The 1,048,620-nt window shown below is 53.8% G+C and overlaps 276 protein-coding genes and 6 non-coding genes across 282 annotated transcripts; 141 read left to right on the top strand and 141 right to left on the bottom strand.

The window, feature by feature from the left end:
• Positions 1 to 3,651: 3,651 nt before the first annotated feature.
• THITE_2146717 (uncharacterized protein) lies at positions 3,652 to 4,406 on the bottom strand (the record flags this gene model as incomplete). Its single annotated transcript, XM_003656072.1, has 4 exons — positions 3,652 to 3,729; positions 3,794 to 4,085; positions 4,159 to 4,208; positions 4,335 to 4,406. 4 exons carry the CDS (start codon positions 4,404 to 4,406, stop codon positions 3,652 to 3,654), a joined length of 492 nt encoding a protein of 163 aa, XP_003656120.1.
• Positions 4,407 to 4,514: 108 nt separating this feature from the next.
• THITE_2120510 (uncharacterized protein) lies at positions 4,515 to 6,887 on the bottom strand. Its single transcript, XM_003656073.1, has 2 exons — positions 6,471 to 6,887; positions 4,515 to 6,406 (listed from the first exon to the last, which is right to left on the bottom strand). The coding sequence occupies exons 1-2, from the start codon at positions 6,875 to 6,877 to the stop codon at positions 4,750 to 4,752; spliced, it is 2,064 nt and encodes a 687-aa protein (XP_003656121.1). The 5' UTR covers positions 6,878 to 6,887; the 3' UTR covers positions 4,515 to 4,749.
• An 858-nt stretch (positions 6,888 to 7,745) lies between these two features.
• THITE_2120511 (uncharacterized protein) lies at positions 7,746 to 8,838 on the bottom strand. Its single transcript, XM_003656074.1, has one exon. It carries the CDS (start codon positions 8,730 to 8,732, stop codon positions 8,130 to 8,132), a length of 603 nt encoding a protein of 200 aa, XP_003656122.1. The 5' UTR covers positions 8,733 to 8,838; the 3' UTR covers positions 7,746 to 8,129.
• A 1,134-nt stretch (positions 8,839 to 9,972) lies between these two features.
• On the top strand, positions 9,973 to 11,382 carry THITE_2120512 (uncharacterized protein). The gene is made up of 2 exons (XM_003656075.1): positions 9,973 to 10,445; positions 10,515 to 11,382. The coding sequence occupies exons 1-2, from the start codon at positions 10,149 to 10,151 to the stop codon at positions 11,196 to 11,198; spliced, it is 981 nt and encodes a 326-aa protein (XP_003656123.1). The 5' UTR covers positions 9,973 to 10,148; the 3' UTR covers positions 11,199 to 11,382.
• A 50-nt stretch (positions 11,383 to 11,432) lies between these two features.
• THITE_2146721 (uncharacterized protein) lies at positions 11,433 to 13,139 on the bottom strand (the record flags this gene model as incomplete). The annotated part of the gene is made up of 3 exons (XM_003656076.1): positions 11,433 to 11,560; positions 11,651 to 13,025; positions 13,125 to 13,139. The coding sequence occupies 3 exons, from the start codon at positions 13,137 to 13,139 to the stop codon at positions 11,433 to 11,435; spliced, it is 1,518 nt and encodes a 505-aa protein (XP_003656124.1).
• Positions 13,140 to 13,715: 576 nt separating this feature from the next.
• Positions 13,716 to 14,891, top strand: THITE_2056364 (uncharacterized protein; the record flags this gene model as incomplete). The annotated part of the gene is made up of 2 exons (XM_003656077.1): positions 13,716 to 14,569; positions 14,702 to 14,891. 2 exons carry the CDS (start codon positions 13,716 to 13,718, stop codon positions 14,889 to 14,891), a joined length of 1,044 nt encoding a protein of 347 aa, XP_003656125.1.
• A 1,811-nt stretch (positions 14,892 to 16,702) lies between these two features.
• THITE_2146723 (uncharacterized protein) lies at positions 16,703 to 18,448 on the top strand (the record flags this gene model as incomplete). Its single annotated transcript, XM_003656078.1, has 2 exons — positions 16,703 to 16,753; positions 16,895 to 18,448. The coding sequence occupies 2 exons, from the start codon at positions 16,703 to 16,705 to the stop codon at positions 18,446 to 18,448; spliced, it is 1,605 nt and encodes a 534-aa protein (XP_003656126.1).
• Positions 18,449 to 21,009: 2,561 nt separating this feature from the next.
• Positions 21,010 to 22,098, top strand: THITE_2120513 (uncharacterized protein). The gene has a single exon (XM_003656079.1). The coding sequence runs from the start codon at positions 21,259 to 21,261 to the stop codon at positions 21,790 to 21,792; it is 534 nt and encodes a 177-aa protein (XP_003656127.1). The 5' UTR covers positions 21,010 to 21,258; the 3' UTR covers positions 21,793 to 22,098.
• Positions 22,099 to 22,680: 582 nt separating this feature from the next.
• On the bottom strand, positions 22,681 to 24,233 carry THITE_2120514 (uncharacterized protein). The gene is made up of 3 exons (XM_003656080.1): positions 23,788 to 24,233; positions 23,608 to 23,741; positions 22,681 to 23,556 (listed from the first exon to the last, which is right to left on the bottom strand). Exons 1-3 carry the CDS (start codon positions 24,110 to 24,112, stop codon positions 22,795 to 22,797), a joined length of 1,221 nt encoding a protein of 406 aa, XP_003656128.1. The 5' UTR covers positions 24,113 to 24,233; the 3' UTR covers positions 22,681 to 22,794.
• Positions 24,234 to 24,479: 246 nt separating this feature from the next.
• THITE_2120518 (uncharacterized protein) lies at positions 24,480 to 27,066 on the bottom strand. Its single transcript, XM_003656081.1, has 4 exons — positions 26,584 to 27,066; positions 26,407 to 26,488; positions 25,487 to 26,344; positions 24,480 to 25,367 (listed from the first exon to the last, which is right to left on the bottom strand). Exons 1-4 carry the CDS (start codon positions 26,812 to 26,814, stop codon positions 24,835 to 24,837), a joined length of 1,704 nt encoding a protein of 567 aa, XP_003656129.1. The 5' UTR covers positions 26,815 to 27,066; the 3' UTR covers positions 24,480 to 24,834.
• Positions 27,067 to 28,992: 1,926 nt separating this feature from the next.
• On the top strand, positions 28,993 to 31,452 carry THITE_2091299 (uncharacterized protein; the record flags this gene model as incomplete). Its single annotated transcript, XM_003656082.1, has 2 exons — positions 28,993 to 29,204; positions 30,264 to 31,452. The coding sequence occupies 2 exons, from the start codon at positions 28,993 to 28,995 to the stop codon at positions 31,450 to 31,452; spliced, it is 1,401 nt and encodes a 466-aa protein (XP_003656130.1).
• Positions 31,407 to 32,949, bottom strand: THITE_2080974 (uncharacterized protein). The gene is made up of 2 exons (XM_003656083.1): positions 32,627 to 32,949; positions 31,407 to 32,546 (listed from the first exon to the last, which is right to left on the bottom strand). Exon 2 carries the CDS (start codon positions 32,492 to 32,494, stop codon positions 31,535 to 31,537), a length of 960 nt encoding a protein of 319 aa, XP_003656131.1. The 5' UTR covers positions 32,495 to 32,546; positions 32,627 to 32,949; the 3' UTR covers positions 31,407 to 31,534.
• Positions 32,950 to 33,274: 325 nt separating this feature from the next.
• On the top strand, positions 33,275 to 35,285 carry THITE_2120529 (uncharacterized protein). The gene is made up of 2 exons (XM_003656084.1): positions 33,275 to 34,495; positions 34,578 to 35,285. The coding sequence occupies exons 1-2, from the start codon at positions 33,803 to 33,805 to the stop codon at positions 35,199 to 35,201; spliced, it is 1,317 nt and encodes a 438-aa protein (XP_003656132.1). The 5' UTR covers positions 33,275 to 33,802; the 3' UTR covers positions 35,202 to 35,285.
• Positions 35,286 to 36,509: 1,224 nt separating this feature from the next.
• On the top strand, positions 36,510 to 37,334 carry THITE_157646 (uncharacterized protein; the record flags this gene model as incomplete). Its single annotated transcript, XM_003656085.1, has 1 exon — positions 36,510 to 37,334. One exon carries the CDS (start codon positions 36,510 to 36,512, stop codon positions 37,332 to 37,334), a length of 825 nt encoding a protein of 274 aa, XP_003656133.1.
• A 434-nt stretch (positions 37,335 to 37,768) lies between these two features.
• Positions 37,769 to 39,959, bottom strand: THITE_2120530 (uncharacterized protein). The gene is made up of 2 exons (XM_003656086.1): positions 37,999 to 39,959; positions 37,769 to 37,853 (listed from the first exon to the last, which is right to left on the bottom strand). The coding sequence occupies exon 1, from the start codon at positions 39,784 to 39,786 to the stop codon at positions 38,020 to 38,022; it is 1,767 nt and encodes a 588-aa protein (XP_003656134.1). The 5' UTR covers positions 39,787 to 39,959; the 3' UTR covers positions 37,769 to 37,853; positions 37,999 to 38,019.
• Positions 39,960 to 40,688: 729 nt separating this feature from the next.
• THITE_2120534 (uncharacterized protein) lies at positions 40,689 to 44,315 on the bottom strand. Its single transcript, XM_003656087.1, has 3 exons — positions 43,726 to 44,315; positions 42,857 to 43,579; positions 40,689 to 42,793 (listed from the first exon to the last, which is right to left on the bottom strand). Exons 1-3 carry the CDS (start codon positions 43,891 to 43,893, stop codon positions 40,850 to 40,852), a joined length of 2,835 nt encoding a protein of 944 aa, XP_003656135.1. The 5' UTR covers positions 43,894 to 44,315; the 3' UTR covers positions 40,689 to 40,849.
• Positions 44,316 to 44,707: 392 nt separating this feature from the next.
• Positions 44,708 to 45,516, top strand: THITE_2120537 (uncharacterized protein). Its single transcript, XM_003656088.1, has 3 exons — positions 44,708 to 45,083; positions 45,151 to 45,216; positions 45,271 to 45,516. Exons 1-3 carry the CDS (start codon positions 44,808 to 44,810, stop codon positions 45,487 to 45,489), a joined length of 561 nt encoding a protein of 186 aa, XP_003656136.1. The 5' UTR covers positions 44,708 to 44,807; the 3' UTR covers positions 45,490 to 45,516.
• A 419-nt stretch (positions 45,517 to 45,935) lies between these two features.
• Positions 45,936 to 47,851, bottom strand: THITE_2120540 (uncharacterized protein). Its single transcript, XM_003656089.1, has one exon. The coding sequence runs from the start codon at positions 47,384 to 47,386 to the stop codon at positions 46,121 to 46,123; it is 1,266 nt and encodes a 421-aa protein (XP_003656137.1). The 5' UTR covers positions 47,387 to 47,851; the 3' UTR covers positions 45,936 to 46,120.
• A 669-nt stretch (positions 47,852 to 48,520) lies between these two features.
• On the bottom strand, positions 48,521 to 49,502 carry THITE_2120542 (uncharacterized protein). Its single transcript, XM_003656090.1, has 2 exons — positions 48,899 to 49,502; positions 48,521 to 48,830 (listed from the first exon to the last, which is right to left on the bottom strand). Exons 1-2 carry the CDS (start codon positions 49,347 to 49,349, stop codon positions 48,655 to 48,657), a joined length of 627 nt encoding a protein of 208 aa, XP_003656138.1. The 5' UTR covers positions 49,350 to 49,502; the 3' UTR covers positions 48,521 to 48,654.
• A 197-nt stretch (positions 49,503 to 49,699) lies between these two features.
• On the top strand, positions 49,700 to 50,663 carry THITE_2069336 (uncharacterized protein). Its single transcript, XM_003656091.1, has 2 exons — positions 49,700 to 49,779; positions 49,871 to 50,663. The coding sequence occupies exons 1-2, from the start codon at positions 49,777 to 49,779 to the stop codon at positions 50,291 to 50,293; spliced, it is 426 nt and encodes a 141-aa protein (XP_003656139.1). The 5' UTR covers positions 49,700 to 49,776; the 3' UTR covers positions 50,294 to 50,663.
• A 148-nt stretch (positions 50,664 to 50,811) lies between these two features.
• On the top strand, positions 50,812 to 50,900 carry THITE_t127. The gene has a single exon. It is a non-coding gene; the product is annotated as a tRNA-Gln (tRNA).
• A 336-nt stretch (positions 50,901 to 51,236) lies between these two features.
• On the bottom strand, positions 51,237 to 53,036 carry THITE_2120545 (uncharacterized protein). The gene is made up of 2 exons (XM_003656092.1): positions 52,035 to 53,036; positions 51,237 to 51,963 (listed from the first exon to the last, which is right to left on the bottom strand). The coding sequence occupies exons 1-2, from the start codon at positions 52,774 to 52,776 to the stop codon at positions 51,443 to 51,445; spliced, it is 1,263 nt and encodes a 420-aa protein (XP_003656140.1). The 5' UTR covers positions 52,777 to 53,036; the 3' UTR covers positions 51,237 to 51,442.
• A 905-nt stretch (positions 53,037 to 53,941) lies between these two features.
• Positions 53,942 to 56,096, top strand: THITE_2120546 (uncharacterized protein). Its single transcript, XM_003656093.1, has one exon. It carries the CDS (start codon positions 54,087 to 54,089, stop codon positions 55,854 to 55,856), a length of 1,770 nt encoding a protein of 589 aa, XP_003656141.1. The 5' UTR covers positions 53,942 to 54,086; the 3' UTR covers positions 55,857 to 56,096.
• Positions 56,097 to 59,114: 3,018 nt separating this feature from the next.
• Positions 59,115 to 62,022, top strand: THITE_2120548 (uncharacterized protein). Its single transcript, XM_003656094.1, has 4 exons — positions 59,115 to 59,489; positions 59,564 to 61,438; positions 61,513 to 61,800; positions 61,933 to 62,022. Exons 1-3 carry the CDS (start codon positions 59,210 to 59,212, stop codon positions 61,623 to 61,625), a joined length of 2,268 nt encoding a protein of 755 aa, XP_003656142.1. The 5' UTR covers positions 59,115 to 59,209; the 3' UTR covers positions 61,626 to 61,800; positions 61,933 to 62,022.
• A 103-nt stretch (positions 62,023 to 62,125) lies between these two features.
• THITE_2120553 (uncharacterized protein) lies at positions 62,126 to 64,451 on the bottom strand. Its single transcript, XM_003656095.1, has 3 exons — positions 64,016 to 64,451; positions 62,743 to 63,857; positions 62,126 to 62,659 (listed from the first exon to the last, which is right to left on the bottom strand). The coding sequence occupies exons 1-3, from the start codon at positions 64,118 to 64,120 to the stop codon at positions 62,482 to 62,484; spliced, it is 1,398 nt and encodes a 465-aa protein (XP_003656143.1). The 5' UTR covers positions 64,121 to 64,451; the 3' UTR covers positions 62,126 to 62,481.
• Positions 64,452 to 65,995: 1,544 nt separating this feature from the next.
• On the top strand, positions 65,996 to 67,920 carry THITE_2120556 (uncharacterized protein). Its single transcript, XM_003656096.1, has 3 exons — positions 65,996 to 66,521; positions 66,603 to 67,297; positions 67,375 to 67,920. Exons 1-3 carry the CDS (start codon positions 66,178 to 66,180, stop codon positions 67,683 to 67,685), a joined length of 1,350 nt encoding a protein of 449 aa, XP_003656144.1. The 5' UTR covers positions 65,996 to 66,177; the 3' UTR covers positions 67,686 to 67,920.
• Positions 67,921 to 68,526: 606 nt separating this feature from the next.
• On the top strand, positions 68,527 to 71,048 carry THITE_2120559 (uncharacterized protein). Its single transcript, XM_003656097.1, has 3 exons — positions 68,527 to 69,119; positions 69,202 to 70,462; positions 70,554 to 71,048. Exons 1-3 carry the CDS (start codon positions 68,907 to 68,909, stop codon positions 70,700 to 70,702), a joined length of 1,623 nt encoding a protein of 540 aa, XP_003656145.1. The 5' UTR covers positions 68,527 to 68,906; the 3' UTR covers positions 70,703 to 71,048.
• Positions 71,049 to 78,539: 7,491 nt separating this feature from the next.
• THITE_2056623 (uncharacterized protein) lies at positions 78,540 to 80,647 on the top strand (the record flags this gene model as incomplete). Its single annotated transcript, XM_003656098.1, has 5 exons — positions 78,540 to 78,820; positions 78,857 to 79,131; positions 79,227 to 79,355; positions 79,453 to 79,717; positions 79,813 to 80,647. 5 exons carry the CDS (start codon positions 78,540 to 78,542, stop codon positions 80,645 to 80,647), a joined length of 1,785 nt encoding a protein of 594 aa, XP_003656146.1.
• Positions 80,648 to 81,524: 877 nt separating this feature from the next.
• Positions 81,525 to 82,727, bottom strand: THITE_2056759 (glycosyltransferase family 2 protein; the record flags this gene model as incomplete). Its single annotated transcript, XM_003656099.1, has 1 exon — positions 81,525 to 82,727. A coding segment is annotated over one exon (1,203 nt), but the record flags the coding sequence as incomplete, so codon positions are not given.
• Positions 82,728 to 84,115: 1,388 nt separating this feature from the next.
• Positions 84,116 to 85,948, bottom strand: THITE_2096933 (uncharacterized protein). Its single transcript, XM_003656100.1, has 4 exons — positions 85,520 to 85,948; positions 85,190 to 85,437; positions 84,984 to 85,125; positions 84,116 to 84,906 (listed from the first exon to the last, which is right to left on the bottom strand). Exons 1-4 carry the CDS (start codon positions 85,648 to 85,650, stop codon positions 84,177 to 84,179), a joined length of 1,251 nt encoding a protein of 416 aa, XP_003656148.1. The 5' UTR covers positions 85,651 to 85,948; the 3' UTR covers positions 84,116 to 84,176.
• A 271-nt stretch (positions 85,949 to 86,219) lies between these two features.
• On the top strand, positions 86,220 to 87,896 carry THITE_2120566 (uncharacterized protein). The gene is made up of 3 exons (XM_003656101.1): positions 86,220 to 86,524; positions 86,582 to 86,968; positions 87,032 to 87,896. Exons 1-3 carry the CDS (start codon positions 86,345 to 86,347, stop codon positions 87,713 to 87,715), a joined length of 1,251 nt encoding a protein of 416 aa, XP_003656149.1. The 5' UTR covers positions 86,220 to 86,344; the 3' UTR covers positions 87,716 to 87,896.
• Positions 87,897 to 89,897, bottom strand: THITE_2120567 (uncharacterized protein). Its single transcript, XM_003656102.1, has one exon. The coding sequence runs from the start codon at positions 89,751 to 89,753 to the stop codon at positions 88,077 to 88,079; it is 1,677 nt and encodes a 558-aa protein (XP_003656150.1). The 5' UTR covers positions 89,754 to 89,897; the 3' UTR covers positions 87,897 to 88,076.
• A 32-nt stretch (positions 89,898 to 89,929) lies between these two features.
• Positions 89,930 to 90,806, top strand: THITE_2120569 (uncharacterized protein). Its single transcript, XM_003656103.1, has 4 exons — positions 89,930 to 90,057; positions 90,139 to 90,210; positions 90,283 to 90,357; positions 90,417 to 90,806. The coding sequence occupies exons 1-4, from the start codon at positions 90,028 to 90,030 to the stop codon at positions 90,489 to 90,491; spliced, it is 252 nt and encodes an 83-aa protein (XP_003656151.1). The 5' UTR covers positions 89,930 to 90,027; the 3' UTR covers positions 90,492 to 90,806.
• A 1,127-nt stretch (positions 90,807 to 91,933) lies between these two features.
• Positions 91,934 to 93,329, bottom strand: THITE_2151656 (uncharacterized protein). Its single transcript, XM_003656104.1, has 4 exons — positions 93,156 to 93,329; positions 92,812 to 93,054; positions 92,368 to 92,742; positions 91,934 to 92,304 (listed from the first exon to the last, which is right to left on the bottom strand). The coding sequence occupies exons 1-4, from the start codon at positions 93,247 to 93,249 to the stop codon at positions 92,042 to 92,044; spliced, it is 975 nt and encodes a 324-aa protein (XP_003656152.1). The 5' UTR covers positions 93,250 to 93,329; the 3' UTR covers positions 91,934 to 92,041.
• A 733-nt stretch (positions 93,330 to 94,062) lies between these two features.
• THITE_115398 (caspase-like protein) lies at positions 94,063 to 95,564 on the top strand (the record flags this gene model as incomplete). Its single annotated transcript, XM_003656105.1, has 3 exons — positions 94,063 to 95,165; positions 95,261 to 95,430; positions 95,539 to 95,564. 3 exons carry the CDS (start codon positions 94,063 to 94,065, stop codon positions 95,562 to 95,564), a joined length of 1,299 nt encoding a protein of 432 aa, XP_003656153.1.
• Positions 95,565 to 96,657: 1,093 nt separating this feature from the next.
• THITE_2120577 (uncharacterized protein) lies at positions 96,658 to 99,547 on the bottom strand. The gene is made up of 5 exons (XM_003656106.1): positions 98,728 to 99,547; positions 98,514 to 98,641; positions 98,320 to 98,445; positions 98,167 to 98,250; positions 96,658 to 98,113 (listed from the first exon to the last, which is right to left on the bottom strand). Exons 1-5 carry the CDS (start codon positions 99,277 to 99,279, stop codon positions 96,790 to 96,792), a joined length of 2,214 nt encoding a protein of 737 aa, XP_003656154.1. The 5' UTR covers positions 99,280 to 99,547; the 3' UTR covers positions 96,658 to 96,789.
• A 3,673-nt stretch (positions 99,548 to 103,220) lies between these two features.
• THITE_2055580 (carbohydrate esterase family 15 protein) lies at positions 103,221 to 104,653 on the top strand (the record flags this gene model as incomplete). Its single annotated transcript, XM_003656107.1, has 3 exons — positions 103,221 to 103,827; positions 103,916 to 104,429; positions 104,512 to 104,653. 3 exons carry the CDS (start codon positions 103,221 to 103,223, stop codon positions 104,651 to 104,653), a joined length of 1,263 nt encoding a protein of 420 aa, XP_003656155.1.
• Positions 104,654 to 104,963: 310 nt separating this feature from the next.
• On the top strand, positions 104,964 to 107,030 carry THITE_2120584 (uncharacterized protein). The gene is made up of 4 exons (XM_003656108.1): positions 104,964 to 105,204; positions 105,295 to 105,456; positions 105,518 to 106,345; positions 106,433 to 107,030. The coding sequence occupies exons 1-4, from the start codon at positions 105,177 to 105,179 to the stop codon at positions 106,789 to 106,791; spliced, it is 1,377 nt and encodes a 458-aa protein (XP_003656156.1). The 5' UTR covers positions 104,964 to 105,176; the 3' UTR covers positions 106,792 to 107,030.
• A 78-nt stretch (positions 107,031 to 107,108) lies between these two features.
• On the bottom strand, positions 107,109 to 107,925 carry THITE_2056800 (uncharacterized protein; the record flags this gene model as incomplete). The annotated part of the gene is made up of 2 exons (XM_003656109.1): positions 107,109 to 107,421; positions 107,543 to 107,925. 2 exons carry the CDS (start codon positions 107,923 to 107,925, stop codon positions 107,109 to 107,111), a joined length of 696 nt encoding a protein of 231 aa, XP_003656157.1.
• Positions 107,926 to 109,222: 1,297 nt separating this feature from the next.
• THITE_2120586 (uncharacterized protein) lies at positions 109,223 to 109,904 on the top strand. The gene is made up of 2 exons (XM_003656110.1): positions 109,223 to 109,702; positions 109,778 to 109,904. The coding sequence occupies exons 1-2, from the start codon at positions 109,305 to 109,307 to the stop codon at positions 109,893 to 109,895; spliced, it is 516 nt and encodes a 171-aa protein (XP_003656158.1). The 5' UTR covers positions 109,223 to 109,304; the 3' UTR covers positions 109,896 to 109,904.
• An 827-nt stretch (positions 109,905 to 110,731) lies between these two features.
• THITE_2120588 (uncharacterized protein) lies at positions 110,732 to 112,704 on the bottom strand. Its single transcript, XM_003656111.1, has 2 exons — positions 111,912 to 112,704; positions 110,732 to 111,838 (listed from the first exon to the last, which is right to left on the bottom strand). Exons 1-2 carry the CDS (start codon positions 112,489 to 112,491, stop codon positions 110,862 to 110,864), a joined length of 1,557 nt encoding a protein of 518 aa, XP_003656159.1. The 5' UTR covers positions 112,492 to 112,704; the 3' UTR covers positions 110,732 to 110,861.
• A 657-nt stretch (positions 112,705 to 113,361) lies between these two features.
• Positions 113,362 to 117,563, top strand: THITE_157616 (uncharacterized protein; the record flags this gene model as incomplete). The annotated part of the gene is made up of 2 exons (XM_003656112.1): positions 113,362 to 117,145; positions 117,211 to 117,563. 2 exons carry the CDS (start codon positions 113,362 to 113,364, stop codon positions 117,561 to 117,563), a joined length of 4,137 nt encoding a protein of 1,378 aa, XP_003656160.1.
• Positions 117,564 to 118,212: 649 nt separating this feature from the next.
• On the bottom strand, positions 118,213 to 120,171 carry THITE_115391 (uncharacterized protein; the record flags this gene model as incomplete). Its single annotated transcript, XM_003656113.1, has 1 exon — positions 118,213 to 120,171. The coding sequence occupies one exon, from the start codon at positions 120,169 to 120,171 to the stop codon at positions 118,213 to 118,215; it is 1,959 nt and encodes a 652-aa protein (XP_003656161.1).
• Positions 120,172 to 123,039: 2,868 nt separating this feature from the next.
• THITE_73720 (60S ribosomal protein L23) lies at positions 123,040 to 124,237 on the bottom strand. The gene is made up of 4 exons (XM_003656114.1): positions 124,167 to 124,237; positions 123,880 to 123,927; positions 123,520 to 123,766; positions 123,040 to 123,395 (listed from the first exon to the last, which is right to left on the bottom strand). The coding sequence occupies exons 1-4, from the start codon at positions 124,178 to 124,180 to the stop codon at positions 123,285 to 123,287; spliced, it is 420 nt and encodes a 139-aa protein (XP_003656162.1). The 5' UTR covers positions 124,181 to 124,237; the 3' UTR covers positions 123,040 to 123,284.
• A 295-nt stretch (positions 124,238 to 124,532) lies between these two features.
• THITE_2120596 (uncharacterized protein) lies at positions 124,533 to 126,754 on the bottom strand. The gene is made up of 5 exons (XM_003656115.1): positions 126,332 to 126,754; positions 126,045 to 126,237; positions 125,694 to 125,990; positions 125,385 to 125,628; positions 124,533 to 125,312 (listed from the first exon to the last, which is right to left on the bottom strand). The coding sequence occupies exons 1-5, from the start codon at positions 126,614 to 126,616 to the stop codon at positions 124,538 to 124,540; spliced, it is 1,794 nt and encodes a 597-aa protein (XP_003656163.1). The 5' UTR covers positions 126,617 to 126,754; the 3' UTR covers positions 124,533 to 124,537.
• A 947-nt stretch (positions 126,755 to 127,701) lies between these two features.
• Positions 127,702 to 128,725, bottom strand: THITE_46900 (glycoside hydrolase family 75 protein; the record flags this gene model as incomplete). The annotated part of the gene is made up of 2 exons (XM_003656116.1): positions 127,702 to 128,450; positions 128,554 to 128,725. The coding sequence occupies 2 exons, from the start codon at positions 128,723 to 128,725 to the stop codon at positions 127,702 to 127,704; spliced, it is 921 nt and encodes a 306-aa protein (XP_003656164.1).
• A 1,197-nt stretch (positions 128,726 to 129,922) lies between these two features.
• THITE_2091336 (uncharacterized protein) lies at positions 129,923 to 130,753 on the top strand (the record flags this gene model as incomplete). The annotated part of the gene is made up of 3 exons (XM_003656117.1): positions 129,923 to 130,042; positions 130,103 to 130,301; positions 130,524 to 130,753. The coding sequence occupies 3 exons, from the start codon at positions 129,923 to 129,925 to the stop codon at positions 130,751 to 130,753; spliced, it is 549 nt and encodes a 182-aa protein (XP_003656165.1).
• A 1,832-nt stretch (positions 130,754 to 132,585) lies between these two features.
• On the bottom strand, positions 132,586 to 133,680 carry THITE_157610 (uncharacterized protein; the record flags this gene model as incomplete). The annotated part of the gene is made up of 1 exon (XM_003656118.1): positions 132,586 to 133,680. The coding sequence occupies one exon, from the start codon at positions 133,678 to 133,680 to the stop codon at positions 132,586 to 132,588; it is 1,095 nt and encodes a 364-aa protein (XP_003656166.1).
• Positions 133,681 to 134,010: 330 nt separating this feature from the next.
• Positions 134,011 to 134,457, bottom strand: THITE_2021069 (uncharacterized protein; the record flags this gene model as incomplete). The annotated part of the gene is made up of 1 exon (XM_003656119.1): positions 134,011 to 134,457. A coding segment is annotated over one exon (447 nt), but the record flags the coding sequence as incomplete, so codon positions are not given.
• A 1,979-nt stretch (positions 134,458 to 136,436) lies between these two features.
• On the bottom strand, positions 136,437 to 137,090 carry THITE_2131399 (uncharacterized protein; the record flags this gene model as incomplete). Its single annotated transcript, XM_003656120.1, has 2 exons — positions 136,437 to 136,999; positions 137,054 to 137,090. The coding sequence occupies 2 exons, from the start codon at positions 137,088 to 137,090 to the stop codon at positions 136,437 to 136,439; spliced, it is 600 nt and encodes a 199-aa protein (XP_003656168.1).
• A 251-nt stretch (positions 137,091 to 137,341) lies between these two features.
• THITE_2091339 (uncharacterized protein) lies at positions 137,342 to 141,514 on the bottom strand (the record flags this gene model as incomplete). Its single annotated transcript, XM_003656121.1, has 7 exons — positions 137,342 to 137,396; positions 139,100 to 139,339; positions 139,410 to 139,607; positions 139,661 to 140,282; positions 140,392 to 140,442; positions 140,507 to 141,415; positions 141,502 to 141,514. The coding sequence occupies 7 exons, from the start codon at positions 141,512 to 141,514 to the stop codon at positions 137,342 to 137,344; spliced, it is 2,088 nt and encodes a 695-aa protein (XP_003656169.1).
• A 196-nt stretch (positions 141,515 to 141,710) lies between these two features.
• On the bottom strand, positions 141,711 to 143,919 carry THITE_2120602 (uncharacterized protein). The gene has a single exon (XM_003656122.1). It carries the CDS (start codon positions 143,729 to 143,731, stop codon positions 141,830 to 141,832), a length of 1,902 nt encoding a protein of 633 aa, XP_003656170.1. The 5' UTR covers positions 143,732 to 143,919; the 3' UTR covers positions 141,711 to 141,829.
• Positions 143,920 to 144,631: 712 nt separating this feature from the next.
• THITE_2131401 (uncharacterized protein) lies at positions 144,632 to 145,275 on the bottom strand (the record flags this gene model as incomplete). The annotated part of the gene is made up of 3 exons (XM_003656123.1): positions 144,632 to 144,860; positions 145,009 to 145,183; positions 145,242 to 145,275. 3 exons carry the CDS (start codon positions 145,273 to 145,275, stop codon positions 144,632 to 144,634), a joined length of 438 nt encoding a protein of 145 aa, XP_003656171.1.
• A 3,242-nt stretch (positions 145,276 to 148,517) lies between these two features.
• Positions 148,518 to 150,403, top strand: THITE_2120603 (uncharacterized protein). Its single transcript, XM_003656124.1, has one exon. The coding sequence runs from the start codon at positions 148,568 to 148,570 to the stop codon at positions 150,269 to 150,271; it is 1,704 nt and encodes a 567-aa protein (XP_003656172.1). The 5' UTR covers positions 148,518 to 148,567; the 3' UTR covers positions 150,272 to 150,403.
• Positions 150,404 to 151,966: 1,563 nt separating this feature from the next.
• On the bottom strand, positions 151,967 to 153,275 carry THITE_2120604 (uncharacterized protein). Its single transcript, XM_003656125.1, has 3 exons — positions 153,036 to 153,275; positions 152,382 to 152,963; positions 151,967 to 152,315 (listed from the first exon to the last, which is right to left on the bottom strand). The coding sequence occupies exons 1-3, from the start codon at positions 153,176 to 153,178 to the stop codon at positions 152,186 to 152,188; spliced, it is 855 nt and encodes a 284-aa protein (XP_003656173.1). The 5' UTR covers positions 153,179 to 153,275; the 3' UTR covers positions 151,967 to 152,185.
• A 1,633-nt stretch (positions 153,276 to 154,908) lies between these two features.
• Positions 154,909 to 157,803, bottom strand: THITE_2055663 (uncharacterized protein; the record flags this gene model as incomplete). Its single annotated transcript, XM_003656126.1, has 7 exons — positions 154,909 to 154,967; positions 155,056 to 155,068; positions 155,198 to 155,595; positions 155,701 to 155,739; positions 155,794 to 155,856; positions 155,912 to 157,084; positions 157,149 to 157,803. 7 exons carry the CDS (start codon positions 157,801 to 157,803, stop codon positions 154,909 to 154,911), a joined length of 2,400 nt encoding a protein of 799 aa, XP_003656174.1.
• A 1,033-nt stretch (positions 157,804 to 158,836) lies between these two features.
• THITE_2120605 (uncharacterized protein) lies at positions 158,837 to 160,050 on the bottom strand. The gene has a single exon (XM_003656127.1). The coding sequence runs from the start codon at positions 160,001 to 160,003 to the stop codon at positions 159,140 to 159,142; it is 864 nt and encodes a 287-aa protein (XP_003656175.1). The 5' UTR covers positions 160,004 to 160,050; the 3' UTR covers positions 158,837 to 159,139.
• A 6,107-nt stretch (positions 160,051 to 166,157) lies between these two features.
• THITE_2091346 (uncharacterized protein) lies at positions 166,158 to 166,832 on the bottom strand (the record flags this gene model as incomplete). Its single annotated transcript, XM_003656128.1, has 2 exons — positions 166,158 to 166,575; positions 166,645 to 166,832. 2 exons carry the CDS (start codon positions 166,830 to 166,832, stop codon positions 166,158 to 166,160), a joined length of 606 nt encoding a protein of 201 aa, XP_003656176.1.
• Positions 166,833 to 166,982: 150 nt separating this feature from the next.
• THITE_2069375 (uncharacterized protein) lies at positions 166,983 to 168,733 on the bottom strand. Its single transcript, XM_003656129.1, has 3 exons — positions 168,015 to 168,733; positions 167,806 to 167,933; positions 166,983 to 167,571 (listed from the first exon to the last, which is right to left on the bottom strand). The coding sequence occupies exons 1-3, from the start codon at positions 168,688 to 168,690 to the stop codon at positions 167,245 to 167,247; spliced, it is 1,131 nt and encodes a 376-aa protein (XP_003656177.1). The 5' UTR covers positions 168,691 to 168,733; the 3' UTR covers positions 166,983 to 167,244.
• Positions 168,734 to 171,205: 2,472 nt separating this feature from the next.
• THITE_t142 lies at positions 171,206 to 171,284 on the bottom strand. The gene has a single exon. It is a non-coding gene; the product is annotated as a tRNA-Thr (tRNA).
• Positions 171,285 to 171,599: 315 nt separating this feature from the next.
• THITE_2120606 (uncharacterized protein) lies at positions 171,600 to 173,065 on the bottom strand. The gene has a single exon (XM_003656130.1). The coding sequence runs from the start codon at positions 172,971 to 172,973 to the stop codon at positions 171,876 to 171,878; it is 1,098 nt and encodes a 365-aa protein (XP_003656178.1). The 5' UTR covers positions 172,974 to 173,065; the 3' UTR covers positions 171,600 to 171,875.
• Positions 173,066 to 173,504: 439 nt separating this feature from the next.
• THITE_2056926 (uncharacterized protein) lies at positions 173,505 to 174,359 on the bottom strand (the record flags this gene model as incomplete). Its single annotated transcript, XM_003656131.1, has 1 exon — positions 173,505 to 174,359. One exon carries the CDS (start codon positions 174,357 to 174,359, stop codon positions 173,505 to 173,507), a length of 855 nt encoding a protein of 284 aa, XP_003656179.1.
• A 358-nt stretch (positions 174,360 to 174,717) lies between these two features.
• On the top strand, positions 174,718 to 176,127 carry THITE_2055209 (uncharacterized protein; the record flags this gene model as incomplete). Its single annotated transcript, XM_003656132.1, has 2 exons — positions 174,718 to 175,066; positions 175,127 to 176,127. 2 exons carry the CDS (start codon positions 174,718 to 174,720, stop codon positions 176,125 to 176,127), a joined length of 1,350 nt encoding a protein of 449 aa, XP_003656180.1.
• A 73-nt stretch (positions 176,128 to 176,200) lies between these two features.
• On the bottom strand, positions 176,201 to 176,842 carry THITE_2057025 (uncharacterized protein; the record flags this gene model as incomplete). Its single annotated transcript, XM_003656133.1, has 1 exon — positions 176,201 to 176,842. The coding sequence occupies one exon, from the start codon at positions 176,840 to 176,842 to the stop codon at positions 176,201 to 176,203; it is 642 nt and encodes a 213-aa protein (XP_003656181.1).
• Positions 176,843 to 177,341: 499 nt separating this feature from the next.
• THITE_2120607 (uncharacterized protein) lies at positions 177,342 to 178,747 on the bottom strand. Its single transcript, XM_003656134.1, has one exon. It carries the CDS (start codon positions 178,636 to 178,638, stop codon positions 177,970 to 177,972), a length of 669 nt encoding a protein of 222 aa, XP_003656182.1. The 5' UTR covers positions 178,639 to 178,747; the 3' UTR covers positions 177,342 to 177,969.
• Positions 178,748 to 180,053: 1,306 nt separating this feature from the next.
• Positions 180,054 to 181,283, top strand: THITE_2057645 (uncharacterized protein; the record flags this gene model as incomplete). Its single annotated transcript, XM_003656135.1, has 2 exons — positions 180,054 to 180,451; positions 180,500 to 181,283. 2 exons carry the CDS (start codon positions 180,054 to 180,056, stop codon positions 181,281 to 181,283), a joined length of 1,182 nt encoding a protein of 393 aa, XP_003656183.1.
• Positions 181,284 to 181,720: 437 nt separating this feature from the next.
• Positions 181,721 to 183,669, top strand: THITE_2091354 (uncharacterized protein; the record flags this gene model as incomplete). Its single annotated transcript, XM_003656136.1, has 2 exons — positions 181,721 to 182,098; positions 182,149 to 183,669. 2 exons carry the CDS (start codon positions 181,721 to 181,723, stop codon positions 183,667 to 183,669), a joined length of 1,899 nt encoding a protein of 632 aa, XP_003656184.1.
• A 911-nt stretch (positions 183,670 to 184,580) lies between these two features.
• THITE_2013732 (carbohydrate-binding module family 50 protein) lies at positions 184,581 to 185,628 on the bottom strand (the record flags this gene model as incomplete). Its single annotated transcript, XM_003656137.2, has 4 exons — positions 184,581 to 184,859; positions 185,106 to 185,124; positions 185,188 to 185,266; positions 185,331 to 185,628. Coding segments are annotated over 4 exons (675 nt in total), but the record flags the coding sequence as incomplete, so codon positions are not given.
• Positions 185,629 to 186,312: 684 nt separating this feature from the next.
• THITE_2120610 (uncharacterized protein) lies at positions 186,313 to 187,351 on the top strand. The gene has a single exon (XM_003656138.1). It carries the CDS (start codon positions 186,417 to 186,419, stop codon positions 187,263 to 187,265), a length of 849 nt encoding a protein of 282 aa, XP_003656186.1. The 5' UTR covers positions 186,313 to 186,416; the 3' UTR covers positions 187,266 to 187,351.
• Positions 187,352 to 188,281: 930 nt separating this feature from the next.
• On the top strand, positions 188,282 to 192,656 carry THITE_2057765 (glycoside hydrolase family 18 protein; the record flags this gene model as incomplete). Its single annotated transcript, XM_003656139.1, has 3 exons — positions 188,282 to 189,213; positions 189,276 to 192,218; positions 192,422 to 192,656. 3 exons carry the CDS (start codon positions 188,282 to 188,284, stop codon positions 192,654 to 192,656), a joined length of 4,110 nt encoding a protein of 1,369 aa, XP_003656187.1.
• A 958-nt stretch (positions 192,657 to 193,614) lies between these two features.
• Positions 193,615 to 194,699, top strand: THITE_2057949 (uncharacterized protein; the record flags this gene model as incomplete). Its single annotated transcript, XM_003656140.1, has 3 exons — positions 193,615 to 194,009; positions 194,093 to 194,405; positions 194,466 to 194,699. 3 exons carry the CDS (start codon positions 193,615 to 193,617, stop codon positions 194,697 to 194,699), a joined length of 942 nt encoding a protein of 313 aa, XP_003656188.1.
• A 660-nt stretch (positions 194,700 to 195,359) lies between these two features.
• On the top strand, positions 195,360 to 196,250 carry THITE_2056840 (uncharacterized protein; the record flags this gene model as incomplete). Its single annotated transcript, XM_003656141.1, has 1 exon — positions 195,360 to 196,250. The coding sequence occupies one exon, from the start codon at positions 195,360 to 195,362 to the stop codon at positions 196,248 to 196,250; it is 891 nt and encodes a 296-aa protein (XP_003656189.1).
• A 2,611-nt stretch (positions 196,251 to 198,861) lies between these two features.
• On the top strand, positions 198,862 to 200,281 carry THITE_14746 (uncharacterized protein; the record flags this gene model as incomplete). Its single annotated transcript, XM_003656142.1, has 6 exons — positions 198,862 to 199,008; positions 199,069 to 199,105; positions 199,173 to 199,249; positions 199,367 to 199,634; positions 199,726 to 199,809; positions 199,965 to 200,281. Coding segments are annotated over 6 exons (930 nt in total), but the record flags the coding sequence as incomplete, so codon positions are not given.
• Positions 200,282 to 201,693: 1,412 nt separating this feature from the next.
• THITE_2131416 (uncharacterized protein) lies at positions 201,694 to 202,374 on the bottom strand (the record flags this gene model as incomplete). The annotated part of the gene is made up of 1 exon (XM_003656143.1): positions 201,694 to 202,374. One exon carries the CDS (start codon positions 202,372 to 202,374, stop codon positions 201,694 to 201,696), a length of 681 nt encoding a protein of 226 aa, XP_003656191.1.
• Positions 202,375 to 203,445: 1,071 nt separating this feature from the next.
• THITE_157586 (uncharacterized protein) lies at positions 203,446 to 203,874 on the top strand (the record flags this gene model as incomplete). Its single annotated transcript, XM_003656144.1, has 1 exon — positions 203,446 to 203,874. The coding sequence occupies one exon, from the start codon at positions 203,446 to 203,448 to the stop codon at positions 203,872 to 203,874; it is 429 nt and encodes a 142-aa protein (XP_003656192.1).
• Positions 203,875 to 204,261: 387 nt separating this feature from the next.
• THITE_2056534 (uncharacterized protein) lies at positions 204,262 to 205,126 on the top strand (the record flags this gene model as incomplete). Its single annotated transcript, XM_003656145.1, has 2 exons — positions 204,262 to 204,411; positions 204,482 to 205,126. 2 exons carry the CDS (start codon positions 204,262 to 204,264, stop codon positions 205,124 to 205,126), a joined length of 795 nt encoding a protein of 264 aa, XP_003656193.1.
• Positions 205,127 to 205,819: 693 nt separating this feature from the next.
• Positions 205,820 to 206,488, top strand: THITE_25922 (uncharacterized protein; the record flags this gene model as incomplete). Its single annotated transcript, XM_003656146.1, has 1 exon — positions 205,820 to 206,488. A coding segment is annotated over one exon (669 nt), but the record flags the coding sequence as incomplete, so codon positions are not given.
• Positions 206,489 to 208,256: 1,768 nt separating this feature from the next.
• THITE_2120612 (uncharacterized protein) lies at positions 208,257 to 210,269 on the top strand. The gene has a single exon (XM_003656147.1). It carries the CDS (start codon positions 208,483 to 208,485, stop codon positions 210,073 to 210,075), a length of 1,593 nt encoding a protein of 530 aa, XP_003656195.1. The 5' UTR covers positions 208,257 to 208,482; the 3' UTR covers positions 210,076 to 210,269.
• A 3,031-nt stretch (positions 210,270 to 213,300) lies between these two features.
• Positions 213,301 to 215,456, bottom strand: THITE_115365 (uncharacterized protein; the record flags this gene model as incomplete). The annotated part of the gene is made up of 7 exons (XM_003656148.1): positions 213,301 to 213,443; positions 213,554 to 213,790; positions 214,075 to 214,100; positions 214,177 to 214,239; positions 214,898 to 214,981; positions 215,336 to 215,390; positions 215,420 to 215,456. The coding sequence occupies 7 exons, from the start codon at positions 215,454 to 215,456 to the stop codon at positions 213,301 to 213,303; spliced, it is 645 nt and encodes a 214-aa protein (XP_003656196.1).
• Positions 215,457 to 221,024: 5,568 nt separating this feature from the next.
• THITE_2120613 (uncharacterized protein) lies at positions 221,025 to 222,820 on the bottom strand. The gene has a single exon (XM_003656149.1). The coding sequence runs from the start codon at positions 222,638 to 222,640 to the stop codon at positions 221,183 to 221,185; it is 1,458 nt and encodes a 485-aa protein (XP_003656197.1). The 5' UTR covers positions 222,641 to 222,820; the 3' UTR covers positions 221,025 to 221,182.
• Positions 222,821 to 224,254: 1,434 nt separating this feature from the next.
• On the bottom strand, positions 224,255 to 226,903 carry THITE_2120615 (uncharacterized protein). The gene is made up of 3 exons (XM_003656150.1): positions 225,242 to 226,903; positions 224,888 to 224,920; positions 224,255 to 224,819 (listed from the first exon to the last, which is right to left on the bottom strand). Exons 1-3 carry the CDS (start codon positions 226,694 to 226,696, stop codon positions 224,802 to 224,804), a joined length of 1,506 nt encoding a protein of 501 aa, XP_003656198.1. The 5' UTR covers positions 226,697 to 226,903; the 3' UTR covers positions 224,255 to 224,801.
• Positions 226,904 to 227,025: 122 nt separating this feature from the next.
• On the top strand, positions 227,026 to 231,659 carry THITE_2120617 (uncharacterized protein). Its single transcript, XM_003656151.1, has one exon. It carries the CDS (start codon positions 227,240 to 227,242, stop codon positions 231,494 to 231,496), a length of 4,257 nt encoding a protein of 1,418 aa, XP_003656199.1. The 5' UTR covers positions 227,026 to 227,239; the 3' UTR covers positions 231,497 to 231,659.
• A 686-nt stretch (positions 231,660 to 232,345) lies between these two features.
• THITE_157579 (uncharacterized protein) lies at positions 232,346 to 233,836 on the top strand (the record flags this gene model as incomplete). Its single annotated transcript, XM_003656152.1, has 1 exon — positions 232,346 to 233,836. One exon carries the CDS (start codon positions 232,346 to 232,348, stop codon positions 233,834 to 233,836), a length of 1,491 nt encoding a protein of 496 aa, XP_003656200.1.
• Positions 233,837 to 233,890: 54 nt separating this feature from the next.
• Positions 233,891 to 234,498, bottom strand: THITE_2120618 (uncharacterized protein). The gene is made up of 2 exons (XM_003656153.1): positions 234,150 to 234,498; positions 233,891 to 234,093 (listed from the first exon to the last, which is right to left on the bottom strand). The coding sequence occupies exons 1-2, from the start codon at positions 234,395 to 234,397 to the stop codon at positions 233,946 to 233,948; spliced, it is 396 nt and encodes a 131-aa protein (XP_003656201.1). The 5' UTR covers positions 234,398 to 234,498; the 3' UTR covers positions 233,891 to 233,945.
• A 4,199-nt stretch (positions 234,499 to 238,697) lies between these two features.
• On the top strand, positions 238,698 to 239,317 carry THITE_2056626 (uncharacterized protein; the record flags this gene model as incomplete). Its single annotated transcript, XM_003656154.1, has 2 exons — positions 238,698 to 239,024; positions 239,138 to 239,317. The coding sequence occupies 2 exons, from the start codon at positions 238,698 to 238,700 to the stop codon at positions 239,315 to 239,317; spliced, it is 507 nt and encodes a 168-aa protein (XP_003656202.1).
• A 9,454-nt stretch (positions 239,318 to 248,771) lies between these two features.
• On the top strand, positions 248,772 to 250,559 carry THITE_2120621 (uncharacterized protein). The gene is made up of 6 exons (XM_003656155.1): positions 248,772 to 249,099; positions 249,163 to 249,200; positions 249,278 to 249,532; positions 249,583 to 250,208; positions 250,280 to 250,391; positions 250,446 to 250,559. Exons 1-6 carry the CDS (start codon positions 248,825 to 248,827, stop codon positions 250,517 to 250,519), a joined length of 1,380 nt encoding a protein of 459 aa, XP_003656203.1. The 5' UTR covers positions 248,772 to 248,824; the 3' UTR covers positions 250,520 to 250,559.
• Positions 250,560 to 251,366: 807 nt separating this feature from the next.
• THITE_2120623 (uncharacterized protein) lies at positions 251,367 to 253,522 on the top strand. Its single transcript, XM_003656156.1, has one exon. It carries the CDS (start codon positions 251,805 to 251,807, stop codon positions 253,356 to 253,358), a length of 1,554 nt encoding a protein of 517 aa, XP_003656204.1. The 5' UTR covers positions 251,367 to 251,804; the 3' UTR covers positions 253,359 to 253,522.
• Positions 253,523 to 264,038: 10,516 nt separating this feature from the next.
• THITE_2120626 (uncharacterized protein) lies at positions 264,039 to 266,227 on the bottom strand. The gene is made up of 2 exons (XM_003656157.1): positions 264,738 to 266,227; positions 264,039 to 264,666 (listed from the first exon to the last, which is right to left on the bottom strand). The coding sequence occupies exons 1-2, from the start codon at positions 266,067 to 266,069 to the stop codon at positions 264,391 to 264,393; spliced, it is 1,608 nt and encodes a 535-aa protein (XP_003656205.1). The 5' UTR covers positions 266,070 to 266,227; the 3' UTR covers positions 264,039 to 264,390.
• A 1,758-nt stretch (positions 266,228 to 267,985) lies between these two features.
• THITE_123229 (uncharacterized protein) lies at positions 267,986 to 269,211 on the bottom strand (the record flags this gene model as incomplete). Its single annotated transcript, XM_003656158.1, has 3 exons — positions 267,986 to 268,112; positions 268,330 to 269,027; positions 269,104 to 269,211. The coding sequence occupies 3 exons, from the start codon at positions 269,209 to 269,211 to the stop codon at positions 267,986 to 267,988; spliced, it is 933 nt and encodes a 310-aa protein (XP_003656206.1).
• A 980-nt stretch (positions 269,212 to 270,191) lies between these two features.
• Positions 270,192 to 271,221, bottom strand: THITE_44575 (uncharacterized protein; the record flags this gene model as incomplete). The annotated part of the gene is made up of 3 exons (XM_003656159.1): positions 270,192 to 270,894; positions 270,954 to 271,073; positions 271,145 to 271,221. 3 exons carry the CDS (start codon positions 271,219 to 271,221, stop codon positions 270,192 to 270,194), a joined length of 900 nt encoding a protein of 299 aa, XP_003656207.1.
• Positions 271,222 to 273,058: 1,837 nt separating this feature from the next.
• On the bottom strand, positions 273,059 to 274,035 carry THITE_2120628 (40S ribosomal protein S21). Its single transcript, XM_003656160.1, has 3 exons — positions 273,876 to 274,035; positions 273,539 to 273,803; positions 273,059 to 273,478 (listed from the first exon to the last, which is right to left on the bottom strand). The coding sequence occupies exons 1-2, from the start codon at positions 273,905 to 273,907 to the stop codon at positions 273,572 to 273,574; spliced, it is 264 nt and encodes an 87-aa protein (XP_003656208.1). The 5' UTR covers positions 273,908 to 274,035; the 3' UTR covers positions 273,059 to 273,478; positions 273,539 to 273,571.
• Positions 274,036 to 274,133: 98 nt separating this feature from the next.
• Positions 274,134 to 277,502, top strand: THITE_2120630 (uncharacterized protein). Its single transcript, XM_003656161.1, has one exon. It carries the CDS (start codon positions 274,403 to 274,405, stop codon positions 277,211 to 277,213), a length of 2,811 nt encoding a protein of 936 aa, XP_003656209.1. The 5' UTR covers positions 274,134 to 274,402; the 3' UTR covers positions 277,214 to 277,502.
• Positions 277,503 to 277,515: 13 nt separating this feature from the next.
• Positions 277,516 to 278,519, top strand: THITE_2120631 (uncharacterized protein). The gene is made up of 2 exons (XM_003656162.1): positions 277,516 to 277,908; positions 277,975 to 278,519. Exons 1-2 carry the CDS (start codon positions 277,820 to 277,822, stop codon positions 278,393 to 278,395), a joined length of 510 nt encoding a protein of 169 aa, XP_003656210.1. The 5' UTR covers positions 277,516 to 277,819; the 3' UTR covers positions 278,396 to 278,519.
• A 1,725-nt stretch (positions 278,520 to 280,244) lies between these two features.
• Positions 280,245 to 282,741, top strand: THITE_2120632 (uncharacterized protein). Its single transcript, XM_003656163.1, has 2 exons — positions 280,245 to 281,917; positions 282,008 to 282,741. The coding sequence occupies exons 1-2, from the start codon at positions 280,336 to 280,338 to the stop codon at positions 282,583 to 282,585; spliced, it is 2,160 nt and encodes a 719-aa protein (XP_003656211.1). The 5' UTR covers positions 280,245 to 280,335; the 3' UTR covers positions 282,586 to 282,741.
• A 1,393-nt stretch (positions 282,742 to 284,134) lies between these two features.
• Positions 284,135 to 286,680, bottom strand: THITE_2120635 (uncharacterized protein; the record flags this gene model as incomplete). The annotated part of the gene is made up of 3 exons (XM_003656164.1): positions 284,135 to 286,225; positions 286,294 to 286,326; positions 286,530 to 286,680. The coding sequence occupies 3 exons, from the start codon at positions 286,675 to 286,677 to the stop codon at positions 284,241 to 284,243; spliced, it is 2,166 nt and encodes a 721-aa protein (XP_003656212.1). The 3' UTR covers positions 284,135 to 284,240.
• A 2,356-nt stretch (positions 286,681 to 289,036) lies between these two features.
• Positions 289,037 to 291,435, bottom strand: THITE_2081050 (uncharacterized protein). Its single transcript, XM_003656165.1, has 3 exons — positions 290,754 to 291,435; positions 289,440 to 290,680; positions 289,037 to 289,306 (listed from the first exon to the last, which is right to left on the bottom strand). The coding sequence occupies exons 1-2, from the start codon at positions 291,305 to 291,307 to the stop codon at positions 290,194 to 290,196; spliced, it is 1,041 nt and encodes a 346-aa protein (XP_003656213.1). The 5' UTR covers positions 291,308 to 291,435; the 3' UTR covers positions 289,037 to 289,306; positions 289,440 to 290,193.
• Positions 291,436 to 293,117: 1,682 nt separating this feature from the next.
• THITE_2120641 (uncharacterized protein) lies at positions 293,118 to 296,587 on the top strand. The gene has a single exon (XM_003656166.1). The coding sequence runs from the start codon at positions 293,367 to 293,369 to the stop codon at positions 296,424 to 296,426; it is 3,060 nt and encodes a 1,019-aa protein (XP_003656214.1). The 5' UTR covers positions 293,118 to 293,366; the 3' UTR covers positions 296,427 to 296,587.
• A 2,311-nt stretch (positions 296,588 to 298,898) lies between these two features.
• THITE_2120643 (uncharacterized protein) lies at positions 298,899 to 299,192 on the top strand. The gene has a single exon (XM_003656167.1). It carries the CDS (start codon positions 298,952 to 298,954, stop codon positions 299,111 to 299,113), a length of 162 nt encoding a protein of 53 aa, XP_003656215.1. The 5' UTR covers positions 298,899 to 298,951; the 3' UTR covers positions 299,114 to 299,192.
• Positions 299,193 to 299,573: 381 nt separating this feature from the next.
• Positions 299,574 to 302,840, bottom strand: THITE_123221 (uncharacterized protein; the record flags this gene model as incomplete). Its single annotated transcript, XM_003656168.1, has 4 exons — positions 299,574 to 301,535; positions 301,590 to 301,952; positions 302,011 to 302,553; positions 302,616 to 302,840. 4 exons carry the CDS (start codon positions 302,838 to 302,840, stop codon positions 299,574 to 299,576), a joined length of 3,093 nt encoding a protein of 1,030 aa, XP_003656216.1.
• Positions 302,841 to 303,975: 1,135 nt separating this feature from the next.
• Positions 303,976 to 307,534, bottom strand: THITE_157561 (glycoside hydrolase family 63 protein; the record flags this gene model as incomplete). The annotated part of the gene is made up of 5 exons (XM_003656169.1): positions 303,976 to 304,099; positions 304,860 to 306,495; positions 306,571 to 306,726; positions 306,784 to 307,221; positions 307,294 to 307,534. The coding sequence occupies 5 exons, from the start codon at positions 307,532 to 307,534 to the stop codon at positions 303,976 to 303,978; spliced, it is 2,595 nt and encodes an 864-aa protein (XP_003656217.1).
• Positions 307,535 to 307,832: 298 nt separating this feature from the next.
• THITE_2120646 (uncharacterized protein) lies at positions 307,833 to 309,589 on the top strand. Its single transcript, XM_003656170.1, has 2 exons — positions 307,833 to 308,675; positions 308,753 to 309,589. The coding sequence occupies exons 1-2, from the start codon at positions 308,001 to 308,003 to the stop codon at positions 309,194 to 309,196; spliced, it is 1,119 nt and encodes a 372-aa protein (XP_003656218.1). The 5' UTR covers positions 307,833 to 308,000; the 3' UTR covers positions 309,197 to 309,589.
• Positions 309,590 to 310,083: 494 nt separating this feature from the next.
• THITE_2131440 (uncharacterized protein) lies at positions 310,084 to 311,012 on the bottom strand (the record flags this gene model as incomplete). The annotated part of the gene is made up of 3 exons (XM_003656171.1): positions 310,084 to 310,481; positions 310,556 to 310,625; positions 310,686 to 311,012. 3 exons carry the CDS (start codon positions 311,010 to 311,012, stop codon positions 310,084 to 310,086), a joined length of 795 nt encoding a protein of 264 aa, XP_003656219.1.
• Positions 311,013 to 325,980: 14,968 nt separating this feature from the next.
• On the bottom strand, positions 325,981 to 326,220 carry THITE_2056120 (uncharacterized protein; the record flags this gene model as incomplete). Its single annotated transcript, XM_003656172.1, has 2 exons — positions 325,981 to 326,139; positions 326,179 to 326,220. The coding sequence occupies 2 exons, from the start codon at positions 326,218 to 326,220 to the stop codon at positions 325,981 to 325,983; spliced, it is 201 nt and encodes a 66-aa protein (XP_003656220.1).
• A 23,995-nt stretch (positions 326,221 to 350,215) lies between these two features.
• On the bottom strand, positions 350,216 to 350,906 carry THITE_2120648 (uncharacterized protein). Its single transcript, XM_003656173.1, has 2 exons — positions 350,552 to 350,906; positions 350,216 to 350,494 (listed from the first exon to the last, which is right to left on the bottom strand). The coding sequence occupies exons 1-2, from the start codon at positions 350,723 to 350,725 to the stop codon at positions 350,321 to 350,323; spliced, it is 348 nt and encodes a 115-aa protein (XP_003656221.1). The 5' UTR covers positions 350,726 to 350,906; the 3' UTR covers positions 350,216 to 350,320.
• A 983-nt stretch (positions 350,907 to 351,889) lies between these two features.
• THITE_26900 (uncharacterized protein) lies at positions 351,890 to 352,581 on the top strand (the record flags this gene model as incomplete). Its single annotated transcript, XM_003656174.1, has 2 exons — positions 351,890 to 352,104; positions 352,311 to 352,581. Coding segments are annotated over 2 exons (486 nt in total), but the record flags the coding sequence as incomplete, so codon positions are not given.
• A 1,425-nt stretch (positions 352,582 to 354,006) lies between these two features.
• THITE_157554 (uncharacterized protein) lies at positions 354,007 to 355,098 on the top strand (the record flags this gene model as incomplete). Its single annotated transcript, XM_003656175.1, has 1 exon — positions 354,007 to 355,098. One exon carries the CDS (start codon positions 354,007 to 354,009, stop codon positions 355,096 to 355,098), a length of 1,092 nt encoding a protein of 363 aa, XP_003656223.1.
• Positions 355,099 to 355,179: 81 nt separating this feature from the next.
• THITE_2120651 (uncharacterized protein) lies at positions 355,180 to 356,253 on the bottom strand. Its single transcript, XM_003656176.1, has 4 exons — positions 356,043 to 356,253; positions 355,938 to 355,984; positions 355,830 to 355,867; positions 355,180 to 355,770 (listed from the first exon to the last, which is right to left on the bottom strand). Exons 1-4 carry the CDS (start codon positions 356,119 to 356,121, stop codon positions 355,212 to 355,214), a joined length of 723 nt encoding a protein of 240 aa, XP_003656224.1. The 5' UTR covers positions 356,122 to 356,253; the 3' UTR covers positions 355,180 to 355,211.
• Positions 356,254 to 357,602: 1,349 nt separating this feature from the next.
• On the top strand, positions 357,603 to 358,091 carry THITE_2131444 (uncharacterized protein; the record flags this gene model as incomplete). The annotated part of the gene is made up of 1 exon (XM_003656177.1): positions 357,603 to 358,091. One exon carries the CDS (start codon positions 357,603 to 357,605, stop codon positions 358,089 to 358,091), a length of 489 nt encoding a protein of 162 aa, XP_003656225.1.
• A 1,012-nt stretch (positions 358,092 to 359,103) lies between these two features.
• On the top strand, positions 359,104 to 359,667 carry THITE_2131445 (uncharacterized protein; the record flags this gene model as incomplete). Its single annotated transcript, XM_003656178.1, has 1 exon — positions 359,104 to 359,667. One exon carries the CDS (start codon positions 359,104 to 359,106, stop codon positions 359,665 to 359,667), a length of 564 nt encoding a protein of 187 aa, XP_003656226.1.
• Positions 359,668 to 360,007: 340 nt separating this feature from the next.
• THITE_2120654 (uncharacterized protein) lies at positions 360,008 to 361,429 on the bottom strand. Its single transcript, XM_003656179.1, has 2 exons — positions 361,042 to 361,429; positions 360,008 to 360,947 (listed from the first exon to the last, which is right to left on the bottom strand). Exons 1-2 carry the CDS (start codon positions 361,219 to 361,221, stop codon positions 360,066 to 360,068), a joined length of 1,062 nt encoding a protein of 353 aa, XP_003656227.1. The 5' UTR covers positions 361,222 to 361,429; the 3' UTR covers positions 360,008 to 360,065.
• Positions 361,430 to 362,862: 1,433 nt separating this feature from the next.
• THITE_2120656 (uncharacterized protein) lies at positions 362,863 to 364,333 on the bottom strand. Its single transcript, XM_003656180.1, has one exon. It carries the CDS (start codon positions 364,238 to 364,240, stop codon positions 363,014 to 363,016), a length of 1,227 nt encoding a protein of 408 aa, XP_003656228.1. The 5' UTR covers positions 364,241 to 364,333; the 3' UTR covers positions 362,863 to 363,013.
• A 1,768-nt stretch (positions 364,334 to 366,101) lies between these two features.
• THITE_2120657 (uncharacterized protein) lies at positions 366,102 to 368,196 on the top strand. Its single transcript, XM_003656181.1, has one exon. The coding sequence runs from the start codon at positions 366,304 to 366,306 to the stop codon at positions 368,086 to 368,088; it is 1,785 nt and encodes a 594-aa protein (XP_003656229.1). The 5' UTR covers positions 366,102 to 366,303; the 3' UTR covers positions 368,089 to 368,196.
• A 2-nt stretch (positions 368,197 to 368,198) lies between these two features.
• THITE_127508 (uncharacterized protein) lies at positions 368,199 to 369,053 on the top strand. Its single transcript, XM_003656182.1, has one exon. It carries the CDS (start codon positions 368,327 to 368,329, stop codon positions 368,756 to 368,758), a length of 432 nt encoding a protein of 143 aa, XP_003656230.1. The 5' UTR covers positions 368,199 to 368,326; the 3' UTR covers positions 368,759 to 369,053.
• Positions 369,054 to 370,681: 1,628 nt separating this feature from the next.
• Positions 370,682 to 371,432, bottom strand: THITE_2056878 (uncharacterized protein; the record flags this gene model as incomplete). Its single annotated transcript, XM_003656183.1, has 2 exons — positions 370,682 to 370,986; positions 371,078 to 371,432. The coding sequence occupies 2 exons, from the start codon at positions 371,430 to 371,432 to the stop codon at positions 370,682 to 370,684; spliced, it is 660 nt and encodes a 219-aa protein (XP_003656231.1).
• Positions 371,433 to 373,689: 2,257 nt separating this feature from the next.
• Positions 373,690 to 374,119, top strand: THITE_164158 (uncharacterized protein; the record flags this gene model as incomplete). The annotated part of the gene is made up of 2 exons (XM_003656184.1): positions 373,690 to 373,875; positions 373,940 to 374,119. A coding segment is annotated over one exon (186 nt), but the record flags the coding sequence as incomplete, so codon positions are not given.
• A 1,589-nt stretch (positions 374,120 to 375,708) lies between these two features.
• On the top strand, positions 375,709 to 377,130 carry THITE_2055725 (uncharacterized protein; the record flags this gene model as incomplete). The annotated part of the gene is made up of 1 exon (XM_003656185.1): positions 375,709 to 377,130. One exon carries the CDS (start codon positions 375,709 to 375,711, stop codon positions 377,128 to 377,130), a length of 1,422 nt encoding a protein of 473 aa, XP_003656233.1.
• Positions 377,131 to 377,484: 354 nt separating this feature from the next.
• THITE_2120659 (uncharacterized protein) lies at positions 377,485 to 378,459 on the bottom strand. Its single transcript, XM_003656186.1, has 2 exons — positions 377,648 to 378,459; positions 377,485 to 377,577 (listed from the first exon to the last, which is right to left on the bottom strand). The coding sequence occupies exon 1, from the start codon at positions 378,323 to 378,325 to the stop codon at positions 377,666 to 377,668; it is 660 nt and encodes a 219-aa protein (XP_003656234.1). The 5' UTR covers positions 378,326 to 378,459; the 3' UTR covers positions 377,485 to 377,577; positions 377,648 to 377,665.
• A 2,135-nt stretch (positions 378,460 to 380,594) lies between these two features.
• Positions 380,595 to 381,630, top strand: THITE_2120662 (uncharacterized protein). Its single transcript, XM_003656187.1, has 3 exons — positions 380,595 to 381,074; positions 381,137 to 381,268; positions 381,328 to 381,630. Exons 1-3 carry the CDS (start codon positions 380,604 to 380,606, stop codon positions 381,397 to 381,399), a joined length of 675 nt encoding a protein of 224 aa, XP_003656235.1. The 5' UTR covers positions 380,595 to 380,603; the 3' UTR covers positions 381,400 to 381,630.
• A 129-nt stretch (positions 381,631 to 381,759) lies between these two features.
• On the bottom strand, positions 381,760 to 383,129 carry THITE_2120664 (uncharacterized protein). Its single transcript, XM_003656188.1, has 4 exons — positions 382,645 to 383,129; positions 382,356 to 382,562; positions 382,142 to 382,296; positions 381,760 to 382,069 (listed from the first exon to the last, which is right to left on the bottom strand). The coding sequence occupies exons 1-4, from the start codon at positions 382,869 to 382,871 to the stop codon at positions 381,867 to 381,869; spliced, it is 792 nt and encodes a 263-aa protein (XP_003656236.1). The 5' UTR covers positions 382,872 to 383,129; the 3' UTR covers positions 381,760 to 381,866.
• Positions 383,130 to 383,240: 111 nt separating this feature from the next.
• THITE_2120667 (uncharacterized protein) lies at positions 383,241 to 384,486 on the top strand. The gene has a single exon (XM_003656189.1). The coding sequence runs from the start codon at positions 383,365 to 383,367 to the stop codon at positions 384,289 to 384,291; it is 927 nt and encodes a 308-aa protein (XP_003656237.1). The 5' UTR covers positions 383,241 to 383,364; the 3' UTR covers positions 384,292 to 384,486.
• Positions 384,487 to 385,160: 674 nt separating this feature from the next.
• On the bottom strand, positions 385,161 to 385,431 carry THITE_2022599 (uncharacterized protein; the record flags this gene model as incomplete). The annotated part of the gene is made up of 2 exons (XM_003656190.1): positions 385,161 to 385,226; positions 385,282 to 385,431. Coding segments are annotated over 2 exons (216 nt in total), but the record flags the coding sequence as incomplete, so codon positions are not given.
• Positions 385,432 to 386,207: 776 nt separating this feature from the next.
• On the top strand, positions 386,208 to 387,420 carry THITE_45518 (uncharacterized protein; the record flags this gene model as incomplete). The annotated part of the gene is made up of 4 exons (XM_003656191.1): positions 386,208 to 386,363; positions 386,413 to 386,604; positions 386,675 to 387,311; positions 387,383 to 387,420. The coding sequence occupies 4 exons, from the start codon at positions 386,208 to 386,210 to the stop codon at positions 387,418 to 387,420; spliced, it is 1,023 nt and encodes a 340-aa protein (XP_003656239.1).
• Positions 387,421 to 388,657: 1,237 nt separating this feature from the next.
• On the top strand, positions 388,658 to 389,906 carry THITE_115327 (uncharacterized protein; the record flags this gene model as incomplete). Its single annotated transcript, XM_003656192.1, has 5 exons — positions 388,658 to 388,784; positions 388,846 to 388,884; positions 388,946 to 389,043; positions 389,073 to 389,605; positions 389,753 to 389,906. The coding sequence occupies 5 exons, from the start codon at positions 388,658 to 388,660 to the stop codon at positions 389,904 to 389,906; spliced, it is 951 nt and encodes a 316-aa protein (XP_003656240.1).
• A 2,328-nt stretch (positions 389,907 to 392,234) lies between these two features.
• THITE_2057389 (uncharacterized protein) lies at positions 392,235 to 393,224 on the bottom strand (the record flags this gene model as incomplete). The annotated part of the gene is made up of 1 exon (XM_003656193.1): positions 392,235 to 393,224. The coding sequence occupies one exon, from the start codon at positions 393,222 to 393,224 to the stop codon at positions 392,235 to 392,237; it is 990 nt and encodes a 329-aa protein (XP_003656241.1).
• Positions 393,225 to 393,854: 630 nt separating this feature from the next.
• Positions 393,855 to 395,384, bottom strand: THITE_2096959 (uncharacterized protein; the record flags this gene model as incomplete). Its single annotated transcript, XM_003656194.1, has 1 exon — positions 393,855 to 395,384. The coding sequence occupies one exon, from the start codon at positions 395,382 to 395,384 to the stop codon at positions 393,870 to 393,872; it is 1,515 nt and encodes a 504-aa protein (XP_003656242.1). The 3' UTR covers positions 393,855 to 393,869.
• Positions 395,385 to 397,463: 2,079 nt separating this feature from the next.
• THITE_2131460 (glycoside hydrolase family 43 protein) lies at positions 397,464 to 398,630 on the bottom strand (the record flags this gene model as incomplete). Its single annotated transcript, XM_003656195.1, has 2 exons — positions 397,464 to 397,491; positions 397,654 to 398,630. The coding sequence occupies 2 exons, from the start codon at positions 398,628 to 398,630 to the stop codon at positions 397,464 to 397,466; spliced, it is 1,005 nt and encodes a 334-aa protein (XP_003656243.1).
• A 1,515-nt stretch (positions 398,631 to 400,145) lies between these two features.
• On the top strand, positions 400,146 to 400,451 carry THITE_157532 (uncharacterized protein; the record flags this gene model as incomplete). Its single annotated transcript, XM_003656196.1, has 2 exons — positions 400,146 to 400,202; positions 400,257 to 400,451. 2 exons carry the CDS (start codon positions 400,146 to 400,148, stop codon positions 400,449 to 400,451), a joined length of 252 nt encoding a protein of 83 aa, XP_003656244.1.
• A 1,052-nt stretch (positions 400,452 to 401,503) lies between these two features.
• THITE_2057681 (uncharacterized protein) lies at positions 401,504 to 403,312 on the top strand (the record flags this gene model as incomplete). Its single annotated transcript, XM_003656197.1, has 5 exons — positions 401,504 to 401,726; positions 401,785 to 401,931; positions 401,993 to 402,381; positions 402,457 to 403,055; positions 403,126 to 403,312. 5 exons carry the CDS (start codon positions 401,504 to 401,506, stop codon positions 403,310 to 403,312), a joined length of 1,545 nt encoding a protein of 514 aa, XP_003656245.1.
• Positions 403,313 to 404,793: 1,481 nt separating this feature from the next.
• THITE_123205 (glycoside hydrolase family 5 protein) lies at positions 404,794 to 406,144 on the top strand (the record flags this gene model as incomplete). Its single annotated transcript, XM_003656198.1, has 2 exons — positions 404,794 to 405,902; positions 406,003 to 406,144. The coding sequence occupies 2 exons, from the start codon at positions 404,794 to 404,796 to the stop codon at positions 406,142 to 406,144; spliced, it is 1,251 nt and encodes a 416-aa protein (XP_003656246.1).
• An 801-nt stretch (positions 406,145 to 406,945) lies between these two features.
• Positions 406,946 to 407,679, top strand: THITE_2057657 (uncharacterized protein; the record flags this gene model as incomplete). The annotated part of the gene is made up of 2 exons (XM_003656199.1): positions 406,946 to 407,214; positions 407,325 to 407,679. 2 exons carry the CDS (start codon positions 406,946 to 406,948, stop codon positions 407,677 to 407,679), a joined length of 624 nt encoding a protein of 207 aa, XP_003656247.1.
• On the top strand, positions 407,670 to 409,187 carry THITE_2120675 (uncharacterized protein). The gene is made up of 3 exons (XM_003656200.1): positions 407,670 to 408,735; positions 408,798 to 408,862; positions 408,927 to 409,187. Exons 1-3 carry the CDS (start codon positions 407,769 to 407,771, stop codon positions 409,023 to 409,025), a joined length of 1,131 nt encoding a protein of 376 aa, XP_003656248.1. The 5' UTR covers positions 407,670 to 407,768; the 3' UTR covers positions 409,026 to 409,187.
• On the bottom strand, positions 409,165 to 410,932 carry THITE_2120676 (uncharacterized protein). The gene has a single exon (XM_003656201.1). It carries the CDS (start codon positions 410,828 to 410,830, stop codon positions 409,331 to 409,333), a length of 1,500 nt encoding a protein of 499 aa, XP_003656249.1. The 5' UTR covers positions 410,831 to 410,932; the 3' UTR covers positions 409,165 to 409,330.
• Positions 410,933 to 413,261: 2,329 nt separating this feature from the next.
• On the top strand, positions 413,262 to 413,903 carry THITE_2055331 (uncharacterized protein; the record flags this gene model as incomplete). The annotated part of the gene is made up of 1 exon (XM_003656202.1): positions 413,262 to 413,903. The coding sequence occupies one exon, from the start codon at positions 413,262 to 413,264 to the stop codon at positions 413,901 to 413,903; it is 642 nt and encodes a 213-aa protein (XP_003656250.1).
• Positions 413,904 to 414,531: 628 nt separating this feature from the next.
• On the top strand, positions 414,532 to 415,182 carry THITE_2120677 (uncharacterized protein). Its single transcript, XM_003656203.1, has one exon. The coding sequence runs from the start codon at positions 414,631 to 414,633 to the stop codon at positions 415,123 to 415,125; it is 495 nt and encodes a 164-aa protein (XP_003656251.1). The 5' UTR covers positions 414,532 to 414,630; the 3' UTR covers positions 415,126 to 415,182.
• A 235-nt stretch (positions 415,183 to 415,417) lies between these two features.
• On the bottom strand, positions 415,418 to 416,294 carry THITE_2171153 (uncharacterized protein; the record flags this gene model as incomplete). The annotated part of the gene is made up of 2 exons (XM_003656204.1): positions 415,716 to 416,294; positions 415,418 to 415,662 (listed from the first exon to the last, which is right to left on the bottom strand). Coding segments are annotated over exons 1-2 (505 nt in total), but the record flags the coding sequence as incomplete, so codon positions are not given.
• A 2,306-nt stretch (positions 416,295 to 418,600) lies between these two features.
• Positions 418,601 to 419,765, bottom strand: THITE_115317 (uncharacterized protein; the record flags this gene model as incomplete). Its single annotated transcript, XM_003656205.1, has 6 exons — positions 418,601 to 418,740; positions 418,793 to 418,830; positions 418,904 to 418,979; positions 419,021 to 419,249; positions 419,310 to 419,589; positions 419,623 to 419,765. The coding sequence occupies 6 exons, from the start codon at positions 419,763 to 419,765 to the stop codon at positions 418,601 to 418,603; spliced, it is 906 nt and encodes a 301-aa protein (XP_003656253.1).
• A 139-nt stretch (positions 419,766 to 419,904) lies between these two features.
• On the top strand, positions 419,905 to 420,783 carry THITE_2091422 (uncharacterized protein; the record flags this gene model as incomplete). The annotated part of the gene is made up of 1 exon (XM_003656206.1): positions 419,905 to 420,783. The coding sequence occupies one exon, from the start codon at positions 419,905 to 419,907 to the stop codon at positions 420,781 to 420,783; it is 879 nt and encodes a 292-aa protein (XP_003656254.1).
• Positions 420,784 to 421,034: 251 nt separating this feature from the next.
• Positions 421,035 to 422,576, top strand: THITE_2120679 (uncharacterized protein). Its single transcript, XM_003656207.1, has 2 exons — positions 421,035 to 421,329; positions 421,397 to 422,576. The coding sequence occupies exons 1-2, from the start codon at positions 421,223 to 421,225 to the stop codon at positions 422,280 to 422,282; spliced, it is 993 nt and encodes a 330-aa protein (XP_003656255.1). The 5' UTR covers positions 421,035 to 421,222; the 3' UTR covers positions 422,283 to 422,576.
• Positions 422,577 to 422,831: 255 nt separating this feature from the next.
• THITE_2081075 (uncharacterized protein) lies at positions 422,832 to 425,832 on the top strand (the record flags this gene model as incomplete). Its single annotated transcript, XM_003656208.1, has 3 exons — positions 422,832 to 423,814; positions 423,891 to 425,355; positions 425,458 to 425,832. The coding sequence occupies 3 exons, from the start codon at positions 422,832 to 422,834 to the stop codon at positions 425,572 to 425,574; spliced, it is 2,565 nt and encodes an 854-aa protein (XP_003656256.1). The 3' UTR covers positions 425,575 to 425,832.
• A 742-nt stretch (positions 425,833 to 426,574) lies between these two features.
• Positions 426,575 to 427,295, top strand: THITE_2146808 (uncharacterized protein; the record flags this gene model as incomplete). The annotated part of the gene is made up of 2 exons (XM_003656209.1): positions 426,575 to 426,838; positions 426,936 to 427,295. The coding sequence occupies 2 exons, from the start codon at positions 426,575 to 426,577 to the stop codon at positions 427,293 to 427,295; spliced, it is 624 nt and encodes a 207-aa protein (XP_003656257.1).
• A 1,638-nt stretch (positions 427,296 to 428,933) lies between these two features.
• On the bottom strand, positions 428,934 to 431,294 carry THITE_2120681 (uncharacterized protein). The gene has a single exon (XM_003656210.1). It carries the CDS (start codon positions 431,211 to 431,213, stop codon positions 428,952 to 428,954), a length of 2,262 nt encoding a protein of 753 aa, XP_003656258.1. The 5' UTR covers positions 431,214 to 431,294; the 3' UTR covers positions 428,934 to 428,951.
• A 13,013-nt stretch (positions 431,295 to 444,307) lies between these two features.
• On the top strand, positions 444,308 to 444,924 carry THITE_2096963 (uncharacterized protein; the record flags this gene model as incomplete). Its single annotated transcript, XM_003656211.1, has 2 exons — positions 444,308 to 444,707; positions 444,770 to 444,924. Coding segments are annotated over exons 1-2 (438 nt in total), but the record flags the coding sequence as incomplete, so codon positions are not given.
• Positions 444,925 to 445,596: 672 nt separating this feature from the next.
• On the top strand, positions 445,597 to 447,247 carry THITE_2096964 (uncharacterized protein; the record flags this gene model as incomplete). Its single annotated transcript, XM_003656212.1, has 2 exons — positions 445,597 to 445,679; positions 446,262 to 447,247. 2 exons carry the CDS (start codon positions 445,597 to 445,599, stop codon positions 447,082 to 447,084), a joined length of 906 nt encoding a protein of 301 aa, XP_003656260.1. The 3' UTR covers positions 447,085 to 447,247.
• An 860-nt stretch (positions 447,248 to 448,107) lies between these two features.
• Positions 448,108 to 448,569, top strand: THITE_2033124 (uncharacterized protein; the record flags this gene model as incomplete). The annotated part of the gene is made up of 1 exon (XM_003656213.1): positions 448,108 to 448,569. A coding segment is annotated over one exon (462 nt), but the record flags the coding sequence as incomplete, so codon positions are not given.
• A 3,528-nt stretch (positions 448,570 to 452,097) lies between these two features.
• Positions 452,098 to 453,459, top strand: THITE_2091431 (uncharacterized protein; the record flags this gene model as incomplete). The annotated part of the gene is made up of 2 exons (XM_003656214.1): positions 452,098 to 452,298; positions 452,416 to 453,459. The coding sequence occupies 2 exons, from the start codon at positions 452,098 to 452,100 to the stop codon at positions 453,457 to 453,459; spliced, it is 1,245 nt and encodes a 414-aa protein (XP_003656262.1).
• Positions 453,460 to 454,605: 1,146 nt separating this feature from the next.
• Positions 454,606 to 455,202, bottom strand: THITE_2057134 (uncharacterized protein; the record flags this gene model as incomplete). The annotated part of the gene is made up of 1 exon (XM_003656215.1): positions 454,606 to 455,202. The coding sequence occupies one exon, from the start codon at positions 455,200 to 455,202 to the stop codon at positions 454,606 to 454,608; it is 597 nt and encodes a 198-aa protein (XP_003656263.1).
• A 456-nt stretch (positions 455,203 to 455,658) lies between these two features.
• Positions 455,659 to 458,311, top strand: THITE_2091433 (uncharacterized protein; the record flags this gene model as incomplete). Its single annotated transcript, XM_003656216.1, has 6 exons — positions 455,659 to 455,774; positions 455,898 to 456,273; positions 456,338 to 456,563; positions 456,632 to 456,663; positions 456,721 to 458,199; positions 458,249 to 458,311. The coding sequence occupies 6 exons, from the start codon at positions 455,659 to 455,661 to the stop codon at positions 458,309 to 458,311; spliced, it is 2,292 nt and encodes a 763-aa protein (XP_003656264.1).
• A 31-nt stretch (positions 458,312 to 458,342) lies between these two features.
• Positions 458,343 to 460,130, bottom strand: THITE_2081080 (uncharacterized protein). Its single transcript, XM_003656217.1, has 4 exons — positions 459,741 to 460,130; positions 459,620 to 459,656; positions 459,471 to 459,538; positions 458,343 to 459,392 (listed from the first exon to the last, which is right to left on the bottom strand). Exons 1-4 carry the CDS (start codon positions 459,918 to 459,920, stop codon positions 458,511 to 458,513), a joined length of 1,167 nt encoding a protein of 388 aa, XP_003656265.1. The 5' UTR covers positions 459,921 to 460,130; the 3' UTR covers positions 458,343 to 458,510.
• A 1,706-nt stretch (positions 460,131 to 461,836) lies between these two features.
• THITE_2069428 (uncharacterized protein) lies at positions 461,837 to 464,688 on the top strand. The gene is made up of 3 exons (XM_003656218.1): positions 461,837 to 462,047; positions 462,155 to 463,379; positions 464,576 to 464,688. The coding sequence occupies exons 1-2, from the start codon at positions 461,946 to 461,948 to the stop codon at positions 463,364 to 463,366; spliced, it is 1,314 nt and encodes a 437-aa protein (XP_003656266.1). The 5' UTR covers positions 461,837 to 461,945; the 3' UTR covers positions 463,367 to 463,379; positions 464,576 to 464,688.
• Positions 464,689 to 466,856: 2,168 nt separating this feature from the next.
• Positions 466,857 to 468,277, top strand: THITE_2146815 (uncharacterized protein; the record flags this gene model as incomplete). Its single annotated transcript, XM_003656219.1, has 5 exons — positions 466,857 to 467,012; positions 467,075 to 467,299; positions 467,365 to 467,400; positions 467,559 to 467,777; positions 467,858 to 468,277. The coding sequence occupies 5 exons, from the start codon at positions 466,857 to 466,859 to the stop codon at positions 468,275 to 468,277; spliced, it is 1,056 nt and encodes a 351-aa protein (XP_003656267.1).
• Positions 468,278 to 469,114: 837 nt separating this feature from the next.
• THITE_2091437 (uncharacterized protein) lies at positions 469,115 to 470,565 on the bottom strand (the record flags this gene model as incomplete). Its single annotated transcript, XM_003656220.1, has 6 exons — positions 469,115 to 469,419; positions 469,490 to 469,693; positions 469,779 to 469,907; positions 469,974 to 470,096; positions 470,170 to 470,310; positions 470,415 to 470,565. The coding sequence occupies 6 exons, from the start codon at positions 470,563 to 470,565 to the stop codon at positions 469,115 to 469,117; spliced, it is 1,053 nt and encodes a 350-aa protein (XP_003656268.1).
• Positions 470,566 to 472,050: 1,485 nt separating this feature from the next.
• On the top strand, positions 472,051 to 473,618 carry THITE_2155971 (uncharacterized protein; the record flags this gene model as incomplete). Its single annotated transcript, XM_003656221.1, has 2 exons — positions 472,051 to 472,243; positions 472,312 to 473,618. 2 exons carry the CDS (start codon positions 472,051 to 472,053, stop codon positions 473,196 to 473,198), a joined length of 1,080 nt encoding a protein of 359 aa, XP_003656269.1. The 3' UTR covers positions 473,199 to 473,618.
• A 175-nt stretch (positions 473,619 to 473,793) lies between these two features.
• Positions 473,794 to 475,073, top strand: THITE_2131481 (uncharacterized protein; the record flags this gene model as incomplete). The annotated part of the gene is made up of 3 exons (XM_003656222.1): positions 473,794 to 473,875; positions 473,940 to 473,993; positions 474,046 to 475,073. 3 exons carry the CDS (start codon positions 473,794 to 473,796, stop codon positions 475,071 to 475,073), a joined length of 1,164 nt encoding a protein of 387 aa, XP_003656270.1.
• A 613-nt stretch (positions 475,074 to 475,686) lies between these two features.
• Positions 475,687 to 476,823, bottom strand: THITE_2120692 (uncharacterized protein). The gene is made up of 2 exons (XM_003656223.1): positions 476,586 to 476,823; positions 475,687 to 476,519 (listed from the first exon to the last, which is right to left on the bottom strand). The coding sequence occupies exons 1-2, from the start codon at positions 476,621 to 476,623 to the stop codon at positions 475,769 to 475,771; spliced, it is 789 nt and encodes a 262-aa protein (XP_003656271.1). The 5' UTR covers positions 476,624 to 476,823; the 3' UTR covers positions 475,687 to 475,768.
• A 115-nt stretch (positions 476,824 to 476,938) lies between these two features.
• On the top strand, positions 476,939 to 478,806 carry THITE_2120693 (uncharacterized protein). Its single transcript, XM_003656224.1, has 3 exons — positions 476,939 to 477,388; positions 477,466 to 477,595; positions 477,693 to 478,806. The coding sequence occupies exons 1-3, from the start codon at positions 477,261 to 477,263 to the stop codon at positions 478,419 to 478,421; spliced, it is 987 nt and encodes a 328-aa protein (XP_003656272.1). The 5' UTR covers positions 476,939 to 477,260; the 3' UTR covers positions 478,422 to 478,806.
• Positions 478,807 to 479,416: 610 nt separating this feature from the next.
• On the top strand, positions 479,417 to 482,437 carry THITE_2120695 (glycoside hydrolase family 2 protein). Its single transcript, XM_003656225.1, has 2 exons — positions 479,417 to 480,212; positions 480,275 to 482,437. The coding sequence occupies exons 1-2, from the start codon at positions 479,709 to 479,711 to the stop codon at positions 482,324 to 482,326; spliced, it is 2,556 nt and encodes an 851-aa protein (XP_003656273.1). The 5' UTR covers positions 479,417 to 479,708; the 3' UTR covers positions 482,327 to 482,437.
• THITE_2120696 (uncharacterized protein) lies at positions 482,438 to 483,814 on the bottom strand. Its single transcript, XM_003656226.1, has 2 exons — positions 483,696 to 483,814; positions 482,438 to 483,616 (listed from the first exon to the last, which is right to left on the bottom strand). Exons 1-2 carry the CDS (start codon positions 483,702 to 483,704, stop codon positions 482,549 to 482,551), a joined length of 1,077 nt encoding a protein of 358 aa, XP_003656274.1. The 5' UTR covers positions 483,705 to 483,814; the 3' UTR covers positions 482,438 to 482,548.
• Positions 483,815 to 485,861: 2,047 nt separating this feature from the next.
• THITE_2120698 (uncharacterized protein) lies at positions 485,862 to 487,622 on the top strand. The gene is made up of 3 exons (XM_003656227.1): positions 485,862 to 486,383; positions 486,446 to 486,784; positions 486,837 to 487,622. The coding sequence occupies exons 1-3, from the start codon at positions 486,123 to 486,125 to the stop codon at positions 487,230 to 487,232; spliced, it is 996 nt and encodes a 331-aa protein (XP_003656275.1). The 5' UTR covers positions 485,862 to 486,122; the 3' UTR covers positions 487,233 to 487,622.
• THITE_t141 lies at positions 487,392 to 487,501 on the bottom strand. The gene has a single exon. It is a non-coding gene; the product is annotated as a tRNA-Leu (tRNA).
• A 250-nt stretch (positions 487,623 to 487,872) lies between the features above and the next one.
• On the top strand, positions 487,873 to 489,504 carry THITE_157502 (uncharacterized protein; the record flags this gene model as incomplete). The annotated part of the gene is made up of 3 exons (XM_003656228.1): positions 487,873 to 487,902; positions 487,987 to 489,202; positions 489,257 to 489,504. 3 exons carry the CDS (start codon positions 487,873 to 487,875, stop codon positions 489,502 to 489,504), a joined length of 1,494 nt encoding a protein of 497 aa, XP_003656276.1.
• Positions 489,505 to 489,662: 158 nt separating this feature from the next.
• THITE_2096971 (uncharacterized protein) lies at positions 489,663 to 491,609 on the bottom strand (the record flags this gene model as incomplete). The annotated part of the gene is made up of 1 exon (XM_003656229.1): positions 489,663 to 491,609. The coding sequence occupies one exon, from the start codon at positions 491,607 to 491,609 to the stop codon at positions 489,663 to 489,665; it is 1,947 nt and encodes a 648-aa protein (XP_003656277.1).
• A 461-nt stretch (positions 491,610 to 492,070) lies between these two features.
• Positions 492,071 to 494,508, bottom strand: THITE_2120700 (uncharacterized protein). Its single transcript, XM_003656230.1, has 3 exons — positions 494,308 to 494,508; positions 492,291 to 494,225; positions 492,071 to 492,188 (listed from the first exon to the last, which is right to left on the bottom strand). Exons 1-3 carry the CDS (start codon positions 494,419 to 494,421, stop codon positions 492,144 to 492,146), a joined length of 2,094 nt encoding a protein of 697 aa, XP_003656278.1. The 5' UTR covers positions 494,422 to 494,508; the 3' UTR covers positions 492,071 to 492,143.
• A 265-nt stretch (positions 494,509 to 494,773) lies between these two features.
• Positions 494,774 to 496,260, bottom strand: THITE_2069455 (uncharacterized protein). The gene is made up of 4 exons (XM_003656231.1): positions 495,942 to 496,260; positions 495,845 to 495,891; positions 495,603 to 495,794; positions 494,774 to 495,543 (listed from the first exon to the last, which is right to left on the bottom strand). The coding sequence occupies exons 1-4, from the start codon at positions 496,012 to 496,014 to the stop codon at positions 495,196 to 495,198; spliced, it is 660 nt and encodes a 219-aa protein (XP_003656279.1). The 5' UTR covers positions 496,015 to 496,260; the 3' UTR covers positions 494,774 to 495,195.
• A 294-nt stretch (positions 496,261 to 496,554) lies between these two features.
• On the top strand, positions 496,555 to 499,322 carry THITE_2120707 (uncharacterized protein). The gene is made up of 3 exons (XM_003656232.1): positions 496,555 to 496,987; positions 497,047 to 498,785; positions 498,847 to 499,322. Exons 1-3 carry the CDS (start codon positions 496,780 to 496,782, stop codon positions 499,015 to 499,017), a joined length of 2,118 nt encoding a protein of 705 aa, XP_003656280.1. The 5' UTR covers positions 496,555 to 496,779; the 3' UTR covers positions 499,018 to 499,322.
• A 254-nt stretch (positions 499,323 to 499,576) lies between these two features.
• On the bottom strand, positions 499,577 to 502,885 carry THITE_2155981 (uncharacterized protein; the record flags this gene model as incomplete). Its single annotated transcript, XM_003656233.1, has 2 exons — positions 499,739 to 502,885; positions 499,577 to 499,601 (listed from the first exon to the last, which is right to left on the bottom strand). The coding sequence occupies exons 1-2, from the start codon at positions 502,756 to 502,758 to the stop codon at positions 499,577 to 499,579; spliced, it is 3,045 nt and encodes a 1,014-aa protein (XP_003656281.1). The 5' UTR covers positions 502,759 to 502,885.
• Positions 502,886 to 504,000: 1,115 nt separating this feature from the next.
• THITE_157496 (uncharacterized protein) lies at positions 504,001 to 505,096 on the bottom strand (the record flags this gene model as incomplete). Its single annotated transcript, XM_003656234.1, has 2 exons — positions 504,001 to 504,840; positions 504,920 to 505,096. The coding sequence occupies 2 exons, from the start codon at positions 505,094 to 505,096 to the stop codon at positions 504,001 to 504,003; spliced, it is 1,017 nt and encodes a 338-aa protein (XP_003656282.1).
• A 255-nt stretch (positions 505,097 to 505,351) lies between these two features.
• THITE_2120709 (uncharacterized protein) lies at positions 505,352 to 507,372 on the bottom strand. Its single transcript, XM_003656235.1, has one exon. It carries the CDS (start codon positions 507,256 to 507,258, stop codon positions 505,696 to 505,698), a length of 1,563 nt encoding a protein of 520 aa, XP_003656283.1. The 5' UTR covers positions 507,259 to 507,372; the 3' UTR covers positions 505,352 to 505,695.
• A 391-nt stretch (positions 507,373 to 507,763) lies between these two features.
• Positions 507,764 to 512,104, top strand: THITE_2120711 (uncharacterized protein). The gene is made up of 3 exons (XM_003656236.1): positions 507,764 to 508,449; positions 508,498 to 510,654; positions 510,708 to 512,104. The coding sequence occupies exons 1-3, from the start codon at positions 507,997 to 507,999 to the stop codon at positions 511,710 to 511,712; spliced, it is 3,615 nt and encodes a 1,204-aa protein (XP_003656284.1). The 5' UTR covers positions 507,764 to 507,996; the 3' UTR covers positions 511,713 to 512,104.
• Positions 512,105 to 512,721: 617 nt separating this feature from the next.
• Positions 512,722 to 513,824, top strand: THITE_2120713 (uncharacterized protein). The gene has a single exon (XM_003656237.1). The coding sequence runs from the start codon at positions 512,910 to 512,912 to the stop codon at positions 513,804 to 513,806; it is 897 nt and encodes a 298-aa protein (XP_003656285.1). The 5' UTR covers positions 512,722 to 512,909; the 3' UTR covers positions 513,807 to 513,824.
• On the bottom strand, positions 513,825 to 516,067 carry THITE_2120715 (uncharacterized protein). Its single transcript, XM_003656238.1, has 2 exons — positions 515,705 to 516,067; positions 513,825 to 515,627 (listed from the first exon to the last, which is right to left on the bottom strand). The coding sequence occupies exons 1-2, from the start codon at positions 515,954 to 515,956 to the stop codon at positions 513,843 to 513,845; spliced, it is 2,037 nt and encodes a 678-aa protein (XP_003656286.1). The 5' UTR covers positions 515,957 to 516,067; the 3' UTR covers positions 513,825 to 513,842.
• An 8,349-nt stretch (positions 516,068 to 524,416) lies between these two features.
• THITE_2057533 (uncharacterized protein) lies at positions 524,417 to 524,689 on the bottom strand (the record flags this gene model as incomplete). The annotated part of the gene is made up of 1 exon (XM_003656239.1): positions 524,417 to 524,689. A coding segment is annotated over one exon (273 nt), but the record flags the coding sequence as incomplete, so codon positions are not given.
• An 18,730-nt stretch (positions 524,690 to 543,419) lies between these two features.
• THITE_2171159 (uncharacterized protein) lies at positions 543,420 to 544,696 on the top strand. The gene is made up of 2 exons (XM_003656240.1): positions 543,420 to 544,018; positions 544,094 to 544,696. Exons 1-2 carry the CDS (start codon positions 543,480 to 543,482, stop codon positions 544,518 to 544,520), a joined length of 966 nt encoding a protein of 321 aa, XP_003656288.1. The 5' UTR covers positions 543,420 to 543,479; the 3' UTR covers positions 544,521 to 544,696.
• THITE_2012866 (uncharacterized protein) lies at positions 544,688 to 545,230 on the bottom strand (the record flags this gene model as incomplete). The annotated part of the gene is made up of 1 exon (XM_003656241.1): positions 544,688 to 545,230. A coding segment is annotated over one exon (543 nt), but the record flags the coding sequence as incomplete, so codon positions are not given.
• A 25,473-nt stretch (positions 545,231 to 570,703) lies between these two features.
• On the bottom strand, positions 570,704 to 573,393 carry THITE_2120720 (uncharacterized protein). Its single transcript, XM_003656242.1, has one exon. The coding sequence runs from the start codon at positions 573,234 to 573,236 to the stop codon at positions 571,197 to 571,199; it is 2,040 nt and encodes a 679-aa protein (XP_003656290.1). The 5' UTR covers positions 573,237 to 573,393; the 3' UTR covers positions 570,704 to 571,196.
• A 237-nt stretch (positions 573,394 to 573,630) lies between these two features.
• THITE_2081127 (uncharacterized protein) lies at positions 573,631 to 575,135 on the top strand (the record flags this gene model as incomplete). The annotated part of the gene is made up of 3 exons (XM_003656243.1): positions 573,631 to 573,784; positions 573,866 to 574,127; positions 574,199 to 575,135. The coding sequence occupies 3 exons, from the start codon at positions 573,631 to 573,633 to the stop codon at positions 575,052 to 575,054; spliced, it is 1,272 nt and encodes a 423-aa protein (XP_003656291.1). The 3' UTR covers positions 575,055 to 575,135.
• A 402-nt stretch (positions 575,136 to 575,537) lies between these two features.
• Positions 575,538 to 577,294, top strand: THITE_2120724 (uncharacterized protein). The gene is made up of 2 exons (XM_003656244.1): positions 575,538 to 575,876; positions 576,090 to 577,294. Exons 1-2 carry the CDS (start codon positions 575,639 to 575,641, stop codon positions 576,926 to 576,928), a joined length of 1,077 nt encoding a protein of 358 aa, XP_003656292.1. The 5' UTR covers positions 575,538 to 575,638; the 3' UTR covers positions 576,929 to 577,294.
• Positions 577,295 to 589,237: 11,943 nt separating this feature from the next.
• THITE_2055852 (uncharacterized protein) lies at positions 589,238 to 589,510 on the bottom strand (the record flags this gene model as incomplete). Its single annotated transcript, XM_003656245.1, has 1 exon — positions 589,238 to 589,510. A coding segment is annotated over one exon (273 nt), but the record flags the coding sequence as incomplete, so codon positions are not given.
• A 5,886-nt stretch (positions 589,511 to 595,396) lies between these two features.
• On the top strand, positions 595,397 to 595,648 carry THITE_2057218 (uncharacterized protein; the record flags this gene model as incomplete). The annotated part of the gene is made up of 1 exon (XM_003656246.1): positions 595,397 to 595,648. A coding segment is annotated over one exon (252 nt), but the record flags the coding sequence as incomplete, so codon positions are not given.
• A 12,660-nt stretch (positions 595,649 to 608,308) lies between these two features.
• On the top strand, positions 608,309 to 609,117 carry THITE_2120729 (uncharacterized protein). The gene has a single exon (XM_003656247.1). The coding sequence runs from the start codon at positions 608,493 to 608,495 to the stop codon at positions 609,087 to 609,089; it is 597 nt and encodes a 198-aa protein (XP_003656295.1). The 5' UTR covers positions 608,309 to 608,492; the 3' UTR covers positions 609,090 to 609,117.
• Positions 609,118 to 609,596: 479 nt separating this feature from the next.
• Positions 609,597 to 610,902, top strand: THITE_23605 (uncharacterized protein; the record flags this gene model as incomplete). Its single annotated transcript, XM_003656248.1, has 2 exons — positions 609,597 to 609,744; positions 609,848 to 610,902. Coding segments are annotated over 2 exons (1,203 nt in total), but the record flags the coding sequence as incomplete, so codon positions are not given.
• Positions 610,903 to 611,215: 313 nt separating this feature from the next.
• Positions 611,216 to 614,706, top strand: THITE_2120730 (uncharacterized protein). The gene is made up of 2 exons (XM_003656249.1): positions 611,216 to 611,615; positions 611,714 to 614,706. The coding sequence occupies exons 1-2, from the start codon at positions 611,588 to 611,590 to the stop codon at positions 614,377 to 614,379; spliced, it is 2,694 nt and encodes an 897-aa protein (XP_003656297.1). The 5' UTR covers positions 611,216 to 611,587; the 3' UTR covers positions 614,380 to 614,706.
• A 1,519-nt stretch (positions 614,707 to 616,225) lies between these two features.
• THITE_2010477 (uncharacterized protein) lies at positions 616,226 to 617,032 on the top strand (the record flags this gene model as incomplete). The annotated part of the gene is made up of 1 exon (XM_003656250.1): positions 616,226 to 617,032. A coding segment is annotated over one exon (807 nt), but the record flags the coding sequence as incomplete, so codon positions are not given.
• A 411-nt stretch (positions 617,033 to 617,443) lies between these two features.
• On the top strand, positions 617,444 to 617,998 carry THITE_2024531 (uncharacterized protein; the record flags this gene model as incomplete). Its single annotated transcript, XM_003656251.1, has 1 exon — positions 617,444 to 617,998. A coding segment is annotated over one exon (555 nt), but the record flags the coding sequence as incomplete, so codon positions are not given.
• A 1,201-nt stretch (positions 617,999 to 619,199) lies between these two features.
• On the top strand, positions 619,200 to 621,485 carry THITE_2146851 (uncharacterized protein; the record flags this gene model as incomplete). The annotated part of the gene is made up of 1 exon (XM_003656252.1): positions 619,200 to 621,485. One exon carries the CDS (start codon positions 619,200 to 619,202, stop codon positions 621,483 to 621,485), a length of 2,286 nt encoding a protein of 761 aa, XP_003656300.1.
• On the bottom strand, positions 621,481 to 623,457 carry THITE_2120732 (uncharacterized protein). The gene is made up of 4 exons (XM_003656253.1): positions 623,176 to 623,457; positions 622,664 to 623,109; positions 622,313 to 622,600; positions 621,481 to 622,212 (listed from the first exon to the last, which is right to left on the bottom strand). Exons 2-4 carry the CDS (start codon positions 623,077 to 623,079, stop codon positions 621,651 to 621,653), a joined length of 1,266 nt encoding a protein of 421 aa, XP_003656301.1. The 5' UTR covers positions 623,080 to 623,109; positions 623,176 to 623,457; the 3' UTR covers positions 621,481 to 621,650.
• A 425-nt stretch (positions 623,458 to 623,882) lies between these two features.
• THITE_2091470 (uncharacterized protein) lies at positions 623,883 to 625,667 on the bottom strand (the record flags this gene model as incomplete). The annotated part of the gene is made up of 1 exon (XM_003656254.1): positions 623,883 to 625,667. The coding sequence occupies one exon, from the start codon at positions 625,665 to 625,667 to the stop codon at positions 623,883 to 623,885; it is 1,785 nt and encodes a 594-aa protein (XP_003656302.1).
• Positions 625,668 to 626,202: 535 nt separating this feature from the next.
• On the top strand, positions 626,203 to 627,751 carry THITE_2120734 (uncharacterized protein). Its single transcript, XM_003656255.1, has 2 exons — positions 626,203 to 626,775; positions 626,840 to 627,751. Exons 1-2 carry the CDS (start codon positions 626,438 to 626,440, stop codon positions 627,582 to 627,584), a joined length of 1,083 nt encoding a protein of 360 aa, XP_003656303.1. The 5' UTR covers positions 626,203 to 626,437; the 3' UTR covers positions 627,585 to 627,751.
• Positions 627,752 to 628,001: 250 nt separating this feature from the next.
• Positions 628,002 to 630,627, bottom strand: THITE_115282 (uncharacterized protein; the record flags this gene model as incomplete). Its single annotated transcript, XM_003656256.1, has 4 exons — positions 628,002 to 628,463; positions 628,534 to 628,816; positions 628,913 to 630,482; positions 630,564 to 630,627. 4 exons carry the CDS (start codon positions 630,625 to 630,627, stop codon positions 628,002 to 628,004), a joined length of 2,379 nt encoding a protein of 792 aa, XP_003656304.1.
• A 275-nt stretch (positions 630,628 to 630,902) lies between these two features.
• THITE_2120735 (uncharacterized protein) lies at positions 630,903 to 633,095 on the top strand. The gene is made up of 3 exons (XM_003656257.1): positions 630,903 to 631,946; positions 632,021 to 632,430; positions 632,525 to 633,095. The coding sequence occupies exons 1-3, from the start codon at positions 631,232 to 631,234 to the stop codon at positions 632,945 to 632,947; spliced, it is 1,548 nt and encodes a 515-aa protein (XP_003656305.1). The 5' UTR covers positions 630,903 to 631,231; the 3' UTR covers positions 632,948 to 633,095.
• Positions 633,096 to 633,811: 716 nt separating this feature from the next.
• On the bottom strand, positions 633,812 to 637,116 carry THITE_2171161 (uncharacterized protein). Its single transcript, XM_003656258.1, has 5 exons — positions 636,382 to 637,116; positions 636,067 to 636,190; positions 635,936 to 636,007; positions 635,803 to 635,880; positions 633,812 to 635,746 (listed from the first exon to the last, which is right to left on the bottom strand). The coding sequence occupies exons 1-5, from the start codon at positions 637,014 to 637,016 to the stop codon at positions 634,343 to 634,345; spliced, it is 2,313 nt and encodes a 770-aa protein (XP_003656306.1). The 5' UTR covers positions 637,017 to 637,116; the 3' UTR covers positions 633,812 to 634,342.
• Positions 637,117 to 639,665: 2,549 nt separating this feature from the next.
• THITE_2120742 (uncharacterized protein) lies at positions 639,666 to 640,759 on the top strand. Its single transcript, XM_003656259.1, has one exon. It carries the CDS (start codon positions 639,934 to 639,936, stop codon positions 640,558 to 640,560), a length of 627 nt encoding a protein of 208 aa, XP_003656307.1. The 5' UTR covers positions 639,666 to 639,933; the 3' UTR covers positions 640,561 to 640,759.
• An 822-nt stretch (positions 640,760 to 641,581) lies between these two features.
• Positions 641,582 to 643,252, top strand: THITE_2120743 (uncharacterized protein). The gene is made up of 4 exons (XM_003656260.1): positions 641,582 to 641,959; positions 642,027 to 642,496; positions 642,597 to 642,748; positions 642,838 to 643,252. Exons 1-4 carry the CDS (start codon positions 641,743 to 641,745, stop codon positions 643,145 to 643,147), a joined length of 1,149 nt encoding a protein of 382 aa, XP_003656308.1. The 5' UTR covers positions 641,582 to 641,742; the 3' UTR covers positions 643,148 to 643,252.
• Positions 643,253 to 645,517: 2,265 nt separating this feature from the next.
• THITE_2120744 (uncharacterized protein) lies at positions 645,518 to 649,469 on the bottom strand. Its single transcript, XM_003656261.1, has 2 exons — positions 647,379 to 649,469; positions 645,518 to 647,001 (listed from the first exon to the last, which is right to left on the bottom strand). Exons 1-2 carry the CDS (start codon positions 649,321 to 649,323, stop codon positions 645,572 to 645,574), a joined length of 3,375 nt encoding a protein of 1,124 aa, XP_003656309.1. The 5' UTR covers positions 649,324 to 649,469; the 3' UTR covers positions 645,518 to 645,571.
• A 1,814-nt stretch (positions 649,470 to 651,283) lies between these two features.
• THITE_2120746 (uncharacterized protein) lies at positions 651,284 to 654,429 on the top strand. The gene is made up of 2 exons (XM_003656262.1): positions 651,284 to 653,147; positions 653,205 to 654,429. Exons 1-2 carry the CDS (start codon positions 651,418 to 651,420, stop codon positions 654,202 to 654,204), a joined length of 2,730 nt encoding a protein of 909 aa, XP_003656310.1. The 5' UTR covers positions 651,284 to 651,417; the 3' UTR covers positions 654,205 to 654,429.
• A 570-nt stretch (positions 654,430 to 654,999) lies between these two features.
• On the bottom strand, positions 655,000 to 657,212 carry THITE_2120748 (uncharacterized protein). The gene has a single exon (XM_003656263.1). It carries the CDS (start codon positions 656,279 to 656,281, stop codon positions 655,184 to 655,186), a length of 1,098 nt encoding a protein of 365 aa, XP_003656311.1. The 5' UTR covers positions 656,282 to 657,212; the 3' UTR covers positions 655,000 to 655,183.
• Positions 657,213 to 657,233: 21 nt separating this feature from the next.
• Positions 657,234 to 659,785, bottom strand: THITE_2120749 (uncharacterized protein). Its single transcript, XM_003656264.1, has 2 exons — positions 659,286 to 659,785; positions 657,234 to 659,222 (listed from the first exon to the last, which is right to left on the bottom strand). The coding sequence occupies exons 1-2, from the start codon at positions 659,344 to 659,346 to the stop codon at positions 657,601 to 657,603; spliced, it is 1,683 nt and encodes a 560-aa protein (XP_003656312.1). The 5' UTR covers positions 659,347 to 659,785; the 3' UTR covers positions 657,234 to 657,600.
• A 1,143-nt stretch (positions 659,786 to 660,928) lies between these two features.
• Positions 660,929 to 662,082, top strand: THITE_2069499 (uncharacterized protein; the record flags this gene model as incomplete). The annotated part of the gene is made up of 3 exons (XM_003656265.1): positions 660,929 to 661,085; positions 661,156 to 661,297; positions 661,460 to 662,082. The coding sequence occupies 3 exons, from the start codon at positions 660,929 to 660,931 to the stop codon at positions 661,866 to 661,868; spliced, it is 708 nt and encodes a 235-aa protein (XP_003656313.1). The 3' UTR covers positions 661,869 to 662,082.
• Positions 662,083 to 672,536: 10,454 nt separating this feature from the next.
• Positions 672,537 to 672,773, top strand: THITE_2056929 (uncharacterized protein; the record flags this gene model as incomplete). Its single annotated transcript, XM_003656266.1, has 2 exons — positions 672,537 to 672,575; positions 672,615 to 672,773. Coding segments are annotated over 2 exons (198 nt in total), but the record flags the coding sequence as incomplete, so codon positions are not given.
• A 7,740-nt stretch (positions 672,774 to 680,513) lies between these two features.
• On the bottom strand, positions 680,514 to 680,738 carry THITE_2056835 (uncharacterized protein; the record flags this gene model as incomplete). Its single annotated transcript, XM_003656267.1, has 2 exons — positions 680,514 to 680,633; positions 680,655 to 680,738. Coding segments are annotated over 2 exons (204 nt in total), but the record flags the coding sequence as incomplete, so codon positions are not given.
• Positions 680,739 to 705,178: 24,440 nt separating this feature from the next.
• On the top strand, positions 705,179 to 705,475 carry THITE_2013508 (uncharacterized protein; the record flags this gene model as incomplete). Its single annotated transcript, XM_003656268.1, has 1 exon — positions 705,179 to 705,475. A coding segment is annotated over one exon (297 nt), but the record flags the coding sequence as incomplete, so codon positions are not given.
• A 6,977-nt stretch (positions 705,476 to 712,452) lies between these two features.
• Positions 712,453 to 715,094, top strand: THITE_2120753 (glycoside hydrolase family 76 protein). Its single transcript, XM_003656269.1, has 2 exons — positions 712,453 to 712,560; positions 712,646 to 715,094. The coding sequence occupies exon 2, from the start codon at positions 712,721 to 712,723 to the stop codon at positions 714,968 to 714,970; it is 2,250 nt and encodes a 749-aa protein (XP_003656317.1). The 5' UTR covers positions 712,453 to 712,560; positions 712,646 to 712,720; the 3' UTR covers positions 714,971 to 715,094.
• Positions 715,095 to 715,250: 156 nt separating this feature from the next.
• THITE_2069500 (uncharacterized protein) lies at positions 715,251 to 717,300 on the bottom strand. Its single transcript, XM_003656270.1, has 5 exons — positions 717,177 to 717,300; positions 715,806 to 717,080; positions 715,651 to 715,745; positions 715,497 to 715,577; positions 715,251 to 715,437 (listed from the first exon to the last, which is right to left on the bottom strand). Exons 1-5 carry the CDS (start codon positions 717,268 to 717,270, stop codon positions 715,345 to 715,347), a joined length of 1,638 nt encoding a protein of 545 aa, XP_003656318.1. The 5' UTR covers positions 717,271 to 717,300; the 3' UTR covers positions 715,251 to 715,344.
• A 481-nt stretch (positions 717,301 to 717,781) lies between these two features.
• On the bottom strand, positions 717,782 to 720,457 carry THITE_2120758 (uncharacterized protein). Its single transcript, XM_003656271.1, has 2 exons — positions 720,244 to 720,457; positions 717,782 to 720,024 (listed from the first exon to the last, which is right to left on the bottom strand). Exons 1-2 carry the CDS (start codon positions 720,357 to 720,359, stop codon positions 718,002 to 718,004), a joined length of 2,139 nt encoding a protein of 712 aa, XP_003656319.1. The 5' UTR covers positions 720,360 to 720,457; the 3' UTR covers positions 717,782 to 718,001.
• A 186-nt stretch (positions 720,458 to 720,643) lies between these two features.
• Positions 720,644 to 722,939, bottom strand: THITE_2096993 (uncharacterized protein; the record flags this gene model as incomplete). Its single annotated transcript, XM_003656272.1, has 6 exons — positions 720,644 to 721,747; positions 721,806 to 721,926; positions 721,983 to 721,999; positions 722,056 to 722,560; positions 722,641 to 722,743; positions 722,806 to 722,939. The coding sequence occupies 6 exons, from the start codon at positions 722,937 to 722,939 to the stop codon at positions 720,777 to 720,779; spliced, it is 1,851 nt and encodes a 616-aa protein (XP_003656320.1). The 3' UTR covers positions 720,644 to 720,776.
• A 1,889-nt stretch (positions 722,940 to 724,828) lies between these two features.
• Positions 724,829 to 726,504, bottom strand: THITE_2120763 (uncharacterized protein). The gene has a single exon (XM_003656273.1). It carries the CDS (start codon positions 726,335 to 726,337, stop codon positions 724,859 to 724,861), a length of 1,479 nt encoding a protein of 492 aa, XP_003656321.1. The 5' UTR covers positions 726,338 to 726,504; the 3' UTR covers positions 724,829 to 724,858.
• A 538-nt stretch (positions 726,505 to 727,042) lies between these two features.
• THITE_2091489 (uncharacterized protein) lies at positions 727,043 to 727,641 on the bottom strand (the record flags this gene model as incomplete). The annotated part of the gene is made up of 3 exons (XM_003656274.1): positions 727,043 to 727,317; positions 727,408 to 727,532; positions 727,604 to 727,641. The coding sequence occupies 3 exons, from the start codon at positions 727,639 to 727,641 to the stop codon at positions 727,043 to 727,045; spliced, it is 438 nt and encodes a 145-aa protein (XP_003656322.1).
• A 6,064-nt stretch (positions 727,642 to 733,705) lies between these two features.
• Positions 733,706 to 734,758, top strand: THITE_115271 (uncharacterized protein; the record flags this gene model as incomplete). Its single annotated transcript, XM_003656275.1, has 4 exons — positions 733,706 to 733,783; positions 734,038 to 734,186; positions 734,387 to 734,580; positions 734,610 to 734,758. 4 exons carry the CDS (start codon positions 733,706 to 733,708, stop codon positions 734,756 to 734,758), a joined length of 570 nt encoding a protein of 189 aa, XP_003656323.1.
• A 2,331-nt stretch (positions 734,759 to 737,089) lies between these two features.
• Positions 737,090 to 739,360, top strand: THITE_2120767 (glycosyltransferase family 2 protein). Its single transcript, XM_003656276.1, has 4 exons — positions 737,090 to 737,404; positions 737,543 to 738,424; positions 738,495 to 738,789; positions 738,876 to 739,360. Exons 1-4 carry the CDS (start codon positions 737,319 to 737,321, stop codon positions 739,146 to 739,148), a joined length of 1,536 nt encoding a protein of 511 aa, XP_003656324.1. The 5' UTR covers positions 737,090 to 737,318; the 3' UTR covers positions 739,149 to 739,360.
• Positions 739,361 to 743,747: 4,387 nt separating this feature from the next.
• On the top strand, positions 743,748 to 745,258 carry THITE_115269 (uncharacterized protein; the record flags this gene model as incomplete). The annotated part of the gene is made up of 7 exons (XM_003656277.1): positions 743,748 to 743,807; positions 743,887 to 743,940; positions 744,112 to 744,392; positions 744,490 to 744,519; positions 744,774 to 744,892; positions 744,934 to 745,100; positions 745,208 to 745,258. The coding sequence occupies 7 exons, from the start codon at positions 743,748 to 743,750 to the stop codon at positions 745,256 to 745,258; spliced, it is 762 nt and encodes a 253-aa protein (XP_003656325.1).
• Positions 745,259 to 746,652: 1,394 nt separating this feature from the next.
• THITE_46464 (uncharacterized protein) lies at positions 746,653 to 748,200 on the bottom strand (the record flags this gene model as incomplete). The annotated part of the gene is made up of 4 exons (XM_003656278.1): positions 746,653 to 746,970; positions 747,316 to 747,505; positions 747,761 to 747,936; positions 748,003 to 748,200. 4 exons carry the CDS (start codon positions 748,198 to 748,200, stop codon positions 746,653 to 746,655), a joined length of 882 nt encoding a protein of 293 aa, XP_003656326.1.
• A 604-nt stretch (positions 748,201 to 748,804) lies between these two features.
• On the bottom strand, positions 748,805 to 750,628 carry THITE_2081166 (uncharacterized protein). The gene is made up of 2 exons (XM_003656279.1): positions 749,259 to 750,628; positions 748,805 to 749,192 (listed from the first exon to the last, which is right to left on the bottom strand). Exons 1-2 carry the CDS (start codon positions 750,244 to 750,246, stop codon positions 748,993 to 748,995), a joined length of 1,188 nt encoding a protein of 395 aa, XP_003656327.1. The 5' UTR covers positions 750,247 to 750,628; the 3' UTR covers positions 748,805 to 748,992.
• A 426-nt stretch (positions 750,629 to 751,054) lies between these two features.
• THITE_2120772 (uncharacterized protein) lies at positions 751,055 to 753,010 on the top strand. The gene is made up of 2 exons (XM_003656280.1): positions 751,055 to 751,502; positions 751,571 to 753,010. Exons 1-2 carry the CDS (start codon positions 751,368 to 751,370, stop codon positions 752,954 to 752,956), a joined length of 1,521 nt encoding a protein of 506 aa, XP_003656328.1. The 5' UTR covers positions 751,055 to 751,367; the 3' UTR covers positions 752,957 to 753,010.
• Positions 753,011 to 755,894: 2,884 nt separating this feature from the next.
• THITE_2120775 (uncharacterized protein) lies at positions 755,895 to 760,081 on the top strand. The gene is made up of 3 exons (XM_003656281.1): positions 755,895 to 757,219; positions 757,286 to 757,879; positions 757,939 to 760,081. The coding sequence occupies exons 1-3, from the start codon at positions 756,515 to 756,517 to the stop codon at positions 759,883 to 759,885; spliced, it is 3,246 nt and encodes a 1,081-aa protein (XP_003656329.1). The 5' UTR covers positions 755,895 to 756,514; the 3' UTR covers positions 759,886 to 760,081.
• Positions 760,082 to 761,375: 1,294 nt separating this feature from the next.
• Positions 761,376 to 762,589, bottom strand: THITE_2120778 (uncharacterized protein). Its single transcript, XM_003656282.1, has 3 exons — positions 762,119 to 762,589; positions 761,581 to 762,012; positions 761,376 to 761,523 (listed from the first exon to the last, which is right to left on the bottom strand). Exons 1-2 carry the CDS (start codon positions 762,392 to 762,394, stop codon positions 761,758 to 761,760), a joined length of 531 nt encoding a protein of 176 aa, XP_003656330.1. The 5' UTR covers positions 762,395 to 762,589; the 3' UTR covers positions 761,376 to 761,523; positions 761,581 to 761,757.
• An 8,131-nt stretch (positions 762,590 to 770,720) lies between these two features.
• THITE_2091498 (uncharacterized protein) lies at positions 770,721 to 771,634 on the bottom strand (the record flags this gene model as incomplete). The annotated part of the gene is made up of 4 exons (XM_003656283.1): positions 770,721 to 771,050; positions 771,105 to 771,171; positions 771,228 to 771,449; positions 771,516 to 771,634. 4 exons carry the CDS (start codon positions 771,632 to 771,634, stop codon positions 770,721 to 770,723), a joined length of 738 nt encoding a protein of 245 aa, XP_003656331.1.
• Positions 771,635 to 779,735: 8,101 nt separating this feature from the next.
• On the bottom strand, positions 779,736 to 781,034 carry THITE_2120786 (uncharacterized protein). The gene is made up of 5 exons (XM_003656284.1): positions 780,946 to 781,034; positions 780,766 to 780,873; positions 780,684 to 780,704; positions 780,409 to 780,597; positions 779,736 to 780,294 (listed from the first exon to the last, which is right to left on the bottom strand). The coding sequence occupies exons 2-5, from the start codon at positions 780,827 to 780,829 to the stop codon at positions 779,918 to 779,920; spliced, it is 651 nt and encodes a 216-aa protein (XP_003656332.1). The 5' UTR covers positions 780,830 to 780,873; positions 780,946 to 781,034; the 3' UTR covers positions 779,736 to 779,917.
• Positions 781,035 to 781,512: 478 nt separating this feature from the next.
• THITE_2120791 (uncharacterized protein) lies at positions 781,513 to 783,843 on the bottom strand. The gene is made up of 3 exons (XM_003656285.1): positions 782,947 to 783,843; positions 781,741 to 782,878; positions 781,513 to 781,687 (listed from the first exon to the last, which is right to left on the bottom strand). Exons 1-3 carry the CDS (start codon positions 783,025 to 783,027, stop codon positions 781,524 to 781,526), a joined length of 1,383 nt encoding a protein of 460 aa, XP_003656333.1. The 5' UTR covers positions 783,028 to 783,843; the 3' UTR covers positions 781,513 to 781,523.
• Positions 783,844 to 785,249: 1,406 nt separating this feature from the next.
• Positions 785,250 to 785,326, top strand: THITE_t128. Its single transcript has one exon. It is a non-coding gene; the product is annotated as a tRNA-Thr (tRNA).
• A 29-nt stretch (positions 785,327 to 785,355) lies between these two features.
• THITE_t129 lies at positions 785,356 to 785,432 on the top strand. Its single transcript has one exon. It is a non-coding gene; the product is annotated as a tRNA-Thr (tRNA).
• Positions 785,433 to 785,472: 40 nt separating this feature from the next.
• Positions 785,473 to 786,128, bottom strand: THITE_2120797 (uncharacterized protein). The gene is made up of 2 exons (XM_003656286.1): positions 786,019 to 786,128; positions 785,473 to 785,963 (listed from the first exon to the last, which is right to left on the bottom strand). The coding sequence occupies exons 1-2, from the start codon at positions 786,032 to 786,034 to the stop codon at positions 785,500 to 785,502; spliced, it is 480 nt and encodes a 159-aa protein (XP_003656334.1). The 5' UTR covers positions 786,035 to 786,128; the 3' UTR covers positions 785,473 to 785,499.
• A 552-nt stretch (positions 786,129 to 786,680) lies between these two features.
• Positions 786,681 to 790,796, top strand: THITE_2120798 (uncharacterized protein). Its single transcript, XM_003656287.1, has 2 exons — positions 786,681 to 786,892; positions 786,947 to 790,796. Exons 1-2 carry the CDS (start codon positions 786,770 to 786,772, stop codon positions 790,757 to 790,759), a joined length of 3,936 nt encoding a protein of 1,311 aa, XP_003656335.1. The 5' UTR covers positions 786,681 to 786,769; the 3' UTR covers positions 790,760 to 790,796.
• A 294-nt stretch (positions 790,797 to 791,090) lies between these two features.
• Positions 791,091 to 793,429, bottom strand: THITE_2120800 (uncharacterized protein). The gene is made up of 3 exons (XM_003656288.1): positions 793,199 to 793,429; positions 793,081 to 793,129; positions 791,091 to 793,016 (listed from the first exon to the last, which is right to left on the bottom strand). The coding sequence occupies exons 1-3, from the start codon at positions 793,267 to 793,269 to the stop codon at positions 791,175 to 791,177; spliced, it is 1,962 nt and encodes a 653-aa protein (XP_003656336.1). The 5' UTR covers positions 793,270 to 793,429; the 3' UTR covers positions 791,091 to 791,174.
• Positions 793,430 to 795,717: 2,288 nt separating this feature from the next.
• THITE_73567 (uncharacterized protein) lies at positions 795,718 to 797,158 on the top strand (the record flags this gene model as incomplete). The annotated part of the gene is made up of 3 exons (XM_003656289.1): positions 795,718 to 795,858; positions 796,097 to 796,390; positions 796,458 to 797,158. The coding sequence occupies 3 exons, from the start codon at positions 795,718 to 795,720 to the stop codon at positions 796,950 to 796,952; spliced, it is 930 nt and encodes a 309-aa protein (XP_003656337.1). The 3' UTR covers positions 796,953 to 797,158.
• A 1,151-nt stretch (positions 797,159 to 798,309) lies between these two features.
• THITE_2120805 (uncharacterized protein) lies at positions 798,310 to 800,361 on the bottom strand. Its single transcript, XM_003656290.1, has 3 exons — positions 799,952 to 800,361; positions 799,731 to 799,864; positions 798,310 to 799,652 (listed from the first exon to the last, which is right to left on the bottom strand). Exons 1-3 carry the CDS (start codon positions 800,091 to 800,093, stop codon positions 798,627 to 798,629), a joined length of 1,302 nt encoding a protein of 433 aa, XP_003656338.1. The 5' UTR covers positions 800,094 to 800,361; the 3' UTR covers positions 798,310 to 798,626.
• Positions 800,362 to 801,520: 1,159 nt separating this feature from the next.
• Positions 801,521 to 804,583, top strand: THITE_2120806 (uncharacterized protein). The gene is made up of 2 exons (XM_003656291.1): positions 801,521 to 801,926; positions 802,008 to 804,583. The coding sequence occupies exons 1-2, from the start codon at positions 801,709 to 801,711 to the stop codon at positions 804,490 to 804,492; spliced, it is 2,703 nt and encodes a 900-aa protein (XP_003656339.1). The 5' UTR covers positions 801,521 to 801,708; the 3' UTR covers positions 804,493 to 804,583.
• On the bottom strand, positions 804,584 to 805,717 carry THITE_2120808 (uncharacterized protein). Its single transcript, XM_003656292.1, has 2 exons — positions 805,444 to 805,717; positions 804,584 to 805,340 (listed from the first exon to the last, which is right to left on the bottom strand). The coding sequence occupies exons 1-2, from the start codon at positions 805,539 to 805,541 to the stop codon at positions 805,160 to 805,162; spliced, it is 279 nt and encodes a 92-aa protein (XP_003656340.1). The 5' UTR covers positions 805,542 to 805,717; the 3' UTR covers positions 804,584 to 805,159.
• Positions 805,718 to 805,793: 76 nt separating this feature from the next.
• THITE_2120809 (uncharacterized protein) lies at positions 805,794 to 808,153 on the top strand. The gene has a single exon (XM_003656293.1). The coding sequence runs from the start codon at positions 806,190 to 806,192 to the stop codon at positions 807,972 to 807,974; it is 1,785 nt and encodes a 594-aa protein (XP_003656341.1). The 5' UTR covers positions 805,794 to 806,189; the 3' UTR covers positions 807,975 to 808,153.
• Positions 808,154 to 808,989: 836 nt separating this feature from the next.
• On the bottom strand, positions 808,990 to 811,060 carry THITE_2120811 (uncharacterized protein). The gene has a single exon (XM_003656294.1). The coding sequence runs from the start codon at positions 810,803 to 810,805 to the stop codon at positions 809,216 to 809,218; it is 1,590 nt and encodes a 529-aa protein (XP_003656342.1). The 5' UTR covers positions 810,806 to 811,060; the 3' UTR covers positions 808,990 to 809,215.
• Position 811,061: 1 nt separating this feature from the next.
• On the bottom strand, positions 811,062 to 812,293 carry THITE_2120812 (uncharacterized protein). Its single transcript, XM_003656295.1, has 4 exons — positions 811,850 to 812,293; positions 811,727 to 811,780; positions 811,382 to 811,642; positions 811,062 to 811,268 (listed from the first exon to the last, which is right to left on the bottom strand). Exons 1-4 carry the CDS (start codon positions 812,279 to 812,281, stop codon positions 811,236 to 811,238), a joined length of 780 nt encoding a protein of 259 aa, XP_003656343.1. The 5' UTR covers positions 812,282 to 812,293; the 3' UTR covers positions 811,062 to 811,235.
• Positions 812,294 to 819,531: 7,238 nt separating this feature from the next.
• THITE_127481 (uncharacterized protein) lies at positions 819,532 to 822,514 on the top strand. The gene is made up of 5 exons (XM_003656296.1): positions 819,532 to 820,024; positions 820,078 to 820,273; positions 820,327 to 821,030; positions 821,089 to 821,446; positions 821,513 to 822,514. Exons 1-5 carry the CDS (start codon positions 819,729 to 819,731, stop codon positions 821,747 to 821,749), a joined length of 1,791 nt encoding a protein of 596 aa, XP_003656344.1. The 5' UTR covers positions 819,532 to 819,728; the 3' UTR covers positions 821,750 to 822,514.
• A 527-nt stretch (positions 822,515 to 823,041) lies between these two features.
• On the bottom strand, positions 823,042 to 827,366 carry THITE_2120822 (uncharacterized protein). The gene has a single exon (XM_003656297.1). The coding sequence runs from the start codon at positions 827,329 to 827,331 to the stop codon at positions 823,291 to 823,293; it is 4,041 nt and encodes a 1,346-aa protein (XP_003656345.1). The 5' UTR covers positions 827,332 to 827,366; the 3' UTR covers positions 823,042 to 823,290.
• Positions 827,367 to 829,607: 2,241 nt separating this feature from the next.
• THITE_73555 (uncharacterized protein) lies at positions 829,608 to 832,058 on the top strand. Its single transcript, XM_003656298.1, has 4 exons — positions 829,608 to 829,781; positions 829,854 to 831,004; positions 831,087 to 831,383; positions 831,484 to 832,058. The coding sequence occupies exons 2-4, from the start codon at positions 830,757 to 830,759 to the stop codon at positions 831,713 to 831,715; spliced, it is 777 nt and encodes a 258-aa protein (XP_003656346.1). The 5' UTR covers positions 829,608 to 829,781; positions 829,854 to 830,756; the 3' UTR covers positions 831,716 to 832,058.
• Positions 832,059 to 832,305: 247 nt separating this feature from the next.
• On the bottom strand, positions 832,306 to 834,243 carry THITE_2120825 (glycoside hydrolase family 79 protein). The gene is made up of 4 exons (XM_003656299.1): positions 833,852 to 834,243; positions 833,163 to 833,793; positions 832,533 to 833,106; positions 832,306 to 832,467 (listed from the first exon to the last, which is right to left on the bottom strand). Exons 1-3 carry the CDS (start codon positions 833,997 to 833,999, stop codon positions 832,653 to 832,655), a joined length of 1,233 nt encoding a protein of 410 aa, XP_003656347.1. The 5' UTR covers positions 834,000 to 834,243; the 3' UTR covers positions 832,306 to 832,467; positions 832,533 to 832,652.
• An 877-nt stretch (positions 834,244 to 835,120) lies between these two features.
• On the top strand, positions 835,121 to 837,339 carry THITE_2120827 (uncharacterized protein). Its single transcript, XM_003656300.1, has 3 exons — positions 835,121 to 835,562; positions 835,641 to 835,731; positions 835,791 to 837,339. Exons 1-3 carry the CDS (start codon positions 835,434 to 835,436, stop codon positions 837,173 to 837,175), a joined length of 1,605 nt encoding a protein of 534 aa, XP_003656348.1. The 5' UTR covers positions 835,121 to 835,433; the 3' UTR covers positions 837,176 to 837,339.
• Positions 837,340 to 837,795: 456 nt separating this feature from the next.
• THITE_2069549 (uncharacterized protein) lies at positions 837,796 to 838,992 on the bottom strand. Its single transcript, XM_003656301.1, has 2 exons — positions 838,195 to 838,992; positions 837,796 to 838,146 (listed from the first exon to the last, which is right to left on the bottom strand). Exons 1-2 carry the CDS (start codon positions 838,981 to 838,983, stop codon positions 838,027 to 838,029), a joined length of 909 nt encoding a protein of 302 aa, XP_003656349.1. The 5' UTR covers positions 838,984 to 838,992; the 3' UTR covers positions 837,796 to 838,026.
• A 559-nt stretch (positions 838,993 to 839,551) lies between these two features.
• Positions 839,552 to 840,690, bottom strand: THITE_131090 (uncharacterized protein; the record flags this gene model as incomplete). The annotated part of the gene is made up of 3 exons (XM_003656302.1): positions 839,552 to 839,743; positions 839,820 to 840,507; positions 840,579 to 840,690. Coding segments are annotated over 3 exons (990 nt in total), but the record flags the coding sequence as incomplete, so codon positions are not given.
• Positions 840,691 to 841,115: 425 nt separating this feature from the next.
• Positions 841,116 to 843,346, top strand: THITE_2120830 (uncharacterized protein). The gene is made up of 3 exons (XM_003656303.1): positions 841,116 to 841,630; positions 841,699 to 842,279; positions 842,334 to 843,346. The coding sequence occupies exons 1-3, from the start codon at positions 841,220 to 841,222 to the stop codon at positions 843,142 to 843,144; spliced, it is 1,803 nt and encodes a 600-aa protein (XP_003656351.1). The 5' UTR covers positions 841,116 to 841,219; the 3' UTR covers positions 843,145 to 843,346.
• Positions 843,347 to 845,080: 1,734 nt separating this feature from the next.
• On the bottom strand, positions 845,081 to 848,104 carry THITE_2120833 (uncharacterized protein). Its single transcript, XM_003656304.1, has one exon. The coding sequence runs from the start codon at positions 847,972 to 847,974 to the stop codon at positions 845,239 to 845,241; it is 2,736 nt and encodes a 911-aa protein (XP_003656352.1). The 5' UTR covers positions 847,975 to 848,104; the 3' UTR covers positions 845,081 to 845,238.
• A 6,664-nt stretch (positions 848,105 to 854,768) lies between these two features.
• Positions 854,769 to 856,212, bottom strand: THITE_2120838 (uncharacterized protein). The gene is made up of 2 exons (XM_003656305.1): positions 855,912 to 856,212; positions 854,769 to 855,856 (listed from the first exon to the last, which is right to left on the bottom strand). Exons 1-2 carry the CDS (start codon positions 856,078 to 856,080, stop codon positions 854,991 to 854,993), a joined length of 1,035 nt encoding a protein of 344 aa, XP_003656353.1. The 5' UTR covers positions 856,081 to 856,212; the 3' UTR covers positions 854,769 to 854,990.
• THITE_2120840 (uncharacterized protein) lies at positions 856,213 to 856,775 on the bottom strand. The gene is made up of 2 exons (XM_003656306.1): positions 856,336 to 856,775; positions 856,213 to 856,275 (listed from the first exon to the last, which is right to left on the bottom strand). Exons 1-2 carry the CDS (start codon positions 856,590 to 856,592, stop codon positions 856,230 to 856,232), a joined length of 303 nt encoding a protein of 100 aa, XP_003656354.1. The 5' UTR covers positions 856,593 to 856,775; the 3' UTR covers positions 856,213 to 856,229.
• A 194-nt stretch (positions 856,776 to 856,969) lies between these two features.
• Positions 856,970 to 858,305, top strand: THITE_115243 (histone acetyltransferase GCN5-like protein; the record flags this gene model as incomplete). Its single annotated transcript, XM_003656307.1, has 3 exons — positions 856,970 to 856,982; positions 857,055 to 857,179; positions 857,256 to 858,305. The coding sequence occupies 3 exons, from the start codon at positions 856,970 to 856,972 to the stop codon at positions 858,303 to 858,305; spliced, it is 1,188 nt and encodes a 395-aa protein (XP_003656355.1).
• Positions 858,306 to 858,429: 124 nt separating this feature from the next.
• Positions 858,430 to 861,364, bottom strand: THITE_127477 (glycoside hydrolase family 37 protein). Its single transcript, XM_003656308.1, has 3 exons — positions 861,017 to 861,364; positions 860,292 to 860,949; positions 858,430 to 860,217 (listed from the first exon to the last, which is right to left on the bottom strand). Exons 1-3 carry the CDS (start codon positions 861,196 to 861,198, stop codon positions 858,970 to 858,972), a joined length of 2,088 nt encoding a protein of 695 aa, XP_003656356.1. The 5' UTR covers positions 861,199 to 861,364; the 3' UTR covers positions 858,430 to 858,969.
• A 1,241-nt stretch (positions 861,365 to 862,605) lies between these two features.
• On the bottom strand, positions 862,606 to 864,403 carry THITE_2120844 (uncharacterized protein). Its single transcript, XM_003656309.1, has 3 exons — positions 863,931 to 864,403; positions 863,615 to 863,873; positions 862,606 to 863,556 (listed from the first exon to the last, which is right to left on the bottom strand). The coding sequence occupies exons 1-3, from the start codon at positions 864,025 to 864,027 to the stop codon at positions 862,728 to 862,730; spliced, it is 1,185 nt and encodes a 394-aa protein (XP_003656357.1). The 5' UTR covers positions 864,028 to 864,403; the 3' UTR covers positions 862,606 to 862,727.
• A 535-nt stretch (positions 864,404 to 864,938) lies between these two features.
• Positions 864,939 to 867,145, bottom strand: THITE_2120847 (uncharacterized protein). The gene is made up of 2 exons (XM_003656310.1): positions 866,647 to 867,145; positions 864,939 to 866,595 (listed from the first exon to the last, which is right to left on the bottom strand). Exons 1-2 carry the CDS (start codon positions 866,685 to 866,687, stop codon positions 865,047 to 865,049), a joined length of 1,590 nt encoding a protein of 529 aa, XP_003656358.1. The 5' UTR covers positions 866,688 to 867,145; the 3' UTR covers positions 864,939 to 865,046.
• A 2,521-nt stretch (positions 867,146 to 869,666) lies between these two features.
• On the bottom strand, positions 869,667 to 873,029 carry THITE_157422 (uncharacterized protein; the record flags this gene model as incomplete). The annotated part of the gene is made up of 1 exon (XM_003656311.1): positions 869,667 to 873,029. The coding sequence occupies one exon, from the start codon at positions 873,027 to 873,029 to the stop codon at positions 869,667 to 869,669; it is 3,363 nt and encodes a 1,120-aa protein (XP_003656359.1).
• Positions 873,030 to 880,419: 7,390 nt separating this feature from the next.
• Positions 880,420 to 882,065, bottom strand: THITE_2120852 (uncharacterized protein). Its single transcript, XM_003656312.1, has 4 exons — positions 881,690 to 882,065; positions 881,412 to 881,610; positions 881,065 to 881,352; positions 880,420 to 880,985 (listed from the first exon to the last, which is right to left on the bottom strand). Exons 1-4 carry the CDS (start codon positions 881,824 to 881,826, stop codon positions 880,746 to 880,748), a joined length of 864 nt encoding a protein of 287 aa, XP_003656360.1. The 5' UTR covers positions 881,827 to 882,065; the 3' UTR covers positions 880,420 to 880,745.
• A 2,184-nt stretch (positions 882,066 to 884,249) lies between these two features.
• On the top strand, positions 884,250 to 884,921 carry THITE_27104 (uncharacterized protein; the record flags this gene model as incomplete). The annotated part of the gene is made up of 3 exons (XM_003656313.1): positions 884,250 to 884,349; positions 884,403 to 884,491; positions 884,568 to 884,921. Coding segments are annotated over 3 exons (543 nt in total), but the record flags the coding sequence as incomplete, so codon positions are not given.
• Positions 884,922 to 885,699: 778 nt separating this feature from the next.
• Positions 885,700 to 888,227, top strand: THITE_2069563 (uncharacterized protein). The gene is made up of 4 exons (XM_003656314.1): positions 885,700 to 886,065; positions 886,187 to 886,296; positions 886,365 to 886,490; positions 886,549 to 888,227. Exons 1-4 carry the CDS (start codon positions 886,050 to 886,052, stop codon positions 887,608 to 887,610), a joined length of 1,314 nt encoding a protein of 437 aa, XP_003656362.1. The 5' UTR covers positions 885,700 to 886,049; the 3' UTR covers positions 887,611 to 888,227.
• Positions 888,228 to 888,864: 637 nt separating this feature from the next.
• Positions 888,865 to 890,313, bottom strand: THITE_2120861 (uncharacterized protein). The gene is made up of 3 exons (XM_003656315.1): positions 889,347 to 890,313; positions 889,094 to 889,272; positions 888,865 to 889,029 (listed from the first exon to the last, which is right to left on the bottom strand). The coding sequence occupies exons 1-3, from the start codon at positions 889,956 to 889,958 to the stop codon at positions 888,966 to 888,968; spliced, it is 855 nt and encodes a 284-aa protein (XP_003656363.1). The 5' UTR covers positions 889,959 to 890,313; the 3' UTR covers positions 888,865 to 888,965.
• Positions 890,314 to 890,320: 7 nt separating this feature from the next.
• On the bottom strand, positions 890,321 to 891,963 carry THITE_2120863 (uncharacterized protein). Its single transcript, XM_003656316.1, has 2 exons — positions 891,077 to 891,963; positions 890,321 to 890,993 (listed from the first exon to the last, which is right to left on the bottom strand). The coding sequence occupies exons 1-2, from the start codon at positions 891,796 to 891,798 to the stop codon at positions 890,477 to 890,479; spliced, it is 1,239 nt and encodes a 412-aa protein (XP_003656364.1). The 5' UTR covers positions 891,799 to 891,963; the 3' UTR covers positions 890,321 to 890,476.
• Positions 891,964 to 894,362: 2,399 nt separating this feature from the next.
• THITE_2120866 (uncharacterized protein) lies at positions 894,363 to 895,336 on the top strand. The gene has a single exon (XM_003656317.1). The coding sequence runs from the start codon at positions 894,515 to 894,517 to the stop codon at positions 895,082 to 895,084; it is 570 nt and encodes a 189-aa protein (XP_003656365.1). The 5' UTR covers positions 894,363 to 894,514; the 3' UTR covers positions 895,085 to 895,336.
• THITE_2120867 (uncharacterized protein) lies at positions 895,337 to 896,557 on the bottom strand. The gene has a single exon (XM_003656318.1). The coding sequence runs from the start codon at positions 896,469 to 896,471 to the stop codon at positions 895,929 to 895,931; it is 543 nt and encodes a 180-aa protein (XP_003656366.1). The 5' UTR covers positions 896,472 to 896,557; the 3' UTR covers positions 895,337 to 895,928.
• Positions 896,558 to 900,049, bottom strand: THITE_2120869 (uncharacterized protein). The gene is made up of 5 exons (XM_003656319.1): positions 898,991 to 900,049; positions 897,686 to 898,905; positions 897,458 to 897,618; positions 897,201 to 897,402; positions 896,558 to 897,147 (listed from the first exon to the last, which is right to left on the bottom strand). Exons 1-5 carry the CDS (start codon positions 899,837 to 899,839, stop codon positions 896,754 to 896,756), a joined length of 2,826 nt encoding a protein of 941 aa, XP_003656367.1. The 5' UTR covers positions 899,840 to 900,049; the 3' UTR covers positions 896,558 to 896,753.
• Positions 900,050 to 917,249: 17,200 nt separating this feature from the next.
• Positions 917,250 to 918,663, top strand: THITE_2120871 (uncharacterized protein). Its single transcript, XM_003656320.1, has 3 exons — positions 917,250 to 917,493; positions 917,585 to 917,928; positions 918,009 to 918,663. Exons 2-3 carry the CDS (start codon positions 917,792 to 917,794, stop codon positions 918,502 to 918,504), a joined length of 633 nt encoding a protein of 210 aa, XP_003656368.1. The 5' UTR covers positions 917,250 to 917,493; positions 917,585 to 917,791; the 3' UTR covers positions 918,505 to 918,663.
• Positions 917,265 to 917,357, top strand: THITE_t130. The gene has a single exon. It is a non-coding gene; the product is annotated as a tRNA-Ala (tRNA).
• Positions 918,664 to 918,904: 241 nt separating the features above from the next.
• On the bottom strand, positions 918,905 to 920,926 carry THITE_2120874 (uncharacterized protein). Its single transcript, XM_003656321.1, has 2 exons — positions 919,747 to 920,926; positions 918,905 to 919,684 (listed from the first exon to the last, which is right to left on the bottom strand). Exons 1-2 carry the CDS (start codon positions 920,697 to 920,699, stop codon positions 919,009 to 919,011), a joined length of 1,629 nt encoding a protein of 542 aa, XP_003656369.1. The 5' UTR covers positions 920,700 to 920,926; the 3' UTR covers positions 918,905 to 919,008.
• A 25-nt stretch (positions 920,927 to 920,951) lies between these two features.
• THITE_2120876 (uncharacterized protein) lies at positions 920,952 to 921,985 on the top strand. Its single transcript, XM_003656322.1, has one exon. It carries the CDS (start codon positions 921,134 to 921,136, stop codon positions 921,791 to 921,793), a length of 660 nt encoding a protein of 219 aa, XP_003656370.1. The 5' UTR covers positions 920,952 to 921,133; the 3' UTR covers positions 921,794 to 921,985.
• A 112-nt stretch (positions 921,986 to 922,097) lies between these two features.
• Positions 922,098 to 923,866, top strand: THITE_2120877 (uncharacterized protein). The gene has a single exon (XM_003656323.1). It carries the CDS (start codon positions 922,420 to 922,422, stop codon positions 923,806 to 923,808), a length of 1,389 nt encoding a protein of 462 aa, XP_003656371.1. The 5' UTR covers positions 922,098 to 922,419; the 3' UTR covers positions 923,809 to 923,866.
• Positions 923,867 to 924,353: 487 nt separating this feature from the next.
• THITE_2120878 (uncharacterized protein) lies at positions 924,354 to 925,510 on the bottom strand. The gene has a single exon (XM_003656324.1). It carries the CDS (start codon positions 925,141 to 925,143, stop codon positions 924,538 to 924,540), a length of 606 nt encoding a protein of 201 aa, XP_003656372.1. The 5' UTR covers positions 925,144 to 925,510; the 3' UTR covers positions 924,354 to 924,537.
• A 1-nt stretch (position 925,511) lies between these two features.
• On the top strand, positions 925,512 to 926,797 carry THITE_2120879 (uncharacterized protein). The gene is made up of 6 exons (XM_003656325.1): positions 925,512 to 925,723; positions 925,793 to 925,809; positions 925,865 to 925,930; positions 925,993 to 926,041; positions 926,101 to 926,126; positions 926,321 to 926,797. The coding sequence occupies exons 1-6, from the start codon at positions 925,721 to 925,723 to the stop codon at positions 926,430 to 926,432; spliced, it is 273 nt and encodes a 90-aa protein (XP_003656373.1). The 5' UTR covers positions 925,512 to 925,720; the 3' UTR covers positions 926,433 to 926,797.
• Positions 926,798 to 927,447: 650 nt separating this feature from the next.
• Positions 927,448 to 934,348, top strand: THITE_2120880 (uncharacterized protein). The gene has a single exon (XM_003656326.1). It carries the CDS (start codon positions 927,647 to 927,649, stop codon positions 934,316 to 934,318), a length of 6,672 nt encoding a protein of 2,223 aa, XP_003656374.1. The 5' UTR covers positions 927,448 to 927,646; the 3' UTR covers positions 934,319 to 934,348.
• A 594-nt stretch (positions 934,349 to 934,942) lies between these two features.
• On the bottom strand, positions 934,943 to 938,640 carry THITE_2097024 (uncharacterized protein; the record flags this gene model as incomplete). Its single annotated transcript, XM_003656327.1, has 4 exons — positions 938,294 to 938,640; positions 937,207 to 938,236; positions 936,804 to 937,109; positions 934,943 to 936,749 (listed from the first exon to the last, which is right to left on the bottom strand). The coding sequence occupies exons 1-4, from the start codon at positions 938,478 to 938,480 to the stop codon at positions 934,943 to 934,945; spliced, it is 3,330 nt and encodes a 1,109-aa protein (XP_003656375.1). The 5' UTR covers positions 938,481 to 938,640.
• A 186-nt stretch (positions 938,641 to 938,826) lies between these two features.
• THITE_164085 (uncharacterized protein) lies at positions 938,827 to 941,071 on the bottom strand. Its single transcript, XM_003656328.1, has 4 exons — positions 940,855 to 941,071; positions 940,343 to 940,792; positions 939,541 to 940,276; positions 938,827 to 939,474 (listed from the first exon to the last, which is right to left on the bottom strand). The coding sequence occupies exons 1-4, from the start codon at positions 940,942 to 940,944 to the stop codon at positions 939,269 to 939,271; spliced, it is 1,482 nt and encodes a 493-aa protein (XP_003656376.1). The 5' UTR covers positions 940,945 to 941,071; the 3' UTR covers positions 938,827 to 939,268.
• A 908-nt stretch (positions 941,072 to 941,979) lies between these two features.
• On the bottom strand, positions 941,980 to 943,225 carry THITE_2156026 (uncharacterized protein; the record flags this gene model as incomplete). The annotated part of the gene is made up of 2 exons (XM_003656329.1): positions 942,438 to 943,225; positions 941,980 to 942,371 (listed from the first exon to the last, which is right to left on the bottom strand). Exons 1-2 carry the CDS (start codon positions 942,616 to 942,618, stop codon positions 941,980 to 941,982), a joined length of 573 nt encoding a protein of 190 aa, XP_003656377.1. The 5' UTR covers positions 942,619 to 943,225.
• Positions 943,226 to 947,451: 4,226 nt separating this feature from the next.
• THITE_2057014 (uncharacterized protein) lies at positions 947,452 to 947,727 on the top strand (the record flags this gene model as incomplete). Its single annotated transcript, XM_003656330.1, has 2 exons — positions 947,452 to 947,588; positions 947,625 to 947,727. Coding segments are annotated over 2 exons (240 nt in total), but the record flags the coding sequence as incomplete, so codon positions are not given.
• An 8,168-nt stretch (positions 947,728 to 955,895) lies between these two features.
• On the top strand, positions 955,896 to 956,775 carry THITE_2120889 (uncharacterized protein). Its single transcript, XM_003656331.1, has 3 exons — positions 955,896 to 956,224; positions 956,272 to 956,347; positions 956,402 to 956,775. Exons 1-3 carry the CDS (start codon positions 956,133 to 956,135, stop codon positions 956,729 to 956,731), a joined length of 498 nt encoding a protein of 165 aa, XP_003656379.1. The 5' UTR covers positions 955,896 to 956,132; the 3' UTR covers positions 956,732 to 956,775.
• Positions 956,776 to 967,066: 10,291 nt separating this feature from the next.
• Positions 967,067 to 968,988, top strand: THITE_115222 (uncharacterized protein; the record flags this gene model as incomplete). Its single annotated transcript, XM_003656332.1, has 7 exons — positions 967,067 to 967,168; positions 967,580 to 967,603; positions 967,722 to 967,743; positions 968,066 to 968,186; positions 968,253 to 968,404; positions 968,717 to 968,922; positions 968,971 to 968,988. 7 exons carry the CDS (start codon positions 967,067 to 967,069, stop codon positions 968,986 to 968,988), a joined length of 645 nt encoding a protein of 214 aa, XP_003656380.1.
• A 14,452-nt stretch (positions 968,989 to 983,440) lies between these two features.
• Positions 983,441 to 984,320, bottom strand: THITE_2120895 (uncharacterized protein). Its single transcript, XM_003656333.1, has 3 exons — positions 983,992 to 984,320; positions 983,869 to 983,944; positions 983,441 to 983,814 (listed from the first exon to the last, which is right to left on the bottom strand). Exons 1-3 carry the CDS (start codon positions 984,081 to 984,083, stop codon positions 983,485 to 983,487), a joined length of 498 nt encoding a protein of 165 aa, XP_003656381.1. The 5' UTR covers positions 984,084 to 984,320; the 3' UTR covers positions 983,441 to 983,484.
• Positions 984,321 to 991,103: 6,783 nt separating this feature from the next.
• THITE_45171 (uncharacterized protein) lies at positions 991,104 to 993,400 on the bottom strand (the record flags this gene model as incomplete). Its single annotated transcript, XM_003656334.1, has 4 exons — positions 991,104 to 991,695; positions 991,763 to 992,321; positions 992,419 to 992,644; positions 992,834 to 993,400. The coding sequence occupies 4 exons, from the start codon at positions 993,398 to 993,400 to the stop codon at positions 991,104 to 991,106; spliced, it is 1,944 nt and encodes a 647-aa protein (XP_003656382.1).
• A 3,976-nt stretch (positions 993,401 to 997,376) lies between these two features.
• On the bottom strand, positions 997,377 to 998,653 carry THITE_2120901 (uncharacterized protein). Its single transcript, XM_003656335.1, has 3 exons — positions 998,027 to 998,653; positions 997,700 to 997,943; positions 997,377 to 997,636 (listed from the first exon to the last, which is right to left on the bottom strand). Exons 1-3 carry the CDS (start codon positions 998,383 to 998,385, stop codon positions 997,595 to 997,597), a joined length of 645 nt encoding a protein of 214 aa, XP_003656383.1. The 5' UTR covers positions 998,386 to 998,653; the 3' UTR covers positions 997,377 to 997,594.
• Positions 998,654 to 998,868: 215 nt separating this feature from the next.
• Positions 998,869 to 1,001,141, top strand: THITE_2120904 (uncharacterized protein). Its single transcript, XM_003656336.1, has one exon. It carries the CDS (start codon positions 999,337 to 999,339, stop codon positions 1,000,822 to 1,000,824), a length of 1,488 nt encoding a protein of 495 aa, XP_003656384.1. The 5' UTR covers positions 998,869 to 999,336; the 3' UTR covers positions 1,000,825 to 1,001,141.
• A 3,406-nt stretch (positions 1,001,142 to 1,004,547) lies between these two features.
• THITE_2120912 (uncharacterized protein) lies at positions 1,004,548 to 1,006,650 on the bottom strand. Its single transcript, XM_003656337.1, has 3 exons — positions 1,005,840 to 1,006,650; positions 1,004,959 to 1,005,764; positions 1,004,548 to 1,004,890 (listed from the first exon to the last, which is right to left on the bottom strand). Exons 1-3 carry the CDS (start codon positions 1,006,449 to 1,006,451, stop codon positions 1,004,767 to 1,004,769), a joined length of 1,542 nt encoding a protein of 513 aa, XP_003656385.1. The 5' UTR covers positions 1,006,452 to 1,006,650; the 3' UTR covers positions 1,004,548 to 1,004,766.
• A 2,475-nt stretch (positions 1,006,651 to 1,009,125) lies between these two features.
• Positions 1,009,126 to 1,012,052, top strand: THITE_2120915 (uncharacterized protein). Its single transcript, XM_003656338.1, has 4 exons — positions 1,009,126 to 1,009,557; positions 1,009,632 to 1,009,777; positions 1,009,840 to 1,010,383; positions 1,010,448 to 1,012,052. Exons 1-4 carry the CDS (start codon positions 1,009,284 to 1,009,286, stop codon positions 1,012,025 to 1,012,027), a joined length of 2,544 nt encoding a protein of 847 aa, XP_003656386.1. The 5' UTR covers positions 1,009,126 to 1,009,283; the 3' UTR covers positions 1,012,028 to 1,012,052.
• Positions 1,012,053 to 1,012,652: 600 nt separating this feature from the next.
• On the bottom strand, positions 1,012,653 to 1,015,207 carry THITE_2120918 (uncharacterized protein). Its single transcript, XM_003656339.1, has 4 exons — positions 1,014,938 to 1,015,207; positions 1,013,960 to 1,014,795; positions 1,012,933 to 1,013,885; positions 1,012,653 to 1,012,876 (listed from the first exon to the last, which is right to left on the bottom strand). The coding sequence occupies exons 2-3, from the start codon at positions 1,014,786 to 1,014,788 to the stop codon at positions 1,013,038 to 1,013,040; spliced, it is 1,677 nt and encodes a 558-aa protein (XP_003656387.1). The 5' UTR covers positions 1,014,789 to 1,014,795; positions 1,014,938 to 1,015,207; the 3' UTR covers positions 1,012,653 to 1,012,876; positions 1,012,933 to 1,013,037.
• A 104-nt stretch (positions 1,015,208 to 1,015,311) lies between these two features.
• On the top strand, positions 1,015,312 to 1,017,338 carry THITE_2120922 (uncharacterized protein). The gene is made up of 2 exons (XM_003656340.1): positions 1,015,312 to 1,016,614; positions 1,016,693 to 1,017,338. The coding sequence occupies exons 1-2, from the start codon at positions 1,015,443 to 1,015,445 to the stop codon at positions 1,017,321 to 1,017,323; spliced, it is 1,803 nt and encodes a 600-aa protein (XP_003656388.1). The 5' UTR covers positions 1,015,312 to 1,015,442; the 3' UTR covers positions 1,017,324 to 1,017,338.
• A 128-nt stretch (positions 1,017,339 to 1,017,466) lies between these two features.
• On the bottom strand, positions 1,017,467 to 1,018,128 carry THITE_2120923 (uncharacterized protein). Its single transcript, XM_003656341.1, has 2 exons — positions 1,017,980 to 1,018,128; positions 1,017,467 to 1,017,899 (listed from the first exon to the last, which is right to left on the bottom strand). Exons 1-2 carry the CDS (start codon positions 1,018,015 to 1,018,017, stop codon positions 1,017,611 to 1,017,613), a joined length of 327 nt encoding a protein of 108 aa, XP_003656389.1. The 5' UTR covers positions 1,018,018 to 1,018,128; the 3' UTR covers positions 1,017,467 to 1,017,610.
• A 333-nt stretch (positions 1,018,129 to 1,018,461) lies between these two features.
• Positions 1,018,462 to 1,021,099, top strand: THITE_2120924 (uncharacterized protein). Its single transcript, XM_003656342.1, has 3 exons — positions 1,018,462 to 1,018,810; positions 1,018,979 to 1,019,293; positions 1,019,359 to 1,021,099. Exons 1-3 carry the CDS (start codon positions 1,018,753 to 1,018,755, stop codon positions 1,020,966 to 1,020,968), a joined length of 1,983 nt encoding a protein of 660 aa, XP_003656390.1. The 5' UTR covers positions 1,018,462 to 1,018,752; the 3' UTR covers positions 1,020,969 to 1,021,099.
• Positions 1,021,100 to 1,025,039: 3,940 nt separating this feature from the next.
• THITE_2120926 (uncharacterized protein) lies at positions 1,025,040 to 1,027,693 on the top strand. The gene has a single exon (XM_003656343.1). It carries the CDS (start codon positions 1,025,638 to 1,025,640, stop codon positions 1,027,276 to 1,027,278), a length of 1,641 nt encoding a protein of 546 aa, XP_003656391.1. The 5' UTR covers positions 1,025,040 to 1,025,637; the 3' UTR covers positions 1,027,279 to 1,027,693.
• A 101-nt stretch (positions 1,027,694 to 1,027,794) lies between these two features.
• THITE_2120928 (uncharacterized protein) lies at positions 1,027,795 to 1,030,652 on the bottom strand. Its single transcript, XM_003656344.1, has one exon. The coding sequence runs from the start codon at positions 1,030,267 to 1,030,269 to the stop codon at positions 1,028,425 to 1,028,427; it is 1,845 nt and encodes a 614-aa protein (XP_003656392.1). The 5' UTR covers positions 1,030,270 to 1,030,652; the 3' UTR covers positions 1,027,795 to 1,028,424.
• A 3,934-nt stretch (positions 1,030,653 to 1,034,586) lies between these two features.
• On the top strand, positions 1,034,587 to 1,038,047 carry THITE_2120935 (uncharacterized protein). The gene is made up of 7 exons (XM_003656345.1): positions 1,034,587 to 1,035,065; positions 1,035,346 to 1,035,829; positions 1,035,926 to 1,036,587; positions 1,036,650 to 1,037,528; positions 1,037,597 to 1,037,639; positions 1,037,692 to 1,037,847; positions 1,037,913 to 1,038,047. Exons 1-7 carry the CDS (start codon positions 1,035,063 to 1,035,065, stop codon positions 1,038,014 to 1,038,016), a joined length of 2,331 nt encoding a protein of 776 aa, XP_003656393.1. The 5' UTR covers positions 1,034,587 to 1,035,062; the 3' UTR covers positions 1,038,017 to 1,038,047.
• A 2,970-nt stretch (positions 1,038,048 to 1,041,017) lies between these two features.
• On the top strand, positions 1,041,018 to 1,041,546 carry THITE_2120936 (uncharacterized protein). Its single transcript, XM_003656346.1, has one exon. The coding sequence runs from the start codon at positions 1,041,026 to 1,041,028 to the stop codon at positions 1,041,269 to 1,041,271; it is 246 nt and encodes an 81-aa protein (XP_003656394.1). The 5' UTR covers positions 1,041,018 to 1,041,025; the 3' UTR covers positions 1,041,272 to 1,041,546.
• Positions 1,041,547 to 1,041,670: 124 nt separating this feature from the next.
• Positions 1,041,671 to 1,043,053, top strand: THITE_2055598 (uncharacterized protein; the record flags this gene model as incomplete). The annotated part of the gene is made up of 5 exons (XM_003656347.1): positions 1,041,671 to 1,041,899; positions 1,041,956 to 1,042,186; positions 1,042,244 to 1,042,311; positions 1,042,379 to 1,042,548; positions 1,042,609 to 1,043,053. The coding sequence occupies 5 exons, from the start codon at positions 1,041,671 to 1,041,673 to the stop codon at positions 1,043,051 to 1,043,053; spliced, it is 1,143 nt and encodes a 380-aa protein (XP_003656395.1).
• Positions 1,043,054 to 1,048,620: the final 5,567 nt, after the last annotated feature.

Here is a 1,048,620-nt window from a genome sequence, read left to right on the forward strand (position 1 = left end):
CTCCTTGTCGATGAGGTTGGTATTACTACCTATATCGAAGTAAACCTTAGTGCCTAGCTCGCCTAGGTTTATACTAATATTAATTATAAGGTATATAGCTTGCTTATCCAATGCTTTCAATAGTAGTATATATAGCTATACTTCTACGATCTATCTTTCGGTTAGCGTGAAGTTTATATCCTTATTATTAAGCTCGTCTTCGTTGTTACTAAGGTTACGCTAATAGTCTATTCGAGGTTATATAGGTTTATACTTATCTTCGTCGTCGTCGTTGGCTATATACTTGAAAAGCTTACGACGTATCGCGAAGACTTTGCTATAGGCGGTACATTGCTAAATTCGTAGAAGTTATCGTAGTAGTTTGTTCTAGCTTAGTCTAGGCTAATAAAAGGTGTAATATAAGTAGTAAGAACTGTTAGCTTCTTTATCTTTCGATTCCTCGTCCTTGGCTTTGGTATTATATTTGTCGATAAGAACATACTTGATCTTCTCTAGCATTTTACAATAAAGGTTAGCGTCTTCGTTGTCTCCTATTACTATAATCTCGCTATAGTATAAGAAGGTGCTATCTTCGAACTACTTTTTATATATATATATCTGAATCTATTAGAGTTGTCGAGGTCGAGGTAGTCTTCCCTAATTACCGTTGTCGCCTCTTTTCTAGCTATTGAACGGTCTAAGTCCTCCTTTACGATCGTTGAACGGTTAATATCCTCTTCTACGTCTAGTTGTACTATAGAAGTTTCGATTACCGAATAGTCGTACTTAGTTACTATCTCTATACCAATTGTTTCTAAGTCGCTAGGGTTTATCCCTATCTCTTCTCTAAAGATTATAATATCCTCTTCTACCTCTTTCTATCTAGAAGGCTCTACTGTCCTCCTAGTCGTCTCTTCGTCCTTCGTCGTTATACTCTATATTTACATTGTTAGCAATAGGACTATAGCCAATAATATAGCCCTTAGCGACATTCTAGTAAAACTTATCTCTAACGATATATACTTTAGTGTTGAGAATACTAAAGAATATACCTATCTCTATAGTTATATCTAGTTTATAATATAGCTAACGAAGTTCTAGATAAAGGTAGTTATATAGGTATATTAGACGTTGCTCCTTAGTAGTATCTCCCTAAATATATATATATTTAAAGTATTCTATAGTAAATTTCTAGATTAACTTATCTTCGTAGTTGTCCCTTATAGTATACTGGTTTTCGTTTAGCTATTTCTCTACTTTATATCTTTTAATATTGAACTCCTTTTTTAAACGTTTGGTCTATACTTTTATAAATATAGTCAGTACTACCTTTTCTATAGTAGAGAGCTACTATTTATACTATTATAGCGCTAATCCTTGAAGTAGGGTCTATATCTTTATATATAAGGTCTCTTCTCTTACTAGGTAGTATCTAATGACCTAATCCACCTACTTAACCTAAAGGTTAACGTCTCTATAGTATAGCTACTATTTATTGTACTATAGGTCCTAGAGTTCCTTAGCCTCGTTTTTTATATCTAGCTAGAAGAGACTAGTGTCTTAAATCTTCTATTTCGATATAGGTATAGACGATTATAAAGACGTAGTACTTTCGTCCTTGATTTTAGGCTAACGGTCTTCTACGCCTATAGCCCTATTCGCCCTTTTCATTATAACGTTTAGGTTCTCTATCATTCTAGCTATCTAAATAAGAAAGTCCTATATAGCGAAAGCGGCTTAGATATCTATAGCTCTAGCTATTTATCTAGAGGGTCTAGCTCCTTGTCTAGAGGGTCTAGCTACTTATCTATATAACGGGCTTAGTATCTCTTAGAATAGTAAAGAGATATTGGAATCGACCAAATTGTCTATACGTTCTATTCTAAGGTTCTAAATAATTATACTTAGTCTAAGAAGCCTAGATAGGTACTAAGATAGTTGGCTAGGCGTCTATAGCAATAGCTAGGGAACCTAGTTGAAAGCGCTAATTAGCTAAGCTATTAAAGATAATAGGTCTTCCTCTTTAGGTTGTTGGTTCTAAGGCGGTAGATCCTACGATCCTCTTTATAGTCCTTAGTAGTATCTACTAAGATTATAGCTACTAATAGTATAGGTTTTATATCCCTATTAAAGAATAGTTGGTATATCCTAGGTTTCTAGTTGCTCCTAGAAGGTTAAGCTTAGTAGAGTTGCTAGCTAGTTCTTAGTTGGATTATATCTAGTTCTTACTAATATTTCTAGCGATATAGCTAGTCCTAGTTGCTAATTGTTAGTCCTTTAAGGCTTTAGGGTCTTTAGTAGTCCCTAACTTTCTAGTACTAAAGTCTCTAGTGTTTCTTAAGTTAAGTCCTTAGTCTCTAAAGCAACGTTTTCGATCCTAGGGTCTAGGATAAGGTTCTTATTAATAGCTACTTAGACTTTATATTTAATAGTTGTAAAGTAGGTATAAGGAATATAATTATTGAGTATCTAAGAGGGAGGATACTCTACGATATATAGTGTTTCGATATACCGTTGGGCGTAGATATCTCCTTCTAATGCCTCTTCAAGTGATATTATAGCTTCTAGGTATTAGAGTTCTTAAGGATTAATAGCAGTTACCTACTAGACGTTATAGGTAACCTCGAAGTCCTTAATAAACTTAAGTGTCTACTATATATCCCTATAGACATTGGCGTTTATAAGGCTTAAATCCATCTAGCTTCTAACTCTTCGTAAATACTTAGTACTAGAATAACAATAGCTAGGTCGTAAACTAGTTTGTTATAGATCGTATACTCTAAAGCTTATTCCCTTATAAAGGAGCATTATCTACCTTAGGCGTTGCTCTATACAACTTGCTAGGTATAACTTGTAATATCTCTCAATCTAAACTTAGCTCCCCTCGACGGGAAGCGAATAGATTCAAATCGTTAGTAGGTACTACTTATTATATATAGATAGTGCTCGGTAACCATCTAGCGGTAAACGTATAAGGGTGAGAAAGATCAATGCCTCTTAGCCTCGTTAGCTGATAAGGCGGCACTCCTAAACACTAGTATATGTTACAAAAGTATGTTGATGCAGTCTGCTGTTCTACGAAGGGGTTGCGGGCGAGGTTCCCTTTTTTAAAGGAACGCTCGTCACCCTTGACCGCGGTGCGGTCATAGGTGCCCTTGCCACAGTTGCGTGTGACAGTGCGGGTCACCTGCCCAACTTCCGAACAAACGCCTATTCCTAACCCTAAGCAGCCACTAGGAATAGCGGAAGGATGGCAGAGGACCTCGAGCTGTTTTGCAAGCCGTCTAGCGTTGTGTAGAACGGCACTAAGATGACGGTCCAGGAGTACAGAGACATAATCTAGAGCAGCCTAGATGCGATCTCAGGCTTATTCTTCGACATCCACACCCTAGTGGTGGACGAGGACCGCTAACAGATCGCCGCCCATCTCGAGTTCATGGGGACGCCCGTTAAACTGTTTGCTAGAGGGGTTCCGAATGGCTGGCCAGTCGTTTTCGCTAAGCACGTCTTCTACTGGCTGGAGCAGGGTAGGATCTTAGATGTTTTGACCATTGTAAATTGGGAAGAGTACAGAGCGCAGCTTGCTCGCTAAGTGTATATACATACTTCGCAGCTTAATGGTAGATGACCGTGGCCTAGCTAATGAATGATGATGCTAAGCTGTTACTGAATCTAGCAGTCTATTAGGTAACCTGTCACAAACGCGTATACAGCTTTGTAAAGCAAGTCGATCACCTGCTCTCCAACAGGCTAGGTCTTGTCAACCCATTTTCATTAGCGGAACCTGCTAGCTGCGAAAGTGTCGCGTCCACACATACCAAGGAGGAGCCCCTACTCCTGTCCAGTTCTCTAGCGTCTGGTCGATTATAAGCCGCACGCCAATGAATATAAAGTCTGTGAACGGGCCGCGAAGGCCGTAGAAGCTCGCCACCCCTCGGATCACAGCTGCCACTGCGCCTTGGCCATAGTGCATCGCCATGTTGAGAACCCAAAGCTCCTCCTTGGTCTGCGGCTCAGCACTAATCAGCCGCGCCAGTGTCTTGCCCGGCACCTCGGAGCTTAGTCGTCCAGTAAAGAACTGCTCTACCTTCTCCCTAGCCGTCATGCTGCCGATGCAAAAGACTCAGAAAAGCCGGAGAACGACGGACACTAGGGCCCAGAGCAATCATAATAACTTACGCAGCTACACCAAGCATACCGGCACATGCGCCGTAGGCGACAACCGTACCCTATCCCATAGGTGGGTGTGGCCGGACAGGGTCCGTTGGACGGCGGGACATGATCTTTGCTCAAGAGTTAATAGTTACCTTGGTATAGGATCCAAAGTTATTAGGATCTTAGCGAATGCTAAATACTCGTCTACGATTATGTCCTATATACAGATTACCGGCTTTCGCAAACCCTCTTGCCCTCCTACGTGTCGTCATAATGACCTAAGTCGTTAATCCTAATAGACGACGTCATAGGGGTGGCAAGGGTTGGCGTAAACACGAGAGCTTGCTAAATGGCGGTTGTCTACAGCAAATCATTGGCTCTGTCACATTGGATTCGGTATTAGAGCCAAGTACTTGTTCACATAGAACGTAAGCAATGTTGGATACTGATCATTCATCATCATGCCTTGGGTATCAGTACCAACGTGAACAGACTAAGCATGGACATAAGGATGAAGAGCCGCCTATAAAGTAAAACATCACCCTCTTAGGCCATTTCCCCGGTAATGCTGCAAACCTGACCCATTATTCTGACATTAGGACAATCTTAGACGGACTAAAACGCCGCGTTGCTCTTCCGCATCACGCCCCGGGCAGCCAGGTTGTACTCGGAGCGCTTGCGAATCAGGAAGGCAAGCCCCAGCATGAAATCAAGATGATCATGTGCGGCCAACGCGTGCATCAGCGGACGGATGAGGCGGCCAGCAAGTCGCTCAGCCGTCATCTCGTTGGCGTCGGCAGCGTCAGCGATATCGCCCCAGAGGTTGAGCAGCAGCTTGAACAGAGCGCGCCCGGGACCGTGCATGCCCGTCAACGCTTCCTCCCAAAAGTCGAGGCCCTGGTCCAGGCGCGCGAGGCCGGCGGTGGCCTGGCGGGAGAGGGCTATCCACCGCTTGCCGACGGGCTCGGGGATGAGGGGCTTAGGCAGTTCCGACAGGAACAGAAGAATAACATCGGCGGCGTCGTAGACGGTGAAGTGCGACCAGTCCAGCTCCTTGCCGTAGCCCGTCTCGGCCGAACTAAACACCTCGATGAGCTGCGCAACCCGCACCTGGTCGCCATCGAGCCCGAAGATGTGAGGGGCGTCGAGGCCGCAGTCGAGAATGTGGCACACACACCGGAGCACGCAAAGCGGGTACTCGCGAGTAACTCGCTCCGACCGCCTGCCGCTGCTGTGGGCGGTGCTCGCGATGCCCTTGGCCACCTGCATGCTCCGGGTCAATGATACGCCGAAGACAGCATTTGAGTCTGGCTCCAGCTGGTCCTCAGCAATGTTTGGAGCTGGTGCTGGTCGTCGCATGGCGAGACTGCGGACGGCGTTGGCGAGCCTGGAGCTGCCACGCCGCAGAAACCCGGAGGGGCGTTGTGAGGTATAGGGCGTTTGGGAATCGCCATCCGAGGTTGTTGGACGGACTGCGGACGGCACGTCGGCGCGTGGCCGCTCCCGAACGGTGTGGAGAACGTGACCGAAGATGCTGCTTCTGCGACTACGCACACGCGCTGCAGGCTGCCGCGGATCTGGCTCCGTTTGCTCTGGGAGCGCGGTCACAGGCGTATAGTACGAATTTCGCGATGGATAGGCGAGTGTAGCTGTGGGAGCAGTGGGAGAACTCATGACGCTCGGGCTGGGTGGGGTGCCGGCAATGAAGCTGTTCGAGGTGTGAAGCCGTGGTACCGCGGGGCGCCTTGCAGTCGCGGAACTGAGCCTGGACGCAGACCTGGGAGGTGGACGTGGAGGCGGAGGCGGAGGCGACGGCGGCGACGACGACGCTGGGGCCAACAATTTGCATCTCTCGCCGACAAAATCGTCGAGCTCCTCTTCATAAGGCTCAGAAGAAACATCAGTAGGTGACGCCGTCGTCGTTTGCTCCCCGGCATAGTGTGACACTGCATCGGCATCTTCGTAGCTCATGTCGATGGCGCTGTCGGGGGCTCCGCCTGCCGAGGAGGACGCATCGCGGCGGTGAGCTCGGAGACCGAAGCCCATGCCTTCTCGTGCTGAAGCGGTTTGCGCCTGTAAGACAAGGAGGTATCGCCCGAGCCTGAGCAGCGCCGCGTTCTGATGCAAGTCCGGCTGCAAACGGTGTGTTGCGTCGATAACCCGGTCGGCAACTGCGGCTAATTCGCTCTGTTGGTTCATGCCATCGGCAGTCGGATCTAGGCTGTAAATGGATGTGTCCTGCTGGTTCCTGTCGCTCGTGTGGGTTTTGATGCTGCGAGCTGTGGATAAGCATCTACGCAGGGACAATTTTGCGGCCAAAAATCCGGGAGACGTACATCCCGACCAGGTCCACCGCCAGGCCGAGTACCAGCTTATACTCCCCTAGCGTCCGCCGCAGCTTGTCAATGTGGTCGCGGCTCGCTAGCCAACGCGACTTCTTGTCTGCCCTGGGCACCCCTGGCCGGTTCAGAACCAAGACGCAGCCCTCAAGCTCGTTGATGAGGGCGAGGCAAGTGTCGAGCACACCGGCCGTGTGCGCCGCGAACGAGGCTGGAACGAGCGTGGCATCGGATTCAAGCAGGTCCAGCACGCTATGCAGAGAGTGCAATTCAGTAGCGATGGCATCGCATTCGCACCGGCACTCGCGGACTTCTTGGACGAACTTGCTCACGGCGAGCGTTGCCCTCTCAACGGCTTCGCCCGCAGCTGAACAAGCAGCGCCCAGGAGCCTGTTCGACGCCATTGCTGGTCAGTCATCGTCCAAGAACCATACGTTCTGGAGGCTGCTTGGGGAAGTATCAGGCTTGCATACAGCCAACTCATCTGGTCGAATCCCGGATTTCACCTGGATCTGTGTGAGTCTCGGGTGCGAAGGAGGCCGGGGACGTCAGCCACGCTTGACTGGGCAATAGTACTAGGTTCACAGCTGCAGCGCAGGCAAAGTGCCAGCGAGGCGAAGGGGAATTCGGAGAAAAGAATCAGGAAGAGTTACCCGTCGCATGGCGAAGCTTTCAGCTGATGCCCACGGTCTTCGCCCCTCGACCACATGCGCGGTCTCGGCCCCAATATTCTGCTCTTCGGGAAAGTGGGCCAGTCAAAAACCGCGGATCGGGCCTGGATTGGCCAGCATTTGGCGTTCCGGGGAGCTCGGAAGCTAACCTGGAAGGAGGGTCGTCGCCCGCCCCTCCAACTGGCAAACCAGGTTGCCACTTGGATGCGGGGAAGTGCAGAGGCCAGGTGTATATGAGAGTGCTCCGTCCCGTTCGGCGGAGGCGGTTCTCGTTTCAATCCGAGAATGAGCTTGACGAGAAGGAGAGCACTGTTGCGGATGCGGCACGCATAGAGCACTGAATATCGTCTTACTTCCAGGTTCCTCAACAGTGAGCTGAAAAGCCAGTGTTTAGTAAGATATCAGTATCTGACACGCCAGCAAAGGTGGGGAAGTCCGTCTTCGCCGTTCACAACGCGGCCTGGCCCAATGCTCGTGGCGCCCAAAAGATATTGAGACACCAAGGCAGCACAGCGCAGCATGTGCGCCCCAAGCGAACATGCGCTCTCCGATGGCATCAACAATGGAAACCTTCTAGGTCGTAGCATGGATTGTGGCGGTCCAGCAAACGGGTTCACCCGGCCGAGTCGGAAGATCCAGCGGCGCGGGCTTACGCCAAGACGGGTGCTTGACGGTGCGTCACAGTAAACAACCATAATTTGGAGCCTTGACATGTGCCAAGGTAACTACCTGAGTTATTTTGGTTTTCTTGATCGGTACGGTTGAACTTGGTTGATTGAACCGAATCCACCCGACTTCGCCATGCACCAGGACATCGCAGAGGCGTTGACACGCAGATGAACACCGAGCAGTCCTCCGAGTTCCAACCGCTAATTAGGTGCTCCCTAAATGCTGAACATATTGTTCGCCCTCGTCCCTTCAGCTCGGCCGTGGAGGTCACCTTTCTTCGGCCAAAAGAAAGTGTGACACGGATACTCCGCGAGTGCTAGTATGCAACGTCTCGCTTGGGTCGCAGGAGGTAGCAGTACAGGTAAATGTCCGGATCGGTTGGTTTCAACTTCGGCGTTGGGATCCGACTGGCCACTTCGACCTCGAAGAACGACCGCACACCTTCGAACCGCGATGCGGAGTAGCTGAGCGACACCCAAAACCCGTCGCTGTCCAAGCAACAATGGATGGCCTTTGCCATTGAAAGCACAGCGTCGGCTGGGCCGCATGCAACAGCGTCGGCCGTGCCTTTATCGATGGCTACTCGATGTACCGGCTTGAGTTCGAGCTGCGTCACATCGGCAACGAGATACTCCATCCGAACATCGCCAAATCGATCCCGCTCCAACTGTTGGCCTCGCTCTAGAGCAAGGGGTTCATAGTCGATGTTTGTCACGTTCAAAAATCCTCTTTGTCGAAGTTGGTTGTGCAAGTCGCTGGTTCCAGGCCCCAAATGGAGAATCCGAGCATCGCTCGGAAGCTTCGTGAGTTGGGGGGCCAGGACGTCCATGAACGCCGAAGACGACGTCAGCCATTCGAAAGCTGTCTCGGTTTCAAACCGATGATGCCAATAACTCTGTTTTTCGAAGTCGGCGGCCATGGCGTGGCAAAAGCCTTCGCTGCTTAGAGACAACTTGCAATCACATCAAGCGGCTCGAGGAAAGACAGTGTCTGCTTGTGGTGTGGTTGATTGCGAAATGCCGCTGTGATGTTTCCGCCTCGAGTACCTACTTGAGGGACCCACCTCGTTAAATATTCGCGCCTACCTCAGCCAAAGACGGGCCGTTATTTGTTTGAGAAGCTGCATCAAACAGCGGGGTAGCTCACGCAGGCGACCACCCCCGCACCCCCTCCAATCGGTTAACGACAGTGTTGGCGAGCAGCTGTTGAGAGAGGGAAACCGAGGTAAGATAGATTTGATGGAGATGCTGACCCGAGTGCTACCTAGGTAGGTAGGAAGGCGACGTTTAATTAACGAGAGGAAAACTTACCTATATCGGTTGTTCTTTGTCTTGGATTGTGAATAGATATCGACCGGCTAGAATCCCGATATCCATCCCCGTGTCGCGGCCTGGCGAGTCGGGCACAGTCCCAGTTCTGGCCAGTATCACTGCCCACCTGACGATGAACGTATCATGAAAGATTTGCAAACTGGATTCCGCGTGGATATTCAGAGAGATTAGTCATACGACAGGACAACTTCCTGGACAAGAGACACAGATACAGGGTTTCAGCTGTGGGCGAGCGGCCGGGACAAACTCCAAGAAGACAATAATGTTCCATGAGGAAGAAGGGCAACGATGTCGGCCCGTCGGGCGCCATTACCTGCATCGACTTGCGTGGCTCCGTGCTCATATCCGCAAGGTTCAACATCACACTGTAGGTGTCGAAAATGAAGGGCAAGGTCAGGTCGGTTGGCCACGTAGCAGCCCCTGGAGGCGGTGAGGACGATGAGGGGCAATCCGCAGTTGTACTCTACTGCGTATGTGCATAGCCACCCCTTTGATGTGGGGGCGGTCAACCTGGAAGCATGTGCGGAGAGGATGCCGCGTGGTGCATTAGGCAAGGGGCCTCATGAAGGCATCTGGCAGCCAAACAGTTGTCTCCAGCCTGTCATCGACGCTCATCTGGACCCGCTTCAACGGATATGGCAATGTGCACATCGGCAAACAGATTACACTACTGCACACGCCCGCACGACCAGCAGTCAACGATGCCCGATCCACATGATGCAACGGCTCGTCACTTCTGCCCAAGAAGGGCGAACCCCTCGTATGTAGTTGTTGCTCAGGCGCCATCTTCCGACGTTCGGTCTGCATGACAAGTTTAAGAAGATGGGACGGCGCCCGCACACACACTCCTTTGACTTGCACCCTTTCCTCCTCACTGCTTTGGTCTTCAAACGGCTTACGCCCCAATCTCTAGTTTACATCACCTCCTCCCCAGACCACCGCTCTCCCCTGTGTTCCCCTATTAGGCAACTCCACCGCATAAGCTGTTTCAGTTCCCCTACGCCATGGCCACTGCCGTTGCTGTCCCCCTCTCTGCAATTAACGGTGAGCTTGGCGGGGTGCTCCCTCCTAGTGCTGTGGTGCAGCACTCCCCTCGCCATGGCCGCAGCCGGGCCATGAGCGTGAAGGGTAAGGGAGGCCGGCAACGCGGCTATAGCGTCGTTGAGGAGCGCGACGTTGCCATCGCCAAGGCACTCATGTTTGTGGTGAAGCGAGCAGTGCAGAAGGAGGATGTGGAGGAAGCTGATGACGGGGAGCATCTCGTGGCCGACCCGGAGGGCTGGGTCAGCGTTGCCGACGTGGTATGTGGCAGGACCGGTTCAGAGGCTCTGGCCCAAAGATTGTTTGCTGATCGGTGGTACTTGTGTTAGCTCGCACATCCTCGGATCTCCGCCTTGGGCAGCACTTTCGAGGACATCCAACGAGTCGTAGCGGCTGCGACCAAGCCCCGGTTCGATCTTCGTCAGACAGCCAAGGCAGGCGGCACGCCGGACGAGCCGTCTTCCTGGCAAATCTCCCGGATCACAAACCGGGAGACCGCGGCATCGCCCGTGCCGGTTGGCGGCAGGCTCACCGCGGAGTCGCAGGACCTTCCCGACTTTGTCATCTACGAGACTTCGTATCAGCGATACCCCCTGCTCCTGGCCTTGGGCGCCATCACCCGAGCCCCCGGGGGAAGCGAGTATCGGACATTCGTGCCCGTGACGGTGGGTCAGGACGGCACCGATTCACGCCTGACCCCGGGGGCCGGCGAAGCGGCCGAGGTCAGCATTTGGATCCATCTGCCTTCGGCCCTGCAGGCGGAGCCGGGCATTACGTGGCAACGTAGCGACAGCGGCATGGTCATCACAGCCGACGACATACCGAAGAGTCTCTGGAAGAAAGCCGTCGCCCGCCGGCCCGACATCGGTACTCTGTTTGAGGATGGCGAGGTCCGCAAAGAGGTCCCCTCCAACCTGCGTGGCAAGGGAGCCAAGGGCAAAGCTCGGAAGGGCAAGGGCACCCTGAAGCGCGAGGGCAGCGAAGACGAGTCGGGCAGCGCCAGCGAGGAGTAGGCGTTGCATATCCGGCTCTGGCCTTCGTTTCTCCGAGTCTTGCGAACAGCGTGATGTTCGAGAGCATAGCTAGACCTTCGGAACTGACCAGAGACACTCTGCCGCCTCTGGTCTCCTAGTCCGATGTTTTTTAGATAATCTAGAGGCAGGCTCAAGCTGAGCCTGTTGATGTTAATCATGCTCCTAACCACCTCGAGAAGATATGCGTTTGTAGTGGAGACACATCTTGCCGTGTTACTGCTCTTCCTGAACCCCCCTCGCTGGCTTCCATTCGAAATGGTGACTACCCGTCTCAGGCTTCCCCGGTCCCTCTGTCTTTAAGTCGTACATGTGAGCGCCGAAGTAGTCGAGCTCTGCCTCCTCTGAAGGCTGTCGGTTAGTGAAATTCACGCTATGTCCCAGTGTCACTTCCCCAAGCAGCGAAGTACCCCAGCCTAGCATGGGACACTTACCAAACGAAGTGGGCAGGTTCGCGGAACCCGAGTACTTGTAATACTCCAGGCTCGCACTGAGTGCGGGCACATGCAAGTCCGCCTCCAATGCTTGCTGGACTACCGTCTTGAGGCTCAGATACGCGTTTTGCAGCTCGGATGCAATGGTCGGACATGCGAGCAGGTTGTGCTCGTCGCATTCCTCGGAAAGATACACCCGCTCCAGCAAGGCCACGATGTAGTCGCTTTGGATGATGCAGCCCCGTCGCCAGACATAGAGCACATCGACAAAGTTAAGCTGCCAGTCGTGCTGCTCGTTCGCCCGCGACAGAATGTGCAGGCCCTGCACGAATGACATGAGAAAGGACGCATACAGCGCCTGACGTAAATCCTCATGAACGAACTTGCGTTTGTCGATGATGCCATTAATCTTGCTGGGCACGATCCCACCACCCAGTGTCTTGGTGACAGCTTCCCGCTTAGCAGCATCCGCCGAAGCCACCCGGAAGATGTGGGACGCCGCAATAGTTGGATGGGGTACGTGCAAGGTGACACCCTCCTCGACGGCCCAGGTCCCGGTTCCCTCTGAGTTATCCACATCTTGAACGACCTTGTCGCGAATATGGGAGAGGACGAAGTCACCTCCATCCCCACGCTTCCGCGTCCGGCAAATCTGAGCACCGATGCCAACGAGGTAACTGTTACGGAGGGGGCCATCGGTGTTCCACTTCTCGAAGACGTCTCCAATCTCCTCGTAGTCCATCGTCAGACCGGCATCTAGGATTGCCCAGGCCTCGCTTAGCGCTGTCATCATGCCGTGCTCAATGCCATTGTGCACCATCTTGACATAGTGGCCAGACCCCCCAGGACCGAGCTTGGCAACGCAGGGCCGCCCTGACCAGTCCTTGGCGGCGATCCTCTGCAGGAACGGAAAGGCGGCGTCCAAGGCGGCCTTGCTGCCACCTGGTGAGATGGACGGACCGTGACGTGCAGATTGGTAGCCGCCCGAAACCCCCATGCCAATGTAATGGACTCCCCTAGGCTCCAGGCGCTTCTGGCGGCGCTCCGTAGCATGCCACTGCTCGTTTGAGGCATCCATGATGAGGTCTCCCGCCTCCAGGTAGGGCTCGAGCGCGTCAATGCTCTTGTCAGCAGCTGCGCCATGCGGGATGCTGAACATGAAGAATCTGGGGCCGCCAGTAGCACCGAGGGCCTCGCACAGAGACTTGTGATCGCTGTGATAGGTGATCTTGTCCGTGTGGCCGGTCTCGCGGGCGTACGATTGTAGCACCTCGACGTTTTGACTCGACGGATCATAGAAGTGCGTGTGAATGCCGAGTTCAGCGAAGAGGAGGGAGAGCATGCTCCCCATACTACCCGTCCCTATCATGCCAACCTACGTTGAGGCAATCGGGACCGCCCATCAGCTTTCACTCTTGGATTGCCAGGGTCGCCAGTTTTCCCTGTGTCATCAAGGATATGTGACAAGACTGACCTGTTTCACCTCCATGGCGACGGTGTGTGCCCTTCGCTTTTCTGATTGTCACTTCCAACTTCAAAACAGTGCTGCCTCGAGCCAGATTGTCAGAATACGTGGCTGTGTTCTTGTATCGCGTCTCGGTTGCTGAACCATTACCGACGCACGGTGTTTCACTCCAACCCAGCTACGCACATAATGGGACTTGGGACCAACTCCTCCTCGTTTGAGACTTTTAAATCCTCCCAATCACCCAGGGATCCGTCGATATCCGTGGCTACCTGGTCCATTTGTTCGCAAGCTGTGAGTGGTTGAATACGGGACCTCGCCGGCACATCAGAAAGATGATCTCACACTGACGCAATGGCATGCGGCCTTTTGTGAAGTCTGCTATTGCCATCCTGCATCGACCGAACTGTGTATGCGAGCGAGAGCCTGATCAAGAAAAAGGACATAGGACAGAATCAATTGATTGCGTGTACATTACAAGTAGAGAAAAGCCAGGCATGGGCCTGCAATTAGGCCCAGGGTCCGCACCGGATATTTTTTTGATATTTTGAACCCGAGTAACTATACCTCTTCTTTTTACTCTCCGTCTCATTCTCCATCATGTCCCAGGGCGCGGCATCGTCCTACCGTCACCTTGTGGCCTTTGCATCGTGCTCCATCGGCTTGCCGCGGCATACACTGCACCAAAAGATAGAAGCAGTCCGCGAGGCTGGCTTCGACGGCATCGAGCTATCGTTCCCGGATCTGCAGGCTTATGCCACCCGCCATTTCGGCCGGGAAATCGCCGAGGATGACTACGGCTCGCTGTGTGAGGCAGCCAAAGCCGTGGGCACCATGTGCGAGGGACACGGTCTGAGGGTGCTCGCCCTCCAGCCGTTCTCGAAGTTTGAAGGCTGGCCACCAGGAAGCCAACAACGCCAAGATGCTTTCGCGCGCGCAAAGGCATGGATCGACATCATGGAGGCCGCCGGCACCGACTTGCTGCAGGTTGGCTCGTCAGACTCGCCAGACATGTCGCGAGACGTCGACCAGTTGGCCGCAGACCTTGCGTCCCTGGCCGACATGCTGGCGTCTCGGGGATTCCGGCTCGCTTACGAGAACTGGTGCTGGGCAACATGTGCACCAACGTGGAAGGACGTGTGGACCATCGTCCAGAAGGCCGACCGGCCAAACATTGGTCTCTGCCTTGACACATTCCAGACAGCTGGAGGCGAGTGGGGAGACCCGACCACGAAGTCAGGGAGGATCGAGGCCCCGGGGTTGACGTCGGCGGATTTGTCCAGGGCATACGCCGCCAGTCTCGGCGAGCTGGCTGAGAGCGTACCCGCCGACAAGATCTACTTCCTCCAGATCAGTGATGCATACCTTCTGGACCCGCCATTGAACACCGCGGCTGACCCGGAATCCGGCCTCAGGCCGAGGGCCCAATGGAGTCACGAGCACCGACCGCTCCCGTATGTCGTGTGTCCTGTGCCTTCCCCCCTTCCCCCCAAAGAGCGATACGACCCGGTCACGCAGCACAACGCAGAGAGCTTGTTTTGCCACCGTTTTTTCGGAGGTCTAATACGTGCTAACAAGTGCACCAGGTACGATGGCGGGTATTTACCCATCAGGGAGTTTGTGCAAGCTGTTCTTGCCACCGGTTTCCGAGGCTGGCTGAGCATCGAGGTGTTCGATGGCAAGTTCGAGGAGAAATACGGCGATAACCTAAGGGGGTTCGCGAAAAGAGCGATGGAAGCTTGCCAAAGATTGATAGCGGAATTAAGGGCGGAATGAGTGCCAGTCAAGGGGGGCATGGTCTGGCTCGGGTCTTGGAACTTGCACATCATCGCCCGTTCGCAGTCCAATTCCACAGAGTCCAGCCTTACCCCCATTTTGTCTGTTTGGCCCGCCCCAGCTGTCATACGTCCACACTCGCGCCGCACCATCTCCTTCGAGCATCAGATGCCATACCCGTTTCATTGACCGTAATCCGTAGGCGAGACTCAGTCAGTACAGAACTGCTGTTTGAAGGCACCGTCAGGAGGGGTGCAGATGCAACAGCCTGAGTTGCAGTAGGCGGACCCAGCGTTTTGCCACATTGTTCCCCGGTTGGAATGCAGAACTGCTTCGTGCATCCCTTGCCCGGTTCCACACAGATGCCGCAGTTCGGGTTACAGCACTCTTGACCGGCCTTGCACATGGTCGAGCCGCACAGCTTGCCTGCGGAGCCTACTTTGGCTGCATTCCTCGCATGTACATACCTACATGTACATGTATGTGCCAGGCAGCGCCCGTGTCTGCCGCAGAACACCGTTGAGGTCGACTGAGGAAGATGCTGCATCATTCCTCTGTTGCTAGTTCAAAAGACACGAGAGGCATAGCGGCTGGTCTGTTGCGTTTGTGATGTTCTTCCAAATGGCCTAGGATGGCAAGTAGCATCGCCGAGAGGTTCAGCTGGCTGTGCTATTACCTGGACAGCATTCTGGATGCTGCGCGGCCTCTGCCTTGCGGGGTGGCACATTCCGACTGACTGGCGAAGCCTTGTCAGCTTGTCCGTACCTACCTCGTGTCATAGCCACCGAAGATCCCAGGACAGTAACATTCCGCATGGCAAATAAGTGTTCATAGGAGGCGATCCTGCTCCCCGCTGGCGCAAAATGCATGTCATCTACTGCGGTTAATCGGTTTTCTGGCCGGCCTAGGAACCTGGCAATAGTAAGCCGGCAGAAGGTGTAACGGATCCCGAAGTTTTCTCTCCTAGTAAGAAGCAACCGTATATTGGCTAGACCCGACCTCAGGTTTCGCCCTCGTACAACTCGGCAACCCGGACAGGCAGAAATCTTTGTGACAGAAAGGACCCCGCACTAGTCCAACACCAAGGTAAAGTGATTCCTGGCTGGGAAAGGGAGGTACCGCAAGCTCAGCACAGTCGGTGGGCGCGGGGTCGATGCTGGATCATGATCGACGGGGTATAGGATCCGCCCCGTGAGTGTGAAACTCTCGATGGGCGGACACATTGCTCGGAGAGACCCCCCGGCGTCAGGTGGGAGAAGCAGACTGAGATACACTCCGCTGTCTGACCCAGCGTCTTATCTCCTCGCGCTCTCGCGTCACGAGGGGCGAGATTGTGACAGAGAACAAGAAAGGTCTTGCCAGATGACGTGAGCGAGAAATCGCACAGCACAGGGATGAAACGGGAGAGCCACTCGGCTCGATCGAGATCTTGACGGCAAGAGTACTAGACAACAGAGCTGCCTGCTACGTAGCTTACACGGCCTTGCGTAGAAATTTTGGCGATGGATACACTGTACAAGGAGCTGTCCGGACGGGAGTCAATGTACGAGGTATGACATAAAGGATGTCGGCGACAGGGCGATCTACAATGCCAGGAACTTAAAGAAAGCCAGTCATTCCGCTCAACCTGACACATCCCATAAGTCCATCCTTTCTCCTAGTAAACTTCCTTCGCGGTTTGACTCACTGTCCGTTCTGAATCGCCAGGTGCCTTCGACTTGCCCGCCCCTTCCTTGTCCGAAGCATCTCACTGGCGCTCGCCAGCAGAGTCGGCTCCTCAAAACAGCGGTTGCCAACCCCAGCCGGCCACGATGAACAATAAATCTCCGGCAAGATGGGACATCGAGTCAACAGACAGCTTTGTCCTCGCCGAGTCGCGCCAAGGCTCGAGCCCAGCTGTTCACACACTGGCCGCCGAGACCTCCGTGTCGCCATCGCCCTCCTCAACCACGCTCCAGTGCACTGAGGAGAAAGGGCTACCGACTGACTCGAAATCTGAAGAGTGGGTTAGGGGGGTCGGATTTTGGCGCTGCTTCATCGGTCTCTGCATCCCCATCCTCCTCTCGGCGTTCGAAGGGAGCGTGGTCAGTACGGCACTCCCCACCATTTCTCAATCTTTGGGCCTCGGTCCGAACTCATCATGGGTGGCCACGGCATTTCTGTTGGCGTCCATCGTGTTCCAGCCGCTGTATGGGCAGCTCGCAGACATTTGGGGGCGGCGACATCTGATGATGGTGGCTGTGGTTGTGTTCGGCGTCGGCAGTGCCATCGCCGGGTTCGCTCGCAACTGCGCTGTTTTGGTGTTTGGCCGCATTGTTCAAGGCATGGGCTCCGGTGGGATCGACCTATTTGCCGAGCTGATTCTCTGCGACATCATCCCCTTGAAGAAGAGGGGTCACTATGTGGCCATCAAGGCGGCCGTCTACGCGCTGGGCACCACTGTCGGGCCGCTCCTTGGCGGCATCTTTGCGCAGACGAACTGGAGATGGTGTTTCGGGATCAACCTGCCCATCTGCATCATCGCTCTTGTTCTGATGTGGTTCTGGCTCCAACTCAGCAGCGGCAAGTCGTGGCAGGGCCTCTCGGTGCTCCAGCAAATCGGGCGCGTCGACTACGTCGGCCTCGTCCTCCTCACCGCCTCGGTCGTCTTGATCCTTTGCGCCCTGACGTTGGCCGGCACCGTCTTCTCGTGGTCGGACCCCACCATCTTGGTTGCGCTCGCGGGCGGCAGCTCCGGCGTCCTCGCCTTCATCTTGTGGGAACGGTCTCAGCGATGTGCGCATCCCATCATGGCTCCACGCGTATTCTCCAACCGGACCACGATCGCGGCCATGATCATCACCACAGTCCACGGCTTTATAACCTACGGATATCAGTTCTACCTGCCGCCCTTCTTCCAAGCGGTGCTCGCGGCCTCTCCGGCGCAGTCGGGTGTCCTTATCCTGCCCTGCAGCCTCACCATTGTTATCCTGGCCGCGGTCGGCGGCCCACTGCTGGCCAGGTTTGGGAAATACCGGCTGATGCACCGGGTGGGCTTCGCCCTGATGGTTGCCGGCTTGCTGCCCTGCATCACCTTCCAGGACTCCGGATCGGTGGTGCTGTGGATATTGTTGTCGTTCCTGGTTGGGGTTGGCTCGGGAATCATTGTCTCGACCACGTTGCCCACTGTGCTCGTTGAGCTAACCGACAAGGAAAATGCCGCCGCCACCGGGTCGTGGGCGTTTCTGCGAGGATTAGGCTCCCTCCTGGGAGTTGCGATACCGAATGCTGTGTTCAATGCGCAGTTTTCGGCGGTACTTGACTCTATCCAGGATGCCCGCGCCAAAGCGGAGCTGAGCAACGGGCAGGCGTACCAACACGCATCCGCGGCCTTCATCGCAGAGTTCAAGGATCAGGTCAGGAATCAGATCCTTGGAGCATTTACTGCAAGTTTCAAGCTAGTCTGGATCATCTTCCTGGGGATGGCGGTATTGGGCTTGCTTACGACCTTCCTGGAACGACAGGTTCATCTGCGGAAGGACTTGGATAGCGAGTATGGCCTAAAGGATCATCAATGAGGACGGGGGGATGCAGCACGTCGTTACCGGAGATTGTTTGACCAGGACGCCTGAGGGAGTTGAAAGCATTATTGACCTGGGGTATTTACATGTACGGAATACTGCGAGATGCGATAAGAAGGAACCGACCGTGGGATTTCTGGGCTTGCGAGGATCCGAGATCGGGCGCGGGTCCGGAAAGCCGGAAGGGCGCGCCGCCTGACTTACGCCGATTTGTGTTCCCTCTACGCCGCTGACCACAAGCATAGAACGGTTGAATATCTGTATCTTTCCCCCCTTTTCAGAGATTCTGACCGCTTCCTATTTTCCTTGGGTATCGTAACCGGCATCTGTGTCACTTATTGGAGCGATCTTGGTTCAACTCCATTCCTCACGGCTTTGCTTGTCGATCGACAGGTCCGGCTTCCTTATGGCATTCAACTCTACCAACAACATCGTTCACGACGAATAATGTGACTGGCACTAACGGTACCAGGGCACCGGGCCGTGTCTTGTGTTCATCCTGGGCGGAAACGGCCACGGGCGGCAATTCAACCCCAGGACTGCTACCTTGTCTGGCAGGTTTCCTTGCGCCACCTTCGACCAGCGTCAGATCCGTTATCAGCCAACCAGGTCAAGGTCAACGAAAACTTAGCCCTCCACAACGGGCAAGAGGCATCCACGCCATCATCAAAGCGCTCTGGGCTTCGAGACGTCCATTTATTCGGTAGCAGCGGTGAGAGTATTTTTGCGCTCCAGTTCCCCCCCGGACTTCCCCGAGATGGTCGACCACTTGATCTCTCGAGGCCCCCGCCATCAGCGTGCTGCCAGATGCGTCCGAGATGTTCAAGTGGCTTTCTCTATCTCATGGACGTCTACGAGACCCGCGGGACAGAGCAGGCGGCTCGCCAGTTTTGCACGATGTTGATGGGGTATGGCGACCAAGGCAATGCGCCAAGCCTGTGGAACCCAAGGGAAAACAAGGCTGATGGCTAAAGAGGTCCCGCCAAGACTAATTTCCAGCCCTGGTCTTACACCGTCAGTACGCAGCCACCATCGCCACGGGGTTTGCACTATCGCCACGGGTTAGTGCGCCGGGGGTGCGGGGGGCGGCGCTAGCCCCCCGCGGTTAGGGTTAGGTTAGGGTCAGGGTTATGGTTAGGGTGCGGGTTATAGCTAGGGTCAGGTTCTTTTTTTTTTTTCTGTTTGCGATTTGGTTGAGTTTTCGTGAAGTTATTGCGACGAGTTGTTGCGAGTATTTGCGGTTTGTCTTCGTCGCTGATGCTCTAAGTCGTCGCGGCCCCACTTACCCCTTGGCGATGTGTAACAACCTGTAATTCTTAGTGTCTTGGCGGGACCTCTTTAGCCATAACCGAAAACAAGTCATGCGTCCAGCGTAATGAGAGACTTTCAGTGTAAGGATGCTTTTTTTTTTTTTTTTTTTTTTTTTTTTGTGTGTGTGTGTGTGTGTGTGTGTGTGTGTGTGTGTGTGTGTGTGCGTGTTTGTCTGTTTCCAAGAGCGATGGAGGAGCAGGCGAAAATCGTGGGCTGCCCAAAATCTTCCGTGCCGGCACCACCAGAGGTTTGAGGTTGTGACCAAGGAGTTCGTCCCCGATTTCCTCGAAATGTTAGACAAGACGGGGAAGAGACGAAGCATTGCGTAGGACTGGGGGATGCTCTGAGTGTGCGACCGACCAGTTAAGCTCGAGACTGTGATGGAGTTATTCATCAACGTGTGCCAACGCCCGTCAATGTCTCCCACGTCCTCTTCAACACCTCTAGGGAAAGGGTTCCGGAGAGCGGTCCCTGGGAGTGCCCACGGCCTGTTGAGGTCAAAAATCTTTGGCTGTCCCCTGCGTGCCGACTGTAGGGCTGGCGAGCGCCAAGGGTGGCTGTGAGGTTAGCTGCTGAGTTCACTAAGTAGTAGTCAACTCGATGGAAGTGTTTGTTATGATTGAGGTGTGCTCCGGGATGAGAGATTTTGCTATATCACGCCAGCTGTTCTCAGGGTGCAAGAGGGTGTTTGTGCGAGCTCACAAGAGCAAGGGCAATCACACCATGGTGTCGAGTTCTTCAGCATTCCGTCGTCACTGGTGGATGCCTGCAACGGTCAATTTGGGAATTGACGGACAAGAATCGACTTGGTCATTCAGAAAACCAATGTCGCAGCCACACGCTAACAAGGGTTTGGAGTTATATAATCTCATTTCCCTTGCCGCTGCGCCACACGTCTGTGCCAGGTTGGCTGAGGGATGGGGGAGGAGTCATGCTGAGCGTTCCAAGTGCGAAGATGAGTGATTCCGAGATTTCTGAGCAGTGACACGCTTCGTCACAGCACCTGTTGCATTTGGCTAGAACGTATTTAGTTAGCATGCACGCAGTTGAATCGACGCATCCTTGTCAGCAGAGCTTGGCCGCTGGGACACGCAGGCCAATCAACCCAGTAGGCCGCAGCGCCTGTGGATCCGCCGGCACAATGCTGCACCACAGCGACAGTAAGCTCAAGGTCCACCTCTCGACCTAGCCAGATTCGCATAAGAGGCTGATGCAGATCCTAGCCCCAGTGAGCCCGATGGGCTGAACGCTAACGTGAATGTGGGAAAGGAGGCGTCAAACAAAGTCTCTGCAGCTGACAGGGGTGAAAAAGATGAAGCGCGGGAAGAGATGGAGAGAAGAGAAAAAGACAGAGCAAGTCTCCTCCTCTTCTTGCCCATCCATCTGCTGGTTGCTCTCCGTTCGTTCCTTCCGTCGGTCTCGCCCCTCTGTTCTCTCGTTGGATGCCATAGTGGCTCAGTTTCAACCTTCGACATCTCTCTTCCGTTGACTCGATAATGTCGTACCCAGCGACTGCCCAGAACATGGCGTACATGCCACAGCCTGTGCCAGCAACCACTGTGGTTCCACCACGCAGCCACTTCTCGAAATGGTGGCCGATCTCCTTCTTCATCTCCGCTGTCGTCTTCTTCATCATCGGCGGGGGCCTCCTCGGCGCGTGGGCCGCGAGCTCCTACGACGACTGTCTTGACTACGACTACTACTACTCGTGCACCACCCTGTCCAACAAGGGCGAATTCTATGGCGGCATCGCTTGCGTGGTCATCGGCGCAATCTGCAAGCTGGTCGCCTGGATTCTGCTCATCGTCTATTGCGTGAAGCGCAGGAGCCAGCCAATGAGCGTCGCATACACCTATCAGCCTCTCGACTACCAAGCTGCTGCGCCGGTCGCGCCCGCCGTTCCCATGAACCCTTATCCGACCGCTCCGACCCCTCGTCCAAAGGAAGAGGCAATGGGAATGCGATACTGCGGCCACTGCGGTGCCGTTGTCACAACAGCGTTCTGCCCGCAGTGTGGTAGCAAGGTCTGAAGGGGCTTCGCGCTGTTGGAGATCCGGTTGCGCATGCTGAAAGGACGGTCTTGTTGAAGTAAATAGGGTGTTCGGATTTGGTCGCGTCCACCTGTTTTCGCTGGATAAACATGGGTCTGTCTGCTTTAAGGAAGTTCAGTTAGGTTGGTAGGTGCTGGGCCTTGGAGGGGTGGGGGTGTCCTACGGTATCATATAGAGACGAATTTCAAGTTCACTAGCTACTCTCTGCTGCTCTCCCGGTAGTCTCTCAAAGTCAAGGAAAATTAAGAATGTAATTCTAGGTCTTCACTGGCTCTCACTCCATCTAGTTCTGTCCCCGGTACAAGGAGGGGCTAAGTGTGAAGGAAGTGGTTTTACAGAGGAATTGGGGCGTCTCCATAGGCGAAGGAGGTGTGTATAGAAGAAGGCTCTGCGCTTGGGAGGATGGCTTTACCGGAGCAGGGGGGGATGGTATGCACGATGGAGGAGAAGGGGCTGAGAGTGTATGTTGGGTTGGACGAGTATTCGGAAGGGCGCGGGAGAAGGGAAGCGGGGTGAGTGAGCTTTGTCAATAACTGTTGCACGTTCAACAGCCCTGTATCCACGATAATATAGTAAAAAGCTCCTGCAGAGATGGATTTGCAACCTCGAGAGCTGCAAGGTGGATATCTGTGGCAGTTCAGTGAAGGATCACAGAGCCTAAACGGAGGGAGCGAACGCTCAACATTCAAGGCAAAAAAAATGCATTCTCTTAGAAAGTACAAACGACGATCATACAAACAACCACCTACCTAGGTGCCTAGGTAGCTTCTACCAGACGACGTCGTCAAGCCGCGGCCGCCTGGTAAGTTTTCTCCCCACCCTACTCAATCTCTGCTTCAAAGTCTTGCTCTGGCCTGGCTCAGCCTCACGAACCGACTCATCTCCACCTGCCAACCTAGCCCCGTCCACCAACTCGGCACCGCGTACTGACTCGGTCGCCAGCGTCGGTCGCCGCTTCATCGCCCAGTCTCGCAATGTGTCCTAGCCGTTACGGAATGCCTTAGCGGCGTGGGTTTGGTGGTGGTGCGGCAGTGTCTGCTCGATCTGCTCGGATGGTGAGCCTGATTCGGAGCCTTCGGGGGCCTCGGTGACAACCTCGTTTTGCCCAGTCGTGACTATCTCATCTCGTCCTGAAACGACGAGGTGTGCCACCTCGTCGTCGTCCAGGTCATAGTAGGAGGCGTCAATGACATTTGCCGCCCCACAGATTGCAGCCACCCGTAGCAGATTCCACTGCACCTCCAACAGCTCGAAGCTAGGCAAGTCCTCAGGCTTCTCGGCTCGGATGACGAATGTTTGTCCGGTTTGGATGGGTACGCCGCTCCTTCGATGCGCCAGACACAAACCCCACGTCATGTCATTCAACCCAGCCAGGGCCAAAAAGGCATCTTGGGCCTGGCCGATCTCGGTCCGTGGGAGCAAGGCGGATCTCTTCAACCAGTGCCACTGCACAACCACTTCATTGGGCGTGTGGCGGAGGGGCTTCAGGGCGAACCGGGCGTTGTCGAACCAGAAATGGATCTGGTGGTTCAGCGAGAGGTAGTTTTGGGGCGACTGGGTGATGCCCGCATCCTCAAAATGCTTACACCAGGCCTTGGCCTTTTCGGCGCCCCAAAAGGCCTGGAGCAATACAGCGATGCTTGCGAATTGCCTCTTCTCGCTTGTCGCAAATGGGAAAATATGTGCCGCCGCAGGATCGCTCGTTCCGGAGAAGAGACAAACATTCCCATCCCGTTCTTTAGCCTTTGCCCCTTGTTAGTACGTGGAGTTCCGTAATACAATTGATTTGCCTACATGGCGCGCTGCGGCGCCACTCCTTTTCACCTGATCGGCGGGAGTGGGCGTGTTCGGCTCGTTCAAAGTCGCTGAGGATGCTGGCATGGGTATCGATGATGGAGGAACAGCAGCAGCGCGGGGTTTGGGAATGTCTAAGAATGTTAGATGAAGTTGGGCGAGGTGATAGAAGAAACGTACAGGCAGCCATTGCCAGTGGGGCCTCCAAGACCAGACCGCCCAAGACAAAGAGGTGTGGCATCGTCTGCAAAGTAGATATCTGCGAACGAACTTCTGAGATGGGCGCAACCATGACAAAGCCCAATGTTGCCGCATTTGGTGGCGATCGGCCATGCTGCTGATAAAGCTGGCGCAACTCGTCGAAAAGTCGGCAACGCTCTTGGAGATCTGTGACGTAATCCCCGACAGGTTCGGCGGCGGGAGGAATGTCGCAAATGAGGCGACGCACCGTCTCTCGGTCGGCCGCCACAGCGGCGCGGATTTGGCCGCAAAAGTCGGCGTCCATGTCAGGGACTGCGCACAGGCTGAGCACAGTGTGGAATTAATTTGAAGCGAGAGAAAACCTTGCGAAGGAAGAAGCACGATGTGCAGATGGATGGGTTGGTGGATGTTTGAGGGATCGATGCTTCAATGCCTGAGCCGCCTAATAAATGGCCTCTGCTTCCACCGCTCCTTCTTAACAGTATCCCCCGGCTCCACAGTGGCGTGACCCGAAGCCCAAGGTTATGATATCATTCTTGCCTGCCAAATTCCTAATGATTTCGACCTCCGAGCTCTTTCCTCCAAGATGAGGTTGTCACCGAGCCTCCGTCATGCGTGCAGGCTAAGGGTCTAGGCATTCTCCAGAACAGCCCTGGAGTCGAAGTACTCATGTCGGTCTGGAGTTCTACTTAAGGCATGGCTTGTTAAAGCTTGGGCTTGTGAGTTATAGTGGTTTTTCTGACAGAGGATCTCAAGACGATGTGCTCAAGTCTCGAGAACAGTGAGCTCGGATCTGTAGTCGCTCTCGAACGATCATTCCCGGGCCAGGAATTTGACAGGCAAGGCGGAGAGTGGGCTCAACGCGGTTGAGGGGTATTCACTGCGCCGCAACCCCAATACGCTCCCGAGACTATATTGACTGCACAAGCAATTCTGAAATAGTATATAGAATTAGGTAACTTTCCACCCCTCTCTACACAGACACCCAGGACGCAAGGCAAGCAGAATGCAGGCGGATAGACCGAGCTACGCTTGTCCCCCAGCGGGCTCTTTGCTCGCCCCGGAGCTGGTCTTCTTCTTCACACTCCTCCATTCCATCGCCAAGCTGCCCACAATGGTGAGTGCTGACATGCAGATGCTGACAATGTACACATGTGTCAATGCCTCGTTGAAAGCAACCAGGATGGACGGCAACAGTTGCGGCGGAACTTTGGTGATGATGTCGGTCACGCCGGCGGTGAGAAGGCCAGAGCGGTCGTAATTGCCGGCCGGGAGATTTGCGATGAGAACATTCTGGAAGACGACCTGCGCAATTGCGATGAAGATGGCGCCCCCAAGGGTCTGAGCGAAAGCCACAGCCGACGTGGCGACGGGAACATCATCAATGGGAAGGACGGTCTGAACAGCCACCAAGGGCTGCTGCATGCCCATCCCAACGGCGAGCCCAGTGAGGGCTTCATAGCCGAACCACTGGCCGAATGTGGTGTCGACGGTCCAGGTAAACATTAAGCCCTCTCCAATAGGAGCGAGAATGGATGCCAGTATCATGAATGGTGTATCTAGGAGAAATTTGATTAGTTCTTTTCCAAGTGGCAAGGGAATTTGGGGAAAAGAAGAGGGGGGAGAGAAGGAAGAGGGGGGGGCGGGGGGGGAGGACTCAGGATGGGATGTAGCGTACAATACCCAAACACGGAAACCAGGGCTCCAGACAGCATCACCGTGATGACTAAACCGATCAAGACGGGAAGCAGGCGCACACCCGAATCCACAGCGCTGACATGCCCAATCACCTGATGCCAAATTGGTGTGTAGTAGACAACGATCATGAACCCTGCGGCATTGAAGAGGGCGTACCACACACCGGCGGCGACACTCCGCTGGGTGATGATGCGTGGCGGGATGATGGCATCGTCTTTCCTCCAGAACTGCACAATGCCAAAGGCAATGGCCGTCACGCCGAAGACCACGAACAGGCCGATGATCCGGCCATTTTTCCAAGGGTATGTAACGCCACCCCACTGCAGCGCCAACAGGAGGCTGACGATGGACGGGATGAAGACGAGTAGGCCAAGCCAGTCAATCTTCTTGACTCGGTCGAGGATCGACATCTGCGCCAAAACCGGCCGGTCGGGTGGTTTGAAGAAGAGCAGGATCGTCAGGGCGGCGAAGCCGCCGAAGGGCAAGTTGATGTAGAAGCACCATCGCCACGTCAGGCGGTCTGTGAAGACGCCGCCGAGCAGGGGCCCGCAGACAGACGCGATGCCGAACATGCCGCCCATAGAACCGAGAAAGATGGGCCTTCTGCGCAACGGCACCGAGTGGGAAATGATGATGATGGCGCCGGGCATGATGCCTGCCGCTCCGAGTCCCGCGATGGCGCGTCCGACGATGAGAGCGGGGCTGGTGGGTGCTAGCGCGCAGACGAGGGAGCCGAGCTCGAAGAGGCCGATGGCAAGCATGAAGATGATTTTGATGGAGAAGAAGGAGTATGCCTTTCCATAGAAGAGCTGGAAGGCAGCTACGGCCAAAAGAAAAGCTGAGGGAGGATATATCAGCAACATGCCCTCAGACCGGAGGGGTTGGTTCGCTGTCTCTTACCACTCCCATACCAGCCAATGTCTCCGGTGCTTCCAAATTCGTCGGTTATCTTCGGTATGGCATTGGAAACGATGGTTTGGTCCTGGTGTAGAGAATTTGATTAACACCGGCCCTGGCACAATAGGTCATCTACTGAGGAACCAGCCGGCGGCTGCTTAAACAAGAGGAGGTACTCACCAGAGACACGAGAAAGACGGAAAGACAGAGGCCAGCCGCGATAAGCACCAGGCCAGTCGTTGATGGATGCTGGGCCTCAGCGTCTCCCTCTTTGTGGCTTTCATGTTTCTCTCCGTCCGCCTCTCCGGTATTCCCCTGAAGAGTCTGACTGCGGATATCGTCTTCGGCTTCGGCGGGTGCCAACTTGGTCTCGAGAGAAGTCATGGCCTGTACTGGTGTCGAGATAGCCATCCGTAGACAGGATTGGACGTCGACGGCTGGTCAATGGTCAACATCGATGCAGGAAAGGAAAGATGCATGATCTCAAGCAGGTCTGCTCCGAGGTTGACCCTTCCTCCTTAAATACACCAGCCTGTTCATTTCGGCGTTCGAAGGGAGGTACTAGTGCATACTACTCGTGTAAACAGGGTGGCATGCGGCTCGTGCCATTCTCGGGGGCTCTTTGTGGCCGAACAATCCAATCAAAACTTGATGCCATCCTGGTGGTTTCGATCAGTGACAGGGTTCGCAGAGCCTTCTGAAAAGAGTTTAGCGCGGGCACTCTGCAAGGGAGGTGTATGTGGGGAGGCCGGCGGAAGCACCAAATGACGCCCTCGACGCATTGGATAAGAGCCATGACCACAACCACTCTGGTTGATGAATTTTCCCGGCTCAGGGGCGGTTTTCCCTTCGAAGCCTGTCCAGCGGCTTTGGACCGGCCAGGCCCAGGGCGGGCCACCAGAACTGTCGCGCTGCCTTCCGAAAAGGTACAAGATCGAAGGTCGACGGTCCAATATCGAGGACGAAATCATATCATCAGATGGACCGTCGCGCCAGGGAGGGATCCTTACCCTCCGTGCCACGGTCCAGGGGCTGTATCAATTGCGTGTCTCGCAAAACGCGTTGCGGTACGGAATAAGTCGACCCCTACTGTCTCCTCCCCTTCTCCTCTTGCTCCTGCACACCAGTCAGCGCTGACCACTGCGCTGATGCTCGCTTGCAGACGGTAGGCGGCCCACCTGCAGGGCCTGCGAAGGCCGCAAACAGCAATGTCGCGGATACCGGAGGGCCGACTTCGTCTTTATGTCCGACGGCTGGAGAGCACCGGGAGTGGCCTCCCAGTGCCGGCGTCGCAGCTGCGCCGAAGGCCGAGGGACTCCTCCTCGCATGCCGCCGGCATCAAGACAGCTGCCCCAGAAAGACATGCTTCCGGTACACGAAGACTACCGAAACGTGAACACTAGCAGCCTTGCCCTGTCGAGGCCGCTTGCAGGCGAGCCTATGGCAATCTACGTTTCTTTTTTCTTGTCCCAGTTTTCCCCAAATCCGCCTCGACCGGCCCGCGTTTTCATTCAGAACTGCCACCGATATTTTGGCCAGCTTCTTCTTGACCGGCCTTGGCCTGGTGACAACGAGCCCGACATCATTCGCTCCCATCCAGTGATCGATGCGGCTGAAGCGCTTGCCATGGCTTACTTCGGCAGGGTACATGGCTTAGACTCACTCATCCGCGAAAGCATCCGTTCGTACGCTCGCTCACTCAGGTCGTTATCTTGGAAGCTAGATGAAGTTCAATCCATTGGCCTTGCTTCCTTGGAGGAGGATGAGTGGATGCATCTCGTATTCTCATGTCTCTTCTTGACGTTCTGGGAGGTGAGTGGACACTAACCAACGGCTCGCCCGCTCCTGACACCATGACCTGTTGTAAGCGCTGACGCGAAGGGGAAGCTTGCCGTGCATCCGAATGGCACGACTTGGCAGAAACACGCCAGGGGTCTGGCCGCTGTACTCGAAGGGCGGGGACCACAAGGTTTCCGCTCTCCCAGCGCTCTCCAACTGATAACTCCTCTACGCATGATCATCGTAAGCACCATTTTCCCGGTCGGCTAACGACTGGAGTTATCTCACAGCCAACCGCATTAGTTGCTCGAATCAATCTCATCTAAGCGCCGCACTTTTCTCTCGCGGGAAGACTGGCAGGGTTTTCGAGGCCTCTGGCCCAGCTCTCCGGCCTCTGGGGTCCTAACTATCATCCAATCGACCGAAGCGGTTAGCCCCAGGCACTATATCGACTACCTTGTCGACGAGCTAGTCACCATATCGAACCTGACGACGGACTTCGCAGAACTACGTGATAGAGAAGGAGCTGCCAGTGGCCGGGATCCTGGTTGCCTGGCCAACGCCCAGTCCGCACTGAGCGAAAGCTTCGGGATTCTGCAGCGACTTGAAACGGTTTTGGCCCGTTTACAGGCAGAGCTTGAGCTATTTCTACCCGAACCACCTCGACATCAATCTGGCCCAGCCAGCGTCGCCCTGACGGCAAGTTGCCCGTCGGTCAGCAGCGGGAGTACTCTTCCCTCCCCCGACGGGGACGACCTTGATGACCAACGGCTGAAATACAACCTCTCTTGTCTCTGCCGGACAGCTGCCATGACCCTCCGACTTCTGATGTGCGACCTTATCGAGCAGCAAGCTGGGGTCGACCGGGACAGGTTATTGCAACAACATCGGGAGGCGTTGATGGTTCATGCCGAGGCGGTGTTGAACGCCGTTCCGTATAGCTCCCGGAGCGAGATATTCGACATGACCCCGCTGTGCTTTGTCCCGGCATTCCGCATGGCCGAGGCCGTCCTGGTGAAGGAGTCTGCAGCTCTACGGACAGAGCTCGGGAGGGAAAGCGAACTAGCACGATGCGACAGCATGAAGCAGTTAGTCCGGCGCCACTTAGACTTCGTGGCAAGCAGAAAGATCGCTGTCAAGATAGACGTTTGAATTCTAACCCCACCTCATTACACCAGAATCAATACCCATTTGTCTCTTCCGCAGCCCTTAGCAATCCACAGTAATCATGGAGCGGAGCGCAAACCGGAGGCTTTGAGGATGATTGCAGGCGGAATGGTCAGTTGTATCTGAGTGCCTATCTACCATGCCATGAGGACAGTTGAGCCGACGAATTGAATCGTCGACTAAGCAACTGTCAGATGCTCCCCCATCCATGCGTCGACGAGGAAGAGATGGGGATGCATAACACTCCTATCTTAGAACAAACAACGCACTTCCACCGCGCAATCTGTAGTCGGGTCACGTACTTGGCCTGCCCCCCTTCACCCTGTACTTACTTCAGTGCTCTCCCTCACACACCCTGCAGCACAGAGCTGAAATCTGCTTATTTCATGGATTCATCCCCTCACCCACGCGCGAAGCAAATTCTGATCGTGATCCCGTCGTTTGCTTGCCTGAACAAGTCCAAGCCTACGGCGCAGTACTACTTGCCAACCATTGCAGCAAACTTGTTACCCTTGGGGAAGTCGTCATTCAGACTAACACTAGATCCATGAATATGGAAGTCAACATCAATGCCTTCGTTAAAGGACTTGGGATGCCGCAGCAAGCTTTCCTTCCTGCTCCTGGAAAATCACTCTTAAAAAGCACCTTACATAATGCGGCGCCTGTGGCGGCATTACATGGGTTTGGGACCGTTTCCGATCCCTCATTTAAACTCTATGCAACAATTCCTGCCGCACACCGCACTCGATCAACATGGCTCATCGGCGCTTGACCTCGGCTTTCGGGAGCTGCCGCCGTTCTGTGTTGACACATGCGCCAACGACCGGATCCCCGTTCGCTGTCGTCAACCGAGGCCCGGGCCAGCGGAAAGCAGGGAACTCCGCGTTGAGTCATCCCTGCTTCCTCTTCCGAAGCATCACCAGCATCACTCTCACATCAACGCCGACCGCGGAGAATCCGTCCTCGGCATCGCTCGTGCAGCGCAGAAACATCGTCAACCACGCAAAAGGGGCCAGCATCATGCAAGACAAATTGCAGTCCGTGGGGTTCCGGGAGCGGCTCGCCGCGGCTTATCCGTGGACCAGGGCCCCGCTCATCGTGGGCGCGCCGATGCGCGTCATGGCGGGCCCGGAGCTGGCCGTCGCCGTGTCCCGTGCCGGCGGGATCGGCTTCATCGGGCCCGGCTTGAAGCCAGAGACTACAGCGGTCGACTTGGAGGCGGCAAAAGACCTAATTGCGGCTTCCGGAATCCCGCAGCTGCAGCAGCCCGGCTCGGTGCTTCCGGTGGGCGTCGGCTTCCAGATCTGGAACGGCGACCTCGACGTGTCGGCCGCGGCGGTCTCGCAGCACCGGCCGGCGGCCGTGTGGCTGTTCGCGCCGCGGAACGGCCAGCCAGACGTCGACGCGTGGACGAGGCGGCTGCGCGAGGCGTCCCCGGAGACGAAGGTGTGGCTCCAGATCGGCACGCTGCAGGAGGCGCTCGACGCCGTGCGGAGCGCCTCGCCCCCGGACGTGCTGGTCGTACAGGGCGCCGAGGCAGGCGGGCACGGCCGAGCAACGGACGGCGTCGGGTTCATCACGCTGCTGCCCGAGATTGCCGACGCCACGCGCGGCTCCGGCATCCCGCTGATTGCGGCGGGCGGCGTCGCCGACGGGCGGGGCGTGGTGGCCGCGCTGGGAGTCGGCGCGGCCGGCGTGGCCATGGGCACTCGCTTCCTGGCCTCGCGGGAGGCGCGCATCAAGAAGGGGTACCAGGACGAAGTGGTCAGGGCCTCGAACGGCGGCGCAAACACGCTCCGGACTCATCTGTATAACCACCTGCGCGGGACCTTCGGCTGGCCTGAGCAGTTCAGCCCGCGCACCATCATCAACCAAAGCTGGGTGGAGCAGCAAGCTGGGGTCCCGTTCGAGGAGCTGAAAAAACGCCACGACGAGGCAGTCGGCAAGGGAGACGCAGCATGGGGTCCGCAAGGCCGGACGGCCACGTACGCTGGGGCTAACGTCGGGCTCATCAGAAGTGTAGTGGCGGCTGGAGAAATCGTGGAGGCGACCAGGAACGAAGCAGCAGAGATTGTTCGGGCATTGAGCGGTGTGTCAGACTAAGAAAGTACGGCTAGCTATTTCGTATATACAGTGTATACGTAGGAATCATACACTTCAACTGCCGCCAGCGCGCTTGCTGCGGTCAATAAACCAGATGTTGTTCCGAGCTGCCCAGAGAAACAATCGCACTCTCCGCGTGCGGAGGCGCGTCAGCGTCGTCGGAATCCGTCCAGTTCCTCTCCGGACCCCAGCAGATCTTCCTACCCCGAGCGCGGGCAACCTCGAAAAGCCCCTGCATCAAGGCGCCGGCCTTCTTGACGCTGCTCCAAGCGTCGAAATGAACACGGTCGAGGAAAGGCATCTCGCCCAAGACATCGTCAAGCAGGTTTCTCGAGAAGGTCTCGTAGAACCCATCGGCCTTACGGAAGCCCTTGAAGTAGCCGTGGCTCGGATCGAACTCGACGAAGACGGTCAGTTTGCGCACGTTGACACACTCGGCAAGCCCGAGGGCCTGGTTGACGACCCAGCCACGCGGCGGCGCATTCCAGCCCGGACCGAGACGCAGCTCCAGGGACGTCAGCGACCGACGCTGGCGAGCGTTGAGCCGCGCGAGAAGGGGCTTCTTCGTCTTGAAGAAGCGCCCGGGTTGCGTGGGAAACACGCGGAACGTGTGGGTGCTGTAGAACACATGCGAGGCCTCGTGGTAGATTGTCCGGCAGGTCCGGAGGATGGCCAACTTCTTGTGGATGCGCTTGTGGTTATCTGAGTCTAGGTCAATGACGGGCCCGCAATCTTCGAAGTGCAACGCGTATATATCGATGCGCAGCTCCGACGGCAGGTCCAGGAACCGGAAAGGCTTCCGAGCCGCCTGTTGTTTCGTGGGTCCCGGGCCCTCGAGGCGAGCCGCGGCCGAGTCGGAGAGCGTCAACGCATGGATGGGGATCATGGATACCTCATCTCCGGCGTCGTTTTCGGCCTCGGAAGCGTACGTCGATGGGTAGGCAGAGCTGAGAGGGGTCGTATGGCTCGAGTGGACGGGTGTCGGAAGGGAAGGCTCCCCGACGGCCCTGGACGCGCTCCGCCGGGTGCGACTGGCAGGCATTTTGCGCGCTGTTGGGGAGAGATACAGGAGTAGTTGACCGCACGGTAGGGGCCTGCCCCAACAGTACGTTAACTAACAACCTGAGTGAATGGGGCACGAATGCTGGCTTGTTAGGGGGGGCCAGGAGCGTACCGAAGCGAGTTCAGTCAAGCCTGATGAGGCAAGGCGAAGCGGAAAACCAGCGCAGTGGTATGCAGGCACACTCGGGATACTCGAGCTGGCGAAGAGGTAGAGCTCGGGAGGGTGGTCCCATGGCGGGCAGAGATACACGACAAGCGGACCACCCTCTAGAATGCACTCGCCGCAGCCATGGCTGGCAGATCCGAAGTGGAAAGAACGGGCGGTTTGGCGGCAGCGAAGGCGGATGCGGAGACGTTGGTCATGGAAGCTCGAATGCGGTGAATGCGGTGACGTGGAAGAAATGGAAGAACCGGCAAAATTGGGGCAGGTCGAGGGGCAGACGGGAACAATTGGGGGAGGTCGGTTGGGGTCGGATTCGAGGCATGCGACTCTCAGCGAGAGCCATTGAGGCGCGGGGCGCACCGGGCCGTGGTCATTGCCGCTAACTCACGAACCCCAACGGAGTCGGCCAAGCGACTTAGCCAGTGCGGCACGTGAGCACTCATACCACCAGTCCAATCGAGGCAAGAGCGGGACAAGGATGCATGACGAGATGCGAAATGTGGTTCCACATCGAATTCCGACCACATTTGGCTAGTGGGACCTGCTCACATCCACACAGCTGGACCGTGCAGGCCCTGTCGGCGGAAAATTCCACTTGCCGGGGGTCATGGAGGACGAGCTGATCGGTTGGATTTTTGCGATCCAGCGTCTTCGTCAGGCGAAGAGCTCGTCAACAACGACGGCGAAACAGCAGCAACAACAACAGTGACGCGAGGGTACTTTTGGGCCTTCCTTTTTTTTTGGTTCCGCATCGCCTGGAGAGCCCCCAACGCAGCGCACGCCGCGCGCTGAACCCAAACACGAGCCATGATGCTGTCGCGGGCTGCCGCGCGCCCGGCGGCGAGCCTGCGAGCAGCAACGCTCGCGGCCCCTTCTGCCATTCGGCCCCGGATCTTACCTCCCATCTGGCATCGAAGCATGTCAAAAGACAACAAACCAGCGCAATCGCGATTCGCCAGACCTCACAACGCGCCCGCGCAAAAATCGTCTCCACCACCACCCAGCAGCTCCGCCTCGACTTCTCCGTCCCCGTCCGCGTCTCCGTCAGCGTCAAAGCCCGTGCCGGAACCCCCGAAAGAACCGGCAGCCGGACCTGACGCGCCACAGGAACAAGCCCCCGAACCGATGCCCGACCTTTCTAAGCTTCCCGACCTGACGCAAGGCATCCCGTCCACGCTCGAGTACGAAACCAGCGGGGCAACCAACCGGGCTGCCTTGGCCGCCGTCGAGGGTGGGGGTAGCGGGAGAGCTGGCGGCGGCGGAGGCCGGCCCAAGGGCGAGCTGCCTGCCTCCGCTTACATCTCGTCGACGGAGCGGCGGCGGCAGAAGTGGGCCATGTGGGCCTTCGTCTTCGCCGGCGTGTCCGCCGTCGTCGGCGTCGCCTACCTGGGCAGGAACTGGGACGAGAAGGAGCTCGCCAAGAACCCCGAGGTGCCCAACGGTTGGAGCATTGGCCTCTGGTGGAAGCGCGCCATGGCCCGCATGGGCGATACCGTGACCTACTACCAAGAACCGGCCTTTGAGAAGCTGCTGCCCGACCCCGACCCCTCGTTTGAGCGCCCGTACACCCTGTGCATCAGTCTGGAGGACATGCTGGTGCACAGCGAGTGGAGCCGAGAGCACGGCTGGCGGGTGGCGAAACGCCCCGGCGTGGACTACTTCTTGCACTACCTCAGCCAATACTACGAGATCGTCCTCTTCACCACGGTCCCCTTCGCCACGGCCGAGCCGCTGGTGCGCAAGCTCGACCCCTTCCGTTTCATCATGTGGCCCCTCTACCGGGAAGCCACCAAGTACAAGGACGGGGAAGTCGTTAAGGTATGGCCACCAACTACCTCAGCGCTGCCCTGTGGACCGCCGCGGCGGCAGGTTTCCGAATGCTAACACTGGCCCACGTCAGGATCTGTCCTATCTCAACCGCGACTTGTCAAAGGTGATCATTATCGACACCAACCCCAAGCATGTGCGCGAGCAGCCAGAAAACGCCATCATTCTACCGCCCTGGACCGGTGACCCTAAGGACAAGGAGCTCGTGTCGCTGGTCCCTTTCCTCGAGTTCATCCACACGATGCAGTACAACGACGTGCGCAAGGTCATCAAGTCGTTCGAAGGCACGCACATTCCCACCGAGTTTGCCCGGAGAGAGGCACTGGCCCGGGCCGAGCACAACAAGCGCCTCCAGGCCAAGTCCTCCCGCGGAGGAGGCATGAGCTGGCTCAGCAGCCATCTCGGACTCAAGCCGAGCAACATGAGCCTCATGGTTGCTCCTGAGGGCGAAGAGAACCCCCAAGAGGCCTTTGCCAAGGGCAAGATGCTGCAGGACATCGCCCGCGAGCGGGGCATCCGGAATTATCTGATGCTGGAGGAAGAGATCCGCAAGAACGGCGAGAAGTGGCTGAAGGAGGAGCAAGAGGCCATGGAGAAGGCCCAAAAGGAGGCCATGAAGAGCATGAAGTCTTCCTTCTTCGGCTGGTTCACGCCGTCGAGCGAGCAGCAGAAGGAGGGAGAGACCAAGCGCAGCTAGTGGCGCGCCGCCTAACCACTCTTCCCTTCCACCCAACCATACCATGTATTATCACCTGCGAGACCCCACCCTTGCGTTTCTTTTCTTCGCGGCAGCGGGCGTTGTAGCTAGCTGCCAGGCTGCCGGCGGGGAGCAATCCGTTCTGTACGAAGAGGTCGGCGTGTTGCATGACGGGCGTGTCACCCAAGAACGCAAATAATTTCTCGGGAGCGAGGTCTCCCAGCCCTGTACCAGATACCTCATATACGAAGCTGGAATGTACACCGGATATAGAGAAAAGGCGTTCTTTGGACTATGACCTCCCGTTCTGCGGCAGGTTATCTTGCCCGGTGAACGGCATCTGGTTGTCGACCAACGGGCAGCCGAGTAACGGGATCAAGCGATGCACAAGCACACAAGATAGAGCTGCCGGGCTCACAAGGTGACAAACCTAGCAACCAAACTTGCGTTCCTGCGCCAAGGCCTCACCAGGTACCCTTTCCAAGGTACCTAACCCCGTGAACCCTGCTACCAATGTGTTGCATCGCAGCATTCTTGAAGACTTGAATAACAGTACCACCGAGCATGAAGTATTGCCTACGTACATATGCTGTGACTTGCCTTCCGGGCCCCCCCCCCTCCGTGAGACGTCTGAAAAGCTGTCGCCGTATCATCAGGCTTGGGGCTCCACAGAAGACAAGGGGGAGGGGACGAGCAGGATGCTGATGACACGCGACTAATGGCAACCCGGAGTTTGATATCGGTTTGTCAGTGTCTTGCTGGCTTCCGTATGCTGCACGAACCCTCGCGGATGTCACCACTGGGACAAGTACGCCGTGGACGCATCAGTGACGCTTCATGCGGCAGACTGGGGCATGCGGATAGCCCTCAAATCGCCAGAGTCGTTGTATTTTGAACCTTCCGGAGCAATTTGTCCTGGCCACTGCGTGGATGTCTATTCACGGATGGCCAAATATCGGCCTGACTTTCCAAGAACACGCTGTGTTGTCCTTATCCGAGCCGTCAATGGCGTGGCGACGGAAGGCGGGTTGCGCACGGCTGGCGACAGAGCAAACTTACTCCTGTCCCATTCTAATCACCGATGGCTCAAAAGGAACCTGGCCATACTCCTGAACGTCGGCAGATGTGTTGTTGCGGTCTTGGGCCTGTTGTATAATTCGCCTTCCCTCTCTCCCTTGGCCTCCTGCTGTTCACAATCACTTCTGTACCCACTCCGTCTTCTCTCGACGGCTTGTGACAGTCTTCGACGCCCAGCGTCGAAGGTTGCCGACTTGCTCTCCTGGGACTGCCTACCTATCTACGCCGAAAATGCATCTCAGACACGTCCTGTCGGCCATTGCCTTTGTGGTCATCACTGTCAATGGCCGTCCCATTCTCCGAGGCTCCTTGGCCGAGGAATGCGCCAATCGTGGGATGCCTAACCTAAGCAATGCCGACTTCAACACCAATGTCCACGAGAAACGGTCGAACGCTGTGCACCCCGGTCTTTACCCCGGCGGCGTGGATGACAAGCTCGCTTCCGTCTATGAGGGAGCGAAGCGCGACAAGGTGAAGAACCCGAGTAATTCGGGGCCCAGACCGAACCTCGGATCCATGCCGGAGCGGGCGGTGCACCTCGTGAGGATTTCCGAATCTGATTCCAGCAGTCAGGGCCAGGGCTCTGATTCCTCACCCATCCAACAGCCTATGCCTCTCGTTTACCAGAGGGCGCATTCAAGTCATCTCGAGGCCGACATGGCCAATGACGTCGATGTCGGCAATCAACCCGAGGTAGAAAACATGCGAGAGACACCGACGGCGCATGAGAAGACCAGCATCACCGAGTCCCAGAACGCTGTCGAGTCCCAGGCTTCTTCTGATCCCTTCCCAAGTGTCCCTCACCAACAGGTTCGAGAGCTGCATCCCATTCCGGCCACCGAAAAATTAAATGACGGGGACAATAGCATGGTTGCGAACTCGAACAGGCGAGTGGTTGCAATCTTGCGTGCCTGGCCGCACAATGGCGACACGCACCAGAGCACGCCTCGAGAGGAGGAAAACAAGCAGACCAGAAAGGCTCCGCAGAACCAAGCCATGCCTCAGCCGGAACTGATGGACTCTCTCCGGGCAGCGATGGGCGACAGCCATATGTAAGTCTAGATTTCTTCTTACTTGGCCGGTCCCGGCTCCGTCGTGTTTGTTCTTCGCCAACGACCAGCTTCCCCCGTCCCGGACCAGCCGGAAGAGGACAAAAACTGACCATCTCTTTTCTGTCTCACTAGGCAGGGTCACTGAGTCTCGTCGAGCAAGAATGACAAGGGCTCGGTCGGGAACTGAGGCTGAACAGATGGAATGGACATAGAGTTGTGATGGAGGCGTTGCCTTGGTGGTTTCGGGAGATAGGCGGTGGGAAAGAGGGACGAAGAAGAGGGAATGCGGTTAAGGCGTCAGACTAGGCGCCTCTCGGGCGTCTCACTTATTCTTGTGTCTTGTGTTTTGTTGTGAGGACAGGTTAGTTCCGGTTGTTTTTGCGTGTCCAGCATGTCCAGGCTGGAGGCTGAAGGTGGAAGTTCGTGGCTGGTGATTGGGCCCAGCCGTTCAAGCTTGCACTCTGTAATAGCCCGAGGTATTTGAAGCTTCCCAGGGGTCTTGATAAGCCGCCTGGCTGCCCGCCTGGGAAAATGAGTCTTGTCTTCTGAGCCGGGAATTCCGTGTGTGGCTGCGAAGCCGAAGGAGAACAAGTCGTGGAAGCGGCAGTGTGGAACTATGGGCATATTTTGTGTACATGCGCCTGGAAGATACGGATAGCGTTACATACTTGTTACAACAGACAGCCCCATTATGATCCGGAGCCACCGTCCTTGGGCGGTGCGCTCCCTCTTACTGACGTGGAAGGTTGGGCAACCTTCCTCTGCAGCGTGCAAAGCCGCAATATTGACTCCTCCACAGCCTTGTCCACATCAATGCCAGCAACCGACAGCACCGCGGTGAAGACAAGTAGCAAGATGCCGACAACCACAACGAGATCCAGGATGTGCACGACCCACCACAGGTGCTGCTTCCCGAGCGGGCACGTGGCATACTCGGCCTTCCACTCCCAGCTGGCCTCGTCGAACCAGACGCTCAGAAGGCCCGCGTTGCCGCCAAAGTCGCCCATCATGCTGCGGACCGTGATCTCCCTGACGCCGGGCAGCTCGTCGCGGCCGACGATGCCGGCCCCAACTGCCTGCCGCCAGCGCTTCACCTCCCACTGCCGCTGCTCCGCGTCCGCGACCGACTGGTTGATGTAGTGCCACGTATCGCAGCCCTCGTGGTCGTGGCCGTTGAGAATGATGCCGCGCCGGCCCCGGCCACGGCCGGGGGCCTTGGTGTTGCCCGACATGCCCAGGATGCCCTCGAGGAAGCCCTTGCTGGCGGCGCCGCTGAGCTGGTTCTGCTCCTTGAGGCTGCCGTCGTGCTCGTGAAAGTCGAAGAAGGGGTCGTCGACGCAGACGCCCTCAGGCTTGTACAGTGGCACGTGGGTCAGAATAAGGGTGAAGTGGCCTTTGAACTCGACGGCTGCGGCTGTGTTGATGACGCTGTTGATGAAGGCGTAGGTGTCATCCTGCAGGGCGGTGGAGGCCGCGGGCGTGTCGAGGTTCATGTCGTTGAGCACGACGATGCGCAGCTCGGGGACTAGGCGGTCCGAAGTGCCGTCGGCTTCGAAGACGGTCTCGGCCAGCGTGGAATTTGTGAGGGGCAATTCGAAGCGGAGCTCGTAGTTGAGTTTGCCGAATGCGCGCTCGAACCTCTCGACCCTCTCCTCAGTGATGTCGCCGGCGTAGCCGATGTCGTGGTTGCCGGCCACGTTGACGATGCGGCGGGTCCAAGCGGTCGACTCGTTGAAGGGGCCGCCCCCGAGATTGCCTGCCAGGTCGTACTCGTCGGCCGGGTACGCAGCTAGATCGTCCGGCACGCGCTCGGCACCGCGGAACACGCGCTTCCAGTAGCGGTCGGCGCGGCGGTAGAACTCGTCTTCATCGAGCCATTGGCTGCCGACCAGGTCGCCCAGCACAGCGACGTGCGTCGGGCGTGTCCACCAATGCACGGTGCGGTAGATGTGGGCAAGGTAGAAGTCGTTGCCGAAGAGGTCGATACGCTTGCGCAGCGACTCGAGAGCGTCGAAGGTATCCTCGAGGAAGATGTCGATGATGTCGTGGAGGCTCAGGCGTATGCGGTGCCGCAGGGACAAGTCGCTCGACCGGAACGTCACATGGCGCAACAGGCTCGTCAGGTGCGGGAAGACGCCAAGGTAGTCGGTCGGAATCGAGGTGTCGCCCTCGAGCTGCGGGTCGCCGAGGGCGAGCAAGCGAAATGGCGCTGGCGGGTGCGAGGGGACGAACACGGTCGCGTTCGCACCAGTGCCGGCAACAGAGTGCCAATGCACCTTGGCCGTCTCGAGGAAGGCTGAACCCTGGTTCTCAGGCAGCAGCGACGACGGCGGAAGCGGGAATGCGCACGACTTGAAGACCGGATATAGGTACAGATACACAGTCAGCAACGCGGACAGCGGGACCAGCACGCGCAGGCCACGGCGAAGCAGCGCGGTGGCGGACAGGCGCGTCATCGAAGTGACCGCATCGGGGTTGCGAAGCATAACAAACGGAAAAAATAAAAAGGAAGGAAAAACAAAAGATGAGCGCGACTGACGATGCTGTTTGGCGGTTCTTTATGGCTGCCAAAAAAAGAAGAAAAATAGAAGTTGAAACAAACGGACCATCCCGACAGGCCCCCTCGAAGTCCAGCGGTTCGCGGCGGTTGGCTTGGCGCGGCGGCGCTGGGGAGCAGGGGCGCCCATGGCGGGGCAAGTTAGGGGCTACATCGGGGCTAGCCAGGGGGCTCTCCAGGGTTAGGGTCTCTGGTCACCACCTGACTTACACACCCAAATCCCTCCCCATTTGGCACCGGTTGTCCAACTGCATGCACTACATCATTCGACACCCATCAGCTGGTCCCCTCTTCTAGTTGGCTGTCTTGTTCATGTCCTTTAACACATTAAAAGACTCTCTCGAGTTTTCCCTAGCACTCCGATTTGGGGGGCATTGCAGCGCGAGCGAGACACAACGGAGGCTTAGCCCCGGGAAGCGATGAAGGAACCTCGTACTTGTGAGCATCAACCCGACGCCGCAGCCGGGGCACGACAGCCTTGTCAGGTATATTATATAGGTCGAGTGGCCCGTTTCAAGGGTGCGCACGTACGGTACATACATACAATGGAGGCCCTCCCCCGCGAGCAAGTGGACCCTTGGAATGACAACATGAGATACGTGCCGTCCGCGTTACCACAGACAAACGTGTGCATGGACTAGCAGATCAACAGTGCCCCGAGTGTACCTTACATATATTGGATCCGAAAAGCCATATTATGTTCCGTCTTGTCTCCGTCGAGCCCCTGAACTCCCCTCATCCCACCCGAGCCAACCAACAAACAGTTCCCAGGAAGGAAAGTGAAGGTAAGCATACGTAGACTCCAGAGCACGCCGAACGCGGCTCCATCACCGAGTCGTAGTCCCATAGGAAAAACACACCCAGACTCGGCTGAACGAAACCTGCACACCATTGGTATCAAACACCAGCCCAATTCGAATGCACGTAGGGAGAAAGAGAGCAAGCAGAGTCGCCATTCGCCCTCAAGAACCGCTCACGCCTCCCGACCCGTCGTGAAACAGGAGCATCGGCCACTGCCCGGCATTCGGATTCACCAGGGCGTCTGCCTGGTTGACGTGGTCGACGACGGGCCCCGCTCCGACGTCGCCCGGCCGCCCCGACCCGAGTGTGAGCAGTGCGTTGGCGCTGTACCGATCCTGGCTGTCCTGGATTGCGTTGGTCCAGGCCTGCCACGTGTTCGGCGCTGCGTTTTGCGCCATCAGCTGCGTCTGCGCTGACCAGTTTTCCGCCGCCTGCCCCGCCACGTGCTGTGTGGCTTGCGAGGCAAATGCGATGAGGGGGTTCTGTGCTGCCGCCGCCTGCTCCGCCGCCGCCGCCGCTGCCGTCGCCGTGTTTGGCGCCGCCGCCGCTGATGCGGCGGATGCCGCGGCGTAGAGATAGTGTGCCCCGTCCGCCGAGTCGCCTGCCCCGTTCGCGTTCGCGTTGACGCTGGCTCCCCCGGAGGACTGGTCGTTATACCCGAGCGACGAGTACGGACCTGCCGGCCCCGCCGCACCAGGGTCGTAATAACCGCCGTTGCCGTTCGTCGTGCCGGCGCTGCGTTGGTCGGACCCCGCCGTGCCTGCGCTGCCCGGCCCAAGTTGGCCTTCTGCGTCCTGCTTTGCTGCGTCGGGGGGCTGCTGGTACGCCGCTGATGACGACGACGCTTTCAGCGAGCCTTGACTCCCGGACGAGCCGGGCTTCCGGCCCCTGTCTTGTTCTATCCAGCTGATTGTCCGTTCGATGATGGCACCGATCTCGGCCGTAAGCCGATTGCCGGTACCTACCTGGGGCGTTAGTGATGAAAGCAAGACAAAGCAGAGGAGACTGGCCGAAGCGGCGGATAAAGGCTTACCAAGGAGTCTCCCAATCTCTCCGATGACGGTTAGCCACAATGACATCTCTTCCCGAAGCTTCGCAACCTCGAACGTAGTCGTATTGAAGCGCCGCTGCCAGTGTGCAACGAGGGTCGAGAAGATTGCCGCAACATACACCGATAGCTGATACCACGTCGTGTCCAACGACTTCATCTTCAACAGCGCCGCGACCACCTTGAGAAGCTTCCGTGCCGTGTCTTCGCAGACCCTTGTGTTCTCGGCGCATGTCTTAGGATCATCCGAAAGACACACGGAGGGGTGTCGCAGACACAGCCTAAACTCGAGACAGAAGGCCTGCGTGTAAAGCGCGAACACCTGGGTCGCCGGCTGACATTTCTCTATCCTGAGTTCGTCGGGCAGGTTGTCCATCAGGTCTTGCAATGCCGCGTCCAAGCGGTTGACCACCTCGGTGTATCTGCTGGGGTCCCGGCGCACGCTGTAGATCTTGGAGTACATTTCCATGAACAAGGGAGCGATTTTGAAGCCCGTGAGCCCGGCCTGGAAGTTGCAATGGCCAATCTTGGACGGATCCAGAATGCCTTCCTCGCCGATGTACTCGTCGTTGATGGCGATCGGAAAATCAACGTCGAACTCGTCCGCCGAGATGGGCATGGGCCTCCCGAGCCGGCCGTTCAGAGTGCACAAAATGGCAAGGACGGCCCACCAGACGCGCTTGCGCACCTCGTTCTCCAGCGTCGTCCCGCCGCCCGGCACCTGGACGGCCCTGTGCAGATTCATCTCGAGCGCCTTCCCGAAGGCGACGCTGGCGACGGCCACAGAGCACCCCGGCTTGGGAAAGTTGCGGGTATGCGACACGATCATGGCCAGCGCCTGGACCGCCGTCACCGACTGGGAGGCGGCGAGGTCGAAGAACTTACTCAGGCTCCAATGGTAGTGTTTGTTCGATAGCTCGTTAAGCTGCGCGGACTTCTCCGGCTGCTCGAGATTCCTGATGCCGTACTGGAAGTAGATGGTGGCGAAGACCATGTGGACGATGACCAGCTCGGGCACCGTAGGCTTGAATGTTGGGTCGTCGTAGATGCGAGTCAACTGCGATAGGTGGGGTCAGCGGTAGGTTCAGTCAGATTGCATGGGCGGGGAGGTGGAACTTACAAGCTGGAGGAAAGATGGCTTGTGGAGTATGGGAAGGAAGGGCGAGACCATGCGGAAGTACCACTCGGCGTATGTAAAGGCATCTTTCTTGGCCGGCAGTTCAACGTTGCCTAGCGGAGGATTGACGTTGAGGGCGGACTGCAGGAAGGCCATGACGGACTTGTTGTACAGGGGTGAGCCGATGGGCGTTCCCGGCGGAGGCTCGTCCATATCCGGGGCGTCAAAGGACGTCAAGTCGATCGTCGCCCCCAGGATGGACAGCATCGTGCCTTTGATGGAGCTCAGCGGCGCAGTATCTGAAGACACTCCCAGGTAGCTGTCCGTCGGTCTGGGGGCAGGCAGGGACCATGGAGTGTAAGCGCGAGCGTTCGACGACCCCTTCTGCCCGCCGTTCTTGACCCATACCAGGCCGACCTGGTGCCATTGGTCCTTGGAAGACGGATCCTGGACCGGGTTGCCAAGGGCGTCGGACGTGACGCCGGGAGGGTAGGTGGTGGTGTATCCCGGCCACTGCCACGGCCTCACTTCGACGCCGTTGTTCTCCAGCAACTTCTCGAGCTCCCGAATATGGACGAGCATGGCGCCCTTTTCACGCTCGAGTTGCTGAAGGTATCCTCTGCGCTCGGTGCGGCCGGTGACACGGTCTGTGACATAGCACTCGAGGTTCTGCGAGGCGCAGTGCGAGCAGCCCTCCGGGAGGGCGTCGCAGCGGATCTTGCGCACCTAGAATGGAAAGCAAGAGAACCGTCAGAGCGCGAGCTTCTCAGGGCCGTCAATGCAACAGGTTGAATGCCGGGCAAACGGCGGGGAGAGCGCCAGAGGGCCGAAGTCAAGGATGCACAGAGCAGGCCCTGTACAGATGCACGCACCTTGCACCGATCACACGCCTGCCCCGTGCGCGTGTACGACTGCAGCTTGCTCTTGACCACGTTCGAGAAGTCCTCGGGTGCGCGCTCGAGACGCGGCAGTTTCACCTTGGGCGCCGAGGCGCCGTTGGGCGCGTCATCGCCGGCATTGCTGCGTCGCTTTTTTGGCATGGTGTTTCGGCGACCGGCAGGTCCTGGTGCACTTGGAACGATGCTGTGCCGCGCCAACTCGGGGCGGCCAGGCGACTGTGGGGGGTCGTGAGCCCTCCCTTCAATTGCGGCGTCGGTACCTTATCGGGGTGGGACGCGTCGAGAAATCGCGGAAAGTCATCCGTTGCCTGTGTCGGCCGGGTCTGGGGCCGGACTCGCGACGGGGTGTGCCGAAGGTTGATGGGTCGGATATGTAGGTAGTGTGGTGAAGGTGTGCAGGAGATGGAGAATGCCGTCGCGACCCCAGATGCGCAGGGGCTCCCGATGGTCACGACCCTGGCGTGAGCCAATGCACTGCTGCGCCCAGAACGTCGGGATCTCCTGTCGGGAAACTGCTGTGGCAAGGGTCTGCTGAGGGCCTTGCTCAGTGGAGTTTAGGGTCGGTGGCATTGGAGCGCGACACAGTTTCTGGAAACACGGGCAGTGCGACACTTCAGCTCAGCCTCCATTGCGGCATACAACAGTGAAGGATACGGTAACTATCGCCACCTAACCGGGACACCTGGACACTCTGCAGCGAACCTTGCAGAGAGAATTGTTTACCTACCTGCCTCTGCTCACATGCGCACCACCCGTAAGTCGTTACAGGGAGTCTTCAGCATCACAGATAGGCTTACCAGTCATCACCATCTTCCCGACCGACATTTTCCGTGCTCACTCCGTATTTGCGTGTAAACGCGGGCGCAAACCAAAAATTACAGGTTGTTACAGGGGTTAGGGCTAATGCCCGCCTTGGGTCGTCCACAGCGGCCCGACCCCGCGCTCACCCCTCCCTCCCGACCCTCCTCCAAGCCTCCTTGGAGTACCTAGTGTATCAGGGCAGCATCGAATCGGCTTCAAGGTCGATTCACCCGCGCCCTCACCAGCCAGAAGCAATGGCACTCGAAAGGCTCCAACTCGAACACATACCACCAGCGTACCAAGTCTACGCAGCATTCTTTCGCGACGTGGCCAACACCGATTTCCTTCAAGCACAATTGCTGGCTCGAAACAGCGAGTTCGAATATGCGTTTGTGGATGCGTCGTCGGTCATCTCCCGCCTGCACCTCCTCTCGGCCGTGTATAGCGCTCTCAATGCCTTGCTCGACGGAACACTACGGACGCCCAACGTGCATTCCGAGATCGTTGTCTCGCTGAACGTAAACAACAACGTGTGTGCGCTCTCGTTGTGGCCCATCCCCTCCCGTGCCCACTTCCTTACTAACGCACTCCCGCCAGATCGCAGACGCCTACCGGAGATGGGGCATAACGCCGGGTAAAACGAAGGATCTAATCGTGGTAAAGGTCGTTCCACCGCCCAAGCCGGGCACACCAGACGACGCTCAGACCCAAGAACAGACCCAAGAAACCATCTGGGCGCACCTGACGGAACACGTCCACGGCACGCCGGCACCGCTGACGGACGTCGAGCTGGCCCTGGCCACCGACTGGCCCAAAATCCGCAAGTACTACCGCCTCAACGGTGTCCCCGCGCTGGAGCGGCTCGCCGACGAGGGAGCAAGACGGAAAGAGGGCGAACGGCTAGCCATTATGGGGATGGCGCTGCGTGGCCTGTGAAGGAGGGGCACACGGGGCTGGAACTGGACACGGTGATGCTCCTCGTTGTGCACCTACGACGAGGTCTTGAGGGCAAGCGGAGAACGGAGGGCGATGTTGAGCCAAAGAGAGGGCGGAACCCGAGGAAGGCCGAACCGGAGATGCATCCCACTGGCAAGGCCTCCACGAGATTTGTCGGTTGGTTCCACTTTCGCCGGTCGAAAGGCATGCGGAACGAGAAGAAGCTTTCGTTTCACTTCCTGTGGAGGGAATCCGTCCATAGGATGATTGGCGCTGATCCAGGACGCCTCACGGTGTCGGTCATATCAGCGCAACGGCTCGCGTCGGGTCACGCCCAAGAAGGGTCCTCCCAAAACTAGGGGTGTTCGCGGTTGGGACCGTTCCCTGATGCCATGGGAAACGTGTAGCTCGCAAGCCATGGTGATCGGGCAATCGCGAGGATGAGCACGGGACACAGTGGTTAGAGATGCTTACTGGTAGAATTCTATCAATGCTATGGGCGAACACTTCCCCGTCATGCTAGCATCAATAAATGTATGGTCATCACTCGTCAGAACCGACTCCGTTAACCTCTACTACCTCCTCTAGCTCTCCTCCACTCACCCGCCCATCCAGCACCTGCCCGAACTTCTCACCGCGCGAATCCAAAGAGACTCTTCACCCTCCTGATGAGCTCTGCGCGCATGGCATCCCGTCCCGCTTTGGTCCGCTGGACCGCGTCCCGGTTTTCCTGTGCCCGCCGCAGCAGGTACTTCATGCACTCGCCCGTCGAGCCCCAGACGAGGTATTTGTAAACGCGGGGCTTCTCCCCCGTGCCGTCGCTCGTCACCAGCTCGCAGCTGACCTCGTCTGCCATGCCCTGCAGCTGGGCAAACGCCACGTCTTCCGTGCCGCCCTTACCCTCGGAGATGATCGCCCGCGCCTTGAGGACTGATTCCCGGTTGTGCGTGGCCAGCACAAGGCTCACGTTGGGGAACGCCGTCGTGTCGGCTCCTGTTTGGGGCTGGAGATGTGCGTTCCACTGCCGGCGCAGAAGCGCTTCCGCCACGCCGTCGTAGGCCGCGTCCGTGTCGGCCTTGGTGTCGTGAATGAGGTGGCGAGGGTCCGAGCCCAGGTACGCGCCGCGGACGAGCTTCACGCCGAGCGCGAATCCACCCTCGCGAGCGGCGGCAAGATGCCGGCTTAGCGTGGATGGTGTCGCCTTCAGATACGCCTGATATGTCCCGTAAACGACGGCGTGGGTGGGTGTGTTGTACTTCCGCATGTACTTGAGGGACCAGTCGTCGATGCCGGGCTGGAGGGCTTGCTGCTCGGCGTCGAAGAGCAAACGGACACCGCGGGATGCGGCCAGCTGGCACACGCTATCGATGGCGGACGCCAAAGCTCCCGATGGCGGGAGACGCTGCGACAGGCTGTAAAGAGCCTGGCGGCCGGCGCCGGTGAACTTGAGGGCGACGAAGTCGCCAGGGGAGGCCAACTGCAAAGTCTCCATAGTCCCTTTTGCCCACGGCTCGATCTCGGTACGCACACATTCCTCGGCGGCCGAGCCCGAGCCACAAGACGCAAGATCCTTCATCTGCGCTCCGGTAAGCACGACCTCCCTCGCGTAACCCAAGATGACCCCCCCGAACCCGATCGTCTTGAGCGATTCAACGGTCCGCCGTACCTCGGCGGCGTCCTCGCCGGCGCAGAACTGGGCGTAGAAGGTCTTCTTGAGGATGAAGCGCAGAATCGGGTTCTTGTCCGGGTTGAGCACCGGGGCCGTGGTATTGGCCAGAACCGACATTACAGCTAAAGAGGGCGCGAGCAGGAACGGCGACGACGAAATGGAGGTCGTCATGAGTGAGCGGAGAACGTTGGCCAACGGCAGAACAGCGAGCGGCGCGGCTTGAACCATCCTTGCGGGCTTGTTCTCGGGCGCCGCCGACGCCGGCAGAGAAACCCCATCATCAAGTGCGAGGTTCCCTGACGGTGACGTTTGGTTGGACGATGAGTGGAGAGCTCGTGTCGATGCTGGCCTGGGAGTTGTCCAAGAGAACTGCCGACGCGGATGTCGAAGGGACTGATGGAGAGCTGTGACAAAGAGTACCGCGGCCCGGTTGGCAGCGATGGGGCGCGTCCTCACTGTGCTACATCCAGGAAGCGAACCCGACAACGACCTGGCGATCGGTGCCATGGCAGCGACGTCCTCAGCAGTTCTGGCTTGGCGCTCGCTGAGATGATCTAATCAACGTCACCCAGGATGGCACAGGTCGAGAAGTTGCGAAACGAAAGGTGTCGGGAACGAAAGTCGTGAAATCGGTTCGTGATAAGCTTGGTTGCAATGTGTTTGCGTCGATGCCCTTAATTGTGATGAACCCAAGGGTAGATATACCCCGCCGACAACCCGGTTCTGGGCCTCTAACTCAGGATTCCACCGGTATCGCAACCACGCTCGACTGGAACTTGACAGAAGCTACCAATCCCCGAGGCACCGCGGCACAAGATGATTCGCCGTTGCGCCTGCCAAAGGCGCCTTTGTCCTGGTTCGACGCTGCAGTGATGATGTTATCGCTGGTTGCTTATCAGAAACCCGCAGATAGCCGCGCCTGTGGGGAAACTGCCCACTGCCGGCCTCGCAGGTGCAAATGAGGCCCCAGGCGGTGCCTTGCAATTCGCCGAGCAGACTGCAGCAGCGGTCCTTGGAGGAGCTAGTCTGCTAGAAACGGAGTCCTGCAGTTCGGCAGAATGAGTCCCCGTCCACGACCCGAGCCGAGATTCGTCTTCACAGAAGCGACAGGGGCGCCCGCAACAAGGCCTCGAGGTAACCCAATCCCAGCTCCGCAGGGTCGAGTGGGGATTTAGATCGGCTGGTGTCGGCGGCGGCCTGCTAACTGACATAGGTAGGTTGTCAGTCATGTCAGGCGACTTGCTGCCAATACTGCGGTGCCCGAGTCAGATGGCTCCCCCAATTGACTGTTGCTTTCCATGCTTCCCAGATGCCAGGGCGCCCGATCACCGATGAGGCCGCAGATCTGCAAACCGGTGGAAAGAAGAGCTGCTTCGGTCCAAGGAGGGCACGGTCGGCCCGTACGGACGACTCGCACGAACGACGGCAGCCAGGATGGGAGGTGTAAAGCAAGCTGGCCGATGGATTGAGAAGCCCAAGAGAGGTGCAGCCGTCTCCTACTGGCTTCTGCGCTGCTCTTGTCGCGGCGACCCCAGCCGTCCTTTAATCCAGTCGACGTATCCAATCGGACGGCCTCTTGCTATGCCGACAAGGTCCTGGAGCCCTCCGTACACAATGCCGGCGACGAGCGCCGCCTTCGTCGTTCGAGCGGTCATGGGCAACGAGAAACGATCTGCAGTGCAGCAGGCGTCAGTCAATATGCCAGCCGGATGTCTCGAGGCGACAGAGAGAGGGCCGCACTCCAGAGACTGAAACCGCCAGCCACGGTAACACAGGATGTCACCGTGTTGAAGAGGTCTGCCGTTCCGCGGTACGAATCGAACATTTCCTCGATCGCAGACATGGCGGTGGTCCAAAACGACACTTTGCCTCCCATCTTGATGCCCTCGAGGATCCCGCCGTAAGCCATGTGGTAGTTCTTGCTTTTGTGGTAAAGATACCAGCCTCTCACGCTCGTGGGCAGCTTGTGGGCATGCTCTGCTCGGAACCGCAGTCCCGCCGCCTTGCCTCCCTGCGCCGTGCCCAAAGTGAATCCAGCGAGAAAAGACAATACCGATGCGAGCGGGAGCCGCAGAGGCGTAGGGAGGGAAAGGCGAGCGTTTTGGTAAAATTCGTCGACCTCGGCCTTTGACGGAGGCGGCGGCCGTTCACGGGCAAGCCGTGAGGGCAAGTTGTCGTCCGGCGACGCCATCGGGTCGCCGTCAAAAATGATCAGTGTCTCTGCAAATTCGAGGCAACAAAGCAAAATTGGGGTTCCTTCCGGAGGAATGGCGGATCGTCTGACGGCACGCGTCCAAGTCTCGTGTCCCCTCCAGCAGCAGCTTGTGCCCCATGCTTGAAATTCAAGATGCCCAGTTGGGATGGTCCAAGCTCCTAACCATCCCAGCTAAATTACGATACCAGCCTACGTTACGGGTACGCTTACGCAGTCACTAACCCGAGTACCAGGCAATACGGACTGCACAGGACGGCAGATTGATTGCCTGCCACGCCCCTCAGTGGGGCCTCAACTCTTTTCCGCGTCGCGAACCGCGTTGTCAACGATTTGCTGCAAGTGCACGGAGTCAGCTGTTTGCCGCCTCCTCTGACCGACAAGAACACGCTCAGAGCACGCAGACATGGTATGATCCTCCTCTTGTTTTGCCGCCGCTTGTGCCGTGCCCAGCTGCGCAAAAGGTGGCCGTCACTGACCGGCAATGCCTCCCTGGGCAGGCACGCACAGCGGCCAACGTCCTGGAGGACCCCCAAATCACCGTTCGGCTGAAGCATGGCATCCACACCATCTTCTTGTTCGCGATGCTCGACTGGTCCTTCTCTCGCCTTACCACCGAGCTTCTCTCCATCCTGCGGGACCGCTACAAGGACGGCTTGACCACCTCGATTGCTCCGCCCAAGATCACGCCGGTGCCAGCAAATGACGGCGACGGTGTCAGGGTTGCTTACGCCGTTCCCGCGAACCCGAGCGATCTGTCACAGGGGTGGAAGAATCTCAAGGTTAAACCCGAGGATACGCTGGGCAAAAAGGGGCTTACCGATATGTGTTCTGTCGCCTTTTCCTTGCTGGATTCCGATGCCGATGAAGAGGGGGTCGAATTCTTGGTGGAGCTGCCATCCTTGGAGGGCGAAGAGCTGTGAGAATTCGGTCCATCGTAGAGTTCCAAGGGTCACTCCATTGGAGGACGCGAGATACACAGCGCTGTAAATCCGGGAACCCAGGGGGCAAGGTGGCAGGCGGCAGCCTAGCTGACATGCCATGTAGAGTTGTCCGCCAGTCCTACCTCCAGCTGAAAAGGGCGATGCTATGTCCGCAAACCGTCGAGACGGCAGTCAAGACATTGAGATGCGGAGCAAGTCGATGGCTCGAGTTTCAACAGCCGGAAGGGCTCAGCTCTGGCAAGAGTTTGGAAACCAACAGGGGAGGTTCCACCCCAACCTCGAGGCGGTCCGATGCTAGGGCATTCGAGGGCCAGATACATTGTCACTTATTGAGATGCTTAGTCAATTTACCACCCGGATTGACCCCCCATGTGAACCTGACCTATGCAAATGAGGATGCGAATGAGAAGGGCGAGTTGGCATTAAGGCGCCTCTGTGCGGCCGCCTCTCAGCTCATAAGTTTGCAGCGCCATAGCTGGGGCAACTTCTGCGTAAAAGGTTGTGTAGTGTAGTGGTTAGCACTTTGGATTTTGAAGAGGCGCCACCTCTCATTCCAACAACCCCGGTTCGAACCCGGGCACGACCTCGTTTTTTTCCTCCTTGGTACCATTGGGGATGGAGAGATCCGGTACTGGCAATTGCTTCCTGGACGTGCCGCAACCAATGAATCATACGTGCTCCGCCTTCAAGCCAGGAAAGAAGTACGCGATAGCGAAGACTTCACGCGCAGTATCCGAAACCCTCCCGAGGTCAAACCTGTTGGTCGATGTCCTAAGCTGGGGCCAGGCACACTGCTAAGTTCCGGGAATTCGCACTCGCCACGAGCCCTACAGCGCACTTGTCGCCCGGCGGGTATTGTCATGGCCAGGGAGAAAACGGCAACTACTGGACCTGGAACATGCATAGCTCACGCTCACGCTACCATCCGTTTAAACTGGCTGAGGCATGCTCATTTGTGATTGCAGGACTCTTCATGCGAAAAAGCGAAGTCCCGCCAGCAGATGTACCGATATCTAGCAATGTGTTTCGCAAATACCAGTGGATGAAGTTCAGGCATTCCGTGGTTGGCCTGGATTGCAGCCCAGACTCAGCTCAGGAATCATCAGCCGCCGATGGCTGGAGTTCCTCTCAGCCTTTGGCCGAGGACAGGATCTTGGGCGCCCATCCCAGGGTTTTCTGACCGCCGTCGAAGACGACAAAGGCAGCTTTCAGTGCGACGTCTCCGAAGACGGAAAATCCGATGCCGGTATCCGGCTGGATCCCCCCAAAACACGTCTGCGAGCCAGATTCCGTTGGGGCATACTTGACATAGCCGCCTGGGACGGTGACTCTGGCGCCATTGTTGCCGACGCCAAAACTGAAGTCGGGGGCTGATCCGCTGCACGGAAGCGTGTATCCTCCCTGGCTGGGATCGTATTTTGCGCCGCTAACTTGTCCGTAGTATGCCGAGACCACGGAACTAGGCAGAAGAAGCAGGGTCGTACCCGTGTCCGCAATGCCTTGGAACGTGGTGTTCTTCAAACTATCCGAACCGATCGCATATCCCGAGCATGTCCACTCCCAGAAGCCGTTACGGCTGTCGACGGGGACGTATGTGATGTTGCCCGTATAGGCGCTGGGATCGATGTAGCCGAAATTGAAACGGCCCGCTATGTCCATCATCACGTCAGCTCAGAGCCACGGGATGCAGGGCGGCTGTATTGGGTGACCAGCGACTTACCCGCACCGGCCTTGAGGTCAGCAGTGAAGAGGGGAGCATCGAGACTGGGTAAAGCGTTGTCGAAGAAGGTCTTTTGCGCGACGGGCTCCACAGTGTTGATGGAACTGAAGGCGAGACCGACCAAACCGTCGTTGTTGGCGTCGGAGGTAAACTCTTCCGATACCTTTTGAGCAACCTCAACCGCCTGGGACAATACTGTCAGGCCGCCAACTGTGACGGTGTCGAGGTAGACGTCTCCGCTCGACGTGCTGCCATCGCCATATGCAATTTGCCAGGTGTAGCCCTGCAACTTCTGGGCCGTCGAGCTTTTACCCGGGTCGTAGATCGCTTGTCCCTTGACCTCGTTCTTGGCAGTCTCAGAGCTGAACACCCAAAGGTCGCTCGATCCGGTATCGAAGTCGAGGTTGAGCACCTGCCCCGGGGTGCCGATGGAAACCGGCACCAAGTACTCGACGTCGTTCGCCTCGGGCTTTGCCTCGGCACTGCCAGTCGATCGCTTGCCTGCCTTGGCCCGGATCCGAGCCACAGCTGCTTCAAGGTCGTCCGGGACAGGGGCACCGTACTTGAGGTAGATCTTGGCGAGCTGGATCGGGCCATTGCGGACGAAATTCGGGTTGCGCACTTGCTTCAGTGAGATGGTGCCGGGATGACCAGTACCTGAGCCGTCGAGGGCAGCAGCCCAGACTCCAACAAGTGGCCGGATCGCCAGTGCGATCACGAAAAGAGCGAATGCAGACAGCATGGTGGGGTTTTACCTTCTGGCTGTCGGCAAGGTGGTGTTTCAAATGAGGGAAACGTGACGTGAAATCAGGAGGGCTTGCTGGTGACCGTCGATGGCATGCAGTTCGGCATGCAGATGAGCCTTAGGGCTTGGCGCCAGGTGATCAGAGTTACCAGCAGCTCTGGTGAGTCTGGAAGAAAATGAAGGGAAGTGCTGTGCGTGGCCAAAAATTGCAGGCGAGCTTTTGGTTGTGCTCGATCGCATTTGCGCCCTTGAAGTTGACTCCCAAAAATGCAGGGCACAGGAGCGGTGTAGGGCAGGAGCGATTTAGGGCCGGAGCAGCCAAACTGCGAACAGCTTCGAACTGGGAAAGCATGGATCTCGGCGGCTCGTGGCCAACAAAGGCTAGCAAATGGGTGTCATCTGTGGTGCCTGCCTCGTCTGGTCGTCTGGTCATTCTAGGCACCAGTTCACAAAATTATCTACATGGCAAGAACGATGAAATCAAAGAAGTCAGCAGATCCGAGGTCTGTGCCACTCTTTCCTCACCAGCCTTTGGCAAAGATTAGGTCAGGTAGGTATCTTGCCGATCCAAAATATGGAAGCCCTTATCGGGCAAGACCAAGACCCAGACCGGTCCCTCGACTTTGTGAGGTCCGAAGACAGGTTCGCGAAGTAGGCAGCCTGCGACTTTTCCCTTGCATAGTACATGATGCACGAGTCTCTTGAGTCGTGCGGGCCTGGCTGGGACAAAAAACTTCGATTGCCAATATGTCCTTCGCATTCGCTGGACAAAATGTGTGTTGGGCTTTGCTATCAATTTGTGACTCTATTCATCATTTTAATCCACAAATTTGTGTCCAAGTCTCACGCAACAAGCATGCCATTGCAAATATGACGTCTGGAGGAGGTTCAAGTGACCTACTGGTGAACCGAGTTAAAGGAGTCTTGAGAATGAATTCGAAGGGCACATTTACAATCTCGCTGCTTCCGGGCCGCAGGGCTTTCTCTCACAATTGACCAATTCACAACAGACTTTCTATCTCCTCCCTCGGGCCCTGCCACACATGACCGCTTTGGCGTGCGACCCTCATGTGGCACAATGTGGCTTAATCGACCTTCTCGTGGCGCTGTTACCAAAACGGGCTAGACCCTTCGCAGATCATTCGTATCGGAGGACACTCTGTCCGACTTCATCCATCGTCTCTCGATTCAATTCATGATCATTACCTACCTTTCCACCCAACGTCTCCCATCACCCGCCAATCCGAATCTCATCATCACGCGCGGACGAGTGCTCTCAATTGCGAAAGCAAGACAGTCCGGCAACCATGGGCGGGCAACAGCCGGATCTGTTGCCTCGCTCCGAGCACGAGGATCTGCCCTCGGCGTCCGGGTCAGCGCCAGCCTCGCGAATCAACAGGGACAAGGTCAAATGCCTCGATGGTCTGCGCGGGATCGCATGCCTTCTTGTTTTCAATTATCACTTCTTTTGGCCATGGACCCCCATGATCATGCTAGGCTACGGCGCGTTTCCTCCGCGTGCGCCCGAGCCATATTGGGGTTGGCAGTCGTTACCTATTATTTGCCTTTTGCACCGTGGGCGTCCCATGGTTGCTATTTTCTTCGCCATCTCGGGCTATGTCATCTGTCGCCATGTTCTCCGCTTGATTCATGAGCGCAAGCTTGATGCTGCCTATCAGAGGCTTGCGTCATCCGTTTTCCGACGCGTGTTTCGCCTCTATATCCCTCCCACTATCAGCATGTTTCTGGTCGCCGTGTTAGCGCAGACCGGCGCCTTCAAATCCGAGTTCGCCATCTACAAAGGCCCTGATTCGCGTTACATCAATGCGACCATCACTCACGCGGACTTGGCCGAGGGCAACTTTTGTCGCGACGGAACCGCTGTGAAAGGAGCAGCAGGCATCGCGAATTACCTGGGTATAGAGGCGACCGCATACCTCCGCAACACCACTGGCTACCCCGAGGGAAACACCACGGATTGGACGGATATGCTTCTCTGTGTCAATCACACCACCCGGTCGTATGGACCAGCACAGCTCTACACGTTGAAATCCGAGTACGAAGCACAGTTCCCCAAGCTTGCCGAGGACACTCCTGGGATGGAGCGACTTGCGGCTCTCGGTTCTGTCGACGACAACGACAATGACTTGGCTCTCTCCTCGGGTAATGTCACCGAGGCCGCAGGCCCATTGAACCTTACCTGGGTTCAAATGGGAGGCTCTTGGGAGGAGCATCCCTTCATCCACCCGAACTTGACATACGCGATGAAAAACTTCACCAGGTCATATGCTGAATGGGCAAACCCCTTCAACTTCGGTCACTATCATCCGCGTTACGATCCGCATACTTTCACAATCCCAATGGAACTCCGCGGCTCGATGCTCGTCTACATCTTCCTCCTGGGAACAGCTGCCATCAAGGCCACGTGGCGAACGGCAATCGGCAGTCTTCTCTCTGCGTACAGCTTGTTCATCGGACGATGGGACATGGCTGCCTTCCTGGGCGGTATGCTGCTATCCGAGCATGATGTTCGGCGTTCATCGGACTTGCCGCCATTGGCTCCTGGTGCGAGGGGACGGGGAGGCGATGTCCAACGAACGACAAAGGGCGCGGCGGCGCTGCGATGGGCTGGTATCGTCCTGGCGCTGTATTTCCTATCGTACCCCGACTCCGGTGCCGAGTACACGCCCGGCTTCGCGTACCTTTCGACCTGGGTACCCAAGTACTACAACAAGCTGTCCGGATGGATGTTCTACGAGGCAATGGGTGCCGTGCTCCTCGTTGCTTGCATCATGCGGAGTCCGGGGCTCGTTCGTTTGCTCGAGAGCCGTCTTCCGCAATATCTCGGCAAGATCAGCTTCTCGTTGTATCTCGTCCACGGCCCTGTGCTGCATAGCTTGGGTTTCTGGATCATGCCGAGACTGTTCGACAGCTTCGGCAAAACAGGCGGGTATGCGATCGGATGGGTTGTTCTGCTGGCGGTGACGTTTTACCTGTCGGATCTGTGGAACAAGAAGATTGACAGCTGGAGTGTGACGGTTGGGAGAAGAGTGGAGAAGATGCTTGCAGAGGACTGAATCCAAGTGACATGACTGTGAGGTTTGACAGCAAACAAGGGCATAAAGAGGGGATAAGCGACAAGGGATAGCAGAGGATTCGAGGTAGAGGAGAAGTTGATATGTAGATTACTGTATTTACACAGAGTTTCGCGTCTTGAAAATGCTTTGCCTGAGCTTTATGCCAGTTGCAAGCAATGAGAATATCACATGAGTGTAAGCCGGGTGAGCTGGGTGGGCCAGCTTGGTTCACCCTGCCCGCTTAAAGCGGCCAGAGCTTAGCTTGGCCGGAGCTCGCAGCCGGGAGCATTTTATTTAGGGAATAATCATCTTCAGTGAGAAAGGAAGGAGTGCCGGGAACCCGATTTGTCGTGTACCGCGACCGCCGAGATGGAAGGAATACAGCCGAACACGAGCAGTCCAACAACGCGATCTCCTGTAATCAGTCAGAAATATTCCCAAATATGGAGCGTTGCCAAAGCCGATCCGATTTCGGAGACATTGGTTGCTCAACTGGGGTTTCCACCGAGTGGGCCACTTCGAGTTTTGGCCACAGCACTGGACTTGCGCGCCTGAGCTGCGCTGCCTCGACGTTATCATCACATTTGTGGGCAGCATCAGCCATCCAGATGTAGAGCCAACAACCCAGAGTCATCGGGGAAGAAGATATTGGGCGATCGACTTCCCTGCCTCGCAACCAAGGTGCCACCTTAGCTGTCATACTTCGGGGCGTACACGAGACATCTCGCACTCGATCTTTTGACCCCAATTCCTGTCAGGGTGCTCTGGCGACCGCATCCTCGATTCGGCAAGCTCCGTGCCAGCGCGTGGCTAAATTAGCGCGCGGGTGCGGGCCAAGCCGGAATGTGACGTTCAAAAAGGCGCTGTTTCAGGAATGGCAGGAGAGAAGCTTCCAAGTCTTGGCGGGAACTGCGAAGCCCCACAGACCAGCCCATCGCGGTGAGATCCTCGTGGCAATGGAACTCTGAGCGCTCTCCTGTCACCAGCCTCCTCTCGTGGACAGTCCGCATATGCGGTTTACTTCAGGGTAAGGTACCGCAGTGTTTTCTCGCTGTGTTGTTGACGGCAGCAGCGTGCTTGTAGCCGCCATGCTCACCTCATTCATCCTCCACCACTTCTCCCAGAGAGGCTCGCCTGATGCATCGGATGATTGGCACACAGGACCGGTGTACCTCTAGCCGATGCCTGGATTGGCAGGTGGTTGCTGCTTCCTCCCTCGGGAAGAGCAAAAAGCCTTCCCATCCGGAACGACACTAACCAGTGGTCGGAAGCACAGGCGAGCAGCTTTCCCAATGATGACTCAAGCCGGCCGGAAGATGGAGGCAGACTTGCGCGCGCAGTAGTCTGACATGGGCAAGACAATACCGTGACACGGCGCGCCACTGGCGTGGCTCGGATGGGCGTGACGCGACAGCGGATCGAAGCGTTGAGATATCTGAGACCTGCGGCGGTATGCTGCAGGCCGTGATGATGGCTGCGGGGACCCGAGGGTTCGGGGAGTGGGCCAACTCGAACGGGTACTGGTAGCTACTGTGCCTTAAATGTTGTTGAAGATATCGGGTCCGCTCATGCCTGCCGCCGTCGGTCTGGCAGAGTCAATGCCGGGATGTTGTGCGCAGTGCGCATCGCCGATCTCGGGCCGGGGGGAGAGGAAGGGGGGGTGTGGGCGGAAGAGCAGAACAAGGCCGTTCTTCACCCATTCTGCATACCTGCCTAGTTTGAGGATGTCTGGGTCAATAGACGGCTTGGCTGCATGGCATAGTTCTAGTGTAGGAGGGTCACACAGAATCCCTGAATATCACAGTTGTGAGTAGTCCGGGAGTTTGGGGCAAAATCTGCTGCGTGCCATCCTGGTGGTGATTCTGGCCGGGTGCGGTGGCACAGGGTCTTGGGTTGCTCGGCCCCTACTGACAGATACGCTGCGCCCTTCCGGATACCTACTAGGTATGACATTCACGCGTTCCCTTTCACCTTGTCGCTTACTTTTTCCAAGACTACACCTGCGCCCTTCGACGTTGCGTTCGACGATGCAGAAGCGAAAACTTCGACGAGCGCCAGCCGGTTATGGCAGTGTTGTCCGTTCGCGGTGGATCTCGCATCGAATATCTGGACGGCTCACCCTTGAGAAGGTGCACCTTCAAAAGGGGGAAAGCGTGGGATTGCCCAGCAAACAGTGCAGGCCAGTACTGCTTCCTGCTGTTCCCGGCATGGTGGCTGCTTGCCGAAACCCGTCAACCTGCCTTCTTCGACCGCAGTTGCGTGGAAGGAGCCAATCAGCTGACCTGTTCTCCTTGGGCCTCTGGAAGCGGCTGTTGTGGGCAACCACACTGTGCATATGTTGCGGGGCGATGTTCTCGGCGATCTTGTCGCCCCTTTCCACCCGCGATGAAGCAGAGACGAGAGATCAAGGGCAAGAGCGCCACCTGCATAGATGCGCTCACGAGGCGGGGCGCTCTCTGACTAAGTAGAGGTTAGATCTCAGGGCAGCAGTGCGACTTTCGGTTGGGAAACCCGCCTGCTTGTACACTATTGCCACTTGTTCTTGTTGCACCGTGCGAGCTCGCGCTGCGGGCTAGTTTGTGTCCGAGCTTATCGGGACAGCATCAGCAAGGAAGGCAGGGAGTGGCAGGCTAAAATTACCCCACACAAGCATGGGCTTGGCATTTACCAGATCGGCAGGCTCGAACCTGCGAAGATGCTCCCTCCATAAACGGCCGCTATCGACCTGCCTAATCGGCGCTGTGCCCAGCGTTTGGGCGAATCAAGGGGGCGGCCCCCAGCGCAGCAGGAACGGTTGTCGCGCTGCTGATTCGATGGTTCCCATGCCTGAGAAGTTCCCGGCAAGCTGCAAAGCGCTTCCATCCCGAGGCAACCCATAGGTATCGTGGGGCAAAGTATCCATATGGCACAGCACATGGCAGCCGGCCATACATGTGGGAGCTGGGAGCTTGCCTCGAGTGGCGACCGGACGAGGGCCAGAATCACATTTTCTGCTTCCGGTCCGGCGCAGAGACAACCTTCCCCAGTAACGTGATCGCCCAGTCGCGACCAGGACCAGGGCGCCGAAGTCACTCGGGTTGCTCGCCACGGACGGAGCACCACAGGGCAGTCCTCGACGCAAACCGACTGATCGACCTCCGCTTGCGTTTTATTAATAGTTAAACGCGCCCACGCCGCGTTTACCCTTCCCGGTCCCCTTCCTGATTCTCTCCCCATTTCTCTTGCTTGTGTTCTCCTTTTGTGGGATTCTGCACCGTCGCCACCAGGAGCCGACCCAACTCCTCACTTGGTGGTTCTCGCGCACGCGCTGGGACGCCGACTCCTGCGAACAAAGCACAGAGAAACCAAGCGCCATGGACGAGAAGCAGGCCGCGCAGGCCAATGCGGCCTCCGGTGCGGTGCGCCCCTTCTCCGAGAGCACGCCGCCTATCGAAAACACGGCCGATCTCAAGGTGCACAATGTCGAGGTCGAGAAGGCCGGCACAGAGACCGAGGTGGAAGAGGAGGAGGACCTCTACCGCCCTCTGGCTATGGACCCCGCGATCCCGTACGAAGAGAACCCCCTCACCATCCGCGCCGTTGTCGTCGGCTGCGTTCTGGGCTCCTTGGTCTGCGCGTCAAACCTCTATCTCGGTAAGTTCCAGGTTTCCACGACCGTGGCTTCCCCGTGCGCGAACGTACATTCCAACACTTGACGACGGCGGCAGGTCTGAAGACGGGCTTCACCTTCAGCGCCAACATGTTCGGCGCCATCTTCGGCTACGGCATCTTGAAGCTGCTCGAGAAGTCGGGCGGCAAGCTTCCCATCATTGGCGGCCTCTTCGGGCCGCAGGAGAACTCGATCGTGCAGGCGGCTGCCACGGGCGCTGGCGGCACGGCAGGCATCTTCGTCGCCGGCATTCCCGCCATGTACCAGCTCGGCGTCATGGGCGACCGCTCGCCCAAAGAGGACATCGGCCTCATCTTCACCATCACCCTCGTCACTTCCTTCATCGGCCTCTTCTACGTCACTCCGCTCCGCCGCTTCTTCATCATCCAGGTGGCCCGTGAGCTCCGGCTCATGTTCCCCACGCCGACCGCCGTCGCGCTGACTATCCGCGCCATGCATGCGGGCGCCGCCGGTAGCGTCGAGGCCGTCAAGAAGCTCAAGTGCCTGGGCATCTGCTTCATCGGCGCCCTCTGCCACCGCGTCGCGTCCTACTACGCGGTCGGCATCCTCTACGACTGGCACGTCTTCACCTGGATCCACATTTGGAGTGGCTACACCAGCTGGGCCATGAATATCGAGTCTTGGGGCTGGTACTTCGAGTGGACGCCCGCCTTCATCGGCTCGGGCATCCTGATCGGCCTGAACCCGGCCATCTCCATGTTTGTCGGTTCCCTTACGGCCTGGGCTATCATTGGTCCCGCCCTGGTGCACTACGGCGAGTGCATCGGTATCCAGGCGTCCGACGATCCGAAGTGGAACGGCTATTACTCGTTCGTCTCGCTCGCTGACCTGGGCAAGCGGACGCCGTCGCCACGCTACTGGCTCCTCTGGCCTGGCGTCATGGTCATGGTGTGCTCCTCCATGGCCGAGCTGTTCGTCCAGTACAAGGTTATCTGGGCCGCCTTCAAGTCGGTGTGGAACCAGTCCTGTGCCGGCATCAACAACATATTGACTGCGCGGGGCAAGTCAAGCGCCTTCTTCGCCAAGCACGGCGCCCCCGTGGAGAAGGACGAGACCATCGTCGAGGACCCCTTCCCGCCCGAGCAGCAGGTCAAGCATTGGATGTGGATCCTCGGCCTACTCGTGGCCGTTGTCATCGGCATGCTCATCTTCCACTTCCAGTGGGAAATGCACCCCGGCCTGACCATTCTCGCCATCGTGCTGGCCTTCCTCTTCTCGTTCCTTGCCATCCAGATCGGCGCCGTCACCGACAACACGCCGCTTACGGCCGCCTCCAAGGCCTCGCAGCTCGTTTTCGGCGGAGCCACGTCACACAGTGGCTACACGATCCAACACGCCCAGAAGATCAACCTCGTGGCCGGCTCTCTCGCCTCGGGCGGTGCCGACATGGCCACCTCACTCGTGAGCGACTTCAGGACCGGCTTCCTCATCCACACCCCGCCCATCAAGCAGTGGATTGCTCAGTCCATCGGCGCCTTCGTCTCCGTCTGGCTCGGCCCGGGCCTCTTCGTGCTCTTCACCTCGGCCTATCCGTGCATCTACAACCCTTTAACCGACGCGCAGGTGGAGGCGGGCGAGAAGTGTGCCTTCCTGGTCCCCTCCGTGTCGGCGTGGGCCGCCGTCGCACAAGCCGTCACCGACCCCAATGTGTCGATCCCGCTGAAGAGCGGTATCTTCGCCATCGTCATGGGTGTCGTGTCCATCATCCAGGTCGTGATCCGCCACTTCTACCTCGTCGGCGAGCGCGAGAAGTGGCGCAAGTGGCTGCCCAACTGGGGCGCCATCGCCCTCTCCTGGGTCATTCCCGCCCCTGTGTTCGCCAACGCTGCGCTGCTCGGCGCCATCGTTGCCGCCATTTGGAGGAAGTGGAACATGAGAACCTGGGACATCTACGGTTATGCTGTGGCTGCTGGTGAGTTTAACCCCGCCCGACCCCCTGCTGACATGTCGAGTTCGACCGTAGCTGACTATCTGGTGTGTCCACAGGCTTCATTGCCGGCGAGGGTCTCGGCGGCGTCGTGGGTGCCATCCTCACGCTTGCGGGGGTCGACGGTGCCACCAAGGGCACCAATATTGCCTGTCCCGCCGACTCGTGCTAGTCACGGTCATGATGGCCATGTAGGTCCGCGCCCAGAGGGCCCGGACCAGACAGGTGTTGGTTGTGAATGGTTTGCCGTGTACCCCGCATTTGTGTTGGCGGGATGCCGAAAACATAGCAGATATGCATTTTTCGTTGAGCCATAGCTCCATGGACGATAATTCACCATGATACCAGTACGATAGGACTTGACGCCCCTTGTCAACCATACCTGATGTCTCTCTCCTGCTTTCCGTCTGGACTGAATGAGATTTACGTTCACAGTCCAGTTCAAGGCTGACCTCATCAAAATGAGATGTATTCCGCAGGGTCGAATCGCAGCGTATCGCAGTCGTCGCAAGGGGAGTGAGCCGCAACGTCGCAAGACACACACGAGGCAGTGAGTTGATTGTGTGTGTCATCGGAACGTTTCGTAGGGTTCAAAAACCACTGCCTCGGATGAACGATATCCTGAATTGCATAAATAACAACCTGAGACGAGACTTCTTGGTCTCGTACTGATTCGACTACGGAAAGCAGCAAGCACACCCCTATCTATCCCGGGCTCTCCCACCCACCACCCATCAAGCCACCTCGGCCTGGGCAGCGCGAGGGGCTTCTTTCTCCCTGGCCTCCTCCTCGCTGACCGACTTGGGCGCGTCGGTGACGCCAAACAGCTTGTCCATGGCCTCGAGCGAGACGCCCTTGGTCTCAGGCACGAAGAACCAGACGAAGAAGAACATGGAGAAGCAGAAGCTGCCGAAGATGAGGTACGTGCTGATAGAGGGGAAAAACAAAGCGTCAGCCAGGTCTTTCTTCGGCTTTTTTTTTTTTACAACCATGATATTTGTTTGGGGAAGGGGGGGAAAGAGAGCAACTCACCCGTATCCGTAAGCGCCCACGGTGACAAGCATGGTCGGCACGGCGCGGGCAACGACGAAGTTGAAGAGCCACTGCGTGGCGGCCGCGTAGGCCACATTGATGGAGCGCAGGCGGGCTGTGGGGATCTCACTGGCATAGATCCAGCACGCGGGGCCCCAGCCGAATTGGAAGAAGCTGGAGGGTAAGTGGTCAGTCCCATTTCGAGAGTCTGAGAACTAAAAAAAGATGATACGGGAAGAGAGGAGGTATGTACTTACGCAGCGAACAGGAAGATGGAGACAAGGGCAACATAACCGGCGGCCGGCACGGGGGCGCCGGGCACCGGCGGGGCGATGCGCACGTACAGGCCGATGTAGAACATGGCCAGGCCCTGGGCGATGGAGGTCCACAGCAGACTGCCCCGACGGCCCAGCGAGTCGGCCATGAAGAGCAGGAAGCAGATGCAGCTGGTGACCTTGACGATACCGTAGATACCGGTGCTGAACAGACTGGCCGAGGTGCCGCTCAGGCCGAGGTTCTTGAAGATGGTGGGAGCGTACGTGTTGATGGCGTTGGTGCCCGTCATCTGCTGGCAGATCATGAGGAAGATGCTGACGAGCACGCGGCGGCGGTTGCCCGCGATGGTCCACATCTCGCGCTGCAGGTTCCAGAAGCTGGCGTCGCCAATCAGGCGGCGCTCTTGCTCGAGCTGGTCGACGATCTCCTGGAACTCCTCCTGGATGTAGGGGTGCGTCGGCGGCAGGTTGCGGGTGCGCGACAGCACCTTCTTGGCGTCCTCCCAGCGGTCCTTGCGGGCCAGCCAGCGCGGAGACTCCTGGCAGAGAAGCATGCAGATGCACAGCAGGAGAGCGGGGAGGGCCTGGATGGCGAGCGGGAAGACGTACATGACCTTGGTCGGGGGGAAGTTGATGCTGACTGAATAGTTGATCCAGAAGGAGAGCATGCCGCCGGTGACGATGAAGAGCTGGTACAAGCCGGTGAGGAGGCCGCGGATGGCGCGCGGGGAGTTCTCAGACACGTAGATGGGGTTGATAGTGCTGGCAGCGCCAACGCCCATTCCACCAATGAAACGACCGGCGTACATGGTGCCCAGGTTGCCGAGGGCAGCTGACTGCATGATGACACCGACCATGATGAGTATGGACACGGCGATAAGGGACCACTTGCGGCCGAAGCGGTCCGTCAGGGGGGAGGCGGCGAGCGAGCCGACGAAGCAGCCGGCCTGGAGAGTAGAGACGATGTTGGCAGAGAGGTTGGCGGAAGCGACGGATTTGGAGTCACCCAAATTGAAGTCCTTGATGAAGGGGTCCAGCACGATGACACCTCCGATGACGCCCGAGTCCCAGCCAAAGGACATGGCGCCGAAGCAAGCCTGCGGACGAGTGTGTGTGAGCAAATGACTCGCGAAACGAGAGAGAGAGAGAGAGAGTATTCAAAAAAAAAAAAAAAAAAAAAAAAAAAAAAAAAAAAAAAAAAAAAAAAAAAAAAAAAAAAGCGAACAAAAAGAAAATTGAGGATCATTGAACTCACCGAGCAGGCAAGCAGGTACACACGCCAGCCATAGATCTCGGGCGGATCCGAGGCCATGGCCTCGTTCCGCACAATCTTCTGCAATATCCTCGACGACAGCGACATGATGGGCAGCTGTCTGTCGGAGTCGATCTGATGCGACGAAAGGGGGGAGGGTCGGAAACTCTCAGATCGTCGAGATTTCAGGCGGCAGCGAGGAGGGAGAAAAAGGATGGAACCCCAGGAGCCGGGACTCGGGAGCAGGAGCAGTGAGACAGAGGCGGCAGCAATCCGGGCCTTTTTGTAGTCACACTGCATCTCCGCGATATCAGCCATGGAGACCCGGTACGGATGAACGGCGTTGGTGGCTCCCCCGTTCTGCATGCTCGCCCCTGATTGGGGGATCCAGGTCTTGATCCCGGCCCGGCCCCATGTGCAATCCTACCTCGTGCGTGCGGAGAAACAATGGTGTGAGGCCCTTGCAAACAGGAGCAAACGAGCCGAACAGGGGAGCTGGGTCCGCCTGGTGAAGCGAGAGCGTGACATCCCTTACCAGCGCCCTAACCTGCTAACTACACTACCCTGCGTCGGCTGGCAAGTGTGCCCCATCCGCCGTTCTCTGCGGCCACGCTCCGCGCTAAGACGGATAGCTCCAGTTAGGGCCGGGTAAGATCTGTTTCGAATGCTCGCCGCTGTTTTTTTCATTTTTCCACCAAGAAGAGGCGGCGCCCGCGGTTCACCTGCATGCAGCAGCTCAACGGTTCCGCACCCCCGGCCCCCGACCGTCGCCGGAACGGCGGGGCCACGAACTGAGTGTGGCGGCTGGATCTGTCGAGGATGAACCCACTGCGCCAGAAGAAGTTTGCAATTCTCCGCGCATCACCGCTGCACTGGACCATGCAATCCGATCGGCGTGCCGCTGGAGCCGAGTGAGTTAACATGCAACGAACCTGGTGCTTCTGCCACTCTGCTAGACGGCTAGCGGCAGCGCAACACGGCATCTTGCGCATGGCGATGCCAGACGGAAATGCAGTGCCGAACTAATTGACGGAAACTAATGCTCGACAGATAGGCAACGGTCAGGAGAAGCACAGCCAATTGCTCTCGCAGAGGGTTTGTCCAAGGGTTCTTTTGGAATGTTCCTACCTGAGGTAAGTTCCAAGGTTGGTGGTATTAGCCTATTCGCGTCGTGTGGGGTAAAGACACGGGAGGTGGGGTGGGAAGTTCAATTTGGGGTCACTGGGGCAAAAGCGCGGGGGAAAATGGCGGACGGGACCTGGGGGAAGATGGATCTGGAGAAACAAGCTGGGGAGACCAAGCACCTTCCCCAGATTCCAGAATCGCGAAACCCGCAGATTAGTAGTGTACCAAGGTAGGTAGTACCTACCGTACCTAGGCGGGCGCGGCTTCCATGCTCGACAGCTCACTAGGTACACTAGGTACCTTAGGTGCAGAGGCAGATCAGGAAAGCAAGGCCAGCGATTCTCTGGAAGGACTTCCGGGTTGTGATGTAACGAGATACATACGGGGTGCTGACGGGCTTCCCGAGCAGGCACGCTGCGGCATTCCAGTGTAGCCCAAGCAACTCCCGGTCCCTCCTACGGCCAGGTACAGTACACAGTACACAGGAGCTATTCCAGGTTAACCGTCGTTTCCTTGTCTCCTTCCCATTCTCCAGGCTGCTCAGCAAGCATGCGTCTGCCAGCATGCGTCTGCCAGAATCAAGGAGTAGTCGTGTACACTACGCAACCTGAGTGAGCCAGGTAGTTGCCGGTTCCAGCGTCCGCTGCTCCGCACTCCCACACTGCCGGGCTCTGGGGTTGCAACACCTGCCAGGCTGGGATCCTTGTCGCGGAGAATCTGTCTGCCATTTTCTCCACGAATCAGCAATGATCTGATCGGCCCAGCGACGACGGTCCGTCAACACAAGCCACGACTTCGGCGGTTTGGCCGCTAACGTTACCTCTCTCGGGAGCATGCGGCTAACCGAGGCATCTTGCAGGCTCCCTAACTGTACGTGTACGCTGCAAAGGTACAATGAAATAGATGGGATCCAACGTAGCCACGCGTGTCCCGACTCCCCGGTAACAGAACCCAGCAGCTGACGACGCGCCTGGTTCTGACGCAAACCATCGACGCCGGAAATCGACGCCTAACTGCCCTAGATAGTGTGTTCCATAATGATGGCCCTCCCCGAACCCCAGATCACGGTGCTGGCGCGGGATCCCGCCCAGCGGCAGTTCAACATCAACTGCAATTCCTTTCAGCAAGATGCCGTGGTGTCGTTCAACGGCTGGCAATATGCCACGTTCTTCACTTTCCTCCAATCAGATGAACCGCCCGTCGCCGCCTCCGCTGAGCCTCTCTATGTCCACCTCGCCAGGAGACGGCTGCCCCGTGGCGAGTGGGAGGTGATGGTGCTGGATGACTATGCCCAGACGACCGATGATGGACACAACACGGTCCAGATGGGCATCTGCCCGGGCGACGGCACTATCCACCTGTCCTACGACCACCACTGTGATGTGTAAGTCGCGGCCCATTCCGTCGCCGTCCAATGTTGCATCAATGCACTCGACGAGAGGCACTGGTTGACAGCCTGCCCAAGCCTGAGGTACCGCTACTCTGTCCGCGGGTTGGCCACGGACCCAGAGAAGTTCGACTGGACGCCCTCCCTTTTCACACCGACGCTGGACTACCTCCCCGGCCTGCCGTCCACCCACCGGCATTTCGGATACGTGACCTACCCGCGCTTCGGCTTCCTGGGCGATGACATGTTCTGCTCCTTCCGCGACGGCAAAGCCGGGCTCGGCAACGACTACCTCTACATCTACAGCGGCAGGACCGGTCGCTTCGACTTCGTCGGCGCCCACCTGACGGGCGTGCAGAGCAACCCGTACGTGCACGGCATGGACTGGCGCGGCGGCCGGCTGCACGTCACCTGGGTCTACCGCGGCTTCGTGTACTACGACGGCTGGGACGATCCGCTGGACACGAAGCATAAGCAGCAGTCGGGGCCGAACACGAACGAGAACAACCACAACATCTGCTACGCCTACAGCGAGGACAAGGGGTACACGTGGAAGAACGGCGCCGGAAAGGTCATCGCGGACCTGAGGAAGGGCGAGACGATCGCCAACGACGCCGAGGGCATCGTGGCGTTCAAGATCCCCAAGAACTCGGGCCTCTCGAACCAGGAGGCCCAGGCGGTCGACCAGGACGGCGGCGTGCATGTGCTCAACCGCGACAAGAGAGATGGCGGGGCCTCTGCGATGTGGAAGCACTACTACAAACCACTGAACGGTGAGTCCCAGTCATTGTTTTTCAAACCCGAGCCTGCATTTCGCCAGTGCATTGAGCAAGCGGCTGACCGAGCTCAGGGGCGTGGACGCAGCGGCCAATCCGACCCATCAGCGGGAGGGCCCGAGGCCGGTTGGCCATCAGCAAGACGGGCGACCTGTACGTGATCCTCCCGGATTTCGCGGCCTCTCGGCTGCAGATCCTCAAGGCTTCCAAGGCGGGCGGGTACTCCAGCTACGACGAGGTCTGGACCGGACAGGGTCTGACGGGAGAGCCGCTGGTCGACTCGGCCAGGCTCGAGCACGACAACGTCTTGTCGGTGCTGGTGCTGGCCGAGGAGAAAGCGGCGCCGGGCGAGCGAAAAGTTGTCGTGCTGGACTTCCAGCTTTGATGGGGGGCAGGACAGGGAGGGGCAGCCGTCGCCCAGTGGTGATAATGCATGCATTAACTGAATAAATGAAAGAGAAGCGGGGATTGGGGCGTGCAACCGAAATTCGGTGTGCGCCCATGTAGGTAGTGTAAAGAAATGCCATTATTCGGGCACAGGCGACCCGTGCCATTCCGAGCCTGAGAAGCTGGATAACCCCTTGACTGTGGCGCCCATGCAGCGTGGGTGGGCTGGTGGCTGCACCACTGCCGTCAAAGTTTCGGACAACGCCCGTGCTGGTGCGAATGCCGTCGGGATGGGTGAGGAATGAAGCTGGGATGGGGATTTGAAGCGGTGGCGCGGACCGCAAAAAGACGCTTGCATGGTGGTCTTGGCCGCGATCCAGAACGTCGGAGACTGACGGGCGGAAGGTGCCCGTTGCGGCTCGTTGGAGCCTGGAGGTGCTTTTTCAGCTGGCCATGGTGGTTGCCCGCGGTTCATTTCTGGGGAAAGCCATGAGTTTCAGCTTCGCTGATCCAAGCATCGGCTCCTCATTGGCCGGGCCGGTCCACCCTGAATTGCAAGGGCGATGAAGCCGCAATGGACCCGACGCCTGCATGTGTGGCCTGTTTTCGGTGAAGCCATGCCTTGAAGAAAGAATTCATTGCCGCCATTACACGTGGACAGGATAGTCTGTATGTGCTACGGATTAGCTGAGTTCTCACGCATGCCACCATGCCCCTCTCTTCGCCTGTCAAGTGCCGCAATTCTGCCAAGCAATGCTCTTTCCCCAGTGGCTCATCATCGCTGATACCTCGGGTAGAAGTGGAAAACTCGGTGATGGACCGCCTTCCACATCTCAAGGCCCATCGTCAGCACCGCAACTGCAACTGCAACTGCTATGGGGCCGTCAATGACGCCACTGTGCAACCGTGAGCCAGCCGGGCCTTGTGCAAGGCCACAGGGCACCACAAGGCACACCCGCTCCCCAAGTGGTGGGGAAGTCCATACGTCAGGTACATACAAAGACGACTCACGAGCCATGGCCCAAAGCGGTGTTTGTCTCGCCAGCATTCAGCTGAGCCCTCTCCCGTCCCCCAGTTCCGCCCTGCCAGCCCGCACAGGTCGCCACTAGCCCGCACACTACCGGCTCAACCGAGGCGCTAAGACACGAGATCGATGCACCAGAGCCATCGGGTCCATATGCTTGCTTGGCACCCTCGATCATAAAGCCTGCTTTCCAATATGGCCAGTCATCTCTCTTCCGGCGGACGAGATGCAGCAAATTCCAACGTCGTCGTCTCTGCTGTCCCTCCGCTCGCCCAGTCCATCCACTGCTCCCAAACATCGCACAAAGGCCGACGAACCAGGGCCAAGCTCACCAGCGACGAGAGAGAAAGAGTGCTGGGGGTCAGGCGCCTGGGCGCATGTCTGAGGTGCAGGATACTCAAGATTCAGGTCCGTCCAACCTGTCTCGCGTGCTCCGGCTGCTGGTCCCTGTCACCTACTGTTCGGTTTTGACTCACACACCACGCTCCAGTGTTCCCTTGAGAACCCCTGCCAGCCCTGCCTGCAGTCGGCCGTCAAAGGCTCCGAGAGGAAGGTCCTCTCGTTCTGCTACTGCGTGCGGACCCGTTTCGCCGACGTCAACATCTTTGGATGTCGCTCGGCCGGCGAGACCGCCTCCGCCGTCGGGATGCAGACCGAAAGCCTCCTGTTGGACATGAGCAATCTGCTCTCCCGCATTGCCAAACCCGCTCGCTTCTCCTTCACGTCCAACCCGGCAGCGTTCAACAACACGATGGTCTCGTGGCTCACCGATCCCGACTTCCGCCTGCCTAACGGCAGCATCGTCGGCCTCTGCTGCTCCAGGCTGCTGGGGCTCCAGTTCCGACAGGAAACTGCGAACGGCGACGCCGCCACAGACGACCTGCTCACCGACTTCCGCCGCTTCCTGCTCGCCACCTCACTCGCCCACGCCGGCTGGCGCGACGGCGGCAAAGCCCTCAAGATGCGCGACCTGTGCGCGGCAGGGCAGGTATCCGGGTGCCGCCTGCTCCGGCGCCTCGACCGCGTGCTGACGCCGCAGTTCCTCGCCCGGTGCGAGCGCGAGTCGTGCCAGGTGCTGTTCCTGCTCGTGTTGGGCGCCGTGCTGGGCGTCGGGTACTCGTCGTCGTCGCTGCTGGAGGGCGACGCGTCCCCTGCGTTTCCCGCGGCCGGCGCCGAGACGCTGCTCAGCCCGGAGTTCCGCCGCAGCCCGACGCTGTGGCTGGCCATGAAAGAGCACCTGTGCCAGATGCTGGCGCATCACTTGATATTCATCGGGTCCATGCTGGGAATTCGCCTGGATACCGCGCTCGAACAGCGCATCATCGACACCGCGGTGACCAGGTGGAACAAAGCCGAGGAGTTTGTTTGGGCAGAGATGATGGGCGTGGCGGGACCGTCTGCCCTCAAAGTGCCGGGGAATGGGGATGTCAAGACGGAGGAGGAGGAAGGTGACCCCATGGGTGGCAGTCCAAGAACGAAGCGTCCTCCTGCTCCTCTCCCTCCAATTCGGCACAATGCACTGCCCTGGTCTCCGCTGGAAGCTCCGCAACTGGTTCCGATCCCTTGCCCCGAGGTCAGCCAATTCCAGCCCGCAGCAGTTGAAGCGTGGTCAGAGAATCCGCAATCATACCTGTCCCTCTTTGAAGAGTCCAAGAACGGTGAACCGTCGGGCTTGGAAAGCTCGACCCGGGACGTGGAGGACCCGGCTTCAGTAACGGGGCCGCGCCCGGAACCAAGTGCTAGGCTCAAAGGTAATAGACCTCTCTGTTCATTATCTCCCCTGCTCTCCTGTTCGATGTACGCAGCGAACAAAGACAGGGGCTAACAGAGAAATATTCTTAGGGCCTGAATACGGGCGGCCGCGAGAAACAAAGCGGCGGTCGATATGGATCGTTCGGCCGCTAGACGCCGGGCCGGAGCACGGCTTGGTCAATGTGCATGCACGCCTCCGAGGCGACAGTAGCCTGGAGAGTTTGCGGACTTTCGTATAACGGGGGCGCTTGAGAGCCCGTCATGATTTAACGACATGATTCTATCTTTTTACACGAAGAGGTGACGACCATAGACATAGCAATTCTGGTGTATACTGCGAAGCTTATCTCGACTTGGCTAATCCTAATCGAAATAAACTACTGGTTGGATGCTCGAGCTCAAAACTTCCCCCCGCTCTTCTGCTCCTAGACCATAAGGCAAGCCGCAATAACCCCCCAAACATGCGCCGCAATTACCTGCCCGGTTGGCATCACGCTGAAAGGGGTAAGATGCTCGGCGAACCCGGAGCTCGGCAATATATCCCAATTTAGCCAACTCATAGCAAGTATTAACCTATAGTCTAAGATCCATGGGTCTACAAGTCCTGTCAATTACGGCAATAATGTGTAAGGTGCGATGGCGTACCGCAGTTGGCTATCCTCTCCCACGTCCCGAGGAGGCATTGAGAACCTGACTAGGGTAGCTAGCTGTCAACTTCGACAAGGTTCACACAGCACCGGAGTAAGGTAAATAGGGGGCCTAAAAATACTGATGCATTCAACCCCTTGCTATAGCACAGCACCTTCTCCTTGAAAAATTTTTTCTTAGCACCCACTATTAGTGTCAACGCTTAGCATCATAGCTTACGCCTTAACACGCCCTATCAAACCCACTAACTTCGATCGGGCCGCCGGCCACCGTCGTATTGACGGCATAGCCGGTAGCATTCCTATAACGCCGCCTAGGGCGACATTGTAGCTAGATACCGTTGTATCGAACGCTATAGGCACCTGCCCTATAGATCCTCCTACAGCCACCAACCTATAGTGCACTAAGCAGTATAAAAACGTCGGTTTTATACCTCTATCTACCCTAGATCTAACGAAGGGCGCTACTACGAAGATAGAGTCCAATAGAACGGCTAAAGCTACCCTTAGCCAGCACCTCTATAAGGCGAAGTAGAAGCTCTAGCGCTAGAGGAAGGTGGTTAAAGCTATTGCCAATAGGCTCGATAGTATAGTAGCCTCCTTCTAAAGGCCCTACTAAGAGACGCTTTGCTAGGAGTATAGAGAGGTTGTCAACGACGTCCTACATTTCATTAGCATTTACATCTTTACTATAACCAATATAGTTATAGCTCTTTACTAGCTCGATAGTACCTAGAAAGACTTGGACCCTAAGGTCCAGTTCCTTAGTACCACCTAGCGAACCCAACTAGTATCTACGCCCTCGACCTCCTTAGCGCCCATTGGCGAAGCCTCCTAGGCTATAGTAGCTTTATAAGCCTACTCCTATACCACTAGATCGATAGGCAGTAGCTAGCCTATAAGCCTTTGGCCTACCTTAAAGAGCCTTACAACGACTATAATGACTATAAAGACTAAGAAGGCTCAACTAGAGAAAGAAGACCTCTAGGTCCTTATAGCCCTTAATCGCGACGAAGTAGGGTATACTACTAGGGCCCTCTGCTAAGAGGCCTTCGTTATATATATAGAGATTATATAGGCCCTATAGCTTGCCGCCTAGTAAATCCTAGACTATACCTAGACCAACTCTAGATACGCTATCTATATAGCTAACGTCGCTATTTACAATATATTCCTCGAACCTACCAATGCTACTAAAATCCTTTATATCTATAGAGGCACCTCTATTAGCTACCTAGAGAAGTGGTATCAATATACTATCAAGGAAGTGCTATAGACCTTCTAGACTATATAGGGTATAGTCAATATAGCGGAGATCATCGAAAAGGAAGTAGTAGTATAGATAGGGGTAGCCCTATACAATATTATACCTTCTTAAAGGGGCCCCAACCTATACTTGGGCTATAAGACCTTTATCGTTTTGTTCCTCTAGCTAATATAGCTATTCTACCTATTTAATACAAGTGAGATAGCGCACTTAGTCAATAAAAAGCCAATCCTCTAAATATATAACCCTAGCTACTAGGGCTACTGCTCTACCGCTAAGTATAGGCAAGTGCTATACTACAATAGGTATAGTAATAGACTCGACCGATATATAGGCGAATACGTCGCCTCTATTCAATACGCCAACTGCCTAGGACCCTTTATATCGGGCTATAAAGACTACTCTACCAAACCTACCTATAAGAATAGGTACTAGGTCCCCCTTAGAAGGAAGGCCTAAGCCGTAGTCAAGGTAGCGAGGAGCTACCTCTTTATTAAAGCTAACTAATTGTAAGATATAGAGATAACTACCTATTATATAGGCAAAAGACCCTAAAGCCCCGACAGGGAGTAGGGCAAAGAACGTTTAACGACTACACCTACGTCTACGCCTATACTAAGTACTGATAGAGGGGTTGTATACAACGTACCTAAGCTCCCCTAGCGGTTAGTGGAGCCTAAGCCCTTGGGCTTAGACGAGCTGCTAGCCTCTAACTAGGAAGCTTAGGTATAGGCCTAGGTATAGCTAACAATTATAGTCAAGGCCCTATATAGGCCGTATATAGCCAATATAGTCCCTATCGAATACAACCTCAAGGCCCTAAGTAGCCTCCTAGCTACCTAGGCCAATAAGTAACGCTAAATAGGCCTATAACCTCCAGGTTATCTAGGCGAACGTACGCTATAGCTAGGGCGTATATAAGGTCGCCCTCAACGCTAGCTAGGACAACTAAACCAACGTTATCTACCTATAGGAGCCCTACTAGTAGCCTAGCTCTAGAACAAAGATATACCTAGGGTACAATATATTTGCCCTAATTAAGACCTAGGATACTACTGAGGACTGGCTATAAGTCCTTACCTATATATAGAAAGTGCGCTATATCTGGGCGCTACTACGTTAGCCTATTTCCTACGATATACTATAGGTATAAGTTAATAGTATCGACTTCTTAAACTTCTACCGCCAACTAGATATTCTAGAGGCGATCGACTATATATATAGCCTCGAACCTACTATGAGATATATGGTTGGTGGGGACGCTAACGCCCTAGATCCTATATAGGAGCTTAGCGTTGCCTACCCGATATATAGGGGGCAACGTCTAGCCAACTAGTTGTAGGATATAGGAATGCTATATATAGGGGAGCTAGGAGTAGCCACCTATAAATAGGAGTATGTCCTAGACCTCGTTTTCAACAATATCCCCTTTACCTAGACCTTTGTAGACTAAAACCTATTTACTAGCTTCGACTACTATATCCTTTTAACCGTTGTCCTAGATAAGGGTGACAAGCCCCTGCTCTAACCGAAGTACTAGATCCTAGACTCTAACCTCGGCCTATTTAAACAAGTACTAAACTGTTTACTAAACCGGCTACTAAGCGTAGTAGATATCCTCGATAGGGACTACAAGGCGATCGACTAGTTCGTAGAGCAGCTTAGTAGCGTCTAGAGCTCCGCCTTTATAGCTACGTTAGTCCAATGTAGACTAGGCGGTAAAAGTACTATCTAGTAGACTAACGAATATAAAGAAGCCTAGAGATAGTAGAAGGTAGCTAAACTACGTTAGATTAGTGGAGAGCCTAGCAACGAAGACGATTATAAAGAATGTATAGAGGCCTAGAAGGCCTTCTATAGCGTAGTTAAGAAGGCTAAACGACAATACTAAGTAGATTAGCTCGATAATGTTTGTACCAACTTAGAACTTTATAGGGTAGTTGCCTAGTATAAGTAGATATAAAATAGGAGGTCCCCCTTGATCAAAGTTAGTAAGGAGACTCTCCACGACCTAGTATATAAGGCGCGCTATATTGTAGGAGCCCTTTTAGAACGTTTCAATATAGTAGATAATCTAGACAATGACCCCCTCGAGGGCTAGTAGCTAAATAAGATGAAGCGTAAGCTCTAGTGCCTAGGCAACATCTTACTAGAGGAGGCTACTATATATACTATTGGAGTTAAAAGCACCTCCCCTAGCATTGACAAAACTATAGTACACCTAATAAAGAGCTACTAGGAGGTACTTAGTAGGGTCGTAATAGACCTCTTTAACAAATATATCGTATTGTAGTACTATTTAAAACTATAGAGGGTCATAGAGGTATCTCTTATTCTAAAACTAGGTAAAAGAGACTTCTTAACATCTAAATCTTACTAGCTAATCGCCCTAATTTCTTATCTAGGCAAGGGCCTTAAGCGGGTTATAGCCTAGCGGATAACCCTCTACGCCTTTAAGGCTAAAATTCTAAGCCCCTAGCATATTAGTGCCCTCCTACAAAGGTTGGCGCCCAATCTAGCCGTCTACCTAATATACAACATTGAGTAGAAGCTTACGATAGGAGGCGTTACTACCCTAGTTACCCTCGACGTTCAAAGAGCCTTTAATGCCCTCCTACCTAAGCGTCTATTGGCCTATATATACGAACAAGGCTAGCCCCTTAGTGTTATACGACTTATTGAATCCTTCCTTAGCGAACAGAAGATTAAAGCCTAGATTAATAGGGAGTATACGGAGGAACTTCCTATCCCCTATAGGACCTCCTAGGGCTCCCCCTAATCCCTAATCCTATATATCCTCTACTTAGCGGAGCTCCTTCAAGCTGAACCTACCCTTCGTTTTAGCTATACCAACGACGTTGGCCTAGTACAATTCAATTGTAAAGGGGATCTACAAAGGAATACGTAGGACGTAGAAGACACAGTTAGAAAGGTCCTAGAGTAGAGTAACTACAATAAAGTGCAATTCTCTATAGACAAAATAGAGCTAATCCACTTTATAAGACAATAAGACCCTTAGAACCTACCTATTGTTGTCAACGACTATCTAACGATATACCTAGCTACGGCCCTAGAGCTTAAGGAGAGAAGCCCCCTACTTTAGATAGCAATACAATAGCTTAGAGTATAGTTCGATAGATGCCTTACCTTTAAGAGGTACGTCTATAAGCGATATATAAAGGCTAAGAAGATGGCGTATCATCTATATAACCTTGCTAATACCTAGTATAGGCCCTCTACTTATATACTATAGAAAGCTATAACAACGGTGGTTATCTCTATAGTGCTATACGATATAGAATGCTAGTATAGCAAGTATACTAAGCCTATATATAGTAGGGTCTATAGTAGGAAGGAGAGAACCTCCGCCTATATAGAATATTATATCGAGGCGATTTAAAGGGTTATAAACGTAGCTATAAGAGCTACCCTCCTAGTATAGTGTACTACGCTAAACAGAGTTCTTTGCTAAGATATAGGTATATCGATGGCGAAGGTAGCCCTAGAAGAGGCCTAGCTCCGCTTTGCTTTCCAATTATATATAGTAGACAAGGACTACCCCCTAGTTAGGAGGATAGAGATCCTAGCCTGACAATAGGGACGTAGAGTAGGTATAGTGCACCGCCTATATACCTAGCTACAATATATAGAACTAGAGTTCCCCTCCTTCGATAGGCCTATTATTCCCCTAATTCACTTTACTCTAAGCTATAGGGAGGACCCTATAGAGGGGTTTAACAAAAAGAAGGTCGCTAAACGTTTCGACGCCTAGTAGTAGGAACTGCCGCTAGGCGATATTGTAGCCTTCTCTAATAGCTCGCTAGAAAAAGACAACGATATATAGAAACTGGGATATAGCTATATAGTCTTTAGGGTAGGCAATATAGAGGAACTAGTCGACTCCGGCTATACCTCCCTTGACCTATATATAGTTGTATTCGATATAGAGGCCGTTAGGGCGAGGAGAGCCCTCGAGGTGGCCTAGTGGGTAGCGGTACCTAGGGACTAGATCTAGGTCTACCTCGATAATATAGGGGCGATATAGTGCCTATATAGCATAGCTTCTAAGACCTTATAGGCCTATTTCCTAGCTTTCTATAAGGCTATAGAGGCCTATAAGGGCAAGGTCTAGGTTAAGTGGAGCCTAGGGTATATAGGTATTCTAGGCAACGAGATAGTAGATCGGCTTACTAAAGTAGAGGCCTCGGCGGACTAGGACCTAGAGAGCTAACCTATACTCTCCAAGATTAAGATAGACCTATATAAACGCCTTAAGGCCTTTAGGGCTAGGCAATAGAGCGAGCTACGACAGGGCCTATCGTAGTACTATAGGACCTAGGAACTAGAGTACAATGTCAAGTACCCGCTAGAGCTAAAATATCTCTCTTAAGGAATGCTATACCACTTCCTAGCGATATAAACAGGGTATAGGGACTTTACGATATACTATCGCTAATACAACTACGTTGACTATAAACGAGCCTATAAGCACTATAGCGAAGATAAGAGGCTAGAGCACCTAGTATTTTACTAACGTATACTAGCGCGCTTCTTAGAATAGCTATAGTTAGACAAGTAGAGGGATAGACAAAGGCCTTTAGATACAATAGAGAAAAGGCTATACCTATAGAACTTAATATATAAGCTAGAGCTCTTTTAGGAATTTATAATAAGAATAGGCTATTACTAACCTTATAGATTTATAATAACCTTATAGATTCTAGATTACAACTTAGTACCTAGCCTAGGCTTCGACTTCTATAGCTAGCGCCTAGATACGCTAACCCTACCTAAGCCTTATTATTGCTATACTATATAGATCCTCTAGTTTCCCTTAGAGATGCCTACTCGCCAAGGCCTTTACCCCTAGTAGGGCGGGCAGGTTCCTACCTAGGTATAGGACTATAGTAGCCTTCTAAGCCGGTATAGACGTATTGCTCTAAGGGGGAGGCGTACTAGGGAGGATAGGCGTCAGGCTTATACTAGACTAGTGGCCTAGGGCTAGCCAACGAAAAAGGAGATAGAGTTGGAGTATAGAGTATAAAGCAAATAGCGGCGCTATAGTGGGGGTAGCGAGCCTTATAGATCCCTTAGGTTCCTTCGGAATTGCCTACTCGCTAGGGCCCCTTGCCCCTAGCAGGGCGGGCAGGTTCTCGCCTAGGTATAGGACTATAGTAGCGACCTAGGCCAGTATAGGCGCTTTGCCCTAGAGGGGGAGGTAGGCTAGGGAGGTCAAGCTATAGGCTTATACTAGACTAGTGGCCTAGGGCTAGCTAACGAAGAAGAAGATAGAGATAGTGTACAGGGTACAAAGTGGTAGATAGTACTTCTTTTCACTCCTTATTACTGTTTCCTATATATATAGTTATAGGTCTAGTGTCTAGGTCTCTTTACGTTAGGTTCTCTCGTTTCCTTTCCTTTCCTTTCCTTCCTCTCTTAGGGTTGCCATAGCTACGCCGGTGGCTTAGTATACTGTATCACCGGCTACGATATAGACCTAGGCAAGTATATACCGCTATAGTGGCTAGGACAGACAAAGGTCGTAGTATCGTTGGCCTATATACCCTCCTAAATGGAGGGGGGGGGAGCGGCTAGCAAGGCGGCAACTATACCGCCGAAGTGCCCTACAGGCTCGAGACGCTATATAGATAGTACTAGGAGGAACCACCCTTTTTGTATGTATCTAGCTTAGCGCGTCCACATATACCACAGGTATATCGTGGGGCTACTGCGTAGCCCTACACCGGACGTTAAGCGCCAACAACAACAACAACAACAACAAGCTATAGCACAGCACAGCTACTACTCCTATCCAGGAACGCCAGCTGGCTCCGTCCGGTTCCCTTCCCGGGAATTTGTGTGACAGGCATCCGCGCCTCGTGCCCCTAGCCCGAGAAGACATTCCGAAGTGGTGTTACTCATCTTTGCAACACGCAGAAGCAGATACCGCCTCTCAATTCAGGCTCGTGGCTACCACCACCCGCGGCCGGCGGGCTCTTCGGCAAGGGAGCCGAGCCGTCGATGCTACCGAACGGAGGGCGGATGTATAAGGAGACCAAGACCGCCAAGCCACGCAGCCGGCCGTGATTAGATCACCCACTGTTCTTTTCTTTGACGGGCTGGCGTCGTCGAGGACGTTCTGGCCCAGGCAACAATCGAACAATGTGGACGAAGATCCGGTCATCGCTCCTGGCCCTCGCGGCGGCCACCCTCGCGCTAGCGGGGCCCAACTGCCCTCCGCTCGGCCCCGTGTACGAGAAGCCGAACAACTTCAACACCAGCTCGGCGATGAAGGCAGCCCTTGCCAACCTGACGGCTGCGCTGACGGCATGGGACCAAAACAACTCGTCGGCCGTGCGCGCCGACATCACCAGCTACAGCATCGAGGTTTTCAGCACGAGCAAGGACCACCCGGTCATCTTCAGCTGGCACCACACCGCGCCGTCTCTGCGGAGCAGCAGCAGCAGCAGCAGCAGCAGCAGCAACAGCTCCACCAACAGCACGGCCGTGGGCGTGTCCAAGACGGACGGCGACACGGTGTACCGGCTAGGCAGCCTCAGCAAGATCTTCACGGTGCTGACGTGGCTGGCGCAGGACGGCGACGCCAAGTGGAACGACCCCATCACCAAGTACGTGCCGGAGCTGGCGGCGGCGGCGGACGGGCGGGCCAAGCGTGATCCGGTCGCGAACGTGCCGTGGGACGAGGTCACGATCGCGGCGCTGGCCGGGCAGCTGTCGGGAGCCATTCGGGATTGTGAGTGTCGAGAAGGATACTTAACCCTAGTAGCGGTGTGTGAGAAGTTGCGGGTTGACTGGCTGGCTGGCTGACTTGTGACTGGGATTATCAAGACGGCCTGATGAGCGAGGTCACGCAGGAGATGAACCTGACCGAGGCGGTCAGTTTGGGGTTTCCGCCGCTGAACAGCTCCGACCCCATGCTGCCCAAGTGTGGCGAGTGGCCGCAGTGCAACAGGACCGGTAAGACAGGATGCTGCTCCACTCAGTCACCTAACACACGCAACGGAGTGCCGGAAGAGAGTAGGTGAATGCTGATACGGAGATGTCATCATGGCAGAGTTCTTTAACGGCCTGCTGCGCGCGTACCCGTCCTTCGCGCCCTTCACCACGCCCGCTTACACCAACACGGGCTTCCAAATCCTGGCGTACGCGCTCGAGAGCATCAAGGGCAAGAGCTTCGAGGCCATGATGCAGGAGAGCATCCTCGAGCCGCTGGGGCTGAAGCACACGTACTACCGGAACGCGCCGGCCGAGGAGGGCATCATCCCGGGGGGCAACCGCAAGGCCGCCGAGTGGGACTACCAGTTGGGAGACGAAGATCCGTAAGGGTTTTTTTTATTTTGTTTATTTACGATCTCAACTAACTACTCGGGTCGTGGCATGGGTTGTACGTGAGAAGCTGACTTTTGATTTTCAGTGCCGGCAACATGTACTCGTCCGTCAGCGACATCTCGGCGCTCGGGCGGGCGATCCTTTCGTCGGCGCTGGTGCCGCCCGTGGTGACGCGGCGATGGCTTAAGCCGGCCGTCATGTCGTCGGAGCTGATCGCCGGCGTGGGCTACCCGTGGGGCATCCGGCGCGTGGTGGTGCCGTACGCCAACGGCAAGCGGGTCGTCGACGCGTTCAACAAGGCCGGCAACATCGGCTACTACTCGTCGCTGCTGGTGCTGCTGCCGGACTACGACGCCGGCTTCGTCATCCTGGCCGCCGGCGAGGCCATCCCCGGCAACAACAACTTCAACCTGGCCGACGTGGTGGGCGCGAGGCTGGTGCCGGCGCTCGAGGCGGCCGCGCGCGAGCAGGCCGACGCCAAGTTCGCGGGCCAGTACATCGACGAGGATGCCGGGGCCAACTCGTCGCTGCGGCTGACCACGCAGGCCGACCGGCCCGGGCTCGGCATCGAGGGATGGGTCAGCAACGGCACCGATATGCAGACCATCGCCGTCGTGCTGCAGGGCGGCTACGCGCCCGTCAACCCGAGCATCCGGCTGTACCCGACGGGGCTCGAGACGGCGCGGCCCGACGGCAGCAGGCGGGTCGCCTACAAGGCCGTGTTCGAGGACCTGAACTTGCCGGCGAGGGACCCGGCCACCAGCATGTTCTCGACCGACTGCGGCACCTGGGTGTCCTTCACGGGCGTCACGTACGGCACGCAGCCGCTGGACCAGTTCGTCTTCGAGATCGATGAGACGGGGGCTGTGGTCAGCATCGAGAATCTTGCGCTGAGGTCGGTCATGAAGAAGCGGAGGTAGCAACGGGGCGCGAGGCAGAGCCGGCTTGCGGTTGTTGAGTGTAATCACTTTTTGTCTCATGCCGTTCGGGAAGAGAGACCTCTGTGTTTTGTTTAACAACCTTTAAGGGGTAAAATCCTGCACCACATTCACATGCTAAAGCACTGGTGAATCCCTACGTTATCCACAACATCAAATCGGTTGGCCAACCTTGTTGGTCTTGCATATTCTTCATTTCTCAGTAATAGATATAGGAATCGGCTAAATCCAAACTCTGGCGTTGTTTTTGCTGTTGTCTCTATCCGTGTCCTATATTGAACTCCAGGCTCGATCAACAAGCCTCGCCGTTCTGCCCAACTCCAGCACCCATCATCACCCTCCGCATATATCCGCGCCACCGGTTCTCCGCGCCGCCCACCGCAGCCGTCACGCGGGCGATGGCCTCCACGAGCTCGGCATCGTCGCTGCTCAGCGCCGCGTTTTGGCCCGCCGCCGCGTCGTCCGCCTGCGCAACCACCCGCCCCAGCGCGGCCCGGATCTTCTCGTGGTTGTCGGCCATGACTCGCTGCTCGCGCCGCAGTGCCGCGAACGAGCCGTCTAGCCGCTGCAGCTCGTCGATGATCGGCTGCTGGTAGGACCGCACGTGCGAGCTGTGCTGTCCGCAGAGGTGCGCGATGCGGGCTCGGAGGGCGCGCAGGGCAGGGGTGTGCGGGTGCGCGTCGGCTTGCGCTTCTTTCTCTGCTTGCTTCGAGCGGCCGCGGTCGACTTTGATCTGTTCCAGCTTGCGTCCGTTCCAGGTGCAGTCCCAGAAGGTCAGCAGCGCCCAGAGCTTGAGGAAGCTGTGGAAGTAGGCGAAGGCGACGTACGCGGGGAAGAGGACGATATTGCGCGGGTGCCGGCGGAAGTGGTCGAACACCTTGACGACCTTGGTAAGGAGGATCCAACTCACCAGGCCTCCCAGCGCCGCGCCCGAGACGCAGGCGGAGGAGCGTGAAAAGAGGTAGACCAGCAGCGGGTCGATGATGGCGGCGAAGTTCGTCAGGGATGTCAGGTAGACGGCGTAGACGCAGTACGGTTGGCGCCTCCATACGGTGCGGTCCGTGACGAGACTGCACACATTGGATCGCCACGTCGTCCGCGCCCAGCGCCGGCACTGGGCGAGAAACTTGGTGGCCGGAGGATGCTCAACGCCGAGGATGGTTTCCATGGTGGCGTCGTCGGTGTACTGGATCTTAATATGCCAGCCGTGGCGCACGACAAATCGCGTCACGTAGTTGTCGTCGTCGGCATTCAGGGGCCCGAAGAGGCCGAAGAAGAACTTCTCGTTCGTATAGCCGGGCAGGAACTCGGGATGGCGCAGGATCTCGGTGCGGATGGCGCAGGTCCTGCCCGAAACGACAAAGACGCCGCGATCAACCGTGTTCGTGGCCCGGATTTCGAAGTTGTGTCGGCAGAGATACGTGGCGCCGAGCATGTTCCAGATGCGGACCCAGAGACCGAGGCCGTCGGGGCACCGGACTTGTTTGTTAGTGCCAACCAAGCCCACCCCCGAGTCCTCGAAGGCGTAGAGCACCGACTGGAGGAAGCGCGGGCCCCAGAAGACGTGGTCATCCAGCAGAACTGTAATGTCCGTCTCGATGTGCGGCACGGCCAGGGCCACCTGCTTCCGCTTGCTCACCTCCTGGGTCCTTGCCACCACAAACTGCGTCAATGGGAACCTCTCTTCAAATTCCTTGACTTTCGACAGTGCCGCGGCGTAGAGCTCGTCGCCCGCCGTCACGACCACGATCTTGGCCGGCTCGTTTTGCGCGCACGACTCGAGACAGCCCCGGAAGGCGGCGCCCTCGGGGTCGACAGTCGGAATGACGGCCGTCACGTCCCTGGAAGGCATGTAAGTCGGTTCTCTGTCTTTCGGAGGGGGCGCCGGTGAGTAGCACCAGAAGGCTGCCAGGTTGACGAAAAAGCGGAGGTAGCGCCAAGCGAAGAGACACATGAACCAGTAGAGGTATGAATCGTTACCTGACAGCCACCCGAAGAAGGTGTGCAGGGCAGCGACCATGGCAACCATGGCTGCCACGTTCATGAGCGTCCGCGCGGCCATCATGCTGAATCCCATAATGGCTAGGCTTCAGGCCAACCGACGCGCGTCCTCGTAGGTTCACCCGCCGATGCTTGGAACGTGCAATCGTGAAGTAGTCGCAGAGAGGGCAGCAATATATACCTCCCTGGAACTGGAGTGGACACGGTAGTTCCATTCGCTTCGACCTCGGAGGGAAAGCGAAGACCTATTGGCAAAGCTGGTATCTGATATAGCCAACGTGAACGCTGAGATGAAACACATCTCAACAGCATTGGCCAATAATACAACTCGAGTGACCGGTTGAATCTTGAGAGGATGAGAACAATGCTGTTATTGCGTGCCCCGAAACCATGCCAGAACAATGTTGCTCTGTCGGCTTGCTCGAACAGCCAGCCTTTGGGCACAAAGCAAAGGCCCCAGGCCGCTCTGAAAGCATCCCCTGCATCGCACACATCATTAGCACCGACTCTACGGTACACGCTGGCTGCGTGGAATGGCATGTTTTATCAACAAGAGCTTGGTAATGCCACGAACTGCAAAGGTCGTGTCACGTAAGATGGACTTCGATAAGCAATAGAACAAAGGAACTCAGCGGCCCCTGGACGGTAACCAAACCACGCTCCCAACGCTGTTCGCTGTTCCGTGGCGCAAAGGCAGAGTTTTCCCAAAGCCTTTTAGCACACAGCGGGTTGTTTGCTTTTTTTTTTTTTTTTTTTTTTTTTTTTTTTTTTTTTTTTTTTTTTTTTTTTTTCCAAGTTCACCAACATGGGAAGTGTCAATCCAAATCATGGCACACCCAGATAGACTGAAGCTTTGAAAGGCAAGCCCCAGAATCCTATCCCACAATACCAGGCGGAAACAAACCCTCACATTATTACTAGGCGATTAGGCCTCATACTTCCATCCCCGTCCTCAACATCAACGCTACATGCAAAAGCGCACGACTTCCAAAGCCAGCAAGCCGCGTGAGGAAAAGCCGTATCGGACGAGAGCCCACTGAACACAGTAAGGTTCCGTCCAAATGCACTACACTATCAAGTTGATAAGGCATAGCAAGAACTTCTTCCCTAGGGCAATCTCGCGCCAGCCCACCCGGACTGGTTCATACGTGTGGGGCTCGGATGAGACTCACATCTCGGCTTCGGTCCCGGAAGGGGTGGGGCCCCGGCCGGGGCGGAGCCCGGTGTCTTCCGGTGGGAGTGAGACACAGCCGGATCACTTGTTCCTGCAATTGCTGGGAGCATAATGGGTAAAGTCAAAAGTTTCCCGCCACGAGGGAGAACGCACACATTCTATGCCCGACCAACTCAGGCCCAGCGCACACAGTAATACTTCTAATGGTATCTTTGCACGTGAACGCCCTGATCCCGCTCGCATGGCTGCCAAAGCCTACACGCCGACGCGGCCGCAAACGCCTGGCTACATGCCGAACCGAAAGAAAAGACGGATAGGAGAAAGAGAGACGGCAGACTACCCTAGCGGTTTCTGCACCTTGTGTTGAATCCGCCGGAGAACCAGTCGCATGGAGTCCGTGTCGATCGAGTTGGTCGCGGGGCAGTACCAGGCCCACGTGTCGACGACGATCCAAGCGCGCGGCGTCTCCAGCTCGATGACACCCGAGAGGAGGACGCTGCCGCGGGGAGGATCGGGCCGCAGGGGTTGCCACTCGCGGAAGAAGGACTCTTGGAACGTTTTCCACGGCCGGGATTTCTTGATGGAGAACACCAATTCCCTGAACCAACCCCGCGGGCTCGGCAAATCCGGCGAGTTGCTCTGGTCGAGGTTCGGCTTGCTTGGAGCATCGACCGCCTTGTCCTGCGGAGCCGTCGGGGTGGGCGCCGGCGCCGCGGCGGCCGACGACGACGCGGCGGCACTCGGGTCGTTGACCTCGGCTGGACGCCTGGTGGTTTGCTGCCGGATCCGCTCGAGGGCCTTCTGCATCTCGGGGCCGGGAGACGTCGGTAATGGCGGCGGGTTGCTGCTCGGACCCGCCGGCCGTGTCTGCGGCCTGGTGGGGTCCTCGAGGGCAAACCCGAAATATCTCGCAACATCGCTCGCCGTCTGCTTGGCGGCCTCCTTCCCTAGAGCCCAGATGCCGAGGGCCATGGGTTGTGGCCACAAGACCCGGTTCAGGTATTTCACCAGATACGGATCGCAGCGCATAGTGGTCCACTCTATCGCTTCATCCGTAACCAATATGCTGTATATCGACAACCTGGGTCAGCGGCTGACCCAGTTTCGTTCCCGGGGCAGGGGTTGTGCAGCAAGCGAACATACCCGGACCGCTCATACTCGGGCGGTGCGTAGAAGGGGTAATCGAAGTCGAGCCAGCATCTCCTCACCGACGTCGGTTTTCCAAGCCTCTGAGACAGAAGTGGAGTCCTTTGCGCCCTCCCAAGCACGATCTTGCAGGTGTGTTCTGGAAGCCGACATTAGCGATCCAGGCACAAGGCAAAACACAACGGTGCAGGAAATTGCCGTACTGATGATGGCATCTCGCAACCGCTCGTCTTTGGATATCCTGATAAACTCGATCCACTCCGGGTCAGACCCCGAATAGGGCTGACGCGGGAGCTTTTTCGTCGTGAAGGGAAAAGGAACGAAGAGAGGCTCGTCGTTTTCTTCATCTTCCCCTGGTACCAGGTCGTCGTCGTCGTCGATGTCGTCAACGAGGGGCGAAAGGGTGCTGACAACCAGCTGGAAGACTAAGGCGCCTTTGAGCACGTTGCCTCTGCGTTCGGAGGAGGGTCAGCAACGTGGCGCATATAGCAGACACGGTTTGACGGAGAGGGCATTCTGTCGCCTATGCTCACAAGAAACGCGTGGCTGGTTTGCCGCGCTTGACTTTGACCCGTTCGACGCGGACCGTCTGCCCGCTCGGCAACCGCGATATTAGCCTCGTGGATCCGACGAGCGAATGGAGGGGTCGGAAGAGGCGTGACATGGCGGCCGGCGGCGAGCGGCGGGCGGCTCTCCGGGCGCGCGCAACAACGGGGAGCCGAGAGTTCGCAATAGGAAGAGGAAAGAGGGCGGCGTAGAAACGAAGGGCCAAGAAGGACGACCGGAAGACGGGACAGGACGAAGGAAGAGGGACGAGGGACAAGGAAGCTGAAGCGGCGGGGAAAGAAAGACGCAGAATTGGATAGCTAATGATCGAAGAACACCGCTGCGGTAAGATGCAGTGGTAGAAATGTACCAAAGATGATGTGCCGTGTTCGCGAGCCACGGCGCTCGACTTGCGGGAGAGTATCCGTACCGTGGGGAGTGTTCGGTTTCACGGCTTTCGATGCGCCCGCCGACAGACCCTTGTCGCGATGTTGAGGTCTTAGGTATTCCGTACACTCGGTACCGTGCACTAACGTTATTCAGTTGCACTGCGTAACCATGTGTTACGTTAACGTTGGTTAACGTTATTACGGAGGTACACTGGAGTGCGCCTTCAACACAGTGAGGGCCGCACAGACCACCGAGTTGCGGGCACTGGACAAGGGTCTCTCTGGCTCTCAGCCGCCAACAACATCCACATCCAACAACTCCCATCGATTGGGTGTGCTCGACATCGACGTCGACCGCCAGCCGTTTCTTGATTTTCCCACTCCCGCCTCACGTCCATTGCCGCCGTGCAGGCGTTTTTCGCGATGAGGCTTGTTGCGGGACTAGCAGCCGCGGCGCTGTCAGGGGTCGCTGCCGGTTCTTCGTCGCAGCCGAGCAGTGCCGACGTTTACATCTTCCCGTCGTCATCAGCGTGGCAGAGCTCCCCCGGCGCCGAAACACCCCGCATCCCCAAAGAGATCGCACGCCACATTCTGCTGCAAAGGGTACGTTTCCCAGCTTCTTCTGCCGGCGATACACCGACACTGACCACTTGCCGTCAGACATCGAGGCAACGGTATGGCAGTGACCTGCGCGACATCCCCAGCTCGATCGACACCGACGCCGCCGTGGGCCATATCGCGAGATTCGGCAAGGGTCCCACACCCCTATTCACGCATTCCGAAAAGACAGATCCTGCGCAACTCGTTGTCCTTCTCGAGGGCGCCGCCCCTGAGCAGTCCAGCCGTGCGAGAGAGAAGCTAGCGCAGCATGCCGCGTTCGCCATCTCCGACCCACCCTCGGCTACCGCTAACAGCAATCTGATGGCGCTCTTCCGAAACCTTGGCGTTTCGACATCACGACAATGCGACCTACCAGCGGCGATCAACCCCTTTGATACGGACTGCTGGACTGGCCCCTCTTCGGTGGTCAAGTACGACCTGCGAACGGTCCGATCATCCCGCCCCCTTCGCTCTCTTCAGCTGAACCAAATGCGCTGATATTCTCAACAGTCCCCAACGACGCTCGATTCACTCTTCGACAGCCTAGCAAGGATAGACAAGTTTGTCACCGATGGCGACCTTGAGCTTACGCTCGTCGTTCTGCCCGAATCGAGCCGCTCCTCCAAACTCCACCACTGGAGCGCCGCCGCAGCCGGAGCAGGAAGCGGCTCGGACCTGCGCCGCCGGGACGACTCGGAGATGGTCATTTCCGAGCACGGAGACGGCACCGGCGCGAGCCCGACAGTTAAACCGGCCGCCGCGTCCTCCTCCGCCCCTGCGCGCCGCCCCAAATCCATCCCGCAGTGCTTCGCCACGCTCAGCGCCTGCATGGCGCAGACCAACTCGTGCTCCGGCCACGGCGAGTGCGTCAACAAGTACGCCGTCGGGGGCGGCAATTCGTCGACGGCCGCGGGCGCTGGCGCTGCCCCGGCCGCTAGCTGCTTCGTGTGCGCGTGCAAGGCGTCGGTGGTCGAGGGCGGCGACAGCAGCGCCGCCCGCACCCAGGGCCGCCGCACGGTGCACTGGGGCGGCAACATGTGCCAGAAGGAGGACGTCAGCGTGCAGTTCTGGCTGTTCGCCGGCTTCACCGTCGCCGCGGTCGGCGCCGTCTCCTTCGCCATCGGCCTGCTGTTCGGCGTCGGCGAGGAGCCGCTGCCGGGCGTTATTGGTGCTGGCGTGAGCAGGTCCAAGTGAGTCGAACCTGGCTGTGATTGCCCTGCCGCTTGGGGCTGGGTGGAGGAGAAGGCGGCGCTGGTGTTTCATCAGCGGCAAGAGATTCATGTCTCAAATGTGCCCCGGGTTTAAGAACCGGTCCGGACTCGAGGGATAACTGTTTCTTGTGAGGGTGTTTGTAACGGTGTATCATACGGCGTCGGCACGGCACGGAATGTTATTTCATTTAGCTTAGACAAGCAAGGCATACAGATAGTGTACTTGATTATCATTTATCAACCTTCGCACACTGATTCTGCGAACGGACATGGCTCAACCAATCTCGGCAACCCGCCGGAGAATGATTCCGATACTATTGTACAATCTGCTGCAAGGGTTGCCACTAACTCGTCTCGTCGACATCATCCCGCTTCGTCGGCGTCGCGCCAAAGCTCTCCAGTCCGCGTTCCACCGGCAGCTCGCCGGCGATCCCGGGCGGCAGTGGCGGCCGCAGCGGCGACTGCCCCGCCAGTTTGTTCACGTCCGCCACGATCGTCCCGCCGGCATTGGCCAAGACGGCCTGGTACTTGGCGCCGGCCTGGTTCAGGATCTCCTGCACCTCCTTCTCCCGCGCCAGGATCTCTGCCTTCTCCTTCTCGAGCCCCTCTATCCTGGCCCGCTTCCGGACCACCTCGTCCTCGAGCCCCTGCACGATGTCGCGCATGCGCTGCAGCACCTCGCCCAGCTTCGGCAGCGGCTTCATGCGCGGGATGGCGTCGGGCGCCATGGCGCCGTCGGCGTCCGCCTCCGGGTCGTCGAGCAGGCGGCGGTGGTGGTGGTGCAGGCCGTCCAGGCCGGCGCGGCGCTGCGCGGCCTCGTACGCGGCGCGCCGCTCGGCCTCGCTGTCGTCCGTCTCCGCCTCGGACCCCTCCTCGGCCGCCTGGATCAGCTCCGCCATCTCCTGCCGGTGCCGCCGCGCCGCGTCCCGCTCCGCCCGCCGGCCCAGCGCCAGCCCGCCGTCCGACACGAACTCGTCGTACCCTTCGCCCAGGTCTTCGTCCTCGGCTATCAGCCGCGACTCTTTCTTTTTCTTGGTAGACGGGAAATGCACCGTCATCCGGCCGCCTTGGCCGGCGGCTTCGTCGTCCGAGCCGCCTTCAAGGGGTATGAACGAGGCTTCTTGGGCTAGCCGCGCCCGGCGCTCTTTGCGCTCGCGGATCTCGGCCTCGGTGAGGATCTGCGTCGTGCTGGCTGGTCCCGGCGGCGCGGGGGCCGCGACGTCGGTGGATTGCACTACCAGCGCGCCGTCCAGCTCGGCCTCGTCCAGCTCCATCGCCTCTCCGTCGTCGTCGATCTGCAGCGAGGCCAGGTTCTGCGGCGTGTTTGGCGTCGCGCTCTGCAGTTCCTCGAGGTACTCCTTGCTGTATTTCGGCCGGTCCTCCTCGCCGCCGAAGCGTATGGGGAGGCTGCTGGTGAGGTTCTGTAGGGATCCCGTCCGGCGGAGCGCATTGTTTTGGAGTATTCGCTGGGTGAGCGGTTTCCTGGGGGCCGAGGGCTTGATGACAGCCTCTCCTGCTGCCGCGGCCTCGCCCTCCTCGGCTGCCTCGCCTCCGCTTGGGCCAAAGGACAATCGAGATGCGGCCGGGCGCTTCTTTATCCTTGTCGAGCCGGAGCGGCCGGGGGCGGGGCGGACCACGACCGGGCCGCTGGAGGTGTCGTCTTCGTCATCGTCGCGTGCCGAAGCCGTCGGCGCGGATGCGGGCGCCGACAGACTGCCGTCTTCGTCGCCAAGGTTGAGGCTCTTGCGCAGAGCCGACGGTTTGCCGGACTTGTTGCGACCAAATTTGATGCGCCCCGGGGGCGCGGATTCTGCCGGCCGCGCATCAGCTAGCTTGCTCTTCGATGGTCCAAGTATCAGCAACGGGGGGCTCTGAAAGAGACGCGCTCGGCTGGAAGAGGTCAGACACTTACGGTCGTTTTGCTCCTCGTTGCCGCCGTTTGAGGAAAGTGCTAAATCGTCGCTCTCATCGTCAAACGTCTGGATAACGCGTCCTCTCCGCTTGGCGCCGAAGGAGCTCATTGTGGCGGAATTGAACTGATTTGACCCGTCGTTGCTGGTTTGGGGAGTTTGGCTTGCGGACTGATGGGGAAACTGGCCTGCAGGGGAGTGTTATCAAAAGCCGTCACAGCAGACGTTATCAGTGCGCCACGTGACATCACCCCCGTTGAGATTTCTGGGTCGACAACGTGAAGCTCAACAGTGCCGCGACTCTAGCATCCACCGGCATCAAGACCCATCCTGTCGCGAATTCATTGCCCGCCAGCCCGGCCCGCGACGCACACACACAGACAAGATGGCGCCCGCGCAACCAGAGCTCAAGAAGGCAAGCTCCTTTACAACTTCTTGTTTTTTATTACCCTTGCCATTTTTGCATTTCAAAATGCTAACTGGCGCCGTCCCTCAGTACCTCGACAAGCGGCTGTTCGTGCAGCTCAACGGCAGTCGCAAGGTCATTGGCGTCCTCCGCGGATACGATGTAGGTGACCACTCCCCCATGCTGCTGGATGCAAGAAGGTCATGGAGACTTACGGGTGTGTGTGTACCGCAGGTCTTCCTCAACATCGTGCTAGATGACGCCGTCGAGGAGAAGGACAACGGGGAGAAGGCGAAGCTGGGCATGGTGGTATGTTGGCTGTTACTTCCCTTAGCCAGCACACACGTACTGACGACTACGCCTTGCAGGTCATCCGCGGGAATTCGGTCGTCATGCTCGAGGCTTTGGAGAGGATTGGCGGAGATGAGCGGGGAGGGCGCTAATTGCCGATGCCGAGGCGCATTTTCGCCGAGACAAGATTGGGTGGAACGCAGGTGCGACACGTCCACCCTGATGTTTCGCGTTGTACACTCACGGGGTTTGTGGGAAATGGGTTTATGGGTTACGGCGTTCGGTCTCAGCAAGGCGAGCGGGTCGATCAGGGGCGGGGCTGAAAAATAGGACGGTTCTTGCCGGCGCGAAGATACCCAGCTTCCAGAAGCTACCTGTCCTCCACCCGCCAGGCCTTCTCGTCATAGCCGTCCATCATACTGCCGCCGTACGCCTGAACCCAGCCTCGGATGCCGCCGACCATCACCTCGGACCTCAAGTCGCCGCCGACCTCGTCCACATAGTCCTGCAGCCAGGCAGCACACCGAGGGGCTCGGCCGAGTGAGGAGCCTTCGAGCGAGAAGAGCCCTCGCCGTCAGTTCGGGACGGGCTCGCGAGGGCTGCCTAGGGGGAAGGAGACCCACCACAATAGAAGATGACCCTCTTGATGCCCGCCTGCTTGCATAGTTCGTACAAGACCTTCCGTGCCGGGTAGAAGCTGTGTGCTGGGAGATTCATGGCCCCGCGGAGCATGCCGCCCGTACAGTCAGTCCGGCGTGCGTCCACCAAGAGGAAGTCGCGCGGCTTATGCCGCTCAGAGGCGCGCTCTCGGTCCTGGAGAAGCTGGCGGACGCGTTCCGGCTCGACTCGGGATGGCGTCGATCTCGGCTCGGGAAACTCTGCCCACCAGGGGGTGCCGTCCTCCCGTCTGGCCATCTTGAGGCAATGCTCGTGCACATGCATCTGGCCGTGACTGTCGTTGTGTCCTGCCATTGTGAGGCCCGCTTGTGTTGCCGTTTGCAATGGGTGCGAGGAAGCAGCCCAGTTCGCTTCTTCCCGCTCTCTTCCGGCATCGCTGGTAGGAAGGAGTTGTTCTTAGCACTTCACCATGTCCCCTTATTAATTAGAGTTTCTGGAACATAACATCCGGCTGCATGGATGAAAGGTTGATTTACATTGCTGGGGAATTCAACCAAGAAAGAGGTATAAATTACAGCGGGGAGCATCATGCCGGATTCAATCAATCTGTTGGCTTGGCCCCAAGTTTACGGTGTCCTCCGGGAGTTAAATTCTACCAATTTGTTGGTGGTAGTAGCCTGACACAGGCTATTTCTGGTTTTACGTCCTTTAGCTGCGACTTGTGCAATACTTCCATACAAGCGGACCTGATGCAGGACCTGCAGTGGCCATGGTGCTTGGCTCCAGTCTTGTCGTTAACCCAGCTATGGGCAAAATCAGATCCGTCCTACTTACCTATTCAAACGGTCTCCAAGATGGATGAATTAGTCGCTGGATGAATCAATGGTGGGATCCAAGCAACACAGCACCCGCCAAGGCTTTGCCGGGACAGCATTTCAAAACGAAGCCAAGTTGGTCGACCTTCACATCCTAGTTTGAAAAAAGAATCAGGCAATGCTATGAAGCCACGGCACGACTCGATGGGTCACTCTCGGCCAGCCAGGGAATCGGCCAGCGGCCAGCCCCCGGGGCAAGGGAGGACCAGTTAATCATCATCAGACGACTCCTCGTCCTCCTCCTCGTCCTCCTCCTCGTCCTCCTCCTCGTCCTCCTCCTCGTCCTCCTCCTCGTCCTCCTCCTCGTCCTCCTCCTCGTCCTCCTCCTCGTCCTCCTCCTCGTCCTCCTCCAGCTCCTCCCGATCGCTGCTGTCAACCTCCTCGCCGTGCTTGTACTTGTGAGCTTTCGCTATGCGGGCGCCGCCGTGGTGTTCATCGTCGGAAGATGATGAGGAAGAGGAGGAGGAGTCGGCTGTGGGATAATTGACGGTCAATAACCAAGGCGAAGGCCATGTTGGAGAGTGGGAGTACTAACAGCGCTTGTGAGCTTTGTGCTTCTGGGCTTTGTGCTTGTGGGCTTTGTGTTTGTGGATTTTGTGCCCGATAACAGCGCCGGCAACGGCGCCAACGGCCAAGCCGCCAGCCAAGCCGCCGGCCGCACCGAGGAGCATGCCGCCGTGGCCCTTCTCTCCCTGGGCCCCGCTGGCACGGTTATCGCCGTACCCGGCCTGGTACCCGCCGACAGAGGGGCTGGGGCTGCCATAGCCGGGCGGTCCGCCACCGTACGGGGGATGGGCACCGGGCACCGGGGAATGTCCGCGGTTATCACCACTGGGGGGGTTCACCCGATAGGCCGAGTGATCGAAGCCGGGGGCTTCCCACTGCGAACGACCGGTGGCCTCTTCTACGTCTGCATGCACGGTCAGGTCTCTCACTCTCATCGCATCACAAATAAATAAAACGGCCGAGGTAACCATACAGTACCAGCGCTGGTAATGGTCATCCCAGCGTGGAGTCCAGCCGGCGGGAATTGGGGGCTTGCCAGCCGGTGGCGCGTAGGGAGGCGGCGGACGAGGGCCGGGCTCGGATGGATACGCATAGGAGCTCTGAGCCGGCGGAGAGGAATATGGAGACTGGTGCGGGGGAGGATAATGGCCCGGGTAAGGCTCGGGGCTGGCCTGACCGTATCCCTGCGGAGGATACGAGGAGGGCGGGTACGGCCCTGTGGCGGTCAGTCGGTCGGTGCCTGGCGCCGGGCGTGCTGTATGTACCTCTGCACAGGTCACAGCAAGCGGCGGGACTGGGAACGGTAGTGGCACTTGCCTGGTGGGCTGGAATACCGCTCATCCCTGTGCGGGTTCCTGTCGGATTCGAGGCCCAAGCGGCCAAAGTCGTCGGTAATGTTCTGGAACGACATTGCGGTGCAACGAGGCGGTCTCTCCGAGGAAAGTTTTGAGACAACGGCGATGGCCCTGGGAAGCGCATATGTGGATTTTTGTTCCCAGGAGCGCCCGCCGTTTTTATCACCAAAGAGCAAAGAGCAACGGCACCCCGTTGGCGCCCATTGTCAGCCGCCGGCCGCGGGGAGGGACGTTGGAGGGGCAGGCGGCCAACAACCAAACCTGTCCCACATGCCTGGTTGGGGCACGCCTGTCCGGGCACCCCACTGTGAGATGAGTGTGCTCCTGGTCCCTCGCGGCCCGTCACGGGCAACCACCTCTGTGTCTGCGTGCCTGAGAATGGCCGATTACGACCTGCTGGGTGGGCAAAATGGTCATTTGTGGGAATGATAACGGGTCATCCGCTAGTAGTTCACACAGAGATGTCATGCAGCCAAGCATCAGGTTTTTGAAAAGGCAAAGAAGAACAAAAAGGGCATGCATGATTCGAGTTGTTGGAGCACCTAATCCGCGGGGTCGTCCTGGCGCCGTTTTCTGGGTCCAGCGGCCGACGCACCTATCCTTTCGGGCAGCTCACACCAGCGCTGCGCCCCGCACTGTCAGATGTCAGATTCCAGGTTGCCGACCGCCAACACGAAACTGCCAGGGGCTCCGTGTTCCATGCCACATTCCCCTGCGCCGTGCCACCAATTGAGGCAGCCTGCCGACGACAGACAGCTTTGTTGCATTCGCGCTTCCCAATTTCCAAAAAAACGAGAACGCTTAACCTACGCTGTCCCACCATTTACCTGCGCTCGTCATTTCTAGGTAGTCGCTGCGCGCTTCCAACAATGTCGTACGGATACCCCGGCCAAGGCTACGGCCCTGGGGGCGGGGGCGGCTCCGGGTACCACCACCCTCCTTCGCCCCAGTACGCCGGCGGCGGCGGCTACGGCCAGTATCCCCCGCCGAACCAAGGATACGGCCAGTATCCGCCTCCGCAACAGCAGCAGTATCATCAACAGCCCGGGTACGGCCATTATCCGCCCCCGCAGCACCACCACCAGCACCAGCAGCAGTACCATCCTCCGCCGGGGCCGCCGCCCCAGGGGTACGATGCCTACGGCTACCCGATCGCCCACGGGCCGGGCTACGGCGGATCCGCGCCGGCGCGCACTGCCCCGCCTCCGCCGTCTGGCGTGCAGCACTTCGGCCACGGCGCGCCCGAGGGCTACACCTTCCAGTACTCCAACTGCACCGGCCGGCGGCGCGCCCTGCTGATCGGCATCAACTACTTTGGCCAGCAGGGCGAGCTGCGCGGCTGCATCAACGACGTCACCAACGTGTCCAACTTCCTGATGGAGAGGTACGGCTACAAGCGCGAGGACATGGTCATCCTGACCGACGACCAGCGCGACCCCGTGCTGCAGCCGACCAAGGCGAACATGATCCGGGCCATGCAGTGGCTCGTGGCCGGCGCCCAGCCCAACGACGCCCTGTTCCTGCACTACTCGGGCCACGGCGGCCAGACCAAGGACCTGGACGGCGACGAGGAGGACGGCTACGACGAGGTCATCTACCCGGTCGACTTCCGGACGGCTGGCCACATCGTCGACGACGAGATCCACCACTACGTGGTCCGGCCGCTGCTGCCCGGCGTGCGCCTGACCGCCATCTTCGACAGCTGCCACTCGGGCTCCGTCCTGGACCTGCCCTACATCTACAGCACGAAGGGCGTGCTCAAGGAGCCCAACCTGGCCAAGGAGGCCGGTCTGGGCCTGCTCGAGGCCGTCGGCGCCTACGCCCGCGGCGACATGGGCACCGTCGCCAGCACCGTCTTCGGCCTCGCCAAGTCGGCCTTGCGCGGCAACGACGCCTACGAGCGATCCAAGCGGACCAAGACGTCGCCCGCCGACGTCGTCATGTGGAGCGGCAGCAAGGACGACCAGACTTCGTGAGTCCTTTTTCTTTTTGCCTTCCTCCCATTCCTTCTTCCCACCGAATGCGAAAGAGGAAACGGGTAACTGACTGTGTATTTGTTCATTGCAGCGCCGACGCCACCATCGCGGCAAAGGCCACCGGCGCCATGTCGTGGGCCTTCATCACGGCGCTCAAGCAGAACCCTCACCAGAGCTACGTGCAGCTGCTCAACAGCATCCGCGACGTGTTGGAGACCAAGTACACGCAGAAGCCCCAGCTGTCGTGCAGCCATCCGCTCGGTGCGTGTTTTCTTTTCTATTCTCTTCTATGCCCGTCTGTTCCTGTCCCATGACTCTCGCTCGTTTCCGATGTGCTGACCACCGTCATCTCGCTTGTCTTGCTGCCAGATACCGATCTGCTTTTCGTCATGTGAGACAGGGTTTCGGAACTGTGGGTGTGGGAGGGTGTGGGGGAACGTCGTGGAGATCTACCTAGGCTAGGGTGTCCCGTGGGGCTGGATCTTAAAGAGGTCCCGCCAAGACTAATTTCGGCCAATTGTCGGCAATGTTTTTACAGCGTCAGTACCCCGCCAAGACCGCCAAGGGGTTTGCACTATCGCCACGGGTTAGCCACGGGTTAGTTCGCCGGGGGTACAGGGGGCGGCGCCAGCCCCCCGCTGGTTAGGGTGAGGGTTATAGTTAGGGTAAGGGTCAAGGTTAGAGTATGGGTTAACTTCGTTTTCTTTTTTTTCAATTTGGTTGAGGTTTCGCAAAGTTGTTGCTACGAGTCTTTGCAATTCTTCGTTGTTGATGTTGCTCGAAGTCGTGGCGACCCCGCTCCCTCGCGGCAATTTGTAAATACTTGTAAGCGGTAGGTTCCGAAATTAGTCTTGGCGGGACCTCTTTAAGAATAACCGTCCCGTGGGGTGATGATGCCGATCGTCTTGGCCACGCCCGATGATCAAATAACTCGGGCCCGTGCATGGCGGGACCTATGTCGTTGGATAACTAGGTAGTTGTTGAATCGTAGTGTACAGCATCACAAGTGCCCGGTGTCTCACTCGACGGCCCATGATTGGTGTCCCATCAGGTTCCGCCCTGGTTGGAGATGCGGATCCGAAGATGGTGATGCCGTGTTCACGGGATCTGCTGTTCCACGGCAGCAAACGAGGGCATTACGACTACAACTAGATTTTGCCCTACTGTACATCGGGGAGAGAGCAATGTGTGGGGGTGGGGGTATGTACGACCAAAATGTAGACTCCTGTTTCTCTCGACTCATCTCATCCGCCAGAACTTGAATGCTTCGCCATCAGAACGTAGCCGCCTCTGCCGTCATACGAGCGTGCATCCCACATCGCACCATCAAGAACGGAGTCCCCAGAAGAATGAGTAGGCGACCAGGAGCCGACAGGATTTTCAAAGCGTGTCAACACATGAAACGAGAGCGCCGAAAGGAAGCGCACCTGGTGGATCAGGGTGGGTTTGGTAGTAATGATTAGGACGGACAGTAATTGTACTCACGTTGAAACATCCAGGAGCAAGGACAGCGAGAAATAAGGGAGAAAAGGTAAAGTAAATAGAACAAGATAAATAACATAAAAACATATGAAAAAAGGGGTTGTAGAGGGGGGAACAAGAAATAAGAGAAAAAAAAAATCAGTGAATAAACCCCCTCAAGTACTCCAACGCGCCCTTCAGACCAACAGACGCCTTACTACCCACGCTCTCTCCACCAACCGTGCTCGCAGCACCGCCCTGACGACGCCGACCACGACGCCCGCGCGAGCCTCTCGATGACCTTCCACCACTGCCACTACCACTACCACTACCACTACCATCGTTGGAAGACGACGACGACGACGACGACAAGGAGGAGGCCGTCTCGGAGCTGCGGCGCTCGCGCACGTACTTGGGCCACGTGTTGGTCAGCACCAGGTACTTGATGCTGGCCTGCGCGGCGTCGAAGACGGCGGCGTCGAAGGCCGTCGGGATGTCGCCCTCGTAGAGCGCGTAGCTCGGGGTGTGCACGTAGGCGTGCGGTTGTGACGGGGTGTTGCTCCCGTTGGTGCTGTTGGCGTGGGCGTGGGAGGGCGGCAGGACCGCGGGGACGGGCAGCGGGATGTGCGTTGCTCCTGTGCTCCGCGGCCGGGCGGTGGTGGTGGTGGTGGTGGTGGTGGTGGTGGTGACGGCTTCGGCGGGCGGCAGCGTGGGGCTGGGCTCGAGGATGTGGGCTTGCGAGTCGCGCGAGTCGCGCTTCGGCGGTTGGTGTGGCGGCGGCGGCGGCGGCTTGGCCGTGAAGTCGGCCAGCTCCGAGTCGGCGAAGGGGGTGGCGGCGTCGACGGTCTTGGAGGCGCCGGCGGTGTTCATGCTGCGCGCGGCGCGCTCAAAGACACCCTGCAGCTTGCGCAGGTCGTGCCAGGCGATGTTGATGGGGAACTCGGCGTCGCGCGGGCTGATGAACTCGGTGTAGATGCGCAGCGCCCGCGTGAACTGCTCGCGCACCATGCCCTCCGACGCCGCGTCGAACCGGCTGCGCACGAACTCCGGCGGCAGCGCGGCCTTCCACTCGGCCACGGCCGTCAGGAAGGCGATGTTCTCGCCAGAGAAGTCGCGGCGGGCCGAGAACTGCCGCAGCGGCTCCGGGTTCTTGTCCAACACGTGCTCCAGCGCGGCCATGGTCAGCACGCCGTCGTCGGGGACGCCGCCCACGTTGGCCTGGCTGGCCGTGTTGGACTCGAGCCCCGGCAGCTTTTTCCACGAGTCGAAGCCGGCGGAGTCGCCCACCTTGGTTGACGTCGGGCTCAGCGGCGGCGCGGCGGTCTGTTCGCTCGACGTCTCCGACTTGGCGCCGAACCGCTTCTTGGACTCCCAGTTGGCGATCGACTCGAGCGTCTCCTGGCGCAGGGTCTGGTGTTTGTGCACCTCCCAGCAGGGCACGAACACGGAGCAGATTTCAATGACGAAGATGGAGAGCGCGATCCTAGACATGTCAGTTAGTTGGGCGCAAACGAGCAGGGGACCTGTGAGACCAACCACTGTGGCGGGACGAAGTACTGGTTCACCGGGGCCATGCCCGGGACGTAGAGAGCGATGAGCCACATTGGCGCTGCCGGAAGCCTGCGAATCTCACACATCAGCATCCAGCCCCTAGAGCGAGGGAAACCGAACTTAGACGCGATGTCTTACCCAGCAATGCAGCAGGCGATGGTCTGGCGCTGCCAGCCGTGGGTGTCGCGGATCCCGCGCGACCGCCACAGCACGATGGGCGCTACAATCCAAGCCCACACGAACTGCCAAACAATGGAGGGCCACCTGCAAGGAAGTGTGTAAGTCCTCGCTACGGGAGAGCGTCGGGGCGAGAAGGAGTCGAGTCAACGTACCACTCCCAGCCGCGGCCCTGCTTCATGGCAATCTCGGCAGCCGACTTGCCTGTCACCTCGGTGCCGGGAACGCCAAAGTCGGGGTGGAACTTGCGCGAGACCATGTAGATAATGATGACGATGAGTAGCTGCGGATCGCACCACCGTGTTAGACTCGACCGGTTGCTGACTCAGGGGGGCTTCCCTCGCCAGACGGACAAGACGCCATGCTCACCTGCACGGTCATGCCCATGGTGACAAACATAAACATGCGCTTGGAGTAGTCCATCTGGCGGATGCGCTGCAGCCACGTGGGCTTCTGGAGCCGCCGCTTCTCGTCGTAGCGCGTCTTCATTTGGCTCGGCGGGCGGGCGAAGCGGCTCTGGGCCTTCGCGACGTGCAGGAACTGGCTGTTGCCGGCATGGAACAGGGCGATGCCGAAGGGGTACCAGACGCTCATGATCCAGAACTCGGCCACCTCGGGGGCCAGCGGGCCGACCGAGTAGGCGATCTGGACCGAGAGCCAGTAGAGGTGCAGTAGGACGAGACCGGCAAAGGTTAACGAGAGTCCGCGCAGTCTCAGGGTCGGCGTGTTGCGTTTCTTGTAAAGGAATGTCATGCCGGCCGCCAGGAGCAGGGTCCAGACGGCGGCGAAGGTCAGCCACCAGACGGCGACGCCATCGAGCCTGGCCTGGGGCTTGGTGTCGGGCGTCGTGCCGAACTCGGATCCCTCCGTGGCGGCGGGCGACCTGGCGGCGGGCGACCCGGCCTCGCGTGGTAGAATCATGGCTCGGGATGGCTGCGTCTCTCAGTTGGGGAGATGGCGAGGAGGACGACACCGAGCCCGTGGGGAAGAAAGGAAACTGGATGGCTGAAGGCCAAATAGGGGCGGGCGAGGCTCTCGAAGTGAATTAAAGCAAACAATCGAGGAGGCATGGGCTTGAGACCCTGGCTGGTGGGGACTCAGGCACACGCCCTCACACTCGCAGATGGACCGAGACACGGGCACACACACACACACACACGAGGACACCACGCGCCAGGGACGACGATGATAGATATGCCGGCACGGCGCGAGGCTTGAGCGGGCGGTGTATTAGAAATCTCCACTACACTAGCGTACAAATTTCGCCGGGCCAGCAGCAAGGGCAAAGCAAGGGCGGAACGCAATTGCGGCATCTCATGGCGCGCAGCGACCCAGAGAGAGGGCACGGTGCAGGGACTGCAGTCGCACTCACGATCTGTGACTGCTGTGGCAGGTTGCATGCTCCGCCGATCCATTTGCCCATGTCACCCACTCGTCCCCAGTCTCCGGGGCCCCGGCTCGCCGACGGCTGCCGAGCGGGCATTGGACGGGCCTGAACAAGCTGGTTGGTCTCTTCTCCTCACGTCGCAGCTCGTGGGGGATAACGAGGGGGGCCAACGGGGCGTGGCGGGCGTGCTAGCCAATGGAGTAGTCGGGCTGCCCACCACGGTGCTCTTGTGGCTGGCACCCGGGCACTCTGCGCCGTCTTGTTTCTCTCCCTCTCGGTCTGAGTCTGAAGTCGTGAAGTTGCGGGTATGTGGGGGAAGATCAGCGGGCGGAAAGTCGATCAGCGAGCGAAAAGCCGATCAGGGACTCCCCTTATTGCTCTCTCCTCGGGCCCGACCCCACTGACAAGAAAGTATCCGACTCCACGTGCTGGGTTCGGGCTCAGCGGTTTCCGAGGTGGCTTGGGGCAGGAGATCGAGGCGTGTCTCAGGAGGTGGAAACCACGCATCCACAGTATTGTAGTGTATTGTATGCGTGCAGCAGCCTGGCGTGAAGTGGCTTGGTATTGGCCGCACCATCAACTTCAGGCGCGTCAAAACAGTGCTTTTGCAAGTGGTAAAAGCTGCAAGCGTCACTTTTTCTCGTCAGCTGGGCCATGACGCAGCATCTGAGATGTGGAAAGCACAGGAAGAGACAAGAAGGCGATTAACCAGTGTAAGTTAGGCCGAAGAAGCTTGCTCTTGGGCCGCCCCGCCTGCACTGTGACCCTGACTGCAGCTTGCGTCGATCCCCATAGTGTGCTCGATTATTGCCAGGGCATGCTGGCCGGGGTTGTTTGCCGAGATCATTCCATGGCCCGTCGCACGGCGCCCGAGCGTCGGGAACTGCCTCCTATGCAGTAGGTCATCCGCCGGGCTCCTGGAACTCACCGGTCAGCGATCACCACTCAACCTAGCAAGTGCGCAAATTGTTCGTAGTGTACGTAGCAAGTGGGAAACACGCAACTACACTAGTTAACCTTGTGTCAGCTGGAGCAAGTTGAGCGATCGGCGACTGGCACCTGGTGACTGGAGACCCTCCGGTTAGCGTGCACAGTACGGAGTTCGGGACTGTTTCTGACGAGCATCTTGTAACCACTCCGAAGGGTAGACGTTAAAGAGGTCCCGCCAAGCGGAGAAGTGCATGCTCAGGGGATTGGATTGTGGGGAGCTCCTGCTCTGGTGTCCACTGCCATGGGTGCCTCTTTGCTCTTTTGGGAGGCTGCGTGGCCCGAATTCACGGGAAGCTGCCCAAGCTTTCAGAGTGCGCTCCGATCACTCCTGCGTGTCAGCGGGCACGTTTGGCAGCCCCATTGACCGGGGTCCAGAGAAAAAAAAAGGAAGGGTCGATAACGACGGAGGATGCTCGGCCAACCAAAGTCTCAGCAGATGCCTTGCTTGCCTGCATTGTGTCAGTTTCCCGTCGCTTCTCAACGTCCCTTCCCCAGACCAGTCGCCCGAACTTTAACTCGAACTGCCCTGCCCGTCGTGTAGACCTAGTCGATCTACACTTTCAACTAGCGTACGCACCCTATCGGCCTGACAGCTGAAACTCCAGCCGAGTCCTGGCGGTGGCTCCGCCGTGCCTAACCTAAATGAATCAGAAAGGCTGGTGGGATGAGCCGTGTTGGCATTGGCCATCTGAGCATGTGAGTGATAACTTTGAGTTGTGGCAGCCAGAAAGTGATATCTTGTTGGATAGGGTTGGCGGGCAGCTCTGGTTGGCCACGTGAGCGACAAATCACACTAACCAGCTTCCCCTCCCCTGCAGTGGCCCAGTCGCCGTCGGCCGAACAAGTCACGGTCGCACGGAACATGACAGCAACCGACTTTGTTGTCTTTCAGCTTTTCTTTTCTTCGCCATGTGTGGCTCTCCGTCTGGTCTGGCTTCAATGGAGTGCTCGACCGTCGACGGCGTCGAGGATGTGACGAAACGCATATAAAGCAACGAGCAGGATCGATAATGCAGCTGCCGTGCTTCACTGCGCTTCCTAGTTCGCTCAGGGCTGCAGCTTTTGCGGACCACCCAACCGAAGGACCACACACTGTCCTCCTCGCTCTTCGAAGAAGGTGCGAGAGATTGCTTCTTAAGAGCTCGTTGCGCGAGAGCGCTCGTGCAAACAAACAAACGCCTGCCCAGGCTGGCGCCAATCAGCTGGTGATGTTTGCCCCACCTTCCACCGCCACGGGCCCCGGCAAGCGGACATTCCAGGTCTGAGCGGCTGACCTGGACTCGTCCGAGGCAGCCCTTGCCAAAAGATGCCTTGAGAGAGAGAAGTCCATCGCTAACTTCCAGCTAGCTGACAGTTCTGCAGGTGGCTGCTGTTGATCAGTGCTCCGGCAGTTGTTCCGACATCCGTTTCACTGGATGAGGCAGCTTGGAGTCCAATTTTGCCGACGTGAGACGGTGAGAGCGATGCCAGATGAGGGAAGTACTCGAGCTCCGGTTGTGCGCACTCAAATCATGCCGCCATTGTTGGGACTGGAACCTCCAGCCCATGCGACGGCAGGTTCTGCTTGCAGAAGATTAAATAAATCAAACGTACCCATACCCCAGGGCATCGAGCACACAACTGGGGAGCTCCCTGACGCTTGCTTGTTCGTTGACCCGCATCCTTAGACCCGTTCCGGGAAACACACTAACTGCACAGTACACTACACTAGGAGCGGCGCCGCTCGGGAAAAGAGGTAGCATTGATTGCGGGGCATGCTCCAGCACGGTGAATCTGATCAGGATCTGTGGCAGAGCACGAGTGTATATATGATGCACTTCTGGTTATATGCTCATGGGCTGTAACTACTAGAGATGCCCTCGCTGTGTCACACTCCCCCGTAACCACCCGAATCAAACTCTGTCGACGCTATGATTACTGCAGCACTCCATGGATGTAGACTCGGCCCAATGACCTCCATCCTATCTGATCGGGTAACCGTTACATGGTCTGCGTGGGGTTGTGGCCTGAGATATTCGTTGAGCTGTTCGCCCAATCTCGCTCGCCTGCAGAGGTAGTAGAGACCGCAGTTTAAGAATGGATGAATCTGCAGCTACGAAGACGAGCAAAAAGAAGCGTAGATGCCCATGTTGCTATCCTAACAGCCGGTGGTAAGACAGCACTGCACGTTGGAGCCGTCCTCGCACGGCAATTGAGTGCCGATCCAATATGGCTAATACGGAGGCTGCCTTGATTCAATCACACTCACCAGCCCCACAGTTCCAACGCGAGGACCTCAATGCTTGACCGGGCCGGGCGACGGGATGCTACTGTGGTTAAGCAGTCGGAGGATATTATAACACCCGCAAAGCCCTGGATGCCCTGCTGTGGTATATCACGATAGCCTTCCCGGCCATCTCAAACCGGGGGTGAGGGACACGCAAGATTGGCGTCTCCGGAACCACTGAAAAGCCAACGTCCGGTTCACGTCTTAGCAGCTTTCGCAATGCGGGCGATTTCGTGCACCCTGATCGCAGCCGCGTGCGGGACCGCGACTGGCGTGTCCCTAGCTGCCCGACAGGGCGGCGCCGGGAACGCGACGATTCAGTGCGCGGCAATCCCCTCGCCCTTCCCGACCTGGCAGCAGCTGCCGCAACAGAGCACGCTGCCGGACCCCTTTCTGCCGCTCAAGTACACCACACCCAGCGACGCACAGAACATCATGGCGGGCAAGGGCCAGGGACGGGTGCAGACTCCCGACGAGTGGTACCAGTGCCGGCAGCCCGAGATCCTCCAGATGCTGCAGGAGTACCAGTACGGTTACTACCCGGACCACAGCCAGGAGAAGGTCGAGGCCACGCGCAGCGGGACCACGCTGAACATTGCCGTTACTGCCGGCGACAAGACGGGCAGCTTCAAGGCCAGCTTCACGCTGCCGTCGGGCGCGTCGGCATCCAAGCCGGCGCCCGTGGTCATCAACATCGGCGGCATGCAGAACCAGCCGTATCTGAGTGCGGGCATTGCGATTGCTCAGTTCGACTACACGTCGGTGGCGCCGGACAGCAACTCCAAGACGGGCGCCTTCTGGAGCATCTACAACGGGCGGGACATCGGTGAGTCTCGCCATCTTCCTTGCTCCGCCGCACCCTCCTGTCTCCCCTCACCACCTCATCACTGACACTTGCCGTGTCCGGTTCCTAGGCGTGCTGACGGCCTGGGCCTGGGGCTTCCACCGCGTGCTGGACGCCATCAACATGACGGTGCCCGAGATTGACGCCACGCGGGTCGGCGTGACGGGCTGCTCGCGGCTGGGCAAGGGCGCGCTGGCGGCCGGGCTGTTCGACAAGCGCATCACGCTGACGATGCCCATGTCGTCCGGGGTGCAGGGCATGGGCCCGTACCGCTACTACACGATGAGCGGGCAGGGCGAGAATCTTGAGAACAGCAAGCAGGGGGCGCCCTGGTGGACGGACAGCACGCTGGGCACCTTTGTCAACCACGCCGAGAACCTGCCGTACGACGCGCACACCATCGCGGCCGCCATCGCGCCGAGGGCGCTGGTCATCGACCAGGGTACCGGCGACCAGTTCACCAACAGCAAGGCCACCGCCGTCATCATCTACCCGGCGGCGAAGCTGGTGTACGACTGGCTGGGCGTGGGCGACCAGATCGCCATGAGCGTGCGCAGCGGCGGGCACTGCGACATGAGCGGGTAGTAAGTGGCTCGAGAGCATCATCGATCGATCAATGTCCCGAGGAACCAAAAAATGACTGACGCGATGGCGATGGTGTTTCAGCACGTCCGTCCTTCCCTACGTGCAAAAGATCTTCTTTGGCACGCCGACGAACAAGGACTACAACAGCCTCGGCTCGTACGGGTCGCCCATCACGACCGCGTATCCCTGGGCGACTGCAACGCCTCCCAGCAAGGCGGCGTAATTAATTAGATGAAAGGAATGGAGATCGACTCGACATGTCCGAGTTTGTGTATGAAATAACGCGCCGCAATTGATGAGAATCGGGATGCTTACCCGGTTCTTTGTGCTGTGTACGGAGCAATTCGAGGTCCGCCCGGTTCCATTACAGCACAACCTGAGTCCAGATAGGAGATGTCACTTAGGTACCTGCCTTTAGGGTGGTGTCGTACGGAGAGGGGCAGCTAAAATTAGGCGGGTCCACTGCCGGGCCGGGGGATGCTGGCTGTTGGGCAGCTGGGATGGCCTAGCGTAGTTTGTATTCCGTACCGAGATTCGGGGCGCAGCTGTCTCGGGACTCTGCAGGCACGGGACGGAAACAACCTAGCACTCCCAACACCCCGATCGCAGCATCCGACGACCGCCCGCGAGGCCATCATCGCGGCGCATGCGCTTGTCTCAGAAAACCGCTCCGCTGTTGGTTTCCCGCCCAACGTCACGATGCAGTGATCGCCAACGCAAGATCTGTCGCTTTCCTCGAGAGAAGAATGGAGAGGCTCGGCCTGCACGCAAATGGTCAGTCCCTGAATACGCCGTCTCCCGGCTCGAACCGAGATGTGTCGTGTGTCTCTGGTCGTGTCTAACATGCGCATACTCCCCACCCAGACCCCCGCTGGTCCTCGATCCCGACCGACCTGCTCCTCGCCGAGCTCTCGAGACGCGATGACGCCAGCAACCGCCCCGCGTGCGGCTCCGGGAAGAAGGGCTCCTACGACACGGGCATCCATGTGTTTGCGCTCTTCCTGATCCTCACCCTGAGCACGCTGGGTCTGTCGCACACCTCCCTTTACATTGTGCGTGCTCGGTTGCTGACCAACGGGCGCAACAGCATGCGGATTCCCCATCTTCTCCCAGCGCCTGACCAAGGGCAGCCGCCGGCAGCGCAACATCATCTTCCTCTGCCAGCACTTCGGCACCGGCGTGCTGATGGCCACCGCCTTCGTCCACCTCCTCCCGACAGCCTTCAACTCCCTGACCGACCCCTGCCTGCCGCACATCTTCAGCAAGGGATACCGCCCGCTCGCCGGCCTCATCGCCATGGTGTCGGCCCTCGTGGTCGTCGCCCTCGAGTCGTACCTCACCACCCGCGGCGCCGGCCATTCCCATTCGCACCATCCCGTCTGGGAGGATGATGACGACACCGGCGACAGCGACGCGCACAGCGGCGCGCCCACGCCGGACGACACACCCGCTGACGGCTCGGCAGCCCGCCGTGCGCGCCGCGATCGGCCGGCCAGCATCATCGCCCTCGACGACCTGGAGGCGTCGCAGGGCCTGGTCTCCGGGGCCTCGCCTCTTGCGGGCTCTACGCCGACGATGGCGCCCGCGAGGGAGGGTCTGCTGAAGGGCGGTGCGAGCGGGGCGCGCAAGTCGCACGACCACAACGACGACGATGATAGGGAGTCGCTGGACCTGGAGCTTAGCTTCGAGGAGCTGCGGGGGCCAGACGCAGATGCTGGTGCTCCGCAGCGCAAGCTCGAGCGGACTCTCTCCGCTCTGGAGCATGTGCCTGGGCCCGAGGAGCAGAAACGCTTGATGCTGCAGTGCGCGCTGCTCGAGGCCGGCATCCTGTTCCACAGCATCTTCATCGGCATGGCGCTGTCCGTGGCGCAGGGTCCGACGTTTGCCGTGTTCCTCATTGCCATCTCTTTTCACCGTATGTCTTCCCTCCGCGTTTTTTGTGATCTTCCCGAGACAAGCGGTGCGTCTTTGCAGCGATAACTGACAAAAAGAAACCGCCCAGAATCCTTCGAAGGCCTCGCCCTCGGCACGCGCATCGCCGCCCTGCACTTCCCCCGCTCGTCCCCTCGGCCCTGGCTCATGGTCCTGGCCTTTGGCGCCACCACCCCGCTGGGCCAGGCAATCGGCCTGTTCGTCCACCGCTTCTACGACCCCATGAGCCAGACCGGCCTGCTCATGGTGGGCTTCATGAACGCCATCTCGAGCGGGCTGCTGCTGTTTGCCGGCCTGGTCCAGCTGCTGGCCGAGGACTTCCTGACCGAGAAGAGCTACACCACCCTGAAGGGCCGCCGGAGGGTGAATGCCTTCCTGGCTGTGGTGAGCGGGGCCGGCCTGATGGCCGCGGTTGGCGCGTTTGCTTGAGGCGCTTCTGGGCCGGATGGGGGAGGGGGAGTATGCTTTTACATGCATTTGCATCGTCAAATACCGGGGTTGGCGTTCGTGGGCGTTTTCAGGGTCTGGCGGCATTTCTAATTTCTCATCTATCTGTCTGTTGGCAAGAACCGCATCCAACTCATGACTCCACGGTCTGAGTCCGGCCAGTCCATCCCCGGGCCTCTTGTGTCCCTGTCCCAGCTCCAACACTCTCCTCCCGTCTTCTTTCCCAACGCCCCATCACCTCGCCTCGGCCCGAGCCTCATCCTCCTCCTCCGTCTTTCACCCGCCCGGGATTGCGACTTTTACCTCCCGCCGTTGACGTACGCGTCAAACGTGGCCTTGGGCACCTTGCCCAGGCTCAGCGACTCGGAGAACATGCCGACGTCGTCGTGGATCGAGAAGCTGCTGGCCGTGCTCGCCGGCTGCGCCACCGCCGTCTTGGACACGGCCCACGCGAACGTGTTGACCCCCGACGGGTTGAGCCCGCCGCTGCCGCTGCCGCTCCACTTGCTGCAGCCCGTGCAGACCGTCTCGACCGTCCAGTGCGTCGCGTTGCGCGAGGCTGACAGCGTGCGGTAGGTCGCTGAGGGGTAGAGTGCCGGTTGGGTGCGGCCGCTGGGGGTTTTTGGCTAGTTAGCGGGAATTTTCGATTTCGGATGCGGGAAGGTGAAGAAATCGAGGGGGGTTCAAACGATTGTTTGGGTTGGGGTTGTGGGAGAAGAAGAAGAAGACGTACGTCGCCCACCGCGACGACACGGTCACGCCCGTGTTGCCGTTCGGCCAGACCACCGTCAGCGGGTTGAGCGTCATGCCGCCGCCCCAGGAGAAGCCGGCCCAGCCGAGCGAGGCGGGCGCTACGATCTGCAGCAGCGTCTGGAACGGGGCGCCGGACGAGGCCGAGTCCGGGATGGCGACGCGGTAGACGGGGATGGTCGGCCCCCACGAGTACTCCAGGTAGCAGATGGACGTCGACGGGTTGCAGTACTTGCCCGTGGTCGGCGTGCTCTGGCGGGCGTCCAGGTGGTTCGGCCTGGGCGACACCGGCGAGGCCTGGCCCTCCCCGCTGATGCCGAGGAGCAGTAGGAGGAGGAGCGAGAGGATGTCGGAGACGGCGTACATGGTGTTTGAGGAAAAGGGTAGGGAGCGAAAAGCTTGGCGGTCGGAAGATCACGGCTTCTGCAAGGACGGCACTGAAGAACGGGCGATAGATGGTGTGGCTAATAAGAGCAGCGCCTGCGGGCGATATAATAAACGTGGTCTGCGTCCCATGCTCCGGGTCTCCGACCTGGAGAGGGGAATGATCCGCGTTGAGTCGCATGCTGGTCGTTTCCTTACACGGAGGTAGCACTCCGGTTAAATAGAGGCTTATAAAACCCAATATCTAGAACCATTATCTTGCTGTCCTACTACGACTTTCCAGACGCTGGTGCCGCTGTCCTATGCTCCGTGAAATATGGAGGTCCGATCTTAGGCTGAAGGAGAAGGTCGCAACGTGAGCGACTTACTATCTGGTTCTGCTGGATCCAATGCTACTACGCCATCTGTCTCTTGCTATAGCAGGACCGGCTCGAGGTGAGCTGGCCAATCAACGACTGGATAAAGACGCTGACAGTTCGTCTGCGTAGTAAGGTTGGTCATACAACATTTGGCCAAGCTCCGAAGAAAACAACATAGCGAACGGAGTTCTCGACCCTTCAAGACCTGAAATAATATCTTCACCGGGACAATCCGGTCCACCAATGGAAAGCTAAGGCACGACTTATTGATAGTTCACCGGGGAGACACACAGACAGCTTTAGTCGAGAACTGGACTACTTGCTGGCTGGGAAACGCAGAAGCGCAGGACTTCGCTAGGATACCGGACGAAGGACGGCTCAAAGGCAGTACCGTGGGGTCAGCAATCTCTGAAAAAGGGCTGATGCCTATACATGCTTTTAGCAATAAGAGGTCTCGTAGCAGCAGATGCAGCCCTGGATGCCCTTCCGGCGAAGGCCGAGTGACAGGCTAGTGACACACGCCGCGAGAGAAGCGGCCCCGGGCTCGGGGGACAGGGAGCAGCCAGAGGCAGTCACCCCTCTATCTATGGCAGTTAACCTCATGATACTTCCGATCGAGAAAAGCATTGCTGACGCAGAGTGTTTTCTATGGGGGAAATTCGAACTGGTTTCCCACTGAGCGGTGCTGCGGCGGCAGTAATCAGTGGGAAGGGCGTGCATTTGTTAGATTGATTGGGCGAACTTAACATCAGCTGATATTTCGTCGCGTCCGCGTAATTGACGCCCGATCCCAGACACGCTTTGTCGACTTGATTCAGGAGTTTCATGACATTCGGCCGAGACACGGGCGCGACGCGTCCATAGCTCTGTGCTGAGTGTTTGATTGTGGGGATCGTAGCGGAAGCACCTTGTGCAGTTAGGTGTAGCCTAGCCCCGCATTCCACAGGCGTCAGCTTCCACTCCACTCGAGATTCTGGATCAAATCAATCCGTCAGTTGCGGCATGGACGACTTCTCGAAGAGCATCGCAGCCACAACGTCGTCCGCTCTGTCGGGAGAAGCCCAGGCAACGGCCGCCAAAATCCAAAAGGCCGTCACCGCCGGCGTTGTCGGCGACGGTGCGCTTCAGGCGCGGCTCTCGGGACTGTCGGCGCGACTGCAGGTGTTCCGCCTGCACGCCGACCAGCTCAGCCGCTGCATCGCCGACGCGCCCGTCGTGCATCCCAACCTCGGAGACGTCCTCAAGTCCAGCCTGGCCGAATCTGCCCACGCGCTGAGGACCGTGACCGGCAGGCTGGAGCCAGGGTCCGACAGCCTCGACAGCCACGCGGTCTCTGCTTTCGAGGCTTTGCTCGCCGCGTACACCAGGCTCTTTGTCCTGGGCACTCAGCTGTTGACAATGTGGGTGCTGCCGCCGCAGCGTTATCTCCGCATAACTCGTTCCATTTTGTGTCCCAATTACTGAGCCTTCATTAGAGAAACGGAACAAGAACAACAAGCGAAGCTGGCTAGTCCAGTCGCGAGGGAGATCGTGGCCGCCGCCCACAATGCCTCGCAAGGGGTTCTCTCTTTTAGCTATGCGATGGAGAATTGAGCTGCCGTTGACTCAGGCTTAAGTCCTTGAGAGGACAGGAACCCGGCCCGCGCCAGTTATCCCCTGATCACCACCGAAGTCTGCCACTGGATCTTGGGATCCATCTCGAAGAGCCTCTCGCCAGACATTGGAGGAGGGATCTTGGACGCTGTGGGATTGTGATCCCTGGTCAGTCCCTGGACAGCGGTCTGTCTTCATCCAAGCCATCGGTTGAACAGACAGAGCCTCCAGCTTCATCCAGTCCATCTTCGCCCAGCCCACTTGGTACCTTTCACTCTATTTGATGGGTGCGCAGACAGCTGGAGGGCGTGATCTAGGGACATGCGGACGACCCTAAGTGCCGAGCCAGCTCAGCCTAGTTTCATCCCGCTGTGTTCGGCTACTTGCAGGTAATAGCGACGCCTGTTTGGCCAAGTTGGACGAGCACGGTTTATGCGGTGAGGCTTGCACGTACGCATGTCGAGATTAGTTTGGAGGAGAAATGGCGTGAGGGATTGGAATCTTTTGTGACATTTTCAACTTCTTTCGAATTTTGTATGCTTGTTCTGGAGGCCCTCGCCTGGGTATTCAAGCTTGCAGAAGTAATAGTGCTACTACGGCTATTTGTACCGAGTAAAGGGCTACCACTTCTCGCGAAGATGAAGCCCGAGATGACCAGCCTGCTAGGTATTGCGAGAAGGAGAGGAACGGTCTTCAATACTCAGTGACCACCACGTCGACTAGGTTAAGGAGAGAATCACTTGAAGAGCTCATACAAAGTCGGATTGACAGTTGGCAGTACTTGATAGCTCAACAGCGCCAGGCGAAAATATAAAACGCTCCTGGAAAAGGCTCCGCGGCACGACTGATTAGCCCCCTCCTCATAGTCTCTCTCACTTCCCGTTAACATCGCGTTTCCAAGCAAGCAGCCCAGCACGCAACACCAAACAGGGGGCACCGCAACCAGATCAGACCGGCCCTAGCCGCCTAGTTCCCTCCACCTTCCAGCACGCTCTCGACCTTCTGCTTGCCCTTGCCAATGCCGCCCTCGCCCACGCCCATCCGGCGCGCAACGTATCGCTGCGCGACGACGCCAACAGCAAGGCTGAGAGCCTCCTCCACCCACTCGGCCACCCACTCGCGGGGGTCCACCCCGCCGCTCTCGATGATCTCGCGGATCTCCTCGGGCACCCGGCCAAACTCGGCCTGGAAGTCCTCATCCCCGCTCGCGGGCGTCAGCGGCGTGGCCGGGGCATCCAGCCAGCGGATCCACCGCGCCGGCACGCGCTGGCTGACAGTCGCGTACTGGATCTCGTGCACGGGGTCGAGGATGAACACGGCAAAGCACACCTCGTCGTCCTCCTCCTCCTCGGCCACGACCGACTCCTGCTTCTCCTTCTCCTCGGCCGCCGACCCGGCGAACAGCGTCTGGTCGCTCGGCACGCGCACGGCCTGCACCGACAGGAACAGGTCCGAGCTGCGCACGGGGTTGGACTCGCTGACCGGTTCGTGCGCCCGCTGGCGCGCCCGCTCGATCCCGCCGTGCGCCGCGAAGTACTCGGCCGCGTAACCCTCGGCGTTCGCCCGGCACAGCTTGGTGCCCTCGACGAGGCCGTGCACGAGGCCCAGGTCGCGCGGCGCGTCGGCCTGCCGCCACCACGGCCCGTCCCGCCACCCGGCGGATGACTGCTGCGCGCCGCCGCCGCCGAAGAGGCCGCCGGCTTTCTCGGCCGACGGGGTGCGCAGCGTGGACTCCTGTCCGCGTTGGATCACCAGCAGGTCGCCGCCTTCCACCTGGGACATGACCCGGCTGAAGACGCCGTAGATGAGCGGATCGAGCGACGGGTAGCCGGCGAGGTCGTGCGTGATGTGGATCAGCAGGCGCTCGTGCGACGAGATGGGCGGGGCGAGCGTGTGCAGGATGTTGGTGAAGGTGGGCAGGGCACGGTGCCGGAGTTCGTCGCCTGACATGGGGCGCATGTTGATGTTAGCATTGCTCCGGTGTCTTATGCGAGAGAGCTGAGGACAGAAACGAACCAAGACCCCGCAGAGCGCCGACGTTCCCGCGGACCTGGTCCGCCCACTTCTTGGCCTCCTCGTTCTGCTGAATCTCCTTGACCGCAGCCTCGGCCTGTTTCATGGCGGCCGCGGCGGTGGACAACAGCCCTCCCCACCAGCTGCCCCCGCTGCTTGCGGCTGGTTGCGCCGCTTGGGCCTTCTTCTCGGGCTCGTGCGGCTCGGAGCTGGTCGCGCTCGGGGTCAGGCTTGTGTGACGGGACGCGGTGCTCTCGACGGATCTGCGCGGGGCACTGGCGGTGGCAGTGTCGGTGCCGGGCGGCGGCGGCGGAGGGGTGGAGGTTGATGCCCTCTTCGCAGGGGATGGTTTGGGCGCAGTATCGCGGACGCGCGGGGTGTGCGGTCGGGAGGGCGCCGTCTCGCCGAGTTCGTTCTCAAGCTCGGCGAGGATATCGTTTTCAGCAGCCGCATCGGGTTTCGACTTGGGAGCGCCCGGCTTGGCCTTTGACGTCTTCTTGGGGGCCGCGTCGTCGCCAATGCCCTCGAACAGCTCGCCCAGCTCGTCGTCGGTGGGAGCCGCCTTCGACCGCTTGCTGGCCATTTCTGCGGGATTCGGGGCGAGGGAGCGCGCCGAATGGATTTAGGGGTTGGCAGATGTAGATGCGATGCGTATGGACAAGATCACGTTGACGAGAGATTCACTGTATTCCGCACATGCGCTGGTCCGTTGTTTGATGCTGTTGGTATGTACAAAGGGGGGTACAGGAGAGCGTCGGCGTTGACCACTGAGGTTGCGGCGGAGCACAGCAGCCTGTAATCGCTGCAAGTTGCGTCACATGGAACCCAACCAGCATGGCCCTGACGGCAGCCCATTCATTGGCTTGGGAGCCAGCTACACTCATGTGAGACTGTGAGGCCGCAGCTGACACCAGCTGGCGGGAGTGGGAGTGGGGCTCAGCCGATGGCACGACTGTGTCGGAGTGCGATTGGGCCTGGCTTATTCGGGAACCTCCAGAAATTGACGTGAGAAGAAATCTAACACGCAGGGAGGGCAACCAGCACGCCGACAACTCGGCCTGATATTCAACGCCTGGCACTGCTATTGTGCCGTTCAGACAATAGCCAGGCCAAGCCAGGCCATCCTGCTTGCCACTGCTTTGGTCTCTTGTATTTTTTTGCCCCGTCCCGGCCTGCGCATTTCTTTCTCTCCTTGTCGGCAACAGTCGAATAAGCGACCAACTGGAGACGGGCATTGGCCTTGCTTGACCCTGACACGTTGAGTGGGAAGCCCGCCTGGACGCTTTAGTGCGAAGCTCTTTTTTCGCCGCAGCCGACCGGCCACTCATACGCGCCTCTCCGCCTCTCCGCCAACACCACGGCTCCGTCCACACACCGGTTTGCACACAGCAGGCGGCCGAGGAAGCTCGTGCAAGTGCTGCTGGTGTGCGGATTGAATTAACAGCCACGGCTGATGGGCCGCCGCCGCAGCAGCAGTCGCGGTCGCGGCGCAAAGAAGCGTGCCTCTCTCCCGTCTCACTCGCTCTCTCACCCTCCCCAGACTCACCACACGCCGCCATTTTCAGACTCGGCCAGCCCGAGCACTCCCGAAGCCTCCGCGCTTCCCCCGGCCCTGAGGATGCCTCACACAGCGCCCCAGCGAGGCGGCAAGGCCCGGCAAACCAACATCACCACGCCCCATCGCGCCTCGTCTCCTGCGGCTGACCACGCACTGCGTGCCACCTCCCGGACGGACCGGCCCGCCCGCAGCGCGACCTTTCATCTCTCGTCTTCCAGCTTTGAGTCACCGTCGGCCGCAGACTCCATCATGGCTGCTGCCGGCCCTTCCCGCAAGCGGTCCCGGACGTTTGAGACGTCTTACGACGGCGCGGCCGATGATGAGGGCCATTCAAAGGGGGGCCACTCATTGCGGAAGCGGGCCCGGATTGACTACACCCAGGAGATGATCGATGACGACCTCGGTCTCCCGGCGCCAAAGAATGATTTGTTCGCCAAGCCGGCCGCTGTCACGCCCAGCGCCCGCGGCCGCAGGAGGAAAGGCGTCCACGACGACTCTGGTGAGGAGTCCGATGGCTTCGCATCAAATCCCAAGCGCCATCACCGCGCCGACAAGTCTCCGGCGCCCGCTCGGCCGGCTTCTTCCCGCCGCCGTCACCCATCCAAGAAGCTGTCTCCAGATGCCAGTGCCTACGTCGACCAGCCCTCCGACAACGAGGTGCAGGACACCATCCTGGTCAGCGTGCCCAACATGGGCCCGGGCGCGCCGGCGGAGGAGTCGGATCGCTCCTCGGCCCGCGAGGCCGAGTCGCCGCAGACGTCTTCAGATGAAAGCGATGAGGCTCGCGCACGAGGGCTGCCGCCCACGCCGCGTGTGCAACCCTCGGCATCAATCAAACATGAGGTGTCTGTCGCTGCTGAAGACGAGGTGATTGACAAAAGTCTCATTCCCGAGCCAGCCGACGAAAAACCGCCGATTGCGCCTGAACCCATTTCACTCACGCCCGGCCCCGAGATTGAACTCGCAGAGCACGCAGAGCGCGCCCCCGAAAAGGACGCCGCAAGCCTGCCCACCGACTTGATCGTGTCGCCGACGGCTGTGGCAGAAGCCGATTCAACGAGTGAGCGGCCTGTGCAACTGCCCGAGCAAACGCATCACCCCCAGCAAGAGCCATCGGCACTCGCAGCAACAATTGAAAAAACTGCGCCAGAGAACCCCGCAGCCCAGGATGCAACGACGGTAGAGGAACCCTCAGCACCGCCTGCTTCTGAACTTGATGCAGGTGCCACATCCATTCCTCCCGTTTCCCGTGCACCTTCCCGCCAGGCCACGAAACCGACCGGGCCAGCAAGACTCAAACAGCTGGAGCGCATTTACAATTCGGAAACTCCCTTCGCCTCTCACTTGAATCTCACACCATACGAAGACGAGGACGTGGCCCTCCCTGGACCCTTTACAGAGTGGGTGTATCCCGCCGAGCCTGCGAAGGACGATTCTACCCCAACATCAACACCCGCCGCTGCCCCTGCCCCTGCCGAGAAAAAGCCGGCCGAGATGGAATGGGATGCGCGTCGTCGTCTGAAGGCCAGTGAATTCTTCGCGCTGTACAAGAAGGAAAAGAAGAGACGGCAGGAGAGAGGCGAGCCACCCATTTCCATGATCGAATTCAACAACGAATGCGCCCGCCGCTACAAGTCTGCACATGCCCAGGACGGAGATTCGCAAACTCCTTCATCCACGACTGAGTCGGCGGAAACGTCCACTGTCGTGGCAGTGCGACCTGAAAATCCGGAAATCACAGTCGAGGAAGAGCTCCCCCAGAACTCACAGGTGGCCGAGTCTGGACAGTTCACAGCTGCTCCATCTCCAGCCCCGGCTGACGACGCCGCGGACCAGGAGGACGCCGTCGATGACGAGCAGGAGGCTGAAGATGCGGTTGATGAGCAAATCCCACGGAACGGCCCGGTGGAGCCCGTGGAAGTGACTCGGAATCCGAGCAAACAATACTTGTTCCCCAAGATCCGCGACCCGAACGACTTCGTCGAGGCGTTTGAGGGGTGGCAAGACTTCTCCAACGAGCACCTTTACGAGACCGTCGCTGCCGCCATAGAGGCCATGCATGCGTACCAGCAGGAATACAACGAGCTCAAGAAGTACCTGGATGATGAGGAGAACGCGAAGCGCCGCCAGGCCAACGACAAGACGATCGTCAACTGGGAGAATCGCCAGAAGGCCGACGAGCCGTTGCCCTGGCGCCGCCATTTCGACGACGTCGTGAAGGGCCCCCCCGCGTTCGAGGTGCGCGGAGTTCGTGCCCCCAAACCGTACATTGATGACCCCGCCCTGGAGCACCAGAAGGAGGAGGACCGCATCATGGCGCAGGCACACGGGTTCAAGCTTAACACCCACCCGACGCAAATCGGCCGGCAGAACCCCGAAGAGCAGCGCTGGGAGATGCCCGAGAATCGGCTCCGGAGAAGGACCGAGAAGGGCGCCGAACTCGCCGAGGAGAACGTCATCGAGGGCAAGCGCGTCAGGAAGCCGCGCTACGTGTCGGACCAGAGCAAGGATCCGAGCCGGTCCGGCACCCCCGCGGTTGGCGTCTTGTTTGGCCCCGCTCGGCGCCAGAGGCGCAGGCCCGGGACCGCCACGGCGAACGGCGACGAGCCCGAGGGGCAGGAGCAAGCCCAGCTCGCCGAGAGCTTTGGGGAATTACCTCGAAAAGGGCGCGCAGCACGATCCCGCGGGACGGTGCTGCCGGATGACCAGGACCAAATCCCCGCCGTCGCAGAAGCAGACAACAACCAGACGGAGGACGAGGACGAGGCGAACGGCAAGACCAAAGTCTTGCGCAGGCGCGGCCGCGCCGCCGCCGCGGTCGCCGAGCCGCCAACCTCCGTCCCGGCTGGCTTCGGCGGGGAGGTCAGCAAGCCAAAGCGTGTGCGCGGCGGGAAAGGCCCGCAAGCGGGGGGCGAGATCATCAGCTCGTCCTTCTACAGCAACGCATCCGCCACCGCCACGCAGCCCGGGTCGAGGCCGTCGACCGCGTCGTCCGAGGCAACTGCCCGCACGGCAGAGACGGTCGAGTCCGCCTACTCCCTGCGGGACAAGCGCAAGCGCAACTTTGCGCTTGAGAACGACCCGGAGCTGGAGCCTCGGCCGCAGAGGCGGAGGGGGCCGCCCGCGCAGAAGCCGGAGCCCGTGGAGCAGAAGAAGCGCGGCCCGCGCAAAAAGGAAACGACCCAACCTCCCCCGCCACCGGCAGCTGCGTCGGCGTCCGTCCCGGCCGCGTCAACCCCGCCGCCGCTGCAGCAGCCCGTCGGCACGAAGTTTTTCAACTTCATGCCCAGCCCGGCGGGCCACGACGCGGGCAACGGCTCTCAGCCTGTGCCGGCGCAGGCGTCAGGGCCGTTCCTGCACACGTTCAACGCGAGCCCGGCCTTCCCTCCTGGGGCGCCTCCCCCGCCCCCGCCTCCGCCGTCCGTGAAGAAGCCGATCACGAAGATCAAGCTCACGAACAACGGGGCTTCTTCTTCGCAGGCCGCTTCGCGGCCCCTGACGCCAGCAAATGGGCCATCCAGCGCCAACAACTCCAAGCCCGGCGGCAAGGGCGCGCGCGGCAACAAGGGCCATTCGGCGAGCGAGACCAAGGCAGGCGCTGCGGCGCACGGCAACGGCGACTTCGAAAAGCCGTATGCCGAGATGACCAAGTCAGAGAAGATGAGCTGGTCGATGCGGAGTAAGTGGTTCTTTCCCGTCGTCCGATTTTTCTCTGAGGGGGTCATGTCAGCTAACTCGAGACAGGACGATGGGCGTCGGGCGAGATGCAAGGGGCGGTCGAGAAGCGGCGCAACACGCTGGCGAACAAGAAGGCCGAGAAGGCGGCCAGCAGCACGAACAGCACGACCCCGGCCCCAGCCGACCAGAACACCACGACGCAGGCGACAGATGCCAGCTCCGCCGGGCGTTCCGGCACCGCTACGCCTGCGTCGATGCATGGCCTCGGCCCTGGTCCGCTGGCGTTGCCGCAGGGTCCTCCTCCTCCTCCTCCTCCCGTGCTGTTGCAGCCGGCCCAACCGCACCAGGGATACCTGCAGCAGCCCCCGCCGTACCCTTATCCGTTCGGTCCCACGGGTCCCTCGGGGCGGATGTCTTGACTGGAAGTGAGAGAGAAGAGAGACCGGGCTGTTGGGTGGCCTCACCGATGGGCCCGCATGATGAAGGAACCGGTGACAGCAATGCGCTCCGGATGAGCGGTTTTGACGCCTTCAACAGGTGCGTGGGGATGGTCTGTATATGGTTCGGGGGCCTGCGTCCGCGGTCCGCGAATGGGGACGGCATCTAATGGGATGTGGATAGCTCTCTTCTTTTCACCATCTTTTCTTGTTTGCCATATGGCGTCTCATCTTTCATACAGTATTGGCTTTTGGAGCCTGGCGGCGATCCTGGAAAGGCTGGGCTGGGACATGATTCTGGTTGTCTGCAGGCGTTGGCATGGAGGATCTGGCGCATTGGGGACTGGGCATGTCTGCTTGGCTTGCATTTGCATGGCGCTCAACCGGTGCACGGTGCATGGCTGGATCATCAACATTCGGTTGGGGACAGCGAGTCCATGGGTTTTTCGATTGCATTCGCATTTACGTACGTACATAATCTGTGACACTACTGCTGAGTATCAAGAGCAGCAGGAAAATACAGTCTTGGTCTTGCAAAGTCCGGTGGAAATTGAATGGTGATTCCGGGCATTGGATCAGTCTGATGGACAAGATGATTGCGGTTTTGACTGACCTGCGCCAGTGGCTTCCCTCAGGCCAGCGGTGCATTCTCCTCCACCAGCCGTCCGAACACCTGCTTGCACACCACGAACCTCTCGGCGAGCTTTGACCCGCTCTGGCCGCTTGGCTCCGGCATCAGGTCATACGGCGAGGGGATATCGGCGGGAATGTTCTCGCTGTCATCCGCCTTCAGCCGGTCCCAGAACGCCCTGAACTTCTCGGGCGTGTGCTCGGCCTGCTCCACTCCCCCCGCGGTTTCCTCGATGAACCGGAGCAGCGCGTACACATGCTCTGTCAGCAGTCTGCCGCCGGCGCCGTGGAAGATCACCATGCCGTCGCCCGACCGCGGCAGCCGCCGCCGCTGCAGCACGCCCGTCTTCTCGTCCAGGCTGAGCACCTCGTCCAGGAGAGTGGGGATGCTGTTGTTGCCCTGTTCAGTATCCCCGCTTCCGCCACTCCTCTTGTTGTCATTCTCATCCGATCCACCGCCTCCGTTTCCATCCCCATCCCCAGCAGCAACAGCAGCAGCAGACGCCGCCCCGTAAAAACCCTCATACAACCAATCCAGCTCCTCCCCGTGCGCCAGCACCGCCCGGACGACCCACGCCAGCCCGAGCCGCGCGCACAGCGCCGACACGCCCTGCAGCGTGCCCCCGGCCGGCGGCGGCAGGTCGCGGCTGATGCAGACCGCCTCCAACAGCGGCGGTGGCGGCGGTGGTGGCGGTGTCAGCGCGGTTGGGTCCCGGCGCTGGTGCAGGGCGTGCATGACGGGGACGTGCGGCTCGTTGAGCTTGATTGCTGGGAGGGTGGGGAGTCGGAAGCGGATGGCTGGGGGGGCAGCAGGGCGGGGGTGGTTGCCGGGAGAGGAGGGTGCTGGTGGCTTGGAGGGGGCGGTTAGGTGTTTTCGGTTGGTTTTCAGCTGGCTGCGCATCTTGGCGATAGAGCGGCGGGCATGGGAGGAGGCGGTGGGTTTGGAGAACCCTTGGAACTGTTTGTGCTGGGATTGGGGTCGGGATGGGGGCGTGGTCGGCGGCGCGAGGGACGGCGCCGGAGACAGAGGTGCGTGGTGGGGGTGAGCGAACGGCAGGCAGGGGTTGCGCAGGTTGAGGGAGAAGAAGTCGACGGCGTGGCGGAAGTCGCGCAGGTCGACGTGGTCGAGCACGAAGTGCCGCTCGGCTTGGGCGCTGGTCAGCGCCAGGTTGAGCGAGATGACCATGATGGGGCCGGTCCAGAGCCAGGCATGGCCGGGCCGGATGCTGTCCGTGAGGGACGCCGCGGTGCCCGTCGCCGGGGCGGTCACGGTCATGATCGACTTGTTGATCCAGTCGATGCTGACGTGGGACGGCGGCTGGTCGCTACCCGGGGGCGGGCGTAGGTCCCACTCCAGCACGAACAGGCCGTGACCGAGTGGTTTGCCGCGCGCGGCCAGGGCGCGGCACTCGTTGATGCAGCCGATGCGGCCGGCTTTAGCGTAGGGGTTGGTCGTCCACGGCGCGATGTTCTCGGTGCGGAAGGGCACCATCTCCGGGTGGCGCACTCGGAGCCGCTCGGTCTCCTCGCCAGGGGACTGTGTCATCCGGGCCCAGGCGAACACGGGCGTGGCGCTCTTGGCGGGGAAGATGAGGATGCGGGCCGAGTCCTTGTTGGGGCGCTTCCCCATGGCGAAGCTGGACCACTGGCCACAGACGAGGGCGTGGTGCTGCTGGTCGTCGACTTTGCACTCCCACGAGCAATACTGCGCGCCCTTGCAGTCCCTGCAGAGGAAGTCCGGATTGGGAGAGTTGTTGCACATGATGCACCGCTGCTGGATTTCGCGGTCGATCCTGCAGATCTTGTGGAGGTGCGGGTGGTCGAGCGCTTCGTAGTTGTGGTAGCAGACCATCGGGATGTTGATGCTGGGGCAGCGCCGGTCAGGGGCTTGCGTCACCCGAGCGGCGTCGGCCGGAGGAGTTTGCTTTGACAGCCTCTTACGGGGATGGACCGAAGACATGGTGGAGGATAAGTCGGTCTGCGACTCCGATTGTATTTCAGAAGAAACACAGACCTTCGGCAACTTCCACGCAGAAACTGCATATACATGACTGTATGGCCATGCAGACGGCAACGAGACATGGTGCTTTATATATCAACACCCTTTCCTGAAGCTAGCCATCGTTTGTAACCAGCCTCCTTGTTCGTTGTTTACCGTTGATGGGGAGCGCGGGACTGTGCACACTGACAAGGTCTTTGTTCCCCTCATGTGTCTCAGGGGTCAGGGGTCATCCAGAGCGACAACCAAGCAGTCACAGTTCCCCACTGAACCGCTTCAACAAAGGAACAGTACATGTCCAGAATCGAATCGCGCTGATGGGAAGCAGGGTTGCTAAGAGGACTCCGAACCGGGCTGCTAGCGTCCAGTCATGCTGCGCTTCTGGCCAGCGAAGGTCGTGAGTCCGCCGTGACGTCGGCTTGTCTTCTCTTCTTTCGCATAACCAGAGAGTGATCGAAACGCATGCTCCCGTGTCAGCCAGAATCTCAGTCTCAATTGTACGGAGAGATAGTTTCCGGTGGTTTGGCTGTACATGACCACCCTCGAAGGCCCTAGAAGTAGGGAGGTATCTACCAAGTACCTATGTTTGCTTTGCTGTTGAAATCAGCCATTACAGCTTTGCACGCTCCCTAGCGACCTATGTAACTTCCACATTAGCAGCAGCCGGTTGAATGATTGAAACCTCGTCCCCCACTTGCAACTACGAAGCGTTCAATCTCTGCATCACCTGCTGCAAGTTGAACTTGAGACTGATGTAGAGAAGCAAAGCAAAAATTGGCATTGAGGCTAGAGAATGCTGGCCGGCAGCACCCGCTGATCAACAGCGACAGACTAAGGTATGATGCCTGCTAACTCTACCTCTCCCCCTCAGTGGGAACCACGCTGCTTGACGCCTTTCACGGGCTTTTTGGCTTTGCCCTCGGGCTTGGTGACTGTATCCTCGGACTTCATCGGCGGCCAAGGACCTTCGCAATACGGACACATGTAGCGCATGCCCGGGGGAAGGTCCTTGAACGGGGGTGTGGCGGTGCGGATATCACCGCATTCACGGTGTCGCTTCCATGTCTCACACTCCCATATTTTTTTGTTGGTCAACGTGTCTCGTCCGCACTTGGGGCAGCTGTAAAACCGGCAAGTGCACATGGCGGCGTCAGTGTTTCTCGAGCTTGAAACGTCAGTACGCTGTCCAGTGGGAGGCCGCGAGACCTGCTGCTCAGCGGAGGACTTGAGCGTGTTGCGCTAGACTTACATGGACAAGGCTGTAAGGGGAAGCTTGGTGCTTGTGGGAGAGGCGTGCTGAGCACTGTAAGATCGCGTCTTGGTGATAATGTTGGGTTCGATGAGGGTTCTCGAATTGGGTGTGCCCGGAAGATTGAGCCATTGCTGCCGAAGGCTGCGAGCGTTCTCCCTTATATACCTAGATATCTGCCCTAGGGCGAACGACCTTTGCTACCGCTGATGTGGCATTTGCGACGTCCTGCGCTATGTTGTGACTGAAGCATCGATAGCTCGCTTGGCCGACGGGGCTCTCCAGATTGCCCGCGCCATCTCACATGAGTGCTCACAGCAAGTGTTGGTGTCTGGCTAAGGAGGTCAGCCGTCCGGTAATGGCTACTCGTGAGTCTGCCGTGCCTGACTGACATGCTATCTTGCTACGTTGAAGGCACAATGAAGAGCCTCACCGACTCTGGGACGAAGCGTTCGGCCCAGCGTGTCTCTTGGTTTATGCTTGCTCCCGGGGGCAACACGTGACGGAGACTGCAAGCGCCTGGACCATTCTTCGCCCGCTGCCTAACGCTGTGTGCCTCTCGAGAGCACGCGGCAGGAGATACATAACGTTGGTGGCATCAGGTTGAGATCGGATGTGCCGGTCAGTTTCCACAGCCCAACACGAGGGGACCCGAAAACCCGGCAGATCAACCGGCGTGACCAATACTCCAGGTTTTCCATTCAGGTGGTTGGCCATGGTGGTCCCGTGGCAACTCATTGTGATTTCACTGCGAAGGTCGAAACCATGTCATGACAACTGGATGGGGATTATAGGGATTGCTAGAAGAACTTGAAAGAGAGCGTTGGCTGTCTGGCTGAAAGCATATTGAGTTGCTACCCCGTCATGATCTGCTCGATCCTTTTCCCCATTGTCTTCCTTGCTATATCGCGGCCGTGACTCTCCTTGACACCGAGAGCAAGCACCCACGCATTTTTCTCACGTCGCCTGTCCCCACCCTCGGCATCGTGTTTGCGCTGGCCGTTGGCGTGCACGATGTGCGAGACTTGAAATGGGCCACGCCCGTCCTGGTTAACCAGAAAAGCTGCCACCCTCTTGGAGTTGAGCTGGCAGCCTCGCGTTCTCGGGAGTCCCGGGCAATCTAGTAAACATGTTTCTAGGCGTAATCCAACCCTAACCAAGCTGGGCTGCTGGAGGGGAAGGACATGAATACCGCGGGATCAGGCCTCGACTGCTGGTGGTGCCAGAAACGGGCCCAAACACTTTGTCCCGGAGCACGGCTGAGGCACTCATTCCCAACCAGACTCTCGCTAACTCCACAAACCCTAGCCGCACGCGGCAAATACCACGGGGAGGAGACCACAACCACTTGTGACACAGGAACAAGAGGCTATCCGTCTCGAGAGGCATGGTAGGAGGGACGATCGGCCGGTGGGGAGTAGCTCATCGATGTCCTAACGCCGAGAACGCTGAGAATTGTGTAGCTCAAACTGGACCCGTGTGTGACTTGTGGGGCCGAGCCGAGGCCAACCTCCAAGACGAACCACTCAAATCGTGTCTGGAGGGAAACCGGTGCCGAGCTCGCCAGCCAAAGAAACGTTGGGTCGCAGCACCCGGGTCGAAGAACCGATTCTGAATTGACCTGTATATCATGCAGTGGTATGACTCCCAAGCACGCCGCAGCCAGAAATGCAAAGCCTGCCGATCCGGCCCAAGCCTTTTAAGTGGCCTTTCATCCCTATCTTCCTCGTTCAAGGCGGAAGATTATTCCCGGTTGACAGAATCGTTCGTTCCTCGAAAACCCGCACGCCGATGACCCGTCGCCCCTCCCGGAAACAAAACCCTCTTACATCACGACACCCGAGTTGCTGGCAATACGGGGCCAGAGCTCGGCGGCCTCCTTCCCGACGGGGCCGGTGATGGCGGAGCCCTTCATCTCACCCTTGGGGTTGACGATCTGCCGAGTTGTTAGCTGTCAGCGGCATCAAGGCGAGCGAAGCTAAGCGTCAACAGGTGCCAACGATCCGCCGTACGGCTCTGATCGACCCTGCACCCCGCATATCCCGCCCAAAGTCACGTACCACACCAGCGTTGTCCTCGAAGTAGAGGAAGACGCCGTCGAAGCGCTTCCACGGCTTGGCCTGGCGGACGATGACGGCGGGGTGGACCTTCTTCCGGAGCTCGGGCTTTCCCTTCTTGACTGTGGCCATCACCATGTCACCGACACCGCCAGCGGGCAGCCTGTTGAGGCGGGCGCCGACACCCTTGACGGAGATGATGTAGAGGTTCCGCGCGCCGGAGTTGTCCGCGCAGTTCATGATGGCACCACTGTACTCGGCATTAGCGTTCCAGTCCTTGTGTCTTCCACGGTCGTCGTGCCGGGCTGGAATGGTTGATCGGGTCGTCGGGTCTCGAGCGGGCGGGAATGGGATCGCACGTACACTGGGAGACCCAGGGTCATCTTGAGCTTGCCACCAGGGGCACCTCGCCTGTTCGGGACTCGGGTTAGCCATCGGCAGAGAGAAAATCACCACGATTTCTCGCCAGCTGCCGCATGCCAGAGACCGCCGTTCTCCCAGTTCTTCCCATCTTCTCATCCGTTCGCGAGTCCCCTTGTACCCCTCCCAAAAGTTCCAAGCTCTTTCGCAGCGGCGGAGAGTGGCGGCTCGGCATTTGACGGTCGTTGATCGAAAAATGCGTAGAAAGCGACAGCACGGCGTGTACTCACGAGATCTTGGCCATTGTGACGGTGTGGTTGCGGAGATGCGACTTGACGATTGGGGGGAAGGCGAATTTTCGGGACGCAGGAAATTGAAGGCGCTTCGCGATTATTTTTGGTGTGGATCGGAAACCCTACCGTCGCCCGATCTGTGAGCAGGTCACGTGGAGATTGTGAAAAAGCCGGCGCAACCCTAACCCTCTCACTGCGGGGTTGACTTATCCGTGAAGTTAAGGATCCACAGATTCAATCGCTACACCGTCACATCGTCAACAAGCTGCGGCCGCTCAGATCATGCGAAAAGCATCTCCAATTCCGCTGTGTACATAATTCATCAACATCATGGTCATGTGAGAGGAAGTCGCGGTAGCTGCCACCTGCTACGCCCTCTGGGGCAAGCTGCCGACAACCCGCAGCTCGCCTTTGGCCTGGCGACTCGCAGTCTGCGCCTCGACGAGTTTGAGCGGGCGGTACACGGGATCCCACATCTGCTCCTTGATCCACTCGTCCAGTTCCCCCTCGTCCTCCGGGATGTCCTGTTCCGTCGCCACGCCTTCTTCAACCGCCGCCTGGATCACCTTCCGCGCCACGCGCACGCTCACCTCGCGGACCACGTCGACCCCCGGCAGCAATGGCGCCGTGTCGTCCCGGAGCGCCGGGCTGAGCTCCACCACTCCGTTCACCGCCGCGATGAGCATCTTCTCGGTGACCAGCTTGGTCCTGCACAGCACGCCGCCGAGGCCGATGCCGGGGAACACGACGCTGTTGTTGCATTCCGCCACCTCAATCTCGACTTCCTCGCCCCCGGACCCCCACGGACCCTTGACAGGCTTGAACGGGCTGCCCGTGGCGACGAGGGCCTTCCCGTCGGTCCATGCGAACAGGTCGGCAGGGACCGCTTCGTGCAGCTTGGTCGGATTGGAGAGCGGGAGGATGATGGGCCGCTCCACGTGCGATGCCATAGCGCGGACGACCTCCTCGGTGAAGGCCTTGGGCACGGTTGAAGTGCCGACCAGCACGTTCGGTTTCACCTCGTTGACCACTCCCAACAGGTCCGTCTTTTTTCCTCCCCAGTCTTCCGACCGTGCATAAGTCTTCTGGGCGTCCGAGAGGTTCTTGACCTGGGTTGTTAGGAGCCCAGGCTTGTCGATGAGCCTGACCCGTAAGGAGGGGCCCTCAGCATTGCGTCAATCGGATGGGTGTGTATGGGTATGGGTGTGTACGCACCATATCTGCTTGGACGCCTCCTCTTTGCTGATGCCTCGCTCGGTTGCTATGGCATCACGGACTTGGTCCGCAATCCCTACGCCTGCTGACCCTGCGCCGAACACAACCATGCGGAGATCGGCGAGCTTTTGCTTCGACACATGGAGACCGGCAATGATGGCCGCAAGGGTCACGCAGCCGGTTCCCTGCACGTCGTCATTGAAGCATGGGATTTGTGGCCGCCATTTGTCGAGTAGGCGCCGTGCTGTTCCCCCGTTCAGCGGCCCGTCCAACTCCAAAAGGTCGACTGCTGCTCGCCCCGTCACTCACCGTTTTGGAAGCCAAAGTCCTCGAAATGGATGTACGCTTTCGGGTACAGCTCGCGCGCTGATCGGATGAATGTGTCGACCAACTCGTCGTACGTCTCTCCCCGGACCCGCTTCTCCCTGAGTCCCAGATACAGCGGGTCGTTCAGAAGAGTCTCGTTGTCGGTGCCGCAGTCCAGCACAACGGGAAGCACCCGGTTCGGGTGTATCCCGGCGCAGATGGTCATGAGAACCAGCTTGGCGATGGAGATCAAGATGCCGCCGCACCCCTGGTCACCGATGCCGAGGATCTCTTCGCCATCTGGGCCGGATTAGTCGCGGCACGCATGTGGTACCGGGGTTGGCAGCGTCTTACCCGTGACGACGATGTAGTCAATGTCGTCTTCGGTTCCCCACAGCGACAGATCATGGCGCACGCGGTCAATGTCGTGGATGTTCAAAAAGACCCCTTCCGGCCTCCTGAAGAGGCGCGAATAGTTCTGGATGGCCTCGCCCTCGGTCGGCGTGTACACGACGCTGAACATCTCCTCAAGGTGGTCCAGCAGCAACTACCCTCGCATACAGGTCATCAACAGGCCATTTCTCACCACCGAGAACACTCGCCGCCCTGTAGCGTCCTGCCTGCCTGCCTGCCTGTCTCACCTTAAAGTAGAGCACCACATTCTGCTCCTTCATGGACGTCAGGAACGTGTTCTTGGCCAGGTCGTCCGCGCCCGCCGAGTACTGCTCGTAGGCCCGCTGCGCCTGCTGCTCGAGCGTCTGGACGCTCGGCGGCAGCAGGCCCGTCAGCTCGAAGTCGCGGCGCTCGGCCGCGGTGAAGGCGGACCCCTTGTTGAAGTAGGGGTGGTTCAGCAGCACGGTGCCCTTGAGCGCGCACTCCAGCGGCCCGCTGGTGCTCAGCGGCAGGCGCTCAAACTTGGAAGGCATTGCGGGTAGGGAGGGAGAGAGAGACAACGTGCAGGTCAGTAACGCAGGTCCGGATATCGGAGTAGACAGATCAAAGGCAGTCGCTGCTCAAACACAACGGCGGCCGTTTTACAGTGTGCAGAGGAGATCATTCCAGGCTACTTCCAACAGAGTTCAGATCAGGCCATGATCGGTCGGGGCCGTGGAGGGGCAGGATGACGTAATTGCCAGACTGCCAGTTTCCAGGTCGGCCGCCATGCACGCTGACACGCACGAATTGGAGCGCGAAACCAGAGCATCAACATGACCGCAAGTTGGAATCCCTCCCGTAGCTATCAATGCTCATGTCGGGTCTTTTGGAGCCTCGCCTCTGTGGAACATGCGCATGAAACGCACACAACAGGCGCGGACTATGATGGCCCGAAAAAGGAGTTCGCTCTTGCAGCCATCGCCAGGGCAAGCCCGGAGGCCGGCCCTTGCTCACGACCAGCCCCTTCCGAGACCCGACACAAGACGTGTCGGGAGGAGAAGGCCCTCCGAGGAGGGGCTCACTGGGAGGTCCGTTGCCGGCTCGAGAGTGGCTGGAGAGAGTTGCTGCGATGGAGGGAAGAGAGAGAACAAGGAAAGAAATGAGAGAGAAGAGGATGCTCGCAACGTTACCATACCAGGTGATGGTCCCTACCTGTGTCCGTCGAGCGCCCATGTCCTTGCGCATTACACCAATCCCAATTCTTCAAGGGATTGACCGCGCGAGGTGCGCAATATCAATGGCAGCAACTTGCAAGAGTAAATCTACTTGGCCACGGCCATGCTCATCGAGCTTGTTTGGTTGACTGGCTGACGATGGACACAAGTCGGATGAAAATTTTGGACCACCGCACTGGGCTGGGCGGTTGGTGGAGCCTTTTCGCACGTGGGACGTGGAGCCTCTAACAAACGGTTCGCGTCAGTCACTCAGCGAACAACTGGCAACAGCTGCCACAAGCAACAAATGGAGCTTCACCAATGCTTCTCACCAGGAAGGGTAGGGGAGGGTCAAGATATTCGGCTATTCCAAGAATCAATTCCTATCAATTGAACTCATGTATGCTGCTTCCGTATCCAAATTATGAACAGAACCACATCGCACTCAATGTGATAACAACAACAGCGATTTTCCTCTTGCCCGTGCTCAACACACGCGACGGCGCATCCGACGCGTCGCCGCCGGGCTGCACGCGCGCGACAAGCCGCATCCCCAGCGGCTCAATGCTGCTCTCGAACGTCGCCGGGTCCGTCGCCGCCCAATCGGCCCCGTCGGGGCCCGGCACGGCATCCGCTCCCCGGAAGGCGATATACAAGACGTCGTTGCCGTCGATGCCGTTCGTCCCGCTGACGCCCTGCCCGCCGCAGAATGTCGCCAGCGCCAGCGACGCCTCGCCGACCATGGGCTTCGGCCCGTCGTCGCCGTTGGTGTCGCCCCACACGCCAAAGTACAGCCGGTAGCCCGGACAGACCACGGCGACCGCGCTGAGCGGCCGCACACCGTACGCCGTCGGGTCGAACGCGCGCCAGCCGCGCCGGCGCCGCGTGCCCGCCGCGTTGCCGAACACCACGTATGGGTGCACGTACGGGTTGAGGTCCGTGATGTTCCTGTTGTAGCCCGCCACCGCGTCGCGGAACGCCGTCGTGCCCTGCGTGTCCGAGTTGGCCGTGCTGGGCCGGCACCGGCCGTCGTCCGCCGCTACCGCCGCTCCCCCGCCGCCGCCGCCGTTAGCGCCGTCGCAGTCAACGTCCATGTTGGCGAGCGCGCCGTTGCGGCCTTGGATGTAGATGATTCCGCTCGAGTCGAGGTGGTCGCCGCAGTAGGAGAAGGCTGGACAGCCAGGCAAGTAAGTGGTTGTTAGCATGCGTCTTGAAGCCCAAAATCAAGCGGTTCGGGGACCGGGAGGGGAACGGAGATGGGGACGCCGACTTACTGTTCGGTCCCTTGTCGGTGCTGTAAAATCCGGTCGCCAGCTCGTTGGAGCAGCGTCCTTTGGCGCGCACCAAGTCGTAGAAGTCGCGGAGGTTCTGCGGCGTGTCACGCGCGATGCCAATTGGGAGGAGAGCAAGCGCGAGGAGCGCAAGCAGGCGGACGAGCTGCCACATGGGGTGAAGAGAAAACGATGGCGTATGCATGGCTTCCTGTAGGTCTGTAGGTTTGGAGGTTTGACTGGCCTTGCCGGAGATATAGAATTGTGGTGGATGGGTTCGCTGGCAATCAATCCGCGCAGAGACGGGAAGGGCGGCGTGGACTGCTTGGAACTTGGAGGCGACATTGGGGAGCCAGAGTGCCATGGCTCGAGAGCGGTCTCTCTGTTTACTCCAGCGATCGGTCCACTCCGACGGAAGCTGCATCATGCGCGTCATTCGTCGGCGTCATGCCGACGAGCGCGTCGAGCTGCAGGATCCGTTTCGTGACCGCCTCTCGGCTCGCAGTGACGCGTTTTTGCCCGCGCGCAGGATTGAAGATGCGCAGATTATGCATGGAACGTCATCTGAGCAAATTACCATACCGAGGCTCAAGAACGAGGAGACAGAAGTAGCCTGGACCTCGGTTCCTCTGGCTCCTGCATCCTGACCGAGCGCGTGGCCACCTGCACTGCATGCATGAGCATCGTAGAGTAGGGCCGACTGACACGTCTAGACGCGCAACGCCGAACGAGGAAGGCTGACGTCCCAAGCGTGTAGGCCGTGTGTTCCACCGCTCTCGCAAGGTGCCTTAGTTAGACAGACGGGTGAGATGGCAAAATGAAAAAGCATGATGGAGGTAGGGACCAGCACAGCGGCGATGGCACCTGCGTTCAATATAAGACGGCTCATTCAGGGACTGGTAGCCATACCGAAACAAGCCCCGATTTCCACCTCACTTCCAACCCGGGCGGCGGCTCAGCTCGCCGAGGCTGCTCGGTTTGCTCCTTGAAGACTGGATTGGGATGACCTCGCTGGGCTATTCCATCACCACCCCGTAACACGCCTTGGGCCGGTGCTCGCCTGGCGATGCATGCGCTCACATCATCATGCAGCTCCGCAGGGACGAATGGGTGGCAAGATGCATGCCTGACCGCCGGACGCGTACTCAGAAAGGCGCGCAATCGTCGTCATCCCATATGCAGGAGGAGCGTCGCCAGAACGAAAGTGGGGCGGGTGCTGTATATAAACCCCCTTCTTCTCCCATGTTGGGCTGTGTCCTGTGTCCTGAACCATCAACCAAGAACCAACAAGCCGGGTCTCCTGTCTTGACAGTCTCCAAGCAACCAAAACCAGACACCATTATCTGGACGACTTCGCTTTCGAGTCACCAACATGAAGTGCAGAACCGTTCTCCTCATCGCGGCCGCCGCCGCTCTCATCCTCGCTGCCCCAGCGCCGAAGGCTCTAAGCCTCGCCGCCCAACGCATTGTCGACGAACTTCCGACCTGCGCGGTAAGCCCGCTCGGAGTCCCCTTCCCTCCCAACCTCGTTGCTCTGACACCCTGCCACCAGGCACCGGCCATGAAAGACCAACTGAATCGTGCACCCGAGTACGGCTGCGAGCACAATGCCGACGGGACACCCAACGCGGCCTGCCTCTGCAAGAACGACAAGTTCAAGTCCGACACCCGCAATGCCATCCGAAACAACTGCCTTGAGATGGCCGAGCTCGAGACTGTCGAGAACTGGGCCACGCGTCAGTGTGGCAAAGGTGAGTGCTGCATCCGTCATTGTCCTGTGTTGTTCTTCCATTTCTTTCTCTCTTCTTCCATACTCTCTCTCCTTACCTGCTTCTCTTCCGACTGGGCCAGGGTGGCTGCCCTTCTCTTACGCCCCCCCCCCCCCCCCCCCCCCCCTCTCTCTCTTGCGGCCCCCCCTCATACACACCACAGCGAGGCTCGGTCCTGTCGCTGACCACCTCTCCCTCCTCTAGCGCCAAAATCCCGCCCTGTCAAGAGGGTCCGATTCGCCAACGTCTCCAGCGACGACTCCTCCTCGGACGAGGGATCAAACACCAAAAAAGAGACCATAACCGTCGCACCCAACGAAGCACTCTTCGACCTTGAGGAGATTGAAGACGAAACCGCCGCCGCCGCTATCACGCAGCCTGTCAGCACTATCGCACTCGCCGCCGTCCTCGTTGCCGCGTTCGTTGTCCTTTGAGTCAACGCCAACAAAAACAAAAACAAAAACAAAACAAAAAAAAAAAGTCAAAACAAAAAAAAATAAAAAAAAACGTCATCATCGTCAAGAATCCCTATGGTTGGGTGGCTGGGACGGGATTCGGGCTTAACTGAGGATCTGCAGGCGCAACATCTCGACTTTGCGGTTCCTCGTCACGAGAATAACGACAGTTACGACGGTCACGGCGTTTATGGCGTTTACGGCGTTTCGGCGTTTCGGCGTTTCGGCGTTTCGGCGTTTATGGCGTTACGGCGTTACGGCGTTCTCAGCGTTCACGACACATCCATCAGCGTTCTCAGCGGTCACGACACATCCAGTACGCGAACGACAACCCATCGTAGTTTCGGTGGACATCACGGCGGACAACAAACAAACCCCCCCTTCCCCCCTTCCCCCCTTCCCCCCCCGCCTCCCTTCCCACCACTCCAGAAAAAAAAGAAGAAGAAACAAAAAAGAGTGGCAGAAAAAATTGAGAACAAAACAAATGAGAAAGAAAGAAAGAAATGAGCCAGGGACGCCGGCCGGCTGATCCGCGTGAGGTGAAGTCGGTCGGGGCAGATCCCTTGGGAAGGGGGGCGGGCAATTTCCAAGCAGAAAAAAAGGAGTGGCAAAAAAAAAGAAAAGAAAAGAAGGAAATGAGAACAAAACAAATGAGAAACAAAGAAAGAAATGAGAAAGGGACGCCGGCCGGCTGATCCGCGTGAGGTGAAGCCGGTCGGGACAGATCCCTTGGGAAGGGTGGTGGGCAAATTTCTGGTGGAGAGTGGCGGGCGGGCAAAAAGGGAAAGCGTCAAGCTTCTTGTCCGGACGGCTGGCCTAGCCGCTTGCGGTGACGGCCAGTCGGATGATGGATCCCTTGGGTGGGTGCCACTCTTCACCGTGGGGAAGGGAGGGGGAAGGGGAGAAGGGGGGGGGGGGGGGGGGAGGGGTGAGGTTAATGACGGGTTTGGAGGAAGGGAAGAGGATTTTGGATATAGGAAGGGCATTGGGTGGGAGGGAACCTGGATAAAGGGAGGGAGGGCATGGAGGGCATCGGGTGGGGTGGGTCGCGGGGGCTGGGGGAGGGGGAACGCAATTAAACTTTTTCTTTTTTTTTTTATGTATGTGTGTGTGTGTATGTGTGTGTGTGTGTGTGTGTGTATGTTTTCAGACGGTCTGGTCGTGTTGCTTTCGGTGTCGTGATTGCCTTGCCTGATGGATCCCTTTGGTTTGAACTTAGGTGCCATTCAATTGTTTGACTTTGAGGAGGCGACTTTGTACATTGGCCTGTTGGTGGGCGAATGCCGGCGGAAAATCGGAAAGCGTCTGACTCCAGGGCAAAGTTCTTGTCCGGGCGATCTGACCCAGCCGTAAGAGGCGATGGCCCGACTGATGGATCCCTTGGTCACTGTGAGGTGGAAGTCTGAGGGTAGACAGCACCTGACTCTAGTGTGTCTGGATGGTTGGGCCATGCTGCAATTGGAGACGGGCCTGCCTGTCGAGGAAGAGATCACCAGTGTCTACCTAGTAGCTTCTCGTCCGGATCAGTCAGACCAATGTCTGTGTCAAATGGCAGGCACTCACCGATGACTCCCTTATCCATTGAGGTAATGGCGGGGTCTTGGGCTAGCGGGAGGGAGGGCGTAAAAAGGGGTGGAACGGTGAAAGGAACATGGGAATACAACAGCGTTAATACGACGGGTCATGAAGTTCATACGGCCCAGCCCACATAAGGATGCAAGGAGTCAGCCATTGCCTTAACCCTACCTAGTTACACATGATGGTCATAGGCCAAGCCTGTGACACAGGGGTTGCTTTCTCTCATAGTCTTCTTAGACAACCACCACGGACATCCTGACTGCTTGCTCAAGCCACTGCTTATTCCAGACATCAACCTCGAACAAGCCTACCCGCCACATCCGTGGAAACGGCTCCCGTGGGTTCTGACCACCCAACCGCCTCACACCCCCGGTTACGTCCAGTTCAAAGGAATAATACACCTGCATGAGGGCCAGGCCAAAGTCCACAGCGCCATTCGTGCTGGAAAACGCACTGGGCCCGGTCCCTAATCGAAGACAGTAGATGCACGTGTTGGCGGGAAGTTCATGTGGGTCCGCGTCGAAGAAGATGATCCCGTCAGCGGAGGCGGGACGACGGCGTACATGGGCCGGCATCAGTCGTTTGAAAAGTCCGGCGGTTTGCGGACGGCGGAACATGGTGTATAATTTTGGCCTCTGTTCGCCGAGCGAGGGGAGTAGCAGCAGGTCGTCCTCGTTCTTAATCAGATTGTCCTCCGAAATGGTGACCACAGCAACGTTGCCCGTCAGACCCATGTACCCTCCAGTAACGGAGCCAAATTGCTGATAGGCATGGTGCCTAAGTCGCATTACTTTCAACCCCGTGACTTCCATGGGGTGATAGGCCAGTGGTAAGGCGAAACCCTCTGGGTAGATCACGTTGGGAGTGAGCGGCGGGGCGTCCGTCGTTGCTGACAAGTAGGCATAGTGCACGGGACCTGAGTGGGAGATCCAGGACCAGGATGGCAACCAATCAGACAAGAAGTCAAATTTCTCAATATTTTGAAAGTTGGACGCCTTTCTGGGGGGCAACGGCCACTCGCCCCCTTCTTGCACTCGGGTACGAGAGGCGAAGTCCGGAAACCAGGCCAACTGCCTGGCCAGGTCTTGCTTCCACATCCCTGCGGCATAGAAGGTTGCGTCCGGGTCTCGAGGATTGCGGAGTTTCCATTCGAAGAAGGCCGCTAAGCCGGCGAGCGCGAGGAGACGGTCCTGGGGAAATGTGAGATCTCGGCCCGAGTAGGTCTCGACGACTCGACACCAGTCTTCTATCCAGGGTCGTGATCTCCGTGGGTCCCATGGCAACAGGGTCTCGTCGCCTACCCGTTCCATGGTAATGCGGGACGGCATGTTCGGAGCGAACAGGGCTTTTGCGTCGTCCTTACTGATCATCTCAGGGTAGTCTTCGGATGCAACGGAGAACCGACACTCCCAAAGCAGTCGAGTTTTGGTAAAGTATATGATCCGTTTAGAAAGTTGGCGCTCCTGGAAACACCACCCTCTTGTGAATATCGACCCGTCGGATATTGCGTTCCCCCAGTCAGCGAGGTATGGCTGGATGGTGACCGAGAGAGTGCCTCCTGCTTTGACTTGAGTTGTGGCGAGAGTGAAGGGGCGAATATGTGCATGGGTGCGTGGACGAGCGTGAAAGATGCCGGAATGCGGATCCTGGGAACAAGAGGCCGAGATCACGCAGAACGAAGTTGAGTAAATCAGGTCCATGCGAGAGATTTCACGGGCCTTATCCTCTTCGTCGTCTTGCACGATGCACAAGGCATCGATCCAGATATAAACGATCCCGATGGCCCGAGACACCAGAATGGCGTGCTGGAAGGTCAGGGGCAGGCTTTCGAAGTTGAGTCCTTGCATAGACGCCGCAAGGTTCGCTTTGGTTGTTGTATGCATTGAAGCAGGCTTGCCCCAGCGATAGCTGAGGGTTGTGTATGTAGGGCCGAAGCCATCCTCGTCCCGTGGCAGCTCGGCAGCGTCAACAAGCCGGAGACCGCTGGCGCCACAGAAGAGGAGACGGGCAGGCGAAGAAAAGCCTGTACCAAGAAGACGATCCCCGACGTATGAGCAATATGATCGGTGATCCCGCTGACAAGTGTCCATCCATTGGTTGAGCAGCGACTTGGTCTCTTGAGAGTTGGCGTGTGGGTTGACAGGGAGGGCTGGTCGCGGCTTTGAATAACGAGGAACTCCAAAGCCGGGAGCATATTTGTCCCAGGTTGTCACAAATCGTTCATTAGGTTTGTCTCCATTCACTTTGAATCTGAGTCGGCGGCAGTTCGACCTTCCCCAACTGATGGCAAGGAGAGGTGGCGAGGTTTTGTTTCCATGGAGGACATGCAGGCGGGACCAGTGTGTGCTCAACAAGATACCTCCTTCAAGGTCGAGCGTCGCCTTGTCTGGGTCGCAACCTGCCCGTATCGCGTCCAGAACGGTGGTGCAGAGTGGACAACCAGCGTCTGCGCTGCTCGTCAGGCTCTCAAGACCACGTGGGCCGGTGTGAATGCGGTGTGAGACCGATGATCCGGGCTCGAAGAGTGCTGGTGGTATTGTTTGACATGCCGAGCACAATGGCGCTTCACTGGTGCTAGCCCATCGTGGTGTCCCCGAAGCGTTCATACCTGGGGCTTTCGCTGATTCCTGTCCCATAGTTACGAAACAACTTTGGATTGTTGCGTGCGGCGGCCCGGAACTCCGCGGTGTCGGACGGGGAGTTTGGCGCTCCAATGAACCTGGAGGAGCGAGATTGACACCCTTTCTAAAGAACTCTTGTTGAGGCCCTGCTGCCGAGCAAGGACCATCGGCCGAAATTTACGCCGATCTCACCGTGGCCCTGCGAGCATTCTGATCGCCCAACGACCAGACCGCCGCATTCTCGGACCGTTTTCCGAACTACAGCAATAGACCTAGCACACGCCGCTGTTCCTTGCCCAAACCCCTCTCCCTTCCAGGCGGCCAATCCAGGCTGGAGGTTATAGAGGTCCCGCCAAGACTAATTTCGGCCAATTGTCGGCAATGTTTTTACAGCGTCAGTACCCCGCCAAGACCGCCAAGGGGTTTGCACTATCGCCATGGGTTAGCCACGGGTTAGTTCGCTGGGGGTGCGGGGGGCGGCGCCAGCCCCCCGCTGGTTAGGATTCGGGTTAAGGTTAGGGTAAGGGTCAAGGTTAGGGTGCGGGTTAACTTCGTTTTCTTTTTTTTCGATTTGGTTGAGGTTTGGTAAAGTTGTTGCTGCGAGTCTTCGCGATTGTGCATTGTCGATGTTGCTCTAAGTCGTCGCGGCCCCGCTCACCCCGTGGCGATTGTAAATACTTGTAAGCGGCAACCTCCGAAATTAGTCTTGGCGGGACCTCTATAACCACGACCCAATCTAGCGTAAACCGTCCTGTGCGCGGTTGGTCTGCGCACTAAAAAAAAAAAAAAAAAAAAAAAAAAAAAAAAAAAAAAAAAAAAAAAAAAAAAAAAAAAAAAAAAAAAAAAAAAAAAAAAAAAAAACGCCGCTGGGTGCTTGGCGCCTAGCTTACCAAAAGAACACGTTAATAAATAAATAAGTTAATAAATAAGAGATATAATCAGATACTTGAAGTCTCACCATGAATGGGAAGAAGCAATGAAGTCCAGTGGTCGTCTCTCCAGCCTTCAACTTTCTAAGAGTGTCTACTCCAAGCGCACGAAGACAAATTGCTAGACTTTTCCGACATGCAGCTGAGCTTGTTTCCTTTTCATTCCAAAGTTCCTCGCCATTCATGGCCGCTGGACTCGCCTGGTGAATGTGCAGTCTTGAGCGCAAGGGATATTGAATGATGGCAGGGGGAAAACGTGTAGATGTGGCTCCATCCGGTTGGGATGGAGGGGGGCAAAGGTGCCCAGAGTGCAATTGAGGATAAAAGATTCGCTCAAATTGGAGCTGGATATGGGCAAATGTGACAGAAACGAGAATTCTATTTATTTTTGATCGATCTTCATCAACGAAAGGAGCCCAGACGGAAAGCTAGCGGCCACCTCAGCGTTGACTCGACCAAGGGATGTAGATACAGTAGGTGAGCTCCAGTCAGACACGGCGAGAACTGTGTTTCCCTGAGCAGCACGATCAAGCACTAATTAGGCGCGAGTCTCTGGCCGCCAGCGGGAAAGCCACAGCCCTGCTTGCCGTTCTGGGTGTTGGCGCCGGGGCCGGAGCAAATGCCGAATTTCTGGGCGCCCGTGTTCACCAGAGCGCAGCAGGTGGAAGCGCAGTCGGCGTCCGAGGTACACTCGCCGCCGATGAATTGCTTGCCCTGGCCATTGCCCACGTTCTTAGCACCGGCCGGGTCGGGCTGGAGAGTGCTCGGCTTGATGGTGTCGCCACCGGCGCTGGCGGCCGCGTTGTTCGTGTCGCTGGGTGCTGGGTTCGTGTTGGTGGTGCCAGCAGCGCCGGATTCAAACCCGCAGCCCTGCTTGCCGTTCTGGGTTGATGCACCGGGACCAGAGCAGACACCGATGGTCTGGCCGCCCTTCGGAAGCGTCGCACAGCAGCCAGAAGCGCAGTCGGCGGCACCGAGACACTGACCGCCGATGAATTGTTTCCCAGCGCCATTCCCGACGTTCTTCTCGCCGGCGGGGTCCGGGAGGCTCTGACGTGCGGACAGATCGGGGGCAGCGTGGACAGCAGAGATGGCAACTGGTAATTGTCAGAGTAAAAGGGATAATCGGAGAGGCAGAGTTGGGAGCTCACGAGCCAAAATGCCAGCGACGGCGGAGAGCTTGACCATGGTTGCGGCTGCGACGTTCTAGACACGAGGACTGGACTCTAACAAGTGATTCAGGAAGAGTATGTCGGCTAGCGACGGCGATTAACAAAAAAGGAGGCCGAAGAAGAAGAGGACACCAGGTCCGAGCAGCGGAGAAGACAAGCAAGAAGAAAGAAGAGAGAGAGAGATGTCGGTGATGCGTGAGATGCCACGGAGGGTATTGCGAGCCAGGAGGGAAGAGGAACGGACCTCTTATACAGAACCAAGAGCTCTCACTCGCTGCTCGCGCCATCCCAAGCGGCCTTCTCGGGCGGTGGTGGTTTGAGGCTGGGTGTCAAGGGTCTGTGGGTCAACAGAGAAACAGGTGCCCTGTCAGGGTCCGGTGTCTGTTCTCGCCGGAAAGTTCAAACACGATGCGGGAGTGAAGATCATGGCCTAGGGGGATGCGATGCGTTTCACGTCTCAGGTCCCGCTGTTAGTGGTATCGCGGGAGCTGTAGGGGGGCGCACTACCACACCAGGTGTGTCATCGTTGAAACGGCCCCGAACTTTCCCCTGGCGCACCAGCGTAACTGTGCAAGTGCGGGAGGCAAACAATTCGGGGCCTGCGCGACTTTGCGGTCCTGGGTGGTGGTCACCTCGACCTTCGAGGGCGCACAGAGTGATGCTGATTCAAGAACGGTCGGGGCCCGTTAGGAACCTGGCGTGCGGCTCGGGCCGGGTGGGCGCCGGAATCGCCAGGACTCGCACCAATTGAGAAAGCCAATTAACGGAGACATCAAATGTGCAGGTAGGTAGTTAGTGTACCTCGAAATCGGCATCCTGTAATCTCTGAATCGAACAATCGCGAGTTGCGGATCATCCGAATTCTTAGGCTTGCGACGATCTTGTGTTCTGCATGATTCGTGTAAAGGTTCCTGGAGGGTTGCAGATCTGAGAGGTCGACCGAAGTGTACTTTGTGCGGAGTAAGCTTCGAAGCAAGAAAAGAAGCATGGCCGACCTGGTTAGCGCTGTCTCGGGGCGTCCGAGGTCCAGTGGGCCAGACGGGTCGCAGTCAGGGCTTGCGCAGTGCCTCGCAGGCGCGCCCCTGCTCACCCGACGGAAAGAAGACTGCTGAGAGGTCGAAATGGGCACAGAACCAAAAACCTGGCTGAAACCCCGGACTTTACCTGGTACCTGCCTGAATTACAGAACAGTGGAGAATTCGACAATGGTTCCTTGTCTCCTCTATCGGACCTTTCGCATTTGCAGGTGCGCAGGACGGCGCAGACGTTTCAACACCTCATCACGAGACGATCTCGGAAAAGGGAGACCCCAGAAGACGACCGGTTTCTCGGGATAGCTAACCGAAAATGGAAGCGCTCCAGGGCTGGTCGCAGCAACCGCCATGGGCGGGCAGGCAACTGCTCGGATTTAGTGTACTGCGGTATGTTCGGAATCCACGACATAAGGTACATCGCAGACCCTGTGTTGTTGCCTGGCGTTTGCTGCGACAGACATCGCGGCAGCCCCTGTCGGGGCACCCCAGAACCTTCCCAGAAATTCCTCTAGGGCAAACAAAGGGCAACCCGGAGTTCTCTGTGCTCCGTCCAATCAGGCCTGCTCCCGTTCATGCACAGCATGGAAGATGAGCTCGGCCCGGCGATTGGCCCCACACGCCAATTCAAGCATCCTGCGAAAACGACCAAGCCCACAGCCGCGGTCAGCATGAACGGATCGCCAACTTTCCGATGATCCCTCCAATACACTAAAGCAGCCAGCTGCGGATGAGGAAGCAATGTTCGCGCCGCCCCCGTTCTCTGCACTCAAGACAGAGTAACCGCCTGACGGTAGCCACCACGGGGTTGGGTTCTATGTCGTTCGACATGATGGGGACTCGGATGAATGTCAGTGAAGCCCCTCCCCCCACTTCCTCGGCCTCGGTCCTGTTCGCTCAACTAGACGCCTTGCAGCCGGGCCACTCGAGACCGAGCCAACCAACTGCCGACTGATAGATGGGATCTGCAGCCTGCATGGTAGTCGATGCTCACAATTTCGCCTTGCCGGTGTGCAGGTCCTCCCAGTCCTGGCGCGTGAACGGGATGTATGTGTTCCCCTTGCCGTGTCGCTCGATCCAGAACACCTCGTCGCCGGGCGTCACCTTGTCAGGATGGACACCCTCCCGCTTCAAGGGAACTTTGTTTTGTTTGTTGTTGTGTGTCGAAGACGGCGCTTGTACATGGCGCAGGAATAAGGGCACCGCGTACCTCGGCAGGTGAGTCCGAGCATGTCTGGAAAGGTCACATCGAGATGTAAGGTAAGGAAGGTCAACAAGCAAAGCGGCGAGACAGAAAGACGCACCGGAGAAAATCTCGATGGTCGAACGCTTGCTTTCTAGCCGGGTCGATGTGGATTGCCGCGGCACCTGCCTTGCCGTCGTGGCCGGGGAGCTGCACGCCGTACACAATGGCTTCTAGCACGCCCGGGTACCGACCAAGGACCTCTGAGACTTCGGTAGTCGACACATTCTCGCCTTTCCACCGGAATGTGTCGCCAAGCCTGCGGCAGCGTCAGCAAATCCATGTGACGGCGGCGGTGCGAGGCGGCGTTACCGGTCCAGGAAGAACCACCTGCCCTCGCTATCCCTCCGCAGCGCATCGCCAGTCCGGTAGTAGCAGTCTCCCTTACGGAAGACATCTCGAACGATCTTCTTTTCGGTCGACTCCGGGTCTCCCCAATACCCGGCAAAACGACGCTCGAACGGCAATCGCACAAGGATCTCGCCTCCCACTTCGTACGGCATGCGCCGCGCGAATCCCGTCTCCGGGTCGCGGATAATCTCCCCCGTCTCGGCGTCCACCGCCACGGGAACGTAGTACTTGTGGTACTTCCACCGCTGGAGGAACCCGTGGTGGCCCACCGCATGCGCCGTGAAGTCGTTCCGACTGGCGTTGTCCAGCGCGAGCATGCCTTCGGTGCTATTGAAGAACTCAAACACCTGCGTGATGCCGAAGCGGTCCCGGAAGCGCTGCCACACATCCGGGCGGAGGCCGTTGCCGAAGATTGTGTGCACGTGGTGCTGGCGGTCGAGAGGAGAAGGGGGCGCGGCCAACAAGTACCGCAGGGTCTCGCCAACGTACACAAAGATGGTGGCGCGCGAGTCGCGGATATCGCGCCAGAAGCTGGAGACGCTGAACTTGGGCGCAACGCAGACGGTGTTCCCGGCTATGAGTTCTGGGATGCCCTGTTAGCTGCGGCCTCGCAAAAACCGAGGGCAATCACGAGAGAAGGACTCTGGTGCTTGACCATCTCCGAGCTCTTCGCCTCGTGTGCTGGAACATACGGCGCATGGCAGTGATCCCTCCAGTGCCGTGGTAGAACGGCATGCACACGTCTGGCTCACCGTCAGCCATAGCCCCCAAAAAGGCTTTCCGTCACAGGGAACCATGTCCACTCACAGCACCGCTCACCGCCGCCATCCGCATTCGCCGCTCCCGTGCTCTCATCACCCTGCGCGAACGCGGCAACCACAGCTAGCGGACAGCCCTTCGGCAACCCCGTCGTGCCGCTGGTATAGAACAGCGCGAACGGATCCGTCGGCTTCACCCCGCCGCGCAGCTCATCCGGCAACCTCTCGCCCGACAGCCCCGCCACCTCCCGCACTACCTGCTCCATCGTCACGAACCTGACCCCACCGGCTTGCTTCACCACCTCCTCCACCCGCCGCCAGGCACCATCCCCATCCCCATCCCCACCACCGTCCCTGTCCCCGTCCGGATCCGGACCGACCAGAACCAGCCGCGCCCCGCTCACCCGAAGGCAGTGCGCCAGCGCGTCGCCGCGCAGCCGGTGATTCAGCATGGCGGGCGCGGCGCCCGCCGCCCACAGCCCCGCCCACGCGAACAGGAACTCGGCCGAGTTGGCCGCGTACAGCCCGACCAGGTCGCCGCGGCGCACGCCGTGGGCGAGGAACCACCGCGCGAACTGGTTTGCTTTGTGGAGTAGGTCTTGGAAGGTGTAGTGCTGCGCGCGGCTGGCGTTGCCGGTCCTGTCGTTGCTGTTCGTGTTGGTGTCGTCATTGGTGCTGCTGGTGGTGGTGGTGGTGGTGGTGGTGGTGGTGGTGGTGGTGGTGGTGGTGGTGGTGGCGGTTGTCTCCCGGACCCAGATGGCTTCCTGGGCGGCGCCGAGCCGGGGGTTGGCCGCGTTGGCCTCGAGGAGGTAGTAGGGCGACAGGCGGTCGGCGCGGGCAGCGCGCGCGATGGCGCGGCGGGCGGCAGCGCGGCGGCGGATGGCGCGCAGGTCTTTGTGCAGGTGTAGCTTTGCGTTGAGGTAGAGGCTTAAGGGGACCAGGGCGGCGGTTGTGGTTGCTGAGGGCCAATTGAAACAAAGAGGGACCGGTTAACAGGTTGGGGAGGGCGTGTATTTGATTTGATGAGTACCTTAGGTAGCTTACCGATGGTTTCCATTGTGCTTTGACGGCTGCCCGCGTTGTTGCCGCGTCGTCGGAGAGAGGACGATTTTGTGACCAGCGAGTCTGCTGTCAAAAGCTGGACGCGTAAAGTTTTAGGTAGCTTCCCCGTTGTCAACAGAGGAGTTGCCGCCCCTTGCTCGGACCTGCGGCGCAGCAGTTGAAGCACACCACAACCCCGCACACCCCGCCCTAGTTAATAAGAAGGTATGATATTAGAGGCGCTATTGAGAGCAGTATTGACGTTATAGTAGAAAAGTGATATAGCTAAGAGGCTCAAAAAAACAAGCTAAGGAACGTCCCCCAACCTTCATCACTGATACGTCAAATACTCCTCTGGCACAACCGGCCACTTATCCACCCCATCCTGAATGACCATCGCCATGCCCCCCAGCAGATGACTCTGGATATGGCAATGAATGAACCACGCGCCCGGCTGAGTGACATGGTATCGCACAGCCGTCCAGGTGGGCTGGCCGGGCGCCGTCGCCGGGAGGGTCGCGAAGGAGTCCCTGCGCGGCGGATTCACGAAATTGAACGTCCCCTCGGGCAACGCCTTGGCTGCCTCGGCCACGCTGGGCCAGGTCCACTCTCCCGTGCCCGAACCCAGCAGCCACATCTTGTTGCCGTGCTTGTGGATGGGGTGGGCGGGCTCCGGCGTGGTGGCTGTGACGAAGACGAGGTCGATCCAGGTGTTGTTCAGGGTTGTGATGGTGTAGTTGTTGTGGACGTTGGGCTGCGGGGAGAAGAGGATGACCTCTGAAGAGGAGGAAGACGAGGAGTCTTCAGTGACGTTTTCCGGGAGAGAGGTGCTGTTGAGCGCCCAGGAGTAGCTGTTGCCCGTCACCTTCATGTGCAGGATGAAGGTCTGGTCTGCGGGGGCGGGGTTGAAGGGTTCGGGCGGGCTGAACTGGCGCTGGGCGGTTTGGTTGTAGAAGACGACTGAGGAGGAGGTTGGGAGACCGTTGTCTTGGATGTACCGGGCGGGACTCGAAGTGTTTTGGGCTTCGCCGCCCTTCTCAACGCGGTAAGACAACGTTGCCGATGCAGCAATGAGCTGAGCCGTGGAGGTAGAGGCGATCCGGATGGGGTAGTCGCCCGGCTGCGCGTCGGTCAACCGGACAAGCACCGAGTAGCGGTCGCCGTTGGTCACGGTGATGACCTGCACGAGCTGCGGCTCGATGTATTCGCCGTCGACGGCATAGACGTACATGGACAATCCGTCGATCGAGAAGGATACGGTCACGAGTCCGAAGGTGCCGATCACCTCCAGGGCAACCCACTGCTCGTGCTCCCCGAGTTTCTTCGTCACGTGGATGACTTCCTCGGTGCCGTTGCTCGGGGTGCACACGTCAAAGATGTCCGGGGGAACCGCTGACAGGTTGGTTGAGTACCCGGCAGCAATGACATCGGCAATCGCCTTGCCCGGCAGGCAGCCCTTGGCAGTGAAACTGCTCACGTTGGCCAGCTGAAGGAACGCCTTCTGGTCCTCCGTGAGAATGGAGGCGATGTATTCCGATGACCAGCAGTCGACGCTACCCTTGCCGTTGAACAAGAGCGAGTCGTAGCAGGGCAGCTCGATGCCCGCGTTCTTCGTGATCGTAGCGATGTCCTGGGACGGCCTGTGTCGGAAGTCGGACACCATCAGGGGCTGGGAGTCTGCAGCTGCCGCCTCAATGGCCTTGAGAGTCTTTTCGTCGCCGGTGATGAGGCTGAAGGGCCTTGACAGGTCCTTGCTGGGGCGGATGATGATGGGCCCGTAGAGGCCGTCGTCCAGCTGGCCAGACTGGTGGGCGTGGTACCAGTAGCTGCCATACTGCGTTGCCGTCCACGCGTAGTTGAATGACCTTCCTGGCTGAATGTGGCGTTGCGTCACACCCGGCACGCCGTCCGACCAGGGAGTCAAGTGCATCTCAATGCCGTGGAAATGCACTGTGGTGTTGAATGGCATCTGATTGTGCACCCGAACCAGCACCTCGTCGCCCTGATCTATCTCAAGGGTGGGACCGGGGAATTGGCCGTTCACAAGAATCATCTCTCGCGACCGGCCATCGGGGGCATGCGTTTCCCACGTTAACGTGAGATCGAAGGTCTTACGCCCGGGGGATTTGCCGATGGAAGTCGCTAAACTCAGGGGAGATGCAGAGGCATGCGAGAGGAGAAGGGCCAGCACGAGGCCCAACCAGAGCAGAGCATTCTCGAGAAGGTGCGCCATGTCGCAGGTTTAGGGACGAACAGAAGCCGAGGACGAGCGATGGCAAGAATGGGAACCGGCCCACAAGAGAGACGAGACATCATGAGGTCTGAAGATATATCAGATACCTCTACATCCTTTCCGGTACCCTTTCCCTTCCTTGGGGCCCTCCTCAGCGATCCACCGCCAACCGAAGAAGCTGGCGCTGACATTGGCGTCGACGATCCGATCCGATTTGACCCTTGCTTGAGCCAGCGTTGGAAATGATTCACAGAGAGAGTGGGTTTGTGGCGTAAATACTCCAATCAGCTTACGCCATGACATATCGTGGCTCGCCCGGCTTACCATAAATAAATGCACTGCCAGGCGGAGTGTTGATCTGTGTTCAGCTGCGATTGAAGGCACATCTCAGCATCTTTCCGAGGAACTAACCAGGGAGGCTGAGTGGGCTCGAGGGAATGATGAAGGCTTGGCTCAACGCACGTCAAAGTGTTGCGTGAGACGAACTGAGCAACTGAGAGCAACATGTTCAGTTGTCTAGTTAGTGAGGTATTACGTGTGCAGGATGAGGAGGAACTGGAAACAGGTGAAGAGGCCTGGAGGAATTGGCACAGCCCAGCCAAGGAAAAAGGATGGAACTGAGTCAGCACGAACTCCTGGGCACATTTAGCTGCGCCTTGCTAGACATGCCACACTTCGAACAACCAACACCATTTCCACCATTGCTTTCATGATATCCAATCACAGGAGGGTGGCAGTTCCAGCTGGCGCCCGCTGTTGAAGATCACCATCTTTCATCAACCTTTTTGGTTCACTTTCGCGGCTGTGTTGCGCGCCCGTTGAGATGTTTTGTTCCGCCAGTTGTCGCGCGGGCTCGACTTCCCACCTTGCATACAGATGATCCATTTTCGATTTTCGATTTTAGTAACCTCCAGTCTCGTTCTTGCCGTTGGTGCCCGACCGGGCATTCAACCTGGGGTCGGTGTTGTCAAGCGCGACGTAGGGGCAGTCCGCCCAGCGGCTCGGGTCCTTGAGCGCCGGCATGATGTCGCCGACCGCATCACGGATTCGCTGCCACGGATTCGCTGTCACGGATTCGCTGCCACGGCTCCGGATACCCGACGTCGTCGGGCCCGTCCTCGCGAGAGGTCTGCGTCGGGTGGATCAGATAGCCTCGGATCCAGTTGTCGGCGATGGAGGCGTCGAGCTTGGGGTGGTAGGTCCCGCCGTTGCGGATCACATCGAGCACGGCGGTCTGGAACAGCTCCTAGCCGGTCTGCTTGGGCGGGTCGCGCCACTGGTCGTCCGGGTCGAACGAGATGCTCTCCCACCGGTGCGTGGCGGAGACGCCCGTGCGGCTGATGATGTCCGTGGTGGTGCAGCCGGTTAGGTGCGCCACGCCGGTGCTGCACTGCTCGCCCGGTTTAAGGCTGGCAGACCTCTTGAGCACGCCCGTGCTCATCTCTGCCGCAGCTGCGAGTCACAAAAAGCTCAAAGTTGCGATCACCAAGCTGCGAGATGCGGGTCGTACCGTAGCAGCGGCTCCCTGCTGGAAAGCCGGGCATTGGGGCTCATGCCGTAGTTCAGGAAGTGCCGGATCACCACGGGGTGTTTCGTGCGCCGCCACTGGAGAGGGCGATTTCCATAACTGGACGGCCCAACATGCCAAAGTCCCGCAACTCTCACTGAGTGCTCATTCTGCGGCCAACACCCGCTTTCTGGTCTCTGTCATGTGGTGCTGTCTTGCTCGCAGCCACTCGACTTGTGCCAGCAACACGGTCGCGAACGGCCCCAAACAGCTGGCTTGTGGGATGCATTCTTTATTAGGGGAAGGCTTGTTGGCGGCCAACCTGAAGATCTCTGCCAGGAAGATGTGCCACCGTTGGCTCAAAGCCCCCAAGTAACTTCAGCATCGGGAAGGCAACGCCAAAGAGTGACCCGACCAACAAGCGGCAAAGGAGTTGTCCTTTGGCTGAGTGTTGTTGGACGCACCACTTGACCGCTGTCATGCCATGTATTCGTGTTCCAGCTGCGGTACCTACCTGACCATGCAACCCCTCTAATCCCATCATCACACATCACTACCAAGGGAATAGGAAAGCAACTCAAACCCCCTCTGCTAACCAAGATCGCGACGAACCGTGCCCCCAAGATGCCAGATCCCGACCCGGATATTGACGATCTCTGCGCCAGAATGAGACGGCTGTACATCACCTTCACGGGCGGATGATTCTGTTGGCCAGGATATCACCCGCTCCGTGTCAGCTTTCTGAATAGCAATCCGATCTCATTGATTCAAAGAGGAAGACCACACTACATTGCAGACACGTGTATGTGAACGACTCCTCTAGTATAAGCCTGAGAGCATAAATACCCCAGGGGACGGCCTCCTTCTGCATTACAGCATTGCCTACGGCCTTGTCAAGCGGCTTCCCGTTCCTCGAGTGAGCGTCTCCGAGATTCGCGCTGCTAAAAAAATCTCGCTGAAAACTCATACCCAAGCTCTTCTTCCTTCATTGGGACTACACCGAAAAAATTCACAAAATCGAAAAGAAAAACAGAATGGCACAGAGATCCCGTACGGTGGCGGAGAGGTTTGCCGATGCCAGCGCTTTGCTGTCCCGTATACAATTCAAGTACGGCGTCGTCGGCGACGAGGTCGACGATGAACTGTCAGAACTCCAACGCATACTGACAGAAACGGCAAATGAAGCAATGGGACTGCTGAATTTTCTCAGCACGACGTGCCACATGAACGACACGTACCAATATGCGGTCGAGGGGTACAGAGGGACCGCAGCGGAGCGCCTGGGCGAGGGAGGCCTCAGGATCCTGGGAGAAATAGAAACCGTACTTCAGGCGGCCAAGACCGAGGTTGACCAGATGTACGCGAACAGGATGAGGACAATATCCACCAACTCGTACTTATACGTTGCGGGCATGCTCCCCGAGATCATGAGAGGGATCCTGGCAATCTGCCTGGTCTACTACGGGGAAACCGACGCCAATTCGGCGCTGCGCATGCCCATTAATCAGCTCGAACAGAGGGCGCGGGCCGTCGTCAACGCAAACTCGGTCCAGCCATCGTAGGAAATGTTACGGCTTACGTCGGCGACTTCCTGACTTTGAGTCGTGGGGCCCAGACATCTAGGTATGTACGGCCGGCTGTGGTTCGCCGTTCTGCAAGGCGCCACAAAGCAGCGAGTTGCTAACGGGACTGCCGGCAGGGACCCAACAAGGCGTGACGGGATCACGTCGTCGAGGGGATGGGGGCTCAGATCCAGCGGGCGAGGAGGACGTTAGGAACGGTGCTGGTATCACCGGTTCCGTAGCACCATCCGTAGCACAGAATTGACTGGGCACAAGCACCTTGAGTTCCACCAGACTTTGAGGGTGATTGCTTTAGAGGAGTGTGAGCGGAGCACGAGCCAACGACAAGTCATTACTTCGCGGTGTGCCAATGCCATGAGTTCAGATGGAAGAGCTCCGTGCCAGATTCGGATGGCTGATCAGCACTCTCAATGCCCACCATCCGGCGGGGGAGATGAGGATGCCAAAGGAAAAGCTACGTGTGAGGCCGCCTGGCGGCGGACAGTTCGAGTTACCGGGTTAGCCGCTGACACAACAACACCACGAGAGCCATATGCTGCCCTGGCAATTTGTAAAGGGCTCTGTGGAGATTGATTGCCGTAACTGACAACATCTTTTGGTACGGTCTCATGAGTTCCGCTAGCGAGTTGAGAAATACTTCAGGTATACTGTAAGAGAGTGGTGCTCTTGGATCGCTGCTTGCTGCATCAGGTAGTCTCTGCCGACCGATGCTCGGTTTCTGCAACCAGGTCAATGGCAGGGCTGTTTTGAACACATGAGATCCATCTTCGCGTTGGAAAACATGTAGTAGAGAGCAGGTATCCGACCATCCGATCAGGTTGTCCTGACCGACTTCACCAGAGTGGAGCGTCTCACGGCCTGCCTGAGGCGCCATGCCCGCCGGAAGCCATCATGCCAGCCACGATGGGGAGAGCAGAAACTCAACAGGGACGGGAGGGAGGATCCCGGGTGGCCAGGCAGCAGCGCCTTCCCGGTGTGTTGCCGTGCCCGGTGTGCTGCCCCCGGAGTGGACAGCCATGCTGTTCATGGATTCATCCGAACAGACGCGCTGTGCAGTTGCCAGGGCGAAACACCTACCTATGAGTCGCACAGCGCGTAGTATTGTTCAGTATAGGCACTGTGAACAATTGCGCTGTTCAGAGGGGGCTGGGGGACTATATTTTCGAGAGCGACCCAGCTTTTCCCTCTTCGCGATTTTTTCTCTCCTCCAACTTCGATCGCACACTCAGCTTTCTCTCCTGAGCTTGCACCCTGCGATCTTCTCCAGTGCAATTGCAGCTTTCCCTGTGATTATCTTCTGCAATTTCTCTGTGTCACCGCGCAGTCGCACAGTAAGTTGATCCTGTCGCCCACCCTGACCTTGAATTTTCTTTCTGAAGCTGCAATCGTGCTGACAACCCCCACCCCGATCGCAGCTGCACACCCCATCGCGATCTTCAAGGATCATTCCATCAAGAAGATCATCATCACCATCATCATTTTTCATCATCAATCCGGTAAGTAAATACAAAATTTCCCCTTCCATCTCCTGACTTCACCTTGCACACCTCCGCTCTGCCTCGCGCCCCGCGAGGCTGTAAGTGGCATGCACCCGGATCCTTGTTCTCGACTCCATCGTGCCCCATCGTTCTCCATCAGCCCCATCACCTCGGTTGCCCGATCGCGCTTAAAAATTTTGATTGGAACGTAAACAACGCGCTGACTCGATCGACGGTGACCACAGACCAGCATTGCCCTCCCGACGCCATGGAGGCCACTTCTTCCGCTGTCGCTCGGCTCCGTCAGCGGCTCACCGTCGCGCGCAAGCGCGTCGGCTGCGCCCGCGCTGCCGGCGGCCCCTTCAAGCCCATCGCCCAGGGCTTCATCAACTTCTTTGAGTCGATGTTCGCCTCCGTCGCCATGGCGAATGCCGACGTGATTGGAACCTTCGCCCACTTCGACATGCTGGGCAACGAGGAGGAAGAGTACGAGGTGGCCATCACTGTCAAGGCCACTCCGACCGCCGCCGTTCCCGCGAATGATATCGCGATTGAGAGCAGCACCGCTGAGGCGGCGGATCCCACCGAGCAGACGGTTGGTGACGAGGTTCCGGTTGCGGAGAATCCTGCCGTCCCTGCTGAGCTCACTCCTCCCCAGCAGGAGACCGAGACCCCCACATGCGGCGCCGAGGTCGCCGAAGTTGCTGAGAATATCTCTGTGGTGGACACCACCACCGTTCCTGCTGCGACCGATGAGCCCGTCGCCGAAGTTACCGCCGCCGAGACTGAGGTCGAGGATGCACCTGCTGTGGAGTCGGCGTCGGTCGCTGCTGAGGGCCAAGACTCAATGTCCGAGGCTCTTGTTACCGAGTCTGCCCTGGCCACCGACGACATTTCGGTTGCCGAAGAGATGGCCGAGTTCCCGATCGAGGCTCCTGCCATCGAAACCATTTCCACGTCTGCTGTTCACGACGAGAACTGCACCACGCCCACTTGCCAGGATGAAGAGCCGGTGCACCAGCTCACTGAGAACGCACCCGATGATGACATCGTCGCAGAGCAACAGAACGATGTGAAGGACTGTGACGAGACTGTCGAGGATCTCGTTAAAGAGACTGAGGCTGCTCCAGAGAGCAGCGGTCCTGAGGAGCCCGCCCAGAACACTGAAGAGACCGGGGGCAACATGGATGCTAAGCATGGCTCCGAAGACGACACGATCCCCCCGCAAGATGCCGTCCCTGCGCTTGAGCAGGCCTCCGAAGAGAGCTCTGACGAGGAGGACATCGCTGGCGAGATCATCTCGGAAGCTGACACCATTGACAAGGCCAACAACAATGCGCCGGCCACCTCCGCCGACCTTGCCGTGCCCAAGTGGCCTCTCATCTTTGAGGACGACTTCGATGCCGCGGCGTCCTCAGTTTTTGATCACCAGTTCACGCGGCTGATGGACATCGACTATAGCTGGTCCATCCCTCATATTGGCGAGAGGATCAAGACCAAGCGCGAAACTGAGCGCGAGCTTGTGCGCCAGACGCTGACCAGCTGGCTCCCGACACGGGCCATCAACCTCCAGGATTTGCTGCTGGAGCAGGCCGCCCGCGGGCCTTCTACTAACCCCACCACCAAAGGAGCCACTCCCGCGGAGAAGGACGCGACTCCTGCGGACTTCGTGGCGACCAAGAAGGAGGCCGACACCCGCCCCACATCCGAAGATACCGGCGCCACTGTCGACCTTGCCGACGCCATCCCCGCCGGCCGTAGCCACTCCCGGAGCCCATCTTCGAGCAGCTCCGAGTCTCAGCTTACTTCCGGCTCCGCTTCTGAGAACGAAGCGTGCCCTGGAACGCCGGTGACCGACTACTGCTCGACTCCCACTAAGGAGGGTGACTCGGCTGCCATCGCTCAGCCCGCTCCTGATGCCGATCTCGATGCGAACCCTGACGACGCCAAAGAGGATGCGGCCGCGAACTAGGAAATCGTGGCCACATATCCCGTACCCGGCAAGGAGCTGCGCGACTTCGAGGTCGAGTACGCGGTGCTCACCAACGGCGAAGTCTGGTACCACTACCCCGGCACCGGCGAATTCATTCCCTTGACGCCGGAAGAGCACGAGCAGTTCGTGCTGACCTGCCCGGCCGAGCCCTCGGCCGCCGAACACGAGGACGACGACACCGCGAGCGTCGCCAGTTCTGCCTTCATCTCCAACCCCGACGAGGTCGACGACCTCGCCCACCGCGATGACAACGAGGAAGTCCCTCCCTCGCCCTACGCACGGCCGCCTAACCCCGAGCCGCCCGCCACAGCTGACGGCGGACACTATGAGTTTGACGATGATGAGCGCGACGCCAATGCCCCCCACTCATGCCCCTACCGCCGCCGCGAGACCGCCGACTCCTGGACCGGCCTCGAGACCACCAGCTGGGGCGAGCACTTCTACATCGACGAGGCGACCTCGCACCTGGCCGTCATCCGCGCATGGGAAGCCGAGTCGGGCATTCTCCACGGGCGGCTGCAGCGGTGCCGCTTCGTGCTGTCGCGCCATCGGCCCGCGGCGTCGTCATCCTCCACCAACTCCGCCGCTCCCGCCTGCCCGGAGCTGAAGCTGACGACGCCCGAGGGCGACGAGTTCTGGCTGGACGACAGCGTGCAGGAGCGCGAGTACGACTACGAGTTCGTCTTCCGCGTGGGCGAGTACGGGCACAAGTGCGACGAGCGCTGCCGGGAGTTCTTCGAGGAGTTCGGCTGGGAGCTGTACCCCGGCGACGGCGAGTCGGCTGCCGAGGACAAGGACGATGCGGCGACGCAGCCGCGCGAGCCGGAGGTTGAGCAGGAGCAGGCGCATCAGGAGCGGGAGATGCCCCCTCCCTTTGGGGTGCGCGGCCCTGAGGAGGCGGAGGAAGACGAGGAGGAGACGATGGCCCGCATGATGGCGATGGAGCAGGAGGACGCCGCGGCGCGGGAGGTGCTCCGCCGCAACGGGCTGCTCATCCCCGAGGGCTTTGAGGGCACCGACGAGGAGCTTGCGGTGCTGCTGGCCAAGCAGGGCCAGGAAGCGATGGCGGAGGGACTCGACGAACACCTCCGGCGTCCATCCAAGAAAGGCAAGGAGGCTGTCATGGGAATGCGCAAGACGGGTGGCCGGTGGACGCTGGTCTCGCCCACGGTGCTGGAGACCATCCCCGAGGAAGACGAGGACGCGCCTGAGCCGTCGCCGGCGTTGGAGGACGATGACGAGTCGGTTATCGAGCCGGTGGACCAGACCATGATCGACCAGCTGGAGCAGGCGGTCTTGAGCGAGTGTGAGGCGCGGAAGGGCGCCGCGCAGAATAAGGGCAAAGAGAAGGAGAAGCTGCCGGCTTGCTCAACGGAGGACTTCTGGTCGAAGGATGCCTTCTATGTCTCGGGCGGCAACTGGGCGGACATGATGGACGAGGAGGAGGGGTACTAAGCGCGCCCAGGCGCGGAGTTCGGATCTGGAGGAGTGTTGTGAGGGGGAGTTCTTGTGAGGATACTTTTTGAGACTGACATATCTATGGGTCTGGGATTCGGGTATTTTGGGATGGGATCGGATTATGGGATGCGCATGTACAGGTACACGCCCGGCGAGGAGTTTTTTGGGACAGACTCTCGAGCGTAGCAGTGTTTACTTAATACACGCACGACATTGAGAGGGCAACATTCGGCTTGGTTTGCCAAGTGCATCGCCGCGGGTCAGGGGGGCTCTTGACAGTGACACGAGCGAAGAGATCTGTTGCTTGACTTGCGACGCAGTGAGATGTGACAGCAGATGTGCAACAGGTGAGCTAAGCAATGCTCCCTCCTACTTAATCTGTCGGCATTTTTGACATTGCGCCCTGCCGCAATGGCCCGATTCGGGCGTCCGTGATCAGCTCCAACGCCCGGTCTTGTCCTTGTGCCCGTGGAGCGGCGAGCTGCTCTGCCGTTTTCGTGCTCGCGGAGCCTTGAGCATGTACGACCGATCCTGGCCTGCGAACTGCCGCCTGCGTCGTTCGTGTCTGCGAGAGAGGGACGCACTGGTCAGCTACTGCGGGTAGGGGGGCGTATTGCCGGAAAACACATACATAACGGAGAGCATCATCTCGGCGGTCATGCCGTCACGCTCCTCCTTCGTCTCTGTGTCGTTCTCGTCACACAACGAGATGGATGACCCTGTCTCCGTGTCCTGGGTGTCTGGGTGCGAGGCTGTGGCTTCGGGCTGGGGTGCACCTCCTTGCCGCTCGAGGGCGAGGGCCAGGCGCTCGTGGGCCTGGTGCACGTCGGTCAGGTACCGTCCTATCGGACTGTCATTCTCCATGCAAGGGTTTGCCGTAGCGCCGAATTGCTCCACGGCAGCGCTCTTGCTCTGGTGGTGGTGATCTCGGCTGCCCTCGTCGTAGTCGAGAACTGAGCCCTCCGGTAAGGAGAGGGCGATCTTCTCGTGGCGCTGGCGGCTGGAGACATAGCGCGTAAGGGGAGAAGCCTTGGCCGAGGCGGATGTCGGGTCTGAGTGGCTGGAAACGTTGGGTGACGCAACTGGCGATGCGCCGGGTTGGTCAAGTGCCGGTCCGACCACCGAGCCTTCGGGCGTGATGTTGACGAAGGTGCGCGACGGTGAGACTGGATGTTTTGTGACGCCGCTGATCAGCCGGGGACCCTCCGGCGCGCTGTTGAGCCAAGTTTGTCAGTAACAGTTTGCCCGTGAGCGCCGTCTGTCGTCGGCTGGGGTGGCGGCTTGCCTGCTTTCCAGGGCAGCGTGTAACCGTGAGTCCAGGGACGCCAAGCTGATGGAGCCATGGCTCCGGCTTCTCGCATGCCGGGCAATGGCAATGTCCCGGCCGCACCCGGTGCCAAAGAACTCGATGGGGTCAAACTCCGCCATGTCACAGCAGACCGAGAGCGCGGACGCAAACTGTCCGCTGTTTCTGTCAGCTGGGGAGCGAGTGTGTCCGAGCGGATTGGCACAGGACGGCGCGGGCTGGACTCATAAGGAAACGAAGCGAGCCGCCAGGCCAAGGGGAAGAGCTGCTCCTCGAGCGGGGGCGGACCGCGACTGACTTGAGGAAGCCGATGCAGCTAAGCACCAAGCACCCGAGGGAATGGCACCGCAGCGGTGGGTGGGACAAATGCAGGCGCGGCCAAGGGCGGGACGCAGAGCACGCAACCAAGCTGTCGGGTCCGCCGCCTGAAATTGAGGAGTTCACTCAGGCAGAGCGTTAGCTTTTTCATCGCGCCCGTCGGTCCGCGCGCCACGCCGCAGCTGACGAGCCGAGAAAAGGCAACCAGTGCCGATTGGGCCATCCTGGTCTCTCATGCCTCTTCTGCCAGGGAGCGTCGTGGTGCGCGGCCGACGGCACTGTGCTCGTGAAGCCGACGGGACGCAGGGAGAAGGGCGCTGTTGGCTTGGCGCTCCAGGGGTTCGGAGTTGGGGTCCCAAAAAGACCCATGCCAGCAGAGCACAGGCCTGAGACGACATTAGCGACCGGGTCCAGGGCCAATGGCAGCCCTCTCTCAGGGGCTTGTCAACGTTAGCCTGCAGCACTGGCGCGCCGTAGCGAGAGCCACACTGCTGGGATGGGCCCACCTGAACCGGGATGTCGGGTTCGGGCACTGTGTTCGCCTGCACGGCCCTCGCGTTGTCACATCTGCACCGCCGAAATGGTCCGTTTCTTCTGTGATCCAACGGGCTGGGACGAGCTGGCCCGGCTTCGAGACCAATCCGCGACCAAGGCTCGCACACTTCACTAGTGCAGTTTTGTCTTTGCTGCATGCAGCGTGACCGCGGCGGTGTGTCTCTTGCCGGGTTTCCAGGTTGGCACGGACGATTCATCATTGCTCTCCGACGTGGCCACGGCGGAGTGGCATGTGAGGGGCAGAGGGTTGCGTGGCATCTGCAACGGTGTTCTGGTACCTTACCACTGGCCCCTTATTATCCTGCATGTATCCGTACCGAGGAACATTTGCATCGAGGATTCAGCAAAAAGAAGGGAAAGTGCTTGTCATGGCAGCCGGCATGGGCAAAGTGTTACGCGCGCCGGTCCGAAACCGCGTCCGAAAGCGAGACGGGCTTGGGTGGGGGTCAAAGTCACCTTCCAATTTTCGCACCCGCCTTGAGTGACCACTTCCCACGCCTTCGGTCGTTCACCGCTCAGGAGAACGCTGGACACGCCAGGTTCGAGTCGCGCGGTGCCAGAACGTCCGGCGCTGTGCTGGAGTTCTGCAGCAAGGGCGCTGTCGCTGCTCACCTGCAGTCTCAATTAGCAGTGACCCCAAGATGAACGGGAAAAGAGATCAGTAGCCTCGCCATACCTGACTGACTTCGCCATATCTTGACTGAGCCGAGAAACGGGTCAAGGCACGGCAAGATTCTTGCCAAAAGGATGAACCGTTCATTACATTCGTGACAAGGGAAGAAGAGACAGACATGACACAGATCCGCGCAAAAAACCCGACCTCCTAACTCCCGTCCCTCGAGCCTAAAAATACGTCCCCGATAGCCCACATAGAGCATCAAGAGCGTGCAGATTGCGAGTAGAAACATCCGTCCCTCCAGCAAAACACAAAATATAACGACCAAAGGCGAGCCATCAAGACACATTCCCGACATGAAGACTAACCGCCGCCACAACCACCTCCACATCCACCGCCGCCTCCGCAGCCGCCGCCCCCACCTGCGTGAAGCATTAGCATCCAGCCAAAAACTTGGTATAAGCGTAGACTCACCGCAGCCGCCTCCCACGCCGTCCCCACCGGCGTCACCTCCACCACAGCCCTGCAGCCGTAAAACGCTCGTTAGCACCATCCCACACACAGGTATGTAGTGTACTCTCCAACTCCCAAGACAAACAGCATCAAAGACCAGACCAGACCAGACCAGACACCAGACGAGAGCGAGACTTACCCCAGGCCCACCACAAGCGCCGGCAGCCACGCCGCCGCCGCACGTGCCCGACACGCAGTTCCCCCACGCGCCGCTGGCGCACATGACCACGTAGCCGGGATACCAGGCGCCGTAGATCCCGGGCGTCCACCACAGCGGATACGCGTACGGCGCGGCGTAGACGTAGGGATACCCCCAGTGGTCGTAGACCAGCGCGTCGTCGCGGCGCGGCGGCAGCGTCGGGCGGCCCTTCTTCTCGGCGCGGGCGCGGGCGCGCGCGTAGGCGGCGTCCAGGCGCCTCCTGTGCGCGGCGGCCAGGCGGGCGGCGACGCGGGCGGCCGTGGGGGGCGGCACGGACGGGTCTGGGAGGAGGGTGACTGAATTGTGTGCGGAGATGTGCGCTGACATAGAAGGCGGGTCTGCATCAGGGGGAAGGCGAAGGGGTCAGCACCGATGCAAATAGGTACCGGATTGGAAGCAGGGTTGGGGGGAGAGAGATGGGGGATTGGGGAGCAGAAACGTACGCAGAGCGGCGGCACCCGTGTTGTGGAAGGATTCGGCTACTGATTGGGGTGTTAGAAGGGGGCTTGTGTGGATCTTGAGGCAGATTGGCGTACTCTTTGCTTGCTTGGACAGGCCGAGGGCGCTGCCCACGGTGCTGATGTGCGCGGAGCGGATCGCTGGTGGGCGGTCAGTTGCTGGTTCGACTGCCCTCGCCTGCGGGTGTTCACGTACCCTCGCAATACCAGCAGGTGCACGCGCTGTACACTTCGCCGTACAGCTCCTGGTATACCTTGCTGGTCCACTCGAACTGCTTGCTGAGCGTGTTCTCGTCGATCTTGTCGTCGTGGTCGATGAACCGCCCCGTCTTCGCGACCGTGTACATGTAGTAGCGGCTCGGGCTCAGCTGGTGCGTGTGCCAGGCGAGGTCGACGTCCAGCGTGGGCACGACAATCTGGTTCGGCCTCTTGCGCATGATCTCGATGAAGCGGACGTATTTGTGCAGCAGGCGCACCATGGTGGCGCGCGCCGACGGGCTGTGCAACCAGTCCAGCTTGCACATCTTCTCGACGAAGATACCCTGCCGCATGACGGCGCCGCAGAGTTCGACGGCGAACATGCTGCAGTTCTGCCAGTACCGCGACATCATCTTGCGGATGGCGATGCGCGACTCGGCCGGCAGCGCGTACCGCCCGACCGTCGACACGCCGTCGATCTGCCGGATGTTGGTCCGCTCGGCGAGGACGGCCTCGATCTCTCGGCGAACAAGCGCCATCGTCGGGTCGGGCGTGGCGCCGGAGCTCATCAACTCCGTGATGCGGCTCCTGATCGAGTTGCATCCGCTTTTCAGCAGCCTGTTCGGGAACGAGTGTGCCGCCTTCCGTACTACGCGCCCTTGCATCAACGGGCCGGCCGGTGTGCCCGTCTTGGGATCTAGCACCGTTCCCGGCATGGGCCGGTTCATGGAGCCAAGCAGGGCCTTGGTGTCGGCGACGAAGTTGGCGACCGACAGGAGCTCCCTGCGAATGACGGTGCCGCAGGCTGTGCAGAGGTGCTCCAAGTTGCTGTCGCCGTAGCCGGTGCCGGTGAGGACGGGCGGCTCGGGATCCTGGTAGTCTTCGGCGCGGCCGCAAGTGGTCCAGGGGATTCTCACCCGGCCATTACAACGGGGGCATCTGATGGTCCTCGTCAGCCTGCCGTCGACGTTGTCCCAGGCGAGCCCGGTCTGCTGGGTCCAGCGGGCCTTGCAGCCATCCGAGACGGTGTAGTTGAAGTCGGTGTCGATGGCCTTGTTGATGAGATCCCACGGCATCCCGGTGACCCAGAATCGTCGGAGTCCCGAAAGCATGGCGTCTTCGAGGAAGGCGCGGGGGTTCAGCATATGGGTGTGCCAGACCATGAGGACATCTGCAAGCGTTGATGAGCACCGCCCAAATCAGTCACTGTCGGCTGTGGAGGCTACAGGACTCACCAAGCGGCGGCAGCATGTCCTCAGTCCAGGTCAACACGGCGTTCACGTCGGTCGGGAAGTTGATATAATCGGGGCGACCGTGTTCGATGTCGCGCTGAGACAGCCGGTGCTCGTGGATGGTCTTGGACAGCAACTTCCACCACACCTCGTAGCGGAAGACGGCCCTGGCCACGAAGATGGCCCATCGCTTCTCCCTGATGCGGCTGAGGTTCTCGAGGTTCTTGTTGTTGATCTTCTCCTCGATGCTCGGCTCTGGCGCCCTCTCCTCTTCCCCCTGCTCTTTGGCCTTCTCCTTCTCCGGCCGGCCCTTCAGTGCCGGGCTGACCGGCCCGGCGCGGGCATCCCAGAGGCCCCAGAGTCCGTCGGTAAAGCCGACGTCTTCCTTCATCCACTGGATGGCGAAGAGCAGTTTCAGATGGGCCAGACACGTCTCGGGGCTGGGGTGCGAGGGCGCATTGGTCAGGGTCAGGTTCTCAAATGCGGCGGTTAGGTTGGCAGCCTCGTCTTCGGTCGCAGCCTGCTGGTCACCGACCGTGGCATCGTAGGCAGGGGGTGGAGCGGGCGTCTGAGCATCGTCCGAGTCGGTGTTTGCGGTTGTGTTGGTTGTGGACTTGTCGGCGCTCGCAGCTCCCAGCCCGGCAAGGCGCTTGAGCATGGACGGCCGCCTTGCATCTTTGGCGTCTGTGGCCTCCTTGGACTCCTTGGTCATGGCGTGCAGGCTGATAAGGTACCGCAGCTTGTCAAGCTGGATGATGATAATGAGGCCGGCCCGAACCGAGCCGAAGGCAGGAACTCCGGCAGCAAATAAAATGGAAGCTTGGTGTGTTGGCGCATGCCCGGCGGCAGGAGCAACCAACCTTGGGGCGGGGCGGCGCAGGCAGCACTGTGGAGGGAGGTCGCGGCAGGCTTTAATACCGCTCGCAACATTTCTGCCCGGCTACCTAAGGTACAGTAACACCGTTCAGTCGTCGTTCTAGGTAACCATCACTCTGTCGCTCCAGTTGCAGGGCGCAGTCCGCCTGAAATGATTCGCACCTATCCTGTGCTACCCAGGTGGGACACCGAGCGCCCGGTGCTTGAGCAATTCAACCTTGGGCGGCATGGAATTTTAGCGAGGGCCGTCAGCTGAGGAGCACCACTGCCCCCTTTGTCTTAGCGGCCGGGGTGGTGACCAGAATCGCTAGGTACAGGTGCCTACCTTACTAGCAGATAACTCCACTAACTAGTAGGAGCCGCTGGTCTCGGACATTCGGTCGCGTTTTTCGCGCTCCGTCATCCCGCTTTGGGGAGAGCGTGTTGCCCGAGGAGGAGACTTGCAAGGCAGATTCACGCATCGGTACGCTATCATGCCAAGTGTTCGCCGTATCGCCCAATGAATGCACGGCGATTGCGTAGAGCCTCAGCGATCACCGCTCCTAGGTGCTCCTCGGTCTCGCTTTTGGGCATCTACGCTACACTCGTACGACAGGATCTCGGGCGATCGGAGCAGCGGTTGCAAAGACGCCGCCACGTATTCCTCTCCGCGCTGCTCAGCCTCTACATGGCCTCAGTTCGCCCTTCGATAGCCTACAACTGGTCTTGATACCCAGAGAGGTCGCAGGCAAATAAAAGCCTGGCCTCTGCTGTTCCAGTGGGGTTCTTGCACCAGAAGGGATTATGAGGGCCTCACGCGCGATGGAGATTGGCATGCAGCCGGGCTCGTATACAGCTGGTGGCAATGAACGAGGGGAATTTTCTGGATGGGACATGAAGAGAAGCAGGGACCGGGGATTGGCGCAGCCGTTCCGTACGGTGAGGACCTAATGGAGCCGTCTTGAACCTCAACTTGTCTTCAAGCTCTGCCTAGCTCCCAGCTCGCTCGGCGAAAGATGGACGTACCGAGCTCGAACACAAGCGTCCCGCCTCACCCCCAACTTGAACCTTTCAAACGCCTTCCGTTTGACACGCTGTGCTGCGCCCATCAGTGACACACACCCTCTCCAAACGGCCCATCAAGGATGAATGTCCTCCATGGCATCTTCGATCCATCGCCACAGCTTCCGGTCTGCCACAAATCTCTCGTTCATCTCCGACATGAGAGTCAACTTCCTCGCCACCGCGAGCTTCTCCGGGTGGGCTTGGGCTCGGGCAAGGATTGAGGCCTGCTCCTGGCGCTTGACGTAGTCTGGAGGGGAGTCATCCTCACGCAGCTCCGCCAACAGCTGCATGTTCTCGCTCTGGCGGGCCCTCTCCGCGAAGAGGGCGGGTATGTCGGGATTTCCTTCGTCCGATTCAGATCGGCCCTCCTCGTTGCCGTCCGAGCAGCGTCCGAGTGAGTAGAGAGCCACAAAATCATGGTAGTCTCGCGTGGAGAGCATGCGGACGAGCCGGTGGAAAAGCCGCATCATGTCGGCACGCTTCCAAATATTGGGAGGCATGTGCTCGATGTGACATGCTTGCTCCAGCCTAGCCTGAAAGGTGGCGTTGAGAAGGTCTTCGGCGGCGAGCGGCGAGGGATTTTGCATCATTCTGGGGCAAGCAAGCAACTGGGGAAAAGGAACGGTGGAAGTAGAAGCCCAATCGATAACACACGTGATGTTCAGGTCATCATCGACGAATATGTTGCCGAGGTGAAGGTCCGGGTGGCCGATCGGAAAGCCGTCAGTGTGTGATGGATCGGAGAATATTAGGCTTGGGATTACCGCGTCGCGCAGCAGCTGGCCAGCGATGCAGTAGGCGAGCCGGTTCTTACTGTGGTCGATTTTCTGACCAACCGCCACAAAGTCGTTCCAGCGGCCTGCGGCGGCTCGATAGCTGGCCCAGCTGTCGTACTCGCTGGGGCTCGGGATCGGGGCAAAAAAGGCATGCGGAGACATCGGAAGTGTCAGAACATAACGGCACTGAGCTAAGTCCCAGAACAACAAATGGGGCAACCAAAGTTTTTAGCTCAGTGGTCCAACAATTAAGAGTCTCATTGGCTCGAAAACCTAGCCCTATCTCTGAGCATACGGCCCTACGCATAGCGCTCAGTAGCAACTACTATATCTTCGAAAGCCGACACAAAGATCGACATCATCCTAGCTAGCCTAGATGACTAGATAGCTTGGAACCGCGAGTTCGTCAACAAGGCTAAGTATCTCGACCTACTCGACTACTTCGAAGGCAAGGCGGAGCTCCTCCCGAAGCCTACAACGGCCGATACCTACGATCTCGCCTATAAGCGCATCTAGCGTAAGCTCTAGGAATATATCGTCGAACTACAGGCTTCTACGCTAGCTATAGCCGTAGGAGCTCTAGCCAATCTAGGAGTACCCGCTATAGGCGAGTAGCGGCCTAGCACTGCTTCTATAGCCTAGGATAACGATATAGATTCCTAGACCCTCTTTGAGAACAAGGGTTTATAAAAGTAGCCTAGTGTCGAGGCATTGAACAGCTATTAAAGGAAGCTCTATAATAAGAAGGAGAAGTAGTTCAATAATAATATTACTATCGTCATTTTATAGGTCGAGAAGGATCTAGATTATAAGTATAAGGACTATAAACGTTAGACCAATTACCTTATTTAGATACTAACCTTTATAACTACTATAGTAGTAGCTAACTACTAGTCTACCTACTTTATAGAGCGTATTGACCTTTAAACGTAGTATAATAATCTTAAGAAGATCGTTTAACCGACTATCGAAATAATAATAGAGCTTTAAATATATATTTATACCTACCTCGATATATTTAAATATCTTAGGAATATATATATTAAAGAGGCTAATTTCAAAAGGTAGCTCATTAAATAGGAGAACCTAATAGATAAAGCCTCCCTCTAGAAGATAAATAAGACGAAGGATCCTAGTCTATAGTTCAACGAACTAATAGCTATACTAGAGAAGCTATTTCTAAGCTTTGTTTCTCTTTATATTATAAATAAGATAGAGATCTTTAAGAAGCTAACCTTTCGAGATATAGCTATAAAAGTCTATAAAGGAATATACCTATTCCTTAAGAAGGCGTTTAACTATATAGAGAAAGGATCCTTTCTAATATATAGCCCTAAAGAGAAAGAAAACAAGGACCTTAAGCAACTAGAAGATTAGGAGGATCGCCCTAGGCGCTAAGCTAGTTATAAAGAGGGAGTTAAAATCGGCTAATCCTACTCTAAATATAAACTAAATATACCTATAGCTCCTAGTACCTCTATAAGGTCCTTGAGTATATTAAGGAAGTACTACACTTATAATCACTTCTATCTAACTGAACGGTACTACTATTTAAACTCTAAAAGTATATCGTCTAAGTAGGAACCTAGAGAATATATTAAGGCTTATATAGAGGCTAATTTAAAGGCTAATTCAACTCTATAAGTAGAGGCTAATAGGCTTTGGATAAAGAGGTCTAAAAGTAGCTTCGCTAACAATGTAAAGAGCGATATAGACGAAGATCTACTATCGTATTAACTAGCCGACTACTCTAAGAGAGCTATAGCTATACTCTCGACGAAGGAGCCTAAAGTCCCTAAAGTAGATATAGCAGATACTAACGCCTTCGAAGAGGGCACTGCTCCTAAAGAGAGTACTACCTAGGAAGAGGGTAACGCCTCTAAAGTAGGTACTGCCTCTAAAGTAAATATCGCCTCTAATATAGGCAACGCCCTTAACGTAGGCACCAACATTATAGTGATATTTAGCTACTAATATATTATAAAAATATAGTAATAGAGAGCTATAGGCAAATGTATAGTAAGCTTTGCTACAATCCTAGCTATATTCTAGATAGGCTAGAGATATCCCTTAATCAACTTAGTAATCCTAGATTTAGGGTTAACTATTTATATTATTAACTATCTAAGTAGGTTCAAAAGGCCTTCTAAGTTAGCTACACTTAATAACTATATCTAGGTAGACGAGTACCCTATTTAGATTGAAGGATATAGCGAGATAGATATTAAACTATAGAACAATAAAGGCGTTATAGTCCTTATACTATATAACGTAGTTTACTACCTAACCTTCGTATATAACATTATATCGTTAGAGTAGCTTAACCGACAAGGGATCTAGTAGGACAATAGGCTAGAGAGTACGCTAAACTACCTACTTAGACGCTAAGATTATATACTCCTTAGATATACTATAAAGAAGCTTTAACAATATATTTTTAAATATATACCTAAGGACTATATACCTATAGCCTTTGCTACCTAAACAAAGAGGCTTAATTACTAGGCTCGCTATATAGAGAGCGTAGTAGATACTATAACTTAGTACCTACGCCTTAGCTATATAGGCCTAAGGGCCTTTAAACACTTTGTTAATTGCTTATAAGAAGGGTATATCAAAGGTGTACTAACGTTCAAATATAATAGCTATAGCCTTAGTAAATTAAAATGTAGGCCTAATTACATTCCTAGGCTATTGAACTATAGCCTAGGCGATAGGATCGCCCTAGATTTATACCTTTTCTAAGAAGGCTAATAGCGCTTTAAACATCTGCTATTAGCGACAAATCGCTATTTAAGTATAATATAGGACTACTATCTATACAACTATAAGGCTCTAGGCATTCTAGTAGCCATTAAATACCTTGCTATACTACTTGAAAGGCAGTACTAGCTATATATTAAGATCCTAGAGTATAACAACAAATTTATATAGGCAAGCATTATTACTACCTAGGTAGAGAGACAAGGTATCCGAATAGAGCCTTTAATGTCTAATACACCTATATAGAATAAAGGCGCTAAACGCTTAAGGGGTATAATTAAGGAGAAGGCTAGAATGATAGCTATCGATATATAGTTGCTAGAGCAACTATAGCTAGAAGTTATAAGAGCTATAGTATATCTCTATAATAGGATATTATCCTTAACAATAGAGTGGATAACGCTACTAGATCGCTTTTATATCTTCTTTGCTAAGAGAGATAGCCTAAAAGCCTTAGAGTATAAGTTATACTAAAGGCATTTAAAGGTCTATAGTTATAAGGCATTTGCTATAATAAATGCCGCTAAAAAGAAAGAAAGGCGCTTTAAATAGTTCTAACTAAGAGCTTAGATCGGCTACCTTATAGGATATAATTTCTTAAATATCTATTATATCTAGAACCTCGTTATCGACTAAGTAATATATATATACGATATAATATTTGACGAAAAGCAGATATACCTAGGCGATCTAAAGCTTATAGTATAAAATATTCCTTAGGTAGACCTCGAAGAGCTAAAGCACTAGCTCAATACTAAAGGCGCTAATAATGTCGATTAGCTAGATAATAGCGATCTTACGTCTATAGCTAAGGAAAAGGATACAATAGAGGCGTTTAATACACTTTTAACAACCTTTAAAGAACTAGAGGAGAGCCTAGCTACTACTAAAGAAGTATTAGATACTATTGTAGTAAAAGACGATACTATAGGCACCTTCCTAGAGTTCTAATATCTAACTCTTCCGTCTACTTCGCTAAATGCTTTGATCGTAGCTACCTTCCTAGGTTTACGTTCGTCTAGAGCCTCTAAAGGAGTATTCCAACTATAGGAGGCCACCTTCAACGTAGGAACATTAAGCCCTAGAGCTATTAAATATAGGTATTTGAAGAGGGTCCTCTATATAGAGGAAGAGAGAGAAGAGCTTACTTAAAAGAGTAAAAAGAAGGCTAAGAAGGTAGTCGGTACTATTAAAAAGGAAGCTAGTAGTACTAAAAGGATCTTATAAGAAGAAGTCGATCGCCTATAGTAAGAAGGTAAGCTTAGATCTATTTACTAGTCGATACTCTTGCCTATACCTCGATAGTACTTTGAACTTGAAGATCACCTATTAGGCTAGCTATTCCTAGAGGTGGAACGTAATTATCTTCGAAGCTATAAAGTAATAGGCTCCTAGGAAGAGATTCACCACTATAATAAGGAGGTCTAGGGCAAGTAGATCCTAGATTATATATAGGTATATATCTATAAGTTTAATAAGAGTAGGCACTTTATTAAATATAAAGTAAAGCTAATAGTATATAGCGATTAGTAAAAGAAGAGGTTTACTAAAGAGAACTATATAGCTATACTCACTATATAATCCTTTAGAACAGTGCTCGCTACTATAACGAGGTTCGATCTAGAACTAAAGCAGTTTAATATAGTCAATGCCTTTGTTAATATAAAGATCGATAAAGACATTTATATAGAGATGCTATATAGCTATTATAAGCTAGGAACTATTCTAAAGCTAAAGAAGGCGCTCTATAGTCTATAAAAGTCTCCCCTCCTTTAGTAATAAGAGCTAACAGCTACCCTAAGGAACTTAGGGTTCTAGGCTATATTATAAGAGCCCTATATTATAACAAACAAAGGCATTATTATCTTCTTCTATATAGATAATATCGTCTTCGCCTATTATAAGAAGGATTAATACTAAGCTAACGAAGTAATTAGCTAGCTATAAGAAAAGTATAAACTTATAAAAGGAGATAACCTCCTATAGTTCTTAGGTATAGAGATTTATCGTAACTATAAGAGGTATTTAATTTAGCTTAGCTAGATAGCTTATATCGAGAAGATTATAAGGTTAGCCTAGGAAGAAGGAGAGCTAGAGACTCTAATAGCTAAGAGCGAACTGCTCCTATACAATAATATTACTAGCTATAGCTCTATTAGACTCTATTAAAGGAAGGTCGGCTTAATCCTATATATAGCCGTCAATATACGCCTAGATATTGCCTTTATAGCCTCTAAGCTTATATAGTTCAATTAGAACCTAGGACTAGAACACTACTATATAGCTAATTGAGTATTATAATATCTCTATTGAATAAGGTTCTAGGCCCTCTAGCTAAAAGGAGGAGATATCCTAATTATAGCTAACGATACTAGCTTCGCTAATAATAGTATCGATCGTAAGAGCTTATAAGGTTATACTATTATCCTATTTAAAGGGCTAATCGCCTAGCGAGCTAATAAGTAGGATATAGTAACTATATCGACTATAGAAGTAGAATTGTTAGTACTTATATAAATAGTAAAAGAAGGTATATTCCTTTAGCGCCTATTAGAGGTACTAGAGATCTATCTAGATAATAAAATCCTATTGATCTAGTATAATAATAAATAGACGATCTAGCTAATCAATATCAAAATACCTATACTATAGACAAAGCTAAAATATATTGACATTTATAACTACTAGCTACGCTAAGAAGCTTAGAATAAAAGGGTTAACGTAGATTATATACCCTTAAACTAGATATTAGCTAATAGCCTAACAAAGGCATTAGAACTAAAGCCCTATAAGAAGTTTATAGAAATGCTTAATCTAATAGATATCTAGGCCCTTATTAAGATCTACGCCTACTAGGCGATATAGAAGGAAGAAATATAGGGCTAGAGGAAGGCTTTAGCTAAATAGAAGGTTCAGTTTACAATGTAATATATAGGATTAAGAAGGGTAAACGTATAAAGCTTAGTAGATTAGAGCAATAGCAAAAGGACCTTAACACTATAGAATTGCTAGATTAGGAAGGATATAGTATTAGGAATAGCTTTATAGATTACTAGATTTAATAGGCTAAAGCCGGAGGTTCGACCTAGGGGGGTATATTAGAACTAGCCTAGCCTAGGGTAGCGGGCCGGCCTACCGAGATTAGGATCTACTAGCTTGATGCCCAACTGCCGCCTAAGACTAGGCTCCTGATCAGGAGAACTCTCCTACAATACAACATCCTCAACACTACGATTGATTCCAGTTGTACGCATTGCTTGTATCGTAATAGCTTCATCTTCCTAAGCCGGCATAGCGGTTCCAACAATTAAGAGTCTCATTTGCCTCGAGAACCTGATTGGGCAAGACTCTACACCCGAAGGTCCCTAGTTCAAATCACATTGAAAGCACCAATTTTCGGACAAAAATGTCCAAGCTCCTCTGGGCGGAAAGAACTGTCTACAGGGTTAGAGCAGCTCTCCCAACCAAGCAGGTTGGCAAAGCTGGGGGGGTGTGTCAGAACATAACGGCACTGAGCTAAGTCCCAGAACAACAAATGGGGCAACCAAAGTTTTTAGCTCAGTGGTCCAACAGGAAGCTCCTTGGCGTGGCGAATGAAGGCTGAAACCAGGGACTCGAGGTAGGCACGTTCACTGTCAAATGGGCCGCGGTTGATATCCTCCAGCGAATCCCTGTACTGCCACGTAAGCGATTGGGAGAGGCATTCGCCGACGATGTAATTGCCTTTGTCGTCTTGGAATAGAGATCCGATCTTGTCGAAGCGAAGACGGGACAACTGCAATACTATGTGGGCTAACTGCGTTGCGAGCTTTTTCATATCCTCCTCTGAGAGTGGCCTTAGAGCGTCGCCCAGGGGACCCTCCGAGGGAGGTTGGCAGGGCGGTTGCGGCCAGTTATACTGCGAAAGTGGTTGTCCAGCGGCACGGCTCATCAGGATGTAAGGTATCCCAATGTCATTATCGCGTGAGGCACTGTATCAGCCGAGGTTAGTCCAGAGGGCTGCACGGGTCGGGCTTGACCGGTCTGGAGAGTGAACCTACCTGTAGGCGAAGACCTCGGGGACCGGAACTTGGCTGTGTGCCTTGATGTACCTGAGCGTAGCAACCTCGCTCAAGAGGATGCGAGAAGCATACTCGTCGCTCAGGAATGAGCGCCTAGGAGAGCGGAGCACCCACTTGACGCCGTCGTCGAACGACACGAAGACGGCCCAATTCAAGCTGCCTGCCATCGGTGGTTGAAATTCGTCGCAACTACATGGCTGCCCCCGAAGTTTGGTTGCTAGTGCAAGGAGAGCATCGAGATTGAATGTGGAGTATCGAAAGACTTTCGCTTTGGCCATGGTCAGATGTGGGCTCCAGAATGGCAGAATGGAAGCGATTCCAGGGACCAAAGAAAAGTTTGGATTTGCCTAGAGATACTGTGTTAGGTAAGGCGACAAAGGGCTAAAAAAAGATTAATGTACATAAGGTAAGGGAAGGGAATGATAGATAGCACTGTTCTCAAACAGTCCTGGCGTAAACTCTGCTGGCGCCATTTGAATCGCACACAAAAGCACCAGCCCAAGCAGAGCCCACTTCAGGCTAGGAACGTCTTTCGGTCCCCTTCACCCCAAACACCTCTTCAAGCACGTCTGCCAGACCCTAATACCGCTGATATCCCAGGCTGCTCTCCAGGACGAGCCCGTCCACCTCGTCGGCCAGCTTTCCGAGCTCGTCCAACCGCGCCACCACCCTCGTCGCGTCACACTCATGCACCTGCTCAAACACGCCACGTGCGCTGCGGTACACTGGCTCAGGCGATGCCACCGGGGTAACCGGCAACCCCCCGCCGACAGCACCCCAACCAGACGTCTTCTTCACACCCTCCTGCTCATTGACCGCATGACCATTCACATTCCCATAGCCATTCCCGTTCCGATGCCACGGCTCAACCTCCACCTCCTCCTCGACCACCCCTCCCTTCGCCCCCTTCTGATAATGACCGGCCAACCTTCCCCCCTCCTGTCGCGTCTGCTGCTGGAGCCGCAGCCGGCGCTGCTCCGCCAGCGCGGCGCCGCCCCGCGCGCCGTCGACGACCGCCGCGAAGCTGAGCCCCGCGAACGGCCGGGCCGGCCGCGGCCACAACAGGCCGTGCCGGTGCAGCGAGCGGGTCAGCTCGCCGAGCAGGAGCGCGTCGCAGTGGTGCGTCGGGCAGGGCGCGACGCCGGCGGAGCTTGAGGTGGCTGTTGTGGCGGTGGGGGTGGGGGTGGTGGTGAGGAGGTCGTCGACTGTGCTGTGGACGAGGGACAGGGCACGGGTGAGGAGGGTTTGGCGGTTTGCGTCGATTGTTTCTGAATGAGTTATCGCCGGAGGGTTGATGATTAGTGGCTGCTTGCTCAAGAGCTGGATGGGGCTAACTAAGCGGGACTTACGGATGATCTTCTCGCGGATTGGGAGGCCGAGCGTCGGGATCGGGCCGGCCGAGCGGGCAGCGGCGGACTTGGTGACGGCGTGGAAGATGGCGGCGTGGCGGAACACGTGGCTGGCGTAGATCCACAGCACCAGGTCGCGGCCGTCGGCGTCCGGGACCGAGCTCTCCAGCTTGGCGATCCACCGCTCGGCGTACACCTCGACCGCGTCCAGCAGCTGGAAGCGGTCGACGAACAGGGCGATCTGCGCCAGCGTGTCGAGGTCCACCGCCTTGGGCACCTTGGACCCCCGGCCGTGCACCGCGTTCATGACAATGCTGACCGCCTTGGGGTCGAAGCCGTCGGCCAGCTTGAGGTGGATGCGGCCGTCGGACTGCCGCGCCGCCCGGGAGCTGCCGAACTGCAGCTTGTTTCGGAACACGCGGGAGGCGAGCGTGAGGTGCTTGGACGACACCTTGATGCGCAGGCCAGGCCGCGATGCGGGAGCGGCTGCCGCAGTTGTTGACGACGTCTTGAGCACGCCGTTTACCTCGCCGGGTTGATGCGGCTCGCGCCATGGAGCGAAGTCCTGGTTGACTGGCGGCACGATCAACAGCGCGTCGGCGTCCGGGTCGACCTCGTACAGCGGCGCCAGGTTCGCGAACGGCGAAGCGACGAGCGCTACCTCGACGGCGTCCATTTTGGGCAGTGTCACGCTGGCGTTTCACTGTCTGGCTGACGACTTGGATAGAATGTGAGCATCGGGGTAGCAGACACAGCTCCCAGCTGTCATGAATGAGGGAGTCTCATTGACTAAGTGGCTGGGTGGTGGCGTGCGGGGCACTCGCAATCACGCAATCTGCAAATGCTGGTGGCTGAGCGGCTTGCCGGTTCAGGACACCAACCCGGCGGGTTCAGCTCGGGGTTTCCTTGCCGTCTTACCTATTTGGCAGGGATGTACAGTACATCCTACATAAGCCGCGCCAGCCGGTTCAACTTTTCCAGTGCAACGCATTGTCTACGGAGTAGTAAGTGACTATTACAGTAGTATTACTGTGCCAAAGACTCCAAGCCCCAAGCTTTGGAATCGGGCCTCGGGCTCAATCCCCCTGTAGAAACTTAAGAAACGAAAGGTGTGCAAGCTGCCACCTCTAGCGTTCTGAATGCAGGCTTGCTTCGGAACGTGTGTCCCTTTTCCCGTGACTACGCGGAAGCTCCGATTGCCGGTGTTGCGATTATCTCACCTCCGGTGACTTCATCCGCCCTGATGGACGCCGTCAACTCCCAGCTCGCTCCATTGGCTAAAGCCCTCTCTCACCTTCTCTCTCAGTCAGACCGCTGCATTTTCCTCCATCACCACCACACCAATGCATCTCACAGATAGACAGGCAATCCCAAAGCTGTTGCTGCCATCCGTCACAACGTCCCCAGGGGTATTGCAAGGACTCTGAAAATGAAGCTCTATGACCGGCTGCCACTAGTTCGAAACCTAGCATTCTGTCTCGTAGTTTCGACGGAATAGCTTGCGGGGTTCATCGAAACATTGACGCCAGTGTCTGCCAAGATTAAAAGAGGGGGTGCTTGTTTTCTGGCTCCCAGGACTCCCAGGCTTGTTGTGATGGCGACCTCGAGGAGCTGCTCTCCGGCTCCTCGTCCTCCGAATCTGATATCTGCTGCTGCTCGATCCCGGAATGTCAGTTACAGAGCTTCTTCCCTGATAAATACATCAGTTAGGTCGAAAACAACACCGCCTACCGTGCCGTACTCAACTTCAATTTTGGCGTGGCGACCGTTGTCAACAACAACTCAGTCGCCAACCAAGCGATTAGCACTCACTTCCTTATGACGCGTATCAACACTACCTATTGGCAAGGGCCGATCAATCGCCCTTCCTGCGAGCCAGCCGCGTGTGGATCAAACAAGCCAGAGCTGCATGTAGGTTCGGCCGACCACCGCGTGCCCAGCCATGCACCTGTCGTACCGATGGCTAAACCTTCGAATCCAGGAACCGACCGACCAAGCACACTTCCCCTTTGCAGTTGTCTAGGGAGCACGCTTCCGGTTTGCTATCGAGGCTTCCTCTGCATCCTCTACAAACAGCTCCTGGCCTACCGAAGCCGCTTCCCAGTAGAGCAAACTCAGTAGACCGGCAGCAGGGTCATCGCCGGCTCCAATAGCGTAAGGGGCATTGATGCGTGAAGGTAACCCATAAAGCTCAGTCTCTCGTGGCTGCTCATGGCGGTATGCACATATTTTGGAAATGTACGGAGTACCGAAAGAAAATGCCTCTTGCAACCGTATGTCTCCTGGTGCGTGGTAAGAAGGGCAAACTAATGATCGGTGTTACCCCCGGACGGAGCCCATAGCTGACGCTCGCAAGTTTGTTGCCCCTGTTGGTGGTTCCCCCTCGTGGCTGGCACCTGAGAATGGAGCTTTCGCTCGCAACCGCGATACAACGCTCCCAGCTCCCCGACCTCTAATCGCTGAAGCATCCCTACTTTGAGGGACAGTTAGGCTAAACTGTAGAAGAAGCGCCAACTATAGCAAGCTTATGTGCTACTGAGAATGACGAGCGCGTGAAGAGGTAACACATCAAACATCCGCATGCCCGCTAGCTGCTAGGTTTTCAGTTGGTGTCAACGGGTCCTGGCTTATCCGATAGCCCTCACTTTGTCCCTGGACGTTGTGCGTTCCTTTGTGGAGCCATCTGTTGCTACCCTAGGCACACAGGGGATCGAACTTACCTTACCCCTACAACGAGAGAAAGCCGCAATTGCGGTGCCCAATGAAACATGTTTCTCTCCTGTTCACTCCGGACGAAGTCAGAGCTCAGAGGTCTCGCTTCTCTGCAACAAATAGGCGGCTTGGCAAACGGGGTCTCTGAAAGCTTTTTGCTCACCACTCCAACTGGTGCCGAGGAAGGAAAAAGCACTGCGAGGAGTTTTAGTTAGTCCTCCTGTCGTTGCGAGCACCACTTTCGGGCAACCCTTTGTCACGTACTGGCGAGGAGCTCCCGGGCCCACCAGCGGAAGTTGCATGCAAGTCTCCGAGCAAAACCAAGACACGCCCATACAGCTTCACTAAGGCAGACAAGGATCTTCGGCCTGTTTATGTGGAGTTAGTTCGCACCATCTGCGCCTACCACAGTAATCAGGTGTCAGGACAGGGATCACAACTAAAAAAACAGCGTCAAAAAGATGTCGCGGAGCGTCTGTTGCCCACTGCCAGAATCGAACTGACGACCTTGGCATAGCCCCTTACTAGTGCCACGCTCTACCACTGAGCCAAGCGGGCGAATGCTTCCAGGTCCTGTTGAAGTGTTCCTCCACTTCGAACGCTAATGGATGCTGTGCATTGCGAACACCTTGACGCACTTGAAATTGCTCGGTCTTGCACGGGCATCCTGGTCGTTAGCTGTGTGCGAATTCGCTGGCAAGTCGCGCAGTTCCTTAGCTCATTGGATGTGGGAGATCGACGTAGAGAGCCTGGAAACGCAGACAACGCCGTCAGTACACCTGCAGCCGCACAACACAAAACTCCTCAAGTAAGACGAGAATCAAGGAAACTCGGACGCCATAACTGTGCCGACACCGAACAGGCGTGGATCCTTGTTGGCATGCCCCCGGACCGCCCAGGCTCTTCGCCTGCGACCCTCCACTCCCTCTCTACCCACGGCATTCTCGCAAGTTTTTCTCCCGGCTGTCTGGACGACAGGGGCGACACACAAAACCACCATGTGGTGTATACATTATGAACCAGCTGGGCTTGGACAGCACAGAATCGATTCGATCACGTTTCTCGAGAAGACCTAACTGGCGTCTATATACACGTGCATATGCCAAAGCAGACACCAGTCGCATAGCTCGTGGGAAACCGGCTCGCTGATCACGCCTCAACGGCCGTCTCCTTGGCGGCGCCCTTGACGAGGTCGGCGGGGACGATGGGCACCGGGTCGTCGGCGCCGTCCTCCACCATGCCGCCGAGGATCATGGACTTGGGGGCCATGGCCTGCCAGACGGGCGGGTCGGTGAAGGCCTTGAACTTCTGGTCGTGCCACTCCTTGGCCGTGACCCAGCGGCCCTCCGAGTCCTGGAACATGGTGTCGTCCTCGGCCCGCAGGAAGTAGGCGATCGAGTAGCGGTGCTCGGCCGGGTCGAACGGCACGACCCGGTGGATGCACGACTGGAAGCGCATGCCGCTGGCGAAGCGCAGCGAGTCGCCCACGTGCACGAACGCGCAGCCCGGCCGCGGCGCCACGAAGCCCATCTCGCGCGCGCCGCACTCGCCGGGCGGGCGGATCTGCAGCCCCCACTGGTCGCTGAAGAGCAGCGTCAGCGAGCTGATGTCGGTGTGCTTCTGGTGCCCGATCTTGTGCTGGCCCGTCTCGTTGGCGGGGAGGTAGTGCATCATGGACAGCGTCGTGGTCGAGGGCCGGTCGTTGCGGTGCGAGTTCTCAAACCGCGCGGCCCCCGTCAGGCCCATGCCCGTCGACAGAGCCGAGAGGATCACCTTGGTGACCGTGTTGCAGCTGCCGATGGCGTGCTCCAGCACCCGCAGGTCGTCGCTGTTCTTGATAGGCGACGGCACCCGCGGGCTGCCCTGCTGGATCTCGTCGCGCGACACTTTCAGCATCTCGTAGCCGTCCCTGGTGCCGGCACCGAACGCGCCCGTGCGATTGCCCACCGGCTCGTACCCGAGGTGCGAGTCGATCAGCCCGTACTCGTTCTTGGCCTCGAGCGGCGCCGAGAAGAAGCGGTGCATCAGTCGCAGCACCTCCTCCCGGTCCTCGAGCATGCGCCGGCCGTCGATGCCGTTGAGGTCCAGCTGGAAGTAGCCGTCCTCGAGGCAGGCTTTGGTCACCTTCTCCACCTCGTCCGGGTCCTGGGAGAGCAGCAGGCTGTAGTTGATGGTGCGCATCGGCCAGACAGGCACCTGCCTGCCCTGCCACTCGACCGTCTGCGGCGCTTCAGTAGTGGGAGCCATGATGAATGCGGTATGGTGGGACTCAATTCTTGCTGCTTGTTGTCCTGATGCTCTCAATCTGGCGCATCCCCGTGGAAGAGCGCGGGTTCATGTACTGCTGAGCAGTCCATGCCCGCCCTCTCCCTTCCCGCTTAAACATACAGATTGAAGACATAACGACATTCCCGTTAGATTGGCCATTGCGCAACATTGAGCCGGTTATTGACCATTCCCCGCACTTCTTGCCTCGTGGAGAGCAACGAAGGGCACGTCAGGGAGGGGTGTGTCGCATTCTCCCAAGCAGTCGGTAGGATAACAGCACTGCCGCTTGGGAGCTCTGACTCTCCCCCGCATCTTGGCGTATTTACGGAGATGTTGGCAATCCAAAAGATCATGAGCTAAGACGGCTCAACGAGGCGGTTGATTTATTCCCGGCCGGAGATGCAACGATTTCGCTCTATCTTTGCGCCGGGTGGTCGATCTACCCAGCTCATTCCGAGACACTTTGAGAATCCTCTCGGCAAAGCAGAACCAGACTGCTTCTCCAATAGCCTAGTAGAACACCAAGCACCTGACCTCGATGCTCTGCCGGGACGCCTCGTCGCGGTGGGCCGGGTCCTCAAAAGCCGAGTGCAGCGCCCGGCGCGCCACGGACGCGTCCGAGTCGAAGCACTTGATGAGCAGCACGTCCCGCGACGTCATGCGGTACTTGAAGCACCACCGATGGGCGGTGTTGTGGCGCACGACCCAGGACTCGCCGCGGAAGTCGTCCTCGACCATCTCGGCGCCGACGAGGTCCGCGTCCGGCACCGAGCCGGCCTCGGCCACCGCGATCGGGTCCTTCAGGATCGTCGCGATCGGCCGCCACACGTTGATGATCTGGTACCGCCGCTTCAGCAGCTCCTCGGCCGCGCCCGGCTCGTCGCGGAACTCCCACCGCAGCCGCAGCTCGGCCCCGGCATACGACTGGTCTACGTGCGTGCGCGTCACCGGCCCCCGGTTGGCGAGGTTGTTGCCGTCCAGGCCGAGATGGTGCCACTGCGTCGGTCCGCGGCGCACCTTGTGGTTGAAGATGTGCACTTGCCGCGCGCCCGTGACGTCTTTGACCAGATTCCGGCACTCCTCGTAGTAGACCGACCGGATGGCTTGCTCGTCGGTGAAGTCCTTCTCTTGGCTCTCGTGTTGGCAGTATTGAAATCCATGGGCGTCAAGAGAGTACTGGGCTTCGTCCCCGGTGATGTCGGTCACGAGAAACTCGTGCGGCCGGTGTGGCCGCTTGTTGGTGACTCTCCCCTTTCCGATGAAGATGGGCGTAGGCCGCGACCCGTCGCCTGGGTCGTCCCAGTAGTTCAATGTGGTGAGAACATGGTGTTTCTGATTCGGTCCCGAGGCCGTCTGGTTGGTCATGCTCGGCGTCCCGTTCATTCTCCCGCACATTCGTCATGGATTCGTTCCGGCAGGGCTCGACAGTGAGCGCTGCCGTCCAATCTTGGCCTGGTTGTTTTATGATGCCTGGCGTCTCGGCATCAACTTTTCACATTCTCTCCTAACTGCCGGATGTGCGGTAGACATTATCCAAGGGCGGACGGACCCGGAGCATGCCGTTCCGGCTTGCAAGCAGCCGCGGTTGCATTGCAATCTACGGTACCAAATCCCGTTGGAGCGAAGCGGCTTGGCCCACGGCGGACATCCGAAGGGGCCGTATCCTATCAGACAGTGCCCAATCCACACCGAGCTTGCCTGGGACTGTTGGACAAGCGACGAGATGGAGGAAGATGGCTTTGTTCTCGTGGCCAACAAAGGCGAGGAATGTTGTTCGCTGATGAACCCGACTCCTGAACAGCACCAAGAAGGTCCCGCAGGCTACTTGTCTGAGATCGGCACCTTCATCGACAGTTTGGCGGAGGCACTATGGCCCCTGAACCGGTTCATACACGACAACCCCGAGATCGCGTTCCAGGAGTACAAGGCGCACCAAGCCCTGACAGACTTTATGCGATCGAGACAAGAGACATGGAAAGTCACGCCGTCGGCTTATGGCATGGAGACGGCCTGGGTGGCGGTCTACGATAGCGGGAAGCCGGGGCCCGCCGTCTCGTTCAACGTCGAGATGGGTACGTGCCCATAGCGATTCGATGCAGCATAACCCGGTAGTAACGTCATCTCCGACTTAGACGCGCTTCCCGGGCTTGGCCACGCATGCGGCCACAACCTCATCGCCACGGCCTCGGTGGCTGCCGGCCTGGCAACGGCGGCACTGATGCGCCGCCACCGCCTCCCCGGCAAGGTCCTCCTCTTCGGCACGCCCGGCGAAGAAGGGTACCGCGGCGGCAAGATCCGCCTCCTCGAGCAGGGCGCCTACGCCGGCGTCGACATCTCGCTCATCTCGCACCCGGGCATCCTGCACAACAGCGCGCTGGTGCGCACAACCGCCTTCGCCCGCCTCGAAGTCACATACTTCGGGCGCGCCGCCCACGCGGCCAAGAACCCGTGGGAGGGCATCAACGCGCTGGACGCGCTCGTGGTCGCCTACACCGCCGTGGCCGCGCTGCGCCAGCAGACCATGCCCGGCGACGTGATCGGCCTCGCCATCACCGACGGCGGCGGCGACGCCACCAACGCCATCCACGCCCGCGCCGCGTGCGTCTGCGCGCTGCGCGCCGCCAGCGCCGCCCGCCTCGAGCAGCTGGTCGCCCGCGTCCGCGGCTGCTTCCGCGGCGGCGCCGAGGCGACCGGCGCGCGCGTCGAGATCATCCTCACGCCGGGATACAAGGACCACGTGCCGAACCGCGTGCTCGCGGCCAGCTACGCCCGCTGCTGGAACCAGCTCCCCGACGTGCCGGACCCGCCCATGCCGTCGCCGCCCACCTGTGGTGCGGCCGAGCCGCAGTTTGCGAGGATCGCGTCGAGCACCGACCAGGGCGACGTCAGCTATGCCGTGCCCAGCGTGAACGCGAGCTTTGCCATCCCGCCCGGCCCGCGCGGGGGCCAGCCGCACAGCGCAGACTTTGCGATCGCGTCGGGGACCAGGGAGGCCTTTGAACGGGCTCTGCGGGTGGGCAAGGCGCTGGCGGGTACGGCGGTGGACGTGCTGACGAAGGAGGGGTTGCTGGAGGAGGTGAAGGCGCAGTGGAAACGGGACATGGAAGATGCGAAGAACCCGTCACCATCTTGAAGCTGGGGCCAATAGTTGTCCTTGAGGCTACATAATACCCGGCTTGTCTAGGCTCTGTTTCACACAGCTCAGTTTATGCGGTGCAAGCTGTCCATCCCAGCTGTTCTTGCTCGTATGTCAGCGACAGCGGAGGGTCGCCGTCCAGATTGCCTGAAGGCGCCGAGTTGCGGGATGCAATCGAGATACGTGTCGCGATCTGCAGGCCCGCGGTGGCCTGCGAGCAGGGTGAGTTGAGCGCGGGGCCATTTCCGACTGGAACGGCCTGGGTGAAGATGCCTTCGAATGAGCCCTCAATGGTGGCTCGCGTCTGAACCGGGGGCGTTACGTCCCCCGCTCCAACTTCGTCCGTGGCGATCCGGTAGGACGACGAGACGATCGCGTTCAAGCCGGCGTCCAGCAGCGCCGAGCCGTGGTACGTCGCGCCCAGGACGGAAAAGCTGTAGCCAACGGGGTAGCTGAGCGTTACGTTTATGACGCAGGTCTTGGACTGTTCTGTAGGCGGAAATGCCGGGCCGTAGTACGCCGCAAAGTCGTCGAAGCCAAAGGTGATAACGGACCCGTCCGGGCTTATTTGCGAGGAGACAGAATTCTTGGGACAGCCCTGGCCTTGGGCGGAGAGCGACGAGAGACTGACGTTGCTGGTTAGGGGGAGGATAGCTGCAGAGTTGGCCACGGACCCGGCCACAAGCAGCAGGAGGTGGCGTCGACAAAGCATGGTGGCGGGATGGCAATGGACAGTTGCCAGAGCGGAGGAGCCGGACGTTCGGGCAGCGAGGACGGAGAGCGGTCCGTCATAACTGTGGTATCAGTTTACAGTTGGATAAGAATGGAACCCGGCGCGACAGAAATAGAAGCTGACTGCCTAAGGTATTTTGCCTATTTTATTTAATCATTGGCCGCTCCGGTCTAGGCGCTGGTTGATAGTCGTAGCTCCTCGCCTGAAAAATGCTTGTTCCATGTCCTGCTGGTCCATCAAGAACCTCCTTAGGAGGAGACTTCCACGAGACTTTGAACATGTTGCCCGTTCCAGCCGCAAAATTCAAGACGTGATCCGCTCCTGGATCGCCCTGGGCGCCGTCTGGCTCGGCACTGCGCGCTTTGCTGCGCATGAACCTCAACGCCCCACGCAATCTGCTCCGCTGCCGGCTTCGCACCTCCGAGGTTGGGTGCCGAGGGGAGCAAATTTGTTCTCATGAAGGCGTGCTGCACAGACCGTTGGGGCCGGCTCCGATGATGATGTCGTGAACGTGAAGCCACACACGTGTACCTCAAAGGGCAGGACGCTCTGAACAGCACCTTGATGCTCCGTTCGGCGGGCCAACGAGGTTCTCAGAAACCGTCCTTTCCATTTGAATTTTTGACTACCTGAATTATGGTATCTTGTTTAAAACAAACTGACCGGTAACCAGCCGCTTTTGTTCGACCTCGCCTCCTTGGGCCCCAAACCGTTGTGACTTGAATCCTGCAGGAGAAGCCGGAAGCCGCTTTCGATCTTGGCCATCAGGAAACATTCTGATTCCTTCCTTGTCCCGCCATGCCACTGGTGGCCGCGAAAAACGCCGTTGAGCAACGCCAAACTCGAGCTTTTGGGCTTATGTCCCCTCTTCAACCTTCAACCCGACTTTAAACGTGTCAGAACATAACGGCGCTGAGCTAAGTCCCAATAATAACAAATGGGGCACCCTAGGTTTTTAGCTCAGTGGTCCAACAAAACGCCCACTTCACCGCAGCGAAACAACGCATGCTTTACCAACTCCAGAACAAACTCCGACCCAACGCCTGAAAAGGGAATCCCCCCAGATTCCAATCTTACCTAAGCTAAACGATCCCCTAATTTAAAACTCAAGCAGTGACGCCCCCCTTTCCGACCGCCCCCCGCATCTTTCCCAGCGGATCGCCGTCCGCGCCGCCCAGCCGGTCGGCCACGACGTCCTCCTCGCTCTCGGTCGGCCGCGGGGCCGCACCGCCCGCGCCCATGCGGATGGTGTGGTGCAGCTCGGGCGGCAGCGGGTCCACGTCGCAGCGGTCGGCCGCGACGTCGGCCTCGCTCTCGGTCGGGTTGCCCTTGATGTCGGCGCCGAACATCTGGGCGGCGATCGGCACGCCCGTGCTGGCGCCCGTGCCGGCGCCCGTGCCGGCGCCCGTGGCGGGGCCCGCGGCTACGTGCTGCGCCGGGGACTGAGTGGTGGGCTGGCGCGCGCCGGGGTCGGCCTGGTCGTGGGAGATGTGCGTCGTGTGCATGGAACGCGCCCGCTTGTCGAGCGACCAGGGAGGAGTGTTGTGCGCGGCCGTGTCCCAGTGTGAGAAGCAGTCGCGGCCGAAGACGCCTTGGTTGGAGCTGAATTCGAGCGGGCGAATGGTCGATGTGATGGTGGCGGGGGCCTCGGACGGGTGAGGGGAGGGTCGGCGGCGGCCGCGGAGGGCGTCGATGGCTGCGGCGCGTGTGGAGATGGTGCGCAGGGCGGTTGCCCTGAGCATGATGCGGTTCGTGATTCTCAGTGGCGTGCGCATTGCTGGTTAGTTTTTTGCTCGGGATAGGTATTTGCCCCCGGGGAGCAAGCGAAACACTATGGTGAAGCTGGCACTAGGATGTTATGCTGTGGTGCTTACCGCGGTTGTTTGCCCTGGCAAATCACCCCAGGCATGACGTCACCAGAACCCAACTGACCACGGTCGGGTGATGGAAGATCGGCGATGGATTGAGTCCGCCAACGAGGCGTCACGGAGCTATGGCCACGTCCTGGTGGTGGACCGTCTCTCTTTGCCCTGAGTGGAACCGCATGTACAACTCTCTAGCGGGACGAGAGACTAGGACGAGACTCTTGTTCATAGAGCAGCTCCTGAGCTGCCCGAGTCGACGTCAAATTGGCTCGTCGAGTGCCCAATGGGAAATATCTTGCGTGCGGTTGCTAAGTCCTTCTTCATGACTTTGACAACGCAGGCCTCGGTAGATCCTTGATCAATGTTTGCGAAGTCAGCTTCTTCGCTTCCATGTTGCGGATGCTCCGCTGGAACAAGTATAGGTAGGTAAGCATCCTCAATCGCGTCAGGACTGGGTGAATGTCAATCTCCAATTAGCTCTCGGCTCCACTCGGAATGAATGATCAATGGGATTGTCTAGCCGCAGCCAGCGAGGCCAGCAAGGAGCAGCGCGCTTCGAGGCCTCATTTTGCGAACTGACGCTCTGAACGGCGTTTGGCATTCGTCAGGGTCATCCGATCGGGGCTGAGGATCGTCGACAACCAGGCATCTGTAGTGTGCCACAAGCGTGCAATGCCGGGGCTGCCGATATCCTGTGTCTGGTGCGAAGGACGGCAGTTGGCGAGGTTCACTGTGCCCTGCGCAAGGAACGCATGGCACCACGGCGCACCTGCTTCACTGGCAGCCGCCGTGACGTCGGCAGGGTCCCTGCGTCACTCAAAAGCGGGAATTTTCAACCTGCCACCCTGAGGCATGCGTCTAAACCGTTGAAAGCCATGCATATATTACACGTACAAAGTTATGTAGTGGAGAGCCGCTGGGCCGGTGTTCCGAAGAAGATCGTCAGGGGCCGAGAAATGCGGAGGCCCAACCCGGGCTGGGAGAAGATCGGCGCCTGGCTCCTGGGAACGCCTGGGCGATCGCAACCCCAACCGGACACATGGCACCAAAGTTTGCCCGGCTCATAGGAGGATGAAACGCGGCAGAGTACGGGGACCAATGGCGGAAACCTCATTCCAAGCACAAACAGAAGTCTCGCGTGGGAATGCAATCCGCAAGGGAGATCGCAGCCGGATTCAGGACAGTCCTGCTGGGCCGCACCCGCAATGGCCGTCTCCATCTCCCCATCTAAAACTCGCCCATCCATCGGGAACTGGACGATGTGGCACACAATTGCGATCTCGACGCCACAGCCATCCCGGAAGCAGTGAGACGCGCCGTCGAACATGACGACCACCGTGCTCATCGGACAGGCGCCCACCAACCTCGGGCCGCTGACCACGACCTTCACGCCGCCGGCGGCGTGCACAGTGGCCGTCGGCGCAAGAGGCGGCGGATTGGTGGGGCTGTTACTCGGCGGCGGGACCAGCGACGTTGCGTACCTCGGCCAGGCGTGCACCGCAGGGAGCGCCGTCGATGCCACGTCATGTTGGCCGTCGACATCGAAGGGGGCCCAGAGCCAAAAACCGCCGCTCCAGGGATGGGGTTTTTACTCCCCTGGACTGCACTGTCCCGTGGGGTACGCCACAGCCTGCTCGGCGACAGGAGGCAGCGGAGGGGGTTCGGGTTGGCCGGTGCAGTTTAAGCTGCGAGACGGGGAGACGGCAGTGGGCTGCTGTCCGAGGTTAGTATCCAGCGTCAGGCTCTGCTACAGTCACTGACCAGCGGCCAGTGGTTATGGCTGTGCCAACATCAACGGCCAGACATGCACGATGGTGGCCACGTCCACCACCGTGCCCACCGTCACATGCGACGGGAATAAGAGCGGGGACTTGGCCGTTCGGACAGTCCCTGATGCGGCGGCGTCCATCACAGCGCTCAGCCTGTTCGCGCCCATGATCCAGATCAACTGGCAGAGCAGCGACCGTCCGGCCTCCAGCACCGAGTCAACACGACCAACCGCCACCAGCACATCAACTGACAACCGCATCACGGCGTCCGGGACGCACACCATCGGCACGGGCGCCGACTCCAGCGCCGAGACGACGCTGGTGATCGACGGCCACCCGCAGACCAGCGGCACGGCGCACATCGTCATCGGCGCCGGCACGCCGACCTCGACGCCGTCGCTGCAGGGAGACGACAAGGCGGCGGCGTCCGACAGCAGCGGGGGGTTCAGCTCGGCAGCCAAGGTGGCGGTGGGGGTGGGCGGGGCGGTCGCGGTGCTCACGCTGCTGGTGTGCGCGCTCTTCTACTACCTGCGGCGGCGCAAGAGCCGGCGCGAGGAGCAGGAGCTGGACCGGCTGTTCGGCACGGCTAATGCGAAGCACGAGATGACCGCCGCCGGGGATTTCACCAGCAGCAGCGACATCCCCGGCTGGTACCGCGGCCAAAGGCTGGCGACGCTGACGAAGGATCCGTTTCGAGATGCGTGGGGCATACGCGAGCCCGAGATGCCGCTGCCGCCGCCGCCACCGGTAGCGAGGGAGCCATACTTTCGTCCGTATCGGCCGTGACGTGGTATTATTATCGCTCGCTCGGGGTGTGGGTGTGGATGTGGATGTGTGCGTGTATTTGTACGGTTGTCCGTGTCATTTGGGAATGCGGATTTTTGCCAGCAGCGATTGTGGGTTGCGTTTCAAGAAAGTAAAACAACTGCTTAGAGTGTCGGTGCAATGCATGGAAGCTTTCTCCGTCGCCATCGCCACGCGATGCGTGAGGTTGTTGCGTTCAGTCAAAGTTCGGTTCGCAGTTCGCAGATGCCAATGGGAGATTGCTGTCCAGCAACTGTAACCCCCGTGGGCAGGGGTCTAGGCCCCAGCTTGCTTCCCAAAGGAGCTGCTGTGCATGCTCCACCCTGCGCCATCGTCACCACCAATGGCTTCGTCCGGATACTGCCAACAACACCCACGCACAATGCCGGCAATCCCGATCCCGATCTCGCCATGATACAATGTCGACCGAGCCGACGCGCCCGCTGCTGCTGCCGCAAAACCGCAAACTCCGCCACCTGCGCGGCATTTCGCTGAGGAACCTGACCTTCTCGCGCCCGCGCGGCCACGCCATCGACGACGCTGCCCTAAACAAGAGTCCCGCCAAGCTCGAGTCGCTGCGCGATGCACCCCAGCTGCACCATGCGCTCTCGTCCGAAGACCTGCGCCCGCCGGCTGGCCGCCGCAGAAGTACGAATCTGGCCAACGACAGCCCCGCGGCTCGACAGAAGAAACTCGAGGACGTCTTCGAGAGCCGCCTGGCCGACGCCTTCTTCTCGCTGCATGTCGACGCAGAGGAGGACCCGGTCTACATCAGCGAGGTTGCAGAGCGCGCGACGGTACGGATTGTCGGGAGCAGAGAGGGACGTGTCTCGCTGACGGCGCCCAGAACTTCAATTTTCGCTTCTTTGACCTGTCCGAGCTCGAGTCTCCCGCCACGCAATCGCCCCAGGTGACAATTAGGGTATGGGCAAAGCGCAACAGCGCCTGGACGCTGCTGCTGCAGGATGAGGTCGACTTGCGGGCCCTGAACTGGCTGGGCAGCCTACAGAACGTGCATTTCCCGCCGAACAGTCTCGCCTTCCACATGACCGACGGCATCTACTCCCTGGAGCTCTCGTCCAAGCCCGCGCCGCCCAAGCACGCTCCCGCGGTGCCGACATCGTCCTACAACGCGCTGATGAAACTGGCCACCCTGGACAACTCGATCCAGGACGCGCTGGCTACCCGCCGCCTGCTCGCCCAACAGATTAACGATCTCCTGAGCCGGGAGGCCAAGAACGAAGTGCCCCACGCCGAAGACCGGCTCGCCTTGGCCAACAAATACCTGGCGCAACAACGGCGGGCCGTTGCGGCGGCGAAGAAACGAAACGAAGAGCTGAGAGCGTCCATAGCCGCGCGCAGGGACGCCATAGCCAAGGGCCGCGCCGCGCAGCAGAAAGCCGCCCAGGACGTGTCCAACGCGGCGGAGCAGCTCGCGCATTCCCAGGCGCTCCTCGCCAAGACCAAAGCCGACATCCGCGGCCAGCGCCGCCGCATCTGCACCGACCTCTCCCGCATCTACAACATCACCCCGACCCCCAACGCCCCGCCGCTGTCCTTCCAGATCTGCGGCCTCCCGCTGCCCAACACAACCGACTACGACTCCGCCACCACGACCTCCTCCCACCCGACCTCCTCCTCCTCCTCCGCCTCCGCGCCCGCCACCACCGAGGACGCCCTCTCCGCCGCCCTCGGCCTCGTCGCCCAGCTGACCGACCACCTGCAGTACTACCTCGCCGTGCCGCTGCCCTACCCGCTGCGCCCGCTCGGCTCGCGCGCCACCGTGCGCGACGACATCTCCCAGCTGCCCGGCGGCGCCGGCCCCGCCGGCGGGCCCCTGCGCGAGTTCCCGCTGTACGTCCCGCGCGGCGGCTCCGGCGCCCATTTTCGGTTTGATTACGCCTGGTTCCTGCTCAACAAGGACGTCGAGGCGCTGTGCGCGTCGCAGGGGCTCAAGGTCGTGGATATTCGCCACACGCTGCCGAATCTTAAGTATCTGTTGTATGTGTGCAGCGCCGGCAGCGAGGAGATGCCTGAGCGGAAGAGGGGCGGCGTGAGGGGCCTGTGGGCAGGGAGGGTCAAGGGGCTGGCGGCGGGTGGTGGTGGTGGTGGTGCTGCGAGTAGGGATGTGCACGGCGCTGCCGACGATGCGAGCAGTAGTGTGGGTGGGGGCAGTCGGCGCGGGAGTGATGTGAGTGATGCCGCGGGGAGGAGAGGGGAGGAGTTGAGGAGGGCGGCAACGGCTGCCGCCGCCGGTGGTGGTGGTGGCGGGAAGACCGGGGAAACCGGCCTGGCGCTGCCGTTTGCGGAGGGAGAGGCTAAGCTGTCGTTGCGGACGAAGGGCATGAGGGAGAGTGCGGCTGACTGAAGGGGCGGCAGTTGAGCTGCTGGTTTGTGATACCCGAGGATGCATGCACTGCGAACCAAGAATCAGCGGACATACAATGTTTCAGCGTCATTGTCAGCCGGACCTGGATTCTCAGGCCATTTTGCTTGCTCATTTACCTGGAACCCGCCTGACACCATGACTCTTCCGGGTATTCAACCTCCCGGGCGAATATGACCCCTACGTCTACGACGCGATCGGCAACTTCGTTGTGCTGGACTCGGGTGGCTAGCGCAACGCCACGCCTAACCGCCTCCTTGCGCGGTATTGTGCTTAGCTATAAAGATAGAGATACGTTTGCTATATTTACGAGCCTGCTGGCCGATGGTGGCTATAGTCAGGTCCTACCGGTCTTAGTTCAGCGGCAGAATGGCTCTTTGGCCTTCTACGAAAATGGACCGAGATAATGGCGGAAGGATGCCGCGGCATAGCAAGTCGACCGCGTCCACAAGGTCATCGGGTTCCTCTTCTAAGCCCTGCAGCCTTCGATCGGCACGCGCGTCGTCCGCCGAGACCCTTAGCAGCGCGATGTTCCGGACATGAGAACAGAGTCAGTTGCCTAGCTGCCGCTCGAGCGATCGCCAGAGTCCCGCTAAATCGTCCCCCGGCTCGCCATGGATTGGTTCCTATGGAACGAAGAGGGCAAGATGTGATACCGCATTCCAACGTGAATTCAATCCACCAGTAAACAATCCGTAGAGGGTTCAGTTAGACCAAATGAAACATGAAAGCTACGTATCATCGCCTGCCACCCACCCTATAAGCCACGAGCCCAAGAACAATATGCCATTAAACCACTCCGCAGTTACAGCAGCATTCCGGAGACCACCGCCTGTCCTTCTTGATGTCATAGAATCCCCGAATGTAGGTCAAATCCCAGTCATGGCTCCCCACTACGCCCCCACGCAGATGTACGCATTCGCCCACAAGTTCGTGCAGTCCGCGTTGATGCCCGTGTTCCACTTGTGCAGCTGGGCGTCTGAGATGCCCTTAGCCAGTTCGATAGACCAGCAGCTGTCGCCCGGCTGGACGAAGTAGTAGGTCTTGCAGCTGGCCACGACGCCCGGCATCTGCGGCTGCGGCCCCGTTGTGTGGCTTGCGCCAGGGACGCCGACGCACACCCAGGTCGAGGCCAACAGGGCGTGGCAATCTGGGGTTGTGTTAGGTTCGCGCTAGGGTCGTTCAACACGGCTGGAAATTTATAAGGGGAGTGAAGGAATCTCGGTATGGTTCAGGTTGAGTCACAAGATGCCAGCGGTGATATGAACAGAAAGATTGGGGCAGGAGGAGGCTGAAATGGAACTGCCGCTCCAAAGGGGAAGGGTCAAGGGGGAGAGCGGGAATATGGATCGATGAAAGTTGTGTCATCTAGTATAGGAGCATTGGAAGTTAGCTGGAGTGTACTTGCCTGGTCCCACGGCGGGATTCCAAGCGTAGCTGCAATCTCATTGTCAGTGATAGGCTCACCCAGACCCCCGACCACCAGACGGCAGCACTCACAATTGAGAGAAGCTGATCTGGTACTTCTGGTCAATGGCGTCGCAGGTATCGCCTGCCTGGACAAAGTAGAACTGGTTGCCTATCGAGGCCAACCAGATCAGCAGCCGCTAGCGTATGACATTGGTCGCTCGACGGAGACTCACAGTTCGCTGCCAGGCCCGATTGGGTAGGCTGGTAGGGAAAAGCCGACGTAGTAGAGGTGCTCGTGGTTGTCTTTGAGGGGCTCGTTGTTGGTGAAGCGGGAGGTGGTGTCGGGCTCTGCTTGGTCGTGGTACTGGTCGTGATTGTGCCGAAGACGCAGTATGAGTGGCCGACGACCAGCGTGGGGCAGCTCACCCCGGGGTTGAGGGACTCGAATTCCGAAACGGAGATGCTCCATGAGCTAGCCACCGAGTCGCAGGTGTCTCCGTTGCTCGCCTGCACAGCGTAACTGCATGTGACGTCTCTCACGGGCAGTTTGTCTCTGGCAGCCCTACGCGGGCAGGCCGCAGATGCGTAGAAAGGGAAAATGGCGAGCAGAAACAGAGCACTTGGACGCGCCATGTTGAGAGATGATTGCGGAAAGATGGACAGAATTAGGGGTGTGTCTGGCCTCAATGGATGCCATGTGGCTGGTGTTATACGAGGGCAAAGCACTTGATAGAGAAGTCGTCTGTTTGCATGTCCATGCCTTCCCTGTTCGTGGCAGAGAGACGAAGGTCCTCCGTTGCTTCAGCGGCTCTCGTCACATTGTACAGGTACCACGACGAAAAGGGTTGTCTACCAAGGGAGGTATCGCACTGGTCACCAGGGTTGGCAGCCAGGAATGGGTGCCAATATAACTCAAGGTGTGGCTCACGATCAATAATGCGAGTAAGCACCTCAATTCCGTCACATCATTCGCGATCCTCCTATCTTTGTCTGTTGCACTTGTTGGGGCAGAAATTGGGCTCTATCAGCTGAGGACGGCAAGGCACTTGTGTCTAATTTGTTGGGCGGCTAGGCACTTGTGTCTCCTTGGGGCGGCTGGTGAAGTCTGGAGCAATTTAGCCGGCTCAATACTCTGACATACAGACATAGATACAACCAACACGCTCCGCAGGTGCGCCAGACATTTCCCTCTTCCCCTTTCCCATCACATCACAGCGTCTTTCATCTTTTATGGTCACTGCACGGTTCTTTTGCTCCAACACAGCTTCTCTTGCGCTCTTTGGATTGCTGATTCTGTGCATTCCGGTACACTCTCGGGGATGCATCTACCCTCCTTGCTCCAAGCGCTGGCCTGGGCGTGCAGCGCTGTGGCACAAACATACCCGGCCACGGTGGAGTTCGACGTCGTGTTCCCTCGGAACGAGACCTACGCGCCAACGACCCTGATGCCTTTGGTGTTCGCCTTTCGCAACTCCCCGGCTTGGATTCCGCTCATACCTTTGCTGGAGTGGAGCATCCGTATTCTGCCAACAGGCGAATTCGTCGATTATGGGGCCACGGACCTCGCGTGGGGCATCAACACCACCACCGATCCCTACTTCAAGTTTGTCAGCAGCCAGGCGCTTACAGTCGAGGGCAATTACATGCTCGTCTGGACCTTGGCTTACGGCAACTGCACGGCTGATCCCTACTCCGACTTTGAGATCCTCGACATCGACTATCTTCATGTGAATGACACGACAAACCACACAAGCTTCTCCATCGCCAAGGGCGCTCAGGCCGTTGACTTGGCCGCGGCGTCCTCCTCATGTCCCGCTCAGCAAGGGATGGCTCTGAATGTGACGACGGCGCTCAAGGTTGGCGTCACCGAGGAGTGGAAGCGTCGGGACGTGTGCGGCGTGTTGGCGCACCAGCAGCCCTCGCCTAAACCCTGCGCCCTCCAACTCGACACTGCTGCAGCCTCGAGTATCGCGGCCGCACTCACCGCGTCCGCCTGCAGCGCCCCTCACCCGCGTTACACCGGGCCGTGTCCGCCCAAGCCGACACAGAGCACGAGCGCAGGGACGAGAACCAGGGGCTTCGCCACGGCGCGGCTTACCTCATCGGCCGGTATCGCGGTGTTGATCATTCATGCTCTCGTATTCATCGGTCTTGTGTGCTCGTTTTGACCGGGGCAGGTGAACTTGGAGAGGTGAAGTTCAGCCACGGTTGTGTCCAGACAGCATATGGACCAAGGTACCTGGCGTCGGAAAGTGGTTCTTGTCCGCTGGTGCCGGCAATGCAATCTCTCGGTAATCTGACGATGACCAACTCGAATTCTTCGCATCACCGTTTAGTACATGGGTATCAAATCCCCTGAGCTGCCTGGCCTCCAACGGGGCGTGCTCCGAGATTGCCTTCCAGCCTGGAGTCCCGTGCATGCAAACCGCCCCAACAACAAAGGGTTCGGTGTATCAGGGTTACAATGGAGTACCTACCTCCTTAAGTTGGTAGACAGGTACCTGCCGTTGAGAACGCCACCATGCTGGCGGATTTACGACGCTTCCATGACGCCGACAACGGGTCCAACAACATCTGGCCCGGAAAACGATGCTGTTGGAGAGCAGACCGGTGAGCCCGGGGTACAGAAGCGACACTTCCTATACGCTGTTTGGGATTAAAAATGCAGTGCAGCTGTCAGCAATATATAAGGCGCGGAATTGACTAGCCCAACCGATATTAGGAACTAATCATTCGAGTAGAATCAGGTAGGTAGTACTGGTTGGTACTGGATATTGCAATATTGACTCCACCCAAGCAGCAAACACTACACCTAGCCCGCAATGCTGCACATATATCCTATGAGGTATTGTGTACCTGTACTTCGGAGCGGAAACGAATGAAGCGGAGAGCCCCAAGCTACGAGCTTATGTCGGTCTGGACTCTGAACAAGTCGCCATCACCGCACATGGGTTGGTTTTTTCCTGGAAAGGGGCGTTTTCAAGGCCAGCCTGGATGAGCCTCAATGCGCAGAGGGAGCGAGGGAGACGGACCAGAGAACCTGACATCACTTATAAGCGAGCGACCAGGTGCGTTCTGAGATGACTCTGTTTCCGGTCTTTAAGCTCCAGTCAAGTTTGGGTCGAGCCTCCTTGCCCTTTGCTTATATCTGTGTCTTCGTCCGTGTGATAAGTCCGGTGGGACAATGACGGCCCTCGGCGAGCCGCTGGTACGCTTTGTCGTTCTCGTCGCGGCGCTGGTGAACGCGGTCGCCGGCCAAGGGGGCAATCCTAAGGATCCTTGCCCAGCCCACTGCTACACCGCGGGAGCAGCACCAACCAATTGGTCCGTCTACCACAACCTGGATCAGCTCCATCGGTGCCCGCAGCGTTTCTTCTTCGACTTCTCCGTCGACGACAACGTTGACGAGCCCAATACCTTGCATCGTCTTCGGGCTTGTGGCCTCTGGGGTGCGGACTGGAACCGCCTTCCGGCATCGCCCACGCCGCCGCTGCCGGCCACGGAGGTCAATGCCACTTTCCAGCTGGGATGGTTGGACGCCGGAAGTACCACGGTCCTGAGCGGAGACGCCACTTCACTCTTGTCTCATCTAGGCGCCTATCTTTCCAAGGGCTTCGGCACTGACAGCGGTTCAACCGTCCTGTTTGGTCTCACCGGCAACGCGACCTTCGGGTTTTACCTTGGCTCGGCATTGCAGCGTGAAGGCACAGGAAACACCTTCGTCCTCAACACGATTCTATCAGCCTTCCGCTCCAGAGGCCTTGGTGGTGGACTGGTGGCGCAACTCTGCGGCCCGGGGCGGGCTGCAGACCACGTCCTTGGACTCGCCGTCGCCGTGAACGGCAGCTTCCAGGCTGTCCAAGCGGCCGTGAGAAAGTGGAGACAGGCCGAGTGTGTCGAACCGGCCGTGCCCTTCTCCGAGAGGCTCAACGTCACCGGGCCGCTTTATGTCACCGCGCCTCCGCTGTATCCTGTCTCCAATGATACGGATTTCACTGCCCCGAACAGCACCCTAGGCAACTCGACCGCACTTCATGCCTCTCTTCTTCCCCGTAGCGAGTGCCGCACAATTCAGGTGGTGTCTGGCGACAGTTGCGGCTCTCTCGCTGCAAAATGGTACGTCAAGCTCGCGCTTCTTCTCATCAATACCGGAATCGACGACTGACGTTGTTGGACAGTGGTATTTCCGGCGCAACGTTCATGTCATACAACACGCAGCCCAATCTCTGTGCCACCTTGCAGCCATATCAGCACGTCTGCTGCACCTCGGGAACCCTTCCCAACTTCCAACCCCAGCCAAACGCGGATGGCTCGTGCGCGACTTACACGACGGTCGCCGATGACTCCTGCTGGAAGATTGCCGCGTCTCGCAGTCTAAAGCCTGATGACCTCGAGAGCTTCAACAAAAACACGTGGGGGTGGAACGGCTGCAGCAACCTGTGGGTTGGCGTGAACATATGCGTGAGCAAAGGAGACCCTCCGATGCCTGCCGTGATCCCCAACGCTATGTGCGGTCCGCAGGTCCCCGGGACAGCCAAGCCCCCTCCGGGAACTGACCTCTCCACGCTGAACCCCTGCCCACTCAACGCGTGCTGTGATGTTTGGGGGTTTTGTGGCACGACAGCCGAGTTCTGTACCAACACTAGTACGGGGGCTCCAGGCACGGCGGCTCCGGGCACCAACGGCTGCATCTCGAACTGCGGCACCAGCATCATCCGGAGCGGGGACGTCAACTGGCAAAGGATTGGGTACTTCGAGGGGTACAACCTGGGCCGGCCATGCGTCCACCTCGATGTCTCGCAAATTGACACGTCCCAATATACACACATCCATTACGCTTTTGCGACGCTTACCAAGGACTATCAGGTGGTCATCGGCGACATTGCGGCGCAGTACGAGTTCAGGAAGTTTGCTGCGCTCACTGGGGTTAAAAGGATTCTTTCCTTCGGCGGCTGGACATTTTCGACCGATCCCAGCACCGCCAGCATCTTCCGCACCGGCGCGACGGCGGCCAACCGGCTGGCCATGGCCACCAGCATTGCCGACTTCATCAAGAGCAACAACCTCGACGGGGTCGACATCGACTGGGAATACCCCGCCGCACCGGACATGGCCGGTGCCAGCCCAAGCGACGGACCCAACTACCTCGCCTTCCTGGTGCTGCTCAAGAACATGCTCCCGGGGAAGACCGTTTCTATCGCTGCCCCGGCTTCGTTCTGGTATCTGAAAGGCTTCCCCATCAAACAGATTTCCGCCGTGGTCGACTACATTGTCTACATGACGTACGACCTCCACGGTCAGTGGGACTTTGGCAGCAAGTGGAACGATCCCGGCTGCCCCGGCGGCAGCTGTCTTCGTAGCGACGTGAACCTTACCGAGACCATCAACGCGCTGGCCATGATCACCAAGGCCGGCGTGCCCTCCAGCAAGGTCATGGTGGGCGTCACGAGTTACGGCAGATCCTACGGCATGACCACTCCTGGATGCTGGGGCGAGATGTGCACTTTTGGCGGCGGCCCGCACAACGAGTCCATGGCCGAGCCCGGCCCCTGCACCGGCGTGGCAGGATACCTCTCCGATGCCGAGATCAAGGACATTGCGGCGTCGTCGAGTCGCGTGGTCACTTCCTTCTTCGACTCCAAGAGCCAGACGGACGTGCTGGTGTACGACAACAATCAATGGGTCGGCTACATGTCCCCAACCACCAAGAGCAACCGGGCTGCCCTGTACAAAAGCCTGGGTTTGGGCGGCGTCTCCGATTGGGCCATCGACCTGGAAGACAACCCGGGGCCGCCGGCGAACACAGAACCGTCCTGGAACAGCTTCATCTCGAGGGTGTACGCAGGCGGCGACCCCGACCTCGGACGGCGCTGTGGCAACTGGACGTCCATACCCTGCGACGCCGAGATAGCTGAAAACGACATCGGCCACACGGCAGCCTCCCGGTGGGCCGCACTGGACTGTGACGACGCCTGGGCCGACGCGCTGGATCACTACCGCAAGGTTGACCGACCCATGGGAACATCACTGATGAATTCGCTTCAGCACTCGTTCAAGATTACCGAGGCGGCAGATTGCGGGTACATGGATGAGTCGAACGGCTGTTCCAATATGGCCCAGTGTCCGACGGGTCATGCCGGGGACACGGGCCCCGCAGGCTGGGTCATCTGGAACTCACTGATCAACCTGAACCGAATGTACTTGCAGTACTACGATTCCTTGTTTCAAGCGGGCGTCATCATCGACGCCACCCTGGGAAGCTTCCACGACACCTTTGACCCCGTTCCTGAAGACAAAGACGGCGAAACCTGGCTGCAAGTCCTCCTCGACATAGTTGGCATGGGCGCCATTCTCGTAGCCGCGCCTTTCTTCAACAACTTCTTAGCAAGGCTTCCCTACTTCAACGCCGCCGATCGCGTGGACACCCCAAAGGACATCACGTACGGCGCGCTCGCCACTGGCATCTCCATCGCCAAGGACCTCCTCGCAGGCCAGAGCTCGGTAGACAGTTGGACGAGCCAAAACCAGAATAACGTGTCGGCCCTGCTGGGTCAGGTTCTTGAAGGATGGGGAAACGCCACCGAGCAGGCAGCTTTAAGCTGGTTCAGCGGCACTGATGAATCTCTCGCCAAGCTGTCCAAGCTGATCGGCGGCGGCCACCTGATGCCCGTCGGCTTGAGCGACGGCAACCCGCCTGAGAAAATAACACAGACGGAGCTTCAGGGCATCATCTTGCGATCCTTCTACGCCTTCGCCATCCCCAAGGCCTGGATCCTGTCCAAACACTCGCCCGTGATCATCGACTCTGGCGCCTCATGCGGGGCGGACCTGGGTCCATTCGCTGGTACCTCGTTCTCTGATGGCAGGCCTTTCTTTGTGCCTGGCGTCATCAACCAGGTATGGGCATGCTACCCGCCCAAGACAGGAAAGCTGTACTTCCTCGGGACTCCAAGTGGCAATGCTTTGGATTGCGACAATGGTTGTGACCCGCTCAGCACCTTTGGCGACCCGTGTGATCCAAAGTGCCGGCGGAATCCGTTCGATTCACTCCCTGGAATGGACGCTCTGGCGAGCGGGGACAACGTCTTTGGCGGTGTCACACTCCAGGATGTTATTACTGGGTAAGTGGATTTCAAAATACCTACCTTTCTAGCTAAAGTGGTCCCAGTTGTCTCCAAGGTGTTCATCGCAAATCCTGATGTACCTCCCCCCCTCCCCCTCTTCCTCCCTTCCCTCTCGCTTCCTTCACCCCTTCTCCCCGTGACCTTGTGCTTTCAGATGCGATGTGCTGACACACGCCTTTCTCCGATGTTAACGCGTGCAGAGCGTTACGCACGTTTGAAGCAAACGGTCGCAAGAACGGCGGCCTCAAGATCGACCCCGGCTCGTCAGCATTCCTGGACAGTGCGATGGCCCGGGACATCACCACTCCGGGATTTATCAACATCCCGGTGTGCAGCTACGACGAGGCATGGAGTAACTGGGAAAGCGCCACTGATTGGCGGGCGCCGGTCAAGGTTGATCCCAACTACGCGACGTACCCGTGCAACAAGGTCTGACGAGCTGGGGCCTTCCCAGCTGGAGTGCTCTCAGCGGAGGATTTCTGTCCCGGAATCTCTCAATGTCTCTTTTCACTCTCTTGTCTCATTTTCAATTGGATGTTGAGTTTATCTCTCCTCCCTGTCCTCCTCGTTCGCGTGATGCTCTCTGCTCCCCTTCACTTCCTGGGTTCTTCCACTCTCTCACCTCATCTGTCTATCAGACACTCCCCATCCAGGAAACACCCAACCCCACCCCCACGCCCTCCTGGACACTCTCTGGACCTATACCGCTCTCTTACACCTAACCCCTTGAAGAGATGTAACAAGCAAGAATGTTCAGCAAGAATGTTCTAGATTTTTGAAGAGAAGCGTCTGGGATGGGGGCCATGACAGACCGCTGAGCTTGTTGTTGTTGTCGCTTAACGTCAGGGGCAGGCCACAGCGTGGCCCTCAAATGCCTGTGGCATGTGTGGACATGCTGAGCTAGGTCCCATGTGCGAAATGCACTGCCTACCTATACAGCAACTCGAGTCTCATTCAACGTCCTTGGCAGCGCTCCCGCTGCCTTGCTCGTCACCGCCCCCGCCTCCATTCACGAGGGCCCGCAACGCGTATTCAACCAAAACGCCTCCTAACCTGTGCGGATTCCCGCATCCTTCCTCCCCTGATCTCTTGGTTTTTCGACGTCATGGCGCTGGACTCTCGTGGCTCAGGGCCCATCTTCCAACAGGCCATTGGCCTGTTCGGGATCTATTGTCGGACTCAGGGCTCGGTTTAACGGGGGCCGCCGGCCTTCGCATTCGGAGCCTTTTGCAAAAGTCTCCGTGCCACGACATAAGACAACTCACGCCGCCCATCTGTAAGACCACGTACTCAACCCGTGGGAGTTTTAGGCTTATATCCAGGTGCTCCTTGTCTTTTCAGTCAGCGTATCACAGTCACACTCCCGCACATGCAAAGCGTAAAGCTCAAGACCATGCCCGCCCTCCTCGACGTACTCATCATCGGCGGCGGCCCGGCGGGCCTCAGCGCGGCGACGGCCCTCGCCCGGCAGCTCTACACGGCCGTCGTGTTCGACTCGGGCGTCTACCGCAACGCGCGAGCCACGCACATGCACGCCGTGCCGACCTGGGACCATCGCGACCCGGCCGACTTCCGCGCTGCCGCCCGCGCCGACCTCCTCGCTCGCTACGACACGATTCGGTTCGAGCAGACGAGCGTCAGCGCTGTGCGCCGCACCGACGACGGCCGTTTCGAGGCCACGGACGCGAATGGCATCGCCTGGCGCGGCAGGAAACTCGTGCTGGCCACTGGGGTGCGGGACGTGTATCCGGATATTCCTGGGTATGACGACCTCTGGGGCCGGGGACTGTATGTGCTCTTCTCTGTCTGCTTGCTGTAGTTAGCTAATTGCAAGGTGGCGGTGCGGCTAACGAGCGAGTGACGACTTGAAGGTACCATTGCCTGTTTTGCCACGGGTTCGAGGACCGCGGTTCGGCGTCTGTCGGCGTCTTAGCTGTCGGCGATCTCGCAAAGGTAGGCCCCGCGCTTCATGTGTCGCGCATGGCGAAACGTCTGGCGAAGAAGGTCGTCATCTACACGAACGGCTCCTCGGCGCTCTTGGACTCGCTCGCCACCGCGGTGGCCGAAGATCCGGTCTTCGTTCTCGATAACCGCCGTGTAGTCCGGCTCGAGAAGGGAGAGAACAGCTCGTCCAAGGCAATTGTGCATCTTGAAGACGGGACGGCCGCCTCGCATGGCTTTGTTGTAAGTGGGCTGGGATCAGTCACATTCGTCCATTGTCTGGACTAACGTGGACTGTGCCAGGTCCACAAGCCCAAGGGCGAAGTCAACGGCCCGTTCGTCCAACAGCTCGGTCTGGAACTGAACGAGGAAGGCGTCATCAAAACCACTCAGCCTTTCTGCGAGACGACAGTCACGGGCGTATTCGCGGCCGGCGACTGCGCTACACCCATCACCAGTGTTGTCAACGCCATGTCGATGGGTGCGTTAGCAGGAGCGGGAATCTGCGCGCAGCTGGGCGCCGAGAACACTGCGTAGCATACATGCAGAATGAGTTACCTAGGTAGGTAAACACTGCTTGCTATGTGAGAGCTTTCCTTCGGTGCCATAGATAGGCGGAGGCAGGAAGCACCTAGGTAGGCTTTTATAGCTGTTTATGCAGGAGAGCAGTTTTCCTCCCACCTCGTTGTTTCCTGCAGGAAAGCACGATGCGTAGCGCTGCGTCAAAGGAACGCAATGCCATCCATGGATGCATGTGGGATTGCCCACATGCAAATTCAACAGACGCATGTGGCCACGCACCTGTGGCGACGGAGCCCAAGCTATAAAAACAAGGCCATTTTCCGCTGATTGAAAGATCCCTCAAGGATCAAAGTCGAGATACCGCTCCGCCGCAAGTCCCTCGCCAGTCTCTTCCCCGATTTAGAGATCGGCCGCTCGTCCTCCCCTTCCCCGGCCAGAACAACGCGTAGAATGGCGAACCTAGCCGAGAGCATCACCAGCACGTTTTCCAAGGGCTGGCCCCCGTGGGGCAGCATTCGCCGGGGCGAGCCCGCCGACGCCGCCGAGCCCCAGTTCACCATCCGGCTGGCCGAAGAGTTGAAGAAGGAGGCCAGCCGCCAACATTTCGTCGCCGACCCTGCCGACGTCATCGACAAGGTGCGGGCCGGGTCCCAACGGAGCACGTCGGCCAGGTCCATGGAGGCCTGGCAAGGTCTCGAAGAGGCCCTTCTCCGGCTCGTGTACGGGTCCAACCTGATCGAGTCCGCCGGCAGCAGCTACCAGGTCACGGCCAAGCTGTGCCGGGCCGTGTTCCGGGGCGAGAAGGTTCCCATCGAGATTGAGGAGAGGGATGCCGACTATCAGCAGCACCTGGAGCACTTGCTCTCGACCAACCACCCCGCCGGCCACAGCCACGTGCTTCGCTCCCGCCGGGAGATCGTACAGCACGCCCAAGCGCTGGACTACATGATCGAACACATCGTGGTCAACAAGGAGCCTTGGTCCGAGGAGCTCATCCTCGAAGCGCACCGCATCCTCCAGACCGGCCTGGACGACGACGGGGAGGTCGAGGCGGGCAAGTACCGCACGCACGAGGTCGCGGTCAAGTACGAGAAGCCCGGCGACGGGGGCAAGAGGAAGAAGGCCAGCATCTGCATCCGCGCCCGGGCGGTCCCAGGCTACATGAAGGACATGGTGGCGCACCTCAACGACGACATCCTCGCGGCGGAGCAGGCCGGCACGCTGGACCCGTACACGCTCGCGGCGCGGTACCACCACCAGTTCGTCAACATCCACCCGTTCGGCGACGGCAACGGCCGCATCTCGCGCATTATCCTCAACTGCCTGCTGCTGCGGTACGCCGGCCACGTGAGCGAGATCGGCCTGGACCAGGCCGAGCGCGACGACTACATCGCCATCGCCACGCGCGGCGCCAAGGTCTTCCACCAGGAGGACATGGAGGTGGAGTTTGCGGAGCACACGGGGCACTTGGAGCTGGCGAGATTTGTGCTTGCCAAGTCGAAGAGGAGCCTGGAGCGGATATGGACCTGGGCGCTGGGCATGAAAGGGGACGACGAAGCAGTGTAGGGTCGTGGCCGAGGCGTGGGAGTCCGACCTGGCGCGCTACGCCTCCGTCGAGAGATGGTGGAGCGAGATTCACAACTGGGATGCAGTCTACGCAAGGATGCGCCATTCAGAGCCTGGATTGGGATATTGTAAAATTAGGGCTGAAGCTGGTGGATGGTCGTGGGTTCTGTCTTCACCCGACTTACTAAATTTAAAGCTACCTTACCCCTGTGGGAGTGTGCCGTGCCCCAGTACACTTACAACCACGGACCTAGGTCGTCACGAAAGAGTTACTCACTACAAGACCCTTGACTGTGCCACGCCCCAGTAAGTGGTGAAGCGAAGCTGAACCTGCTTACAGTGGTTGAACCTACTTACGGTGGTCGTACTAGCTTACGGTGGTTGAACCTACTTACGGTAGTCGAACCTGCTTGCAATGGTCGAACCTGCTTACGGTAGTCGAACCTGCTTACAGTGGTTGAACCTGCTTACAGTGGTTGAACCTGCTTGCGGTGGTCGAACTGGCTTGTGGTGGCTCAGCCACAACACCACAGATACTATGACGTCATCGCTACCCTCGACAACACCCACCACACTACATCTTCAAGGAAAGTCAAAGCGGAATTAATGTTCTAATATATACAAAAAGCCGTCAACAACTTTAGAAGGTACATATCACCCCCTCTATATAGCTATAGGATTGACACTGTGTTGGAGACGGCCGAAAAAGGGAAAGCTTGGTCCTAATACGGTATAGCGAACTGTGGCATCCAATCGCTCCTCGAAAAACTCTGGAGGATTTGCCTGGTAAATGAAGCGAAGCTTCTGACTTTGCTTACACTGTGTACACAGTACCCAGCGCAAGACTCGTCATTGAAGCTTCGCTTCAATTAAGTTCGATCTTAGATCGGCTGCCAGCAAACCGGGCCCGCTTGGGCATTAGTAGCCAGTGCGGCTTCGCTTGTCTGTTATCCAGCTCTGTATTCCCCGAGCTCCAGAGGCTGGGCATGCTCTTTTGTCGGGCCGACCCTCGTCTGCCGCTCAAAACAAGTCCCGGGACATACATTTTGTAGCCGAGACTCGTAGCCCGCCCAGGCCAAGAGTGCACAAATTGCCGACCAACATTTATTACTTAATTATCCATTGACCCGCGATCGATGGTAGCGAAGCCAACAACTCCAACCGACGAGGGCCGTCCAACCAGCTGAAACGCCCACAGCCACCAGTTCCAGTTTGGGCTGCTGCTGTCCCGAAACGTCAGAGAAGGATCGTTAATGTCGTGCTCCCTCCATCCCGAAACGTCCCCCTTCCCCAGGCCTACACTAGCACACACCAGCAAGCATCGGTAAAGCCCTTGCCACACTATTGTTGTCCGTCAGCAGCGTGCGACTTACTGGCAGTTGGCTAGCGTCCTGCACGCACAGACGTCGCGGCGGAGGATACGCACGAATCGGAATCGAGAGCATCGTAGGCGGGGGGGAAGGGGGGGAGGGGGGGGGGGTTGGTTCTTCAAGTTGACAGATGCAGCCTACCTGCAGGACGACCAGACGGTCCAAATCCTTCAAGCCTCATCCAAACACTGAGAGGGAACTTTCGCCACTTGAGCTCTCTTGTCGGTGGTTCGAGATCAGGGAACGTTGAGTCCAGACGGATCCGCCCCCCCCCCCCTCCCTGTTTAATGTCGATCGAGCAGTTCGGACGGCTGCCGTTGGCACGCTGACCAAAGAACCCATGTCCTTTTCCGGTCACTCCCAGTTGTCTTGCTTAGCCGCATGAACACGCTGCGCCTCTGCGCTGGTTTCTCTGGTCCGTCTACGTGGGGAGCATGGACAGGGGCAGGCGTCAGGTGTCAGACTCGACCCCTGGGCCCCTCTTCCCCAGATCTCGTCGTATCTTGGTCTGGCCGTAACTGCAATAGGGATAGCAGCAGTTTTGACGGAATCCTAGCGGGCGATCTTGGCTGCCATGTTGCAGCCAGCTTATCGTTCGGTTCGCATACCCGGTCATGAATATCGTTGTGTTACCCCCATCCATCTTGCTCCCACAAAGCAGCCAAGACGATTTAAATGCAGCCGGAGGTGCTCTGATATTTGATGCCAGCTACGGAGGCGCCAGGTTCACGCATTCAAGCATCGCCGCTGCACAACTGCCGAAGCCATGGCGGGCCCAAGCGAGCTCAGCTTCCTCCCCCGGCTGCTGTGGTTGGGCCGCCGTTGCATCCCCAGCCGTCCTGCAAGCCACCATCCGAGCGCCCCGAGGACGGTAAACCGGCAAGCTCGGCCGGCCACCCCTCATTTACTCGGCGCGTCGCATGGAGACCTGCCAAGCGAACTCGTTGTGTGCCGTTTCCTCGTCTGCCCCGTCCCGCGTCACGAGATTCACCGCCACGACTTATTCCACTTCTTCCACTTCAACACACACACACACATACATACACACTTGTCTTGAGCAACAAACCGGGTTGCCCCGCGCCGGACCTTGAAAAGCGCGACGAAGTGAGAATGTGCGCAGCTACACGGCGCTCGAGACGAAGTTGCCATCTCGGCTGCGCCGCACCCAGATATCGGTGCTCATGAGTGACGCGCCGCCGCCGCCGCCGCCGGCAGGCCCGCCTCAACTTCCGCCGGACCTGCCCCACGATTCTCTCAAGACGAACATCATCGTCTCGTCGGCCATTTGTTGGGCGATCGCCGTCTTCTTCGTCGCGCTGCGCTTCTACACGAGGGGCGTCATCATCCCCGTGCTCGGGGCCTCCGACTGGAGCGTTCTCCTTGCTTTGGTGCGTGGGGACAACGCAAACCCGAGGGAAAAAGCTCAATGCTGACTGGCATCTCATTAGATATTTGCTGGAGCTACCTGCGCCGCAGTAATCGAGCGTTCGTCACCATCCCAGACCTAAAGGCGTCCCCCTGAGAGTCTCACTAGCTAACAAACACCTACCAGAGGCCGTCCATGGCGCCGGCCAACATGTATGGGACCTTGATGCCACCGACACAGCGGACAGCATTGGCTGGGCAAGGGTAAGCTGCAGCGCATCCAGCGGAGCAAAAAAAAAAAAAAAAAAAAAAAAAAAAAAGGCACGCCCGCATGGCTCGTCACGCACGTCACTAACCAACAACCCCCGATTCCGCATCCAGGCCGCCTGGTACGGCATCCTCTTCTACAACCTGTCGCTGTGCTTCTCCAAGATCGCCATCCTGCTGCTCTACATCCACCTGTTCGCCTTCAAGTGGGCGCGCCGCGCCGGGCAGGTCCTGCTGGGCATTGTCGTCCTGACCAGCGTCTACATGGCGCTGGTGGCCTTCACGGCGTGCATCCCGCTGCAGTCGTATTGGGACCCGTCCGTGCCGAAGAAGTACTGCCAGCCGCAGAGCGTGTGGTGGTCCAGCACGGGCATGCACATGGGTGAGTGAGCAAGGCGCTGTCCCGTCCCGTCGGGGCGGGGCTGCGTGGAGGTGATGTGATGTGTCGTGCTGATTAGTTGCGTGGCACCCAGTGACCGACTTCCTCATCTTCCTGCTGCCCATGCCTGTCGTGTGGACGATCCATCTGCCGCGGCGGCAGAAGCTGATTCTGTCGGGTGTCTTTGGCTTCGGGTTTGTGTGAGTTCCCGTTATCCATCCCCAGCCCACCACCACTTCTGCCACTCTTCCCAGCAAATTTCTAAGCCGCAATTGCCTACGCGAAACACAAGCTGACGACGGAGAAAAACACATTGTAAATGGATTGACAGAGTCTGCTTCATCTCCATCCTCCGCCTCCTCCAGCTCATCCGCTCCCAGTCCGACCTGGACTTCACCTACGCCGCCGCCCCGCTGTCCTACCTGACCGGCGTCGAGGTCAACGGCGCCATCGTCTGCGCCTGCGTCATGACCCTCAAGCCGCTGCTCGCCCGGCTCTGCCCGCGCTTGTTCCTCTCCGGCGGCGCGACCGGCAGCTCGGCTTCTGCTGGTGGTGGTGGTCGGGGTGGTACCCGTGGTCGGGGTGGTGCGGGTGGTGGCGGCGGCATGGGTGCGGGTGGGCCGCCTACGATCGGGAGTATCCCGTCTAAGCCGTTGATGAGAGCCGTGTCGAAGGGGGGGTTTGGTGGGCAGGGATGGGCGGGCCGAGAGGGGGGTGAATGGGGGGTCCCGCGGCTACGTGGAGCTTGAGGATGCGGATGGCGATGTGTGGGGGGTCGATGTTGAGTTGGCAGAGTATGCTGCGCACGCTAATGGGACGGCGAAGGAGAGGGAGGTGGATGGTGGCAGGACAGTGCCGGTCGAGAACGGGAGGGTGAGGGTGGACACCGAGGTGAGGGTGGAGGTGTTCAAGGCGGACACGTAGGGGTTGGTTTTGAGAGGCGTTGCGGCGTTTGGCTCACCAGTATTTCTTTTGTGTAGTGGGAGTCGGTGAAGAAACACGCATGAAATCGAAGAAATCAATCCCACCATGTCTAGTTGCTTCAACGTCTCTACACGCCGTTGACCCCATAGTGTGGCCTGGCATCCCGCCAGAGGCTGCACAGAAGGGTGGCATGGGGCGACCGCCTATGATCGTGTAATATGTGGTCCACGGCCGACAACGAGAATGGCGTCCTTAGTCGCACCGATGGCAAGCCCTCGGCTGCTGCTAAGCCGCTGCTCGTCACCGCAAGGGGCTAATCCCAGGACGGGCTCGTTACAAACTGTCGACACGGTTGCAAGACAGTACTATCCAATCAGGAACGGAACAAGAGAACCACCAGGAGGGGTTAGACATTTTTAAGTTGTCCCGAAGTTCGTTATGGCCATAGAAAGAAAGAAGTTGATGCTACAGTTATGTTTACCTCAATGTCAATCGTTAGGATGGGGCATCATTCGTAGATGCAGCGCCTCGTTTCCAAGATCAACATGTCTCTAGGCCGTTGCCTCTAAGCTGCGAGTGGGCGGACTTAACATCTACATGTAGCCGGTCGTATCATTGGCATAAAATGAAACATGACAGGGACGCTCAACAGAAAATGAGTTGGAATTCCCGAATCTAGGGAACTATCTGGCACCGTCGGCTCTTCAAGAATGACGGATCCGCGGTGCTACGAAGGCTCGCCGCGACGTGTGCCGCGAACACCGACGTAAGGTCGGCTCGACTGTATAAAAAGACCTCCAGAGGTCTGAAAGAGATATTGTCCTCCCAAAAAGCTGCAACCCGACCAGCGGTACTCGTAGCGATCCATCCCTGTGATGGTGGAAATGACGGCCATGTCGCCGCACCTGCCTGCCCCCGCAGCATTGATGGCTGCATTAGGTTGGGGGTTTGTGGAATGGGAGTCGGTCTCGTGGTTTTTTTGGGGGGGTCGATATCCAGCGACGTGGTTGAGGAAAGTGGTTCGATGCACGTGTGTGGCTCGAACTCCTTACGACTCCATTGAGACTCGGTACCCGGGGCGGGAAACTGGTGGAAGTCTGCGTGCTCTGGCCTTACCAGGAACCAGATCGTTCACAAGTTAAAGGGCCTGATTGGAGGTCACGCCCATTTCAGACACGGAAACTTCCCAGCCATAACCCTTCATCACCTCGACAATTGGGGGCGCGATCCGGCGGAGCGAAGAGATGTGAACCGAGTGCAGAGACGGGATGACCTTGAGGTGCTCGACGAGCTGTGCCAAGGCGCTTCGTATAAGGACTGCATTGGTAGAGTCATGGCTCGCGAAACTCGGGCCATGGACTTCCTGGCTGTATATGGTCAGCTCCAGAGTCTTGAGGCCGCCACAGCTCGACCCAAGCAGCTCGAGGCAGCGCACGTCATTGTCGTTAAGCTTGGCTCCTCCATCCGCAGTTGTAACCCGCGGAAATGGCATGCAGATGTGCTTGAGGAGGTTCGAGTTGACGGATCCGATGCAGGCGAGGAACTCTTGCAGATCGCCGAGCAGCACTGCGTTTGGGCCGACCAGAGTGAACGTGTTGGACCGGTAAAGCACGATGCGCCCCTCGTCGTATAGCTGGCGGTTGACGTAGAGCAGCGCAAGCCCTCGAGTGGGTGGGAAGGCCGCGACAACTTTCCATGGCTCGGCAAACAACCCCCGGACCAGGTGGATCGGGTTTGGCGAGACGAGAACTTCTCTGTATATTTTATCGCGGATTTCGCGAGGCAAGTGGAAGAAGTTGATCTTGGCAGGAGCATCCATGGCCGGCCAAGCGGGTTAGTGGATGGCTGCGTTGGTGTGTTGGCGTTGGTGTGTTTGCTGACCCAAGAGGTGTTGCAAGATGTGCCGATCTTTGCTTGTTTCCGGGCTGAGGAAAGAGAATGTTGAAAGGGTCGACAGAGCGATTCGAGGAGGGAAAGTGGCTAGAGATGCTCAAATAGCTGAGAGTCGGGAATTGTGTAGTTATCGCTGTGTGAAAAGGAAACACTCACCTTGAACCGCGGCAGCTCCTGTGGATATTTATATTTGCAAGCCCAACACGTTGCGCGCAGCTCCAACAATGATCACCAGCCAACTGACACATTGGCAATAGCAAAGCACCCGCAGGCTTACGTTGAAGTGCTTTGCTTGTTTTGCAATCGCAGAATGCATTCATCCCAACTGCCCATTCCCAGTGGTCCTCTAGCAAAGCCGCTCACAGCATACGGGCGTTGCCAACATGTCCCGCCGCAGCCCATGCCACTATCTCATTGAATGCTTGCAGCAGCGGACTAGGAAGCAGTGAGCAGTGTGAACAGCCCGGACAAAGGACATCAGCGTTGCTATCCGCTTCTTGCGTATGGCCAGCCTCGTCGGATCAGGCTTCTCCAGGGCAGCAAGACGAGCCAGCATGTTCGCCACAAGGAGTTCTTCCGGAACGTTTTGAAGCGGCAGTCTTGAACCCCACCCGACGAGCATCGAAGCACTGAGATTCTTTGTTTCGAGTCTTCAATGATGAGGTGAACAGCATGGTCACGGAAGCGGCCTCTTTGATAATCCTTTAGAAATTGCTAAGACAGTGGATAGGTTGCGGCCCAATAGTCCAGCGCTAGGCGGAGAGCGCCGGGGCAGCGTTGAGCCCCTGACTTACATCGAGCGGTCCATGGCATCACGTCGCCACACACTCCTATTCCGCAGCACCACTTCAGAGCAAGACATACATGTTACAGAGGAGGGAGGGCGTAATCATCATCGTGATCCAGCCAGAAACCACATATCGCCTACATCCAGCGCAAAAACCTCTCTCAGTCTCCCTCTACCACGCAGTTCCACCACAAGAAAAGAAAAGCAACCATGTCCCGCTCCTACCGCGACCCCCAGACCGAACACATGGTCCGGCATACGCACGATCTGCGCGACGGGTGCATGAATGAGCCGGCGGGCGGCGAGACGGCTCAGGAGCGCGCGCAGAACACACCCAAGCAGGTGTCAGAACATAACGGCACTGAGCTAAGTCCCAATAACAACAAATGGGGCACCCAAGTTTTTAGCTCAGTGGTCCAACAGCAGGAACCCATCGGCGAGGCGCTCTGCCCATCGCACCTACAGGGCGGGGAGAAGAACGCGCCGGCGCCGGCGCCGGTAGCGGTGCCGACGCGCGGGGCCAAGATTGACGATGCTGGCGAGGGCAGGGCGCAGGAGGGCCTGGCGAGTCCCAGTGGGAAGGGCAGCCAGGGGGTTGGAGGGCTGGAGGGCCATGCGTCGAAGATGGGCGGATCATAAGTGCAACACTAGATATGGCCACCTACTGAAGCGTGGGAATATTGCACTGTTGAGTTCCTCGAGGGACATCTCTGGTTTGCTCACAATGCCATGGTTGGCGGTGGCTCCGAGGTGGCCACGGCAGCTCACTCGGCGTCTCCGATCCAGGAGATAACACGCCGCGCGCGGGAGTAGGTAGATTTGCCCCATCAGCGGGACATGTGCATTGTTGCTAATTGGCCCAAGAGGGATTAGCCCGGAGACTCGCGGCTGACTCGATTCGGAGGATTACAAACCACGGGAATATCGCCGGTCCCAGCTCAATGCAAGACGCCTTCAGATTCGGTTGTTTGAGTTGCGGACAGCCTCGCCCAGCACAGCTACGGCGCCCAAATGGACCTCTCGGAAATGACCGCAGACAAGATTTCAGCCGCTGCAAAGACCAATGCGGCCACTTATCTGAGTCGAATCCCCAACGCTGCTGACCCGGCGCGCCGTATCCTTGTCGAATACAGCGGCATCGCACCAGACGCTGTGGACGCCCACATTTACGAAATTGTAAGTTGATAGCGTTAGTTCATTCAATCCGACCCAAACGGATCAACTTAGCTGAAGATCCATCGAGTAGCGGGATAAGGCCTGGGCTGTCTTCCCCTACGGCTGCATCGGGTCCTTCTCGTTTCTGGACTTGACGGCACAGGCCCAGGACCCGCGCTTTCGCGCCGTCGTCGACCGCCTGAAAGCTCCCGGATCGGCCGAAGCCTTTCTGGACGTGGGCTGCTGTTTTGGCCATGTGATTCGCCAGCTGATCGTCGAAGGCATCCCCGGCGGACGACTGTACGGGACGGATCTCCAGCCTCGGTTTCTGGACTTGGGCTACGAGCTTTTTCGCGACCGGGCCAAATCGACCGCCACCTTCCTCGCAGGCGACATGCTGAAGGAGGACGATTCCCGGCTGCAAGGGCTTGACGGAAAGGTGGATATCATTTACGCCTCGGCCTTCTTCCATCTCTTCCGGCGCGAAGGCCAAGTTCGTGTCGCCAAGCGCATGGTTCGGTTTCTGAACCCGGACAACCCCGGCGTCATGATCTTTGGGGTCAATGGCGGACCAAAGGTTCCGGGATGGGAGGATTACGTCCTTGACGTGGAGACTTGGCAGCAGATGTGTCGCGAGGTTGGCGAAGCGACGGGGACGGATTGGAGGACCGAGACAGACGTGGAGGATACGGATGAGCGCATCACGGTCAGATTTGCTGTCTACCGAGCTTCGTAGCCCTTCTCTGTTGTATCACTCCCCGGGCAGTCCTCACGCATCTCCCCTGATCCCCCAGATTGCGCTCTGGGTCTGCTTTTCAGCAGTTGACTCAAGCAACCTATAATTCGGCATGAAGTTTGGTATCTGGAGAGCTCAAATCCTGGAGCATTCCGCATTGCGACTCAAGAGAGCTAGGTGTTTTCGAGCATTTTTCACCACAATGGGAATGAGCTGCTCCAACCTTGACTGTCCTAGGTCTGGCAAGCTGTTCAAGGAGGAAGCCAGCCAACACAACAACAGGACCGATTCCATGAACTGTACTCGCACTGTTTCTGAAGATGAACTTGGGATGAAACTAAACGCATTGGCAGTTCTACAAACCTACTCGTCGCGTGGTGAGTCAAACTTGTTTAGTTCGCGTTTACATTTGCTCTTTTCGACTGTCTTGCACAATATCGGCCAGTTCTCCAAGCAACGCCACTGTGAATGACCTTCCATTGCGGTGATCAGTCAGCCTTGCTTTCTGTATAGAAGCCAAGCACGTCCTGTTCTTCCAGCTCACATCGTATTCTGATACCCCCGCACAGCCACCGCACCTTCACGGCGATCGTCTAATCATCTCAAAAGATGGCTGTCACAAGCGAGGTTCCCCCAACGGCTGAGCTCGAGCTGGCGAGCTGGCGCGAGGCTGAGAACTTCCTTTCCGATGCCGATACCGAAAGTATCCTGAGCTTTGCGATCACCAACAACGTCCTCGAACTCGACGGCATCCTCGGTGACATTGCCGCTCGGCATGAGGCCACCAAAGGCGTCCTCCTCCTGCGGGCCAGAGACTCGGAGGGCCGCAACGCAGTCCACTACGCCGCGATCGGCCACGCCAACGACACGCTCGAGTATCTCCTCGACCCCGAACTCTTCCCCGGCCAGCCACACCTCCACTTGGCGCTCTTCTACCTCAAGAACAATAACGGCGAAAACACAGCCCTCTACGCCATCCGACAGCGCTGCCCGCCCGCGTTCCTCGACCGGATCCTCACCCTCACCGGCCGAGACCTCCTCCGCGAGACCAACAACGACGGGCTCGGGCCCCTCCACTGCGCTGCCGCCTACGACGCAGGCGAGCTCCTCAGGCATCTCGTCGCGCACCACCACCTCGACCCCAACGGCCGCCTCGGCACGTCCCCGCGCGCCAGCCCCCTGCAGAGCAGCGTCTTCCTCCCCGAGGAGGGCGACACGCCGCTGCACCTCGCGGCGCGCTACAACGCGGCGTCCGCCTTCGAGGCGCTGTACGGCGACCTCCGCGCCGACTCGCTCGTGCGCAACCGCGCGGGCGACACGCCGTTCCACGTCGCGGCCAAGGTCGACGCCAAGGCCGTGCTCGCTTATCTCAGTGGGCTGCCCGAGAAGCTGGCTTCTGCCGGCGCCGGTGGTGGTGGGGGCGGCTGTGGTGACGGTGAGAAGGGGCAGGGTGGCCAGGAGCAGGAAATGCGTGACAACACCCGCGACGGCGACGCCGAGGAGTCTGACGATGTTATCTCGGAGATCTCGTAGTACGAGACGGAGAGCGACATCATCGACCGGTGGCGAGGACGGCAGTACGTGCCGCAGGAGGTGTGGGAGGAGTTCCAGCGGGAAGAGGAGCGGTGGCGGCAGAAGGGCTGTCCACCGAAGCATGGCGCGAACTGGAGGAAGTTCCGGACCCCGAATTTGAAGGAATATCAACAATGAGAGGGAGAGAGCCGCTTTGAGGGGCTGGATGAAGGCTAGCAGGGTTGGATCTTCTTTGTCGGAGGTGGACCTTGTCACACCACTCTGGCTTGTTCTTGGTGTTTTTCTTCGTCTGGTACAGGATTGGAGTTCTAGAGGGCATGCAGGCGCAGTGACTGTACAGTATATGTCTCCATAGGCCTGATGCTTCAGGCCTTTAGCTATCTGCTTTACGAGCATTAAAAGCCTGACATAGCACGACTTGAACTGCAGAAGTGTTGGGCACGTTGACCGTAGTGGCTGACATACCAAGCGTCCTTCAGTGGCTCACAGGTGAGTGGACATCGAGTAGCGTGAACATTCAGTGATCACCCTGAGTTACATACCTTAGCTAAACTATCCTGGCGACAGCAACGTTCCAGAAGCTGCAGCCCCAGCATTATTACTATGACCCCCAGTCTGAGCTCCGTCCCAAACAAGGGTTGGATAGCTATTAATGCACACTGAAACCCTGTGTTGACAACAATAAGTCCCTGTTGCTGGCAATAGCCATTGGAATTTGGAATTGCAATCTTAGGACGCGTGAGGGCCATCTTTCTCAATAATTTTTTTCTCTTTTCTCTATTTTCTTTTCTCCTTTCCCTTTTATTTTCTCCTTTTCCCTTTTTCTTTTCCTTTGTTTTCCTTTTTTTTTTTTTTTTTTTTCTCCGTCCATTCACACATCCATTGAGTCAATGAGAGCGCGCTTCCAGCCTTCAGTGCATAACCCTAACCCCGAGCCCGTCGAGCGATGGAGGCCTGTGCTCCCAAGTACAGAATGAACTTCACGCTGACGCAGATCCACAGCCCCATCAATTGGCTCTGCATGTCCCGTTTCTCATCCTGATCAACCTTGACACCGGAAATGCACGATACCCCATCCAACCTCTGCGGCCCGCAGATTTGGATTTCGACCTGACAGCTACACGAGCTGCAGACTGTCATTTTATTTCGTTGGGACTCGGATGTCACGATTGCCGTCCGCTGCGCTGCATTTTGGCGCCTACGCTTAACCGTGCCAGCTGGGCTTTCAGGCAGCAGCAATTAACTCGCGGCTCTCTAACTCTGGACTCTCGACTCTCGACACCGAGCATCCCGGGTGTGGTATAGCCTTTTGGAATATTGCGCACACCCCGTTGCATTGCGTCACGGCAGTCCGCTCGGCTGGCCGCAGCCCTGCAGCCCTTGGGGAAATGAGCCGCGACACGCCTGCGTGGCCGGCCTACTCGTGACGCGATCAAAAGCTTGATTGGGTCTCAGTCTCTGCGGTGAGCCGCCCTCGCTGTGCCCGAGTTAATGTCACCTCGCGCCACCGCTACTAACTTCCGCTTAGGAGAGCCAGAATTAGCATTCCGGAGTTACAGTATTTTTTTCCATCCTCCGCTAGCCTTAGCCTCATTCAGGCAGCGTCGGCAAGGGCCGGAAACCGGCAGCGGAACTCTTCGCCTGCTCCTCGACCGGCAGGGGACCTTCTGCATCACCTCGGCTGCGCTGCAGCACTTGTCTGTGCTCTTGGTGTTACCGCTTCTTGATACCCCTTGAACCCCACGCGGTTGAGGGCTGCCAGATCCTGCACTGTGCTATCTTGATCTCAGAGGGGCCAGCACTCCTGGCGCGCCCTTTTCGCCATGTCCGGCCATCCGTCTTGGCGTTTGCTGCCGGCCTCGGCCCCTGGCATCCCCGCTCTGCTGGTGTCGACGGCCTTCGCCGCAGACTCGTACAGCGTGCATCTATCCGATCTCGCCAATCTCTGGGTAGAGCGCATGGATAGGAGGCCCATCATTATGCGCGGCATGGTCGAGGACACAAGCATCGACCCAAGCGATGGGCCCGACCAGATCCGAAAGATGCTGGAGCTGCTGAGGGCCGCCTTCGACAGCAGCGACCCCGAGCACGGGAACACTTCCCTGACCCTCGCTCGTGGCGAGGACGGCGACTCGCTTACTGTCCAAGTCACCTGTCTGCTCCCGAAGCCCCTGAAGCCCTTCAGGTGGCCCCTGCACCTGAAAAAGTGCCCCCAATCCACCGTCGCCTCCGAGCTTGTGCTCCCCATGATACAGGCCCACGAAGCCCGTACGGGGGAGATTGCCGAGCTTATTGCGCTTCTCCGAGAAAAGGATGCCGTCATCACCAGACTGATCGACAAGCTGGAAGCGACGGGCACTGGCCTCGAGCACGTCTTCAACGCGCTGTCGGGGAAGCGCAGGGTGACCAGAGCCACTGCCGAAGGAAAAGTGAAGGGCCTTGCTGTTTTTTCCGAGTCAGAGTTCAGAAGCAAGGCTACCGACCTGCGCCCTGTCGCCCAGGCATCCGACGTCTCCGCACTCCTTCGCTCCGTCTTTGGCGGTGCTGGTCTGCAATACAAGTCGGATGTGGATCTGGAAGCATCCACTGAATTGGATAACTGGTGGACAAAGCTCGCCAAGGGTCAAACCATCGCCTTATCCGAGCGAGCTGAGAAAAAGGAAACGCAAAAACCCTCGAGATCCCAGGAGCAGGAGCCAGAGCCACGCAACGAAGAGGAGGACGACTTTCAGGTTCAGGCCACTCCGCCAGGCGTCCGGTCGGCAAGGAAGAGGGACAGCGCTTCACGAGCAGCAGATGACGATGAGACATCCGATGGCGAAGACGCAGCAACAACTACAGCCGCCCCGGCTCCTCCGCCAGGGGCTCGGGCGGCAGGCTCCCGGCTCGGGGCAATAGGCAAAAACAAAAAGCCGTCTCCATCCCCGCCTCCTCCAAAGGCTTCTCAAAGATCATCCACGACCGAGACCATCCCTGCCGATAATAACTCGGAGACGGCCTCCGAGCCCGATGTGAGCGACTCGCAGCCCGCTTCTCCCCGTCCACCGCCGAAGCCAGCCGCGAGGCGCGGTGGACTGGGTCTCATTGGGGGGAAGCCGAAGCAAGAGAGGCCAGCTGCCAGATCACCCTCTCCGGCCGCCCCGCCCGCGGCCTCGACGGAGGAATCCAGCCAGCTACCGAGACGGCACAAGCTGGGCATGATCGGGAAGAAAGCGCCGAGTCCCAGCCCGGAGGCGTCAGCAGCAAGTGGGAGCGACCACGCGAGAGGCAGAAGCAAGACACCCGCCGCCGAGGCCAAGAAGGATCAGATACGGGAGACCTCGCGGGAGCGGGCGGACCGCAAACGAGCTGAGCTGCAAAAGGAGATCGAGAAGCGCGCGGCGGCGGGACCGGCCAAGAAGAAGCGCAAGTTCTGATGTATTGATACCAGGACGCTGGCGGTTTTGGGTTACCCTTTTCCATCCTAGCACTGTGCCTGCATGTATTCCGTGCACTCGTTACTTTTCATATCACATAGGATGCTGAATGCTACGTGATTGCCGTTGCTCAAGCAGTTCTATGCCCAGCAGCCCTGTCTACTTGGCCAGCAGTCTTGTTCACTTGTTCACTCCGCCACCGATCCGAAACAATCTGAACGTCGGTGGCTGAACACTGCCACCAGTCGTGGGTCGTGAGATCCCGCAGCATCACGCCCGCTGATTCTGTCTCGGCTCACCTGACACGGTCGATCTGGGCGTCGGGTAGCTGCCGATGACCCCCACACATGGGATTAGGATAGTTACGTGTCCAGTTCCCGTCATCTAGGACGGTGCGTCGGCTCTGTGCGCCCCGCGCCGGCATGTAAGTCCCATGCGTCCTGCAGATACGCGCCGGGAGCATCTGACGCAACAGGTCACAGCAGGACGTATGTTGCGCAACCGAAACTCGGAGGTGTCAAAAGGGCTGAGTGTCGCACACGCCCCTCCGACGGCGATGCCACTGGGTTCACAAGCAGATGGTTAAGGATTCAGATGGACACAATGTGACGAAATGGGATGGGAGGTGCCTCCAACGCGCCGGCCTTCTCCTGATTTGGCATCTAAGTGTAGTTAGACGAAGACATTACCAGGGCACGCAGACAGGTTGCGCACAGGAACCGCATCAAGGCCCGACTAACGTAGGCTCGCCATCTTTACAGCCAACATGGCAGCAGCACTTGGTGACACCCTGAAGCCATCTCAGACTGTGTACAGGGTTCATCTGCGAGAGCTCGTCGATTGATACTGACAGACGGCATCCCATACTATCCGGCTGAGCTGGATCGCTTTCCATATCGCCCGATATCGTGCTCAACAGCGATGGTCGTCCGATGCCCTGGGACAAGAGGACGCATCATCACCCAGTGACTCCATCACGAATATGTGGAGGCTGAGGCACGGGTTGCTTTTCCCGTTGAAGAGGCAACACGTCGCTTGTCAAATGCAGAATGCAATGAGCGGTGATGATCTCGTCAGCCACAGACAGCCGCTCATGAGCGCACGGTGATGTGGAAGGGCCTAGGCAAGGGAAAAGAAAGGGTTTGGTAGGGCGTATCACTGACGGTGACTCCAATAGTTGGTAACATTGATCTCCTCCGCCTGGCGATCGCGGCCATAATTTCTTGACAGGCACTTCGAGTTAAGAAAACACATCCGGAGTGACATGTCATCCTGGTTAGAATCTGATACCTGGCCCTGCTGAGGATGATTGACAACCGGAACGGCGGAACACGCGTGTTCTTACCTTGCCGCTCCGCACTAGCTGCCCGCATACATACCTCCGAGCGATCGACCACCGCCAACTCGACAAGAGACAACACGTCCATTCCTCGAGCGGCAGGATGGATGGATGCACGCAGTGACGGGGCCACAATGAGCGGGCCAGGTCCGTACTTGACGCGGCGCACACAGCTGAGATCTCGATCGGTAAGGTAGTTTCAGCGTCGTGCTGCTGAACGGGAGTGCGTTGAGGATGACGCACCTCCGTCTCCTGTGAGACTGTGCTCTGCTCACTTTGCTCGCCGGCGCAACCTCGCCGGAAAGTCCTCCGCGGCCGACGGAAGATGGAATCCCCGTCGCTGGCTCAGCTCAGATAATGCCTAACTGAAAGGGAAAGAAAGGGGTACTTTCGATGCCCGACATCTGCGGACCGGTCGGTGGAGGCGGGCTATCTATCGATCTCATCTCTTCGTCTGTCATACCTCACTGACACTGTTGCCCTTCAAACCGCACGGGGCGGCTACAGGTCGTTCATGTACAGGATGGATGTCACTTGCAGTCTGTTCATTGGATGTATGAACTCAGTGGGAACGTACTCGCAGCCTCAGCATCAGAGACAATCGGCCCCAGTGTTGGTACAGCAAGTCAAGGATCCCGCCGGCCCGCCCTCATCGGCACAAAAACACTCGAGAGGGCCGTCTTCTCTTGAGGAACAAGAATTAGAACAGGCGTCATGGCATCATCACCAATGGCCCGTCCGTGGAGAACTGCTTGCGGAGCCACGTCGACGGCGCCGGTTTTTGAGGGGTGGCTCCCGACAGCTTGCATGTTTCATAAGTGTTTCTGAGGAGCGTTGACATTGTCTCCATCCAATCTCTTGCTATGAGCAGAAAGACACGGACAAGTCGAGTTTAACGAAACGGATAAGTCGAAACTCATCACGTCACGTCGACTCGTCCTGACCTACAGGTCGACTCGACCCGCGAAGGGATGCGAGCGCCGTCCGGTCGAGGAATCATCCTCAGTTGCCCAAGGCCTCCGGTCTGAGTCTTGGGATCCTCAAGGGGGTGCTTCACTCACTCCGCCCCGGGCGCGGCGCGCATCACTAGCGTCGCTCACATACGAGGCAGGTCGGTCAAACGGCAACGAGATCTACCAAGCCTCGTCTCTCAACGCCTCTCCCAATGCGTAACTACTGAACTCGACTGCACTACGGATACTCCGTCGACCGACCGACCTCCCGCAGGAACTAGCGCAGCGCGGATGGGGCTTCCGCAAAAACGAAACCACGGATCGGGACGCCTGCATGGTGCAAAGCCAATGATTAGCGTTCGTAGCAGCGCAGTAGCTCGCGGCTGGCCCCGGGGCCCGTCTCCGCAGCGATCTGCTATGCATTTCGCACATACAGTTCTCTGCTCGTTGCTGTCCTTAGCAGACCCTCTCCCGTTTCCGCTACTAGCCAGCGACTTCGCACCCGGGAAGGACTCGAGGTCGGGAGGGAGGGAGGAAGCCTGGCGCTGCGCAGACCGCGGCTACTGTTTAGAAACCGCGTTCCGCGCTCAGCGGCAGATGAATAACCAAGTACAAGCGGCGAAGCAGCCTTCTGGTTATTGCGAAGCGACAGGTGTGGGAGTGGACGTGCAGCAGCGACAGGGGGGTTTGCGCGGGCGCTCAGGCTGGGTGTTCACAGCTCAACCGCGCTACCAATGCAGGGCCGCCTTTCGAGCTAGCTACTGCAGATGTGTTCATAGGGATGTGGCCTTGATCGGGGCCAGGTCATAGGAGGCCGGGGAGCTGTGAGAAACCAGTGCGCTTGCCGCATTGGGAGTGCATTGCAATTTATGATCATCATCACTGCGGTGTGGTGTTCTGCTGCTAGCTCTTGTGAGTGAGAGTTGCAAAAACTCAGAAATGGGGGAAGACACTGTCGGCGACGCAGACGCAACTGGTTATCGGGCCGATGCCTGTTCCGCTCAGCTTCGGCTCCGGAGCAGGCGCGGGAGGTCCGACGCGGGAGCGGGAGTGGAAGCGGAAGTGAGATGAAGGAGCTGTGGAAATTGAACTGTGTGGTTGCAGTTCAACAAAGAAGGGGCGCTAGTTCACTACCTACATTACCTGAATGGTAGGTAGGGAAACTCAGTTTTGATGAGCGCTGCACATATGGCTGCTGCCAACTGGCGGCCGCTCATTGCCAAGAAAGGAAGGTACTGGGCAGTCGGCCACTTGCGGATTGCATCCCCCGCAAAAAGCTTCCGTGCAGCAGTGGAAGCACCGCAGTGAAACCGGTCCCGCGAACCCGGTTGCGCGTCGGTTGTGGACGGAGGAGTGGCCGATCCAATCTCGATCGAGCGGGGGCCGGGGTCTGCCGCGGCGATCTGCGGCAGGGGGCACCAACCTGGAAGTGCAGTTCAGTTCGTCGTTGCCGCTTTTTGCACCGTACATAGCCGCAGAGCTGGCTGGCTGAGCCTCGCTACGGTGCTTTCTGCGCCGCACTGCACACGGCGCACTGCGTATGTACACTACCCGAGATTGGAGATCTGGTCGGCTGTTGGCATGTGAGACATGGCAGCGCGGCCGGCAGTTAGTTCCCAGGTCGAGTTGAGCGGCACGAGCATGAGTCGGTGTCGGCCAGCGAGCTGCTTCCTCTTTTGCGCTGTTATCCAGTTGTCTACGGCTTACATGCTGTAGGCACCGGCTTCAGCCGGCTTGATTATTTAGTGACTTGGTTGGGAAAGTCTTGCGAGCTCAAAATCGATGGTTAGGTGTCTCGCTGGACCTAACCTGTTGGACCAGCGTGACCCAACAGTGCGTCGTTTTGGGAACTGATCGGCGATCCTCCACGTGCTATGGAGGGAGTCAGTTGGGGGAGAAGCTCTAGCCAGACCTCTGGGCGGCTACGGCGCACCGCACAGCCCCGCAACGTCAGGGTGCCAACTGGCACTCAGCTGTCGGAGGATGGGGCCAACCTCCAGCAGCCTACCACCTAACGTACAACACCGCATGTGAAGTGTGCTCAGGGAGAAGGGCTTTGAGTGAGGGGCCGGGGCCAGCCTTGCGTGGACAGTGGGGGGCGGGGGGAGGGGGCGAGGAGAGGTCACGCGCAGGAATTTACGAAATACACTACGTTACCTGACATTTGGGGCTCCTGGGTGTAGGCATTGAGAACCAACTGACCGCATGTGTTGAGTTGGCCTAGTTACCTGTGTTCAAGGGAAGTTTCAGATGGATACTGCCGGGTCATGATACGAATACTGGGTACGTGTGTGTCCCCCAGTCTGCTGCGTTTTCACCGACGGGCGACTCAATTCCCCCCCCGCTCAGGTTGAGATGGATGGTACACTGATGAACCTGATGTCGGGTACCTGAGGTACCATGCACGGAAGATTACGTACTGTGTAACAGTAATGCTGCCCGTCTCCCGTCGCCGATCCGAATACTTCCCTTCTTTGCATGGAATATGCCGTCCACCTGTGCGTGTGAAACTTCGGTACCAGGTACCTACCGTTTGAGCAAAGCGCGGGGTGAAATTTCGTGGACATCTGCGCGCACCGCCACGGCACTGCCGAGACTGCAGGTACTGAAGACGCTAGGGAGAAGGTCAGGTATAAACTTAGACGCTCCTGTCCACTAGGGCTTCGCGCTAAAGTCTGTCCGTCTTATCTCCGCGCTACACAACTGCGCAGCGACTGTGCAAAAATCCTGTTGAACGACGTGAAAAGCGGGTCGCGGGATGCAGTTCATTGGGCAATATCACGAATCCCCAAAGGTAACCCGTATGTAGGGAGCCGACGCAGTGACCAGGCTGAGACACCTGCTAATTACTGTAATCAACGTTGATGTCAGGTCGCTGGCAGCAGTGGGTGGCGTCAAGCAGGGCGCCTTGGATTCTTCAGCGTCGCAACGCCCGCCTAGTGTACACGACTGCGTGCGTGGCACATACGAATTCGGGACCCATGCCATGGGCTGGGCTCTGCATTCCGCGTCCGATAGCGTATCTGCAGTGTAGATCATGGCTGAAACACACCTTTTTCTTCACCTCTGGCAGAGATTTGGGCGAACATGTTAGGGTCGCGCATCGAGGTAGCCCCCTGCCTAGGTAAGGATACATCGGGGAGTTGGAAAAGGCTGATTTCCATTCACTGCCAAAAGCTGACTTCCAATCTTCCACGGCAAGCCTCCTGTTGCCGCTTCGGCAAGCCTTCGTCTTCCTCAACGGGCAGGTTGGCGCTGCCTTGCTACCACATCCGGCGAGGCGCAACCTGCAACGTGCGGGCACAGTGGAGCAACCGAGCCAGATGCTCACCGGTCCCGCCTCCACAGAGGCACGGACGGACCCGACAGATCGGTAACCAATGAGCAGATGCATGGGGCCACAGGGGGGTTCAGCTGGAGCCACCCCCTGAGTAAAAGTCACGCTGCGACGTTCACGGCACTGTGCTGGGTACCAACCCATTAGGTTGTTCTAAGCACACTAGTATTCCCATGCCCATGACGACACCCACCCGGCTTCCTTTGCGTCGAGGGATCGGCCTCCAACCGCCCGGGTGACGTGATGGACTTGGTGTAGGGGTCGAAACAGAGCAGTCGAGACTGCAGATTCAGATGCATTACCTCACATATTTCCGAGCCAGAAGAGGTTTTAGCCAATTCGCGTTAGACATTTCGGGCACTCTCGGGGAGCCCAAGCGCCCGTCAAGGCCGACGGACTGAGGGACGAAACAGGATGACTTCGCCTCCCTTCTGCTCACAGCACGAATGAGCCGGCGGCTGGGCGCTTAAGGCGCTAATTCGAGCCAACCAGGGGTTCCATTCCCATGCAGACGCGACACAGCCATTTAGCCCCTTGCGGCCCCCCAGACTCACACGGCACCCTGCCGGCCCGGGGCGCGGACATGCACGACATCGTGTTTCAAAAAAGCTGTGCCACGGTGAACAATGCCGGCAAAAGAAGAAGGGGAAAAAAAGTAGCCACGCAACTTACACTGCTGTTTCATGCTTTGTCCCAACCATCTTGAGCACGAGGCTCACCTTCGCCCAAACTGGACGCAGCCGTTTCCGGTGTCTGGAAGTAAACTTCGGGCCCACTCGGGGCCGAGCGGGAACCCCCTTGCCGTGCGGCGCCGCTCTGCCTCGGCGATCCCGGCACTACTTGGTGCGGAACAAATGGCGGTAGGGCCAGATATACGCCTCCCCCGAAGGCTTGCAGACACTTGCAGACCGCGATGGCATCCGTGACCGTGTGCTATCAGCGCTTGGTATCCGTGTCCGGCCGCGAACCGCAGGATTCATCTACGGTACAATCAGCTGGTATTCCGTAGGTGAGCCGATCCGCGTTCGTACAGTAACTCGTGCCTCGCCAATGGCGCGTAAGAGCAGTGTGCAGGTCGCGGAAAACAGCAGGAATTCTGGCGCAAGGGCCTCGACGACGACGCCTCAAACCATCGGTCCGAGGTCTAAAGACTGCATGGTGACACGACATGCTCTAAAGTCTGCAAGTATTCCGTATTTTCGAAATACTGAGTTCGCAAGTGTGGCTGCCGCACTTTGCAGGAGCCCGTTAACCGTTTCCGGGTATCTCAGGCGCGGAAAAGGAAGACTTTTAGAAAGACTGAGTTACTGGGCAGGGCAGCGCTTGGGGGCCAAATGGGCAGCGGGGAACATACGGCCGGCAGTATCCTGACGAAGGGATAACTCCGCAAATCCAAAACCAGTTCATCGCAGAAGAACAAAAAGGGCAAAAAACACAGCCCTTCCCTTTGTTTCAGACCTGTTCTTAGATCATTCTCGAGAAAATCGTGGCTCACCAGCGCCCGACGTGATGCAGCGCCGTTGCAGGATCATGCTTTCTCTCCAGCTCCGACCCCCTACCTACTGAGATAGGCACGGATCCTGAAACCCCCGCTGCTTTCGGTGGCTGCTTCTCCAGCCACCGCCGCAGTCTCTCAGTGCAGCGTGCCCCTCGTCCCGTCCCCAGACCGCCCCGCAACTGCAGCTCCCCGTGGGAAGCCATAGTTCTCGAAACATCTGGCGTTGCACAGGCGGAGATTAACGCCCCCCTGAGAAACGGAATATAGCGTGCTTCATCCAAATTCCACAGCTTCGCCTGCAGCGTCGCAGTCATACGCCGCCGGCCGCTGGCTCGCTGATTCTTTGACGTTGCATGCCGTGAGCCGAGCGGAAGTACCTATGTAACCCAAACGTGACATGCCCTTTCGCCGCTGACAGACAGACATCCGGGGATCCAGATCTGCTCCGTGCGTGGACTGGGCCCCTGCTTCGAAACCTGCATCTGCATCTGGCATTAGACGCTTCCCGGGAAGGACCCAGGGCGATCCTTGCCCTGCACGGGGCCGTGTGATTCGCCCCGCTTCGTTGCCCATGGCTGCATGCCAACTAGGTAACCACTTACCTTGACAGTCAAGAAGTGAGTTGCAGCCACAATTGGGCTCAGCGCAGCCAGGGCTACACAGCCTTGCATCGAGGCTTGTCCGGGGCGGAATTGAAGGCCCCGTATTCTGTACTTCGCCCGCTTAATGAGCGGCCCAGTGGCCGCAGTGTTTGCAAAAACCTAAAAAAGCTTATCTTCCCCTGCATATTCCACACCGTTGGGGCTGGCTGGCTACGTGATACACTCAGACAGGTAGGCGGTTTACAGAGCAACGCCGCTCTCCATGTAGCCCGATGAGGGACTCCCCACGTCATCGGCTCCAGCTGATGTACCCCCCAAAAGAGAGAAAGAGAGAGAGGGAGATGGTGCCCGGCCAGGTCGGACATGCCGAGTCGCCGACTACATCAGCAACTTCCAGCCAATCTTCCGCACCATCTATAATTATCGTTCGCATCAGCCACTCGCGGGCGCGGTCCTTCCCCCCCGCGGACGCCAAAGACACCGCTGCCGGCCGCCCGACGAATCAGGTCCCAGTCGGCCGCCCGGTGGCGTTGCGCTGGGCGTTGAATCAAAGAGGGCGAGTGACTGTGTGCGGAATGAGCTTAAGGTTAACTATGCCCCTTTCGGCAGTTTCGAGGGCCCCGGGGATGAGGGGCTGGGTTGGTTGGCCAGAGATCGGCGAGGTTGTTGGCTGCCGTTGACAGCCGATCAGGCTGCGTGACGCTGTATCATTCAAAATGCTGGTTGGAGGAGGTGCATGTATGTACATACAAATAGTGTATACGAAAGATAAGGTCATTGAAGCTTGGATGATGTCGAGCAGACAAGGCTTGACCGTCATGTGGGCCGCAAGAAGCTTGTTTCTTGCCAGAACTAGGGATGGAGATGCAGAGCCGACGCCTGCCAGAAATCCTCACCCTTGTTCAGCCATTCTTTATCCCTGCTGCTTGCCTACCTGGGCGCGCACTCGAAACACGAAACGCGTAACATACCTCCTAGCATATACGAGGAAGCTAGCCCTACTGCTGAGGGTTTGTACATACAGACGGAGTAAGCCGTACTCTGCATGGACTACGTAGAGAACTACAGAGAAACGCAAAAACCGTCTTCATACATGGCGAACCATCTGCCACTGCCGATATACATTAGACTTGCCTTGCATGGCGTGGCTACGGCCTCGTCCGTTCACCGCTCTGCGCTCCCGCATTGTTACTGCCGAGTCCTCTGCCCTCGGCGACTCTTGGCACTGCAGACCGGTCATATCTAACTTTCGGAGGCGTTACCAGAATACATGTACACTACGTACAGTATGGTATTCCTCCCAGGCGAGCCCGCAGCAGAACGCTGAGAACGCCGATCATTGTCTTGCACTCGGGCCGGGGGCACAGCCGACTGGAGGGAGATCCTGTCAGGGCCCAGCGCTGTCAAAAAGATCAAAAGTGATAAGTTACACAAGAGCCAGTAGAAGAACCGCATCGTCTTTCTTTTTCACCACCACCCCGAACGCCGAGTCCAGTCCCGTGATGTCCAGTAGTTCCGCCACCACCATCACAACCCCGCTCCGAACGCACAAGCCCGAGCCTGCCCTGTCCTTGTCCTGCCCTTGTCTGGCCCTGGCCTGCCCTGTGCTGAGATGAGCCAAGATCAAGATCGCTCGCACGGCGCTAGCCACTACCGGCATGGTCCCGGCGACCAGGATCAGGAGAGGGAGAAGGGGGGGTGAGGGGGGTGTGGTGGGCGCATTGCGGCACAGAACGGCGAATGGCGTGCCGGGCGCTAAAAAGCGCAGTAATTCTGTACACTAACTATGTACCGGTCAGAACGGCCCGCCCTGCTCGCGGGGTCCGGGGCGTTCAACTCCCCGGCCCCCCGGGCTGGCCAACCCGGTCACGCTACTGCTGCTGCTGCTGCTGTGCCGTGGCCCGGCGCAGGTGCCAACGACGTTATCAACAAGAGCTAACATTCGGTACCTCCGCATTCCATTATCGTTCCGTTTTTGGCGGTGGCGGTCTGGGGCCAAAGGAGAATCAAGATGAAAGGGAGGAATGAATTGGGTGATGCTATTACGGGTTGAATCCAGGCACTACGCCGCGTCAGGGATAGAGGCATAGACATACTCAACTGCGGCGAGTCAGCAGCACCGAACTCCATGGAGAGAGTCAAAGACTAACACCGCTCTCCTTTGCGCGAGTCGCGCGCGCAACCCAGCAACACAACCAAGTCACGACAATGCTACCGCAAAGTACCAGCAACGGACCGGCCGAACTGGCGGCCAACCAAAACCGGGGGTATCCATCTTCCATGTATGTAGCGCAGTGCCAAGATGATAGTGAGGCATGGAGGTAGGTAGGAAAGTAGCTAAATCAGCAAATTGGTATCGTACAATGTGCATGCCCCCCCAGCCGGATTCAGCAGCCGCCGCAGCCGCTGCTGAAGCGTAAGTCCGCCGTGTATGTGTGCGAAGACGACAACAGAGAGAAAAACAGATCTTCAAAAAAAAAAAAAAAAAAATCCACAGGAAAAAAACACACAGTGAAGCAAGTAACCCGCGCAGAAACCACACCAGCCATACCCTCCAACATCTGTCCGGCCCCATCCACCCATTACCATTACCTCGCCACTTCTAACCCCTCTCGCACCCTCCCTTCCATCAGGGCGCCAAAGCGCAACCACACCCCCTCCAACGAAAGAGAAGAAGAAGGCAAAAAAATCAGACCCGTCAATAACCCCGTGCAACCGCATACCCGCTAGCCCCCTCACCACACCCGCCAGCAGACGACACCAAGCCCATCCCGTCCCCATCCATAGGCACATCCATCTGCACATCCATCCCCACCCCCCCGGCAACCCCCGCCGCCGCCGCCGCCGCCGTAGCGGGCGCCGCCGGTGGGCCCCACCCGGGATACCGATGATCGAGCACCTCGTCGTACACACCACCCATGCCGCTGGCGCCGCCGCCTATGTCCATATCCACGCCCACGCCGACGCCCATGTTCATGTTGATGTTCATGTTCATGTTCATGCCGATGTCCATGCTGCTGCCCGGCGCCGGCGACGGCGACGGCGACGCGTGCCCGCTGTGCTGCGCTGATCCCGGCGCGGCATATACCGGCTGCTCGATGGGCGCGGATGTCGGGTCGTCGCTGTTACCGCTGCCGCTGGTGTTGTTATTGCTGCTGCTGGCTGTCCCCCCCGCGCCGCCGGCTGGGATCGGCTCGCTTGCTGCGCGCGCCAGGGCGGTTGTCGCGGTCGCGGTCGCGGTCGAGGCGGAAGCGGGGGACGGGGAGGGGGTGGCGGCGTGGTAGAGTTGCGGGGAGGGGGAAGGGTAGGTGTATTCGTAGGGGTATTCGTAGGGCTGCTGCTGCTGCTGGTTGTGGGGATGGTGCTCGTAGTCTAGTGTTATTGTGGCGGCGGAGGTGGTGGAGGGCGAGTGGTAGAACGGGGTGGAGGTGTTTGGGTAGATGAATGCTGCGCGCGCGGCGGCGGGGAAGGGGTAGGCCGGGAGGGCGTGGTTGGCGGCGGCCGCGGCGAGGTTGATGGCGTTCGCGTTGCTGCGCAGTGCCGTGGCCACGCCCTGGCGCGTGCTGGTGCGCAGGACGCGGCCAGCGGTGAACATGCTGCTGCTGTTGTTGTTGTTGGCGGCGCCCTTGCGGCCCGAGGATGAGTAGCTGTGGCGATGCGCCGAGTAGCCCCGGTAGACGCGGGCGGAGATGCCGTGGCTGGTTGCGCAGCGGCGCTGGTTGGACTTGCCGCGATACCGGGTCGTGCTCTGCACGCCCGAGGCGCAGGCCCATGGCTCAAGGTACCACTCGGAGGACTTCTTGCCGTCTTGGCCACTACCGTTGCCGTTGCCGCCCTCAGCGTCGCCGTCCTTGGCGTTGCTGGGTCTGCGGTCGCGTCTGGTAAAGGCCTGGACGAGCCTCTGTTAGCGCTTAACTGGCGGCCGGTAAACCGCAGAGCAGGACGTACCCCATTCATGCTCAGGTTGTGGCGGACGCTGTTCTGCCAGCCCTTACTGTCGTCCTTGCCTTTGTCGGTGTTCTCGCGGAACCACTGGTAGATCTCCTGCAGGGTCATGGCCCGCCGGGGGTGGCTCATGAACGCGCGGTAGATCAGCTGGGCGTACGACTCGTCCTTGTCAGAGTCGTCAGCGCCGCCGCTGGGAACGCTGGTCCGCCCGGCGTTCGGATCTGGTTGCTGCTTGGAACCCTGGCTGCTCCGCTGCTCGTCTGTAGGACTCGGCGAGTCTCCCGCCGCGGTGCAGGTCGATAATGGCGGGCCGCTTTCAGGCGGCGTGGGGTACCCGTCTCGGGGAGGGGCACGATAGCCTGCCGGGTACGGCTCAGTCTGGCTGCGGACATGCTGCGAGCCGGTTTCCGGATGGTGGAAATCCTGTGTTGGGACGAAGGGCGCCGCATCGGTAGGGTATGATGTTGGCACTTCGGTGCTGTGACTGGTGGCGACGTAGGAAACGCCCGAGAGTTGCGGGTCCAGTCCGTGGTAGCGGTTTTGGAGCTGTTCTGTGGCCGCCTCCCAGGGCGTCGGCCCGAGTTGCTCTGGCGAGTCCCAGCTGCGCGGCGAGGACTTAGCCGAGCTCTCTGGACAACTCAGGCTGCTCAAGGCCGGAGAGCTGTGCAGCGCGTAGTGCTCAAACTCGTCAGTGCCTGGCGGGGCCCCGAGGCAGCCGCTCCAGTGGCTAGGGAGGTAAGCTCGTTTGCAGTCACCGTCGTGGCTCTGCAACGCGGTCATGCCGGCGACTAACTGGTCCTCGACAATACCAGGGTCAGGCGAGCTGCTTGTTCGGGCCACTGGTCGTGATGGGGCGTATGGAGGCCCCATGTCGGGAAACGCGGCCATGTTGCGGGGGAGGAGGCAAGATGGCGAGGACGGTCAGTGGAAGATGAGAGACAATAGAGGCAATGGCCGGTCTCTTGTTCGACAGAGCGAGGACAAAGATGTGCGCAACTGATGTTGGCCGAGATGCGCCTGTGGGAGGACAAGTCGAGTTTGATGTGCAGAAAGCTCCGCGGGACTCTGGGGAGACTGGGCAGAAGTAGTCCCAGCAGAGAGCCAAGGCTACCGGGTTGGGTCTGTTGGCCGGATATGGAGATCCCCTGCCTCCCGGACGGGGGGTGTACGACGGGGGGGGGGGGGGGGTTGGGCTACCGCAACAGCCGTCTGGGTGCTTTGATCCGGAGGAGCAAGGGCGCGGTCACAGATGTGTCGAGACGGAAAGTCGAGAGGACTGCCAGCGCATTGTTTGGCTGCTAGACCCTTACATCAGATGCTGGAGCATTGCCGCGTGCCTGGCGTATCCCGCATCGGCCTGGCACGACTGTGCCGGGCGCAGAGGCGGCGGTGGGATGCCTGCACGCGTTGTGTTATGCACGAGGCACCATGTATCCGTAGGGCATGTTCATCCATTGGCTGCGGAAGAGGGTGTGCGTGTGGATGTACACCGTGTGATTGCGCCCCGTTGTGTGTGTAGCTTGTATCTGTGTAGGGAGAGATGTGTGTCGCTCTGTGAGTGTGTGGGTTGCTAAAAAGGGCAGATCCATGGATGGCAAACGCAGACAAGGTTGGTGGCTGTTCTGGGAAGTTCCGCGCTTGCAAAGCAACAGGGACCTGCTAGGTCCAACAGCCGCCGCCCGGGGGTGGCCCCATTACAGTCCAGGCCAGCCTCGCGACCATCGCGGGGCCGAACTGCGCAGGATGCACAGTGTGGACCATGGCCTCCTCATCTTCCGGGGCCAGATCAGCGGCAGCGAAAATGACAAGAATCTGACAAGGGTGTTTGTCCCGACCTGGACCCAGTGCCTCAGGTAGTGTAATCCGTATATGGGACTTGCCGAAGGGGGACACCCCGCCACAAGACGGCTCCGTTGGTTGCGAGGCAGGAATCCGCCTGGAACGGAGAGCGGTGACGGCTCGCAGAACTGGCAACAAGCTCATTGTCGCCTGCAGCTTGTCGGCTTCGGCCCTTCCGCGCTCTCCCCGCCCACCGCTGTGGAATTGTCCCCGTCCGCCGGCCTGCTCTGTCCCAGTGCTCAGCAGGATGGCACAGCGAACAGGAACTGGCGGGAAGACCAGGTGAAAATCCGCCGGAAAGCTGCAGCTCGCCGGCCAATATGCTTGACAGGGCCAATCAAGCGCTGCTGGGCACAAGACGGGTTGGTACAGATGGCCGGCCCGCCCCAATGGAGATGCAACGTACGGTGCGATGGCCTCGCAGCAATCTCAGAGGCTGCAGGATGCTTGTTTCATTCTAGAAAGTCTGTCGAAACGTGCGGCATGAGCATTTTGCGCTGCCATCTTGGTGCTTGCCATGGGGCAAGCAGCAGCAAGCCGCTTCGTCGTCTCCAGAGACGTCAGTCAGGTATGGAGGGCTAGTGGGGGCTCAAGCAAGCTGCAGGAACATGTCAGCAACCCAAATCGAGCATGCGCAGATTGCCTGGCCCTTTCCCCCGCCGCCGTTCCGCACACACCTTTGTGTGGCCGGGCCGACACGTCGCAGGCAAAGGAGGGCCATCAGGGGGGTAGCCTGGCACTCGAGTGAGCAGCAGCCCAGGCAGAGCGGTTCCGAAGCGGCGATCTGCTTCAGGTGGGGAAATGAGTGGCGCGATCATGTTCCACGTTCCGGGCCCGGGAGGCGGCATTTTCAGGCGTGACGGAGCAGACCGCGCGATGGCGGAGATAATGGCGGAACGATGACCTGGCCAGGGACGCGGGTCACACACCCAAGGCAAGGCTGGACATTGTGCTCTCGACACACGCTCTCATTGACTCGCTCTGTGGTCTGTCGGGAGTGGGTCCATCCGCTGCAGTGTCGGCAGAGATCATACACGCACACAAAGGCCGGTTCGCCAGAGACGGGGCCTCCAACACGGGCCGGCATCCCCTCGGCCAGGCCAACTCCACCGTGAAGCCCTGTTCGCAGAGATGAGTCGTCCCGGAACTGAGAAGTACCGTGGGAATACCGTGGGAGCGAGGCCGAAGCCCGATGGCTGACGAGAGCACCTCACTTCCGGTAGTAGATCTGCAAAGGATTGTTAGCCCTCCGATTCGTCTCGGGGGGTGTCGAGGTGGGTGGAAAAAATGTCATACCTTTTTGAACTGGAAATGCAGCTGCAGGATGCCCTGGAATTGAATCAGTCAGTTTCGATTCGACTACTCAGGTTTGGTGGACAATCTGGGCCGGGATGCGATCAAGTGCGACCGGAGGCCGCATTCTTTCTCGCCGGACATCCCACGAGGGGCACAGCGGCGGGTGGGGGAGTGGCGCGCATTAGCATGTTGGAGGATCAGGACGGGCCGCGGGCTGGGCCCGAGACAGATGCGACCGCGCGATGGTCAACCTACGGCGCACGGCGGGGCCATACACGCCTGCGGCGCAGCAGCAAGAGAGAGAGAGAGAGAGAGAGAGAGAGAAACACGTGGGTGAGCGGAGGGTCAGCGTACCTTGTCAAAGCTGCTCTTGAATCCGCGCTCCTTCTTGGCGCTGTAGTCCCACTCTCGATCCACAATGCGGAAGGCAATGTCTTCGTAGGGTGGCCCGGCGATGAAACGGATGAGGCATGTGTCCTCCTTGCCGGCGGGGGCGAATGACTCGCCCTTCCGGCGGCCGTGTTCCCGGATGATCTTAAACGTGGGCGCCTTGGTCTTGTCGATGAGGTCCGGGTAGAAGATGTTGAACCTGTAGCCTTGGACGACCTTGGGCGGCGGGTTGTCGTGGTCGTAGTGCGTCTGGTTGTACTTGTTCCACTCGTATCCCATCAGCACGCGGTTGAAGTAGCGCGGCTTTCGCGGCCGGTACTTGTCGGCCCATAGAGGCTTTTGGATGCCCGGAACGGCCTCCTCCGCCGTGAAGATCTCCTCGTTCTCGCTGACGCCCCGGGCCACCTCGCGGTCGTAAAGCGCCTTGGTCGCCTGCGAGAAGTCCTCGTTTCCGGCTGATGCGAAGCGGGCCGTTCCCGGCGGCGGCGCGCTGGACGTGCTCTGGGCGCCCGCAGTCGTCGACGCCGCAGGACGGGGTGCAGGGCGGGGTGCAGTCTTGGTGGCACCAGCGGAGGCAGCCGGGGCGGTGCCGGCGAACCCATCGGACGCCTCCCACGCTTTGGCCTTTTCCGGATCCCGCGCCCGGAGTGCCTCCACCCGGGCCTCTTTGATGGCAGCACAGACGCTCTTGAGCTTGGCCTTCGCCTTGTAGACCAGCAGGCTCTTGAGCAGCTCGCCCCAATAATCGGTGTCGATGGGCTCTTCGGACTGCAGCTTCGTTCTGATCTGCTTCTCCAACGCCTCCAGCTGCTCGAGCGTCTTGGGGCTCAGGATGCGGTCGACATCGGCAGCTACCGAGGTCACGGCCCGCCCTTCCGGGCCTTGGGGCTTGAGTTTCTGGCGTCGGTCGGCGCAGAGGGCGAGCAGGGCGGTCCAGTAGTCCTTGTTCCTCGCGTTGGTCTCGAGCGTGTTGTAGGAGCGAATGTCTTCCTCGAGCTCCGTCAGCTGCGGCACGTCCAGACCTTGCAGGACGGCCTCGGGCGCGGGAATGGGGATCTCAACATCCCCGTCATCGTCGTCGAACACGTCGCGGTCAGGGTCGATGAAGCGCAGGGCAAAGGCGAGGTAGTCGATGGGCTTGGCGCGCTGCTCGCGCACGCGGATGTCGGCCTTTTTCTTGGCCTGCTTCAGCACGAACTTGTCTTCGCCGGCGATGAACTGTTCCGCTTGCTCGTCCTGGGTGAGGTATCTGCCGGGCGCACTCGCGTTGCTGCTCTTCGGCGGTGGCTGTCGAGGGGGTTTCGCAATGCGGTTGGCCGGGTCGTAGCGCGGCGCGGTGAGGTCTCTGTGCCTGTCCCTGTCCCTGTCTCTGCGCGGCGACTTCCAGCCGTTGATCATGGCCTGCCTGCCCGGGTCCATAGTCGATACTGCAAACGATATGGAACTCCTGGCTCTCTTCCTTTTGACCGCCGCGATGAAGGGTCGTAGCGCTGATGCGAACGCTGATGCTGCGTGCGTGTTGTGGCTTGCAAGTAAGATGCGCAGTCTCGAAGTTTCCAGGTTCTCCTCCTGCTGCTGAGAGGAACTTACCGGGGATTGGCCGATGCTCTCCGCTGTGGCCAAGCATGCCCGAAGCGTAGCGCAATGAACGCCAAGGCGGGGCTCAAAACTGGGGCCGCCGCAGCAAGCTACACTACCTACCTGCCTTAGGCGGCGTTGAGCACAGCAGGAGTGGGGTCACTGCAGAGGTCCCGGTCGATCTCGATCGAGTTGACCACTGGAAATCGAACCTGCACAAGGCGAACAATCGATTGCTGAAATGCATCCACGGATGCCTCGGCCAACATCCGCTCGCATCAAATACTACACGATGCGATAATTGCGTGGCTGCCGTTGCGATCCGGCTGGTCGGAAAACACGCCATGTCCATGTCGCATTGGTCAGCGATTGCCAATCCCGCCAATGTACAGCATCGGCAACCAGGGCAAGATCATGCGCAAGCTCCTGGGCAAGCCGCTGCCGGACTCGGCCCATGACGCGCATGTCCACGCGCACTCTCACTCCCCTTCGCCCACCGCCGCCGCCACCGCCGCCGCCGCCATCACCAGCTCGCCGCTCGCCCCCAACTACCGGCCGACCGCGTCGCAGGACGTCCTTTACCATGCCGGCGTGCCCATCGCCTGCCTCGACAGCTCGCCCGACGGCCGCTCCGCCGTGCTCGCCGGCCGCCATGTCCTGAAGACTATTACGTTCGACGGGCTCGCCGTCAAGGAGGGCATCGACCTGCGCGCCCTGCTGCTCGCCCAACCCTCCCAGCGCTACAACACGCCCGCGTCCGTCGCCGACCAGCTCTCCGTCAAGGCCGTCCGCTGGGGCGAGTCGCAGGGCAACCCGGCCATCTTCACCGCCGGCACTGGCGGCAAGATTTTCCAGTACGACCTCGTGCGTGCTGGCTTCATCGGCCCGGGCGCTCCCGTCGACTGCGTCCAGATCCGCGAGGACTCGCGCCAGGTCAACGCGCTCGACATCAACCCGCACCGCAACTCCTGGCTGCTCTCGGGCAGCCAGGACGGCATCGTGCGCTGCTTCGACGTGCGCCAGCCCACCCAGGCCAGAGCCGGCGCCACCTTCCGCTCCATCCAGGCCTTCCGGTGCCACGCCGACGGCGTGCGGCACGTCCAGTGGAACCCCCGGGACGGCTTCCTCTTTGCCTGCGCCACCGAGCAGGGCTCCGTCATGAAGTGGGACATGCGCAAGCCCAACGCCGCCGTCCTGCGCATCAAGGCCCACGATCGAACGTGCACCGCGATGGCGTGGCATCCCGACGGCATCCACCTCGCCAGCGCCGGCGTGGACAGCAAGTGCTACGTGTGGGACATGTCCAGGCAGGACAAGCGCCAGAAGCCCAAGTGGACGCTGTCGACCCCGGCCCCGGCTGGTACGCTGGCCTGGCGTCCCGGGCAATGGTCTGCCACCGCGCGCGGGAAGCGGGCCTCGCAGCTTGCCGTGTCCTACGACGAGAGCAGCCAGAAGCGCTACGGCATCAGCGCAGTACACGTCTGGGATTTCGCCCGGCCCACCATGCCCTACAAGGAGGTCTGCTGGTTTGAAAGCTCCCCCAGCGCCATGCTCTGGCGCGATCAGTACCTTCTCTGGACGGCCGGTCAGGACGGCATCTTCAGCCAGTGCGACATATCCTTCGCTCCGAACGTCATTGACCGTCAGGCCGTCTCGACCATGACCTTCTCGCCCCAGGGCGACGTACTGATGCTCCTCGACGAGCGGCCCCCACCTCAGCGGCGCCCGCGGCCGCACATTGTACACCATGACGCAGTCGCCGTGCCCTCATTTAGCTCAAGTCCCACAACTCCCCAGTTCAGCGTCAGCAGGAGCGATTCGGAGGATGACGCGATTGGCAGCTTCATAGGCCCGAGGTGGCGTGGCAGCCGGCGACGTCGCCCTAGCACCCGCTCCACAGCCACGCTCAGTACGACGCCACCGGCTGGTCCAGGGATGGAGGAGGTCATGTCGCTCGAACAGACCATCCGGGCCACGGGCACTTACAAACCTCAACAAGCCATGGCGGTAAGTCACGTCCCCGCCGCTGCCAACGCAGAGGTGTACGGATACTTGGCCGTCAACTATCTCGAGGCGCTCCATCGCGATCTGCCTTATTCGCCCGGCGCGAGCCCCTTGCCGGACCGGATTGCGACGATCCTCGAACACTACGCCAGGGCTGCCGCCCACGTGAAGAAATTTCGGCTCGCGCAGACGTGGCGGATCCTTGCCTTCGCCGTCGACATGCTGCTCCACAGGCGAGCGCAGTACCACCTCGAGCGCCGCATGGACCGGCACCATTACGCAGTGAGAAGGAAGAGCGAGGCGAAGGCGAAGGCCAAAGCCAAGGCCCTGGCCGAGTTGTTCAGCGCCCCGATGCAGACCACTCTCGACGGCGAAGACACGCCCCGCAAGGTCATCTCTCTCACCAGTTTCGACAACGCGCTGCGCCCGAGGTCCTTGCTCTCAGAGGAGCTCGAGAGCACCTCCAATGTGCCGACACCCCTCGCCCGTCCGGTGCCAGACCGCCCCGACGTTGACCGACCGGACGTGAGAGAACGCGGGAGGAAGCTCACCCCCATCGTGGAGCCGGAGAGCTTCACGCTTCCTCCCGCAGCCCGCCCACCGTCTCTGGAAAGTCGTAAACGCCTTGACTCGGTGCCGCTCTCCGTCGCAAGCCATGAGAGCGAAGCGACCTACGCAAGTACCGAGGGCTACGACTTCTACGATACCGAAGCGTTAGCCAACGCTATCGACGTGCCCCGCATGCGATCGGCCCCAACCCAAGTGCCGGATTACAGTCGGCCAGGATCGCCTCCGAGGGGAGCTCGGCACCATCTGGTTCGCCATGACTCCGGGGAGAGCTACGTTCACCTTTTTTCCATATCGGACGAGAGCAGACGCACCACCGGCCTGACCACGTCGTCTGACGGCAGTTTGACGGGCAGAACAGCCGAGGCTGCGGCGCTCGCCGAGCTGCAGAACAGAGACAGGGAACAGTTTGAGAGTCGCATGCGGGGTGATGAAGTCCGGAATACGCCCAACAGCACTGCCGCCATGTCCCCTCACAGGCTGCTCCAGAGAACCGAAACGGACATGACGACCTTCACCGATGAACATCACGCCATCACGCAGACAACCACCGATAGTTTTGAGTCGCGCTTCCCGTCGCAACCGGAGCCCGATGCTCTGCCCGAGTCTCCTCTGCAGCAACCCTCGCCTCCTGAATCGCCTCTATGCTTTGAAGATGATCAATCCCCGTTCATCGTCGAGACGGATTACCTCTGCTGGCCCGACGACCACCCATACCCTTATCCGGCTCACCCATCAACCGGCGCGGCAGCAACCCCGGCGACCCCGTCCTCCCCGCTCCAGCCCTACGACCTGATATCCCGGGCCTTGGCATTCGAGGCTAAGTCTTCGGCCCTCAACGCCTCAGCCATCGTCCTTCTCCTGAAGCCGCTCCTCCCAGACGATGTCATCGACCGCTTTCAAGCCAGCGCCATTCTCCGCCAGCACCACTCGCGGCTCATGAGCATGAAGCTCTTCACCCAAGCCGCGCTCCTCCGCAAGCTCTGCATGCAGGGCTGGCCCGGCGCCCCGCTGTCGCACTGGGGCGAGAACTACCCTGCCATCTTCTCGCCTGCCCAGCAGGGCGTGCAGGCCGGCTTCGTCTGCACTGCCTGCCATAAGCCGCGCGACATCGACCGCAGCGCGGCTTCGACCGAGTCCGTGTGGACCTGCGAGCGCTGCCGCGCCGTCATGGCGCCCTGCGCAATCTGCGGCGAGCGTGACTCCGCCCCGGCCCTGACCGCCGCTCTCCCCCTGCCCTCACCCTCCCACCCACCGGCGCCGGCATCCGCAACGGACCCCGCCCCCACCACAACATCCCCCGCCAGCCTGCCAACATGGTGGTACTGCCCGGGCTGCGCCCACGGCGGCCACGCCTCGTGCATGCAGGCCTGGCACGCCGCCCTGCTCGAGCCCGCCGCCGCCACCGCCGCCGGCGAGTCGGACCCGCTCGCCGACCCCGCCGGCGCCGCCGAGCCTGCCGACGGGCGATGCCCGCTCGACGGGTGCGGCCATGCGTGCTTGCCTAGCCGTCGCGCTGCGGAGGCCGGGATCGTCCGTGCCGAGGAGGTCAGGCGTGTCGTGGGGGAGGCTACGCGCGCGGTTGCCAAGGCTACGGCGGCTGCTGCTGCTGCGGCGGCGGCGGCGGCGGTTGCTGCGGGTGGTGCTGGAGGTGGAGGTTCTGGTGGGGGTGCTGCTGCTGCTGCTGCTGGTGCATATTATGGCCCTGGCACAGGCGAGGTCGGGCTTTCAGGGCAATTTGGGGACGATCATTTGGTGCATGGCGAGGCTGGGGGCGCAGCGGGGCTGGGAGGAGGCGGCAGCGGTGCTGGTGGCGGCGGCCATGGCGGCGGTGGTGGGAGGTATGCCGCCGCTGCGGTCAGGAGCGACGGGTATGACGTGCCCCAGAGCAGGGCGGTCGAGACGGTGCGGGAGGCGCTGGCCGGCGCGGCGGGGCTGGGAGGAGGCAGCGCGCGGGCGGCGGGCGCCGCCGGCATCCTCAGCTCCAGCCCCGGCCGGAGCCCGGTCGGCTTGGAAAGGGAGAGGCGGAAGAGCGTCAAGTTTGTCGCTAGCCCTGACGAGAGGCGGTGAAGGTGGGTGGTGGTTTGCGCGGGAACTTGCATGCCTGGCGTGTTGGTGTTGGTGTTGTTGTTTGGGCTATGGCAGGGTGGCGGGTGTTTGCATTGGTTTTGGCATCGTAAGGGTAACGAATTAGGCACTGTATGTACAGTACATGTCGTCATCACGGGCTGCTTGTATACGTTTGTGATCCCATACTCTCATTCTCTCATATCAGGCTGGTTTGTCTTGTTCTCTCCCTGGCAGGCACAAACAGTCTATTATGACCATCTTGGAGGGTCGATTTGAATGTATTGCCGTGGTTCAATCCCTACTGACTGACAAACACGACATCGCGTCAGTATCCCCGTCCGCGCTCATGGTTGTCAGCGGCTGTGTGTGCCTCGGCGAGTGCTCCTGAGTTGTCTGTACCTAACAGTAGTCCTTTATAAACACTCGACTCAAGCCTCATTTCCGGCTGGGTTATGCGGATCATGGATGGATGGGAGTGTTAGACACCCGACCCGATATCCTCCTTGAGCCGTAGCTCGCACGTAGTCTATGCCTGGCACTCGTGATTAGTGTGCCGGAATGTTCAGCAAAGATGAGCATACATGAACCGCCCTTGCTTCTCCGTGATCTCAGGCTTCTCAGCCTGACTGGGCGCGGTACGGACAACACTAATCCGTTCTTGGATGCTTGATTCGTGAACACAGCTAGGCAGCTGGGGTTGCCTGCCGTTCTCGGTACTGATCGCCAGGCTGCGGCTGAAAAGTCGGGCGGCCTCATTTTCTTCCGGCGATTCTGAGCGAGGCTGAGGCGGGCGTTTCGATGCCCAACCTTTCTCCCTCAGCCCGCGAGGACTGCCGCAGCGCCGCCACCATGGCTGTCCCAACCCCGACGACGTCGTTTTCGACGACGTGCCTGGTCGTGTCGGTGCCCGAGTCGAGTTACACGGTCCACTACACCAGCGGCGAGGTGGGGATTTACCCTCCCACAACGTACACGGCGCCGACAGATATCGTCAGGACCGAAACTGCAACCATCGAAGCGAGCTGCTTCACCCTCGCGCCGGGGCAGAGCATCCCCTCCTCGGTGGCCTTTGTCGGCGTGTCTTGCGAGACCTACTACCATCCCGCGACCACGGAAACATGGACCTACACGTCCACGCCTGGGCAGCCCTTCGTCGTTTTCGACAAAACCCTGGACGTCTACACCGGCACGACGACGCGATACGTAACCGAGACATACACCCGCCCGCCGTTTTCGGGTGTCTACTGCACGCCCCTGCCGGACGTGCGGAACCCGGACACGTGCGACCACGTAACGCCGCTGACGTGGGCCTCGCTCGTCATCACCTTCATCACCGTGCACCTGACGTGGTGGCTGTTCGACCTGCCGCTGCTGTGGAAGAAGAAGAAGAAGAAGAAGAAGACGGAGTGTGAGTCCGGTGAGCAGAAGGAGCGCGCCGCCGCAGCCGTAGCCCCAGCACCAACCACAACCCCAATCGCGAACGCCGACGACGACAGGGCCGGCTTCCACGCCTTCCTGTACACCGTCACCTGGGCGTGCCTGCGCGTCAACGCGCCCGGTTGCGCGGCGTTCTACTCGGTGGCGGCCGGGCGCGACACGGGCGAGTTCGCGGCCATGTACTACCTGGGGGTGCGGCGGAGCAAGCGGGACGGCGCGGCGCCGCAGTTCACCGCCTGGAAGCTGGCCACGTGCGTCGTCGCCGACCTGCTCAGCATCGTCGCCGTCGCCGTCACCGTGTACCAGGCCTGCACGCTGCCCGAGTACGCGCCGCGCCGCTTCGGCGACGGCCTGTGGGCATACCCTTCGCTCCCGACCGCGCTCATTGGTCTGTGTCTACTTGCCGGCCGGGCGTGGTTTCCCCGCACGCGACTGGCGGCCATCGGGCTGGTGCTGATGGTCGTCGGGGTGCTGGTGCTGGTCGGGGTCGCGCTGGCGCTGCTGCTGTGGCGGTTCGACCAGCCCAACAACACGTGGTTTGTGCCCGTGATCTTCTACGGCATCATGGCCTTCCCAGTGGTGGTTGTGGCGAGAATCCTGGTCTTATTCGCCATCCCGCTTGGCGGCTTCGGCCGGGTTGGCGGCGTTAGTATTGCCGCGTCCGAGCATTACTCCGGCGGCCAGCCGTACTGCAAGATGCCTGGTGCCGGCTTCACCGCGACGTATGTCGTGCTGGGTGTCATATCTGGCCTGCTTGCCCTGCAGTGGTTCAAGCTGCACCACCCGGCCTTGCACAACAGGTCTATGGGCGCTCTCACGTCGCCCAGCGCCAGCCAGGATAACGCTGCGGCTGAAATCGCACAGGCTGGGGGTGCAGGCTTTGAAGCGGAGAAGGCGAGATAACGGACGGTGGGCAGCGTAGGGACGGTTGGACTTATTTGGTAGATTCGAGTTTGAGACTAATACGAAGCCGCCGTTGACCCGGAATGGAGCTTGACAAGTCAACATTCGATTAATGGGACGAGACTGCGGTCCTATGCTCTGGCAATGTCTTCACGACTTCGTCCACCTCGGGCAAGTCTCGCCGCAGCGCCTCTGTGACCTCGGCCCAGATCTTGCTGGCAAGCTCTTCCCCCTCGTCGCCGGCAAGATTGGATAACCTATCCACCAGTAAGTTACCGCCACAAGGATGACGCGCCGTCGAAGATAGACTCACTCGTGCAACTCGTCGTCGTACCACAGCTTCCCGCTCGCTTCGCTTCCCAGCAACGCTCCGCTGACCACACTCCGTGCGGCGTACTCGGGCGTCCTCAACGCCAGCGCATTCAGCACCGCCTTAACCACCGTGGCGACCACGCCGGTCCACCCCCGACTCAGATTCGTCGCCACGCCTCCAGGGCACACGGCCGTGACGAGCACCTCGGACGGGTCAACCAGACCAGCCAGCTTCTTCACCACCGCCATCGCCAGGAACTTCGACACCCGGTACTGCTCACTCGGCTTATACCCCGCCTCCCGAACGCGACCGACCACCTCCAGCACCCTCCCAGTGCGCATCTCCTCCGTCACTTGCACAGCCTCCGCCCGGCGCGAGGCCACAACCTGCAGCACCGCCGGGCCGGCCCCTGCCCCATCCCCCCTCCCTCCTGCACCCCCGCTTCGCAGCGCAGCCGAGGCCCGCAGCTTCGGAAGAAGCAGCAGCGCCAGCAGCGCCGTGGACAGCGCGTTGACCTGCACCGTGCGCTCCCAGCCGTACGCGGACGCGCCAGGCGCCGCCTCGTACACGCCCGCGTTCAGCACGGCCACGTCGAGCCGGTCCAGCTCGGCGGCGGCGCGGCGCGCCAGCGCGGCGATGCTCGCGTACGAGGTCATTTCGAGCGGCCAGACGTCGATCTGCACCGGCGCGCTGGCTGGGGCGTCGCCGGCGTTGTTGTTGTTGCTGTGGTTGTTGCCCAGCTGCAGGAGGCTCTGCGCAATGAGGTTCTTGGCATCGTGGCCGGCGTCCGGGTTGCGCACGGCGAGGATCAGGCGGGCCGGGCGCAGCGAGGCGAACTTGGTCGCGGCCGCGAGGCCCAGTCCGGAGTTGGCGCCCGTCACGAGGACGGTTTTGCCGGCGAGGGAAGATGCGCCTGTGGTGTCGGCGAGCGGGCGCTGGCGGAGGAGTTGCCAGCCGATGGAGGGCGGGGAGGGTTTGGATGGGGTGGTGTTGTTGGTGGTGGAAGGTGATGGCCCGGCGGGTGCGCTCATTGTTCGTCGTTGTGGACGCTGAAGTGAGAGGCCGCTGCGATGAGAGAGGGATGATAAGAGTATCGTCCGCGGCCAGAAGGGCGGTTGTGCTGCTTCAGTTAGGAATATGGGGGTTGCGACGGGTGCACGCATCTTAGGACTCAGGCATCCCGCAACGCAGCGGATGGCGATGAATTGAGTGTGGTCAGAATTCACACGAAGTTGAATCGGGTGAACGAGGGTTAGCGAACGGGCGGCCTTCCCAGTTTTGGCTGCCCTTCCGACGGCAACCCCTGGCACGCCCGGAGCAGCCGGGGCTTCGCTGCTCGCCTTCGGATCAACGCACGTCATCCACCAGCCAGCTATTCGTCCCGACTAGCATCGTATAAAACACGACCTTGAAATGCCAAAACCCTATCTGGCACTCTTAGTCTTTCCGTTTCTTCTCGTCCCCTGCCACCCGTACTCGCCATACATCACCAGGCCCATAGGTTGATTACTGACCATGTGTTTGACAACCTCAGCAGGGAGACGCGGCAAAATTTTCCCTCGAATGGAAGTTGCGGCAAGACGTCGCTGATCAGGTCAAGCACCAGCGGGGAGCATCGCAGACGAACTTTTCGGTGGGCTCCTGGATGCAGAGTCACGGTGGATGGCCAACCTGAACGGGGCCGGCGTTGATGGAGATGTCTGCCACTGGGTTCCCTCACCGCTGCCTGCCTGGCGTCGGCGTTCGCAATCGACTCGCTGTGATGGATTGTTATGACAAAGTTCGGCGAACCGAACAACATTGTGGGGCATCTATATGTGCAACTGGAACTCAAGTTATCAGCATGTTTCTTCGGTCTGTAGTTCTGGGGGTTGGCAGCGCCGCGCCGCCGAGCGAGCAGGCTTACCTGAACTTAGACTACGCGAGGTAGTGTGCTGTTGTTTGGAACCGACATCGCTATGTCCTTCAGGTCGGGAGAATTGTGAATCATATTGCTCACGCATACTCACTGGGCCTTGGCTTCCTATGCAGACGAGACAAGAATGCATCTAAGCTGAAACCGCTCCAAGATTAGGTATCCTCGCAGAGGTTGCGGCGAATGACGTGAGATTGACTTAGGTTCAGGCAGGAAAAAAAAAAATAAAAAAAATAAAAAAATATAAAAAAATATATAAAAAAAAGAAAGAAAGAAAGAGTGAAAAAGGAGGTGACCGGGACCGGCGTGGTTAACCGCGAGAGCGGGCGGCATTGCGTTGGCCAGCCGGATCTTCAACATTTTGAACATCTGGGGCTCTCCGGTGAGCCTTTCATCCCATAGTCGATTCCCCAACTTCCTTGACGGGAAGCCCAGCCCCGTGCAGCACAGCATTGAGCTGGCGCAGACGGTTGTCGAACCTACCTGAAGAAATACCGGGTCAAGCCTGGCACTACTCCATTGTGCAGGGTATAGGAACGGGGAGCGGCGCGGTGGGATTCTGGGACAGTGGGGGTCGGTGTGTGCTTGGTCTGAGGGAACTTGATGCCATGGGGTTATGAGGGAGCCTCTAGCTATACGCCTACAGTGTTTGCGCTGCTCTGGGAGCTGTTGAGAGTCGGTAGACAAGCGCTCTGCGGTTCCGTCCTGCCGCCCGTACTGAGATTTTCTTCAGGAATTGGGCACATTGTGCTGTGCTCCAACTCCTTGCCTAGCAAGTGGCCCTTGTTGTTACGTCGTTCCCATGTAGTGTAGAGAGCTCATCTGGGAGAAATTCCCCCCGGGAAAATCAAACCGAGCGCCAGAAATCCTGCTGCCTAATTGGTACTAAGCGACCCAAAGTAGACTCGCGGTGCCTCGGCCCTGACTGAAGCAAGCAGGCCCCTTCAACTGGTCGGTCATCGTATAGCCTACGAACCTGGAATGGGAGACGTCCATCTTCAGGCCCCAGATAATTACTGTGTAGAACGGAGTCTTGGCACTTCGCACCTCACTTGCGCCGACTACCGGGTTCGCCATTCGGTAAATATGCACACGGGCACGGGGGATGCAAGAATGTGCCTTGGGAGTCTTGGCCGGCGCTCTAGCGCTCTCGGAAACTTTCCGCAGGAGCTGCGCACAGGATGTTATTAGCGGCTCCATGACACCCGCTGATCAGTCTGTTGGTTCGTGAGCAAATACGGAGGTACATGTGGGCCTCAGGATCCGCGCCGGTTCGGTGCTGCCTCTGGAATCCTGCGAACATGAGGGTGGCGGCGGCAGGGGGGAATTTTTTCAACCACGGGAGGTAGCGTATATCCCACCGACTCTCGAGTTCAGGGGACGCGGCGCATCAGCAACAACAAGGACGAATGGGCAGAGACAGCAAGCCAGGACCTAGGGGCTTGTTGTGCAGTTACAGGAAGGAATACCGCCATTAGACGAAGGACATGGGGGTCAGTTCCCACCAGGATACTAAGTTACCGTAATCTCCATCCGTCCTTACCCTCGGCGGTTGCATAGCACAACTACCCTCCGATAGAGTGTCGTGTTCCAGGGGCAAAAGCCGATTCCGAACCAAGGAGTCTGACGGGAGTTGCTTCTTGGCTGCCTCTGGCCAGTTGCATGACACTAAAAGGGGCATTCGGTGTGCTACCTTACTTCAAGATCAAGTGCTCTTGCTTGGGGTCTGGTTGCATCGCTTTGCCTACCTTACACTACACACCACGCCTCCACATTCCCCACCCATATTGCGAAAGGTCCTTCATGCCACAGCATGCGGAGAGGCGTATCTTCCGATGTCCATCGGTAGACCGGCTCATTCCTCGTCGCCCTCCTCGCAGGGTCAGAGCTTGCTGCAGCACCCGAGTCTTCAGGGTTGCCAGCATCCAAATGAGACGCAGATTCCCATTATGGCCTCTCTCGGCACTCAAGCGGTAACACACAGGCAGCAGCCGCGCGGCACGAACGGCAAGGCTACTCTCTGGGTTGGGTATCTGGGGCCTATGCAGGTGCCCTGGCGCCCTGCCCATGGGACCCTCCGGACAGATCGGACACAAACCAATCGTAGCAGGGGATCTTGAATGAACCACGTTGACGTAACGGCTTACCAATGGCTCCCCCGAAAATCAACGGCCTCTTTCGGCCGGTGAAACGGTGGCGGCGTTGTCAGTCTCGAGCAAGTGTGCGGCGCAGGCGGCGACAAGCTTGGGCCGCTGCTACTTATACAGATCAAGACCTCCAGGGTTTGATCATGGGCGGACCTATACTAGCCCCGGAGAAAGAGGGCACGGCGAAACTCAGGGCTCCGATATGGGACTTCAATGGGCCCAGTTTGCTTCCCCTCACTACCTACCTACCCAGGAAGTTCTCATTCCGGCCGGAGCCACACTAAGACGGTTACATGGGGCCTTGCAGAGGAACTTTCCCCAAGGCAAAGACATGGCGAAGGAGCTTGCCACGCAATGCCTTCTGTATATAAAACGTGCCTGACTTACCAGGACTACCTCAACACAGGTCAGGCAGACCTTCCACATGCGGTCCAAGAAGCCTTCCAACGCTCAAGCCAACACAACTAAAAGTGCTAAAAGGCCGTCATGATCCCTCAAGCCGTGCTCCTCGCCCTCGGCGCCCTCGTCGGCACCGCCACCGCTGCGGCGGTCCCCAAGGTGGCCGTGTCGCCGCGGGACTTCCTGAACCCCGGCCAGCTCCGCTGTCTCTGGACGGAGCAGGACCACGCCGACCTGGGCTGCCTGACAAGCCTTGGCGAGTGGACCACCAACGAGGCCGAATGCGGCACCTTCGTGGGCTCCTGGAACAGCAACACCACCTTCTTCCTCTCCTCGCCGGATTCGGGCAGCTGCGGCCTCGACGGCAGTTTCTTCAAGTGCGGCCGCGACGGCGTCAAGCCGTTCAACTTTGGTGTATGTTGTGTTGACGTCCCCATTCCTTTTTTCTGCTTTTCTCTTCGCCTTGTGGAAGAAGCAGGTGATTCGGAGAGCGAAGCTAGCACGGCCATAACTCGGCATGATATCAGACTTGGGGACGAGAAGGGCCGGTGCCCGGCCGCGACATCCTCAGGGCCGGCGAATATGCTACGTTTGCCTCCGATTCGGCCAACGCCCCGCCGGCGTCCGGGGACCCGCCCCTCGACATCCACATTTACATGGGCATCGAGCCGGGCAAGTGGGTGTTCTTGGGCTGGAAGGACCTGTAGTGCCGAGATGAGAGGGAGAGTGAAGTGAGGTCTATTATATTAGGAGAAGGACAGCGACTAGGGGGGGTTGGACTAGCCCCTGACCTTGAGGGGTGGGGGGTTGAGGAGCGAGCGGTTCTCAACCATTCTCAGAGAGCTTTGTAAATAATTAATAAACTAACCAGTTCCCAGCCAGAAAGCCTCCGTCGATGAAACCTTGCCTCTGGAAGTCAAGTCGATGGTATTATGTCTGAGACGGAGGCACGTTCAGAGCCTGGCTCGGGGTATGAGCTTGGATGGGGAAGAATCGGGGTACTAGATAAAGCACAATGCAAATTGGTATCCTCGCTGACGCTGATTCTAATAAATTTTCGTTTGCTACCCTCTTCTGGTTCCTCGGGCTCCAAGAAGGCCTCGATCCTCTCGACAAATCCAGTTACAATCGCCTCTACAATGCCCTTGACCGTTGACACGCTACAGCGAGTTACAAGGCGTAGATACAACGGTAGGATCGTAGCAGAGCATCGGAATACAAAGAGAGTACGTTGTTCTAGTACAAAGGAAAGCTAAAGACTGAACAGAGCGTGGTATATATATATCCAGGAGTAGGGAAACTATAGCCAGTACGTTGTACCAAGCTCTAAGCCCCTTACCCCTAATGTGACATACCTCCTAGTTGTTCAATAGAGCGCCTAAGTATATATAGTTGAACAACTGTACTATAAAAAACTAGAATATAAGAAATCTTTATAAATAGTAGAATATATAGGAGTAGGTTGTATAAACCTATAAGAAATTCTAAAGCGTAGTTCTAGCTAATTAGAGTACTTAGATCTAGAGGGAGGTATAAATTCCTACCTATAGGAGCTTAAGCTTCCTTCTTCCTATATATATCCTTTTATTTATATATAGTAGCTACTACTATTATTATTATTCCTAGTTCCCTAGAGTATATAAGACTACTATACCTCTATACTTCGATATCTTCTTAGATAAATCGCCTATATCTTCGCCTACTTCTTTAGAGGAAGGTAATAGCGCTGAAAAGCTTATAGTAGAGCCTACTACTTTATATACTGCTTTTAAAGAGCTTGCTACACCTTCTTCCAATTAGTACTATAGTCCCTTAGTCAAGTAAGTTATACGCTCTTTCTTCTAGCTTACCACTATATCGCTCTAATACCCTCTAGTTATACTCTATAAATGACTATAAAGTATAAGATCCTATACCTAGGTTATATATACGCTACTCTTATAAGCTCCTATAATAGAACCTACTATAACTATAATAGCTATAGTATATGTTGCTAGTACTATAAGCGCTTTAACTATAGCTATAAACTAATTTTACCTACTACTATAGAGAAGGTATAAGCTCTAACTATAGCTATTAACGACCTTGACTAAAAGGTAAGTCCTAATTATCTACTACTCTATAACCTTCTTCTAATAGCTAAGCAGGCTATAAAGAAGATTCGCTCTACGTTTTATACGCTCTTAAACAATCTCTAGAAGGTTAAGGAAGAGGGAGAGCAATAGGATATAAAGATAGTAAAGCCAAAGGAGTAGTAGCCTCAATAGTAGATATAGATATAGGAGTAGATATAGAAGGTTCCTATAATCACCTAGGGTAGAGCCCTAGATAACCCCTTTAGTTTTATATTTATAGCGTTAATAAAAAGAGAGGTATAAAAGGTGCTTTCTAAATAGGTAGAGAGTAATAAGCTAGTTAATAATTAGGAGCTAGAGTAGGTCGTTATATAGATAATAGAGCTAGTAAAGCGATTAGAGATATAGGCGAAGATCCTTCGGCTTTAAAGAAAGATAGTGATAATAGAGCTTATTAATCGCTAGGATATATAAGGCTAAAATATAGAATAGTAGTAGTAGATAGTCTTTATAAAGAAGATAGTTGACTCCCCTACTCTTTTCTTACTTAATATATATCTTAAAGGTTCAATAAAGTATAGAAATGTTTAAACTTTTATCTTAAAAGCTACTTTATTAAACTATCTATAGGCATTTATACTATAGGAAGGTAGAGTATATTAAACTATTTATTCTAATACTCTTAACAAAGCTATATATTATAAATATCTATATAGCGTAAATAAGTATTAATCTTTATATACTCTCCTACTATAAGGCGAATTGTCTACTAGTTATTATAGAAGATCTTCTAAGGCTCTTTAGTCTCGAATATAAGGTCCCTAAACAAGCGCTTTAAAGCAATCGTCTTAGTTACAATAAACGATAGAGCTTTCAACTCTACTTTGGTAGAAGATATAGTAATAGTATCTTACTATATAGCCTTCTAGGAGATCAATCTGCTAAAGAGCATTATAATATAGCTCTACGAAGAGCGTTGTATATCTAGATTGTTAGTATACGATACGTCGAATATAATCTAAAGTACCTAGTGAACGACTTTACCCCTATACTATATATCAAAGAAGTATATAGTATATAGGTACTAGATAACTCGTTTCGCTACTTTAATATACTCTAGTCTTAGATTTATTAGGAACTAAAAGAGCTTTATAGCTATAAACACGACGTTAGGCTAGATTATAATTACAAATGTAACGTGCTAGCCTTATGGCGTCTGCAGATAAGCGTACGACGTTCTATTCAACTACCTTAAGGAAGGAAAAAGGAGAAGTACAGGCTGCGGTCCCTGCGCGCAGAGTTTTTTAGGGGCTCGCGAAGTGGGTTCGGACCGACGTTGTTCTAGGCGCGTAGCGGGCCCGCCACGGGTCCGTCCCGGGGCCGCCGTGGATCCTGGGCGCAGCCCCACATACCCAGCTCGGGTACAGCCCGGTCTGTAACAACAAAGTAGAGAATTAAGTCTATAAGCTCTTAGTATAGTTTAACCTACTTAGGGGTCGCCTCTCCCTTAAACTTACGAAGCTCCTCTATAAAGAGAGGAATAGCTAGAGCGTTTATAATATTAAAGAGACTATACTTTTTTATAATCTTCTCGATATACTAGTTATATATAAGCTAGATTTTATACGCTCTATAGTTATAGATAACTCTAATTCTAAGGAAGTACTTAATATTACCCTACTTATATACTTTATACTTCGCTTTAATACCCTTTATAATATAGTTTATAGCTATAGCGTTATCTTAATAGTAAACTATTAAGAAGTCGTTAATATAGAAGATAAGGATTATCTTCTTTTTAAGGTTGAGAAATAGGTAAGGTTCTTCTATAGAGGGCTATATACTAAGCTCCTTAAAAGTACTATAGAACTCATTATACTATAGAAGCGATAAGTCCTTTAGCTTATAGAGAGCCTTTAAGAGCTCTATATAGATCTCTAGTTTCTTAAATCCCTTTAGAAGCTTATAAGTCACCTACTCTATATCTAGCCTCCTTATATTTAGGAACGTTTATTTAAAATTAAACTGCTTTACCTTAAGGTCGAAGTATATTATAAGCGCTATAACGGTATAAAAAGAGTGTATAGCGAAGATAGCTATATATATATTCGCAATGTTAGTAGTATCCTTTAGATCGCCTTATATATAGATATACGCTTTATACTTCTTAAGGTTACTATCTTTGTTAAGCTTATAGTCGAACACCTATTTTAGAGGTAGAGGCCTCGTTTTCGTATACTCTCATTTAATTTCTTACTATATTCCCTTGCTTATAAGATTATAGATCTCCTTATATATAGCCGCCTTGAACTCCTTCCTATATAGATAGTTCTCTAAGTCTCTCTAGCTCTTTAGGAGAAGGGGGAGCTCGATATTATAATATATCATTGGCATCTAGCTAATAGCGATAGCAAATACCGTATATAGAATTTAAAACGACTCTAGGAAGAGCGTTTTAATACCTTTCTAAAATATAGGGAAGAGCGTCTTATTACTATTGTAGTATTCCTAGGGAGTAGGATCTAGGTAATTAGTCTAGAACTTTAGCCCTAGGTTCTCCTATATTTCCAATAACCTAATAAAGAAAATATATATATACTCTAAAGCTATACTTAGAGCTATATTCTTATATACTTTCGTAGAAGGCTTCTAAATCTATATACTCCTCCTTATAAGTATAAGATGCTCCCTAGGCTTATATTATAATTTTAGTACACTTATACCTAGCTTATTAGTCGAAGGTTACATTTATAGAGCTTTAGGCCCTATAAGCTAAATATCTTACTTTACTATATATTCTATTATATTATAGAATATATCCTCTTCTTTACTTTATAAAGCTATAGGCTTTATAGGCGGAGACGCCTCCTTATACTTGCTTTATAGAGCTAGGGGCTCTATAGGTGGAAAAGCCCTATATTCGCTCCTAGAGGCAACGCTTTATAGGATAGCTATAGCTAGCCTAAGATCCCTAGGTACTCTACTAGTCTCTAGAAAAGTACTAGAATTATCGACTAGACCCCTATTCCTATTATCATCTTTATTTATAAGCTCTTTCTATAGCTAAGCCTATAGTTTTAGTAATATCTTAGAGGTTAAGAGTCTACTCTATATATACGCTTCTCCTACTTCTAAGTCTTAACCTAGTAGTATACTTTTATACTTAGGAACTATAATAGTAATAGACTTAAACGTTGATCTTCTATATTCAAGTTTATAGAGTATTTAAAGAATCGACCTAACGTCCTAGGTCTTCTTAACCCCCTTGTCTAAGTACTCTACTACCTCTTTAATAATAGCAACTTCTTAAGCTAGAAGCTCTTCTTTACTTAGATAGTAAAAGGTCCTTTTATTGAACGTTACATTCTTTGTTATAATAACCTTGTCGAGCTTAGGCACTTAGATATAGTAAATATTAAATACTCTATACCTAACTAAGTATCTAATTCGCTTATATAGCTATACTTTAAATTCTCTCTTCTAATACTTAGCCTTATACTCCTTATCTAAGGGATATACTCTATAGCTATATACAAAGATCCTAGACCAATTAGGGTATAGATCTATTGTTAATGTTTAATAGAAAGTTAGCTCCTATTAACAAAAGTAGTTTTTAAACTAGGAGTAGAGTACTTCGTTAAAGCTCTAAAGACTATAAGTATAGCTAGGCGAGATAGTATATAGGAAAGCTACTACCTTTACTCCCTTTAGCTAGAGCTTTATAGATAGGTTTATAGCAATAAGTATCTTTATACTCTTTAGCTATAAGACTTATCCTACTTACTCTAAAGCTCTATTTGGTTATAGAGTATATATTAATATAAGCTCTAAGTTAATACCTTTATTATATACCTAGAGCTAGTAAACTGTTAATCAACGATCTTCTAGTATAATAACTCTTATATTATTGTCCTAGTAGATCTTATAGATATTAAGTCCCTATTGCCGTTTAACCTAGTATTCAAAAGCTTTAATAGTATTGAAGAGCTTGGTTTAACCTTTATTAGAGAACGTAAAAGCTTAGATCCTTCTACTAAATTCGTCTTTAATTATAAAGAGGTACTAGGATTTGTTAAACCTAGAAGGGAATAAGAAGAGGTCCTAGGAGATATACTAGAATAGGTATAGGGCGTAATACTCTATTTTATAAAGTATATTGTACTCTCTAGTATATAATAGAGCATATACCTTATATTTAATCGTCGACGTTCCCTAGATCTTAACGTTCTTAGCACTCTACGTCAATGCCTAAAGAGCTCTCTAACCTAGATATCTAGACCTCTTATACTAGAGCTCCTTAATATCTTCTCTCTCTTAAAGTATATATAATATATATAACTTTATATTATCTTTATAAACAATTGTATTCACTGTTACTAGGCCTATAAAGCTCTATAAAGGTTAGAGAATATAAAAGTAAAAGAAAAGGTTCTTCGATTTAAGGAAAACTATATTAAATTTATAAACTAACTACTTAACCTTTATACTCTTTTTAAATGTTCTATACTATAGAGAGTAGTCTAGACCTAAATACTAGATACTAGTAGTATATAGAGCGGTTTCCAATATAATATTAGTATAAAAGCCCTCTATTATAGCGATGTTCTTTAAATAGAGGTCTATAGTTCCTTTCTCCTACTCTCTATCTAATACCCCCTTTATAATATACTCTCCTTTTTCTAAAATAGGGAAAGTAGTAGTACCTACTTCTATATAGTTATCGTCTCCTAATAGTATAAAAGTATTAGGAACTAGGAGCTTCTTATTATTAACAATATATAGAGCGGTATAGTTGTTAAAGAGAATACTCTAAGAGAGCTAGTAGGTAATAGTAGTCGAAAATATAAATAGGTAGTAAGCTCCTTTACTAAAGAGGCTTAGGTCAATAATAGTATAGACGATCTTATTAAGAAGAGCTAAGCTAGAGTTCCCCTATTCTATAGAGCTAGAGCTATACTACTTTTAGAGGCTCTTTTAGAGGGAATACTACTTTAGTTTATTAAGGTGTTCCCTAATTTTAGTAATCTATACTTCTAAGAGCTTATAATAGCCCTTCTCTATCCTAGAGATTACTATCTAGAGAAACTAGTAGTCGACTAGCTTCTATTTATATTTATTATTAGCCTTATAAAGGTATAGGTAGAGCTTTGAGCTATAAAAGCCTATATTATCTAAAGAACTATTGCTTTAAGCTACTTTTAAAGAGGTAAATACGCTATATCTAAGCCCTTTAGAGTAGATATTGTCGATCTAAATACCGAAGTAAACGCCTAGTTTATTAAAAGTAGGGATTAAACGCCCTTTAGCTTTAAATGCCTTAATTTTAAAGAGCTAGTAGCGAGCCTAGTCTAAGGCAATCTAATAGCCAACTACTTTAATAAAATACTTAGAAGCTCTAAATCTAATAACCTCTAGGATATTAAAGCTCTTTATATATAGGTACACCTTATTCTAAAAATAGTACTACTTATATAAATTAATATCTACTCTATAAACTTCTTATAGGACTATTATATATTAGCGAACAGCTATATCTTCTATAAGAGTATCGATAGATATAAGCTACTTATAGAGCTTATAGATAAAGGCCTAGAAGCTACTAAAGCTAATGTTTAAGATAGCGATATATATAGCATTAAGTAGAGGCTAGTAGACAGAGCATATAATCTATTAGTTAATAAATAAATATAATTTAACCCTACTCTCTTAGATAATAGAAATTATAAAGTAGTCCTTATATATAGCTTCGAGCTTAATAGCAACCTCTTATTCGATAGGAGCCTAAACTTGCTCTAGAGGAACGTCTAATGCCTTAATATACTTTTTATAAAGCTCTTCGATTATATTCTCCTCTATAAGGACTTTCAATCGCTTATCCTAGGGCTCGTCGAGAGTATCTAGATTATATTTATCCTAGATACTATTACTTAGGGCTAAGATCTTAAGCTCTATAAACCACTTAGTCTAATCTATATAGGACTAGAGTATAACGCTTAAGTTGCTCTCGATAGTCGTTATATTGAGATATAGAGTATAAGAAAGAGAAAGAGAGAGAGAGCTTACTATAGGTTACTTACTATATATAATTATAGAGCGCCTAGGCTTATAACTAATATACTATAGCGAGTTATAAAGCGTAGATACAACGGTAGGATCGTAGTAGAGCATCGGAATACAAAGAGAGTACGTTGTTCTAGTATAAAGGAAAGCTAAAGACTGAACAGAGCGTGGTATATATATATCTAGGAGTAGGGAAACTATAGCTAGTGCGTTGTGCTAAGCTCTGAGCCCCTTACCCCTGACGTGACAACCGTCAATTGCTCGTCCCCGGAGATGGAGCTCTTTCATAGGCCGTCCGTCCCAAACCGCTCGTTCAAGAGCCACATCACAATCAAGACCGCTTATCCGGCGCTCTGGCAAGGCAATTCGGCAAAGCGCTCCACCGCATCGGCCACCAACTCGGCGATAGCGCCACAGAACACGGTCTACGACCCCAGGATAACGGCCGACTTCATCCCGTCCTGTACTCGGTTCCGCTGAATTTTCGTCACGGAGCGCGACGCAAATGAGCCGGTATCGCTCTCGTCGATCATGAGCACTAGACGCTTAAGGTGGCCATTGATTGCTGCTCGGGGTTGCCCTGGAATGCAAACGGAATGATGTCCAGATGGCACTGTACCTGTTCGCGCACGCCGTTGGACGCGACCGGGTTGTTAATCCACTTCTAGATGCCTCTCATCCACAGCTCCCGGGCAGCATCCGCCGGAATCGGTGCCCCGTCCACGTCTTGGCGCGACAGCTCGTCCGATTCCCCCTGAATCATGTCCACAGCTGCATTCTTTGTGGGCGTCGGTGACTGTGCGGCGTTTCTAGCCATCAAACATCGACGGAAACGATTCTAGCTCGCTGCAACTCAACCCAGCGCGGGAAAATTTGACAATGCAAAAGTCTTCGCCGGGCCCGCAATCTTGGAAGGTGCCCTGCGCAGATGTCCTGATTGTCTCTTCGTTCGCAAGCGAGACAGCGGGCGGAGAAGGACGAGGGGTGGAATCTGCAGGATACTAGACAGCTCGAGAAGAATATAGCCAGAACTGACATAGGCGACAATTCCAGCGGAAGTGGCCCTGGTCAGCCGAGGGGTATGAACCGGGCGGTCGGATACCATGATGCTTGGGCAGACTCCGCAAGCCTCAAAAGCAAGGAATATACCTAAGGGACGGATTACCATCCTCGCAGCTAAGATCAGGTACCCTTGCACCTCCTGCAAACACGATAACCATTTTCTCCTTCCTCCGTCTTTCGTCTCCCTGGTCTCTTCAAACCCAGTGACGGTTCCCAACTTTGACTGTGGATGTAAGTCTATGACATTTTTCGCTTCCTTCGCCTCGATGAACTTCGTTTGGTCCTCAACGGTCACATCACGTCAGTCGCTTGTTCGCGTGCCCCGGTTGTCATCCGCTCAATTTACAATCGCCCTGTGGGGGCTGGTTCCGCTTCCGGTGAGAAACCACTCCTTCGAAAAAAGCGAGTGTCGACCTGGTAGTGGACAGTTTCTTCATTGGAGGTGAGAAACGTCATGCCCCTGAACCGGCCCGACCAACGAACCCGCCTTGGCACCGCGAAGAGCCACCGGGCCGCCTTCTTCGCTCTCTCGTTGATAGTTGACTATTATATTTGGCACCTTGGCCAAGCCTGGCCTAGTTGGGAACGCGTTGGAGGAAGCAGACTTACACTTGTATATGTTCGCTTCGAAGGTCTAGATTTGGTCGCCCTGCTCATGCGGGCCACTCGGAGCGATGCTGGGCCGAAGAACTGCGGGGAAACTGAGACAGCTGGCACGGCAAGAGACTGATTGGGCGCATAACGGGGAGCTGAGCATAAGCGCTAGGATGGGTAAGGAAAACACTCGTCACCGTGAGCCAACTCCGAGCCTTCGATTGACGCACCCCGCAGGACCAGCGGCATTGTCGAGCGGCAACGGAAATCCCTGCACGTCGTACGCGCGCCCCCCCCCCCCCCCCCCCCCCCCCCCCCCTTCTCCGCATTTAACATGTCAATACCTAGCATGTCTTTTTGCAGTAACTTGCAAGGCTGCAGCTGACGCAACTTAAACTTCACCGCGAACGCGGCTCGGTAATGATGCAGAGTCTCAGTCTCAGTCGCATCGAATGGCTCGCCAGCCAATGGTCGATGACGCCGCTGGCACTCTCTTTATCGCTCCTCCTCGTCATTTTAACCTCCTACGTGGCGTATCAGAGACTGCTCTCCCCGTTCGCCGGGATCCCCGGCCCGTTTTGGGCGAGCCTTTCCCGGTTGTGGTTGACCTGGCACGCCCGGAAGGGAGACCTGCACACGGTGATGATGCGGCTGCATGAGAAGCATGGGAAGTTAGTTCGCATTGCGCCGAGTGAAGTGTGAGTGCGCCTGACACGATGTTTGGCATTGAGCACAGACACCAAGCTGATGATTTTGCAAAGGAGCATCTCTGACCTGAATGCCATCAAGACCATTTATGGTGAGCCTGCCTAGCTAACTAACTAAGCCTACTGTGACGTTATCCTCTCAAAAACGTGGAACTGACCAGAAATCAAGGAGCGGGATCAAAGTTCCGCAAATCCAGCTGGTATAGTGTCTGGCAAGGAAGGCGGGACTACGACCTCTTCGGTGAGCAGGATGAGCGTGTCCACGCGGCCCAGAGGCGCCTCGTCAGCCGGCCATACGCCATGTCATCCCTGAAACAGCTGGAACCCTATGTCGACAATGCCGTGCTTGTGTTTCTGAACAAGCTTGGGGACATGGCCGGCCAGGTTATCGACCTGGGAAACTGGTTCCAGCTGTTTGCGTTCGGTAAGTTCTGGCTCGTTCTCGGGTTAGAGCTGCGGTGGCTGACCATCCAGATGTCATCGGCGAAATCACCTTCTCCAAACCGTTTGGCTTCATGGATGCGGGCACGGACGATGGCTCCTTCAAGCCGATCCAAGACGCGCTGTTCTCCGGGGCCTGGGTCGGTCAGGTCCCGTGGTTGTTCTGGCTGAGCGACTTTCTGTCGCCTGTCATTGGGCAACGGCTGGCTATCGCGGGAAGGAACACCAACTGGGTCGCCAAGGTAGTCCGCGAGGTCACTGCCCGGCTCCAGAGTGGCTCGGACTGTCCCGACATCCTCGGCCAGCTCCTCAAGGTCCACCACGAAAAGCCGCAGCAGTTTAGCGTGTCGAACCTCATGTCTGTTGCGGGGTCAAATGTTTTCGCCGGAAGCGACACCACGGCCATCTCGACTCGCGCCATCGTGTACAACGTCCTGAAGAACCCGGAGTGCAAGCAGAGACTGCTCGACGAGATTGACGACTTCCGACGGCGAGGTGAGCTCAGCGACCCCGTCACCATCGCGGAGGCCGAGAAAATGCCGTACCTGCAGGCGGTAATGTACGAGGCCTTGCGTTGCCACCCGGCGGTGGGCATGACCTTGCCCCGTGTGGTTCCTCCGGAAGGACTCGAGGTCGACGGACACTATTTGCCCGCTGGCGTGAGTATTCCCTTGAGTGATAGGGCTTAAGTACACAGCGATGATTTTGCTGACACGAGACGGACGACCAGTCCATTGTCGGAGTCAACCCCTGGGTCGTCCATCGAAACAAGGATGTCTATGGGCATGATGCAGACACATTCAGGCCCGAGAGATGGCTTAAAGCTGACACGGCAGATATGCGTAAGTATCTGCAGCCTCAGGGAGGCAACGCACACCTCTGACCAGGAGTCTCAGATCGCTTTTTCTTTGCCTTCGGTTCCGGAGCGCGAACCTGCATTGGCAAAAGTGAGTCTCTGCCCGTTGTATAGAATGGCACAGGCTCACATGCTGAGTGGTCTTCCATTAGACATCAGCTGGATGGAGATGTCCAAGGTATGCCTTCGAGCTTCATTTCGCCGCTGTCATCCCCCGTTCCATGACTGATAATTATGCTCCAGCTCATCCCTACATTGTTCATGCGCTTCGATATCGAGTTGGTAAACCCGGACGTCCCCTTACGCGAGAAATGCCAGTAAGTTTTGAAGTCTTGTCACCCGGTCCTGCTCCAAGCTCCACAGGCTTACACAAAGTAGCTGGTTTGTAATGCAGGAGGGGTTGGATGTAAGAATTTCGCCGAGGAAGAGTCAACTTTGAAATGAAAGCAGCGGGCATGAAGGTCCCTTGGGTAAACAATCTCCTCAAACCAGACGCCTACAAGCTCTCATTGTGATCTGTCTGGTGCATTGATGAGAACGAGGTGTTCTCTCCGAGATAATGGATTTACCCCTGCTACTTGGCGGATAACCTTCCCTGTCTCTTGGGAAATGAGGAGGCCTCTGCTCGAACGAGAGCCAAGAGGCACATCATCGCCAATATGGTCTTACATGTCCACTAAGAGCGAGAGAGAAACTGAAAAGGGGCAAAGACTGTGCTTTCCTAGCCACACTCACGTTGCCTTTCAATCCCGTCCGTTCAGCTGACGAAGCAAGTTGGAATTCGGTTTCATCTCCCCAGGGGTTGACGCGCAAGACGGAACCAGGGAGTATCTTGGCATAAGGCAGCGAGTCTGATGAACCCCAATCGGAGACTGGTTTCTACTCCGGTTCCCCCTCCACCCGGGACTGCGCCGAGCCAATCGGAGTAGTCTCTTCAGAGATGCCTGATGATCCTTTGGAATGTCTTCAAACACATGTCTGGGGGGAGCGGAGGCTTCTTTCTCCCTTATTTTGCAAGCTTGTTGCCTTTCTGCTCTTCGTCTTCCTCTTCGGCAACATCCTCAAGTTGTAGGATGCTGCTGCTGATCGCTATCACGAGCCACAATCATCATGTCGCAAGAGTGCATTATCGAGTTGGATGGGCCCCTGGGCACCAGCATCGCCGAGCGGACTAACACGGCATCAACTGCCACTGCTGCCGGCGCCAATCTCGGTGATGCAGGCCCCATCACCACGACAGGCGATGGAAACGAAGAGGCAACTCAGCATCCGCGGTATGGCTGGCGCTTCTACGCCATCTACTGCAGCCTCATTGCATCGACCCTGCTGAGTGCGCTCGACGGCTCCATCGTCTCAACCGCCTTGCCCACCATCGCGGGGAACTTGGACATGGGCTCAGATGCCGTATGGGTTGCCAACGTCTACTTTCTTACCGGGTGCGTTTCGGCATCATCATGGACACCACGGACTGCCTTCAGTGGCCGGGACTAATCCAACCACGCCCAACAGCGCCGTGTTCCAGCCACTCTTCGGCCAGCTCTCGGATCTCTGGGGCCGCCGCTGGGTCTTCCTCTCGACCCTCGCCATCTTCACCCTCGGCAGCGGCCTCTGCGGCGGCGCGAGCACGGGCAGCATGCTGATCGCGGCGCGCGCGGTGCAGGGCATCGGCGCCGGCGGCATCAACATGATGGTCGACCTGATCATCTGCGACCTGGTGCCGATGCGCGACCGCGGCAAGTTCCTGAGCCTTATCTTCGTCGCCATCGGCGTGTTCACCGCCGTCGGGCCGCTCATCGGCGGCGCCCTCGCCCAGGCCGGCCTCTGGCGCTGGGTCTTCTACCTCAACCTGCCCATCGGCGCGCCCTGCATGGTCGTCACGTTCCTGTTTCTGCGCGTCAAGGCCCGTGCTGATGGCGGGTCTTTCGCTGCTAGAATGCGCCGCGTCGACTGGGTCGGCGTCGCCATCCTCACCATATCCACCATCGCCGTCATGTACGCCGTGACCTATGGCGGCAGCCTCCGCAGCTGGGACGACTCGCGGGTCGTGGCCCCGCTGGTGGCCGGGCTGCTGTGCCTGGTGATCTTCGTGCTCTTCGAAGGGTCGCCCTTCGTGTCCGAGCCCGTGACGCCGTACCACCTGTTCGCCAACCGCACCTCGGCTGCGGCCTACGCCATCACCTTCCTGCACTCCATCATGAGCCTGTGGATCATGTACGTCTTTGCCGTCTACTTCCAGGCCGTGCTGGGCAAGTCGCAGACCATCTCGGGCGTCTGCCTCATGCCGACCGTGCTCGGCTTCCCCTTCGCGGCCGCGGTCGGCGGCGCGCTCATGTCCAGATGGGGCCGGTACAAGCCGCTGCACCTCGTCGGCTTCGCGCTCTTCACGCTCGGCAGCGGGCTGTGCTCCCTCCTGAGCCAGAGCTCGTCCCCCGCCGCCTGGGTCGTCCTGCAGCTCTGCCTCGCCCTGGGCTCGGGCCTGGTCATGGCGTGCCTGCTGCCCGCGGTGCAGGCGCGGCTGCGCGAGTCCGACACGGCGCTGAGCACCGGCACCTGGGCCTTCATCCGCAGCATCGGCGTCATCTGGGGCGTCACCATCCCCGTCGCCGTCTTCAACAACCGCTTCGACGAGCTGCTGCCCTCCCTCGTGCGCGACGAGGCCGCGCGGCGGCTGCTCGGCAACGGCCAGGCGTACGCGCATGCCACGGCGGATGTTGTCAACTCGTTCGCGGGCGAGACGAGAGATCAGGTGGTCGAGGTGTATGCTCTGAGCCTGCAGCGGGTGTGGCAGATTGCCGTGGTGTTTGGCGGCGTGAGCTTTCTGCTGTCTGCGTTGGAGAGGGAGGTGGCGCTGCGTAAGCATCTGCAGACGGACTTTGGCATCGAGGAGAAAAAGAACACCGCAAGTAGGGGGTCAAACCCACAGCCTCGAGATGGCGGAGTGTTGGACGCCTGAGCTAGTCGGCCTGGTTTGAAATAATTGGTTCGAGCTGCTTGTCGATGTTGGCGGCAGCAGTTCCGGCAGAACCCAAGCCTTTCTAAAGAATGCAGACGGTGAAACTGCGCAATATATACCTAAAAAGTGCTATAGCTATGCCCCAGCAGCGCCCTGCAACTTGCCAAAATCTCTAACAGCGGCGGCGCCTCCTTATCTCAGCCCTCAGACCTCTTTCATTTGCGTTCTCTGTTTTCCTGGCCTACGGCCAGGAGAGGGCTGCCAAGACGTAATCCCATACTAGTTTGTATGTAACGCTGTCGCGCTAGCCCTTTCTAGAACCTGGCCCACTTTTTGCAGGGAACGCCTTTGAAAGAGCGACTTTTTTAAATCCACTACCCAGATTTTTTATTTCCACTACCCACCAGGGACGGTCCGTGCGCTCTCCTCGCAGCGAGTGCCACCACACTCCCGAGCTACTGCGTCGCCACAGGAATCGCTGCAAATCAACGATGTTGCTAGTGTCGTTGAAGAGGCTAGCAAATGTAGGTTGATAGAAACCTAGCGCAGAAATAGCTAAATACTCAAAAATGTACTACATAGTTGAACCAACTTAAATACTGCTAGCCTTGACCGCCTACTATATGCCTAAGCCCTTCGAGTCAGTAAGTCACGTGACTCTTCTTATCGATAAGGGCCTTATCGATAAGCATCTCCTCTACTCAAAGCCTAACACAGCTTTATATCCGTCTTGTAAATGCCCTCTCCTTTGGTAAGCAACGTAGCAATTGACCGTTTGAATCTCTCAACAGTTCCTATCGCGATTCCTGTTGTAGCATATTAGCGAGGGAGTGTGGTGACACTCGCTGCCAAGTTTTAGTGGGAGCGCACGGACCGTCCCTGGTAGGTAGTAGAAATAAAAAATCTGGGTAGTGGATTTAAAAAAGTCGTTGAAAGAGGTCTGAGAGCAAAATTCGAGAATCGGCCAGGTATGGGCACGGTTTTGTATGGGAGCCCAAAAAAAGTGCCCCAAACACTCGCCAATATCTCAACCACCACACATCGCATCACCAAGCAAATTACAGTCTGAAGATCGCCATTGACAGGCGATTCTAATGAGCCTACTTTTGTATACGTAGTTGCGATATCTTCCTAGATAGTTACCCCCAACGTAAAATCAAGGTATGGGCACGGCTTTCTTTTCGCTCGGTGACCCCCCTTCAACTTCTACAACAATGCGTTAAACTTGATCAAATTTGACACCAACGATATGCTCATCTAGGAGATCCTCAGAGCCTGTTTTCCTCCCTTTGATCCAACTGTATTGCCGAATAGTAGCTCAGAGGGTGTAGAAAATGGCCTGTAACGAGCTTGATCGCGGGCATCCTAGGCTTGCGGGCATCCTCCTGGCCAACGCGGGCATCTTCCTAGGTTTGCGGGCATCCTGGCCAACGCGGGCATCCTAGGTTCGCGGGCATCTTCCTGGGCTCGCTAGCATCCTAGGTTCGCGGGCATCTTCCTAGGTTTGCGGGCATCCTAGCCAACGCGGGCATCCTAGGTTCGCGGGCATCTTCCTAGGTTCGCGGGCATCCTGGCCAACGCGGGCATCTTCCTAGGCACCGTGAGAAAGCGTACTATCTGGCTATTGCGGATCAACTTACGGCTTGTTTAAACACCTACATTTGATAGTGTGGTGGCCGTCGGTGCAATTCGCCCTGTTTGTTGCGTGCCCTGATCGGGCCCAATCCCGAACTTTGCACTCAGACCAGTATGGGCTCAAATTGCAATAGGCGCTCTGATTGGCTGTAGGCAGTGTAGTAGGGCAGTGTTGCAGGCTAAGCCGATTTGAGGCCCGCGCAGCGAGCCAATATAGCCCAATACTGGTCTGAGGTCTGAGATAAGGCGCCTCCCTAGCAGCAGGCGTCACACCATTTCCCATAGATTCCAGCTGTATAATTGAAGCGAAGCTTCAATGACAATGCCTTTCGAATATGTACTGTATATACAGAGGAAGCGAGGAAGGAGGCTTCAGTTCATTTACTAGGCAAATCCTCTAGAGTTTTCGTTGTTTCGATTAGATACTATAGCTATACCGTGTCTTAGCGGTGGAGATGTCCCTGATCTTTTCTCTATCTTTCCCCCTTTTAGCTATATCTCCTTATAGTGCCGATCCTAGAACGACGTAGAATAGTAATATCTAGGTACTTACTACGTCGTTGGCTTATGGTATATATTAGGTTATCGACGGCCGCTTAATATATCTTGAGAACGTAGTATAATAAGCGTTATCGAGGGCGACGTTAACGTTATAGTAGTATAGCGTTGTAGCTTAGGGGCTCTGTTCAATACGGGGCAAGCTAATAAAGCTATACGATAACGAATTTGCTATAGTAGCCGAAGCTATATACAATTGACGAACTTGTATACAGTGGATATAGCTGACGAACTCGTATACAGTGGATAAGCTAGCTGGCGGCCAACGAACTCACGTGCGGTAGATATAGCTAACGAACTCGTGTACGGTAGATGAACTTGCTAGCGGTGGATAAGCTAGCTACAGTGGATGAACTTGCTAACAGCTAACAAACTCGTGTACAGCGGATGAGCTATTTGGCGGCTATGGTAGATGAACTGGCTACAGCTGACGAACTCATATACAGTAGGCGAACTCGCTAGCGTTTAACGAACTTGCTATAGTGGTAGTAGCGGTGGCAATAACGTTGCAAATACCCTTATCTCCTTATTAAGATAGCAGTATATAAGCTCCTAAGCCGAGGTGGCGATTGTTCGATAGGACCTACGGACATATAGCTATAGATATATAGATAGCTTAGTAGTTAAATGGCCAACTTATAGAAAATAGATAGAAGTAGATAGTTGTAAATACTTTGATGTTGTAATACTACTAATTAGTTAATAGGTCGTCAATTTGATTTAAAAGGCTTAAGGATCTAGCGTTTAATTTAAGATACTAATTAACCTTATAATTTTATAGGCTTACTAGGGGTATAAGGATATAGGCTAGCCACTTCGATAAGACGACTAGTAACTACCGCCCTATAGACATTCCCCTTTAGGCTAGAGTATAAGGGGACAGGTAGCAGTCGCTATAGCGGTTATGCCGAACCTTTTGCTATTCTAGATATAGAAAATGTATAGGAGTTAGAGACCGTTAGCTAGGCAATAGGCGATTTAGCGATAATTGCTATAGTGTTAAGCTCCTTTTCGGCGACTCTAAAGGGGGTAATTATATACACTAGGCCTACTACGTTGTATATCGCCTAGTATACCTATAAATCGCCTACCTACCAAATTATTTATCTACCTACTAAATTGTAAAAAAGTTCGATCGATTAAATTGACTAAGTCGAACGTACCTACTTCGAATACAATGCTATAGCTATATACGTATCGATTGATAAGATCTATATAAGATATCTATCGATTTAATTATATATACAATGTAGATAAGCTATTGTACTTTGGCCTATTCTATTAGTATCGCTAACTACTATATAGAGCCTCTGTTACTATAGAGATCATTGTACCTAATAGTATACCTCCGCCTCTGTCTCCGCTAGGCAGCGGCGCTTAGCAACCGCTATCGAATACGCCTAACCTCCTAGGAGAAGAGACTCGCTACTACTATAAGTGCAAGAGGGAGCTTCCTATTATATAGTTCGCTAGTAAACATAGCTTAACTATAACCTATATAGATTGCCAAAGTATAGTTGTCGAATATATTAGTCGTCCTTACTATATTATAATGCTTAGTCTAACTATATTATAAAGAGCCTACTCTAGCTAGGCAATTAGTTTTATCGCCAAAGTGTTTAGCACTATCTCTAGTACTATCTCTAGCAAATATATCGTTGGCGATATCAACCTCTCTTTACTAGAGAAGCTATATATTAGTGGCTATCAACCCCGTTTTCCCGTCTATGAGATATTTGCCCGCCTAGGATCTACACGCCCAGGATCTATATACCTAGGATCTGTACGCCTAGAGCCTATGCAGCTAGAGTCTCTAGCAATGCCTCCGCTTAGCCTAGCTATCCAATCTAGCAGTATCGAGTCTACTATTATAGTAGGCTCTTCTCAATCTAGCGACCTCTAGCCGCTACCTCCTATCGTCGGCTAGCATCCGCCAGAGATCGTTCTAAGTCGCTATCAATATACAACGGTCGGCCTATAGGTTAGAATAGCGATTAGTCAATAGCTAAGTTAGAAACACTAGCCTGCTAAACGTCACTTATAGCCGTATACGGTAACTAGGGGTTTTACATTTAATAGCTGCCTATATACTCCAGTCGCCTAGTAGTCATTTCTATAACAACTATAGCTATAGCTATAGCTATAGACGCCCTATCGTATTTAGAACTTTCTCTTATAGGCTATATCTGTTATATAGTGTACGCCTTGCTTCCTTCGCCGAGGTCAAACTTTCTAGGATTCACCTACTATAGCTATAGCCTACCGTTAGCTTACAATCATTGAGTGTAATTATCGTGTTCGCCATCTCTATAGCGAGGCTCCTTTACCTACACCGCTGCTTATAGAGCTAGTTCGCTATGCCTATAGCGAAGATCCTACCCCACTTATACTTAGTACTCCTATTTCGATAGCTGGCACCCCTGTTCCGATAGCTAGTACTCCTATTCCAATGGCTAGTACTCTGGCCTTGTCTATAGCTATAGGCGCCCTAGACGACGATCGTTATATTATTTATAACGCTTATAGTATAGCGTGTCCTCTACAACTTGTTAACGCTGTTACTAGCTTCTATTTTTACTATACTAATACTAGCTAGTAGCGAGATCCGTTAGGATAGTATAAGGTCTATTTCCGCTATAATATAACGTAGCTATAGAGCGACTTCTTCGACATTGAAGGCGATAAGTAAGATATCTACTAATAGTATTTAGTATATATTAAAGGTCTTAGGCAAGCATTGCAAATATCTATAAATAGCCTTAGTTCTTTAGTAGAGATGTTGTTATCTAGTAATCTATTTAGTAGCAGTGGCTCTCTAGCTACGTCTACTCTAGCTTATAGGATACTAGTATACTACTATAGCCTAGTATACTATAGTTATATCCTATATATAGCGAGAGTGGTCTTAGTGAGCTAGCTAGTTAAACCTAAGCCTATATCTACGTCTAAGCCAGTTCTAGATCCTATATTCGATAGTGATCTAGAGGCGGATACATTGACAATATAAAATCACCTCCTACTTTAGAAGTTTAAGGCTAAACTAGCTAAGGATATTATACTTAAATACTCTATATATAAAGAGCGCTAGTTTGATATAAAGCTCGAGGATAGAGTCTATACTAGCTATATTGCCTACAATAAAGCGAAGCACCCTAAGGAGCTACTCTTCTTCTTAGCTAAGAATAATCTTGATTTTAGCAATGTACTAGACAGCTTACTAGAGCTATCATAGATCGAAAAGCAGTTGATTGCCTATATATATATTTATATAGAAGTCTTCCTATACTATAGCCAATAGTACAAGTATTATAGCTATATTGTCAACTTCCTTTACGATATTAGCAAGGTTTATAGCTAGCTCCCTCGTCTTCCCTAAGAGCTTAATATCATTATTCTATAGCCTACCAACTTTAACTAATAGCTATATATTCTCCGTCAATTCTACTACAACTTTTACGTTAAATAGTCTAATATCTAGGTATAGCTAGAGTTCTTAGTAGCGAATTACCTTGCCTATTGCAACATTGTTGTAAACGAGGAGCGGCTAAGCTAGCTACTAAACGGCGAGAGTATTATTAGCAAGTTCCTAATTAAAGATATTGACCTAGTGGATATCTAAGAAGTAGTTGACGAGGCTAACGACGAGTTATACCTCGTCGACGAGGGCGCTATACCTAATATAGTAGTGGAGGAGGCGAACCTAGACTAGTTACGTAAGTAGATACATTTGTAACAACTGTCGTAGTATCCTAAGTAGCTACCTTTGTAGCTATATATTGAAATAGGCGATATCCGCTAGACACTGTTAAACGAGTTTAACTGCTTATAGCTATTGCTATTATAGGCGTTCTCTACCCTCTTCCCCTATAGGCAAACTAAGTTTATATTCCCTTAGATAAAGTCTATTATATACAACAACTATATCTAGTATACTATATAGTACTAAGATAGCCGTTTTATATAGCACCCTCGCTTCTAGTTTATAGCGTTTAATATATAAATATAGAGTACCGTCAACGCTAAGAGCTCCTACTTTATAAAGTATACGAACTAGAACTATATAGACCTTAAAGAGCTACGCCTTACGTTCGAATCTAACACTCCCAAGGCGTAACGTTTACTCAACTTTATCGTTAAGTATATAGATACTCTATATAGTATACGTACTTTCTAGACTAGCTATAGCCACTAGCTAAATATATATATATATATACGCTTAGTATACCTACGTTATTTATTACGTTTAGCCTAGTAGACTTACACTAGGACAGCCTAGCCTAGTATATACCGTACTACAACGAGTAGAAGCAGGCCTTGGATCAGGAGCGGGTACGTATTATATACGAGAACCTCTATAACAACCTATATATCGCTATATACTACTTCTTCTAACGGTATAACCTATTTTAGAAGCTTATACTAACGCTTAAATTCGGTATCGTCGACTACTAGGATTGCTACAAGTAGCAGGCCTATAGCAGTTTTTATAACTATAGCCTATACTAGTGCGCCAACGCTATAGAGCTAGAGCTACGGACCCCGGAGGGCCAACGAGCCTTTTACAAACGCTAGGGCTATTATATCACCACTATCAACCTATAGCTAAGCCGTATTATAGCGTAAGGCGAGGCTAACGTCCTAACGGCTATACTCTTTAAGAACAAATAGCCTACCTTCGATATACTATCCTAGGTCATCAATAGAGTATAGTAGTATATCTATACTAAGGCGTACTATATATAGCGCTATAAGTTGCCTAACGGCTAGCTCTCTGACTAGCCAGTATATCGGTTCCATTACCCTCGTTTATAATATAAGGAGCTAATTGTTACCTGTAATTTCAATCCTAGCTACTATATATTTGACGGCGTATACAACGATATATAGCTCAATAGCTATAATTGTACTATTTTGCTTAGCTAGCTAGCTAATATAGATATTAGCCTTTGTATTAACGTCGACGCTATACTTAACTACGTGGCTAAGTACTACTCTAAGGGCAAGACGAAGAGCAAATCCTACTTAGAGCTATTATATAAGATTATACCCTAGCTCGCTAGCTATAACCCTATTGTTTCTTTTGCTATTAAGCTAATGAACAAGCTAATTTCTAAATAGAACTAGTCTACTTAGGAGGTAGTATACCTCCTAATATATCTCCTACTTTAGGAAGGCTTATATGTTATATAGATAGTTGACTATCGCCTATTCGATCGTTAATACGTGTCTATCCTAATCAACTTAGAGAATTAGACTCTAATAGTACGTTTATAGTATTAGAAGTATCTTAGCTGCATTGAGCTATAGGAAGACCTAATATACTTCGACTTCCTCTATAATATCGACTAGAGCTAGGGCCTATATCCTTAGTGGCGCTTTGTCTAAGCCAAGCTGTATATACTTAACTACTTCCCTTGTTATAAGCTAGATCTAGCGAGCGACTAGTTTAAGGACTTCTACTATATTAAGCTAATACTAAACTATATATATTGTAACCTTAATAAGCTTAAGACTATAGATAATATAGTCTTCGAGATATACTACAAGGCTTATCTTTATTGCCTTAAGGTTTACTAGTATCCTAATAACTACTATAGTACTATTATTGTACCTAAGCTAGAGGAGGAATTTAAGGAGCTACTAAGTAAAGAGCTATAGCTATACGACTAGGAGGAGCTTGTAGCTACGTTTCCTAACTGCCTAATAGAGACAGAGGACATTGATATCCTTGGTAACTACGATATCAATCTACTATACTCGTAGGAGCTATATATTAGGCAGTATCCCGACCTCGAGGACACTGTAGCTAAGTTCTAGAAGCTAAAGAAGGCTAACTAGCGTACTAGCGAGGATAACAATATAGAGGAGCTCCTAGATATAGACCTAGATATCCTCAATACTAAGTAGTATATTATCTTTAATATATTCGTTAGCTACTATAAAGTGTATTTATATAGCGAGGATCTAGCTCCTATTCTTCTTTAGGTTGATAGCTATAGTAGTACTAGCAAGTTATATATTATCTACCTCCTTTCTACTTAGCTTAATCAACTAGTATAGGCTTATAGCAAACTATCCCCAGTAGTCTACGTTACTCCTATAGGCGTAGTAGCGAATAAGATTAATGATAGTACAATCTATTTGCTACTATAGCTACTAGTCAATAGGAGAGGCGAGATTAATATACTCAATACTACTAAGTTGAACAACCTATAGACCAATCTTAAGCAGTTCAAATATTTTATTATCGACAAGAAGTCTATAATTGGCTTACGTCTACTTATAGCGATTAGCTCCTAGATAGGCGAGATCTAGCCTTGCTACTACGACGAGCTATTCAATAGCCAGTGTATAATGCTGATCAACGACTTCTTCTAACTACCTCCTATCGCTAAAAGGCTACTTTATACTAACTAGACTAACCTTAGTGCTATTAAGATGGTTAGACGTAATGTCTACTATATATTCGACTATACTATTAAGCTTAAGGAAGTTATAAGGTAGTAAGGCGCTAAGTAAGCTAGCTTCTAGGATATACTCGAGGGTCTATAGTACAATAACCCAACTATATAGTAATAGCATTTGCTCTCGACCTATATTTAGTCGGCTCTATCGATATAAGAGGTAGCGAGCTTTAATAACGCCCTTTAGATCTATCTATATAACTCTGCTATCAATGACTACAACCTTATATATCTTAAGGGCTTAAACCGTCTATACTACTTAGCTATTGCCGACAACACTAGGCCCTAGGTGAACGAGGTAAAGGCTACTAACGCCGACAACCTATATAAGAAGATCCTACTTATACTAGGTATATAAGTTATATTAATAGAGAAGATCTAGACTAGTACTAGCCTTGTTAACAGTATTATTGGTATAATCTATAACTTTATATAGAAGACTAGTATTGACCTAAGAGCTAAGCCCCTTTTTATTATACTAGTTAAGTTCAATAGTTATACTAGCCCTCTCTACTTTAGAGGCTAGCCTAATCTTACTAACGTAGTCCCTATCTTCTAGTCCCACTGTAATTTCTTATATAGCTATTCCACCTATACCTATATATAGTTCCCTCTAACGATTATATATACTATTATAGTATATAAGTCTTAGGGCGCTACGCTTGACAAAGCGGTGCTTAATATCTTAGACAAGGATTTTTAGCCTAGGCTTATATATATAGCGGTTAGCTACGTTAAGTCTTTATAAGGCGTTATATTCGATACTACATTTAACCTCTTAGCGCTAAGGGTAATAGCCAATGCTAACTATATTGCCTAAGCCGAGGATATCGCCTAGCGCCTACCTTAGTATATTAAGCTATAAGATCTTATATAGGCTGATCCTCCTATATAGGAAGATTTCAACGAAGATATCTATAGCGCTATACTATAGCAAGGCTCGCTAGCCCCAAAGGCAATAGTAGAGGAAGATATCTACAATGCTTAGATCTATAGTAGTGGCTAGACTACCTAGAGTATATAAAGGGCTAGCTAGTATAGAAGTGTAAAGATGCCTTCCACTAATAGGAGTGGGAGTAGGTACTGATATATAAGATAGCATAGAACGGCTAGTGCTAATAGCGGCTAAGCTACTTAGAGTATATAAAGGGCTAGCTAATATAGAAGTATAAGGATGCTTTCCGCTAGTAGAAGCAGGAGCAGGTACCGATATACAAGATAGTATAGAACAGCTAGCTAGGCAGCCTCTTTAAAGTCCTAGAGTATTCGACCTAACTATACTTTATCGCTACTATATTACATTATATTTTAAGCCGCTATATATTCAATATAGCTATTATATTTAAAGCTACTATATATATTATATATTTAATAGCTCTATTATATAAATAGATCTCTATTCTATATAGTTTTAGCTCTATATTATAGCTCTATATTATAGCTCTATATATATAGTTTATTTAGTTTAGTATAAAACACTGGACTATAAGATAGGAAGTGGTAAGTAGGTAGGTAGGCCAAGCCGCTATACCAACGACCGGGCTAAGCTAGCCTAGACTGTACTATCGCTAGAAGCAATCCGACCGAGCTAGCGCCGTAAGCTAAGACGGCGTTAGCCGTCGTAGGCTTCGGCGTGGCCGGTCGGATTGCCTGGCGTGGCCGGTCGGATAGGCGGCTAGCTGGCTCGGGCGGTCGTCGGCTACGGTAGGCAGCGGTGGCGGCAAGGCTCCGGCTCCGGCCCCGGCCCTGCCAAGCTTCGCTTCACCACTTACTGTGGCGCAGCACAGTCAAGGGTCTTGTACTCTCGCACAACGACACCGCCACGGGATTTCTCATGAATGGCAGCTGGCCCTCGCCGTCCCCTGCAAGCGTCGAAGCGTTGATAACGTGGTGACCAGCACCTTGGTCTGGATCGCGAGGTTATTGTCCAGCTGGAAATCGCCAAACTGCAGGCTCGGCAGCCGCAGCGCCGGCGACGGTGCCTCCGCCGCCGCCGTCAGGTTTCCAGTTGATCGTGTTGTTCAGCAGCCGACCCTTGTTTTCCGCGGCCCTGCCGTGTATCCTGTTTGAGATATTTACATGACCTGGATCAGGTCAGGAGCGCTACGATGGGCATTTTGATATGCCTGCCGAAGAGGCGGTTGCCGGCAGGGCAAAATCGCGATGTATCCTTAGATCTGCCGGTCCTCGACGGCCCCTGAAGATGGCTAACGAAGTGCAAGGAGGGAAAACCCAATCAACACGACACAACATATTCATTACATTTCAACACTACCTTCTCTTTGCCCGCCCAAGTACGCCCCGATCACATGACGGATCGAAGCGGGCTGCGTTTCTCACACACAGATTGCCCCTAACTGGTCACCCGGTGAGACTCAACTGGAGCTCTCTTCACGCTTTTCCGACTGCTCGACCTCGACAACGTCGCCTTCGCCGACCGTGATGGCCTCGACGGCGCCGTGCACCAGCCCGTCGATGTCCACCTTGGGGCCCGTGAAGTTCTTCCTCCCGTCCACGATCCACTGCACGCCGGCGATGAGCAGGACGACGCCGAACGCGACGATGCAGTAGTTCATGTTCGCCGCCGTCGTGGGGATCTCGGGCGGGAAGACGAACAGGACCGTGGTCAGCACCGTCCACGCGATGCCGATCTGTGCCTCGCCGGTCAGTTTCTTTTTGTCTCTCGCTTCGAATGGAGTAGCGGAAAGTAGGTGCTGCTCACCAGGTTGACCGTCCAGCCGACCGGCTCCGAGAGCTTGAACGGCCTGGACGCGGGCAGCATGCGGCGGCCGCGCAGGCAGTTGATGGCGGGCGGGATGGCGTAGGTGACGCCGAGGGCGACGACGCTGGCCGAGACGATGGCGTTGAAGGCGCTGGTCGAGCCCAGGAAGACGCAGCCGAAGATGATGACCCAGGCGGTGGTCCAGATGAGCGCGTTGAGCGGCACGCCGAGCGTCTGGTTGACGGCCGCGAACACGCGGCTGGCCGGCAGGCCGCGGTCGCGCGCGAACGCGTAGCTCATCCGGCTGCTCGTCGTCATGAGGCTGGTCGTCGTGAACAGCATGCACACGATGGGGAAGATGTACAGGCATGTGGCGCCGGCGCGGCTGTTGCCCGTGGCATCGTACAGGATCTGCAGCAGCGGGCCGGCCGTCGAGCCGATGGTGTTGTCAATGTCGCGCAGCACGAACAGCAGGCAGCTGAGGAAGACGAAGCCGGTGAAGATGCCGATGCCGATGCACAGCAGCATGATGCGCGGGCCCTCGTGCTGCGGCCGCGGGATCTCCTCGATCATGTGCGCGGTCGCGTCGAAGCCCGTCAGCGCGAAGGCGCCCTGCAGCAGGCCCAGCAGCCAGGCCAGCCCGTCGGGCCAGCCGGTCTCGTTGATGAAGGCGCCGTACACGAAGGCGCCGCTCTGGTACCGGTGCTCGGGCGCGGCACAGGCCAGCACCGTGATGCTGATGATGACGAAGCCCGCCACAGACCAGAAGAAGGCGGCCTTGGTGAAGAGCGCCAACAGCCGGTTGGCCAGCGCGTTGATGACGAAGGCGGCGAGCGTGTAGGCGATGTAGATGAGGAACTGCTGCCACGGCTGCGCCTCGTAGCTCGGGTTGAACAGCGCCATGAGGCCGATGATCAGCTGGCTGCCGAGCAAGCCGCCCGTCGCGGTCAGGCACACCCACGCCGCCACGTTGATCCAGCCGGTCACGAAGCTGATGGCCGGGCTGAAGCGGCGCCAGCTGACGATGGCCGCCCAGTGGTACTGGCCGCCCGCGGTCGGGTACGCCGACAGGAACTCGGCCAGCGACGCGGCCAGGCACAGGTTGCAGATCCCCGCGACGACGAGGCCCCAGATGATGGCGCTGGGGCCGCCCGAGGGCAGCGCGAGCGACAGCGACGTGGCCAGCGCCGTCCAGCTGTTGAGGATGGCGAAGGCCAGCCCGAGCATCGAGATGGTGCTGAAGTTGCGCTCCAGCTCCTGCTTCACGCCCAGCCGGGCGAGCGCGGCCGCATCTTCCGAGCCTGCCGCTGCTTTGTGCTGGCCTTCCTCCATTGCGTTGATTGTCACCGGGGGCGCGTTGATTCAGTTCTGGACGTCTCGCTACCTAACTCGTTGTCCACCGTGTTCCTGAAGAGTGAGCGGTGAGGGGTGATGGGCGGGCGTCTGCTGTCGGAGGATGGAGGCAGAGCCGCGGTGTCACCCGAAGTGCTCAGCTACTCCACAGCGGCTTGCTGCGGAGAACCTGGAATCAGGTACTTGTAATCGGGCCTGGGGGCATTCAGGGGTTACAGTTCTCCGTGCGACGTCACGGACTCGCGGCTTCTCAAAAGGGAAGCTGGCCACTAGCGTGAGCCAGATAACGTTAACTACCGTGCAGCAACTAATGCTTACACTAATGCTTATCTAGCGTTGTGGGACAACGCAGTCAAGAGGTCAATGACGGTCGCTGCGAGGCCGTTGACTGTGCCCACCTCCAGTCAGTGTGAAAGCGAAGCTCGGCGATGCCGACATCGCCTTGCCCACACAGCCAGGATACCCCAGTTGTGTTGTGCCCCTGATGCCCTGGAAGCCCACGATAACTTACCGGTGGTGCCACCGGCACTCCACTAGTGCCTGGGAAGGCTTACGTCATTGAAGCTTCGCTCCAATTGCACGTCGCCCTTAGTTCCAGTCGCCCGAGTTATACTACTACTTTGTAACAGAACGCCCTCTAAGAGGATAGCATCAATGAACAATGGAGACGAAGAACCCGACACGAATTGGGGTTGTCAGCGAGCTCATTGAACGTTGCAAATTGCGTCAGAACATGAAGAATATCCCTCTCATAAAACATGCCCTCAAACCGGACGCTCTTCACTCCTTCGTATACCAGAGCAACTCCTTCCTCAGGGCTCGACCGGTATGCTGCGACGCAGAGGACGCGACTGCCGGCCGTTTTGAGCTCGCCAGTTCCCTCTTCTCTTTCAGTCCCAGCATGGAATATTTGCACTTCTCGAGATAGTATTAGACTGGACCGCCAACATGAGACCACGGGAGAACGGAGGAAGAACTTGCCTTGTTGGAGGATGGCGCTAGCGTAATGGTATCAAGCCGAGGATAAGAACAGCCTTGAGCCACAAGAGTCCTGATAATAAAAAATGTGGCTCTAGATTTTTTAGCTCAATGGTCTGACAACTAGTTAATCATAGGTTCCTTAGTTAATCAAAGCACGACCTTCGGAAATAAGTGTCTAGGCCTCTGGGCAACAAAACGTCTCCAGAGTTCAAGTAGCTCTCCTAACCAAAAACGGTTGGCAAAGCCGAGGGGTCTGTTGGATTACTGTGTATGGGCCCTGAGCTCCAGGGGTCCCAAGAACAAAAATTGGGGCCCCGGACTTTTTAGCTCAGTGCCCGGTCTGACAGGTATCCGCCTGCCGCCCCCGACATCGCTGCATGCCAACTCGGGGAGAGTCGGAACAGACACCTGGTCAACTTTCTTTATTCCCAAGCAAGAAAAACTATTCCGTACAGCAAGGTCACAACCAGGCGCCAGGAGCATCATCTTGCTTTGTGTCTCAGGGTCTCTGAACCGGGCGTTGTACTCGAGGCTTCAGGGACCATTTGCCGTCATCAGGACTCCCGTGGAGAGCATGCCTTCAACGGCGCGTAAATGCCCATGCCTCCGGTGTTCGGTCCTTTGTTGCCGTCAAAAATCCGTTTGGGATCCTGACCAGCCGGCAGCGACTTACACGTTTTTCCATCGTAGAAGGCCAGGATATTGAGTTCAACGCCTTTAAGGAACTCTTCAGTAACAATTGATCGCCCTGTCGGTCATTTATAATGTTAAAGCACTCTAGCTATATCGCTGGTAAAATCGTCGGTTGGCACAACTGATTGCTGCTTGAAAAGGGCTATCATTGAATGTCCGAAGCGCAAACTTGAGCTGAATTCCACAAGCTTCATGACCCAGCCGGCAGTTACGTCCACTCGTCAGAGCTTGGCTTCAATGACCGCAACATGATCCGCCTTGGTTGTGACGGTCGGAGTCAAGTCGCCTTTGAACCCAGCCAGCCCGTTGGGATGCTTGTCAAGGAGCCTGAGCATTTCCTCCTTCGCTCTGTGTCGCCCAGAATGGTTAGCGGACATGGCGAAATTAGCCTCTTCGCTCAAACTATTGCTTGCGAGTCATGCAAATATGCACTTACTTTTCTATCAAGTGAGCCCATTGAGGCCACATGCCCGCCGTCATGATGTCGTTGCGTCTGCAGCAACATGGTCAGCCCGAGACGAAGTCTAAGGTCAGTCTTAGGCACCCTTATGTGAGGGATCCTTACATGGCATACAATGCATTTCGGTCATCAAAGTCCTCGATAGGCTCTGACTTGCCCACACCCTTGCTGTACTCTTTCACGAAATCTAAGCCAACAACGTACCGGGGGCTGCGCATGCACTGAAGGTCCATCTCGCAGTGGCCGTAGAATGGGCACGGGTCAAACACCATGGGTTTCTTGGTGTCCCAGTCAATCTGGATGTTTCCGTCCCAGAGGTCACCGTGGCAGAGGCTTGGCTTGATGTTACGGCCGCCCGTCTGTAGCGGCCGCAGGAGCCTGGGAACGACTTTGTCGATGAATTCTTCGGCAATCTCTGCCAACTCCGGGTCTTCACCGCGCATGCGTTGGACGTATTCGAGCCCAGACCGGAATTCGCGGGTCCAGAATTTCTCCCAATTGTCGGTCCAGCTGACAATCATGGGAGGCGGGCCGTAGAAAGGCGTGACGTGGAAGCCGAATTTGCCCGTCGGCGACACGGACTCCTGATGCAACTTCTTGACAACGGGCAAAAAGGACGACAGAGGCGGCGGGCGGGGCACAAGATTCCGAAAATGGGTGAGAAACCACGCCTTGGTCCGGTCTCCCTCGTAGTATCCCCACGCGATGGGCTCAACTGCATGCTCCGGGATTACCGCCGATATCGCCTTCTGTCCCTCGTATTCCGCCTCGGCCATGCCCACGAACTCTTCGCGCTCGATCAGCTTGTGGAAGCATTAAGTTAGAGATCACGGGCAAATGATAATGTAGGCGCCAGGTAGAAAGAGCGTTTCAGCTCACTTTGGCGAAAAAACTCTTCTCCTCATCCCCCACGGCCACATCGATCCGCAATCCGGTCGACCACTGAATCGGCAAGGTAAGGGTTAGCGCACCGTGTGTCTGTCCCATGTCTCCAAGAAGTGAAGAATTGCTCAAGAGAGCTTTTCTTGTTCGCTGAGCATGGGGCCAACATGACAGTTTGGTGACATCTGTCGTTTGAAGTGTGACGAGAACTTCAGGGGCACACAAGGGCGACCCCCTTGCTTGTACGTGGTGTCCGGCCACTCGCGCAGACCCAAAGCAGACAAGGTTCAGGTCCTTCCCGCACAGGGAGGCCAGGTTGGAAAAGAAAATTGTACATTTGTGTTGCCATGTCGAACAATGCTGAGGATCTCGCATCCGGTGGGGAGGGCTGGCGTTAAGCTTTAGTCTTGAGTCCGCCACTTGCGGTCGGAAACAACGCAGCGCGGAATTTATCACATTGTGCGCACCTGCGAGAAGTGCCGGGTCGAGGGAGATGTCATCCAAGTCCATCGAGTCCATGATCATGATCCAAGGTAGGTAGCGAGGTCAAGGTAAGTTGGAGATGGAGATCGAAGACGCGGTGGGTACTCAGTACACAATGCTCGATCCGGAATTCTTGTCGCAGGAGGAAGAAGCGGGGAGCTCGGACAGGGAGGGAGAGGGAGGCACAAAAGAAAGAACAGCATTGTCGCCCTATGGCGGGGTTGACATGAAGCCCCGGGACCTCCTGCAACTCGCCTACGAATCAAAGCGTCCGTTTTCGAATACTGTACTTGTGTCCCCAACGATTGTCTTCCAAGCCACTTGGTGGTGTCGCCTGCAGAGACTTGCGATGGTGATGTTGTCTTCTGTTCACATGGAGAACTGGTGTGCATACAGAACGGCATGAACTGGAATTTGAGGAGAAGAAGGCTGTGGAATGAGTTGTTATGAAATTTCACGCAGTCCCAAAGAATTGATTAAGATAGAATGAGAAGAACGATCATGAGAACCTGTCATCGACAACAAGCAATCATCTGTTGCTGGAGTTGTCAACGTCAGCGATCAATATCCTCACTGGCAAACCAACCCCCCTCCCCCTGCGCTTAATCGCCCAGCGGATAAGCATGCAGCACCTGGCCGTAGTACAGCTCCGAGTCCTTGCTGGCGAGGAACACGAAGCTGGGCGCGATATCGCTGGGCTGGCCGACGCGGCCGATGCCCGACTTCTCGCCGAAGGACTCCATCTGCTCGGCGGGGCGCGAGGCCGGCTGCAGCGGCGTGTGGACGGGGCCCGGGGCGACGGCGTTGACGCGGATGCCCTTGGGCATCAGGTTCTTGGCGAGCGAGCGGGTGAAGGAGACGATGGCGCCCTTGGTGGCGGCGTAGTCGACCATGGAGCCGGTGCCGCGGAAGGCGACGGTCGAGGTGGTGTTGATGATGCTGCCGCCCTTGCGCATGTGCGGCAGCGCGTACTTGGTCACGGCGAACATCTGCAGGATGTTGCTGCGGAAGGTGCTCTCGACGGCGGCGAGGTCGATCTCGGCGAAGTCGCCGCACATGATCTGCTTGGACGCGTTGTTGACCAGCACGTGGATCACGCCGAACGCGTCGACGTGCTCCTGCACCGCCGCCCGGCACTTGTCGTAGTCCATCAGGTCGCCCGGGATCAGCAGGCACCTCCTGCCCTCCTTCTCCACCATCTTCTTGGTATCCTCCGCATCCGGCTGCTCCTCGGGCAGGTAGACGATGCTGACGTCGGCGCCCTCACGCGCGAAGAGCACGGCGACGGCGCGTCCAATGCCGGAGCTGCGTTTCGCGTCAGCTCCTGTACAAATGAGCTCGGTGACTTGTGGTGCGTAACGCACTCGCCGCCAGTGATCAAGGCCTTGCAACCCTTCAGTTTGCCCGCGGCCGCGTATTCGTAGGCCTGGCCGGCGCCCTCGAGCTTGGTAGCCTCGCTCGGGGGCTCCATCTTCTTCTCGAGGCTGGACGGACAGAAGGCATTCACAATCAGTAAGAATCCAATTCGCACTTTCGCGACTGAGTCGTGTCTCACCCAGGCAGATCCTGGGCCTGTGCCTTCTGGGGCGTCGGCTCAAACTTGCCCCCTTTGCTGACGTGGGACTCGGACATGGTGGGCGACGTTGTTGACTGAAACGAAATGCGGGAGAGCGTAGGTACTTGAGGGATTGTGAACGGAGGGTGGACGAGTACAAACGATGGCTCAATAGCCAAGTGAAATGAGGAACCCAATAGTCTTCTTAAAGCTCAGGAAGACAAGGGGATGTATGGTGACGCAGTCGTTCTCAACCGCATCCTCGAATTATGACGTCAATCAACCACCTTGCAGGGTATCACACAGCAAAGCTGTTTCTACATGGTAATCCACTTGGCGGGCGGTCTTCTTGATAGTGTCTGATTGTTGTCTGGGTATACGGTTCGAACGCCTTCAAGATGTTTGGATTCGAGGTTGCCAGCTCCGCAGATTGAGACTGGACGAATTGAGTCAGATGAATTGAGCCATCCGGGCCCGTCCGTCACCCTGAATCAACCCAAATCCCCTGAATATCAATCAGCCAACGCGAGCTTTCTGCGTCGAGAAGCAAAGAGAAGATCCCTCCGGAATGGGCACATAAGCCACAACCGTTATCAGGCAGCCACCCGGTAGTTGACCTCAGCAACTCAGGTATCCCGACTCCAACTATCTTACTCCAACGTGCACGGCAGTCGCCCTTCAAGTCAGCAGCAATGTTGCACTACAGAGACCAGAAAGGGCATTGATCTGCAAGCTCGGCGGTGTCGCTGGCGCTCAGGGATGCTGGCGAGAATCGGGGGCTGAGCGCGGTCAGCGAGAAGGGAAGCAACGCACGGCTTCGAGCGATTTCAGGTCTGGTATGCCACATGCCAGGCTTTTCCTTCTTGCTCACCGTAGACTGTCCCATGGGCGGGGAGGCCAGACCAGGCTCGCGCTCTCTCTTGGTGGAAAGCCCGGGTTGCTTCTTGATCGTGAAGGGCTTAAATCTGAACCGCTCGCAGTCAGCCGCGGCATCCGAGTCCTTAAACTTGAAACTCGCCTTTTTTCTCCTGAGCAGCAAGAAAAATGGAAGGAGGTGGGTGCTCATGGTCGCTTCTGACCCCAGCGAAGGTGCGTGAAGCGATCGGAGTTGCCAAAAGTGGATGGTCAAGGATGCATGGCAGAACCCCTGAAATACCAGTAATCGCAGGAGCGGGAAAAGTTGGAGAGCCTCGCCTGAGGAGGAAATGAAATGTGTGATGAGTCTTCGTGCTAAGAACTGCGCCTTTCAAGATGAGAGAAGGGGGAAGAGGAACTGAGAATTGGCCCAATGCAAGTAAGGAGGTAACCCCACGGACTCGCCAACTAGCCTTGAGACCAACCAGTCCAATGAGTCGGTGATGACTGCTGCCTGCCACACTTCCTGGCGGGTGAGTTTTTCAGATATATTGGGTACCTGAGCTCCGAGGATCACAGTGGTCTGCGACGCCTTTGCAAAGGCCATTCCCTGTCAATTGGAACCCTCAGTATTGTAAAGCACTATCCTGCCCGAGCCACGAATCTTCTTGTCCACCATCTAACCGCATGACGGGTCACTCATTCCAAGCTTATGGTAGATGCCGGATCAGAGGCTTGGGCTTAGTAGCGCTCTCTAGTATTGAAGACCACTTTGCTAACGAGCTCGCGAGGAAATTGGGGATATCCAGATCATCCAAAATCTGTTAACGGAGAGAGGCCCCTGGTCAAGGCCTGCCACATTGACGGGCCATTCGCCTACATTGGCGGCTGCGAACGACATCGACCATGTCGCTCAACAGGTCTCGCCTTCGCAGAACTCTACGACTGCTGCACTCGAAGCAACGGTAGGCTCACGCTGAGAAAGAAATGGGACGAACTGGGCTTGGAGACGCAACACGATAGGAAAACCGAATAGGTATGGCCAACGCATAATCTCGGTACTCGCACAAAGGATTCAAGAGGCTGCTGGTTGAGAGGAGAACGTGTCAGACCCGTATCTGTACCACGACGTGCCACTTCTTCGTCACGGCTTTTTCGAGGCCTGGACTTGATCTACGGCACGGGGACTATCAGAGTAGCCCCAACCTCCCCAAATATTGAGCATGGATCGGGGGAGACATTGCTAGCCGGACAAAGTCACGGAGCGAAGATCGCGGGCAGCCGGGGCAACCGAGGGAGCGAGAACCGTGATCACGATGCCAGTGTATTTCGTTCCGAGAGACAATGTCCGTTGACGCCATCGAGTAATCGGCAAAGATGCATCTCCGAAAAGAGGTTCCAGATCCCGTACCCAGCCGTCGTTCCCACCGCTGCCATTCGTCTAAATCATGTCGAGGCGCCGGTCGTTGAAACGCACATCTGGTTCGAGTCAGCCCGGCTGCGGCCAACAAGCGCCGGTAAAAAGCAGCCAGAACCCACCGTCATCCGCTGCAAAATGCTAGCCGTCGCAATCTACCGCTGGGCGCTCCAGACGTTCTTGAGGAGGCCGTCCCGCTGGGCGAGCCTGTTCAGCGCATCGTCGCTCTCGCCCATCGCGCGGACGAAGCCGGACAGAGCGTAGATGATGTTCTCGCCCTGGATGGCCCGGCCGTTCTCGTCGACCTTGGCGATGGTGATCTGGCAGGAGCCGTGGTCCTTGGCCTTGATGATCCGGCCCGTCGCAGAGCACTTGCGGGGGACGTAACTGGGAGCGTTTCGTGTCAGCAAGGACTGCGGGCTGGGTTCGAGGGATTGTCGTCGGGAAAAGCGGGCTTACAGGTCGACGATCTCGCCACGGTCGTTCTCCATGTTTGCGACTTGTTATGCGCGCTGCGGAATGACGGGTTCGAGAGTGCGGTGCGGTGCCGGAGAGCAGGACTGCAAAATTTCAGGGCCGAGCTGGAATTTCGATTCAGTTTTGTTGATTTGGTGGGCGCTGTGGGCTGCGCAAACGCACGGGCCATAGGAGCCCCACTCCTGCGTTAATGTGGGGCGGAAGCCGCTGGGCCAGTCAGCTGATGGCGCGAGACGTTCGCGCTCGGCGACCGGGGCCCGCTCGCGAACCCAAACAACCCCGACCGTCCCTGTTGCTGCCTCGATTTGTTGACAATGCCTGGGCCACGTTAACCGGTCCTCGAACATGAGCTTTCGACGACTGAGTCGCGCGACAAACCTCGACACCCCTACACGGTGACGACCCTGATTTCAGATTCCACCACAAAGCTGCCGCCACCTAGGGTTCTTGGCGCACGACTCGCTCGCGCGGGGCGCATTGGGTTCTTCTCTCTGCTGGGCAGATCGAGGATGGCCGCCGCTGGCCCGCGCCCTTGTTCTTCTTCTCTATCTCGGATGCAGCCTCGAGAATCCCTCCTTGTTATTTCGTCGTCGCCTGAGTTCCCCTCAATTTGCGACCTCCTTCCGACCAAGAAACCGGCGTTGCGCAGTGGCAGCAATGGCGCGCCAATCCCCCGGGATGCGCCTGCGGGCTTCACAAGCGCAGCTCAAGTTTGGCAGTCACCACGTGTTTCCAATGAACATATTAACGTGTCGTCGGACCCCAACGCGCTCCGGAGCGCGGCGCCAGCGAAACCAATGGTCGATACTGCGGCGGAAGTATCATTTGAGCCTGCCGTGGCGGCCGTGGACGCTGGGTTAAGAATGGAGGCGGGATCGAAACCAGCAGGCGCAAAAAGGGTAACGAAGAAGACGGAACAATCGCGATGTCAAAATACCAGGAAGGGCGCCCTGACCGAAGTCTCGGCTGCAGAGACTAACCTTCCCAAAAAGTCCGGAAGGAAGCCTAGGTCGAAGAAGGACTCGGCGGTGTTGGCGCAATCCACGCTGCCGCAGGGGAAGGTCACCAAGCCCCGGGCAGAATGCGGGCAGCCCAAACGCAAGGCAGAGACTGTCAGCAGGCATTTTGCTCCTCAAATCTCAGCGCCGGAAGCGGTACCTAAACTCATGGCTGATCCGATAGAAGATGAGGTGGTGATTCTCGAACCAGCAATGAAGCGGAGGTTGGACTGGACGCCCCCTCGCGAAAGTCTCTCTACGCCTCGTGTTGTGGATACCCCTGCGGCCAAAGAGCTCCCGTCCTCTGCCAGTCCCGTTCGGGTGAACGTGTTCAAGAATCTCCAGGACACGTATGGTCGGCCATCCGAAACCGCTATACTTACTGAGGAAGATGATTCTACGGGGGCGACAACCGATGTCCTCGGAAAGCGAAAGCTCATTGAGATGGTCACCACTGGCGGGAACAGACCGGAAACTCCCGAGGTCTCCCCCAGCAAGCCTAAAGCGGCGAAGAAGAAGCCACGGACTATCACCGAGCTGGCCACGGCAGCCTATCGTCAACCAGATGAGCACACAGTCCTGTCCGACAAACCCAAACAGGACACCCTCCTTGGCTACCTTGACGTCACAGACGGGGAGACAGCGGCGGCTGCTAAGAGTGAGGCAAAGACGGCAAAAATGGGAAGACGCCCAGCGAAACCGAAACCAAAGCCGGCCAAGACGAGAGAAGAAAAGCGCAGGCCATTACTTCTGTCGCCAGCGAGCGCCATGCGGCAGGTCGCTAGGCAGGACTTCGTATTTGGGACTGCGAGCCAGTTGGCCGCCGAGGATGATCCCGAGCTCCTCCGCGCCCTGCACGAGGCCATGATGGTGTCGAACCAAGCCGACAGCGACCCATTCGCTGATTCCAGTCCTGTGAAAGGCAGACTCGCCTTGCGAAGGAAGCCTGGATCTGGCCTCTGGGCTGCCGGTGCCAGAGGCGAGGATGGCGACCTCATCGACCTGGAGGTTCTTGACCTGACGGGCTCTTCACCCTTGCCGCGCGACTATTCCCTGCCACAGGCGCCATCCCCAAGCCACAAAGCAGCAGCCCAAGGACCGTCAACCAAGGAGACTTGCATTGAGATCGGCTCATCTGACACCTCCTTGGACCTCAGCGCCTCTCCTCCGTTCCTCCACGTCCGGTCATCCTCCCCTTCAGTGGCACCCGCAGGTGCTCGAATTAGCACAGCGTCTGAGGGCGACAAGTCTTCGGACCACGGACAAAAGCACCCGCCGAGCGCTCCGCGTGAGGCCGACTTCGAACCGCCGCCGAGTAACCAGGAACAGCACCAGTTTCTGCTGTCTCAGCCTAAAAGTCTGGGGCAAGAGGAACTGGAACCACAGCCAAAGCCAAACTTCGAGCTATACACGGACGCCCGGCTCGCCAAGGAAGTCGCTTCGTATGGCTTCAAACCAGTCAAGAAACGGACGGCCATGATCGCGCTTTTGGAGCAGTGTTGGTCGAGCCAGCACACGCGGGGCCTTGCAAGTCGGTCGGCTCAGGCTCCTATGTCTACGTCATCCACGAAGCAAACTGCCTCCCCATCCCGGACCAGAGGCCGACCAAGGAAGAACTCTGCGATGTCAACCTCGGATGTTGCCGAAGCACCGGCTCCCACCAAGCGGGGGAGGAAGAAGTCTTCCTCGGTAACCGAGAGCGAGGTCGAGGCACCGCAAGCCGAAAAGCGACCTCGGGGGAGGCCCAAAAAGGCCACCGCTGCAGCTGCGGCGAATCAGTCCAAGGCGAAAGCGCCTGCGTCTCCGAAACGGTCCAAGTCGCCACCAAAGCCAGCCGCACCGGCCCCGGCCACACCGAAGCGCCGTAAAGCGCCCGCGAAAGAAGTGGTTGAGATCGCGGACTCCGAGTCCGACTCCGACTCGGACGACCCCTTCGCCTCCTCCCCCATCACCTCCCCGGACAAGCAAGACGACGTCTTTTCCCCGCCAGCAGTGGACCTCTCGGTCACGGAGGACACCGAGACCTCGCTCGTGGCCAGCCCGACGGACCAGCAGGTGTCGCTCTTCCGGTACATCACGCAGGCGGTGGTCACGGCGCCGCGGGCGAAGGACCCGGCGAACCCGTCGTGGCACGAGAAGATGCTGATGTACGACCCGATCATCCTGGAGGATCTGACCGCCTGGCTCAACTCGGGCCAGCTCGACCGGGTGGGGTACGACGGGGAGGTGGCCCCCGGGGATGTGAAGAAGTGGTGCGAGAGCAAGAGCGTGTGTTGCCTGTGGAGAGTGAGCTTGAATGGGAAGGAGAGGAAGCGGTTTTGAGGGTCGTGGGCTGCCAATGAAATGGGACGGGTTGGGCTGGAGCATGACTGCTTGGCAGGGCTGACAGGGGTTGGATTCCTGCCGCGCTTAGGTACTGCGTGCCACGATCGGCATTAGCCAGCACTTTGGTTTATATGTACTGTACGGCTCCTTTTCTACCACCAGCAACGAAGACATGCATTGTTTCATGACACTGCGTCGGTTCTGGGCTCCGTTGCGGGGCCCCTTATTTCCCCAGTTCGGCGCTGAGTGGGGCGGATGCGGGGAGTCGCACCGCGTGCCTCGGTTCAGCTCCCGAGTGCCGAGTGCAATGTGACCTGCATCGTTCACACAACCTGCCATCCCGCCTTCTGTGAAGGCCCGTCCTCTCAGAGGATGTCTGTCTTCACAACTGTGCGAACCGGATGCACAGTAGGTAATTTCGCAATACAGCGTGCGCCGACCCTGTGGACCCTGTCAACGAAGGCGACGTGCTGTCCAGTGGCCATTCACGCGCGCTCTTTCGGCTCATTCGTACAGTTCAATTCCCGCTCCGTAACGGGCAGCGGGAAACGCGGGGCCGGGACAGCACATCTAGCCGGACTACATAGTCGACGCTTTTCAAAAATGCCGGCTCAGGGACAGGGACCAACCGGAGGCATGGCGGGGGAAAAGAAGGTCAAGAAACCGCCGGCAGCCCCCCGACCGAGCTCGAGGTTCGTCTCTGATGGTCTGACATGCGGCGCAACGCTGCTCGGTAGCAGCACTAACATGTCCTCCAGCGTTCTGCTCATTTCTCCGACAAATCAAGTGCTTCTCCTCCACCGGGTTCACACCTCAAGCGCCTTTGCCTCTGCGCATGTCTTTCCAGGCGGCAACCTCTCGGCCTACCACGACGGCCCTCTGCCAGCCCCAGACAGCCCGCTCCTGCACGAGGATGGTCCAGCCTACCGGTTGGCTGCCATCCGCGAGACATTCGAGGAAAGCGGCATCCTGCTGGCCAAGAAAGCAGGTAGCAGCCGGGACCAAGGCCTGTTGCATGTGCCTGACGACGTGAGAGAGGCAGGCAGGAAGCAGGTGCATGGGAACAAGATCAGGTTCACCGAGTGGCTCGAGGGGCTGGGGGGCGAGCCCGACGTCGGTATGTCACCGCACACTGACTGGCGCTGGTGCGTCCCGTCCCGCCTTGGTGAGCCCCACTAACAGCCGCGCAAAGACAACCTGATCCCCTTCACGCGCTGGATCACCCCTCCCGGCCAGCCGAGGCGCTTCACCACGCAGATGTACCTGTACATGCTCCCGCTCTCCCCCGAGGCCCTCCCCGCCAGCGAGGTGCTCCAGCAGCGCCAAACCATCATCCCCACGCCGACAGCCGACGGCGGCCTGGAGCACACGGCCGCGACCTTCGACGACGCGGCCGCGTGGCTCGCCCGCGCCCGCGCAGGCGAGATCATCCTCTTCCCGCCGCAGTTCTACCTGCTCCACCTCGTCGCCGGCTTCTTACGCTCATCACTAGCACCACCAGCACTATCTCCCTCATCATCCTCAACTCCCCCTCACCGCCCGCCGACGGAACAGGATTACCAAGCCCAGCGCGCCGCGCTGCTCGCCTTCCTCGCGCGAACCCCGACCACCACCACCACTCCCGCCCCATCTGACAGCAACAACAGTGCTGATAGCACCGCGCAAATCCCCTGGGCGCGCAAGGTGATCAGCCCCACCGCGCTGTTCGCCCGCCGGCGCGACGGCCGGGTGGTGCTGGGGCTGGACCGGCCCGGGCCGGAGCTGCGGGGCACGGGGCGGGGCGGGGACGCGGAGCGGGTGGTGCTGGTGCGGTTTGCCGAGGGCGGGCGGCCGCGGGAGGTGGAGGTTCGGCTGCGGAGGGAGGTCGTGCTAGAGGAGGAACGGGAGGGTGGGAGGGGCGGTGGGGAGGGAGATGGAGATGGGATGCGTGGTGGAAGGGGCGAGGGGGAGGGGGTGCCTGGGCTGAAGTTGTAGTGTTGATGTTTCTCCGTTGTGCGTTTTGATCCAGGTTTGTTGGTTGGGGGGTTGGAGGGATCGGGGAGATTGTGAGCAAGGGAAGGATGACTGCGCTGAGGACTCGGAGTCGGGTGGGGCGGGCAGGTTTGAGTCACGGCCGGGGACGGCGCCGGTGGTGGGGCCGTCTCACCGCAGCGCTGCACGAGACATGCTGAATGGCTGCTCTCGGACGCGCTGTCTGTTGTCAGAGACGGAACAACTCTGGTTCACCAGAGATGCCGGCTGCCTTTCCCTTGGTCAAAAATGGTCGAAAATGCGATTCGTGCGCTGTGGTACGCCGATACGAAGGTGGGCCGTGCCCGGTAAGATATCGGAGGAACTCGGTTGACCTCCAGGCACGCTGCGGGCCTGGCGCATGAGCAGGGTGCACGCGAGGGCGGGGGTGGGGAGCGTTCGGGCCGCGGCCTTGCTGACTGTATTGCCGGAGGCAGCAGGCAGGCAGGCAGCCGGCTGCCTCTTCACCCGCAATGCCGCATCGGTCCAAGGCGGCTGTGCTTGGCGCACCGCTCGCCCCGGTTCTGCCTAACGCCTAACTTCACTAGTGCGCTAACATCAACAAACGGGACGGACCGGTGTCAGCCCCAGCGACGAGTCACAGCCCTCAAGAGCGTCCGAGCCCGAACTTGACCCATGTCGGGCTGCCTTGAACCAAGCGCGATCCCAGCACACATAGTCGTCAAAAGGAAATCGCCTGCTTGCTGCCTGCACTAATGCAACCGGGGCGACGATCTTGCTTGCGGGCTGGTATTATCCATGCTGTATTGTGTTGGATATGAGGCCCATCGCATCCTGAGGGCCGACTCGCTGCATGGTCCGCCCGCCTGCGCCCACGTTTGTGCTTTTTGGCGCCCCAGTCCCCCAAGAGCACCCCTCGATCGCTCTCCGTTTACCCCCCAGTTCTCTCCCAGCGTGGATCTATAAAGCCTGCATCTCTTACTCACACCGACGGCTTGTTTTTTTCTCCATTTGTTCCCATCACATTTCGGCGACACATATCTCCTCCACGTTGTGGTGAAGGACTGAGCAACAGTAGGACTCAGCTTAAACCCGACCCGGTCTCACCGCCCTGGTCCACTTCCGGACCAGCCTCCCGCTCCGTCGCCATGGCGCCTGGGATCCTCAGCGAAGTCTCTCCCGCAGGGGAGACCGGCCAGGCATTCAAGATCCTCGCCGTCAACGACAAGCCTTTGAAGAATGGAGACGAGAAGCCGGCAAACGGCGTCTCAGCCAAAGAAGACAACGGGCCGCCCGCCGAGGTGAATGGTGAAGCCAGGTCTGACGACAAGACCGAGGTTGAGAGCAGCAGCGGAAGCGAGACCAGCGAGGATGCACCCCAAGACCAGACCATGAAGTGCGAGATAAAGCCTCTCGACCGGAGATACAATGACGACGACGAGATCTACTTCACCGAGCGCAAGGCCGAGGTCGAGAAGCCGAAGCAGAAAGACTGGTGGAGGATGTTCGCCTTTTGCCTGGTCCGCAAATACAACTCGGACAACGAGCTCCAGGGCCACAGCCTCTACGTCAATCCGCAACCGCTCCGGCAGCTGCTCGCCGACGTCATCGGCAACTACCCAGGAGACCCCATCGACGTGGACGACGTCCAGATCGAGGCCCCCTACTACTCGCTCTTCCACTACCGCGCCCAGCTCGAGACGGAGGGTTTCAAGCGCTTCGCCGACGACCCGGAGTCTCTCGAGCATCTGAAGCTGCTCTTGAACTGGATCAAAACGCATTTCGAGCTCGAAATCGCCGCCTACGAGCGGTGCACCACCCAGGGGCAGAAGGTCATCGCCTATGACTGCGCCTGGACACTCTTCCCGCCCGGCACCATCGTGTACTGCAAGCTGCTGACGCAGAACCGCGCCTTCCGCGTCCACAGCAAATGGTACGACACGAACGAGCTCAACCCCAGCCTGAACCTGCTGGCCGAGTTTGTCGACTTTGACGGCCACCGGCTGGGTACGCGGCGCATCGAGCTGAGCATCTCCAAGTACCCGGGCACGCGGGAGCTGGGCGAGCTGAGCGTGATCCCGCTCGACCTGCTCGACGATGCCGAAGACGTCCGCGAGGAGCTGCTCGCTCGCGGCAGGAAGTTCGAGAGCTACGTGGGGCAAAACCTGCTCGCGTACAACGGGATCGCCATCAAGAAGATGCCCGATGGCTACGCCCGCTTCAGCGTCACGGGGCGAGTCATGATCGACTGCAAGACGTACCACCGGATGGAGCCCAACGACTCCTTCGTCGTGACCAGCGGCGAGTCGTCCAGGATGGAGCGCAGCCGCAAGAAGGCGCTGGCCCAGCTCAGCTTTGCCGGGGCCGACGGGACCCCGCAGTTCGACCGGCTGTCGGACGAGGACGCGATGCTGACCAACGCAACCGTGCGCGGCTACTCGTTCACCGCGAAGCGCTTCCTCGAGTTCTTCGTCGAGGACCTGTCCGAGATCGAGTGGAACTCCCGCTGCTTCGAGGACCTGGTGCTGGACCCGGCCATCAAGAAGACGGTGCAGGCGCTCGTCTCGACCCACGCCCAGAAGCGCGACACCTTCAACGACATCGTCAAGGGCAAGGGCATGGGCCTCGTCTGCGTCCTGCACGGCCCGCCCGGCGTCGGCAAGACCCTGACCGCCGAGTGCGTCGCCGAGCTCGTCAGGCGGCCGCTGTACATGGTCTCGTCCGGTGACTGTAAGTTTTCCTCCCGTCCTCCAGACCTTTTTTTTTTTTCCTGTTCTCTCTTCCCCGTCTCCTGGAAGGGGGTTAACGCAGCATTTACAGTGGGAATCACCAGCGCTGAGCTGGACCGGTCGCTATCGCGCATCATGGACATGGCGGCGACGTGGCGGGCGGTGCTGCTGATCGACGAGGCCGACGTGTTCCTGGAGCGGCGGTCGCTGCACGACCTGCACCGCAACGCCATGGTCAGCGTGTTCCTGCGCGTGCTCGAGTACTACAGCGGGATCCTGTTCCTGACGACGAACCGGGTGACGACCTTCGACGACGCCTTCAAGTCGCGCATCCACATCCCGATCCGGTACACGGAGCTGAGCGTCGACTCGCGCCGCCAGATCTGGCGCAACTTCTGCCGCAAGGTGCCCGGCGGCGTCGACATCGACGAGAAGGGCCTGGCCACCCTCGCCGAGGCCGACCTCAACGGCCGCCAGATCAAGAACGCCATCAAGGCCGCCGAGAGCCTCGCCGCCTTCGACGGCGTCCGCCTCGACCTCAAGCAGCTGCTGCAGATCACCAAGATCCAGGCCATGTTCGAGAGCGACCTGACCAGCCTCAGCGGCGTCGACTACACCGCCCCGGGGGCCAGCAAGAAGGACGCCGAGAGCAGGAACATGTTCCTGTGATCTCTCTCTCACTCTATATGTCTCTTGCTTTCTCTCTTTCTTTCCCTTTTGTTCTCTCTTTTTGACTCTCTCTCGTCTCAAAGATTTGGTTATTGGAGATTGGGGTTCAGAGGTAACACACCGTGCATTCATGATGGCGTTGCGGTTGGGAACTTCTAGACTTGGGCAAGATGGAAGTTCAGGAAACAGTCTTCGTCGGGGCCACTGTATGTGTTATTGGCATTTATTAGCGGAGAAGATCTCGGGTGGTTCTGTTTCGCGTGCCTGCGTGCCACTGGATATTAATCCTCTTCATGTGAATGAATAAATGATCACCATTTTCGACGGAGCCGGCATCCTGAGACTGTAGGCCTGGGCCCTGACATCTGATCTATGCGGCCGGGCCTACCCGAGCGGTGGACATGGCTCGCAGGGGAACACACAACGCCCATTGTGGCCTTGACGACTACGGTTAATGGGTTGATGCGCACTAGGACTGTCAGGAGGCGGCGCTGCGGGTCCCGGCGGCGAACGGCCTTGGAGTTGGAGAGTCGGCTGCTGCTTCGGCCAAGGATAACGGCTGAGCGACACGGCATTACGCTCGTGTTCATTGCCTACGGAGGTAACGAACGGAGGTATGACAGCTGGGAGCGAAATTGGCGCGCAGGCTTACGCTCCAAGCGAAGCTGAGCATCGAGATAATGTGTCAGTAATGTCGAGCACACACGCCTCATTCCATTTGAGGAGGAATTCTTGGATGTGTATTTAACAAGCCTATCTATGCCCTGAGCGCTGGCGGCCACACTACATTTATAAGGATAATTTCGACGATACGTCCGAGACTCTCCATGGCCTGGAAGCTAGCAGCCTACCTTGACGACCCTGTTCGGTAAAAAAAAAAAAAAAAAAAAAAAAAAAAAAAAAAAAAAAAAAAAAAAAAAAAAAAAAAAAAGAGCAACTGGTGAGGTGGTGGTATATTGTCGGCAGCTGGTTGGCTCTCTCACACTGAGAACGAAGTTAGATGGATTTCCACTCAGTGTAGGCTGTAGCTTGGGTTCTGAAAGGTAGTTGTGGAGAGACATTACAATTGCAAACGACGGTGGCATGTCGCCCTATGTGTCGGCCTAGTACCAGAATGCGCTACGGTCGTCGGAAACGTCTCCATCTCCCTCCAGCACGGTGCTCGTGCCGAATAAGCTCAACAACCCCATGTATCACCGCAATACTCGTAGAGCGACGGACAGGATGCCCACCCTGCCTCGCACTCTTTGTTTTGAAGGAGAGCCACGATATGCGGGAACTTTCCAAGTTCATCGAGCAAGGAACACTGATCCACAATCTCCTCAATCGCCTCCCGTACAGTGATGAGCTCGTCGGATCTCCCCAGAAACCGCGCCGTCGGATCGGCGCCATTCTGGAGGAATAGCTGCATGATGGCCAACAGGTGACGCCCATAAAGCGCATGGTTGCGGGAATATACCCGTCTTCCTATGTACGCCTTGCGGACCAAGGATGTCCACACGGTGAAGCCCTGGGGCGGCACAAAAGTTTCGTGGGGACTGTCCGTTTTGTTAGGCTCGGAGTTTCGATCGTCGCTCTCGTCCAGCTTGCCGTTTGGGTCTGCACCCTCTGCGAACAGCACGCGCACAACCTAGGCACACGTGGTTCCCGCGAGGCTAACGCCCTCTATCCCCTTCCAAGACAGGAGAAACGGTTCGGAAGCGACCCGAAGCAATGTTTGGAGCTGCGGCTGAGGAATTCCTTTCCCCTTGAGTCTGTGGACAATGTATTGATGGGGATGAAGTGGGACCATGATCTCCAATGTAGTGGTCGGTCTCGGTTCTTGCGGGCCGCTCTTTTCTAACTTTATCGAGTAAAGCCCCGAGCCAGCCACTTCTACCGAAAAAAATCTTCTCCCAGTCACGGCGGGGCGGATATGTGATCTCAGTTCCCTGGGGCAAAGCGTGATAACTTCCGGTGGCATCCAGTTCATCCACCAGCTGTTCGAAATCGTCGTAGTCTTCGCCCTCTAAATGGTCTAAGGCAGTGTGGCCAGCGACCAAGAGAGCATTATGTAGAAGTCTGTAGTCAGCCACATGCGGATTTGGGGCGTCAGAGTCATGTTGCTTTGGGCCCCCACGGGACTCCTCCCTCTGAATCCGCTGGGCCTCCAAGGTGACCTCCCGGCAGCATTTCAGACGTCGAATCAGTCCGCTCAGGATGGCAAGGTTCTTGGCGGCCGTGGAAACAAAGCCGTTGGATCTGGGAAAGATGGCGTTCCATATATATTCCCGGGACATGAATTCCTTGGCCGTCTGGTGCATGAACTGAACGCCCTCGCACCCCTCTAGGAGTCCGCCGCATCGACTCTTCAGGCGTCGTTCACGTTCAGTCCAGCGGGGGCGCAGACCATCCCAGGTCTCAGGGGCAAACTTCTCCCTTTTGGCTCTCAAACCCCCGTTGCCGCCGGTTTCCCGATGACCTTCTTCAGCCAAGAACAATGTGATGATGTCCATGTCTCCTCTCAGAGGGAATACTCTTCCTGACTGACTGATAAAATGCCAGTGCATGACAATCTGAAACAGTCTCTCGGCCTCGGGGAGATATTTTGCCTTCACGTTCTGCATCATCCGCATGTAAAGCCCGTTCTTCCCACCGAGCCGCCCAGGCAGGCTCTCCAAGGTCTGCCACAGCTCGCTCGGAGTGTTGCCGTCGGCAGTCCCATCGACGAGCATATCGACCACGAGGCGGACCCAGAGGAACACGCCTTGCGATTTCGCGGTAATGGTCGAGACAAAGCGGTCGCGATCGACAAGGCCGGGGGCCTCCTTCGAAAGGCGCCCCTCGCAATACTGCTCGATCGGCCCGGCCGTGTAATGGTGCACTTCGAGTCGCGGAAGACCGGCAAAGCGCTGCTCGAAGACATTGAGTTCGCGGCTAGAAAGACAGATCTTCGTGTTTGATCTGTCTTTGAACCGGAGAACGAGCTCCGCAATGTCCTTGTGTCCGGCCACGATCCAGTCGCTGAGCCCCCAGGACTCGTCTTCCTTGGTGCCGTCGTAGATGATGTCGAGCTGCTCCGGCGTGTATTCGTGCATTCTCTCCACCATGCGGTACTCGTCCAGCCCGTCAATGAACAGACACACTTTCGAGTCCGTCAGGCCCTTTAGCACGGCATCAAAGGCGCGGCTCAAGCTCTCCCAGGTATTGATGGTCGCTGATGTCGGTGGCACTGGCACGCTGCCGAAAAAGGTAGGGAATGCGACAGGGACGAGATCTCGCCGCTCGCCCAGGATCTGGCACAGGAGACTTCGAAGCAGCCCTTCTCGGGACTTCTGCAGGTCGTTGCCGCGGTCCAGGAAGAAGTACCCCGCCTTGATCAGTTTCTTACTACCCGCCCACTCGGCGAGCGCCGCTGCCGTATCCTCGTGCTGGTAGATGAACTTCATCAGCGTCGATTTACCGCAGCCCGCTTTGCCGCTGATCCAGAAGATCGACTCGCTGTTGCTCCTGAGCCACGATTTGAATCGGGTTGTGCTGCGATTGCTCGTTTTGTCGGAAGGCCGGTCGTCCATTATCCAGGTGCATGTGTCGTTGTACGCCTCCTCAATGGCCAGCTCGCGTTCGTTGATGGACGGAAAATTCAGGAGTTCCAAAATCTCTTCAATACATGATGATCAGCAGATGCAGGCATTAATATGTCGTCGGTCGACACTCGGGAACTCTCACTATCACTTCTTTTATGGACTCGTTCGTCCACCACTGGCAATTTGTTAGCTTTGCCACTCCACCGAGACATCTGCCAGCGACGATGGACCAGGCAAGCGATCCCTGAAAAAGCAGTAATCGCAGGGCTGTATTGCCCGTCGCGATCAGGTGGCTTACAACAGCCGAGCAGCCATGCCTCTGGTCGGTCTCGCTGTTCGAGACTCAAGGAAAAGGAAAAGGCCCAGGGCCTCACGAACCTTGCTGCGCTGCTGGACGGGCATTACAGAGCTCCACGAGGAAACCGAGAGTCTTCTTGTACCCTGGGTCCTGGCTCGACGCGAATCTCACCATGTCCATGTGGTTCGCGTTGATGGCGCCTTGACGAACGTTGAATCCGTCGTACATGGCCGAGGATTCCGGGACAATCTAGAGTGAAGGGTCAGAAAAAACATGACGGAGCCTTGGATAAGACAAGAAGAGAAAAAAACGTACAAGGCCTATGGCCGTCCTGACCAGCTCCTTGATACATACTATACTCATGCGAGACGAGATTGTGGTGAACTGTTCTCGCTGGTTCTCGAGGATGTGCGAGTCCGGTCTGAGCGTCCGGAGGAGCTGATCATTTGGCTGACGAAGAGCGACCTTGACGATTTTGGTCAGAATCTCGCCGTACGTCTCCTTGGTACTGCCGCGGTGAGGAGTGCCCATGAAAATGACGCCAGTCGTGTGCGCATATATGGCGCCCAAGTCAGGGTGTCTCTCATGCTTGTTGTAGGCGGCCGCCTTGATGAGTGCTTCCTTCACAACCAGGCCACCGAGGCTGTGACAGACGAAAACAATTGGCCTTGTCTGCTCGGCCTAAATTTATCAGTTCTTGAAACAAGCTCGAGGAGGAAAAAAAAAAAAAAAAAAAAAAAAAAAAAAAAAAAAAAAAAAAAAAAAAAAAAAAAAAAGGATGAACATACCGTTCCCATTCGCAGCTGCGCCAGCTCCTCGAGTAAAGTATTGGCGTGGCCAAAGATGCTCTCTTTGATCACAGGACGGAAGGCGTTGGCGACGCTCGCGTCATAGCCCCAGGCGATTACCCTGACGTCCTTCAGGTCATATCGTAACAAGTCGCGCGGCCAGCAGACGTTTCCTTTTGACCAAGTCCCTAGCCGGGTGCCATGGAGGCCGTGTACAAAGACAACGTCGGTTCCGAGGGCGCCCGCCCCAGCGTCGCCTTGGCCAATGTTGTCAAAAAGCACGAGTGGTCCGAGGCCGTGGTTGGGACCAGCTCGCTCATCTTCCCCGCTCCTTGGAAGCTTCTCCCTCCCGGTCTTCTTCTCTCCTCCTCTGCGGTTTTGCAGGTGCTCCAGAAGTCCCATCGCACCCGGTGGCCTGAAAGGCAAAAGAGCTTATGCGGAGGGTAGCAGCAGCCGATATCAATGCAGCAAGACGATGGTTGAGACAGCAAGAGCCCCGGAGGAAGCAGAGGACTGGAAACAAGAAAGTGTATTGAGCCGTGCGAGCGCGGGGCATAGCATGCATGAGGTGGCAGTGAACCGACACGGGAGTCAGGCTGCGACTTGGCAGTCAACGATTGGGCAGATAGCCATGCAGCCAGGCCTCTGAACCGGCATCGCCGAACGGGGCCTTCCGTGGACGTCGCTTTGCCGTTCCCCGTCAGAATCCTTCACATGGCCGGTTCGCTGGCGAATGGAGCCCAAAGCTCTCAGGTGCGGTGCTCGACACCTGGACTGCCTTGTGACCAGACATGCGCACTCAGAGGGCACTCCAGTACTCTGTACATACATTCAACTATGGAATCCTGTGTACAGGATGGACAGAACGAGATTACGCCGCCTGGGGGCACCGAGACCGAAGGGTCCTGGCGCGCCACCTAGCTGCGTCCAGTGCGCTTACGTTCTAACTTACACAAACAAGCCTCTATAAATTATTTCTTCCATGCAAAGCTACCTTCGCCTTGTAGATTAAGTGTCAGCAGATTAGCTGAAAGACTATATCCTCCAAGTATTTTGGTAGCGTTCTACCTATAGTAGATGATCCTAGCCAGGACCTGTCCCAAGGGTGAAACTATGGCTCGCAACCAGAGGAGGGCAACTTCGGATTTGCTCCGCGCCTAGCCTCTTGGTTTGGAGGCGAACACCGACACAACAGGCGGATTAAGCGACCCAGCTTAGTCGATCTATTAGGCCGGACGCCGTGTTATTCCTCGTCGCGGATGATTTCGCCAATATATGGACTCGCCCGCTGCCGGCAGGTCGGTGCCTAGTGGCACCCTCGTGGCGAAGATAAGGGTCGCCTTAGTGACGGCTGATGGTGTTGCGGCGGAGCCTGGGCGCCCATTCGCCCAAAGGCTCAAAAAGCAGAGGGTTGAAAGGGAAGCCCCACCTTTCCGCACTCCGGGTGCGAGCCACCCCGGCCCCGGCATTTGTCATCACTCAACCCCTGGGAATTGCAGACGTCACAAAGCGCGCCGGGAGCTAAGCACCGGTTTGGAATCAAAAATTGCCGTATTAGTTGGAGCAACAAACGTCTGTCGAATTTAAGAAGGACTTCGACCTCGATTTCAATTCGCGTCTTGGCTCCTTCTGTGCAGTCACCGCCGAAGCTCCGGCCAAAATCAACCCCAATCACCGAACACAAGCAATTCCTCCGGCCTGTGCCCCTCCAAATTCACCCGAGACCCCGCCAAGAACCTAAGTTCAACGCCCGCCGTCCCGCCCCGCAAACTCCATCCAGCGCATGGCCGCCTCGCTCCCGCGATTCCTCACCCGCCTGCTTCGCCCGTTCACGACGTCGACCAAGATGGGAATCTCCCCCTCCGGCAGCGCATTGGCGCCCGCGGCGCCCATGACGGCGCCCGAGGGCGCCGAGCGCGCCACCTTCGCGGCCGGCTGCTTCTGGGGCGTCGAGCACCTCTTCCGCAAGCACTTTGGCGACAAGGGCCTGTACGACGCGCGCGTGGGCTACATCGGTGGCGACACGGCCGACCCGTCGTACAAGCTGGTGTGCAGCGGCAACACGGGGCGTGCGTAGCCTACCTTTTTCTTTTCCCTCTCTGCATTTCAAGCAAACAGGGGAAACCCTGAAAAACACCCCCCAACCGATCAGACCAGAGCAGACCAGACCTGACTAACCCCCGGCATGCCACGACCCAACAGACGCGGAAGCAACGCAACTCCTCTACGACCCAAGCCGGATCAGCTACACGCAGCTCCTGGAATTCTTCTACCGGATGCACGACCCGACGACGCTTAACCAGCAGGGGCCGGACCGCGGCACGCAGTACCGGTCGGGCATCTTCTTCCACACGCCGGCGCAGGAGGCGGCGGCGCGCGACGTGACGGCGCGCGCGAACGCGCAGTGGTGGGGCGGGCGCATCGTCACGCAGATCCTGCCGGCCGGCCGGTGGTGGGATGCCGAGGAGTACCACCAGCTGTATCTGCAGAAGAACCCCGGGGGCTACGAGTGTCCGAGCCATTTTTTGAGGAATTTTCCTGACTTGAAGTGAGCTGCGGCCCCTACAGCGATGGGGAGAGGAAGGTGGGTGTTGCGGAGGGAGGCTGTTGGACGGCAGTGGATGATATGTACGGAATACTGGGTGGCATGCTTGACGGTTGTTGTAGGCATTGGTTGCGGTTGGCAAGTTTAAAATGTTTTTGCATGTTTTTTTGTCGCGATCTGGTTACGGCCAGAAATGACTACCTAGCTGATACAACGGCTCGGCGTACCGATGCCTTAGCTCCCTCCCTGCCCCCAAAATGAGCGGCAAATCTGCAAGACACAAACAAACAAAGAAAACACCGAGTAGAGAATTGCTCGCTTGTTATCCCATCGATCAAGCCAACCAACTGTCCCTACCGTCCCTACCAGACTCCAATCTCACAGAACCCATCCCCCTACCGCGCGCGCCTCTTACTTCCTCCGGTTCTGCTGCATCATCAGGATCTGCACCATGCGGATGAAGATGTTGAGGAAGTCGAGCTCAAGGCTGATGCTCTCGTTGATGGGGTCCTCCTTGATGACGCCGCGCTGGGCCGCCCGCGCGTGGTACAGCACCTTCTGCACGTCGTACAGCGTGAAGCCGCCGAAGAGGGCCAGGCCGCCGTACAGCCAGAGGTTCTCGGTGAAGGCCAGCGTGCGGACGGCCGTGGCGGGCAGCACCAGCGGCGCGAAGCCGGAGACGGCCACGATGGCGGCGCCGGCCAGCAGCGGCCCGCCGATGTAGAGGTACTTGTCCTGCTTGGCGGTGGCGCCGACGAACGAGATGCTACCCATCATGGCGACCGTGTACAGACCGGCGCGGGCGAGCAGGGCGGGCGGGGCGATGGTCATCAGCGGGGCGATGAGCGCGGCCTGCGTCGCGTTGAAGGCGGCCCAGCAGGCGTACTTGGGGATGTAGCTGCAGGGAATCCGTTAGTAGCTGGCCGACAGTTGCAGTGCGACAAGGCGACACGGGCGGGTTGATAACTCACTTCTCGGGCTCAATCGCGCGGGTGGCGACCATGCTGCCGATGCTGAGGGCGAGACCACCGATGCCGACGATCCACGGGTTCGTGACCATGATGCGGTACACAAAGCCGCTCTGGACCATCTGGTAGGCCGTCAGGCCGATGATGCCGACGCCGAGACCGGTGTGCAGGAAGGTGCGGTTGAGGTAGGAGCGCTCATAAGGCGGCAGGCCGCCATCTTCGCGGGTCTCGCGGTTGAAGACGACGTTGGCGGTGACGAGGGTGCCGCCGAAGATGGCGCCGCCGATGAGGAGCTTGCGGAGCAGCTCGGCGCGGCGGGCGGCCGGGTCGACGTAGACCGAGTCATACTGAGCGTGGTAGCCGCGCGAGGCGCCCTGAAGCCGCGACAGGATGCCGTTGCTGGAGTTCTTGGTGCTGGCGCGGAAGGCCAGCGAGGCAGTCCTCGGCGTGAAGAAGCTGTTCTTGGGGGCGGACTGGTGGAACGCGCGGACGGCGAGCTGCGGCGCCCGAGCTGCGAGTCGCGCGGGACCGGCGCGGATCGTGAAGATGAACGACATTTTCCGGCGTCTCTGATTTAGTTCGCTGTGCACGAGAAGGCGGGAAGCAAACAAATGAGAGCGATGGTGTCGTCGTCGAGTTCTTTCGATGTTTTTGATGCAGGAGAGGTTGCGGGTGATGCCGGTCGGGATTCCGGATGACGTTGGATGGTGGCGGGCCTGCTTGCTGCTTAGCTAAATAGAGTTGTGTGGAGTGAGTGTCCGAGCTTTTTCCGGAAGCTTCGACCACCCCTGCTGCTTCGGACGAGACCCTAACCCCGGACGGTACCACAAGAGGCTCCTGCGGATAAGTTCGCTTCGCACTCAGACTCACGCAACAGTGTCCTAAATCCGAAGTTACCCCCCGGCTTGACGCCGCAGTGAAACCACAACATGAGGCCAAGATGTGCGTGTTTTGGCTGTAGAACTGTCTCCCAGGCATTTGAGTTTCTGGGTTTCTCTGTTGGAGCGCGACCCAGCAAGTCCAGATAGCGGAATATCCCGGACGGAGTGCACTGTCATGTATTCCGTCCATACACTGCTTCGTACACAGTGTACATACAGTGGTTTCTGTTTTCCACTTTGCCCCACCGCCACCCCGGATTCACGCTGCGCATTGCTCGCAGCTCTGGCTCTTGGAGACGCCCAGCTACCTAACCTGACTATTAACAGTACGTTCTGCGGCGCCGCCCGCAGAGATTCATCATCGCATCACCATCATTGCAATGGACGAGCAACCTTGATTCTCCGCGACGAGCCGGCGTTCAGTGCCGGGAATTCAGCTACAGCTAACGTTGGTCGCGACGATCGCCGCTGGGACATTTGAGACTTCCCCTTCTCCCGTCTGGGCAGAGTACGGAACGCGGATACGGACCCATACTTTGGAACAGAGCAAACCCGCATGGCGCAAACCGCGCCCACATTGCACCCTGGCACCTTTGGCCGCCGCACGCATCCGACCGGCTCGTGCGCCTCCTGGTCCTTTGCCGCAGCGCCATGTCCTCCGGCTCGCCTTCTCCCTCCTCAGCCCTGAGTGCGTGCTGTTGAAGCTCCACGCGGTCCCGTTGTTCCGTTGCGAGCGGCGCCCAATAGTTAACGTCAACGGCGCCGTGACAATTCGGAGGGTGCCATTGGTTGCAGCTCAACCCCGCGTTTTCCCCAACTGAGACGTCAGGCGGGGCCGTCCCGGGGGTGCTACACCACACTAGCAGCGTTCACTGCATCCCCACGGGAACGTTCTTGACCTTGGCTTACCGCACTAACTGAACCCGGCGACCGTCGCTTGAGTTCATCCCCCTCAGTCACCAATCTTTGCGAGCCCTATTTCCGCCGAATCGGCCATTTTCGACGACCAATTCATTGCGATCCAGGCGCCCCGAGCGACTATTACCCCCCATCTTGCTATTTGCAGCTTCGGGCTTCCAGCTAGCGCTTCTCCTCGCGTTTCAACTCCTCCCGCCACGCCATGTAAGCGGTGCCTGAGAAGGATCGGGCCAAACAGAGGGAGAAGGCATGAACTCACCACCAAGTTTCCCGTCAGACTCCCTTACTCCGTCTATCCCGAATCTTAGTCCAGGCCGCCATATCGAAGTGCGTGGTCATCAACACGAACCCTCCTAAGCGCCGTTACCGTCCTTGATCCATCGCACCAGACACAGGAGAGGAGGACGAAGGAAAGGCGAAGGAGACCGAGAGAGCGAGCTGCCACCCCGCGCGGTCAACAGCAAACCCCCAGCCGCCCTTTTTCGCCGCAACCCCGATTCCCCAATTCTCCAACATACCACGCGCACTATCATCGAATTCCCCCTCACCGGCAGCGCCGCGGGTAGGGCGTGGGAGCGGGCGCATAAATTCGCATCTCTGAAGTCCCCGCGTGGGGAAGGCGCTGTGGGTTTGGGCGGCAATAGCATGAAAGCACTCTCGCCTAAACACGATCCCGCCGGCTGCTCCAGAACGTACGGCACCGCGGCGCACGAAACACCATCCGCAATTCCGCTGCTGAGCAGTTCGAAACCGTTTCGCCAGCCACCGCCGGCCCTCGGCACCTGGGAGGCCATCCTCCCGGCGAGCTTGAGACGTCATGCGACGCAGTCGGACGCCGCCCGCCGCGCCCTCGCCCTACCGCGCCCTGGCGCATCACCATGCCCACCATGGTGCGGCATCGTCCCAGGCGGGCCAGCAGGCGCGTGACTCGGTGTCGTCAGTACTGCGGTCCTTCAACGTCGAGACAAACCCGTCGCGGCCTGTGCGCCCCTCGCCGCTGACCGCCTCGACCATCCCCGACATGCCCCTCGACCTAGTCGACCGCATCAGATCGTTCCCGCTCTTCATGTCCGCCCCCGAGGATTTCCTCGCCGCCATCGGCGCCCACCTGCGGCCCCAGATACACTCGCCGCACGACCATATTCTCACCGAGGGAGACGAGGCGATGGCCATGTATTGGCTGGTCCGCGGCATCGTCGCCGTCACGTCGCGCGACGGGGAGGCCGTCTACGCCGAGCTCAAACCGGGCGCCTTCTTTGGCGAGATTGGCGTGCTGATGGACATGCCCAGGACGGCGACCATCATCGCGCGGACAAAATGCCTGCTGCTCGTCCTGAAGAAGGAGGACCTGAAGGCCGAGCTGCCAAAATACCCAGACATGGAGAAGGCCATCCGCCAGGAAGCGCAGGAACGCTTGGCCATCCTCCGGAAGAAGCGCCAAGATGGCGGGCAGCCCAGCAAGCTGCCCGACACCAGCGGCGCGAAACTGGCGCGCGAGGCCGCGCCGGGCGAGGTCCGCACTGGTGATGTCGGCGTCATCGAGGAGGGTTCGGTGGTTAAGACCAAGAAGCGCAAGTCGCCGAGCCCGGGCGTGGTCGAGGACCCGGCCATCAGCGGCAGTGCGCTCGGCAGCGGATACGTCAGCGTGCGCAGGACGCTCAAAGAGCTTCCGCTGTTCTCGGCCCTTCCCTCCGACATTCTTCACTTCCTCGGGCTGAGCGCGCAGCCCAAGTCGTACCCTCCCTTCACCGACATTATCTGCCAGGGCGCGCCGGGGAACGACATCTACTTCATCGTGCGCGGCGAGGCCGAGGTGGTGCAGGAGCCGCCTAGCCAGACGCTCAAGAGGACCATAAAATCGACCTATGCGCGGCCGCGGTTAAAACAAGGGCAGTACTTCGGGGAGGTGGCGAGCCTCGGGCTGTCCGAGTGGCGCACGGCGACGGTGAGGTCAGTCACCGACGTCGAGTGTCTGATGATCCCCGGCGCCACGCTCGACGAGTTATGGAGAAGGTGTCCGCCCGAGCTCAAGTCCCAGGTGGAGGAGACCGCCAGGGAGCGCTTCCATCCGGTTGAGGATGTCACGATGGAGGAGGCAGAGTCGAACGGCGGGAAGCAAGCCGGCGCGGATGAGCAGGCGGCCGTGCCTGGCGTCACCCTCACGCCGCCCAAGACACCCGCGCCGACCGTCGACGACGAGGCGGATACACGCCGGCCGTCGGATCCCGACCCCTTCCTGAGCGTCGACATGGAGAACCTGCGTAACCGGCGGCGCAACTCCCTGGCGCCCCCCACACCGCAGACGGACTCCAGCGTCATCGTGGGCGGCATCAAGGTGCCGCCCGTGGCGCCAGCGCCGCCTCTCCTGTCCCCGGTATCCCCGGTCTCTTTCGACGACTCGCCGCTGCCTGCCAAGCGTGCACGCACGCTCGCCCAGGCCGAACTCGAAAAGGGCAGGAAGCAGCGCCCGGCGTTCCCGGACGACGTCTGGGTTGCCGTGTTCAAGCAGCTCGAGCTAGCCGAGCTGATCCGCCTCCGCATCGTGTGCAGGAAGTGGCGCGAGCTGCTGACGTCGAGCCCGGAGCTCTGCACGCACGTCGACCTCCGACCGTATAACCGGAAGGTGACCGACTGGTCACTGGCCAACGTGCTGGCGCCCTTCATCGGCGCGCGGCCCGTCGAGATGGACATCAGCAATTGCTTCCACATCACCGACGAAGGCTTCCAGGCGCTGTGGAAGACGTGCGGGCGCAATGTCAAGGTGTGGCGCATGCGCAGCGTCTGGGAGGTGTCGGCGTCGCAGATCCTCGAAATGAGCGAGTTCGCCAAGGGCCTCGAGGAGGTCGACTGGAGCAACTGCCGCAAGGTCGGCGACAACCTGCTGGCGCGCGTCGTCGGCTGGGTCGTTCCGGAGCCGCCGCCCTCCCGCGACACCGACGCCGCCACCACCAAGCAACCCCGCCGTGGTTCCCCTCAGCCTCCATCCCAATCCCAACAAGCAACAACAGCCTCCCAACCGCCGGGCCCCGCCCCGGGCACCACCATCGGCTGCCCCTCGCTCCGCCGCTTCAACCTCTCGTACTGCAAGCACATCACCAACCGGTCGATGGCGCACCTCGCCGCGCACGCCTCGGCCCGCCTCGAAGCGCTCGACCTGACGCGGTGCACGTCGATCAACGACCTGGGCTTCCAGGCCTGGTCGGCGCACCGCTTTCCGGCGCTGCGCCGCCTCTGCCTGGCCGACTGCACCTTCCTGTCCGACAACGCCATCGTCGCCCTCGTCGGCGCCGCCAAGGCCCTCACCCACCTCGACCTCAGCTTCTGCTGCGCCCTGTCCGACACCGCCACCGAGGTCGTCGCCCTCGGCCTGCCCGCCCTGCGCGAGCTGCGCGTCGCCTTCTGCGGCAGCGCCGTCAGCGACGCCAGCCTCGGGTGTGTCGCGCTGCATTTGAATGAGCTGCGCGGCCTGAGCGTGCGCGGATGCGTCCGCGTCACCGGCAACGGCGTTGAGAATGTGCTTGAGGGCTGCAGCCGGCTTGAGTGGTTGGATGTGAGCCAGTGTAAGAACCTCGGTGGCTGGTTGGCGGGCGGCGGCGTCAGTAGGTGGGGGTATGATGAGCGCGCGGAGAATGGAGGGGTGGGTGGTGCTGGTGGTGGTGGTACTGCTACTACTAGGGCTGCTTCTGCGCCTGCTTCGGCGGCGGCGGCGACAGCGACGGGCAGGAAGAATGCGCTGGCGGTGCAGAAGAGCGCGCAGCAGCCGCTCGGCCCGGGACCGGTGCTGCGGCCGGTGATCCCGCCGAGGGGCGCGCCCGCCGGCCGGGCTAGGAAGCCGGTGCGCTTTGTGGTTGAGAAGGGGCCCGGCGGGCTGCGGTGAGGCGGAGAGGCTTTCTTTTTTAAAGGGGTTGGGGTTGGGGAGGAAAGCGGGCATCTGGGGAGAGGGAGTTGGCTTGGGCGGCGGTCTCTCTTTTTGGATACAACGGGATGGCTTGTATGATGAGGTGGATGAACTAGCATGGAACGGCCGGTAACTGGTTGGGAGCATGTTGCACGAGTTTGCATGACGACGCTGTACTGCACTGCATCATAGAACAGGCTGGATATGATCATGGGATGGGGGAAGACGGTGTAAAGGTTGGTATTCTCAAAAAGGCCGCAGCTGGTTTGCCGAGGGGCTTGGTGTTGATATCGGGCGTCAAATGTATGGATGTATCTGTTCATTTCACCTCCCTGGACTTGAACTGCCCGTGGGATTGTTTTCCAGCAAGCGGTTGTCTCATTTGAACTACATGTATCAAGACAATACGCAAACCGCTGAGAGGGCACGAATTGGGTGTCTTGATGAAGGAACAGTACAGGAGAGTGACACACCCTGGACTAGCTAATCTACCTTATGGACGGCTGACAGAGTTGATTCCTCGGCAGAAGGCTGATGGCCGTGGGTCTTCGTGCAAAGGTACCTCTTGTTATTCCCGCCAGATTAGAAAAGACGCAGGCTAGGGTAAAGACTGCTGACTACGGTCTTCCGAGTGCAGTTGTCGGTATTCCGTGAACAGGATTGCTTTATTCCCCCAGTCTGGTCAAACTCAATGCAAGACAAGAGTGCTCTGCCTGGAGTCTCATTTCGCTTCATTCCAGGCGCCCACAGTCCGTCCCCTGGAAGGATCTCTATCCCAGGTCCCGATTTCAACTACGGAGTACACAAATGGACGCCTAATGCTCCACTACTCCGGACATGCACTCCAAGACCGACCCGAATTGCACAGTTGAGGCTGTTCAGCCCCACGACAACACCACTGTTCGCGCCCTCTCTCCAGTCAACCATCCTCTGCTGCCTCGCCATAGACACGGCCCTCCGCCTGACGGCGTCAGATCAACACGGCCTCGGCGCCGAGGCCGGCATCTTCCCGTGGAGGGCCGGCCTCCCCGCGACTGGTGATAGGTACGGTTTTTATGCAGTTGCTTCCGGTCACAGGCAGATAGAAAAATGTCCGTTTCTTCAGCGAAGGTTCGAAGGCGATCCGGAGGATCGGGCGCCCGTGGGCCGTCGACAGGGATTGGGAGGACCCGTGGGTCTTGGCGGCTGCGGCAAAGTTATTCGGTAATTTAAAGTTGCTGTTGGAGCAATCTCTGCTGGTAGTGAAGGATCGACTCGAAAACCAACGGGGTGGTATCGTGGTCCACGCCTTGAACAACCGGCGCCGGTCTTCCGACAGTCGATATTGAGTTGACAGCACAGTCCTGGCAGCATCAGAGGAGAACTCCCGTCTGAAGGTCGACCTCTTTTGCTTGTGGCTAGGAAGGACATTTTGAGCTGTTCAGTTAATGTGTAGCTTGGTTATCTGGACCAAGCGCCTTTCCGGGGCTTGTTGTCCCCGTATCGTAAACATTTGCCGACGATCGTTGTCCGGAAGGAATCCAAATCCTCGCGTCGCATAACCCACGCTGTGCCCAAGCCGAAATTGCGTATCGCGAGATTGGCGCGATCCCGCCAGCCAAGAGACCCGTTCACTCCGCAGAATATGTTTACAGGACACTCGCTCCGTCTATAAAAGGTCGGCGGCATCCAGATGAATCTCGCCCCTTCGACACATGATCCGCATCCAGTTTTGAGTGAGACCGGCTACCTATTGTTCGGCACAAGGCACCTCGTCATCAAGCACACTTGCCTCTGCGAGTCTGGACTCAAGCCATCGCAACATCGGCTCCCTTCGCGTACGAACAACAGCCTACCATCACCAAGCACCAAAAATGCGTTTCACACTCACCGCCCTCCTCGCAACCGCGGCCGCCGTCCAGGCCGCCCCAGCGCCGAACCCAGCGCCGGACTCCGTCCCGCAGAAGCCGACCATCTGCCAGCAGTATCCCGGCGGCTACTGGTGCATCCACGGCATCAACGGCCCCGACAGCATCGGCCAGTGCAACCCGGCCGGCGGCTGGTTCTTCATCGGCGACTGCAGGTCCAACGAGAAGTGCGTGCAGACTCAGCCCGGGATCGCGTACTGCGTCAACAAATAAATACCGAACCGAATCCGGTTCATGGTCGGAAAGGATGGATTTGTTGGAGTGGAGGCGAAAAGGGGCAGCGGACTTGGGGGCAGTTACACTCCAATGTCGGTTATTTTGATGGGGTGTTTGACCGGAGGATGTGTAGGTGCGTGTAGGATTAGAGTGAAGGGGGCATGCGCTGCCCGGCAAGGCGGCTAATTGCTCATTGTAGTCTTGTGAACACACAACTTTCAACACGCGGCTCTCGCGCTGAATACCTCGGTGACACAAAGAAGTAGTGGTCGAAATGGGGGTTAACTAACAGTCGAGTTGGCTTGACATGTGGACGTTCAGACAATCACAACTGATGTTGGTTCCCGGACCTTCGGAAGGTGGCATCAGGGGGAGAGTGCCATGATCTGGCGAGTTTTGATACACTATCTCATCTCGGAACTACTAGATGTGTTGTTTGGCCACACGTGGCGAGTATGGTGCCAATCTGAATCAAGGATCCTTGTGCTTTTCGACCAGCAAGACGGAGAGAGCTTTCGATCCTTCACGCTACTCACTCAGTGAGTCGACCCCTTAAGAGCTACTACGCCGTTTCTTATTGGAACTACCCGCAAGGGACAGCCCGTGAGTCTCCCATCATAGGCAATCTTGTAGCGAGCATCACTCCTCTAAGCATCTGGCATATTGTGGCATATTGCCGAGCCACGGCCTCAAGATGCCGCATCCATAGCACAGGACATGTCCGAGCCGACAGGGGCCAATAAATATTTTCAGCTCTATATTTGACGGGTATCTCTCACCAAGGTACCGTGTGCATAAACACCACATCCCAGACAGACACCAGCCAGCCCAACCTCTACACCATGGCATACTATGATAGGAACACAAGCACATCACCAGCACATCCGGCCACCCAATGCATCAGTTCCCCACCTTCCGCACCCCCAAAAAACACCACCCAAATTTCCAAAACCCACATCAACCAACCGCAGTAACTTTTTTTTTTTTTTTTTTCTTTTTGTTTTTACAGCCCCGGACCCCAGGTACTCCCCGCGCGGCCGCCGTTGGCCTCGACCTCGTAGCGGCCGAGGCTCTCCTGCCAGGTCTGCCAGTCGAACCCCTCGTCCATGTTGATGTCGAGGTCCTCGGCCGCGCCGCCGGCGCCCACGCCCGGCAGCCGCAGGAAGTCGGGCGGCGAGCCGCCGCCGTTGGCGGCCGGCCAGAGCCACGGCGGCAGGCACTCGTCGGGCATGCTGCCGCCGCCGCCGCCCAGCGGGGCGGTCTGCACGATCCCCCCGCCGCCGCTGCCACTGCCGCCCCCCGGCTGTTGCTGCTGGATCTGCTGCACTTGGCACGCCACGTTGAGCGGGGTGGGTTGTTGTTGTTGTTGCTGTTGGAGGCCGGCCAGCGGTGTGACGGTGCTTGCCGGGTCGAAGGCCAGCGAGGACACGTCGGCAGTCGGCGCGGTGGGGCACGGGAAGAAGGCGGCGCGGACCATCTCCTCGGGCGCGCCGTCGCTCCAGAGCGGCGCAAAGTCGGTGGCGACAAAGGTCGAGTTGGCCATGGCCGAGTCGAGGTACTCGAGGATTTCCGGCTTGGCAAAGTCCGCCGGGGAGCAGGGCTGTACGGGGCTCATCGTGGTCGCTGACTGCAGCGGCAGGCTAGTCGTAGGTCCCAGCGGTTGGGTTTGTGGTTGTGGTTCTGGTTCTGGCGTTGGTTTTGGTTGTGGCGACGCACGCTGTTGCTGCGGTTCGATCGGGCCCGCCTCGGGTGGCGCCGAGGGCAGGTTGACGAGCTTGCGCCAGCGCTCCAGCGCAATGGCGGCTTTCATGGCGCTGGGGATGGCGCCAAATCTGGTGGGAGGGAGCCGACACTGATCCTGCGCGTCGAGCTCCCGTGCCGCCGCCGGGTCTGCCTGCAGCCGGCGGATCTCGACCTCGCGGTGCTTCTTGACCTTGAGGTACAGCTTCTTCAGCGGCAGCCAGACCGCGTGGTGGTTTGTCAGCTTTTGCAGCTCAACGGTCCTCGGGGCCTGGAAGGTCAGGTTGAGCGCGGCCCAGGCGCGCTCGGCCTTGGGGCCCCACGGGCGGTGTGAGACTTCGATCAGCGTGTATGCCAAGGCGTGCCAATGACTCCAGGTCTGGAACATCCAGCGCCAGTGCTTGCAGCGGGGGTCCGTGTTCAAGACGTGGCTGTACTCGAACACGTCGAGGGCGGCGTTGAGAAGGCGAGCCCGCACGTCCTCGGAGAGACCATCGTGGCCGGGACCGGGGAACAGGGCGGGCTGATAGATGACGAGCGTCATCTTGGCGACGATAATTCGCGTGACGTTGGAGGCCACCCAGAACAGGGGGTTCGAGCGGTCCCTGTCCTTGAGCAGCCGCTGTTCCACCCGGTTGTACACCTCGGTGATGAGGGCCTCGCGCTCCTCCAGCGACCTGGAAGCATCGGCGGGGCAGGGCGGGTCGATGCCGGACGACGCCATGTGCAGCCGCCTCGACAAGGCGCATATTTCGTAGCGGGTAAGCGAGAAGGCCATGTCGGTGGTGCCCTCCCGCGGCTCCGGTAGGCACGGGCTGTCGGGCGAGATGTCGGAATCATTGATGTTGAGGGGAATCTGGGTGTCAAACGTCCGGTCGACGATGGTGAGGTCGGTGCCCTGATCCTCGGCGGACCGGAGGTCGAGGACGCAGACGGCCCAGAAGAGCCGCCGGCGCATCTCGATCTCGAACGGCGTGAGGTTGGGAAAGTGAGTCCCGTCCCGGTGCAGGCCCAGCGCCTGGCTGAGGCGGATAAGAAGGCCGGTGAGCGTCCATGCAAATCTCGTGTCGTCGTTCCGGCGGACGAGGACGAGAAAGATGATGAGCGCTTGCACCACGGTGGTGTCGGGTTTGGTGAGGAACTCGGCCTTGGCCAGCCCCTGCTCCAACGCAAAGCGGTATTTCTGCATGAGGGAACTTTTCTCGGTGCCGAAATTGAGCTTGACCTGCAACGCTGTCAGCCCGGGCCCCAGGTCGACGCTGGAACAGAGGAAACATACCTCCTCCTCGTCCAAGGAGGCGATGGCGGCGTAATAGATGGAAAACATGAGTGCCTCCAAGGACGGAGTGAGGCTGTCCAAGTTGTGGCGAATCTCCTTGATCACCTTGCTCATGGTCGGCACGTGGACGATCTTGAGGATCGGGTCTACGTTCTCTTGGTAGACCTGCCAGATAAAGGGGATTTGGGAGGGGAGCGGGTGCAGCGGTCGAAGATCAATGTCGGCCGAGCGGTAACCTAGAACGAACGCATGGTGATCTACTACGCTCCGGTCGTGATCGGCAGACTCGGGGGTCACGTCCAGGTCGGACTCGTCCGAGTCTTCGTCGGAGAGGTCCTGCGAGGCCTTGCGGAGCTCATCCAGCTGTTGGTTCCCGTCAGCATCAGGAGGGCACTGGTGTACCCCGGACGAGCGGACCTACCTCGTCGTTGATGGACGTCCACAGCGAGCTGCTAACGTATCGCGTGACCCCTTTCTCGTTCAGGACCAGTCGGCCAAACTGGTTGTGCACATCCGGCGAAGCCTTGCCCCTCGAATCCGTCTCGGACATGGAGTCGGACGTCGGCCTGGCCGGTAGTCTTGATCCTCCAGCGACGCCCGGCGAGTCTCGGCTGGAGGTGCTTCCGGCGGCGCCGGCGAGGCGAGACCCCAGGTTGTCGAAACGGGCACCAACTGTGTGATCATCCTTGCCGTATCCTGTCCCGGCGGCGTCGGGCGAGTTCCCGGGGCTGTAAGGGTGGCGCACCGACTCGACCTCGATCTGGCCGCTGAGTTCCTCGACGATGCCCTCCAACTTGCGCAGACGCTTTAACAGTTCCAGCTCGCGCTCGCTCGACGGCTGTTTGGCGGGCGCGTTCGGGTCCTTGGGACGGGGTCGGCGGGGTGCGCGGCCGGGGGCGGGGAAGATGCAGGGGATTTGGGCGCGACGGCAGTTGGAGCACGGCATGTGCTTGTCGCAGCGGACCTGCCTTGCCTGTTAGCGCGTGGCAAGTCGGCAGCAGCACACCGCGGGGAGGGACAGCGTGCCTTTCTCCTCCGACACGTCACGCAGCTGCGCGGATTGAGGGCGGCCGAGGGCGCGGCGGTGGGAGAGTAGACGGAAGCGCCGGGCGGTGGATGGCGGGCGAGGGCCATGATCTGTTGGGGGTCGTAGCCGTCTTGGGGGCTGGGCGCTGAGGCGCCGTCGTGATTCGAGTTGGGGCTGTCGTCGACGCCGGAGGCCGGCGCATTCGTGCTTCCTTCCCCTGTCATGGCGGCGTGCGGCGGCGTGGACCGGACCCAAAGGGTGTGTTGCAAATAGGGAAAAGATGGAAGCAGCGGGTGGGATTGGACCTACTACTAGCCTGGTGCTAGTGTCTGCCGGACGATGGGAGATAACGTGAGAGCGGATCAATCCGCTTGCGAAATGGCCGGAAGTGGTGGGGTCGGCGGACTGGGTGGACTGGGCGGACTCGGCTGGCCGACGCCGGAAGGCATTACCTGGAAGGTCGCGCACACGGCTCGGCTGGCGCGGGTTTGGGTCGGTTTAGGGTTGACAAACAGGCTGTTTGCGTGAGATACACTAACTAGCGTAGACGTCAGTGGGGCCGGGCCGGCATGCCGCTCTGAACGACCGGGCAATGGCCAGGCAATGACCGGGCGATCTTTCTTTGCTTCCCGTCTCTGCTGGTGCGAGTTGATTTTGGCTGGGCGAGCTGAAGTCTCAAAAGCCTTTGATCGAGTCGTGAAAACCTGGCCTGAGTGGTTGGGGGGGGGGTTTCACTGGCGGCGGGCCACAGCGCTGCCCCACCTCAGGCCAAGGGCCCACCAAGGCGCCACTTACCAATACACATATCTGTGCGCTTTTGGCTCTGCGGCTTTTATTCGCAACACTCCAAGGATTGAGTCAGGACAATGGCCCAGCGTGATGGTATTGTGAAAGCACAGCCAGGTGGCAGTTGGCTACCCCATGAGCTCAATTGCAGCGGGCGCAGACCGCACTGGTTGTTGAAGCATGAACTTCCTGACCTGGGACCTTACCTGGTAGGCAAAATTACCTAGGTAGGTACAACCTAGGTGGTAGTGTAAATAGGTGGAATGTACGGTACATACAAGACATACTGGTCAAGAGGCTTTAAATTATAGATCTAAGTGGAGTCTATTTTTCTCCACGAAAGCAAGATTGAAAGATCCTAATTTACGTGAAGTTTCATGTTGCAGAGTACGGATACCTCCTTGCGTTCCCTGCTGCCCTGCTGGCGGATGAACGCGACCTGCTTGCCGGATTGGCAGGTAGGTAACAAACTGCTCGTCTGAAAGCCGACTGGTTGCTGTAAGTTATGTATCCTCAATACGATATGCTGTGTATTCCGTACACTCTGCAACACACAACGTGTGGGTCGGACCGTTATTTCAGTTCGGGTTGCAGCGGCTTCGTCTCCATCGTCGACGCGATGCGCCGGAATTGTCCCGCCTTCGTCCGCCAGTGGGGGTGAGCCAGGTGCGCCGGGTGAGCTGCATGAGCGTCGAGTCTGCGGTGGACGAGTCCTGGAAAGAGCTCGAGTAAGTAAAGCTCGTCAAAAATGTGAATCCAGGCGAGGGGGGGCGAAGGCAGTCAGGGGGCCAAACGGTGCAAGATATCTAAGGTATTTAGACAGCTATTTGAAGTTGCAGGTAGGTACCTAGGTTGGAGTACAGATGCATCTCGGTAAATACACGGTTGAATTGGCGGGTGACCTCACTGGGGTTGTCAAGTTGGAATCGAGTACTTTGTACGGAATACTGTGGTATGGCGCAAGTTGGGTCAATCATCAATGACGTAACACTGCGGTCGCTGACTCGGCTGGCCCGACCCGTCTCTCACCCGTCGTTTATGCCGCACGAGATCCCGTTCGTGTGCCCGGGCCGTCGCCGGCTGAGTAATGACCAGTGATGGAGGTCGGCAGGATCCGCCTATTGTACTTCGTTTACACCTATCCGGTCCTCTCGAGTGCGTCCTGCGAGTGGAGATATATCTTCGACTAGGATCTTCACTCCTCGCTCTCGCACGAGGCCCCCTCCGCCACAAGTGCCACTGTCCAGCAGTGGCCTATTAGTAGAACAGCAGGCGCTGAAGGACGTTTACTATGGGTCAATCAAGCTGCCTCTCGCTCGTCTAAATCTATAACTTGCTCATATCCTCGACCCCATTGCCTCGGCAGCCTCCAAGCCAGCCAAGAGTTCACCGACCCAGCGAGTGCACTCATGAGTCGCCTTCTCAGCCTGATAGCAACGACCACTAGGGCAACAAACCCTACCACGCCGAATAAGACCATCACGGAAAGCCCAGTTGACGCCTCCCGCCACGACGTGGTGTTTTCGCTCTCGTCCACCCCCTCCGCCCCCTGCGCAAAACGCAAGCCCATCAGCAAAATGACCGCCGCCGTCCAGCCCGTGAAAGCCCTGGTCCTTCTGCCCTCGCCCGTCTCGTCGGAATACTGCTCCCAGAAATATCCCGTCCTGTTCCAGCTCTCATACACCGTCCGGACCAATCTCTCCCTCAGCTCCGCAGCCAGCGACAAGGCCCTCGTCCGCACGGCCGCCGGGCCCTTTCCGGACAACCCCACGTCTCGCAGGCGCAAGACAGCCAAGACATTGAGGTTGACCCACACCGCGCCGCGCCAGTAATCCTCGTCCCTGCCGTAATGCTCGTCCCCCTTGCTCAGACTCCGCAGCCCGTGCGGCGACCACAGCCGGTCCGGGTCCGCAACCAGGTCCAGCAGCGCCGGCAGATGCGGGTGGTCCGCCCCGACCAGCCCCAGCAGCAGCGGCGTCAGCGAGACGTAGCCTTCGTGGCACACCAGCGCGTATTGCTGCTGCTGCTCGCCGTTCTCCTCCTCCTCCCGCCGCACCGTCGCGTCGCAGTACGACTGCCGCGCCGCGTCCCAGTGCAGCGCGTCCAGGTTGTGCTTGGCGGCGGCGACGTGCGCGGCGTACGTCGCGGCGTCGTCGGCGTCGTTGTCGTCGTTGCCGTCGGCGCGCTGCTTGCCGAGGTAGAGCGCGGCCTGCTGCAGCGCGGCCGCGGCGCCGCCGACCCAGGCCAGCGCGTCGACGTGCAGCTCGCCCGGGTGCGGCGGGTCCGCGCGCGGGTAGTCGTCCAGGCCGCTGGGGAGGTTGTGCGTCGGGGTGCGGCCGCGCCAGCGGAAGCCGGTGCCCGGGATGGCGGAGGCCGGGCGCGGGTAGGCGCTGCTGAAGTTGCCCGCTTGGGTGCGGCGGAACCAGTGGTAGTGGCGGGCGAGCAAGCGGTAGAGCGTCTTGAGCAGGGCGGAGGCCTGGTCTGGGGAGGAAAGGTACGCGGAGGGATGGCCGGTGTAAGGGGATGCGCCGGTTAGCTTGGAGAGGATGGCGGGGAGGACGAGCGCAAGCATTGTTGGGGGGTTGGCGTAGTGTGGGTATTGGACCTGAAACTCCGGGGGCACTCTGCTACGGGCTTCGGGTCCGAGTATCTGCTCCCGAGGGATCCAGCCGTCGTCGTCCATGAGGCTGAGCCAGCTGCGGAGGACGGATACGGCCAGATCGAGATCCCATTCGATCACGGGGAGGAGGTGGAACCCTTCGTCCCAGAGAAATCCGCGCGGGAAATAAGCACGGGAAGGCGTAAAGGAAAGCAGTGTTTTGGCATCGGTGGTGGTGACGTGGGCACGCGACATGGCGGATGCGGCTTTTGTCCAGAAGTCGAGGTCGGTCTCTTCATACTCGGGCGCGTGGGTCTCATCGACCCTGGTGTCTCCGTGGAAGAATCCTAGACCGCCCAGCAGGTTGGACAGGATTTCTTGGGAGAAGCGTGCGTATTCTTCTCCCTGAAACGGTGGCGTTCTCGAGAAGACCTTGTCCACGCTTGAAGGAAAGGAGCGGCGTAGGGAGCTGATCCCCGTGTCCACAGCCTGGGCTACAACGGGGTAATGAGGCAAGCAACTTATCAGCTGGGAAGTCAAGTCCCAGCCAGAGCGAGGTTTTAACTTACCGTCTAGCGTGGATGCTTCCGCCGCATGGTACGTGAAAGTCAACTGGAATGCACCTTGAAATGTTGTTTGAACAAAGTGCATATTTCCAGCGCCAGGTGCATCTTGGATGGCGATTTGGTCGCCAGCAGCAGCCTTGACTTGATCGGCAAAGATAGCTGCTTCGAGTTAGCACAGGCTTCTGTTGATGCCAGTCTCGGTACATGTAAGCCTACACTTTGCTTGCCAGATCTTATCTTCGGGTACCTGGACACTCCGTACCACGGTTTCATGCACGACGTTGTTTGTTGCATCTCCCAGGACTTGGAACTGGAAGCGGCCGAGACCAGCTATCTCTCCGCGGCAAGCAGCGTCGACTCCGTCCTTGTTCTTGGCGTGATTCTCGCACCAGAGAGACTTTGGCTCGTTGGCGTCTGCCATCTCAACTGCTGCGTGAAGAATCGCTGTCGTCTTCACACCGGTGGCACCCAGCTTTGGGGTACCGGTAATGCGCACAGCCCAGCTGCCCCCGTCCTCGGTCTTTAGAAAATCGGTGTTGATGTCGAGTTGAAGTTGCGTGTCATGCACGGCTTGAGAACCACCAACTCGTGGGTCGTAGAAAGTCCAGCCGTAGCCTTGCATTCCGTCATTCTGCTCGCACGTGTCGCGAAGAGCTGAACATGGTATGAGTATGATGGTCAATTAGGTTCGGATGCCGGGAATGGGTGGATGGACAGAAAACTCACTGCTCAACATTCTGTCGCGGCTCTCACCGCTCGCCCACATCAAGCCCATAAGCAGGGTCTCGGGGACTTGAGGACGGACTCCAAAGTAGAGATTTGGTCTGTATGGGCCCCATGTCTGCCATGACCGTTCCGGGGTGGATGATGATGATCTTGTTGAATTCGATGCCCCCGGACCTTGAGCATTGGCGCCGCCGAAGCAGAGGGCGCAGAGGAGAGTCAAACAACCCAACACCGCAGCCATGCTCCTCATTACGATTGGGAATGGGAATCGGAAGATGGCCGCCTCTACTCCGCGCTGCAGCCCTGTAAAATTGAACAAGTTGGCTGGAAGTTGCGGAATTCGGGAACTGGCACAAAAACGGATCAGCGTGTGCTGCGCCGTCGCGGTTTTTGGGGGCCAAAAATTCCTAGATTTCATTTGCTGTGGATGTTGGAAGAACAGGGGGTCTGAGACTCGTGGCACCCAATGAACCGCGGGCTTGGTTGCCAACAGAGAAAAGCTCGCCTGTTGTGATACGCTCAAACAAGATGACAATAAGCGCCGGCTAAAGCCCCCTGCGGCCGCCTGCATTTGCATGGTTGGTTTTGCGTTCCCCTATCAGGCTGCCATCGCCTCCGAATCTTGGCATCCGTGGTTTCCAGGATCCTTCTGCCAAAACTCTCGCAATCTTCTTGTCGATCCTGCGACGAAGGCCCGAAGAAGCAAGATGGCGGCATATCACGGGGAGTCGCAACTGGGCTACAGCAACCTCGAGCCCGTCCCCTTGGACAACAACCACTGGAACATTCAGATGGGAAACGGCCTCGAAGCGGTTCAGCGGTACGGGAATCACGATAAACACGTGGTTTCAACCGGAACCGACAAAATACTCATCCAGGCCCATCCGACAGCACCGGAGGTTGTAGCGGCGGGCGGCTCATTACCCCATGTACCTCGGCGGACGATATGTGGCATGGGTCAAAGGACGTTCTGGGTGGTGGCAGGAGTCGTCGGCTTCATCCTGCTCGCCGCAGCCATAGGGGGTGGAGTAGGAGGGTCCCTCTCCCGTCATTCCCAGCCGAGCTCATCACTTGCAGCAGCCTCGACTGCGAGCACAGGGACCTCCACGGGGAGTCCGGCGCCCACCCCTACGAGAGTCCCTTTTCAGAACCTGAGCATCGCCGCCGCTCGGTGGGTCGACGGCGACAGCATCACCCACTACCGTGTCTATACGCTATCCGGCAACTCGAGTCAGACACGCATTTTGGAGTCTGCGCGGGACCAGGACGACGGGGACTGGACAGTCTCGGCGATTACGGATGTGAACGTCGACACTGTCCAAGCTGGGACGCCACTTTCCGTGTCTGTCGGATATCCGCATACAAACACGAGCAAGGTCCCGGTACGCGATACGTGCTCGGTTTCCCCCCTCCCGTCTTCGCTTGGGACTGACCATGGCCCCCTCACCGTTTCGTGCAGGTCAGGAGCGTCTACTACCTTCAACCCGGCGGAACCATCATCGAGCGGCAAACACCATACAAGGAAGCCGTGGGTGTCTGGGGAGACGACAACTTCAGCGGCCTCTATGCCGCGTCCAACGGGTCCTCTCTGTTTTCGTACTGGTATCAGGACCTCGATCAGCATCTCCAGGTCCTGGCCACCTTTTTCCAGGAGCTGGGTGTCAACGAGCTGACGATCGGCCGATACGTCGAGAACGGCACCAATGGACAGCCTTGGACGAGCTCCCGAAAGAGTATCCCAATCCAGGATGGGTCCTCCATCGCGGCCGTACCCGCCGGTGATGGGCAGGATATACGCTTGTATGTTGGGGGTAGCGATGGAACCATCAAACAGTTCGCTTACAATCTGGAAGATGATGTGCTGGGGAACGTCGTCGGTAGGTCACGTCCTGCGCTTTCATGATAGGTTACCATCAGTGTTGTTGACGGCGTGGATTGCATGTGGAAACACCGACTTGGGCATCTCTCCTCGGACACCCTTCTGCGTGACCATCGAGGACAACCGCAACTGGTACACAACCGCAACCATACCCGAATGCACCCAAGGCAGCACCGGCACCTTCCTCACCCACCTGCTCCTGTTTGCCTCGGCGGACCGACAGACCCTGTCGCTGGTGTCCTGGAACTGCTCCAGCGGCTACGTCAGCGCGCAGGACCGCATCGAGAAGCTCCTCCAGCCGAGGCGTACGTACCTCGGTCTTGCCACGACGTCGGCAAGCAACCTGACGTTTTCGGACCAAAGGGTATATGTGCTCTTTGACGACGGTGCCGGCCCGCAGGTCGAAGAGTGGCAGGTTCCCGCCAGTGGCGGGCTGGATATTGCTCGGCAAAATGGACCTTGGGAGCTTGTTGGGAAAGTCCCTATCCAACTATGAGAGTGTTTTTTTGTGGCGGGATATATGAACCGTGTGCATCCGATAATTCTGCGCTCCCCGCAGCTCCCACAAGCTGCAATACTGCCTCTGTAAGCTCCTTAACTAATGTTCTACCGTTAATATGTGGCTGTTGACTTCCAAAAAGCATTTACCTCCATCCAAAGCAGCCCACAACACCGTCAGGATGCCTCCCGCTCACCATCATCCCCCTTCTCTACCAGTACTTTCGCGATGGCTATACAATGCTCCGGACCTGTGGTAAAGACGCCACGGATTTCTTTAGCACGTATAGCATGAACTGTCCTTCGCCTGAAGTCAGCACCTTTGTCCTTCCTCGTGTAGCGTCTATCATGCTATCTTACAATGTCACTTGACGAAATCCCACGTTGCCGCCAGCGGTGTTTCTGTTATTTCCCTACTGCGAGGTGTTCCGGGACGACTCCCGAAACAGCTCTGGCCGCAGCTGAACCATCTTGCCATAGGCCTCTCGGGCATTGTGCTTGAGATCCCACTCTGCGTCCTCTGGGGTGCTGTCCGCCAGATCTCTGAGCTTGGCGGCCCAAGTCTTCCACTTCTCACCGTCTACCTCTTTCACCAACGCTTCGCCAGCATAGAGGATGTGCTGCGTCGCGATAACGGCGGCCGCCTTCAACACCAGCGGGGTCGAGTTCCGTGACGCAGGTTCTTCGAGGCCTTCAACGACGTCGTCGGTTGCCCATGGAACCGCATTGGCACCCAGTGTCTCCGCTCCAGTAAGCCTCGCAAGAAGCGTGTACATGTTGACCGCTTCGTTGCACCTGTCCATGGAGTCATCTGGGCGGACTAGTGTGCGGAGAAATTTATGAGAATTCGTTTGGCCATTGATGGGGGGAAGCATATACACGTACGATGATAACAGTTCCATGTCTCGCGGGCTTCCTCGTTCACTACTTTCTGATCCCAGCCCAATCGAGGATCCTGCAAGGGAATGTCAGCCACCAAAACGTTCATGTTGCCGAAAAAGCCCAGCGCACTTACGTCCGGGTTGAACTCTTGCGCCGCATTCCTCTTCAAGCCGATCACGAGATCCGCCAATCGCCTGTGTTTGAAATCGTTGAACGGAACGTATGCCGCCACGTCAAAGACATGGGAAACAGCCGATCCAGCCACGATGATGGTCCCACGAGCGGGATTTCGTTTCCAGGAAGGGTCATCTGGATGGCAGAACGTTTCTCGGTAGTAAGCGTGCAACGCCTCCAGGGCGTCTGCTGTCGCGTGCTCGGTTCCGTCTGGTGCAACGAGCAGATTCCTCACGATAGAGAGCGTCTTTTGTTCCACGCTGCTGATGTCATCCTCGTTGGCCATTTTTGCGAGATAGGTTAGCCATTGGGGTTGTGCCTGCTCTTCCTCCGGGATGCATTTCATGGTCGACCGCGCGTTCCTGATTCACGTAGGGTGCTCTGATTGAATGCGGTCGACGCTTATTGAAGGAATGAGAATGGAGTGCTGAAATTTGTGGACACAAAATCAAAGATGGTTATCGTAGACTGAGAGGACCAGCGGAATGCCTGCTACAAGAAGCGGTTATGGACGGGCACTGTTGGAGATTGTGCGGGGTCGGTTTCCCAAGACAAGAGGCGGAACAAACTCAAGCCCCGTGAAATTCGGCCAAGTGCATGTCGTTATCGGCTACGGCTCTACGCCGCCATGAGTGGGAGAGATAGCGCTGTATTCTTTCTTTCAATCTCACACTCTCCGAAAGACCGAAACTAACTGAGATTTGAGATCACTCAACACCGGACCAAAAGTAGAGAGCTCCACTGCCAGCCCCTAGTGAGGTTGAACTGCTTTTGATTCGCTCTCCAGATCAGCCAGCCTCGCCCTGTCGGCATCCTGCGTGACAACGTTGGCCTTGTCGAGGTACGCCGAATCGCGGAAGAGCTTATCCTGCTTCTGCAGGGCCGGCGCGGTCGGGCGGGAGGATCTCGATCTCCGCTGCTCTAACCATCCTCTGGCAAGACCGTCGAACTCTGAATCAAGTAGAGAAATAAAGGGAGAGGCGGGAGGGGCAATGCGAGGAGAAAGGTTGGCAAGCTCGAGGCAAAGTTTGGGCGGACGAACTACGGGATTCATGTAGACCCCGTGGAGCACGGCTTCTCGCTAGAGTGAGATAAGCCATGGAATATTCAATTTCCAACTATGACTATATCGTTGGAATCGCTTATATCTGTCCTGGTGGATGTCACGAGTACTGCACCACTACTAGCTGAAGCTGGGGCTGTTATAGGCTGTTGACACGCTATAGCGAGCTGCGAGGTGTGGATGCAAGGGTGGGATCGTAGCAGAGCATCGGAATGCAAAGAGAGTGCGTTGTTCCAGTATAAAAGAAAGCTAAGGACTAAACAGAGCGTAGTATATATATATCTAGGAGTGGAGAAACTATAGCTAGTGCGCTCTACCAAGCTCTGAGCCCCTTACCCCTAACGTAATATACCCCCTAGTTGTTTAGTAGAGTACCTAAGTACATATAGTTGAACAACTATAAAAACTATAATATAGGAAATCCTTATAAATAGTAGGTTATATAGAAGTAGGTTGCTTAAGGGCATAAGAAATTCTAAAGTATAGTTCTAACTAATTAGATCGCTTAGATTTAGAAAAGATATAAATTCTTATCTATAGGAGCTTAAGCTTCCTTCTTCCTATATATATCCTCTTATTTATATATATAGTAGCTACTACTACTATTACTATTCTTAGCTCCCTAGAGTATATAAGACTTCTACTATACTACTCTACTTTAATATCTTCTTAGACAAATCGCCTATATCTTTACCTACTTCTTTAGAGGAGGGTAATAGCACTAAAGAGCTTATAATAGAGCCTACTACCCTATATACTGCTTCTAAAGAGCCTGCTATACCTTCTTCCAACTAGTACTATAGTCCTCTAGTCGAGTAAGTTATATACTCTTCTTTCTAGCTTACTATTATATCGCTCTAATATACCTCTTAGTTATATTTTGCAAATGACTATAGAGTATATAATTCGATACCTAGGTTATATATACGCCGCTTTTATAGGCTCCTACAATAGAACCTACTATAACTATAATAGCTATAGTATATATTGCTAGTATTATAAGCGCTTTAACTATAGTTATAAGCTGATTCTACCTACTATTATAGAGAAGGTACTTGCTCTAACTATAGCTATTAACAACTTCGACTAGAAGGTGAGTTCCCTCTATCCTCTGCTCTAGACCCTTTATCTAATAGTTGGGTAGGCTATAAAAAAGATTCGCCCTATATTTTATATACTTTTAAACAATCCCTAAGAGGTTAAGGAGAAGGGAGAGTAGGAGGATATAGAGATAGTAGAGCTAGAGGAGTAGGAGGCTTAGTAGGAAATATAGGAGTAGAAGCAAGTGTAGGAGGGTCCTATAGTCGTCTAGGGTAGAGCCCTAGATAACCCCATTGGTTTTACGCTAGTGGCGTTGATAGAAAGAGAGGTATAGGAGGTGCTCTCTAAGTAGGTAGAGAGCGATAAACTAGTTAATAATTAGGAGCTAAAGTAGGTTATTATATAGATAATAGAGCTAGTAGAGCAGCTAGAGATAGAGGTAAAGATCCTTTGGCTTTAGGGAAAGGTAGTAATAACAGAGCTTATTAATTGCTAGGATATATAGGGCGAGAATATAGAATAGTAGTAGTAGATAGTCTTTATAAAGAAGATAGTTGACTCCCCTACTCTTTTCTTGCCTAATATATATTTTAAAGGTTTAATAGAGTATAGAAGTGTTCGAACTTCTGCTTTAAGAGCTATTTCGTTAAACCGTCTATAGATATCTATACTATAGAGATATAGAGTATATTAAATTGCTTGTTCTAATACTTCTAATAAAGCTATATATTATAAATATCTATATAGTATAGACGAGTATTAATCCTTATATACTCTCCTACTATAAGGCGAATTGTTTACTAGTTATTATAGAAGATCTTCTAAAGCTCTCTCTAGTCTTAAACGCAAGGTCTTTAAATAAGCGTTTTAAAGCGATTGTCTTAGCTATAGTAAGCAATAGAGCTTTCAACTTTGCTTTAGTAGAAGATATAGTAATAGTATCTTGCTATATATCTTTTTAGAAGATTAACCTACTAAAGAGTATTATAATATAGCTCTACAAAGAGCGTTTTATATCTAGATCGTTAGTATATAATATATTGGATATAATCTAGAGTATCTAGTAAACGATCCTACCTCTATACTATATACTAAGGAAGTATATAGTATATAGATATTAGATAACTTATTTCGCTACTTTAATATACTCTAGCCTTAGATTCCTTAGGAATTAAAAGAGCTTTATAGCTATAAACGAGACGTTGGACTAGATTATAATTGCAGAGTAGAGAATTAAGCCTATAAGCTCTTAGTACAGTTTGATCTATTTAGGGGTCGCCTCTCCCTTGAACTTACAAAGCTCTTCTATAAGAAGTGGAATAGTTGAAGTACTAGCGATGTCGATAAGACTATACTTCTTTATAGTCTACTGGTCGTATATAAGCCAGATTTTATATACTCTATAGATATAGATAACTTTAATCCTAAGGAAATGCTCGATATCGCCCTGCTTATATACCTTGTACTTCGCTTTAATGCCCTATATAATGTGCTCTATAGCTATAGCGTTATCCTAATAGTAAACTACTAAGAAGTCGTTAATATAGAAGATAAAGATAATCTTCTTTTTAAGATTGAGAAATAGGTAGGGTTCTTTTATAGAAGGCTATATATTAATTTCTCTAAGAGTACTATAGAACTTATTATACTATAGGAGTAGCAAGTCCTTTAGCCTATAGAGAGCGTTTAGGAGCTCTATATAGATCTTTAGCTTCTTAAATCCCTTTAGAAGCTTATAAGTCACCTGCTCTATATTTGGCCTTCTTATATTTAGGAACGCCTACTTAACATTGAACTACTTTACCTCGAGGTCGAAATATACTATAAGCGCTATAACAGTATAAAAAGAGTATACTACAAGGGTAGCTATATATATATTCGCGATATTAGTAGTGTTTTAAAGGTCGCCCCTTATATAGATATATACCTTATACTTCTTAAAGTTACTATCTTTGTCGAGCTTATAATTGAACATCCACTTTAATAGTAGAGACCTTGTTTTTATATACTCTTGCTTAATCTCTTGCTAAGTTCTCTTGCTTATAAGATTATAGATCTCTTTGTATATAGCTACCTTAAACTCTTTTCTATACTTGTAGTTCTCTAGATCTCTCTAGCTCTTTAGAAGAGAGAGAAGCTCTATATTATAGTATACCATTGGTATTTAGCTAGTAGTAGCAGTAAATATTGTATATAGGGTTTAAAACGACTTAGAGTAGAGTGTTTTAATATTCTTTTAAAATATAGGAGAGAGTATTTCAGTACTATTGTAGTTCTCCTAGAGAGTAGGATCTAGGTGATTAGTCTAGATCCTTAGCCCTAGGTTCTCCTACATTTCCAACGACCTAATAAAGAAAATGTATATACGCTTTAAAGCTATACTTAGAGCTATATTCTTATACGCCTTTATAAAAGGCTTCTACATTCGTATACTCCTTTTAATAGGTATAAAATACTCTTTAGGCTTATATTGTAGTTTTAATGCACTTAGTCCTAGCTTATTAGTCGAAGGTTACGTTTATAGAGCTTTAGGCTCTATAAGCTAAGTATCTTACTTCGTTATATATTCTATTATATTGTAGAATATATCCTCTTCTTTACTTTATAGAGCTAGGGGCTTTATAGGCGGAGACGTCTCTTTATACTTGCTTTATAGAGCTAGGAGCTCTATAGGCGGAGATGCCCTATATTCGCTCTTAGGGGTAGCGCCGTGTAGAACGGCTATAGCTAGCCTAAGATCCCTAGGTGCTCTACTAATCTTTAGAAGAGCATTAGAATTATCGACTAGACCCCTATTTCTATTATTATATCTATTTGCAAGCTCTTTCTATAGCTAAGCCTATAGTTCTAGTAATATCTTAGAGGTTAAGAGTTTACCTTATATATACGCTTCCTCTACCTCTAAGTCTTAACTTAGTAGTATACTTTTATACTTAGGAACTACAATAATAATAGACTTAAGCGTTAGTTCTTTGTACTTAAGTTTATAAAGCGCTCGAAGAATCGACCTAGCGTCCTAAGTCTCTTTAACCCCCTTGTCTAGATGCTCTACTACCTCTTTAATAATAGCAACTTCTTAAATTAGAAGCTCTTCCTTACCTGGATAGTAAAAGGTCCTCTCGTTGAACGTTACGTTTCTTATTACAATGACTTTATTAAGCTAGGCACCTAGATATAGTAAATATTAGATACTCTATATTTAACTAAGTACCTAATTCGCTTATATAGCTGTACTTTAAATTCTCTCTTCTAATACCTAGTTTTATACTCCTTATTTAAAGGGTATACTCTATAGCTATATATGAAGATCCTAAACTAGTTAGAGCGTAGGTCCGCTATTAGCGTCTAGTAGAAAGTTAGTTTCTACTAGTAAAAGTAGTTCTTAAACTAGGAGTAGAGTACTTTATTAGGGCTTCGAAGACTATAAGTATAGCTAGGTAAAATGGTATATAAGAAAGCTACTACCTTTACTCCCTCTAGCTAGAGCTTTATAGACAAGTTTATATTAGTAAGCATCTTTATACTCTTTAGCTATAAGACTTGCCCTACCCTCTCTAAAGCTCTATTTAGCTATAGAGTATATATTAGCGTAAGCTCTAAGTCGATACCTTCGTTATATACCTAGAGTTGGTAAGCTATTAGTTGGCGATCTTCTAGTATAATAACTTCTATATCATTGTCCTAGCGGATCTTATAGACGTTAAGTCCCTACTACTATTTGACCTAGCGTTTAAAAGCTCTAACTATATTAAAGAGCTTAGTTTAATCCTTATTAAAGAGTGTAAAAGCCTAGATCTATCTACTATATTTGTCTTTGATTGTGAAGAGGTACTAGGACCTGTTAAACCTAGGTAGGAATAAGAAGAGGTTCTAGGAGATATACTAAAATAGGTATAGAGTACAATGCTCTATTTTATAAAGCGTATTATACTCCCTAGTATATAACAAAGTGTATACGTTATATTCGATTGTTAGCGTTCTCTAGATCTTAACGTTCTTAGCGCTCTATACAAATGCCTAAAGAGCTCTCTAACCTAGATATCTAGATCTTTTATACTAGAGCTCCTTAGTATCTTCTTTCTCTCAAGGTATATATAACGTATATAACCTTATATTATCCTTATAAACAACTGTATTCACTGTTACTAGGCTTGTAAAGCTCTATAAAGGTTGGAGAGTATAAAAGTAAAAGGAAAGATTCTTCGATTCTAAGAAAACTATATTGAACTTATAAACTAACTACTTAACCTTTTTACTTTTCTTAAACGTTCTATACTATAAAGAGTAGTCTAGACCTAAATACTAGATGCTAGTAGTATATAGAGCGGTTTCCAATATAATGTTAATATAAAAGCTCTCTACTATAGCGACGTTCTTTAAATAGAGATCTATAGTTCCTTTCCCCTACTCTCTATCTAATACCCCCTTTATAATATACTCTCCTCTTCCTAAAATAGGGAAAGTAGTAGTACCTACTTCTATATAGTTACCGTCTCCTAATAGTATAAAAGTTCTAGGTACTAGAAGCTTCTTATCGTTAGTAATATATAAAGTAGTATAGTTGTCGAGGAGAATACTCTAAGAAAGCTAGTAGATAATAGCGGTTAAGAATATAAGTAGATAGCAAGCTCCTTCGCTAAGGATTCTTAGGTCAATAACAATATAGACAATCTTATTGGGAAGAGCTAAGCTAGAGCTCCCCTACTCTATAGAGCCGGATCTATACTGCTTTTAGAGGCTCTCTCGGAGGGAATATCACTTTAGTTCGTTAAAACACTCCTTAATCTTAGCAATCTATACTTCTAAGAGCTTATAGCAGCCTTTCTCTACCTTACAGATTACTATCTAAAGAAACTAGCAGTTAACTAGCTTCTACTTATATTTACTATTAGCCTTATAGAGGTATAAGTAGAGCTTTGAGCTATAAGAGCCTATACTATCTAAAGAACTATTGCCTTAAGCTACTCTTAGAGAGGTAAATACGCTATAGCTAAGCCCCTTAGAGTAGATATTGTCGATCTAAATGCTAAGGAGAGCGCCTAGATCATCGAATATAGGAATCGAGCGCCCTTTAGCTTTAAGTGCTTTAATCTTAAAGAGCTAGTAGCAAGCCTAGTCTAAGGCGATCTAGTAACCGACCGCCTCGATAAGGTGCTTAGAAGCTCTAGGTCCAACAACCTCTAGGATATTAAAGCTTTTTATATATAAGTACGCCTTGTTCTAGGAGTAGTACTACTTATATAAGTTGACATCTACTCTATAAGCCTTTTATAGGACTATTATATACTAGTAAGCAGCTATATCTTCTATAAGAGCGTTAATAGGTATAAGCTACTTATAGAGCTTATAGATAAAAGCCTAGAGGCCACTAAAGCTAGTATTTAAGATAGCAATATATATAGTATTGAGTAGAGGCTAGTAGATAAAGTATATAATCTATTAATTAATAAGCGAGTATAACTTAACCTTATTCTCCTAGATAATAGAGATTATAAGGTAGTCCTTATATATAGCTTCGAGCTTAGTAGCAACCTCTCGTTTAGTAGGGGCTACGACTTACTCTAAAAGAACGTCTAATGTCTTAGTATACTTCTTACAAAGCTCTTCGATTATGTTCTTCTCTATAAGGACTTTTTATCGTTTATCCTAAGGCTTATTAAGAGTATCTAGATTATATTTATCCTAGATACTATTACTTAGAGCTAAGATCTTAAGCTCTATAAACTACTTAGTCTAATCCGCCTAGGACTAGAAGGTGATAGTTGAGTTGCTCTTAGTAGTCGTTATATTGGGATATAGAGTATAAGAAAAAGAGAGAAAGAGAGAACTTGCTATAGGTTACTTACTATATACAATTATAGAGCGCCTAGGCTTATAACTGACACGCTATAGCGAGCTGCGAAGTGTAGATACAAGGGTAGGATCGTAGTAGAGCATTGGAATGCAAAGAGAGTGTGTTGTTCTAGTATCAAAGAAAGCTAAGGACTGAACAGAGTATGGTATATATATATCCAAGAGTAGGAAAACCATAGCCAGTGCGCTCTGCTAAGCTCTAAGCTCCTCACCCCTGACGTGACAGCTGTGGTATATGAGGCCCAGTTGCAGGCTTAGAAAATATATACTGTAAATACTTTGATGATGCATCCTCTACACTGGCAAGGCAGTGCTACGCAGACTAGCACGCCGAGGGAGGGAAGTAGGCGTAGGCGTAGTCTCACCGCACTAGGGGTTGGCAGCCCGCTTCGCGGGCTGCGCGCAGATATTTCAATCCTTTTTTTTTCGCAGTGCTACAACCACCCACTTTTTCTACAACCACCTACTTTTTCCTGCGTATACGACATTCATCCTATAGAACCGTATATATTCGTTGCAGCTCGGCTTAGTAGCGCATTTGTAAGCATTTACTAATCCGTTACCTCTTTTCTAGGCTTTTTACTAGGCGATTAGAGCGAGTCTAACGTATATATAGAAGCCACCTACGTATAGGAGTAAAATCGCTACGCCTAGAAACTAAAAACCTAGATCCTACGTAACGAACCGCTTAATAACCACGTTATCGCCGACCGACTAGCTATTAAACGTAACTGTATATATACTAGCTTAATCGCTATACGTAAGTAGCGATTTTTAACAACTATTAGATACCTCCTATACTCTCTAACGACGAAGCAGACTTGCCTCTACCGTCTATTGAACTAGAAGAAGACTTCGAAGTCGAGGTTGTATACTGTTATACTGAATCTCTTTAAGAGCTATTTACATCTACGCTAACTACTATAGAGGCGTAAGTAGAGGATAATACTACTATAAAGGTGGAAAAAGAGGGTAGTAAAGACGACAACAATATATGTATATAACGTGCTAGCCTTATAGCGTCTGCAGATAAGCGTACGATGTTCTATTCAACTACCTTAAGGAGAGAAAAGGAGAAGTACAGGTTACGGTCCTCGTATATAGAGTTTTTAGGGGCTTGCACATAGGGAGCTCGGGCCGATATTATTCTAGGCACAAGGCGGGCCTGCTATAGGTCCGCTGCAAGTCCGTTATAGGACCGCTATAGATCCTAGGCGTAGCCCTATATACCTAGCCTAGGTATAGCATAGTCCGTAATATACCCCCCCTATCCGGATAGGGAGTTGAATCAAGGCAAGTACAGTATAGCGTCGGGTATAGACTAGGCCTAGCACAAGGTCGGTTATAGTGAACGCTAGTGTCCACCTCTAGCTGTACAGTACCTAGTTTAGCGTTTAGGCGGTCTAGCGTAGCTACCTGCTAAGTGCTCATTGTATATAGTCATCCTACTACCTAGCCGTAGGCTATTTATTTACATTATTCTAGTAGGACGCTAATTAGCCTCTTCCCTACTTTATACTCTTTTCTATAGCAACTGCACTATACAAGGTATACCTACTAATTATATATAACCTAGCCCCCTCTTATATTATCAAAACCCCTCTTTCCCTACCAACTTTGTGCTTTACGTTTTCTTCTCGCTTCTACTATACGTCCCTATCCCTCCTTTATATTCCTATCCTCTATCCTCTCTATACATTAGCTCTTCCTACCTCGTCTTCGCCTTAAATCCATTTCTTAACCTTCTTATATACGGCAATACCTATATTGCCTACGCTATTTTCGTTATACGTTCGTTCTACACCCTGTTAGCAACATTCGTCGTTTTTCGTATAACTGTTCTATATGTACAACGCTACTACTTTAACTTTGTTATAAACCTAATAAGAACCCGCTATACGCCTAGTTCGTCTCTACAACTCTTTCTTCTTATATACATTTAGCTTCCTACTATTTCTTTTATATATACGTTATATATATATTTCATTTATTTGCTCTAGTCTCTATAGCAGCTTTCTATTCTCTTTACAATAGTGATATATTCCTAAAACTTATTTGCCTTGTTCCTATCTATACCCTTTAGAATATTAGCTATAGTCGCTTTACTTAGTAGTAGTAGAGAGGGATATTGTCCTAGAGAAGACGACAACTAGGACTATAATATATATTATCCCTTGTTAGGCCTATCTCAGCCCTAGGCTAGAAGCTGATAGTATCTTAGATAGAACTATAATAATCGTAATAACTCCTCTTACTACGCTATTAGTAGCTATATTAGATTGGAGTAATAGACTACCTAGACATAGGGGACCCAGTTTTTCTATTTTTCTATTTGTTTCAGAGCGTTGCATTCGTTGCCAGAGGGTCTGGCCCTCTAATCACATGTATTTAAGTGGGCTAAGCCCATCTTCTTCATCATTAAGCAAGACATCAAGGAGTTGTCAATATACGTTCGTTGACACTACGTTGGTGGTCCTCCTTCTTCCAGGAAGGCTGTTGAACCTCTCCTTCTATTGCTCTACCTCTATCTAGACGATAGGCATCCGAGCTATTAAGCTCTGACCGCATTCTTATTGTCCTTTCTTGTGTTTCCGCTATATCCTACTAGACGTACCTAAGCTACGTGTCTTCCTCTCGGAAGACAGCCTTCCCACCACTCGATACGTACTATCTTCATCCGTCCAGAGGGACACTACATTCCTTTAGGAGCTATCTCATACGCCTGGTCCTGGGTGTGGTAGGGTAGGTTGGTGTAGAGGTTTTGCAATACTTCAATATTGTCGAAGGCGACTTAGACAACGAGGATAACACCTTTCCTAAAGAGGAGGGGGACTTCTATCTAAACTATATTGAGTAGCTTATATATAGTAACTTCGTCAAATGTATCTAGGGCTATAGAGAGAGCTATATAGAATATACCAAGTTGTATACTAAGTGCTATTAGGATCTAGTACTCTAGGCGACTAACGCCTCCCTATATATAGGCTTAAAACGCCTAGTTAAATTCTATACTAATAACGAAGCTATTGTAGAGCCTGCTTAGAAGAAGACCGAGACTAAGCTAGCCTACTATACTATCTTAAAGGCACTATTCGTCGCCTTTATATATAGTTTCTATAATACGATTAGTATAGCTCTAATATACTAATCTCTAGTATATTCGGCTTTCGCCTCCGACACGCCTCTAGCTACCCCCTCTATATCTTCGACTCTAGGCCGCTATAGAGCCCTAGTTCTATACTAGGCTCCTTAGGATAGCCTCGCCTTATAGCAAAATAGCTGCCTAGTCGAGTATATTGTATAGTACCTCGAATCCTCCTATAGGGAGAACCGTCGTATTATAGACGCTATCTATATAATAGCATAGTCTTAAGCTACTATCCTTAAGATGAACTCACGTTTAGCGGAGTATATAATTACGTTTACTACCCTCTCGCCTATATATACTCCTTAGGGGTCCCGCCCCCGCTACTCACCCTATATATATATATCCCCCTTCGACCTATACTATAGACGACGCCTATCCTCCCCTATAGAGGACGTCTTATATACCTATTAAGCGTATATACCGCCCTCGCCCTGTACCCCTTGTACACCTATTCTGCCCCTACATATACCTACTCCGCCTATATACCTATTTAAGGATAAGGAGGAGGACCTACTAAATATAGGACCTACTATAGAGCTAGAGTAGGTAGCGCCGCTTATATATCTTATTGTCCTCTTATATATAGCTATGTTCTATCTAGTTTTAGGAGGATAACTGGACTTAGGTATATTGTAGTTTCCCTATACCTAGGTAGTTGTATTTTAAGTTGTTAGTCTTTGTAGGGTAGTCTATATACAAATATAACGTTTCCCTTTCCTCCTCTAGTTTAACACTGGCCTATCGTTGTAATATACGTCTCCCTATTTCTATTTAAACTCGTTAAACATAGTAATATCTAAGAAGTTCTCTAGGGGCTTCTACATTGGTTTATTATAACCCGTCTATTTAACGTATACATTATAGTTGTTCCACCTCCCTCTAGCGTTCTAAGCTTTAAGGATCGCCTTTACCCTATACTCCTACTAGGGAACACCCTCCTCTAATGTAACCTATACAGGGTCTAGCTGCTTATCTGTGACTTTCTGCGATAGGAGTGGGTTAGAGGCCACTCGCTCAACTAGGTCGATGTAAAAGGTTAGATATAGACTGCTTAGTACGTTGAGTATTACTATTAGGGGAGAAGGGACTATAACCACCTTATATTTAGCATTTAGCTAGTTGAGTTTCTTACTAAGGCGGTTTGTCTTTATATTATATAGGGAGAGCTATACCTTATCTCCTACCTTAAACTACTTAGCTAGGTGGTAGGAACGATTTATATTCGTCTACTACTATTACTATATATATGTAATAGCTACTTAGGTCTACTCTATCCCTTCCTTTAGATAGCGGAGGAACCTAGCTATATAGCCTTCTAGAGACGCTATAGGCGCTATTAGGATTATAATAAGTTGTATAGGACTTATATCAAATCTATAGAGAAGGTAGTTTAGGTTTACCCCAGTTATAGACAAGTCTCTATTATTAAGTATAAACTAGTAGGCTAGGAGATATTTAGGCTAGTTGTACTATATAAAGGATACGAAGATCTAGAGGATTACCTATACCTCTTAGTTGACCTATTCTGTCCCTCTATCTATCTAGGGATAGTAAGAAGTTGATAGGAGCTGCTCTACCCCTACTGCCTTATATAGCGTAGTCTAGAACCTATTTAACTTGTTATACGCAGTTGTAGGTCACCTGTGGCCACCTGTGGCCAACTGTGCAAGTGTGGGCCCACTAGGCCCACTGGGCCCACTAGGCCCCGCAACAGTGCACAAGCCACCTACGCATAGGCCACCACACTCCTGTATTTAGGTAGGCACTTGCCCACATCTTACGCTCTTGCAAAATATATCGATCTTACACTCCTCTAAAGTTCCGACTTAGTTTAAGTGCTCCGCTACCTTGGCTAACGAGGTTGGGTAGCAACCCACCTTGTTCGTGTAACAAGTGGTGCCCACTACTAGACTCGAACCTATACGATGAACTATAAGACTCCTTTGTAAGGGAGCTAGTGTTTATCAACAGCGTGCCCGAGCAGTACCGCGTCATATAGCTTAGGCAACTATATATGGGCGTAGGTGCCCCGAGTGCCCTACTAGGAAGCACTTATGGTTTTACTTACTTAGGTGGTCTCTAAGTATTGCGAAGCCCTCGAGCTCCTGAGACCTAACCTAGAGGTCGGTATCTAGGGTAACAACGTTAATTACGACCTTTAACACTTCGTCGCCCCGGCTCAGCTCCTAAAGACCAACCGTCAATTGCGACTACTTTTTTAAAGACCTCGTCGCCCTAGCCCAGCTCCTATCCTTCCGACCGTTAATCGCGACCACTTTTTCTAAGACCTCGTCGCCCCAGCCCGGCTCCTATCCTTCCGACCGCTCCAACCTCCGATCGATCGCTCTATTCAGTCGCCCTGGCCAGTCGCCCCGATCAAAGAACTCGACCAGCTAGTCGCCCCGATCAAGGAACCCGACAGGTGGATTGAATGGATTGAATGGATTGGATAGTTGAGGTGCAAGATACAATGGACTTGCAAGCTGAGGACAGCTTTTCTGTTTGTTCGTAGGGGGGGCAATTGTTATACACAGTTGTGGGTCACCTGTGGCCACCTGTGGCCAACTGTGCAAGTGTGGGCCCACTGGGCCCACTGGGCCCACTAGGCCCCGCAACAGTGCACAGGCCACCTACGCACAGGCTACTACACTCCTGTATTTAGGTGGGCACTTGCCCGCATCTTACGCTCTTGCAAAATAAAATATATCGATCTTGCACTCCTCCAAAGTTCCTGCTTGGTTTGAGTGCTCCGCTGCCTTGACTGACGAGGTCGAGTAGCACCCACTTGTTCGTGTAACATAACTAGTCTAACCTATAGTCGGTTATAATTTGAGTTAGGAACCTATAGAAGCGCTACTATACATTATAGAACTAGAGGGTATATTCTTCTACTTCTATCGAGTATATTGCTTTAAGCTATATATATTTAGAGAGGTGGTCAGTAATTACTATAAGGTAGCTAGGCGCCCCTTTGTCTCTTATAGGAAGATTAGTTATAAAGTCAATAGAGATCTGCTTCTAAAAGCGATTAGGGATAGGCAAAGGTTGTAAAAGCCCTTGACGTAGCTACTAAGAGATCTTGCTCTAGCGGCACTGATTACAATTCCTAATGAACCGTTTTACATTGGACGATATAAGGTCCTAGTAGTAATCTCTCTAAAGTATTCTTAATAGCTTATTACACTTTAGGTATCCTAATATAGTTGAGTTATAGATCTACTAGATAATTATAGTAGTTAGAGGCTCCTATATAGGGAGCTAGAGACAACTATAGAACTAGAATATGCTTTATATATTAAGGGAATAGTCTATAATCTAGGTCTATACTATATTTACCTCCTTTAGAAACTTCTAAGCTCTATCGTAAATGGCCTAAAGCTAGTAAACGTAGTGCTTATCCCTAATAATACCCTCGTCCTATAGGGCTATAAGCTACTTATCCTCGAAGAGCGTCTCCCTAGTAAGCAACCTAGCCTTCTCCTATACACTAGTCTAGTATACCTTAATTAGAGGGAGTAGCTAAGCAATATACTAGCTATCTTTAGGCTTATTCTATTTATATCGAGAGAGCGTATTAGGACAAGAGGCTTAGAATCCTAGTTAGTACTTTAGCTCGAAGTTAAATAGGGAGAGCGTCTCTACCTATTAGGCTTATCGTTTACTAATTAGATATAGCTAGGTAAAGTACTCGAGGTTCTTATAGTCGGTTAAGATAATAAAGGGGGCTACTATACTCTAGAGCTCCGTTAACCAAGCCTTAAAGCAAGAGATAATAGCTAGCAGCTCCTTATTATAGATAGTATAGTTACGTTCAATAGGGCTTAGTTTTATAGAGTAGTAGGCTATAGGGTAGAGAACCCTATCCTCTCCCTACTAAGACAAGTACCTACTAAGCGCTATACTAGAATAGTCTACTTCTATAACCGTCTCCCTCTGAAGATCCTACTAGGCAAGGATCGGCTCTAATATAAACGTAGCCTTAAGTATATCGAAGGCTTTCTATTCCTCTTTACCTTAGTGGAATAGGATATTCTTATAGGTAAGACGTATTAATAGGGCTACCTTTTTAGAGAAGTTGGAGATAAAGTCGCAATAGAAATTAGTGAATCCTAGGAAGCTCTATACTCTTTAGACCTTATAAGGTACCTCCTACTTATAGATAGCGTTGATCTTCTTAGGGTTAGGGCAGATATAGACCTCTACCTTTACAATATACTCTAGATATTTAACTTCCTTTACTATAAATATATATTTCTTAAGGTCTAGGTTAAAGCCTATATCCCTTAGTCTTCGAAGGACCTTATATACCTTCCTTATATAGTCCTTTTAGCTCCTACTCAAGTATACTAGGACATTGTTAAGATATATTGTTATATAGTCTCCTAACATTGGACTAAGAGTATTATTAATATATCTCTAGAATATTATAGAAGTACCTATAAGCCTAAAGGGATAGACTAGCTACTTAAATAATCTAAACCTTATATAAAACGTTATAAGGTACTTATCCCCTTTAGCTATCTAGATATAATAGAATATAGCTCTAACGTCTAGCTTTATAAGCTATTTAGCCTTAGCTAGAGACTAAAGAGTCTCCTTAATTAGAGGAAGTAGGTATTAGTCTTGCTTAGTAATCTTATTTAAGGCTTAATAGTCTATATAGAACCTCTATCCTCCTTTTAGCTTCTTTATAAAGAGGACTAGGGCAGCTACTAATAAGGAGCTTACCTAGATCTATCTCTTATCTAATAGATCTATAACCTACTTCTAAATCTCTAAGAGGTAGTTCCTTGATATATTGTATAAAGGTCCCTATAGGAGTTTAGGAGGTTTTCTATCTAGACCTGTCTTAAGACGGATCTAATAGTTGGCCTCTCCCTAATAAAGTAGTAGACTATTCGCTTTCTCCTTGTCGAAGAGGTTAGCGAAGTTATATAGCTCCTCTAGTAAGGCGACCTTTAGGTCTAGGTTGGCGTTGGGCTAGGAGACGGCTACTCCTAGTATAGTAGTCATCTTGTAAATACTAATAATAAGGAATATATCTTATACCCCTTTAGACTTCTTCCTTTATACTCTATAGGCTAAGCCTATAAACATTGCACCTATAACTAGGGTAGTATTAGTTTCCTTCCACTATAAGGAGCACTTATATACCTATAAGCCGCTTTACGAATTAATAGTAAAGACCCTATTAGCTAGGTCTAGTACAATTCTATAGTAGTTTATCTAGGGGAGCCCTAATATAATGTTGTAGGCTAGCTCTAAGACTATATAGAATATAGTAATACTAATCTACCTATTGATATCTATTGTAATATAGGCGATATATATAATTTTCTTTGTAATTTATACCCCTTTAACTATAATACCTAGGGTATAAAGAGTTAGTAAGCTTATCTATTTAATCTCTAACCGCTAATATACTCTTTCGCTAATAGCTTTATAGCTTTAGTACCTAGTATCTACTTATATATTTATAAAACTAGAGGAGTTTAGGAAAATAGAGATAAGAAAGAGAGGCTTGTCTATTCTCTCTCTAATCTCTATAAACTTGTTCTACTAATAGCTAGGTCCTTTTAGCCCCTATACAAGACTTTGTATAGGGGCTACTCTTTTCCCTCCTCCTCCTTAGAGGGAGAGTCCTCCTCTACCTATTCCTTAGCCTCTAGCTTATTGATATTGACCTAAGGAGCTAGTCTCTTAGCTAAGGCAAAGGGATAAGTAGCTACGAAGTGGCCCTAGCGCCTATAATAGATATAGGTTTTAGCCTATTAGTATACTATATATACTTTGTTGTTTACCTACTTTGCTTATAGTATATTTATACTTTGTTTTCCTCTATTCTACTACTACTTTCTTCTATAACCCCTGTTAGCTCCCCTCTAGGCTAGAGTAGTATAAGTTATATTAATCCTAGTTATTAGTATATCTTTATCTATATCCTTCTCTATATCTACGTTAGGCCTAGGTCGCTTTCTCTAGGACTACTAGTATCGTTCCTCTAGGTAGAGGGCCTTTAGGTTGATAGCAATCTTATAGTACTTTACAATAGCTATAGTATAGTCGTTCTATAGGACCCCCTATCCTACTACAATATACTTCAACTTTAGGGAAAAGTATCGTTGTAGTCTAATAAGTTGTACCTTATTGCTTTAATTAAGTCTTCTAGCCTTCAATAGCTTTACCTTAAAGTAAATAATAAAGGAGGAGAACAGCTTGTTATCTCCTTAGTAGAGTATATCTAGCTCTATTAAGGCTATAATCTATTTATAAAGGTCTATATAGACTATTGTAAGATACTTGAGAAACGTTCCTAGGTCGTAGTTGCATCTAGGTCCTCTTAACTTATAGAAGGCTACGACCTTAGCCTAGACCCCCTAGCTAAGGTTTCCTTAAATGAATATCTACTAGTTATAGGGACCCCTAATAAAGTCCTAGTCTACTACTAGGACGTATACTATTATAGCCTTCTAGATAGTAAAGAGCTCCTTTTTACTATTGAAGGGTTGTCCTATAGGGAGGCGCTTTCGCTATATCTAAGGAGCTATTAGGGCTATAGCGTTAGTTATTAAAGCTAGGACGTTAGCTACTATAGGGGCGTTTATAGTCTGAGCTATAGTAATCTAAGCTATATAAAGTTCCTTAATAGTTGTGTTCTAATGTATAATCGTCTTTTATAGAAGCTAGAAGTGTTTATAGACCTAATCTAGGTCTAGGACCTATAGGATACCTAGGTTGTTTATAATAGCGTCTAGTCCACTTAGTGCTAATGTTGAAACGCCTAGTGTACTGCTCTCGTCTATATTTAAAAGTAATAGCTACTCTATCTACGTAAAGGTAGTTGAACTATAATATACTAGCCTTATAGCGTCTATAGATAAGCGTACAATGTTCTATTCAACTACCTTAAGGAGAGAAAAGGAGAAGTATAGGTTATAGTCCTTGTGTGTAGAGTTTTTAGGGGCTTGTACGTAGGGAGCTTAGGCCGATGTTATTCTAGGCGCGAGGCGGGCCCGCCACAGGTCCGCTATAGGTCCGTTATAGGACTGCTATAGATCCTGGGCGTAGCCTCATATACCTAGCCTAGGTATAGCCTAGTCTATAACAATGTAGGCTTATTCCTAAGAACATTGTCCTCGAGGTGGCTTGGAACTTTCCTAAGCTAACTAAGTATATATAGAACCTACTAAAGTTTAAGATATATAACAATCTACAATAATAATAGTATACGAAGATTAATATACCTATAGGTGGTCTACAATATCTGCTTATAGAAGAATTCTTATAGACTTTCTAAGTTTCAATATATCAACTAGGAGTATATAACTAACCTTTAATCTCTACTAATGTAGATTATAGGCATCGATCCTAACAACAGCGAGTATAAACATCATAATAAAGGTTAGGGCCTATATACAAACTGCATTATATTGTAGGACAACACTGGAAATAGCTACTACGTTAGCTACTACTATAACTTAAATAGCACTAGGTATATTTATTTTAAGGGAAATAGTAAGTATAGCCCTCCTAATATATTAGCAATATACTTCGTAGCTAATATATATATAACAGAGTCGGAGACTCCTTATAAACGCTATATTATAAAGGATCCAACTCTCTCCCTTCCTCCCCCCTCCCTCTTAGCTAATACCCTAGCTATAGACCTCTAAACCTAAGGTATATACTTCTAAGACTTATACTCCCAACGTATATATTTGTAAACATTATAATAGGTCTATAAAACGTAAGTTAGAGATCAAAGTAGTTATCCCCTCTAAGTATTCACGTACTATAATAGATATATTATTTTCGCGCCATGCTATAGACACGTTATCTACCGTTAGCTCCTAGCAGTGTATCGACCTTACTGTACTTTTATAGCTCGCTCCCTATACGATAGTAGCTCCTACGATATACCCTGTTCTAAGAAATAAGTTTATATCTTCTATCTATAATGGTTGTTATAGAGCTAGAGAGGAGGCTATACGCCTATTAAATAACAACCTTACTATATCCACCTATTATAGCTCGCGTTATCTAAGAGAAAATCAATGCTATACTATATATAGCGAACTTATAAGCTTCGTTAAATGCGTTAACCGCTATATCGAGCTTATTCGTAAGCTCTTTCTACACCTATCTACTAAAGAAGAGCAGACCTTTATAGAGGCTTTTAGAAATATAGCTAATCTACTTGATATATCTATAGCAGATAAACTATAGAGGAAGGAGATATGATTAGCGAACGTGAGTTATAACAAATCTGCTTGATAGGTCTATAAAGGATATACTATAGAGGAGAGAAATATATTTACTAGCTATAGGTGCAAAGCATTAGTTAGTATATAGCACACCTCGACTATAACAATCTGCAATGGCGTTTAACAAATATATTATAATATTAGTACCTCTAGGTATACAATGTTTATAAGCTTCCTACCCTACCCCCTTAAATTTAATAAGTATATACAAACATTATAAATATCTATAACTCGAGATATAGCTATATAAAACTAGCTATAAAAAATATAGGCTTTTAAGAATCGACATTAATATAAGCAAAAGATTGCCTCTAAGACTTATTAATAGTTATTGCGAAGCAGAGGCGAACTAGAAACTGCCTACGAACAATAATATAAGGAAAGTCCTCCTCTAAAGAATTTAACTTGATCTTAGGAATCAACTGCAATGCCTAGTAAAGTCACCTATTAAGATTCGCCCTTTAATAATAGACAAAGCAAGCCGAGTTACAACTAGCTAAGTCCTATTGCAAAGCCTATTGCTAGGGTCAAGGTTTCGAAGTAAAAGAATACGAGCTCTAACCTTTAAGGTTAGGATAGTAGATAGAATAGAAGCAAAGTCTAAGGAAAATAAAAATTTAGGAGATAATATAGGAGCGTCAAGATTCTCGCTATTAGGAGGGTTTTCTACCTCGTTGATAGAGAGATACTGAGTTTCCTAACCTAGAACTAAAGAAGTAATAGCTACGTTAATAGAACTTATAGTTGTATTACAGAGGTAAAGAATCGCTTAGCTTATAAACACTATTAAGTCTATTATAGCATACTGAAGTAGATATATAACATAGACTTAATCAACTAACTACTCCTATATAGAACAGAGTATAAAAGGGGGGGAGGGGATTAATAGAGCTATAGAAGTGAGGATTATAACTTAGATCCTATAACCAACTTATAAAGTACGATTGTTAGTATTAGCTCCCTATACTCGTATATTCTTAGTTAATTTTTAGACCTATAGCTAAGGCTAAATAGGCGAGTTCTATAGATAGGCCTAAACAGTATAACACCTATCACCGTTGTAAACAATAGGTAGGATTTATATAAAGTCCCCCCCTAATATAACTAGAACTCTATTAGATAGGCTATTATAATTACGAATGTCTTATAATATATAATTCATAGCTTCGAAGTAGTACTAGTACTGTATTGGAACCTTGTCCTAGATAATGAGCTTAGTACGTTGTAAAACAGCTATAAGGTAAATGTTCTTCTAGACTACGTAAGTGCTAGCGTCTATAATATTGATTAGAATCTTGAAATAGCTATAAGAAGTATAGCCATTATTGAGAAGGAGAGCTACAATGCTAGAAGAAGCAATATAAAGAACAATATACCTTTATAAATAGAAGAAAGAAGAGAATAAAAAGGTTTTACTAGTCTCGCTAGCGCCTTAGATAAAATAATAGGCTGTTTTTGTAACGTGCTGGCCTTATAGCGTCTGCAGATAAGCGTACGATGTTCTATTCAACTACCTTAAGGAGAGAAAAGGAGAAGTATAGGCTACGGTTCTTACGCGCAGAGTTTTCAGGGGCTCGCGTATAGGGGGCTCGGGTCGATGTTATTCCAAGCGCGAGGCGGGTCCGCCTTAGGCCCGTGGCGGGCCCGTTATAGGACCGCTATAGATCCTGGGCGTAGCCCTATATACCTAGTCCAGGTATAGCCCAGTCTATAATATACCCCCCCCCTCCTGGATAGGGAGCCGGTTTAAGGTATATATAGCGTAGCGCTAGGCGTAGGTCTAGTATAGTGTAGGGTTGATTATAGTAAACGCCGGTGTCTAACCTGGTATTTAGGCGGCTCAACGCTACTACCTATAATCCTACTGCCTAGCCGTAGGTTGTTTATTTACCTCGCTTTTACAGGACGCTAATTAGCCCTTTCCTCGCCCTACGCTCTCCTCTGTAGTAGCCGTATCGTATAAGGTGTACCCGCTAATCGGGTATAACAGACCCCCTACCCGTTGCTAATAAAACCCCTCCCCTTATATAAGCTCGCTCCCTATATTCTCTTCTCGTTTCTAGCGTATACCCTCTCTCTACTCCTACGACTTTGTCTTCCTCCTATTTATATATCGACATTTCTCTCTTTATCCTACTTCGTATACGTTCCTCGTTTATTACGCTTCTATCTTATATATATCTTCTGCTCTTCGTATATTTTTTTTTTTTTTTCTTATCTCTTACTCGCTCTATTGAACGTTCACCTTATACATTATCGGCCTCTTCTTATATAAGCTACACAGTCGTCCAGCGTCTATACTCCTATTGTATTGGCCCTATCGTCGTTATTATATATTTAACTATTTTACTAACTATATTTGCTATATTTCCATTTTATACTCGACTTGTCCTATAATCCTTCCTCTTTACGTTCGCTCGGTCCCCTAGCCGCCTCCTCTATACGTATAGCTCGTATATATTCTATCTATTCGCTCTACCCTCTATAGTAGCTTTCTATTTCCTTTATAATTCTAATACGTTCCTAAGACTTACCTACTATAATGTTAGTAGTAGTCGCTTCTCTTAGAGATAGCGACGAAGGACGTCGTCTTAGAGGGGACGACAACCAAGATCGTAATATACATTACCCTATATCAGGCCCGCTCTAGCCCTAGACTAGAAGCTAATAGCGTCTTAGATAGAACTGTAATAACTATAGCAACTCCTCTTGTTGTACTATTAATAGCTATATTATAGAGGGAGATTCTAACAATAAGGATAACGCTCTCCTAGAGGAGGAGAAAGACGTCTACCTCAATTATATTGAGTAGCTTCTTTATAGTAACTTAGTAAATTGCGTTCAAGGCTAGGGAGAAAGCTACTTAGAATACACTAAAGCCTATACTAAGTGCTATTAGGATCTAGTACTTTAAGCAATAAACGCCTCTCTATACGCTAGTCTAAAACGCTTAGTCAAGTTTTATATCGACAATTAAGCCGTCGCTAAGCCTACTTAGAAGAAGACTAAGACTAAGCTAGCCTATTGTACTATCTTAACACTATAATTTAGTACTTTTATATATAGCTTCTATAATGTGATTAGTATAGCCCTATAGTATTGGTCTCTAGCACACTCTACCTTTGTACCTAACGTACTTCTAGCCCCCCCTTTATCTCCTTCGACCCTAGGCCAACGAGGAGCCCTAGTTCTATACTAAGCTCCTTAGGACAACCTTACTATATAGCATTATAGCCACCTAGTTAAGTATATAGCATAATATTTCGATTCCTCCTAGTAAGAGAATCGGCGTATCGCGAAGGCTGTTCATACTATAGCGTAGTCTTAGGCAACCGTCCTAGAGACAAATTCACGCCTTACGGACTATATTATCGCGCTTACTACCCCCTTGCCTATCTGTACCCCTTAGGGGTCCTACCCCCGCTACTCTCCCTATATACGTTCCCCCGCCTATAACCTATACTACGGTCGACGCCCTTCCTCCCTAGTAGAGGATGTACTATATGCCCGTTAAGTACGTATATAGCCCCTGCCTTAGACCCTTTACGTCGCTACTCTACCCCTTTATATACTCGCTCTACCTATATATCTATTCAAAGATAAAGAAGAGATTGTCGACGTAGGTCCTATTATAGACCTTAAATAAGTAACGCTACTAGTGTGTCCTATTGTTTTTTCGTATATAGTTCCGTTCTATCTAGGTTTAAGAGGATAATTAGACTTAGGTATATCGTAGTTTTCCTATACCTATATAGTTATATTTGTTTAAGTAGCTAGTCTTTATAGGGTAGTCTATATATAAATACGATGTTTCCCTTTCCTCCTCTAGTTCGATATTAGCCTATTATTGTATTGTATATCTCCCTACTCTCGTTTAAACTTATTGAGCGTAGTAGTCTCTAGGAAGTTCTTTAAAGGCTTCTACGTTGGTTTGTTATAACCTACCTACTTGACGTATACATTCCGATTGTTCCTTCTCCTTCTTATATTTCAAGCTTTGAAGATCGCCTCTACCCTATATTCCTATTGGGGAATACCCTCCTCCGATATAACCTATATAGGGTCTAGCCTCTTATCTATAACTTTCTACAAAGGGAGTAGGTCGGAAGCCACTTATTTAACTAAGTTAATATAGAAGGTTAGGTATAGACCACTTAGTATATTGAGCATCACCGTTAGCGAGGTCGGCACTATAACTACCTTATACTTAGCATTTAGCTAGTCGAGCTTCTTACTAGGGCGGTTCGTCTTTATATTGTATAGAGAGAACTATACCTTGTCCCTTACCTAGAACCTCTTAGCTAGGTGGCGGGAGCGGTTTATATTCGTCTACTACCGCTACTATATATATACGATAGCTACTTAGATCTACTCTATCCTCTTCTTTAGATAATAGAGGAACCTAGTAGCGCGACCTTCTAAAGATGCTATAAACGTCGTTAGGATTGTAATAAGCTATATAGGGCTTATATCGAACCTATAGAGGAGGTAGTTTAGGCTTACTCTAGTTATAGACGAGTCCCTATTGTTAAGTACGAACTAGTAGGCTAGGAGATATTTAGGCTAGTTGTACTATATAAAGGAGATAAAGATCTAGAGGATTACCTATACCTCTTAGTTGACTTACTTTGTCCCTCTATTTGTCTAGGGATAGTAAGAAGTCGATAGGAGCTACTCTACCCCTATCGCCTTATATAACGTAGTCTAGAACCTACTTAGCTAGTCCGACTTATAGTTAGTTATAATTTAGGTTAAAAACCTATAGAAACGCTACTATACGTTATAGAATCAAAGGGTATACTCTTCTACTCCTATCAAATATATTGCTTCGAGCTATATATATTTGGAGAGATGGTCGGTAATTACTATAAGGTAGCTAGGCGCTCCTTCGTCTTTTATAGAGAGGTCGGTTATAAAGTTAATGGAGATCTGTTTCTAGAAGCGATTAGGGATAGGCAAGGGCTATAGAAGCCCTTGATATAGCTGTCGAGAGATCTTACTCCGATGGCACTAATTATAGTTCCTAATGAACCGCTTTATATTGGACGATATAAGGTCCTAGTGATAATCTCTCTAGAGCATTTTAAATAGCTTATTGCGCCCTAGGTATCCTAATATAGCTGAGTTATAGATCCGTTGGATAATCGTAGTAGTTAGGGGCTCCTATATAGGGAGCTAGAGACGGCTATAGAACTAGAGTACGCCTTATATATTAAAGGAGTAGTCTACGATCTAGGTCTACGCTATATTCGCCTCCTTAGGAAACTTCTAAGCTCTATTGTAGACGGCTTAGAGCCGATGAGTATAGTGCTTATCTCTAGCAATACCCTCGTTCTATAGGGTAGCGAGCTACTTATCCTCGAAGAGCGTTTCTCCTATAGGTAGCCTAGCCTCCTCCTATACACTGGTCTAGTATACCTTGATTAGGGGAAGTAGCTAGGCGATACACTAGTTGTCTTTAGGCTCGTCCTACTTATACTAGGAGAGTATATTAGGGCGTAAGGCCTAGGATCCTAGCTAGTACTTTAGCTCGAAGTTGAATAAGGAGAGTATCTCCGCCTATTTGGCCTATCGTTCGCTAATTGGATATAGCTAAGTGAAGTACTTAAGATTCTTATAGTTGATTAGGATAGTAAAGGGGGCTATTACGCTTTGAAGCTCCGTCGACTAGGCCTTAAGGTATAAGATGATAGCTAATAGCTCTTTATTGTAGATAGTGTAGTTACGTTTAATAGGGCTTAGTTTTATAGAGTAGTAGGCTATAGGGTAAAGGACCCTGTCCTCCCCCTACTAAGATAAGTATTTGCTAAGTGCTATACTAGAATAGTCCACTTCTACGATCGTCTCCCTCTTAGGATCCTACTAGGCGAGGATTAGCTTTGATATAAATGTGGCCTTAAGTATATCGAAGGCCTCCTATTCCTCTTTGCCTTAGCGGAATAGGACATTTTTATAGATAAGATGTATCAATAGGGCCGTCTTCTTAGAGAAGTTAGGGATAAAGTTGCGATAGAAGTTAACGAACCTGAGGAAGCTCTATACTCCTTGGACTCTATAGGGTACCTCCTACTCGTAGATAGCCTTGATCTTCTTAGGGTTAGGGTAGATATAGACTCCTACCTCTACAATATACTCTAGGTATTTGACTTCCTTTACTACGAATGTATACTTCTTAAGGTCTAGGTTGAGGCCTATATCTCTTAGCCTCTAGAGGACCTTATATACCTTCTTTATATAGTCCTTCTAGCTCCTATTCGAATATACTAAAATATCATTAAGGTACATCGTTATATAGTCCTCTAGCGTTAGGCCAAAGGCGTTATTGATATATCTCTAGAACGTTATAGAAGTACCTACGAGCCTAAAGGGGTAGACTAGCTATTTGAATAGCTTAAACCTTATACGAAACGCTATAAGGTACTCGTCTCCCTTAGCTATCTAGATACGATAGAAGGTAGCTCTAACGTCTAGCTTCGTAAGCTATTTAGCCCTAGCTAGGGACTAGAGAGTCTCCTTAATTAAGGGGAGCGGGTACTAGTCCTGCTTAGTGATCTTGTTCAAGGCCTAGTAATCTATATAGAACCTCTATCCCCCTTTTAGCTTCTTTACGAAGAGGACTAGGGTAGCCGTTAATAAAGAGCTTACCTAGATCTATCTCTTGTCCATTAGGTCTACGACCTACTTCTAAATCTCTAAGAGGTAGTCCCTTGGTATATTGTATAAAGGTCCCTATAGGAGCTTAGGAGGTTTCCTATCTAGGCCTGTCTTAAGACGGATATAATAGTCGGCCTCCCTCTAATAAGGAAGTAGGCCGTTTGCCTTTTCTTTGTCGAAGAGGTCGGCGAAGTCTCGTAGCTCCTTAGGTAGTACAATCTTTAGGTCTAGGTTGGCGTTAGGCTAGGAGATAGCTGCCCCTAGTATAGTAGTTATCTCGTGGATACTAGTGACGAAGAACGTGTCTTAGGCTCCTTTAGACTTCTTCTTTTATACTCTATAGGCTAAGCCCACGAATACTACGCCTATAATTAGGGTGGTGTTAGTTTCTTTCTATTGTAAAGAGTACTTATATACCTATAGGCCACCTTGCGAATTAACGGTAAAGACCCTATTGGCCAGGTCTAGCACAATCCTATAGTAGTTTATCTAAGGGAGCCCTAGAATAACGTTGTAGGCTAGTCTTAGGACTATATAGAATATAGTAGCACTGATCTACCTATCGATGTCTATTACGACCTAGGCGATATATATAATTTTCTTTGTAATTTATACCCCCTTGACTATAACGCCTAGGGTATAGGGAGTCGACAAGCTTATTTACTTAATCCTTAATTGCTAATATACTCTTTTGCTAATAGCTTTATAGCTCTAATACCTACTATCTATTTATATATTTATAAAACTAAAGGAGTTTAGGAAAATAGGGATTAGAAAAGGTAGCTTATCTATTCTCTCTCTAATCTCTATAAACTCGTTCTATAAGTAGCTAAGTCCTTTCGGCCTTTATATAAGACTTTGTATAGGGGCTACTCTTTTCCCTCCTCCTCTTTAGAGGAAGAGTCCTTCTCTACCTATTCCTTAGCCTCTAGCTTATTAATATTGACCTAAGGAGCTAGCCTCTTAGCTAAGGCGAAGGGATAGGTGGCTATAAAGTGACCCTAGCGCCTACAATGGATATAGGCTCTAGCCTATTGATATACTATATATACTTCGTCGTTTACCTACTTTGCCTATAGCGCGTTTACACCTCGCTTTCCTCTATTCCGCTACTACTTTCCTCTATAGCCTCTATTAGCTCCCCTCTAGGTAGGGGTAGTATAGGCTACGTTGATTCCAGTTATCGGTATATCTTTGTCTATATCCTTCTCTATATCTACGTTGGGCCTAGGTCGTTTACCCTAGGACTATTGATGTCGTTCCTCTAGGCGAAGAGCCTCTAGGTCGGTAGCGATCTTATAGTACTTTATAACGGCTATAACGTAGTCGTTCTATAGAACCCTCTGTCCTACTACAATATACTTCAACTTTAGGGAGAAGCATCGTTGTAGTCTAATAAGTTGTACCTCGTCGCTCTAATTGAGTTCTCTAGCCTTCGATAGCTTCGCCTTAAAGTAAATAAAGAAAGAGGAGAACGGCTCATTGTCTCCTTAGCGGAGTATATCTAGCTCTATCAAAGCTATAACCTACTTATAGAGGTCTATATAAACGATTACGAGGTATTCGAGGAATGCTCTTAGGTTATAATTATAGTAGGGCCCTCCTAACTTATAGAAGGCTATAACCTTGGTCTAAACTCCTTGGCTAAAGTTCCTTTAAATGAACACCTATTAGTTATAGGGGCCTCTAATAAAGTCCTAGTCTACTACTAGGATATATACTATTATAGCCCTCTAGGTAGCAAAGAGTTCCTTTTTACTATCGAAGGGTTGTCCTATAGGGAGGCGCTTCCGCTATGTCCTAGGAGCTGCTAGAGCTATAGCGTTAATCGTCGGAGCTAGGGCGTAGGCTATTGCAAGGGCGTTTATAGTCTGAGCTATAGCGATCTAGGCTATATAGAGTTCCTCGATAGTTACGTTCTACTATACGATCGTTTCCTATAAGACTTAGAAGTGTTCGTAGACCTAATCTAGGTCTGAAACCTATAGGACGCCTAGGTTGTTTATAGTGGCGTTTAGTCCATTCGGTACTAACGTCGAAACGCCCAGTGTACTGCTCTCGTCCACGCCTAGAAGCAACAACTGCTCTATCTACTGGAAGGTAGTTGAACTGTAACGTACTAGCCTTATAGCGTCTATAGATAAGCGTACAATGTTCTATTCAACTACCTTAAGGAGAGAAAAGGAGAAGTATAGGCTGTGGTTCTTATGCGTAGAGTTTTCAGGGGCTTGTGTATAGGGGGCTTAGATCGATGTTATTCTGGGCACGAGGCGGGTCCGCCTTAGGCCCGTGGCGGGCCCGTCATAGGACCGCTATGGATCCTAGGCGTAGCCCTATATACCTAGCCTGGGTATAGCCCGGTCTATAACAGTTTTAGAGTATAAGTTAACTATAACTATAATCTCTATAAAGAGAGCTATTTAGCTAGCGTTTAACTGAGATCGAATACTTATAAAGAGAGCTTCCTACTATTAACGGTCGTAACTAAGCTCCGTCTATAATAGGGGATTCTACTTTATATCCTCCTAGCAATAACGAATGGCTAGTAAACCAAAGTTAGTTAAACACCTATCGCTATTAGCTAATAGCTAATTTAATAAAAAGAGCCCAAAGTCGAAATATAGTTCTTCTAAGTCTAGTGGGATATCTATAATACACTTGAGGTAGTAGAGAAGATTGTTGTAAAAGGAATTGTAAAACTATAACTATAGCGCTACTAAGTCTATAATATCGCTAGTAAGGAGGCTAATAGTAGAAAGCTTATAAAGGGTATACCCTATTTACCAACTCGTAGCCTCGTCGAAGTATATAATCTAGCTTTAGTCAAAGTCGAGTAAGCTAGCTATAACGTAAGTAGCTTAGAATATAGGATATTCATAGCTATCTATAGTCCACAAATAGGTAAACGACTAAACGCTAAGGACTAAATAAAGAAGAAGATAAAGAAAATACCACTTACCTATAGTAAAAGAAACGTAGTATATACGCCTAATAGCAGTACTATAGACATAGAGCTTCTACTCCTATAATTGCTTATCCTAGATAAAGTACAAAGAAAAATCAATATAGAAGATATTATAAGTATTCTTATAGGCTATATTATAAGTAAAGAATACTTCTAGCTCTATAATTCTATGTTTTAACGCTTTTATAAGCTCTTTAGGAGTACTATCTACTTAGAAAAAACGTGTTGCTAATACTCTAGATGGACTAGAAGGCGATAAATAAGGGGGAACTCGCAATAGGTATAAAATTCGAAGAGCTATACAACCGCCTCTGCTAGACTAATGTACTAACATTGTGAGGAGAGCAGCGAAGTGGGGCTATGCAGGATGTAGAGACATGTGTATTGAGGGAGGTGCTCCTCTTATGTAGGGTGGGAGGAGCACCGAGGTCTATATACATGTGTGGGCAGAGCTGACATATGCCCCCTGAGCGTAGGGAGCCTAGCAAGTGGAGTCACATATATACTAGTACGCGATATACCCCCTAGACAGGCTTGTAAGCGGCTGTCTGTGGAATACGTATGCTAGGCACTGACTCTAGAGCTCGCATTGCTAGGTGTATTGAACTGTAGCCTCTGGTATTGATCCTGCTATTATATATAATCGTAGCTATTGTGTAAGTGTCGCTACGCCGTTGTATAAACATTGTCTAGCTGCCTATATTGGCAAACTGCATAGTATATTATATATAGTCAGATTTAGAGGTTCCATTGTTAACATTCAGAGGCGCTATTATTAACATTGATATAAGCGCTATTGATTGTATTATATATATTTTCTAATTGCGTTGTATAGTCTATTCCTATCCCTTATTTAGGTATACTATTAATATATATTTTGAATTGCACTGCCTTGATTATAGGTTTATATTATACAATTGAGCGTTATAATTATTTAGGTATACACTATTGTAGCTATTGTTGCTAAACGTCTTAAATATATACCTACCATTATTATATATTGTTGTATTCGCGCTATATAGACAATACCGCAGTGCTATAGGCTAGTCGATAGCTATAGTCCTAGAAGTATATAATTATAGTAAGTACACTTTAAACCTTCTCCTAAACTCTTCCTCTATAGACTATAAGCAATAGTAGCAGTATTAGTAACAACAACAATATTAACAATAATAACAACAATAGCTATATTGTCCGCTATATACCTCGTTGTCCTCGAGAAGGCTCGTACCGCCAAAGTGGCTAAGAACAAGCTTGCCCCGCTCTCAGCTACCCCCTCTAAGTCTAGCGTTGGCGCTAGCAAGAAGTGAATATACCGTAGATTGCCTAGCTAGTGCGATATATATATCTATATGTCTGACACTCATAGCAGGACCCCCGCTATGCCTAAGACCTCCTCTAAGTGTATAGCGCCCTCCTCCTTCTCCTCCTCTTCGGAGGAAGAGGAGGAGGAGGGCGCTCTTAGAGAGGTACCCTACCTCGGCTACCTTAAGTCCGCTATATACAGTAAGAGTAGTAGGGAGTACTAGGAGGCCTCTAGCAAAGCTGTCTAGTGTACGCGCTATATACGTGGCAAGAAGTGCTGCCCTATATAAGTATATTAGTATAGTTGGTAGGTGCACTATACTAATAGAGCAGTCCTAACAATATCCTCCTAGTCACTAAGCAGTTCTTAGCTATAATATAGGGGCGCTAAGCCCTTAAGCCTAATCTTATAAGTAACAACAAATAAAATAATAAAGGAAAAGTGCTATTCTAACTATATATAGTAGGACTAGAAGAACCTATATACTACCCTACGTACCCTTCTTACTATAGAGGGTGAGGACGCTAACGTCGACGATAACGATAATAATAACGATAACAACGAGGAGTGTACGCCTACATTTGCCAAAGGCAAGGGTAAGGGCAAGGCGAAGGTAGCTATGTCTACTAAGAAGTCTAAGAAGGCTAAGAAGGCTAAAAGGAAGAAGAGCGAGGAGGAGGACAAGGATAAGGATAAAGATAAGGCTGCTCTAGGTTTTGACCTAGATACACTAGCGTATAGTATAGCTATAGCGGTGCTTGTTGTACTTACCCCTAAGAAGAAGAAGGGCGGCAAGTAGTCTTATATTTTTGTTTATTGTTTTATAGGTATAGGCACCCCCTAGTCTGTTTTACACTAGTATACGCTCTTGTTTTTAGTTTGTTTTTATTTATACCTTATATTCCTATTCCCCTAATCGTCTCCCTAAACTATATAACGTATATCCTATAGGTTGAGAAGCTCCCTAAAGTGTTTAAACTTCTAGCGAGTCAATATCTTTGTAAGCCTATCTATAGGCATCTCTATAGTTGGCAAGTATATAACCTCGAAAGACCCCTTTATATATTCCTAACGTAGCTATATATTGTAGATGTCAATATAATATAGGCGAGTGCTAATGCGTTTGTTCTTGCTTACTACAAGGCGAATAGTCTATATATTATTATAGAATATAGTCTAAGGTATATCTAATTTAAGTTGTAAGTCGCTAAGGAAGTGTTTAAACGCTATTGTTTCCTATACTATAGTGGATAAAGCGAGGAGCTCCGCCTCTATAGACGAAGTGGTGACTATATCCTAGCGTATAGCCTTCTAATGAATGAGCCTACTAAATAGAGAGATAAGGTAGCTAAACAACGACCTATATATATTAGGGTTATCTATATACGATATGTCCCCTACAATAAGTAGGATCTATATAGGAGTAGCATCCTATAGTATACCCCTAAACTAAATAGCGAGGAAGTGTATACTAAAGAGGTAGGAGATTATATACTTTGCAACGTCGATATATATTCCTAAGAGGTTTATTAGAAAGTGTAAGAGCAACAAAGCTAGGAACGTGACTTCTATATATAGTACGACTATAGCGTAGAGCAATAATCCAACAAGCTCCTAATATAGTTTGATCTATGTTTAAGTAGCTATACTAGTAAACTTACGAAGCTCTATTACAGAGAGAGGGATACTTAGAAAGGTGATTTGATCTATAAGATTGAAACGCTTTGTAATCTTCTTAATATACTAGTCAAGGTAGAGCTAGATCTTACATTGTATATAGTTGTAGATTACTCTAATGCCTAGGAACTAAGCTACGTCCCCCTTCTTATATACTTTGTACTTCGCTTTCAAAGTATCGATAATCCTCTAAGCCTCTTTTATATAGTCTCTATAGTAGAAGACTAGATAGTTATCTATATAGAATAGTATAAGTATATACCGTTGGTGGTCAAAGAATAAGCATAGTTCCTTAGGCGAAGCTATAAAGCTAAGCTTCCGAAGTACGTTAGAGAACTCTTGGTACTAGAGCAATAGAGACTCTTACAAGCTGTACAGAGCTCTCTATAGTTCTATAAGCAATCTAGGCTCTTCGAACCCTTTAGGCATCTCGTAGACAACACCCTTAGGCAGGTCGGTATTTAAGAACGCCTATACTACGTTGAACTGCTTGACTTTAAGATTAAACTATATAGCAATAGCTATTATTGTATAGAACGAGTATACTACAAATATAGCTATATAAGTGCTTTATAGAGTAGTAAGCTTCTAAAGATCCCTATAAACGTAGATATACAACTTGTACTTCTCAAGGTTGCTATCCTAATTAAACTTATAGACAAAAACCTACTTTAGAGGCAGTAGTTTCCCCTTGAAGGTCTTATACTATATTTTACGCTATATCTTTCTATTGACGAGATTGCAAATCTCTTCCTTAGCTACTTTTATAAACTTGCGCTCTTAAAGGTAGTTGACAAGATCCTTCTAACGCTTAGGAAGCTTAGTGAGGTCGTTGAAATGTACCCTAGGCCCATTTAGCGTTGCCCTAGGATATACGTTATAATATTAGTGGACTACCGCTATAAAAACCGTATATAGTGTACGGTATTAGATACTGTCGCCCTCTTATAGAGCATTTATAGGGTTATCTAAAAATGTGTAGCTAAACAAATGCTATATATACTAATCTAGTACGTCGATGCCCTCCTTGTAGTATATAGGGGCTATAAAGTACACTAGACCACCGCTTCCGCCTGTACCACCGCTAGGAGACTGTCTATAGATCTATCTTAATTGACGAGTAGGTGATCTATAAGTCTTATATATATATTTACGCTTCTTCTTCGCTAGCTAGGCTATAGGTGTTCTAGAATTAGGCTAAGAACTATAGTTTAAAGCGTCTTCCTAGTCGTCTAGAGCCTCTAGCTAATCGCTAAGGCGGTCGACCTCCTCCTCGCTACTAGGAGTATCGACTATAGTAGTACTTGCCGTTGTACTACCCTAGCTAGTACTCTTAGCTATACTACTAGCGACACTACTATTAGCGTCTTCAATAACTATATTAGGGGCCTCCAATAATATAGTTCCTACCGTTCTACTATTATTACTAGTACTATAATTAGTAGAGGGGCTACTCTCTCTAGATATATCTAGGCGTTCCTAGTATAGCTTTAGAGTTGGTTCTAGAGTATAAAGACTATTAGTAGGCTCCTTACTTAAACTCTAGCTACGATGCTTAAGTACTTCTATACCCCTTAGATAGGATAGAGAATAGGAAGGAGCTTGCCCTTTTAGTTCCTGTTTAGCTATACCCCCTAGATGTCCTAGAGAGCTAGGAACTGTTATAGGGTCTTTATAGGCATCTATAACTCTGAATAGCACTGCCTTAGTGTCCTAAGGCTCTATAGGGAGTTCGATAAGCTTAACAACCCTTCTAGCAACTACTACTAATTAAGTATTAAGCTACTCTTCGCCCTTTTAGTAGAATGTACGTTCGTTAAAGGTTATATTATATATTGTAATGACCTTCTTAAGTTTTAGTACCTAGATATAGTAAATATTGGACGCCCTATATCTAATAAGATACCTAATATATACTCTAGGTTTAACCTTCCTAGTACGCCTCTTAATCCCCTTTTTACGCTCCTTTGTCAGTGAGTACACTTGGTAGCTATATATATAAATATTGCCCTAGTTTAGGTGTAGGTTAGTAGTTAGTATATACACTAGACTAGGCTAATACTAGTAGAACCAATACTTGAACTAAGAGTTGAGTACCTTATTTAGCGAGCAATAGTTATAAGTACAACTTAGGCTAATACTATATAAGTATATAGCTATAACTATCGATTTTAGCTATAGGTTCTAAGGAAGTCTAGCGCCTATAAACATTGCGATGCTCTTAGTAATAAGTTCCTTACCTATATATTCTAAACTGCTATTAGGCTCCTTAGTATCTAAAGGTATAACCTCTAAATCGATGCCCTACTCCTATACCTAGAGCTTGTACATAGTATATCTTTTAATGCCGATAACACTAGTATCGCCATCCTGCCTAATCTTGCAAATAGGCAACCTAAATTAACGTTTCACCTAGCGTTCAAAGAGAATAAGCTTATTATATACATTGTTGTATATCTTATATATAAGAGGAGTCGTAAAAAGCTTTCTACTATACTTGTCTTTAATGACTAGTAGCTAGTTCGAGCCGTCAAGTGCTTTTAGAAAATCGAATAGGTCCTAAGAGACCCTCTAAAATAGGCGTAGTAACGGCCTCGATAGTGGGCAGCGCGAAATAACCTATTCTATATATATTTATATATATGCCTTGTATTCTAGCCTACGAGGCCCGCAAATCTATATACCTTTGGCGTTTAAGACAAGATGTTCTAACGCCTCTAAACTTAGATAACTAGCTCTAACGTACTAGAGAGTAGCTAGGTCTTCTCTTTCTAGGAGTAGGTCCTTCGAGGGCCTGCCCCTCCTAAAGTTCTTTATAACTATAGCGTTTATAGTTATAAGTTCGGCAAAGCTTCTAGAGAGTGCTCTAAAAGCATTAGAATAGAAGGAAAGAGCGTTGTATTGTAAGAAGGTCAAGTTAAACTTCTTAACTAGTTGTCTAAATACAATACTCTTTTCTAATATCCCCTAACATAGTATATAATCTAGACTATAGTACTAAGCGCTCTATACTTAGAGGCGTCTCTTAGAGACAATATTGACGTAAAAGCCTTCTATAATAGTAACGTTGTCTATAACAAGGTCCTTAGTATTCGGGCTATATACGCTGTTTAAAATGTTTTTAATAATCTATTTGCTATAGCTAGAGATAGAGAAGGATATAGTGCTAGCCTTAACAGTTTTACCACTTGTCTTAACGAACGTACTAGGGACAAGGAGAGCCCTATTATTAATAAGATTAACTACTCTATAGTTGTTAAATAGAATGTACTTACTAAGTAGATATAGGCTAAACTCAAGAGATACAAATACGCTATATACTTCTTTAAGCTTATTTACAATTGCTAGATCGATAATAGTATATACCTAGAGCACTCTTAGAAATAAGGGACCTATACTACTATTAGAACTAGTAGCCTTAGCGTTTAACGATACGTTTTAGATCTTCTAGCTAAGCTTTTAAAGCTCTATCTAAAGGTCGTTCTAGCGCTCTTTAGCAAATCGTTAGTATACTCCGTTTACTATATCGCTTAGGAGCGTTATACCGTTTAGGGATTCTCTTGTTAGAGTATACTAAAGTTGCTAACACTCTAAAGGAAGCTACTAATAGCAATGAGTCTTCAGTATATATAGGTAGTCGCAGTTTTTCTTACGTTTCTAACTGCTCTTCTAACTGTTCTATACTCTTAGAAGTATAGAGTAGGTTCTAGGCTTTAGATAGACTACTACTTTAGCCTAGAGGATCGCTTTAAGCGAGAGAGCTAAATTGAGGAGAGTTAGTCCTTTTCTACTAAGCTTCTTAGCTACACTAATGTCCTTCAATGTACAAGTCGCCTACTTAGGATCCAGGCACTTCTATATAGTCTTAAGGAACGTAGTGACTACTATTATATCGATGACTATAGCGATATTAGCTACCTTTATACAGTAGAAGACTAAAATATACTTAAGAATCTAAATCCTAGGCTCAATACTACTCTAGCTACCTCTAGCGAATATAGCTATATACTCCTTAGTAAACGTAGTAAAGGTAGCGCTATTAGAGGGTACAATGATCTTATATAGTGTTTAGATAAACCTATAGGTGCTAGTAATGTTCTTAGCCTCTATAATATTATATATAGTATAGGTATAGTAGTCGCTAATAGATATATTAATTATCTTATAGAGCTTATTAACTATATAGAACGCTATAGTATTAATAGTAGATTTCAAAAACGTCTTATATAGCTTGAGGAACTTATAGTAGATCTCCTCCTTAGTAGGCTCAGTTAACTAAGGCTCCTAGCTACGGGTATTGGGATTAGCTACCTTCTAGGTTTATAGCGTAGTATACTACGCCTAAAGATGGCGATCTTAGACTGCTTAATAGGCAGTACCCTAGGTAGGCTATATAGGAAGGCTAAGTATCTTAGCTTCTATAGCGAGCGCGGTATCTAGGTCGATAATATACTAAACCTATAAGTTGTTAATCTTTTAGTAAATAGCAAAGATCTATCTTAGCTAGTCTTTAGGGCTATCAAGGGCTAGAAGCGCTATAATAGCAATAGTAATAGTTTTCTTAGTTTCAAAAGGCATTTTAAAGTAAACTAAAAAGTACTATATTATTTAGACTAAACGATAGGGGTAATATAAACTTATAGATATTGTTGACGATTAAGAAGACTCAAAGTAGTTGTAGAAGAAAAGAAGAAGGATAGCCTCGACTAGGCTACACTGCTATTATAAGTGTTGTACACGAACCAGGCTTATAACTGAGGAGAGTAGCGAAGTAGGGCTATATAGGATGTAGAGACATATATATTGAGGGAGGTGCTCCTCTTATATAGGATAGGAGGAGCACCGAGGTCTATATACATATATGAGCAGAGCTGATATATGCCCCCTAAGCGTAGGGAGCCTAGCAAGTGGAGTCACGTGTGCACTAGCACGCGACACATTGTAAATAAGTATTAACCTCATTAAGCTAGTTACTTATAGAGAGTTGAACTGTCGACTAGTTAGTCCCTTTATAAATATACTTATATATATACTTAATAGACTTTATAAATATATAAATCTCTATATTGATATAGGCAATGTACTTACGAGAGAGGTAAATTTATAAAGTATAACCTAATAGTTATTAAGTTGTACCTTATAGCCATTGACTTTATAAGTAACTGTTTACCTAATATCTTAATGGCGATAGATAGGATACCTATTTTCTAAGATAATAGTCTCCTCTATAAACGCCTTTAGAAAGCGCTTAGAATAGTTCGCAACCCCTATATATAGATTACGAACTATATAAAGAGAGGTAGGGTTATTAGAACTATATAGCCTATAAATTATATTGCTTGTAATAACAGCTTACAACTGGCTATTAGGATTCTCTACCTCCGTTGGAAGCTTAGCCTAGATAACGTAATTAACGTTAGCAAGTATAAGAAATAGATATATAGACTTTCGTAAAAGGAAAAGTAAGATATAGCAATATAGAAGCCTATATTTCTAGTATTTAATAGTCTAAACATTGCCTATAAACTTGCTAAATAAGTTGCTATACTAAAGCTTATAAAGGATAGCTCGGTACTTAAGCTCAAAGATATAGTTAACAATGTTAGAGTAGTCTACTATAGTCTAGCCTAGAAGAAGCTCTTGCTAAATCTCTACTTAGTTTAGGTTAGCTATAACTATAATAAACAATGTAGGATAACCTAGCTTATAAACAATAGCCATTGAATTCTAATAGTATTAAGCAATAAAGTATAGGCCCCTAATGTAGCTTATAAGTAGGATAATTCGCTACCTAGGCTTATAAGTATCGCGATTACCTAGTTATAGCTAGTTCTATACTTCTTAGTATAGTTTTATATATAGTTCCTTCTAGTTATTATGAATCTAATATAGCTTTTACTAATCGCTAGTAGCCTAGAGATCTACTAAGAACTACTAGAACAACTACGAAAAAAGAAAGGCATTTAGCTATAATCTATATAAGGATATGATAGGTATTGACACTACTACCTAAACTCAACACTTAGTTGAATATAGCTTTACCCTTAGCTATTATAGAGCTATAAGCCCTAGTAGAAGCTAGGATCTTTAAATGAAAATATCAAAGGGTAGGCTAATAGGAGATAGGTAGGGTAATATAAGTAAATATAGTGCTAGGCCTATATAGAGCCGTCGTCTAAACGATATACAAGGATAATATTACGAAAATCAGGCCTCGAATTCTCCTTTAGAATAAGAATAGCTACCTCATTTCTCATTAGCAGGTTTTTATAACGATAGTTATAACTATAGCTATAATCTATAACTAAATGCAACTAAGGTATAATCGCAATTTGCAATATAGCTAGGCTCTAAAGAAAGCGCTCCTATATAATTAAGTAGATATAAATAAAGGAGTTATATTAATAGAGAAAATCCGTAAAGTGTAATATAAAATTATAATTAGAGTTTGTAAAGAAGAAAGTTCGATATATAACAATAGCCTATAGATTATAAAAAAAAGCTAAGTATACTAAGGAGGCTCTTTAGGCACCTTTATAAAAGGGCTAGCAATATAATATAGGGCGCTATAGATTTAAAAATCTATAGTCTTACTACTATAAACGTTATAAGTAGTTTAATTTATAGAAATAGAAGTAAATATGAAAGCTAAGTTATAACGATAAAGATTATTATAAAAATAGAACCTTTAAAGATCTTATATATACAATAGGTAGTCGAGGAAGTCTAGAAAGTGGTAGCTTAGTAGGAAAGACACGTCGCCCTATAAGCAATAGAAGCTAAATATAGAATTTATAGCTATAGAATTCTATACTATAGAGGAGTATTAGCTAAGGAAGGAGATATAATAGATATATAAATATATACTGAGATCCTTATCTATCTAATGTAATATACTATATTTAGTATATTCGATGTTTATTAAGCTATGATTATATAATACAACGGTTATATAGCCTAAATATAGGTTAATAATAGCTAATAAAGCATTGATAAAGATAAGAATATAACCTATAGGAGGTAACTAGCTAGTTAGAGTAGAAGGTTTAGTAGTATCCTAAGCTATATTATAGACTAGGGAACGACGACGCTAATACTATATAGTAGTATAGGAAATATAAGAAGTATAAAGAGCTCTATTAGAATAGGTATAAAACTAAGTAAATAGCTTATACTAATAGCAACGACTATAGAATATAGTCTATGAACTAGGTAGGCGTCAAATAGGAGGTATTTTAACGATAGGAAGCTCGAGTATAACTGAGTGGAAAGGAGAAAAGGAAGAGAGAGAGGAAGAGCAAAAGGAGTAGAAAAAAGAAAAAGGGTAGTAATAGGGGTGTAACAGGGGTATAAGCGAGGTAGGGAAAGGAGGCAAAGGGGTAGAACAAGGGAGTAAGTATATAAGCCAATAGGAGAGGAGCGTAAAAATCACTAATAGGTCTGTACCCTACAACAGTTATTTGTTAAGCTTAAAGAGGAGGAGTGTAAAGGCAAATAGATAAGGAGCAGTAACAATTAGTTAAGGAAGGCCCCTGCTTTATAGCTAAATGGAGGATCGTACTATCTGCCTAGTTGTGTAGTATATATATTAGAAGCCGGGTGTTGTACGGGTCCGACCGGGATTCAGTTCGGGTTCAAGCGGCTTGTCTCCATCTCGGACACAACCCCGGGATAATCCCGGAGCAGGTTAACGATCGGCAGGAAAACTTTGCTTTCCCCATCTCGGCCAGCGATCACGGCCTTGATGTCGGACCAGCTCTGCCACGTCCAGCACTCGCACTTCTCGGGTTCCAGAACCTATCGGCTGCCGTTAACCCCAACCCCGGACTCGCAAGAGAGCTTCACACGACAGACCTGCGGTTCTTGCGTCTCGTCAACCCTCTGGCAAAGCACGAAAATGGTGATGTAGTGCTTTGACCGCGGGTCGAAGACATCGTTGGTGACGGCGAGCAGCCTCTGCGCCCGGACCACCAGTCCCGTCTCTTCCAGCGTCTCCCGCTCCGCGCACGCGAAGAAGCTCTCGCCCATCTCGAGATGGCCGCCGGGGAACTGCCACTGGCCTGTGTCTGTCTGTGTCAGGATGTGCGCACTCTCAACGAAGATATATGTATGTACAGGGCTGCCCGCTCACCGTCGCCGTGCGAACCCTTGCGCCGGCCCATGACCATTTTGCCCTGCGCGTCCTGCACGACGGCGGCAACGCCGACCCGGACGACCGGCGGTGGCGGCGGCACCGGCGTTGTCATGACCGCGTCACTAGTACATTCAACAATTGCGAGTCGCACTCGGCTCTGAATATGCGGTAGTCCGGAGGAGAATTAGAAGACTGCACCTTGTTCCTAGTAATATTCGCGCACCCCTTAGTTAGATGGCGCAGACTCACTCCTGCTTTGTTCCTACCCCGCCCAACAGCTGCGGCCAATTGACGTGGTGTAGATGGATTTTATCGCAGTAAATACTTCCAGCTAACTAGGTACCTCCCTTTCCTCTCCTACCCTGCTGTCTGCTTCAACTCACCTCTTTTCCCAGCGAGTAAATGCTACTTTTATCTTTGATATCTCCTTGCTTGCCTCGATATAGGCGGGGCATCAGGCCCCTGTACGGTAAGATTAATAATAATTATCTCCTTGCTTCGTTGATTCCACGCTTCTTTCGATTTCATGGACCCCCAACCCAGCGAATAAACTGCACGCTGGGGATGAAACAGTGGCGGGCCGGGACGGCGCTGAAGAAATGACGAGCATGGCGGCTGAGCTGTCGCCTGCTCACTGGCTGCATGAGCGCCAAAAGTGGACATCCACGCATGCAGGCAAGTGCTTGAGACAGAACGGGCAGCCAGCTGGTGCTGCGCGATTGGCCGTTCAGCGGCGCCAGCCCAACACTCGGACTACCTTAGGCTGGTGATGCGGTTCCAGCCCAAGGGATGCGGGCCGCGGTGACTCGAACGTGCGCGACACTTGGAGTATGTCGCTGAAGACATACTAATATCAAACCGCTGGCTGGGAAGGAAACGCCACCGTTAGAGCTTAGGAAGCCCAGGAGAAAAAAAAAAGTCTTAACTCACCTTCCTAAACAGGAGCACAGTCGTTGGTCTGTTTACTTCCGCAACGGGCCAAGCCAGTGCTCACCGCCACATCCAACACCACATCCGCGGCCTGGCCGCCACCACGTTCAGCAAGAATCCGCACCACCATGCCGAACCTAGTCGCCATCGACGTCTCAGTCACCGACAACCGCATCCGGCTGAGATTCTCGGACCGCGCCGTGGCGGCCGCCTATGCGGCCTACCTCCGCGCGCAGGACCGGCGGCCGCCACAGCAGCAGGCCATCCCGGGGTACCAGCGCCTGCCGCACTTTCACGCCGCCACCAAGGAGGTCAGCTTCACGCTGCCAGACTTCATTACCTGGTACGTCTTACCGTCCGTCTGACCCGAACCACCCGCCCACCGCCAGGGCCTGGCCTCCCCTTCTCTTACCCGCACACATACATAACACATACACACACACACACTCGTCATTGTTTCAATATACCTCAGGGGATTCCTCATTTCCACACTGATTATCCAGCTAACTAAAACCGGTGTAAACTGACCAACACAACAATCCAAAAAAGGTTCATCACCTGCCGCCTCCCCGACGACGAGGACAGCGTGACGTTCACAGCCGCCGACGCCGACGCCGCCCGCGCCGCCCGCTGGGCCGCGTCCGCCGTGCTGTTCGAGCCCATGCCCGATCCGACGCTGCCTCGCCTGCCCTTCGCTGCGCGGGCCTTCCACGACGACAACTACGACGGCGGCGGCGGCGGTCACCCTGTCGCTTTCTCCCGGCAGCTATGCGTGCGCCGGCTGTGGAACCGGACCGTGCTGCTGCGCCGGCTGGAGGAGGGCAGCAGCTGCTCGGGCTCGGCTCAGGGGTCCCGGCCGTCGCCGCCGGCAGCAGCGGCAGCAGCAGCAGCAGCAGCGAGGCAGAGGGGCGGGGGCGATGGTAGCCCCGTCCGTCACGGTGGGCGGGGCGATAACGTGAAGGGGAGCGGGTTGGGGGGGCGCCCGCGGAGTGGAGCAAATGGAGGGGGTGTTGCTGGTGCGGGTGCTGCCGCCGGTGGGCGCGTGCCGGTGCAGCTGCCGCTTACGGCGCCTGGCGCGGGGAGGCTGCAGATAGGGGATCTCTGGTGGTGAGGGTTTGGGCTTGAGATGCACTCTGCTGGACTGCTTACCTGTGTGATGTTCGCTGGCGTTGCGGGCGCTCGGTTTCGGGTTCGGGATACATTGGCACCACAGATAGATATTTGTAAGCAGATGTGTGCTCTGTTTATTTGATTTGATTTACCGTCATATCGGATTCACAAACTGCCCAGAGCAGGGCAGGTAGCTGGGCTGCCAATCCCTTGACGAGGAGCTTGACGGAAGTTGTTCGTTGACTTGGCTCGTGGAAGTCAGGGAGCTTGACCGGCCACGCGTCGTCATGGCTTGGTGAACACCCCAGATCTGGAGACGGGAAGGAAAATGTGATCAGCATTGCGGCTTTCTGTTAACGTCAGGTGAGGTTGCTTAGTGTTGAAATCTCGCGGCTACAAATAGCATCGCGTCCACGGGCCCTGGATGTAAGCATCCCCACTCGCTTCACCCTCGATGGACTCCACGACACTCGGCGATACCGGCCACGTTGTCGCAAGATGAGCCCTTTCTAAGGCATCTCTAGCAATTACCGCGCTTTATTATGGCTGTTTCCATCGACTTTTTCACATCTTCTTTTCCATCGCCGAACCATCCGCCGAACTATCTTTCTATCTTTCTATCTTTCTGTGTCGACTGCAACAGGGTTAGGGTTAGTGGTGACCCCGAAGGCGTGGTTCGCGGTCAGCGTGGCTTGTTGTTCGGCACCATTCAATCCCGACTCTATTCTTATCAGTCTTCCCTGGCACCAAAACTACACTACGCTAGTGTAACTAAAGCGCACCAGCCGGGGTGCCAATGTCGGAGGTCCCTGTTGCCGGACTCCGTTGGTAGTGATGCGCCGAAAACCTTGACCATTATCAATTCCCTACACAAGGAACAGCCCTCGCGCCGCGCGAAGCGGACATGGCCCGCGTAAGCCAAGGTCCAAGCCTATCCGACATGGTTGTAGAAGTAGAAGAAGGCGAGGTTTGGTGCGGAGCGCGGACCGCAGGCGGTGGTCTGCTTACTTTCATGTCAACATAAGCCCCTGGAGTTCTCCTCCATAAATCAGTCTGCGATCTCCCGCCGTCTGCCTCCAGTGTCCCATCTGCTGTCGAAATTAGAACTGCCTTCGCACTTCCCCGTCATGGCACCATGCGCACAATTCCACCCTCCTCGGGGACAAATACTTCGACTTTCCGCCCCTCGATCCCTCTCCGCCCCCAAGCTCGTGTCCGCCCCCCCAACCCGCCATTCAGGATGCGGCCATCCCTTTTGCCGCCCCTTGTGATTCCGCAGCGCTTCTCTGCTGCGCCTATCCTGCTAGCCAGCCACGACCAGCAGCAAGTCGTTGACCAACGCATCTCGCAGTACCGATCTTCCTTCCCGCGATCCCAGGCGGAAGCCAAGCCAGAACCGCCGCTGCCGCCGCCCCCGCCGCCGCCAGTAGCAGCACTCCCGCTCGACGACCTCGACAACGTCGACCTCTTCAATTTCTACCACCCCTGCCTGCTGCCCCCGACGCCCATCCAGCCCAGGCAGGCAAGCCATGCCTTCGTGAATCGCGACCCGGCCGAACTGCCCGCCGACGCCGTGGTTCCCGCCTCGCGTCTGCCCCGCGGCCTGAGCAGGTACAAGTACACTGCGAGCAGGAGGGGCCGAGGCAGCTTCCGTCGTCGCAACCTCGACGGCCTCACGCGACCACAGCGTCCGCCGCTCTCACCCCTAGCGTCGTCACCGTCACCGCAACCGCGGCGGGTGAGTCTTCCAAAGTGGGAAGGATGCGAGAGCGGCGACGCCATGCCCACGCCGGGGGCAGGGGAAGACGATGCCGCGGGGGAAGACAACGTCTTAGTCGGATCCGTTAATAGGGCATGTGATGCGCCAAGCCTCGACTACTGTGATGACTCCGGCTCCGAGTACGGCGACTATTCGGTGGGAGAGTGTGGATCCCCGAACTGGGAGAGCGAGGAAGAGCGGGTGGCCCTGCGGGAGCTGTGGGACGTCATCGACGACCTCCTCCCCGGTGGCAATGTGTTGGATCATGCCGACATCCAGGAGCTGGTCAACGCCGGGGAGACAGGAAGCGATGCAGGCGGATGGAACGACGTGGCGAGACGGAGTGACGACGGGAGCGTTGACAGCGGGTATGGAGCAGCACCACAGGATACCGCGTGGTGGCGGGACTTCAGGCAGAGGTTGCTGCTGTCGCAGGGTGACACGCTTCTGTCTACACTTGAGGCCTGATAGCTACTTCGAAAACCAGAATGCAACAGCAAACTTCCATATCCCCCATGCTCATCCCATTCCCCCCCCCCCCCCCCCCCCCTTCCCCTCCCCCCGCCAACCCTCTGGCTGGCTCAGTCCGCATTCCTCTTCGTCCACGGCTGCAGCCCCTCCAGCAGCCGCCGATGCACCTCGGCATTGCCAGACCGCCTCAACAGCTCCTCGAGCGCGCCAAGCCGCTCATAAAACAACAGCAGCCCACCCCACACAAAATCCGCATAGCTCACCTGCGCGCCCAAGAAGAACGGGCCACCCTCCTCCTCCAAAAGCGCCGTCACCTCCCTCAGTAGCGGCTCCACGGTGTCCCACACGCCCGCCTCCGGATTCGCCGCCTCGAACGCGTCCAGCTCCATCCCCACCAGCGCCGCGCGCGTCGCGCGGAAATACGCCGCGCTGACGTCCGCCAGCAGCAGCCGCGGCACGCGCGGCATGTAGACCGGCCTCAGCGCGACCTGCAGGCGCGGCACGAGCGTCTGCAGCTTGGCCAGCGCCGGCGAGTCGAGGTGCGCTGGCGGGGAAGGGTGCAGGGCCTCGATCTGATCGGCGATCGCGCGGCTCTCCATTGTGTAGCTACCGTCTGATAGCCGGATGGCGGGGAGGGTGTAGGGGGTTCCCTCCGGGTTGGGGGGCACGCTGAGGGGAGGGTTAGATGCATGGCGGAGGTGGGAAGTGGTGGGATGGGGGGAATTTACTGTGGCTCCAGGCGGCCCTTGATGTCGGGGTATTCAACCTGCGTTCGGGCTGTCAGAGAGTGCTTTGCCTTCCGGATGGGCTCGGGGACGGGGACGGAGGGGGCCAACCCATTCGGTCTTGTAGTCCAGGCCCTTGTAGTTGAGGAGCATCCGAGCTGCGTATTCTTGTTAGTTTACAAGCTCTTTCTGCTGTCTTGCGGATCTCGTACTTACTCTTCCACGGATTGAGCGACCAGCAGGTGCGTGGCTCCCGGGTCGGGATGTCAAGCAAGACGATCTGATCTGAGCTCATGGTGGCAGTATGCGGGGAGACGCTGTGAGTGTGGAGTGCCGCTTTTTGATGATGTGAGTGAAGATGTCGCGCTCGATCGAAAGACGGGCGAGAGGGGGATGAATTTAAATGTACCTGGACACGATACCCTCCGGTTCCTGGCGCCATTAGTCATGCTTGACCGTCCCCGCCCGCCCTTGGCTTGACGCCGCAGTGGACCTGGGCGGAGTTCTTCCCTGAAGCAGGTCTTGGACAACCAATCAGCTATCATCTGTCGCGAGCTGTAACATCCGTGGACGGGCGGAACGAGCTATACATCCGTGGAAGGGCGGAACAAGACAACTCGACTCTTACAGCAGGCGCGGTGCCGTACACTATATCTGATGCGAGGGCGGAATATCTGTCGACTTATGAGATTCGAGAAACATAAACCTGCCGGTCAGAGCAATATGCGGCACCGGTGAGTCTAGAAAGGGTGCTGGGTGTTCCTTGTGTGGAAGGTAGGTCGACGGCTTGAGGCTGAACCATCTGGATCGCACCGGCCGTGCCCTGAAGGACGTTATGCCGCGCCGCAGGCTGGGGAACGCCCTGAGCCATTTGGCCCGCCCCAACCGCTCCACTCTTCAGGGGGGTTCCCTCCTTCAGTAAAAGAAGTGCGTCGGCTGCCTAGCACCAGTGCTTATCCATGTGCCGAGCGGGTGCAAGCCATCGAGGCTCAGATGAGGGTAGGGAGGCGGCAATGTCAGCGACCGGGCCCGGATATGGACAGTCAGCAGCTTGGCTAGGACAGTCGGCAGAATGTTGGCAAGCGAAGCAGATACACGGGTCTGGAAGAGTGTTGGACCTGATGGAAGGACCGTTGTTGCCCTGCTGACTCTGCGTAGATCAATGACTGCTGTCACGCCCGCAGGAAACGATGGCCGGATGGGTTTCTATTGGCTTGTTCCACAACACCCTCTGTGCGAGTGGTGGCAGGCCAGGAGCCCTAGCGCAGCCCAATGTGCCACCCCCGTAATGGTGGTCTAAGCAGGCACCTGATCACATTCTCCTGGGTTGAAAATGGTGGGTACAATGAACCCCAGCATCATTCCTCGGTGGTGCGCCTGCAAAGATGTCCCCGCTGTCAGTGAGGAGCATTGGCACCTTAGCATCACCAATGGAGATCCCGAGGTCAAACACCATTCCCGTCTTTGCGGGATGCTTCAGTTGATGCCACGATGTGCTTCCGCGCGCTTGCGCCTGATCAATGAAGTGCTGGCTGCGAGTTGGCAAAGACGTTTTCCAGGTGATTTCGCAAAGCACAGCGTGGCAGCATCAAGGCCAACATTCTGTAATACCACTGGCCTCAGTGTAAGAACACATAACCGCGCCGCATATCCCCAGACCTCACTCTCTAGATCACCACCGGTCAGACTCCAACGGCTGCTTAGACTTCACGGCAAGTGGCCCAGCAACCCCCAAGTGTTCAATCAGCCTCATCCTTGCCAGCGAACACGAGCACCATGGCGGCGTGGACGCAAGAAGAGTGGGAGATGATGACAGAGGAGGAGAGAAATGAGCCAATTCCAATGTTCCGCGTTCGGCAAAACATGACAGGCCCGGTCTATCGAGGCCAGTGGCTATACCCATCAACGATCGCCCGTCTCGAGATTGACCCGAAAGACGCGGAGAAGGCAAGACGGCGATTGAGAAACAATCGGTTCATCGCCAGAGTTCAGCTTCTGACGGTCCCGGACGAGATTGATGGGACCGACGTCTTTCTCGCTGGGGACAAGGCTGCTCGGCCGACTCTGGGTCAGCATCCGATACCGCTGGAAGACGGCCAGCCTGCCCTATACTTAGACTTTGAGTTTGCGCACCTGATGGTGAACCGGACAGGGACCTTCAAGTTGCGAATCAATCTCTTCCGCGCTTCGAGTAACCACCAGAGCGAGAAGTTTGTCGCCTGGGCTGATGGGAGGACCTTCACCTGCTGGCCCTTGGTAGAGTGAAGTGGGCAAAATGGAGAGGGGAAGAAGAGATCGTGGTGCGTGACAGGTAGCTTGAGTGAAATCTGGCGAACGGACGGAGGCCCGGAGTGTTGGAGCGCGTGGATGCAGCTGCTGGCAGCTCGGTGGACTTTTCAAAGCAGAAACGCAGAAACTCAATAAATGCGATGTCTTTGATGGTTGATTATGGCAATAGCCTTACAAGTGATTCGTGTGCTAGTCGCGGGACTGAGAGCCGGCGCCAAATCGTAGCACAGAGTCGCCAGCCAAATCTATCCTGGTTGCATGACCCCAGAAAGAGCGTAGACAGCACTTCATGTTGCCTTGTGTCATCCTGCAGACTTCAATTCCATGGTTGTGGAGTTATGAAGCCTCTCCCTTGCTTGGATTGCCAACAGAAGCGGTAAAGCCGTCGATCAGTGAATGGGATCCAAGTCACTAAGACTTGCGTGGCTACGGTATGGAACAAGACTGCTTCTCTAGGCTATATTCGTGTCTTTTTAGCCTGCTGGAACTAGGAAGCAGTTGGAGGACACATCATTGTATGTGTTTTTGACCACTGCGCTGGTTGCCGTGCCACGTCCGCGAGACTGGCGACCTACAAGCTTTGTCTGCTCCCGCCATAATCTGGCACACAATGAATGCCTGCCGCTGTTTACTCAGTCACCTGCTGGCGCCCACAGTTTCCAGCTTGCTCCCTCCCCTGTTGTCGCGGTGGCACGGCTTTGACCATATATGCCACCTTAACCTCTTTGCATTAAAACGCAACGCCAAAGACAGCAAAGGGAGTGCTCTCTTTCTTTGTCTTCCGGTAGCACCACGATGTTGAAGCCGCTGGTGATCGCCTGAGGAACGCAGAATTTTAGCATATATATCCTGCTCAGCAGCCCTGTGCTTTCTCGCCTCGGTCCTTCGAGCCACACACACATCGACAACGAGCAAACCACGCAGAACATCACACCTAGGCAGGCACATCCAAACAAACCATATCCCAGAAACCCGTCGAACCGCCAACATGCCCGAGATATACGGCCTCCTGCTCAAGGAGCGACCCGGCAGGCAGATGCGGCCCAATCAAACGCTCACCCCGCCGCTGCGAGTGCAGTTGAAGCTGGATAAAACCAACGAAATCTGGAGGCACTACTACAAGGACCGGGTGCGAGCGCGGGTCAAGCTGCAGACCTACGGCAAGGCGCCGCACTTTCCCAAGGACAAGACGGAGCATCTGGCGGGGAACCGGAAGGTGATGGGGCAGAACTTCCAGCACCACGGCGAGACGCACCAGAGCGTCGAGTTCGTCTTCGACGACCTCGCCATCAAAGAGCCGGGCTACTACGAGCTGGTCGTCCAGCTGGAGCGCGAGCACAGCGACAAGACATGGAGCCCTGTCCCGCACAAGACGTTCTCGGGGGGGATTTACGTCAAGAAACCCAAAGACGGCAACAAGCATTTACGCCAGCTTCTTTTCTTCGGGCTACCGATTTCTCGCTTGATGGACGCCGGGTCCGCCGCTGGACATCGCCGCGGCAATTTTACTCCGGCAACAGAGGGACCTGGTGCTCCTAAGGGGACGCGATGAGGTAGGCTAGGGACAGGACGAGAAAGGGGCCGCGGGCGGCCGGGGAAAAAGGGGCACTATAGGTACTTGACCAGCAGGGCTGGGGTCTTCGTTTTCCGGGCTCGGAGACGCATAAAATGCGCTGCGTTACTTTCTTGAAGTTTGCAATGAATGAAACTGCGTTGCTTTTTTGAATTCAAATTCGCAAGTAATGAATCAACAGTCCCGGTTGACTAGCGTTCCTTTTGTGAGGCTAGCAGGCGTGAAAGGCGAAGCTCGATCACCGAGACTACTGGGAAGCTGATGGTCAATGGTATTTTGCGCTATGAATGGCACAATTGATTAATTTGTATAAGCTATTCTATGTCTTTCCCCAAATCCCCCCTTCACCCACCGACTGCAGATGACCGCTGCCCAGCTCACCTGTCGCGGCCGAAGGTGAAGACGCCCTTGGGCTTGTTGTCCAGCACGGCCTCGATCTCCTCCATAATCTCGGGCGTCAGCTTGTCGATCAGGTCGAGGGCCTTCAGGTTGTCGACGACCTGCTCGACCTTGGTGGCGCCGAGGATGACGGTGCTGACGTTGGGGTTCTTGGCGGCCCAGGCCAGGGCGAGGTGGGTGACGGAGTGGCCGAGGCGCTCGGCGATGGCGGTCAGCTTCTTGACCTTCTCGATCTTGGCCTTGCCCTGCTCCGACTGCAGCTCCTTGATGGTGTTCGCGAAGAAGTCCTTGTTGTGGGCGAAGCGCGAGTCCTCGGGGATGCCGTTGTTGTACTTGCCCGTCAGAAGGCCGCTGGCCAGCGGGCTCCAGATGGTGGTGCCGTAGCCGTGCTGGCGGAACAGGGGCGCGTACTCGACCTCGAAGCGCTCGCGGTGCAGCGCGTTGTACTGCGGCTGCTCGACCACGGGCGCGATCAGGTTGTGCTTCTCGGCGAGCCCGATGGCCTCGGTGATCTGGGCCGCGCTCCACTCGGACGTGCCCCAGTAGTAGGCCAGGTTGAGGTTGCGGATCACCTGCGTGAAGCCCTCGACGATCTCGAGCATCGGCGTGGCCGGGTCCGGGCGGTGGGCGAACACGACGTCGACGTAGGGCGTCTGCAGCCGGGCGAGCGACGCCTTGAGCCCCTCGACAACGTGCTTGCGCGACAGGCCGCGCGTGTTGGGCTCCTTGCGGCCGGTGCCGAAGAAGATCTTGGTCGTGAGCACGTACTCGTCGCGCGGCCAGCCGAGCTCCTTCAGGGCCCGGCCCATCTCGATCTCGGACGCGCCGTTGGCGTACGTCTCGGCCGTGTCGAAGGTTTGCTGGTGAGGAGGGAAAAAAAGAGTTAAGTCAGATGGCCATCAAGACGGTAATCACTCGGCACTTGTCTCCTCGGGTCAAGCCGGGCGGACTTACAATGCCATGGTCCCAGGCGGTCTGCAGGATCTGCTTCACGATGTCTCCCTTCTGCGTGGCGCCGTAGGTGAGCCAGCCGCCGAGCGAGAAGAGCGAGACCTGGAGACCCGTGTTGCCCAGGTAGCGGAACTTCATGCCCTTGGGCTCGTAGGCCGTGGGAACAACTGAATTGGCAGACATGGTCGGCGTGGGTTGCGTAGGAGCGCTCGATTATTGGCAGGGAGAAACGGCGTGCGAATGGAACGGGCGGGAGCAGCGTCGGCCGACAGAGAGCAGAGCCGTGGCGGGATGCGGCCTTTTATGTGACGCTGCTCGCCGTCGTGGAAGAGCTTGTCCGGTTCCAGGGGTGGGTCGAGTCCACCGCAATGGAAGGCCCATCGTTGCAAATATCCGCTGGCCGTGACGACATTTGGACGCTCATGCTCGCCGGAGTTAGGGGTTAGGAGAGTCAAGCTACGGTGATGGCGGGTCGAAAGTGGGGGCGACAAGGTGGTGGCGGGCAGCGTAGAGGAGCACACGATATCTCGTGTCGTCGTCGACGGGGGAAATTCGGCGTTTACTAATCCATTTCCAGGCAACTAGTGTGCTTCATCTTGCATGATGCTGGGATGGAAGATATGGATAAAAGAGCCCCCAGCTCATGCTATTGATACTGTCGATCGAATCGGCAGTTTTCTTGGCGTCCGGCTCGAACCGTGGTGCTCGCGATGCTTGAACTTTTCTAGCCCGTTCTACCCCGCCGATGTTTTGTGAGGAGGGGAAGCGGCCGGTGCGGGGTTCCCCGACAGCAATTTCCCTGCTCGGCTCCACAACTCCGGGACAGCAGCTCCCGCTTTTTTTTTTCTCCCTCGAGCAGTTCAGGCGCAACGGCATGAACCGACGAGGAGCCCACGAACTGCATACTCTGACAAATGCGCCTGCTAGGATACATGGGGTTGATGGACATTGAATGGCCTTGAGGTAGTGTAACGGTAAGCGCTGCGCGTCACCGGTATGACACACTGCCATCCTCAGCCGGCAGTCGTGTACACACATGAACTTTAATCCGTGATGACTAATACAGCCATGTTTGCGATTCTCAAAAGCTGGGTTGAGCCTGGCGGGCTGCGCAGAGGCGCGGCAAATTCCAGGCTGCAGCGCCAACAATGTTCCTGATTCGTTTTCTCAACAGTCCACTCATCGCTTGCCTCAAGAGCAAGTTTGTAGGTGAGCGCGAAACCAGTCATGAGCTCACAATGCACACGAACGTAACTTTACTGTGTAAGAATAACCGGTAAAATAACGACGGACTACCTCAGTAGTGAAGTCGCATCATGAGCCACACAGCCTGGTCCCGAACCGTGAGTTGCTCGCACACACTCATCGGGCACGCTCATCGCTCGTACAAAGAGGGTGTGACAAGGGATAAGCAGGCGCCGCAGTCTTACTGGAAGGCACAATTCCGCCTGAGTCAGAAGAGGGCCTGCTGGGCTTCCTGAGACACAGATACCTCTTTCTGTCAGCCACATGAGCGCTACGAAGCGGGAGAAAAGAGAACGGAATGGGGAGGGACGTTGGCGAGGTCTGGACGGACGGCGGTCATTCTCACCCCCGTCAGAACATCGACTATGGCACCTTGGAAGTGTTAGCATGCGGTTCCTCAGTATACGAATTCCTTGCAATGAAGGCATCGGAACGGGAATCTCAATCCGGAAACCTTGGTTAAAGCTTGGGGCGCGGTGGCAGAACGCGGGGCTGGGAGGCCATGACAAGTGGGAATAGCTTCACATCTTGGCATGATATTGATCGTCACAATGCTCACCGTTGCACTCGCAACCACAAAAACACAACCTGGAACGCCAAGTGAACGGAAAAAAAGATCAACGCCGTAGACCAGCAAAACGGATATGTACAAGTACAGGACACATATACAGAGGGTATCAGGTAGGCCCAACCACCAAACCTCCTGAACGCCAAAAACGCCGCGTATTCCCTAGCTGTCGACGGCCCATCTCCGACTCCTGGGTCTCGACCGAGCGACTTCTGGCGCCGGCTTCTGTATCCTCGTCGCCGGCTCCACCGGGCTCCTCCTCCTCCTCCTCCGCTGCACCGCCGGGCTGCACTCCCTCTCCCTCCGGGCGAGCCGCGAACGCTGCGCGTTCCGGGGATCGCGGTGGGCGGAGAGCACCTCGTCGAGGTCGCGCTCAGACAGCGGGTGCGGGCGGGAGGGCGAGAGGCTCCGGTATCGACGGTTGGGGGTGGCAGGTTTCGTGTCTTTCGTGTCTTCAAAGAGGGCGGCGGGCCGCGCCTCGGGTTGGGGGGTGGGGGTGAGGGTCTCGCAGTCCGAGACGTCCACTGAAGAAGAGGGGGGGAGCACGGCCGCTCCATCGCGGGAACCGGGCTGCTTCGCGGCAACAGTCTCATTGTCAACACCATCCGCGACCGTCTCGGGGACAGTCGCGACTGCGGGTTGAGAATCAGTGCACCGCGAGGCAAGCTCACAATTACCAGGCGCATGCGACTCGGGCATGTCACAGCAGTCCGGCTCAGATTCTGAGAAAGAAAGCGTGCGAAAGGGCGTCGCGGGGCCGAAGCCGTCGAAGTGGTGAGGACCGTCGTCCTCGTCGATCGGCGAGGCAACCGACGAATCCGAGCACATGGTCATCGACCGGGGCGAGGGCGGCAGGAGCTGCTTGCGGTACGGTGCGTACTCCAACGGCTCATCTGTCATGACGGGGCTTTCAGCTTCGTCAAACAGCGTGCTGTGAGAGTCAGTGAGCGACCCGACACTGCTGCCCGCCTCCGAGGTCGACGCGGAATGCGCCGGCTTGTGCCACGGGTGGTCGGACGGTAGATACGACGCAAAGAGGCGGACGAGGGAATCGAGAGACCTGGTGCGGAACAGCTGCACCGCGTGCTGCCACTGCTCGGTGCCGATGAGGGTCGGGTTGGCGATGATCTCAAACGACGCAGACTCGAGCGTCTCGTTCAGCTCGCGGAGCCGCTGCTGCTTGCGGGCCTGGAGCAGGCGATGCAACTCGTCGACCGAGTCGGCTTGGTGCGAGATCTCGTAGACATCGTGGTGGAACGCCTCGGGGTCGAGGATCGGGGAGGGGACCGTGTTGTACCGGTCGTGGAGGGTATTGAAGAGGTCGTCTCTCTTTAAGCCAAATTTCCAGTACGGCCAGCTCCAACAGGGTTCCGTCCCCTCGTCGTCCATTCTCTGGCAGCCGGCGGAGAGAGATAAGCGTGCGGGAGCGAGGGTTGGCTTAGGGCGGGGCGGTAGAGTAGTCCAAATTCGAGAACCGAAGAGACGTGATGTTTGCTGCGATCGGGTCGGGCGGCGAGACCTGCGTGGAGGTTCGAAGCCATCTAAGCGAGGGATATGGAGCGGTACATGGTGATGTATGGCTGTTGTGCGATTGGAGTGCAGCGGAAGACTGTTTGGGTCGCTTGCCTCTTTCAGAAGCGGGCTGGAGACGTCGATGAGTGAGAAGGTGAGGATGAAGGATGAGATGAGGGAGAGGGAGCGGAGCTTGTCGCAGAACCGGCGGGCGCGGAGGAGGACCAGGGTTTGGGGGGCGACAGAGTGTTGGAAGGAACCGGTCGCGGAATTGTTAGGCGTTCACAAAGGAGCAAGACAAAACCGTGTGGCATGCACAACTTCCGGATTGCCACGAGCTGGGCCAATCGCTTTGCGAGTCTGATGCAGAGAGGCCGACCACACCGCCGCATCCAGCCGCAGGTTGCATGCACTAGTGAGACTGCAGCCAATCATTACTCAGCCGGGTAATGCGGTATTTCCGTCCGTCCAATCAACGCAGGGAAGTTACCTGCAAGTCTGGGACCAGAGGTCGTAATCTTGGTCATGCTGCGCCTGCGACAAGAAAGAAGCCAGGGAGGTGGGAAGGGGAGGGAGTGATTCCATCCATGCCCGAATTGTGAATGCAAAGCCGCAGTTTTTGCCCAGCGCCCGCGCCCAACATCTGCGCACTGCAACCGGGCAACAAAGTTCGATCTTCAGCAATTTCGGATCCCGAGAGTCCTGGGTCAAAACGGGTTGAGGCGATGGCAAGAAAAAGAGGAAGTTACGGTTGCCGGCACTTTTACCTTCGCCGATAACCGGAACACTCGAATTCTTCTCCTTCGCTGCTGTCGGCCCGGCTCGTCGGACTCCGATTGCCCACCTGCCGTCGTCTCGTGATGACGCCAGCAGAGGAAGGGAGGGGGAGGGGGCGCCGCACAGAGGGATGGCGGGTGTGGGACTAAAACAGTTGTCCTTGGCCGTGCCGCTGCTGCGACACAGCATTTTGTGTCGACCTGTCCTCAGCCCCGACAGTCGGCCGAATGTGTCCCCGTCTCACCCAATCCTGCATTGTGTTTGTGAAGGCAGCACCTGCTTGGCCGAAAGAGAGGGAGAAGCGTTCGCCAGTTGGCGACGGCCCGGACAGGCCCGAAGGCGAGACAGCCCAGCTGGCAGCATCTCTTCCCTTCCTTCCCTTCGCCCCTGGGCCGCCCGTCAGCGAAGAAATCGAGCCACTCAAGCGCGCATCGCCCTGATCGCCCTGCCACTGGCTGGAAGGGAACGCAGGACACCATGGCCAGGAACCGAGTGGTTCGACATGGCAGCAGGGTCGCCCGGGGGTTCTTAAATTCCGCACAGGGACGCTCCCCGGTGCACGCGACGCGACCACTGCTCAGCGCTGGTGACGACGGTTACGAGGACACCAAGTCACCTGCGCGGTTCAGGCGCTCGAAGTCGAACAAGGTGTGCCGCCGGGCACCTCGCTCAGCAGCGGCCATGACGGACCGCGGACCGCTGCCAGGCACCCGTTGCCTGTTTTCTTCTGAGGGCTTCGACGGGCTCTCTCCAATCATCTGCCTGCGGGTGAGGCTGATGCCCCATCAGCAAGGGTGGCTCTCCATCCCCCCAGCTCCCTCACCGGCGCCCATCTGACTTGCGCTTCACTGGTCATTCTGCGACAGATGATGGCTCTTGACTGCTAAGACGAGGACGGGAATCGCCTCTCCCGCGTGCTCTTTTTCTTCTTAGCTGTCGCATTGTTTCCGTCGCCGCGCTATTTCCATTCATTTCTCCCTGTCTCGCACTCTTCTGTTGCCGCAGCGCGGGTGAGCCCCAGGCTGCCTCCCGTCATTCACGCCGTTGCTGGTTGAGACGTGTCCCGAAGTCCTCTCGCTGTCTTGCTGTTGTGAGGGCTGTTTGCCGCACATTTTGTTTTCTTTTGACCTCGTCCCGGGGGTGCTCCCTCGCTACGTGTGACTATGGGCGACCCGAGGGGATACTCGGAGCCGTCCGAGGACAAGACGGAGCCGTTTTCGCAGTCGGAGATCCAGGCCAGGCTGCAGCGTTCGCACCTGGAGGAGTTCAACGCCATGAACAGCACAGTGCCCCTGGACAAGCTGGTGGTCCCACTAGACGAGGATATCCGCATTCTTATGAGGCCGCTTGCCCGGGACCGCACTGTCCGGGAGGATCAGAACCTCCTGCCGCTTGAGCTGCGCGCCGAGGAGGAGGACGAGGCGCCGCATCAAGTCCTGGCCGTCCGCCAGACCAGCAGAGACATCAGCTATACCGTATCCATTCCCGATTACAGCAATCCGAACCGCAGGCTGATCTGCGTCCTCTATTACGACCCGGCCAGCGACAACCAAGTCCTCGTGAACCGCTCGCACATGCCGTTTACGCTCTCCAGGATATCCCAGGAGCCAGAGGGCAGCCGGGGCGAGCAATATCAGGTTAATCCACAGTTCAGCAGGGCCCTTGCACCGGGCACTTGGCGGATCACGATGGAAGGCGTCGATCTGCTCGACTTCCGTCTCCTTGAAAGACGGCCGGTGCGGCTCCGGGCCGTCTCGAGCGCGGCTTCGGACCTGTCTGGGACGAGTGACAGCACTGTGAACTCGTCGGGGAAGAGGTCGTTTCTGGCCGACGAAGACGACCCCGTCAGTCCCCAGAAGCGGCGGCGCCCCTCGAAGGACGCTCGGGGCAAGGAGGAGGAGGACAGGGTCATTATGTTTCTGCCTGCCAAGGCCACGACCAAGACCGAGCCAGGAAAAGAGCTCTCAGCACCCACCGGTCACCCGCTCTTGGACCTGGAGTCGGACGAGACCGTGGAGGTTCCGCGCGGGGGCGGGGTCGTCGGCTATACACTCACTAAGAAGGAACCAATCGCCTCGACGGCTCTCTCAAGCGTCTTCACGGCCGAATACTCGGACGCTCCCGGCCGGTACGTCGTCGCCAAGGTTTTGCGAACCACATCACCGGCCACGGCCAAGAACAACGAAGGCGCCGTCGCCAAGACCGTGATCCGGCAGGCCCAGACCTGGCTGCGCGAGTTAGAAAACCTGGAGAGGCTCAACCACAAGAGCATTGTGCGCCTGTACGGCGGCGATGCCCGCTTCCTCTCGTTGTACATGGAACCGGTCGATGGCCGGGATCTCTCGGCCAGAGACACATGGCGACATACCTCGACCGACCGCTTCCTAGGCGACTCTTCCGACGCCCTGCGCATCCTGGAAGACATCTCCAGCGCGCTGCATTACATGCACGGGAAAGACCTCGTACACAACGATATCAAGCCGGGTAACATCCTGTACAGCCGAGAGCGTGGCGCCGTGCTCTGCGACCTGGGCCTCTCCTCGGAGAAGCCGAGCCCCTCGTTCGGCGGCACGCCGTGGTACGTGCCGCCCGAATTTATCGGGTTAGGGAAACGAGGGGCCCCGAGCGACGTGTGGGCTCTCGGCGTGGTGATGCTCTACGTTCTGGACAAGATCCCGTGGCCGGAAGTAAGGGGCCATAGGAACCATCCCCGACACCTGTTTTGGAGGATTGCCGATGTCCACGAGCGGGACCGCAACCTCCAGGCGGCGGCCGTCTCCAGTATGCAGCGGTGGCTGAGCGAGCTCAATGCTGTGCGGAACCAGCTCGATCTTAAGAATAAGGTTGAGCGGTTAGTGCACGGCATGCTGGCGCCTAACCCCAAGGAACGGCTTACGACGGGGGATATCATCAGCCACCTGTTTGCTGCTCAGTCGCCGAGGAGGTGAGCGGCGGTCACAGCTGGATTGGATATTCTTAGACTCTGCAATTATACCCGTATGCCGCTCACCGCCAACTATCGGGAGTGATGTGTCGGAGATGCCAAATGGGAGATTAGACCCAGGGCTGTGGCATGTGGCGAGATGCTCGCAAGCCGGATGCAGACCGCCGGCTCCGGGCACCCAGCCCGGGCGGCAGTTGCCACGTAACGGCAGTTAGCGTCTCATACGCTGGTGCCAAACACAAATGTCATCGCCATCGGCATCGCCATGGCCACCACCGACACCAACGCAGTCCGGTTCACCCCGGTTACCGACCCCGCATTCCCCTTGTGTATCCGACCCGGATCCGGACCCGGACCCGGACCCTGACCCGCCCCGCACCCCCACCACGAGTGTGAACAAACCCGTCGTTCTTCACACAACCCCTCCCGCCCAACAATACCGCGTCCGCGCGAAACACAACGACGTCGGGCGCAGCTGTACACTACTGTACAGCGCATTGTCGTTCTCCGCGCGCACCCAGCTTGACCAACCTGCAGGTTTGGCCCAATCTGCCGTCGCGCTCCCGGCAGGTCAGGCCGGCGGACAGGGTCAGCCACCTCCCGCACAGCCGTCCTGCCCGCCGGTGCCCGTCTTGCTCCTGAAGGGCGCGGGCGCGGGCGCCGTAGGCGTGTAGCGTGTAGGTAGTAGGTTGAAGTTGGACGGCCGCGCGCCGAGCCTGGGGTTGACGAGGACGTACGTTCGTCCGCCTGTGGTGCGGGGTTCAGCTTGAGGCTACTGCTGCCGTCGAGCGGCATGACGGTGCGCGCGGGTCAGAACCAGGTTGCTTGGCAGCACGCTGCCAGCTGTGGTGGGGTGGGTAGGTGGGGTTGGTGAGGGGCGCGGGACGGGAGAGTTGGTATTACAATCCAGTACTACCTACTAAGTACTCACGCTGAAGCATGCTTGGATCAAGGTCGCCGCGCCAGAGCTATCATTTGGATGTGGTATCCCGCATTGGTCGAGGGAGGAGCGGAGGAGAATGCGGGAGAGACGGCTCGGTGGCAACATGCTACTGCTGGCACGCCTCTGTTAGCACCCCGCTGCTGACCATCCCAGGTTACATGGCGGCACAAAACAATGGCCGATTGGATCAGGGCCTAGGGAAAAAACCGTGGCGATCGGCGTAAGCTTGAACGTTAAGCTTATGTCTTCACAATTCCAATGAGACTCAATCCAGTCGCCTGCCTTCGCCATCGCTTCACCGAGTGTCGATGGCTCCTCGATAGCGGCGCTGTATGTTAGGTTACTTGAACTCCTCAAGAGTCTACGCCCCAATCAAACCACGTGAATGGATTCTCCTCCATACACGCCAACTGACAAGTTTCCCTCTCCCGACTCTTCCCCGTCAACTGCACTCTAGCCTGTAGTGTAAAACAACACTCCTGTCGAACTCTTTCGCGATCTCGCGGGTCGCTGGCTCCCCCTGCTGCTGCCACTGCGCTTAGCCCAGGGATCCAAGTTTTTGGGGCAGCCCAATCAGCGGGCGCTGAGCGCGGCAGACGTCGCTGGAAAGGGTAACTAACGGGGTGGGGCATGCTGGCGGACCGCCTGTGAACGGTGCTTGGCGTGCGGTCTCGCGGCTGGAGGCGCGTTGGGATTTTCTCTACGGAATTCTGGCTCGGGCAATTGCGGGCAAAATTGGGACAACATCTTTTGGTGTCTGCGGCAGTTGACTCTTTCACTATCTAGGTACGGAAGACGGAATAACGACATATGGTCAACTTGAAGCAGAGTTAGTGGGCTCGCCGCTATAACCCTAACCCTGTTTGCTGAAAGTGCTCCGTTTTCTTCGTCTCCTTGGAGCACGGCGCAGACTGTGTGTTCCCAACCAAGTTTTCTGAGGGTTTAGGGCCCTACAAAAGCTCCGCAGATGTGCAGACACAACCGTAGATGTTCCAGTTCCAGTACCTGTGGTCGTATGTGATGACTGGGGCTGAGTTCAGGACTTATTAGCAACACCCGACGGACCGCCTGGCACAGTCAACGTTCCGGGTGTTGTTCTAGCTTGAACTGCCGACGGAGCACTAAAGGTCCCAATGACTGCTAAGGTCCTCATGGTTGGCGCGGCTGATCACTGAGCGCTAATCTTTGAGTCTCATCTATCTGTCCGATCCAGGCCCACTTCCAAGGTTTGCGCTCTCGGCCGCAATGCTCTATGGTAGGGGTGATCCTGAGCAATCTACGCCGGCTGGGTTGTTCCGACGAAGACGACAAGCACAGCGGCAAAGCTGCAAGCTGCGTTAGAAGAGATGCCCGAGGTGGCACACCCCCTTAAGAAAGCGTAATGACTTACGCGGCAGTGGCGCTAAAGATATCCTTCGTGCTCGCCGTCGTGATGAGGCTCAGCGAGAAGGAGAAGAGGGCGGTGAAGGCCGCGGTGGCGGCGAGTCGACCGGGCATGCTTTGGATGGTGTACAAGACCGCTATGCCGCCGACGGGCAGGAGCGAAGCCACGAGGGTCGTCAGGATCTTCAAGACGCGGAAGATGCCCTCGTCTCGGTAGCGCACAACATTTTGCAGCAAGTCACCTGTTTCTTCCTTCTGAGGGAGCTGCTGATCAGCACGTGGCTGGTCGGTCTCGAAGAATCGGGTCCGTACGTACGTGGATGTGTCTTCCCAGCAATTTGTTGTATTGGTGAACAAGCTTGACAGTAAACTCGGTTGTGAAGTTCTCGTCGGGTGGCTGCGGGATGAGCGTGACCATGTCCTCGAGGTTGGGCTCGCTCCAGATTTTGCGGTCTGGACCTTCCAGGTAGACATTACCCATGCTTGGCCGCCGCATCCATTCGTCGAGGGCCTTTATTTGGGAGGGGAGGGGCTGACGCAGCTCCAACACTTGACGATGTCGAATCAGAGCCTCCTCTGCATCGCTCTCGGATAAGCTCATGTTAGCCCGCCTCTCTGTCTGCTTGCTGGTATGAATTCGCGGCAACCAAGTAAACAGCAAACCTACGATACTCCTTCAGCTTTTGCCTGATCTCAAGAATGGTCTCCCACTGCAAGCCGTCGTTCCCCTCATCGACGTCGCTGTCTCCCGACCGCTGCAGCTTGTCCCAGTTGCGGGCATAGTGCTCCCGGTCTGGATGCCCGGAGCCTTTGTCATCCTGCTGGTACTCCCGAAGACTTCTCTCGAGTTCCACGAGCTCAGCTTGTCTGTACAAGAGGTCCTCGGCGGACAGCGCGCCAAACCGCCGAAAGGCCGTCATCTCGGGCAGCATCCCCATCATTCTTCCCAACCTGTCATAACCTTCCGCACGGGCTGGGAGGACACTGGCTGTGGTGCCACTGCGGCCGCCACGCTTGGCCATTGTTTACTCCCAGTAGTTGAGGGCACCACGAGACTCTGATCTCTTCACGTGCTCGCCTTCACTCCAGACGCCAAGCTCAGATCTTCGTGGAAGAGGACGGAACGTCGATCCACATCCAGCTTCCCAAATATAGACATTGGAGGGACAAAGCGGTGCGCCTCGCGCGGCTTGCCCAGCCCCAGCCGGGCAATTGGGCCCACCCAGAAGAGGACGATGGGGGGCGATGGGGGACAATGAGGGCTGTGAGGGGTTACTGCACCCGTGCATCACATGCCGCAGCCCGGCAGCAGCGGCCGTATGTCATTGGCGACCGCTTGCTTGTTGGACACCGCCGCCTCTGGTCTAACGGCATCCCGCAGCTCTGTGCAACCATACCGCGAACTGCGCCCCTAGGGCTGCAGAGTCCTGGGAATCGGCCCCGCAATTCAATGGGCTGCCGCCCAGGCGGTCTGAACCGAAGATGTGGGATGCCAGACTCGCAGCTATAATCCCGCCTTCTAGACCCAGTAGGTAGAGTCCGAATCCTGTCTTTCTTCTCAAACCAGTCGTTCCTTGTTCGTGTGCACCCAACACCAAGACCCTCTTGTCGTCCTCTCGGAATACCCACCGCCGACACAGCAGTCGTTTGTTTCTACAACTCCCCCGACCTGGAGTCAGGGTCAAACATGGACGGAACTCGGCTGCCACTGTTCCCGCCTCTTGGGGCGGGAATATTCGCGGCTGCCAGTTCGCCGGGTATGTACGAGTTGGATCCCAACATGTCGGCAGGGCACCGCCAACCGTCTTGGCTGCACGACCACCAGCAGCTTCACGGGTCAACTCCAGAGCAGCGGCTAGATCCGCGCTCCATGGCGGCCGGCGACAATAACTCCGGAGGACGACAGGGGGTCCTTCAACATCGTTACGGTCATTCGCTAAATACAGCAATTCCCACGATCCTGGCCTCATGGCCCCAGATCTTGCCCGCGGCTGTCTCTGTGCATTTTGTGCCCTGGTATTCCGATGCAGCGGCAAACGAACTCGGCCACCAGGCGCGCGGAGGCGGAACGCACACCTCTGCGACGCCGCACAACGCCGGCCCGGATACTGCATCCCGCACCCAGTTCGGCCCCGAGCACACAGGCCCATCGAGAAGGTTCCCTCCTTATACCCAGGTCGCGGGGGTCCGGGCGCCTCCTGGTTTGATGCCTCACGTCGGCCACAGACAACTCTCCAGTCCGCGACTCAATCTGCTTCAGGCGACCTTGGGTTCTGTCATCAATGGCGCCTTCACGATGAGCAATGAGATGTTCCAGCAGTACTCGCAGCAACTAGACATGCCGCACTCGATGCCCGGTGCTCAGCTGCTTCAGACCGCCTCTGCGGGCCTCCCTATCGCTCAGGGTCCACGCTATGCGGCTGCCACCACCAGGTTTCAAAACATCACCTTCGTCCCAAAGAACGAGGATAAAGCCTATGGCTATGTGCGAGTCATCAAACCGACACCAAGCCTTCAGCCCAGAAAACCAGCCATCCGTCCGTCTCAAGCCATCGCCAGCCATGCCGCATTCACCCGAGCCCGCTACGCCGTGGGGAAGCCCACCAAACCTCGCCGTCTGCGGGTAAGCCCAGCCAACCTTTCCACCCAAAACCCGCCAGCCTGCAACCAGCCCAAACTAACCACAGCCGCACCCCCCTCCTTTCTTTATTAGAAATACGACATCACCCTGCACCTCTGGCGCAAGAACAGCTCCCGGCGGCGGCGCCGCGCGCTGGGCATGCTCGACAGCGGCAACCGCTTCGGCGCGCTGCTGGACCTGCGGGTGGCGCTGGCGCTGGGGTACCGGGCGGCGGACCTGGCGGGCCCGCCGCGGGTGCTGCAGACCGTCGGCGGCGGCGAGCTGCTGACCGCGGGCGTCGTCAAGATCCGCTACTACGTCGGCGGCGACGCCGACACGCTCCACGAGCGCGACTTCCACGTGCTGGAGACGCTCGCCGGCGGGTATGACGTCAACTTGCCCATGGGGGAGGTCGACCCGGACGGCCAGGCGGAGGGGGAAGCGGAGGTGGAGGGAGAAGCGGAGGGGGGAGAGCCGCCTGTTGTGGCGTGGACGGTGCAGAAAAAGAGGGAGCCAACTGAAGGTATGGCATGGGCCCCGATCATTCACCCCGTTCCTGTCGTTCTTTGGTCCCTTCGTGGCCTGCCACTTGGCGCTTTCCTTGTTACCCGAGCGGCAAGAGCTTGCGCGGCGACGGTCCGCTGACGGCGAGAATACAGACGAACTCAGGGCGATGGCGGAACGGGTCCGCGAGGCCGAGGCTGCCGCCGAGAGGGCCGAGGAGGAGCGGGCGGTGCGCGAGGCCGCCAAGAAGGCAGCCAAGAAGGCGGCGAAGCGGGACAAGGAGAAGGAGAAGAAGAGCGGCAAGGGTCTCTGAGAGGGGTTCAAAGAGTAACACTAGATAAGTCATTTGGGGGTAAGGGCAGCCGGCGTCTTCGCACGATATATCGCTAACTCTGAGAGCTTCAGTCATGGTTCTGCTCTCCTTTCGCGACTCGGGTTTTGCACGCGCGCACACAGGCCCTCGCGACCTCACGGCTTCCCAAACACCGAACCCAGGCCCTCAGGTCCGTGGTCTCAGCATGAGCTTCCATCGCCTTTAGGCTTTGTCGCCTGCAGCTTCCGTTACCCCGAGCTTCCGTCGCCTCGAGCTTCCACCGCCTTGAGCTTCCGTGACCCTGAGATTCCGTCGACTCGAGCTTTCGTCTCCTTGAGCTTTTGTCGGCTTCAGGGCCTGGTTCGCCGGTTCACGGCCATTGGGTGGTTGTTCAAAAGGGCTGGAATCTGGGTTACGGCGGTGTTTAGCATAGCTTGCTCTGGTTGGGTCTGGATCTGGAGGACGGGGAAGACTGCCGTTTAGGTCTCGGCATGTTTGACCCCTTTATGTTACTCCCCAGCTGCATGGAGTCCAGACTTATGAACTGCGCCGGGGAATCTCGCTGCAATGGGTCCTGGAGACGACAAGTGTTGTCTGCTGGTCCAACGGACGAAGATGCGCATCCCCCAAATCTTGAAGCATCAGCCGTTCCGCGAGTCTCGGCACGGGGCCGCGGCTTTGCATGCGAGCTACGTGACGGCGCTAGTTTGGGCCACTAGATAGGTAGATAGCAAGCGACGACTCGGCTTCAATGAAGCTGATATCCGTCATTCCTTTATAAAGCATGTGCTTCGTGATTCCTTGTTGGCAGTGAATGCCTTTTAGGGCGACTTACGCCGTTTCGACACACTACATACCAGCGCCATGTTGGGCTGTTCTGGGCGAAGCAGACGGGCTCAGAAAGGGCGTGGCTCATAGAGCAGGGGTAAGAAGGAGCAATTGACAGTCTCCTGGAGCCGAGCATGGTTGAAGGCTCCCTTTCTGAGCTGGATGTCCTCGAGGCGGCCATGGCCGATCTGGGCTTCGTCGTCCCTAAGCTTGAGCCGACTTCACGATCCCTTCCGTCCGAGCGCAGGGGCGCTATACGGTCCTTGGGCATCTACCAGACACATAGGATACGGATTGAGGGGTAGCTACTCCGTACCTCTGCTCATTCTGGCGCGGAGGCTGAAATGCGTTTACAGGTGGGGGAGGCAGTTTTGAGGTCGTTTGAATACCTCGCCCGAAAACACAACCGGGTAATGAAGAGACTCGTCTCTGACCCGATGCTACCCTTCCGAACCCAACCTAATTCTTACATCATGCTGCTGGAGAAGCATCCACAGGAGGGGCGAGGCTCGGTTCCGCAACTCCCGGAGGGTATCACCACCGGCGGGGCCCGCTGCTTGCTTGGTCGCCGCGGCAGGACGCAATTGGTGTCTCGGCACCGCTCGCGGTGCACATGAGGTCATGGAGTTTGGGGTTAGATTGTAGACAAAATTTGTGAGGAAGCCCATTAAGCCAATGTGTCTAGTTTTGGGGATGATACGACAAGGGGAGAGCTGGGGACGGGGGTGAGGCGGCCGAACGCTCAGGGCGCGCCCAGGGTTGTTTTCAATGACGACTGAACCCTGATCCCTGATCAAGAAGCAACGGGTGTCGACAGACTCGTCTACTCCATCATGATGGCTTCCCGTTATTCCGTGACATCATGTCTACGCGGCCAAGAAGAACAAGACAGAATGCTGGCCTCGACGCAGGATAAGAAGGGAAACTGGACGGCACAATGGCCTGCCCTCCATGGGAGTCTAACGGTGCCCGCCGCCTAGGATCTTTCGCGAACCACCCGCCAACTCGACGCTTGGTCTACCAGCTTGCACATATGGCCCCAATTGAGACTTTTGCGGCCATGCTCGCTCTGGCGAGCAGCGCCCGCGCGGCACCCTTTGTGCCGCAATGGACTGCGTCGCAATGGACGACAACCGTCTACTCAGAGCCCACCCCCACGCCGTCGCCTTATGCTATCTCTCACCACAATGTGACCTCCCATGGCCCCTATACCGGGCCGCCAGCCACCACTACCGGTGCACTCTCCACCAGCGTCATAGCCTCGTCAATCCCCCCTGCGCCGCCCGCCCCTCAGATTGTCAACTATCCGGCCGACGGCAAGCTCCACGGCGACCAGCCGCTGCCTTTCACTCCCAGCGGCGGCATCGGCACCAATGGCTCGGTGCCCATGTACAAAGTGGCCAGCGACTTCGACTACCAGTCTCTGGCCCTGGCGCTCTACCACGAATGGATCGAGCTGGACCTCTTCCACTGGGGGCTCGCCACCTTCTCGGACGAGGAGTTTGACGCCTACGGCATCAACGCCGAGGACCGCTTCCTGCTGCAGCACATGGCCGACCAAGAGATCGGCCACGCCTCGGTGATTGCCAACATGCTCGGCCCCAACGCGCCCAAGCAGTGCACGTACAACTACCCCGTCTCCAACGTGGCGGAGTACATCGACTTCAACCAGAAACTCACCCGCTGGGCCGAGGCCGGCGTGTACGGCTTCCTGGGCCACCTCAACTCGGGCCCGGCGGCCACGATGCTGCTGCAGAGCATCACGGTCGAGGCGCGCCAGCAGCTCATCTTCCGCCAATTCGGCGGGCAGTTTCCCATGCCGGAGTGGCACACCCCGGGGATCCCACAGAGCTGGGCGTGGACCTTGCTCGCGCCGTACATCAGCTCCTGCCCGTACAACCAGACCCGGCTGGTCTGGCAGAACTTCCCGGCGCTCTACATCCTCAACCAGCCCAACCCGGCGCGCATCAATGGCTCCGCCGCCTGGAACGAGACCACGGGCGGGTACGCCAACTCGCTGTCGACCGCGGGCATCCCGGCGGACCAGCTGTGCGCCAACGCGTCGACGCCCGGCATGGACTGCCCGGCCGCGGTGTCCAACAACCGGTCGCTGCCGCTGTCCTACCCGGGCCGGCAGGTCTTCCTCAAGTGGGACGCGCCCGGCCGGCTGGTCGGCCCCAACAACAGCTACGTGACGTCGACCAACGTGGCGCAGCCGCGGTTCGCCGCCTGGCTGTCGCAGCTCAACGTCACGTACACGCCGCTGCTGAACGTCAGCGCGCAGGACCGCACCGCCTACACGATCCAGCCGGACGTGTCCACCTGGAAGGGCGACCCGGCCGTCAACGGCACCATGTTCATGGCGCTGACCGACGTGGATTTGTTTGTCACGCCGTACAACGTCAGCTTGATCAATCCGCATGTGGCCGCGCTGGCGGTTTACCAGGCTGGTTGAGCGGTGGAGAGCTGGGTGATCTGGAAAGAAGGCGGGAATGTGCCTGGGAACGGAGGGAGGCGTTTGCGCTGCGGAAGGGACAGGGAGGGGACCGGTCATGGTATCAGTGTACCTATCTGACTGTCTGTGGAATCAGGGACTGCACATGGCTGCCATCCTGGTAGTCCCGAGTCTCTATTTCCGTACGTATGTATTGCACATAGGCCTCCATTCTCACCATGAGGCGATGGCGATCCAGCTGTAATCTAGGTTACTGCTGGTATAGTGATAGTCAAAAAAGTACCTTGATTCCTCCTGCTTAGGCCACCTCCGTTACACCGCTATCGTGACCGGCGGCGTCGGCGAGGTCATTGCGCTCCGCCTCGCAGGCAGGCGGGAGCTTCATGAAGCAAACCTGACCTGAACTCCTTTTCGAGCTTGCGAAGATTCTCTCTGTAAAACGCCTGACTAATTTTCATGAGTTCACAAAGTCAATGTGCCTGCATCAGAACTCAGGTTGTGTGGGGGGCAAACGTACCGTACTTGATCTTCTCAATCAGAGATTGCGGACACGCTTGATCCAAGCAGCCACCCCTCCACGCTCCATCTCGGCCGGGTAGAAAGGGTACGGCGAGTCGTAGTCCACGAGCCAGCCGAAGGTAGACTTGATGAGCACCAAGTACCAGAACGCAGCGGCATAGGCAAGGCCCAGCGCCCACTGACGCCGCGTCAACTGGCCACTCCGGGCCACGTGGCGAATGTAGTAGTAGCCGAGAGGGATATGCATGAAAATCACTGTCGCAAGGCCTGGATTGTAAAAGGAGCCGAGCTTCGTGTTGATGTTGATGCCGTGGATGAAGAACTGTCCGAAGCCGAGGAGGACGGGTCCCAGTGCGGCCCAAACCTGGTCAGGGAAGAACACCGGAGCCAGATAGTATCCGTACGTGGCGACTATGTTGGTGAGGGCCGCAGAGTGGGAACTCAGAGGGAACCGCTCCGGGCGCGCGCTGGAGTGGACACCCATGTTCATCGCCGCGGGGAACCCTCCAGGGAAGCGATATTCCTCGAATTGGTGAGCCAGGACGGCCATGAAGTTGGCGAGAAGGAATTTCTCTGTTGTCGTCAATTTGGCCCGATTGAGACGGAGGTACCAAAGGGAGAGAAAGAATGGTATGACGCCAAGGTCGTACCAATGATGGCGGATGAAGTCAATCATGTTGGTGAGTGGGATTGCAGTGCAGGATCTGTTCAAAGATCTTGGATGCCGAAGACAGTGTTCACTTGGGCACTCCGGCGCAACTGGACAAAAGGTTCTTATTTGAACTCATGGCAGTCAGTCCAAGTCCAAATATGAATTCACCTCGCCAGTTCGATGGGCGGCTCCAGAGCTCCGTGCGAAGAAGGATGGAGTTACTGGTCGGGCTCCTCAAAGGCCGAGCCCGACGAGCTCGGAGGGTCTAACCCGCTATGGCGGTTCCTCAACCTCGGCAATGTGGGAGCCCCGACCAGCACCGCGGGGGTGATGGTCAATCATACCAGAGCGCGCCATGGAAGCCGGCCGAAATGGTGATGGCGCCAGTCCTCTTGGTCAGAGAACATGGTAGTGGAGACCATAATAGCCGCCCCCTATGGCGCTCCAGGATACGGTACTTACCTACTTGTTGTACTTGTTGAACTAGGGAAACAATTTGTGGGTGGGAACATGGGAGTCTATTTCTCATCGTGTTTTGATTCTCTACCTGGCTGTTAATAGACCACAATCGTTTTCACAGTGGTTCCCCTGTCAGCGCCATCCCCACCGCGGCAGGGAAATCACACCTCGTCACACCTTCTTGGCTTTTGGTCTCCGCTTCTTTCTGCGGGGCTTTTTGCTGGCCCATCGACTGATTTCCCACCAACGACCCAAATCAGTGGCATAACCTTGCTAACTTAGAACATGAGCTCGTGCCTATTCAACTGCAACCTTTGCGGATGGGACGTGCGGTGGGATTGGTCGACACCGGCAACCGAGTGCTGGGCAGCTGAGTTTCGCGGACGTAATGTCCCCCCCTCGTGCTCTGTTCATTGACGGTCTCCTCTAATCCGGGGGCTGACATCGGGCGAAGTCTATGTTGGCCGCGAGGGCTTGGTACTCACCGGAGTTGGCCGCTACGAGAGGTCGGCAATGTTCGACAACTTGATCGCACCTCCCAACAGGAGCATGCGCTGGAGCGATCCTGGCTACGACAGCCCCCCTGAAGATCAATTTGCGCTGGTGGGACATCCCATCGTCAACGATAGGCTTGGCTTCGTCTTCCACGAAGCGTGCTGGGCCCTGCTGGAGGAAGCCTTGCGTCCCGCGCCGGTGCCGCTCCCAAGAATGTATGCCGTCAACCGTTCGCTTCCCCTTCCATACGAGTCAGCTTGTCATAGCTGGGGCCACGATTACGCTGGCCTCGTGATCGTCGACGATGAGAACTACTTCCCCTGGGAAGACCGATTCCAGGACCTCCGCAACTACACCGATCCGCACCCCGTGTTCTCTCGGAACCCGTACCGGGTCGCCGAAGTTGACGACATTTTGGGCCGCGCGCCCGAAGAACCGCCCGCTCCCGTAAAACTACAAAACTCTCACCCGACCTCGGAAGCGATGCGGGATTGCTTCGCGGCGCTTCCTGCTGAGATATGTGCAGCCATTGCCATGTATCTCCCTGTAGCAGATATGCTCCGTGCCCGCTTGGCTTCAAGAGCCTTCTGGCCCATCTTCCACGACCAGCAGTTCTGGGCTGCCCAGTTCAAACAATCCGGCGAACGGTCGTGGCTATTTGAAGCGCGGCGTGACGCCCTCCCACGAGACTGGCGGTCGCTCTATCGACAAACGAGTGATGCCCGCATTGGACCCGGCCTCCGCAACAGGCAGCGGGTTTGGCGCTTGATACAAGGCGTCGTGGACATCCTGGATCTGTCCTGGACCGATCTGGAAACAGCTCGGACACCGGATGCAATCCACTGTATCGAGGCCACGGCGGACTTGTGGGAACCATCGCCTAATGAGACAGACATCCTGCATTTTGAAAAAGGCTGCGAGGTATCTCAAAAGCAGTACACGGCTGTTCCCAAGGACCTTGCCCGACTAGGTGTCTCAACAGTTGCAATGGGAGACGGCATATACATTGCGGGACTGTCTCTTACCACCGCCTCTGGAGACACCGTTCGGATGGGGTATCGCTCCTCCATGGAGCGTTCAGTCGAGCTCTCTCAGCTCTGGGGATTCCGCCTAGCCGTTGGATCCCGCGGCATTCAGGCCCTCCAATGCATGAGCGGGCCAACAGACTTCGAATCACCATGGCTTGGGTGTCCTGACAATGTGCCCAGGACCGATCGTCTGGTTGTCGCTAGCCGCGTCGAGGCACTCCAGGCGGCCTTTGATGCAAGTACTGCCGATTACTCTTAGTCGCATCCACAGAGCTCTTCCTTATGCTGACACCGGCACTAACGAAACTTAGGCCTGCAAAATGGTCAGTCTCGCTGTCTGGACGTCAGCACCACCATCGACCGAAACAACGGTGGACACGCGGAACTTGAAGGACTCAGCGGTGTGGTATCCGGAAATCCCCGGACCAGCGCTCTGCTTGCACGAGGAATCCTTCCTGCCGCGCAGCTTTTTCACATCTGGATTCAAGCCTCTGTTTTGGTGCTGCTTTGGCGGCCCGGCAGGCAGATATCTTGCCCATTTGACTCGAATTCAGGCGTTATGGTATGCCGGTGGCATCTGCCGCGTGGACTTTTTCTTCGACACCGAAGTGCCATCCGAGCATCGCGTACTTGGACGCTACAAACATGGGAAAGTTTGCTCGCACCTCAACTTTACAATCGATGGGCCGGGTGGAGAACGGATCGAATCCATCGAGATCGGGCATCGCTATCCGGATCCTGGAGACAGCGTCCCTTGGGCTGTTAAGGAGGGGATCTTGCTTTGGTGTGAGGTATCTTTCTGTGCTCCTTGTGTCCTCAGTTCCTCGTTGCTAATTTCCCCATCTTCTATCAGCTCCGTACAAACCGTGGGAGATCATGCCGCTTCCCGGATGCGGATGAGACGGACAAGACCCCAACACCCAGTGTCCAAAAGCTCATTACCCCCGCTCCGGGGTCCATGATTACCGGCCTCTATGCTACTCAAGTACGTGAGAGTCGGTTTTGTTCACACGTTTCACAAACTGACAGAGCCGCGTGTTATAGCGCCCTGATTATGGATATGGATTCACGGCCATGGGTGTGATTTCTGAAAAGGTGGAGAAAAACGACCCATAGGCCACAGATACCTCACCATGCCACCCATCGATTGTCTGGTGAAGGTTTTCAGTCCCAAGTTGAGTCTCAACCGCTTACACATCACTGACCCTGCCGGCCTGCCCCTCCTGTAGAATGGCGGAGACATCAAGATTCCCAGGAGCGCACACCACCCCGAGAGCGCCCGGTCAGAGTTCCGAATCCACGCAAACGCAAAGCAGCAGCTCTGACCGAAATGAAACATTCCGATCATGCTGTAGCATGCGGGCTGCATAGGTCTGATGGAGTCTTCTGAACGTTCGGCTTCAGACTTCTGCGCAAACGCGAAGGTGGCATTACTCTGTTTTCAACGCGACGGACGGGAGCGCAAGACTGTCCATCTTACATGTTCCAACTAGCATATTCAGGTTCAAGTCAACGCGGCTAGCTGGCTGCGGCATCTCTGGAGTTTGGACGAGTATTTGCTCCACGATATTTGATAAATGATCTCAGAGCGGTCCAACGGCGAACTCCTCACAAGCCTCGCGACGTCCACGAGCGAGGGCGAAAAACCGTTCCTTCGACCCAATGAATCCGACATGGACCTCATCATCGCCATTCGCCAAACCCTGCCACGCTTGGGCTGTGAATTCGTCCAGAGGCATTCCCAAATTGCGGCCCCTTTCGGGCCCAAGGTAATCGTGGAGTTCCGCTAAAATCGCATTAGCATATCGCCGGTCGTCTCTCAGCTTTAAGACGGTAACTCAGTGCAGGATAGACGTACTCTGGACAGCCGGAGGGAAGACCTCAATCACCTTCACATTCTTCTTCTTGGCCAACTGGCACCGCAGACACATCGCAAAGACATGCAGGGCCGCCTTGGAAGCCGAGTAGGCGGGGATGGGGACGGCAGGCACGATCGCAAGGTTAGACGAAGTGCTAGTTGATGCCAGGTCAGCCCATCGTTTCCCAAAACAACCTGCTCGATTCCACCTTACAAGATCAGACTTGTGGGAGTTGTCTCTCCCTTTTCCAACAGAAAGGGTAGGAACGCGTGGGCGAGGGAGACCGCGGCCGCATAGTTGGTATGCATTTGCTCATGGAACTCCTTCAGATCCACGCTCGCGGGGGATGAGAAATCTGCTGGCCGCTGCACTCCGGCATTGATGAATACGCTGTCAATGTCGGGATACTGCTTCGTCACGCTAACTTGGTGTTAGCTTCCTCGCTAGATCTGTGCGTCTTTAAATGAGGACGGGAGACGCGTGTGAGGGGAGAAAAACTCACTCCTCCGCAAACTTCGGGATGGCGTCAAGTTGGTTGATGTCAAAGGCCACCGCGTGGGCTTTGTCGGCCCCATGTTTCCGGACCAGCTCATCCAGGCGCTCTTGGCGTCGGCCAACAGCGGTCACTTGGATGTTTTCTTCGAGCAATCGCTCGGCCAGAGCTCGTCCGATGCCTGACGTCGCTCCGATGAGGAGTACATGCTTGTAGGGAAAGCCCCCGGTCGCCATTTTGTTCGTGGCTGTCTTAAACGAATCGGTCCGCAGAAGATGTCCCACTCCCTCGGCAGCTCGCAGAGCCGACGAAAAACAGTCTCAGGATAAACAAAGCTGAAAAGATATCCTACTTATCCTTCTTCCGGTCTGTTGATCCCCCCTGTCGTCATGATATCACTTCGCACATTACCTTAAGTCCGACGCCGATGCTAGGCATAGTCGATCGTGGTCCCATGTCGGGCAGTCGGCAAATATGATGCTCGATCTCCCCGCCTTCGGAACTATCTCGGCGCATCGGTGTCGGGAGATCCAGCGTCCCGATGCCGGATATACCTTGCTTAAGTCCGGCTGTGACGTCAACTGTCTCTTTCATGACGGAGTATTCCGTATAAGGGATATTTCGAGGTTGACGCAGTCGGCCGTCCCGAGTCTCGCCTCTCTACTCGACTCCTCCCTAGTTTGCGCAGCCCCCTCATAGCTCGTTTGCGACTTGCAGCTGGTTGTCAAGATGGCCGTTGATTTCGAGAACGACATCATCCTTCTCACTTGTGCGAGCGGCAAGCAATGCTCGCGGCTGATCCCTCTTCTCTACGGCAAATGGAAAAAGCTGCGACTCGCCGCGCATAGTGCGGCCTCAGAGGAACGCCTCAAGGCACAGTACCCTGAGGCCACCGTCGTCCGCGCCGACATGAGCCGCCCCGACGATGCTCGCCGTATCTTGTCCGGAGTCACAGCCGTCCTTCACATTGGCCCGTCTCTTCACGCCCACGAAACCGAACTCGGATACACCATGATCGACGCGGCGCGTGAGGAAGCTAAACACGGAGTCTTCAAGCACTTTGTTTACTCCTCCGTTCTGCACCCACAGCTCCGCAAGCTGATGAACCATGACGCCAAGCGTTACGTGGAGGAGTATCTGATTGAGTCTGGGCTCAATTACACCATCATCCAACCAAGCCACATTCTGGACCCATTCCCAGTCCAGCAATTGCTGCAACAGCAATCCCCCGTCTTCACCGCGCGCTTCGATCCCAACACCACCTTCTCCTTCACTGTCCTGCAAGATCTGGCGGAAGCCATCGCGAAGATTTTCGAAGAGAGAGAGAAGCACTACCTGGCCCAGTATACGGCCTGTTCCACTGGCCCGACCTCCTATGTTCAAGTGGTCGATGCACTGAGCAAGGAAATCGGCAAACCCATTCAGATCGTGCGGAAAGAGTACTTCGATGCGACTGAAGAGTTGCTGAAGGCCGTGGTCGGAACTGCTGAAGGGCTTCCGCAATCCACCCGTGATGCGGTTCATCGATTGGTACTCTATTACAATTTCTATGGGATCAAAGGTAACACAAACGTGCTGGAGTGGTTGATAGGACGGAAGACGACTTCTGTTGAGGATTGGGTGCATCAGAAAGTCCTGGAGTGCCAGCGTTCTTAACGTGTAATGGGCCACTGGTGATGGAAACTTGAAGGCTGCCTGTAACAGATTACCTCGCATGTCTGCTAAACGCTCTTTCTAGCTTTGAGTCTAGAAAACAATATTGCAAGCAGTAAATTCTTCCAGTTTTTGACGGCTCGACAAGGCAACAATCACCTAGCTTCAGTTACACTGCCTTTCGTCTCTTCGTCCCCGTCGCCGCCCATGCCGTACCTCTCTTTCATGTTTGGAATCTAAGGAGAAAACAGACAGAAGTATACTGTATGATAGGAGCAATTGGCCTCGGAAAATAGCTGGTCGGCTGAATCCTCATGCCGAACTGCACTAGCTTTTCTGGCAGCGACCGCCCGCTGCCATCCCGACAGAACCTCAGTCCAGTCTTCAGACTGCCGCCAACTATGGGACATGAATTTATTCTAACTCGAGTATCTATACTCAGAGGGATGCACGAACATCTGCTGTAAGCAGCTGGTGGGTGCAACTCTCTCAACTCTGCCTCTTCCCATGTACGTTGCTCAGGCCATCCTTGCATGCTGGAGGTTGCCGATGCTGACAGGACCATACCGTTGTCATGATTTCAACGTGGGTCAGCCCAAATGCGTCTGCAAGTGCCACTACGGCTGCTCTGCCACACATGAGGCTTGCTGTTTGCGGTGTCTGTTTATGGAGATTCGCACGGGAATAGTTACACGAAAAAGAAACCGCATGTCCATGCAGATGCTCGTAGAAATAGCTACGCAAAAATGACAGCAGCATTGAAGCTTGGCAGCTGCCTCTCCGATTTCGCCGACGATCAAGACCAGACAGACATCAATCACAACATGGATTGGGACCGTTCACGACCGTCTTTTGTCTTCCCCTTAGCTAGAACAGTACCGGCTCTGCTTCACCCAGTTACACATAACCTGGCCCACGCAGCTGCAGCACTTGCATGCCTAGCCGAAGTCAGCCTCTTGCCGGTGCCGGCGCAACCTTCCTTGCTTCACATACCTTCCTCTTCCTGTCGGCATCATCAGTGCCATCGATACATTGGAGCGTGCGCGTGCTCCAGCGGAACTCGTTGTAGCAGGCGACCGGATCGATCACCGCGGCACAGTCATCCGTCTGCATCAGGTCCTGCGTGCATTCGGGGAAGTTTTGGCCCAGACTTGCGCCCAGAAGGAGGGCGATGAGCGCGGCGGAAATCGCTGACTTCATGGCACAAGGTGGTTTGTCAACCCAGCTGTCGATGGGGTGATCTATCCGTAGTTGGCCGAAGCGAAGCATGGACAAAGTACCGAGACGCTGGGTATATCAACGGCTGGTGGGCCAATATGGCCGTCTTTATACCGGTTCCACGTGGTGATGAGGTGCCACACCCCCAAGCCGGATCTACATTAGGCGGGGGCAGTCGAGTCAATCGGCTGTTTGCCGTAGATTAAGAGCATGGAATAGAGTCTACCGCCGCCCTCGGCCATCACCAGCTCATGTCGGCAGAAGAATGTGTCGCTCTCCTGCCTGGGCTGCTGGTCACCGGGTATGCCACAAGGTCAGAGTTGCCCTCATTCTCACCGTGTTCAATGTGTCAGTGGACACCCCCCCTGCCCCCCTCCCCGCTTTTGCATCCAGCTGGGGATTTGCAAGCCATTGATTGCCTGGCTGGCCAAGAGGTGAACTGATATTGAACCGGCAACGGCTCGGTTCTCGGAACGGCGACTATATTCGTGGTCCTTCTTTCACAGCCAGCCGTCGTTAGATCTGCTCCTGAATCCCCGGGAGTCCGGCGACCGGCATTTCGTTGGCTTGCTGCCTATCCGGACCTGGGATTCTACACCATAAGTCGAGCCTCAGTTTGTTCCATTTACCTACTTCCATAGGATCCACCGTCGATCGTCCACCTTGACCGGACACAAACCCCCAGACCGTCACTTGCAAAGATGAAGTGGGACGCTGTGGCGGTCACTCTGGGCTTGGGCTCCCCTGCCTGGGCCCTGCTTCGATTCGGCTGCGCCCAACTGACGATCCAACGCCTAGATCCCCTCGTCACACCTGGACAGAATCCGTCGCCGCATCTTCACCAAATCATTGGAGGGGTACGTTGAGCAGAACATAATGAAGAAGCGCAAGCGCTGACGGCCTCAGAACTCTTTCAACGTTTCCATGCCCTATCCCGAGCACGATCTCGTCAACTTGTCCACGTGCACCAGTTGCCAGTTCACAGAGGACTTGTCCAACTACTGGACGGCGGTGCTGTTCTTCCGCGCCAGGAACGGCACATTCAAGAGGGTGCCGCAGATTGCCCAGCAAGGCATGGAAGGTACCAAGGGTGGGATGGTGAGTACCCGAGCAGCTGCCGACTAGTTAGCCATGATTTTGCCTGAACCTTGCGCACTGACAGGCCCAGGTGGTCTACTACATGAGCGATGCGCTGTTCGACACGGCGCAGCGGTCCACCGTCACGGCCTTCAAGCCCGGCTTCCGCATGCTGATCGGCGACGCGTCGTTCAAGACACGCGACGAGGCGCGCAAGTTCCGGCAGCTGACGTACACGTGCATGGAGAACCAGGCCAGCCGGGCGCCCGAGACGGTCGGGTTCCCCCAGACGCCGTGCAAGCTGGGCATCATGGCGAACCACCAGTTCCCGACGTGCTGGGACGGCGTCAACCTCGACTCGCCCAACCACCGCGACCACGTGGCCTACCCGGAGACGGGCACGTTCGAGTCCGGCGGCAAGTGCCCGGCGTCGCACCCGGTCAAGATCCCGCAGATCCTGCTCGAGACGGTCTGGGACACGTCCGCGTTCAACAACAAGGACGACTGGCCCGAGGACGGCAGCCAGCCGTTCGTTTGGTCCAACGGCGACAGCACCGGCTTCTCGAACCACGCCGACTACGTCTTCGGCTGGAAGGGCGACGCCCTGCAGCGCGCCATGGACGCCCACACGTACGTCTCGGCGCCCATGCTCAAGACGCAGAGCATTGCCGACCAGAACAAGTGCGCTTCGACGGTCAAGGATATGGTCAAAGAGAATTTTGATGGATGTACGTTCGGCCTTGGGTTTCGTTCCGCCGCCGGAAGTCGAAAGTCTTCGCTGACTGATTGTCGATTGCAGGGCTCAAAGAACTGCCGGGAGGCAACCCTGTTTTCTGAGCACGGCGCTCAAGGGCTTGCGGTGCCAGCTTTTCTCAGGCCTATCCAGTACTTTGAAGTGTCAAGGAGCGTTCTCAAGAGAAATTGCTGGTTTGTGGTCATCAGAGCCTGCTTGGTATGCTGCGGGTCATGATCTTCACATCTTGTTGAATTCAATCGTCTCAATTGCTACTGTGTATTGTGTGTCCAAGTTACAGGCCATGTTCAATCTTGTGATCACAGGGTCAGCTAGGACGGGTTCAGTGGCTTGTCCGGCCGATATCTGTACGCTTGCTTAATGACTTGGGAGACATTCACCGACGGTGCATTGTGATGCATCATCAGTTTCGTCCGTGCAAGCTTTGACGAAGCTGAAGGTGACAGAATAAGTCAATGTGACAATTTCAGAGTGGGGCGCTTCAGTCCATTCAGTCCCGCTGATAGCATCGTCCAAACAAACACTCAAACACTGCTGAGACAGCAGTTGACAAAGACAGCCACAAAGCATACTTGCTGAAGGCAACTGAGCCTGAAACACGGAGAGAAGATAGGAGTAATTTGATTTCACAGGGTCCGTTAAGCCTCAGACGAGCCCAAGGATAGGCGTCCCAAGGAAAGGAAGCAAAGCGACTGTTGGTCCATAACTCCTCTCCCAGTTCAGTAAGCTCGGCATCGTTTGAAGGTGATTTGTGACAGAACTTGAAGCTCGTCTTCATTTCACTAAGACGATGTGTTCCAGAAGGATAAGGGACATGGATGCTCCTCTGGGAGGCCACAACAGAACATTGATGATGATCAACACACTATTCTTCAGGGCCATTTCTCACGACTTCATGATAAGGCAAAGAATGTGCGAGCGGTTCTCGGGCTCGCACCCGTGGTCCGGCAGGATGTGACTCCAAGCTTCCTTTGAGCTCCGGTGCGTTCCGCCGAGACTGGTCGAACCCCGGCGAACTGGCCCAGCCGCGCGGCTGGTGCCCCTTGATCTGAATCTGCGGCAGCCCATCTGATGACATCGTCGCCCCGAACACTCGCCTTCACAGGCGGCCAACCACAATAGACGATGAAGCGGGTCAAGAGAATATTGTGCCCTAGCCATGCCCTATTTCGCTGAAATAAATTTCTCGCAGCGGTGGCCGACTATTCTTTTCCCACTTCCAACAAACCAGCCTCGACCTCGACGACGAGTCTTCTTCTTTTCTTTATACCGACAGCAACTCGCCTTCTTTGCGCTTCTCGCCTGTGACAAAGCGTCACCATGTCGTTCTCTTCGTCGTCCGTCCCGGCTACCACCGCCGCCGCCTCCGCTACTATCGCTTCCTCCGCCGCCGCCCCCGCTTCGGCCGCCTCTGCGTCGCTTTTGCCCGCCGCCTCGGGCTCCAGCTGTGAGTGTGCCAAGTAGAAGAAAATGTTCAAAGCGACGACGCTGACGCCACATCGTCGCAGTCTCCTCTGCCGGTACAGCCGCAGCCGCGGGTCAAAATAGTAAGCCCTCAAGGCCGCGGAAGTGTGGCCTTGGACTTCTCGCTGACCGGACTCGCAACAGTTCCAGCCACCATCGTCATCCCAGCCAACTATCCCGCTTATGTGGACCCGGCCCTTCTTATTGTACATCCAGCCCATTGGGTCTTCGAGAACCTGGAAGTGAAGCTGACTCGCACTGTGCCATTCAGCCCATCGACCCCAATACCGGTGCTTTCGTCTCTCCCGCACCGGCCCTCGTTCACGCCGCAGCCCCCGTCGCTGCTCCCTCCGTCACCGCTCACCCCGTCGCTGCGCCCCCCGTCGCCGCTCACCCCATCCCCGCCGCTCTCGTCGCCGCACCCATCGCGGCGCCTGTCCCACCAGCCATTCCCGCCGGACCCGTCGTCGCTCCTCCCGCCCCCATCGCCGCTCCTCCCGCCCCCGTCGCCGCTCCTCCCCTGTCCGACGAGCAGCAGCTCGGCCAGGCGCCCAGGAGCGCGGCCCAACACTCGCTCCCCTACCCGCCCGGCGTAGACCCGCGCTACTGGCAAAAGGTCTACAACCGGGCGGACTCGCTGGCCCGCGACCGCGCCGCCGCCCAGCAGGATCGCCTGAGCCGCGCGACCTACCGTCGCGCGCTCGAGCTCCTGGTCAGCGACGTGGTGCGGTCGCTGGACCGGCGTGGCGGGCTGGCGAGGGCGACGCTGGCGAAGAGGGCGGCGTTGCGTGCGGCGAGTATGAGGTACGTTCCGTCTTTATTTGGTTTCTTTTGCTTTTGACTTTCCGTCGCGTCTCCCTGCGGTCCGTCCCATCATTGATATTCACTCCCATTCACACTTTTGTTTGGAAAACACGCTAACGATCTGTGTGATCCGTCTGATACTGCTAGCTGGCAACCGAACGAGCCGATCATCCAGTTCCTGCAGCAGCATGGCATCATGCTCGCGATGTCGACGTGGCCTAACGCTGGCATGCTGCTAAACTCGTGGCGGCATTCGGATCCCACCTTTGGTTTCCACTGGCGGACCAACATTAATATTTGAAGGAGGAGGAATTGGGGGATGGGACTTCTTGTGGTGGCGGCGTTGACTGGATGCACTTGGTGGCGCATGGGTTTCTGGGATTTTCCTTCCTCTTTTTCTCTTTTGCTTTTTTACTTTTCGCTCTTGCAAGCTGGAGGGTGTTACTAGGTACAGACGGATCCCAGGGAATTCAAGGGCATGGCAATTGTCATCGCATCTATCGCATCGTCACTTGTCGTGTTATTTTCGTGTGACTGGTGCACTGTTCAGCATCTTGGAATATCGAGACCTGCAACTTGGGCCACTGGGCGAAAGCAAGAGCGTCGAGAAGAATGCTCAATGACTTCCATTCAAGCATCAAGACAGAAACCACAAGTCAAGTGCTCTTTTCGAACGCTTCTAACAGTAGGGCTCCCAGGGACGAAATGCTGCTTAGATATTCAAGCTGCAGCTGCATTGCCTTCTGTGTTGTCAAATCTTATTGATCCACTGCTCATCAACCTCAGTCCAGTCCGGCGGATTTTCACCGTCACCTCCGCTCGAATCAACCAAGGGTGGCCTCGATTTTCTGCGATGGCCCCGTTAAACGGGCCTTGAATGGCCCGTCGGGATGTCCCAAATGTGGGCACGAAAATCGAGCAACCGGTGAGCCACCAAGAGGCAAAATATTACTACCTGGTAGTGTTATTTCTTTGGACGCCACGGGTTGTTTGATCCAATCCACATCATGCCACGGTCCAGGACCTGGAAGCAACGGCCTGTGAAGATGACCACCTCAAGATTAATGTTCAACGGGGTCGGCCTCTTGCAGCCGCTGATCTTTGGGGCTTGTGATCTGACGAACTGCACTTTCGTCGGTGAACACCTGTGATCCTGCTGCCGCCAATCGTCAATGTTTGCAGTGAGCCTCCCGCATCGCCCGCCTGTGGCCCAGGATGCAGCGGGCCAAGGTCCGGGGGTCAATCGCCAGGCGTCCCGGCAAACCATCCTGACAGGACCGGAGGCGCTTCTCAGGGCCCCAGAACAACGAAACAGAGCATTTGTCTGTCGGTTGGCGCATGGTCGACTCACTGACCCGATTGGTTGGGCTCACCGGTGAGGCCTGGACTGCAAAAGGCCAACTTTGGGCCCCCGACTTGCCCTCCCTCCCCAACTGAATTTCAATGCCACCTAACTCCTGCTGGTGTCGTGGCTCTCGTCGCGTTGACAGCCAAACTGCCTCTCTGTGGCCCCCGGCGAAAGCGCTCTTGACAGCAGCCACAAGATGGTCGATGACTCGATCCTCGCCATGCGTGTGAGTTTGCTGCCATGAGCACGATGGTGGACAATGCGCACCCCCGAGAGAATCCGAGTCGCTGGCCAACGACGTCCTACTTCCGATTGTTCTGGCACCGTGTATCGCACTCGTCTTCGTGGCATTGCGTTTCTACACTGCCTGGAGCATGCCTCGGACAATTCACCTCACGGCTGTAGGTTCCGTTATATCTTGGCAACGGCACGGTTTCTCTCTAACAAATCTACTGCAGGGTTTATTCTGGTCGCCTTCAAAGGTTATCGCCTTCTCAAAACAGCTGCGCCGGACAAGGACCGCCCAAATAATGACGCCGAGTCGGCCAGGTATTGTCAATCGCCTTCTCAATCGGCCTCATCGTCCGTATCTCCCGGTCCCTCTTCGTCGACCAGTCCAAACACCTACGCGTTTCCGAGTGACGCATCACGGCCTGGGATGCCATGTCGCCTCGCTTGCTCTGACCATCCCGAAATACAGAACGCTCTTGCTTGTGGACCGAATTGTTCCCCGTACATCCCGTGCTGCCCCTCGACTTTCCCGACTACCGCGATGACGCGGACGATATTATCGCCTTCCCGGTTCGAATCTTGAGCCATCTGGGAATGCTCCACACCAAGACACCTGGACTACATCGGGAGGTACGCTCGGCGCTTAGAAACCCCCTGTGACCGTTGGCCTGGCTGACGGGGGACCGCAGCATTGAAAGCAAGAGTCGCGCAGTCAATTAGAGAGCGATGGCGAGCTGTCGCAACCGAGTTTTCGGCTCAGACACTGTTCCAGCGGCAACGGCGAGCCAGGGCACGGTCTTCCCGATGCCTGAAACATCGACTTGGATAATTTCGACGCAAATCGTGCCATGACGAGGATGGGATGGGCTCTTGCCCTCAATGATGTCAAGCTTCGTCGTTGGGAACGCTGGAAAGTTGGCTGAGTCGCATTGCATGATTAGAGTACCTTACTGGCGCAAGCAAGGTACGATGATACTCCAAGCCAACATCACAGTAATCTTAACGCATCTATCCATTCATGAACATCATCACCTGTCCAGGTTGGCCCCCCTACTCATCATAGAACACCAAGCAGCGCACCTCAATGCTCTCCCTCGGCTTCGCCCCGGCCGGCGTCGCCGGATCCACAAACGCCGTGTGCGGCGTGAACCCAGAGACGCCCTTCTTCCCGCCGGGCTGGCCCTGCGACCAGCTGTCGAAGCACTTGATGAACAGCGCCTCGTCCGGCGCCATGTCCTTGACGTAGTAAAACCGGTGCGCCTCGTTCGGCAGCACCCCGTACGTCTCCCCCTTGACCTCGTACCCCTCCGTACCATCCCCGCCGTCCGGCGGCACCTCCTTCCCCCGATCGTCATCCGGATCGCCCTCGGCCCTGTTCCGCACGGGGTAGAGCAGATCAACGGGGACCAGATCGCCGCCGTCGCCCTCCCCCTTCGCCGAGCGCCAGTCCACCACGGCCAGCGGGAAGTCCGCCGCGGCGTGCCCGATCGGCCGCCACACGTTGATGATCTGGAACCGCCGGCCGGGCTGCAGCAGCGCCTCGGCGTCCGCGGCGGGCTTGACGTGCCGCCGCACGCGCGCGGCCGCCGCCGCCGGCGTCTGGTCCACGTGCACCTGGCGCACCGGCTGCCGCGGCGCCGCCGGGTCGTGCCGCCGGATGGTGTGGTCGAAGATCACCACGCGCGCGACCTTGCCGGCACCGGAGGAGCCGGAGAGGTTGGCGCGCAGGAGCGCCTCGACCTGCGGGTAGTAGCGCTCGCGCACGGCCGCGTCGGTGGTGAAGAGGTCCGCCGTGTCGGAGTTGAGGGGTGCGTGGAAGGCGGCGAAGCCGCCGACGTCGATGTCGCCGCCGAAGACGCCCGGCAGCGGGCCGGAGGGGAGAGTGGCGGCGGGCAGGGCGTCGCGCAGGTTTGTCACGCTGCGCTGGCGGGCGGTCAGCCTGAAGGACGAGGTGGAGCCGCCGTCGACTTTGGCCCACGGCTTGGTCGTGGGGCTGATGCTAGCCGGGTCGAGATAGAAGAACTCTCCCGTGGTCGTCATTGTTGCGGTTTGGCGGTCGTCTGCGTGGGGTTATACTGCTTTGCGAGGCCCGGCTCTTGGAGACGAGAGGAACTGCTGCTGTGTGGTGCGGTTCGGAGATGCTGCGGGGATGAACTGCTTAAATATTGGAGATCCGGTGTTCGCCGGATGCCACTTCTGAACTGTGAGTGCAAGTCCGTTCGTTAGCAACGAAAGCCATGGAAGTTGCGGGTGGGAGGCTCGGTTTAATAATCTCCACACGACCAAGCATTTCCAGACCTGCATTATTCAGCGGCTAAGGAACAACGATTCTACATCGCGTGTGCTGTCGCACAAGCCAATCGTTGATGAGCGATTTGCCGAATGCCGGCGGTATATCTTTTGCCCTCAACCCCATCCAGCTTCGAGTTGAAAAGACAGTACGCCATCCACAACAGTTGCCAGGTCGTCTCATCACTCATACGCATCATGCCATCCAGTATGTACTGCCAATCATCACACCAAATCGTCCCTCATCCAGCCTCATATCGTCGTGACCCATCCTACGCAATGCCCCAAACACCAGTATAAGTACTTTGCAAGACTGTGCCCAACGCCCCGGCCTTCCGATGTTGAAATCACGCCTCCTCCCCGCCATCCTCCGCCGCCGTTCCACCACCATGGCAATCAACTATCGAAAATCGGCCCATACGCGGCGATCCCGCGCGTCTCAAGGCTGTACACCAAACTCTTGGTCATCTTCGCATTACTGATCACGCACACCGCGTCGGCGCCAAAGTCCTTGTACAGCCGCAGCACGACGGGCAGCATATCGACGCGGCCCGAGACCTTGGAATCAATGATGACGGGCTCGGCATCCATGCGGCGGACCAGGTCCAGCGTGCGCTGGCCGTACGTCTCGAGCGGGCTGCGGGCCTGCCAGACGACGCGCATGGCGGGGCGGCGCGCGTCCTCGATGAACGACAGGCACGGCCCGATGCCGGAGCCCGTGGTGACCACGACGATGCGCTCGAACATGCGGAACACGTAGCCGAAGCCGTAGGTCGGCACGCCGCGCGTCCACAGGTGCGCGGGCGGGCTGGCGATGGCGGCGCGCGTCCAGTCGCCCGCGCGCGACACCAGGCACGAGAAGCGCGTGGCCGGCGCGTCGAACTGGTCCGTGAAGCTGGCGAAGCTGTGCCAGTCGGCGAGCGGGTGGCGCGCGACGCTGATGCCCTGGCCGAAGCGCACGCTCGTGTGGGCGAAGTGCAGGCGCACGGCGTGCGGCGAGAGCGGCTCGGCGACCACGGGCACGCGCCGGAGGAGCAGCCACGGGTGGATGGTGGCGAGCGTCAGGAGGATGAGGATCCAGAAGGCGGGAAGGTGGAGGAGGAAGCCGGCCAGCGAGGGCTGCTGCGAGCCGAGCAGGAAGAGCAGTGCCCAGAAGAGGGCGAGGATGAGCCAGTTGGAGAAGCGGTGGGTGAGTTCGAAGTAGTCGTGGCACTTGGCGCGGAAGGCGGGGTGGGCGACGATGATGATGGCCAGGAGGAAGGCGAGGACGATCCAGATGAGGACGAGCGCGGCGGTGGCCAGCGGCGAGGGCGTGAAGTTGTACGTGTAGACCCCCGCGAAGCCGATGTACCAGACGCACGACGCCACGCCCGTGCCGCTGTGGACGCCGCCGAGGTGGAAGATCTTGCAGGCCAGGCGGCGCAGCCTCATTGGGGCGGACCGCGGGACGGCGCCGAAGGTGAGGAACAGCATGTTGACGACAAGCGGGTGGCGGCAGAGGCCGCAGACGGCGAGGTTGATGGCCGAGGCGTTGACGAGGTCCAGCGGGGCGGCGCCCCTGGCCATGAGGACGATGAATCCGATGGCATTGCCGATGAAGGCGAGGCTGAAAAGGCGGCGGTAGACGTTGAGGGCGGTGTATCGGATGAACCCGAAACGTTTCTGCGAGAAGTCGTCGACTTCGCTGAGCTGGGCCTCGAGGTCTGTTGACGACGCGGTCGAGCACGTGTGGCGATGACCTTTTTCCTTGACGATGGAGGATGTCGAAGTGGATGAGTGTCTCTTCTCGTTGGTTGAGCACGCCGTCTCGGACGACGCCGATGACTCGGACCTCGTGTGGGTTTGAGTGTGGGCGCTCGCAGGGGCTGGGATGGCCTCCTCCTGCCAAGGAGCTGTTGTTGTCTGTTCCATGGTGCTGACTCGACAGAGACCGGCATGAGTGTGGTGTCTCGTCCGACTGGCTGAGGGTTTCAAAGCCCATAGCTATATGTGATGGGTGCTCCGGCCGCCGGCTGACCCCGACTCGCGGAGTTTCCCATGCCGCCCAAGGCGATCACTGCCTGCCCAAAACCATATCCGGGCGGCTCATGAGGGGGACGACCTGCATTGTGGAGGTTGGTGATGCATGTCAGTGACGAAGCATCGCCGACGATTCGTCCGTCACTCGTAGGGGAGCTGGTGGTTGGCGCCTCGCATGGTGGCGGCCGGAGTTTCTTCCCCCTCTGCCGCTCTCTTGTCTCCACTTGATGGACCAGTCATGGTGGTGCGTGTATGCTTGATGGAACTGGAACACGGCATGCTCTCGGAGTCGCGCGGGACAAAAGTGATGCGGATGGTCCACCGGCACAGCTTGTGGATGCCAATCGGAGTTTGCTGCCTTGGAGTCAAAGCCGCGCCCATGAGGCTTCGGGTCCCCTCACCAGCGATACAAAAATGCTGGAATCATTTGATACCAAGACCGATCGGCCAGTCGGTTTTACACGCTGGCGGTCTGTCTCGTGCGTGAGTATCGGGACAATGCCCGAGCTGGAAGCCCAACAACCGTTGTTCGCGGATGCGTTCTGTCGAGAGTTGGTCAGCCTGCTTTTAGTTTTCTTTCTGCGGAGCTCCGGAGCGCGGACAAACTCTGCCGGCTAACCACCGCGTCATGGTCATACCCCACTCCTGCAGACGTCGTTTAGATCTGGCGGCCTCCACCGCATATCATGCGAAAAAAACTCCTGCCAAGTGACGCCGTTTCGTTGACGAGGCACTTGGAAATGCAGGTGTGTGCACGCAAGATAAGGAGAGGCGTTTGCAAGGCCGTGGTGCCCTGTGACGGCACTGCTGGTCAAGCGTGCCGGGGCGGAACGGTTGTGTGGGGCACAGGCCTGCCCCCTGGCGCTCAGGTGGGTGGCGGCTTCGAGATGAAGAGGAGGATTTTTTTCGTCTGCTAGGCCGTTTGTCAAACCGGGACCTTCACGAGCCCACTGCGGCGATGCACCTCCCTACGACGCCATGCGACCAAGCCTTTGGGGGCCCCGCTGTGCGAGTCGCTCTGGATTATTTTGGTCGCGGCACGCGCCATCTGAACTTCGTTCCTGGAAACGGGTAAGACAACAGCGCTCTGAGGGCTCGAGGTCGGCTTGGACGGCGCAGAATCCAAGACGCCCGTGCCTTGAGTGCCGGCGGCAGCGGAGGCTCATCTGCGCTTTGGGTACCACAGCAGAAACCGCTAGAAACCTGAAGTAGCTGCAGCCGCTCCAGACGTTCTCCAAGGGCCGCGGTGAAACGGCCAAGCCCCTGAGCCTTTAGTTCTTGCCGTCCTAAAGGCTAACTCACCTATTCTATAACGCCCTTCTTTCGCTCGGCATGCTGGCCACCGGCGCCAGCGGACCCAGGAGCCCTTTGATTTCTTCATGTCACAGTTAGACCATCGAGCCAGGCCTGCCGCGTACTTCACCCAGCGTCGTATGCACCTCGCTGTGCCATCGACCGCCAGCCGCCGCCCCACCATCCTGCAGCCCGAACTGCGCAGCTGCAATCAAACACAGCGCGGCTTGCTATTGCTAACGCTCGGTCGACTCCTGCCTCGGAAGCCGTCCCATGCCCAACTCCCGCGTATTTCTCGGTCATTTTGGAGTTGGATGCAGCGGGGCTCCATCCGTCGTCGTTTCTTCCGTGATGTTGCCATACGATAGGTCATCACTTCGTTGTCATTTCATATCCCGCCGTCGATTGAGTCGTCTGCTCCGTGCCCTGGTCCCTGGTGCAAAGCGGCGGGCCCTTGAAGGCTGGAGCGAGCGGTAACATCGATGAAAGCCCCGCAAGGGGAGCCAAAAGTCAAAAACGTACAACACAGGGGATTCCCCAGTCGTCACCGACCTGAGTACTAATCCTGCGGTCAGTAGCTTATCGATGGGAGAGCGGACGGGATCCCGAGTTCTCTACTGCCTGTGGTCGTACGTGGTTGTCGGAGGTCGCGCCGCGCTCCATAAAGCAAGCGCCAGCTCACCCGCAGAGGTCAATGGCTCTCAACCTAGGTTCAGGGGTTGGTTTCCAAGAATGACACGACAAGAGCTTGCTGTCCAAATGGCCGAGGAGTCTTTCTTCTTTGGTTGAATCTATACCCTTCCTAGATTACTTAGTACACCGAGGCTTCCCTTTTCCCTTCTTTCCTTTGGTGTTTGTTGATGCTGACCCAGCCGGGATGCTGATCGCCCCGTCACCGCCCACCGCATACTCCGTCTCATACATGCACCTCCCAGCCGGGCAGTTCGCATGGAACACGAGCCCGCCTCCGCCTGCGATACCCGTCGCTCCGCCCGGCGCCACCAGCCCGAACGCGCCGGCCTGCTTCCCAATCAACTGCCCCCGCCTCGTGTACGGCCCCTGGATGCTCTCCGCCGTGGCATACCGCACATCGTAGTCGGCCGTGTTGAAGCAATGCGACGAGTAACACAGCGCAAACCTGCCCGGCCCGAGCTTGACCAAGCTGGGCGCCTCCACCAGCGGTCCGTCCTCGGCCGCGTCGCGATCCAGCAGCGTCACCGGCTCGCCGACGACCGTGACCCCGTCCCGGCTGTCGACCCGCTGCAGGCGGATGGGCGTCGGGCGGCCGGGCGCGTCGCCGTTGCCGCACGGCCCGCCGGGCCCCGCGGCGTTGCCGTCGACCTTGTACAGCACCCAGCGCGACCCGTCCGCGTCGTCCTCGAACCCGGCCGGGTCGATCGCGCCGCCCTCGGCGACGGGACAGGCCAGCGGCGTCGCCAGCGGCGCGAACGGGCCCGTGATGTTGCGCGCCGTCGCCGCGCCCACGCAGTGCCGCCCGCCCGCCGCCGCGGGCTGCAGCGCCGCGAAGTAGAGCACGAACGAGTCGGTCGCGCGCAGGTAGTGCACGTCCGGCGCCCAGATGGCCGGGTCCGGCGTGCTGGCCCAGCTTGGAGGCGTCGGAAGCAGGTCGGTGTTGCTGAGGTACGTCCACGGGCCGGAGGGCGAGGCGGCCTTGGCGGCCTGTACGTGGTGGCCGTTGCCTTGGGTGGCGAAGGCGTACCAGGCTCGGGTCTGTGGATCGTACGTGATGGACGGGTCGGGGAAGTCGAGGTTGCCCAGGGTGGCCTGTGGCGCGGCCTGGGATAGGGGTAGCAGGGAGACGAGGGAGAGAAGGAGGAGATGCATGGTGAGTGAGGGTGAGAGATGAGGCGAGGGGTCGTCATGGCGAAAACAACGGAAGCTGGTGGCGACTCGGACACGGCCTGAAGCTTATATGGCTCGGTTGGCCACCCGGCTGGACGTACATCGAACCTGGTGTAGTGGATAGAGTTCAAAGACAGGACATAGCCCGTATAGTTTCATCAGTATTTGCTACGTGTGGAATACACCACCAACATGAGTGCACACAGCCAACGGTGCATGCCTCGCCCCCCCGGCCTCGGCTTTCGGTGGCCCCCACGGATCATCTTCTTGGGCGCGGTAATGCTGAGATCTGGCGAGGGGTTTCCTTCTCGGGTATATGCTGAGCCTTGATTGGTGCTCCCATATCCTGAAACGCCAACAACCTGGATGTTGGTCAGCGGCAGAGGGCAACATTAATGCTTCGGCATTCAGCGATCAGCATTGGCCGGTCCAGCCGAAAATGCGATTTCAGCCGTGAGCAATTTTCAAGGGACACGATGGCCTGGCCTATAAAGAGTTCCAGCCGCTGTGTAATCGTCCACGTATGCTCGCAAGGGGCGCTGCATGGCAGCCCCCAAATTGACTCCTGTCAGACACAGAACGATGGTGCTCCTGTCATGCTCCGCCATCCGCAGTGGCTAGCCGCCTGACTGGGAGCTCATCCATTGCTGCCTGGGGGTTCGAAAGGCTTAGTGTCTTATTTTGGTGCAGCCTTACAAGCCTCACCGGGATATCGGGCGACTGTCTCGGTAGGATGGCACTGGGTGCGAGCCAACCGTTTGGCTGCGCCTTGCTGATGGATTCCGCCCCTGTCCTGGCCCAAGATCATGCTGGGGCTGGCCACAACCAGAAAGTGATTAAATCCTATTATTCACTTCTTGCAGAGTAACTGACTACCTAGGTATGTTACGGGCAGAGTACATGCACAAGCGGTTCTGTATTGCATTTAATCGCGGGATTCTTGATGACGGCGCTGGAATTCTGTTCGATTCGATTAAAGGACCAACTTACCATCTAACATGAGTAGAATTTCCCATCCCCTTCCCTTCGGGCCGCCAAACCTGCGTAACCTTCCCAATAGGGCTGCTGACCCCGACTGGCAGGCCAACCTCCGCAAGCTGAACCACCCACTCTTGCCTCTTGACATCCTAGCAGCTCAGATCCCGCCTCACCAACGTGTAACCGACCATTCCGCCTTTCCCGTCCTGACCGCCACCTCGTCAAACCCTCTCACCCCAACATTGGGCAGACACGTTAGCGATGTATTATTGGTCGCGACAGGAGTTTTGATTGGCCTGCCGCCTCTCATCTCAGCACCTGGGTTACCCGCAAGATTGACTGCTTACCTTGGCATGGGTCCTAGGCTACCTGGTCGAGGCAGCTACCTGGTCGAGGGAGAGAGCTGCAGTCTCCGACAACACAGCATAATCCTGCGTAGCCTCTTCCTGTCCTGGCCAAGCACTCCCCAGCTCAGGCTCACTTGGTGTTCTCATCGTCACGTCCTCAGCGCAGCCCAACATGATGAAGGTGTTCGATTCCGAGGGCGCCGCGTCCGCGTTGGCCGCTACCACGCTCGTTCGCAACGGCCCTGGTGCATGCCTGTTCCTGGCCGCGGAGCCGCTTTACTAGCGGTTTGGCCTGGGCTGGGGGAACAGTGTCTCGGGGTTCATCACGGCTGCCTTCACACCCGTGCCCGTCCTCTTCTACAAGTACGACCAGTCCCTGCGGAAGAAGTTCCCGTTGAAGTTGCAGGCTTTGAATAGCTGTAAGATGGACATTGTCGCTCTAACCTGCGGCGGGAACCCACGGGGATGGGCTGGCTGATCTGTGTTCATGTGTAGTTGGAGGAAGAAGGATGGAGATTGCTGCTGCATGCATGGATCTAAACAAATGGGACTTAAGTACCGAGAGATGTCCTATGCAAGTCACTTACAACTTTAGGATGACGATGAGAAAAGTGTTCCCTGACATGCTAGATGAGTGAGACCGAGACTGGTTCTGCGGCAGACTCTCAAGCGAGGTTCCTAACAAGTCAAGCCCACCCAACTCAATTCAATTCAAGTCAACGCAATTCAAGGCAATTTGACCCGGTTGTCAATCAATCCTGGGCCTGTGATTGACTCGTTCGAATGAATCGATTCGATTGCCAAGACCGCATAAACTCTCCGATATGCAGGACTAGCCACCTCAAAGCGGCAGTGAAAAACCTAGCCCAGTGCATGACACTAACGCCCAGATGCATGCTCTCTTGCTGCCATGCCGAATTGTTTGCTCAACTAAACTAGTTCGTTCTGGCCCTCTTCCGAACCTGCCCAATCCCGCCCAATTCCCCCCCACCTTGGAGAGTTGGTGGCGCCCTAGCCCGGTCGTTTAGCTCTGAAGCCATGAGAAGTGCGCTCACATTTCTCAGATATTTGCACTGTACTTTACCAGTGTGTCTTGGGCGCTTAGAATTGCTCTTTAGGAACTCACGAACCACACCCAGCAGCAAGTAGACCAACTCGCTGACGGAAGACATGGGAGATCACTGTTTGTGCCGATGTAACTGGTCCATTTCGTAGGAGAAGGCGGAAGGCAGAAGAGTGACATCCGATATGATGATATCAAGGGAAGTGATAGAGCATGGTGATACGTTGGAATGACACAATAGTTATACAAGTAACTGATCTGCAGCTCCAGCAAGGCGCGATTCCTGCAAGGAGTTCCCCGTACTGTGCAAGGGTCCTGCAACGGGTGAAAACAAAATCCCATGGCAAACAAGATCTTCATGCCCGAAGACCTAATGTATAATTTTTGACCCCTCATGACAGCTTTGTCGCAGGGCCCTTCCTATCTCACGCCCCATTTGCGAGATCCTCGTGAAACGCACTAACAACATGGCTCTCCTCTATGTCGCTAGCGGTTTCTCCTGGAGTCATGTCGCTGGGGTGGTCGTGCTGTACTACGTGCTCCTCGCGTGCTACCGTCTGTGGCTTCACCCGCTCGCTGGCTTCCCAGGGCCCAGGCTGGCAGCAATCTCGAGATGGTACGAAGGATACTACGACCTCGTTCTTGGCGGGAAATACACGCTGAAGATTCGAGACTTGCACAAGCGATATGGTAAGGTGAACCTCGTCGTTGACGAGCCCGGTTGCTAACGTGACGCCACGTCGAACAGGCCCGATCATCCGCATCAGCCCGCACGAGCTGCACGTCAGCGACCCGGCATTCAATGACACTATCTACCGCATGAATGGGCGTTGGGACAAGTATGCGTGGACGTACGATGCCACTGGAGTCCCCAAGTCCACCGTATTCACCGTGGGTACGTTGATACCTGTCCTTAATCAGGAATCCGTTCGCGCCCATTGATCATGTTCCCATAGACCACGACGCCCACAAAGCCCGCCGGGCCGCCTTGGCGCCCTTATTTTCCAAGGCCAAGATTGCCGCGCGTCAAGACCTTATCCATAAAAATGTGGACAGGCTCTGCCAGCGGATCTCGGATCTCGGCGCGAAGACTTTCGACCTCGGCGCGGCCATAAGCGCCTTGGCAAGGGACACAGCGAACGAGTTCGTCTTGGGGAATGAGTACGGTGAGCTCAACGCGGAAGACTTCAATGTCGCCCTGTCCATTGCGGCGCTGGGCGCGGGGGCGATCTGGCGCACTACCAAGTTCATCCGCTGGTTTGGTCCGGCGCTGCGGTCGATACCTCCCGCTTGGGCCATGAAAAGAGGCGACGAGGGCACCAGGTCCTTCTTCCGCACTCGCCAGGTGCGTTATATGTCATGCCATATAGGTAATCACTTGAGTGCGACAGGGTGCAATCGCTAACAAACGGCACACTAGCGATACGAGCGGGACACGCGAGAAGTCCTCGCCGCTGCGACATCGCCCAACTCCGAGAGCAAGCTCCAGAACACGTTGGTCCATGCTATTGTGAATTCAGATCTGCCGGCCAGCGAGAAGACTTACCAGCGTGTCTGCGATGAAGTCACCACTGTGGCTGTAGCCGGGTTCGAAAGTACGGCCAGCGCCTTGAGGCTGATTCTCTACCACGTGTTCTCCAGCGACACGATCCTTCAACGGCTCAGGCGCGAACTCGCCTCGGCCGCAGCCGCGGCCGGATCCTCGGAGCCAATCCCGCTGAAGACGCTCGAGCAGCTGCCCTATCTCACATCCGTGCTCATGGAAGGCCTGCGCCTGAGTCCCGGCATCGCGACGCGAACCGCGCGCATCACAGACAAGGACCTCGTCTACGGCAGCTGGCGTATCCCCGCCGGCACGCCCGTCGGCATGACCACGCTGCTGATGCACACCGACGAGCAGAACTTCCCCGAGCCGATGCGCTTCGACCCGGACCGCTGGGTGGACCCCCGGGACCGGAGGGCCGCGGAGAAGGCCTACGCTCCCTTCTCGCGGGGAACCAGGATCTGTCTCGGCATGCAGTGAGTCTGTCCCGTCCCGGCCCCCTGCTCAGTCAAGATGTTTGATGGCTAAGCTAATGGCCTGCGCAAGCCTTGCTTGGGCCGAGATGTATCTGGTTGTCGCTGCCCTCGTCCAGCGCTTCAATTTCACCTTCGAGGGGGTCACGGCGGCCGATTTTGAGTTCCAGGCGGACAACTTTGGCATCAGCACGAGGGCGGGATGCCACTTGATTGCTAAAGCCAGTCCTGCGGAGATTGGGGTTGTCGACACCGCTTGATTTTGCAAGCTATGGAGGCGGTTAGTAAGAGCAATCTATTCAAAGGTAACGGTATCGCCGTCACTAGCTTGGCACCGCAGTCAGAACATACCTTGGGCTGGGCCAACCGGCCCGCAACTCTCATACGCTATATTTAGAAGTGCTTAATCGCCAACTCCGGACTCATAGACGATGGCCAAATTCATAGTCATCTATAGTGAGAGAAGGAATAATCCACACGCCTTGCACGTTCTGACCACCGGACTTGTCGTGGGGGAACGGTGCCGAAGTCGCCTGGTTTGGGACAGCGGAAGGCTCCCCGAGGAGCTGGCCCAACAGCGACTCAGGGTGGGCCCGAGGATCGCAGGCACGCCGGAGACCGGAGAGATTATGACTGGCTCAAGCGGGAGGACGACCCGACTGAGGCGGACTGGCAAGCCGATTCAGCGCAGTTTAGATGTTGATACCTTAGGTACTCTTGCCAATGCTACCGGAAGCTGTATGGAGGGCCTGAGACACCTCCCAGCTGAGCATTTGCGGCAAGTACGCCAGGAGTGATTGGTGACCAAGTAGTAGCTTGCTGACAAACATGGTACGCACCCCAAACCCGCCGATGGGATTGTCTAGGTACGCTGTTGAATCACGGCGGTTCAGTCGCCACATGCTGTAGGTATACCACTGTAGGGATTGAAACTCGGCGAGGCTAAGCAGGACCGGGGCCATGCCGTACCTTCATAGCGGCCATGCTGCTCGGCCTCCAAGTGACAAGCATGAGTGGAAGACATGGTGGGGTGTCGGCTTGCCCACGATCGATGCAACTCCCTTTGTTTCCGTGCGGAGAACAGGGCGGCTCTTGCGCTATGCTCTCGTTGGCCAACCAATGTGCCGATCCTTTCTCAAATAGCCGGCCAGCGCAACCTAGTCCTTGAGCAGATAGTGCTGGACCCACGCCGGCGGAGTCGTGCTTGGGCTCGTCCAACGCCGTCGTCCTAGCCTAGCCCTCGTCGACCGGGCCAGCCAAACACCTCATGGCATCCGGGCGACCCCATTACCGGGCTACATGTACATGGGCTACATTAACGCACGCTAAGAATGCATAACTTTGAACTAAGCTTTTTTCGGCAGGATTTACCATGCCGCAGCAAGGGCGGCACGCTGTCCCGTTGTTTCAGTTCCGGGTTGCCGGATTTGGCTGACACTCGGCTGTCCGAAGCCTCACTCGGCCTGGCTTCTGCCTTCACTGCGACGGTGCCCGCTGGAGCGGACCAACGGACCGAAAATGCTACGGTGCTTCCGAAAGAATGAAACCATGATGGACCACGGAAACAAATCCGGCCGCCATTGCCGCCGCGATCACGCCGCAGTTTCGCCGTCAGCAACGGGAGGCTCGCCGCAGCAAGTACTTAAGTGAACGCCAAGTCTCTTCTTGTCCGAGACTTGTGACCTGAGCACCGCGCTTCACCCTCCCATTTCTCGTCCAGGCCGTGTACGGTGCGTTCAAGATGCCTTCGGTCGTCCTTTCTCTTGCTTTCCTGGCCGGCAGCGCCATCGCTCAGCAGAGCGTTTGGGGACAATGCGGCGGCATCGGATACAGCGGACCGACAAGCTGCGTGAGTGGGAGCTGCTGCGTCACGCTGAACGCCTACTATGCGCAATGTACTCCGGGGACAGGCTGTGGCGGCGGTGGTAGCGGCACGACATTGACCACTAAGACCACGACCACAACCGCAACCGCCACGCCGACCGGCGGCGGCGGCGTCGGCAGCGGCAAGACCCGGTTCGCCGGCGTTAACATTGCCGGCTTTGACTTCGGGTGCGGGACGGACGGCACCTGCAACACCGCAAAGGTGTACCCGCCGGTGAAGAACTACCCGCCCGACTACAATCACCCCGACGGCGCCGGCCAGATGCAGCACTTCTACCGGGACGACAACATGAACATCTTCCGCCTGCCCGTCGGCTGGCAGTACCTGGTCAACAACAACCTCGGCGGCAGCCTGGACAGCACCAACTTCGGCTACTACGACCAGCTCGTCCAGGCGTGCCTCAGCACGGGCGCGTACTGCATCATCGACATCCACAACTACGCGCGCTGGAACGGCGCCATCATCGGCCAGGGCGGCCCGACAAACGAGCAGTTCGCCGACCTCTGGCGGCAGATCGCGACCAAGTACGCGAACCAGCCGCGCATCTGGTTCGGCATCATGAACGAGCCGCACGACGTGCCCAACATCAGCACGTGGGCTGCCACGGTGCAGGCGGCGGTGACGGCGATCCGCAACGCGGGCGCGACCAGCCAGTTCATCTCGCTGCCGGGCAACGACTGGCAGTCGGCGGCGGCCTTCATCAGCGACGGCAGCGCGGCGGCGCTGTCGGCCGTCAAGAACCCGGACGGCTCGACCACCAACCTCATCTTCGACGTGCACAAGTACCTCGACTCGGACAACTCGGGCACCCACACCGAGTGCGTCACCAACAACATCGACTCCGCCTTCGCCCCGCTCGCCACCTGGCTGCGCCAGAACAACAGGCAGGCCATCCTCACCGAGACCGGCGGCGGCAACACGGCGTCGTGCCAGACCTACGTGTGCCAGCAGCTTGCCTACTTGAAGTAAGGGGATTGATTCCTTCCGACCATCGTTTGCCCTTTTTTTCACGTTTTGTCTTTCGCATGTGGGAGGGACTGTTTGCTGACCGTCATAACCCCCCAGCCAAAACTCGGATGTCTACCTTGGCTACGTCGGCTGGGCTGCCGGCTCGTTCGACTCGACCTACGAGCTGGACCTGACGCCCACTCAGAACGGCAACTCGTGGACTGATACCGCCCTGGCCAAGGCTTGCTTTGCGCGTTAAGGGTGGAGTGGGTGGTCGTTGGGGGTGAATAGCGGAATGATGACGGGGATGAGATGAGCGGTGCGAGTACCTACAAACATGTACTGTACATACATATGAGAGTTATTTTGAGTGTTAAACTCTAAAGTATATCCTCATGTAGCGCCGAATATCACTGGCGTCTCCTTGAGGGCACGCCGTGATCAATATTTCGGATTCCGGGAGCTTTTACGTCTGCTTGGAGATGATGTCCCCTCGGACATCCTCACTTTCGAATCCTCAGTGACCACATGCCGTTTGACCCCTCGACCATGAAGAAGCTATTCCGTGATTGCACCTCCGCGTCTTCTTGCCATTTACTCGGGCTCCGCATACTCGTAGATCGGACTCGGGTGGAGGCGCGCCATGTGCCGGTCCGTGCGAGGACCCTGCTTCTGGGGATGCTTGGCAGGGTGTCACGGGTAGCAGCCCGCGCCGTTCCGTTGGCTCGGGGAGGGGGGGAGGTGAGGGGGCCGCAGTCGAGGCTCAACCCCGCATGATCCAGGAACAGATTCGGCTGGTAATTGTATTGCCGGAATTGGAGAAGCAATATCGCGGTGCAGCAAATAGACAGTCCCATCGGACGATGCTAGGGAAGGCCCTCGCTTCGTGAGGGGTGTTGATGTTTGTGCGTCGCCATAGCTGGGTACTAATAGCAGACCCCGAAAACCAAAGCACGTATCCCGTAGCTGTTGAACAACCTTGAGCCGTGCCCCTGACGATCTTCGCCATACAATCCACCACTTCTCGAGCCCCAATCCGGTTGGTTGCTTGCCTGCGACGATGTCGACCACCATCCCGCCCACATACCCCGAGCCCGACTACGAGGCCGCCCACCGGGCGACCTACGAGCGCGCGCCGCGCCACCCCATCAAGCCGGTGCTGCCGCCCGGGGTGCGCGAAGCCGACTTCACCAAGGCCATCCAAGAGTTCATCGAGGTGGTCGGTCAGGACGCCGTCTTCGTCAACGAGGGCCTGTCGGACTACATCGACCCGTATGACGTCCACGAGGCAGACGACAGCAAGCGCAAGGTGCCGAGCGCGGCCGTATGGTCCGTCACCATCGCCACCACCACCGTCACCAGAATAACAATCACACACCCGCCTGCCTCACGCACAGCTAACTAACCCATAATTATCCCCCCCTATTTCCGGCGCACAGCCCGCAATCAACCGAGCAGCTGCAGCAGGTGCTGCGGATCGCCAACGCGTACAAGATCCCGCTGTGGACGTTCTCGCGCGGCAAGAACCTGGGGTACGGCGGCCCCGCGCCGCGCGTGAGCGGGTCGGTCGCGCTGGACCTGCACCGCATGGACCGCATCCTCGAGGTCAACGACGAGTTCCACTACGCGGTCGTCGAGCCCGGCGTCACCTTCGCCCAGCTGTACCGCTACTGCGTCGAGCACAAGAAGAAGGTCTGGCCCAGCACCCCGTCGCTGGGCTGGGGCAGCGTCGTCGGGAATGTATGCATGCACCCTTTGCAGTTTGCACCCCCCCCACCCCTTTTGTTGGGTTGAGTGTTCCTGCCGGTGATACGGGTGTTGACGGGATTGATACTGACGTTGTGGGGGACCGGTACCTACCTAATTAGACGCTCGACCGCGGCATGGGCTTCGGCATGAACTACGCGCACCACCAGTGCATCGGCGGGCTCGAGGTGATGCTCCCGGACGGCGACGTGGTGCGGACGGGCCAGTTCGGGATCAGCAACTCGCCGTCGGCGTTCCTGTCCAAGTTCACGTACGGGCCGTCGGTGGAGGGCCTGTTCCTGCAGAGCAACCTCGGGGTGGTGACCAAGCTGTCGCTGTGGCTGACGCCGCAGCCGCAGGCGTACATGGCCTGCACCTTCTCGGTGCAGGAGTACGACGGGCTGGCCGTCATGGTGGACGCGTTCGGCGAGATGAAGCGCAACGGCACGATCCAGAGCTGCGTCTGGTTCACCAGCCTGATCGAGACGCTGTGCATCATGGGCCGCCGCGAGGACTTCTGGAAGGGCCCCGGGCCCATCCCGGACTGGCGGCTGGAGGAGCTGCGCAAGGAGACCGGCTTCGGGCACTGGTACGCCCGCTGGGGGCTGTACGGGCCGAAGCGGATCGTGCAGGCGCAGTTCGACGAGATCAAGGCGGTCATGGCGGAGAAGGCGCCCGAGGGGACCATCACGGGCGTGCTGTTTGCCGACGACGGCGGCGTGGACGCGGCCTCGGTGCCGAGCCCGCACGGGGACATGTTCGTGGGCGTGCCGTCGCTGTGGAGCCTGCCGCTGATCAACTGGCCGATCCCCAAGGACCGCGCGGGCAAGGCGGCGCACGGCGACTACGCGCCCGTCATCCCGTCGTCGGGCAAGATGGTGCTGGAGTGGATGAAGGTCAGCAAGCCGATCTGCGAGGCCAACGGTGTCGAGCTCATGGCCGACTTCTTCATGCATGAGCGCCACATCGTGCTCATGAACATGTTCACCTGGGACCAGACGGACCCCGAGCAGAAGGAGAAGATGCAGAGGCTGTACTATGGCCTGTACGAGGAGGCCAAGAAGAGGGGCTACGGCATGTACCGCGGCCACGTCAACCACATGGGTAGGTGGAGTGCTCCGTTCCGGCCATGCGGTTCGGCGCCGGTCATTGCTGACGTGCTGCAGACCTGATTGCGGAGATGAACGACTTCAACAACCACGCCTACAACAGGCTTGTCGAGAAGATCAAGGTGAGTCGTGGTCGTCGTTGTATAATATGGGTGAGAACGGAGCTGATTATCATAATATTTGCAGGATGCCGTCGATCCCAACGGGATCCTCGCCCCGGGCAAGCAAGGCATCTGGCCAAACAGGTTCCGCCACTTGAGGGACACGCAAAAACCGACCGTTTGAGGCGGATTGCGGAAACATTTCCCTTGCTGACTTGTGCTGTGGTGCTCCTTGTGGTCGGCGCGGTGGGTAGGTCGAATCGGTTCGTCCAAGATGTTGAATTAGTATACGATGCGCAGCGTTGTTTGTTTGCTACCACCGACGTCTCCAGCGAGTATTAAGAAGGATAATAAGGCAATTCCCCCTCCTTTGAAAACTTTGGCATAGGAGTCGCACAAATCAGCGAAAGCCTCCCCCGATATATACGTTTCCCGAAATATGTGTTGGACACTCCTAGCGCTCCAAACGTACACGCACCAACGCTCTAATCAGACATTCTTCTTATCGGCGTACGTGAACTTCATCCCTTGCCTGACATCGCTGGTAATCAGCCGCCACACGTCCTGGGCCCAGTTCGCCCCGTTCACCCACGGCGCCCTGCCGGCGACCTTGGGCATCCGGTCGTGCGCCGACACCATGTACGTCGAATTCAGCCCTACCGCCGGCAGCACGGGGAGTTTGGCCCGCACGGCCGGCTCGATGTGCGGCGTCGCCGAGGCGGCCCCGGACTTCTCCTGGTGCTTGATGACCCGGATCAGCTGGCGCACGCGCACGTCCGCCCCCGGCGTCCAGGTGGCGGCCGTGTAGCCCGTGATGAGGCCCGAGTTGGGCACGCCCTCGAGCATGCAGCCGTTCCAGATGTACCGGCTGCCGAGCGTCTCGATCACAGACTCGCCATCGACCCGGGCATCCACGCCCGACAGCAGGGAGAAGTAGAGCCCAGTGGCCGTGATGATCATGTCTGCCTCGAGCGTCTCGCCCGACTTCAGCAGGATGCCTGTCTCGGTGACGGTCTTGATGGTGTCGGTGACGATGCGGGCGTTGGGGCGGTGCAGCGCCTTGAAGAAGTCGCCGCCAGGGCACAAGCACAGACGCTGTTCGAAGGGGTTGTACCAGGGGTTGAAGTGCTTGTCGACGTCGAAGCCCTTGGGCAGCTGCTTCCGCGCCTGGCTCATGAGCAGGCGTCTGCCCGCGCGGGGGAAGTTCAAGAGGAAGGAGACAAACAGGGTCTCCAAGATCATGCGCTGCCACCAGTTGACTAACCGCGCCCATTTCAGGGGCAGGAACTTGCTCAAGAAGGCGACAACATTATCTCGGCTCGGCAAGCTGAGGATGTAGGACGGGCTGCGCTGGAGCATAGTCACGCTCTGGGCGGTCTGGGCGATGGCGGGCAGCAGCGTCACGGCCGTGGCACCGGATCCGATGATAACGACGCGCTTCCCAGCGCAGCTGACGCGCTCGTCCCAGAACTGCGGGTGCACAACCTGCCCGCCGAAGTTTTCAATTCCCGGGATCACCGTCGGCAGCGGCTTCTCGTAACTGTAGTAGCCGCTGGCGTTGATGACCCACCACGCCTTGATCACCTTCTTCGCGACAGAGCCGTCCTCGCGCGTCACGTCGACGTGCAGCGTCCAGCGCTGCTCCGCGCTGCTCCAGTTGGAGGCAACCACGCGGTGGCCGAAGCGGATCTTCTTGTCGATGCCCTCGGCGGCGGCGCAGTCCTCGATGTAGGCGCGGATGCCCTCGGCCGGGGCCATGTTGATCGTGTGCGGCCAGGGCCGCCAGGGGAAGCCAAACAGGCCCATGGCGCTGTCGGTGCGCACGCCGGGGTACTTCCAGAAGGCCCAGGTGCCGCCGATGACGCGGCGCGCCTCGAGCACGGCGAAGCTGCGGTGCGGCAGCGCCGTCTGCACGCGGTACGCCGAGTTGATGCCGCTGAGGCCTGCGCCCACGATGACGATGTCGAGCGTTTCCGGCTCCGGTTCCATGGTGCCCGGTTGCATGGCGCCTGATGGTTTTAGTGGTTGTCGACGTGCTGGCCGGTGAACGAAGCGGGAAGTGGCAAGTCGCCCCGGTGGGTGGAGCGAGAAATTTCAAACCAGCTGGAGCCTCGGCAGACGGCAGCGGCGCCAGTGGCTGCAGCGCCGGTACCAACTAGGCAGTTTCAAGCAAGGCTCCCAACAACTCAATCCTATCCAACGCAATTCAATTCAATTCAACGCAATTCAATTCAATTCAACGCAATTCAACGCAATTTGGCCCTGTTCGCAGTCAATTCGGGCCCTGGGATTAAATTAAATTGCATTGACTAGATTGCCAAGACCACATATTAGTTAATGCCTCGCATAGATGCCTCGCAGTCCGCCTAGCCGCCCAGCCACCCTGCCCAGCCACCCTGCCCAGCCCAGCCACCACAGCCACTAACATCTGCCTTGTGTTTTTTCCCTCAGTATCTGGACTTGGCATATAAAATGGAGCCAACGTCGCATCACAACGACTTTAACCGGGCTATCCTAGCGAGCTATACCAACGACATGCGCTTTACGTAGAAACAATCAACAAGCTACAATGCTTAAACAATTAGGTGCAAAATAGGGAGTTCTGAAGCGTGGGTGTTCGTTCTCGACGGTGTTAATGTCTGGGTAGGGCGAAGGCGATCTTGGCTGTGTACGAGAGGTCTGGGCAGGCGCAGGAGGTCTAGGATTATATAAGCAATTGCTTAGTCAGAAAAAAACAAAACTGGCCACTCTCGATTTTATGGCATTTTTGAGCGATTCAGCCATTGCGAGAGCCAGAGAGCCAGAGAGCCAGAGAGCCGGGCAGGGCATGGAAAAAGGAGGTATAGCACGGAAAAGGAAGGTGGGGCATAGAAAACGGGGCGTCAGGGTTAGGGATATATATGGCGATTGACAAAAATTGGCACAAATTGATCAATTTCAATTCAATTCAATCTGGGCCACGGCCTAGGCAATTCAATCCAATTCGAGCCTCAAAATTGAATTGATTGAGTTGTTGGGAGCCTTGGTTTCAAGCGAACTGCTCCGAAGCTGTAACGTTAGTGCGTGGTCCCAACCTCGGTCGGGAATCTCTCCGGCATTGCAACGGGTGCTCCCCGACCTGCCGGCAAACTGGCGGCGCATCCTCGCCCGCAGCATTTCCCGTTCCAACGCTGCGCACGCAAGTATCAACCATGCGTAGATCATTTCGATAACGTCACTAAACCGAGATAACTCTGGCACAGCAAGAGCTGGGCGAGCCGTATTAGTGCCCCGTTTCGCGACATTCTGGAGGGGCCCGCCGCCTTTGAAGTTCGTACAGCAAAAAAAGCTTCTTGATGTACCTATGAATGACTGCCGAACCTTCCAAGGTTGTCTTGGCCGTCTTGACGGCGAGGCAAACACGCTGGGGAGGCAGCGCATATGCAAGTTCGGTGAAATGCGAACTTGCGGTTGGTAGCGCCCCAGGAGTACGGCACAACAGAGAAGCGGAGACGCCACTGTGCAGAAGATGATCAGGGGTTGCATCCCCCTTTTGGCAGCCCTTCACGTCAAAGAGTCTGTCATTTGCAGCAATTGTCCGATCGGATAGAAAGGGCCCAAGAGACTAACAGCATCTTTGTCATCGCTGTTATGCAGGCCAAATCGAGTTTGACGCCACGGGCCAAACATCGTGATTGCGGACAGGAGATTGAAGAGCAGTCATTCGTGGTTGAGTGTTCCGAAGCCAAGGAACGAGGTTCCAAGAGTGAGAATCCCGTGTCAAACTACAAATGGGGATGAAGAGCTTGCCCGGGAAGTGTCCGGACTGTGTTGGCAGCAGAGGGTGAGGAGGGGAATGCCGGGGTGTCTCAGGGAGTTTTATCCAAACCCAATCTCGCTTGGCGGTTGCCTCTCACACAGGTCACTTCTCACAACGGGGAGAAGTCGACGGCCATCAACTCTGAAGAAACCAGAAGTTTCAAGCCTCCTTTGCCCAGAACACCTAAGGTACAGGTTGCCGGGCACATTATCCTCGCCGGGTAACGGAAGTTCTGTTTAGCTGGTATTAATCAGTGGTGTCAGGCTACGAACCAAGCAATCCTTCTCTGCCTAGTTTTTCACCGCCCTTCCTTCAGGTCCATTGGGCTTTCGAGATCCCATCATGGCACAGCAGTCAGCGCAAAGAAAGCTTTTCAATCCATTTCGCGGCACAGAGTACCTCAATCGGGGGCGATATGGCCACATATTTCGCCTTGCAGACACCTTCATTGTCGTGAAGATCGCACACCGCAACGTCAACGGCACCGCAGCTGAAGAGGCCAGGGCGGCCGAGAGCTTGGAAGTATTACGGCGAGAGCGAGCACTATACGAGGCACTGGCCAGCAAACCACCACACCCGAACATCGTGCAGTACTTCTTATCCATGGATATCGCCATCTTCATGAAGTTCGAGCCAGACACTCTCGAACGGCGTCTCAGTCGCCGATTCGAGACTCCCATTCCGGAGGCACGGCAATTCCGCTGGATCAAGGAGATCGCAAGCGCTGCGTCCTGGCTCGAGAGCCTTGACTACTTCCACGGCGACCTGCGGCTGGAAAACATCCTCCTGGACGAGACCGAGCATGTCAAGGTCTGCGACTTCGGGCGGGCTATGAAGCGGGGATGCAAGATCGACGTAGCGACATACCCGTTCTATTGCCCGGCTAAGAATCCTGTTGCCGGCCCCGCGCATGAACAGTTCGCGATCGGTTCCTGCATCTACACTATCCGCACTGGAGAGGTGCCCTATGGCCAGTGGGAGACGCCTGAGGACTTCAAGAGAATGCATGAAGCCCTTCTCCAAGGGAACTACCCACCAACCGAAGACGACGCTGTCCTCGGCCATATCGTCTCGTCTTGTTGGCACTCAAGCTTTGAGAGTATGGGAGACGTCGAAGCAGCCATCGAACGGGTTGTCGGCCAGTTGTGCGAGGAAGGCAGTGCCATTTGTCTGTCGCAGGAAGAACATGACATCTGTGTGCAGAAGTGCCGGGAATTTCTGGCCCAGCAAGGGCAGGAGCACAGGGAAAACAACGCAGTGTGAATGGAGCTCTTCACAGGTACCCCATCGTGGACATGGAGCAGTCGGGCATGCTAATACATTCCAGATAGCCGTAAGCAGTGCTTAAGAAGCGATACCGGTAATGTTGTGGGAAGGAACGGAACTTCACTATCTCGTTGGGAATAGCACAAATAAAACTCAGAGCGGTCGCGGTCAGATTCAAGTGTGGTTAACGAAGCTCACATTAATATGTTGGGAATTCAATGAGACCACGATACTGAAAATTGTATTTGGAACTGACCCCCTCCTGCCTCCGTGTTGCATGGGAGACGTCGCCAAGGTACGGACTGCAACAGCGAGACGCTTACTCCGCGCAGACGGAAGGACCACGGCCCGGGACGCCTTTGGGTCAATAGTTGAGGATGGTATTCTGGGGCAGTCTGGGCTGGCATTCTTGCGGCCGTATCGCCTGTCCTCGTCACACATGCGCAGCCGCAGCAACACAAGCGAAAATCCGAAGTAAACCGAGAACTGATTGGAGAAGAGCTGTGGCTCCATTCATTACGCTATGAAAATCGAGCCTACGCTCAGGCATCTTGCCACCTTCAGAACAAGAATCGAAATCCGAAGGATGGTTTCGTTCACTCGTTAATACCCGTCGTTTCCACTCCTTGTCTCGGTAAAGAAAAAATATAATCAAGATTAGAAAAGATGATAGACAAAGCCACATCAGCAGAAAAATCTGTCAAGAGGACTGACGTGGAATGAGATGAAACAATCCAGACCCAGCAACACGGAGCCGGGTCCTTGGCTGGGTAGCAGTCATACCAGCCAAGACCCGGAACGACAAGCTGCCAAGAGAAAAAGAAGCAGAGAGAAGCCAAGCAAGCCAAGCAAACTAAGTCAGCCAAGAAAGCCAAGCAAGACCAGTCAGAACACAACGGCCAAGCCAAGTCCCGTCAGCATCCCTCTCTCCCTCCCCGTTCTCGCGTGGTTCCCCGCGCGGCCCGGGCCAAGATTCGTGGTCCTGCGGGCTGCCGAGGGGCTCGAGCTCCCGACCTGCGCGACGTGGCAGTGCCACAAAATAGTAAGCGGTGGAACTCGGATCCGTCGTCACAGCAGCCGGGCCTTGGCCAAGAAGCTTGGCCTCAGCCTGTCACGCTCGCTGCCTGCCGACCACGCTGACCATGTGTGCTCGCGCCTGCGTCCCTCCCTTTTGAGCAAATCCCGGCATGTACCCGACTTTGATTGGCTCCTTGCGTGAAGGTTAGTGATCGGCGGTCTCCGTGCTCCGCCATCTGGAAGATTCTTGTGTTCGGGTGTTGTGCTTGTGTTAGTGTGATGTGTGGAAGGAATCGGAAGCGTTGTGCGTGGTGGAGTCAAGTGGCTGCTGACAGTCGTCGCGACCAAGACCGCCCCAGACGCACGAGGAAAGGGGACCGTTCCTGGGTTGCTGCTTTCGGGCCCTTCATGCCCTCGACGCTGACCAGCGACATGGTCCGCTTTTTGCCAGAGGAGACGTCCGCGGATCTCTGCTGGCCCGTTTGCCGCTGCTGGCGGGCAGGGGGAGTGGACGGGGCAGAATGACGCTTCATCCACGAGCGGCCTTTGAGCGATCCTCTTGGGGACTGTGTCTGGGGTGAAGCCACAGGCGTTGTTTCTCCATCGCCGGGGTCAGTTTCGTTGCCGAGGAGGACCATCTCGCCCTCAGGGTCGTTGTGGGCGGCGTCCTCGCTGGATTTGGCGGATGCTTCAACCTTCCCACGCATAAACGCAAACGGAAAATCAAGCTCGCCTCCCACTGCCGGCGAGTCAGCTAGGGGAACGCAAAGACAGACAGACACAACCACGTACCATGAGTAGACCACAGGCGGGCGTCGACCGTGTACTTGAAGAACTCGCTGCTAACCCTCTCGTATCCGCTCTGGCTGAGCCAGTTGGCCACCGACTCCTCGGCCGCCTTAACCGCGTCGGCCTTCTGACCCGGGACCAGAAGCGTCGTGTCTCGGCTGGCCGCAAAATTCAAGATGAACTGGCGGCGCGAGTGCTCTGCGGCCGATAGAGCTTTCAGCACGTTGATCCGCTCCCAGTCCCGGGGCGTCGCCCTCCGCTTGCTTTCCCTCACCGCCGCGTTTGCGGGAATGGCCATGGTAATCGCAATTATCAACAGTGCAGCAGCAGGACTCTCGTCTCGTCAAGGATGTCGGCGATGGCGAAAGTGTCGGTGCGGTTGCTGCGGCATTGAGGTAGGCTGTGCGATCACTGACTGCACTTGTATGCTGGTGCTGGAACAGGTGTGACGAGGTGCTTGTGAGAGGATTGACGCCGCTTATGCTACCATGGCACAATCCCCATCCTCTTCGACGTAAAATTGGAAAGGGCAATCCGAACGGCGTAAGGTCCTGGGGCCGTTCTGATGCGTGGATCGCTGGCTGGTCGCTTGGTATCCGGGTGGATGAGTCGGTCGAGAGCGGAAGCAAACGTAATCTCGGGTCGCCCAGGTCGGGGCCTCGCTCAGCCCTGCTGCTGTTCCGGCCGCATGCGTCAGAACGGTGCCGAAATATTTTCGGAAGCCAATCGAAGGCGAACCAACGCGCCTGAATCGCGACACAGGGCTGCTTGCCAAGATGCCGCCAAGCGTGCCAGGCGACTTGGCAAGCGCACTCGAGAGAAAACGGCAAGCTCTGGAGGAACAGAGGATGCGGGGAGGGAGCTGGGCGAAGAACTGTGACAAGCTTTTTTGTTCCAGACGGCTGGAAATTCAGGCAGCACTGCGTATGCGGTCGCCCGGAAGATTGTGTGAGACACGAGGAAAGCCGAGAGGGCCCTTCCTTCCCTTTTGGCATCTTCATGAATCATGAGGCATCTCCTGAGGGTCGGCGGGAAGGACCAACCGAGACCTGGCGAGCGCCGGCAACAACGAGCAAACGACTTGGCGTGTCGATCACTGCTTTCCATGCTTCCAGGTGCTTATCATGGTGGAGGGACAGATGGGGGCCGACACCATGCATGTGCCTAGACCCGGGCAACCATGCGAGCTTGTTCATTAGCAAACCTCATGGAAGAGCGACTAATGACGGCGTCCGGCGAAGTGGTCAACGCTGGTTGCCCAACCTCACGTTGGCGTTGGCGGGCAGCCATGCATGTCCGTCCTTACGCAGTTGACCGTTATCGAAGCGAAAGGAGATTGGCACCATCTCAGATCTTCCCGCCACCGGCGGACCACGATTGGTTACGCCAACAGTCGGGAACCCGCAGCCGCCCCGTCCCATGTCTCTCGTGGTTAAATCATGATTGGTATCTGTGAAATCGACCAATGTCCTTTAAAAAAACCGGCATGGGACAGAACACCGTCTCAGACCGCCGGTTCCAGGTCCGACGCCAGCGTCAGCGAGTGGGCCAGCCAACGCACATCCCCAGGTTACGTCGCTGAGCACCTTTGGACCTTTGGACCTTAGCCCCGACAAAGGATTACCTTATTGGGGTTCTTCCGACCGAATGGGGGCAACGACCGAGTACTGTGGCTGCAGGTCCACATAGAAATTCAGTGGGTCGTTTTTGATGTTGCTAATCCGTACACTCGCAGCATACATTGACGGCCCAGCACCACCGTGGTATTTAGAAGCATCACTTCCTTCGAACTTTCTATACGGCTGGTCACCTCGCCAAACGAGGACAAAGGAGCAACTCAAGCGGCCACTTCTGCTGTTGGTATTTCCTGATCAACCCGGAACCATGACTTCAAAGTTGTCGGGTTCAGCGAGAAGAGCTCTGTTGACCAATCAAAAAGGGATGTACGGATTACGTATCTCTCCAACAACCTCGTGTACCAGTAGATCCGAGCGGAAGCCGAACCACTTCAGGCAAGCGGGACAACAAGATGCCACCCATACGGTCTTGCAAACGCAGGAAGACAAGGAACAATTTGCGAAACCCGAACGGGCATCTCTCGACGGCGCCGACGCTGTCACCGCCAGGCATTGAGGTGCTAGACCGTTGCAGCGACCTGAAACTAGTGGCACCGTATGCCTGATCGCATCTCCCCCAGAGATGTCCGGTTAAGTGGGCCGATAGCAGGCTCTCGACACGGCCAATGATGTGTGTGGATGCTGAGCCCCTGTCCGTCCGAAGCACGATCAAGCATGAGGATGTGCCCAGACTTTGCCGCGATTGTCTTCTCGAAAGAGTCGGGTGCTATTCCGAGAGGCCAACTAAACGCGTGCAATCGCTGTGGTCTCCCAAGGGTGTTCGGGATGTGGTCTCCTCAGGGTGCTTGCGAGGCTCCCTTTCGTTGTTTGTAATCAGGCAGCTCACGCTTGACGAAAAGTGGTGAGTGTTTGCCGGGAGACTAGGTAGGTAGGTAAGCAATGTTGCAAGCGGCGGAGTCGGCTTGCAAACTTGAGCTGATGGTATTTGTATGAGAGAACCTCGACGGACAGGCCAAGCCCAGCTCGGGAGCTTGCCAGAGGTGCGTTGCTCACTGGTACATATTTTCTCGCTCCCTCCCGTTTTCTTTTGCCCTGAACCACGCAGTCTCAATCTTCCTATAGATACTACCACATTCAACATACTTTCCTCCTTATTAGGCTCCTAAACTCAGACCCTCACCACCCGCCTCTCCACCACCACACTGGTCCCACCACCATATCTCACCACCACGCAATCCACCACGGTTATCCTGTGCCTGCATCCCACAGGTTATGCGCCCGGCTTCCTAAGCGCATTTTTCAACCTATTTTTCATCCATTACCAAGGCTCACCCCTGCCTCCTGCACTCTGCCCTGATCTCCGGGCCTTCCGCCGAGCTGGCCGGGAGCGGCATCTGCGGCGCGACCCCGGGTCTCGACTAACCAGCGATTCCCGATGAGCGGCCTGCCTCCTGCAAGGCTGTATATGAAACTGTGGCGCACCTGCCGTCACCACCCGCCTACCTGCGGCACGGCCGGGCGGAGAGGAGCGCCACGCAGCCCTGTCTGGCCGGCAGCAAGGCGTGGCATTGGCAGTCCTACTGCTGGGCCTGCCGGGTTAAGAAACGGGCCTACCCCGCGGTGATGGGCTCCGAGATCGATTGGACCGCCGCAACCACCCAGGCGTCCCAGATGCTGCAACCAGGTATGGCTGGACGATCCAAATGCTACACTTGTTACTAAATGTCTCACAGGGCTCGAGACCTCGCGGCACTCCTCTTTCCGGCAGGACAGTGGGAATAGTCGCCCTCAACTCCTCAGCCTCCAGGACAATGGCCGGCTCGCAGATTGACAGCTCGTTTAACCTTCCGTCCATGTTCTCCGGCACAGGAACCGGCCCCTTGTCCGAGGCACTTGCAGAATTGACCCTGCCCCAGCCCGTTGCTATCCACCCAGGCGACATTGGGGACACAGCAGCCACCTAGATCGGGAAGCAGCTCGAAGTTGCTTCGACACCACGATCATTGCGACGCTGCCTTACTACCTGACGACCGCGAGCACCGAAACCCACGAGACGGGGCCGAGCAATGCAAACAGCACCCTCTCGGAACGCCAGCTTGATCTTCTTCTTCTTCAAGTTGGCCTCAATGGCCTTCTCGCCGAGCTCTAGTTGATCAACTGCTCCTGCAGGCGGCGCTGGTACTTTTTCTTGGCCGCCCCAGCCGCGGCCTTCTCCTCGATGCGCAACCAGCCTCCTTCCAGGCTGCATATAGAACCACGGCGTATATTTCGTCGCCCCCCATCGACCCTCACGCATCAGCCTTGACCCTTTCAAGCTTCGCTTCACCACTTACTGTGGCGCGGCACAGTCAAGGGTCTTGTAAAGAAGTCGATACTGGAAGGATCCAAAAGGCCTACCAGGGAAATAACCGAGATTGCGCAGATTCTGCCTTGCGGCGAAGGGGCACTCGCCCTGCAAACGAGCGCATGGTGCCATGGTGCCGCCTTTTCTCAAATTTGAAAGAATGCTCAGACACCTCTGAGTTCCCGCATCTGCAGCTTCGAGTCTCTGCTCAGCGCCCGCCGGAGGGCTCCAAATCGAGCCCAAAATCAGCCATCACATATCACCCCCCGTCATGCGGTATCACCTCTTGGCGGTCGCGGCCATGGCCGCCACCGGCTGGGCGCAAACAGCACCACCCAACATCACGACGCGCCCGTTCGAAGTCGACGTCGTTTTCCCGGGCAACGAGGTGTACAAGCAAACCGAGATCCTGCCCATCGTTCTGGCTGTGCAGAACCTGACAGAATGGACCGTTGGCAACTTGAGCATGGTGTGGGCGTGGGACATTATTTCCTACTACGGCGTGTACCCAGCCACACCAGGAGGCCTTCTCGCCTCTGGGCAATTCCAAGTCCCCAGCGACGCGTCATCGTCCACGGGCCCGACATACCTCGTCGCCATCACCAACGCTAGCCAGTGGCACCCAATCCACAACCCTAATCACTATGGCGAGACGTACTTGCTGCAGTGGCACGCGACCTGGTACACGTCCAGCGACAGCTGCGACACAGCGGCGAACTACCGCGCGCTCGGCGTGTTCAGCGACGCGGTGCAGTTCGACGTGCAGACGGCGGAGGAGCTGGACCTGCTGCAGCGCGCGAACGAGACGAACCCGGCCGTCGACGCCGTCATCCCGCAGGCGCCCGCGTGCCCGCGGTTCGACAAGGCCGCGCGGATCACCTACAACGCGGCGACCACCGCGTGCCAGCTCGCCCTGCAGACCGTCAGCGCTGCGCCAGGCGACCCCTGCGCCGCCAAGCTCGACGCGGCCGCTGCGAGCAGCATCTCGAGCCGCGTGGCGAGCCTGTCGTCGAGTCTGGTCGCGACGCGGACGACGGCGACGCCCACGGCCGTCAGGACGTCGACGAGCAGCGCCGGCGCGGGAGCGGCCCGCCCCCTGCAGACTGCGTTTGCGGCGGCGTGCGTCCTGTGCGGCGTCGCCTTTTCTTAGGCGTTAAAGTGTAAATTTATGTGCGCTACGTCCTCTGCAGATCCTGCGACACCAAATCGTCTTCAAGCTAATTGCTCCACAGGTTAGAGGATTGCATATCATGCATACTGCGGACAGGGCCGGCATGTGGAATCGTGGATAGAAGGGGTGTCCTGGGTGAACTGGGCGTCAAATGCCCCACTAATTGCTCGATGGTTAGCAGGTGAATCAGGATGATTCATAGCGGCTAGTGCATGGACGGTGGGGTACCTCGCGAACTCCATAGACATCACCACCAAGGGAGCCAGCACTACTCGGGTATATATTTGTTGAACAACAATTGGCATTTGGCTTCTTTCACGGCCAAGAGCAAGCAGACTGGCTGCATTTGATGCTTATCACAGTCCCGGACACTCCAAACCGTCTCGCCACATCGGCCATCACCAGCAGTGCCAGCATCATGGACGCCTCTTCCAACGCGAACACTCCTAACCCCACCATCACGTTCTACGACATCATCCTCGACCCGGCAGCCTACCCGATGTCGCCCAACCCGTGGAAGACGCGGTATGCAAAACACATCCACCCCGCCCCGGAATGCTATTTGATACCTCCGCTGACACCACCCCCTCAGCTACGCGCTCAACTTCGCCGGCGTGCCCTACCGCACCACCTGGGTGCCCCTCAACGCCATCGCCGCGACGCGCAGCGCCCTCGGCCTCCCCGCCATCCGCAAGCACGCCGACGGCAGCGACTTCCCCACGCTGCCCATCATCCGCGACCCGCTCGGCAAACCCCCAGCGAAAACGGACAAAGGCGAAGCAGCAGCAGCACCAGGAGAAGAAGAAGAAGCAGTAATCGGCGACTCCTTCGACATCGCACTACACCTCCAACGCACCCACCTCTCCCCAAACCAACAACACACAACAAAAAACCAACTCTTCCCCTCCCTCTCCAGCACCAACCACACCCCCTCCGGCGCGGCCGCGGACGCGGACGCGGGTAGTGTGGCCCTGCACCGCGCATTCAACGCGCTCGTCGACGAGCTCTTCACGCGCTACGGCGCCCCGCTCGCCGGCACGTACATGCCGTTCGACCCGCGCACGGCCGCCGCCGACAAGGCGGCCATGCTGGTGCGCTTTCCCGGCGGCGCGGCGGCGCGGTGGGAGGACCTGGAGATCCCGCCTGGCTCGGAGGCGCGGCGGGGGATGCTGCGCGAGTTTGAGGATGCTTTGGAGCAGAAGTTGGGGTCGTGTTTTGGGGCTGGGGCCGGGGCGGGGCGTGGTTGTGGGGATGGGGAGGAAAGGAGGGCGGCCGGCCCGTTTATGGGTGGGCGAGGGAGCCCGATGTATGCCGACTTCATCGTGGGCGGGTGGCTGCAGTTCATGAGGGGGTGTTTGCCCGAGTGGGAGGAGATGAGGGATAAGTGGTCCGGAGGCAAATGGGGGAGGTTGTTTGATGCGCTGGAGGAGTGGGCGCAGGTGGATGGTCGGGACGGGGTGGTTCCGGCGAGGAGGTGAAGGGCATTATATCGCAGTCAGAGGGTGGTCTGTTGTTTTTCCGAACTCGTTCAGTCTTCGGAATAGGTCATCATGGATGCGCCGTTTGGGACTGGGAAAGACCGGCTAGTTGGGAGGTGGTCTTGCATATGAAGGGCGACCATTGGTGTCTGAAGCGTGGGTTGCAGGGTGTGTCTCGCTGATTCGGCATTTTGTCGACTGCTGGGATCAAAATCTCGACTCTTCAGTTGGTGGAAGGCAGCCGCCAAGACCTTCATGCGGGCACAGAGATCGTTGAGATCGTTCATGGCGTGCGTTCAAAATGAAGGGCCCAACGGCAAGGATCTCCCTTGTCAAGCTGTTTGAGTCCAACAGCACCGTGAGTTAGGCGGGCCCGCTTGATGGCTGCGTTGACTCACCGCCTTCGCGCTCAGCTCGCCGATCAAAGAATTGCGTTCGCTTCTGCGGGGTCGCCCTTTTTCATCATCCACTCAGAAGCCAACCACAATCCATAGTGGCCAGCGCTTTCCGCTGTGTGCTTCTTCCACTGCCGACTCCCAAAGAGCAGCCATGGAGTCCCGGAATGACTTCATGTTCAGACCGTTCGGGCCCGGGGGGCAGGCCTTGCCGGTCCCGGGGGATGCCCCGAGTCTGGACGACTTCGATTCCGACGATCCTCTTCGGTTCTTCAAGTACATCAACGCCGGAGCGCCGGGCCACCTGCCCATGCCGAAACTGATGGAGGCCGACGAGGTCCGTCGGCTATGCAACGAGCGGTCCAGCAGCGTCCTCGCGCACTACGACCGGCTGCAGCGCATTCTCGACCGCCACGAGTCCACGATCCAGAAGCGCTGGACGAAGAAAACGAAGCAGCAGCGGCTCCGCATCCTGCTGGACGGCTGGCCCAACATGGCCCCGATGCATCGGCCCGACTTTGACGCCTTCCGCAGGGAAACGGAGGCCCAGCGCGACGCAGGCACCAAGTTCAGGGACCGCTTCATGTGGCCCTACATTAACCAGGAAGACCTGCTGAGACCCAAGAGCCTGCTCCTCATGCTCAAATCCAGGGGTCGGCATCACCCCTGCGAATTCGCCGCCGCCGATGGGGACGCCATGTACCTGGGGAGACTGACCAAGGCGCTCGTGCCCATTTTCCTGAATTGCTACGTCGTCACTCTGAACGGCATGACTCGCCCGGAGGAGTACGGCGCACTTGTCGCCTGGGAGGACCATCCCGACGCGTTCGAGTGGATGCATACTCGGCGACAGTTCCTGCCCGGCGAAGCCCTCGACATCCTGGAGGCCCAGGACCGCTTGATGAAGTTCCTCGTCCACTGCTGCGAGCAGCTGCTGCACGACATACCCGCGGCGGAACTCATCGGCGATAAGTACCCAGTTCAGCCTGAGCCGCCGCTGAAGTCCGGCGTGGAACCGGACGGCCTCGACTCGCTCGCCGTCATGGCTGAAGAAGCGCCCTACCGGCCGCCGGGCCGTCTCGATTTCGGCCGCATCGAGTCCCTGCTCGCAGCGCGTTCCTCGGCAGCGGAGGACCAGTAAGTCGCGCTTACTCACCCGCGAGTCTTGCCCTCGTAGAGCTATCCGTCCGTCTAGACTGACACTTCTTTGCAGTCTCTGGGCACTCCGAGAGGACCCCAGCTACTTCTCCAACCAGTTGCTCATTTACAAGGAGCATCGCCAGGAAATGATGAAGGACACCAACGGAAAGCCCCATCCGATCTTGCAGCCACTTAAGATTGGGGTGTTCTGGGAGCGTGTCATCGGCAATGTCTTGCTCAGCGCCCATGTCGAGCTCGAGATCTTCGCCGAACTCCGGCGCCAGGCCGAGGAGCTGAAACGGCTCCAGCTCAAGTATGCCGGGACCCTTTCCCCGCACAAGGACCTCCCCGACGATTACCTCTTCGGGATCTTGCGGTTCCGGTACTTCCTCAGCCAGCTGGCGAAAGAATGGTTGAACGACCTGAAGACGACGGTGGTTGCCTCGCCGCCGATGCGAAGCTTGTTTGTCCGCCTGCCCGCGGAAGACCTCAACAAAATCATCGTCACGATGAAGCCGGGCCTGAAGCAAACCGCAGCAGAGAAAGAGCTGGTGTGGCTGCTGCGAACCCTCTGGGAAGATGGGGAAGCTCTGTTCTTCGCCCGAATGCCCATGATCGCGGACGAACTCGAGCGACTGCTCCGCGCGGAGCCGCGGGTCAAAGATATGATCTCGGGCTACGTCGCCGGACGAATCGGAGACCTCTCGATCCTCTGCGAGTGTCTTCGGCAGCTGGACATCTACCAGCCCTGGGCCAACGGATACGAGAACCATATGGTCGATCGCGAGGAGGACATCAAGGAGGAGATGGCCAGGTGGAGGGCTGGCTGGTTTGGGATCCGCAGCACCATGAAGTCGAAGCCAATGCTTGCCACCTTTGCGCTTGCCGACCCGTCCGACAAGAAGTTCCACTACCCGGCTGAAAAGCGGCGCACGAAGGAGACGGTCGAAGCCTTGCGCCAGGCTGAGGCCAACCTGGATGCCTTCTGGGAAAAGTTCGACAAGTGCCTCAAGCCCGGAGATGTGAAAAGGACCGCCCTGCGCGAGCTCCTGTCCCAGAACCGCACCCTGCAGCGAACAGCGGAATGGACCGCGCCAGCACCGACGAAGCCGTCCAAGCCGGCCGTGGTTTCCCCTGAAGACGACGTGATCTACCGGCCGCTGTCCACTCTCTACTTCGAGCTCGGCGCCTCATCCTCCACCACAAAGCTGGACCCGATCGCGCAACCGAAAACCAAAGTCAAAACCCGCGGCACGCCATCACAGCAGCAACAACCACAACAGCAACAGCAACAACAACAACAACAACAACTAGCCGACGCAGTCGCCGCCCTCGACCTGGACACCCCGCAACCACCCGCCCCCATCCCCGTCGACGCGCGCGCCCTCAAGGTCTTCCGCACCCTCTTCTTCCACCCGGCCGTCACCTCGACCCCGGGCGAGGTCGCCTGGCCCGACTTCCTGCACGCCATGGCCGCCGCCGGCTTCCGCGCCGAGAAGTTGTACGGCTCCGTCTGGCACCTGCAGCCTGTCGCTCCCGTGCAGCCTGAGGGGGGTGATAGCGGTGATAGCAGCAGCAGCAGTGGTGGTGGCGGTGGTGGTGTTGGTGGTGGTGGTGTTACGCCGTTGCGCAGCATCCAGTTCCACGAGCCGCACCCGGCCGCCAAGATCCCGTTCCACGTGGCCCGCCGGATGGGGAGGCGGCTTGCCAGGGCGTATGGCTGGTTTGGGGGGTTGTTTGTGCTGAAGGAGAAGTAGTGGGTGAATATGGGGGGGAGGCGGTGTGGGGGAGGAGGTCGGAGGTGAGACGCAAGAGACATGGCATGGGGGTGCGGGCAAGGGTCAGGTAGAGGGGGTTACTGGATATGGCTGGCTCGTTGTGTTGGTCCACTGTGCCTTTTACCTGAATCACGATAGGACACGGCATGGGGAGACAACCACGGTTATCAGTGCATACTTGTATTTCTCGGTCTCTCAACTGCTCACCACATACAAGATCTCGGTTGACATTCTGGGCAGGGAGATTGCGGGCTACAGACACGTTCCTCTCAAACCGGGGATGGTCGCGCCGGGGCTGCCTGTGGAAATGGTCGGAATAACCTATCTGCACCGACAACTGGACAACAACAGGACCACTTTTTGCGAGACCCTTGACTGTGCCACGCCCCAGTAAGTGGTGAAGCGAAGGGAAAGCTAGACGCGAGCTGGGGAATATCGCACCGCCAAGACACGGCACAGCTATGGCATCCAATCACTCCTCAGATAACTCGGGAGGATTTGTCTAGTAAACTGGTGTGTTTATTGAACCGAAGCCTCCTTCCTTACAGGTGAAGACGAATCCAGTGACTGTCGGCAGCATCGGAAGCAAAGCAATGGTCGTAGAGCAGAATAAAGTAAGACAGACACCTTCAGTCCGGCATAGTCGTTACCCACCTTACGCCTCGAATCGAGCATCAACACCGATCATCAAGGTGCCCGTGGCGAGGGAACAAGACCTGTGTCCCCACATCCTTCCCCATGTGTCTGTGGGACGCCACTGGGCCTTGGCCATGATCTCGAATGTGACGCGATTTATCAGCGGCTCGCACCTGCATGTCGCTATGTCCGATGGTAAGTCCGAGTCCGCAGTCCGAGTCCGCAGTCCGATTCCGAGTCCGCAGGCCCTATATCGGCTTCTCCCCAACAATCTATATATCTCCAAGTGAGTTCTAGACAAAAATCTCGAGTCTACCGTCTTCCCCGTCAGCCACCGTCAACAATGCCTCCCATTCGAAACAAGTCGGTCCTAGTCATCGGCGGCTCCTCTGGTATCGGCTACGCCGTCGCAGACGGAGCTCTTGCCGAGGGCGCCAGGGTGCGCATCGCATCGTCCAATGCCTCGCGCGTGCAGCAGAGCGTCGCAGCCCTGAAGCAGAAGCACCCCGAGGGCGACGTTGCGGGGTACGTGTGTGACCTGACGAGCCCAGACCTCGAGCAGAAGCTCGACGAGCTGCTCGCGGCCGTCCAGCCGCTTGATCACGTCGTCATCACCGCGGCGGACAAGCTGCCCATCAAGCCGCTGGCCGAGATCAGCCTCGACGCGATCTACAAGGCCAGCCGCGCCGCTGCTGCTCGCCAAGCTCCTCCCGCGCTACATCACGCCAGGCTACCAGTCCTCCCTCACGCTGACGACCGGCGCCGCCAGCGACAAGCCGCTCCCGAACTGGTCGCTGATCGGCGGCTTCCTGACCGGGCTGCAGGGTCTCACGCGCAACCTGGCGCTCGATCTGAAGCCGCTCCGCGTGAATGTAGTCAGCCCCGGCCCGGTTGCCACCCCGTACCTCGGCCCCCCTAGCGTGGCCGACCAGTTCAAGGAGCACACGACGCTCGGCAAGATTGGGACGCCTGAAGAGGTGGCGGAGGCGTATCTCTACCTGATGAAGGACACGAATGTCACGGGAAGCATGATCAGCACGAACAGCGGCGCGCTCTTGGTGTAGCTTTCATGTCGTGTATGTAGGAGGGGAATGGAGAGCGGCTAGGGATGCGCGCTATATCCTGTGTCTTCGTACTCAAACACCGCGAGTTTTACAGCCACTGCAAGCCTTGATACAGATATGTCTTTGCGTGGCTCTCTCGAGTGACCGCGGAGCTGAGTGGACCCCGTTTCGTTGGGCCATCCAAGAGAAACCCTGCGATCAAGGCTTCAGCCGTCACAAAACGTTGGCATTTTGCGGGATCAAGGAGACGGGAACCTTGGACTGCGATCATGCTGAAGATCATTCAAGGACAAACACCAGATGTAGACTCGATTCGCCTATATACCCGCCCAACTCCCACAACATGAGACTAGTTCACTCCATGCTCCGGTAACTATCCTTTCCTCTAACTAGATCATCCCACCCTTCTATCCAAAGATAGCCGTTCTATACCACCTCACTGTCCTGCATCATCCGCTCAAAGCTAAACTTCTGCTCGAGAATGTCCTGGATCACCGTCGCGTTCTGGCCCACCGTCCGGTTGAGCTTGAGCAGGTTCCCCGGCACGATGTTGAGGAAGTCGCCCGTCGGCACCGCCCGCCGCGTCAGCACCTCGCTCAGCCCGACGTGCCACTTGAGGTACGGCAGCACGTCGCGCAGCAGCGCCTGCGTCCCCGGCTCGTCCGGCAGCTCCAGCATCGCCAGCTCCTGCAGCAGCGCCACCACCCCCGCCGCGATCGGCGTCGCTACCGACGTCCCTGACATGCGTCGCGTGGCTGCGCGGTCGACCGCCGTTGTTGTTGTCGTTGCTGTTGTCGTTGCCTTCGCGGTCCCTGCTGAGGCTACACCGTTTGACGCTGGCGGGTTCGTCATCGTGGTCGCGACAGTCGTGGTCGTGGTGGTGGTCCACGCCGACACGACGTTCTCGCCCAGGATGGTCAGCGTCTTGCCCGGCACGGCGGGCGGGTTGAAGTCGGAGGGCCGCCCCCTGCTGTTTGCCGAGTTGATGGCGATGACGTGGGGGTCCCAGGCCGGGTACGCCATGGAGCACAGCGTCCCGTTGTTGGACGCGGCCGCGAGCACGATCTTGTCCTCCCCCACCAGCGTCCGCAGCGCCGTCCCGATCGCCTTGCTGTAATGCTGCAGGCCGAAGGACAGCGAGAGGATGTCAACGTCCCAGTTGGATGTGTTGCCGTTGTCCTTGGAGCCGAGCGCGACGCTGATGGCCTGCGGAAGAGATATCAGACAAGGCGTCACGGAGATGCTTCTGCTCTGGGCTCGAAGAAAAATGCCCACCTTCGCAACAACCTCATCATCCAGGCCCGATTCAAAGCCCGTGGCCACCCGCCCGACATAGATATCCGCTGCAGGGGCAACCCTGTTGATGAGAGCAGCGCAGTACGTGCCGTGGCCGCATGTGTCTTCAGCACCTTCTTTGCCGCCGTCGTTGAGGAAGTCGACGCGCTTCTTGATGCGCCGCCTGACCGCGTCGTCCTTGAAGGCCACGTTCTTCATGTCAATACCCGTGTCAAGGATGCCTACCTTGACCCGCTTGCCGGCTTGTCGTCTGTACGGTTTGAAGATTACTTCATTGATTCTCGCAACCTTGGCGAACCAAATGTCCACGCTTTGCGTAGTGCAATGGTTAACAACGTGAGAGGGACAGAGACACTTGCTTTACAAGGGGTGAAAAAGGATATTCGGTTTCAGCCCGTACCTTGTGTCATCTCCGAGCTGCTGCGTTGCGTCGAAGAGAGATCCTACCACCAATCGATGTGGCCTTACCGTGACCGGAATTTGTGTTGGTCCGCCTGGTTTCTTGTTGAGCTGTTTGATGGGGGAAGGCCCACGGACCGCGGATAGCGCGCCGAAAGACTGCTGCTCGCTTGGCTCTTTGAGTTTCCCTACATCGGGAACCGGTTCGTTTCCTTGGCTAGACTCGGTGGATGGTTCCTGGAGAGGCAACCTTGATGGGGATGCTGTTGGACGACTTTGTCCATCAGACTCTCCCCCATTCTGCTGAGCGGTCTTTGCTGAGGCAGTCTTGCTGTCCGCGACGGGTTTCGGCTTGGTGGGCGCAGCAGGAGCCTCAATCTTGCTGTCCGTTTCCTCCTCTCGCACAGGCCCAGCCGAAGCCGACCGCTCTCGTGGTGCACGCAGATCATTGCCGTTTGATAACCAACTGTCGCTGTATGCGTTCTTGCGTCGTTGTGACTGCCAGAGCCTGTTCTCGGCTAGCTCAAACAAGCTGCTTCCTAAGCTCCGAGGGCTGACGCTCGCTTGCCCGTTTCCGTTGGCCGCCGGCCGCTGCAGCTCTATCGGTCTTTCTGGTAGGGATTGTGGTGTTTTCTGAGGTTCCTTTGGAAATTCCTGGTTGGCATGTGGTTTTGTCGTGCAGGCAGAGCTTGGCTCGGTGGCCCCCGCCTCGTCGGTCACCGTCCCTTGCTTGTCCTCGGCTTCTGTTTCCTCTTGATGCGTTGCCTGTCTCGGCTGGTCCTGTGTGCTTGCCTCTTCCTCTTGTCTGCCCACGTTCGGAGTGGCGTTCTCCTGCTTCCTAGTCTCCTCCTGCTTTATATCCTCCTTCTCTTTCCTGGATTCCTCCTCCTTCTTAGCCTCCTCGTCCTTGCCGGCTTCCTCCTGCTCTTTCCCTGCCTCCTCCGCCTCCCTAGCCTTCTCCACTGGCTTGTCCTCCTCCCTCTTGGAGTCCTCCGGAAAAGAGCGGGAGATTTGAATGTAGGGAGGTACGAAACAGGAGGAGGCTAGGAAGCTGGCTTCCTCTTGACTCAAAACCTCTGCCTCCTTCCTGGCCTCCTCCTCATTCCCGGTTCCCTCCTGAGTCCTGGCCTCCTTCTCCTCCCAGGTCTCCTCGTCTTGCCCAGCTGCCTGCCCCTGTTTTCCTTCCTCTTGCTTGGAGTTCTCCTCCCTTCTAGCTTTCTCCTCCTTGTTGGCCTCGTCCTCCTCCCTGGCATCCTCTCCCTTCCTCTCGTTCTCTCTTTGTTCCCCCTGTTCCTGCTCTCTTCGACTTGCCTCCTCCTCTTGTCCCACCTCCAGCCATTTCGGCTCGTTAATTTCCCCTTCTCCCGCTTTTTCCGCCTCTGCAGCCTTCTGCGCCTCTTCTTCTAGCCTCTTCTGCTCCTCCTGTATTAGAGGCTGCACGGTATCGAGCCAAGTCTGACATAGCTGCTCGACATTTTCTATCTCGGCCTGGTTGCCTGTCTCCTCCTTAAGGGCGGCCAAGTCTGCGAGGCAGCGTTCTAACATGGTCTCTGCCGCGGCGAACTGGTCGAGCATCGCTTGATTGATCGCGAGGTCCGCTCGGGCTCGAATCGCCTTCAGGGAGCCAGCTGCCCTCTTGGATTCCCAAGCGGCGACAACCTGCTCGTATATTCCTCGAGCTTTCTTCAGGAACTGGGGGTCCTCCACTTGCCCGGATGCTGTAGCGGCATCGAACCAGCTCCGGGCTGCTTGCCAGCCCTTCTGGAGCGTCGCCTCGGCTTCATCACCGAACACCTTCCTGTAGGCATTCCAGAGCTCCTCATATTGTCCCGCCGCCAAGCCCAGGTGGCCGTCGCCAGCTAGGGCATAAGCGTAGTGTTCCAGTATTTTCAGCGTGTCGTTGCCCAGGGGGTCGAGACTCTCCCAGATATCATAAGCCCTGCCCACATAGATGATGGCCTCGTTGAACTGTTTCATGCTGATGAGGCGAATCCCGATCTCGCCGAGGTGCCAGAGCGTCATGGGATGGATGGGGTCCTTGGACAAGTGGTTCTCGCACCAGTTGAGGTTGACCCTGAGCAGCCGGACGGCGCGGGCGGGATTCCCCTCCTGGGCAGCAGCCACGGCCCTGCGCTGCCGGCCGAGACATTGCGTGTATTCCTCCTCAAGCTCTGCGGGCACGGTGTAGTTGAGTTGGCGGACTCCGACATGATTCTCCGGCATGGCGGGAACGGGCACTTCCCTCGCACAAACTACAGGACGTGAGGAGGCATCCCCTTCAAGATTTGCGCCGTTATGTCAGCCGGCGCGGGGTCGAGCCAGGAAAGGCAGAGGCCTCCTTGGCAAGCCACACAGCCTCGGGCAAGTCCGATGCATCTCCCGCACCGAGTGGCCAGTTGTCTACTGCCAAGCCGGATATGGGTGTGACCACGCTGGACTGGGCTGCTTATGCAAGCTCCACACATGTCGGAGATTCGACGTACACAGTACCTAGTCCCTGGGGGTTGTAGCACACAATACTGTGGGGATTCATGTGCTTCCTGGTAGGTGTACGCGGGCTTGTCGACGAGGGGCCCTGCGGCATGTGGTTGGTTTATCATGCAGCAGGGTGACGGCGCAGTCCAATGTGTTTACCGAGTGCTTGTATGTCCGTCCATGTACGGAATAGTCTGTACTACACTACATAGTGTACACATGCATGAACCGAAAAAACGTAAGCGGCTGAACCGCCTTGGCAGCAAGCCTTCTCCTACGTGCCAGTGCTGTAGCAACAAGCGAGCTGCCCAGCTGGGATGGGTGCTTGTTGTGTTGACTTTGTTTTCGCACAAGGGGCGGACTCTGTTCTCAACGGTGACTACCTACCCTAACCAACCCTCTTGTGTCTCCGTGAGCACTTGCTATTAACAAAACGCGCATTCGTTCGCCTTGTAGTTGGCTCGCCGTTGTTCTTCGCTCACATCGTATGCGGCATGCCCATCCGGTACCGACCAGACAGAGTCCTATTGGAACCGCTACGCCGGCTCAGGAAGATGAAGCTATCACGATATAAGCAATACGTACAACTGGAATCAATCGTGGTGTTAAGGATATTGTATTGTAGGAGAGTTCTCCTGATCAGGAGCCTAGTCTTAGGCGGCAGTTGGGCATCAAGCTAGTAGATCCTAATCTCGGTAGGCCGGCCCACTACCCTAGGCCGGGCTAGTTCTGATATACCCCCCTAGGTCGAGCCTCCGGCTTCGGCCTACTAAATCCAATAATCTATAAAGCTATTCCTAACACTACGTCCTTCCTAATCTAGTAATTCTATAGTATTGAGGTCCTTCTACTATTGCCCTAATCTACCGAGCCTTACGCGCCTACCCTTTTTAATCCTATATATTATATTGTAAACCAAACCTTCTATTCGGCTAGAGCTTTTCTCTAGCTCTATATTTCTTCCTTCTACGCTGCTTAGTAGACGTAGATCTCGATAAGGGCCTAGATATCTATTAGATTGAGCATTTCTACGAACTTCCTATAGGGCTCTAGTTCTAGCGCCTTTGTTAGGCCGTTGGCCAATATCTAGTTCAAAGGTATATAATCTATATTAACCCTCTTGTTCTAAGCTTCTTAGTATAGCCAATAGTTATAAATGTCGATATATTTTAGCTTTGTCTATAGTATAGGTATCTTAGTATTGATTAGCTTGATCGTCTATTTGTTATTATATTAGATCAATAGGATCTTATTATCTAAATAGATCTTTAATACCTCTAATAGGCACTAAAGAAATATATCTTCTTTCGCTACTTATATAAGTGTTAACAACTCTGCCTCTATAGTTAATATAGTTACTATATTCTATTTATTAGTTTACTAAGCGATTAGCCCTTTAAATAAGATAATAGTATAACTTTATAAGCTCTTATAATCGATACTATTGTTAGTAAAGCTAGTATCGCTAGCTATAATTAGGATGTCTCCTCCTCTTAGCTAGAGGGCCTAGAACCTCGTTCGATAGAGGTATTATAACATTCGATTAACTATATAGTAGTGTTCTAGTCCTAGGTTCTAATTAAACTATATAAGCTTAGAGGCTATAAAGGCAATGTCTAGGCGTATATTGACGGCTATATATAGGATTGAGCTGACCTTCCTTTAATAAAGCTCAATAGAGCTATAGCTAGTAACATTGTTATATAGGAGTAGTTCGCTTTTAGCTATTAGAGTCTTTGGCTCTCTTTCTTCCTAGGCTAACCTTACGATCTTCTCGATATAAGCTGTCTAGCTAAGCTAAATTAAACGTCTCTTATAGTTGTAATAAATCTCTATATCTAGGAACTATAGAAGGTTATCTCCTCCTATAAGTTTATACTTTTCTTATAGCTAGCTAATCACTTCGTTGGCTTAGTATTAATCCTTTTTATAATAGGCGAAGACGATATTATCTATATAGAAGAAGACGATAATACCTTTGTTCGTTATAATATAGGGCTCTTATAGTATAGCCTAGAACCCTAGGTTCCTTAGAGTAGCTATTAGCTCTTGTTGCTAAAGGAGAAGAGACTTTTATAGGCTATAAAGCGCCTTCTTTAGCTTTAGGATAGTTCCTAGTTTACGATAGCTATATAGCATTTCTATATAAATGTCTTTATTGATCTTTATATTGATAAAGGCGTTGACTATATCGAACTACTTTAGTTCTAGGTCGAACCTCGCTATAGTAGCAAGTACTATTCTAAAGGATTATATAGCGAGTATAGCTATATAGTTTTCTTTAGCGAACCTCTTCTTTTATTAATTGCTATATACTATTAGCTTTACCTTATATTTAACGAAGTATCTACTCTTATTAAACTTATAGATATATATCTATATATAATCTAGGATCTACTTGCCTTAGACCTCTTTGTTATAATAGCGAATCTCTTCCTAGGAGCCTATTATTTCGTAGCTTCGAAGATAATCGTATTCCACCTCTAGGAATAGCTAGCCCAAAGGGTAATCTTTAAGTTTAGAGTGCTATCGAGGTATAGGCAAAAGTATCGACTAGTAGATAGATCCGAGCTTACCTTCTTACTATAGGCAATCGACTTTTTTTTAGAAGATCCTCTTAGTGCTACTAGCTTCCTTCTTAATAGCACTGACTACCTTCTTAGCCTTCTTTTTACTCTTTTAGGTAAGCTCTTCTCTCTCTTCTTCTATATAGAGGACCCTTCTTAAGTACCTATGTTTAGTAGCTCTAGGGCTTAACGTTCCTACGTTGAAGGCGGCCTCCTATAGTTGGAATACTCCTTTAAAGGCTCTAGGCGAATATAAACCTAGGAAGATAGCTATAATTAAGGCGTTTAGCAAAGGAGGCAAAGGAGTTGAATATTAGAACTCTAAGAAGGTGCTTATAGTATCGCCTTTTACTACAATAGTATCTAACACTTCTTTAGTAGTAGCTAGGCTCTCCTCTAGTTTTTCGAAAGTTATTAAAGGTATATCGAACACCTCTATTATATCCTTTTTCTTAGCTATAGATATAAGATTGCCGTTATTCGGCTAATCGACATTATCAACGCCTTTAGTATTAAGCTAACGCTTTAGCTCTTCAAGGTCTATCTAGGGAATGTTTTATACTATAAGCTTTAGATCGCCTAGGTATATCTACTTTTCGTTAAAGATTATATCGTATATATATACTACTTAGTTGGTAGCGAGGTTCTAGATACGATAGATGTTTAAGGAATTGTATTCTATAAGATAGCCGATTTAAACTTTTAGTTAGAACTATTCAAGGCGCCTTTCTTTCTTCTTAGCAATATCTATTATAGCGAATACCTTATAACTATAGACCTTTAAATGCCCTTAGTATAGCTTATACTCTAAGGCTCTTAGGCTATCTCTTTTAGTAAAGAAAGTATAAAAGCGATCTAGTAGCGTTATCTACTCTATTGTCAAGGATAGTGTCCTATTATAGAGATATACTATAGCTCTTATAACTTCTAGCTATAGTTGCCCTAGCAACTATACGCTAATAGCCATTGTTCTAGCCTTCTCCTTGATTATACCCTCTAAGCATTTAGCGCCTTTATTCTATATAGGTATATTAGGCGCTAAAGGCTCTATTCGGATACCTTATCTCTCTACCTAGGTAGTGATAGTACTCGCCTATATAAATTCGTTGTTATACTCTAGGACCTTAATATATAGCTAGTACTGCCTTTCAAATAGTATAGCGAAGTGTTTAATAGCTATTAGAATACCTAGAGCCTCGTAGCCGTATAGATAGTAGTCCTATATTATACCTAAATAGCGATCTATTACTAATAGTAAATATTTAAAGTGCTATCAGCCTTTTTAGAAAGGGTATAAATCTAGGGCGATCCTATCGCCTAGGCTATAGTTCAACGGCCTAGGAATATGATTAAGCCTACGTTTCAACTTGCTAAAGCTATAGCCGTTATACTCGAACGTTAGTACGCCTTTGATATACCCTCCTCGTAAACAATTGACAAAGTGTTCAAAGGCCTTTGGGCCTATATAGCTAAAGCGTAGATACCAAGTTATAGCATCTACTACGCTCTCTATATAGCGAGCCTAGCGATCGAGCCTCTTTGTTTAGGTAGCAAAGGCTATAGGCGTATAGTCCTTAGATATATATTCGAGGATATATTATTAGAGCTTCTTTATAGTGGATTAGAGTGATAGACTACCTAGATATAGGGGGACCTAGTTTTTCTACTTTTCTATTTGTCTCAGAGCGTTGCATTCGTTGTTAGGGGGTCTAGCCCTCTAATCATATATATTTAAGTGGGCTAAGCCCATCTTCTTTATTATAAAGCAAGACATTAAGCAGTTGTCAATATACGTTCGTTGACACTACGTTAGTGGTCCTCCTTCTTCTAGGAAGGCTGTTGAGCCTCTCCTTTCGTTGTTCTACCTCTATCTAAACGGTAGGTATTCGAGCTATTGAGCTCTGACCGTATTCTTATTGTCTTTTGTCTTTCTACTATATCCTACTAGATATACCTAAGCTATATGTCTTCCTCTTAGGAGACATCCTTCCTACTACTCGATATACACTATCTTTATCTGTCTAGAGGTATATTACATTCCTTTAGGAGCTATCTTATACGCCTAATCCTAGGTATAGTAGAGTAGGTTGGTATAGAGGTTTTATACTATTTTAAATAGGGGCTTAATCGGGGAGAAGCTCAGCTCTATATTTAAACGAGATAGTATAGACTACGAAGTCTTCTAAGATTATAGAACTATACAATGCTATATTGATAGCTATACAACGACGATATAGCCGACCTATTAAGGCTCTAGTATACCGATACTAGCATCTCTAGGAAGTGTAGAAACCTGTTGAGGTATATACGTTCTAGGGGTCTATTGAGACCTTGTCCTAGGAGACCTTCCTTTGCCTAGACGGTATAGGGTATCAAAAAGATATCTTATTATCCCTAATACTTCGAAGACTTGTTGAGGCTTCGTTATTATTGATATAGCGGTCGTAAAACGCTAACCTAATCGAAAGACAATAGTTCTATCCTCCTAAGTAGAGACAAGGATAGAATTTTTATCGATTATCATTTTCTTCCCTAGTCTAGCCGAACTAGTTACAAAAGTAATTAAACGTAGTAGCTATTCGTAAGCTTCTAAGCTTAGGACTACACCTTTATAACACTTAGCTCCTTTTAACAATATATCTAGTATTGTTTTATATCAGATATAAGGTCTTAGTATAGACTTTTGCTTTTCTTCTTAAGAGCTATACTCTTACTACTATTATACTAGTTGGATCTAGTATATTGGTTACTAGGGGTATCTAGGTGATCTATAAGGAACCTATAGTTATCCTTTAGGGCGTTTAGACTATATATTCCGAAGGAACCTAGCTTCTTAAAAGGTTTTCTTCCTCTAGATAGATATTAAAGGAGTCGACATTTCTATAAAAGTATATATATTAGTCTTTTTATAGTCTATCGATATAGTCGTTGCCTTTCTTAAAGACGATAGCTAAGCGTCTAATGACTAGACTCTAGCGATATATATATATATTGTTCGTAGAAGCTCTAGGAATTCCGTCGACCTCTATAATACTATTAATCTTGATACTAATCTCCAAGGGAGAGTCTAAGGACGTATCTATCTTATAGCCTTTCTAAGGTATATTAAGCGAAGAAGACCTAGCCGAAGTGGTATAGACACCCCTTCTATCTTCGCTAGATACCTCTATTCCGACTATCTATATAGAGGCACCTACAATAATACCTTCTAGTCTCTCTGAAGCCGAAGCTCTAAAGAAGATAACTAAGTACGTTCTTACTACTATACTTAGCGCGACCTTTCCGACCTTAGTAAAGGCTAGCCTTTAGGGCTACTTCTCTAGTTAGAATGCTATACGTTGGATTAAGACCTTCGAAAAGATATATAAGGCTTATTAGGTTACTAATGACAAGACCTATATATACCTATTCAAGCTTTAATACGATACTACGATCTAGCCTATTATCCGTTATTAGGAGAAAAAGGATCAAGAGACCTAAGTAGCTTTCAAAGCTAAGTTCCTAAAGCGCTAAAAGGGCGACGATCCTAAGTAGTATAGAGACAGAGGTTACTTTCGTAATCTAATCGAAAGAAGATACTAGCTAGTTAGCAAGGTTATCTACGACTACTTCGAGTTAATCGACTGTATATACACTATTGCCTCTACTAAAGTTTATAAGGAGCTATAGTATATAATCGTTCTAACTATATAGTATATACTTAATTAATAGATCTAGGTAGCTCTTAAGGACCGCTAATATATCTTAAAGAAGGACGACAAGGACTCTATCTATACTATAAAGTAGGTAGACTTCCTTAAGTTCGTTTAGGATACTCTTTAGAAAGGTCTTAATATAGGAGACCTCTTTCTTAAGACCTATAAGTATAAGATCGATCTATAGAAGTACTATTCGCCTCTGGCTATACCTACTGTTAAGACGACCCCTAAGCTATAGGAATAGGAAGAGAAGGAGCTAAAGAAAGCTCTTGTATCTACGCCCAACGATATCGACGATCTAGCTAATTAGTTCTAGCATCTATATATCTAGAAGTAGAAGATCGCTAAGCAATTTAAATAGAAGATCAAGGCCCTCTGTTTATATAGAATCGATCCTACTCTTGACAAGATCGAGGTTCTCTAAACGTATTTCCAATAACGGAGCTGCTTATAGGAGAGATACGTTGGCTTCGTTACTAGCCTATATATTGACAATCGTCCTCCTAGCTATAGTAGACCTATAAGCTCTAGCTATTGCTACTATTATAGTGACTCTAACTATATAGTCCTCGAGTATATAGAAGCTACAAAAGCTATAGCTATAAGTCTAATATATCGTAAAGGTATAGACTATTGCCTTAGCGATAAGAGTAAAAAGGGCTATACACTAGCTAAGACGATCACCTTTATAAAGGTAGATATTAACAGTGTATAAGAGGTTAGTAAGATCGGCTAGCTTATCCTTATATATATAGCTTATTGCCTATAGTATAATAGCTATTCTATATACTAGGCGTACTATCGTAAGTACGAACGCCTAAATAGTCGCCTATTTAAGCTAGATATGTCCCTAGTACTAAATAAGCACTACCTCTAATAGCCTAAACTATATTAGGAGCCTATAACCGTCTAGACGACGATCAATCGTCTTATATATAAAGAGGAGCCTAAGCTTACCTCCGCCTTCTATTATATAGTATCTAATTAGTTGTCGTTTTATATAGTTCCGTTAGAGGGAGGTCGTATTTTAACTTAGAAGATTGTCCTATAGCCTACGCTAAAGGCTAACGAATTCCATTAACTACCTCTTCCTCTCTCTAACTAGACTGAGGGGGAAGCTAAGGAAGAAGTAGACAAGGAAATAGAGACTATACTTCAAAGTATATCGTCTACTAAGCGTCGGTTCGCTAAGGATAAAAGGGAAGATGACTTCTAAATAGGCGATACTCTTATACCTCTAGTAGAGCCTCCTTATATAACTATCCTTAAGAACCTAGTTATAGCAAATTATATAAAGAAAGAGGAGCTATAGTCTAAACCGCCTATACCAAAGGTTACTACGTTGCCTCTATATATAAAGGATACGATCTATACTATAATAAAGGCGAAGACTAGTCTAACCTTTAATAACTTAGTCTATATCTCGCCTAAGTATAAGGATACTCTAATTATATACCTATAGGGCATTTCTACCGATGTCGAGGTCATTAACTATAAAGGGTTTAATGTTTCTAAGCCTAATAGACCAACTACTATACTAAAAGATATAGGGGTCTATATATAGGCTCTATACACTAATATAAATACGTTTAACGACTTTTCCTCTAGTTAGACTAAGACGATTCTAGTAATCTTCGGAGTTACTAAGGATAGTATATAGGGCATCTATATAGGAAGCCTCTAAAAGCGTTAGATTTATAAAGGTCTATCTAGAAACGTTGACAATTGTATCTATACCCTACTCTAGAAGTCTATCTCGACGCTTTTGGTCTTATAGTATATAGAACTTAGTATAATAATAAGAGTATAGTCTCTTCCTACTCTATATATCTAGTTCGAGAAGGGCTATTATAATAAGTACCTTGCTCTAATCGACTCTAGTTTAGAGTATAACTATATCTTAATAAATATTGTCGAGAAGTATATAATACTGTACTAGCTTACTAAGGTTATTTTAAAGAGTCTTTATAGCTTAGCACCATTTATCGAAGAGACTTAGGTCACTCTATACCTAGGAGGAGTCGGCATTAACCTTCACTTCTTTATAACTAAGGACATTGCTAGTAGCTATAAAGCAATCCTTAGTATACCGTTCGTCAAAGATACTGCTTTAACCTTCGATTACTATAATAGTAACCTAATTATCGCTAATCTAATTATAAAAGGGAAGATGGTCTAGGTATATATCGTCTCTAAGAAGATTGCCTAATAGAATCGCCTACTATCTCTAATGTAACTATCTACTTAGGAGCAATTTCAAGGATTAACGAAGAGTCCTAAAAGAATCTTTGACTAGGTAGAGATAAAGGAGGGCAAGACTACCCTCAGTTTCCTCGACGATTATATAAATAAAGTGGTTTTTCATTTCGTTTTATAGAAGTCCTATATACTACTCTTTAACACTCTTTTTTACATTGTATATTCTTATTCGTTATCTTCTCTATCTAGATAGAAGAAGAAGGGTAAAATCAAATTGTTGCCTTATTTAAAAGGGAAGAGGGGGACTCTAATTAGAAACCCCTTTTTCAATAGAAGGCTAAGGTGGGCGTTCTACTATAAGTTTAGGGAGGCCCTAAGGACGTTTACGCTCTAGAAGAATATCGTAAACAAAGTTCAGCCTATCGACCTAGCACCGTTCCGCCCCTCCGACTAGAGGACTAGTAAACTACTTTAGGTCCACTAGCGGCACTTATAGAAGATTTTGATAATATATCAACCTAGTAGGATATTAAAGCTAAGATTATAGAAATTGCTACGCTATAAGCGACTATAATATAAAGGTTTGTTGATGCCCCTATAGACAAGATAGACCGGGAGCGCCTCCTCGGTAGCGACCTAGTCAAGGACCTTAGGGCACTAGTATAGGCAGCCCTTAAGAAGATGGTACTTGATCCCTACCTCTAGGAAGAGAAGACGCTCATTTGTATACTTATAAGGAGGCTAGACTACCTTAAGATGCCTTATATACTAGTATAGAAGTATCTTTAGGCGTATAGATTACCTATATTATCTAGCTAGACGTCACCTTTAGTACAATACTATAGTAAGCGCCTTTATAAAGAGCCTACAAAGCTTAGATATCTACTTTGCCTACTACTATACAACCTATACGACTATACCTTCGCTTATAAATATAAGTATCCGATATAGTAGTAGGGCTAGGACGTATATATTAAGGAGGTAAAGGAGTACGAAAGATAATGGGATTAGCCACTATAGCTAACTAGACCTTTGTGAGCCGAGCGAGCTATATATAGGGAGTAGCTCAAGGAGTAGTGTTACACGCCGATGGTCCTCGGTGACCATCTGACGGTAAACGTGTGAGGGTGAGAAAGATCAATGCCTCTCAGCCTCGTCAGCTGATGAGGCGGCACTCCTGAACACTAGTATGTGTCACAAAAGTATGTTGATGCAGTCTGTCTTCCTACGAAGGGGTTCCGGGTGAGGTTCCCCTTTTTAAGGGAACGCTCGTCACCCCTGACCGCGGTGCGGTCATGGGTGCCCTTGCCACAGTTGCGTGTGACAAGTAGCGACGATGAGAAGTGCCTACTAAGAGAGCTTTTAAAGTATAAGCTTGCCTATAGGAGTGTATAGTAAGCTTAAAAAGGAAGTGTAGATTAGGGTGATAGACTACCTAGATATAGGGAGACCTAGTTTTTCTACTTTTCTATTTGTCTTAGAGCGTTGCATTCGTTGTTAGGGGGTCTAGCCCTTTGATTATATATATTTAAGTAGGCTAAGCCTATCTTCTTTATTATAAAGCAAGATATTAAGCAGTTGTCAATATATATTCGTTAATACTACGTTGGTAGTCCTCCTTCTTCTAGGAAGGCTATTAAGCCTCTCCTTTCGTTGTTTTACCTCTATTTAGACGGTAGGAATTTGAGCTATTGAGCTCTAACCGTATTCTTATTGTCTTTTGTCTTTCTACTGTATCCTACTAAACGTACCTAAGCTATATATCTTCCTCTTAGGAGACATCCTTCCTATTATTCGATACGCACTATCTTTATCCGTCTAGAGGTACACTGCATTCCTTTAGGAGCTATCTCACGCGCCTGATCCTAGGTGTGGTGGGGTAGGTTGGTGTAGAGGTTTTGCACTATTTCAATAGTATATCTAAAGAGCGTATAATCTTAGTGTCTAAGTAGGTAGTTTAGTGTACTTTCTAGCCTATTGTCCTACTAGATCCTTCGTCGATTAAGCTACTCTAACAATATAATATTGTATACGAAGGTTGGGCAATAAGCTACGTTATATAGCGTAAGGATTATAACACCTTCGTCGTTCTATAGTTTAATATCTATCTTACTATATCCTTCAATCTAAATAGGGTACTCGTCTACCTAGATATAGTTATTAGGCGTAGTTAACTTAGGAGGCCTTTTAAACCTACTTAGATAGTTAACAATATAAATAGTTAACTTTAAATCTAAGATCACTAAGTTAATTAAGAGATATCTTTAGCCTATCTAGAATATAGCTAAGATTATAGCGAAGCTCGCTATACATTTGCCTATAGCTCTCTACCACTATGTTCTTACGATATATTAGTAGCTAAATATCGCTATAATGTTGGTGCCTATATTGAGGGCGTTGCCTATATCGAGGGCGATATCTACTTTAGGGGCAATATCTACTTTAGGAGCGTTACCCTCTTCCTAGGTAGTACTCTCTTTAGGAGCAGTGCCCTCTTTAGGGGCGTTGGCATCTACTATATCTACTTTAGAGACCTTAGGCTCCTTTGTCGGGAGCATAGCTATAGCTCTCTTAGAGCAGTTGGCTAATCAATGTGATAGTGGATCTTCGTCTATATCGCTTTTTACGTCGTTAACGAGGCTACTCCTAGACCTCTTTATCTAGAGCCTATTAGCCTCTACTTATAGAGTTGAATCGGCCTTTAAATTGGCCTCTATATAAGCCTTAATATATTCTCTAGGTTCCTACCTAGGTAGTACGCTCTTAGGGTTTAAGTAGTAGTACCGCTTAGTTAAATAGAAGTAATTATAGATATAGCACTTCCTTAATATATTCGAGGACCTTATAGAGGTACTAAGAGCTATAGGTGTATTTAGCTTATATTTAGAGTAGGATTAGCCGATTCTAGCTCCCTCTTTACAACTAGCTTAGTGCCTAGGACAATCCTCCTAATCTTCTAATTGCTTAGAGTCTTTATTTTCTTTCTCTCTAGGGCTATATATTGGGAAGGATCCTTTCTCTATATAGTTAAATGCCTTCTCGAGGAATAGGTATATTCCTTTATAGACTTCTATAGCTATATTTCGAAAGGTTAGCTTCTTAAGGATCTCTATCTTATTTATAGTATAGAGGGAAATAAAGCTTAGAAATAGCTTCTCTAGCGTAGCTATTAGTTCATTGAACTATAGGCTAGGATCCTTCGTTTTACTTATCTTCTAAAGGGAGGCCTTATCCATTAGGTTCTTCTATTTAACGAGCTATCTCTTGAAATTAGCCTCTTTAATATATACGTTTCTAAGATATTTAAGTATATTAAGGTAGATACAAATATATATTCGAAGCTCTATTATTGTTTTAATAGTCGACTAAACAATCTTTTTAAGGTTATTGTATTACGTTCGAAGGTTAATATATTCTATAAAGTAGATAGACTAGTAGTTAGCCACTACTATAGTAGTTATAAAGGTTAGTATCTAGGTAAGGTGATTAGTCTAACGTTTATAGTCCTTATATTTATAGTCTAGATCCTTCTCGACTTATAAAATGACAATAGCGATATTGTTATTAAACTACTTCTCCCTCTCGTTATAGAGCTTCCTCTAATAGCCGTTTAATACCTCGATATTAGGCTACTCTTATAGACCTTCGTTCTTAGAGAGGGTCTAGGAATCTATATCGTTATCCTAGGCTATAAAGGCAATGCTAGGCTACTACTTATCTATAGTAGGTACTCTTAGATTGGCTAGAGCTTCTATAGCTATAGCTAGTGTAGAAGCCTATAGTTCAACGATATATTCTTAGAGCTTACGCTAGATACGCTTATAGGCGAGATCGTAGGTATCGGCTATTGTAGGCTTTAGGAGGAGCTCCGCCTTGCTTTCGAAATAGTCGAATAGATCAAGATGCTTAGCCTTGTTGACGAACTCGTAGTTCTAAGTTATCTAGTTATCTAGGCTAGCTAGGATAATATCGATCTTTATATCGGCTTTCGAAGATATAGTAGTTGCTACTGAGCGCTATACGTAGGGCTATATACTCAGAGATAAGGCTAGGTTTTTAAGCCAATGAGACTCTTAATTGTTGGAACCGCTACATTGGCTCAGGAAGATAAAGCTATCACAATACAAGCAATGCGTACAACTAGAATCAATCGTAGTGTTGAGGATGTTGTATTGTAGGAGAGTTCTCCTGATCAGGAGCCCAGTCTTGGGCGGCAGTTGGGCATCAAGCTGGTGGATCCTAATCTCGGTGGGCCGGCCCGCTACCCCGGGCTAGGCTGGTTCTGACAAGTCCACGCCGCCGGCAAGCTGTCACAAATTTAAGCTGCCCTCAGGCTGTGTGTGGTTCACTGTCTTGCCCCCATCCACAACAGTCAACACTCTCAACACCTTGGACACACGCCGCCAAGCCCACTTCCTCAACGCGTTTCAGCCCGAACTCTGAGCTCATGCCGGTAACCATCCAGACACCCGCCACGTAGCGTGATGATCTGGGATGCCGGTGAATGGGCGCAAGCTACGCGGCATAATCCTGCTCGATCTGGCATTGCTATCTGGTGCGCTAGGTCGTCCGGCCGTCCTCGCGCGGGCTGACAACGGCGGCGAAATCTCCCCTCCTCCTCGTCAAACAACAGCCAAGGACATTGTTGCGGCTCTTATCACCATTTTTATCGCCGTCACCATCGTAGCTGTGCTCATCCGGTGGTTAATCCGGACTGCGTCAGCCCAAGTTCAGGATTTGTTCCACGGGCTTTCCGATGAGGACTCTGACGAACCTGAGTAAGTATTTCAGCCCAGATCCTCAGCCAAACTGTGTGCGGAAGTTTTAACACTACCTCAAGATTCTACCAATATCCTATAGGAAAACCGCCCGATCCGGGCCCACCTGTAGTTCCTCGCTCTGGCATGTCAGCCTCAGTTTCAGCAACCTCACTCCCATCACCAAAGGGGAACACACCTCGTCCCGTCGGACCCAGGGGCCCCAGCTCGGGCCAAGGGGGGGTGTCTGCTCCTGGAAAATCGGGGGAGCCTCGGGAACCTCGAGTGCTGGGCTCGGACACGCTGGACTCGTCCTCAACAAACTCACCCCCATCATCAAAGGGGAAAGCACCTCATCCCGGCGGACCTAAGGGCCCCGGCTCGGACCATGGTGGCGCATCTGCTCCTGGCAAATCGGGGGGACCTCGGGGACCTGGTTCGGACACGCTAGACTCATCTTCAGCAACCTCACTCCCATCACCAAAAGGGAAAGCACCCCATCCCAGCCGACCCGGGGGGCCCAGCTCGGACCGTGGGGGGGCGTCTGCTCCTGGCAAATCTGGGGGACCTCGGGGGCCTGGCTCGGACACGCTGGACTCGTCTTCAACAGACTCGCTTCCATCATCAAAGGGGAAAGCACCTCATCCCAGCGGACCTAGGGGAGGTGTCTTTGCCACGCTCTTCCAGTCAGCTATCAGGAATACCCCACGCCCAGCCAGGTTAGAGGGAGGTATTGCTAGTTACGGCGTCGGTCCCGGTCCAGTCCGCGGAGGGACCGGAAGCCCAACTCGATATCCTACCCGGCTCCAGGGCGAAGCGACAGGACATCCTTCACGCACAAACAGACACCTGTTGCCGCATGGCGGCGCTGATGACCGACGGCAACCACTAGTTTGGCAACCCTTGCGCCATGGCTCCGCAGCAGATTTTGTCTATCGACCGTTCTTCCCACCTCGGAGACTTCTTTCGGCAGCCCGTGCAGCACGAGCGCAAGTACGTACAAGACAACGTCGTCACTCCGGAGCACATCTTGGTTAAAAGTAGGGCTCGCGTGCGACTGGGACATGGCATGGCGAGATGACCACGGATTCAAGGGTGGGCCCCGACATGAGTCGAGGGCCGAGGCGTTCGTCCTGCGACATTGATTAAGGTGGCAAGTAGAGATAGTAGCATGGGTCTTGGTATACCATATCATGTAGCTAGGAAGCCTTCATAACACACTAGTCTTGCTGACATTGGCCATGGATAAGCCACACGCCGAGATATACCACTGGCCAAGCCTCCTGCAGGCGGCCTCTGGACAGCCCAGTAAGCGTTCAGGCGCTTATGCAATTGCTGTGCCTTGCCGGACGGAGAACGTCACCAATAATAGCCACAGCCATCCCTTGACGAAAGCGGGGTTACGTGGTTCACCCAGCAACTCGGATACCGCGGTGCGTCGTAGTACTGCCAGGGCCCAAGTACCAAGCATAGGTGCCCATTACTTAGATTTTTTACCGTCAGCCAGGCGCTAAGATATCTCGCGACACAAATCTGGCGGCAACAAGGCGGGACGCAAGAAATGCACCCAAAAAGAACCTACTTCCTTGCACCCTCGCGAGACCAGGCCCCCACTGGCGCCATCGCGCTCGGGAACCTTATCAAGTCACCGCGCTCGCCCGAGTTCCCGCTCAACGACCCCAAATCACCGACCGTCACGCGCCTCCAGTCCACCGCGACAGTGATCTCCGAGACCAACGCGACCCGCACGCTCTCGGCCAAGTTCTCGGTGCAGCGGAGCGTGTTCGCCTCCTTCCTGCAGGGCATCCTCGGGGGGCAAGACCCAGTCCACCTCGAGCTGCTGGCTGCGCTGTTCGCGGAGCCGTCGGTCCAGGCCGCCCTGCGCGACAGCCGCTTCACCGCCAACCTGTACCTCGTCACGGCCGTGCAGATCGCGCACGGGGCCGACTACGTCGTGGCGCGCGCCCGCCGCCGCGGCACCCACGTCCACCTCGCCGCCGACCTGCTCGGCCCCTCCGCCGGCACGGTGCCCGCCGGCGCCGGCGTGCAGGCGGATGTCGGCGGCGCCGCGCACGTCCGGTCCGCCGGCACCGTGGAGGGCCCCTTCGTGTTCGCCTACAGCCTGCGCGAGGTGCTCTACCGCCGGAAGACGGTCACGGAGCAGCGGCGGGCCAGGGTCAAGGGCGATCTGTACGGGATTGGAGAGAAAGCGGTCCGGCCGGTGGAGACGGGCGACGCCGAGTACGTTGCCGAGCTGGCGGGGCTGAAGGATGAAGACCCGGAGCTGCCGGGACAATGGGACCTGGACGTCGAGAGCGGGCTTGACATGGATGGATCCGAGTGTCAAATTGTTCGTGTGGACATTGGCGATGGGGACAGCGGCTATGAAGATGTTTGAGTCTTAGGGGAGACCGAAATCTAATACGCTGTCGGAAGATCTTCCGTCAAGGCTTTGCAATGTAGCTAAAGGCCGATTGCGCACTTTCACCATTCAATATACTGGCTCCTATAGAATGGCATCTGAGTGATCTTTTCAGATTCGCTCAGATTTGTGGCTGCCAATGAGCCGGACGAGCTGAGAGAGAAGTGGAGACCCCTGGTACAGCCCTGTTCTGATCGCTTTCGCAGGAAGAACTCTCGCAGTGACCACAGCAGTGGTGCAGCGTTGCTAAGAAAAAGGCACGTACTTTCTTGCCAAACAGATCAGCCTCGGGTGCCCGGGGTTTCTCCAATCAAAGACTTGGAGGGTGAATACGCCACTCACACCCGCAACGTCGGCCAGTCCTGTGACAGAGCATCCTGGTGCATCAACCCAAATTGAATATGATCTACCGAGTCTAACGAGACGCTATTGAACCTAAGCACCCAAGATGCATGTCGCAGTGCTGTTCTTGGGCTGCAGACAACAAGCAGATGCCCCCGGAAGCGCTGAAAATGATGCCCAACTCACCAGGTGTTTCTGTTTGATAGGCTGCTCGCATCTCCCAAGGTCACCCGCTCAGCTGCACTCTCAGCTGGCGCCGTTCCCGGGCCTTGGACTGATAAGTTATGTTTCTGATGTTTGCTCCGTTCAGTTCACGATGGGGGTTTCTTCAATGTTCAAACACGCTCAGGTTGTCCCACGGCGCAGGAAACAGCCATGAACCCCAACTTTCCGTATGGCGCTCTTGATCATGCGAAGCGGCAGATCCGCTTGCTCAAGCTCTTGCCGTCATCGCCGGCACCTCCGTCCCCGAAACCTCCACCGCTGGAGGATGTGCATTGCGGATGCTTCCCCCCTCTCGCCCGTGTGATCAAGCACATAAAGCCATCAAGCCCAGCACCACCGCCACCGCCACCGCCGGATCTGAACAGTGGCATCGACTGCGAACTGCTCCCACCCACTTCCATAGCGGGCGACGACGGAGGCGCCGTTTCATACTACGAGGCGCTTTCATACACATGGGGCGACGCAAGCTCACCTTTGAGCATCCGCCTTGACAAACAGGACTTCAAGGTCACCGCGAACCTCCATGCTGCTCTCACCGTCCTGCGTCTCCCGACGGAGCCCCGAATTCTGTGGATCGATGCTATCTGCATTAACCAGCACGACAATGCGGAGAAGGCTTTCCAGGTCCCGCTGATGGGCATGATCTATTCACGCGCTGCCACGGTCAACATTTGGCTGGGACCCGAGGAAGCTGGAGGCGGGCCCAACTCCATTTTTGACATTCTGGACAAGACCAAGTTGGCGGGTGTTGACGGCAAGCGTCTGCAGCTCAGGACCCGTGGCAGAAAGCGAGTGACCATCGAAACATGGAAACCGCGGCTTGCCGAGCTGAAGGCCTTTTCCAGTCGGCCGTACTGGACCCGCATTTGGATCATCCAGGAAGCCACGCTCGCCAAGCAGATCCGTGTCTACTACGGCAACAGACATGTGCCGTGGGACCTCCTCCGGTCACACCTTCGTGCACTCGAGGAAGATCACGGCCAGCGCTTCAGCGACATTCCGGAAGAAAACATCGACAACGATCCTGAGGAGGACCAGCTGTCAGTTGCGTTTTCGGATGTCTTTCGCAGCCAGTGTGCCACGCTGCTCAAAAATGGCATGTCGCGTGGCAAAGAGCACAGCAGGCGACCGTTGGCCGATCTGCTGGGGGACTACTGGCGCAACGGGTGCTCCGATCCCAGGGACAAGGTCTACGGGCTGCTGAGTCTCGCGAGCGATATCACCGCCGGCGGTCCAGAGGGCTTGCCGCTTCGGTATGGGCAGCCCCTTGGCTTGGTGTATTTGGATGTGTTGCACTTTGCGCTCGTCAACCATTACGGCGGGAACAACTGGGCAAAGATGGCGTCCCTCAGCCACAAAGTCCAGCGAGCGTTTGGTCCAGGGCCCGACGGTGACGTCTCGCTTGAGCTGCCAACGCTTCGGCATCCGCGGTGCCAGGATGGCGACTTCATCGCCAACAAGCCCATCCGCATCTCTCTCTTCCAACCGATCAAGATCTTCCGCTTTGGGCCGACTCTGGGCGACTACCTCGCAAACCCCGACGCATTCAAGCTGGGCACAATTCTGGAAGGACACGAGGGGTTCTTCCAGCTTTATGACTGGGGCTTCAAGAGGCTCTTCAACTCAGAGCCATGGAACTGGGAACGAACGCTTCACTTTCACCGCCGAGAACCAGGGAATCAGCCACCCCGTGTTGTCTTCCAGCCATCCTCGGCCCGAGACGACGACGAGGGAGAACACGACCCTGACGTTCGGGGAGTATGTCACCCGTTGATGTATCCGCTGGAAACCTCAGCGCCAAAGCCGCCCGAGACAGAGCCCAACCCCCCGGAATCATGGAAACACTATCGGCTGTTTTCCATGTGGGGTATCATCGTAGAGAAGCTGGCACTGGGACTCATCACAGATCAGGCGAAGGAGGGAGACTACATCGCGTGGTTGGATGGCTGCTATTCGGCCGTGGTGTTGCGGCCCGAGGAGACAGTGGAGGGCGGGTTTGTGCTTGTTGGACGTGCCGTCATGTATCAGGACTCGGGACTCGATCCCCGCCTTAACGCGGTCCACCCAACGAGTCGGCCGGCGATCCACTGCCACGATGTGCCGGTGGATGTTTTTCAGGTTCTTACTAACTGAGGAGCGGGACTGCGATGTAATCTAGCTAGGCGAGCTTGGTGGAAGTCGGAAGTTTGGCTTCGGCTCCGGTATGAAGATAGTGGGCAGAACTGGCTGAATTGATTGTGAGGTTGTACCTAGGTTGTCGGGTTGGTTGTGTTGAACCACGGCTGAGCTAAAACCTCTTGATGCCCCATTTCGTTATTGGGACTTTATAGCTCAGGCCCGTTATATTCTGACAGGTTGGTTGTTCCAGCGCCGAAGACCAGACTGCCCTAAACGTTCCCCTAGGTTGTCCATGCTGCCCTGTGCACTGCGCCTTCCAACAGGCCTCTGCCCCGCCAAGCTTCGCTTCACCACTCACTGGGGCGTGGCATAGTCAAGGGTCTTGTTTACCGGGCTTTTCTTTCAAATTCATCTGAGGTGCGATGTGAAGCCTCCAATGAGGACGGTATACGCCAGCCTTTACACTGGAATCATCTGGCCCTGGATTTGAGTTGTTTGAACTTTGAAATGCCTATTTGCCGAGACCACATAGGTGCCTCGCCAACATGCCTCCCAGCCATGCACCCAGCCGGGCACCATGCCCACCAAAAAAAAAAAAAAAAAAAAAAAAAAAAAAAAAAAACCTGCTCCTGTTTTTCTCTTAGGTAGCACTCTTAGGTAGCTTGGCATCAAAACGGAGTCAGTTACAACGAAGATCCATTGCATTACCACGCCGTTTAAACCAAGCTAAGGAAGTCCTTGGAATTATGTAAGCTAGTTGCTTAGTCAGAAAAAAAATAAGAACCGTCTACTCTCGATTTTATTGCGTTTTTGGGCGATTTAGCCATTGCGAGTGCCATTGAGAACCAGAGAGCTAAAAAGCCAGAGAGACAAAGAGCCCGAGAGCCAGAGAGAGCATGGAAAAAGGAGGTTGCGGTGCTGACAAAGTGGAGGCCGTCGTCAGGGTTAGGGGTATTTATGGCGAGTTGCAATTTTTTCCATCGACTTGGCCAATTACAAACAACTCAAATATCACAACTGTTGGACCACTGAGCTAAAAACTTTGGTTGCCCCATTTGTTGTTATTGGGACTTTAGCTCAGGGCCGTTATATTCTGACAACAACAATGCATGCAATTCAATTCAAATGGAGCTGCATGCTTGAGTTGTTTGAGTTGTTCGGAGTCTTGGTCTCAACCCCAACAGCACTTGCCGTGCTCCTCGTCAATTACCCACTGCCTGTTTCCATGCCTGCCAGGCGGAACTCTTGGCGCCGTGGCTTCGTTGTGTCCAAACATGCCCACTCTCCATCAGATTTGCCGCTGGCAACTTCCGGACCACTAAGATTCGATAGCACCATTGTGCTCTTGTTCAGCTCAGTTGCAAACCACGTGTTGCTCACAGCCGCTATGTGCACTGATCTGGAGTGTCGCAGCAAGCACCAGAGCACTGGGTGAAGTATTTTAAATACCTACCTAGTCTCAAACCACTCCGCCCCTCTGTGCCGGAGTCACCCCGAGGCGACAGCAGGTGAGCGAGCCACGTCCGATAAATTGAGACGACAGCAGCGAAGGCGAAGCACTCATGCGTTCCGCCGCGGTTCCGGTCATTGATGCTCCGTACCGCGACGACGAAGAATCCGTCTCCAAACAAAGAATACGCAACCCAATCTAAGCCAGTCCAGAACTCCGTGCCAGCCACTCAGCCCTGCGCTTAGCTAGTCGAGAGACTAGATAAACTTAGCAGACCTGGGGTGGGCCGGGATGGGGAAGAACCCGGTTGTCTCTCACACTCGTTGTTGGTTTTGCGTAAGCCTGCCCGAAACGAACTCCCGGCTTCCGTGTGTCTGCATGCTGGAGCTAACGGCGAGCGCTTGCAGCATAATTGTGGTGACGGCCCTTTCTCGGTTAAACTTGACGTCCGCTGTCCAATTTGTGAACATTACCGATGTGAATTTTGCGAGGTCGTGAAGCTGTCGTACAAAGTAAGTTGGACTCCGCCCCTGCAACCATTGAACATCGTTCAAGCTCCAACCTCCCGGCCAGCTACTGCCCCTGTTGGATCCAAGAATGGGATGCTTGTAATATGTCTCTCTCAAGTAGTTATGTTTAACCAACCATGGCAGAATCCGAGTAAACGCGACGATCCTGGGGTCTTTGCACAACGTCTGGAACAATCTTCAACTGAGCCCCCATCGAAATGGCAAGATGCATCGGACGGTCTGGCAAAGGAAGCAAGCAGGGTTCTCCCGAACCAACCCGGCTCATCCTATCTTGACAGCGAGGTAATTAGAGACGTCGAGAGCAGTGGAACGCTATCCGATCCCATGGATGTTACAACATCAGATGATCCGTCGTCAAGGGGCAATACCCCAGGGGAGACACCTCAAGACCCGGCCTTTGCTTGTCAGACGCCAGCGTTAACAGACTCGTCCTCTGACTTCGACCTGCTCTCAATTTCCGACCTGTCCGTCAGTGCGTCGCTGGATCGACGGAATCCAACGGTCCAAGAGCTCGAGTCCGCCGTTGTTCGTCGCCTTGTTTCCGGATATAAAGAAGTGGTTGCCAATGGAACGACTTCAGGGGGCCAAGCACACGCAGCAGGGACGGCAAGTTCTAACCAAGGACCTGCTAGCTCCTCACAGACTTCACGCCGCACCCAGAAGAGGAGGGAGGGACAAGGAAGCGGAAACGCGGGCGAAGAAGACGGAGACGAACCCCCACCGGGCCCTCACCGACGCAAACGAGCCAAGCGCCGCGATCCCAATAACCCCCCGGAGAAAATCCTTGCCTGTCCCTTCTGGAAAGCCGACCCAGTCCTCCACCGCGACTGCTTCTCTAAGATTCTGACGCGCATCCGCGACGTCAAGCAGCACCTCGCGCGCAAGCAGAGCCCCAAGTTCTACTGCGAGCGCTGCTCTACCATCTTCGAGGACGACGAGCAGCGCCGGCAACACGTCGAGGACCCGGCGGGCCTGTTTTGCACCCCTTCGCCGCACCTCGCCGGCCTCACGCACCGGCAGCAGGCGCTGCTGACGCGCAAGTCGAACCCCAAGCTCACCGAGGAGGGCCAGTGGTTCGCCGTGTGGGACATCGTCTTCCCCGGGCGGCCGCGGCCGCGCTCGGCGTACCTGGATGCGCGCCACGCCGCGGAGCTGTGGGCGTTCTGCGAGTACTGCCGGGCGCAGGGCCCCGCCGTGCTGGACGAGCAGCTGCGGGTGATGGTTAACGCGGGCGCGTGGACCGGCCCGGAAGCGCTGGCCGGGGAGGAGCGGCGGGAGATCCTGGAGTGGGCGCTGGATCAAGGGCTGGAGTTCTTGTTTGGCGAGTGGAGCCGCTCGTGGGTGGCGGAAACGGGGAAGAGCTCGGCGCCGCTGGCGGACTCGGGCGGGGCAGACGGTGGTGTTGGCCCGGGGGCTCAGCAACCGCGCGGTGGTTCCCCGCCAGGTATTGGAGGGTCCGGGAGTGGAGAGAGTGTGGAAGAGGGGTCGGCTGGGCTAGAAGAGGTGATGGAGCACAGCGAGGAACGTATCCGGGGGCCGAGCCCGGGCAGCATGGCAGGCTCCGCGGCGGTTGACTCTGACGCTGTTCCAGATTTGGACTTTTCCGGCTGGCTGTGGGATAATATACCACGGACTGACACTAGTCAAGGTGAAGGGGAACTTATTGACTTGCGTGCTGGATTGTAGATCCATGAGGTTTGAGATTCGCGATGTTAAAGCAACCACGCGGGGTTGAAGTTACAACCTCTGTGCTCTGAGGGCCTCGGTGACTGTGTCAGCCTTCAGTTTCCGGCTCCTTTCCTCTGGAAAGACGCCCTACATCAGCTCAGGCGAATGTATTGTATGTACGCACATATATAACACATCACGGAAGAGCTGGCTGACCTATAATCAGCTAGTGACCTACCCCTGGGTCCTGAGTTACCCACTCCAAAACAGGTCAATTCAGCTGGCCATGACGACAGAATAATTCTAGATCCCTAAAGCGCCGATTTCCGCCGACCCATCCAACCCTTCGCAGGAGCGTGCTTCATGCCCTCCATCTGCGGCACCCCCAGGATAGGCAGCTGCCACCCGGCGCGGGTCTCGACGAACTGCTCGACCTGCGGCCGCAGCTTCATCTCGGTGAGCGAGAAGTCGTCACATAAAAAGCAGCATCAAACGAGCTATTGTCATGGCCTAGATTTCACTTGATCCCGGACCTCCACCTAACATGATGAGGTGCCTCGGTGGTCCTCCCCCAACTCCCCTTGGTTCGCGACACCAGCCGCTCTCATCTCCGTACACCACCATTTCGCTTTTCAAGCGGGAGTGACCGAATTAGTGAGAAAAGGAAAACAAGAAACCGCTAATCCACTTACCACCCACCCCCACCTCCCTTGCTCCTCCTCACTCCAACGCGCTCAAAACCCCCTTCTGCAACCCCTCCAACTTCTCGCACAACAGACCCCACACATACACGCGCCGCCGCTCGTCAAGCGCGACGGGCTCGTACGCGCGCACCTCGCCGGCGCGCATGTACAGGCCGCGCGAACAGCGCCTCGAACAGCCGGAACGCGACGCCCAGCGCCCCGCCCCCCGTCGCGAGCTCGCGCGGTAGGCCTGTCTTGCAGAAGCACGGGTCTAGAGAGTTGATCACCACCTGGTGCGGGTTGGCGGCGGCGGTGGTGGTGTCCACTGGGTCGATGAGGGTGCTAAGGTGGATGACGGCGTAGAGTTGGAGGAGTTTGGAGAGGTTGTATCTGCGCGGCGGGTTAGGAGGGCGGGTAAGTGGTTGTCTGTGACAGCTTGCGTGGGGGTGGGCTTCGGACGCGGGAGGGAGGACCGGCGGCCTTACTGGTTCATTTTGTTCACGTGCGACTCGTCCTGGAACCAGGCGAAGATGTCACCACCGTGGTTCTCGGGCCACTTGGCCACGTCGTACAGGGCGGACCCGACGAAGGTCATGTGCGGCGTGGTCTTGAAGTTGCGGGCTGTCTCCCTGAGCTTGGGAACCAGCTGGACGGCGAGCAGGAAGGTCCCGATGACGTTCACGGCCACCATGCGCTCCGTGCCGTAGACGACCTGGAACTGCTGGGTCTGCATGCCGGCGTTGTTGATCAGAACGTCGAGCCGGGGCAGGGCGTTGGCGCGGTCCGCGAAGCTCTTGACGGACGAGGGAGACTCGAGGTCGAGCTCCCACACCTCGACTACGTCAGGGCTGCATTTCAGCAGCGCCTCAATCTCCCGCTTGGCGCTGTTGCCCCGGTCCAGGCTGCGGCAGCCGAGAATGACCTTGGCCGCGCCAAGACGGACGATGTGCTTGGCGGCTTCCTTGCCCAGACCGGCGTTGCCGCCGGTGATGACGACCGTCTTGGCGGCAAACGAGGCCGACGGGCGGGGGATCTTGATGATCCACTGGGTGCGGATAAAATCGCCGAACGAAGGCATGTTGCACGTCACTTAATGGCACGGAGATACGTGAGAGGGGAAAGCGACGCTCGAGGCGTCGTCGACCTGGTTCGCTGGCGGGCTGAGCACGGCGGCAACATGGGTTGTGGATGCACCGGGAATACATTGCTGCGCAATTGAATCTCTTTATACTCGTGCTTGGAACGCCTGCCTCCCGTCTCGTAAGGAAGACGTGCTTGGAATGCTTGCCATCCATCTCGTAAGGAAGACGTTCTGACCCCTGAGCCTGGGCTATATTCATTGTTGAGTATCGAGCAGCGCTAAGTCGCGTTCTCCCCTAAGTCCGCTGCTTAAGCCCGCGGGCTTAAGAGGCGTTAGCTGGCGGCTGCTGGCAGCTGGCCAGCTCAATGAGCGGTTCCCTTATCCCCGTGGGCTTAAGCGGTTCAATTCCCGACTCACGAACTGCATCGCCCATGACCGCTGTGGAAGCCAACAATGGGGTCCGACATGCAGGTGCCACAGCCCAAGCGAGCTGCGGAGCAATCTCAGCAGCCTCAACGGCGTACGCGCAACCGCATCCCGTTGGCGTGCGAGCCATGTCGCGCGAGAAAGTAGGTGGCCGAATGGCGATGCCCTGGTCCCTGGAGGCCTGGACGGCCCTTATTTTCTCTTTGCGACCCTCACGGTTACCAGGGGCCAACATCACTTGAGTGCAGTTGCTGACCGGGGCTTAGGCTGAGATGCAACCGCGAAAAGCCCTGCCACAACTGCACAGCCCGCAACGAACAGGCGTCCTGCCGGTTCCGCGGCCGCAAGAATGGCCCCAACGGCAGTGCGCCCGGTGCCGCCGAACCTGCAGCGCACGCGTTACGGCAGAGGATCGATCACTTGGAGAGTCTCGTCCAGAAACTAATCGACCGTAACCCCCACGCGCCGCTGCCCTCGGGCGGGATGGTCTGCACTCCGGAAAGTTCCCACTCCGAATCCGGCTCGGCCCTGTCCGCTGACGCGTCGGACCCCTTGCATGTGCCCGGTGCCGGCAAGACCGTCACGGACGGCGTCCATTCCGTCTATCTCGGCGGCGATGACTGGCACGTCGTGCTCGAAGAGGTATGCATTCTCTAACTGCGACAACCAGCCTCGAGCCTCGGTTTTTGGCTCACCGCGGTCCCAGATCAGGGAGCTCAAGCAGGCCTGGAGCCAAGAGGATGACGGGCTAAGCGACCACAGTGCCACCGCCCCCGCTCTCTCCCACCCCGTCGATGGTTCGAGCCTGCTGTTCAACCAGGTCAAGCCGCTCGAGCGGATCGAGATCCTCGCTACTCTGCCGCCCAAGGCCGAGGTCGACCGCCTGATTTCGTATTTCTTCGATCGCCAGGCCTTCCCCATCAGGGTTCCACGTAAGTCATAAGTCACAAGAGACCAGTACTTGCTCGCCGTGAGCACACAGCTCACACTTGGTGCCCAGCGATCCTCCATGAGCCGACCTTCAGGCGCGAGGTAGGTCTCCCTTTTCGACCTTTCTGTATTTACCCGCCGCTCACGCCACGCTGTTAGTATGAGGAGCACTGGAGAGACCCGTCACGCACCAACTTCATCTGGCTCGGCCTGCTGTTCTCCATCCTGGGCATCGCCATGCTCGCCTACCACCAGCACGGCGAGCCGCCCGAGTACGAGGGCATCTCGGAGTCGCTCTTCCAGCTGTACCGCGTCCGCACCTCGCAGTGCCTGCTGAGCGGCGACATCTCCAAGGGCCTGCCCTACACGGTCGAGACGCTGCGCTTCAACGCGACGGCCGAGCTCAACCGCCGGGACGACAACCGCCGCGGCCTGTGGCTCATGTCGGCCGTCGTCGTCCGCGCCGCCATCAACATGGGCTACCACCGCGACCCGTCGCGCATCCCGGGCCTGACGCCCTTCCAGGCCGAATACCGCCGCCGCGCCTGGCTGTCGGTCGTCAGCATGGACGACATGGCCTCCTTCCTCGGCGGCTTCCCGCGCATGACCGCCGCCCTGTGCTCCGACACCGCCGAGCCCCGCAACCTGCACGACTGGGAGCTGAGCCCGGACGCCGCCGCCCCGCTGCCCCCCTCCCGCCCCCTCACCGAGCCCACCCCGGCCACCTACCTGATCGTCAAGGGCCGGCTGCTCCGCGCCCTGGGCCGCGTCGCCGACTTCCACCACGGCCCGCCCCCGCTCGACACCGTCAAGTCCCTCCGCGAGGTCGACCGCGCCGTGCACGACGCCTACGCCTCCTTCCCGCCGCACATGAAGCTCGACCTCGACCTCTCCGCCTCCTCCACCACCACCACCACCAATAATTCCATCCCCAACACGCCCTGGTCCCAAACCGCCTTCACCCTCCTGGCCATGTACCACCGCGGCATGTGCACGCTGCACCGGCGCTTCCTGGCGCGCGCCCGGCGCGACCCCCGCCTGCGCTTCTCGCGCGCCCGCTGCCTCGCCTCGGCCCTCGCGCTGCTGGCCCTGCAGCGCCGCGTGCTGCTGCTGCCGCCGACTGCGGCGGCGCCGGCGGCGGCGGCGGGGGGCGGGGGCGGGGGCGGGGTGCCCGCCGCGTATGCGCACTGGCAGATGCGCCAGACTATGGTGCTTGCTGCTATGGTGGTTGTGCTGGAGCTGGAGGTGCGGAGGCGGTTTGGGGATGATCAGGGGGAGGAGAGGCAGGGGGAGGGGAGGGTGGATACAGCGGGGGAGCGAGATGTGGGGGTGGAAGTGGGGGTGGATGGGGGGGAAGGGGACATTCCGGGGACTGGTGTTTTGTTGGAGGCGCTGGAGGGGGCGTGTGCGTGCTGGGCCGAGGCGTGGCGCGTGTGTGATGACGCGAGGAGGGTGCATGAGGTACTGCAGCGCATGCTCGCGGGGTTGCGGGCGGGTGCTGGGAATGGGGAAAGAACTGCTGAGCCTGTTGTGCCGGCATCGCTGGGAGCAAGACCGGATATGAGCAGTCCCGGGCTGGACGCGTTTGAGAGGGTGCCCTCGTTCGACATGGACTTCTCCAACATGGATCTTGACTGGGTAGGTGCCTCCCTCTGCGTGTACGGTGAGCTCGCGCTGACGGGGACAGGCTACTTGGGACGCCTTCTTGGATAATCCCGACCCGAATTTTGAGACTGCTCCGGTATACTGAACCAACGTCTCCGTATGTTGCCCATGGGCTTGAAGCATATCACGGATGTTACGTTGCCATTTTATCTAACAACAACCCAAACTGAGTCATGTACAGTATCTGGAACCTGTTGAGCGTCGGACGGAATAGATACCTTACCTATTTTAGGCCACTCCCTTTCCCGCAACGCAGTGCTAACTTCGTCCTCCTGGCCACCATTCTACTGCTGCTCCTCCGAGTACTGGACGCTGTACTCGACCGTCTTGTGGATCCCCCTCCCGCCTACCTCCACCGCCCCTTTGGTCCCCGCCAACATGTCCTCCTCGCTGCCGGTCAGGGAGTTCGGGCGGCGCAGCCCGCCCCGCGCCGCCGCGACGCCGCCGAGCTCAACCCAATCGCCGCCGCCGCGGCCCCCGCCCATGCCGTCAGACCGGCTCCGGCTGCCCTGCGTGGCGCGCGACTTCTGAGCACCCGTGCCGGTGCCTGTCCCTGCGCTCCCGTTGCCATAGCTCGGCAAGCCCCGCGAGCCGGCGCCGCGCCTGCTGCGCAGCGCCGGGATGATCCCCATCACGAAGGGCCGCAGGATGGGCAGGCAGGAGCAGACGACGGCGACGTTGGGCTCGACGATGGTCCACATGACGTTGGCGATGTTGTACGTGTTGTCCGGGCTGGTGGCGAAGAGGTCGAGCGTGGTGGCGCGCAGGCACGAGGTGACGACGACGAAGATGCCGACGGCGAAGACGGCCGCGAGCGCGGCCTTCTGCGCCGTCGGCACCTCCAGCCGCCACACCAGCGGCATCGGCAGCAGCAGGATGATCACGTCCGTCGCGATGGAGAAGCCCGCGTTGGCGAACCAGAACTTGGCCGTGTCGATGCACGTGCCCGGCGTGTCGTCCTTGTCGAAGGCGCGCGCGATCGGCCGGCACTGGAAGATGGTCGCCGTGATGGACGCCGTGCAGTACATGGCCACGGCGGCCAGGAGGGCCCAGCAGGAGAGGCGGAACCACTGGACGACGTGGAAGAGGCGCAGGTAGAGCAGGAGGATGCAGCACTTGACGAGGTTGATGGCCGCCTTGTAGGTCACCTGCGCCATGTAGAAGTACTGGCCGTGTTGCCGTCACTGTCAGCGGCGGCTCGACGACAGTTTTGAGATGCGTTCTTCTCTCACCGGGGAGCATACCTTGTTGGTCTCGAACTTCTCGTGCTTGTTTAAGGTAGCCCAGTGTCGTCCCATGCCGTATTGGCAAGCTGAACGCCGCATGGTTCAGCATACATGTCCGTAATCAAGCAAAGAAAAAGTGAGATAAGAAAAAGTAGACAGTCCCTTACAGGCTACGAGAAATCCGCTCGTCAGAAGGGTGAATATCTGTCGCAGCTCCGTTAGGAACCCGAGCATCATTGCTTGATGGCCTGCTTCGCGACATGGGTCCGGGTTTCGGGGCCAGCTCACCAGAGCTAATATGGCCGTCCAGTCATCGGCGCCAAGCTTGCCTCCATTCCTCAGGCGTGCCCATATCCGAAAGGCCATCAGCACGGGGCAGATGACCACGAAGACGGCGGATGGGATGTACACGAGGTAGGCATTGTTGTCGTTTGGGTTGAGCTCGGGCGCGGGCGCCGTGGCGGACATGCCGGGCGGGCTCGGGTCGTCGTCGTTTCCTTTTCGCTGCCTTCTTGTCACTTCGGCCTTGTTAAATTTGTTGCTGAATCACAGGAAAGCATATCTTGAGGAAACGTCTCTTTTAGTGACAGGGAGACCTCCCCACGCCACCAAAGGAGGGAGGGAAGAATTAAAGCGGCATGATATTTGACAATTATTAGGAGAATCTCAAGGAGCGCTCCGGCCATGGGTGTAGGTGGTCTCCTGCACACCGGCGAGAAACTTGTTGGGCCGAGGGCCATGGCATGACATTGGGTAACTTGTGTGATACAATCAAACTTTTACTGTGTGCCAAGTTCGGTGTTCCAATTCGGCTCCAAGAGCAGAGCCCCTGGGGACGGGAAGACGCGAGATGACCGTTGGTCACTTCCGCGGCTTGCAGCTACAGAATCCAGGAACCAAACTGCAAAGCAGGGTTTCTTTTTTTCGAAGCTGATTATGCGACGTCCGATTCGGTTCAGAGTTTTATCTGCGCCTGCGTAAAGAAAAAGCCTCAGGGAAAGAGAGTGGGAGAAACCGGGCTGCGTCTGTTCGTGATCTGATGCCGTCCCTTCGACAAGAGCCAATGGCGGACACAGCCGATTTTGACGGCCCGCGTTCCTACCGAAAGTTCCCGTCGTGGACGAGAACATCAGTGGGTGGCTGGTTGGTTGATGGGTTGGTTGGTTGGTTGTTAATGGTGTCATTGATTAACCGAGCACTTCTCATGCTGTGCAGCAAGGCACTCCAGAAATGGCAAATACACCGTACGTACATCGGTTCGCATGTACACTATTTACTCGAAGGCCACCAGCCTGTCTTGCCCTGCACCGTGTGCACTTGTGTTGCTATTGTCGTTATCATACGACACGCTCACCCCTGTCTCCTCAACATGTCGCGGGTCGCACCTGTTTCTCGGGTCTCTGACCCGTCAAGTACATGTAGGTAATTCTCAATAGGTGCCTTAGAGATAGGCGGTGCGGTGGAAATTCACACCGAAGTGCAGCTAAAGGACAACATAAATTTTTTCGATGTCACATCTTACCCTTTAACCCTGAGGACCACATACGTATATCATATCCCTCACGCAGGGCGATGTTGGCGTTGTCGCTTCAGCTGCTGTACAGTGTTCATACTATGGCGGCTGCATCTCGATGGGCAGATGCAACTCTGGCGTGACACGGCAATTTTGTTACTCGCTGCAGACCTAAGTGAGGCGCGTCCAACCGGATCGAGCCGTAGACTTGAGCCTGGCTTAGTCTATGTATGCACGTCCACGTCCCCTTCCGCGGTTTCATTCAAGTGCAGTCCATACCACCACACATGCATATTGTGCAACCGTCAAACCCGCCACCTGCGAACGTTCCGCAAGCCCCTGCCGCCCCTCCGTTGTCGATGGCGTTCCGGACCGCAATGGACCCTGTTCCCCGGGCGAACCTAGTGTCGTTCTCGATCGCCTAACTTCTGCTTCCTGCCTTCCTCTGCGGCCCTTGCCCTTGATTTGGTCATGTCCTCCGCAACCCTTTCCTCCGGTCTATCTGTGCGTGTACGCCAACAGCTACCCGGAGCGCCGAGAATGCAGCTACAGAGCAGCTAGCCAGACATCTCGGCAGCCAGGGGCGTTGCACCGAAGCCACATCAGTCCAAATTTTTTCCAATGTTGCGGCGTCTTGGTGCTCGCAGCCGTCAGTCATTAACACGGCACTGTCAGCGTGGTTGCTTTTGAACTTTGCCGACAGCGTCCAGCACCAAAGGTGTATCTGACAACAAGTTTCCGCCTCGGGGATTGTTCTTATCCGCCATCTGTCCCTCGCTGCGCTGTGCAGAGTTCCCTTTCTTTCTTACCCTCAACCATTCTACGGCATGTCGGCGCTGGCGGAGGAGAAGCAGCGCGCGGAGGCGGCCGCGTCGCCCTCCTCGGACACCTCTGATGCGCCGATCGACCCCAAGGCCGAGCGTAGACTGCTGTTAAAGCTCGACCTGTTCCTCTTTCCGGTTTTCTTCGTCATCTACACGATGGCCTTCTTGGACCGCATCAATATCAGCAATGCCTCGATCCAGGGCATGACGGCGGAGCTGCACCTCGACGAGGGCAACCGGTTCAATGTCGCTCTGTTTGTGTGTGCCCCCTCGCCCCCCAACCTTTGGCCTTCGCATCCGTCCAATGTGTGCCACAGCACACGCTGAGACTGCGCTCACCGACTAACCGTCCCGCTCCCATTCAGGCCTACTACTCCTCCTACATCCTGCTTGAGATACCTTCCAACATGATCATCCGGAAGGTCCGCCCGTCGCTCTACATCTCGGGTCTCATGTTCATCTGGGGCATCATCAACATGTGCATGGGCTTCGTGCACTCGTACGCGGCGCTGGTCGCGCTGCGCGTGCTGCTGGGCGCCTTCGAGGCCGGCGTGCTGCCCGGCATCGTCTACGTCTCGTCGCTGTACTACAAGCGCCACGAGTACCAGAAGCGCATGTCCTTCTTCTTCTGCAGCACCGTCGTGGCCGGCGCCTTCGGCGGCCTGCTCGCCTACGCCATCGCCAACCTTGGCACACCCACCATGGCCCCTTGGCGCTGGATCTTCATCATCGAGGGCGCCATCACGTCCTTCCTCGCCCTCGTGGCCGCCTTCATCATCGCCGACTGGCCCGAGCAGACGCGCTACCTCAGCGCCGACGAGAAGGCGCTGCTCCGCCGGCGCCTGGCCGCCGACGTCGGCGACGCGTGCCGCATGGACACGCTCAACGCGTTCGCGCTCGCGCGCATCGTGCGCGACTACAAGATCTGGCTGGCCGCCTTCCTGTACATGGGCGTCTCGGTCGCCGGCCTGTCCGGCACCTTCTTCCTGCCGACGATCCTGCTCGAGTTCGACTGGAAGGCGCAGGAGGCGCAGGTGCGCACCATCCCCGTGTACGTGCTCGCGGCCGGCATGATGGTGCTCGGCGCGTGGGCGTCGGACCGGCTGCGCCACCGGTCCGGCTTCATCCTCGGCGGCGCCGCGCTCGCCACCGTCGGCTACGCCATGCTGCTCGCCCAGGAGGGCAAGTCGCGCGACTACAAGTTCGCCGCCGTCTTCCTCGTCTTCGGCGGCGCCTACATGATCACCCCCATGTGCCTCGCCTGGCTGCAGAACAACGTGTCCGGCCACTGGAAGCGGGCGTTCGCCGCGTCTGCGCAGGTCACCATCGGCAACGTCGCCGGCATCATCGGCGCCTTCATCTTCATCAAGTCGGAGGCGCCGACCTACAAGACGGGCTACGGCGTCGCCCTCGGCATGATGTGGCTTGGCGGGCTGTGCACGGTGGTCATGGCCGGCCTCATGTGGAGGGAGAACCGCAAGCGGGAGCGTGGTGAGCGCGATTACCGGCTGGCGCTGCCGGAGGAGGACAGGAACAATATGGGTGACTGGCATCCGAGCTTCAGGTTCACCCTGTGAAGCCGACGGTTTGGTGGGTCCTGACCTTTTTCTTGTCTGGACTGCGGCTTTTGCATCGAACGTGCAGCATAGAGCTTATTTGCGCGCTTAATTACATGCCATTGCCGCCGGCTGCGTCTGGCTAGCACCGTGTCCTTGACGGACTCCAAGCGAAGACACTCAAGAGAACAGCGTGTGATGGGAGCTGGCCGGGGACCCAGTATCGTGGCCAAGGCCCGGTTTCGAGACAAGACCAAATTCTGCGAGCTCAATTTCGTTGCTATGGCCGATGCGAGTTCGTCGCCTTCGACGTCCATGAGGGAAGCTGGGAAAGCAGCAAGCAGCGTGGAGCGGCCACCGCTCAGCGTCATCGAGGTGAGCATCAAAGCACCACGGCCCGAGCAATCAATAGGTCCCCTGGGGATTCGTTGGGCGAGTGCCAGACTTTGGATCCCCAATAGGGCCCGGGAATGTAAGTTTCGAAAGGCCACCCAATGTGCTGGCTGGTTTTTAAAGGGACCGGAGCTCAAATAGACGAGCCTCCGATTAGTGCAGTCGTGGATACCGTGGTCCCAGAATCCAAGCACCGACGAGGGGCGCATCAGCAATTCAGGGGGCGAGCGAGTCCACAGAGAAATGGCGGACCAATTTTCTGGATTTGCTGGTTTTTCCTCTTCATTTCCTGCTCTTGTTCTTCACATTTTCTTTTCACTTTCCTCTCTGGTTTCTCCCGTTTCCGTGAGAGGCGGCGTTGGGTGATGGGCTAGCTACCCGAGCTGGGTGGCCAGTTGGCTGCAAGGGCAAGTGCACGAGATGCAGAGGAACTGCAAGCATGCCGATGTCACCCGCAGGTCACCTACCCTGGTTCAGCCGCCAGCACCCCGCTGCAATCCCACGTACCGGGTAGATATTAAGCTCGGCTGGTGGCCCGCGGGACTGAGTCCGGCCCTGCGTGCTGGCCCCCCTTCCACATCCGTGCTGTTCGTCCGCCGGCTAGCTGCAAGATGTACACCACCTCGTTTGCATTCTTCGAGGCGCTCGCCGCCGCTGGTGTCTCGCACTGCTTTGTCAACTTGGGCTCCGACCACCCGGCCCTCATCGAGGCCATGGTGGTGCAAAAGTCGAGCCCCAAGTTCCCACGCATCATTACCTGCCCGAGCGAGGTGTGTAAGACCACTCGCAGAAAATGTCAGAACGGAAAACACAAAAGCTAACCTTGCCCCCCTGCAGATGGTCGCCATGTCCATGGCCGACGGCTACGCCCGGCTGACCGGCAAGCCGCAGTGCGTCATCGTGCACGTCGACGTGGGCACGCAGGCGCTGGGGGTCGCCGTGCACAACGCGTCGAGCGGCCGCACGCCCGTGCTGGTCCTGGCCGGCCTCTCGCCCTTCACGCTGGAGGGCGAGCTGCGCGGCTCCCGCACCGAGTTCATCCACTGGCTGCAGGACGTGCCCGACCAGCGCGCCATCGTCGCCCAGTACTGCCGCTACGCCAACGAGATCCGCACCGGCGCCAACGTCAAGCAGGTCGTCAACCGCGCCCTGCAGTTCGCCACCAGCCCGCCCCAGGGGCCCGTGTACCTCTGTGCTGGCCGAGAGGTGCTCGAGGCGGACCTCGAGCCGTACGAGATGAGTCTGGGTCAGCGGTGCTGGGAGCCCGTCGAGCTGGGCGGCTTGCCGCCGAAGGGCGCCAGGAGGATTGCCGAGGCATTGGCCGGTGCGGAGAGGCCGCTGCTTGTGACGGGCTTCTCTGGCCGCAACCACGAAATCCCGGGTGCTCTGGTCGAGCTTGCCGACACCGTCAAGGCCCTCCGCGTTCTCGACACCGGGGGTAGCGACATGTGCTTCCCCGCGGACCATCCGGCGTGGTTGGGCGTCAGACAGGGCGCCGACGCATCTATCTCCGAGGCCGACGTTATCCTGGTGCTCGACTGCGACGTGCCGTGGATTCAAACGCTGTGCAAACCGCAGCCGGAAGCGACCGTGTTCCACATCGACGTCGACCCACTCAAGCACCGGATGCCGCTTTTCTATATCCAGTCCGACGCGCGCTACCAGGCTGACTCGCTGCTCTCGGTGCGACAGATCCTAGAGGTCCTTCGTGATCCAGGCTCTGAGGCAGCCAAGACTCTCAACTCCCGAGACCTCGCAGCAGCGGAAGCCGCACGGCGCGCATCGCACGCCGCCAGGATCGAACGCATCGAGAGCGCGGCCGGCCCACTCCCCGACGACAGGTTCGGCGTGGCCCACCTCAGCAAGCAGCTCCGCTCGGCGTGCCCGGAGGACACCATCTGGGTGGTAGAAGCGGTGAGCAACACGAGCTTCATCCACGACAACGTGCGGCCGACGCGGCCCGGCTCGTGGATCAACAGCGGCGGCGGCGGGCTGGGCTGGTCGGGCGGCGCCGCGCTGGGCGTCAAGCTCGCGGCCGAGGCCGAGGGCCGCGCCGGCCAGTTCGTCTGCCAGGTCGTCGGCGACGGCACCTACCTGTTCTCCGTCCCCGGCAGCGTGTACTGGATCGCGCACCGGTACCAGATTCCTGTCTTGACCATCGTGCTGAACAACAACGGTGAGTTTGAGTTCGCGGGGTGTCCCCCGCCCTCGCGGCGCAAGACCGCCCTGGCTTCGTCCACTAACGCGCAGAGCCAGGCTGGAACGCGCCGCGCAAGTCGTACATGTTGGTGCACCCCCACGGCGCGGCGTCCGGGGCGTCCGACGAGGACATGCACATCTCGTTCGCGCCGCCGCCCGACTATGCCGGCATCGCGGCGGCGGCTGGCGCGGGCGACGTGCACGCCCTGCGGGTCGAGAGGGCGAGCCAGCTGCCGGCGGTGCTGGCGGATGCCGTGGCCAAGGTGCAGGCGGGCAAGACGACGGTCGTGGACTGTCGGGTCGTGGCTGGGTTTTGAGGAACTTGTATGTACTGCAGTCAGTACACAGCTGCCGTAAATGCTGTCCCGGTGTGAATGAGAGAGGCGTCTTGTTCATGGATTGCTTCGTCTCGGCCGCGCATCCCTTACCACCATGTTTCCGGCTTGCGCTGGAGCTCCCGTGGGAGCGTTAAATGATTCTTCAAGGCTCTTGGCCCTGAAGGTTTCACCACGCCGTCGGTCCGGGTGCCCAATCTCGGCCCCACCTTTAACATTCTGTGAGGTGTGTTCACGTTGTCAACTGATTGGTGATGGCCAGGGGGGAACGATCTCAGCTCCGCCAACCAGACACCGCGGGATCCGGTACCTGGGCATTTGCCTTCGAAAGTACCCCTGATGAATGACGGAAGAGCAAGCACATGCCACGCTTGATGGGAGCGATCCAGAGAGCAACGGCCCAGCCTACCATGTGGCAAGTGGGACATTGGAGGCGGGATGTAACAATAATTTCTCGTGTCCAGAGAAGACAGCACCAGCATATTTAATAACAGTGGCCGCAGACCCGTCGCTGCGGAGTGCGGTTGACACCTGCAGCGCTGTGGTTCCATCTTCGCCACTCCCGCCCCGCAAGTCGCAGCGAGATGAAGACGTGCAATTTCGCCGCCGCCTTGTTGGCGGTCGCTCCCGCTGCTGTCGCCGGTTGGAGCTGGGCCCAGGGCAAGTCGATCAATTTCACCTCTGTCCCTGGCTACTTCGTCCAGGACGACGAGGCGACCGATCCCACGGGATTTGACTACGTCCGTGCCAGATTCGCACCATTTCCCGCGTCACATAGACACCATATGCTGACCCGTTCCAGGCCGCCGTCAATTTCGGCCTGATTAACCGGACCTACCCTACGGACAAGCGCTTGACCGCGGCGAAGAACAAGACCCAATGGCAACGCTTTGAGGCGTTCGTCAAGGACCTGAACTCGGGCTGCCACAGGAAAGCCAACGTTCAGTACAAGGTCCTGTTCATCGGCCGTCACGGCGAGGGCTGGCACAATGCTGCCGAGTCTTTCTATGGCACGCCCGCCTGGAACGTGAGTGATTAGTGGTCGCTCCCCGCCTCGGCTCGTCCGGCAGATCTAACGTAACGGCTTCACAGTGCTACTGGGCCGAACTAGATGGGAACGGCACGGCTGTATGGGCCGATGCACTGCTGTGAGCCACAAGTCTCATCATGTTTATTCATGCCCTATGCCTATTGTGCTTGGAGCCTTTGTGCTTTAAAGACAGGACTCTGCCCCTGGGACTTCTATGGCTGACACCATTGGTAGAACCTCTGCTGGTGCCCAGCAGGCATACAAGGCAAATGCCTACTTCAAGGACCGCTATGAGACGCAGAAGATGCCGTACTTCCAGTCTTACTACACCAGCCCTCTTTCGAGGTGTACCGTTACGGCCAACTTGACGTTTGCAGACATCCATCTCCCTGCAGAGCATCCCTTCATTCCCACCGTCAAGGAAGGCTTTCGAGAAGGCATATCCATCCACACCTGCGACCGGCGGTCAAATAAGGTAACTCCCCCCCGCGCAAACCCTCTCCCGCTTGTCTGATTTACTTCTCAACTAACCACCTGCGCCCCGCCCAACCACAGACGTACATCTCCCACATGTTCCCCACCTACAAGTTCGAGCCCGGCTTCTCCGAAACCGACCAGCTCTGGCGGGCCACGGAGGAGGAGACGGACGCCGCGCTCGCCCAGCGCGCCAAGGCGGTGCTCGACGACGTGTTCCGCACCGACAAGAACACGTGGATCAGCATCACGGCGCACTCGGGCATCGCCGGCGCGCTGCTGGCCGCCCTGAACCACCGCCCCTTCAGCCTCTCCACGGGCCAGATCATCCCCGTCCTCGTCAAGGCCGAGGCGGTCGACTTGCGGCCCACGCCCACCGTGCAGCCGTACGAGCCGTCCGCCACGTGCCGCGCGCCGCCCGTCACCTCGAATGCGAGCCAGGGGTGCGTCTGCGCCTCCACGACCGCGGCACTGCCCCGGGCCACTACCGGTGAGCCCTAGAGGCTAGGAGTTTCGGTTGGGCTGGGGGCCATGGGCCAAGTTGCATGAAGGGATAGCGCTGGAAGATTTGATTGTTTTGGATTAGACACAACGAGGATGCATGTATAGTGCCGATACCGAGACGTGAGGTTAGTGTCTAATGAATTGGACTTGTTGTCTTACGCTTTTCAGGGAGCATGATATCACTCTTTAGAGACGCTGGAACAATCACCTAAACCGTTGCCTCGCCTAGAGCTTCTCCCGGCGGGATTGGGCGGTAGATGGCGAACTGGGTAGAGGCCACACTGACTGATCTCGATTTTGATCTCCCCTAACGCCCACGTTGCTGAATTGGTTGGTCTGACGAGCTTATACGCACCACCCCAAGGTCGAACGGCATGCCGGACCAAGTCACTCTTCTTAGCGGTGTGCCATCTCGAGTGACAAGGCCTTGACTAGTGTCGAAGGGGAACCTCAAGCAAATTCGTTGCTAATTACAATGCACAAAGCCCGTTGCATGGCCGTTATCTGCCAAAACCCTGAACTTATTCCTGCATGTCAGTGCCAGATGTCGAGGAAGTGGCAGTCGAGGCTGATGGTTGAAAAACATGAATTCTGAGGACTTTGAAGTTTTGAACATTGGGTATCTTGCCGTGCACCTGTGACCTGAAAGCTGAAGGAAAAGTGGGGATTTTCGCAGTCCTTTCTTCTTCCAGAAAATCCCCACTTTTCCTTCAGCTCTCGCGTATAACGTTACTTTCTCCTTCCAGAAAGTCCCCACTTTTCCTTCAGCCCTCGGGCACGGAGTATAAGACTATAAGGTACCTATCTAGCAAAATGAAATGCAAACAAACCAAATCAGTCACCCTCCACCCATCTCCATACCTCCAAGTCTCCTCCTCCTCCTCCTTCTTGACCCTTACCTAATTCCTCCTCCACATAGACCTCCACCTCCTCCTCATCGACCCCAGTGGACGGGAGCACCTCATCCATCGCCGACCGCTCCGCCAACACTCCCCCTCCTCCCGGCGCACCCGGGCATCCGAACTCTCCAGCAGCTCCTCCAGCTGCTCGCACACCACCACCACCACCACAACCGCCCCAGCAATGCAGGCGCCCCCGGCCCCCCGACTCAGCCGCGACGACGACCGCGACCGCGACCGCTCCCCCGCCGCGGCGGGGGGGCCAAACACAATCCCAAACCCAAACCAGCACAACACGCCCTCGGCGCACCCGGGTGCGTCTGGTGCCACCGCCGCGGGCGCAGGCGCTGGGCCCAGTTCGGGGAGGGAGGCCGTGCCGGCGGTGCTGCTTGCGCTGGTGATGGCGCTGGTGCTGTGGAAGGTGATGGGGGTGACGACGGTGGTGGCGGTGGCGGCGGTGGCGTCAGGCCGGGTTTGGCAGCGGCTGAGTGGTCGCTAGGTTCGGTTTTGATGGCTGTGGTGGGTGTGTGTTAGTCTCAGCGGGTCTCAAATGCATGCTGGCGGCCCCTGGGGGAGGTGATGGGGTGGTTCTGACTTACGGGGAGATGGGCTGCGCGACTTGATGCGCAGGTTGGCCCTTCGCACGGCATCGGCGGGCGGGTGAGGGGCGGAAGGCATGCAGTGGCGACCGAAGAGAGGGCTGCTGCTGGGTGGCTCGTTTTTTACCTCTGCACCGGCTGAAGTTAGCCCCAGTAGTTTCCGGGCAACCGTCGCTGGGCCTGGGTCAGACGTACCAGGAGATGGTTTGGACCACTTCACGACGACTCCTTGGCCAGTGCTCACTGGCGTACGGGGCCCGGCGGGAGAGCTGGTGCGCCCAGGCAGCGGACTGCTGGACAGCGGTTCTTTCTTGATGTCTTTTCGTGCGACTGTTAGCGCTTGTCTCTGCTGCCACATGATGGGACCCGGAATCCGCGTGGTCCGACTCACAGGGCGATAACTCGTCTGTTCCGGGATAGGACCCCAGCTTCGTTGACGCTGGGGCCCGGCGCTCGTCCAGCGACGCACAGTGAGCACATGGGGACGCTCCGGGGAGGCGGCAAGGCGTGCAGGGAGGCTCGAGTTTGATTTCTGCCCAAAGCCGGAGTCAGCGGTCTCGAGTGTGTGCGAGACGGGGGATGAGAGAAACGAAGAGCATGACGCTTTGGAGGTGGAAGCACGCATGGCTGACTTACCCACTGGAGGGGTGCTCCCGGCGCGGCCGCAGAGGGGGAAGCCGTTGGGTTGTCGGCCAACCCACGACGGAAGACGCGAGAGGGAGGCGGCGGCGTCGTCACCGTCAGCGGGGTGGAGGCCGACGGAAGAGAGGCCAGCGAAGAAATCCATGGCGAATTGGTTAATTTACAAACGAGATCTTGAAAATCACTCGAGAGTTCTCAAGATTCTATGTTTGAGAAGTGTTGAAGAAAGGTCCATGTCTGGGAGGGACATCGGAGACAATGTTATATGCACTGGGACACGCAAGCAATGCAGTTCAACGGACAACATTCGCCTCCCTTGTCCCTCTGACTCTGTCCAACGGCTGCAGGCGAGCCGCGCAGGACGTCCGAAGAGATTTTCAACTGCATGTGATGACTATCATGCGAACGAAGAGTCCATGCTCTGCAGGCGAAGCGGGTCAGCAGAACGCGCAACGTCACTCCGATTTGAGTAGAACTGACCAGCCGCTCCTAGCGCTAATTTGGTAACCAGATGTCTCTCCACGCCATTGTTGACTTACAGAGGCACCAGAGGTTGCAGAGTCTGGTGGCATGGAATTCACACGGTCCCTGTTGCTGGTCTTCCTCTTACGCAGCGCAGGATACGTTTACCCTTTCAACCCGAATGGGTGAGCCGATTTCGACGCCGAGCAGCATCCATGCATAATCCGTCCTGTGCTTCTCGTAGAATATAAGGGGGGCAAATCCCCGGCCAAGCTGCATGTATGCGGTGGACTAGAACGGACACTTGGCCCTGCTCCGGGATGCAGCACACCACCCCCCGGGCCACGTCCCTCTCAGCGTTCTTCCGCCTGAGTACCTTCACTGCGCATACGAATGTCGAACGCACAATAGCCGACGGGTTGCATGGTACATAATCGCATTGCATTGTTTAAAGCCTTGCAGAGAATCCATGACGACTCAAGGACGCTAGGGGCTGATATTGCTCTTTGGTCAAAATCCAGCGTATCTTAATGACGGACAGCCGCCACATGGACTAAAACGAACCATGTTGTCAGGCTATGGGGCAATGATAAGTCCAGGGGTTTCCTCTTGGTCCCAGTACCTACCTACGTACGAAGTGCGAACTGTTTCGAACATAGCACAGCGCGGCAATGCGGAGTATCAGAATGCGAGCAAGGGCCTCGCTGGACCTGCAACGGTCGGTCGCCTCGGATTATATGTCCCGCCTATCTTATGGCGCGACTTGAGGTTTAAATCCTTCTGTTGTTTATGTCGGTATCCAAACCTCTCCAACCCATGCGTGCCCGGCGGCCATGTGAGACTGTGTGGATCCTCCAAAGGAGGGAATCTCCGCTCCCAAGTACCGACACAGCGGAAATCCCTTGCTCCAGTGCTCGGAAATAATTCAGGGGTAACGTGAGCACTGCGGGGTAGCCGTTCGGAGCAACGCCGCAGTGGGGCCGGCAATACGGCATCGCAAACGGCCCGACAACGGACTGCATACAAGTAAGCGACGACCCGCAGACATCCGCCTTCTCGCTCTCTGCAGCTTGGATGACCTGGCTCGGGCAGAATCGTCGAAAAATCACCATTCCTGCAGACATCCGCTGATCCCACCGCTGTTCTTCGTTTACAACATCCCTTCACCATGTCCGCCCCGATCCGCGTTGCGGTGCTCGACGACTACCAGGGGATATCCGAGCCGAAGTTCAAGGCGCTGGACCCGTCCAAGTACGAGGTGACCTTCTTCAAGGACACCCTCCTCCCGTACAACCACCCGGACACCCCGCAAGATGTCAAAGACAAGCTGGTCGCCCGCCTCGAGCCCTTCACCGTGATCTGTCCGTGCCCCTATTTCTTTCCTCTCGCGTCACCCACAGCATACTAAGCATACTAACGACCGCCACAGCCACCATGCGCGAGCGCACCCCCTTCCCGCGCGAGCTGATCGCGCGCCTGCCCAACCTCAAGCTGCTGCTCACCACGGGCAACCGCAACCTGGCGCTGGACCTGGGCGCGTTCGCGGAGCGCGGCATCCCCGTGGCGGGCGCCGTCGACCGCGCGCACGCCGGCTCCGTCGGCTCCGTGTCCACGACGGAGCACTGCGTCGCGCTGATCCTGGCCGCCGCGCGCAACCTCGCGCAGGACGACCACGTGGTCAAGAGCGGCGGCTGGCAGACCGTGCCGGCCGTCTCGCTCGCTGGCAAGGTGTTTGGGGCCGTCGGGCTCGGGCGGCTCGGCGTGGCGGTGGCGAGGATCATGCGCGTTGCGTTTGGGATGCGCGTGGTCGCGTGGAGCGAGAACCTGACGCAGGAGAAGGCGGATGAGAAGGCGCGCGAGGCGGGGCTGCCGGTGGAGGGGGAGGACGGGGAGAAGACGTTCAAAGTGGTGAGCAAGGCGGAGTTGTTCAGGACTGCGGATGTGGTCAGCGTGCATCTGGTGTTGTCGGATCGGTCGCGGGGCGTGATCGCGGGCAGGGATCTGGAGATGATGAAGCCGACGGCGATCTTTGTCAACACCTCGCGGGGGCCGCTCGTCGTGGAGAAGGACTTGCTGGACGTGCTGGAGCAAGGCAAGATCCGGGCGGCGGCGCTTGATGTGTTCGATCTGGAGCCGCTGCCCCTGAACAGCCGGTGGAGAACAACGAAATGGGGACAGGATGGGAGGAGCCAGGTGCTTCTCACGCCGCACATGGGCTACGTGGAGGAGGCCACACTGGATGCCTGGTACGACCAGCAGGTCGAGAATCTGCTGCGCTGGGAGAAGGGGGAGAAGCTGGTCCAGACGCTGTACTAGGAAGGGTCTCAGTGCAGAAACACGCCCCCTCGCAGAGAAAACGCGTTCAAGCGTGCGCCTTTGGCAACCTCGCGAGGGAAAGGATTCCTCTCTTGCAGGCTCTGCCCTGGAAAGGTTCAGTCCCCAGTCCCCCTTGGAGTCTCTGTTTATTGGTTGCTGGAGATGGGGCAAACGAACAGCGGTGGAAAGGCACGCAAAGTTGGCAGCCTGGAGACTTTGTCCGCACGCCGGGAAGGCACGCTTCCCAGAAAAAACATTACACTCGCTGCGGTGAGGTGCTTTCTTGTGTGGTTGTTTCCCGGCTGCGCGCCAAACCAGCAAAAACAAGCCGCCAATTCGCGCGCAACTCTATTTATTTCTTCTGGCGCGATCGCAAGCCAGTTCTTCTCCAGCGCTCAACATCGCCCGAACGTGAGCAGCAGGATTTAGTTATCGCCAAAGCGAAATTTTAATTCCGTCAAGCTATTCACGTCTTTCCTGGAGAACTTGGCTGTCGCAGGACAGCCTTTAGCAACACCGTCATCGCTCGCCGTCATCGCGTTGCGCGCGCGCCCTCGACGTTCCGACCCGAAGCCCACCGACCAGCGATTCCACCATGGAGCTGGTCCCGTACAACGACAAGAATGAAGGCTCGCAAGCTGTGCCGCCCTTCCCGGTGGCCACGCGAGGACCGGAGGGTGCGCCTGTCTAAACACAAACCGACTGTTGAACCCTGCTGAGAACCCTGCTAATCGAAACCAGGCTACCCGACCTGGCCTTATCCCCCACTCAACCAGCACTCCGCTGAGACCTATCGTAATCAGCCTTGCACCTGGATAATCTTCTTCGGTCGTTAACATTTTTGCAGGGCAGCCGGACGAGTTCGTTCCTTCGACCCCGTTCCCACCCGCGCCTTATGGCCCTCGCCCCTTGAACGGCCCCTCGACCGCCAGTTTCGGTTCGATCCTGCCCGCAGGCCCGGTCCAACTGGCGCCCCCTATGCCATGGGGTCCCGAGCCACAGCAAGGCACAGTCCAGGGCCATTTCAGCCAGGCCATTGTTCCTGTTGGCCAGCAAGGAGCGAACACCGGAGAGTACCCCCACGGTCATGGTTACGGCGGCGCTTCGATTATGCCTCGCTCCGGCCGAAGGCCCCGCCGGCGCGCCTCCACGGCCACTGCGCCCAATACATTGCCTCTCGGCCGTACAGCCGGTGTGCTTGAGCTTCTAACCAAGGAGTGCCAGGCCCGCGGCTTCAACCCGGAGTGGAAGATCGACAGGCTCGGCGATTTCAAGTATACATGCCGCGTCATGCTGTGGGATCAGGAAGTCCAGGGCAACGGCGAGTATTACGACCCGGTCGAGGCAAAGCGTGCTGTCGCCGCAAAGGCCCTCGACATTGTTCGGTTCTGGCCCCCCGGGCAGCTGCCTCCACCGCAGGCATCCCGCAGCTGGGCACCTCCCCCGGGCAACCACCCCGCCATCAAGGACGAAGAGCAGTCCACAATGCCGGCTCTGCCTTGGCACCAGCCGGCTGAGCATCCGAGCCAGCCTGCTGGCCGAGTCCACCGTGTGCGCCGGGCCATGACCACTTCACGCCCCGCACGCTCGAACGACGACGCGTCGTTGGTCCAGGCCTTCCTCGACGGCATGGCCGCCGGCGCGCGTATCAGAGAAAACGATTCGCGCGCCCGCCGTTCGCGCTCGGCTTCGCCTCGGGCGACCTCTCGCACCTTGGACGGGCGCCGAGTGCGATCATCCCAACGCGACCGCCACCGGTCCAACGCCAATCCCAGCTCGCGCCGAGGCGAGGGCCGCCCCAGGGCGGACAAGTATCGCCCCAACTACCGTTCCGGCACTGAGGGCCAGTGGGTCCATGATCGGTACCGCCCTTAGCTCGGAGAAGCTCACTTTGTCGCGCGCATGGCGACTTTGTCTTGGCCATTCATCGTCGGTCAGCCAGGCGGTTTCTGGTCGTCCCCTGGCTGGTACGCGACGAAGGCCCCCACCGTCTGCGATGTCAGCTCTGGCACAATGATCTCTGTCTTTCCTGTTTTCCTGATTTCATGCACAGGTACTCCTGTTTTCCTGATTTATGCACGGTTACTTACTGGAGGCTACGGCTCTCTGAGCTCGAGGGCATGATGTCATTGGGCACGGAATGTTCAGCCAGGCGGTTCTGGTCGTCCCCTGGCTGGCACACGACGAAAAGCCCCCCGCCCTCTGCGATGGTAACTTTGGCACTTTGATCTCTGTCTCTTCTTTTTTTCTGATCTCATGTACCTTTGGAGGCTATGGCTCTCATATTCCGAGACAATTGTCTCACTGGTTGCGGGCATGGTCAGCCGCACAGGTCTGGATGAAGGAGAGCTTGGTTCGGTATCCCGGCGGAGTGGTCACCCGCCTTAAGGATATCCAGTACTGTTGAGTATTTGATGCGTTCTGTGTAGGGTAGAAAGAATTGCCACGAGTGTGGGTTTTTTTCTTCTCAACCATTCGATGCATTTTCACTGAAAACAAACAAAACAGGGCGCTGATTCCCCCACCCCACCTAACGACCAGCAGAAAGACAGTTTAATCCGCCGAGTTCGCTACAGCTTACTTGGCATGCGCGACGCCCCATCCAGCCTGATGACCACCCCGTTCAGCATGACATTCTCGATGGCGTGCCTCACCAGGGCCGCAAACTCCTCGGGCCGCCCGCTGCGCGCGGGGAACTCCACGGCCTTCCGCAACCCCTCGCGCACCTTGTCCGACATGACGGCGGTCATGGCCGTGTCGAACGGGCCCGGCGCGACGGTCACGACGCGGATGCCGAACCGCGACAGGTCCCGCGCCATCGGCAGCGTCATGGCCGCCACCGCGCCCTTGCTCGCCGCGTACGCCACCTGGCCCATCTGACCCTCGAACGCGGCCACGCTGGCCACCATGACCACCACGCCGCGCTCGCCGTCCGCGCCCTCGGGCGCCGCCGCCGCAAGGTGCGGCAGCGCCTGCCGCACCACGTCCAGCGTCCCGCGCACGTTGATCGCCAGCACGAAGTCGACCGCCTCCAGCGCCAGCGGCTGCCGCTGCTTGTCCAGGATCAGCCCCGCGCTGCCCACCCCGGCCGCCGGGATGATCCCCCCCAGCGGCTTGCCCGTCTCGGCCGCCCACGCGACTGCCGCCTGCACGGCGGCGGCGACCGATGACGTGTCTGACACGTCGCAGGGGACGAACTTCGCCGAGGCGCCGAGCTCGCCCGCGAGGGTAGAGCCGAGCTCCTCGTTCATGTCCAGGATCGCGGCGTTGCCGCCGCCCGCGCAGATCTCGCGGACGCAGGCCCGCCCGAGGCCGGATGCGCTGGAACCGTTGTCAGTGCGATGGGATGGCTGGGGTAGGGAGGGAAGAAGGATGTGGGGGGATTACCCGCCCGAGACGACGAATGTCCGTCCTGAGATCTTCATGGCTGGGTTGGAAATGTGGAACGGTCCGCAAGTGATGTGGAAAGAATACCGGGGCTCTTCGGTCAGCTAACGTGTCTGGCTGGCATTGTGAGCCGGCGAAGTTGGATCGTCGCGGCGTTATCCGGCAGAAGGAATGCCTGGAAGGATGGGCAAGCGCAAGGTGCCTCGGCTGCCGGTAGTTAGCAAACTAAGTTGATGTTACCGAAACTGGTAACGTTACACGGCGGTCCACAACAGCGTTGACGTAAGATACCTCTAGTGTAATAACAGCGCATTACTAACGGCTGGTTTCTTTACACAGTAATGTACCGTACAGTGCCTACAATTGCCTACAATCAACTGTGCCGTAAGAAATGCGGAAGAGCTCATTGTTGGTCGGAGCTGTCATGCAGACGCCAATCACGACGAGCAGCATTCGAAGGCGCGCCGCACCATTTCTCGACCCGCGAGATACGAAATCACGAGAAATCTGATCGCGAGCTCGTAACCTTGTGAGTTGGCACTAGCGAGGTGGCCCCGACGGACAGTCCGCGACGGGAACGATTGGAACCTCGACCGCCCAGACCGCCCCGAACCATCCGTCGACGCCACCCAGAGAGCCGGCCAGCGGTGCATGAGCGGCTTCGAGTTGCCCGGCATGACGCGCCCGCGGCGGTCGTCCGCCACCAGCGAGGACAGCATGGGGACGGCGCGCGAGCAGGAACTCGGCAGCATGTACGACTACCTGGCCAAGGTCATCTTGCTGGGGCCGAGCGGGACGGGGAAGTGAGTCGCGTGCCCGTGCTCCCGCGCCCATCCGGCCGTGTGCGCTGGAGATTGACAGGGGAAAAAACAAACGCCAGATCGTGTCTGCTGCACCGCTTCGTCAAGAATGAGTGGCGCGTGCTCTCCTCGCAGACAATCGGGGTCGAGTTCGCGAGCAAGATCATCAAGGTCGGCACCGGCGCGCGGCGGAAGAGGATAAAGCTGCAGGTATGCGCCCCTCCTGGGCACCGTCGCTCCGCTCCCTTCAAACCTACTCGGCATCCATGATCGAGAAAAACTAATTTGGCTTTTTACCTGCCCAAAGCTCTGGGACACAGCAGGGACCGAACGATTCCGGTCCGTCTCGCGGTCCTACTACCGCGGCGCGGCCGGCGCGATCCTCATCTACGACATCACGTCGCGCGCGTCCTTCAACAGCCTGCAGCCGTTCCTCAACGACGCGCGCGCGCTCGCCTCGCCGAACCTCTCCCTCGTGCTCGTCGGCAACAAGCTCGACCTGGCCGGCGACCCGCTTGTCGACGCGGGCCTGCCGCCGCCCACGCCCAGCGCCAGCAGCACCGTCAGCAGCTCGGCCTCCGTGGCCGCGTCGCACTCGTCCACGTCCACGATCCACCCCGGCCTCGGGGCGCAGCTCCGGGCGACGGTGGCGCCGGACGGCCGCGAGGTGTCGGCGGTGGAGGCGAGCCGGTGGGCCAGCACGGTGGGCATCCCGGTCACGGTGGAGGTGAGCGCGTTCAGCGGCGAGGGCGTCGACGAGGTGTTTGCGCGCCTGGCGCGCATGATCCTGGCCAAGATCGAGCTCGGCGAGATCGACCCGGACGATCCGATGAGCGGCATCCAGTACGGCGACGCGGGCGCCATGTGGAGCGCCGGCGCGAGCGACGGCGGGAGCATCAAGAGCACCGTCACGGCGGACGAGGTCGGGCCGGGCGGCCGCCGGCGGCGCAGGGCGCGGAGGGGCGGGCAGGGGCTGAGGGAGTGGGAGGAGGTGTTTACCTTGACGAATCGCAGGCGGAATCGGGGGTGTTGCTGAGGGTGATCTGGGCCGGTGGTGCGTTGGAGAAGGGGATGGATCATGGTCTGGGCTGGGGTGAGGATATTGACGGGCACTTCATGATACCACATTGTTACTTGATTTCTTGGTTGGCCGGACAGATGAGCGTAATATGAGGGGCAGGGAGTTGAGGCTCAGGGCATCGCCTATGTGCAGATCCGGCGGCACACCAAGACACTCCACGGCTTGTCACGAGGAGTTCGGGGGCGGAAATAGAGTTCCGGTCAGAGCGCCGCATAAACGAGCCATTTCTCTCATCAAACTCAGGAGCGCCACTTGCATCGACGAAGGCAGCTAGGCCAGCGAGTGTATGTCAGCAAGCTCGGCGGTTTGACGGCGCGAATTCGCATTATCTTCGGCAGACTCGATGGTCCAAGCAGGGCAGAAACGGCCCATGCATCGGATGACAAGGTAACCCTGCTGACCGCCCTGCGGAAGCAGGCTGAGGCATGTGCAGCCGCAGCCGCGGGAGCGCGGGGAGGTGCCTGCACCGCGCTTGGGTAGCAGGGCGTTTGCCCCAAAACGGCTCGGAGAGGCTCCCTCCGCGCCCATCTCCTCGTGCTAGCGCGGCAGGGTAAATTCAGCGTGTCAGGGAGCGCGGCGCCCGGATATAACGTTACACAGTAGAGGGGCGTCGAGGTACTTCGAGCGCCGTGAAGAGACACTCGGATGAGGATAACAGAAGGAAACTGGCGGCGAAACGAAGAGTTTGGTGAACCATTGCTTCAGCACGAAACAAGCGAGGCATCCCAATGTTGAATTCGCGAGAAAAGCCACAATCAGACGAACTGCAGGGGTCTACCGGCAGTTGCCGTGCAACCCCCAAGAACCTCAAGCTGGCGCAGGTGACAGGAAAGTTGACAGGGCCCCGGCAGGGCCCCATTGCATCCCCGGTGGGGGTTGCAAGGGGGTTTGTCATTGGGGACGCCATTCGTCACCGCGGGGGACCTGGCCCCGCGGTTGCGATGGTGCCCATCACGGCAAGCCAACATTCCTCACAGGAGGGATAGACATGGGCCACTAACATCCGCAAAGATGGATTCTTAAGTGGATGGGTTTATAAGCTGTGCCGGCGCAGGCCAATGTCTGCCTGCTGCCTGCTGTCTCCTTCCTCGCCATTGCGCGTTGTCTCGTCTGCAAGAGCAGAGCCGTTCTTTCCTGCGGCAGAGTCTCACAAACTACCCCGCCATCTGCTGCTCAACGAGGCATCTCGCCTGAGGTTCTCTCTTGCTCCTCCCTCCTTCTTGCCTCTGCGCTTCGCCCGTCATGGCGCCGCGCCTCGTGATCCCCGTCGACAAGAATTGGGAGTTTAGACAGGCGGACAAGGAGGGTGCGCAGTTCCTGCCGGTCAGCCAGTTCCCGACCAATGTCCACCTCGACCTGCAGCACCACGGCCTGATTCCGGACCCCTTCGTCGGCAAGAACGAGCTCGCCGTGCAGTGGGTGGGTGAGGCGCAATGGACCTACAGGACTACCTTCGCTTCCCCGGCAGTGCCTGCAGGCGCCAAGGCTGTGCTCGCCTTCGATGGCCTCGACACCTTCGCGACGGTCCTGCTCAACGGCACCACCGTCCTCAAGACGGATAACATGTTCACCCCGGAGCGGGTCGACGTGACCTCGGTCTTGAAGGAGGAGAACGAGTTGGTCATCACCTTCGACAGCGCATTCCTGCGGGGTTGCAAGTTGGTTGAGGAGCATCCGGACCACAAGTGGGGCTGCTGGAATGGCGACACGTCGCGGCTAGCCGTCCGGAAAGCGCAGTATCACTGGGTGAGTCTACAACAACCTCTTACCGTTTTTTTGACGGGTTGATTTGGCTGACGGTGCCTCAGGGCTGGGATTGGGGCCCGACCCTCCTGACCTGCGGCCCTTGGCGCCCCATCCACCTCGAGATCTATGAGTCCCGCTTGACGGACCTCTATGCCGAAACTATCGTCGACAAGTCCCTGGTCCGGGCCAATGTCACGGTGACGGCAACGGTCGAGGGAAGGGCGGACAAGGTGAGGTTCGACGTATCGCTGGATGGCCAGCCGGTCGCCTCCGAGACCACCGATGCCAGCTCCGGCACGGCCGCCGTGTCGTTCCTCATCGACAACCCGGCGCTGTGGTACCCCATCCGCTACGGCAAGCAGCCCCTCTACACCATCAGGGCGACCCTGCTCAGCGGCGAGGAGGAGGCGGACACTACGTCCAAGCGGATCGGCCTCCGAAGGGCCGAACTGATCCAGCGCCCCCTGAAGGAGCAACCGGGCACGAGCTTTTTCTTCGAAATCAACAACGTCCCCGTCTTCTGCGGTGGCAGCGACTGGATTCCGGCGGACAACTTCATCCCTCGCATCAGCCGGGAGAAGTACTATGACTGGGTCAAGCTCGTGGCCGACGGCAACCAGTTCATGATCCGCGTGTGGGGTGGCGGCATCTACGAGGAGCAGGCCTTCTACGACGCTTGCGACGAACTCGGCATCCTCGTCTGGCAGGACTTCATGTTTGGCTGCGGCAACTACCCCGCGTGGCCGGAGCTGCTGCAGTCGATCGACCGGGAGGCGCGAGAGAACGTGAAGCGGCTCCGCCACCACCCGTCCATCGTGATCTGGGCAGGCAATAACGAGGACTACCAGTACCAGGAATCGGAGGGTCTCACATACGACTACGCCAACAAGGACGCCGAGAGCTGGCTCAAGACTGACTTCCCGGCCCGCTACATCTACGAGAAGGTGCTCCCGGAGGCCTGTGCCGAGCTCACCCCCAACACCTTTTACCACCCCGGCTCCCCTTGGGGCGCGGGCCGCAACACGCGCGACGCCACGGTCGGCGACATTCACCAGTGGAACGTGTGGCACGGCACACAGGAGAAGTGGCAGAACTTCGACAAGCTCGTCGGCCGCTTTGTGTCCGAGTTTGGCATGCAGGCCTTCCCGTCCGTCAAGACGATCGACGCCTACCTGCCGCTCGGCAAGGACGACCCCGACCGGTACCCGCAGTCGTCGACCGTCGACTTCCACAACAAGGCCGAGGGCCACGAGCGGCGCATCGCCCTCTACCTCGCCGAGAACCTGCGCTACGCGCCGGACCCGCTTGAGCACTTCGTCTACAGCACGCAGCTCATGCAGGCCGAGTGCCTCGCCTCGGCCTACCGGCTCTGGAAGCGCGAGTGGCGCGGCCCCGGCCGCGAGTACTGCGGCGGCGCGCTCGTGTGGCAGATCAACGACTGCTGGCCGGTGACGAGCTGGAGCATCGCCGACTACTACCTCCGCCCGAAGCTGGCCTACTTCACCGTCAAGCGCGAGATGGCGCCCGTGAGCATCGGCATCACCCGCCGGACACACCTGCACCCGCGCGACAAGTACACGCGCGTCAACATCGACGTCAAGACGCAGATCGAGGTGTGGGGCAGCAACCTGACGCTGGAGGACCTGACGGTCGACTGCGTGCTCAAGGCGTGGGACGTGGAAACGGGCGAGGAGACCTTCTCGCAGACCCTCGCGGCCGGCAAGCTGCTCCCGGAGAACAGGTCGACCGAGATCGCTGCGCTGGACGTGCCCGTCCGGAAGCGGAACGTCGGCGAGGAGAGCCGCATCGTCGTGGCCGCGTACCTGATCCGGGAGGGCAAGCAGATCGCGCGCTACGTCAACTGGCCCGAGCCGCTCAAGTATGTCCACCTGCAGAAGCCGAAGGCGCTCAAGGCGCAGCTCACGGCGGACCACGCGGCGGTGGAGATCAGCGCCGAGGTACCGGTCAAAGGCGTCGCGCTCGAGTGCGAGGACGACGGCGTCAAGTTTGACGATAACCTGGTGGACATTGTGCCGGGCGAGGTAGTGACCATCGGGGTCAGTGGCGCGAGCGCGGAGACCAGGATCGAGACGCGGTATCTGGGCATGCTCTAGACAGATTTCAAGTCATTTCTCCCCCATTTCTTCCCCATGTAGAGATTTTCCATATACAATGAAGACTCCGATAGATTCATGACATGACCAAAAGAACATTAGTACGATGATCAAACAGGCCCGAGTCCATGCATCCATCCGTTACGCCGTACCTAGCAACCATGCAAACGTGTAATTTAGTGTTTTTTTCTTTCTTTTTTCCCTTTCAACTCTTCAGCAGCATCAGCTGCTCTGGTCGACCTTCTCGTTCGGCCCGGCGATCAGAATCTTAATGACCTGGCCCTCCTTGACCTTCTTGAAGGCCTCCTCAGCGTCCTTGAATGCGACAACGCCGTTGATCAGCCGCTTGACGTCGATCTTGCCGGTGGCGACTAGCTCGATGGCGAGCTTGTAGTCGCCGCTGCCGTAGCGGAACGAGCCCCGCGCCGTGACCTCCTTCAGGCACAGCGCCATGATGGGGAAGTTGATGTCGGCCTTGCCCATGCCGCCCTGCACGTAGGTGCCGCCCACCTTGACGACGTGCAGCGACGCCTGGATGGACGGCTCGGCGCCGGACGCGTCGATCACCGCGTCGGCGCCCGCGCCCAGCTCGGCCTCGGCCACTATCCGCCGCGCGTTCTCCTCCGCCGGCACCCGCTGCGACAGGTACGTGTGCGTCGCCGCGAACGACCGCGCAAAGTCCAGCTTGGACTGCACGATGTCCACCGACACCACCTTGCTGGCGCCGAACGCCCGCGCCACCGCCGCGCACAGCAGGCCCACCGGCCCGGCCCCCATCACCACCACGCTCTGGCCGGGCTGCACGCGCGCCTGCCGCACGATGTGCACGGCCACGGCCAGCGGCTCGATCAGCGCGCCCTCCTGCAGCGACACGCCGTCGGGCAGGCGGTAGCAGAAGTCGGCGGGGGCGACCCAGAATCCCGTCAGCGTGCCGTCGATCGGCGGCGTCGCGGCGAACACCATGTCCGGGCACAGGTTGTAGCGGCCGGCGAGGCAGTTGGCGCAGCGGCGGCAGGGGTAGCCCGGCTCGAGGGCGACGCGGTCGCCGGGCCGCAGCGTCGTCACCGCCGCGCCCACCTCCACCACCGTGCCGGCCGACTCGTGGCCCAGCACCATCGGGTCCTTCACCACGAAGTGCCCGATCGCGCCGTGCTGCCAGTAGTGCACGTCCGAGCCGCAGATGCCCGTGTAGTTGACCGCCACCAGCACGTCGTGCGGCGACTGCAGCTTCGGCACCGGACGCTCCTCGAAGGTCACGTCGTTGGGCTTGTTGAGGACGAAGGAGAGGTTCTTTGTTGGCCAAGAGGGAGGGCTTGGGTTAGCGAGTGTGGGAGCGAGGGAGAGAGAGAGAAGGAGGGGGAGCACTCACAGAAGCCATTGTGATGGTGTTGTTGAGTGGGAGGGTGTGGTGAGAAAGGGGATGGGGATGCAGGAGAGTTCGGAACGGCTGGACGGAGTGAGGAGTAGCAGCGGCAGCACTGGGGGCTTGGGGCGATAGCCGAGTAAAACTCGTCGAGGAGGAAGGGAGGAGGGAAGTTGTGAGAGGGAGAAAGAGCAGACAGGGTTAAATACGGCTCGTTCAGCGCCGTTGCTCGGAGATGCCAAACCAGGGGCAGGTCTCCTTCTGTCTAACGTTACAGCTCATCAGGCATGAACGAGAGAGAGCGTGTGGCACCTTCCTCCCTTTCCTTCCTTGTCCAACCCACCTCTCAACCACATGCCCGACAAGCTTGGATGGGAGATGCGGGGAGCTTCCATCGAAGTGTGCCCCTCTCCTCCCGCCCCGCAAGAGGGCCAGCGCTCAGTCAGAGAGAAAACCCCCCACCGCGCCGCTCCACTGCACCTCACAGCCCGCCGGGGCCATCCAGGTCTGGGCCGGACGGCCGATTTCGCCAATGCTTTTGTTCGGTTTCTTTTTGGTTTGGTGGTTGATGGGACTGATACCTGCGCGGCAAGGCGAGACCCGCCCGCGGCCAGCTCCCCGGGAGCCTTGGGGGGCCCGGGCCATGAGGAAGGTTTGCGGCTGGAGACGGGATGCAGCGAAGGGAAAACCCCACAAACGTCTTGGCTGGCTGGCGGGCATTTTAGCCAGCCATTTTACCCGCGCCAATCAGCGGCGGAGCGCATGGCCGCTGGTATCCGCCCGAGGCGCTGTCGCAGGGGACGACTTCCAGGTTGCCAGGCCAGACCCGTCAGGTGAGCCATCAGAGACTTTTTCAGTCAGTCCTTTTTATCCAGGCAATGGCAATGGTCGGTGAGAGGAAAGGGGGCAGGAAAGGGGCCGGGAAAGATGGAAGGGAATTGCAGGTGAATGCAATTTGCTGCAGCATCCGCTGAGATGTTGTTGCTGCTTCCCTGAGTACTTGGCGTGAGGGTGCTGATGGTAGCCGCTGAGCCTGGGTGAACCTTTCTTACCAAACCACTGAAGACTGTGAACACCGTTCACCAGACTGCATGTCAGCACAGACAAGCCAGTAATTACATATCTTACTCCGGATAGCAAGATAGGTAGTTTATCAACGTCATTGCTTGATGCGTAATCCGACGGCAGCTCGTGGGGACGTCGCATTGCATATGGCGAAAGGCAACGCCGAACCTAGACCGGCGCCGGTCGCGGCAGTTCCACTTACCTATGCAGCCGAGTTCACAAGTGATCGATGTCGCTGCTGCACCCGACGGGCAGGGCTGGCCACGGAAGAACTACCGCCGTTCGCGCTTCCCGAGCAACGACAGATTGAAAAGCAAACGGGAGAAGCATAGCCCAGCACGATGGTCCAGGTATGTTTTTTGCGGACGTTGTGCTGTGTCTGTATTCCGGTACCAATGATGAGCTCTTCACAGCATACCTCGGAGGGTGAAGTGGTGCAAAACCTCCCAACCAGCCCACCCCACCAGACAGGATTGAAGCTGCGAGGTAATGCTCGAAAGGAATGTCATCTTCCTCTGGAGTCTTGACGGACGAAAAGAGTGTGTTTTGACTGGCGGGAAGTATGTCTCCTCAACAGGTACCTAAGGTAGGTAGACATGCGGCTCAGGAGCGTCTAGTGTAGTGCGGGAGCGCGGCATCTCCGCAGTGCGAGCTCAACACTTCTAAGCCCCTACGTCTAGGCACACAGAAGGCAACGAGAGGACGGGCTCGACGGCCCTCCAAACAAAGGAAAAGAACTGCTTGATTGTCTGCTGTGTCTTGCTTGGCGATGATGTAAACGCTATGCAGTATTGGCGTAAGTGAATTGTTTAGCCTAGACCTTAGAATTACCTATACCAGTGATTATTCTCTCTGAAAGATCGCTTAGAATTGAGTGTTTAGTTGCCTTCATACAAATGCCTCCGTCCATGTGATGTTGCATAGGTACCGGGCTTGCCGTGGTGCCATGGGTACCTAAGTTTAAGCCCCCGGTTTGGTACCCGCAGGGGCCTTACCGGGGATGAGCGTGTTTTGTGGAGCCGAAACATCCATGATTTCGCAGTGCGGTTTTGCGAGGAAGTTGAAACTGCCCGAGTGTAGGTAACTTCCAGGTTGCACATGTGGGCTCAGGAGCTGATCATGGCAGGTACCTGACAGGTGTTGGCAGGTACGGTGGACGGCAGTGGAAATGGGGTATTTAAGGCACTTCTCGGGTGGGCTCAGGCATTCAAGCAACCATCCCACCAACCCACCGCAAATTCAAGCCGTTTCAGCCGTCTTCTTCACAGGGGATTCAAACACTTCCATGCTCCCAACCACAGGAAAGGTTGTCGACGAAAGGGATCCTCCGTGGTACATACAAGCTTCGGCACTCCTCACGAGGGCAAAATGTCGTTGCTCGAGCATGCTCGGGCTCTCTCCCGCGATGTCTTCATCTACGATCTCCGAGATTTCGACACCCTGCTTGGCGGCCTATCCCTCAACGCCGGTGTGACCAACGCCAACTTTTACGCCATGGCTGAAATCATCATCGAGATCTCGCCCCCAGGCCCCTTTTTTCTCCAAGACGAAAATGGGGAGACAGTCGCCCAGGATACGCAACCTCTCAGACCTGGGAGGTATTTTGTCGTAGCTGACGGCACTGTTAAGGTATGCTTGTTTTGTCTTACTTCGTTGGTATATAAATGGGTAGGTACTAACACATGGTCAAGCAAACCACCGAGGTTCCTCTCATCCGACTCAGATCTTTCCCGACGGGATCGCGGGTCCAAGCATTCACAAACGAAGTCCGAGAGCGAGACGGAGGTTGTGCCGTATCAAAGACAGAAAACCGAGCCAAGCAGTTTGACTTTTGGAAAGGTTTCGAGGCTGCGCACATCTTCCCTCTGGCATACGAAAAGCAATGGAACGATCAGGGTTGGAGTCGACAAATCACGATCCTGCCGACTCGAAGGACTCACGGGACCATCAATTCCGTGCAAAACGGCCTGCTCCTCCGGAATGATATACACGACCTGTTCGACGCCTACGCCTTCTCTATTAACCCTGATGTGAGTCCTGTTGAGTAACAAGAGACGCTGGCTTTTTCTAATTTGATTCTAGGATGGTCATAAAATCGTTTTTTTTCAGCCAGACAACTACCATCTTTCAGGAACTTTCCTGGATGCTCGATTCCTCGATGACCCGCGGCGGCCTCCAGACTCGCTTTTGCGATGGCACTTCCGGCAGGCGGTCCTCACGAACATGAGGGGCGCTGGAGAGCCCAATTTCGAGCACGACTTCCCGCCGGGCTCCGACATCATGGGAGAAATCCGGCGTGGACCCAAGGCTGCTGAGAGAATGGAGTTTGAGCTGTTTGACCGGCTTGCCCATCATATGGATATATATTCCGAGGAGCAGCAGGCGGACGTGGATACCGATGAAGATGAGCATGAAGTGTCCACGGATGAAGACGAGCATGACGGCAATGTTTCGACAAGCGCTAGCTCTATTGATTGAACGAGGCCGCCTCGGCTTGCCCTGGGATATTAGCGTCCGCGAGGGAGGCTGAGTGATACGGACATGGCTGACCCGTGGCTTCGCCGTTGGCGATGTCCAGCAGGTCACCAAAAAAGCAAACACCTTTTCCAAACAGCCGCGACCAGGATAGAAAAAGTATGACAAGGGTGAGATTCGAACTCACGCCCCATTTCTGAGACCAGGAATGCTCATAGAGCGAATTCAGGTGGGCCTGAACCTGGCGCCTTGGACCGCTCGGCCACCTTGCCGCTTTCGATGTGGACGGCGAATGGAGTACGGAGCCTCCACTAATGGGGGAGTCCAACCGTCCAGTAGGCTGCTTGCGCGGGGCAGCCATAACAGCAATGACGTCTGCCCGCTGCGGCTTGGTCTCGGCGTTCTGCTTGCGCCGATGCAACCCGGAGGATTCCGCGCCCTCCTTCTATCGCGCCGATTGATGACCGAAGGGGAAAATGCCCATTGATAGCGAGAAAAATGAGGACTTGCTGACGTCCTCTCCGACATTCTCTCCGTCGCAAGATTTTCAATGCGCCATGCGCGGTGGACAGCAATTGTGCCACGGTCAGCGAGCCGCGCGACTTTCGGATCTCGACTTCGACCGCTTTCATCCGTGACCAAAATGGCGACGCCGGCAGCGCGCTCTTACAATGTACGCGCGCAACCGAATTGATGAACTGATTGATTGCTTCGGGCTCCCAATGCGCTGGCAGGACGGCGGCAGCTAACCGGCCAGGACGCGATCGACGCGCTCAACTCGCTGCAAACGCCCTACGCCGTGATCGAGGCACGCCGCAAAGCCGGCATCCGGCCCGACGCCGCCTCCCTGCGCGAGATGCGCGGCTACCTCGCCCGCATCGGCTACTCGCCCCGCGACCTCGACCGGCTCAACATCGTCCACGTGGCGGGCACCAAGGGCAAGGGCAGCACCTGCGCCTTCGTCGACTCGATCCTGGCGCGCTACCGTGCGCGCGACGGCGGCCGCCCGCCCCGCTCCGTCGGCCTCTTCACCTCGCCGCACCTGATCGCCGTGCGCGAGCGCATCCGCATCAACTCGGCCCCCATCTCCGAGGAGCTGTTCGCCAAGTACTTCTTCCAGGTGTGGGACCGCCTCGAGGCCAACGCCCACGTCGCCGCCGACGAGGCCGCCCCCGGCTCCAAGCCCATCTACGCCCGCTACCTGACCCTGATGAGCTTCCACGTCTTCCTGTCCGAGGGCGTCGACGTGGCCGTGTACGAGACGGGCATCGGCGGCGAGTACGACGCGACCAACGTGGTGGAGCGGCCCGTCGCGAGCGGCATCTCCACCCTCGGCATCGACCATGTCTTCGTCCTGGGCGACACCGTCGACAAGATTGCCTGGCACAAGGCGGGGATCATGAAGCACGGCAGTCCCGCGTTCACCGTCGAGCAGGTGCCGGCGGCCGCCGAGGTGCTGACACGCAGAGCCCTGGAGAAGCAGGTGGATCTCAAGGTGCTGGACATCGACCCGCGGCTGACGGCGGCCAAGATCCGGCCCGACGCGAAGTTCCAGAAGAAGAACGCCACGCTGGCGGTGGCGCTGGCCGAGACTGCGCTGAGGAAGCTGGACCCGTCGTTCGCGCCTGACCCGGCGCGCCTGCCGCGCGAGTTTATCGACGGCCTGGAACAGGTGGTCTGGCGCGGCAGGTGCGAGGTCAAGGACGGGGACTGTGTCATCTGGCACGTCGACGGCGCACACACGGTGGACAGCCTAAAGATGGCGGCGCGGTGGTTTGTCGGGGAGTGTGCCGGCCGAGCGGAGGGCGGCGGCCCCAAGGTGCTGATCTTCAACCAGCAGGGCCGCGCCGAGGCGGTCGACTTCCTCGATGGGCTGTGCCATACCGTCAAGAACGGAGACCCGAGTGGGAAGGGATTCGAACACGTCATTTTCTGTACCAACGTCACGTATGCTACGGCGGGCTACAAGAGGGGTATGTGCCGCCACGTTCTCCCTAGATGTTGTCCGCGGTTCCTAACAGACCCAGATTTCGTAAACCACCAGCACGACCCCGCAGAGATAGAGAAGATGACCATGCAGCGCGTGTTCGCCGACAAGTGGAGAGCCCTCGACCCCTCGGCGAACGTGATGCTCATCCCAAGCATCGAGGGGGCCATCAACACGGCGCGCAGCTTCGCCAAGGAGGGCGGGCCAAAAGCGCAGGTGCTCATCACCGGCAGCCTGCACCTGGTCGGCGGCGCGCTGGGTATCCTCGAGGGTGCAGATGCTCTTTGAGGCGGGCGGAGTGATCTGGGGTTCGTATATAGGCCGGGCTCGTCTTCATCGACGCGTGCCCGTTTATATCCACCTTGTAATTCAACTGTACAGGTTGGCTCCACAGCATGGGCGGCGGAAATGGAGTTCAGGAATGGGTATATAGGTTAGAAAGCAGGCTAGCACTCAACATTGCTGATCGTCTTCAGCACTGGGCCCACGAGGTGGAAGCTCCCTGTGACGAGGACCTGGCAGGACTTCCCATCCTTCCTCGCCTGCGCTGCGATGGCTCTGACCTCGTTGACTGCAGTCTGGACGGCATCCCGCACCGTCACTTGCGTAGTCGTGCCCAAATCCCGCACAGCCGCTGCGGCTTTGGTCTGGGCAGACAGGTCGCGTTCCTCGCCGTCGGCCGGTTTCTGCTCTTCGTTCCGCGTAAATATGGCGTGCGTAAACACGGGTTGGCCGTCCGTGTCCTGCTGAGCCTGAGCGCCAGCAAACAGCGCCCCAAGCAAGGGGCCCGGGTCCCTCTCCTGCTGGTTGAACAGCAGCACGCGCACGCTGTCGCCCCTCGTCCGGCCTGCAAACCACCGCCCGACGCCGGCCAGGCTGTCGTCCGTGTGTGCCCCGTCCAGATGCCACATGACGCCGTCGGCGTCCTCGAAGACCTCGCAACGCCCGCGCAGAGAAGCCTCTTTCAGCCCCCGCACGAACTCGGGCGGGATGTCGCTCAGCGACCACTCGTCCGTCCCAAACCTGCCCTCGAACCGGACCCCGATCCTCAGCAGGTGCTCTCTCGCGGCATGCACCGCCAGCGCCATGTTGTGCTTCTGGAACGGCCCCTGCAGCCGGGCGCCCTCGACGCCGCCCCACGCCTCGACGTCCTCGTCGCGCACCTCCACCAGCGTGGCGCCCTTCTCCCTCGCCCGCGCGCGCAGCACCTCCATCACGCCGGCCTGCGCCGCCGGCAGCCGCCGCGTGAACGCCTTGACGCCGGGCTTGAACACGCCGCTCTTGTGCCACGCGATCTTCTCGACCGTGTCGCCCAGCATGCCGACGTGGTCGAGGCCGAGCTGCGTGACGACGGCGGCGGAGACCGCCCCGTCGCCGCCGTCGGAAGGCGGCAGCAGCAGCGCGCTGGTCGCGTCGTACTCGCCGCCGATGCCGCACTCGACCACCGCGCTGCGCGCCCCCTCCGCCAGGAACACGTGCAGCGCCAGGATCGTCAGGAACCGGAAGTAGAACGGCTTCGTCGCCGGGCCGTCCAGCTCCGCGAGCTCCGCCTCGCTCAGGCTGCCCAGGCCGCCGGCAGCCTCACCACCACCACCACCAGCATCATCACCGTTGCTACTACCGGCCCCAAGGGGACCGCCCCGCCGCGCTGCCGCCGCCGCCGCCTCGTCCCGCGCGGCGCGCGTGAACCGCGCCCACAGCTCCTCCACATACCGCGCGAACCGGGCGGGCGCGAGCGGCTCGCCGTCGAGGACGATGCGCTCGCGCGGCGAGAGCACGTGGGGGGAGGTGTACAGGCCGACGGGGCCGACAGAAACACCTCGTGCTTGGACATCCCCGGCCTCAGTGCCGGCCCCGGCCCCGGTCCCAGCCCCGGTCCTGGCCGTTCCGTACTGCGCCAGGATGGCCGCGATCAGCGCGCTGACGCTGCCCTTGCCCTTGGTCCCCGCGACGTGCACGCACCGCACGCCCGCGTCGGCGAGCGACGAGCCGCTGTAGCCTGCGCGGCGCAGCCAGGCGAGCATTTCGGGGATGGCGAGCGCGTTGAGGTCCGCCGCCGCCGGTGCCGCCGGTTTGTCTGTGTCCGAGCCGGTCCCAGTTCCAGTTCCAGATCCAGTTCCAGTTCCGGCGGGCGGGGCTGGCGCCTTGTCGAAGAGGCTCGTGACGGCGCGGTTGGACTGCAACTGCGCGAGGCGGGCGAGCGCGGCGGCGTAGTCGGCCGCGGCTTGGTCATCATCTGTGGAGGCCATTTTGGGGCGGTTGTAATGATGGGAGCCGAAGTTGCGGATGGGCGAGTGCGAGCGCGAGGTGAGAAAAGCAGCAGTAGGCTTGAGAAGAGCAGCCGGGTTCCGAGGGCTCAGCTGCGTGGTGATGCGGCAGGGCAATGGTCGCATCTCACTCAGGGCGAGATGGAGAGGTTTGGAGTTGGTGTCCTCATGATCTGAAGCAAAGAGAGTGGCTCGGCGCAATTGCACGCCTCGGAGTCCGATCGATGCCCACGTCTCACCTCAGACAGCGATAGCCGGAGCGGCGGAAAAGCTGCCAATGGAAACGTTGTGGGTGCCCTGTTGTTGGTTTGACACTCATTTGGTAACGGATGAGACCGAAATCCACTGTAATGTGTGAGGCGAAGGAGCAACTAAATGTGGGACGCCCGACATGCCACAGCAGCCAAAAACTTAGCTCACTACCAAACACAACAAGACAGGAGGAGGATGGGTCAGAAAGCATTGCCCAGTTGCAACAACTCGTTTTCGCAACTGGAAACGAGGTTTGCACATAGGCAGCCAGCAAATCACGTCTATTGACCCGTACTTGATACACACGGCACGCCCAGGCCCTTCCCTCTCTACCGACAAAAGACGGGTCTAACAAGCAAATGTACAAGTCCACCAACAAAGGAAATCTTCCTAGCTGACTTGACCGTCCTACTCCACCTTCAGGCTCTGTAGTCTCGCCTCTGTTTGAATGACCTGTAGAATCAGAGCAGTTAGCACTTTCATTTCCGGAAAAAAAATGAATATGAATATGAATATGAAAACTGAAAAAGAAGACAGAGTAAACAGAAAGCATACCTCCAGCGCCTGCCGCACCTCGAGCACCTTGCGCACCTCGGCCAGCCAGTCCCTGCTGAGCGTCTTGGCCCAGCCGGACAGGCCGTTCATCTCGCGCGCCGCGTTGTCCAGGTCGCCCTCCTCGAGGAAGGTCTGGGCGCGGGTGAGGACGCTCTCGACGTCGTCGCCGGCGGCGAGCCCCTGCTTGCGGAAGAGGACCTTGCTGAGGACGTACGAGGACGCGTGGCTGGCGACGCCGGCGTCGTCGGGCAGCAGGGCCGCCTTGCGCACCTCGGCGGCCACGCGGCGGAAGCGGTCGACCAGCTCGGCCGGCGTGGACACGCCGCGCTGGTACGCCGCCGGCGGGATCGACGCAATCGCCGCGTCCACCACCGGGTCCTGCGCCGCGATCTCCTTGAGCGCCACCAGCTCGCGCACGAACGGCCGCGGGTGCCGCGCGTCCTCCAGGCTGGCCCGCACCGCCTCGACTGCCACGTGCAGCTGCTGCGTGCGCAGGTTCGCGTCGATGACGTTGTTCCAGCCCGCCGCGAGCTGCTCGAGCGAGGCGACCGCCGCCGAGAGCTCCTGCAGCTTGCCGAGCCGCCCGTCGCGCTCCTCCTCGACCTGCTGCTGGACGTCGCGCGCGAACTGGCGCTGCAGCTGGATCGCCTGCTCGAGCAGCTGGTTGCCGAGCTTCGCCTCGGCCAGCTGCCGCTCGCGCTCCTGGATCAGCCGGACCTTGCTGTCGTAGCTCTGCCGGAGCCGCGCCGCCTCGGCCTCGAACTCGCGCCGGAACTGCTGCTCCTGCGCCGTCATGACCGCCTCCAGCCGCGAGACGAGCTCGTTGGCGGCCCGGTCGAAGTCGTCGACGCGCTGCCGGACCTGCTTGGCGGCGTCCTGCTCGACCGCCGTCTTGAGGTCGCGGATCTTGCCGCCCACCTTGCTCAGCTCGTCCTTGGCCTTGCCGATCGTCGCTGCGTACTTCTCGCTGGCGCCGTCGTGGTTGATCACGGTGATGATGTCGTTCAGCATGTGCACCAAGTCCTGCACCACGGGTTCAGCAGCGTCGGGGACTGCCAGCGGGTCGATGGGCGACGCGGGCGGCCACCGCGAGGGCTCGTCAACCTCGGGCGCCTTGAAGGGCTGCTTCGCGGGCGCTGAAGCTGGCGCCGGCGCCGGAGCGGGCTCGGCGGCAGGTACAACAGGCACGGGTGCGGGTGTGGGTGTGGGTGTGGGTGCGGGCTCGGGCTTGGGCTTCTTCTCCACAGGGGCAGGGACGGGTTTCTGAAGCTCCGCTTCATTGGTCGTGGCCTCGGCCCTCGGCAGCGTCGCTGTCTCCTTCTTCGCTTCGGTCACCACGGCGGGCTCGCCCTTGGTCTTGGCCGCCTTCGTGACTGCTTCCTTCTGGATAGCGCTCGATTGCCGGCCGGCCGACTCGCTGCCGTCGGCAACGCGCCACGAGGCGCCGCTCTGCGCGGGGATCTTGACCTGCTCGCCGTCCGGCCGCCTGCCCGTCACGCGGCTCGCCACGTTGGGGAAGCGCTTCTTGAAGTCCAGCTCCTCCAGGTAGAGCACCGCCTGCTCGCCGTAGGGCACGTATTCGGTGAAGAAGTCGTGGAAGTTGTCGTTGATGCGCGAGTACCAGACACCACCGCCGAAGGCCAGCGCGCTGAGGAGGGTCAGCGTCAGGATGTAGTTGCGCAGCCGGCGGAAGAAGCCCTTCTTCTTGCGCGGAGTCGGCGGGGGAGCGGGCGGCGTAGTCTTGGCGGCCGTTTCAGATGTGACAGCAGGGCCTGGGGCGGGCGGCGTGAGGGGGGCATTCTCGGGCGGGATGGTCGACGACGCGACGGTCTCGGTCTGCCGAGGGGGAGGCGGGGCCGTCGAAGGAGCTGTGAGGGTCTCGGAAGCGGGGAGCTTGGCCTGATCCGCGGGTTTCTTATTGTCGGCGTAGGATCTCTGGACCCGGAGGAGGAGGCAAGGTTAGCAAGCTTGCGTATGACCTCATAAGCTCAATCCACCGGGTTTTGGAGTTCCATACCTGCCCCGACACCACTGCACGCCGGGCCGCAGAAACCTGCCATTGGCGGCCGGCAGCGGCTGCCGCGGGCCTGTTGCCCAGCGCCCTCACGGATCGCAGCGATGTCCGCAACATGAGGGGATGGGGTGGCCGACAGGGCGCAATTGGAGGGTGCGTGTCGATGGGTTGGGAAGAATGCGGAATCAGAAAAGAGCTCGGCAAAGTTCCGGCAGCGGAATGCGAGACCCCTGCAAGTGACAGCACCACCCAGGTCTTGGCAGAAAAGAGTGGGCGGGAACAGGCAGCGCAGCTTCAGAGCTTCAGGGAACCATTATCCACCACCAAGTGCGACTACTTGGTAAAATATGACGGGGTAAACTGTTCTCGAGAAGGGAAGTCTCCTAGGTGGCATTTGTAAGAAGAATTTCTCCATGATGCAATGCCCCACGCGAGACATTGACCGTCAATCGGCTCGCACCCAACAGCGTAATTAGGAATTACGGCGTCGTTGCAAGCTGTTGCTCTATCTCGGATAGTTACTGTACAGCGAAAGAAACCAGCCCGAACGCACGCCTCTTCCCGCGTCATGCCACGCGCGGCTCAGTAGCCAGTGCCCCAATAAAGCAAAAACAACACAAGACCCATGAATAAGGTATTAAACGGCGCCCTATGCCTGTCATCATCCAGCAGACACCGCTCTAACGTTAGACATCCGTCGCCGACGTCACTTCCGACCCCAAAAGTCCCCCTAAAGAAAAAAAAAAAGTAACGTGCTGCGACCTGCTCTATGACCGCGGCTGGCCTCCTGCAACCGGCCCATGCGAGACCATGGCTGGCTCCGCGGCACAATGCACCCTGCCCTCCTCCATCTCAAATGTCTCCGTCGCTCACTTGCGCCGAGAGATTCCCTCAGCAAGCGCACGGCCCTGCAACTTGCGTGTTGGAGCCCTCGGGCGCCAGGCTGACGCCCGGTCTCTGGCCCGGCCGGGTGTGCCTCGGCCCGACCTGGTCAAGGGGCAACTTCTTGGCGATGGCGGTGAACAGTTCCTGCACGTTCTCCGCCGTCTTGGCCGACGTCTCAAAGAAGAGCAGGCCGGCCTCCCTTGCGTACGCCTCGGCGTCGGCTGTCTGGACCGCTCGCTTGTCGGGCTGCTCGGCCACCAGGTCCAGCTTGTTCCCCGCGAGCGCAATGATGATATTCTCGTTGGCCTGCCGCTGCAGCTCCTTGACCCACGACTTGGCCTTGTCGAGTGATGTCTGGATGTGCTGGTTAGCAGAGCTCAGCGACAGGAGCAAAGGCGGCGGGGGGAGCGTACGGCTTGGGTGATGTCGTAGACGACAACTGCGCAGTTCGCGTTCCGGTAGTACATGGGTGCCAGCGACTTGTATCTCTCCTGGCCTGCTGTGTCCCAGATCTCGAACTTCACCGTCGTGTTCTCGTCCAGGGAGATGGTCTGTGTGAGGAAGGCGGCGCCGATCGTGGATTCTCTGTACGAGTCGAATTGGTCCTGGTCGTCGTCAGCTCGGTCGCTTCGTCGCGGATGCGTCGGGGACTCACTTTGACAAACCGTAGCACGATCGAGCTCTTTCCTACCGCGGATTCGCCTGTGCGAAGTGAGCACGTGTATCCCGGAGACGACACGGCCTAAGCTTACCTAGCAGCACCAGTTTGAACTGCGCGAAGCGGGTGTTCATGGCGCGAGCGCCGGGGGGTCCTCGAGTCGCCATGGCGAGGCTGTGAACGTTGATGTCGGGACAAGTCGATAGCGGGAAGCTCGCCTCTCAAAGAGGGAAGTTGGTGGCTCTGAGGACAACGATCGCCGGGAGCACGGCAGTGACGGGGTCAGACCCGAAAGAGGATAGAACAGTGAATGACCCGCCGCCACAGAGGATGCAAGTTCGAGGGCGCTTGGAGGAATCCACGGGACCCGAGCCGGATTTGTTGAGCAATAGGAGCTGGCTGGCGAGGATGGTTGAGCGCAGCAGCCTGGGCCTTGGCCACTGTCAGTGGTCAGCGGGCGATGCACACGTCAGGCCTGGGCCGATAGCAAAGGCGGCTGAGCTGGTCTGTGCATTTCCCACGTGATGGAAACCACTCTGGAGTGTTACATACGGCTGCCTGCTCAGATTACGCGCCCGGCTCCAGCCGTCAGTGCCAGCCGGCATCGAGCGCAATGCCAAGCCGGCGCCAAGACTTGCCAAGCCGAAGCCCTGGTGGCCAGAACGGAGTTAGCTCGACCCGCAACGCCTCTTGTTGGCAGGCGACATGTCAGCTTGAACCAGTTCCAGGTTGCTCGGGCATGGCGATGCAGAACTGCAGTCTTTCGCAGTTCCAACGCATATTGTGCTGAACCTTTGGTCATCCCGGTACTCTACGCCTCCGCGAAACGGCCTGCAGCACATGGAAAGCAAATAAACAGTCCCAACTGTCGGAATCTCTCCCTTCCTCTCGCCGTCCTCCACCTCCATCCCCTCCCTCTTCCGCCGCCCACCATGGCGTTTCCCTTCCGCGACATCAACGTCCAAACGGCCTCCGACTCGTATATCTTCTCCTCGCCCTCCAGCCCCAATGCTCCGGTCCTGTCCATTGACCGCCCCACCGGCGACATCCGGCTGAGCGATGCGTCGCTCCTCACGGGGAAGCGCGTGTCGCGCGTGACGAGCATCGCTGGCATCCTGGGCATGATCCGGTTGCGCCTCGGTGGGTTTGCCTTCTGCGGCGGGAGGCCGTGTGGTCCTGGAATCTCCTGACTGTTCCAGACAAGTATATCATCATCATTACCAAGGTCAAGCCCGTCGGCAGGCTACGAGGACACATGGTCTACAAGGTCGCCGCGACCGAGCTTCTCCCCCTCCGCGAGCGCCAAGTGCATGACCCCGACGAAGACAACTTCCTGGCGCTGCTGCGCAGCTTCATCAAGTCGGGTCCCATGTACTTCTCGTACTCGATTGACCTCACAAACAGCTTCCAGCGCCAGGCGCAGCAGGATAACGCCAGCCCGCTCTGGAAGCGCGCCGACGACCGCTTCTTCTGGAACCGCTTCATCCAGTCCGACTTAATCGACTTCCGCACCCTCGGCGGCCGCGGTCAGCCACCTCCGCAACCAGGCATCGACCCATACATTCTTCCCGTCATCTTTGGCATGCTCGAGATCCACCCGACGACCTTCAAGGGCACCCCCCTGACCATAGCGCTCATCACCCGCCGGTCTCGACACCGCGCCGGCACCCGCTACTTCACGCGCGGCCTGGACGACGAGGGACACGTCGCCAACTACAACGAGACGGAGCAGATCCTCGTCATCAACGATACCGCGGCAGGCCTCGGCGGGTCTGTGGGCAGCGCAGGGCCGGCGTGGCAGCGTAACACGTCCGCCGAGAGCAAGGACATGCAGATCCTCTCGTATGTGCAGACGCGGGGGAGCGTGCCGGCCTACTGGGCCGAGGTCAACACGCTCAAGTACACGCCCAAGCTCCAGATCCGCGCCGTTGAGGCCGCCTTCCCCGCCGCGAGGGCCCATTTTGACGAGCAGATCCGCATCTACGGCGACAACTACCTCGTCAACCTGGTCAACCAGAAGGGCCGCGAGATGCGCGTGAAGCAGGCGTACGAGCAAATCGTCGAGATGCTCGTCTCCAGCCCCAAGGAGCACACCCAGGCCGACCAGCGCACCGACGAGAAGTTCCACACGATCGAGACGGGCGGCCCGCAGCGCTCCCACTTCGACCGGCTGCACTACATCTACTTCGACTTCCACGCCGAGACCAAGGGCCTGCAGATGCACCGGGCCCAGCTGCTCATTGACCGCATGCACGAGGCGCTGCTCGCTCAGCAGTACTTCCGCGCCGCCGACATGCCCGGCAGCCGCATCGACGGCCGGCTCGAGGTGCGCAGCCTGCAGACGAGCGTGGTGCGCACCAACTGCATGGACTGCCTGGACCGCACCAACGTGGTGCAGAGCATGCTCGCGCGCTGGACGCTCGACCGCATGCTCATCGACCTGGGCCTGCTGGCGCGCGGCGCCCGCTTCGCCGACGAGGACCCGGCCTTCGAGCTGCTCTTCCGCAACCTGTGGGCCGACAACGCCGACGTCGTCTCCCGGAGCTACTCCGGCACCGGCGCCATGAAGACCGACCTCACCCGCCTGGGCCGCCGCACCAAGGCCGGCGCGCTGCAGGACGCCAACGTCGCCGTCACCCGCTACTGCCGCAACAACTTCCTCGACGGGCCGCGCCAGGACGCCTTCGATCTGTTTCTCGGCGCCTACCAGCCGCCCGCCGGCGGCATCGGCACCAGCTTCATCTTTGCCGACCGCCGCCCCGTGTGGATCCAGAGCGTCCCCTACATCGCCGCCTTCGGCTTCTTCTTCGTGCTCGTCGCCCTGTACACCCCGCGCCTGCCCGACGCCGCCGTCTGGCCCCTGCGCCTGGTCACCATCTTCTGGGCCGTCGTCACTGCCTGGTGTCTGCACTTTATCCTCTCCAACGGGATGCTCTACGTACGTGTTTTTCTTCCTGGCCCGCCCTTTTTTCTGTGCTAACAAAGAGGGATAACGATAGGTCAACTGGCCCAAGCTGAACCCCCGCCCCTGGGCGACGGAGGGGTACCACGAGACCATCAGCCGGGTGCGCAAGGACCGGATCCTGGGGCCGCTGGTGGCGCGGCACGAGCGCGGCCTCAGCACGGCGCGCTACATCAACGCCGAGGAGGGCAAGAAGAGGATCGAGTAGACTTGGCTCGGCTCGGCTCGGCTTAGGTTTCTTCTCTGTCTGTCCTGCGTGCATTTTCTTTTCTTTCCCAAGCAGTGTGTTTGTTGAATTTGGGGCTAGTTGTATGCATCTTCTGTTCTCATCGCATCTTCGCCGTTTAGAGTTTTATTTTACTGCTAGAGCTAGACGGGTGTCCAGTCTGGGCTGTCTGTTGTAATAGAGAATTAGCCGTTGTTTTGGTGGTCCCAGTTGATTTGATTGTGCATCTTCCTGCCTCGATTCGTGAACACAACAGTTCAAGCAGGCGAAGCCATGGGGTCGGGGGATGGCATCGTCTATTTGACACCACCCACGAGTCTCAACTATTATTTAACGTCAGTAGACAGCCAAGGCTCAAGAGCGGCCGTGGCCAGCATCAAGTGGTAGGTATCCAGCAAGCCTCGGATTACAAAAGATTACAATGCGTTGGGTATCGTGTCTACTAACCACTCCCCTTCATCCCATCCGTCTGCCACCACATGAAGTAAACAACATACGACAACAAACCCCCACCACTCCATTCCACACCGAGCACAACGCTCTAGCAATCCAACTCTAGGCTAACACTACACCTGAGAGAAGCATCCCATCATTACCACCGCAACCAACTCACAACCACAACAACCACCGGACCCCGCGAACAACGCCCTTCCCGACGCCGAGCACCACGCGCGCCAGCATGACGACAAACCAGACATACCACATGGCGCCAACAAGCAGCCACTCGACGAGGAGCCATCCGGCCCTGCGGACCCAGCGGAACCGCCGCCGGCGGCGGCGGAGCATCTTGTCCATGGCGTCGGCGACGCGCTTGACCTTGAGGCGCTGGGCGACGGTGAGGTCGTGGCCGGCGTCGTCGGCGGCGTCGGCCGCGTTCTGCGCGAGCGACGTCAGCTCGCCGGCGACCTTGGCGCGCAGGGCCTCGGCGCGGCGCAGCAGCGCGGGCGCGGCGTCGGCCGCGAAGCGCGCGGCCTGCGCGTCCAGGTGCGCCGCTGAGGACGAGACTGATGAGGCCAGTGCGCGGGCGGCGAGCGGGTACATGTCTGTCTGCGAGAGCGGGGTGGTGAGCAGGTGGTGGCGGGTTGCGGCGTCGGGCGCGAGGCGGGCGATATCTTGCCAGGTTGGGGGCGGGGGGTCATGGGTGGTGGTGGTGGTGGTGGTGATTTTGGCGGTAGCGGGCAGTGGCGAGGGAAGCAGCTTGCGCTGTTTGGCACGGCGGTCCATCTCTGCCGCGTGGATGCCCGCGCTGAGGAGCAGGGCGTGCAAACGGGCGATTTCACGCTTGGAGACCGCGGGGCCAGTTGAAGCGTCGCGGTCGGACATGGACCAGTGCCGGCTGGAGGAGGAGGTCGAACCTCGCGGCGCGTGGGGAAGAGTAAGCGCCGCGTCCAGGCGGGCGGCGGCCGCGCGAACGTCATCCCGGCCAGCTTGCGACTCCGCGTCCGATCCGACGGGCTCGTGCGGTTGTACCACGACGAGAGGAGGAGGGGGTGACTGGCTGGGCGAGGCGCTTTGGACATCGATTCTCGGAGGCTTGAGCAGGTCGAACCTCGAGGACCGCCGACTGATGGGCTTTGCTGGCGGGTGCTGAAGGTGACCAGACTTGGCGTAGTCGGGGGTGAGTTGGGATCCCGCCTCACGCAGCGCGGTCGCATCCTCTGCGGAGAGATGACGCCCATGTCGGGGACCTCGCGATCTCCCTCTCGACTCGGAGTCGGAGTCATCAGTCGACGTGGTCGAGGACTGGTCGTCGCCAGCATCCCTTCGCCAGAGCATGTCGCTGACCTTGGAAACGCCGCTGCGCAACACAGTATCGATGCGCGGGCCGCGAAGTAGGGAGCGGAGGCTGAGACCGCCATCTTCCCCACGTACCCTGGCGCTGCCGATACTCTTGTGCGACCGGTGGCCCATAACCCGCTCTCCAGCAGGGCTCCTCGACCGTCTCCGCTGGGGTGAGGAGACGTTGCTTCCAGCCGTTGCCGGCGTCCCGATCCAGGCGTCATCCGGAGGGCCCAGCGAGAGGACGGCATCCTCCCCAGCAGGTTGGGTGTCGGAAGGGCGCTCCTTGCTACGATCCCGAAACATGCTCTTGACCTTGGAGAGCGGGTTCCGATGCGGCGAGCTTGGCCGGCTAGACACGGGTGATAGATCCATGCCAATCGCCGGAACCGGGCCGACGTCGTTAGTGGGCCGCAAATTCGGCGAGTTCAGCTGCGAGGCATCGCCTTCGACCGACAAGCGTCTGCTCCCTGGGACCTCGAGACTGGTGCCTCCCCTGGGCTGTGGCGGCGTCGAACGCGCAGGTGGCAGCGGCTTCAACCCGAGCCCTTGGGCCTCTGCTTCGCTCAACTCGGCGCGCGAGTCGGCTCGGAGACGGTTATCGAGCTCTTGGGATGGTTGCCGCGCCTCCCGCTCAGGAGTCATGGGGGTGAAATGTATGCGTTGCGTCTCATGGTCGTAGAGCGGGTGCGATGCGGCTTCTCTCTGCTCTTGTGCGATCATCTCTTCCATTTGCTTTTCCAACACAGACCTCACCGTGCTGCTCCCACCGGGGCCGCCCTTCGCCCGTCGCCGGCGATCGCTGTCAGTATCGGACGACTCGGAAAGCGAGCCGCGACGGAGGCGGAGGATGTCGCGGTTGGTTACTGAGCTTGTCTGCCGATGGTGCGACCCCTTGAGCGCCCGCAGCTTCTGCTGAGCCCGGTCGCGCGCCGCGCTGAAGACATGTTCGTGTTCGTGTCTCGAAAGCGGTGGATCCGGTGTTGCCTTCTCATCTGGCGCGAGTGCTTCAGACGAGTCCAGCGCGGAGCCTGAGGTAGCCAGGCGCGGCATCTCATCTCGCGATAGTGGTTGTGGGACATCAGGCGCCTGAGGAAAGACGCGCCTCCAATGGCGGTCTTCTACCAACTTCTTGTTGTCATCGAGCTCCAGCCAGTACACGTCTGCTAGCATGTCCGCTGGATCGATGACCCAGTCGACCCGCGGCCGCCTAGGCTTCATCACGGTCGACGTCCTCGCGTTGGTCGGCGGAGATGCCTGCAACGCTGCGGCCTGGGCGCTGGGAAAGGGCGGCAAAGCCGGGTTCCCAGGCAGGCGAGCCTGCCCCGTGGCCACCCACTTTGCCACTTCGTCTATCCACTCAGAAACCTTCAGGACGTCGCTGAAACCCTGGGCGGCACCATCAATCGCCTTTCTCTCGCGTGCCCGCACCTTTCGGTTCCGGATGTACTGTAGCGGGTTGTACGGCCGTCCGATCCTTGTCTCGGGCTCTCCGGTGGGCACTCGAGACACAGGGGCTGAGCCGCTGGGCGTGCTGGGCGGAGTAGACCAGGGCCTAGTTGTTCGCTCGGGCTCCAGCGGAGCAACTAGATCAAGAACGCGCCGGTACTGAGCCATGAGCTCCAGGTATTCCTTGGCCTTTTGGGCCCTGGCCAGGGTAGACTGCGAGAAGTGGTATCGATAAGCTGCCCCGGGCTCAAACGCGGGCTGCAACGGGGTAAAGCTTCTCCCGCCGCCTATCCTGGGCGACCGGTCGGGCTTGGGCGAGACGGTACGCGACATTTTTCTTTGTTGTTGCAGGTGGTACCTCAGGCTCCCTCCCGGGGCATTGTCGGGCAGAGGTGCTAACCTCGGCGGGGTCGGCTGGGAAAGGTTCCCGCGGGACGCGAGCCGCCTCGACTGGCTCAGGTTCAGGGCCATGTTGACGATCCGGGCCGACTCCATGTCCAACTGGGCGATGCTCGTCCTCGGAGAGGAGTCAACGGCAGTCTCCCCGGTCAGTGAGTCACGCTTGGTGATTGTTGCGGACGTCGAGCTGCCTTCAGGCTGCCCACTGGGCGGTCCTTCCTGCCCATGGTGTGCGGTACCCATACGCGTGGGCTGGCGCTTTTCGGAAGGCGTCTGCGCCGGCGCATCACGGTCGCGGGCCGAACTGTGGCGCTTCAGAAGAGTGTTGGAGAGGAGGAAGCCGCCGCTCGACCGATGCTTGTGGGCGCGAGACACGCCTGTCGAGAGCCGCTTCTCGCCATGACCACGCTCGTCAGACTTCGAGGGTGCCTGGCCAGGCAGTTCGACGCGGGTAGATGAGGAGGCTATGGCCGAGTCGGCAGCAGTGGTGCTCGGGAGCCCGGCGTCTGTCGCATCGGCGTCGGGATGGAGCGCGCCGGAGTGTTGTGCAGCGCGTCGCGGGCGGAGCTCTGCGGGCGGACTCGCATCTTGGTCCGTCATGGCGCAGCCCGTCGATGCCTCTCGTTTGCCGCAGCGGCTTTGTCGACGGGATCGGAGCTGCAGGGTGCACCAGGGTTCGTGTGTGTATGTGCGCTATGTTCGATGCATTGCTGCTGCGTCCGAGGCCGGCTTTGCGATGTTAAGAGTTCAAGGGTGCCATGCGAGGTGCGATGTCAGGAGGCGGCCGCTCAGCGTTCCCATTCGCTGGTTGCGGCCTCGAGAGGTTTGGTTCGCAGGAAAACTGGCAGCCAAGGGTCCCAGGGTCCGGCCAATGTCGATGGGAAAATGCGGTTCGGCAGTCGGTGAGGAAGGAACCAACCTGACTGGGGCTAGACCCACTGTTACCCGCCTGCGGATTCCTCCCGTCCAAGCAGGAGTGGAGAGGGAGGCGTTACTGGACAGGGCAGGTACCCCGCTGGCACGCGTCGTGTCTTCCGTCCACTCCTCCGTTCAACACGGTTGCTGTTGACAGCAACTCCACCCTCCAAGCTTACCTCCTGATATTGCGGTTGCATGTTTAACGTGCTCACTTCAAAGATCCTTCAAATCTGCTGGGCTTGTTTTCCCTTGCACCGTTTCTCGGGAAGGGATGACCTGCCTAGGTCGTGGCTATCTGACAGACGGACTAGAGCCTCCGCGGACAATCCCACGAACAGTCTAGGTTACCGTATTCCAACATGGCCACCGTTGCCAACAGGCAAGCATCTTCTCTGCTCCCAAAACCGTGACCCCCTTTCATCAGTGTTTCCCACCGCAATGCTTGGCCATGCAATCCGGGCACGCCACAACCAAGCAGCCGAGGCACACGTTCGCGAATTTCCTCCGGACGACCCCACAAAACACACACGTCGTCCGCCCGTTCCTTCTCGCCCAGCCAATGCCGGGGCGGACACACTGGCCAGCCGTGCGCGGCTGCTCCGGCTGCTGCTGCCGCGCTCCTCCGGCGTGCCTTGACTCCCTGAGGCCCGCCCACCTCCGGCGCAGGTCCTCCTGCCTCTCCTCGATCTGCGCCGTCCTCACGCGCTCCCGGGCCGCCTGCTCCTGCTCGGCCCTCGCCTTCCGCGCTGCTTCCTCCGACCGCCGCTCTGCCTCCCTCAGTCTCTCCCGCCGCGCCTGCTGCTGCTCCCTCGCTGCTGCTTCCCGCTGCGCTCTCTCCCTCGCCGCCGCCGCCGCCGCCGCCGCTGCTGCCTCCGCTTCTTTCCGTCTCAGCTCTTCCTGAACCCTCCGTTTTTCTTTCTCTTCCTCCTCCTCCTCCTTCTTCAGTTTGCGAAGCCGCTCCCAAGCGCGCTCCTGCTCTTCCCGCGCCTTGCGTGCCGCCTCGCGAGACCGTTCCTCGGCCTGCCTCTCGCGCTCCTCCCTCTCTTTCCGGCGGCGCGCCGCCTCTTCTGCCTTTTCTCTTTCTGCGTCCCGTCTCTGCCGGATCTCCTCCTGGGTAGGTGCCGCTCGTTGCTCCTGCTGCTGCTGAACTGCCGCCTGTTGCTTGCGGTACTGGGCCCACTGCGCCCGAATCTCGGGGTAGTGTGCGTCGTATCTGGCGCGTTTAGTCTCGTCCCTGAGGTGGTCATACGCCTCGCGAATCTAGGAAGTTGTTAGCTACCTGACCTTGATTAAGGTATAACCCAAGTGGGAAGGTCGTGGTGAAGCTAGGCAGTAATACCTTGCGGAACTCCTTCGCATCGATTGTCTTTCCCGGCGCCATTTTGTCGGGATGGTACCGCATGGCGCCGTTGCGCCAGGCATCCTTGATCTCCTTGGAGCTGGCGTGCTGGGACACACCCAGATCCGCGTAGTAGTCCGGGATGTTTGGCTCGGGGATGGAACCGGAAATGCTCATCTCGAAGATGCAGAGACAAGGGTAGCGCTTCTTGTGCAGTGTTAAGCGAAAGACAAAACGATTGATGGTAGAAGTGGTTGAAGTGTCCTTGCTAGCCACGATGCACCCTTATAAGGGCCTTTTCTCAAGGAAGGAGAACAAACAATGGCCTTTGCCGTGCGTGAAGGCTCTCATTGGTCTCGATGCGTTTGCATGTTGCATCACATTCGGGTACTTACCTGCCGGTTCTTGATGGTTCGCCAATGATCCTCGCAGCGATTTCTGCGTGCGGCTTTCAGACTGGACGTGCTTCGTTTGCGAATTATTAGGGTTCCTTGCTTGAGACGCCTTCTATTAAGGCGGGTAGGCAATGCTCTGCTCCCTAAGACGTGATGCTAAAACCAGCAGAAAAGGGACAGGATGCGCTGTGTCCTGTCACCAAAAGACCCCAACAGCCGGCAGGCAGGATGCTATGAATGGATAGAAACATGCAAAACACCCAAGTAATCAAACCCCCGATTCCTCTAGCTCCTCGCAGAGCTGAAGCCCCTGAACCCTCAACCCAACACCCAACGCCAGAACACCATCCAACCATTCCAACCACCCCATCCAAAAGCGCCTCAGAAAACCGTGACGGCACTCACATACCCATTCTTCAGCACCTCAAACACCAGTCCCGGAAAGCCATACAGCGTCGTGGTCGACTCCTCGCCGCGGCCCTTGCCGACGCCGGGGTTGGTCCCGCCGCTCTCCTCCCAGCCGCCCAGCAGCTCGCAGCTGCTGCCGGGGCTGTCGCCCCAGCCGCGGTTGAGCACCATCCCGCGCTGCTTCTGCCGGGCCTCGGCCTCGGACGGGTAGATGGACTTCCACTCCTCGCGGAGCCGCGCCTCGATCTCCGGGAAGGGCATCTCCGAGTTGGCTGTTGTTGTTGTTGCCGCGGCGGCGTCGGACGGCTCTTGGAGGTAGCTTATTTCCCAGCGGCAGCGCCGGTGCCGGTTGAAGGGGTAGGATCCCGGTACGTTGCCGTGGAGGATCACCTTTGTGGCGACCAGTCGGTCGGCGTGGGTTGAGCGGAATGGCGGCTCAGGGATGCTGGGGTTGCCGACTTGCGACGGCGGCGGTCGGCAGGGTGTTGTGGGTGTCGAGACCAGCACATCGAATCCGAGATAGAAGTAGTTGTAGAAGCACTCGCCCGAGACGTTCGCCACGGTGCTGTCCTCGACAGCTTCGTCGTTGGAGTCGTACTCATCTGACGCGGGGTGTGAGGATTGGTCCGTATCTGTCAGATCGTCCTGGCGCTTCAGATCATTTCCGCTGGGTCGCGCCATGGTGTTGCTCGCAGCACGGAGCTTGTGGATGTACATGCGCTGGTCGTTTTTGCGGTAGATGGCGTCGGGCGGTCCCAGCTCGGCGACCAGCTGCTGCGGCGTGGTCTCGCCCAGCATGATCCAGAACGAGGCGTTAGTCCACTTCCGGAACAGCTGCAGCTTGCCGCCGCCATGTATCTTCACCAGCGAAACTTCATCCGGAAAAACGTCCTTCCCCTTGGCCAGGGGCGCGAACGTCTTGAGGCTGGGGAGGATCTCTGTCCACATCGTTTCGCGGGCCTGGGCCCAGGAATCGCCGCTGAACACGGCCATGGAGCTTGGGATCGCTGTGGAGGACAGCAGCGACACGACGTCCTTGGCTGGCGAATAGTCTTTGCGTCTCATGGGGAAGGTGAAAGCCACGCCCGGGTATGACAGCACATACGTCTCAGCGTCTGGCACGTATTCCCCATCATATGTAGGCCCCAGGAACCGCTGGTAGATGTGACGGAACGTGGGGCCCGGTGCGGCGTCGGCGGGGGCTGTTGCCTCTGAGGCGGTGCTCGTGGGGCGGACGAGGTCCCGCTCCTTGTCGTTGGCCGGCTTCAGAAAGATGTGGTTCTTGGTGAAGTCGAGGATCTCGATCAGCCGCAACCGTTGTTCTGGTCCATCGAAGCGCAGGCGTATCCCATTTGCGGGCAGGCCGAGGACGACTGGCTCTTTCACCGGCTCGGTCGGGGAGTAGACGAGGTCGAGCTTTGGGAACCGTTGGGGCTCCGCCTTGAGGCGGGTCAGGACGTCGTGCAACGAGGCGCCGAGCACCAGGAAGCCCAGCGCCCGGCCGGGATGAAGCTGCGCGGAAAAGAGAGACGACATCGGGGAGAAGGAGGCAGGGAGTGTCTGTGGATAAGAGCTCAGCGCTGGGACGGGACGCCAGAGATGCGCTGCGACGCGCTCTCTGGCACGTCGCCTGCGAGTAGGTATGTAACTGCGCTTCTTCAGCAATCTGGCAGGGCCACGGCGAGATGAATAAGCTAATGTTAACTAGTTGGAGGTCAGGTGCGAAAGTAACCCGTCCCCTTGGACATCGCGAGAGCACGAATGTTCAGAGTGGAAGTGCTGCGGTTTCCGGAATACGACTGCAGTGGGAGCTGACTGCCCCGCGTGATTCCCCCAGCTGGTCCCCGCAGACGTCATCCCGGCAGGCAACCTGGGAAGGCCGAGAAGTTGAGATGGAGGATGGAGGGGCAGGTGGGTCCTGCGCGCCTGGCCATGCAGCAGCCCAAACGAGCATGTGGGGCAGCCCGTTACCACGGCAATCGCGAAGTGCCGTTTCTCGCTGTTTACCACTGGAGGAGCGTCGCGCCTGCAGTGCACCCTTGCAATGCCCACATGGAACCACTGATGCGGCCATTTTTGTGCATGACAGCACTGACACCACACCAGCAGTCAGCCCTGAACAAACTCCCAAAAGCGCCGAGATTTGCTCTTTGACTTTTTGCAACTAAGTTTTAACATTGCGCAATTTATTTAGGACTTTTCCCCGACCGAGCGACAGAGCAATCAAGACCAAAACATACGCGACTGCTCCTGATGGAGCGCAGACACACGTCCATGGCGCCGCCGCCTGCTCGAGCGGCTGCCGGGGGGCGCGCCAGCATCCGCCCCGGAGTAAGGAATACGGCTGCCGCTTCGAGAGCCGGAGCCACACGCCAGCCGCTGGGCGCATCGCGGCTAGCACGAGCCCCGTCGCCAGCAGAGTCGCTCGTGTCGGTAGCCACCGCAACCACGGCCGGCGCCAAGCGCAAGGAACGCGACTTCGACCCCGACGACGGCGAGGCTACGAACATTAACGTCGTCGTGCGATGCCGCGGTCGCAACGAGCGGGAGGTCAAGGAGAACAGCGCCGTCGTGGTGCGCACCGAGGCCACCAAGGGCAAGCTGGTCGACTTGTCCATGGGGCCCAACGCCGTCAGCAACAAGACGTACACCTTCGACCACGTCTTCTCCCAGGCCGCCGACCAGAGCATGATATTCGAGGACGTGGTGAGGCCCGTGCTGGACGAGGTAGGCTGTTTCCAGAACGATCATTCGAGATGTCGCTGACGCGAACAGATGCTGGCTGGTTACAACTGCACCATCTTCGCCTACGGGCAAACCGGCACGGGCAAGACATACACTATGTCGGGTGACCTGACCGAGACGATGGGAATGCTGTCCGATAATGCCGGCATCATCCCTCGCGTGCTGCAGGCGCTGTTCAACAAGCTCGAACTCGACGAAAAGGAGAATTCGGTGCGCTGCTCCTTCATCGAGCTGTACAACGAGGAGCTACGAGACTTGCTCGCTGCCGACGAGAACACGAAGCTGAAGATCTTCGATGACACGTCACGAAAGGGCCACGCCACCACGGTCGTGCAAGGCATGGAAGAGCGGTACATCCAGAATGCCAGCGAAGGCCTCCGATGGCTCAGGGAAGGCAGCGTGAAGCGCCAGGTGGCGGCCACAAAATGCAACGACCTGAGCAGCAGAAGCCACACGGTTTTCACCATTACAGTGTACACGAAGCACAAGACGGAAAACGGCGAGGACTTCCTCATGTTGGGGAAGCTGAATCTGGTCGATCTTGCCGGCAGCGAAAACATCCAGCGGTCGGGGGCGGAGAACAAGCGGGCCGCCGAGGCCGGGTTGATCAACAAGAGCTTGCTCACCCTCGGGCGGGTCATCAACGCGCTGGTTGACCGCAGTGCTCACATTCCCTACAGAGAGTCCAAACTTACTCGGTTGCTGCAAGACTCGCTGGGCGGGCGGACAAAGACGTGCATAATCGCCACTATATCCCCCGCCAAGAGCAATCTGGAGGAGACCATCTCGACGCTGGATTACGCTTTCCGGGCCAAGAACATCCGCAACAAGCCGCAGCTGAACGCGCTGACGAGCAAGAAAATGCTGCTGCGGGACTTCACTATCGAGATCGAGCGCCTCAAGGCCGAGCTGATCGCCACCCGCCAGCGCAACGGCGTGTACCTGTCGAACGACATGTACGAGGAGCTCACGGTGCAGAACGAGTCCCGCCGCATCTTGACGGAGGAACAGGCGGCCAAGATTGAGACTCTCGAGACGAACCTCAGGAACAAGGTACAGGAACTCTTGTCTCTGACGTCGAATTTCATGGGTCTCAAGAAGGAGCACGAAGGGACGCTGGCCCAGTTCGAAGAGACCAAGGAGCTGCTGGACCAGACCGAGATCGTGCTGGCGGCGACCAAGAAGTCTCTCGCCGAGGAAACCCACCTCCGGAAGGCTCACCAGGCGACCGAAGAGGCGCTTGCGGCCGTCGGCGGCGACCTGCTCAGCACGCTCGAGAGGACGGTCTGCGACATCGACGGCCTCCACTCGAAGAACAGACGCAGGTCCGAGCTGCACAACCTCAACCGGAGCACGTGGAATATGTCGCAGGCACACGTGGCAGACATCACGGAGCTCGTCGAGGACCGCATCGCCGAGTTCCGCCAGGACCAGGAAGAGCGCATCTCCAGCATCGCGCAACGCATGCAGACGTTCGTCAAGGAAGAACTCGAAAAAATGTCCTCGACGCAGATCTTTCTCGACGAGAACTTGGCGCAGTTTGCCGAGTCGAGGACGCAGCTGTTGGGCCAGCAGGAACGGTCCAAGGAGGAGATGGACGGCGTGCTGGAAGAAATCAGGGTTGTTCGGGACAACGTGAAACAGCGCGTCGGGGAGAGCCTCCAGGCCATTGCCGCGGCCGCCGAGCGGATCGCGGGCGACGTGCTCGGCGAGCTGAACACGTTCCACAGCCAGCTCCACCTGTCGTACAACTCGCTAGGGAAGGACTTCAAGTCCCTCTTTGAGGAGCTGCTGCGACACATCCGCGCTCAGAAGGCGGAATCCGATAGGCTCAGGGCCGAGCTCGAGGAGGCGGCGAAGGCCATGGTGGAATCGAACCAGTCGGTCTCTGCGAGAATACAGGAGGTGCTGGACGAAGAGCGGGCGCAGGCGGCAACAGAGCGGCAAGCCTTGCTTTCGCAGATAACGAGGCTGATCAACTCGCAGGCCGAGCTTCAAGAGTCCCGGCTGGCCGACAAGGCCGCGCTTCTGCAAGAGACCATGGCCGATTCGAGCAAGATGTTCGAGGGCAGCGTGGCCGAGTACTCCGCGGGCATGGACGCATGGGGCGAAAGAGACGAGAAGCTGCTGGAGGAGGTGGCCAGCTCCAAGGATACGCTGAAGACCAAGCTCAAGGACGACTGGACGGTAGGTTCTGCGCCTTCCCGCTACTTGCTCTTAGCGCTGACTGACAACTCCAGGCCGCAAACAAGCACAGCACTGCGATCCAGACAGCCACAAAATCGGTGCACGCGGAGACGGTGCGGGTGGTGGAGGAGCAGATACAGGATCTCGACGTCCAGATGCAGGATCTCGACGAGTTTGTCGCGCGGGCCAAGTCGCACAACGCCGGCCACCACGAGCGGCATGCCGAGTCGGTGCAGAAGCTCAGCACCACGGTAAAGCGGTCCTTCGCCAACATCTCGGACCACTTCAAGGAGACGTTTGGCAGAGTGCAAGCGCTCGGCGCCGAGATGGACGCCGACGCGGACGCGCTGCGGGACGCGCTGGCGCCCCTCGACGAGAAGGTCTGCCAGCCGCTGGCCGAGCTGCGCGAGGATGTCCAGAACACGCAGCTGCGCGAGTACGTGCCGACCGGCCAGACCCCGGAGAAGGTGCACTACCAGTACCCGACCGAGCTGCCGCGCACCGCGGCCCACGCGGACCTGCTTGCGTCGATGCAGGATTCGGAGCCCGATCACGATCCGGCCCCGGCCCCGGCGCTTTCCCCAACGCCGTGCAGGCCCGCCGGCCCCGTCGTCCTGCCCGACATCGATATGACGCCCGTCCGCTCCCCGTCCCGTCCGGCCAGCACCGACAGCCAGCACCACCAGCAGCAGCAGTCGGGAGGGGACGGCAGCGTCGGCAGCGGCAGCAGCAAAAGCCGGCTCAGCATGAGCCTGCGCGAGGTCAACCCCAACCTGACGGCCGGATCGCTGGTGTTTGACGCAGCAGCAGCAGCAGCAGCCGCCGCGGCAGGGGCGGGGACAGCGAGGGGCAGCCTCCCCGGGGGCGGCCCGTTGCCGTCGTCGGCGGCGGCAGCAGCAGCAACGGGCGAGACGACGGTGCCGCTGGCGAAGAACACGCGCACGCGGGGGGCCTCGCGGCTGTCTAAGAAGGTTGTCGGCGCCATCGCGGACGGGCCGGAGAATGTGCCGCCCCCGCTGCGTAGTTCGACTAGGAGGAAGAGTCCTCGGCTGCACTAGGTTCTTTTCTTGTACCTGGTTTTCCACGGTTGCACTAGGTTCTTCTTTGTGCGTGGGTTTTGTGGAGGCATGGAGAGTCGTTCGCTGGTTGTGTGAAGGGGAGGAAGCAGGGTTGTCGTTTGGCTCTCGTTTTTGTTGTTGGAGTTCAAGTTTGTTGTTTAGACGGCGGCTTTTGCGCTCCTGGAGTTGGGTTCTTGAAATGGAAGCTGGTTGGGTGTCGTCGGTTATTACACTGCTTACTGGGGAGGCAGGGCTGGGGTGGTTTTGTGGTGGGTGATAGGGAACGGAGGCAGCTTGTTCTAGGCTTGTAGGGTTACTGAGCACCGATACCCTTACGGTTCGAGTTGGGAATTCAGTTTAATTTCTGCGCAGTGTGATCAATGCGTGACAAGACCTTGGTGGTTCTGTGCCTTGCTCATTTATGTTCCAGAACTCTTGCTGGGTGGTTCACACCACCTACTGAACGGATAGGTGAGATGGGGTAGATTGCAAATAAAAGCGGAAGAGGTCAACTTTAGAAACGAGAACTCTAGGAACGAGAACAAGTCTCACGCTCGTGGGAGTACAAAGGATGAGTCCCTGAACGGAGACTGGGGCTGATGACATGGTGAGATTCGAACTCATGCCCCTTTCGAGACCACCGATTTCCCAGGAGGGAGAAGAGAATTCAGGGTGGAACTTAACGTGGCCCCTTGCTCGGTCACCTTGCCAGTTGCTGGGGTGACTGCATGGCGCCGGGTAGAATGCCGAGCTGCGTCTGCTGGACTGTGGCTTATCGCGCGAGCAGCGCCCTTTTGGCATCATGCACGTGGACTGCACCATTCGAGGTGTGCGCACCGTCACGGCGGGACGTTGTAACCCCACCCCCGCCCGCCGAGTGAGTCGTTCGGCCGGGGGCGGGGTACGGCACCATCGGGGATGCAGATAGCCGGTTCTTGCTGGGGACAAGGCGGGTACCGGTGCGGCGGGCCACTTAGAGAGGTCTCGTCATGACGTCGAGGCTATAACTCCAGCTCAATCCCGCTCCTCTTAAGGGCGGTTGAACGTAGACCGCATCTACAGCTGTCTTCCGCTCCTCCTCCCGCTCGTCCCACCATCAACGCATACTCACCCACACAATCACCCTCGCGTATCTTCACTTGCCCACTACTCCAACCAGCATCAAGACCGCCTCCCACCGACCAACCATCCCTTATCATGTCCTCATCCTCCTCCTCCCCCGCCAAACCGGCCCACCCGGACCTCACAGGCTTCCGCGCGCTCTCCTTCGACTGCTACGGCACGCTGATCGACTGGGAAGCCGGCCTGCAGGCGGACCTGTCGCCGCTCCTCGCGGCGCTGCCGCCCACGCACCCGTGGCGCGCGACGCCGCTCCTCGCGCTGCAGCACTTCAACGCGCTCTCGGAGCACCTCGAGCAGGCGCAGCCGGCGCTGGCGTACGACGACATCCTCGCCGAGTCGCTGCGGCTGCTGGCGGCCGAGCAGGGCGTGCGGCTCGACGAGCTGGACGACGAGGAGGCGGCGGCGGCGCTGCGCGGGGAGAGGATCCGCGACGGGCCCGGGCGGTGGCCCGCGTTCGCGGACACGGTGGCCGGGCTGCGCACGCTGGGGCGGCACTACCGGCTGGTGGTGCTGAGCAACGTGGACGAGGCGAACATCGGGCGGGCGGCCGGGCCCGGCGGGCCGCTGGCCGGGGCGCGGTTCGACGCCGTGTACACGGCGCAGGCGATCGGGAGCTACAAGCCGAGCGCGGCCAACTTCCGGTTCCTGTTCGAGCGCGTGAGGCGGGAGTTCGGCGTCGACAAGGAGAAGGGCGAGCTGCTGCATGTCGCGAGGAGCCTGACGGCGGATCATGTGCCCGCCAAGGAGCTCGGGCTGAGGAGCGTGTGGATTGCGCGGGGCGGCGACAGGCCGGAGAACTATGGCACCGGCGGGGATTACGCCAAGTTGAAGGCCGAGGGGAAGCTCGGGTTCGAGTGGACTTTCCAGACGATTGGCGAGTTCGCGGAAGAGGTGGAGAGGCAGTTTGCGGCGAAGAAGAAGAAGGAGGAGACTCAAGCGGAGGAGGGAGTCGGGCAGCAAGCAGGGCGGTGATGATGCTAGCTCTTCCTTGCCGTTCATGGTTCCCTTTCACGACAGAAATGAATCAAGCTCCTCGGATCCTTGCCTGGCCCTCTTACGCGATCGGGGTGGCCGTGGCTGCACGTCATCTCCGCGCCACCCCTTCCTGACCTTGATCGGCCTCAGGAACCCATCCACATGCACCCCGCCATCCATCTCGTCCATGGTGTCCTCTTCGTCCTCTGCGAAGTCTGCCGCCCGTTTTCCGTGCACACTCCGAAGGTGCCGCGCGAGGTTGGACCGCTTCCTGAACCCCTCGACGGCCCTCGGGCAGTGCGGATAATGGCAGAGATGGACGGTGCCTCCAGGCGTGGCCGACCGGCTGCGCCGACGGGGTGTCCTCCCCGCCTCTGTCAGCTCTGCGTCCGTGTAGTCTGTGTAATCTGCCGTCTGGTCCTTGTGCACAGTTCGTATGTGCCTCTCCAAATTTGACCGCTTCCTGAACCCCTCGGCGGCCCTTGGGCAGCCCGGATGGGGGCACACTAGGATTCCGGGCGTACCCGACCGGCTGCGGCGTCGCACTTCCCGCTCCGGCTCGGGAGACGAGGCACCGGCGGGTCGGAGGCTCGATTGGCGGCTGACGGTGCGAAGCTGGAGCAGCTCTTCCTCGGACTCGGTCTCCTCGTCGGAGGACGGAGGCAGCGGAGCGCCTGGCACATACCGCACCGTCTCTACCGCCGGTCTTTCCGATGCAGCCGACTGCTCGTGCAGCGTGTGCATCGTGATCTCCTCCCTGAAGAGCGTCGCACACCGCTGCGCCGCACGGGAAATCGTTGCCGGGGAGAACCCGGCCAGGGCTGCGGCGCCCAACACGTCTCTCCAATCCCGCAAGCCCCACCTCGAGAGACGCTTCTCCCTGTTGAGCTCGGACGAGACGCTGGAACTTCGAGAACGGGACTTCTCGGACCGGGACGCCGCCTGAGAGCTTGCCGATGCTGCACGGCGTTTGCTGCTGACGCTCCTCGTTCGGCCGCGGCTTCGCTCGCCTCTCCCCGGCTCCGACTCGTCCGAGGAAAACGTGGGGATTTTCCTCTTGCCCTCTCTCGCGAGTCGGACCAGCATCTCCCGCTCCGTCTCTCCCTCCCGAGGCACATGCACCTTCTTCGGCCTGCCCCCTCGGTACCTGCGCGGGGGCGGGGACTTGGCTGCCCTCTGCGGCACGCTCTCGACGCCCGTCTCGTCGTCGTCGCTAGCAGAAGACTCGGACATACAACCGAGGCCAGCAACGCGTTGGTTGTGCAGGATCATGAGGGTATCGTCAAGCTGCGCCATTATCCGCCTCGCCAGCGGCCGAAGCAGCGCCGACGAGCGCTCGTCATCGGCGGACAAGACGGGCGTGAAGGTCGGCGACACGGCTCTGCGCCGTTTCCTTCGCAGCACCCTCGCCAGCGCGTCCGCGTCTGTGTCGTCCTCGTCCTTGGCACTGGTCGCCGCGGTACCGGACGCGTCCGTCTCGCCCTCGGTGGCTGTCGCGTTTGCGTCATCCTTTTCGACCGATTGCACAACAACCCCAGGAGCGCTGCCGCCCGCCGCGCCGCGCTGCAGGCCCCTCCTGCGAAACCTCTCCTTGGCGCACCGCAGCATCGCGGCCGAGATCTCCTCCTCCAGGTTGCACCCCGCAAAGGACCGGGCCCGGTCCTCCCGCCGCAGGGTGAACGGCTCGTTCACATCCGCCGCCCGCGGCAGGAGCCCGTCATCAGGCACCTCGTCGGCCTTCATCGGCCACGCGGTCCACCCCTTGTCGGGCTTCCATCCCTTTCCAGCTCCATCATCGTCCCCATTTCCATCGCCATCCTGTCACCGGTCAGCACAGCAGCCGGGAGGCGGTAGAAACGGAAATAACGCTGAATGACAGAGCGATGGGACAATACCTGCACAGGCCCGGCCCGCCACCCGCGCTTCAGCCCGCACGCATTATACAGATGCACGGCCAGATCCCCGCGCCGCGCATTCTCCAGCGCGGTCCACGTCTCCCGGTCGCGCTCCGTCCAGCCCTGCCAGGTCGACGGGTGGCCGCGCCAGCGGTTGGGCCGCGTTTCGTGCAACGTCTCCGAGTCGAGGGAGTGGAGGTCGGATGTGGCCGAGGCGCTATCTAAATCCGGTTCTGGCTTGATTGGGATCATGATGCGGTTGTTGGTCAGGCCCTGATTGAGGATGTTAGCCGTTGGCTTTGGTAGCCGTCATGGAGAGGCCCACTACAGAAGAAGGAGGCAATACCGCAGTGGCTGCTGCATGATTGGACAGGTTCAATTTTGTAGTTAGTGGTTTCCCTCGGCTAATTGCTGCTATATTGTGTAACTACCCGAGAGCTGAAGGAAAAGTGGGGATTTTCTCAGCTCTCTCTCCCTCCAGGGGAGAGAGGGCCACAAAATTGCTCGACACTCCTATCAAACTAAATGGCTACTAATAACCCTAACCCTAGGAAACATAGGCATTTATAACCCTAACCCTAAAGTTAAAAAAAACTTAAATTATAAAATAAAGAGCTATTATAAAAAAATAAATATTCTCTTAAAGCTTTATTAGTTTTGTTAAGTAGTTGCTAAGATATTTAAAGTAAACATATTAGCTAGAGGGCTTCTTCGCGCTCAATCGCCGACTGCGAAAGAACCGTTATATTAAAATCGAATCTGACAACGCGAGTGTATTTAGTATACTCGGTTACCTCTATCTACGATGTCGCAAAGGAAGGGTAGTTATAACATGAGTTTTCGAGTACTACTCGTGAGATGCCTCAAGGCAAGAGATCGCAGCAGTACTACGGTGGTGACTAGGGCGAGTGAATGCAATCTCTAGGGTGACACTTTCTGGATATATCTCCTATTATAATCAGAGGCTGATCCTTAGAGGATCAGGAATCTTTTCTCCGTCTAGGTGAGCGATTGCCTACCTTTTTAGCTACGGTTCCCAAGCTCTAAGCTTGTGCGTTATGTCGCACGTTATAGATACAAGCTTCTAGGTCCTCTCCGTCTTAGAACTGTGCCGACGCTTGCTCGACAGCGGCTTACGCACATGCTGTGACAGTAGCGATCACGCAAGCTGTGATAGTGGTTGCGTCGGTTGGGTGAAAAACTCTGTAAGCCGCGACATCGCTGCCGACGTATATAAGTACCTCGACTAACGCGATTGGAAACTTGAGCTCCTGTAACAAGAGTCTTCAAGTGCCACTGGCAAGATGCACTGGTAGGGAATGCTACAACAGTCTTACAATCATGACTAGGGCGAACCGGTATAGTCTAGGGGCTAACACTGCTTCCAGTGTCTCCTATTGTGACTAGAGGCTGATCCTTAGAGGATTAAGAATCTTCCCTTGCCTTGGTAGGCGATTGCTTACCCTTTTAGCTACGGTTCCTAGGCTCTAAGCTAGTGCCTTATATTGTACGTTATAGATATAAGCTTCTAGGTTCTAGGTGCCTACTCCGTCTAGGAACTGTGCTAGCTCCTGCTCAATAGTAGCTTGTGTATATACTATGACAGTTTGTCCTCCTCTCTATAGAACCTATCCTTAGGTTTAGGTTTCGTAGTCGATAGTATACTATATTGCCCAATCTCTAGAAAAGGTTCTCCTACCTATATAGACTTGTCGACTAGTGGTGCAAAGGGCGATATCTTGTCTACTTAACTACGAGCTTCGCCTAGGATTCGGTAGAGTGTTCTTATAGGGTTAGACTAGTCGCTAGGGCAACGTATATTGAAGTAGTGTAAAATCTCTACACTAACCTACCCCACCACACCCAAAACCAAGTATACGAGATAGCTTCCAAAGGAATGCAGTGTCCCTCTAGGCGGATGAAGATAGTGTGTGTCAAGTGGTAGGAAGGATGTCTCCTAAGAGGAAGATACGTAGCTTAGGTACGTCTAACGGGATATGGTAGAAAGATAGGAGACAATAAGAATATAGTCAGAGCTTAATAGCTCTAATGCCTATCGTCAAGATAGAGGTAGAACAATTGAAGGAGAGGCTTAATAGCCTTCTTAAAAGAAGAAGGACTATTAATATAGTATCAACGAATGTATATTAATAGCTATTTAATATCTTACTTAATGACAAAGCAAATAGGCTTAGCCTACTTAAATATATATAATTAGAGGGCTAGACCTTCCTTTAGCAACGAATATAACGCTCTAAGACAAATAGAAACACTAGGTCCCTATATCTAGGTAGCCTATTACCCTAATTTATACTTCCCTTTTAAGCTTGCTATATACTCTTATAGGTAAGCTTATACTTTAAAAGCTCTTTAGTATATATCTCTTATCGTTACTACTCTTTGAGCTATTCTTTATATATAGCTCTCTTAGTTTATAAAGGTCTAATTAGTTATAGTAGTTGATTATATTGTCTTTTATACTTCTTTATCTTCTTACTATATATATTCTAGCTCTACTACTATACTAGATACTTATATTTATAGGCAAAGGTATAGTCGTCTAGGTTATATAATAGTAGATAGAGTAGATACCTAGGCTTTGTAGGCTCTTTATAAAGACATTTACTATAATACTATACTAAGGGTAACGTCTAGCTAGATAATGTAAATAATCTTTATATTTATAGATATTTCTATAAGGCATTGTAAGGTAGTTTAGCCTCTTTATAAGTATATAAACAAGTATCTCCTCTTCCTAGAGATAAGGATCGAGAGCTATTATCCTAAGTGCCGTTTATACTAGGGCTTTAAGGTTCTTAACTTGTTTACTACTAAGGAGGCGCTCTTAGTCAAACTTGTCTATAGGGATATCGATAAACCTTTAGGTTATAATTGCCTATATTGTAGCGATCTCTATAATCTTAGCTTTGATATTTAGCTAGGTCGATATATTGTTAAGATCCTTTGTAAATACTACTAATGTTACACGCTGATGGTGCTCGGTGACTATCTAGCAGTAAACGTATAAGGATGAGAAAGATCAATGCCTCTCAGCCTCGTCAGCCGATGAGGCGGCACTCTTGAACACTAGTATATGTCACAAAAGTATATTGATATAGTCTATTATTCTACAAAGGGATTACGAGCGAGGTTCCCTTTTTAAGGGGAACACTCGTCACCCTTAACCACAGTGTAGTTATAGGTGCCTTTGCTACAGTTATATATAATAAGTGCCTAGGAACAAGAAGAAAAGATAGCGTCCTCGCTATCATTATAGAACTTAATATAGGATAAGGGAGTATATAGAAAGGAAAGAAAACTAATCTATATTATACCCTATATATAACTTTTGTACCTATTATCTCGTCCTATAGTGATATCCTCCGTTGCGATATACTCGTTCACTTGTTCTATTTATCGAGATCGACTATACTATTACTAGTATAAGGGTTGTCTCTCTCTATCCTAGATACTTTTATAGCCGCTCTATACTTAACGGATATAGGTACCCTTTTAGGTTTCTTAGAAGGATGTGTCAGCGTCTTCTACACCTTATCGTCAATAGTTACTTTACGCTAGTGCTTACTGCTAATAACCTCGACAACTTTAGCTCCTAGCGTCGATTGAGTCCTATCGTTATATTGACTCTATAGCGTCTTAGCTAATATCGCTAGTATAACCGATAGTGTAGCCTTAGCTATAGATATCTTACTTAGCGTCTTCTATATAGGTAGCTATATAGCTTTAACGGTATATACTATAGTCGTAGTTATAGTATAAACGATCTTAAGTGTTGCTCTATAGTAGCTAGTAGTCTAAATAGATGTTCTAGCTTATTTTATAATAGCTACTTTCGTAATAGGTAAATCTATTATAGTAGCTTAGATCTCAATAGCTACTAAGCGGTGCTCAACGTCCTATATACGCTATACCAATCTTATATAGATATCGTCGTATAAGTTTATTGTCGTTTAGATAGCGAGGTTGATCTTCTTTAGAAGGGCATTGTTCTTATAATGGAGATTCGTTATAGTCTTATTATATACTAGCTATAGGTCACTAATCTTTTCTATCTAGTAATAATATATCTTATCAAGGTCGCCTTAGAAGATAAGATTATTAGAATATAGGTTACTAGCTTTGCTATTTACTTCTAATGTACTAATAAGCTTTACTAACTCTACTACAGTTTTTTCGACCTCCTTAATATAGACTCGGTACTTCTAGGCGAATTAGAGCAGATCTTTAGTCAACGCTTACACCACTTTTATATCTATTTATAGAGACTTAATAGCATTATTGTTTATAATAACTATATAGCTAGCACCGCTCGCTATATCTATAGCTTAGGCGTTGTTATAGTAGGTAAGCCTAAGCTCTACCAACATTGTATTTATAGAAGAGTTGCCCTCGCCCTTAGGCGAAACGTAATACAATATAAAGATTTTAATCGCTATTAGTATATAGCTTACTATAACTATACCTATCTTTTAAAACTCTTTAAAGGCTTTCTTGATTATACCTTTAATCCTCTAGATATATAGGTTGTATATAAAACTAGTAAGCTTATTACTAAGATCCTTCTTTAAGACTGTACAGTGAAACCTAGCGAATTATATCGCTAGCTTAGCTATATACTTGTCATTGTAACCAAAATCTATATATATATAAGTAAACGCTTTGCTTATAGTAGCGATATACTTGTTTATAACTTTAGTAGAGCGATAAGAATATCTATAGGATATACGAGTCTCCTAGAGTTCTAGAATACAATATAGTTCGGTAGCTATATTTTCTTCGTCGCTAGTATACTCCGCTCTATCGTCGTCAAAGGCGTCTTAATCGTTATCGGTTATAGTAGCCTCGTCCTCGGATATAACGTATAGAGCTTACTATACTTCTTTACGCTATATATAGGTAGAGGTAATATCGCTAGTGTCGGGATAGCGGATCCTAGATATACATTAGAGGGGCTACTCTCCTTCTATATACTTATAAGTAAAAAGAGATCTTAAATGTTCTCGTACTATATTATTGTTCAACGCTCTATTATCGTCCTTAGCAACTTTATACTCGTTGTTAAAGATTATAATAGAGCTCGAGGTAATAGCCTACTATTGTTCCTTATATATAGTCTCTAAGCTATCTTAAATCGCTCTAGCTATATCGGCTTCCTCAATGGCTATTATTTCATTGTTATAGGCGGCTCTAGTAGCAATGTACTTAGTTGTAGCTTTATAGGATATATATACTTCTATAGTGTATAAAGGTATATTAGGTATACTAGTAGCCTTTTTTATATCTCCTACTTACTTTATAACAAGGCGAGTGCTCTCCCTCTTTTAGGTACCAACAGTATAGCCTTTAGTAGGCGTCTTTTGTCTATAAAGAGGCATTCTATATATAATGAAAGCTAGATATATATCTCCTTCTATAATGTCGATATAATCGTCTTTAAGCGCTTCGCTATTTAATAACGTCAACGGGTTAAGGGAACTAGTTATATAGTCGCTTTTATTAGCGATATAGGTCTTATAGAGATATATAGTGGAATACTTCAAGTTATAAATATAGTGTAAGCGTATACTAATAGGTGGCAACTTATATAAATATATATAGCTCAATAGCGAGAACGTCTAATAATTGATTATATAGCGAACGTAAACGACTATAATGCGAAATTGTTATAAGAAATAGATATATTGAGGTTGATATATAAAGAGAGAGGAAATTATAGTAACTTACGTCGAGCTGTTCTAAAAGTAAATAAAAACAATAGTGCAATGACTATAGCTAATGAACAATGTTGTTATCTAGCGATAGCTAGTAAATAGAAATTCCTACCCTCGAGGCTTAGAGCTCTATACCTTTATAGCAATAGGTTGGCTCCCCCTAACTATTTATAGGTCAAGGCTAGTAGCGAATCTATATAAAGGAAAACTAGAATATATAAAGCGCTTAACGAACTAAATAACTATAGTTTTATAACTAAAAATGGTAGTACTATCCTAAGCAAGGGATAAAGAAAAGAGAAAAAGGAGATCTATAAGATAGAGGACAACGCTTATATATCTAGTAGTAGTATAATAATAATAGATATACTAAAGTAAATGTATCTTATTAAAGAAAGTGAGAACGAATAAAAATAAGAGAAGGAAATAGGAAAGAAGGAAAAAGAAAGTTAGTAATAGTATAGCTATCACTAGTCGCTACCCTTCCTCTATAGTAGCTCTATAACAATTTGGTTCTAAGATCGAAGAATCTCTGTCACTTCTTCCTATTCCTTGATAGCAATGCCTTTGTTATAGTGTTCCTTCTCCTAGTCAATAAGATACGCTTTCTTATATTCTTCGACTAGCTCTCTAGCGCTGTCAACGAGCTAAATATATACGATCTACTAGTTGTCCTTAGCGGTATACCTCTTCCACTGTACTAGATACTCGACCTTAGGTCTTCTATTCCTTTAGATAATATACCGTTATATAATTCTCTTAACTTCTTAATACTTATTTCTATCATCGATTATAGAGCTAGGGGGTTCTATATCATAGCTAAAGGGGTCTTTCCCTTAATCTAGTTTCTATAATTAAGAAACGGAAACTATAGGATAGACTCTCTATCTAGCTAGGAAGTCAAGCTTATAAGTGTTCCTATCGATTTTATAAACAATCTTAAATAGTCCTACCTACTATAGTGACTACTTTTATTTAAGCTTGCCTAGGAGATAGTATCTATTATATAATCGTAGGTAAATGATGTCTCCTACTTTGAATTCAATAAACGTATACTTATCATTGTAATATATTTTCGCGATAGCGTTTATATAATTGATCTGTTCTACTACTTCCTCCTAGTACTATTGTCTAAAGACACTAATAGCTTTAGCGAAGGCAATAGTACCTTTCTTACAATAAAGTATATCTAGGATAGAGTATAGTTTAAAGCTATATACCAACTTGTTTAGCGACCTTCTAATAGTAATTATAAGTATATTGTTAAGGTTGTACTACAATATAGGGAGAAATAGAGGCTATAGCGTTCCTAGTTTTTCTATAGCTTCTATATAAATAGCGATTTCTACTATTTAGTTCGTCCTTTCTAACTAACTATCCGTCTAGGGATAATAGGCTATTAAGAAAAGGAGGCTAACGCCTAGGATACAAAAGATTTCTCTCTATAGGTCAGAGGTAAACTTAGTATCTTAGTCGCTAATGATTTATACTAGGAGTCCCTAATCTATATATATCAGTGCTCTAAGGATTATAACCGCCTATTCTTCTACTAATATCTTGTTATTTTTAGCTATAAGAAGCTTTTTCTTACTAAACTTATAAGTTATAGTATATATAGCGTTAAGGATCAGATACTTCTTCGTCGACTATAGTGTCCCTTTAGAGGGTATAGTAGGCAAACCGATAATAAAATCTATAGTAATAGTATAGAAAGGCTATAGTACTATCTAAATTAGCTAAAGGTCTCTAGGCTTCAGCTCTCTCAAAGTCTAGTTCTCTCTATATATAGGGCAGTGCTAGATATACTTATATACTATCTAACACTTTCGGTTAAAAGCGAATACTAAGAGGTTCACTATTATATTGTTTATACTAAAATAGTAAATATTATTATATATAACAGTAAAAATATCTTTAATATAGTTGCTAGGGATATAAAGCTTCCTCGTTCCTTTGCGATCGACATAGTAAAGGAGACCGTCCTTCAGTTTATAAAGCCTAATCTATAGTTTTCGATACTGCCTTCTATACAGCTCTCCTTCTCGCTCTTTACGTTCTTTCTACTTAGCGATCTTCTTAGCTTATTCCTCTATATCGTAGAAACTCCTAATAATCTTATTATACTAGTAGTCGTTGGGGTAAGCTATAGTTAGCTTAGCTTTAAACTCGTCACTAATGACTAGCTCGAAGGTACTAGTGTCTATAGTATAGTATTCCTTAGTATCGATCTAAATAGTAGACCAAATATCCTCTAGTTCGTTGATGTCGTCTTAGGCTTCGTCAAAGGCGTCTTCCTCGAAGGTCGGCAAGTATAATAAGGCGTCTAGTACAACGTTGAGCTTTCGTAGTATATAGAAAATGTTAAGGTCGAACTAGGATAGCTAATTTATAGCGTTAGCGAGCTTTAGATTAGCTTTTACAAGGTCTATAGTAGCGAGAGATATATACTTTATAATGCCTTTAGTCGCTATATAGTCTATTAGAATATTTATAGGGTATTAGTTTGACTATACTATCTTCTAGAGCTTCCTAACTACCTAAACGATAGTAGCGACTTCTACTTCTATACTTCTATACTTCCTTTCTATATTAGAGGTCAGATAGGAGAAGAATATAATAGACTAGATCTCGCTACTTAGAATATCTTAGCTAGGGATACTAGTACTATCCTACTTACTATAGAGTTGAAAGACGATTACTCTATATCCTTTGCTATTTATATCAAATTTAATAAACAATGGCTTGTTAAGGCGGTAATGATATAGGAAGTACTACTTATATAGATGTTTCTATAGCAATCTGAAGGACTCTAGTTCCACTAACGTAGACTCGAATTTAGTATTCGAAGTAAATACCTTCCTAGCGTTCTTTGACTTAGCGACAAGAAGGTCTTTGCTTACTCTCCTTTAGGTAAAGAGCTTAGTTTATAGTCCTATAGAGACTACGCTTTCGCTATATACTATAGGATACCTTTGTATAGCTATCTAACTATACCTAGGTATTGCTCTAAGGTTTCTAAAGTGTTAGGAAACTTAAGCTTTTTAAATATAGCGATTCTATCGTCCGTCTTAGCTACTCCTTCACCGTTGACTATATAGCCGAGAAGTCTAACTAACAGGTAGGCTATAAAAGATTTTTCTACTAAAATATAAATATATACCTTATTAAAGATATTAAGAACCGTTTTAATATACTTGAGGTACTCCTCTATATTCTTACTAGCAATAATGATATCGTCGATATAGACGTATATAAAATGCTTATACTTATAGAACAAACGGTCTATAAAGCGCTATATAAAGGCTAGTAAGTTTTTAAATCCTATTAGTACAACGTTTAAGCGTTCTAAACCTCTAGGACTAATAACTACTATATAGTCACGGTACTCTTCTACGATAGGAAGCTAGAAGAAGAATCTAGAGGCGTCGAACGCTATAAAGATTATATTGCTTATTATTATATTTATAATATCGTCCTAGTTGGGCAATAGGTAGACGTCTAATACCACTAACGTATTTAAAGGCTAAAGGTCTACTATAGCTCTGCCTTTCGTTTTCCCAATAACTATATAGTAGACTACGAAGACTAAGTAAACGATAGAAGTTAGCTAGTCTATAAAATCTATCTTTCCTTACGCTTATAGTTTATTATACTCTTTATCGACAATCGCTTAGTCCTTAATACTTAGTAGGTAGATCCGAATAGGCTTAAGCTAATTCTACTATCTATCGATAAGTAGGATCCTTATCTTCTAATCCTCTAGTATAGAGATAATACTACGGTTATAGAAAACGTTATACTTATCTAGTAGTACCTTTATTTCTTCTATATACCGTTTATCCCTATTATAGACATTCACCCTTGCTACTAATTTGATATATAGGATATCGTCTAGTTTCTCGATACTATAGGATAGCGTATAGAACTCCTGCTTAGTAGGCGGCTTATACTTATCCTCTATTAGTGTTTTCGTTATTAATTCCTTACTACTAGGCTCCTATTATATAGTTATTGTAACTTATATACATTTGCTATCTGCAACGTTATCCTAGGTTTACTATATAAAGTTCTATACTATTGTTTAGATATCCTCCTCTAGGCTATACTAAAGAAGGTGTCCAATATACTAACCTTCAACAATGGTGATTAGGTAGACGGTATTATTTCTTACGATAGCCTAGTATACACTTTTCACGTCTATAATAGTGTCTAAGATACCCTCGACGTATAAAGCGAAGTAGAGCTTACGTTTCTAGCTACCTAGACTATTGTCGTCGGTATCTATAGGCTCGAATACGGTCTCGATCAAATGTTCTATTATAGGTACGACTATTACGGTATTTGTAGCTTTTATCTTCTAGATCGTTCTCTTCTATTCTATATACACTCTCACCTTTATATTGTAAATAGACTGAAAGTAACAGGTAGACGTATTAAGGTTAATTTTTACTTTATTATAGAGTATAAAGTTAGTTCTGATCTATAGCTTTACTTTTAAACCTTCAATAATATTAGCTATTATTATAAAGTGACCTTCTACATTAGTATTGTAGACGATTCCTTAGATATAGAAGTCAAACTCAACTTACTTCTTAACCTCTATATAGGCTCCAACACCTTTAACAAAGTATAGCTTTACGTCAATCTAACGTAGGTTTTTAGCCCACTTAGAGATAAACTCCTTATCAACAAGGTTAATATTATTACCTATATCAAAGCAAACTTCGATACTTAGCTCGCCTAGGTTTATACTAATGTTAATTATAAGGTATATAGCTTACTTATCTAACGCCTTTAGTAGCGGTATATAGGGCTACGTTTCTACGATCTATCCTTTAGTCAATGTAAAGTTTATATCTTTACTATCAAGTTCGTCCTCGTTGTTACTAAGGTCGTATTAACAGTCTATCTAAAGTTATATAGGTCTATATTTATCCTTATCGCTATTGTCGGCTATATATTTAAAAAGCTTACAACGTATTACAAAGACTCTACTACAAATAGTACATTGCTAAATCTAAAGAAGCTATTATAGCTATTTACTTCGACCTAGGCTAGGCTAGCGAAAGGTATAATACAAATAGTAAAAACTATCGACTTCCTTGTCTTCTAATTCCTCGTCCTTAGCTTTAGTGTTGTATTTATCGACGAGAATATACTTAGTCTTCTCTAATATTTTACAGTAAAGGTTAGCGTCTTTATTGTCCTCTATCACTATAATCTCGCTATAGTATATAAAGGTGCTATCTTCGTACTATCTTTTATATATATATATCCAAACCTATTAAAGCTATTAAGGTCATCTTCTATAATTGCTATTATCGCCTCTTCTCTAGCCGTCGAACGGTTTAACTCCTTTTCTATAGTCGTTGAACAGTCGGTATCCTCTTCTATATCTAGTCGAGCTATAGAAGTTTCGATCACTGAATAGTCGTACTCAATCACCATCTCTACGCTAGTTGTTTCCAAGTCGCCAAGGTCTGTCTCTGTCTCTTCTCTAGTAGTTGCGATATCCTCTTTTGCCTCTACCTATCTAAAAGGCTCCGCTATCCTCCTAGTCGTCTCCTCGTCCTTCGTCGTCGTACTCTGTATTTACATTGTTGGCGATAGGGCTATAGCCAATAATATAGCCCTTAGCGGCGTCCTAACGAAGCTTATCCCTAACGATATACACTTTAGTGTCGAGGATATTAAAAAATACGTCTATCTCTATAGTTATACCTAGTTTAGAGTATAACTAACAAAGTTCTAAATAGAGGTAGTTATAGAGATATATTAGACATTGCTCTTTAGTAGTATCTCCTTAAATATATATATATTTAAAGTACTCTATAGCGAATTTTCTAATTAGCTTATTTTTATAGTTGTCCCTTATAGTATACTAGTTTTTATTTAGCTATTTTTCCACTTTATACCTTTTAATACTAAACTCTTTTTTTAAACGTTTAGTCTATACTTTTATAGATATAGTAAATACTACCTTTTCTATAGCCGATAGTTGCTACTTATACCATTGTAACACTAATCCTCGAAGTAGGGTCTATATCTCTATATATAGGGTCTCTTCTCTTATTAGGTAGTATCTAATGACCTAATCTACCTATTTGACCCAAAGGTTAATATCCCTATAGTACAACTACTATTTATTGTACTATAGGTCCTAGAGTTCCTTAGCTTCGTTCTCTATATCTAGCTAAAAGAGACTAGTGTCCTAGATCTTCTATTTTACTATAGGTATAAGTACCTACGAAGATATAATACTTTTGTCCTTGGTTTTAGTCTAATGGTCTTCTCCGCCTATAGCCCTATTCGCTTTTTCGATTATAACGTTTAGATTCTCTATTATCCTAGCCATCTAGGTAAAGAAGTCCTATATAGTGAATACACCCTAGTTATCTATAGCTCCAACTACTTACCTAAAGGGTCTAGATACTTAGCTAAAGGGCCCCTCTTAAGGTAGCTACTGTCTATATAGCGGGCTTAGTATCTCTTAGAATAGTAAAGAGATATTAGAATCGACTAAACTGTCTATATATTCTATTCTAGAGTCCTAGATAACTATATCTAGCTTAGGACGTCTAAATAAGTACTAGGATAGCTAGCTTAGTATCTATAGTAGTAGCTAGGGAACCTAGTCGAAAATACCGATTAGCTAAGCTATTAGAGATAATAAGTCTTCCTCTTCGGATTATCGGTTCTATAGTAGTAGATCCTACGATCCTTCTAGCTATTTTTAGTAGTAGCTACTAAGATTATAGTTGCTAACAGTATAGGCTTTATATCTCTATTAAGGAATAGTTAGTATATCTTAGAGCTCTAGTTGCTCCTAGAAGATTAGGCTTAATAGAGTTACTAGCTACTCTTTAGTCGAATTATATCTAGTTCTTACCGATATTTCTAGTAGTATAGCTAATCCTAGTTACTAAATGTTGGTCCCTTGAGGTTTCAAGGTCTTTAGCGGTCCCTAACTTTCTAGTCCTAAGGTCTCTAGCGTTTCTTAGATCGAGTCCTCAGTCTCTAAAGCAATGTCTTTAATCCTAAGGTCTAAGATAAGGTTCTTACTAATAGCTACTTAGACTTTATACCTAATAGTTGTAAGGTAGACGTAAGGAATATAATTATCGAATATCTAAGAAGGAAGATACTCTAAGATATATAGTATTTCGATATATCGTTAGATATAGACGTCTCCTTCTAGTACCTCTTCGAGTGATACTATAGCTTCTAAGTACTAGAGTTCTTAGGGATTAATAGCAGTTACCTACTAGACATTATAAATAATCTCGAAGTCCTTAATAAACTTAAGTGTCTACTATATATCTCTATAGACGTTGGCGTTTATAAAGCTTAAATCTATCTAGCTTCTAACCTTTTATAAATACTTAGTACTAGGGTAACAGTATCTAGGTTGTAAACTGGTTCGTTATAAATTATATACTCCGAAGTTTACTCCTTTATAAAGGAGCATTATCTGCCTTAGGCGTTGCTCTATACAACTTACTAGGTATAACTTATAATGTCGTCTAAGCCGAACTAGGCTCCCTTCGATAGGAAGCGAATAGGTTCGAATCGTTAGTAGGCACCACTTGTTATATGCTAATGGTGTTTAGTGACCATCTAGCGGTAAACGTATAAAGATAAGAAAGATCAATGCCTCTTAGCCTCGTTAGCCAATAAGGTGGTACTCTTGAACACTAGTATATATTATAAAAGTATGTTGATGTAGTCTACTGTTCTACAAAGGGGTTGTAGGCGAGGTTCCCTTTTTAAGGGGAACACTCGTCACCCCTAACCGCGGTGCGGTCATAGGTGCCCTTGCTACAATTGCGTATGACAACTAATAGCTTTAAAGTAGCTTGCTAGTCCTCTAGCTAGAGCAGTAGGACAGTTCTAGGCGCTAAAAATATAGTTTATAACTACTATCTAAGGTCGTTTATAGGGTTTTATAAAGGTAGTTCTCTATTTAGCTATCTGTCTAGCGGAAGCTTTATAACCTTATAGTAGTATACTTGGTATATTACCTCTTACTTTGATTAAAGTATAAAGATTAGCTATATAGTAGCGATTAGTCTCTTCTCGCTTTAGTTAAAGATCTAGGCTTACCTAAACGCTACTAAGTATATAGCTAAGATTCTAAGCTCTATATTGCTAAAGTAGTTACAAATATATATAGATAGGTTGTCGAGCCTAGGAATATCTAGCTCGTTAAGCACAAATACGTCGTTAGCCTAGAGGACTTCGATTATCTTATCTTCGTTATACTCTAAGAGTATAGGCTAAACGAGCTTTTAGGTTAAAGGTAATAGGTCTAGAGGGAGCTTATATATCTTACCGCTATCCTATAGTAATAAATAGATTCCCTTAGTATAGAGTAGGTAATCCTTAAAGGTATTAAGAGCTATCCTATAAACTCTTAACTATAAATATAATATATACCGCTATATAACTTTCTTACTATCTCTCTAGTATAGCTAGAGCTAAGGTATTTTAAATTACGTTAGTCTATCTAGAAGGTAGGGCTAGAGTTCTTAAAGAAAGGCCTATATAAACTCGAAGGTAAACTATTTATACTCCTATCCTAAACCTTGTTAAAGGCAGTAGATAATTACCTCCTTATATAGCTACGACTAAGGGAACCTATAGATAGACTAAAAGGCGATATAGTGGTTTAGGGTGATAGACTACCTAGACATGGGGGCCCAGTTTTTCTATTCGTTTCAAAGCGTTATATTCGTTGACAGGGGGTCTAGCCTTCTAATTATATATATTTAAGTGGGCTAAGCCCATCTTCTTCGCTATTAAGCAAGACATTAAATAGTTATCAATATACGTTCGTTAACACTACGTTAGTAGTCCTCCTCCTTCTAGGAAGGCTATTGAGCCTCTCCTTTTGTTGTCCTACCTCTATCTAGACGATAGGCATTCGAGCTATTGAGCTCTGACTATATTCTTATTATTGTTTTTTATACCTCTATTGTATCCTACTAGGCGTATATAAGCTATATATCTCCTTCTTAGGAAATATCCTTCCTACTATTCGATATATACTGTCTTTATCCGTCTAAAGGGACACTATATTCCTTTAGGAGCTATCTTATATATCTAGGTCTAGGTGTAGTAGGGTAGGTTAATATAGAGGTTTTATACTACTTTAAATAGGGGCTCAATTAGGAAAGAGCTTAGCTTTATATTTAAATAGGATAGTATAGACTATAAAGACTTCTAGGATTATAGAGCTATATAATACTATATTGATAGCTCCTCGAAGACGATATAGCCGACCTATTGAGGCTCTAGTATACTAATATCGGTATCTCTAGGAGGCGTAGAAACCTGTTGAGAAGTATATGTTCTAGGGGTCTATTGAGACCTTGTCCTAGGAGACCTTCCGTTGCCTAGATGGCGTAGGGCATTAAAAAGATATCTCGTTATTCCTAATACTTTAGAGACCTATTAAGGCTTCGATAACGACGATATAGCGGTTAGAAAACGTTAATCTAATCGAAAGACGATAATTCTATCTACCTAAGTAGAAAGAGAGGTAGAATTTTTGTCGATTATTATTATTATCTCTAGTTTGACTAAACCAATTACGAAAATAGTTAAGTATAGTATAAGTTCCTAAGTTATTAAGCTCTAGACTACGCCTTTATAATACTTAGCTTCTTTTAGCTATGTCTTAGACACTATTTTATATTAGATATAAGATCTCGATATAGATTACTATTGTTCTTTTTAAGAGCTATACTCTTACCGCTATTACGTTAGTTAGGTTTAGTATATTAGTTGTTAAAGGTATCTAGACGATCTATAAGAAACCTATAGCTATCCTTTAGAATGTCTAGACTATATATTTCAAAGGAACCTAGGCTCTTAAGAGGTTTTCTTCCTTTGGAAAGACGTTAAAGAAGTCGATATTCCTATAGGAGTATATATATTAGTCTCTTTATAGCTCGTCGATATAGTCTTTACCTTTTTTAAAGACAATAGTTAGATATTTAATAACTAGGCTTCAATAGTATATATATTCTTTATCTATAGACGCTTTAGGAATTCTATTACTCTCAACAATATTGTTAATCCGAATATCGCGACTAGCCTCCGAGGGAAAGTCTAAAGATATATCTGTCTTATAGCCTCTCTAAGGTACCTTAAACAAGGAAGATCTATCTAAGCTAGTGTAGGTGCCCTATCAATCTTTGCCTAAGCCCTCTGCTCCGTCTATCTATATAGAGATACTTTCAGTAATATCTTCTAGTTAATCTAAAGCCGAAGCTCTAAAGAAGATAATTAAATACATTTTTATAGCTATGTTTAGTACGACCTTTCCAACCTCGGTAAAGGCTAGCCTATAGGGCCACTTCTTTAGTTAGAATGCTATACGATAGATCGAGAACTTTAAAGAGATATATAAGGCTTATTAGGTCACTAATAACAAGACTTGTATATACCTGTTTAAGCTTTAGTACGATACTACGATCTAGCTTATTATCCGTTATTAGGAGAAAAAGGACTAAGAAACCTAGGTAGCTTTCAAAGCTAAGTTCTAAAGCACTAGAAAGGCAATGATCCTAAGTAGTATAGTAACGGAGGTTACCTTTATAATCTAATCGAAGGGAGATGCTAGCTAGTCGATAAAGTTATCTACAACTACTTCGAGTTGATCGACTATATATATATTATCGCCTCTACCAAGGTTCGTAATAAGCTATAGTATATAATCGTTCTAACTATATAGCATATACTTAATTAGTAGATTTAGATAGCTCTTAAGGACTATTAGCGTATTTAGAAAAAGGACGATAAGGACTTTATTTGCATTGCAAAATGGGTAGACTTTCTTAAGTTCGTTTAGGATACTCTTTAAAAGGGTCTTAACGTAGGAGATCTCTTTTTTAAGACCTATAAGTATAAGATCGATCTATTAAAGTACTATTCGCCTCTAGCTACGCTTATTGTTAAGACGACTCTTGAGCTATAAGAGTAGGAAGAGGAGGAGTCGAAGAAAGCTCTTATATCTACGTCTAACGATATCTACGATTTAGCTAATTAGCTCTAGTGTCTATATATCTAGAAGTAGAAGATCGCTAAGCAGTTTAAGTAAAAAATTAAGGCTCTCCATTCGTATAAAATCGATTCTACTTTTAACGAGATCAAGGTACTCTAGATATATTTCTAGTAATAGCGGAGTCGTTTATAGGAGAGATATATTAGCTTCGTTATTGGTTTATATATTGACAATTGTCCTCCTAGTTATAGCTGGCCTATAAGCTTTAGCTATTGCTACTACTATAGTAACTTTGATTATATAGTCCTTAAGTATATAGAAGCTATAAAAGCTATAGCTATAGGTCTAATATATTATAAAGGTATAGACTACTACCTTAGCAATAGAAGTAAAAAGGGCTATACGCTAGCTAAGACGATCACTTTTATAAAGGTAGATATTAATAGTGTATAAGAGGTTAGTAAGATCGGTTAGCTCGTCCTTATATATATAGCCTATTGCCTATAGTATAATAGCTACTCTATATACTAAGCGTATTACTATAAGTATAAGCGTCTAAATGGCTATCTATTTAAGCTAGACATAGCTTTTGTACTAAATAAGCACTACCTCTAGTAGCCTAAGCTATATTAGAAGCCTATAATTGTCTAGACGACGATCAATCGTCTTATATACAAAGGAGAGCCTAAGCTTACTTCTACCTTCTATTATATAATGTCTAATCAGTTGTCGTTTTATATAGTTCTAATAGAAGGAGGTTATATCTTAATTTAGAAGGTTGTTCTATATCTAGTACTAAACGTTAACGAATTCCGCTAGTTGCCCTTTCTTCTCTTTGACTAGACTAAGGAGAGAGCTAAAGAGGAAGTAGATAAAGAGGCGGAGACTATACTTTAGGGTATACCGCCTACTAAGCGTTGGTTCGCTAAGGACGAAAGGGAAGACGACTTCTAGATAGGCGGCACTTCTACGCCTCTAGTGGAACCTCCTTATATAACTATTTTTAAGAATCTAGCTATAGTGAATTAGCTAAAGAAAGAGGAACTATAGTCTGAGGTACTATTGTCGAAAGTCGCTACGTTGCTACTATATATAAAGGATACGATCTATACTATAATAAAGGCGAAGACTAGTTTAACCTTTGACAACTTGGTCTATATCTCGCCTAAGTATAAAGATACTTTGATTATATACCTATAAGGCATTTTTACCGACGTCGAGGTTATTAACTACAAAGGGTCTAACGTTCCTAAGCCTAATAGGCCGACTATTGTATTAAAAGATATAGGGGTCTATATATAGGCTTTATATACTAATATAAATACGTTTGACAACTCTTCCTTTAGTTAGACTAAGATAGTTCTAGCGATTTTTAATATTACTAAGGACAATGTATAGGGTGTCTATATAAGAAGCCTCTAGGAGCGTTGGATCTATAAAGGACTATAAAGGGAAGTCGATAATTATATCTATACTCTTCTATAGAAGTCTATTTCGATGCTTTTAGTCTTATAGTATATAGAACTTAGTATAATAATAAGAGTATAGTCTCTTCCTACTCTATATATCTAGTTTAAGAAAGGTTATTATAATAAGTATCTTACTTTAATCGACTTTGGTTTAGAGTATAACTATATTTTGATAAACGTTGTTGAGAAGTATATAATACTATACTAGCCTACTAAGGTTATTTTAAAAGGCCTTTATAGCTTAGCGCCATTTATTAGAGAAACTTAGGTCACTCTATACCTAGGAGGGGTCGGTATCAACTTTTACTTTTTTATAACTAAAGATATTGCTAGTAGCTACAAAGCGATCTTTAATATACTGTTTATTAAAGATATTGCCTTAACCTTCGATTACTATAATAATAACTTAATTACTATTAATTTAATTATAGAGGGAAAGATAGTTTAGATATACATTGTCTCTAAGAAGATTGTCTAGTAGAATCGCCTACTATCTTTGATATAACTAGCCACCTAGGAGTAATTTCAAGGATTGACGAAGAGTCCTAAAAGAATCTTTGACTAGGCGGAGATAGAGGAAGGTGAGACTGCCCTTAGTTTCCTCGATAATTATATAGGTAAAGCGGTTTTTCATTTCGTTTTATAGAAGTCTTATATACTGCTATTTAACACTCTTTTTTAAATTATACGTTCTTATTTATTGCCTTCTTTATCTAGATAGAAGAAGAAGGGGAAGATCAAATTGTTACCCTATTCGAAAAGGAAGAGGGGGACTCTAATTAGAAACCCCTTTTTTAACAAAAGATTGAAGTAGGCGTTTAGCTATAAGTTTAAAGAAGCCTTAAAGACGTTTATACTCTAGAAGAATATTATAAATAAAGTTTAATCTATCGACTTAGTACTGTTAGATAGTTCTATACTAGAAGGAGATCTATTATAGTAGGAAAAGCGTTTTATAAAGGCTAAGGCTAAGATATAGTTTAAAGAAAACTAGGAAGACCTTATAGTTCCTTGTTTTATAGATCTTAAACTAGGTTTAAGGCTTATCGAGGAGCGCCTTTAAGAAGTGCTTACAATTATAGACGGCTTTTTTACCGAGCTAAAGAGAGAGATGTTCGCTAAGATCTTATAAAATTAGAAAGCTACGCTTATATAGGATTTTACTAAGTATAGGCGTATTTATAAAGATATTGTTCTGCCCTAGTATATTAGGACTATCCTATATAAGGCCTAGTAGAGTAAGTTAATCCTAATTTTAAAACTATTAATATAGAAGGTTATTGATCTACTTAGAGAGAGGTAGATATAGGGAATTATCGAATATAGCTATACAAGCTACTGTAATAACTAGTTCCTAGTTCTAAAGAAGGATAGTGGTTTACATCTTATTAATAATGCTTAAAAGGCTAATACTATAACAATCTACAATACCTTCGTTCTACTTATTATAAAGGAATTTAGCGAAGACTTTAGAAGCTATAAGCTAATGTCCCTCCTAGATCTCTTCTCTAGATATAACTAAGTTAACCTCTATAAGTGTAGCTAAGATTTAACGACCTTTACAACGCTAATTAGGCTTTTCTATATATATATATTACTGATAGAAGATATAAATTCCATTGCCTAGTTTTAGTAAGCTATAACAACGATCTTTAGGGACTTTATCCCTAATGTCTATTACATCTATCTAGACGATATCGCTATAAAAGGTCTCTAATCTAATTATATTAGCCGTCTAGATAGAGAGAGACATTAAGAATTTATTGTTGAACATCTTAAGAATATTGATATAGTATTGTTGAATATAGAGTTGGTAGATACAACTATCGCTATAAAGAAATTGAAGTAGGCGTAGCTAGAAGTAGTTCTACTTAGTTATCTCTATATACTAGACGAGCGTTTTCCTAAGGAAGTGAAGGTAATCAAGATAAAGGAGTAGAAGACCTATTTTAATATTAAGGAGATATATACCTTTGTTGGAATAGTCGAATACTATTGGATCTAGATCAAAGGTTTTACGATTATCGCGATTCCTTTATATACTCTAATAAAGAAAGATACTAAATAGACCTAGGGGCCCTCTAAATAGAAGGCGATAGACGAGCTAAAGAAGAAAATTATTACTACTCTAGTTTTAGCAACGCTTATTTATAATGATCTTTAGTTTAGTATAATCTTTTTAGTCTACAACGCTAGTATCCTTAGATAGAGTAGGGTACTCAAATAGGTTAGCTCTAATAGTAAAAGACATCTATACTAGTTCGAAAGTAGTATTTAGTTAAAGGTAGAGAAGTGGTATAATATTATAAAGAGGGAGTTAAAGGGGCTACTCTTCCTCCTAAAGCGTTTTTAACGCTACCTCTTTAGTATATATTTCATCGTAGAGACCGATACTCTAGTTCTAGTCTATTAGCTCAATAGTACTATAAATGATATCCTAGGTACTTTGATAATACGTTGGATCGCTTAGATCTATTTGTTCAACTTCGAAGTTAAGTATATCCTAGGTCCTAAAAACGTTGTAGTTGATATATTGTCCTATAAGCTATCTAGGCCCTCTAACTATATAGAGAAGGAGGTAGAGGAAGATATCGACGACTAGGTCGACGCCTAGATCTTTGTCAACCGTATAGGCAAAGAGATATTATATCCGAAGGGAAAGCTGGAGCCTATCCACCTTTGGGATAGCTACTCCTAGAGTTCCTAGGATATCGCCTACTTCTTATCGACGATAGAGACTCTACTAGGCTATAGTCTATACTAGAAGCGACGTTAACTTAAAAGGGAAGTAGTAAAATACTTTGTTAAAGATCGTTATCTTTTCCTCTAGAGTATAAACTATATATAGTGTTATAGGTATATTGTTGATACTTCTAAAGAGAGGCGTTTAATCTTCGACTAGTACTATAGCGAAGTTAGCTATTATAGGAGAAAGGCGATATACTAACAAATGATAAACCACTACTATTAGCGTAGTATATATAAAGATATAGTAAAATGGATTTAGGCTTATACGCTATATTAAGTATATAATACCTAGAGGTTTAAGGAAATAGTAAACTAGACTATACCTCTACCTTTCCCTTTTACTAAATAGTACCTTGATATCTAATATATATTGTCTAGCTATAAGGAGAAGAAGTGTTTCCTCGTCGAGGCTTATAACGATTTTATAGGATATATCGAAGCTAAGATCTTATTAAACAAGTCCTCTAAGGCTATTAAGTCCTTTATCTTATATTATATCCTTTGCTACTAGGGTTACCTAGTCGTTATAGTCGTCGATAGAGGCTCTAAGTTCAAAGGCAAGGTTAAGGAGATCCTCTATAAACTATAGATCAAGAGAGTTATTATCTCGCTATATAATTCGTATACGAATAGGGTGAATAAGGCTAGCTATATCTCGATTGCCACTTTATTTGCGAAGATAACTAATAGTATAGGAAAGAGGTAGAGAGAGCTCCTTCTATATATCTTATATATAGATTGTACAACTGTTAGAGGCTCTTATAGAATATCTCCCTTCTTTCTTACCTATAACTATAAGCCTATTAGTCTAATTAAGTTTAATATTCCTATTTAGCAAGTCCTTGCCTAGGACTCTATCTATACCTAGATAGAGGGAAAGGATTCTATAAGACTCTATATAAAGCTTATTGCCCTCTATACTTATATTCTCTAGGAAGCTAAATACAACTATAAGATTATCGTTAAATAGGTTGCTATAGCTTATAAAAAGCTAGCTAAACACTATAATAAGGCCTATAAATATAAATTTTATTTTAAAAATGTAGTTATATCTATTAATAATCTTGTCCTTGTCTACAATAATGTATACTAGCTAGATATAAACTTAGTTTAGAAGCTAGAGTACCGTTAGTTTAGTCTATTCTATATTTAGATAATTAAAGATAGGGACATTTATTTCCTAGAGACTTTGGACAGTATACCTATCTAGACTCTATATCCTCTAAACTATATAAAGAAATTCTTTAAGCTAGATAACATCTAGCTAGAAGTAGATAATACGAACCTATTCCTATACTTAAAGGGGTATAGCGACGACGATTGCTACTTCGACGGTCGTTTAAGACTCTAGGACGATAGTGAAGGAGAGTCCAATGCTACTAAGGACAACGAGAATTCGAGTAGCAAGACTTTAGGTCGTTACCTTAGTCGAATAGCTAAGCTTTACTATAATAGCGTTATAGCCCTAGATCGCAATAATAATATAAATAGTTAGCGGCATCGTATTAGTGGACCTAGAAGTCATTGCACTAACCTCCTAGGTAATCGCGTCTACCTTTATTGCCTAAACCAACTTATCGACGATACGTTGTTGACTACTTGCGATAAGATCTATAGAAAGGTAGTTATAGAGGAAGTAGCGATAACGGTAGAGGAGGAGGTCCTTAAGGAGGAAACCCCTAGTTGTACTATAGCGCCTTAGGCTAACTAAACTTACGTTACTACGAAAAGGGAAAGGAAGGAGCGACCTCGTTAGGAGCTCGTTGTTGAAATCTTATATAGAAAACTATCTAGTTTTTAATACTAGCCCTCTAGATATATAGGGATATATAGTTTAAGAAAGGGGAAGGTCCTAGAAGCTATTGCCTCCAATAGTTTCACTAACGTTTTATTATATTTCCTTCCTAATACCTATTATTATATTAGCTTCCTATTCGCCAATAATATCTCTATTAGCTATATCTCGCTTAGTTTTTATCTACCTACTATCGTTTATTCGTTTTTATCCTTTAGGCCTTTATTCTTTTCTACTAGTACTTAAGTTTTCTTCCTAGAGAGCAGCCCTACTCTTAGAGGCTTTATAGTCGTTTTTACCTTTTTCTTTTTTACTTTTGCCCTCTAGATAGATAGTTTCTATTATATAGAATTGAGTTTCTTAGAGCCAAAGTCAAGGCTAAGAAAAATCTATAATTAAGATATATAGTCTCTCGATCTACTATCTATAGGCTAAACTCCTAGGCTATATCCTACTCTCTACTTGTCCCTATCCGTTTTCTCTATCCCTTAGTAACGTAAGCTCTTATAGTTGGCCTAGTACTACGCTATTTACTCTTTAATAGTATCCTCTAGTAGGATAAACCACTCTTAGCCCACCTTTTCTAAGCGTAGCTTTAGCCTAGGGTCGTTCTTCGAGTTATACAATAAATAGCTTTATAAGATTAAGTCCTAAGCTAGGTGCTTTTAGTTATTCCTATAGACGTAAGTCTAAGTATACTCTTTCTTTAACTAGATATAGTTGGTATACTTGTTATTAAAGAGGGGAGTGAGAGAAGCGTAGCCGTTAAAGGGCTAAATTATATAGACGTCCCTGTCCTTATTAAAAGGAGTTGTTGAATGCTAGTACGATAGTTCGTAGCTATAGCAAAGCACTTTATTGTTATAGGAGTATTAGCCTTCCTTTGTTTAGAAGGTAGATATAAAAGAGAAGTGTAGTACTTACTTATAACCCTATACCTAGATTAAAAGTGTTGACACTTAGTTTAGGTATATAGTAAGATGATATATCTAATGTCTAAGCGGTCTACTATTATAATGCTCTACGAATATAAGACGAAGGACTAAGGTGTTATAGTGCTATTCGACTATATCAACTAGCCTATTATCAATATAAATCGATCGCTATATTCTATATTGATCTTGCTAATTACTTAGTAGGATCCATTGGACGTATAGCAATCTGACGTTTAATCGGTAGATCTTGATTATACTGTAGATAGCCTTATATTCAACTAAGATTGTAGTATACTCGTTAGTATAGCGCTTATCTTTTAGCATTGGTGGATCCCTTATCTTGCTTTAGACTACCTAGATATACTTCTAGGCTATAAAAATGGTCGTTTTCAGCACTAGCGAGAGGTCGATCTAGCGATTTGTGATCCTACGTAGTAGGGGCCTCTAGTCGCTTGCTTTATCAGTGATTTCCTACGACGTATTGTAGGTACACTAGTTGTTTAGTATCTTGGTTTTTAGGTTGCGAATTCGCGTGTGGAAGCTGTATATAAATTCGAAAGGGAAGTGTAGTTTAGGGTGATAGACTACCTAGATATAGGGGCCTAGTTTTTCTATTCGTTTTAGAGCGTTGTATTCGTTGATAGGGGGTCTAGCCCTTTGATTATATATATTTAAGTGGGCTAAGCCTATCTTCTTCGCTATCAAGTAAAATATTAAGCAGTTATTAATATATATTTGTTGACACTACGTTGGTAGTCCTTCTCCTTCTAGGAAGGCTATTGAGCCTCTCCTTTTGTTGTCCTACCTTTGTCTAGACGATAGGCATTCGAGCTATTGAGCTTTGACTACATTCTTATTGTTGCTTCTTATACCTCTGCTATATCCTACTAGGCGTATATAAGCTACGTGTCTCCTTCTTAGGAGATATCTTTCCTACTACTCGATATGTACTGTCTTTATCCGTCTAGAGGAATACTATATTCCTTTGGGAGCTATCTCGTACACCTAGGTCTAGGTGTGGTGGGGTAGGTTAGTATAGAGGTTTTGCACCACTTTAATAGACCTCTAATAAAATATTAGTATATATCTCTATACTTTTAAACTAGAAGTCGAAATAGTAGAGCTGACCTCCAACTTAGTCGAAGATTATAATTGTCTAATATCTTCTATTAACGAAGTAAATAAAAGACCTAGAAACGACAATAGTTAGTAATAGCCTTTTAGTTAGACCGATAGAACTCTTTTAGTATAGGACTATAGTCTAAAATAGCTTATAGATAGAACTAGGGACAATCCTTATAAAGGTGAAAGAAAAACTATATAACGTCTAAGATCGTTTAGTAGTCTAATTATTCTTTATTAAATAATATTCCTTCTATATTAAAGAGCGAAATACCTATATCTATAAAACTAATATCGAAAAACTGATTTATTAGGGCTTTTCTATCTAGCTAGCCTAGGAATAGGTAGCTTATAATCTTAGGGTTTACACTAAGTCGAAAGCTCTAAATCTAGTCGAGCTATTAGTTGATTATATTTTATAAATATTTCTTTAAAGTCTATAAGAATAGGAAAAGCTTAGGGCTAGTCTTACCTAGATAGCCTAGCATCTTTAAGCCTAGTTCTTACTATATAAGGGAGGCGTAATACTATACTTAATCGCTATCGCTAGTAAGCCTCTATAAACTTTATAGTATATAAAATTTAAGCTCTCTAAGTAGCTACTTCTATCCTAGAGTAATAGTTATATTAGCCTAGGACTATATAGGCCCTATAAAATCGAGAATGCTACAATAGCCTATAGCGATACTTATAATTGTATAAGGAGAGGAGGCGAGGGCACATTAGGTGGCTGAGCAAGAGCCGGAGAGAAGAGGATATAGATCGAGAGAGCTCCTCCCAGTAGGTGGGAGGAGAGCTGAGATCTATATACACAAGTAGGAGCTCAGCCCCACAGGCCAGAGCTAGAGCCCCATAGATGCTAGAGCCACAGAGCTACAGAGCTATAGATAGGGGGGCTAGTGTAGTACGCGATATACCCCTTAGACGCGCTCTGAGGAGCGGGTCTATGAAAAACGTGAAGCACACTGGGCTACAGATCTAGAGATCTAAACTATAGATCTATCTCTTGAACAAAGGAAAAAATAGATGCCTAACAAGGCTATTGGCCTAGTTGCCCTAATCGGCTACGTTGGCTAGAGCTATATCAAACTAACCTCCACTAATAGGAGTATCGACGATGATAGTAGTAGTCGAACTAACCTCCACTATTGGGAGTGTCGACTACGGTAGTAGCAGGACTTACCGTTCTACTGCCCTAGCTAGTACTCCTAAGCGTACTACCAACGACGCTACTATTAGCGTCGTCTAAACACTATATTAGAGGCCTCTATTAATGTAGTTCCCTCCGTTCTACTACTATAGCTAGCATCGTAGTCAGCAAGGGGGCCACTCTCTCTAAACACATCTAAGCGTTCCTAGCGTAGCTCCAACGTTGTTTCTAGAGTAGGAGGACTACTAGTAGGTTCCTCGCTCGAGCCCTGGCCTTGGGTACTTAAGTACTTCCGTACCCCCTAGTTGGAGGCGAGGAGGAACCTACTCTTCTAGTTCCCTTAGTACCCTCTAATTATCCTAGAGGGCTAGGAACCATCACTAGGCCCTCTTAGGCTACAACTCTAATAGGGTATAGGGTATATACTATACTTAGGAGCTGAAGAACTAAGTACGAAACTAGGCTACCTAAACCTAGTTACCATTGTATACCTAGCACCTAATTCTATAGCGCTAGCTAATTAAGAAGGCTATTAGGAATATAGGTCTCTATAGCGAAGCCGAAAAAGGCTATAGGAAGTGCCCTGCCTCGAGGTAGGCTTAGCCTACTTAAATATATATAATTAGAGGGCTAGACCCCCCTGGCAACGAATACAACGCTCTGAAACGAATAGAAAACTAGGTCCCTATATCTAGGTAGTCTATCACCCCGATTCAATAATAGCCCTAGGACAGACCTATAGTAGGCCTATAGTACTTCTACCTTACGTTTAAAATAACATTAGTCTAAACCTATATACGAGCCTCTAATAAACTGTATATATAAGAATCGTAGCTTATACTTCTCCTTTTCTCTCCTTAAGGTAGTTATATAGAACATTATACCCTTATCTGCAGACGCTATAAAGCTAGCACATTACATTTAGAAAAAAAGGCGACCTAGTTTTTCTATTTATTTTAATTTATTATATTTACTACTAAGGGGTCTAGCCCCCTAATCACTTATATTTAAGTAAGCTAAGCCTATCTTCTTTATTATAAAACAAGTTATTAAATAGTTGTTAATATATATTTATTAATACTATATTAGTAGTTCTTCTTTTTCTAGAAAAGCTATTAAACCTCTTCTTTCGTTGTTCTACCTCTAATTAAACGATAGGTACTTAAGCTATTAAGCTCTAATCGTATTTTTGTTGCTTCTTGTTCTTTTACTATATTCTACTAGATATATCTAAGCTACGTGTCTACCTATTAAGGGGACATCCTTCCTACCACTCGATATGCATTATCTTCATCTGTCTAGAGAGATACTGCGTTCCTTTAGGAGCTATCTCGCGTGCTTAGTCCTAGGTATAATAGAGTAGGTTAGTATAGAGGTTTTGCACTACTTAAATACTATCTTCATCTATCTAGAAGAGCACTATATTCCTATAGAAGCTATCTTGCGCGCTTAGTTATAGGTGTAGTAGAGTAGATTGGTATAGATGTTTTATACTACTTTATTATATTTTATGTTGAATTTTATTGCATTTTTAAGCTTTTTATAGTATCTTTCACATTTACAGAGGTAGTCAAATTGATGTAGTTACAAATTGTGATGCCTTATGCTAGGACGTATTTGTATATAAATTGGGTGTAGAGGTACCCACTTATAAAAGAGGTGTCTACTAATTTTATGCCCCTCTCTCCTAGAGAGAGAGAGGGCTACGAAAATCTCCGCTTTTCAGCCCTCGGCTAACCGTTGACTTCTCCGCTAAACCCCTCCGCTAAACCCCCTTGCTAGGGAAGAGGTGACAAGCTTCAGCCCGTTGCTCGTCATGGCCACCGTCTATGACTTGCTGACGCAACACTCTACAAACGTCGTTCACAATACTCACTATGTCACACAGAGCAACAAAGAATGGGCCCGCAACTACCATCCTATCCGAAATCTGGTCGTCCACAGCTACCATGGCGGCGACGGTCTGGTACACGCGGACTTCGACTCGGCCTTCCTTGGAAGCTACGAGGACGACGGGATGCGCATGGACGAGCCCGCCATGGCCCCCAACAAGAGAATATGGCGATTGGAATGCGAGGCCGACTGCGAGCTGTGGTTCCACACCGAGGTCTCGAACGTTGTCCTGGCTGGTTGGAACCGCTACCCCCAGGTTACGCAGACCTCCCACACCAAGCCGCCGCGCGTTGAGAACATCCCCGAGGAGGTGGACGCAATGTACACAATCAAATATAGAAATGAGAGAACCGTCATCGCCATCGGGGAGATGAAGAGAAACCTCATCCAAGCAGCCGCGTGGCAGGCGGGCAATGTCTTGCAAGTCGCAGGCCAAAAGATGCTGTCTCGGGAGCTTCGAGGGTATTACGTGTTATCTAGCTTTTATCATCGCCAGTCACGTTTCCTCTCCAAGGTCTAACATGGAGCGGGTCACAGGTATGCGGTCAAGTATCAGTCCCCACAGGTGTACTGTTTCGATGGCAAGACACTACTCCTCCTCCAATTCAGAGCCGACACGCCCGCCAAGATGATGGACGCAGACTGCCCTGTGGACTGCTGGGTCCTCCCTCGCGAGGGGAGCTTCTACTCGCTGCGGTACGCGCTCTATCGGCTTATGGCCCAGGGCTTCAGGCGCTTTCAGGGCATGTGCGCGCTGCCGATCTCGGTCGGGGGCCTCACGCCGCGGTCTCGCCGGTTCTTCAACGGCGTTCCCGTGTGGCATCCTAATGGAGTCGACCAAGACGAGCACCCGGGCGGCTACGTCCGGTCAGTAAATGGCACGTCAGGGGCGGTCAAGTGGACCCATAGTGAGTCGGGCGACTTGGTGTGGGAGACTGCGGCGTTCTGGGGCGAACACGCTTAGCAGTGAAGTCTCATTGTCAAGACGCGAGCAGGACGGTCCGGAGAGTGTTTCTTAGGTTATTTATCTATGGTTACCAAACCGTCCGTCCACAAGCAGAGTTGGTGCTCCTCGTAGCACTCCGCAAGGCGCTTCACTTCCGACTCAATAAGAGATGAAATCAATTGTTTGTCAGTCAGACCATCGCTTACTCGCTCGAGATCAACAACCATGATCTTGTCGCCGACGAGGTGGTAGTTATCGAGTTTGCTGTCGTCTTGCAAGATACCGAATGGCAAAAACGCGTCTAGGGCTTGGCGCATCATACGCTGAAAGTCGCCCAGGTCCAACAGGCCTCCCTCAGGGGTCGCCAGACATACGCCGCCAATGTCCGACAATAACAAGGCCCGCGTGCCTTTGTATCGAAGTTGGCCAAAGCACCTCGGGATGACGACGTCCTGCAACGGTGCGAGCTTCGCATATGTCGCCTTCTCCGTCTCAAATTCCGCGTCCCAGCCGTCCTTTTGCTTCTTGAGAACCAATTGGCCAGGCAAGGCCCACTCAGGGAAGCATGACTGAAACCAGATTTGAGCTGGGCGCGGGAGAAGGGAGTTCACCAGAGCTTGGATGATCTGCTGCACAACCGAAGGCTGCACGCGGAGACGCAGTACGTGTCGATGGACGCCGTCGGCCGGCGTGGCTGTTGCGTGAATGACGCGCGTCCGAAATCGAAACCGCTATTCAAGGTCAGCAACATGCATACAATGGAGAAGCAGTGCAGGTAAGCGCGCGTACTTACAATTGCGCGAGAAGGCTGCTCAGCGTTGTAGAAATTCGGCCGCAGTTTTAAGCGCCCTTGGGGCCGCCGAACTGGAGGTGGTGGAATCGCACGGAACGACCGGCCACAAAAACTCGCTGTCGGATTTCGGGTATCGCCGGCCATTGTATGTGCAGCAGCCATGGCGGTAATATGCGCTGAGATGGGAAAGTTCGATTTCCTTTCGATTCAGGTTGGTAGGGTTAGGCAAGATCCCTGCCGACTCGAGCCTGTGGTGGAAACGTTGAGCACATTCGCATAGACTACGGAGATGGAAATTCTGCCCCACCTCACCTACGAACTTGAAGGTAGTTAACCCTAACCCCAACTTTATACTCACCACCGAGCCCTAGCCTCGCTCAGCACCCTGTTTTACACTAGGCTGTAAGAGGCAGCACAAGCCACCTGTAAAAATTAAGACTTCGTTAGCAGCTGGAAGTTGCTTTTAGCACCATCGATCTTAGCATATATACTTAGGATAATAAGCTACTTTCACCTATTGATTTTTGTTACACGCAGATGGTCCTCGGTGACTATCTAACGATAAATGTGTAAGGATAAGAAAGATTAATGTAGGAAGACAGACTGTATCAACATACTTTTATAACATATACTAGTGTTTAGGAGTGCCGCCTCATCGGCTAACGAGGCTGAGAGGCATTGATCTTTCTCATCCTTATACGTTTACCGCTAGATGGTCACCGAGCACCATCTGCGTGTAACAGTAGGACTAAAAGAACTTATACACTACCCTATGTACCCTCCTTACTATAGAGGGTGAGGATGCCGACGTCGACAATAATGAAGATAATAACGACAACGACAACGAAGAGTATACGCCTACGCTCGTCAAGGGCAAGGGCAAGGGTAAAGCAAAGGTGGCTATACCTACTAAGAAGTCTAAGAAGGCTAAAAAGGCTAAGAAGGAGGAGAGCAAGGAGGAGGACGAAGATAAGGATAAGGATAAGGAGGACACCTACCCTAGTATCGACTAGGAGGCGTTGGCGTATAGGGTAGCTATGGCGGTACTCGCTATATTTACCCCTAAGAAGAAGAAGGGCGGTAAGTAGTTTTATATTTTTGTCTATTGTTTTATAGATATAGGTACCCTCTACTTCGTTTTATATTAGTGTATATTTCTATTCTTAGTTTATTTTTTATTTATACCTTGTATTCCTATCTCTCTAATTGTCTCTTTGAACTATATAACGTATATTCTATAGGTTAAGGAGCTTCCTAAAGTGTTTAAACTTCTAGTAAGTCAATACCTTTATTAGCCTATCTATAAGTATCTCTATAGTTGGTAAATACACAACCTTAAAAGACCCTTTTATATATTTCTAACGTAGCTATATATTATAGATATCAATATAACGTAGCTAAGTATTAATATATTTGTTCTCGCCTACTATAAGGCGAATAGTCTATATATTGTTATAAAATAGAGTCTAAGGTATACTGAGTTCAAGCTATAAGTCGCTAAGGAATCGCTTAAACGCCATTGTCTCCTACACTATAGTAGATAGAGCGAGGAGCTCCGCCTCTATAGACGAGGTTGTAACTATATTTTGATGTATAGCCTTCTAATAAATGAGCCTACTGAATAGAGAGATAAGGTAGCCCTATAATGACCTATATATATTAGGGTCATCTATATATAATACGTCCTCTATAATAAGTAGGATCTATATAAGAGCAATATTCTATAGTATACCCTTAAACTAAATAGCGAGGAAGTGTATATTAAAGAGGTAGAAGATTATATACTTTATAGTATCAATGTATATTCCTAAGAGGTTCGTTAAAAAGTATAAAAGCAACAAAGCTAGGAACGCGACCTCTATATATAGTACGACTATAGTATAGAGTAGCGACTTAACTAGCTCTTAAAACAGTTTGATCTATATATAAGTAGCTATACTAATGAACTTACGAAGCTCTATTATAGGGAGAGAGATACTTAGAAAGGTAATTTAACCTATAAGACCAAAGTGTTTTACAATCTTCTTAATATACTAGTCGAGGTAGAGCTAGATCTTACGTTGTATATAGTTGTAGATCACCCTAATACCTAGGAACTAAGCTACGTCGCCCTTTTTATATACTTTGTACTTCGCTTTTAAAGCGTTAATAATCCTTTGAGCTTGTTTTATATAGTCTCTATAGTAGAAGACTAGATAGTCATTAACATAGAATAGTACAAGTATATACCGCTAGCGGTTGAAGAATAAATATAGTTCCTTAGGCGAAGCTATAAGGCTAAGCTTCCAAAGTGAGCTAGAGAACTCTCGATACTAGAGCAATAGAGATTCTCGTAGGCTATATAGAGCTCTCTATAGTTCTATAAGAAATCTAGGCTCCTCGAACCCTTTAGGCATCTTATAGATAATACCCTTAGGCAAGTCTATATTTAAGAACGCCTATACTACGTTGAACTGCTTAACCTTAAGATTAAACTATACTACAATAGCTATCATTATATAGAACGAGCGTATTATAAATATAGCTATATAGGTGCTTTGCAAAGTAGTAAGCTCCTAAAGATCCCCTTAGACGTAGATACGCGACTTGCACTTCTTAAAGTTACTATCCTAATTAAACTTATAGATAAAAACCTACTTAAGAGGTAGTAGTCTCCCTTTGAAGCTCCTATATAGAATCTTACGCTATATCTTCCTATTGACAAGATTATAAATCTCTTCCTTAGCTACTTTTATAAACTTATACCCTTTAAGGTAGTTGGCGAGATCTTTCTAGTGCTTAGGAAGCTTAGTAAAGTCGTCGAAATGTATTTGAAGCCTACTTAGTATTGCCCTAGGATATATATTACAATGTTAGTAGACTGCTACTATAAAAACTATATATAATATATAATGTTAGATGCTATCGCCCTTTTATAGAGCGTTTATAGGGTTATCTAAAAATATATAGCTAAATAAATGCTATATATACTAATCTAGTATATCAATGCCCTCTTTATAATATATAGGGGCTACAAAGTATACTAGACTGCTACTTCCGTTTATACTACTACTAGGAGACTATCTATAGATTTGTCTTAACTAATGAGTTAATAGTCTATATATCTTATATATATATTTACGCTTCTCCTTTGCTAATAGAGCTATAGGTATTCTAAAATTAGGCTAAGAACTATAGTTTAAAATATTTTCCTAATCGTCTAGAGCCTTTAGCTAATCGCTAGGGTAGTCGACCTCCTCTCTAGAACTAGGAGTATCAACTATAGCAGCACTTGCCATTATATTGCCCTAGCTAACACTCCTAGCTATACCGCTAGCGACGCTACTATTAGCGTCTTCGTCAACTATATTAGGGGCCTCCAATGATACAGTTCCTACTGTTCTACTGTCACTGCTAGTACTATAATTAGTAGGGGGGCCGCTCTCTCTAGACACTTCTAGGCGTTCTTAGTATAGCTCCGAAGTTAGTTTTAGAGTATAAAGACTACTAGTAGGCTCTTTATCTAAACTCTAGCTACAATACTCAAGTACTTCTATACCCCCTAGATAGGATAATAGAGAGTAGGGAGGAGCCTACCCTTCTAGTTCCTATTTAGCTATACCCCCTAGATGTCTTAGAGAGCTAGGAACCGTTATAGAATCTTTATAGGCATTTATAACTCTGAATAGCACTGCTTTAGCGTCCTAAAGCTCTATAGGGAGTTCGATAAGCTTAACAACCTTTTTAGTAACTACTATTGATTGAGTATCAAGCTACTCCTTGCCCTTTTAGTAGAATATACATTTGTCAAATGTTATATTGTATATTGTAATAACCTTCTTAAGTTTTAGTACCTAGATATAATAAATGTTGGACGCCCTATATCTAATAATATACCTAATATACGCTCTAGGCTTAACCTTCCTAATACGTTTCTCAATCCCCTTTTTATACTCCTTCGATAGTAGGTACACTTAGTAGCTATATATATAAATGCCGCCCTAGTCGAGGCGTAGGTTAGCAGTCAATGTATATACTAGACTAGGCTAATACTAGTAGAACTATTGTTTAAACTAAGAGTCGAGTACCTTGTTTAGTAAGCGGTAGTTATAAACGTAATTTAGGCTTATACTATATAAGTATATAGCTACAACCATCGACTCTAGCTATAGGTTCTAAGGAAGTCTAGCGTATATAAGTATTATAATACTCTTAGTAATAAGTTCTTTGCCTATATATTCTCAACTACTATTAGGCTCTTTAGTATCTAAAGGCGTAACCTCTAAATCGATACTCTGCTCCTACGTCTAAAGCTTATACGCTATATATCCTTTAATACTAATGACACTAGTGTCGCTATCCTACCTAATTTTGTAGATAGACAACCTAAACTAGTGTTTTACCTAGCGTTTAAAGTATATAAGCTTATTGTATATATTATTATATATCTTATATATAAGAGGAGTTGTAAAAAGCTTTCTATTATATTTATCTTTAATAACTAGTAGCTAGTTCAAACTATTAAACGTTTTTAGAAAGTTGAATAGGTTCTAAAAGACCCTCTAAAATAGGCGTAGTGACAGCTTCGATAGTAGGTAGCACGAAATGACCTATTCTATATATGCCTATATATTATTATTATTATTATTAATCTTATATCGAAGAGGCACTTAGTGCCTCGCCACTAAGGGCAAGTGGTCTCTCCACCTCTATATATATACCACTTACGCGCTACGCCTACGCCGTATTCCCGCTATATAGGGCAGGCCTCCCTAGTTCCCTCCCTCCAACTCGCTAGAACTCACCTTTCCGGCCTAGTAGCGACGGAGATATAGCGGCCTATACAGCCTATTGCACGCCACTTATATGTCTAGTACGCTCCTAACGTAGGCGCTATAGCCGCTAGGTATACTATATACTTACGAGGAGCAGCTAGAGGCCGACCTTTCTACGCCTCTTCCTCCTCTTCCTACGCCTTTTGCCTACGCCTAAGTCTTCGTAGCTAGCCGCTAGAGGCTCCTCTACTACATCGCCCTAGCTACTACGCTCCTACTACGTATCTATAGCGCTCTCTATAGCTCCTCTATATCCTACCTTGCCTTTAACATTTAGTTTAAACGCTAGCCGATATTCCTATAGGCGCCTAGTATATATTAGCTAACCTATAATCTTCTAAGCGCCTCTCCTACTTCTAAGTAATGTAAGTAGCGTATACTGATCTTAGATATAAGGTCTGCCTATAGTGACTATAGGGTCTTTATAATATATTGTAAAATAGGCGATAGTCTTAGGAGCTTCGCTATAGCGGTAGAGCAATATAGGTATATCTAGCACTCTCTTCTAAAATAGGAACTGCCTAAGGCCAATAGCCCTAGTGTATACCTATATAAGGAGAGAGCTCTATACTTTACTAAGATCCTTATATATCTATAGTACTTAAGTAGGGGGCTCTAAGGTATATAGGTCTACTACTTCTCTATAGTGTACCCTTTCTAGCCTCTTAGCGTCTATATAATGTATCTATAGCTCCCTATATACCTTCTACTGCTCTACTATAGCTATATCTACGTTGGTATATAGCTATAGCTCTTAGGGCCTTTAATCGCTATCCTCGTTACTCTCGCCTTACGCCTCCGCTACTATCGCCAAATAGTGTATAAAGAGCTAATCCTTAGCCTATAGCTACTTCTATTTTATAGGGGACTTCTCTATAGCTAGCTATGCCACTTGGGTATAGCGTATATAGCGCTACCTCTTCAATCTTAACGCTACCTTTATATAGATATTATATAAAAGCTATGTAAGCCCAGTGTTCTAGAGCCTCTACTCGATATACGCCACCTAGCGGTTGAAGTATAGGTCGATAAGGGGTACCTAGGTCTCGCTTTCTAGGTTGTAGATTAGTGTAGCCTTATATACGTTAGCTACTACTTAGAGGTAGCCTAATTACATTGCGTTAAAGCTATATACAATCTTGTAGAGGGTCCCTTCGACTAGCGTTGGAATATACTACGCCGCTACTCTATATAAGAGGACACTTCGGATAACCTTTATATAGATCTCCTAGATTTATATAATATATACCCTATACGTCTTTGCTACAAGCCTTATAAGGGTGAACTTTTATATAGCTATCTTAGCCTCTACCGCCTTTTTATATATTTGAAATAAGAGCTTATAGTCTAGCTATACGCCTAAGAACTTTACCGACTCTACTAGCGTAAGCCTAGGCTAATCTTCGCCAAGGATATTAACGACCTTTATATATAGCTATTACGCTCTTATAAAGTAAATAAGCTTGCTCTTCGCTAGTTCGAACTATATTCTTCGCTCTATAGCCTACTTCTTATACTTGGTAAATCCCCTCTCTAGTATATAGCAATACACTAGTATATCCTACCTAAATATAAGAAGGTTAATGTTATCTATGTACCCGATTATTAGAAGCCTAGTATACGCCTCGAGGACGTAAAACAGGGGGGTAATAAAGAGGATAAACAGTGCTAGCGATAGTGGCAAACCCTATAGTATACCCTACCTCAGGGTCGTTGGCTTAGCTATAACCCTATTGAACTATAGACGCGCTATACGATCTTCGAAGTAGCTCTTTAGAAGTATAATCAGCTTTCTCTCGAAGCCTATTTCCTAGAGTATTGAAATAGTGCAAAACCTCTATACCAACCTACCCCACCACACCTAGGATCAGGCGCGCGAGATAGCTCTTAAAGGAATGCAGTATACCTCTAGACGGATGAAGATAGTACGTATCGAGTAGTAAGAAGGATGTCTCCTAAGAGGAAGACATATGGCTTAGGTACGTCTAGTAGGATACAGTAGAAAGATAAAAGACAATAAGAATACGGTTAGAGCTCAACAGCTCGAATACCTACCGTCTAGACAGAGGTAGAACAACGAAAGGAGAGGCTCAATAGCTTTCTTAGAAGAAGGAAGACTATCAACGTAGTGTCAACGAACGTATATTGACAATTGCTTTATATCTTATTTAATAATAAAGAAGATAGGCTTAGCCTACTTAAATATATATAATTAGAGGGCTAGACCCTTTAACAACGAATGCAACGCTCCAAGATAAATAGAAAAGTAGAAAAACTAGGTCCCCCTATATCTAGGTAGTCTATTACCCTAATCTACACTTCCCTTTTGAGCTTGCTATATACTCCTATAGGTAAGCTCGTACCTTAAAAGCTCTCTTAGTAGGCACCTCTTATCGTCGCTACTCCTTGAGCTACTCCCTATATACGGCTCGCTTAGCTTACGAAGGTCCAGTTAGCTATAGTAGCTAATCCTACCGTCTTTTGTACTCCTCTACCTCCTTAATATATATGTCCTAGCCCTACTACTATACTAGATACTTATACTTATAAACGAAGGTATAGTTATATAGGTCGTATAGTAGTAGGCGAAGTAGACGTCTAGGCTTCGTAGGCTCCTTATAAAGGCGTTTACTATAGTGCTATACTAAAGGTGATATCTAGTTAAATAACGTAGGTGATCTATATACCTAAAGATACTTTTGTACTAGTATATAAGGCATCTTAAGGTAGTCTAGCCTCCTTATAAGCGTATAGATGAACGTCTCCTCTTCCTAAAGGTAGGGATCGAGTACTATCTTCTTAAGGGCTACCTATACTAGTACCCTAAGGTCTTTAACTAGGTCGCTACTGAAGAGGCGCTCCTAGTCCATCTTGTCTATAGAGGTATCAATAAACCTTTATATTATAGTCGCTCGTAGTATAGCAATCTCTATAATCTTAGCTTTAATATTCTACTAGGTTGATATATTGTTAAGATCTTCTATAAGTGCCACTAGCGGACCTAAAGTAGTTTACTAGTCCTTTAGTTAGAGAGGTAGAACGGTGCTAGGTATTAGAAATGTACTCTATAGCTATTGTCCAAGGTCGTCTATAGGGTTTTATAAGGGCGGTGCGCCGCTTAGCTATCCGTCTAGTAGAAGTTCTACGACCTTATAGTAGTATATTCAGTAGGCTATATCCTTCTTTAACTAGGGTATAAAGATAATTTAGGTAGTAGCGATTACTCCTTTCTCGCTCTAGTCAAGGAGCTAGGCTTCCCTAAATGCTACTGAGTATATAGCTAGGATCCTAAGTTCTATATTACTAAAGTAGTTACAAAGATACGTAGGTAGGTCATTAAGTCTAGGAATATCGAGTATAAATACGTCGTTGGCCTAGAGGACTTCGATTACCTTATCTTCGTTGTACTCTAAGACTATAGGCTATATAGGCTCTTCGGTCGGAGATAATAGGTCTAGAGGGAGCTTATACGTCTTGCTATTGTCCTATAGTAGTAAAGGGACTACCTTAGTATAAAGTAGACAATCCTTAAAAGTGCTAAAAGCTAGCCTATAAGTTCCTAACTATAAGTATAATATATATTGCTATACAACTATTTTACTATCTCCCTAGTATAGCCGAAGCTAGGATAGCCTAAACTATATCTATTCGTCTAGAAGGTAGAGCTAGAGTTCTTAAAGAAAGGCCTATATAAACTCAAGGGTAAACTATCTATACTCCTATTCTAAACTTTGCTAAAGGTAGTAGACGATAACCTCCTTATATAGCTATATCTAAAGGAACCTATAGACAAACTAAAAGGCGATCTAGACCTCTAATAAGATATCGGTGTACGTCTCTAAGCTCTTAAATAGGGAGTCGAAATAGTAGAGCTAACCTTCGACTTAATCGAAGATCGTAATTGCCTAATGCTTTCTACTAACAAAGTAAAGGAAAACCTAGAAACGGCAATTATTAGCAATGACCTTCTAGTTAGACTAGTGGAACTCCTTCGATATAGGACTATAGTCTAAGACTAGCTATAGGTAGATCTAGAGATAGTCCTTGTAAAAGCGAAAGAAAAACTATATAACGTCTAAGATTATTTTATAATCTAGCTATTCCTTATCGAGCAATATACCTTCTACGTCGAAGAGCGAAACACCTATATCTATAAAATAGATATTGAAAAACCGATCTATCGAGGACCTTCCCTCTAGCTAGTCTAAGAATAGATACTTTATAATCTTAGGGTTCGTACTAAGTCGAGGGCTTAGGATCTAGTTAGGTCGTCGGTTGATTATATCTTATAGATACTTCTTTAGAGTCTATAAAAATAGAAAAAGCTTAGAGCTAGTCTTACCTAGGTAGCCTAGTATCTTTAAGCCTAGCTCTTACTATATAAGGGAGGCGTAATACTATATTTAATCGCTATCGCCAATAGGCCTCTACGAACCTTATAGCATATAAAACTTAAACTCTTTAAACGGCTATTTCTATCCTAGGTTAGTAGTTATATTGGCCTAGGGCTATATAGGCTCTACAAAATTAGGAATCCTACAATAGCCTATAGCGATACTTGCAATAGTATACGAAAAATTAGCTTATAAGAAAAGTCGCTCTCTAGGCAAAAAGATCTAGACCGATTGAAACGATCGTAAGAAAAAATTAGGGCGTAATAAGCAAGGTAGAAGAAATGGTCGATTATAAGCGAACTAGCGGGAGGATTGAGAAAAAAGAGTAGGTAAGCCTTCGAAGGCAAGAGGGCTACTTAGCTCTTTCCTAAACTAGGCGAAAGAAAACGGATAAAGCTCGTAGCACCTACTAATTGGCTAGAAATAAGCATTTGCCCTCTAAATTCTTAAGGCCTTCCTCTCCTCTTTATTATCCTAGAACTATTTTCTTCCTCTAACCTTCTCGCTACTTTATTTTAATGCCCTCCTCTCTCTAGTTGGATCAAGTTCTTAGCTAGGTCTTCTACTTCCTTTTCGAATTTGTATATAGCTTCTATATACGAATTTACAACCTAGAAACTATAATGCTAAGCAATTGGTATATTTGCGATATATCGTAGGAAATCACTGATAAAGTAAGTGACTAGAGGCTATTATTATATAGGATTATAAACTACTAGATCGATCTTTTGCTAATGCCGAAAACAACGATCTTCGTAGTTTAGAAGTATATCTAGGTAGTCCAAAGTAAAATGAAGGATCCACTAATGTTGAAAGATAAGCATTATTCTAACAAATATACTATAATCTTAGTTAAATATAAGGCTATCTATAGTATAATTAAGATTTATTGATTAAACGTTAGATTGCTATATATCTAGTAGGTCCTACTAAGCAATTAGTAAAATTAATATAGGATATAGCGATTGGTTTATATCGACGATAGGTTGGTTAATATAGTCGAGTAGCACTATAATACTTAGGTCCTTTGTCCAATGTTCGTAGAGCATTATAATAGTAGACCACTTGGACGTTAAATACATTATCTTACTATACGCCTAAACCGAGTATTAGCGCTTTTGATCTAGGTATAGGGTCGTAAATAAGCGCTATACTTCCCTTTTATATTCGCCCTCTAAGCAAAGGAAGACTAATACTCCTATAGTAATAAGGTGCTTTACTATAGCTATAAACTATTGTACCGGCGTTCGACAACTCCTTTCAGTAAAGACGGAGACGTCTATATAACTTAGCCCTTTAATAGCTATATTTCTCTTACTCCTCTCTTTAGTAATAAGTACACCAACTATATTTAATTAGAGAAGGAGTATACTTAGACTTACGTCTATAGGAATAATCAGAAGTACCTAGCTTAGGACTTGATCTTATAGGACTATCTTCTATATAATCTAAAGAACGATCTTAGGCTAAAGCTATATCTAAAAGAGGTAGGCTAAGAGTGGTTTATCCTATTAGAGGTTACTATTAAGGAATAAATAGTATAGTACTAGGCCAACTATAAGAGCTTATATTACTAAAGGATAGAGAAAATAGACAAAGATAGGTAGAGGGTAGAATATAGCCTAGGAGCTTAGCCTATAGATAGTAGATCGAGAGATTATATATCCTAATTATAGATTTTTCTTAGCCTTGACTTTAGCTCTAAGAAACTTAGTCCTATACAATAGAAACCATCTATTTAGAGGGTAGAAGTGAAAAAGAAAAGGTAAAAACGACTATAAAGCCTCTAAGAGTAGGGCTACCCCTTAGAAAGAAAACTTAGGTATTAGCGAAAAAGAATAAAGGCCTAAGGGATAAAAATAAGTGAACAACAGTAGATAGACGAAGACTAAGTAAGACGTAGCTAATAGAGATATTACTAGCGAATAGGAGGCCGATATAATAATAGGTATTAGGAAGAAAATATAGTAAAACGCTAGTGAAACTATTAAAGGCGGCAACTTCTAGGACCTCTCCCCTTTTTAAATCGTATATCTTTATACGTCTAGAGGGCTAATGTTAAAAACTAGGTGGTTTTCTATATAGGATTTCTATAATAAGCTTTTAATAAGGTTGCTCCTTCTTTACCCCCTTTATAGTAGTACGAGTTTAGCCTGTCTAAGGCGCTATAGTACAACTAGGGGTTTCCTCTTTAAAGACCTCCTCCTCTACTATAGTCGCGACGTCCTTAGCGACTATTTATACGATTTCCTCCCTTAGTAGGCTATCGCTATAAACGTAATAAGGATCGCTAAGGCGGTACTATCGACTAGTCAAGGCACTATATAGTTCGCTACTACAAGGAAGCCCAATTGGTTGACTACTATTGGAAGTCTTGGCCGGTTAATAGGGGTAACAACCTATAGTCCAATCGCTAATATTCTAGTTGTCTTTGGTAGTACTAGACCCCTCTTCGCTATCTTTGTAGAGCCTTAAGCGACTATCGAGGCAATAGCGTTCTCTTTGGAAATGTCTAATATATATCTCTCCGTTATAGAGCACCGAAGTAGCTAAGTCTCGGTTAGCGCTAGGGCTAGGATTAGCTCCCCTATCGTTCTACACTTCGTTATAGCGACTGTCGAGGCGATAGCCTCTATCGAGGTAGCTATCGTTATAGCGACCATTGTAGTAGCGCTCGTCGTTACTACGCCCCTTTAAGCAAAGGAATAGGTTTATATCGTCTACTTCTAGCTAGACGTTATTTAGCTTAAAGAACTTCTTTATACGATTTAAAGGATATAATGTCTAGATAGGTATATCGTCTAAAGTCTTTAAGAAGTAAATGTCTTAGTCTTTAATTATCTAAATATAGAACGAGCTAAACTAATAGTACTTCAACTTCTAGACTAAGCTTATATCTAGTTGCTAAACGTTATTATAGACGAGGATAAGGTTGCTAATAAATATTACTATATTTTCTAAGCGAAATTTATATTTATAGGCCTTATTATAGTATTCGACTAGCTTTTTATAAGCTATAGCAACTTATTTAGTAGCAATTTCGTAGTTATACTTAGCTTCTTAGAGGATATAAATATAAAGGGTAATAAGCTTTGTATAGAGTCTTATAGGATCCTCTCCCTCTATCTAGGTATAGACAGAGTCTTAGATAAGAATTTGCTAGGTAAGAACATTAAACTCGACTAGACTAATAGGCTTATAGTTATAGGTAAGAAAGAAAGGAGATATTCTATAAGAGCCTTTAACGGTTGTACAATCTATATATAAGATATATAGAAGGAGCTCCCTCCACCTTTTTCCTATACTATCAGTTATCTTTATAAACGAGGTGGCAATTAGGATATAGCTAGCCTTATTTACTTTGTTCGTATATAAATTATATAGCGAGATAATAACTCTTCTAATCTATAGCTTATAGAGGATCTTCTTGACTTTGCCCTTAAACTTAGAGCCTTCGTCGACGACTATAACAATGGGGTAGCCCTAACGACAAAGGATATACTATATAATAAAGGACTTAATAGCCTTAGAGGACTTGTTTAGTAGGATCTTAGCCTCGATATATCCTATAAGATCGTTGTACGCCTCGACGAGGAAATACTTCTTCTCCCTATAGCTAGACGGTATATATTAGATATCAAGATGCTATTTAGTAAAAGGGAAAGGCAGAGGCGTAGTCTAGTTTGCTACTTCCTTAAACCTCTAAGTATTATACGTCTAATATAGTGTATAAGCCTAGATCTACTCTACTATATCTTCGTATATACTACGCTAATAGTAGTAGTTCATTATTCGTTAGTATATCGCCTCTCTCCTATAATAGCTAACTTCGCTATAGTACTAGTCGAAGATTAAACGCCTTTTTTTAGAGGTGTCAACAACGTATCTATAATACTACGAATAGTTTATACTTTAGAGGAAAAGGTGACGATCTTCAACGAAGTACTTTACTACTTCTCTTTTGAGCTAACGTCGCTTTTAATATAGCCTATAGCCTAGTAGGGTCTCTATCGTCGATAGGAAGTAAGTGATGTCCTAGGAACGCTAGGAGTAACTGTTCTAAAGGCGAATAGGCTCTAGCTTCCCTTTCGAATACAATGCCTCTTTGCCTATATAGTTAATAAAGATCTAGGCATCGACCTAATCGTTGATATCCTCCTCTACTTCCTTCTCTATATAGTTAGAGGGCCTAGGAGGTTTATAGGACAATACGTTGGCTACAACGTTCTTAGGACCTAGGATATACTTAACTTCGAAGTCAAATAGATAGATCTAGGCGATCTAGTATATTATTAGAGTACCTAGGACATCGTTTACAGTACTATTGAGCTAATAGACTAGAACTAGAGAATTAGTCTCTATGATAAAACGTATACTAAAGAGGTAGCGACGAAAACGCTTTAGGAGGAAGAGTAGCCCTTTTAACTCCCTCTTTATAGTATTGTACCGCTTCTCTACCTTTGACTAGATACCGCTCTCGAACTAGTATAGGTATCTTTTACTATTAAAGCCAACCTACTTAAGTACCCCGCCCTATCTAAGAATACTAGTGTTGTAGACTAAAAAGATTATACTGAACTAAGGATTACTATAGATAAGTGTCGCTAAAACTAGAGTAGTAATGATTTTCTCCTTTAGCTCGTCTATCGCTTTCTATTCAGAGGGCCCCTAGGTCTATTTAATATCTTTCTTTATTAAGGCGTATAGAGGAATTGTAATGATTATAAAACCTTTGATCTAAATCTAGTAGTATCCGACTATTCTAATAAAGGTATATACCTCCTTGACGTTAAAATAGGTCTTCTACTCTTTTATCTTAATTACCTTCGTTTCCTTAGGAAGGCGCCCCTCTAATATATAGAGATAACTAAGTAGGACTACTTTTAGTTGTATCTACTTCGATTTCTTAGCGACGATAGTCGTATCTACTAGCTCTATATTTAGTAACACTATATCGATGTTTTTAAGATGCTCAACAACAAATTCTCGACGTCCCCCTTTGTCTAGATAGCTAGTATAATTAGATTAGAGACCTTTTATAGCAATATCGTCTAGGTAGATATAATAAATATTAGGGATAAAGTCACTGAAGATCGTCGTTATAGCTCGCTAGAACTAGGCAATAGAATTTGTACCTCCTATCGACAATGTATATATATAGAAGAGCCTAATTAGTGTTATAAAAGTCGTTAAATCCTAGCTATACTTATAGAGGTTAACCTAGTTGTATCTAGAGAAGAGATCTAAGAGGGATATTAGTCTATAGCCTTTAAAGTCTTTACTAAATTCCTCTATAGTAGATAGAACGAAAGTATCGTAAATCGTTATAGCATTAGCCTTTTAAGTATCATTGATAAGCTATAAACTATTGTCCTTTTTTAGAACTAGGAACTAGTTATTACGATAGCTCGTATAGCTATACTCAATGATTCCTTATATTTACCTCTCTTTAAGTAGATCAACGACTTTCTATATTAGTAGTTTTAGGATTAGGATCGACTTACTCTGCTAGGCCTTATATAGGATAGTCCTAATATACTAGGGCAGAACAACGTCTTTATAGATATACCTACATTTAGTAAAATCCTATATAAGCGTAGCCTCCCAGTTCTATAAGATCTTAGCGAACATCTCTCTCTCTAGCTTAGTGAGAAAACTGTCTATAGTAGTAAACATTTCTTAAAGGTGCTCCTCGGTAAATCTCGAGCCTAGCTTAAGATCTAAGAAACGAGGGACTATAAGGTCTTCCTAGTCCTTCTCGAAATATATCTTAGCTTTAGCCTTCGTAAGCTACTTTTCTCGCTATAACGGGTCTCCCTCTAGCGTAGAGCTATCCGACGGTACCGAGTCGATAGGCTAAACCTTGTTTACGATATTCTTCTAGAGCGTAAACGTCCTTAGGGCCTCTCTAAACTCGTAGTAAAACACTTGCCTTAGCCTTCGGTTAGAAAAGGGGTTTCTAATCGGGGTCCCCCTCTTCCCTTTTGAATAGGGCAACAATTTGATCTTACCCTTCTTCTTCTATCTAGATAGAGAAGACAATAAATAAGAATATATAATGTAAAAAAGAATACTAAGGAGTAGTATATAGGATTTCTATAAAACAAAATGAAAAACCGCTTTACCTATATAATCGTTGAGGAAACTAAGGGCAGTCTCGCCCTCCTCTATCTCTACCTAGTCAAGGATTTTTTTAGGACTCTTCGTTAATCTTTAAAATTACTTTTAAGTAGATAGTTATATTAGGGATAGTAGGCAATTCTACTAAGTAATCTTCTTAGAGACGATATATACCTAGACTATCTTCCTCTCTATAATTAGATTAATAGTAATTAGGTTACTATTATAATAATTGAAGGTTAAAGCAATATCTTTAACGAATAGTATACCAAGGATTACTTTATAGCTACTAGCAATGTCCTTAGTTATAAAGAAGTGAAGGTTAATACCGACTCCTCCTAGGTATAGAGTGACCTAAGTCTCTTCGATAAACGGTACTAAGCTATAAAGACCCTTCGAAATAACCTTAGTAGGCTAATATAGTATTGTATACTTCTCGACAACACTTATCGAGATATAGTTGTACTTTAAACCAAAGTCGATTAGAGCAAGGTACTTATTATAATAGCTCTTTTCGAACTAGATATATAGAGTAGGAAGAGACTATACTTTTGTCATTGTACTAAGTTCTATATATTATAAGACTAAAAGCGTCGAGATAGACTTCTAAAGTAAGATATAGATATAATCGGCAACGTCTCTAGGTAGACCTTTATAAATCCAACGCTCCTAGAAGCTTCTTATATAGATGCCCTATACACCGTCCTTAGTGACTTCGAAGATTACTAGAACCGTCTTAGTCTAACTAGAGGAAAAGTTGTCAAGTATATTTATATTAGTATATAGAGCCTATATATAGACCTTTATATCTTTTAATATAGTAGTCGGTCTATTAGGCTTAGGAACACTAGACCCTTTATAGTCAATGACCTCGACGTTAGTGGAAATGCCCTATAGGTATACAATTAAAGTGTCCTTATACTTAAGCGAAATGTAGACTAAGTTATTAAGGGTTAGACTAGTCTTTGCCTTTATTATAGTATAGATTATATCCTTTATATATAAAAGCAATATAGCAACCTTTAACGTAGGTAGTTTAGACTATAGCTCCTCTTTCTTTGTACGATTCGTTATAGCTAGGTTCTTAAGGATAGTTATACAAGGAGGCTCCACTAGAGGTATAGGAGTGTCGCCTATCTAGAAGTTATCTTCCCTTTCGTCTTTAACGAACCAACGTTTAGTAGGCGATATACCTTGAAGTATAGTCTCCGCTTCTTCGTCTACTTCCTCTTTAGCTTCCTCCTTAGTCTAGTTAGAGAGAGGAAGAGGTAGTTAGTAGAATTCGTTAGCCTTTAGCGTAGGCCGTAGAACAATCTTCTAAGTCAAGATACAACCTCCCTTTAATAGAACTATATAAAACGACAACTAATTAGACGCTATATAATAGAAGACGGAGATGAGCTTAGGCTCCCCTTCGTATATAAGACGATTGATCGTCGTCTAGACGGTTGTAGGCTTTTAATATAGTTTAGGCTATTAGAGGTAGTGCTTATTTAGTACTAGGGATATATCTAGTTTAAATAGACAACTATTTAGATGCTTATACTTACGATAGTACGCCTAGTATATAGGGTAGCTGTTATACTATAGGCAATAGGCTATATATACGAGGATAAGCTAGCCGATCTTGCTAACCTCTTATATATTGTCAACATTTACCTTTGTAAAGGTGATCGTCTTAGCTAGTGTATAGCCCTTCTTACTCCTATCGCCAAGGCAATAGTCTATACCCTTATAATACATTAGACCTATAGCTATAGCTTTTATAGCTTCTATATACTCGAGGACTATATAGTTAGAGTTACTACAATAGTAGCAATAGCCAGAGCTTATAGGTCTACTATAGCTAGAAGGATAACTATTAATATATAGGCTAGTAATGAAGCTAATACGTCTTTCCTATAAGCGGCTCCGCTATTGGAAATACGTCTAGAGAACCTTAATCTCGTTAGAAGTAAGATCGATTCTATATAAATGGAGGGCCTCGATCTTTTATTTAAACTACTTAGCGATCTTCTACTTTTAGATATATAGACGCTAGAGCTAATTAGCTAGATCGTCGATATTGTTAGGTATAGGTATAAGAGCTTTCTTTGGCTCTTCCTCTTCCTACTTCTATAGCTTAAGGGTCGTCTTAATAGTAGGTATAGCTAGAAGCGAGTAATACTTTTATAGATCGATCTTATATTTGTAGGTCTTAAGAAAGAGGTCTCCTATATTAAGACCCTTCTAAAAAGTATCCTAAACGAACTTAAGGAAGTCTACCTACTTTATAGTATAGATAGAGTCCTTATTATCCTTCTTTAGGGTACACTAACGGTCCTTAAGAGCTACTTAGATCCGCTAATCAAGTATATACTATATAGTTAGAACGATTATATACTATAGCTCCTTATAAACTTTGGCAAAGGCGATAGCATATATATAGTCGATTAATTTGAAGTAGTTGTAAATAACTTTGCTAACTAGCTAGTATCTCCCTTCGATTAGATTACAAAGGTAACCTCTGTCTCTATACTACTTAGGATCGTTGCTCTTCTAGTGTTTTAAAAACTTAGCTTTGAAAGCTACCTAGGTCTCTTAGTCCTTTTTCTCTTAGTGACGGATAATAGGCTAAATTGTAGTATTGTACTAAAGCTTGAATAGATATATATAGGTCTTGTTATTAGTGACCTAATGAGCTTTATACATTTCTTTGAAGGTCTCGATCTAACGTATAGCATTCTAACTAGAGAAGTAGCCTTGAAGGCTAGCCTTCGCTAAGGTTGGAAAGGTTGTACTAAGTATAGTAGTAAGAATATACTTAGTTATCTTCTTTAGAGCTTTAGCTTTAGAGAGATTAGAAGGTGTTACTATAGGTACCTCTATATAGATAGGTAGAGTAGAGGTATCTAGCGAAGACGGAAGGGGTGTCTATACCGCTTTAGCTAGGTCTTCTTCGCTTAGTATACCTTAGAAAGGCTATAAGATAGATACGTCCTTAGACTCTCCCTTAGAGATTAGTATCAAGATTAATAGTATTATAGAGGTCGATAGAATTCCTAGAGCTTCTATAGACAATATACGTATATATCGCTAGAGTCTAGTTATTAGACACTTTGTTATTGTCTTCGAGAAAGGCAACGACTATATTGATAGACTATAAAAAGACTAATATATATACTTCTATAGGAATATCGACTTCTTTAACGTCTATCTAGAGGAAGAAAACTTTTTAAGAAGCTAGGTTCCTTTGGAATATATAGTCTAAATACTCCGAAGGATAACTATAGGTTCTTTATAGATTACTTAGATACCTCTAGCAACCAATATACTAGACCCAACTAGTATAATAACGGTAAGAGTATAGCTCTTAAGAAGAAAAGCAAAAGTCTATACTAAGACCTTATATCCAATATAAAATAGTATTAGATATATTGTTAGAAGGAGCTAAGTGTCGTAAAGGTATAGTCCCGAGCTTAGAAGCTTATAAGTAGCTACTACGTTTAACTACTTTCGTAACTAGTTTAGCTAGACTAGGGAAGAAAATAATAATTAATGAAAATTCTACTTTTGTCTCTACTTAGGAGGATAAAACTATTGTCTTTCGATTAGGTTAGCGTTTTACGACCGCTACATTGATAATAACGAAGCCTTAATAGGTTTTCAAAGTGTTAGGGATAACGGGATATCTTTTCGATGCCCTATACCGTCTAGGCAAAGGAAGGTCTTCTAGGACAAGGTCTCAATAGACCCCTAGAACGTATATACCTCAATAGGTTTCTATACTTTCCAGAGATGCTAGTATCGGTATACTAGAGCCTCAATAGGTCAGCTATATCATCGTCGTATAGCTATCAATATAGTATTATATAGTTCTATAATCTCAAAAGACTTTATAGTCTATATTGTCCTATTTAGATATAGAGCTAAGCTCCTCTCCGATTAAGCCCCTATTTGAAATAGTGCAAAACCTCTATACTAACCTACCCTACTATACCTAGGATTAGGCGTACGAGATAGCTTCTAAAGGAATATAGTGTACCTTTGGACAGATGAAGATAGTGTATATCGAATAGTAGGAAGGATGTCTCCTAAGAGGAAGATATATAGCTTAGGTACGTCTAGTGGGATATAACAGAAAGACAAAAGACAATAAGAATACGGTTAGAGCTCAATAGCTCGAATGCCTATTGTCTAGATAGAGGTAGAACAACGAAAGGAGAGGCTCAATAGCCTTCTTAGAAGAAGGAGGACTATCAACGTAGTGTCAACGAACGTATATTGACAATTGCTTTATATCTTGCTTAATGATAAAGAAGATGGGCTTAGCCTATTTAAATATATATGATTAGAGGGCTAGACCCCCTGACAACGAATACAACGCTCTAAGACAAATAGAAAAGCAGAAAAACTAGGTCCCCCTATGTCTAGGTAGTCCATTACCCTAATCTAGTATATATAGTAGCTAGACCTAGTCGACCTAGTTGAAGGCGCCCTTTAGATCTAGTTATAGTAGCAAGGTATAGGCGCTATATGCCTATATTGTCTTTACTATATCGGTCACTACCTAGATTGCTACTTTAGTAGACCTATACTAACGAAAGCCTATCTATATCTCTAGGAGTAGCTTATACACTTTGGCTATATATATTACCTAGTCTATAATAGCTATCTCGATAACCTTGTCTACTATACTTAGCAGCGATATTAGGCAATATACCTCTATTTCCTTTAGCTGCTCTAGCGACTTCCCTAGCTTCCTAAGGACTACTACCTATATAGCGTAGAATCTATATAGGAAGTGCTCTAGCCGAAAGTAGGTATATATAATTGCTATAAGCACCTTCGATAAGTTGCCTTCTTTGTTATAGGCCTTAAGGAATTTGTTGGTAAGGAGGTCTTCGCTAGGCGCCTTGTTTAATCCTATATAGCTTATAATCTTAGTGATCTCCGCGCCGCTAACCCTCTAGTCGATAGGCATAGTATTATAAAAGGACCTTTTAGGCTAGTCTTAGTTAGATATATTGTCGTACTACGCTTATAAGGTAGAGAAGAAGCGTCCTACTAGCGTCTCCGCTTTCTAGGCGTATATTATAGCGCTTTAGGGCTCGCTAGGCCTTGGCTAGAGCGTTGGCAACGCTAATAGCTTAGGGCGTTGATGACTATAAAGCTATATCTACCTCTCAATATCCTATATCAGCTTCTACTTCTACGACGCTCTAGCAAGCAAATAGCGCTAGTATAGCGTCTACGACCGATAGGCATAGCGCTTAAACCGCTATATTGCCTTACGATAATACATTTAGGAGCTCGCTATATAGCTTAACTACTAAGTGCGTTTAGCCCTCCTTGCCTTCTATATTGCCTTATCAACTTCGAAGTTCTACTATAGTATATAGGACCCCTAGTTGAGCTTATAGCGTAGCGCTACTACGTTCGCTATACTAGTTAGCTTATATATAAGGGTATTTATTGCCCCCTCGAGCTTATCCACTATATTAATCTCCTCTAGTAGAGTTAGGAACTAGGCCTTAGCCTTGCACCTCTTATAGTCTAGTAGCGCTTAGCTATAGCCCTATAGCGTAGTAGCTCTGCCACTGCTCCCCCTTAGTAGCACTTTAGCTACTTAGGGTATATAGTCTAAGCCTACTAAGTTAAATGGCCTTAGCTACTAGGTACTGCTACCCTATATTGCCTAGATATAGTCGATCGTACTATCTCTATTACTATATTGTATTTAGGTAGACGTGCTATATAGCGTATATAGCTCGAGCTTCTATTCTACTACGATCTAAAGTAGTATATTTGCTAATCGAGAGATATAGTTGTACTTGTCCTATATTAGGTAATAGGCATTAAAGTCGCCTATAAGCACATTACGCCCTCTCAGCTCCTGCTCTACTAGGGTATAGAGTAGCAACTACTATCCTAGCTCCTAGTTAGGTAAGTAAATAGACTATATTGTAAAGGGGTCCGACCCTTCCTTCTTAAATGTTATAGCTACCTAATCCTTCCCCGCCTTAGCCGACTATATTATATAGTCGAGGCGCTTACTTATATATAGCACTGCCTTGCCAACGCTATATACTATCTTATATTAGCTACCCTACCTATATAGCGGAGCTAGGGGAGTTGTATCTAGGTGGATTAGTAGTTCCTATATCGCTACAAGGTCGAACTCCTCCCTACTCTCCAACGCTTAGCTAAGGCGGTTTCTACTACTATCGGTATTCCAATAGAGCACTCTTAGCATTATAGCTATATACTTGGCGTAGAATAGAGGCCCTTAGTCATTACTATATTAGGCTATAAAGCTAGTTCTACACTCGCGCTATATAGGGGCGCTATACGAGCTATACTCCTAGCCTATACTCTAGCTCCTTAGAAGGTCTATAAAAGTACTCTAAACTAGAATAAGTCTATACTATTGGATTGTCCTACCCTCTAGATATCGGTAGGCTAGCCCACTTTAGTAAAGCACTTCCTTAGGCGCTACTCCCCTAACTTGCCCTCTTAGCTCCCCTACTATATACTTGCCTCTATAGCTACTATCGTCCAAGGCTAGGGTATATAGAAGGTGAGTAGGTAGTCGTTGAACTGCTCCCTTATACGCTAGCGCTACTCCCTTACTATCTTATAGCTCGTATCAAAGGCTATATAAGCGCCTCTATAGTTGATATACTTTAGCCTATTCCTAGCTAGGTCGATCTTAACTAGGCACTTTGCCTCTTGCTCCCTCGCTATATCGCTATCGCTATATACTATATAGACGTAGATTAGATAGCGTACCTTCTCCTCTTTATAAAATGTCGCTTTATATCTTTATTTCCTATATTTAAAGTCTAGGATCGTATATACTATATCCTTGAAACGTTTATAAAGGTAGACTATATAATCGAGTAGGACCTCTTAGTGGATAAGCTTCGTTGCCTCTTTGACTATATACAACTCAACTAGTATATATATTGTTTATAGCCCTTAACCGTCCTCGGTACTTCCTTATAGTGCTTATAGCCTTATATATACGATCTAAACTTTATTCTCCTTTGCTAAGTCTACTACTAAATAGTTAGCGTTACTACTATACTTTGTTAAGATAGCTAGCCGAACGCCCTTTATAAGCACTATAAAAGTATAACGTTTAAGTATCGTAGTCGCTCTAAACGTAGCTATAATCTATACCTTGTTGTCTTTATCAGTAAAGTACGCTTAACGGTCCTCCTCGAAGGTAACTACTATATTCCTACTCCTTAGTAGCTTCCTTACTACGATTATACTACTTCTACTACCTCTAGTCGTCGTTTCTATCATCGCTATAGCTATATTGACCGCCTAAACTATATTGCTTACACTCCTATTGATGATATCTATAGACGTCTACCTAAGGTCCACTATAAGCTTATAGAATAGCTTTTTCGATATATACTATATATAGCTTTTAAGTAGCTAGGGCACTACCATTGTAACTATACTCTGCCCTACTACCTAGGCCTAGGTCTTCGTCTATATACCTCTAGCGCCTATCTATATCCCGACCTTATTCCTAATTTATATAACCTCCTCTTTAATATAGTCGACACTTCTATATAGCTTATATATATCGTAAAGGCAATTTAGCTCGTCCTAGAACACCTTATAGTAGTACGCCCTTATAGTAGCCTATATATATAGCTATATCTCTAGCGGCACTAGGGTATAGAACTCCTATAAAAGCCTTAATCGCTTATCGCTAACGCCCTCTATATGTATATTCCCATCGTTCGTAGCTCCTATAGAAGGGAGCCTAAGTCTTCGGTCGCGTAGGTCGGGGTACTCGCGTATATTAGCCATGGCGTCGCAACTTACGGCTTCTACTATCGGGCTATCGCTACCGCCATCGCGACCTACGTAGCTGCTACGCCCCCTCTACAGCATCGCAGATAGGGGTAACCAAGTACGCTAAGAACGCTCGCGCTATCAGAATCGATTTTAGCTCAATAGTTCCTTCGCAATTAGCGTTTAAGTACAAAGAGCTTTTTTTTAGCTGCCTATATATATACCTTATATTCTAGCCTATAAGGTTTACGAATCTATATATTTCTAGCGTTTAAGACAAGATATTCTAGCGCCTCTAAACTTAGATAACTAGCTCTAATATACTAGAAGGTAGCTAGGTCTTCTCTTTCTAGGAGTAGGTCCTTCAAGGGCTTGCTCCTCCTAAATTCTTTATAACTATAGCGCTTACAGTTATAAGTCTCGTAAAGCTTCTAGGGAGTACCTAAAGTATATTAGAGTAGGAGGAAAGAGCGTTGTATTGTAAGAAGGTTAGGTTGAACTTCTTAACTAGTTGCCTAAGTATAATACTCTTCTTTAATATTCCTCAATATAGTATATAATCTAGACTATAGTACTAAGCGCTCTATACTCAGAGGTATCTCTTTGATGTAAAAGCTTTCTATAACAATAACGTTGTCTATAATAAGGTCTTTAATATTTAGGATATATATATCGTTTAAAACGTTTTTAATAATCTATTTACTATAGCTAGAGATAGAGAAAGATATAGTACTAGCTCCTATAGTCTTACCACTTATTTTAATAAATATACTAAAGACAAAGAGAGCTTTGTTATTAACGAAATTAACTGCTCTATAGTTGTTAAATAGGATATATTTGTTAAGTAGATATAGGCTAAATTTAAAAGATATAAATACGCTATATAGTCCTTCGAGTTTATTTACAATTACTAGATCGATAACAATATATACCTAGAGCGCTCTTAGAAATGAGGGACCTATACTACTATTGGAACTAGTAGCTTTAGCATTCAATAGTATATTCTAGATTTTTTAGCTAAACTTCTAAAGCTCTACCTAAAGGTCGTTCTAACGTTCTTTAGTGAATCGCTAGCGTACTCTATTTACTATATTGCTTAAGAACGTTATACTATTTAGGGACTCCCTTATCAGAGTATACTGAAGTTGCTAATATTCTAAAGGAAGCTACTAATAGTGACGAGTCTTTAATATATATAGATAGTCGCGGTTCTTCTTATACTTCTAGCTATCTTTCTAATTGTTCTATACTCTTAAAAGTATAGAGTAGGCTCTGGGCTTTAGGTAGACTACCACTTTAGCTTAGAGGATCGCCTTAACTAAAAGAGCTAAGTCGAGGAGAGTTGGTCCCTTTCTATTAAGCTTCTTAGTTATACTAATGTCCTTTAATATATATATCGCCTACTTAAGATCTAAGCGCTTTTATATAGTCCTAAAGAATATAATAACGACTATTGTATCTATAATTATAGCGATATTAGCTACCTTTATACGATAAAAGACTAAAATATACTTAAGAATCTAGGTCCTAGGTTCGATACTACTCTAACTACCTTTGGCGAGTATAGCTATATACTCCTTAGTAAATATAGTAAAGGTAGCGCTATTAGAGGGTACAATAATCTTATATAGTATTTAAATGAACCTATATATACCAGTGATATTCTTAGCCTCTATAATATCGTATACAATATAGATATAGTAGTTACTAATAGATATATTAATTATTTTACGAAGCTTATTAACTATATAGAATACTACAATGTCGATTATAGATCTTAAGAATACTTTATAGAGCTTAAGGAATTTATAGCGAATCTCGTCCTTAGTAGGCTCAGTTGACTAAAGTTCTTCACTATAAGTAGTAGGATCAGCTACCTTCTAGGCCTATAACGCATTGTACTATACTTAAAGATAGCGATCTTAGACTATTTAACGAGTAGTACCCTAGGTAGGCTATATAGGAAGGCTAAGTATTTTATCCTCTATAGTGAGCTCGGTATCTAGGTCGATAATATATTAGATACGTAAGTTGTTAGCCTCTTAGCGAATAGCGGAGATCTATCGAGGCTAATCCTTAGGGCTATCGAGCATTAGAAGCGCTATAATAGCAATAGTGACGGTCTTCTCAGTTTTAAAAGATATCTTAAAGTAAACTAAGGTGTACTACGTTGTTTAAACTAAACGATAGGGGTAATATAAACTTATAAGAGTTGTTAACGATCGAGAAGACTTAAAGTAGTTATAGAAGAAAAGAAGAAGGATAGCCTTGACTAGGCTATACCGCTATTATAAGTGTTGTACGCGAACTAGGCTTATAACTGAGGAGAGTAGCGAAGTGGGGCTATATAGAATGTAGAGATATATGTATTGAGAGAGGTACTCCTCTTATGCAGGGTGGGAGGAGCACCGAGGTCTATATATATATGTGGGCAGAGCTGACATATGCCCCCTGAGCGCAGGGAGCCTGGCAGATGGAGTCACGTGTGCACTAGCATGCGACAACAAGTATATCCGCGAGTTGTCTGTTGTTAAGCTGTCCTGTAATCAATTGTGTGCACCTGGGTGGCACTTGCTTGATTCTGCAAAGTCCCGATGTAATCCGCGGCTGGTAGGTGAACTCCCTGGCGTTTATCGTGGGTGACACCGACAGGCAGACAAGCGCAAGAAATTCAGCACGCGCCCAGTTACACCGCCAACACGGCGGTGGTATCTCATTGTATTGCAACAACAAATCTCATATGACAAGAAAGATGCGAGAAAAAAAGAAAAATACACTACGCCTTCTTCGCCAGCTCCTTTTCCAGCTTCCTCCTCTTGGCGCGCAGCTTCATGTCCTCGGCGCTCCGCTTGTTGTTGCTGTACTGCATCTGCTCGAACAGCTTGCGCTTCTTCTTGCTGAGCATGCCCTTGGCGCGCTCCAATTCCTCGGCCTCCTGCCGCTGCTTCCGCAGCAGCGCCTTCTTGGCCTGCAGCTTGGCCTGCGCCTTGGCGTCCGCCTTCCTCGGCACCGGCTTGCCCGAGATCTCGGCCTCGAGCTCGCGCTGCCGCTGCCGTGCCGCCGATTCCTCCACGTCCTCCGAGCCATCTTCTTCTTCTTCTTCTTCTTCTTCTTCTTCTTCCTCTTCCTCTGCCTCGTCCTCTTCCGCTCCGGAGAAGCCACCAAATTCATCCTCTCCCTCGTCTTCGTCTTCGGAGGCGACGTCCATGTCGTTCTCAACCTCGGACTCCTCGCCGTCCTGGTCCTCCCCGTTGGCATCCTCCAGCTCGGCGTCGAGCGCCTCGCCCTCTGTTTGCTGCTCCTCCAGAGGGCGGGTGGGATCGTACTGCCCATTCGTTGGCTTGACGAAGGGGCTGAGATGCGGCGGCAGCGACGCACCGGGCGCGTACAGCTCGGGGCTCTTCAGCTCCTCGTCGTTGATGCTGTCCCACACCCACTGCGGCTGTACATATATGCGCCCCGGATACCGCTGGTTCGGGCCGAGCTTCTGCGTGGTCTGGTTGTCCTCGCCGTCGCCACCCTCGCTCATGGCAGCCCGGATCACCGGCCGGTCGACGATCTGGTGCGTGATGGACGGGTCCGACTCGTCGTGAGTATAGGCGCCCTCCCCAAGGACCGAGTCCCAGCCTATCCTCTTGCAGCCGAATGCGCGGAGGATGAATTCGAGCGGCTGACGGGGCGTCTCGCGGGAGAGGTAGAAGGTGAAGTTCGAGAACAGCTGCGAAGGGTCGGTGTTGCTGTACGACGGTTGCGGCAGGACGTCGCCGCCGGGTGCTACGGGCTCAAACTTGTCGAGGGCATCGCTGGGCGCCTCCTCGCCCTGGACCTCCCTTTGCGCCAGACTGTCTTCAGCGGCGGCTGCTTCATTCGACTCGAGCCTCAACTGTTGCACCACTTTGTTCACCTCGGCCTGGACGTTCGGGTCGGGGCCTTGCTCCGCCTCGCCGTTCGTGATGGCCTTGGTCTCGCCCTTTGCCTCCGGATTGACAACCTCGAGGGAAAAGGCGCCGAGCTCGGCACCCTGGTCGTCCTTGAGCTGGTCGAACCGGGGCGGATACTTGAGCCCGATCGAGGTGTACAGCCTGTAGTTGACAAAGCCGAGGACCGTCATGTAGAACTCGACAAAGGTGCCCATGATGCGAAAGTCAATGTCACCGACGATCCTCTGGTTGAACTTGTAGGGCACCAGCCACAAAATGTCCTCGCCCTGGATGTTGGCCTGGTAGTATATCCCCTTGATGGACAGGAACGACTTGCGCAGGCTGTGTGACACAATGAGGTAGTGCTGGAACTCGAGACACAGGCGCTCGCAGCGGGCGATCATCTTGGCGGGCACGGCCGTGGTGGACGGGAGATTAGCGAAGAGGAACAGCATGGACAGACAGTCGTCGAGGTCGCGCAGGGCGTCGGTGAAGGTCGGGTAGCGCTCGCGGACGACGTGGTTGAGCGTGTAGCGCGGCCTGCCGGTCTTGTCGGGACGGGCGGCGTTGCGCTCGAGGCGGGCGGCGTCCGAGACGTCGCCGCGGCCGAGGGCGCGCGAGATCTTCTTCTCGAGCACCTTCTGTTCGCGGAACTTCTGCAGCAGCGGCTCGTGCAGCAGGTACTGAATGTCCTTGGTGTAGTAGAAGGTGGTGGACGGGGTGGCCGACTTGGACACCTTCTTGCGGCTGCGCGGCTCGCGCGGGTAGATGCCCTTCCAGATGCACAGCTTGCGGAAGTCGGGCAGGCTAAGCTGCAGCTTCTTGACTGCCTGCGTGCGCGTCATGTAGTTCCGCGCCTGGCCGGCCTGGCCCTTCTTCTTGATCTTGCCGGCCATCGTGGGTCAATTCAATTGGCGTGTGGCGTGTGGCGTTTGGGTTAAGTTGGTGGAAGCACCTCCCGAGAGGTGAAAGAGCTCGACTTGGCTCGATCAACGTCTGTCTCTTCTGCAGTTGTCGACCAAGCGGCAGCGGGGCCCGGCATTGAGCTCGTTGATTTTTTTTACCCAGTAACTTTTTTAATGCCGTTCGCCACCGCTTTCACTGATAAGATTGACTTTTTAACTGTGCGTGGAGTGCCCCACCCGCGTCCCTGCCAAGACCAGCAAACAGCGCCGTAGCCTGCCTTGCGCTGGCTGCAGCTGCCCCGAGGGCCAATTCGGCATCCTCAACCTCGTCCTCACCCTCACCTCTCCACTGTCCCACGCCCCGGGCCCGGCGCACTGGGCGGCAATGGATGGCACCAAGGTAGCCCCGGGGAGGACGGCTGGCCTATACGCCGGTGCAGCCGTCCTGCGGCTTGCCATCTTCACCCTGCTGCCCGGACTCGCGAATCTGCTGACGGGCCGCGTCGAGGTCTCGACCCCCGTCACCAGCTTCAAGCGCCGTAAGCCACTCGCCCAGTGCAAGCTGTTGTTGGCTCGCCCGCCGAAATGCTGATGCTGATTGATTCTCCTCACAGTGCAAGAAGGCCTGTTCCTGTACAACCGCAATGTCTCTCCCTACGACGGTGGCGTCTACCACCAGGCGCCCCTCTTCCTCCCGCTCTTCTCGCTGCTCCCGAGCTTCTCGTCCTTCCCCATCTTCACATACCTTCTCTACATTGTCGTGGACCTGCTAAGCGCCAGCGCATTGTGGAGGATCGCCGATTCGGGCGAGGCCGGGTCCTCGGCGCTGTTCACCTCTCCGCGTCGGGAGAAGCGCTGGTCTGGCTTCGGTATTGCTGCTCTGTATGTTGTCGTCCAGCCATTGCAATTCCAGGCTGCCGCCTGTTTGCGCCGCGTGTGCTGATCCGTACCAGCTTCCTCTTCAACCCCTTCACCGTCGCGACCTGCATCGGGCGCTCGACCAGCGTCTTCACGACCTGCGCCATCCTCCATGCCATTGCAAAGGCCGTGTCCGGCGCGCCGTTCGGTGCCATGGTGGCCCTCTCCTTCGCCAGCTACCTCTCCATGTACCCGCTGCTGCTGCTCCCGCCTCTCATCCTCCTCTGTTACGACAGACAGTGCCCTGAGCGGGCAATCAACTCGGGCTTCAGATTCGCCGCTACCTGCGTCGCCACCGTCGCCGGCGTCCTCGCCGTCCTCTTCCAGCTGTCGTACTTCATCACCGGCTCCTGGGAGTTCCTGCCCTCGACCTACGGCGTGCAGTTGACGCTGTCGGACCTGACGCCCAACGTCGGGCTGTGGTGGTATTTCTTCATCGAGATGTTCGACTCGTTCCGCTCCTTCTTCCTGGCCGTTTTCTGGCTGCACCTGTCGAGCTACGTCGGCGGCCTCACGTTGCGCATCCGCCGCCAGCCGCTCGTGGTGCTGACGCTGCTGCTCGGCATCTTCGCCATCTTCAAGCCCTACCCGAGCATCAGCGACACGTCGCTGTTCCTGGCCATGGTGCCGCTCTATCGCCACGTGTTCCCCCTCATGCGCTACACTTTCGTCATTGCCGCCGTCATTCTGTATGCCGCCTTCCTGGGGCCGGCTTTTTACCATCTGTGGATCTACGCCGGCAGCGGGAACGCCAACTTCTTCTATGCTATTACGCTGGTCTGGGGCCTGGGGCAGAGCTTGTTGGTTTGCGACTTGATGTTTGCCGTGCTGCGGGACGAGTGGGAGGTCGAGCGGCCCGAGATGGTGGGCAAGGAGATCCGGCAGATCTAAGAAGCGGGTCTTGTCGATTTTGTGATAGGTAAACAAGAGCTAGGCATTAATACAATGGGCTAGCGAGTCCTGTGTCGCAAGCAACGAGTTGCGCTTGCCCAATGAATACTGGCAGTGCTGTCCTGGCTGCTATGACACACATCTCTCGTTCATTGCGGCGGTGCAACTTCGATTATTATCTGTGCTGTCTTCCATCCCTTGCATATTGAACTTCACGATGTACCTTTCATTTGATCTCGCTCATGTTGGATATTATGATTCCGTTGTTGGCAGTGGTCCCTGCCAAACATCGTGCTGTTTTTAAGGACGAGTACCCTCCTCGAATGTAAAGATGGACTCATTCTATACTGAGTTGCCAGATACTTGACTTCTTCCTGCACTTCCTTACAGTTGCGTTCAGTCGGTGTTTGACCTGGGGTTGTGGTTGAACGCAACATCGTCTCAGCCCTACGGCCTTGCACTGTGGGGGACCCACAGTAGCTCTGAACCGCTGAAATGGAACCAGGATGTCACTTGTCGCCAACCGCTACCCATTCATGTTGCAACCTCTTTCATCTCACCAATCCCGCACTCCAAGACTCACCATGGCGCCAATCCGCCGCTACCTCCGGATCACCAAGTACTCGGTGCTGGAATGCCGCATCTACCTGGACAACCCCGCGCTGGCGCAGTCGTGGCTGCTCAACCCGCGGGACCCCGTGCTGCCCAGGGTCATCGAGAGCGTGCGGCCGCTGGTGCTGCCCAAGCTGCGCGAGGAGAAGGAGCGCGAGCGGAGCAGGAAGAAGGGCAAGAAGCGTAGCATCAAGGACGTCGTCGTCGAAGGTGGGTACCTCTACCTAACTTACCTACCTTGCCTCAAGTGGCGTACCGCACACATCGAGACAGAACGGAGAATACACCAGTCACAACGTGCACTCCTTGCCTAGTCCAATCTCAAGACAGTCGCTGCCAAGGCACACGCCCGGCGCACAAGCAAGGAAAACGCAAGGTGATGTGATGTGATTTAACTAACGGAACCGGGGGCGTCTGCTGCAGATGACTTCGAGGTGTCGATCTTCCTGACCGAGACCGACACGCGCCACTCGCTGCTGCACAAGCAGAAGCTGTTCCGCGACAAGGTGCAGACGCGCCTGACCTCCAACTCGTCCCGGCTGCTGGGCGCCGCGGGCACGGGCGCGTCGCGAGACGAGCCCATCGACGTGGACCGCCAGTTTCCGCAGGGTGGCGGCGGCGGCAGCGGCGCCTCCGTAGCGGCAGCAGCTGCTGCTGCAGAGGATGAGAGGGACGACGGGGAGGGCGCGCCGGTGCTCCTCCGTGAGGAGGAGGACGACGCCATCAACTTGGCCGACCTCCCTGCGGTAGGCGAGATGGCTGGCGGCGGGGAGTTAGCCGACGGGAAGCGGCCAAAGAGGAGGCGACGGCGAGGGCAAGGGCCGGAGGATGCGAGCGAGGAGAGTGGCGCGAATGTGATTGAGACCGATTCGTCAGGCGACGACGGGCTGTTTGTGGACGAGGACGAGGATGAGGATGACGACGGTGTGAGGAGCGATAAAGAGGGCGACGATGCAGCCAGTGGCCGCCGCCCGGCCAAGCGGCGGCGGAGGGGGGACGCGGCCGCTGGCGGTGACACGGCAGGGCGGGGCGACGGCGACGACAAGAAGAAGATGGCCATGGATATCTCGTACGAGGGCTTTGCCATCTACGGGCGCGTGCTGTGCCTCGTGGTCAAGCGGCGCGGCGGCGGGCCAGCCGGTCCGTCCGGCAGCAACAAACCCCAACCTGGGAGGCCTGGCGGCCAGGCCATGATGGAGAACTGGATTGCATCCACGCAGCTCCCCGCGGAGGCGGCTGCTGGGGAGGCGGAGGGGCCCTGAAGCGGGCCGCAACCACTCAGCTACCGGCTGGTGTTTGAGGGGCGGCCGCCGCCGCTGGTCCCACGGGCAAGCGGGGGATGTGCCGGGGATTGGCGCCGCCCCGATGGTTTCATCTACAGCCAAACCTGCTGTCACGCCACAGCAGAGCAGGGAAACGTCGCGCCGCTTTGGATCGGTAAACTTGCGCGGGCACCGACAAACGCGGAAGTACCCCGCAATACTTGTTTCACTTCTCCGGTTGCAAGTGCCTGATTGTGTGGAGGCGACGTTGTGATCGCCTACCCAGCTGCACCAATTGCTCCAGGTTGGATGGATTGAACTGAGACTGGTAAAACTCGGATTGCCGTTCTCGTCGAGGTGGCGGCGATCAACCGCTGCCCGTTTTCAAGCGAGGCGCTTCACACACTGTGATCCTATCCCGGTCAAACACCATACAACACTAAGCTGGGCGCTGTGCTGGAGAGTCGCCCGGCTTTTCACGGCATCGCACCGCGGGGCCTTGGATTTCCCGCCCTATCGCTCGCTATCAACAACGCCCATCACGACGCCTCTGGTGGGTGGTTACGGCAGAGAACTGCCGATCTTCCACGCAAGAGGCTAATGAACGTGGTGCCACACTTCACCGTTTCCTGGGGCGAGTGTGATGGCGGGAAGGCTATCGCCAGATACGGAAGCAATATGAGCGGCGCGAGCTATCTCTATCTCCACTCCAGTGTTGGTCACTGCTCAGCATCAACCGTTTCTCCTCTGAGCCGAGCCGTCCCGCGGCCGATGGGATAGCTTACTGTGATAGTCCATTAATGTGCGACCGAGTGCCTTTTTGGGGTGATAATGGATATTGGCGTGTGCGAGTGAGTCGGCCGCATCGTGGTGAATGCTGACGCCGTGCCAGCCATGGTTCGGTTGACAGCCCTCCCCTGGACACGATCTCGAATACACTCGTGTGTGCTGCGTAGACTCTCTATCAAAGTATTGCATAACTAATCCGTGCGTATTACTGATCGATTCCTATATAGCTGAAAGCGGCTGGCCAGCGGCAAGCTGCGCTGAGCGTAGGCTCAGGTCCGAGCTCAAGGCCTGGAATACCATGCGGCGATCAGCTTATGCATCGTTAACACCAGGGATTAATGGTGCCAGGGTCGTGATGCATGTCCAGTTCATCCGCCACGGACCAAGTACACTAGGGATGTTTCGAGCTCAAGCGTCCAGGCCGCCCGGCTTGTTCGGATGACTTGCGCAGCCTCGAAGGGTCGACTCATGTACTGCGTAAGCCCCCAGGCATTGTCAACGGATATCCGGATATCCTGAGCTGTGGGTTTGTTCCGTCCTGTGTCCAGATGGGTGCCATTATCTTGAAACGCCCGCTTTGGCTCGAATGATCGGATGGTGCTGATGCTCCGTGGCCGGCTCCGGCTTGCCTTTTTGGCTCGCCCTACAGTGTAAACGGGCGTTCACGTTATCGACAAAGCCAGATACGAAAGCGCCCGGAGTTCGGAAAGGGGCCGTCCCAGGGTGCTTTGCAAGCGAGAGACATTGTCTGTGCGCAGCCTCCTGTTGGTGGTCTGTGGGCCGCAACAAATGCAGGAACGCCCATACCATTGCCCGAAAGAGCCATACCTTAGGGCTTGTCTCCCCTTTCATGAATTCGCGTACACTAGTCACGAGTTCGAGCTCGCGACAAAGGGGCGCCCCTTTCTCACGGCATGGCGGCCGCTTCGCTCCGGCTCCGGCTCGCAACATCTGCTCAGTGCCGGATCATGGGCCCAGACGCACCAAACAATCAATTTTTCTCAATTTTGTTTTCTCAATCTTTTGTCTGTCCAGCTGTCCACAGCGGGAATGCCTCCGAAAAAGGTTTGGGCTGAGCCTGCGCAGCTATCAGGGGTTCCGGGGTTCGTGCGCACAGCTGCGCTAGCAATGCAATTTTCCACGTGGTACGCAGGGATGCTTGCTGCTCAGCCGTGCGCAAGGACCTCGGCTCTTGCCCCTGGTTTCAATGGCTGTTGGCTGGCTGTTCATTGACCCAGATGCGGGAAGGCTGTCCCTGCCAAGACCATCCCCGAGAGGAAGACGCCTGGATGGGCTGGGATGAACACCTGGAGAAAGATCGACGGCGACAGCTAGCGGTTTCTCTTTTTTTCTTTCTTTCCCCATCCACAGTCCTACAGACGCTCCACCTCATTTCTAGATAATTTCTTTTTCTTCTCAGATTTTTTTAGTCGTCGTTAAGGAGGTCCCACCAAGACTAATTTCGGAACCTACCGTTTACAAGTATTTACAAATCGCTAAGGGGTAAGCGGGCTATAACGACGTTGAGCAATATCGACAATAAAGATTTATAAAGACTCGTAGCAACAACTTTATAAAACCTAACCAAATTGAAAAAAAAAAGAAAACGAAGTTAACCAATACCCTAGCCTTAACCTAAATCCTAGTTATAACTTAAACCCTAACGAGCGGTAGGCTAGCACCGCCTCCTATACCTCTAGCGAACTAACCCTTGGCGATAGTGTAAACGCTTTAGCGATTATAGCTATATAAAAACGTTGTAAAAACATTGCTGATAATTGGCTGAAATTAGTCTTAGCGGGACCTCTTTAACGTCTACTATTTTTTTTCTTCTCAAGGACACTCGGCTTTCCCGGCTTCGAGAGTGGGCCATTGTGGACGATGACAAGGAACTGAACTGCTGATGGCCCTGCCTCCCCTCGCTTGCGACGATTGTTAACCTTATCGATGGAAGGGCATAACGTCATCTTGCGTGACGAATTGGAAATCACACAGCGATAAGAAACGTTCTTAGCTTGTTAGGATTTATCTTAGACCTTAGACCAGTATTGGGCTATATTGGCCCGCTGCGTAAGCCTTAAACCAGCTTAGCCTATACCACTGCCCCACTACACTACCTATAGCCAATCAGAGCGCCTCTCGCAATTTGAGCCTATACTTGTCTGAGTGCAAAGGTCGTGATTTGGCCTAGTTAGGGCACGCAAACAGTAGAGCGAATTGCGCCAATAGCTACAACACTATCAAAACTAGGTATTTTAGCGATCTGTAAGTTGCTCCTAAATTACTAGATTGTACGCTTTCTAATAGTGCCTAGGATGCCTACGTTGGCCAAGAGGATGGCCATAAGCCCAGGATACCTACGAACCTAGGAAGATGCCTACGAACCTAGGATGCCCACGATCACGCTCGTCAAAGTCTAGTTTCCATACCCTCCGGGCTAGGGTTTAGCCAAAAGGTCTAATCAGGTGGCGGAAAAACAGGCTTTAAAGATCGCTTTGAGCTAGGCAACTGTCACACGCAACTGTGGCAAGGGCACCTATGACCGCACCGCGGTCAGGGGTGACGAGCGTTCCCTTAAAAAAGGGAACCTCGCCCGCAACCCCTTCGTAGAACAGTAGACTACATTAATATACTTTTATAATATATACTAGTGTTTAGGAGTACCGCCTTATTAGCTAACGAGGCTAAGAGGCATTGATCTTTCTTACCCTTATACGTTTACCGCTAGATAGTTATCGAGTATTATCTATATATAATAAATAGTGCCTACTAACGATTTGAACTTGTTCGCTTCCTATTGAGGGGAGCTAAGTTCGGATCGGGAGATATTATAAGTTATACCTAGTAAGTTATATAGAGTAACGCCTAAGGTAGATAATGCTCCTTTATAAGGGAGTAAACTTTGGAGTATATAATCTATAACGAACTAGTTTACGATCTAGCTATCGTTATTCTAGTACTAAGTACTTATAAAGAGTTAGAAGCTAGATAGATTTAAGCCTTATAAACGTTAATATCTATAGGGATATATAATAGACACTTAAGTTTATTAAAGACTTTAAGGTTATCTACAATGTCTAATAGGTAATCGCTATTAATCTCTAAAAACTTTAATACTTAGAAGCTATAGTATTACTCAAAGAGGTATTAGAAGGAGACGTCTACGCCTAATAGTATACTAAAACATTGTATATTATAGAGTATCCTCTCTTTTAGATACTTAATAATTATATTCTTTACATCTATTTTACAACTATTAGGTATAAAGTCTAAGTAGCTATTAGTAAGAACCTTATCCTAGACCCTAGGATCGAAGACGTCGCCTTAGAGACTAAGGACTTAACCTAAAAAACGCTAGAGACTTTAGTACTAGAGAGTTAGGGACCGCTAGAGACCTCGAAGCCTTAGGGGACCAACGATTAGTAACTAGGACTAGCTATATTACTAGAAATATTAGTAAGAACTAGATATAATCTAACCGAGAATTAGTTAGTAACTCTATTAAGCTTAACCTTCTAAAAGTAACTAGAAACCTAAGATATACCAACTATTCCTTAATAGAGATATAAAACCTATATCGTTAGTAGCTATAATCTTAGTAGACGCTACTAAGGACTATAAAGAGGATTGTAGGATCTACTACCTTAGAATCGACAACTTAAAGAAAAAGACCTATTATCTTCGATAGCTTAGCTAATTGGTACTTTCGACTAGGTTCCTTAGCTATTGCTATAGACGCCTAGCCAACTATCCTAGTACCTATCTAGGCTTCCTAAACTAGGTATAGTTATTTAAAACTCTAGAATAGAATATATAGATAGTTTAGTCGATTTCAATATCTCCTTACTATTCTAAGAGATATCGAGCTCGCTATATAGATAAGTAGCTAAACCCTCTAGATAAGGAGCTAGACCCTCTAGATAAGTAGCTAGAGCTATAGATATCTAAGCTACTTTCGCTATATAGGATTTTCTTACCTAGATAGCTAGAATAATAGAGAACTTAAACGTTATAATCGAAAGGGTAAATAGGGCTATAGGTATAAAAGACCATTAGCCTAAAACCGAGGATAGAAGTACTATATCTTTACAACTGTCTATACCTATATCGAAATAGAAGATTTAGAACACTAGTCTCTTTTAGCTAGATATAGAGAATAAGGCTAAGGAACCTTAGGACCTATAGTATAACAAATAGCAGCTATACTATAGGGATATCAACCTTTAGGTTAAGTAGGTAGATTAGGTTATTAGATACTACTTAGTAAAAGAAGAGACCTTGCGTATAGAGATATAGACTCTACTTCGAAGATTAGCGTTATAATAATATAAGTAGTAGCTCTCTACTATAGAAAAGGTAGCACTGACTATATCTATAAAAGTATAGATTAAACGCTTAAAAAAAGAGTTTAGTATCAAGAGATATAAAGTAGAGAAATAGCTAAATGAAAACTGATATATCGTAAAGAATAACTATAAAGACAAGCTAGTTTAGAAATTTGCTATAGAATACTTTAAATATATATATATTTAAGGAGATACTACTAAAGAGCAATGTCTAATACGCTTATATAACTACCTTTATCTAGAACTTCGCTAGCTATACCCTAAACTAGATATAACTACAGAGATAGGCGTATTCCTTAGTATTTTTAACACTAAAGTATATATCGTTAGAGACAAGCTCTGCTAGGACGTTGCTAAAGGCTATATTATTGGCTATAGTCCTATTGCTAATAATATAGATATAGAGTACAACGACGAAGGACAAGGAGACGACTAGGAGGATAGCGGAGCCTTCTAGATAGGAAAAAGTAGAAGAGGATATTACGATCCTTAGAGAAGAGATAGGGACAAACCCTAGCGACTTAGAAACAATTAATATAGAGATAGTGACTAAGTACAACTATTTAGTAACCGAAACTTCTATAGTGCAACTAGATATAGAAGAGGATACTAACCGTTCAATGATTATAGAGGAGGACTTAGACCGTTCAACGGCTAGAGAAGAGGTGACAATGGCAATTAGGGAAGACCGCCTTGACCTCGACGACTCTAATAGATTCGGATATATATATATAAGAAGCAGTTCGAAAATGGCACCTTCTTATACTATAGTGAGATTATAGTGATAGGAGATGACGAAGATGCTAACCTTTACTATAAAATGTTAGAGAAGACTAGGTATATTCTTGTCGACGAATACGATATCGAAGCTAAGGACAAAAAATTGGAAGACGAGGAAGCTAATAGTTCTTACTACTTATATTACACTTTTCGCTAGCCTAGATTAAGCTAGAACAAACTGCTACGACAACTCCTATAGATTTAGCAATGTACTATCTATAGTAGAGTCTTTACAATATATTGTAAGCTTTTTAAATATATAGTCGACAATAGCGATAAAGACAAGTATAAACCTATATAACCTCGAATAGACTATTAGTACAACCTTAGTAACAACGAAAACGAGTTTAATAGTAAAGATATAAACTTTATACTAACCGAAGGACAGATTATAGAAATATAGCTATATATACTACTATTGAAAGCATTAGACAAATAAGCTATATACCTTATAATCAATATTAGTGTAAACCTAGGCGAGCTAGGTACTAAGGTTTACTTCGATATAGATAGTAATACTAACCTCGTCGACAAGGAGTTTATCTCTAAGTAGGCTAAGAACCTACATTAGATTGATATAAAGCTATACTTTGTTAAAGGCGTTAGAGCCTATACCAAAGTTAAAAAGTAAGTCGAGTTTAACTTCTATATCTAAGGAATTGTGTTATACGCCGATGGTCCTCGGTGACTATCTAGCGGTAAACGTATAAGGGTGAGAAAGATCAATGCCTCTTAGCCTCGTTAGCTAATGAGGCGGTACTCCTGAACACTAGTATATATTACAAAAGTATATTGATATAGTCTATCTTCCTACGAAGGGGTTCCGGGTAAGGTTCCCCTTTTTAAGGGAACGCTCGTTATCCTTAACCGCGGTACGGTTATAGGTGCCCTTGCTACAGTTGTATATAACAAGTGCCTAGAGACAAGAAGAAAAAGATAGTGTCCTCGCCATCATTATAGAACTTAATATAGGATGAAGGAGCGTATAGAACAGGAAGAAAACTAATCTATATTATACCTTATATAGGTTTTATATCCGTTATCTCGTCCTATAGCGAAGCCCTCTATTACGATACGTCTATTCATTTGTTCTACTTATCGAGATCGACTGTACTATCACTAGTATAAAGGTCGTCTCTTCCAACTTTAGAGGCCTTTATTACTGCCTTACGTTCAGTGGAAGCGGGCGTTTTCTTAAGCTTCTTAGGAGGACGTGTCGGCGTCTCCTACACTTTGTTGTCAATGGTTACTTTGCATTAGCGTTTAGTAGCAATAACTTCGACCATTTTAGCTCCCGACGTTGAATAGGTACTCTTATTGCACTAGCTTTGTAGTGTCTTAGCTAGTGTCGTCGATGCAACTAGCGACGCGGCTTTGGCGACGGGTACCTTGGTAGACGTTCTCTAGGCGGGTAGCTATATAGTCTTAGTAGAGTGTATAGCCGTTATAGTTGCGGCTTAGCTGACCTTAGGTGCCGGTTCTTAGCGCTTATTGGGCTAGATAGTCGTAATGGTCTATCTTGCAATTTCCGTCTCGCTAGGAATTGCACTTAGTACAATTGTACAAGCCTCGAGGATTATCGTATAGCGCTTAAGGTCTCGTATATACTTCGACAAACTTATATAGATAATGTCTTATATATCGGAGATTATATATATAACTATATCGACGTCTTTATAGAGTGTATTATCTATATAACAGAGTTCCGTTATAGTCTTATTGTAGGCTTGTTGTATATCGCTAATCTTCTTAATCCAATGATAGTGCATTTTATCTAGGTTAGCCTAGAAGGCAAAGGTATCTAGCTCTATATATCTAGCATTCTTATTTATATCTATAGCGTCGATATATCTTATAGATTCTATAGCGATATTCTCGACTTCCTTGACGTATATTTAATACTTCTATACAAAATGTAATAGGTCTTTGGTAAGCGTTTATACAATCTTTATATTGGCCTAGAGGGATTTGATAGTAGCGTCGTTCATAGTAACTATATAACTAGTACCACTTATAGTATCTATAGCTTTAACATTGTTGTAGTATACTAGGCTAAGCTCTACTAATATTACGTTGATAGATAGGTTGCCCTCCCCTTTAGGCGATATATACCGTAAGGCAAGGATCTCGATAGCGGTTGGTATACGGCTTACAATCACCATTCTAGTCTCTTAGAACTCCTTAAAGGCCTTTTTGACTATACCTTTAATCCTATAGATACATAAGTTATAAGCGAAGCTAGCTAGTTTGTCACTAGGATCTTTTTTTAGGACTACGTAATAGAATCTAGCGAACTACGTCACGAGCTTAGCTATATATTCTTCGTTATAGCTAAAGTCTATATATATATAGACGAGTGCCTTGCTTATAGTAGCGATATACTTGTTTATAGCTTTTATAGAGCAACAGGAATAACCGCGAGATATATAGGTCTCTTGTAGCTCTAGAATACGATATAGCTCCGTAGCTATATTCTCTTCGTCGTTTATATAATTAGCCTCGTTGTCGTCCAAGGCATCTTGGTCGTTATCGTTTACGACTACTTCGTTATCGAATACAATATATATAGCTTACTAAGGCTCTTTACACTATATATAGGCGGTTGCAACGTTATCGATGTCAAGGTACTAGATCTTAAATATACGTTAGAGGGGTTGTTCTCCCTCTATATATTTATAAGTAAGAAGAGCGTTGAGGTGCTCTTATACTATATCGCTATCTAACGCTCCTTTGTAGTCTTTAGCGACTTTAGGTTCGTCGTCTAGAATAACAATAGGGCCTAAAATAGTGGCTTGCCCCTATTCCTTATATACAGTTTCTAAACTGTTTTAGATCGCTCTAGCTATATCGGCTTTCTTAGCAACTATTATTTCGTTGTTATAGGCGACTTTAGCGACGACGTCCTTAGTTATAGCCTAGTAGGACGTATACGCTTCTATAATATACAAAGGGGTATTAGGTATATTAGTGACCTTCGTAGTATCTTCCACTTACTTTATAACAAGGCAAACGCTTTCTCTTTTTTAGGTACCAATGGTATAGGTTTTAATAGAAGTCTTTCGTATATAGGGAGGTATTCTATATACGACGAAGGCTAGTCGGGTATCTCTCTTAGTAATATCGATACAATTATACTTAAACGCTTCGCTACTCGATAACGTTAACAAGCTAAAAGAATCGACTATATAGTCGCCTTTGTCGGTAACGTAGGCACTATAAGAACGTATAGCAGATTGTTTCAAATTACGAATATAACGTAAGTATATACCGACTAACGGCAGCTTATATAAATGTATATAGCTCAATAATAAAAAGGTTTGACGATCGATTATATAGTGAACGTAAATGACTACGATAAAGAATTGTTAAGGAAGATAGATACATTGAGGTTGATATACGAAAAGAAAGGAAATTATAGTAGCCTACGTCGGGCTATTCTAGAAGTAAATAAAAACAATGGCGTAGTGCCTATAGCCGATGAACGGTATTACTATCTAGCGGTAGCTAGAGAATAGAACATTGTACCTTCGAGGCTCGAAGCCCTATACCTTTATAGCAATAGGATAGCTTTCCCTAACTATTTATAGGTCAAGGTCAATAGCGAATCTAGATATAGAAAAATTAGAATAAGCAAAGTGCTTAACGAACTAAATGACTATAGTTTTATAACTAAAAGCGTTAGTAATATCCAAGTAAAGGGTAAGGAGAAGAAAAATCAAAGGATCTATAAGATAGAGGACGACGCTTATACATCTAGTAGCGGTATAGCAGTAATAAATATATTGAAGCGAATATATTCTAACAAAGAAAGTATAATCGAATAAAAGGAAGAGAGGGAAATAAGAAAGAAGGAAGGAGAAAGTCAATAATAGCATAGCTGTCAATAGTCGCTACCCTTCCTCTATAGTAGCTCGACGACAACTCGGTTCTAGAATCAAGGAATCTCCTTCACTTCCTCCCATTCCTTAATAGCGATGCCCTTATTACAGTGTTCCTTCTCCTAATCAATAGGGTACGCCTTTTCGTACTCCTCAACAAGTTCCCTAGCACCGTCAACAAGCTAGATATATAGGATCTACCAATCGTCTTTAGCAGTAAATCCTTTCTATCGTACTAGATATTCGACTTTAGGTCTCTAGTTCCTCTAAGTAATACGCTATTATACAATTCTCTCGACTTCCTAATGCTCGTCTCTATCAACGATTATAAGGCTAGGGGGTTCTATATTATAGCCAAAGGGGTCTTTCCCCTAATCCGGCTTCTATAACTAGGAAACTAAAACTATAGGATAGACTTTCTAACTAGCTAGGAAGTCAAGCTCGTAGACGTTCCTATCGATTTTATAGACAATCTTAAACGGTCTTGCCCACTATAGTAACCACTTTCGTTTAGGCTTTCCTAGGAGATAGTATCTATCGTACAATTGTAGGTAAACGATATCTCCTACTTCGAACTCAATAGATATATACTTATCGTCGTAATATATCTTTATAATAACGTCTATATAATCGATCTATTCCGCTACTTCCTTCTAGTACTATTGTCTAAGGACACTAATAGCTTTGGCGGAGGCAATAGTGCCCTTTTTACAGTAAAGTATATCTAGGATAGAGTATAGTTTAAAGCTATATATCAACTTGTTTAGCGATCTTCCAATAGTGACTATAAACGTATTATTAAGGTTATACTACAATATAGGGAGAAGTAGAGGCTATAGCGTTCCCAGTTTTTCTACGGCTTCTATATAGATAGCGATTTCTACCGTCTAGTTCGTCCTTTCTAACTAACTGTCTATCTAGGGATAATAGGCTATCGAGAAAAGGAGGCTAACGCCTAGGATACAAAAGATTTCTTTCTATAGGTCAAAGGTGAACTTAGTGTCTTAGTCGCTAATGATTTACATTAAAAGTCTCTAATCTATATACGTTAGCGCTCTAAGAATTATAACGGCCTATTCTTCTACTAACATTCTATCGTTTCTAGCTATAAGAAGCTTCTTTTTACTAAACTTATAAGTGATAGTATATATAGTGTTGAGAATTAGGTACTTCTTTATTGACTATAGTGTCCCTTCGGAGGGTATAGCGAGTAAACCGACGATAAAATCTATAGTAATAGTATAGAAAGGCTACGACGATGTCCAAATTGGCTAAAGGTCTCTAGGCTTCAGTTCTCTCAAAGTCTAGTTCTCTCTATATATAGGGCAATGCTAAACGTACTTATATACTATCTAGCACTTTCGGTTAAACGCGAATACTAAGAGGTTCACCATTATATTGTCTATACCGAAGTAGTAAGTATTGTCGTATACAATGGCAAGAATGTCTTTAATATAGCTACTAAGGATATAAAGCTTCCTCGCTCCTTTATAGTCGATATAGTAGAGGAGACTGTCCTTTAGTTTATAGGGTCTAAACTATAGCTTTTAATGCTACTTTCTTCGTAGCTCTCCTTCTTACTCTTCGCGTTCTCTCTACTTAGCGATCTTCTTAGCTTGTTCTTCTATATCGTAGAGACTCCTAATAATCTTATTGTACCAATAGTCGTTAAGGTAAGCTATAGTCAACTTAGCTTTAAACTCGTTACTAATAACTAGTTCGAAGGTACTAGTGTCTATAGCGTAGTATTCCTTAGTATCGATCTAGATAGTAGACCAAATGTCCTCCAATTCGTTGATAGCGTCTTAGGTTTCGTTAGAGACGTCCTCCTTAAAGGTCGATAGGCGTAATAGGGCGTCTAGTACAACGTTGAGCCTTCCTAGTATATAGAAGATATTAAGGTCGAACTAGGATAGCCAGTTTATAGCGTTAATGAGCTTTAGGTTAGCCTTTATAAGGTCTATAGTAGTAAGAGATATATACTTTACAATGCCTTTAGTTGCTATATAGTCTATTAGGATATTTATAGAATATTGGTTTGACTATACTATTTTCCAAAGCTTTTTAATTACCTATACAACAACGGCGACTTCTACTTCTATACTCCTGTACTTCCTTTCTACATTGGAAGTTAGGCGGGACAAGAATATAATAAGCTAGATCTCGCTACTTAGGATATCTTAGCTAGGGATACTAGTACCGTCCTATTCGCTATAGAGCTGAAAGACGATTGCTCTATATCCTTTGCCGCTTACGTCGAGCTTAATGAACAGTAGTTTGTTAGGACAATGATAATATAAGAAGTATTACTCGTATAGATGTTCCTATAGTAGCTTGAAGGACTCTAGTTCCACTAGTATAGGCTTAAATTTAACGTTCAAGGTAAATACCTTCCTAGCGTTCTTCGACTTAGCGACGGGAAGGTCTCCGCTTACTCTCCCTTAGGCAAGGAGTTTAGTCTTATAGTCCTATAGAGGCTACGCTTTCGCTATATACTATAGGATGCCCTTATATAGCTATCTAGCTATACCAAAGTACTGTTCTAAGGTCTCGAGGGTGTTGGGGAACTTAAGTTTCTTAAATATAGCGATTCTATCGTCTATCTTAGCTACTCCTTCGCCATTGACTATATAGCTAAGAAGTCTCACTGACGGGTAGGCTACGAAGGATTTTTCTACTAAGATATAAATATATACCTTGTCGAGGATATCGAGAACCGTCTTAATATACTTAAGGTACTCCTCTATATTCTTACTAGCGATAATGATATCGTCGATATAAGCGTATATAAAGTGCTTATACTTATAGAATAAACGGTCTATAAAGCGCTATACGAAAGCTAGTAAGTTTTTAAATCCTATTAGTACAACGTTCGAGCGTTCTAAACCTCTAGGACTAATGACCACTATACGGTTATAGTATTCTTCTATAACTAGAAGCTAGAAGAAGAATCTAGAGGCGTTAAATACTATAAAGATCATATTGCCTATTATTATATTTATAATATCGTCTTAGTTAAGTAACGGGTATATATCCAGTACTATCAATGTATTTAGGGGCCGGAGGTCTACTATAGCTCTGCCTTTCGTTTTTCCAATAACCGTGTAATAGACTACGAAGACTAGATAAACGATAGGGGTTGGCTAGTCTATAAAGTCCATCTTTCCTTACGTATATAGTTTGTTATATTCTTCGTCGACGATTACTTAGTCTTTAACATTTAGTAGGTAAACCTAAATAAGCTTAAGCTAATTCTACTATCCGTCGATAAGTGGAATTCTTATCTTCTGATCCTCTAGTATAGGGACAATGCTATAATCATAGAAGACGTTATACTTGTCTAGTAGTACCTTTATTTCTTCTACGTACCGTCTATCCCTACTATAGACGTTTACCCCTACTACTAACTTGATATATAGAATATCGTCTAGTCTCTCGATACTATAGGATAACGTATAGAACTCCTATTTAGTAGGTGGCTTATACTTATCCTCTATCAGTGTCTCTGTTATCAGTTCCTTACCGCTAGGCTCCTATTATATAGTTGTTGTCATCTATATATATTTATCGTCTACAACGTTATCCTAGGTCTATTGTATAAGGTTCTATACCATTGCCTAGATGTCCTCTTCTAGGCTATACTAAAGAAGGTGTCCAATATACTATCCTTCGACAATAGTGATTAGGCGAGCGGTATTGTTCCTTACAATAGCCTAGTATACGCTCTTTACGTCTACAATAGCGTCCAATATACCTTCGATGTATAAAGCGAAGTAGAGCTTACGTTTCTAGCTGCCTAGATTATCGTCATCGGTGTCTATAGGCTTGAACATAGTCTCAATCAGGTGTTCCGTCATAGGTACGACCGTCACAATGTTCATAGCTTTCACCTTCTAGATTATTCTTTTCCATTCTATATATACTTTTACCTTTATATTATAAATGGACTAGAAGTAATAGGTAGACGTATTAAGGTCAATCTTTACTTCGTTATAAAGTATAAAGTTAGTTCTAATCAATAGTTTTACTCTTAAACCTTCAATGACGTCGGCTATTATAGTAAAGTAACCGTCTACATTAATATCGTAGACAATTCCTTAGATATAGAAGTCAAACTCAATTTACTTTTTAACTTCGGTATAGGCTCCAACGCCTTTAATAAAGTATAGCTTTATATCGATCTAACGTAGGTTCTTAGCCTACTTAGAGATAAACTCCTTGTCGACGAGGTTAGCGTTACTACCTATATCAAAGTAAACCTTAGTGCCTAGCTCGCCTAGGTTTACGCTAATATTGATTATAAGGTATATAGCTTGCTTATCTAATGCTTTCAATAGCGGTATATATAGCTACACTTCTATAATCTGTCCTTCGGTCAACGTAAAGTTTATATCCTTACTATTAAGCTTGTCCTCGTTGTTACTAAGGTTGTGCTAGTGGTCCGTCTAAGGTTGTATAGGTCTATATTTGTCTTCGTCGCTATCGTTGGCTATATATTCGAAAAGCTTATAACGTATTATAAAGACTCTGTTATAGATAGTATATTGCTAAATCTATAGGAGCTATTGTAGCAGTTTATTCTAACTTAGTCTAGGCTAGCGAAAGGTGTAATATAAATAGTAAGAACTATTGGCTTCCTCGTCTTCCAACTCTTTATCCTTAGCTTCGATATTATATTCGTCGACAAGAATATACTTAGTCTTCTCTAGTATTTTATAATAAAGGTTAGCGTCTTCGTCGTCTCTTGTCACTATGATCTCGCTATAGTATAAGAAGGTGCCGTCTTCGAACTACTTCTTATATATATATATCCGAATCTATTAAAGTCGTCGAAGTCGAGGTAGTCTTCCCTAGTTGCTATTGTCGCCTCTTCTCTAGCCGTTAAACGGTCTAACTTCTCCTCTACGATCGTTGAACGGTCGGTATCCTCTTCTATATTTAGTTATACTATAGAAGTTTCGGTTACCGAATAGCTATACTTAATTACTATCTCTATACCAATTATTTCTAAGTCGCTAGGGTTTATCTCTATCTCTTCTCCAAGGATCGCAATATTCTCTTCTACCTCTTCCTATCTAGAAGGCTTCGTTGTCCTCCTAGTCGTTTCTTTGTCCTTCGTCGTTGTACTCTATATTTATATTGTTGGCAATAGGACTATAGCTAATAATATAGCTCTTGGTAGTGTCTTGGCGAAGCTTGTCTCTAACAATATATACTTTAGTATCGAGGATACTAAGGAATATACCTATCTCTATAGTTATATCTAGTTTAGAGTATAGCTAGCGAAGCTCTAGATAGAGACAATTATATAGGCGTATTAAACGTTGCTCCTTAGTAGTATCTCCTTAAATATATATATATTTAAAGTATTCTATAGTAAATTTCTAGACTAGCTTGTCTTTATAGTTGTCCTTCGTAGTATACTGGTTTTCGTTTAGCTATTTCTCTACTTTGTATCTTTTAATATCAAACTCCTTTTTTAAATGCTTGGTCTACGCTTTTATAGATATAGTCAGTACTACCTTTTCTATAGTAGAGAGCTACTATTTATACTATTATAGTGTTAATCCTCGAAGTAGGGTCTATATCTCTATACGTAGAGTCTCTTCTTTTACTAGATAGTATTTAACGACCTGATCTACCTACTTAACCCAAAGGTTAATATCCCTATAGTATAGCTGCTATTTATTGTACTATAGGTCCTAGGGTTCTTTAGCCTCGTTCTCTATATCTAGCTAGAAGAGACCAATGTCCTAAATCTTCTATTTCAACGTAGATATAGACGGTTACAAAGACGTAGTATTTCCGTCCTTAGTTTCAGGCTAATGGTCTTCTATGCCTATAGCCCTGTTCGCCCTTTCGATTATAATATTTAGGTTCTCTATCATTCTAGCTATCTAGGTGAGAAAGTCCTATATAGCGAAGGTGGCCTAGATATCTATAGCTTTAGCTACTTGTCTAGAGGGTCTAGCTCCTTATCTAGAGGGTCTAGCTACTTATCTATATAGTAGGTTCGATATCTCTTAGAATAGTAAGAAGACATTGGAATTGAGCGAACTGTCTATACGTTCCGTTCTAAGGTTCTAGATAACTATATCTAGTCTAGGAAGCTTGGATAGGTACTAGGATAGTTGGCTAGGCGTCTATAGCGGTAGCTAGGGAACCTAGTTGAAAGTACCGATTAGCTAAGCTGTTGGAGATAATAAGTCTTCCTCTTTGGGTTGTCAGTTCTAAGACAGTGGATTCTACGATCCTCTTAGCAGTGTTTAGTAGCGTCTGCTAAGATTATAGCTACTAACGATGTAGGTATTGTGTCCCCATTGAGGAATAGTTGATATATCTTAGGGCTTTAGTTACTCCTAGAAGGTTAGACTTAGTGGAGTTGCTAGCTAGCTCTTGGTCGAATTATATCTAGTTCTTACTAATGTTTCTAGCGATATAGCTAGTCCTAGTTGCTGATTGTTAGTCCCTTAAGGCTTTAGGGTCTCTAGTGGTCCTCGACTCTCTAGTACTAAGGTCTCTAGCGTTTCTTAGGTCGAGTCCTTAGTCTCTAAGGCAGCGTCTTCGATCCTAGGGTCTAGGATAAGGTTCTTGCTAACGGCTACTTGGACTTTACGCCTAATAGTTGTAAGGTAGGCGCGAGAAATATAATTGTTAAGTATCTAAGAGGAAGGGTACTCTACGATATACGGTATTCTAGTGTACCGTTGGACGTAGGCGTCTCTTTCTAGTGCCTCTTCGAGTAATACGGCGGCTTCTAGGTATTAGAGTTCTTAGGGATTGATAGCGGTTACCTACTAGACGTTGTAGGTGACCTCGAAGTCCTTAATGAACTTGAGTGTTTGCTATACGTCCTTATAGACGTTGGCGTTTATAAAGCTTAAATCTATCTAGCTTCTAACTCTTCGTAAATGCTTAGTACTAGAATAACGGTAGCTAGGTCGTGAACTAGTTCGTTATAGATCGTATACTCCGAAGCTTGCTCCTTTATAAAGGAATATTATCTACCTTGGGCGTTGCTCTATACAACTTACTAGGCGTAATTTGTGATGTCTCCCGATCTGAACTTAGCTCCCTTCGACGGGAAGCGAACAAGTTTAAATCGTTAGTAGGCACCACTTGTTATATATCGATAGTCCTTGGTAACCATCTAGCGGTAAACGTATAAAGGTAAGAAAGATCAATGCCTCTTAGCCTCGTTAGCTAATGAGGCGGTACTCCTAAACACTAGTATATGTTATAAAAGTATATTGATGTAGTCTATCTTCCTACGAAGGGGTTCTGGGTAAGGTTCCCCTTTTTAAGGGAACGCTCGTCACCCTTGACCGTAGTGCGGTTATAGGTGCCCTTGCCACAGTTGTGTATGACAAATCGTCTATAGTACTAACGTAGATAGTCACTTTATTATAATAGCCAACGTCATTGAAGGTTTAGAAGCGAAACTATTGATTAGAACTGACTTTATACTTTGTAACAAAGTAAAGATTAACCTTAATATATCTACTTATTATTTCTAGTCCGTCTATAATATAAAGGTAAGAGTATATATAGAATAGAAAAGAATAATCTAAAAGGTGAAAACTATAAATACCGTAACGGTCGTACCTATGACGGAACACCTGATCGAGACTACGTTCAAGTATATAGACACTAATGACGATAATCTAGGTAGCTAGAAACGTGAGCTCTACTTTGCTTTATACGTCGAGGGTATACTGGACACTATCGTAGATACGAAAAGTATATACTAGGCCGTTGTAAGGAACAACACTACTTGCCTAATCACTATTGTTAAAGGACAGTATATTGGATACCTTCTTCAGTATAGCCTAGAGGAGGACATCTAGGCGATAGTATAGAACCTTATATAGTAGACCTAGGATAACGTTGTAGACGACAAATGTATATAGATGACGACGACTATATAATAGGAGCCTAGTAGTAAGGAACCGATAACGGAGATACTAATAGAGGATAAGTATAAGCCACCTACTAAGTAGAAGTTCTATACACTATCCTATAGTATCGAGAAACTAGACGATATCCTATATATCAAGTTAGTAGTAGGGGTAAGCGTCTATAGCAAGGACAAACGGTATATAGAAGAGATAAAGGCACTACTAGACAAATATAACGTTTTCTATAACTATAGCATTGTCCCTATACTAGAGGATCAGAAGATAAGAATTCCATTTGTCGACAGATAGTAGAATTAGCTTAAGCCTATTTAGGTTTATCTACTAAGCGCTAAAGACTAAGCGATCATCGACGAAGAATACAACAAACTATATATATAAAGAAAGATAGACTTTATAGACTAGCCAACCCCTATCGCTTGCCTAGTCTTCGTAGTCTACTATATAGTTGCTAGAAAAACGAAAGGCAGAGCTATAGTAGACCTCTAGCCCTTAAATACGTTGGTGGTACTAGATATATACCTATTATCTAACTAAGACGACATTATAAATATAATAATAGGCAATACGATCTTTATAGTATTCGACGCCTCTAGATTCTTCTTCTAGCTTCTAGTTGTAGAAGAATACTATAACTATATAGTAGTTATCAGTCCTAGAGATTTAGAACGTTTAAACGTTGTACTAATAGGATTTAAAAACTTATTAGCTTTTGTATAGCGCTTTATAGACCGTTTATTCTATAAATATAAGCACTTTATATACGTCTATATCAACAATATTATTATCGCTAATAAGAATATAGAGGAGCACTTTAAGTATATTAAGACGGTTCTCGATATCTTCGACAAGGTATATATTTATATTTCGATAGAAAAATCCTTTATAGCCTATCCGTTAGTGAGACTGCTTAGCTATATAGTCAATGGCGAAGGAGTGGCTAAGACGGACGATAGGATCGCTATATTTAAGAAATTCAAGTTCCCCGATACCTTCGAGACCTTAGAGTAGTACCTTGGTATAGCCGGATAGCTATATAAAGGTATCCTATAGTATATAGTAAAAGCGTAGCCTTTATAAGACTATAAAACTAAGCTCCTTGCCTAAGGGAGAGTGAGCAGAGACCTTCCTATCGCTAAGTCGAAGAACGTTAGGAAAGTATTTACTTCGAACGTTAAATTCGAGCCTACGCTAATAGAACTAAAGTCCTTTAGGTTACTATAAGAACACCTATATAAGTAGTACTTCCTATATTATTACTGTCCTAATAAGCTACTATTTATTAAGCTCGACGTAAGCGGTAAAGGATATAGAGTAATCGTCTTTCAACTCTATAGTGAATAGGACGGTACTAGTATCCTTAGCTAAGATATCCTAAATAGCGAGATCTAGCCTATTATATTCTTGTCCTACCTAACTTCCAACGTAGAAAGGAAGTATAGGAGTATAGAAGTAGAAGTCGCTACTATTGTATAGGCAGTTAAGAAACTTTGAAAAATAGTATAGTTAAACTAATACCTTATAAATATCCTAATAGACTATATAGCAACTAGAGGTATTATAAAGTATACGTCTCTCGCTACTATAGACCTTATAAAGGCTAATCTAAAGCTCGTCAACGCTATAAATTGGCTATCCTAGTTCGACCTTAACATTTTCTATATACTAAGAAAGCTCAACGTTGTACTAGACGCCCTATTACGCCTATCGACCTTCGAGGAAGACGCCCCTAATGAAACCTAAGACACTATTAATAAACTGGAGGACATTTAGTCTACTACCTAGATCGATATCGAGGAATACTACGCTATAGACACTAGTACCTTCGAACTAGTTATTAGTGACGAGTTTAAAGCTAAGCTAACTATAGCTTACTCTAATGACCATTGGTACAATAAGATTATTAGAAGTCTCTACAATATAGAAGAACAAGCTAAGAAGATTACTAAGTAGAGAGAATGTAAAGAGCAAGAAGAAGAGCTATAAAGAAAGTAATACCAAAAGCTATAGCTTGGACCCTATAAACTGAAGGACAGTCTCCTCTACTACGTCGACTATAAAGGAGCAAAGAAGCTTTATATCCCTAGTAGCTATATTAAGGATATTCTTACTGTTATATACGACAATATTTACTACTTTGGTATAGACAATATAATAGTGAACCTTTTAGTATTTACATTTAACTGAAAGCGCTAGATAGTATATAAATATATTTAGCACTGCCCTATATATAGAGAGAACTAGACCTTGAGAGAACCGAAGCCTAGAGACCTTTAGCTAATTTGGATATTGCTATAGCCTTTCTATACTATTACTATAGATTTTATCGTCGATTTACCTACTATACCCTCCAAAGGGACACTATAGTCAATGAAAAAGTACCTAATCTTCAACGCTATATATACTATTACCTATAAGTTTAGTAAAAAGAAGCTTCTTATAGCTAGAAACGATAAAATGTTAGTAGAGGAATAGGCCATTATAATCCTTAGAGCGTTAACATATATAGATTAGGGACTCCTAATATAAATTATTAGCGACTAAGATACTAAGTTCACCTTTGACCTATAGAAGGAAATCTTTTGTATCTTAGGCGTTAGCCTCCTTTTCTCAATAGCCTATTATCCCTAGACGGATAGTTAGTTAGAGAAGATAAACTAGATAGTAGAAATCGCTATCTATATAGAAGCTATAGAAAAACTAGGAACGCTATAGCCTCTACTTCTCCCTATATTATAGTACAACCTTAATAATACGCTTATAGTCACTATTAGAAGATCATTGAACAAGTTGGTATATAGCTTTAAACTACGCTCTATCCTAGATATACTTCACTATAAGAAGGGTACCATTGCCTTTGCTAAAGCTATCAATGTCTTTAGATAGCAATATTAGGAGGAAGCAGTAGAACGGATTAATTATATAGGTACTATCGTAAAGATATATTACAATGATAAGTATATACCTACTAAGTTCGAAGTAGGAGATACCGTTTATCTACGACTATACGATAGATACTATCTCTTAGGAAAGCTTAAACGAAAGTGGTCGCTATAGTAGGTAGGACTATTTAAGATTGTCTATAAAATCGATAGGAATGTTTATAAGCTTGACTTCCTAGCTAGTTAGAAAGTCTATTCTATAGTTTTAGTTTCCTAGTTATAGAAACTGGATTAGAGGAAAGACCCCTTTAGCTATAACATAGAGCCCTCTAGCCCTATAATCGTTGACAAAGACGAATATTAGGAAATTAAGAGAATTGTATAATAATATATCATTTAGAGGAACTAAAGACCTAAGGTCGAGTATCTAGTGCAATAGAAAGGATTTACTGCTAAGGACGACTAGTAGATCCTATATATCTAGCTTATTAATAGTACTAGGGAACTTGTCGAAGAGTACGAAAAAGTATACCCTATCGACTAGGAGAAGGAACATTGTAATAAGGGTATCGCTATTAAGGAATAGGAGGAAGTGAAGGAGATTCCTCAATCCTAGAAACGAGTTGTCGTCGAGCTACTATAGAAGAAGGGTAGCGATTACTAATAGCTATATTGTTATTGACTTTCCCTTTCCTTCTTTCCTATTTCCCTCTCTTCCTTTCGTTCGTTTATACTTTCTTTGTTAAAATACGTTCACTTTAGTATATCTATTACCGCTATATTGCCACTAGACGTATAAGCGTTATCCTTTATCTTATAGATCTCCTAGTTTTTCCTCTCTTTACCCCTTACTTAGATATTACTAACGCTTTTAGTTATAAAACCGTAGTTATTTAGTTCGTTAAGTACTTTGCTTATCTTAGTTTTCTTATATATAGATTTGCTATTGACCTTGACCTATAAATAGTTAGGGAAAGCTATCCTATTGCTATAAAGGTATAGGGCTTTAAGCCTTGAGGGTACAATGTTCTATTCTTTAGCCACCGCTAGATAGTAATACTGTTTATCGGCTATAGGCATTATACTATTGTTTTTATTTACTTCTAGGATAGCCTAACGTAGGCTACTATAATTTCCTTTCTCTTTATATATCAACCTCAACGTATCTATCTTCTTTAACAATTTCTTATTATAGTCATTTATATTCGCTATATAATCAATCGTTAAACCTTCTTATTACTAAGCTATATACATTTATACGAGCTGTCGTTAGTCGATATATACTTACGCTATATTTGTAAATCGAGATAATCCGCTATATATTCTCGCAATGCCTACATTAACGATAGAGGCGACTATATAGTTGATTCTCTTAGCTCGCTAACGTTATCGAGTAGCGAAGTGCTCGAGCACGATTATATTGATATTATAGAGGGAGATACCTAACTAGCCTTCGTCGCTTATAAAATGCCTCCCTATATAAGAAAGACGCCTATTAAAGGCTATACTACTAATACTTAGAAGAGGGAGAGCGTCCGACTTATAGCCAAGTAAATAGGAGGAGCAAAGAAAATCGATAATACGCCTAGCGTTCCTTTGTACGCCCTAGGAGCTTCTATATCCTACTAGGCTATTACTAAAGACGTTGTTACTAGAACTATTTATAATAACGAAATGATAGCTACTAAAGAAGCTAATATAGCTAAAGTAATCTAAAATAGCTTAGAGACCGTTTATAAAGAACAATAGTAGAATATTACTATAGACCCTATCGTAGTATCCAATAACGAATAGGAAGTCTATAAGGACTACAACGAAGCGCTAGATAGCGACGCTATATAAAAGCGCTTAGAAACTCTCCTAACTTATAAGTATATAGAAGGGGAGTAGCCCCTACAATATATACTAGAGATTAAGTATCTAGAAACTAGCAACGTCTCCTCCACTAGTGTATAGCGCTAAGAAGTCTAGTAAGCTCTATATATTGCGTTAGAAGACGAGGCCACTATAATTGACGACGACCTAGACGTCTTCGACGACGATAGTGCTAATTACACTAGTGATAAGGAGGATATATCGACCAAACTACACTATATCCTAGAGCTTTAGGAAACTCGTATATTATATAGGTACTCTCGACGCCTAACTAGAGCTATAAACAAGTATATCGCTACTATAAGCGAAGCATTTGCTTATATATATATAGATTTTAGTTATAATAACGAATATATAGCTAAGCTAGTAATGTAATTCGCTAGGTTCTACTATATAGTCCTAAAGAAGGATTTCAGTAACAAGCCTACTAGCTTTGTATACAACCTATATATTTAGAAGATTAAAGGTATAATTAAAAGAGCCTTCAAAGAGTTCTAAAAGATAGGTATAGTTATAGTAAGCTATATACCAACTACAATAGAAATCCTTATATTACGTTACGTCTCGCCTAAAGGCGAGGGCAACCCTTCTATAAACGTGATATTAGTAGAGCTTAGACTAGCCTATTACAATAACGCCTAAGCTATAGACGTAGTAAGCAGTGCTAGCTATATAGTCACTATAAATAATAACACTATTAAATCTCTATAAGCGGATATAAAAGTGGTATAAGCGTTGACTAAGGATCTACTCTAATTCGCCTAGAAGTACTGAGTCTATATTAAGGAGGTCGAAAAAACTATAGTAGAATTAGCAAAGTTTATTAGTATATCGGAAGTAAATAGTAAAGCTAGTAACTTAGATCCTAGTAGTCTTATCTTCTAGGGCGACCTTAATAATATATACTATTATTAGATAGTAAAGATTAGTAACCTATAGCTAGTATACGATAAGACTATAATAGATCTCTATTATAAGAATAACGCCCTTCTAGAGAAGATCGACCTTACTACCTAAACGACAATGAACTTATATAATAGCATTTATATAAGACTAGTATAGCGTATATAGGACGTTGAACGCTACTTAGTAGCTATTGAAACCTAAGCTACTATAATAGACTTATTCGCTATAAAGGTAGTCGTTACAAAATAAGCTAGAACACCTATTTAGATCGCTAGCTACTATAAAGCGGTACCTAAGATTGTTTATACTACAACTATAACTATAGTATACGCTATTAAAGCTATATAGTTGCCTATATAGAAGACACTAAACAAGATACCTATAGCTAAAGCCGCGCTATTGGTTGTACTAGCAACGCTAGCTAAGACGCTATAGAGTTAGTGTAACAACGATACCTAATCGATGTTAGAAGCTAAAACTGTCGAGGTTATAGGTAGTAAGCGCTAAAGAAAAGTAACAATCGACGACAAGGCGTAGAAGACGCCAATGTATCCTCCTAAGAAAGTTAAGAAGATACTTATATCTACTAAACGTAGAGTAGCTACGAAGACGTTGAAGGTAGCTAAGGACGACCTATATATTAGCGATAGTATTATCGACCTAGACAAGTAGAACAAATAAATAGGTAAATTACAATGGAGGACTTTGCTATAAACTAGAATAACAAATATAGAAATCCTATATAGGATATAATGTAGATTAGTTTTCTTCTTTTCTATACGTTCCTTTATCCTATATTGAGTTCTATAATAATAGTGAGGACGCTATCTTTTTTTTCTTATCCCTAGGCACTTGTTATATACAACTATAGTAAGGGCACCTATAACTGTACTACGGTTAGGGGTAACGAGCGTTCCTTTAAAAAAGGGAACTTCGCCTATAACCCCTTCGTAGAACGGTAGACTATATCAATATACTTTTGTGATATATACTAGTGTTTAGGAGTACCGCCTCATTAGCTGACGAGGCTAAGAGGCATTGATCTTTCTCACCCTTATACGTTTACCGCTAGATGGTCACCGAGCACCATCTGCGTATAATAGCAACGTCGCTGTCAAATTTAATCGAGTTTAACGCAGTGGTGTAGAAGTTGAAGAGGGGTCACCGAACAAAAAGAAAGCCGTGTCTATACCTTGATTTTACGTTGGAGGTAACCATCTAGGAAAATATTGCAAGTACGTATACAAAAGTAGGCTCATTAGAATCGCCTGTCAATAGCGATCTTCAGACTATAATTTGCTTAGTGATACGATGTATAGTGGTTGAGATATTAGCGAGTGTTTAGGGCACTTTTTTAGGACTTCTATATAAAACCGTGCCTATACCTGGCCGATTCTCGAATTTTCTTTGCAAAAAGTGGGGCCAGGTTCTCAGAAGGGTCTAGCGGACAGTGTTACATATAAACTAGTATAGCATTACGTCTTGGCAGGCCTAGGCGCGGACCTCCCCTGGCCGTAGGCCGGGAAAACAGAGAACGTAATGAAAGAGGTTCTGAGGGCTGAGATAAGTTGGGATTTCCAGAGAGGGTTGCCTCGCCATGCACCGCACCGCCCACCCGTGCCTGCTGACTGCAGCTGAGTTGACGCAACCAAGCTCGTGGGGATTGGCTGCCGGGAAGTCAGGGTGGTCCCAAGCAACGCTCGTAAGGCTGTGTCCATCGTGCAGATGGCGTTCATGCCTGAGCCCGGCAGCCTGGATGTCGAATCAGCTTTCAGCCGGAATTGGCTCAAACCTCTTGTCCAGTGTCAGCTTCCGCTGGATTCAACTGCCTGCACGGATCCGTACACTACACTGCAGTACTTGGTGCGCCTAGCTCATTTATCACATTTCAGCATTCCAATTGCTTTTCGTCTGGACCAGACACGTGGTGGAGGACATCGCAATGATTCTGCCCGGCAGTCCGGAGGCAGGCCTTTCATTCCACCATCCTCGGCAACCTCGGGACGCCTGGCCGTCAGCGGCTTTTTCGCTGCCGTCCCCATGCGCAGCGTGCATCTGACCTTGTGTCGCTCCTTCCCGCGACATCCCGCGGCCGAGCATCTTTGCCGGACAGGCGGTTGTAAGTTAAACCGGTGGTGTGATGTCGACTCGTCAAAATTCCATTCCAACAGGCTCCTTTTCTTTCTGGAAGCCTTGGAAAGCCGGGATATGCTTGCGGCCGGCGGACCAACCCCGTTGCGAGGACGGGCCGCCGGGCAAACGGTTTTGCCCTGCTGTTGGCGTGGACAAGACCGACGGATCCGCCTCACCTTCGGACTTTGGGTCAGATGATCAGCCCTTCTCACACCACCAGGAGCGGGATCGTTATTCCCTTTGTTGCCAAGCACAGCCCAGGCAAGCAGCCTCACCGCTCGGCAAACCTTGGCAGACTCCGAATCGAACCAGGACACCCATGGTTGTTGCCCATGACGAGACAATTTCCTAGGTTCAGGCGAACGTCGTCTTGGCACTTTCCCCTGCCAGTTGCTTACTGAATGTGAAAAAACTTCGCGGACGGAACCTTCTGCGAGCTTCGGCCCCCGCATTGGTTCCAGGCTACCGGGTAGCAAGCATGGCTTTCTCCGAATGCACGGGTTGTGTCCGTCCAATTGTCCGTTGCCGGCTACCGTTTGTTCACTTGGGACGCCCGTCCGTTTCCCAGTTCACTGGGACCCCCGCGCAGTGCACTGGCCAGAGGCTCTCGAGGCCTCACTATCAGACGACAAGGAAGAATCCCCGGATGTCCGCTTGTTCAGCACTTTCGCTGAGTGAGACCACGGGGTCCTTTCGGGACCTGCATCCGTCAGCCTCTGACAGCTATATCATGCAGCACTATGGTGTGCTCACTCACACCCACCAGGTTCAGGTTCCTTCGTCCGGCCCTTCGGAGTACATTGCTGTTGTGACGTTTTACTTCGGGCAGACTCGCGCATTCACTATTTGTTTGCGACGCTTGCGGGCAAAGCAAGCCGAGTTGTATGTATGTGCAGTACCTTGAGGTATATCACAGGTCATTGCTCGTGCCAGCCCAGTCCAGCGCCTTTCGTGTTGCAACAGCCTTGTGCGACGGACTTTCGGTTGTCGGCTCGCTCTGCACCATCGGCACACCATCCCGCTGTGCTGTGCCACCCTCAGCAGCCGCGCCCCCTTCGCTGTCGTGCTGCAAACATCGTGCTTTCGGGCGTACCTACCTACCGTTACTACATACACGAAGTGATGCCAAAAATATGGCGTCGCGGCTTGAGACAACGCGTTTGGATAGCCGCTGCGCGGTTGCGGTTCACATAGCATTGCTCGTCACGATCAGTGTGCCGGCGGGACGCAAGCGCGGCGGCGTCACGATCACATTAAGCGCTGATGATACGGCGGCTGGGTTTTGCCGTCAACCCACTGCCGCCGCCGCGGCGTAGTAGGTTGACGATGCCTGGGGTTTTACTGCGGTATGCAGCGGACATACCATGCGCAGTTACACCACACATGGAGCCGTCATTGGCATATGCATGCCAGCGCCCCCATCCGGCCCGCTGGTGTGACCGTTGCGGCCGCTTTGCTCGTCCGTGTCGCTGATGGCCGAATTGCGAACCTCCCAGCCGCATTTCCCGGATCGCCGGAAGAACTTGTGCCCAGATTCACTTGCATCCTCCAAGAATGCGATATCACCCCGCTTCCTTTTCCTGCCCGATCTTCAGCCGCAACCCCGGCAATGGGATCGCGGAAATGCCAACGCATCACTCTGCGTATGTGAGTCATGCCATGGCTTTGGCAACTTCCCTTCCAGGGGCCAAACGCGTGGGAAAATGCGGGGGCTCTCTCCGCGGGTTGCCAAAAACAGGCAGCATGCGAAGCCAAGGCGCTAACAACTGCTGCACAAGGCAACCTCAGCCCACGTCGTTGGTCACTCGCCGGCACATCTTGGGAAGCGATTTCGTCACAGGCTGAGTCGTATGACCAGCTCGTACAGTAGCATCTGCGGTGGAATGCGGGGGAAGGACAGCCCTTGCTGCGCCCGGCGCGTGGGGCTGAGATACTGTGGTGCAGTGTATGCACGGAATCTACGGACACCATCCCACTGCCTCCTGTTCCGTTTCTGTTGAGCATTGGAGGTCTCGGGTTCAGGCATCCAATCATCGTGGCGCTCTTCAGGCCTGATGGTTGTCGGGCCAGGCAAGGCCGCGTGGGTTGCGTCGAGGCGGCCACCAAACAACAAGAATGGCGGTATGCGGATGGAGCCTCCTCCACGTCGCGACTCCCGTCACCTTTTCGTTGAGCATCCGGCCAAACGGAGCTGAGCGAGTCGATACCAGGTAGACAGAGAGGGCTGGATGCTGCTCCTCGGAACTGCTGCGCGCAAGTGCGCGCAAGGCCTTGCCGGCTTCGCCGGGTGAAAGAGGAAAAACGAGGTGTTTCCACCTCTGGTTGAGAGTGCAGCCCTGAAAGGTCGTCGTTAAAGAGGTCCCGCCAAGCCTAATTTCGGAGACTGCCGTATACAAGTAATTACAAATCGCCAAGGGTGAGCGGGGCCGCCACGACTTCGAACATCAACAATGCAAAATCGCAAAGACTCGCAACAACAACGACTTTACAATACCTCAACCAAATCGAAAAAAAAAAGAAAACGAGGATAACCCGTACCCTAACCATAACCCGTATCCTATCCTTAATCTAAATCCTAACTACGGGGGGCTAGCGCCGTCCCCCGTACCCCCGGCGAACTAACCGCTTGGCGATAGTGCAAACGCCTTGGCGATCGTGGCTACGTAAAAACGTTGTAAAAACATTGCCGACAATTGGCCGAAATTAGTCTTGGCGGGACCTCTTTAACGTCCACCCCCTGAAAGTCTTGGCCTTTGGCTACCCCGGATAACTCAGGTACCGAATGTTCACGACACTGGGCACCTGATTCACGGAAAAGCAACGCTGCAATGTGGAGCAGCGGCGCCTCAATCGCCGTGATTGGCCGCTCCGCGATGCTCAGCCTGAACAAAGGGGTGATGCGACCGGTGTTGGCAACCACCGTCTCAGCTCTGATCTGTCATGCGAGTGACCAAGAGTGGGTGGAGTGTTTAATTGTTCCCAGAAGCCACACTCATGTGAAGACGTGGCAATTTCGTTCACAGTTTGGCTATGCGGTCATACGAGCGCGCCGAGAAGCAGGGGTTGTGTCCTTGTGTCCATGAGTGAGGGTCGCAGAAGGGGCCTGCTGAACCTCGGACGGACCTCCATCGGCCGTGTTTACTGATTTCCCAATGTTCGCTTGTCTCACATCGTGGCGGTTGCTTTCTGAAACATCACGGCTTCGCGCAACAAAGCGCGTGATGTCAAACAGAGAAGACGAGTTTCGGAGGAGACCACGGATCAATACCCAAACACCGCCAGCAAGGGGTAAACAGAGAACTTTAGCGGGTGTGCTTTGTACCTTGCCCCTGAGAGTGTACACAGTCGATGGCATCGCCGACTTTTTCACCCACCGATGCTGTCCAGCATGCAGTCAACAGTGGCTCCTGTGATCGTGCTCATCCGCTTCCACCACCTTCTCTGCTCACCTGTTCGAGTCTAGGGCTTCTGTTTTCAGTCAAACTTTTCCTTAAACCCTTCGCCCCCTTTTTCAGTCCGCACAAATCTCTCCGTTGAGAAATCCGGCCGGTTTGTTGAAATTGGCTGTGGGGTTCGCAGGCTTGTCCCACGAGGCTGCGAAATCCGAGTCCAATTGTGTTGTCGGTCCGTATCCACATCTGCGCTGCTAAATTTGCATTGTCCACGATCGGCCTCGGCTCGCTGTGCGCCGCCATTTTCGGACGCAACGGAGGGCCCACCTGACAACCCCCAACTTCCGCGCAAACGGGGCAACGGGCGTTTCCGTTTGCGTCCGGCGCATCGCCCAAGCAGCGAGGCCAGCCGAATTGCAGCGTTTGCTCTTCGCGCTGCGAACCACACTCCACGCAATGAGCGTCAACTGATTCATGGCGCCCAAGAGGCAGCAGAGATGCCCAACGGGCTGCTGCAAGCGGCCACGGACTGCTTGACTGGAGCCTAAAACGCTACGGTTGACTGGGCTGCACGCCGGTCGGCAAATGGCCCAGCCAGGCGGCCGTTTTGTTGACCACGATGGGGTCGGCTCGACCGCTCCTTTCTCAGCAAAATTTCAAGGCGTCATCGCAGTGAAGGCGCGGACATGTGGCATGGACAGGACCTGTCGTGTCTCCAGGACCGGGGGCTGGCGGTATTAACGACAGGGACCGATCCCGGTCCTGACGCAGCGTTTCATTTCTCATCATGAACATGGACATGGGCGCTTTCTGGTGGATTGCCGCCAAGCCTGGCTGCGTCACCGCAACTCGCGTGTCCCTTGTTGAGTCGAAGTACATGACTCCTTTCCCGGATAACTTGGTCTTGGCAGCTCCTCCAGGCAATTTCGCGTGGGTGAGGAGGCCCCGTAGGTACCCTCCGTCATCCGTTGTGTACCGAGGACCTGCAACAACCGTGAATTGTCGGCACCTAGAGACCCACATGCCATGGCAACCTGGAAGCCCTGTCGCTGAACTTGCTCCTTTTTGCCCTGGACTTGGACGGAGCAATTTTGGCACCTGGAGTCGCGGCTGCGTACATAAGGCAGCGTCTTCCTCCCACCTGGGCCTGATGGCGATTCTTGAACCATCGTCAGACCAGCAAGACCGCTCACCAGCCCACCAAACCAAGACCACTACTTAATCACGACTGCTCCCGGACTGTTCGCTGCCAAGCACTCTCAGCTACCAGCACCAGAAACCTTCCACCCTGGCTTCCACAGCTACGCCGTCCTTCGCCATGATGCCCGCTCAGAGACCGTCTCAACTTCCTCCCTGCCCTGGCCCGCCGCCGAGCCGGCCTCTTCCCCCTCTGCCCAAGAGGGGCTAAGAGTTGCGGGCTGATGCGACTCTCGCGGGAATCGACGTGTCCCATGTTTCATCGTCTGGTCCCCAGGCTTCGCGGCGACCTCCCTGGGATCGTCGCGACCCGCACGCTACGTCTCATACGGCCTCGCACGCGAGGCTACGACATTGCTACGGCTCCAGCTTCGGTGTCGCTGCATCGACTGTGCTAGTGTAGCAACGTTCTCGCGCTGCATGCCATCGTGCTTCTGCATGGCTCGATGCCGCCTCTTTTGGGCTGCAGCATGCCCGTCAGCCAACCTCATCACTGCCATGCGTCTGCCACCCGCCTCGGCGCAGCTTCGGTGCTGATTGGGCGATCCAGCCTGATTGGTCGATTCAACGCGAAGCTTTCCCGTTCCTCAATCTTGCAGCATGCTGTGCAGCCCTGCGCGGCCGGGCACCACACCACCTCGCCCGCCCGGGTGGCGTTCCACACAAGCCATCTTCCACCCACACCATCTTGGCGGCTGCGTCCCGAGAGCCGGCTCAGGGAACCTCGAACTTTCTCTTCACACCTTTCAACCACCATCGGCGCGAAGCAACACGGGCGCATTCACACTTTTACCACCACCACCACCACCGTGGCTGGGCATACGACTTTTAATCGACGGCTTTTCTTTCCTTTTGTGGTTCCTGATTTGAGCGACGACAAGGATATCAAGTGGGATGAATTTTCTGGCATAATCTGGGCGGGTTTAGACGGGATTCGACTGTACAAATATGAGCATTGGGCAACCGGCTTTACATGATACCAACGTCGCCGGATACCCCGCTGGGAGCAGAGTCGGGCGGACAACGCGGAGTTTCATCAACAGGGCTGGGCGGGATTTGGACAGGAGCAAGTTGGGCTCTCTCGTTTGCAATCATAATGGCTGGCTTTAGGCATAATACACTACCAACACGATAATTAGCTCAAACCATTCTGTGCTGTACTTGTGCTCCGCTCTATCGTTAGTGAATCCGACCACGTGGCCCGTCAGATGCGCCTGGTTGAAACCAACCGCCCTCCATCAGATCACGGCCGGCATGCTTTTCCTTCTACAGTATTCCGCATGCCGGGCTGTGCGCGTGGGGGGGTTCGGGTTGCAGTCGCGACCGACCCCGCCGTGCTGCGACGCTGTCGAGGCGCCCTCGGCATCGCGACGGGTTACTCCATGGGCGGCGGGATCGCATTCAAGCTCGCTTGTCTGAGTCGGAGATGACTAAGGGACAGAGCTGGCATGCCGTGCTGTGCGGTGCAATATGCAAAACACAGCAGAGTACGCTACACTACAGAGGTACCCACGTAGTACCCAACCGGGCCAACATGCAGGGTATCCAGGCCCGCGGCGGGAGATCAACGAGGGTCTCAAAGCGGTCATTCCGCGGGCTCCGAATATTGGAGGTGATCTCAGCGTTCCCACCTGGGTGAAACAGTACTCGGCTCGTCCGTCCGATCGTCGATTGCATTGCCGAGCTGCCCGTAATGTGCTCTCCAACTCTGATGGATCGCCAACTTATCACCGCGTTGTTTTCGTGCTTATACAGCACCAGGCACCCAGTCTTGCCAGGCAACCAGCACGGCAAATGCAAGCCGCATCATCCCACCATCCCACACTCACGAGCAGGATTGCTCCAGTCCGAGCACGGAGCAAGCATTGCCAACCTCAGCGACAGGGGCTGCAGGGAACAGTTGCCCCTTCGGGTATCCCTACGGGCGTGCCATTCGGCGCTAGCAGGCATCTCCTCCCGCCCGAGACACCGCGCTACGTCACCGGGGTTGCGAGCAGTTTGTCATCATCGGCTCCGAGCGGCCTTGCTCTGGGAGATGTGAAACGGCTCGTGGTGAACAGTGGGTAAGATAGGGGTCTGAATGACGCATGCAGGATGGATTTTTCGCTTTTCGCACCGCAAATTCACATGCTCATGCTTGAGCCTCTCCACTTGCTGGGATTGTGTGCCCAGTGTCGGGCTACGCTACTGCCTGCGCAAGCGGAGAAGCGGCGGGGAAACCGTGGAAAATCGGCGGCAATGGCGGGATGGCAAGAAAAGCGGTCCCACTTGATCGCACTTTGCATGAATTCGATGACGTTATTCTGGAAAATTCCGAGTTGGGGTGATTTGATTTGGAACGAGCGGAGATAGCTCAGGTAAGCCCAACCAAATTCGCTTAAGCCGTTATCGCCACGTGAGGACGCGCCTGGCAAGTACCGAAACCGTCGATCAGTTCGGCTTGGATCGCGAACCACGAGAGGCGAACGAAAATTTTGTTCGGCATTGCAGGGCGCAATTGCCGAGTCAACGTCACCTGCCGAGTCGAGGCAAGTCGGCGAGGAAGGCCCAGCGATTCGACACTCGGCCGCAGCCATGGTGCTGCAACTCCATGTCTGGGGCCCGGCATTCGGGCTCCCGTCCCTTGACGCCGAGTGCCTCGCCGCGATCGCGTACCTCGCGCAGACCGCCGACCCAGCCGACTATCAGCTCATCCAAAGCAGCCCGTCCGCCGTGCCCACCCGTGCGTATCCCCCGTCCTCCATACTTGACCCCTCTACACTCCCCCAACCTCTACCTCCCCCGACTCATCCCCGATCCTCAAGCTAACCATCCACCCACTCCAGAACACCTCCCCGCCCTCCACGACCCCTCCACCTCGACCTGGACAAGCGGCTACACCCCAATACTCACCTACCTGCAGACCCACCCCCCACCCACCTTCCGCGACCCCTCCGCCAGCACCGCCGCGGCAGCCGCGGCCGACAGCACGGCCTACACCGCCTTCCTCACCGCGCACGCGGCCCCGCTGCTCGCCCTCTCGCTGTACGTCTCGTCGGCCAACTACGCGGCCGCCACGCGCCCGGCCTACAGCGCGGTGCTGCCGCTGCCGCTGCCGTGGACGGAGCCGCCGGCGGCGCGGGCGGCGATGGCGCGCCGCGCCGCCCACCTCGGCGTGTCGGACGCGCTGGACGCGGATGCGCACGCCGACGCGCACGGGGTGAGACGCGTCGCTGAGGACGGCGGGTGGGTTACCGTCCCCGCGGCGCTAGGGGGCGGGAGTAGGAAGAAGAGGGTGGGCGGGGTGCAGGGGATGTTGCGTGCCGAGCAGAAGGCCAGGATTCGGTTGGAGGGGTTGGCGGAGGAGGTGTTGGATGTTCTGGGGGAGGTGGAGTGGGAGGGCAAGGGGTGTGGGATCAGGTGTTTGGTGTTTGGGTATTTGGCGCTGATGGTGATGCCGGAGGTGCCGCGGCCGTGGTTGAGGGAGGTGACGCAGGCGCGGTATCAGGGGCTGTGGGAGTTCGTGGTGGGGTTTAAACGGGAGGTGTTCCCGGAGGGGAGGACGTTGCCTTGGGCGCAGGAAAAGGCGGCCTGCTCGGCCGTTGCGGTTGGGATGAGATTTGTCCGCGGGGTGCTGGGCGAGGTGCCGCTGGTTGGGGAGTTGTGGAGCCGCTGGTGGACGGCGAGGAAGATGAGTCAGGTGCTGGGAGGGCAGGGGACACAGACGCGATCTGGCGGCGATCTGCTGCTGCTTCTCGGGGCCGGGTTAGGTCTGGCGGCCGTGAGCGCGGGCGCGTTCTTCTACAGGAGCCTGCCGCCGTTCGGGGAGGCCGTGCAAGTCTGGCGGAAGCCGGTGGTGACGCTGAGCAGCTTAGGAGCGGCGGGGGCCCTGTTTTCGGGGGCGTTCTACGGCGTCGACTAGGATTGCCACGCCTGCTGGTTGGGAGTCCAATAATGAAAGACGAACTCGTCTCAGTCAAGGCAAGGTAAGCCCTTGCCGACATGTACCGTCTTTGTCTAAATTCCGTGACGGTAATGCGTCTGTATTTTCTGTGCTCGCACTTCAAATTCAGGGGCGAAATAATCCCGTCTGCACGGGACGAACTCCTGTCCTGTCCTGTCTCCGGAATACTGTGTAACGCTGCCGCGCCCCGACTTTTTGTGGAGCTTCTGCCGGCCCGCTGCCGCTGCGTCGGCAGATCTCCACCGAACCGCCGAGCCCGAAATTTCCCCCAACAACGTTTTCCGCGGCCAGCAGCTCCGGCTATGACGCGCTTGAAACCATGTCCAAGAACTGGGCATCGACGCTGAGGCTGCCCAAATCGACGTTTCCGTAAGCATTCCCATACTTTAGTGCTGCCGACTCTCACAGCGCCCATTCTTTTCTATCTTTTTCGCTCACGCGCCGCAGACCGCGTCCGCTGCCGCAGCACCGCGACCAGTACATCCAGCGATGCGCCGATGACTTCTACAAGTGGCAGGCGGCCAACCGCCCCGCCGACAACGAGTTCCTGCTGCACGACGGCCCGCCCTACGCCAATGGCAGCCTGCACGCCGGCCATGCGCTGAACAAGATCCTCAAGGACATGATCCTGCGCGTCAAGGTCCAGCAAGGTGCGGAGGAAACTCGACACCACATTATACCATACCCCTCATTATTGGTACGCATGACATCTGTTGGCTGACCGTCGGACTCGCTCCCGCACACACAGGCCGCCGCGTCTCGTACGTCCCCGGCTGGGACTGCCACGGCCTGCCGATCGAGCTCAAGGCCGTCGGCGCGGCCGAGGGCAAGCGCATGTCGCCGGGCGCCATCCGCAAGGCCGCGCGCGAGCTGGCCGCCAAGACGGTGCTCGAGCAGATGCAGAGCTTCCGCACGTACGCCGTCATGGCCGACTGGGACGCCCGCTGGACCACCATGGACACGGCCTACGAGATCCGCCAGCTCCGCCTCTTCCAGCGCATGGCCCGCCGCGGCCTCGTCTACCGCCGCTACAAGCCCGTCTACTGGTCGCCGTCGTCCGGCACCGCCCTGGCCGAGGCCGAGCTCGAGTACAACGAGGCCCATGTGTCGCGGGCCGCGTACGTGCGGTTTCGCGTGGTGGATGGGTACGGCGCGTTGCCTGGGATGGAGGGGTTTGAGGGGCGCCTGTTTGCGGTGGTGTGGACGACGACTCCCTGGACGCTTCCTGCCAACAGGGCGATTGCTGTCCACGAGGACCTGGCGTACCATATTGTCCGCGTCGGTGCGGATGCTTTCTTGGTGGCTGAGAATTGCCTGGAGCGCGTGGCGAAGGTGTTGGGAGGGGAAACGGCGGCGCCGGAAGTCGTTGGCACGGTCAAGGGCAGCCAGCTGACGCAGTTGCGCTATGTCAACCTGCTCCGCGGCAAGTCGGCCGAATTGCAGCCCTTCATCCACGGCTCGTTTGTGACCGAGGGCTCTGGAAGCGGCCTCGTTCATTGCGCGCCAGGGCACGGCTTCGACGACTATCTTGCCTGCCTGTCCCTGGGGATTCCGGTATCTGCGCCGGTGGACAACGACGGCTTGTTTACGGAGGAGGCCTATCCCGATCAGCCCGACCGTCTAAAGGGCATCTCCGTGCTAGACGGTGGCAGTGCGGCTGTGCTGGAGCTGCTTGGTGACGACGTCCTGGACGTCCACGAGTACCGGCACAAGTACCCCTACGATTGGCGGACCAAGCAGCCCATCATCATCAGGGCCACCGCCCAGTGGTTTGCCGATGTGGACACCATCAAACAGGAGGCGCTTGCGGCGATCGACGAGGTCCGCTTCGTGCCCGAGCACGGGAAAAACAGGCTCGAGGCCTTCGTCAGGGGCCGCAGCGAGTGGTGCATCTCGCGGCAGCGAGCCTGGGGCGTGCCGATTCCCGCGCTGTACGAGCCGAATGGCGATGCCGTCATGACGGACGAGGTGATCGACCACATCATTTCGGTCATCCAGGAGCGGGGAACCGATGCCTGGTGGACGGATCCCGCCGACGATCCGGCCTGGATCCCCGAGCCGCTCCGAGGCAAGACAGAATACTCGCGCGGCCTGGATACCATGGATGTCTGGTTCGACAGCGGCACGAGCTGGACGATGATGAACAGGCAAGCGGATTTGTATCTGGAAGGCTCCGACCAGCATCGCGGCTGGTTCCAATCCAGCCTGCTCACTCGCGTGGCTGCCATGGGGGACCACAGCGCCAAATCCACCACGAATACGCTCGGCCTGTCGCCGTTCAAGACGCTCATCACGCACGGCTTCACGCTGGACCAGGACGGCAAGAAGATGTCCAAGTCCCTGGGCAACATCATCTCGGCCGACCAGGTCATGGACGGCTCGCTGCTGCCCCCACTCAAGGCCAAGAAGAAAGGCGGCAACAACACCCCGCCCGTCAAGGACGCGCTCGGGCCGGACGCGCTGCGCCTCTGGGTCGCCAGCAGCGACTACACGGGCGACATCGTCCTGGGCGAGCCGGTGCTCAAGACGATCCACCAGGCGCTGCTCAAGTACCGCACCACGATCAAGATGCTGACGGGCAGCATGCACGCGTCGGCGCGCACGGCGCCGCTCACGGCGGTCGACCAGATCGCGCTGCTGCAGCTCCGCGACGTCATGGCCGAGGTCGGCGCGCACTACGACGCCTACGAGTTCAACAAGGCGTTCGGCTGCCTCAACCGCTGGCTGACCAACGACCTGTCGGCCTTCTACCTCGAGGCCCTCAAGGACCGGCTCTACTGCGCCGACGGCGGCGGCGCCCTCGAGCCCATCTTCGTCGGCCTCCTGCGCATGCTGGCGCCCCTCACGCCCGTGCTGGTCGAGGAGGCCTGGGAGCACCGCCCCGCGTGGATGAAGGAGGAGGAGGAGAAGGGGGAGAATGGCGGTGCCGCGCAACAGCAGCAGCAGCACCCGCTGCGGCAGCTGTATGACGCGCCGCTGGTGGATCCCGCGCGGCTGACGATCGACGAGGCGGAGCTGCGCGGCGCGGTCCCCGTGCTGATGCGCGTGCACGCGGCGATCAAGGCCGCGCTGGAGACGGCGCGGGCAGACAAGCTGCTGGGCTCGTCGCTGCAGTGCGCGGTGGTGCTGCAGGTGCCCGAGGGCGGGCGCGTGCTGCGGACGCTGAGGAGGTTCAGCGACGAGCTGGAGGCCATGTTTGTGGTGTCGTCGGTCGAGCTGAACGGGGCAGTGCCCGAGGGGGAGGGGGCACAGTGGAAGCGCTGCGAGGAGTTTGAGCTGGACGGCGAGGCGTGCAAGGCGTGGGTGCTGCCGCCCAAGCAGGCCAAGTGCCCCCGCTGCTGGAGGTTTGTTGCGCCCCAGGAGGACCAGCTGTGTGCTCGGTGCGAGGAGGTCGTGGGCGAGGCTGTACAGTAGGTGTATGACGTGTGTACGATAGAGGTAGACGGGTGGACAGACTAGGTCAGTAGACGGCGGCAATGGATACCCATCTGTATCAGCTCAGGGGTTGTTGATGGGGCTCGGGGATGTTTTAGTCGCCTCTTTACGGTGGCTAGGTATTTCTTCCCAGAGTTCCCCCCCTTTCTTTTTTTCTCCAACATCCGCATCCTGGACCACAGGAGCCAGACCGTTGCCGGCTGCGCGGCGGCCGAGAAGGGGTCTAACGTTAGTCGGATGACTGCTCTATTTCGTCCTTACGCTTGTTACCGCTGCAATCCTGTGATGTTATACAGCATGGCCGCCAGTGTTAAGGGGCGGTTACCACGCTTGATGGCGGGTGACGCAGAGGGACAGCCTAATCCCGTCGAGCCGGCTAGTGACAGCAAAAAAAGGGGGAAGGGACCGTCAACCTCAATAGCAGCTGGCGTACCTAGATACGCTGCTGCCGCAGAACATTATAAAGTCAGGGAACAGAGACAGGTAGAGAAAAGGAGGAACAGCCCTAATACTTTAAACCAGCTGTAACCCCCGACAAAGCAGGCCTCAGCACAGAGATTTATCAGGATCAACCGCAATCCCTAGGATCGCTAGGGAAAACGACCTAGCTGACTAGATACTCAAGTACAATATGAGTCCATTTCGGTCCATTGAAAGGAAATCCAAAGAAAGCGTGACTGGGTACGTGGCCGGAAAGCAAGCCCGATAATCACGTACTGTCCAGATACCTGGTAGTGTGACGGACCTCTGGCATAACCTGAGGGCGTGTGGACGGACAACAAAGCCAGCACGCAGGAGTTAGGAACCCGAACGGGACGGTGGGCTCAGGCCGCGTCTCTCACTGCCGTCGGACCCTGCCCCTCCGTCTCGTGAATTGAATAGAGTTCTGCGCGAGGCGGATTGGAGAGGCGCTCCCAGGCTCGCGGACGGCCCACGAAGGTGGCCCGCAACAAATCGTGAGGTATCTTGGGCGTACAGGACAGCGCCGAAATTGGTCTGAAGTCAGCAATGAACGGCGCACGTGCAGTTTCCCCGAGGAGGCTCCGAAGACCTCGTGTAATGTCACTAGATCGAGCCGGGCCGAGGGCTGTGGGACTGTCGGCAGCAATGTGGTATCGTTCATGGACTGAAATGGACATAAGCTCAAGGCTTCCCGATTGGTCCTACGGGATCTTTGGATCTTTGGGAGATGGTTGTCACGCAGGCAGGCATAGTGTAGACGGTCTGATAACTAGGTCGTCACCTTGTATCTAGGCGACCGCTCTGTCGTTGCAGGGCTGTACCAGCTTTGAGTTAATCTAACAAGCAAGGGTCTCGTCGGCGGTTTTCCTACCCGAGACCATAACGGAGCGGTTGAAATCATCTCATGGTTCCCAACTCTGTAAGACCAGGGACATCATTCCGGCTGTGCTCAGGCCCTACTACTACCATCTAGTGTATAGCTCCTACATAGGGCGATCCAGACATTGCGGTTAGCGCTAGGTCGCCACATTGCTGGCAGCCGTTGGAACGTTCTTCAAAGGAAGGTGAATCATTTGATTTTCTGGCATAACTGGGAGGCTGTAGACCAACTGGAGATTGGGCGTAGGTTGCTGAATGCCGAGGTACAATCATACGATGCTCGGTCGACAGATAGGCCTAGCTAGAGAAGACGGTGCCTCAATACACTAGTTACCTACGCTGCACGGTTTCTCCCTTCACCCGTTCCGTCACCGCGTCGAGATCGCGTGCATCAACCGCTGGAATGGTGGCCCGAAGCTGACCATGAACCCCTGTCCCGTCTGGAGCGCTCATGTACGCCGTAAAGCAGCAGTGACGACTCTAGCCGCTGCTGCGCACGCCGACGCTGGTGCTGGGCGACTTCCTGGCGCGGGCGCTGACGCGGGCGTCCGGGGGCGGCAGGTTCCGCATCCTCGAGGTGGGCGCCGGCACGGGCGGCACCACGCGCCACATTGTCGGCCGGCTGCGCAGCCTGGGCATCCCGTTCGAGTACACCTTCTCGGACCTGTCCGCGTCGCTGGTGGGCGCGGCCCGGCGGCAGTTCAGGGACCGGGGGGCCGACAACGGGACCATGGTCTTCCGCGTGCTGGACGTCGAGCAGCCGCCGGCGCCCGAGGACACGGCGGCGTACCACGTCGTGCTGGCCACCAACTGCATCCACGCGACGCGCAACCTGGCCGTGTCGCTGCGGAACCTGCGGCGCATGCTGCGCGACGACGGCGCGCTGGCGCTGATCGAGATCACGCAGAACATGTTCTGGCTCGACGTGGTCGTCGGACTGCTGGAGGGCTGGTGGCTCTTCGAGGACGGCCGCGAGCACGCGCTGGTCGACGAGAGGCACTGGGCGCGCGTCATGAAGGCCGCCGGCTTCGCGGCCGTCGAGTGGAGCGACGGCGAGTCGCCCGAGTCCAAGACGGTCAGGGTCATTGGCGCGTTTCCGACCGCCGCGGAAGCGACGAGCAACAGCAGCGACGCAGTGACCACGTCCACCCATGGTGGCGGCATGGTGGTTGGCAGCACCTCACGGACGGAGAAACCTACGAGCAGCGACAAGGCCGTGGTGGAGACGGTCGTGTACACGACGGTGGGCGGCCAGGACATCCACGCCGATGTGTACTGGCCCGTGGGCCCCGGCTCCGACCTCCCCGACCCCTCGACCAGTAGCAGCCCGCAGCGAGCCAAACCCATCGCCCTCATGATCCACGGCGGCAGCCACATCATCTTCTCGCGCAAGGACATCCGCCCCGCCCAGACCCGCCTCCTCCTCGCCAAGGGCTTCGTCCCCGTCAGCATCGACCACCGGCTCTGCCCGGAGGTGCCGCTCGCCGAGGGCGCCATGGTGGACGTGTGCACGGCGCTCGCCTGGGCGCGCGAGACCCTGCCCGGCCTCCACACCCCTTCCCGCCCGGCCGGCCTCGAGATCGACGGGACCCGCGTGGTCGTCGTCGGCTGGTCCTCGGGCGGCCAGCTCGCGCTGTCGCTCAACTGGACCGCGCCGGCGCGGGGGCTCGCGCCGCCGGCGGCGGTGCTGGCCTTCTACGCGCCGACCGACTACGAGGACCTGTGGTGGCGGGCGCCGATCCAGCCGGACGGCGCGCGCGACACGGGCCAGGAGTACGACGTGCTCGAGGCGGTGCAGGACGCGCCGCTGACCAACTACGGCGTGGTGGGCGCGTGGGAGCCGCTGTCGGACCCGCGCATCCTGACGGACCCGCGCTGCCGCATCGTGCTGCACATCAACTGGAAGGCGCAGACCCTGCCGGTCATCGTCAACGGGTTGCCGAGCCGCGCCAAGGCCGACGCCGACGCCGACGCCCACCCCGGGACGGACTGGAACGCGGCGCCGCAGCCGCCGCTGGAGCGCGTCCGCGCCGTCAGCCCCCGCGCGCACATCACGCGCGGCACGTACGCCCCCGTGCCGACCTTCCTCGTCCACGGCACCGCCGACGACCTGATCCCCTGGCAGCAGAGCCGCGGCACGTACGACGCGCTGGTGGCCCGCGGCGTGCCGGCCGGCCTGGCCCTGGTCGAGGGGGCGCCGCACATCTGCGACTTGAGCAGCAATCCCGAGTCCGAGGGATGGAAGGCCGCGCTGAGGGGGTACGACTTTATCAGTAGTTATGTGCTCTAGCGGGGTGGGCGGGCTGCACTGGATGAGATGAGCCGATGGCTTGGGAGTTGAGGCAGTTGCCGTCCCAGGGAAGTTTGGATGTCGTACTCCGTCTATTGATCGCATGAAGGGGACTACATAGTGGAATTATGTGAGCGCTTTCCTAGAAGGTACAGACATATGCGCGTAAGCCAGCGAAGCAGATCATCGCCATCGACATCGTAGACCGGCAGCTGGCACTGGCCGAGGAGCTCGGGGCCACGTACACAGTCGACTCGGCCACGATCCAGGGCAGTGTCGTTGACGAGATCGAGAGGTTGGCGGACGGCAGGGGGCAGAGTTTGTTGTTAACACGACCAGAATGGCGGTTGTCGTAGAGACGATACTCAACTGTTTGGCGTACGGGGGCACGGCGGCCGCAATCAGGGCACTGCCGAGAGATGCCAAAGTTATCATCGGCGTCGGAGCCTTCTTGCGGGCAGGGAGTCTTGGGTGTCCGTCACGGCGGGGGACTCGCAGCTGCCGGAGGTCTGCTTCCTGCAAGCGTGTAACATCCTGCACTATAGGCTCCCGCTCAACGCTTTGGTGCTCTCTGTCTGGATAGACGAGTCGAAACGAATAGACAGGCTCAACAGCCTTGAAAGTAAGGAAAAGAAGTGCTTGATTGCTTTCTGCGGTTCTTGTCCCTAGAAATCTTCCTTAGGTGAGCTCTGGGCTCATACTTATCAACAACAGGGGTCAGGCCCAAATGAAACATGTGCAAGCTGGAGGCTTCTCGGAAGCCCGAGCGGTTGAAACTTCAAGCCTCATGATGCGCACCCCACAAATAGGGAAAGACCGCTGATGGCAGCGGCATTCAGCTGCCGAAAATGGGGGAGTTATCGCTGAGGAACAGTGGCAGATTGTCTTGAATTGATACCTACCTGGTAGGTTGAGGTGGTTGGTGGGTGGTGGGATGGCTCCCCTGGCGGCCTGGGCCCAGCCGGGAAGCGCTTGAACTACCCATTGGCCCACTGCTCCTTCCCACACCGCCCAGCTACCGATAAGATCTTGGCAGCTGCGGTGGGGCTCCACTGTTCTTATCAAGCGACGACTCCCAAAATTTATCCTCGGATTCGGTTGATTCAGTTGATTCTACGACGAGGACTGAGAGCGTTTGGACAGCGCGCAATTGCCCAATCCACTCGCCATGGATATCCTCAAGGTGCTCTCGCGCGGCATTAAGTCAAATCCGAAAAGCAGGGCCCAGGGCGCAGCGGCGACAGCGCAGCTCCCCTCGGCTGGCGCCCTCCCCCACCCACAGCTCTTCCACGACCCGGTCAGCACCAGCTCGCGAGGGAAGAAAAGAAAGAGGAGAGGGGATGCGCAGGGTGATGAGACGGAGCACCAGGATGACGACGAAGACCTCAGCGATGTCGATTACTTTGCCCCGAAGAAGCCCGCCGCCGAGTCTGCGCCGGCAGCTGCCGAGGAGGACCCGGCCCCGAAGAAGCGCAAGATCAAGCTGCTTGACGAAGACGAGTGCCGCCAGATTCTGCGCTCGCACCGCATGAAGTTTACCGTTCTCTCGGGGCTGCGCCAGACAGAGGCTGCGGAAGGGCCGGACTCGAAGAAAGACAAAAAGCAGCAGCAGCAACAGAAGAAGAAGGACAAGGACAAGAAGAGCAAGGAGGAAGACACCAAAAAGGACGACCAGCACAAAAAGCAGATCTTCCCGCAGCCGCTCACCTCCTTCGCCGAGCTGCGCACCACGTACGACATCGCCCCGCAGCTGGCCGCCAACATCGCTGCGCAGGGCTTCCGCGTGCCGACCGAGGTGCAGATGGGCAGCCTGCCGCTGCTGCTGCGGCCCGCGACCGCGCTGAAGAAGGCCAGTAGCGCTGCCGTGGACGTCGTCGGCAGCAGCGGCGCCGACTTTCTCGCTGTCGCGCCCACCGGCAGCGGCAAGACCATCTCGTTCCTCATTCCGGCCATTGACGGCGCGCTGCGGCGGCGGGCGGATGAAGGGCGCAGCAGGGACGAGCACGTGCTGCAGGCCGTGGTGGTGGCGCCGACGAGGGAGCTGGCCAGCCAGATCGTCAATGAGGGGCGGAAGCTGGCGTTTGGGACCGGGGTCAGGGTGGTGTTAATGAAGAGGAGCTTGAGGCTGGTGGCGGAGGAGCTGAAGGGTGGGGAGGAGAGCAAGGGAGAAAAGGAGGAGGAGAGCAGTGGTGGGGAGGAGGGCAGTGAGGATGAGGAGGAAAGCGGGGAGGAGTCGGAAGAAGAGAAGACAGGCAAGGACAAGGAAGGAGCCTTGAAGCCGCCGGCGAGGGTGGATATTCTGGTGACAACGCCCAAGACTTTGCTCAATTTTCTGTCTGGCGGCAAGTCCGGGGCACGCAAGGTCCTCCCAACCGTCAGATCGCTCATTCTCGACGAGGCCGACGTCCTCCTGGATCCCATCTTCCGCAAGCAGACCATGGGCATCTGGCGCGCCTGCACGCACCCGGACGTCGCGCTAACCTGCTGGTCCGCCACCATGGCGTCCAACATCGAGGCCCTCGTCACCAAGCAGCTCGAGAAGCGGTCCAAGCGGCCGGACAGCAGCCCCCGCCCGCTCATCCGCCTCGTCGTCGGCCTCAAAGACACGGCGGTCCCCAACGTCACCCACAAGCTGATCTACACGGCCACGGAAGCCGGCAAGCTGCTGGCCCTGCGCCAGCTCCTGCACCCGGTCTCGTCGGCCGACTCGGGCCCGCCGCTGCGGCCGCCGTTCCTGGTCTTCACGCAGACCATCGAGCGCGCGCAGGCGCTGCACGACGAGCTCAAGTACGACATCCCGCTCGAGGCGGGCGGGCCGGCGCGCGTGGCCGTGCTGCACTCGTCGCTGCCGGACGCCGCGCGCGCCCGCATCGTCGCCCGCTTCCGCGCGGGGGACGTCTGGGTGCTCGTCACCACCGACGTGCTCGCGCGCGGCGTCGACTTCGCCGGCGTCAACGGCGTCGTCAACTACGACGTGCCCACCTCCGCCGCCGCCTACGTCCACCGCGCCGGCCGCACCGGCCGCGCCGGCAGGCACGGCGGCGTCGCCGTCACCTTCTACACCAAGGACGACATCCCGTTCGTCAAGAGCGTCGCGAACGTCATCGCGGCCAGCGAGCGGCAGGCCGGGAAAGCGGCCGGCCAGGGCCAGGGGCAGGAGGGGACCGCGGCGGTGCCGAAGTGGCTGCTGGATGCGCTGCCCAAGGTGGCCAAGGAGGATAAGCGGAGGCTGAAGGTGCGCGGGGTCGAGTCCCGGCGGACGGGCGGCAAGGCGTCCATCACGACGAAGAGCTCGTGGGAGCGGCGCAGGGAGCATAACCGGCTGCAGGCGATCGAGGCGAGCAAGCGGCGGAAGAGGCAGCGCAGGGAGGAGGCGGGCAAGGGGGACAAGGGGGGTGGCGGTAAGGCGGCGGCGGAGGAGGAGGAGGGCGAGTGGGGAGGCCTGGATGATTGATACCCCGTCGGCAATTGCACTTGTACATACTCCGTGGTTCATCAGATGCATTATAAGAATACAAACGCTACAGATACACACGTCTGTGCTCAGCGCATCCCCCAAGAGCGGCTGAAGAACCAAGTCCCTCCTCCGGCTGCCCGTTCTCCATAACTCCCGGTCATGTTAGTAATACCCCTGAGGTTTAAACAGCCACCTCGCCGGGTCAAACAGCACCTCGAACCCGGTCTCGCCGCAGGTGCCCACCGCGCAGCTGAGGTCGTGGTACCCCTCGAGCCCGGTGACGGGCAGGTCCTGCTCGGCATCCGTCTCCTCGTGCAGGTTCCACCGGCCGACCTCCCTGCCCTGGCGGGTGAAGAACACCTCCGTCTCGATGCGACCCCGAGCTCCATTTCCGCTGCCACTGGCAGCGGTGAAGGTCATGCCCAGGCCGAGGCGCTCGCCGCGCGCGAACGGCGCGGTGAACGCCTTGCCGCCCCACCGGTCGTTGACGAAGCGGTGCCCGTCGTCGCCGTGCACCGCCAGCGACCCGCGGTGCCACCCGGGCATGCGGAACGACGGGTACGGCAGCGCCGCGAACCCCAGCGCCAGGCAGATGTCGCCGGGCCGCCGGCCGTTGTGCGCGTGAGTCAGCTGCACCTCGTAGTAGATCGTCTTGGTCGGCGGGCGGGCCGGGGATAGCGGCGAGTGCTGCGTCACGGTGTAGAGGGGCGGGTAGGCGATGATGCTGGTGGGATGTCGTCAGTCTCACAGAAGAGGGGGAAAGGGGGAGGGTGGTTACGGGGTGGAGAGGAAGAAGAAGGAAAAGGCAAAAGGGGCACACGTACGTGGAGTCGGTCGCGCGGGAGGTGGTGGTGCCGGCCCAGACGCCGGGCGCGGTGCACACGAGGGTGCCGCGGAAGCCGTCGGGCTGCATCAGGCGCGGGTTGTGGGCGGCAAGGGCGGCGATGGCGGGGCCGTCCAGGGTGAGCGGCGCGGTCAGCGGGTGCTGGGCGCACCAGCGCTCGCCGGCCTCGGCCTCGGCCTCGGTCGCGTTGTTGGCCGGCGAGCGGTCGAAGCCCGAGAAGAAGCTCGGCGGCGGCGGGAAGAGCGAGGTATCCGGCACCGCGGCCTCCCTGGGGGCGTTGTTAGTGTGAGCGTGCCAGCAGAGAGAGAGGAAGGCGAAGGATTGTACATACCAGTCGTGCTGCGGCTTGGGCTGGCTCTGGGCCGGGGGCGGGCCGGGGGGCGGTGCGATGTAGCTCAGATCGTCGTGCGGCCTGTGAGACGGGGGTGGACCGGGGGGCGGAGCGAAGTCGTCGGCCGCGTGGCCTGGAGGAGGACCAGGCGGGGGAGCAAAGTCGTCTCCGGAGGGACCCGCCGCAGGCCGGCGAGACGGAGGCGGCCCCGGCGGCGGAGCGAAATCGTCCGCTCCCGTAGTCACCGGCGGACGGTGGGACGGAGGCGGTCCAGGAGGCGGGGCATACTCGTTACTTGCTGGCCGGGGGTGCCGCCCCGGCACACTCGGCTTCTGTTCCGAGGCCAGCGGCTGCGGGCTCGGGGCCGGCCGGGGCGCATCCCCCCCGCGGGCGTCGTTCTTGCTGCCGAAACACATGGCTGCTCTGACTCTGACTCTGAAATGGCGCTGAAGGGTTTGTTTCAGTAAAAAGAGTGGAATTGGCGTTCCGGGTAAATATGTGTTGCCGCGTACCGACTATCGCTCTGTCGAAATATTCCCTCTGCTCAGCCACCGCAGCCGGCGTCTCCCTTGTGACCGGCCGGCGACTGTTGTTGGTTGTGTTTGACAAATACGCGGCGGCCAACCCACCGCCTAGAGATCGCGTTTGTTCCGCAGCGCCGACTTCGACCGAAGCCGTTATCAATTCTAAGTTCCAAAGGCGGCACACAATTTTTCGAAATCTGCGGTTGGCGTACAAAGAAGCTTGCTCCTCTTGAACTTCCCGCAACTGCCCGAGCTTGGGAACAGTTGTTTTACAGCGGTTAACGGGGGTGCTAGATGCCCCAACCTGGAAGCCAAGAATGGCTGTGCCGACTGCCAAGACTGCTCCACTGTTCATGCCCCAAGCCAATGATTAGCGGCCTGGCTTACAACTCACACGCTGATGTTTGGCCCGTCAGTGGCGGCCTCCCGGGCACCTAAGTCAGGTACTTGCCAGTGCTCCATCCCTTATCCGCCTTGCTTCGCCGCTGAGATGGCGTCTTCCCGGCCGTATCCTGGGATGAGGTGTCGGCACCAAAAAAAAAAAAAAAAAAAAAAAAAAAAAAAAAAAAAAAAAAAAAAAAAAAAAAAAAAAAAAAAAAAGGTACAAAGGTACCACATTCCACATTGCAAGAGAGCTATGAAACGTCTTCACGCGGCTATATACATACTCAGACCTACCTAGGACGTAGGTAAGCCTACACCAGCACAAAAGGCAGAATGACATGGCTCGCGTGCTCGCCGCCCAGATGCACCCTGTGCTGGCCCTTGTTATCGGCGTGCTCCGTGGTGCCAAAGTTGTTGATCGCCAAGTTGCGGCCGCTGATGCGCACCTGGAGGCCCTCGCCGGCCGCGTACTCGACGCCCATGGCCCAGATGCCGATCTCCAGCCGGACGACCGTGCCCGGCGGGCGGACCTTGTCCTCCGTCTCGTGCGGGTGGAACGGCCAGTTGGGGTGCATGGCGCGCGCCGGGTCGGCCGCGCGGTGCGACGCCCGCAGGATGCCCACGGGGCCCTTGTACAGCACCACCTCGGTCGACTGCTCCGGCGTGAACTCGTCGAACGACTTGGCCGGGATGCCCCGCCACGGGATGTTGAGGTTCAGCATCGGCCGCCCGCCCGCGTCGAGCTTCTCGATCAGCACGTACACGTCCATGTCGTCGTGGTCCGGGCACGACATGTACAGCACCGCCTTGGGGATGCCGATGATCTGCGTCCGGCGCCCGAACGTGTGCTTGAAGGCGACGGAGTCGGCCGACTCGGAGTTGTACGATGCGATTGAAGCTTCCCTCGGCGCGTCCGCGCCTAGCAGGCCGTTCGGCTGCAGGTAGAGCGGCTTGTGCTGCGTCTGAGGCAGGGGGAAGTCATCGACCACCATGTTCTCGATCGGATCGGCCGTCCCGAACCGCAGCACGGCCATGCGCACCCGCGGCGTCTGCTCCCACCCGTTGTCCTCGCCCTTCAGGTAGCGGCCGAAGAACTGCAAGAGCTCGGCCTTGGCCTGCGGGTTCCCCCACAGGTCGTACCACTCCTGCCACGGGTGCCAGCGCAGCCACTTGTCGGCCGTGCCGACCTCGAGCCACCCGCGGATCGCGCCCATGCCATGCATCGTGTTGGTCCACGTGCCCGTGATGTACGTCGGCACCGTGATCTGGCGCATGTCCGGCCGCTTGTCGTTCCACCACGCGTTGGCCAGAGGGTGCTGCTTGTACATCTCCCGGAAGCATTCCATGCCGTGCCGGCCCCGCAGCATGTGCTTGACGATCAGCTTGTCGAACAGGTCGCCCCCGTAGATGCCGCCGCGCACGAACTGCTCGCGGAACAGGTCCCCGCAGCCCTCCCAGGGCGCGATCGCCTTGAGGCTGGGCGGCCGCAGCGCCGCGATGAACCACTGCACGATGGCCAGGTGCGAGTTGCCCGCCAGGCCCACGCGGCCGTTGCACCACGGCAGCCTGGCCAGGGCCTCGAGCGTGTCGTAGCCGTCCTGCGCCTCCTGCGTGCCCATGATCACCATGGTGCCGTCCGAGTCGCCGGCGCCGCGCGAGTCGATGTTGACCACGGCGTACCCGGCCGGCACCCAGTCGGCCGGGTCGGGCGCCTCGAACTTCTCGAGCCCGCTGAGCGTGCCGTCGGGGATGCCCAGGTTCCACGGCGTCATCAGGCGCAGCGCCGCCAGGCCGTTGAACTTCTTGCCGAAGGGGCTCCAGCACAGGAGCGCCGGCACCTTGGCGTCATCGCCGTCCGAGCCCGAGCTGGGCGGCCGGTAGATGTCGGCGTAGAGCTTGGCGCCGTCCCGCATGGTGAAGGCGACGTCGTGCTCGACCAGGATGGCCGAGGGCAGCGGCCGCGAGTTGAAGCCGTTCCAACCGGCGGGGAGGATCTCGGAGCGCGGGTTGAGCGGTTGGTAGCCGCCGACACCAGGCTCGGGCGGCTTGATGGGCACGACTGGCGCCCTGGGGATGCTGCTGGTCATGCTGGCCATGGCGGGAGAGGGAGCGAGGCGGCAAGCGGTGTCTGATCAGCCACAGAGGAGGCGAGAGAGGAAGCAGAGCCGAGGGGGGCGCCGGAGCCGGAAGACGCCGGCATTCACCTGGTCACCTGGTGGGTGATATAGTATCATTATCGCGATGTTGATGGCCCTGAGTGGAGATAATCGCCGGGTCTCAACGTGTATCCGCAGCCGCTTCCCCGCAAGTGACGCGTATGGATTGCAGGGGCCGCCCGTGGTAAGTTATGCCGATGGGTAGTGTTCGTCTGGCCAACCTGTGAACAAACATTCATCACGCGGACGACTTCCCCCTTACATCGGGGCCCGCAAGTCCTCCTCCTCCACAAGATCCGAACCGTGAACCAACCACTGACACCGTCGACTCCGATTGGTCAAGGTTCCGGGAGCAAAGTCAACGACGCTGGATCGGCTCGGCATGTGCCTGTGGACTCCAATTGGTTGAGTTACCGAAACCGGGGATTCTCGCTCACTCCGATTCGCAGGCGGGCCGGATTCCTCACTTACACCAGGCTCGGAACTGGAAGCATGAGGAGCCTGAGTGACGGGGAGAATGCAGCCGGGACAGCGACGGCCTCGAGAGAGGCGATGTCTCACGCCTTCTACCATGCAAGATAAAATACGATCTGGACATCGCTCTGTTGGAGCATCATCAAGCTCCATTGACCATCAAGATCATCAAGATATTCAAAGCTCTCTGACTTCTAACTGCAAGACAGCATACTGACCTACCCGCAACCTGCGCCATGGCGATGACCACGACGACGACGACAGTTGCGAAGGAGGCTCTCGTCGAGGGCAAGCTGAGCACCACGCCAGCCGGCCTCACCCCGAAGCCCTCGGGCCCCAACAAGCTGTTCAACAATCCCGACGCCAAGTTCGGCGACTTCCGGGACGACCTGCTGCGCGACGGCTTCTGCGTCGTCAAGGGCGCCGTCCCCCGGGAACGGGCGGAAAAGTACGCCGAGGAGATGTTCCGGTACCTCGAGACCTTCAAGGGCGGCCTCGGCTTCAAGCGCGACGATCCGTCCACCTACGTGGAGGAGAAGATGCCCGTCATCAACGAGAAGGGCATGTGTCTCGGGTAAGAGCCCATCACACTCTCTGAAGACTGTACATACCATACACCGTCAGCTAACGCAAGCTAGATACGGCATCGCGCACGAGTCCTTCACCTGGGCCGTGCGGCAGGAGCCCGGCGTGATCGACGCCTTCGCCAAGGTGTACGACACGGACGACCTGATCGTCTCCTTCGACGGCGTGAACCTGGCCTTCCCGCGCACCGACCTCAAGCCCAACACGCCGTGGCCGCACCAGGACCAGGACCCGGAGAAGCCCGGCTTCCGGTGCCTGCAGGGCCTCGTCAACCTGCTCCCGAACGGCGACCGCGACGGCGGCCTGATCGTCTGCAAGGGCGCGCACCTGCTGTCGGAGGAGTTCCACGCCGAGTTCAAGGACGAGCCGGACAAGATCTGGGCCTGGACCAAGGAGTGGTACGGCTTCACGGACCGGGGCATGCAGTGGCTCGCCGACCGGGGCTGCCCGTGGATCAAGGTCAACGCGGAGCCGGGCGACCTGCTGCTGTGGGACTCGCGCACGCCGCACTACAACCTGTCGCCCGCGCTCGGCGCCGGCCCGCGCTTCTGCGTCTACACCTGCTACATGCCCGCCGCCGACGCCACCCAGGAGGAGCTCGCGCGCAAGAAGGCCGCCCTCGAGAACACCCAGAGCACCACCCACTGGCCCAACGCCATGCACGTCGGCGGCGTGCCCGTCCGCCGCCGCGACGGCAGGGACTGTCCCTACAACGACTGGAAGCCGCGCCAGCCTGTCCAGCTCACCGAGCGCGGGCTGCGCCTGACGGGTATTCCTTACATCAAGGCGTCCGTGTGAGGAGGTAGACGGGGAGATCGTGGGTGGCTTGGAGAAGACTTGCCGGGCTTGTGTGTGTGTGTGTGTGTGTGTGTGTGTGTGTGGATAGCGGAGCTGAGTAGCAAATAGTCACTCTTTTTTCATTTGATCTCCCGCTCTTGTGATCAACCTGTCTGCGCCGCCGGTTTATGACGATCGCACGCTTATCAGGTACATTACACATACAGTCACACGCCTAGAGCCAACAGGAGAACGCGGTGAGGGACCGAGTATAACTGATGACGGTATCATAGGTGGGTGTCCCGCAAAGGTGTAGACAGCAAATGGCACCGCCTGGACCAAAGATGCTAAGCATGGGGTTCGTTATTAATCTTAACACGGATTATAGAAATTGAGATGGCATATCAGATGGCCACTTAATCGTCCAGGAAACCTAGCCTACATTACTGGCTCCGAAAACAGCTGACTGAAGTCCCCCCAGTCCCATCCAATCTCGTCGGCCAACGAAGGCGACCATGCAACATCCGGAATCGCCATAGACATTGGCATCTCCGCGGACAGTTCCATCAAACCCGTCGACGACAGACCGCCGCCGCCGTCGGCACTAAACCCCTGCGACGACGCCGACTGATTCAATACAACGCCAGAAGAGTCGTTATACGACTCGCAGCGCGAGGCTGAACGACCACCGCCGGCGGGAGAGTTGTTGTTGTCCAAACTACTATGCGACGAGAGCCTGCCGTCGGTAATCGACGAGGCCCGCCGCGCTGCCGGCGGCTGGGCGGCGGCCACGATCCGGAGCACTTCGCTGTCGAGCAGCTGCACGATGCCGCGGACCCGCTGGTCCTGGGCGATCAGCTCGCACTTTTCGACGGCGAAGTCTCCCGCGGTGCGGATCAACTAGAGAGTAGAGATCCCAAGGACATCAGTGAAGTCAGACAGACAAACAGAGGGGGACCACATCACGTACGCTGATATCCGAGCTCGCAACCCGCGACGTCGGGTGCCGGATCAGATGCACCGACAGGACCGAGAGAACATGCAGCGGCGCCGTGACGGTGGGCAGCGCGGGGCGGGACCCCCGGTCGTGGCCGTCCATCAGCAGCCGGACGATGCTCCGCGCCGAGCTGGCCGCGATGGCCTGCCCGTTGCGCGTCACCTGGCTCCAGGGCTGGCCCGCCGCGTGCTCCTCCACGGCGCCGCGGAGCGCCTCGTCGTGGATCAGCAGCGTGTTGCGCAGCAGCATGATTAACCTTCGGACAAACAAAGTCAGGACTCAGCAGCAGCTCGGGCGGGCGGTCCGATGATGTTTGCGGTTTTGTTTCTCTCCTCTCCTCAAAAAAACTTACGCGCTGTGGTACTGGACGCAGACGAACGCCGCGGCGGGGAACTCGGCCGGCTCGCACAGCAGATCCGACGTCGGCCGCAGGTGCTTGGGCAGGCCCTCGGCCCAGCGCATCAGCAGGAGCACGCACTCGCCCGTGGTCGCCACCTTGAAGCGGATCGCGCTCTCGAGCCCCTCGCGCCCGGCCCGCTCCTCCTTGGCGCGCGCCGCGATGCTCCGCCTGCTGACCTCGGACAGGGTACGCGCGAGGCTGATGACGATGTGGAAGAAGTCGATGTCTTCTTCGCTGCTGCCGTCGTGGTTGTCCCTACCACCCCCGCGCAAAGGTGCAGGCCGAGGCACCCGGGCGGGTTCCAGCTGGTCGTGGTCGTGGTGGTCGGCGTCGGCTATCGCGGACGGGCGGCCCAGCTCGAAGGCGAACAGCTTCTCGAAGCTGTAGACGCACCACCACACGCGCCGCCGCTCCTGGTCCGCGCGCTCGGCGTCGGTGCTTACGACGGCCTCGGGGCTGCTGCGCCGGCCGTGGGGCTTCCGCCGGTCCAGGCCCAGCACCTGGGCGATCGAGACGCAGACGCCGGCCAGCGGCCAGGCCGCCGTGATCTTCTCGCGCCACCTCAGGACCAGCGCCAGGAGGAAGACGATGCGGACCGAGTCGACCGTGCCCCAGCCGAGCACGTGGCCGAGCATGCTCTCGCAGAAGCCGACGTAGGCCGTAGCCAGGTTTGTTGTCGTCAACGACGACGACGACAACGACGACTCGGCCGCCGGCTTCCCACCGGCCGTGCCCAGCACCAGGGCCAGACAGAACAGCAGCAGCTCCGGCAGCCTCCCCGCGTGGATCATCCCGGCGGCGCACGACCGCACGACGTCCTCGCAGATGCCGTCCAGCACGGCCGGTTCGACGATGGGGAACAGCACGTGCACAGTTGCGTAGTACGCCGCGAGCGCTTCCCGGCATTGCGCCGCGGGCGGTATGGCGGGCAGGGCCACCGGGACGATGCCCGGGGCGGGCGCCGCCGCCGGCGATGCCTTGCGGCGCAGGCACGCGTCGAAGCGGGACGGGATCCCCAGCCGGTGGAAGGCCAGCTCGAGCCAGCCGGTCATGATCTCGACCGTGTCGCCGTCGCTGACCCGGGCGCCGGGCGCCATCATGGGCAGGCGCCCCGCGAACCGCCGCCGCCCCGGTTCCTCTCCGGAGGGGGGATCGCCGGCGGCGGTAGAGCCGCCCGGGTTGTCTGGCGGCGGGGCCATCGATGGACTCCGATTCGTCGTCGTCGTCGTTGTCGTCGCCGTCGCTGGTTCCGAGGCTGGCGTGATGGGGACCACTCCAGGTGGAGGGACCGCGGCGGGCTCCGCCGTGCCCGACCGCGCCGGAGCCAGCGCCGGCAATAGCTCGACCCGGCGGTGTAAGCTGCGGGGCCGGGGCGACCCCGTGGGGTCCTGCGAGCCGGCGGGTCGCCGCCGCACCTCGAGCCCCGGCCGCCGCTTGTCGATTGTGACACACTCGACGCCGGCGGCGAGGCAGCCCTGGCATGATGGTTCTAGTTGGTCGCACCGGACCTTTTTTGCCCGGCCTGCGGAGAGACAGAGCTAAGCCGGTAGAACATACGAATGTCGAGATGCTCCTTTCTCAATCCGGAGTGCGCGAGACTTACAGTGGTTACAGGCGAAATTGAGCCTCTTCCGCTTCGCTGGCCGGTCGGATCCGCTCGCGTCCATGGTGAGTATGGCGGGACGAATGTACGGAATAGAGCTCTCGGCTCGGTTCGCTTACTGTGTAGGGTCCCCGGAGAGTCAGGGGCCAATAACTCAGGGGTGGGTGCCGACCCGAGAAATAGGTAATCACTTCCCCGCAACCGCATCGAGTTGCCGGAGTGTGGGGTATGCTTTAAGTACACTAGTGAATGGGTATTATCTGGGGAAGATGGAGCACCTAGCTTACACTAGTGTACTGTGTAGTGTATGTGCGTTCCGGGATGTGGAGTGCAAAAGCTGGGGTAGAGACCCGAACCGAGCTGAACTACCGCTGGGCTGTCGCTGTGCCGAGCGTGCGTTACGCGTCTACATGGTCCTGTACGGAGGATGGCTGGTTTGAATTTGCACAAATGCAGCGGATGCGCCGTTCCTAGTAGACCATGGCCTTTTGTCGTTGATCTTCGATCGTTCCCTCCTTCAAGCTTCATGGCCCAGGAAATGACGGAAATGGCAGATGACAAATGCGATCAGACCCAGGTCGAGGCACTCGAGAATGGCGGTAGCTCTTCGTCTCTCGGGCTAGATGCCCGCCGCGAAGCTGGCTCGGTGCAGCTGCTGGATGCCCAACATGTCGTCCTCGTGCCGACTCCCAGCCGAGACCCCAAGGGTGAGTGAGCAGCAACGAATCACGACCTTCCAGTGTGCCACATATTGGCTCACCACCACCGTCTCTCGCTCGTTAGACCCTCTCAATCTTCCCCTGTGGCGCAAGAACATCACTGTTCTGATCGTGGGCCTGTATTCGGCCTTTGCGGTCCTCGCCACCTCCGGCATGGGCGCCATCGTCACCCAGGTGAGGGAGATGTACCCGCCTGAGGACCAGGACCGCGTCAGCGACCTGCTCACGCACCCGACGCTGTTCATGGGCATCGGTAACCTGCTCGCCATGCCGCTGTGCGTCGCCGTCGGCCGCCGCCCCGTGTTCCTCCTGTCCCTCGTCATCCTCGTCGCCTCGGGCATCGGGTGCGCATGCTCGACATCCCTGACCTCCCACATCGCGGCACGCGACATCCTCTCGGTGGCGGCGGGCCAGAGCGAGGCTCTGGTTGCCTTCATGGTGCAGGAGGTCCACTTCCTCCACCAGCGAGGGAGGGCTGCCACCTGGAACGCGGCGATTCAAGGCGTTGTCACTGGGGCCATGTTCGTCGCGACTACGTATCTTGTCCCGGCTTGGGGAGTCCGGTGGTGGTATGGCGTCATCACCATCGTCAACGGCGTCCTCCTGATCGCCTCCTTTTTCCTCGTCCCGGAGACCATGTACGACCGGGTGCTGGAGGATGACGGTTAGTTGATCCACTCATGCACACTGAAAAGGAGACACCGCTTTGTTAACGTACGACGATAAAAAAAATCACAGGAAATGAAACAGGGAGTCCCAAGGCCGCTCGGGTGACGACGACGACGAATCATACGCTGGACCCTGAGCGGTATGGTGCCCGGACATGGCGTCACGACCTGAAGGTATTCCACTTCAAGCCTCGATGGCACGAGACCTGGACTTTCTACAAGACCGCCGCCCTGTCTTTCTGCATTCCCGCCATCGTGTGGCTGCTCCTGCTTAACGGCGCCTTTCTTGGCGTCTACGTCTTCCACTCGTCCACGTTCGCCACCGTCTTGCTGGGCCCGCCGTACCTCTTCGAGTTCGGGTTCCTAGGATTTGTACAGCTGGCCATCGTGCTCGCGAATTGCATCGGGCTGGTGGTCATCGGCTACGGCTCGGACTGGATCATCAAGCTGATGAGCAGGCTGCACAAGGGAATCTACCAGGTACGAAAGGCCCCCTATTCCACCCAGCCCACCCCCCACCACACACCTTTCCCTCCCTCCAACCGGAAGACTCTAAAATCTCACCGCAAAATAGCCCGAATACCGTCTCCTCTCGGCCATCCTGCCCTCCATCATCGCCGTCGTCTCGTGCGTCATCTACGGCCAGACGGCGCAGCACCCGGACCAGTGGTCGTGGGCCGGCATCGTGGTCCCGTACGCGGCCGGCTACCTCGCCTTCCTGGGCGCCAACACGGTCTCCATCACGTACGTGGTCGACAGCTGGCCCGCCGAGGCCGGGCCGATGCTGCTCGTCGTCGCCGCCGGCCGCGGCTTCATCAGCTTCGGCCTGAGCTACGCCCTGGTGCCCTGGATCGCCCGGAACGGCTACGACGGCTCCATGCGCGAGCTCGCTATCATCTGTGGCGTCTTCGCCCTGCTCGGCATCCCGTGCTACGTCTTTGGCAGGAACATCAGGGTCTGGTCGAAGAAGCGGCTGTATCCGTCGCCGGCTTGTTAGGAAGTGTCAACATGCCTAGGTATCTATTCAGTATTGTTTAGCAGGTGTTACGGGATGGCACGGTGAAATGAACGTGATCGACGAAATAGGAGTGGCTCATCCAGGAACCCTGAGCTGGTTCTGTCCGTGCCGTCAACAAGCCCTCATATGCTTACGCTGACACCAAGTGGATGGAACAGCACCGGTCCACCGTGGCGCCAGTCAAAAAGTAACACCAGATAATCTGCATCAGTCGGAAAACTACTAGTGTAGAGCCTTTAGGTATCGTAGTTGCCCAGGGGTAGTTATCTCCGACTCAAGAAACGGTGAGAACGATGGACGGACCGCAAGAAAAATCATTCCTGAGATGATATACTCCGTACCAAGTCAAAAACAGAACCGACTCCAACTCGGTCATTCCAGTTCCAAGACAAGTAATGCGCCGTGCTCCTGTGTATCTGTCCCATTGCCGACCTCCCATTCCCCCCCCCCCCCCCCCCCTCGCCGCGACTCTAGCAACCCCCTGGCCAGCCAAAAGGCTCACTCCAAATGGGCGACTCCCATAACCTCCCCGTCGTCCTCGCGCACGACCAGCAGCACGCCGTCGTCCTCCCCCTCACCCGTCGCTCTCTTGATGGCCTTGCAGTTGCGGGCGCAGAAGCTGGGGATCTCGACGTTGGAGCCGCAGTGAAGCCTGAAGAACGTGAGCCCCTAAACCCCTAAACAAGTAAATAGTCATCGATTCGCTCTTGTCGATTCGAGAGCTTTCCTTCCCTGATCCGTATCTCTTGAAGGGCTTTTTGGAGCGCTTTCTTGTCATTTTACGGCTGGTACACTCTTCACCGCCAGGCCGGCACCGGGTGAGCTTGTCATCGGGCGAGGCTTAACGGAAGCAGGAAAGGTGCATCGCATTACCGCCCCCACGAGAATGACTTCCCCAAATGCTAAGATACCACGCCACGTATGTACTCAGGGACACTGGAAGCAGCACCTGGAAAAAAGATGTCCATCAAGCTATGGGGTTTGCAGGAGCGCTGCTTAAGGTGATGTTGCCCACCACTCGTCCCCTTGCAGCTCGCGTTCATCACTTGCTTGACAGGCTACCGTCTCGGGAAAAAACCATCAACGCAACTCAGCTTAACGCAAGTACCGCTTCGCTTGCCGTGCTCAATCTGTTGGCTCTTGGTAAGTTGCTCAGCTCAGCGCCTTGTGACCCTCCGCTCCCCGCTCTGCAAAACCTCTCCCACCCCAGCACCCCCGACACCTGCCATGGCGAGCCCAGTCTGGCACTTCCCAAACCGACTCCCCGACTCTCCGACTCCCCGACTCCTCTTCTTCCCTTCGCCTTGAGTCTCTTCCATGATATCTCCGATTGCCGCGAACAACAACCAGACCTTTACCGCCGGCACACCCTACCTAAAACACCCGGGCGCTGGCGTCGTTCGCGTTGGGGTAGAAAAAGGCGACGACACCGATAATGACGTAGGTCGCCATCAGCAGCGCGCCCTCGAGGTAGTTGCTGCGGCCGTCGAGCACCAGGAAGTTGGTGATGAAGGCCGAGACGAACAGGCAGACCGTCTCGAACAATGTGAAGTAGAGCGTCATTTCGCGGTTCATGATCCAGCCGATGATGACGATGAGCGGCGTGATGAAGAGCGCGATCTGGATCGAGCTGCCGACGGCGACGCCAATCGCCAGGTCCATCTTGTTCTTCATGGCCACCGTGATGGCCGTGACGTGCTCGGCCGCGTTGCCGACGATGGGCAGGATGATGAGACCGATGAAGATCTCGCTGAGGGTGCTCGTCTCGACGAGCCCGTCGATCGAGTCGACCATGAACTCGGCGCAGACGGCGACGAGCGCCGTCGACAGGAGCAGGAGAATCACAGCAGCGGTGCGCGACAGTTCCACGGTGTGCGCCTCTTCGGCGATGATGGCCTTGGTCGGGGGGCGCGCCAGCGGGATCTGCGAGGGCATCATGGCTCCGGGCGCGCGATAGTACTGGTCAAGGCGGTCCGGCAGCGAGTTGGTCCGGCGGATGCCGTAGCGCACGCGGGGGACCGGGCCGGACGGGACATGGGTCGTGGCGGCGGTGGGAGGCTGGGTGAACACGGTCGGCGCCAGGCTGCTAACGACGGGCCGAAGGGACATGGCGCGCAGCCCTTGGAAGGGGCTCCGGGACCGTGGCTCGCCCGCGAGGTTTCCACGGGTGGAAGCCACATCGGGGGCAAACTCGACTCTCCGCAGGTCACGAGCCGAAGGCTCCACCACGGCGTTCTCGTCGATTGTCTCGCTCACGGTCTCGGGGGACGCCGTGACGTTCGCCCGGTGCTTGTGCTTGCGATGCTTCCTACGAGGGAGGCGGTGACGGTGATGTTTGCCGTGACGGTGGGCCTTTTCGTCTTCGCCCTCATCGTGCACGCCGTTGCTTGACTTTCGGTGGTTCAGAGCAGGGCGGGACGAGGATTCTTCCGAATTGGGTTCTCCCTTGACCGGGAGGATATCGCTCGTGCCCGCCGAAGCCGTGCGAGAAAAGCCAGGGCTCACGCTTCCGGCTGCCTCTGCCGAAACGACGCTTGACCGCCGGCGGCGATGCATAACGCGCTTCATCCGCCTTGACATGGTCTCTCGAGAGTGGTCCGAATCCGACGAGTCCGAGTCGCTCGAGCAACTGCCGTCGGAGCTGGACGAGTCCAGCCAGTTGGCGACGGGGCCTGGTGTTGCTTCCTCATCGATGATGTGCTGCGGCGTTGACTCGTACATGTAGGCATGCGAGATCAGCTGGAAGAGCAGGTACACGATGTACACCAGCAGCAAGACCTGCACGAGTTAGCGGTCTTGATTGGGAGGCGTGCCAAAACGGTGATTCAACTCACCACACTGGTGCCCCGGCTGATCTTGAGGGATTGCGCATCTGCAAGGTCGCTATCGCTGAACGATGCGTGGAATGCGGTCTGCAGGTGGTCAGAACCATCGGTCCCGAGGGCAGGGAGAGAGGCTTGGACATACCGGCAGGACGAGACTGACCACACTCAGACTCAGGAGACAAGCGCTCATCTGAGTCACGGTGCTGTTGTAGATCTGATCTGGTCAGCACTTGTGAAGCCAGAGCTCTGGCGGGCGTGCGGCGGACAACGAACCTGCTCACGGAAGCGAAGGCCTCCGAGGAAGAAGGACATGCCCAGGATAAGCAGCAGGTTGGCCAGAATGGAGCCAAGCAGCGAAGCTTGGACGACGCGAATCTCATTCTTGACCAGCGCAATACTATGCCGGCGTTATAAGTCAGCACCGAGCAGGCAGAGTTTGGCCGCCAAATCGGCAGACGGGAGTCAAACGACGGGGCGGGAAGCCGGGCGGGGCGGGCCGTAGCCTGCAGGTCAACGCAACGTACATGCTGCTGACGGTTAGCTCCAAAAAAATACTTGCATACAGCTGGGTCGGAGCAGCCTGCTCACAAGATGATCAGCTCGACGGCGTTGCCAAACGTCACATTCAGCAGCGCGCCGAGCGAGTCGCCGAGCCTGCGGGCCACCGACTCGGTCGCGAAGCTCAACAGGCCGGCAAGCGGGACAATGGCGAGCGCATTCATGGCGAAGACGAGGCCCGGCGACAGGCCGTCCACTTGGGCGACGGCGATGCCGACGGGCACAAAGGCCAGCAGCACATTGATCTTGGAATGGAGAATGACTGCCTTAAATATGTGCCAGACGCGCCGCACCACGGGCGGCTTCGGTTCCTTTGCCTCGGCATCTTGCTTCTCGCCCTCAGGTCCTACGACAGCCCCCGATTGTGCAGCCTGCGGTGTGTTGACGGGTCGGCTACTACTACTACTGTCCCCATCAGTAGCCGGCGCCGGCTGCGCAGATGCGACTCCGCCGCCAGCGCCGCCTGGGCTGCCGTGGGCGCCAGGGAGCGAGGGTGAGGCTGGGCTGGCATGCTTGTTGTTGTTGTTGTTGGACTTGGACGTGTCGAGGGGGGGCGGGTTGCCGCTGATTACGGGAATTGGAACCGAGTTCGAATCGGGTCGTCTCGACGAGCGATGAGAGCCGCCATGCGTTTTGGTCTGCGGGCTGGGTGAAGGTCCCTTCATCGAATTGGGTGGGCTTTTCGCAGGCTGGTTTCGACGCGATGGTCGCAATGGCAATGGCAAGTTGACGGCCAGAATGGACTGAACCCTCGGGGGATGGAGGGGGGAACGTGGAATGGGAATTGATGCGCTATGGCGGAAGAATTATATGGGGAAGAGGCCGACTGGCTGTCGTGGCACAGTCATTGCGGGTGCATCCTTCCCCTTTGGGCCTTGCCCCAGATAACACGGAAGGACCGGCATGTACAGTACACTCCGTACCCACAAACCAGTTACGAACAACGACAAGGACATGACAGGGATGACGGCCAACAGGACACCTTGGATGGCAGTTGGAGGATGGGGTTGGTTATTGGCGAAGCGTGACTGATCTGTGCTCAGTACCTACGCGGTACGGAATACACCACCGAACATTCCGTATGTCTTCCGTAAGCGATCTCCATCAATGGCCCGGAATTGTTGGATTACAATTTCTTTGGAAACGGGCAACATCACCACCGATAAATCACGATTTGCACTGCAGTCGATCTAGGATCGGGTGTTACACTACCTGAGTGCGGATTACACTACCTGCAGCAAGACACGGCCGCTCCCCTTGTTGTTCTTTGTCTCACTCCGTACACACCTCCAACTTTGCTGCGGACGACATGTTGGGCTTGCAGAACAGTTAAGGGAGTTAACTGATGTATCTTTCAGCCAGACCTCCACCATGCCGCCAAGCCAGAATGGCATCAGCTGACCCAGCCGTTCTTGGAAAGCCAAGCCGTGGCACCACAAAAGCACAGCAGGGGATGTCAACAGAGATTCGCGAACAAAGATGTGAATGGAAAGAGCGATGGTGTAACTACACTACCTTACCTTATCCACGGAGCTGCATGGACACTGCAGCACGGAAGGGTGGGTGTAGTTGGTTATCAGTGGTTGGATGAATGAGCCTGGAAAGGGGGCGGGGCCTCCAATGCTGCTGACCCACTGGACAGTGTGTAGTGGATCCCTGCACTGGATCGGCCGGCAACAGCGGTTGCCTGTTGAACACTGACGCTGGATGCTGATGGCTAAAGAGGTCCCGCCAAGACTAATTTCCAGCCCTGGTCTTACACCGTCAGTACGCAGCCACCATCGCCACGGGGTTTGCACTATCGCCACGGGTTAGTGCGCCGGGGGTGCGGGGGGCGGCGCTAGCCCCCCGCGGTTAGGGTTAGGTTAGGGTCAGGGTTATAGTTAGGGTACGGGTTATAGCTAGGGTCAGGTTCTTTTTTTTTTTTCTGTTTGCGATTTGGTTGAGTTTTCGTGAAGTTATTGCGACGAGTTGTTACAAGTATTTGCGGTTTGTCTTCGTCGCTGATGCTCTAAGTCGTCGCGGCCCCACTTACCCCTTGGCGATGTGTAACAACCTGTAATTCTTAGTGTCTTGGCGGGACCTCTTTAGCCATAACCCGCTGGATAGTGTGGACAACGGGTTGCTAAGCGGACTTCCAACAAATCAGCCAAGTAACTGCCCAGGTGGTCATTCCCTTTTTCCGGCTTTTCAGTGTTAACATGGATGTTTCAATCTCGAGAGTACATTGTGTGACTCTGGAACTTCTGAAGAAGCCCAACGATATGTCATACTGTGCAGCTTGCGCTAACTACGACGCTAACTAAGGTACACTAGTGTGCTCCGTACACTAGCGACTGTATCACCAGAGATAGTATAGTGTACACTAACTGGCAGCGCAGGAAGGCTGAGGTAGAAGGCGCTAAGGAGGATCGCAACGTGGGTGGACGTTAAAGAGGTCCCGCCAAGACTAATTTCGGCCAATTGTCGGCAATGTTTTTACAACGTTTTTACGTAGCCACGATCGCCAAGGCGTTTGCACTATCGCCAAGCGGTTAGTTCGCCGGGGGTACGGGGGACGACGCTAGCCCCCTACTAGTTAGGATTTAGGTTAAGGATAGGATTCGGGTTATAGTTAGGGTGCAGGTTATCTTTGTTTTCTTTTTTTTCGATTTGGTTGAGGTATTGTAAAGTTGTTGTTGTTGTAAGTCTTTGCGATTTTGCATTGTTGATGTTCGAAGTCGTAGCGGCCCTGCTTACCCTTGGCGATTTGTAATTACTTGTATACGGCAGTCTCCGAAATTAGGCTTGGCGGGACCTCTTTAACGACGACCTGCAACGTGACGTCATCCGGGGTCATGAGTGGTGGAAGCACCATCGACTGCCACGAATGTTGCTGCGCCACGGAACTGCTCTCGGATTCGTGACTGTACCACAGTTTTTTTCTGAGCCTTCAGAACCTGCTTGTGGCCGTGCAAGCACTTGGCTGATGTGCAGCTGTGGAGCATTGCCATCACCACTCGGGCAACCTCTTCCAAGGTTGTCTCTTGTGTTTGAGGAAAGCGCGATTGAGATTTGAGACAGGCAACCCGACCAGCTCAACCTTTCGGGCAGCTCCTGCGGTGTGTGAATCGAACGCCGGCCGTGTAGTGTAATCGGATAACTAACGGGACCGTGCTATGCATCCACGCAATGGCATCCAACAGAAAGCAATCAGGGCCCGGATCTAACTCTGTTCAACATTTGTGTCAATACCTAAAACCGCAACATACCATGTTTAAAAGTTCTGTTCACGCCGATCCCGTCGCGCCGTCCCGCGACCTCTTTCCTAATGTAGCGTCGGGTCGGGTCGGGCATGGAAGGCCGCAGCAAATCAGGCCCAGGCATTTCAGGGCTGGACGAGCTCTTGATGAAGCCTCGTGCTCGGCTTCCGCCCCTTCAAAGTCCCGCACAAGGCTGCATTCCAACTGAATCCCCCGCTTCTGGAGCAGCTGCCTCTGAACTGGCTCCTCCGTCCTCCGTGGCCGTTTGCCATCGCTTCACGTCCTTGTCCTTCATGTTACGCTAGTTGGCCGGTCAGGCCATTCTCCCGGCCGCTGGGCGATGGCTGCGAACGGTAGCACCACAAGAGTCCTGAAGGACTTGGCTCTGCGACGGCTGGTGCACCCTCCGGGCCTGTCGCACTTCGCCTCCAACGGGCTCCCGCCGCCTTCGCATGACACGACATCGGCCGCTTACCACGTTACGCAGGCCAGCTTCCTGCTGCAACTGGACCTCGCCGTACAGGCCTCATGGGCAGCCCGCCATCGCAGCAAATATGTGGACGTCAAGGTGCTGCTCATGACGTGGCAGAGCGACGACCTCGGCGTCGAGCGCGAGGCCCAGGCTCTCCTCTCCGTCTTCCGCGACCTGTACAGGTTTGACTGCGAGTACTGGCAGATCCCCGATCGCGACTCGGCTCGCGAGGCCACCAAGAAGGTCATCGCGCACATGGAGAGGGCCAGCAGCAGCCCGGACAACCTGTTCATCTTCTATTACGCCGGCCATGCCAGCCCGAATCCTCATTTCCCGGGAGGTCTGCCTACCTGGGTCGCCAAGTACTGTAGCCAGCTACATCGTGGCCTTGCAGCCGAACGAGGACTGATGAGGTCTCGCACTCTCCAGCCGCACGCCGAGTTCCCCCAAATTCGACTCCAGCTGCATCCAGCCGCACCTCTGCCACGTCGATGACGGGTCGCCAGACGTCTTGCTCCTCTACGACTCGTGCTACCCAGCCAATGGGCAGGGGCCCATCGAGTCGAGCAAGGCGGTGATCGAGCTTCTGGCCGCCTGCGGCTTCGAGGCGCGCGCTCCCGAGGTCGGCCGGGACTCGTTCACCTACTCGCTCATCCAGGAACTCGCCAGCGCCGCCGGCCGCAGCGCGGGCATCTCCATGCCTGAGCTCCACCGTCGCCTGATCTGTCGCTTGCAGAGCTGGAAGCCGAACGTCCTGCTGGCGCGCGACGACGCTGGCAAGACGAAGGTCTGCCTGGACAAGGACGGCGTGCCCATCTTTGAACCGCCGGTGAGGAGGACACCTATCCACTGCCAGCTGTCGCTCAATGACCGCCCTCGAGCAATCGTCTTGTCGCCGCTACCGGCGCCGGCAAATATTCAGGAAGACTTCATTGACCTCAGCAGGCAAGGCGCCGCCAGCTCTGCCGTTGGCGTCAGCGCTGGGCCCTCCTCGACTGCTACCGAGACCGGCGCTGCTGCCCCGCGGATCCATGCCCTGCTGCGGGTGAGTCTAGTCGAGGACGAGTTTCACGAGGCCGAGTTCCGAGACTGGCTGTGCAGCGCCCCGGAGGCAGCGAAGAGCATCAAAGTGCTTGGCGTGTTGCCAAGTTGCTCTACAATGCTGCTGATTCAAGTGCCCGTCGACGTCTGGGACTTGCTGCCCGCCTCTCCAGCCGTGGCCTTTGTTGGCTTCGTGCGAGACACCGACACTGACACAACGGCTCGCTTTGCTTCCACCGCCACGACGCAATCCCCAACTGCAAACGACCCGGCATTGGCCCCCACGAGCTTTCCCAAGCCAGCAGGCTCATCATGCTCGGAAAGGGTAGATGCAGGCAGGCGGGACAAGGGCAAGGATCGGGTGGTGGGTTTCCAGCTTAGTCAAACCGCCGACGAAAAGAGCCTGGTCGAGGTCTTGGATCTCATTGACCGAGCCCTGCCGAGGGCGTTCCAGCGGATGCGCGAAATGGCCATCCCACCCGACGACAGGGTCTCTTTCGCTGTCCAAGAGGTCCTGAATGGCCAACCCGAGATGGCGCACTATGATGACGTGATCTCCCAACCTCAGGTTTGCTTGCAATGACCAACGCTGATGCTGCAAGAGCTGATTGAGCTAATGTCCTCCATGTCCAGCACATGCCGTTCATCCGTCGGTACATCAGTGCCCGAGACCTCCTGGAAGTCGAGAATCCTGTCCTTGACCTCCCGAACCGCCTAAGCCGCCTCACCGTCCGGCACAACTTCGACATTGGCGCTCACTATACCGGCTCCACAGCCTCTACCTCACATCCGAGCGGGAGCTCTTTGCGGCGTGGCCTTAACACTTTGGCCACCGCTTCAGCGTCGGGTAAAGGTACCCTGCTATATGGTACACAATTCTCTTTCTCTTAGATCGACTGCTGGCTAATTGTTACCACAAGACGCTATGGGGCTGGATGCCTTCGATCCTCTGCAGCGAGAGTTCGAAGCTCTCCGTCGTGCCATGTCAGATTCGAAGGTGCCGACCCCCCCACAGAAGCAGACTGAAGCAGAGTCTGAGATTCCCAAGTCTGCCGTCACCCCGATTTCCAGTTCGGGGTATGAGGACCTCGTAGCCAATTCTTCTTCTGGCTACCGCTCGTACTTGCCCCGACCATTATCGGGTACTGGAGACTCGATATCTACGGACGAGCGCAGTTACCCCTGTAGCTTCGACACCTCCAAGCCTCCGGAACTTCCGCTTGGTTCTGATGCCCCCCGTCCCGACACACCAGTTCCTGGGCCGTCTTTCTTGTCAGAAGATCGTTGCTTCCCCGCCTTGAAGCCACCATCGCTACAGGATGAAGACCCGCGGAACCCTATCGAGTATAGGTTTAAGTTCCACCAATCGCACGAGTTTCGACCTGGAAGGGTAAGTTCTAACAATGATCCTATTTCCTCAAAATGCTCGCTTATCGCCACCTGTGTTTGTGGTACTTAGTTCTTGTCGAATGCTGACGAACGCTCTTCAGGTACTCAAAATGGTGTCGTTTGAGCCTCGCAAGGGCAGCCCTCCCGCTGAGACTCTATCCGAGGGCTTCTCGCTTCCCCGAGAAGTCGCGCTCTCCGTTAGATACCGACGCTTCGTAGTCATTGCCAACGATGAAGGCTATTGCACCTGCGTGTCAGGACCCCCTTTCTTCTCCCCCCAACTTCCGTCCGGACCTGTGACATGTTGTGTAATCCGAAGATGGTTGTTGACACCACCTCCAGACCGATCTCCACCTACTCGGGCCAGGCCTGCAAAAAGCACGGCGTCAAGCCGGCCAAGCACGGCATCGTCTTCGAGACCGGCCGCCGGCCACGGCTACTGCCCGGTGAGCCCGAACTGGGCTTCCCGCCCGTGCAGGTGCGCCTGACCGAGCCGGGAGAGAGGTTTGCGAAGGAGTCGCGAGTGAACTACGCCAAGCTGACGACGATTGAGCATAACATGCTTGTGTACTTCATCGGCGAGGTCGTCGAGGACGACCTCGATATTATCCTGAGCGCGGTGGACCTGTGCTGGGCGAAACGGCGGAGGTGACGAGCGTTGATCAGCGCGTAGACTCCAAGTCGCATTTGGAGAGAAAATAGAACCACGAATGCCGGCTTTACATAAGTGTTTTTATGCCCTAATTCAGTCCTTCCAGAGAAATCATTCAACTGGCTCCAGGCGCAGATAACATAAAAACCAAATCAGCAGCCAAAGAGCGGAGGAGAAAAACAGACATAGACAGAGAGAAAGAGCAAATCATGGACCCAGAAACAAACACAGAGGCGCTATATCCAACGATCCAAATCCATCACATCATTCAAGTATCCATCATCAGATCGTACCATCCGTCACTCATAACTCGTAACACATCACATCACTCCCTCGCCCCTTTTTTTATCCTCAATTCTCAACCCATATCAAGCCCCCGCCCCCGGCCGGGACTCTTCAATTCCTCCGTCGCAGGCTAATCAGCCGCTTCAACCCGCCCCTCCTCCTCCCTTCGCCCGGCCCTTCCTCCCCTTCCCCTTCCCCTTGCCTGTCCCACCCGCCACCGCCAACAGCACCCTGGTGGTGAACCCCGTCTGACGGTGGCAAGTAGTCTTCTTCTCCTTCTCCGCTGCCGCCGGACACCCCCTCGCTCCAGTGCATGATCGACCTGCCGCTGCCCTGCGCTGGCGCCTGCCCGCTCTGCACCGACGGCGCTTGGCCCCCGCCAAACTGCTGCTGCTGCTGCTGCTGCTGAACACCATTACCAACACCATTACCAGCACCACCAACGCCATTCCCAACACCACCAGCACCGACCCCACCACCACCACCACTTGCGGCGGCATGACCATCCTGCTTCTTCCCCGCCCCCGCCCCCGCCCCCGCCCCCGCCCCCGCCAGCTCCTCGCCCTCGTACTCGTACCACAGCCGCGGCACGACAAGCCGGTACGGCACGGTGCTACCGCCCGGGTCGCGCGCGCTGATCTCCACGTTGAGCGTGATCTCGAGCGCGCCGCGCAGGTCGACCGCGAGGGCCTCCGGGTCGCCGGCGCCGCCGGCTGCGCCGCGCTGTCGTCTCCGCTGGCGGGTCGAGAGCGCCGTCGGGGTGCGGTGGAAGGCTTTCGGGTCGGGCTCCGCGTCGTCTGAGTGTGCGGTCGGGTAGGGGTCTTGGGTGTGGGGTTGCGGTTGGGTTGTTGGGTTGTTGGTCTTGTTAACGATGGTGGTGGAGGAGGTGGTGGTGGCGGTGGTGGCGAGCTGCGGAGCGGCGGCTGTGCCTGGCGGGGCGGAGTACGGCTGCGGGTGCTGCGGCTTGACGGTGAAGAAGCTCTCGTCGCCGTGGGCGAACTCGCCGTTGCCGTACCCCTGCGCCTGCGAGGCGCCGTAGTCCGGGCCGAAGCCGCCGCGGAGACCGACAGGGCGCGTCATCATCGGCGGCTGCTGGCGCGGGTCGTGATGCTGGGAGGACTGGTCCGCCTGCTGCTCCTCGTCTTCGTCCGTTTCTGGCCCCCAGACGCCGTTGATCCCGCCGTCGTCGCGCTTGCTGCTGCGGCGGCCGAAGAGCCCGCCGAAGCGGCCCGAGGACGAGGACACCGACAGCGTGCGGGTCAGAAAGCTCCGCCTGGGCTGCCCCAGCCTGCCGACCTCGTCTGCGCTCGCGGCGCCCGCGCGGCGGGACAGCGAGCGGAGCAGGCCGCCGGAGACGGGCGGACGGCTCCGGTCCTTCGGAGCCCCGTCTGGCCCGATGGTGCGCGATCGGGAAAGCCGCCGGAAGACGCCGCTCATCCGCCGCCCTACGTTGCCGCTGGCGGCGCCGCCCGAGAGATCGTCGGCGGATTGGCTCGGCGTCGGTGGGGGCGTGTGGCCGGGGACGTACTCGCGGATGGAGCACCAGTTGCGGTGCGGCAGCAGGTGCTTGTTGTTGCGGGGCTTGCCGTCGACGCCATGGGCAAAGATGGGGATCATGTCCTCGTCGGTCTCCTTGTCGAAGTGGTGCACCTTGTTGCGCTTGTTGAGGACGTCGGCCAGCAGGTCCGGCGGCGGCGTGTTGACGATGGCGGACGAGATGACGTTGGGGATGTAGCGGAAGTCCTTGTGTTTGGCCAGGCCGAGCTTGGGGTTCGAGTAGAACTGCCCGACTGCCGCGAGGTGAACATCACCGCTAGGAGCTGTCAATCTCATGTGTAACGCAATGAGAGTCGGGAAGGGAAGCACCCACCTGAGAATCGTGACGCGGACGGACTTGTCGGCCGCCAGATCCTGTAGGTCCTCGATCAGGATGCTGCGCTCCTGCTTGTGGTTCTTCGCAGTCCAGTGGTCGTCGAGGTCGTCGAGCACCTCGACGCCGCCGTCGAAGCGGTTCAGCAGCCCGCCAAACATTCCCAGCTTGGCCAGTGCCTTGACGGGGTCCATCACCCGGGAAGTCAAGCTGCAGCCGTGTCAGAAAGAAAGCCATGACACACAAAACGCTTCATCGGGCATCGCAACTCACATGTTCTCGAGCCACACAAGCCTGGGGTAGGCGATGGGCACGCCCAGCACGACCAGCAGGTGCTCCACCTTGCCCTTGTCGATCTCGTCGTAGCACCGGTCCATGATCTTCTTCCACGTGTCCTCGCGCACGACCTCGTCGCGCGTGCGCTCGGTGCGCGCGTCGACGGCGAGCAGGGCCACCTTGGCGCCCAGGAACATGAACAGGCTGCGGCTGCGCTCGGTGATGTACGGCCCCGGCTTGTCGCCGAGGATCCAGCTGGGCTCCGTCTTCTCCGTCTCGTCGACGGTGCTCTGGTGCTGGAAGAGCATGTAGTACTTGAAGGCGACGTTGCCGAGCCCCGAGAAGACGGGCGAGTTCATGAAGTGGTGCGGGTACGAGCCGAAGCCGTCGATGATGTCGTGGTCGTCGTACATGTTGACCATGGGGATCTGGGAGTTGGCCATGGCGAACAGGCCCTGCGAGAACCACATGGCGTAGCGCTCCAGGTAGAAGCGCTCGAGCTCGTCCTGCATGGCGGGCGTGAAGGGCGCGTTGTGCTTGTGCAGCGGGTTCTTGATCATCAGCCAGTCCTTGAAGAGGACCGTGTCCTGCATGCACCGGTCGTTGTAGATCTGGTCGCCGCCGCCGATCATGACGTGGAAGGGCTGGCTCTGGTGCGTGTTGAGCACGTCGCGCCACATCGGATCCGGCCCGCTGAAGTCGTCGGGCTGGACGCTCAAGCTGAAGCCGTTGCAGCTGTAAAACATGATGTTCATGCTCTGGCCCTTGGCGGGGACCCAGAAGCCGGTCGACGGGCCCCTGTTGATGCGGTAGGCGATGCGCTGCTGCTTCTCGCGCAGCTCGATCTCGATGTTGAACTTCCAGAACGTGTAGCCGCGCTCGGCGTGCAGCCTGAAGCCGCGAACGTCCTTGTACTTGCCCACCTTCTCGCCGTCGATCTCGGCCCGTTTCCTCCGGGCGGCGAACGAGCCTGGAGGGTCCACCACGCCCTCGGGCAGGGGAACATCGGGCGGGCTCTTGGTCTTCTCATACAGCCCCTCATCCGTCTCGTCCCTGGAGATGTCCTTGGCCTCCTCGAGATGGTCCACCGGTCTGACGTAGAGCGTCTCGCCTTTTCGGCCGAGCTTTGGATGCCCGGCGATCGGGTCGACATATTCGGGGGCCAGCGGCTCATCGCCGTGGATCTCGCGTGGTGGCGGTGGAAGGAGCTCGATGGGCTGGACGAACAGGCGCAACGTGGGTGCGATGTCGTACGACGAGTCGGCGTCGGTCGTGACGATCATGATCGAGCCCCTCCATATCTCCCTGTCCGCGACGGCGCCGGTCCGGGTCGACCGGCCGGGCACCTTCTCATGCCGGATGCCGCAGAATCTCAGCAAAGGGCCGCACTTGAGGTACAGCGGCGGCTTGAATCTCGTCGGGGCTATGTGCGGATCCAGGTTAGCAAACCTCCTTTCCGGCATCTGTGACGCTCTAGAAGGCAGGAACGCTCAAAGGGGGGGGGGGGGATCATTGTACAGAAGTATGGCAATGCTTGTCTGGAGAGAGCCACATCGTTGCTACACAACGAAAAGCAGCCAAGGCTATCTTGCGAATCGGTGGCACTGGGACTAGGGCTGAAGGGGCGCAACCCGTCCCAGCGCTTACCCCGGGCCTTCGCCCTCCGTGGCGGAGGGGCGAGATGCTGGGGCTCGAACACGGCGCCACCACCGACCTCGCTTGCGGACAGGAGACGATGGTCACCGTGTTGCACCTCCCCAATGCTCGGGTAAGGGACCGGTGGATCAGGGGGGCGCATACCGTTTGACTCGTCATATTCTCCCTCAAACGCCTCGGCCTTCTTTGGGCGCGACGACAAGCTGTTGCTTCGTCGCCGAGACTGTGGCGCCTCCCACCAGGGCGTGCTCTTATCCACCGCAGGAGGCGGCGCATCCTCGAGATCGAGGAGAGCGCCAGTCAGGGCGCCGACCGTGGCTTGCTTCCACTCGTCGAGGTACGCTGTCGGCTTAAAGACGCCCTGACCAGGCTGCAGCTTGTCACGCGCGTGATAGACGAGATCGGAGACGTGGTGTCTTTCCCCGCCGGTGTCGGCATGGTGCTCGCGGTCTCTATGCACGCCGGGATGCTGGGCGGCCGCCATCGGCGCAGGACCGTGTGACGTCGGGCCGCCGTTGTTTGCGGCACTCGGGGGTGCTGCCTGTCGGACCTCGGACGGGACCTGTGCTTGGGTTGGCACGCGGCCCAAGATTTGGTCCGCTTTTCTCTGACTCGGCGTCTTGGTCAATTTCGCAGCACCAGGCGGGTACGCCATTAACCCGCCATCAGAGTCGTCGCCCTCGTCGAGAGCCTCGAGCACCCGCTCCCACAGATTGGGCTGCACGGGAGGGTTGGCGGCCCGGGGGCCGACACGAGCAGACGGCTCACCCGAGTCGTACATTCCGCCTGCCTCGGATGTGCGATTTGGCCAAGGGTCGCTGGGAGGCGGCTTCTTGAGCTTGTTGCTGCCACTCCGCGTAGGGGTGTGGCCGTTCGGTCCCGTCGTAGGAAAGGATTCTTGGGCTGCAGGACTGCCGAGACCGCTAGGCGGCTTCATGTCGCTCCTCGCGGCGCGCTCACGAAAGCTGAGGTTGCGCTGCGGGATGCCAGACGATTGCACAGGCACGGGTATCCGGGACTCAGGCGGCGCCCTCGGGGACGGCCCGCCAGCGGTGTTCCGTCTTCGCCCTTCGTCGGGTGGATTCTGCGAGTGAGGCCCATCCGGCCCAGCCTGCCCAGCTTGTGTAGGCTGTGAGCCCTGGGCGGGCTTCGTTGGCGTGATTGGGGTCCTCGGCGCGTCTCCGGCGGCCACGGAGGGCCGCCGCTCCCGAAAGCGAACCTGCTGCGGACTCTTCTGGCCTTGTTGGGCGGACCCATTAGCGGCGGCAGCGGCGGCTCTCTCTCTGGCGGCCCTCTCGGCGGCCTCGACGCGCGCGCGTTTGTCTTCCTTAGAGATGCTGTCGAGCGCCAGCTCAAGCCTCTGGAGGGGTGAGCGGTCGTTTGCGATTACTCTTGGCCGGTCCGCTGAGCTCTGCGTCGAGGACCTCCTGATGCTCTTCTGCAGTGATTGTTCGGCAGCCGATGCTCTCCGCGGGCCGCCGTTGGCAAGCGAGAAACTGGCGCCGAATGTGGGATCCGTGTTGACCCTTTGGGGCCGTGGCAGTGCGGACTCGCCGAGGGCGTTTCGGGGCCAGCCGTCTTTCTGGCTCCCCGCAGCGGGCGCCTTGTTGCGCTCCTCGACCTCCATCTGCCTCAGCGGGCGCCCAATTGCTTGCGGCGGCACAGGGGGAAACTTCAAGCTCGCGGAAGCAGAGGGCGGTGCGTCGGGAGCGGCGGGCGGCGGCGGCCCAGTTACAGCGGCATAGTCGTCGTCCTGTTCCTGGTTTCGGCTCCTGCGGCGCCGACGGTTCTCGAGAAACTCGGGCGGGTACTGGTTGGCGCCGTAGGGGAAAGATGGTGGACGCGGAGTCAGGCCCTGGCCCTGGAAGCTGGAAGCGGTTGGTGACGCAAAGGGACTCAGAGTGGAATCGGTCGGCGCATCGGATTTTGTAGTCTGGACAGAGCCGCGATTCGATCTCGCAGGACCCTGGGCCGCAGCGTCCAATGACTGGCGGTGTTCTGGCGGCAGGGCCTGGTCATCGGACAGGCGGCGGGCTCTGGTTTGGCTCGCCTTCGGGGGTGGCAGCTGGCCCCAGTAGGGAGTTGACATGTTCGACCGTTGGGCTCGTACGGAGTACGGATCGACTCGTGGACTCGTGGACTCGCGGACTCGAGCTCAGCGCCCGGCCTGTCTCGGGAACGGCTGGGGCTGGGGTTGTCGAGGCCGGTCAGTCGCTCGCCCAGCTGTCCGGGGTGTGGGTTGGCTGACCGCTCCCTCGAGGACGCTCGGGAACTGGAAACTCAAACTGCAAGCAAGCCAGTCAACGCTTGACGACTCCGTACCTGACATCAGAGCTCGGGCGTGGCCATCAGTCCACGGGCGGTGGCTGCACCTGTCCACCAATGCGAAAACCAATGTCCTGCAGACACATGCGCCGTCGGGCTCACGCAGCCAGTGCCAGCTCACGCCGGGGCTGGCCGCCAGTGAACTTATACTTGGTACGGAATTACTTCGCACCAGTTCGAGGTGAGGTGGCCGGGATGGACCCTGGCGAGAAGCTGAGGACGTGGGGCTCACCAGCCGTGGTGGGCTGGGAAAGCTTGGGCGGGAACCTCGCGAGCTCTTGTCTTGGCATGGTTGGTTGGGCTGCTGCTGTGGCAGGCGAGCGAGTGGCCAAGTCAATGCCCGACAGGGGTCTCCGAAACTGAGAGGCGGGAAGGTGGATCACAACCTGCAGCTCCGGGTGCTCTTGGTGAGGCACTTAATCCGTACGCCGGACACAACGAAAATGCTGGTGGCTGGCGGCCGATTCAGCATTTAGCGTCTCTCATCTCCTTTTTCTTTTCTTTTCTTTTCTTCTGCGGAGTACGGAGCATCTCCTTCCTGTTTTCTCCCTTTCACGAGGCTGTCTTGCGCATCGGGCGTCATTGCGGCGAGTTTTCTCGCGAGGCAACCTGTTTGCGTTCCAGATTAGGTACTTCCAGCAACTCACGGAGATGCGCATAGCTCCCGAGATTGGATGGGTGTGCAAACAGACGGCCCAAACCGAATCTCAATACTGAGGTGCGCTGGACGACTGGTCACCGCAATATATTCCGTACATACCACAGTACAGTCGTAGATGCGCAACATCGTTGAGAACGTTGGCGGCGCTGTATTTTGAGCAAAGACCGTAAGGGAATTGTCGCTCTGCACAATCCAGGCCTGATCGATCTGTGCTCCGGGACTGGGATTGAGCCCTGTCAACGTCAGAACAAAGCGGGACTGTCGCTCAAGACACCCGTCCGCCTATCCGGCTCATCAGGCTCCTACGAGCCAAATCGTCCCCCGACGAGGAGAAATACCGCAGCAGGCCGTGCGGGCTGCATTCCACAGTCCATCAAAACTAATATCCCCTGACAATGCGTGACGAAAGTTGGTTGCGATCGACCTGTGACTGACCATTTCTCTTGACCTGGTCCATTTTTGGCGACGTCAACTCTGAGATGGATGAGACGGGGCAGCTGTTGGCCAGCCCAGACCAAATCCCAAGCCGTGCTCAAGACCGTGCTTCATTGGCTTGCACCAACGTGGCGCTGACCCACACACCTCAGGGCCGCTAAGCAACGGCTATCCCCGCGCTAACAATTACCTAACTCCATCCATGGATGAGCTGCCTGCCAGATTGCAACGCCGCATTCCGCTGACACAGTTGCGCCTCCGCGACCGTCTCAGTGCGGCGAGACCCGGCTGCTTGGCGCAACCCACGAGGCCACCTCTCACTTCAAAGAAAGTTGAAGAGCAAGACGGCATCAACACTGGAAAGACTCGAGGCATTGTCTGTTTGTTAGACTTTGCAGCAAGTCTACGGCTCTTGTCTCTCCAGAATTTTTTTTTCTTTTACCCATTTTCCCCGTATCTGGAAGGTGTGCAATTGCATTGCCACAGCGGCTGATAAACCGAGTTGCCAACGGTCGAGCTGCAACCTGCGACACCGTCGTCGACTCCTGTCTCGTCGCACCCCCATACTCAACCATTTCTGCTCCGGCCGACCGTCGAGTGGAATCGCACAGCACAGAACCAACAACACCGTCTCGGAGCGATTGTCCTCGCCCGGCTCTCATATGCCCGCCGCCGCTATCCGCCGTCCCGGTCCCCGACAACGATAACACCCGCGCCGGGTCCATCCAGGAGGGTCCGCGCCCTCGACGCTGCGTCGACAGCATGAAGATACCGACAGCCGCGGCGCTCCTGGGTCTTGCAGCCTCCGCAGCAGCCTCTGGCGTGCTCCCTCGGCGTTGGGATGTGAACGACTACTACGTGCTCCGTCTCGATGCGAACACGTCACCCCACGAGGTCGCCCGGAGCCTGGGGCTCTCCCACGAAGGACCGTTGGGGGAGCTGAAAGGCCACCACGTCTTCGTTGCCAAAAAGTCAGAACACGACGTTGTCAAGCGGGCGTTGGCCGAGAGACGGAGGAGGCGATCGCTCGGCGAAAGGCACGTCCTGGACGGCGTGCTCTTCTCCGAAAAACAGGTCTTGCGGCGGCCATGGGCAAAGCGCGTCATCCCCCAACGCCGTGGCCCCGTCCCGCTGTCCGACGCCGCCAGGGCCCAGGGCCGTCCGGTGCAATCCGCCGTCCAGGCGCAGGCAGAGGTTGCCCGCGCGCTGCAGATCACCGACCCCATCTTCCACGAGCAGTGGCACTTGTTCAACACGATCCAGCTCGGCCACGACGTGAATGTCACGGGCGTGTGGCTACAAGGGATTACCGGCAAGAACGCCACCGTCGCCATTGTGGACGACGGTCTGGACATGTACAGCGATGACCTTAAACCGAACTACTACGCCGCCGGGTCCTACGACTTTAACGACAAGACCGCCGAGCCGAGGCCTCGCTTGTCCGATGACAAGCACGGCACCCGCTGCGCCGGCGAGGTCTCGGCTGCGAAGAACAATGTCTGCGGCGTGGGCGTGGCATACGACTCCAAGATCGCCGGCCTGCGCATCTTGTCCAAGCTGATCTCGGATGCCGATGAGGCCGTGGCTATGAACTACGACTTCCAGCACAACCAGATCTACTCGTGTTCCTGGGGCCCGCCCGACGACGGTCGGAGCATGGACGCCCCAGGCATCCTCATCCGCGCCGCCATGCTGAATGGCGTGCAGAACGGTCGGCAGGGCCTTGGCTCTATCTACGTCTTCGCCAGCGGCAACGGCGCCCAGGCCGAGGACAATTGCAACTTTGACGGCTACACCAACAGCATTTACAGCATCACGGTTGGCGCCATCGACAGGACGGGTCAGCATCCGTACTACTCCGAGAAGTGCTCCGCCGGCTTGGTCGTGACCTACTCGAGCGGCAGCGGCGACGCCATCCACACGACCGACGTTGGTCAGAATGCCTGCTACAACGGCCACGGCGGCACCTCGGCGGCGGCGCCGCTGGCAGCCGGCATCTTCGCCCTAGTCCTGCAGGTCCGCCCAGATCTGTCGTGGCGAGACATGCAGTACCTCGCCATGGACACTGCGATCCCCATCAACCTCGAGTCGGGCGACTGGCAGGACACTGCGATCGGCAAGAAGTTCAGCCATACCTTCGGCTACGGCAAGCTGGACAGCTACGCCATCGTCGAGGCCGCCAAGACGTGGAAGAACGTGAAGCCGCAGGCCTGGTTCTACTCTCCCTGGATCCATGTCAACCAGGACATTCCCCAGGGCGACAAGGGCGTTGCCGTGCCCTTCGAAGTGACCGAGGAGATGCTCAAGGAGGCCAACCTGGAGCGGCTGGAGCATATCACGGTCACTATGAACGTTGAGCACGGCCGGCGGGGTGATCTGAGCGTGGATTTGATTAGCCCTAGCGGGGTTGTCAGCCATCTCTCCGTCACCCGCAAGTACGATGATTCCCCCGACGGTTATAATGACTGGACCTTCATGAGCGTGGCTCACTGGTAAGTTCTGGTTTCTCTTCCAAGATGAAGTCATTCCCACGGCACTGACAACCACAGGGGCGAAACCGGCATCGGCACCTGGACAATCATCGTCAAAGACACCAACGTCAACGCCTTCAGCGGCAAGTTCATCGACTGGCACCTCAAGCTCTGGGGCGAGTCACGCGACGCATCCAAGGCCAAACTCCTCCCGATGCCCACTGAGCACGACGACGACGACCACGCGCTCATCGCCACCACCACCATCCCCGCGACCTTCACCACCATCGGCCCGAACCCGGCCCCCGCAACCGACTCGGAAACGCCAGTCAAGCCAACCGACCACCCGGACCGCCCTGTCAACGCCAAACCCACCCCCACCTCCTCCACCGCCACCGTCCCGCCGCCCACCGAAGAGGAGGAGAATCTCCCCTCCGAATCCTCCGCGCCCGGCAGCAGCAACAGCAACAACAGCACCTGGCTGCCGTCGTTCCTGCCCACCTTCGGCGTCTCGGCCGCCACCCAGGCCTGGATCTACGGCTCGCTCGTGCTCATCGTGCTCTTCTGCGCCGGCCTCGGCCTGTACCTGTACCTGGCCCGCCGCCGCCGCCTGCGCAACAACCCGCGCAACGACTACGAGTTCGAGCTGCTCGACGACAACGACGACGAGGAGGCCGCCGCCGGCGGGGAGAAGGGCGGCGCCGCCGCCGGTGGTGGTGCTGCTGCTGCTGCCGCGGGCCGGAGGGGCCGCAGCAGGCGGACTACCACCACCCGCGGCGGCGAGCTGTATGATGCCTTTGCCGGCGAGAGCGACGAGGACGATGACGACGATGATGATTTTGGCGGCGCGGAGCACTACCGCGATCGCGTCGATCGTGCCGCCGGGGCGGAGGGCGCCGCCGGCTCGCCTGCTCCGGTGAACGAGAAGGTGCCGCCCGGTAGGGATAGCCTTGAGTCAGAGGAGGAGGAGGGCCATCATGTTATTGGGGACGACGACGACGACGAGGACGAGGATGAGTCCGGGGATGATGAGCAGCGGCATGAGGCGCGGCCGTTGCAGGGTGGTGCGCACCGTTAGGCTGGGTGTTGTTGTCTTAAGTTCTGTTTGTCTGTCTGCCGGCCGGTCTGTCTGCCGCTGCCGGCCTGTCTGCCTGTTGTCTAGGGCTGGTTGAATCGCGAAAGGGATCTGGATTGTGCGGCTTAGTACCTACGTAAGGTAGGTAGTCAGTTACCTAGTGTCTTTCCGTTTGTATAGATCCATGTATAGCTGTCTGAATGGCGCGGTAGGACTGGAATTTACTTTGTCTTTGGGTCAACTGTTGCATTAAGCGTACGTGATGGTCAACTACAGCGTATGGAAGTGATTCACCTGCTCAGTCCTGAAAACAGGCAAGTCCATTACTGCATGCACACTTGCGAAAGCGTGATGCTGTGCTCCGGTGCTGGTGATTTGAACGACATCCATTTGCCCCTACCAAGTCAACCTTGTAACGTAAACCCCCCGTCTAAGCCAGAAGAATCGACATGCTCAAAAAAAAAGACCTACCAAGCAATGTTGACCAACCGACCAGCGCCCCCACAACCCCACAGCCATCCCAGCAGCAGTAGCAATACAAGGCAAAGAGACGAGTGTGTGTTCCGCTTCCGCTTGGGGCATCCGCCGCTGCCTTATGCTCCCCCCCTCCCCCCTTCCCCTTTTCTTCGCCCACGTGATCCGCTGCCCGCTCATTGTCTGGCCGAGAGCGGACTTTTTCAGTCAAAACAAAACGTCAGGCCCCGCGCCACTGGGCCTGCCAGCCGTCTCCTCCGGCGGAGTAATAAGAGTCGAGGAGACGTCGGCTTGTATCCGTGCTCGCAGTCTCCGCCGCCGCCGCGATCGGATGGGGTTGCCGAGGAGAGTCTACGACGCCGTCGTCCTGCTCGTGTTGCTGGTCGTCAACTTCCTCCAGGGCGCCATCGGCACCCCAGCGGTAGCGCACAAATCCTTCTTCCTGCTCCTGCGCCTCCTCCTCGAGCTTATCCCCTCCACCGTGCCGGCCAGCAGCCGCATCCGCGCTCTAAGCAGGGAGGACGACGCCCTGGGCCTCCATCTCGCGGACGTACCGCTCCCAAGTGTCGACGACGCCGGAGTAGAAGCCGAGGTGGGCGTCGACGAGGCCGCCGAGCTGGCGCTTGAACTCGAGGCGCTTGATCCACTCGAACGTGTCGACCTCGCGGACGACCTGGTCGGCGAACGAGTCGGCGTCGGCGCGCGCGGCCTCGACGGCGTGCGTCAGCTCGTCGATGCGTAGCTCCAGCTTGCGCAGCCGGTCGCGCCGCGCCTGCTCGTGGTCGACCCCGCGCACGTCCTCCAGCTTCGACCGCAGGAAGCCGCTGGCGCCGCCGAGCGCGCCGCTGCCGAACGGCCCCGCCGAGAACCCGTGGGGATGCCCGTGTCCGGCGCCCGGCCCGCCGGTGAGCGAGTCGCGCTCGGCGGTCGACTTGTTGAGGTACTCGGTCAGCTGCTCGTAGTCGAGCTGCTTCTGCTCGCGCGCCTTGAGGAGGGTCTTGAGCGCGGCCGAGTAGGCGGTCATGTCGCGCAGCGAGCCGAGGTAGTCCTGGTCTGTGTGGTCTTTGAGCTTTTTGAGCCCTGCCGCGGTGTCCTCGACTGAGGCGGCGAAGGCGTGCACGGCGGACTCGACGCCCGGCTCCAGCGTGATGAGCTTTTGGAACTGCTCGGCGAGGTCCCTGAGGTCCGTCTCGAGGTCGGCCTCGCGGCGGGCCACGCGGGCGACCACCTTCTCGACGTTGTTGAGGTCTTCGTCCAGCTTGTCGGACTTCTCCTTGACTTGGATGAAGCGCGGGTCGGGCTTGTGCACCTTGGTGAAGGCGTTCATGAAGCTGTCGGCAAACGAGTCGAAGACGCCGCCGCCGCCACTGCCGACGGCGGACGGGCTGCCCTGGCCGAGGCCGTCTCCGCCGGCGCCGGCTGGACCTACGCGGCCTGCTCGGCTGCGCATGGTTGCGTTCCAGTCGGGGCTCTCGAGGAAGGTGTGTAGGATGCTTGCGCGGCGCAGGATGGGGTGCAGGGCTAGCCGGGAGAGGAAGCGCTGCAGGGAGTAGGCGCGGCGCGAGGTGAAATCGGGCCCGAACCGGTCGCCGCGGACGTACTCCATGCGCTGCTTGTCCGGCAGCGGCGGGACCGCGCAGCCCTGGTAGTCGCGGGTGAGCACCTTGTAGAGAAACACAAAGTCGGTGAAGCGGCGGCGGACGGCGGTGGTCGGACGCTGGAAGGTCGAGAACGTTGTCTGTTACAGCGGGGTTAGCTGGCCGCCTAACAACCTCCCTCGGCGCAGACGCGAAGACGGACATTGGTGGTTATCAGGTAGGACACATATGCGTCCTTGGTGCCGTCGTTCTCCTTGTGCGGCTCCGAGACTATGCACTCGAGGATCTCGCCGCCGGCACGGCCGGGCTCGTCGCCTGTCCTGCGTCCATGCGGCCTGCTCTTGGCGTACTCGGGCTTGTGGTTCTGGTCTTGTGATGGGGCCGTGTGGGACGTGCTCGGGCCCGCGGCATCCGGGTTCTGCTCGCTGTGCCACGAGATATTGGAGAAGTTGTCCTGGTCGAGGACGGCCATCTCGTCGGTTTGCGAGGCCCGAGAGCGCGACTGGGGCGCTCGCGGTAGCGTGGGATGATTATGGTTGTTCGGTGCTGTTGCCTGCTGTGCTAGTCCTGCGAATCGTCCGGGCGAGACGGCGGCGGAATAATGCTTGTGCACAGTTCAGTTGGTTGGAAATGAGAGTGTATCAGTGGGAACTCTGGAGCGCAATCGTCAGGCTGTGGTCGTCGCTGCCTGTAGGGTGCGAGCTCTTGAATTACTGGACGAGGAAGCGGCAGGTGCTCCAGGTTCCTTTCCAGCTCGGGTCACTCGGCGATTGACGTATGATGGTGGGGGGTAGCTCCAGCAGGCGGGTGATAAGCCCAGCGATTGTTACATAAGCCCGCTGTTAAGTAAGTGTTTGACATGACTCTTTACACAAGGGAGATCGCCCCTACCTAACCTGCAGTTAAGGATTGGCCCAAAACGCAACCTATAACACTAACGAACTGACGTGTCGGTTCAGCGGTGCCTGGCCTAGGGAGAGGTGGACGCAACCAAAGAGAGCCACTGTAAGCCGACGCTCACATTATGAGCCTTGAAATAGAGTCGGAGCTGTCCATTGCATCTATGATGAGGTGAGGTCTAGCTAGTCTGTGTATCGGGGCTCGCTTTCCTTCCGGCCCGCCCGTGAACAAAAGAAATAAAAGTCGATCGAAAGCCGGCCCAGCCCAACTCCAAATGGGTTCTCGCCCGTCTAGTATAAAACTACAAGAATCCCCAGTTGCCGATCATGACACGAAAAGAGAATCCAAAGACCGCAAGTGGCCTCTCGGGCAAATGAAAGCCCACGTATGTGTTACACGAGCAACACGAATTCGATCTCCCCGGGCCTCACTTGTCGCTCGACTTGGATTGCGCCGGCTCGGCCTCGCGCTGCTGCTGCTGCTGCTGCTCCTCTGACCTCGCGGCGTCGAGCATGTCCTTCTCGGCGTCCACCGCCTCGCCGACCTGCGCCTTCTCGATGGTGCCGTCCGACTCAGCCTGTGCCTGTCGCTCCTCCTTCTCGTCGATGTTTTCAGTGTCCCGCGGCGTGGCGAAGCCGGTCGCCTGGTTCTCCTGGTCCTGCTCGAGCTCCTCGTCGATCAGCTCCTGCTGCTCCTTGAGCACCTCGAGCCGCTGCTTGTTGGTGGCCGCGCCCTCGGCGTTGTGCACCTCGAGCTCCATCTCGTGGAAGAGCTCCTCCGGGATCGACGACAGCACGCCCGTCAGCGCCTCGATCTGGCTCGAGACGCCCTCCTCGACCTGCGTCTGGCCGTACATGTACGCGTTGCTCAGCACCAGCAGCGTCGACGGCACGCCGTCGCGGAGCCGCAGGTCGAGCCACGTCTGGAGGTCCTCGCGTAGTCTGGCCGGCGAGACGCCGTAGCTCTTGATGCCGCGGCTGGCGCAGGCCGTCTGGAGCTCCGAGACGGAGAGGCTGTCGACGCCCTCGTAGCTGATGGCGCGGTCGTCGCGCTTGATCTGCCGCATGCGGTGGCGGATCTGGTAGCGGAGCATCATGTCGGTGCCGAACGTGTTCAAGTTGAGGTACCGGCACATGGACACGAGCTGCGGCCGCGAGAGGTTGTCCAGCGTCAGGTCGTCTCTGAAGATCTTGCAAACCTTGATGACGTCCTCCGCCGTCGGCTTCTCCCCGGTGGACCGGAGCTTCCGGAAGAAGTTGGTGAACTCTTCCTTCTGGGTTGTTGCCTGCGTCAAAGGGAGGCCCGTCTCCTTGAGGGTCTGGCGAAGGAAGTCGCTAACTTCCTTGCGCGTGGCTCGCAGCGTCGAGGCCTTCTGCTCCTTGGACTTCTGGCCTTCGTACGTGCTGGGTAGCATGTTGGGGAACAGTTTGAGCGCGACGGGGAGCAGGAGCTCGGCGAACGGCACGATGACGAAGACGGAGAAAGGGACGAGCCGGGCAAGATCCTGGACGGTGCGCTGGAGTTGCCGGTTCTCTCTCCGCGTGAGCTCGTAGCCGGCAGCCATCTTGAGCGCCAGGCGCGAGCTGATTCTGACTTCAGCCGCCAGCAGCTTGGTGCCATCCCAGTAGTGCTGCAGCTCCTTCTTGATCTTTTGCCCCAGCGTCAGCTTCTTCTCCTCCTTTTTGTCCTCCGCTTTCTCCACGCCCGACTCCTTCTGGGCGGCGAGCTCCGTGAGCGACGCTCCCGCATCGGCCGAGACTTCCGTCGCCTCCTTAGCAGCCTCCTTCACCTCGGTCTCCTTGGCTTTGGGCGGCTCAGCAGACTTCGTTGCGGGCTTCGCGACGCTGGCGGGCTCTTTGGGAAGGGGCTTCTTAGCCTCCTCCGGATTGAATCCCGGCGGCGGACCCCCGGGAGGGCCGTGGGTGGTCGTGCCTGGTGTGGTGAGGGTCCGGATGGGGATGAGGAGGGCAGAGGCCGGGCCCAATCGCTGCGCATTGCGCGCGAGATGGATGGAGGTAGCAAGGAGGGCAGATCTGGGCAGAGCACGGCCTGCGCGACACACGTCAGCCATTGGCGTGCATGAACAAGACTTCAGAACATGGGGGGACCCACCAGTGCCCTGGAACGGGTTGACGACCAGCGCCCGGCGCGCGACTCTTGTCGAGGCGCTCATGGCAATGATTTGGTAAAGACGGAGGGAGCGCTTTGGAGCAATATGGATGGCAGGAGTGGATGGCTGCCGCTCTGATGCTGAGCGCGGCGCTGGATGGTTGTTGAGGTGACTTTCGTGTGCGTTGATGACGGCGAGGCGTTGATGTGCCTAACGTCCAAGCGCCAATAGCCTGGACTCGGCTTGCTTGGGAGCGAGATGCAGCGGATAGGGAGGTACCTATTCAATGACGGCGGGAATCTCGGAAATGGGGAGCACCTGGCGTGGCAATTCCAAAGGAAGTTACAAAAACGAGAGGTGTTGCTTCAACGGCACAGCAGAAGAGAAGGTTGATGAGAGAGCAAAGTCGGAATCGGGGTTAACGCAGCCCGCCTGTCGCCGAATGGGGCGCAACCTAGTGACATCAAAATCCAGCGTTTCGCCGCGTTTCGCTGCAGTCCAGGCTCCATCTGTCGCCCCGCGGCAGCCCTGACGGGCCACCAGGCGACAGCGGAAAGTCACGTGAAGCCCCCTCGAGCAGGGGGAATCTCCACACATGCAGACACGTGCAGATCGGGTTCTGCCGGACCGGGTCGGTATGGCAAACGTTAGTTACATTAGTTACACAGTAATCCGTATTTAACTAGTGTATTCCGTAGGTCCCGCATTACCGGCAGGGTAAGTTACAGCACGGAACCCAACCCCGAAGTCCGAGAGCTCAAATGAACCAAATCGCCCGCGAAAGGATGCTGCGCCATAATCCGTCTTCTCAGAGAACACCTCAAGGAATTGATACCTCTTCACTGTCCACACCACTGAGTACACTATTGTAGGATTTGGCAGGCTTCTGTGGTAATCAGGCACCTTACCAATATCCGCATCGCACGACCGGTATGCGAGAAGGCAAGCTCACTCCACCGCAGTTTCATCAGAAAATATCCAAGACGCTGCCTGCCCCTTCTGCCGTTTCAGGATGGTAAAAGAACAGTCAATCGGCACTCCGGGGATCCCAGACCTTGTTTTCGTGGGCGATGTCGGTGTGCCTGGAGAACCGTCTCAACAAAACGGCGACCGGGAATTTTGGTGAGGAGGGTGGCCCCGCCAATCTTGTCCGCTGTGAGGGCTTGCAAGCAATCTTACCGCGTATGGAATACATTACTCCGTAACAGTACAGTGCTCTGCCAAGCCAATCGCCCCTCAACGTGCCTTCCGGATTACGGAATACATACGTTGCTGTCAGTGTAGGACTGGTTGTGTTGCATTGGAACAGGCAATTCTTCTCAGTTAATGCCTTCATTAGTGTAGACGTTTTGGCATCGCCAAGTATGGAATTCTGGTAGCTGCTTTCCCGATCCTCGGTTGTTTTTGCTTCTTACTCGGTAACTTAGTTACGGGCCTCGGGGCTTTAGCCGGGGACCTCGCTGCACTAATCTTGGCGAGGGGTCATGACAGCTCCCAGTCAGTTGAGCTGCGCTGCGGTGCAACTCCGGACAAGTACAAAGGCCGGCCCCCGGCCCCGCGCCATCCCCCTCGCGGCGCCCGTCCGTTCCGGATCCATTCATATAGTTGCAACTGCTTGGCCGGGCCTGATCTCGACCTCCAGAGGATGCGCCTCCGAAAAGCCGCGCGGGTGATCCTCATCGGGGCGCCGGGCGTAGGGAAAGGCACACAGTCGGAGCGCCTTCTCCAGAGGTTTCCGCAGCTCTCGTCCATCAGCTCCGGAGACCTTCTGCGGCACCATGTCAAGCAGCGGACCCCCCTCGGTGCGTGCGCCTTCCTGCACCTGCACCCGTCCGTCAACAACGAAGCTAACGCACCGCGCCAAATTTGCAGGTATCAAGGTCGAGAGCACGATGAAAGCCGGCGGTCTCGTCCCCGACGACCTGATGCTCCGCCTTATCAGCAACGAGCTCACCCGGCGCGGGTGGATCTACTCGGGACACCCCTCGGGCAACGTCATGACGCTCGCGTCGTCGTCCGCCGTCGACACGACCCAGGCCCCGCCACCACACCCGGGCGACGCGGCCGCCGCCGACGCCGAGATGGCCGCCTTCCTCTCCTCGCCCGCGCACGCCCGCGGCGGCTCCGAACACATCAGCTCCCCCCACCAGCAACCGCCGCAGGTCAACGACGACCCGTCCGCGTCCTTCCTGCTGGACGGCTTCCCGCGCACGGCCGCGCAGGCGGAGCGCCTCGACGCGATCGTGCCCATCAACCTGGCCGTGTCGCTGCGCACGCCGCTCGAGGTGATCGTGCAGCGCATCGGCGGCCGGTGGGTGCACGAGCCGTCGGGCCGCGTGTACAACACGACCTTCAACCCGCCGCGCGTGCCGGGCCGCGACGACGTGACGGGCGAGCCGCTCGTGCGCCGCCCCGACGACTCGGAGGAGGTCTACCGCGCCCGCTGGGAACGCTTCCGCGAGACCAGCGAGCCGCTGCTCGAGCACTACGCCCGCAAGGGCGTGCTGTGGGAGGTCCACGGCCTGAGCAGCGACGAGATCACCCCGAAGCTGTTCCGCGAGTTTGAGCGCCGGTTTGTCGAGTAGCGGTGAATTGAGGGGGAAATTTGAGGTTTGTATGCTCTGCTGTGTGTACAGTTCGTGTACCCTCAACGGTTCATAAATGGCGGTTGGCGGGATGCTGCTTCTGGGACAACGGCGCTGGGCGTTTATGGGATGGGCTAGAGTTGAGGACAGGGCCGCTGCCCCTCATCTAAGTGTTGCTTGGTTTACGCGCGGAAAAGCGTACGGGTTCTGCTTGAATATTGTTATTTGTCGGACCTCAGCCGGTTTCTATAATGCAGAGATTCTTCCTAGCGCGGTGGGCTCGGACTGCCTGGCCATGACCTGTAGAAGTGCGCTGAGACTGTCCTTACAACGGTTGCTGATGGACCGAACAAAGATGTCCAATCCCATTGTCCAGGTGAGCAGCGGGAGATTCGGCCGGGTCACTCAGCTGCCCTCCGCCCTGGATTTCCCTTCCTGGACCTCAGGTCAAGCAGCCTGCAGCCTGCAGCCCGCAGCCCACCTCCCCGCCATGTGGGGTAGCCTACGGCGCTCCAAATGCATCACTGTCCATTAACAAAATCCGTTTGCAACTAACTACCAACCAATTGATCGCTACAGAAACCAATAGGCCCCACTGCAACCCAATTTTAAGAATCGCCCTACACTCTATGCAATCGCCCCTCGCTCTATACAATTAAAGATATTTTAGCTACCTTACACCTTGCAATACCGCTAGAAGCCGTAAGCAGGTTGTATATAAGCTATAAGCAGGGTGCACAACTGTAGCTACCGTAGGTAGGGTGCGTAACTGTGGGTGTCGCAGGGTGCGCAACTGCCCTGTAGGTGCCGTAGGGTACGCAACTACTCTGCGCAACTGTGGGTGCCGCAGTGGTGCGTAACTGTGGGTGCCGCAGGGTGCGTAACTGCCCTATAGGTGCTGCAAGATACGCAACTACCCTGTAAGTGCCGCAGGGTGCGTAACTGTACAGTTCAATCCTAGTTTGTTTGTTAGTTTGGTTCTTGCCCCCACTTTTTAACAGGGGCCTATAGCCAACCAAACTCGGCGTTTTTGCCCACCTCTTCCTCATCACTCTCTAGAATCTAAGTTCGACTGAAGCACGTTTGATATAGATGAAGCAGTGTATTGAACGCCATTTTCGTACTTGACTAACTGGTCAGACACCGAACGAAGCTGTATTGTATGCAAAGGCGATAGTGCCCTCTGACTCCCTGTTCTAGTTAGTCTATTTCAAGCCAAGACGGCTAGGTAGGTACCTGTAATTTAGAGCCTTGTCGTGATCCACCATAAGTACCACGCTAATAAACAAACAAGGGGTCGACTGTAGGAGCTATAGGCAGGGTATGTATAAGCTATAGGTAGGTAAGCGGGAGCAATAGGCAGGGTAGGCAATGTTTTATTGTATAACGTCGCCCACACCTATGTCGGTTGCCCACAGATCCTAGCTACTAAACTGTCCCTAATCTAGTAAGCCAATTTCTATACAAAATTCAGGGGTAAGCTACAATACTAGAACTAGTATCACCAACTAAGACATCCTAAAACAGCTCAAAATTAAAGCTATTTGTAAGCTAGTAATATATAGCCAACTATAGCCAACTACTGGAAGATAGTAGTTTCGTAGCTCAGTGCTAGAAGCTCCTTATTGACCTTCTTTGCAAAGCCTACAACGCCCTGGATGGCTGCCTAGAATGCCTTCGCCTTAGCTACCTTATCCTCAACCTCCTGCCTCTAACGTAGTTACTCTCGAATAGCTATAACTGTTAGTATATGGGCTTTACCGAAGTGCTTCTTTATAGCCTTTTTCCTTCCTTCTAGCCTCTTCTTGACTAGGGCTTAGTTTAGCTTATTTAGGGTGTTATAGTTAGCTTATAGAGTTAGATATTCCTCTTTCAACTAGACTATCTTCTATTTAATTGGTATAGCGTAAACCTTAAGAACCTCCTCTATAAGACTGTTAATCTTCGAAGCTATAGCTTTAGTAGCTTCGATGCCTATAGACCGCTTAGAACTGTTAGTAAAGCTTATAAACGGGGGGGTCTTTGGGCGATAGTGTACTAAGATCTTATTAAGGTTGAATGGTATTAATCTAGCCCCCCTCTATACACTAGCGATATTCTTATAGATTATTTTATATGCCTATAGGTAGATAGTTAAGAATTGGAAGTTGTCAATCTAGGAGGTACTAAATAAAGCTTTTTCTATAACCAATTAACGATATCTCTATACTAAAGGACCGAAGACCCTTATATCGAGGGGCTATAGTTTATAGGTCTAATACAGTGGTAAATAGAGCGGTATAATCTTATTAGCTTTGTAGAACTCAACGAACTGTAGTGAAATGTATAATGAATGGCTATTGAGGATCAATAGCCAATATATACCTATAGTTCGAGGGCAAGTATACTTATCAAAGTGCTAGATCTATTCGAGGGCGATATTGTAGTTTATTTAGCTATTAGGAGAGACTTAGATAACTACGTTGTTGTTAAGGCTAGGAGGAATCTAGGCCTGTTAAATGTAAATGCTTTCGAAGATAACGAAGGGCGGTAAGACGTAGCCGTTAGCTAAGATGTATTTAATAATCGATACCTAGTCGCAATTGCCTAGCTAAATCGAATACAGTGCTTTCTTATAGCGTAGAACGATCACTATAGCATTGTCTCTAATCCCTTTTATATAGCCTTTTTCATCTATATTGTAGATGTCGTCGTTAGCGATACTATATACTAAGCAAGTAGTCTAGAAGAGGTTAAACTACTAGGTAGCTATCTAATGGTCTAGAGTATCCTTCTTCGACTAATCTAATGCGTAGGAGCGGTATATTCGAAGATCTAGATACTAGGAAAGGAAGTTATAATATTAGTTCTTGCCTAGAGGTTTGTTATCGCCCTTGGTATATAACAGTTGTATACCTAGATGTTTGATAGCTAAGATAGACATTGGCTAGCCCTATATATCTAACTAGTATATTGCCTTGACGATCGAGTCCTCCTCTATAGGCATAAAGCGTTGTAAGTGCTTAGTAGCAGCCCAGTGGTTCGAAGTATAGCCACTAAAGTGGTCTATAAGTATAGAATATAAGATGTTAAAGAGCTAGGCGGCCTAGCGAAGGCTATAGACTTTCTTAGCTTAGAACGCTTCGATCGCAAGGCGAATTCGATCTTCTTTGTTAGGTTAGTTAGCTATCTTCCTAACGTATCTGGAAAACAACAAACTATTAAGATTGATCAAAGTTTGGTGGAAAAACAGGCTAGTAATGTTGTTATTGTAGTGTTCTGAACTGTGGGAAATTGGTGGCTTGTGTGGCTGGCCAGTATCTATAGGCAACCGACAAGGATATAGGCGACGTTATAGCAAAGAGCGATTTTAAAAGTGGGCTAGGTTTGTTTGTTTAGTTAGAGTTAGTTGCAAATGAGTGTCACGTTTATAGACAGTAATATATTTAGAGCGCCGTAGTAGCCTAAGCGAGAGAGCGTCCTGCTCCGGCTCAAGGTGGAGGGTGCATTGGTAGGGTAGGCTAATCCAATTAGGGGACCTTTGTCGCTTCCAAACACTAGGCGAAAGTAGGTCCAAGTGCCTGCAACACACCCCAATTTAAACAACAGTAGCCAACAGTGGGCAACAGTGGGCAACCATCGCTATCGAATTTGAAGCTATAGATACTGCAAAAAACGGCCCAAATAGCCATTTTCTAGTGTTTTTACGTGTTTGTTAATATCTGCAGCTTAGTCAGCATAGCCATCGAGCCCCTAAACTCAGCTATCGAAGCCCGCCTTCGAACTTCCCAGGTACACGCCTTCGAACTGCCTAGGAGCTCGCCTTCGAACCGCCTAGGAGCCTGCCTTCGAACTGCCCGAGTACACGCCTTTGAACTGCCTGGGAGCCCGCCTTCGAACCGCCCAAGTACACGCCTTCGAACTGCCTAGGAGCCCACCTTCGAACCGCCCGAGTACACGCCTTCGAACCGCCTAGGAGCCCGCCTTCGAACTGCCTAGATGCCTGCCTCCTAGGTAGTATAGTTCGATATATCAATGAGCGCTAGAGGCGGTTGATCGTAGTTATACTATATACTAGAGAACCGCTATAAGTTATTATATACAAGGTAGAGGTTAGCCTCGTATAGATATACCGATATAAACGGCTATTCGACCTTACTAGTAACCCTTTTCTAAAGCCGAAAACGCTATAGAACGCCTATATACTATAGCCCTAGGCTATAGAGGTTTATATCTTATTAACACACTATTGTTGATGCTCCCTAGTAGTTAGCTAATTTACTATAACTTTTAGGAACTCCTCGACTACTTTGTAAGCAAGTCTAACCTTTACCTCGACGAGATATAGACCTTCCTTTTTGAAGAATGCTATATATTTATAGCTATTAATACAATATCCTACTATCTATATATAGTCGATTAGAAGAAGAAAGTAGCTATATAGAGAGGTATATAGTAGAACTACGTCCTCTAGGTAGATTATATCTATAAGGTGGCGATATTTACTGCTAAGATGTTTATATTCTACAACGAATCGGGCCTAGATCAAAGAGATAGTATTCGTTGTACTAGCTAGGTGCTACTAAGCGTTACTCTTATCGTCGACGACGTCGTTAAGCGAGGTAAACGCTATTATATCCTCTCTACTATTATAGTTAATAGTGTTCTTAATCTGTTAGTCTAGCAAGGTTATAGCAATTAGGAAGGCTTCATTGTATAGCTTAAGGACTATGTTCTATCTAAGATAAGGCTATTCCTAAACTACTATAATATTCTTGTTATAGATAATGTATCGTAGTATCGGATTTATACTATTAAATAACTTTGCTAGGAGGCTAGCGTTCTACTATAGTATTTACTGCTATATTCGCTCGATTTAAACCTAATTGAGGCAATGTTCTATAATACGAAAGCTTATATCTATCGCAACTATTAGAAGGCGCTTCTATAAGACTATTTAGAGGTAGACTTCAAGGAGTTCCTTCGTAGTGCCTATACTACTGTTAGTAATAACCTTCTAGCAGTATATAGGCACTTTAGAAAGGCGATAATACTATTCTAGAAGGAGGACAAAGCGGTAGATTATATAGCATTGTATTTAGAGCAGTTTTATAAGTTCCAAAGTACTAGAACCGTTGGTTAAACACTACATCTTATAGATAGATTCCTAGTCATAGTTCGCCATTATTATCATCTATATATAAAGCTGTTGTCGAGCTATCTTCCACCTCTTATATAATGTTTTCCTAGTATTCTAGCGCTATATTATCTAGATCTAGTGGCCTAAACCCAGGTATATAACGGATTAAGGCGTTGAGGAGGGAATTGTATAGCAGATTAATCGACGAGTCAGTGATTGAAGAAGCTAGTATACGATTAAATAGACGTTAGCTATATAATTATAACATCGTAGGAAAAATGTACTATCTTGCTCCGCACTTTATATAGCGTATTTAGCGCGCTATACAACTTGCTTCGTACGTTCTATAGCCTATTTAGTATACTATACAATATATTTAGTGCCCTATATAGCATATTAGGTCTAGCGAGCTAGGTTCTTGTCAAAGCTAGCTAGCTCTACTTCTTCCTTTAGAAAGCCTTTCATAGCGCTATAGAACGTAGCGACAAGGTGCTATAGGAAGCCATTGTTAGAAAACTATATATTTAGAAGCTAACGAATATTATAAACCCTTCTACCCTCGATATACAGAGACCTATTGACTTAGTAGAGAGCTGTTATCACGTCTTTCTAACCTAATAGGCTATATTAGCGAGCAAAGGTCTTAATAAAGTCATTGACTATATTAGAGGGTTCCTTTCCTTCTAGCTTAGACAACGGCGACGAAGAACATAGTAGTAGGATAATCTCCTATAGGTTTACAACTAGGGGTTGGCAGCCTGCTTCGCGGGCTGCGCACAGCCATTTCAATCCTTTTTCTTAGCAGTGCCACAACCACCTACTTTTCCCACAACCACCCACTTTTTCCACACCTGCGCACCTACCTTTTCCAGCGTATATGACATTCATCCCACAGAACTGCGTATATCCGTTGCGGCTCGGCTTAGCGGCGTATTCGTAAGTATTTACTGATCCGTTACCTCTTTTCTAGGCTTTTCCTAGGCGATTGGAGCGAGTCTAACAGGTATATAGAAGCTGACTACGTATTAGAGCAAAATTGCCGTGCCTAGAAGACAGAAACCTAGGTTCTATACTAACTAAATCAACTAAACGAACTGCTCGATAACTATATTATATATCGCTAACTAAGTCAATTAACGTAACTGTATATATACTAGCTCAATCGCTATACGTAAATAGCGATTTTTAACGACTATTAGATGCTTTCTACGCTTTTGGACAACGAAGTAGACTCGCCTCTACTATCTATCGAAGTAGACAAAGACGTCTAATATAGTAATACCCCCTATAAGCCGCTTACACCTACGCCGACTGCTATAGCGATAGACGTACAAAGGGAAGATAACAAAGCTAAAGATATAGCTATAGAAGCGTAAAGAGAGGGGAACGAAGGTAGCGAAATAAAAGTCCTAATAGGCATCCTTATAAAGGACATTATCTTCGAGGCTATATAAAACTTTCCTTAGCCTACAAAGTATATATAGGACCTACTAAAGTTTAAGGTATATAGCGATCTATAACAATAATAGGACACTAACTCTAATATATCTATAAGCGGTCTATAATATCTACTTGTATATAGATCCTTATAACCTAGATAAGTACTATAATATCAACTTCGACTATACAACTAACCTTAAATCTCTGCTAATATAAATTATAGGCAACGATCCTAATAATGGCAAATACAAGTATTACAATAAAGGTCTAGGCCTATATATAAACTACGTTATATTGTAGGACAATATAGGTAATAGCTACTACGCTAGCTACCACTACAACTCGAGCAGCACTAGGTATAGCTATTTCAAAAGAAGCAGTAAATATAGTCCTCCTAACATATCTGCAATATACTTTGTAGCTAATATATATATAACAGAGTCAGAGACACCTCGTAAATGCTATATTACAAAGGATCTGACTCCCCCCCCTCTCCCTCTACCCCCCCCTTAGCTGACACCTAAGCTATATAAGTATTATACTACGCCTATAAAGTGTAAGTCGAAGCTCGAAGTAGTTATCTCCTCTAAACGTTTATACCCTACAATAGACGTATTATCTTCCGTTAGCTCCTAGCAGTTTAATGACCTATATATACTTTTATAGCCTACTCCCTATACAATAGCAGCTCCTACTATATACCTTATTCTAAGAGATAAGTTTACGCCCCCTGTCTATAATAGTCGTTATAAGGCTAGAGAGAAGGCTATACGCCTATTAAATAACGACTTTACTACGCCCACCTATTATAGTTCGCGTTACCTAAGAGAAGATAGATGCTATACTATATATAGCGAACTAACAAGCCCTGTTAAATACGTTAATCGCTATGTCGAGCTTATTTGTAAGCTCTTTCTACACCTGTCTACAAAAGAAGAGCAGACCTTTGCGGAAGCTCTTAGAGATATAGCTAACCTACTTGATATATCTATAGTGGACAAACTATAGAGGAAGAAGATATAATTAGCAAATATAAGTTATAACGAATCTACTTGATAGGTCTATAAAGGATATACTATAGAGGAGAGAAATATATTTACTAGCTATAGGTATAAAGCATTATACACCTAGAGTATAAGAATCTAGAATAGCGTTGTATATATAGAATATAGGAATCTAGAATAGCATTGTATACCTTGGCTATAATGGCGTTATACACCTAGACTATAGGAATCTAGAATAGCGTTATATACCTTAGCTACAATGGCGTTATACACCTGGACTATAAGAATTTGAAATAGCGTTTAATATAGGTATAAAGCATTAGTTAGTATATAGCACACCTCGACTATAACAATCTACAATAGCGTTTAATAATGTTATAGACCGGGCTGTACCTAGGCTAGGTATATAGGGCTGCGCCCAGGATCCGCGGCGGCCCTAGGACAGATCCGTAGTAGCCCCGGGACGGACCTATGGTAGGCCCGCCTCGCGCCTAGAATAACGTTGGTCCGAACCTACTTCGCGAGCCCCTAAAAAACTCTATGTATAGAGACTATAGCCTATACTTCTCCTTTTTCCTTCCTTAAGGTAGTTGAATAGAACATTGTACACTTATTTGTAGACGCTATAAGGCTAGTACATTACAGTTCAACTACCTTCATATAGATGGAGTAGCTATTACTTTTAGGTATAGACGAGAGTAGTACGCTAGGCGTTTCGACGCTAACACCAAGTAGGCTAGACGCTACTATAAACAACCTAGGCGTCCTATAGGTCCTAGACCTAGATTAGGTCCGCGAATACTTCTAACTCTTGTAAAAGACGATTGTATATCAGAATACAACCATTGAGGAACTTCGTATAGCCTAGATTGCTATAGCTTAGACTATGAACGCCCCTATAGTAGTAAACGCCTAGGCTCCAACGACTAATACTGTAGCTCTAGTAGCTCCTTAGATATAGTGGAAGCGCCTCCCTATAGGACAACCCTTCAACGGTAAAAAGGAGCTCTTTGTCGCTTGGAGGGCTATAATAGTGTACGTCCTAGTGGTGGACTAGGACTTTATTAGGGGTCTCTACGACTAGTAGGTATTCATTTAAAGGAACCTTAGCTAGGGGGTCTAGGCTAAGGTCGCGACCTTCTATAAGTTGGAAGGACCTAGCTACAACTACGACCTAGGAGCGTTTCTTAAGTATCTTACGACAGTCTATATAGACCTCTATAAATAGGTTATAGCCTTAACGGAGCTAGATATATTCTACTAAGGAGACAACAAGCTATTCTCCTCCTTTATTGTTTACTTCGAAGCGAAGCTATCGAAGGCTAGAGGACTCAATTAGAGCGACGAGGTACGACTTATTAGACTATAACAATGCCTCTCTCTAAAGTTGAAGTATATCGTAGTAGGATAGGGGATCCTATAGAACGACTACGCTATAGCCATTATAAGGTACTACGAGATCGCTATTGACCTAGAGGCCCTTCGCCTAGAAGAACAATACCAATAGTCCTAGGGTAAGCGACCTAGGCCTAACGTAGACGTAGAGAAGGATATAGATAGAGATATACCAATAACCGGGATCAATACGACCTATATTGCCCTAGCCTAGGGGGGAGCCAACAAAGGTCGTAGAAGAAAGTAGCAATAGAACAAAGGAAAACAAGGCGTAAACGTGCTATAAACGAAGTAGGTAAGCAACGAGGTATATATAGTACACTAATAGGCTAGAGCCTATATCTATTATAGGCGCTAAAGCCATTTTATAGCTACCTATCCCTTCGCCCTAGCTAAGAGACTAGCTCCTTAGGTCGATATCAACAAGTTGAAGGCTAAGGAATAGGTAGAGAAGGACTCCCCCTCTAAGGAGGAGGAGGGAAAAGAGTAGCCCCTATACAAAGTCTTGTATAAAGGCTAAAAGGACCTAGCCGCTTATAGAACGAGTTTATAAAGATTAGAGAGAGAATAGATAAGCCCCCCTTTCTTATCCCTGTTTTTCTAAACTCCTTTGGTTTTATAAATATATAAGTAGATAATAGATACTAGAGCTATAGAGCTATTAGCAAGAGAGTATATTAGAGGTTAGGGATCGAGTAGATAAGTTTGCCGACTCTCTATACCCTAGATATTATAGTCAAGGGGGTATAAATTATAAAGAAAATCATATATATCGCTTATATTACAATAGACGTCGATAGGTAGATCAGTGCTACTATATTCTATATAGTACTAGGGCTAGCCTATAACGTTATATTAGAGCTCTCTTAGATAAACTATTGTAGAATTGTACTAGACCTAGCTAACGAGGTCTTTACTATCAATTTATAAAGCGGCCTATAGGTATATAAGTGCTTCTTATAGTAGAAAGAAGCCAACACTACCCTAATTATAGATATAATGTTTATAGGCTTGGCCTATAGGGTATAAAGGAAGAAGTCTAAAGGGGTATAAGATACGTTCCTCGTTACTAGTATCTACGAGATGACTACTATACTAGGAGCGGCCGTCTCTTAGCCCAATGCCGACCTAGACCCGAAGGTCGCCCTATCGAAGGAGCTATATAACTTCGCTAACCTCTTTAATAAGGAGAAGGCGAACGACCTCCCCCTCTATCAAAGGGAGGCCGACCATTATATCCATCTTAAGACGGGCCTAGATAGAAAACCTTCTAAGCTCTTATAGAGACCCTTATATAATATACTAAGGGACTATCTCCTAGAGATTCGAAAGTAGGTTATAGACCTATTGGATAAGGGATAAATCTAGGTAAGCTCCTTATCGGTAGCCGCCCTAGTCCTCTTTATAAAGAAGCTAGAAGGAGGATAGAGATTCTATATAGATTATTGAGCCTTGAATAAGATTATTAAATAGGACTAGTATTCGCTCCCCCTAATTAAGGAGACTCTTTGGTCCTTGGCTAGGGCTAAATAGCTTACGAAGTTGGACGTTAGGGCTATATTCCACTATATCCGGATAGCTAAGGGGGACAAGCACCTTATAGTGTTTTATACGAGGTTTAGACTATTTAAGTAGCTAGTCTACCCCTTTAGGCTTATAGGTACTCCTATAACGTTTTAGAAATATATTAACAATGCTCTTAGTCCAACGCTAGGAGACTATATAACGATATACCTTAATAATGTCTTAGTGTACTTGAGTAGGAGCTAAAAGGACTATATAAGGAAGGTATACAAGGTCCTTCAAAGACTAAGGGACGTAGGCTTTAATTTGGACCTTAAGAAATATATATTCGTAGTAAAGGAAGTTAAGTACCTAGGGTATATTATAGAGGCTAGGGTCTATATCCGCCCTAACCCTAAGAAGATTAAGGCTATCTACGAATAGGAGGTACCCTATAAGGTCCGAGGAGTATAAAGCTTCTTAGGATTCGCTAATTTCTATTACGACTTTATTTTCAACTTTTCTAAAAAGGCGGCTCTATTAATATGCTTTACCTATAAGAACGTCCCCTTCTACTAAGGTAAAGAGGAGTAGGACGCCTTTGACATGTTTAAGGCTATATTTATATTGGAGCTGATCCTTACCTAATAGGATCCTAAGAGAGAAACAATTATAGAAGCAGACTGTTTTAGTATAGCATTTAGTAGATATTTGTCTTAGTGGGAAGAGGATAAGGTTCTTTACCTTATAGCCTACTACTTTGCAAAACTAAGCCCTATTAAATGCAACTATACTATCTATAATAAAGAGCTATTGGCTATTATCTTATATCTCAAGGCCTAGTCGACGAAGCTTTGGAGTATAGTAGCCCCCTTCACTATCTTAACCAACTATAAGAACCTTAAGTACTTTACCTAGCTATATCCAATTAATGAATAGTAGGCCCAATAGGTAGAGACGTTCTCTTTATTTAACTTTAAGCTAAAGTACTAGCTAGGATTCTAGGCCTTGTACTCTAATATATTCTCTTAGCGTGAATAAAACGAGCTTAAAGATAGCTAGTATATCGCCTAGCTACTCCCTCTAATTAAGGTATACTAGACTAGTATATAGGAGGAGGCTAGGTTGCCTATAGGAGAGACACTCTTCGAGGATAAGTAGCTTATAGCCCTATAGGACGAAGGTATTGTCGGAGACGAGTATTACGTTTACTAGCTCTAGGCCATTTACGATAAAGCTTAGAAGTTTCTAAAGGAGGTGAACGTAGTATAAACCTAGATTATAGACTATTCCTTCAACGTATAAGGCGCGCTCTAGTTCTATAGCTATCTCTAACTCTTTATATAGGAGCCCCTAACTACTACGATTATCTAGTAGATCTATAACTTAGCTATATTAGAATACCTAAGGTGTAATAGGCTATTTAAAATACTTTAGAGAGATTATTACTAGGACCTTATATCGTCTAATGTAAAGTAGTTCATTAGGAACTATAATCAGTACTATCGAAGTAAGATCTTTTAGCAACTATATCAAAGGCTTTTACAACCTTTGCCTATCTCTAATTGCTTTTAGAAGCAGATCTCTATTGACTTTATAACCGACCTCTCTATAAGAGATGAGGGGGCGCCTAGCTACTTTATAGTGATTACCGACCGCCTCTCTAAGTATATATAGCTTAAGGCGATATATTCGATAGGAGTAGAAGAGTATGTCCTCTGGTTCTATAATATATAGTAGCGCTTCTATAGGTTCTCGACTTAAATTATAACCGACTATAGGTCGGACTAGTTGAGTAGGTTCTAGACTACGCTATATAAGGTGGTGGGAGTAGAGTAGCTCCTATCGACTTCTTACTATCTCTAGACGGATAGGGGAATAGAGTAGGTCAACTAAGAGGTATAGGCTATCCTTCGGATCTTCGTCTCCTTTATATAGTACGACTAGCCTAAACACCTCTTAGCCTACTAGTTTATACTTAACAATAGAGACTTGTCTATAACTAGGGTAAGCTTGAACTACCTCCTTTATAGGTTTGATATAAGCCCTATATAACTTATTACGATCTTGATAGCGTCTATAGCGATCTTAGAGGGCTATACTACTAGGTTCCTCTACTATCTAAAGAAGGGAATGGAGTAGACCTAAGTAGCTATTATATATATATAGTAGCGATAGTAGGTAAATACGAACCGCTCTCGCCGCCTAGCTAAGAGGTTTAAGGTAGGGGACGAGATATAGCTCTCTCTATATAATATAAAGACGAACTACCCTAGTAAGAAACTCGACTAGCTAAATACTAAGTATAAGGTAGTTATAGTACCTACCCCTTTGATAGTGACGCTTAATATACCAAGTGGTCTATACCTAACCTTCTATATCGATCTAGTCGAGTGAGTAGCTTCTAATCTACTCCCTTTGTAGAAAGTTATAGATAAGTGGCTAGACCCTATATAGGTTACATTGGAGGAGGGTGTTCCTTAGTAGGAATATAGGGTAGAGGCGATCTTTAAAGCTTAGAACGCTAAGGGGAGGGGAAATAACTGTAATATATATATTAAATAGGTAGGTTACAATAAACTAATATAGAAGCTTCTAGAGAACTTCTTAGATATTGTTATATTCGACGAGTTTGAATAAGAATAGGGAGACGTACAATACAATAATAGGCTAGCGTCGAACTAGAGGAGAAAGGGAAAATACAATATTCGTATATAGACTACTCTATAAGAAACGACAACAATAAAACGAATATAGCTTGGTGGTACTACTAGGTGTATAGTCACCTCAATATATCCGGCTATAGCCTTATTACAAAAGAACAATAAGAAAAATAAAAGCGTAGGGAGGCCTCGACGCGCCAACTAGGTCTCCTTCCTTAGATATAGGTAGTCCTTTGGCCTTACCTTGGCGTTAATCCTATAGTACTATAAGATACCTAGGCGCGAGCTAAGGGGAGGCGAGGTCGGTGGCCGATGTATTACCTACTCTAGGATCTTCGAGGTAGGGTAGAGGCGAATATCAAAGTTATTATAACTACTTTAGTTAGTAGGTTAGTTCGATAATAGGTCGAAGTATAGGATAAAGCGGGAGTAGGGCTATAGTAGGGGACAAAGCCGTCTTTAGCCCTACTCTATAGCCTTTTCGTCTCTAGATAGCACTATATCGTTAGTAGGTAGATACTCGATACCTTCGTTAAACAACGAGAGTACTTCTATAATTGGCTATCTATTAGACCTGCTAGGGGTCTAGGGTAGGGGATTAGTATATTCCCAAGGGATATAGGCGAGGTTTTTAAAGGGAGAGGATAGATAGCGCTAAGGATATAGGACGAAGGGAACTAGGGTAATGTTACGCCTAGTAGGAGTTATACTATAGCCGCCTCGCGAAGAGGGGCTAGACTACGATAAGCTTAAAACGTAGTCGACAAGATGGTTGTTAGTGTTAACGACTATTGTAATAGCGTCGACTAGATAGTGTATATCGCGTTGGTAGGCTTCTTCGTTACTTATTAAGCAATAAGTTAGGTAGGTAGCTAGCTAGGTAGAGCGGTCTAGGGAGGAGGTAGACGAATTGTAGGGCATTAAAGCCCTATAGCGGCTTAGTATAGTAGAGAAGGCGACTAGGGTCTAGGGGATAGTACGAGTCGAGGTCCGTTCGGTAGTAGACGGAGGGAGTAGTGCTAGCTAAGTAGGAATACGATATATCTATATATTGTTAAAAGTAGTCTAGAAAGACTATATCAACTTTTGGAATTCGCGTTTAAGGACTATATAGCGAGCGGGCTACGAGCTTGTCTTCTTCTAGGCTAGGGTCTCAATAGCCTAGCCTATATTATACGCCTTAAGGATTTTCTTTAGACTAGACCGAAGGTAGGGGTTTATTGTCTATAATATAGAGTCCTACTTATATATAGTATAGGCCCTCCGATATTCTTTGTAAGATTTGCTATAACTAGGGGTATATTTGACCTTAGTACTACTAAGGAGACGAACGATATATTGTATATAGAACTTTCCTTTGTTAGGGAGTAGTTCGTTTTCTTTATTGTCGGAGTCTCCTTCGACAACGAACCTACTAATCGATAGCTTATCGTTCTTCTAGTGATTGTTTTAGTTCTATAACGTTGCAGTTAGCGAGCGACTTAGGTCTATAGCGAAGTTGTCCTAGAAGCATTTACATTACGGTCTTCGTTATTATCGCTACTAGGACGGTAGCCTACGCTATTACCTCTAAGAGTAGTAGTGGCGACTAACATTTTAACGTTCTTATATATAAATATAGTAGGTGAGTTTTAGAACTATATCGTTATCGTAGAGGGGGGACAAAGAGACTCTTATAGGAGCTGAGGCAATAGCGAGCAATATATTCGAAGGTATAGGTAGACGCGAGGTAGGAGTACAAAAGAAAAGAAATATATACAAAGCGGAATAGGGAAAACGATGTTACTATACGAAAAGGGGGAAGAACAGATTGTAGAGGAGGAAGGGAAGGCGTACGTTAGGTATAAAAAGAAAATATAAGAAAGTCAAGTTACGTAGAAGAAGGGATTTAAATGACAATAGGCGAGGTTAGATCATATATAATTAGTAGATACACTCAGTACAACGTAGTTGTGATATATAAATGTACAAAGCGAGGAAGGGCTAATTAGTAGCTTACTAGGCGATATAAACAAACAACTTGAGCCTAGGCAATAGGACGGCCATAAGCGGCAAGGCCTCAATAGGCAACTACGCTAAACTACCCCAATAGCGAGGCAGGCACCGTGCAACCGGATAGTAGGTGCCGGCGTCTATTACGACCGGCGCTACGCCAAACCCGAACTACGCTCGATACAACGTTATATATACTCCGATTCAGCTACCTAACGGGGCGGGGGGGGTATATTATAGATTGGGCTATACCTAGGCTAGGTATATAGGGCTACGCCTAGGATCCACGGCGGCCCTAGGACGGATCCGTAGCGGCCCCGGGACGGACCTATGGCGGGCCTGCCTCGCGCTCGGAATAACGTTGGTCCGAACCCACTTCGCGAGCCCCTGAAAAACTCTGTGCGTAGGGACTATAGCCTGTACTTCTCCTTTTTCCTTCCTTAAGGTAGTTGAATAGAATATCGTGCGCTTATCTGCAGACGCTATAAGGCTAGCACGTTACAAATAACTATATTATAATATTAGTACCTCTAGGTATACAATGTTTATAAGCTTCTCACCTTACCTCTCTAAACTTAATAAGTATATATAAACATTATAAATATCTATAACCTAAAACATAGCTATATAAAACTGGCTATAAGAAAATATAGGCTCTTAAGAATCGACATCAATATAAGAAAAAGACTGCCTCTAAGACTTATTAATAGTCATTGCGAAGCAAAGGCGAACTAGAAACTGCTTATAAACAATAATATAAGGAAAGTCCTCCTCTAAAGAACTCAACTTAATCTTTAGAATTATCTGCAACTACCTAGTAAAATCACCTATTAAGATTTGCTTTTCAATAATGGACAAAGCAAGCTGAGTTACAACTAGTCGAGTCCTATTGCAAAGCCTACTACTAGGGTCAAGGTTTCGAAGTAAAAGAATAGAGGCTTTAACCTTCAAAGTTAGGATAGTAGGTAGAATAGAAGCAAAGTCTAAAGAAAATAAAAAATCAGGAGATAATATAGGAGTGTTAAGATTCTTACTATTAGGAGGGTTTTCTACCTCGTTGACAAAGAGATACCGAGTTTCCTAACCTAGAACTAAAGAAATAATAGCTACGTTGATAGAACTTATAGTTGTATTGCAAAGGTAAAGAATCGCTTAGCTTATAAATACTGTTAAGTCTATTATAGTATACTCAAGTAAGTATATAGAATAGACCTAATTAACTAACTACTCCTATATAGAACAGAGTATAAAGGGGGGGAGGGGATTAATAGAGCTATAGAAGTAAAGATTGTAACTTAGATCCTATAACTAACTTACAAAAGTATAGTTGTTAGTATTAGCTCCTTACACTTGTATATTCTCTGTTAATCTCTAGACCTATAGCTGAGGCTAAATAGGCGAGTTCTATAAATAGGCTTGAACAATATAACACCTATTACCATTGCGAACAATAGGTAGGATTTATGTAAAGTCCCCCTTTAATATAACTAAAACTCCTCTAAATAGGCTATCGTAGTTACAAATGTCTTGTAATATACGATCTATAGCTTTGAAGTAGTAGTAGTACTACATTGGAACCTTGTTACACGAACAAAGTGGGTGCTGCTTAGCCTCGTCAGCTAAAGCAGCGGTTGGAAGGATGGGTGCTAGGCCGGGGCGACGAGGTCTTGGAAAATGGTCGCAATTGACGTAGTCTTTGGGAGCCGAGCCGGGGCGACGAGGTGTTGAAGGTCGCGATTGACGTTGTTGCCCTGGATACCGACCTCTAGGTTAGGTCTCAGGAGCTCGAGGGCTTCGCAATACTTGGAGACCACCCAAGTAAGCAAAACCACAAGTGCTTCCTAGCAGGGCACTCGGGGCACCTACGCCCGTATGTGGTTGCCTAAGCCATATAACGCGGTACTACTCGGGCACGCTATTGATGAACACTGGCTCCCTCACAAAGGAGTCTTATGGTTCATCGCACAGGTTCGAGTCCAGTAGTGGGCACCACTTGTTACACGAACAAAGTGGGTGCTGCTTGACCTCGTTAGCCAAAGCAGCGGGGCACTCAAACCAAGCAGGAACTTTGGAGGAGTGCAAGATCGATGTATTGCAAGAGTGTGGAATGTAGGCAAGTGCCTGCCTAAATATAGGAGTGTGGTGGCCTGTGCGTAAGGTGGCTTGTGCACTGTTGTAGGGCCCAGTGCTATTGTGGGGCCTAGTGGGCCCAGTGGACCCACACTTGCGCAGTTGGCCACAGGTGGCCACAGGTGACCCACAACTGCGTGTAACAAACCTTGTCCTAAATAATAAGCTTAGTACGTTATAAAAGATTTATAAGCTAAGTGTTCTTTTAGACTATGTAAGTGCTAGCGTCTATAATGTCGATCGGAATTTTGAAACGGCTGTAAAAAGTGCGGCTACTATTAAGAAGGAGAGCTGCAATGCTAGAAGAAGTAACGTAAAGGACAATATACCCTTGCGAATGAAAGAAAGAAGAGAGACAACGATATAAAAAGGTTTTACCAATCCTACTAACGCCTTAGATAGAAAAATAGGCTATTTCAAAGTATAAGTCAACTATAGCTATAATCTCTATAAAGAGAGCTGCTTAGCTAGCGTTTAACTAAGATCGAATACTTGTAAAGAGAGTTTTCTACTATTGATAGTTGTAACTAAGCTCCGTCTACAACAGAGAATTCTACTCTATATCCTCCTAGCAGTGACAAACAGCTAGTAAACTAAAGTCAACTAAACACTTGTTGCCATTAGCTAGTAGCTAATTTAATAAAAAGAGCCTAAAGTCGAAATATAGTTCTTCTAAGTCTAGTGGGACATCTACAATATGCTTAAGGCGGCGTAGAAGATCGTTGCAAAAGGAATTACAAAATTGTAACTATAGCGCTACTAGGTCTGTAATGTCGCTAGCAAGGAAGCTAATAGCAAAAAGCTTATAAAAGATATACCCTATTTGCTAGTTTATAGCCTTGTTGAAGTATATAATCTAGCTCTAGTTAGAGTCGAGTGGGCTAGCTACAATATATATAGCTTAAAAGGTAGGATATTTATAGCTATTTACAGTCTATAAATAGGTAAACGACTAAGTGCTAAGGACTAAACAAAGAAGAAGACGAAGAAAATACTGCTTACCTATAGTAGAAGAAACGTAGTATATACGCCTAATAGCAGTGCTACGGATATAGGGCTTCTACTTTTATAACCGCTTGTCCTAGACGAAGTACAAAGGAAAATCAATATAGAGGATATTGCAAATATTCTTATAGGCTACGTTGTAAGCAAAGAATACTTCTAGCTTTGTAGTTCTATATTCCAACGCTTCTATAAGCTCCTTAGGAGTACTGTTTACCTAGAAAACAATGTATTGCTAATACTTAAGATGGACTAGAAGGCGATAAATAGGGGGGAACTCGCGATAGGTATAAAATTCAAAGAGCTATATAACCGCCTCTGCTAGGCTAACGTACTAACATTGCAAGTAGGTATTAACCTTATTAAGCTAGTTACTTATAGAGAGTTAAACTGTCGACTAATTAGTCCTCTTATAAATATACTTATATATATACTTAATGGACTTCATAGACGTACAAATCTCTATATTAATGTAGGCAGTGTACTTGTAAGAGAGATAAGGGTTATAAAGCATAACCTAACGGTTGTTAAATTGCACCTTGTAGCTATTAACCTTATAAGTAACTATTTGCCTAGTGTCTCGATGGCGATAGATAGGATACCTATTTTCTAGGATAATAGTCTTCTCTATAAACGCCTTTAGAAAACGCTTCGAATAGCTTGCAACCTCTGTATATAGGTTACGAACTATATAAGGAGAGGCAAGGTTATCTAAACTATATAGCCTATAAATTATATTGCTTACAATAATAGCTTACAACTAGCTATTAGGATTCTTTACCTTCGTTAGAAGCTTAGCCTAGATGACGTAGTCGACGTTGGTAGGCATGAGAAATAGACGTGCAGACTCTTGTAAAAGGAAAAGCAAGATGTAGCGATATAGAAGCCTACGCTTCTAGTATTTAATAGTCTAAACAATGCTTATAAACTCGTTAAATAGGTTGCTATACTAAAGCTTGTAAAGGATAGCTTGGCACTTGAGCTTAAAGATATAGCTAACAATGTTGGGGCAGTCTACTACGGTTTAGCCTAGAAGAAGCTCTTGCTAGATCTTTACCTAGTTTAGGTTGGCTATAACTATAATAAATAAAGTAGGATGACCTAGTTTGTAGACAATGGCCATTGAATTCTAATAGTACTGAGCAATGAAGTGTAGGCCCCTAATATAGCTTGTAGGTAGGACAATTCACTACCTAAGCTTATGAGTATCGCTATTACCTAGTTGTAGCTAGTCCTATACTCCTTAGTACAGTTCTATATATAGTTCCTTCTAGTTGTTATAAATCTAATATAGCTTTTGCTAATTGCTTATAGCCTAGAGGTCTACTAAGAACTGCTAGAACAACTGGCGAAAAAGGAAAGGCGTTTAGCTATAACCTATACGAGGATATAATAGGTACTAATGTTAAACCTACTATAGCAGTAGGCTATGTAAATAGAGTTGGAAAACTGCTATAGTGGTGGTTATAGTAAGGTAGTTACCCCGAGCCACCTACTCTACACCTCCGGCGCAGTGGCGGTTGTCTTCCGAGGGACCTACCCTGCACTATCTCCCAACCGACCTACCCTGCACCTCTCCCACGCGACCTACCCTGCACCTCCTACTTACCCTGCACCCACTATATTTGAACGGCTACATCTAAACTAAACCTTTACTAAAATAGGACTGGCTTATATATATCGATAGCTTAGTCAAAGGACTATATATCTATATATATACCATTTAGGGTTAGGGTTGGTAAGGCCTTCAAATTAAGGGTTAAAGTAAGTGGGGCAGTGGAGGCAGTGGGCCCGGTGATTGGTTGGAGCCAGTTCGCGAGCTCGCGAGCCGATTTTTAGGAAAACTCGGCCAAATGAGTTTTGCGGGTGTGGGAAATCCGCCCCACAGCCCGCTGGCTCGTGCAGAACACTGCACCTAGGCCGGTGAGTATACAAGCGGGAGAGGAGATGCCCGCTCAGTAGTGGAATACAAAGCTTTTCAACGCAACGCAAGTCTATATTAGTCCTTTATCTAGCCCGTGCCGCACTGCTACTACAGAAGGCTACAGGCCTATTAGGCCCTGTAAGCCCTTCTAAGTTCTCCTACCCGGTTCTAAGCTATAGTGCCGCGAAAGCTTCTAGAATAACCCAATTTCAATAACTAATACCATTGTCTAAACTCAATACTTAGTTAAGTACGGCCCTGCCTTTGGCTATTATAGAGCTATAAGCCCTAGTGAAAGCTAGGATCTCTAAATAGAAATATCAAAGAATAGGCTAATAGGAGATAGGTAGGGTGATATAGGTAAATGTGGTGCTAGGCCTATATAGAGCCGTTGTCTAAGCGGCGTGTAAAGACAATATTGTAAAAATTAGGCCTTGAATTCTCCTCTAAAATAAGAATAGCTATCTCATCTGCTATTAGCAGGTTCTTACAACGACGGTTGTAACTATAGCTATAATCTACAACTAAACGCAACTGAGGTATAATCACAATTTGCGATATAGCTAAGCTCTAAAGAAAGCGCTTTCTCATAGTTAAGTAGATGCGAATAAAGGGGTTATATCGATAGAGAAAGTCTATAAAGTGTAATATAAAATTGTGATTAGAGTCTATAAAGAAGAAAGTTCGGTATATAATAGTAGCTTGCAGATTATAAAAAAAAGCTAAGTGTACTAAGGAGGCTCTCTAAGCACCTTTGTAAGAGGGCTAGCGGTATAGTATAGGGCGCTATAGATTTGAAAATCTATAAGCCTACCACTATGAACATTGTATATAGTTTAATTTATAGAAATGGAAGTAAATATAAAAGCCGAATTATAACGACGAAGATAATTACGAAAATAGAACCCTCAAGGATCTTATATATACAACAAGTGGTCGAGGAAGTCTGGAAGGCGGTGGCTTAGTAGGAAAGAAACGTCGCCCTATAGGCAATAAGAGCTAAATATAGGATTTATAGCTATAGAATTCTATAGTACTGAAGAGTATTAGCTAAGGAAGAAAATATAACAGATATATAAACGTACGCTAAGACGCTTATCTATCTAATATAACGTACTACACTCAGTGCACTCGACATCTATTAGGCTAAGATTATACAATACAATAGTTACATTGCCTAAATATAGGTTAGCAACAGTCTATAAAGCACTAATAAAGAGAGCGACGTAACCTATAAAAGGCAACTAGCTAGTCGGAATAGGAGGTTCTATAGCATTGTACTGTATATCGTATAGCATATTATAGGCTAGGGAATAATGATACTAATAATAGGTAGTAGCGTAGGAAATATAAAAAGTATAAAGAGCCCTATTAGAACAGGTATAAACCTTAGAAAGTAGCTTATACTAATAGCAACGACCGTAGAACGTAGTCTATAAATTAGGGGGGCATCGAACAAGAGGCATTTTAGCAACGGGAAGCTCAAATATAACTAAATAAAAAAAAGAAAGGAAGAGAAAGAGAAAGAGCAAAAGGAGCGGAAAGGAGGAAAAAGGGTAGCAACAGGGGTATAATAGGCGTATAAGTGTTACGGACCGGGCTATACCTGGGCTAGGTATATAGGGCTACGCCTAGGATCTACAGCGGTCCTATGACGGGCCCGCTACAGGCCCGAGGCGGACCCGCCTCGCGCTCGGAATAATATCGACCCGAGCCCCCTGTACGTAAGCCCTTGAAAACTCTACGTACGAGAACCATAGCCTATACTTCTCCTTTTCTCTCCTTAAGGTAGTTGAATAGAATATCGTACGCTTATCTGCAAACGCTATAAGGCTAGTACGTTACAGTTCAACTACCTTCAGGCAGATAGAGCAGTTGTTGCTTCTAGACGTAGACGAGAGTAGTATACTAGGCGTTTCGACGTTGGTACCGAGCGGACCGAACGCCACTATAAACAACCTAGGCGTCCTATAGGTTCTAGACCTAGATTAGGTCTATAAACACTTCTAAGTCTTGTAGAAAACGATTGTATAGTAGAACGTAATTATCGAGGAACTCTATATAGCCTAGATCACTGTAGCTCAGACTATAAATGCCCCTATAATAGCCTACGCCCTAGCTCTAACGATTGACGCTATAGCTCCGGCAACTCCTAGGATATAGCGGAAGCGCCTCCCTATAGGACAACCCTTCAACGGTAAGAAGGAACTCTTTGTCGCCTAGAGGGCTACGATAGTATATATCCTAGTGGTGGACTAGAACTTTATCGGAGGCCCCTACGACCAATAGGTATTTATTTAGGGGAACCTTAGCCAAGGAGTTTAAACTAAGGTCGTAGCCTTCTATAAGTTGGGAGGGCCCTACTACAATTACGACCTAAGAGCGTTCCTTAAGTACTTTACGACCGTTTATATAGACCTTTATAAGTAGGTTATAGCTTTAACGGAGCTAGATATACTTCGCTAAGGAGATAACGAGCCATTCTCCTTTTTCCTTGTTCGCTTTAAAGCGAAGCTATCGAAGGCTAGAGGACTCAATTAGAGCAACGAAGTACGACTTATTAGACTACAACGATACCTCTCTCTAAAGTTGAAGTATATCGTAGTAGGACGGAGGGTTCTATAGAACGACTATATTATAGCTATTGCAAAGTACTATAAGATCGCTACCGACTTAGAGGCCTTTCGCCTAGAGAAACGACATTAGCGGTCTTAGGGCAAGTGGCCTAGGCCCAACGTAGACGTAGAGAAGGATATAGACGAAGATATACCGATAACTAGGATCAACGTAGCCTATACTACCTTTGCCTAGGGGGGAGCTAATAGGGGCTATAGAAAAAAGCAGTAGTAGAACGGAGGAAAGCAAGGTATAAACATACTATAAGCAAAGTAGGTAAATAACGAAGTGTATATAGTACGTCAATAGGCTAGAGCCTATATCCGTTGTAGGCGCTAGGGTCACTTTGTAACTACCTATCTCTTTGCCTTGGCTAAGAGGCTAGCTCCTTAGATCGATATCAATAAGCTAGAGGCCAAGGAATAGATAGAGGAGGACTCCTCCTCTAAGGAGGAGGAGGGAAAAGAGTAGCCCCTATACAAAGTCTTATATAGAGGCCAAAAGGACCTAGCCGTTTATAGAACGAGTTTATAGAGATTAGAGAGAGAATAGATAAACTATCCTTTTTGATCCCCGTTTTCCTAAACTCCTCTAGTTTTATAAACGTATAAATAGATAGTAGGTACTAGAGCTATAGAGCTATTAGCGAAAGAGTATATTAGCGGTTAGGGATCAAGCAAATAAGCCTACTAACTCTCTATACCCTAGGCGTTGTAGTTAAAGGGGTATAAATCACAAAGAAAATTATATATATCACCTAGGTCGTAATAGATATTGATAGGTAGATCAATGTTGCTATATTCTATATAGTCCTAGGACTAGCCTACAACGTTATTCTAAGGCTCCTTTAGATAAACCACTGTAGGATTATACTAGACCTAGCCAACAGGGTCTTCACCGTCAATTCGCAAAGCGACCTATAGGTATACGAGTGCTCCTTATAGTAGAAAGAAACTAACACTACCCTAATTATAGGCGTAGTGTTTATAGGCTTAGCCTATAGAGTATAAAAGAAGAAGTCTAAAGGAGCCTAAGATATATTCCTCGTTACTAGTATTCGCGAGATAACCACTATACTAGGGGCTACCGTCTCCTAGCCCAACGTCGACCTAGACCCGAAGATCATATTGCCAAAGGAGCTACGAGACTTCGCCGACCTCTTCGACAAGGAAAAGGCGAATAGCCTACCTTCCTATCGAGGGGAGGCCAACTATTATATCTATCTTAAGATAGGCCTAGACGGGAAACCTCCTAAGCTCCTATAGGGACCTTTGTACAATATACTAAGGGACCACCTCCTAGAGATTCGGAAGTAGGTCGTAGACTTAATGGACAAAGGATAGATCTAGGTAAGCTCTTTATTAGTAGTCGCTCTAATCCTTTTTGTAAAGAAGCTAAGAGGGGGATAGAGGTTCTATATAGATTACTAGGCTCTAAACAAGATTACTAAGTAGGACCGATACCTACTCCCCTTGATTAAGGAGACTCTTTAGTCTTTAGCTAGGGCTAAATAGCTTATAAAGCTAGACGTTAGAGCTACCTTCTATTGTATTCGGATAGCTAAGGGGGACAAGTACCTTATAGCGTTTTATACAAGGTTTAGGCTATTTAAGTGGCTAGTCTACCCCTTTAGGCTTATAGATGCTCCTACAACGTTTTAGAGATATATCAACAACGCCTTTGGCCTAACGTTGGAGGACTATATAACGGTATACTTTAACGATGTTTTAGTATACTTAAGTAGAAGCTAGAAGGACTATATAAGGAAGGTATATAAGGTCCTCCGGAGGCTAAAGGATATAGGCCTCAACCTAGACCTTAAGAAGTATACGTTTATAGTAAAGGAAGTCAAGTACCTAGGGTATATCGTAGAGGTAGGAGTCTATATCCGCCCCGACCCTAAGAAGATCAAGGCTATCTGTAAGTAGGAGGTACCCTATAGAGTCCGAGGAATATAGAGCTTCCTTAGGTTCACTAACTTCTATCGCGACTTTATCCTTAACTTCTTCGAGAAGGTGGCCCTATTAATACGTCTTACCTATAAAAATGTCCTATTCCACTAAAGCAAGGAGGAATAGAAGGCCTTCGATATACTTAAGGCTACGTTTATATCGGAGCTAATCCTTGCCTAGTAGGATCCTAAGAGGGAGACGATCGTAGAAATAGACTATTCCAGTATAGTACTTAGTAGGTACTTGTCTTAGTAGAGGGAAGATAAAGTCCTTTACCTTATAGTCTACTACTCTATAAAACTAAGCCCTACTAAATACAACTATATTATCTACAATAAAAAGCTATTGGCTATTATCTTGTACCTTAAAGCCTAGTTGGTGGAGCTTCGAAGTATAGTAGCCCCCTTCACTATCCTAACCGACTATAAGAATCTTAAGTACTTCACTTAGCTACGTCTAATTAGCGAACGATAGGCCAGATAGGTAGAGATACTCTCTTTGTTCAACTTCGAGCTAAAGTACTAGCTAGGATCCTAGGCCTTACGCCCTAATATACTCTCTTAGTGTAAGTAGGACGAGCCTAAAGACAACTAGCGTATCGCCTAGCTACTTCCCCCGATTAAGATATACTAGACCAGTATATAGGAGGAGGCTAGGCTGCCTATAGGAGAAACGCTCTTCGAGGACAAGTAGCTCGTTGCCCTATAGAACGAAGGTATTGCTAAAGACGAGCACTATACTCACTGGCTCTAAGCCGTCTACGACGGAGCTTAGAAGTTTCCTAAGGAGGCGAATATAGTATAGACCTAGATCGTGGACTACTCCCTTAATATATAAGGCGCACTCTAGTTCTATAGCCGTCTCTAGCTCCCTATATAGGAGCCCCTAACTACTACGATTATCTAGCGAATCTATAACTTAGCTATATTAGGATACCTAAGGTGCAATAGGCTATTTAAAATACTTTAGAGAGATTATCACTAGGACCTTATATCGTCCAATGTAAAGCGGTTCATTAGGAACTGCAATTAGTACTGCTAAAGTAAGATCTCCTAACAGCTATGTCAAGGGCTTCTATAGCCTTTGCCTATCCTCGATCGCTTCTAGAAACAGATCTCTATTGACTTTATAACTGACCTCCCTATAAGAGACGAGGGAGCGCCTAGCTACCTTATAGTAATTACCGACCATCTCTCCAAATATATATAGCTCAAGGCAATATACTCGATAGAAGTAGAAGAGTATACCCTTCGATTCTATAACGTATAGTAGCGTTTCTATAGGTTCTCGACCTAAATTATAACCGACTATAGATTGGACTAGCTAAGTAAGTTCTAGACTATATTATATAAGGCGATAGGGGTAGAGCAGCTCCTATCGACTTCTTACTATCCCTAGACGAATAAAGGGATAGAGCGAGTCAACTAAGAGGTATAGGCAATCCTCTAGATCTTCGTCTCCTTTATATAGTACGACTAGCCTAAACATCTCTTAGCCTACTAGTTCGTACTTAACAATAGGGACTTATCTATAACCGGAGTAAGCCTGAACTACCTCCTCTATAGGTTCGATATAAGCCCTATATAGCTTATTACGATCTTAACGGCGCCTATAGTATCCCTAGAAGGTCGTGCTACTAGGTTCCTCTGTTACTTGAAGGAGGGGATAGAGTAGACCTAAGTAGCTATTGCGTATATATAGCAGCGATAGTAGACGAATATAAACTACTCCTACCGCCTAGCTAAGAGGTTCTAGGTAGAGGACGAGATATAGCTCTCTCTACGTAATATAAAGACGAACTACCCTAGTAAGAAGCTCAACTAGCTAAATACTAAGTACAAGGTAGTCGTAGTGCCGACCCTACTAACGGTAACGCTTAATATACTAAGTAGTCTATACCCGACCTTTTATATTGACTTAGTTAAGCGAGCGGCTTTCGACCTACTCCTTTCGTAGAAAGTTATAAATAAGAGACTAGACCCTATATAGGTTATATCGGAGGAGGGTATTCCCTAATAGGAATATAGGGTAGAGGCGATCCTCAAAGCTTAGAACGTAAGAGGGAGAGGGAATAACCGTAATATATACGTCAAGTAGATAGGTTACAATAAACCAATGTAGGAGCCTTTAAAGAACTTTCTAGAGACTACTATACTCGATAAGTTCGAATAGGAGTAGAGAAATATACGATACAATGACAGGCTAGTGTCGAACTGGAGGAAGAAAGGGAAACGTTGTATTTATATATAGACTACCCTATAAAAATTAGCTACTTAGACAAATACAACTATATAGGTATAGGAAAACTACGATATATCTAAGTCTAGTTATTCTCCTAAACCTAGATAGAATAGAACTATATACGAAAAAACAATGGGATATACTAACGGCGTTACTTATTTAGGGTCTATAACGGGACCTACATTGGCAATCTCTTCCTTATCTTTAAACGGGTATATAGGCGGAGCAGATATATAAGGGGGTAGAGCAGCGATATAAGGGGTCCAAGGCGAGGGCTATATATATACTTAATAAGCGTATAGTACGTCTTCTACTAGGGAGGAAGGGCGTCGACTATAGTACGGGTTATAGGTAGGGGAATATATATAAGGAGAATGGCGGGAGCGGGACCCCTAAGGGGTATAGATAGATAAAGAGGTAGTAAGTACAATGATATAGTCTATAAGACGTGAATTTGTCTCTAGGACAATTGCCTAAAACTGCGCTATAGTATAAATAGCCTCCGTAATACGCTAATTCTCTTACTAGAAGGAATTAAGATATTACGCTATATACTTAACTAGATAGCTATAATACTATATAGCAAGGTTGTCCTAAGGAGCTTAGTATAGAACTAAGGCTCTTCACTAGCCTAGGGTCGAAGGAGATAAAGGGGGAGCTAGAAGCACGTTAAATACGAAGGTAAAGTACATTGGAGACCAATGCTATAGGGCTATACTAATCGCGTTATAGAAGCTATATACAAAAGTGTTGAATTATAGCGTTAAGATAGTACAATGGGCTAGCTTAGTCTCGGTCTTCTTCTAAGCGAGCTTAGCAACGGCTTAGTTGTCGATATAAAACTTGACTAAGCGTTTTAGACTAGTATATAGAGAGGCGTTCGTTGCCTAAAGTGCTAGATCCTAATGGTACTTAGTATAGGCTTTAGTATATTCTAAGTAGCTTTCTTCTTAGCCCTAAACGCAATCCACTAAGTTACTACGAAGAAGCTACTTAATATAATTGAGGTAGACGTCTCCCTCCTTCTCTAGAAGGGCGTTATCCTTATCGTTAGAATCTCCTTCTACGATATAGCTACTAATAGTACAACGAAAGGAGTTGCTACGGTTATTATAGTTTTGTCTAGGACGCTATTAGCTTCTAGTCTAGGGCTAGAGTAGGCCCAATATAGGGTAACGTATATTGCGATCTTAGTTGTCGTCCTCTCTAGGACGATATCCCTTACCGCTATCTCTAAGAGAAGCGACTACTACCAACATTATAGTAAGTAAGTCTTAGGAATGTATTAGAATCGTAAGGGAAATAGGAAGCTACTATAGAGGGCGAAGCGAGTAGATAGAACGTATATAAACTATATATATAGAGGAGGTGGCTAGGGGACTAAGCGAACGCGAAGAGGAAGAATTATAGGACAAGTCGGGTACGAAATAGAAATATAGCGAATACGGTTAGTAAAGTGGTCGGATATATAATAACGACGATAGGGCTAATACAATAGGAGTATAGACGCTAGACGACTACGTAGCTTATATAAAAAGAGGCCAACAACGTACAAGGTAAACGTTCGACAAAGTGAACAAGAGGCGAAAAAAAAAAACGCGAAGGGCAGGAGATATATATAAGATAGAAGCGCAATAAACGAGGAACGTACGTAAAGCAGGATAAAGAGAGAAATGTCGATATATAAGTAGGAGGAAGACAAAGTCGTAGAAGTAGGGAGAGGGTATACACTAGAAACGAGAAGAGAACGTAGAGAACGAGTTTATATAAGGGGAGAGGTTTTATTAGCAATGGGTAGAGGGTCTATTGTACTCGATTAGCGGGTACGCCTTATACGATATAGCTATCGTAGAGGAGAGTACAAGGTAAGGAAGGGGCTAATCAGCGTCCTGTAAAAGCAAGGTAAACAAACAACCTGCGGCTAGGCAATAGGATTATAGGCAGTAGCGCTAAGCTGCCTAAACACTGGGTTGGACACCGGCGTTCGCTATAATCAACCCTACGCTACGCTAGACTTGCGCCTAGCGCTACGCTACGTATACCCTAAACCAGCTCCCTATCCGAGAGGGGGGGGGTATATTATAGACTAGGCTATACCTGGGCTAGGTATATAGGGCTACGCCTAAGATCTATAGTGGTCCTATGACAGGCCCGCTACGGGCCCGAGGTAGACCCGCCTTGCGCCTAGAATAACATCGACCCGAGCCCCCTGTACGCGAGCCCCTGAAAACTCTATACGCGAGAACCGTAGCCTATACTTCTCCTTTTCTCTCTTTAAGGTAGTTGAATAGAACATCGTGCGCTTATCTGTAGACGCTATAAGGCCAGTACGTTACAGTAAGCGAGGTAGGGAAAAGAGGAAAAGGGGTAGAACAGGGGAGGAAGCACGTAAGCCAATAGGAGGGGAGCGCGAAAATCACTAATAGGCCTATACTCTATAATAGTTATTTGTTAAGCCTAAAGAGGAGGAGTGCAAAGGCAAATAGGTGAGGAGCAGTAACAATTAGTTAAGGAACACCTCTTTTTTTAGCTAAATGGAGGATTGCACTACCTGCCTAGTTCTGTAGTATATATATTAGATACTAGCAATAGATAGAGGCTTTCCTAGGCTAACGGCGCCTATATTCGAATAAGGGGCTAGGAATCCTATTGGCTAGGGTAGCTTAGATATATCATTCTTTACCACGTTTAGGGGTGCTATAGGATATAGCTAATATAGAGGATAGTACAGTAGTATACTATAGAACTATGGCGGTGGGTAAGGCGGTGCTATCATCTTATTTAGATTGTTTAAGTTGTTGCTATTGACATTGTTAATAAACTAGATTCCTCTACTTAGTAGTCGCTTAGTTATAACCTCGCTATTAGGGCCTATTTGAACGCTTTAATTAGCCTTATTCTTTATAAAACTAATCTATTTTTTAACTAGGGCACCTAGGGCGCTATTAACAGTGGCCTTCTGACGTTCGATTTATATAGCCTACTCTAACATCTCTTGAATAGTAATAGGATAGTAGGTGCTATCGCCATTTATCTAGTAACAGAACTGGAACTAGATATCTATATCTTTATAGTAGTTCTAATAGGCTATACCTAGGTTATAGCGCCATTTATCTACTAGGAGATGGAAATATACCTTATTTAGCTCCTAAGCGTTATGATCTTCTACCTCTTACAACATTATATTTATAGGCGTCTTACATTTAGCTACTAATCTCTAGCCTTCGCTAGCGAGCGTAGCTAGCTCGGCTAGCTACGTAAATCAACTAGTGTTAGCTAGCACCGTAGCGGTATAATCGAACAGTCGGCGAATAGGCATTGGTATAGAAGGTAAAAGCATAGAAGTAGCTAGGAATACTACTTATAGCATATCAGTTAGCTCGAATTTATACTCGATACTAATAGAATAGTCCTTTGTAAGTTAGCTCAATAGCGCCTTTATTAGTTCGTCGGTACTACTAATATATATTAGACGTATCTATAAAGAACGTACCCTCTTTAAATTCAACTAGACTATTAGGTTAGCTTTTGCACTTATATAGGCAACTACGCTTATAGAAGTAGCTATATACTTGAGATCTAATATAATACCACTTCGTTAAATGTTACTAACCACTTTGTTGTATAGGCTAGATATAATATCCTCAATCTTCGCGCTTAAACTATTGCCAATAGCCAAATCGTCAACTTTATCGCCCTATTCAATATGTTCCACCTAAACTTTATAGCAACAGGTCTACTCCTATAGAAGTAGTAGTAGTGTTCAAAGGCTCTAGTAGAATATATTTAGAAAGAACATAGTGGTATAGGTAATATTAATAATGATCGTGCTTAGTAGAGTAGGCTATTCTACTAACGTATTGTTGGCTTAACAACGAGGGGAACGCAGTATATAAGCTAGCGGCGTAGTATCTAGTGTAGATGATTAGGAGCGGTCTTAGGTTTAGGCCTACGATTATACTAATAGTAGCGAGTCATCTAGCGTAGGCGATCAAAGGTGGTCTCAGGTTTAGGCCCACAATAGTACTAATAGCAACGAGGCATCTAGCGATTAAGAAGGCTAGTGCAATAGACGCAATAGGTGAAACTATTATAATAGCTACGATAGCAAAGATAATAGCTTGTTATATATATAGATATTAACATCCTCCTTTTATAAGTAGCTTTACAAAGTATCTACTATATTGAAACCTTCCTCTAAATTAAATATTTCAATTAGTTTAGAGGGTAGTAGTTGAGAGCGTTGTAACTAGCAATCTAAACGCCCCTAGGATATAGAACGCGATTTCAAATATACCTAGGGCTTTAAGCGAGATATAGACTTTAATTATAAGTATAAGCAAGTAGCAGATCTACTACTATTATATAGCTTCGATATATTATAAGCTTAGCGACGTTAGATTAGTTCTATAGTAGTAGCAGCTTTAGCGGTATAGCGTAAGACGACCCTAATCTACTTGTTACCAGTAGACGTTGTATTAGCTAGGGCTTTAGTAGCTGTTATATACAACTGTGGCAAGGGCACCTATGACCGTACCGTGGTTAGGGGTGACGAGCGTTCCCTTAAAAAAGGAACCTTGTCTATAACCCCTTCGTAGAACAGTAGACTGCATCAATATACTTTTATAACATATACTAGTGTTTAGGAGTGCCGCTTTATTAGCTAACGAGGCTAAGAGGCATTGATCTTTCTTATCCTTATACATTTACCGCTAGATGGTTACCGAGGACTATCTACGTATAACAAGTAGTGCCTACTAACGATTTAAACCTGTTCGCTTCCTATCGAGGGGAGCTAAATTCAGCTTAGAAGATATTATAAGTTACACTTAGTAAGTTGTATAAAGCAGTACCTAAGGCAGATAATGCTCTTTTATAAGGGAGTAAGCTACGGAGTATACGATTTATAACGAACTAGTTTACAACCTAGATACCGTTATTCTAGTACTAAGCGCTTATAAAGAGTTAAAAGCTAGATAGATTTAAGCCTTATAAACGCCAATGTCTATAAGGATATATAGTAGACGCTTAAGTTTATTAAGGACTTTAAAGTTACCTATAACGTCTAGTAGATAACTGCTATTAGTCCCTAAGAACTCTAATACCTAGAAGCTATAGTATTATTCAAAGAGGCATTAGAAGGAGATGTCTACGCCTAATAGTATACTGAAATACTATATGTTATAGAGTATTCTCCCTTTTAGATATTCAACAACTATATTCTATATACCTATCTTATAACTATCAAGTATAAAATTCGAATAGCTATTAGTAAAAACCTTATCTTAGACCCTAAGATTGAAGATATTGCCTTAGAGACTGAGGACTTAACCTAAGAAACGTTAGAGACCTTAGCACTAGAGAGTTAGAGACCGCTAGAGACCTCGAAGCCTTAGGGGACTAACGATTAGCAACTAGGACTAGCTATACCGCTAGAAACATTGGTAAGAACTAGATATAATCTAAATAAGAACTAGCCAACAACTTTACTAAGCTTAACCTTCTAGGAGCAACTAGAGCCCTAAGATATACTAACTATTCCTTAATAGGGATACGAAATCTATACTGTTAGTAGCTATAATCTTAATAGACATTACTAAGAACTATTAAGAGGATTATAGGATCTACTACCTTGGAACTAACAACCTAAAGAGGAAGACCTATTATCTTTAATAGCTTAGCTAATTAGCACTTTCGACTAGGTTCCCTAGCTATCGCTATAGATATTTAGTCAACTATCTTAGTACCTATCTAAGCTTCCTAAACTAGGTATAGTTATCTAGAACCTTAGAATAGAATATATAGATAGTTTAGTCGATTCTAGCATCTCCTTACCATTCTAAGAGATACTAAGCCTACTATATAGATAAGGAGCTAGACCCTCTAGACAAGTAGCTAGAGCTATAGATATCTAGGCTACTTTTGCTATATAGGACGTTCTTACCTAGATAGCTAGAATGATAGAGAACCTGAACATTATAATCGAAAGGGCAAATAGGGCTATAAGCGTAGAAGACCGTTAGCCTAAAACCGAGGACGGGAGTACTAGGTCTTTGCAACCGTCTATACCTAAGTCGAAATAAAAGATCTAGAACACTAGTCTCTTCTAGCTAGATATAAAGAACAAGTCTAAGGAACCCTAGGACCTATAGTACAATAAATAGCAGCTATACTATAGAGACGTTAACCTTTGGGTTAAGTAGGTAGATTAAGTTATTAGATACTACCTAGCAAGAGAAAAGACCTTATATATAGAGATATAGACCCTACTTCGAAGATTAGTGCTATAATAGTATAAGTAGCAGCTCTCTACTATAGAAAAGGTAGCACTAACTATATTTATAAAAGCGTAGACTAAACGTTTAAAAAGGAGTTTAGTATTAAAAGATATAAAGCAGAGAAATAGCTAAACGAAAACTAGTATATCGCGAAGGACAACTATAAAGATAAGCCAATTAGAAAATTCGTTATAGAATACTTAAAATATATATATATTTGGGGAGATACTACTAAAGACCAACGTCTAATACGTCTATATAACTGCCTTTATCTAGAACTTTGCTAGTTATACCCTAAACTAGATATAACTATAGAGATAGGTATATTCCTTAGTATCCCCGACACTAAAGTATATATCGTTAGGGACAAGCTTTGCTAGGACGCTACCAAGGGCTATATTATCGGCTATAGTCATATTACTAACAACGTAGATATAGAATATAACGACGAGGGACAAGGAGACGATTGTAACGGCATAGCACGCTAACCACCGTCATATAACTTGCGCACAGACCTGTCACGTGACTACACACTTACGTAACCTCTTAAGTTGATAGATCTATAGGATTCGAGTCGACTTCTAGATTAGGAAGGAGGGGTTGACTTGCCGATAAGGAAAAACGCGCTAATAAGGCGAACCGCGTCTTACCCTACAACGTACAGACTTTGTAGCTCTACTGCAAATTGTAGCTCTACCGCAAATTGTCTATATATACCACCTAAGGTATTTAAGCATAGTTTTCTACCTATATATTGATAGTTTCCCTCTCTTTCCTTAGACTTAAAGTCTTTGTTAATCGAAAATCAATTTAGCTACGAGTTATCTAGCACTTGTTTTGCTTTGCTATAACATTACTTTAAGTCTTACTACTATAGGCCTACGAAGGTAATATAATATCTAATATAGCCTTTCCTAATAGGACTAGTTTAGTTGGCTAGGGAACTCGAATCCCTAATAGAACCTTCGACTTACCAACAGTACAATGCGACAGGTTAGCTAGAAACCAATTGGCACTAAGGACAAACCGTCAAGTATATAATAGGTTGCTAATAGCGAAGCAACCTCTAATCGACTAGCGGTAAGCAGTGTGATTACCTTGTCGAGGCGATTCAACTATATCGATTAACAGAAGAAGTCTTAGAAGAGGTACGATTCTACAATGGCTTATAAAACAGAAAACGTAGATTATACTCCTAGGCCTATCGAATAGGGCTAGAACACCTAGAAGATTGATCTAGTAGACCTCTATAAGTTCAACGTAGGAGGTAACCGAGGTACCTAAATTCGATCGAAGATTAGCGATTTGACTCTACTTAGCTCCTAAACCTATATAACCACCGACTTAATCGAGGAATATAAACTTATAAACTCTATTCCTAAGTTTTTCAACCGAATTAGCTAAATCGAGTACTTAGCCAAAGAATAGGAGGTAAACTTGATTAAGTGTTATATAAGGCTTAAAAATAAGTATATCGCTATTGCTCACTTCCCTTAGGATAATAAACTGATTATTCCTAAAGAGGTCTAGCCGTTGAGTACCGAATAGGTCAATTAGTTGTAGGTCAACGATCTTATTAAAATAATCTAATCAATTATTATATAGTGTAATATAGCAATTAGGTAAGCTATAGCCCTATAAGTTACTTATAATGTACTAGCCAATTCGATAGCAATACTATTTATAAGAGTTCAGTAGTTTAAACAGGAATAAGGTAATATCCCTGACCCTAAAGAACTTTCTGCTTTATACGCTTAAGTCGAAGTACTTTTATATAATAAGATAGCACTAGAAGACAAGAGGACGGAGCTCCTTAAGAAGATTGCTAATATAGTCGATCTATAGGGCTGAACTATACCCTTGACCTAAACTGAACCAACGTAAACCAAGTTGTACTCGAAGTTATATAATCCTAATTGTCTAATCCCAACGACTAAAAAGACTCCTAAACCTATAGCCTATATAAAAACTATAAAGATTACTAACCCTAAGAAATTTACTAATAGCAAAGATCTAAAGTATTTAATATAGAAAGTAGCTATATTTCAAAAGATTAAAGGGAACTATGAACTATTCTTAACAAAGGACTTAAAATTTAGATATATAATGTCCTTTATTAATAGCGAAGCAATGGAGGCTCTTATACCCTATTTAGAAGAAGATATAGTAGAACTGATTACCAATCTTAATAAATTGTTCGACTTCCTAAATAAATTCTATACTAATTCTACTGAGCTTCGCTATATAAAGAACGATTTTATAGCCCTAAAGATAGGATCTATACCCTACTATAAGTTCTTTACTAAGTTTATCTACCTTGCTACTAAGTCTAAGAAACCTAAGGACAAGTAGAAAGAAGAGTTCTATACTCGACTCTCTTAGAGCCTCTATTTCTAGATAGCGAGAGATCTAGTCGATCTAAGTATTAGCTTCGACGACTTTACTCACTTTAGTTACTAGTTCTCTTTACTCTAGGAGATAGCTAAAAAGGATCAAAAGGATAGAAAATCTAATTTACTAGGATCTAAACAACTGAGCGGAGGATTAGGTTCTATAAAGAAAAAAGAAAAGACCCCTTAGCCAGATAGCTCTAGCAGAGGCAAGGCTAAATTAGGATCTCCTAGACTCTCTTAGAAGGAGTGTAATACCTTAAAAGAGGAGGGCAAGTGTTTCTATTACTAGGAGACTAGCTATATAAAAACATAGTGCCTAAAATATATTATAGCTATAATTAAGAAGATAGAGGTAGACCTAGAAAAAATAATGAACTTAGCTAAAGAAAATAAGACTAAGACCACTAAATTAGAAAACTAAGAGCTCTAAAGAAAGTAGACTCTAGCTTAGGGCTAGATGTTAGATTAGCAGTTACTTAGATAGACCTTTAGTAGCTTATAGGCGGTCAAAGTCTCTTCTTCCCTTATATATTAGCTATTAATAGAACTAGTATTACTATTACTATACTTATTGACTTTAGAGTAAATAGATACGCCTTCCTTAATTAAACTTATATAAAGCGAATTACTAAGAAACTTAGTGTTGAGGGGATACTACTTAGGACTTCGATCTCTATAAAGGACTTCTAAGGCTAGTCTATAGACCCTATCGACTTAATCCTAAGATTTAACTTCTAAATTAATAAGAGAATATAGAAGGATACTCTATTCCTAGCCCTCGATATAGGGAAAGAGTATTAGCTATTACTAGGCTAATAGTAGCTCGCTTACTACAATATTTTGCTAGATGCTTACTAATATTAATTAATTTAGCCTAAAGATAAACTATATAATCTAGAATAGAATTATATCCTTAAGATTCCTTATAACTCCTTTGTTCTTAAAGCCCTAAACCCTAAACACTAGAAGGATACTAAGTAAAGAGACTAAGCAATAGAGCGTTAAGATCAATATTAGAAAGCTTAACGATAGCTATAAATACTAAAGTATAGAGAAACACTCTTTAAATCTTTACCTAATAAATTCTACTAATTGGTATAACCTATTAAAGATCTAGGAATATATCAATTAGTATAACCTAAGGCAAACCTAGGATTATACTAATCGATATAACTCAAAGTCTCTAAAATATATACCAATAGGAGTAATCTCATTGAACCCCTTGAGAAACCTCTATAGAAGGTATCGTTTAGAGGTATATAGGACAATAGCCTCTAGAAGATAGACTAGGTACTAAAGAGCAAGAAATTTATTCCCCTAAGAACCTATACTCGACCTATAACACCTAAAGAAGAAGAGGAATAGGCCGCCTCCTAGGTAGAAGAGGGCGAGCGACTATAGATTCTAAAAGACCTAATTAAGGCTATAGTTATCTCTACTATAGCCTTTAACAAAATGTTCTTTAAAGGAAACTAACAAGAAAATTCTATACTAAGATTTATTATAATCGCCTAGATCAACTAAGCTATTAAGGCTAAGAAGACTAGTAAACTCCCTAACAACGAGGACGAAGAGGTCTAAGCCTAAATCGAGGAAGCGATTACAAAGTACCTTTATCTTACCGAATTTGCTAATGTATTCTTAAAAAAGGAATTCAATAAGATACTACTAAGGTATAAATACGACTATAAGATTAAACTTACTAGACTGCTACCCTAGCGAGTAAGCCCCCTATACTCCTATACCCTCGACTAGCTAGAGACTATAAAAAAGTACCTAGTTGAGAACCTATAGAAGGGTTTTATCGAGCTAAGTACTACCTTATATAGCTCCCCTATACTCTTCGCTATTAAAGGAGATAGGACCTAGAGATTTTACGTCGACTACTAAGCTCTAAATAAGGTCACTATTAAGGACTACTACCTACTACCCTATATTAACGAAAATTTATAATAACTAGGAAATACTAAAATCTTTACTAAGATCGATATTTAGCAAGCCTTCTACTAAATCCGACTTGCCTTTAGAAGCGAAGACCTAACAATCTTCTAAACCTACTATAGTTAATTCTACTATAAGGTCCTACTATTTGGCCTATATAATAGACCTACTACCTTCTAGCGATTTGTTAATTTCTAGTTCTTCAAGTACTTTAATATATTTATAACCGCCTATATCAATAACCTAATTATCTACTCTTAGAACAAGGAAGAATACTAAGAGTATATATAGCTTATCCTTTAAAAACTATATAAAGTAGGTCTCTAGACAGACATTAAGAAATATAAATTCTATACTACCAAAACTAAGTTCCTTAGGTTTATCGTCAGTACTAAAGGCGTCTAAATAGATCTAAAGAAAATTAAAACAGTAGTTTCTTAGGACCGACCTACTACTATATAAGGAGTATAAGCCTTCTTTAGATTCTACAACTTTTACTACTAATTTGTCTATAAGTATAGAAGAATTATATACCTCCTATAGCGCCTAACTATTAAGGGAAAACCGTTTAGGTAGACTAAAGAGTATAAAGAAGCCTTCTAAGAACTTAAAAGGCGAATGACCAATACTCTACTCCTTAAATACTACGATCCTACTAGAGAGAGCTAAATCGAAGTCGATATATCTAGTAAAGTTGTAACTAGAGTCTTCTAGTAGAAGTACAATAATAGTTAGTACCCTATTACGTTCTTCTTAAAAACGATATCTAGACTAGAAAGCAATTACCCTATCTACAACAAGGAGCTCCTTACTATTATATATACCGTTGAAAAATAGTATCTAATACTACTTAGCCTCTAGTAGCAGTTCGACATCTTATTTGACTACTATATATTGTAATACTTTATATAGAAGAGGCTACTCAATATACAACAAGCCGAATAGGCTAAGCTCCTCTCCGCCCTAGACTTTCAAATCGTCTATCGACCTAGAAAGCAGAACGCTATTGCCGATGCCCTATCCTATAAGGCCAAAGAGCTCGCTACTTAGAAGGAAGTCTAAGAAGCTTATTATACCTAGATAGTCCTCTCTAAGAGCAAGCTAGACCTATAGATCCTAGAGGAACTAGAGTTGTTGCCTAAAGAGCTTGCTAAGTACGATTTATAGTATATAATCTATTAAATTAAAGCCAATAAATTCGAGCTATCCTGCCTATAGTAGCTCGAAGGATATAAACTAGTAGATATTATCCTTAAAGTAAACTAGGAGAGCGAAGCCCTAGAGAGTTTCTAGGAATTTGCTTACTAGAATAATATTAACTAGACTCTAAGCGATAGTAGCCTTCTACTAAAGGGAGATAGGCTAATAGTTCTATCGGATAGTTACCTACGAACCTACCTATTAGCTAAGATCTACAACTAGATCTCTATAGCCTACCTAGGTAGGAACAAGATACGAGAGTTAGTCTAGAGACAATACTTTTGGCTAGGGTAAATAGGAGATATCGATAGGTTTATCTAGAATTGCTAGACCTATCGACGTTCCTATATACTCTACAACAAGCTACTAGGCCTTCTCAAGCCTCTAGAAGTCCCTATAAGACCTTAGCAGTATATTACTATAGACTTCTATATAATGTCCTAGGACAAGTTAGGCTATAACTAAGTCTTCGTTATAGTAGACTACTTAAAGAAGTGTAGCTACTCGCTCCCCTACTATAAGACTACTATTGCTAAAGAGAAAGTGCAACTCTACTACTAGCACATTTGGTATATCTATAGAGCCCTAAAATCGATCACTTTAGATTAAGGCCCTTAGTTTATCTTAGTATTCTAAGACGAGTTCTATAAGATCTTTAGAATTAATTTACACTTCTTTTCTTTAGAATACCCTTAGACGGATAGGTAGATTAAAATTATAAATCAATACTTCGACCAACGTCTATACCCCTTTATTAACTATTTTTAAGACAATTAGTTAGAATTATTGCCTATAATAGACTTTACTTAAGCTATTTTACTCTACTCGTCTACTAGCCTTGCCCTATTTAAAGTTAAGACTAGTATACTCCCCTAGATAATCTACAATTAATAGGAGTATACCTAAGAGTTCAATAGCGCTAAAGATAAGCTTAATTGTACTAAAGCCTAAGAGATACTCTCTAGAATCAATTCTACTATCTAATTTGCTAGAGAAAGTATATAGAAAGCCTAGGAAGCCTAAAAATAGTAAGTAAATAAGCATTAGTAGCTAGAAAAATTTAAAGTTAGTCAAAAGGTCTATATTATAAAGGGCTACTAGTAAATAAACTAATTAAGCGACAAGCTCAACTACCTAGTCGCTAAGCCTTTTCCAATTATTGCTAAGAAGGGTTACTCCTATAAGCTAAAGCTACCTAAGACCTAGAAGATATACCTAGTGTTTACCCTAGATCGACTCTAGAGGGCACTGAACAACCTGTTACTAGGTTAGGAACCCTAGCCTAAGCTACTAATTAAGGTAGATAGCGAATTAGAATAGTAAGTCGAAAAGATTCTTGCCTTCTAGACATTTAAAGGGAAACTCTAGTATTACACTTAGTAGATCAGTTAGGGCAAGGACCCTAAATGGTATAATACTACTAATTTCAAGAATGTACTATATCGCCTTTAGGAATTCTATAAAGAATTCCCCTATATAGCTAGGCCACCTTAGCGATTACTACAATAGCTAAAAGCTTATAAGGAGGATTATTTCGATAACAAATACCTAGATAATAACCTACTAGTATCTAAAGGACAATGCGATTTAACTCGATCTAGGAGACGTCGTATATATATAAACCTACTATAAGGTCGTAGGATAACATTTTATCCTAGCTCCCTTATATACCCACCGGCCTAGGTGTAGCATCTTATATAGCCTAGCGGGTTGTAGAGTAGATTTCTAAGTCCTATAGAACTCAATTGTATAAACTTTGTAAAAAATAGGCTTGTAAGCCAATTCTCCTAATTACCAATAGCTAGTAGAGGACTATAACGTATCCGTTGTATAGGTATAACGCTTTTTCGAGGGGGGGTAATATAACGGTATAGTATACTAACTACCGTCATATAACTTGTATATAGACCTATTATATAACTATACACTTATATGACCTCCTAAGTTAATAGATCTACAGGATTCAAGTCGACTTCCAGATTGAGAAGGAGGGGTTGACTTACCGATAAGGAAAAACGCGCTAATAAGGCGAACCGCGTCTTACCCCGCAACGTATAGACTTTGTAGCCCCACTGCAAATTGCAGCCCTACCGCAAATTGTCTGTGCGTACTACCCAAGGTATTTAAGCATAGTTTTCCACCTATATATTGATAGTTTCCCTCTCTCTCCTTAGACTTGAAGTCTTCGTCAATCGAGGATCAATTTAGCTGCGAGTTATCCAGCACTTGTTTTGCCTTGCTGTGACAACGATTAGGAGGATAGTAGAGCCTTCTAGATAGAAAGAGGTAGAAGAGGACATTATAGTCCTTAGAGAAGAGATAGGGACAAACCCTAGCGACCTAGAGACAATTAGCGTAGAGATAGTGACTAAGTATAACCATTTAGTAACTGAAACTTTCGTAGTACAACTAGATATAGAAGAGGATATTAACCGTTTAACGATTATAGAAGAGGACTTAGACTATTCAATAGCTAGAGAAGAAGCGATAATAGCAACTAAGGAAAACGACCTTAACGACTCCAACGAATTTAGATATATATATATAAAAAACAGTTCGAAGATAGTACCTTTGTATATTATAGCGAGATTATAGTGATAGGAGACGATAAAGACGCTAACCTTTACTACGAAATGCTAGAGAAGACTAGGTACGTTCTTGTCGATAAATACAATATAGAAGCTAAGGATGAAGAATTGGAAGACAAGGAAGCTGATAGTTCTTACTATTTATATTATACCTTTTATTAGCCTAGACTAAGTTAGAACAAAATACTATAATAGCTCCTATAGATTTAGTAATATACTGTCTATAGCAGAGTTTTTACAATATATCGTAAGCTTTTCAAGTATATAGCCAACGATAGCGACAAAGACAAGTATAAACTTATATAACTTTAAATAGACCGCTAGCGTGACCTTAGTAACAACGAAGATAACTTTAAAGGTAAGGTAGTAAACTTTATACTAGCTAAGGGACAGATTATAGAAGTATAGCTATATATACTACTACTAAAAGTAATAGACAAGCAAGCTATATACCTTATAATCAACATTAGCGCGAACCTAGGCGAGCTAGGTATAGAGGTTTGCTTTAATATAGGTAGCAATACTAACCTTGTCGACAAGGAGTTTATCTCTAAGTGGGCTAAAAACCTATATTAGATTAATGTAAAGCCGCACTTTGTCAAAGGCGTTAAAGCCTATACTAAAGTTAAGAAGTAAATCGAGTTTAACTTCTATATCTGAGGAATTGTCTATAGTACTAACGTAGAAGGCCACTTTACTATAATAGTCGACGTTGTTAAAGGTTTAGGAGTAAAACTGTTGATTAGAACTAACTTTATACTCTATAATAGAGTAAAGATTGACCTTAATATATCTACCTATTACTTCTAGTCCGTTTATAATATAAAGGTAAGAGTATATATAGAGCGGAGAAGGATAATCTAGAAAGTGAAAGCTATAAATACAGTGACGGTCGTACCTATAATAGAACACCTGATCGAGACTATATTCGAGCCTATAGACACCGATGACGATAATCTAGGTAGCTAGAAACGTAAGCTCTACTTCGCTTTATACGTCGAAGGCATTCTAGATACTATCGTAGATATAAAAAGTATATACTAGGCTATTATAAAGAACAACACTACTCGCTTAATTACTATTGTCGAAGGATAGTGCGTTAAACATCTCCTCTAGTATAGCCTAGAGGAGGATATCTAAGCAATGGTATAGAACTTTACGCAATAGACCTAGGATAACGTTGTAGACAACAAATATATATAGATAACGACGACTATACAATAGGAGCCTAGCGGTAAAGAACTAATAACGGAGACATTGATAGAGGATAAGCGTAAGCTACCTACTAAGTAGGAATTCTATACACTATTTTATAGTATTAAGAAACTAGACGATATCCTATATATTAAGTTAGTAGTAGGGGTGAGTATTTATAGTAGGGACAAATGGTATATAGAAGAAATGAAGGTACTACTAGATAAGTATAACGTCTTCTATAACTATAGCATTATTCCTATACTAAAGGATTAGAAGATGAGAATTCCGCTTATCGACGAATAGTAGAATTAGCTTAAGCCTATTCGGATCTACCTACTAAGCACTAAGGACTAAGCGATCGTCAACAAAGAATATAATAAACTATATATATAAGGAAAGATAGACTTTATAGACTAGCCAACTCTTGTCGTTTGCTTAGTCTTTATAGTCTACTGTATAGTTGCTAGAAAAACGAAAGGCAGAGCTATAGTAGACCTCTAGCCTCTAAATACGTTGGTGGTACTAGATATATACCCGTTGCCTAACTAAGACGATATTATAAATATAATAATAGGCAATACTATCTTTATAGTATTCAACGTCTCTAGATTCTTCTTCTAGCTTCTAGTTGTAGAAGAGCATTATAACTATATAGTAGTTATTAGTCCTAGAGGTTTAGAACGTTTAAACGTTGTACTAATAGGATTTAAAAACTTACTAGCTTTTGTATAGCGCTTTATAGACTGCTTGTTCTATAAGTATAAGCACTTTATATATACCTATATCAACAATATTATTATTGCTAGTAAGAATATAGAGGAGTATCTTAAGTATATTAAGACAGTTCTCAATATCTTCAATAAGATATATATTTACATTTCGGTAGAAAAATCCTTTATAGCCTACTTATCAGTGAGACTTCTTAGCTATATAGTCAATAGCGAAGGAGTGGCGAAGATAGACGATAGGATCGCTATATTTAAGAAACTCAAGTTTCCTAATACCCTCGAGACCTTAGAACAATACCTTAGTATAGCCAGATAGCTATATAAGGGCATCCTATAGTATATAGTAAAAGCGTAGCCTCTATAGGACTATAAAACTAAGCTCCTTGCCTAAGGGAGAGTGAGTAGAGACCTTCCTATCGCTAAGTTGAAGAATACTAGGAAAGTATTCACTTTAAATACTAAATTCGAGCCTACGCTAGTAGAACTAGAGTCTTTCAGGTTACTATAGGAATATCTATACGAATAGTACTTCCTATATTATCACTATCCTAATAAATCACTATTTATTAAGCTCGACGTAAGTAGCAAAGAATATAGAGTAATCGTCTTTCAACTCTATAGCGAATAGGATAGCACTAGTATCCCTAGCTAAGATATCTCAAGTAGCGAGATCTAGCCTATTATATTCCTATCCTAACTAACTTCTAATATAGAAAGGAAGTATAGGAGTATAGAAGTAGAAGTCGCTACTATTATATAGGCAGTTAGGAAGCTCTAGAAGATAGTATAGTCAAACCAATATCCTATAAATATTCTAATAAACTATATAGCAACTAGAGATATTATAAAATATATATCTCTTGCTACTATAGACTTTACAAAAGCTAACCTAAAGCTTACTAACGTTGTAAACTAGCTATCCTAGTTCGACCTTAACATTTTTTATATACTAAGAAAGCTCAACGTTGTATTAGACGCCTTATTATACCTACTAACCTTCGAGTAAGACGTCTCTAACGAAACCTAAAATGCTACTAACGAACTAGAGGACATTTGGTCTACTATCTAGATTGATACTAAAGAATACTACGCTATAGACACTAGTACCTTCGAGCTAGTTATTAGTGACAAGTTCAAAACTAAGCTAACTATAGCCTACCCCAACAACTATAGATACAACAAGATTATTAAGAGCCTCTATAAAGTGGAGGAACAAGCTAAGAAAATCGTTAATTAGAGAGAATATAAAGAGCAAGAAGGAGAGTTGTAAAGGAAGTAGTACTGAAAGCTATAGATTGGACCCTACGAGCTAAAGGACAGTCTCCTCTACTATATCGACTACAAAGGAGCGAGGAAGCTTTATATCCCTAGCAACTATATTAAAGACATTCTTACTATTGTATATAACAATACTTACTACTTTAGTATATACAATATAATAGCGAACCTCTCGGTATTCGCTTTTAACTAAAAGCGATAGATAGTACGTAAGTATATTTGGCATTGCCCTATATATAGAGAGAACTAGACTTTGAGAGAACCAAAGCCTAGAGACTTTTAGCTAATTTGGACATCGCTATAGCCTTTTTATACTATTACAATAGATTTTATCGTTGGTTTGCCTACTATACCCTCTAAAGGGACACTATAGTTAATAAAAAAGTATCTAATCCTCAACGCTATATACACTATTATCTACAAGTTTAGCAAGAAAAAGCTCCTTATAGCTAGAAATGACAAGATATTAGTAGAAGATTAGGTAGTTATAATTCTTAGAGCATTAATATATATAGATTGGGGGCTCCTAATATAAATCATTAGTAATAGAGACCCTAAGTTCACCTCTAACCTATAGAAAGAAATCTTTTATATCCTAGGCGTTAGCCTCCTTTTCTTAATAGCCTATTACCCTTAGACGGACAGTTAGTTAGAAAGAACGAACTAAATAGTAGAAATCGCTATCCAAATAGAAGCTATAGAGAAACTAAGGATGCTATAGCCTCTACTTCTCCTTATATTACAATATAACCTTAATAATATACTTATAATCACTATTGGAAGATCACTGAACAAGTTGGTATATAGTTTTAAACTACGTTCTATCCTAGATATACTTCACTATAAGAAGGGCACTGTTGCCTCTACCAAAGCTATTAGTGTCCTTAGACAATAGTATTAGGAGGAAGTAGTAGAACAAATCGATTATATAGGCGCTATTGCGAAAATACGTTACAACGATAGGTATATACCTACTAAGTTTAAAGTAGGAGACATCGTTTATCTACAACTATACAATAGATACTATCTCCTAGGAAAGCCTAAACAAAAGTGGTTACTATAATAGGTAAGACTATTTAAGATTATCTATAAAATCGATAGGAACGCCTACGAGCTTGACTTTCTAGCTAGTTAGAAAGTCTATTCTATAGTTTTAGTTTCCTAGTTATAGAAACCAGATTAGGGGAAAGACCCCTTTAGCTATAACGTAGAACCTCCTAGCTCTATAATCGTTAACGGAGACGAGTATTAGGAAGTCGAGAGAATTGTATAACAGCATATTACCTAGAGGAATAAGAGACCTAAGGTCAAGTATCTAGTATAATAGAAGAGGTATATTGCTAAGGACGACTAGTAGATTATATATATTTAGCTTGTTAATAGCGTTAGAGAGCTTGTTAAAGAATATAAAAGAGTATATCCTATTGACTAGGAGAAAGAACACTATAATAAAGGCATTGCTATTGAGGAGTAAGAAATAGTGACAAAGATTCCTCGATCTTAGAACTAAGTTGTTGTTAAGCTACTATAGAGGAAGGGTAGCGACTAGTAATAGCTATACTATTACTGACTTTCTCTTTCCTTCTTTTCTATTCCCCTCTCTTCCTTTTATTCGTTTATACTTTCTTTAATAAGATACATTTACTTCACTATATCTATTCCCGTTATACCGCTACTAGATGTATAAACGTTGTCCTTTATCTTATAGATCTCCTTTTCTTCTCTTTATCCCTTACTTAGACAATACTACTACTTTCAGTTATAAAACTATAATCATTTAGTTCGTTAAGCACTTTGCTTATCCTAGTTTTCCTATATATAGATTCGCTATTGGCTATAACCTATAAATAGTTAGGGAAAGCCATTATATTACTATAAAGGTATAGGGCTTTAAGCCTCGAAGGCACAATGTTCTATAATCTAGCCACTGCTAGATGGCAATACCGTTCATTGGCTATAGGCACCGTACTATTGTTTTTTGTTTACTTTTAAATTAGCTCAATGTAAGCCATTATAATTTTCTTTCTCTTTATATATTACCCTCAATATATCTATCTCCTACAACACTCCTATATTATAATCTATTATATTCGTTATACGATCAATTGTTAGCCATTTTTAGTACTGAACTATATATATTTATATAAATAGCTATCTATCGGTATACGCTTGTACTATATTCGTGATTTAAAACAATTCGCTACACATTGTCGTAATACCTATAGCAACGATAAGGCTAACTATATAGTCGATTCCTTTGATTTATTAACATTATTAAGCAGCAAGGTACTCGAAGACAACTATATCGATATCATAGAAGGAGATATACAACTAGCTTTCATTATCTATAAGATACCTCTTTATAGAAGAAAGATGCTCGCTAAAGGTTATACCGTCAATACCTAAAAAAGGGAGAGCGCTCGCCTCGCTACTAAGCAAGTAGGAGATATAAAAAAGGCCGACAGTATACCCAATGTTCCCTTATATACCGTAAGAGTATATACATCCTATTAAGTTACAACTAAGAACGTCGCTTCTAGAACTATATAAGACAATAAGATAACGGCCACTAAGGAAGCTAATATAGCTAAAGCAAGTTAGAATAGCTTGAAGACCGTCTATAAAGAATAGTAGTAGGCCGCTACCTTAGGTCTTATTATAGTCTCCAACGATAAATACAAAGTCGCTAAGGACAACGAAGAAGCGTTTAAGAGTAATATAGTATAAGAACACCTAGATACCCTCCTTACTTACAAATATATAGAGGGAGAGCAGCCTCTCTAATATATACCTAAGATCTAGTATCCTAATACTAGCAACGTTATATCTACCTATATATAGTGTAAGGAAGTATAATAAGCTCTATACATGATATCTAAAGATAAGGCTATTGCAACCAATGACGATTAAGATGCCTTTAACGACGATAGAGTTAAGTATACTAGCAACGAAGAAGATATAGCCACCGAACTACATTGTATTCTAGAGCTATAGGAGACTCGTATATCCTATAGATATTCTCGTTGCCTTATAAAAGCTACGAACAAGTATATCCCTACTATAAGCAAGGCACTCGCTTATATATATATAGACTTTGGTTATAACAAGGAATATATAGCTAAACTTGCAACGTAGTTTACTAGATTTTACTGTATAGTCCTAAAGAAAGACCCTAGTAACAAACCTATTAGTTTCGCTTACAACTTGTATATCTATAGGATTAAAGGTATAATTAAAAAGGCCCTTAAGGAGTTTTAGGAGACTAGTATAGTTATTATAAGCCAAATGCTAATAGCAATTAAGATCCTTGCTTTACAATATATCTCGCCTAAAGGAGAGGGCAACCCTATAATCAACGTAATACTAAGAGAGCTTAGGCTTGCCTATTATAACAACGCTAGAGCTATAGACGTAGCAAGCGGTACTAGCTATATAGTTATTATAAGCGACAATACAATCAAATCGCTTTAAGCGGATATAAAGGCTATATAGGCGCTTACTAAAGATCTGCTATAGTTCGCTTAGAAATACCAAGCTTATATTAAGGAAGTCGAGAAAATTGCTATAGAATCTATAAGACGTATTAGCGCTATAGATATAAACAAGAACGCTAGCTATATAGAGCTAGATAGCCTTGCCTTCTAAGGCGACCTAGATAATATATACTATTACTAGATTAGGAAGATTAGCAATATATAGCTAGCCTATAACAAGACTATAATGGAACTCTATTATATAGATAACGTACTCTAAAAGGAGATCGATACTACTATTCGAGTAGCAGTGAATATATATAACATCGTCTATATAGGATTGACGTAGCGTATATAGGACATTGAGCGCTACCTTTCAGCTATTAAGTTCTAAACTATTGCAATAGATATAACTGCCGCCAAAGTATACGTTATAAAGTAGGCCACTATAGCCATCTAAACCGTTAGACACTAAGAGGTAGCGCCTAAGGTTAGCTATACTACAACTATAACGACTATATATTCTATTAAGACTATATAGCCAACTACGTAGAAAACGCCCATTAAGGCACCTATCGCCAAAGCAGCGCCGCCAATTGCATCGACGATACTAGTCAAGACGTTATAAAGCTAGTATAATAAAAGCCCCTACTCAACGTTAGAAGCTAAAACAGCTAAAGTCACTGCTACTAAGCGCCAATTGTAAAGTAACTATTGACAACAAGACGTATAAGACGCCAATATATCCTCCTAAGAAGCTTAAGAAGGCGCCTACTTCCACTAAGTATAGAGTAGTAGCAAAGGTATCTAAAGCTAGAAGAGACGACCCTTATACTAGTAATAGTATAGTCAATCTCGACAAGTAGAATAAATAAACAAATATATTATAATAGAGGACTTTGCTATAGACTAGGATAATAGATATAGAAATCCTATATAGGGTATAATATAAACTAGTTTTCTTTTCTTTCTATATACTCTCTTATCCTATATTAAGTTCTATAATAATGGTAAGAACGCTATCTTTTCTTCTTATTTCTAGGCACTTATTATATACAACTATAGCAAGGGTATCTATAACTGTACTATAGTCAGAGGTGACGAGCGTTCCCTTAAAAGAGGAACCTCGTCTATAACCCCTTTATAGAATAGTAGACTATATCAATATACTTTTGTAATATATACTAGTATTTAGGAGTGCCGCCTTATCGGCTAACGAGGCTAAGAGGCATTGATCTTTCTTATCCTTATACGTTTACCGCTAGATAGTCACCGAGGACCATCCACGTATAACAGTAGCGAGGGCAGTGGTAACTTCGGCGGCTTCGGCGGTAGCAGCTTCGGATATAGCGGCTTTGGCGGTATAGTGTAAGACGACCCTGATCCGCTTATTGCCAATAGACGTTATATTGGCTAGGGCTTTGGCGGTATAGCGTAAGATGATCTTGATCCGACTAGCGATACTAGTGGTAAGCTTAGGGGGCTTAGGAGGTTTAGGAGGTTCGGGAGCTAGGCAGGCACTGTAGCGAGATAGCTTAGGCGCCTTGCTCTATTATAAGGGCGTACAACTACGCTTCGAAAGCGCTATCGAGAACTATACTAGGGCACAAAGAGGGTAGGATCAAAGGATTATATATAGTAGATCGCCTAGGCGCCTAAGGATAGAGTTGGGAGGTCGCTAAATAGGCTAGGCAACGCTAGGAGGTATAGAGGGCGCAATACTATGGAATTCTATACAGTGCCTTCGAATAAGGCATCATCTATAGCTTTAAGAAGGCTAGAAGATAGCGGTAAGCCATCAAAGCATACTGAACGCCTAAGAATAAGTCGGTAGCTAAGAAGCAGGGGTTTAGGGGTAAGTATTCGGCATTACGCTCAATATTCAATTGATCGCTAGCTAACTAAGCTGGAATAAACCGTAGAGCCATCAATAAGCACGTAAAAACACTAGAAAATAGCTATTTAGGCCGTTTTTTGCAGTATCTACAGCTTCAAATTCGATAGCGATAGTTGCCCACTGTTGCCCACTGTTGGCTACTGTTGTTCAAATTGGGGTGTGTTGCAGGCACTTGGACCCACTTTCGCCTGGTGTTTGGAAGCGACAACTGTGTAACACCTGCTGCATGAGCCCCTCGGCCAGTCAACTTCGACGATTCCTTCCTCGTCACACACACACTCTTTCCTGCATGGCACAGGACCTGGGTCCCATACCAGGAAGAAATGCCTTGAGTTTTTGTTTGCGGCTGATCTAGCCTCCTGCGCCTTCTGTTTTCTGCGCTTGCTTTTCACGCGTCTCTTTTGGTCACTCATTGCCTCCCCTGTTGATGAAGCAGCCCTCCTCATCAGGGCTGGTCACCACCCACTCACTGCCTGGGCGAAGACGCCGCCCGCCCTTTACAGTCAGATGATACCTTATATCCCCCAGGTTTCTTTTAAAAGGAGGGCATCATGACCTGGTCCTAGACTGAGCAACCCGCAAGCCGTCCCGGGTCCGTCTCTCTTTGTTCCGGCCTTGCCTGGGCTGTCTCGCGAGACCTTCATTTTTTGAAAGTTCAACCTACAGACACCACACCTCGAACCGTTCAACTGGACATTGGTAATGGGTATTATTATCCGCCTTTCTTTGGATCCTGCGGTTCGTACTCATACCTCTTTGGGCACCTGGCTGTGTCAGTGTCAGCCCGTTTTCAGACAACTCATGCTGATAGTCAGCTAGCTAGACCGGATAACGGGACGCCAGCTCTGCCTTGCACTCAGGGCCACTCTTTCACCAATCTACGTACATACACGGCAGCATGCTGGTTGAGTGGGCCGTGGTCGCTGCGGCGGCCACGGCTGTGTCCGCCGTCTCTCCTTGGTCTTCCCTCCCTTTCAAACCGAAAGATGGCGCCAGGGGCAACGACAACCGCCCGCCGCTCTCGGACGACCGCGTGTTCCACGACATGTTGACGGCTTTGAGCGACCTGCAGGACGCCTACTTCCAGCGCTGGGTTGGGACGTGGCCCGAGGGTATCGACTGGACGCGCGCTGTTACGAGCACCCACGTGGCCGCCACGCTGCGCGTCATCTCGGACGCCCTCGAGCTCAGCCTGCCCGACCCGCCCGGCGAGTGCGCGGTCCGCAAGGCGGAGGTCATATCGGGCTACTTCGCCGACGTGATCGCCTACTACTTCGCCGAGGACGCCTTCGCTATCCGCAACCAGGCCTACGACGACATGCTCTGGGTCGTGCTGGGCTGGCTCGAGTCGATCCAGTTCGTCGACGAGCACGGCCGGCTCGCCTCCCGCATGGCCTCCGTAGGGCTGCAGCGCACTCTGCCCGGGGCCTGCGAGACGTGGTACGGCAGCGGCTGGACGCCCGCCTTCGCCCACCGCGCCAGGGTCTTCTGGGAGCTGGCCGCCAAGGGCTGGGACACGACGCTGTGCGGCGGCGGCATGCTGTGGAACCCGGGGCTGATGCCGTACAAGAACGCCGTGACCAACCAGCTGTTCATCTCCGCCTCCGTCGGCATGTACTTGCACTTTCCGGGCGACAGCAACCCGTCGCCCTTCGGCTTCGGCACGCCGCTCGAGCCGCACGACCCGGCCTTCCTCCGCGCGGCCCGCGACGCCCACGCCTGGCTGGCCGCGTCCAACATGACCAACGCGCAGGGCCTCTACGCCGACGGCTTCCACATCTCGGGCCGCAACGGCAGCACACGCTGCGACCTCCGCGACGAGATGGTCTACACGTACAACCAGGGCATCATCCTGTCGGGCCTGCTGGGCCTGTTCCGTGCCACCGGCGAGCCGCGCTTCCTGCGCGAGGGCCACGCGCTGGTCGAGAACGTCGTGCGCGCCACCGGGTGGGATCTCGAGCGCGACGCACCGATGGACGCTCTCGAGTTTGATTTCACCACAGACCCCGGCTCCCGCGTCACTTCCGGTTCCGGTTCCGGCCCCAGGCCTGGCTTCGGATTCAGACAGCAGACGACGAAGACAAAGACGAAGAAGGACCAGAAAAAGACGACTAGCACGAAGCCCCCGCGCCCGCCGCGGCTGCCCCCGTGGCGCGGACTCGGCCGCGCGGGCGTGCTCGAGGAGGCGTGCGACGCGTCGGGCACCTGCTCGCAGGACGCGCAGACGTTCAAGGGCATCTGGATGCACCACTTTGCGGCGTTTTGCGCGCCCGACGCGCTGCGGCCGCGCGCCGGTCCCAGCGCCGCCACCACCACCACCACCTCCTCCTCCTCCTCCTCCGCCACCACCAACACCACCAACACCGCCCCAGCAGCAGCAACAGCAACAACAGCAGCAACAGCAGCAGCACAACCAGCCCCAGATTTTCACGCAACCGCCTGCCGCCGCTACCTCCCCTGGCTGCGGCACAACGCGCGCGCGGCGCTGCAGACCCGCGACGCGCGCGGGCTGTTCGGCATGTGGTGGACCGCGGGACTGCTGCTGCCGCAGAACCACGGCCAGGACCACGGCCAGGACCACGACCATTACGACCACGACCACGACTACGATGGCCTCGATGGCCTCGACGATGGCGACGCGGGGCGCGGGGAGGCGCTGGCGCTGGCGTTGGATTTGTATTTGGAGGAGCTAGCGCGGGAGCGAGAGTGGGAGCGGGAGGGGGGAAGGGAGGAGGGGGGCCAGGTGGTGGATTATCGGAACTGGGGCGTGCCGAGGGATGCGGTGTGGATGAAGCTTGCTGATGCGGATCAGCATAGCGACGATCATGATGATGGCGGTGGTAGTGGCAGTGGTAGTGGTAGTGGTGGTAGAAGCAGTGGCGGCGGTGATGCTGGTGCTGGCGCAGGTGGGCAGGGCCAGAAGCCCTTGGGCGGCACCGGCGGCCGTCACGGCCAGGTTGCTGCGGGGAGGGCCGCCGCGGGTAATGATGACAATAACCTGGGGAAGAGGGGGGAGCAGGAGGTCCTGGGCGCCGCCGCCGGCGCATCCGACCCGAACCTTCGCGGGCGGGGGCGCACGGTGGAGACGCAGGGCGGCGGGCTCGCGCTGCTGCGGGCGCTGTGGGTGGTTTCGAGACATGAGTTATGACGGGCGGCGTTGCTGGGCTTTCTTTGCACTTTGCGTGGCTGGCATGGTTGGTTAGAAGGCGCTTGCTTGAACGCACCTGGGATTGTTTATGGTTAGGCTGGCATTCCTGTTGTTATTCGCTCACGTTATACCCTATGATTGAACTTTAGAGACGAACTCAGGCTAGAACCTGTATATCATGGCTATGCAAAGAAGTCCGTCGGTCCGTGCTGTACGAGACATCGGCGAGAGACGTAAGCAATCATAGTCACTGGGCACTCGTCGTCCGGGCATGGGGTATAGGATTTGACATCTGTTTGAAATACTCGCAGATGGCAAGGGTACCTGGGAGGTAGGTACCCGATATGTACCCAGTATAGTACAGAACCGCTGCATCACCACTCGGCCACTTCTCCGCGGGCCGGCTTCTGCACGCGCACGACCTTGTCGCAGTTGAGCAGACATAGCGGGTCGAAGGCGGCTTTGATCTGGGACAGGAGTCAGCGGGGCTCGTAGCAGCAATCCGGCAGCAGGATGCTGTAATTACCTTTCTCATGGCATCCACGGTTGTCTCGCCCAGCTCGTGGGGAAGGTAGTCCCGCTTGACGAGGCCGACACCGTGCTCACCCTAGAGGAAAAGCGCAGTTAGCAGAAGGGGGACAAAGACATATACCATACCGGGAGGGGCAAAGGGTGCTCACCGTGACGGTGCCCTCCAGCTCCACGGCGCGCTTCACCATGCGGTGGACGCAGTCCTCGGCCAGCTTGCGCTCGGCGTCGCTGTACAGCAGTATTACTATAGAGAGACACGTCAGCTTGGCAGCCAACAGAGAAGCAAGTCCGAATCAAAACACACCGTGGAAATTCCCGTCGCCCACGTGCCCGACGATCGAGCTGGTCAGGCCCGAGGTCTTGAAGTCCTTCTTGGTCTGCTCGATGATGTCGGGCAGCCTGCTCATGGGCACGGCGACGTCGCCGGTCCAGACGCGGTCGCCGGGCCGGCGCTGGGCCATGGTGCTCCACAGGGCGACCTTGCGGGCCTGCCACAGCTCGGCCTGCTCGGCGTCGTCCTTGGCGAAGTCGAAGGACTGGCTGCCGGCGCGGCGGGCCAGCTGGCGCACGATGTCGATCTGCTCCTTGACGCCGCCGGCGGTGCCGGTGAACTTGAAGAAGATGGTGGGCGCCTCGCGCCAGCGGCGGGATGTGGTGCCGTGGGCGTTGATAAAGCGCATCTGGTCGTCGTCGAGGATCTCGACGGCGGCGACGGGGATGCCGTCGGCGACGACGCGGGCGACGCAGTCGGCGGCGCTGCGGATCGAGGGGAAGCTCGCGACGGCGACGGAGGCGGCGGCCGGCTTGACGCACAGCTTGAGCGTCGCCTCCGTCACCAGGCCCAGCGTGCCCTCGGAGCCGATGAAGAGGCGGGTCAGGTCGTAGCCGGCGCTGCTCTTGCGCGGGCGCTGGCGCGTCTTGATGACGGTGCCGTCGGCCAGCACGACGGTCAGCGACAGCACCCACTCGCGCATGGTGCCGTAGCGGTACGCGTTGGTGCCGCTGCAGCCGGTGCCGACCATGCCGCCGATCTGGGCGCCCGGCCCCGGGTCCGGCGGGAAGAAGAGGTTGTGCTGCGCCAGCTGCTCGTTGAGCTCCTCCCAGCCGACGCCCGGCTGCACCACCACGTCGAGGTCCTCCTTGTGCAGCGCGAGCACCTTGTTCATGCGGCTGAAGTCGATGCAGATGCCGCCGCGCGTCGGCGTGTAGTGGCCCTCGAGGCTGGTGCCGCCGCTATAGCCGACCACGGGGATGCGCCGGACGTGGCAGATCTTCATGATCGCGGAGACCTGCTCGGTGGTCGACGGGTACACGACGCAGAAGGGCTTCTGCGCCGGGTCCGTGGGCTGGTGCGACGACCACTCGGACACGGTGTGCTGCTTGATGTCGTCATCGACCGTGCTGACGTTCTCCTGGCCGACGATCTCGACAAAGTCGGCCCACGCGGCCTCGAGGTGGGCCGGGTTGAGCTTGTACGTGGGCGGCCGCGTCGCGTTCAGCGGCAGGGTCGAGCTGGGGTCCACGTCGCGCGGGTACTGGTAGCCCAGGAACCAGCAGGCGGAGCCGACGAAGAAGAGCACTGTCGCGCGGGCAGGTTAGAGCGTGTGCGTGGGGGTGCGCATGGAGGTGCCAGAGGACCGCGGGCTGCACGGTGTGTGAGTGTCTATGTGCGTACTGAAGGTGAAGCTAAAGTTTCGCCCTGTCCGGGCCTGGGCCTGGGCCCGGGCCAGGCGCTGTAGGTCGGCCCGCTCGCGCTCCAGGCGCTGCATGATGCTCTGCGTCAACTGGCCCTTGAACGAGGGCCCACTCGACGGCGGCCTGTTGCTGTTGTTGCTGTTGCTCTGCTCAGTCGACGCATAGCGCGCCGCCGGTACGGCGCGCAAGGCGGCGAGGCATGGTCGGCAGCGAGCTGCTGCAGCTGCGGGCGGCGTCCAGGACTGGTGCCCCAGGCCTTTGGGCATCCTGCCCGCAAGCCGCGACATGACTCGAATTCGGTGCGTGCGCTGAGTCAATTGGCGTCGAATCCGGGCGGGTCTGCAAGGGCTATCCGAGCCGCATGTCGTTCCGCCCGAGGGGTTCCGATCGTTCGTCGTCGGCGTTGTCGAGCCGACGTTTTTAGGAGGTGGAGCTGCTAACGGGCCGTTGGGAAGCTGCGAAAAAAGGTCGACAGCTCCCGGGTGGAGCCCCGCAGAGGCCGCTGAATGAAGCTCGGGACTCCCGGCACCCGGACCCCGAAGACGGCATTCCGGGGCCAAAGCACGCGAACATAGGGAGCCAATCCTTTTCGACCTACCCCGAGCATCCACATGTAGCAGCGAATACTGTATCAGGCAGAGTCAATCACCATATGTCAAAGTTGAATGGATCCAGGGTTTGGGATTTATCATCATGCATCCTATCCTTTTCAATCACCTCGAAGCGGCCCATGCAAAGTGCAATTAAGAATTCTGAGTATCAGCGAATTCCCCCTCCCGACCGCCAGACATCCGCCTTCCACCCCCTATTCCCCAGGCACGACATGAATCTCGAACGTCGGCGCCCCCTGGCCCTCGACGTGCTGCAGGTACGTGTCCAGCTCGACCTGATCGCTCACCGGCAGCGGCAGCTCGCCGCCCTTGCCGTCCTTGACGATGCCCTCGATCTTGTAGCACAGCGCCCCGGGCGTCTTCTGCACGGCCGCGCTCCGCAGCGCGGCGATCGTCCGCGACTCGAGCGGGCAGATCCACTGCCGCGGCGCCGAGCGGAAGAAGACCATCGATGACGAGTTGAGCCGGAAAAAGACGGCGATGGGACCGTTGGACGGTGCTGCTGTTGTCGTCGTCTGCTCCCGTGTCGCGGCGCCATGCCCTTGCCCGGGCTGCCCGTTCGCCTGTGGGGTCTGGGCTGCGGCAGGTGCATGGGCCGGTGCGTTGGCCCCGAGTTGCGCATCTACCATCTCCTGGTCTGTTTGCGGCTCCCCGGGCTCTGCCAGCACTAGACGAGAGCTGAGATGAGGCAATGGCTTTGGCTTGTTGCGGGAGCCCTTGGGCCGTCCCCGCCGACGGGGTTGAGCCGGTGGTGCGGGCGGTGCGGGCGGTGCGGGCGGTGCGGGTGGTGCCGTCTCTGCTGATGGTGCCGTCTCTGTTAACGGCGCCGTCTCTGCTGGTGGCGCCGTCTCCGCTGATGGTGCCGGCTCTGCTGGTTCCGTTGGCCCGGGCGTTTCGAGAACGGACTCCGCGCCGGGTGTCGGGGCTGCCTGAGCGGCCTGATTGCCTGCGGTCTCTGCCGACTGCTTCCGGTCCGGCTTGGGCGCCTTGGGCTTTCGCTTCCTAGGCTTCGGCTTGGGCGGCTGTAGCACCGGTGGCGGTCCGCCCATGCGACGTGCGGCGTCTCGGTACCTCCTCGTGGTCTCGCGGCAAAGCGCGTTGATCGCCCTCATCTTGCGCGCATGGTCGGGATCCGCCGGCCCCGCCGCCACGACACTACTCAGCTCTGGTGAGCTGGCGATCCACCTCTGCTTGAGCGTTTCGAAATACTCCACGCCTTCTTCGAACTTGGACGTGAACTTCTCCTGGGCCAGGATGTTGTAGAGCTGGGCGCGGATAGTCCGCGCCTGGTCCGGATTCAGCCCGAGGATGACCTTGGCGTCGGTCGTGTTGATGCCGTTTGCTACGACCCGCATCCTCTTGGTCACGTCGCACGCGATGATCTCGATAGCAAGCTTCTTCTTCTCCATGTCGGCGGGGTCCCACAGCACGGCGCGGAGGTGCATACTCTCGCGGACCAGCTGGTCCTTGAGCGCCTCCCACCGCTCCGGCCCGGCGAGCGTCTTCTTGTAGACGCCTGCGTTCTCGCAGATGGAGTGGAACTTCTCGCGGACCATCTTGTAGGCTTTGTCGTCGAGCTGCAGGATGTCCTTGGCCTCGGTGAGTGTCGTCTCGGACGGGAAGCGAGGCGGCCCGGGCGGGTCCGCCGGCAGACCGCCGTACGGCCGAGTGTGCCGACGCCGCTTCTTGGCCAACCATCGCTCGTGAGATTCGATTTCGTAGAGCCGCTTCCTGTATTCCCGGCGAGCCTCGCGCATCGCGTCGAGCGTCTCGTCCTGGACCTGTGCATCAGCGGGCGACAGGCCGCCGCCACTGCCACTGCCACTGGCGCCATAATCGTAATAGCCGCCCTGGGGCTCGTTTCCCTGATCGTGTCCGTTGTCAAGCCCATTTACGCCGTTGTCGCGGTCGTGCTGCGCTGCGTCGCCCTCGGCTCCGTCATCATCTGGGGCCTGAGTCTGTTGCCGTGCGGGATTGACCATTCCATATGTGCTGACGGAGGACCGCAACTTCCAGCCGTGCCTGGCCCGAACTCTCGCCACCTCGCGCTCGCCAACCTCGTAGCCCTCGCTGACGAGGATCGCGACCATGTCCTTCTGGGAGACATTCCGCTCCCACAGTTCGCGCACCCGGGCCACGAACTGCTCATTCTTGTACAGCGGGTTCTGCTTGTTCGGGAATTTCCACCCCGAGAAGGCGGTCTGAAAGGCGCGTCGGCTGCGGAGGCACCGCCATGGTTAGCAACCAGAGCTGTTGAGGATCTACGCAGTACAGAGCATCCGTAAAGCAAAGGGAGTGCAGCGTTGCGATCGGTACGGTGGGCCGGCTCCGACAATGCCACATTACGGGTTGAGTCCGGCGGCGTGAATGTGCCGAGACGACTAGAGTACGGATACGACGAGGGAGAAGAGCCAGAATAATTCCGAACCGACATACCTGGGGGTGAAATTATGCTCCTCCCGCATATACTGGATCACCTCATCCAACGACTTGTTCTCTTCCACATACAGCCGGTAGCAGATATCGCGATAGAGTCTCCAGCGGTACACCATGGTTGCTGCGGTTGTCGGTGGAGGAGTGGTTCAGCGCGTTGAAAAGGGTTTTGAGGAAAGTTGCTCTGCGGCGCGCCGGAGGTTCTGCGCAGTTGGTATGCAACGCTCGCTGGACGTCCGTGCACTGCACTCAGTAATCTTAGGTTATTTCGAGCTTGCTCTCATTAACGTTACTGTTTTTAACACTGTAATTACTGACTTGCTGACCTGCTGGCCCCTGAGCACCGCACGCGGAAGGAGCAGATGTGCATACTTGCATTGCATGGCTATAAGTGCAAGAAATTAGTAGGATTAGGTTCGCATATTTGCCCAGGTTGAGCAATCCTACTTTCGAGTAAATTCGAACTGCCTCACGGATAGATATGGCATCACAAGCGGAGTATACCTACCTCTGTCCGGATATCCTTCCCTTCCTTCCTACCTCAGGTACTCTGAACCCCGCTTCGCCGCATTGTCCTTCGCCGCCTTCTCCTTCGCCAACCCAATCACATCCACCCACTCCTCCGGCCGCCGCCTCCCGCCCGGATAGGCCTCATTCAAGTATCCCTCGACCTCGCGCGCAAACCCCAGAAGCTGCTCCTCCATCCCCCACTCAGCCATAGCCATCAGCCCGACCGGCAACATCCCCTCGCCCTGCGCCGGCTCGACATACCCGGCCGGGCACGTCACGGCGGGACAGCCGCTCATGTTGGCGACCCACACGAACCGCATGCTGCGGATCGTCTGGTTGCCGTCGCTGCTCCCGTACGCGTCGTCGCCCGCGTGGCGCGGCCACCCGGCCATGGGCGTCGTGGGCGTCAGCACCAGCAGGCCCGGGTGCGCGGCGAACAGGAAGGCGAGGTGCTGCATCAGCACCTGGCGCAGCTGCCCGTAGCGCAGGTAGTCGGCCGCGGGGGTCTGCGCGCCGATGCCGACGTTGATGCGGTTCGGCCGGTTGAGCAGCCGCAGGTAGTGCGCCGGGTTGCGCGTGCGCCCGCGCGCGTCCGCCGCCGCCTCCGTCAGGCACGTCGCCGCGTGCGCGATCTGCCCCTCGCGCAGGAAGGGCAGGCGGATGTCGACCGCGGTGTAGCCGCACCGGCTGGTCAGGTGGGCCACGGCCGCGTCGTAGATGCGCTGCACGTCGGGCGACGCCGTGGCCACCCACTCGCGGCAGATGCCGAGGTATTTGGGCGCCGAAGGGTCCGGCGGCGTGGACACGGCGAAGAGGTTCTGCGCCGGGTCGTCGGGGATGGGCTGCGCCATGAACCGGTAGGCGATCGTCAGGTCGGCCGCGGTCGCGGTCATGGGCCCTACGACGCACACGGACGAGCTCATGCCGCAGGTCCGGTTGTGGGTCGGCTTGAGGCCGTAGACGCCGCAGAAGGCGGTGGGGATCCGGACGCTGCCGCCTGGAAGATGTCAGGACGCACCGCGGTCAGAGGAGCGGAAAGGGGGGGGTGGACTCACCTGCGTCTGTCCCGACGGTGATGGGAACAAGGCCGCCGCTGAGCGCGGACCCTGCGCCTGCCGACGACCCGCCTGTGTAGTACGATTTGTTGTACCAGTTGGTGGCCGTTCCGGTGGCCGGCTTGGCGGGATGTTAGCTTCTTCCCGGTATCTGAGACAACGCAGCGAGACACTTACGTTGCAGCCAGTTGTGTCTAACCCGCCCGTCAGCTGGGATGACCTTTCTCAATGGGCAACTGAATGTACTTACCCATGCCCACCTCATGCTGGTTCATCTTCCCCATCATGATTGCGCCGGCCTCTTCCAGCCGGCGCGCTGGCCAAGCCGTCTCCTTCGCGGGCTTGTTGAAGTACTCCTGCGTCTTGTCCACCTTCATGCCCATCGTCGACACGAACCCCTTCACGTCGACGTCGTCCTTCACACCGAAGGGCACGCCGTCCAAGATGCCCAGCGGCGTGCCCGCCGCCCACCGCTCCGTCGACGCCCGTGCCGCAGCCAGCACCTCGTCCACGTTGCTCTGCGTCCAGGCCACCGCGTACTTGGACTGCTCCTGCACGTCCCGGCGGATGAGCGGCAGCAGCGCCTCGGCCACCTGCAGCGGCGTCGCCTGCCCGGACTTGTACAGCGCGTGGTAGTCGGCTGCCGAGTAGAAGCGGCCGGCGAGGTCGGCGGGCTGCGGCTGCTGCAGCTCGGGCCCCAGCTCGAGCATGCCCGCTGCCGGGGCGCTGTCGTCAGCGAGGGGGATGACGTTGGGCTTTTTCCTCCGAAGGGAGGAGGGGGTTTTGTCTTAGTTTCGGTTTCAGAGCATGTCCTGCAACGAAGCGTCGGACTTACATGGATCCGCCACGGCACGCCCTCGAGGTCGGAGATGAGCCGGGGCTGGCCGAAGTTGGCGTTCGCCCAGAGCAGTTTCCGGATCCATTCTGAGCTTTCGGCTCTGGTGGGAGTCAGGGCCTGTTCGGATCGGTTCGAGGGCATGGGAGGAGATGGAGCACCCACATAATTGAGGCGACTACGAGCGGCAGCCCGCGAAGGGCCGGGTTCTTGTCCTTCTCTTGGCGGTATTCCAGCGCAGAGGCTGGCGCCTCTTTCGCGCCTGGGTGGTTGGCAAACCGGCGATTCTGAGGAGCCATTGTGGTTGATGTGAGCGATTCGCGTGAACTTCAGTGTAAAAGAGAGGAGTTTCCGGCCTCTCTAAGCTGTCGACCAACGGCTGAAGTTGCGCTGGCGCTGTTTGCTGCTGATTAAATACGCCGCAGGAAGTTCCCAACCCGCGCCGCCGTGTTGCCAAGCAATGACGCTGAATTTCCCAAAAGGATCAGGGGATTCGTTCCTTCATGGACCAACACAATACCACACAGTAATCCTGAAGTCAAAATCCCGTTGGTGTGTTCACAGTGTTTAAGGTATAACTGTATATTTGTCTTAGGTTGAGCAGGAAGCGACTTGCACTGTGTAATGAAAGCCGAACATTCCTCCGGGCATCACAAAGCATCGGACTCTGGAGGCGCTCGACTCCTGTTTGACAGCTGGGTCAGGGGTTCGTCATTTAACTCGGGTAGTTAAAGGCGGGGCCCACTCACCGATAACGTTACCTCGGCTGACTAGGTCCATCCGACAGCAGTCGAGGCACAGGCCTCTCAAACCTGCACAAGACGGAGAGTTAGAAACGCAGAGTAGAAGTACACAGTTGACATACTCTACAACCGATTACTAGAATCCGCACGGAGTATAGTAAAAGGCTTAGAAAGAACGAAGTGCCGGCAAAGCTGCATGGGGGAAAGCAGAAAGCGTTGTAAAAGAGGACGAAGCAGTAGCAACAAAGCAGTAGCAACGGCTCTTGAACGACAGGGTAGGCACATTCAACCTCCCTGTTTCCTGGATGATGTTGGTCCAACGCCACGGCAATAGCACTCTCAGACCCAACGGACACTTCAATATCAAGTCAACACATCCTTTGTCCGAAAACGCAAAGCATGTTAGATTCCAAGCAAGCATGCAACGCTTGATCTACCAAGCCAATGTGTCCCTCGCAAAGCCAATTCACACAGCCGACTGCAGGCGAGACCGCCAAGGGCAATCGGGAATCAGCCACGCCCCGAGGCCATCCCACGACCCATTCCCATGCCATCCCATGCCATGCCACACCCTTAACGATCGCGAGAAGAGAAAACGAGCCCCCAAAATGCAAAATCCCAGGGCCCAGAGAAGCGCTTCAGAGAAACCGTGCCGAGCGAGCCACACCGCCTGATCCAACCCGGTCCCAAAGAAACCAAGCGCAAACGGACCCCTGCCAACCGACCGACCGAGTGACCGTCTAAAAGAATCCCCAACCGGAGCCAGAATCGTGGTCTGCCGTGACGAACGTATGCCCCTTAAACCCCACCCAGGGGGGGGTTCCCGTTGCCCAAGACCCAACCCAACCGCACACACAGGCGTCCCAATATGGGGAACACACAAACGACCGTAAGAAAGAAAAAGGACCCGGGTGATACATAACATGAGTAACGAAAGGATGAGAAAGAGAAAAGACCAACTCCTCCAGACGCCGTTGCCACTGCCGCCAGCTATGTGACTGGGAGATGGGGTGTGAAAAAGAGAGGAGAACAAACAAAGAACCTGCCTCCAGTTCCTTCTTTACAAAAGAAGGAAGGCCAGCCCTTAAACGCCTGGAAGAAGTCATTCCCAAATGCCCGATACCGTGACTGCGCTATCATGCCGTCGTTTCTTTCTGTCTGTATGAACACAGCGCGGGGGACGATGAGTGTAATTGTTTGAGGTGGGGGTGGGTGCGGTTCGTTTTGGTTCGTAAAGTCGTCTAAGGCCGACGAATCATGATGAACTTCAAAGGCGGAGTGATGGATGGATGGATAGCTGGGGATGAGAGTCGTGTTCAGGATGAAACAACGCGGGCCAGGCCGTTGTCGTCCATGTCTGTGTCCGTGCGGGTCAACCGCATCGATGCAGCCATGTCCGGCTTGGTCCTGTTCTAACCCAAGCCCAACAACAGCAGCAGCCGGCACACGACAAGTCGAATGGTGCGGGGAGCGAGCTAGTGCCGGCTCAGCCGGAGCAGCTTCGTCCTCAGCCAGAGGAGGAAGCCATGCCAGTAGCTCTGTGTCTTCCGCTTGGCGCTGCTGCCCCTCCTGGGGCGCGTCTGCTCGAACTGCACGTCGTGCACCGTCACGCCAAACGAGGGCGGCGCCTCGACCGGGACGCTATCGTACCGGCGGCTGGCGAACCCCACCGGCTTCTCTGTCTGGGCGTACATGTCCGTCGCCTCGTTGTCGGTATGACGGCGTCGACCAATGCCAAGCCCGACGCCGCCGCTCTTGGCCGGAGCAGAAGACGCCAGACGCGAGGTTGAATGGGCGAAGAGACCGCCGACAGGCGAACTGTTCGCACCAACGCCTGCACCGGTAGGGGCCGAGACGGTCGAGAGCGCCGTGGGGGTCCTCTTGCGGTGGAATGACGGGCGCGATGGTGCTTCCCCTTTCTCGATGCGGGTGGCCTCCTTGTTCTCGCGACGCTCGCGCTTGCGGATCATCTCCCGGTCGTACTTCTCCTCCTTGGCCCGCTCGCGCTCTTCGAACTTGCGGCGGGCGATGCGAATGTTCTCTTGGCGAGTCGCCGTGTCCAGCTCGGACCGGCTGCGCAGGCGCGGGAATTGGCCCATATCGAGCGACGCGCGCAGGGGGGGTAAGTGCGATTGCTGCTGATGGGAGGCGGAAACGCTGCCGCCACAGCGCAGGCTTCCGGTGGGGGAGTCGAGCGTGTCGACTGCGCTGACGCTCAGGCTATGCGCATTAACATGGAGGTCGGAGTGGCTGCCGGTGGGAAGACTGCCGGGTACGAAGCGCGAGGATGTCGCAGTCGTCCCGGACACAGATCGACCGGTAATGATGCGGAGAGAGGGTGGGTTGGATGCGGGAATGTCGGGAAACGAGGAGGTCCGCTGACTGTTCAGTGACGGCCGCCTGAGAGTCGACTGCGAGGCAGCTGGCAGTTGTGGCTGCGAGAATGTATGCGAGTGCGCATGCGAATGCAAGTTGGGGGTGGCAGTCGCCTGAAAATCGCTATTGTCCTCGTTTTCGGTTATCGTGGGCGAGCAGTCCCGCCCATTGTCAAAAGACGCCAGGGAGTTAGCATAGGACAGCGGCGGTGTTGACGTTCGCGGTGTCTGGGCGAAAGGATGCACGAAGGCACCACCGCGAGGTCCGCTGCCGGCTGAGGTTTGAGAGCCAGACCGGCCATGCTGGAACTTGGGGTTTGGGCGGAAGCCGCTTCCTGCGCCGGCAGCCACGATGCTGTCATTTGCCCCAAGCCCTCCTGCAAATCCAAAACTCACATCCTTCGCCTCCCAATCATCCCCAACCAGCTGCTCGACCTGCTGCTCATCCCACCCGCGATCCAAATCCAGCGAGTTCTTTTCCGAGTGCGACAGCTTCTTCAGTATCGGCTTGACCACCTTGCCCTTCGACTTGGTAATCTTGTTCGCCACGCCACCCGGCTGGCCACCTAAGAACGCCATGTTTCCGATATACCGGCCGCTGCAGCTGCACGACCGGAACAGAGCCCCGTCCGCACGTCCACTCGTCCACACACACGCCGTCAGCGAGGAAACACCGGGGACGAGTGCGAGAGACGACGACCCGCCCAGCCCACAAGGAGTTGTTTATTCGGCGCTGCCGCCGTGTCAGGCACGACACGACGAGCGCGCGGTCGAGACGGCTACCGGGATATCCTTTCAGAGAGCATCGAAGATAAACGGCGCTACCGCAGCAAAAGAATGAGGGTATCTCGTCGTCGTCTCTGCAGCCAGTGGCCCGAGCCAAAAGGTAATTTCCCGCGCGCACACGCAAGATATGCACACACAAAATCTCTCAATCACGTTCCGATATCGAGCGAAGCACACAGGGGGTGCTGGCAGGTTTGCACAGGTCGCAAGTCGGATCGTCCGGGTCGCACCGGGGACGGTCGGGCAATTGAAGGAGCGCGGTCAGAGAGCGTCCGGCTGCCCGGGAACAAAGAGCGAGTCCTCTGGCATGAGGATGCTGTTGGAGGATGACGAATTCCAGCCAGGCGAAAAAGGGACTCGAGAGGATGATGGGTGGATGTGTAACTCTGTGGTCTTGCGACGGGAACGGGAGCGGAATAAGCCCGGGGAGACTGCACCACACCACCAATGCAGCAGCAAAAGCCCGGATCGACGAACCACGCCGATTACAGTTCAGCCTCATTCTCTTTGGCCCACGGGCGAGCTGCGACTGTGGGGAAGAGGAGGGGTTGGCAAGGGTGTCTTGCCCGGGGCTTGGGCCCGCGGTGGACACCACCGCGCGCGGGGGCCCTGGACACCGAGTCGGCCAGTGAGCGGTCTGCAACCCTCAGCAGTGCCCGCGCCCGTGACCGCGCCCTTGTTCGTCAGCCACACGCTCTGCCCGTCACGCGTCGGGCTGATTGGCAGCCAGCGCGGGAACCGGAACACCGGATGGCGGGCGCCACTACGATTGGCTACGAGAAGAGGAGGAGGGGTGAATTTCGCTATCGGCCAGACCACGGTCGCGGCCGGCCGGAAACACCAACAACTTTTTGTGGACGCACACGGCAGCGTTGTGGAGGTCGCAGGTTGCGCATGTTTCTCTCCGCTTGTTTTCGCCGTGTTGTTGTGGCGACGGTCGGCAACGAGCGACGCGGAATGCGCGTCCTTGCCGGCGGTCAAGCTGGCCCTGGCTCTCACCAGGGTTCGAGGTCAATAGCGCCAGGCCGGATTCAGACGATCCTGACCAGGACGGTGGACACCGCACCCGGCGGGCCGGTCTTCGCGATCTTGGCCATCACTCCATACGGAAAGAGAGAGTCTCGCTCTGCTTGCAGTTGACTCCTCGGAAGATTCCAGTCGAAGCGACCTCGTTTCTACAGGAGCCGGACGGATGCGGAGTGGCAACATAGACGTTTTCCTGCAGATGAGTGAGATGGTTGCATTTCCATGCCAGTTGACACGAGTGTCAAAACACGAGAGTCGAACAAGTCATGACATCAACGAAATCACGGAATTTCCGGGTTTCTTGGGAAACCTCGCCTCCCTCGCGGGCGCCGGCCAAGGTTACTTTGCAGGCAGGTCGGCCCGCGTCGTTTCGCACTTGCGCCTTCTCGATTCGTTCGACTCCCTGGTGGCGGCGATGCGAAGTGCTGACCAAGAGTCGAAAGGACCCCGCGTCGGTCTTTCGGACAACTAACCCCTCATCCAAGGACAAAAATAGACCGTACCATCAAAAGTTCGTACACAGGTCCAATCGCTGATTTGCAATGAGCATTCACTTGGAGAACAGCACAATAGGATATTCTGGGATTTCTCGACAAGCCGTTCTCTTTCATTGTCTTCTCGTTCGATATCCGTCACGGTGCCTTCCTTGCAAGGGAATTTGTTTTTGGTGGACACTGTTGGTGGGGTCCCTGCCGGGATCCCCGGCTGGGTCTTCAGAAGGCGGTGAACAGTGGAGTTCGGCTCGACGGCCGAGGCAGAGGAACACTGGAAGCAGCGGTGGCTGCCCGGGGCAATCGCCAAAAGGGGCAACTGTTCTTCTGTGCCTCGACGACCAAAAATTTGTCGCCGTTGCTCCGCGGCAACGAGTCGATCGATTGACAAGAACGTTCTCAGTTGATGAGGCCCTCCAAGCAAGCTGCTGGAGAGTTCAACGGTGTCAAGTCGACCGCGAGATGCCGCAGAGCAGTCGACCGGTCGCTGCTTGTCCTTTCACCAATTCCTGCCCCTCCGAGAGATGGAGCGAGCGAAGTCGCCGTAGGAACAAGACGCAGCCCGCTTGGTGGCTGATGGTTTCTCTGAAGTTAGAGTGACGGCGTTGCTGACGAGTTCTGGGAGGGCAACGTTCTCATAGCAATCCCAAGGTGTTTTCCCCTTCACTCGCTGCGTTGGCCTAATTGGTATGCAAACTTTGGGTCGAAATCTCTCTGCCCGATTGTGGAAAGGCACCAACGGAGAGCGCCAGCTTTTCTACTTTAGTCTGGCCTAAACTTTCTATATCTAAACCAGTATATGTTTAGATAGGTTTCTCCTCCCGGGCAGCGAGGAAAGCAGACACACAGGTTAGAGCACCCGACCTACGTCGACAGGTCTGCAGTGATCCGGCGGTTTTCCGCCACTTCATACTATGACGGAAATATGTAACGGCAGGTCGAGATCGTGATGCTGATACTCAGCCAAGCAGAAAGATGGTTTGCGGTTCCCGTCCAGGCGCCGCTTCTGTAATAGCATTACCATCAACGTGGAGGACGGATTGGAGATTTATGAGAGCAGAAGACAGGCGTTCCTGAAGATAAAAAAAAAAGAAAAAAAAGAAAAAGAGAAAAAAAGAAGAAGAGAAAAAAAGAGAAAAAGAGAAAAAGAGAAGAGAAAAAGAGAAAAAGAGAAAAAGAGAAAAGAGAGAGAGAGAGAGAGAAAATAGAAAAAAAAAAAAGCTATACGGGCAATCACCCAGTAGACAGCGGCTAAAACCACGATCTGGCTAATCTAGACCCGTGGTGAGCTATTTCATACTCGAAGAGTGGCACTTGAGTCACATTCCAGACTTAGTTCATAGACCATAGACCTCATATGAGGTTAGAGAGCTCGTCTTCAACCCCTAGAAGACCATTGTCGTCCCCAGGTCACAGTTCACCTGGTACAGGCTGGGTGGTTTTGAAAGCCGGTTCTCTGAGCCCCTGAACTACCAACATATGTCACAACGGGCAAAAGGACATCCTTGCCCTGCAAAGGCCAGGGGCACCCTATATACTGTGCGCGACAACATACCAATTCCCAAGTAAGCGCCATTGCCGTCTATATTGAGATATTGTGCGGTGCTGTGAGTGGGCGGCGCCAGGATAACAAGCGCAGATACAGTGTGACTACCAGCCAGATTCACCATCCAGAATTATTTTATCGTCAGTCTCTGTAACTAGGGCGGTCCTCGATCATGCGGTGTGAGATTGTCACAAGAACCGCGAGAAAGAGGGATGTTGGGGAGCAATCAGAGTTGCCACGCCAAGCCGGTGGTTTCCCTTGCCCAACAGAACCAAGTCGTCCAGAAGGCGGGAAGAAGGGGCCGACTGCACCCTCTCCGCAAACGTGTCCGTTCTCTATGCCTTCTGCGGTGATGGGCATAGAGATGTGGCAGCATGAAGGATCGAGCCCACGCCCAAGCCCACCGCACACGGACCCAACTGACGACACCCATGCTTCCAGCAGCGGAGGGCCTGGCTCTGGCGGCCTAGACACTTCTCTCAAGACGGCTGGGAAGAAAAAGTCGTATCTAGCTCCAGCTGTTCTTTGCCGTCGCTGGCGGTGGACAGGGAAGACCACCCGGGAAGGTTCAGCAGAACTGCTCTCGGCTCATCCACTCCACCCTATAGCTCGCGAGCAGCCAAGACGAAGGAAAAGCAGAGGAAGTCATCCCCGAGGACGGTGCGAGTATGTGCCTTGCGCTCAATGACACCTGCTTGGACAGAGAAAGAGGGATGAGTCGTCTGTGAAAACAGTACTTGGTAGAAAGGGGCCAGAGCTAGATCGACCAACAAATCCTTGTCAAGGGCAGACGGGAATTCAACGAGCTCCAATGTACGCCCGTCTCTCCGGCGTGCCCTTGCTACTTCTGCGCTAGATGTTTCCTGCCTTCGAGTGAGCCAGGAGGCGAGTTCCCTCGATGACCTGAACCGATCGTCGTCTCTAACTGGACTGTCAACATCTATGCGGGCACAGAGGTGTTACCTCCGGAGTCTGTGGTGAGCTTTGAAGATCTCGGTTAGGTCTTCAGACTTGTGGGAACACACTGTTAGACAGGAGCGCATCGTATGGACATGAGGCACTTTTACTCCACCATCTTGGTGTTCCTCTTCACTTGGGGCTGGCTGTCTATCATCTGCTGTTGGCTATTGGCTGTTTGCTGTTGGCGAGAATCCTAGAGCCCAAGAAAGACGGAGCTCGCCACTAGAGGCGTCTGACCAGTTGATCGAAACATGCAAGAGGCTGGAGTTGCAAGACCATCCCCCAGCTCTCCGAGGGCTGTTCAACACACGCCGGGACATGACGAGACGCGATACAGATGGGCCGAAGTGTACACTTACACGATGAGGAAGCAGAAGGGGTCTAAGGCCAGGCATTCAGAGTCCCTGACCAACTAGAGATTATCAGTCTTCCATTTCCGGCGGCTATGACAGGTCTCGACTCCCAGCCAGCTGAGGGTTGATCATGAGCGAGGCACCAGAAAGCTCCCGTGCAGGTAAGGATCGCCCGTCCTTCGTCATCACCAACGGGACTAGTCTCCTCACGCAGCCATTAGCACGAGATCTAGAGCGGCGTGTGCCACAACATGGCTGACTTCTCTTCTACCCCATCTAGTCGAGCTGCTAGTTGCAAGAAGGACGGGCTATGGCCATTCATCCAAGACAATTACTAGCTCCTTCCAGTCATAACACCTGGAACAAAGGCGAGGTCCGCCCCTGGACTCCCGGAGGCGGTCTTGGCGCACCTCCCAGCGCTGAAGACGAGGCTCTGTTTCCTGTTTAACGGTCACGGTTACGTGGGATCTCCATTCTGGGTGGGCTCTGCGAGGAGAACCTGGGACGACGGACGAGCGAAGGCTAAGGTACCCTACCCTGCCTCCGTGCCTCGTGCCTCCTCTCTGCCTCGAGCCACTAGGTATTCGGGGGATTGGATCCAGGGTCTTCGGCGGCCAGCCTGGATCGATCCAGGAGACCTGTTCGCTTCGTTTCAGCAAACCGACGCATCTCAAAGGTTTAAATTCGGTTTTGATGACACAAGGCGGGAACTTTCCTCTGATGCCAGGTGAGGCTTGGATGCCTGCTTTATTCCATGGTTCTGCCGTGTTGGCTGATACGATGGGCGGCTCTGAGCTCTGTGCGCTTGCATCAGAGATGCCTGGAAAGGCAGCATGAGGTAGCAGGATGTAACCAAAAACCCAAGCGCATATGTAGCAGGACGGCGCCATTGTCAGGGTTCGCCGAGAAAATTTTCTGCGCCCTGGCTCACCGGCTGTTGTTCCAAAAACAACCCGGTCAGAGGAAAAGCGATGGCTTCCCGCTCGGCGCCGAAAGATGCCGCTTTCGTTGCATGACGATGTGAGCATCCCACGGCACAGTACGTGGACTACCGAAGCACATCATCCAGATCGTTCGCCCGCCCCGGAAGACCCTTCCTGCTTCCCCGGACCATGTATTCCCGCACGAGCCGCACTTGCGCTTGGTCAGTGTACATACACTCCACGCTCACTGGGCCCGTTCCGGTGGAGTTGGAACGCGGGTTGCCCGCGCGGGGAGGCTTGGATCGACAACGGTGAAGATAATCTGGCCGTTTCGTCCCCGAGGAGAATGACTGCCACTGGCCCTGCAATTGCTGCGGTGCGTATGTCGCGCGTCCTGCAGTGCGCGGGGCAGATGCGGAGGGCTGATGCGGAGGGCTGATGCGGAGGAGATGAGAGAAGGATCACCTAAGTGCGCCTCTCTCGGGATTGCGCAACGGCCATGCCGAGATAAGAGCACCCCTGGGTACTGTACACTGCACTAGTTGTCGCCGCTATGACAGTTCCGGAAAGCCGAGGATCGTGGAAACAACGGAACCGAGGCGAGCGTTCGGTTACCTCACGGAATGTTGGTGTTGCGAAGGTTCCAGCTCGTCAGGGGTCCTGGGTTCGCAGTGGTTGGAATCGATCGATCTCCATGCAAGAGAGCGGCAGAGAAACCTAGCAGCAAATTGCGCACGCACGAGGGTCCGATTGAATGCAGCAGTCTCGTTGTCGGGGCCATGCGCGGTAACGTTATTCCGTAATGAATTCAGTTGATCGTGCCTGCCGAAAGTACCTCCACGGGAGGAGGGAAATGAGGGTACCGGGGCCGGAAATGGCCTCTCCTGTCCCAGTTTCGCTGTTACCGTCACACTCGCAACCGGCAACCGGCAACGGCAACAACATGAACTCCCAGATAACGTCAATGCAAACTTGAGACTCGCCAATCCCTTCGCCATTCATCTTCATGGTGTCTTTCGAGAAACACGGCTTGATATGCCCCCCACCGGCGCGGCCGCCTCCCCTGTGGGACCGTGCGGGAAAATGCTTGGCGCGCGGTCGCTCCCGGCCCTGCCATTGTTGCCCGCACCACCCTAGTCAATGTTAGCTCGGGGAGTTAACGTTCGCCAGAGAAACGATCTCCCGTGACTCTCTGAGGCTTCCGATGAGTTCTACGGAAGTCGCTACCAAAAGAATCCGCACACCGCCTTGAATGCCAAGCCTGTAAGCCATTGTATTACACCCCGCACCATCCCCCCTGAATCCGACCCTGAATCTCTCCTAGATCCAACGCTCTCCTGGATCCAACTACCTGACTAGTAAAAATGAAGTTATTCAGTACTAGGCCCAGAAGCCGAAACAACATCCTATCGACGTGCTTTTGACCTTCCAAGCTACGAGCTAGAGCCTTGACGGCCAGGTCGTTCAAAGTCCTTGGTTTTAATGCTAGTAAACGCTTCAATCTGCTTATCATCAAGCTGAACAATCAGCTTGAATATAAGTACTTGAGCCCGCGTAGCAATATCGTAGTAGACTATCGTAAAAAGGCTTGTTTAGGAGGTTCAAGGTCGTTCTGTTGAGGAGGAGGATAATGGAAAAAGACGTCCTGCATACTTGGATGAGGGGGCAGATCGGAGAGATGGCTGGATCTGTATGTCTATGTAAATACCGGTTAATTCTGCCGGTTCAATGGAGGGCGGTGTGCGGATTCTTTTGGTAGCGACATCCGTAGTGTGCATTACTGCTTGCCTCGCCGCCCTGGCACAAAAAGCCCCTCGGTCGATAGCTGCCTACCTTACAAAAGGTATGGACGGGAGATCGCCATGTCGGCCGATCTCAGGGGGCCAACGCTGCTTGCCGCCCACACATGGATCCCCGCTACCCTCACCGTCTACACTCAGGTACAATACACTAGTGTACACTAGCGTTGGGTAACTTACACGGACTTGCTGTTCCTGCCAAGATGTCCCACTCCGAACCCGGCCGGCTTCCCGCTTCAAGGGACTTCGGTTTCAGCACCCGGCCTCAATTAAACTCCCGCGTGGCATCGGGTTCAATGCGACAAGCGGCTGGAAGCCGTATTAACTACGCCAATAACTACCGGTAAGTCTGTCTCTCCACTCGAGAAAAAGGGACGCTCAAAGTTCATCAATAGCTGATGTTTGACGCCGGCATCCGTTTCCAGTCGTTACTGAGCGCGGCCAATGTGCCGATTTGTGGGCAGGAATGTCGGACAACGCCTCGGGCCTTGAAGACGTCCGAATGCGTGCTTCGGACGTACCAGCATTTTGACGGCACGGTTCTGTACGCATCGTGACACACTGCAAGCTGGCCACATTCCTGCCCGCATCATCGGCTTGTGTAGAGCACCTGGACAAACAGCTGCACAGTGCACGTCACAGCTCTGCGTGATCGGGCATGGCATTTTCCGCGCAGGCAGAACTCGAGTGTTTGGCATCCCTGACAAATGCAACCAGCAGGGCAACTGCTCCTGTGCGATGCAGGAGCAATCCCGTCGGTGACTTTCAACAGCGTCCGAACTCGCCGCGCGGTGGGACTCGGACGTACGCGACGGTGCATTGGGACCCTGACCCTGACCTAGTCAAGACCTCACCGACGGCAGGCTATGCCATCTCTTTTCACACCGAGGTGCTGACGAAAATCCCGTATCGCGGATGCATACGTGAACCAGTGCTATGTAAGTGCATCAATGTCTACACTACACAGTAATCCAGGGCAACTGCACATGGGACGGTCGCGGTCTGAGCTCTATACCGGCAACTGTCTTCTCGTTTGCGAACCATACCATTGCCACCGCCGGACACGCCGCAGTGGACGATTCTGAAGGTCATGCCCTTTACTCAGGTGGCACCTAGGTAGCGACCTACCTATTTACCTTACCTACAAAGTCCAACCCACATCGAAGGATGCTTCCCCAGGACGAATGCTCTCGATAATCGACAACCATCCTCTCCATTTTTTTTTTTTTTTTCTCGGGGGGTTGCGGTCCCGAGATCGCCGTGGGCTCGTGCCCTGGTCCAGGACCGGCCCCTTGACGAAGAAGAATTCGCGGCTCATTTCTCCAATTCGTCCCCGCCCTTTCCCCTCTGACCACTTTGCGTCAGGGGGTACGAAAAAGGCAGTCGAGATCATTTGACTGTGACATCCTTGAGCTCCTTCCATTGTTGGTTCCATTCGAGCCTCTCTCGCATTCGCTGGGTCGATGCTCGCCCCATAACAATGACGGGAACCCACAACCGTCAAGGTCCTACATAGAAAGCCAAAAACCGTGCATGCTCAGACGGCTCCGGCAGACCGCTGATTACCTTACCTACGCGGCGGAAAAGCGCCGCCCTGAGCCAACATCGTAGGAATCAGCTTCCTGCAGCGCAAGCTCGGTATCCCAGGATTTCCAATGGTTGCCCATCGCACAGAAGACCAAGTCGTGTACGAGCTGGCCGTCGCCAACATCATCAGACGATCGCTCGCTGACCAGCTGTCCTGCCACCTGTTCATCGATCCGGACCGCTACCTAACTCATACACATGTATGGTGTCTATTTGGGACTCGCCAACCAGCAGCCCGTTGCGTGAGAAAAGGGCGTACACATCACTGCCCGCTCAGAGCCAGCGGTGGCCTGGCCAATCCAAGTCTGACCTCTCGAGAGGTTGATGTGAAGCAACAGACCCGAAGCTCAGGCGACACGGCCGGAACACTTCATTCACCCTTCCACCTTTTTCCAGGTTGTGCGGAAGGTCTGAAGGTAGTGTAGATTAAATTCAGGGTCCGAGAATTCGCCCTCTCACTGGACTAACTTAGGTAACTAACGCCTTAGTGCGGTGGATCGCGAGCGAGACTCCGCACCCGATACCCTTTGATCCCTTCAAGCGGGCGATTCGGAGGTGTGCTGCAGCGCCATGCCTTTAGCGCGCCGGGGAAAAGGCGCCCCAAGGATGCCTGAGCAGTGAGAAATAGTATAACCAGAACGACCACATCAACTTCGATGGATTTCAAGAAACGGGTTCCTCAGAGGTTTGATTCCCTCGCCCATCACGCTCAAGGGAGGGGGAGAAAAAAAATTGACTACGGCGTACACGAACACTGCAATCCTTGGGGGTGGGTGAAGGGGCCATGGGCGTCTCGATATGCCCGCCTACACTAGGTGCACTCCCTTCCCTCCACCCTGCTCTCATCCGAAGTTACTAACGACCTTGGCAAACACAAGTCGGACGTGGTAGTATACACTCATGGATGTACATACATGTGTCGTGTAGGAACACCCCCCTTGCTGCCCCCATGCGGACAGGGGTCTCATGTATGCTACCCTACTGCATGTCACTGCCCGCGTCTGGCGTTTCCAGTGCACCGAAAAGACGCACAGCAAGAGATATGTACACTTCGGTACCTCTATGTTTTCAACCAGCTAATAAACGCTAGGTACATGATGTACATGCACAGCACCAGGGGCACGGGGTTGCGTATTGCGCGGGGTCTGGTTACGCCCTCTAAGATTGCGTTCGAAGTGCTTACATAGTACACGCACAAGACGCTTGCCGGCCCGCGACCGAGGTCCTGTACTTTCCAAGGGTCAACGTCGTCTTCTTGCTCAAACTGGCAGCTGGATGACTTTCGGTCTTTCGGTCGAGTGGCCCTCCCTCAGTCCCGTCTCCTGTTTGTCCGCCTGCGCTGGGCAATATATATAGCTCGGCATTGCCTCCCGAGTCTAGACTCCGAAGCAAGCCCGCCGACGCCTCTCCCCTTCCTCTTTTCATTCTTGTTTCTTTTTGTCATTGTTCTCCAGGGACAGACCAATTGGTCTTTGGAATGGCTTTGTTCCCTTAATCTCGCCGTCTCGTCGCGTACAATCGGCTCTGGGGTCCTCTTTCCAACGGCATCTTCCTCCGTCGTGTCGGCGAACTCCTGAGGAGTAGCCCGTGCCGGTCGTTTTTTTCTGTGTGACTCCGGTCCTCGCCCCATCACGGCCGGACCATTCCGCGGGGCAGGAAGGACTTCACCGCGTGAGCCATCACGTCTCTGTCCGGCAAGGTGTCAGATGCGCGGGAGAGCTCGCCCGCTCGCGTGCACCAGCCAAACAGGCACACCCCGCCTTCACGCCCCCCCTTGCCACCTCGGTTGATCTCGACTCCCATGACACGGCCGCGCCGTCTCTGGGCTGTCACACCAACTTCGCTCGCTTGTCCTTTGGCTCGCCGCTGCCAGCCCGAGTCACCGATCGAACCCCACGTCCAGCCGACACCTGCTGCCCAGAGCGAACCCCCGGCCCAACGCCTGAGGAGCAGCGCTTGTTGGGAGGCAGACATCGCAGCAGGACAGATCACGGGGCTCATTTTCCTACCCTAGAGAAGAGAACCGAAAAGGAAAAGTTTCACTTCAGCCGGCGATACAACCGCCTGCTGCTTGTTGTTTCGGCTCAACATGTCTGCATTAATGGATATTGTAATTCCGAGGCCGGAGTTTCTCTACTCGACGAAGTTCTGGGCTGTTTTCCACACGATCCTCTGGTATGGTTGTCCTGCCCGCAGAAGCCAGCGTGCCTCAGTCCGGTCCGCGCGCGCCACGTGGTCCTGCTGACTACCTACCTGGATACCTGGTTGGCTGGCGGATTCCATATGTCTCGGTGGGCTAACAGGCTCTTTCAGGCTTCATCGCTATGTGCGTCTGCTGGTCCATTGCGTCAGCCACTGGACTTACAAGTCCAAAATGCCAAACTGGGAAAAACCAAAGTACACATCCAAAGATGTCACGGTGATCATCCCGACCATTCACAACCGCCCCGAGGAGTTGCGCCCGTCACTGGAGAGCATCCTGGCTTGCCAGCCCGCGAAGCTGATCCTCGTAACGACGTGGAACAAGCACGAGGCGCTGAGGCGCGTGACTGCGACGCTGCAGATGCCGGACCCTGCGTGTCCCGTCGAAATCGAGGTGCTCCACGTGGACAAGGCAAACAAGCGTCTCCAGGTCTGCAAGGCGCTGGAGGACGACCACGTTAGAACGGCGATCACGGTCATGGCCGACGACGACGTGGAATGGCCGCCCACCTTGATGCCGTGGCTGCTCGCGCCGTTCGAGGACGACAGGATGGGCGGCGTTGGGACCTGCCAGCGGGTGAAGCGGGTCTTCGATGGCGATGTTGTGACCCGCATCTTCAACTGGCTCGGGGCAGCCTACATCGAGCGCCGCAACTTTGAGATCTCGGCCACGCACAACATCGACGGCGGCACGTCGTGCATGTCGGGCCGCACGGGCGCGTACCGCACCGAGATGCTCAAGAGCTACGATTTCTTGGGGAGCTTCAAGAACGAGAAGTGGGGAAGGTACATCCTCAATGCTGACGACGACAACTTCGTTACGCGCTGGCTAGTGGCTCACCAGTGGAAGACCTGGATCCAATACGAGCCCGAGTGCGAGATCGAGACGACGCTCGAGAACAGCACCAAGTTCCTCTACCAGTGTTCGCGCTGGGCAAGGAGCAACTGGAGGAGCAACTGGACCAGCCTGGTACGCGAAAGATACGTGCTCACGTAGGTTGCACTTGGCTTCAATCCCCCAATTCCAGGCGAGACCCCCGCTAAGCGCTTTTTTCCCCTCTAGTCAGCAGCCGTGGTGCACGTACGCGCTGCATATTGCTACCTTCACCTCGCTGGCCTTCGTGGTCGACCCGCTTCTGCTCTTCTCGTGCTGGTGGGGTACGGAGAACTGGGAGCCTAGAAACCGGCGTATCCTTCTCTGGGCGGAGATTGCGTTCATGTTTGGCTTTACCAAAGTAGTGAAACTGGTTGGTCTGTTTCGCAGGAATCCAAGTGACATCGTGTTCCTGCCGGTGTCCATCCTGTTCGGCTACTTCCACGGCCTGATCAAACTCTATGCGCTGTTCACGCTCAAGGAGGTAAATCCCACCCAGCGCCCTTTCTTCCGTGCCCAGCTATTCTACATCCAGGCCAGTCAAGAACGTTTCTGACCCCGGAGTTACAGACATCGTGGGGAAGCCGGGAGGACGGCGACGAGCACAACACATTCCGTCTGCAGGAGAAGCCTGTCCGCAGCCAGAGCATGGCGACACCGCACGGGCCGGGATTGCCCAAGTCGATGCGCCATGCTCGCTTCTCGCAGGCCAAGCGCGTGGCCATCTCGTCGTCGGGAAAACAGGGCTTCATGTCTTACGCCCTGGCAGCAGCAACGGACGTTGCATACCCGAAAGCCACCGGGTCTCCGATGTATGATGACATTGACAGCGCCGACGACTAGCCTCCATCACCGTACGACGAGCGTTCACACACGACTCATGATGGCTGGACGACATTTCGGGATCTCATTTTTGGTCTTGACGCGTCTCCCGGGTCACCACCGGGGTTACCGAGACATGGTCGAGGCAAAACAGAACTCGACCTGCTTGGCTAAACAATAATGCTTTTGGAAGTCGGAGTCACCCATACTAGGGCGCATCTTCGTTTTCGGGGCAGCGCACACAAAAAGGCATGGCATGGTGCGTCGGCGATGAGTCGGGGAAAACAAAAGTTCGAACGTTTTGTTTCTTTCTTTCTTTCCATGCCACCCAACCCCCTCTTCACTACGGGGTTGGCTACCCAAATCGTAATGAGGTAATGGGAAGCCGGATGTGGTAAGAAGGACAAGGGGCTATTACGCTGCAGGAACAACCAAAAACTGTTGATGTTGGCGGATGGGGTGTGGAGAAAAGAAAATGAAAAAAGAAGGCACGGTTTCTTGGGTCAATCAACCAAAAAGTTAGGTGCGGGAAAGATGGAAACTGACTCGAGGTATGGAAGCGGAGAAGGCGGAAAAACAAGGCGCATTAGACCGAGTCCACCAAGTTTGACGTTAGATGTAGACTAGATTGGCAGAGATGCTCTCATCGAACAACAAGTCGACGGCAACCCGAATCTTGCCCATTTCGAGCCCAGTTTCCTTTGGCCGTCGAAGTCGGTTCGCCGGCGTACATACAAGGGAGTGCGAAATACGTTTTTGCTTGCTTCCAGGGAGGTCGCGCGATTGACCAATCAGGGGCGGGCAGACATCCAGATCGGGCTACAAGAGACAGGATCCCCTGCCAGTGTCCGGTGGCACAGCACACCAATGCACGCCATCGTGCGTTTGCGCTGCAAAACACCCCGCGCAAGATCATGCTTCTGGCAAGTGGGCTAGACCGCGGGCCTGCTGAGTGTACTGCGAAGTAGTGGAGTAAGGTCACACGGCATGTCCTCGACTAGTGCGACCCTCTGTGTCATCACGCCTCACCGGAGAGGGAAAGCCTCAAGTCCAGGGAAAGAACTGGTCGCAACAGTTTCCCGGCCGGCTCACACTCTCAGACCCACCGTCTCCACGGTCCCGCGCAGGAACTAACACGCACGCTGGCAATGGAACTCAACCTGAAGCCTGCGAGGCTAAGGGTAGTGTACACCTCGAAACACGTCTGGCAGTTCTCGGCACCCCCCTAGGAGCCATACTCCCCTTAGCTCCCCCCCGCTCTCCCCCCACTCTCCCACGTTTTTACCCCGGCCCTTGTCCTGCAGTGTACTCAGCAGGCATCTTGCATGCACGATTCGGTGCTTCGTCGACGTAATCGGCTATCATCCCCGCAGGGCAGGAAAGAAGGACGAACCCCTCCAGGTCCAGATTTGGAGGCATGGGCCCCAGTGGCTCCTTCCCCTATACGGCAACGTACAGTCAACCTTCTGAAGGCAGCCATCGGAAGCACAGGATCGTGACTCAGGTACCCTGAGACAGTCTCAGCCAGGTCATCGGACCGGAGCGAGTGTCGTAGTCTCACCGGTTGGGGTTTTCACCTCGATGACCCGGGTGTCTTCGGGCTCAGGAGATGATGATGGATTTCATGACCAAGAAAGGACACGAGGTCAAAAGGAGGGGAATGGAGCACTCAGCGACAATCATCTCAGGTACAGTACATGTACCTCGGGTACTTCTCAGTTTCCCACAGGGGACTCATGCATGCTCCTGCCTAAGGTCCCTAGGGCCAACAGTAGCCTGTCATCCTCCGATCATACATGGCATCAAGAACGCCAAGCCAACATGTTCAGCCGTGAAGACCGCAATCAACCCAGTTTTGCCACTGTGCCGAATGATTTTCGCCAGGAACCTCACTTGCCCGCGGGAGTGGAAGGAAGGAAACAAGACGAACACCTCTGCCCGGGTTCACAGTCCGGATTTTCAGGGACCAGATGGGAAGGAATAAACAAAGGGACGTGGTTCAACACCCTTCGGCTGAAGTCAGTGTCAGCTCCTATGCCTTGTCGCTGGCAAACTGACGGCTTCTCTCGTTTCGACACAGCAGAATGCTGGCACACGACCTCGATGTAACACACCTCGCCTGATGCGTCACCCCCGCCGCGCCGCCATCGTCAAACTACAATACACTACCATGTTTCCAGTGCGGTAATCGCGCAACTTAAGACACGTCGTCGACGAAATCGTCAATCTGCATCGATCTAGCTCCGCTAGCGGTTCCATAGAGTGGAGAAGATGGGGTTTCAACAACGGCCGCAGGGGGGGAGGGGGTTTGCAAGATTGACGAGCCGCTTGAGGGAACCCCAGCAGCCAACCTCCTCCTTCCGAGCCAGGCCATTCCCGGTTGCGCCCCTCGAGGGTGTAGCTATCCAGGTACAAAAAGCAACACGCTCCCGATCTCCCACCCCATCCCCACCCCCTCCCCCCTTCCCCCACTGCTCCCGCATACCCCTCCCTCCAACGGAGCCGCGCCTAACCCGTTTCTCTCGGACCTGCGTCTGCTGGGCCCGCTCGCCTGCGGAGGGTTGGTGGGACGGCCCCTCGCAGGGCTCTCGAAGCGACGTAGTGTAGCGTATGCCTTGCCGCTGCCCACTCCAAGCGGAACGAGGTAGTATAGCTGCACGCGGTACACTATACCTGCATCTGCATCCACCAAAGCGAGTGCGGGATGGCGAAGGACCCTGTCAAGGAAGATTCTGCTCTTTGACCCGCTGGTGCCATTCTCGGATCGCAGCGGCCAGCTTGTGGACAATGTTGATCTCGTGGCTGTGTCACCACATGAGGCTTACTTCACTACACTAGCAAGTTGGTGGAGATCGATCGGTTACCCGCAGGTGCTCACGGTCAGCATCTACGAGCCGACCACTCAGGGACAATTCTCGGTCCAAGTGACGGGCGTTGGCGGCTGCATCGGAGTGCTGAGGCGGGAGTGAGGAGCGAAAGGAGCGGGGGCGTGGGCAGTCGAACCATGGGAACCCCCGTCTCGTGAGGGTGCGGGGGACACGCAACTCGGTATGGTCGCTGCGCCGTGTTGGGGACGACACTATCACAGCACACTACCCAGTACCAGGCGAGTACCTCTTTCCTTTACCCGGTCCAGCGCGGAGAGGGGGCCGCTGCAACGCTCTAGATCGGGGGTTTGAATTCCCAACTGCATCTCTCGTCCACGCGCTGCATAGTACCATGTATACTACACTACAGCAGGCCTCTTGGACCGCGAATCCGCAAGAGCCCTCGTCTCGTCTGCCGGCGCAGCGTGAAGCCACATGCAAGACGATACCACCTCGCTAGGCATTGGAGACGACCCTCTGACGCAGGGCTTCCCGCCACGGCCGAGACGGGCTGGCCTGAAAGATGGGGCGAATGGGATTACCTTTACACAACGGGCGAATCACGCGTGGCAGGGCGGAGGCAGGCCATCGATATCACCAACATTTTGAGATGCAAGCGCGGCAGAGGGAGAGGAGAAGACGAAAGAAAAGGAGACCTGAAATGGCAAGGAACCTGCAGTTAGCATCACGCAGACAGCCAAGACAGAGCACTCCATTCGGGCTTTGCGGACATGCAATGTCGGCACCTGGCAAAAAGGGGGGGAAGCACGGCATCACAACGGGCTGCCGCCGTTGCGGCGCTCCCGCTCCAGCCGCGCCGCCAAGGTCGGCCGTATCTCCTTGCTGTGGGTAGTGCAGGCAGCCTCGGCGCCGGAGAAGGCGAGTGGGTGGTATGGGTGGGTGAATGCGCGGGCTGGACTCGGTCGCCGTATGCACGAGAAACCCAAAAGAGGCGGGCGATGGATGGATGGCTCGTATGTGGTGTGGTGTGGTGTTGTGCGTCGGTATCTCCTTTCTCCGGAGTGAACTACGCAGTAACTACGGCCAAACCGGTAGGTGCACCCTCTCCGAGGGGTTGACACGCTTGGCATCCATGGAGAAAGCGGTTAACTTAGTGAACGGAATACGAAGTTCACTATGGAATGAGAAGGACCCTGAAAACCGTAGCGTTTCGTTGTTGGTGATAACGTCGGATCGATTCTTCAGACCCCAACTGCGTGACAAGCACACGAATGGCCGATTGGGCAGATCGCGGCAGAGCCTGCCAACTTAATCCGATTCAACTGAGGTCTCCCTGTGTGAATCGGGGAAGTAACTCAAACCACTGAAACTTGAAGACAGGACGGATTAACTGCTGCACCTCATTTTTTCTGCTCGGGACCGCCAGGATTCAACCTTCCGCTCTCTTCAACAGCGTCCAGCGCAGCAGCTTTGTTGGCGTTGGAATCGAATCCCGAATTGCTGCGCGCCCAGAATCTGAGCTCGTTGGATTGGCAAGGCAGCTTACCCAACACTAGTGGGGCATGTGTGGGCGTGTGTATGTGTGCGTGTGTGTATGTGTGAGTGTGAATGTTCGTGTCGAGCCAACTTCATCACTTCCAATCAGTACGTGGCGCTGATGGAGGAGTGTAGTGTAGTTGCCTGCAGAGGACCTCGTATTTCTCAGCGTGCGCAGAGCAGCGCAAGTTTTCGAGAAATGACAGTCTCACGTAAAAAGATGAGCAGATTGTCCTGCAGGTGACAGCTTTCTGCGATGCCTCCAATGTCAGCACGCTGTTGCCGTCGTCGCGTGTCTCTCGGCGCTCTGCTGGCTGTCAAATTTTTGTCCTGAAAAGGTCGACGTGCACTACTGTTACAGCCAACTGCTGTATGTAATGTACATACATGTACAGTACTTCCGTACATACCTTCTGGATTACGTGGACAGCGTTACATGGCCTCACACAGTAAGAACGCAGTTCGGCACAGTCCAAGACATCCCCAATTCCCTTCTCGGCACACGTTGGCGAGTTGGACCATCTGCCTTGGTTTCCTTTGCGAGTTTTACACCGTTCGCGCCCGCGGAAGCGCTGTCGAGGACGGGGTGAGACGTCAACAACTGCTCGACCGCGTCGCAGTCCTGCACGAAAGTTTGCTGGTGGAATGACCGACTCGGCGCCGGATCGGGGCCGGATGAATTTTGGGTACCTCGCCAACTTAGCCGCGCCGGGCCCGGGCTGAACGGGCGTGAGGGAAATTACACGGAGGGTCCGGAGTACATGGCAGAACAGGCTTCGGTGTGGTGTTACCACGCAGCAGCACATTCTTCCCTGATCTGCGGTAGATTGCGCTTCCTGGTAACCGGCCTCTTCCGGCTCTTTTTCGAGCCGTTTCGTCAACACAGAATAACGCCACTACTGTATGTACCTTATGTACTGATTGTACGGAATACATACACCACGTACACTAGCGTGGTGGTGCAGCATGCACGCAATTAATTTACTACTACGTAGTAGTATTCCGTACTCCGTATTCCCTACAGTAGCGTACGTTGACTAACCCCATTTGAGATCGATCGCAGTGGGATCGCAGGTGGTGGGGTCAAACTAAGCTTATTGCGATGCTAGCGCGTGTTGGCCGATGGCGTTGGTGGCTCGCTGGCGTTGTGTCACCAACGTTAGCGGGAGCCCACAGCAACGCTCGACCTTGACGGAGACGGCTCCTTTTCCACAGGCAGGCGTGACTGAACCGGTTTGGTTTGTTGATCGCAGAACTGCGACTGAAACTGTGCTTGCTGCAGCGTTGCAGCTGTTGGCACTCCAAGCTGGGAATCCGGACTCTCGCAATTTTGCGGTTTCTTGCGCTTCCCGCTGCCCGCTTCTCCGAGGAAGATGCGCAAGTGGCATGCTTGTTCGCTTGGTATGTACGGAGACACTACACCCGACAGTACTTCCGTACAGTTATTACGCCATTACCTGATCTTGATTCCAACGCAAAGGAGGTTGAATTAAGTGGCGCAAAACCTCGGCCCCTGCGAATCAAGAGGTCCGGTAGGCAATACCGGACGGGACGCCTTTGTCTTGTTCTCGAGGATCGCTACTACAGTCCGGAGTCTTTCGGAATCCATGTGTGCTAAGTTCGGATTTAAGAAACTGAAAATGGCAAGCAGCGCCATCAGTCGTGTGCATTTACTGTGTACACTAACGTTACCTAATGTAACTACTGTGTATGTAGGTATGGACGGAGTGTGCATCATTGACAAATGCCAGCGACACCAGGGCGTGATTTTACGAGCTGCAGCACATTATCCGTGCAGGGTGGTATTGCATCCAACCCGCAGCAGCGAGATTGCGATGGAGCCTCGAACCGGCCGGACGCTTTCTCACGCCATCACTGATCAACGATGGAGCTGAGCGGCGCCATGGCTTCGGCCCGTGTGGGCGATCAGCGGGGTGTCGAGTTCTCAAGTATCCTGGCTCTCATCAGTAGTGTACCACTGTTGTGTAATGTGCTGCATGTAGGTACACGTCCATACGTAGTAGGAAGCGTTGCCAAATGCGTTGGGTTGACGGCGTGGGTGGCCCTCAAGACTCCTGTCGTTGAGGGGAGAACCGCTTGGTGGACAGGAATATAATACCATGTCCTGTTATCCAATAACTGAGAGCTGGAGTGCGTTTGATATGGCGAGGGAGAAAGGGAATTACCTCTGTTGAGAATGCAAACTGGGAGTGCACGGCGAAGGCTTTGAATGAGAACGAAGACGGTCGTGAGCGGAAGCACGCTGATGGCTCGGCTGTATCTATTCGCTTTCAAAAGCATAATTGCTGTTTCTTCGCCCTCCTAGTTCTCGAAGGCCTTATTCGGATACAAGTTCCTGCAGAAGACCTTCCAGAGCAAGTCTGGACAGCAAGCCGTCCATCCACAGGCCGCAACTTATGCGCCGACACGAGAGCCCAACGTCAGACGCCCCAAATGATCATCAAGCCGCATAACCACCCTGTGATGTGCCCTCCACGACTGTCATGGCCAAGATCCAGCTGATCTCCATCTCTGCCGCACCCCGTCGGTTTGCACTCAAGCCATACAAGGTAAAGGCAACTCGCCGAGGAGGCGTGGACAGGGCTCCAATCCAGGTCTGCAGACCAAGTGTCAAGCGGCCGCCAGATCCCTCGCCGACCACCCCATGTTCAACCGCCATGCGCCGCCGTGATCCTTCCTTGCTCGAGTACCGTGTACGATGCGTCTCAGTCCCCGCTAGCGAGTCGTCCAGGGGGCGGCCCGTCCCTCCCGTGCAGCAACTTGAGACGGCCAAGGCAGGCCCGGACAAGGCAATTTCACGTGCCAATGCTGTGCCGATGCATCCGTACGGCGGCGGATCAGACCCCTTTTCCGGACTGGTCTGTGATCCTAGAGACGGTGTATCTTCCTGACCGGTGTGGCTCGCTCAGACCTCTGGTTGGTCTCGCTTCCTCGGTCGGTGACGACCAGACCAATAGGGCTATTCGGCGGCTGCCTCGTCATGTCCGTCGGCTCGGCAGACAAGGCAAAGCGAGGGTAGCCTGTTGCCGAGTCACCTGTTGCCGAGTCACCTGAGCCGGGCACACACCCCCATCCCACCCGCTCGACGCCTGCCTGGAGGAGAGGGGACCGCCGCGGTATAAAGCGAACGCCACCCAGCCTCACTGCTGACCGCCCAGTCTCAGCGACGTCCACGCCCTCGCACTCTCGGGGCTGTTCCCCGGCGTGGAGGCCGGGCTTCCGCCGGCACTGCACAGCTCCGCTTCCCGCTCCGCCTCCAAGCCCTTGACATACTCGACAATCTGCAGCGCTGCCTCAAACGCCGCCACGCGTGTGACGTCCACCGTCAACCCGGCATTCATCGGCGCCGCCAGGCCCTGCCCCTTGGCCCAGCCCACGCCCATCCCGACCCCCATCGCCGGCCCGGTCTGCATTCCCGGCAGGCTCGGGAAGCTCGCCGTTTCCTGCTCACCCGATTCCTCCCCTCCCCCTTCCCCTCCATCATCACCACCACCACCACCACCAGCAGCCTTACCCCCAACCCCAGCAACAACAGAACTCTCGCTCAACTCCTTCCTCTGCCACCTCCTCTCCGAAACCACCACCGTTTCCAACCCCGCATCCACACCCACCCTCCTCCCGCCCCCTCCCAAGAGAGCCCGAACCCTCCCGCCACCTACTCCCATCCTTGTTGTCCCAATCCCCATCCCCCAGCACACACCCACACCCGCAGAAGAAGAAGCAGACGCAGAAGCAGGAGAAGCAGCAGCCGGAGACGCAGACGCAGCAGCAAAAGAAGAGGAAGAAGCACCCACGAACCCAACCCGCCGCGCGTGCTCGCCCGGCGCGCAGGTCAGCGCGACCGGCGCGAACAGCCGGCCCGCCCGCGCGGCCGCCGCCTCGAACGTGCGCAGCGTCGCCCGCCCCGCCGGCGTGTCGGGCGCGCACGCCGGCAGCACGGCCAGCCGCGCGCGGTTGCGCGGGTGCGTGAGCAGCAGGGCTAGGTTCTCCGCGCTGCACGGGGTGGTTTCCGAGAAGGAGGAGAGTGGTGGTGGTGGTGCTGCTGCTGATGGTGGTGCTGGTGCTGGCGCTGGTGGGGGGGAGGAAAGGGGGGTGAGGGTAGGGTTTGGGTGGTGGGGGATGTCCGCGGCGGTGGTGTCGGCGGAGGCAGAGGCGGGGTGGGGTTGGATGGAGGAGGTGGTGGTTGTGATGGGCGTTGAGGTTGTCGGGGTTGTGGTTGCTGAGCTTGTCGGGCTGGTGGCTGTTGACGTGGGGGCGGAGGCGGATGGGTCGTTGGTGGTGGTTGTGGACGCGGGGGAGATGAAGGCGGAGCGGGAGGAGGTGGATGGGGTGAGGTCGGGGCCGCAGTCGAGGTCGAAGGAGAAGTAGCGGGGGTGCTCGGGGGTCAGGAGCGGGTTATGGTTGCGGTCGTGATAGTGCCCATGCTTGCTGTACTGCGGGCTGCGGCTCGTCTCTGCACGCGAACTGCCGCTCGGGCTGTCCCGGCCCACGCCGCGGACGTCGATGAGCAGCGACTTGTCCCTGCCGAGGAGCAGCGTCAGACACTCGGCCACTGTCTTCTTCCCGGTGCCGTGCCAGCCGTTGATGTACACCAGCGGCGCCGGGCTGGGCTCCATCGGCCGGCAGAAGATGTCGGGGGATGAGGCGGAGGAGGCGAGGCCGGGCCGGCGGCCGGCTAATCCGCTCATCGGGCTATCCTTGGGCTGCTAGCAGGTCGGGTGTATGCTACGCCAAACGCCCCGATCCGTGCCGAGGATCGCTTTCCGCGAAACCTCGCCGTGAATGGTCGCCCATGGTGAACAATTCGCAGATGCCGGGAAGAGGGTAGTAAGCCAATGCGGGCGATGATATACACGGGTACGTGATGGTTGGTCGGATGGCGCGAGCTGTCCAGGCCCCTGCAGCCAAAGAAGAGCGGGTTTGCTCGGATCTCGATTTGAATCTGGGCTCGGAATCTGGGCTCGTCGACTGTGGCTTTGACTCGGGCTAATTCTAGCTTGGCCATTGGGCAATGGATCTTGGAGGCGCTAAGGAGTTCTAGGGTTGGGATGACGCGACCTCACGGTCAGCAATTTTTTTGCATTTGGAATCTGAGGGGCGAGGTGCCGCGCACAGTCTTCTGGAGAGCTCTTTCGCCCTTCGGGGGAAGCACTTGCTCCAGGTATTGTTGGGAAAACAAACATTGTGTTGGACAGTCGTAAGCTGTTCGATGTGCACGTTGACAGCGCGAACTCAGGTACGGAGCAAAGGACCCGGTCAGCACGAGTTACGGAGGCGAGGGAAAGCAAACATAAGCTCACTGGAATATTTTTCAAAGAGCTGCCGCGAAAGTCCAAGACAAAGACCCGCCATACACAACGTAGCACGAGGAGGCTTGATTAGTTGTCAAAGTTGTCAAAGCAGACATGCCGCCCCTCAAAGTCATGTGGGCGCATGACGGCAGAAACGAAGAATGATGTCTCGTGTCCCCAAGCCTGACCTTAGACTTTACCTCCCAGATACAGAATGTTTTGCTTCATGGCCTCCGTCAGTTCTCCCTGGCCAGTGTACACATGCGCCACGGTCTGGAACCAGGCCTCTGGGTAAGGCAGAGGCAGATCAATGATATCGCCTTTCTGGATGTGGCCGGAGTAAAGCAGGGCAGCCAGCACGGGGAAGAAGGCGCGAGCATACTTCAGGTCTTGCGGAGGGGGCTGGTTAGCGGCTGCGAGCGGGCAAGATCTGGGAAGCTGGTTCGAGTACTTACGAATCGGCAATGTGTTGATGCTTCGGACGGGCGACTTGGCGGCCTCGAGATCGAGGTCCTGCTCAGCGCTGGTTGCCGCCGAGGTACCCCGCTGATTAGTCGGGAGGGTACCGCGGCTGGGGAGCTCAGCGGAAGGCCGCCGGGGTGCTGATGACAGGCGTAAGGGCTCAGGGATGGTCGCTCTGAGCTCATCCATGTCGAATGTCCGTCGGATGAGGAAAGGCTTTTGGTGCAGCGCGCACGGCCTTACCCGCGCACGGATGGTGACCCGGTGCCTCCTCTTCGTGGTCAGCTCGTCCTTGACCGCGAGGGCTTCATCGTCTGGCGAAGAGCTGTCGCTGGGTCTCCTCAGAGCGACGGCAGCTACGAAGCAGTCGGCCACGCGGGCGTCGGCGTTGCAGAAGTACACCCGGCCCCAATCGCGCAGCTCCTGCAAGAGCTGCTGGCTCCGCCGTCGCTGACTATGGAACGACGGAGGCAGTGACTGGCGCCGGTCGGCGAGGGTGCTGGCAGTGTCTGTTGGAGTCCGCGGCAGCCCGTCCGGCAGCCCGTCCGGCAGCCCTGATAGGAGAATCGACCTCGCCTCTGCCACGAGCGTCTGCCTCCTCGGGTACTGCGGGAAGCCAGGCGAACGCGGGGATGGCTCGGGCGCACGAGGAATGGGCAAGCTGGCGGCGGATGGACGTCGCGCGCTGAGCGTCCGCTCTGATACCGAGGACAACGAGCGGGCTGTGGTTGGCGACGGCTGGGACTCGCGCTTCCCGCGCTGGTCCAGTCGATCCAGCCGGTCCACCAAAGCTCGCTCGTGTGCTCTCATAGCCTGGTCGTAGCTGGGCGAAGCTGGGTACATGGGGCTGGGCAAGTGCAACGAGGCCGAGTAGAGTGGGCTCGTCGCCGAGAGCGGGGAAGGCCGAGGATGGGTCGGATGCAGCTCGCGGCCGGTCCAAACTGGGCGCAGCTCGGGTCGCGATCGAGTCTGGGTCTCCATCCTGGCCAAGCTGGTGTCGCGGCAGGCGATCCGGCGCTTCTCAAGTGTCGTCCAGTTAGTTTAGGTGGGTTTGGACGTCGACGCGGCACCGTGTCAATGACAGGATGAGGCGGCGTAGTGTCTTGCCAGCAACAGAGCTCCGCAGTCCAGACCTTGAGGAGAGGGGCATGCCGGCGACGACTTGGGCGGCAGTGCAGACAGCGTGGCCATGCTGCTTTTGTAGTTTCTCTTTCTTCAAACCTGAAAGAAACTCCTTGCCCCCTTCCCCCCCCTCCGGAGCAGGCGTCAGAGGTGACTCAGCCAGACGCATCGACGCGAGACAAAGCTTGTGGCCGACTCAGCGTTCAGCGCGCAGACAAAGACAGATATGCAGAGACGACAGTGCCCCGTGGACTATGCGACACGCAAGAGGTATGTTACACGTTCCAGAGTGTGGCTAGGGCCGCCCTAAAGCCGTGCAGCCTCCCGGCGAAAGCGGCGAAAGCCGGTTTGGGCACAAAGAACAAGCACGCCACTGACAGTATCGCCGGCACCATTTTCCCCGATGAGCCGAGGTTGATATCGTGAGGATGATGACTACTGTGGCAATACTGCGGGCACGGCAATTGTCTTCGGGACGGCAGTTGTTGGGGGTGGGCTGCGGAAATGTCCGGGTGTTGTATAGGTAGGTAATGAAGCCTTCTTTCGACGACACAAACGGAACTGAAGTCGAGGGTGAGGGTGGAGAGCGTTGGAATGAGGCGCCTGCGGCTTGTGGAATGTGACGGGGGTGAAGCTTGCATGGCTTGGCAGCCTGGAGGTGGTGGATTTTCCACTGCCTGCCATTGGCTGGATGCGATCAACTGGTGACACCTTGACGACCCACGCGCTTTTGATCAGGAAGCTGCGAGCTGGCATCGCCAGTCACTTCTCACCTGGCACGGAGGTCACTGTGTGAAGCCAGGCCAACTTCAGGTACCTACCCCAATACCAGGGTCTATCCCGGCGTCCCCTCCCATCGCCCACTGGATCTCCGGGCTGGCAGTCCAGGCTCTCGGGAGATGTCTTCTTGACACTGGATCGGATACCGGCGTCTTTCGTTTGACCCCTGATCTCGCGCGTTTTCCTCCGCGCTGCCCGTGATGGCCAACGCGGGCACGAGCACAAACGTGACGGCCGCGGCGGCGCGCACCTACAAGCAGCTGAAGGAGGACTTTGTCTCAAACCTCTCGGGCGGGTCAGTGACAGAGATTGCTCAGGTCTGCGCTGTGGCACCGGTATGAGCTATCGGACGAAGCCGTCCAATTTTGTCTGTCGCCATGTCGCTGATCGCCCAAATGCGCAGGTCGTCGCCCTCCTCTGGTCCGTCCTCCAGGCCCGCCAGTCCTTCTTCAAGCCCTACACTGCGCTGGCCTTCGTCGTCGACTTCCTCCTCAACGTCGGAGCCCTCCTGCTCTCCGTGACCCTCTACTCGAGCGCGCCGCTGCTCCTAAACATCCTCCTCCTTACAGCCGCCGCCTTTGTCTGCGCAGTCCCCACCGCCCTCCCCTCGGGGCGCAAAAAGAAGCCCCAGCTCCCGCCTAATGCGCAGTCCAAGACGCCGCCGGGGCCGCCCGGCGTCCTGTCTACCAAGCCCTTCCTGACCAACTACCGCGGCAACATGCTGGTTGTCACCTGCATATGCATCCTCGCCGTCGACTTCCGACTGTTCCCGCGCCGCTTCGCCAAGGTCGAAACCTGGGGCACGTCGCTGATGGACATGGGCGTCGGGTCGTTCGTCTTCTCGGCCGGCATCGTCGCCTCGCGGCCCGTGCTCAAGGAGCGCGCCGAAGGCACGACCACGCCGCTCGCAACTCGCCTGGCGCGGTCCCTGCGCCACTCGCTGCCGCTCCTCGCGCTGGGCTTTGTGAGGCTGCTCAGTGTCAAGGGTCTGGACTATGCCGAGCATGTGACCGAGTATGGCGTGCACTGGAATTTCTTCTTCACCCTGGGGCTCCTGCCCCCTTTTGTCGTGCTTTTCCAGTCGGCGCTCAAACTGGTTCCCTCGTATGCCGGGCTCGCTCTTCTTTTGGGGGTCTTGTACCAGGTCGTCTTGGAGAGCACGGCTCTCAAGGCGTACATCCTGGCTGCGCCCCGCACCGACCTGCTCTCGATGAACAGAGAAGGCGTCTTCAGCTTCTGGGGCTATCTCGCCATCTTCCTCGCGGGCCAGGACACAGGCATGCTCGTCCTGCCGCGAAACCCTACCATCCGCGGTTTTGCTGGCAGGTCCAAACGCTTCGCGCTGCTTCTCAGCTTGACCGCGTGGTCGCTGGTCTGGACCGCGCTCTACTTCTTCTGCACCGATTACGCGTACGGCGCGGGGCTGACCGTGTCCCGGCGGCTCGCGAACCTGCCCTACATGCTGTGGGTGGTGGCCTCCAACAGCACGCTGGTGCTCGCCTTCTGCCTGGTCGACGTGCTCTGCTTCCCGGCCTTCTACAGGGCGCCAGACGCCAAGGCGGAGAAGGAGGCCCACGACGCGGCGACGAGCCGCGTGCTGCGCGCGTACAACCGCAACGGGCTGGCCGTCTTCCTGCTGGCGAACCTCCTGACGGGGCTGGTCAACATGACGGTGCGCACGCTAGATGTGAGCAGCGTCACGACGATGGCTGTGCTGGTTGCGTATATGACGGTGCTGACTGCTGCCGCCGTCGGGTTGGACATGTACGATATCACCATCAAGCTGTAGATAGGCGCCCGAGCCACAAAAATAAATAAAAAAAAAATCAAAATTTAAAGACAGACACAGTGACAGATACACACAGAGGGAGAGCGAGGAGAATTAGAGAGGGAGAGAGAGAGCAGATTGTTTGTGACAGGTTTGCCCACAACTAACCCCTTGGTCGGTCGCCACTAGATCATGTCGGTATCCGCGCCTGCAGCGGATTGAGACAGGGTGTTTGCGGCAGCCACAAACCATTGAGCTCCCAATCCCTCGATTTTGCTTTTCTTTTCTCTCTGTCTCCTTCGTGGGTTGGGTTTCCAAGCGGTTGATTTTATCAACTCATCCCCGCGTTTCGTGCTGTCGCACGCGAGGAAAGCGGCATCGCGCCTCAGGTCTCTCCAAGACGAGAGAGAAATGCTTGGCGGGATCACCTGTGTCACCCACCACGTCACAACTCTGGGAGGGGCGTCTTACGGATGGACTACTGTGTATGCAAGGTTAATGGTAGTTCCCGCGATTATTAATTGCCCACCCGGCCGGGTACGTGCTGGACGGCTTGTGTATGTCGGAAGAATGCATGTGAATATTGAGGAGGGAGACAGACGCGTCTGTCTGCTTGATCTTGCTGCCCCCCCGTCCGTCCGATCTTGTGCCCTTCCTCATTTCGGCTGCATTTGGCATGCTGCAAGGGGGGGTCGGATAGCCGGAAAGAACACAACGACGCAGCGGCGTTCAGTCAGCCTGGTTCTTGGGCGCAGCGACCTGGAGCCTGGAGGTCCAGTGGTGCGTGGTGGCCTGTGGCACAGGTGCTTCTGGAATGAATTTCTTTGGCTCATCGCCGCCTCGTTCGGGCAGGCGCCCCACCGGCCGAGATCAACCGCAATTCGGCCCAGTTGTCAATGGGGTTGCCCTGTTTCGGCTCCCTGAGTTGTGTCCAGTTTGCCGTTTGGGACACAGGCGTGTGGCCAGAGACGCGTTCACTGTCCCGCAGCTCGGCGGGCAGATCCCTGCGTTGCGATAGGCGCCTCATCTCCGATGTTAATGCATTCAGTTCGGCGACGCCGTTCGTATTGAGCATACTGTGTAAGGTGTAATATAACTATACGGATTACGGGTGGAAGTATTCCGTAGAGTCTCGTTCAAGCCTGGGCCGCTTCACCGTCGTGCTACCTTGTCCTTCGAAGTGTTTCATGCGAAACTGGGGATAGTGTTACGGGCGAACTGGGAGAGGAAAGATTGGACGATATTGATGACCTTGGGCGGCGGGGTGGTCAGGTACCTATTTTCCAGGCTGTTCACTCTGTTTTCGTAATTAGCGGTACTTTTCACAACTGCATCGCTTGATGCTCCCGCTGCCAGCGACCGAAGTGAAACCACAGTGTACTTACACTTGATCATGGCTCTATGATTGGCAAGCTTTGTCCTGCAAATCCAGGGAGGAAGGATATCGTGTGCACGTTGTTCATGTCGGCACAACTGTTTGAGCTCAGCTTGACGTGGGAGAAACGGGCTCTTGATGTCCATCTGCATCGGTGTCGATTGCCGCATTGCATACAGACGGGAGACCCTGGTTCCCTGCTTGGCTTGCGCTTGGCGCCAAGTACGAAGTACGGAATACACGACACGAATCCAAACGGAACCGCTAGCTGTTTGGAGTCAAGATGCAGTGCTCTCTGACAGAGCGGACGGTGGATGCTTGGCACAGCAACCGGGATCTGCGTAAACAGCCCTGCTGGGCGCACTCCGTCGTCGGCTCATCTGGCCGAGGGAGAGTACATATTGCGTACGATGCCGAGTCTCGATGCTGCGAGTTTCGCTTGGGATTGAACGTTCCTGTTCAAAGATGCCCTCTGACGACGTCGGGCTCTGGGCTGCCACTGTTGCTGTGAGTTACGAAGTACACGAATTACGCAGGAGGTGGATGGCAGCATCCGGGCCATACCAGCTCTAACTAATCCGTATATCATGCGTAACGTAGTATCCATAATATTCCAGGCCATTCAGGCCTGCCACTCGGCGGTGAGCAGACTCCCGATACGCGACTGCGTATGGCTTATCATAAGAAACAAGAAACAAGACATGCCACCTCGAAGACGCGAATGGTGCGGTCGGCAGACGGGCCACCGACATTGTTGACCCTCGGTCCAGTTCGCTCCAATCGCAGGACGGCGTGTCTTGCCGCTGCCACGGGGCATGGCTTGCCAGAGCAATGCAAGGAACGATCACAAGGGTGTTGCACGAAAAAGCGACCTTGACGGGGCGCGTCAGACCAGTGGGGATGGGAGGGCAGCAGATGTACCTGCAATTCGCGCCATCTCCTGGAGTCCGCTGTTTCGACTCCTGCCGAGCACATGTCGCCCCACGCCTGGGTGCCGAGTTGCGAATTACCTCCTACAATACTGGTAATTACGCGCCACAGAAGGGAGCTGGGCAAAGAGCTTTGGACGTGCACCCTGGCTTAACGTTGCTGTGTAGGTCCTCCCTGCCTGTAATAGGTAACGAGGGGAAGCAGGAAGCGCGCCATCTCACCAGGCATTACCCAAGCAGTCCCACGTCTGTCGACAACAACGCCGAAGAGGGAAAAGGAGACCATTGGCTCCGTTGACTCGTCTCTTCAAATCTCCCTTCCACCGCCCTCCCCCTCCTCTCTCCACCGCACCGCCGCGCGACGGGAGAAGGATCCGCACGGAGCACGGAGCACGGAGCAACAGGGCAACAGGGCAACCGCCTCTCCCTCCTTCTCCTGCAGGTCCCTGTGCCCCGAGTCCGCTTGTCCCGGTTGTTTTCGGGCACATTGTTCTGCGGCTGCGGCGCAAGTAAACAACTAACTTACCTACCTGACGGATAAGGTCCCGCGGGTCCGGTCCGGGAACATTCACGTTTAACCCGCACGTCGCGCCCCCTAACATCACCGCATCGCATCGCATCGCAGCGCAGCGCATCCCGTTGCCGCCCGACCGCGACGAGGCGGTCAATCAGCACGCGAGGTTTTCCTGCGCCAACCGCGACGCACAATGAGAACCGAATTGGCCCATTGACAACTCGCCCAGCCGATCGCTTAAGGTTTACTGGCGCCAACGGGGAACTGCAGTTCCGTTATTTCATTTGTTTTTCTCTTTGAACCTGGCAGTGGCAGCCCTTTTTCGCGCTCACTCAGCTTCCGACCGATTGCGACTTTCGTGGATCCCAGCAGCTCGTCCCCGCTTCATCTCCCGCGCGCTCTCTGCTCTGGGGCCACGGTCAACCTGCGCACCTGCGCAGTAAACATCGCCAGCGCTCCCGCCCGCTGCGCGGAATTTGCTCGCCTGTTTTGCTGCGCGTCTGCCGAGACGAAAAATGTCCAGTGCTCTCCAGACGATCCCTCACCAGCCCACGTCAGCTCCGGCCCTGCACACACCGCCCCTAGCCGCCGTGTCGCAGTTCAATCGACAATACCCGCCGACCCATTCATCTCTGACACGGGACGGGCCCGGCTATCATGCAAGCCAGCCGCCCTCGGGACCATCGCCGACATCGCCATCGCGACGTCCCTCCAGCAGACCCAGCGCCAGCAACGACCCTTGCATCGATCCAAATTCTCCAATGAGCTCCCGCGCCGCCGTTGCTTCTCCCGTGCCCGTCCCTGTAGCCTTGCCTGCAGGCTCTCCCAGCCCGCACAACGCAAACGCGGATCACAGGCGAACCATGCCTGCCGCTGTCCCACCGCGGACGTCGAGTTCCCGACGCGCTCAAACGACCGAGCGGACGACCGACGCGTCGCGCCGAACCCACACCGACTCGAGTCGCGATGCGAATGGCCGAATAGACGCGGCCGAGCAAAGTTCTCGCAGCCGACGAGCGAACCAGCCGCCCCAGGATCAACATGGACCGAGCGGCGCCCGCGATGGCCGCGGGAACCCGTCAACAACATCCGCGACAACGGCGGCGCCGCTCCTCTCGCCGCCTCCTAACTCCAACCCGGCCGATGGCCCGTCGAGGGAGGCAAGCGAAATATTGAACAGCGTGCTGATCTCGCCGCCCGAGGTAGACATCGAGCGGGAAAAGGAACGCTCAGCTCTTGCTCAACCACGTCAGGTCTCGAGCCTGCCAGACGACGATGCAGCGCCGCCCCCCATAGTCGCCATGGCGGATCCCGCAGAGGAGACCCGGCGCGGCGGGAGAAGCCGGCACGATCACTCCCGGCGAGAGAAGCAAACTAAGTTCGGTGAATACATCTTGGGCAACACGATTGGCGAGGGCGAGTTCGGGAAAGTCAAACTGGGCTGGAAGCAAGAAGGGGGTGTGCAGGTAGGCCTGCTCTCTCGAGCCCGTCTCCCCGTCGAATGTCGACGGCTAACCGAGCCATCATTTTAGGTCGCCATCAAGCTCATCAAGAAGGACCAACTGGGCAACAATCCGACGCGAATGGCCAAGATCATGCGCGAGGTGGCCATCCTCCAACAATTGACACATCCCAACATTGTCAAGCTGCACAAGATGGAGGAATCCGAGAGACACTACGGCATCGTGCTCGAGTACGCTTCCGGAGGCGAGCTGTTCGATTACATCCTCAACCACCGATACCTGAAGGACAACACTGCGAGGCGGTTATTCGCCCAGCTCGTTTCCGGAGTGGGTTACCTGCACAAAAAGGGGATCGTGCATCGCGACCTGAAGTTGGAGAACCTCCTGCTCGACCGCAATCGCAACATCATCATCACGGACTTTGGCTTCGCCAACACGTTCGACCCTAACGAGGAGCTGACGGAAGAAGAGGAGATGAACCTGACGGACCGCGAATTTGTTAAGCGCATGGGGCTGGATAAGGTCAAGCCGAATGGCTCGCGAAAAGGGGATCTGATGCAAACTAGCTGCGGCAGCCCGTGCTACGCGGCACCCGAGCTCGTAGTTAGTGACTCGCTCTACACCGGACGGAAGGTGGATGTTTGGAGCTGCGGTGTTATCCTGGTAAGCGGTCCGACCTCGTGTCTGCCCTCGTGCTGCGCTAATTCCTCCTTCTCCTCTAGTATGCGATGCTAGCCGGCTATCTCCCGTTCGACGACGATCCGGCGAATCCCGAAGGAGACAACATCAACCTCCTCTACAAGTACATCGTCAACACCCCGCTCACCTTCCCCGAATACGTCACCCCACATGCGCGCGACTTGCTGCGGAGGATCCTCGTCCCCAATCCGCGCAAACGAGCAGATCTGTTCGAAGTCGCCCGCCATAGCTGGCTCAGCGAATATGCGCACGTGGTGGAGTTCATCACGTCGAGCACAACGAGTCCTAAGGACATTCAAAACACCACTGTGCCCCCCGAAGACGAGGATATACCCATCCTCGCACGTAGCGCATCGGTACGCGAATCGACGAAGAAGACAACCGCCGCTCCCGCCATCGGCGGCCTGGTCAGCAAGCAGGGCACGATCGACGCCGACGCAGACGCTGCGTACGCCAAGCAGCAGAGGGACAACAAGCGTCGTACGGTGCAGGTAGAATATGTTGCGCCGAGTACGGCCACCCAGCGTGGCGAGCCCTCAGGGACGCAGGGGTCCAGCAGCCGGACGCGTGCCCGCTCGGGCAGCCAGGGAGCTGTCGACGTTTCCGAGAGCGCCCCGCTGTCGGCGCCCACCGAGAAGCCACTGCCGAGAGAGCCCATAGCTACAGGTGATGCGTATGGGAAGACGCCAGTTGCCTCGAGAAGGCCGCCCAGCGCTCATCGCAACGCCGGCTCGTCGGCTGCCGCCGCCCGGGGCGGGCGCGAGGCTGCGTTCATGACGGCCGTGCCAAGCCCCGGGGCCCGACCCGCAACAGGGGGCTCCATACAGTCAACCAGCTCCAGGGGTCCGGGAGCCGGCCAGAGGCCCTCGTACAGCCAGCCGGTGCCCCCCGAAGTTGCCGATACGAATGCGCACGGGAGGATCCAGCAGCCACCGCGGGGAGGCAGCAGTTACGGGAATCCCGCCTCGGCTTCCCAGGGCCAGAACGAGTTTGGCCGACCCAGTATGAGCCTCCCGCCCAAGTTCGCCAGACTCTCCGGCTTTGCCGACCAGACGCCTGGCGGCACCAGCAGCGGCGAGGTCAAGGGTCACAAGCGGTCCAGCACGATGGGTGAGATCAGCAGTAAGCTCTTCGGCCGGAGTGGATCGCTGTTTGGTGGTAGGAGCCGCAAACGGTCGGAGCAGCAGCCGGCGGGCGAGAAGGGCAAGAGATACCCCCCTGTTAGCATGAACAACTCAATCCTCGGGGCCGATGAAGGTCGGCAATCGATGGATTCAAAGCGCTCGCGCAAGTCGTTTTCCATTGGACTGGGCAAGAAGGCATCCGGCAGCATCTCAGGATCGCAGAAGTCCCAGGAGAAGCACGCGAGACGCTTCTCCTTTATCCCGGGCTCCTTTTCGCTCAAATCGATCGGCATCGGCAAGGACGAGAACCGACCACAGCTCGACTCGCAGCAAGATCTGCCCATCCAGGAACCTCCGGCAGTGGACCAGTATGGGCGCTACGTGGAGCAGGACATCGGCCGAGAACAGCCGGTCGAGGCGTCGACGCTGGACGGCATGTGGGCACAGCTTCATGAGCCCCGAGCATCGCCCGACCCATACGGGCATCGGCAGCAATACCCGTCTAACGGGTACGGGCATCCCTCGGCCAGTCAAGGTCACATGCCACCGGCGTTGCTCAGTGGCGGATCAGAGGCCTCAGTGGACCGCGTGCACCCCGCTCACGGATCGGCGCCACAGCTCCCACAGACACCGCAGCAAGACGGCGGGTATGACGGGCGAAGGGTTGCTAGCGGCGCCGCCAAGCCCGGGCGTGGCGTCCTGCAGAAGAACAAGCGGTTCGTGGACGCGTGGGACACGGACTCGTACTCGCGCGGCCGCGACCACTCAGGGAGCAGCGGTCCAGCCAGGAGAGTTATGGACTTTTTCCGACGGCGAGGGAAAGCCAGGGGCGGCGAGATCAGTTGAGCCTGCTGTCGCGGAGCGTCCCGCTCGCTCCCTTGGGCATCTGATCGATCTCAAACGGTGACCACAGCCGCGATACCGCGCTGTACATCCATCTCTTTTACCCACGGCTGGCACGTACCTACATACATTTACGGGAACGACAACGGCGGCGGCGTCATGGCGCAGTGAGCTTGGAGCAGACGGACGGGGCGTTGCGGCGCGGATAGGGGGTGTGGGCGGGCGTTGGAAAGGAAACGGAGACCTTGAGGACAGAAAGAGGCCGGTCAGTCCCCGTGTCAGCGGCATTGGAAGACTGGCCCGCCAGAACCCTTAACTCCTCTCCCATTCTTTACGTCCGGGGCGGGTGGCGAACGGAGGGCGGAGGACGGAGAACAGCATGCGATGCTGAGCTGATGGCGGTCTGGACGAAAATCAGTGATACCTTGTTTTCCTTGTTCTCTTCTTTTCCCTTTTCGCTCTTGTTTTTCCTCTTTTTTCACATCTCCCTCCTCCCGGCACCCCAACGATCCATCCAGTCGCACTGTTATACCGCAATATATGCTCTTGTAATGCCAACAACAAACTACCTGCATGCTCCTCCGCCTCCTCCTCTTCCCTCTTGGTCCAGTCAGTGGCTGTTGGGTGCATTCGACAAAGGTCTCTCCTCCTCGTCGTTGTCATCGTCGTCTTCCTTTCCGTGCCCCGCCCGTCCAGCAAACATGCTCACCCCTTCCCTCCGCCCGTTCTCTTCTCCGTTCCGTCTTGTTCGGACAGTTCCCCAGTTCCCCAGCCAGTTCCCCAGCTTGCGGGCGCTGCTTACTTGTTATGCATGGAGGTGAAAGTGGAGTGAGTAGTAGGCGTTGGAAAAGCCTGGCGCGGTTTGGGGATGTGATAGGGTTTCCGCTAGCTTTGGGTTGTTGCTTGGGTGGGTTTTCATAAGCCCACCTTTTTATGTCTGTGTTCGGTTCTGCGGGCTATTCAGCAAGTAGCATGGCGGATTTGGTTCGGTTGTGTTACGGAAGGAGGCAGTTGGGGGGTTGGTGGTTTGTGCGGTTTTCGTTGCTGGTTTTAGTTTTTCGCTGTTCTTGATGATGCTGCTGCATTTTGAGGCCCATTGCTTGTTTCTTTGGGGCGGCGCGGCGGGGCGGTAGGAAGGCGGGGAAGTGTGGTCTGCCGTTTTTTTGTTTAATCATCGGAGAGCATCTGCGTTTGTGGGACATATCTAGTCTGTAATGCTATTGTGTTGGTGCCTGGGGAGGCCATCTTGCCAGTGTTGCATTGTAGGGCAGCGCACGGAAAATCGATTGGTATTTGTTGATTTAGTGGCTGGAAGCGAGACATTCTATTGCAGACGGTGTTTTGTGTTTCAGGGGTAGTTGATGGCCAAGCCTGAGGTGTGCGGTACAGGTAAATAAAAACAGGAGTTACACACAGGTCGTTGATTGGTTCACGTCGATGGACATAGCATGACGGTAGCTTCAGAGGAGCGGCAAAGAGATGTGTGCCCGTCGAGAACTGGTGCCAACCAGTGGCCCTGCGTAGATTCTTCTGTGCCGTATACTCCTGACTACTTGGTGCCAGAGATCAGGCTTAGCATTGACCAATGCAAAATATCATCCATCACCAATCAGGACATGGTGCAAGTTTGGCTTTTAAGTCCTGAGAGAACAGTTGTCAGTTGAGACCTCGATAAGGTGACGCATAGGGTCGGCTCACCATCAGTCTATCACGGCAAGATGCCGACGTGTCTTTTGACCCTCGAGAAGAAGACACATCGGCCAGTCTTCGCTGGAAGAGGATCGGTTCACCTCTGCAACCCCCCGATCCACACTTCCCGGCGGATCTTCAGCTCAAACAGCAATGCGGATTGTGTTGCTCGGCCCAGCGATCATCTCACAGGACGTCCTCCTTAGGCGCCCCCGGACTCCGGCTTCGACTCCGGCCGCTTCGCGCCCCGCGATTCGACCCCCGCACTGGCCCGCCCCCGCCGCCGCCGCCGCCGCCCGGCCGCGCGATGGCCTTGCCCGGCGGGGGCCGCACGAAGGCAAAGTCCACCTGCACGGTCTGGTCCAGCAGCTGGGTGCCGTTGGCGCCGTCGATTGCCGCGCGCGCCTCCTCCAGTGTCGTGTACTCGATCAGCGCGTAGCCCTGCGACACAGGTAAGGCAAGAAGGGAAGGTTAGCGCACGGAAAGGTTGAAATAGATAGGGAGGGGGATTTGAGAGTGCTGGCTGCCGGCTGCTGGCCCAACCCACCTTGACATAGCCCGTCCGGCGGTCCAGGTTCAGGTGCACGTTGCGGATCTCGCCGAACTCGCCGAACTTGTCGTGGATGGCCTCCTCGTCGGTCTCCTCGTGCACGTTGGTCACCATCACGATCCAGCCCTCGATGGATCGGACGGCGGTGGCTTTGGTTCGCGTCTGCATGGCGGCAAGCTTCGCGGCGCTGATGTCGTTGTTGCTGCTGCTGCTGTTGTTTCCCGGGGCCTGGGGCGGGACGGCCTCGTCGATTTCCATCTCGTCGGGCGCCATTCTGAAGGCGAGCTGTGTAATGGCAGAGAGAACCAATGGGCGCGAGATTTGAAAGGCGGATGGTCTGGCTTGATTGGGTTCCGAGGCTCAGCACTCAGCAGGCAGACGCAGGTCGCAGGTCGCAGGTCGCAGCTCGCAAGTCCTCGAATATCTATGCGGCGTGGGCACGGCGCGATGATGATCTGCTGGTTTGGGGTCGGCGATGGGCGCGAAATGGATCAAGATAAAAGTGGGTCCATCTTCCCTGTAAAGACCCTAACCCCAGATTGCATACATTGAGTGATGTGTGATGTGACCCATCACCCTCGCCCTCGAAATTGAGGTTCAAATCTGTTATTAACATCTTCTATATGCTTGTATCCCCTTTTTTTACTTCTTTTTTTTTTTCCTTTTCCTTTTCTATTTTTTTTCCTATTTTTCGTTTTTCTTTTAAGCTAAGGTTTTAGCTAAGCTGAGTATAGACCTCGAGTTTCAAGTGCCCCTTGTCTTCTAATATATATACTACAGAACTGGGCGGTTAGTGCGATCCTCCTTTTAGCTACTAAGCAGGGGTCCTCCTTAACTAATTGTTATTGCTCTCCACCTCTTTGGCCTTGCAACCCTCTTCTTTAGCTTTAACAAATAACAGATACAGGGTACAGAGCTGTTAGTGATTTTTCTTTCCCTTTCTATTGGCTTACGGCTAAATCGTCATTTCCCTTATTTCCTTTCCCCGTTATTTTGTTTTCCTTTTTCCTCCTTTTCTCTACGCGCCTATATCGTGGGCTCTGCGCCTATACCGTGGAACTAGGGGAGCCGTACGTAGGAGCCTAGGCAACTGGGCTAGCCGTAGGCAGGTAGGCATCTGGGGAAGCCGCGGCCAGGTGAGCAACCAGGCTAGCCGTACGTAGGGTATACTGTAGGCGGCACCGGGGCTACAACGCAGGTACTATAGCCACAACGCGAGCATATTACGGACTGGGCTATACCCAGGCTAGGTATATAGGGCTACGCCCAGGATCTATAGCGGTCCTATAACGGGCCCGCCATAGGCCTGAGGTGGACCCGCCTCGCGCCCAGAATAACATCGGCCCGAGCCCCCTACACACGAGCCTCTAAAAACTCTATATACAAGAACTATAGCCTATACTTCTCCTTTTCTCTCCTTAAGGTAGTTGAATAGAACATCGTACACTTATTTATAGACGCTATAAGGCTAGTACATTACAGTTCAACTACCTTTAGGTAGATAGAGCAGTTGTTACTTCTAGGCGTAGACAAGAGTAGTACACTAGGCGTTTCGACGCTAGTATCGAGCGGACTAGACGCTACTATAAACAACCTAGGCGTCCTATAGGTTCTAGACCTAGACTAGGTCTATAAACACTTCTAAGTCTTATAGAAAACGATCGTATAGTAGAATATAACTATCGAGGAACTCTATACAACCTAGATCGCTATAGCTTAGACTATAAACGCCCCTATAGTAGCCTACGCCCTAGCTCCGACGATTAACGCTATAGCTCTAATAGCTCCTAGGATATAGTGGAAGCGCCTCTTTATAGGACAACCCTTCGACAGTAAAAAGGAACTCTTTACTGCCTAGAGGGCTACGATAGTATACGTCCTAGTAGTGGACTAGGACTTTATTAGAGGCCTCTACGACTAGTAGATGTTCATTTAGGGAAACCTTAGCTAGGGAGTTTAGGCCAAGGTTATAGCCTTTTATAAGTTGGGAGAGCCCTACTATAATTATAACCTAAGAGTATTCCTCGAGTACCTTACAACTATTTATATAGACCTCTATAAGTAGGTTATAGCCTTAACGAAGCTAGATATATTCCGCTAAGGAAATAACGAGCTATTCTCCTCTTTCCTTATTTACTTTAAGGCAAAGCTATTGAAGGCTAGAGGACTTAATTAGAGCAACGAAGTACAACTTATTAGACTATAACGATACCTCTCCTCGAAGTTAAAGTATATCGTAATAGGACAAAGGGTTCTATAGAACGACTATACTATAGCTATTACAAGGTACTATAAGATCGCTATCGACCTAGAGGCCCTCTATTTAGAGGAACGATATTAGCGGTCTTAGGGCAAGCGACCTAGGCCCAATGTAGATATAGAGAAGGATATAGATAGAGATATATCAATGACTAGGATCAATGTAGCCTATACTGCCCCCGCCTAAAGAGGAGCTAATAGGGGCTATAGAGAAAAGCAACAATAGAATAGAGAAAAGCAAGGTACAAATATACTATAGGCGAAGTAGATAAACAACGAAGTATATATAGTATATCAATAGGCTAGAGCCTATATCCATTATAGGCGCTAAGGTCACTTTGTAGCTATTTATCTCTTCGCCCTAGCTAAGAGGCTAGCTCCTTAGGTCGATATTAATAAGCTAGAGGCTAAGAAATAGATAGAGGAGGACTCCTCCTTTAAGGAGGAGGAGGGAAAAGAGTAGCCCCTATACAAAGTCTTATATAAGGGCTAAAAGGACCTATGTCGCGTGCTAGTGCACACGTGACTCTATCTGCCAGGCTCCCTGCGCTCAGGGGGCACATGTCAGCTCTGCCCACACATGTATATAGACCTCGGCGCTCCTCCCACCCAGCTTGAGAGGAGCACCTCTCTCAATACACATGCCTCTGCATCCTGCATGGCCCCACTTCGCTGCTCTTCTCAGTTATGAGCCCGGTTCGCGCACAACACTCATAACAGCGGTGTAGCCCAGTTGGGGCCATCCTTCTTCTTTTCTCCAACAACCACTTCCAGTTTTCTCGATCGTCAACAACTCCCACAAGTTCACATCACCCCCATCGTTCAGTCTGAACAACGCAGCACACCTCAGTTTGCTTCAAGATGACACTCGAAACTGAGAAAACCGTCACCGTTGCTGTTGCAGCGCTTCCAACCCTCGACAGCCCCAAGGACTGGCCAAGATGGATCTCTGCTGTTCGCCAAGAGGCCAACAACCTGCGTGTCTGGCACATCATCGACCCAGACACCGAGCTCGCCACCGAGGCTGAGATGCTCGGCCTTCCTGTGCAGCCCACCCAGGGTGCGGCACGTCAGGCGGTCCAGGACCGCCATCTTCAGGCGTGGCACACTGCACTGCAAGCCTGGAAGGCAGCCGATCCCACCACCCGTGGCGAGGAACCTCAGTCAACCAATCCTACTGAGGAGGAGATCCGCCGTGAATTCCTCAAGCTGTGCGAGGCGTTCTCGAAGTCCGCCATCGACACTGCGGCGTTCCGTGCCGTCAACAAGCTCCGCGAGATGATCAACGTGTCTGTCAGCGACCGCTACGCACACACCGCACACGACATCATGGAGGCCGAGAACGTCACCGGCACACGCGGGTTTATACAGACGCTGCGCAAGATTATCGCACCCTCCAACAGCGCTACTTTCACTGCGCTTGCCGAGGAGTACGCAACTGTCCTTGCCAGAGGCAGCCAGAGCGGCGTCGAACCCAGGACCTGGATTCTCGAGTACATGTCGGTCCTCCACCGCGCAAGGGCGGCCAACATCGCCGCAGTCACCGACGCAACAGCCGTCACCACATTCCTCAAGACTGTGCAGAGACGCTTGGATCCAGAGTGGGCGACTCGCATGCTGAAGGATATCAGTGTGACTGAGAAGCTCGGCGGCAAAGGACCAACCCTTCTCGACTTGGCTCTCTCACTCGAGGCGATCCTCCAGGCTGAAGCGGTGGTCCACCCGAAGCCTGGAGCCTACCCCGTGCTTCCAGGAGCGCAGAACGGTCAGAAGGGCAGTCAGAAGCGCAAGAAGAACCGCGACTGCCCGTGCAAGCCGAAGACTTTTCGCCACTGGTGGTTTCCCTCGGAATGTCGGCAACTTCGGTACGCTCTGACAGGGGAATCCCTGAACGGCGTGACGCTCCCAAACGACGCGGTGAATGCAGTGCGCCAACGATTCGCCAAGGAGCGCTGGAACGACCTTCGAGTGGAGCTCCAGAAGCTCGGTTGGAAGATCCAGAACGCATCGTCAAACGCCAAGACCACTAGTTCCAATAGTGGCGCGGGTCCTTCATTTCCGGGAGCGCTCCAGGTGCACGCTGTCATCGACCCAGCGATCGCAAGCGAGCTCGAAGGAGCGCGTGGCGTGTTCGCATCTCTCGAGTTTGGCCCACACCCGCTCAGCAAGTGCATTCTGTTTGACAACTGTGGAGCGGTCAATCTCGTCAATGACAGGGCTCTCCTTGTCCCTGGCACGTTCGTCAAGACGAGCGGTGAGACTGTTGAGGCAGGCACCACATCCTTCCCAATCTCTGGCCGCGGCAAATGGATCATCAAGAACGTTTTGAACGGCGCGCGCGGCCCGAACACTGAGGACCTTGTCATAGACAACGTTGCTGTCGTCGAGGGCTTTCACGTCAACATTGTCTCTGAGAGACGCCTTCGAGCGCAGGGCGCTTGGTACTGCGGTCTGGATTGCACGCTGCGTTGGGGAACTTTGGAGAAGAGTATTGTACTCAGGCAGCTGGTCGAGAAGTTCAACCTGACCTTCTTGCAATACAATGCTCTTTCCTCCTACTCTGATGCCCTTCGGGTGCTCCCCAGAAGCTTTGCCGGACTTGTGACTTTGAGCGCTGCAGTTGTGAAGAACTTTGGGAGGAGCAGGCCCTCCAAGGACCCGCTCCCAGAGAGAGAAGACCCAGCTGCTCTCTGGCACATCAGATCTGGTCATCTGAGTTCAGAGGCGCTGGAACATCTCGTCTTGAACGCCAGAGGTGTGCGGATTCGCGGGCCTCGCAGACTGGAATGCGAGGTATGCGCGCAGGCATACGCGGAACAGGTTATTTCGCGCCGCCCACCATCGAAGCCGTCACCACGCCCATTTTGGAGGGTCTCTTGGGACCTGTTCGACTTTCCGAGGGCACTTGACGGCTCGAACTGGCTGCTGGTCATCAAGGACGAGTACAGTGGGAAGCTTTTCGCGACTCCACTCATACGCAAGACGCACGACAGTGTGTACGATGAGCTCGTCCGCTTCGAACGCTGGGTGAAACGCCAATTCGGGCTGCCCATCTGCAAGATCAGGCAGGATGGCGACACCAGTGTCATTGGCATCAAGGGATACACAGCGTACGAGCTCTGGGCGCAGGAGCAGGGCATCGACTTGGAGGTTACGCCTTCGGATACCAAGGAGCCCAACGGCGGTTCAGAACGCGCAGGCAAAGAACTTATCACAAAGAGCCTTGCAATGCTCACGGGCGCCGGACTTCCTCAGAACCTGTGGCCAGAGTCGACGGTTGCAGCTGCGTACTTGCACGGCATAAGCCCAAGTCGCGCTCGCAACTACCGCTCACCGAACGAGGTGCTCGACTCTTGGTTCAGACACTGGTTTCGCTGGTATCAGCCCGGTCTCGTGCATTCCCTGACTGCCGACCTGCGCCCTAACTGGGGCGGCGTTTATGCGTACGGCTGCCGAGCGTACCCGCTGACGAAGGAACGCGAAAAGGGGATTGAGAGGCGTGCTGGGAAGGTCAAGCCCAGAGCGCACATCGGGTATCTTGTTGGATACAGGGCGTCCAACATTTACCGCATCTGGGTACCGAAACTCAGGAAGGTCATCACAACGCGCAACGTGACCTTTGACGAACGCACGTTCTACCGGGAGGGAGAGGAGCAGCTTGATGCTCAATCGGTGGCAGTCGCCAGAAAGGTTGTTGAGCTCATCGAACTCCCCATAGAGCCTCGGGACGCCGAGGCAGTGCCGTTCGGAGTTACAGATGCCCATGAAGACCCAGTGACGGTTCCCGGCTCTCCAGGACATCTGGGGGGTGTGACTGAACGGGAACCGGAAGGGCAGGCTCCTCCCCACTCTCCATCCTGTCTGGGGGGTGCGGAAGTACTCGAGCATCGCGGCCAGAGTTCGGGTGAGGAGCCCACTGGTGGTCTTTACACTCCAGAACCAACACCGGAGCCGCGCCAGGAACGCCCGGACGGTTTTGGAGGGAGCGGCCCCCCTGCTGATCACGGTGCTAGCAGTGACAGCAGACCGGTGGGAACTGCATCATCGGAGGCCCCTGATGCAGTTATCGGAGACGCCAGTAGCAGCGTCGCTGGCGGCACAACTAGGAGTGCCAGCCAGGGCAGCACGACGGCAAGTGCTGCCGCAGTCGATACTCCTAGCAGTGAAGAGGAGGTCGACCGCCCTGGCGATCAGCCAGAGGCTCCAGACGACTGGGAAGACGCCTCAAACCATGGTTCTCAGCCTGATTCTGGAACACCCGCAGCCACGCCAGCGAGGGAGAAGCGCAAGTACGTGCGCAAGGTATACGGACCACCAACTCGTTACTCAAGACGGATCCGTAGACAGTCTCCCGGCGGCGGTGCAGGCGGAAGCGGCGGTCTGGTGTGCTTCGCAGCCCCCATGTACCATGAGGAGAGCATCGACGTACCAGATCAGCACGCGTGGCATTCGTTCAGCCACACATTTTTGGATGACCCTGTAATCGCTCTGCAGGAGGGCGACAGCATCCAGCACCGCACATTGCATGCGGTTTTCGCGGCGGCAGTCCGCCAACATCGTGACGCGCGTCCTGGGGCAACGCCAAGCAGGCCCCGGGTGCATTTTGACGACCTCGCCAAGCTTCCTAAGCGCTGGAGGGATCTCGCCAACCACCCTCAAGGGCCCGAGTTCATCAAAGCGGCTGAGGAAGAGATTCGCAATCTCGTCAACAGGAAGACATGGCGCAAGATTCGGCGCGAGACCTTCAAAGGAAGACCACTCCCTCTGAAGTGGGTTTTCGTCTACAAGTTCGATCAGAATGGCAACCTCGAGAAGTGCAAGTCTCGCATCTGCGTTCGAGGCGACCTTCAGGAGCTCACTACTCTGCAAAGCACTTATGCAGCCACACTCGCAGCGCGCTCGTTCCGCACAATGATGGCTATCGCCGCGCAGTTTGATCTTGAGGTCAAGCAGTTCGACGTAGCGCAGGCGTTCTTGAATGCGGACCTGCCTGAGGGTGTTGTTTGCGAGATGCCTGAGGGGTTCGAAGAGCCTGGATTTCTTGTGGAACTGCAGAGAGCTCTGTACGGCTTGCGAGAGTCTCCGTTGCTCTGGTACCGAGAGTTCTCCGGCACACTTCGGAAGCTCGGCCTCACAGCTTCGCCTGAGGAGCCATGCTTGTTCTTCGATCGCCAACGGCGCGTGCTCGTGCTGTTCTACGTGGACGACTACCTAGTCTTCTACCACAGAGACCACGCGGAGACAGCTCAGAGGATCATCGACGCTCTGAAAGCGAAGTACGAAGTGCACGAAAAGGGGGACGTGGCTTGGTTCCTGGGCATCAGGGTGATCCGCGACGGGCATCAGGGTGATCCGCGACCGCGCGCAACGCAAGATCTGGCTCTGCCTTGACCAGTACATCGAGAAGATTGCGAAGCGCTTCGGTCTCGCGGATCAAATCACCTTTCCAAGCATCCCTCTCCCTGTAATGGAACTCCGCAAGTTCACTGGCACTGCCACTCGAGCGCAGATCAGGCTGTTCCAGGAGCTTGTTGGATCGCTACTCTACGCCGCGGTCGTACTGCGCGCGGAGGTCGCGTTCCCGGCATCGTTGCTCTCGCACTTCCTGACGAACCCCTCGGGGACACACATTGATGCTGCAAAGCATGCAATCTCCTACCTGTTTGGCACGCGCTTCCTCGCTATTCAGTTCGGGGGTGTGCCGCAGGATGCTGCTCCCACGCAAATCTTGCTCATCGCAGGGGACGCGTCGCATGCGGATGATCCTGATACGCGCAGGTCGTCACAAGGCTATCTCATCTCTCTGTTCGGTGGGCTCGTTCATTGGAAGGCTGCGCGCCAAGATACAGTCACCACCTCGTCTACGGAGGCGGAGCTCCTCGCTCTGTCCACCGCAGCGCGGGAGACAATGGCGTTCAAGCGTTTCCTCAGCGACCTGCAACTTGAGCTGGGTGTGCCTTGGACTGTGTTCTGTGACAACACGCAGACCATCCGGCTCGTGGTGGGAGAGAACGAACGCATCAGCACTCGCCTGCGTCATGTTGACATCCACAACATGTGGCTGCGTCAGGAACACGCGAAGGGATCTTTCGAGGTCGCGTACTTGCCAACTGCTGAGATGCCTGCAGATGGGCTTACGAAGGTGTTGACTCGCCAGAAGTTCGAGCACTTCAGGGAGCTCCTCAACCTGCAGGATGTGCGTCATATGGTGCAGGGAGACGATCAGGGGGACAGGAACGCAAGGCTTGAGTAAAAAACAAACTAAACACAGGAGCGCACGCCGGCGCAAAACAGACTGGGGGGTGCCCGCACCCGCGAAACAACAAACAACAACGCGGAACTACTTGCCACCCTTCTTCTTCTTGGGAGTCATGGCGGCCAGCACCGCCGCCGCCACACCACGCGCCAGCGCCTCCGGGTCAAAGCCCGGAGCAGCCTCCTCCTCGCTCTCGTCCTCATCCTCGTCCTCCTCCTCGCTCTCCTCCTTCTTGGCCTTCTTGGCCTTCTTGGACTTCTTGGTGGGCGCGGCCGCCTTTGCCTTGCCCTTGCCCTTGCCCTTGGCGGGCGCGGGCGCGCGCTCGTCGTCATCGTCGTCGTCATCCTCGGCGTCGGCGTCCTCGCCCTCCATGGCGAGGAGGGCGCGCAGGGTGGCGCGCAGCGTCTTCTGGTCCTACCACACACAGTCAGACTAGCTCTTTTCCTTTGTCTTTTCATTTGTACTCACGAGATTGGCCTTGGGCTCCTGGCGCCCCTGCATCAGGGCCAGGAAGTGCTTGGCGGCGGGGAGCACACTCGCGGGGCTGATTCATCAGTACCGTGCGCCTTGCAACTGTGCTGACAGACTTACATGGAGCGACACTTCTTGCCGCGCGCACAGCGCGCGCACCGGGCCGCTTTGCCGGGGGCCTCCCGGCACTCCCCAGAGCTCTTGCCGCGCATGGCGGACTTCAGGCAACCCAGGCAGGGCTGCTCTCTCAGGGCGCCCTCCTCCTCCTCATCCTCCGAAGAGGAGGAGGAGGAGGAGGGGGGCGCCGCACGCTTGGAGGGGGTCTTCGGCGTGGCGGGGGTCCTGCTGCAAGTGTCAGAGACGCGGATGTACGCGCCGCGCCAGTCGGGCAGATTGTGGTGTGCTCACTTCTTGCTGGCGCCAGCGCCAGCCTTGGTGGGGGTGGCCGGGAGCGGGGGAGGCTTGTTCTTGGCCGCCTTGGCGGCGCGGGCCTTCTCGAGAGCGGCGAGGCGAGCAGAGGACGGCATGGTTGTTGTTGTTGATGTTGTTGTTGTTGCTGATGCTGCTGCTGTTGCTCGCGGTCTGCAGAGGAAGAGTTCGGGAGATGGTTTGAGGCGCACTCACCATGATTAAATACTTCCAGGAGTGCAGCCATCGACCGGCCTGCGGCACTGCGGTATTGTCTGCATGGCGCGAATGCAACAATGGGTAGCAATGGTGGGCGTGCATTCAAGACGTTGGGCAACAAAGGCCACAATGGCACACATGCGAATGATCGCAATGCTCAATTGCGCAACCTGCACCCACAATCGAGGCGGCACGATTCAAGATACGCGCCTGAATGGAGGATGGGGATGGAACGCGCTGCGCAATTGGGAACTGCGCACAATGCGATCAATGGCGCTCGCAACAATGCCAACGACAGCGCCCCTGAATGTCAACTTTGGCGCCCCTGGGTCTGACCGCATTCAGCGCAGCACGCAATTCGCCAACGCACGCGCCACAACGCGTACACAATGGCGCGCGGACAACTTGCACAATGGCGGCGGCTGCGCGCAATGGTGGGATCAATACCGGAGGCCACAGTTCAATGCGCCTGGCAGTGCGAGCTCCAGAGTCAGTGCCCAGCATGCGTGTTCCACAGACAGCCTCCTGAGAGTCTGTCTGGGGGGTGTGTCGCGTGCTAGTGCACACGTGACTCTATCTGCCAGGCTCCCTGCGCTCAGGGGGCACATGTCAGCTCTGCCCACACATGTATATAGACCTCGGCGCTCCTCCCACCCAGCTTGAGAGGAGCACCTCTCTCAATACACATGCCTCTGCATCCTGCATGGCCCCACTTCGCTGCTCTTCTCAACCTAGCCATTTATAGAATAAGTTTATAAAGATTAGAGAAAGAATAGATAAGCTACCCTTTCTAATCTCCGTTTTCTTAAACTCCTCTAATTTTATAAATATATAAGTAGATAATAGGTACTAAAGCTATAGAGCTATTAGCGAAAGAATATATTAACGATTAAAGATTAAGTAAATAAGCCTATCAACTCCCTATACCCTAGGCATTGTAGTTAAGGGAATATAAATTATAAAGAAAATTATATATATCGCTTAGGTTATAATAGATATCGATAGGTAGATCAATACTACTATATTCTATATAGTCCTAGGACTAGCCTACAACGTTATTTTAGAGCTCCTTTAGATAAACTACTATAGGATTGTACTAGACCTAGCCAACGAGGTCTTTACCGTCAATTTATAAAGCGGCTTACAAATATATAAGTGCTCCTTATAGCGAAAAGAAACTAATACTACCCTAATTATAGGCGTAGTATTTATAGGCTTAGCCTATAGGGTATAAAAGAAGAAGTCTAAAGGAGCCTAAGATATATTCCTCGTTACTAGTATCTATAAGATAACTACTATACTAGGGGTGGCCGTCTCCTAGCCTAACGTCGACCTAGACCCGAAGATCGCTCTACTAAAGGAGCTACGAAACTTCGCTGACCTCTTCGACAAGGAAAAGGCGAACGGTCTACCCCCCTATTAGGAGGAGGCCGACCATTATATCTATCTTAAGATAGACCTAGACGAGAAACTTCCTAAGCTCCTATAGGGACCTTTATATAATATACCAAAGGACTATCTCCTAGAGATTTAGAAGTAGGTCGTAGACCTAATAGACAAAGGATAGATCCGAGTAAGCTCCTTATTAGCGGCTACCCTAGTCCTCTTTATAAAGAAGCTAGGAGGGGGATAGAGGTTCTATATAGATTACTAGGCCCTAAACAAGATTACTAAACAGGACTAGTACCTACTCCCCTTGATTAAGGAGACTCTCTAGTCCCTAGCTAGAGCTAAATAGTTTATAAAGCTAGACGTCAGAGCTACCTTCTATTATATCTAGATAGCTAAGGGGGATAAACACCTTATAGCGTTTTATATAAGGTTTAGGCTATTCGAATAGCTAGTCTACCTCTTTAGGCTTATAGATACTTCTATAATGTTCTAAAGATATATTAACAATGTCCTTGGCCCAACGTTAGAGGACTATATAATAGTATACCTTAATAATATCTTAATATATTCGAGCAGGAGCTAGAAGGACTATATAAGGAAGGTATATAAGGTCTTCTAAAGGCTAAGGGATATAGGCCTCAACCTAGACCTTAAGAAGTATATATTTATAGTAAAGGAAGTTAAGTACCTAGGGTATATTATAGAGATAAGAGTCTATATCTACCTTAACCCTAAGAAGATCAAAGCTATCTATAAGTAGGAGGTACCCTATAGAGTCTAAGGAGTATAGAGCTTCCTTAGGTTTATTAACTTCTATTACGACTTTATCCTTAACTTCTCTGAGAAGGCGGCCCTATTGATACGTCTTACCTATAAAAATGTCCTATTCCACTAGAGCAAGGAGGAATAGGAGGCCTTTGATATATTTAAGGCTATATTTATATCAGAGCTGATCCTCGCCTAGTAGGATCCTAAGAGGGAGATAATTATAGAAGCGGACTATTCTAGTATAGCATTTGGTAGATACTTATCTTAGTAGAGGGAGGATAGGGTCCTTTACCCTATAGCCTACTACTCTATAAAATTAAACTCTACTAAATGTAACTATACTATCTACAACAAAGAGCTATTAGCTATTATCTCGTACCTTAAGGCCTAGTCGACGGAGCTTCGAAGTGTAGTAGCCCCCTTTACTATCCTAACCGACTATAAGAATCTTAAATACTTTACTTAGCTATGTCCAATTAGCGAATAATAGGCTAAATAGGCGAAGACACTCTCTTTATTCAACTTTAAGCTAAAGTACTAGCTAAGATCCTAGGCTTTACGTCCTAATACACTCTCCTAGTACAAGTAGAACGAGCCTAAAGACAACTAGCGTATCGCCTAACTACTTCCTCTAATCAAAGTATATTAGACCAACGTATAGGAGGAGGCTAGGCTACCTATAGGAGAAACGCTCTTCGAAGATAAGTAGCTCGCTACTCTATAGAATAAAGGTATTACTAGAGACAAGCACTACGTTTACTAGCTCTAAGCTGTCTACGACGAAGCTTAGAAGTTTCCTAAGGAGGCGAATATAACGTAGACCTAGATCGTAGACTACTCCTTTAATATATAAAGCGTACTTTAGTTCTATAGCTATCTCTAGCTCCCTATATAAGAGCCCTTGACCACTATAATTATTTAGCAGATTTATAACTTGGCTATATTGGGACACCTAGGGCGTAATAGGCTATTTAAAATACTCTAGAGAGATTATTACTAGGACCTTATATCGTCTAATATAAAGTAGTTTATTAGGAACTATAATTAGTGCCACTAGAGTAAGATCTCTCGATAGCTATGTCAAGGGCTCCTATAGCCTTTGCCTATCTCTAATCGCTTTTAGAAATAGATCTCTATTAACTTTATAACCGACCTCCCTATAAGAGACGAAGGAGCGCCTAGCTACCTTATAGTAATTACTAACCGTCTCTCTAAATATATATAGCTCGAAGCAATATATTCGATAGGAGCGGAAGAGTATACCCTTCGATTCTATAACGTATAGTAGCATTTCTATAGGTTTTTAACCTAAATTATAACCGACTATAGGTCGGACTAGCTAAGTAGATTCTAGACTACGTTATATAAAGCGATAGAGGTAAAGCAACTTCTATCGACTTCTCACTATCCCTAGACGGATAGAGGGATAGAGCGGATCAACTAAGAGGTATAGGCAATCCTCTAGATCTTCGTCTCCTTTATATAGTACAACTAGCTTAAATATCTCTTAGCCTACTAGTTTATACTCAATAATAGAGACTCGTCTATAACTAGAGTAAGCCCGAACTACCTCCTCTATAGGTTTGATATAAGCCTTATATAGCTTATTACGATCTCGACGACGTTTATAGCATCTTTAGAAGATTATATTGCTAGGTTCCTCTATTACCTAAAGGAGGGGATAGAGTAGACTTAAATAGCTATTATATATATATAGTAGCGGTAGTAGACGAATATAAACCGCTCCCGCCGCCTAGCTAAGAGGTTCTAAGTAGAGGACGAGGTATAGCTCTCTCTATACAATATAAAGACGAACTGCCCTAGTAAGAAGCTCGACTAGCTAAATACTAAGTATAAGGTAGTTGTAGTACCGACCTTATTAACAATGACGTTCGACGTACTAAGTAGTCTATACCTAACCTTCTATATTGACTTAGTTAAACGAGTAGCTTCCAACCTACTCTTTTCGTAGAAAGTTATAGATAAGAGACTAGACCCTATATAGGTTATATCGAAGGAGGGTATTCTTTAATAGAAATATAGGGTAGAGGTAATCCTTAAAGCTTAGAACGTAAGAGGGAGAGGGAATAACTATAATATATACGTTAAGTAGGTAGATTACAACAAACTAATATAGGAGCTTTTAGAGAACTTCCTAGAGACTACTATACTCGATAAGTTCGAATAGGAGTAGGGAGATATATAATACAATAATAGGCTAGTATTGAACTAGAGGAGGAAGGGGAAACGTCGTATTCGTATATAGACTACCCTATAAAGACTAGCTACTTAGACAAATATAACTATATAGGTATAGGAAAACTATAATACGCCTAAGTCTAGTTATCCTCCTAAACCTAGATAGAATAGAACTATATATAAAAAAACAATAGGATATACTAACGGCGTTACTTATTTAAGGTCTATAACGGGACCTATATTAGTAATCTCTTCTTTATCTTCGAATAGATATATAGATAGAGCAGGTATATAAAGGGGTAGAGCAGCGACGTAAGGGGTCTAAAGCAAGGGCTATATATACGTTTGACAGATATATAGTATATCCTCTACTAGGGAGGAAGGGCGTCGACTATAGTATAGGTTATAGGCGGGGGAACGTATATAGAGAGAATAGTAGAGGCGAGACCTCTAAGGGGTATAGATAGGCAAAGGGGTAGTAAACGCGATAATATAGTCCGCGAAGTGTAAATTCGTCTCTAGGACGGTTGTCTAAGACTACGCTATAGTATAAACAGCCTCTACGATACGCCGATTCTCTCGCTAGGAGGAATTAAGATATTACACTATATATTTAACTAGGCGGCTATAATACTATATAGCGAGGTTGTTCTAAAGAGCCTAGTATAGAACTAGGGCTTTTCACTAGCCTAGGGTCGAAGGAGATGAAAGGGAGGCTAGAAGTACGTCGAATACAAAGGTAGAGTATACTAGAGACCAATGCTATAGGGCTATACTAATCGCGTTATAGAAGCTATATACGAAAGTACTAAATTATAGCGTTAAGATAGTATAATAGGCTAGCTCGGTCTTAGTCTTCTTCTAAGTAGGCTCGGCAATGGCTTAGTTGTCGATATAAAACTTAACTAAGCGTTTTAAACTAGTATATAGAGAGGCGTTCGTTGCCTAGAGTACTAGATCCTAACGACACTTAGTATAGGCTTTAATATATTCTAAGTAGCTTTCTCCCTAGCTTTAAATGTAATCTACTAAGTTACTACGAAAAAGCTACTCAATATAATTGAGATAGACGTCTCCCTCCTCCTTCGGGAGAGCATTATCCTTATTATTAAAATCTCCCTCTACGATATAGCTACTAATAGTATAACAAAAGGAATTACTACAATTATTATAGTTCTATCTAGGACGCTATTAGCTTCTAATCTAGGGCTAGAGCAGGCTCGATATAGGGTAATGTATATTACGATCTTAGTTATCGTCCCCTCTAGGACGACGTCCCTCGTCGTTATCTCTAAGAGAAGCGACTACTACCAACATTTTAGTAAATAAGTCTTGGGAATATATTAGAATTGTAAAAGAAATAGGAAGCTACTATAGAAGGCGAAGCGAATAGATAGAACGTATACGAGCTATATATATAGAGGAGGCGGCTAAGGGACCGAGCGAATGTAAAAAGGAAAGATTATAGGACAAGTTAGGCGTAAAATAGAAATATAGCGAATATAGTTAGTAAAGTAGTTGAATATATAATAACGACGACGGGGCCAATATAATAGAAGTATAGACGCTAGACAACTATATAGCTTATATAAAAAGAGGCTAACAATATATAAGGTAAACGCTTAATAGAGTAAGTAGAAGGCGAGAAAAAACGTAAAGGGTAGAAGATATATATAGGATAGAAGTACAATAAACAAAGAATATATATAAAGCGAGATAAAGAGAGAAATGTCGATATATAAGTAGGAGGAAGACAAAGTCGTAGAAGTAGGGAAAAGGCGTATACTAAAAACGAGAAAAGAATATAAAGAGCGAGTTCGTATAAAGGGAGGGGTTTTATTAGCAATGGATAGAGGGTTTATTATATCCGATTAACGGATATACCTTATACAATATAGCTATTATAGAAGAGAGCGTAGAGCGAGGAAAGGGCTAATTAGCATCCTATAAAAGCGAGGTAAATAAACAACCTATAGCTAGGCAATAGGATTATAGGTAGTAGCGCTAAACTACCTAAATATTAGGTTAGACATCGGCGTTCGCTATAATCGACCCTACGCTACACCAAATCTACACCTAGCGCTACGCTATATATACCTTAAACCAACTCCCTATTCGGGAAGGGGGGGGTATATTATAGACCAGGCTATACCTAGGCTAGGTATATAGGGCTATACCTAGGATCTATAGCGGTCCTATGACGGGCCTACCACGGGCCTAAGGCGGACCCGCCTCGCGCTCGGAATAACATTGGCCCGAGCCCCCTATACGCGAGCCCCTAAAAACTCTGTACGCGAGAATCGTAGCCTATACTTCTCCTTTTCTCTCCTTAAGGTAGTTGAATAGAACATCGTACGCTTATCTACAGACGCTATAAGGCCAGCACGTTATAGGGCACCACAGCTATAACGTAGGCACCACGGCTACAACGTGGGCACCAGGGCTACAACGTAGGCACCAGGGCTACAACGCAGGCACTAGGGGCATACTATAGGTATCGGGGGCATGCTATAGGCACTGGGGCTACAACGCGGGCACCGGGGGCATACCGTAGGCACTGGGGGTATGCCGTGGGCACTGGGGGCATGCCGTGGGCACCACGGCCACAACGTGGGCACCAGGGCTATAACACGAGCACCAGGGGCATACCATAGGCACTAGGGGCATGCCGTGGGCACTAGGGGCATGCCATAGGCACCGAGGGTATACCGTAGGCACTGGGGCCACAACGTGGGCACTAGGGGCATACCGTGGGCACTGGGGCTACAACGTAGGCACCGAGGGTATACCGTGGGCACCGGGGGCATGCCGTGGGCACCAGGGGCATATAGGCACCGAGGGCATGCCGTGGGCACCACGGCTATAACGTAGGCACCGGGGCTACAACATAGGCACCGGGGGCACAACGCAGGCACCATAGCCACAACGCGGGCACCACGGCCACAACGCGGGCACCGGGGGCATGCTATAGGCACCAGGGGCATGCCGTAGGCACCGGGGGCATGCTGTAGGCACTGGGGGCATGCCGTGGGCACCAGGGCCACAACGCAGGCACCGAGGGCATACCAGGGCTACAACACAGGCACCGAGAGCACAACGCAGGCACCGGGGGCACAGCGCGGGCACCGGGGGTATAACGCAGGCACAACGTAGGTAGGTAGGCAACTGTAGGAGCCGTAGGCCGGGAGGCAAACCGTAGGCCAGCAGTTCGCACCTCAGGTAATGTAGGTAGCCAGTAGTAACAGTAAGCAAGTCATATGATGTAAAAATGCAGACAAAAAACCCACGAGCCCGCGAAGCGGGCTCCAAACCCCTAGTGTAAGTGTAACTGCTCTTTTCGTGTCAGAGTACAATGTATATGAAGGTAGGATGCAGAAGCAGCACCGAACTACACTAAAATAAACAATACTGTCAAGCTCGTCATTAAAATCATTACTGACATTTCTGAACTCCCACTTCATTCTTTGTTGCCTTCCCTACTGTAAGGGTCTTGTATGCTAGCCGGTTGCAACAATCGGCTTGCTACAACTGCCCCTCAACACAACCTCCTTGGCGGGACTCACCACCTCAAGCATGTAAACTTGACGAGCGGTGGATCGCTAAGCTGAGTGCGGACGAGGTAGGCACAGGGAGAAATAGGGGAAAGGGGAGTAACTGGTAATGGGGTTCAGGGGCTTTTAGGGGTGCCGATCTTAAGCAGCCCCAGCTCTCAATCAGTAAACCACCTCATTGAATACAGAGCAAGCCGCAATAGAAAGTCACCTGTAAAGCAAGGCCAGAATCCAATTCAGCCACATACAGGCTCCCTCGCCCCGTTAGCGAGTTCACACAAATTTACCCGCCAGCGCCACCAGCCCGCCCAGCCCGCCCGCGCCCCCTTCCTGGCCCCCGAGGCCGCGGCTCTTGAGGTACATCTTGAGCGCCATCTCGCCCGCCTTCATGACGGCGCTCTGCTTGTCCGCGCCGGCGGCGACCCGGCCCTGCGACGCCTGCGCGTCGAACAGCTTGGACGCCTCGGCCATCGCCAGCCCGACCAGCGCGTTCTGGCTCTGGTTGTGCCCGCTCGGCGACGCGCTGGACGAGGTGAAGAGCTTGAGCGCCTGCATGGCCGCCGCGCTGCCGAGGCTGGAGGAGGAGGCTTGCTCTTCGTGGTGGGAGGAGGAGGACGAGCCGAAGAATTTGCGGTGGGATTGGACTGCGTCTGTTTGGTTGGGGGGATGGGGATGTTAGCATATTGTGCTAGCTAGGGGATGATGGTTTTGGGAATGGAAGTACGGGGGCGCGGGGGGCGAAAGAGGGAGTGAGAAAGGCGTACCCTCCTCGTCAATGTCTTCCTCGGCGACCTGCGACATTGACTTATTCTGGAGCAGCTTGCCAATCACGTTGGAGAAGAAGTCTTCGTCTTCCGGCGCGTGGCTGGCTGCGGCCGAGGCAGCACCATGCAGGTCGTCGTCGCCAGGGTGCGGGTAGCCGCCGCCGGCGGGGTAAGCGCCGCCGTGGGCCACTAGCGCGCATGTGAGCTGATATCATGGAGCAAGCAAGACATGGAACTTGTGCAAGAGACGCCTTGTGAACGCAGGCCGGACGTACTGTTGCCGCCGCCCTGGTGTCCTAGATGGCAAGACCGTCAGTAGCCTGTGGAAAGGCTCGCGCAGAAAGGCCCATCACTCACCCTCGGGACGTTCGTCGTCGTCGCCGAACACCTTCTCGACTGCCTTGCCGAGCAGCTTGTCCATGTTTGGAGGAGTTGTAGAGTCGTAGCGTTTAGTGGTGCTGGAGTCTGGCAAGACGGGTTCAGCAACTCAATGTTTTGGGAGCTTGGTAGTTACCCTCTCCTCCTGAGGTGACTGACCTCCTTTTTAACGCGTCATAGGAACCCGCGCTGTTGCCAGGCAGTGGAGGGGGGTGGAGAAAGAGTAAAAGGAGTGCCCAGCTGAGCTATTGCGGGGTAAGTGACAAGGGGAGCTGAATCAGGGAGGGGAAGCGTTCAGGTCTCCAAGGGTCCTGAATGAATGGAGCCCAATTGGAGCTGTAACACGTTTCCACACGTTGCTCCAATAGCTGCTCGCGGGATACAGCTTCCAGATGCTCCAGATGAAGCCATCGGCTTCCCAGAACGAACAGCGCGATGATGCTTGACGTGAAGCTGCATTTCTTGGCCCATCTGCCGGACTTGGCCGCAAGCACAGCACCACAACCGGCAGACGACCTGGTTATCAGGCAGCCTCACTGTCCATGCTTTTTGAGCCGCCACACATCTTTCACGTTGCCCACCGGAATCTCCTAGATGCGAGCCAACGAGTGCGTTGCCATCCAAGAATTGTCCGTCTTAAGTTTTGTCTGCTGGTACACTCTGTGCCGCCATGGCAGCTGGCATATGCAGTTCCCATCCTGTCACACTTACCCTAGAACGCAGACCGGCGAATGCCGCTAACCCGCAGTCTCAGTCTCGTGGGCATGATGCTCGGTGGCCCCAGCAGTGCCGGTGTGTCCGCTCTTCTTCTTCTCCTTCTTCGCCCACCGTAGCCCGCAGGCATTGCAAAGCGTCTTCGGCCCACTGGGACCCTTTCGCCATTCGGGAGACTCCAATGTCCCTAAAACTAGCAATCAGCGTCGTCAATCTCTGAGGCAACAGGGCCGCATTTACCGCAATCCGTGCACACGTATTCCTCCGCCAATTTGAGCTTCTTCTTCTTCTCCCCTGCCCGCTGGTCCCCCTCCTCGGAAGTGGCGATGCCGGCCTCCCCCGTAATCAGGGACGGGTTAGGATTGCCCGTCGAGATACCGCGGCTCCTCTCCCCTTCTTGGTACCGGAGCCCTGTGAGCATCTCGATCGTGTCGGCGCGGCTGGCGGTTGCCGAGGGGCGACGGGTGCCTGGAACGGTAGTACGCTCGGCCGTCCCGCTATCTACGGACATACGCCGCTCCTGCGGCAGACCGGAAAATTCCATACCCGGTTGTAATGGCATTGCTCCCAGGGGCATGCCGCCGCCGTCAGACGGCGTGGCCTCCTGGCTCTGAAACCATGCCCTCTCAGATTCCTCGGCCTCCTCTTGCTCTTCCCTCCGGAGCTCGGCAATCTTGCGCTTGAGCCGCTCATTCTCCATCTTGTGCTCGAGGAACGAATCGAGCAGCGCCGCATTCTTGGTGGGATACGGCCTGGCCATCATAAAGACGGCCTGGCAAAAGGGCGTCGGGTTCTCCGGGTTGGGCGCAAACTTGGCAGCGGCGATGTGGCCGTGGCCAACCGCTTCGAAGACGGCATAGGTCCCGTCCTTCTTCCGGAGCCTGTAGAAGATGCGCAGCGGCGTTCCCGAGGCGATCGACTCATTCAGCTCCGCGGTGAAGACGCCGACATCGTCCGGATGCAGCAGCTTCTGCATGAAAATGCCACGGAGCTCGGCAGGCCTGTAGCCCGTCAGGCGCTCGGCACTCGGCGAGACGTGTTTGATCCTCCCATTGGCGTCCAAGATGTGCAGCACATCCTGCAGTTCCTCGACCACCTTGGCCGGCCAATTACGCCGCTTGGTGAAGTCGGTGAGTGTGCCCGGGTTGCTGGCACTGCCGGCGCCGACGCCTTCCCGGGCCGGGTTGGCCGTGTTCTCCGGATTGGCGGCCGTGGAATCGGGTGGCGAGTAAGATGTCGAGGATGGTTGAGCTGACGCCGTGGCAAAGGACTTTGGCAACGGGCCGCTCGGATCCAAACTCATGGCCATGGCTTCGTCGAGCGCAAGAAATAGGGAATTGTCCAGCAGCACGTGCGACTGTGCTGGATCGATGTTCACCTGCGCGGCCGAGTGGCCATAGGGGTCAGTTGCGTCGGGATGCTCCGCAAGAGAATCGAACGGCGGACCTGCAGCGCAGTGATGTCTGGACCAAGGCCCATGGGCACTCCAAAGGTGAGTGAAGAGACCGCCGGGCAAAGAGGATCCATGGGGCATGATGATGGCAAAGAAGGCGCCGAGGCAGTAGCAACAGCAGCAAAAGCAGCCGCAGCAGCAGTAGCTGCAAGAGGACGTCGCAGTAAGGGGCCAAGAACAAGTGTTTCTTCTAATCTAGTGATACCCATTGTTGAGACAGCAAAACGATAAGACCAGAAGACGAGACACGACAATCGACAAACGCAAGATGGAAGCAGCTTCCCCTCATGTGCGGGAGAGATGTCGTGGAACAGTTCATGTGGGCTGCAAAGAAATGGAAGCTTCCAAGCTTTACACAAGCACAGCAGTGGGCGTACTTCAATGGCAGAGCGACCTCCACCGGTGGTCCAGGCCCGTCAACCGTGTTGACTGGGCGCGCGGCGATCACGGTACGACAGCGGCGGGGGCGGGGCTCGAAGGAGAACGGATTGGCAAAGGGGGGATGGGAACTTGGTATTCCACCATGGGAATCTTCAGGCTCCCCACTCCTCTGCAGTTCGAGACCTCGAACCAGGTCCGTCGGCGCCAATGGATCAAAGCCAACCAACGGCAGCGATGTGTAGTACCAAGCTGGCACACAGCTTGGCGGCGTTGCCGCTTGTGGTACCGTCTCACTCGGCCGGAGAGGTTACTCCAGGCGAGATGCCGAAGGATGGATCTGCAGGGAACGGTGCACTAGAATTGCCTTTTTGAAGTGCGGTCCAACAACGTTGGATGATTTTTGGTTCGGGGATTGATGAGAAAGGTCTGCCTTTTTCGTTTGTGATGAGAGAGAAATTTGCCTCGCTAAAATCCAATTCAATCACCAATGCGTAATTCTTTTATCCGGCCAGTGAGCAGCCTCGGTTGCTGCATCTCCATGCAACAATCCAGGGCCCAAGACCGCATGGGCGGGCTACCAGGCCTTCGCGAGCCCACTCGGCTAGATGCATGGCTGGAGCCATGTTTGATTGCCAGCACGACCAATTTGCGTTGACCTGAGTTGAAGTGAGTCCAATTGAGTCCAATTGAGTCCAATTGAGTCCAATTGAGTCCAATTGAGTCCAATTGAGTCCAATTGAGTCCAATTGAGTCCAATTGAGTCGAATTGAGTCGAATTGAGTCGAATTGAGTCGGATTGAGTCGGATTGAGCTAAATTGGGGGCTTCGGACCCTTGGTTTGAACGAGACCTGAGACTGCGAGACGGTAAGCGTGATCGGGCGGCCGGGCCGAGCCTGCCCAAGACCGAGCCATAGCCGGGGAAGCAAGACAACCGAGCCAGAGTCGGATTGCCCCGGCGAGGCCGGTCGGAAGGCGGCTCCCTGGCTCGAGCGGTTGTCCAATCCGGTGGGCTGCGGTGGGCTTGGGAACGGCACCGGCCCCCCTGAGCTTCGCTTCACCACACATTATGTCGCGGCACCGTCAAGTGTCTTGTTCGTGAGAGCCCGAGGAATTAGGAAAATTTGTTGAAGAGCGCCCTATGACACACCTGTAAGAGCCAGAGAAGGATTGGGAATGTTGCTCGGTAGTCGCTGCAAATAGTCTGAGTTTCCTATTCTCAAGTCAACATTATTCTCGTTGATACGTTCTCGATCCCAACTTCGTTGCTGTTAAAGTGATATTGAACTTCATATTCCCCGATTGGCCTGTCAAATTTTGCTCTTGTGCTCTTACCGTCTGACTTCGGTTGCTTGTGTTTCTTAACGACATCATTGGAAACGAAGAACTGGCCTTGTTATCAACCTTCCCCTTCCTCTCTAGCTATTAGTAGAGAGCAGATCCTGCAATGCTTGCACTAGAGAATGAGAGACTAGAGGTGATGACGAGGACTACCTCTGGGAGGACTTTCTCGCGCCAGATCACACATCTGCCAGTGCTCCAGACCAGGTAGACGTCGACGAATTTGTTCGGGAGCTGATGCGGAATCCCTGAGCAGTCCCAGGTGAGCAGGGTAGGCCCTGAGGCTATACGAAGTGTCTTTTAAAACGCGGGCCTGTGAGAAGGAAACTTTGCGATACACCCTCAACAAGGCGCGCAAACCGCTCGGCTCATGTCTTTCCTGACGAGGTTCCTTCACAAGGCGCCTCCGAAGGCTCACAACCAAGGCTGCTTCGACGGCGACGTGCTAGATGATGCTCACCTAGTGTGGCTCTGGCGCCAACGATCTGGCGAGGCACGCTTCGACAAGTCCGAGCTTAAGGGAGGTCGTTCTCGCTTATCAGGCTTGGAAGTGGACCGCCGAAACCAACTTCATCCGCCCGCATGGCTCAGTGGTAGAGCGCCAATCTAGTATGGTAAATTGGAGGTCGTCAGTTCGATTCTGGCTGTGGGCAAACAGCCGCCTGCGAAACCAACTTCATCCGCCCACATGGCTCAGTGGTAGAGCGCCAATCTAGTATGGCAAATTGGAGGTCGTCAGTTCGATTCTGGCTGTGGGCAAACAGTCAGCTGCGCGGTATCTTTTGCCTTTCTTGCTGAAGCGAAAGAGTGGAGGCTGGGTTCAGCGCTACCCCCGAGCTAAGCGGACTGGTCTCCAGTCTGGTTGACACGCAGGGTGCGGCGCGGGGATAATGAGGACCGTGCCAATGGCCTGGATACGAGGCCAGCGAGACATCAGACAGTTGCTGATCCGCTTCGTGCCCCCGAACAACACGACCAGCCTCTCGACGCCGCACCCCCACCTGCCGGTGGGCGGCAGGCCGGACGCGAGCGCGTACACGTAGCTCTCGTCGACGACACCTCCGGCGGCCGCCTCTGACGATGACACGTCGCCGTCGCGGCCCTCCTTGGCGCGGAGCTGCTCGACAAACTTGCGCCGCTGCTCGAACGAATCGTTCTCCTCCTCGTACATGTTGGCCAGCTCGCGGCCGGCCACGAACAGCTCGGCGCGCGCGGAAGGGAGCGGACCGCGGACCCAAGTATCAGATGTGTTGTTGAACCAACACCCTTCTGGAAGCGAAACGGCGAACTCTGTACAGTACAGTGTAAGCCAACGCCGGGAGTGCCTGTCGGGTCGGCAGCTCACGAGACCGCTTGCCCATCGCAACCTTATCCACCCTCCTGAAAGCCGCTAGCCCATGCCTCGGATCTCCTTGGCTTCGCGTTCATCACTCTATTCCGACTGGCGTGTCTGATGGCGCCGAACGCAGGGCAATACGAGTCTGACCATCGAAGAAACAAGGCCCTGTATCTGATTTCGAGAACCTGACCACGTTGGCAGTGCTTCAAGATGCGTCCGAGACCACGGATCGTTATGTGCTACAGCGTATGGTCGATGGGAAACACAAGAGGTGGATCAAAGGAATCGATGTTGCATAGGGGTTGTCGTAGTACGGATCAGTCTCATCGATGGAGGGGCGCTTCAAAGGATCCAGTGGAGGAAGAGTCATGCACCTGCTTGGCTGCCCCACCTCACCATGCCTCAAGGGTTCTCCCACAAAGTCACTCACAGCCGACCCCACCCACAAACGCTCGGTTCCCGCTGCCTGGGCCTGGTCCCGTGACGACGCGCTCGACACCTCTCCACTCAAAAGCCGCGACAACTACGCGTCTCATCGCAGGCCCAGTGGTTCGGCGGCATCACACCCAATCCGGGTAATTGACGCCTGTTGCAAGGAGACGAGACGAACTGTTATGCAATTTTTACCTGCTCGACCTTTTTGCGATTTCTGTGATCTCTGCCCACGAATTGCAGTGCTTTTCCGACTGAACTGCATGGAAAATACGGAATAGTTCGATTACACTCGGCCTTGCCTTGACTCCCGGAAAGCCGCACCATGTCCCGGATTGAGAAGCTCTCCATCTTGGGCGTGCGCTCCTTCGGGCCGCAACACCCAGAGACCATTGCCTTCAACAGCCCACTCACTCTGATTGTCGGCTACAATGGGTCGGGAAAGACGGTGGGTCCCGTCGGGCTCGCTGACCTGGATCGCGGTTTCTGACTCCCCTGACAGACCATTATCGAGTGCCTCAAGTATGCCACTACCGGAGAGCTGCCGCCCAACAGCAAGGGCGGCGCCTTCATCCACGATCCCAACCTGGCCGGCGAGAAGGATGTGCGCGCCCAAGTCAGAGTTTCGTTCCGGTCAACCGTCGGCGAGTCGTACGTTATCACGAGGAACGTGCAGCTCACCGTCAAGAAAAACACGAGATCGCAGAAGACGCTAGAGGGCAGCTTACTGCTGCGCAATAATGGCGAGCGGCATCTCATCTCCACGCGCGTGATGGAGCTCGACAAGCTTGTTCCCGAAAAGCTCGGCGTCTCCCCGGCTGTCCTGGATGCCGTCATCTTCTGCCACCAGGACGAGTCTCTGTGGCCTATGAGCGAGCCGGCCGCCCTCAAGAAGCGGTTTGATGAGATCTTCGAGGCGATGCAGTACACCAAGCTCATCGACAACATGAAGGTGCTCCGCAAGAAGAAAGGAGAGGAGCTGAGCCGCCTGAAGCTCCAGGAAACCCATGACAAGCAGAATAAGGAGAAGGCCGACGAGGTGGATAGGCTGATGAGCCGCCTCACGAGAGAGATCCAGGAAGCGCGGGACAGGTGCAACGAGCTCCTCCAGAAGATGGACGAGGAGAGCGCCCGGATCAAGGACAAGTACGAACAGGCCAACAGCTTCCTGGCTGTCATGAACAATCTCCAGACGAAGAAAGAGAAGCTCGAGTACAAGAATGAAGCCATTGAAGTGCTTCGCGGCCGCATCGAAGAGCTCCCCCAGACGGATCAAGTGCTGGAGACCATTCTAAACGAGTACGAGGAGACATATCAGCACACTGTTTCCGCCCGAGACAGCAAAGCCGCGCAGTTCCATCAGCTCCAGGCAGAACTCAAGCTGGCTCGGGAGCAGCATACTGCCAAGGCTGCCGAGCAGGGCAAGCATCAGTCGGACAAGGACAAGTACGAGCGACAACTGGAGACACGGGACCGCATGATCCACGATGCTGCAACGCGGCACGAAATCCGCGGCTACGACGGAGACCTGGATGATCGGCGGATTGCTGCGTTCAACGAGCGCATCCAGAAGATCCTGAGCGACAAGAAGCGCGAGCTGGAACGCTTGCAGCGCGACAATGCCGATGAGTTCGATAAGAAGACTGCTATTATTACAGATCGAGAGAGCCGTAAGGCATCGCTCATCCGGGACCGCTCATCCGCGAAGCAGCGCATCGTAACGGTGGGGAAGGAGTCGGCAACCCTTCAGGCTGAGCTGAGCAGCCTGGACATTGACGAGGGGACAGAGGCGGTGCTCCGGACCGAGATGAAGGAGCTCGAGGCCAGGATCGAGATGACCAAGACTGAGGAACAGAGGGCAGACCTCGATGCCCAGATCAAAAAGGCCAACGACGACATCTATCGCCTTGAAGCGCAGTCTTCTAAGCTCGCCCGGGAGCTTGTCGAGTGCACTCGCCTGGCGTCCGAGAGGGCCCAGCTCGACCTGCGAAAGAAGCAGTTGACGGAGCGGCGACGAGAACTTGACATCCTCAAGAGCACATGGGAGGCGCAACTTTCGGCGCTGCTCGGCAGTGACTGGCAGCCGGATACAATCGAGACCGAGTTTCAAAACGCTCTCAAGCGCCAGAACACCGAGGTCGCCGAATGCAGGAAGCAGAAGGACGCCACGCAGCAGGAGCTCAAGCAAGTCGAGTACAAGCTTTCCAATGCGCGGGAGCGGCACAACAGGCTGTCTACGGAGAAGGAGGACTGCAAACGCGCCGTTACCAAGGCGCTCAAGGACGTGAGGAACCCAGATTCCCCGCCAATCGAGGACTACACAAAAGAAGTTGAGAGCATCGAGGCGGAGCTGGGCCAGACGGAGACGGACTTGAAGCTGTATGACGAAATGAAGAAGCACTACGTGAGCATCAGGGACCGAGCCGTGCGGTTCAACAAATGCTACTACTGCGAGCGCGACTTCAAGGATCAACCGGCCGCGAAGTCGAAGCTCTTGGACAAGATCGCAAAGAAGCTGAACGACGAGGACAAGCAGGAGTTGATGGACGACCAGGTCCATTTCACTGACCAGCTCAAGACCCTCAGGGCCGTGCGGTCTCAGTATGACACGTTCCTGCGACTCGAGGCCGAGCTCCCGTCGTTGAACAAGGAGATCAGTTTGGCTTCATCTCAGCGGGAGGGATTGATTCGCCGCCTCGAAGATCAAGACCTTGCCTTCAGAGAGGCAGAAGATAAGCGGCAAGAGATTGACGCGCTCAGCAAGCACGTCCTGAAGATCTCTCAGACACACAAGGACATCATGGATGCTGAGAGGCAGGTGGAGAGGTCGCAGCAGTCGTCCAGCATAACGATGCGAAGCCCCGACGAGATCAACGAAGAGCAAACCGCTTGTGCGGAGCAGACCAGGCTAGCCCAGGCCAAGGTCAGCAAGCTCACCACTGAGAGGCAGCGGCTGAAGGACTTGGCTGCGCAGCTCGAGGTCGAGAGGCTGGAGCTGAAGCACAAGATCAGCACCGCTGTCCAGAGGCTCGAGCGGAAGAAGAGCCTCCAGGAGTCCATTCGCCGATGCAAGGAGGAGCAGAGCCAACTTCGGGACGCGGTTCAGGAGGCGGACAAGGAAATAGAGCGTCTCGAACCCGAGATCGCAAGCGCCCGGGCTGCTCTTGAGGAAGCCCGTCAGCAAGGCCGAGCCAAGGAGCAGAAGGTCGCTGAGGAGCGAGACGGGCTCGCAACGACAGTCAGCGAGCTGAAGATGATCAACAGCGAGATTCAGGATTACCTCGACCGGGGCGGGCCTTCCAACCTGGCATCCAATCAGCGTGCCATTGCCAGCTTGGAAACCACCATCGAGAACCTGGAAAGCGAGGCGCGGGACTTGACGGTCCAGATAAACAAGCTCACCAAGGACATTGACAATAGCAACGCCAAGAAGCGCAACATCGCTGACAACCTGACCTACCGCAAGAACCTCCGTGAGCGCGAAGTGCTCCAGGCGGAGATTGAAGAGCTCCAGTCCCGGAACGCCCATGAAGACTACGACCGGCTGACCCAAGAAGCCCGCTACCTCGAGTCCTCCCGCGCCAAGCTCGCCGCCGAACGCGAGCGCCTCATGGGCTCCATGGCCTCGAAGGACGCCGAATTCGCCCGCCTCAACGACCAGTACGAGATCGAGCTCAAGGGTGCCCTAGATAAGTACCTAGAGACGCACGTACTGGTCGAGACGACGAGAGCGGCGATCGAAGACCTCGGCGTCGGGGTGACGGCGCTCGACAAGGCCATCATGCATTTCCACTCCATGAAGATGGAGGAGATTAACAACACCATCGGCGAGCTGTGGCAGAGCACCTACCAGGGCACCGACATCGACACGATCCAGATCCGGTCGGACGTGGAGGCCGGGGCCGGGTCCGGGCCGGGCAGGCGCAACTACAACTACCGCGTCTCGATGATCAAGGGCGACACCGAGATGGACATGCGCGGGCGGTGCAGCGCCGGCCAGAAGGTGCTGGCCAGCATCATCATCCGGCTCGCCCTGGCCGAGTCCTTCGGCATCAACTGCGGCCTGATCGCCCTCGACGAGCCCACCACCAACCTCGACAGCGACAACATCCGCAGCCTGGCCGAGAGCCTGCACGCCATCATCAAGGCCCGCCGCTCGCAGAGCAACCTGCAGCTGATCGTCATCACGCACGACGAGGAGTTCCTCAAGCACATGCAGTGCAGCGACTTCTGCGACGACTTCTACCGCGTCAAGAGGGACGAGAAGCAGAACAGCGTCATCGTGCGGGAGAGCATCACGAGGATCATGGGGTAGTGGATTACGAGGCTGGGTGTGGCGGATGGGAAGGGTTGGGTTTTCTTGTTTTTGGGTCGTCGACATGTATCGCTTACTGCTCGGAGACACATCGGAACTGCCATCTTGGACAGACAGACAGATATTTACGTAGAGTCATGAAAAGGGGAAACGGGCCATGTGTGTTTTGTGAGAAATGCAAGACCAAGACTGCATTGCCGTGCGTGGTATTGAACATACCCATTTTCCCTAACGCAAAACCATACATAAACGGTGCAACCCATGGAAGCCCACCCGTTCCCAACCCAACCCGTAGTCACTGAGGTGCCAGGGCCCAATCCAGAACGACGGAGGTAAACAAGCTACACGAAGCAATGCGAATTTCGAAAAAGGCGCCCTGTCCCGGAAAATCACCGAAAGGCGGAAGCCAGCCGCCCTAGCCGCCTGTGCGTTCTGGGCCAGCCCCGCCATCAGCCGCTGCCGCTGTTGTGGTAACAGTAGCTGTGGAGGGAGCAGAACTTGTTTTTGTGGTTGTGGTTGCGCCCGCCGTGTCCTGCTCGGCGGTGGACTCCCCCTCGCCATCAGCCTTGTCTGCGGCCTCGGCACCTTTGACGGGGGCGGTGGTGGTCGTCGTGCTGGTGGTCTCGTCGCCATCGTTGCCGCCGTCGCCGCCTTGCGTGGTCGCCTCGCCTGTGGAGGGATCGGGGGCGGGGGGTTCGGGCTGTTGCTGTGCGTCGGGCAGGGTGACGTCGCCTTCGGCGTCGGGCTTCGCCGGCGCTCCGGCTTGAGCTCCGTGGGTGGCTGGTGTCGCGGTGATGGTTGTGGTGCTGCGGGTGTCGGAGGAGGGGGGCGAAGTTGCTAGCTGCGCGAGTCCCTGATTCTGATCCTGCCCGCCGCCATTGCTGGCTGAGCTGGCGGGCTCCTCTTCCTTGAGTCGCTTCCTGGGGGATTCCTGTTCGAGATTGCCCGTCGCCTCGCGCTTGGGGCTGCGCGGGACGATATCCGGGCTGCTGCTCGTTCGTTTGTTGGTCTCCTGTTGTGGTTGCTGCTGCGCAGGAGGCGACTGCAGCCTCTGTCCAACAGCAACCTCAACATCCATGCCCTGCAAATTCTTCGGACCGCCACCACCACCGCTGCCGCCGCTCGCAATGTAGCTTGCGGCAGCCGCGCTCAGGGGGCCGGTATCGGCGAGGCCGATCACTTCCGGTCCGCGCGCATGCGGGATCTCGTCCTCCTCCTGAGGAACATTCTCGCTCATGACCGCGTCGTCATCTGCATCGCCACTTGTTCCAGATTCTGCGGCATGCCGCTGTTGTTGTTGTTGCTGCTGCTGCCGATTGATTTGGTTCCGTGGCACCAAGCCGGCGCGCTGCTCCTGACGCAACAGCTCGCCCTGGGTAACGCTACGCTGGCCGAGCAAGGCCGCCCCAGCACCTGTGGACGGGATGCCATTGACTGACACAGAAACGGTCTCGATACTGCCGATCCCGTTGGGTCCTTCTATGGTCTCTGTGCTCTCCGTCTGCACTCGGCCTTCGAGATGGGCCCCACGTGCCTGCTGCTGAAGATGGAACTGTTGGGCAGGGTTCCCGCCTGCTGACAGCGGCGACGAGCTGTCCACGTCGCTGCCATCGTCGCTGCTGCCTCCGTTTGCGCTCCTCGCCAGCCAGGGAATTGGCGTCAGCAGAGCACCCCCCAGCGCCTCATCCGACCCGAGACTGTTCGCCGCCAAGGTGTCGACGGACAAGTTGCCTGCAGCGCCGCCGCCAGCACCGTTAGCCAGAAGCGACATGGCGCCGATATCGGGGAGGGCCGGCGGAAGCGGATAGGTGTTGGCACCGCTGGTTACGTGAACAACACGATCAAGTGCGTGAAGGTAAGGCACCACGTTCCGGTAGTGCTGCCGCGGTTGGAGAACGAGCTCAGCCAGCCGTTGTATTGTGTGAGGGGGGTATTGAGAGAAGTTGGAGCGCAGGACAGCCAGGATCTCGTCGAGCATGTCGGCGATCGGCTTCGGCAGGGGAGCGGGCGCGCTTGGCTGGGATGACGGACCTCCCGCCGAGGCGCTCGTGCTGGGGGCTGCATGCCTGGAAGCGGAGGGCGATGACGGGTGGGCATTTTCCTTGTCAGTCCCTTGCGAGGACGGCGATGGCTCTGCCTGGTCGGAGGTATCGAACGGATCTGACGACGGGAGCGGGGCGAGGAACCGCGGGGAAGGAGGGCGCGCAGGAGGGTGGGGGGAAGGGATGTTGGGGATGGGGAACTCGGTGCGCGCGATCTGGACAATGAATTGGGATCATCAGACCGGGTCGACCCGCCAAGCGACGAATTCGGAGACTCACATTTTCGATACGAGCCAGCAGCACGGGCAACAGGTCCGGCCAGACCGCACTGCAGCATTCTGCCGTTAGCTCCAATTGCTCGACGATGCCCCGTTGCCACATGCAGGCGGGCGCTCACTAGTCCATGGAGCCGTCCTGTGCGGCCCTGCGCAGGACGTCGTCGCAGGACGTCGTTTCCACCTCGGCCATGATCACGGTCGTCGGGTGAAGGCGTGGGGCAGAGCAGTGCCGGGATGCGTGGCTCGTCGCGTGCTCGGGTCTTTGCCGAGAAGCGCGTCCAGAGAGTGTCAATCTTTCACTTGGTTCCAGGTTACGAAGGTCTGGGCGAACCAACGCGCGCCAACTCGTGCCCCACTAACTACACTACAGCACGCAGCGCTAAATCGGGCGCTTCCTGCAGATGGATGCAACTGCCACTGCAAGAATGCAGATTTTACACTACCATTACCATGGAGTGTAGGTACTTTCGCACCAATTAATAGGTGGCCCGGGGTTTACTCTGCACTACCTTAAGAACCTCAGCACCCAATGTGCTGTAGACTGCGAATTTGTTTGGACGTGGAGGGTCAACTAGGTAGTGTACGGAGTATGAATTACACAGAATACAACAAAGCTTTTGGATCCCGGGTCTGCGGAAGAATGACCGACAGGCAACCTGGGGTGATGACGGTGTGCAACCCCCGTGATGCAGCTTTGCAATCTGGGTCCCTCGAGAGATTCATCTCCCCTTTCCCATCTCTTTCTCTCTCGGACAGCACCTACCTAAGGTAGGTAGTGTCCTGTGCAGGTAACGTAGCGGACGGCTACCTTACGCAGTAACTAACTACCTTACCTACCGTACACGATCCTCGACCATCTTCAGTTGACGAACCCTATCAGACCGAGTATTCCTGCTTTACCGCCAACTGTCCCGCGTTGCCGCAACACCATAGGGTCAAAAAGGGCGATTCGTATCTGCAGTTGCATCTGCAACACGCTGGTTCAGCGCGAACCGACTCTCTGCATCTGTCGTCATCTCACAGCAGCAAGCAAGCCAGCAGCGGCTCAGTATGAATGCCGCCCTCCGCTTCAGGGATCCTGACCCCACTTGGTTTTGCCTTGGGGACGCGATGGTTGGACCAACCTTATCAAGGCCATCCTGGCGAGACGGCTTGCTTCTCTCGAGTTGGGAGCATCGCGGAGGACGCCGCGAGAAACCGCAAAAAGGCAATCCCAGGACTTTTCGCTGCAGTTTACCCCAGTACGGAGGAATTCAACGGCTCGATGAAATCCTTAAACCAGCCCCTGGTCGACAAGGCTGCACTAGCGTAGCCCCCTGCCGCGGACAGCGCGCCAAGTGGGCTGGGCTGAAAAGGCAGATTCCGCAAAAGCAAGCCGGATGGCCGATGGGCAACCGAACAAGTTGCGGTGCGAGCATACGGAGTGCTCCGTACTTAGGAAGAATTGACGATTCGTTGGACAGCCGAGCTCATGCGGCCTGGTCGAATTACTTGACAGCAAACCGCGGAGAAGTGTCGAGGCTGCACCCCGTGCTTCTGCACTGGTACCTGAGGCAGCTGAGAAGGTATACTAGTGTAACAAGTCCCTGGAAAGGGTTTCCGTATGGTTGAAACGGATGGCGGAGTAACCAACTACTGTGCACTTCTCTTAGTAATAGTGATAAATGACCCGGCTAGCAAACAAGAAAAACAGATTGATGGTATGAATGCGGATGCGGAAGGCAAAAGCCGTTGAGTGCCGGGTCTGCGATGCATCGGCCCTGGCACAGCCTCGGAACCATGCAAAGGTTGTGCCCCGGCCGGGAGGCTGACAGGAAAACTAACCCCTGTTTGGCTGTGCCGCCCACGGCCGGAGTCCTGGGTTTCTGTTCCCAGTTGGGTCACCTGTCAACCCGAAGTCCTGCCGCAACATCGCACGCTGCGGACCCGGCCCGGCACCCTGGGTTCCCTCTTTCCATCCAGTCGTTTATCAATGTGAGGCTTCCTATCCACTGCACATCTTCTATTCCGTAATCTTTTGCTTTCATTTTCAAACTTCGATTGCATCCCGTTTCGTTGAGGGACAGCAACTCCCCCGTGTTGCGATTGCTCCCTCCCTGCTTGGTTGGTCACAGCAACCTGGTTCAGTGCTCGACCCGCAGATCGAGTCCCGGGAAACGTGGGCAGGAAGCGGGCCAAGTCCCCGAGTCTTGCGACGCTCCAGCATCGCGGGTCCTCGACGTGTTTCAGCCTGCCCTCTGCCGACCAAATCCAAAGCACAAACTTCCCCTTGATCCACGCAACGCCCGTCTCTGGTCCCTTGTTGCTTGCACCACATACCGTCCGCGTCGACAGAGAAACGCGCTCTCCGCCGGCGCCAGCTAATTGAGTAACTACGCTTTTCCATCGATTTTTTTCCCCCGCGAGGCGCTAACCGGCTCCGAATCCTCTCCACGCATAACCGTGCCCAGCGACCCGAGCGCGGCGATTTACTTTACCAAAGGCGACGCGGACATCAAATATACACATTTGCCGTCACATAAAACCGCCCGTCCTGGCTTCGCAACGAGAGTTTCGCCGGTCCTACCTGGCCGGCTCGCAACCCATCTCGAGCTTCGACGGGACCTACGGCGGCCCGCACTATCGGGACAGCACCCTCATGGCGTCCGGCATTGCTGCTGGCTCCAGCCGGAGCAGGACAAGCCTCTTCTCGACGGAGTTCCTCGTCCCGAAATGGGCCAAGCTCTTCTTCCTTGTCGTTGGCCTGCAGGCCCTGATCTGCGTGGCTTTTGAGTCGTATGTCGAGGCCCAACAGCAGCGCTGCCGCCATGACGCACTCTCCTCCTTGCTAACATGACAATTCCAGATACGTGTTCGGACGGTTCCAGTCCAGTCTAAAGCAAACAAACCAAGTCCTGTCAGACAACTTGAAGTCGCAATACCGCACAATCCCCACCTTCCTGACCCTCTTCATCTTCGGCTTCATCTACATCCTGATCCTGGCATGGGATGCCCTGCGGCTCAAGAACACGATTCAGATCATCGGACTCTGCGTGGCCAACCTGGCCATCTTCATCTACGCCGTCCTCCAGATTGACCAGATTGACAATTCAATCAGTCGGCTGCTCCAGGCCGGCGCCTTGAAGCCCGATGCTGACGACAGCGACGTGTGGGCGTTTGCTAGACCCTTCCTCATTGCCGTCCCGGCCATCGTCGGCGTCGTCACCGTCCTCATGGGCGGCATTGCGTACAAGCTCTACCGGGAGTTCGCTTGGGACATTCTGAAGCTGATCGGTGCCGACTACCGCATGAAGAAGCGGTTCCTGCACTACCAGGTGGGTGGTGCTTTCGTCCATGGCGGCCGCTGCGGTGACTGTCAACAGTACTGATGGCCCTGTCCAGATCTACATCGCCCTGCTCAAGTTCGACTTCTTCTTTTTCCTCGGGTTTACGGTGCAGTTCCTCGTCATCGTCAACGGCATCAGCGACGCCGAAATGGGACTGCACATAGCCGCCATCCCCGTCACCATCGCGATCCTGTTGTGCGCCGCGTTCTTCACCCAGCGCGAGAACCGGATCGGAATGTGCCTCGTCATCCTGCTCTACTTCGGCGGCCTCGCCTACTTCTTCTTCAAGCTGGTGCGCATCTACCAGCCGGGCCACAGCCAGGACTACGTCGCCGTCCGCCGCTCGCTGACGGCCTTCGCCGTGCTGACCATCATCCTCATCATCCTGACCATCATCAACGCGTTCATCTGCATGAGCAACTTCGGCGCCGGGCTCAAGGCCCACCTCGTCCGGCCGAGGGGTCCGGACCCGGAGAAGGAGGACGCCAACTCGTACCAGATGAACGACCACAAGCCGCAGCTGCCTAGTCGGATGACCATCGACTAGAGAGACGGACGGGTGTGCATGCCTTTTTGGCGGGACAGGCTGATAATGGAGGAGGCGGAGGACCGAGTCGAGCGCAAAGCGAAGCAAGGCAAGAAAGACGGTTGCAAAAAAAAAAACACAATAACGAGATCACGACCCTGGCGTCTGAAACTAAGCGGCAGCAAGCAAGTGCTGGAAGAGAGAAGATACCTTTTGTTTTTTTGTTCCTTTTGTTGTTCATTGGCAGCAGGATGGGAAGTCAGGTCCGTACACTCACTGGCCGGCATTAGATATCCCCATTTTTTTTATTACCGGTGTTTTTGTTTGACATTGTCATCGTGTTTGTGTTTGTGTAAGCTTCGAAACAGCACAACAACAACAACAACCACGCGCAAACCTCGGGCGTTTTGATTTGGCAGCAATTCATTCATTCCTGTCTGTTTTCTTCTCTTCCTCCTCCTACGGGGAAGAGACATGGAAGGCGCTTCTGGGTGAAGGAGCACGGCGTTTTTTCTTTTCTTTCCTTTTTCCAGGTTTTCGTTGTACTAGGTAGTTCGAGTTTGGTTGGTTGGTTGGTTCTGGTCCTTGTTGAGAACTCTTGCGGGATGAGTTGAGTGGGTGACCGTCCAGCCTATCGGGATAATGAGCCTTACCACGCTCATCTTTTGCTTGTCGGGCTGGCTGGCTGGCAAGACGTTGGCTGATTGATGAACGGCTGGCTGACTGGTTGGACGAGGAAACCCAGGGGGACAAGAAGCGAGCAGATGGGGTTAGAATGCCGATGTACGAGCAAAGTGGAGATACCTACCTATACGAGAGTGAGCGAAAGAAATCAGCACACACATCTTTTGAGTGCATTGACGGGCTCTGGGTTTTGGTGGGGTGATTTGGCTGTTCGCGAAATTGTGGTCGGTCTTTGCAAGCCAGAGCTTCCGAACCGGAGGAGGGTGTAAGAGGACCAGTCCGGTCCACGATGCTGCAATAAGTGAAATGGGAGATGAGTCCATTCTTGGAAGGGCTTCTGAGCCAAATACCAATCTACCACCGTGCCTCGACTTCATCCCCGTTGATGTGATAAATATTCCCCCCGCTCCGGAATTTCCCAGTCACCCAAGCCATGCAAACAAAGCCGCCCTGAATCCAGAACGCCGCGACTCATCCTGATACTCGACCCTTCCCCCCTCCCAGACCGTCCGTATGCTCCTGAACCTGCTCCGCTTCCCCGTTGGTGTGAATATCTGATTATCAGTTGCCGCTGATGCAGAACGCAAAAGAAAAAAAGGGCCCCGAGAAGAGCACCCAAGAGAAAAAAGCTAATAATGAATGCCGTTGGTGCTCCCGCTGACCGTTCTGTGTCATCCCGCTCCGCGTTGTGTATAGGGATGCCTCTCTCCTCCGGGGTTACGGAGTCCAAATATCTATGTCTCCGCCCTGCTGCCAGTTGGAAAACGAAGGGGGAAAAAAATGCCCACGAGTCCCGTTTCTCATGCATCGTCCCCGAAAGCGCGGGCAGTGCTGAAGAGGGGACGGAAAGCAGTGAAATTGCAGTGTGGTGCATTGCACGGCCGACAACAGCAGCAGCAGGCGGCCGCAACTCAGCGCCCACTGCAGTTGTTATCGGCAGCACCGCTAGGGGCATCCGCCCCGCCGGCCCCTTTTGCCTCTGCCGCCCCATGCCGAGCCCGAGCCGGGGTCCTACAAAACGACCGGTCTCGCGTCCTTCAGCAGGCCCTCGCTCGGGCAGTACGGGCACTTGAAGCGGTTCCCCTTACAGAGCTTCTGCAGCGTGTCCTGGGCGAGCATGTGGCCGCAGGGGATCACCATGGGCGGGTTGGCGGCGGTCGTCTGCTCCTTGGAGACGGGGCAGACAAAGATGTTGTGGAAGAGCATGCTCTGCGGCAGCGGGGTCTCGTAGGGCAGCTCCTGCGCCGTCGTCCACTCGGTGCCGCGGGCGCGCGTCGCCAGCGTGTACTTGAGGAGCTGCGGCAGGGCCAGCGCGCCGGCCGTCGCGGCGAGGTACAGCGGCGACTCGGCCGACAGGCCCAGCAGGCTGCAGAACTCGCGGGTGAAGGAGGAGGCGACGTCGGCGAAGGCGCTGTCGATGGAGAAGATGTCGTGGTAGGGCGAGGCGGGGAGGTTCGGCGCGAAGACCATGGCGCTGGCGAGCCGCTGGATCTCGCGCATGTGGCGGCCCTGGAAGCGCCCGAAGTGGAGGCGGCCGTAGGTGAGCGCGCCGATTTGGCCGTTGTTCTCGTCGTCGGGCAGGCCGTTGACGGCGGGGCCCTTGAACAGCCAGATGTATTGCAGCTTGGTGAGCTCGAACTCGAGATTGCTGCCGCGGGCCTCCAGCTCGGCCGAGTTCGCGCGGGCCCATTCGATGGCGGGGAGAAGGTTATGTGTTTTCAATTCCTGCAGGATGCTGTACATCTCGGTGAATCTGTCTTGGAGCTCGTGCGAGTGGAGCATTGAGAAGTCCGCGTCCCCAGATCCGTCCATGCCATCCTCGCCATCCGCTACCGCCTCGTCTCCGTCTTGGACCATGCGATCGTCAGGGCGGGAAGAGGCAGACGATGGGTGTTTTGCCTGCGTCTCGTCTAGAAACGTCGCGGCCACGCCAAACTGGCCTTCTCGGAGTAGGTGCATGGCGATGGCGCGGTTAATGAGCGGGATGTGCTTCGCCATGGTGTCGGTGTCGGAGGGCAGTGGTTTTAGAGGGAAGTGCTGTCACTGTGAGCACCACTCATTCAAAAGAAAGAAAACCGAGAAGGCAAGTAGCGAGACCACCGACTGCACGCTTACCTTATCTAATGACCTGCCAATCTTCTTGTGTGTGGACGAGGCCGCTTTCAGGCTGTCATTGACCTTGTCGAAGGCCGTCCGGATGGGGTTCTGGAGCTTGGTCATGGTCAAGCTCGCCATGTGCGGGTCCATACCTGGGTAGAGAGACGTGAGCAGGCGAATCCATGGTATCCGGTAGCAATCAAAGGAGCCTAGGCGCAAACACGGGGGATGGAGCTTACCATTGGCGATCTGCTCGCGTGCTTCGCTGAGCAGCTCGATGATCTTGTCGACATCTTGGGCTGCCGCTGAAAGCCTGGGCAGCTTGCTCGCCTTGGACAGCTCGTCCAGGAGCGAGGTTAGCTTCTCCTTTGCGCTGTCCATGGCTGCGAGTGCGAGTTGCGGGTCGGTCGGAGGCGGGAGGCTGGCTGCTACGGAGCAGGAGTGCCCGGCATCGTCCTGCCGGCGCGATACTAACGGCAGTTAAATATCGCTGGTCATGCTACGTGGCGCAAGATCCAAATATTGCTCCCGTGGTTGATGAGCAGACGCTTGGTGGCGGTTGGCCTTGTAGAGGATTTGTCGGCGGGTTGACCGTTGTTGGACAGAAGCGTTCGGAGGGCAACTGTGTTGTCGGCCGCAGACACCCGGTCGGTCATGCTTTCACTCTCGCAGTGGTGGGCACCACCTCACAATCGAGACCCTGCACCTCAGCGGGGCCAGCATGGTTGTTGCAGCGCGGTGGGCGCTTAGTTACCAGGCAGCTAACCCTGAATCGCCTAGCTCCGTACAGGCGAAGCACCTCTGACCTGCGGAATACAGCGGTTATGGCTAAAGAGGTCCCGCCAAGACTAATTTCGGAGACTGCCGCTTACAAGTATTTACAATCGCCACGGGGTGAGCGGGGCCGCGACGGGGCCTCGACGACTTCGAGCAACATCAACAACGAACAATCGCAAAGACTTGTTGCAACAACTTTACGAAACCTCAACCAAATCGAAAAAAAAGAAAACGAAGTTAACCCTCACCCTAACCTTGACCCTCACCCTAACCATAACCCTTACCCTAACCAGCGGGGGGCTGGCGCCGCCCCCCGCACCCCCGGCGAACTAACCCGTGGCTAACCCGTGGCGATAGTGCAAACCCCTTGGCGGTCTTGGCGGGGTACTGACTCTGTAAAAACATTGCCGACAATTGGCCGAAATTAGTCTTGGCGGGACCTCTTTAGCCATCAGCAATACAGCATTGTGGACTCGCCCGGCCGCCTTAGTGACGTAACGCAATGGGTTTGACGGGATCTCCAGCTTGGACCGTATATTACTCATGACGGACTGTAATTTACCCCCCAGTTTCTACACTACGAATTCTCCAAGGGAACGATGTGATCTTCCTTGAAGACGGAGACTTTATTTGACCTTAGCAAGATTCAAGAAACATGCATGTTTTTAGTGGCGCAAGTCCACTTACGAAAAATCTTACCTTTTCCAGTTCATGCAGCATCTGAGTGTGGTGACGCCTCCCTCTGAGGATGAAACCCACTTGCTTGATCTGTATGTAAGGTAGGATCCGTCTTATACAGTACCTGCGGCAAAGTCCAAGAAAAGCATTCCTACTCGCTACCATCCTTCACATGTCAGCTGCACCTGGCAACGAGACGCTAGTTTGTGTTTCCTCGAGGTTTCCGTTCTCAACGCATTTGCAACCTCCAAGAGCCGGAGCAGCTGGGAAGGTGACTCTCTCGCTCCGTTCTTTCGTCGCTTTAACTGCCAAGTGTATTGTATTTTACGGCCCTCACCGCTTCCCCCCGCTGCGCAATTTGGCCCGGGCCCCGCGATGGGTCCTGCACACTCCACGAGCTCTTGGTTTCCCTGCGGCCTCCAAGTTGACATGGATGTAGCCGCCTGAAGGAGCCCGCAGTTGACTGGGTCCCGGCAATGCTCCAACGGCCGTTGATGTCGGCGTCGGACTATGTCGAGGTGATAGGATCGCACCGCGTCCAATGTCTCTCCGATTCGGGCTCCCGACCGCAGCCCTCGACAACAGGGTGCATCGGGAAGAGGAGCTGACGCTGGCCCGGAGAGCTTCGCAGCTTCGAAATGCGAAGGCTGCATCGCCAGAAGCTCCCGGCGGCGCTTCTGCTGCTACGAGCAGCGCGCTTGCGGCTCCGCCGCCCCGAGGCCGGCGCCGTGTAGTCCTCCCCGACCCCGTTGCCTTCAGGTGCGCCTGCTTCCCCCTTCTCCCTCTTTTCCCCCGTTTCCTGCCCTCCAATGCCTGCTGACCATCCCGCCAACTCGGCAGATTCCTGGAAGGCGACCCCACCGTGACCGTCGTCGAACGCAGACGTGTCCTCCCCGGCTACGAGCTCTATCTGGTCGAGCAGTGGGCTTGCTCGCGCCAGTCGCCCACCGTCGTCATCGCGACCTACACGGGCGACACGAAGCACTCGGTCGTTGTTGGCGTATTGGAGGTGCCCGCAGACGAGAAGGACTGGTTGCCGAGGCTCAGGGTCTACTTCAAGGCCATCCACCAATACCATGCGCGGCCCAAGGAGACCGAGATCGGCGAGCTTATGGTTACCAACCTGAGCAGCTTTCCCTCGGCACTGACCGTCATCGCGGTCCCGGAGGGCGACATACGCAAGCACCGTCAAGTGTTCATTGTCAACGAGAACTTGAAGCGGCTGGGCTGTTCTGGCCGATCCGGGCTTACCCTGACGGAACCAACACCGGCAACGCAGGCGAAATTCATGCAGACTTACAAGACCAGCGACAGGATACCTTTCGACCAAGCCGTGCTCGAGCTCGTCAAGCTCTGCCAGTTGGCCCTCTTCATCTTCGGCATGCTTGAGGAGGAGTACATGGACGGGCTGCTGTGCGACGTGACTGAAAAGGCCATCAACGACTGGTGGACCGAGATCGGCTCCGAGTATTTCAACATCGAGCCTACAGATGGCATACTGGGACCAACCACGGTTGCTGCGCTCCTCGGCACGCTCTTGGGCGCAAGAAATCGGCTCAGCTACTATGGCGCGCCGGTGTCCAAGGACGTCTTCGATATTGAGAGCACGAAAAAGGGCATCGGGACCTTCCAGAAATCCCTCCGGCTGGAGAGAACGCGGCGGCTGGACCGGCAAACCCTCCTCAAACTGCACAGCGTGACGGCCAAGGCAGCGGCTGGGGAGGGCGGCTGGGGTGTGCAGAAGGCTGTCAAGTCCACCGTCGCCGAGATCGGCGGCAAGCGGGGCGAATTCGTCATCGGAATGGTTGGCGGCCGGGACAAGGCTAACATTGGAGACATTGAGACCCTGGATCTGGCCAAGTTCATCAGTCTGGTATACGGTGAGCGGCCGAAATGGCTGTGGTACGGAAAGCCGAGGAGGACGCTTCAGGAGCATTCGCCCGAGCATCCCGTATCGGCATTCGGAAAGGAGCTGAGAGATGAAGTGGGCCCTCCGCTCGGGAACAGGCGGACGCAATCCGCGTCTGTCGAGGAAGAGCTAGAGGCGAGGAAGAAGGAAGACCCGCCCGCGGTGTACCAGCCTCCGCCGCCGACAGGCTCGCTACCGATCGCGGCAGAGACCCCCGGCGGCGACCGAGACGCTCTGCGGAAAGCCGTCTTCAAGAGCGTAGCTGGGAAGGTGAGCGATGCCCGCTCAGGATTGGGACGCATCCGAGATGCCGTGGGTGGCGGTTTAAGAGGGCACGTCAGCCGGCCGTCCAAAGACGAGAGTCCCGACACGGCCATGAGCGGGTACTCGAGCCCCAGCATCGCGACCCTTGCCCAGTCGTCGGCCGCAGTGACCAGCCCGGTGGCGGTTGGCAGGGCCTTTACGTGGAAGGTCAAGCCGGAGGAATACCTGGCGGCCCTACGAGACGGAGAACGGGGCGAGCCGGCGCCTGCTATACCTCTGCCCGGTGGCAACAAGACCGACGAACCGTTGGCGGCTCCCCAGGGAGGCGCGCATCTTCCCCCGAACTTGCTCGCAACGCACGACGAGAAGGAACGACTAGATCTTGGTTTGGCCGAGATGGCCAAGGAGGTGCGCAGCACCAATGTTTCGGCACCCGGTTCCGTCGTGGCCGACGGAGATCTCCAGGGCCCAGTGCTTGCTCTCGAACGGAGCAGCGGCGGACCGCGGCTGTCTCTCCAGCGCCGACACAGCGCCGGCGGCACCTTGTGCAGCTCCCGCTTCAACGAGGCCCGATACCCGCGGCGGCTGTCTTTCAGCGCAGCCGAGGACGCCGTCCTCTGCTGGGACGAGCCCATCAAGTTCACTGATGCCCCGGCTGCCGGCGACCTGGCGGGACTCCAACCGCAGGCGGAGTTGGCCTGCTATCTCTACGGCCGCCTCCAGCTGATCCACACCGACATTGCCCCCTGGGTTTCCAACAAGGTGTCGGATGTCTCGGCCCTCGACCAGACCTTTGATGCGCAGCAAGCAGAACTGCAGAGGCTGCACAGCGCCGCCGAGGAGGCGTACGAGCGCGTCCGGCTCGGCGGCAGCGAGTTCGTGGCCGAGGAGCGGGGCCGGCTGGGCGAGGCGGTCAAGGAGGTCGAGATGCTGGCGGCGAAGCTGGAGTACGAGATCGGGGCGCTCGTGTCGCGCGTGGACGAGGTCGAGGACGGGATCGCGCAGTTCGAGGCGCAGGTCGAGGACGTCGAGAGGCGGGCGGAGGAGCTGAAGCGCGTGCTCGAGACGGAGAGCTGGCTCCACTGGTTTGTCAGGACGCTGACGGGTATCGGCACGGGGCCGAACATCACGAGGGGCAGCGCATCGTCGTGATTCCGCGGGGCTGAGTGTTTTTCTGTTTTCCGGTTGTTTTGCGGTAGCAGGGCATAGGGAACATGTACCCGGACCGGGAACGGCGTTGCAGGCGTCAGGAGAACAGAAGCATTTGGTTCAGCCATGTTATTAATGAGAGCATAGCGCGGGATATTCAGGCAAGACAGAGGGAATACTACATCTTAGAACGCAAATGGAGAAGAGATGCCATGATTACAACCCCATTCTAGTTCCCGCTCTAAGCTGCTCTCACATGAACAGTGCTCTGTTGTACATACATGCTTTGCATGTAAAGGTTCCTGTTGCCCAGATGCCCACTGGTTAACCGCCTTAGCCAAGCAGCAGACCCAGAACCAAGCTGCCTGACGAATGAGTCGCTTTCCATCTGTCTCTGCCATCTCGTCCCAGCCATCCCATATTGTACAGTACACACGCCCATTCGGCTCTTCCTCGTCCCAGTCCAGGGGGGAAAGCCCGCCATCTATCAACGGATACCGACACCAAAGGAAAGGCCCACCTTCCACGGGAACAACCCCCCTTCCACGCGCTATTCTTCCATCCCATAGAAAGGGAAGGCAGACAGCCTCACCCCCCATTTCCCGCTTGCCCCAAAGTAGCGTATCAATCAAATTGTGATTTTTCCTTTTTTCTTTTCCCGGCCCATGTTTTACGCGCCCGGCCCGCCGAACCCGCGCGCGGCCCCCTCCTTCTGCAGCTGCTCCGAGATGGTCTGGTGCGCCTCGAAGAACTTGGCCGAGCACCGGTCCAGGCACACGGCCTCGCCCTTGGACAGCTCGCCCTCGCGGTACGTCCGGTCGATGCACTTGGCCGTGCAGACCTTGATCATCCTGTTCCCCCGTGACAGGGTTAGTAAATCGGTGTTCCTTCCTTTCTTCTTGCGTCTGCGGTTGGCCGGAAGGGGTGGGGGGAAATTGGGGGGGGGATAATTACCGTGAGTGCATCTCGGCCACAACCTTGAGCTCGTTTTCGACTGCCGCGATCTTCTCGGCGGAGGTGGGCTGGGGCCGGCCGAAGCCTAGGAAGGACATTTTGGCGCTGGTTGGGGGCTGGTGACTGTCGGGCGGCTTCAGGTCTGGCTGGGGTCACGGTATGGTGGCCTGCTTTGTGGAGGCTTCGCTTGCGTTGTTGATATTGTTGAGCCTGTCTCCCGGATCCGGGTTTGGAAACTGCATTCTGGTTTTGCCCATGCCAAGGCCGGGAGATCCTCGGAGCAGCCCACCAACTGCGCGCCAAGAACGGAAGCTAAAGCAGCTGTCACGTCGCTGATTGGCGGTGCGTTTGCTGGATCCATCCATGGAGCTCCTGGACATCCTGGACGGAGGACTCCGTAATCCTGAAAAAAAGTCCAGCTTCACGCTCACGGCTTGCGCCTGGCTTTCAGTTTTGTCTCGATACTGGGGACACCGCTCTCCCCAAGTACGCGTCTCCAGAAAATTGTGGGTGAAACATGCGCTCTCTGTGGTTCAGCCCGTCTTCCAAAGGCAAATTAAGACATCCGGCCATTATGATGAACTGCATATCAAAGAACCGTTGCGACTGATGCGCAGTGCGCCCATGATCACACAATGCCTCTATTCTGATCTTTTGGCCTCCCCTTTCTCACTCTCCAAATTTCGGTTCGGTTGTCTGCGTTCCCGCTAAGTGCTGACCCTGACTGCTGGCTGCCAGACGATGCAATGAGGCCGGCACCGCGTCTCCAGTTCCTGCGCCCGTACACCTGGCAGCCCGTCGGCCCGCCCAATCCGGCCTATCTGCGCTTCTTCCACCTGGCCCGGCAGCAGGAGCTGGAGGAGGCCAACGCGCTCAAGTACCCCCGCCTCCGCCACAATGGCCCGCCCATGCGCATCCCCGATTTCCGCCAGAAATACGCCCACATCCAGCAGGGCGTCGTGGCCGACGAGGTGGTCACCTTGCACGGCCGTGTCGAGTCCGTCCGCCGCGCCGGCGCGAAGCTCGTCTTCCTGGACCTGAAGGGCGAGTTCGAGCGCGTCCAGGGCATCTGCAACTTCGGCAAGCTCGTCGATGGCACCACTGTCGGCGGCCTCAAGGAGTTCGCCCGCCTGCTTAGCAGGGGTGACATCATCTCCGTGACGGGGAAGGCTACGCGCACGCCCGCCGGCGAGCTCACCATCCAGGCGACCCACCTCCCCGAGCTGCTGACACCCAGCCTCGTCCCGCTCCCCACGAAGCTCATCGACGAGGAGTCGCGCACGCAGCACCGCCACCTCGACATGCTGGTGAACCGCAAAACCACAGACACCCTGCGCCTGCGGTCGTATCTTATCAAGTACCTCCGCGACTTTTTCCACGACCGCGGCTTCCTCGAGTTCCAGACCCCTATTCTCGCCGCAGACGCCGGCGGCGCCAACGCCCGCCCCTTTACCGTCTCGGCAAAGACCGTGTCCAGAGACCTCTCCCTGCGGATCGCGCCCGAGCTCTGGCTCAAGAGGCTCGTCGTCGGCGGCGTCGACCGTGTCTTCGAGCTGGGGCCCGCGTTTCGCAACGAGGGCATCGACCAAACCCACAACCCGGAATTCACCATCTGCGAGTTCTACCACGCCTACGCCAATCTGGCCGACCTCATCTCGCTCACCGAAGACCTCATCCGCGGCGCCGCCGCCCACTGCCAGTCCCTCATCTCCACCAAACTCACCGCCCTCCCGCCCGTCGACCTCGCCCCGTTCGAAGGTCCCTTCCAACAAGCCGAGTTCATCCCCGCCCTCGAATCCGCCCTCCACTTCACCCTGCCAGACCTCGCCTCCCCCACGGCCCTCTCCGACCTCCGCGCCCTCCTAAAGCAGCACGCGATCCCGCTCGACGCCGAGGCCTTCACGACCGACTCCCTCCCGCAGCTCCTCGACCGCCTGGCGGCGGCCTACATCGAGCCGCTCTCCGCCGCCGCCCCGCTCTTCGTCACCCACCACCCGGCCTGCATGTCCCCGCTGGCCAAGGGCTTCGTCTGCCCGCGCACCGGCCAGGCCGTGGCCGCGCGCGCCGAGCTGTTTGTCGGCGCCCGCGAGCTGGCCAACATGTACGAGGAGGAGAACGACCCGTTCGAGCAGCGGCGCAAGTTTGTCGAGCAGCTCCGCGCCAAGGAGGGCCGCGGCGGCGGCGGCGGCGAGGCGTCGTCGTCCGAGGCCGACGGCGGCGCGGCCGGTGGTGGTGGTGGCGTCGTCGACGAGAGCTACGTGCACGCGCTCGCGTCCGGCCTGCCGCCCACCGGCGGGTGGGGTTGCGGCGTCGAGAGGCTGGTCATGTTGTTCGCGGGCACGAAGCGGATCAGCGACTGTCTGAGCTTTGGGAACCTGCGGAACGTGGTTGGCGTCGCTGCTGCTGGGAGGGCGGCTCCAGAGCAGGAGCAGGGGCTGGAGCAGCAGCTGGAGTCGGAACAGCGGTTGAATAAGGAGGAGAAGGTCCAAGAGGAGAGGGCTGCTACTTCTTCTGCCTCGGAAGCCCGGTGATATTTTAAGAGATATCATGACCGGGAGTGTATGATCCTGTACGAGTAGGGTGTAGTTTACGAAATGAAGGGTTAGAGCCGAATGAGATACCGGTTATCGAGTATCAATACTGGTTGTAGAGAATGGATACCGATTGTCGAGAATGGATACCGGTCGTCGACTGCGCCATCTCGACGTATATCCTGCTGTCTTGACTGATGACCTGTCTCGACTGATGTCCTCCTGTCCCGACCGATATCCCTTCTCGTCTAGCGCACGCAAGTACGATAGCAAGACCAGGCCCAGTCACTCGCGAGATCCGCACAATCTCGGACGCAACGCAGCAGCAAGCAAGCAATCACTACTAGCCGGGACGGTGAGTTAAAGTACGAACTGAATTTCTTCTCCTAGGAGGAATAGGAACGTTGGTAAAAAAGAAACAAACGGAAAAAAGTCAGGCAAACCGTGGGCTGCAAACTGCAAATGCCCAACTTCATCGGTGACCCCCATCCCCAATCTGTCCATCCACCTAGCCATCCATCCATGCCATGCCCTGGCAAACGGGAAAAGCCAGGCACACCGTGGGCTGCAAGCTGCAAATGCCCAACTTCATCTCCTCCATCCCCAATCCGGCCATCAATCTAGCCATCCATCCATGCCATGCCATGCCGAGCAGGCTCTCCAACGTTCCTGTACCGTAGACCCAAATCAAATCCCTGCCCTGCGCTGCCCTACGCCAACCAAGCATGTCATGCCGTGCTGAAAAACCGAGGTGATACCAACCAAGGTGCTCTCGCTCGCCCATGTCCATGCCCAACGGCTGACTCACTCAGCGTCGACTGCCCAAAGGGAAAAAGTAGGAAAGGAAAAGCACAACGAAACGCAACGCAACGCAAAAGGTATGGATGGATCAGCCCATCCTCCAGAAGTGAACAAGGCGTCTTGCCGCCCTCTGCTTCCTCCCAAATTTGCAAACTGCTCTTCCTCTGTTTCCGTTCTCTCAGAGGTGTCCCTGGACCTGGTGATGTTGGCTAGGCGCGGTCTGGGGCGAGGCAGTTGCTGCTGGCGGAGGTTGCAGGTAATCCGGATGTATGTATGCCGATGAGGTCGGGGTAAGTAACGAAAGACCCGAGATTCAATTCATCAGGTTCTGAGTAAGAGGGCGTCGGAAAGTATTGCGAGGGAAAAGGCGAAGAAGAGACAATCTTGTTTTCGAGGAGCGCGCGCGACGATGCCGCGGCAGGTGAACCGGCGAACCTCTTTCAGAAGTTCGACCGCATGCTCGTATAGCCATAGGGGCTCGACTGGAACTGCTGGTACCTGATCAGTTCGTCGTACTCCTTCTTGTTGACCACCGGATCGAGGACCGGCTGGTCGAGATTGAACGGGCGGAAGCCCGGCGTGCCCATGGAGTAGAGGCAGTCCTCAACGAGGGGGTGGTGGAACCGATACACTTCTTTGTCCAGCTTGTTCTGGGCGCGCCGCTCCAGGTCCCTGGCGATTCTGCACTTCTTGGGATCCTGCCGCGCGGACCTCAGCTCCTCCTGGACCCGAGGGTCTCGCATGTCGGTGAACGGGGGGAGATTGTTCTTCTCCACCCAGTACTCTGCGTAGACCCTGTCGGTCTGAGGGGACCACATCCAACGCAAGTTGAAGTTTTCCATGATCTCGCCGCCACAATCTGGGTCTTGGAAGTCGGCAACGGACAACGGCTCCTTGCAAGGATCCTTGCGCTGGGGCCCCCCTTCGCGGTAGTCGAAGGGCTCGGTAGCTGGGCTGCACTTCCAGAGCCAGCGGATCAGAGCGGCTACTTCCTTGGCAAGCCCCGGCGGCGGCGGCGGGTAGTACAGCGGTTTGGCGTCCATCCAGCCGTTGTTAGCTGATGGTAGATTGACGAAGTACCTCCAGACATGGTCCGCATTTTCTGCTTCAGCCTCCGCGGCGTCCTGAATCGGCTTCCTGTTGGAAGAAAGCAGCTGGTTGAGAGTCGTGTTCCGAGGGTCAAGGTTGTACAACCATATGCTGATGACGCTCCGCAGCCACTGCCGCAGATGGCTATCTTCCATCTCTTTGAGAAACGACTCCGCCTTGCAGCCCCAGCAGACACCGGGCCGAATGGGGAAGAGCGACAGGGGGTAATGGAAGTTGCATACGCTGCAGCGGGCTTTGTTTCGCCAGTAATACGGGCCACCGTGGTCGGAAGGAAGGTAACGCGCCATCCGCTCTGGCGCCTTGGGGTGTTTCTGGTTGTCGCCCGTCAATGCCGCCGTGATGTCGTCTGCGAAGCTGTTCCAGATGTCCTTCTTGCTCTTCTTGCCCTCGGCGAGGTCGTACTCGCGGGTGAGCAGAGCCTCTCGAGCCTTCACGGCCCAAAGGACGTCGGGGCCGGGAAGCTGGCGTACGAAGCTCCAGAACAAGGAGCTGTCGCTCACCAAGTCCATACCCACTTCTTTGGCAAGCTCCCAGCACCGCAGGATGAGTGCGAACACGGCTTTGGGGGTGTTGAACGTAGGTTCATTCCACGTAACACCGTACGAGCCCAGGCGTTTGGCAGAGTTCGGCCCCTTGAAGAAGAAAGGAAAGAAGTCGAAGCGGATGTACGCTGCGGTGGAGGATCTAGTCCCCTGGCAGCTAGGGTTGGTGGCCTTACTGCCGTCCTTTAGGCTGCGTGGATGGCGCATGATGACATCCAGCAACGGCTTCAGCTTGGTGATGTCAAGCAGGAGACAGCGAGAGACAACGACAGTCTCCAAGTTTGGCATGGAGTTGATCATCATCTCGAACATGGAGACGTCGAGGTACGGAATCTGGTCGAGAATGATGGACCGGAAGCTCCAGGGAATCTTCGTCATAGCGACACCTATATGGAGGTGGTTAGCGTAAGAACCTGCAAATAGGTGGGAGCAACCTACAAAGCCGCTGCAAGTTCAGGAAGTCGGACATGTATGGCGTCTCGTTGCGCGGCTCCTCCGGGACTGGGCTGATCACCAAGATCTTGCTGCGGATGCCGTCGGCCTGGAGAAGGCGGCCGTCTTTCTGACGCTTCTCAATGAAGTCGGTGATAGGAAACGAACCAGTTGAGAAGTTCCAGAACTCCTAGATGGTCCCGTAAGTCCCTGTAGGTATATACAGAGCAAATAGTAATAATCATCGACTTATAGCGGGGAAGACGTACCAGATACTTCTCGACACAGATGGCAAGATGCTTGCAGGCTGCTGCGACGGCCGTGAGATCGCGGAGGCTGAGATACTCAATAATGAACTTCCCCAATTCTCCGACTCTCAGAAGCTTGACCAGCCAATTGTTGTCGTTCGCTGGGCTCATGTCTTTGGCATATCCACCGCGCTGGAACGCCTGACATTCGTGTGTTGGTAAGCGGCTCGAGGGTATCGAGTCATTGATATCGAGTCATTGAAGGCAAACTTACAACAATGAACAGCCTGGACAAGATTGGCTCAGCCCGCTTCGTGAGCCTGATGTGATACAGCTTTCGCTCGTTCTTGCTCCAGTAAATGCGCTGAGCCCGCTCCAGCTGCTCCGGAGTCGAGTCGGGAAAGATCTGGGGGAGGCGTGCCCGGCTGCCTCTAGCCAGTGCTTTCTCGATCTCTTTTTTGGCATCCTTGTTGCCAAATGAGCGCCATTTATTTCTCTCGTAGTTAAAGCTCTTCGTGTCATCCTGCGGCTTGGGCTTGGCAGGAGGTCAGCATCCTGGGGTCACGCAGCGGGAGGGACTTGTTCCCAATCGGAAATGAGTTATGCCTCCATCACTTACATATTCACGATCAATTTCCCATGGCCTCACAGGCTCGGGTTCGGGGATGGGGGTCTGGGAAAGAGATGTGAGCCTTTTGTTCACCGAAGCGAGGCAATGCTCTGCGAGCGCCGAGAGACGTACTTCGGTCGTTTTCTTGGTCCGGTTCCGGCGCTTCGTAGTCTTCTTGGTCTTGAATACGTAGCCCTCGGGAACTTCAAGCTGGGCCCGGACCCCGTTGGAGGCCGGGTTGGCACCCTGCTTATGGCCAGCCATGGCTGTCGGGCGCTTCTTCTGCGAAGTCTGTGCTTGGCTCCTGATGCGGACCGAAAGCTGCTCGGTCTTGACGGCTGTCTTGGGACAGGAGACCGCGCTTGCCGGGACGGGTGTGATCTTAGGCCTCACTTGGTGGCACTGCTGAACCTTGCCGGCGGATTTGCCAGCAGCAACCCGCTCAGGCTTGGAACGCCGAGGCTGAGGTTGAGATGTCCGCGAGATCCGGGTCTGCGCAGCGGAGGTCGAGTCAGCATTGTCAGCATTGCGCGCCTCGGCGCCTTTGCTTTTCCTTCGAGCCATGGTGGAGCACTCTGTGAGAAAGAAGGCGTCTGGCTGGTGTCTGCCGTGTATCTCGAAGCCTTTGGGGTGGCTAGGAACAAGATGGATGGGGAACAGGACAAGGAGACAAAAGCGCTTGCTTCCCGGGCTGATGGAGAAGAAAGCTGGGGTTTCTCGGCGCCCAGGAACGGCACAGTTCCAGGTACGCAAATTGACGAGGACAAATACTGAAAGGGAAGGCGCTACCGCTCCGAAAACCATGGAACTGCAAAGGGGAAGGAAAAGGCGCCGATATCAGTGTTAGAGCGGCCCCAGTGGGTCGGATCTCCAGCACTGACGAACGGCAGAAGTGTGTGGATTCGGAACAGCGACGATGGGGGAAAACGATGGAAGCATCTCGACTTACCAGTTTCTTCTGGGTGCTCAGGCTGCTTCAGAGATGCCAGAGAACGAGAAGGCGCGCCTGGATCTTGTCGGGAGAAACGAATCAGACCGGAAATTGGGCAATGCTGATGGCTGGGAAGGGAACCGAGAATCAGAATGGTCTGGATGTCTAGGTGAAGGAGAGGTAAGAGGAGGAAGCGAGCAGTGGAACGAGAAGGAAAAGGCCACTCGAGGTTCTGATCTGGGTTGAGTGGCGGTTGGAAGGTTGATGTGTGAGGAAGAGTTTGGGAGAGGGAGGCGGGCTGGGGAAGGAAGATTAAATACCTGGCGCCAGCAAGGCCGGGCTGGAAGGATTGCTATTGAATCCGGCAGAAGAATAGGATCAGGAAGAAGAATAGAACCAAGAGGGCGAATAGAATTAGGAGGAAGAATAGTGGGAGGCTGGGAGGTGATGTTGCGGACCCGCTCTGGTGTTATCTTCCTGGCTTAGCCTCCTGGCCGCTGCCTGGCCGCCTTCCCGGCCTCTCCCTGGGCACGCCGCCGCCGACTGCGAGCAACGGGAAAGCACAGATGGATGTCGACGGGGGTAGATGACGGGGGGGACCACGGATGACCGGGGGACCACGGCGGCGGTGAGTCGTGGCAAGGCCGGCCGGACACCAGCAGTGAGGTTCTTTAGAAACACTGCAGGGAGGATGTGAGACAGAGAACTATAAGGAGGCCCCTACCAATGTTGTCACCCACAGGGACGGCAAGCTTTCGTAGAAGTCTAGGCCAAGGCTTATGCCTCACTATGGCGTGTCTCCCTTCGGTGTGGCACCCGGCATGCTTCAGTTTTCCATCAGTAGGCGTTCAATCATCTGAAACACCTGTTAGCTCACAAGAGGCACATCAAAGCCAAGAGCATCCACATGCTGGTTGAATGCTGGCAGTTGGCACAACGAAAGAGGACTCCGGACTAACAGACGCCTTGGCGGGGGCCGGAATGCCAACACCCAGGTCTGCCTTCCAGGGCGGGAGCAAAAGAAGCATAGGACCACAACAATGGCACACAGCAGCATCATGAACGAAGTGGATCATTGGCAGAAGGAGATGGCCATGCGAAGGACGGAAGTCAAGTACATTCTGAAGCTAATTAACTGGAGTTCATGAACATCTGCGAGACTGTAAGGAACAAGCAGCCACATGTCAGTCACCATGTCCGAGCCGCATTCGACCGCCAGCAAGAGAGACTCCTTCAGTCGAAAAGCATGGGTCCGGCAATGTGGCCCAGAGGAGGAGCGAGCGCATGAGAACAAAGAGCCTCAGGTCGCCGCCCCGCTGAGGGTGGTCACCCAAGCAACCATAAGCACTCTTTCCCGGCGGGACAAATTTTAATGCAGCTTTGTCCCAGACTGAACGGGGATGAACATGGAATATCGAGAGCGGAATGGAGAACGGGGTGAGTCGCGAAGCAATAAGGTCAGTCGCCGTATATGTAAATCACTGACAACCAGGTGTCAATATATAGGTGGAAGCGATGAGGTCAAAACAGACATGCGCTGCCGTCCGCAGACTCGCAGAGTGGACAAGAAGAATCTCGGGGGTAGACTTCAAAACTCGACACGAAGCTGGGCAGATGACAAGACAACAGGCAGGAGTGATGACGATGCTCCGGGCCGGGCTTGGGCATTGGAGGACATCGGGGCGGAGTCCAGTCAGAACAAGTTCAGGGGCAGTCCTGGGCCACCGTTGGCATCTCAGAATTACCCCTGAACAAATAACCGCCCTGGCCCTGACAGTGGTCCATCCTGCTGCTGCTGCAACCACAGGTCGGCAGCGCCAGCAGGAACTAGCGAAGAGAGTTCGGCGTCTCACGGCCAATCCTCCTTGAGGTAGATACCAAAGAAGAATCGAGCATGCCCCCCACGGCGAAAGGCAACAAAACAAGGATCGACAACAGGACAGACAGCGCACTAGAAACCCCTTGAGCATCCGGCGGGTAAAACAGCAGTGCCCCATGATATGCGGGGCAAAGCCTCAACCTTGAAGGCTGAGAGCAGGGCAAGAAGGCAAGCCACAAAAAAATTGGACGCAGAGACTGAGATCTCGTGCATCCCCGACCGCCATCAGGTTGGTCAACACAGGGCACTTGCTCCCAAGCGAGCGGCATAGCGACAGCTCAAGGAAACTGAGACCAGGCAGACTGACGGCTGCTGTTGCACCCAACCGCGCAGTCTCCAAGAGCAAAGCATGAGAAGATTTCCTTGCGACCCCGCTCCGATTTTCTTGCCCAGCCGCATCATACAGAACGTACTGTGCCGTGTCACAGTACGTTCCAAAAAAACGACGGGCTGCCGAACGAGTTGCGTGCCGCTCCTGTTCCACGGGCCGATGAAACGATGATACGGGCTGTGTGCGACCCCCCTCCTCATCCCTCAAGGTGCGGCAGGGTGCGGATTGATATGGAGAGGGACATGGCTGCTGTCATTGGAGACCTGTTTGGCGTTGTCCCCAGCCAAGCGCGGGGGGACAATTAAAAACTGGGCTGGTTGATTGATCGGTGATCGGTCGGAGCGGGCGATTGGCGGGGATGGAGCAAATCGGTCGGTTGAGGCGAACAGATTGACGGGAGATCCCTTAAGGTTCTGTTGTTGAAGCGACCTGACCTCACTCAGCTCATGACTTTCCTGATATCTCATGTCGTGGCTTAGAACAAGGCTCCAGGAGTGGGCCAGCGAGCAATGAGAGCAGGAACCAGCAGGACGGAGGTTGCAGGGTCTGCACATCGTGAGCAACACGCCGCATCAGGTAGTTGACCAAGGGAGCGATAACCTGTGGCATTGCTGCAGCAGCCTGCATGAGCGGGGTGGGTTCATCTGTGGCCGGTCAAGAAGGAGGGTCAGGTGGGCTAGCTGTGAAAGGCAGAGAGAGCTCAGTCGAGTCACTGTCTCCGGCCACAGCTGTGGGTGAGTAACCTGCATTGGTGGAACAATGTACCTAAGGTACACTCATTGGCATGCAATCAAGCAGCCTGATGTAACCGACTAAAGATTGTGGTGAGAAGGATGGGTCGATGCATCGGAAGGGATGAGATAGCGATAACTCAACGCTTGGGTGGCCATCACGTTAACCACCGGAGATGTTCACACACACAAGCACATGGCCTGGTGAGGGGGGGTGAGAGCCGATCGATGTGACGTGCTTGTGAACAAAGGCTGAATGCCCCATGGCGAGCTCGTCAAATGTCGCCATCCGAGAGGGGAAGCCAAGTCGCCATCTCCTTGGGTCACCTGAGGGAGAAGTTGAGGTGGTATTTGAACCTCGGCAGTCAGCCCAGCCGTTATTTTGGCTGATTGAACGGGTTGGGAACGTTTGAAGATCTGAATGGAGCAACACCATCGATTGCGCTAATGTTCAAGGAGCTTAGCGGCACATAAGCCCCGTGACATCCCAAGGCAGTTCCCACATTGTCTCCTCCACTGCACACAGGCGCAAAAGCTGCTGATTCAGGGTGTTGGCTCGATTACGCCTAGCAAGACGAAGGGCAACAATGAACGAATGAACTTTTAAGGATGGTGTTGCCTGGCAAAGCAGTGTAGAGAAGAGTTGCACATTACATGGTACTGAGTCGGCTGCTGTCTCGAGATTGAGTGGCCGATTCTGCAGTACAGACAAGTGTCACCGCTGTGGCGCGTGGCAGCACTGATTGACCCTCTCTGAGCTTTGAGCCTTGTTGAGGCTTGTTGAGGGAGATAACGTGATGGGTGGATCGGGACGGGATGCATGTTGATGGGGTCGTCGTTAAAGAGGTCCCGCCAAGACTAATTTCGGAGACTGCCGCGTACAAGTAATTACAAATCGCCAAGGGTGAGCGAGGCCACTACGACTTCGAACATCAACAATGCAAAATCGCAAGACTTGCAACAACAATAACTTTACGATACCTCAACCAAATCGAAAAAAAGAAAACGAGGATAACCCGTACTCTAACTATAACCTATATCCTCACCTTAACCTACATCCTAACTAGCGGGGGCTAGTGCCGCCCTCCGTACCCCCGGCGAACTAACCCTTGGCGATAGTGCAAACCCCGCAGCGATCTTGGCGACGTACTGACGGTGTAAAAACATTGCCGACAATTGGCCGAAATTAGTCTTGGCGGGACCTCTTTAACGTCTACCGTTGATGGACTTGGTATGGACCCGGAAGAGACGTCGCTTACGTTCGAGGAGCCAGGCGGTGACTCTATTAGGTAGGTACCTTAGGTACGCAATATCCGTCCAGAAGCTGCCAAGCAAACTCTGGCAGGGTGAGACTAGCATCAGTGGATGTACTGCGAGATACGGGGTACAGTACAGTTCAATCCTTGTTTGTTTGTTAGTTCGGTTCCTGCCCCCACTTTTTGACAGGGGCCCACAGCCAACCAAACTCGGCCTTTTTTACCCACTTCCTCATCGCTCTCTAGAATCCAAGTTCGACTGAAGCACGTTTGATATGGATGAAGCAGTGTATTGAACGCCATTTTCCTACTTAACTCACTGGTCAGACACCGAAGGAAGCTGTATTGTATGTAGAGGCGATAGTGTGCCCTCTGACTTCCTGTTGCGGTTGGTCTATTTCGTGCCAAGACGGCTAGGCAGGTACCTGTAATTTAGAGCCTTGTCGTGATCCACCATAAGTACCAAGCTAACGAACAAACAAGGGGGGCATTGTACGGCCTCCGGGTATCGAGAGCCGTTAGGGACCTGAATGTTCCAAGGCTGAAGGCGGTTGCCGCTGGGCGTAGAACCATTTCGCGGCATCAGAGCGCTGAGAACTGATCAAAATGATCAACAACTGAAGAAGAATTAGCCGAATGTCAGGTTCCGCAGTTCGGCCCACCGCTAGACGCCAATCAACTTTTGCCTAGGCCTTCTTGAGGGTTCGTCAGGGCGCAAGCAGAATGCAGCCGTGTGGAATTCAAGCATTCATGCATCTGGCAACGCCGCTGCATTGCTTTGATACCTACCTGCTATCAACGGGGCGAGGCAAGAACGGAAAACGAGAGGAGCGTCAGTCGCAGCGAATGTCTGGACTTCCTCTCTGGCTGGCGCAAGACCACGGTTGCTGGATTGAAAAGCGGTGTCCCATCCATCACGGAAGGCACGAATGTACACCGTCGGCCTCTCTGATGCCCCACTGCCCTCGTTGTTGCCAAGTCTCCTCCCAGCAACCGGCCGCGACAATGTTACGGGCGGCTGGTCTGGCAATCGAGAGGGCTGCGCTTCGGCCGCCGTCGCTCATCGCGTAGATCATCTAGCTGTCTTCTCGTGTAGCGTGTCAGGAGCTTCCTCCAAAGCCTCGGTGAGCGAAGTGTTAACCCGCTACTTCACGGGGATGATGGGAAATCGAACGCGATGTCCCCAGCGATGCGCCGGCCAAAGTGGAGCCGCGCTGCTGAAGATCCTGAGCCACCGCTGGCACACCGATACTTCTCGCCGCCACCTCCCCCTTTTTTCCGCTGGGCAGCCGGTTCCGGATTGGATCTCGCCGACCGTGGCTCCGGAGTTCTGCCGGGTGTGTGTGGGAACGCGAGCCCTTTGACAGATAGTGAAAAGGCTGTAATGGACATGCTTACGGTCTATGTAATCCGAACTGTCATTACCATCTTGCAGCCACTGGAAGGCCGAGGGACGCTGCTTCTTTCAGGGTGCGTTGGCGGGACGCCGTCATGTGGACAGCCGACTGCCAAAACGGAAGGCTAACGGACAAAGCGCGGATTGGACAATCGGTGGATCCTTGATTGATTACGTCCAAATAGCATCGTGGGAACCAAATTTTAAAGAAGTGGAGCTGTGGGTACCGGTAGTGGTTCTGGCGAGTACCTTATCCGCCGACCGCGATGCACGCAGGTACACTGCACCAGGGCTTAGGATGTGGACCATTATGCGCCGTGGTCAGTCTCTGGGACGCGGTCTCAAATTGCAGGAACTCCCACGCCCCGCGGGCCCAGGGGGAAAGACACCCAGTGTGCTTTTGTAAGAAGAAAATAGAAACAGAAAACGGCGGCGCTGGTCTCAACTAGATGCTGAAAGAGGCGGTCACTTCTGGAAATTAAGCGTGGACAGCGGCGGTCAACGCGACGCAGCACCAACCGAGCTTTGAGGCACGTCGTACCAGACCTGGCCAGTGCGCCTCCAGGGGTTAACTTAACTGAACTCGGCACGGTCATCGGCGGGGACCGCATCTGGAGTGACTTTTGCTCCCCGTCACCCAAGCAGGGCGTTGCCTGTCGCCATGTCGATCAGGCTTTCCAGGTTACCCTCCCCAATCCGCATGTCCCAGGGAGCTGCAGCTGTTGTGGGGCATACAGTATCTCGTCGCGCACGGGATTGTTAGCGCGCGAATGGGCCTGTGGGCTGCAGCAAGCGAAAGGGACAGCCGGATCCCTGTCCAAAACGGCCTGGAGCAATCTCGTGTTTCTCCCAGCAGCTCGAAGCTTGGCTTGGCCCCATTGACGAGCAAGCCGTTGCGGCGCCCCCTTTGTCTGCTCAACGAGGGCCACCCAGTTGTCGCACTGGCTGCGCCTTTCCGCGACGGTGATTGGAAGCTCCGTCCGTTCGCCTCGGCGCACAGGGCTTGCTTCCGTTTCGGGGGCACCAGCAGGAGCCCCGGGCCAGCCAGTCAGAGCTCGAGTGAGGGCAGGAGGGCCTGGCGCTGCTGCCCGGGGTCGGCTGCCAAGCGCGGTCGCAGCTGGCCTGATGCCTGTTGTTTTCGAGGTGCCGTTCCCTTTGCTGCTCTGTCGCGCAAGCAGATCAAGCGGTCCGTGACCAAACCGTGACCTGCCCTGTGCCGAAATAAGTACCCCCCAGCTCGCCATCACGCGGCAGCGCCTTTCCATTTCCCGCTTTCTCTCGGCCCTTCCTCTGCTCCCACACATCTCGTTGTTGCGAGCTTTGTGCGATACCCCCAGATCCAGTGCAGGCCACGCCGCGATAATTAATCCGTCACATCAAGGCTCCTGCTTTTCTTGCTCTCTATCTTCTCAGTGATACCCAATACCCATTTTCTTTTTTTCTTGAGATACCCTGCTTTGCAAGCAAATCCCCCCCCAATTCCCACAATGGCCGACACACAGAAGCCCGCCGAGGTGCCCCAGGAGACGCCTGCCGCCGAGCCCGTCGCCGAGACGAAGCCCGCCGAGACTGCGCCCGCCGAGACCACCGAGGCTGCCGCTGCTGAAGCTGCTGCCCCGGCCGCCGAGGCCACTGAGGCGCCCGCGACCGAGACCGCGGCTGCCGAGCCGGCCGCTGAGCAAGCTGCCGCTGCCGCTCCGGCCGAGGAGGCCAAGAAGGAGGAGGCCAAGCCCATTGAGGAGGGACACCTCGAGCACAAGGGCCAGGGCGCCAACTTCCCCAAGTACGTTATTGCTTCGTGTCGCTTAGGTGGATCGCGTGCTGACGCTTGCGAAGGAACCTCATCTACTCCAAGCAGCTCTTCTGGTTCGGCTCTGAGCCGGTTGACCTCAAGGCCATCAGCTCGTTCAAGGCCGACAAGGTCACCGAGGTTGCCCACCATATCACCTCATGGGCCGCCGAGACTGGCAAGGGTCTCCTCTTCTACAGCGAGAAGGGCGACAAGACCGCCCCGCATGGTGTCATCCACCTTGTGAGTCACCCGACATGTGCAGGTTTGATCCTTGAACTGACCCGTTTGTCCAGGCTGATGCTTCGGAGCCCACCGTCGAAGGCTCCAACAAGTTCCACTTCACCGCCAAGGGCCACAAGCACAGCTTCAAGGCCTCCAGTGCTGCTGAGCGTGACAACTGGGTTGCGCAGCTGAAGGCCAAGATTGCCGAGGCCAAGGAGCTCGCTGCCACCGTGACCGAGTCCGAGACTTACAAGAAGACCCTGGCGAGCCTGAAGCCCGCTCCCGTCAAGAAGGAGGAGAAGGCTCCCGCTGCTACCGAGGCTCCCGCCACCGAGGAGGCTGCCGCCGCCGAGACGCCCGCCGCCGAGGCTCCCAAGGAAGAGCCTAAGAAGGAGGAGCCGAAGAAGGAGGAGGAGAAGCCTGAGAAGGAGGAACCCAAGCGCCGCTCCGCCAGCCGCAAGCGCGCCTCCATCTTCGGAAACTTCCTCGGCAAGAAGGAGGAGAAGAAGGCTGCCGAGCCCGCTGAGGCCAAGGCCACTGAGGCCAAGCCCGCTGAGCCCGAGGCCGCTGCTGCTGAGACGAGCACTGCTGCCGCCGCCGCCGAGGCTCCTGCTGCCGAGACCGCCGCCGAGCCTGCGGCTGAGTCCGCTCCTGCGGCCACCGAGGCTGCTGCGGAGCCCGAGACCAAGCCTGAGGAGAAGGCTGAGGAGGCCAAGAAGGAGGAGGACAAGAAGGAGGCCGCTGAGGCCCGCCCTGCTCACACCAAGCGTGCTAGGTAAGCGTCAAATCTGGCCTTGGTCGGTCGAGTGAACATGGGCTAACAAACTCTTCAGCATCTTCGGCGGCCTGTCCTTCGGCAAGAAGAAGGCTCCGGCTGCTGCTGAGGCTGCGCCTGCCAAGGAGGCTCCTGCCACCACGGAAGCCGTTGCTGAGACCGCTCCTGTGATTCCCGCCGTTGAGACCACTGAGCCCCTGTCCACCGAGGTTGCTTCTCCTGCCCCCGCCCCCGCCGAGACGGCGGAGGCCGCCCCGGCCACCAACGGTGAGACCAAGAAGGAGGTCAAGACGGAGAAGCGCAAGAGCAACCTGCCGTTTGCTTTTGGCAAGAAGAAGGAGGGCTCTACTTCGGACGAGGAATCCGAGAAGCCCAAGTCGCCTTCTGCTTTCTCCAAGCTCCGCGCCACTATCAAGGTACGTATTGATGTGAATGCGTGGATACTCGCGTATCAAACCGGTCCGAGACTGACGATGCCCCAGGGTAAGAGCAAGCCTGAGAAGACCGAGAAGGCCGAGGAGAAAGGCGAGGAGAAGGCCGAGGAGACCCCCGCGGTCCCGGCTGTTCCCGCGACCGAGACAGAGGCCAAGCCCGCCGAGCCCGCCGCCGAGGAGGCTGCCAAGCCCGCCGAGGCTGAGGCGAGCGCTGCTGCTCCGGCCGCCGAGGAGACTCCCGCCAAGCCAGTCGAGACGACCCCGGCCGTGACTGCCGCTGCTTAGGAAGCGACGCGGTATGCCATGTGAGCCACTGGGATGTCATGATCATGAGCATCGGACCGGATTGGAGATGAAAACCCCACGAAAAAAAATATGGTAATCAAAGCGAATTCGCTCATCAACGCACGCCACCACGAGAGGGACGCACCCTCCTTTTTCACGCCTCTACCCTCGGGTTTGGTCGGGATCGGCTCTGCATTTCGAGATACCCTGTCAAGATTGGTTCTCTGATACCCACGGCTTTTGGTTGCCTGCGAGGACAGCAACGACCGGTGTGGCGCCTGCACGCCGCGGCATCTCGCTTCTGCTACTGCTTGCTTCTGTTTCTCTGCTTTTCCTGCTCTGCGTCTGCTCGAGCATTTTGCTCGTGCGGTACACGAATCTCGTTACTCTCTCCCGTTTTTTCAGTGCTTTTGATACCCAAAGTATACCCCGCCTTATCCTCTCGGCAATGAGAAGGCACAGTCGTTTAGGTTGGCTTTGGGTCTGTCTGTCTGATGAGGAAGAGGATGCGCCGTTGGGGCCGTGGGGAATTGGTTGACGGGGAGAGGGTGACAACCACATAAAACAACGAAAAAAACTCAAGGTAAAAAAAGAATTGGTGAGGAGTGCGGGGAGGAGGAGGAAGGGGTTGACGGCAGAATTCATCGGACGGGTGTTCTTGTCCTCGGCCTCGCCATCTAGGGTGGGGGTTTCGAGGGAGGGCCGACCCAAGCAGAAGTCTCTAATAGCTAATAATATACCTCTCGCGTGTTGAGTTCGCCTTATATATTTGCGTCCTGTGCTGTTCAGGCGCTCTGGAAATGATGTGTGTGACCTGGGAGCTTCGGGCTCACATCGCCTTGGCTGTCCTGGTCCTGATCCTCCTGACTTGCGTCCTGAGGTCAGGCCGCCGAAGGGGTTGGTTGGTAGAGTCACCACTTGTTGTTGTTGGGAGCAGCGTCACAAAGCCCGACGGATATTCAAGCAGGGCAGCAGCAGCAATAGACATTATAGCACTATCACCACATCCATCATACCAGCAGCACTTCCACCTTCTTAGCTAGTATAATACCCAGTACATCCTCCTCCTCTCCCTCCTTCCTCCTTGTTCCCTCCACCGCCCGCCGCCTGTTGTGCCACTCACTGGCGACAGACAGGCCTGGCATCTCCGACGTCTGACGCCCGACTTTCGATTCCCAACTCCCAACTCCCAATTCCGATTTCCGAGAAAACCCACCCCCCTCCCATCCTGCATAGGTAGGTAGTAAATAAGTCGTGTCGTCGCGACGCGATGCCCAAACAAAGCGGTACCAGATCGCGACAGTGCTCCAGAACGCCGCGCCGCGCTAAAACGCCGCGCCGCGCTAACTATGCTCCGAGAAATAGCAGGGAAAGAAGATTGCTGCAACTCCTTCCACGAAATTGGGAGAGCCCCATGCGTACACCCGTCCGTACACCCGTCCGTACACCCGTCCGCCAGATACCTCCCTCCCATTTCTTTTCATTTCTTTTCCTAGGCAGCTTTTTGTTTGCATCGACTCCAGGGGCCGGTCGACGGCTAACTAGCTCGTTTCAAAGCAATTTTCTCGCTCCAGCACAGCTGGTTGTTCCCGTCTTTTCTCTCGCGGCGACCGAGGCCAGGAAACGGCGTCAGGGACTCGGTTCCGCCGCCGTCGTGGTGTACTTGACCACCAGCTCCTCGATCTTGGGTATGAGTTCCGCGATGCGGAACGGTTTCGAGATGACGTCGTCCTGCGATCGCGGTCAGCAATGCTCGATTGGAGCACTCTCCCCGAAAACAACAAGGAGGGAGGGGAAAAAAGGTGACTTACAACGCCAGCGGCCTTGGCGTTCGCGACCTGCTCCGGCCGCGCATACGCCGTGACCGCGATGATGGGGATGTGCTGCGCGATGACGCCCTGGGCCTCGAGCCGGCGGATCTCGCGCGTGCAGCTGATGCCGTCCATGACGGGCATCTCGAGGTCCATCAGGATCACCGAGATGTTCGCGTTGCCGCCGCAGCCGTCGCCGTAGTGGCGGTCCTCGGGTGCGGCGGCGTGCTCGTCCCAGAACCGGGAGCGCCGTAGCTGGGCGAGCGCCTCGCCGCCGTGGTTGGCGACGTGCGTGTTGCTCCCGGAGAGCTGCAGCTGCCGCTGGAGGACCTTCTGGTTCACCAGGTTGTCCTCGACGATCAGGACGTCTATGCGAGGCGGCGGAGGCTGTCTCGGGGGCGATGGCGCTGCTGCTGCTGCTGGTTGTGGTTGTGTGGGTTCGTTGATCGGCGTGATGGCGGGTTGGGTTGGTGGTGGTAGCGGTTCCATGGGAGTGGTGTGCAAAGGGCATGGGAAGGTCGCGTAATTGTCTGGGGGGGACGGGGTGCGGACTGGCGAGTGGACTCGGGGGGGAACAGACTTGCGGCCCTTGACGTAGAAGGCAAAGGTGCTGCCCTGACCCTTTTCGGACTGCACGGCGATCTGGCCACCCTGCAGCTCGGTCAATATCCGACAGATGAAGAGCCCCAAGCCGGAACCGCCGTATTGCACGTGAGTTCTCGGGCTGGTCTGGCTGAACCTTTGGAACAGGAGCTGCTTCTCGTGGTCGTCCATCCCTGAACCCGTGTCGGTAATGGCGACATGGAGATTGATTTTCTCGCCATCGGCCCAATCGGCGTCGTCCCTGATGTCCCCCTGGTCTGGTTGCTGCGCGGGGACGTAAGAGAGCCCCTCTTCGTCTTCCACCACGTCTTTGGATGCGCCGAGGCTGATGGCGATCGAGCGCGTGGGCCGCCCCTGTGTAAACTTGATAGCGTTCGTCATCAGATTGATGAGGACCTGGCGGAGCCGAGACGGATCCAGCTTCACCCAGTCGACGGCGAGGTCTCGGTACGATTGCTCGATGATGAGCTGGCTGTCGATGCCGTTCGTCAGGAGCTCGGTTTCAAACATCTTGAGCACATCCTGGACGACCTGGACGGGCTGCACATCGACGGGTGTCACGAGAAGCAGATTCGAATCCAACTTGGACAGGGTGAGGATGTCGTCCACAATCCGCTTCTGATGATTTGCGCAAAGCGAGATGATGCTGGCGGCCTCGACGCAGTTATCAATCAACAGATTCAGCGAGCCGGGAGCGTTCGCGGACGGATCCTCTCTCTTGTACCGGGTCAGGCCCGAAGAGATCTCGTCGGCGCATTGCAAGATGGCGCTTAGCGGGTTGCGCATTTCGTGGCTGGTGATGTCGATGAAGTTCTCCTGTTGGCGCTTCAGTTCGACCGCCTCGTCCCGCCGCTGTTTCTGAAAGTCTTCGGCCCATTTCTGCTGCGAGATGTCGGTGATGCAGCCGAATATGCTCTTGAGCCCGCCGGACTCGTCACGCTCGGGGTAGGCGCTCATCAGAGCCCAGACGTCGACCAGCTGGCCGTCCATCAGTTCTCTCGAGCCTTTGAAACGGAACTCGTGCGTTACCGCCGTCTTCTCCTCCACAACCCGGCGCCAAGCGAGTTCCGCGCCAGGTCGATCCTCATCGCAAATGCTCTGCATCCACGCGTTCAAGGTGCTGGCGTCCCTCGGGAGCCCAGAGATTCTGTACCACATCTCGTTGCAGTAGTCGATGTGCCCGTGGCCGTCGGCGATGAAGAGGCCGACGGGGCCGAATTCGGCCATGCGCGTGAAGCGGTATTCGCTTTCGACGGCCTCTTGCGTGCGAAGGTGAAGCTGCAACGAGAGTTCCTGCCGATCGAGGGCGGCCAGCCGGGCGGCATTCTGCCCGCGCCTGATTTCCTCCTCGAACAGCACGACGGAGGCCAGGGAGGTGGTGAGCTGGAGGGAGAGGAGATTAAGAAACAGCTGGTAATCTTCATCGTACGGCCGTCTCGGGTTGACGCCCAGGACGATGAATCCGACCACGGCGTCGCCCGCAGTGGTTGGGTGCACCGGAAACACGACGACGGTGCGGCACGGATCCCCAAAGCCTCTCCATGAGATTCCCTGGACCAACTCGGTCGGCAGAGTGCCGTCCTCCTCGCTCAGGACGATCGGGCCGGCCGAGTGCGCCATCGAGTTTCTCATGTGCGGTGCGAATCCTTCGTCGCTCGACCGCAGGTCTATCGACGGAACGGCGCACAGATGGCCGTCGGGGACGCCGATGGAGCCTTCGAGCACGACCTGCGGGAGGTGCGCGAGGTTTCCGGAGCTCAGAGAAGACACTTCGCTCTCGGAGTCCTCGCGGACCGAGTAGAGAAGTGCAAAGGGGACATCCAACTCGTTGTATTCCAGGGCTTTCTGGAGCTGGCGCCAGAAGCCCTTGACGTCGCGGGCCTGTGCTGTCCTGATGCCGATTTCGCGAAGGGTCAGCATCCTCCGCTCGGCGATCTTCCGCCGCGTATTTTCGAAGGCGGGATTATAGAGAGCCACCACCGTCCCGTCCCGTCCAACAAGCGGGATGATGGACCAGCTGAAGAAGGTTTCCTCAGCCGGGCAGTGGCGCGATATGAAGAGAGCGTCGTCGTTCTTCATGGTCGCGTAGCCGCACTCCCGGGCGGCTTCAAAGACAGGGTGCATCTCGTCCCATATCTCGGGCCATATGTCCTGGTACCGTGATCCCATCAGCCGGGGGTGTTTTTGGCCGGCGAGCGAAATGTAGGCTTCGTTATAGATGGCGACGTAGTCTTTGCCCCAATAGAGTGCCGCCGGGTGCGGACTTCCCATGACCATGCTCGACATGATGCGTAGCTCGAGCGGCCAGCCCTCAACGGGACCCAGTGCGGTGGACGCCCAGTCGATCGATCGGGCGAACCGGTGGTGAGCATCGAGATTCGGATCGTCGATGGGGATCTGCGTCCAGTCGAATGTCGTCCGCAATTGAGGGGGTGCTAGCACCAGGTCATCGAAGGGTTGCACGACAGTGTCAACTATGGAACCGGCCCTGCTTCGCGGCTCGGACTGGGCACGGATGTGCGACTGACTGGCCGCTCCGAAGTAGTCGCTGCGCTCCCGCAATGCCTCTAGTCGCCTCCCTGTCCAAGGTTCGCTCGATCCCAGATCGGTCGCGGGGGAGGGGAGTGGTGCTGGGCTTGCCGCGCCCGGGGCTACGGTCTGGTAGCCGCGGACAACTCGGAAGCGCCTCCGGAGCGTGGAGCACGCCCAGGGAAACCCGGCGTAAGTGATAGACGAAGCTTCCTGGTTCGAGCTCGGTCCATCATGCAGTAATCTAACCACCCATGCTTTGAATTTCGAAAAGTCTGAGTTGTGGCCCGGCTCTGCCGCGTCCACCTGCAGCAGTTTCAGGAGAGCAGGCGCTGATCTCAACGCGGGGTTGACGTACACAAGCTGCAGGGACGCGGCGGCGAAGTTTGCCCGGTCGTTGAGGTCGACGACGAAGGTCGGCCTTTCGTCTTGCTCCAGAAGCTCGACCACCCCTATCCCTTGAAGCAGCTGGATGGTGGATGGCTGCGACCAAATGTCGCGGCTGCAGGATAAGCTAGACAGCTCGGCCGACGACCGGCTTCCTGGGGTGCCCAAAGACCTCGCTGGACTCGTTGTGCTGACCAGCCCTTTCGGCAAGCGGAGAGTCGTAACTCCTTCGAGACGCTTGTGCCCAGGCATTATGGACGAGGCGATCCCCAGGGCGGAGAACCTGGGGGGGGGGGGGGGGGGGTGGATGAGCAGTCGGCCTGGCGAGCTCGGGAAGAATATAAGGACGATGTCACAGCGGCCTGACAGGAAACAACCTGGCCGAGGAGCTGGAGCGAGTCGATTCCGGAGATTTCGGGCGCTAGCGAGCGGCCTACCAAATCATATCGGCTAGGCCCCGCCCTCCGCGTACGCTGGCTCTCGCGGTCGTCGGTTGTCCGGCCAGGACGTCTGCTGGATGACTCCGGCTGCTGCTGCTGTAACTGATGCTACTGTTGCTCCTCGCGGGAGCAATCGCACCAGCGAGCCAAGACAGGGTGCCGCTGGCTGGGAGCGGGCTTGCCGGAAGATATGGCCGAGCTGGCCGGGCGATGTGGGCTGCGAAGCTAGAGCGGCGGCGTGTGGAGGAGAAACGCGCGGCTCGATTTCATGGTCCACCGTCACGGAGGCCCGAGAGAAGGACGACAGGACCGCAGGCGCGTCTCGACGCTCTCTCGATCCGGGGGCGCTGCCGAGGCAGCTCGCTTGCTCCTGACCGGCTAGGTACTGCGTGCGGGTGCGAGTCTGCTACTCGTGGACTGAGGAGCGACGCGGCGGCCGACCGAAGATCACTGCAGCCCGCGTGCCTCAGCCGGCTTGGTTGAACAGTTAACGTATTATAATGGTTATCTCCAGGCGGCAGGGACTCGGGGCATCAGACCGAACAGCCCAGCAACGGGCCCATTGGTCAGCCCGAGGAAACCCGAAAACCAAAACCAATCCGTATATCTGTCAGGATTCTGGGATAGACGAAGTCAGCGGAGCGGGGGGCGTGCTCGAGTCAGGATGAAGCTGGTAGGGTAGCGTTTCGAACTGGAACTCCAGCTCTTGGCCCGTCTTTTATTTGTGCGCCCGTCCCATGTGGCGCTCCGGTGCAGAGCAGTACCTAATCCGTAATTCCAAGGACGCTCAGGTCAGAGGAGGAAGAGAAAAACAGGGAAAAAGAAAGGCACCACTTTTGGTTGTCCCGTCACGCAGAGTCGGGCAGAGGACGAAGCCAGGAACGGGACTGCGCCTTCGCGGGGCAAAGCGTCCGACGCAAGCAGCTCCGATGCACGACAACACGATACCTCGCACCCTGCCCCCTGCAAGGGTAACAACTGTGCGGATACCGGTACATATTCCACACAATGCACACACTACTGCAAGTACGGGAATAGGGAAATGCTAAGGTTGGCTCCAGCCACGGGCTGCAGTCGGCCAGGACCGGGCGGAAGCCCCTGGAAGACGTTGACTGCGTTCTGTTCGAGCTGGGCCTTGCAAGAGCAACGCAACCGGCTTTCTGCACCTGAAGTGCTGAAGAGAGAACTCAGCAGTGCTTGAAACGCAAAGAAACGACAAGGGTGGGGGAAGGATGGGGGGTCGCGAGGCCGATCGAGGTCTGGAGCTTCGACTTCATGTTGGGTCCCCTTGCAGCTTGCACTCGAAAAGCGCGTGCTCCACTCTAAACCGGACTGCTTAGGTTCTGTGCTTACTGGGGCAATTGCCACAAGAACCTGCCGATAAGTTCCTTCCCCAGGCCTTCTCTGGGACGCCGGACATGGCTGCCTAAGGTGGCCTGACAGGCGCGGAACGCATACCTGACAGTACTTTAACCAACTTCGGCAGCTCCAGGCCACCGGCAACAGAACGCGATCCCATCGCAAGACCGGGTTGGGCTTCAGACTTGGTGGTGGCAAGTCGACCTTCTGAGGCCCCGTCGAGGCAGACTGCTGCTGCGAACGGTTTTGGGGTAGTTAACTGAGTGAGCTGTTGTGGCGAGCCAACCCCAGGTTCAGTTCTGGAATGGCCGATTGTCTTGGCTCCAAGAAACCATCAGCCTATCAGCCTACTGTGCGCCATCCAGGGCTCCACGATCGCTGATTGGCTGTTCGGGTCCACATTGCCGTATTCCGTCGTGTGCGCTAGCGTGTTATCTCTGTTGTTGCCACCAGGAAGCAGTGAGCAGTGAGTGGGGAGGGCAAATCCCGTTGCAGCCAGTCCACATTCCGCTCTGCGATTTGTAAATACTTGTAAACGGTAGGTTCCGAAATTAGTCTTGGCGGGACCTCTTTAAGATCCAGCCCTCTTTAAGGATAACCTCTGGATCGGGTTGTATGGTCGCAACTGACAATTGCGGCAGTGACGATTCCCCGCTGCCCCGTGGGGCGTTCTTGTGGTTCCCGCATCTGCGACCTCACTTTTACGTGAAGATGGCTCACTTATGACTCGCGCGGTTCAGCTCATGAACCGGCGACGCCACGGAATAAATTAATGGAGCGCTTGGGCGAGCGATCTTCGAGATCGCATCATGGCCCGCAGACCGAAGATTGTTCCGTCTCAGTCAGGAGTATGAACGATTACGCTGTGGTGGATATAGGAACGGAGGTGTTCCTATAACCAAGGTACGGCAAGTACTCCGTACCTCAACTACTCCACTGCCGCAAGGGTTGTCGATTGAAATTGACTCTTCGCAGGGCTTTCTGGCCCATTTCACCCACGATGTTAGGCACGGCCGCAGTCACCCATGCGCGATCCGCAACGGACAAGCGACCGATAGTGTACTCTCGCATCCTGGTCGGCGCGGCGCGGTCCGCAACTGGAAGTACTGCGGTACAACGCTACTCTAGAGTACGACTGATACGTGTACCTACAGAGTCGCATTGCCCTTGCACACCGCAAGTGGATGTCCGGCATACTCCCGTAGATGGCGGCCGAACCGAATGGGAAACCGACGCCGGGACGCGGCAGTTTCTCACAGAGGACCCCCAAGTGGTGATCAAGAGTGACGACGGCAGCTGTCAGGCATCGGCCGGCTCGGCGACAACTGCTCACCCCCTCACGGGCCCCGCGCGCCGTCGCCCTTTGATTGGGCCAGCTGGGCGCTTACATGCCGGCACCACCAGACCTCTCACGGCCTCTCATTGGGCACTGGACTGTGATTGACCTGCCGCTTGCATCTCTCAGGTTGCGCGGAATGGCTGTTTGCCAGTGCGAGGGCGGCAGCACGGATGGCCCCAAAGCGCAAGATAGGTGGCTTGCCGCCCTCTACCACAGTAATAAGTCGCGGCTGCGATCCGCTCCCGTCCTCTTTGTTCCGCTGCTATGACCCGACCAACTGTGAGCTGGACCATCGCCGAGTCCGCTGTCGCCGGCGACTGAGGGCTGAATCCATCACGGCCCGTTTGTTGCGATTCTCAGAAGTTGGTGTGAGCGAGTCCCCAGCGGCCTCCGGCGACCCCTCGGAACCTCGAAGCACCGAGAACGGCACCCGGGCAGCAAGCACAAAGCGAGCGGAGTAACTTGGGCCGGAAACGGCGCCTAGTGAGCGATTGTGCTGTGCATCAGAAGCTCACGAAAGGAGAGAGGAGAACTCAACGATGGGCTCGTACGTCATTCTCCGTCGGCCATGGAGGGCCAAGAAGCCGCTGTACTTCGGCATGATCCCCGAGCTGGGCGGCACCATCGCGCTGCTCGTGCTCTTCGGCCTGCAGAACCCCGACGCCTTCCGGACCCTGTTCTGGCGCATCGGCTTTGAACACGGGCTCAACTCGAACCCCAACATGATCCTCTACGCCTATGCGAACTTCCGCCCCTTGCCCTCCATCCCCTTCGTGTGGTCACAGACGTGAGTTGCCCCATCCGTCAACCCAACCCAGGCCGCACGCTGCCTGCTGCTCCAGGCAGGAACTAACAGGAAGGACGCCCAGCCTGACGAGCTTCAACGTCGCCATCTCGATCCTGTCCCTCTTCGTGCTGCTGGCCAAGATGATCGCCACCATCATGAAGGTCTTCTACCCGGTCTTCGGCGTCTTCGTCGGCCTCAGCCTGACTGCCCTCTACGCGACGAGCGTCGGCGGCCAGGCCGGCCCCGACTACGCCGACCCGCGCTACCCGAGCCCCGTCCCCTGGTATATCCGCATGGGCTGCGACATCGCCGCGCCCTACAACGCGGTCGGCGACTGCAAGATCGCCAAGGGGGCGTTCGCCGCGACGGTGTTCATGATGTGAGTTCTAACTGCCGTGCCGTCTTGTCTTGCCTTGCCTTCTCAAAACAATCCTGCTGCGTTTTGATTCGAAGACTTACCGAAAACAAAAAACATACAGGACCCTCTATCTGTGCCAAACCGCCTTCGCCATCTGGTCCATGCTGCCCAACAAGGAACTCGACAGGGTGGAGTCGGACGACGAGGAGGACGGCTCGGTCCGGAAGGACAAGGCCAGTTCCTCCGTGGAGATGAAGTCCTCCTCGGCGCCGAACCCGCAGGCGACGCCCTTCACGCCGCGGACGCAGGCGTTTCACACGCTGGACAGGAAGCTGCCTCTCCGGGACAGCTAAAGGGGGAAAGGTGGTCCTCTCGTCTCGAGGGGAAAAACAGGCCACGGTCGAGGACCGTCAGAGCTTGCAGGCAGAGCTGTGAAATGGGCCGCTGCTCTGCTGGTCGGGGCAATCGTTTTCTCCGTTGTCCCGGCGGGAACATCGGAGCCTGGGTTGGATCATCCATGGTCAACGCGGTACGCATTGCGGGTTGCTCTGGGAGTCGGGAGTTCGGGTTACGCGTTGGTCTGGAAAGGATATCTCGATCTCGTCTTGTTGTTAGTGTAGTTGATACACATCACGCACCTGCCCAGTCAGGGCCGTCTAGTCCGCCACTAGTCTTCTCAACAACGTCGCACTCCCCCCTTTTTCCCCTTCCCTGCCTTGCTTCCCCATCTAACAATCCCCCTCCTCCTCCAAATCCAACAACGCAGCGCTCGAATCCGGCACCCGTACCCTGACCACCCCGCCCTCGCCGACAACCACTCTCTCCCCGACGGTCACGTTGGCCAGCCTGACGGGCCGGCCGCGGGCGAGCTCGTAGTTGTAGCTCCAGCCGTCGAAAGTGACGCCCGTGATGGCGTCGCTGCCGTTGGCCAGCAGGCGGCGGACGGCCAGCGCGCGGCCGGGCGTGGCTGCGGGCAGCCGGAGCGCATACTCCGTTTCGCCGCGCGGTGGCGGGGGGGAGGGCAGCGGCACCAGGCCGGCGCCGGCGACGGTGGTGTTGTAGGAGCGCATGTTGATGAGGATGATGCGCGAGAGGCGGGTGCCTTCTGCGGTGGGGGGTTAACAACAGGCGGGAGTGGGAAAGGGGGGTAGATGGGGGAAGGATGCGTACTGGAGGTGTAAATTGCGTAGGCGGACTCTGGGATGAGGTCCGAGCTGGAGGAGTTGCTGAGGGGGATCTCGACCACGGTGGCGGGGGAACGGCGCAGGTTGCCGAGGGCCGCGGCCACTGTTATGGAGCCGTAGTAGGGCGCCTTGGTGCCGATTGTGGCGAGGGATGTTGAGATCGGCTGCCATGCGGCGTACTGTACCCGAGCAACACGTAAATACATCGGCTACGTACGGCTGGGAGAGAGACGGAGAGCAAAACGAGAGCCAAGCGACATACCCGGTAATTCGTCCCCATGTGCATGTGCACGCGCTTGAAGCCGACGGAGGCTGCGTAGAGATTGAAGTCCACGCCCCAGAGCGCGGCGCCAAAGGTGTTCGACAGGCCCGGGCGACCTTGGTTGTAGAGCGAGTTTGCCTCGCCGAAGATGAGCGGCGGCACGCCATCTCTGGAGGCGGATTGAGCAAGAATGGCGTTGTACTCCTTAATGTGGGCGTCGACGGAGCGTTTGGTCACGGCGTGGTTCATGAGCGTGCCCTGCAAGGTCACGCCTGGGGACGTCGCGCCACTTATGTAGCTTGAGAGTATGTTGGTGAATGAAGCAAGCGGTTGGATGACGTTGAGGAAACATACTTGTGCGTTGAGAATAGTTTGATGTCCTTGTCGTCGTCCAGGCCGGCCGCCCATGTTGCTGGGGCTTTCAGGTGGTTGCCAGTGCCGCCAAAGTCGGGCGCCATGTAGCCGTAGACGTCGTCGGTTGCCAGCTCAGGGCAATGCTCCTCAATTAGCCTCTTGATAGTCCTGGTGCCATTGAGCCATTGGAAGACGTAAAGACTTTCGTTCCAGTCGGGCGGTCTCACGGGACCCTGCGCTGACGTCGAATACAAGTCTGGCTCGTTCCCGTAGCTCCAGGCATAGAGCTTCCCGTCGCCGAGAGCCTTGCAGGCCAGAGGCACCGTGTCGAGCAGGGTCTGCCACCCGCTCGAGCGATTGGCGCCAAGACCGAGATTGAAGCCGTGGCTGAACTTCACATGCTCCCAGGTGTTGTAGGATTCAAAGAAGGACGGCCCGATGGTGATGGTCGTCGGGTAGTCGGGCGAGCGTGCCGGGTCGACGGTGCCGTTGAGGGCGAAGGGCAGGGAGGCGTCATAGAGGGCATAGTCCTGGGTATTGCCGCCAACGCGGATGTAGGGCTTCGTACCACTGATGCGCCCAATATTCTCCAGGAGAGTGGCCGAGTAGGTATTGGGGTGCGACTTGTTCCCTGGGCCATTCAGCACACTGGGCGGGAACACAAGCCGGATGCCAGCAAGGTAACGTACCTGCAAAGTCCGGAAAGCTCGAAAACTCGATGCTGTAGCTCACAAAGCCGTCGAAGACATCATTGTGCGGCACCGAGCTCGCAACAGGGAGCTCGGCGCTCACCAGACGCGTGTTGGTGAGCGTGTAGAGGAGAGTCACTTGCTTCATCGGGCAACGGGCATTTAGGCCTCAAGTTCAGGCGGAGCGCTCGAAAAAATGGACTACTCCGAGAAGGCGACGAACAACGAGATGGAGATACGGTCCTCATATCCATCAATCACCGCTGCATCGTGCCCTTCGCAGCTTTCTCGGATGAGCAGCTCTCGGCCATGAGCTCGGCCAAAAAGGTTGCATGGGCAGGCAGGGGGGCCAAGGCGTATCCAAACACGCTCGACACGACAGCCGCTGACGAAGCAGGACAAGCGTAGGTGGGATTACTGCAGCGAGTCCCGTGGGCGCCTGGTGAGGGGCTCGCATGCAGGCTGAATGGAGAGATCGACATCGCGTCCGGGGAAGTTCACTCGCCGACGTTGCTTGCTTGCCCGTCTCGGTGGAGTCCAGCCACCGGGACCGAAGATTATTTCAGTGCCTCAAAAAGGCCGAGAAGTGGCACTGGAGACGTCGTGTGATCCGTACGGTCAAACATTAACTGAAATCTCAATTCTTCATCTAAAAAATCTGTTTCTGAAGCGAGAAAGATGACCGACGATACCGACTGCTCCGACATCCGAGGCGAACAATGCTGCGAGAGAGGTGAATCCCACAGAAGAGGGGTTGTGCCACGCGAGGCAGCGCTGGCTCGTCCAGGAACCCGGAGTAGTTAACGCAGCGCACTGCACCGTACGGAATACGGAATACAGATGGTCGAATAACAACCTGACAACCTGGAAGGCAGGGAAAGCGTGAGTGCTGAGGTGCTAAGCTAATCCGTACCTGGTAACTACCTTACCTAATCCGTAGGCGGTGATCAATGCGGGGTTTCCAAGAAGCTCCGAGACGCTGCTAAACTGTGGTAGTTGAAGGACCACAGGAGAAAGGCTCGAGTGGATTAAGAACGGGCGCAAGCATGACAACACTGTGTACCACGGCAGGGCAGGAGATGCAGGATTCAGAGAGCTTTCCATGGTTTGTCTGAGAAGTGTTCAGCACCCGCGCAGTCATAGGTCAATTATTGTGAAGGTCAGGAAGGTGTTCCCCACGGCGCCCCGTCGGTACCCGTTCGTGCCCTTGCCGTTGCCGATGCTAGGCGCCGTTGTCCCCGCCTGCCGGATCCGCTGAGCCCGGGCCGGGCACGCCCGAGAGCCGTGGTTAATTCGCAGTTCCCAACGCAACCGGGTCGGCGACGTCATCATCTCTACCCGCAAGCTGCAACTGCAACTTGCAGCAGAGGGCCTCCAGCTATCAAGGGGGACGAAACACTGGGCAACTCGAGGCTCGCAAATCACACGGCAATTCGAAGCATTGGCGGCTGGCCGAGCTGCTGTGGTGCACGCTTGGCATCCGGATACACACTGTGGTAATCCGAACCTCGGTACTCAGTACCGTTTCCTCGGACTCGGCCACCTGCCGCCGCATTTCGCATTCCGCGTTCCATATTCCCGGATGGCCTTCCTACAAAGGGCGCTCTTCCCCGCCTCACGGGCCGTAGCAGCGCGGTCTCAGTTCCGGCGGTCAGCGCTGCCAGCCATAGCCAACCCCTTCGTGCGTCTGTCGTCCACTATGAGGCCCAAGGTACTGTACACATACATAACTCGGCTCACGCCCACCACATGCTCGTTGCAGCGACCGGGCAGCTAACAACTCCACCAGCTCAGAGACCCGTCGCTGTTCAAGGAGAATGTGTGCTATGTCAATGGCGAGTGGGTGGCGGCCGGGTCGGGCAAGACATTCGAGGTCCATGGTGAGTCTCGCCCGTCCGTCTCAGCCGGGTTCGTCGCCTTTTGCTCACTCCTGGTCTAGACCCAGCCACGGGCGAGCTCATCGGCACCTGCCCCGAGTTCGACGCCCAGGATACCGAGAAAGCGATCAAGGCAGCCGAAGTGGCTTTCGAGGAGTTCCGGCACAGGACGGGCCGCGAGCGCTCCAAGCTGCTCCGGAAATGGTACGACCTCATGGTGGAAAACGCCGGCGACCTGGCCACCCTCATCACCTGGGAGAATGGGAAGCCAACCGCGGACGCCAAGGGCGAGGTGACGTACGCGGCCAACTTCCTCGAGTGGTTCAGCGAGGAAGCGCCGCGCATCTACGGCGACACCATCCCCTCGTCGGTCCCGGGCAACCGCGTGTTCACCATCAAGGAGCCCGTCGGCGTCTGCGGCCTCATCACTCCGTGGAACTTCCCCGCCGCCATGATTACCCGCAAGATCGGCCCAGCCCTGGCCGTCGGCTGCACCGTGGTGTGCAAGGCCCCCGGTGAGACCCCGTACACGCCCCTCGCGCTGGCCGAGCTCGCCCACCGCGCCGGCATCCCCAGGGGAGTTGTCAACGTCATCACGGCGCTCAACAACACCGCCGAAGTGGGGCAAGTCCTGACGACGAACCCGACGGTCCGCAAGGTCTCCTTCACCGGCTCCACCCCGGTCGGCAAGCTGCTGATGAAGCAGTGCGCCGGCACGCTGAAGAAGCTCTCGCTCGAGCTGGGCGGCAACGCGCCCTTCATCGTCTTCGACGACGCCGACATCGACCTGGCCGTGGCGGGCGCCATCGCCTCCAAGTTCCGCTCGTCGGGCCAGACGTGCGTTTGCGCCAACCGCATCTTCGTCCAGCGCGGCGTCTACGACGAGTTCGCGGCCAAGTTCGCCGACAAGGTGCGCGCCTTCCGCGTCGGCAACGGCTTCCAGCAGGGCGTCACCCACGGCCCGCTGATCCACCAGCGCGCCGTCGACAAGGTCGAGCAGCACGTGCGCGACGCCCAGCAGAAGGGCGCCACCGTCGTGCTGGGCGGCCACAAGCTACCGGACCTGGGGCCCCACTTCTTCCAGCCGACCGTGCTGACGGGCATGACGGCCGAGATGGCCATGGCGGCCGAGGAGACGTTCGGCCCCGTCGCCGGCCTGTTCCCCTTCGACACCGAGGAGGAGGTGGTCCGGCTGGCCAACGCGACGCCCGTCGGGCTCGCCGGCTACTTCTTCTCGCGGGACCTGCACCGCGTGCACCGCGTCGCCGAGCACCTCGAGGTGGGCATGGTCGGCGTCAACACGGGCCTGATCTCGGACCCGGCCGCGCCGTTCGGCGGCGTGAAAGAGAGCGGCTTCGGCAGGGAGGGCTCCCTGTACGGCGTGGCCGAGTACCAGGTCACCAAGATGGTCACGTACGGCGGGATGGGCCGGCCGTTGCAGAGGTGAGGGCACATGTGTGCGCCGACGGGAATGCACTGATTCTTGACGGTCTGATGACGGAGTGAGTCACAATGACCTGCTCGAGATTGGAGATACTCGGCAGGCGTTTGCTAGCTCCCGGCTAAACAGTTTATCTAGCTATCGATGTTAAGGGCGACTTGGAGGATCCTACTACTCCTTAGACCCTCCGTGGATGTGCGGGTTGCATTTTGCCGTGGTTTTGCGGCACACAATCTACCAGAACTTGAGTCGCCTACAGCTCTGCGCCTTCTTACTATGATAATTTGCGGTTGATGGTGTCGAAACTTGCAGGTCATCCCTCCTTTACCGTGTCATGGCCAGGTCGTGCCGCCTCGAGTGGAAGATGGAGCCCAGACCGACTGAGGATCTGGTCTGCTGTCACAACGACTTCTCGGCGCACAGTGTCGTCGTCGGCCCGGACACGCTGAAGGTCAAGGCCATCGTCGACTGGGAGTATGCCGGTTTCTCCCCCCGGCCGAGGTTGAAGCCGAGTATTTCTGCCGTCTCGGCCCGTCTGTGGCTTTCGCGGGAGAAGTCGACGATGTGCAAAGGCTCTCGGGTACTGTGCAAGAGACTGGGCACATCACGATGAGGGTGCAGGGAAGATAGGAGCCCCCAACCTGGTGTCTGAATTGGGCTAAGGAGAGTCAATTCCTAATGCTTAGCAGGGGCATCGGCGCGTGACGATCTCCCCGTTCGAGTCGTGGCTCCAAGCTCCTTCACTTTGTACGCTCGGTGTCTCTCGCCGCAGTCCCTGCCCCAGGCGTGCTTTCTCTTCCCCCTCAACCCACCCGGGTCAACCTCTTGATGCCATCGTTGGTCTTCTTTTGGTACAGTTATCTGGACTTCGCTCTCCTGCGCGGTTTCGGCTCGGCTTCCGCCACTTTCTGGAGATTCGGCAACCAAGGCTTCCTCGATGGTTCATCGAGATCATCGAAACTCGTTCGCTTGATTTCCTTCTGCGTGTTAGGCCGGGGCGTCATCGGAGCTCGCCAGACACTCACCCAACGTCCTTTGCTTTCCTTGTGGTCATTGCGCCCGCTGGTAGACACCTTCTCGCCACCGGTTCCGACAGATTGTGCATCGGGCTCGTCGTTGGCGTGGCCATCTGACGATCGAACATACAACTTCCGATCAGAGAAGGAGGACAACGACACCTTGTCCGCCTCTGTTGCTTTCTCTTGTGGATTCCTGTCATTAGCGGAGTTTTCCATCGACGCCATGCTCGTGATCGTGTCGGGATGCTTGTCGCCGAGAACGTCACGACGTAGTGCCTGCACTTCCAGCTCGATCTTCTCCGCCTCTTCGTGCCTCCCTTGGGCTCGGTATGTTCTGGCTAGCATCGCCATGCTCTTGATCGTGTCACGATGCTTGTCGCCGAGAACGTCGCGCCGTAGTGCCAGCACTTCTAGCTTGATCCTCTCCGCCTCTATATACCTCCCCTGGGCATGGTATATTATGGCTATCCACGCCATGCTCGCGATCGTGTCGGGATGTTTGTTGCCAAGAACGTCGCGCCGTAGTGCCAGCACTTCCACTATGATCTTCTCCGCCTCTTCGTACCTCTTCTGATCTTGGTATATTAAGGCTAGCGACTCCATGCTCTTGATCGTACTGGGATGCTTGTCGCCAAGAAGGTCGCGCCGTTGTGCCAGCACTTCTAGCATCATCCTCTCCGCCTCTTCGTACCTCTTCTGGGCATGGTATGTTAAGGCTAGCGACTCCATGCTCGCGATGGTGTCGGGATGCTTGTCGCCAAGAACGTCGCGCCGTTGTGCCAGCACTTCTAGCATGATCTTCTCCCACTCTTTGGTGTCCTGGGAGGCCTGCTGGGAACCAGTGTCGGTAGTCGCCTGACCGGCCTGAGAGGTACCATCGTGATGGGGCGGCGCCGAGTCCTCCCGTCCGGAATCTGAGGCCCCGGTTGTGAGACCCTCGCCGCCTGCCTGTAGGGTGCTAGCTTCTTCTCCCGCCTCAGGCTCAGAAACAGGCGGTGCGTCTTCGGGCTGCTGACTGCCTGCTGACTGCCCAGGCAGCGAGATGGAAGACATTGCTGAGCGGCTGCCATCTGAGCCCCGACGAGACGTGCCCTTCTTCTCGGTTGCTCTGGGAATGGCGAACACCGCGAGGTCTTCCTGGTGCAGGGCGACATGCCGTTTGAAGCGGCTCAGGCTGACCAGGATGCTCGCACTCTCCTCCGCCGAAGCGCCGGTGCCTGCTCCGGTGCTGCCCTTCATGCGCAACTTTTCTTCCCAGACATCGCAGAAGGGACAGTCGGCAGCCGGGAGTCTGGCCGGTGCACGTCTGCTGGCATCCAGCAGCAGCCGGAGCTGTGCTCGGCCGGAAATCCCGTGGTGGGTGCCGGCGTGGCTCGTAAGTTCTTGCTCGCTGCTGCAGAGCTGTTGATTGCTGCACAGATTGCACGCATATTGGGCCCGGTGCTGCCGCAGCTCGTGTTCGAACCATGCGTTGCGGTCGCCAAACAGCTCCGAGTCGCACTCCTTTCCGCCGACGGTGCACACGTATGCTTTGAGGTCGCGGAACGCGTGTTTCCTTTGCGCAGGGCATCCCGTCTGTGAGCCCAAGTCCGTCATGTCTGGGAGCGCCTTGCGGGGATCGAGGCACTTACCGCCATGCCCGCTCCTGTGAGAAGGACTGCAAAGTGAAGCATATCGGACACTCAAACTGCTCCCCGTCGGCAGATAGGTCGGACAGTTTCGGCAACTCGAGTCGCTGCGTGGGGTCGCTGACAGTGGAAGCCGTCATCAACGAGATGGCGTCATCGTCGTCTTCTTCTTCTTTTTCTTCTTCGAATGCCTCCGACATCAGGGCACCCTGGGGTATCCTTTCCGGATGGAAGGTGCTCGCTTTGCTAGACAGGAGTTCGGTCCGCGCTCGCTCTACCTTCTCCGGTTCCGGGATTACCGCGGCTTCGTCGTCCCCGATTACCGCCGCTTCGTCGTACCCCAGTCGAAGTCGGTGGTCTCGGCAATATTTGATGAACTGTCTCCGCTTGGAGATGGCAGAGCCAACCCGGGTTGCTAGCAGGCCAGCGCTGCGGAGCCGGAGCTTTGAATACTTCTCCATGGCATGGTTAATGTCAAAATTGGCCGGGAAAACGGCGTTGGATGACCGTATGGCTCGTCTAAATCTGTCGTCTGTGCCAGTCTTTCTGACGAGGACACCGATGCGGAAGAGCGACTTCACGGACTCGGTGATGATTTCGAGGAGCATGCTGGCTTCATCCGAAGGCGCTTGGCCGTCCTCCTCGCCCGTCATGTCGCGGTTGGGGACCTCTCCATTCACAATATGCATGACTGTGGAGAGAGCATTGTAAGTAAGCGCTGGAGCGAAGAGAGCAGCACTGACGAGGGAAGCAAGCTCTCACGATCATCGAGGGCCTCCTGAAGGTCAGCAAGGTGTTGACAGATGAGCTCCTTAACTTCCGGGGCTTCTGCGAGACGGCGATCCAGCGACAGCCGCGAGACAGGGGCACGCATTGCGCCGAGATTGCCCGCCCACAGCAGGAACCTGTCCAGCACATCTTCAACGGCTCCCCGGTGGAGGAGTGGCGGATTCTCAGCCAAGTGCGCTATTAGCCTCGTGAGGCTTTGCTTCACTTGCAAGCTCTGAGCCGCAATTGTCTGCGACAGCGCAGGCTCGTCGGACATGGTTCAGTTGCCTGCAAGTATCATGTCCAGGAAATATGGGTGTAAGTGCGTGGGAAAGGAAGAACATGGCGCGGCTTGCCAGCCCGCGATGAAGTCTTTCCAAATCCAAACTCATCAGCAAAAAAGGCGGGAGCGTGGGACGTGAATGATGGAAAGGACGCAGGAAACGGTACCCCGCCCCGTTTCTTGGCTGCATAGGTACCTTACCTATGCGGAGAGAGGCGGCTGGAAATGCAGCTAGGCTGCGCCCGTCAGCGCTCTGCTCCTGCAGCCGCGACTCTGCAGTCGCGCCTGCTCCTACTCCTGCTCCTGCTCTCGACAGTTCTCACCCACCGTACTGTTTGAGCATCTTGCCGCCATGTCTGGCTTCGAAGTGGCCGGAATTGTGCTCGGGGTGTTTCCCTTGATCATTTCGGGCATCGAGAAGTACAGCGAGCTGAGCAAGCGCCTAGGTCTGTGGCACCAGATCCGGCTCGAACACTTCAAATGTCTCAGGGACCTGCGATTTCACCGCACGGTCCTGACCAGTCACCTCCGGCAGCTTCTGCTCCCGCTGGTGGTTGACGATGCCCGCGTCAAGCAGCTGCTCGCAGACCCCGGCGGCGCCGGCTGGAAGGACGCCTCGCTAGACAAGGCCCTGAGAGAACGACTGGGCGAGAGCTACGAACTCTACTTTGAGTACATCAGCGGAGTGCTCGGCGTGCTGGAAGACCTGAAAGAGGAACTGGCGCTGGATTCGGAGGTGGTTCAAGACAAACTCAGCTCTCCGGTAAGATGGCCATACATGCCCTCAGTTCGCGAGGCGGACTCTCACCTGGCACTTCTTTGGCCCGACAGAAGGCTGCCATGAGCGCGACACGTCTGAAGAATGCAGTCACCAAGGATGGCCGGGAGTTCCAGCTGTACAGGGCCAAGTTCAGCAACCGGGAAGCTGCCCGCAAGGAACTGTTCGCGCAGCTGCAGAGCTACAACGACCGGCTGGAGAAACTCCTAAGCACGAGCGACAGAGACGCCCAGCTGAAACAACAGGCGGCCGCCCTCCGGCAGGGCACCAAAGTCGACCCGGCTTTGTGCAACTTCTGGAAGCTGTCGGCCAAGCTCTTCAGGGCGCTCGCCTCGACATGGGGCTGCGGATGCCGCGAGCAGCACTTGGCCCGGCTGCTTCTCCAGCACCGAACCGCTAAGAAGGCCGAGTTCCACGTCGCGTTTGCCACACCGGTGGCCTCTCAATGGCAGATACACTGGACGAGAATCACGGAGCAGCTGGACGACGGCGGCAATGGGACGGCGGCGCCGACTAGCAGCGTGGCCTCCTCGGTACCGGCACCTGCTCACATGCCAAATCACCGACAGGGCCGTCCGGCCAAGTCGAGCATGCGGTCGAGAAACCAAGCAACTTGCACCGAGCTGCAGCAAAGGTACCTTCGCGTATTCTTACTTTGAGACGCGCCCGAGCTAACAACAAGGTTCAGCACCCGGTCAACGCTGACGATCACGCTGACACCTCCTCCAGCCCTGCTCCATCGTATCTCCATCCTCTGTGTCTCGCTTGGTCAGACACAAAACGGCTGCTGCGGCTACCTGGGAGGGGACGGAGAGGACGACTCCCGGTTCTACGTGCATAGCGTGTCTCGCCGGACGGGCGACGCCCTCCCGTCCGTCACGCTGGACCAGATCATCCGCGGAGAGGCCAGCCAGCGGCCAACGCGGCGCCAACGCTACACGCTGGCGCTCATCCTGGCATCGTCCTTCCTGCAACTCACCGACACACAGTGGCTACCCGCCGCCTCCTGGCGGAAAGCAGACATTGTGTTCTACAGCAACGGGGACACCGGGGACGACGTCAGCGGCAACACGCGGCACGCTATCCGGCTGGATAGGCCCCACCTGAGCCGGAGCATCGGCAGCGACCCGGAGGACGACGACAACACAACGAGCAGCAGCGCGGCAGCGGTCGGCGCGATTGCGCAGTCGCTAAACCAGCTGGGCATCGTGCTCCTCGAGCTCTGCTTCGGGAAGCCGCTCGAGGAGCAGGCGTGCCGGCGGGAGTGGCCGGCGGGCGGCAGCGAGGCCGAGAGACGGGGCTTCGACCTGCTGGCGGCGCGGCGGTGGCAGTACGAGGTGGACGAGGAAGCGGGGGCCGACTTCTCGGACGCGGTCGGCTGGTGTCTCGGTAGCCAGTACCGGGCGGACCGGTGGAGGCAAGAGATGCTCCGCCAGGTGGTCCAGCCGCTGCAGAGATGTCATGATTACCTGATGGGCGGCGGCGGGCGGCCATCGTAGCATCGTAGTCGACCTCGGCTTGCTGTGACGCTCGAAAATAAACATACCTATCCATCCGAGCCGCCCACCACATCGTCGGATTCGTCGGATCCCTCGGCGCATTTTACTTTCCAGCTGAGCCTGAGCATATACACCTAGGCGCACATCGTGAGTGGATGGATTGCTTTCTAGAACCTGAAAACACAGCCTTCCCGCCTCGGCGTAATCCATCCCCTTTTCTCCTCCCCACTCCCCCCTTCCCCCTCCCCCCTTGCCCAGCCTTGCCCTGCCTTCCCCACGCCGGCCAAGCTGAAACACGGAATTAAAGTCCCTGCACAAAAGAATCCCTCCCGCATCCCTCAACGCCAACGGCCCGCTCGCTGCGTTTCGTTTCGTTTCGTTTCGTCTCCTTGGCGCCAACAGCAAGCCTCAGTGGCCAAAGCCTGCTTCGAGGTCCCCACACAGCAGCGGCGCGCGGAACCACAGCCGCGGCGACAGGCGCTCGCATTGCTCGTGGGAAAGCGCGACACACCCACAGATAACGTTACCCGCTGATGTGCAGTAGGTGGACCCCACTGGCACCGCCCCATCCTCAGGCTGCCCCGGCCAGACCGGGAGTGTCGTGTCTGGATACGCAGTCCATAGGCTACACGTGCTACATAGTACCCTACACTACTGTGTGCGGCCCGGCTTGCTGCTGACTAAGGTACACTACTGCAGGCACTACCGCCGTACCTGCGTTGGATCGGAGGCAGGATTTCTCGTGTAACTATTTCGTAGCTTGCCGGACCCTGTCGGGGCCTGCCAAGATGAGCGGAATGGCTTCATGACCTCGGGGAAGAGCAGATCGAAACCGAAGTAGCACAGTAAGCCGGACTCACTTACCTGACGAGTGGCCGTCCAACGCTACACAACCGCCTCGGCCAAGGCTGCGCCAGCCGCACCAGCTGGAGAGAAGCTGAGCTTCCGAGTGCAACCGCAACTCTGAAGCTGCTAAAATTGAGACACGCGAAGGGACCGCGTTCCTTGATTGTTTATCCGTATCTCCACTTGGAGCCTCTTGGAAGCCAGCTGGCCAGCAAAACTAGTGTAGTTTTACTGTGAATAACTAATATGTTGCATCTGCAGCACATGCAACGATTACAGACGGCTGGGGGGAGTGCCATCACTTGCAGCAAGCAGCTGATGCCCCAATGCAATGTACGAGCGGGCGGGTAGAGCGGGATGTTGGCTGCTTCACGGCATCTAGGTCGTCGCGTCTTCGGCTTGTTAGTCCGTCTCGTCCAGAGTTTGCATACTATTCCGTACGAATATGGAATTGGTTGCAATCCGCTGCGATGTAATCCGGGCAGAAACCAAGCGGGGATGACATACCCTGCTGTTTGTGTGCATTTCGAGATCGAGGATGAGAGAATGGAAAGTCCACAACTGAGGAACTCGACATAGCAGGTATATACCTATGTTTATTCCAAGCATACCGAACCCTATGTACAAATTTTCCGTCGCGAGAACACAACCCCGTCACATAAGACAGTCATGGCGCATACACGACGTGAGACTCATCCATCCTCCAATCCGCCATCACCCTCACCAACCGTTGAGCCCGCTGAGTCCCCGCCCCTACCAGCAAAACACCAAAGCCTAACCATCTCCAACCCACTCAGTGAAAGGGAGGGAAAAAAAAAGGCGAAGAAGCGAAGAAAAAGCTCCAACCCCGGAAAAGGAATGTGGTATCAAGAACAAAAGCAGAAGACCGCCCCCTTCGCCGCTTGCGCTTCCCCCCTTTATGCTTGTAGATGAAAGATGTAAATGCCGCCCCTAGTGAGAAAAAAAAGGCCGTTTGAACGCCTTGCCGAGAGTTCAGAAGGAAGTCAAGAAGGTGGGAAAAGAAAAAAGCAAAAATAAAGGCGAAGCAAGAGAGAGAAAACCAAGCTGCCAGCATGCCAAACACCGTTGTAAATGACCGAGCAGTGCCCCAGGCAGAGACGACAAGAGAACAAACGAGAGTGACCGACATAACCAAAATCGGGCCCACACAAGGGAAAGCACGGTAAACAACCAAGAGACACACAACTCCACGTGATAGCGGTAAAACCCCAACAACGCTATCCAAAATCACGAGCCAGCACCGCCGCCCTCACCAGCGCCCGCCCCGCCGCCAAAGGCGAACCCGGCCGCGGCGCCGGGCACGACGTGCGCGGCGTGCCACGTGAGGAAGTCGCCGAGGTCGTGGCTGAGGTTGAAGCCCATGGGCACCATGTACTCGTTGCCCTCGACGTCGCGGCTGACCACGAGGTCCATCATCGGGCTCTGCGGCAGGCTCTGCACGCTGTCCACGCTCGGCCGCCGCCCCCCTGCCCCCGCGTCGATCGCCAGCCCTGCTCTGTTGCGGGTTGAGAACGTCAGTGCTCCTGGTGGTGGGGTCTGTGACCATGACGAGGACGTCGTCGTGTATGACCATGACGGTGGCGGCAATTCTGATGCTGGGGCTGGGGCTTGGCTGGCTTGGTTGGGTGATGGCTGCGGCTGGTCGAAGGTCGTGCTGCTGTCGCTGTGGCGGTGGGTGGAGGTCGCGGGGGGTGGTGGTGGGGGTGATGCGAGCGAGGAGGACAGCGCGGCCGGGGGGAAGAAGCGGCCGGCGATCGAGTCGGTGAACGGCACCATGCCGCTGCCGCCGTTGATGTCCGCGTGGCTCGCCGCCGGCGGGTCGATCCGGCGCATGATGCCGGGGCTGCCCGGGCCGGTGGTGGACATGGACATGGGAGAGGGCGAGGACGTACACGGGGTCGGGCCTGCGGGCGTGCGCGGCATGACGGGCGTCCACGGCTGGGGGGGCGTGCGCGGCTCGCTCGGGCCGACCAGCGCGCCGGGCCCCTGGAAGCCGAAGCTGGCGAACCACGAGGCCAGCTCCTCGAGCTCGTCGAGCTCGGCCTCGGACGGCCGCGAGTAGTCGGTCGGCTCGCTGAAGAAGTCGCCCGCGCCGCCCAGGATGGCCATCTGGAACGCGGTCCAGTCCAGCGTGTCGTCCACGGCCGCGGCCAGCTTGCCGATCGGCAGATCGGCCTTGGCGAGCCGGATCTGGCCGTGGCGGAAGGCCGGCATGGTCAGCGTCCAGGGGTTGCTGTCCAGGAAGATGTAGTCATCCTTGTTCACCCTGCACGCCGATCCGGGCGGCTGCGGCACTGACGTCGGCGATAATGTCGCCTCCTCCGGGCCCGTCGCGATGATCTCGGGAATCGTGGGGAGCGGCGGCAGCTGCCGGCTGGGGAGCCGGCGATGGAGGGGCGCCTTCATTGTCGTCGGCGCCGGCGGTGGCATGGGCGATCCGGCGAGCTTGGCCGTGGCCGGCGGTTCATCCTCCGCCATCGTCATGATCGGCAGGGATCCGTCCTCGTCGTCGCCGTCGAAGGACCTGGTGGTGGGCGAGTCCGGCTGCTGCAACGGCAGCGACGGCTCGTGGTCTACCTCCTCTGCTGTGCATTCGAGGACTGACAGCTGCCCATTACTTTCCTGCTTATTCGCCCCGTTCGTCGGCGGCGCCTGCGGAGGCTGCTGCGGCATGGGCGTCTTGCAGTCTTCCCGATTGATCTCTCGGCCCTGGTTCACGACCGACGCTCGCGGAGTCACTGCGTCCTCCTCCGCCGCGCCGTCGCGCGAGCCGTCGAGGCTCAGAGGCTCAATGGGCGCGGCAGCGGCCGCGCTCTTGTTATCGACGTGCGTCACGCCCAACTCCGGAGACCTCGTCCAGTGGGCCGCCCTGCTACCCCTGATCTCCCGCAGCGTGCTCTCGGGGAGCATCTCGTCCGCTTCGATTCGGTGGAAGATGCGAATGTTGAACAGGTCCTTGGCGCTCTCGGTCAATTGCCACATGGACGACTGCCTCGCCGCGACACGTGGCCGCCGACGGGACTTCTTTGACTTGGCCCGCTTCGGTCGCGAGCTGGAGGGGAGCCGGGCCTGGGCCGGCAACAAAGGAGCTTTCATGGACGCCTTTGTCGGCGACTTGACCGACTTGACGGAGCCCTGGCTGCGCCGCTGCGATTTCCGGCGCATGGGAGGAGACATGGGCGACGGAGCCTTGGGTTTCGGGAACTTGGCCAGCTCGTGGTCGGGCAGTTTCGCGTCGATCAGCGACTGACGCAGCTTGAACGCCTCCTCCGTCTCGTGGATCAGCTGCTGGATATCGCGGGAGAAGCCCGCATCGTCGCCAGGCGCGTTCGTCTCCGGCGGCGGCGTAGTCGTTATCGCCTCCGGAGACGAGGACGGCGCCTGCGTGCTCGCCGGCGTTTGTGGGAACATGTCACCTTGCTGCGGAGGGGATGAGGGAGGCGTCAGCTGAGGGTGCTGGAGTGAGTGCGTGGGGTGATGTTGATGTTGATGCTGATAATGATGTTGATGTTTCTGGTGAGGATCATCGAGCTGTTGAGGGAGGAGAAGTGGACTTCGTTGCGGACTCCTTTGGGGACTTCTTTGCGGGCTGGCCAGCGGACTCGCCAAAGGGCTTCTCCCCGGACGGCGGGGAGGCGAGGCGCGAGGACTCGCATTGGCGACGGAAGCGGAGCCATTGTCAATGCTGCACAAAGAAGTGGTCGACGACTGCGGCGTATCCGGCAATGGCGGGATGCCGACGATGCGGTGCAGCTCTTCGCTCCGGTTGATCTCGATGCTGGGCTTCGACCGCTTGATCAGCCCCATTGGCGGTCTCCATGTCTTGATCTTGCTGAGCGTGTCCATCTCATCGTCGTCGTCATGGTAGAAGTAGGACCCCTCGTAGTCCTCGGGCCCATCGTGCTGCTTCTTCTGGGGGCTGGGAATGAGCTTCCGGATGCTGAAGGTCGGCCGGGACAACATGGTGCTGTCGGGGCAGGTGGCTAGGGCAGGAGAGGAAGAGGAGAGACGCAGCGCAGGGCGTAGTACACATGGCACGGAGCAGGTATGAACAGAAGGGAGGTCGAGGAGTTGGTTGGGCTCCCCGTATGCACACGCTCACTGCCGTCTGCTTCACTTCAAGCAATGTGACCCAACAGCCCGACAAACCGACGCAACGCGGCGAGAGAGCACCGGCAGGAGGCAGGGCCGGGGCGCGCGGGGAAGAAGGGGGGTATGTAGTGTATGAGTTCCGGACTGGGCATCCGGATAGCTATGGAAGGGCGCTGTGCTATGTATGTAGGTAATATTAACCAGCGGCGCATGCCAGTCGACTCCACGAGAACCGCACCCACCGGGCCTGCCCCGGCCTGCGACTGGTTCGGCTCCCTAGTTCGCTGTGCGTTACACTACACCGTGGTCCTCTTGCGCCGAGTGTGGCGTTGATCATGACCAAGCCTGCGAAGAATGCAGAGAGACCAGGGGCCCGGTTGCCAAGCCGGCTGGGGGAGGGCTGCCCATCTCCGTCCGCATCAAGCGAGAGATGGGCCCCCAGGGTAGGGTAACGTTAGTAAGTCCGGGCCAGGGCCACCACCTCCTCCCTTCATCGCCCAGCCCCCCTGCTCTTACACTGCACTGGTTAACTATTTTTGCAATGCCGCAATTGGTCGGTTGTCGTGCATGCCAAGTTCGCACCGTAGAGCAGGCAGTCAAACTGGGAAGAGGAGATCGTCGGGTCATCCACACGCAGAGACCTCCTGCGAAGTACTGTGTAATCCAGCTGCGAGCTGAACGACGGAGGAAGCCGCGGCGAGGAAGTAACCAACGAAGTAACTACGGAACAGGTAACTTGGTAGCTGCCCCGTTCCGCGGCGGTGAAGTGCATCATCGCCAACAGAAGATCGGCGGGCACCACCACCCCGATGGGGGACGTCGGCACCGACTGGTTCCCGAACTTCGGGCCGTCGTTCAAAGCCTTTGCCTCTTTGCCTCACTGCAGCGCGACGGACCCGATTGCTTCGCGTGCCCGGTGCTCATGAGTTGGCAGGCATTGAGAAGACCCAGGAGAGTATAAGGGAGAGGGGCACCGCTGCGGACCGTCCCCAGGCGAAGACCTCGGCTGCAGCGGCTGCTCCCGAGCTTGCAGTTGCTTTCTCAGTTGGCGGCCGACTGACTCTTGTCACCAACCGCGTCGGTCAGTTGGAAGATCGCAGAAGGCGGGAGCGCCCGAGGCTGCGTTGGTCCGTTGTTCAGTCCTTGGGGGCCTTTCACACGCAGCCCCTAGCGCCGGAGAGCTGCTTCAGCAATCACTGCGCGGGCACAGCGAGCGAAGCCGAGCTGTGTGAGCCGAGCCGTGCGCGAGAGTAATTGCAGCCGTCACCGTCGGCTGCAGCGGCCAGCACCTTAATCGCCAAGGCGAGACGCTCGATTCTCAATTCAATCAGTTGCGATTGATGATCGATCCGGTGGGCTGAGGGAGGAGGATTTACTAGTCCACTAGCGGTAGTCCCTACGCCCGTTGCCAAAGAAACGCATTGATTGACGATCTTCCGTGGGGGGTGAGCGTCCTGCCGAACGCAATCGGATCCACTGATGTTCGGATGAGGCCGGCGGGAGTTGGGAGTTCGCTACACTACATTCACTGCAAGACACCTTGAGCCCCGCACCAAGCATACAGTGCGCAGTCCCGAAAAAGGCGCACTGGTCAGTTCTGTTCACGAGATCCAAATCCGTGGGGTCCATGCCATGCCCCACTGCGCACCGTAGCGGCCGAGGCTTCCATGAGCGGGCCGTCGTCGAACTCCGTCGTCGAACTGTCGTGTACTAGTGAACGGAGCAAGGAAGTTATCCACAGGAAGCACTTACCTACAGGTACACTGGTGGTGGCCCCGTTCCCTTCCCTGCGACCAAGACCAGGCAACCAAATAAAAATAACTACCTCAAGCCCAAACACGAACGCCCGCTTGCAAACAGAAGACGGCTGGGCGAAAACTGGCATTGGTCTCGCAGAAAAGAGCAGCCAATGAGCACCGCAGATTGAAAGCCTTTTTTTGAGTCGACAGTGAAGCCGTGAAGGGCCCAGGAACAATGCAATTTTGTCCCCCGGCGATTTTCTGCGCAACTCAGGACTCGAAAGCGGAGATTCCCTGGACTAGCCTCAAGTGGAAGGTCCTAGGCGTGAAAGCGAGGGAGAGATTTCCTTGTGCGGATCGGAGAACCGTCCCGGTCTTGGTTTGATCTGAACACCGCGGTCAAACGCTAACGTTATTTTAACTCCATGCGGGCAGATCGGGTGGTTATCTCAAGGACTAGTGTACACTAGTGTACTGCAGATAATCCTGCACAAATACGCTACCTAGAGGAGTGTAGCGTACAGTACTGTGTAGAGGCTGGAGGTCAACCGCTTACACAGTCATGATCTGGGTTGGCGCTGTCAGCAGGGGCGATCCCGGGGTCCCCGCAACCACATGATCTTGCAACCCTCGCCAGCCTCAGATCGCAGGCTTCGACAAAGGAACGAACAATCTGCCGCACGGCCGTCTGTCTTTTCCATCGTACGAGTCTGAGCCGTCTGTCTTCATCCTCCGAGTCTGAACGTTTCACTCGCTGCGGAACCGTAACGTTACCGCCGGACCGATACCTGGTCAAGACTGGGCCTGCCCAATGTTCTTCCCCCGCCACCCCCAGGAGTTCTGATGATGTTCCGGCTCCTCAGCCAGGAAACGCAGGCTTTTTGGTGCGCACAAACGGTTGTCCGAGGACGGAAACTGCCGGTTTGCAAGCCCACTGCACGACGACAGTCAGCGACAGTCAGCGAGATCGTGCGGCTGCGGACTCCAGGCAACCAGTTATCGCCAATCTGTAATCGACCGGAGCAATCGCCCAGTGAAATGGCTGCCGACTGGCGGCTAACTTGTGGAGCCAAGGCCGCTTTGCGCAGGGATGTTCACCCGCTGCACACCATCTCAACTGCAACTGCCGCGATAGTGCATGTCACGAGCAACCCTCGGCCAACCAGAATCTCAGTCTCCAAGCAGCGAAGACAAAGCGGGAAGCTTCGCCACACCTGAGCGCCGTGCTGGGCAGCACACATGCCAGATCAGGAACAGCTCCTTTTCTGCCCTGCCCACGCACCCTGTTGCCCAGGGCAGCGGTGATCCTGCGGCGCCAACCTTCCGCTCTTGTCCGCTCTCTGGTTGCGTCGAGCACAGGATGTGGGAGGCGACGGTAGTTCGTGTATTGCACGGATTACCTGCTGTGGTATACCATGGTAAGCACCAAGTTCTGTGAGGAACCGTCCCCATGTGGGCTGGGCTCGACACGAGCAACTGCGGTGCAAGTTGCGAGAACTCGAGCGTTCTAGTGTACACAACGTGTAGGTACTCAACACCAAGGAATCCTTCGCTTCCATGTCCAGGCCTAACACCCAGCAACCCCTCCTGGGTCCAATGGGCCTTGTTGTGCTCTAGCGCTTCCTTGGTTCGTTTCATTCACGTGAAACGGGCCTCATGCTTCGAGCCGTGGAAACACCACGACCAGGATGACAGATGGGATGTGCACATTTGTCATTTTGGCCCCGTCTCGAGGCCTGCTCTCTGCTTGGGTGAGCTTCGCATAAGGCGGGAAACGATCTAACTTCATCGCGCACCCTTCAACTTCTCTGTCTTCCGACGACGACGGCGCGGCAGTAATCCGATTGTCCGTCCACCACTGGACGACAGACACAGCTGTCAAGCTTTAGGCAGTCATTAACCGTATCGCCCAATCGAGGGGCAGCGAAGCTTGTCGCCCAAGCACCGTGGGCCGCGGCACAGGCGTGGGGAACAGAAGGACGCAGGAACATTCACAACGGAGGAGCTCCGGGGCCGGAACTACTTCCGTTCTGAGGACAGAGCCGGCGCGTGGTTCTGACAGGATCCTTCCGCGGCGTGCCAAGGGCGCTGCTGTTTCAGAACACACGGTACCTGAGGGCTTCGCCACGGAGACACAGGAATTGCGTACTCGGGAGTCAATTGTCCAGCCAGATCACTTGTCGCCAGGAACCATTCGGCTGCAGCTGGGGCTCCCTCGCGGGAACACGAACTTCCCTATCAGACTCGATCCCGCCGTGCTGGATTCCACGGCCATTGGCTCTCCTCCATGTCGTCCCATCCAAGTCCAGCCAGCAGGCTCGCATCCTGCGGCCGTCCGTCTGCAGCATCCTATCGGTTCGCATATTCTTTCCCCCTCACAGACACGTGAATGTCCACAATCAGGGATCCGCCCGGGCACCTTCCGGCGTAGCCCTCGCTGGCATCGCTCGGCACCGTCCGGCCGCCGGCTGCTATGTATAGAAGGGGAAGTGGACGAGGCAGGCTTGGTCCCGTGCCCCGTGGGCCGGCCGTCGCGGCTGACGGGCCCCCCGGCCTACCATGCTCTCCCGTACCACCGTGCCGCCGCGGCGGGATGCCTCATCCGCGCGCGGTGAAACCAACCATTGCAATGGAAGCCTCAAAGAAGCGCCTGAGCCCGTTCCCGTTCGTTCCCGTTCCCAAGCACTCGGTAACAATGCTGTTTATAACCCAGCCCGGCCGCCACGGCGGGCCCATCCTCCGTCCTCCTTGTCGCGATTCCGTGGCTGGTGGCTGACCTTCGTTTCATCCGCCGTATTTGGCTCTCGCGCCAGCACGCCTCGGAACCCGGTGGAACTCCGGCATACGCCTTGAATCCCTCGCGATGGCGGCTGTGGCTGTTGCTGGTGTTCTCGTCGTCGTGGGGCCGTGATGCCCACCGCCGGACGACCTCGGCGGCCGCAAGCGACTGACTGGGCACACAACTGGCGCTGGTGTGGTCAAAGGATCTCGTTCGCTTCCTGCATGCCCCTCGTCGTCGTCGTCCTGAGGAAGGATGACCCCGCATGCGTCGGCCTGTGCATGTACTTCTTCTCGACTGGCTGCGAGGCCGTCGGGTCCTCGTGCTCGGCGCGCCACCAGTGGGACAGGGATTCGAGGGAGGACTTGATCAGACCGAGACGCAGGCATGTCCGAGCGTTCTTGTGTGCGTTTTGCTCGCCTTGTTTGATCGGGCGGTATTCGTTTGATGCCATGTTGTATGGTTGCTTGAGTAACAGCAGGCCTCTTGGACGGGAGGGATAAAGGGGTTCGAGAGTTGACTATGCCGTGAAGCGGCCTGGGTGAGCGAGACCAAAGGCAAGGGCTAGCTAACAAGTCCAGGATGGTCTACGGATTAGAGGGATGTCGTCGACGATATAAGCAGGGAGACGATCCATTCCCGAAAACTTTGCATGCCAGAGCAGGCAAGTTGTAAGTGGGCAAGAAGTGGGCATACTCAGAGCCCGATCGTGAGCTGATTCCAAGACTGCCCCCTACGCGCGAGCAGGCGAGAAGCACAGCACCTTTCTCAAACTTCCAGACTCCAACAGCACACCCGGAGCACCGGGAATGTGGCAGAGCCTCCTTCTGCTTGGAGAAGTGCGAAATGTGAGACAGATCGCCGCCGCCATCGCCAGCCCTCCCTCCGGCTTAGCTCACCCAGTCCAAGCTCCCTTCAGCCTGCTGCTTCCCCGGGGTCCGGAGCTGAACGGTTTCTGCCACTTTCCTTTTTCTCATGAAAAGATGACATAAAAGTGGCATCGAATGGTTGGTCCCGGCTGACCACCATCACGGCTTGGCCCGTCCATCCGCATGAGCTTATAGGCGGGTAACTTGATCCTTCTCGAGGGAACCAGGGAACCAGTGGAATGCCGAGACCCGGCGCCACCGACTTCGGGTCAGCCGGGCGGAGAGGGGGGAAAGAGCTCTTCCTTCATGCCAATTGCTCCTGCCGTCGTGGAATGCTATTGAACAGTAAACATGGCTGGTTAAGATCAGAAGGGAGACGACGAGCACAACAGGGGGGAAGAGAAGCATAACCAGAGACGTTAATAGAAACAAAAGAGACAAGTGGATAGTTGTCGCCTGGCCTAAGGAGAATCCAACTAGCCTCACTCATTCGTCTTCAATTAGTCCATTCCTTATCTCCCCGAAACGCACCTATGGCCGAAGAGCATGCCAAAGTTCTTGCTCGCCAAATGTGTTTCGCTCCAACCATCCCGGCTTCCCCCCTTGCGTCGGCTCTGGCTTGGGTGGCGTCTGCTGCTGAACCAACTCGTTGGCTTCTTTTCCCCTCCTCCATCCTTCTAGATGCCGCGGCGGAGAGCGTTAGCTTTACGCTCCTGTGACGCTCGTAGTCGAATCTCATGGGAAATGTCTCTCAAGGAGACGGTCACGCATTCTTCAACGTCGCAAACTGGGTGGGCTGGGAGTCGCGGCGACCACTCCCTTTCGAAGAAGTCGGACGCGGTTTCGCCTCCCTGCCTCCTTGCCCTTCAGGCCATCCACCAGGGGGAGGTTGAGGACTGGGGAATTCATCTCTTCTCCGCTCTGGGCGGGGCCTTAGATGATTCCAAAGCCGGTGGACGATGCCATGGCTTCGAACACGCCGGGAGCAGGGAAGTAGGGTATCGGAGGGCCGGGGAGCTCCGTGCTCCAACGTTCGTCGATTGGAAGAAGGTCTGAGTGTAAACCCGATGCTCTTCAGCATCGGTATCTGATTCTCCATTCACTCAGGCCTAGAGGGCAAGCAGAGACTCAGAGCCCAGAGGAATTGGACTCGGTGGGGCACTGTTGTCTGACACAGGGACACGCAACTGAAGCGCCAGATGAACCCAGGAACGAAACGCATGTACTCCAGATTAATGGATCATAAATCTCGATCCCTTCAGCCGCGAGCTTAGACGCCAGCCGCATCAGCCATCCTTCCTCTCCTCCAAGCAAGGTTCCAGGACGACGACGCGTTGAGGTAATAACACGACAGCCAAGACTGCCTTCACCACAAACGACCAGCCTCACCCGCAGCAACGCCATCGCTCAGATGGAAGGAAATAATTGGAGCTACCGTGTTGCAGATCTGCGACTAAATGCAAAATCGTCAACGCATTCAGTAGACCAGCCCAACCAAACCTACTCCTCCGTCTGCCCTCCCCCGTCCTCCCCCTCCTCATCCTCATCCTCCCCGTCGTCATCCTCGCACACCGCATACGGCACAAAGCGAAAGTCCAAGAAGCTCGGCCCTGACCCTTCCACCTCGACCATGAACTGCATGCTCAGCACGCCCTGCCCGTCGCCGCGCAAGCTGACCTTGCTCGCAATGCGCATGGCCTCGCTGGCCGACTTGATGATGTCGAACTTGAAGGTCTGCACCCAGCGCTGGCGCACGGAGAAGGTCTCGAGCAGATCCCTGCCCTTGGCGAAGTCGACGCTGCTGGACCCGAGCGGGCCGCCGGCGGTGGTCAGGCGGAGGTACGGCTCGCGCCGGGACGCGGCGATGGTGAGCTTGTCCGGGGCGGCGGGCGCCAGCTCGGCGAGCGCGTCCAGCAGCCAGCGGGCCGAGGTGATGATCTTGAACGACAGGTCCTCGATGTCGAAGGGGATGTCGTCGGGCGCCTCGGGCACGTACGTCGTCAGGTTGCACGTCGTGCTGACGCCGGCCTCGTCGAGCACGATGCTGAAGGGCTCGCCCTCCCGGGCGTACGAGAGCGAGCAGGTGCCCGACATGCCGAGGGTCTGGTTGGAGAAGGCGTCCGAGCGGTAGTTGCGCAGGTTGCTGCGGTAGGGGTCGACGTCGGCTTTGGCCTGGCGGGCGGCGGCGTCCGCGGCGCCGAATATTTGCAGAGTTTCGAGGAGGGCGGGGAGGGAGATCTGGAAGGTTGGCGGAAGCGGCTCGTCGTCTTCTTCGGCGTCGTCGGCCGAGGCCGAAGCCGGGGCCGGGCCAGCTGGGAGGTTGACAGTGTAGGTGGTGAAGAGGCCCTTGCTCCAGTGCGCGACCCCTGATGATGTCAATACCCACGGAGTCGCCCAGAGACTGTGGTCCGTTTTACTTACCTTGCATGACCCGGGCATGGTCGGCCGCAAATCTCAGGCCGTTCTCTGTGATGTCGACATGCACTTTGTTCGTGAAGTTGATCGCCTTGAGGAGCTGGTACAGCGGTCTGGTAGAGCTGGCAACAGCGCGGAAAAGGGGAGGCGCGGGCGCAGACCCTTGGGTTTCCATTGTAATGCAGCCGGTTGACAGAGAAGACCCGCGGGAGAAGGAGATCGATGTCTCAAGAGCAAGCTCTGCTGGGAACGGCGCAAACTGCGCAGGAAAGACTTGCTTTCAACGAATTCTATGGTACAGGCGGCGAGACGCTTGGGGTATCTTTAGACGTAGACTCCGACCGCACAGAACATGTAAACCACCCCAACCCTGCGACTTCGTTAGCGAGACTCCGTGATCGAGCGGCTGGCGGAGGGGCAATCGACATACGCAAGAGCCAGCGATGCCGGTACGGCGAGGATGGGCAGGTTCACAAGGGATCGATCTGGGAATCGCATCGTTAGCAAGACGAGCTGGATAACGTTGGAATGGCATAGGTATGGCATACTGAGCGCGAATGCGCCGCTGAGAGAGAAGCCGATGAGCAGCAGCACGAAGGCGACCAGGAATTGGCTGCCCTTTCCGACGGTGGGGACGAAGGGCGAGCCAGCTGCCGCCTGCCAGACCTCATGCAGTGACGAATCCATGTGCCGGCGATTGTACAGTTCGGATTGGCGTCGATGCGGACGACAGTGGCAAAAGCAGACCGAAAGCTGTAAAGAATCAATGGGTGATGATTGTCTTCAGTGTTGAAGTTCCATAGCGGGTTGTGCTCAATTGGACAGCTTTCGGTTGCTTGCCTGGCCAACCTGAAGCTCGCTCACTGCAGGGGGTCAGGGACCACTGAGAGTTCGGATAACGATTCCGTACACTACCTGGTACATTACCCTTGCCACGCAGCTGGCTGGACCCACTTCTGTCCGCATCTCCACTATCAACCTCCCTCCGTCGCCTCAACAAGACGTCCCAACCGGTGGCGCCGCGTGAGGGTTTACTGTCCCATAGACACGTCTATCGCGTCAGAATGAAGGACGAGAGTAAGTTTGCCCGCTTGCGCACCGCTCCGCCTTTCTTCTTGGGTCGAACGTTACTGACGCAAACCGGCGCAGACGGGAAGCGCAAGGCATCCGATGAGCCGGCGTCGCCCGTCGCATCCAAGCGCGTCAAACACGACGACTCGGCCGAGCCCGAGAAGCCGCCCGCAAAGATCCCAGCGATTCCGTATCCTGAAAAGGTGAGCTCAGCAGCTGCGTCCTGCCGCCACACGTTTGCGAGGAGGAGCACGCTGGCTCACAAAGATCGACGTCTAGCCCGCCGTTATCGAGGAGCGCAATGGCGAGATCGAATTCCGAGTGGTCAACAACGACGGCGAGCGCGAAAGCACCATCATCCTGACGGGCCTCAAATGCATATTTCAGAAACAGCTCCCCAAGATGCCCAAGGACTACATCGCCCGGCTCGTCTACGACCGCACCCACCTGTCTATCGCGATCGTGAAGAAGCCGCTTGAGGTCGTAGGCGGCATCACATTCCGGCCCTTCAAAGGGCGCAAATTCGCCGAGATCGTCTTCTGCGCCATTTCGTCCGACCAGCAGGTCAAGGGCTATGGCGCCCACCTTATGTCCCACCTGAAAGACTACGTCAAGGCGACGTCGGACGTGATGCACTTCCTCACCTATGCCGATAACTATGCGATCGGCTACTTCAAGAAGCAAGGGTTCACGAAGGAGATAACCCTCGACAAGTCCGTCTGGATGGGGTATATCAAAGACTACGAAGGCGGCACGATCATGCAGTGCACCATGCTGCCGCGCATCCGCTACCTGGAGATGGGCCGGATGTTGCTCAAGCAGAAAGAGTGCGTCCAGGCCAAGATCCGGGCCTTCTCCAAGTCGCACATTGTCCATCAGCCACCGAAGCAGTGGAAGAACGGCGTGACGCCGATCGACCCGCTGTCCATCGAGGCGATCCGCGCCTCGGGCTGGTCGCCGGACATGGACGAGCTCGCGCGCCAGCCGCGGCACGGACCCAACTACAACCAGCTGCTGCACCTGCTCAACGACCTGCAGAACCACCCGTCCAGCTGGCCCTTCCTGGTACCGGTCAACAAGGACGAGGTGCTCGACTACTACGACGTGATCAAGGAGCCGATGGACCTGTCCACCATGGAGAGCAAGCTCGAGGCCGACCAGTACACCACGCCCGAGGACTTCATCCGCGACGCCAAGCTCATCTTCGACAACTGCCGCAAGTACAACAACGAGAACACGCCGTACGCCAAGTCGGCCAACAAGCTCGAGAAGTTCATGTGGCAGCAGATCCGCGCCATACCCGAGTGGTCGCATCTCGAGAATTCTTAGAGGGAATTGCATCATGCGAACAACGGTGGATATGTGGCGAGGCGGCGACGGGGTAGGCCCCCCGGCCGGACCAGCAGGCGGGTCGGCGTGGCGGCGGGCTTGAGGAGCACTGCTGCGGACGGTTGAGCAAGCAAGCGCAAAAAACGGGGTGGCTGTTTGCTTGCATATATTATACTGGCGTTCGGTCGGCGGCTTGTTCCTGATGGACTTTTTTTACTTCTTGGCGTTGGACGGGGATCATGAGAGATGGCTGGGATTGGGACTTGACGGTTAACGGTGGGCGGCTCTTTGCTTTTCTGTTCTGATGAATCCTGCTTTATGACACATCCTGCTCTGGGGTTGAGCGTGCGTTCGCATAACTATTGCTTACCCTCATCTGGCCTCCACAAGTCGTCTATCAATACTTCCGCGCATACGACGTTCCCCATGTGTCATGCGACTCATTAGGTAGTATCATTGCTGTCATGCGGTTCATTAGGTATCATTACGTCCAGGAAGCTAGCACAGAGCACCGGTAGGGCGGGGGGATGCCTCCCTTCAGTTCTCTGCGCATCATGAACTCCCTGACTAGCAAACAAAGCATTAGCTAAAGACTAAGGCCAAGCGCTTAATTATTAAGCTCTCCGTCGTCAACCGGATCCTTTCCCCATATTTCTGCCCATCATCAAGCAGCCAACAACCACCGCTTCCTCACGTCCTCCCTCTTCTTGAGCGCGCTCCTACCGAACATCTTGGTCCACGCGGCATCCCACGGGTCGAGCTCGACCGCCCGCCGGGCGAGCGAGCCGCCGCTCCTCTTCTGCGCGCCACTGCCCGACGTGTGCGCGGCCGTGATGTTGCCGCAGTCGGGCCGCTTCAGCTGCGCGCCGAACACGTCGGCGGCCCAGATCAGCACGCCGTTGGACCAGCCGAAGCCCTCGACGACCTCGTACTCGCCGCCGCTGCCGGCCACGTTGGTCGAGTTGTCAGCGTACTTCTCGAACATGATGCCCTCGGCCCCCGGCGCCACGCCCTGCAGCTGCGGCGTCTGGCTCGTCGACCCGCCCGTGGCGTACCACGTGCAGAAGGTCGAGTCGAGGTAGCGCTGGGCGAGGCGCAGCGCGAGGGCGCGCACCGACTGGTAGGCCGGGTCGGCGTCGCCGAAGGTGGGCGGCGTGTTGAGCAGGCCCTCCATGAGCACGTGCTGCAGCGGCGGCCAGACGTTCGGCTGGTCCCACTGCTGGCCCGTCACGAAGTTGGTCGCGGGGATGCCGCCGGCATTCTCGTCGAGCATGCGCGCCACGCGGGCGTAGGCCTGCTGGACCGCGAGCGGGTTGTTCTTGAGCTGCGCCGGGGCCGCGCCCGTCCAGAAGGGGTAGAACTGGCCGATGTTGAAGAGGACCTGCTGGCCGCGGGGGGCGCCGGCGCGCTCGGCGGCGGTGGCGTCGTCGTCGACGGGCACGAAGATGCGCTGCGAGTTGCTGGTGAGGTTGTAGTCGAAGTAGGACCAGTGGGTGGCGTTCCACATCAGCTCGAACATGGCCTCGCTGCGCTGGCTGGCCGCGTAAGCCCACCGCTCGGCTTCCGAGTTGTTGCCTGCCCGCTTGAGATACTGGCTGATGATGACTTCGTTCTCGTACAGGATCGAGTTGAGGTCGACCGGGACCGTCCCGCGCACGTTCAGGGAGCGCAGCGGGAAGTAGATGTCCTTGGCGGCGTCGTTGGGGTTCTTGAGCCACCGCGTGCTGTAATCCCACCCGGTCTCGGCGCCGCTGGCCAGGTTGGCGTAGAGCTCCGCCTTCTCAGTGTCGTTGAGCGGGGTATTGACCGGGTATATTATCCCAGACGCGGCGTAATAAGAGCCATTGTTGGCGGTAATGTAGTCCTCCCGGAACGATTCCGGGCGCGGCTGGTTGTTGTTGACGTAGTACCTGTGCAGACAGAAAAGAACTCATCAGCCTGGCTCGGCGACGGGGCGTAGTCATGGCATCGTAAGTGTGCGCACCTGTTCAGAGTGTACGTCTTCCCATTGGGGGCCTTGATGGAGACGCTCCGGTTCGTGGACCAGAACTCGTGCTCTTTGATCAAGAGCGGCAGAGCTCGGTCGAGAATGCTGGTGTCGTTGGTATAGTCGACGTAGCTCCTTACCATGCGTGCCAGGAGCGGCGGCTGAGACCTATCCAAGTAGTAGATTCTCGCCCCATTGGGAATGAAGCCGATGGTCTCCACGAAATCGAGGAAGTTCTCGATGATGTTCTTGGAGATCTCGGTGAAGGCACCGCCCGTGCGGAGGAGGCCTTCGAGGATCCAGTACGAGTCCCAGTAATAGGGTTCGCGAAACCGGCCGCCCGCCACCACAAAGGTCCGGTTCACGGGGATGAAGCTGTTGGCACAGGCCGTGCAATTGCCGGGGCCGCCATACCGCCTGGTCAGGTCGGGCCAGATGTCGATGACCTTGGCGACGAACTCCTTAATCACGGTATCGTCGAGTTTGTTGAGGAAGCTGGGTTCGGTATGCAGCTGGTCCCTGGGCACTGCCTCGAGCTCGCCGCCGGCCGGCGCAAAGTTGGCGGCCAGGAAGGCATTGAGCTCCGAGTTATTGGACAACGGTTGGCTCAGCCGGTTGAACGCTGCAATCACCTCGTCCAATGGCCGAATCGTGGGCCTAGGGTGGGGGTTCTCAGTCAACACGCTCGTCTCACACCGTTGATCTCTCGTATTCCGAGACTTACATGTCAACGAATGTCTTAGAGTCCGTGAAGGGATGAGCAAGCTCAATCGCTTTCAGGATTTCGCCGTGGCAGTACAGCGGCGAGTCGCACGGCGCCGTGACGGAGCCATTGATGTACAGCGCCGAAGCGCTCGAGATCAGGCCGGCGAGTGCTGCCGCCGCTACGAAGCTTCGCGGTGCCATGGTGAAGTCCTCACCGCCTCAGCAGCACGTGTTGTGCAACTTCCGGGTATGACCGCAGCAAATTGAGAGGCGGGATGGCAGGAAGGTTCGAGCAAGCCGGAGGGAGAACGGGGATGTCCCATCCCGCCCAAATAAATAAAGGAAGCCGCCGGAATCACGGGGCCTGGGCAGCCTGGGGGCCGGGCAGAATGTCTTCCGTCTTAGCTGCTCATCGATCGCGTTTTAGGCAGGAGGTGAAGCTTTAGCGAGCTCCCACCCGCGAACTCTCATGGTGCATGCAACCTGGAACCCTGCTTGCAGGCAAACTGCAGCTCTGGATGCCTGCGGTTCGAACCTGGATAGAATGCGCATGTGTACGCCCGGGGTCGTGCCTGGAATCGGCCCGGGAAGGGGAAGGGACACCCCAGACCCAAGCGTGGGTTTCCCCAACCAGGGCCGAGACCAGGATCGTCGCCGCTCGCGCCCAACTTGGCAGGATGTTTGGACGTGTTCGGCGGAGAAGCAGCCACGCCTCAATTGGATTCGCCTTCATCTCATCTCAGACATCGTCCATGCTCCAATTGCAACCTCTCTCCGAGCGAAAACGGTTGCGCCCGTTTCTCCTTCCTTACCTTACTCTGTCCGTGTAGCTATGTGTTAGTCTCTGGCACGCCCGCCCGGATGGTTGCATCCATCTGGTCATCCATTGGCGCCCTTCCGGGGACGAGCATCGAAAAAAAAATCGATTGTTGTTGGGGCTGCATTCCCCCGCACGCAACCCCAGCTGCAAGTCCAATCCCACCGGGAAAAGCCCCGAAGGAATTGAACTGCCAAAACCAGCGCCTGTCATTCGTCCAAGATTCCCCGGATTCGGAGTGACGTCAGGCCATGCTACTGCCGAGGAGACAGGGGTAAGTAATATGGAAGTTACTTACATAAGAAGTGCGGGGCAGTGAGTTAGCGCTGGCCGGGCCAGTCCACTGCGGATACTCCGGGGAGTCCGGGGGAGTGGTCGGAACCTGGGCGCAAGCTTCGACTCGGCTGACTCTCTCGCCCTACCAGCTCCCTACCTTACATTACACGTGCTTGGGAGCCGCAAACATGCAGAGAGATCTAGGTACTAGCCGGTGGTGCTTGACGATATCAGGAGCGGTGGCTCCTTGCCTTGTTTAGGTGTGCCTAGGTGCCTTGGTCGGCAGTCCGGTTAACCTTTCTCCCGCTCACTAACTCCACTCTCGGCGATATCCGGCGTCCCCCGCGCAGCAGCCCGGGTCCGCCGCTCAACAGTCAGCCTTGGAATAGTTGGACTCTCGGCCCGCATTGTCGGCCCTTTTTTATCCGCTCATGGAATGGGCTGCCGGGGTGGCACCGAGGCTGAGCGAGGAAATGGCATATTGACGCAGTGCGTCCACCGGACTCGCGGGCCCGGCACAGGATGCGAGGTTATTTGACCAGACTGAACTAGGCTGATATCGGCTGTCTTTTCGGCAAGATGCATAAGCACTGGGCATCAGTGCAGCGCGTGTGAAGCCGCTCGCGGGCTCTTCGATTCATTGTGACCGGTACATCGAGGTTTCGCCGTCTTGGCTCGCATGGCTCCCACCACTCTGACCTCTGCCACCAAGCACGGCCTTGAAGATGTTCGCCAGCCTTGGGATGACAAAGTCACGGTTCTGGTAGATCTGGTAGTGTATGACCAGTCTGCCGCCGAGGAGTTTCAACCCGGCCTCCCTCCCTAGCGCCTCAAACCTTGCGCCTGTGCAGTTCGCGTCGTCCAGATCAAGCCAAACCATGTTGGTGTGCACTGGGTGGACGAGCTTGCCGCCCAGGTCGGTCCACATCTTGGACACTTCCTGTGCGAGAACATGCGTGTTGCGTAGCAGACCGCCCTCCCCGTTAGGCCCCTTCCCGAACGTCTCGTCGACCGCAACGCGCGCCGCGGCCGTGACGACGCCTGACTGGCGCAGGCCGCCGCCAATGGACTTCCTCACCCAGCGTGCGTGCTTGATCACGTCCTTGCTGCCAACAAGGATGCTGCCGATCGGGGCGCCGAGGCCCTTGGAGAAACAGAGGCTCACCGTGTCGAAGCAGGAGGCGAAGTCGACGAGGCTGCCTGCGCCCGACGCCGCGACCTCCCAGAGCCGAGCCCCGTCGCAGTGCATCTTGAGGCCGTGCTGCCGAGCAAAGGCCGAGATGCGTCGGACCTCCTGGAGGGGCATTATCATGCCGTTGAGCGTGTTCTCGAGGCTGATGACCCGCGTTGGGCATGTGTGTACGTCATCGTCCAGATACACGTTGGCCTTGATGTCTTCCAAAGTGAGGTAGACCCCGTTCTTTGGGACGACTGTCTTGACCAGAGCGCCCGTCAGAGTTGCGACTCTGGACAGAAGTCAGCACGGCTCGGTGAAGAGCCCGAGGCGATAGCTGGTTGGCTCACCCGCCGGCTTCATATTTCACAATATGCGAACGGTAGTCACACAACACACCGTGCGGTGGTTGTGTGAGCAAGGACCGCAGCGCCAGCTGGTTGCCCATGGTGCCGGACAGGACGAACAGGCCAGCCTCTTTGCCAGTCAGGGCGGCACAGTGGCTCTCCAGGTCCATCGTCGTAGGGTCTTCGTTGAAGACATCATCCAGCAGGGTGCAAGACTGGATCGCAGCGAGCATGGAGGCCGTCGGAGTGGTCATAGTGTCGCCTGCCCGGTGTCAGTCGAGAGCCGTACTCGTTTGGGGATGGGGCCGACATCACTGACTCCTGAGATCGCAACCGCCTGCCCCGTCACTCCCGATCCAGGCATTGTGCCTTGGAGCGGCCATTTTCGAGGCGCTGTCTTCGTTGCTCAAAGACATCTTGGAAGCCCGTACTGTCGATGTTCCAAAGGGAGCCACCGTGTTTGGAGGAAGCAGTCTTGACAAAGGGCTGTTGCGCTCTTCACGAACGAGTAAAACGCGGGGTGGAGCGCAAGCCAAAATGCTCCTCCGCCCCACCGCCGCCGATATGACTGTTCGCCGGAGTTGCATCCCCGTGTGCTGCTCGGTTCCCTATTCGGCCTCGGCGTGACGCAGCTTGCCGACGATTACCGGACCGGATCGGAGCGGTACCGCAAGGCGGAAGCGGAAGGAAGGGCAGCGTGGTTCTTGCCGTAGTAACAATCAGAACCGGCAACAAACTTGGAAGCCACACTTCAATTTGTGTCCACAATCCACATCTGCCCCGAATTGGAAGCTGGGAGCCGAGCGTGCTGTCCGCAGGTGCGGTCCACCTCTGCGGTGTTTGGAAGGCAGCGGCCACGAGGCCGAGGGACCCACTCGCTGCGAGTAGGTATTGCACGCTCAAACCACCCTCACCTGCTGCAGGTAATCGTCATTCAACAACCCATTTCCATCCCGCGGAACAACATATCGGCGAGACGGCTGCCCTTCGTTGTGATATGTTTTGTATTCGGCTGTTGGGATTGTCTGTGCGGGACGGGAGTGCCGCCCCTCCAGCCTGCGCAGCAATGTTCCATGCACTGCAGAACCCAACCGGCCGCCAACCACCCAGGGTCCGATGGGTTTCGGGGCCTAAGATTGTGTCAAGTATTAAGAACGCAACTGGCCAGCCTGGCGCTCTGGTTCCCCCTTCGAGGAGCACAACTGTCCGCAGGTCCTAGGCCGGTTCCTGTCCTTCCTCGAACTTCTCGGATGGCCCTCTGCGGGACGCCGGACACTGAAAGATTACGATAGGCCGTGCCATGAACAGCATGAAACTGAAACGATGAAGCAACATTGTGAGAGATGACCGAGCCATCACACTTCGATTGGGACAAGCGGCAACTTCGGTCTACCAAGTGTTTCAAAGACCCCGGATACTGAACGCAACCCCGACCTCATCGATTTCGATCATCGGCGTCCAAGCTTTCTCTGCCATTGTTCGACATCCCCGGGCCTGTGAAAACCCCAAAGATCCCGGCGTGATGATCTCGGGTCCGGCCTGGATCGTTCACATCGGTATATGACTCGCCCCACGACATGGGGTGGCCAAGCCCGAGCCCTTGCCAATCCCAGTTCTCGAGTATCGAGGGCGCGTTGTTGCCGAACGCCTCGAGATTAGCACTCTGGTGCATGAGCATGCCGCTCCCCAAACCGTTTATTGGCACATGAGCTGGTTGCCAATCCGCCTGGCTCAAGGGAATCGCGTGAACGGGTCCCAGGCCAGCCATCTGCCCGAATCCGGGAGCGGGCTCAAAGCTTTCCGACGTCATAATCCCGGCCGTGGATATAGCGCTTACTGCCGGCACGAAGCTCTCCGCGGTCCCAATGTTCTGCGGACGGATAGGAACTATCGGCGCCAGTGGGTTGGTGGATGGAAGACAATCCCCCACTGTCCCGACTGTCGATGGTTGAAGGATGGACCCCTGCCACGGTTGAGCTCCCGCTGACGCTTGCGCATTTATGGATCGAGAGTGATCCGGCGAAGACATGGAGGTGTCGCTGCGTGGCGGTAGGTTGGACGAATCCAAGGTCGAAACGCGCTCGGAATCCGCACTGACAGATCTGTGCTGCTCAGACCGCGGAGCGTGACTCGTTTCAGAGAGGGCTCGGCTCGCCAAGGGATTCATGGAGAATGCTGTGGCTGGGCTATCTTCGCTCAGCGGAGTAATACTCCCGTCCTTTGAGCGCTTCGGCATCCTGATCGCTCCTTGCTCCTCGGGACTCAACGGCAGTTTGACGAGAAGTCCTTTGAGGATGCGATACAGCGCAGTCGTCGTCTTGGACTCGGAAGACGCCTCTGCAAGCATTCTCAACGCTTTTCGGATACCCTCGAGGACCGTCTCCCTCTGCGGAAGGTTACGAGCCTCGTCCTGCAAAATTGCAGAGCACATGACGGTTGCCGAGTCGAAAATGCAGAAGATGGCATAGTGGAACTTGGCGCCTATCGAGACCAGATTCTCGAAGAGAGTCCACGACACATCCATGAGACCGAGACACGCTTGGACGCCCGCTGCTCGCAGACTTAATTCGAGCCTCGACATCGGTTTCGACGAGTTACGCGTGAGAAAGGGTCTCAGTTGGCTGAAAGAACCCATGTATCCGATCAAGTGCAGATAACGTCGTTGGAACGTGACCCACTCGTACTCATCATCCCAACGAGTATCCGGCGCGTCCAAGGCGTATTCGGCTGGGAGGTTCGCGAGCCACTTGTCAACCACCTCCTTCATCCGCCAGGCCACCTGTGCCTTGTCCGCGCTCGAATCTGAAGCCCTGCCAAGCTGTGCAGCCATGTCGATGCAAAGCTGGCAGTGGAGATTCATATGGCGGAATGGCGACGGCTGGTTTGGGCGCTGAGGATTGTTCTCGAGGGTCAGTGTCGGCATCTCAACCGTGCAGTCGGCGTGGTTGATCAGAAGTGGGCGCGACAGCATGGAACTCAGCGCACTTGGGAAAGTCAGCTCCGGCTCTCACCGGTCGTGCAGCAGACTCACTCACAAATCCCACAGATACAGAATCACCCACATGCGCCTTCTCATTTCACGGTCGAACTCCGACATGCCCTCGGACAACTGGTCTTGGTGCAGGCCTTGAAAACGTTAGCTTGGCGTGAGATACCTGGGCAGGCGCTGGCCAGCAAGATTTACCTATTTCGTTTGCTGCTCGGATGGCCTTGCTCAGAGCATGCCAGGCGTCTGTCCATTTCTCGGCGGACTTACACCAGCACGCCGTGAGGAACAGCTGCTGGACGTGGACTAGCCCGCCTTTCCCAGGCGGAATGCTTTCGCCGAGCTTCTCGGCCGCGGCATGGAGACGGGCCGAGAGGGTCAGGACGTCTGTCTCAAGCTCCGCCTCCAGCCTGACTTTAACATGGTCGTCGATGATAAAATGGAGCGAGCAAGCGCAGACGCGCAGGATCAAGCTCGTGAGCTCCGGCCTCACCCTATTCCGTGGAGTCGCCCACCAGCCATCATACTGGGCCCTGAATTGTGGAGGATACAGGGCATAGTACTGATGATTTGCACCACCAAGCCAGTTGTCAACGAGACAGTCTACTTCGAGTCAACATCCGCGGTGGAAGCTCGATGATGAAGCGAGAATTACCAGTGTACCGCTTTTCGGGCATCAAGGACAGAGCCGACTTTAGCTCCTCAGACTGTTCGCCTGCGGTCTCCTCGAGCAGGTCCCCCACTGCCTGTAGGACGGTTAGTGGGCGAGGACTCGCGGTTCTGAACGTGATGCGCGCCACTTGTTTTTACCTTCGGACCAAGGCCATGATGACCCAACACCAAGTGGTAATGGTGAGGCATGTAGCCTAGGCCGTTCAAGGCCGCGCTCACATCGACTCCCACGGAGTTGTCATCGAGTTCCGGGATCCCATCAGATAACGCCAGGTTATCTGAACCATCGGAACTACGCTTCCTGGACGTCCTGGATGGGGGGGAAGGGGCCGGTCAGCAGCGATGCGGACCGTGTCAGGCTCATAGTGCTGACCTTGATGATCCATCGGGCGAACGCTTCTCTGGGGAAGACTTGGGAGCAGGCGCTTTTGAAACAAACCGGCACAGGTGGGAGACCCCTCGCTTCAAGCAATGGTTGCATGGGAATTCTCTATTACACTTTGCCGGCTGTCAGTTCAGATGCTCTCAAGCGAACAACACCATTGTGGGGGCCTCCTCGGGTGGCCGAGGGATTCACCTTCTGCTTGCGGCGCTGGCATTCGGCGCACGACAGCGCTCCTGCGGCGTTCGAGGCCATGCCGTCGTTCAGCGTAATCGAGTTGTGTCTGGTGTGCAGCACGGACGGGTGGTATAAAACCGTGTGTATACGCTGGGCGACTACAGAGTTCCAGGTTGATCGCGGCGGGTGCCGCGATGGAGGCTGACGGGAACACCAGGGTCAAATTGAAGGAAGCGGAGCAAGTTCAGCCGCCAGCCCAGTCATGAAACAGACAGACAGCCCTCCCTGAAGCGACCTCCTTGTGACTAAGGACAAGGACGACAACCTTAGTTTTTTGAGCACACCGAGAACAACGCTTCCCAGATTCTTGGGCGGCCCTAATCAGTGACCGCCAAGACGATTGCGGGCACGAAGGATTTTACATGCTTTACACAGTACATACATACCGATGTCCCCAAAATTGCCAGTCATGCTCCTCGAGGACCGGCACCACACACTACCACTCTTGGGACGAAGTGCGCGCCTCAAAGCAAACTCACCGCGATCACCGTATTGTTGATGCAGGTGTGAATATCATGGCCCGCTCGACAACAGGTCTCAGCGGGGCCACGACACCGAAGAAAATTCCCGGCGGGCTGGGCTCGGGGTGAGCAACCGTGCAAGATTTGGAATTCCCCCCTGTCAGTAACTCAGGCTGAGGTTGTCGTCACTTTTGAGTTGCCGCTCCAGGCAACACAGCAAGGGACTGCCCGGGCCGAGCAACACAGTCCCTCCACCCACCCTCTGTTTGGCTGCTGCGGTGCCGTAGTGAAACAAGCCAGATTCGTTTAAGGATTGCGTCTCACGCTAAGTAAGTTAAGGTAGTTCACTACATACTCTCTTGGCACCGGCGCTCGCCGTGGCGTTCCTATATAGTGTATCCTACACTAGGTGTGAATTGTTCGATCCCCCGATTGGCGGCTGGAAGACATCCATCCTCCGTCAGCGACTGGGTAAATCCCTTCACCAGTAGTACATATACTACATATGTTACATATCTTCGCACAAACAGCGAATAATGAATCGACAGCCCAGCGAAGGAGCAGACGATGGCTACCTAGCACTGTCCAAGATGAGTAAGCCACCCCAATAACGAGCCGATCTGCCATCCCAGGACCCACTGCCCTGTCGATCAGGGCGCGGAGCTTCCCCCTTTTCGTTCAGCTCCCTCCCCCCTTTTCCTCACCTGCTCCGTGCACTCACTCACTTTCTGAGGGGCAAGACGCTCGGGTGGAGGAGGAAAAAGGAAGGAAGGAAGGAATGGCCAAGCCGGCACAGCGTGATCATGCTCCGGGAGCCTGATCGGGCCGTGACACTGTAGCCAAACACCGCTGTGAACTTTGCTCGTGGATGACGTCGAGTAGAATCCTTCCACGCCCCAGTGGCAAGCAAGCCACAAGAACATCGAAAACGGAGAGCGGAGCCGCAAGAACGGGGGAATGGGACAAATTACATCACTCGAACCTTTTTAAACACCATACAGAACGAACTCCTCTGGTGTATGCAATGGAGGGAGACCCGACCCGTTTGGCGTCTGAAAACCCGAACATGTAGACCAACACAGCCCATTCGGCAAACCCTCCATCCCACCGTACTCCAAACAACTCGAGTGACCCGCACGACCGGACAAACAACTCAACTGCCGACAGGTAGTAGCCATGAAAAGCAAAACAACTCCCCTGGCAACACAACATGCAGACCCCAATGACTCCCATCCAACACGGAGAAGCTGCCTGACTCCTCACACCACAAGAACCCCGGAAAAAAAGCATTCTGACCCATCTCGCTCATCCTGATCCTCAGTCAAACCCATTCCACTCCTCCGCCACCGCTCTGCTCTCCCCAGCCACCTCAGCCCGCACCAACCCACTCAGGACGGTGACATCGACCTGGCCGTCCTGCATCAGCTGGCCGGCCTGCTTCTGGCCCTCGAGCACGTCGTGCAGGCGGTACAGGTGGCCGCTCTTGGCCTCGAGCTCGCCCAGCAGGCGCTTGATGTCGGCCATGACGCGCCGGCGCTCGCGCATGCCCTGCGACTTGTCCAGGCCGCAGTAGACTTCGTTCAGCCGCTTGAGCTCCATCTGGAGGTGGTCGATCTCGTCTTGGGTCTCCTTGATCAGGACGGCGAGGGCCTCGCCGGGCGGCATGGACGGGCGGACGGTGGGCTCGTCCGAGTTGGCGTGTTGTTGTTGGTGTGCGGAGGCGGCTGGCTGCTCCGGAGCGCGGTCCGACACCGGGATGGGCTTCTCGGCTGAGACGGTCTTCTTGCCGCGCCGAACGTCCTCCTCGGTGATCAGGATCTTCTTGGTGGAAGTGACGGTGGAATTGGCCGCGATCCTCTCGCCGTGGGTGGCGATGCGCACACAGACGTTGCAGTTGATGGAGTTGTGCTGGCAAATGCCGTCTAGAACACGGCGGGCGTCTTTGCTCAGGGTCGGGAGTGCCTGCTGCGGGAGGTCCTTGGCGGTGCCTTGCTTGTTGCCCTCGAGTGTTATGTCGGGCATGAAGAAAGCAGAGGTCATGTTCGGCTCTGTCGCGTCGCGGTCGGCCTCGGAATCACGGCGCATGCGCGAGCGTGGCCGGGGAAGCTCCGGTTGGGCGGTGCTCATCGACGACTTGCGACTGTGAACCGTATCGAGAACTTCATCGTCAGAGTGATGGCTCACGATGCTCAGCGCAGACTTGACGCTAAAGCGGCCCGTGTCGTCCTCGAATGCAGGCTGACTCGGCTTTTTCAGGATCCCGGGCAGCTGGGCCTTGGACTGGGTAGCCTTGGCAGCTGGAACGCCGCTGTCAGATTTGCTCCGTTGAAGCGTTGGAGGGAGCGAAGGCAGTGAATTATCCGTCATATCGTTGCCCTGCAGTGCCCGGCTTCGAAGCGCCTCATAGGTTTGTCTCAGCTTGGCGATCTCACCCTCCATGACGCTGGCAAACTCGGAATCGTCGCTTAGGTGCAGCTCCCGAGTCGGATCCTCGTCGACATTGACGGCGCTGCTCTTTCCCGTCGTCTCTTCGGTGACGTTCTGCATGCCCGTTGGCTCGACGATGCGGGTGACTTTGACCGTCTTGCCAATGAACTCCTGCTCTGCGATCTTGCTGATCTTGCTCGAAAGCTGCTTGACCTTCTTAACGGCTGCCTCCCGACGCTCAAGCTTCTGTCGAAGAGCTGCCTCCCTCTGTTTAAAGTCGTCGTCCAAGCGGACGCAATCATCTGCCGTTTCGGCCACCGTGTTCCTGCCGAGGAGCTGGTTCAAGCGAACCACCTTATGCCTTTCTTCGACCCACTGGCTCCTTATTTCCTCGTGCTCCGTACGAAGGCGCTGGTTCTCCTCCCGCAGTCGCTCATTGTCTATGGAGAGGTCGAGATTCTGCTCCTTGAGCGAGCGGATGCGACCTTCCTTCGCGCTGATATCGCCATCCTTCTGGTGCAACTCTGCTCTCTGCTGCTCCACTCGTTTTTGCAGCCGCTCGATTTCGGCTTGGAGCTCGGCGTTTAACTCGAGCGCGGCCGTGTCTGTCGTCAGGCCCTGGATGTTTTCGAGCATCTTGTCGCGCGAGCTGATGCCTTTCTTGAGATCGGCAATATGCTGGTCCCGTGCGGCAACCTGCGCCTGGAGCTTCTTGTTCTCCTTGAAATAGCTCTCGTTGTTGCGCTCCATGCTGGCATGATCCTGGGCGAGCTGGCGCTTCTCCTCCTGAGCAGCCTCAAACTGCTTGCGAACTGAGTCAAGCTCCTCGCGGGTAGCACGGAGATCCTTTTGTACCCCGCTGAGTTCGCGACGCAGCTTGTCATTCTCGAGCTGCAGGGTCTCCCGCTCGCGCAGCAAGTTGAGCGAGGATTCGAGGTCCTTCTGCGTCGCCTCAAGCTCTGCCTGGAGCTTAGTGGCCCGTTCGCGAGCCACCGACGCCTGGTGCAACGCTTCGTCGCGCTCGGCGGCGAGAGCGGCGCTGTGGATGTCATGGACGCCGACCTGCCTGCTAGCCTGGTCCAGGCGTTCCCGAAGCTCGGCGATTTCGTGCTCTAGGTTCTGGTCATGCCCGCCACTGCGCCTGAACGAGGCCTCAGATTCTGAACCAATGGCGCTATCCGAGAGCTTCTGGCTCTTGAGCCTCTTAAGCTCAGCTTGGAGCTGATAGACTTCGCGCTGCAGCCTCTCTGCTTCACGCTGAAGCATCGCGTCGTGATCGTGGAGTTCGCGGACTTCCTCCTGGAGCTTATCCATCGAGACAAAAATTTCCTCGTCCTCTTTGGGGATGCCGACTGCATGGACGTCGGCGTGCTCCTTTCCGTACTGGTCGAGACGGACGCCAGACTTGCCCGACCTGACAAAGACGGGAACGCCGTTCTTCATAGTGCTAAACTTGAGAGTGCCGGACGTCCAGTCAGGAAGATGTCGGAAGGAGGGCAGGAAGAAGGAGCGGCTGGTCGGGGTGACCATGCTGCTGTCGGGCGCAGGATTGTGCGCTGGCGTTTCGTGACTCGGCTGAAGCGCAGAAGGGCGGCTTGGGGTTGTGCCGCCCTCGGCCGTTTTCTTCTCGGTACGGATCTTGGAGGCGACGTCCTGAAGAGAGCGCTTGGGCACGTCCGGGGATGGCGTGGCATCCGGCTGGGCGACGGCGAAGCGAGAGCGGCGGGCGCCCGACACGGGCCTGGCAGGCGACAGAGAGAGGACGGTGGAGCAGTCCGACTCATTCTCAACGCGAGCTTGCAAGTCGGCGCGAGATCGCTTCCTCTTCGCGTCGGCCATAATCTCGAACGTATTCTCCTCGGCGCGTTCCTGGGTCGGGGGCATGTTCTCCTTCCCACCCGGGGAGGCAGAAACGGGCTTGAATGGGGCAGCCATGTCGATGGTCTGCGTGACTGTCGCGTTGTCCCTGGCCACAAGGCCACTCCATTCGGGGAAAGTGCGAGCAATTGCCGACGTGTTGAGAATTGTCTCGTGCATCTGCTTGGAGCCGAAACGGCCGGAACGGGCAGCGCGCCTGTTGGACGGCTGCTGGAGGTCCTCGCCGAACACGCGCGTGCCCTCGCCGTCGGGGCTGAAGGAGAAGTTGGACAAGTTCTGGGAGAGTTCCTCGGTGGTGGTGCTGACCGTGTCGTGGGAGCCGGTGGAAGATGGCGGTGAGCTGAAGGGGTTGTGATGCATACGATGCTGCAGCATTTCTTTTCTAAGTCTAGAAATATGTTTCGGCTTGTTGGCGGCATGGCTGCCTCTGTTATGGCTGTTGACGTCCATGACGAGCCTGCCCAGAGCGCGTCGCGCGCGACGGGAACTACGGGCACCAGGATGGTCGAATGGTTGCAGCAGGTGCAACCGAGGGAAGCCGAAGGCGATGGTCAACTAGAGTGACGCCGATGTGGATGGGCGGCGGGGTGCAAATTGAGACAAGAAGGCGCGTCCGCGGTGGGGAGCAGAGCTACACAGTAAGCTGCATGGTATGCCTTCTTGGTGATGTGTTCCGAGCGGGTTGCGCGCGGGCAATGGGGAAGGTGGAATTCGCGAACCGAGTGTCGTGTATCTCGGTACCCTGGCAGTCTGGAAAGTGTCGGCCACAGGGAAGAGAACGCGCTCTGAGGTCCCATTTGTTTACATTTTGCAGGGGCCGCATGTGGGGTCCTTTACGGAGGCTTCGAGCTCGGACTCTTCGAAAACCCAAACCACCTGGCAAATTTGGCACAACCAGACCCTGGCCACCAACTTACCCCGCCCCCGCCCCAAAAGTTTTCTCTAGCCGCTATAGAAAACAAATCCCTTCTACCCACTAGCCACTTAGGCCTATTTTCTTCCCAAGCTGCCAAGCCCTCTAGCCGATAGACTGATTTAGCTATATAGTTCTTAGCTTTAATTGCACTTAATTAAGTTTAATTGTAAACGTTTAGTATTAATTCCCTACTATTAGAAGTTTCTAAACGTAGATTACTAATAGTTTTTATAGTCGCCTTTAGTCGCCTTTAAGTCACTATTAGTTAAAATCTCTAACTTTGATTAGCAATTATTATAGCGTCTTCCCCTAGCGACGATAGCCTTTAGATATAGACCTCTAAGTAGACGCTAGAGGAGTGTTAGTCGGCCTTAGTACCCTAAGACCTTACGATAGCGACTATAAAGTAGCTCAAGGAGTCTAAGTATAGCAATATCTAGAAGCTACTCGCCTAGAAGCTAGTCGATTATCCTTAATTATTTTTAATTATATAAAAATATTTTCTAATTATTTTATAGATTATCTAGTAGCCTTTAGAGTTGAAGATAGTCTAGGTGAAAGATAAAAAGAAACTAGCGACCTTTGACCTTGATAGATAAACCTATACTATAGCGATAGCGCTATTTCTTTTTAACGAAGGTAGAAAATAAAATATAGACTATAAAAATTATAGCAACCTCTATTCCTATAGCCTCTATAAAATATACTACTAGCTAGCTAATAGATATAGCAAGGGAGTATATACTAACTGTTACTACTCTAGCCTAAATACCTAGTACTTACTATGTCTAGATATATTTTAATTCTATTCCTTAGTATCGATATAATACTAATAGAAGTAGATAAAGAGCGTAAAGAGCTTATCCAAAGGGGTAAGAAGGAGCTTAGAGACTTCAAAGGTTTTATATCCAAATACTTATAGAAGTCGACGATAGAGGAGCTTAAGACTTTTAAAAAATGGATTAAAGATATAGAGGAACTCTAAGCTAAGAGGGGGAGTCCTAAGAAATAGGCGCGTTAGTAAATGATAATAGATAAGGAAATGTAAAGGGATATAGTTATAGGGTTTAGGCGATAGACAAAGGGGATTAGGTCTTAAAGAGAGGGATTAAGTATAAGGTATAGACATTGACGAGGGATATAGATAATATACAATAGGTAAGAGATTATATAATGAAGCTATATTCTATAAAGTTAATAAAGTTAAAATAGCTTTACTTAAAAACCCCTATTTAGGACTATATCTAACCTTTGATAGAAAATATAATATACCTATTGCCTAGGACAATAGAAGATAATTATCTCTAATATCTTTAGTATCGAAAATAAATATAAAAAGTAGCTAAAATCCCTTTTATTTATTTGTCCTTTCCCTAAAGTCAATTAAATTGTCTAAACTTAAACTTAATTATATATAATTAAGCACTATTACCTATTAACAATGTTATATAATAACTTTTAGAAATATCGCTTTTACCCTATATTAGGTCGCTCCTATAATAACATTTATACAAAGTATTTAACTTATTACTTATATCTCTTTTACTAATCTTAGATTATTCCTATTATAATTGAAGATTCTTTGGAGAAGCCTAAATATAGCTAAACCCTATAGATGCTCCTAGTCGTTTATACCTATTGTTCTACCCCTTTGTTCAGCTCCCCTTCACTCTCTAAGACGAGCCTAAGCTTAGTAAGTTCAATAGCCTTTTAAAGTATATTAAGTATAGCGAGCCTAAGCTCTATTTATCGAGTAGTAGAGTTCAACTATACTAAGAGTATCGCTAAAGATAGCTATAGTATATAGTAAAATCTTGTTGTTAATATCGCTTTTGAACTCTAGGTAGGAGAGTACACTACTTTGATAGTTATAGGCTATATATATCAATAGTAGACTAAAGTTATATCGCTTAGTAAATATAGGTTGTAGCTCTACTTACTTTCGAAACGCTAGGTTAATTACTATAAGCTTATCGAAAGGCTTTTCGAACTAGCTTATATCAACGAAGTCTATAAGCTATTAGACTTCTACTTTGTTAGTTAAGTTACTTCGAAGGTATAGGTCCCAATTATTAAGCTCTTTAGTCTAAAACCTAATAAGCTAGTAACCTTATAGGAGCTCTAGGCTATAATAGCTAATAAGTCGAAGTTTAGTCCTAATATAGTGATATACCTCAACTTATTAATAAGTTAGGAGCTAGTAGCTATAGATAAGGAGGATATTCCCCTATCTAAAGTTAAGTAAGCTCGATTGTATTTAAAAAAGGCTTCTTAGCTAAAGTCGAAAGAAAGCTTTATTAAGCCTTAGGTAGAGTTGGGAAATAAAGGAGAACGCTTTGGTTCTAACTTCGATAACGACCTATTTATTAAGTCGAAGACGGATTATACTAAGTTGAAGTAGAGCATTAAGTTTAAGCCTAACGCTATTAAATCGGAGCTAGGCATTATTAAGTTAAAGCCGAGTATTAAGTTAGAGTATAGTATTATCAAGTTAGAGCTAGATATTGTTAAATTAGAGCTAGGCATTGTAACTTAGACAAAGGCAAAGAAGAAGGTAACGACTAAAGTCGTATATAGCTCAAAGTAGAGGGCTTATTCCAAGGCTATATAAAACTAAAAGGGTTATATAAAGAAGCGCTAGGAGGTAGCTTATCCTGACCCTAACCTAGGCCCTAAGACTAAGTATACATTAGAGGAGCTAGCTAAGTTCGAAGATAAGGGTATATAGCTACCTACAAATGGTGTTCCTTCTTATAATATAGGATATCTAAATTAGCTAGTAAAAGCGGTAGACATTGTTGAAAACACCTCTCTTAGTAAGCCTTTTGATTTAATTAACGTCGACTAACGATATTGTATTAGCTATTAGAGGCCTTTATTCTATATTCTCTACCCTATCTTATTTAGGTTTATCCTTTTCCTCTTTAATTTTATTATTATTATCCTATCCTTTGCTACTTCCTTTAGCGAGATTTAAACCCTATTGTAATTTATCAATTACTATAGCTATAGAATCGTCCTTCCTACTCTAAAACTTATTAAGAAAAATACTTTAATGTTTAAGATTAAGCTTAAACTATATTTATCTACTAGTAGGCTTCCTAAGTAAATACAACTAAGGTTAGTGCCCCTAAGACTTATAAAGTGTAAAGCGATTTTAAAGGTATATATACTCGTTAAGGTAGGGCGAGTCTAGTTAATTGCTAACTAATTCGTTGAATATCGTTATAAGTAACTTACAAAGGGTTAGTATATTGTTAGAGAGATATTGGTCGACCTCGATATTATCGATCTTTATAAGCTTATTAAGGAACTCCTAGCGGTTATATAATAGCGATAGACGACAATCGACTATATCTACCTCTAGCTATATATAGATAAACATCTTCTAAAGGGTTCTAGTATAAATATATTGCTAGTTCTTCTATTTACAAATAGTATAGTTGTTCTAGTAATTGACGAAGTTAATGACTTTAAACTAGATAATAGGTATATAAATATAGAGTAGAGCAATACAATTAGGTAAATAGTTGCTATTCTAATCGTCTTTATAGTAAAGCCTTCTAAAGAGATCCTAATAATAGATTAGCTTAGGTAACTAAGTATAATTAGACTTAATTATATATAATTGAGTATAAACTATAGTAACTTATTTACTAGAAACCTAAACGACCTTTATAAAGCTGGTTCTACTATAACTTAATCTACTAGTTCTTAGTACTCTTCCTAAAGATATAGCAATCTTTAAATAAGAAGGGTCATTTAGGAAGTTAGGAGATATCTACCTCTCCTAGAAGAATAGGGAAATCTACTTTACCTCTTCCCCTAAACGTATACTATCTAATGCCTCTATCTTTATTCCTCCTTAGTTTAAATCGATAATAGTCTTTTATATCTAAAGAAAGCTAAATATAAGTAGCCGCTATTATTAAAGTCTCAACTCCTTAGTCTAACCAAATTATTATTAGAATAAAATTAAGCTCTTTAACAACTCTAAAATATTAAAGGAAAATAGAGCGTTTAATAAATATAGAAATCCTAACGTAGCACTATAGAATAAACTATAAGTAGGCGTTGATCCTTATATAGATCTTAATGCTATAGTCTACTAATTTGCAATAGCTATTGACACTCTAAGTATAGTTTAGACTAAGTAAAGTAAATCCCCCTCAATATATCTATATTCTCTATACTCATTTAAAGATATAATTAGGATAGAGGTTCTAAAAAAGAAGAGCAAGGTTTCTTATTAGAATACTAATCTTTATATTCTAAAGGACAAACTTCTATAGACTATAACGACTAAGCTAAAGGATTAAGATAGCTATACTTAGAGTTTACTAAATCTACTCTAGGACTTTAGATTCCTAAAGAGTAAGCTAATCTATAGTTTAGCGTTGAAAAATCCTAAGTGCTTTACGAAGTTTAATTAAACCCTCTCTTAATACTATAAAACTAAGGGATCGACAATGCTAGAAGATCTATTTATTAGAGAAACCAACTATAAAGAACTTATCTTCAATAGTTTCTTAGAGGGCGTTAGAATCCTTTGTACGTTGTTGGTAGGTAGCAACGCCCTAACGCTTTAGATAGAAGTAGAATATAGTTATACTAACTTGAACTCTATATTTAGAGTAAAGATTTAAAAGGATCTAAGTATAGGTAAGCCTAGCTTGATATTACTAAAGGATAAAATCCTTATAGAGCTTAAGGTCAATCTAAGGACGTCCTATTAAATTAGTAAAATATATTAATAAATAGAGAAAATAAAGTATAATAAAAAAGATATTTACAATAGTAAAGAAAAATATATATAGGGTTTAGGATTTATATTCTAAACTTATATAGGGTTAAAAATGTTATTAGACCAATATAACTCTGCCTTGTCCTACCTTTAGCAAACTCGATTATATATAATTGGCTTCGATTGTATTTAGTCTATAAAGTTCTTAGGTATATATAGGTATACCTATATATTGCCTAGGTATTCTAGGGATATACCTATCATTAGGGGCTTTTAGTGGTTATTGCATAGTAGAGGTAGGCGTCGTGGGGTATTGCTAGGTGCTATGCGGTAGAGGTAGGTGTCGCTAGGTAGGGAGGGTGCTCGCTAGATAGGGAGGGTGCTCGCTAGGTAGAGAGGGTGATTGCTAGGTAGGGAGGGTACTCGCTAGGTAGGGAGGGTGATCGTTGAGTAGGGAGGGTGCTCGCTAGGTAGGGAGAGTACTCGCTAGGTAGGGAGGGTGATCACTAGGTAGGGAGGGTGATTGTAGAGTAGGGAGGGTGATCGCTAGGTAGGGAGGGTACTTGTAGGGTAGGGACAGTTATTATAGAGGGTCAATAGTCATTGTAGGGTAGGGATACTTATCTTAGGGTAGAGATAGTTATCCTAGAGGGTCGATAGTCATTAGAGGGTAGAGATAGTTGTTATAGGTTATTAACAATTATTATTAGTATCTAAGGTATATTATATTAGCGTTAAAATAACCTTTTGACAATTATATATTTGTTACTCTAATCTATTGTCTTTACTCTAAATTTAAGCTTATATCCCTATACCTAATATATTTGTCTCTAGAGAATCGATTCTAGCTCCTTATCTATAGTATTGTCCTCTAACTTATTATTATTGTTTATCAACATTATTATTTAACTCGATATAACCTCTATTATATACGCTTTGATAGTCTCCTCTAAAATCTTCTTCTATATCTTACACTAGACTAATGTCGCTACTATAGCTATAGTAAATGTAAATAGCTAGGAATTATTAGTCTTTTTATACTCTCATTGCTCTTTAAGCTCTTTTACCTCTATTGTCTAGTTAGTATTGCTCTAGAGCTATAAAATATAAAGGAAACCTACTTTTAATAAATAAGCACTTAGGGCTATAGTTAGAATAGAAGTAGTTGGTATATAAGTTTTTACTATATTTAATAGATAGTAGATAACAGATATAAGTAGGTTATAAGCTCTGATCTTTACTATATTGTTAGTAGTTGATAGTTAGGTTACAATGGTTAAGAAAAATAAATATTACTATTATAAAAATATACTTAGGTCGATATAAATCCTATTTATATTCGACTTCTTCTTTACTTTTAAAGTATTTCCTAATAATAAAAAGGTGTTTAATATCCTAGAAATAAATTAGAAAACAGTTCTACGAAATTGCTAATAATTTAAGATCCTCTATCTAATACTTCTCTAATAGCGCCTAGACATTGTTCTACTTAGATTGACGTAGTTTATTTATAATCTATATCGTAAGCTCTAGGGCCGTCTTATAGTTCTTACACTTGGTCTACGTTAAGGTAAAAGGCACGTTGGAAAACGTAAAGTCGCTAAGCTAAGGCGCTATAGTAATAGTTAATCGAGGTTAGATATTCTAATAGACAGTGACTTAAAGGCGATAAAGGGAGATAATAAACGATTATAAAAACTATTAGTAACCTACGCTTAGAATATTCTAATAGTAGAGAATTAATATTAGACATTTACAATTGAACTTAATTGAGTATAATTAAGGCTAGGAAGTATATAGCTAAATCGCTTTGTCGGCTAGAGGGCTTGGTAGTACGGGAAGAAAATAGGGCAAGGTGGCTAGTAGGTGGAGGGAATTTGTTTTCTGTGCTGGCTAAAGAAAATTTTGGGGCGGGGGCGGGGTTGGTAGGTGGATTCTTATAAATTGGTTAAATGGTTTAGGTTTTCGAAGAGTCCGAGCTCGAAGCCTCCGTAGTCCTTGCGCTTGGCCAGCAGTCCGCTTTCTGATTGGCAGCCTACGACAACGCTCTTCCTGTATCCGTACCCAATGCAATACGCAATACGGAAGTAGTCGGAAGTAGTACATGCGGCCAGCCCAACGAGCAAGCTTTGTTGAATTGATGTAGGGAAGCTGGAGCAGGCGATTCTGCGAGTCCAAAACCAACGGGGCGCTCTTATTCTTTTGATCTATTGCACCATAAATATTGCATCTGTCCACTCGAACCAAACGTCCCGCTTTTAACCCCCCGAGTGACCCGCCATTTTCAGCAGAAGCACATGTACAAGCTTGGTATGCCACCGACCCCAGCTCCACCGAGACAAGAGCCCAGAGAGCAAGGTCGCTTCCGGGTCCGCAGCCTCGCACATTTGGGGCCGTCTTCAACGCCGTTGCCTCACAGACCAGCTGCCGCTCAGCGCTCTCCTGCCAGTCTCCTGCTCTGCACCTCCCCCAACGCTTTGGTGCCGCTAAGAACCGTCGCGACAGCGACCGCAGCAATGACCGGCAAAGTTTGGAACAGGGTCCAGCTGGTGTAGTACATGATGAAGACGAACTCCATGGCCAGGATCGACCCGAAGAAGGTCGCATGCGACAGCGGTGCCGCACCAATGGCCTTGGAGAGGTGGTTGAGGTTCCCGCCGAGGGTGAACCACTGCCAGCAGGATAGCATGCATCAGCATATGGGGGGGGGGGCGCCCAAGCAACAGACGGGGTTCTCAACTAGAACTTACGCCAATAAGAAGCGCCGGGAGCGTGCCGACTACTGCCAGCGTGAAAAACAGCGAGACAACTTTGGGCGGGCTCTTGGGGTCGGGCCGGAAGATGTGATGGATCTCGGGCTTCTTGCCGTAGCGCAGAGGCTTCTCGTAGGCCGGCGGCGGCACGTTCGGGTCTGTTTCGATCTTGAGCTCAAAGACGGGGGCATCGAGCCCTTGAGCAGAGCCGAAGGAGGCGAGGACGACGGATGCCTTGAGCGGCTTGGTGGCGGCAAGCAGCTGGACAGGGAGGTCTTTGTGCGACTGTTGCGCGCGCGCGCGTCAGCGAGCTGCATCGCAAAATCGACCAACGGGCCGCTTACTATCTGAGCAACCGCCTTTCCGTTCTCCTTCACCGTCAGGGGGAAAGGCGCCTCAAGGCCCGACTCTTGTTCCTGCAGAAGCAGGAACGCCTGGTGTGGCCGCTTTGCCTTGCCATTGTCCTTCGCCGTCAAGCTGAGCTTCAGAGTGTCGGTGCTTCCGAGCGAGACAGGCTTCGAGAGAGGAGCCCTGGCGTTGAGTCTGCATCGAGAAGATACTTTTGTTAGGGCCGTGGCTCAACTCAACCCAGGCTCATGGACACTGGTGGGTTGCGGCGTACTTCTCCTTGACTGCCTCGCCCGACTTCCTTCCGACAACCGAGACGCTGCCCTCGTCGAATCCCCACGCCGACGCAGCCTGAGCAACGCCAGCTGCGAGCAGCAGAAGAGCCGGCGTAAATGATTGCGCGAACCTCATCTCGGCGTGTGGTTTGTGGTGAATGGGTGTTTGCTTGCCCGTTGCGAGAGCAGCTGCTGGGCGGCGGGCAAGGCTGACGGCAGTTGCTTCCGAAACTCTGGACACTTGTTCAGCTCCAAGCTCAAGCTAGTGCATGCGTGTCTCTTGGCTGCCAAGACTGAAATAACCTTAACCAGCTATACCGAACATGGTTAGTGCAGCATTAGCTTTCCGCGCTTGGCATGGAATCACACTTCCGGACTTTCATACCACCGTAAACTGCCTGGTGGTGCGTAACGGCGAGGTGCCCCGCCTCGACAGAGTACCTACTGGTGCCTGGTACGCAACACTGCTGCCATTTTACCCTCAGGATTTGAGCGCTCTTTGCGGAGAAAGGAGTGGTCGGAATTTCGATTTGCCTTGTGCTCACTATCGTTCTCTTCTTTCTTCCTTTTCTTGTTCATTTTCATGTCAAGACCTTGATTTGTATGCAACGCCCTCGACGTGCGCCAACCTGCCCGAACCTCCGAGCTTGGCATCATGTCCACCACTTAGTCAGACAACCTGAATGCGATTGCGGACTCGGTATTCGGTGTTCCTTATGCAATAACGAGACTGTGAGACGAGAATTCTGCGAGGACCCAGCTCTCCGTCAGGGTTATTGCCTCGCAACAATAAGGATTGGAAACTACCGAGATGGGCATATGCTCACACAGTTCAAAACACCGACCGTTGAAGGGTCAAAATCACTATACGTACCATCTACGAATCCGGAGTAACTGCAGTTGTTGCTCAGCAAACTGACGATTGGGGCGGCTCCCCGCGCTCCTCGCCGTTCAGAAGGTGCCGATGCGGGGCCCACCCCAGTCGGACATCCGGCTCGAGCTCGTGAGCATGCCAACAAATCCATCACGGATACGAAACGCAGTTCGATATCCACGACATCTGGGTAACTCGACCGGAGGGGGTGGCATGAGGGGGGTTAGGCATGCGGCAAAGCCAGGGAAATGCGCGTTTTTGCGGGCCGTTTGCCTCGCCGAGAAACCCGGCCTCCGCCTTCAAAGGCCATGGCACCTCGTGATCTACTCTTGATACCTCCGTTCACTAGCTCGTATGGAACTGGTATGCGTGCCTCTCTGCAGCTCGTTTATGCAACCTTTTGGCGCTTCGGCATGTTGAAATACAACAACACTGGCACGAATTTGTTGACCAACCTGGAAAGTCGCAATCGGCTTCCTCCACGCCTGATACCGGCATCCTTCCATCACCCCGCATCCGTCAACTTCCTTGGAAGGGCGGCGGGGAAGAAGCTAGACACTATCAGTAGAGAAACGGTCCTTGCCCCAGGAATTCGTATTGTATCGAATTACATCATACGCACGCCGTTTGCATTCCTCGTGGGACGCTCACGACGTCAAGTTCCGTGCTGTTTCTAGCGCCCTGGAAGCGTGCCATGCTAATCATGACTCCGTACTTGATGTTGTTATCCGTCCAGAACAGGAAAGGCTCCAGTGAGCACGCCGCTACACTACTCCGTACTGTGTCCTGTACTGTACCTATACTACCTCCCTGGGTGGACAAGGCCGAGAACACCCCGGCAAGCTTGTTCGCCATCTCCGTCTGCGGCTACACTACACCACGTTAGTCCGTGATGGTGGAGCCCGGCTCGACGAAGAGAACGGCAAAATACCAGGCCGTTTGCGTAGACAAGGGCCTGATACATAGTGTAGCGCGCGGTCGGGTTGGTTTGCATCGTCCGAGACAAATGGTAAGGTTGGTTGCACGGCCGTGCCGCTCCAATGCTGGATCGCGGCGTGTTTTGGGTGCTGACCGCTGCAGTGTGGCGACGGAGCGAACACGGGAAGGCGGCATGGGGCATGCAAGTAGCGGACAGTAACAGTCCATTACAGCCTATCAGCGGCGCCACAGGTCGATTAGCTAAGCTACCAGGATGGCCAATGCAACGGTCCCTCGCCAAGGAAGCTTGTGTCCAGAGCGGATCCGGGGCTGCTGGAGTTCCGCTCCATTTTATCCCGGCCGTTCACTATTTCCCTCCGTTGCCCTTCTCATCGCCTTCGATCTTCCCTCTTCGTGCTCTCACTCGCTTGTAGCACATCGCTCGCTGGGGGTCGGTTGTTCTTCTTGCCTTCGTTTTGTACCTGTCTTCCTCCGTAATTGGGCGTTTCGCCCTGGCTACGTAATAATCATCTTGCCCCTTTTCTCGAGCCCACTCCCGGATCCGCTCCCAAGTAAGTCAACGGCCATTGCGTCCTTCGCACTGGAATGCGGGCACGTCTCTGCGGCGGCATCGCTCTGTTCCATTACTGTCCGGCGTTAAAGCCAAGTCACTCACATTTTCACCCAGTCGGGCCGCCGTCTCTTCATCCTTCCCTTCCGCAGCCAACGCATCCAAGGTCTCCTCAGTCACGCCACCATCACTCGCAATGGTTTCCTTCCGCACAACGCTGCTGGCTCTGGCCGCCGCCGTTGCCGTCTCGGCCGACTACTGGGTCGACCCCAATTCCGTCCCGTCCTCTGACAGACGTAAGCTCGACGTATCTGTCCTGCACAGAAGCGGGAGCTGACAGGAGCCGCAGATGCCTGGTGCGACGACGAGCTGAGCAGCTGCCCTGCCATCTGCCTCCAGACCTCCACCGGACCCCCGCAGGTCAACACGTGCGATCCCGTAAGTCAAGTCCCCCGTCTCCGGCAGGCCCCGGTCTTTGCTTTTGCCTCGCTAACGCATATCTCGCGAAACCCAGGACACGCTGACCTACGGCTGCGTCTGCAGCGACGGCAAGCAGCCCAACTTGACCGAGTACACGCTGACACTTCCGTACTACGTGTGCGTGGAGTGGGGCAATCAATGCGTCAAGGCGTGCGGGAGCGACAACCAGTGTGCATCGAACTGCCGGGAGGACCATCCGTGCGGCGCGCAAAACCCGCCACGCGTCAACGCGACGACCACCTCGACCACGGCGACCACCGCGTCGGCCACGGCAAGCAACCAGGTCTTCACCGGGCTGGCGGACGGCTCGGGCAGCAACACGGCCGGCGGCAATAACGCGGCGGGGACTCTGCGGCTCAGCGACTCGTTCGGCCTCGCTGTCGTGGCGGGCGGTCTGTTCGCTGGTTTCGCTATCCTGCTTTGAGGAGTGGGTGGCACCGAGGTTGTTGGATAAGGCAGCCCCGCAAGAAGCTTGGAAATCTGGGGAAGAGGTCTTGGGGCGGTTAATTTAAAGCAACCTGAAGGACTCCGGGTCAGCCGGACGGGGCCATCTGTTGGTCGAACGGAGTCGGAAAACGAATCTATTCGAAGGATGGCCAACCACCAACCCGCGCCGGAGCCAAGGTTAATCATCTGTAACAACATCTCTTAATGTTTAAACTCTGCGAATTTGGGGGGAGGGGGGGTCTTAAGGTTTTCGGTATTATTGCAGTTTGACTGGTTCGCGCCATGGCTGGGTCTACTGCGTATCGTCTGACATCATCAAGGTACCTCTTTCAATCGAGCATCATCCTAGCAATGCCCGTGGATCATTGCATCTGATACCCTTTCGAGCCACCTCGTTGGGTGCCCTTTCTCTGCATCTGATCTTTCGCAGTGTTCCTGGCCCATCGCAACGTTCTCATCGCCACAGTGCAACAGTGCAACCCACTAGTGTACACTCTCCTCGCAAGCCTTAGGTTATCGAGACCGCGAGCATAATACATATTAGTGTAGGTATGTATGCAGCTTCGTGCCACCATCGCAAAGTGAGGATGGGCCAGGGCGATCGACGAATCGGAGCCTCACCGCTTGCAACGCACTTCACGTGTCAGGCTAATTGGCGACGAGGCGGGGTGTGGGCGAGTGGACCCTGGGGCACCAACCGGGGAAAGGTCGATTGTTGAGATTTGTTTCGGCCGACCAGCAGTCAACAACTGGAAAAAAGACGGGATGAGCGCTTGCGAGGTGCGAGACCTGTGAACATTGCAGGACACACAAAGTCGCTTGTGTGCCTGTCACAGGACCTTGCAGTACCTCGGGCCCGTCGGTTTCTGCCCACGACTAAGCCCAACCCTTCCTTTCCTTTCTTGGATTTCCCCCAAAGTGCCATCCTCGGATCCATCGCCAACTTCGAGCACTCCATTTCTGGTCCACTATCCGTTACTCGTGACCGCCGACGACCATAGGACAGACAGCATACGGATTACATACCGGCCTTATCGGAAGTCGGCCGGTCGTTCGCCGGCAGCCAGCGATGGCTCCCAACAGCAGTGCGCAAAGACCCCTAGCCCCCACCTTCGAGCATTCCCGGCGTCCTGCTCGGCAGCAGCGGCAGAGCCAAGCCTTCAAGTCTCGAGTCAGATGCTAATCATGGCGCTGCCCACGCAACAGAAGAAGCAGTTGCCGAGTGCATCTCGGACGACGCGCTCATCCACCTCAAGTCGTACAAGTACTCGGCCGTCGACAAGTCGCCCATCTCCTACTACGTCCTGAGACCATACGTAGGCGTCCCGCCCCGGCCCCCACCCGCCCAACCGGCTTCGAGCACGCTGCTAAAACTGGAATGCAGTGGAATGCCTTCGTCGAGCTATTACCGCTATGGCTAGCCCCGAATATGGTGACCCTGCTCGGGTTCATGTGCATCCTGTTCAACGTTGGCCTTTTGGTGGTCATGATCCCGGATCTTGAAGGACCAGTACGCTCGCATCGCGGCTGCATGGCGGCACTCACTCGTCCAGCTGACCTTTCTTCAGGCACCACCATGGGTATACTACAGCTTTGGCTTCGGCCTCTTCATGTACCAGACCTTCGACAACGTCGACGGCAAGCAGGCCCGGCGCACCGGCACGTCCAGCGGCCTCGGCGAGCTCTTCGACCACGGCATCGACAGCCTCAACTGCACCCTCGCCAGCCTTCTCGAGACGGCCGCCATGGGCCTGGGCACTTCCAAGTCGGGCGTCTTCACCGCCCTCTGCCCCTGCTTACCCATGTTCTTCTCCACCTGGGAGACATACCACACCCACACGCTCTACCTGGGCGTCGTCAACGGCCCGACCGAGGGCCTTCTGCTCGCCTGCCTCGTCATGATCATCTCGGGCTACTGCGGCCCCGCCATCTGGACCCAGCCACTTGCCAGCCTGCTCACCCCACATCTGCCGCTGCTCGGCACTCTCGGCCTGACCGAAGCCCACCTGACCGACCTCTCGATCCGCGACATCTGGGTGACCTTTATCATCGTCTCTCTGCTCTTCACGCACATCCCCTTCTGCATCCACCACGTCGTGCAGGCGCGCCGCGCCAAGCACCTGCCCGTGGCCCCCGTCTTCCTCGAGTGGACGCCCATGGCCGTCTACACGCTCTCGATCGGCGCCTGGCTGTACTCGCCGCACTCGACGCTGCGCCGCGACAACCACCTCGTGCTGTTCTGCATCGTCATGAGCTTCGTCTTCGGCCGCATGACCACCAAGATGATCCTCGCCCACCTGACCCGCCAGCCCTTTCCCTACTGGACCGTCATGCTGTGGCCCCTGGTCGGCGGCGCCGTGCTGGCCAACCTGCCCCGCCTCGGCCTGCCCGCCGTCGACGCCCGCACCGAGTACCTGTACCTGTGCGGCTACCTGGTGTTCGCCGCCGTCGCGTACTTCCGCTGGGCGTACCTCGTCACCACGAGCATCTGCCGCTTCTTGGGCATCAACTGCCTCACCATCCCGGCCCAGAAGCAAAGGGAAAACGAGAGGATGACGGCTGCGGCGGCGGCTGTCCTGGGGAAGCAGCCGGCCGCCAATGGGGATGTCAGTGGACGCAAGGTGGATTGATTTCGATTTTGCGTACCTGCCATGCCACCTTTCCTGTGGAATCTAGATAACTACCTACCTAAGTAATGAAAAGCGGTGCTTGAGTATTAGACGGTGGGCGGTTGAGGCGGGAAGGGGGAGTGCCTGGCTACCCAATCATATGGTCTCACATCTCGCAGAATTGCAGGTTAACCGGACGGTGCTGGCTGCTGTTGGTTCAATTCGGCCTTGGTTTTGGCATCGCAGTGACGTTCTTCGTCGGGGTGGGAGCGTCTGTCATGGATGGGCATTACGGTGGCCCTTCTTCTGCCGGTAGCAGTGGTTTAATGTCACACGCGGTGCGTCTGGGGTCTGTGGTGGAGGGCTGGTCTCGAGGATAGAGAGCTCTAACGAGGATAGAGAGCACAGTTACTCTGAGTATGGTCACCAAGGGCCGGGATGTGAGGCCGGCGGGTTTGGAGGAAGGAGGGTTGCGTTGTGATAGCCAGCTTTAGCATGCAGGACCATTGCATCAGCCAAACATACCGTAGGTTCGCGAGCGGCGGACGTTGTACTCAACAGACTTCACGGACGCGTGGGGGCATACGGGGACCGAGCTAGTGGGGAGGTAGCAGTGATCGAGAGCAATCCTAGATCATATATGGCTTGCCAGGGGGGCTAGATGTGTTGTCAGATCGATGTTCGATCAGCTACCTCTCTTCCCGATCCCCATTTGCAATGCCACCATCTTTTCCCTCCGCTCTGAACAGAAGCCATTGAATCGACTACGCCTTGTTCAGGCCACCGCTCTACCCTCGCTGGCCACATCCTCGACAGCTGAGCCCCGGGCGGACACATAGAAACAGCATCCTGCAGCCGCTCGAGCCGTACGAGGCACGATCCAAGCTAGATTCCAAGCAGAGGTAGAGGCGGCCCGAGAACTGTGCAAACATCCCGGACCAGCCAACCCATCAAGCCAGGAGACACCACTCACCACTGTCGCCAACGACTGCGCGGCAGCAATCAAGCCCGCAACCCCCGCTTGCTGTCCACAAGGGATTGGAGTCGTCGAGGTCGCCACCGCTTTTCTCTCCGTCCCTACCACGAATTCCTCCGCCCCGGGCTCCGCCCTGGCCCGCTTCGATTTCCGGGGAGCTCGTGTGCTGAGGAAACTGAATCGGGGTCGTATTACCATGAACAGTTCCGTCGTTCCTGGAAGACTGCCTCCAGCTCTAAGGGGCCGCCGAACTCATCCCCAGTGCATACTCCACACGGAGTCGCGCGCGGGCTGTTGCCATTCCGCAGGCACGCAGCGACAGAGATCATTATCCAAGATTATCATTATCGGAGACTTCGTATCATCATCATCAAGCATCGGCATCAGAAGTTCCTGGGATTCATGAAAAGAGAAACTCCTTCAAGACCGGCGAGCCCGAGAACTCGGGATTGAGGAGGATGCAACTTGTCTCTGGTCAGTGGTGCCCTCAGAAGTGTAGTCAGCCGAGTCACCACCGGCGCTGCTTACTTGAGGAAATACTGTAACCCAGCCCGCCTCTTCTCGAGGAAGCGGGGCTGGAAGCGCTTGAGCACGCTCTTGGGCGGCAGTGCCGGCACGGCCGCCTCGAAGTTGGGGAAGGTCTGGACCAGCCGCTGCCGGAACTCGTCAAACTCGGAGTAGCGCTTGCGGATGTTCATGCGGGAGCCCTGTCCGGTGAGGCGGGGTCAGTTTTGCGATCCCATCCAGAAAAAAGTGAGCAAAAAAGGACACTGGAACGCACGTTCAGCGTCTCGACCCGGATATGCCACACCACAAATGCCCCGATGTTCGTAGCGCTCCCGTTCACCAGCACGTAATCCGTCACCTGGACGCTGCGTGCCCAGCACGCTCGGTTGCGGTCCCGCCCATATATCTCGCTGCTGTTGCTGCGTCTGCCGGGGTGTTGATCGTCCTCGTCGTCGTCTCGTTCGTTGTCTTGTAGCGTGATGGCTCCCGGCGGCAGGACTGACTCGACCGAAGCACTTGAGACGGCGCGGGCGTGGCCGCGAGGGTGGGGGAGCAATTGGTTTTCTTGTTGGGCGCGCGAGTGCGACCAGTATGGAGGGACGGAAACACTTGGGGAGGTCACTTGGTCTGACAGGACGTCTGAGGGAATCGATGCCTCGGAGGCATTGTCGTCGTTGTCTTCGTCGGAAAAAAGCGCTGCGCGCTCTGGTTCTGGTTCCGGGTCGTGTCCGAAGGATTGCTCCGGAGGCTGCGCTGCACCGTTTGTTGTGGCAGGGCCCGCAGCTCCCTCGGCGACTGGCACGGCGCTGCTGTTGTCGTCATCGACCTGGTCTTCTTGCTGCACCGGCTGCTGCGAGGGGTGCGCTTGCTCGGTTTCAGACGCCATCCAAGTCGTCTGAAGCGCGGTGGTATCTCATGAACGGTACACAAAGGTCGTAAGTGCCGGAAGAGGCGCTGAGCTGGGAGCTGCGACTGATGCGAACAAGGCACCGTTGAGGTTCTGATTCGGACCGTGCTCGCCTGAACGGATCGTCACAGACGGTTGCGTTCCTAGATCTGCATTACCTCGAAAGATATTCTCCGCAGAGCGCGGAATATATGGTGTGTCGTTGCCCTAGATAGTCTGTCGCTCCACTGGGTTGAGAGCAAACACAAAAGAAGCTGTGGCATGTGGATGGATTGGATTGGGTAACATACACAGTACGGAATACATGTAGTTAGAGATAGCTCAGGTTGCTAAGACCCCCTGTTCGATGCGTGGCCGCTGATTCAACGTCGTCATTGTCAGAATTCGAGATTCAGGGTTAGGGTAATGCGCGTCTCCTGAGCTCATGGCCAGGCCCAGGTGCGGACAGTATCACAAAACGGGTTGTACCCGCCGAGACTTGTTTAGTTTACGCGTCTCTACAACTCGTCCTTCGTAGAGCTACCGTTATCCACATTACTAGCCGTCGCCTGTGGGAGGTAGCCCTCCAAATCCATCCACTCTGCCACAAACGCCGTCATGATGCGCGCCCAATCCCGAATAGTTGGCACGTCGAGATGGGCACCGTCGTCGTCCATAGTATGCCACACGGCCGGAAAGGGGCTGGGAATGATGTGTAGGATATCAACCCCGCGCCGCATGAACGGGACATGGTCGTCTTGCACGTAGCCTCTGAAGACTGGAGCGCCTTCCTTCTTACCCTCCGCCAAAAAAGGCTGTCTAGGTGTCGTCTGCAGCGCCCCCAGCTCCCGCAATCTTCCCTCAATCGTAGCCAAGTGCTGGTACGCCCAGTGAGTGGAAGGAAAATAGGACGGAATATGCGGTTCGGGCGCGCCCAGCAAATCCAAAAGTACGAACAGACTGATCGCCTCCAGGGGCGTGGCGAAGCTGCTCCCCGCCGCATATCTCGTGCTCTCCCACGCTTCGGCCAGCGCCCTGTCCCTTCATTAGCCACCACACCACACCCCAACCCCGCCCTCCTCCCGGATTGCAAGTTCCTGATCAGGAAAAAAACTCACCGCGACCCGTACAAGCTATCCTCGTCGCTCCACTGCACCCAGGCCTCCTCCCCATCCAGCAGCAGAATCTGCACCCCCTTCTCCTCCTCCAACCCATCACCAGCCTCGCCGCGGCTCTCCAGGTCCTGCCACCGCCTGGTCAGCGCCTCGTCCACCGCCCGCGCCACAAACAGCAGCACGGCGCACGGCACCGCGCTGTCCGTCGCCCCGACGAAGCCCTCCGGCCGGTACAGGCTGTCGTAGTGCGCGGCGAGCGTCAGCCGCGCCACGTCCCCTTCGCCCTGGCCGGCACCATTACCACCATCACCACCACCACCGCCGCCGGGCCGGGTCCAGGGCGGGTCGCGACGCAGGATGAGGTTCTGGAAGGGCACCTGGCGGTCGCCGGTGGCGGGCGTGGCGGCGGTGGTGTTGTGCCACTCGAGCGTCCACGAGGGGTGCAGGTGGGCGCGGACGAAGGAGGCGAAGTGGTGCTGGACGCGGGCGTGGCCGGGCGTGCCCGGCACGCGGGGCGTCAGCAGCGGGGCGAGGAGGGTGCCGTGGAGGGGGTCGAAGTCCGGGTCCGGGGAGGAAGGGGAAGAGGCTTTGTTGGCTGGGGGAATGTGGTGCTGGAGTGAATGGTTTGAGAGCAGGGTGTAGCTGAGGGTCGGGGACACGTGGATGGCGAGCAGGACGAACGGGACGAGGATGACGAGGAGGTCGAAGGTGGAGGGGCTTCTCATTCTGCGGAGAGGCTGCTGGGCGCAGCTGGTATCCTGTGCAAAGCGCTCAATATCATGCTCGAATAGCAAAATTATGTCAACAGACTTCCCAATGTTATAGCATGATGGGTATGTGAGATGTGAGAATCAGTCGTGTGTGAGAGCGAGCCGCAACGTGGACGGAATACCAAATATTAAGATAGCGATATGTACCTTACATTACATACCACGGCGCGCTGGTCCATCGTCATGAAAACGGTTCGTCGAAGCAAAATACAACTCAACTAGAATGCCTTGAGCTCTTACCTTTTATGAAATCATCCCTATTCAGCCAGGCTTCCTGCTTAGATGTTCAAAAGATCTTTAGAAATGTCTCATTTAAAATGGTACGGTTATGACGCTCCCGTGGTTGAAGGTACTCGACGGACCGTACCGTAGTTTACGAGCATGGAACCGTATTCCGCACACAGGGAGTGTCACAGCCGAACTGTGAACATACTGTGCGCCTACTGTACCGAGACTGACAACGCTTTGTAGGCTTTCACTTCTCCCCCTCCCTCTCGATGCTCAACAAGCAATGGCCAGTATTGTTGAAGAGGTGTTCGACGACACCCCCCCCCCCCTTCCCAAAAAAAAAAAAAAAAAAAGAAAGAAAAAAAAAAGAAAAAAGGGTTGTGAGGTTTGGTTCTTTGGACTGAGAGAGTTGCTGGTCACCATTGTTCCAGCTCTTTTTCGCGGAGGGAAAAATGTACTGAATAAGTGTTGCGGAATGCGTGCTTGAGTGCGGGTACGGATACGCGATACACGGTAACGTTATCCGTACTGCGCGTACTGGAACATCAATCCTGTATTCGTACTGCTTATACGGGATATTTGCACTCCATAGTGGGATGTTCCAACCATCGTTGGTTCACTGTTGGTCTGTTGATGTGCCGCCGGAAGCTCGGCCTTTGGCTACACAGCCGCCCAGTCCACGCAACCAGCGCCGCAACCAGCTCGTGCGTTGGAAGCGGCTGCGCCGGGATGACTTGGAGTAAGACTGCTGGGAGGATTTAACTATTGGTTTGTGCTTCACGTTCTTCTCTATCCCATACTGTGTGATCTAGCAGACTAGTTAGCTGCGCATGAACATGGACACCACTAAACATCCGCCAGCAACGCCGTCATCGGCAGCCGTGGCCGTAGCCCCAGCATCGCCGCCGTCGACCGATCCGCCGAGTCCGAGCTCGAGTTCGATCCAGCTGAGACGCCCGGATCCGCAAGCGTCGGCCGACAGCCACCAGAAGTATTTGAACTCACTGGCTCTGCCAACCAAGGAGGAATTCGCCCACATTGCCAACGTGCAGGCTGAGCGAGAGGCCGAGCAGAAGAAACGGCGCCATCGGGAGCGCGAGCGCGAGCGACAGCAACAGCAACAGCAACAGCGCCAGAGCCTCGACCGTGCCGTCGCGTCTGACGCCGACTCGAGCTTACAACATGCCCGCCCCACCAGGTTCAGCTTCGGTCGCAAAGCTAGCGCCGGTGCCAGCGACGATGGTCTCCGCGCCGAAGCCGCCACTGTCATCCAGCGCACCTACCGTGGCTACCGCGCCCGCCGAGAGTTGAAGGGCCTGGGCATTGACGCCTCGACCCGCTGGGTCCATGCTGTCCGGGAGGCCCAGTGGAGGGACATGGTCACTCCCCGCGCCCGCGGTTCGGTGTCCTCAGGCCTTGACAGCCGTCCGTCCACGGCGCGCCAGAACTGGAAGAAGGTGTCCACCATCGCTCGTCACGCCGGGAACGACCTGGATGCCGACCAATCGAGCAGCTCCTCCTCTTCCTGGTCATCCTCCGATTCCGACTCCGCCTCGAACGGACGCAAGAAGACATCCGAGCAGAAGGAGCAGGAGCGCAAGCGGAAGGAGGAGGCCAAAGCCCGCCGCAAACAAGCGGCCAGGACGATGGCGCTGCAATACTTCCTCGAGATGGTCGATCTGAAGCATCGCTACGGCGTCAATCTGCGCGTCTACCATGAAGAATGGAAGCGCGCCGACACCAACGAGAACTTCTTCTACTGGCTCGACTATGGCGAGGGCAAAAACCTCGACACCGACGCCTGCCCGCGCGAGCGCCTCGAGCGGGAGCGGGTGCGCTATCTCTCGCGCGAGGAGCGGCAGTACTACCTCGTCAAAGTTGATGATGAGGGCCGCCTCTGTTGGGCCAAGAACGGCGCCCGGATCGATACCTCGGAGAAGTGGAAGGATTCGATCCACGGCATCGTCCCCAGCGACGATCCCACACCTGCGTACGCCCCGCTCTCTGAAAACCAGACAGCGTTACTAGGCGACACGTCCACCGACCCCGAGATGTCCTCGCGCCCGTCCTCGTCTAGCTCGTCCTCCTCCTCTACCGACTCACGGCGCTACAGGGACCCCTCGGTTACCGCATCCAAGAAGATCTCCCACCATCTCTCAGGCGCTACCGTCCTTAACATGCTCCTCCGCAAGACTGTCCGCAAAAACACGTGGATCTTTGTCGCCGACACGTCCTTCCGGCTGTACGTCGGCATCAAGAACAGCGGCGCATTCCAGCACTCTTCTTTTCTGGTAGGTGCTGTCCCGTTAGTTATAAGAGCGAAAACTCGCAGGAAGACGGGAGCGAGAGAAAAAGAGAACTGACGCAGCACCTGTGACCACGACCACAGCAAGGCTCCCGCATCTCCGCCGCCGGTCTGATCCGCATCCGCGACGGCCGCTTGATGTCCCTGTCCCCGTTGAGCGGCCACTACCGCCCGCCGACCAGCAACTTCCGCGCCTTCGTCAGGTCGCTCAAAGAGGCCGGCGTCGACATGAGCCACATGAGCGTGAGCAAGAGCTACGCCGTGCTCGTCGGCCTGGAGACGTACGTCAAGGTGCGCAAGAAGGCCAAGGACATCGTCGACAAGGTCAAGCACCACGGGAAGGCGGAGCCACAGGAGGACATCCTGGCGGTGCCGCGGAGCAGGAAGACGACGTCGACGTCGATGTCGACGCTGGCGGACGAGGCTGAACTCGCGCACACGCAAATGACCCCTTCCCGTCCCGCCGGGGCCAGCCCATGTCCGCGTACAGGGCTGGAAACGGCCGAGAACGACGACGGGCCACAGCCAGCGCTGTCCCCAGTCCCCGAACACGAGAGCCCAGAACAGAACGACGAACAACAACACAAAAGAGAAAAAGAAAGCGAGGAGGAGAAGATGCGCGAGGAAAACAGACTCGCTGTCGAGGTCGTGCAAAAGCTGGGCCTCGGCACCGGCCTGCCTGAGCCCAAGGGGCAAAAAGGGGGTTGACACTGGCCCGCCGAGCCACGTCTCTTGCCCGGATGGATGTCGTTCCATAGAACTGCTCACAGCCTCCAGTGCCTCACTGCTCCCTGCTTGGGTTGGTTCATAGCCCCGATTCACATTCAAAGCTGCTTGATATATGATGTTGAGATACCTCCCCTCTGCTCATCGGTAGTCCGGACACTCGTTTCCAGTCGAAGCTTGCAGGTCGCACCAACACCCTTTTCGCGAACCTGCTCCCGCTGAATGTCTCACTCGATTTGAACACTTGTCGCAAACAGAGAGAGCCTTTAAGTTTCGTCGATTCGAGAAAGACGTCGGTTAGGGGTCGTCAACTTGTCTTGACCTAATAATCTAACATAATCCCACACGTCTATTCAGAACCGGGTCAACCCCCGAGTGTAGTCAGTCATCCAGGCGGAACTTTTTTATCTCTATTTTCCAACCAAAAAATCTAAGCTCATGTCTAAACCACCGGAAGTTCCCCCATACCCCGACAAAACCACAGCGCATTTTTTTCTTTCCCTTCTAGTCTATTTTATTGCCCTCCGAGACATTCCCTTCTCATCACCGCCCACGTCTAAACCACAGCAGTGCTACGCCTCTATGATGAGCCAAGCCCAGCCAACAACGAGAAAGAGAACAAACAAGCCGGCGACGCAATCGCCAGCTATATGCATCCACATGCATAATAAGAGAACAAGGGGTAACATGGTAAGAATGGCCAACCTTGATCCAGTAATGAGAAGAGAAAGAAAAAAGAAAGAGAAAGAGAAAGTAATAAGAAGAAAGAAAAAAAAAAAAAAAAAAAGTCAGAACGAGGGGGCGAAACAAAGACATAAGCATCCGCTCAACTCCCTGAACCTGAACCAGACAAGGATCTCACCGCCAAAGCAGCCGGCTCACTCTTGGACTGCACCCTCCTCGAGTAACGAGGATATCTCGCGCCCTCGTCGCTCCCCTCAGCCGAGCAAGAGTCAGTCGACAAGCCAAGCCCATCCGGCAACTCGCGCTCATCCTCCATCGTACTGCTCGTTTCCCTTGCCCCGGCCCGTACCGCGCTCCTTGTTGTTCTTGTCCGAGTCGAGCCGCAATCGTCTCCCGTATCTTCCCCTCTCTCTTCTTCACCCTCCCTCTCTTGCTGGTCCTCCGTGCTGGAATCAGCCATCCGAAACTGCCGCCCGCAGCTCGGTCGGACCGGAAATCCAGCCTGCGAGAGCGGCAGCGGAACCGGCGAAGGCGCTGGCTGGAACAGGGAAGTGGCATAGTGCGCTGGCATCATGAACACCGGTGAAGCAGCATAGAAGACGTGATGTGGGGTGGGCGGGGGTGCGGCGGGGACGGGCAGAAGGGGACTTGCGAGGCGGCGGTAATTGTCAAAGAAGCCGTCCATTGAATGATGGGGCTGATCTCTGGCTAGGCTCGAAGAAGGGCCGAGAGAGCCGGTGGTGGTAGTGGTGGTAGTGGTGATGGTGGTGGTGGTGTCGGCGGCGGCGGCGGCAGCGATGGCGGCAGAGCGGGGTGTGAATGCCGGTGCGCCGGGGTTGAGCTGCGAGGCCTGCCGGAAGGGGGTTGTATTAGACGGCGGCGGGCTGGGTAGAAACGCACGGCCAGAGTATGTATGTGATATCGTGGATAATAATACACATGCATGCTTTGGACGGGTTTCTACCGCTCATACCTCTTTCTTGTGGGCCGGGGTATTGGGCTGGGCGTTTGGCTTGCCGTTGGCTTCCGCGGTGCTGTTGGAGTCCTTGGCCTGGCCGTTTGCCTGGGCATTGGCTTGGCCGTTCAACGTCGGGGGGGATTTGACCTTGGCGAGCTCTGAGCTGGTCGCCTCGGCAGTCAGGTCGTTCACGATGCTGAGGGCTTTTCGCCCCTTGCCGGCATGCTTATTATTATCCTCGCGCGGCTCCTTGTCCTTGGGCTTGACAAAGATCTGCTTGGACCACAGCTCTGCGTACTTTCCGTCTGCCCGGATCAGGTCCTCGTGGCTGCCTTGCTCGACGATCTCGCCTCCGGTGACGACGATGATGCGATCGGCGTTCATGATGGTGGACAAGCGGTGTCTACGACTTTGTCAGTTCAGGCTTGTCACAAGATGCACATCGTTTCCACTTACGCGACAATAAACGTTGTTCGGCCCTCGCAGAGCCTGCGCAAAGCCTCCTGGATCTTCTGTTCGGTCTCCGTGTCCACCGCACTGGTGGCCTCATCGAGCAAGACAATCGAAGGCCGCTTCAGGATGGCGCGAGCAATCGCCACACGCTGCAACTCGCCCCCTGACAGTTTCACGCCACGTTCTCCGACCCTCGTTTGGTATCCTACCCACCATCATCATCAGTCTAGCTCGCAGGCGTGGGTGGAGAACAAACGTACCGTCAGAGAAGGTCAAGATTTGGTCGTGAATGCTGGCAGCTTTGCAAGCCTCGTATACTTCCTCGTCAGTCGCAGTGAGCTTGGCGTACCGGACGTTGTTCATGATGGTGTCGTCAAAGAGAACCGGGGCCTGCGGCACAACTCCAATCTGCGCGCGAAGACTGACGGGGACTTTTGTCAGCACACTGCACCTACCGCTCTAGTTCAAATTTCAAGAAGATATTTTACCTGTAGAGATCAACATCCCGGATATCCTGGCCATCAATCTCGATGGAGCCTTGTGTGACGTCGTAGAACCGGTCCAAAAGCTTCAGGATGGTGGACTTGCCGGCTCCGGTAGCGCCCACAAAGGCCACCGTCATGCCGGGCTTCGCGGTGAACTGGATGTCCTTCAAGATCTCTTTCTTCTTGTCGTACGAGAAGTAAACGTGGTCGAAACGCACTTCGCCGCCCTTGAATCGCAGGGGAGGTGCGCCCTCCTTGTTGAGAACGCTTGGCTTGGTCTGCATGATTTCCAGAAGCTGCTCGGCTTGGAGGAGATCCCTCGAGATGCTCTTGCCTAGACTGGCAAAGAATGTGAGCGGCGCAACAAGCTGGCCCCAATACGTCAGGAGCATGATGAAGTCGCCAGCAGTGGCCTGGCCGTGCGTGACCTGGTACACGACCAGGAAGGCACCGGCGATCAGGCCGCAGAGCAGCACTAAGAACTGAAAGGCGTAGGCGAGAACGTAGCCAAAGTAGACCTTCTGCGTCTTGTCGACGCGATCCTTGACCGCCACCGAATAGCGGGCCTCTTCGTGCCCGATCTGGTTGAAGCTCGCGACCGTCGACCAGCCCTGGATGCCCGCCTGGCGGACGTAGTGCTCCCTGTACCACGAGCCAACCTCGTTCCGGCGAGCCGTCTTGAGCGCCGCAATCATGCGGGTGGCAATGTACATGAAGACCGCGGCGGTAGCGATTGTGATGAAGCCCTCGTACGGCCCTAGAGTCGCAGACAGATACAGGAAGGCAACGACCATGTCGATGAGCATCGGCACGGCGCGGAAGCAGATGGACTCGAGGATGTTGGAGATGCTCTGACCGCACGATATCGCCATCATGATGTCGGAGGAGCTCTTGGAATCGTGAAAGTCGGACGAGAGGTTGAGAACATGGGAATAGGCGGCAGTGCTTATGGCATCGAAAGAGTAGAACTCGACCGGGATCCACAGCCACTGGCGCAAGAGCGAGAGGCCAGCCTCCGAGGCCACCAGCTTGAGACCGGCGAAGATGAGAACCTCGGTCCAGGGGTTTCTGTGGTTGGTACCCGACAGGCTGTCCATGATGATGCCCATCTGCCGCGGGATGAGGACGTTGAGGAAGTTCATGGCAAGTAGACAGAAGCCCACCAAAACGACACGGAGCTGGAGCGAGCGGTTGTTTACCGGCCATATGTAGGGGAAGAAAACCTAGATACGTTACGTTCGTAAATGATGCTATGGCGACCGGAGGGGGAACGTAGTAGAGCGGAAGCGCGCTTTAAGGAAAACGTACCAGAAAGCTCTTGGCATATGTGAGCCAATTCCCCTTCTCCTTGAGCCTCTTTTCCATCTTCTCGCTGGCTTGGCGTTGGCGCCTCTCGTAGGGGTTCTCGTCGTCGTCGGTATCGGAAGACTGGTTGCTGTCCGTTGAGGCATCCGAGGTCCCTCCGTAGCCGTCCTGCTGCGTGGCAGCGGACTGATCATCCGAGTCAGAGTCGTGGCTGGCATGACTATGGCCATTGCCGTTGGCCTTGAGCAGGCTTTGTCGCTCGGAATCGGTGCCCTTCTCCAGCCGCGAGCTGCGGTTCCCTTCGAAGTAGCAGGCCAATGCCAGGATGACGGCGAGATATCTCGTGGCGACGAGCGAAATGTCGAAGAAGCCGACTACATCGAGCGGCTCGTTGGGGCGGACCATGAACGACAGGGACGCAACGACCGGCTCCAAGACGAGGGCCACGCCGAAGCAGCCCATGTACGGATACCACACCGGATTGGCCGTGTCAGAGAGCCCAGCAAGCACAACGCCAAAGACCAGGGCGCTCGACATCAGGCCGATCACGGTATCCTGCTCGGCGAGTGGGAATATGTGACGTACAAGGCCCTGGATGCCCAGGACAAGGAGCTGGGCGAAGTAGGTGACAATGACAAGCGTGAGGAGCCACGTGATGGCGCGCCGACGCGGGTGGGCTCGATCTGCGGACTTGGTCTGCAAGGTGCAGACGGCGATTGTGGAGGTGAGGACGTAGTAGGCAAACACAGCGGTCGGATAGGCGTAATGCAGGCTGGACAGGACCTGGCGCAACGGCATCCCGACGGCGCGCTCGGCCGTCGCGCCTGCGTCGGATAGACCGGCTATGGCCATGGTGCAGGGCACTTGATGTTGCTGTGCGTGTTTGCTGGAGAAAGAGGGAGATCAGGTTGGGGTCGGGGTCAATCTGAGTATTGCGTCGGATTCTGCTTCAGGTCGGCCAAGACCTGTTGCGTGACGAGGTGCTACCTCCTAGGCCCTATGCAGCAACGGGGAACCCGGGGCTCGCGGGGCACAAGCACCGCGATGAGAGCCTGCCGTTAGGTATTGGAAGTTGTTGCCCTGGATGCGTGGTTCCAGGTTTGGCCGAAGTCGCGCCCGGGTGGGCTCACTGCAGTGCGGTTGAGGCTTCCTCAAGTGAGACAAACACCGTCCTCCCTTCCACGCCAATGAACCGCAGCGGTGCCTAATGCCCCTGGCTTCACCAAAGGCGACTTGTCCCTTCCCAGCAGTCACCCTTAGCTGAGCAGTGAAAATGGAAAGAGCACCCGCCGCTGCCAAGCCCTGGAGGGTGCTGATATCACAACAGCACCCAGCAGTGGACCTGGAGCAAGGCTGGCGGGTCCCGTTCTGCCGTCCTTCACACCACGACGACAAGACTCAAGGTGCGCCACTAACAGCTTCGGGCAAAGAAGAAACGGAGCAGTCGTTTTCAGACACAAGGCAGTGGCACGAGGGACAGCGACTCAAAGATCCATACTCCGGTTCCGATCGGAGCTTATGTCGCGACAGGTGCGAGGTCGCAAAGAGTCGGATGCTTGCCTGCCTTCCACGCAGGGTCCCGCCGTCTGTTGCCAGTTGCGGTCGGGACTGGACACTCACACACCAGATGAATGCACCGTCTTTGTTCCGCCAAGGGAGCTTCTGATGTAATATGTCAGCAGGCACAGTGCTGGAGAAGGAGGGGTGATGGTTACCTCTGCTCGGTGTCCTTGGGGTTCGCAGCACAAGAGCTTGGACCAGAAGCAACGGGCCGGGGGACACAGCTATGAAAGCTTGGTGTCCCAGAGATCGGAACAGATTAACGGGCAAAGTGGATTACCTGCAAGAGGAGTGAAAGTCAATAATTTTGTCCCAACACGTGAGTGGCAAGGCGCTCTAGGCAGGGCAAGGTGTAAGGCTGACCGAGCGCGGTGTGTAGGGCGCGCTTGTTGGTTGGTGGGCGTCTAGAAGACTGCCTGGCCTTGCAAACGGGCCCTCCGTAGCATCGACTAGGCAAGGCAGCCAAGGCAGATGACTGACAATGACAGCTCAGACCCGGGATGCTGTGCAGTGAGTTACCAGTGAGTAAGTGGGAGCCCAGTTGCGGTACAGAGTACAGGAAGTGAGAGTCTCACTCCCACGCTGTGTCCCAAAGGACTGGGTCTGCTGATGTTATCCCTCCACCAAGGAAGGTATCTGACCACCAAGTGGTCGACGGGGTGGGCGGAGTAATGTGGCCAGCTTAGTCGTGCACGTCAGCATCGGCACAGCAACGTGTGTACGGATTACAGGTAAATATTTGTTCGTGTGGGTGAGCCGACGCCGTCCTCAAAAACTACCAGAGACATTGGTTGGAAGAATCTGTTACCCTCGTGATCGCTTGCTGGCATGGACGAGACGGTGGGAGACGGGGGCCACACGCCGGAAGGCGTTAGCACAACCCCAAGCGTTGGCGGCAAGCTACAGTCCCTTGCCGCCAGCCAACTGTTCGACAACGGCGGTGAGGATGGACCCTTGCTGCCGCTCGTGCCCGATAGTTATTTTCTTCCGACTCCGACTCCGAGCCGCGGACCGAGATAGGTTCGGATGCATTCCGTATGTACTGTACAATACACTTCACAACTGTCGGGGTGGGAAACCACAACACCACACTCCACTGCCGTAACAGCGACCAGGAAACGTGGAAATCGGCGTCTGATTCGTTTCCACAGTGGCGGACAATATGCCTGCCTGCATAGGTTGGAAAAGCGAGCTGCGTCATTCCTTGTAGTTGATGTGCAACTTAAAAATCTTGACAGGCCAATCAGTCATGGGAGTAACACTTGCAGCGCCGCCATCGAGCACGGCAACCGGATTGACCAAGCTTGTGTCACCCCAAAAGGCCCGAGCAGCAATGCGGCAGAGGTGCGTCTCTAGTGTAGTGTAGGTGCGACTTGTTGGCTGCATGGTGGCGTCCGGTTTGGACCCAGAAAAAGTTATCGCGAGAGCAGAAGTTGGGATTCTGTCGCAACGAGCCAAGATCGTGTGCTTGGAACAACAGTCTTTTGACTCTGCAGCCATTACAGAGCCAAACGGCGATCTCCCCAGTAACTCTTCCGTGTTGCACCCCCGCAGGTGCACAATTCCCTATTACCTAGTTACCTACTACTACTTCAGTAACATCGTCGTTGAGAGGTAGGCTGACCAGTGGGGAGGCAGCCCGCTCGTAGGCGAAGCCCAGTTTTAGTCCTTCTCTATTCCGTACTCCGTACTTGGCAGTGGCTTATCCAAACCCTTTCCTTACACCAAGGACGCAAGCCAGCATAACTACCTGAACATTAGATATGATGATGCAGCATTCAAGTGAGACACAGACTCGCTGCCAAGCCAATATGGTCAGCGTGGGATCATGTGTTTTGAGGAGGGGGTACCTTAGGTTCCCAATGTAAGATGTTACCCGAGGGCTGAAGGAAAAGTGGGGATTTTCGCAGCCCTCTCTCCTTCCAGGAGAGAGGGGAACAAAATCCTGGGACAGACCGTTTAAAATGGGACAGCACTAACTACTAACCCTGACCCTAAGAAAATTAGCCACATATAACCCTAACCCTAAAGTAAAAAAAACTAAAATTGAAAAATAAAGAGCTATTATATCTAAAAATATATTCTTAAAGTTTTATTATTTTTAGAAAAGTGGTTGTTGAGATATTTGAAGTTTCATATCTTGCTAACAGATTTGGTGTACCTAAGTTTCAGTGCGTTGGAGATTGTCCTATAAAAACATGCTGTCCTAGGATTTTGTTCCCCTCTCTCCTAGAAGGAGAGAGCTGGATCTTAAAGAGGTCCCGCCAAGACCAATTTCCGATGTCCCCACAGATACTATGGCGCCCGCGCTTAGAAGTCACTCCTTTTGCCGCCGCTTAACAATTTTAACGCAGTGGTCCTTGCGCCTGCGTCGCGTTAGTAGCTGCCTAGCCGCTGGTTTGCATCTATGTATATCCTGCCTACGTTTCCCCAACTAATCCGTGTCTATACTAACCCTCTATTTTGCTTAGACCTATATTACAACGTTATATCGCTATAGAACTATGTATTTAGTCTATATCCAATAGATTCTATTAGTAAGTTCAGATTAGTTTACTACTAGTATATATTAGTAGTTGCTAAGCATTGATCTAGTTATAGACTAGCATTCTACTATAGACTAGCTTACTTTGTATAGCTAGTAACTAGAAGACGCGCTAAGTAAATTGTTTTACTACCTACCAATTAGTAGTTGCTAAGCATTAATCTAGCTATAGACTAGTATCCTACTATAGACTAGCTCGCTTTATATAGTTAGCAATAAAACGATATACTATATAGCTAGCTATAAAACGATGTGCTATATAGCTAGCTATAAAACGATACACTGTATAGCTAGCAACTAGAAGATGTACTAAGTAAGTTGTTTTACTGCCTATCGATTAGCAGTTGCTAAGCATTGATCTAGCTATAGACTAGTATCCTACTATAGACTAGCTTGCTTTATATAGTTAGCAATAAAACGATGTGCTATATAGCTAGTGTTATAGAGCTACGTATGTGAGGGTTACTCGTAGTAGTAGCTATAATATATATAAGTGGTATATAGCGTTCGACTACGTTGTAGTCAAACTGGTGGATCTTTTGTCTATTTAGCAGAGTGGTTCACCAATTGTAACAGAGCTACACAGTGAACCTGTCACAGCACGTACACGAACCGCTATCGAATAGGAGCCGGCATAGCTCTAAGACGGAGTGAGCACCTAGAACCTAGAAGCTTGTATCTATAACGTACGATATAACGTATATACTCGGAGCCTAGGAACCGTAGCTAAAAGGGTAGGCAGTCGCCTACCGAGGCGGAGGAAGATTCCTAATCCTCTAAAGATCAGCTTCTAATTACAATAGGAGATATATATAGATAGTGTCGCCTTAGAAACTATAGTTGCTCATTTTAATCACTATAACCCTTCGTCTTAAGGTATCTTACTAGTAGCTCTTGAAGACTCCTATTATAGATTCTAATCCTTCTTCCTCTATTAGCTAAGATACTATCTATTTATAGTACCTCGACTTAGATACCTATATCCTTGTCCTACTTATTGCTATCTATTACTGTTAATTCGCTTATAAATCTAGTACAACTTTATAACTTAGAAACAAGGTCCCTTCCTAGCTCTCGCCGCCTATCTCCTTTACCTTCTAGTGTTCTACTATAAGAAGAGCCGTTCTCTATAAAGGATCTGCTATAAAGGGTATAGGCCTATATTACCCAACTCTAGGCTCTAAAGGAACTCAAAGACTAGGAGTAGAAATTGCTTTAGTCGCTAGGAATAGGTAAGCCGCCTAATAAACGAAAGAGAGATAGTACTAGATTAGCCGACAATAGTAAGGATAGAGGGCAAGATCGTCAAGCTATTAAGGTTAAGAACATTATACTATTGAAAGAGAACGTTACCTTCTAAAAGCGCTAAATCTAGCTCTAAGACCTTTATTAAGCCTTTAAAGGCGACCTTAAACGCTTTAAAACTAAAAAGAATTGAATCCTCTTCGCTATCAATAAGATAGAGTAGATGCTATATATCTATTAATATAGCTACTATAATAACCTGCTAAAGAAGGAACGAAATATAGTTAAGTCAATATAGTAGGTCTTTAAAGATTAGACTACTTCGTATATTAAGGACCTTGCTAACAGTTAGTTAGAAATTACAAAGGCTATTGACTAGGCAAAGCAATAAAAGGGCCAAAGCCCTTTGAACTTTTACTAGTACCTCGACTCGTTAAAGGCCTAGACTAAACATTAAAACAATAAGAAACGAGCTCTCCTATTCTATTCGAAGTTATCGCCTTAGATTTAATTATATATCGACTAATACTTCCTTAAGAAGCCTAAGACCTATAAGGCTATAGTTTAGCTAGCAACTTAGATTTAGAACATTAAATAGCGCAATATTTAACAGAGACCCCTAAGAACTAACTAAAGATCTAGGCAGCTCTCCAACTAGAAGTAGCGAGGGCAAGGGCGATCTATATATTAAGATCGCTATAGTCGACCCTACTCTAACAATAAAGTAGAGAAGGAAAAGCGGAGCTATAACAACAAAGAGGCGAAGGACAAGGGTAACAGCCTATTTACCTACTAGACCTATAGCAAGATAGGTTACTTCTCCTATAACTGCCTAGAAAAGTCTAAAGACGTAGGCGAGGTCGAAAGCGTAGGACACTAAGGGTATAGAGGTACCTAATATACTTTAAGAGCTAGGTATAGACTAAGCACTAGTCGTTTATAAGACGATAGCGAAAAGGAGGGAAAAGCTAGTACCTAGTAGTAGACCCTAGTACCACTGGTATACTCCTCCTATATAGGGACTAAGTTACAGAATACTTCTAGGCTACTACTACTTTATATACTAAGAAACCTTAGGAGGTTATAGTAGATTTAGACACTTATACTAAAATTGATATAGTTAGCCTCAAGTTTATAAAATGGTACTACCTTCCTATAGTAAAGCCTTCCTTACTATAAGCTCGTATAGTAGACGCTTAGGTATCCTAGTCGTATAGAGTGTTCTCTATACCCCTAGAGCTATTAGACGGAAGAAGTATAATATAGAGGCTCAACGTCTTCTATATAGCCATTGACCGCCTCTTTATCGAGGAAGGGTTAGCCATTATTCTAGGGATATCTACAATAGTAGAAGAATATATCTTGCTATTTCCAATAGCTAACGAATAGTAGTTTATACCTAAGACTACTAAAGTTCGTTTTAAACGCTTAAAGCAGTTTGCTAAAACGTTATACTAAAAACCCTATATTTATACTCTATTTGTATACCCCGATATACTATAAGCTCTGTTCCCTAAGGAGAAGGAGGACAAGGAAGCATAGGCGAAACTGTCCTAAGGCAAGGACGAAATCCCTAAAGAGCTCCAAGACTTTGCTAATGTATTAGACTCTATCAAGGCCGATATTCTACCGCTATACCGTAAGACTAATTATATTATCAAGCTATTGCTAAGTATAATACTGCTAGCAAGGCCTATTTACCTATTGGCTCGAAAGGAGTTGGATATCCTTAAGGAATATCTTTATAAAAACCTAGCGAAAGGGCGTATCTAAGAATCTTAGAGCCTAGCTACAAGCCTAGTTTTATTTATACCTAAAAAGGATAGTACTCTCCGACTTTATATCGATTACTAAGAGCTCAATAAAATTATAAGGAAGAACCGCTACCTATTGCCCTTGATCTCAGAGATTTTAGACTATATAATTGGTACTAAGTACTTTAGTAAGTTGAATATTAAAGAGGCCTACTACCAAATCCGTATTAAGAAGGGGGACGAATAGAAGATAGCCTTCTATACCTAATATAGCCTATTCAAGTATTTGGTTATACCCTTTAGGTTAACCAATGCCCTAGCAACCTTCTAAAGTTATATCTATTAGGCACTGGGGCAACTTATAGACGATTTCTATATAGCTTTCCTTAATAACGTCCTAATCTTTTCAAGGGACTACAACATCTATACTTCCTATATCTAATAAGTCTTTAAGAAGCTCTAAGCAACGTAGTTGTACTATAAGCTAAGCAAATACTAGTTTTACTAATATAAAGTCGAATTCCTTAGATACCTAGTAACTTCTAAAGGAATTACTATAGATCTAGCTTAGGTCTAAACCATTTAAGAATAGCTAGAACCTACTATTTACTAGGATATTCAAATCTTTTTTAGGTTCTATAATTTTTATTAGCGGTTTATCTCCTATTATTTGGAATTAGTACTACCTCTAACTGCTTTACTAAAGGGATTAGAAAAGGGGAGGAAGCTAAGATCTCTCTAATTCGTTAACGAAGAACAAATAGCTTTTAAGCGACTTAAACGAGCTTTTATAGAAGCACTAACATTACGTCACTATAACCTATAAAGAAAAGTAACTATCGAGACTAATACCTCCGACTTTACTATAGGAGTAGTCCTATCTTAAGAAGAAAACGATAGAACAAGACGACCTATAGCCTTTTAGTTAGCTAAGTTCTCTAGATTGCCTAAAAATTATAGGACACCTAATAAGGAAATAATAGCGATTATTAAGGCCTTTAAACATTGGCGCTATTACATTAAAGGAAGTAACTTTCCTATCACTGTCCTCTTTGACTACAATAATCTACAGAGCTTTATAAAGTAAATGCACCTAAATAGGCGCCAAGCTAGGTGGTATATATACCTTACGAGGTACAATTTTGTTATTAAGCATTAGGTAGGCAAGCAAAACCTTGCTAATAGGCTATCGAGGAAACCTAACTACGAAGAAGGGTCGGCTTTAGAATATATAGTGTAGTTGCCGACTCTATAGAATAAGATAGTTGGACTCTAGCAAGTGTTTATAGAAGAGAGACTTCTATATATTTACTCTATTATATAGATAGGCATAGGATATTAGATACCTAGTAGTATAGAGACTTAGCTATATATTAGCCCTAAGATAGCTATAAAACGTTAGATAGTCACTACCTAGCTAGTAAAGTAGGGCACTTAAGAGCCCCCTAGTATAGACGAACTTAAAGAATTGCTTAGTCGAGAGTAAATTGTACCTAGAAAGGTCGTAGCTACTTATATACAAAGCGAAGCCCTATATAACTTAGCACCTTCTTAAACAATAAGAGAGTTGATCCTAGAGTTATAGAACTCGGATCCAATAACGTAAAAAATCAAGGACCGCCTACGAACTCTATAGCGAAGAACTGACGTTACCCCTAAGTAGGAATTAGGACCCGATAACAAGCTACTATATTAAGCTAAGCTTTATATCCCTATTAAGGAGGCTATAAAGTAAGAGCTCCTTAGGCGATACTATAATAATCCCCTAGTAGAACACTTTAGTTATAACCGAACTAAGGAGTTAGTACAATAGAAGTACTACTAGCTAGATATCGACAAAGAAGTAAACGAATACTACAATATCTACCTAGTATATTAGTATTAGAAACCGTTAAAGTATCGACTTTATAGCAATCTTCAATCGTTGCTAATACCAATATAACCTTAGAGCAAGATCGCTATAGATTTTATTATAGGTTTTCCTATAGTAGAGCAACTAGATAATGAAAAAGATATAATCCTAGTTATAGTCGACTAGTATACGAAGATAAGTCGATTCTTCCTTGTCTCGACCTCTATTTATAGCTAAGAGTTAGTAGAACTCCTCTATTAAGAAATTAAGCTTAAGTATAGAGTACCTTATAGATACCTTAACGATCAAGGCTTAGTCTTCACCTCCTAATTCTAGAGCAATCTTTACTACTTAAACTAAATAAACTATAGACTCTCAACAGTATTTCACCTTTAAACTAATAGCTAGACTAAACAAATGAACTAAACCCTTATCTAATACCTCTGATATTTCGTCTCTTTAAATCCTATTACTTAAGCAACACTCTTCCCTAAAGCTGAATTCGCTTATAATAATTCTATCAATGCAACTATTAGCGTTACCCCTTTTTAAGCACTTATAGGTTACAACCCTACAATTTCCTATTGTATCAAGGACGATACTCAATAGAGGAGGGTACTATACTCTAATATAGTAAAATAGATTAAGAAGCTTAAGGAGTTGCGCTAATAGCTAGAGCAACACTAGGCTAATACTATAGCGAGTTAGAAACGGTACTACAATGAAAAATATAAGTCAATAGAGTTCTAGAAGGGAGCCCTAGTCAAGTTGTCTATTTAGAATCTAAGACTTAAGACTAGTAAGAAGCTAAAGCCCTAGTTCGTTAGGCTATTCTAAGTATTGGACTAAGTAGGATCGTTAGTATATCGGTTGGCCCTGCTATATAAGTATATAAAGCTGTATAATATATTCCTAGTAGCTTTGTTAGAGCCTTGGTATATATGAACTATAGCCGAAGAAACCTAGATGCCAATGCTAGACCTAGAGGATAATAAAAAATAGGAAGTCAAAGAAGTATAGGCTAAATAGCGAATCGAAAGCGAAATATTCTTTTAGGTAAAGTAGGCAAATTAGCTATTAGAGTACAACCAGTAGGTCTATAAAGATGATATAGCGAACGTATAGCAGATAATCTACTAGTTTCGATAGGTATATAAAGCTACTACTAAAAGGAAGCGAAGGGAGGACGCCTAAAGCGCGTTAAGCAATATACAATATAGTGATGTTAGGTTAGCTTAGTTGTAGCTAGAGATCGATATACGTAAATTAATTTATATAGTTATATATCGACAAAACGACTAGATCCCTTCCCTAAAACCTTGATCAAACTATAAGAGAACACTAGGTTAGCGACTTGTAGAGTAGGTAGATCCGCTCTATTAGGTCTAAGGCATTTTCGCGATCGCTAATTTCATTGGCGAGCAATAAGATCAACTCCTTAGTAAAATTATATTTTACCTATATCTAAGTAAGATAGCCTACGTCGTTAGGACAAAGGCGACAAGCCCTCTTTAAGTCCTACTCTTCTAGCTTATATCGGTACTAAATCGCTGTCAATATTCCTAGCAACTAATCTAAGGGATAGACGAGAGCGATCTACCACCAACAAAGATATATTATCTAGGCGCTTAGGCTATAAAAAGAGGGAAACGTTAAGTTCTATACGCTTGACAACTATAGCTTTAAAGGCTAGTTGCTAGTCGGTTGTAAAGCACTTATTTAGCGTAATACTATAGACGTAGCAGTAAGCCTTGTCTATAGCGTAGAAAGTGTCGACCAACTTCTTTAATAGGCGTATAATGCTATAGCGAGTATTGTATAAAAAGGTATACTCCTTGTTGTCCTTCTAACCGTTAAAGGACTTCCAATTGGACAAAACTTAACTCTCTTTAGCTTTGTAAAGGAGTTATATAATATATAAACCGATTATTAGATTAGTTAAATCTCTAGACATTGTGCTAATAGCCTAACTAGGTTAGTAGGCAAGCTGCTATCAAACACTGGTTCTAAGCTACTTACTGATATATAAATATCCTTCCTCTTAATGTACTAATCGCAACGACTTAAAGAGGATTTAATAATAACGTACTTAGGAGTAATAGGTATTAACGAATTGTATAGAAGATTTTTATATACTATATATAAACACTTGAAGTATAGCGACTTCTTATAGATAGGAAATATAAGAAACTCTTTAAGATCTATAATAAATTAGTAGAGAAAAGGTAGCGAGTATAAAACAAGAAGAAACGACGATATATAGATAGTAACGAATGTAAGAATATAAGGCGAGTAAATAGAGAAGAAGAGGGCACTATAATCAATAAGATGATAATATATAAAGAAAAGAAAATACAAAGTACAAAGCGTAGCTATAATAATATAAATTTAAAAGCAAGGAGTAGGTAGTCTATATATAATAGTAAAATGCAAATTGTTATAAAAAGGGCAAAGCACACTATATATATTGCCCTAGCAACTAGTTTAACCCTATAGGGACACCCTACCGAATCCTAGGCGAAGCTCATAGTTAGGTAGACAACCTATTACCCTTTATACCGCTAGTCGGTAAGTCTATATAGGTAGATAGACCTTTTCTAGAGATTGGGCAATATAGTACGCTATCGACTACGAAGTCTAAACCTAAGGATAGGTTCTATAGAGGGAAGGACAAACTATTATAGTATATACACGAACCGCTATCGAATAGGAGCTAGTATAGCTCTAAGACGGAGTAAGCACCTAGAACCTAGAAGCTTATATCTATAACGTACGATATAACGTATATGCTTAGAGCCTAGGAACTGTAGCTAAAAGGGTAGGCAGTCGCCTACCGAGGCAGAGGAAGATTCCTAATCCTCTAAGGATCAGCCTCTAATCACAATAGGAGATATATATAGACAGTGTCGCCCTAGAAACTACAGTTGCTCATTCCAATCACTGTGACCCTTCGTCTTAAGGCATCTTACCGGTAGCTCTCGAAGACTCCTGTTACAGAACTACTCTGCTAAATAGACAAAAGATCCACTAGTTCGACTACAACGTAGTCGAACGCTATGTACCACTTGTATATATTATAGTTACTACTACGAGTAACCCTCATATACATAGCTCTATAACAACTATCCTCCCCTCTAGAGGAGCTCGACCTCGAGCTCTCTTCGCAATGGCTGCCAGTTGCTAAGGATAGTTATACAAGTGTCAGACCCCCAATGAATCATATAACTCGCGTAGGTGGAACATCTATATACACCTATGTTACATAGAGAGAACCCTACATGACTAGGTCTTAGCGAAGCAAGCCGCCACCATGTATTACGTCATTGTAAACACGACGAAGGAAGCAACCCAATGTTCGAAAAGCGACCCTACGCTAGTTTAAATACTGGACCTCTAGTACACCCACGTTGTGGTTGAACAATTGAGCTCGAGGTCGAGCTCCTCCAGAGAGGAGGATAGTTGTTACAGAGCTACGTATGTGAGGGTTACTCGTGGTGGTAGCTATAATATATGCAAGTAGTGTATAGCGTTCGACTACGTTGTGGTCGAACTGGTGGATCTTTTGTCTATTTAGCAGAGTGGTTCATTGCATAGCTCTGTTACAGCTAGCAATAAGACGATATAGCATTTGTGGCCTATTAGCGCCTTTAGTCCCCCTTAATGTATAAGTGCTATTTAGTTAAATAGCGAATTTAATCACTAGCGTTGAATTGCTAATACTATGCCTATAGCGAGCTCTCTAGTCCTAGAACATCTACCTTCTAAACCTAACCTCGATCTAGCTACTTAGTAGGTGCTACCCTAACCTAAGCTTCTCCCTATTTCCAAGCATCTAACCTTATAATCGTTATAATTGAGCGGTATTCCTAGTCCTGCTCTAGCCTCTGTCTAGCTACTAGATAGCTCTTCACTGTCCTTTAAAGAAGATGGTTCTTCTATAGGGGAAGCAGCTTCTAGATGTAAGTATAGGTATATCTTTCTAATTTGTATATCTAAACTAGAGGTTAAGGTACTAAATAGCAGCCTTACAATTCTTTACAATATTATAGAGATCTGGGAACGTTGGTTCAAAGAGGGTATGTTTACCCTCCTATATATAGTTTAGTAAGCCGAATAGCGCTAGGTTTTGTACTTCTATAGCTAGAGAGACGCCCTAAGGTAGTAGGAAAAGAAGACTATATTTTGTTGCCTTCTTTGGAAGACGTTATAAAAGACTAAAGGGCAAGGCAAACGTAATAGGGCGCTATAGAATATAGAGCTATACCGTTGTACTCTCTACTAGGTTGAATACGACAATAGTACCGTTGACATTGCTATTCGCTATAGCTACAACTATTCGATAGAAGATATTGAGATAGTCAAACGTCTATATACTATTCTAGAGTATATCATCTACCTCCTCTCCTCTAGATATAGCGATAGCGTAGTAGAATACTAGCTATATAGCTATACTGAAACCCCTAAGGCTAGGGTACGTCTTTACTATATAGGCGGCTAGTACATTATAACCTAGGAGATTGGCAACCTATATAGGTCTCTTAAGCTCTATAAACGCGATGACTATAAGGTATAGTCCTATAAAGTCCTTAGGGAGCTAGAATTTATAGAAGCTATTGCCTAGCTACTGTCCTATAGCGATTAGTATAAGTATAAGGCGCTAACTATCCTTAGCGAGAACTCCTTTACGTTGGTCTTTGTATATAGAGACCTATTAGATATACTAAAGAAGTATAGCTAACTAGCGATTATAGATACTACTTACAAGATTGTATATAGGGGTTAGCACCTATTTACAATTATGGTTTAGGACTTCAATAGCTATTGGCTCCCTTCTATTTGCTTCTTTATAGAGAGGTAGACTGCTAATAGTATTGTAGTATACTTAGGTGTACTACTAGAATAGTATAGGGGAGTAGCTAATAGGGGCTAGCCCCTAAAATATATAATCATTGACGACTTTATAGCTAAACAACTTACTGTCTAGGTAGTATTTGGCTATAATAAGCGTAGCCTCCTATATATATAATATCTCCTTTGTACGAAGTATTGTTAGAAGACTTTAAAGCGTTGGATTAGTATTAACAAAGAGTGCCTTGGCTATATAGGAGCTACTCTTCTAAGCCGTTGTTTAGAAAAAGGCTATATAGAGTCTATTAAGGTTGCTATTGCTTATACTAGCACTGATAGACTTAAGTAGTATTTGAAAAATAACTAGCTAAACAACATTTCGCTATAGGTATATTAGGTACAAGACCCAATCCCCTTGCTCTACTAAGTTACTATAATAAATATAGTTAAAGGATAATACTCGAAGGTTAAGAACTCTAAGCCTATATTAAAGTAGCAGATGCTTAGTACCTTCCCTCTTATTAGTTTAATTATCTACCTTGATCATTGTATATAAGACTATCGAAATAGGGTAATCTAGGCCAAGTTTAGGAGTCTCAATTATATACTTCTAGCTATATATATAGAGCGGTTTAACGGCTAGGGCTTTAATAGGCTACCTAAGTGGGCTTAAGCACTGATTACGTATAAGCTGTCAATAGTACGTAAGCGGTTCGATGCTAACGAGCTTTTCGACTTTAATAGCGTTTTTATATTGGACTAGTTCCCTAGTCTATAGTACAACAATGAGCAGTGGTAAAGCGATATAGTAGCTGTCCAGCTACTGCGACTAAGTACCTAGGGTATTGCTAATATTGTTGCTAAGGTCTCTATACTTGGGTGGGCTACTCTAGATAAACGCTATAACCTAGACTATTATAACGTAGTTAACTAAGCGGATTAAGTGGCTTAGCTCTTATGAAATACGCTAATTCTAGAGCTAGTTAGTATCCTTCGCTATAGGTATAAATAGTTTAGGAGCTAGTTACTCCCCTACTTATATATCTAGTATTATCACTTATTAACGAACTCGTTGTAGCTAAAGCACTTCTAGTAGCTAGTTAGTATCTTAGAAGCGAAGGGGTTTAGGATATACTATAGCGTCGTTCTACCGTTGGTAGATCTTACTAGCTTAGACGAGGTCTCTATTATATAGCACCTATTCCTAGAGGTCTAGGAGCTAATACAGTTGCTATAAACAACGATATATAGGATCTAGGATAATATATAGGCAAAACATAGCTTTTAAGAGGATCTCGACTATATTCTAGGGAAACTGTTAGGTAAGGTATAGGAGGATCTATAATAGGTTTAAGGGTTAGATATTCCTTTGTTTATATCTTAGTAATAAATAGCAATATATAGTTCTCTAGTTAAGTGCTAGCTAGCCACTAGACCGTGCTACTTTATATCCTTATTATTACCTTTAACTTTAAGGAACTTTGTAATAACTAATAGCTAGAAGTTAGAGGATTAGTAGCTAGCTAGTTGCTAGACTATAAGCGAGTTGCTCGGTTCCTAGCTAATTAGCGTACTTAGAAAGGAGTTTCTACAATACTAAGATATAGCAAGTGTTGCTAGTGGTCTAAGTTTTAGCTCTAGGACGAACTTTATAGAGTTAATTGAAGTTTCTTAAAGTAGGCTTAACACTATATAAAATTGTAGATAAATAGAAATTTTATCCTAATCTCTAAGCTTAGCTTTATAGAGAAACTAGAGAAGGAATATAAGTATAGAGGAGGTATTAGCTAGCTACTATTCTACTGCTAGTCTAGATACTTTGTAGTTAGATAATTCTAAAAAATAAACAATGTTTATTCTATATAGTTGATATTGAAACCTTCGATTCTTTAAAAACTATATAGGTATATAGGCTATAGCTTTTTCTACTGCCTTAGAGCCTTCTACCTACTTCTTCTTCCTTTCCTTCTTCTAACCTTGTAGCTATAGCTATTGTCGCCTACCTATATACCTATACTATCGTTGTATAAGTTGATTTAAAGCTATTTTTATTGTCGCTATTACTAGGAAGCTAATTAGCTATATTGTAGCTTCAATCTATACTTTTTATATACTTTGTAAGTCAGTTAAGTTGAAAAATCAGTTGAAATCACGGTAGTGACGGTGGTATTACGATTAGCAGTAGCTAATTAAGTTATATAGCAACTTTAAATATAACGATATAGAGCTATACAAGGAGAACAACCCCCCTGCTACCGCTAACAACGACGCTCTCGTTGTTGGCGAGTAGCTAGCTCTTACTGCCCTTTTGGCCTTTGCCGCCGACCCTCCTACTGCCCTCGACTAGCAGTAGTAGCGCCTCTGGCCCCGCCCTACACGCTCTACGCCTACTACTACCACTACTATTACTACTAACGAAGGCGCTACTAGCGAGTAGCTAGCTCTCGCCGCCCCCCCTACCCTAGCCACCGCCCCTCCTACCACCCCTAGCTAGTAGCAGTAGCGCTCTTGTGCCCACCTTGTATATTCTACGTCTACTACTACTACTAATACTAGTACTAGCAGTAAAAACGTTGCTAGTAAGTAGCTAGCCCCCCCTGCTCCCCTAGCCTCTGCTACCCCTAGCTAGTAGTAGTAGCGCTCTTATATACGCCTTATGCCTACTACTACTACTAATACTAGTACTAGTAGTAAGAACATTGCTAGTAAGTAGCTAGCTCCCTTCGCTCCTCCCACCCCCCCTGCCCCCGCTGCCCCTACTACCTCTACTAATAAAGGCAAGTCCAAGCTAGTTATATCTAACAACCCTTAGAAGCGCCTAGCTAGGTCCTTAGGCACAAAGTCTTTAATAAAGAGTACTATTTAAGTGCTAGTTAGCAGTTGGCTAACGTTGGATAGGCTAAGAAGAAGAAGGAGGAGCCCGACTATAGTAAGGTATAGGCAGTGCTATATATAGTCTACGTTATATATATCTATAATAGGGATATATAGGCCTGCTACTTCTAAGAGAGTAAGTATAGTATTGTATTTTTTAATATATTAGGTTTATATTCGTTGACTAGTATATAGATCTAGGCAATATATACTAGGAGTACACTAAATAAAGCTATACTAAGTCCTATATTTTTATAAATAATATTAACTAACGAACGACTACTAGTCCAATATTAACGAGCTACTAGTAGCCACCCTCTATAATTTAGCTAGAGATTATCAAGTGGTATAAGCAAGTCCTCGAAGTCGATAAGGATAAGCCTTTGCCTACCGACCTTAAAGCGTAGAGTAGGCATTTAGTTACAACTATTTATAAGCTATATAGCTCTATAGCTACCTTATGTTTATACCCAACTAACTAGCACTAAAAGATATAATATATAAGGAGAGTGTTGCTACTCTATCTTTGGCTAGTGCTAGTATATCTGCGTTTAGCGCTCCCGCTACTTCTATAGCTTACCTCTTGCTTACTAGGGCTAAGCCCTAGTAGAGTATTAAGGAGAGAGTCGCTCTAGTAGCGGAGCGTTAGGCTATAGCTGCCGAGCGGCTAGCTACTACTACCGAGGAGTTAGCCTAGCTAGCTCGAGATGCCCTAGTAGAGGCTAAGCAATATACTAAAGCTTTAACCTAGATATATAGGCACTTTATAAATATCGAGTAAAATATTATAAATATACTATACCTCTACTTTATAGTTAGCTAGTAGCTAATTAGTATAGTATAGGGAAATTTAGGGTAGGAAGGGTAGTAAAGATATAGATAAGGATAAGGGTAAGGCAGATATTTAAGTTCAATTCTTTTATTTTAATACGTTTCCACTATTGCCTAGTAGCTAGCTAGGCTTTACCCAAATTAAATACAGTCTTATACTTCCTTAGCCTAGCTATAGCCTTTATATATAACCTGTTCTTATATAGCAAGATGGCAGTAGCTCTAAGGTAGGTTATATTACCTACTACGCGAACTTAACTAATATAGCGTAGATATAGCGATGACCCGTAGCTAGCTAGCAGCGGTAAGTGCGCTGCTACCTACCTTTAAGCGCGCTGCACCTTAGAATATACGCGAAGACCCTTTGCCGGTACTACTATAGTACTTCGAGTTGTGGTGGGGGGGTGGAGTTGATAGGGGCTGGAAATTAGTCTTGGCGGGACCTCTTTAAGGACGACTAGGAGAGAGGGCTGTGAAAATCCCCACTTTTCCTTCAGCCCTCGGGTATGACGTCGCCCACACCCTTCTCGGTTGCCATAGAATCTCGGTCACCGGGACGATTCGAGCTGCTTCCAGCTGGCAAAAATTTCTTAGCAATTTTTCGCAGACCGTTTCGGACCGGCGACCGAGATCCCATGGCAACCGGAATGGGTGTGGGCGACGTTGCCCTTCTTTGGTATTGCAAGGCAAGACATAATTTACGTAACGTAAGTACCGTTGTCCAGTTACTCATAAGCAGAGTTGTGTGCCCAGCTAATTACATACTCTGGGGGTATGGTCTAGTGGTATGATTTCTGTTTTGCATTGATCCTTTGGATCCAGCAATACAGACGGTCCCGTGTTCGATCCACGGTGCCTCCAGCTTTTGTTAACTCTCTTTTTGCTGATGCTACTCACCCCAGTTACCACTCCCCAGTTCCTGAACTAGGTCAGCGACTGGAGGATGTGTTGACTGCGCTGCCGGGACTGAGTCACCGGCAGGTGATTCAGCATCCAGGTGATTCAGCTTCCGAACCTGGATAGCGCCCAGGCAGAGCGTGGCTGAGACTCGAACTAACTACCGAATCTGCAAGCAACGGATGCCAAAGCGGAGGTTGTTACCCATCTATATCAGCTGGATTGCTCTGGATTACAGTCGGCCTCTACATCATTGTCCTCTGTCTTCCTCCTTACGAGGCAGCGCACCGTCAATGACAGCTAGGCGAGCCAAACCACCCAAAAGGGCGGCCACCAGCCGACGCAAGAGGCCAGCGCCAGCAGCCCGCCCATCCCCTGAGATGAACCAAGGCAGCGCCATGTCTGCTGCCTCTTCGTCCTCGCCAGTCTACTTCTGGCGCGACACAGAGCCTTCAACCGGCTACCTCTCGCAATGGTACCCCTGCGCCTTCACCGACGACGCCGACCCCTCGATCATCTACCGCAGCGCTGAGCAGTAAAGACACATGCCCTTGCCCCCCACCTCTTCTTCTGCTCTAAACACCCATCCATGCTCACTCCCCGTGCGAACCGCAGCTACATGATGTACCACAAGGCGCAGCTCTTCGCGGACCACGCGGTGGCGGCCGAGATCCTCGCGGCGCCGCACCCGCGCACCGTCAAGGCGCTCGGCCGCAAGGTCGCCGGCTTTTCGGACGCCGTGTGGAAGGCGCACCGCGAGGCGATCGTGCGCAGGGGCAACCTGCTCAAGTTCACGCGGCCGGCGGACGTGCGCGACGGCCGCTGGCTCGTGAAGCTCCACGGGACCGAGGAAGAGGTCAGTATCCGGGAGCTGCTGCTGCGGACCGGGGAGAGGGAGCTGGTGGAGGCGAGCCCGATGGATCGGATCTGGGGGATCGGGTTCGGTGCGGCCAAGGCCGGGGTGGTCGGGAGGGAGAAGTGGGGATTGAATCTGCTGGGGAAGGCGTTGATGGATGTGAGGGAGCAGTTGAGGAGGGATGGGGAGAGTGGCGGCAAGGGGGCAAAGGAAGCTGAGAATGCGAAGCAAGAGGATGGAGCGGATCAGAAATGATATTTCTCTGAGGGAATGCCGACCCTTGCTTCTGCTTCGTTATTATCGCGAACACAAACCGTCAACACTACCTACCTGGTAGTGCTGGTCGTGCGTGGATATTATTTGTATATACCTTATGGACGCTGGGAAGGCATCGCCGCTTGTTGAAGATGCCCTTGCCCCGCCGTAGCCCCCAAAGTATGGTGCATATTGTACACTTTTGCGTCGTCATGGCAAGCCCATGCCCGTCCCTCCCCCTTCCCCCCGCCCCCCCGCCTCTTCCTTTTTAGAGTGGTGTGATGATGGAAATGCATCAAGCGCCTGCTTCCCTCGCTCTATACCATGAACTTCCCCAAAAACTCCCCGCAAACTGCCGCGGCAAGATCCCGGATGCCATATGATACAGATTTGGCGATACTAAAACACAGTGAATGGGAAAAAAGAAACCAGCAGCTAAAGGCTGACTGAGCAGACTTTCGGCCCCTCCTGGGGAGTCGCACAGATGATGGGGTTGGTAAAACTTCAAATGTAATCGCGGCCGCTCTTTTGCATCTCAATGAGTCGCCATCCCCTCGTCTCGGGGTTGTTGACATCCTCGGCAATGCGGGTGATGCCGATGGCATACGTGACGAGCTGCACCTTGTCCTCCATGCCGGCGGCCAGCTGGTTCGTCTTGGCGTTGCGGTACACGTGCACCTCCTGGGTTCTGCAGGTGACGATAAAGACGGGAATCTCGCCGGGGTCGAGCATGCGCGCCCGGAGGATATCCACGCCTCGGATGTCGAGGATCTTGCCATCAGACTTGAGGCCCGCCTGAAGGTACTGCTTGGTCAAGGCTTCGTAGACGGAATACTGAGCCTCGGACAGCCACAGCTTCAGCGTCTCGACGTCGCCCTTGACGTAGGCATCAAGCACCTCGGGAAGGATATACTCGCGCAGTTCTTGCAGGAACGGCTCCAGCTTGAAGGCCGGGTCCATGCTGCGGAGCTTCTTGATCACCATGGCCGTCTCGTTCTCGGCAAAGAAGCCGGCCACCCGGTCGGTGATGCTCCGAGCCGTCGAAATCAGGGGGTTTTCCGACTCTTGGTACACCGTCTTCATGCCGAAGAGTCCCTGTACAAATTTGTTCTGGTCCCTGAACGCCCGCCAGGCCTCCTTCCACGCGGCATCCTTGTGGACCGTGATGCTGGTTCCGGCACTGCAATGAGGTCAGCTACGGCGGTCAAGGAATTTGGACGCGCAACGAGAAGGCTGCCTTACTTGGGATCCGCTTCAAACACCTGGTTGTGTACCCCATTCTTCTTGTTCATTTGCTCGCGCAGCTCCCTCCGCCTCCTGCGCTCCTCCTTTTCGACCCAGCCGCCATACCGGGAGCTGCTTCCGTCGTCGATGACATCCTTGACGTTCTTGTACGCCTCGGTTTCCCGGATCGGCTTGGTCGCCTTATCCAGCACCTCGCCCGTTATGTTCGCGCCTTTCCGCACCCCCTTCATGACAGGCGTCTCCCAAGTCCAGGCAGCGCCCTTGCCAATGGCGCCGGCTGTGGACTTGACGACGTTGGCAGCCGTAGAGCTGACGGCGCCCGAGGTTGCCTCGTAGGCTTGTCGCGCCTTCCGGACCGACTCGCTCTCGACGAACTGGTTCGCCGACGATGCGAGAGCCTTGGTCGACTCGTTCCACTCTTTGGACTGCTTAAGCTCGGTCTGCATGGTTTCGAGGAACACCTGCCATGGTGTCTTGTCGCCATGGGGCGGCGGCGGAGGGAGATCCTCCTTCTTCTCCTTCCCCTTGCCCCCGCCCTCGCCCTCGCCGTCGGCCTTCCCTTCGCCCTCCTTGGCCTCTTGTTTGGCCTCCTGCTGGGGATCTGATCCTGTTTTTGCCTCGCTTTCTTGGGTTTCCGGCTGCGCCTTGGTCTCCTTGTCTGCCGCCTCCTTTTGTTGTGTCCTGGCCGAGAGGTGGAACGGCCGCGCGCTGCTGGGTGGAAGCCTATCTAGCCGGATAGCAACGGCGGGGAGGGATGAGCGTAGGAATGGTTGTTGCCGGAACGGCACACTCGTGGAATATGTCGTGCTCTCGAAGATGTCGACTTGTGCTGTTCTTGATGAGAGCAAGCGGTGCTGCAAAGGTGGCGTGCAGCGGACGCTCCGCAAGCCTGGTGCCCGCAACGGGGCGCCTGGAGAGAATCTTTGCATATGCCGTACCGAGTTCATCATTTCGTGCACCCCAGCGCGCATCCAACGGGAGCAGCAGGCGTGGCGGAGGGTAAAAGGAGATGATTGACTGGAGGAGCGGCGCTCGCAAGAGCTCGAAGCTGATAAGGGTTTTTGCGCGTGATGTGATGGCAAGCCGACCGGAGTCTGGTCCCTGGAATTCTTTTTGTCCGCCACCAAGCCGCGGGCAAATTCCCGCTTGCGGCTAGGCACCCCTGTAACCCTGTAAGCACCACCGCAGCGGCAAGTTCCGGCACCCCGAAATTTCCACTGGCCTGTGCTGCTTCTCTGGATCACCGCGCAGCACGTCGGGCCGTCTCGTCGTCTCGTCAGTCTTGACGCCTCGCCTGTGCGAAAATTCTGGCCGAACTCCAGACTCAACGTCGGCTTTGCTCTGGCTTCTCGGACGCCCTGCTGATCCTTGCCCGGCCGGCGACATGAGCCGGCTCACAATAGGCCGCCTTTTGGCGCCCGCCCTGCTCCGGCCGCTCTCAAAACCGACCGGCGCAGCAAACGCCGTCCCGCAATGGGCCCGGCTCTTCTCCCAGTCGCGCGCGACCGCTAGCAGCATCTTCACCAGCCCTCCCCAACAGCCAGCAGCGCAGCAAGACTCCAACCCGATGAACCGGCTCGCCACGGCAGTGTTGGGTCAGGTTGTGCAGCCGACTAACCCCAATGCGCCGCTCTCGGAGGAGCTGGGGATTGAAGAAGAAAAGCAAAGCAAGGAGCCCTATCACTTCCACATCTACAGCCACAAGCACAATACGCACGTCACTTTGACCAAGCCGAACCGGGACGCCCTCATCTCGCTGTCGTGCGGCAATTTGGGTTTCAAGAAGTCGGCGCGCAAGAACTACGACGCGGCATACCAGCTGGGCGCCTATGTCATCGACAAGATGCATCAGAAGGGTCTGACCAAGCAGATCCACAAGCTCGAGGTGGTCCTGCGCGGGTTCGGACCCGGCAGGGAGGCGGTGGTGAAGGTGCTGATGGGCAACGAGGGCAAGTATTTACGGCCCAAGATCGTACGGGTCTCGGACGCGACCAGGCTAAAGTTCGGTGGTACTCGGAGCAAGAGAAAGAGAAGGTTGGGTTAAGGAGCTGGGGGAAGCGAGCGGTGGGATCAATGGATCTGGTTCCCTCTTGTACGGAATGCATGTACATCCATCTGTATACTACGTAGAAACCATTTTCTTTCCAGCCGGCACTTCTTCGTCTGTGGAATATGGAGTTTTGCATGAACAATACGCACCCCGACTTGTTTGTCTCTATGGAATGCATAGGACCTGTCACAGCAGCCTGGTTGCCCTACTGTCTCCAGTTTGCGAACATCTCGAACTGGATGCACCTCGCCTTGTTGAGGACGGTTCGGTGCTGACATTGCCCGAGTCGCTGGCTTGCGCCGTCGGGACCCACTAAAATTTTCGCGTTCCGCGGCGGCGATCAATCCACTGCAGAGCTCCCCGCCATCCAGGGCCGGACCCGCCACTTACACAAAGCAGCTGCATAGTACGGAATACGGAGATACACCCGCTTTCCACGAGTACGTAAAGTCATGTAGCAACCCACTGCGATGTTGCCGGCCACACGCACAACCACTTCTCAACCGGCGCTCCCGCCCTCTCCAGCACCGGCACCAGCCGCAGAAGCATCAGTGGTAGGGCATGCAGCTTCACCTACCACGCCCGCAACATCCGCCACACCCCCTGCGGGTGGTCCGTCGATGCACGGCCTCGATGCGCTCTTCAACAATCCGGTCTTCGCTGGCGGCATTGGCCTGGCCGGCCTAGGCGCGGCCGCCGCGTTCGGGCGGCGCGCCCTCATCTCGGCCGCCGGCCTCCTCCGCCGCCAGCTGCTCGTCAACATCGAGATCAGCAAACGCGACCCGTCCTACAACTGGGTGCTCGCCTGGCTGGCCCAGCCGCGCGACAACCGCGGCTTCCTCGCGCAGCGCCTGACCCGGCTGCGCAACCTGTCCATCTCGACCAGCACCAAGTCGCTGAGCCCGGCCGCCGAGGACGGCGCCGGCAAGATCCACGCCGACTTCCGTGTGCAGCCCGGCTTCGGCCGCCACATCGTGCGGCACGCGCCGGGCGTGTACATCGCGGTGAACCGCGAGAAGGCCGGCACGGCGACGACCGCGACCGGCGAGCCCCACGAGACGCTCACGCTCACCCTGCTGTGGAGGCACCGCCACGTGCTGGCCGAGGTGTTCACGCAGGCGCACGCGCTGGCGCAGAGCTTCCAGCAGGGCAAGACCGTCGTGTACACGGCGCGGAAGATGGAGTGGGCCGTGCTGGGCAAGCCCAGGCTGAAGCGGCCGCTGGGCAGCGTGATCCTGGACGAGGGCGTCAAGGAGAGACTGGTCGCGGACGTGAAGGAGTTCCTGAAGGCGCAGCAGTGGTACACGGACCGCGGCGTGCCGTACCGCAGGGGCTATCTGCTGTACGGCCCGCCGGGGACGGGCAAGACGTCGTTCATCCAGGCCCTGGCGGGCGAGCTGGACTACAGCGTGGCCATGATCAATCTGAGCGAGATGGGCATGACCGACGACCTGCTCGCCCACCTGCTCACGCAGTTGCCGGAGAAGAGCGTGCTGGTACTGGAGGACGTCGATGCCGCGCTGGTAAACCGGCGGCAGCGGGATCCGGACGGGTACAGCGGGCGGACGGTGACCGCGTCGGGCCTGCTCAATGCGCTGGACGGTCTGGCGGCCGGCGAGGACAGGATCACCTTCCTGACGACGAACCATATTGACCGGCTGGATCCCGCCCTGATCCGTCCAGGCCGCGTCGACATGATGGTGCGCATCGGCGAGGCGACGCGCTACCAGGCGGCCCAGATGTGGGACCGCTACTACGGCGACATCGACGAGGACCACTCGGGTCGCGAGCGGTTCCTGGCGCGGCTCGACGAGCTGGGCTTGTTCGGCGGCAGTAACCAGGACCCCAGTGTGCCCAAGAGACACACCTCGACCGCTGCCATCCAGGGTCTCTTCCAGTTCAACAAAGGAGATATGGAGGGCGCCATCAGAATGGCGGAGGGCTTGATCCCTCGGACGTTTGAGCCTGAGCAGCCCTCGGCTGAAGGGACGATAAAGGCTCCAGCCTAGGCCAGGTCTGAGTTGTGTGCAGGGAGTGTGTGCAGTATTGTAGGATTACAGTGTACGATTTGGCCATGATATATAGATCGCAGATACCCCACGGAAACGCCCAACATTGTTTCGTTTATTCGGGCCTACCCTTCCAGCATGCAGTGGCCCTTTCCGTCTCCCGGCGGACGCGGAAACGGAATGTCTCTATCACGTCACTGAATATCACTGACCGATGTGCAGCAAGATGCCGGCTCCAGACTATTAGGGAGGTGCTACAAGAGCCCCAAAGTAGCTGCACGACGGTTGAACTGCCAAGTGTGTGGACATGGCCTCTATCATCCTCATCAAATTCGAATGTTGATACCGCTAACTCTGCCATCTCGACCTCCAGCCATTGCCGGTCTCGCGAGATTCCAGCAGTGGAACGCGATCGGCCGAGTCGTGGCCTCTGATTTGAACCTGGCTCCCCGGCTTCATGGATTGCAGGCTTCCCTCCTCGCGAGCCTGATCCGGTGAACCCCAAAGCCCTTGGCGTCAGGTCGAGCAGAAATGGGAATGCTGCGCATCACCCAACAGCTCCACACCGCCGGACCTCAAAATCTGCATTCTGCCAAGGTGCAACGCTGGATGGAGCCTGGAGGGGAGTTGCAGCAACTGTCGCTGACCCCTCGGCAGTGCCGCTGGACACTGGGTCGGCGATAGCCCAACTTGAACATATTTCTTCTCCAAGCCTGCCTTACTGGTCTTTCAGCTGGAGGTTTCTGAGCCTCTCAACTTGGACCCGCCCGTCCCACTCTTAGGTTCGCCCTCGGCATTGAACCCTAGCGCATCCAGCTCTCGGATGAGCTCGTTGATCTTGATAACCTTTGCGATTTGCTCTGGCAGCAGCGCCTCGCCGCCCTCTTTTTTCTCCCTCAGCTCTTTCGCCTGCCTGAGCTTCTTCTTCAGAGCGCGCACTTTCTTTTCCTTCTCTAATTCGGGGTCCACATTTTCCTTCACGGCTTCCTCCACAGGCGCTGCCTCATTCTGCCTCTCGCTCTGCGTCTGGCCAGCGGCCTTGGCCTTCTTACGCGCCTCCCGCCGCTTGGCGTTCTTGTTCGCGGTAGCTGATGATGGCTGCGCCGGCTTGTCGTCCTTCAGACCCTCGGCGCCGGGAACGGGCCCCTTCCCGCGGTTGCGGAAGTTCTCGGCGATGCGGTTCTTGTAGACCTCGACGTCCTCGGGCGGCCGGTAGCCGGGGCGGATCTTGATGGCCTTCCTTGTGCTGCCATCGGCTCGCTTAGACTCGGGGATGTGCCGCTCACCGCTTACTTCGTCGGTTACGATGCCCGAGGCGGTGGGTTCCGAAGGCATGGTTGGTCCGGATCGCTGAGCGCAGCGTGCGGTGGCGGGTGTGCGTGGGCTCGTTGCCGGGGGGAAGGGACTTGATCGTGGCGATCAAGTTGTGCTGCAATATAAGAGAGCTACTATTCGCTACCGAGGAATGGGAACCTCTCCTCGCTAGTTGAATTGTTCCGTCTTGAACAGATCACCTTTGCTGAGCCTGGCGAGCTCCAACTGGAGATGTGCACGTGGAGATTTGCAGTCGAAGAGTATTCCGAATACAGAGACAGATCCTCTCACGTCGTGTACTGCGGTAATGTTCACTCTTGAGTAACAGCCAAAATTACGGAATACCTTGTGGCGGGGCAATTCAATGTGGAGACCATCAGAGCCAACGCTGAGCTTTGGCCTTCGGCAAGCTTCAGCTAATCAAATACGAGCCCGAATACTCCCGTGCGGCCTTTCCATCATCCAACTGCGGTCCAGTGGTCAGTGGTCAGTTTTGCTTCGTCGACCTGCTCGTGCCTGCCACCGAAGCCTTTAACGCTCCCACCACGACGCCAGTCCCGCCATCCGTCTGTCAGTTTGGGGTTTAGATACCGTCAAAATGGTGAGTTGGAATATTTGGCTCTGCACCCGCGCAGGCAACGAGGGATAAGCCACTGACGGTGCTTCACAGGCCTCCGCGCTCTACAAGCAAGTCCCCGTTCAAACGAATGCGCCGCCTACGATCGAAGCTAACACAGTTCAGCGCCCTCTTCCGGAGGAACTACACCATGCTCGGCGTAGTCTTCGCCGCTGCATTTGTCTTTGAAGTGTACGTTGTCGCTTAGGGCCGTTGCGTCGCTGGCGAACTGCCGTGCTAAGGTGTCTATTCAGGGGCTTCAACGACGTGATGAACAAGATCTGGGACAACCACAACCGGGGCGTATGGCAACTCCCAGATCCCCTTCATCCTCTGGAGTGGGTGCTGACTGCAAGGGACAGCGCCAATGGAAGGACATCCGCCACAAGTACGTGCAGGGAGGGGACGAGGAAGAATAGGCTGGGCTCGGCAAGACAATACCCTGAAAATGACGAGGAATCTGTGTCGACTCGGTTCTGCGGAACCTTCGACCGTGTACATTCGGTTTTGGGGACGGCTGTAGAGAATAGACCATCACTCGCGGACATGAGTATCGGCCTTCATCTGACGGCATGCCTGCAGTCTCGCCCGTTCGGCATTCGAGTCCGTCCTGTTCCAATGCTCGTGGGCATCCCTACTTCTGCCGCAGTCTCGGACAAGCCTGACTTCTATCCAATGCTTACCTACCAGGTAGGTAGGTGGTTCAGGCGGGTACCAAGGAAGGCAGTGGACGGGAAGTATTCTGTATTCCGTATGCTGTACGAATACCAATTCCGGGCTTCGCGCCGAGAACGAATGTCAGGCACTAGTTAAACCAGGGTCTGCAAGCAGTGATGCATTGCACAGCAGCACCGCAGTTTCTCGGGACGCGGGCTCTACAGTGCCATCAACACTTCTCAGTTTGGCCCTTGGTCTGCAGATTCCGAATCGAACACGCAATCGCAGTTGCAGAAACACGGCCCAGACAGCAGGAGCCCCAGGGCGACTTCTCGCTAGGTACGGATGTCGCTACCAAAAGAATCCGCACACCGCCCTCCATTGAGCTGGCAGAATTAACCGGTATTTACATAGACATACAGATCCAGCCATCTATCCGAATTATGACGGTCGGAATTACAGTCCAAGTATGCAGGACGTCTTTTTCTATCATCCTCCTCCTCAACAGAACTACCTTGAACTTCCTAAACAAGCTTTTTACGATGGTCTACTACGATATTGCTACGCGGGCTCAAGCACATACACTCAAGCTGATCGTTCAGCTTGATAATAAGCGGATTGAAGCGCTTACTGGCATTAAAACCGAGGACTTTGAACGACCTAGTCGACAAGGCTCTGGCTCGTAGCTTGGAAGGTCAAAAGCACGTCGATAGGATGTTGTTTCGGCTCCTAGGCCTAGTACTGAATAACTTCATCTTTCCTAGTCAGGTAGTTGGATCCAGGAGAGCGTTGGATCTAGGAGAGATTCAGGGTCGGATTCAGGGGGATGGTGCAGGGTGTAATACAATGGCTTACAGGCTTGGCATTCAAGGCGGTGTGCGGATTCTTTTGGTAGCGACTTCCGTACAGTATTTACACTTGTGTCATTTTGAACTACCTATGTGATTGGTCCACAGGGTGCCTAAGGCGGGCAGAAGTTAGGTAAGCGCGTCTTAGCGCTCTGGAACCCAGTGACGACTTGGCGCACGCCACCCTGACGCCTGCTCTTGGTTCGAAGGTTCCGAAAGAACCCCATGATGCTCCCCTCCGCCTTCTACGGCACCTCTATCAGCGCACAACTGATAAAGCAACAAACCAACCGAGCACACTCGGATTTCAACTCCTGCACGCAATCCTCGCTGCCCGTGATCTCCCAACTCCATTGGCGCACATGACGGAAGAAGCGTAGCATCGGTCGCTTGTCTACCGACGATGGAGACGCCCATGTCGACGCAGGAGCAGCAGCTTTGCCAGCTGCTGCTCGAGCTCCCCGCCCGCCATGGCTTTCGCTACACCGACGACGCCGCGCGCGAGCTGCTGACGGCCCTTTTCTGGTGCATGGCCGGCGGCAGGGCCGACTACTTGAACCTCTTCTTTCCCGTCGGCGGTCCCGCGCGCAACGGGACCCTCAAGCTCAGGGAAGCCCAGGGCGCCGTCGAGGGCGCCGAGTACACCGAGGCGGCCCGTGGCAAGGCTTGCGGGCACATTTTCAAGCAGGGCGAGGCTTCGTATGCCTGTAGGACATGCAGCGCCGACGACACCTGCTGTCTTTGCAGCAAATGCTTCGACGCCACCGACCACACTGGCCACATGGTGAGGATCAGCATCTCGCCGGGCAATAGTGGCTGTTGCGACTGCGGAGACCCTGAGGCGTGGAACCGGCCCATGTTCTGCACCATACACTCGATGTGGGAGGGCGAAGGGAAGGGAAAGGGCAGGGAAGCTGCCGCCTTGCCCGAGGACCTGGTCGCCAGCATGCGCATGACCATTGGCCGCGTTTTCGATTACCTCTGCGACGTTATCTCGTGCTCCCCGGAGCAGCTGCGCCAGACAAAAACGGTCGAGTCGATCGAGCAGGACGAGAGGATGTCGAGGCTATCACCCACATATTGCGGCGGGGACACGGAGTCGCCCGGGGAATACGCCGTGCTCCTGTGGAACGACGAGAAGCACACCGTGGTGGACGTCCGCGACCAGGTCGCTCGCGCGTGCAGCACGACGTTGTCGAATGGCCTCGCCAAGGCCTACGAGACGGACGGCATCGGCCGGAGCATCTTGATGTACGACAAGAGCATCGAGAAGCTCATCGAAGTCGCCACCACTTTGGAGCGCATCAGGGTCACCGTGACCATCCGCTCCGCTCGTGACACCTTCCGGGAGCAGATGTGCGGGACCATGATCGAGTGGCTCAGGGACATCTCCGGATGCAGTGTCGGCGAGGATCACCACATCCTGAGGCAGGTCGTATGTGAGGAGATGCTCAAGCCGTGGCGCAAGGGGAGCCCAGCTACCCATGCCATAGTCGGCAAGGACGGCATCGATGATGAGGAATTGATCGACCAGGAAGACATGGAGACGAACGACTTCTATCTGCAGCAGAGTAGGATTCTGCTTCAGGCCCGCATGGCCGCCCGCGCAGCTCGCCGGGAGGCAGCAGCAGCCGACGCTGCGAGCGAGGATGGTGACGAAGACGAGGACGAGGGCGACAATAATACCCCCGGGAGCGATATGGACGACGAAGGGGACGATGACGAGGACGTCGTGATGCTCGAGGCGCGAGACGACGCCGATGTGCCTATGCAAGACTGGAGGCAAGACACAGCTTTGGAGGAAGACGAGGCCACGGTTGCCGGCTATCCGCCCCCGCCTCCGCCACCACCGGTCCCGCGCCGGGCGGCCCGCGAACGGGAACTCACTCCTTCTGACTCCGACACGGCCGAACCCCTTATTGCCCCTACCGTGTACGCAAAAGCCCATCTGGAAGTACCCAAGACCCCCGGCCTGAAGCAGGGCGAGACCGCGCCGCCTCCCAAGCCTGGCCATTACTGGCTCATAACGCCCTCCGGCTACGTCGAACAGGAGAGCATTCCGGTTGCTGAAGACCTCTTTGAGCGAGTCCGGCTCGACTGGATGATCCTGTTTGATCTGCGGATGTGGAAGAAGGTCCGCAACGACCTCCGCTCGCTCTACATCTCGACCGTGGTCACCATCCCCGAGTTCAAGCGCGTGCTCGGCCTGCGCTTCGCCGGACTCTACACCACCCTCTCCCAGCTGTACCTCATTGGCGACCGGGAGCCCGACCACTCTATCATTAACATCTCGCTGCAGATGCTCACAACTCCTTCCATCACTGCCGAGATTGTCGAGCGAGGCAACTTCCTCACCAGCCTCATGGCCATTCTGTACACCTTCTTGACCACGCGCCAGGTTGGACACCCCTGGGATGTGGCGTCGAACGCGGTCCTGTCGTTCGACACCGGCTCGGTCACGAACCGGAGGATGTACCACTTCTACCTCGATCTCAAGTATCTCTTCAGCTCTCCACACGTCCAGGAGCGTCTCCGGACAGAAGAACGGTACATGATGCAGTTCTTGGATCTCGTCAAGCTGCACCAGGGTATCTGCCCCAACGTGAGGGCAGTCGGCGAGCACGTCGAGTACGAGACGGACACCTGGATCAGTGCCTCCCTCGTTACGCGCGAGATCAACAGGCTCTGCAGACAATTTGCCGAGTCCTTCCGCGGTGTCAAGGAGCAAGACTCGCTCTATGTGTCGCGGGCCATCCGCCTCGCGGCCAAGACGGTCATCATCAACTCGATCGGGGCCGAGCGTGGCAGGTTTAGCCAGTCAGAAATCAAGGACGAGGTCCGGTTCAAGACACTTGATGACTTTGAATTTGAGGCTCCCGGCCGTGATTTTCAGGTCGTCCGGTTTGTGGTGGAAGAAGAGCCGATCAGCTTCCACCACGCTCTCCACTACACCCTGTCGTGGCTGATCGAATGCGGCAAGGCGATGCCTGTCGAGCAGCTCAGGGCCCTTCTCAGCTTTTCCACGCAGGAGCTCGTGATGAAGCCGCGCTCCATGGGCAAGAAGACGATGCCGAGGCACGGCGATTACGGACCGGAGGACTACTTGATGGCCGCCTTTGACTTCCCTCTCCGGGTTTGTGCCTGGCTGGCGCAGATGAAAGCGGGCATGTGGGTCAGGAACGGCCTGAGTCTGCGCCACCAGGCCGGCACCTACCGCGGTGTAGGCCAGAGGGACGTCTCGCACCACCGCGACATCTTCCTGCTGCAGACGGCTCTGGTGGTCTGCGATCCCAGCCGCGTGCTCGCCTCCATCGTCGACCGTTTCGGCATGGAAAAGTGGGTCAAGGGATTCTTCGAGCAAAAGTCCAAGGCCCAAGACGATATCCAGCACCTGGATGTTGTTGAGGACATGATCCACCTTCTCATTGTCCTGCTCAGCGACAGGACCGCGCTCACGCCCGCTGAGGATGATCGAGCCCCGCACCTCGCCTCCATGCGCCGCGATATCACGCACGTCCTCTGCTTCAAGCCGCTGTCATTCTCCGATATCTGCCTCAAACTCCCGGACAGATTCCAGGAGCAGGAAGACTTCCATAAGATCTTGGATGAGATGACAACATTCAGGCCCCCCGAGGGTCTAACCGACGTTGGCACCTTCGAGCTGAAGCCGGAGTACATCGAGGATGTCGACCCCTATATTGCTCATTACAACAAGAACCAGCGCGAAGAGGCTGAGATGGCCTGGCGGAAGTGTGTGGCCAAGAAGACTGGAAAACCGCTCGAGGACGTCGTATACGAACCAAAGCTGCGGCCCATCCCGTCTGGAGCCTTTGCCGGGCTCGGCAGGTTTACCAGCACCGGCATGTTTGCGCAGATCATCTACTACTCGCTTCTCTATACCCTTGTGTACCCCGGAATGACGCCCCAAGTCCCGTCAACGCGGGTCGAGACGTTCCTCCAGGTCGTGTTGCACCTAATCCTCATCGCCATTGCTGAGGACAAGTCGGACGAGAACGAGGCGCAGCAGAGTTCGTTCATCGCCACTGCACTGACCCAGCAAGCCCGCAGCAATTTTATGCCTGATGCTCCGCAGGCCAAAACGATCGTCGCCCTGCTCAACCTGATAACTTCCAAGGAGGAGTTCAAGACGTGCCACCCCAAGGTTTCTACCATCCTTCGGAGGATGCGGCAGAAACGGCCCAGAGCCTTTGAGTCCAGCTTTGAGCGTCTTGGCCTCTCCGTGGACCGCATGGACACGGCCTCGCCTGCGGCCAGCAACGCTGACGAAGAGCGAGAGCGGAAGAAACGGGCGGCGTTGGACCGCCAAGCCCGGGTGATGGCGCAGTTCCAGGCCCAGCAGAAGAGCTTCATGGAAAACCAGGGCGACATCAACTGGGGGGAGATGGAAGATCTCGAAGACGACGACGACTTGCCGCCGATGGAGGAGCACAGGAAGTTCTGGAAGTACCCGTCGGGGACCTGCATCCTTTGCCAGGAGGACACGGACGATCGTCGGCTGTACGGCACATTTGCCTACTTCACCGAGAGCAATATCCTTCGGCAGACCGACTTCCAAGACCCCGACTTCGTCAGGGAGGCGTTCAATACGCCCGACAATCTCGACCGGTCTGCGGAAGCCATACGGCCGTTCGGAGTTGCCCACGAGAACCGGCAAATCGTCCGCAAGGTGGATCAACGCGGCCAAACGTTTGAGACGGAGCGCCAGGTCATCGGCAAGGGGTTCCCGGCGAAGCTGTCTCGCCGCGGCCCGGTGTCGATTGGTTGCGGCCACATGATGCACTACAGCTGCTTCGAGACGTACTTTGACGCCACGACGCGGCGGCACAACCAGCAGATTGCGCGACATGCTCCGGAGAACATCGCCATGTTGGAGTTTGTGTGTCCGCTGTGTAAAGCGCTGGGCAACGCGTTCCTCCCCATCATCTGGAAGGGGCAAGAGGAATCATATCCGGGGCCCTTGGTGCCGTCCTCCTCGTTCCCGACCTTCCTCGACTCCCAGCTGCACTCGGCCTATTACACGCTGGGAGCGGCGCGGCCGCTAGACCAGGTCCAAAGTACGTTCGCTTCGTACACGACCAACCAGATGATCAACAGCCTCGCCGAGAAGTCGTCGCAGCTGTTGGATGATGCGTGGGTGGACGTCGGAGCCCAGTCGTTCTCGACAGGCACACCGTTTAGCGAGACTTTCTCGCTGGTCTCGGCTCCCGAAGCGGGCCCGCGAGGCCCGACACCTGATACCAACAGTGCGATGCGGGAGCTGGTCAACGTCTATCGCCGACTGCGGGACACGCTGAGCAAGAACGGCATCGTTTCGCGCCACGAGATTGGGCCGGCGGAGCTGGAAGCAAACGAGCTGTACGGCAGCGACGCGCTAGCACGCTCGGTGGGATTCTCCATCTCGGCCGTGGAAATCCAGCAGCGCGGCGTCGAGGCCGAGTACGGCATGACGTTCCTTGAGAAGATCCCAGACCAGGTCCTCACGCAGCTCCGCATCCTCGCCGAGACGGTGACGTCCTACATTGCTGTGGGCGGCCTGCGCGAGTCCGGGGAGAACAAGATCGACACCGAGTACCGCCGGGATAGCGAGCGCCAGCACTGCCAGCTGTTCATCACGCAGTACCTGGGCGAGGCGACGGAGAACTCGCGGTCTCCGGCCAGCTCGTACCCGCCGCTCCTGAGTCAGGATCCGTTTATCTTCCTCTGCGAGTGTGTCTTCGGCGTCATTCCGGCGCAGGGATTCGAGATCGCGCACATGGTCCGGCTCTGCTACCTGGCCGAGATCACCAAGGTGGCCTACCACCTGGCGCGCAACGTGCGGATGGCACAGTATTTTCAGTATGTAGGCGCCGACCGCCGGCAGGACATGGATCCGGCCACATCCAAGTTTCTCGCCTTCTGCGATGGGCTCTGCGAGATAGACATAGAGTGCGCTGCGCAGGGCATGGTCGAGATCGACCGGCCGCGCTGGGAGAACAGAGCCTTCGAGCAGCCCGGCCTAGGCTCGTGGGACTCGTGGTACATTCTCCTGCGCAAGTACGCGCTCGCTTTTCTCCGCAAGTGCGTCGTGCTCCTGCACGTCAAGTACGGCGTCGACTTCAACAGCCGCGTCTCGCCGAACCCGGAGCAGCGCGAGCTCGAGAGGCTTACCGAAGCGCTCCGCGTCCCGTCGCTCGACGAGATGCTCACGGCGCTGACGCCGGCGCAGGGCGTGCAGCACGGCTGGCCGGCGTCCACGCGCCGGCTCGTGGCCGGGTGGGTGAAGCACCAGGCGCTGTGGCCGTACAACGGCGACTGCGACACGCTGCCGCAGTCGGCGGTGATCAGCCACCCGGGCATCTTCGAGCTGGTGGGGCTGCCCAAGAACTACGACACGCTCATCGAGGAGTCCACGCGGCGGCGGTGTCCGACCAAGGGCAGGGACGTCACGGACCCGGTGATCTGCCTGTTCTGCGGCGACATCTTCTGCAGCCAGGCGGTCTGCTGCGCCAAGGAGATCAGGGAGGGCCGGAACAAGGTGTTCAAGGTTGGCGGGGCGCAGCAGCACATGATCAAGTACGTTTCAGTTCCCAAGTTCACACACTCCTCCGCAGCTTTTTGTGCTAACCCGGAATGCGTGTACCAGATGCCAGGGAAACATTGGCCTCTTCATCAACATTCGCAAGTGCTGCGTCTTCTACCTCTCGCGGCTGTCGGGCTCGTTCAGCCAGGCGCCGTACATCGACAAATACGGCGAGGTGGACATGGGCCTGCGCTTCGGGCGGCAGCTGTTCCTGCATCAGAAGCGGTACGACTCGATGCTGCGGAACCTGTGGCTCAGCCACGGGGTGCCGAGCTTCATCGCGCGGAAGCTCGAGGCGGATATCAACACGGGCGGGTGGGAGACCATCTAGCTCGTTTCGTTCGGGTGGGTATAGGTTGTGGTCGGCGCCAGCCGACAAGGCAGTCGGTTTTGGGGCATTGTGTTTTACGGCATCTTAACAGCGGATCATCATCACTACTGACCAGCCAATCCTTAGAATCATGGGGGAGAGTCCGGGGAGTTTCGTGTTTTTGAAATGACGAGAAGAGGGCCATGAACAAACCAAGGACGTAGTTACCCAGCGCAGAATGATAGTCAAGATACCAACATGCTCTGCAGCGCTTGAGATGGTGATTGCAGCAGGTTTATGTATACGCTCTCTGCTTTTTGGCTCAAGCGATATTTTCGTGTGGACGTGGATGGATGCATCGCCTGGGCATAGGAAGAGAGACTGGTCGAGACTGGGGAAGACATCGACGCAGCCAGCTGGACTGTGAAGCGAACCCTGAGCACGGCGCATCTGGCAAGCAGCCATTCGGCGCTGCAGGCAGGAGGAGCCTTACCGCCAGTTGAAGCTTCATGGGCGCGCTGTCGATGTGCGGTTCGGCATAACTACCAGATGCGATGCGCTAGTGTAGAGCAAGCAAAAAGCCATCATCCGTAGTGCATAAAAAGTTGATACTCGTTATTACTACTCAGCTCAGGTCCTAATATCTACCGGTTACTCGCTCTAGCGATGAATGGCTTCTCCCCTCTTCACCCCTTCACCACCGGCCAAACAATCAGCCTGGGCTTCACCCGGATGTCTGTCCCTTATCAAAAAGACTAACAGCGACAACAACGCGTGCAGTCTCATCACCGAAGATTCCACGGCCCGCTCTACATGGCCCGCATGGGAGCGACGTCGTGCGACCACCCCTGATACGCCGTCTCGCGAGGCTGGTGCAGGACCGGACCCGGCTGGCCGTTCCCGGCCTCGTACGGAGGAACAGCACGACCTGCTGTTCCCCACCCCGCACCACCTCCGCCAGCATAGCCGTTGCCGTTCTCCTTTTCGCCACCGCCGCCGCCGCCGCCCTCCCCATCCAGCCCCGGGCCCCTTCCACCCACCTCCTCCCAATCCTGATCCCGATGTTCCTCCTCCTCCTCCTGCTGCTGCTGCTCATCCACCACCTCATACTCATCCTCATCCTCCTCCCCCAGCCCCATGCGCTGCCACTCGTACCCCAGAAAGGCGGTGCGCTTGCGCACCTCCATCGCGACGCCCCTCGTCGCCGCGTCCCGCAGCAGCCGGTCCCGCGGGCGCTTGTTGCGGCGCTGCTGGTCGGCCCGCGCCGCTCCCGCTGCCCCCGCCCCCGCCGGGGTGGTTGCGGCTGCTGCTGCTGCTGCTGCTGTGGGCCGGAAGCGCCGGACGAACTCGCGCAGGCGCGCCCGCTCGGCGTCCGTCGCGCCCGGCAGCCGCGCCAGGTACTGCTCGATCGTGTGCTGCCGGCAGGTGCTCGCGGCCGCGCCGTCGTGCGGCGGCGGTGGCGGCGCCGGCGTCGCGATCGCTGCCAGTGCGAACTCCTGCAGCGTGCGCCGTAGCGGACGGAGGAACGTGAGCTGTTCCTTCGTTGGGGGCGGCAGGGGCGAGGGGAACGGGTTGGGGCTGTTGTTGTTGTTATTGTTGAAGGCGACCGCAAATGGCGGCGCTGCTGCTGCGACGGGGGATTCCAATGACGGCAGCGGGGGTGGGATTGAGTACTGGTGGTCTTTTGTGCTGCTCGCCGGGTCTCTGAGGTCGTGGATCAGGTTGCGGTGAGGATGTGTCTGGGTGTTCCGGTTCTGTCCTGCTGCGGGGGAGGAGGGATAGAGTGCGGGAGGCCAGTCGATGCCCTCTTGAATTGAGCACAAGGGGGAGAACGAGGGCAACTGTGGGCCTTGCGGCCGCTCAGCCGCCCCGTCGTGACCGTTCCCGCACGGCTCTTCTATCTCTTGTTGACTCTCGCTCGCGTCGCTCACCGACTCGCCGTCGTCGAAGTACTGCGTGTCGTCGACGGAGCGAAGCTTCGGGACGAACGGGGGAGTCACCTCGTGCAGTCGCTCCCAGGGGACGTTGCGGAACCACTTGTGGGCCTTGATGTCCTCGGCGTCATAGGGAAACACATAGCGACCGGCAAAGTCGCGCGGCCCACAGCAACGGGTGCTGGCGCCGACCCCTCGAGAGCTGCGGCAGAATGAAGGCGACGACGACGTGACGCGGTCCTTCATGCGGTAGCGCTCCGAGCAAAGCCGGTACTCCATATCCGTGATGAGCGACAGGATCAGGTGCTGGCATCGGCGCGACACGCTCGGGCGCGAAGGGAAGCCGAAGGTCTCGTGGTGCCGCAAGATGTTCTCCTTGGTCTTGTGCCGGCCCTCCTCGGCTAGGAAGGGCGTGTGCCCGTAAATGCACTCAAACAGGATGACGCCGACGCTCCACCAGTCGCACCGGGCGTCGTATCTCCTGCCCTCGATCACTTCGGGGGCCATGTACTGGCTGGTTCCCACAATGCTTCTGGCCGACTTGCGGTTTCCGCAGCGGTTGCGCCAGTTGAGCAGAGGCTCGCCGTCATGCATGTCTTTCTTGCCGTGCCTTTCGATGCCGATTGTTATCCCGCTCGGCCTCTTCTTGGTCGCCTCAGCGCAGCGGCTCTCGGTCTCGAGCCTGTCTTCTTCGTCGCCGTCGACGGCAATGCCCAGCTTTTGCACCAGGCTCTACCGGTGACTGCTGTAGTATGTCGTGTCGTGGGACCAATGCCCGTCGAATGCCAGCCCGAAGTCGCTGATCTTGAGGTGGCCCGATGCCGAGATGAGAAAGTTGTCGGGCTTGATGTCACGGTGGATGCACTTGAGCGAGTGCGCGGCCTCGACACATAGTACGATCTCGGCGATGTAGAAGCGTGCCACCGACTCGTGCAGCGTGTTCTCGCGGATTAAGAGACTCAGGAAGTCTCCGCCAGGCATGTACTCCATCACCAAGTACAGATTCGAGAGATCCTGGAAACTGGCGACGAGCGGCACGATCCTGCCGGCCTCAATCAGCAACCCAGAACTTCCCTCACCGGCCCTCACCTCACAGGGGACGAGACAGGAGGAGCAAGAAAAGAAAAGACCAGTCTTACCACCTCGATCCCTCACTAGCCACCAGAATGTCCCTCTCAGCCCTGAGATGCCCTTCCTGGCTCGACCTCAGCATCTTGCTCTTCTTGATCACCTTCATCGCATACACCCGTCCCGGCCGACGGCGATGCCGAACCAGCCTCACCACTCCGAAGCTGCCCTTGCCCAGGACCTTGACCGTCTCGTAGTCCATCACGCGGGACCCATCTTGGGGCGCCGCCGCAGCCGACGCGCCGCCCAGCGCCCGCAGGCCGCGCGCCTTCATGACCCGCAGCCGCCGCAGGTGCTGGCTCTCGCGCTGCGCGAACCGGGCCCGCGCCGCGAGCACCTCGTCGGCGCTCAGCGGCGTGCCGCGGCGCCGGGCGCGGTTGAACAGGTCGGTTTCCAGCATCTGCTGCCGCATCTGCCGCGGGGACGGCCCCGGGGAGAGGAGCTCGTTGAACCGCGTCTCGAGGCAGATCTTGGCGGCGGCGGCGCGCTCGACGGTGGCGATGCTGGGGCGGCAGTGGTTGAGGGGCATTTCCTGGATGGTCACCAGCTGGTTGTTGTCGTTGCCGTTGCCGTTGTCGAAGTTACCCGGAGGACGAGGCGGGATTACGGTGGGTTGTGAACCGGGGCCGCGGCGGGCACGCTGTGCGCTGAGCTTCGGCTCAACACCTCGCCCGCGCCCCCCAATCGCGTTGAGGTCTCCATCCTTGAAAGTCGATTCTCGGGGAGATATGGTCGTCGTGTCCAGAGTCGCCTTGGCGCAGCTGCCCTGGGAGCTGCTGGCCTTGTTACAGCTGATATTTGAGCTTGTGCTGTGGGCCAGCCGGGACGCAGGAGGCGATGGGAGCAACACCCCCGCAACTTGGAAGGTCTCCTTCAGCGATGGTCGGCCCTTTGGCGAGGCCCTGCGGACGACTGTGGGCTGCGGAGGACTGCGGAAGATGGCATTCGACATCTTGTGCATGCCCAGCGCGAAGGCTGACTTGGTTCGATAACCTCCAGAGACCGGGCTCAACTGCTCAGTGACGACGGGTTGCTCATATGCTAAGGTAGTGTCAACCTGGAACAACACCGCAGGACTTCCTGTCTAGAAGTACGTACAGCTGTTGGTCAAGGACTTGAGGGCTGAGACAACCTTCACTCCGTGCCGGCGAAGCTTGGCAGACAGCACAGAGCTGGATTTGGACGGGGGAATGGTGCGGTTGCCGGAGACGCCGTCCACCGTACGCTCAGGCCCGGAAGAGGAGACGCCGGTCTGACTTCGGTGCCGGACGGGATGACTGTTCATGTCGGTCCATGGAATGCGAGAGACAGATAGTGCTGCGGCGAATGCGTGGTGGAAGCTGGAAGATAACGAGAGTTGGGGAACAGGCTTCGAGCAACGAAGTACGGTGGGGGGAACTGGGGCAAATAATGCTTGGTTCGGGCACGGCTTGACGTTGAAGGATGCGGCCGCGCCCCTTGGGCCCGGTTGGAAGGTTCTTTCCTCGCTCGGCGCACCTCTCAGCCTTCCAAAGCAACCTCAACGCATGGACGGAAGGAAGGATTGCATGAGCCAGGCCTTCTCTCGGTACGTTGGCCCGGGACTGTAAGCAGGCAGCGGGCAATCACTCCAGATGGTCGCGACACAGAACTGAGAAACGAAGGGAGTATATCATCAAATTTTGCCGGTATGTCATTGCACCTATTGGCCGACGGAAAGGCAAGGAAAACAAACGCAAGAGACCGAAACCGACCGAGAGACTTTTCCGTTCGCCGACCATATGCAACGCAGACCTCGTCATCCCGTTAACCCGTCAGTCTGCTCCCCGGAGAGTGAGAGGGTTCCTCGCAGACTGCGCCAGGTCAGAAGTCTCCATGGCGCTGTGCACGTCCCCAGCCACGGGCAAGAGCAAGTCTTAGGAAATGAAGAAGCGCGGGGGCTCCAGATAGAGACACGAGAAATGGGCAAAGAAAAACGGGATGATAATGTACATGGAACGAACCCAGAACGGCCGACGCCGCGCTCAAAATACCACGAGATCTGTCAGATCGGGCCTATCCCCGGCAGGCAAGAGCTCATCCTGAGACGCTTGTTTACTTAATCTCGAGAAGCTTGATATCGAAGATGAGCGTGCTGTTTGCCGGGATCCCAGGCATGGAGCGGCTACCGTAGGCGAGGTGGGCGGGGATGGTCAGCCGGCGCTCACCGCCGACCGACATGCCAACGACGCCGATATCCCAACCCTTGATGACCTCGCCCTTGCCGAGCTTAAAGGTGAACGGGGCACCCTTCTTGTTGGCTATGACATGTCGGGTTAGCGCTCCGGCCGTTATTTCTCCGGGAGCATGTAACGATGGTCACTTACCGTCAAACACCTTGCCGTTCTGGAGCTTGCCGATGTACCGCATGCCGACCCGATCGCCAGGCTTGGCGGTGCGGCCGGTGCCAAGCTTCCGGTCGTCGATGGTGACGCCCTGTACGACCTTCACGCCGAGGCTGGCTTTCTTGTCGCCCTGATCCTTGGCAGCAGGGCCGGTCGAGCCCTGATCCTTGGCAGGGCCGGTCGGACCCTGCTCAAGGTTCTTGGCGAACTGAACTTTCTTATCCCCCTTGGCTGCAGGCGAGTCCTTGGCCTTGGCTTCAACAGCAACCGCCTCGCCCTGGTTGTTCTTCAGCTTCTTGAGTTGTTTTTTGCTGAGCTTCTTCTCGTCCTTGGCCTTGTCGTCCTTGGCCTTCTCGTCCTTATCCATCATCTCGTCAAGACCCTCAGCCTCCTCCTCGGCGGGCCGCTTGTTCTTCCCCTTCTTGGCGTCGACCAGCTTGGGGGCCTCTTCCTCCTCGTCGGTGTCAATCTCCTTGATCCGGGGAGTGCCGTCAATGTGGTCCAACTCGTCGCTCATCTCATCCGAGTCCTCGTCCTCGATGCCGGGAGCGAGGTCGTACTCGTCATCCGAGTCCTCGTCCTCGTCCTCGTCCTCATCCTCGGCTTCGTCCGCGGGAACGACGTAGTTGCCGGTGAGGTAGACGGCATGGGTTCCCTTGACGCTGAAGAAGATCTTCTCCCCCTCGCCAACGGTGATGTCGATCGGTTGTTGGTAGGTCTGTTGTCAGAGGCGGTTAGTCAACTCGATCCGACTGCACAGCTATTTCGAACCATGTCCACATACGCGCTCAGTGTCAAGAGTGCAGACGACGAATTCCTCCATGTTCAGCTCATCAGCGTTTTCATCCTCCTCATCGCTCTCCTCATCCTCGTCGCTGGCCTTGGCCTTGCCCTTGTTCTTAGCACCATTGGGTTTTGGGCTAGCATCTTCCATCTTCTCGTCGGGGTCTTCCTTGGTGGCCTCGAGAAGCTTCTTGATGGCGGCCTCCCGGCGTGCCTTCTTGGACTTGGAGGGGTCGCTGGGACCGCCGTTGACCTCCTCATCGTCTTCGTCCGACTCGTCCTCGTCCTCCCCACCGCCGAGGAGCGACTCGAGGTTGTCCTCGTCCTCTTCATCGTCATCAATGTTCGCCTTGTAGATCTTCAAGGTCGAGCGAGGGACCGAGGGGACGTTGCCCTGGCCATCGGTCTCCGGCTCAGCAGTGGGGTCGATGGCCGCCATGGTGATGCGGATCTGGCCAAAAAGCGTCAGCTTCAAACCGCAGGCGCATTACCGGAAACACGCCGTGGACCTACCGTGGCCGGGAATTCGATCTCGGCAGGAACCATGACCTCACCTGGAGGAACCTCCAGGCCGTACACGGCGACGGGCAGAAGCGGCGACATCTTGACGACTGCAAGCGGAAACGGCAGGGGAAAGCGGGAGTCTGGATGAGCGGAAAATGAACAAAACGCTCCCTAGTCGATCAGTAGCAAAAGATCAGGACTTTCTGAGATTGCGACTGATCTGTGCAGTTGCAAGGGGAAATTGTGAAGGTTGAAGCAGAGCGGGGAGCGCGGCTTGGTCGAAAGTCGGCTCTGCTCTGCAGAAATAACTGGAGGAGCTGCGAGACCAAAAAATTTTGGGGCCGTCTCCCACAGTTCGTGGGCGATAAGACATCAAGTGAGTTATCGCCCCACCCGCTTCCCGGCCAACCATTGTGGGGTCCAGGCTAAACCTGTCACCGCCTGCTTCTCTCGGCTTAGATCGCCCCACTTCGATCGGTTTTGGATGCTTGGATTGACAACGGGCTGTTTGGAGCTGCACGTCCGCCTCGTTTCAGCTGTCGTCCTGGACATTCCATTTCTGAGTGAAGCACCTTTCTCGGCCTTCAATGTGGTCCTACTTGCACACACAACAGTTCAAAATTAATCCTGATTTCAATGTTCTGCAGAGACTCGAGATTCCCAAAGTACACGCACGGATCGGCTGGTTTTCCAGAGCGCGTCGGGCGGAGCCCCTACCTCCAGGTTGTTCAAGGAAGAAACTGTCTCCAGTGGTGACGAACTTGTGTCGATGGCGACAGCTATTCCTCGTAGCCAGTCAGCCCACCTGTAGGCTTTTCTCTCTGATGTCCCTTCAAGCAGTCTTCTTCTTCCCGTATCCCATCCACACGGCCTTCAGTACCTGCCACAAGATTCCCAGCGTCAACGCCGACTTCCCCCTCTCGTATCTCTGCGGTCTTTCTCCCGTCTCCGTCATCACCAGAGCAAGCTCGGCAACGGGCCCGGGGAACCGGCCGCTGAGTCTAGCATACGCCGCAACCAAGTCATTTCCGTTCGTGATGCCTCCTAAATCAGGGTTGACGGTCAGCTCCGCTGTCTGTGCCTCCTCGCCTAGTCTAGGGGAAGAAAGCAGAAAAGAGGCAAGTCATCCATGCTTCACTCACCGCTACTCCAGAAATTCCCATCCCGCACCCACCTCAATTCTTCCCCGACCCACTCCACCCCCTCGAACTTCTTCGCCAAGTCACCCTGCAAAGCCCTGGGACCGCAAGCCTTTTTGCCCTTCAACAGGCCCGCCGCGCCGCACAGGTAGATGCCCGTGCAGACGCAGAGGATGTCAGTCTCGGGCCTCGCCGCGTGGGCGGCAAGCCATTCCAGCGCCGCTTTCTTGTCCCCGTCCGTCCAGTCGATTGTCGGGTCGGGCCCAGGGACGAGGACGATGTCGAGTTGGCCGGGCTGCACGGCCGGGTGCGAAAGGTGATGGGTACAGCTTACCCGGGCGGATGCGGTGAGCGGGATGAGCTCGCCTGGCTGGATGGTCGAGATATCTTGGGGGTCCGAGCTGTTAGGAGCATAATCACTACAAGAGGGATGAGGGATGGGGTGCTACGTGCAGGAGATTTGGACGCTCGGAGCGAGGTTGAGCATCGGGGCAGGGACGAGGCCCTTGACTAGCGAGAAGTACTCGTAACTCATGGTGCCAAAGATGTCGATGCACGCCATGTCGAGGAGTTGGCAGTCTGCCGGGATGAAGACGCCGATGCGGACCGTCTTCCGGGAGTCGGTGGCTGCCATGGTGACACCGTGCAAAAGGGCTGGTTTGGCTCTCAGAAAATATCACACTGCTTGAAGGCTCAGTCCCAGCCAGGCAAAAGTATTTGCAAAAAGACGGAGCGCGGTTCAGGCGCCATTTATCTATGTGTTTGCTGTACGATGCGTTCAATAACGCTGCCGAAATGCACCGGAGCATCGGGCCCGACACGGTCCTCCGGCCGATCCAAATCCGGCGCCGGCAGCATCTCCATTTACCGGGCGGCGGCCGGTTCGGGCGCTGATTGGCCGAGTCTCAGCTAACTTCCGAAGCGACTCGGCACAAAGGTGCAGGCCGCGCGGCTGAGGCTGGAGGCGCCAGAAATAACAGAATCATATGGAGATTAGATATATCGTGTGAAAATGCCCAGGAGACAATGGTATTTTCTGGGCAGCGAGCTGTATGATACTGTGTAGTTGGTAGAAAAGTTCTGGTCGCCATGCTCGGTTCTGCAGGTACATTGGAGGTACGGAGTACAGAGCGCAGCGCCTGCGATAGCTGCCGCAGGGTTTCAAAGGGAAGCTTCACAGAGGACAGTCCATGGATCTTGTTGATACCTACGCTCCTGCGTCGCAATTGCCCATTGATCCCACCATTGCCATTATCGAACGAGACCTCAACAAATCCACCAATTGAAGTCCGCCGCCAAATGCGAAGTATTCTCGGATAGCAGCAGCCCAAGCCCCAAGAGCTGACTGCCGGCCTATCCGCGTCATGCCTCCTGTGCCTCATTGAGCTCCTCCACCTCCTGCGAGCTGCGCCACCGACTTAAAAACGAATCAGCAAAGAGGAAGCGTCATCACCGCAACAGTACTATGTAGTGGTGAGACGCCGCAACAAAGGGTTAGCGCACACAAGGGCGAGGCGTGTCAGCCGAGCTGCGAAGTGCTCCCTATCCGTCACAGAGAAGGGAGGTACAGTACATGCCGGAGTACGCCTCCTGCACCGCGAAGGAAGAGCCGGAGAAGATAGACACCACAGTGGAGGCAAAGCAAAAGAGGGCGTATACTCCCTCTCCCTACCCAGACCCGTCAGGGTACTGCGGTAAGGCAGTCAACGTCACTTCAAGGAAGACAGCCAGCCACACTTGAATTAATCACTTGAAAGCCATGGTGGTCAGGCAGAGCTATGCGCAGTACGGAGGCTCAGAGCTCGGACTCTTTGTAAACCTAAACCACCTGGAAAATTTGCTGCAATCGGGCCCTGGCCACCCACCTGCCCCACTACCGCCCTAAAATTTTCTCTAGCCAGCACAGAAAACAAATTCCCTCTACCTACTAGCCACCTTGCCCTATTTTCTTCCTACGCTACTAAGCCCTTAAGCCGATAGACTGATTTAGCTATATGCTTTATAGCCTTAATTACACTCAATCAAGTTTAATTGTAAATATCTAATATTAATTCCCTACTATTAGAATATTCTAAGCGTAGATTGCTAATAGTTTTCGTAGTTGCTTATTATCTCCCTTTATTATCCTTAAGTCATTGTCTATTAGAATATTTAACCTCGATCAACTATTATTATAGCGCCTTAGTTTAGCGACTTTACGTTTTCTAGTATACTTCTTATCTTAATATAGACTAAGTGTAAAAACTATAAGATAGCTTTAGAGCTTATAATATAGATTGTAAATAAGCTACGTTAGTCTAAGTAGAACAATGTCTAGGCGCTATTAAAGTAGTATTAGGTAAACGATCTTAAATTATTAGCGATTTTATAGAACTATTTTCTAATTTATTTCTAGAATATTAAATATCTTTTTATTATTGAGAAATACTTTAAAGGTAAAGAAGAAGTTAAATATAAGTAGGACTTATATTAACCATTAACCTAAGTATACCTTTATAATAGTAATATATATTTTTTTAACTGTTATAACCTAATTGTTAACTACTAGTAATATAGTAAAGATTAAAGCCTATAATCTACTTATATCTATTATCTATTGCCTATTAAGTATAGTAAAAACTTATATATTAACTACTTCTATTCTAGCTATAGCCTTAAATACTGTTACAGACCGGGCTATACCCGGGCTAGGTATGTGGGACTGCGCCTAGGATCCGTAGCGGCCCTAGGACGGACCTATAGCGGGCCCGCCCTACGCCTAGAACAACGTTAGTCCGAACCCACTTCGCAAGCCCCTAAAAAACTCTATACGCAGGGACCGTAGCCTATACTTCTCCTTTTTCCTTCCTTAAGGTAGTTGAATAGAACATTATACGCTTATTTATAAACGCTATAAGGCTAGTATATTACAATTCAACTACCTTTATATAGATAGAGTAGCTATTACTTTTAGGTGTAGACGAAAGTAGTACGCTAGGCGTTTCGACGCTAGCACCAAATAGACCGAATACTACTATAAACAACCTAGGTATCCTATAAGTCCTAGACCTAAATTAGGTCTATAAGTACTTCCAACTCTTATAGAAGACGATTGTATATTAGAACACAACTATTAAAGAACTTTATATAGCCTAGATTACTATAGCTTAGACTATAAACGTCTCTATAATAGCCAATGCCCTAGCTCTAATAACTAACGCTATAGCTCTAGTAGCTCCCTAGGTATAGTAGAAATGCCTCCCTATAAGACAACCCTTCGATAGTAAAAAAGAGCTCTTTACTACCTAGAAGGCTATAATAGTATATATCCTAGTAGTAGACTAAGACTTTATTAGGGTTCTCTACAACTAATAGATATTTATTTAGGGAAACCTTAGCTAAGGGGTCTAGGCCAAGGTTATAGCCTTCTATAAGTTAGGAGGACCTAGTTATAACTATAATCTAGAAGCGTTTCTCAAGTATTTTGCAATAGTCTATATAGATCTCTATAAATAGATTATAGCCTTAATAGAGCTAGATATACTTTGTTAAAGAGACAACGAGCTATTCTTCTCTTTTATTATTCGCTTTAAAGCGAAGCTATTGAAAGCTAAAGGACTTAATTAGAGCAACGAAATATAGCTTATTAGACTATAACAATACCTTTCTCTAAAGTTGAAGTATATCGTAATAGGACAAGGAGTCCTATAGAACGACTATACTATAGCCATTGCAAAGTACTACGAGATTACTACCGACTTAGAGGCCCTCCACCTAGAGGAACGATACTAATAGTCCTAGGAGAAGCGACCTAGGCCTAATATAGATATAGAGAAGGATATAGATAGAGATATATTGATAACTAGGATTAATATAACCTATACTACCCTAGCCTAGAGGGGAGCTAATAGAGGTTGTAGAGGAAAGTAGTAGTAGAATAAAGGAAAATAAAGTGTAAATATACTATAGGCGAAGTAGATAAACAACAAAGTATATATAGTATACTAATAGGCTAGAGCTTATATTCGTTGTAGACGCTAGGGCCACTTTATAGCCACTTATCCTTTTGCCTTAGCTAAGAGACTAGCTCCTTAGGTCGATATCAATAAGTTAGAGGCTAAGGAATAGATAGAGGAGGACTCCCCCTTTAAAGAGGAGAAGGGAAAAGAGTAGCCCCTATATAAAGTCTTGTATAGGGGGAGAAAGGACTTAACCGCTTATAGAACGAGTTTATAAAGATTAGAGAGAAAATAGATAAGCTATCCTTTCTTATCCCTATTTTCTTAAACTCCTCTAGTTTTATAAATATATAAATAGATAGTAGATACTAAAGCTATAGAGCTATTAGCGAGAGAGTATATTAGAGGTTAGGGATTAAGTAGATAAGCCTACTAACTCTCTATACCCTAGGTATTATAGTTAAAGGGGTATAAATTATAAAGAAAATTATATATATTGCTTATATTACAATGGATATCAATAGGTAGATTAGTACTACTATATTCTATATAGTCCTAGGGCTAGCTTACAACGTTATATTAGAGCTCCCTTAGATAAATTATTATAGGATTATATTAGACCTAGCTAATAAGGTTCTTACTATCAATTTATAAAGTAGCCTATAGGTATATAAGTGCTCCTTATAGCGGAAGAAAACCAATATCACCCTAGTTATAAGTGTAGTACTTATAGGCTTAGCCTACAAGATATAAAGGAGGAAGTCTAAAGGGGTATAAAATATATTCCTTATTACTAGTATCTATAAGATAACTACTATACTAGGAGTAGCCATCTCTTAGCCTAACACTGACCTAGACCTAAAGGTCGTTTTACTAAAGGAGCTATATAACTTCGCTAACCTCTTTGATAAGGAGAAGGCGAATAGCCTACCCCTTTATTAGGGGGAGGCCAACTATTATATCCGTCTTAAGATAGGTCTAGATAGAAAACCTTCTAAGCTCTTATAGGGACCTTTATACAATATACTAAGGGACTATCTCCTAGAGATTTAGAAGTAGGTTATAGACCTATTAGATAAGAGATAGATCTAAGTAAGCTCTTTATCAGTAGTTGCCCTAGTCCTCTTTATAAAGAAGCTAGGAGGAGGATAGAGGTTTATATAGACTACTAAGCCTTGAATAAGATTACTAAATAGGACTAATATCTACTTCCCCTAATTAAGGAGACTCTTTAGTCTTTAGCTAGGGCTAAATAGCTTATAAAGCTAGACGTTAGAGCTATATTCTATTGTATTTGGATAGCTAAGGGGGATAAGCACCTTATAGCGTTTTATATAAGGTTTAGACTATTTAAATAGCTGATCTACCCCTTTAGGCTTATAGGTATATCTATAATATTCTAAAGATATATTAATAACGCTCTTAGTCTAACGCTAGGAGACTATATAATAGTATATCTTAATAACGTCTTAGTATACTTGAGCAAGAGCTGAAAAGACTATATAAAGAAGGTATATAAGGTTCTTTAAAGACTTAGGGATATAGGTCTTAATCTAGACTTTAAGAAATATATATTTATAGTAAAGGAAGTTAAGTATCTAGGGTATATTGTAGAGATAGGGGTCTATATTCGTCCTAACCCTAAGAAGATCAAGGCTATCTATAAGTAGGAGGTACTCTATAAGGTCTAAAGAGTATAAAGCTTCCTAGGATTTGCTAATTTCTATTACAACTTTATCCCCAACTTCTCTAAGAAAGTAGCCCTATTAATATACTTTACTTATAAGAACGTCCTTTTCTACTAGGGTAAAGAGGAGTAGGACGCTTTTAATATATTTAAGGCTATATTTATATTAGAGCTAATCCTTGCCTAATAGGATCCTAAGAGAGAAACGATTATAGAGGCGGACTATTTAGGTATAGTACTTAATAGATGCTTATCTTAGTAGGGAGAGGACGGAGTTCTTTACCCTATAGCCTACTACTCTATAAAACTGAGCCCTATTAAACGCAACTATACTATCTACGATAAGGAGCTATTAGCTATTATCTTATATCTTAAGGCCTAGTCGACAGAGCTTTAGAGCGTAGTAGCCCCCTTTACTATCTTAACTGACTATAAGAACCTTAAGTACTTCACTTAGCTACGTCTAATTAGTGAACAGTAGGCCTAATATACGGAGACGCTCTCCCTATTTAACTTTAAACTAAGGTACCGGCTAGGATCCTAGGCTTTATACCCTAATGCTCTCTCTTAATATAAATAAGACAAGCTTAAAGATAACTAGTATATTGCCTAGCTACTCTTTCTAATTAAGGTATACTAGACTAGTATATAGGAAGAGGCTAGGTTGCCTATAGGAGAGACGCTCTTCGAGGATAAGTAGCTCACTATCCTATAGGACGAGGGTATTGTCGGAGATAAGCACTATACTTACTAGCTCTAGGCCGTTTATAACGGAGCCTAGAAGTTTCTAAAAGAGGCGAACGTAGTATAGACCTAGATTATAGACTACTCCTTTAATATATAAGGCGTACTCTAGTTCTATAGCTATCTCTAACTCTCTATATAGGAGCCTCTAACTACTATAATTATCTAGTAGATCTATAACTTAGTTATATTAGGATACCTAAGGTATAATAGGCTATTTAAAATACTCTAGAGAGATTACTATTAAGACCTTATATCATCTAATATAAAGCGGTTCATTAGGAACTATAATTAATGCCGCTAGAGCAAGATCTTTCGACAGCTATATCAAAGGCTTTTACAACCCTTGCCTATCCTTAATCGCTTCTAGAAGCAGATTTCCATTGACTTTATAACTAACCTCTCTATAAAAGATAAAGGGGCGTTTAACTACTTTATAATAATTACTAACTACCTCTCTAAGTATATATAGCTTAAGGCGATATACTTAATAGGAGTAGAAGAGTATACTCTTTAGTTCTATAATATATAGTAGCACTTCTATAGGTTTCTAACTTAAATTATAACCGACTATAGGTTAGACTAGTTAAGTAGGTTCTAGACTACGCTATATAAGGCGATAGGGGTAGAGTAGCTTCTATCGACTTTTTACTATCCTTAGATAGATAGAGGGATAGAATAGGTCAATTAAAAGGTATAGGCGATCCTCTAAATCTTTATATCCTTCATATAGTACAACTAGCTTAAACACCTCCTAGCCTACTAGTTTACATTTAATAATAGAGACTCGTCTATAACTAGGGTAAGCCTGAACTACCTCCTTTATAGGTTTAATATAAGTCTTATACAACTTATTATAATCTTAATAGCGTATATAGCGTCTTTAGAAAGCTATATAGCTAGGTTCCTCTGCTATCTAAAGGAGGGGATAGATGTAACAGGAGTCTTCGAGAGCTACCGGTAAGATGCCTCAAGACGAAGGGTTATAGTGATTGGAATGAGCAACTGTAGTTTCTAGGGCGACACTGTCTATATATATCTCCTATTGTAATCAGAGGCTAATCCTTAGAGGATTAGGAATCCCCTCTGCCCTAGGTAGGCGACTACCTACCTTTTTAGCTACGGCTCTTAGGGCCCGAGCTAGTGCGTTATACTATATGTTATAGATATAAGCTTCTAAGCGCTCTCTCCGTCTAGGGGCTATACCGGCCCTTGCTTGACTATAGCTTGTATATATACTGTGACAATTTGTCCTCCCCTCTATAGAACCTATCTTTAGGTTTAGGCCTCGTAGTTAGCAACGTACTAATACCCGATCTCTGGAAAAGGTCTATCTACCTATATAGGCTCGCTGACTAGCGGTGCAAAGGTGATGTATTGTCTATCTACCTACGAGTTTCGCCTAGGATTCAGTAGGATATTCCTTTTAGGTTAGACTAATTACTAGGGCAATATATATAATATACTTTGCCTATTTTATAACAATTTATATTTTACTAATATATATAGACTACCTACGCCTTGTTTTAAAATTATATTGTAGTAGCTACGCTTTACGCTTTATATTTTTCTTTTCTTTGTATATTATTAATCTGTTAGTTGTAGCGCCCTCCTTCTCTCCGCTTTCTCGCCTTATATTCCTATCTTCATTATTATCTACGTATCGCTATTTTCCCTTATCGTATCTCTACCGCCTTCTCTCTATTGATTCATTATAGATCTAAAAGAGTTTTTTACACTCCTAGTTTACAAAAAGTCGCTATACCTTAAGTGTTTATATACTATATATAAGAACCTTCTATATAATTCGCTAATATCTGTTATTCCTAAATACGTTATTACTAAATTGTCGTTGAGTCGTTGCAACTAGTATATAAAAAGAAAAGATATTTATATATTAGTAAGTAGCTTAGGACTAGTATTTAGTAGCAACTTGCCTACTAACCTAGTTAAGCTATTAGTATAATGTCTAGAGATTTAACTAATTTAGTTATTAGTTTATATATTATACAACTTCTCTACAAAGCTAAGGAGAGTTAAGTTTTATTCGATTAGAAGTCCTTCGACGGTTAAAAGGACGATAAGGAGTACGCCCTTTTAAACGATACTCGCTATAGCATTGTACACCTATTAAAGAAGTTAGTCGACACTTTCTACGCTATAGACAAGGTATATCGCTATATCTATAGTATTACGTTAAATAAGCGCCTTACAACTGACTAGCAACTAGCTTTTAAGGCTATAGTTGTTAAACGTATAGAACTTAACGTTTCCTTCTTTCTATAGCCTAAGCGCCTAGATAATATATCTTCGTCGGCGGTAGGTCGCTCCTATCTATCCCTTGGGTTAGTTGCTAGGAATATTAACGGTGATTTAGTACCAATATAAGCTAGAAATATAGGACTTGAAGAGGGTTTACCACCTTTGTCCCAACGACGTAGACTATCTCGCTTAGATATAGGCGAAATATAATTTCACTAAGGAGTTAATCCTGTTAATCGCCAATAAAATTAGCGATTATAAAAATGCCCTAGACCTAATAGAGCAGGTTTACCCGCTTTATAAGTCGCTAACCTAGTGTTCTCTTATAGTTTAATCAGGGTTTTAGAGAAAAGGTCCGATCGTTTTGTCTATATATAACTATATACCTTAGTTCATATATACTAGCCTCTAGCTACAACTAAGCTAGCCTAATATCGCTATATTATATACCATTTAACGTGCTTTAGGCGTCCTCCCCTCGTTTCCTTTTAGTAGTAGCTTTATACATTCGCTAAGACTAGTGAATTAATCGCTATACGTTCGCTATATCGTCTTTATAGACCTACTAGTTGTATTCTAAGGGCCAACCTACCTACTTTACTTAAAAGAACGTCTCGCCTTCGATTCACTATTTGGCCTATACTTCCTTAACTTCCTATTCCTCATTATCCTCTAAGTCTAGCATTAGCATCTAAGCTTCTTTAGCTATAGTCTATAGATACTAAAGCTCTAACAGAGCTACTAGGAATACATTGTACAACCTTATATACTTGTCTAGCAATACTAACCGATACGTTAGCGACCCTACTTAGTCCAACACTTGGAATAGCCTAATAAACTAGGGCTTTAGCTTCTTACTAGTCTTAAGTTTCAAGTTCTAGGTAGACAGCTTGACTAAGGCTCCCTTCTAAAACTCTATTGGTTTATATTTTTCATTGTAGTACTGTTTCTAACTCGCTATAGCGTTGGCCTAGTGTCGCTCCAACTATTGGTGCAACTCCCTAAGTTTCTTAATCTGTTCTACTACGTTAAGGTATAGTGCCCTCCTTTATTGAGCATCGTCCTTAATATAATGGGAAATAGTAGAGTTGTACCCTATAAATGCTTAAAAGGGGGTAATACTAATAGTTGCATTGACAGAATTATTATAAATGAATTCTACTTTAGGGAAGAGTGTTGCCTAAGTAATAGGATTTAAAGAGGTGAAATATTAGAGGTATTAGATAAGGGTCTAGTTCATTTGTTTAGTCTAGCTATTGGTTTAAAGGTAAAACGCTATTAAAACTCTATAGTTTATTCGATTTAGATAGCAAAGATCGTTCTAGAATTAGAAGGTGAAGACTAAGCCTCGATCGCTAAGGTATTTGTAAGGTACTTTATACTTAAGCTCGATTTTTTAATAGAGGAGTTCTACTAGTTCCTAGCTCTGAATAGAAGTCGAGATAAGGAAGAATCGACTTATCTTTATATACCTATCGACTATAACTAGGATTATATCCTTTTTACTATCTAGTTGTTCTACTATAGGAAAACCTATAATAAAATCTATAGTGATCTCGCTCTAAAGTTATATTAGTATTAGCAATAATTAAAGGTTGCTATAAGGTCAATACCTTAACAGTTTCTAATACTAATATACTAGGTAGGTATTATAGTATTCGTTTACTTCTCTATCGATACCTAGCTAATAGTACTTCTATTGTACTAACTTCTTAGTTTGGTTATAACTAAAGTGTCTTACTAGAGGATCATTATAGTATCGCCTAAAAAGCTCTTACTTTATAGCTTCCTTAGTAGGGATATAAAGCTTAGCTTAATATAATAGCTTATTATTAGGTCCTAATTTCTACTTAGGGGTAACGTCAGTTCTTCGCTATAGAGTTCGTAGATAGTCCTTGATTTTTTATATCATTGGATCTAAGTTCTACAACTCTAGGATTAACTCTCTTATTGTTTAAGAAGATACTAAGTTATATAGGGCTTCGCTTTATATATAAGTAGCTATTACCTTTCTAGGTACGATTTGCTCTCGACTAAGCAATTCTTTAAGTTCGTCTATACTAGGGGGCTCTTAAGTACCCTGCTTTATTAGCTAAATAGTAACTATCTAACGTTTTATAGCTATCTTAGGGCTAATATATAGCTAAGTCTCTACGCTACTAGGTATCTAGTATCCTATACCTATCTATATAATGGATTAAATATATAGAAGTCTCTCTTCTATAAACACTTACTAGAGTCTAACTATCTTGTTCTATAAAGTCGGCAACTACACTATACATTCTAAAGCCGACCCTTCTTCGTAGTTGGGTCTCTTTAATAGCTTGTCGATAGGGTTTCGCTTACCTACCTAATACTTAATAACAAAATTGTACTCTACAAGGTATATATACTACCTGGCTTAGCGCCTATTTAAATGTATTTGCTTTATAAAGCTCTATAGATTATTATAGTCAAAGAGGACAGTGATAGGAAAGTTACTCCCTTTAATATAATAGCGCTAATGTTTAAAGGCCTTGATAATCACTATCATTTCCTTGTCGGATGTCCTATAATTCTTAGGCGATCTAAAGAACTTAGCTAATTAAAAGGCTATAGGTTGTCTCGTTCTATCGTCTTCTTCTTAAAATAGGACTACTCCTATAGCGAAGTCGGAGGTATCGGTCTTAATAGTTACTTTTCTCTATAGGTTATAGTAGTATAATGTTGGTACTTCTATAAAAGCTCGCTTAAGTCGCTTAAAAGCTATTTATTTTTCGTTAGCGAATTAGAGAGATCCTAGCTTCCTCCCCTTTTCTAATCCCTTTAGTAAAGTAGTTAGAGGCAACGTTAATTCCAAATAATAGGAGATAAACTGCTAATAAAAATTATAGAATCTAAGGAAGATTTAAATATCTTAGTAAGTAGTAGGTTCTAGCTATTCTTAAATAGTTTAGACCTAAGCTAGATCTATAGTAATTCCCTTAGGAGTTACTAGGTATCTAAGGAATTTGACCTTACGTTGGTAAAACTAGCATTTGCTTAGCTTACAATACAACTACGCCGTTTAGAGCTTCTTAAGGACTTGTTAAATATAGGAAGTATAGGTGTTATAGTCCTTTGAAAAGATTAGAACGTCATTAAGGAAAGCTATATAGAAATCGTCTATAAGTCGCTCTAGTGCCTAATAGATATAACTTTAGAAGGTTGCTAGGGCGTTAGTTAATCTAAAGGGTATAACCAAGTACTTAAATAGGCTATATCAAGTATAAAAGGCTATCTTCTATTTGTCTTCCTCCTTAATATAGATTCGGTAGTAGGCCTCTTTGACATCTAACTTACTAAAGTACTTAGTACCAATTATATGGTCTAAGATCTCTAAGATCAAGGACAATAGGTAGCGGTTCTTCCTTATAATTTTATTAAGCCCTTAGTAATCGATATAGAGTTGGAGGGTACTATCCTTTTTAGGTATAAATAAAACTAGGCTTGTAGCTAGGTTCTAAGATTCTTAGATACGCCTTTTCGCTAGGTTTTTACAAAGGTATTCCTTAAGGATATCCAACTCCTTTTAAGCTAATAGGTAAATAGGCCCTATTAGCGGTATTGTACTTAGCAATAGCTCGATAGTATAATTGGTCTTATAGTATAGTAGTAGAATATTAGCCTTAGTAAGGTCTAATATATTGGTAAAGTCTTAGAGCTCTTTAGGGATTTCGTCTTTACCTTAGGACAGTTTCACCTACGTCTCCTCATCCTCCTCCTCCTTAGGGAATAGAGCTTATAGTATATCAAGGTATATAAATAGAATGTAAATATAGGGTTTTTGGTACAACGTCTTAGTGAACTGCTTTAGGCGTTTAAAACGAACTTTAGTAGTCTTAGGTATAAACTACTATTCGTTAGCTATTAGAAATAGCAAGATATATTCTTCTACTATTATAGGTATCTCTAGAATAATGGCTGACCCTCTTTCGATAAAGGGGCGGTCAATGGCTATATAGGAGACGTTGAGCCTCTATATTACGCCTTTTCCGTCTAATAGCTCTAGGGGTATAGAGAATACTCTATACAACTAGGATACCTAAGCGTCTACTATATAAGCTTATAGTAAGGAAGGCTTTACTATAGGAAGGTAGTACCATTTTATAAACTTGAGGCTAACTATATTAATTTTAGTATAAGTGTCTAAATCTACTATAACCTCCTAGGGTTTCTTAGTATATAGGGTAGCAATGGCCTAGAAGCATTCTACAACTTAGTCCCTATATAGGAGGAGTATACTAGTGGTACTAGGGTCTACTATTAGGCACTGGCTTTTCCCTCCTTTTTACTATCGTCTTATAAACGACTAGTGCTTAGTCTATACCTAGCTCTTAAAGTATATTAGGTACTGAGAAGAGCAGCGAAGTGGGGCCATGCAGGATGCAGAGGCATGTGTATTGAGAGAGGTGCTCCTCTCAAGCTGGGTGGGAGGAGCGCCGAGGTCTATATACATGTGTGGGCAGAGCTGACATGTGCCCCCTGAGCGCAGGGAGCCTGGCAGATAGAGTCACGTGTGCACTAGCACGCGACACACCCCCCAGACAGACTCTCAGGAGGCTGTCTGTGGAACACGCATGCTGGGCACTGACTCTGGAGCTCGCACTGCCAGGCGCATTGAACTGTGGCCTCCGGTATTGATCCCACCATTGCGCGCAGCCGCCGCCATTGTGCAAGTTGTCCGCGCGCCATTGTGTACGCGTTGTGGCGCGTGCGTTGGCGAATTGCGTGCTGCGCTGAATGCGGTCAGACCCAGGGGCGCCAAAGTTGACATTCAGGGGCGCTGTCGTTGGCATTGTTGCGAGCGCCATTGATCGCATTGTGCGCAGTTCCCAATTGCGCAGCGCGTTCCATCCCCATCCTCCATTCAGGCGCGTATCTTGAATCGTGCCGCCTCGATTGTGGGTGCAGGTTGCGCAATTGAGCATTGCGATCATTCGCATGTGTGCCATTGTGGCCTTTGTTGCCCAACGTCTTGAATGCACGCCCACCATTGCTACCCATTGTTGCATTCGCGCCATGCAGACAATACCGCAGTGCCGCAGGCCGGTCGATGGCTGCACTCCTGGAAGTATTTAATCATGGTGAGTGCGCCTCAAACCATCTCCCGAACTCTTCCTCTGCAGACCGCGAGCAACAGCAGCAGCATCAGCAACAACAACAACATCAACAACAACAACCATGCCGTCCTCTGCTCGCCTCGCCGCTCTCGAGAAGGCCCGCGCCGCCAAGGCGGCCAAGAACAAGCCTCCCCCGCTCCCGGCCACCCCCACCAAGGCTGGCGCTGGCGCCAGCAAGAAGTGAGCACACCACAATCTGCCCGACTGGCGCGGCGCGTACATCCGCGTCTCTGACACTTGCAGCAGGACCCCCGCCACGCCGAAGACCCCCTCCAAGCGTGCGGCGCCCCCCTCCTCCTCCTCCTCCTCTTCGGAGGATGAGGAGGAGGAGGGCGCCCTGAGAGAGCAGCCCTGCCTGGGTTGCCTGAAGTCCGCCATGCGCGGCAAGAGCTCTGGGGAGTGCCGGGAGGCCCCCGGCAAAGCGGCCCGGTGCGCGCGCTGTGCGCGCGGCAAGAAGTGTCGCTCCATGTAAGTCTGTCAGCACAGTTGCAAGGCGCACGGTACTGATGAATCAGCCCCGCGAGTGTGCTCCCCGCCGCCAAGCACTTCCTGGCCCTGATGCAGGGGCGCCAGGAGCCCAAGGCCAATCTCGTGAGTACAAATGAAAAGACAAAGGAAAAGAGCTAGTCTGACTGTGTGTGGTAGGACCAGAAGACGCTGCGCGCCACCCTGCGCGCCCTCCTCGCCATGGAGGGCGAGGACGCCGACGCCGAGGATGACGACGACGATGACGACGAGCGCGCGCCCGCGCCCGCCAAGGGCAAGGGCAAGGGCAAGGCAAAGGCGGCCGCGCCCACCAAGAAGTCCAAGAAGGCCAAGAAGGCCAAGAAGGAGGAGAGCGAGGAGGAGGACGAGGATGAGGACGAGAGCGAGGAGGAGGCTGCTCCGGGCTTTGACCCGGAGGCGCTGGCGCGTGGTGTGGCGGCGGCGGTGCTGGCCGCCATGACTCCCAAGAAGAAGAAGGGTGGCAAGTAGTTCCGCGTTGTTGTTTGTTGTTTCGCGGGTGCGGGCACCCCCCAGTCTGTTTTGCGCCGGCGTGCGCTCCTGTGTTTAGTTTGTTTTTTACTCAAGCCTTGCGTTCCTGTCCCCCTGATCGTCTCCCTGCACCATATGACGCACATCCTGCAGGTTGAGGAGCTCCCTGAAGTGCTCGAACTTCTGGCGAGTCAACACCTTCGTAAGCCCATCTGCAGGCATCTCAGCAGTTGGCAAGTACGCGACCTCGAAAGATCCCTTCGCGTGTTCCTGACGCAGCCACATGTTGTGGATGTCAACATGACGCAGGCGAGTGCTGATGCGTTCGTTCTCTCCCACCACGAGCCGGATGGTCTGCGTGTTGTCACAGAACACAGTCCAAGGCACACCCAGCTCAAGTTGCAGGTCGCTGAGGAAACGCTTGAACGCCATTGTCTCCCGCGCTGCGGTGGACAGAGCGAGGAGCTCCGCCTCCGTAGACGAGGTGGTGACTGTATCTTGGCGCGCAGCCTTCCAATGAACGAGCCCACCGAACAGAGAGATGAGATAGCCTTGTGACGACCTGCGCGTATCAGGATCATCCGCATGCGACGCGTCCCCTGCGATGAGCAAGATTTGCGTGGGAGCAGCATCCTGCGGCACACCCCCGAACTGAATAGCGAGGAAGCGCGTGCCAAACAGGTAGGAGATTGCATGCTTTGCAGCATCAATGTGTGTCCCCGAGGGGTTCGTCAGGAAGTGCGAGAGCAACGATGCCGGGAACGCGACCTCCGCGCGCAGTACGACCGCGGCGTAGAGTAGCGATCCAACAAGCTCCTGGAACAGCCTGATCTGCGCTCGAGTGGCAGTGCCAGTGAACTTGCGGAGTTCCATTACAGGGAGAGGGATGCTTGGAAAGGTGATTTGATCCGCGAGACCGAAGCGCTTCGCAATCTTCTCGATGTACTGGTCAAGGCAGAGCCAGATCTTGCGTTGCGCGCGGTCGCGGATCACCCTGATGCCCAGGAACCAAGCCACGTCCCCCTTTTCGTGCACTTCGTACTTCGCTTTCAGAGCGTCGATGATCCTCTGAGCTGTCTCCGCGTGGTCTCTGTGGTAGAAGACTAGGTAGTCGTCCACGTAGAACAGCACGAGCACGCGCCGTTGGCGATCGAAGAACAAGCATGGCTCCTCAGGCGAAGCTGTGAGGCCGAGCTTCCGAAGTGTGCCGGAGAACTCTCGGTACCAGAGCAACGGAGACTCTCGCAAGCCGTACAGAGCTCTCTGCAGTTCCACAAGAAATCCAGGCTCTTCGAACCCCTCAGGCATCTCGCAAACAACACCCTCAGGCAGGTCCGCATTCAAGAACGCCTGCGCTACGTCGAACTGCTTGACCTCAAGATCAAACTGCGCGGCGATAGCCATCATTGTGCGGAACGAGCGCGCTGCGAGTGTGGCTGCATAAGTGCTTTGCAGAGTAGTGAGCTCCTGAAGGTCGCCTCGAACGCAGATGCGAGACTTGCACTTCTCGAGGTTGCCATTCTGATCGAACTTGTAGACGAAAACCCACTTCAGAGGGAGTGGTCTTCCTTTGAAGGTCTCGCGCCGAATCTTGCGCCATGTCTTCCTGTTGACGAGATTGCGAATCTCTTCCTCAGCCGCTTTGATGAACTCGGGCCCTTGAGGGTGGTTGGCGAGATCCCTCCAGCGCTTAGGAAGCTTGGCGAGGTCGTCAAAATGCACCCGGGGCCTGCTTGGCGTTGCCCCAGGACGCGCGTCACGATGTTGGCGGACTGCCGCCGCGAAAACCGCATGCAATGTGCGGTGCTGGATGCTGTCGCCCTCCTGCAGAGCGATTACAGGGTCATCCAAAAATGTGTGGCTGAACGAATGCCACGCGTGCTGATCTGGTACGTCGATGCTCTCCTCATGGTACATGGGGGCTGCGAAGCACACCAGACCGCCGCTTCCGCCTGCACCGCCGCCGGGAGACTGTCTACGGATCCGTCTTGAGTAACGAGTTGGTGGTCCGTATACCTTGCGCACGTACTTGCGCTTCTCCCTCGCTGGCGTGGCTGCGGGTGTTCCAGAATCAGGCTGAGAACCATGGTTTGAGGCGTCTTCCCAGTCGTCTGGAGCCTCTGGCTGATCGCCAGGGCGGTCGACCTCCTCTTCACTGCTAGGAGTATCGACTGCGGCAGCACTTGCCGTCGTGCTGCCCTGGCTGGCACTCCTAGTTGTGCCGCCAGCGACGCTGCTACTGGCGTCTCCGATAACTGCATCAGGGGCCTCCGATGATGCAGTTCCCACCGGTCTGCTGTCACTGCTAGCACCGTGATCAGCAGGGGGGCCGCTCCCTCCAAAACCGTCCGGGCGTTCCTGGCGCGGCTCCGGTGTTGGTTCTGGAGTGTAAAGACCACCAGTGGGCTCCTCACCCGAACTCTGGCCGCGATGCTCGAGTACTTCCGCACCCCCCAGACAGGATGGAGAGTGGGGAGGAGCCTGCCCTTCCGGTTCCCGTTCAGTCACACCCCCCAGATGTCCTGGAGAGCCGGGAACCGTCACTGGGTCTTCATGGGCATCTGTAACTCCGAACGGCACTGCCTCGGCGTCCCGAGGCTCTATGGGGAGTTCGATGAGCTCAACAACCTTTCTGGCGACTGCCACCGATTGAGCATCAAGCTGCTCCTCTCCCTCCCGGTAGAACGTGCGTTCGTCAAAGGTCACGTTGCGCGTTGTGATGACCTTCCTGAGTTTCGGTACCCAGATGCGGTAAATGTTGGACGCCCTGTATCCAACAAGATACCCGATGTGCGCTCTGGGCTTGACCTTCCCAGCACGCCTCTCAATCCCCTTTTCGCGTTCCTTCGTCAGCGGGTACGCTCGGCAGCCGTACGCATAAACGCCGCCCCAGTTAGGGCGCAGGTCGGCAGTCAGGGAATGCACGAGACCGGGCTGATACCAGCGAAACCAGTGTCTGAACCAAGAGTCGAGCACCTCGTTCGGTGAGCGGTAGTTGCGAGCGCGACTTGGGCTTATGCCGTGCAAGTACGCAGCTGCAACCGTCGACTCTGGCCACAGGTTCTGAGGAAGTCCGGCGCCCGTGAGCATTGCAAGGCTCTTTGTGATAAGTTCTTTGCCTGCGCGTTCTGAACCGCCGTTGGGCTCCTTGGTATCCGAAGGCGTAACCTCCAAGTCGATGCCCTGCTCCTGCGCCCAGAGCTCGTACGCTGTGTATCCCTTGATGCCAATGACACTGGTGTCGCCATCCTGCCTGATCTTGCAGATGGGCAGCCCGAATTGGCGTTTCACCCAGCGTTCGAAGCGGACGAGCTCATCGTACACACTGTCGTGCGTCTTGCGTATGAGTGGAGTCGCGAAAAGCTTCCCACTGTACTCGTCCTTGATGACCAGCAGCCAGTTCGAGCCGTCAAGTGCCCTCGGAAAGTCGAACAGGTCCCAAGAGACCCTCCAAAATGGGCGTGGTGACGGCTTCGATGGTGGGCGGCGCGAAATAACCTGTTCCGCGTATGCCTGCGCGCATACCTCGCATTCCAGTCTGCGAGGCCCGCGAATCCGCACACCTCTGGCGTTCAAGACGAGATGTTCCAGCGCCTCTGAACTCAGATGACCAGATCTGATGTGCCAGAGAGCAGCTGGGTCTTCTCTCTCTGGGAGCGGGTCCTTGGAGGGCCTGCTCCTCCCAAAGTTCTTCACAACTGCAGCGCTCAAAGTCACAAGTCCGGCAAAGCTTCTGGGGAGCACCCGAAGGGCATCAGAGTAGGAGGAAAGAGCATTGTATTGCAAGAAGGTCAGGTTGAACTTCTCGACCAGCTGCCTGAGTACAATACTCTTCTCCAAAGTTCCCCAACGCAGCGTGCAATCCAGACCGCAGTACCAAGCGCCCTGCGCTCGAAGGCGTCTCTCAGAGACAATGTTGACGTGAAAGCCCTCGACGACAGCAACGTTGTCTATGACAAGGTCCTCAGTGTTCGGGCCGCGCGCGCCGTTCAAAACGTTCTTGATGATCCATTTGCCGCGGCCAGAGATTGGGAAGGATGTGGTGCCTGCCTCAACAGTCTCACCGCTCGTCTTGACGAACGTGCCAGGGACAAGGAGAGCCCTGTCATTGACGAGATTGACCGCTCCACAGTTGTCAAACAGAATGCACTTGCTGAGCGGGTGTGGGCCAAACTCGAGAGATGCGAACACGCCACGCGCTCCTTCGAGCTCGCTTGCGATCGCTGGGTCGATGACAGCGTGCACCTGGAGCGCTCCCGGAAATGAAGGACCCGCGCCACTATTGGAACTAGTGGTCTTGGCGTTTGACGATGCGTTCTGGATCTTCCAACCGAGCTTCTGGAGCTCCACTCGAAGGTCGTTCCAGCGCTCCTTGGCGAATCGTTGGCGCACTGCATTCACCGCGTCGTTTGGGAGCGTCACGCCGTTCAGGGATTCCCCTGTCAGAGCGTACCGAAGTTGCCGACATTCCGAGGGAAACCACCAGTGGCGAAAAGTCTTCGGCTTGCACGGGCAGTCGCGGTTCTTCTTGCGCTTCTGACTGCCCTTCTGACCGTTCTGCGCTCCTGGAAGCACGGGGTAGGCTCCAGGCTTCGGGTGGACCACCGCTTCAGCCTGGAGGATCGCCTCGAGTGAGAGAGCCAAGTCGAGAAGGGTTGGTCCTTTGCCGCCGAGCTTCTCAGTCACACTGATATCCTTCAGCATGCGAGTCGCCCACTCTGGATCCAAGCGTCTCTGCACAGTCTTGAGGAATGTGGTGACGGCTGTTGCGTCGGTGACTGCGGCGATGTTGGCCGCCCTTGCGCGGTGGAGGACCGACATGTACTCGAGAATCCAGGTCCTGGGTTCGACGCCGCTCTGGCTGCCTCTGGCAAGGACAGTTGCGTACTCCTCGGCAAGCGCAGTGAAAGTAGCGCTGTTGGAGGGTGCGATAATCTTGCGCAGCGTCTGTATAAACCCGCGTGTGCCGGTGACGTTCTCGGCCTCCATGATGTCGTGTGCGGTGTGTGCGTAGCGGTCGCTGACAGACACGTTGATCATCTCGCGGAGCTTGTTGACGGCACGGAACGCCGCAGTGTCGATGGCGGACTTCGAGAACGCCTCGCACAGCTTGAGGAATTCACGGCGGATCTCCTCCTCAGTAGGATTGGTTGACTGAGGTTCCTCGCCACGGGTGGTGGGATCGGCTGCCTTCCAGGCTTGCAGTGCAGTGTGCCACGCCTGAAGATGGCGGTCCTGGACCGCCTGACGTGCCGCACCCTGGGTGGGCTGCACAGGAAGGCCGAGCATCTCAGCCTCGGTGGCGAGCTCGGTGTCTGGGTCGATGATGTGCCAGACACGCAGGTTGTTGGCCTCTTGGCGAACAGCAGAGATCCATCTTGGCCAGTCCTTGGGGCTGTCGAGGGTTGGAAGCGCTGCAACAGCAACGGTGACGGTTTTCTCAGTTTCGAGTGTCATCTTGAAGCAAACTGAGGTGTGCTGCGTTGTTCAGACTGAACGATGGGGGTGATGTGAACTTGTGGGAGTTGTTGACGATCGAGAAAACTGGAAGTGGTTGTTGGAGAAAAGAAGAAGGATGGCCCCAACTGGGCTACACCGCTGTTATGAGTGTTGTGCGCGAACCGGGCTCATAACTGAGAAGAGCAGCGAAGTGGGGCCATGCAGGATGCAGAGGCATGTGTATTGAGAGAGGTGCTCCTCTCAAGCTGGGTGGGAGGAGCGCCGAGGTCTATATACATGTGTGGGCAGAGCTGACATGTGCCCCCTGAGCGCAGGGAGCCTGGCAGATAGAGTCACGTGTGCACTAGCACGCGACAGGTACCTCTATACTCTTGGCGTCCTACGCTTCTAACCTCGTCTACGCCTTTAGACTTTTCTAGGCAGTTGTAGAAGAAGTAACCTATCTTACTATAGGTCTAGTAGGTAAATGGGCTATTACCTTTGTCTTTCGCCTCCTTATCGTTATAGCTCTGCTTTTCCTTCCCTACTTCGTTGTTAGAGTAGGGTTAGCTATAGCGATCTTAACGTATAGATCGCCCTCGCCCTTGCCACTTCTAGTTGGAAAGCTACCTAGATCCTTAGTCGGTTCTTAGGGGTTTCTATCGAATATTATACTACTTAACGTTCTAAATCTAAGTTACTAGCTAAACTATAGCCTTATAGGTCTTAGGCTTCTTAAGGAAGTACTAGTCGATATATAATTAAATTTAAAGTAATAACTTAGAGTAGAATAGGAAAGCTTATTTCTTATCGTCTTAACGCTTAGTCTAAGCCTCTAACGAGTTGAGGTATTAATAGAAGTTCAAAGAGCTTTAGCCTTCTCGTTGCTTCGCCTAGTCGATAGCCTTTATAATTTCTAACTAACTGTTAACGAGGTCCTTGATATACAAAGTAGTCTAATCTTTAAAGACCTACTATATTGACTTAGCTATATTTCGTTCCTCCTTTAGCAGGTTATTATAGTAGCTATACTAATAAGTATATAACGTCTACTCTATTTTATTAATAGCGAAGAGGATCTAATTCTTTTTAGTTTTAAAGTGTTTAAAGTCGCCTTTAAAGGCTTAATAAAGGTCTTAAAGCTAAATTTAATACTTTTAGAAGGTAATATTCTCTTCTAATAGTATAATATTCTTAACCTCAATAGCTTAACGATCTTGCCCTCTATCCTTACTATCGTTGGCTAATTCGGTACTATCTCTCTTTCGTTTATTAGGCAGCTCGCTTATTCTTAGCAACTAAAGCAATTCTTGCTCCTAGTCTTTAAGTTCCTTTAGAGCCTAGAGTTAGGTGATATAGGCCTATACCCTCTATAGCAGGTCCCTTATAGAGAACGGCTCTTCTTGTAGTAGAACACTAGGAGGTGAAGGAGATAGGTAGCAAGAGCTAGAAAGGGACCCTATTTCTAAGTTATAAAGTTGTACTAGATTTATAAATAAATTAATAGTAATAGATAGCAATAAGTAGGACAAGGATATAGGTATCTAAATTAGGGTACTATAAATAGATAGTATCTTAGCTAGTAGAAAAAGAAGGATTAGAATCTATAATAGGAGTCTTTGAGAGCTACCGGTAAGATGCCTTAAGATAAAGGGTTATAGTGATTAGAATAAGTAACTATAGTTTCTAAGGCGACACTGTCTACGTATATCTCCTATTGTGATTAGAGGCTGATCCTTAGAGGATTAGGAATCCCCTTTGCCCTAGGTGGGCAACTACCTACCTTTTTAGCTACAGCTCTTAGGGCCCGAGCTAGTACGTTATACTACGCGTTATAGATATAAGCTTCTAAGCGCTCTCTCCGTCTGGGGGCTATGCTAGCCCTTGCTCGACTATAGCTCGCGCACGTGCTATAACAATAGAGTAGACCTAAGTAGCTATTATATATATATAGTAGTAGTAGTAGACAAATATAAATTGTTCCTATTACTTAGCTAATAAGGTATAGCTTTCCCTATATAATATAAAGACGAACTGCCTTAGTAAGAAGCTTAACTAGCTAAATACTAAGTATAAAGTGATTATAGTGCCAACTCCTTTAACAGTGACTGTTACACGAACAAGTGGGTGCTGCTTGACCTCGTCAGCCAAAGCAGCGGAGCACTCAAACCAAGTCGGAACTTTGGAGGAGTGTAAGATCGATGTATTGCAAGAGTGTGGAATGTGGGCAAGTGCCTGCCTAAATACAGGAGTGTGGTGGCCTGTGCGTAAGGTGGCCTGTGCACTGTTGCGGGGCCCAGTGCTATTGTAGGGCCTAGTGGGCCCAGTGGGCCCACACTTGCGCAGTTGGCCACAAGTGGCCACAGGTGACCCACAACTGCGTGTAACAATTGCCCCCCCCCACGAACAAACAGAAAAGCTAGCTTGCAAGTCCATTGTATCCTGCACCTCAACCATCCAATCCATTCAATCCACCTGTCGGGTTCTTTGATCGGGGCGACTGGTCGGTCGGGTTCCTTGATCGGGGCGACTAGTCGAGGCGATTGATCGGAGCGATTGATCGGTTGGAGGTTAGAGCGGTCGGAAGGATGGGAGCCGGGCTGGGGCGACGAGGTCTTGGAAAAAGTGGTCGCAATTGACGGTTGGTCTTTGGGAGCCGAGCTGGGGCGACGAGGTGTTGAAGGTCGCGATTGACGTTGTTGCCTTAGATACCGACCTCCAGGTTAGGTCTTAGGAGCTCGAGGGCTTCGCAATACTTGGAGACCACCTAAGTAAGCAAAACCACAAGTGCTTCTTGGCAGGGCACTCGGGGCACCTACGCCCGTATATGGTTGCCTAAGCCATATGACGTGGTACTGCTCGGGCACGCTGTTGATGAACACTGGCTCCCTTACAAAGGAGTCTTATAGTTTATCGCACAGGTTCGAGTCCAGTAGTAGGCACTACTTGTTACATGAACAAGTGGGTGCTTCCTAGCAAGGCACTCGGGGCACCTACGCCCGTATGTGGTTGCCTAAGCTATATAACGCGGTACTGCTTGGGCATACTGTTGATGAACACTAGCTCCCTTATAAAGGAGTCTTATGGTTCATCGTATAGGTTCAAGTCCAGTAGTAGGCACCACTTGTTATACGAACAAGTGGGTGCTGCTTGACCTCGTTAGCCAAAGTAGCGGAGCACTTAAACCAAGTCGGAACTTTGGAGGAGTGCAAGATTGATGTATTGCAAGAGTATAGAATGTAGGCAAGTGCCTGCCTAAATACAGGAGTGTAGTGGCCTGTGCGTAAGGTGGCCTGTGCACTGTTGCGGGGCCCAGTGCTGTTGTAGGGCCCAGTGGGCCCAGTGGGCCCACACTTGCGCAGTTGGCCACAGGTGGCCACAGGTGACCCACAACTGCGTGTAACAGTGACGCTCAACGTGCTAAGCGGCTTATACCTAATCTTCTACATTGACCTAGTCGAATAAGCAGCCTCTAACCTACTCCCTTTGTAGAAAGTTATAGATAAACGACTAGACCTTATATAAGTTATATTAGAGGAGGGGGTTCTCTAGTAGGAGTATAAAGTAAAGGCGATCCTTAAAGCTTAGAATGTAAGGAGGAGGGGAAACAACCGCGATATATACATTAAGTGGGTAGGTTACAACAAGCTAATGTAGGAGCCCTTAGAGAACTTCTTAGATACTGCTATACTTGACGAGTTTAAGTGGGAATAGGGAGATATAGAGTATAACGATAGGCTAGTATTAAACAAGAAGAGAATAGGAAAACGCAATATTTATATATAAACTACCTTATAAGAAACAACAATAATAAAACGAATATAGCTCGGTAGTACTACTAGGTATATAGTTATTCTAATATATCTAGCTATAGCCTTATTATAAAAGAACAATAAGAAAAATATAAGTGTAGGGAGGCCCTAACGTACTAACTAGGTCTCTTTCCTTAAATATAGATAGTCCTCTAGCCTTACCTTGGCATTAATCTTATAGTACTATAGGATACCTAGGTATAAGCTAAGGGGAGGTAGGGTTGGTAGCCAATATATTACCTATTCTAGGATCTCTAAGGTAGGGCGAAGGCGAATATTAAAGTTGCTACAACTACTTTAGTTGGTAGGTTGGTTCAATAATAGGTTGAGGCGTAGAATAAAACGGGAATAGGGCTACGGTAGAGGATAGGACTATCTCTAGCCCTACTCTATAGCCTCTTCGTCTCTAGATAATACTATATCACTAGTAGGCAAGTACTTAATACCTTTATTAGGCGACGAAAGCACCTTTATAATCAGCTATCTATTGGACCTACTAAGGGTCTAGGGAGAAAGATTAGTATATTAACGAGGGATGTAGACAAAGTTCTTAATAGGAGAGGATAAATAGCGCTAAGGACGTAGAACGAAGGGAACTAGGGCAATATTACGTTTAATAGGACTTGTGCTATAGCTACCTTATAGAGAGGGGCTAGATTATAGCGAGCTTAAAACGTAGTCGACAAGATAGTTGTTAGTATTAACGACTATTGTAATAGCGTCGACTAGATAGTATATATTACGTTAGTAGGCTTCTTTATTGCTTATTAAGCGATGAGTTAGGTAGGCGGCTAGCTAGGCGGAGCAGTCTAGGGAAGAGGTAGACAGATTATAGAGCACTAAGGCCCTATAGTAGCTCAGTATAGTAGGGGAGGCTACTAAGGTCTAGGGGATAGTATAAGTTAGGGTCTATTTAGTAGCGGATAGAGGGAGCAGTGCTAGCTGAGTAGGGATATAATATATTGAGGAGAGGAGCGAAGTGGGGCTATGCAGGATGCAGAGACATATGTATCCCGGGAGGTGCTCCTCTCATGCAGGGTGGGAGGAGCACCGAGGTCTATATACATGTGTGGGCAGAGCTGACATGTGCCCCCTAAGCGCAGGGAGCCTAGCAAGTGGAGTCACGTGTGCACCAGCATGCGACATACCCCCTAGACAGGCTCGCAAGAGGCTGTCTGTGGAACATGTATGCTGGGCACTGACTCTGGAGCTCGCATTGCTAGGCGCATTGAACTGTAGCTGAGGAGAGGAGCGAAGTGGGGCTATATAGGATGTAGAGACATGTGTATTCCAGGAGGTGCTCCTCTTATATAGGGTGGGAGGAGCACCGAGGTCTATATACATATGTGGGCAGAGCTGATATATACCCCCTGAGCGTAGGGAGCCTAGCAAGTGGAGTCATATATACACTAGTACGCAACATACCCCCTAGACAGGCTTGTAAGAGGCTGTCTATAGAACACGTATACTAGGCACTGACTCTAGAGCTTACATTGCTAGGCGCATTGAACTATAGCCTCTAGTATTGATCCTACTATTGTATATAATCGTAGCTATTATATAAGTATTGCTATACCGTTATATAAGCATTGTCTAGCTACCTACGTTAGCGAACTGCGTAGTACGTTGTATATAGTTAGATTTAGAGGTTCTATTGTTAATATTTAGAGGCGCTATTGTTGACATTGATATAAGCGCTATTGATTGTATTGTATATATTTCCTAATTACGCTACGTAGTCTATTCCTATCCCTTATTTAGGTACGCTATTGAGTTGTATTTCGAATTACGCTACTTTGATTATAGGTTTATATTACGTAATTGAGCATTGTAATTATTTAGGTATACACTATTGTAGCTATTATTGCCCAACGTCTTGAATATATACCTACTATTGTCGCCTATTGTTGTATTTACACTATATAGACAATATTGCAGTGCTATAGGCTAGTCGATAGCTATACTCTTAGAAGTATATAATTGTAGTAAATACACTTTAAACCTTCTTTCGAACTCTTCCTTTATAGATTGTAAACAATAGTAGTAGCATTAGTAACAACAATAATATTAACAACAACAATAGCTATACCGTCTACTATATGCCTCACCGCCTTTAAGAAGGCTTACACTACCAAGGTGGTTAAGAACAAGCTTGCCCTGCTCTTGGCCACCCCCTCCAAGTCTAGCGCTAGCGCTAGCAAGAAGTAAGTACACTGTAGATTGCCTAGCTAGTACAATGCGTATATCTATATATCTAACACTTGTAGTAGGACCCCTGCTATGCCTAAGACCCCTATTACGTCGAAGACCCCCTCTAAGTGTATAGCGCCCTCCTCCTCCTTCTCCTCTTCGGAGGAAGAGGAGGAGGAGGGCGCCCTTAGAGAGGTGCTCTACCTTAGCTACCTCAAGTCCACTATATATAGTAAGAGCAATAGGGAGTACTAGGAGGCCTTTGGCAAAGCTGTCTAGTGTATATACTACGCGTATAGCAAGAAGTGCCGTTCTATATAAGTATATCAGTATAGTCGGTAGGTACACTATACTAATAGAGCAGTCTTAACAACATCTTCTTAGTCGTTAAACAGTTCTTAGCCATAATATAGGGGCGCTAAGCCCCTAAGTCTAATCTTATAAGTAACAATAAATGAAATAACAAAGGAAAAGTGCTATTCTAACTATATATAGTAGGACTAGAAGAACCTATATACTACTCTATATACTCTCTTTACTATAGAGGGTAAAGACGTCGACGCCAACAATAACGATAACGATAACGACGAAGAGCGTATACCAACGCCTGCTAAGGGCAAGGGTAAAGGCAAGGCGAAGGTAGCTACGCCTACTAAGAAGGCTAAGAAGGCTAAGAAGGAGGAGAGCAAGGAGGAAAACAAAGATAAGGATAAGGAGGAGGCTACTCTAGGCTTTGACCTAGATACGCTAGTATATAGTGTAGCTATAGCGGTATTTACTACGCTTACCCCTAAAAAGAAGAAGGGCGGTAAATAGTCTTATATTTTTATTTATTGTTTTATAGGTATAGGCACCCCCTAGTCTATTTCACGCTAGTATACACTTTTGTTTTTAGTTTATTTTTATTTATACTTTACGTTCCTATCCCCCTAATTGTCTCCCTAAACTATATAACGTATATCCTATAGGTTAAGGAGCTCCCTAAAGTGTTTAAACTTCTAGCGAGTCAACACCTTTATAAGCCTATCTATAGGCATCTTTACAGTTGGCAAGTACACAACCTTGAAAGACCCCTTTATATATTTCTAACGTAGCTATATATTATAGATGTCAATATAATATAGGCGAGTACTAATACGTTCGTTCTCACCTACTATAAGGCGAATAGTCTATATATTGTTATAGAATATAGTCTAAGGTATACCTAACTTAAGTTGTAAATCGCTAAGGAAGCGCTTAAACGCTATTGTTTCCTATATTATAGTAGATAGAGCGAAGAGCTCTACCTCTATAGACGAAGTAGTAACTATATCCTAGCGTATAGCCTTCTAATAAATAAGCCTACTAAATAGAGAGATAAGGTAGCTATACAACGACCTATATATATTAGGGTCATCTATATACAATACGTCCCCTACAATAAGTAGGATCTATATAGGAGTAGTATCCTATAGTATACCCCTGAACTAAATAGCGAGGAAGTATATACTAAAGAGGTAGGAGATCGTATACTTTATAACATTGATGTATATTCTTAAGAGGTTCGTTAGGAAGTATAAGAGCAACAAAGCTAAGAACACGACTTCTACGTATAGTACAATTATAGTATAGAGCAGTGATCTAACAAGCTCCTAGTATAGTTTAATCTATACTCGAATAGCTATACCAATAAACTTACAAAGCTCTATTACAGGGAGAGGGATACTTGGAAAGGTGATTTAATCTACGAGACCGAAACGCTTTACAATCTTCTTAATATATTAGTTAAGACAGAGCTAGATCTTACGTTGTATATAGTCGTAGATTACCCTAATACCTAGGAACTAAGCTACGTCCCCCTTCTTATACACTTTGTACTTCGCTTTCAGAGTATTAATAATCCTCTAAGCCTCTTCTATATAGTCTCTATAGTAGAAGACTAGATAGTTATCTATATAGAATAGTATAAGTATATGCCGTTGGCGGTCGAAGAACAAGTATAGTTCCTTAGGCGAAGCTATAAGGCCAAGCTTCCGAAGTACGCTAGAGAACTCTTAGTACTAGAGCAACAGAGACTCTTGTAAGCTATATAGAGCTCTCTATAGTTCTATAAGAAATCTAGGCTCTTTGAATCCTTTAGGCATCTTATAGACAATACCCTTAGGCAGGTCGGCGTTTAAGAACGCCTATACTACGTCGAACTGCTTAACCTTAAGATCAAACTACGTAGCGATAGCTATTATTATATAGAACAAGCGTACTACAAATATAGCTATATAAGTGCTTTGTAGAGTAGTAAGCTCCTAAAGATCCTTATGAACGTAGATATACGATTTACACTTCTCGAGGTTGCTATCCTAATCGAACTTATAGACGAAAACCCACTTTAGAGGCAGTAGTTTCCCCTTAAAGGTCTTACGCTATATTTTACGCTATATCTTTCTATTGACGAGATTACAAATCTCTTCCTTAGCTACTTTTATAAACTTATACCCTTAAAGGTAGTTAGCAAGATCTTTCTAGCGCTTAGGAAGCTTAGCAAGGTCGTCGAAATACACTCTAGGCCTACTTAGCGTTGCCCTAAGATATATATTACAATATTAGTAGACTACTACTATAAAAACTATATATAGTGTACAGTGCTAGATACTATTGCTCTCCTATAGAGCGTTTATAGGGTTATCTAAAAATGTATAGCTAAACGAATACTATATATACTAATCTAGTATATTGATGCCCTCCTTATAGTATATAGGGGCTACAAAGTACACTAGACCACCGCTTCTATCTATATCGCCGCTAGGAGACTGTCTATAGATCCGTCTTAACTAATAAGTAGGTAGTCTATAAGTCTTATATATATATTTGCGCTTCTCCCTTGTTGGCTAGGCTATAGGTGTTCTAGAATTAGGCTAAGAACTATAGTTTAAAGCGTCTTCCTAATTGTCTAGAGCCTTTAGCTAATCGCCAAGGCGGTCGACCTCCTTATTGCTACTAGGAGTATCGACTATAGTAGCACTTACTATTGTACTGCCCTAGCTAGTACTCCTAGCTATACCGCTAGCGACGCTACTATTAGCGTTTCTAATAACTATATTAAGGGCCTCTAATAATATAGTTCCTACCGTTCTACTATCATTGCTAGTACTATAATTAGTAGGGGGGCTACTCTCTCTAAATACGTCTAGGCGTTCTTAGTATAGCTCTAGAGTTGGTTCTAGAGTGTAAAGACTATTAGTGGGCTCTTTACCTAAACTCTAGCTACGATACTCAAGTACTTCTATACCCCCTAGATAGGATAGAGAGTAGGAAAGAGCCTACCCTTCTAGTTCCCATTCAGCTATATCCCCTAGATGTCCTAGAGAGCTAGAAACCGTTATAGGGTCTTTATAGGCATCTATAACTCTGAACGGCACTGCCTTAGTGTCCTAAGGCTCTATAGGGAGTTCAATGAGCTTAACAACCTTTTTAGCGACTACCACTAATTAAGTATTAAGCTGCTCTTTGCCCTCCTAGTAGAATATATATTTATCAAAGGTTACGTTATACGTTGTAATGACCTTCCTAAGTTTCAACACTTAAATGCAATAAATATTAGACGCCCTATATCCAATAAGATACCCGATATACGCTCTAGGTTTAACCTTCTTAGTACACCTTTTAATCCCCTTTTTATACTCCTTCGTTAGTAGGTACGTTTAGTAGCTATATATATAAATGCTACCCTAGTTTAGGCGTAGGTCGGCAGTTAGCGTATACACTAGACTAGGCTAATACTAGTAGAACCAATGCTTAAACTAAGAGTCGAGTACCTCGTTTAGCAAGCGATAGTTGTAAACGTAATTTAGGCTAATGCTATATAAGTATATAGCTACAACCGTCGATTTTAGCTATAGGTTCTAAGGAAGTCTAGCGTCTATAAGCATTGCAATACTCTTAGTAATAAGTTCCTTGCCTATACGTTTTAAATCGCTATTAGGTTCCTTAGTATCTAAAGGTATAACCTCTAAATTAATACCCTGCTCCTACACCTAGAGCTTGTACATAGTATATCCTTTGATGCCAATAACACTAGTGTCGTCGTCCTGCCTAATCTTACAAATAGGCAACCTAAATTAGCGTTTTACCTAGCGTTCAAAGCGAATAAGCTTATTATATATATTGTTGTATATCTTATATATAAGAAGAGTTGCAAAGAGCTTTCTACTATACTTGTCTTTGATAACTAATAGCTAGTTTAAGCTATTAAGTGCTCTTGGAAAATCGAATAGGTCCTAAAAGACCCTCTAAAATAGGTATAGTAACGGCCTCGATAGTAGGCAATGCGAAATAACCTATTCTATATATATCTACGTATATATCTTATATTCTAGCCTATAAGGCCTACAAATCTATATACCTCTAGCGTTTAAGACGAGATGTTCTAGCACCTCTAAACTTAGATAACTAGCTCTAATGTATTAAAGAGTAGCTAGGTTTTCTCTTTTTAGAAGCGGGTCCTTCAAGGGCCTACCCTTCCTAAAATTCTTTACAACTATAGCGTTTATAGTCATAAATCTAGCAAAGCTTCTAGGGAGCGCTCTAAGAGTATTAGAGTAGAAGGAAAGAGCGTTATATTGTAAGAAGGTCAAGTTGAACTTCTTAACTAGTTGCCTAAGTACAATACTCTTTTCTAACGTTCCTCAATATAATATACAATCTAGACTATAGTACTAAGCGCCCTATGCTCGGAGGCGTCTCTTAGAGACGATATTAACGTAAAAGCCTTCTATAATAGCAACGTTGTCTATAACAAGGTCCTTAGTGTTCAGGCTATATATACTGTTTAAAATGTTCTTAATAATCTATTTGCTATAGCTAGAGATGGGGAAGGATATAGTACTAGCCTTAATAGTTTTACCGCTTGTTTTAACGAACGTGCTAGGGATAAGGAGAGCCCTATTATTAATAAGATTGACTACTCTACAGTTGTTAAACAGAATATACTTGCTAAGTGGATATAGGCTAAACTTAAGAGATATAAATACACTATACGCTTCTTTAAGCTCGTTTATAATTGTTAGATCAATGATAGTATATACTTAGAGCGCTCTTAGAAATAAAGGACCTATACTATTATTAGAACTAGTAGCCTTAGCGTTTAATAATATATTTTAGATCTTCTAGCTAAGCTTTTAAAGCTCTACCTAAAGGTCGTTCTAGCGCTCCTTAGCAAATCGTTGGTATACTATATTTACTACGTTGCTTAGGAGCGTTATACTATTTAGGGATTCCCCTATTAGAGCGTACTAAAGTTGCCGATATTCCAAGGGAAGCTACTAATAGCAACGAGTCTTTAGTATATATAGGCAGTCGCGGTTTTTCTTACGCTTCTAACCGTTCTTCTAACCGTTTTACGCTCTTAGAAGTATAGGGTAGGTTCTAGGCTTTGGGTAGACTACCGCTTTAGCCTAGAGGATCACTTTAAGTGAGAGAGCTAAGTCGAGGAGAGTTGGTCCTTTTCTACTAAGCTTCTTAGCTACGTTAATATCCTTTAATATATAGGTTGTCTACTTAGGATCTAGGCGCTTCTATATAGTCTTAAAGAACGTAGTAACTACTATTATATTGGTGACTATAGCGATATTGGCTACCTTTGTACAATAGAGGACTAAAATGTACTTAAGAATCCAAGTCCTAGGCTCGATACTACTCTAGCTGCCTCTAGCGAGTATAGCTATATACTTCTTAGTAAACGTAGTAAAGGTAGCGCTATTAGAGAGTACAATAATCTTATATAGCGTCTAGATAAACCTATAGGTGCCAATGATGTTCTTAACCTCTATAATATTATATATAGTATAGGCGTAGTAGTCGCTAATAGATACGTTGATCATCTTACAAAGCTTATTAACTATATAGAACGCCGTAGTGTCGATAGTAGATTTTAAGAACGCCTTATATAGTTTAAGGAACTTATAGTAGATCTCCTCCTTAGTAGGTTCAGTTGACTAAGGCTCCTAGCTATAGGTGTTAAGATCGGCTACCTTCTAGGTTTATAGCGTAGTATACTACACTTAAAGATAGTAATCCTAGACCGCTTAATAGGTAGTACCCTAGGTAGGCTATATAGGAAGGCCAAGTATCTTAGCTTCTATAGCGAGCTCGGTGTCTAGGTCGATAATATACTAAACTTATAAGTTGTTAGCCTCTTAGCGAATAGTAGAGATCTATCTTAGCTAGTCTTTAGGGCTATTAAGGGCTAGAAACACTATAACGGCAACGATAACGGTTTTCTCAGTTTCAAAAGGCATTTTAAAATAAACTAAGAAGTACTACGTTGTTTAGACTAAACGATAGAGGTAATATAAACTTATAAGAGTTATTGACGATCGAGAAGACTTAAAGTGGTTGTTGAAGAAAAGAAGAAGGATGGCCCTAATTGGGCTACACTACTATTATAAGTGTTGTACACGAACTAGGCTTATAACTAAGGAGAGGAGCAAAGTAGGGCTATATAGGATACAGAGACATGTATATCCTAGGAGGTGCTCCTCTTATACAGGGTGGGAGGAGCACCGAGGTCTATATACATATATAGGCAGAGCTGACATATGCCCCCTAAGCGCAGGGAGCCTAGCAAGTGGAGTCACGTGTGCACTAGCACGCGACATATGTCTATATATTGTTAAAAGCGGTCTAGAAAGACTATATCAACTTCTAGAATTTATACTTAAGGACTGTATAGCAAGTAGGCTATAAGCTTGTCTTCTTTTAAGCTAGGGTCTCAATAGCCTAGCCTATATTGTATACCTTAAGGATTTTCTTTAGACTAGACTAAAGGCGGGGGTTTATTGCCTATAATATAGAATCCTATTTATATATAGTATAGGCCCTCCGACATTCCTTATAAGATTTACTATAACTAGAAGTATATTTAACTTTAGTGCCACTAAGAAGGCAAGCGATATATTGTATATAGAACTCTCCTTTATTAGGGAGCAGTTCGTTTTCTTTGTCGTTAGAGTCTCCTTCGACAATGAACCTGCTAATTAATAGCTTATTATTCTTCTAGCGATTATTTTAGTTCTATAACGTTATAGTTAATAGGCGACTTAGGTCTATAACAAGGTTATTTTAGAAGTACTTATATTATAGTCTTTATTATTATCGCTACTTAGATAGTAGTCTACGCTACTACCTCTAAGAGCAGTGGCAGCGACTAACATTTTAACATTCCTATATATAAATATAGTAGGTGAGTTTTAGAACTATATTACTATCGAAGGGGGGGGGACGAAGAGACTTTTATAGAAGCTAAGGCGAGAACAAGTAGTATACTCGAAGATATAGGCAAATATAAGGTAGGAGTACAAAAGAAAAGAAACGTATATAAGATAGGATAGGGAGAACAATATCGATATATAAAAAAGGGGGAAGAGTAGATTATAGAAGAGAAAGGAGAGGTGTACATTAGGTATAGGAAGAAAATGTAAAAGAGTATCAGATTATATAAAAGGAGGAGTTTTAGTAATAGTAGGCGGGGTTGGATTATATATAATTAGTAGGTATACCTAGTACAATGTAATTGCAATATATAAATGTATAAAGCGAGAAAGGGCTAATTAGCGACTTGCTAAAGCGATATAAATAAATAACTCGAGCCTAGACAATAGGACAGCTATAAATAGCAAAGCCTTAGCAGGCAACTATACTAGACTACCCTAATAACGAGATAAGCGTTATATAGCTAGATAGTAGGTGCTAGCATCTATTACAACTAGCGCTATACTAGACCTAGACCTAGACTACGCTCGATACAATATTATATATACTCTAGTTCAACCGTCTAACGAGGCGAGGGGGTATATTATAGACTAGGCTATACCTAGGCTAGGTATATAGGGCTATACCTAGGATCTATAGTAGCCCTAGGACGGACCTATAGCAGGCCTACCTCACGCCTAGAACAACGTTGGTCTAAACCTACTTCGCAAGCCCCTAAAAAACTCTACGTATAGGGACTATAGCCTATACTTCTCCTTTTTCCTTTCTTAAAGTAGTTAAATAGAACATTATACGCTTATCTGCAAACGCTATAAGGCTAGCACGTTATAAATACTTATTTATTAAAAGTAGGTTTCTTTTATATTTTATAGCTCTAGAGCAATATTAACTAGACAATAGAGGTAAAGAAGCTTAAGGAGTAACAAGAGTATAAAAAAACTAGTAATTCCTAGCTATTTATATTTACTATAGCTATAATAATAACGTTAATCTAGTATAAGATATAGAAGAAGATTTTAAAGGAGACTATTAAAGTATATACAATAGAGGTTATATCGAGCTAAGTAATAGTGTTAATAAATAATAATAACGAGCTAGAGGACGATATTATAGATAGGGAGCTAGAATCGATCTTCTAGAGACAAATATATTAGATATAAAGATATAGGCTTAGATTTAAAATAGAAACAATAGATTAGGGTAATAGATATACAATTGTCGAAAGGTTATTTTAATACTAATATAATATACCTTAGATACTAACAATAACTATTAACAACCTATAATAACTATCTCTACCCTCTAATAACTATCGATCTCCTAGGATAACTATCTTTACTCTAAGATAAATGTCCCTACCCTACAATAACTATCGACCCTTTGTAATAACTGTTGACCCTTTGCAATAACTGTCCCTACCTTGCAATTACCCTCCCTACCTTACCAGCACCCTCCCTACCTAGCGAGCACCCTCTCTACTTTGCAAGTACCCTCCCTACCCTACGACGCCTACCCCTACTATATAGCACCTAGCGATACTCTACGATACCTATCTCTATTATATAGTACCTAGCAATATCCTACAACGCCTACTCCTACTATATAGTACCTAGCGATACCCCGCAATGCCTATCTCTACTACGTAGTACCTAGCGACACCTTGTGACGCCTACTCCTACTACGTAGCACCTAGCGACACTCCGCAATACCTACCTCTACTATATAGTACCTAGCAACACTCTACAATACCTATCCCTACTACGTAGTACTTAGCGACACCCTCTAATAATAAATATATACCTAGAATACTTAGGCAATGTATATTCATGCCTATATAGACCTAAGATATATATTAATCAAATGTAATCGAAGCTAATTATATACAATTGAGTTTACTAAAGGTAGAATAAAGTAGAGTTATATTTATTCGATAGCATTTTCAACTTTATACTATTTTAAAATATAAATCTTAAACCCTATATACGTTCTTCTCTACTAATATAAATATCTTTTTTATTATACTCTTCTTCCTCTATTTCCTTATCTATTCTACTAATACAATAGATTATCTTCGCCTTGACTTTAATCTCTATAAGGCTTTTATCCTTAAGTAATATTAAGCTAGGCTTATTTATACCTAGATTCTTTTAAATCTTTACTTTTCATATAGGGTTTAAGCTAGTATAACCTCGTTCTACACCTACCTAAAACGTTAGGGCGTTGCTACTTGCCAATAACGTATAAGGGATTCTGTCGCGTGCTAGTGCACACGTGACTCTATCTGCCAGGCTCCCTGCGCTCAGGGGGCACATGTCAGCTCTGCCCACACATGTATATAGACCTCGGCGCTCCTCCCACCCAGCTTGAGAGGAGCACCTCTCTCAATACACATGCCTCTGCATCCTGCATGGCCCCACTTCGCTGCTCTTCTCAGTTATGAGCCCGGTTCGCGCACAACACTCATAACAGCGGTGTAGCCCAGTTGGGGCCATCCTTCTTCTTTTCTCCAACAACCACTTCCAGTTTTCTCGATCGTCAACAACTCCCACAAGTTCACATCACCCCCATCGTTCAGTCTGAACAACGCAGCACACCTCAGTTTGCTTCAAGATGACACTCGAAACTGAGAAAACCGTCACCGTTGCTGTTGCAGCGCTTCCAACCCTCGACAGCCCCAAGGACTGGCCAAGATGGATCTCTGCTGTTCGCCAAGAGGCCAACAACCTGCGTGTCTGGCACATCATCGACCCAGACACCGAGCTCGCCACCGAGGCTGAGATGCTCGGCCTTCCTGTGCAGCCCACCCAGGGTGCGGCACGTCAGGCGGTCCAGGACCGCCATCTTCAGGCGTGGCACACTGCACTGCAAGCCTGGAAGGCAGCCGATCCCACCACCCGTGGCGAGGAACCTCAGTCAACCAATCCTACTGAGGAGGAGATCCGCCGTGAATTCCTCAAGCTGTGCGAGGCGTTCTCGAAGTCCGCCATCGACACTGCGGCGTTCCGTGCCGTCAACAAGCTCCGCGAGATGATCAACGTGTCTGTCAGCGACCGCTACGCACACACCGCACACGACATCATGGAGGCCGAGAACGTCACCGGCACACGCGGGTTTATACAGACGCTGCGCAAGATTATCGCACCCTCCAACAGCGCTACTTTCACTGCGCTTGCCGAGGAGTACGCAACTGTCCTTGCCAGAGGCAGCCAGAGCGGCGTCGAACCCAGGACCTGGATTCTCGAGTACATGTCGGTCCTCCACCGCGCAAGGGCGGCCAACATCGCCGCAGTCACCGACGCAACAGCCGTCACCACATTCCTCAAGACTGTGCAGAGACGCTTGGATCCAGAGTGGGCGACTCGCATGCTGAAGGATATCAGTGTGACTGAGAAGCTCGGCGGCAAAGGACCAACCCTTCTCGACTTGGCTCTCTCACTCGAGGCGATCCTCCAGGCTGAAGCGGTGGTCCACCCGAAGCCTGGAGCCTACCCCGTGCTTCCAGGAGCGCAGAACGGTCAGAAGGGCAGTCAGAAGCGCAAGAAGAACCGCGACTGCCCGTGCAAGCCGAAGACTTTTCGCCACTGGTGGTTTCCCTCGGAATGTCGGCAACTTCGGTACGCTCTGACAGGGGAATCCCTGAACGGCGTGACGCTCCCAAACGACGCGGTGAATGCAGTGCGCCAACGATTCGCCAAGGAGCGCTGGAACGACCTTCGAGTGGAGCTCCAGAAGCTCGGTTGGAAGATCCAGAACGCATCGTCAAACGCCAAGACCACTAGTTCCAATAGTGGCGCGGGTCCTTCATTTCCGGGAGCGCTCCAGGTGCACGCTGTCATCGACCCAGCGATCGCAAGCGAGCTCGAAGGAGCGCGTGGCGTGTTCGCATCTCTCGAGTTTGGCCCACACCCGCTCAGCAAGTGCATTCTGTTTGACAACTGTGGAGCGGTCAATCTCGTCAATGACAGGGCTCTCCTTGTCCCTGGCACGTTCGTCAAGACGAGCGGTGAGACTGTTGAGGCAGGCACCACATCCTTCCCAATCTCTGGCCGCGGCAAATGGATCATCAAGAACGTTTTGAACGGCGCGCGCGGCCCGAACACTGAGGACCTTGTCATAGACAACGTTGCTGTCGTCGAGGGCTTTCACGTCAACATTGTCTCTGAGAGACGCCTTCGAGCGCAGGGCGCTTGGTACTGCGGTCTGGATTGCACGCTGCGTTGGGGAACTTTGGAGAAGAGTATTGTACTCAGGCAGCTGGTCGAGAAGTTCAACCTGACCTTCTTGCAATACAATGCTCTTTCCTCCTACTCTGATGCCCTTCGGGTGCTCCCCAGAAGCTTTGCCGGACTTGTGACTTTGAGCGCTGCAGTTGTGAAGAACTTTGGGAGGAGCAGGCCCTCCAAGGACCCGCTCCCAGAGAGAGAAGACCCAGCTGCTCTCTGGCACATCAGATCTGGTCATCTGAGTTCAGAGGCGCTGGAACATCTCGTCTTGAACGCCAGAGGTGTGCGGATTCGCGGGCCTCGCAGACTGGAATGCGAGGTATGCGCGCAGGCATACGCGGAACAGGTTATTTCGCGCCGCCCACCATCGAAGCCGTCACCACGCCCATTTTGGAGGGTCTCTTGGGACCTGTTCGACTTTCCGAGGGCACTTGACGGCTCGAACTGGCTGCTGGTCATCAAGGACGAGTACAGTGGGAAGCTTTTCGCGACTCCACTCATACGCAAGACGCACGACAGTGTGTACGATGAGCTCGTCCGCTTCGAACGCTGGGTGAAACGCCAATTCGGGCTGCCCATCTGCAAGATCAGGCAGGATGGCGACACCAGTGTCATTGGCATCAAGGGATACACAGCGTACGAGCTCTGGGCGCAGGAGCAGGGCATCGACTTGGAGGTTACGCCTTCGGATACCAAGGAGCCCAACGGCGGTTCAGAACGCGCAGGCAAAGAACTTATCACAAAGAGCCTTGCAATGCTCACGGGCGCCGGACTTCCTCAGAACCTGTGGCCAGAGTCGACGGTTGCAGCTGCGTACTTGCACGGCATAAGCCCAAGTCGCGCTCGCAACTACCGCTCACCGAACGAGGTGCTCGACTCTTGGTTCAGACACTGGTTTCGCTGGTATCAGCCCGGTCTCGTGCATTCCCTGACTGCCGACCTGCGCCCTAACTGGGGCGGCGTTTATGCGTACGGCTGCCGAGCGTACCCGCTGACGAAGGAACGCGAAAAGGGGATTGAGAGGCGTGCTGGGAAGGTCAAGCCCAGAGCGCACATCGGGTATCTTGTTGGATACAGGGCGTCCAACATTTACCGCATCTGGGTACCGAAACTCAGGAAGGTCATCACAACGCGCAACGTGACCTTTGACGAACGCACGTTCTACCGGGAGGGAGAGGAGCAGCTTGATGCTCAATCGGTGGCAGTCGCCAGAAAGGTTGTTGAGCTCATCGAACTCCCCATAGAGCCTCGGGACGCCGAGGCAGTGCCGTTCGGAGTTACAGATGCCCATGAAGACCCAGTGACGGTTCCCGGCTCTCCAGGACATCTGGGGGGTGTGACTGAACGGGAACCGGAAGGGCAGGCTCCTCCCCACTCTCCATCCTGTCTGGGGGGTGCGGAAGTACTCGAGCATCGCGGCCAGAGTTCGGGTGAGGAGCCCACTGGTGGTCTTTACACTCCAGAACCAACACCGGAGCCGCGCCAGGAACGCCCGGACGGTTTTGGAGGGAGCGGCCCCCCTGCTGATCACGGTGCTAGCAGTGACAGCAGACCGGTGGGAACTGCATCATCGGAGGCCCCTGATGCAGTTATCGGAGACGCCAGTAGCAGCGTCGCTGGCGGCACAACTAGGAGTGCCAGCCAGGGCAGCACGACGGCAAGTGCTGCCGCAGTCGATACTCCTAGCAGTGAAGAGGAGGTCGACCGCCCTGGCGATCAGCCAGAGGCTCCAGACGACTGGGAAGACGCCTCAAACCATGGTTCTCAGCCTGATTCTGGAACACCCGCAGCCACGCCAGCGAGGGAGAAGCGCAAGTACGTGCGCAAGGTATACGGACCACCAACTCGTTACTCAAGACGGATCCGTAGACAGTCTCCCGGCGGCGGTGCAGGCGGAAGCGGCGGTCTGGTGTGCTTCGCAGCCCCCATGTACCATGAGGAGAGCATCGACGTACCAGATCAGCACGCGTGGCATTCGTTCAGCCACACATTTTTGGATGACCCTGTAATCGCTCTGCAGGAGGGCGACAGCATCCAGCACCGCACATTGCATGCGGTTTTCGCGGCGGCAGTCCGCCAACATCGTGACGCGCGTCCTGGGGCAACGCCAAGCAGGCCCCGGGTGCATTTTGACGACCTCGCCAAGCTTCCTAAGCGCTGGAGGGATCTCGCCAACCACCCTCAAGGGCCCGAGTTCATCAAAGCGGCTGAGGAAGAGATTCGCAATCTCGTCAACAGGAAGACATGGCGCAAGATTCGGCGCGAGACCTTCAAAGGAAGACCACTCCCTCTGAAGTGGGTTTTCGTCTACAAGTTCGATCAGAATGGCAACCTCGAGAAGTGCAAGTCTCGCATCTGCGTTCGAGGCGACCTTCAGGAGCTCACTACTCTGCAAAGCACTTATGCAGCCACACTCGCAGCGCGCTCGTTCCGCACAATGATGGCTATCGCCGCGCAGTTTGATCTTGAGGTCAAGCAGTTCGACGTAGCGCAGGCGTTCTTGAATGCGGACCTGCCTGAGGGTGTTGTTTGCGAGATGCCTGAGGGGTTCGAAGAGCCTGGATTTCTTGTGGAACTGCAGAGAGCTCTGTACGGCTTGCGAGAGTCTCCGTTGCTCTGGTACCGAGAGTTCTCCGGCACACTTCGGAAGCTCGGCCTCACAGCTTCGCCTGAGGAGCCATGCTTGTTCTTCGATCGCCAACGGCGCGTGCTCGTGCTGTTCTACGTGGACGACTACCTAGTCTTCTACCACAGAGACCACGCGGAGACAGCTCAGAGGATCATCGACGCTCTGAAAGCGAAGTACGAAGTGCACGAAAAGGGGGACGTGGCTTGGTTCCTGGGCATCAGGGTGATCCGCGACCGCGCGCAACGCAAGATCTGGCTCTGCCTTGACCAGTACATCGAGAAGATTGCGAAGCGCTTCGGTCTCGCGGATCAAATCACCTTTCCAAGCATCCCTCTCCCTGTAATGGAACTCCGCAAGTTCACTGGCACTGCCACTCGAGCGCAGATCAGGCTGTTCCAGGAGCTTGTTGGATCGCTACTCTACGCCGCGGTCGTACTGCGCGCGGAGGTCGCGTTCCCGGCATCGTTGCTCTCGCACTTCCTGACGAACCCCTCGGGGACACACATTGATGCTGCAAAGCATGCAATCTCCTACCTGTTTGGCACGCGCTTCCTCGCTATTCAGTTCGGGGGTGTGCCGCAGGATGCTGCTCCCACGCAAATCTTGCTCATCGCAGGGGACGCGTCGCATGCGGATGATCCTGATACGCGCAGGTCGTCACAAGGCTATCTCATCTCTCTGTTCGGTGGGCTCGTTCATTGGAAGGCTGCGCGCCAAGATACAGTCACCACCTCGTCTACGGAGGCGGAGCTCCTCGCTCTGTCCACCGCAGCGCGGGAGACAATGGCGTTCAAGCGTTTCCTCAGCGACCTGCAACTTGAGCTGGGTGTGCCTTGGACTGTGTTCTGTGACAACACGCAGACCATCCGGCTCGTGGTGGGAGAGAACGAACGCATCAGCACTCGCCTGCGTCATGTTGACATCCACAACATGTGGCTGCGTCAGGAACACGCGAAGGGATCTTTCGAGGTCGCGTACTTGCCAACTGCTGAGATGCCTGCAGATGGGCTTACGAAGGTGTTGACTCGCCAGAAGTTCGAGCACTTCAGGGAGCTCCTCAACCTGCAGGATGTGCGTCATATGGTGCAGGGAGACGATCAGGGGGACAGGAACGCAAGGCTTGAGTAAAAAACAAACTAAACACAGGAGCGCACGCCGGCGCAAAACAGACTGGGGGGTGCCCGCACCCGCGAAACAACAAACAACAACGCGGAACTACTTGCCACCCTTCTTCTTCTTGGGAGTCATGGCGGCCAGCACCGCCGCCGCCACACCACGCGCCAGCGCCTCCGGGTCAAAGCCCGGAGCAGCCTCCTCCTCGCTCTCGTCCTCATCCTCGTCCTCCTCCTCGCTCTCCTCCTTCTTGGCCTTCTTGGCCTTCTTGGACTTCTTGGTGGGCGCGGCCGCCTTTGCCTTGCCCTTGCCCTTGCCCTTGGCGGGCGCGGGCGCGCGCTCGTCGTCATCGTCGTCGTCATCCTCGGCGTCGGCGTCCTCGCCCTCCATGGCGAGGAGGGCGCGCAGGGTGGCGCGCAGCGTCTTCTGGTCCTACCACACACAGTCAGACTAGCTCTTTTCCTTTGTCTTTTCATTTGTACTCACGAGATTGGCCTTGGGCTCCTGGCGCCCCTGCATCAGGGCCAGGAAGTGCTTGGCGGCGGGGAGCACACTCGCGGGGCTGATTCATCAGTACCGTGCGCCTTGCAACTGTGCTGACAGACTTACATGGAGCGACACTTCTTGCCGCGCGCACAGCGCGCGCACCGGGCCGCTTTGCCGGGGGCCTCCCGGCACTCCCCAGAGCTCTTGCCGCGCATGGCGGACTTCAGGCAACCCAGGCAGGGCTGCTCTCTCAGGGCGCCCTCCTCCTCCTCATCCTCCGAAGAGGAGGAGGAGGAGGAGGGGGGCGCCGCACGCTTGGAGGGGGTCTTCGGCGTGGCGGGGGTCCTGCTGCAAGTGTCAGAGACGCGGATGTACGCGCCGCGCCAGTCGGGCAGATTGTGGTGTGCTCACTTCTTGCTGGCGCCAGCGCCAGCCTTGGTGGGGGTGGCCGGGAGCGGGGGAGGCTTGTTCTTGGCCGCCTTGGCGGCGCGGGCCTTCTCGAGAGCGGCGAGGCGAGCAGAGGACGGCATGGTTGTTGTTGTTGATGTTGTTGTTGTTGCTGATGCTGCTGCTGTTGCTCGCGGTCTGCAGAGGAAGAGTTCGGGAGATGGTTTGAGGCGCACTCACCATGATTAAATACTTCCAGGAGTGCAGCCATCGACCGGCCTGCGGCACTGCGGTATTGTCTGCATGGCGCGAATGCAACAATGGGTAGCAATGGTGGGCGTGCATTCAAGACGTTGGGCAACAAAGGCCACAATGGCACACATGCGAATGATCGCAATGCTCAATTGCGCAACCTGCACCCACAATCGAGGCGGCACGATTCAAGATACGCGCCTGAATGGAGGATGGGGATGGAACGCGCTGCGCAATTGGGAACTGCGCACAATGCGATCAATGGCGCTCGCAACAATGCCAACGACAGCGCCCCTGAATGTCAACTTTGGCGCCCCTGGGTCTGACCGCATTCAGCGCAGCACGCAATTCGCCAACGCACGCGCCACAACGCGTACACAATGGCGCGCGGACAACTTGCACAATGGCGGCGGCTGCGCGCAATGGTGGGATCAATACCGGAGGCCACAGTTCAATGCGCCTGGCAGTGCGAGCTCCAGAGTCAGTGCCCAGCATGCGTGTTCCACAGACAGCCTCCTGAGAGTCTGTCTGGGGGGTGTGTCGCGTGCTAGTGCACACGTGACTCTATCTGCCAGGCTCCCTGCGCTCAGGGGGCACATGTCAGCTCTGCCCACACATGTATATAGACCTCGGCGCTCCTCCCACCCAGCTTGAGAGGAGCACCTCTCTCAATACACATGCCTCTGCATCCTGCATGGCCCCACTTCGCTGCTCTTCTCAGATTCTAATACCCTTTAAGAAACTATTAAAGATAAGTTTTTTATTATTAGTTCCTCTAATAAGTAGATCCTCTAGTATTATTAGTCCCTTAGTTTTATAGTGTTAAAAGAGGGTTTAATTAAACTTTGTAAAGTACTTAGAATTTTCTAACGTTAAACTAAAGATTAGTTTACTCTTTAGAAATCTAAGTTCCTAAAGTAGATTTAGTAAACTCTAAGTATATTTATCTTAATCCCTTAGCTTAGTTATTATAGTTTATAGAAGTTTGTTTATTAGAATATAAAGATCTATATTCTATAAAGAACCTTTTCCTTTCTTTCCTAGAACCTCTATCCTAATTATATCTTTGAACAAGTATAGAGAATATAGATATATCGAGGGGGATTTACCTTGCCTAGTCTAAACTATACCTAGAGTGTCGATAGCTATTGTAAATTAGTAGACTATAGTATTAAGATCTATATAGGGATCGACGCCTATTTGTAGTTTATTCTATAGTACTATATTAGGATTTATACACTTACTAAATGCTTTATTTTCCTTTAATATCTTAGGGTTGTTAAAGAGCTTAATTTTCTTCTAATAATAATTTAGTTAGACTAAGGAGTTAAGACTTTAATAATAGTAGCGATTTATATTTAACTTTCTCTAAGTATAAAGGACTATTATCAACTTAAACTAAGGAGGAATGAAGATAGAGGTATTAGATAGTATACCCCTAAAGGGAGAGGTGAAGTAGATTTCTCTATTCTTCTAAGAAAGGTGGATATCTCCTAACTTTTTAAACGACCCTTTTTATTTAAAGATTACTATACTTTTAAGAAGAGTACTAAAAAGTAATAGATTAAGTTATAGTGAAACTAGCTTTATAAAGGTCATTTAGGTTTCTAATAAGTAAGTTACTATAGTTTATACTTAATTATATATAATTAAATCCAATTATACTTAGTTACCTAAGCTAATCTATTATTAGAATCTCTTTAGAAGGCTTTGCTATAAAGATAGTTAGAATAGTGACTACTTATCCAATTATATTGCTCTACTCTATATCTATATACCTATTATCTAATTTAAAGTTACTAACTTCGTTAATTACTAGAATAACTATACTATTTATAAATAGAAGAACTAGTAGTATATTTACATTAGAACCCTTTAGAAGATATTCACTTGTATATAGCTAGGGGTAGAGGTAGTCGACTATTGTTTACCGCTATTATATAACCACTAGAAGTTCTTTAACAAGCTTACAAAGATCGATAATATCGAGGTCGACTAATATCTCCCTAATAATATACTAACCCTTTATAAGTCATTTATAACGACATTCAACAAATTGGTTAGCAACTAGCTAGACTCGCCCTATCTTAACAAGTATATATACCTTTAGAATCGCCTTATACTTTATAAGTCTTAAAGGTACTAACTTCAATTATACTTACTTATAAAGCCTACTAGTAGATAGATATAGTTTAAGCTTAATCTTAAATATTAAAGTATTTTTCTAAAGGAGTTTTAGAGTAAAGAGGACGATCCTATAGCTATAGTAATTAATGAATTATAATAAAGTTTAAATCTCATTAAAGGAAGTAGCGAAGAATAGAATAATAACGATAAGTTTAAAGAGGAAAAGGATAAACCTAAACAAAATAGGGTAGAGAATATAGAATAAAGGTCTTCGATAGCTAATATAATATTATTAGTCAATGTTAATTAAATTAAAAGGCTTACTAAGAGAGGTATTTTCAACAATGTCTATCGCTTTTACTAGCTAATTTAGATGCCCTATATTATAAAAAGGAAGACTATTTATAAGTAGCTATATACCCTTATCTTTAAACTTAGCTAGCTCCTCTAGTATATACTTAGTCTTAAAGTCTAGGTTAGAGTTAGGATAAGCTACCTCCTAGCGCTTCTTTATATAACCCTCTTAGTTTTATATAGCTTTAGAATAAGCCCTCTACTTTAAGCTATATACGACTTTAGTCGCTACCTCCTTCTTTGCCTTCGCCTAGGTCACAACGCCTAGCTCTAATTTAACGATGTCTAGCTCCAACTTGATAATACTACGCTCTAACTTAATACCTAGCTCCAACTTAATAATACCTAGCTCTAATTTAATAGTATTAGGCTTAGACTTAATACTCTACTCCAACTTAATATAACCTACTTTCGATTTAATAAATAGATCGTTATTAGAGTTAGAATAAAAGCGTTCTCCTTTATCTTTTAACTCTACCTAGGGCTTAATAGAGCTCTCCTTCGACTTTAGCTAAAAAGCCTTTTTTAAATATAATCAAGCTTACTTAGCTTTAGGTAAGGGAATATCCTCCTTATCTATAGCTACTAGCTCCTAACTTATTAATAAGTTGAGGTATATTACTTTATTAGGACTAAACTTCGACTTATTAGCTATTATAGCCTAGAGCTCCTACAAGGTCATTGGCTTATTAGGTTTTAAACTAGAGAGCTTAGTAATTAGGACCTATACCTTTAGAGCAACTTAATTAACAAAGTAGAAGTCTAATAGCTTATAGACTTTATTAATATAGGCTAGTTTAAAAAGCTCTTTAATAAGCTTATAGTAATTAACCTAGCGTTTTAAAAGTAAATAGGGCTACGACCTATATTTACTAAACAATATAACTTTAGTCTATTATTAGTATATATAGCCTATAACTATCGAAGTAATATACTCTCTTACCTAGAGTTTAAAAGCGATATTAGCAATAAGATTTTACTATATACTATAGCTATCTTTAGCGATACTTTTAGTATAATTGAACTCTACTACTCGATAAACAGAGCTTAGGCTTACTATACTCGATATACTCTAAGAGGCTATTGAACTTACTAAGCTTAGGCTTGTCCTAGAGAGCAAAGGAGAGCTAAATAAAGGGGTAGAACAATAGGTATAGACGACTAGTAGTACCTATAGGGTTTAGCTATATTTAGGCTTCTCTAGAGAATCCTCAATTGTAATAGGAACAATTTAAAATCGGTAGAAGAGATATAAGTAATAGGTTAGATACTCTATATAAATATTATTATAAAAGTAACCTAATATAAAGTAGAAATAGTATTTCTAAAAGTTATTATATAATATTGTTAGTAAGTAATAGTGCTTAATTATATATAATTAAGTTTAAATTTAAGCGATTTAATTAACTTTAGAAAAAGGACAAATAAATAAAAGGGATTTTAGCCACTTTTTATATTCATTTTTAATATTAAAGATATTAAAGATAATTATCTTCTATTGTCCTAGGTAATAAGTATATTACTTTTTTTATTAGAGGTTAGATATAGTCTTAAATAGAGGTTTTTAAATAAAGCTATCTTAACTTTACTAACTATATAGAATATAGCTTTATTATATAATCTTTTATCTATTATATATTGTTTATATCCCTTATAAATGTCTATACCCTATACTTAATCCCTTTCCTTAAAACCTAATCCCCTTTGTCTATTGCCTAGACCTTATAACTATATCCCTTTATATTTCTCTATCTATTATTATTTACTAATGTACCTATTTTTTAGGGCTCCCCCTCTTAGTTTAGAGTTCTTCTACGTCTTTAATCTATTTTTTAAAAGTCTTAAGCTCCTCTATTATCAACTTCTATAGGTACTTAGATATAAAATCTTTAAAGTCTCTAAGCTCCTTCTTACCCCTTTAGATAAGCTCTTTATACTCCTTGTCTACTCTTATTAATATTATACCAATATTAAGGAATAGAATTAAAATATACCTAGATATAGTAAATACTAAGTACTTAGGCTAGAGTAGTAACAGTTGGTATATACTTCTTTGCTATATCTATTAGCTAGTTAGTAATATATTTTATAGAGGCTATAGAAATAGAGGTTACTATAATTTTTATAGTCTATATTCTATTTTCTACCTTTATTAAAAAGAAATAGCGCTATCGCTATAATATAGGATTATCTATTAAGGTCAAAGGTCGCTAGTTTTTTTTTACCCTTCACTTAGATTATCTTTAATACTAAAGGCCACTAAATAGTCTATAAAATAATTAGAAAATATTTTTATATAATTAAAAATAATTAGAGATAACTAACTAGCTTCTAGGCGAGTAGCTTCTAGATATTACTATACTTAGACTCCTTAAGCTACTTTATAGTCGCTATTATAAAGTCTTAGGGTACTAAAGCCAATTGACCCTCCTCTAACGTCTATTTAGAGGTTTATATCTAAAGGCTATCGTTACTAAGGGAAAATACTATAGTAACTGCTAATCGAGGTTAGAGATTCTAACTAATAGTGACTTAAAGGCGACTAAAGGCAACTATAAAAACTATTAGTAATCTACGTTTAGAAACTTCTAATAGTAGAGAATTAATACTAGACGCTTATAATTGAACTTAATCGAGCGCGATTAAAGCTAGGAAGTATATAACTAAATTAGTCTATTGGCTAGAGGGCTTAGTAGCTTAGGAAGAAAATAGGCCTAGGTAGCTAGTAGATGGAAAGGATTTGTTTTCTATAGTAGCTAGAGAAAACTTTTAGGCGAGGGCGGGGTAGATAGGTGGCCAGGGTCTGGTTGCGCCAAATTTGCTAGGTGGTTTAGGTTTACAAAGAGTCCGAGCTCTAAGCCTCCATAGCGCAGGCTAAAGCGAGCGTGTTGAAAATAGATTCCACCCCCGACACCACACCAGTGCCGTTCGATCTCAGAGGTGGAGAATGAACACGCTATCCCCACACAGACTCTAGTTGAGGCTTCCTCGTTGTTCGAGAAGGGGGACAACGACGATACACTAATAATCCTTGGCTGGCATGGCCGTCTGCTTGCCCATCCTCGTCCTCCTCGCCTCCGTCCCTGGCCTCCCATCGCAAACAGGGCAAACACCACACCACTATCCGCTTTCTGACCGTGCGAATGCCATGATGTCGCCCGGCTTCTTTTCCCCTCCTTCTTTCCTATGTACACATGGTTAAGATTAAATATTAGGGGCTAGAATGGTGATGATATGAGGGGAAGCCCTCCGTGTATCCCTGTGACGGATCGTGAGGCCCTACCATCATCGTCTTGTGTGTCCCGCCCCGGGCCTAGCCCAGCCCGGATCGGGGAAAAAAAAAAAAAAAAGGATCCTCTATCTCGCTGCCTTTCCCTCCTCTGGTGTCCTGTTGTTCTCGTCATTTCAATCCTTTCGACGAATGGGTGCATGCGCCGCTGCCCTGGTGTCGTAGAAAGTTTCCCCTGTCGCTCCAATCTCTTTCTCTGTGTCGTGTCGTGTCCATCTCCTGAAGCGAGCGGCGCCAGCAAGTTGGGTTATCCATCCCATGTCTGATGTCCTCCCACGAAAAAAAAAAAAAAAAAAAAAAAAAAAAAAAAAAAAAAAAAAAAAAAAAAAAAAAAAAAGGGGAAGGCAAAAAAAGTCCCTGCTGGTATAATGGTTTCCTGCCCTCCTGCTCCAAGAACGCCGGTGAAGCCGCCCGCCTCAGAAAAGCGCGCAAGCGGGGCAAAGAAAAATGAAAACGATAAAAATAGTCAAAACCCCCCATATCTAGATGCCAAATGCCAATGCCGTGCCATGCATATCAACATCATGTCCCCTTGATGTACAGACGCGCGCCATCTCCAACCCGTGCATAGAAAGCAGCGGAAGGCCAAAACAAGAACAAGCGGGCAGGACGCGCTTTGCCGCCCCGAGTCGAGCAAATAAACAAATTTCTCAAGAAGCGAATAAAACGGGCCTCGACGTGCTCGGAGGTGTCGCGGTAAGCTGGGATGCGCTAGGCCACGAGCCGCTGTCGGCGGCCATGTGCGGGGAGAGGATCAACCGAACACGAGCAAGAAACAGGTCGCTGAGAATTGAACGTCGCCAAGTGTCGTAAAATCCATGCACTATTATACCAAAGCATCCGCTGTCACGGACTTCGCTCTCTCCCGCGTGACTTTCTTGCTTACCGTGTATACCAGGTCCAAAGTCCAGAAATGGCATATTTGAGCCTGGGCGCACGGGATCGACCCAAAAATCGGCGCGACCAGCGGGACCATGATGTAGTCGATCAGGTTCGTCTTGACTTGTCTCCGCGAGAAGTGCATGCCCTTCAACAGGCCAGCATCGCCCATCTCGATTTCGCGCGATTCGACGCAGATCTTGTGGAAGTCCTCGTAAAGGAAGAGGTAAAGCGCAACCTCCATGAAACCGGCGGTCCGAAGGACATTGCAAAGGCTGAAGATCCAGGAAACGCCGTGCGGGTCGGAATTGCCCTCGGTGATCCACACGTAAAGGGTCGACGCAACGACAAGGATGGTCATCTGGACGGGGAGGAAGTGCGCCTCGAACAGGCGGTGAAACAGGATGAAGATGCGCTGCCAGTCGGGTTCCTTCAGTGTGTCGGTCACAACATCGGAGAAGATGCCGCTCTCGGGAGTCGCTTCGGCATCCACACTGTCAATCTGCGACTGCGGAACATAGGTCTCGGAGACGTCGTTCCTAAATTTCCCACGTCAGCGCACAGTCTGGAGGAAACACCCTGAATGCGCAAATTGGAAGCACGTACGTGGACATGTGCAGAGGACGGAAGGCCCTCGCGGTGTGTTTCCTCTCCCTCCAGACCTCGACGACCTTCCTCAGAGCATATCCGGTATCCAAGGCACCCCACATGTGCCGGAGCGCCTGCTTGTACCGAGCGCGCACGTCGGCAACCATGCCACGAATGCCTTTGCCGCGACCGCCGCCCGTGACGTTCGTCTGGCTGACCGGACTCAGAACCGTCCGGACAGTCAAGTTGCCGTTGAGCGCGAAGAAGCACTTGAGGTACATGTGCAAATCCTCGCCAATGGCCTCCGAGTCGCAGTCCCAGCCGCCGACACGATCAACAAGCTCCAGAGGGACAGAGTAGACCGAGGTTGGGGGCGCGATCCAGGAACCCTTGTACAGCCCAGACATGCCGGCGGCAGACCACAAGACGTCGGCGACCCGGACGATAGCGGGGACATTGTGGGCGTTGCGGTCGAAAATGATGGGGGCCGAGTACAAGGTCGTGGAAGCGCTATCGGGATAGGCCATATGCATGGTCGTCACCAGGGCAAAATAATTGGACGAAAGGTGGCTGTCGGCTTCATTAGGGCGCGCTGCGTGTTAGCGGATCCTGACGTGCATGCGGTGCATGCGGATGCGACCGTGGCCAGATACGGGCCAATTGCGTCGACTTACCATCGATGCCCGTGACAATCACGTCTTTGCGCTGCGCAAGGCTGTACTTCTCGCTCAGCTTCCGTGCAGCCCACGCCATGTTGCTACCTTTGCCAGCCAGCTCACCCGGGATGTCGGACGGGTGTACCGTGAAGTCGATCGACCGGAACTTCTTGGAGAACTCATTGGTGAGCCGGGCGGCCTTGGTCTCCGCATTGCGCTCTCTCTGCTCCATCGCAAGGTAGACCTGATCGATGCTTGTCAGCAATGGGGAAAAATTGTACGGGCCAAGGCAAAGGCAAAGCAAGGAAGACGCGACCCCCTGAAGATCACTGCCCCACTAATTGCCAGCCCCAAACCGGAACAATTGCGCGGGAGTTGGAGAAATCGCTGCCAGGTGGCACGGCGGGGTGGGACCAGAGGTTGAGAAACTCACATCGTAGGTGTTGCGCGCCTGCGGGTGCGAGGCCAGAACCTCGAGGGTCTCCCTCAACGTGTCGTTCTCCTCCTTGTAGTTTGGGATGACAATTGCGTGAATGACGCGGTCGGGGGCAATGTCGCCGTCGGTGTAGGCCTCGGGGTCAAGGTCGCCGGCTTCGCTGCTCGAGGTAGAACTGATGTCCCGCGACGAGGTCAACGTTTCAGAGCTGGAGAGCGAGGTCGACGAGCCACGGCGGCGGTGGTTGAACTTGAGATCTTTCAGGGCCCTGGTGCGCGCAGCCTTTCGCAGATTTCGGGTGATGGTGAAGACGGCCCAGCAGGAGCGAAGCGGAAAGATGAAGACGAGAAAGTGGATGAGCAGACAGTAGTACGAGAATATCGTGACCCAGCTGCCCCATCGACTCGGGTCGTAATGCGGCGCACTAAGACTGTCGTCTGAGGCATATTTGTAGCCATGCCGTTGCGCCTGGAGCTCGCTCGAGATGACCCAGTACGAGAGGCCAATAGTTGCCAGCATGGCTAGGCCACCGGCGCGCCGGCTGCACCACGCAAAGATCGACATGGCGAAACCGAAAACCCTCAACGTAGGTCGTGAATTGGCAAGCCAATCGAGTCCGGGTGCTGTCTGTCCTTTGCCAATTTGGACGGGCCGGGAGGGCGGGCGGCGGACGGGGACCGACGAGTAAGTTGACGGCAAGGACGGTCGAGGCCCGTACCGGACAGAGGGGAACGCGAGTCGACAGGAACTCGACGCAGCGCTTTCCACCGGTCCTCAGGCGCAGGCCGGGTCGAGGAGAATAGAGGAAGGAGGGACTTCGGGAGAGAAGAGAAGAGGGTAAAAGGGAAGGAGGGAAAATTTCGGAACAGAATGGTAACTAAGGTGGCGGCAATGGCGCAGTTGTGAAGGTATGGAGGCAGTGAGGCGTGCTGCGTCGGGGGTATGTTGCTGCGGGCTGGGCGTAGCCGGCCATGAAACAATGTACGAAAGGGACAAGGTACACCAGCAGCGAAAAAAAGGGGGCAGCCCACGCGTCAGACTGCCAACCCGTGGTTTTACACTACGGTGCTACCCTGCCTGCGTAGTCGCAGGGTCCCTGCCTACCTTGGTTAGCGTGCAACTAGCTAGGTGGAAAGGTTCTGCATTTGGCGTTTGGCTGCTGTTGGTTGGGTGACCTGCGCCAGGACAAGGGCTCAATCCATTCCGCTGGCTGGTCAATCGCTTTGCGCTTATCAGTTTTAGGTAGCAAATTTCCCAGCAGAACCAAGAACAGGGGCAGCGCGGCAGCAAGGCTTTTCCTGCACAGTACCTGGTTAAACAGTAACTATGGGCGACAGGAGGGAAAAAAAGAACGAAGAAAGGAGAGAAAACAGAAAGAAGAGCAGAAGACGAACATCGCATATACGGATAGTATGCGCCTGCCCGCCGCGCCTCTCCAAAGGGCGACATGGCTGGCGGATTCTCTAGGTAGTGTACCTTTCCAGATGTCCGCCGGGGCTGTGGCAGGATGGATCGCGGGGAAGGGGCTGGAGGACCCAGGGTGCGGCAGATTTCCATGGCTAACAATCTGGCCATACACAAGGCGCGCAAACAGCAACGTGGGAGCCACCAGCGATGCTCTCGGTCGTACACTAGCAAAGACGACATGCAGGGTCGACATGCAGGGTCACGTCGAGAGGATGCGGCTGTCCAAGTTGCTACCAAGCAGCGGCAGTCCCAGCCAGGGTTGATTGTCGCTTGCAACCTCGTGGCCGGCCTTGCGAAAGAGGAGGGAGACATCAGGACTTCGTCCGGCTACCAACTTACACCAACCACAGAGCCTCGTCGAGACACGCGTGGAGATCTTCTCCACTGACACGCCGCCGGTGTACTGCGTAGTGCCGGCCAAGACAGACGAGGGCCTGCAGCCGCGAGCATCTGACCAGCCAGGCTAGTGTCCATCATTCTCGCCGCTCGTCACATCGGCCGATCAGGAGGGCTCGTCATGGACGCGGTCGTCGAGTCGATGCATGTCGCGAAGGCGAAGAGGTTTGTGCACCACCTCGATCTTGAGTTTCTCGACGAGGCGCTCGCCAACCAGTTGACCGCGAAGGAAGCAAACTAACTCCACTCACTACTGTTCTCCGCAGTGTTAGTGTATTCCTGCGGAGAGGAAGGGGTCACAGGTGGGGCTGACAGCATTTATCCCAGTGTACATACACTCAGTTACCTTGGTGTAGTGTTCTCCGTATTCCGCAGAGCAACACACTATGTTGTAGTATACTGTACATCCTTTCAACGTTATTCCGTCCATGGTATGCCTCGCGGACAACATGGTCGCAGCATCACCCCCCATCTGGCAACTCCGCATGACCCTGCAGCAACCGTTGTTGAAGCACATAACGGCAGCCGGGAATTGTTGGTAACGTTGCCACTTAGACCAGCAGACAAGCGGGAGTCTGGAGTACGATGTGTTGGCTCCTGCGTTCCGTGTTTGTAAAGTAGGAGAGTTAACGCTCGGCACACATTGTTTGGCGGCATTTCGAACTGGCTGATCTTGGGGAAACTGTGAACTCTGAACAGCCGCAAAGCACCCTTCCAATCCTCTGTACACCAGTACCCTGGATAGTGTATTCCTGATATGCTTGAAAAGGCAAGGTATACGGATGTACAACCCTATGAATAACCTACGGCGGTTTCTTAACTCCCCGACCAGTGTGCTTTCCCACCTCACTCCACCACGATGCACACAGTCGCAGCCTTGAAATGTGGAGTCTGCTCTGTGCCGCCGGACCGGGTTTGCACAGCCTCGGGGCTGATGGCCTGCTAACGTCAGTTATTGACGCTACTGCACAGTAGTGTAGTAATTGTCTGTGAGGCTGCGACGAATGGTCTCAACTTCGGTTGCGAGTTGCCGTCGCATCTTCGGTCTAAGCATGCTTGGCATACCAAGCCTGCAGGCCATGAAGCTCTCCAGTCTGTCCATACGTGCCGCATCACCTAGGTCCGATGCATCAAACATCCTTGACGATCACATCACAGGCATCCATATGTTCAGAGGAGGGTTGCTCGCTCTAAGCCTCGAGATTCTGTAGTTGAATACCGCGGTATTCGGTACGCGGGCAGTTGGCTGTAGCCATGGAAACGTTCGTGGCTGCACAATCTTCCTTCTCATTTCAATCCAGGACTCGATCGCCGTTCATTGGCTGTGGCGTTTGCTGCCGTCTTTCCCCGGCCTTTACCCCATCGGGCAGTGATCTCAGCAAGGCTTTTTGAGCGTTCTCTTCCTGCCGTCCCACCCGGTTCGGTGGTCAGGGAATCATCTCGCTTGGTTTTGGGGGGGTTGGGGAACGTTAAACGTCTGGCTGTCCGACGACTCTTGCATGTAGTGTAGTTAATGTATATTCGGATTAACTCTGATTATTCCATACTTCGGTACGCTAGAGCTTGCCAAAACCGTTGATCCGGCCCGGCGGTTCGGCGCCCTCATTGCAGGCCTGAACGTAGAGGCAGGTGCACAGTTCATGACGCTGAGTTGTGCGAACCTGTATCCGTATGAATTCAGAGGCACGGAGTAGTAAAGGTAACTTGGCTGCCGCCGAAATTTGTTGACGGTGAACCAGTGCGGCGACTTGCGCAACGGTTGGGCGTCTCGAGCCTGTCGGAAACACGCCCCGGATGGAGCCCCGACGCAGACACACATCACATGTGTTGTGACTGGGCCGTCTGCCAGAGAAGAACAGATGAACGTCCAACAACGCAACCACGAGGCACAAGCTTGGAACTTCATCCAGGACGTGAGTCGGGGCCTCGCCGTTCCCGCGTCTTCAGCCAATCAGCGGAGCTCGCGAAATTACTCCGAGGAAATCGCGTCGTGGACGCGTTCCTCGGTTCAAAGTTTCTGTGACGTACGGGTAACCGAACTCCTGCGAGAGTTCCAGGTTATTTCGAACCGAATACGTAATTCTCGTAGTTGCATGTGAGACTTCCGTATTGTGCGCCTCTATCCCAGAGAGTCTTGAGGTGGTTACTGTGCACATTCATGTGCAACTGTTCTCCATATCCGCAATGCAAATTCCCGATGTTGAGGGTCTACACATCCCTTTCCGGGCGGCCGAGAGCCGAAAATACCTTCCGGAGTCCATCATTCCCTTGGGGGCCAGTTTCGGCTTTGAAGGTCACGCCGCCTGGTATGTAGCGTACAGCGGTATTGCTCTCTCTGGAGGCCGGGATTGTCATTGTCGAATATGAATTCTTTCCGCAGCTGGTCACGAACCAGGCAATTGCCTGCCTGAGGCTTGGCGATGCGCAGTTTCGAGGCCTCCACGTCGCCTGAACATGCATCTAACAACCCCGAAATGGTTTCAGCCGATCTCCAGAGCACTGTCCGGTACCATGACTACCTGCTCTAGATGACCGTTCGAGGCGGCCGTTGCTCAACGGCCAAACCGCCTTGCCTGGCCTGAGCCGCGGTTGCGCTGTCTGTGGCCGGGGCCGTGGCGCTGTGAGCCGCCGGCCACCTGTGGTTCGAAGTCGGCTTGCTCCGCACGAAGTATTCGGTCTTCGGTCTCGCCCTGTTGGGCGCAAGTCGTCTTCAATCCTTCCCCAGAATTTCCCCCTAATGGCGAGACAGTGTCGATCTCGGAGCCAAGACCAGACGGCCCTCGCCTTTGACAATGCCGGCGGCTTATGTCTCGAGAAATGGGCTCATGTGGCAGCTCTCCAAGCCGCATTCACGAGCCAAGCTCTGACGGACAAGTCTCCAGCTAGAGAGTGGTTTCAAACCACCTTCTCAAACATCTTCTGGATAGGTTTGGCAGCCTGTCCAAAGTAGCAAGTCAGTGATGACACGTCAACAAAGTAATAAGTTCAGAGCCAACTCACGTCAATAAACTTTTCCAGATCCTTGTCCAAGTTGGCCAAGTCGTCCCTGCGCTTCTTGTTCTCGGCGATGAGCTTCTGCTTGCGCTTCTGGAGTTCCAGCCGCTGTTGCTCCAGCGCCTCGCGCTCCGCCCGCTCATGGTTGATACGGGCCACCATTAGCGCGTTCTCGTCGGCATCGGCAAGCTCGGGGTGTTTCTCGAGGAACTCTTCCACCGGGATGAGCGGGAGGAGCTGGTACGTGTGACTAGAAGAAACGCATCGTCAATAACCACCCGCTCCTCACATCGGGCGGACCGAAATAGGAAGGGCGCGGCGGGGTGGACGCACTCGAATCCCTCACAAGCGGCAATCTCCCCTTCCAGGTGCCGTTGTTCATAGTACAGGTTCTGCAGCTGGAGGTGCAGCACGTCTACCTCGTGTCGGGCCTCGGCCGTCAGGCTCTTGGTTTCCCGCGCGCGGAAGTGGGCCGCGCGGTGCAACCCGCGCAAGTGAGCCAGGTTGGTATTCAACAATTTCTGCTGTTTCGAGATCTCGATCAGGGCATCCGCGGCGAGGGGGCCGCCGGCGTTGGCGGTCGTGGCATGCGCGATCAGGTCGACCAGCGCCTGCGCCTGCTCTCGCGCTGTGCGGGACGTCTCGAGCACGGAGGCCAGGGCGGGGTCGGTGATGTGCGCGTTGGCGTTCATTGCGGCGGTCGGATACGTCGGCTTGGTTCGTGGATCGGCTCCCTGGGGTGGCAGGGCCGGACGTGGACAGAGAGTCAGGTCGCCTTGCCGGCAGTCTGCAGCTCGCGAGGGTCAATCGCAATCCGGTTGATGATGTTATGCGCAACAACTGAGCAACATTAGCACTCAGCCAGGGTTTCTCCAAACTGGCGCTTGTCGATCATAAGCCCAAGCTTGTCTTCGGGTCAATTGTTGCCGTGTTCAAGTGGAAACCTCAAGCTTCGGATGTGGTGGAGGAAGCATTGTGGGGCTGCAACCATCCCCTGAACCACAGCAGCTTGGCCTGTGGCGCTCGTGTGGGCCGCTGACAGAGACATTGCGGGCGCTTTCGGAGCGTTTTTTCGGCCCAGTTAGCGCTCCTCCTGCTGCGCTGCGCTGGACTTGAGTTACTGGACGGGCCCCTGACCTTCCCACCTACCCACCTACCTTCCCACCTACCTTCCAGGTTACCCGGCCTCATCTTCAGTTTGTTGACAATCGGGCACCCACTGCGATTCCTTGATCCGACCTGAGAACGCAGGCTTTCACATGCACCTGTTGCCGCCGGGCTGAGGTGCCTGTTGATGGTTCCTTTCAGCGTTGCAATCTTCTCCCTTCCTTGTTTTTCCTTAGCGTCACCTACCTAAGTAAGGTCCTCCCAGCCCCGGTTGGGCTTGTGGCTCCCGCTGGTCATTTTCTCCCACATCTCGCCCCGTCACACCTATCCCAGCTTCACAATACAGTTTCGAGGGCCGTTTGCTCACCACGCCGTTCCCGGTCACCTCAGTCGCCGCTCCGCCTGACTGACCTGTCGACCGGTTCGTGCCCCTTCTTTCCCCACGAGGTCTTTCTTCCTGCGACCGCTGGTTCCGTCCCTTGTGCAAGTCCGGCTGGGCGCTGAGTGGCCTCAGCGCCTGCCCGTATTTGCCCCCGATGGACGTCTCACCCAGCATGGGGTGCCCGGCCCCTTTCACTTTCAGCTCCTGTGATGATGCTCCCGAAGCCCAGTCTTCCGGTGCACTGGTCCCAGACCGATTTGCCGCTCGCCAGCGGCGGCATTCCCAGCTTGCCCCAAGGAGGAAATCCATCGTCAACCAGATCATGGACGGGGAGGAAGCTCTGCTTTTCAAGCTGGACATGTGCTTGACCCAGCTCGAACGACGGATTGAGTACTGGGAGTCCTATGGGGAACTCAGCTTGGACTCGAGTCTCTCGGCCGCGTTCGCGACGTTGCAGGCTGTGCGGACACGATGCTCCCAGGCCTCGGAGGAAGTCATGGGAGCAGGGCGCCGCAGACTGCAGGTCATGGTGGAAACCCTCGAGTCCGGCTATCACGAGGCCATGGCTGCGGCGGGCTCGCTGAACGAAAAGGCGAAAGTTGGCATCGAGCTGCTCGACGGCATGCTCGAGGACTTGGAGACGCAGGCGGCCAAGTTTCGCGAGAAGGGGTTGGCCAGCGCGGCCGAGAGTTTCATGGACGAGGCCCATCGCGTTGTCGACGGTGGTATCGAGAGGGCCATCCGCGTGGCCGGAACGCTCGAGGATCACGTCCAACGCGCCATCGCTCGCGCTAAAGAGATCGGCCTGCTCCGCTACGAGGATCTGCCCGTACCCTGGCGGATCAACCCTCACATCATCTCGGGCTATCGCTTTTCCGAGACGAAGCTGGCCTGTGTGAGGTCGGCTTTCGGCTTCTCCAATGAGCTCGTCAACATCTGGTCGCACGCTCTCGGTCTCATTCTCGTCCTGGCCGTGGCCTTCTACTTCTATCCCGCCAGCGCCACCTTCTCCTTGAGCTCCAAGGCCGATGTATTCGTGGCGGCCGTCTTCTTCTTCGCCGCTTGCCAGTGCTTGGTCTGCAGCATCGTCTGGCACACGATGAACTCGGTTGCCGACGTCAATCTCATCTCCATATTTGCCTGTGTCGACTACACGGGCATCTCCCTCCTCATCGCGGCATCCATCATGACGACCGAATATACCGCCTTCTACTGCGAGCCCGTGGGCCGTTGGATCTACATGGTGACCACGGCGATCTTGGGCGTCGCCGGCGTCATCCTTCCCTGGCACCCGCGCTTCAACGGCGCCGACATGGCGTGGGCAAGAGTTTCATTCTTCGTTGCACTCGCAGCGACCGGCTTGCTACCGATTCTCCAACTTTCCTTGACTCGCAGCCCCTGGGCCGTCTTCGAGTTCTACACGCCCATCGCCAAGTCCCTCTTGGTCTATTTGCTCGGCGCTTGCATTTACGCCAGCCAGGTCCCTGAGCGGTGGTTCCCAGGCATGTTTGACTACTTTGGAGGAAGTCACAACCTGTGGCACATTGCCGTGCTTGGGGGTATCCTTTTCCATTACACAGCCATGCAAGACTTCTTCTCGCACGCCTTCAGGCTCGCGAGTGACGGCTGCATCGCCTATTGAAAGCAGATCGCCGAGCGACTCGCTGGAGATTCCTGCCGGTTGAGCCCAACGATGACTACCCCTCCGTGGCTAGTCAACAAGTCGCAAGGCGCCCTGAGTGCAGGGCCTGCGACTCATCACCCATGTCCTGAAGACGTGCTATATGTCCTTTGGCATGGAATATTGTTGGTTCGCGCACCAAGAGCGCACTCGGCCTCAGCAAACCAGCTTGAAAAAGCCCACAGCGCAGTTTCTAGCCATCCAACTCATGGCCCACCGTTCTTTCGTTGCTGTGGATGCCTGGATGTGCTCTGCGCCTGCCGAGGCCTCTTTCGCAGACGCGGCAGCAGACGCCGAGTCGGGGTTCCTGCTGGACGTCACAGGTTCTCTTTCGGCCAATCGCTTGGCGGTGTCTTGATAGAGAGCGAAGTCCGGACTACGGTCGATGAGAGGCCGCCGCTCAGCATCCCATTTCCTGGCAGTTCGAAACCTGCAATTTTCGCGCAACTTTCCAGGTCTTCGCTCTGCGCTACCGGTCAGCATTTCTGTCGCGGCCTGACACGACTATCCTTGTTCCTCACATCCAAGCAGCAATACCCGGTCACGGGCGCACAGTACGTGCCCTTATCGCAATAACTATTATCAACTTCGCAACATGTCTGCCACCACAACGTCAGCGAGGTCCGCTAGCCGGCAGCGGGACCGGGGGATGTGCCAACTCACCTGTCCCAATGATGGATTATAACAGAATCTGCTGGTCTGGGCCACGCGTCAGCGACCAATGCTGTGCAGTCCCGCGGACGACCGTTGTGTCATACCGGGCTTCCGCATGTCTCCCACCCTTGGCCGTATGTCTCTTCGCACGACATATACTGCCTCGTGGCTTCCAACGTTTGCGTGAGACGGCCTAGCGGCTTTTGCTGCTGCTCCCCTCCTCGTGGGAGCACCGCGGCCAGCGTCCCGGCGGCCGCTAGTAAGGTTCCGACATGGAACCAGCGCATTGTGGCGAGAGCGCAGTTCCTCGCATCCGACAAACACTTCAGGGTTCGGCCGTCCTCGTTTATTGGCACATGGCGTCGACGGGCATGGCAGTCACGACGTCGTGCTGGGAAATTCGGGTATGCTTAGGTGGCCGGGAACGGGCGCGACAGCGATGGGTTGGGCGAACGGGAGGTTTGGGTTCTTATCGCAGCGAAACACTGTGAATCATACCCCGCGCGACGTGTGCGCTAGTCACCGCGGAACGGGTGGATGGGGGTTGTCGAGACACGACGAGACGACGTAACGTGTGGCATGCGGATGACGGAAGAATGAGAGGCCCCGGACACAAGCAGTGGAGAGGCCGATGGCTGCTGCGCGAGATAGACAGTAGAAGCATAGACGATAGAATAATGACAAGGAGGGAGAGAGGACAGCGAGCCGAGGAATGCATGGCAGCGTATGCAGGTACACACATATGGCCCCCAAAGACTGTAGTATAGTATCACCGTGCCGTGGCATCAGCGAACTTATCCTTCATCTGGCCGGGCCCTGTGCAGCACCCAGAGACGAGAAAGCCCGCCAACCACGTGTCACCTACTGTTTCACGCGTCCGGCGAGGGATAGCGTTGGTCTGATCTTCGCAGGGCCCCCAAGGGAGAGAGAGAGCAACGTTCCCCGTTTCCAGGGTTCGGCGGCACATTGCATCCCGCGGTGGTACCCGGCGGTGATGTGGGGAAAAAAAGTACAACCGTGTTAAAGCCAATCAACAATGTATTAAAAGACGGTCAGTCCTACATAGTACCCTGTGTACCCTCCCTGATTCTGAATCGCCTGAGCTAGCCGCCTTCACTTGGCTGATTTGGCTGCCCGTGCCCTGGTCGAATTTGATGGATTTGATCATCCTGGTGGATCTTGATGGACTTGATCACCCTGTTCGACTTTGATGGATTTGGTGGATTTGGTTGACCTGCAGGAGTTTACGCGTACACTTCAATATTAAACGGCCCAATGGCCTCCAGATGCCGGTCCGAATATTGGCGCGGTGGTAATAACTACCTACCGCGGTATCCACGTTTCCGGGGTACTTACCTATATATTAGACGGCCTATCGGCCTCCGGATGCCGGCCCAAATACGTTAGTTATCTGCTCGGTAGTAACATCCCGTCTCCGTTCATTTACGCGACGCCAGAGATTGCAGAACACAGAACGCCAGAGATCAAAGCACGGCGGCAGAAAAGGAACAAGGGAAGAGGAGAAACGGTTGAAGCAAGGGGGGCAGGAGCCCGTAGGGATCGAAACGAAACGCTCCTGCGCACAGCAGAACCGTACAGGCAAGGCATGTGAAACCCTGGATAGTTAGAGGAGGCTAGAGGTTATAGAGGTCCCGCCAAGACTAATTTCGGCCAATTGTCGGCAATGTTTTTACAGCGTCAGTACCCCGCCAAGACCGCCAAGGGTTTTGCACTATCGCCACAGGTTAGCTACGGGTTAGTTCGCCGGGGGTACAGGGGGCGGCGCCAGCCCCCCCGCTGGTTAGGATTTGGGTTAAGGTTAGGGTGAGGGTCAAGGTTAGGGTATAGGTTAACTTCGTTTTCTTTTTTTTCGATTTGGTTGAGGTTTAGTAAAGTTGTTGCTACGAGTCTTCGCGATTGTACATTGTCGATATTGCTCTAAGTCGTCGTGGCCCCGCTCACCCCGTGGCGATTGTAAATACTTGTAAGTGGCAACCTCCGAAATTAGTCTTGGCGGGACCTCTATAACCACGACCTAGAGGAGGGGCTCGGTCCGTCGTCGACGGCTGCCGGAATGCGGGCGGTCTCGAACCGTCGATCTTGCTTGCGTGTTGCGTAACATCCAGTCCCACCACAGGAAGATGACACCCGACAACGAGGAGTGTACAGTACCACAGAGCTTGGCCGGTTTGAGTTTGTTGGGTGTGTGTGCTGGGTGCCAATTCAAGTTCGATTGTATTGATCAAGGGCACCGGTCGCTGAGTCCGCTACGGCGAACAACGTCGCTGGCAGTTAAGTTAAACTAAAGGAGGAGCAATCCTGCTGCGTGCTGCAAGTCACACGGCGGCTAATATCCGTCGATGCACCAGGGGAATGCTCATGAAGAATGATCGCAGAAAGCCGTCCGTCCCTTCATTCATTTCTGGCCCGCCTGCGCACGCGCCCGCCTATCCATTTGTCCGTCTACCCATCCAGCCATCGATCGCGGTAGAGCCCGCATTACCGCTCGGGTAGTCGGCATCACTGAGTTGCACGGCATGAAGCAAGCAAGCGGATGACATGCATCGCCGCAGTGTCGTTCGGCCGGCAACCTGTGATGCCACCACACACACGCCCCCCAGTGTAAGAGCGTCCATGTGCGCATCGCGCATTGAGAACGCGTTTGACAGCGTTGCGGGCGCGCGGCTGTGGATCTGTCGGCCTCTGTCGGAAAAGAGTCTGGACTACTTGTCCGGCTGCAAGGGAGGAGTGAGCGAGGGCAACAGGTCGCCTCGTCCCACCCAGCCCGTCACCACCACTTTGCTCCTGTAGTACGGACTTGTTGGCCGGCAGTGGAACCCGTTGTTTGGTCCCTCTCGGTACGATGATGAGGCCGCATCTTGCTCTCAGAGTCGCTTCCGCACCCCACAGTTTGCGGTTAAATGCAGGAGGACATTACCTCCATCGCCGCCGCGGCTCGATCTTGGCGCGGGGGAGGGGCGGGGGGACGAACCGGTCTAGTTAGGGGCTGGATAGTGGCATACCGCGGCATCGAACAGTGGCTCCCCCGATAAAGGACTCGCTAATCGGTGAGCTCCGTACGGTGAACTCCGCAGACGCTGAATGCACATGAGGGCGTCGCTTAGGCAGGGATCCGCGCAGAGGTAAGCCTGGTGACGCGCGACGGAGGCCGCTTGTCATCGGGCGCGAGGCGACAGGTTGTACAAGCAATTGGGCCGAGGTTCGCTCGGTGTACGGAGGCTGCTTGCTTCAGCGGGCATGGGAAACGATCTCCGAGTAGATATCATCAGGTATCATCTTGATGATCGCAAGCGTCGTGCGCTTGATCTGGTCCGCTTGAAGCGCCGGAAAAGACCGGAGGAGTTTGTTGGGGCTGGTAGCCGTCTGTTGTGAGTACCCATGTCCACAGTTGGGGTGTCGAAGATCGAAGACCAGACGTACCTCGGCGACTCCATGATCTTGGTGCGAATCATGACCAGCTGCGCAACAATACACAGAATGTTGAGGTGCGGGCCGTAGGCAAAGAGGAAGTCCCAGAGGCGCAACACCTCAGGGAGCGGTGGGGTGCAAGCGCAGAGTGTCAGAACCGAAGGGAAAGCGTAGATCTCAGCCGACAGGTTCTTGGACAGGAGATACAGGCTGAGCTTGGGATCGACGATGGCCAACACCTTATCGACCAGCGCAAGACCCTTGTGCACGCCGTCCATGGCACCGCGGATGTAGCCCGGACACTCGTTGGTCAGCAGCTGGTGGAAGGCGGCAAAAGCCTCCGTCTCGCTGCGCGCGGCGTACAGGAAAGGAGCGGCCAGCACGTTCATGCCCTGGACGTAGGCCCCCGGCTCGGCAGCCATGCTCGTGACGGAGCCCTCGGTGGTCAGCGTGAGGGCACGTGCTCTCTTCGCGGCGGGCGACGAGCTTGGGCTGCCATAGTCGCTCCCGTGACCCGTTTCCGGCCGACTGCTCGATTGATCGAGTGATAGACGGGAACTGCTGGCCACGCTTGGGTCGCGAGCCCGCTCTTCACGAGCATCGTGGAGTGTCCAAGCGAAGGCATTGAGTAGTCGGATCAGGCTCGCCTCGCTCACGCGGCGTCGGAAGAGCGGGTCGGTCGAGAGCGTGCGGAAGGTGTCGTTGCGAATCTTGGAGTAGGCGGGAGACGCGCCGCGGTGGATGAGGGCGAGGTAGCTATCAGTGTCAAGCACGGGCGCGTTGAGAAAAATGAGCCAGACGTATATTCGAAGGGACGACTGTGGTCACGCGAGTTAGCCCATGGGCGACCGCTCGCACCCGAGCACTTGTGCAACGCGTCCGGGACTGCTCACCATGCCGTCGCTGTCGGACTTGATGCCCTGGTCGAGAATCTTGAGGCGCGTGCTCTCGAGGGCGCCTTCGACATCCCCATTGGGAGGCCCTTCGCGAAGTAACCTCTCGAGAGACATGGTATCAGCGGCGAGCGACCGTTTGCTCAGCGCGGAACGTCTGGCGGCGGTTGCGGCGGTCATGGTCGCGGCGCTGAGCTGGGGCACGTTGGCGGGTTGCGGTGTGTCGCTGTTGGCGCGTGCTCTTTGCGGCGAGCGGTTGATGCTCGCATGTCTTCTTGGCGGCGGCGGCTGTTGTTGTTGCTGCTGATGAGACGGAGGAGCATGCGCAGGAGCAGGTGGAGGAGGGCCTTTTTGAAGGTGCTGATTCAAGTTTTGAAACTGTTGCTGGTGTTGCAGCTGGAGTCTCTGTTGCGAAATGAGCGACGGTTGTGTGGCGGCCTTCGCGCCCAGGGTATGGGCCGACTGCAATCTCCTGAGCGTTCGGTGAGTCCCAGGAGATGGAGGCGGGTGGAGCTGCATCGCCGGAAGCGGGCCTAGCGAAGACAGGCCGGGGGTGTCCTTGGTGGAACTCGGCATCCTGTCTAGTAATTGATTCAAATCTCGAAGCGTCATTGCGATTTTGGCGCCGGGGTTTCGAGACTCTCAATGGCCGCGATTGCAAGAAACGAAGACCGTGGCGATGCTAGCACTGTCTCATGAGGTTGGCGGATTTGGAACAACCGGCGTTTGTCGCGGGAGGCTGGAGGGGAAGTTGGACGAGTGAGAAGCTGATGCGGGCTGCAAGTGCCCTGCGGACAAGCCCAGCCCAACCACCTGCGTGTTCATTTCGCGACAGCGCGTCTGGGTCGACCAATGGGAAGCCCAACGCCTCAACCTTAGAATCCCATGATTCAGTGTAGTATGGGAGTCCTGGAGCTGAGCCCGTGGTCGCTCCACATGTTTCATCTCCTGTTTGCACGGAATCATGGAAGGAGGGATGGAAGGATGGAAGCCGACCAAGAAAAAGCAGAAGAGGAAAAGAAAAGAAAAAGGGGGGGAAAAGAAATTTGGTGGTCAAGATTCTTTTTCGGGTATCCCTGCCATCGCGGCTCTCGTGGCAAACGGCCGAAATTTAAGTACAAGATGGGGAGTACAGACTACAGACCTGAACGGAGAAGTGGTCCCAAACATAACTCCAAGAGCAATGCCTTGATAGAGTACGGAATACTCTGTCCACTATGTCTTCATTTGAAGGGAGGGCAGCGTCCAAGTCTCTTTGTTTTGCCTTCCCCAGATTTTTTTTTCCCTGTATTCTCCCAAGCGCGTCATTCTTTGGCCCTCTCTCTCCTGGTTCTCTCCCAGGAGAAACGCCGCCAAATCAACTGCGTCGCCTGTGATTGGGGATAACACACAAACCACTGAGCGACTTTGACGCGTTCAATTGAGGCAATTCAGCACACTAACAGGGGCCTTGCTGATAAATGTCAACGATTCAGCATTCCAATTCGACCTGCAATCGTCCATACCTACCCAGTCATCGAGCTTGCCAAAATACCAAGAATACCCAGACCGGCTTCATGATAGGAATGAGACTATACTACACCAGGTCTTGTCTCCAACTCGGAGCGTCCGTTCAGTCGCTCTAGCAGCTTCCCAAATGGGACGCCAGCTGGACTGGGATTGGTCAGCTTTCAGCACAAAAGAGGAATGGAAGATAGTTACCGTTGTTGACCTTAATCCATCCACTCCTGCGTCTGTAAGTTAACTTACCTAACTAGGTCCCTGTGACGGTTGACATCAGGGCTCCGATAAGTTCGGCGGCCATGGCCATCGCAGCTTGTGCGCATTTTTCCTCTGGCACGAGTGCAGGATTTGAAGAAGGTAGTATGTGATTGAGTTATCAGCGTTTCCATGCTGCCACAAACGCAGCCAAGCTCAACCTAACTGCCGTGGTTCACCGATCGATCATCTGCGACTACACTACAAACCTCATTCACGTTTGACCACCTTGTCCAGTTTGCAACAACTCCCTACGGACGCGAATATCACCATTCTTGATGCGCAAAGGGCTCGCCGCGGAAACGTGTGTCCACGGTCCCGCATTTGTAAACCAGACTGTGTATCCGTACACAACGTTAACCATTAAATGGACAACTAAGTCCCGCGACTCCTGGAGCGTGCATTAAAGACTGTGCGGGAAGCGAGGAATGATGGCGAAAATTGTCGAGCTTGATTGAGGTCTTCTTGGGGTGGTCTTGTGTCGCCCCCAATTCCTCCCATACCCGACGTGGGGGTTAAGCTTTTTACCATGTCCGTTTCCGTACACTACACTACATCTACGGAATTCTCCGAAGCTTATGTACATCAGTGCCTGTGCACAGCATTTTTAAGCTTGGCAAAACCTCGAGCACATCAGTTTTGGCGCACATTGCATCATCGCCACCCTGGACAGTCTATTTGTTGCCCAGCGCGGCAGCTTGCCCGCCATGACGCCCGTCCATGCATGCAATGTCCGCAATGGGACCCAGGCTTCAAGGGGCCTCGGTCTCTGCATTTGAAGATTAGTGACCATTCCGTTGCATGGACCGATGCTGAAATGCCAGGTTGTCAAATGCGTGTTACTCGGACGCACAGTACTGCGAACGGATGTACATACAGACAGACGCCTGTGCCTCTTGGTCCCTAAGTTAACTATCCGCTGCTCAGAACTTCCCAGTAGTATTCTATCACTACTGCGTAGGAGCTGAGGATTTTGTCACAAGGACTTTCTCAGTCCAGCTGAGTTACGCACGTTAGTCTGACTTCCGTCCCTGGCCTCAACTGCTGGGCAGCACACTCTCCCTCCGATCGCCCACCCCTCCGGTCTGGGCGGCCCAATTCGTGGAGCCTCGCGGCAGCTATGCTCTGTTAGGTAAGGGACCGATTGCGCCATCTGGCTGATGTCTGCCGCCCGCATGCTCCGTGGCCCGCTTCCCTGCATGCTGCGTCCCAAAGACGAAAGTCTCAGATGGCGACCAGGACATACATAGGTACCTCCAGTAGTATTGTTGACATGTTTGCATCACATATCTCATCCCATCTCGCCCCGTTGCCTGCTGCGATCTCGTCCCTGTCGCGGCCGGACGCAGCTTGCCTGGATCCCCCTTGACTTCTGACTGCGAGCTGGTGTCTACCTACGGATGCACTGCGTGGGGTGCTGAACGACAGTAACTGGTTCCCTAGGTGCTCTTTGCCTCGTCTCCATGGGAACACGCAGCAGGACTTGATCAGCCAGATCCCAACTTCGCTGCCCACGACAACCCTCTACGGCATCTTGTACGATAACTAACAGCTCGCTGTCTTGGGCCACGGCTGCCTCCGCCTCCGCCTCCCTGACTCGCCTCGTTGCAACTCGCCCACAAACATCACTCGGACGCTTCCCTCCAGGCGATTTCTCCCCCGAAATCGCGCAGTGTCGGCGGTGCCATGTCTCTCAAGGCCCGCCACGTCGTGGCCAAGGCGCTGGGCATCAAACTACAGGAGCAAGACCCCTACAAAGAGCTCGATACGCCAGGAGCCTCGGTGCTCTCTGGCCGGACAGAACACAGCTTTGTCGAAGAGCCCCCTCTGGTCCTCGACTACCTCAACAGCCTGATTCCCTCGGGAAAGGACCTCTACCGCTATCTCCTCTCTCTCTTCCCGTTCCTCTCCTGGATCGGCCGTTATAACCTGCAATGGTTCATCGGCGATCTCGTTGCCGGTACGCACAGCGCGCAGTCGCGCAAGCAAGGAAACGGGCCGGCGCGGCGAGTTGGTTTGCTGACGACTCGACAGGTATCACCATCGGCGCTGTCGTCGTGCCCCAGGGCATGGCTTATGCCAAGCTGGCTAACTTGGACGTCCAATTCGGCCTGTATTCGTCGTTCATGGGCGTCTTGATATACTGGTTCTTTGCGACTTCGAAGGACATCACCATCGGCGTAAGCGGTCTACGACAGTCGTGTGCGGACTCGGGGAGTTGTTGCTGACACGCACCACACAGCCCGTTGCCGTAATGTCGCAACTGACAGGCGGCATTGTCGCCGACTTGGCCACTACGTTGCCCGATGTCCCGGGACATGTCATTGCCTCGGCTCTTGCCATCCTCGCCGGCTCCATAGTCCTCTTCATCGGCCTTATCCGCTGTGGCTGGATCGTCGACCTCATCTCGCTCACCGCGCTCTCCGCCTTCATGACCGGCTCGGCCCTCAATATCATTTCCGGCCAGATCCCCACCATGATGGGCATCTCCGGATTTTCGACCCGCGACGCGCCTTATCTCGTCTTCATCCACACCCTCCAGGGTCTGCCCCGCACGACATTGGACGCGGCAATGGGTCTGACCGCTCTGACGTTGCTCTATCTCCTTCGGGCGGCCTGCTCGTATTCCGCGAAGCGGTGGCCAAAGCACCAGCGCCTCTTCTTCTTCCTCTCGACCCTCAGGACCGTCTTCGTCATCTTGTTGTACACCATGATCAGCTGGCTGGTCAACAGGGGCCTCCCGGAGAAAAAGGTCAAGTTCAAGATCCTGCTGGATGTCCCGAGAGGTAAACCACCAATCCATTCGCCGGTGAGCCTGACCGCAGCTAACGGGGCTTTTTCTTTTTCCAGGCTTCCAAAATGCAGCTGTCCCGGTGCTCAACCAGCGGATCGCCAGCAATCTTGTCGGTTACCTGCCTGCCACCGTCATCGTCTTGTTGATCGAACACATTGCGATTTCCAAGTCGTTCGGCCGAGTGAACAACTACACCATCAACCCGTCCCAGGAGATGGTGGCCATCGGCGTTACCAACATGCTGGGTCCGTTCCTCGGCGGATACGCTGCTACCGGCTCCTTCAGCCGCACCGCCATCAAGTCGAAGGCCGGCGTCCGGACTCCGTTTGCCGGTGTCATCACTGCCGTCGTGGTCCTCCTCGCCATCTACGCCCTGCCTGCCGTCTTCTACTACATTCCAAATGCGTCGCTGGCTGCCGTCATCATCCACGCTGTCGGGGATCTGATCACCCCGCCCAACACCGTCTACCATTTCTGGCTAGTTTCCCCCCTGGAAGTCGTCATTTTCTTCGTTGGCGTCATCGTTACCGTGTTCTCGACCATTGAGAACGGCATCTACTGCACCATCTGCCTCTCGGCCGCCATGCTCCTGTTCCGCATCTTGAGGGCCAGGGGCAGGTTCCTCGGCCGCGTCAGGGTCGCATCCATGCTCGACGACCACGTCATTGGCGATGAATTCCGGCAGGTTGCCTATGGCACCTTTACCCGCTCTCCGGACGCACCCTTCCGGAACGTCTTCCTCCCCATCACGCACGCGGACGGCTCCAACCCGGAAGTGGAACTCGGCAACCCGTATCCCGGCATCTTCATCTACCGCTTCACCGAAGGCTTCAACTACACCAACGCCAGTCACAGCTTGGACTTCATGACGCGGTACATCTTTGCCCACACCCGCCGTACCAACCCTGCGCACTTTGAGCGACCCGGCGACCGCCCGTGGAACGACCCGGGCCCCTCGCGTCGCAAACTCAAAGCCGCCGTCGCGGCCGGATCCGATGGCGCGGCCGCCGAGGGAGACAGCAGTCTCCCGACGCTAAAAGCCGTCATCCTCGACTTCAGCTCGGTCAACCACGTGGATATCACGTCCGTCCAGCACCTGATCGACGTGCGCAACCAGCTCGACCGCTACGCGTCGCCCGACACGGTCGACTGGCACATCGCCTGCATCAGCAACCGGTGGACCAAGCGCGCGCTCGCGGCGGCCGGGTTCGGGTACCCGACGATGCGGCCGGACGTGCCGCACCTCCGGTGGAAGAGCATCTTCAGCGTGGCCGAGATCGGCGGGTCGCAGAGCGCCGCGGCGGCGGCCGAGTTCGAGGACAACGAGAAGGAGCTCGAGTCCATCCACCGGCGGCAGTCGCTGCACCACACGACGCCGGACCTCGAGGCGGGCATTTCACCACATACTAAGGGCGGCGCCGCCAACGACCGCGGCAGCAGCCACAGCTCGGAGCCGGCCGCCGGGGGGGACGCCAAGGCCGGCGCCGCCAAGCTCAGCGGCGGTCGCACCGTGGCCGTGCACGGCATCAACCGGCCGCTGTTCCATGTCGACCTGACGAGCGCTCTGCAGAGCGCCATCGCGAACGTGGAGGCCCGCGGCGAGTTCCGGGGTGGCGTGAGTGAGCAGGCCAAATAGCGCGCGTGGCCGAAGGCGAGGGAAGTGATATTAACACCTGAGCTCACGGGTTATCTATGACTGGATTTCTTTTTTTGGTCTCGCGATAACGTTGCATACGGAATTGGCGATGCATTGGAAGGCGTTTCGGGTGGAATTGCTGTCTCTTGAGGGGCTGGCGGTCCCAATTGCATGTTTGATGCTACTTTGTTGTTTTTGGATATAATACCCCATAGACCGAGTCTCGCACTGAGACAACAGTTTGCATTTCGTCTTGCACTGGGCATTGTATGTACATAGTTGTTGAGCCCTTGCATGAGTGTCGGCGCCTTTATGCCTCGTAAATGCGGAGATCGGGCAAGCCGAGTTTAAAGACCTTCGATTACAGAGCTCAGCTGAGTGCTGATGTGCCCTGCTGGACCACCTGCTTGTTTCTCCTTCCTTTTATTGCGGCCAGAAGAACGAGAGTGATTCGTTTCTCTAACCTGAAGCTCTTCTGCAGAAGGCAGGGAAAAAGATCAGGCAAGAGAAAGGGCAAAGTATAAGCGAACTGAATGGGGGAAAGGCATATCAGAACGATTTGAACGAAAAGAACAAAATTACTCATGGAGAACAAACAGAAACCGTGGGAGAAGATGTAAGAAATGCTAACGAAAGGGAGAACTGTGGAAAAGAACTGTGGAATATGTGTTGTTTGGCCAAGAGGAAGAGTAAGACGCCGAGCCGATCGGCAAACTAGGGACTCGTCAATGCATCGTCAGGCCAGTGGCTAGTTGTGTCAGCATCGGCCGAGGAATTAATAGTCGTCTGTACAGTTTTCGCTGAGCCAAAGTCTGCTACTTGGAAGCACAAGCGCCTCTCGATCCATTCCTACAAGGGTATTATTTACCACGTGCAGTGCTCTCGCTATCCAAGATAGAACAAACCTCACAAGTCCCAGTATACAGGGCGTTTCAACACCCTTCTCGGTCGTGTGTCGACAGCCAAAAACCCAGTGACTTCTCCCATACCCAGCATGGAAAGAATGTCAATCAATCCTCCCCCCACTCCTCCTCTCCATCCTCACCCACCGCCCTCCCGTCCCAACCCGCTGCTCCGCCCCGGACCAAGGCCCCCTTGGCGTTCCTCACCTCCCACTCAAACTCCTTGAGCGCCTTGAGCTCGCTCCGGAAGAACAGCAGCGCCAACAGCCCGTCCACCGTGCCGGCCGTCAGCCCCAGCGAGCTGACCAGCACCAGGACGAAGGACACGTAGTTGTGCGGGCTGAACCAGACCCCGACCAGGCAGGCGACGGTGACGAGCACGGCGAGGAAGAAGTGGGCGGCGCGCCACCTCAATTGCGCCTGCTCGCGCGCCGTGTAGGAGCGGATGAGGGAGAGGATCTCGTCGTAGGCGGTTGGGGGGAGCGCGTCCGGGGAGGGGTTCAAGAAGGAGCGGATCTGGGAGGCGGCGGGGATTGGGCCGGTGGCGGGGTTGTCTGGGTCGTGGTCGGAGCTTGGGGTGGGAGACTGGAGTTGCAGATAGGCGCCGTTGTGGAGGGCCGATTCGGTCTTGGGCTCGGCCGGGGTTGGTGGGCGAGGTTCGTCAGACGGGAGGACAGTGGCTGTGGCTGCCGTGGGGGAGGAGTCGCGGTTGGAGGCGGTGGCGTCGGAGGCCGATTTGGCAGCAAGTGGCGGCGGCGGCGGTGACGGCTGTGTTTCTCGGAGCGGGTGGAAAGCGAGGGTGGATTCGATGGCGAAATGGTCGCTTAGGGAGCAGCCAAACTCGGGGTGCCGCATCATCATGCCGACGCGGACGCGCTTGACCACCCAGCCGCCGCCGAGGGCGTGGATATCGCCGGAACCGGCAAAGATGTAGTCTAGCCGCTTGCCGCGACGGTCTTCGGACATGGACGGTCAGGAGGGAGAACGGCGGGGTGGGGTGTAGGAAATGGGGCCAGGCTTGGAGACATACCAGGAGTGTCAGGGGCGATTGGCACAGGGGGCTTCCCCGGCCCCAGGAGCTTTTGTTGGGCTTTGGTCCATCGCCACGTGTTGTAGGGTCCGTCCGAGGCAGCGCCGTTCTCCTGTATGTTGAACTCGGCGGTCGGAACCGGGCGGCGACGGGCCATCTCGGCCGGGTGGTCGGCCGGCCCCACGGAGCTGTCGGGATGGATGACGCGCCAGGTGTCGCGCACGGGAGCAAGCGCCGTGACGAGTTGGTGTTCGAGCGACATGGGGATCATGTTGAAGTCGCCCATGGCGATGACCAGATGACCGCGCTCGGCAGCTCCTCGCAGCAACTTGGCGATCTCCCAGGACTGGGCGGTGCGGTGGCACAGGTATGAGTCGTTGGGCTTGCCGCCTTCGTAGGGCGCGTGGGTGTGCGTGTTGAAGACCTCGATGACCTGCTTCGCGGCCGGGCCGTAGCGGATTGTGGCGCAGGCCACGCCTTTCCCGACATACCAGTCGCCGCGCCAGAAGGCAGTCGGGCGGCCGTTCAGCGGGTACCTATACATGGTGCTCTCCTCGATGGGCCAGCGCGACAAGATGGCCAGGCCGCCGCCGAGGGCGGCGCTGTGGTAGAACTTGGCATAGGGCAGGATGAAGCGCGTCTGGCGGCGGATGCTCTTGTAGTCCTCCTGGGTCCAGCACTCCTGGAGGGCGACGATGTGCGGCTTCGGGTCGGCAATGGCAAGCTGGCGGCCAATCTCGGACAGGCGCTCCCGGCGCAGCTTGGAGATGTATTTGAGGCCCCAGCAGTTGAGCGTGACAAGGTTGATTTCTTCGGGTAAGTCCTCCATCGCGCGTCTCCTGGCGGTATCAGCAAAAGGCGTTGGTCTGCCTGCAATGGCACAGTACGATGCACGGATTACACGACATAAGGAGGGCGGGCTGGATGCCGGCGGACCTGTGCTGCTGTCAACTGAACGGGAAATAGCGATCTACATACCTTACGTAGATGTATGTACCTACTGGTTACACACGACCCCAGCGACTCTGGGCTTGGTTCGAAGGAGGCGGCTGGAGCGGGAAGTTCGGTTGAAATGTCAAACGGTGATGTGACATGAGGCAGTTAGGTACCTAAGGTACCTTGTTTGGGTTAGTGTAAAGGTGCCTCGCGTTAAGCTTATCTGATTTTCATATATAGTGTAGAGGGTTGTCTCAGAGTCTCAACTGCAGTATTCCGCACGCTACATACACTACACTACCTAATCTGGCCTCTGTTTTGGCGGCTAGTGTAGACTGCGTCCACGGGTGCGGCGTTCGTCCTTGCTCCCAACGGGAATTGGCCAATCCAGGGCAGGCACCACAACGGCAGTGGCTCACGGACCCACTGAAATTGCCCAGACGCGGTTCGTAACACGAGGCAGCGCTTGAACCGCGACCGACGACCAAAAACGCAGCTTGAACCTTCCCGCCGCTAACAGCGACCGCCACCCACTTATAAACACGCCATGTCGGAGTTCGAGTCGGCAGCGGGGACACCCATCACAGAGCCGCCGTCAAAGCGGCGCAGGGTGCACGATGGCAGCCTGGATACCACACCGCGCTCTCAGTCGCCCAGCAGTCCCCGCCATCGCTCCCCGCCGACTGGGGGCCACATGCATGAGCAGAGTCTCTCCATCCGGCGCGGCCGACCAGCAAGCCGATCTCACAGCAGAAGTCGAAACGGGAATCTCGATGCCGATGACGGCAACAGAGGCCGGTACCGCTCCTCGCCGTCAGCCTCCCGTTCGCGATCCCGTTCAGGCCGCTCCCGCTCTCGATCCCGACTGCGATCACGCTCCCGTTCGCAAAGCGCCTCCTACTCCCGCTCCCGTTCTATATCTAGCAGCCGTTCCCGAACAAGAAGCAGAAGCAGAAGCAGAAGCAGGAGTAGGAGTAGAAGTAGGATCAGGACTAGGAGCGGGAGTAGAACCCGAAGCCTCTCGTCGTCCCAGCCCACGCCAACCACACCGCATGCGGCGCACCATCACCGACACGCCCGACCGCCCATCCTCCCGAACTACCAACCACACCTCCTCCTGCAAGGCCATACCCGCGCCGTCTCCCAAGTGCGCATATCCCCCGACGGGCGCTGGATCGCCTCGGCGTCCGCCGACGGCACCGCCAAGATCTGGGACGCGGCCACGGGCGCCCACCTCGACACGCTCGTCGGCCACATGGCGGGCGTGTCCTGCCTCGCCTGGGCGCCCGACAGCAACACGCTCGCGACGGGGTCCGACGACAAGGCGATTTGGCTGTGGGATCGCGTCACGGGCAGCCCGGCGCACGCCGTTGGCCGTCGGGATCCCGCCGGTGTGGGGATAGGCGCTGCGGCGAAGGGTCCGGCGACGGGGAGGGCCGGGGCTCGAAGAGGTCGCGTAGGCGCCTCTGACGAAGGGACTAGGGGTGGTAGGCCAGGCAGGGGGCCCTTGCTGGGTCATCACAACTACGTTTATTGCTTGGCGTTTTCGCCCAAGGGGAATATCCTGGCCAGCGGAAGCTACGACGAGGCCGTGTTCCTGTGGGATGTCAGGGCAGGACGGTTGATGCGTAGTTTGCCGGCGCATAGCGACCCGGTAAGCGGGGTCGACTTCTGCAGGGACGGGACGCTGGTGGTGAGCTGCTCTACAGACGGGCTGATGTGCGTATTGCCTCCTGGTTCTCCTTTCCGTACGTCGCAGGGATTTGGATTGCGGCTAACTGATAACGATGCTCGCAGTCGCATCTGGGACACTTCAACCGGCCAGTGTCTGCGAACGCTGGTGCACGAGGACAACCCGGCCGTCACCAACGTCTGCTTCAGCCCCAATGGTCGGTTTGTGCTGGCCTTTAGCCTGGATGACTCGATTCGATTATGGGACTACGTCTCCGGCTCGGTAAAGAAGACATACCAGGGCCACACCAACAAGGGTTTCTCGATCGGCGGAGGGTTCGGCGTCTTGACGGATGCCGACGACGGATACCCCGGCGACGACGAGGATTACGGCAGCGCTCGGCGCCAAGCTTTCGTGACGTCGGCCAGCGAGGATGGCGACATCGTCATGTGGGATGTCGTAAGCAAGGCGGTCGTCCAACGGATCAGAGGAGCGCACAAGGGCATATGTTTTTGGGTTGACGTCCACGGCGGCACTATGGTGAGCGCCGGCCAGGATGGCCTGGTTAAGGTGTTCAGGCATAGGCCGGACGGCAGGCCTTTGAAGCAGGAGAATGGCGGGACCAATGGTCACGTCAATGGCCTTCCGGAGGAGCCCGCCATGCAGGATGCTGCTGCGGCAGATGAGGAGTTACAGCGGCACGTGGAGGCAGAAGCCGGATCACCTGGTTTTCACGTCAAAGAGGAGCAGTTGTGACTTGGGCGCCGCTCCTGGGCCTCCGCGTTGTTAAATCAATAGCTGGGCATGGCATACCCCGTCATCATGACCGCTGGTTCCTTGAGAAGCCCAAGCCGGCCGTCGCCTCGCGTAGAATAGGCGGGCGCACCGTCCTACGCTGTTGGGGCTGCTATGCAGAACGCCGCCTCCGCTAAGCCGTGGTCTTGGACTTGCCATGGAGAGGTTCCCGGATGCTCGGCAGGTTCATCAACCCGCGGGCGCTGGAAAATTGACGATCAGGCTCAGGGCTGTCCTGTCGCTGCCCATCACCCGCGCTCCTCTTGCCCCTGCCATGCCTCCACAACATCATGGTCCAGAACCTCCATGACTTCCATCACCAAGGCCAGGCTCTCGAGAAAAGAGTTGACCGCGACACGCAGCATGCGGTTTGTTGCGGCTTTGTACTCAACTCGCAGCACGGTTTGTTCCGACAGCCCTTCCTCAGCAATAGTCGACAGGTCTCGCACTACGAGGGAGGAGAGCTCCTTGTCGACTCGGAGCGCCTGAAGGGCGACTGACGCAAGGCGCGCATCGGGGAAAGGGACGTTGAGCGTCCTGGGAAACAAGCGCATGGTTAGCAGAGGAGAGAAAAAAAATTCGAGGCGATGGGGGGCATGCATCATGATGGCACGTACAGCGCACACGGAAACTCCACTGGAACATCGGTCGGCATGGCTGCGCTGATACAAAGGAGTCTGGCAGTGGAGGGGCTGGGTTCGTTTCTGGATGGCGACGGTTCGGTTTGACGAGGGACGGATTCAGGACGATCGAGGTGGGGCCAAGTCCGGCCGATAAGATAACGCTCAAAGCCGTCGCGTGCTGCATGGAAGTGACCTGGTCAGCCAGCAGCCTCCACTCAGCTCCCGGCGGCCTGGCCCGCCCTGACTAGGTTGTTGCTATGACAACGCAGCCCCGGAAATAGAATGCGCAGCGCTGATTGGCACGCTGCATCCCAACGGCGGAGGTCCCTGACCGATTCCATAATAACAATGGCCCTGCCAAAAACATCTGGCTGCCATTACAAAACATCGCGCAACCGTCGCATGCCAGCATCCATTGTTCTCCTTCCCAACAACTCGTTGTTGAATCCGCTCTTGCCTCCTGCTGATCCCCACTGCTCTGGCCAGCGAGCGCACACATAACCAAGCAGGCTTCCTCCTTCCCGAGCTCTCAAGCATCGAGCGTCGCGAAACCAGAGTCGCCGTGTCTCCTTCTGAACTGTCTTCTGCGCCTGGGCGAGACTGGGCAAGGAGCTCGACAGTTCACTGTCGTGCCTGACGTTGGCCTCGAGTCGCTCCAGTCGGTAAATCAACCGCCTGCTGGGAGGCTTCATCGATCGGTGCATGCTTGCGCGCCCGGGCCCGACACCTTCCCCAACGTGCGACGCCGACCGCAGCGCCTGCACGGCATGGCTCCTTCTACTCGCTACTCCAGTAATCTGGGTCAGATTATTGAGTATATTCCCGGTATGTCCTGCGCGCGTGGTCTCTCCGCATTCCCTGCTTTCGTTTCCGTGTTACCTACTTTTGCCTTCCTCCGCCGCCACTCACCACCGTCACCAACGGAACATGGTCGCATGGATACCAAATATCGTCTCGCGCCCGCTCCTCCCATTACGTTGCTGACCTTTGCAGACCGCCTTTACCTCGCTTCCTACGTCGAAGCCCCCGATGCAAATACGCTCTTCCCTTACCCGGACCCGCCGCCGCGCTCGCCCAGCAAGTGGTCGCAACGCTCCCCCGAGGGACCGACGCCGGCACAGAGCAGCCAGAAGCAGCCCTTCTACTTTACGGTGGATGACACTCTCCTCTACAATGCATTTCATCACGACTTTGGTCCGCTGCACATCGGCCACCTCTACCGCTTCGCGCTGCAGTTCCACGAGATTCTGGGGGCCAAGGAGAATAAGGACAGGCCAATCGTCTTTTGGAGCAGAGCCGATCCCCGCAGTATGTCCTCGTGTGCATTTGCTCCCTTGCAAGCTCGTCTTTGTGACTCACAGCACCTGTGCCAGGTCGCGCCAATGCCTCGTGCTTGCTAGCATGCTACATGGTCCTCATCCAGTCGTGGCCCCCTCACCTGGCACTCGCGCCGATCGCCCAAGTCGACCCGCCGCTGATGCCCTTCAGAGACGCCGGCTATAGCCAAGCAGACTACGGCATCACCGTGCAGGACGTCGTATACGGGGTCTGGAAGGCGAAGGAGGAAGGCTGCTGTGTCCTGGAGACTTTTGACCTCGACGAGTATGAGCGCTTTGAGCGCGTGGAGCAGGGCGACTTCAACTGGATCACACCCAATTTCCTCGCTTTTGCTTCCCCGCAGAGCACGCCGTCGGCGCGGACTCCCGAGGGGACGGACGCCTGGAACGCTTTGCCTACCACTTTGGCGGCAGTGGATGCTCATCCCACCCTCGCACAGCCATTCAAGAACGTCCTGAGACATTTCAGCGAGAGGAACATCGGACTTGTTGTGAGGCTCAATTCGGCTCTGTACGATGCGTCGTACTTTGAGGCGCTCGGCATTCAGCACGTCGACATGATCTTCGAGGATGGGACATGCCCGCCGCTTTCCATGGTGCGGAAGTTCATCCGCATGGCGCACGAGATGATCACGGTCAAAAAGAAGGGAGTTGCGGTCCACTGCAAGGCTGGTCTGGGTCGGACAGGTTGTCTGATCGGAGCCTACCTGATCTACAGACACGGCTTCACTGCCAACGAGATCATCTCCTACATGCGCTTTATGCGCCCGGGCATGGTAGTTGGCCCTCAGCAACACTGGCTCCACCTGAACCAGGGAACTTTCCGGGAATGGTGGGTTGAGGAGCGTGTCGAGCGGAAGCTGCGGAAGGAGGCAGCTCTCGCCGCCGCCGCCGCCGCCGGGTCTCAAACCAACGGTGCCCACCAGCCGATCACGCCGATCCGCGCCACCCAAAAGAGCGGTCTTGGGCGCAGCTCCAGCAAGAACGGCACGTCGACGCCCCCCAACAGGGGCTCCGCCCGGACGCCGCTCGGCGAAATTGACCACGACCGCACCCGTGATAACAGCATTGGCGTGCAGGAGGATTACCTTCCTGCTCCAACGCCGGGCCAACCGCGGAAGACGCAGCGGAACGCCGTCGACCGGCATCATCCGTACCACCGCAGCACGAGCGCCGTGCCAACAGTCGAAGAAGAAGCTGGCGCTGAGCACGAGGTCCAGACCGAGGTCATCTCGATACACCGCTCACAAGGAAACGAGTCCGACGAGGAGTGGAACCTGCGCGTGCGCCAGCACCGCGAGGCATCCGGTTCCCTCTCTCCGGACCGCCGGGACCGGTCAGTGAGCCATCAGACAACGACCACCTCAACAACTACCATCTACCAGCTCGTTGACGATGATGCTTCACACGACATCGAGAACATGGGGATGGCTACTGCAAAGACCAAATCGTACGACCAGATCCAGCGGGCCAGCTCCGCCTCGGGCGTCCTGGTCAAGGTCCGCGGGGCAAGCAGCAGCCCGAAGCGCGCCGTCGCCGGCGGCGGAGTGCGGGAATCTGGCGTCCGCAAGACCAGCGGACGGGTCGGCAGTGTCGGACAGGGTTCTCCGATCGGGGCGGCAGTCTCCTCCGCCCGGAAGAGCTAAAAAGGAACTGATGGTTCGGGCATCGGGCACCTCTTTTTTTTTTTTTTTTGCTGCCCCAGGCAGGGCCTTCGTCACGATGCGCCACCGATGTTGATGACGTTACGACGACATGACCCACGCCGTTTATTTCTTTGCGCCACCTGAACGACTCTCATGTCCTTCCTCATTGCTGGCTGCTCTATTCCAAAGCGAGCATACAACGGCGTGGGAGAGCCCTCGGACGATCCTTTGAAGAGCGGGATGGGGCGTTGGGGTTGCATGAATGCATGCCTTGGCGTTACGGAACACGGGGTTGTTGGGTTGGGGTGAGGGAAGGGGGGTGGATACTCGGTTTCTGGTTTCTTCTTTCTCTCTCAACTGCGGAAGGGTGACAACCGGCCGTCTCATGGGATCCTTGCAGCGAGCGCGGTTCGTTATATGGCATATAATGCATGCATCTTCGGGCAGGAATTTGTTCCTTCATCCATACCATGCTCCTTTTCCCTTACCTTCCCCTTCTCCCTTCTGCCATCCTGTTGCCTATACCCTTCTTGTTGTCACTAGCGGTGTGTGGCAGAGCCGCCTGCTCTCTTCGTTGACTTGACGACTCTCACCTTGGCGGTGATTCGCAATTTGGTTGGAAGAGTTGTTTTTACCGGGCAGAAGAGGCTGGGCTGCTGCGGATGGGACCGGCAGAACGGAGGAAAGGGGTGAGGGCAGTTGGGGTTGATTATGCTTGGCGCTGATTGCCTTGCTGTTGGCGTTATCGGAGGCTTTTCACATCGCCCCTGAGGACCACTTGGGAGCAAGGTGGCTCGCGGAGGAAAGGGTGGAATTGGGAAGGAGGGGCCGCCTTTTGGAGATGTCGGCAGGCATAGCTCTGTATGTCGTCGTCGGCGCGCTTGTTTGACTACGCTGCATTTTTGTCACGGTCTTGTTGAGGATACAGTACAGCATTTGGCGTTCAGCTTGTCCCTTGGGGTTGCAGGAATACAAAAGTATGAAGTCAAGTGTGTGTGTCCTGCGGCACCGCTGGAGGTTCAACGATGCGTGTCTTGGTTGAGCCTCTGTCTCGTCCGCCGGCAAGCTTTCCACTCCATCATCGTCACCATGTCACGCACGGGCTCATCTTCATCGCGTGAAAGGACAGTTTCGTCGCTCATCAGGCCCGGTGAGTCTACTAGGTGTCCCAGGCAGGCCCGTGGGAAGTTGACTCACTGCAAGCCGACTGGGCCTCAAGGCATCCCATCCGAATTTCACATGGCCTGGCCGCTGCACGGAACGTCGATGGACTCATTCGTTTGCTGCCCAACCTTGACCTTAAGTTGGCTGTGACTTGGAACCAGGCAGGGCGCGCCTGGCTGGCCAACCTGAGTCACTCGCTCGCGCTGTGGACTGATTCTGCGTAATACAAATGCAAGTTGACCGAGTTGCATGCATGCCGGCTTCGTGCAGACAGTCGATGAGTGAAGCAAAAGATGATATCCGTCGCCAGCAGACGCTGTCAAGGTCGAAGGGCACAGCCTCAATCATAGTCTCCGTCGCCAGCAAGGACGACTGTTTAGTAGTATCCGCCCGGTCGCGAAATGCGGCCAACGCCAAGCCACCCCGGCGACGGGAAGTCATGTGAATGAGCTCCTGTACATACCTTGCAGAGAGAGTAGGCGCAGCGCTCAGTCAAACTAACTGCAGCGGACCTACCGAGAGCTTGCTGCCCAAAACCACCTAGAGTACAGTACAGAATTCACGTCACAACGCCCCACGCGGAGCCCACGCGCGATTACGCGGGCACGCCGAGCACAGTTACTCCGTACGGCGGTGACACTTCTGGCTCTGCACCGCCGCCGCTCTACCCCCCTTGCAACCCCACTCCGGCCTGCCGGTACCGAGTCTCCGGTACTGGCTCCACTCCTGCCGCAGGGCATCCGGGCCACGGGATTGGCGGCAAGTCGCCCCCTGCCGCGGTCCTTAGCCTATGAGCAGCCCCTTCTCCCTCGACTTGATTTACTCGAGGGCTGCGAGGCTGAAGCACTTCCTGCTGCGTGTATTCCGTACCTAAGATGCAAGGTTCTCTGGGCTGCGACTTCTTGGCTGTGTTCCACCCCAAGCAATGAGGCATACTCGTGACGGGTCAGGAAAGATAGCAGCGTTGTTCGAGGTACCTATTGCATTGCCGGCAAGTGACGAACTTGAAAAGACGTGACTTAGTTTGAATAGCCCGTCGCAGCGACAGCCTTGCTCGCGTCGCCCCTTATCCGCCCAACATGGGGTCTCCCAACCTGAGTGGAACTTTGCAAAAACAAGGCGGTCCCTCGGCCACAGGCTCGAGTGGTCGCTGTCGGAGATAACACTCTTTCAGCTTTGGAGCCCAGTTTAATAAGCTGAAATGAAAAGGAGAGGCATAAACCACGGACGGGGAACGTCACCGCGGAGCGAAGCGGCTGTCGTGGCATGTGATCTGCGTGATTTGAGAGTAGGTAACTAAGGAGAGCTGCATCATGCCAGACAGACGAGTGACGGTTCGGGTTCGTCCCAGAAGCCGTTATTGGTCCCAAAATCTCAGAATTCCAGATGACTCCTATTTCGGCTGCACCGTTCCTGCGGCACAGGGAGGGGGGTTCTCACCCCCTGAGTTGGGAGGTGAAAAGGGGGTGGGGGTCGTCGCTTGATCGGGCATGACGTTAGGTATGTGGTGCATACCTACACAGCCGACACTCGCCCAGCTGTTTGCCTGCCGGTCTCTGTCCAGTTCCTACCGACTAACTACTGTGTAACGGCGGGTCGGGAGAGGCCAATGTTGCCGCAGTAAGCGAAGGGTAACACAAAGCCAACTTGACGGTTCCAGTGATTGGTCGATAACATTAGCCGATTGCAATCACTGAGTGAGGCTCGCCTGTTCCCTGCTGGTGGTGCTGTCGCGCTCACTCCTGTCCACGGTTGCTTGCACGGCGGCCGAGGGGCAGCAGCACACCAAACAGTACAAACCCGCCCCGGAGGACAGGACCAACGCACGGTTTGCCAGCCTGGCTGGAATGTCGCGCATCGGACTGGATTTGCACGCGCGGCGGGCGGGCCTGGCAACGGTTGCCGCAGTTGTTCTGGAAGGCGGGTGATCGATCGAAAAGCGGCGCCTAGAGCAGAAGCAAGGCTTGGACGATGGCAACCAGGCCCATTCTGCGGCCGCGGTGGAGCCAGCGGAGCGACTTGGGAATGAAGGGCGAGAAAACTCTGGTGACCGAGCAGGTGTATGAGCAAGAAAATCGGGGACCTGGCCGCAGAAAAAGCGGCCGCATCTGACCTCTTATACCTACCCAGTCTGGGCGCGAGGCGTAGCCTCGTACTCCGTGCTGCACAGTGCTGCCCTTGTTGTTAGCAAGGCGGAGCATCCATCGTACACTAAGTGGAACAGCAGGGAAGGCGGGAGATCCAAAGGTTCGATGAACGGGCAGGGCTGAAGTCGCACAAGCCAATCAAATGGTGCGGAAGCGGTGGCGGAGCGGGAGCGGGCTGCCGCTGCACGGGCCATCTGGGGTCGAGTGGGCCTCCAAAACAGGCCTGGTGGCTGAGGCCTCATCCACAGACGACCCACCTACAACAGCACACGACACAACGGAGTACACTCCCGAGGTCCTGTATACGCCCATCGATCGAGGCATCATGGACCGAGTTCTTCTGCATTCTTTCCCAACTCGCCAAACAGTTTGCTCAGCCATCGCGGGCTTCTTAGCGCCGCCACAACAGCGCGCGTTCCATGCTCTGTTGGCCCCGAAGTGTGCTGCTGCTACCATCTTTCGTGCGCTCTGCGCTAACCTGCCCCCATCGCCGTGCCCGGCATGGGCATGGGGCGAAATTCCCGGCATGGCAGCAGGTGACGCCATGGCAGTGGCACAACACTCCGCAAACCCGTCCCAGGCACCACCCGGGCATTCATTCCAGTTGCTCACGGAGGTCTCTTTCCAGGTTGGGCCTGCTGCGCCCGCCATGCCCGGCTAACCGTCGTTTCAACCCGCATCCTCTCTTTCGTTACGCCCCCGCCTCGTCTCACTCCCTGGACATAGGCGGGATGGGATCGCGGACGACTGAAGCCAGTGCTCTCCAAGTGAGCCAGTTCCACAGCCGCCCGGCACTGTCCCGGATTCAGGTTCCAGTCGCTGGCTGCCTGCCTGGCTGCCTGCCTGTCTGGCGCCCATCCGTCCTCTCCTTTTCCACCAGCAGGGGCTGCATGCAAGTTGCTGCAGAAATAGGGGCTCGGGCCAGAGCTCGGATGCTCGACGTTTGGGCATGACTGGCCGGGCGGGGGCCAGGCGACGGATATTGCAGTGTTGGCTCATCACCACCGCGGATCGCCCCGGCCGAGTGACCAGGCCATCCCTGGTGACAGTCCTCCCTCTTTCCCCACGTTCCGGCCCAGACTAGCACTCGACCCACGGCCCTGTCCGGATTCGGTTTATTGCCCAACCCATTGAACCGGCCAGGAACCTGGAGCACTCGCCGCGGCTACTTGATCTGCGTTACCCCGTGTCATATAAGAGACGCTGGCCGGCATGTGTCGCGCCGGCACACCCTGACTCAGAGCCTGCTGCTGTATGTCTCACGCCTCTCTAACCCCCTAAACGCCAACATTCTCCAATCCCCTTCTTTCCTCCCCAACTCTCCCTGCTCATTCTGAACTGCCTGTTTGGGCTCTTCAATGTCCCTGTCCCCTACCACAGGCATGAGTAGGCTTTCGCTCGATCGCAACTCACCCCTCCCCCGGGACCCCAGCCGGTCGCAGTTACGACACCCAAGTTCTTCGATGCCCGAGTCCGAGCCCTCGTCGGACCAGAGCGACTGGGAGCTGGAGGAGGACGACGATGAGGGTGAGGGAGAGCCGGACACGGTGTCCTCGCCGACGGGGTTCAAGTACAACATCTCTCGGCTCTCGCCGAGGACCCGTCGGGTCGTGAAGGGGCTGTTCAACCAGTCGTCGTCCAAAGACCCGCCACAGATATCTTTGGAACTCTGCGGCATCAGGGGGGACGACCCCGAAGGCTCCGGCTTGTTCTATGCTTTTCAGATGCACGAGGTCGTGCCCTGCTCTGTCCGTATCGGTTCCCGAAATAGCGGCAGGTTCTCGGCACCCAAGTGCGAGTGCCCGGATGCCAGGTACCGTCATTTGCGTCCGTGCAAGCATCTGATCTGGCTCTTCGACAAGATCTCGAAGCTGGCTCTGGTCGATCACGACCCTGACTCGGTGCTCACCATGACCGAGCTTGGCTACGCCGAGGAGCTCGGAGACCCGTTCGCGCAGATATCGCAAGTCCGCCTCGATGTCCTTGCCGACGACCTCCGCTGTGACATGTCCGAACCCGACACGGACGTCGTCTCTCCCAACCCCGCCCGTGTGAGGGAAGCCAGAGAGATGGTTGCGGCGATGGAGGGAGTGGAGCCGCGGGAGCTCGACAGCTACAGACCCGACCTCGACGCCTCGTATAACCGCATCCCACCGATCCGCCGCGGCGACCTTGGCGCGACGCTCTTCTCCCTCCTCCTCGCCTCGCATCACCTTGCTGAGTGGGTCCGCTCTGAGCTCAGCCCATCGGACCCGGCTGTCGATCCTTTCCGGCGCCTTCAGCAACGCGCATCCCGCATCATCGGGGAGCTAGATGTATATTCGGCCGCCGAACGCGATCCAGCCGCTGTCGACGCATACCGAAGGCGCGGTAAAATGGCAGAGGGCCCGCGAGACGTGGACTGGGCCGCAGCGCAGATCCGGCATTGTGTGGACAAGATCGAGCGGCTCGTCTCTCGCGGTTCCAGTCCACTTCCTGCATGGGCACGTTCTTCGGCAGCCCGCTCGCTCGTCTGCATCCTCAAGGCGGTTGTGCATCACCGGGACCTGTATCCGCGCCTGATTAGAGAGCAAGATGCCGACTTCGTCTATTCCGCACTTGACATGCTTGCCGATCAGAGCCAGTTCATTGAGGAACTGGAAGAGATCATGGATTTGGTGGGCATCCGCGGAGCCCCGCCGTCCTATGTCGACAAGATGCGCAGCCTGATCTCACGCATGCGCAGCCACGGAACCGAAGATGTCGTCAGCCCGAGCGGCATCCCACGAAGCGAAACCCCGCCGCTGTACGAGTCGTCCTCGGCCGCCGTTCAGCACCCCGGACCGAGCCGCGGCAGCAGCGTGCAATTCCTCACCCCCGAGGTGCCAGCAAGCGCTATGGGGCGTGGCGGCCAGGGCGCCAGAGGAGGTCGAGGAAGGGGAAATGGCAGAGGCTCCAAACGTCTGGTTTCCCCACACGACAGCCCTCGGGGTTCCAGAAAGCGAGTTCGAGGCGCCTAAGATGATCCGACAGCGTCCACTCACCTGACTTCGAACATCGCCAAGTTAGAATTTTTTTTTTTTTTTTTTTTTTTTTCTTCGCTTTGTTTTGTTTTCTCTTCCTCGGCCTCAGAGAGGCAACCCACAATACAAATACACAACTACATACAACATCAAAAGTGGGCTGGCCCACCACACCCCCGATGGAACCATGAAAAAAACGAAAGAACCAGGATTCATGTGCGTTGGAAAGCCTTTCGGTAGATTTCCTTCTGCTACACCAATGCTAACGGTTCAGTGCCGTTGCTGGATCCATAATACCACCTCCCATGTTCGGTAATTGAGATGAGATAGGCTTACGGGAGCGGCAGAGGTCAAGGTCAAGCGCCCCGTCGGGGTTGCTCAGGGGAGGCGTCTCATCTACGTTCGCAGGTCGGATTTCGTCTACTGTGTGCATAGACATCCTTCCTGTACATCTTAGTAGTCAACCTAAATATATGCACTCGCTGAGGTGGATTAGAGAGTCTGTGCCTGGCGGCGCGTCCCGTTGTTTTTCTCGGTGTATTCACACACAATGCTCCACCTTCCCCTTCCCTCCCTCCCTCCCTCCCCGCTCTCTCTCCCCTAAACCGACAAGCCGGGGCTGGCCCGACGATCTGCCGGCCTTTTTCAACCTCTTCCTGCGCATTCTGATGTCCATTCCATCGCTCATGTAATGCTCAGCCTAAGACTGAAGACGCTCCGGCCCCGCCATACATGCAGCAATACATGAGGATCATCGATGGGGACGGGGCACGATAACTGCTGGTTTATCGTGTGTACTCTGCACCTCCGTACCCGTCATCCGAGACACGGGAACTGAATCAATTACCTATCTATAATCTTGCACCCGTCCATGGCTAGGCTACCGTTGTATACTGCCTAAGTATGTCCGGTTTGCCAATGACGGCAACTCAGAAGGCCGTTGACGACCCTGTTCCGGTCGGGCTTCGCCGCCGCGGAATCTGGTCTGGAACAGTTCGGATAACATTCGAAATGAATAATGATGTGTCCCTTAGCCACGCTCCATATAATGCACACAGCAGCCCTGCGCTAAGTGCTGGCAGTCACCATCCGCTCAAGGCGCTCCCCCGTCAACCGCAGTGACATCGGCCGCGGCGCCTCATCCTATGACGACGTCGCCACCACAGTCAGTAGCGGCTTCAGATTCCCTGCGGTGTCGAAGACCTGGCTCAGACGCTCCAATTCGGCCAGAACGTCGACCAACTTCGGCCGCTGAAAATAGTTGCCAGACCACGCCCCAATCGCTTTACGTTCCTCGCGCATCTTGAGGAACCGCTGCGCAAACTCGACTTCGTCTCGCCACCACTTCCGAGCCACATCGAGCACCGCCTCGGGGCTGCTGTTCGGCTGGTCACGCAGGACGAGCCTGCTCCCTCGTCTAACAATCAGGCTGGACAGCGCGCCGCGCCTCCCTCGCGTACAGTGGTTGATGAGGACTCTAAGCTTGGGCGGCGTCAAGCGGAATGCGGGAAATTCGATGTCCGGTTCATGGCGGTACGACTGCCAGACTGCCGCTGTCTGGGGCGCACTCTGGCCTTCGAAGATGCACCACAGGACTCGACCGAGCATGTACACCATGGCTGCCTCCTGCTCCGTCTCGTCGAGGCTGAGCCAGGGGATGTTGTAATTCGGGTAGTCGTGCGGTCGGGGGGAAGCGTAATCCTCGCAGGCTTGCAGGATGTTCCAATCGGGCAGGAGCCGGTCGAGGATCGCGGCAAACAGACGGCGGGTCTCTTCGGGAATGGCGCGGTTTGGCCCGCGGCCGCCTTCGCTCACCTCGTCGCTGGCCAAGATGCGAACGTATTCGATGGCGTTGACCTCCGGCGCGGAAAACTCGCACCACACACCCCGCTGCTCGAAATCGACCATGACCACGTCGTGAGAAGCCGAGAGCAGGATATTGTCAAGTCGCAGGTCTGGGTAGAACATGCCCCCGCGATCGCGGATGTGGCACACGGCCGAGGCGAGCTGGACAGCCCATCTCAGCTGCAGGTCCAGCGAGAGGCGACCGTGCAACCGTAGCAGCGGCAGAGTGTCGCGGAGGCTCCCGTGTTGGTGGAATGGGAGAATGAAGCCGACCACAGCCGTCTTGCCGCCGAAGCGGCACTGCTTGGTGACGAGGTATTTGGGCCTTGAAACGACGTTGGGATGCGGCTCCATGAGCAGCAGGTTGCGCAGTTCTACGAAGAGGTACTTGGTGCCGCTAGCCAGAGCCTTGAGAATCCAGAGCTTGTCGGCCTCGGCGCCCCCGCCGGTGCCCTTCATGCGGACCAGGCACACGCTGTCGTGCAGCTGCTGAACAACGCTCAGGCGCGAGATATCGACGGCTGGGGGGACGAGTTCAGGGGGGAGCCCCAGACTCTGACCGATTCTCGCCAGACCGAGCAGCTGCCTCTCCACGTAGTAGGTCGGTACGACCGAGATCCTGATCCGATCGATGTCGACATGCAGGTTTTCCAGGATGATGCGGGAACCGAAGGGCAGGCTCTGACACAGCGCCGAATACATGCCGTAACCCTTCCTCGTGACCCATGCTCGCAGCGTGCGCACGATGTGACGGGAAATGCCTAGCCGGCGGAGTCTTGTCGCATCCTTGGTGTGGAAGGCTACGCTCAGATCCAACAGCTCGCGGAGAACGGGCGAGTCCACTGCCTCTTCAGGGATGAACACATCAAAGCGCATCGGCGTGACGTCGGGCAGAAAGAGGGGCGTGGCATAGTACTGCGTGCCCAGACCAGTACAACCGTCGATCCTCCAGAGGGGGTTCAGGGGGTACTCGAGGCTGTCGATCCGGTTCTTGGGGTTGAGCTGGGAGCAGGCCCAGGACGAGGCCTCGGACTGGTCCGCAGCTTGGTTCTCAGTCGGCGGTGGATTTTGCAGCGAGGCAGTCGTGGTGTAGCCAGCCGTCGGGTGGATGACATCGTGGATCGACGCCGAGTTGAGCTCCATGGCGAAGAGGGCGGGCGAGGGCGGCGAGTGCGCCGAGGCCGGGACCGAGCGTTGCTTCCGGGCGACGCAGCCACGGCCCGGGAACTGCACGAGGTGGTCGACTCTCGCTTGCTTAAAAGCCCGTCGGTGTAGCTATGGTATTCTGTGCGGTACGGCCGGTGATCAATTCGGTATACGCCGCTGATTCCAGGTTGCACGACGAACAGAGTTGGGCCCGGCGGGTGCGGTACGGGAGGTCCATCTAACAGGGCGTTGGGTCCGGATCTACGGTGGCGCTGCCCTGGCGGTGTAAGTTGGGGCGCTGCGCTCACCGGCTGCACCTTCCCGTCGCGATGCTCATCTCCCACCTCCCGGTCGTCGGGTACCAAGCACCTTCCGAGACCGGCGGGGAGACCGCCGCGCCTTCCTTTACGCTCCACGGTTCAAGACCGTGACGATTGCTGCCTTCCCGTGCTTTCCCATTCGAGCCGCGGCCAGGCTCGCGCAAGCTGCGGCCCCTGGCAGAGAGCGGAGTTGGCTCCGGTGCGTTGCGATCTGATGGAGGAGACCGAGTGGACCGCTAACGACCTAAAGCGCGCTTTGATGTACGACACGGCTTCTGGCATAGGGCAAAGGAAAGAACACTTAGCCCGTTTTGATTGGCCTTTATATACCTATGTCTAAAGAGACTGCATATTTTCTAATTCTTCGCCGCCGGAAAATCCACGACGGCCACGGGTGATGCCCTCGACAACAGATGTGTTCGTTGCAGCAGGTTGTAATTGTCCCGAAGTGCTTCTGGCTTTTGGTCATGCCGAACCCACCCGGCGGGGGCGGCCGTCTCCGGGGAGAGCGCTGACAGTCCTGTTGGCAGCAATGGGGCCATCTGCCTTGGCTCCTATACCTCCTGGAGGACCAAACTTTGTTCGGTTGGCCTGCCGAGGCGGCTCAGATGCATGAGCTGCTTCGCGTTTGCATTCGGGACCTCGAGGACTAACGGACTGGCAGGGAGAAAGGATGGGGTCCCGTGGAAACCACCGAAGACTGGTAACCATCGAAGCACCGGTGATGACGGTTGAACAGCTCGATGATCACCGCGTGGTTTAAGGGCTTGCGGTGAGTGTAAGTGGTAGGCTTTGCCCGTGCCTCCTCTCTCACTCTGAAACCCCGCCAGACAGGGGTGGGGCCTTTGCTGCGCACTCGACGCGCCTCGTGGTTCAACCTCTCCGTTTATCTACCTACCTACCTAGGTAGCCGTGCTTGCCGCAGGTGAGTTCTGCTTGGCAAGGAAGGTTTGAGTCGGCGTGGCGCGGTTTCGCTGCAAGTGTGGACTCGCCCAGGAACCTCATCGAAAGGAGTACCCGGGCACTAGCACACAACTCCATTGTTCACAGTATGTTAGAGACCCGCACGCTCAACAGTACTGCACAGTAAGATCGCAGACCGGTTCGAACATGGCGCGCGCTTGCGTGCCTGGACAGCGCAGTCCGCATCCAGGCAAAGGGCTGAGACCAGGCTGTGCAGCTGGCGCCGGCCCATGTCTTTGCTCAGACACTCAAGAGCAGCGGGTTCCCCTTCACTGAGTTGGAGGGACGCCCGGGAAAAGTGGTTTGCTTCACCGTAACGTCGACATCTTTGGACAGTGCAGAGCCAAATCCCTTTCCGTCGCTTGTCGCCGAAACGCCTCGCGTAACTGAGCAGAAGCTCTGCACTTCTCGATATTTGTTCCTTCCCGATGCAACCGCGTCTTGTCCAGGGCTAACGCCTAGCGAAGTAATCCGTACTGTGAAATATGCCACCTTGCTGATGGGAGGTAAACTGCTCATCCAGTGATAGGGAGACAGATTGACAAACCAGTGAAGCTGATGCTGCAGCCGTTGACAAACCGAGCTGCTCATGAGATACGCGTGATTGGGTATTACGTGCGAAGCTATTCCGTAAACATCCAGACCGGTGAGCAGGGGGGTTAGTTAGTGGAGTGGCATTGCGAGTCCGGTCAGTTTGAAGCTGGGTGGGGTGAGATGAATTGGCAGAGTCTGATATCAGACTGCCAGATCTTGAAATATGGCTGTTGCCTCCGCCAACGTTCAGTGTGGTTCCCGGCGTCCGCTTATTCGCCTCAGCATCTGAACGAGCGAACGTACTGCGAAGGACACGGGTAAGGTCGGTATTATGCACATCAAGGTACAAGCATAACCCTTCGACACTGTATCATGAGGATGTGCCTGAGCCTCGAACGGATCGGATCCAACGTCCCAGCTGGCAGTTCCGAAGTGGCCTTTCAAAAGGAGCTCCTGGCCTGGTCCGATGGCCGCTTTTCTTACCTACGCAGGACAGTTCTTCGAGATAACGTAAGAGAGAACCTGCAGGTGGCGCACATGCAAGCGGATCGCATTCGTGATACTGTGTAGACCCAAAAAGGGGGTGTGCAGGCGCCGCTCTGCAGGGTAGGCTGCGCTTGGAGCTCTCTCCTCCGCACTACCTAATGTAAATTGTAAATAAGGTAACTGACTCCTGTCCCGTTCTACTTATGGGGTTTCGGCCCGGTTAGAATGATGCTGGGCTCGCCCGAGTACGCGGAGCGCACCTCTTTCCAGCCCAGAACCCCCGCAGTTCACCGAGGCTGGCCCAACAGTCGAATGAGGCTGGCTCCTCCCCATCGTGTTCAGTAACATATCCGCACACACGTCCGGTAGGCTACCTTACTCAAAATATAGCAACATATCCCAACAAGATAGGTAGGTGCTGTGTAATAGCAATGTGCTTGGGTTTGGCGTTCGGATTGGAGCTTCAGCGGTGGCTACCTCTAGTCCATTCCGTACATCCATTGAAGTAACTACCTGAGGTAGTCACGATGGTAACTGCTCGACGACCTGTCGAGTTACGCCGCGCTGCGCACCGGAACTCCGGCTCTGGCTTTGCTCTCTCGTGAGAATGAGTGGGAAAGGCGTTTTCGCATGGCGTACTGCTAGTGTAGGTGATCCCTGATGACTTAGCTAAAGATTCGCTATGCTGCAGGTTTGTTGCAGGGCGTCGGGCGCCAAGAACCTAACGTGGGCTACCTGGTAACTAAGGTACCTTATCGAAACCCCAAACTCGAGCGCTAGAATTTTCGCGCCGGCTTCTGAAACGCACGCTTGCGGCTGGGATGAACTTGCCATGTGGCTGACGGGAGCACGAAATCGCAGCCGAAGCACAGGAGCCTTTCAGGGGTGGATGGACACTACTCCGCATGCTGATCGCTTTCTGCAACCGCCAAGGTAGGCACAATACATACACGTGACTACCTTATCTGTAGTAGATGGTTTGCAGATAACTTTGAGACCCGTGTTCTATCATTTCGGCGCTTGGCCGTGGACTCGGACTCGAGTCCTTTCAAGCGGCTGAAGTTCTGACTTATCATCGCCGTGACGGTGGCTTGGATGACGAGGATGTGAAGCTCTGTGCAACGTGAAGAGCCCCAGGTACCAGGTAGTTACTTGTTACGGAGCTGGTGTTCCCACGTTCCATCCGGATTCCGGACGATCCCTTGTGGCCTGATGACACGGCTGCTTCTGCGCACTAAACCTGGTCCGGTCGCATTTCACTTTCCCGCAAACGTGCGCCCTGCCGGCTTAAGTCCGCTCGCTGGGTGTTCCTGCCACTCATCAGCCAGGAAAAGGCAAGGGTGAAAGGGGAAAGAAGGGGTCAGGCTGCGGCTTCCCTGCGACCGGTGAATCTTCCCTGTTTCCTCTTCACTTTATCTCGTCGCAACGCTCACCGATTCCTTCCTTTCGCAGCATACAAGACAATAGCATTCTTCACCGACTGCCCCGGACTCCACCGGGTAACAATCAGGCGCCCATCTCGGTCTGTGCCGTGAGACATCGCGGGTAGTACCCACCGCCACTCGGCAGGCCAGCACAGGCCAACACCGACCAGCATCAACCAGCATCAGGCAGCACCACACTGGAGCAGCAGCGTCCCTTCGCCAACGACCTAGTCGTGTGGCCAGCAACGCGGTCACTGCTTCCGTGGGCACTAGGCGATAGTTAACGTTGACGCCGCTGGCAGCCAACCGCCCGCCACGTCGATCATTGCAGCACCAGCGCCAGCACCAGCTCTATCGCCAACGCCTGCTTCGGGCCCGCCGCGTGTCAGTAGGGCAGCACCGTGTTCGTGCCACTCCTGCCTGGCCTGGTCGTTCGCCCGCATCCGCCCCCGACACGGGAGCGCTCTCCCAACCCCGGTCAAGCCGGCGCGCTTGAGTCAGTGTCCGGCGCCGAGATTCCCCCAGCAGCAACGGCCGCCGAGGCTGCACCAGCCGAACGGCCAAGGGAGGCTCCGAGGCTTCACGGGGCTCAGGGGTGGTGGTTGTTAAGCAGCAAGTTGTGCTACTTGTCTGCTGGCTGTTTCCTTGGCTTGTCCCTTCACCCCCCTCCCTCACCCCCCTCGTCGGGCCAGCTCTTCCGCCGCCCGCAGCTGCATCCAGTACCGTTTCCAGGTGCGCCGGCAGCGCTCTCCATCCCCTCCTCCGGGCAGTGCTCGTCCGTTATGGGGATGATGCACCTTTGAGATGCTTGGCTCGGGCTTCACCCGGCCTCGTGTCCCTCCCACGTACGGTTGATGCCCCTGGAGTGGATTGTGCCTTACCGTTAGTCGTGGCGGTCTCTGTTCGACTCCGTGACGGCTGTGGTACCCACTCTCCTTTCCCTCTCTCCTACCTTTCCCCCTTCTCCCTCGGCCCTCTGCATCCCGGGTACCTCCCGACCGAGCACGTCCTGGACCTACGCTTTAGGACCTACCCAACGGGATATCCTCCGCCCTTCTTCATCATGGTAAGAATCCAATCCTTCATACATCCTGGGCTGGCGGGAGGTTGCATGACGGAAATCACCGACCGTCCTCGTGGCTGTTTTCTTCAAGCCATGCCCACCCCCGCCCCCGGCCACCATTCATCCACTCCCCCCACCTTGTGTCACTCGCACACTCCTACCTCAGCTGCCGTTTCTCTTCCCTGTCCTGCCCTTCCTGGCCTGCCTCACCGGTCCGCGCCCCATTCTCTAGCTCCTGTGTTTAATTCGCCAAAAATGCGGTGAATTGACAACGATTGTCTAGAATCCCAATATCAGGAAGAGGCGGGCTTACGGCCACCCGGAGGCACCTGCAGAGCCGGTCCTCTCTGGCCTTCCTTTGCTGGCCAGCCACGACACTGTACCACCCTTGGCAGCTGATCATCGGTATATACTTGAACCCGCACCGCTGCCATATGCGCTTCCACCCGGCACCTGGGACGCGAGCTCTCCAGACCATCATCCGTACTTTCAGGAGCAAGCGGCCTTGGTCCTCAACGAGCCATTGGGCTCCTTTATCAATTTCGACAGTCCGCCGTACCCATATTCCAGTAACAACCCACACCACTTCCTCAAGAAGCCGCGCCTAGATCAGACCATTCACATGCGGGCACCGTGTTCTGGCGATCTTTGTGCGCAGGATGGGCAAGAGAAGTCTCCTCCTGCTCTCTCCTCCGGCTGGACTGGCAAGCGGCTGGCTGATTGTCTTGCGAGCTTTTCTGTGTGTTCCACATTTGAGCCTCAGCCTTGTATGACGTTTCCTGTCCTCCTGTACCTGCCCCCCTCCCCCTCCTCCCCAACAAAGACAACGGGACGAAAGCGAAAGTAGCTAACGGCATCTCAAGCGTACCAGCCGCTTCTTACGCCTCCGTTGTACGACTACGATGATTCTAGGCCGCCGGCTTTGAATACAGCCATTGTGTCCGTACAGCCTCAGGCTCAAGCCGCTCTGCTGCCTACTCCCGTCAGTCCAGGCACTACGGCACTATTCGCTTGCGATGATCCTGCGTTGATGGCTCAGTATGTCTCCGATCATCCACCGCTGCAGCCCATTCGACCCACGGGACTTCAGCCGGCGATCACAAGAGAAGAAATGGTCTACCCAGGCCTTTCGGCATCGGCCCAGTTCGACGGCAGCGCAGAAAGCCTCCATGGTGCTTCAGGCCTTGAAAGAGGGCTTCAGCGCCAGCCCTATAATGGTGACGTGCCCCTGGGGACAGGCGCAATCGCTGGTGTGTACGGTGCTGGCCAAGCTTCCACGTCCTATGCCGGTCACGGCATCGTCACAGCCCTGCCTTCGCACTCTGTCCCGATGCACCCCCTCGATGTCAAACCAGCCGCCGAGCGCGGGGATGTCCAGGACGGGGGTACACGCCTGGATTTCTTCCAGGTTCCGAGGACGACTCCTGTCAAACGCGGGCCTTTCAAAGACCAAGACTCCCGGGAGAAAACAGCCCTGACCAGGAAGATGGGAAGCTGCATCAGATGTCGAATGCAGCGGATCAGGGTCAGTATTCGCCACCTATCTCGTAGCTTGACGTGACGGCGCAACCTGACGTGATTTGCAAGTGCAACCTTGACCCCGAGAACGAGAGAGGCCCGTGTCTCTCCTGCAAGAAAATTGCCAGTAGCACTAAGGTTTACCGGCTGAACTGCTTGCGCCTGAAGATCACGGATGTGAAGCTGTTCAAGCCGGGCCAAGTCAAGGGGCAAGAGTGGACTAACCGATGGAAAGACGGCGTGATGGACGACATCGGGAACTGGGAATCGTCCGAGGTGAGAACGATACACGTCACAGAAGGTTACACGGGCAAATCGGTCAGGTTGCAGGTTCGACAGTTCAAACCACAGCCCGGCGACAGCCTCGAGCGAAAATGGGTGTCGAAAAATGGCACGAGACAAACGGTCCAGATCCCTGCCTTTGCCATTGTCAATCTGGACGACGCCAAAGCTGCCTTTGACCAGTACATCAAGCTCGGTTTGCTGGGCTGCTGCGACTATCTGCTCGGCCCGCGAGACGAGCTGCTCTCGCGGACTTATTCTCTTGCTATTAGCACGGCGAAGGATATCGCAACGCCGCTGTCGGAGAGGAGCCTGCTCATGACGACTCTCGATCTCTGGATGTCGGTCCGTCTGACGACAAAATCGTTCGAAATTGTAGGCGACGATACGCTGGGCATGCCGCGGGACATCATCAAGGATCAGGATAATCCTCTTCACGGGAAGATTCCGCTGCCACCGGTGATGGGAGCGCAGATCGATTCGGTCATTATCCACCAGATCCAACCTCGACTCCGGCGGAAGACCCTCGAGGAGCTGCAGAAGATGACGCAGGAGAAGAAGCCAAAGACGTGGCTCACCACGTACCTCGTGACGTTCATCTTGTTGCACAACATCGCCCTGATCACCAAGCACGATGCAGACTATGCAAGGAAGCACGGGTTGAACGTGGGTGGCTGTCCCGCGGCACACCCTGCTCGAAGAGCCAAGTCGACTAACGCTGGGACACATCACAGAGGCGGTTCGCCAGAGAGGCCAATGTCAAGGAGTACAACTTGGGTGAGTGGACAACCGCAGAGCTCGCACGAGCTCGTAACTGACGGCCGCCCAGGCGCAAACACACTTCTTGCCTACTTCCACTACTGCAACAAGGCGACATACCCGTTTTCCTCCGAGTGCAAGGACCAGGACCTCCGGGCGCTGGCGGAGCTCGACGATGATGCCATCTCCTTTGTCCACTACACCAGGCAATTCGTCGCCGATCACAGTGAGTTGAGCCAGGACGCGGAACGCGAGGCGACGCGCTGACGTGGTTTGTTTCCGTACTGACAGGGAAGGAATGGGAGGACTTGTGGATCCGAGACGACTATGAGAATGAGTTCTACTACGTGAGCCAACTCTTCGAGCAAAACTGGCAGCCCCGGACCATGGCCTAGGTGTCTTGTTTGGCGGGGGATTTCTCGGCTTGTGCTGTCACTGGTTGTTGCACACGACGGTTTCAAGATTGGTTGATGCAGGAAGCATGGCGCAAAAGGAGGGGGGGGGGGAGCCGAAGGGGGCGATGCTGTTCGACGCACAGTGGGTCATCGACCGGAAGTCCGGGGTGGATCGCTCGCTTGCTGGACGCCCAATCCCCCACTACGTACCAATGTATGCGTGCAGAGTACGGCGCAGTTAAACAGTTGATTTGAGAAACAAGACGACTCGTCATTTGGGGGAAGGTAGAGGATCAGGTTCATCTGGCGCCGTTCGGACACCGACACCTAACCAACGTGAACTGGTCAGCCGCCGAAAGACGGGAGGGAAACGAGGTGCAACACCGGTGGGCTCGGTTTCGTCCATGCAGCAACCAACGGGGTGCCTTCACTCCGGTAACCATCAACTATTGACACCTCGCTTCCCGATCTGCGGATCACTCACCACTGGCCAGTGCAGCACCCGGCTTCGTCGAGATGCGTCCCCATCTCCATCTAGTGGATGCAAGCCAGACCATGGCGAGCCAATCGCGGAATCCGATGCAGATCGCCGGTTCTTGACGATCACACCTTCCCAGACTCCACATTTAACTACGGATCACACCATGCACAGACGGAAGTATACAACGTACATCCATAGCATGCGGAACACTGTGGTAGTGATATCGGCCGTCATGGGGTGACCCCGGAAGGGGAACACCGATCAGATCTCCTTCCGCGCCGTCCCTTCGAGGTTTGTTGCGTGGTTCTCCAAACTGCAATGCACCTCGACTTATCCGATCCGATCCGATCGTCTTTTTCCACGGCTTGCTTGGGCCGCCGCAAGCAGCCGAGGGTGGTGAGCAAGCCGCGGCTGCACCGGCCGCAGCCAGCCGCAAGAGCTGGCCCGGGATGCCTGGATATCGAATACACTGAGCATGGCCAGCCTAACGTTAACTTAATGTCGCTCTTTTCCTTCACCGGTCCAGCCAAGCGCATGTCGAGTGCCGGACCGGTTCAAGCTCGACCAACGATCGCGCTCGCTCCTTCTCCTTCTCCGGAACCAGATAGCGGCGCCACTGAAGAAAGCGTGGTGTGCTTCTTTTCTATTGGCGAAAGCAGCCCGCCCCGAGGTCGCCAGCAGCCGCAATTGCAACCACACCACCGCACGAGCCAGGTGCTAAAAGATGCCTGGTATGTTCCGTGAGCAAGCACGCGGAGTGTACATACAAGGTGGCCTGCGTTTGCACCCCTTGCTCAACGGTGGACGGTCGCACAGAAGGCCTGCAGAGGTGGAAACTCGCCGGGTCCATCTGCGTCCCGATGAGATCCTTCACAAGGTAGTTACCCGAGGGCGAAGTGGGAAAGTGGAGGTTTCCGCCGCCCTCGTTCCAGAACAGAGGGGCACAACATTGGCGGATAGCACGGTTCCCACCGGCAGCTATTACTAACCCTAACCCAGATATAGCTTGGCCAAAAGTAAAATGAACGCATGCTCTCAAACTGTTCTCTCAGCTTTTCTTCTTAAGCGGCTGTTGAGATATTTGAAGCTCCATGTCTCGATTAACAAGATTTGGTGTAGAAACGTTTAACTACCAGGTAGTGTATGTCATCCGGGGATTTTTTTTTTGTGCCCTCTGTTCTGGAAGAACAGAGGCAGCGGAAAACCACCACTTTTCCACTTCGCCCTTGGGCAGTTAAGTTCAGGTAGTTACCTTACCTAACGAGGAGAAACCCGCTCCCCCTCCCCTTAAGCTTTCCCATCTCTTCCAATTCGCTTTGTCCCTGACCGGGCTTCTCGAATGTCGTCTGTGGTTTCCGAAATGTGTTTCAGTTTGTGCCCCACCGGGCACACCCGGCCTACGACAAACGCTGTGCGGCTGGCCCGAACCGGGAAGGCACGACGTCAACCCTCCCGGGGTCCCGGACTGGCCTAGCCGTCTTCGACGGTGCGGCTCCACCACCTCCCGGACACCACCTTTTTTCTCCCTGTACCTAAGAAGTCTAGCCTCTCCCTCTTGCTTTTATTCGAAGTCCTGATGCAGCCAGCGTGGTACCGCAGAAAAGGCCGACCTCGCTGGCCTGCCACAGGCCTCCTATCTCGTGTTGCTGTCAGTCTGTGCCACTCTGAATGCGTTTTTCTGTTTGCTGGAGCTCCTCGCCTCAAGGAGTTTCTTTTCGACCTCTGCAGCTCTTGCTGGAGTCTGCTGCGCGATGGTTTGTGTCAGCCTCTCTGCCTGCCTACCTGACCTTACCTGCCTGTCATGTCTGTCTGTGTGTGTCTGGTCGTTCGGCAGTTGTCCCCGCCGCCCCCACAGCTGCACCGGCTGCTCGTGTGCATGCCCCGTCATCGAGTTCAGTTGCCTTCCGCAGAAAGTCCGCTGCTTCCCCTGCACGATGGGTCTTGCCTTTTCCGTTTTCCACATGCCACGCACTCTAGTGTACGACGCTCCAGGATGCATCAGTTAGCCGGCGCGTTCGCGGCTACCTCCATCTACACCCGGGTGGATCTCCATCTTGCTCGTGGCTTCCGCGGGGAGGTGCTTGGGGAGGGGATGATGAGACGATAGGTGGGATGGATCTGGTGGCTGCTGTTTTCCTTCACGGCCGGGCATTGGACCCATGCCAGTCCCTGCCCTACCTCCAGGTTCTGTGGCTCCCAGCTTCTGCTGGCGCTTCCCAGCGCTTCCCTCGCCCCTGCCGCGCCGGGTGGCTCCTTCCCTTCGCCGGGAAGCGCCAGGTCAAAGCCAGTTAGCCAGTCTTATCAAACGCTGGGCCTGCGTGGCTGCCATTCCGTCTCCTGCTTTTCACACCAGTCTCCCCTGGGGGAGCGGCATCTCTCCGGCCCCGGTTGCCGCTACCGAACGCCTCTTTCTTAGACCCGGCCTGATCTGTCCGTCGAGGAAGCTCACCCGCCGACCCTCCCGCCCGGCATGCTCTGCCCGCCTCGTCCCTTGATGCTTGTTGCCCTCGCGCGGAACAAAATCGGACATGTCCAGCCAGTTCTTCAGGGGTCCGAGCCAAGTCCTTCTTGCTGGGTGCCTGCCGCAGCTAGTTTTCTGTGTCACCGGCCGCTTCGTCCTCACTCGTTCCTTGTTCTTACCGGCCGCGGTCGAGTGCGTACAAGGGCCCTACCCGCCTTCCGAGCCCGCCGGGTGTGCACTTTTCCCCGTCGGCCACAAGCAAGAACGGGATGCTGGCAGGCAGTTGCCTGTTCAACGTCGGGTGTTGAGTTAGCCTTTTTGTCCTCCCCAGCATGCCAGGCGCGTCTGGCCGCTGGCTGAAGAAGACATCTACCTGGTGCCTAGGTAGATATATGAGCCTGACTTGACTCCATCTTCTTCTGATTGAGACAACCGAGTCCTCTGATCGCTCCATCGGACCTCCTTCTGTTCGGCCTTTGGCCCCAACTGTCGTCGTCAACAGTCGTCTTGCCCTCCAGCGAGAAAACATTAAGCCAGAGAGCCCTTTGACGCCCCGAAAGGCACGGCCTTCGTTGTTGTCAGTATCCAGGTCCGCCTTCGAGGTGAGTCTCAAGTTGATGCGGCCTTAAAAAATTGTGCACATCAAGCCAATCGAAGCATACGTCCGTCTGATGCAAGTTCCTGAGCGGCAGTCCGGATATCCAGCGTCACGATGTCTGCTGCAGCCACCGCCACCATCCTTGGCTCTCCCAGCTTGGCGTTGCCCGCCAAAGCCAGTATCGACATTTCGGCCCTCCTCCCTCCAGGCTTTCCTGCTCACCTCGAGAGTGGGCTGTCATGGACTGGATCCGACTTCAGCGAATCGTCTGACCACATTTTGGTTCTGACTGACACGCACCATGCTGAGATCAAGTCTGCTCTCGAGAACTTCAAACGAAAGTGTTACCCAACGCGTTAAGCGGCCTGAGTGTATCTACTTTGCTAACTGATTCCCCAGGCCTCGATCAGGACGGAGACCTCGTGGAGCCAGCCAACTTCCCGCTCCCGACCCTTGGCCCGAAGCTCAAGGAGCTCAGCCGCGATGTTCACGACGGTAGGGGCTTTTGCCTCGTCCGAGGCATTGACCCTTCCTCCTACTGTGTCGAGGACTTGACGCTGGTCTACTTGGGCATTCAGTCCTACATAGCCGAACAGCGTGGCCGCCAGGACAAGCGTGGAAACATGCTCGGTCAGTGACCATTGGGCTCGTACAACAGAGGCGGAAATATGCTGACGCTTCAGGCAGTCCATATCGTGGCGGATAATAGCACCCGGCAGGCCGCCGAGCATCACCGCCACTCCACGAAAGCAATTGTCAGTTTCAGGCTTCGTATGTGCTTCGCTCCAGAGCATAATCGCTGACGGAAACATGCACCTCCAGACCTTCCACAACGAGGAGTCCGGCGATGTCATCAGCTGGCTGACACGCAGCACTGCCGCGGCCGGCGGCAAGTGCATCATCGCTTCTGCGTACACTGTCTACAACGTTCTAGCGAGCACCCGGCCCGATGTCATCCGGACTCTGGCCCGGTCCGATTGGCCTTTTGCCATGTAAGCCAAGCCTGCTTTAGCCGAGACGAGGAAAAGGCTTCTGACCAGAGATGGTCGCAGGCCGCGGTTCCAGTGCCGCCCAATCATCTTCTACCAGGAGGAGAGACTCATCATGAACTTCGGCCGCGCCGCCCTCCTGGGAAGCGAGGCTCACCCCCGAGCTCCATACCTCCCTTCCCTGACGGCCCGCCAGGTAGAGGCATTAGACGCCATCGAGGCCATTGCTCAAGCCACTCAATTGGAGATTCAGACGCAAGCAGGGGACATGCATTTCATCAACAACCTGGCCATACTGCACCGCCGGGAAGGGTTTGTCAACGGAGAGGCCCCGACCGAGAAACGTCACTTGGTCCGCATGCGCCTCCGCAGCGCCGAGCAAGGGTGGTCTATCCCGCCAGAGCTCAAGGCGGACTGGGACGACGCTTTCAAAGGCACCGCAGCCAAGCACTGGCACGTTGAACCGATGCCCCTTTACTTCTTCCCAATGCGACTGCAGCCCAACTGAGGAAGCCCAGCAAGAGCCGAATTGCCCGCTCTCGCCGCGCTTGTACCTTTCCTTCGCTCCCCCTTTTTTTCTTTCCTTCAACGGCGTTTGTCTCAATAAAGCTGGGCATGGGAAACGGCAACCAAAAAAAGGATACGGCGGCGTTTGACTCGGCATCCGGTGCGATCTCGTTTGTTCTCTTTGGGCCCTAATAGGTATTTCTGTGAGTGGAGGAGCTGCAGGCTGTGTCGCGGATCATTCAGAAGTTATTTTTCTTCTTTCCTCTTTCCTCCGCAGCTACAGAAATCGGGTTAGCAGCAGCATACACTAGCACGGTTGTTCCAACATATATTTGGTACGACGTGGTCAAGTGGCGGTCCAATTACAGGATGGAAGATGCAGGATGCAGCTGGTGACGGTGGTTTGCGTGGTATGCAGTGTTGAAGTGGAGGAAGTGGTTGGGTGGATGGCCCCACAAAGGAGGTTCGCCACAAAGGAACCTCACAAGGTGGGCCCTCACACCAATCAACTAATTGCGCTGTGGAGTAGTTATCACTTCGATGGTGTGCAGATCGTGCCTCGTGGAGGCCGCCGCCGAATCAGCTTAGAGAGGACGCCGTGTCCTGCTCCTAACTAGGTAGGTAGTTACCGACTCGAAGTTCGAAAGTTCAGGTCAGATACGTGTTCGTTGTTTCTCCGGCCTTCACTTGAGTGGTCTGATGTCTTTACTGGTGGGCCGCCGGTTCGCGTCATGTCTGACAAACTCCCTACCTAGGTACCTAGGTAACAGTTACCTGACCTACAAAGTACACAAAAGCGGAAGAAGCGTGGCGATGCCAGCTATGTCGAGCCCAACAGCATCTGGCTGTGCAGTAGTTTACCCTGCACTATGTACTTGGGGTGCCCTGTTGGATCTGATCTGATAACGGATGAATTATCACGTAAGAAAGCAAGGAGTGTACTGTACACTACACTCCACTACTAGTGTACAGAAGAAGCACTTCCTTACCCCGCCCACTTGGTCCAGATCGAATTGGTGCTTGTCCAGATGTCGTTAAATCCGTCGTGTACGGAGTAGCGTAAGTAGGTAGTGTAGTTGGGCCCAAAGGCCATGAGGCTAGCGCAGGTCAGGTGCATCAGATCGCCCGAGCGGGGCTTTGGATCAACATTCGCTCAGGGGGTGACAGACACGCGGATCGGGATGGACGACTCCGCAGGATCCAGCACAACCGCGAAGATGTAACGGAATGGCTCTGTCTCGAGAAAACGAAGGTGAAAGAACATTGAGAAACAAGACCGGAAGCCAAATTCGTTTTTGGGCACGACATGCTGGGTGCTGTGCTCTCCCGGTCTCCCGTTCTCCCGGCCCCGGCCCTCGGCGCCCCGAGGTTACACCTCCGATCGGATCGGAGTGGGTCGAAACAGAGGCCCGGGAGGGAGGATCATACCTAAATTGAGTTAACTCCGGAGCTGCATGCAGTCGGTGTGGGGCGCACGTTCACAGCTCATGACCCCGACTCAGCACGCAGGCTTGCATCCACCTCCTCCTTTCTCGTTTTGATTGCGTAAGACAATGAATCTTCAATTTTTCTTTCCTTCGCACTCGATCATGACAACAATGGCAGTGGAGGTACGGAATACCTCGATTGAACTGAGGTACCCAGCCTCTGAGGTGTAAGTTCCTCTCCCAATTGGGCAGGTCACCTCCTGGACGGAGTATTTTTTGGTATGTACTTCCGTACATATATCAGGTAGTTTATGCACATATCCTGTAACGGAGGATACCATACTTTGTACCTATGCACGCAGCATTCTCCGGGGCCCGAGGCTCTGCCAGCCCGAATCAGACTCAGCCGATCAATCCCAGATGCGTGGGACGATTGATCTTCCGTTCCATGCTAACCAAGGTGCCTACTAGTGAACATACACTAATGTACTGCAACCCTACCACCTGGGCCCCTCCAAGAGGTCTGCCATGAGCCGAACCCACACCGCAGCCAGCGACGGCAGGCTGGGATGAATCAAGCCCAAAAGGAACGCCGGTGCCAACAATCCCAGAACCCAACAAGCTGGGAATTCTTGCGCGCCGCCCCTCCAGACTTCGGGTTGGTCGGTCAGTTCAGCGATGCGTGCTGCGGGAGGCAAACGGCTAGCTGCTCGCGGAGACACGACTTGGCAAAGTTCTCACTCGCGTGACTTCGTGCATCTGCACCAGCCCGTCGTCACACCGCTTGCTCTCGCAAGCGTTCACTAATGTACACTAGTGACGATGATCCCGCCGTCCCGACTGGGTGACTACCTTGCCTATTCCGGCCCCCAACACGCCCCTGGGCGAATCCGATTCCAGCTTGCTTTCCCTCCATCTTTGGCTGGAGAAAGTCCGGCGATGCTGGCCAACACAAGCGGAGAGGCGGAGTCCTTCACGGACTCATGTCAAAGCGTGCGCTGGCCGCAGGTTTTGTTCACTGTGTACGGAACTACACAGAAGGTCTGCTCTTCCATTCGTTGACCACGGAGTTCGCATCCCACTGTGCCGTCTAGGACGCACGCCGGGGTCTCGTGCTTAACTTAGGTACGGAAGTACTCATTTCCCCTCGACTCCCCCACACTCCCCCGCCCCCTCCCCCTCCACACCCCTTCTTTTTTTTCACTGGAAAAAAAAAAAAAAAAAAGAAAAGAAAAGAAAAGAAAAAGAAAAAAGAAAACAGGCATAATAAAGAAAAAAAGGGTTTTGGCTAGCTCATCGGCTCCGGGCCTCAGGCTTGCTTGGTCGTGCGGGATGTGGCTTCCTCGCAGAGCTGCTCCAAGGAGGATTTCGTTGTCCGCTGAGCTGAGATTTGCTTCAACCATGTTTCCCCGGTGTCGCTGCCGTAATTCATCTCACCGTCATAGCCATTTGATACGCATTCCGAATACTCTCACGGCTCACGGCTGGTGTTGTGGCGGTAACGTTGGCACATGGTGTCTCAGCAAGACGCGGAACTGAGCCTGGGGATATTCGTTGTCTTTAGTATCGAGCCACGGAGTAAAAGGGGGGTCTCGTTGAACTAGTATAACCCCGCTGCTGGTAGGGAAACGGTTGAGCGTTGGAGACACATCAAGGCGCGCCTCACAGCAGCAGCAGCATCTTCCCCGTTCCCTGTCCCTCCGCTCTGATCTTTCGCTGTCGAGGTCATCCAGTCTGTCAAACGCGACTTTGATGGCGGATGCGTTAGTCATGCATCTGGCGCGGAACGTTGAGAGAGCACCGGCAATCCTCGTTGTCACTTGGACTTGGCCGGCTTGATGCTCGCAACTCAGTTCCCTTGTGTCTTGAAGGAGCCGTTCAACGACTGCCTTTGGTTCCACCCGAATCTCTCCTGCTGGAGCCAACATCCTGGCCAAGCCAAGCCACATTCTCAACTCTAATCGATCACCAGCCGAAGAGAGGGCGTTTACTTCTGCTCATGTCCCTCGCCGAGACTCTTTGGGCCGCAGCCCAGCCTGCGGAGAGTGGAGAGAAGCATAGCATTTGGTCAAGGAAAGGGTTACATTCCGGGAGGCGTGTCTCAACACCCATTGTAGGCCGCTTCTGGCCGTTACTCTGGTCTGCGGTAGTGCCCCTGTGACTTGCCACGTATAGCGAAAGACAACCTGTCTTGCCCGTCACGCCCGTCAAACACGTTTGGCAATGCCGACTGTTGATCGGACCCGGGGTAACAATCTCTCTGTCTAGTCCTCGAGTCATGCTCATCACTCGAATGGACCTAACCTGGGAAGGGAGCGCATTAATTAGTGCATGATTCTGTGCGATCAGTACCCGTTCGTGCGCGGGTGAGGTGGCGAGTCAGGCAGATTTTCCGTCTAGACTACGTGACTCCTCGCCCGGGCATCCGAGATAACCGCTCACCCGGACCCGGAAAAGTCACTCCTATGGCTCTTATGCCCCGGCGGGGCCGGGCCGTTGCTGGAGATGCTACCTAGTTACCTTGATGGAAGGCTTGTCCGTGAACATAGCAAGTACGTGATAAACTGACAGAGTGGACTCTAGTCTAAGAGCAACCTGAGTCAGTTGAAGCAGCTTAGCTCGTGGGGTAGAGTGGATTGCATGGAGGCAACAGAAGCAATTCTTTAAGCTTTAAACTCGCCCTCTGAGTTAGATAATGGCCGAAGCAAAGCTCGTGATACGAATCGATTGCAAAAGATAGAAGGTCCAGACAGGGGGATATTTGGCTGCTATGAGACGCGTCTTTGAAAACCATGAGGAGGGAAGCACGAACTACTGGGCGGCAATCCCGAGTGCCAGTTTGAAGTCAGGCAGTCAGGCTGGGAGCGTCCTATCATTGCCGTCGCGGTCGGTTTGGACAGCGGAGCATTGGTCCATCTTTAGAGGCAAGGGAAACTCAGGTTGACCTCTCGAAGACTCTTGTATCGCTTACGAGGTTGCTGCAAAATTGAGAGCGCGGCGGCTTGAGTTTTGCATTCCTTATCCTCTTGCCTTTCATTCCTCTCCTCCTTCTTTCCTCTTCGATTGCCCCTTTGCTACATATGTAGGCATGTATTGGCGGTTGACCGTCTGTCCTCTTCCTCCTACCCTCGTCAGGATCTTCTGGATCTAGGCTATGGTCGTACGATCGTACCAAATTGCTCCTGTTCAGCATCTCTCTCAGGATTCCCAGAGTGGCAAATCATCCTTCACAAGGACCCCAATTTTCAGTGAAGCGAGTGTCGGGTGAGTGATGCTAAGCACTACCTGATATATGATGGGTGTGGTTGCTTCACTTCCTGCCAAGTACACCATAGCCACTATATTTGCGAGTATATTTGCACGTGTCTAAACGACGCTAAAAATGATAGCGGAGGAGAGTCTTCCCTAGCCTAGGGCGTATGCGGAAGTAGTTTGAAGCCGTTGACCTCCTGTGGTGGCGCTTAAGCCCGGTCAATTCCCGTTCAACCCTCAGCCTGCGTGCGCTTTGCCATGGTATGTTGCAGTGCCTTTGTTCTACATACTCGGTAGATACGACGCGGCGGAGAGCCCAGCAGGTTGGGGCGGAGACCGTCAGAACTGCGAGGAGCTAGGCAATAACCCCCTACGCAGCTCCAACGATCCTATTTCGAGGACGACGCTGTGGATACACCAAGCCATTGCATTGTGCTAGCCATGCGGTCTCGGTCTTTAAGCCAGCAAGGCATTCGAAGACTGTTGGCGTCCCTTAATAGCGGGATGGGAACGCACTGCGCCAACTGTCCCTGCTCTCTGCCGTGAGAACGCCATGTACGGATAGAAGGACGCTGACATAAACAGCCCTCATACGCGGCCCGTGGATTCACACCATTCATCTGTGCAAAATGACCGGACATGTACATCCCAGCACCGGGGGAGAAATTCTGTTCATCTCAGTCTTCGAACCCCATTCCCAAGGCTTGCCATCTACATCAAGATAAGCTTCTCGTGCGTCGTGCTCCCTCCGCGAGAGCTGGATTGTGCTCGTGTCAAGAGTATTCCCCAAATGATTCAACATCGGCATACCGCACATCCCGGGACCCAACCTCGCTCATGCGAGCCATCGGTTTCAGTACCGAGCACTCCGTCGTGTGGTCCTCATGGT

This window comes from Thermothielavioides terrestris, chromosome 5, assembly GCF_000226115.1.
Source record: "Thermothielavioides terrestris NRRL 8126 chromosome 5, complete sequence".
NCBI lineage: Eukaryota > Fungi > Ascomycota > Sordariomycetes > Sordariales > Chaetomiaceae > Thermothielavioides > Thermothielavioides terrestris.

What these genes read in the sequence shown, in the direction of transcription:
- THITE_2120510 (XM_003656073.1), bottom strand. Translation starts at nt 6,877, where the DNA reads ATGGCGTCGAACAGGCTCCTGGGCGCTGCTTGTTCAGCTGCGGGCGAA. An exon ending in GCGGTGGACCTGGTCGGGAT is followed by an intron (nt 6,407 to 6,470) that starts GTACGTCTCCCG and finishes CACAGCTCGCAG; the next exon opens with CATCAAAACCCACACGAGCG.
- THITE_2120511 (XM_003656074.1), bottom strand. Translation starts at nt 8,732, where the DNA reads ATGGCCGCCGACTTCGAAAAACAGAGTTATTGGCATCATCGGTTTGAA.
- THITE_2120512 (XM_003656075.1), top strand. Translation starts at nt 10,149, where the DNA reads ATGGCCACTGCCGTTGCTGTCCCCCTCTCTGCAATTAACGGTGAGCTT. An exon ending in GGGTCAGCGTTGCCGACGTG is followed by an intron (nt 10,446 to 10,514) that starts GTATGTGGCAGG and finishes TACTTGTGTTAG; the next exon opens with CTCGCACATCCTCGGATCTC.
- THITE_2120513 (XM_003656079.1), top strand. Translation starts at nt 21,259, where the DNA reads ATGTCGTACCCAGCGACTGCCCAGAACATGGCGTACATGCCACAGCCT.
- THITE_2120514 (XM_003656080.1), bottom strand. Translation starts at nt 24,112, where the DNA reads ATGGACGCCGACTTTTGCGGCCAAATCCGCGCCGCTGTGGCGGCCGAC. An exon ending in CCCACTGGCAATGGCTGCCT is followed by an intron (nt 23,742 to 23,787) that starts GTACGTTTCTTC and finishes TAACATTCTTAG; the next exon opens with ACATTCCCAAACCCCGCGCT. An exon ending in GTGGCGCCGCAGCGCGCCAT is followed by an intron (nt 23,557 to 23,607) that starts GTAGGCAAATCA and finishes CAAGGGGCAAAG; the next exon opens with GCTAAAGAACGGGATGGGAA.
- THITE_2120518 (XM_003656081.1), bottom strand. Translation starts at nt 26,814, where the DNA reads ATGGCTATCTCGACACCAGTACAGGCCATGACTTCTCTCGAGACCAAG. An exon ending in CCGTCTTTCTCGTGTCTCTG is followed by an intron (nt 26,489 to 26,583) that starts GTGAGTACCTCC and finishes TCTCTACACCAG; the next exon opens with GACCAAACCATCGTTTCCAA. An exon ending in CATTGGCTGGTATGGGAGTG is followed by an intron (nt 26,345 to 26,406) that starts GTAAGAGACAGC and finishes ATCCTCCCTCAG; the next exon opens with CTTTTCTTTTGGCCGTAGCT.
- THITE_2080974 (XM_003656083.1), bottom strand. Translation starts at nt 32,494, where the DNA reads ATGCCTGCCAGTCGCACCCGGCGGAGCGCGTCCAGGGCCGTCGGGGAG.
- THITE_2120529 (XM_003656084.1), top strand. Translation starts at nt 33,803, where the DNA reads ATGCCCGACCTTTCTAAGCTTCCCGACCTGACGCAAGGCATCCCGTCC. An exon ending in AGGACGGGGAAGTCGTTAAG is followed by an intron (nt 34,496 to 34,577) that starts GTATGGCCACCA and finishes GGCCCACGTCAG; the next exon opens with GATCTGTCCTATCTCAACCG.
- THITE_2120530 (XM_003656086.1), bottom strand. Translation starts at nt 39,786, where the DNA reads ATGACGCGCCTGTCCGCCACCGCGCTGCTTCGCCGTGGCCTGCGCGTG.
- THITE_2120534 (XM_003656087.1), bottom strand. Translation starts at nt 43,893, where the DNA reads ATGCCAAAAAAGCGACGCAGCAATGCCGGCGATGACGCGCCCAACGGC. An exon ending in AGGCGTGTGATCGGTGCAAG is followed by an intron (nt 43,580 to 43,725) that starts GTGCGTGCATCT and finishes TTTCCATTCTAG; the next exon opens with GTGCGCAAGATCCGCTGCGA. An exon ending in AGCCATCTTTCCTCCAGCTT is followed by an intron (nt 42,794 to 42,856) that starts GTAAGTTCCACC and finishes CACCTATCGCAG; the next exon opens with TTGACTCGCATCTACGACGA.
- THITE_2120537 (XM_003656088.1), top strand. Translation starts at nt 44,808, where the DNA reads ATGGCACTCGAAAGGCTCCAACTCGAACACATACCACCAGCGTACCAA. An exon ending in CGCTGAACGTAAACAACAAC is followed by an intron (nt 45,084 to 45,150) that starts GTGTGTGCGCTC and finishes CACTCCCGCCAG; the next exon opens with ATCGCAGACGCCTACCGGAG. An exon ending in AGGATCTAATCGTGGTAAAG is followed by an intron (nt 45,217 to 45,270) that starts GTCGTTCCACCG and finishes ACCCAAGAACAG; the next exon opens with ACCCAAGAAACCATCTGGGC.
- THITE_2120540 (XM_003656089.1), bottom strand. Translation starts at nt 47,386, where the DNA reads ATGGTTCAAGCCGCGCCGCTCGCTGTTCTGCCGTTGGCCAACGTTCTC.
- THITE_2120542 (XM_003656090.1), bottom strand. Translation starts at nt 49,349, where the DNA reads ATGGCGTCGCCGGACGACAACTTGCCCTCACGGCTTGCCCGTGAACGG. An exon ending in TGGCGGTTTCAGTCTCTGGA is followed by an intron (nt 48,831 to 48,898) that starts GTGCGGCCCTCT and finishes GCTGCACTGCAG; the next exon opens with ATCGTTTCTCGTTGCCCATG.
- THITE_2120545 (XM_003656092.1), bottom strand. Translation starts at nt 52,776, where the DNA reads ATGCTGTCTGCATTCGCTCTTTTCGTGATCGCACTGGCGATCCGGCCA. An exon ending in TGACCTCAAGGCCGGTGCGG is followed by an intron (nt 51,964 to 52,034) that starts GTAAGTCGCTGG and finishes TGATGGACATAG; the next exon opens with CGGGCCGTTTCAATTTCGGC.
- THITE_2120546 (XM_003656093.1), top strand. Translation starts at nt 54,087, where the DNA reads ATGGGCGGGCAACAGCCGGATCTGTTGCCTCGCTCCGAGCACGAGGAT.
- THITE_2120548 (XM_003656094.1), top strand. Translation starts at nt 59,210, where the DNA reads ATGGACGAGAAGCAGGCCGCGCAGGCCAATGCGGCCTCCGGTGCGGTG. An exon ending in CGCGTCAAACCTCTATCTCG is followed by an intron (nt 59,490 to 59,563) that starts GTAAGTTCCAGG and finishes CGACGGCGGCAG; the next exon opens with GTCTGAAGACGGGCTTCACC. An exon ending in CGGTTATGCTGTGGCTGCTG is followed by an intron (nt 61,439 to 61,512) that starts GTGAGTTTAACC and finishes GTGTGTCCACAG; the next exon opens with GCTTCATTGCCGGCGAGGGT.
- THITE_2120553 (XM_003656095.1), bottom strand. Translation starts at nt 64,120, where the DNA reads ATGTCGCTGTCGTCGAGGATATTGCAGAAGATTGTGCGGAACGAGGCC. An exon ending in TGTACCTGCTTGCCTGCTCG is followed by an intron (nt 63,858 to 64,015) that starts GTGAGTTCAATG and finishes ACTCGTCCGCAG; the next exon opens with GCTTGCTTCGGCGCCATGTC. An exon ending in TCCATCTTCCTGTTCGCTGC is followed by an intron (nt 62,660 to 62,742) that starts GTAAGTACATAC and finishes CTTACCCTCCAG; the next exon opens with CTTCTTCCAATTCGGCTGGG.
- THITE_2120556 (XM_003656096.1), top strand. Translation starts at nt 66,178, where the DNA reads ATGGCCCTCCCCGAACCCCAGATCACGGTGCTGGCGCGGGATCCCGCC. An exon ending in TACGACCACCACTGTGATGT is followed by an intron (nt 66,522 to 66,602) that starts GTAAGTCGCGGC and finishes AGCCTGCCCAAG; the next exon opens with CCTGAGGTACCGCTACTCTG. An exon ending in CTACTACAAACCACTGAACG is followed by an intron (nt 67,298 to 67,374) that starts GTGAGTCCCAGT and finishes GACCGAGCTCAG; the next exon opens with GGGCGTGGACGCAGCGGCCA.
- THITE_2120559 (XM_003656097.1), top strand. Translation starts at nt 68,907, where the DNA reads ATGGCCAGTCATCTCTCTTCCGGCGGACGAGATGCAGCAAATTCCAAC. An exon ending in GCAGGATACTCAAGATTCAG is followed by an intron (nt 69,120 to 69,201) that starts GTCCGTCCAACC and finishes ACCACGCTCCAG; the next exon opens with TGTTCCCTTGAGAACCCCTG. An exon ending in ACCAAGTGCTAGGCTCAAAG is followed by an intron (nt 70,463 to 70,553) that starts GTAATAGACCTC and finishes AAATATTCTTAG; the next exon opens with GGCCTGAATACGGGCGGCCG.
- THITE_2096933 (XM_003656100.1), bottom strand. Translation starts at nt 85,650, where the DNA reads ATGTCACGCCTCTTCCGACCCCTCCATTCGCTCGTCGGATCCACGAGG. An exon ending in GTTGCGAGATGCCATCATCA is followed by an intron (nt 85,126 to 85,189) that starts GTACGGCAATTT and finishes GTCGGCTTCCAG; the next exon opens with AACACACCTGCAAGATCGTG. An exon ending in CCCGAGTATGAGCGGTCCGG is followed by an intron (nt 84,907 to 84,983) that starts GTATGTTCGCTT and finishes GTCGATATACAG; the next exon opens with CATATTGGTTACGGATGAAG.
- THITE_2120566 (XM_003656101.1), top strand. Translation starts at nt 86,345, where the DNA reads ATGAGGCTTGTTGCGGGACTAGCAGCCGCGGCGCTGTCAGGGGTCGCT. An exon ending in GCCACATTCTGCTGCAAAGG is followed by an intron (nt 86,525 to 86,581) that starts GTACGTTTCCCA and finishes ACTTGCCGTCAG; the next exon opens with ACATCGAGGCAACGGTATGG. An exon ending in TCAAGTACGACCTGCGAACG is followed by an intron (nt 86,969 to 87,031) that starts GTCCGATCATCC and finishes TATTCTCAACAG; the next exon opens with TCCCCAACGACGCTCGATTC.
- THITE_2120567 (XM_003656102.1), bottom strand. Translation starts at nt 89,753, where the DNA reads ATGAGCTCCTTCGGCGCCAAGCGGAGAGGACGCGTTATCCAGACGTTT.
- THITE_2120569 (XM_003656103.1), top strand. Translation starts at nt 90,028, where the DNA reads ATGGCGCCCGCGCAACCAGAGCTCAAGAAG. An exon ending in CGCAACCAGAGCTCAAGAAG is followed by an intron (nt 90,058 to 90,138) that starts GCAAGCTCCTTT and finishes GCCGTCCCTCAG; the next exon opens with TACCTCGACAAGCGGCTGTT. An exon ending in AGGCGAAGCTGGGCATGGTG is followed by an intron (nt 90,358 to 90,416) that starts GTATGTTGGCTG and finishes TACGCCTTGCAG; the next exon opens with GTCATCCGCGGGAATTCGGT.
- THITE_2151656 (XM_003656104.1), bottom strand. Translation starts at nt 93,249, where the DNA reads ATGTCGTTCCAGAACATTACCGACGACTTTGGCCGCTTGGGCCTCGAA. An exon ending in CCATTACCAGCGCTGGTACT is followed by an intron (nt 92,743 to 92,811) that starts GTATGGTTACCT and finishes CCGTGCATGCAG; the next exon opens with ACGTAGAAGAGGCCACCGGT. An exon ending in GCACAAAGCTCACAAGCGCT is followed by an intron (nt 92,305 to 92,367) that starts GTTAGTACTCCC and finishes ATTATCCCACAG; the next exon opens with CCGACTCCTCCTCCTCTTCC.
- THITE_2120577 (XM_003656106.1), bottom strand. Translation starts at nt 99,279, where the DNA reads ATGATTCTACCACGCGAGGCCGGGTCGCCCGCCGCCAGGTCGCCCGCC. An exon ending in CCATGGGCATGACCGTGCAG is followed by an intron (nt 98,642 to 98,727) that starts GTGAGCATGGCG and finishes TGCGATCCGCAG; the next exon opens with CTACTCATCGTCATCATTAT. An exon ending in TACTTCGTCCCGCCACAGTG is followed by an intron (nt 98,114 to 98,166) that starts GTTGGTCTCACA and finishes TGACATGTCTAG; the next exon opens with GATCGCGCTCTCCATCTTCG.
- THITE_2120584 (XM_003656108.1), top strand. Translation starts at nt 105,177, where the DNA reads ATGGAGAGGCTCGGCCTGCACGCAAATG. An exon ending in GCTCGGCCTGCACGCAAATG is followed by an intron (nt 105,205 to 105,294) that starts GTCAGTCCCTGA and finishes CTCCCCACCCAG; the next exon opens with ACCCCCGCTGGTCCTCGATC. An exon ending in CCTCACCCTGAGCACGCTGG is followed by an intron (nt 105,457 to 105,517) that starts GTCTGTCGCACA and finishes CGGGCGCAACAG; the next exon opens with CATGCGGATTCCCCATCTTC.
- THITE_2120586 (XM_003656110.1), top strand. Translation starts at nt 109,305, where the DNA reads ATGGACGACTTCTCGAAGAGCATCGCAGCCACAACGTCGTCCGCTCTG. An exon ending in GGCACTCAGCTGTTGACAAT is followed by an intron (nt 109,703 to 109,777) that starts GTGGGTGCTGCC and finishes AGCCTTCATTAG; the next exon opens with AGAAACGGAACAAGAACAAC.
- THITE_2120588 (XM_003656111.1), bottom strand. Translation starts at nt 112,491, where the DNA reads ATGGCCAGCAAGCGGTCGAAGGCGGCTCCCACCGACGACGAGCTGGGC. An exon ending in CGGCGCTCTGCGGGGTCTTG is followed by an intron (nt 111,839 to 111,911) that starts GTTCGTTTCTGT and finishes GCCCCATGTCAG; the next exon opens with GCGACGAACTCCGGCACCGT.
- THITE_73720 (XM_003656114.1), bottom strand. An exon ending in ATGACCCTGGGTCTCCCAGT is followed by an intron (nt 123,767 to 123,879) that starts GTACGTGCGATC and finishes TGCCGAGTACAG; the next exon opens with TGGTGCCATCATGAACTGCG. An exon ending in TCGAGGACAACGCTGGTGTG is followed by an intron (nt 123,396 to 123,519) that starts GTACGTGACTTT and finishes ACAACTCGGCAG; the next exon opens with ATCGTCAACCCCAAGGGTGA.
- THITE_2120596 (XM_003656115.1), bottom strand. Translation starts at nt 126,616, where the DNA reads ATGCCTTCCAAGTTTGAGCGCCTGCCGCTGAGCACCAGCGGGCCGCTG. An exon ending in TGACTACATCGTCGTCACGG is followed by an intron (nt 125,991 to 126,044) that starts GTAAGACGCTGC and finishes AATCCGGCCCAG; the next exon opens with ATGGCGAAGAGATCCTCGGC. An exon ending in GAGGCGTCCAAGCAGATATG is followed by an intron (nt 125,313 to 125,384) that starts GTGCGTACACAC and finishes CTTACGGGTCAG; the next exon opens with GCTCATCGACAAGCCTGGGC.
- THITE_2120602 (XM_003656122.1), bottom strand. Translation starts at nt 143,731, where the DNA reads ATGGCGCACCTTCTCGAGAATGCTCTGCTCTGGTTGGGCCTCGTGCTG.
- THITE_2120603 (XM_003656124.1), top strand. Translation starts at nt 148,568, where the DNA reads ATGGAGGCCACTTCTTCCGCTGTCGCTCGGCTCCGTCAGCGGCTCACC.
- THITE_2120604 (XM_003656125.1), bottom strand. Translation starts at nt 153,178, where the DNA reads ATGGCGGAGTTTGACCCCATCGAGTTCTTTGGCACCGGGTGCGGCCGG. An exon ending in CACGCTGCCCTGGAAAGCAG is followed by an intron (nt 152,964 to 153,035) that starts GCAAGCCGCCAC and finishes TTGGCTCAACAG; the next exon opens with CGCGCCGGAGGGTCCCCGGC. An exon ending in GAGATGATGCTCTCCGTTAT is followed by an intron (nt 152,316 to 152,381) that starts GTATGTGTTTTC and finishes CCTCTCTCGCAG; the next exon opens with ACACGAACGACGCAGGCGGC.
- THITE_2120605 (XM_003656127.1), bottom strand. Translation starts at nt 160,003, where the DNA reads ATGTCTCCGCATGCCTTTTTTGCCCCGATCCCGAGCCCCAGCGAGTAC.
- THITE_2069375 (XM_003656129.1), bottom strand. Translation starts at nt 168,690, where the DNA reads ATGGACGCCGTCGAGGTAGCGCTCGTCGCTTCGCCGTTCGCGAACCTG. An exon ending in AATCCGCGAGAAGATCATCC is followed by an intron (nt 167,934 to 168,014) that starts GTAAGTCCCGCT and finishes TAACTCATTCAG; the next exon opens with AAACAATCGACGCAAACCGC. An exon ending in CCACCTCAAGCTCCGCCGGC is followed by an intron (nt 167,572 to 167,805) that starts GTCGCGCCCTGC and finishes CATTATCAGAAG; the next exon opens with GGGGCGAAGGGAGGGGTGGT.
- THITE_2120606 (XM_003656130.1), bottom strand. Translation starts at nt 172,973, where the DNA reads ATGGCTCCCACTACTGAAGCGCCGCAGACGGTCGAGTGGCAGGGCAGG.
- THITE_2120607 (XM_003656134.1), bottom strand. Translation starts at nt 178,638, where the DNA reads ATGCGCACGCCACTGAGAATCACGAACCGCATCATGCTCAGGGCAACC.
- THITE_2120610 (XM_003656138.1), top strand. Translation starts at nt 186,417, where the DNA reads ATGCATCTACCCTCCTTGCTCCAAGCGCTGGCCTGGGCGTGCAGCGCT.
- THITE_2120612 (XM_003656147.1), top strand. Translation starts at nt 208,483, where the DNA reads ATGTCCGGCCATCCGTCTTGGCGTTTGCTGCCGGCCTCGGCCCCTGGC.
- THITE_2120613 (XM_003656149.1), bottom strand. Translation starts at nt 222,640, where the DNA reads ATGGCCGCGTTTCCCGACATGGGGCCTCCATACGCCCCATCACGACCA.
- THITE_2120615 (XM_003656150.1), bottom strand. Translation starts at nt 226,696, where the DNA reads ATGGACCCGGGCAGGCAGGCCATGATCAACGGCTGGAAGTCGCCGCGC. An exon ending in TCAAGAGCAGCTTTGACAAG is followed by an intron (nt 224,921 to 225,241) that starts GTACGCTGACCC and finishes ATTCAATTCCAG; the next exon opens with GGCATCCTGCAGCTGCATTT.
- THITE_2120617 (XM_003656151.1), top strand. Translation starts at nt 227,240, where the DNA reads ATGTACAGCATCGGCAACCAGGGCAAGATCATGCGCAAGCTCCTGGGC.
- THITE_2120618 (XM_003656153.1), bottom strand. Translation starts at nt 234,397, where the DNA reads ATGGCGGTGGTGAAGAAGCTGGCTGGTCTGGTTGACCCGTCCGAGGTG. An exon ending in TACGACGACGAGTTGCACGA is followed by an intron (nt 234,094 to 234,149) that starts GTGAGTCTATCT and finishes ACTGGTGGATAG; the next exon opens with GTTATCCAATCTTGCCGGCG.
- THITE_2120621 (XM_003656155.1), top strand. Translation starts at nt 248,825, where the DNA reads ATGCAGAGTCTCAGTCTCAGTCGCATCGAATGGCTCGCCAGCCAATGG. An exon ending in TGCCATCAAGACCATTTATG is followed by an intron (nt 249,201 to 249,277) that starts GTGAGCCTGCCT and finishes CCAGAAATCAAG; the next exon opens with GAGCGGGATCAAAGTTCCGC. An exon ending in AGCTGACACGGCAGATATGC is followed by an intron (nt 250,392 to 250,445) that starts GTAAGTATCTGC and finishes CAGGAGTCTCAG; the next exon opens with ATCGCTTTTTCTTTGCCTTC.
- THITE_2120623 (XM_003656156.1), top strand. Translation starts at nt 251,805, where the DNA reads ATGCCGTATGGGTTGCCAACGTCTACTTTCTTACCGGGTGCGTTTCGG.
- THITE_2120626 (XM_003656157.1), bottom strand. Translation starts at nt 266,069, where the DNA reads ATGGAGGAAGGCCAGCACAAAGCAGCGGCAGGCTCGGAAGATGCGGCC. An exon ending in TCGGCTGGACGGTCAACCTG is followed by an intron (nt 264,667 to 264,737) that starts GTGAGCAGCACC and finishes GGCGAGGCACAG; the next exon opens with ATCGGCATCGCGTGGACGGT.
- THITE_2120628 (XM_003656160.1), bottom strand. Translation starts at nt 273,907, where the DNA reads ATGGAGAACGACCGTGGCGAGATCGTCGACCT. An exon ending in CGTGGCGAGATCGTCGACCT is followed by an intron (nt 273,804 to 273,875) that starts GTAAGCCCGCTT and finishes AAACGCTCCCAG; the next exon opens with TTACGTCCCCCGCAAGTGCT.
- THITE_2120630 (XM_003656161.1), top strand. Translation starts at nt 274,403, where the DNA reads ATGGCCGCCGCTGGCCCGCGCCCTTGTTCTTCTTCTCTATCTCGGATG.
- THITE_2120631 (XM_003656162.1), top strand. Translation starts at nt 277,820, where the DNA reads ATGCCGGCTCAGGGACAGGGACCAACCGGAGGCATGGCGGGGGAAAAG. An exon ending in GCCCCCCGACCGAGCTCGAG is followed by an intron (nt 277,909 to 277,974) that starts GTTCGTCTCTGA and finishes CATGTCCTCCAG; the next exon opens with CGTTCTGCTCATTTCTCCGA.
- THITE_2120632 (XM_003656163.1), top strand. Translation starts at nt 280,336, where the DNA reads ATGGCGCCTGGGATCCTCAGCGAAGTCTCTCCCGCAGGGGAGACCGGC. An exon ending in CATGGTCTCGTCCGGTGACT is followed by an intron (nt 281,918 to 282,007) that starts GTAAGTTTTCCT and finishes CAGCATTTACAG; the next exon opens with TGGGAATCACCAGCGCTGAG.
- THITE_2081050 (XM_003656165.1), bottom strand. Translation starts at nt 291,307, where the DNA reads ATGTCGTTCATCTTCACGATCCGCGCCGGTCCCGCGCGACTCGCAGCT. An exon ending in CGCGCGATTGAGCCCGAGAA is followed by an intron (nt 290,681 to 290,753) that starts GTGAGTTATCAA and finishes GATTCCCTGCAG; the next exon opens with CTACATCCCCAAGTACGCCT.
- THITE_2120641 (XM_003656166.1), top strand. Translation starts at nt 293,367, where the DNA reads ATGCGACGCAGTCGGACGCCGCCCGCCGCGCCCTCGCCCTACCGCGCC.
- THITE_2120643 (XM_003656167.1), top strand. Translation starts at nt 298,952, where the DNA reads ATGATCTGGCGAGTTTTGATACACTATCTCATCTCGGAACTACTAGAT.
- THITE_2120646 (XM_003656170.1), top strand. Translation starts at nt 308,001, where the DNA reads ATGGCGGCATATCACGGGGAGTCGCAACTGGGCTACAGCAACCTCGAG. An exon ending in CAAACACGAGCAAGGTCCCG is followed by an intron (nt 308,676 to 308,752) that starts GTACGCGATACG and finishes CGTTTCGTGCAG; the next exon opens with GTCAGGAGCGTCTACTACCT.
- THITE_2120648 (XM_003656173.1), bottom strand. Translation starts at nt 350,725, where the DNA reads ATGGGCGAGAGCTTCTTCGCGTGCGCGGAGCGGGAGACGCTGGAAGAG. An exon ending in ACGAGACGCAAGAACCGCAG is followed by an intron (nt 350,495 to 350,551) that starts GTCTGTCGTGTG and finishes GGCAGCCGATAG; the next exon opens with GTTCTGGAACCCGAGAAGTG.
- THITE_2120651 (XM_003656176.1), bottom strand. Translation starts at nt 356,121, where the DNA reads ATGAGCTCAGATCAGATCGTCTTGCTTGACATCCCGACCCGGGAGCCA. An exon ending in TGGACTACAAGACCGAATGG is followed by an intron (nt 355,868 to 355,937) that starts GTTGGCCCCCTC and finishes GCCCGAACGCAG; the next exon opens with GTTGAATACCCCGACATCAA. An exon ending in AAGGGCCGCCTGGAGCCACA is followed by an intron (nt 355,771 to 355,829) that starts GTAAATTCCCCC and finishes CCCTCCCCTCAG; the next exon opens with CGTGCCCCCCAACCCGGAGG.
- THITE_2120654 (XM_003656179.1), bottom strand. Translation starts at nt 361,221, where the DNA reads ATGTCTGCCAATTCAGTTGTTCCCACGGCCTACGAGCCCAAGGGCATG. An exon ending in CCGCCTGGGACCATGGCATT is followed by an intron (nt 360,948 to 361,041) that starts GTAAGTCCGCCC and finishes CCTCCTCACCAG; the next exon opens with CAAACCTTCGACACGGCCGA.
- THITE_2120656 (XM_003656180.1), bottom strand. Translation starts at nt 364,240, where the DNA reads ATGGACGACGAGGGGACGGAACCCTGTTGGAGCTGGCCGTACTGGAAA.
- THITE_2120657 (XM_003656181.1), top strand. Translation starts at nt 366,304, where the DNA reads ATGGGCGACCCGAGGGGATACTCGGAGCCGTCCGAGGACAAGACGGAG.
- THITE_127508 (XM_003656182.1), top strand. Translation starts at nt 368,327, where the DNA reads ATGTCATCGCCATCGGCATCGCCATGGCCACCACCGACACCAACGCAG.
- THITE_2120659 (XM_003656186.1), bottom strand. Translation starts at nt 378,325, where the DNA reads ATGATTGACTTCATCCGCCATCATTGGTACGACCTTGGCGTCATACCA.
- THITE_2120662 (XM_003656187.1), top strand. Translation starts at nt 380,604, where the DNA reads ATGGTCAGTCTCGCTGTCTGGACGTCAGCACCACCATCGACCGAAACA. An exon ending in GGATCTTGCTTTGGTGTGAG is followed by an intron (nt 381,075 to 381,136) that starts GTATCTTTCTGT and finishes ATCTTCTATCAG; the next exon opens with CTCCGTACAAACCGTGGGAG. An exon ending in CCGGCCTCTATGCTACTCAA is followed by an intron (nt 381,269 to 381,327) that starts GTACGTGAGAGT and finishes CGCGTGTTATAG; the next exon opens with CGCCCTGATTATGGATATGG.
- THITE_2120664 (XM_003656188.1), bottom strand. Translation starts at nt 382,871, where the DNA reads ATGGCGACCGGGGGCTTTCCCTACAAGCATGTACTCCTCATCGGAGCG. An exon ending in ATCCCGAAGTTTGCGGAGGA is followed by an intron (nt 382,563 to 382,644) that starts GTGAGTTTTTCT and finishes ACACCAAGTTAG; the next exon opens with CGTGACGAAGCAGTATCCCG. An exon ending in CTTCCCTCCGGCTGTCCAGA is followed by an intron (nt 382,070 to 382,141) that starts GTACGTCTATCC and finishes ATGCGATTTTAG; the next exon opens with CGGAACTCCACGATTACCTT.
- THITE_2120667 (XM_003656189.1), top strand. Translation starts at nt 383,365, where the DNA reads ATGGCCGTTGATTTCGAGAACGACATCATCCTTCTCACTTGTGCGAGC.
- THITE_2120675 (XM_003656200.1), top strand. Translation starts at nt 407,769, where the DNA reads ATGGGCTTCGGCATGAACTACGCGCACCACCAGTGCATCGGCGGGCTC. An exon ending in CGGCCACGTCAACCACATGG is followed by an intron (nt 408,736 to 408,797) that starts GTAGGTGGAGTG and finishes GACGTGCTGCAG; the next exon opens with ACCTGATTGCGGAGATGAAC. An exon ending in GGCTTGTCGAGAAGATCAAG is followed by an intron (nt 408,863 to 408,926) that starts GTGAGTCGTGGT and finishes TAATATTTGCAG; the next exon opens with GATGCCGTCGATCCCAACGG.
- THITE_2120676 (XM_003656201.1), bottom strand. Translation starts at nt 410,830, where the DNA reads ATGGAACCGGAGCCGGAAACGCTCGACATCGTCATCGTGGGCGCAGGC.
- THITE_2120677 (XM_003656203.1), top strand. Translation starts at nt 414,631, where the DNA reads ATGAAACAATCCAGACCCAGCAACACGGAGCCGGGTCCTTGGCTGGGT.
- THITE_2120679 (XM_003656207.1), top strand. Translation starts at nt 421,223, where the DNA reads ATGGACGCCTCTTCCAACGCGAACACTCCTAACCCCACCATCACGTTC. An exon ending in CCCAACCCGTGGAAGACGCG is followed by an intron (nt 421,330 to 421,396) that starts GTATGCAAAACA and finishes CCACCCCCTCAG; the next exon opens with CTACGCGCTCAACTTCGCCG.
- THITE_2120681 (XM_003656210.1), bottom strand. Translation starts at nt 431,213, where the DNA reads ATGCCGGAGAATCATGTCGGAGTCCGCCAACTCAACTACACCGTGCCC.
- THITE_2081080 (XM_003656217.1), bottom strand. Translation starts at nt 459,920, where the DNA reads ATGTCCGCCACGGCGCCCGCGCCCGAGCTCAACCCAAACGACAACAAT. An exon ending in GAGCGGATTTCTCGTAGCCT is followed by an intron (nt 459,539 to 459,619) that starts GTAAGGGACTGT and finishes TGCGGCGTTCAG; the next exon opens with CTTGCCAATACGGCATGGGA. An exon ending in AGAAGTTCGAGACCAACAAG is followed by an intron (nt 459,393 to 459,470) that starts GTATGCTCCCCG and finishes CAACACGGCCAG; the next exon opens with TACTTCTACATGGCGCAGGT.
- THITE_2069428 (XM_003656218.1), top strand. Translation starts at nt 461,946, where the DNA reads ATGGCCTTCTTGGACCGCATCAATATCAGCAATGCCTCGATCCAGGGC. An exon ending in GGTTCAATGTCGCTCTGTTT is followed by an intron (nt 462,048 to 462,154) that starts GTGTGTGCCCCC and finishes GCTCCCATTCAG; the next exon opens with GCCTACTACTCCTCCTACAT.
- THITE_2120692 (XM_003656223.1), bottom strand. Translation starts at nt 476,623, where the DNA reads ATGAAGATCTCAGGACGGACATTCGTCGTCTCGGGCGG. An exon ending in ACATTCGTCGTCTCGGGCGG is followed by an intron (nt 476,520 to 476,585) that starts GTAATCCCCCCA and finishes CAACGGTTCCAG; the next exon opens with CGCATCCGGCCTCGGGCGGG.
- THITE_2120693 (XM_003656224.1), top strand. Translation starts at nt 477,261, where the DNA reads ATGACGCGCCCGCGGCGGTCGTCCGCCACCAGCGAGGACAGCATGGGG. An exon ending in GGGCCGAGCGGGACGGGGAA is followed by an intron (nt 477,389 to 477,465) that starts GTGAGTCGCGTG and finishes AACAAACGCCAG; the next exon opens with ATCGTGTCTGCTGCACCGCT. An exon ending in GGAAGAGGATAAAGCTGCAG is followed by an intron (nt 477,596 to 477,692) that starts GTATGCGCCCCT and finishes ACCTGCCCAAAG; the next exon opens with CTCTGGGACACAGCAGGGAC.
- THITE_2120695 (XM_003656225.1), top strand. Translation starts at nt 479,709, where the DNA reads ATGGCGCCGCGCCTCGTGATCCCCGTCGACAAGAATTGGGAGTTTAGA. An exon ending in GGAAAGCGCAGTATCACTGG is followed by an intron (nt 480,213 to 480,274) that starts GTGAGTCTACAA and finishes ACGGTGCCTCAG; the next exon opens with GGCTGGGATTGGGGCCCGAC.
- THITE_2120698 (XM_003656227.1), top strand. Translation starts at nt 486,123, where the DNA reads ATGTCGTTGCTCGAGCATGCTCGGGCTCTCTCCCGCGATGTCTTCATC. An exon ending in TAGCTGACGGCACTGTTAAG is followed by an intron (nt 486,384 to 486,445) that starts GTATGCTTGTTT and finishes CACATGGTCAAG; the next exon opens with CAAACCACCGAGGTTCCTCT. An exon ending in CCTTCTCTATTAACCCTGAT is followed by an intron (nt 486,785 to 486,836) that starts GTGAGTCCTGTT and finishes ATTTGATTCTAG; the next exon opens with GATGGTCATAAAATCGTTTT.
- THITE_2120700 (XM_003656230.1), bottom strand. Translation starts at nt 494,421, where the DNA reads ATGTTGCGGACATCGCTGCGATCCGTGAGGGCGCTGGGCAACAGGCCC. An exon ending in GTGCAGTGGTGTCGGGGCAG is followed by an intron (nt 494,226 to 494,307) that starts GTATGGAACTCC and finishes CTCCGGGTCCAG; the next exon opens with AGATCCTACGCCGACAATAA. An exon ending in AGGTGCGGCAGGCGCTGGAG is followed by an intron (nt 492,189 to 492,290) that starts GTATGCTTTCTG and finishes CTGATTCTACAG; the next exon opens with GTCATTCAAACAGAGGCGAG.
- THITE_2069455 (XM_003656231.1), bottom strand. Translation starts at nt 496,014, where the DNA reads ATGGCGACTCGAGGACCCCCCGGCGCTCGCGCCATGAACACCCGCTTC. An exon ending in TCGTGCTACGGTTTGTCAAA is followed by an intron (nt 495,795 to 495,844) that starts GTGAGTCCCCGA and finishes GACGACGACCAG; the next exon opens with GACCAATTCGACTCGTACAG. An exon ending in TCTACGACATCACCCAAGCC is followed by an intron (nt 495,544 to 495,602) that starts GTACGCTCCCCC and finishes CAGCACATCCAG; the next exon opens with ACATCACTCGACAAGGCCAA.
- THITE_2120707 (XM_003656232.1), top strand. Translation starts at nt 496,780, where the DNA reads ATGGCGTTTCCCTTCCGCGACATCAACGTCCAAACGGCCTCCGACTCG. An exon ending in CATGATCCGGTTGCGCCTCG is followed by an intron (nt 496,988 to 497,046) that starts GTGGGTTTGCCT and finishes TGACTGTTCCAG; the next exon opens with ACAAGTATATCATCATCATT. An exon ending in TCTCCAACGGGATGCTCTAC is followed by an intron (nt 498,786 to 498,846) that starts GTACGTGTTTTT and finishes GGATAACGATAG; the next exon opens with GTCAACTGGCCCAAGCTGAA.
- THITE_2120709 (XM_003656235.1), bottom strand. Translation starts at nt 507,258, where the DNA reads ATGTCGTCTCTCTTTTCCGCGCAGCTTCATCCCGGCCGGGCGCTGGGC.
- THITE_2120711 (XM_003656236.1), top strand. Translation starts at nt 507,997, where the DNA reads ATGGCGCCGCCGCCTGCTCGAGCGGCTGCCGGGGGGCGCGCCAGCATC. An exon ending in TGAGGCCCGTGCTGGACGAG is followed by an intron (nt 508,450 to 508,497) that starts GTAGGCTGTTTC and finishes TGACGCGAACAG; the next exon opens with ATGCTGGCTGGTTACAACTG. An exon ending in AGCTCAAGGACGACTGGACG is followed by an intron (nt 510,655 to 510,707) that starts GTAGGTTCTGCG and finishes TGACAACTCCAG; the next exon opens with GCCGCAAACAAGCACAGCAC.
- THITE_2120713 (XM_003656237.1), top strand. Translation starts at nt 512,910, where the DNA reads ATGTCCTCATCCTCCTCCTCCCCCGCCAAACCGGCCCACCCGGACCTC.
- THITE_2120715 (XM_003656238.1), bottom strand. Translation starts at nt 515,956, where the DNA reads ATGATCCCAATCAAGCCAGAACCGGATTTAGATAGCGCCTCGGCCACA. An exon ending in GGCGGGCCGGGCCTGTGCAG is followed by an intron (nt 515,628 to 515,704) that starts GTATTGTCCCAT and finishes GACCGGTGACAG; the next exon opens with GATGGCGATGGAAATGGGGA.
- THITE_2171159 (XM_003656240.1), top strand. Translation starts at nt 543,480, where the DNA reads ATGGCCACCGTCTATGACTTGCTGACGCAACACTCTACAAACGTCGTT. An exon ending in CTGTCTCGGGAGCTTCGAGG is followed by an intron (nt 544,019 to 544,093) that starts GTATTACGTGTT and finishes AGCGGGTCACAG; the next exon opens with GTATGCGGTCAAGTATCAGT.
- THITE_2120720 (XM_003656242.1), bottom strand. Translation starts at nt 573,236, where the DNA reads ATGGCCGGCAAGATCAAGAAGAAGGGCCAGGCCGGCCAGGCGCGGAAC.
- THITE_2120724 (XM_003656244.1), top strand. Translation starts at nt 575,639, where the DNA reads ATGGCGCCAATCCGCCGCTACCTCCGGATCACCAAGTACTCGGTGCTG. An exon ending in CAAGGACGTCGTCGTCGAAG is followed by an intron (nt 575,877 to 576,089) that starts GTGGGTACCTCT and finishes CGTCTGCTGCAG; the next exon opens with ATGACTTCGAGGTGTCGATC.
- THITE_2120729 (XM_003656247.1), top strand. Translation starts at nt 608,493, where the DNA reads ATGCAAAACACAGCAGAGTACGCTACACTACAGAGGTACCCACGTAGT.
- THITE_2120730 (XM_003656249.1), top strand. Translation starts at nt 611,588, where the DNA reads ATGATCCTGCGCGTCAAGGTCCAGCAAG. An exon ending in GCGCGTCAAGGTCCAGCAAG is followed by an intron (nt 611,616 to 611,713) that starts GTGCGGAGGAAA and finishes CCGCACACACAG; the next exon opens with GCCGCCGCGTCTCGTACGTC.
- THITE_2120732 (XM_003656253.1), bottom strand. Translation starts at nt 623,079, where the DNA reads ATGTGTTTCGGCAGCAAGAACGACGCCCGCGGGGGGGATGCGCCCCGG. An exon ending in CCCAAGCCGCAGCACGACTG is followed by an intron (nt 622,601 to 622,663) that starts GTATGTACAATC and finishes CAACGCCCCCAG; the next exon opens with GGAGGCCGCGGTGCCGGATA. An exon ending in TCCCGCGCGACCGACTCCAC is followed by an intron (nt 622,213 to 622,312) that starts GTACGTGTGCCC and finishes ACATCCCACCAG; the next exon opens with CATCATCGCCTACCCGCCCC.
- THITE_2120734 (XM_003656255.1), top strand. Translation starts at nt 626,438, where the DNA reads ATGGCGATGACCACGACGACGACGACAGTTGCGAAGGAGGCTCTCGTC. An exon ending in GAGAAGGGCATGTGTCTCGG is followed by an intron (nt 626,776 to 626,839) that starts GTAAGAGCCCAT and finishes AACGCAAGCTAG; the next exon opens with ATACGGCATCGCGCACGAGT.
- THITE_2120735 (XM_003656257.1), top strand. Translation starts at nt 631,232, where the DNA reads ATGTCGTCCTCGTGCCGACTCCCAGCCGAGACCCCAAGGGTGAGTGAG. An exon ending in CCGGGTGCTGGAGGATGACG is followed by an intron (nt 631,947 to 632,020) that starts GTTAGTTGATCC and finishes AAAAAATCACAG; the next exon opens with GAAATGAAACAGGGAGTCCC. An exon ending in TGCACAAGGGAATCTACCAG is followed by an intron (nt 632,431 to 632,524) that starts GTACGAAAGGCC and finishes ACCGCAAAATAG; the next exon opens with CCCGAATACCGTCTCCTCTC.
- THITE_2171161 (XM_003656258.1), bottom strand. Translation starts at nt 637,016, where the DNA reads ATGAAGGGACCTTCACCCAGCCCGCAGACCAAAACGCATGGCGGCTCT. An exon ending in GCCTTCGCTTCCGTGAGCAG is followed by an intron (nt 636,008 to 636,066) that starts GTTCGTTGTCCG and finishes TGACCAGATCAG; the next exon opens with ATCTACAACAGCACCGTGAC. An exon ending in TGGTCAGTCTCGTCCTGCCG is followed by an intron (nt 635,881 to 635,935) that starts GTATGTCCAAGC and finishes GACCACCTGCAG; the next exon opens with ACCGCATTCCACGCATCGTT.
- THITE_2120742 (XM_003656259.1), top strand. Translation starts at nt 639,934, where the DNA reads ATGGCTGCGAACGGTAGCACCACAAGAGTCCTGAAGGACTTGGCTCTG.
- THITE_2120743 (XM_003656260.1), top strand. Translation starts at nt 641,743, where the DNA reads ATGCCGTTCATCCGTCGGTACATCAGTGCCCGAGACCTCCTGGAAGTC. An exon ending in CGCTTCAGCGTCGGGTAAAG is followed by an intron (nt 641,960 to 642,026) that starts GTACCCTGCTAT and finishes TGTTACCACAAG; the next exon opens with ACGCTATGGGGCTGGATGCC. An exon ending in ACGAGTTTCGACCTGGAAGG is followed by an intron (nt 642,497 to 642,596) that starts GTAAGTTCTAAC and finishes AACGCTCTTCAG; the next exon opens with GTACTCAAAATGGTGTCGTT.
- THITE_2120744 (XM_003656261.1), bottom strand. Translation starts at nt 649,323, where the DNA reads ATGTCAACTCCCTACTGGGGCCAGCTGCCACCCCCGAAGGCGAGCCAA. An exon ending in AGAATATGACGAGTCAAACG is followed by an intron (nt 647,002 to 647,378) that starts GTATGCGCCCCC and finishes ATCCGCACATAG; the next exon opens with CCCCGACGAGATTCAAGCCG.
- THITE_2120746 (XM_003656262.1), top strand. Translation starts at nt 651,418, where the DNA reads ATGAAGATACCGACAGCCGCGGCGCTCCTGGGTCTTGCAGCCTCCGCA. An exon ending in TTCATGAGCGTGGCTCACTG is followed by an intron (nt 653,148 to 653,204) that starts GTAAGTTCTGGT and finishes TGACAACCACAG; the next exon opens with GGGCGAAACCGGCATCGGCA.
- THITE_2120748 (XM_003656263.1), bottom strand. Translation starts at nt 656,281, where the DNA reads ATGGAGTACGTCCGCGGCGACCGGTTCGGGCCCGATTTCACCTCGCGC.
- THITE_2120749 (XM_003656264.1), bottom strand. Translation starts at nt 659,346, where the DNA reads ATGAGCGCCTCGACAAGAGTCGCGCGCCGGGCGCTGGTCGTCAACCCG. An exon ending in CAACCCGTTCCAGGGCACTG is followed by an intron (nt 659,223 to 659,285) that starts GTGGGTCCCCCC and finishes TGTGTCGCGCAG; the next exon opens with GCCGTGCTCTGCCCAGATCT.
- THITE_2120753 (XM_003656269.1), top strand. Translation starts at nt 712,721, where the DNA reads ATGCTGGTTGAGTGGGCCGTGGTCGCTGCGGCGGCCACGGCTGTGTCC.
- THITE_2069500 (XM_003656270.1), bottom strand. Translation starts at nt 717,270, where the DNA reads ATGCAGCGCCTGGAGCGCGAGCGGGCCGACCTACAGCGCCTGGCCCGG. An exon ending in GGGCGACGGGAATTTCCACG is followed by an intron (nt 715,746 to 715,805) that starts GTGTGTTTTGAT and finishes GTCTCTCTATAG; the next exon opens with TAATACTGCTGTACAGCGAC. An exon ending in CCGTGGATGCCATGAGAAAG is followed by an intron (nt 715,438 to 715,496) that starts GTAATTACAGCA and finishes CTCCTGTCCCAG; the next exon opens with ATCAAAGCCGCCTTCGACCC.
- THITE_2120758 (XM_003656271.1), bottom strand. Translation starts at nt 720,359, where the DNA reads ATGGTGTACCGCTGGAGACTCTATCGCGATATCTGCTACCGGCTGTAT. An exon ending in GAGCATAATTTCACCCCCAG is followed by an intron (nt 720,025 to 720,243) that starts GTATGTCGGTTC and finishes GTGCCTCCGCAG; the next exon opens with CCGACGCGCCTTTCAGACCG.
- THITE_2120763 (XM_003656273.1), bottom strand. Translation starts at nt 726,337, where the DNA reads ATGGCGTTCTTAGGTGGCCAGCCGGGTGGCGTGGCGAACAAGATTACC.
- THITE_2120767 (XM_003656276.1), top strand. Translation starts at nt 737,319, where the DNA reads ATGTCTGCATTAATGGATATTGTAATTCCGAGGCCGGAGTTTCTCTAC. An exon ending in GTTTTCCACACGATCCTCTG is followed by an intron (nt 737,405 to 737,542) that starts GTATGGTTGTCC and finishes AGGCTCTTTCAG; the next exon opens with GCTTCATCGCTATGTGCGTC. An exon ending in CGCGAAAGATACGTGCTCAC is followed by an intron (nt 738,425 to 738,494) that starts GTAGGTTGCACT and finishes TTTCCCCTCTAG; the next exon opens with TCAGCAGCCGTGGTGCACGT.
- THITE_2081166 (XM_003656279.1), bottom strand. Translation starts at nt 750,246, where the DNA reads ATGGAGACCCAGACTCGATCGCGACCCGAGCTGCGCCCAGTTTGGACC. An exon ending in CATCAACACATTGCCGATTC is followed by an intron (nt 749,193 to 749,258) that starts GTAAGTACTCGA and finishes CCCCTCCGCAAG; the next exon opens with ACCTGAAGTATGCTCGCGCC.
- THITE_2120772 (XM_003656280.1), top strand. Translation starts at nt 751,368, where the DNA reads ATGGCCAACGCGGGCACGAGCACAAACGTGACGGCCGCGGCGGCGCGC. An exon ending in AGGTCTGCGCTGTGGCACCG is followed by an intron (nt 751,503 to 751,570) that starts GTATGAGCTATC and finishes CCAAATGCGCAG; the next exon opens with GTCGTCGCCCTCCTCTGGTC.
- THITE_2120775 (XM_003656281.1), top strand. Translation starts at nt 756,515, where the DNA reads ATGAGCTCCCGCGCCGCCGTTGCTTCTCCCGTGCCCGTCCCTGTAGCC. An exon ending in AGCAAGAAGGGGGTGTGCAG is followed by an intron (nt 757,220 to 757,285) that starts GTAGGCCTGCTC and finishes CCATCATTTTAG; the next exon opens with GTCGCCATCAAGCTCATCAA. An exon ending in GGAGCTGCGGTGTTATCCTG is followed by an intron (nt 757,880 to 757,938) that starts GTAAGCGGTCCG and finishes CTTCTCCTCTAG; the next exon opens with TATGCGATGCTAGCCGGCTA.
- THITE_2120778 (XM_003656282.1), bottom strand. Translation starts at nt 762,394, where the DNA reads ATGGCGCCCGACGAGATGGAAATCGACGAGGCCGTCCCGCCCCAGGCC. An exon ending in GCCGGACGGGCTATGTCAAG is followed by an intron (nt 762,013 to 762,118) that starts GTGGGTTGGGCC and finishes CCTGTGTCGCAG; the next exon opens with GGCTACGCGCTGATCGAGTA.
- THITE_2120786 (XM_003656284.1), bottom strand. Translation starts at nt 780,829, where the DNA reads ATGGACAAGCTGCTCGGCAAGGCAGTCGAGAAGGTGTTCGGCGACGAC. An exon ending in ACACCAGGGCGGCGGCAACA is followed by an intron (nt 780,598 to 780,683) that starts GTACGTCCGGCC and finishes CATGCGCGCTAG; the next exon opens with TGGCCCACGGCGGCGCTTAC. An exon ending in GGAAGACATTGACGAGGAGG is followed by an intron (nt 780,295 to 780,408) that starts GTACGCCTTTCT and finishes CCAACCAAACAG; the next exon opens with ACGCAGTCCAATCCCACCGC.
- THITE_2120791 (XM_003656285.1), bottom strand. Translation starts at nt 783,027, where the DNA reads ATGGATCCTCTTTGCCCGGCGGTCTCTTCACTCACCTTTGGAGTGCCC. An exon ending in CAGACATCACTGCGCTGCAG is followed by an intron (nt 782,879 to 782,946) that starts GTCCGCCGTTCG and finishes TCGGCCGCGCAG; the next exon opens with GTGAACATCGATCCAGCACA. An exon ending in ATACGTGTGCACGGATTGCG is followed by an intron (nt 781,688 to 781,740) that starts GTAAATGCGGCC and finishes TGCTAGTTTTAG; the next exon opens with GGACATTGGAGTCTCCCGAA.
- THITE_2120798 (XM_003656287.1), top strand. Translation starts at nt 786,770, where the DNA reads ATGTCCCGGATTGAGAAGCTCTCCATCTTGGGCGTGCGCTCCTTCGGG. An exon ending in ACAATGGGTCGGGAAAGACG is followed by an intron (nt 786,893 to 786,946) that starts GTGGGTCCCGTC and finishes CTCCCCTGACAG; the next exon opens with ACCATTATCGAGTGCCTCAA.
- THITE_2120800 (XM_003656288.1), bottom strand. Translation starts at nt 793,269, where the DNA reads ATGGCCGAGGTGGAAACGACGTCCTGCGACGACGTCCTGCGCAGGGCC. An exon ending in CAGGACGGCTCCATGGACTA is followed by an intron (nt 793,130 to 793,198) that starts GTGAGCGCCCGC and finishes AGAATGCTGCAG; the next exon opens with TGCGGTCTGGCCGGACCTGT. An exon ending in TGCTGGCTCGTATCGAAAAT is followed by an intron (nt 793,017 to 793,080) that starts GTGAGTCTCCGA and finishes TTCATTGTCCAG; the next exon opens with ATCGCGCGCACCGAGTTCCC.
- THITE_2120805 (XM_003656290.1), bottom strand. Translation starts at nt 800,093, where the DNA reads ATGGACAGCGCAAAGGAGAAGCTAACCTCGCTCCTGGACGAGCTGTCC. An exon ending in ACGCGAGCAGATCGCCAATG is followed by an intron (nt 799,865 to 799,951) that starts GTAAGCTCCATC and finishes CTCTCTACCCAG; the next exon opens with GTATGGACCCGCACATGGCG. An exon ending in TTGGCAGGTCATTAGATAAG is followed by an intron (nt 799,653 to 799,730) that starts GTAAGCGTGCAG and finishes TCACAGTGACAG; the next exon opens with CACTTCCCTCTAAAACCACT.
- THITE_2120806 (XM_003656291.1), top strand. Translation starts at nt 801,709, where the DNA reads ATGTCTCTCCGATTCGGGCTCCCGACCGCAGCCCTCGACAACAGGGTG. An exon ending in CCCGACCCCGTTGCCTTCAG is followed by an intron (nt 801,927 to 802,007) that starts GTGCGCCTGCTT and finishes CCAACTCGGCAG; the next exon opens with ATTCCTGGAAGGCGACCCCA.
- THITE_2120808 (XM_003656292.1), bottom strand. Translation starts at nt 805,541, where the DNA reads ATGTCCTTCCTAGGCTTCGGCCGGCCCCAGCCCACCTCCGCCGAGAAG. An exon ending in GTGGCCGAGATGCACTCACG is followed by an intron (nt 805,341 to 805,443) that starts GTAATTATCCCC and finishes ACGGGGGAACAG; the next exon opens with GATGATCAAGGTCTGCACGG.
- THITE_2120809 (XM_003656293.1), top strand. Translation starts at nt 806,190, where the DNA reads ATGAGGCCGGCACCGCGTCTCCAGTTCCTGCGCCCGTACACCTGGCAG.
- THITE_2120811 (XM_003656294.1), bottom strand. Translation starts at nt 810,805, where the DNA reads ATGACGAAGATTCCCTGGAGCTTCCGGTCCATCATTCTCGACCAGATT.
- THITE_2120812 (XM_003656295.1), bottom strand. Translation starts at nt 812,281, where the DNA reads ATGGCTCGAAGGAAAAGCAAAGGCGCCGAGGCGCGCAATGCTGACAAT. An exon ending in GGACCAAGAAAACGACCGAA is followed by an intron (nt 811,781 to 811,849) that starts GTACGTCTCTCG and finishes TCTCTTTCCCAG; the next exon opens with ACCCCCATCCCCGAACCCGA. An exon ending in TGTCCAGGCTGTTCATTGTT is followed by an intron (nt 811,269 to 811,381) that starts GTAAGTTTGCCT and finishes ACATGAGCCCAG; the next exon opens with CGAACGACAACAATTGGCTG.
- THITE_127481 (XM_003656296.1), top strand. Translation starts at nt 819,729, where the DNA reads ATGGCCGACACACAGAAGCCCGCCGAGGTGCCCCAGGAGACGCCTGCC. An exon ending in CGCATGGTGTCATCCACCTT is followed by an intron (nt 820,274 to 820,326) that starts GTGAGTCACCCG and finishes CCGTTTGTCCAG; the next exon opens with GCTGATGCTTCGGAGCCCAC. An exon ending in GCTCACACCAAGCGTGCTAG is followed by an intron (nt 821,031 to 821,088) that starts GTAAGCGTCAAA and finishes CAAACTCTTCAG; the next exon opens with CATCTTCGGCGGCCTGTCCT.
- THITE_2120822 (XM_003656297.1), bottom strand. Translation starts at nt 827,331, where the DNA reads ATGCCTGGGCACAAGCGTCTCGAAGGAGTTACGACTCTCCGCTTGCCG.
- THITE_73555 (XM_003656298.1), top strand. Translation starts at nt 830,757, where the DNA reads ATGGGCTCGTACGTCATTCTCCGTCGGCCATGGAGGGCCAAGAAGCCG. An exon ending in CCCTTCGTGTGGTCACAGAC is followed by an intron (nt 831,005 to 831,086) that starts GTGAGTTGCCCC and finishes AAGGACGCCCAG; the next exon opens with CCTGACGAGCTTCAACGTCG. An exon ending in GCCGCGACGGTGTTCATGAT is followed by an intron (nt 831,384 to 831,483) that starts GTGAGTTCTAAC and finishes AAAAACATACAG; the next exon opens with GACCCTCTATCTGTGCCAAA.
- THITE_2120825 (XM_003656299.1), bottom strand. Translation starts at nt 833,999, where the DNA reads ATGAAGCAAGTGACTCTCCTCTACACGCTCACCAACACGCGTCTGGTG. An exon ending in GAGCTTTCCGGACTTTGCAG is followed by an intron (nt 833,794 to 833,851) that starts GTACGTTACCTT and finishes TGAATGGCCCAG; the next exon opens with GGAACAAGTCGCACCCCAAT. An exon ending in AAACTATTCTCAACGCACAA is followed by an intron (nt 833,107 to 833,162) that starts GTATGTTTCCTC and finishes CATACTCTCAAG; the next exon opens with CTACATAAGTGGCGCGACGT.
- THITE_2120827 (XM_003656300.1), top strand. Translation starts at nt 835,434, where the DNA reads ATGGCCTTCCTACAAAGGGCGCTCTTCCCCGCCTCACGGGCCGTAGCA. An exon ending in CGTCCACTATGAGGCCCAAG is followed by an intron (nt 835,563 to 835,640) that starts GTACTGTACACA and finishes CAACTCCACCAG; the next exon opens with CTCAGAGACCCGTCGCTGTT. An exon ending in CAAGACATTCGAGGTCCATG is followed by an intron (nt 835,732 to 835,790) that starts GTGAGTCTCGCC and finishes CTCCTGGTCTAG; the next exon opens with ACCCAGCCACGGGCGAGCTC.
- THITE_2069549 (XM_003656301.1), bottom strand. Translation starts at nt 838,983, where the DNA reads ATGCTAGAAGTGCTGGCACAACGGCGCGACGTTCTTGGCGACAAGCAT. An exon ending in AGGAAAGCAAAGGACGTTGG is followed by an intron (nt 838,147 to 838,194) that starts GTGAGTGTCTGG and finishes AACACGCAGAAG; the next exon opens with GAAATCAAGCGAACGAGTTT.
- THITE_2120830 (XM_003656303.1), top strand. Translation starts at nt 841,220, where the DNA reads ATGTCTGGCTTCGAAGTGGCCGGAATTGTGCTCGGGGTGTTTCCCTTG. An exon ending in AAGACAAACTCAGCTCTCCG is followed by an intron (nt 841,631 to 841,698) that starts GTAAGATGGCCA and finishes TTGGCCCGACAG; the next exon opens with AAGGCTGCCATGAGCGCGAC. An exon ending in TGCACCGAGCTGCAGCAAAG is followed by an intron (nt 842,280 to 842,333) that starts GTACCTTCGCGT and finishes AACAAGGTTCAG; the next exon opens with CACCCGGTCAACGCTGACGA.
- THITE_2120833 (XM_003656304.1), bottom strand. Translation starts at nt 847,974, where the DNA reads ATGTTGTCCCGGCCGACCTTCAGCATCCGGAAGCTCATTCCCAGCCCC.
- THITE_2120838 (XM_003656305.1), bottom strand. Translation starts at nt 856,080, where the DNA reads ATGGAAACCCAAGGGTCTGCGCCCGCGCCTCCCCTTTTCCGCGCTGTT. An exon ending in CCATGCCCGGGTCATGCAAG is followed by an intron (nt 855,857 to 855,911) that starts GTAAGTAAAACG and finishes TGACATCATCAG; the next exon opens with GGGTCGCGCACTGGAGCAAG.
- THITE_2120840 (XM_003656306.1), bottom strand. Translation starts at nt 856,592, where the DNA reads ATGGATTCGTCACTGCATGAGGTCTGGCAGGCGGCAGCTGGCTCGCCC. An exon ending in CCGGCATCGCTGGCTCTTGC is followed by an intron (nt 856,276 to 856,335) that starts GTATGTCGATTG and finishes ACGAAGTCGCAG; the next exon opens with GGTTGGGGTGGTTTACATGT.
- THITE_127477 (XM_003656308.1), bottom strand. Translation starts at nt 861,198, where the DNA reads ATGGCACCGCGAAGCTTCGTAGCGGCGGCAGCACTCGCCGGCCTGATC. An exon ending in TCTAAGACATTCGTTGACAT is followed by an intron (nt 860,950 to 861,016) that starts GTAAGTCTCGGA and finishes CCCCCACCCTAG; the next exon opens with GCCCACGATTCGGCCATTGG. An exon ending in GGAAGACGTACACTCTGAAC is followed by an intron (nt 860,218 to 860,291) that starts AGGTGCGCACAC and finishes TTCTGTCTGCAC; the next exon opens with AGGTACTACGTCAACAACAA.
- THITE_2120844 (XM_003656309.1), bottom strand. Translation starts at nt 864,027, where the DNA reads ATGTCTTTGAGCAACGAAGACAGCGCCTCGAAAATGGCCGCTCCAAGG. An exon ending in AGGCGGTTGCGATCTCAGGA is followed by an intron (nt 863,874 to 863,930) that starts GTCAGTGATGTC and finishes GACACCGGGCAG; the next exon opens with GCGACACTATGACCACTCCG. An exon ending in GTGAAATATGAAGCCGGCGG is followed by an intron (nt 863,557 to 863,614) that starts GTGAGCCAACCA and finishes ACTTCTGTCCAG; the next exon opens with AGTCGCAACTCTGACGGGCG.
- THITE_2120847 (XM_003656310.1), bottom strand. Translation starts at nt 866,687, where the DNA reads ATGAGAAGGCGCATGTGGGTGATTCTGTATCTGTGGGATTT. An exon ending in ATTCTGTATCTGTGGGATTT is followed by an intron (nt 866,596 to 866,646) that starts GTGAGTGAGTCT and finishes GACTTTCCCAAG; the next exon opens with TGCGCTGAGTTCCATGCTGT.
- THITE_2120852 (XM_003656312.1), bottom strand. Translation starts at nt 881,826, where the DNA reads ATGAGGTTCGCGCAATCATTTACGCCGGCTCTTCTGCTGCTCGCAGCT. An exon ending in GAAAGGCGGTTGCTCAGATA is followed by an intron (nt 881,353 to 881,411) that starts GTAAGCGGCCCG and finishes CGCGCGCAACAG; the next exon opens with TCGCACAAAGACCTCCCTGT. An exon ending in TCCCGGCGCTTCTTATTGGC is followed by an intron (nt 880,986 to 881,064) that starts GTAAGTTCTAGT and finishes TCCTGCTGGCAG; the next exon opens with TGGTTCACCCTCGGCGGGAA.
- THITE_2069563 (XM_003656314.1), top strand. An exon ending in ACTACGTCCTGAGACCATAC is followed by an intron (nt 886,297 to 886,364) that starts GTAGGCGTCCCG and finishes ACTGGAATGCAG; the next exon opens with TGGAATGCCTTCGTCGAGCT. An exon ending in TCCCGGATCTTGAAGGACCA is followed by an intron (nt 886,491 to 886,548) that starts GTACGCTCGCAT and finishes ACCTTTCTTCAG; the next exon opens with GCACCACCATGGGTATACTA.
- THITE_2120861 (XM_003656315.1), bottom strand. Translation starts at nt 889,958, where the DNA reads ATGGCGTCTGAAACCGAGCAAGCGCACCCCTCGCAGCAGCCGGTGCAG. An exon ending in TCCGGGTCGAGACGCTGAAC is followed by an intron (nt 889,273 to 889,346) that starts GTGCGTTCCAGT and finishes CTCACCGGACAG; the next exon opens with GGCTCCCGCATGAACATCCG. An exon ending in GGGTTACAGTATTTCCTCAA is followed by an intron (nt 889,030 to 889,093) that starts GTAAGCAGCGCC and finishes ACCAGAGACAAG; the next exon opens with TTGCATCCTCCTCAATCCCG.
- THITE_2120863 (XM_003656316.1), bottom strand. Translation starts at nt 891,798, where the DNA reads ATGAGAAGCCCCTCCACCTTCGACCTCCTCGTCATCCTCGTCCCGTTC. An exon ending in GATAGCTTGTACGGGTCGCG is followed by an intron (nt 890,994 to 891,076) that starts GTGAGTTTTTTT and finishes ATGAAGGGACAG; the next exon opens with GGCGCTGGCCGAAGCGTGGG.
- THITE_2120866 (XM_003656317.1), top strand. Translation starts at nt 894,515, where the DNA reads ATGTCCCTGTCCCCGTTGAGCGGCCACTACCGCCCGCCGACCAGCAAC.
- THITE_2120867 (XM_003656318.1), bottom strand. Translation starts at nt 896,471, where the DNA reads ATGGACGGCTTCTTTGACAATTACCGCCGCCTCGCAAGTCCCCTTCTG.
- THITE_2120869 (XM_003656319.1), bottom strand. Translation starts at nt 899,839, where the DNA reads ATGGCCATAGCCGGTCTATCCGACGCAGGCGCGACGGCCGAGCGCGCC. An exon ending in CATATGCCAAGAGCTTTCTG is followed by an intron (nt 898,906 to 898,990) that starts GTACGTTTTCCT and finishes TAACGTATCTAG; the next exon opens with GTTTTCTTCCCCTACATATG. An exon ending in AATCTTGACCTTCTCTGACG is followed by an intron (nt 897,403 to 897,457) that starts GTACGTTTGTTC and finishes GATGGTGGGTAG; the next exon opens with GATACCAAACGAGGGTCGGA.
- THITE_2120871 (XM_003656320.1), top strand. Translation starts at nt 917,792, where the DNA reads ATGTCTGCTGCCTCTTCGTCCTCGCCAGTCTACTTCTGGCGCGACACA. An exon ending in ATCTACCGCAGCGCTGAGCA is followed by an intron (nt 917,929 to 918,008) that starts GTAAAGACACAT and finishes TGCGAACCGCAG; the next exon opens with CTACATGATGTACCACAAGG.
- THITE_2120874 (XM_003656321.1), bottom strand. Translation starts at nt 920,699, where the DNA reads ATGATGAACTCGGTACGGCATATGCAAAGATTCTCTCCAGGCGCCCCG. An exon ending in GTGTTTGAAGCGGATCCCAA is followed by an intron (nt 919,685 to 919,746) that starts GTAAGGCAGCCT and finishes ACCTCATTGCAG; the next exon opens with TGCCGGAACCAGCATCACGG.
- THITE_2120876 (XM_003656322.1), top strand. Translation starts at nt 921,134, where the DNA reads ATGAGCCGGCTCACAATAGGCCGCCTTTTGGCGCCCGCCCTGCTCCGG.
- THITE_2120877 (XM_003656323.1), top strand. Translation starts at nt 922,420, where the DNA reads ATGCACGGCCTCGATGCGCTCTTCAACAATCCGGTCTTCGCTGGCGGC.
- THITE_2120878 (XM_003656324.1), bottom strand. Translation starts at nt 925,143, where the DNA reads ATGCCTTCGGAACCCACCGCCTCGGGCATCGTAACCGACGAAGTAAGC.
- THITE_2120879 (XM_003656325.1), top strand. An exon ending in GCTGCATTTGTCTTTGAAGT is followed by an intron (nt 925,931 to 925,992) that starts GTACGTTGTCGC and finishes GTGTCTATTCAG; the next exon opens with GGGCTTCAACGACGTGATGA. An exon ending in GGGACAACCACAACCGGGGC is followed by an intron (nt 926,042 to 926,100) that starts GTATGGCAACTC and finishes TGCAAGGGACAG; the next exon opens with CGCCAATGGAAGGACATCCG.
- THITE_2120880 (XM_003656326.1), top strand. Translation starts at nt 927,647, where the DNA reads ATGGAGACGCCCATGTCGACGCAGGAGCAGCAGCTTTGCCAGCTGCTG.
- THITE_164085 (XM_003656328.1), bottom strand. Translation starts at nt 940,944, where the DNA reads ATGTCGCCGCTTCTGCCCGTCGCCGTGTACGGCCTGGAGGTTCCTCCA. An exon ending in AGATCGAATTCCCGGCCACG is followed by an intron (nt 940,793 to 940,854) that starts GTAGGTCCACGG and finishes CTTTTTGGCCAG; the next exon opens with ATCCGCATCACCATGGCGGC. An exon ending in GCACTCTTGACACTGAGCGC is followed by an intron (nt 940,277 to 940,342) that starts GTATGTGGACAT and finishes CTCTGACAACAG; the next exon opens with ACCTACCAACAACCGATCGA.
- THITE_2120889 (XM_003656331.1), top strand. Translation starts at nt 956,133, where the DNA reads ATGCGCGGCAAGAGCTCTGGGGAGTGCCGGGAGGCCCCCGGCAAAGCG. An exon ending in GGCAAGAAGTGTCGCTCCAT is followed by an intron (nt 956,225 to 956,271) that starts GTAAGTCTGTCA and finishes CTGATGAATCAG; the next exon opens with CCCCGCGAGTGTGCTCCCCG. An exon ending in AGGAGCCCAAGGCCAATCTC is followed by an intron (nt 956,348 to 956,401) that starts GTGAGTACAAAT and finishes TGTGTGTGGTAG; the next exon opens with GACCAGAAGACGCTGCGCGC.
- THITE_2120895 (XM_003656333.1), bottom strand. Translation starts at nt 984,083, where the DNA reads ATGCGCGGCAAGAGCTCTGGGGAGTGCCGGGAGGCCCCCGGCAAAGCG. An exon ending in GGCAAGAAGTGTCGCTCCAT is followed by an intron (nt 983,945 to 983,991) that starts GTAAGTCTGTCA and finishes CTGATGAATCAG; the next exon opens with CCCCGCGAGTGTGCTCCCCG. An exon ending in AGGAGCCCAAGGCCAATCTC is followed by an intron (nt 983,815 to 983,868) that starts GTGAGTACAAAT and finishes TGTGTGTGGTAG; the next exon opens with GACCAGAAGACGCTGCGCGC.
- THITE_2120901 (XM_003656335.1), bottom strand. Translation starts at nt 998,385, where the DNA reads ATGAACGCCAACGCGCACATCACCGACCCCGCCCTGGCCTCCGTGCTC. An exon ending in GCCGCTTGTGAGGGATTCGA is followed by an intron (nt 997,944 to 998,026) that starts GTGCGTCCACCC and finishes CGTTTCTTCTAG; the next exon opens with TCACACGTACCAGCTCCTCC. An exon ending in ATCTGGAAAAGTTTATTGAC is followed by an intron (nt 997,637 to 997,699) that starts GTGAGTTGGCTC and finishes TACTTTGGACAG; the next exon opens with GCTGCCAAACCTATCCAGAA.
- THITE_2120904 (XM_003656336.1), top strand. Translation starts at nt 999,337, where the DNA reads ATGGACGTCTCACCCAGCATGGGGTGCCCGGCCCCTTTCACTTTCAGC.
- THITE_2120912 (XM_003656337.1), bottom strand. Translation starts at nt 1,006,451, where the DNA reads ATGACGCTTCGAGATTTGAATCAATTACTAGACAGGATGCCGAGTTCC. An exon ending in AGTCCGACAGCGACGGCATG is followed by an intron (nt 1,005,765 to 1,005,839) that starts GTGAGCAGTCCC and finishes GCGTGACCACAG; the next exon opens with TCGTCCCTTCGAATATACGT. An exon ending in AAGATCATGGAGTCGCCGAG is followed by an intron (nt 1,004,891 to 1,004,958) that starts GTACGTCTGGTC and finishes GACGGCTACCAG; the next exon opens with CCCCAACAAACTCCTCCGGT.
- THITE_2120915 (XM_003656338.1), top strand. Translation starts at nt 1,009,284, where the DNA reads ATGTCTCTCAAGGCCCGCCACGTCGTGGCCAAGGCGCTGGGCATCAAA. An exon ending in CATCGGCGATCTCGTTGCCG is followed by an intron (nt 1,009,558 to 1,009,631) that starts GTACGCACAGCG and finishes ACGACTCGACAG; the next exon opens with GTATCACCATCGGCGCTGTC. An exon ending in CGAAGGACATCACCATCGGC is followed by an intron (nt 1,009,778 to 1,009,839) that starts GTAAGCGGTCTA and finishes CGCACCACACAG; the next exon opens with CCCGTTGCCGTAATGTCGCA.
- THITE_2120918 (XM_003656339.1), bottom strand. Translation starts at nt 1,014,788, where the DNA reads ATGGAGGACTTACCCGAAGAAATCAACCTTGTCACGCTCAACTGCTGG. An exon ending in AATCGCCCCTGACACTCCTG is followed by an intron (nt 1,013,886 to 1,013,959) that starts GTATGTCTCCAA and finishes CCATGTCCGAAG; the next exon opens with ACCGTCGCGGCAAGCGGCTA.
- THITE_2120922 (XM_003656340.1), top strand. Translation starts at nt 1,015,443, where the DNA reads ATGTCGGAGTTCGAGTCGGCAGCGGGGACACCCATCACAGAGCCGCCG. An exon ending in TGCTCTACAGACGGGCTGAT is followed by an intron (nt 1,016,615 to 1,016,692) that starts GTGCGTATTGCC and finishes CGATGCTCGCAG; the next exon opens with TCGCATCTGGGACACTTCAA.
- THITE_2120923 (XM_003656341.1), bottom strand. Translation starts at nt 1,018,017, where the DNA reads ATGCCGACCGATGTTCCAGTGGAGTTTCCGTGTGCGCT. An exon ending in GTGGAGTTTCCGTGTGCGCT is followed by an intron (nt 1,017,900 to 1,017,979) that starts GTACGTGCCATC and finishes CTTGTTTCCCAG; the next exon opens with GACGCTCAACGTCCCTTTCC.
- THITE_2120924 (XM_003656342.1), top strand. Translation starts at nt 1,018,753, where the DNA reads ATGGCTCCTTCTACTCGCTACTCCAGTAATCTGGGTCAGATTATTGAG. An exon ending in GATTATTGAGTATATTCCCG is followed by an intron (nt 1,018,811 to 1,018,978) that starts GTATGTCCTGCG and finishes TGACCTTTGCAG; the next exon opens with ACCGCCTTTACCTCGCTTCC. An exon ending in GAGCAGAGCCGATCCCCGCA is followed by an intron (nt 1,019,294 to 1,019,358) that starts GTATGTCCTCGT and finishes CACCTGTGCCAG; the next exon opens with GTCGCGCCAATGCCTCGTGC.
- THITE_2120926 (XM_003656343.1), top strand. Translation starts at nt 1,025,638, where the DNA reads ATGTCCCTGTCCCCTACCACAGGCATGAGTAGGCTTTCGCTCGATCGC.
- THITE_2120928 (XM_003656344.1), bottom strand. Translation starts at nt 1,030,269, where the DNA reads ATGGAGCTCAACTCGGCGTCGATCCACGATGTCATCCACCCGACGGCT.
- THITE_2120935 (XM_003656345.1), top strand. An exon ending in CACATTTGAGCCTCAGCCTT is followed by an intron (nt 1,035,830 to 1,035,925) that starts GTATGACGTTTC and finishes CGGCATCTCAAG; the next exon opens with CGTACCAGCCGCTTCTTACG. An exon ending in GCAATTCGTCGCCGATCACA is followed by an intron (nt 1,037,848 to 1,037,912) that starts GTGAGTTGAGCC and finishes CCGTACTGACAG; the next exon opens with GGAAGGAATGGGAGGACTTG.
- THITE_2120936 (XM_003656346.1), top strand. Translation starts at nt 1,041,026, where the DNA reads ATGTCCAGCCAGTTCTTCAGGGGTCCGAGCCAAGTCCTTCTTGCTGGG.